At 38.1% G+C, this 1,017,553-nt stretch overlaps 4 protein-coding genes, 4 long non-coding RNA genes and 4 pseudogenes across 45 annotated transcripts; 6 read left to right on the forward strand and 6 right to left on the reverse strand.

Moving 5' to 3' along the window:
* The first annotated feature begins 1,506 nt into the window (after nucleotides 1-1,506).
* Nucleotides 1,507-132,998, forward strand: Rhobtb1 (Rho related BTB domain containing 1). Of its 7 annotated transcripts, XM_004858267.4 has the most exons (13): nucleotides 1,507-1,635; nucleotides 15,896-15,996; nucleotides 27,266-27,404; nucleotides 57,173-57,223; nucleotides 83,933-84,134; nucleotides 84,598-84,701; nucleotides 102,973-103,158; nucleotides 105,619-106,592; nucleotides 108,548-108,666; nucleotides 115,598-115,748; nucleotides 127,495-127,583; nucleotides 130,230-130,335; nucleotides 130,823-132,998. In XM_004858267.4, the coding sequence occupies exons 5-13, from the start codon at nucleotides 83,943-83,945 to the stop codon at nucleotides 130,990-130,992; spliced, it is 2,091 nt and encodes a 696-aa protein (XP_004858324.1). In that variant the 5' UTR covers nucleotides 1,507-1,635; nucleotides 15,896-15,996; nucleotides 27,266-27,404; nucleotides 57,173-57,223; nucleotides 83,933-83,942; the 3' UTR covers nucleotides 130,993-132,998. The 7 variants fall into 7 exon arrangements, with proteins under 7 accessions (XP_004858324.1, XP_087041637.1, XP_087041638.1 ...); XM_087185511.1 differs by lacking the exon at nucleotides 27,266-27,404; XM_087185512.1 differs by lacking the exons at nucleotides 1,507-1,635; nucleotides 27,266-27,404 and adding an exon at nucleotides 2,025-2,087.
* Nucleotides 5,823-51,155, reverse strand: LOC147825609 (uncharacterized). Its single transcript, XR_015440537.1, has 2 exons — nucleotides 50,149-51,155; nucleotides 5,823-6,624 (listed from the first exon to the last, which is right to left on the reverse strand). It is a non-coding gene; the product is annotated as an uncharacterized LOC147825609 (long non-coding RNA).
* Nucleotides 57,230-67,418, forward strand: LOC147825610 (52 kDa repressor of the inhibitor of the protein kinase pseudogene; annotated as a pseudogene). The gene has a single exon (XR_015440535.1). The product of XR_015440535.1 is annotated as a 52 kDa repressor of the inhibitor of the protein kinase pseudogene (transcript).
* Nucleotides 132,999-204,088: 71,090 nt separating the features above from the next.
* Nucleotides 204,089-264,585, reverse strand: Cdk1 (cyclin dependent kinase 1). 7 transcript variants are annotated; one of them, XM_087185537.1, is made up of 9 exons: nucleotides 221,925-221,975; nucleotides 220,768-220,804; nucleotides 219,813-219,874; nucleotides 211,639-211,795; nucleotides 210,548-210,671; nucleotides 208,552-208,722; nucleotides 207,198-207,361; nucleotides 206,940-207,081; nucleotides 204,089-204,426 (listed from the first exon to the last, which is right to left on the reverse strand). In XM_087185537.1, exons 3-9 carry the CDS (start codon nucleotides 219,847-219,849, stop codon nucleotides 204,328-204,330), a joined length of 894 nt encoding a protein of 297 aa, XP_087041663.1. In that variant the 5' UTR covers nucleotides 219,850-219,874; nucleotides 220,768-220,804; nucleotides 221,925-221,975; the 3' UTR covers nucleotides 204,089-204,327. The 7 variants fall into 7 exon arrangements, with proteins under 7 accessions (XP_087041663.1, XP_087041666.1, XP_087041664.1 ...); XM_087185540.1 differs by lacking the exons at nucleotides 220,768-220,804; nucleotides 221,925-221,975 and adding an exon at nucleotides 264,567-264,585; XM_087185538.1 differs by lacking the exons at nucleotides 220,768-220,804; nucleotides 221,925-221,975 and adding an exon at nucleotides 221,999-222,110.
* Nucleotides 263,702-426,798, forward strand: LOC147825611 (uncharacterized). Its single transcript, XM_087185542.1, has 2 exons — nucleotides 263,702-264,544; nucleotides 421,845-426,798. The coding sequence occupies exons 1-2, from the start codon at nucleotides 264,078-264,080 to the stop codon at nucleotides 421,858-421,860; spliced, it is 483 nt and encodes a 160-aa protein (XP_087041668.1). The 5' UTR covers nucleotides 263,702-264,077; the 3' UTR covers nucleotides 421,861-426,798.
* Nucleotides 426,611-942,373, forward strand: Ank3 (ankyrin 3). 24 transcript variants are annotated; one of them, XM_087185526.1, is made up of 51 exons: nucleotides 426,714-427,223; nucleotides 483,035-483,190; nucleotides 715,811-715,912; nucleotides 716,312-716,410; nucleotides 716,593-716,691; nucleotides 724,063-724,161; nucleotides 730,313-730,498; nucleotides 732,375-732,473; nucleotides 757,577-757,675; nucleotides 776,559-776,657; nucleotides 781,896-782,093; nucleotides 784,164-784,262; nucleotides 786,689-786,787; nucleotides 788,495-788,593; nucleotides 791,309-791,506; nucleotides 793,159-793,257; nucleotides 793,541-793,639; nucleotides 799,454-799,651; nucleotides 805,651-805,749; nucleotides 812,054-812,152; nucleotides 812,241-812,339; nucleotides 812,806-812,901; nucleotides 817,554-817,626; nucleotides 817,893-817,955; nucleotides 829,402-829,455; nucleotides 836,340-836,463; nucleotides 841,357-841,459; nucleotides 858,944-859,050; nucleotides 861,301-861,333; nucleotides 863,220-863,444; nucleotides 866,155-866,309; nucleotides 882,706-882,917; nucleotides 884,148-884,355; nucleotides 885,536-885,632; nucleotides 886,188-886,416; nucleotides 887,069-887,194; nucleotides 887,924-888,046; nucleotides 888,480-888,506; nucleotides 889,568-889,649; nucleotides 893,823-900,278; nucleotides 902,204-902,278; nucleotides 912,046-912,177; nucleotides 913,075-913,218; nucleotides 916,009-916,687; nucleotides 919,263-919,641; nucleotides 921,380-921,430; nucleotides 923,221-923,307; nucleotides 929,431-929,514; nucleotides 929,646-929,702; nucleotides 931,142-931,227; nucleotides 940,962-942,373. In XM_087185526.1, exons 2-50 carry the CDS (start codon nucleotides 483,188-483,190, stop codon nucleotides 931,208-931,210), a joined length of 12,621 nt encoding a protein of 4,206 aa, XP_087041652.1. In that variant the 5' UTR covers nucleotides 426,714-427,223; nucleotides 483,035-483,187; the 3' UTR covers nucleotides 931,211-931,227; nucleotides 940,962-942,373. The 24 variants fall into 24 exon arrangements, 23 of the variants coding, with proteins under 23 accessions (XP_087041647.1, XP_087041652.1, XP_087041646.1 ...); XM_087185521.1 differs by lacking the exon at nucleotides 483,035-483,190 and having other exon boundaries at nucleotides 426,611-427,223; XM_087185520.1 differs by lacking the exons at nucleotides 426,714-427,223; nucleotides 483,035-483,190 and adding an exon at nucleotides 539,326-540,587.
* On the forward strand, nucleotides 442,457-442,546 carry LOC147825612 (U6 spliceosomal RNA; annotated as a pseudogene).
* On the reverse strand, nucleotides 784,259-827,824 carry LOC147825613 (uncharacterized). Of its 2 annotated transcripts, none has more exons than XR_015440543.1 (4): nucleotides 827,286-827,824; nucleotides 827,051-827,139; nucleotides 789,587-789,698; nucleotides 784,259-784,447 (listed from the first exon to the last, which is right to left on the reverse strand). It is a non-coding gene; the product is annotated as an uncharacterized LOC147825613 (long non-coding RNA). The 2 variants fall into 2 exon arrangements; XR_015440544.1 differs by having other exon boundaries at nucleotides 789,587-789,687; nucleotides 827,286-827,823.
* LOC101719304 (proteasome subunit alpha type-6 pseudogene) lies at nucleotides 855,093-856,202 on the reverse strand (annotated as a pseudogene).
* LOC147825614 (uncharacterized) lies at nucleotides 878,160-882,538 on the reverse strand. Its single transcript, XR_015440545.1, has 2 exons — nucleotides 880,647-882,538; nucleotides 878,160-879,034 (listed from the first exon to the last, which is right to left on the reverse strand). It is a non-coding gene; the product is annotated as an uncharacterized LOC147825614 (long non-coding RNA).
* A 31,641-nt stretch (nucleotides 942,374-974,014) lies between the features above and the next one.
* LOC147825615 (uncharacterized) lies at nucleotides 974,015-976,688 on the reverse strand. Its single transcript, XR_015440542.1, has 2 exons — nucleotides 976,402-976,688; nucleotides 974,015-974,353 (listed from the first exon to the last, which is right to left on the reverse strand). It is a non-coding gene; the product is annotated as an uncharacterized LOC147825615 (long non-coding RNA).
* A 2,130-nt stretch (nucleotides 976,689-978,818) lies between these two features.
* LOC101720837 (dual specificity mitogen-activated protein kinase kinase 4 pseudogene) lies at nucleotides 978,819-980,020 on the forward strand (annotated as a pseudogene).
* Nucleotides 980,021-1,017,553: the final 37,533 nt, after the last annotated feature.

Consider the following 1,017,553-nt stretch of genomic DNA (forward strand, 5'->3'; position numbering starts at 1 on the left):
GGAGCATGCAAACATTCAGTCTATAACATACAGTCACACCCTGATTCTTAGCTGCTTTGAAACTCATCAAACTTGGTGCTTGATGCATTTTGATGTGAAAGTGTGATGCCCCATACTTGGTGTTTATTTGGTACATAATGAGCAAACTACAATTTCTCAGTGTCCATGGTCTCATGACTCACTTCCCTTTCTAGCCAAAACAATTTGATACTTTTTTTTGTACTGGTCATGCCCTCCAGAAATAATTAATGACCAGTACCAATGTAACACAGTAGTTTATATGCTTTCAACATATACTGGAGTGCCTTCTGTGGAACTAGTATCACAATCAAATTGTCATTGTCATTCTCAAGGGGAACAACAGGTAACAAGTGTGTGTGTTTGCATGTGCAAATGACAGGTCATCTTGAAATTATATTTGACTAGAAACAGAAGAAAATAGAGATACTATATTTAATAGGAATTGAATTTGTTCATTGCAGCTGGGGCTACCAAGACTCTTTATCCTCTTGTGTCCTCTTATGTATTAAATAAACTCTAAGATAAATCAATTGTACTGCTCCAAAGAGTTGTTGGGTTTTCTATACGATCAGCTCTTCAGTCAACACACTCTTCTGTCAACAGTGTTTTGTCCTTATTTGACATTCATAACCATACTACACATTTAGTGTACTTCATAATTCTTAGTGTTATTTCTACTAAAATTATACTAGATACCACTAGCCCCACATTATTTAAGCTCAAGCACAAACAGTAAAACTGAAGAGCGAGGTCTACAATTTTCAAATCTTATTTTCAATGATTGCAGAACTGCCTCTCCTATAAACTTTTACACCAGCTGTTAAAATCTCTTCAAATTGATTTTGTTGCATCTTATTTTCACTTCTCCTTCACATGACAGGAGAAATGAAAAAGTGTAAAAAGAATGGAAGTTCTGAAAGGGAGGAAGTGGGTCGCAGTTGCGGCCTAGATAATATTGGTCCCTGGAGGCTGTGAATTATTCAGAGATGACCATACCCATACGTACAGCTTGCTGCAGGGAGTTCATACATGTGTGTGTGTGGTTCTAACATTAATTTTTTCTTTAGAAATTAAATTTCCTAAACCCTTTCTCCGAAATGTCAGGCTGGGGCTCTGGAAGGCGATCAGGCCAAAGCTGCAGGGTGATGAAGTTCTTGTGAACGACACGGGACACCAGGAGATGCGCGGTTTGTGATGTCAGCAGAACCTTGCAGATGGAAGCGTTAGTTTCCATCTCTTGACCCGGGGACGCCCCTGCCAGAAAACGCTGACCCTTGGCATCGTCGCCAGAAACTTTCCTAGACCTGGTCTCCTGAGTAGAAGAAGCGGCCCCTCCCTCCCTCCTGGCCCACAAGCCCCAGGTGGGTGTGGGGAGGCCGCCCTGGGCCTGTCCGGGAGCCGGGCGATGGGGATGAAGGCTGGGGAGGCGGCCAGGGCTGGGAGACGGACAGAGGTGGCAGCGGCCGGGGCAGGGCGAGGTGGCAAAGCGGAGCCGGGGCGGCCCAGGAGGCAAAGGGCGGGGTCGCAGCTCCGCCGCGGTTTTACTAGGAGGCGCTCCTGCCTCGGCCACCCGGCAGGACCGGAGCGGCGGCGCCGAGCCTCCAGCGTCCCCAGGTAGCGCGGGCCGGCGGGCGGGGACTGGGACACCAGGGATTGGAGCATCGCTCTGCGCCCGGGCAGGGCGACCTGGCTTCCTGGTGCGGCCGGGTCGGCCGGGGGCAGGGCCCCAGAGCGTGGCCTCGGGGACTCGGGCGACTGCGCCTCCTACCTCGCTGTCCCGCTCCGCAGACGCACAGCCGCGCACTCACTCACCGCAGGCTGGCCGGCCGGGGGATTAGTGGGATCGAGTCTCAGTCCGTCCGGAGATAAGGGTCGGGGCAGGACGTGACGGAGCCGGGCTCTTCGCAGAGCAGCGTCTGCGGCGGCTCACGTCCGGCCCTCACGGCCGGGATGCCCCCCCCCCCCCGCACCCCCTTGGTTTGTCAGCTCTGAAAGCCCGGGGTTGTAAAAAGGTTTGGATCAAGAGTAAGACTCCTTTCCAACACCTTCCGGCATCAGGAGGCGGGGTAGGTTACAGGACTTGTAGAAAGTTTGAAATAGTATTCGAGGGAGCTTAATCTTTTTTTAAATTTATGAATTCGCAAGAAAAAAAAAATGAACTCTTGGTTTGAATTAGGTTTTATTTTTCAATATACTTGCGTGTGTTTTGAGAGAATTAATGCTAACTGGTGGCATCAAGTGAGTCCAGAAGATGTGATGGTGAAATTTAAAACTAAGTTCACTGTGTAGCTTTGTGAAAACTTGCTTCTTTTTATGCCTTCTTGTGCTTGCTACTGGGGTAACCCGTTCTGTGGCATCGCCGTGCAGCTGGTCAGGGGTACCCCTTTGTGCCAGCTGACCTGGGCAGAACCTTGTATTTTCCTGTTTATCCGTGGTGTTTCAGGTGTGAGCCAGCCGTCTTCTTGGGGCTCTCGACTTAGTCTCTGGTGAGAACAGAAAAGTAGGCGCACATCTGGGAGCAAGGAGCCTCCATGTCGATTTTCCCCCACCATTAAAGTTTTCATGAATTGGTAATTTAAAACCCAAAGCATTGTTTACCACCTGTCAGACTCTCTGCAAAGTGTAGGGATTAACTAATAAAAGATTTGTAAAATGCTTCCTGAATCTAAAATTCCATAAATATGCTAAATAGTAATAATCCACCCATTGTTAAATTTATGTAGCTGCTTCTGCCATGCATACAAGATGACTTAGATGCAGGTTTCCTGTCAATTAAACAATGAGTTTGGAACAAAATAATGAGTTCGATTCGCATGCTATGAAACTTTGAAATAAAATTTCTCCCATAAGTCAGCATTGGCAGAGAATCATAAAGTAAGCAGCACTTTGAAAAGCTATATGTGGAATGGCATTTACCTTGTGGTTAGGAGAAAGGAACCCAGCGAACTTCTGAAACTAAGAAGTATTTGACTCTGATTCATGTGTGCCCCAAAACCATAAACATTCCCTAACCTTGGGGGAAGGCTCCAGGGAGGGCCTGCAGGTTTATGGGACAGTCTAATAGCTCTCCGCTTTAATCTACGAAATATGCTGCTTGGTATTTTAAGGCTGAAGTTCAGTCTGTGGTTTTGTTCATAGTCAATGAAGAAAATCTTCCTAGTTACTTGAATAAATTATTCATTCTTCCAATAGCATGAGTTTGGTTTTTAAGCACCCTTAATACTAGCTATTATTTTAATATCCTGAAGTTAATTAGCTTGTTCCCAGTCAGTTGAGCGACATGTTAACATAACATTTTTCTCTTATCATGTTTGTAATAATAAAGCGTGTGATTCTTCTGTTTACTGGTATCCTAGAGTACAGCCTATTTCTTATATGCTAATTTTAAGTATAAATATTGATGTGAGTCATCTTTCCTGTTTTATGGAGAGTACTCTAGATTCTCCACTAGCAGATTAAGCTAGGAGCAAAACTAAGAAGTTGAGGATATTTTTCCTTGATGTTGTCCCACTTTAGTGGCCCTTTCCTCTCATTTCCTCCACTCAGATCTCTCAGATAAGGAGCTGCTGCCTAAGTCCCAGCCCAGTATTCTAGAACTTCCTCTGTGCTGCCACTCCTCCTTTGTTCAAGCAACATGACCTCTGCCGTACTTTGTCTGTCATCTGGACTTTCCAACAGCTTGGCGTAGGTGGAAGTGCACTAGGTGAAAAGCAGGAGCTGACATTTATTGGGCACCATGCCACATTATTTCATTAAATCCCATACAGGAAAAGATCGTCTCTTTTCCAGAAAACTGAGGCTCATAGAAACAGGTGAGCAGTTCCTGAAGCAAGACAGGCCAGCACTTCAGCTGATCTCACACGTGGACTTAGGTGTTGAAGAGTTTCACCATTAATCATGCTGACTTCAGATTTGTGCCTTGCACTTCTGAGCCTTACTTCTCCTTTCCCTACTTTTGGATTCAGTTATTTCGCAGAGATGGAAGGAACCTTTCCAGGATTTTGGTTGCCAAGTACACAAGATATCCCTCCCATAGGACTCTAGAATAAGCTGTCCCCTGAACTGCCCCTTTCTCCAACCTTCTCCCCATCCCCATTCACATTTTCTTACTTCAGATCTAAGCAAATCGTTCCTCCTCTAAGAAGCTTCTCCTGAGCACCCTTCTGTGATTCTCTATCTTGAGCCTTAGTGATCCTTCACACCACTGCTTACAAATAGAGGTTATTTTATTTATATCTCAGTGTACACATGCTTAGTTATTTTCTCTCCAATCAGAGTATAGGCTGTATGAGGCCAGACCTCTTTTTATTTGACTTCATTATTGTATTCCTAGGACCCAGAACAGTGACAGATAACACATAGTTGTTGATCAGTAAGTGAATCTGTGTGGTTATCTCTTATAAAGGATGTGTATGAAGGGCCAATATATTGTCCCTTCCTTTGTAACCTAAATGAAGGATCTTTGATCTTCCACTGTTAGAGAGAGTGAGCCTAAATTACGACTGGAGATCCAAGCAAAGTGATGGAGACAGCAGGCTGTAGTCAAGAACACAGACAAATGGATGTGCTGCACATGGGCTGACTTGCACATTTTACAGCACTGGAAACTGAACCTCAGAATGAGGTATATGCCATTGTTTTATTGATGAGAAAATTAAAGTCCCCCAAAATATAGGCCCCCAAAACAATGAACCTAAGCCCTCTGACTCCCACACCAATGTTTCTTCTACCAGGAGGCCAAAAGTTTTGGGGTTCACAGGGAACTTTGAACTTTGGTGCTCTAGTCCACAAACCCCAAGAACATTAGGTTGTCTGGACCCATTCTGGGTAATGGGGATTAGAGCAGTCTACTAGTCTTTTTTTTTTTTTTTCTGTCCTGTATAAACTTCAGTGATTCATCTACTATTTTAATGATTCTTCAATCAGCCTTTTAGTACCTATCATTAGTTAATCAGCTCTCTTTAAATGCTTGGAGACTCCAAAAGAAAAATGTACAATGCTGAGCATTTAACACTAGTGTGAGAGATTCAAGATACAATTAAAAGATCATTGATATTTTGAACTCCAAAAGATAGGTGTCATATCACTGAGGACTAAAATAATAATTTGACTCCTTTAAATTATAGAAGTCTTTTCTAGAGCATTACATCTGTAAACAAAAGTCATGTGAAAGGCTTTTGTAAAACCCAGATAGCTTGAAGCCATTATGCACAGCTCTGAATGAATAGGTCTAGGACTGTGCCCAGACAACTGTATTTTTAACAAATACTTTTGGTGATGTCTCAATAAAATGGCCTCTGATTTTGAAGTCCAATAATAATTTTGGTGTGTTTTTAATTTTCTAAGATTCTCACTGAGAGGATTTTAAAGAAAAGAAGCCAGGTGCAGTGGTGCACGATTATAATCCCACCTACTTGGGAGGCTGAGACAAGAAGATCCCAAGTTTGAGTTCAGCCTCAGCAATTTAGAGAAACTTGTTTCAAAAAATTTAAAAATGGGCTGAGTATGTAGCTCAAATGTAGAGCATCTTTGGGTTCAATCCCGAACACTGCAAAAAAGAACAAAAAGAGAGTTCAGTGTGCTTGAATTTAGCAAATAGAAGATCAAATTGTTTTACTAGATAAAATGAGCATCAGTTTATACCAAAAACCATATATATAATATATAGGTGTGTGGATGCATGTTTAAACACATATGTGCATATATACATCATGATATAGCTACTTGGTTTGATACTGATATTAATCCTAAAAGGAGAATGTTCTACAATATTCCCATTGAACCACATAAACAAGTCAATAATTAGCAATAAGGGTTTACTGTTAAGTTTTGATGAAATAATGAATTCCCTTGCCCTCCAAAGTTTCAGATCAACTAAAAGATGCCCAGTTAAATTTGAATTTTAAATGTACAAAAAGGCGTGCTTTAGTAAGTACCTCTCACATAATATTTCTTTTGCAACTCTGCTCAAAAAAAATTACTATTTAATGTCATTAGTTTCCAGAATTGGGAGATTGCTGAGTGGATGTTAACTTTGAGAAACTGAGGCGAGTTCTGGACTGCTCCTGAGAAAAGTGCCTGGCGTCACACTCCAACCCACTCTCATACCCTCCCGTAGCTCTCCGGGATCAGCTCAGCTGCAGGGGCAGGCAGCAGAGGCATCTGTTCTGCTTGGTTACTCTGACCTGGAGAATTCTGGAAGATGACTTAGAAAACTGGAATTTGAACTGGGCCTTTAAGAACAGTAGAATTTAGCTACATAGAGGGTGAAGGGACACCTGAAGGTTTGAGAGGAGGCAAGTTCCCTAGCCCTTGAGGGTAGTAGTTAGTGCAGAGTGCTGAAAAATTAGCATGGGCAGGTTAGGAAAAGAAAAACCTCTTGATGATTGACAGCCTTGAAGTCTGAAGGATTTCAGCTGTGGTGTTGGGAAATCACGTGTTATTAATGTGCCCATTAGGGAGCAGAGCATGGCCAAAGGAAAGGAAGTGGTGTGGAGAATTGTAGGGAGCTTCAGAGTCTCTGTTTCTGGCATCCGCTCCTCCTTTTGTGGGCTGGAAGGACTTTGATATGCCGGCAACTTCTATGGCTCACTGTCTCCTGAGCTGTGAACCAGAAATAAGAGAAGTTACTAAAAGAGTTGTTGTGGGGATGAAATGAAATTGTACAGTATGCGGCACAGCATGTGGTCCTGTGTGAACATTCAGTTAATGGTACTGTGTTATGCTGCTGCTGCCCTTCTGACCATTCAAGGGGAACTGCCTCCAGACAGTCTGCATAAACAGTTTTGCAGAAATAAAAAAGAGAAATGATTGTTGATTTCTAAATTTGGGTATAGCTTTAAAATCTCCTTTTCCAACCTGAAATTTCATCATCAAAAAACAAGGAGAAGAAAAAAACAGTGAGGGCAGAAACAAGTTAGCAAAATAATGTTTGTACTTTTAACTGACAAGTTTAAAATGACTAGATTCAACACATCATGCTTTCTCCTAAGAGGGGTAGTATGAATAATCCAAATAATTTACTCAGATCCAAAGTCAAAAGAACTTTTGAAAAAAAATATCTGTGTCACTCTTATATCTGCCATCTCATTTGTTTTATTTTAACTAATATTTTAACTAACTGGCAAAAGATTATAGCAAGGGGAGATGGGGTTACTAGAGATAACACATAAAGCAATCAGGCTTCTGCAGTTGTAGCAATAGGGCTAACGGTGTTGGAGATGGTATCTTGAAGGAGTCACACTGCTTAAATTCTAATTCCTGGTGGTTCCTCCAACAAGCTTTCTGACTCAGGCCAGTCATTCTACTTCTCTAAACCTGTTTCTCCTTGTCAATAAAATAGAACAAATAATAGTCTCTACCTCAAAGGCTAGGTACATGGAGCTTTCAGCTAGGCACCTGGTAAGCACTCCACAGAATTCTGTGACTTTAGTTAGCATCATAGTCATCTCATTGGTGTGTTCTTTTCTTAATATACTCATACAAATTTTAGTTTTTTGAAAGCATCTAATAATTTGGGAGCTGTTTATACTCTTTAATCACACCTTAATTTTCTGATTTACATACCGAGGGCTGTTTAGAGCATTTTCCAAGCCATATGGTGCACTATTCCTATTTCAAAGAATTTTTTTAGGTCCAATTTTCATTATGTATTCCTTTGTCCTACTCATCCATCGTTGATTTTTAACAGGTTGGATAATGCCTTTCTCAAACTGCACATTAAAATATCTGGACCCTAATATTTACTTGGTTTATAAACCTATGGTGCAGAACGATACAGGATTGGTTTAAGGTGTGTTATGGGTTTCCTATATGTAAGTTATGGTTCTATTTGGTCTGTGCTAAGCAACTTAAGAGCATCTCTGAAAGTGACTTAAAATTATAGACTCAGATATTCATTGAATAATTTAATGTCTAACAAAATGTGTTGCATTTTTGTTTTCTGGGCATATCGTGCTCTCATATTAGGAAGTCTAACTTTTTAAAAAAAGAACAGAAAAACATGTAGATACTTTAAGATTGAAGTATTGAAAATGTGAATTTGGAAATCCACCCACTATTCATGTCTTCTGGAAGAGCTGTAGACTCCCTTAAACCTGTATCTCCCTCGGGGTCTTTGAATTCATTATTCCATTTCTCTGGAATGTTCTTTCCTCAGATCTCTCATAGCCTAGGTAAGAGGTTACCTCCTCAGAGAGATTTTCCCTGACTACCTAAACAACTTTCTGCTACATAACTTTGTTTTATTATACAATATTTTCATCTAGTTGTTTCACGTTTATTTTTTGTAGTCTGCCCCCATCCCCACTGGACTAGAAGCACTAGGAGGGCAAAAGTCAAGCCTATGTTTCCAGTTGTTTTCCCAGCCTCTACTATAGTGACAGGAACTTAGTAGGTCTTCAACAGATTTTTTTCAATTACTTAAGTAAATAAAAACCAAGATTTGGTGGCCTTTGAGAGTTGATCTACTACAAAGCAGTAATTTTTAATCTTTTGGGGTTATATTCACCTTTCAGAATTAGATTAAAATCCCAGAACATTTTCTTAATAAAAATTTCTATGCAGAATATTTTTCTTTTAATTTTTACTTGTATTAGTACGTTTGTAGTACATAATGATTACATTCATAATAGAGAGTTGATACCTGTACATAACACATCTTAATTCATTTTACTATCCCTTCCTTCTCCCTCTATTCCTTAGTCCCTTTCCCATTTGCAAAAGATCTCCCTGTTTCTTATTATGTACCTTTAATTTTGCTGTTTCATTTATTTATACTTTGGATTTTTCATATAAGAGAAATCATGTGATATTTAAGCTTGTGTGTCTGATTTATTTCATTTAGCTCAATGCACAAGTTTTGGCATATAACTTGAAAGAGTCTATGGAGCTCAGGCTAAGAATCTAAGCTCTAAAACCCTATGTGTAAATACTATGAAAGTCTAATTGGTCTACTGAATGATATATCACAAAAAGTTAATTACTATAAATACCAGTATATTAATATTTATATACTTAAGGTAATCAATTATGTGCTGGCTTTGAAAAAATTTGCAACCCTCCACAGGAAAAAAGGAGTATCTATAAATGTTTATATTTTATTTAAGCTATGGGAAGGATTTAAGACTTATACAGAAAGGCTAATAAAAATACATACTATACAGCAATATAAAATATATCCCAAATAGGTAAGAAAAAATGAGTCCAAGGAAAAAATAAAGCTAAGAGAGAAAATAAGGCCAGGAGAGAGACTCGTACTCAAAATTTATGCCATGAAATTCAACACTCTTGCTAGGAGATAGTAACAAATTTTATTCTCAGTTTTTTAGCAGCCAATGCAAAGAAGGAAAAAAATCAGTTATGCCTTGCAGAGGGTCATATTTTATATATACTTATACATGAATATATGTATATGTAGTTTAATAGAAAACTGCTTCTTAAAAGAAGGAAGACTGAGTATAATAATAAGGAATAGAGAGATTATATTTTCAACGTTTTGTTTTTGGCATGTGCCTTTGTGCATAAGCCAGAAATAACCCAGTAAAAACTGCTCAAATACAACTAGGACTTTGGCTGTTTATAATTAAGACTCTATAGCTTACTATCATCGTTGTCAGCAGTACATCTTTGGAGTGAGGCTTAATTAAGCCAGTGGAGCCAGGAATGAGGGTGCTCCAAAGACAATGAGGCACCTGCATCCTCTTTTAGATCCTCTTTTTACCTCACCAAGAAGAGACAATTCCATTCCATCAGCCCATCCTTTCTGTTGTTACTCAATATTTAATAAAACCCCTAGAGCTTTCATTCTTCCTTGACAAGAGCATGCCTAGGACATTGACTCTTGCAGGTTATTCCTGCTAACCTTAGTTTTCCTTAGATAGGCATTCATCCAGGACTGCTACGCCTTCTCTCTTTGAGAGAGAAAATACAATAACTAGCTTCTCGGAACATTATGTGGATTTGTGGCATTCTCTAAGGGGCTATAAATGGATCACATTGACAGCTTTATTTGTCATTCTTAAACGGACTGTGTTTCTCTTTGTGTTAAATCGAAATCAGATGGCATTTCTTATTTCAATTTGGAATGTTTTTACTCTCATAATTGCAAAAGTGCATTCATAACTGATACTATTCTAATTTACAAAATCCGTGTTGGAGAGTTGTGGGGGTCTGTATCTGGATTGTAACTGAGGGAAAACAATTTGTGCAGCATTTTAGTTTCGCCTGTTTATTGAGATTCTGATACAGTTGCTAGAATTCTGTCACCATATGGAATAGAGACAATTATATTGCATTTGATGACATGGATTTTAGAAGCTAGGATTTAAAAAGGAGTCCCTAGCAGAATATTCACAATCCAGAGATTTAAACATGTTTGAAATCTCTCTTCTGTCTCCCTAATACATTTTTGGTCCCAGTCCTCCCTCCTTCCACTTTGCAATGGCTCTTGATCGGTATATGCAGTAGCAAGAATGGTGGGAATAAAGTTGGGAAATTTTACCTTCTTGTCTTAGCATATATCTTACATAATAAAACCAATTAGTTCTTCCCAGGAGAAAAACTTTTTATTTAAAAAAATCCCTATCATCCCTACCCACCTACTATGAATATGAATGAGAAAAGAAGCTCTTCTATTTTAATTTCTTAAATCCAAAGTTCTTGATGGTCTCCTGGCTTATGTCAACATTGTCTTTATCTTTAGGATTTTTAAACTAGATTCAGTAAAATGTTATATCTGTGTTTGTTTTCATATTAATTCCAGACATCATATTTTCAATAACATCATCTTTGTTGATTACCTACTGTGTGCCAGAGACTGCTAGGATGCAATTAATTGCACTAGTTATTCCCTGCCTTCACTTGACCAGTGGTCTAGTGGGGAAGATGGATCAGACAATAGAAGAATGGCACAAATAGATATAAAATTGAAACCATTCTAAGTGCTGCACAGGAGACACATTCTAGAAAAGGCAATCTAAATGATGTATAGGAGTCCACTAGATCTGTACAGGCAGAAGGCATGTTGCATGGAAAAGCCTTACAGCAAGAGAGACCATGGGCAACATGGCAGGTGAAGGAAGGGCATGGTGTCTGGAGGGGAGAGGCGGGTGCATTGCTTGGGTCTGGAGATGTAATCTGAGGACGTCACCATGAAAGTCTTTTTAGCTATATCAAGGAATATGCCATTATCCTAGGATCAGTGAGAAGTTGGGTTTTTATGTTTTGGGTTTTGTTTTATGAAGAGACTAGTTAGTCATACTAGTTTTATATTTCAAAACAATAGTTCTGGCTACAAGGTGCAGTATGGGTTAGCAAGGGACAAAGGCTATATAGACCAGTTGAACATTTTCAGTAGAGAGGTAATGATAACCAGGGCCAGAGGAGGAAGGATGAGGAATATGTGATTTCTAAAAAGTGAGTGCATCCAAGAGACCTGTAAGAGGTAGAATAGACAGGCCATCTTCTGTGATATTTATATAGAGACCATGGGAAATGACAAGAAACACTAGAAGTGAAACCATTTGCAAAGACAGATGCTAAGTTTGGAACTGGACATGTTGAGCTTGAGCTGTCTTCGGACTTCACATGAAAGAAAAAGTACACATTGGATTATGGGTGTGGAGCTTTTCAAAGATGACTGGGTTTGGATATAAACTTGTGACTTCACAGTCATAGGTCTGGAGATGGATATGATCACTTAGAGAAAAATGATAAAAGTGAATGGTAAAAAAAAAAGAACTCTTGAACCAAAATCTTCAGAAAAACACACTCATAATGGTTCAGCAGTAAAGGATGAGCCTATAAAGGATAAGAGAATAAACAAACAGAAGGAAATCCACATTACTTGATCATGGTGAGGCAAGGGAAGGTAGGAGTCATCATCTCAGTTAAATGAAGATGACAGAAATTTGGAGGGTTTTTTGAGCAATAATGGAGAATATTAATCAGGAGATAATTGTTTTTGAAATAAAATAGAGAAATTGCTAAGTGATTTGTACCAGAAACACAGTTTTAATTGGTTCTATTTTAGAATATTTTACATATTGATATGTTGTATATCCTTAAAAAATACTTGGGAAGCAGGCAAATTAGAAAGAAACATCATATTGACATGTTAGTGGTCACTAGACAGGGAGTGGCATTAGGGAAGGGTTTAAGCATGGGATGAGATAAGGTTCTGGGTCTGCTTTGGAGATAAATTTTGAACCTGTAAACCAAGAATGCTGTGAGTACAGCCCCACCTGTGTCCCCAATTACCAGCACTACAGGGGCCACGGTAAATAATCCAAATGTTCACAAAGCACTATTGACTTAGCTCTTTCACTGGCTGGCACTGCTATGTGAGCAAGGAAAACCAAGAGCTGTTCTGTCACAGAACACATGCTCAGTAACTTCTGTGAGGTGAGCTATAGCCTCAGTTGCTCCTTATGTAACAACAAAGTTTGAAATCCACCCAATGAAGAGACAGAGTGGAAGTTGCTGTCTCAGCACAAAGAACAAGGTGATTACACCAATTTTAGATGGAAGCAGTATGGGCTGCAAATGGGAGGCAAGAGAAGAAAGATAAGCATTGGTAATTATTTGCCTTAGTTTGTCCATGAATGAGAAGTGAGCAATAGCAGGGGGAGCAACTGGAATGATACTCAACAGATGTTCTGCTATCTTACATGTGCCAGGAATTAGGATGGGTGCCAGGGAGAGATTTTCTAGCTCTCATGGAAGATCTCCATAAGATATACTTATGCCGTAAGAAGTATTTATATGGCAATCTCAAATGCATTTTGTGACCTTACTCATTAAAACAAATGCAACAGGGCTGGGGATTTAGCTCAGTGGTTCCGCTGCCTGCCTCGAAAGCGGAAGGACCCGAGTTTGATCCCTGGTACCAAAAACAAACAAACAAATTCAACATTTTCCCTCAGGTGTAAACATTTACTTAATTTTTATAAAATCATCAAATTTTTGTTCAAAAGAGAAAAAGAAAGTCTACTTGTACTTGTTTGTTTTAATTTTTCTCATCCTTTTTCCTTTCATTCTATATGTCTTCCAAATTTGGATGCCCCTACTGTTGTTACTTATGATTCAGAAACTATTTTCTAAAACAGTCTCATTAGCCCTATGTTGAGAGACTCTCATGGTACTATTGACTTTTAAAAATCATCTAGTCACCTATTATTTACGGATCACACACAATAGTTAAACATTGACTATTACCCTATGGAAGTTAGAAATGAGAATCTTCATGGTTTCTCTAAACATACTACAAACTTTCTGAGGACAGGGCACTACTGGTTGTACAGCAATCCAGAATAAAGCAAGGTACCATCAATGTGATTTTGGTAGAAAGGGCATACTAAAAGAACCATTTATAGAGGAGGATGTAATGAATCCTTACTCAGGGCTTCAGGATGTTCCCATGAAGTACTATTTAAACAAGAAGTTAAAAGACAAGCATTTCAGACAGCAGAAATCTACACAGAGATATCTAAGAGGCAGCAAACAACATTTTGGGGAAAGGAGGGGCAGTCCAGGGAGATGGCTTAGTTCTGTGGAAAGGTTATGGGTAAAGGTAAATGTACTGATCTCAGATCCTGGAAAGCTTTGGACTTAATCCATTGGAGAGCTGCTTGAATTTTCAAACAAAAGGAGAAGTGTGAGGTTTAGGATGAAAACTGGCATTGCCCAGAAAGCTGAGAAATGATGGCTATTGGAAGGAGGAATTACATTATCTAGAGACCTTTGCCTGTTGGGAGATAGTGGGTGGTGGGTGGTGGTGGGTTTCTGATATTGACCTTAGACATGTACGTGAAAAATACACCTTCCTGTTGAAGTTGAAGTTGTACCACAATCAGCTGGGTGGAGTGTGGTGGGGAAGTGCCATGATAGGAAGGAAGAGTGAAAATGACCACCAGGCCTTTCAGCCAGGAAGAATGACAATGCCATTGATTTAAGGTATGGAAAGAAAAGCAAATTCATGAAAGGATGAGAATGAGGATCTAGTCAAGAAACAGCTCACATTTAAGAAAGGCAGAAGATAGAAACCGAAAGAGGAATATTCCAGGGGGCAGGGAGTCTTAGGAGACATGAAGTGCGGTTTCATGGAAACTGAGAAAAATATGTGAATTTCAAAGAAGAAGCCTTATGCTGTGATTGCTTCACTGATATAATCACTTGTATCTTTTCCCTTTCTTTTCCTTTCCCCTTTGAAATGGCCCCAAGACATAGGCTGTGCAACTGACAGTTCTGTGTTACACCTAGGTCCATGCTGCCTCTACCTCTCAATTAATGAGCAGCACTGAATTAGAGTCACCAGAAATCAATGACTTCCTTCAAAAACCCTTCTCAATATTGAGAAAATTACTTAAGAAGTTCCTGGTGTGTCTGTTAGGCAGAGTCAGAAAGGGAGGAGGTCTGGATGATTTGCTAATTGAGTGTTATTGGGCTTATATTTAGGATTTTCCTGATCTAAGCTTCAGGTTTGTCTCTAGGAATAATACAGTTTTTTTTATAGAAGTAATAGCTACCTCCCCACAGAAGTACTATTTTGATTTTCAATTCTTTATACTAGTCAGTCTTATTCATAAAATAGTCCATTTCATCTCACTATCCCTATATTATGTCTTACATGAAAAATTTCTCTATAAATTTCATATCTGGGGAATAAAATTTTTGTTTCTTTGAGGAAGTAATGAGAAGTGATGTGTTTTCTCCTAAGACTAGAAGTTATAAAAGAAATTACACCTTCCCTTCACCTAAAATACCAAAAAATTCAAATACAAATTACAATTTCAATCAACTATGTTACTCGATATAGGTACTGTGTGTGTGTGTGTGTGTGTGTGTGTGTGTGTGTGTGTGTGTGTCCTCTCCTGTTCTCAATGCTTTTTTCTTATTTTTTGTTAATATTTTATTAATTTTGTTTTGGAAGTTCCTCAAATTCTTAAGGTAAAGAATCAGGGTATAAACAAATTAAATACTGTTAAAAGAAAAACTAAGACCAATTAAATTTGATGAAGTTTACTTAAGCAAGAAAAAAGTTTGTAGAACCCGGCAACATTCCAGTCAAAAAGTGGTTCAAAATGTTCCACTTTACCACATGGGCAAGTTATATTTATAGCTAGAGAATAGAAAGTGACGAACAAAAACAACCTGATTGGCTATAGTTGGCATTTGTCTTTCATGCTCACATTTTGTAGGCTTTAGCCTCGCCCCCCTGGAGATTCAGCTTCCAGGATTGGTTAACACTCATTTGGTTAACACTCATTTGGTTACAGCGTATACTCTGAGCTTAAGATACAGTCCATTTACACATCACTATGTACAGGGGCTACTTTGGACCAAACTTAATGTCAAAGTACAGAGGCTACTTTAGGCCAAATTTATTTTAGTTCAATAATACTTTTACTATTAGTTGAATATCTTTCCACACATCATCTCATTTGATCATCAAAATAGTTCCATTAGGGGCCGAGGATTTAGCTCAGTGGTTCCACCGCCTGCCTCGCAAGCTAAGGACCCGAGTTCAATCCCCGGTACTAAAAAAAAACAAAATAGTTCCATTGAATAGCTAATATTATTATTATTTCCACCTGAAAGGCAAGGAAACTGAGCCTCAGTGATGTCAAACACTTAGAGAAATATTAAGTTCACTTAGACAAATACCGTAAGATTCAATTCTAGGTAGATATTCTGTCTCCAAAGGTGGTGGTCATTTCAGCTTTATTCTTAGGGCCAGCTGGGAGATTTGTAGATGGCATGTGGCTGGCTGGGATAGATCTTGTTCTGAGGAGAAATAACCCTGACATAAAGTAATATTGTTTGAGTAGTTTTCTTCTTGATGATGAACTCTTCCATGCTTGTATTTCTTTTCTAGGTTTTCCAACAGTGAAGCAGCACGTGGAAAAGAGCTCTCCATCAAGCATTCTTGATTGAGTTATGAAAATGGAATTGAAGTTTATTTTCCTCTTTGGTGTTGTAAGTAACTACTAGTTTGAGTAACAGAATTGGCTTTTTTTTTTTAATATAGTTTTCTTATGGCATTTAACAAAGAAATAGGAATCTTTCTTGTGCAAAGTTGTCATGACTTAAAAATGATATCTAGATTTGTCTTCAGAATCTGTTACTTTAAAAAAGAATATTCCACTTTTAATTCAATTGTAGATTTTATAAATTCTAGTTGAATATATTTTATCTGGTTTAGAATTTGAGTCATTTTGACCAACATACAAGTTTTGGTCATTAAAATAACATAACTCTTGGGCTGGGGATTTAGCTCAGTGGTTTCACCACCTGCTGCGCAAGCACAAGGACCCGAGTTCAATGCCCGGTACCAAAAAATAAAAAATAAAAAAAATTTTTTTTAAAATAACATAACTCTTCTACACATTTTGTACACACTTCAAATTCTGTAGTCAGTAGCATTTTGTGCAAAAAATTGACATGTGGACTCGGAAGAGTCATGGTCACATACAGGGAAGATTTAGAAATGGCCAGATTGCGACAGTGTGGCCCTCCTCTTCTTCCCAGATGCCTTGCTTGGAGCATCCACTCCTTTTGGCCTTGGCACTGACTGTCTTTAATTGGAAAAACTTATTATTACTCTGAAGATTATTAGAACTAAAAACATCCCAAGTTAGTGAAACCAGCCTTTGAACAAAAGCCCCCATTATTGAGGGGTTTTTCCCCAGAATATTGCACTTAAATGACTTAAAATTATTTGATATGGAGTTTCTTTTGTCTATCTATAAACTCATTTGTTATTTTTACTCCTTATTATGTTTGGTTTTCTTTATAGGTTTATATGTTCTAATGCATATTTAAAGAAAAATGTTTTGTGGATAACTGTTAATATTGTAAAATTTCATTTATTCCAATGAATTAGGGAAGTGAACATATCTGAATTTGTGGGAAGGCTAAATTATAGATAACTTTTAAACAAATGTGGCTTTTATTACCTTTAACTACATAGAATAACTTCAACAAAACATTACAAAGTAGAAGTCCTTAAGGAGACCTTTTATAATAAATCATATGAACATTTTGTTATTAGCATATAGATTGGTTGTATGTAAGAGCTTGTAAAGTGCCTGAGGTTCCTTGGAAATTGTTTATTCTGTGTCTAAAAAGTGTACATAAGCCTGGAAATAAATTTTTAAAACATCATATATTATCTACCTACAAATAAACTATTTGCAAAGCAAAAGTAAACAGCACCCTAGCATATAAACTATCAAGAGATTTTAAATTTATTGAAGCCCCAAATTGATGCATTATTACCATATATGCATAAATAACTTGAAGAATAAAATTTGCTGATCCTTTTCTCATATGGGTATTTGTGCTAATGAATCAGGATCCTATTTACACTATTAGTCCCCAAGGTAATTGCTTATTTGAAGAAGTTCTGTCTTATGGGTTTTCAGTTAATTAAATCCATTTACATTTTATGCACACATTTCCAATTCTCAAGTCTTATTTTTCATAAGCCAGATTCAAATATGTTCATGTAATAATACCTCTCATTAAGGCATTAGTCTTTCATTTTTAAAGAAACTTTCAGAATAGCTATATGTATTAAATACTTTTTAATGAAATCCTGTCAGTGTTTTAGAAAAGTCAAGCAATTAAATGTTATTTTTTAGTTTACGTTTTCTATTTGTAATGGTGATTACTGTGCCGAACATACCTCCAATTCTAATGTTTCAGTTAACAACATATTCAATGATTTTTTTTTCTGCTTTGAATCTGCATGTCAGTTTGTAACTTCTAATAAGCCTTTAGAATTACAAGCAACCTTTTCAAGGTACGTACATTTTTCTGATTGATCTTGCCTACCCAATTGGGAGATTACAAAATTATGAAGCAAAATTTTTCTAATACCAATACTAAGGAACAGCATACAGTAATTCACAAGTAAGAGTTGTCCTGAAGAGTATAGTTTGCAGAGGATTTTCAAATATTTGATAACTTGGGAATTAAAGTGTATGTGACAAAAATTGTAAATAGCTTCACTGGATCCAAACTATTGGAATCTTTCAGTCTACCCTAGCTTGGAAGCTTAAAAAAAGATACTGAAGGTAGGAGGTTAAAAGAAGTAGAGACACAGGAGGAAGACACGGTAGCTCCACAGGATCTGTGCTGTGGGGTAGGGTTGAACACTGGGGAAGGCACCTAGGGGCACAATTTCAGAAAGCAGATTTGAAATGATGCCTAACTAAACTATATCTAGGTGCTTTTTAGATTTTTATCTGATTTAAAGTCAACGTAAGTATACTGTATCTAAGTGTATCGCTCTTTGTAAGAAAGACATAAAAAAGCAGACTCTAAATACATTTAGGTTCAAATTCCAGCCTAAGGCTATATCTGACTTTAAAAAGTATAGAGTATTCAAGTGGAAAAAAAGAAGAAAGAAGAAAAAAATGATATCCTAGAATCATAAAAAGTATGGTGATCACTTTGTTCTTTTTAGCAGTATTGGACAATAACCTATTTTATCATCTTAACATAGTATTATACTATAGGCATAGAAATAAAAACAATTTGATGCCCTGAAAAACTTCTACATCTTAAAAGAAAATGAACAAATTTCATTCAATTAAATTTTATTGATTCATTTAAGCAATGATGTATGTAAAGAGTAATACCAATAGTCTCCTAAGAAGATATAATTTTCTTGTTGCTGGAATCGCCCTAAGGAAGCATTTCTTCTCATTTAGAGAAAGTAGGGATAAAGCACTTGTATTACCATTTGTATAAATTTTTAATACTGAATAAAATATCAGTGTTTAGCTTAATATTGATTCTCAGTGTAATATTCCTCCATAATGGCATGCTAATTGGTTAGAATTAAATCAGACAGATTCAAGAACCCTGAGAATAGACCATCTAACACTTGTAATTTTTTTTCATTAGTTTCCAGAATTCCAATTAAAATGAAATTAATCTGTTGAATAAAAGACCATAGTACAATAAAAGTTCTGTGTATATATGTCACGTGCATGCCCTCCCTCCCACTGTTCCATCTTCATGGGAGGATAGAAGAGTGAAAGGGATGAGGAGTGGGTGGGGGAAAGCACATGAAATTCACATATGAATTTCATCCACAGTCTAGGAGTCTTCTGGAGTAAAGTCTACATGCATTGAGGCTGCACCTCGTCATCTGGGAGACCTTAGGCCTCTTACTTAAACTGAAAGCCACAGTTTCTTCAACAGTATTATTAGTCTAATAATACCATCCTCCTAAGTTATAGAGGAAGTAAAACAGAAGGTCTCAAAGGGAGGGTGATAGGTGAGTTTGCACCCTAGAGCGATGCTTGGTAATGACTAGAGCTGGCTTTGGTCCCTTCACAATTAAGGAAGGTTGACGCACACTGATACCTAGTGAGTAGAGGCCAGGGATGCTGCTTAACCTCCTCACACATACAGGACAAGGCTCTTTGACGGTCATCAGTCCCTAAGGTGAAAGTAGCAAGGTTGAAAAACCTTGAATAATGTGTGTAACAAACACAGGACCCGATAGATAGTAAACTCTCGTAAACATATTAGTGTAAGATTATTATTGTTGTTGTTGTTGTTTTTATATACTTGAGAAGGAACACCAAATCACCTTCATGACATTAGTACTGAACCTTCTAAGCAATTCAGCAAGCCCTCCCAAGATAGTCAGACCCATCAGCCAAGTCATCTGCTTGGGGTGCCAATCTTCTAGGTGACTTTAGGAAGAGACTGACCCATTTAATACTTAACTAGAGTAGCAGACCCGAAGATAGTATGGTACCAAGGTTCATAAGCCATCACTTAATTTGTGTCTTCTTGGAAAATAGGAGAAAACAAATGAAAAGTAGCTCACCTTACCAGGTGACTGCAACTTTTTAACTTCTGCTGTTTATAATACAACAGGAATCTCCTGATGAGCATGTTTCTGTTTTATAAAATAAACTGATTTCTGGACAAAAGGCTAGGAAATATGATCCTCTGGTTAATACAAGATCCTAATTAACTAGTTGTATGATACGTGAATACTATCAATTTCAAAACAAGTTAAAACAAAATAGTTTTGACTTAATGTTAAACTATCTTAAAGACAAACAAATTTTTGCTTAATGGAAGAATTTGGGCTGAAAAGATCTGAGTTTGCATTTCAGCTTGCTAACCTTCAGGCTCTGTGACCTTGAATAATTTACCTAACTTTTCTGAGCTACATTGTTTCATCTGTTTAATGGACATAAAATTACCTCACGGCTGTTGGGAGAATTAAGTGTGACTTAAAGCATGGCATGTGTTAGCAATGAATACATGGTAGCAGTTATTCTCATCGTCATTACTGCTCTGACTCAAAAGTAATTCTTCTGAGGACCTTGCATTGCCTCGGGGCTGTTATCATGGCCTGTATTCTCACTGAAAAACAGAACTGTGACCCTTAGGTCCTTCTTATTAACAAATGAAGCTCAAATTACACCCGTTACCTCAATAAACAAAACTCTTAGACGCTCTTCAATAAAACTGACTTAAGGAGAAGAAAGAAAACTTACATATTGAATGTAGAATTTCCCAGTGAGGATTTTCCTACAGAAAAGGTGGATTTCCAAAATTAAAGAATAAATGATGTACGCATCTTTCTGACATTTTAATATAGTTGATAATCCCCATTTTAATTAGCTGCCTATTTATAATTCAATAGAGATTTCCCTAGGTGAGCGAAGTAACCTACTTCTGAGAGGGAAGTGGCGGGAGTGGGCACTCCTCCTGTGAATTTGGACTCTTCCTCAGCTCTGATTTATGCCAAACTTAAATAGCTCAGGAGAGCTGAGAGAAAACAAGTTTTCTCCATGTCCATGTCCCAAGGAGCAAACGACTGAAAGGCACCTGAAAGGACCACCTCACCATCATAGTAAGCACTTGTTTAATTCTACAACCCATACTATGTTGAGAAGAGAAATTTTTCACCTACTCCTTAGTAATAGATGCTTCCAGTTCCTAAATCTTAATAGTTTTCTTTAAATCATATGTCCATGATCTTAGTTTAAAATGTACTTAAATTTACGATTTGGTGTCAGGGAAATAATTGATTTTTTTACTGAATTCAATCTTCCAATCATTTTTTCTTTTGCATAGTGACAACTGCAATGTGTTTACATTTGATTTTGAACTCTTCTGTGTCATGAATTGCCAAATTATATTCATTAAACTTCTGCAGAGGAGAGCTGACTTTTTAATTTATTTGCTTCCACCTTTGTTTCTAGGTCAATTTTCAATAAAATATAATTTTTTTATATTTTTTGCTCTTTGACTCAGATTGTTTTGCTCTTTCACTCAAAACTCTCAGTGGCTCCCTGTTTTATGCAGTCAACCAACCATAACATCTCGGACCTCGTTTCCTTCTGACACCTTCCTGCCCCATTCCATTCCACCCTAGTCACTCCAAATTCTTTAGGGTGCTGCCTACCTCTGGGCCTTTGCACATGCCTTTTCCTGTCTAGGACACTGTTCCCCAGAAATCCACATGTAACTTGCTCTCTCACTGTCTTCTAATCTTTGTTCAAATGTCAATTTCTAGCTGGACATTGTGACACATCCCTGCAATTCTAGCATTCCTTAGGCTGAGGCAGGAGTATCAAAAGTTCAAGACAGCTTGGGCTACATAAAGAGATCTTGTCTTTTAAAAAAATCACTTTCTATGCTCAATGGTTAATCCTTCACTGATCATTTTTCTAAAAATACTGCCCATTCCCACACTTCCTTTCTTTCCTGATTTATTTCTTTTCATGATACTTGTTGCCTTCTGAGATAAATGACACAATTTACTCATATTTGGTTTGTCTCACTCTCTCAGCATATAAGCTACATGAGGACAGCAGTTTTTCTTGGTTTCAACTGGTATATCTCAAGCACCTGCTCCAGTGCATATTACTCACTTGATAGACATTGGTTAAATTGAATCAAGGAAGAATTGCACTCTACTGACTTTATTTCTTTTCCCTGGAAGCCTTAATTTGCCTTCTGTCAGATGTGCATTCTGCTGTTTTACCTTTATTACAGTTCTGTTAGGGAAAACTTTGACCTATTCCTCTCCCAGTAGGAGTTAGTAGAAGGAGGAGGAGTCCTTACAGTGCTTCCTTTTCACTGCTGATAAGTTTCAACTGTAATAAGTTTGCATTTTAGCCACGTTCCCTTCCCTACTCCGTTTCCCATTACACAAGGGTATTATTGTCACCAAAATGGTGAATTGACTGGGACAAATTAGATTCCGGATGAGAACATTCCTGGGTGAATCATGCAAAAGAGGTGGACAAAGGTAGAAATGTCAAGCTCCATAGTTAAATGAAAGAGAATGTGAGGAATAGTTTTCTTTGAACCTAAGTATATTTTTCCTAGCACACATGTTTCTAGTGTAAATATTAGACCTTTAAGCCTGATTCAAGAAATATCTATGACAAGAAAGTCATAAACATAGTTCATGACCAAAGATTAGTCACTGTTTATTATCACTGGTGACACATGATACATAGGGGACATTTGGCAATATTTCAGACATCTCCAGCCAGCCATTTGTCATTTCTTAGTGGAAGAAGAGGAGGCATTTCTATATTAATGGCCTCTGTAAAAGGAAGTGAGTGGAGAAATGTCTGATGTGTTTTATCATTGATAGTCAAAGGGACACTGACAGTGTCAAAATGTGCTGAGTGGATTACAGGTCTTATACAAATAGGTCTTCTAAATAATGAGTCTCCATTTAAAAATAAGAAGAAGTAGAAGATAAAGGAAGGAACTATGTTATGTATTGCTTAGTTCTCCCTTATGCCCTTGAGTGGTGTTCCTGGATGGATGCAGGAAAAAAAAAGAAAGAAAAAGAAGAAGTTTGATTTATCTCTAAAACCAGTAACATTTTGAGCAGCACAGTGGCCTTGAGACCCCACTGATTCATAGCCTCACTGCTGTCCCAGCACACAAGGTTTGTACAGCAGATCAGTTTGACGCACTGTGCAGAAACCCAACCACCCATCCCTAACCTAACACTACTGCCCCATTCAATCTGTAGCTCGGACGGAAGCAAAGTCCAGAGCAGGGTAGCAATGTCTCCCTAATGTAAAAAATTCAAGCCCATGTTCCCTTTGAAACTACTGTGTCTCTGTAAGTGAAAGATAGAAAGCCCCTTGGAAGAAGGCTTTTAAAATAGAATTAGGGATATGAACAGCCAAGAACTTTATCTTAGAAATGGTGGCAGAGAGCCAACGAGAAGTTTTTAACATAACCAATGACTTTGTGATGCTTTGAAGAATTCTGAAGGCAACATTAAAAATTAAATAAAAAGCCTTAGCTTGGCTTTGTGTATGCTTCAATAGGCAAAAAGATATATTTAATGCAGAGGGTGTTGAATCTGCATTAGTACAAATATTATTAATTTAATGTTCATACTGCATTTTATGGTTTATAAACTGCTTAGCGATAATTTTATACATTTTCCCTCACAGCACCACTGTAAAATATATCAGCGTTTTATTTTTTCCATTTTATAGATGAGGCAACCTTTAATAAGTGATCTATTTCTTCCCTGTGCATATTGGTTAACTGGTAAATGATTAATTTATGTCTACATGAACTTCATCATCCAGAGTATTTATTTTAGTGTGAGTCGGTATTTATTTTACTCGCAAAGCATTACAGTATCAAATTATGTATGCATGTTTTAAAGGCAGTAAAGAAGCCACCAGTAGTTAATGCAACATTAAGTCAGAGATTTTAAATCCATAGTAAATTCTGACTTAAGGTATTTAAATCACACACCCCCTCTCCCTCCTCTGATTCATGTGGGAGAGAAATGGTTCTTCTCTAAAATAGCCACATGGCACATGTGGCACAGAAAGGATGCACTGAGATTTTTCAGGGTTTAAAATATTAACAATAAATGAAGAACCAAATGGTTTATAGTTACATTTGGTGAAAGTGGAAGGGTAGACAAATCTGATCATTTATGCCTGCCTGTGGAATGACGTGCAATTGTGGGGGTCTCTCTTGCCTGCTTCCTTCTTTTACTGCCTTCATTTCTTCCTTCAGTTATCTTTATCAATTTTTGCATCAGCACAATGGATGTTTAACTGCTCATATGAAGAAGTGCAAGTCACCATATATAAGTGATAGGCTGGGGTTTAGTAAGAGGGTCACCATCCCCTGCAACTAGCATTTGCAGTTCTTTATACAGCCTTATTCTGAGCTATAAGTAGATTTGCCTCTCCCAGTGTGTGGCACTTACAGTACCAGGTTCTCCCCAAAGGCTCCCTAAATATTCACCTAACACCCTCCCCATCTCATTCTACAACTTTAAACCCACAATTTAGAGGAGAAAAGCACCAAAAAGTTCAGACATTTTATTCTGTCAGTTTTGTTTAAGTTAATTAGAAATGTGATTTCTTTTCATGGTATTTTATAATATACGATACTCCTTTATTTACAGAACTCAAGCCTCTTAAATTTAGCCAGTAAAACTAAGATTATTAAAAATTCACTAAATACTGTCCCTGACTTAATTTCACAGGCAAAATTTTTTCCTGAAGTCTAAATACCTATTGGCATGTCAGTTGTCAAAGCAGATGATTTAAAACTCATCGTGTGCTGGATACTTAAACTCTTCCAGAATCTATAAATTCTCTTTCATGTTTAAAATTCATTTTTACAATAAGGAAGTACTTACACATTCAGGCAATATTCTGAAATAAATTCAATAAAACTTATTATTATTACTTTTTTTGTATATACTGAAAAATAAAATGCATTACATTAATTTATCAAGAAGATTTATTATGAGGCAATGAAGTCTTTTTAAATTTATCAGATCTATTGGACAGTGCCTACTTAATCAGAGAATAGAAATTTTTATAAATGAATTTTTGAAATAGAATATATTACTACAGATGAACATCACTGAAATAGTCCTCTCAGACTTCTTGCTTAGTGATCTATTACAATAGGAACAAGAAGAATCAATACTTTAATGTCCAATTTTCTAACCCAGAGTTAAATATACTTGACCCTTGAATGGGCTTTCTGGATTATCTCCATATAATAAAAACTAGTATTACAAATGCATATATAATGTTTTACTCATTTTACCTTGTTATAAAAATAGAAATATAAACACATAAAAGAAATATCTCAAATATAAATTAAATATATGAAGTGTAGAAATTTTATCTTTTTAAAAAATATTTTCTACTAGCAAAAAAGCCAAATGAAATGCTGCTATAGCTTTCCTTGTATACCACAGTCCCAATATCTAGTACATTTAGGCTTTTCCTAATCCAAAATTTTTCAACAGCATTTACTGTTCCCATTTACATTTATTTAACCCATATTGCAGCTTCTAAATTGGATATCACTTCCCCCTGAGGACTCTGTGTGCTTACCTAGCCTTAGAGGAAATCTATGAATTTATATAACTTTCCGGGGCAACACGGAACTAAATGGCAGAAAACCAGATAATATTCCCTTCCACTTCCTTATTTTCTGCCTTCCTCTCATAGAACGTGAGATCCAAGTGAGCATCTCATTACTGTAAATGTTGGACTGGGCTTGATTCCCAGGTTCTCCATTTCATAATTCCAGAACCCATTATTGTGTTTCTGCTTTCATTGGTTGCCATCTTTGTATGTAATTCTGTTAGCGTTTGCCAAAAAGTAACAGTTCAAAGAGACATACTTACATGGAAAAATTGAAAAGTAATGATTCTGCTAAGTGCACACACTATATTCCCTTTGAAAGAAAGACCTCATACACAACCAGGCCTTCATGACTTTTTCAGAATGGCATATGAAGAATGTTACTGAATCTCAGTTCTCCCTCCAGATAGCCCAGCATGTCGCATTTGCAGAATTGTCTAGCATTTCCATGCAAGCTAATAAATAATATTTCAGCCTAAAATTTCAGCTTTTAATTATATGTAACTTAAAAACTCTGAAGAGTGAATATTCTTGTCCGTTAGAAGTTGGGTAATTATAATAGTGGAGGTGCAAAAAAAGGAGAGTCAGAAAGTCATACGTGGGCAGTGTCTTTCAAGCACAGGATAGGGTAAGATCCTGGCCTAGACCTAGACAGGAGTCCCTGGACTCTGCCGCAGATATATCCCTGACGAGAGAATGCAGCAGGCTGCCACAGCTTTAAAACAACATTTTCAACTTCTTCCCATGGTTCTGAACCTAGTCTTGCTTGGAAACCAGTTCAGTGACTATCATATGCTTATATTTATATCTATACCTATAGGAAAAAATACAGAAATCAGTTGATATAGCTCAGTGGATTTGCTCAATGTATATACTTTCTTATGCATTAATATATCAGCATTTCTGCTGTAAAGAAGAATTTTAATTAATGTAGATGTTATCAATGAAATCATTTTAAAATCATACAGCTCTCGGTAGCACATACAAAGGTAGAAGTTCCACCTCTGAAGCATGAAACCAGAAAGTCATTTCTCATTTATTTTTGCTTTAAAAATGTGGTATGTACACACCATGGAGTACTACTCTGCCATAAAGAAAGATAAACTTGAGTCATTTGTAGGAAAATGAATGCACCTTGAGACCATAATGTTAAATGAAATAAATCAGACACAGAAGCTTAAATATCGCATTGTTTCTCTTACATGAGAAAGCCGGTGTAAAAATAAAGAGCAATATAAAAGATAGATAGTAGGAAGTAGGATGATAGATCATTCTCAAAGGGGAAAAGGAATCAAGAGGTGAAGTGGGGAGGGAAAGAGGAAAGGATAAGGAATGTAAAAAAGGAATTGGGCTGTGTTATGTACATGTACCAACTCCACACAAAGAATGTAAACATTATGTACTCCAAACATGCACCCCAAAAAAGGAAGGGGATCAAGGAATGAGTGGAGCAAAGAAGGTGGAAAGTGATAAAAGATGAAAACAGAAATTAAGGTGTGTTTTGTACATGTATTAACTCCCCACAAAGAAGGTAAACATTATGTATTACACACGTGTACTAATAAATTAAGATACTATAAGAATCACTAAATGCAAAAACTGTATATAGTCATCCCCATATATAGTATAATGCTTTTCCCACTCAACAAGAAAGAGAACTAATATTTGTAAGAAATTATAGTTGATCTAACACTGTCCTCGTAGAAATAAAGTTATGGGTGAAGATTTACCCAGCCAGTAAATAATTAGCGATGAGGTTAAAACCCAGCTCCAACATATGTCCTTTCAACTAAACTTGTGTCTTTATTTAGAATCTGCTACTAGCATCACAAGCCCTGACTAGAAGACGCAGTAATCATTGTCTTGGCTTCTCGATAATCAACACTGATCCTAATGGCTACTTCTAAACAAGTCTGAACCCAGATCTCACGCCCTGGAAATGGCTGCTCTGTAGGTGATACTCTTTTTTTTCTGTGGACATATAGGAAAACCTTGTCTGAAACTTAGCTATTCTGTATACATTTTTGGAGTCTGATTTTTAAAATGAATGGCAACATGAAGACATTATTATTGTAAACTTTAAAAACCACTGTATATTCTTTATTGTGGAATTGGGAAAGCAAAGAAAAAAACTAGTTATTTTTATCAAGCAGTTTTATATCTAGTAATATCTCCTTATTTGGCCTGTGGTGTATAACTGGCTATGAGCCCAGTTCCCATTATCACATTTTGTTAATTGAAATGCAGTTTTAATTGTTTCATAGTTTATGCTATATTGTTTACCTGTAACTAATGTGATAAAGATTTTAAACCTATTTAATTGGAGTTGGTGGGAGAGGGATGAGGACCCTTCGTTACAAGCTCAGTGATGCACAGGTGAAATATTTGGACTTTGACCATACACACTAGGTAGTAAGGCTATTATATTTCATGGCCTGCAGATAGAAAGCTCTGGAGATTTTTCATCTTAAAGAATAATAGGGTTCAAGGGCCGGAGCTTTAATCCAGTGGCACCACGCCTACCTCAAAAGCACAAGGTCCTGAGTTCAATCCCTGGTATAAAAAAAAAAAAAAGGAGGAGGAGGAGGAGGAGGAGAAGGAGGGGGGGGAGGGGAGGGGAGGGGAGGGAGGGGGGGAGGAGGAAAGAAGAAGAAGAAGGAGAAGGAGAAGAAGAAGAAAGAAGAGGGTTCAAATGCTTCAAATGGTGCTTGTTAGGTCATTTTGAGTTAATTTAATAAAGTCATCCCTATATCTTTCAGGTAAACTACTTTGCCTAAACTAGTCTGAATGGTAGAATCTGTTATTTAAAGTCATCATCAAAGACTGAAATCATGTAACTTCCTTTCAGGAATTCATTTTAGTGTTCCACATCCCTTCTCACTTTGAAGAAATTTTCCCTAATATATAACTGAAGTCCACCTGAAAATATTCTCTTTTCTTCTGCATGCCATGTAATGCTCCATCTTTTGCTTTCTCATTCTTTCAGTCCTTCGTTTGCATCTTCGTTCAGTCTCATTTACCCAGAGGGTGAGGGTAGACCACTTGCCTAGCGTGAAACTCTGGGTTTAGTTCCCACCAAAAAACAAAGAAAAACACCCAGTAGTGCTGTCCGCTGCATTGAAACTCTGATGTTTTTATGATGCAATCCCCAGGCAACTTTTTCTAAATTCTTTCAAAAATAAAATACACATTAAAATCTAAAGCAAAAAGAAGGCTGTCTCCGAGAAGGCTCAAATACAGTTGGTGCAAAAAGACAGGGAGTAGGGCCAGGGATTTAACTCAGTGGTTTCGCCGCGTGCTGCTCAAGTTCAAGGACCCGAGTTCGATCCCCGGTACCGGAAAAAAAAAAGGCGGGGAACAGGTTTCTTCCTCGGATGGGGTGGAAGCAGGGAATGAATTAGATGACCTCTTGCTGATCCCACAGCTCTGCGATTTTGTGACAATCTTGGCCTCTGGCGTCTCATTTTCACCACACACTAAAATCTAATCTGCCCTAAAATACAAATGTTTAACAGATAAAAACCTTTTAATGCAGAAATATTCTGCTTGTTTGCTGGAAGTAATTTGCTTAACTATTGCTTACATTTATATACAAGGCAGTCCATTTCAAATCATTAAATCTGAAGACCATCATAAAAGAGAAATTAGCCCACATATTATATAATGATTGTAATCGTTCTTTGACTTTTGCCTCTGTTGCTCCACATTAGAAATATTTCTATAGGGATGGTTAAAAGATTCATGAATTCTTCTATTTTTAAAACCTAGACTCATTCTGGCTTCCTACATTGTGATTGTTTCTATTTAAACAGGAGAGTTTTGTTAACATCAGTGGGTATTTTACTTGCAAATGAGGCTACCTTGCAGAGGAGCGTTGCCATAGAGCAAATTGCATCCGACAGTACTGTCTGAGGAAGATTAGCTGTTGTTAGATTAAGCAGTCCTCCAGCTTGCCGTGTAATCCACCAGTATTGGTTTTGTGCACTAAGCCGATGATGATGTTAGAAGCAAAACAATTAGGTTATTAGTTTATATTACTTTTAACCAGCTATGTTTTGACTCGTGATGAAATTTAGAAATAATTTCTACAAATATAAAATGAATAATAGAAGTCTCATGCCAGATTGATGATTTTCTTGACTCTAGATTCAGGTGGTAAAATTATTATTGTTGTTATTTATAGCATTACTACTAATGAGAATGTGATAAGAGTGTTCCATTAAAAACTAGCCACCCTGAGCTAGTCCCTGGCAAAGCTTTCCATGTTTTATTTTTATTGTATTATCACTACAGTTCTCTGAAGTTTTACTAAAATAAAAATGGTGAGTTATGCATATATTCTGGGTCTTTCCTCTGATATTGACTTTGACTCTCCATGAATGTTTTTACAATGAGTTGTTCAGGATTCAGTTGATTATTTTTTGTTGTTGTTTGGTCCAACTGCAGTTTAGATGATATAGAATGAGCATAGAAAAGCGTAGCATTAATCTTGGACTGTAAAAGCCCTATTTGTATTGTGACACAAATATAAATGTAAAGCAAGCAGAAAAAGATGCTATGTAAGCTCTTTTCTGAGGCTGGTATTTTTAGAAAATATTTAACTCTTACGTTGTTTGGTAACTTGCCTATTGTGTATACTGTAAGTGCAAAAAGAATTCCACTAGAGTCAAAAACTGATTCTGAAGTTTCACAGTATACTTTTTATTTTTATCAAAAGTGTGTTAGTTTTCTAGGTAAATGTGCAGCACTGAATTTAACACAATTAATAAAAGCCATGAAATATGGAATTTAATATTCAATACATTGATCAGCAAATATTTGATATAAAGTGTAAGAAGGTAAAAATGCACAATAATATTAATAGTCCTTCCTGAAGTAAATATATGACTTATGAGGGAAATAGTGAATTTATATACCTAAAAATAGGTAGGATTTAGTCATGCTAAATATAAGCAGTGACTACCACAAACATTATATAAGCCTCCATATATTCAAAACTAGGAACCATTTTTGTGTAATAAACATAATTGGAACAGAATTGTCAATACCAATAACATGTGTGAGTGTTTATTATAGCACTAAAAGAAAAACTGATTTTAACTATTACAGCCAAACCATCATTGATGATTCTTCAGCCAGGTATGATTTGAGACCACACTGGAAACCCAGTTTCCAGGTGATGATTTTCCTCACTTAGCCTTGAATATATCAATCAAGAAATTGCCTCAATTTGCCAAGATTTTCTTTGCTAACATTAAAACTGACATGAGTTGAGATACTTGAACTCCTATAATCTTTCCCAGGTGTTTTATCTTGGGGTGGGGAGAAGGATTGTAAGGTCTCTCTTACTCCATTTCCCCAGCTTCTAAAAGCACATAATAAAAGTGACCCCAAAAGCTAACCCAGTACCAGAGTGCAATAAATGGTTATTCTACCACTCTAGAAAAGCTTCTTAAGGTTGGAAGGGACCTCAGAGGTCATGAATGATGATCCACACACTCGACTAACATTTACAGCAATGCTAGAACATCACATATGGTAGGAATCTGTTGGCCTCCAAAAATCAGGCTATTCTAGTTGAAAGAAAGTCCTTAAATTGAGGCATGTGTGTCTTTCTGTAAATCCCACTTACTAGTCCTACACGTAAGCTTGAGATTAATGAAATGTTGACTTCCTCTATAATGCCATGATAATCTCATTTCTTTCTTAGAGTTTTTATTCCCTCTGGGGTTTTTTCCTTCAATACCCTAGTAATTTTCTTCTGAACATACTCTGATTTTTTAATGTCTGTTTGACCAGCAGAGGATAAAACACAATTAGCAATAGCTTTGTTCTAACACTATCTTTCTTTAACACTGAATTTGCTTTCATGGCAACTCTATCAGAGAGGTGCCTGAAATCTCCAAATGCTTCTCCAAATATCTAATCCAAGTCACATATACCCCATCCTGTCTCTACATGGTTAGGTCTTTTGTGTGTGTGTGTGTGGTTGTAGAGTTCCACACATTTATTTCACATTTATTCCCATGAAATATATCTCATAAAATTTGCTCACTGCTATGTAGGTTTTAAGAAACTGCTTTCCTCCCTCTTCTGAAAATCAGATCCACTGTCACAACCCTTAGCCTGTGTGCCCCTCACCTGCTTTCAATGGCTCCTCAAAGACAATCAGCAGGGTCCTCAGCTTATTCATTGTCCCTAGTGCTGTGTCTGGAACATAAGAGGCATCCTGCTATTTTTAAGAATCAAAACACTCAAAACTTGGATTTGGGTGGCTATATTCCTATTTTAAAACTTTGAAATAGGAATTATATATTCCTTATTTCCTTTATTACTTACATTAGAATTGTGAGCTGAACAAAGGAATGCTCTTACATGTGACCACGTACCACATCCACTTAGCACCCCACCAAATTACCTTCCTGTGGTTTTAGGTGACATTCTGTGGGTTCCCAGAAAGACTATTTCCATCTCTCTGGAGAAACTCTGAGCACCAGTTTTCCTGTGGAAGCTCAGATGGAGCTATATTTGAATTGGTTGTTGGAAAGGAAGGAGAGAGAAAAGCAAGGGTGTTGAACAAAATAAGAGGAAGGTAGAGCAGGAATGAGTTCAGAGTCGTAGAGTGGGAGAGAGGATTCCATTCAGTCCCTGAAGCCTCAGCCCTCTCTTTCCCAAAGGCTGGAGTCCCTCTGCTTCCCTTTCCTTCTGCAGAGCCAAATTTTTCTAGGACCTGACCCTTTTTCACTAGCATAACATGACCTGTGCTTCTCCTTCATCCGCCTCCTTAAAGAGATTTATGACAGAAGACAACAGAATTTCAGGCAGAGACAACTTTTGAAGACACATAGAAAGGCTGGTAACCAAATGTCACATTTAATAAAATTCTGGTAATTAATTGAGATTAATCAAAATAACTGTAGAAATATAGACCTTGTCTCCTGGTCCCTAGGTTGCAATCATTTCTAAGGAAGAAATGAAAAATGGATACCAAGGGACAAGATTCCCACCGGTCCTTAGAAGCACTCATAATGTGAGGCACCTCTAACCCTGTCCTTAATCATGTTCTCCTCCCCTCTCAACCATTGTGGTCTATCCTTCCCATCCCAAAGGTGGGATGTGATAAAGAAATTAAAATCTTACAGTTCTATTCTCTTTCTCAGCCATCAGGATTCCCATGATTTCTGCTTCAGGGACCCTGTGTTCCTCGGAGTTAAGCAAAAAAGATACACATTCACTCACATCCTGAGATTTATGTTTCCTAATTGACCTCCAATTATATAGGTATGTTTTAAATGCATATTCCTTTGCCTAGACCATTGCTATTCATCTGGATTTTCACAAGGCCAATTCATATCCTTCAAGCCTCGAGTCAAGATTCAGTGTACCCACTAGAGGATCTCCCTGACCATTTGTCTGAGTCATTCCCTTGTCCACTGCCCTGTTTATTTTTCTTAAAAGCACCATATTACCTGGAACTAGAAGCATACCTTGTTTCTTTGCTATGTTTCTCCCTATCAGAATATAAATCTTCCAAGAACAAGGACTCTGTCTTGTCCATACTTGTGCTTCCAGTGCTGGAACAGTGCAGCCATATAAAAGTTTCTTAATAAACATGTGCTCAGTGAATGAAGTAAAAATGGGCTATTTCCCAGGATCTGGGAAGAAGGTCACATGACCAAAACAGTGATTTCTTAATTATAGTTTCCAACTTTCTTTCACTGCAGAATTATGTGCCACTACGTGTTTATTTTAAAGTAGACTTGCTTTTACTGAGTTGTTTTGATCTTCTGAAAACCACTTTACAGACAGCTTTAATCTATAAAGTTTAAAAGAAATTCATAATCCTACCAACAGAGAAAACTAATATTGAGTTTTTTGGTATGTTTAGAACTTTTGCAAACTCTTCTATCTTTTCAAGATATTTCTCTTTCAAATTCCTATGCTGCAGAATCCTTTTAATCTGTTCTCTGAACTTTTAAAAATCTGTTCTCATAAATTTGCCATATTTGCCTGATTGTTTCAGACCTATCCCCATCATAGTTTCTAAATTGTATGTTTATTGTGTTGGAAGATTCCTTTTACTTCCTCATAGCCAACCAGTTCTCCTTAGGAGTCAGAATTTTATTTTTCCCCTTTTCATTTCCTCAAATTTTGACAATAAAATTGCCATCAAGACCAGTCAGTGACCTGTCTATTGTCTTGAGTTTAGCTGAAAATGAATTCCAAGGCAGATGGAGGCACTATCATAAAACACTTGTCTCATTTAGTCTTAAGACTTCATCCCACCACTGTGGATGCACCATGAGAATTAATGTAATGAAAAAGTCCTCAAGACTTTCCAGTAGTTCACTCAGAGATTATTGTAGACCCGTTTTGTGCCTGACATTGAAGTACTTGAGATACCAAAATGAAAGCCAAAAGCACACTAGCCAGGAAAGACACACCCATTGATTCTTTTGCAAATATTTATTGAACATCTACTACATGCCACGTACCATGGGAGGCACATAAACAGGGAGGAAACATAATATCAACAATACAGATATGCTTGGGTTTAAATACACTACATGTTAGTTTATAGACTGCCGAATCATTTTCTTTATCTACAAACTGAGGATAATAACACCCATCTAAAGGACTATACTAGTAGGTTGAGAAAAGTAAAACATTCAAGCTACTGGTGATACAAAATGAGCAAAGTAAATTCCCTTCTCTCAAAGTACCTGAAGTGTAGTAGATAATATACATAAAAGCTAATTTCAATAATTACTGGATACAGTCAAATATAATACATGGCAAAATGTGGTACTCTAATACAGATCCTCATTGAATAATGCTAGGGTTGCATTTGATGTACACCTAACCTACCAAGCATCATAGCCTCACAACACCACACACTGTGTAGAGTATGGTGGTTAACCTTGGTGATCACATGGCTGGTTGGAGAGGCTCGCTGCTGCTGCCCAATGTCACGAGGGAGAATCGGATGCATATTGCTAGCCCAGAAAAGGTCATATTTCAATTGGATGCATATCATTTGTTACCATTATAATGATGAAAAATCAGAGCCTCCTAAATTGAACCATTGGAAATCAGGAACATCTATAGTATGAGTCTCTGTAAGGAGTGATTACATTTTACTACAGCCTATGACCCCTAATAGAGTATGAGCATCTGCTGAATAATGGCATACTCAACAAATGTTGAGCCCATGTATAAAAGACGTCTTATAAGTAACTCTCTTTTACACAGTATCATCATGAAATCTTCTCCCAGAGGCAAAATACTGACTTCTAGAAACTTCATTTTAGTATTAGTCACTTAAATTTTCCTTTAAGATTTTAGAAATGTAAAAACAGGTTAATTTCTGTGTATAAAACAGGATTGCTATAGATCTTATCCCTAATTTTTCAAGTTGTTTTGTAAACAAGATTGAAATTGGATCCACCATGTAAAATTTACAAGTTTATCTTTTCTCTATACTTGAAATTAGTGAAGCTTCTTTGCCCAGAAATAAATAAAAATTTGGCAACTCTGGAAATGTTTGCAGATTTTCCTCTGTACATACTGACTTCTTAAAGACGGAAGGCTCTGAGGTTTTTTGTTTCTTGGGCATTGGAGGCTAAAAGCTGAAAATATAAACAGTGACTAACACATTAGTCATAGGAAGCAGCTGTTTCCCAACCGAACAAGAAATAACATGCTTAAAATGCTACAGGAAAATTAGGATGGAAGAAATAAAGAACATGTTTTCTAAAAGAGGGATTCGAAATTAGAGGACCCTAGAAAAATCATGAAACTCAAAGAATTTGTGGTATTATACAGCTATCCAGGAAGTTACTTTAATTACTTTTTAATTGTCTTCCTTAATAATAGTTTAATGAATGAGATAATTTTCCAAGGTCTCTGCTATTTTCGATGTGTCCCCTAGAGGGCAGCAGTGTCCCAAAACACAGGAGAGGATTCATAATGTCTCCTATGCTTTCTGGCACCAACCCTTCCTTCAGACCCTGTGCGCACAAATCTTTCATTAGCAAGTTGACAGTGACATGTTTATTCCTAAGTACCTAATTTTTAAAAACACAAAATATTATAAAATAACATAGAACTAAGTTTATTTTTAGGAAGAATGAAAAAGATTGTATGAAGTTTATACTTTTATATTTATGTATACAATTTACATACTCAGACTACTTGGTACTTTTGTATGTATTTTAACGCGTTTGGGGATAGAAAATGGTGCGGGAAAAGGTGAAACATGTATAAAGGCAAAGAAATCGATGTTTTTTTCCTTAGTTGGAAACTCAATTCACTGTATTACCAAGTGCCATTTATTTACTCACGAGCTTCCTAATGTGTAAAACCCATTAGACTTGATACTACATTTGGTAATGTATGGAATAAAAGAATTTACTTCAGGGAACTTATACTTTAGAAGGTGATATTAAATTACTGGATATAGGGAAAGATGACAGGAATTCCAAACTTGAGAATTTTGGTAAAAATGTAACCTAAAAGTGCTCCTTTTGTTTTGGAGGAACACAGGTCTGAAAACTTTTTCCTGTTCCAACGGAACACATGATTTCATATTTAGAGTGATAAGGAACACAGGAAACTTCCTGACAGGCAAAGGAAGAACCTGAGTATGCACTTTTAGAATGCTGAGGTTTTTTCTTTTAGTTAATGTTACTGTTTAAATATTTCATTCTGCTCAGAGACATTTTTATGCAAAGCATGCAACTTTCAGAAAAGGCTTTTTTGCAAGGTTGCCCTAAAAAATATCCTATAATAACTGTGAATTTATCTTCCAGGATCTCTTTTATTGTATTTGCATTATTTTCTGATTAAACTTCTTTATTCACTTTAATCTTGTGAAATTGAGAACAGGATGCAAACCTCAAGTATGCAAAGAGAAAGATTAATTATGCCAGAATTATAATTCAGTCAATATTTGCTGAGCCACTTGGGTTTCTGAATAGAGTAGAGGACAAGGAAAACTGTCTATCCATACAGCAATGAGTGGCTTTAAGAACATTCCTGTCATAACTTTTGGTCAAACTGAATGGTGTGGTTTGTGTATGTGATCTTTTGTTTATTCAGCTTGTTTTGACTGGAAATTATGTATATTTGCAATACTTCTTGGGAAATTTTGCCATCACATCTGTAGCTGCGGTCTATATTAAAATCAAAACTTTTCTGGATGTTAGAAAGTGGACATCGAAACCTAACAACATGGCTGGCAATTATTTATAGTGGTCTAATTCTAAATTAGGCCTGACATATTTGTTTGAAACATTAAAACTGATGAATATTTTAAGTGGCATTGAAGAGTTAAGGGAGTAGAATCATAGTATTGTCAATGTATAGATTATGCTTATGAAACCAGGACTGATTCAGGAAGGGGACAAAGTTGTAACAACTCTACCAGGAACCATTTCTAAAATTTCTAAAAACTGCTTCTACTTGTCTTAAATTGACCTAGTCAGCTGTTATTTCCAGGGTTGTGGTGAATCATTTTAAGATTTTTACCAAAAAAAACAGATACTTTTAAATACTTCTCAAATAAAAAACTTCTTTTGAGGAAAATTGAAAATTATGACTAAAAAAGACCGAGACATTTACAATTATTTATTTGCAAAAATGCTATATAATTTTCTGCTGCTTCTTGAGGGGTGGAAATTTTTCTTAAGAGTCAGAGTCAAAAACATTGTGTGTTCCAATTAGCATACTTCAGGTATACAAGCCAATCTGGACTTTATAAATACCCCCAGTGTTAATTTGCATTTGCCAGTTTGAAAATGAGCTTTTAAGTGGCTAATGTTAAATCACTGTTCCCCTTTCCTCCACCATTTCTATGCACTTCTATTTAAAAGGATAATATAATCATTGTACATATTTTGATGGAGTATCTTACGATAGTGTCTCTTTTTCTTTTGAGAAGGATTATTTTGGAGGTCACAGATAACCAGATGAGTTTAATTTTGGTTCCAACAAAGATCTACAGATCGCTAGCTGCATATAAGCTTTATAATCAGCAGAAATTTTCCAACTTGTAGTTCATTTTGATAATTTCTAGTCACAACAGTCCTACCATCGAATCTCAGGTGCAATAATATGGCTAGTTCATTAAAAAAAAATTATAAATGCTCACTATAGTAATAAAATTGCCAAAACATATTAATAGAACAATAAGTTATCTTGCATAGAATTCATACCTTGTAAAAGCACTTTTGTATATACAGCAGTGCATTTGAACTTCACAGTGATCCTGGGTGGGTGTGATTAAATCCATCTCCCAGAATTGGAGAGCTCAGGGGAGTTTCCCAAGGTCACATAACCCAAAAATTGCTAAGCTGGTTCCCAGACAAGCTTTCTCACTCTGAATCCAGATCTAAATGACATTCTAGTGAGGCTGTATTTATTACATTGTTATATTCATTTGATTATACACAGCAACCTACTTACAAGGTGATGTAAAATACCCATAGTGGTGCTATTATTGTGTGCCAGACCATGCCCTCATACACAGGTATGGTTCGTCCCCCTCTTTGAGAGGAGAAAGGAGCTTCAGCAAGGCTGCATAATGCATCCACACGCAGACAGTAGTAAGTGGAGGAGCCAGGGCCAGGTGTGTCTAGCTCCTAAGCCACATTGCTTTCCCAGAGAGATACTTTCTCTCCAATACCACTGCTAGTCTACACTGGGCTTTCCTCCTCTAAATGCACTATTTTAAGACCCTACTGAGTATTTCTGTGCTGTTGTCTCACTCTGGAAATATTCATGAGAGAGACTTAATTATTTTCATGGGGGATTTATATTGTATTCATATATATATGTATGTATATGTACACACATATATATGTGTGTACATATATATATGAGATAAGAGAGGAAGATTTTGAACAACACCACAATACTTCTGGTCAGGATGTGATGAAACATCTTCCCAAAGTGATACTCGCTTGAGCAGTGGCGTGGGAGCCAAAACATAACACTCACTGGCCTCCAAAGGGGGTGGCCAAGCTGCCAGTGTGGCCCAAAAGGCCACAGAAATTGCAATCCAATTATGATCATTACAAGTTCTTTATGACTTGGACTATGATTGTCCATACATAAGAAAACATCAGATACTATAGGTAGGAATATGAGCCAAAAGCAATATAATTTAAATCCCTCTCATGAATATTTTCAGTAAGTATTCAGTCTAATCAAATACTTGAAATTCTCAAATGGATACCATAAATACAGTTTTGGGGGGAAAAAAGCAGTCATTTATTTGACAATATGTTATGATATGCATGCAGATGATTCAATTTCTAGTTCTCTAAGGGGGTATTTTGTTCGTGTGAGTAGCTTATTTACAACTGGCAAAAGCCACATGTCTGACTACAGACGTCAGACTCTGTTGTATTACTTACATAAACATAATATTTGATTAAATTTCCCAGCATAATCAACAAGGGGTCTGGTTGGTACATTTGCAGCATTCTATGGAAAGTCAAGGGAAGCATTATTTAATTAGATTTTTCACTTAGTACTTATCAGAGTATGAGAAATGCCATCATAGCTTTTTGCACATGGTAATGAAATCATTGGTATATTACCAAGATTAAATCACGCAAGAATGTCTACCCTTCTGTTTTCCTTCCTGCTAAAATTATCAAGCTTCTTACAGTACCACCTGTGATGATAGGCAAGAGATGCAGAATTTCAGAGCTTTCCACCCCAACTATCTCCATGTCAGAACAAATTGGTATTTCCAGTCTACCGTTTATCATTTTGGCATTTTAGAGCCTAATAGCTAATTCTTTAAAACATTAATACATCTATCTACTTATAATGAATGTTCAATGTGTGCAGTGCATATGTTAAATGTTTCACTTCTAAATCTAATTTAACCTTCAAAGAAATACTTTAAAGTTTCTTTCCATTAGACAAATGTGGAAACTGAGGCACAGGCCAAATAGACAGTAATGGACAGTTAGGACTGAATCTTCACACTGACACATTCCCAGACTCATCTAGTTTATTACACTTATTTTGTAATTACTGAAATTGGCCCAGAGGGGTAAACTGTCTTTCCAAAGCACACACAACTGGGAAGTGACAGGGACAACACTAGCGCTCAAGTTTCCTGACATCTACCTGTTATCTTAATTGCTATGAGCCATCAATATAGACTGGAGCTATTCAGCTTTTTTTCTTTTCTTTTCTTTGTTTCAGCACATAACAGCCAGTCTGAGAGACACGTAAGCAATATCCATTAGCACTACTGCCTGTGATGTATAGAGCAATCACATTTTTAATGCACTCTGTGTCTGAGTCCTTGCTTGTCTGCATAGTTTTTAAAGTGATCTGGAGTACATCTATTGCTCACTTGACAATCAGCATTTGGCATTGTTCCTCAAATGGGAGAGTTAGACATCTGTTGATTTTTGCTTTCTCTCATATCTCTGGAAACTTTTCCCAGAGGATACCGTACTATAAGTTCCTATATGAGTGCAAGCACCATGACTGTTTTAAAAGAGCCTTTCACTCAAAACAGCATAAATCTGACTTGCCTTTCCTGCACTTTAAATGCTCAAGTAAGCATTTTTTTTTATCATGATGGGTTTTGAATTTCATCAATTGCCCATCAATGTCTATTAGGACAATCATATGGTTTTCTTTTCTGCTAACTGGTGGTTTTCTTTCTTGACTTTTGAATGTTAAATCAACCTTGGCTTCCTGGCTCTTCAGTCTTGAGGTAGTGTCCCTTGTATAAATTGTCCATTGGCTATACTAATATTTTGTTTGGGATTTGTGGGCCTATATCTATGACCCTCTCTTCAAATTTTGTCTTCAGTGATCTGGGCCTCATGATCTGAAATGTGAACACACACACATTTACATATGTAAAAAGTCATTGGTTTTAAGATATGTACATTTTGCTATATGTAAATTACATCCTATTTAAGTGCAATTTTAAAAAAAAATCATTCAGAGGGCTTCACTTTGCCCTCAAGCCCAGCTCATTAGCATGGCATTAATGCCTTCAATCTGCTTAGGGAGCTAGGTAAGTTCCAGTTCCGTTACTCTACCTTGGACTATGGACACATAAGACTTCTTTTAGCTTTTCCAAACCACCATATTCTTTCTTACTGTCAAAGCTTCGCTAGTGCTGTTCCTTCAGGATAGAGTGACTCTCTTCTGTATCTATCATCCTCCACCTGGGAGAAATCCTTTCATCCCTTGAAACTTAGAATAAACAATGCTCCAAGGGTTGGAGATGTAATGTACTGGCCTAGCATACATGAGGCCCTGGGTTCTGACCCAGGACTAGGGGGTGGAGGTGTTCCTTAAAAGACATTTCCTGGAAGATTCTGTGGCCTTCCCAGCCTCTGGCAAAATGAATTGATCCCATCTTGGCACTGTCATTGAACCTCACACACAATGCTACACAGAACAGATGTGAGTGGGTTTTTCTCCTCTTTCTCTTAGGCTAAGAGTGCTTCTGAATCTCTTCATCTTTGGGTGTAGCACGGATATTTGCTGAACATTTACTGAAGAATAAATGCTTCTTCCAATACAAAGTTAGGGGAAGAGAAAGATTATAGCATGATAAAATTTTCCCTATTTTATAAAATGTATGACTATCTCCCCCAAATAAGCAATATGGGGAGATATTTAATTGTGATTATGAATTATTGAATAAAAATTAACACTAAGGTTGGTGTTTTTAAAATAAAAAGCATTTCATTTATTTGCTCACAATTCTAGAACTTAGATCAGTGCTCTGTGGGGACAGTTCAGTAGAACCATGTAGGACGGGCTTGAGATAATCAGCTGGGGCTGGTGGGTTCACTTTCAAGGTAGCTTTACTCACCTAGCCACAAGCTGGTGCTGGCTGTCAGCTGGCATCTCAGCTGAAACTGTTTCCTCAAGCCTGACTTGTTATCCACCGGACCACTTCTTGTAGCTAAGTAAGACTTCTCAAGAATGGCAGTCCCACTGTCGTTCAACTTCTGATGAGGTGAATGGTTTCCTCCACAGGGCAGAAGCAGAAGCTGCCAGGTCTTCCTGAGGGATGGGCCGAGAGATGGCCCAGTTTCTCCTCAACTGGGTCTAAAGGAGGTCATTGGGCCACCCTGTCTAAGGAGGGGCCACACAAGGAAACAAATACAGGGTTCAGTGGATTCCACTAGAATAACTGTCTGCCACAGTGAGAATGCTACCATATTAATTATATAAATGAAATCATTTTTATTTAAAACTTCTGATCTGTCTTCCCTGCTGAAGGCTATTATTGATATTTTGTGAGCTTTTCTTGAAACAAAAAATGTTCTGAAAATCCATATCCATTTAATGTTTTAATTCCAAGTTTTTTCTGTTTTTTCTTCTTTTTTTTTTTAGTACCAGGGATCAAACTCAAGACCTTGCACTTGCCAGGCAGGCACAACACTACTGAGCTACATCCTTGGCTCTTAATTCCAAGTTTTAATGCCCAGCTAGCTCAATCAGTAGAGCATCAGATTCTTAATTCCAAGATGTGCCTTGTAGATTCTTTGCCCGGCTATAAAATTTTAAAATTTAGTTCCTCTAACTTGTGCAGTATCAACATCCCAAACCTTTTTAAAACTAAAATTTGTTGAGTTTCTTTTGCAAGAGGGGTGGCTCAGAAGCTTTGGGTTTCTAGAAGAAATGTGAATTTGACATTTTTATACTGGACAAATTTTTAGAAAACTTATGATACCATTAGCATTCCTTATAACAATACTGTGCTCAAAACAGAAAATTTTTCAGGTTTCAACCTTGTGCATATAAAAATGGAATCAATTCCTTGTGATATTCGTCCTTTAGAGGCTTGACTTTTCTACCTCCTCCACTTTGACATTGGATCTTTTTGTTTCCTGGACTGTTTTTAACCACAAGTCCTGAGGACCCAATTACTGACTTTTTAATCTGATTAACAGTGGGGTCTGTATCTGTTCTGGCAAAGCACAGAATATATGTTCATAAGTGGTCTCTGCTCACGGTAGTCTTTCCACTTTCAACAGTGTGGTATAGTGACAATAAGTTTGAGTTCAATTTAGACTTAAAATTTTAATCCTTAAACACCCCTTTCTAGGAATGCGATTTTGCCCATGTGACTCAACCTCCCCATATCTCAGCTTTTCTATCTGTGCAGTAGGAATGATGAAAATATCACACAGGATTGCCATGGGGATTAGATGAGACAAAGCATGCAAACTCTGAACAAAGTGTCATTCAATACATGTACTAAATTGTTACCATTACTACTATTGAAAAAATATATGCATATTCTTTGATTTATTCAGAAGTGGATTTTACTGGCAGATTCTCCAAAGACCTTTTTTCCTCCTCTACTTAGTCACTTAGATCTGTTTGATAACATTTTCAATATCATTTTAGTATTTGATTTGGGTTGGTTTTGAGGGTGGAAGAAAGAAGGAACTGAGGTTGATTCCTAAGGCTTCCTGTAGTAGTGATTAGTGGTTGGAAACAGTTGAAGTCACTCAGAGGAGTATTATAAGCCTAGTAACAAATGAGGCTCACTGCAAAACATTTGCAGAATACCAGAATAATAATAGTTCAGTGTGCGAGTTGAGAAAATTAATGACTAAAAACTATTACAAATGTAACAAAATATATAAATAAAAATACTTTGCCAACCCTAATAGTATAGCCCTAATTTTCATGATGGCGGCACATTCTTTTTCAAGCTATAAGATTGCTGCTGTACATATGGGTTCCTGTTTCCTTTTCATTCGAACTCTGGGCCCTTCTGTGTATCTGTCACTGACACATTAGAGACCGTATATTTAGGCCAAAGGACTGCTTTCTAATCCTGGGTCAGGTCTTCTGCTCCCTTGATTACAAAACTTTAGAATCAGCATTGCTTGTACAAACTGGGCTGGCAATTCAAATGGAAATATTTGTGCTATGTAATGATAGCTTGAAGTTATCGGGAGCTTGGGGTAACCAGAACAGATACTCATTGAATAATTGACCACAGCGCCCCATATATCTGCCCAGTCAGAAGGAAACATCCTTGTTACATGTTTGGCATGACTGACTCACGCTGTACACTGTCTTTGTACCATTCACAAAGTGTGTTCAGTATAATGCTGTAAATTAATGATAAGTATTTTAAACTCATAAAATAGGTGACCTTATTAAATAAGTATGAGCAGCTCAACAGAATAGTATCTCTCTTTTATAAATTATAATTTACTCTCACATTTAAGTGCCCTACGAGGTCTTGCAAGAAGGCATACAACTTTCTTTCAGAAGCTGATAAAATAAAAAGTATGTCCTGCACTTAACTATGTATTTAAAAAATAAAAGACTGGTCCCCATACCATCAGACTTTTTCTCAAGGTTGGTCCAACAGAAAATATCTTGGAAATTGCTACTTGTCTAATTTATCTTATTTCACTCTCTTTAGTATTAAATTCATCATTTGGATAATTTTGAAATGATTTTGCCTACTTTCCTTCCATCTAGTTTTCCTTCCCTTTTTAGTCACCCTTTTCCTTCCAAATAGGTTGCCAGATCTAGCATATAAAAGTATAGGCCCCATTGACATTTGAATTTTAAGCAAACAGTGAATTATAAATATGTACCATGTATGCATGGAATATATAAATTCAATTGAGTTCCTGTGTTATCTGAAACACTAAACCAAAATCAAATGAGATATCACTAAGTAATTAATGAAACTATCAGCTTAATTTCATAAGTACATGGGAAGAATCATTCCAGGCTTGTAGAAAAAGTTTTTAATATTTTTATAATAAAAATGTGAAGCACTTTTTGAGACAGCTTGATCTTCTATCTTTTTATAATGATTCAAAACACATAGTACAAGATAAGCATGTGGTATATGTCTGTAATCTCATCACTCTGGGAGTCTCGGGCAATGAGGGTCACAAGCTTGAACCCAGCCTAGACAACTTAGCAATGTAATGAGACCCTGTCTCAAAATTCAAAAAGAAAGGCAGGGTATGAAACTCAGCTTTGAAGCACTGGGCTCAATCCCCAGTATCTTAAAAAAAGTATATTCATTCTGGAGCTCAAGTCTGCCCCAAATTCTTCATTCCAATCAGAGTACTTTCATTTAACAGATGAGGAAATTGGACCCTGAGAAAAGTAATACTACTCGCCCGAGAAAATTTTGCCACAAGGTGCTCAGGCTTGAGTCTCACTGTCTGTCAGTCCAGTGGCTGGACTCATGCCCATGCAGTCTCTATTGTTCACTGTGGGAAAAGAGTCAACACAGTATTTAGTTCAAAAAAATACCTAGTCAATGGTGCAACCACTATGGAAGTCAGTGTGGAGATACCTCAAAGAACCAGGAATAGAGGTGCCATTTGACCCAGCTATCCCCCTGCTGGGTATCTTCCCCAAAGAATTAAAAGAATCATATCACAGTGATATATGTGCACCCATGTTTATAGCGGCACAGTTTGTAATAGCTAAAACTTGGAAACAGCCCAAGTGCCCATCAACTGGAAACTGGATAACGAAAATGTGTTTTTTTTATAAAATGGAGTACTACTCAGCCATAAAGAATGAGAAACTAGAGACATTTATAGCTAAATGGATGCACATTGAGGCCATACTCTTAAGTGGAATAAATAGGACTCACACGTGTAAATACCGAATAGTTTCTCTAGTGTGAGAAACTGATAGTGTAAACAAGAGTAAAAATGATTAAATGAATAATTGATAATTTAAAATAGGAAAAAAGGTCCAAAGACGAAGGAGTGAAGGGAGGGGAAGGGGAAAGGAAAAGAGGGAAAGGAAAAACTATGAGAAAAGAAAAAAAATGGAAATGAAATCTATGTAAATAGGGAAGGGTGGAGGGGGTGAAGGGCACACAGGTAATGGGGGAAAAAATAAGAACCAAGATATATCATGTACAGGTATAAACACCCAATGATAAATGTAAACGAATTGTATACCTAAAATGTACCAATAAAATTAATTTTAAAATAAAAAAAACCTAGTCAAAGAAAAAAAGATAATGAATGAACCATATTTACCATTTTAATTGATAAAATCACAATAAAATGAAATACATTAAAATACATTTAAGGCTTAAGTTACACTGGTGATGATTTAACGTTTGTTTTAACAAGGTGCTGCACTGTCTCCCAGTATGACAGTCCCTCTTTGTGTAGAATATAAGAATACACATTTAAAGAAAATTCCAGGCTGTTTTTCATATACCTATGTCTATTTGTCTTTAAAGTATTATTCTGAAAAATAGCTACCTCAAATATTTTCTGAGAATAAATATGAAGCCACAATATAATCATACAGTACAAACAATAATCCTTCTAAGAGCAACAGTTGTGGTAGACCCAGTTCTTTACAATTAAACAGATATATTGTTGCAATATTAAAAACAGATATATTGTTTACAAGCTAAGAAAAAAGCCAATTATATATTGATTTTCACTTTCTTTAAATGTCTCAATTAACAGCCATCTCACATAAATACCATTGTGCCCCCAGGTTCCATGTAACTTAGAGAAAAAGTGAGAGAATTGGAGTCTTCAACAACAATATTGTCCTGGCCAAGAATTAAGAATAAAGAAGTATCACTTTCAAACTAATGGGGTTGTATGTATATAGTTTATCTCCCTAATTAGATAGATATAAATATTTAAACATCAAGAAATATTCTTTACTTGAATAATTAAGAACAAGTGATATACTTACTAGAAGCCTAAGTCCTAACCTTACCCATGTTGCCCATATATTTAAATCAATTTTGATGACTCCATCTGCTACATTGGGTTGTACTTTTTTGTATGTCTTTCCCTTCCTATCTCATCAACCAGACATTGCTGGCACAAAGTAAAATCATTATAGTAGTCTGCTTGTTTCATTAGGAAGTGGAACAATAATTTAATGTTTTAAGGAAATAGCAAGGAATGAACTAAATAGGGTGTTGACTATTTTCCCACAAATCATAGTTTCTTTGAATTGGTATGGTGAGTGTGTGTCAGTCACAGATGCCTAATCCATGAGTGTTGGCTGCTTGTTAAAAATCATGAAAGTCCTGAAGTTCTTGCTCCATAAATATTAGTTCCCTTCAACTCTGCTCAATCTTCAGCCTACATGAGGCTTTTGAAAATATAAAATGTTAAGAACTATTTGACCTCTAGCAAGTGATTTGACCTTTCTGATCCCTGGCTTCCTCATCCATAAAATAGGGATGGTAGTGACACCTCCTCCATAAAGTCACTGTGAGGAGTTAGTGAGTGAAAAAGCATTCAGCATCACAGCCAGTACATAATAGGTGCTTACTAAATGTTAGGTCATACTAGTACAGATTTTTAAAAGCCAGGTGGTGATCTCCATTTTTGTTCTTATTCATGCATACTAGCACTTTATATGTTTATAACAGTTTCATCTTTGTGAAATCATTTCTTGATCTCAAACTGCCTTTTCATGTGTGATCAATGTTGGCAGTGATTACATAGAACAAGTGAAGGATAGTCTTCCTTTAGAATTGCACCTGTTTCTAAGTCATGCAGAAGGTTATATATGAGTGATTCAATGAAGTTATAACTAAGGAGTCCTGTAAAAGTTTTATCACTTATCATTCCAGATTAAGTATCATTTATCAAAAATCCTTGAGGTCAGAAGTGTTTCAGATTCTGGAGTTGGGGGATTTTGGAATATTTGTATGCTTATAAAATTAGTTATCTTGGGGATGGGATTCAAGTCTAAACAAGAGATCCATTTATGTTTAATAGATCTCATATACGTTATATGGCCAGAAGGTAATTTCATATAATATTTTTAATAATTTTGTACATAAAACAAAGGTTCATGGTGTGCAGTTTTCCTCTTGTGACATCATGTCAGCACTTAAAATTTTTCAGGATTTGAAATATTTGGGATTTTTTTATTTGGGATCCTCAACCTACCTTAAAAACAATTTACTATGAGTTTTCCTGTCCATATTCAAAATACTGTGGGTGGAGATGCACCATAGCTTCCATGACCCTCACCAAAACTTCAGGTTCTTCTATGATTGATGCTGCGATGGGCAGTGAGATTTTGCCCCAATCCTAGAAATTATTGGCTCCTGTTTACAAGCTACGGTATTGTTTGCTTTCAAAGTCAATCCTGAAGCATGTAACTTCTTATGTCATTCACATGTGATGCAGCTAGCTACTTGTCCACAAAATAGAGTTTACCAGGTGGTAAACTGAGGTCATGTGAGATACGAACATAAATATTTACAGAGTTAAGGAGAGACTTTGAGTTGTGTGCATAGAGACAGATGTTGTTGAGTCCTGAACAAGAAATCAGGTCCTCTGCATGTTTAGGTTAGGAACTATTATGACAGGAATAGTGATGCTGATTAAATAAAAGCCTCGTGATTTAGCTTGTCCCTAGGAAGGACTTTTAGGCTTCCTTCCGGGAAATGGGATTTCTAAACATTTGTATTTCTTTTAGAGCTGTATCTACAAACAAGTTAGTACACTGCACAGTAAACTACTTGAGAATATTTACTTCCACATAGTCAGAACATCAGGTAAAATTCTGGATTAGTCAGTATCCTGGATCCCCCTCTTCTAATGGACAGCAAGTCATTTGAGATGGGGAAACATCATTTCCCCATCTCTTATATTGGGGGTTGTATTTCTCAAGACGATCATAAAAATTGACATGTACTTTAAAGATTTTCAGTAAACAGGAAAATGTGATGTGAATATAGGTGAAATCATTTTCCTGAAATGAGGTATGTATTTGTAGCTCACTTATTTTTCCAGTTTCTGCATGCAGTATAGCTTACTTCTACAGATGAGGGTAAAACCAGCACTTACAAGTCAATGACAGAGCAAAGAACTCAATACTCAAATATTTAACTTTCTACCTCACAGAATTTTTCAGAGGCTAATATTTGGAATGCGTTCAGGCAGAGTTTAGTGGGCAGAGTGAGTTGTGGGGGTGATACAGACTTGATGTAGCTAATAGCTGGCACCCCCAAGTCAGAAGAGACCCAATGCTGTGGAGCATTTTAAGTAGCCTCAGAATGAGCCCATTTTCTCACCAGTATGTACAGAACTTTACATTTACAAGACATTTTCCACTCACATTATTTCACGTCATTCTCATAACTCTGTAGAAAGTTGTTATTCCCTGTCTTCATATGATATATGGAATCATGAGGTGCGTGCCATGAGTTAAGGAACTGGAACAGAAAAACAGGGCTAACAAGTGGACAGCCAAAATACGGTTCTGTTTTCTTTCTCATCGTACTAACTTCACCTCCTTTGAATGTGTGGTTAGATTGGGGGGGGATGGTTACTGTTTTCTTTAATAAAGAGAAACAAGTATTATATAGATTTGTCAGTCAAGCAAGATATAGCCTTAAACATGCTATGACATATAGATGTAATTTATTTTTAATTAGGTAAAGCTGAAGTCCTACATGAACACCATTTGTACTCTGAAAAATGGATAATCATATTAGTTTGTTCCTGAGATAAATGTTCCTTTCAAATGCAGATATCTTTTTCCCCAGTACAGAATTATATTTTTACCTTTAAAAAGCCAAAACTACCCACTGGACATTATACTCTTGTGTTTTTCTTCTTTCTGGCATTGTGAGGTACATGTTTTCCGATCTGTAATGCCATAACTCAACAAAGCCAGACAGAAGACCATAAAGGCTATTTGCTGCCTTCTCTTATGCATGCTGAGCTAGACCAGTGGAACATCACCTTGGCAGGAAAGTTTTGACAGGAAAAAGGATGTAGTTAGAATGGCAGAGCTTGCAAAATTTTTACCAAACTCATCCGGCTCCAACAGAAAACCTAATGAATTAATCCATACAGAAACAACTTTATGCCAACATACACAAAAACTCTAATATGCTATATGAAACAATATCTTTTTGTCCATTTTCACCACATAGTCTTCATTCATTGGTACCCAATAAAATAGAAGCTTTAATGTAAGAAATATTTTGCCTTCACAGAACTAACAATAAAAAGCATAGTATCTAATGTTTCTATTTTTTTAAAGGATAATCATGGAAATTTCAAGATTAGATTCACTAAGTTACCCTGAATATTCATTTGTTTAAAAAAATCCAAATTATGCTTTAAAAAAGGAAGTATATCCTAGAAACTACATCAGAATCAATGGTGATACATACTGGACCACAAAACCAAGACTGAGAATCAATTTCCACTTGTAGCTTTTAGCAAAAGGAATAGCTTTCAGTTGATTCCCACAGCCCAAGCCAGTTCTGATTTCCTTAGCCCAGTGGGCAGAAAATAGGAGCTTCGAAGATCTCCAGAGCTGTTATAATATCTGTGCTAAGTTCATGGGAGTCAAAACTCCACACAACTCAGCCACTCAGACTGAAAGGTTTTTCACTTCTACTCAAGGAGAGGTCTGTAAAGTCACAGCTTTATGCAAAGCCTAGCTGTGGTAGTTGGGCAAGAAGGGATTACTGATGGTAGGGTATTCCATGTTGTTGACTTTATCAACATGAGAGCTGGGAAAATGCCCCCCAAATAGGATACTGGGTATCAATTTGATCCAGCTGGTCTGACTAGAAGCACCTTGGAGAAGCGTTTCCTCTGGTAGGGGAGCTAGAAGATATTCCCAGAGATACAGGCATCCCAGAAGATCATTTCGTTATATCAATACTTACTGTTAATGAAGACCCGGCAGAACGGGGTCATTCTTTCCTGTTTGTCATCACTAGGAGAGCCCAGCCCACTGCTGTTCAGACATTGCTCAGAGGGAGAATTGTGCCCCAGGTCTTCAGGAAAGCTGGCATCCAAGGTGATTTGGGCAAAGAAGTTGTCACTGAACTACTCCTTAGATCCGGTACCTAGCTTTCACATTCTGGAATCCTGAAGCATTTCTTTAGAAGCCAGAATACCCATAAATGTGGGCAGCTTGTCAAATATGTCACCAGCTACTTCATCTTGAGGTAACGCAAAATGGTTGGCCATGTGAAAGCTGCCCTGTTAACTAGAAATCTAACAGCTGTTTTTAAACAGACCACTTGCCAAACACATCTAGGGTCCGTGGGTAAGTTTATTTTTGTCTTCAAACCGCTGTATTTATCCATGATATTTCTTTGTAACACCTGGACTTCGTCATCCCGGATAATAGTCTCCAAATAGTCAACAATAGCATTAAACTCAGGATCCCAGACAGGGAGACAGTTGACCAGCCGGAAACGCCCCTTTGGTTAGGCCAGGTTGGTCCCAGCCTGTGCCCCATGGCCTGCGCCTGCGCACAAGGCCGGTCCCGAGCTGCCCGCGTGGGATCTTTGACGTCGGTTTGCAGCCAGTGCTCAAGGAAAGACTCTCTCTACAGAAATCATATGCAAGTACCTCTTCCATACCCGAGAATGTTTTCCATAGAACTTCTGTCAGTAGAAGTGTTGAACAGTAGTCACTGAGTTGAAAACAAAGTTAAGGTACTACAGGTATTTAATTTCCAATTTGAAAATTGCAACCTCAGCATGTGTAAAACAAAAACTAAAAACTGAAAAGTAAACAAACCAACTATAAAACAGGAAAAAGACCTGCACAGATCGTTCAGCAAAGAGGAGATAACGATAACAAATAATTCCACAAAATGACGACCAACAAAAAGGGGCGGGGGATGTGGCTCAGTGGTAGAGCGCTTCCCTGGGACCCATAGGGCCCTGGGTTCAGTCCCCAGCACTGCAAAGACAAAGTTCAGCACAATTAGCTATTAGGACAATACAAGTTAAACCACAATGAGTTGTCTACACAACTACTAGAACTACAATTTTGTACAATAGAGTAATAATACCAAATCCTAGATCTCTCATAGGTTGATGGGAATGTAAAAGGTACAGTCACAGTGAAAAATAGATCAACAGTTTATTTAGTACACAACTCAGCAGTTGAATTCGTGCCAAAGAAAAAACTCATGTTCAAATAAAAATCTATACACAAATGTTTTTTGTGGTAGCAAAATACTAGAAACTGCTCAAATATCCTTATGTGGATAACAAACTCTGGCCCATCCATGCAATAGAAATTTACTCAGCAGGGCCGGGGATTTAGCTCAGTGGTTCCACCCCTGCCTCGCAAGCGGAAGGACCCTAGTTCGATCCCCGGTACCAAAAAAAAAACAACAAAAACTGAAATTTACTCAGCAATAAAGAGGAATGAACTATTGATAGATATAATACCCTGAATGAACTTCAAGGGCATTATGCTGGGTTTTTTTTAAAATCAATCTCAAAATATTACATACTTCCTGTTCCCAGTGATATAAGTTTCAAAATGATAAAGCTCTAGAAATAGAGAACAGGTTAATGTTTGAGAGGATGCAAATACAAAGGGGTATTATATTAGGGGTTTTGGGAATTATAAAACAGTTCTGTATGTAGATTATAGAATTTCTCTTAATCCAATGATTTTGGTAAAATATTTACCATAAAAGTTAATTAGAAGTTTTAAAACCATGTGTATGTACTACAAACAGGAATGCGATTTTTGTTTGCTTTTCGGTACTGGTGATTGAACTAGGGCCTTCACCCTGAGCCACATCCCCAGCCCTGCTTTTATTTCGAGGCAGGATCTCACCAAGTTGCCCAGGTTGGGCTGAAACTTGATCCTCCTTTCTCAGTGTTCTAAGATACAGGCAGGTGCCACCACACCAGGCTGCCAAAGTGTTAAAAACAAAATATTGGTTTGATTCCACATAGGTACCAGCTTTTATGTTTATTTAAAATAAATGGTATTGATTTTATTAGCAAGAAACAATTTTAGCATACAAAGGAGGATTATTTTATGATAATAAAAACAGGACAGATATGATCATGGCTGTGACTCCAAGAGTTACTTGTTATTGTTCCTTCTCTCTCCTTTCCTGTTGGCAAAATACAACTTGATGCATTTTCTCCAACTTTTCCAGCATGAGTGGTTTTATAAAGTGTGGGGTTGCATAGTATCATGTGGTAATGTTTTCTCAGATCACTGCCCTTGCTTGGAGGGAATTCACAGAACAATGATTTTTCCTGACATTTTGATTGCTGTTGATACAAATTTATTTTACTTGAAAGTTCCTCTCTTATTTTTCTCTCAGATTTGAGCATTCAAGGAGGTACAGTGATTCCAAGATAGCTAATTAATTCATCTTTATACCCCTTTTAGAAGTCTTTCAGACACCCGTGCCTTTAGCATCCCCTAGCAGGGAAGGGCAGTAGCTGCAGGTTTATGGCCTGCCAAACAGGGTCCTTGACTAGGTGTCTTCTGCTCCCAGGATCTGCCTGTGACTTTTTAAATGTATAACTGTATAACTGAGGCAGTGGGAGAAACTGAGGAAGGATGGCATGTCATATATATAATAAGACTTTGGCACAGAACAACCGAGGTACAAATGCAACTGTCAAAACTTAAGAAAATTAGCTTTTCGGGACATCAGTTACCTCATCTATAAAATGGTTGATAATAATAAATACATCTTCCTCATTGAATGTTGTGAAGATTCAATGAGAAAACAGTGCTTTAACCCACGTAGCTCTATGCCTGCCACATTTGAAGTCCCCATTACATGTTTATTCCCATTTCATTTGAGTTAACTGTCCAGTTTCTTAGCCCCCAAAGGCAATTTGAAGAGAAATGGCTTGCAATGAAGAGGACTGATTGCTAGGAGTCAACAGGGTAGGGTTAATTAACTTTTCTCCAGAAGTGTGTGCCTGAAAAGAATGTATATTGATTAAGCCTTTCAAAATGGAGTCATTGTTAAATGCACTAAGGGAAGTTAGTTTGGGGCCAAGTGAACGATCATGCCTTATGAATCTGTCTTGAATTCTTAGACATTCATATTTGATGTGCTACTTTCTCTTCTGTCAAAGATTAGGGCCTTGATAATGCTATTTCCTATGGCAGTATGATGACACTGGCTCAAAAAGAACAAGTTGTCTGTGATACCTTTTCTTAGAAAAAAAAAGGGGGGGATATCCTACAGTTTCTAGGGGATTCAGAGAGCACCAGACAAGCAAGACTTTGCCATATATATAAATATATATATATATATATATATATATCTCACACATACATATATGTATCATATATATATATATATATATATATCAGTCACTCTAAAGGAAGGAGGGTTAGAAATATCCAATGGACTGAAATTTATCTGGGAATCCTACAGAAGGAGAGTAATCCATCTGGGAAGCTGAAAATGGTTTTCTGAATGGTTTATTTGGTTTACATTTTTTTCACAAGTTGTTAGAGGGGCACACAAAGAAATCAGCCTTACAATAAAATATGGCTCCCTTTCCCCCAGGTTTTCAATATCTCAGGAACACATTACCTGAGAGCTGCTTCGGGCCAGGCACACATTGTTGCCTTATTTGTGTCCTCAGCCCTTGGTACTCAGTCTCCGTAATAAAGGTTTAATAGATGAATAAATCCCTTGTAATAGGCGAACACACTAGTGCCTTTATCCCCGAGTTCTCTTTTTACAGGCTAGCAGACTGACTGAATGCTCCCTGAGGACAGGGAGCTGGACCAGGGCGGCTGCTCTTGCTGTCATCGCCTTAGGGCTTGGCAGTATCCCTGCATCCTGTAGGCATCCATGAGCATTTGTTACATGAATGCCCGAAAACTACCCCTGGTTCTGCGCTCAGAACCCCACAATCCACCTGGAAGAGGGTCTTTAGGAGGGAAGGGCTGACAGGGGATTCCAATAGTCCTCCCAACGCAGGAGGCCAGTAGTGGATGTCATCTCTTCACTCAGCCCTTTGCGAGAGTTTCTAAATCTATTTACCAGGGCAGGGGCCAGCGGTGCGTCCCTGCGGGCCCCTGAAGGGACCTCTGGAGCCAGGGCTCCGGGAAGGTGGCCGCGAGGGGGGAGCCGGCCAGCACGTGCGGCCGCCCTGGGAGGAGGAGGCTGGGCTAACGCAGCCCTTAGTCAGCAGCTGGGCTCGCTTTTGAAACAAAAGCCAATGCCCTCCCTTGGAGTCCGCGGCCGGTCAGCTCCTGGGGGGAAGAGAGCCATGCTGCCCAGCCGGTTAGTGGCCCAACTTACTTCTCCGAAGCCTAGGACAAAGGGCCCGCAGACAACGCACGGGGACGGGCGGGACGCGGGGCTGGGGGCGCGGGCGCAGACCGCCCAGACCCTCCCCTCGCGGCCGGTGGGCAGAAAGGCTGGGGTCGCCTGCGCTCTGCGCATGTTTGTCCCGGGCCGCCCGGGTGTGCTTACAGCTGAGGCACCTTTGGCACCCGCGCCCCAGAGCCCAGACACATCAGGCCTGGGTTTCATGAATGAAATCCAATCGTGGCTATTTATAGCCACGAAGGCTGCTAACGTCACGGTGCGAGCCGAGCCGAGGCTGCCACCGCGTCGAAGCGAGGTGCCTGGAGGGAGCGCGGTTCCGCCTGGCCGCCCCGCCCCAGCGCGGGGTGGGGGCCGGGGCCGGGCCGGGGCAGGGCCCGGGAGGGAGTGAGGGAGGGCGGAGGGCTGGTGGTGCGAAACGGAGAGCCCCTGTCGCGGCGGGACGGGGAAGCGCGGCGCGGCGCGGGGCGAGGCAAGGCGAGGCGAGGAGTGCCATGCTGCCTTTGTGCAAAGTTGGGCGGCGGGCGGCGCGCCGCGCGCAGGGGCCCCGCACACCCGCGACCGCGCGCAGCCGTGGCTGCTGCTGAGTGGCGGGTCCCCCTCCGCCCCCCCGGCCCTTGAAGGCGGAGAGAGCTCGCGTCTCGCTCGGCTGCAGGGTAGGTTCTGTGTCGTGCGTGCGCTGTGGTAGGAAACTTTGTGCAGACGCCCCGGCCCCCCACGGGCTGCATGCGGGGCTCCGGGGCCGTGCCAAGCGGCCAGCAGCGCCCCAGGAGAGTCTTGGGGCCGATCTGCTGTAGGGTCGCACTGAGAGCGGGCACTGTCACATCGGAGGCCAGCAGAAGAGATTTCTAGGAGAGCCTGCCCAGCCGCACCCCTGACTTGGAGCTCAGAACGTGTACAACAGGAGCCCTCAGCAGGCGGGCTGCGCCAGGGAGGGAGTGGTGTCGCGCCCAGAGGAAGGCTCTTTTTCTTCGAAGGACAGTGGTGGGGAGTCCGAGGACCTGAAAAGGGGACACGCCAGCGGCTTGGGCCCTGGCGCCCTCAGGAGACTTGACTGGTCGGCCCGCAGTTGCCGCTCCCCTCCCTTCCCCCGGCCCCGTGGCTATGGAGTCTGTTGTGAGTTGCTGTGACAACAGGAGCTGCCAAGAGGGGCTTGCACACACCTTGCCTTGTCTCCGTGTGCTCAGCTGGGGGGGGGGGAGACAAGAAAAGCCAACCTCCCCCGCCCTCCTTCCCCAAAAGAAGTGGGAGGAAGGCACAACTATGTAAGAATACATCGTTAGAGTCTACTGTTAGCTGCGCAGTTTCCATCCCCAGCAGTATCAAACATCTCAACTGAGGAGCAATGTCAATATTTAGACTTGGACAAACCAGAAAGTTAGAAGGGAGCGTCATGTGCACGGTTTTGACTTGGCTTTGCACGTCAGCATACAAGCTGTGCCTTTGAAGCTGACTGTACACATTTGCTGGGGGTGGAGGGGGGATCATGAAGGTTAGTATAGACACAGAAGCACCCAGATCTGGGAAACTCTAGGAAGTTAGGGCAAGAGAAGCCTCCCTGACTGAACTCTCCTGTTGGGCGCCCCTGTTGAACTTGAGCCAGATGCTCAACTTGAGGTTCCTGGGATTGGGCCTCCCGGACTCCACACAAGTGGAGCTCCACAACTTGGGCTGTGCAACTGGGGCTGTGCTCCACATTCCACAGAAAGCACATACTAAACTGCAGTGTCAGTTCTGAGCTAGCGGCGGCTTTCACCTCGGTGTAAGACCTCTCAGGAGTAGTGAATAGCGAGAAGTCAGCCGGCTGATAAATGTATTTACAAGATGCCTAAGAGAGGGACTGGTTGCTAGAAAATAAACAGAAGTTCTTTTCAGTATAAATAACATCTGCATACTGCTCTGCAGGTGGAGGCAGTAAATTATTATATTCAGGTTTCCTCTGACTCCTGGATGATATTTGGACATACTAATGGGAAAGACATTCAGCCAGTCGATCCCAGTATAGAAGGCTTTGAAAAAATAATTAGGGAGGAATCAGTGAAATCATGGTCAGTATTCTTCTGAATGTGCCCAGTGTTATTTTTCCAGATTTTGAAAGTAGTGTACGTTGTAAGTATACTGGATTGTGTGTGTTCATGGAGATGGAAATAAACACATGGAAGAGTTTGATGTTGTTGGCTTAACAATACAACTTATTAATTATACAAATATAATAGGAAAAATTAGGACTGTTTGGTCTTTTAGTTATGATTATATTGTCTAACAATGCTATTTTGGATGAAAAGCATGCCTACTTCTATGACTTCTGTATTATAAAAGGCCTGTGACATTTTCATTGTTCCCATCCATCAATTCGAGGCCAAATGCTTTTTTTATATATTATTCCAAAATGCTCCAAAATATATTTTCACAAATGCTACAAAATGTTAACCTAGCTATTTCAAAATATATTTGAACCAAAGAAATGTCATTTTTACACTAGCACTTAGCAAAAGTAAAGCAGATTTTGCCCATTCTTGGGGGGGGATGTATATTGACAATTATTGTGAATTATAGTGACTCTCCATGTGCTCCTGACAAACAGTATTTATAAAGTATTTCTCTCTTTTGTGTAGGTAAGCCCAGCTGTGAGCAGGGTGTTCTCTTCTTCACTTCCAGCAAGCCAGGTCAGTGTCTTTGCACAAAGCCATGACAACAGATTGATGATATCCTGTGTCTCATTCTGAGGATGCATTTCAGAACAAGTTTCAAAGTCAGCCGTTAGAATTTGTTTTTGTTATTTTTATGCTCAATTAGGATCATCACAAGTTCGAGAATTATTATTATTATTACTTTATTTACTCTGTGAGTAAAATGGTATCAAGTCGGTTTATCCTTTGTGAGACTCCATTAATTCTGGGAATCAACATGGTGCAAGACAGTTGAGGATACCAAGGATCTGGGTGCTCAGTAATTGAGGTTTGACTTCTGTCCTAATCTCAGCATTCTGGAGTTGGAAGAAATTTGATATAATAATAGTTGACATATATTGAGCATGAACTAAGGTTCAGGTAATGTACTTTCAGTATTCTATAAATTTGTATTTTCATTCTGCCTCAAAAAAAAAAAAAATCCATGAGATGAAACCACTCTCTTGACCACCAAACTGCAGGTGAGGAGCTGGAAGTTCTGAGAATTGTGTTTAATTCTGATATCTAGTCAATGGCACAAATAGCATTTTTTAAAAGTCCTGTCTTATTCTAAGGCATAAATTCCTACTTGAAAAAGTCTTCTCCCAGAAGAAAACTGGGTTCAAGAAAGATTAAATGATTTGTATAAAATGACTTGGGATTTGTGGCTCATACAGTAACATTCAATGGCCCAGCTGTTGCAAAAGAATAAATTTCATTCTCTCCAGTAAAAACAGTGAACTAGTAAGTATTCACATATACTCTTTTGCATGGCACAAAGATGAGAAAGTTGTTTTGTCATGAGACCTCTGGCTTTAAGAATTTTACAAACAGATTTAAAAGGCAAGATACTAAACACTCATGTATAGAAAATTAGAGGATAAATCAAGACTGTACGTGTTAGAAGGCTGAGTTGAGAGTCAGTGGTACATTCAGGAAAAGTTCAGTGTTTCTCAGTCTGTTGGATTACTTTGCAATTCCACATATGCATAGAAAAGAAATTTCAAGCACACTTTTTGTCTGGATAGATGATAGATGAGTGAGAGTTTGGAGAAAGACAGAATGTGAAAATTTTAACCCAATGAGAAGAGATAATTCAGTCACTCCGAACCACCAGATTATAGTATCTCAAACTCAAAGACAAAAGAAGTATAATAATATTGTAGGCTGTTTGATCTCCATAGCATCTTTGAGAAAGATATTTGTCATGAGGCATAAAAGTGTGGGGTTCCTTTGGAACCTCAGTTTGTCTGAAAAGGGCTGAATATTTGGGTACATAATAGTGGCATCCTAACCAAAGTCCTAGAAATGCTCAATATCTAAAGGTTAAATAGAATATTTTCAGTTTGTGTCTGAATGATGGCCTTCTCCTACCTTCTCTCTCCTTTTCCTGGGATTTTTTTTAATAACATGTAGCAGTTACTAATCCTTCTTAGGGATTTTTATTTAGGGGTAATACAAATGAAATAAGGAACAAACCTACTATAAAAACCTTTAAATATCATCTTTTTAATGGACTGATTACCCCAACTTAAGCCAATAGCTCTAAAAGCTTAATTAGCTAAGAGCTACTTTTAAGCATTTAAGGGGTTGTTAGAGGCTGTCCTGTAAAACTCTAGCCTATAAAAAGTTGTAATACAGTGGATCATTACAGAACAGATCGTATTCCATAAGAGCACTGTTCTTATTGGGAAGATCCAATTACAGCCCAAGACCTTACCATCAAGTTATATATTGTTAGTTGTGATAACGGTATGCCATAAGAATATCAATATAGCAACTATAAGCCTACAATTTATTTAAAGCAGTAAAATTATACTGTAGATTACATGTTAGAGCCAAAAGAAATCTTAGAATTAGCATAGTATCTGTAATAATCATTTAATTGGCAATCAATCACTTGTTTGCTTTTTGAGCTTCAGAAGGCTTTAATGTGTATGACTTATCTCTTTTAAAATGGCTAGAGATATTTGAAATTTTGCTGGCTTTGCTTGGTAAGTTTACTTGTAGAAGACTGTAATTTTTTAAACCTTCCTATTGGCTTTTCCTTTAGAAAACAAGTAGTTCAGTCTCTTTATAGGAAGGCCTCCCTTTGACGTCACATAATTTGAGTTTACCCAATATAGGTCATTCAAATTTTGTCCTGTGTTCACTTTCTCTTTTTCAGTCACACTTCCCACCATCCTCACATCACCAAAACAAAACAAGGAAAGAAAAGAAAAAATAAATCACAAGATGTATGTAGAGGAAAGGGCAGGTGGTGGGAGAGTGTGTGACTATGAGGGGCAGGTAAGGCATGAGACAACCAGTTAAATGGATGGGTGCTTATAGACTGGTAATTTATTCGCATTTTTTGTTCATAAAGCCACCCCCTCCTCTTCCTGGAACCTTGCTTCTTATGCACACAGGGCAGAAGTTGTGAAATAAACCAATTGAAAATGAAGGGTAGACCTGACAGCCATTCTTTCCAAATGTCCAGGAATTCCTGTCTTCAAATACTCCCTCCAGTTTCGCCATCAAAAACATCTGCTTACCTCTGGTCAGGTTTTATTCACTAAAGGGTGAATTAGCAAGTTTTACAAAGAAAGAGGTATCAGTACATTTCTCTATTCTGCACCTGAGGTTACTTATTGCACAGACACAGGTTAACAGCCAGTTCCCAGTATTAATGAGGTTATGATCTCAGGCTTCATTCCAAGACAGCTTGAGAAGGGTCAGTGTATGGGGTGCTGTGTTCTGGAGAAAAGGGCTATTCCGTCTCAACACCTTGGAAAGTAAGGGAAGTTTCTCCTGGTTCCTACCATGTCTTTATCCTGCTGGAGTTCTCTTCATCATCCATTTCTAGAAGTGCTTTTGAATTGTGATCCAGCTGGAGCCCAAACCCCTAATGACCTCTGCAGTAATAACAGCCAGATCTTCTTATTCTCCTCTGGGTTCTAGACACTTTACTGCATTACAGCTAATATTCATTATCAACTACAATTTTACAGAAGCAAACATGGAACTCAGAAAGGTTAAGCTAAAGAGCTAGCAGGAAGCAGAGCTTGGATTTGCACCCAGGTCTAAGAACTTAAATATTTGTTTCATGTCTGTATGTGCATCCGTGTGTGTGTGTGTGTGTGTGTGTGTGTGTGTGTTATAAATAAACTCAGAAAAGCACATACTTTAAAGAGTTTCATTTCAGGTTACTCTTGCAGAAGTTAAATAATTATTCTGTGGATTTATTTTTTGGAGATACATACAGAGCAGTCTTGCCTTGGATAAATGTGTTAAGTCTTGTCATCATTTCTAGTATATTATGAAAATTTCAGTCTTAAACAATTGAAACAGTGGAGTTGAATGATGAAGTTAGTTAATGGTATTTGATTCAACCTCATGTAGATAATAAAATACTGGTCCCCACACTTGGGCCCTGCGGAGCCGCCCGGCCCCTCCCTGGCCCCAACAGGCGGGCAGGCAGGCGGCCCTGAGGAGGCAGGGAGGGGGGCCAGAGGGCGGGTGAAGATGCGGAGCTTATGCGAGGCCGCCAACTGCACACTGAAGAGTGTGAACTCCAACCTGGCCTTCTTCAGGTTTCTGTGGGATCCAGCCAGATGCCAGAAGTGGGTGGAGAATTGTAGGAGAGCAGACTTAGAAGATAAAACACCTGATCAGCTAAATAAACAATATTGGCTGTGTGCCAAACACTTCAAGACCTCTATGATCTGTAGAACTAGTCCTGATAAGACCCTTCTTCGAGACAATGCAATACCAACAATGTTTGATCTTATCAGTCATTTGAATAATCCACATAGACACAGAAAACGAATAAAAGAATTGAATTAAGATGAAATCAGGACACTGAAACAGAAAAAAATTGATGAAACTTTTGAACAGGAACAGAAGCATAAAGAAACAAACAATAGCAATGCTCAGAATCCCAGTGCCAAAGTTCAGGGGGATGAACAGGATGAAGACATTTTACCTTTAACCCTTGAAGGGAAGGAAAACAAAGAATACTTAAAGTCTCTATTTGAAATTTTGATTCTTATGGGAAAACAAAACGTAGCTCTGGATGGGCCTGAGACCAACGAAATCCCGGAAGGTCTCTTTATGCCTGATAACTTTCAAGCTTTGGTGGGAGTGCCAGATAAATTCTGGCGAAGAGGTTCTGAGAAAGTGCTTGAGACCACAGCCGTTAACACACTGTTCTGTTCAAAAACACAGCAGAAACAGATGCTAGAGATCTGTGAGAGCTGTATTAGGGAAGAAACCCTCAGGGAAGTGAGAGACTCACACGTCTTTTCCATCATCACTGATGATGTGGTGCACATAGCGGGGGAAGAGCACTTACCTGTCCTGGTGAGGTCTGTTGATGAATCTCATAACCTGAGAGAGGAGTTTGTGGGCTTCCTGCCTTATGAAGCTGATGCGGAAATTTTGGCTGTGAAATTTCACACAGTAATAACTCTGAAGTGGGAACTAAATATGGAGTATTGCTGTGGCCAGGCTTATATTGTGTCCAGTGGGTCTAAAATGAAAGTTGTTGCTTCTAGACTTCTAGAAAAATATCCCCAAGCTATCTACACACTTTGCTCTTCCTGTGCCTTAAACATGTGGTTGGCAAAATCAGTGCCTGTCATGGGGGCATCAGTTGCATTAGGAACAATTGAGAAAGTTTGTTCTTTTTCCATTGATCACCACAACTACTTTTAGAACTTGACAATGTAATTTCAGTTCTTCTCCAGAACAGTGAAAAAAGGGGTAAAGAATTGAAAGTAATATGTCATTCTCAGTGGACAGGCAGGCATGATGCTTTTGAAGTTTTAGTGGACCTCCTGCAAACACTTGTTTTATGTTTAGATGGTATAAATAGTGACACAAATATTAGGTGGAATAATTGTATACTGGCCGAGCATTTGTACTCTGTAGTGCAGTAACAGACTTTGATTTTATTGTTACCATTATTGTTCTTTAAAATGTCTTATCTTTAACAAGGGCCTTTGGGAAAAATCTCCAGGGACAGACTTCTGATATCTTCTCTGCAGCCAGTGGTTTGACTGCTGTATTACACTCACTCAATGAAGTGATGCAAAATATCGAAGTTTGTCATAAGTTTTGGTTTGAGGAAGCCACGAATTTGGCAACCAAACTTGATACTCAAGTGAAATTCCCTGGGAAATTTTGTAGGCCTCAACAAGGTAACCTGGAATCTCAGTTAACCTCTGAGAGTTACTATAAAGAAACCCTGAGTGTTCTAACAGTGGAGCACATTATTCAAGAACTTTTAAGATATATTCTCAGAACAGCACCTCAAAGATTTTAAATGCTTATCTCTGGGTACCCTCAGTCATGGGACAGCTCAAATTCAATACATTAGAGAAACATCATGCTGACATTTACAGAAGTGAGTTACCCAACCCTGATACACTCTCAGTTGAACTTCATTGTTGGAGTATCAAATGGAAACACAGAGGGAAAAACATAGAGCTTCCATCTACCACTTATGAAGCCCTCCACCTGCCTGACATTAAGTTTTTTCCTAATGTATATCCCTTGCTGAAGGTCCCGTGTATTCTTCCTGTGATAAAAGTTGAGAATGAGTGCTATGAAAATGGACGAAAGCATCTCAAAGCATACTTGAGGAACACTTTGGCAGACCAAAGATCAAGTAACTTGGCTTTGCTTAACATAAAGTTTGATATAAAGCATGATCTGAATTTAATGGTAGACACATATATCAAACTATATACAACTAAATCAGAGCTTCCTACAGATAATTCAGAAACTATTGAAAATATTTGAGACTTTTACAGTGGGCTTTTTCTTATATTTGCTATTTGAAAGAAAAGCTATAAGGGGTATGTAGGCCACCTAATCAGTGAATATGTTAGCCTACAAGCCTGTCATTGAATATATTAGCCATTGATAATCTCCATATTTAAATGGTCCCTCTGAACCCTCGTGCACCTGAGACCTGTCTGTTCTTCTCAGTGGTTCCACTGCCTGCCTCAAAAGCACAAGGTCCTGAGTTCAAGTCTCAGTACAAAAAAAAAAAAAAAAGAATGGCAGAAGATAGCATTGTAAGTGTAAGTGCCACGCTTCACTTTGGCATGACCTCTGCTGGTGGCATTATGGAATTGTTTTAATTAAGACATTTTAGACACACTGTCATTGTGGATCTGCTTTCAAGTAGAGTTGTCAGTTTTTGAAGAAATGAATTTTGAGGTGGTGTGGGAGAAAAGAAGGCATCTTATAAAATGTTATGGTGAAGGCCATCATGGGCCTGTGATTAGTAGGAGTTTTAAGTGTGTTATTAAAAATCTAATGGACAGTTAAGGGAATTACTAAAGAGAAGTTTATGAGCTTATCAGATTTCAATGTAGATTTTGTTTTATTAAATGAACTTAAAAGAATAGGTTACAGTTTAAGCTTGAACGGAAGAGCTTGCCATTGTTCCACATCTGGTTATTGCTGTTTACATTCTTTTGTGGAACCTACATCTTCATAAGCTTCTTAGCAGGTAAATGTTGAATGCTTCTGCTTCATCCTCAAGGCAGAATCAGAGGCCATCCATACAGGCAACTGACTCATCTGTTTTCTTCTGTCTTTTTCCATGACTCTTACCTATTGCCTGATCTTGATTTATAAGCAAAACTGAAAACCTACAAAATGAATGTTTTGTGGTTTATTTAGAAATAATACAGAAAATATTGCTGTTATTTTTTGTGAAGAAAATTTTGTATAGTTTATTTCAATCTAAATAAAATGTAAATTTTGTTTAAAAAATAAATAAATAAAATACTGGCACCCAGGGAGCCATGTAACTTGACCACTTTCACAGTTAATAACTGACAATGCCTGAACTGAACCCAGGTTTCCAGATCCTAGCTATGGCTTAATTTTGTTACATAACATGCTCTGAAGAGGGCCAAGTCTTCTGAACCCTCCAAATTAGCCAGAGTTACAACCAGCAAGTCCAAAATGTATCTGTTACCAAAAGCATCTCCAGAAAGGTGTGATAAGAGGGTTTCCAGCAATGTGAAGCCATGCCATTAGGAGAAACCTCACTTACCTTCACCGATGACAAGACAGGACAGTCCTTTTCTGCAGAACATGCACTTTGATCCCTTCGCAGCTGAATCAGTTGAGTGATCTGCCGGGAGGTTTTTAATATTGTTTGAGCTCTGCTTTCTATTAGCTGTGTGCTTTGGGTAAATTGCTGCTTTGGACCTTACTTTCCACATCTGTAAGTGGGAAGAATATCACCTCCCTCAGGGGATTTTGAGCTTATGAAATCACCTCTGAAACACATAGAAGGTTAGGTGCTCAGTGAAGGTTAGTTCTTTTTTAGCCTTCTCAGAGTATCATAAAGGAAAATATTTCAACATGTCGGGGTAATCATAACATGTAATGGTGGAGTCATTGGATTCTGCTATGGGAGGAATGGTTATCGGAATGTTTTCCTCGTGTTCTGGATACCAGCAGCCCAGTCCAATTCCATTTGTTTTCCTCACCCTCTAGAGTTGCCGTGGTTTACTTGAATTAGTCTGTTGTTTTAGTTTTTCCCACAAACTAATACAAAGCTCCTCTTGGAGATTAGTGCCTCTCATTTTCTTCCAGACACTGTTGAAGCATCCCAACATGTTTTTCACATAAACCTTTACATTCTGAAACAACAATTGTACTTTGTGTCCAACAGCTGAGAAATATTTCTAGAGAATATCATTGCTAGTAGAAAACTTTTACTTTCAGTTTCAAAGTGTGTGAGACTTGCTATCTTTATTTTGATGAACTGCAGAATTGAGTATTGGGGATATGCTGTCTTGTCCTTGTGTCATGTGTTGCTGACTGATGTTGATAGAAAAAGCATAAACACGACAATTTCCCCCTTCACCCTCAGCACTTGATCACTACCCTGGCCTAAATTACACCTCTGGGAAGTGTTTCATCACACTCCTCTCCCCAGCTGCTGCACTTTGTCATGTGGCACTTGCTGCCCTGCTTTGGATGTTTGGAACAAGTCTTTGGCAGCCTTTCCTGATCATCACATACAGAGGAAAGCTGCTGTTGTGGGTTTTTTTTTTTTCTTACTTGCACCTGTTTTTTTCTTTCTGTTAATAACAAGTGGCTTTGAATAGACTTTATTCTCTTGGTGGCACAATTTCCCTTTAAGTATTTGGTAAGTGATATTACAAGACAAATGTTCTTTTCTTTGAGGTTATGGGTACCCATTGCATGTTTTTCCCAGTGCTGTGAAGTAGCTAGATAGGGCTAGATGCTTAGAATCATCAATTGCAACATGATCCCTAACCTTCTTACTAAGCTCAAATTAATTCTATGTAAGTTTCAATTCTTACCAAGGAGTTACTTATTTTTAAAGCAGTGTTCAAATGTTATTAATGTGCCGACAAGAATGGGCATCCCATTAGAAGGAAACAAATTCTGATTTAGGAGTTTGAAATGCAGCCTGAGATGGGTAGGGGAAAGGAAAGAAGGAAAAAGAAAAAATATGAGAAAAGGAAAAAATGGAAACAAAAATCTTTGTAAATAGGGAAAGGTGGAAGGGGTTAAGGGAGGGCAGGGGAATGGGAAAGAAATAAGAACATCATGTAAAGGTACAAGATCCCAATGATGAATGTAACTGTATTGAGATTATGCGTTTCTAGCAAGCTCCCATTGGTCCAAGGGCTGCTGGATGGAAGACCGCACTGTGAGTAGGGAAGTTCTCAAGTAGAGTCACCATTGGATCTAATGCTGAAACTCAGGCTGTGTAGGTCATAACTAGACTCTCACTTTATATTGTTTGCTTGTTTCTTAACTCATAACAGAGTAATGGACTTTTAAACATGGAAGGAGTTGTAGCTAGTGATGCTGGGAAATCAACCTACTCTCTGGGGGAAGAAAAAAGAATGCATATATGTGCATAAATATATTAATTATAAATGCTACTAGGGATTGGGGGGTCTGATCAGTGCCACAATGCATGCTTGGCCTGCACAAGGCCCTCAGTTCAATTCCTACCCTCTAAACAGATAAATAAATGCTACTGATGTAATTGATTAGAACAAAATTTACAAATAATAAAATATAAAATATTCCTTATTATAAATCCCACATTGCCAGTTGAGCCTCACAGAATGCTTTTGTTGGTTTTTGCCAAACTCTTCTTTCTCTCCACAGCCAACATATGGTACAATCAACGAAGATTGTAGTTCCCATGTAAGTGTTGGCTGATGCTTTCTTTTGTGTTGATGAGTAAGACAAAAGTGAAACAACAAAGACATATGTCAGAATTGTACCTATTCATCAATGACATGAATGAATTCTTTACTGAAATGCTTGGTAGTTTTAACATTCTGAGAGGATATTTCCTCAAATGTACTGTTCACATTGTAACGGCTTCACATGCCACACTTTCTTCTGCATTATTAAAATTTTTAAATTATTTTTTTCTTAGCTCTAGACGATCAACAGAACCATAAAGCAAGCCCTGCTTTGTAGTAGTGGCTGGTTTCTGTGGTGTAAATGATCAGCCAATTTCTTGACTGCCTCCTCTCTTTTCCTTCTTGTGTAACAGGACAAAGGCTACTGATTCTTTCATGTGAGCGCACGTGTAGTTTCATAAGTCATGAAGCTCAGTGCTTCCAGGCATTAGTTTGTTCTGACTCTTTTCAATACAGGTTCCCCACTTTCCCCTTTATCAAAACATCTCCATTTAGGCAGCCTAAAGAGGAATAAGATTTGGCTTCACATCAATAAGTGGGGGAGGGTGATATTTTGGACATAGAACCTGAGGCTAAATTTACAGCTGCTTATTAAGTCCCCTGGAAAGAGGTTTCAAGTAAAGAAAATGGTTTTCCTTCGTGTGTATCAAACAGAGATCAATACTGAACTTTTGGAATATTTCAGACTCTAGTATTTCTAAACTCTTTATTTAAATACTAAGGACTCTCTTCTAACAATACCACTGAAGTCTTTCAAAGTTTTGATAGAAAGATGTGGACAGATGACAAACAAGTTTCCACTTGATACATTTTTGCAAACTTTACATACCTGTATAACTAGCTGCTAGATTAGTAACCGGAATACCACCAGCACTCTGCTCTGGTTACCATTACACTGCATCCTCAGTGTGTTTGAAACATTCTGAATTCTGTGCCCAAGGGTAAGTCCTTCATGTACGGAATTTGATTTTTCACTGAAGCATTACTTTATTTGAGTCAACAACTGTCAGCTTTGATTGGAGTATCACCCATGTAGCTGAACATGTGTGGAAGTCTGTCCTTCCAAGTAAAGATTATGATATTAAATTTATGTATGAATGTGTATCAGTTGTATGTATGTGATTTTCAGGTACACAAATACATGTATGGCATGCACACCAAATTATTTTGAACTACTTTGTTTTTAATGAATGTAAAGCCGAATTACACTATATTATTGACCCGAGCCTAAAATATCTTAACTACAATTGATTTCCACAGAATATTTCATGTGCTCTGTTTCCATTTCTTAAAACTGTTCATTTCAGTTACCATAAGTATTTCCTTTGAATACTTAGAATGTCAAAGCCAAGAATTTTTCTTTCTGCTTAAAATAGAACTGTATGCATTTGTCCTGGATATCTTCAATGTCTTTTTATTTAGTTCAAATTCTGTGTCTGATATTCAGCAAAACACCAGTTACAGTCCTGTGTGTGTGCGTGTGTGTGTGTGTGTGTGTGTGTGTGTGTGTGTGTGTGTTTGGAAAGCTTGAGGCAGAAAAAAACAAGTTTAGCAGGCTTAATATGCTTTAAAAAATGTTTGGTTTTGAAAAACAATTTACACATCATCAAAAATCATTTCTTATTATTGGATTGTATGGGCATACTCTTAGTAGAATTAACAATGGTTATACATTACTTTTTTTTTAAAAAGCTAAAATATTTTCTCATTATAGAAGTAATACATCTAAGAATATTATTTAACCATAAAGAGTAATGAAGTACTGATATATGCTCCCACATGAGTGAACTTGAAAATCTTATGCTCAGTGGAAGAAGAGGAATACAGAAGGCACAGGTTGTCTGACTCCATATTTGTGAAACCTTCATCATACACAAACCCATAGAAAGCAGATTAGTGTTTGCCAGAGTTGGGAGAACTGGGGATAGGGAATAACTGCTGACGGGTCAACAGTTTCTTTTTGAGAATGTGGAAATATTCTGGACTTACATCATGAGAACAATGGTCCAACTATGTGAATATAAGAAAAAAAGCAGACATTGAATTGTACAGTTTAAATGAGTTTTATAACCTATGAATTCTGTCTCAGTTTTTTTTTAAGGCAACACAAGTGCATTGTAGAAAATTTGGAAACTAAAGAAAAGTAGAAAAATGACAGGAACATGTCATTGCCCCATCATTCAGCAACAACTACTACCTATTTACCATATTTCCCTCCAGTTTATCTTAAGTAGGCACATATTAATACCCAGCCCCCCCGCTTTTTACAAAAGAGTGCATCTCAGGGAAGATCCATTTAGTTGGAGCCAGGGAGTAATGGATGAAAATGCAAGTAAAGCAGAGCCCGGTGGCTAGGTTAGCCCTGCAAAAATGGATGAAGAAACTCAGGAGGAAACGCTGGGGCCCAAGAGGTAGAAGGACAGACTTGAGTGGCTGCCATTAAAGGTGGAATCCTAGGAGACACACTATAGAGACTTTTCAAGAGTTTTGCCACAAGATGTGAGATAAATTATGTAAACCCTAGAGTCATGTTTGTGTTTCTTTCAGCTATGTCTTTGTGCCAAAATGGTGGTTCATGTAAGGGAATGAGGAAGCCCAGTTTTATTTAGGTTACATGGATTTATTTTTTGTAGTCGCTGTCAACCTAAATTTCAGGTTACCATTCTGCACTTTCTCCTCAGTATTTCTCTATATTATCACAGTTATAGAAAATATAGTTTTAATGACAGCCTTAATAGATCAGTCTTACTGAGTTTTCTCTCTGCATTCTCAGTGGCTATTTTACAAGCATGATGTAATTTAACCTTCACAACAGCCCACTGAAGGAGGTAATTATCCCCAGTGAACAGATGAAATAGAGGCTTAGATTAAGTGATGTGCCCAAAGTTATACAGCCAGTACTTTATTGCCCCACTTATCATAGATTTAGATTATTTTGTGATAAATATATTTACTTCTAAACCATTTTCCATCCATAATGCTGTTTCCTTAAATGACTACATATATAAAAAATTATTTTTAAAATTTTTAAGGGTTGAGATTTTTAGTTGCTGTCATAAACTTTTTCCTTTTAATTTTTTTCATTAATGTCTTTGTGGCCAGAGAATTTGGTTGGTACAATTTATGATTTGGAGGATATTTTCCCTTATGTCCAGTATGTAGTAAGCTTTTGTAAATGTGCAAGGAACACTTGAAAGAAGATACACTGTTTTAATAGATTTAAAAACACATGGTATATCTATTAATTCAACCCTATTGTGATATATCTATTAATTCAACCCTTCATATGGTGTTCATTTTCACTTTCTTAATCTGGCATTGATAGATTCTGATTTTTCAACCCATATGTTTCAGTTGTTTTGTTTTGTTTTGTTTTGTTTTTGAGACAGCATCTCGCCATGTAGTTCATTCTGGCCTTGAACTCATTACATAGCCCAGGCTGGTCTTGAACTCATGGTGATCCTCCTGCCTCAGCCTCCTGAGTGCTGGGATTACAGGCATGTGCCACCACACCTGCCTTTGTTTCAGCTGTTTTTATGAACTTTTCCTTATACTTCTAAAGTATTCTTCATGCTTATTATATGCCTTTTGGTCAATGGAGAGTCATTATTACTGTTTTTATTGTGAGTTGTCCTTTCTTTTTACCTTCCAGATTATCTTTTATAGATAATTTTTCTATGCAATTTTGTCACCAAATTCAAAATAACTATGTCAACTGAGCTTATATTTTCAGTTTGCTCTGGTTTTCACTGTGCTTTAAAGCCACAGTGCCTTATTTAAAATATTTGATTATCACTGGATGTTTTAGGTAGTATCTTTACACAATTTAATTTCTTAAGGAAATCTGTATTTATGCTCCTGGATTCTCTGATATCTAGGAATAGCTTCATGTTACCATCACATGAATATCAGTTTAACCAAATATCAAAATTTGTTCTTATGTCCCTTTTTCGAGGCTCTTTATGTGTTTTTAAAATCATCTGAAACAGTGTATTTGTGAAGTTTTTGATGGTTCATATTGTTATTTCTTTATAAGGTATTGATTGATATTTTGATAAGATACTGATAAGATTCTTAGTTTTTCCCATTGATATTTAATTATTTTACTAAAGAAAATGAATAAATTGGAATCTTCCTTTCTTTTTCTCCTCCTCCTCTTCCTCCTCATTCTCCTGTCCCATCTCTTTTTTGTAGTAGAAAGATTTTGTTCTTTGGTTACTGTTTTTTCTTCAAGAATATTCCCTACGTAGAAGATGGCGTATTAACAACCAGCCCATTTATTGTCTTTCATCACATCCTTCTCAGCAGTCCTTTACATCTATGTTTCAAGAAAATTTCTCATGTTTGGCCTATACCTCACTAATTAATTTTACTACATCTTCTAGTCTGCTGTTTACTGTTTTCAGGATGGTTTTTATTTTGGCAACCTTGCATTTCATTTATATTTGGCCCTTCCTTTTTTTTTTTTTTTGTCCTATTGCTTATATAACCTCATCTACTATTTATATATATAATGCATCACCTTCTTTTGCATAGGTCAAGTTTTTTAAAATGTTTTTCTCCTGCTACTTCTTACAGCAAATTACTCCAGTGAAAGACTTTTTCTCTATGCCTTTGGGTACTCCCTTGTCCTTTTCTATGCTTCAGAGTTTCTAATAGACCATATCCTGAATGGTCTTGCTTACTTCACCTGTTTAAAAGAGCAACCATACTGGCCAAGGATTGAGGTATCATCCTAATGCTTGGCTAACCACAGGCTCCATCCAAACTGAGGCAGGCTCTAATAGTCATAGGACACCACCAGGTTCCAGAGCATCCAAGTAAAGCTAATCAATATGTTGTGGTGGAAAGAACCTCTATGGGTGAGATAAGGACAGCAGTGAGAAATGTCATGAGCACAGAAGATGTAGCCCTGTTTGTTCACTCAAGATTTTCACTTCTCTCACATCCTGCCCCACACAGTAACACCACAGAATCAGTCGCTTCTATCCAAGTGTCAAAACTGAAAGGGAGCCAGGTGTGGTGCCACAGGCCTATAATCCCAGCTACTCAGGAAACTGAGGCAAGAGAATCAAGGTTAGTTTAGGCACCCTAGATTTAAAGAGGGCTGGAGATGTAGCTCAGTGGTAGAGCACCTACCCAGAATTCATGAGGCTCTAGGTTTGATCCCTAGTACAGTACCAAAACAAAACAAAAAACCTGAAAGGACCTGGTTGTGCAGGCTGAGGGAATCAAAAACAGAGTACAAAGAATCTTTCCCATACTCCATTCTCTACTCCTGGGAGTCAGTGGGATTATCCCTTGTTGATGAAAGCATACCCCTTTTCAAAGACTGTCTACTGGCTCCACCAGACCTTTGCCACCCTTGTCCCAAGTGAGTCTAGCTCAGAGGCAGTGTGGTGAAGAACACACTGCTTATTTCCTGAACTAGTTCTTTCCCCATTGAAAGTGGGCATTCTGCTGGTCTTTTGGCTCCAAGGAAGTGAATTGGGCAGAAATCTTTACAATTACTCTATGGTTACTTCTTATCCTTGGTTGTGGTACTGTTGTGGAGTTTTCTAGCTGTCTAGAATCAGGCTAATGAGTCATCTGTGCTTTCATTACTATCTTACCTTGAAGTCCTTCTGATTGAATTTTACAACACGGCTCTGTTAGGCATATAATGAACTCCTTTCAAGATTCACTTTCCTATCAGTTATAAACTATTCTCCACTGGTAGTTTGTTCATGCACCTCCCCTGTCTCTTTTCTAGCTAAGTGGTAACTCACTGAAATGGGTTGGGAATCCCTTGAATCAGAATGTTAAAAGTCTAAAAGTAGATGGGAACTTTATGGTACTCTTATATGTAAATATTATTAAGATTCATAAATTGGTTCTAGGTACCAGAGCACAGTAAATGATCATATCCTCTTAATTCTCTAAGTCAAATCAGGGCCTTAGCCTCTCTGCCTGCATTTCTCCCTTGCCCCCACCTTACCATTGATAGATGGGCCTGGTCCCTGGTCCCTGGTGGTTCCCATGGTTACTGATGTTGTTCCTGCTGGGGAGCACTGGTTGGTGAGTGCCATCTGTTGAGAGCTCCTCTCAAGATGGACCACACAGATGGCCCTCCTCAAGGTGTTCTTCTCACTAACCACCAGCTTAGCCACATACTGCTGCTCTTGAGGCCACTGGGCTTAATGATCAGTCACCAGAGAGAACTGCATGCAATTACTCTGCCAGCCCCTGGTGCAGGTTTCCCCAAGGAAGGTGAAGTAGCTGCACTTTTTTATTTGATGTAAACATTTTACCTAAAGCTGCATATGGGCAAGGCACTGTGAAAATATTTAAGGATTTAAAGATGAGTACATTTCTATTGTCAAAAATGTATAAGCCTGATGAGGTAGAAGCAAAATGTATAGAAACATAATTATCTGTCTTAAAAGTTAGCATTTGATAAATACCCTAGAAGATGGCATAAAGGATGTTTTAAGCACATCTTCTTCCAAAATGGAACTTGAATCATGCCTGCTTCTCTCTACTCTGCCAGTTCCACCTAGGTCAAAGCCAATACCATCTTTCCTTTCCTGGGGAACTTGGAAACTTCCCACTGTCCTTGTATCCTTGCTCAGTCTCTCCCACAACATGTTCTCCACACAGCAGTCTTGGTGCTATCAGTGATCCTTTTAAAAAGCAAATCAGCACCTGCCACTCCTCTGCTTAAACTTCAGTGACTTTTCACTACATTTGGAATAAAATCCCGACTCCTGACCATGTACACAAGGCCATGCGTGATCTGACTTCTACCTGCCTTTCTAACCTTTCCGTTCACCACCTACTGGCCTTCTGGTCACACCGCTTTGTCTTGGAGAAGAACTCTTCTCATTCTTTGGGGAGCAGGAAAATGGGGTCTCCTCACAGATTGTCTGTTCGGCAGGCTTCCTACCTCAATGATTTTTCTCTCATTGCATTGTATCCTTTTTTTTTTTAAGGGACTTACCAAATTTGTGATTGTGTATTTGTCTGCTTAGCTGTTTCTCTCCCCTGACTTTGAAGTCCATGAGGGTGAGCCTCAACACCTGGCCTCTTTGCTACTGGACAGGTGACAGGCCTGGCATTGAGTAGGTACTCACCATGCATTTCTTTAATTAACTCTGACTGGGTCCCAAAGAGGAAAACAGTTTCAGGATGTGGAGAAGTGAATGAAAAAGGGCATTTGAGCAAAAGATATGACATAAGCAAGGTTGTCAGAGGGGAGGTTACATGGTGTACTTGTAAAACAAAGTAGACCAGTGTGTCTAGATTGTAGCACATAGTTTACTTGTGATGGTTTTGAAATCTATCCTGGAATGTTTGTGCAAGTTTTTGATTTGTCCTTTATTTTTTTCAATTAGGACAGTGTTTATTAAAAGCAGTGGAGGTAGAAATGTATTTTCTATTCCTGGCTCACCTCCCCCACTGACCTTGAGTTGTAAAAAGCAAAGAGCATGACCTTCCATGGATCCCATTATCCCAGGGCTCTCTCTGGAGAGGATCAAAAGTGAGTGTATAAAGAAAGTGCTTTATCATTATCAAAAAGTGGCTTTGTATTATTTGCACCCCTGTACTATACAGTGCCCTTTCTTTTCTGTTTTTTAAATCAAAACATTCACTTCAAAAATATTGTTGATTGGTATGATGTATTCTTGACTTCAATGATAGAAATTTTACCCTATTTCTGTGAATTTTTGAGTTTGGGAAGTCTCTTCCCCACCTCTGGACCCCTCTGCATTCCAGCTGAGATGTTTATTTTATATATAAAACAGCTCCTACCTGCCTATGAGTAGTGATTAAGAGCTCAGGATAATGGAATCTGCACAGTTGAAACTTGGCTGTGGACTATAGTTATTATGCAACTCAACATTTCCCTTTTGTTTCTGTCAATAATGTTAAATTTTCAGTTTTTCTTTCAGTGCCAACTCTTTAAATACTCTAAAGTTCATTTCACTGGTATTTTTTAATGACCAAACTACATTATTTCTAAAATTTGGATTATAGGCTTTTTGAAGGAACAAGAAAATGTAGTAGCTGGGGAGTAGTATCATCCAGACTGTCTATGGAGAGCTAAATAGAGCTGAGCATACAAAGGCATCTTTATGGGCCTTAGATTTCTTTCATTAAGGAGAGTTTTCACTCGTCCCCTGATAGAAATAGCAAATAACAAGAGACACACAAGTGATGGTAAGGGGTGGCATATTTCACTGATAGGTGATTCACAGGACTTAGTGGGGGGCCTTAGACAAATCAAAAGCTTATCACTGCCCACCCTCCCCGATTTTTTGAATTTCTAATGTTAGGGGAGTCTTGTACCCTCACCTGAATTTACCAAGTGGCCTTACACCGAAGTGTACCGGTCAGAAGCAAACAAACACATTTTGGGTTTTGTCAGCTGCAGTGCCCCTGAATATTGAATTATGGGCCTTGGCCTCTAAAAGTCACATAGCCGCAGTGTGAGTGAAGGAGTGGGTGAGCCCCACACTTCCTGGGAGCCTGTTCCAAAAGAGAGAGAGTGAATACCATGAAGGCCATGAACTCAAGGACCAAATATGGGGGTGGGTTACCTCCACTAGAAGGGAAATGATTTGAAGGGAAGACTAGAGTAGATAAGGTCACGTTTGACTGTGTCATTGTTTTGCCCGTGATTAGCACTAGAAGAGAGTCACATTAAATTACAGGACCTTTGGATGAGAAGGAGTAGTCAGAGAAGATTTAATAGAAGAGGGATATTTATATACATATATTTTAAGCACAATAGCATATAGCTGTACCCCCAGAAACATTTCATATCATTAAGTGCACTAGATGGGCACTTGGAAGATATAAACACTTAAAAAAATAAACCACAAGCCTCTTACCTTACAACTCATTGGTACAGAGGAAAAAGTAAATTAGTCTGTGAGGAGGCAAGGTAGATAGAAAAGCTTTTTAGAGGTGATCCCTGAATAAGGTTCTGAAGAATGAATGGAATTTTTTGGCAAGCAAAAGATAGGAGGGTTCATTAGAAGAAATGATGTGCATATCAGCTGTGAGGTAACAACAGCATTTTAAATTAAAGGAAGGCATTTTATGTGACTAAAGGATGCTATGTTAATTTCCTATTGCTGTTGTAACAAATTATCAAATGCATTTAAAAAACAAATTTATTAACATAGTTCTGGAGATCACAGGTCTGAACTAGTCTCAGTGGGCTTAAATTAAAGCATTGGCAGACTGTATTCCTTCTGGAAACTCTAAGGAGAACCTCTTTCCTTACCTTTTCTAGCTGCTAGAGGTAACCTGCATTCCTTTTCTCCCTCTTCAAAGCCAGCAGTAAAGCATCTTCATATTTCTAACTCTGACTTTCTGCCTGCCTCATCTACATGTAAAGGACCCCTGTGATTACCTTGGGCACAAAAGATAATCCAAGGTAGTCGCTTATAATAAAGTTAACTGATTAGCAACAGTAATTCCCTCTGCAAAGCTTTCTAACGCCACTGTGCCATGGAACAGAACATGTTTCCAGGTTCCAGGGATTATGACATGGACATCAGTGAGTTGTTATTCTGCCTAGTACTCATGCAATGCAAGCAGTTGAGGGTGATTAGTAAAGAGAAAAATTGTCCGTGACCCATCACATGGAAAAGATTATCTGCTAAGAAGGCCTTAGTATCTGATAATTTTATTAATGGGGAAATTAAGGTTCTGAAGATTTTCCTAAGGTACAGTGGTTGTGTTTGTGTGTTTGTGTGTTTGTGTTCATTATTGCTGCATAACCAACCACCCCAAACCTTGATGGCTTCAAACAAAAATGATATATTCTTAACATTCTGTGATTCATTAAATCTGGTTGATTTCCCTACTGGCTTCACCTGGGCTCTTTCACACAGCTACATTCAACTGGAGGGTTAGCCAGGCTAAAAGATCCAGGTTGGCCTTCACTCATCTGGCATTTGGGGACAGGCATCAGTGGGAGTGTCCCAGTTGTTCCCCAATATGAATTCTCATCCTGCGCTAGACAAGGACCCTCCATCACATGGTGGCCTGGGGACGGCTCTTTTTTTCTTTTTTTTCTCCCCATTAAGTTTATTGGTACATTTTAGGTATACAATACAGTTACATTCATCATTGGGATCTTGTACCTTTACATGATGTATCTTGGTTCTTATTTTTTCCCCTTCCCTTGCCCTCCCTTCACCCCCTCCACCCTTCCCTATTTGCAAAGACTTTGATTCCATTTTTTTCCTTTTCTCATATTTTTTCATTTCCCTTTTTTCCTTTCCCCTACCCGTCCCACTTCCCCTGCTCCTTTAGACCTTTTCTTCCTGTTACACAATATCAATTATACATTTTTTGAATTACAATATCAAGATCTAGGAGACATTACAACAGATTTTACAGAATTTAAAAGGATGTAGAAAGCATATTTCAAAAACCAGTTTTGAAATAAATTTGAAACTTCTAAGAAGTACCTTGGAAGACAAATTAATGAAACTAACTCTGGAGGAAATATAAAATTTGAATAGCACCTATTAAAGAAAGTATATTCCTAGCTTGAAAACCTACCTATATGACAACAGCAGGCTCACATACATTTTAACTGATAAATTATATCCAACATTTAAAGCAGAAAAAAGAAGGAACACTTCTCCCCTCATTTTAGGAACTCAACATTGTGCTAATCCTAAAACTGGATAAAGATAATAGAAGAAAAAAGTATGAACATAGATAGAAATTTGTTGAACAAAACAAACTATTAGAAGTCAGATCTGGCAGTATGTAGAAAGTGGTTTTATTATAGGGATGGCAGTGTTGGTTCACCATTGGAAGATCCACCCCCAAAAGTCATCATTTTAACAGAGGAAAGGAAAAAGCCATATGAACCTGTCACTAGTTGGAGAAAAAGTATTGGACTAAATTCTACAGCTGTTCATGGTAAAAGCTATCAGGAGACTAGAAGCAGAACAGAATCTTCTCAACAGATTACAGACATGTACTCCATACTTCCAGTGAGAGTGCCTTATATGAATGGAAAAGATACAATGCTTTCTCCTTAAGGTGGGGAACAAGGGCATATATGCTTACTCTTTATCTGTCCATTAAACTTTGAAACCTAGTCCCCACCAAAATAGTGTGGCAATAAAATGACACAACTAGGATAGGATTGGCAAGGTAGAAGCAAAATCTTTATATGTAGATGAAATGATCATCTACAGAGAAAATACTAATAAATCTCTAGGAGCCCCTAGAACTTGTATTTGAATTTAGCAGGATTAGAAAACACAAGGTATATATAAAAATTCAGGTCTGTGTATACTTGCTATAAATGAAGAATTGGATATTGAAATTTAAAAGTTATGTAGGAGTACAAAGGACCTAGAAAAGTTAAAAAAAAAAAAAGCAGTGTTGGAAGACGTTTAGTACCTAATTTTAAGACTTCTTCTAAAGCTACAGTAATCAAGGCACTGTTGGTGTAAGGAAAGACATATAGATCATTGGAGTAAAACAGAGAATCTAGAAATAGAACCACACCTATATGGTCCACTGAGTTTTGAAAGATTATTTAACATTAGCATTTTATAGAATATAAACTCGATTCAAGAGCCGAGGAAGAGACAGTGTTTTCAGCAAATGGCACTAGAACACCTGGTATCTGTATATAAAAAATTAACCTCAACCCTTTATTTCCATACATGAAAATAACTTGAAGGGATCTATGAACCTAAATATGAAAGCCTCAAAGTATAAAACTTTAAGAAAAAATTATAAGAGAAAATGTTTATGAATTCAGGGTAGGCAAGAACTACCTAGGATACAAAAGACATGATGTATAAAAGAAAAAAATTGATAAATGAGATTCTATCAAAATTTAGAACTTTAAGTGACATCATTAAAATGAAAAGTAGTCCTTAAACAGACCATATTTACAATGCATATAACCTGTGACCAGAATATATAAAGAATTCTTAGAGCTCATTCATAGACAACCCAATTAATAAGTAGACATAAGATGATAAATAGCCAGTACAGCACAAGGAAATGTGTGCAACTCTAGAATCAGAAAAATACTAATAAGTACAATAACAAGATTGAATTATACACTCATTAGGGAGATGAAGTTAAAAGTTTTAAAAGCCTTGTCATGACTTTTTCTTTTTGTTGGATTCTCCTTCTTTGCATTTAATTTGTCACGCCCAACGGATTCATTCTGCTGGGTTTCCTGGGGTTGTGATCCTCATTGTCTTTTCCTAGGGTATTGTCTAAAAGTTTTTGGAGTGCCAGTTTGATATTCATGAAGTTCCTGAGGTGCTCTTTATCATGAAAGTATCTTATTTCTCCATCAATTTTGAAAGATAGTTTTGCAGGGTACATCAATCTGGGTTGGAGGCTGTTTTCCTTTAGGGCTTGAAATACATCACTCCAAGATCTTCTTGCCTTGAGGGTTTGCATTGAGATGTCTGTTGTGATTCTGATGGGTTTTCCTTTGTATGTGATTTGTTTCTTTCCTCTCACTGCTTGTAGAATTTTGTTCTTCTGTTGGATTTCTGGAATCCTAACTATTATATGCCTATGTGTAGATTTTTTTTAATCAAGGCTAGCTGGAGTCCTATATGCCTCACTTATCTGTATGTCAAGTTCTTTTCCCCTCCTTGGGAAGTTTTCTGCCATCACTTCTGTGAACAGTTTTTTTATGTCATCTGCACTCTCTCCTGTTTCTTCATTGACTCCAGTCAGTCTTATGTTATTCTTCTTTGCATCATCTAGCAGCTGCTGGATTGATTTCTCATGTTCCTTTACAATTTTAAAGCAATTTTTCTTTTCCTGGTCACTAATTGCAATCTTTTCTTCTATATCTGAAATTCTATCCTCACATTGGTTCATTCTGCTGTGCAGACTTTCAATGGAGTTTTTAATCTCCTGGAAATCTGTTTGCATCTGTTTTATGGATTTCATTTGTTTCCTGTGTTGGAATTCCATCATGTTCCTCAGATCCTCTATTTTTTTATCTGTGTCCTCTCTAGATTTATTAATCATGTCTTGCACCACGAGCAAAATCTTTGCCGTTATCTGAGTAATTATTTCTGATTTCATTTTTCCCAGATCCTCTTTTGTTGCCAGTTCAGAGAGTCCAGGTGGTTGAGTATCAGATTGTTCCATCTCATTTCCCTTTGGGATTGCTGTAGGTGATCCAGAAGTCTGTTTTTGAGACTTCTTTATGTGTCTTCTCATTTCCACTGGGGGGAGGGGGTGCTTCTGGTGCCCACGCGGCTCATCTTCTCTGCTCTAGGAGCTTGGGATGGCAGTTGGGGAGCTTCCTTCTGGGTGCTGGGACCAGCTCAACTTCTCTCGGGGACAGCTTTTTAACAGCATGAACGTGGACTTGCAGGGCCTCTGAAGCCCTGCTCTCCAGAATTCACCAGTATGCCACCATGTGCTTCTGGGCCAGTAGTCAACTGGGCTTGCATGAGTTCAAGAGGAAGGGAATCCACTGCCTGAGGTTGGGGCAAGTGACTGCACTCGTCTGATTTCATGTAGAACTAGCTGTAAACAAGGAGTTTACTCTGAGGGTGGGAGTTTGAAATTTGATGTTTGAGAAGTAAGATGTTGCTGGATGACAACATCCAAACAAGGCCAGAAAGATGAGTGGTTCAAGCAGAGTGTGGCAAAGATCACTGGCACTGAAGAAGTGAAGATATTGTGAGGCTAGGCTGTGAAATTCGTCATCCTGTGGACACAGTAAGAACACTAAGCTGGTGGTGAATGGCAAGGAGAGGCCTGAAATCCTATAGATGATGGTAATAATGCTGGGGAAGGTAGAAGATAATCAAATGAGCAGCATGATTCTCTGCACCATGAAGATCATAATCACACAGGGCTAAGTCAGCTTGTGGGCAGTGGACACCAGCACTCAGTGGCAGCCACCCCAAACCACTTCACCAAGACTTTTCTTGTTCATTGGTCCGTTTTCAAATAAACTTACCACTTCCAAATAGTATGCAGGTAGGGCCTTCAGGTGCATTTTAACTCAGAATTTATGTCCTGAGCATTTGTTCAAGTATGAAAAGAAGTTCAAGTCAGCTTGGAGTAAGATAACAAAGCTGCCTTAGATCACTGGTATTTGTGCTTCAAATATTTTCTACCTTTCTTGTCTCCTCGGGTATATGTCTAAAAGCAAAAGGGTATCCACATAAATCAGTAGGATTTATGATGGTGAGGTTTATTAACTGTTGAATAACATTTATTGCTCTCATTCTATAAAAATCAGAAAGCAGATAGTCATTATCCAGATGGTCCTAAGAGCTCACTCAACCATAAGAGTGCTAGATATGAATAAATTAGAGCCCATAATAAGCGGAGAAGGATCAAATTGCATATTTTTATAATTACTACCATAATTTAATGTTTATTTGTTTATATGTAACAGATGAACAATGATTTACAACAATACCAGTGTAGCATGAGTTTGTATCTTTGCTGTCACTTCACATTCTTAAAATGCTTTTCAGATTACAACAAAAATAAATTTATACTCCAAATAAAAGATGTTCAGAATTTGGAAGCCCAGCAATGTTTTCTGAAAATTTCATATCTGCAGCTCGTGATCTGGACTATGAATATTTTATTGCACCGTGCCTTTTTTTCTTCCCTACATGTGACCCCCCTGTGCACAAAGTTCAGTGCCTTTGGCCTTCACTTTGGTCTTGAACAGATTGCTAGGGATTAGAAGACCCATGGATATTATTCTCACCTTTGACAACAGAAATTTGTTTTTAGCACCACATGAAATGTGGTGCTAAAAATAAGTGAAGTAATGATAGTCTTTGTAATCATACCTTAATATGAAACTTGAAGGGCTTCTTTCTCAAAGCAGTATTCTCTAAAAGCTACAGAAGTATTCCAACAACACTTTAGTGATTCAAATTATTTGGGCGATTCTTCTTTGGGAGCTGCTATCAAAGCTAGTTTGCAAAGCAACAAGAAAACCAATTCTATAGTTGCAAGCCAACAAAAGATTCAAAATTTTTAGTGTCCTATCTCAATTTTGACTAAATCCAAACATTCTGTATGATGTTTACTTCTCAAAAAAATCAAATTTAGCGTCAAAAGACCTTATATCACTTTGGACAATCAAAATAATAAATGTCAGTTTTCCAAGTTATGAGACTCCAAATGGAACTTATTTTACTGATTCTGACTACCCTATGGTAACATCACCAGAAACTTATCAAAGAGCCATAAGAAGTATTGCTATTTTAATTCTGTAATACGAAAATATTCTATAAAAATGTTTTAACCAACCTTTCCATCTCTATTACCTTTTGGATTACTATGCTCTCCTCCCTGGCTCTCTCACCCTTCCCAAAACTCTTTCTGCCTTTGCTTAGGTGTTTTTGTTCTTTGACTTTCAGTAAGTTATCCTGGAGTTAGCACTTCTGAAGTTTGTCTTTCTTATAGTTCTTTGTTATAGTTAGGTTTGCATCTAATTCTGGCTTCTCCTTTGACTCAGTTTTACTGTCATCAGAAGACATTCATCTTCAGTATCATGATTATAATTTTTTAAGTCATCAGTGTGTCAGGTGTACTGTACCAGGAACTTAAAACATCAGTTTACTTAAGTTTCACAATAACCTTATCTTACAAGCTAATTATAATTTCTACTTAACAGATGAAAAGGCTGAGGCCCAAAAAATAACAAACAACTGGCCCAAAGTCAGATGATTAGAAAGTAGGGTAGCTAGAATTCAAGCTAGCATCTATCTAAGACAGGGATTCTCAGTCATGGCACGCTGATATTTGGGCTTCAGTAGTTCTTGCTTTTTGGGTGCATCCTGTACATTGAAGTATGTTTAGCAGCAGCATCTTTGGCCTCTATCCTTAAGAAGCCAGTAGCTTTTTAATCTAACTCTTCTGAATGTGACAACCAAAAATGTCTCCAGACATTGTACAGGTTCCCCGGAGATCTTTATAGAACATTAGTCTAATGCCAAATTCATACTTTTGCCACAATATAATATTAGATAGGGAACTAATAAAACCATGGAATTTTAAGGCAAAATGTTAAGGAGACCAGTTTTTTACTGGCTGTTTATCAGAATTAGAGATTTTTAAAGACTCTTCCCATCCAAGATGTTCAGAGTAAGCATTGCCAGGTGGGATACAGGTATTTATCTATTTTAAGCCTCCTTACTGTGTAGAAACCACAGATCAAATCCTAACCTAACCACACATCTGTTCCCTGAATCACTGCACTGAATTCCTGCCAAATTGCTCTCCAGCCTTGGGTTTAACACCTCCTGTGATGGCATTACAGTCGACAATTCTATACCCTTCATTTCCTGAAATGCTTCCATTTTCAGATATTCCTAACTGTGAAAGAGTGTTCTTCTCAATGTCTTCCTTAAATCTCTCCATCTATAACCTTATTATCCAAATTATCATTCTTCTCAAATCAGTTGAATTAAATACTTAACTGAATCCCAATTATAATCAGGCCCTCCTCTGAACAGTTTCTTTACCATGGTCAGTAAATCATTACCAACTCCTTAAAAATGGCCATCTAACCAATTATCTCAGTTTAATAATAGGTTTCCTTAAAAGGACAATTACAACTCATTAAAATCTTAAAATCTTCCAAAGTTGGTCTCCCATCCAGCCGCTACCCCCAAGGAGGCTGCTCCTGCCTGTGTGAAGAGCTCTGTCCCCAGGGAGCCAGCTGCTGAAGCTGTGTCTCTTCCTCTGCTCTGTGACCTCTCACGCTATAACCTTCTTGGTGGCTTTGGGAAGATTCCAAAGAGGCTCCTCTTCCTGGTAAAATAATTCTGATTTTCCTGTGGAAAATGTAGAGCGAAAGGTATCTTTTTTAAATCTTGCTTTATAGTGCACCCTCTTAAGAGTATCTCTTTTATTAATTTGATTAGTAGAATAAATGAAGTTAATTTGATTAATTTATCAGAATGGAGACTTGGAATTTACTCTTGTTTAAGTCAGAAAGTCTTTCAGCCTAAGCTTTTGATTCTCTATTAAGTCACCATAATACATTTGAACTTACAGAAAACTGCTCCTCACCAATAGACCCTGGATAACAGGAAGACTGCGGTGGGTGGATAGCAGTAGTGCCAAAGCATCATATGCCCTGGTGACAAAAGTTACCCTACAAGTTACCAGTCTCACTAGCTGGCCAACATGAGTGCCTAGGGAGCTATAAATGTGTGGCAGCTGTCGTGACAGGGCCTGGATGGATCTGCAGTAGGCATGTTTAGAGAAAACCAAGGAGAAAATAACATGTTAACCGGAATAAACCCTTTGAGGTCAAAATAACAGTCTGATGTTTTTGTTCTTGTATAAGATATAAAAAGAAAGCTTGAGTTGCAGTTAGGCTTAGTACGAACTTCTGAACTTCTTGCCTATGCTTTGGTGCCTCTAAGGAAGGACAAAGGCAGAACTGTTCTGGACCCCTCACATCTTGCATTGCTCTGAAAAGCTTCAGTGTCCACTTCTTTTGCAGAATTTTATAAATGGACACTGACATGGACTACGAAAGACCCAACGTCGAAACCATCAAGTGTGTGGTTGTGGGTGACAACGCCGTGGGGAAGACGCGCCTGATCTGTGCCCGAGCCTGCAATACCACACTGACCCAGTACCAGCTGCTGGCGACCCACGTGCCGACTGTGTGGGCAATTGACCAGTACCGTGTCTGCCAGGAGGTAAGATGCACAGAACTTTATGGATATGGGAAGGAGACCAGGGAAAACCGGGAGCCAACAGGGAGGGGAGGAGAAGGGAAGGCAAAAAGAATCAAAATTCAATATGTATGTATACCAATTCCCCAAGAAGAATGTATTTGTTATGTATCACAAACACATTCTAATAAAATAGAAAGGAAGGAGGGGGTGGGTAAATTGCATATTCAAAACAAAACAAGCCTTTTTAGTGCCACAAGAGGAAGAAGCAGAGTGCAAACTTGGAAGTATGGTTGTGATATCCTGAATAAGGATATCATGTGTCATATGATTCCAGGAAATGAACTAGGACTTGGCTCGTCCCACTGGGTGGAATAAAGAAACTCAGTCCAAGTGGGTTGAGGGGCTCTGAGGGATGTTGACTCCGACCTCCTCTCTTGGGGAACCTCTGATTGACAGTGAGCATGGCGTGCTCTCTCTCCTGCAGGTCTTGGAGCGTTCCCGGGATGTTGTTGACGAAGTGAGCGTTTCTCTCAGGCTTTGGGATACTTTTGGCGACCATCACAAAGACAGGCGTTTTGCATATGGCAGGTACACCAAGACTAATGCAGAACAATTGCACTTGAGTACAATTTCCTTTACAGAACTAGCAGCTGGCTCACAAATCAACAAAAACCACAATGTGCTCTTGAAATGTGTTATGTTCTGCACTGTTTCTAAGAAAAGAAAAGAAAAGAAAAAAAAAAGAAGCAGAAGAAGGGTATTGTTTCCTGATGTCAAGAAAAGCAATTTTCCTTGCCTCTGAGGAAGTTCCTGTTTCAAACAACCAGTGCTAGTTAGGCTTGGAAGTTTAGTAGCTGAGGATTCTGTCTTGCCCTACAGCCTTGGGTCGCTTCAGTTGCTGTTTTCCTGAGGGATACTTCATTTACCTTCCTTTAGAATGTTTCACTTTATTTCAGCACATGGCCACTGTACTTCAGGTCTCTTTGGTCTTTTCCTGACCATATTAGTAGAGTCTGCTGTTATTTGCTTCAGGCTTTGTGTTATTCAAAAAGTCTCTTATTTTTATTTGAAGGTCACTTTTAAAAAGAAAAATATCAGGGCCAGGGATTTAGCTCAGTGGTTCCACTGCCTGCCTCACAAGCTCAAGGTCCCGAGTTCGATCCCTGGTACCAAATAAATAAATAAATAAATAAAAAGAAAAATACCTTGGAAGTCCTTCACAAAGCATGTTTCCAGGATGAACTGAAATGCTAATGTCTATTTTTCATTTGAAAAGAAAAGGAAAATTCCAGTAAAGAGAAAATTAATCTAACATAGATAGGAACCTAGTCAGAGTACCTTAAAAAATGTAGCAACTTCTTCTTGTCACCATAACTTAAAAATATTTCTCAGTCAATGGGTTATAGATATTAAAATCCAAATAGGATTGAGATTTTTTATTCCCTAATTATAAATTAACACATTGCATTTAAGTTTATAATTGAGGCATCATGTCTTGGTTGTCCCTTTTTAACATCAAACAAGGTTGGATTAGACACTCCAAGTACATGAGTTACTCCTTGCCATTGAAATAAGCATTTTGGAAGGTTCCTCTGTTTCTTTAAGCAGTAGCTCTCAGAACAAACTTTGAATTGTATTTATCACAGCTGTCTAAAATGATGATAAAACTGCTGAAAGCATTTGCCCTACTCCTGGGAAATAGTTCACAAACTGAAGAAAAAAAAAAAAAAAACTGAATCAGGCCAGTTTGTTCAAGGGCATGCAGAAAGAGGCAAGTGAAGCTAAAGCAAGACTTACTGTACTCTTTATAGTAAGGACTTTTAAACTTAAAACCCAACATTGGGGATACTTTTCTTTTCCTAGAATTCCTGGGAATTATTTTCCTTTCTTTCTTTTTGTGACATTCTTAATTATATGTTAGTTGCCAGTTCATTTTTGTTTTATGTTTAGTTGCTCTACATATACTGGTACATGCCTGTAATCCCAGCACTCTTCGAAGCTAAGGCAGGAAGATCTCAAGTTCCAGCCCAGCCTGGGCAATTTAGCAATTTAGCAAGACTCTGTCTCAAAATTGAAAAATTTAAAAAGAGGACTGGGAATGTAGCTCAGGGTAAAAGCCAAGGATTCAATCCCCAGTACCACAAATAATAATAAGGTAATAATAATAATAACAAATGAACCTGCTTATAAGTACTATGCAGTCAGACTTGTAGTATCTGTGGTTTTAAGGAAGCTTGATTTTAAAATATCTTTAAGCAAAATAAAGATAGATGCAATAAATGTCAAAAGACCTTTTGTAACCCCACTTTTGAAAAGGTGCCACGCGAGATAACCCTGAAGACAAGCTTACTGAGATATTTCAGTTTAGACTATTTCAACAGCTCAGTGGTTTGATGCCACTTAAACTTTATGCGCTTGAAAAACAAATTCTGATGTGACCACAACGTGAAAAACTTGCATTGTGGTGACAGAAGTGCTGCCTCATTTCATGTGAGATTCAAGCCTAGGATTTGTTGAGTGCTACATGGCCCTTTCGGACTACACTGAGCCTTGCCCAGTTCCCTGATATAGCTGCAGTCATTTTACAGCACGTCATGCCTGTGTTTGTTCACTCCCAACAAAAATAAGCTGCTCTTTCCTGTGACTCCATCAGTTCAAAGTGCATTGTTCTGCTTCCTTTTCTGTAGTGTTTGGTTTCGTCAATGATAACCTGTTCCCCCTTTGGTGGGAACAGGAAGTTCTCTCCAAGCTAAGTCTGATTCTCCTCACAACAGTGAAGGGCTTCCGGAAACACTTCCATCTTAGAGCCAAGTTCTCCTCAGTGCCTCACTTGGTGTACATGTTTGTGCCTTGTATTTCCTCCATCCTTCCTGATTCTCTGCAGCTTCTAGGCAATCCTGCCACAGGGCTCGCTACTAACAACAAAAACCAAAGCTACTCTGTCTTGGACTTTACTATCTTCCTATAAATGCTATGTAGGTAATACCACATTGAAGAAGCACCAAAAAATTACACTTTATGGAAAAATCTGGTAGCAGGAGTTTCTTTTATTGAGCACAGAGCTTTGACCAGCTCTTTTCATTGCTGTGAGAGAGCTGCTTAGTTTCTTAATGACTTCTACTTTTAGCTTTATATCATCTGTGAAGAAGAAAAATCATAATTATAAATTCTGACAGTTTGCTTTGCAAACCTGTTTTTGACCAATGTTTTTACTGTACTGGTGTGAATTACAATCCAGTAGGATGTGCAACAGGAATACATTTTGAGGCCTGTTGAATATATTCCAAGGTATTTAGAATCTTTTTTAAATGATTAGATTCTTATGGTGACAATGAGAGAAATTAGACTCAAACCAAGATACCTCAGACCTTGTCATCAGTTTCCTGGGCTGCTTAGCACAAGTTGCCCCTAAGACCCTCTTTAGCATGGACAAGCTCAGATTTTCAGCACGGATTTATGGGCCAAGGCAGTGTCAGTGGTAGGCAGTCTGAAAACTTAAATTTGCAGTTTTCCTAGTGTGTCATTAACCAGAATATCATTGCTCTCTTCTTGAAAACAACTATCCATCCCATTTTTTAGCTAACTAGAATAATAGCTTCACTTTATCAAAGGCCTACTATGTGCAAGCCAACATAGCAGAAGCTTTGCCAATGTTAATTTAATCCATTCAGGACCCCAAAGAGGCCAAGACGATCTCCATGCTGCAAGAAACTAAGGAGCAGAGTCCTCTCTGTGCTGTAACTCACCAAACAGTGAGTCCCAGTGGCAGGTTCATGCTCAGCTCTCCTTACTCCTGCTTCCATTCTTTCCAATGTCCCAAGCCACTGCCTCCTCATTTTTAACAGGGTACAACTGAAAACTACCCCCTACCAATGAGCTGGCTTCTGTTTGCTCTTCAGCAATTGTGTAGAGGCTTAGAATTAGATGTCAGAAGCTGATCTGCTTGACCCTTTCCTTCAGGAAGGGAAGCCATCCATCCAGCTAAAAGGAAGTGCTGAGTCCTTCTATTGGAAGGAGATGAAAGGGAGCAGTGTAGCAGCCGCATCCTAACATTTACACACCTGACACCCGTCAGGCTCTCTCCTCTCAGCAGAGAATGACCCCAACTCTCTGTAGCCTTTCCTCTCACAAACTACTTTCCATACACTTTTGGATGAACTTTTTTGGAGCTCTTTTCTGGGTCTTTTGAAATGTCAAGAAGAAAACTGTACATAGTAACCATGACACTGATCAGCTGCTCTTTGTTGGCGAAGAAAGAGCCTCTTCTTAAAGAGATATCATTCTGCTGCAGTTTTCCCTGTAATGTTTGTAAGAATGAAAAGTTCCTTCTTTGGTACTGGGAACCTCAAAAAAGGAAGGTGAATAGGATGGGGTCTACCTCCAGCAGACTATCTGGGCCCCTCAGAACCTCTTCTAGGCAGCCAGCCATGTGTCAGTAATTACATTTTATTGTCTCTTGTCTCTGTGAACCTCCTTTCCTTATCTGTTTGGGTCAGATACCCTTCAAACACTTAATAAATCCAGTAGTGCTGATGATGGTGATAACAACAGTGTTTAAACAAAGTGCCCCTGAGCCAGGCCTGTGCTAGGCCCTCTATGTATCCTGTCCAGTGTCATTCCCATGATGACCCTGCAAAGTAGGCTCATTTCACAATCGAGGAAACAGACACAGAAAAGACCAAGATCAGACAGCCACAACAGAATAGAGCAAAACTTCCTCTTAGGTCTGTCTGTCTCCAAAGCCTGTATGCACTCACACAACCACACTGAGTAGCTGGCAATGATTGCTGTCAAACCTACATGAAATTTCCTCCTAGTACAGTCTGAGTCTTGCACTGTCCTACCTGGACACTGAAAACCAACATTTGCCATCTTTCTTTCCAGACCTGATACTCCAACAAAACTTCTCTAAATTTCTTGAATCCACAAAACATAACGTACTTCATTGCACACATTCATAAATAGCTAAACATGAGTCCTTTCACTTTCAGGGACAATGATACATCCAACCAAACGTTTTTAAAGTGAATTGGAATCTTAGGTAGTTTATTTGGCATGTTTCCCCAAAATGTTTAACCAAAAGGTTCAGAACCATTATACTTGACCTTATCCTCAACAATTTCTGGGCATTTTTTCAGCTCTGTTGGAATCCATTTATTGCATAGTTTATTTGTACACATTGATTCTTTCTCAAATGTTGATAGTTCCTATGAGAAGTACAGTATGTGTTTTAAATGATAACATTAATCAGAACTGTGGTTTCTATGTTTCTGTTTAGATAAGATGGGTTGAGTTTCATGTTGAAGGCCCGTGCAATCAGATACAGCATGAATACACCCCATTTTGAATGGTCAGTTAAGGCCCTTTTAAAAATTTCAAAGACTGTGACTGTGTCTTTGCCTGGCCTGTAGTTAGTGACAAGGGGAAAAGTAGATACAATGAATGTATCTAGATAGACCTTCAGTTAGCTCTTAAAATGCTGGGCAAGAAGTACAGTTGTAATGATTTCAGGATAACCAACAGCCTGTGCCATGAAATAATCAAGTGGAGGTGAACCCAAGTCAGAACTAGTCAAGGCCAGTGGGTCTCACATTGCCTTGTAATGTGAGTAATAGCAGTGGCAGGGGGAGTACTCAGGATTCTTAATAGTTGAAAATGGAGGCCAGGAGCCACATCTGCAGTCCTTTCTTATTTTTTTATTTAGAGACAGGGTCTTGCTAAGTCACTAAGTTGCCCAGGCTGGGCTCAAACATGCCATCCTCCTGTCTCAGCCTCCCAGAGTACTAGGATTGCAGGCATGTACCACCATGCCCAGCTAATAATTTTCAAAAGACAGGATCATTACGACTGTCATTTCCCTTTTGCCTCAGGCTCAGTATGACACTGTTACTGATCCTGAGTTTATTTAAAATGTTAATATTTTGTTCATCCTAGTGTTTTGTCTTCATTTTGATGTTTTAAAAATATTATTGGTGTGGATTACTAAGTTTTTTAGTGTCTCCTTGCATTTTGCACCTGAGGCAAGTATGTCACTCCTTCACACTAGCCCCAGTCCAGGTGGTGGGCTTTATACATGGAGACCAGAGTAGCAAAGGAAAGAAAGTGAGCAATGCGTGTACCTTATGGAAAAGTCATCCAAACCACACTTGTTAGTACCAAGGGTCTAGGGAAATTATTACAGCTTGTATCCTAAAGGCATTCCATCCTACGTGCTGCTGTAACAAAAAGAACTCAAAGTTTCTCAGGTTATAGAAAAAAGTATGAACACTTAGGAAGAGACAGGAAATTGTTAGTTCTCATACTTGAGTACACCTAAGCATTGCAGTTCTTCTGAGACAAGAGTTCTGGTGAGAAGTAAATCAGCCAGTTCTAACCAGTGACTGGCTAAGTATGAAGCAGCGGGTCCTCAGGCCACACTTGGGTGAATACTGCCATAGAGTCATCAAGATGCTCTTTACCAAACTGCAGCCAAAAGGGAGACATCCCTAAAGATTGGCATGAGAGATTTTGATTGAGAGACAGTAAACAAAACGAGTACAGACTGTGTGGTTCCATTTCTATAAAATCCTGGAAAAGGTGGTCTACCCTATTGTGACAGAAGGTAGGTCACTGGCTTCCCAGAGAAGATTTGGGATTACCAAGGCACATAAGGAAACCTCTGGGGATGATGGAAATGTTTATCTTGATTGTGATGATGGTTTTGGGAGAACACATAGGCCAAAACTAATTGAATTAAAAATATTAAATATGCAAAGTTTCATGTACTTCAATGATATCATGATAAAAATTTTTAAGGTGAGAAATATCTATGAATAATGTAATCTGTAATATATGAGAACAAGTTTGTGTGGTATATCATATATGTTTTAAATGTAGAACTTTAATTCTCATTGAAACAGAAATTAGTGATGTGAATTTAGGGGGAAAATGGAACCAGATTCTTAATAGTTGAAAATGGAGGTCTGGGGGCTGTAGCTCAGTGACCGAGCACTTGCCTAGCATGTGTAAGGTCCTAAGTTTAATCCTTGGCACCAGGTAGGAGAAAAAGGCCAAAAATGAAAATGGGCAATGGGATATTTGTAGAATCTTAAAGTTATGATGTGACATTATCAAATCGTCACACGAAATCATGCCACTTCCCTTCTTCCAGAGATAGAGCCTCAGCTCAGTTAGTCGTAGTCTGACCACATGGGCTATTTCTTTGGCTGTGATTGTGTTTGTATCTTTCTCTAAGAAGAGTGAGTGGTTTCCCCAGGTACCCCATGATGCCCAAAGAGAGAATACCAAGTTCTTTGAAAGTTTTCCATTACTATATCAAGCAGTAAGAGTTTTGTCTTTCATAGATGGTTGGTTCTGGAACTACAGAATGTCACAGTAACCTCTGGAATGTGCTAATGGCCTTCACTTTGTGTCCAGCCACCCTGGCTGGAAACTGGGTGCAAAGTTGAATGATACTTGAAATAGTAGCTACACTGTGGATGTGAGACTCCACTCCTGCTTGTTGCTCTGGATTGGGTCCCAGCCTTCCTTCCCAGTCTTACCTCTTACTCCAGACACAACAAAACAACAAAAGTGTATCCTCTGAAGCCTCGAAGCCCACAAACATGAATTATGTCCATCTCAAAATTATGTCTCTGCCCACCTATTTTGCTGTTGTTGTTGTTGTTTTGGTACTGGGGATCGAACTCGGGACCTTGCGCTTGCGAAGTAGGTGCCGGAACCACTGAGCTAAATCCCTGGAACCAATTTTTAAGCCAGCTAACTACTACTAATAATGAAAACAAGTGTCCTGTACTCCCGGAAGTCGTTGAGCTACTCTTCTTATCCTCCCTGTTGCCTTCAGAACACAGAAGTCTGTTCTTTTTTTTTTTTCCATTTAGTTTATTGGTACATTTTAGGTATACAGTACAGTTACATTCATCACTGGGGTCTTGTACCATTACATGAGAATCTTGGTTCTTATTTTTTTTCTCCTTCCCCTGCCCTCCCTTCACCCCCTCCACCCCTCCTTATTTGCAAAGACTTTGTTTCCATTTTTTTCCTTTTCTCATATTTTTTCTTTTCCCTTTTTTCCTTTCCCCTACCCCTCCCACTTCCCCTGCTCCTATAGACTTTTTCTTCCTATTACACCATATCAATTATACATTTTTTAGATTACAATATCAAGATCTAGGAGACACTAGCTTTTACCATGAACAGCTGTAGAATTTAGTCCAATACTTTTTCTCCAACTAGTGACAGGTTCATATGGCTTTTTCCTTTCCTCTGTTAAAATGATGACTTTGGGGGGTGGATCTTCCAATGCTGAACCAACACTGCCATCCCTATAATAAAACCACTTTCTACATACTGCCAGATCTGACTTCTAATAGTTTGTTTTGTTCCACAAATTTCTATCTATGTTCATACTTTTTTCTTCTATTATCTTTTTCCAGTTTTAGGATTAGCACAATGTTGATTTCCTAAAATGAGGGGAGAAGTATTCCTTCTTTTTTCTGCTTTAAATGTTGGATATAATTTATCAGTTAAAATGTATATGAGCCTGCTGTTGTCATATAGGTAGGTTTTCAAGCTAGAAGTATACTTTCTTTAATAGGTGCTATTCAAATTTTATATTTCCTCCAGAGTTAGTTTCATTAATTTGTCTTCCAAGGTACTTCTTAGAAGTTGTCAAATTTATTTCAAAACAGATTTTTGTATATGCTTTTTATATCCTTTTAAATTCTGTAAAATCTGTGGTAATGTCTCCCAGAAGTCTGTTCTTTAAGCTTCCATAGAATACCTTGAAAAATCTTTCATTGTGTTAAAATTACCTTTTTCATTTCCTTCCCCTTCCTTTATTCTGTTATTCCTAGTATCTTTAGGACAGAGATTTTGTCTTCCTCCTCTATATCCCCAGACCCGGTGCCAGGTATATGGTAAGAGCTTAAAAATGTTAATTGAATGAATCTGTTAATCAGCCAAGATCATATACACCAAGATCTTCTAAGATATCCACAAGGAAATATTCTTATACTCTAAATTACTTTACTAGATTAAATTTCATATGTACACTTGTATAGTAGACTAACAAATACTATACCAATAGATAGGTGAAGATGGTAAACCCTGATGTGTGGCTACTCTTTAATGAACTAACAAATGGAAAGATGAGCTTTAAGGCTAGCAGATAAAAGAGGCAGATATACTCAGACATTCCTCAAAACCACCTTTTCAGGGGCTGGGGATTTAGTTCAGTGGTTCTGCCATCTCCCTTGCAAGCACAAGGTCCCGAGTTTGATCCCTGGTACCAAAAAAAACCCCACCTTTTTCACCTGAGTTTTTCGATTTGTAATTTTTTTTTGTAATGCTTTGTTTGAATGAGTATTCTTTTTTTTTCCCCTGGTACCAGGAATTGAACTCAGGACCTTGTGCTTGCCGAGCAGGTGCAGCACCACTGAGCTAAACCCCTGGCCCCATGAATGAGTATTCTTAAGCAGAGAATTGCTTGTATTAATAACAATGCTTTTCTACCTATAGGTTTTTCTTCTCTAGATAGCATTCCTAAAACCTTTCTAAGAATCATTTTTTAGGCAGAAGTGCATATATGCCTAATATGTATGTGTATCTATGATATATGAATCCTTAAATTCAACCCCAGAACCTCAAAAAAAAATTTTTAAAGAATAATTAAACATATATATATATATATATATATATATATATCACTCTACTTGCCCCAGAGAACAACTGAAGGTGGATTATACATTATATGCTTACCCCAAACCAACAAAAATAAATTAGACTAAATGTATCTAGATAATCCAATAAATTAATTCTGTGGTGGAAATGTATGGGTTCTGTGCTAAGTACCAAGGGAAAGATTGCAGTGGAGCCCAGCCACCCATAGACGACGCGGACTTGTCTGTACCATGCTCTACACCTCCCTCAGCCTGCCTTCCCACTCTGTTCTTCCTGCTCAGAAGTAGCACATCGTGTACTGTGGCCAGAAGTAGCATCAGCAGAGCTGAGATCCCTGTGCCTGGCCTAGCCCTGACCCCGGGATGAAACTGTTCTTGGAAAACAGGAGTGCCAACTGAGAGATAGCAGTGCTGCTCCATGGATGACTGGGCTCAGGCTGCTGTCGGGACACTGGTCACGTGCTGTGAAAGAGTCCCTTGGGGCTCAGCCTGGCTCATTGATGGACCCCAGAGAGGCCACAAGAGTGAATAATGAGGCCACTGAGAGAGAAGGGTGGTGAAAATAAGGAACTTGTTCATTGTTCAATGCATGAATGTCTTTTGTTTGCCTTTCTGCGAATTTGACAAATTAGGTCAAATTTTACTAAGTATGTTGAATTTTCATTATGAGAAAAAATTTAAAAAGCAGGCACAGTGGCAAATGCCTATAATACCAGCTACTTGGAAGGCTGAGGCAGGAGGATCATTAGTTCTAGGCCAGCCTGAGGGACTTAGCAAAATGCTGTTTCAAAGTGGCCAAGAAAGAAGTAAAGAAAAAGAGGATGGAGGTGTAACTCTGTGATAGAACACTTGCCTAGCATGCTCAAGGGCCTGGATTTTTCCCCTGGCACTGAAGGAGAGGACAGGAGGGGAATGGAGGAGAGAGGAGGGGAAGAAGAGAGGAGGGGAAGAAGAGAGGAGGGGAGAGGGGAGAAGAAGAAGCGGGGAGGAAGAGTAGGGAAAGGAGAGAAGAGAAGAAAGGAAAGAGGAGGGGAGGGGAGGAAAGAAAGGAGAGGAGAGGGGAGGAGAGAGAGAAAGAACATCAGTTTCTGATGTTTCTATACTGGAACTTCTGATGAAGAAGTATATTCCAGTTCACCTATTTTTCCCTTTAAAATTAGGTGGTAAAAGGCAAAGAGACTGCTGAGTACTTCTACAGTCTCTGGAAGATAATTCTGTCACCTGTATTTCTGCAGTCCCATGTCAGTAAAGGGCACAGCCGATAAGCCAAATGGAAAAGGCTAGCCAGGCCTGGCGGACATGGCTGTAATCCCATCACTCAGGAGGCTGAGGCAGGGGAATACAGTGAGTTCAAGGCCAACCTGGGCTACAGAGTGAGTTCATGACCAGTCTGGAATACACAGTGAGATAAAAATAAATACATAAACAAACAAACAAAGGTAAACCCCTCTTGATGAGAATATTCTGCCACTCGTATTAATGGCAGTACACAGATACATTCTCAGTGGATTTTGAACTCACCATCATATTTGTCTGACAATACTCAGTACTTTATAGAACACTTTGAGAGATACTCTTCTTAGTCAATCTCACTAACAATTTTGCCAGCGACTTTTAATGTTGGGCATTCATTAGGTTTCTAAAATGACACCACCACTCATTCCTCCCCAGGAACACTTCTGTCTGATTACAGTCAGAATGACAAAGTTCTGAGTTGCAGAAAGATAAAGCAAATTACTGAAATCTTTGTTAAGTTTATCATCTTGGCTATCTTTTAGTGGCTTCTGTTTGTTTGACGTGTGTGGTTTTTAACAAGCAAGACAGCCTATGAAATAGAGGGCTTTCTTATGCCTTAACACTAATGAATTAATCCTGAAAGTAACCTGCTTATTTCTTTACATCTCCTCTACTTCTGGAGATAATCTAATTCCTGGCAGAAATCATGAACCCATTGTTATTCTGGTGTTATAAGTGTATCCAGTTAGATGGGGATAAATGGATTTTTTTAGATAAATTCCAATAATTTGTAAAAAAAAAAAAAGTTTTACATGGTTAACCTTTGCTATCTACAAGAGCCATTATGTGGAAATCTTTCAGCAATAGTAGTCAGAAGAAGTATCCTGGCTCATATTCTATTTTCATTCTTCATTAAAACTCCAACTGATCCTGACTTCCTTGAAGCCTCAATGTATTCTTTTAGACCTTGAATCCACACACATATTTGTACCTGCAGCTTTTACCTTTCAGTACCCATGAAGCGTTTCTACTTAATGAGCATGAATTGAGGGCCTCTTTTGGTACAAACTGTGTTTCTTGCACATTGAGAGAGAAACCAGTAGAAACAGGTCACAATTTCTGAAAATGAACTTCTAATATAATGGAGAAGACAGCAACATAAATCATTACAATTTAGTAGTATTTCAACTGCTGAACTAAAAGGTGTCAGTTCTAGGAACAAGGAAGAAATAGGTTCCCCACCCGGAAGTCTCAGGTCCTGCTTGATTCCCCTTGCTCATATCCTGTGTCCCATTCTTCAGCAAGCCCTGCTGGCTGTAACTTCAGCCTGTATACAGAAGGCTGCCACTTACCGATACAGCCTGTGCTGTGCTCCTCTCAGGCCAAGCAAGGCTTCCACCAACTCTCTTGGGGTACTGCCTCTTAGTTGATCTCCTGCTTCTTTCTGCCTTTTCCTTCCTGACCCCTCACCATCCCCCTTACTAGTTTAATAAGTTCTCATCAAAATGGTGATGTAATCTTGTTAAAACATAAGCGATAGCATGTCACTCTACTCAAAAACTTCCAATAGTCTACCAGCTTAGTCAAAGTAAAATCTCCACATCCATGAGACCCTCCCTACTTCAGCCCAACATTGCCTCTCTGTAAGTTCTGTTTCTGCTGTTTTCCTTCTCATTACTCAGTTCCACTAGTGTTTCCTGAGGGAAGCATCCTGGGCATGCTCCTGCCTCAGGGCCTTTGCGCTAGTTGTTTCTTCCTCTACAGTGTAACTTCCTCAGAAAAGGCCATGTTAGCTCCCTCCCTTCTTCCTTCTCAGTGATGCCCTCCCTTGCCATCTCATTTTCAACATCAGCTTCTGCTCTCCAATTTTTCTGTCCCCTTTCTCTGCCTTACTTTTCTGGTTGGCACTTACTGCTACCTAGCATACTATCTATTTTATATATTTCTCTTGTTTGTCATGCCTGCCCTCTGCTAGAATGTAGGCATGACATGGATAACCATGACAAGGACAGTGGTTGGTGTCTTTTACTGATGCTTTGTCCCACATGTCTAGAAGAGTACCTGGTATCCAGTAGGTTATCAGTTACTATTTCTAGAAGAAATGATTAGGGACTTGGACAAGTCCTGGTAACTCTACCAATTCAAAGAGGATTACTAAGAGGCCTGGACAGAAATCTCTTGTGTGGTAGGATGATCTTGCTGGTTGACAGTTTCATCTTAAAAGATTCAATAAGGTTAATCCCAGAGGCCTCCCATCTGGCCTGTTAGCTGACAGGGAGGTTTCTCCTGTCTGGAGTCTTGCCCTCCCGAGAAAACACTGAACAGAGAGGAAGGAAATTCCCCAGTCATGTAGCTTCAGAGAAAGCCAAAGAGGAATGAGAACAGAAGGTAGAGTTGGGAAAGAATTTATGACTGCAATTTCACTCCCTGCTGTTAATCAAACCTTCTTTCTGTCAATCTGTCCTGTGTTCATTGGCTAGGAGTTAAATGAGATTATTCAAACTATTTCTTTAATAAATCGGTTTGTGCTTTACCTAATTTCACAAGAACATTAAGGGAACATAGTTTGCCGAGTGAGGAAAATAGGATTGCAAATGAGAAACTGCCTGCTGCCATTGGAGAATAACCCACAACTCTCTTTGATAGGACCATAACCTCTGTGGGATTTGTACCATGATGGTAGGACCAACCAGTTTTAAGACTCTCAAGTACTGTGTGTCTTTGGATGTGGTGGCACTGGTGTGATGTTGCCTCAGCTTATCTGCACTTAAGTATGTGCATTGCTTTGATCCATTTTCAGCGGGTGGGGGAAGACTGGTTTAAAATGTTGCTTCCTACTAAAAATGAGGTTACAAGCTGGGAAGAAACAGTTGCGCATGCTAATCATTCCCAAATCTGGATATATTTCAGGGTGTTTTGACAGTTTTCCCTCATAACATCTGTACTTAAGAAGCCTCACTACTGTTGGTAAAGTATTGACTTGATTTCTCTGCTCACATCCGGGCCACTGCATGGTTCAGCCCTGCTCTTCTCAAGAGCTCCCGCCAAGCGCTGCCCTGCAGGCCTTTCCATCCTCCATGAGTGTGAGCTTACACAGCCATTCGTCTCCAAGTGGTTCTGTGCACCGTCACTGACAACTCCCCTCGCATCTCATACACACTGGGCTGCTCCCCTACTAAAATTCCCCCAGCCACGTGTTATACATTTCTTTCCTCTACCATGCTCCCAGCTATTTTGTGCTGTTTTGATGTGTCTGTTTGCATAGCACTGTCAGATTCTGTGCATGAAAGGTGTGCTGTTGACGTGAATGGTTTTAAAAATGTTTCTTTAAAGAACCTACCTCAGTGATCAGCAGGAAAATAGAAACTTGAAACTGGAGTGGTGAAAGTCAGGAACTTCTCCCTGAATCTTTGTCAGAGGGGGATTTAACATACATTGACAAGGAAAAGAAACCCATTAAAATGTGAGCATGATCTCTACCAATATAAAGGATATGAGAGTCTGTCCTAAAAAAATCCAATGAAAGTAGGCAATGATGACATATAAGAGATGGGATCTTAGCATAAAATGAAAGGCTTAAAAGTACAAATATACATTAAAAAGAAGGTACATTCATGCAGAACTCAAGTAAATGTAGTTGTTAGCTTTTCCTTTGTCACCAAGTGTTAGTGCAACAAGAGACCCACCCAGAATTGAGAACAGTGGAAAATGGTACTGGGCTGCCCACTCTCTGCTTTCTGGAAGACTGAGTGGACTCTACCAGCCATTGCATTGCCATCAGATTTGCCTGATCACTCTCCTAGACAAAGGATTATTTAGGATTTTTTTTCCCTTAACCAGATAAGAAAACCCCAAGGCCTGCAGCTCCTCCCCTGGACAATAGTAGCAAAGTAGAAAAGGAAGACAAACTAAAAAGTAATGTGAGACCAGAAAAGAAAAGACAGAGAGCATTCTATGATAGGAAAGAATTTAGAAAATTCATTCTTAGCAAAAGTGCCATACAGACTGTCTACCTCTTTTCGACCATTTCTTCAAAGGATGAATTTGGCGCTTTAGACTGGAGAAACAGTTTAACTTCTGGTTGCTTTTCCAGTCTTTTCCCCAAGTTTCCTATGTAACTGTAGATATTATAAAGACAGGGTTTGAGAACATGTGTAGTATTTGCTTCTCAGAGTCTGACTGGGGCCAAGATATGTTGGTAAGATGCACTTCTCTGCAATTTTTTTTTCTTTAATCCTCTAACAAAGACTGGCCCTAACTTTGCATGCATTCCTTATGTTATCTCAGTGTCTTTGCCAATCTTTCACATGCTGTCTTTGGCTAGTGTTGCCCTTAAAAGATAACTGAAAAAATGTGCTCTTTAGTTTGTTTAGTAGCTGAAGAAAAACTGATACAACTGAGGTTGGCTTTATCAGCACAAGTATTTTTTGGATGGCTTGGTCTCTCTGTGCTCCCTTCCTAGTCCCCTGTGAAACTGGAGATTTCCAATTCTTCCAACATGTCAATTTATTTTGGACAGTTTTTTAGTTAACGAGTCCAAATATTATTTCACAGGCATTATTTCATGTGCTAGTACTCAAATGAAACTTTTATATTGCTATTTTCCTCTTAAAGACAAGAAATCATATTTTTCTTTTAAAAAATAAACATTTCATGGGCAACTTGGACTATAGACCCTTAAGATTTTTGTAGTTCTGGATTTCTCTAACAAAGCCATTTAGCCTAGTCATACATGTTTAAAAATAAAAATCAATTATATAAGCATTCCAAACCTCTTTCTGTCACCTCTCAATATTCATGTCCTGGATTTGAAGTCTTGTCCACTCTTTTCTTTGCTTCCTCATTCTCAGATTCTTGTGCCCTCTGCTCCAAATTGCTGTAGGATTCCATTTAAATCCTACCAGGTTCTTTTTACAGCAGAAATATGACTTCTGAGGTCATTGCTAGACTACCCCTGCTGCCTAATATGTGAAAATGTCCTCATCACACCCCCAATTATTTTTAAAGTTACTCTTCAGAATTTAAAAGAAAGGAACAGAACCCTGAAAATAGAAATGCTAGAACTTGCTCTTTTCCTTTTATCTTTCATAGGAATGGCATTTTTAAACACAAGCTTATGTCAGACATTGAACAGTCTCCACACGGGAATGAATGTTTTGATTAAAAGTTATTTAATATCTCTGGTTCCTTGGAATTCTGCCCAAACTGGAGATATTATTAGCTACAGGTCTTGTGCCTTCTTTGACTAGATAGAAAATGGCTCAAAATATAGAGGGAATAGATAACATTCTCAAAATAGTTGCTTGACTGTGCAGGTGTATATATCACAGAGGATACAAATTGGGAAAGAATTTGAAGAGGAAATGGGTCAAAGCAGCACCTTTCTATATGCCATCTATATGCCACCATTGTGTTCACAGATGCTCAGCCTGTATGTTGGAATCGGGTTTAGGATATTTCATTTGTATGGCAGACCATAAGAAAAGAATTTTGTGTAGTTTGTGTATCATTTTCTTAATTTGCATTTGTATTTAGATCAACACAAGTTAAACAAAAGACATTTAGGCAAGTTGGTAGTTAAAATATGATCTTTAACTGCTTTCAGTGTAAAATAATGGGGACAGATTCTCATAGCAACTAAATGAGAATACAAAGGAAAAAAGAAAAATGTGTTCCAAGATCCATATAGAATTTTGGCTCAATGAGTTATTTTAGCCTTAGAGGTAGTATTTTTCTCAGAATGAACCTCTTTTCTTTAATTTTAATTTTTTGGAGCAAAATATCTACAGACCATTAAATTATTTTTCCAGGTTTCCCACAGCATTTCATGCATTTAGATATTGATGTGACATAGTTAGAAGTTGGGCCCTCCAGACCTGTACTGTGTCATGGCCTTGTGCTGCTATCATCACAAGATTTCATTTTTTCCAACCCCCAAGGTCCTGTCTGTACTAGTTTACAGGTCATCTGGATGGTAACTCCTATGTGTTCAATGGCGTGAGTGGAATTGCGGTCACCATGGCAACCAAACTAGCTCCAATTTTGAAACCTCATATGCTGTATCATAAAATTAGATAACAGAATTGACATCTAGGTACATGTCTGTCATATAAATTAAGCTCTGAGAATGATTTTCTTTACAGTCATGTGCCTTAATATGGAAATAGAAGGCACCAGTTACAACAGTTTCATGCATATACATAGTATTCCACATTTAGGTACAGAATTTCCCAAATTCTTTATAGTATCGAATCTCACATATTGTCATATTATTTGCACTGTGCCAAATTCATAGTAGCTTTATTTTATGATCAGGATGAAGTATATAGCAAAGCTTCATCAGATATCTGATATAAATAGGATTATGAATAATAGAAGACTCAGCCTATAAAAAATATAAAATTCAAACCATTCTTGGCTTTACTGGGTGCTATTATTTATGCTGATTGGAAGTAAGACTGAGCACAGAATATTCCGAAGCTAACTAAATCAGAATCCCAAAGATAAGACATGCTTCCCTTTCATTTATATGTTTATGCATATTTTTACACATATTATTCCAGAATCCAAGAATCTTTGATAACATCTTTATTTCAAAAAGATTCTAACCATGAAGACTAATACATTCATCAACTTTGAGCCCTAGGTTTTCTTTTATAATTCAGAAATATTTTAAACTCAAGATTTTCCCCTCTATTTGATGAGGTCTGATGCAATTTTTCTTGGATATAAATTTAAAGACTCAAGTTGTGAATTACATTTAATGTAAGCACCCTGCAGTTTTCTGCATTGCAAATGATTATTTTTAGAAATTTTATGGTTGCCTGCATATATTTGTTTGTCTTCATTGATATGTAGGGGGGGAAAGCTCATTAATGATTTAAAAAGAAAGTGTTTTGATTCATTGACTTGATTCTTCTCATTGTATAAACAATAAAAGCAATAAATTAACATCTAATTAAATAATAATTTTATTTCTAAACTTAGCTACAAGAAATCTTGAATCCTTGTGCATAACTCTACCTTTTTTATATTCTTTGGCTTCACTGTTTTGAAAGTCATCATTCAGCATATTTTAACCTAAATGATGGTTGATAATTTCTACTTAGCAACTCTCCATCAAACACCATATTTGAGCAACTGTTTTGTAAAACAGTTCTTTGACTTCTAGACTGGTAAGTTACTATGTAAAAATAAAAGAATCTGATGTAAAAATTGACTGTGAAGCAATTTTTTTCTCCATATATCTGCTACATATCATACATAACACTTGATAAATTTGCTTCCAATGCTTTCTCATCATAATAGCCCTCCATCTAATTCTTACCTAGTTGTACATTAAATACTACCTTTTTGCCTTACATCTAGTAAAAAAATTCCTGCAAATTCAGGATTTTTCTTTTCAGAAGTACAAAAGTGATTGTGCTCCATACATGTGTGCCTGAGAAGGGCAGAAATCCTTCTGTGTATTTGTTGACCCTGTGCAGCAAATACTTGTTCATTTTCAGCAGTGTTTAAATTGTTCGCTTTATCTCATTGCGTTAAATCATTGTCACCTTTACGTTTAAACTGATAAAAGGTAGTTTTTATTGTTTTCTTTTATCCAGAAACTATTTCTTGTGCATAGAAATAGTTCAGCATGTTGCACTTCCAGGACTGAATAAGGTTTGGATAACCATCTCTCCTGGAAAATAACTCCCCTGGAAACTTTTGGTGCATAAGCATTCTCCAGGGTGACATGGAAATGGATGGTTAGGCTGTTGTCAGTGCTGGAATGCGGGGGCTTAGCAGGCTGTTCGCATGCCTCAAAGATGTATTTCAGTAAATTTTTTTAAACTGTCACGTGATAAGACATTAGGTGAATGGGGGCGAGAAGGGATCATGATTGTAAAAGAAAAAAATGTTCAAAGCCAATACGAGCTTCTGTTGTGGTTTCTTTTTAGGTCAGATGTTGTGGTTCTCTGTTTTTCGATCGCTAATCCCAATTCCCTAAATCATGTGAAAACCATGTGGTACCAAGAAATCAAGCACTTTTGCCCTCGCACACCTGTTGTCCTCGTTGGCTGCCAGCTCGATCTCCGCTATGCCGATCTGGAGGCTGTTAATCGAGCCAGACGCCCGTTAGCAAGGTAAGCCAAGGACTCAGTGTTTTGCTGCTTGGCCAAATGAAGAATTAGAGGTAACAGATGACTCTGCACCCTACCATTCTGCTCTTCAGTGATTCTGGGGCCCCATCAATCAGACATATGCTTTAGGTCACCCCATTAATCACGATGTGGCATGCCCCGACCTCTTCCCCCTCACCATCATCTCTTATGACTGAAGCCATTTTTGTAAAAGTGTTGCCCAGTAGTTGATGTGAATTCTCTGAGTATGAAATGGTGCATGTAGAAGTGCTTTCAAATTTGTAAAATATTATGCAAAATACTAGCTGTCCATAATAATGTCCTTCTTGAAATTATGATTATTATTACTAAAATTAATTGATGCCTAGAGTAACAAGCCACAATTCTTGGCACCAGGGAATATCAAATTCCTACAAACATGTACTTCCAAGTGTTTTCAACCCTCCTTATACTCCTCGGCACAAACTCTTAAGAGTGTTTCGTTCCAAAGATAACAGTGTCTCATTTTTAAAAATCTTTTGAAGCTCAAGTTGCAAAAAAGCAACATTACTTTTAAATGTCTTTTATATTTCTAAAGTGTCACAAAATTTTAAAAACCATGTGAAGCAGAATTTGCTTTACTATATATAAAATGTGCATACCAGCTTGAGGAAGAAATATAAGTTTTTAAAAATCCATGTTCCTTCAAATTCCCTTTGCACTAAACAATGTTGTGTCTTTTTCACATTAATACCTTTTTTGCTGCAGAGCACAGGTTTTCAAAAATTTTTGATATTAATGCCTTGTTTTGATGTTTGCTTAATGATAGACTTGTAACCAAAATATGTATGGACACAACTTTGCTCTTACAGTGAAAACAAACTATGGTTTCTTTGGATATTTTCTGATGCTCTAAGTATATTTTTTTATAAAACTTCTGAAAACATCCTGTGTCCAGTATTCATAGTCTTTTTATTCTTAAATGCATGGCTCAGACTTTGAATATTAAGAGCCACCTGGGTTTATGGACGACTGGAGGAGGAGGGCAGACCTGTAGGGACAGCAGAGGAAACAGTCCCTGCTGTAGCACAGCTCTGAGATTTTATGCAGAGAAGGATGTTTGAGTTAAGCTGTGGTGAGTTTTGTCAGCTAGCAAAGCTCAAGGCAGTCCTGGGAACAAGGAACATATGAAGCCAGCAGAAGCAAACCTTGACATTAAACTTTCTTCCCTGCACTTTTCCCTTACACCTCTGCCAATACCCAAAACCCAACATCTCTTTTCCATCCGGGTCTTCACATGCCAGTGCCATCCATTGTCATCTTTTTTTCTCCCAAGCCCAGTATCTGTCACACATAGTACCTTTGGTGTCCAAGGCCAAAGGTTTATTTAGAAGATCAGTTCCTAAGAATATGTCTCAGAATCAAGTACGTGTTTTGGAAGAGTTGTCCTAAGAAGTCACAGCTCATCTGTTTCTGGAATCTCTCTGTTCTTTTGCCATGATGACGCCATAACCACAACACCAGACTCTTAGGTTAGTCTCCCTGGTTAGATTAAAGTGCAGATGGGCTTTGTGTGCGGACTAAAGGGTGTGGACTATTCTATGGACTCTATGGACTTAAAGGAAATTAACACAGAGTAGCTACCAAGTCATACTTGTGTTATTGAAGGCTTCTCTTGTAGCAGTAAGGACTGTGGGATAAAATTGAAGATTATATAAAGAAAGACCAGTTAGGAGGCTAATGGAGCAGTCCACGCAAAAGATGATGAGGGCCTGATGATAGGAGTAAGGGCAAAGAAAAGGGGATAGATGTGAAAGAGGATTCATGAATCCAGTAGAGGAGACTTAATGAACTGTTAGTTGTAGATCATTTAACTAATAGAAAAGTCTGAGCTCAAATTGTTTAATTAGAAGTCTCTCAATTATTTGCAAATGTGACTCTAAGCTAACTCTATAAGCTTTCTGACTCACTTTCCTCAGAATGTAGAAAAAAAATACTTAAAAGAGTTATTATGAGGGTCAAATAAAAAATGTACATGGTGTATTTTAAAGTTATAAGGCAAAATGTAAAGCATAAGATGATGGTGGTGGTGGAGGATGACATTTCTGGAGCACTTACTGTGGACCAGGCAGGTACCATGCTAAGCATATTCTCTCATTTGAACCTTTCAATAAGTCTTTAAGACACAGGTACGAGAAGGGAAAACGAAGGCTTAAAGAGGTTAAGTCACTTGCCCAAAATCAAATAGCTACTAAAATGCCAATTCTTTTATTACTGTGGTTACTACTGAAAGCATTTTTTTCTGCAGTCATAAATCTTCTATACTTTAAAGACTTATAGTTGGTTGTAGATTTTTCAAGAGCCTTATTAAAAGCCTATCAGGATTTTGAATGCATAATTCAATTAGAAGCTTAGGAAGGCACTGGTTATTATTTTTACCTGAAAATAAGGCTGATTGTGATTTTTTAAACTACTCTATTTCAGGCCCATAAAGAGAAGTGATATTTTGCCCCCAGAAAAAGGCCGAGAGGTTGCAAAGGAACTTGGCATCCCATACTATGAAACAAGTGTATTTGACCAGTTTGGAATCAAGGACGTATTTGACAATGCAATCCGAGCAGCGCTGATTTCCCGCCGGCACCTGCAGTTCTGGAAGTCACACTTAAAAAAAGTCCAGAAACCTTTGCTTCAGGCACCCTTCCTACCTCCAAAAGCCCCTCCACCCGTCATCAGAATTCCAGAGTGTCCTTCCATGGGGACAAACGAAGCTGCCTGTTTACTGGACAATCCTTTGTGTGCCGATGTCCTGTTCATCCTCCAGAACCAGGAACACATCTTTGCACATCGAATTTACCTTGCTACCTCTTCTTCCAAATTTTATGATCTTTTCTTAATGGAATGTGAAGAATCCCCAAATTGGGCCGAAGCAGTTTGTGAAAAGGAGATGCAGAGCAGGGAGTTCGAGGGGTGGACAGTGAGTCTTGACCCAGCTGAGGAAGGGGAGGAAGGCCCTCCTGGGACACCTCAGGCTGATCAGGGGACATCCTTATGTCAGAACCCTTTGGAGACTACGAGGCTGGAAGCCGAGGGCTCGGGTCCTGAGATGCAGACTCTGTCAGGCTGGAGTAAGGGGTTCACTGGCATGCACAAGGAAATGCAGGTCAATCCCATTTCGAAACTAGTGGGACCCGTGACGGTGGTCAGAATGGACTCATCGGTACAGCCAGGCCCTTTCCGGACCTTGCTCCAGTTCCTTTACACCGGGCAACTGCATGAAAAGGAAAAAGATTTGATGGGCCTGGCTCAGATTGCAGAAGTCCTAGAAATGTTCGATTTGAGGATGATGGTGGAGAACATCATGAACAAGGAAGCCTTTATGAACCAGGAGATCACAAAAGCCTTTCATGTCAGGAAAGCCAATCGGATAAAAGAGTGTCTCAGCAAGGGGACATTCTCAGGTGAGCAGGGCCTGTGGTGAAGCCACCAACACCTTTGGTGGCGTTTTAGCAAGTGTTGGCTGAACATGAGTGAAGAATAGCCGTGGCTAACATTTATAAGTGCTGCTTTTTCCATATACCTTTATAAGCTATGAGTAGTAACCTGTTTAATTCTATCAGACTTAGGGTTATTCTCTTAATTTTGAAGATGGAGAGACAGAAACAGACACCTTCAGTATCTTGCACATGGTAACACAGGCAGTAAATAATAGAGTAAGAACCTGGACTCAAACTTCTGTGGCTACTGGAATCTGTTCCCTAAACCGCTGTGGCACCACACTGTTACTCAGAGTAGATCAGGTGCCCTCAAATCTATCTCCAGCCAACTTGATGTTTGCAGTTCCCTCTCAGGATCCATTCCTTGACCAATTTCATTCTTCCTTCATTCCATTGACCCTTCAGCAGTGACTTCTGGTCCTAAGGCCTCTGAAGTCCTGGAGGCATGTTTGGTGGCCCTTGCAGTCCCATGAGGGACGCCTCATCTGCTTCAACCTCCTTCTCTTTCCTACCCTCATGCTCCTTGGTACCATTTTGTTTTCCTGCCCTTCCTTTGCCTTTGATCCCTATGCCATGTGCTGCCCACAGCACCCTTCCCTCCTCACTGAGCCACACTGGTAACCGCATCCAGTCTGGGCTACTGACCCTTGCTGGTGCTGTCTCACAGACTTGGACTATTTTTGTTCTAAAATCATCCTCTGAGTGTGGGTGGCTGGGTACTGCATTGTAAAAAGCTGACTTCCTAACTTCTGTTTACATGGATACCTCTGTTTGTCTTTATCTGTCATAATCCTTGCCTTAGTACAATACATTAGTAAGTGGTTAAGTCATTACACATTTAGTAAGTGGTTAGTAAGTAAGTCTACTCATGAGTTTTAAAGCTTATGAGTCATAAAATTTACACGAAACACTGGCCATCATAGTATAGAAAAAAACCTTAAAAATTAATGAAAAGAATATGGTACAAATTGAACAGTAGACCTTTGTGAATGTCAATTAAATTATTCCCTGCTTAATGCAGAGAAAAAACAAAGTACATGGTGAGAACCTCAATGGATTCCATTTTAAAAAAAACTATTAAATACAATCTAGAAATAATTAGAGAAATTTTGATATGAACTACATAGTAGATGACATTAGTATTATTAGGAATTATTTTTAATTTTCCAGGGAATAATAATAGTATAGTTGTTTAGGAGAATGTTCTTAGTTTTAGAAGATTCATGATAAGTGTTATATTACCCCTTTAAAATGTCTACACCCATATATAAAAATACACAGGCAGCTAAAATAAACATGGAAAACCAAGTGATGATTGTACAAGTTGAGCATCTCTCATCCAAAAGTCCAAAATCTAAAATGCTCTAAAATCTAAAACTTCCTAAGTGCCAACAAGTGGAAAATTCCACACCTGCCTCACACTACAGTTTGCAGTAAAAATGCAGGCACACTAAAAACATTGTATAAAGTTGCATTCAGGCTATGTGTACAAGGTATATATGAAACATAACTGAATTTCATGTTTAAATTTGGGTCCCATTGCCAAGATATTCATTATGTATATGCAGATAGTCCAAAACCTGAACAAATCTAAAATCTAAAGTTTTTCTGATCCCAGACATTTCAGATAGGGGAAACTCACCTGTATTATTCTCTCCACTGTTCTATATATTTGGAGGAAAAATATTCCTCTCCTTTCTGTTACTTTCTAGTTTAGAGAATTTGTGTGGTAACTTTATGTGTAATTTAAATGTTTGCTCCTTTATGTGGGAATCAGGTTTGCCAAAGGTAGTGGTTGACCTAAAAATAAAAGTAGCTGTTAAAGAGAAAGACACAGGTGACAGATGGGTGGAGGAGAAGCCTTGTGGAAGCTCTCTGCAGAGCTGGCTCACGGTGGTGTTCCCTCGATCCTTTGGCAGATGTGACATTTACTTTGGATGATGGAGCCATCAGTGCACACAAGCCGCTGCTGCTCTGTAGCTGTGAGTGGATGGCTGCCATGTTCGGGGGCAAGTTTGTGGAGAGCGCCAACAGCGAGGTAAGTGCCTTCCTGAGAGTTCAGCGGCATCTGTATGAATGCACATTTTCGTGTGTATTTTTGCTAAGCATTTCATTAGCCAGATGACTTCAGTTCCTTAACTCCTTCTGTGAAGTAATTCCTTAGGCTGTGCATGAGTTTTAGGTAACTGCAGTGATGAGGAGCTATTAATGATTGATCACTGGTATGTGAGCACCTGGCTGTCTTCCACACAACATAGCCTTTTGTCTTCCACACAACATAGCCTTTTGTCTTCACACTTTTCCTTGACCAGCCAGACTTTTTAACAGATGCTTCCAGGCAAAGTACAATCAAAATCAAGTTCAAGATGGGAGGCTGAGGCAGGAGGATCTTAAGTTTGAGCCCATCCCAGGCAACTTAGTTAGCGAAACTCTGTCTCAATATAAAAAAATTTTTTTTAAGGATTGGAGGAAGTAGAGAAGAAAAAAGTAAAAACCTTTGGCTAGACTTACCAAGGTAAGTAGACTTATCAAAGTGGTACCAAAGTACCACTCCCAGTGCCTCTGTTCCTCCTGTCCCTGGCTTGCCAAGAGAAAATGTCCTCAGACATTCAAGAGGAGGTTCTTGAAGCTGAAATCAGGAACCTAATCCACCCTAAACATAGAATGGGTTCTCTGGCTTGCTGACTCCTGTTACAAAAAAAGAATTTTCAGGGCCCGTCAGTAAGAGGCTTGGGTTTATCAGGCAGAAAGTATAGTGTGCACTCAAAGAAATAGACCACAGTTCCTCAAGAGAGAGGCACTTTATTTCCTGAAACTGAGAAATTGATGCTTCTCCTGAGGGGGAGAAAACCCCGGGAAAAGGCAGCCCACCCCCCACAAGGGTAGTGACCCCAATTATAGGTATGAGCCCAGTTGTTTTTTTTAAGATTAGTAATTTAAACGTTCTTTGGAATCTCTCAAGCTGTTCCTTTATCTTAGGATCAGTTCCTGCTCTTTCCTTTCTCAAGTAAACCAGTTTATTGACTTTCAGTACTCTTGAGGAATTTGGAGTATAACTGATCTGAAAGGAAAGCAGCCTAAATTTAACCAAGAGAATGCTGAGACCCAAAAGTTGCAGTCTTCTTAAAAGTACAATTTAATTATAATCACTTTGTCTCTTTTCTACCTATCTTTTTATTTCTTCTATCCTACCTCAGACTCAATTCCTAATACTGCAAAATTTTAAAAACTTTTTTAAAAAAAGAAAAGAAAATCAAGTACAACAGGGACAAAGCCTTTCTTCCAGAAGTTCCTGACAGTGAGAATAGTTCCTCAGTCCCTGAAGTCCCGGGTCCAGCTTTCCCTTTAGCCAGAGAGAGGACTTTAGAAAACCACTTCCTTTACCAAGATTCTCCACCTGCAAGATAAGGAATGGACTACAGTGTCCCTAAGGTCACTTCGAGCCATGCCACTCAGCACTCAGAGGCTCCAACCCAACTTCTCTGCCCTTGGTAAGGGGATGTGAGGGCCCATCAGCCATGGGGAATGAACGGGATTGGAGAGAATAGCCTGACCCCTGAACACACTTCTCAATGTGAGTGGGTCATACCGCACCAAAAGAAGGATTTCCTTAGGACAGAAGAAACAGTGTCTCAGACATGCTGGGATCTTTATCTTTTTCCAAAATCTGTTGGGAAGAAAAATTGTGTTCAAGCACTTCTAACTTTAGGAGTGAGCACGTATTTTTGTTGAGTTTTGCAACTGTTTTTTAACAGCTTAAAAAAAATAGCATGGGGACACCCCAGCAAGTTTATTGTCCTAAGAAGCTTGTTTTGCTTATCTCAGCATCTCTCCAGACTTTCAAAAGAAATACAGAAAACAATGGCTAACTCTTCAAAAGGGGTGCTCACAGGAGAAATCTGAGCACTCCCCCGTTGTGACCCAGGAGCTCACATTTGCATCCCCAAGCAGGGAAACAGAATCCTAGAATCACAAGCCCAGGATGGCTGGGGCTCAGGAGGTCACTAGGCCACCCTCCTGCTTCCAGCTCACACTGCAGCTGCTTCCACCCCATCCCCCAAAGGCCCGTCTGCTGTTTGGGAAAAAGCAGAATTATCCCAGAGATCTTCCCTGGTGTCTTACAGCCTTTATAAATCAAGAGGTTCTCACTTATGACTAATTAGTCTTTCCTGCATGGCCAGAAGTGTTTGGGACGTTATCTCTGAGATTTCTGCAGTATGGTAGGAGCCGAATAGTTAAGGGGCTATGAGCCACCTTCACTGACAAGCTACATGGCTTGGAACAAATGACTTGGGACAAATGCCTTTTTGTCCTCCATCTGGAAGAAAAAATAATAACTTGTGGTGTGGTTTTGAGGCACAAGAGCCAATCTTCACAAAGTTCCTCATAAGAATTAAGTGAGAGGCGGCTATCACTAGCCCTATTTTGATGCTGATTCTGATGGTTTTCTTTCCCTCTTACTTCCAAGAAAAAAATCAGAGTAGGCACGGATTAGTGGAACCTCAGCCCATTGTCATCTTGCAGACTTCAGTCATCTCCAGAGATAGAGAGCTCAGAGGCTTGCTGCCTTGTTTTTCTGGCTCGCTGAGATGTGTCCTGATTGTACAGCACAGAGCCTGCTGTTAACCGAGCAGAGCAAAGTTGATCGAGGTCAGGAACCAGGCACAAAAGGACACTGTCAGTGCTGACCTCATGAATGCTAATCTCTTCCATCCCTTCACAGAAGGGACTGTAATCTTTTCCAGTTTAAAATCTGCAGTAGCCATGATCAGAACAAAAAACTTCACAGTAACTGTGAATGCACACATGTATGGTTGTTTGACAGCCAGTGAGGAGGTTTGGCACGCCCTCCAGGAAGGACTGGTTTTAGAACAGCAGCGGAGGCCAGTATGTATGTCATTTCAAACCAGCTCAAAGGACAAAGACTGTGGACCCAAGTAACCAAAAGTCTCTACTGAAATTCCACTAATCATTATGCTAAGAATGCCATTAGCTGTTGACATATCGACCATTTCCCTTTCCTTTCACTTCATTTGCAGCATAAACTGACATAGAGTTACACCTTTTTTTTTCTCAGTACTGGGGATCGAACTCAGGCCCTTGTGTTTGCAAGGCAGGCACGGTGCTACTGAGCCAAATCCCTGGCCCAACTGTCATAGAGTTATGAACTCTAGTCTCAGTTTGACCTTGGGCAAATGACCAACCCTCTGTTCACCTGTTTCCTCATCTGGGAAATGGGGAGAACAGGAGAATCTTCTTCAAAGGGCAAAATAATCAAGGAGAGTATGTAACAGATCACATTTCATACCAAGAATCAAGTATACGTGCTCAACAAGTGTCAGACATTATCCTGGAATATTGTTAAATTCTTTCCATGAAGATTAAAGGTCTTTGCCCCCTAAAAGCTCTAAGTTACAAAGCCCCTAGCTCTTTTCTGAACTAAGAAAGTCAGGTAGTCCCAGTCACAGGTATGGAGAGCAGGCATCAGTCAAACCCCTCAGTAAAACCCCTCCATGTTCACCTGAGCCAGGGCCTTGCTGGGGCATCTTCCAGACTCTTTCTTGTTTTGGGAAAACCTGACTCCCCCCTGAAAGTTGGCCTATTTTTGGTGTAATGGGGATATTAATAGAGTTTCATATAAATGTGTGTATCCAGAAAAGAAGAATGCCCATTGATGTCATTTAATATTTTTTGCCATTTAATATTCAGGAAGACACTGTTTTTACTTGTATTTTTTCTTGTTACTTTTATGTGGCAGTCAGCATAATTATCTCCCCCAGTCATTCAGCAAGTGGTTCATTAAAAATGCATGCCCAGGTTGTAGGAAGCAGTGCTTGGGACTTCAAATACTTTCTCATTCTCTGTAAAATCATCACTAATAAGCCTGATAGTCTGAGCTAATCTTCACAATTCAAACGTTAAACTAGAATATGGGACGTTATGTTTTCTTTCATTACTCTTTAAACTACATTCAGCAGGTGAGATGCAAAATTTTTTATTCTATGTCTTCTGTACCTTTATGTATATTATTTTTTAAATGCTATTAAAAGGTCTCTCTCTTCTGTGTGTCTCTGTCTCTCTCTGTGTGTCTCTCTCTGTGCTTCTCTCTGCCTCTCTCTCTCACTCTCTCTTCTCCATATATAGTGAGTTATAAATGTAGAAATCACAGAAGCAGGCTTGTTTTAAAAAATCAGTCATGAGGGGGTAAAAGGCATATTCTGATAGGATTGTCAGTTGATTCTCATTTGATGGTTTCTTCTAAGAATCCCTAACATTACTAGCCAAAGAGAATGACCATTTTGAAAAATGTTAACTCATATTACACACAAAGGAAACAGCAGGCTATGAGTAATTACAAACATCAGAACACCGAGGACGTTGGCAGTACCAGGGCACAGCCACCCACTGGAATCTGTCATCTCCTGTTGCCAATAATAACTTTTTTTTTTACTTAGGATGTCAATTTTCACATTGGTGTTTCTAATGAGCACTTTTTCTTTAAGAAATGATTTAGAATGCACACTTACCAACCAAACAATGAATGCTAAGGTAATCTGTATGTCTTCAAAAGCCAGAGTCTCAGTGAAGAAACTTTACCATCTCTTCCAAATTTCTACTATGTAATAGATGACAGAACTGAAGGTCAGAGAGGATGAGTGGTTTATCAAAGGTCACATAACATTTTCATGGCTTCTCTCTGGGCCTATCCTGGACTCTTACCCTTGCCCTTGAGTCATTCTTTCCTGAAGCAATAGATATCCCTACATTTGAAAGTAGAAATGTTGAGGCTTACATTAACAATGACTAATATCTTATAGTACTTAGTGCTTTGTAAAATGTGGATACTTTTACTACAAAATGGCTCAAATCTTAAAATTCCACAGTTTTTTTCTTCAATTATGTAAAAAATTGTACTGATCCAAACATCATTCTAGATAAATGACATTTTGCCATGTGTTCAGCCACACAGAATCAAGTTTGTATATCTATAATTCATTATCTATGTAAAATAAACCCATGTGTAATTATAATATGCAGTGCATGTATGTAAGGATGCATCCAGTATAGAAATTAATTATTCATATGTAGATACAGCTGGTTGAAGAGAATAACGTTCCTACATCTGTGTATTGTAGATGATCCAGCATGCCATTATTTTTTTAAAAAGGTTTTAGTAATAGTTTCTATTTGTCCAATTCTTTCTGCTATACAAGTTGTGCTAAAAACTTGAAATTATCACCTTTGCCAAATCATCTAGGAAGATCTATGCATCTTATTTCTGGAATCATATTTTCATTGACTAGGTCTAAAATGAGGGGTGGTAAATTTCCTACTGTATCTCTGAATTTGCCTGGGCTTTCCCTGTGGTACACTGAAGAATGGCTTTGCCCATCTTTAAGTATACTCCCTTTCTGAAGTAGCCAATGCCTGTACAGGAGAACATCATAGAAGGTTACTATAGCTGAATTCTGGAACTACAGGCTGTGAGCCCATGTAGAAGAGTCGGGGCGGGGGGGGGGACTCTTCCTCATTCTTGTACATTCACACACAAACTTATGGTTTCATATATACGAGCATATATGGTTTTTCATGTGAATACACATGGAAAGATATATAACCATATAATATATAATCATATATAGATAGCTGCAAATGTATATATAGAGAGATTTGTATCTTTATGTGCTATATACAGGTTTGTTAAGTACCAGAATTAAGACATTTATGACTGTTCATCCTTTTGAATTAGAAATCTAATTCTTAAAAGCTATTAGTGAAATACAATGCTTTATTGTTCTATAACCCAAACCTTTTTTTTTTTTCTATTAAGGGCTTCTAGTACTGAACCACAACTCATAACACAGACTTTGGAATTATGCTCGCTGGATTTAAATCCCTGTCACTACTTCCTAGCTCTGTGACCTTGGACATAAGACTTAACCTCTCCAAACCTCAATTTCCTTAACCATAAAATAGGAAAAATAATAGCCTCCTCATCTCAGGGCAGATGGAATGACCAAATTAGATGATGCATATGGAAAATTTAGCACTAGCCTGATGCATAGGTTAATTTTTGTAATCATCAGCATTTCCATAGGAAAAACAAGTGATGCCATTCTATTTTCTTCCAGGGTCTGTCTTATGGAGTTAGAGGCTTAAAATTAAAAGGAGCTACAAAAGCATCTCCATCCCCATTGAGCCATCACTTCCAGCAGTGAAGCTCCCAGGCAATCCCTGGCTCTTTAGCAAACTCGAGCATGTATTTATATCAGAAGCAGTCCAGGTACACAAGAGGGAACCTGGGAGAATCATACAGAGACAGGTTACCATGCCCAACCAGCTACTCCCCCAGATTTCCCAGGCAAGGATCCTATTGGGTTCTCTGAGACATAATCATGTTCCAGTAGTTCTGGATCCATGTGGTTGTAGGAAAAAAATAAGAAAGTGTCTGTATGGTGCTAGTATGTACCAACTGAACATCAAAATCAAGCCAGTCACTGTGGCAACTAGGCGGTTGTTCATCCTCTGTTTTGACTTCCCAGTGAGCTGGTCTATATCATGTGTCAGCAACAGTATGGTTACAGCCCCCCCCACACACACACACACACCCCCGTCATGTTGCTAGGAGATTTCTTTCTCCACAATAGAGTATTATCAGGTACTTGGCAAGGAGGGCCCGTAATGTCATCATACATTTACAGCCCATTTGTCTGATTTATACATCCAAATAGCCATTTAAAAATTCCAAATCAGGCTTTGTCAGGCACCTCTACTCCGTTGTCATCTACAAATCATGCCATTATGTTTAAAGCCATAAATACCGAACCACTTCCATGTACAGCCTCTGAGCAGGTGTCTGGGTCTCAGCAGTATCAAGTTACACCAGTGGGATATAAGCAGCACTGCCTGTAAATGTGCCTATGGCCTGCTTTTACCAGCAGAATTCAGCTTTTCCTATAACCTTTCAGGTGTATCTCCCAAACATAAACAAGATGTCAATGCAAGCAGTGTTGGATTATCTCTATACCAAGCAGTTGTCACCTAACTTGGACCTGGACCCACTGGAATTAATCGCTTTGGCAAACAGATTTTGCCTGCCACACCTGGTTGCACTTGCAGGTAAGGCTGATGACTTGGAGCTGTGCTGTGCCTGTCGTATTTATCAAAGTCACATTTAAACAAAAATAGCATTTCCAGGGGGTGAAACTTTCCTATCCCCTGCCCAAAGAGGCCTGTGTCATAAAGGTTGATAGGAGCTGATCAAATGAATTAGACAGTCCCATTCAATTCAACAAGTATTACATACCTATTTTGTGGCAGGTCCTATTAGGCGATATAGATATAAAGATGAGTAATGCAAGACCCTGCCCAAGAGGCACACACTCTGCATGCTGAGTTATTTGTGAACCACAGAATTTAAAATAAAACTATTATCCCCAGGATGTGTGCACAGACACAGTGTTTAAGGGAGAGACAGTGATACAGTGGTTAAGAACATAAACTGCACAGCCAGATTCCCATCCTGGCTCCACAGCTTACTGGCTGCATGCCTTTCTCCTTTACATGACATAAGCTCTATATCACAGCAATCTCTTCTTAAAATGGGGATAATAATATTATCTACCACAGAGTGGTTACAAAGATTAAATGAGTTAAAATATATAAAGTCCTTAGAACACTGTCTGGCACATAGTAAGCATTATGTAAGTGGTTTTCTTAAAGCTATTTTAGAAAATGTTCTGACACTGTCAAGTTCATTTGGGGGGAAAAAAAGAAAAAAGGGAGATTTGGCTTAACTTCAAAAACCTTATCTGTAATTTCTAGGTTTGTTCAGTTGGTAAGCTGAAGCAAGCCTATATGTAAGATATATGCATTTAAGTACCCATTTTTAAACATTTAAACTTTCTGCTCCATTCACCAGAGATGTCAGTTAGCAAACTGGGTGTTTACCACTGATTGATTCCCAGTAAGCAGGAAAGCAGTGACCGTCTTGGTCATGGGTCTTTCCCCTGCACATAGAAAGGTGTATGAGCAGGTTCTCGATAAATGTTTATTAAATAATTGAATAAAAGTGAGCATGTGAACAAACCAACCTATCTTAAATATACTTTACTTTCTAGCAATGGCTTTAGAGAAAAAATCAATTTCTCTTTCCTCCAGGTTCTTTGTTTTGCTTTGGGAATTTTTGTTTTGTCCTGGGAATTGAACCTAGGGACTTTACACTGAGTTACATCCCCAGCCCTTTTTATTTTTTTATTCTGAGACAGGATCTCAGTAAGTTGCCCAGGCTGGGCCCAAACTTACTATCCTCCTGCGTCAGCCTCCCAGAGTGTTTGGGGGTACAGGCACATACCCCCAGTATATGTCCAGTTTATCCTCAGGTTTCTTCTGTTCCACAAAAACTAACAGGAGATCAAAGTCCTTTCTTCACCCTACTTCTCCCCCAAGTGAAAAGAGAGCTGAAGCATCACTATTAGATTTTTTTTAACTATTTTTAACCAACATACCTGAAATCATAGATTGCAATGAGTGTGCCCCGTTTAACTACGTTTTAAATAGTAACTCTATGAAGCTGTGGAAAATTAATTTTTCAGAAATATGAGTTCAAATATAACTCTCCACAAGTTTTACAAGTATTTGTCCTTTGAAAATAAATTTGAGGTTTTTGAAATGGTAAAAAGTAATTTGGAGCCAAATCTATGAAACAAGGTTTATGACCAGCCTTGGAACAAGTACCATTTTTACTTAAATATTAAGTCTGGCAATGAGTGACATGGAATTGATTTTTCTCGTGAAAGATTTAACTGACCTAAAGAAAGCTTCTTGTGTGAGCTACGAACTTCTGTATGCATGGAGCATTGTTATCAAATGTAATTCTTGCTGCTGAGATTATTTAAAATACAGCTTTCTAAGATGGTCTCTAATCATTCATAGTATTTGGTGCAAATGGTTTAATGTAGACTGTTTGGAGCATCTTTGTAGAATGCTTAAAAATCCATTTCTGGGTGAAAGTACATCGCAAGTCATTGTTAAATAAATATTAAGAAATGTTGCAGTTACTTAAAGAGCCTAAATAACTTCTCTGGGAAATCTAGTTCCAAAAGTTATGTTTGTCAGTCCAGCTGAGGAGGATTACACCAAAGAAATCATCCAATTCCACAAGCCATACAGATCAGAGATAGGCACCCAGACTGATAACGAAGGCGGAGCCGTGGCAGAAAGTAAGCACAGTTTGGACAACACAGGCCACAGGCACTCCTTGGAGAATTGTAGGTTCATTGCAGCCACTGCAGTTAAGCACATATCATAATAAAGTGAGTCACTTGATTTCTTGGTATACCAATAATTAGTAAAGTTAGTCTATACTATACTATAGTCTGTCAAGTATGAAATAGCATTACACCCACAAAAATGTAGGTGCATCCCTTAATTTAAAAACAGTCCTCTAAGGCTTTGGTTGTAATCTTTTTGCTGGTAAAAGGTCTTGTCCTGTTGTTGAAGGCTGGTGGAGGTGGAGATGGTGGTGCTAAGGTTAAAGGCGCCGTGGCAATTTCTTTAAAGGGGATGACAATGAAGTCTGCTGCATCTACAGATCCTTCCTTTCTCAAAAAGATTACATGGTCACCTGTGATCCTATTGGATAGGTTTTATCCACATAGAGTTTTTTTTCAAAATTGAAGCCAGTCCTCCCAAGCCCTGCTACCTCTTTATCACTAAGTTTGTGGAATAATGTAAATCTGTTGCTGTCATTTTATTAATGTGCATAGCATTTTACCAGGAATAGTTTATATTTCAAGAAACCACTCTCTTTGGTCATCTGTAGAAAGCAACTCATTAAAGTCTTGTTGTGGGATAGCAGTGATTCTTCAGTCACATCTTCAGGTGTTAGTTCTCTTAGAAGTTTCCATACTTCTAATTGTAGTTCTCTTGCTGTGTCCACCACATCTGCAGTTAGTTCTTTCACTAAAGTCTTGAATCCCTCAAAGTAATGCATGAGAGTTGGAATCAACTGTGCATATTGTAATTTGGGGGGGCTTTTTTGTTTTAGACAGAGTCTTTTTTTGTAGTTCAGGCTGGCCTTAAACTCACTATGTAGCCCAGATTGGACTCAAACTCATGGTGATCCTTCCGCCTCTGCCTCCTGAGTGCTGGGATTATAGCCATGTACCACTGTGTGCAGCCTTCTGAAATTCTGTTAGATATTGTGACTTTCTCCCATGGATCACAAATATTTTGTTGTTATTTTGCAGTTCCAGGGAGCTCTATCACTGCACTATATCCCCAGACTTCTTTATTTTTTGAGAAAGGGTTTTACTATATTTCTCAGGCTGACTTTGAACTTGGCAGTCTTCCTGCCTCAGCTTCCTAAATAGCTGGGAATCCAGCTACAGATGTCCTAAATGCTATATAAAATGGTAAATCCCTTCAAAAAGTTTTTCAACTTATTTTTTCCAGCTCCATGAGAGGATGACTATGCCAGCTATAGACTTTAAAATATATTTCTTTTTTTTGTATTAAATTCTTTTATTGGTACATTGTAGGTATACAACACAATTACATTTCTCATTGGGAATTGTACCTTTACATAATGCATCTTGGTTCTTATTTTTTCCCCATTCCTAGCCCTCCCTTCACACACTCCACCCTTCCCTATTTACACAGACTTTATTTCCATTTTTTCCACTTTTCATCATTTTTCCTTTCCCTTCTTTCCTTTCCTTTCCTTTCCCCTGCCCCTCCCACTACCCCTACACCTTTGGACCTTTTCTTCCTATTTTGCATTATCGATTATTCATTTTAATCATTGGTGCATTTTAGGTATACAATATAATGACATTCATCATTGGAAATTTGCACCTTTACATAGTCTCTCTTGGTTCTTATTTTTCACCCTTGCCCAGCCCTTCCTACAACCCCTCCAGTCCTCCCTATTTACAAAGATTTTCGTCCTATTTTTCCATTTTCTCATATTAATCCCATTCCCTTCTATCCTTTCCCCTAGCCCTCCCACTTCCTTCCACTTTGCCCCTTCCTATTCCACATTACCTAGTATACATTTAGTCCTTATTTACACTTTCAATTTCTCACACCAGAGAAACTATTCAGTATTTACACATGTGTGTCCTATTTATTTCACTTAAGAGTATTGCCTCAATGTGCATCCACTTAGCTATAAATGTCTCTAATTTCTCGGTTTTTATGGCTGAGTATTACTCCATTTTATTAAAAAAGCCACATTTTCTTTATCCAGTCTCCAGTTGATGGGCATTTGGCCTGCTTCCAAGTTTTAGCTATCACAAATGGTGCTGCTATGAACATGGGTGCACATATATCACTGTGGTATGATTCTTTTAATTCTTTGGGGAAGATCCCCAGCAGTGGAATAGCAGGGTCAAATGGGACTTCCAGTCCTAGTTCTTTGAGGTATCTCCATACTGATTTTCACAGTGCTTGCACCAGTCTACACTCCCACCAGCAGTGGAGCAAGGTTCCTCTTTCCCCACAGCCCTGCCAGCATTTGTTATTGGTTAATTTCATGATAGCAGACATTCTTTCTGGAGTAAAGTGGAATCTCAGTGTTGTTTTCATTTGCATCTCTCAAATGACCACTGATGTTGAACATTTTTTCATGTATTTATTTGCTATTTCTACTTCTTTATCTGAGAAACGTCTGTTCATTTCAGCTGCCCATTTTTCGATTGGGTCTTTAAATTTGGGAGGTCTGATCTTTTGAAGTTCTTTATGGATTTGAGATAGTAGACCTTTGTCTGAGGAAGAGCAGGTGAAGATTTTTCCCCACATTGTGGGTTGTCTCTTCACACTGCTGGTGGTTTCTCTTGCTGTGCAGAAGCCTTTTAATAAGAAGAGATCCCATTTGTCGATTGTTTGTGCTAGTTCACGGGCAACTGAGGTTTTGTTCATAAAACCTTTTCCTACACCGATGTCTTCAAGGGTTCTACCTAACCTCTGTTCCAACTGGTTCAGAGTTTCTATTTTAATATTTAGATCTTTAATCCATTTTGATTTTAGTTTAGTGCATGGTGAGAGATACAGGTCTAGTTTTAATCTTTGGCAAGTTGAAGCCCAATTTTTCCAGCACCATTTATTAAAGAGGCTATCTTTCCTCCAGTGAGGGTGTTTGGCTCCTTTATCGAAGATGAGATGGCTGAGTGTGTCTGGCGTTGTTTCTGCATCTTCTAATCTGTTCCACTGGTCCTCAAGTCTGTTTCTTTGCCAGTACCATGCTGTTTTTGTCACAGTAGCTTTGTAGTATAGTTGCAGGTTGGAGATTGTGATACCCTCTGCCATGTCTCTGTTACCTAGAATTGGTTTTGCTATTCTGGGTCTCTTCTTGCTCCAAATGAATTTTTGGATTGTTTTCTCGAGGTCTATGAAGTATGCTGCTGGGATCTCAATTGGAATTGCATGAAATCTATAGAGCAGTTTTGGAAGTATGGCCATTTTCACTATATTAATCCTTCCTACCCAGGAGCAGGGGATGTCTGTCCATTTTCTGATATCATCTTCAATCTCTCTTTTCAGAGTGCCATAGTTTTCAGAGAAGAGGTCTTTGATTTCTTTCGTTAGGATGATTCCTAGGCATTTCAGTTTTTTGGATGCTATTGTGAAAGGAATTATTTGCCCTATTTCTCTCTCAGTGAGTCTGTCATTGGTGTAGAGGAAAGCTATTGATTTTTGTGTGTTGACCTTGTAACCAGCTACTTGACTGAATTTGGTTATTAAGTCTAGAAGACTTTTGGTGGAGTTCTTGGGGTCTTCTATATAGAGTATCATGTCATCTGCAAATAATGACAATTTGACTTCTTCATTACCTATCTTTATTCCATTTATTTCTTTCTCTTGCCTAATTGGCGTGGCTAATGTTTCCCGAACTATATTGAACAAGAGTGGTGATAGTGGACATCCTTGTCTTGTTCCTGATTTGAGTGTGAAGGATTTCAGTTTTTGACCATTTAGTATGCTATTGGCTGTTGGTTTTTCATAGATGGCTTCTATCAGTTTGAGGTAGAGACCATCTATTCCAATTTTTTGTAGAGTTTTATCATAAATGCATGTTGGATTTTGTCAAATGCTTTTTCTGCATCTATGGAGAGAATCACATGGATTTTGTCCTTGGCTCTATTGATATAGTGTATTACATTGATTGATTTTCATATATTGAACCATCCCTGCATTCCTGGGATGAATCCCACTTGATCAGGGTGTATGATCTTCTTGATGATCTTCTGCATTCTGTTTGCCAGTATCTTATTAAGGATTTTTGCATCTATGTTCATTAGTGAGATTGGCCTATAGTTCTCTTTTTCAGTTGAGTCTTTCTCTGCTTTGGGGATCAAGGTGATGCTTGCTTCCAGGAATGAATTTGGGAGTATTGCTTCCCTTTCAATTTCATTGAAGAGTTTAAACAGTAGTGGCAGTAGTTCCTCTCTAAATGTCTTGTAGAATTCAGCAGTGAAGCCATCAGGGCCCGGGCTTTTCTTAGGTGATAAGTTTTTAATTACATTTTCAGTTTTATTGGTTGATATTGGGTTGTTCAGAATTTTTAGGTCTTCTTCATTCAACTTTGGTAATTCATATGTATCTAGGAATCTGTCCATTTCTTCTGTGTTGTCCATCTTATTGGCGTATAGGTTCTGGAAGTAGGTACTGATGATCCTCTGGATTTCTGCTGGGTCTGTTGTAATTTCACCCTTTTCATTCCTAATTGCATGGATTTGGGCCTTTTCTTTCCTTTTTCTGACAAGGTTGGCTAAAGGTTTGTCAATTTTGTTGCTTCTTTCGAAGAACCAACTCTTGGCTTCATTGATTTTTTCTATCATTCTCTTAGTCTCCATTGCATTGATTTCCCCTCTGATCTTTATAATTTCCTCCCTTGTATGAGCTGTGGGGTTGTCCTGTTCTTCTTTTTCTAGAAGCTTGAGGTTCAGCATCAAGTTGTTTAATTGGGCTCGTTCTGTTTACCTAATATGTGTATTCACTGCTATGAATTTCCCTCATAAGACTGCTTTCATTGTGTCCCATAGATTCCTATATGTTGTATTGTCATTGTCATTTAATTGAAGGAACTGTCTGATTTCTTCTTTAATTTCCTCTGTGACCCATTGGTTATTCAGAAGTGTGTTGTTCAATTTCCACATGCTTATGAAATTTTTTGAGTTTCTTTTGCTACGGATCTCCAATTTCATTGCACTATGGTCTGATAATGTACAGGGGATAACTTCAATTCCTTTGCACTTACTTAAACATGTTCTATGTGTGAGTATGTGGTCTATTTTGGAGAACGACCCATGTGCAGCTGAGAAGAATGTGTATTCTGATTTTGTAGGGTGGAAGACTCTGTAAACATCTGTTAAGTTCATTTGTTCAAGAGTTCGATTGAGTTCTAGTATTTCATTACTTATTTTTAGTCTAGTTGATCTATCTATTTGTGACAGTGAGGTGTTGAGGTCCACTAGTGCAATTGTATTAGTGCATATATGACTTTTCATGTCTGTTAGTATTTGTTTTATATAGTTGGGTGCACTAGTGTTTGGTGCATAGATATTTATGATTGTCATCTCTTCCTCTTGGATTCTTCCCTTTACAAGGATATAGTGTCCTTCTTCATCTCTCTTCATCAGTGTTGGTTTGAAATCTACTTGATCTGCCAAGAGGATAGCTGCTCCTGCTTTTTTTCGGGTTCCTGTCACATGAAGTATTGTTTTCCACCCTTTAACTTTCAGTCTATGAATTTCCTTTTGAATTAAATGTGTTTCTTGTGTGCAGCATATTGTTGGATTTTGCTTCTTGACCCATTCTGCCAGTCTATTTCTTTTGATTGGTGAATTGAGACCATTAACGTTGATGGTTATAACTGAAACATATTGACTTGTCATTGCCATGACTTTTTCTTTTTGTTGCATTCTCCCCCTGTACATTTAATTTCTTGTCATGCCAGATGGGTTTATTCTGCTTTGCTTCCTGGGGTTGTGATCCTCAGTGTCTGTTCCTAGGATATTGTGTAAAATTCTTTGGAGTGCTGGTTTGGTATTCACAAAGTTCCTAAGGTGCTCTTTGTCATGAAAGTATCTTATTTCTCCATCCATTTTGAAAGATAGTTTTGCAGGGTACATCAATCTGGGTTGGAGGCTGTTTTCTTTTAGGGCTTGGAATATGTCACTCCAAGCTGTTCTTGCCTTGATGGTTTGTGTTGAGAAGTCTGCTGTGATTCTGATGGGCTTTCCTTTGTATGTGATTTGTTTCTTTTCTCTAACTTCTTGTAGAACTTTGTTCTTCCGTTGAGTTACTGGAATCTTAACAATTCTATGCTGATGTGTAGATTTTTTTTTGATCAAGGCTATTTGGAGTCCTGTATGCCTCACTTATCTGTATGTCAAGCTCTTTTCCCCTGCTTGGGAAGTTTTCTGCCATTATTTCTGTGAAGAGATTTTTTATGTCATCTCCACTCTCTCCTGTTTCTTCATTGAGCCCAATCAGTCTTATGTCATTCTTCTTTGCACCATCTAGCAGCTGCTGGATTGATTTCTCATGTTCCCTTATAATTTTGAAGGAATTTTTCTTTTCCTGGTCACTAATTGCAATCATATCTTCTATATCTGAAATTCTGTCCTCACATTGGCTCATTCTGCTGTGTAGACTTTCAATGGAGTTTTTCATGTCCTGGAAATCTATTTGCATCTGTTTTATGGATTCCATTTGTTTCCTATGTTGGGATTCCATCATGTTCCTGAGCTCCTCTCTAGATTTATTAATCATGTCTTGCACTAGGGGCACAATTTCTCCTGTTATCTGAGAAATTATTTCTGATTTCATTTTTCCCAGATCCCCTTTTGTTGCCAGTTCAGTGGGTCCAGGTGGTTGAGTATCAGAGTGTTCCATCTCATTTCCCTTTGGGGTTGCTGTAGGTGATCTGGAAGTCTGTTTTTGAGACTTATTTATGTGTTTTCTCATTTTGACTGGGCCAGAGGGCTGTTAGCACCTGCACGGATTACCTCCTCTGAGCTGGGTGAGGTGGGACAGGGGCCAGGAGCAGCGGTAGGGATGGTGACCCCAAAGCCCTTTCCTGTGGGCTGGGAGCAGTGGGAGGGATGGTGGCTGGGAAGCCCCTTCCTCTGGACCAGGAGCAGTGGGATGGTGGCTCAGAAGCCCCTCCCTCTGGTCCGGGAGTGGTGGGAGGGATGGTGGCCTGGAAGCCCCTTCCTCTGGGCCAGGAGCAACGGGACAGAAGGTGGCCCAAAAGCCCTTTCCTCTGGGCTGAGAGCAGCGGGAGGGATGGTGACTGGGAAGCCCCATCCTGTGGACCAGGAGCAGTGGGACGGCGTCTCAGAAGCCCCTACCTCTGGGCCGGGAACAGCGAGACTCAGTACCTTGGTCTGGTGTTCTGGTGTCCTCTGCGTCTTTGTAGTGTGGAACCATGTGGCTGCCTGTCTGCAGCGGAGTGATTCGGCATCTTCCACACCACTCAGGACCTCGGTAGGGCGTGCACAGACCTGTCTGTCTGCAGCGGGCTGATTCGGCGTGTTCTGTGCAACTCAGGACCTCGGTAGGGCATGGGCCTAAAATATATTTCTTAATAAGACTTGAAAGTTGAAATTATAACTCAATCCATGGGCTGTTATACATCTCCATTAGGGTGTGTGGGTGGCCAGGTGCATTGCCAATGAGAAGTAATATTTTCAAGGGAATCTTGTTTTTTCTTCTGAGCATTCATCTCAATTGTGAGGTTAAAATACTCAGTACACTGTCTTGTAAACAGAGGTACCATCTTCCAGGCTTTTTTGTTCCATTTGTAGAGGACAGGCAGAACAGATTTAGAATAGTTTCTCAGGGCCCTGAGATTTTTAGAATGGTAACTATATAAGGATTGGCTTCGACTTAAAGTCACCAGCTGCCTTAGCCCCTAATGACAGAGCCACCCTGCCCTTTGAAGCTCTAAAGCCAGGCAATGGCTTCTCCTCTCTAGCTATGGAAGTCCTTTCTGGAGTCCTCTTCCTATACGAGGCAGTTCTGTTTACACCGAAAATCTGTTGTTGAGTGCAGCCGTTCATCTGCGGTCTTAGCCAGGTCTGGAGAACTTGCTGCAGCTTCTCTGTCAGCATTGCTGCTTTCCCTTGCACTTTATGTCATGGAGCCAGCTTTCCTCCTTAAGCCTCATAATCCATCCTCTGCTAGCCTCCAATTTTTCTTCTGCAGCATCCTCACCTCCATCAGCCTTCATAGAACTAAAGAGAGTTAGGGTCTTGCTCTAGATTAGGCTTTGGCTTAAGGGAATGTTGTATCTGGTTTCATCTTCTGTGTGGGCAACTAAAACTCTCCAGATTAGCAATAAGGCAGTTTTGCTTTTTCATCCTTCCTGTGCTCACTGGAGTAGCACTTTTAATTTCCTTCAAGAACTTTCCATTTGCATTAACAGCTTGACTGTTTGGTATGCAAAGCCTAGCTTTGGGCGGTCCTGAGTTTTGGCATGCCTTCTTCACTAAGCTGAATGGTTTCTAGCTTTTTGATTTAAAGCAATTCCTCTTTTCACTTGAACACTTAGAAGCCATTGTAGGTTTATTAATTGGCCTAATTTCAATATTATAGTGTCTTAAGGAATAGGAAGGCCCAAAGAGAAGGAGAGAAACTGAGGAACAGCTGGTCATTGGAGCAGTCAGAACACACAGAATATTTACCATCTTACATGGTTGAAGTTCCTGATACCCAAAAGCAATGACAGTAAATAGTAACACCAAAATCACTGATCACAGATCCCCATAATGTAGACATTAGTGATGAAAAAGTTAGAAATACTGAGAGAAACACCGAAACATGACAGAGATACTAAGTGAGCACATGCTTTTGGAAAAATGGCGCCAATAGACTTGCTCAACACAGGGTTGCCTAGACCTTCAATGTGTTAAACACATGCACGCACATACACAATATCTACAAAGTGTAAAAGTGAAGCACAATAAAATGAGGTTACTGATTGCTGGACTAGAAGAACAAGCACAGTGCTAGTGGTGACATTTAATGGAGCTAGAAATCCTGGGCCAATATTCGCATGTCAGTCCCGGAGGTGGGAGGCAAAAAGCAGTCAGATCAGCCTCAAAACCACAATTTGAATTCAGCTTACAAAATGTGCACACAAGCTCACAGGTGGAAATGGCTCTCTCAACCAGATTTTTGTTGAGCTTCTGACTGAAGTTCTCCTCATCTTCATAATCCGAGAGATGGAACGATCCATTATCCATCTGTAGCTGCAGAGACAGATGGATCCATTCACACTTTTTTCTCCAAACAGTCTTATTCCTCTGTCACTCAATCTCTTCACTGTCAGAGGTTGTTGAGAATTAGAGCCGTGGGGGGTGGGGGGAGCTAACAGGAATGTGTCCAGAGGATTCTAGGAAAGTGGTACTGTCAAGAGCTAACCCATCCAGTAGGACAGTCTTACAGTGATGGAAATGTTCTATGTCTGCATTGTCCAATGCAGTGGCCAGGTGTGGTTACGGAGCATTTGATGTGATTAATGTGACTGAGGAACTAAACTTTTAATTGCATTTAATTTGAATTCATTTAAGTTTCCATAGTCTCATATGACTTGAGGTTACCGTCCTGGACAAGAAAGTCCAGGTCTGGAGGATCCTGGCTATTTCAGAAGTACAAATATAAAAGTCCCCAAAGATGTTGTTGCCATGGTTCTGAAAGGCCACACACTGGAAGGGATCCTGGATTCAGTTCAGATGGCTGCCCAGTGCTCCGTCCCATATTTCTTCTCTTCTAATGGTCCCACACCAGCCCCTCCAGGCCTGTGTCTGGTCCACAGAGTGCAGTGTAACATTCTGCTGCCCTTTCTCTTCCCCAGAGCAGCATGCCGTTCAGGAGCTGACCAAGGCTGCCATGAGTGGTGTGGGCATCGATGGGGAAGTGCTCTCCTATTTGGAATTGGCCCAGGTTTGTAGCAGTTCACTTTTCACCTCTTCAATGTGTTCAGTCAGTTCATTTAATCCTGATAAAGCATTCTACTGTTGCATCTGTCTAAATAAAGATGTCACCAGAGTCACCAAGGCCCCCTGTGTACACTGAGAAGATCTGAGAGTTTAACATTTCAGGCACCATTCATCCTGCTGTGCTTCTTTTGGAAAACACAAGGACCCAACTCCCACACCAGTCCCTTGTCCCCTAAGGCAGTGGCTTCACGTGTGGGAGAACCACTGGAGCAAGACAGGGAGAAGATTGTGTGTGTCTTCCTTCTTGGAATCCTTGGGCATGAACAAAAACAAAACAGTTTCTAGAATGCCAATGCCAAGAACAGTTTCTAGAATGCCGTGTAACCCTGTAATACCCCACTGCTCACTGAAGCTCTCCTGGAGTTTTCTAAAATCAGTATTTGTTAATATCATATCCATAATCTCAATACACATTTGCACTCTTCTTCTAGAGAAGATCAAAGGTCCCGCTTCAGCTTTATCACCACATAACATCCTCAGGGCACAAAGCTAACCTCTGCCTCTGTTCCTCATCTGTCATCAGACAGTAACTCCCAACCTCCCAACCTTACTGATTATTTTGAAAGTCAGCTAGGAGGAAGGTTCAACAAAGAGCCCTGAAGAATGGAAGAGGGCTCCTAATGTGAGGCACATGGGCACAATGATCTAGTCCCTGGCACACACTGATTAACGGTGAATTTACAGTCTGGAGAAATGAAGGATTCTGTAATCTTTCTTTCTGCCCATTAAATTTGGTTTTCTCTGTCAGGACAGTGGCTTAGTGAGTCTTAGGTCAAGTAGTTTAACTGATATTTCTCAATCAAGGGAAAGGAGGTGGTTTCAGGCAGAGGAAGGTAGCAGTATAGAGGGTGTTAAGCCATCCAACTTGGGCCAGAGCATATGGCTTGGGTTCAAGAGGAAAGAAGGTTGAATAGGACTTACAGCAGCCTATGCACTCTGACTTAACGTTGAACAAATATTTGTTATTTTCTCCCCACATACCAGGTGCCATTCTAGGTCACGAACATGTATATATAAACAGTAGATTTTTTTACCCTCTGGGCAATCGTAGGTCAGTAAACGAAACAGACACAATCACAGATTTTTGAAATACAGTGTGAAAAACAAACTAATAAGTACTTGCAGTGAAAACTGAGGACAGACATCCATGTGGTAGAATCCCCAAGGCCCCATCAAATTAGTTGTCCACAGTTTGAAATTTAGGATCGTTGGAAATACTCCCAGTTTGAGGGACAGTTTATGACTTTGGCTCTGTCCAGTAAGTATCCCTCCCAGAAAAAAACAAAATGACTCAGAATTTCATACAGGACCAATTCACTTGAGCTAATGATTTACAATTGTGTTTGTCTGTTTGCTTTCTATTCCCACCCTGCTCCCTCCCTGCTCCCCACCCATGCACATACCCTGCAAGGAAATATTTCTGCTAAGCCTTGACAAACCTTGGCAGAAACAGCTTAGGATGGAGTGACCCAGGTCTTAACTCACTGGTTAGACCTTAACCCAAAGTTGTGCTGGAGAGTGTCTAACATTTAGCCTGGGGTATACAGGACCATGATCTGTTGCATTTCCAATTTCCGTGATATAAATGGTCCCACCATGGCCAGTTTTAACAACATGAAGTCACTGAATTCAGAGTAGGGAAGAAATGCACACAGTTGGCTCTTTCAAGCTGTTAAAAAGCCAACGCAGCACACCACTGTCCCAGCCTTATTTTTGGAGAGAAATCAAAAGCCAGGAGGAGCTGGAGGCACCAGCCTCACACTGTCTCAAGATGTTTAGGGTAAAAATTTTCTGAGTTTCATGAGTAGGTTTCTGAGCCCCTGGGCTTTTCCATTGGCCTTCATAGTGGAGATAAGCACCACAGGGGAACCATATACAGTTCCAGGATCTCACCTGGCCAAAGGAACATCAGTCTGAGAAGGTCAGGGGATCAGGGTGTCCTGCCAGATCTCACAAGGTAAAGGAGAGTTAGTTGGCTGTCAATTTTTGAGCATCCAGGCTTTTTTGGTCACAGCTGCCTCAGTTGCCTCTGCTCAAAAGAAGAGTGGAGTATTTGGATCCCTCCCCACCCTGCCCATGCTGCCTGCTCTTCTTATGTAACCAAAGGACAGGTATAGGACAGTCATGCATTTTGCAGTTTCCTCCTTCAGATCTCTGGCCCCAGCAAGCTGAGCTCTGACATGTGACACATGCGGTATTCCATTGCAGAGGCTTCCTTAAACAGAGATGACATCGCTGCTCTCTGCTCTTGGCTGGTACCTTCAGAGGGTACAGTCACTTATCACTTGAGGGCCAGGTGGCACAGGAGGGTGGGAGGGCAAAGCATACTTGAAATTCTTCATATGATACAGTGATTATTTTGGGCACGTCTATCATAGTGGAGGGGGGTTAGGGAAGGGTGTATCAAACACTACACTTGTCTGGCATTGGATCCACGGCCAAAGTTAAAACACCAAGGTCAAAACAGGAGCTTTCCTGAATTAGTTCTATTGCCTTTTTATTTCTTATCACCCCTACAGTGGCTTCCTGTTTCTTTGTGGCCTCACTTTAGAAACTAGCGCCTGACTCACTTTTGGTCGCTTTTCTGCAGTTTCACAATGCCAACCAGCTGGCTGCCTGGTGTTTGCATCACATCTGCACCAACTACAACAGTGTTTGTTCCAAGTTCCGCAAGGAAATCAAATCAAAATCTGCAGGTGAGACTGTGCCAGGTCCCCATCTGTCCAGTTCTCCCTTGGGAGGGAGCATGCTCAGGTGGCTTGGGGAGAATTCCTTGTGACTGCCTGGCAGTTCCATGTTCATGTGACATGACCCAAGGAATTGGAGGGAGGGGATTCTCTTTGCAGAACAACTTGGTGGGAGAATTTGGGTGGGCCGGAGTTTGGGGTGCCCTGGGCATAGCTCACTGTAGTTGGTGGCACCCCCAAGTCTAGGGAGGCATGCTTCAGAGAAGCTTAGACTCTGATAGCAAAAGGTTCAGGTTCTCTGTGCCCAGCTGCAAGACTGCAGGCAGGAGAGTCTCTCTCCCAAAACTTTACTGTCACCCTCTGCGAGTGCTCCTAGTCATGGTCCCTGCCACATCGGGAAAGTGAGAGTGCATATGAAGCAGTAATCATAAGGCCTAGCACATGGAACAATTAGTGAACAGCAGCAGGAGTATCATCAACCTCTTTCCTCCACCAGACAACCGGGAGTACTTTGAGAGGCACCGCTGGCCCCCAGTGTGGTACTTGAAGGAGGAAGACCACTACCAGCGTGTGAAAAGGGAACGAGAGAAGGAAGATATTGCACTAAATAAACATCACTCTAGACGAAAGTGGTGCTTCTGGCATTCATCTCCAGCAGTCGCCTGAAGAGGAAGAGAAAAACACCCAGTAATCTGACACACTACTTTTCAAAGCACTACTGTAAAACTAGTCTTCTTCTTAGAGATGCAATGTAGTTCGGGTTTCAGGCACTGACCTTCTTCCACTTTTGTGCATTTATCTTTGTTAGGATCAAAGCACAAGCTCACCATCAAATGAGCCTGGACAAAAAGGGAAGCTGACTCTCACTGCATTCCTTAAACTAATACTTATATTTTTTGTTAGAAGGCTTAATAAACTTTAGTCCATTATTTTGTTTCTTTTTATACAAAGAAAAAAATCCAGTTTTCATGTTTCAGATTCCAAATTGGAAAATATTTTTATATGGTCTCTTGTATTTTGTTGAAATAAAAATACTATGTATTACTTTATTTTACAGGCCACAAATTGACCATGACATTGCCTTGTGAGTCTCTGGGCCCGCATGACCACCGAGCATTATTACGTAATTAGAGGGTTATCCTTTTGTTGTGAAGTAAAGGGTTGGGCTGAAATCCCCCAGAGTGCAAGTTGAAAGTGCTTAATCTTTGTTCTGTGGAATAGCATTGGTGTAATTACCAACTCAACTCTAAGAATGTGTATTTACAATATTTGCTGTGTAAGTGCTAGTAATTATATGGTTATATGTGCCATGTAAAATATAGTGATAGCAAATATTCCTTGTTTAAAATGTCTAGATTTAAGAGGATAATCTTTATAATCATTAGAAGGGCTTATTAAATCCCAGCATTATCCAGGGCAGACTCACTGTGGACCTGAATACATTGGATACCGTTAGAGTTGGTGTTTGGATTGCTGAATTGGGGTTTAGTCTGTCCGTATTCCTTGATCTTGCCAGGCTCTGCATGCAGACTCTCCAGTGACTTGAATTGAGATGGCCAAGGGAAAAGGTCCCCGGACCTAGCCCACCATCTACAGGTGTGTCACACCTCACCACCAAAAACAGGCTTCCTCAGGTCTCCCACCTGTGGCCATTTTGTAAAAAGTATTTTTAATCCTTCCCAGGGAAAATTCATGTTGCTGCAGAAATCGGCTAAGGCAGGCCACCCACTCCTGCTGCAATTCAGCAGGGCCTGTGGGAGCACACAGCTGGAGGCAGGGTCCCTGCTTTCTCCAACACAGAAAGGAATCTAATCCCAGGAGTCTAGGATATGGTGCTATCGTGAGTTAGTTTCAACCCTTGGTCCTTCTGAGTTCTCAGTGTTAAAATATAAAATGTTGAGCCAGGAAGCTTTCAAGAGACAGTCAGTCCCTGCTTCTCTGTAAATTAAAATGCACAGCACACACAGAGCCTTGTGAGGCCACCACTCCGTACCTGCTGTGGGACATTGTGTGGCAGGGAGGGGCTCATCCTGCTGTGAGATCCACTTTCTAATACTAAGGGCTGCTGGTTTTGTTTCTATTTTCTTCTAGCTTTTCCAAAGATGGAAAAGAGGGAGTTGAGTCCAAACCTCAGTGCTACAGTCATATGCATTTGAAAATTTGTCTAGATTACAGATAGGCATAGTTATTCCTACCAATGGAAACACACCAAATATAAGAGCTTGGAGAGGCCGAGAAACAGATCACCTCTCGTGACAAAAGAGGGGGCAGTGGAATAAGGATGATGATAAATACATCCACCTTAGATTTTAAAGTAAGGTTGTAAATTATTAATGGAAGGAGACAGGTGTCAGAAAGAGAAGATAAATGTCAAGACTTGGGGAGAATTGACATGCATCCCATCATAAGATGATAGAGGTTTGAGTTTTCAATGAGCAGTCATAGTTGAATTTATACAACCAAAGCTCCCATTTGATTGTAACCTTGCCAAAATATAGTGGACATAGAAATGAATGCAGGGTACAAGCAATAATATCCATTAATGTTGTTATCAGCTACTGTAACCAAGTGGCTGGTTCATTTGGTTGATGCTGATTATGGCCTTTAACCACGGTGGTTTGTTTCATGTTTTTTATTTCACAAAAAGCCAATAAAACTGTTTAGCTATAAAATGGCTCCAGTTTTGTTTTAAGAATTACCATCATGCCATGTGTGTGATTTAACAGCTTTTAAAAACCATCAACACTTTAAAGGTTCTGGGTCACTGAGACTTGTGTGTGCTTCAGTAGCAAAGCAGTTTGAATGATCGGCGTCATTGTTTTTAGTATTGTTGGCACAGATCCCAAAACCGTAATATAAATGAAGTGTCTGATTCTTTGCTCTTGACAAATAGAGCTATATCACTAGTCATGGTGCAGCCTTGGGGGAGGAATGGCCCCTCTTTGTATTGGTGGAATGATTATACTCTGCATTTGGACAATTCAGCCAGCAATTAAGTGAAAGGTCTGGGTTGGTGGATGCACAAAGAAGTCTTTCCTTCAGAAGCAGAGCTGAGAAAGACTTTGAGAGCATCTTTTAGAGGCTGTAGTGCTTCCCCCAGGAGGACTTTTCTGAGCTGCAAATTCTCTATAACTCTATTGGAAGGAGTTGACCACGGCAAAAAAAAAAAAAAAATAACTGGAAAAATGACAGATCTCTAACACATTCTCAAACCTTTTAAAGGTGGGTGCACTCTTTCAGGATGCCTTTTAAATAGTCATACCAGTGGAGTCTCACCTGTAGAAAGTAATGGTCTAAGTTTCTCCCAGGGGGCTGGAAAATCATCACACATTTCAACACCCTTATATTAGCACTTGGGGAACCACATATTCTACTGGTCTAGAGGGAACTGAAATATTTTCATTATGCAAACTCAAATGCGAAAGGTCAGTGTTTCTGAGATTTTTTTCCACACTTGCTTCTATTATATGGTATATCAGTTTTCAAAATTCAGTATTTTTCTTGAGTATTTTTAATTTGTGTGTGTGTGTCCTAATTGGATGCCCGTGGACAAGCAGCAATAATTTTTTTTTTCTAAAAGAATGTGGCTATTGTGTAAAAGTTGTAAAGATGAAAGTTGACCAGGGAGCATGTACATGTTTGTGTTTTTTGTGTCTGAGTGTGTAAAAGCAAGTAATTAAGACGCAGCATCACAAAACAGAGAGGGACAGAGAGAAAAGCCATTGGCCAAAGCCGTGGAAGCTGAGTTAAGCACTCTGGACCACAGATGTACTGTCTTTCTTCCCAAGTGCTAATATATGAGATTGTCATATAGCTCATAACTTACCTTGTTTTCCAATGAAGATTTTGCTGTCTTGAATTTCTAATTAAAATGTAGGTAGTGTGTACAACATGAAAAGCATAAACTTAGAAGCAAAGTCATATGTGTGGCAACACTGGTGACCTGCAGATGCTGTGCGCCTAGAGATACTGCTTTTTTTGTTTGGCTGCACTTGAGAATCCCACCCTGCACTGACTGCCTCTAAACTGGATGATTTTGCCTAAGCCACTGAGCTGCATGGTCTTTTACTGGGTAAATGTGCAGGTGCTCATCAACTAGATATTTATAGACTAAAATACATGGAAATAATTTATAAAGAGATAATGGGATGGAGACCAATAAATCATGCCGTTGCCCATCCATAGCCATGAAAGTGCTATAAGCAGTAGCTTATACGATGTGACTTGACAGAAACTCACTCTTACTGCCTAATTTTTCCATAAAACAGAACAACTTAGTGACATGGGTTTCCATAGCCTGGAGATGAAATGAAAGCTACCTACATGTGATGCTAAGGAAAGAGTATTTATTAAGCTCTTTGTATCTGAACATTTTGCAATACCAAAGACAAGAATGGTTAGCTATAATAGGACATCATTGAAGAAAGAATTTGATTCATTTCTTTCTCCTTGGATACCAAAGTTGGGTTATCTCTACATATGTATTTTATGTCCTTTATTATCCTTTTATATATATATCTGCATGATTCATGGTAGTCCCAACCGGAGTGATAAACTCATGGAATGTTATATTTAACTGCTATGTGAAAAGATACACAACATCTCCACACTTGAGTCTTCTAGAAAATAGGAACAGGTTTCACTGAGTTTCCAGTGCATACTAAACAAGATAATTTAGGTAAAGCATGTGACACAATACTTTGCCCATATTAAGTACTCTGTAAATGGAAGCTAAACAGAAATGGTGAACCTGTGTACTTAGTATGTCAAAAGACAAGGCAAGAAATCCCAAGAGAAGAGAACCGTGCATGTTACAGAATAGGATTATTCTGTTACAGCCTTGTTTACAGCCTGTTTCTTCCATCAAGTGCCAATCTTGCTTCTTAGTCCTTCATAAAAGTGATTAAAGAGTGAGAGACTAACTGTGGGAGCTTTAGAGGGTGTGGTGCTGAAAGGAAAGACTGGTGGCAGGAGGGTGGAGGGTGACACTGAGAGCACATTTCCCCTCACTGTGCCTCCATTGTCTCTGTTGCATAAATTGGGCCATCACAGGCCAAGCTTGCTTGAGCCTCTGATTTCATTTGGAGCATTTCCTTTTTTATTTCTCCCAATCATTTTTTTTTTCTTACGCTTCTTGACACTTGGATGTGAAAAGTGTAGTTAGCCATTGTCTTGGTGTGTTTTGTTGCTATAACTAGACACCACAGAATGGGCCACTTATACAAAGAATGTAATTTATTTAGTTCATGGTGCTGGAGCCTGGTGATTCTAAGCACCTGGTGCTGGAATGTATTGAGGCTGCATCATAACATGACAAAGGGCATCACATAGCAAGACAGAGCAAACACATCAGATCAGGTCTCTTTCTCTTACAAAGCCACCAGTCCCATGATGGAGAGCTTACCTTCTAAAGACTTCAAATATGATAAGAATTTAAGGATTAAGTTTCTAAAACATGAAATGTTAGCAGACACATTCAAACCAATAGAGCCATGTTCCTCAGTACTCACACGTTGCCCTCAGTCAGTGAGGGCCTTTGTTACTTTCTCCTTCTTCCATAAGATCCACTCCTGTATCATGCTCAATATTTATCTTTAAACATGAGAGCATCCTAGTACCCAATTTTGTTTCAAGTGCATATTGGATTTTCTGACTCCACACTGGCATGGAAATTAGCCATGTTACAATACTGGTATGCACACCCCATCCTTTACTTCCTGTGGCCACCTCATGGGCCATAAACTGCATCTACCACATTTTACACTCCCATTCTACTGGTAGTAGACCCACTCATCAATTCCTACACCCCGGCACTCCAGTGAACTTCCCTGTACATCCTCTGGGGTCAGATCTGGAACTGGATTCCAGGTCCCATACTGGACATACTGAATCAAAGCCTCCTGAGGTGATGAACATATGTGGGAACACTGGACTCAATGAAGAAAATCTAACCCCTTACCCCAGCCCTGGACAATGTGATTCAAGCAGAGTCATCCGAATCTGAAAGGCTCTGACTCAGCCCAGCAAGTGGAGAGAGTAGGTTTAGCTTCCTACCACTTGAGAGGCTTAAAGGGGCTTTCCAGGTGTCAAAGTTTTGTGGTTTTCATATCATCTGACCTTCATGAAAGGCAAAAGATCAAAATGTCTTCTTAAGAGCTTTTTGAATACTGAGATTCCTGGTCTTCCTTCAAATGATTCCTTAGCTTAATTTAATTATTTCACAATGCATACAGATACCAAAACATCATCTTGTACACTATAAGTGTGCACAGTTTTTGTCAGTTATATCTTGAAGCTCAGGGGGGAAAAATTCCCTAGTGAACTTGTGCACATACACTGAAAGTTGCCTGCTAATTTTATTCCACATGTGAAATCTAAAGAAAAAGTAACTTCCCATTACAAATTATGAGTATCTTTAGTCACACTGTTGTGACTGCCTCAATGTCCTGAATTGATTCAATACTTTTCATGGTCATTTTGACTGAGGAAGAGCCAGAAGTCACACAATACCAGATCCAATGAATAAGGTGGATGAGGACACACCATAATATTTTTACAAGCCTGGCTTTCCAAGGGATAGAATCGACAACAGCAGCTGTAGTTTAGATCACCCCTAGTAAAGACATTCATGAAAGAGTACTTCGAGAACTGCTTCAGAAAGTGGGAAGAATGATGTGATAAATGTGTTCAAAGCAAAGGGGAGTATTTTGAGGGGTATTAATAGCAATGTGTCTTTTACTATACTAATTTTTTAAATTTAAACATTCACCATACTAAGGCTGAGACATAAAATCCTTTTCTCCTAGTATCCTGCCATAGGTAGTAAACCAGAGTACCACCACCTAGTTAGATGGAGGGTCTTCACTGTGATTTCTCTCTCAGCCCCACTCCCATTGGCAGGCTTAGATTACAAAGATATTCCTTCATTTTATAGATTTGAATTACTTCTTCAAAAATAAGTAGTCATTGAAAATGACCAAGTATCTGAAATTTTAAATTCTTAGAGAAATAGGCTTATCTATCTTTTAAAAATTAATTTGGACTATCTTCCCAGCAAATGTTGTACAGTTAGTTATCCTTGCTCTTGATTTGCTTACATTTGCATAGATACTCAGGGTGGTTAGACCTCAGGTCATTCTTTCAATTCCACTCAAATGTTTCTTCATCATACACAACTGAAGGAAACAATGCTCCAAGTCTTGGCACCACTCTACCAGAATTCAAAAAACTAATTTGAAAACCATGATGATTTCTGAGTATATATTGTGATCAAGCACCGTGAAAAGTGCTTTGTGAGCATTTGTCTCTTTTAGTTCTCACAGCATTCCCTTATGTGACACATAACAGGTTCCCCAGAAGCAGACAAGATGAAAATTCACAAGCAAGCAATATTTCTAGGATGTGTGCTTAGATGAGACCCATAAAGGAAGGGCACACAGGGAAGGATTAGAAGCCACGCCAATGAGTGGCTTCAGGAAGTCCTGCTTTACCTGGACTCAGGGGATGCCCAGATATACAAACTAGGCCACAGAGCTGACTTTGAGGCTCCTGCACTGATTGTCAAAGGTCAAATGCTCAGGCAGTGGGGAAGAAGGGGGTAAATGCAAGCTGCTGAGCCTTTCAGACCCTCTGGGGCTGGCAAGTTGGAGCAGTGGCTCCAGTAACATACAGGAATTCCTGCAATGGGAGTCACAGATGAGGGCTCTTGAAGGTGAAAGCAAAGGGAAATAGAAAAATCAAAAGAGCCCAGGACACCTAGAGGAACACAGACTGATCTGCCCATTGACCTCTATTTTGAAACTCTAACAACCATCCTGAACTATTTGATCATCTGAATATAATTTTTCCCCTACAAAACTCATTTTGAAATTTGATTGTGGCAGTGCTGAGAGGTCAGGTGTTAAAGAGGCAATTAGGTCATTAAGAGGGAGAGAGTTCTTAATCTCTCAGAACTGCTGCATTATACAAAGGGAGGAAGTGAGGCTGCCCCTCCTGCTCTGTCTCTCTTCACACATGCCCAGTGGCTCCTCTGCTTTTCCACCATGTTATGATGCACTATGAAACCCTTCCCAGATATGGCCCCCCCTAATCTGGACTCCCCAACTCCCAGAACTAACAGCCAAATAAACTTCTACTCTTTGTATGTTACCCAGTCTTAGGTATTTTGTTATAGTAACATTAAACAGGCCAAGACAGATGAGGCACATGGAAAGTATTGTGAGTTGATGGCTAAATATGGTTGAAAAAAATTTCATCTTCTTTTGTGACTATGTAAAAAAAACTTCCTAAATCAACTTGAACAGCATCAGAAATTAAGTTCTTATTAATGAATTTTTCAAATTATTAATTTTATAGAACTTCAATCATTTTTCCTCCTAGAAATGTATATAAGTTCTTATTTGAAAGGGCATCATTGGAAGTCCCAGTTGACCCAGCTATTGCTCTGCTAGGTATCTTCCCAAAAGAATTAAAAGAATCATACCACAGTGATATATGTGCACCCATGTTTATAGTGGCACAGTTTGTAATAGCTAAAACTTGGAAACAGCCCAAATGCCCATCAATCGGAGATTGGATAAAGAAGATATGGTTTTTCTATAAAATGCAGTACTACTCAGCCATAAAGAATGAGAAACTAGAGACATTTATAGCTAAGTGGATGCACATTGAGGCCATGCTCTTAAGTGAAATAAAAAGGACACACATGTATAAATACCGAATAGTTTCTCTGGTATGAAAAACTAAAAGTGTAAATAAGGATCAAAATGTATAACTGATATTATGAAATAGGAAGAAAAGGTCTAAAGGAGTAGGGGAAGTAGGAGGGGTAGGAGAAAGAAAAGAAGGGAAAGAAAAAATACCAGAAAAGGAAAAAAATGGAACAAAGCCTTTGTAAATAGGGAAGGGTGGAGGGGATGAAGGGAGGGCAGGGGAATGGGGAAAAATTAAGAACCAAGATACATCATGTACAGGTGATGAATATAACTGTATCGTATACCTAAAATGTACCAATAAACTCAATGGGACAAAAAAAAAAGCATCACTGAATTTTACCTAAATTGTGCAAGTTTTATAATGATTTCCTTGAAACTAAACAAATTTCTGCCACACAGCATTTTGTAGGCTTGACAACAGTTTCTTCCCAAAAAAGACCCAGGATGAAAATTTTCATTCTCCGTTACCACACCCAGATTCGCCCCTACAGAGTGAGTCCAGGAGGAAGTAATCAGAAACTAAAGACGTAAGGTAGACTTCTCAATTTTTTATTTCAATATCAATTGCCTGGTTTCCATGGAATTCACTGCCTAATTTATTTTATTTTATTACCTAAAAGAAAAAATTTAATGAATTATCAGGGCATTCCTCCAGCTGCTCAAATCCTAAGCAGCCCAGCCAGCTGCAGCATCTTTCCAGGGGTCATTTTTCTGGTTTTATTCAAACAGTGATGTGGGGAATGGAATGGTTCTATGCAACCTTAAATCTTGCAAATTTCTGGGAGAGGAGAGGGAGAATAACTGTTTGAACTCATCCTAGAAGGGTACCTTTTTTTCCCACAATTTGACTTGTTTCTGAGTGATGGCACATTGATAATAGGGCTGAATGATGTCTTTGAGTTATGGTAATCTGTGTTGAAACCTCTTTCAAAAAATGGCATTCCTGTCTCAGTTCAATGAAGGTATTCTAAAGCAGAAATCATTGCATTAATCACCAGTTGGTATATAGCTCTTCTGTCTTAGGAATATTTGGTACAAACAAGGCCCTCAGATGACAGACATACTTCCATTAAGAGTATCGTGACACAAAATCCACCCAGAAAGACAGAGCCTTCCAGATCTGAAGAAAATTCTAGATCTCATTTCTCCTAAAACAGACCAGCTGATAATGGGGTCCCTTTGATCCTGCAGAATACGAGATATCTAGCACTGATCCCATCCCTCCCTCCTTCACCCTAGCCCAATCTTCCTCTAGGCCTGGCTCTGTAGAAATTCCATTCGACCAAGCCATATCACAGGCAAGCAGATGATACAAATGACTGGTAGAAAACATCCAGTTTTAAATCCCACAGAGGTTCATGCTGAATTCTCTATAACCCAAAATCTCTGGCACAGAACTGACTCCCACATCCAGGGGTGGCTTTATTTTCTGGCCTAGAAATTTCTTCTACCAGCGAGGCACAGATTATCTACCTCTTTTCTTGGGAAGCCTGGTGACCATATGTTGATTCAGCCTTTCTTCTTCCTTGCCAATAACTTGATCTGAAAGTTATCACACATTATTTCAATTCATCCAGGACTTTTTAAACATCTGTGTGCCAAAAAGTAAGAAGCCAGGCTTTGGCCTCAGAGAGCACCTAGTATCTATTTTGACATACTCAAATGATAACAATAAGACAATGAGTGAACATACCAAAATTAATGCTACAGACCAGATGTGCAAAATAGGTTTCATGTCATCTGCTAGTTCAAATCAGCAATGCATGATTATGTTGTGAGAGATTCTGAAGCACAACCCAGATTCAAATGCAAGGAATGCTAAGATTGCTTAACAGTATCTGACAGGGCTCTCAGAAAGGGGCCTGGTAGCATAACTGACAAGCGTGTTTTCATTCCACAAATATTTATTGCACTGTTTCCTACCTAATATGCTGGGCCCTTCTCTAAGAATGCAATGTTCTTATGGCATTTACATTCTATGATGGCAGGTATGCAGTGAAAACTAACAAATGTATAGTTTTTATCAGACAACTGCTATGGAACAATAAAAAGAAAAGGAAGAAAATGATTAAGAATATCATCTTAGAGAAAGGTGGAGGGATGATTTCTCTAGGATGGTATTGTCTGAGTAGAGACCTGAATTAAGTGAGTCAAAATTTGGAGACGGCACAGCAGAGATAGTTGATCTCAGCTAAGACCTAAAGGGCAGAGATGACTCAATAGCTAGGGGCTATAGCTAGGGGCTATAGCTAGGGGAATCATCTGGAAATGTCTATGCTCACAGATTTGGTGGCTGGATCTTGGCTGGCACCTCAGCAGGGCTGTGGAAGGTAAGTCTCTCTACATGAGTTAGATGAGGGAGGAAGTTAGGGAAATACCTGGGGGAAAACATCCAAAGGCCAAAGGAAGAGCATGGGCAAAGACAGACAGGCAAAAGCACACCTACTACAATAGAGGATGGTCAAGCAGACCTATGGGCTGCAGAAAAACAGCCAAGGGAAATGGTGGCAAAGCATGCAGGCAGGCAGGGCTGATCACATAGGACTGTAGTTACATTAAAATCACCACGTATGATTTTTACAAAGTTCCGACATCCTCACACCTGCTGCTCCAGATTTCTCATTGGCTTTTAGTATCTCTAGTTCCTCCACTGGTAGCATAACTGACAAGTGTGTTTTGTATTGACAATATTGACAATATTGTTTCTTCCACTGGTCTTGTTGTTTATGGAGAAATATTTGATTTTTTGAATCTTTACTGAACCAAATGCCATTAGTTTAAGAAGTCCCGTGCTGGGTACGGTGGCACCTACCTATGGTCCCAGCACTTTGGAAGGCTGAGGCTGGAGAATTACAAATTGGCGCCCAGCCAGGGCAACCCAGTACTGCAAAAGAAGAGCAGGAGGGAGATGGGTGAGGGGGGTGGGGAGGGAAGGAGGAGGGTGGGTAGTTATTGCTGGTGTTGAAGTTAAGTACCCCTATGGAGAATCTGTGTGATGAATGAGAGGGAACTATGGCCTTTAAAGAATTTGTTTCCTGCCTGAGAAAGCCACTAGGAAAACAGCTGAGCCCCACTGGTGCCAACAATCTTCAAACTGTTTAGGCTGCTAAAATATGGTGACTGTCCCCCTTGGAGTGGTAACCATCTTAAAGGCCAAAGACATAGGTGAAACGTTGGAGTCTGCTGGTTCGGTGAGTGTAGGGTAATGCAGGACTCAGGGGGAAAGTTCAAACAGCATGTCTGGTAGTAAAATTTATGTGAAAGAAGATAAAGTAAGGTGGTAGAACTTGTCTTCCTTGCCCTGAGCTCAGACTCCACCTCAGGGACCTCTCTTCTCCCTTTGGGCATGGAGCATCCTTCATGGCCTCTTTATCTCCTTTCTCTCCCTTCCCCAATCCAAAGCCAGCTCTGAAAAACCATCAAACACATTCCAAAGTATTGTGCCAGATGGGAGCAATATTATCCCATTCTACATGCTATTCTTACCAGGTGACCTCAGTTCTCCTCCCGCTGGGCTGTGCAGACTGGATGGACCTTTGAACCTGGATGGACTTTTTAAATTGCCTCAAGCAATAGAGTAGTGACACCACAGGAATCCTAAGGATTGCATTAAAACAATGCCACCTTCTCTGAGCCCACTCATTCAGAACCTAGCTGGCATCCTCTAAGAAAGCCCCAGGGAGTCGAGGTAGAGGGGCCACAGGGAGAGATCTGAGGAGGGTGTTTCATCGAACAACTTCAGTGAGGTCTCAGCCCAGAGACAGCATCATACAGCAAATATGTACTGTAGACTCTTGCAGATGATTGCAGTCATTGAGTCATCCTTAGATTTCAAGTCTTCCCACCCAAAGCCCCAAATATTGTGGAGCAGAGAGAAGCTGGCCCTGTATCATCTCAAAATTTCTGACTCAGAACCTCTGAGCATAGTAAAATGATTGTTTTACACCATTAACTTTTAGGGTGGTGTGTTACCCGGCAAGAGTAACCACAACAGATACTGACTAATGAGCTTTGAAGTGTTTTCCTTCTCTCACCAAATAATGATGGGAGGCAGTGTGGCTGGTGTAAAGTTTTTGGTAATCAGGATCAGGTTCAAATCCTTACTAGCAGCGTGATGGGGGCAGATGATAACTTCTTGGCCAGCAGTTTCTTCATCTATTAAGTGTTACTGGAAACTGAAGGGAGGCATGAGTAAGTAAATGAATATGTGAAATAAACACTCCATCTCCTTTCCCCTGGCCTCTCTCCCATACTCCTCAAGGCCAGGAGAGGCTTTGTGATTTAGTCCAAGTTCCTGCACCCAGACCATAAAGCTTCAAGTAGTGGCCCTCTTGCTCCTTGGGTGTCCCACCACACAGGTCTCCAGGTTTCTGACAATTTCATAGCCATCTTCTCCAAGGAAGCCCAGAGCACTCATCCAATTACTAGAAGCAGCCATCCCAGCTTAGAGGTGGAAAAGAGTTGAGTTTGAAGTTCTATAATTACACATTATTGCTTGCTTGTCTATTTTACCATCAGAACAAGAAGCACCCACTCGGCCTCCCACATGTCTCCTCTGAAAATAGTCTCTCAATGGTTTCTAGGTAATCTTATTGTTCTACCTTTGAACCACCCTCTGGGTGATCCCAGAAAGCCCCATTACTGTCCCTTCTCCCTAACCTAATGTGGCTGTGTGAGTATGCACAGGATACGGGTAGGAAGAGGTAGGAAGGAATAGACACCAATTAGTAAGCCTCAAAGGAGGGATGAGAACCAGAGGAAGGGAATGTTGAGGAAGAAGAAAGTCTCCCTTTTCCCAGGATAACCTTTCCAAAAAGAGACATCCTGTTTCTTTTTATTGAAATCACTAACTCAAACGTATTCTTGGGCCTCTGGCACTCTAAAGTTTCAGATGCTCTGCCCATAGTTTTTACGAGAGAGGAAGAAAGCTCTCCTGTCTTTTCATATGAGGGAATTAATCCTATCATTAAAATTCCACCTCATGACCTGAGAACCTCCCAAAAGCCGCATCTTCAAATGCCATCCACACTGGTGATGACTGGGAGGTACTGGGACCCCAATGTACAGCACCTCTCTCCATGATGGTAGAATACTGGGGTGACCATTCCAGAGCCCCTCTCCACCCCCACTCCTCCCATAGAGTGCATTAGTTGATGTGGTTGGTGACAACACAATTCTCTCTGGACCAGGCTTCTCAGTCTCTCTCCCCCCCGCCTTGAAGAAGTAGGGGAAGAACCACGGCTTTCTGGGTCAGGACTGCAAGAGGTCACCTTCAGGCTTCTTGTGCACCTTAGTTTCTCTGCCAGAAAAGGAGGTCTGAGCCAGCTCCCACCCCACCTGAAGCCAGCTGTATGTTTGGAGCCCACTGTGACTTCCACAGGCAGGGGCTAAGCCCTGTTCTTGGGAAGCAGCATAAGGCCTATATTTGGCCCAAGGCCCAAGCCAAGGTCTCCAACCCATCTTCACCGGTGTATCCTGGAAATCAAGATTATTGAGTGCTTCACAACACATATAGCTGAACCTGACCACATTTTGGCTGCTCATACCTTCTCTCCACCCGTTAGCAATTGGGAGCTTGAAAAGATGACTAACTGGCTTCCCAAGCACAAAACATCTTTCATGCCTCACATACTGAGGGCCCTACCCTGTCCTCACAACAATCCTAGCAGAAAAGCCTTCCAGCTAACCCTACTTAGAGGTAAGGAGATGCAGGCTCAGGCAGGATAAGTCATTTACCAAAGTCACCACGTTTATAAGTGGTAGGGTAGAAACTCCATCTGCCTGGGCCCTAAATCTTCTCCTAAATGCTCTACTCTATAGCTTCTCGTGGGTTTCAGCTAAGCCATGTGGCTTTATCTCAGCTATGTACCTTCTTATCTGCTCAACAGCTTCCCATTTGGGGAAAGAGATCCAGAGAGGCAAAATAACTTACTGGCTTTACATAACTAATCCCACAGCAAAAAGATTGGAACTCATTCACCATTTCACTTGAACCCTACTTTTACTCATGAGGATCCTGAGGGCCAGCCAATATCAGCAATGTGGGCCGGGGATTTAGCTCAGTGGTTTCGCTGCCTGCTACGCAAGCACAAGAACCCAAGTTTCATCCCCAGTACCAAAAAAAAAAAAATCAGCAATGTACCCTAGGCCACATGATGTTAGTTTGGGGTGATTGTGTCCAACACTGGTTGCTCTGGCTTGCGCCACTCACTCTCAGGATTTCTGTGCACTGGCCACCATATTCTCTGACTACCACCAAACTCTCCTATTCTCTCCTTAAATACACATCTGCAAACCGTCCCCCACACATGTAGACCCTTCTTATACTATATACACTGAGCCTTGGTGTTGGTCCTTTGAACGCAATGTGCATCACGTTTCCATTTTACTGGGTGGCTAACGTTTAACCTGTGGGAATCTGGAGTTGTCCAAAGTTCCCTGATGTTGTAATCTGAAATTCCAGGTAGCAGAAGGCCCTGAGCTGGGCCCACATGGGCTCTGCGGGTATATGTTTGCTCTCTGAAGAAGTGGGTAGTCAGCTGGATATGAGTATTTCTTCACTAACCCCTATTTAGCAGATATTTCTTTCCCAGAGATAACATTTACTAACGAGATAGCAAGGAACAAACCTGTTCTCTGCTCTCAAGTGGCTTGGCAGTAAATGCTGAACTTAGAAAGATGGAAGGAAACTTAATAGTCCTAGAAACCCACCACATGTCTTTCTGGGGCACTACAGTAAACCCAATAGAAGATCCTAGACAACCAATGTGAGCATGTGGAGCACAGAACACATTGGGGATTCAGAAAAGCTCTGGGCCATCAAGACAGACGGCTGAGAAAGAGTGTTACTCAGGCTCCATCCACTGTTCCCCACCCCAGCACTAGGGCTTCTTCCTGTATACAACACTGCTGCTCTGAATCTCATTGTTCATAGCAGCCTTAGAACCTAGGTTGTCACTTGGGGCACTGTGACTGCTAAACTGGGGAGAATCACATTCAGCACCACGATGCTTGCATGATGAGTTAAAACTGAAGGTGAAGCTCCAATGCTTCAGTCAAGTTCTTCAGGCCATGAGACAAGAATGTACCAGAGCTTGCAGGATCCTGAGGTGCATGCTGTTGGAAGGAAATTGATATAGATATCCCAAGTCTCACTTCTCTCGGTTCTGAATACAGTGTAATTCAAAGTCCCCAGGAGAGGGCACAGCAGCACCTGGAGCTGACCCCTGAGCTGGGAGACCCATTGTCATTGTCCACTCTACATTTGTCTTTCCAGATTAAACACAGTGATTGGGATCCATGTGATACCATCTGGTACTAAGCTCCTTTCTTGCACAGAGCCAGCCTCCTTCACCCCAAAGATATTTAGTTTTTGGATCCTATGATTGTGCCCAGTTCCAGCCACAGTCAGCAACAAACTATTGATTTCATTTCCATTACAAAGCGTTCTACAGTGAACCTTTGACTTACGAACTCAATCTGTTCTGGAAGGCTGGTTGTAACTCAAGTTGGCCAATTGCCTTCAAAGTCTCTCTCCTATATAATTTTAGGCCACACTTTCTGCCAGGCAAATCACAGTGTCCTTAGAAAGATATTTGCCCAGGATTTCTCCATTAACCCCACACAGGAAAGGATGTTGCAATGTTCCTTCCAGAACTCTTTAAGGGTTAAATTTGTACCTGAGACCATCTGAAAGCACAAGCAGCTGGCATTCAGGTCATAACTCAAGACTGGTCATAAATTAAAACTAAAATTCCCGTTGTAACCCAAGTTGTTCATATGTCAGGTTGGTTGTAACTTGAAGGTCCACTATACAAGTTATAGGTACCAAGACAGGAAAACAAAGCAAAACAAGACAAGGGGGTCCACTTTTATCAAATGTTGACTGTATATATCAGCAAGCCTTCACTCACCCCTCTTTCTTCTACTACAGCCACCGTAGTTCTTTCACCTGCCCCTGAGGTCATTGACCCTTGGGCCAGGCTCAGAAGAAAATTCCTCTGCCCTTTTGGGAAACCCAGTATCCAAGTTCTGCCTCTGAGTGGTGAGTTTTCCAACAGAGATCCAAGATGCAGAGGAATACTGGGGAAGAAAGGCCAAGGAGGGGGGCAGAGTTACTAGAGCCTAGGGAATAAGCCAGAACAGTCCTTTGGCAGTGACTGATGATCATCCAGGTCACATGGCTCAGAGTTATTGAATTTAGGAAGCTGTTATTCTTTGGCTTAGTAACTCTCTTAGGAATATGCTATGCTTACCACTGGCTTTCTAAGCTTGCCCTGCTATGGGCAGAAAGAAGGTACAGTCACAGAGCCCTAGGATTCACTGCTACTCTTCTTTTGACTCTTTGGGAAACAGATAAGCCAGGATTTGATAGCTTTGACTCTTTTGGAAAAAAAGTATTGTTATGCTCTCTAATTAACCTACCTTTTAAAGCAATAAGGTGTAATGACTCCTCCTAAATGTTTCAATATTAGAATCATCCAAGGAACTTTGGAGAATTACAGATTTTTCAAATCAGAATCACTAAAGAAAGAAGCAGCCCAGGATTCTATATTTTGTAAGCCGACCATGAAATTCTGATGATCAGTCACTTTGGGAACTCAGCAACACTTAAACTGAGATTGGAGGAAGAATCAGGAGACTCTTCCCAGTATCTCTGCACAAGTGATAGCCCTGCAGGAAGGGCCCTCCTGGGATGGTAAATTTGGGTTCAGATGTCTTGAATCAGGAAAACCCTGCTGTAGAGGTAGAGAAGAATCAAGGGAAGCCTGTAACTCACCAGCCCAGTGCAAAAACTTTGATCTGGTCCACTTTGGAAAAGGATACTACAAGCAGAAACCAATTGACTGCTTCATAATGGACTCTAGTCACAAGCAGTAGGCCCCCTGAATGAGAGACAGGAGGTGAAAACTTACTTCCAGTCAAGAATAAATTGTTAAATTTTCAGGGATTTTGCTTACCAATTAACATCAAATTGTAATACTGAAATCTAACACGGCAGGAGTATTTACACTATAGGAATTGGTCTTTCTCTTTTTCTGGAGAACTCCTTATTAAACATTTACCAGGACCCTACTGCCTTCTCCCCATGATATGGAAACACAGTGCATTTGTAAAATAAAGCATTTGACAGTCAGCCACATGATTGTGAGGCCAGGAGCAGCAGTGATGGGCACAAAGTATCCTCCTCTAGCAACTTGGAGACAGGTGAGAGCAACCATCAAATTCAATTCAAAAGCAACAATCAATTCAAAAGAACACAAGTAGACTAACTTGAGTATATGTGAAGCAGCTGGGCCTCTCCAAAGTTGGTCGGCAGATTTCTACAAATGGATCAAACCAGTCCTGTGTGGAAGTAAAAGCTAATGGGATCTTAGAATCCCTGAGCTGGGGACTTGGAGGTTGTCATAAAAACTCCTTAATCCTGGAGACAGAGAGCTCACTCCGCTCTTCGTTGGGCTGACCATGGCAAGGTGGCTCTGCTTGCTAGAAAGCTCTTTCATATGTCAAACAGAAGTTTCTAATTTTTCCCACAAGCCAATTTTCTCTGGGATTTTTCTTCTGTGTGGTTCAGCACTGCTCTCTGCTGGTACAAAAGCGCCTACATCACAGTGACCTGTGGGCCTTCTGCTCTGTTCCATTGCGGTGTCTCCCAGGTTTGTTTGTATTCTGGAATGTTCCACTCCCAAGGGCTGTGATAACAAAACAGCACTTTCACCAAAGTATGTTTTTCTCTCCTCTGCCATTTAGTGTGATTTCCATTATTCATGACTTGTTTTAATGTTCTTCATGCCGAAAGCTTTGCTGCCAGAGGTGAAGAATTGATTTTGTGGAATGGTTTGCACACTTTGGAATGCTCTCATTTACTTATCTGAAAGGATTTTACCCTGGGCTGCGCATCAAACTCAGCCACAAAGTACAGAACACTGGGTTTCTAGGCCACATCACCTTGGAACCCAGGAAGCTCTGAGATACAGCCCAGGAGCACCCCATGGCAAATTGAGACCTCCTCTCCCCTCACTGGGTATGTGGGACCCATGACGGTTAGTGCTGCCATGTGCTCTGACCAGCTTCCAGCTGTACAACTGGACTCCATTGAGGACATCAGGTGTTCAAAATGGGCATGTGCCCCTGGACTCGCTTTAGTCTGAACACAGTGCAAGGTGTGGTGGAAAGAGGATAGACTTTGCAGCCATACACGCTGGAATTCAAACATCATCCCTACTCTTGCAGCAGTAACCCCATCTCTCCCAGCCTCTCCTTCCTCACTTGTAAAATGAGCTAGTGTGCAAATTAAATGGCAAAAACTATGGGAGCCCCTTCAGCAAGGCTTGGCACAAATAAATGTTCAATAGTAGTGTTTTCTAATTACAAAGAGCTCCTTACCATCCTCCTCTCAACATTAAGGAAAGGGTTTCTCCATTCACTTGGCAAAGGAAACTGCTGCTAGATCTCTTGACCCATGTAGTGGACAGCGTGGTGCCCTTCTCCAGAAAGTATCTGCATCCTAAGCCCCAGAACCTGTGTAAGTCACCTTACGTGGAAAAAGAGATTGTGTAGATGTGATTCAGTTAAGGATGGCAAGATGCAGAAGTGATCCTGGATTAGCTTTGCCGGTCCACTGCAATCGAGGGTCCTTATAGGTGAAAGAGGGGGCCAAGGTGTGAGTCAGAGGAAGATAAGACTGAAGCAGAAATCGGATTTCTGCTTGCACTATAGATTTGCAGATGTTAGGCTCCTGGCTTTGAAGCTTGAGGAAGGGAACAAAAATCAAGAAATATAGGTGTTCTACAGAGGAGGGAAAATGCAAAGAATCCCCTAGAGCAGTTATGGCAAACCTTTTAGAGCTTTCAATGACACAAACAGGCTGCTGCAGCACGGGTGCTACAAGTTCACCACCACTGCCCTAGAGACTCCCTCCAGATGGAACTCAGCTCTCTGACACCTTGATCTTAGCCTGGTAAACTCACTTTAGACTTCTGTCCTCCAGAATTAGAACATCATAAATTTGTGCTGTCTTAAACCACTAAATTTGTTACTGTAGCAAAAAGGAAACTAATACAGTCTTTAATTTCTCTTCATTCTAGAAGACCTGCTAATCTCCTACTTAATTTCTGAGTCACCCCTAAAATCCCCCAGCTTGGTTCTGGCCCTCCTGAGTAGCAGAGCTGTCCAGCCCTTTCTGAATGAAGGGGAAGTTAAGTGTGATTCGGGATAGAACTACAACAAGAGGTAACACTGAGTGATTTGTAGATACATTGCATGTATTAATCTCCTCCAGAGACCAACCCTGTTCACTTGACCTGAGTTTTTTTCCCCCTTTCTGTACTAGAAATTGAGCTTAAGGCCTATCCGTACCACACAAGCACTCTACCACAGTGCTGTATCCCCATCCCATGAACAGGAATTTAAATCTGCTATTTTTTCCTTCCCTCTCAAATCCAAAGAGTGATTAGAAAGAGAGAGAGGAACTAAACTTCTAACCCATTTCTGGAGTGCAATCACTGTTAGAACACAGCAAGCTTTCCAAAATGGTTAAAAAGGACTACTCCAGGAAGAGTACTACCAGAAGGTAGTACATGCAACTCTCCCCCATAACGCTTCACTTTCTTCTGAGCCTGAGAAAAAGGCTCCAGTCACCTCCGAGCTGGCCCGGTGGTTGTGGTATTCCCTGTGATAGGGCACACTCCTGGACACTGCGTGACGGCCCTGACCCTGAGATTAGACAACAGAAGAGTGCAATGATGTGTCTGATGGCTTAATCACAGACTTAATATTTGAAAGAAAAGATATTTCAAAACATTGCCTGTAAGCATTTTTAAAATTTATTAATTGAGGGGTTTTTCCTGGCCCAGAGAATGCCATGGAAGAATTGCCTAAGGCATTGTTTCTCAAATGTTGTCATCATCTTGGATTCCTGTTAAAGTGCAGATTTGACTTAGAAAGTCTGAGATGGACTCAAAGATTGTATTTCTAATAAGATAATACTGACACTCCTGGTCCCTGGAGTAGATATTGAGAATTGAGGGTGTGAGGCACTGATAACATAGACCAGAAGGCCAGTCTCACCATGGGCAAGGGCCAAGAATGTACCTCGAGGGTCCAGAGTACACCCTCACTCCAACTAGAGGTCTGGCCCTGCAAACCTTTTTCCCTTTCTAGGCAGGTGGCTCTGGGTAGGAGGCATCCATCAGCCTGGACAGGAAAATGGCAATGGGCCATTTCCACTGAAGCACTGGCCATATCTCAAGCATGAATGAGGCACCTGGCTAGCAGGCTAAGGAAAGAGGTGGCCAAGGGAATCATAAGCCCTCCAAAACCTCCTATTCTCTATAAGATAAACACCAAGCTCCTTGGGACTCAAACCAAGTAGATGTGACTCACCATTCTGATCTTTTTTCCACTGCACAGCTTCCCAAATGCTAGTAGCCTTAAATAGATGGCTCATCATTTGATCAAATGAGTTCTCCTGTCACCAGGAAGCCCCTTCCGAGCCAGCCATGTGTGCTCAAAGTAAACTACATTCATCTCAGTCCTCAGGGCTCCTTTCATTTCCCCTCCATTTCCTAAGCCCTCACATCTCAGTGTGGTGTGTGGGCCAGCAGGCTTGGCATCGTCTAGCTTACTAGGAATGCAGACTCTTAGGCCCCACATAGATATGCTGAATCAGAATACACTCAACAAGATCCTCAGTGGTTTACGTGCATATTAAATTCAGAGAAGCACTGGCCTAAGCCATTTTTATTTATGCATTTGTCTCATGATTTCATGGTCAGCCCCATCTCAACTTCCATTTCTCAAACAGGGCAGCATGACCTAGAAGATCGGTATAAATTTAGCCTCCTGTCCCACTCTGCTTGGTTAGCTCTGCTTTCATAGGCTCCCAGTCCATTCCATGACTTCCTCCATAAGAGGCAATTCTGCAATCCTATCCTCTCCATAAAGGGGCCCCAGTCTGTCAACATCTCTTATAGAAAAATTCTAAAAATAATTTTTTTCTTTTTAAATGAAAAAATCATTTACTTGAAAGGTTTTAAAGTATACCCAGAGAGGCTATTCCACACAAGCACATGATTGTGTTGTTTTCTGTCCTGCCTCTGAGATCAATCACCCATACACCAGGAATCTACCATGGTGGGACCAAAAGGGGAAACCACCACTTGGGGATAACACTGCAGACTTGGTCTTTGCAATGCCTTAGATCATAGAGGGAAAATCCAGAAAAATTGCAAGCAGCTGCTGTTCCTCATGGGGCCAGAGCCAGACTGGCCCAGGTCAACCTCAGGTAGGTGGGATTATTTTCCCAGGAGTTGCTTTTAGAGATGAAGCCATAGATGGTTCCTTTAAGGTCCTGAGGTCCTTGGGGTAATGAGTTATCAGCTCCCATTTTTTACCCTTAAAGAGAACAGTATTTGAAGCACTTCCCTGGGGTTTTTTTCGTCTTGAATTTTAGTTTTTAATTTCATCAATTGATTTCCTTCAGAATATAAAATTGCAGGCAGAAAATTTGTAAAATGAATACAGACACTTCTGTCAAAGAAAATAAAAACTAGTTCCCTGAGCAGACACAATTATCAGTAATATTTGGGTCTCTTTCCTTCCTAGTTCTGCAATCTACTGTATGCACATAATCATGTTCTATATGGCAATGTATGTATGTACTAAAGCACATAATATCCTTACTAAAATGAGTTACATAATAGTCTTATACACTGCTTTTTAACCTAACAATTTCTATATTGTGTCATTCAACATTCTTTGAAAACATTATTATTCACATCATAAAAATGCACAGATGGTTCTAGTCATAATTTATTTATCCAACCCTCTCACCAATGCTGACAAGTTCTTTTGTTTCAATTTTTACTATTTTTACTATCTTTATTATGTGATTAACAGAAATGAATTACTTAAAACTTCATTTACTTAGCAAACATCTATTGAGCACCTACTAAAAGCCAGGCATTCTACCAGGTGGTAAGACTATAAAGATGAATCCTTGAGATCCTCATAGTCTTCTAAAGGGCCAGGCAGGTAAATAAACAAAGAGTTTAATAAATGGATGGACCAAGTAGGAAGTCCCAACTCACAAACAGCGGGATTCCCAGAGTCCTTCACATGGACGATAATTTCAGAATATACTGAGTAATACATGTCCTTTAACATAAAATAATTATCACTTATGTATACATCTCACCTTATGCCACCTCTGGGTTTATGACCGCAATGTATTTTCATGACACTTTTAGTATCTATCACATTTTCAATATTAATACACAGCTCTTCAAATCTCCTGAGGCATCAACAATTCTCTGCAGTTTCCCATCTCCCTTCCAACATATTTTCCCAGTAGGATTGGGAGACCAGTTCTGGAACAGCAAGGATAAGCCCCTGTTATGGCTTGTGTCTAGACGTCCCCTCAAAGCCTCATGCGCTCATAGGTGGGGCTTTCTCAGAGGTATCTGGGTCTAGAGCGTGTACACTGGAATTGATTCATGGTGCAATGCTAGGACTAAGGGCACTAGGATTAAAGGTGTGAGTGCTGCCCACCCTAAGTAGCCTGGATAAGATATAAGGGATAGAAAGAGCTGTGGTTGACCCTTGTTTCTTTGCTACTTTCTGCCCACCGTGAACTGTTTCTCCTCTGCAATGCCTGTCTGCCTTGCCACCTACCTTGGAGCCAGACAATTATGGACTGAAAACTCAACAAAGTGTAAGCTAAATAAGCCTCTCCTCCCTTCACTTGTAGGTATTGAGTATTTTATCTCAGGAATGAGAAAAGTAACTAAGACAGACTCACTTCCCTGGAGAGCAAGGTTAGAGAAGCCTAGGTGCGTGGTGTGAGCTCCGGGTAGAAATCCACATTTAGTGTGGGATGGATTTGCATGTAAGTCAAAAGCCAGCATCCCAAGGCTATTAACTGGGCAGATGGGGTGCCAGAGGAGAAGGTGACAGCTCACACAGAGGCTTTCAGTCACCCAGGGCCTCACTGCACATTTGCACACCAACTTAGGACGCTACCACAGCAGCTGTGTGGAAGTAACCCTCTACCGCTGCACCACTGTGCTGCTTATAGTCACGTACCCTAATCACTTCTGATATGGGATTCTTTCTGCTGCTTTGGGATAAGTTCACACATTTTTGGATAGACAGTAAGTGCAACAGGAGAGAAGGGCCTAACTACCCAAAAGGGACATTTTATTTTTCTTCTGTGCCTGCCAGAAATACCTTGAAGAGAACCCAGCTACATCAGGCATCCCAGGACTACTGTAGAAGACATTTGCTTTGGTTGGAGCAAGCTTTGGATGTGAACTTATCCCAGATGGCCCTTCTCCATCAGGTCTGCCAAGAGTCTCTCCCCTACCCATGACCAAACAGAAAGTCTGACCCTGTGCTTGTACAAGCCTACCTTTTTCCCCTATATAAGCAGGCTCCCCATACCCTTAGTGGGTCAGTCCATGAACTCTTATGCTGCAGCATAAGTCCTAATAAAGCCTCTATCAAATAGCATATTTTTGCCTATTCATGATTTCTGTGTCTAGTAGAGCATGACAAGTTAGTACACTAAGAGATGATGAAGGGTACTTTTGGTGACTGCTGCCACCAAAAGTAGCCAGCAGCTGGGGCTGGTAACCCTAAAGTCAGCAGCTAGCAGCAGGGAGTGATGGAGATCAGCAGAGAATTCCCAGGAGCTGCCATCTCCAGTGGGTGGAACAGTTCCCGAGGCCTCCATGTGGCTACTTGCTCTGAGCAGTGAGGAAGGCTGCTAACACCTAATGCCACTGGTATTCAAAACTCAGGGTTATTAGCACTAAAACAGCCATACTTTGGCATGTGTGATTTCTGTACAAATTGAGCAGAAAAACCTTCAATTGGTTTATGCCTTAGTTACTTTCTCTTGTTGCTCAGACGAAATACCTGACACCCAAAATTAGAGGAGAAAAGGTTTATTTTGGCTCACAGTTTGTACAGGTTTTAGTCCACAGTCAGCTTGCTCCAAAGGCAGGCAGGGCAGCATGGCAGAGGGGCATCACAGAGGAGACACAGTCCATGGAAAGGCAGGCAGGGCAGCACGGCAGAGGAGCATTGCAGAGGAGAAACAGGGACCTTCCCATTTAGAAGACCCTGAAGAAGACAGACAACAGTGACAGTTGGCAGCAATGGAGAAGCAGCTAAAACATCAACCCACGTCTGATTCCCATCTTATACATGACTAGGAACCCTCATTAACTGGTGGCATAAAAAGTTGGCTTAACTTGTCTAGGGGAGGGGGGCTGGTATGTGAACTATCATATATATCGTCACTCTCCCAGAAAGAGGTAGTTCCTCAACAGAAAACTGGAATTTAGGCATTAAACTTTAAGTGGGAAGGAAATAATAATCACAGTAGCAACAGAAAAATTCAGAGATTACTGTAAACCAAGTGCTATCATAATGCTGTACAGGTAAGTATTTTTTAATGGTCACAAATTAAAGAAGTAGCTGTCATTACTTTTAGGACCCAGAAAGGTTAAGCCTAATGTCAGCCCATTGCTCAGGAGCAAGTTTAGAGTATAAACCGTTATGCCACACCACCACCTAGGGGTTCTCATCTGTATGATTTGGACTCTAAATCTAGACTTCTAAGAATTCAGACATTCATGAGGCAACCCTTAGATGGAGTGGGATAAATGGGTTCTGTCACTAGGAGATGCTACATGGGAAGAAGAAGTAAGCAAACTGCAGCTCCTAAATTCCTGGTTCCAGAACCAATATTTCTGTGTTCAGTTCTAGGCACTCAGAATCAGAATCTCCATGAGTGGAGCCTAGGGGTGTTTTATTCCCCAACCCCAGTGATTCTGTTGCGCTTAGCCCCTGAGGCAGCCTTAAGGAACCATATTATCAGATGACACGCTGTTTTGTGAATCTGCTGCCCTTCAGTTTCTGAGCATGTCATAAAGTCTTCTCAGAAATTTTGGGAATAATCTGGAGGCCAAAATAGAGGAAGCAGAAATAATTAATGTGAACTCCCCTCCCCGGGTATGGGAAAACTGCAAAAAAGACTCACCACCCTGAAGAGCTACTTGCCTGGACCTAGAGAGAACTGGAATAGTCCTGCAGGCTGCATAGATTAGAAATGTGCCCCTCACAAGGATCAAACTCCACTCTCCAGGAATAATAGTATGTAGGAACAAAGAGCTCAGGCATTACTCAGCCATTTGTCTCACTGTAGAAAAGCAACGTCAAACAGACATCCACAGTATCACACAGTCCCCACTGAAACCACCTCAATAACTGTTCCTCATCTCAGCAGATTATAAAGAGAGAGAAAGAGGGTCTCAGAGAGAAAGAGAGAGAAGTGCATTGGATAAATGTGTTAGTTTAATATACTGTAGATTTTATTCCATTGAAATAACACTGTTGTAAATAAATTTAATGATATATATCCAGAGCCAAGGAAATACCCCAGTCCTTTTAACCTATTAATCACATTTCTTAGAAGTAATTCAAATCTTCATCAACAGATGAAGAAGACGCACTTTCCACATAAAAATATTCATTACATTTTAATTTTTAATAGCAAAAAAATGGAAATAATCTAAATAGAAATAACCACCATTAAGTAAATGTTGGCACATGTCTTAGAAAGGAATACTATGCAGCTATCAAAATCTTAAATAAAAATGTGAGGATATAGAACAACCTAGGAAAATATTGTCTTATAATGAGGAAAAAAGAACAGGATACCAAATTGCATAGCAATACGAAAACCATATGCCCACAAAGGATTATAAAAAGAAGAGTTCTTATAGTAGGCTGGTAAGATTCCAGATAACTTTCTTCTATTCCTCTAAACCTTGGTAATGTTCCTATGTTACTTTTAGCTTTTAAAAATATTTTTAAGAACATAAAAACCATTTTCTGCCGATATGCCAGTATACTGCTGAAGAAGTATCTATATACATTTTTAAATTGAAATAAATTCTTCACAGGGTTCAGAGCACATTTCTCAAATATTACTCACATTCATCTGTAGATGCATTAAAATTCTACCAAATTTTCAGTGATACAAATTATCTCTCAACTTGAAAGGTATGCCAAGGCTCTTGGATAAATAAAACCATTTCTGGTGCCCAACATTATTATTTTAAGTAATTTTACAAAATCCATTCTGCTTTTGCTGCACCTGGTAATTAAGTTCAAACATCCTGAAGAAGGCGGCCTCATCTCCCTGCAGCCCATAAAGAATTTCAATTGCCATTTTAAGCTTCCAATTAGTTCACAACATAAAATTACAATTTACTTTTGATATTTTTTCCTTTGGGCCTAATTTTTTTTTTTTTTTACCCTCTTCTAACCCATATTGTAATTAGGTCTGCTCAGTCTTATGCCAAACAGTCCCTCTTTTCATGCTAATCTCACTAATTTATGACCTGGCTAGTTAGCCATCCTCCTTTTAACAATGGTTCCTGGAGGCAACTACTGGTCCACATTTTTGGAGAAAGCTCTAGGCCATAGGCCCCACAGGGGACAGCCATCTCATTCCTAGATAGGACTTAGGGTTATCTCTAGCATCCAGTTGCAGGTCTCTAACCTGCCTTCCAGAATGGCCGCCAGGGTGACTTGGGGCCTGAGGGCAACAGTTCAAATTTATGCTCCCACTTGTAAAGCAAGTAGCCATACCGCTGGTGACAGAATAATTTATTGAGATATTCATTTCTGGTTTTTCCAGAATTCTTTTCACTTCCTTTTTTAAGCAGCTAGTCAAACCCTTACAATTTCCTCAGTCAAGGATTCCTACTCTCTTTCTGCCTGGAGTAGAAATCTGAAGTTAGTAGAAATCAAAGACTTTTAAAATATTTTAGTCATGAAAAAATTAGACAGACAGTGTTGGAAATAGCTTTGGAAGCTAGCAGAAAATAGCTTTGGAAGCATAAGAATGAGGGGATAGATTACCTTCTCACACTGCATCATGGCTCCTTCCCCCAGCCTTGAAAAGGAGACATCCAGCCGCTGGAATTCTGGGCAGCAACAAAATGGTGATCCTGTAGTGAATTCTTTCTCTGCTGCACCCAATGTGTAGAAGGGTGTACACACACGTACACACACACACACACACACACACACACACGCACACACCATATACAGATATACATATGACGTAGATAAATAGATGTTATATATGCACATGTAATATATTGTTGTTCATTAGAAAGTATTCTGAATATCTTATAAATGACAACTCTTCATCTCCAAAGAAATATTTTTCTCCATCTCTCTTCTATGTCCTCAAATTCAGTGCTTTTGAACGGTTATCTTAATGACAATGTCAGAGATGGACACTGCCTGAAAGTGTGGGAAGGATTTGAGAGAGGAAGAATCTAGGTACAAAGAAAGATAAATTAATTCATGTGTCAAGTCTTTTCTATTAGTATGTATGCAATAGAATCTTGCAAATGAAATATTAATTCCCAGGGTACCCAGAACTTTCTTTTTTGGCATTTCATGTTCCAATTTGTAGCTAGAGAGCAAGCCAGCAATTAGAGAAGTATTTGTGATATTTGTACATTGTAGCTGAGAAAGGTTTTATAATTTTATAATACTGCACTAAAGAATTCCTATTACTCTTAAACTTTCACACCTAGGGTTAGATTGTTACATGCATGAAATATGATTCTGATTTAGTACATTAACAACTAGAAGAAGCTTGAACACTGGAATTGTAAACCACTTTTTAAAATTTTATAGGATTGAATTTAAATTCCAAAATTAATTAAAATTTAATCTAGATTTATATCCCTTTGATTTAAATTTTGATATTAATCAAAATATATGTATTTCACATTTTATTTTAATAAACTTTCAAGCCTTATAAGGCAAAATAATACAAAATGTTAATTTTAAAAATTTACATTCATCTTAGATTTATGTCTTTGATGAAAACATATTCAACTGTATTTTGTGATCCATTGGATCATTATGGTCAATAGAACCTAGGTTATGTGAAACTTGATAAAAATAGTGATTTTAGCTAAAGGAAAAGAATACACTTTCTGGAATAATGTATTACTTTATACAGGTATGTCTATGTGTTTATTTTATTACTCATCATCAGCTTATCAACAGAATGCCCACTCATGCTTATAAAAATGTAATTCATTTGCCTTTGACTATCATATTTGATAATTTTCTTTTTCTCTCTTTTTTTTTTTTCCGTTACCAGAGATCGAACTCGGGACCTTGCACTTGGAAGGCAGGCACGGTGCCACTGAGCTAAATCCCCAGTCCTGTATTTGATAATTTCCAATCTCATAAAAACCATAGCTTTAAATACAGCTTTGCTTTCGTCATTAGGAAGATACGCTTGTCTCATCAGAAGGACATATTGTATTTCATTCATCAGTTTGGTGCCCTGATTCATAGCTCCAGCTCCCGTTCGTGCCTGCCCGGCCTTGCACCTGTTAGGGCAGCACTCACAGGACAACTGATTCTCTCCAGCTGGGACCAGGTCTGTGCCCACCGCTCCCCCTCGCAATCAGCTGAGCGTCCTGCCCCTTCCAGAGCCAGGGCTGGAGCCTGCCCGAGTGACCCTCAGTGAGTGAGATGAGAGAGGTCATTCCTTGAGGCAGGTGAAGCTGTGTGAGTTCTAGGGCTTTCTCTGTTTGGGGAGCCCTTTTTGTGCTTGGGGGCCCCTCTAAGAAAAGACTAGAAAATTAGATATAGAAAGAAAATATTTAAAATGAGAAAAGAAATCAATCACAAATCAAAAAAAGCTAAAATAAAATAAATAGCACAATCATCACAAAGCCTGGTTGGCATTTTGGAATTTTACACCCCCCCCCCTTTTTCTGGCTGAATACCCTTCAGTCATTTCTTTATAACAATCACTTCAAAATTGAATTTTTAAAGGGGCATAGAGAAATACTTCAGGCCTTCCTCCACCACAGTTGATCAGTTTTGTTTGTTTCTCCCTGTCCTTGAGTTACTGATAACTTTTAAGTGTGCTTTTCCAGCTGTCTTGTAAATGCAACACTCTGGAAGGCTGAGGAAGGAGAGTTGCAAGTCTGAGCTCAGCTTGGACAACTTAATGAGATCCTGACTCAAAATAAAAAATCAAAAATGGATGGGGACATAGCTCAGTGTGAAAGACCTGGATTCCATCCCCAGTGCTGCAAAATAAATAAAATGAAGTGTTTTTTCAGCTTCACAATTTGTAGCTTATCATTTCCTATATATTTTTATGATTGTTGACAAACTTAGGGTCTCTTAAATTTCTTCTACTTAGAAGCTAAAAGATTACAAAACATTGCTCATTCACGGACTGATCTTAAATACTCTTTGAACTGGTGACACCACCGGCCAGTGTGCTGCCCTGCCCTCTTGTCACAGCACCAGAGCAGCCATCACAAAGCAGGGAGTATTCTGGGACATCAAGAATGACACAGGACATGACCCAAGCTCGAGCCACCACAGAAGAGACTATGAACCACACAAATATATCCCTTGAACCTCAAAATCAGTGTATTCCCGACTCAACTCCTCCCTTCACTGAATTAAAAAAAATGTGCTGCAGCCCTTACACATACCTCAAACACAATGGAAAATGTGAATGTGAAAGACACAGCGGTCTAACCAATTGAGGGCAAAGTGCCTCCCTGGTCCACTCTGACCATTTTGGCTTTTTCCTATCCATCATTAAGTCAGCCTCCCACTCCCTACCAAAACAAACAGATCTTCTACAGCTTTTGCTTTGTACCCCATTTTTATTTCATCAAATCACTCTCAGCTAATAAGGCCTGGTCTAATTGCAGCCTTCTTTATCTCTGACATCTCTGTCCTAGGGTTTTCAAAGTCTGTTTCTTAGAGTACTGGGCCTTTTAGATGCCCTACTTCAATAAAAATATGTAGTCAAAAAGGTTTTGGAGAAACTCTCTCTCTCTCTCTCTCTCTCTCTCTCTCTCTCTCTCTCTGTCTCCAATTCAAAATTCGTATTTGGACTTTAGTTTCTAAGAACCCTTGAATTATACTCATTGTCAGACCTGTGATTCCAGCACTCCAGAGGCTAAGGTAAGAGGATCTCAGATTCAGGGCTAGCCTGGGGTACATAGTGAGACTCCATCTCAAAAATAAAGGAAGGAAGAAATGAAGAAAGGAAAAAGGGAAGGAAGGAATATGCATCACTGAGAGCTCACTCCGTGCATACTAGGCTGTTCACCTCCTTTAAGCCTCTCTGCTAACCACAGAATAGATTCCTGCTTTGGACAGGGAAATTCTAGGGTTCAATTCAATTTAACTAAAATCTCACAATAGGTAAGTCACAGGTACAAAATTTGAATCCAGACACACTTAGCCATTGCACTTTACTGCCCTTTTAATTTGTTCAAATCAGGGCTGCCTAACTTATTCAATCATGGACCCATTTCTGCACAACCTTATTAAGTCACTCATAAAAACCAGTCTCCAAATACCCCACCACCGCTACACCCTGTGGACAGCAACTGCACCCATCCGAGGCCCTGTCCCACCTTTCACAATCGCCTTTGTGCACATTCCTCTTCTCCTTCAGTAGGCTGCAAACCCCTTTCAGGGAGCCTTTATCTTTGTTATCTTATCCCCCAGCCTCCCTTCCATATTATCTGACACACAGCAGGTATTCAATACGGATTGTGGATCAAATGCATGTTGATAGCACTTCGAATTTTTCCAGTATATATATATATATACACACACACATACATAGATATAGATACAGATTTTTTTTTTTTTTTTTTTGGTTCCTGGGATCGAACTAAGGACCTTGTGCTTGCAAGGCAGGTGCCGTGCCTCTGAGCTAAATCCCTGGTGTTCAGCTTATATTTTATTTGAAAAGGGAAGAAGCAAACCCAACAAATTAAATGCTAGAAAATGGAAAACAATAAAGCTTTATAAAAATTTGCCAAATCCTTTCAAACTGCTCCACTTCTGCTGTTTAGCAAGTAAGCAAGAAAATTTAAAAGCAACTACAAGCTGTTTTACTAATAAGACTTGCATTTCATTTGGAGTCAGCACAGAGAAATATTATTTTTGAAGGTTCATAACTGAAAAGGACTAGAAAACACAGTTAATAAAACACAGAAGAGAATTATAGCCCAATGTTAGTAGCTTTGAGAGAGGAAATGCACATTAGCATTCACACTAATGTCTAATGATTCACATAGCATAGAGACACAAAAACTACTCATCCGGATGACAGCACCTCAGTTCAGGTTCTTGTCGTTCAACCTGCCATAGAGAAGGAGCACACTAAATGCTCCGTTGTAAGAGTTACAGCACAAAAGGAATTTTAATTTCAGAAGACTCAAGTTGACGTCATGAGTCATCTTCTCCATTTCAGTAAAATTCCAGCATATTTTTTATTGGTTAAGATGAATATTTCGGAAGGAAGGAAGGAGAGAAAGGAGAAAGAAAAGGAAGGAAGAGAAAAGGAATGAAGGAGAAGGAAACAGAGAAAGTGAGAAGAGGAGGAAGAAACTAAGCAAACTGACACACTTACTTGCAAAATCTTAATCTGACCATATTTTGTACCAACATAAATACAGCTCTCTCACTTTCATAGTGTCTTTTAAGAAAACAAAATGGCTTATCTTAAAATGCCCTTAACTGCGGTATAAATATAACACATCACAAACCCATCATACCCTTTTGGTTGTAAGAAACTTGGCCAAAAGTTTAATATGCACAGCTCAAGAGCAGCACTCTCTGCAAGTAGCAAGATGTTGGCTACCCTGCTGGCTAGGGTCCCAGCTGTGAAACCCAGTCCGTCCTCCCATGGCCTCCAGAGTCCTCGTGCCTTTGCCTCACTGTAAGTCATTCGTGACAAACCTACAGAAGGAAGTATGCGCCAGTGAGTTCCTCCATGGCCTCAACTTGACTCTCCTTTAGCCTTATCTCTTACCACTTTCTCCATACAGAAACACGTATGCCTTTTCATTTTACACCCCCACGGTTTTGTTCAAAATGCAGAAATCTCTTTTCAGTTTTCACCTATTCTTTCTCTTCTCTGTCTCTTCTGCCTAAAACAATACTTAGCCCATCAATTCAACTCCTAGGTACATACCCAAAGGAGATGAAAATATGTTCACACAAAAATTTGTACATAAATGTTGACTATTATTCATAATAGTCCCAAAGTGGAAACAACCCAACAGTCCATCAACTGACAGACAAATACAACATGGTACATCTATACAATCCATTGTATTATTTGGAAATAAAAAAAGAATGTGCTGATATGTGCCACAACATGCATAACTCTTGAAAACCTTACTTTAAGTGAAAGAAGGCAATCACAGGTACCTCATATTGTATGATTCTATTTACACTAAGTGGCCAGAATAGGCATCTCTACAGTGACAGTGCATTTGTGGTTGACCAGGACTAGAGGGCTGGTGGGAAACAGGAAATGACCCTGCCAGGGGGCAGTTATTTTTTATGTTGATGAAAATGTTCTAAAATTGACACTGGTGATGGTGATACAAGCCTATAAATACATAAAGATTCATTAAAGTGTATACTTTAACGAGTGAATTGTACAATATATGAATTCTCTCTCAATAGAGCTTTTACAGAAAACATCTCTGGGGCACTTTCTCTGGCTTCCCCCTGCACGGTCTCTAACTCCATCCTCTGATTACTTCCATCTTTGGCACATGGATTTTAGTTTGTCTTTTGAAATAGGGTCTCTGTGTAGGCAAGGCCAGCCTTGAACTCCCTGTGTAGCCCAGGCTGGCCTCAGACTTGTGACCTTCCTGGCTCAGCCTCCTGAATGCTGGGATTATAAGCATATGCCACCACAATCTGGCTTGGCACTTGAATTTCATCACCAATTTATAACAATAACAGCAGGCATTTTGCCCAGTACCTTATACCCAATATCCTACTTCAATACTGTCAATAAACCTGCGAGCTAAGTATTCATTAATTTGCAATTAGTTGCATTTTTCACTTAACAAGACTGTTTCTTTCCTTTAAAGAAGTTACACACATGTGGGGCATAGTTCTAATATGACCCAATGGAAATGTTTTTATTTACTCAAAAGTTACAGCATCTTTAAAAACTGTAATGAGTTAACAGTATTTTTAAGTCAGGTGAGTTTATATAGAAGTTCATTTTGTTGAGCTGTCTTGACAATTAGAAAAAAGTCTGATAATATTTGACCAAAGCCTTTAAATCAGGGAAGTCCTCTCCAGTTTACCCTTACTACTGCCTATTGCCTCATATTCGGCTCCTTTGCTAATTTGTGCTCCCTGCATAAGAGAGCACAGTATAGTGCCTAACCAACAACTGCCCCTGGCAAGGACACATCCTAGTCATTTTTACCTCTCTAGCTGGAGAGCCCCTGATGTGTAGGATGGGCACAGAAAATAACCCTGAACTCTTACCTCCCACAGTCCTATAGGCAAGCTGTGTTTCGGTGCATGTTCTCAATCTCCCTCACCTCCTTCACTTTACCAGCTAATAAATCCAGAGTACAGCTTTGTGCTGGGTCTATGTTAGGCAGCTTTCCGTCACTATAGCAAAATAGCAGAGACAATCAATTTACAAAAAGAAAAGATTTATTTGGGCTCAGAGTTTTGGAGGTTCCAGTCCATGATCAGTTGGCCCTATTGCTTTGGGTCCACAGCGAGGGCTGTCCAGAAAAACCACAAGGTTACAGAGCCCTATTAGCAAATAGTACCAAATATAATCAACAACATAAACTAGGGACACAGGTTACAGAGTACAGATTACTATCACTGCCCAAAGGTAGTAAGCTTTAAACAAAATAGATGTATATGAACAAAACCAGTAATTTGTTATTTTCCACTATGGACCAGTCTGATTCATCTGAAAATGACCTGAGCATTTTTTATGAGTATATTTTTCCAAGCAAAGTAATAGCATAAATGGACTTTGAAGGGATTTATTTAACTTAGCAGGAAAAAAAAGTAAACCTTTATTGAATAGTACTGCTTACATAAAAATTTACCAATTAAAATGAATCTTCAATTATTTAAAATACTTTCAATAAGACCTCTTGAATCATTTTATTGACCCTTGGCTCTAACTTCAGTGACTACATACTGAAATCTAACCAACTTTTCACTAATCACCAATAATTCAGAAAATTAGCCCACTTTTCACATATTGGGCTATATTAATCATGTACATATTATACATACAAGTAAGCTAAATCCTATATTATTGATAATGAGTACATATGTCTTTAATTTTTAAAACTTTATACTTGTGATAGAAAATTAGAAGAAAAAAATATTAATTTTTTTACAATACCAACCAAAGACTACCACTTAATATTTTAATATCTTTCCTTATAGTGTTCTTCCTATGCATATATTTTGCATAATTTTAATCATAAAATAAATAACTTCTGAACATTGATTGCATTCCATTTGAAGTTATCACTTACATTTTTAATGGCTGTACAATGCTACATTGTGTGTATATGCCCTAATTTAAATAATGATTTTCCTGATATTGGATATTTAAGTTATATCTTTTTTTGCAGATTTATTAATGCCGTAATTATTTTAGTAAAACCTTTCTCCATTCCAAGTTATGTCCTCAGGGTAAATCTCAATGAACAGAATTACATTGTTGGAATCTATCTGTATTACTAAACTGCCATCGAAGTTGGATTGATTTTAACTCCTGTCAGCACTGTGTGCGTATGGTGGGGGGTTGTCAATTTATTGTTAATCAGGACGTTTTCTTCTGGAACCTTTTCAGTCACGATGTAGAGAGCTGGCTCAGAGAATCTGCAGCAGCCAGAGAAGTGCGTCTTTGGTACCAAAGTCCCTTGCTTTTCTTACCTGTTCATACGGCCACCTTCACCCTGTTCTCTTTGCGTCCCCTTCCCCTCTGAGCATACAGTGCCATTGCTTCCTTGACCTGAAAGCCCACTGCACTGTATGCCTGTGCTTAGGAAAAAACAGCTAAAAGGAGAGGTGAGTTCGTCCTAGAAAGGATTTGCATCTCAGCAGTCTCAGGAGCTCCAATGCTGGAAGAAAGCCTCGGGATAGCTAGGTACTTCCTGGGACCCGTCTTGGAAAATTGTTTCACTTCTAAAGGCTTCATGTATTTAACCTGATTATAAAAGTAATATACGTTCTTTATTTAAAAGCCTAGAGCTTTTAATAGGTGGTGCAGGCCTGTAATCATGGTACTCTGGGAGACTGAGGCAGGATGATCTCAAATTGGAGTCCAGCCTGGGCAACTTAATGACTTAGGTGCTGTTTCAAATTTTTTAAAAAAGGCTGGAGATGTAGATCAGTGCAAAGCCTCTGGATTCAATCCACAAGTACTCAAATAATTAACTAATTAAAAATCTGGAAGACATCCCCACCCCCTCGAAAAAAAAAGGAAGAACCAAAATCACAGAAGTTTGCATCACCTAGCTCCGTGCATTTCCCAGGAAGACCCTAAACACCCTGCCCTACGGAGCCCTGTAGAGGCCGAGTCCTGCCCACTTCATAATCACTTCCCAGAATTCTGTGCTCAGCTGTCACCAGAATCAGAACCAAAGGCCATGTTTGGTCCATGTAAGTTCAGAGGGCTCTGGGCTGCCCAGATGAGCAGTTTTTTTCTCATCATCAGCAGGAACATACTCCCTGCCTGGGTTTGGGATCCAGCAGCATTTCCTGGAATTCAGTTACCTTCCTCTTGCTGCAGAGGAGAAGGAGAGTTTAGAAACCCAGGCTTCCCAGAATGGGAACTCTGTTATTGGCAAAAGTGTCTTGATACCGGTTCCCTGGAGTATAATTACCACGTACCTTCTGTTGTGCTCCTGGTTTGTTGGCCTTCTGGCCAGACATTTAACTCAGGTCAAGTTCTGACCTTTTTAATGTGACTTAGTTTCCTTGAGCTCACACAGCTTTCCCACTAACTTGTCCCAGGGAGACAGCAAGGTGTGGCATGTAAGGGTGCAAGCGCTATTGCAGCACATTATGTGGCCATGGCCATGGTGGAGTAGCACTTTGGTCCAGAGCTGGTGGGGCAGCACAGGGTGTGGCTCCCTTGGGAGGCAATTTGGCATGGTCTAGCAGAATCACAAATGCATGTGGCCTTTGATCCTATAACTCCACTTCTTGGAGTTTATCCCATAGATAGAGCTGCACACAGAAAAATGAACAGGAGCTGGTTATTTATTACATTATTACAGCAAGATACAGGGCTGGGGATGTAGCTCAGTGGTTGAGCTCTTGCTTAGCACACAGGAGGATGTACATTCATCCCCAGTACTGTGGGAGTGGGGCAAGGGAGATGCAGAAATAACCAAAATGTCCATCAATAGGAGACTAAATAAATTGCATGTTGGCATAATGGAATCCTATGCAGATGTTAAAACTCTAAGAATGATCTCTATGTACCAATATGTCAGATATTTAACACTATGCACAAAGGAGATGTAATTCATTTTGTATAAAAGATAACAGATATTTTTATATGTGACTTATTATACTCACGACATATCTTCTTTATATAAAATATATGAGAAAGACAGTTTAGAACAGGGATTAAACATGAGAAGGGTTAAGTGGCCAACATTTCTCAGAAGTACAGATGGCCGATAAATACATGAAGAAATGTTCTACATTGAGAACACTACTAGAGAAATGCAAATTAAAACAAAATTGAGATTCCATCTTACCCCAGAAAGAATGGCTATCATCAAAATACCAAAGAATAAGCAATGGTGAGGCTAATGGGAAAAAAAGAACCCTTCTATATTGTTGATAAGAATGTAAAGTAGCACTACCACTATGGAAATCAGTATGGAGATTCTTCAAAAACCTAAAACTAGAAATTTTATTTGACCCAGCTATTCATCTTCTAGTTATCTTCCCAAAAGAATTAAAGATATCATATTACAGTGATCCATGCATACCCATGTTTATAGCAGCACAATTCATAATAGCTAAATAATAGAAGCAGCCCACATGTCCATTAACAGATGGATGGATAAAGAAAACATGGTATTTACACACCATGGAGTACTACTCTGCCATTAAAAAGGACAAACTTAAGTCATTTGTGGGAAAGTGGGTACACCTTGAGACCATAATATTCAGTGAAATAAATCAGACACACAAGCTCAAATATCACATGATTTCTCTTATATGAGAAACCCAAAATACAAAAAAAAGCAAAAAGAAAAGATAGATGATAGGAAGTAGGAAGTAGGAAGATAGATCTTTCTCAAATGGGAAGGAGATGAAGAGACTAGGGAAGGAGGACAAGGAGTCAGATGTAAAATAGAATTAAGATGTGTTATGTACCTGTACCAACTCCCCGCGATGAACATAATCATTATGTACTGCAAACATGCACTAATAAAAATAAAGATTTAAAGAAAGAGATTAAGAACACAGACTCTGGAGCCAGACTATTCAAATCTGAAGCTGGTCTCTGCCTCTTATTAGCCATGTGATCTTGGGCAAGTCACTTCGCCTCTCCGTGTCTCCACAGTCATCTGTAAAATGGAAACAATGGCACGTTGCACCTGACAGGGTTAAGGAGAGCCCTCAGTGAGTTAACACATAGCAGGAGTTTAGAGCTAAGTGTGGCACACAGCAGCAAAACACCGCATAAGCATCACTCATTTAAGCTGCTAATTGAAAGGAGCACGTATGAAGGTATACAACCATATGGGCCTTCTGCATGCCCAAGATTCCTCTCTTCATAAACACCACACCTCTGACTAGTTGAGATACAACAGTAACACAGTTACTGTAGTGCTGGCTTTTGGCCACAGGACAGGGCCCACAGGAAGTGGTTCACTGGTGCCACCTGCTCTTCATTTTTCACTTTTTCCTAGGTGCCCCAAAGATACGGATTCTCTCCACAAGATGCCCACATGCCAGAACCCGAGACCAGTTCCCTGTGGATGGCAGAGCAAGGGCAGACTAAGGAGTGAATTTTCAGATTCAAATTGCAGCTAAGTCTGCTGTTATCAATAGCATGGATTGGGCCAAGTGGCATCGCCTCCCTGAGCCTCAACTTCCTCATCTGTAAAGTGGAGATGATGACAGTATCATAACTACTGTCTTGTAGGGAGGTTTGAAGGCTAGAAACAATGTTTGTGAAGCGCTTGGCACAGAGGAAGTACTGAGTCCCTGGTGGTTGGCATGAGGAGGCGGGGACAGGCTTTGATTTCCAGATCTTCCTCTTTCCGTGCCACAGATGGATGAACCACTGAAGAGCAGTCAGCGAACCTCCCCCTCAGCTCACCTCACAAGGAACAGAAAGCATCTGGGATGAGGTGACACACTGACATTCTCAATAATGCCAAAGGAACAAATTGTTGTAGGTCACGCACCAAGGAATGCAAGTCCAATGATTCTGAGCATCACCCCATGCCAGACACACCCTTGGCATTAAGGATACAGCCACCACTGAGGCAGGTGAAACTGCTCTCCAGCACCTGCATTCTGGGGTGGTGGGCACCCATGATGCCAAGGTGGGCATCCACTGGCCAGTGAGCTCAGAGAATAAGCCCCATGCTTGCACAGTGCAAAGTGAGACTCTCAGGAAGGGAAATGGAAGAGCCCAGGTAGTTGGTTTGTGCTTTGGTTTGATATTTTCACAGTGAAGATATTCTACTCTCTCTATTTTTGGAAAGATTGAGGACTTGAGACGCTTTTTTCTTATTTATTTTTGTTTGGTGCTGGAGATCGAGCCTAGGGCCTCACTCATGCTAAGCCAGCACTGAGCTACACCCTAGCACAAGAGATGTATTTTTATCCAAGGAGGAGGAAGACAGAAGTCAAATTATAGTTCTAACTATCCGCTTAAAACCTACCTCCACCACAGGTCTGCGGACACCCTACTGAGGTCGCGAGTCACACAGAATACATCAAATCAACCCACGCACTGGCAGCAATCCACTGGACACCCTCCCCCCTGCCCCCGCTCCTCTGTACAGCCACCTGGCTCCACACTACAAAGACGCAGAGGACACCGGACCACCAGACCACCGAACTGGGTCCCGCCACTCCCAGCCCAGAAGTAGGGGCTTCTGAGCCGCCCTCCCACAGCTCCTGGTCCAGAGGAAGGGGCTTCCTGGCCACCATCCCTCCTGCTGCTCCCAGCCCAGAGGAAAGGGCTTTTGGACAACCATCCCAACTGCTGCACCCGGCCCCTGTCCCACCTCTCCCAGCTCAGAGGAGGTAATCCATGCAGGCGGCAATAGCACCCCCACCCCCCACCCCAGTCAAAATAAGAAAACACGTAAATAAGTCTCAGAACCAGACTTCCAGATCACCTACAGCAACCCCAAAGGGAAATGAGATGGAACACTCTGATACTCAACCACCTGGACCCACTGAACTGGCAAAAAAATGGGATCTGGAAAAAATGAAATCAGAAATAATTTCTCAGATAACAGGATAAATTGTGCTCCTAGTGCAAGACATGATTAATAAATCTAGAGAGGAGCTCAGGAACATGATGGAATCCCAACATAAGAAACAAATGGAATCCATAAAACAGATGGAAATAGATTTTCAGGACATGAAAAACTCCATTGAAAGTCTACACAGCAGAATGAGCCAATGTGAGGACAGTATTTCAGATATAGAAGATAAGATTGCAATTAGTGACCAGGAAAAGAAAAATTGCTTCAAACTTATAAGGGAACATGAGAAATCAATCCAGCAGCTGCTAGATGATGCAAGGAAGAATAACATAAGACTGATTGGAGTCAATGAAGAAACAGGAGAGAGTGCAGATGACATAAAGAAACTCTTCACAGAAGTAATGGCAGAAAACTTCCCAAGCAGGGCAAAAGAAATTGACATACAGATAAGTGAGGCATATAGGACTCCAAATAGCCTGGATCAAAAAAGAAAATCTACACATCAGCATAGAATTGTTAAGATTCCAGTAACTCAACGGAAGAACAAAGTTCTACAAGAAGTTAGAGAAAAGAAACAAATCACATACAAAGGAAAGCCCATCAGAATCACAGCAGAATTCTCAACACAAACCATCAAGGCAAGAACAGCTTGGAGTGACATATTCCAAGCCCTAAAAGAAAACAGCCTCCAACCCAGATTGATGTACCCTGCAAAATTGTCTTTCAAAATTGATGGAGAAATAAGATACTTTCATGATAAAGAGCACCTTAGGAACTTCATGAATACCAAACCAGCACTCCAAAGAATTTTACACAATATCCTAGGAACAGACATTGAGGATCACAACCCCAGGAAGCAAAGCAGAACGAATCCATCTGGCATGACAAGAAATTACATGTAAAGGGGGAGAACCCAACAAAAAGAAAAAGTCATGGCAATGACAAGTCAATATGTTTCAATTATAACCATCAACGTTAATGGTCTCAATTCACCAATCAAAAGAAATAGACTGGCAGAATGGGTCAAGAAGCAAACTCCAACAATATGCTGCATACAAGAAACACACTTAATTCAAAAGGAAACTCATAGACTGAAAGTTAAAAGGTGAAAAACAGTACTCCATGTAACAGGAACCCAAAAAAAAGAAGGAATAGCTATCCTCTTTGCAGATCAAGTAGATTTCAAACCAAAACTGATTAAGAGAGACAAAGAACGACACTACATCCTTTTTTCTTTTTTCTTTTTTTTTTTTTTTTTTTGGGTACCGGGGATCGAACTCGGGTCCATTGTGCTTGCACAGCAGGCGGCGAAACCACTGAGCTAAATCCCTAGCCCCAACACTACATCCTTGTAAAGGGAAGAATCCAAGAGGAAGAGATGACAATCATAAATATCTATGCACCAAACACTAGTGTGCCCAAATACATAAAACAAATACTAACGGACATGAAAAGTCATATATGCACTAATACAATTGTAGTGGGGGACCTCAACACCCCACTGTTACAAATAGATACATCAACTAGACTAAAAATAAGTAATGAAATACTAGAACTCAATTGAACTCTTGAACAAATGAACTTAACAGATGTTTACAGAGTCTTCCACCCTACAAAATCAGAATACACATTCTGCTCAGCTGCACATGGGTCATTCTCAAAAACAGACCACATACTCACACATAGAACATGTTTAAGTAAGTGCAAAGGAATTGAAGTTATCCCCTGTACATTATCAGACCATAGTGCGATGAAATTGGAGATCCATAGCAAAAGAAACTCGAAAAATTTCATAAGCATGTGGAAATTGAACAACACACTTTTGAATAACCAATGGGTCACAGAGGAAATTAAAGAAGAAATCAGACAGTTCCTTCAATTAAATGACAATGACAATACAACATATTGGAATCTATGGGACACAATGGAAGCAGTCTTACGAGGGAAATTCATAGCAGTGAATACGCATATTAGGAAAACAGAACGAGCCCAATTAAACAACCTGATGCTGAACCTCAAGCTTCTAGAAAAAGAAGAGCAGGACAACCCCAAAGCTCATACAAGGGAGGAAATTATAAAGATCAGAGGAGAAATCAATGCAATGGAGACTAAGAGAACGATAAAAAACATCAATGAAGCCAAGAGTTGGTTCTTGGAAAGAAGCAACAAAATTGACAAACCCTTAGCCAACCTTCTCAAAAAAAGGAAAGAAAAGGACCAAATCCATGCAATTAGGAATGAAAAGGATGAAATTACAACAGACCCAGCAGAAATCCAGAGGATCATCAATACCTACTTCCAGAACCTATACGCCAATAAGATGGACAACACAGAAGAAATGGACAGATTCCTAGATACATATGAATTACCAAAGTTGAATGACGAAGACCTAAAAATTCTGAACAACCCAATATCAACCAATGAAATTGAAAATGTAATTAAAAACTTATCAACTAAGAAAAGCCTGGGCCCTGATGGCTTCACTGCTGAATTCTACAAGACATTTAGAGAGGAACTGCTGCCACTACTATTTAAACTCTTCAATGAAATTGAAAGGGAAGCAATACTCCCAAATTCATTCCTGGAAGCAAATATCACCTTGATCCTCAAAGCAGAGAAAGACACAGCTGAAAAGGAGAACTATAGGCCAATCTCACTAATGAAAATAGATGCACAAATCCTTAATAAAATAATGGCAAACAGAATGCAGAAGATCATCAAGAAGATCATACACCCTGATCAAGTGGGATCCATCCCAGGAATGCATGGATGGTTCAACATACACAAATCAATCAATGTAATACACTATATCAATAGAGCCAAGGACAAAAACCATGTGACTATCTCCATAGATGCAGAAAAAGCATTTGACAAAATCCAACATGCATTTATGATACAAACCCTACCAAAAAACTTGAATAGATGGTCTCTACCTCAAACTGATAGAAGCCATCTATGAAAAACCAACAGCCAATATCATACTAAATGGTCAAAAACGGAAATCCTTCACACTAAACTCAGGAACAAGACAAGGATGTCCACTATCACCACTCTTGTTCAATATAGTTCTGGAAACATTAGCCACGACAATTAGACAAGAGAAAAAAAATAAAAGGAATAAAGATGGGAAATGAAGAAGTCAAATTGTCATTGTTTGCAGATGACATGATACTCTATATAGGAGACCCACAGAACTCCACCAAAAGTCTTCTAGACTTAATAACCAAATTCAGTAAAGTAGCTGGTTACAAGGTCAATACACAAAAATCAATAGCTTTCCTCTACATGAATGACAGACTCAATCCCCAACCTGCAATTATACTACGAAGCTACTGTGATAAAAACAGCATGGTACTGGCAAAGAAACACACCTGAGGACCAGTGGAACAGATTAGAAGATGCAGAAACAATGCCAGACACACTCAGCCATCTCATCTTCAATAAAGGAGCCAAACACCCTCACTGGAGGAAAGATAGCCTCTTTAATAAATGGTGCTGGAAAAATTGGGTTTCAACTTGCCAAAGATTAAAACTAGATCTATATCTCTCACCATGCACTAAACTAAAATCAAAATGGATTAAAGATCTAAATATTAAAATAGAAACTCTGAACCAGTTGGAACAGAGGTTAGGTAGAACTCTTGAAGACATCAGTGTAGGAAAAGATTTTATGAACAAAACCTCAGTGGCCTGTGAACTAGCACAAACAATCAACAGGTGGGATCTCTTCTTATTAACAAGCTTCTGCACAGCAAGAGAAACCACCAGCAGTGTGAAGAGACAATCCACAATGTGGGAAAATATCTTCACGTGCTTTTCCTCAGACAAAGGTCTACTATCTCGAATCTATAAAGAACTTAAAAAGATCAGACCTCCCAAATTTAAAGACCCAATCCAAAAATGGGCATCTGAAATGAACAGACATTTCTCAGACAAAGAAGTAGAAATAGCAAATAAATACATGAAAAAAATGTTCAACATCACTGGTCATTCAAGAGATGCAAATGAAAACAACACTGAGATTCCACCTCACTCCAGAAAAAATGGCTGCTCTCATGAAATCAACCAATAACAAATGCTGGTGGGGCTGTGGGGAAAGAGGAACCCTGCTCTACAGCTGGTGAGAGTGTAGACTGATGCAACCACTGTGGAAATCAGTTTGGAGATACCTCAAAGAACTAGGACTGGAAGTCCCATTTGACCCTGCTATTCCACTGCTGGAGATCTTCCCCAAAGAATTAAAAGAATCATACCACAGTGATATATGTGAGCCCATGTTCATTGTAGCACAGTTTGTGATAGCTAAAACTTGGAAGCAGCCTAGATGCCCATCAACTGGAGACTGGATAAAGAAAATGTGTTTTTTTTTTTATAAAATGGAGTACTACTCAGCCATAAAAAATGAGAAATTAGAGACATTTATAGCTAAGTGGATGCACATTGAGGCAATACTCTTAAGTGAAATAAATAGGACATGCATGTATAAATACCAAATAGTTTCTCTGGTGTGAGAAACTGAAAGTGTAAATAAGGACTAAAATGTATAATAGGTAATGTGAAATAGGAAGAAAAGGGGCAAAGGGGAAGGAAGTGGGAGGGCTAGGGGAAAGGATAGAAGGGAATGGGATTAATATGAGAAAATGGAAAAATAGGAACAAAATCTTTGTAAATAGGGAGGAATGGAGGGGTTGAAGGAAGAGCTGGGCAAGGGTGAAAAATAAGAAACAAGAGAGACTATGTAAAGGTGCAAATTTCCAATGACGAATGTCATTATATTGTATACCTAAAATGTTCCAATGATTAGAATGAATAATCAATAATGTAAAATCAGAAGAAAAGGTCCAAAGGGGTAGGGGTAGTGGGAGGGGCAGGGGAAAGGAAAGAAGGGAAAGAAAAAATGATAAGAAATGGAAAAAATGGAAATAAAGTCTTTGTAAATAGGGAAGGGTGGAGGGGGTGAAGGGAGGGCTAGGAATGGGGAAAAAATAAGAACCAAGATGCATTATGTAAAGGTACAATTCCCAATGAGAAATGTAATTGTGTTGTATACCTACAATGTACCAATAAAAGAATTTAACAACAACAACAAAAAAAAAATAAACCTACCTCCACCATCCATGAGTTCTGTTCTCTCAATTAACAGGGCAGTGATTCATCTAGAACAATGATGGAAACCTTTTATAGTTTCAGTGGTAATGAATAGCCCACTGTGGCATGCGTGCCATAGGTTCACCACCACTGGTCTAGAAGATCAAGGTTCTCACCACCCTGCTCAGTTTGGCATTAATCATAATATGAATGTGATGTCAATGCAGAATTAACCATGATATCACTTTTATGTCTTTACAGGCTTTTTTCCTTCTCTTCCCCTCTGATTGGGAGCCATGTGTAGCTCTATGCATGATGGAGTCGAGCAGTTCCTTTCCACTATCCTAGAAAGGAAAGGTCACACTTTTGGCAAAATGTGGGTAAGCAAAACCCCACATACATCTATAAAACTAAATAGCATGAGCATGAGATGTTTCCCAGATTTTAAAATATCTAGTTTTAAATTCACGACTCTTTTGAGAAATGCAGAGAAGTACAATAAATTTTCCCTTTTATATACAAGTGTCCTAGGGAAAACAGAACTGTGTGTAAATAGCTGCAGGTGGTGTGTAACAGTATTACAAAGAGCCCTGATAAATTCCAAGTTTTCCAAGAGGGCTATGAGCAAAAGTGGAGCCTTAGCAAAGTCTGTTCCATCCCATCCACCCGCTTCTTTCCTCCCTACCCACAGCTATTCACTGAGGAATTTCTCATTTTCTTTTGGTCACTCTGACTCGTCCCTTTCTCTGGAAAGCCTCCTGACATCTCCCTCAGGCTGGGTCAGTTGTCTGCCTCTGTGTCCCTTAGCAACCCGAGTCTTTATGAAATGATTTAAATAATCTTTACTGCACCATGTAAATAAAGTTCTTTTTTGCTATCGGCCACAAGTGAACTAAATCAACTGAAATATAATCCGTGGTTTTTCATGCATTATTTAATTTATAAACAGTATATAACAGTATATATATAAACAGTATGCATAACCTTATTTATAAACAGTATTTTATTTTATCTGCGTATTTATCTAAACCTTACTGCCCAACAGAAATATAACTCAAGCCGCAGATGTAGCTTTAAATTTTCTTGTAGGTCCATTTTAAAATGTGAAAAGTAACTAAAATTACTTTAACTATTATATTTTACTTAACCCAATATATCCAAAGTATTATCACTTCAACATGTAATCAATATCTATATTAATGATGAGAGACTTACATTCTTTTTCCATCGGGTAGTTTGAAGTTTAGTTTTTGTTTTACATTTAGAACATATCAGGTGTAGACACAGTTCAAGTGATTAATACTTATATGTAGTCATTGGATTAAATTATATTAGCTCAGATTTATAGAATAATCAGCTCCCAGGAACTCAGTCATCCAAAGCAAGAACTACTAGAGCTGAGGATTAAGCTCAGCACTGCCATGCCTGCCTCACAAGTGCAAGGTCCAGAGTTCGATCCCCAGTACCGCCAAAAAAAAAAAAGAAAGAACTACTATATTACCAGCGACTTATATCTAACCATGGACTCTTTCTGCGATCTGCATCTTTGATTAGATGGGCTGCCTCTTCAACTAGAATTTGAATTCCTGGAAGACAGAGCATATTTATTATATAGATCTTTCACAGTCTTCTCAAGGTGTGATTCCAAGCCCCCATGGGTGCCTGAGTCACTTCTAGGTCAGAAATATTTTTATAATAATATTAATACATGACTTTCCTTTTCTAGCGTAGTATTGATATTGGCACAAATTACAAAAGTGATGATGTGTAAAATGGCTGGCATCTTATAAACCATGTTAGTAGACACTGTAGTCTTCAATGCACTTTGAGTTTTAAACTAAGTGCTACTTTCAAATATCCTTGATGAAACAAAAACTTTATTAATTTGATTATATTGTGACCTTTGAATACTCAACTTTCTTAGTCTGGTGGTAAGAATGAGGAACATACAGGGCTGGGGATTTAGCTCAGTGGTTCTGCCGCCTGCCTCACAAGCGTAAGGTCCCAAGTTCGATCCCCGGTACCAAAAAAAAAAAAAAAAAAGAATGAGGAACATGCATAAAGGGCTTATGCTGTACACCAAAGGACAAAGGCTTTCTGGGGAAAGCACTTGTGCAGTAAGCTGCTTGAGTTAGAAGCTGAAACGGTCACTGTTTGTCTTGTAACATCATTTTTACTTGAAAAAACAACTGACAAACTGTGGCTCTTCAGATTTGGGAATTTAGTGGACATATTCTCAACATAAACAAAGTAAACATGTCCCTTCAAAGAAAACAATGGACAATATTTGTAGACAATAATAAAAATTTGACATTCATGTGAAAACTCAAATTCTGAGAAATTTGTGTCCATCACAGTAAGTTTCACAGCTTCTCAATATGTAAGCACTTTCTAAAAAGATCAGAGGTGATGTTAACAAATGTGATTTTTTTGATTATATAAAGAAGTGGCAACATTTGGAAGATATGTATAACTCAGAGAGCCAAGATTTTCCCAAATGACCACTGTATGATGTTATAAAAATCCATCCAAAATGGATAATATGCCAGTGGGTACGAATGTAACAGAGAATAAAATTGTTCATTGACATGGTTTCAGATTTTACATCACAACCAACCTTTAACAAACTACCACTTACTATATTTTGGTATACTGTCAAAAAAGGTTATTCACAATCATCCGCAAAAGCTACTAAAATACCCCTTCCTTTTCCAATTACAAATGTATATTTTTTTCTTCATATACTTTTTAATCAAAAAACATAGTGCAACAGATTGACTCCAGAAAGAGAGATGGCAATCATCCAGCTGCTTTTTTTCTTCTTCTGATAGGGTTTTGCTAGGTAGCCCAGGCTGACCTTGAACTTGTGACCTTCCTGCCTCAGCCTCCCAAGTGTTGTAACTACAGGCACGTACTACCACCACACCTGGCCAGTTGGTGTTAAGCCAGACATTAAAGAGACTTGCAAAAAGGTAAAAGACAATGGCATTCCATTCAATATTTTTTGTTTTGAAATATATAATCACTTTTCATAAGGCACAGAATACTAATTTGTTACAATTCAATGAGTTTGTTATTTTTTAACAAATTAATAAATTAATATTTTTTAGTTTCTCAGTTTTAATTTCTAATGCAGTAAATATTGATATAGCTAACATAAAAACTCACAAATGCCTCAGTAATTTAGCGGGCGAGGATACAGTACTGGAGCTCTAGTCTTAGGACCTCAAGCAAATAAAGAGTATAAAGTAATCTCAAGACCAAAAGTTTCAGAACCACTAGCCCAGCACATTTCCTAAGATACATTAAGCTTTTATAACATGTTTACATCACCTTAACAAATAATGAAAGCCACCGTCACCAGCAATAAGGAAAATCAATATCATCTGCCTCCTGATGCCAAGGACTGAGAAAGACACAACATTTCCGTGGTATTCCTAACAAAAATGTATGTACATCTGGAGTCTGACATGGTGAAACGACAGACAAACCCAAACGCAGGGACATGCTACTGAGTAGTTTGTTTGTACTTTCCAAAAATGGTAACGTGGAGAAAGACAAAGAAAAACCAAGAAGTGATTTCAACTTAAGGAAGACTAAACATACAGGACAACTGAATAGCACATAGCAGCTGAGCTTCTTTCGGTATTAAAAAAAAAAAAAAATGTAATGGTCACTGGAAAAATCTGAATAGTCTGTAGAAGAGAAAATAACATTGTCTCGATGTTGATTTCTTGATTTCCGTCACTGTGCAGTGGTTTTGTGAGAGAATGGTCTCGTTTTAGGGAAGTATGTGCTGAATGGAGAAGATGCCACTTCTGACAATTCACTGTCTAATGGTTCCGAAAACCATGTGAAGGAGGGAGGGCCCAGGGAGACAGACAGAAGAGCCAACGTGCTCAAACGTTACTGTCTGGACTTCATAAAGAACTAGGAGACTGCAAGGAAATGATGAAAATGCTAATTACTCTGATTGATCACTACACATCACATAAATGTACTGAAACAGGGAACGGCATGTTATTAATACATACAATTGTCATCCGTAAATCTAAAAAAGAAAGAAAACCTCCCATAACCAAACAATAATCCAAAGTTAATATTTGGAATCTAGGAGAAGGGGATTCAGAAATTCTATTAGTCTTTTCTGTTTTCAACTTTATCAAGTTTCCTGTTGAAATTATATCAAAATAAGTTAATTTTTTTTAAAAAAAACTTTACTAAATGAACACTTGTGTGAATCTTTTTTCTAGCCACTCCTTTCTTCAGCTTCTAGATTTAGGCATTAGAAAGTGTTACCAGGATTAAATAGAAGAAAAAGAAAAAGTCTAATGAATATTATATCTTTATCTGCACTAACAAAACGTGCTAAAAGTGCCTCCAAAATGTACTTCCGCTCTTGACTTTCCTTAACAGGACTTACAGACCCTCGAAATTGAGGTTTTCATTACATCAGCTCCCAATTATTTTGTTTCTACTTGGATGTGGGGGAAAGAGGATTTCTTGCCAGCACCTCACAATAAACCTGAAAAGAAGAGAGTAACTGAAATACTTGGGAAAGTCAGGGGAAGCATGTGATCCGGTCTTAGTGCTTCAGTCGCGGGACTTAGACCAGGTCGCAGGAAGCACGACCTAAGCGGCTTCTGCATCCCAGAGGGCGGGACCTGGGAGGGGGCGGGACCTGGGAGGGGGCGGGTCCCCCATCCGTGACTCGAGGTTCTGCTTCTGTGGTCTGGAAGCGCCTAGCCGTGGCTCCTGGCCCCACTGCTCTGAAACAGGATTGGCTGGGTGGGTGGGCGGGGGGTGTGGTTAGGAGTCCCGCCGGCCGGTTAACCAGAAGCAGAGCGGAACCTCACCGGCGCCCCCTCATGGTCTGGAGCGTTAGCGCCGAGGTGCAATTGCTCGCGTGCTTCTGGTGCGAAGGGGAATGAATGAGCCTGGTTGCTTGTGCTTAGAGTTAAGAACCCTATGAGTTCTCCTTACTCTAACCTAAAATAAAGACATGAGCTTATGGGCTAAACCAGGACAAGAGCGTCAGTCCACCCGGTACAGAGCTCCCCCCAGGACAGCTTGAGGACAACCCGCTGGCTTCCACACACATAGAAAGAATGTGCAGAGGAACAATGCTAATCCAACCCCAGAATCTTACTGCACAGCCGGGGTGCGTGTGTTTGTGTGTGTGTGTGTGTGTGTGTGTGTGTATCATTTTGCTGGGTTCTCTTTTGAACAGTTGGTTCCACAAGAGCAAGAGTCATCTCGCCCTGTCCCCTCCTTGTAAAGATTCACCACCATCCCGCATTTCAAGCAATCACCCCAGAAGCCCTTTGCCCCACATTTCCTGGACATGAACGGGAAGAAGATGGAGCTGAAAGGGTCACTGACACCAGCCAAGAAGTGGATTTTGGCCCTCACACCTCTGCCACAGGTGCACTCCAAACATTCGTGGTGACAAACCTGAGAACAAATGTGTTGAGCACTTACTATTGTATATGCAAGGGAGCTTTTCCTCGGTGCTCCACGTGATTCTTGCAAAATTCCCATAAAGCAGGTTTTCTCTACTCTACAAATAAGTAACTGAGGTCCACACAGTTAAGCAATTCTCAGTGGTCAGACAGGTAGCAAGTCACAGTGGCAGGAGATCTGAACTAGGTAATCTGACCCCAGGACTCTTCTGCCCTCTATCCTAGTCTAATAGGCAGCTGTTGTCTTGTGCTACATGCTTATAGATGACCTAAGTCCCATTCTAGACCCTGCAGGGGTACAAGGAAATCAAGGCTTGGTTCCTGTCCTCCAAGAAATCTCCATGTGGTTGGAAGAAAAGCCAGAAGTCACACAATGGCTATCTTTTGGGAAGTAGTGTGGGTGGAATGACTGAAAGAGCAGGGAAAGACTGCTGAGAGGTGGTAGGGTTTCCTGATCAGGAGCTGTTCTAGTAATGTGTGGATCAGTTTGTAAACTTCATCACTGTGCACTTAGTGATCTATGCACTGTGTGTGTATTATATTTTGGAAAAGACATAAAATGAAGACATAAAGTCAGGACTCTGGGAAACGTAGAAGCTACAAAAGGGGCCAAAAGTTAGTCTTTCCCATAGCTTTGGAAATCTGGGGTCATTCCCCAGCCTTCTGACTAATCTCACTCACTGAGGGCCATGAGGTTGGAAGGTAAGAGGGTGAAGTTTTTCTCAGGATCTTCAATATCAAAATTCCCAAGGTGGGCTCAGTTCTAACTCAATTTAGTTGTAAAGTTAAAGAAACACTTTAACATTCTAAATTGTGGCAAATGAAGATATATCCAAACAAAATAAATCTATTATCACATAAATTTGGAAAATTCTGGGCAAAAAAAATTTAGCTGTTTTTTGTTACTGAAGGACTTTTCAGAGCCATTAGTGTAGTCCCATGAACTGGAAGTCACCAAGAAGGAGCTATATTTTAAATTTTCCCTAAAACTTATTTTATTATAGAATACTTTTTTTCTTAATGCTTTCCGGATTATTGATCTAAGGAACAAATTTTGAAAACTGCTATTTTGGAATCTTGACTTGCAGATCCAGTTCAGCCAAAGATCATGGATACTAAAAGTCATCTTTCAAAGCACTCCTTGAGAATTTTCTAGAATATTCCTATTGCTTCTCAACAGGCTAGGAGAGCCAGGCATGGTGGTCCATACCTGTAATCCTAGGACACTAGGAACCTGAGGTAGAAAGGTTGTAAGTTTGAGCTTAGCTTGGGAAACTTAGCAACTTAGCCAGACCCTGTCTCAAAATTTAAAAAAATAAAAATTTAAGAGGGTGGTGAGGGAGGATCCACCTTAGTTCAAAAGCCCTGGGTTCAATACCCAGTACCACACACACACACACACACACACACACACACACACACACACATACAAGCCAAAAGAGTTGATTCAAAAGCCCAAATAAAATATCCCATAACTTAAGTGTCTGTCTGGATTAATGCTAGGGACACAGGATTAGAGAGCAGAGGAGGTTTGGGAGGCAGAGAAGGGAAAAAAATCACAGTGTCTTGGGCTCCAAATGATCCTGAAAAGTCTCTGCATAAGTTCAGACTCTCTGTTGCAATTAATTGCAACCATCAGAGCAGTTTGGTTGAATGAAGTGATTACTTACAATGAAGGTATGTGGTTTTCTCTTGGAATCCATGAGTAGATGACTGAGCATCAAGGACTAGTGGGGACCCAACATCTGGGTGCCATGAGGGCTCCATTCCAATGAGCCTCAGTTCTGCTTCATTCTTTTCTCTTCCTGTAGATGTGTTTTTTTCTGCATCTTGGTCCACAAGATGGAAAATATGGTTACCTACAGTTGCATAATTTGTATGTCCAGTCATCATGAGAGAGACTCAGTGAGTCAACTTCAAGTTCCAGAGGAAAGGATTTTGGTCAGGTTTCTAGCCACTTGTGAGCTCCCTGTGTAGGTCATATTGTATGCCAGTCACTCCAGCACCACATGGATGCAGGGATGTATTATGAACATCACAGACAGGTGGATAGCTGGGCAGGGCATCCAGTAGAAGGCTGTTCAAATATGAGGATTCACTTTACAAGTAGCTCCTTTTTAAAATATTTTCTTGCCTTTTATGTAAATACATAAACACAATTTTCTTAATTATTCAAGAATGTCAGTAGCTCCACATCATGATCCAGAACACCAGCCCTCTTCTACTGACCTGTAGCTGTGCCCCACAGATGCAGTAGTGCTGGCTGTACTGGTCCTGTCTGAAAATCATTTTACTCAAGAAACAAAAGGAGCGTGCATTCCTAAAAATGGCTTATTTGCCCTGAAATTTGAGTCTGTGAAGGGAAATTTGGTTAACAGCACTTGTTTGGGAAATGTATTTGAATCTCCACTGTGCTGGATTTCAGCTGTTTTCAGCAATTACGTCCTCCATATTTAATGCCATCCTTTGGAAAATGGATTGGCTCCAAAAATATTTTTCTCTTGCTTTGGAGATTTTGCACATTGGCCCAAATGGGTTTTTATTTTCCATTTTAATTTATACAGTATAAATACAATGTTGGACTTCTTTGGTGTTAACAGTTTCGCTGTACAGATGTTTCTTGAAAGCCTTTTCAATTCATAGTGTTGGTTTAAAAAAAAATTTTATTAGCGTGGCTGCCTGCCAGAAAAAAAAAAAAAAATACTATTCCATTTTGCATAGAACTGTAAAATTTTCTGTCCGGGTTCTTTCCCCACCCCCAACCAGCGACAAGACTGTTAGGATTAAAAATGCCATAGTGACATCTTGTGGCCAACCACCAAAGACACAGCAGAAACCACCCGGGGATAAGGAGTGACCCAGTTCATTCTCCCACAAGGATTACTTGATTTACTTGCTTTGCTTTTTATTTACCATTTGGCTCAAATCACTCGAGATGTCCAGGTTGTTTTGCTTTACGGAAAATATTCAACTTTGCCCCCAAAGAGAAAAGGATAAACACACTGTTCCGGGAAGGAAAGGAAGGCCATAACTCTTGTGTCTGGCTTTTGTTGAACGCCTCGTAAAACAGTGTTGTTCAAATTACTCAATAATAACTCTGAAAAATATTCCAATCTTTTCCCTAAAAAAAGTATTGGAAAACAAGGATGCTAAATGAGCTTTCCTTCATCAGTCTATCCTTTCAGAGACTGATAGTTTGTTTACCTCACTTATTTAATATTTAAGTGGAAATATATAAATAATAGCCTTCCAATTTTTTATCTCCTCTCCATAACCGGTGTCAGTAGAGATAAAATCTGTTTGCATCATTCTTCACTTAAAAAAAGAAAAGCGTACAAAATATTTATTCAGCAATAAAAAGTATGCTTACCAGAAATTTTGCATAACATAGAAGACAGATGTCCTGTAATGTTAAAAGAGCAAGACATCAAATTATATATAAGAAATAACCATATATATTATACATATATATATCAATGGGAATATCTCTAGGAGTGTAAATATCTACATAGATGTAAATGTAAGATGTCAAGCTCAAGGTTCACAAGGAGGAGTTAGAGACCAGAAAATAAATGCAAGATTTCTTGTAAAAAATTTCTTTTCATGGCATTCTAACTAAAATTTATTTTCTTATGTTTTCTTTTACTTTCTGTTTTTCTTAACTGAGTATACATTAAAATCATGGGCAGGAAAAATTCTCAGCATTTTTTAAAGGATCACAATTCTGATTTTGTATAAAATATCTCCCATTTGGTATGGTACAGAAGCATAGGGAAAAGCCCCTGTAGGTGAGATGCATAGGAATGAATGCAGGCGGGAGAACTTGAGCGAATCAGAACAGAGTTAGGAATCCCTTGAGATACTATGAAGTCACTCAATTTTGATTTTGAACAACAAGGAGTTGAGAACTTCACCTTGTCCGATGAAGTAGGTTCTTGACTCATTGTCACAGAAAAATAATTTCAGGATATGTCAGTGGGAGAAATAAAAGAAGATTTATTAGGCAGAGTCAGAAAGTAACAGAAAATGGGGACCGAACTTCAGCCCAAGAAGCTAATGGAGGCAAAGCTCTGATGAAGAGGGTCAGACTGGCCCATTAACAAAAGAAGAGAATCAGGCATAGTGGTGCCTATAGTCCTAGCTTTCTGGGAGGCTGAGACAGGAGGACCTCAAGATCTAGCCCATCCTGAACAACTTAGTGACTTAGTGAGACCTCAAAATTTAAAAAATAAAAAAAGGATTGGGGATAAAGTTCAGTGCAAAGGCCTTAGGTTCGACCCACAGTACCAAGAAGAAAAAGGAGGGAGAGGGGGAGAAGGAGAAGAAAGAGACCAGCCTTTATGGATTAGTTGAGGCAGGCTAGAATCCGGTTGATCATCATCTCATTTTTGGTTTTGCAAGATGGATGTAGAAGAAATCCTTACTGCTCGAGGGGACAATTTAGTCTCCATGAGATCATTGTTTCTACTTGGCCCTGTCTCAGCTCTGTGGGGGCTCAGCTGGATTCCAAAATAAGTATGTTTCAGGCAGTGCCTGGAGACATCTGGAGGCTCCTTGGTAGTTGAATGTCCAAGTATGTAAATCTTTTATCTTGGTGGCCTCGGTCTTGAAGGCGATGAGATAGGTCACAGAAATTCAGGACTAATCATTCCTGTTCTGCCAACTTTTACACAGACACTCCCTGATGATTCTGTGCCTGTGTGCAGAGCTGAGCAAGTCTCTGACCCAAAGCTGTGAGGTAATAAAGGAGATATAAAATGAGGGTCAAGCTTTGTTTTGCTTCTAGTTAGTTATGGGGCATCTGTATGTCCATTCAAGTGAAGAGTCATTGTATTTGCTTTGGGTGTTTGTTTTTGTTTGTTTAGTAAATACAGCTTTTTAAGTCCTGACTCAGAAGAAGACACAAATCAACCTTTTAATGAGGAACAGGTTAAGGGCCCAGGAGTTCTTCTGTCTCTGTTCCTATGGTGGTCTATGACTGTGTCAAGACCTTTAAGATTCCTTTAAGAGCCAGTAAATACATCCTAGGAGGACTCCTTATAAGGTATGCTTCACATCCTATCCCTGCAGTGAGCAGCCTTCATCCACCTCGTCTTGTGTTTCTGCTGAAGGCAAAGGTGCTCTCATCTGCTCCCTTGGAATGAGTAGCATTTGACTAAACTCTCCTGGCTGCCCCTCTGTATGATCAGTGACACTGGGTCACATCAACCATGGGTTAGGACCACTGAGCAATAAAGGTTACTCACAGAGGGCTGTCAACCTCTCTTTAGTGATCAATAAGGATAATACGATACCCATAAAAAATCAATTAAAACTAAATAAGTTGATCCTAAGGTTTCAGTGGAACAATAAGGGTAGCCAAGGAAATTCTGAAAAAAAGAATAATTTCTATATTTTTCTAAATCATAAATGAAAGCTTATTTTAAAACTGTAGTAATTTTAAGTGGTAGTGCTGATACTTGAATAGATAGAGGTTAATGGAAAAGAATAAAAAGTCCAAAAATAGAATGAATTAAGGGCATATAGAAATTTACTATATGATAGAAATTTAATGTATGTTAAAGAAAGCATCCACATCAATGGAGAAAATATAATTACTCAACTAAAGGCCTGAGGATGACTGGATGATCATCTAAAAATACCTCACACCTTATGCCACAACAAATTGCAAAGTGTGCAGAAATTTTAATGTAAAAATAAAGAATGGTATATTACAAGTGATACAGAAAACTATGAAATAGCTATCCCAGAGTGGATAAGATCTATTATGACACATAAAACACTGAACTCATTTGCAGAAAAATCAAAGACAAAGGACAGAAACAAAAAGAAAAATATATTTGCCATAGACATAGTACCAATTCTACAAGATATACAAATAATTCTTTAAAACCAACAAGGAATAAACCAGTGACTCAAATGGAAAACAGACAAAGGATATGAACCCATTCTTCGCCGCATAGAAAACCCATACGAAGCCTGCAGCACATGAAAAGGAGCTCAAGGCCGTTCACACCTGAGGAGATGGTCATTAAACTATCTACAAATTCCATTCGGCACCAAGCACATTGGCGGAACTGAAACCTGGGTAGCAGACTCTGTCGACGAGAATGTAGGGAGATTTCTCACACTGCAAGTGGAAATGAGAATCAGGGCTAAAGCCCCTCACAGTGGAAACCTCTATGGAGGGCATGAGGGTGCCCTTCAACCCAGCCATTCCAGCCCCAGAATCCATGGTACAAAAGATGCTTATGTGTGCAAAATGCCATATGTACAACTTTCAAAATAGCAAAAGGCTGAAAACATTCCAAATATCCATCAACAAAATATTGGTTAAATAAATTATAGTGTATCCTCATAAAAGAATACTGTGAAGCTATTTAAAAAATGAAGATGCTTTTTATGGGCCAGTAGGAATAATCTCCGAAATATGTTGTCAAGGCAAAAAGCAGGGCTTTAAAACAATGTTACAAGTGGAAAAAAAGAAATACACTTAATGTATGTATTTGCTGATGTGCATAGTGATCATGAGAGAAAAACACTAACAGTGGTTAAAGACCTAGAAAGAATAGTGTATGAACATCCCAGCCACACAGTTCCTGTGTTTTAACTCACTTGAATGCTGAGAGCTTCCCTCGTGCTCAAAGCTGTGCTCCCCACTTAACTGCTAGAGAAGAATGAACTCCCCCAGAAATGCCTCAGCACTGTCTCTGGTGTCTTCCAAAAGTGAGCCTTTTGAAAACATGTGGTTTCATTTTTATTTTAATTAATTGATCGATAGAAGTTTTCATTCTAGTTAACAACATGTTTGTGTTAATTTTAAGGTAAAAATGAAGCAATGGAGAATCCCTTACAGGCACTTGCCTATAAATTGTCCACCTGCTTGTGCCTAATCTCCTCCTAGCTCCAAATAATAATAAAATTTACTGAAATCTGTTGCACAGCAATCCCTGAGTATGAAGATTTTTATTCTCATTTATAAAATGAGGAAGAGAAGGCTCAAAAGGTTAAATGACTTTTCAAGAATCACCCAAAGATAGCCAGGCATAGTGGTGCACGTCTATAATCCCAGCATTCTGAAGGCTGAGGCAGGAGGCTTACCACAAGTCAGGCCAGCATGGGCTACACAGTGAGTTCAAAGCCAGCCTGGACTACATAGTAAGACCCTGTCTCAAAACAAAACAAAACAAAACAAAAATAGTCACCCAAAGCTAAAACATAGTAATGCTGAAAATCCCACCAAAAACTGATCTGCTCCATTATTTTCCTTTCTCTGTATCAAGCAACTTCCCAATGTTCTTTCTACCATTCCTCAACACCTACTTGGCACTGTTTTTATTTGGCTCTCTTCCTAGCCCTCCTGTCTGGAATATTAACTCTTACATATTCCTCTGGCTTCCAGGTCTAGAAATTCGAGCGGGCCGCAGTCTGGCTGTGCACTGAACTCTCTTGGCAAGATTTAAAAGCATACCCTTGCCTAAAACTCACCCCCACCCCAGACACCGTTCTAATTGGTCTGGAATGGGGTCTGAAAATAAAGATTTTCAACCCTCTACCTCTACCCCACAGTGTCTTACTCAACTTTGTATCCTCAGTGCCCAGTAGGCACTCAGTGAATATTTGTTAAATGGATAGATGGATGAATAATTGAATGAAGAAATGAAGTTTAGGATAAGGTAGAAGCCAAGGCTTAATGTGGGCAATAAATCAGAAGCAGTTTCGAAAGACCCGAGCTAGGAAGCTTGCTAAAAATGCAGTCATTTCAATCTTCTCCTGGGGCTCTGGAGAAGAAAGAAGCTGCATCCCTGTAATGCAGCCCAAGGCCCCCACACAATGGAGAGCTATAAATAGCATCCCTGAGTCACATGAGGGTTATGTAATATAAGGTTCACAGAACACAGCTGCCTTTATCACTTGGCCTTAAGTTCCACTGAAATGGAATCTCAGATGATGCCCTATGTATTGGTTTCTCCAAAAGAGGAAAGTCTCCCTGTATTTTCCCAGGCCATCTATTGTCCCCTATTTGAGGCAGAGTCACTGGGGCCCTTCCTGCTAAAGGAATTCCTGCTGTCTTTCCAGATAACAAATAGGCAATTTCAGCAGAAGTGTTATTTTCATTTGTAAAGATAAGGCCAGAATTTCCCGTTCCTAGGAGAAGGCAGTGCATGCTAGCATTGCAGATACTTGGGAGCACTGGGCCACAGGCTCAGGCAAGGGGACAGGCTACCCTTGTGTGTCCAGTTCTGCAGAGGCCCTCTCTGCTTGTTCCTCCTGTGGAGATTTGCTAGTCACCTGGAAACCTTTGGGAAGACACCCGAATCTATTCTGTGCTACTTAACTCTAGTAGAAGAGATTTATTGTCCTCTATTAAGTGATAGGGCACCCACCCTACCTGAGAAAGAGATAACCCTGATTAATACACAATTGATTCTTATTGGTTGGGAAAGGAGGGCTTGGAAACATATTTTTCCATGAACAAAAGGTAAGTATGCCCTGATGGAGATCAGCACCCAAATTCTCTTTTTCTTAGTCAATGTGTAACTAGTGCTCATTTCCCCATCTCGCTTGTAATTTGGCATGGTGAGGTGACTGTGTTCTAGCAAAAGGATGTGTGCAGAAGTGAGAATGCCATGTCCTATGTAGCCCTGAAAGTAAGATATTTTAGCTGCTGTTTGCAAGGCTGGAATGGAGCTGTCTCCTGCAGCAATTCTGGAAGCCAAGTGTCGAAGAGGCTAAAGCATCACCAAGCAGGGTTCCTAAATGATTGCCTGCAGGAGAGCCATATATTGGTTTCTCCAAAAGATGAAAGTCTCCCTGCTGTCCTTTGTATACCCCAGTGCTGTCATTAGAGCAAGAAGCAAAATTCCATTGTGTCTGAAACATTAGCCATCATAGGGTCTATTTCTTACAGCAGTTAGCTTTCCTTAGCTCTTTATACATGCTACTAATGCTTTGGCATCAAGGACAGGAATCCCTCATTTGCTTTGGAAGAAAAGATTTCTCAGTGTGACCAACTCAAAAACTACTTTATCAGGTCATTTTTATCACCAGTTCGTCCTGGTTGTTGATGAGCTCAGCATTCTTACCACTCTAAGGCCAGGAGTAGACATTTGCAAGAATCAACCAGTTTACCCCTGATGTAAATGAGGCAGTTTCCCCAAATTCCATCTCAAAATGTGGATAGTCTAAACAAGGGCTTTAGTGACCTTGAGGAAAGGAGTACCTCAAATAAAATTCACATTATAGAAGAGATGACTTTCTAGAACAACTGGACAAAACAGAGATTTTTATGAACCCCTTAAGGCATATTTCTATAAAAATGCTAGAGCTTCACCAGTCTGAGTCCCTGAATGATCATACACCAAGAAGATGAAAAAAATCTGTCCTTAAAAATCTTTCTGCAGTTTAAATATTCACAACCTACTTTCTCCACCTAAGTACTTTTTTGGATTATTCTAGGTTCGTACTTTTTTAGTGAAGCACTACCTACATATTGCAGAAGTTGTTAATGATGGTGCCACAGAGCTGCAGGCAAGGGTAGAATGGAGAAAAAGAAAATAGAACACTACAGATGCAAGTGAAAAAGAACCTTCAGTCCAGAGGTCAACTGTGGTACAGAAGAAGGCATTTCTGGGTAAGAAAGTAGCAAAGAGCATTCAGTGCATAGACAGAGGTTAGTGAGAACTTTGACTTGTCAGTAAAGCTGGGAGAAAGCTTTTAGAAACTGACACATGAGGACTCTGCTGGGCATCTCTAGCCAAATGTAAATTTCTGGCAGGAGAAGCAATGGGAACTCAGGACTCGGACTGATATCCCCCCCAACTTCAGGTAGAAGAGGAACGAGGACAAAGAGGGCAATGATGAAATATGACTCTCGCTTGTTGAAAACAGCTGACAGGTAACTAGAGAGAAACATTCCAACAATAAAATGAATACAAAATGGATTCTCCAGGTGTGCAAAAAAAGGGAAGCTCTTAAAACTCTAAGAGGAAGGAAGGGGCCTGTTGAGGAAAGTAGAAATCTGTCCTTCCTCTGTTCATGTTAGATTTGGCAGTCTACAGAACTCCTTCAAAAGTTATCTTTCTAGAAACTTTCTGTAATTCTCTTCCCAACAATCAAGCCAATCTGATCCCAGTGGCTTTGGAAAGCTTCGCCAATTGGCCTGTCAGAAGAGTTTCATGAAATGTTCAGAAAAGAGAGGCAGTGTAGGTATGGTTTTATAGCAGTAAACCTCAAATTCTCAATGTCCACCCCATCAATAAAATATTATTGGGCACAGAGCATCACAGGTATATTTATCTATTCATAAAATATACATACGTACACTATTGTATTAACGTATCTCACATGGTATAAAACATATTCACAAGTAAGAGAGACATTAAAAGATTACTGTGTTAGCCATTTTTTCATCACTGGGACAAAATCCCCAATGCCCACAACTGTTAGGAATAGAGGTTTCTTTTGGCTTACATTTTCAGTCCATGGTTGGCTGGCTCCAAGGTTGAAATGGCACTGTGGAAAGACCTGGGCGGAGGATAGCTGTTCATTCCATGACCACCAGGAAGCAGAGAGTGAAGGGAAGAGCTAGGAAGGGTGATATGTCCTTTGGGGTCACATCCCCAGTGACCACCATCTTCGGATCAGTCCCCACCTCCTAACAGCACATTCAGCTATGGATTCACTGATGAATCCACTGATAACTATGGCACTCCCGTAATCCGATCACCTTCCAGACATAAGGCTTTGGGAGAATACCCCATATCTAAAACATTACAACTATGCTAAACAGCAAAAGAGAACACATTTTTTTCTTTGTATGCCTCGTATGGATTGACTTCTACTTCCTATGTTAGAAACACTACTGCCCTGAGTTCTGGTCCTAGGTTAGAGACCTTGTTTCAGAAAAGTGAATGTGGTTTCTGAACAAGATAAAGGACTCTTGGCCTGCGTTGTAGGTGACACTCTCATAGAACTGCACCTAAGTTGTGGATTGTGTGTTACCTAATGATGCTGGACTTGAAGCATACTGCCAGCCTAACCAGAAGAAAGACCTGGAATGGAGCACTTTAGCAGGGTAAAGCATGTTTTATTTATCTTGTCTCCCTTTAGGACTATTGGGTGCCCTAGGGGACGAGCTGGATCCTCAGTGTTACCTATTTAATTTAAATATGAATGAATGATTGAATCCGTAAACCATAAGAAAAACACAATTACAAATATTTTTAAACCATAAGAAAAATGCAATGAAGATGTAATTCTTGCCAGGCGTGGTGGCACTTGCCTGTAATCCCAGCACTCTGACAGGCTGAGGGAGGATTGCGAGTTTGAGAACAACCTGGGCAATGTAACAAGACGCTGTCTCAAAATAAAATTTCTTTAAAAAGAAGAAAGAAAGGACCAAAGATGTAGCTTAGTGCTCTCTAGGTTCAATCTTCAGGGGAGGGAGAGAGGAAAAGAGGGGGATATGGGGAGGGGTAGCGGAGGGGGGTTGGGAAGGAATGGTGAAAGAATCTGGCCACTGCCATCCTAGGCTGACTCTATCATTATTCAGTCCTGCCATTGATAGCAACCATTACTCTGCACTTTCCCAAGTCTCATTCTTGGGACCCCTGTACTTTCTCCTGCCTTGTCCTTGACAGGTAGCCACAACTCCCTTTCACTGTACCCTCCTCGTCATGACTGTGAAAGACCTCATAGCCTGTATGAGAGTCACTGCTCTGATCACAGTGCCAGGATGGTCCCTCTCAGGATTGTTCTGAAGTAAACCTATCCTGTTGAGCTGGTACCTTTGTTTCTTTTCCTCCTTTTTTCCTAACGAAGTCCGAGAAAAGTCTCCATCACAGTTAGAATGCATATCTCATGCTTGCCTGTGATCTAGAACTCCCAGGACCAGAACTCAGTCAAAACTCTGAGCTTTTTCACTTCTCATGAGCTTCTCATTTCACTTCTCATGAGCTCTCTTCAAAAGTCTTTGAGGTCAAGGCAGGTACCACAGACGACTGAAGGCAGAAAGAAGTGGGAGATCCTAAGTGGAGCAGGCACAGTCTGATGAGGGTGGCCATTCATACCTCTGTCGGGCTGTTTTCTTATCTGGATATCTAATGGTTTTGGAACTTATTTCATCAACTACTTTGTAAACTTAAGGGGCCTAGGAATGTAGGGCATTTCTTCTTTCTTCTGTCCCCATCATGGTCTAGTGGAATAAAAACTAGACTTGGGGTTCAGACTCCCAACTCTACCAAACTAGGTGGCCTTCGACATCCAGCCTTCTCATCCAGCCCAGCAAGATAGTACTGAATCCCTCAAAGGGGTGTTCAGAAGAGCAACCAAGACTCCCACAAACTGTGGGGCTATGTACAAATGTAAGGAATTAGTGAACATGCATGTTGAAATATGTTGAATGTTATAGAGAGGAATATAATTCCTTAAACTAGGCACACAGTCATTATGGGTTTCTATGTAAGATTCCTTTTGAAAGTAAAATAGTAGTTCAGAGGTAGAGTCCTTACCTATCATGTACAAGGCCCTATATATATATATATATATTTATATTATACATATATAAATATATGTGTGTATATATAGAGAGAGAGAGAGAGGGAGAAGAGAGCATATACATAGAAAAATAATATAGAAAAAAGCTAACATACATCAACAAAGCACATTGCTGTCACTAATGAACTTGGAAAGTTTTAAACCTCTGTGATTTTTCAGTAAATCAATGCCTTTTATAGTTTAAATTATGTTAATTATGTTTGTGTTTTATGGGGATATTCAACATACTATAAAATACTGTGGTCCTGAGCACTTTAATGGTTATAGGTGAATAAATCTGGTAATAGAATTACTCTTAAATTTTATTATCTTGTGTGGTTTTCTTTATTCTCCACATTTGTTTTTTAAACACACAATACCTTTTTCCTGATTTTGAAATACTAAAAAAGAATAAACTGGGCGTGGTGGTACATACCTGTAATCCAGCACTCTGTGAGGCTAAGGCAGGAGGATAGTAAGTTTGAGCCCAGCCTGGGATACTTAGTGCCTTAATGAGAACCTGTCTCAAAATAAAAAATTTTAAAAGGTCTGGGGATGGAGGGTGGAGCTCAGTGTGAAGGCTCTGAGTTCAATCCTCAGTACCACAAAAAGAAAAAAAAAATAGGAAAAAGGAGAAAGGAAAAAAAGAAGGAAGAAAGAAAAATTTCCTGTTTATTTCAAGTTTTTCTTCTGTTTTGGACTGGAGACTGACCAGACTTGTGTGAGAAAACTTTAAAAATTACTGTAGGAATAATGTAAAGTAAAAATTATCCAAATTGATACTGTCAATTCATAAGAAATATATAAATTAAAACCAGTATTAAAATTCTTGATCGAGTATCTCTTAAATCTGTAGTTAAAAAAACCAAACACTTCTTTGATTGAAAAGCAGGGAGGTGTAACAACACATACTGTAGTCAGATGTGCTGAGATGTTATGAAGACAATGTCCAGAGGGTAGAAGAGGTAGTGAGAGGTGAGAACACAGCAGATGAGGGTAAGAAAGGAACAAAATTTCATGTACTTGTCGTTATGTTGTTTATGTTTTCAAAGTGGCAGATGGAGTAGGAACTGCTCTGCATGACAAGTGCCATCCAACCTCCTGCCCTCGCCCTGGGGAGCATCCTCACACTGCTTCCTGCTGGAGGCTGCCAAGAGATGAATGTGAGGCCACACGAGTGCCAGGCTGGCCTGAGCTCATTTGCCTCTGCCTGCTGAGCAGTCATGCTTGGATTTCTCTGCTTCCTGTGGCAACGCTAGGCTGGGCCACACCATGCCTGTGCATTCTCTGCTCCAACACAGCACAGCTCTGGGCTGCCAGTTGGCCACACTGAACAAAGCTGGTTACTTTTCAGGTAATTGCCTTGTGCAATAAACTCCCAGCCAGCTCGGTCTAAACCCAAGAAACATGTTCCCTTTTTAAGCCTGAGTTTAGCTGTGTTTCCAGTAGTTGGTCTAGAAAAGCCCGGTCACGTGAAGCTACGTACCCTCCCCCTCATTCTCCCAGCTAGGTTCTACAGCAATTAGAGCTTGACCCTTTTATTTAGTCAGCCACCTAGGCCATCAGGAAAAGCTGACATGTTGTTCCTTGGCTGACCAACCACTTAGCACATCCCCTGTCCAAGGGATTTAGGTTGCAGAAGACATTCTGGTTCTCAAAACCTAGCTCATGATTTATATAGATCCTGTCTTGTCAGGTACATGCTGTGCAACTTGGGAAAACATTAAAATCATTTGAGAACTATGCTAAAATTTGAAACTTCTATGAAATAGACACTATTGAAAAATGACAAGACAAAGAATGGGAGAAGATAACTGCCACACTTACAACCAACACAATTGATATGTAGATATAAGCAAATCAACAAGAACCACATAACAGAAAAATGGACCAACAAGCAAGTGACCAAAGGGAAAACCTGAAGGGTCAATCATATACAAAAGGACCTTCAGCCTCAAGAAAAGGAAACTAAAACTTCAGTGAAGTAACTGGGTGGGTAGCATACAGCTATAATCCCAGCACTCTGGGAGGCTGAGGCAAGAGGATCACAAATTGGAGCTCAGTCTGGGCAACTTACTGAGACCGTTTCAGATTTAAAACACACATCCATACACACACAAAAGCAAATCCAATCACCTGTAGGGAAAAGGGAAAGGGGATGCCCTGAGTCCTGGTCTCCTGTGAGCCAGGACAGCACAAGGCAAATTAATAAAGACCAGAAACAAGACTGAGAGAAGCTGAGCTTTGAGCCTGATCAATGCTGTTCTGGACAGCAAAGATGAAGGCACCCTCACCTTGCCACAATTTTATTTGGTACATTGGGAGTAACAGATAACTCAGAGGGTGGTGATAATCCTAGCACACTGAGGAATTTACACAGATGAAGATCCTAGGTTGATGAGGAACTTATGTTGATTAGGAATTTGTTCCTCCCCAGGTGAAACCTTTCTCTTACTACTTCAAGGAACCAAGATGTTTTCAGCTGATGTAATCCTGCCCTGGAGTGTCAAGGGAGCTGTGTCTTGACGTGTCATAGCTGGGCCGTAGGCAGGAAAACTAGGCCTAATCATTTGTGAAATAACTTTTCCCAAAAATTATGTAAATTGCGCCTGACAATCACCCAAACAAACCTATAAAAACTTCAGTGAACTATTGTTTCAGACCAATCAGACTGGCAAAACCTAAAGTCTGACACCACCTAATATTGGTGAATATTATAACATTAAGAATTCTTAAATGCTGCTAGAAGCCTAAATTGATACATTGGAGAGCAATTTGCAGTTGAAAATATGTATAATCTACATGCTAGTATACAACTAAGGAAACAAAAATCACTCTTATGTATTGAAACAGAAAGACTTTAATCCAAGGAATTATCTGAAGATGGAAAGAGCTGAGAAGTCAAAGAGTAGACAGGAGGGCAACCAGGGATTAGCATCTTCAGGCAGCCATGCCCACTTCCGGTCTAGACACAAACGTGTGGGGATGCAAAGATCAGGTATTAAATGGAGTTTCTGGAAGCTGGAATCAGGGCACGGCTGCCCAACGGATGTTAGAACTGCAGAAGTGATACCATCTGAGTCAGGAGAGAGAGACAGGCTCTCTGGCTTCTCTCTTCTGTCTCCCTCCCACTCTCTCTCTCACTCTCTAAACCCATTGGCAAGCCAGGTGACATAGGAATCCTGGGAAGAGTAACCTATGTGGGTCAGATCCATGAGAACAAAGCAGAACAAGAAAAGGGCACACGGATCTGCCAGATACATAAAAACCTATGCAGATAAACAAGTGGAGTCATATATAATAAGATTCAAGAAAAGGAAACTAAAACTTCATCAAATTAGCTCAGTGTGGTGGCAAATACCTGTAATCCCACCTCACTGGGAGGCTGAGACAGAATCACAAGCTTGTTCCTAAGGGGAAAACCTGAGAAACAAGGGTCTATCAAAAGGAGAAAAGGTCCATGAGTTATGATAGAGTCATACAATGAAATATCATACAACAGTGATAGTCAAAGAAATACAACTATATGTATCAACATGGAAGAATCTCACAAAGCAGAGCAAAACCAAGGAAATAAATTTCAAAATATATATTTACATAAAGCACAAAGCAGGCAACATGATAGATGGATAGACTGTAAAAGTATAAAGAAAAGTTTAACATAATCTTATTTGGGGAAGGAGATGTGATTGGGGACAGGTATATTGTAGGTTTCGAGTAAAATAATGGAGCTGGATGAGGGGTACATGGCAGCAATGTATCATTATTTATCGTTTTAATTTTACAAAGGAACTTGGAAGATGGGTGGCATGGGCCTGTCTTCTTTACTGGCAGGAGCAGCCCTGTTGCCCGTTTTAGAGGTAGTATGTGATGCATTCTCAAGTGTGCCCTGGCCCGATGCCTCCCTCTAGCTATGTGGGTCAGATCCCTTGTGATCCATGAGCTAGAAACACAGCCCTTGCCCCCAGCACGACACAAGGGAACCTCAACACCAGCATTCTCCTGACTACCCTGCAGATCCTGTGGGTAGGAATTACACTCCAGACTTTAGTTCAAGTAGACACTGGTCTGTCACAGTGGCAAGAAACATGCTTCCAAGTTCCTCCAAGGGTTACCTTGTCCCCTCCCCATTACATGTGTTAGACGGCAGCATCTTTAGAGCACAGCAGCAGCCCTCCCAAGACCACCAGCCCCCTGGATCTGCCTGCTTCACTCTTCATTCATTGGATGAAGGATCTAAGTAGGGCCAGCTTGATGGGCTTGTGACCCAGTCACACAGGGCGCCGCACGAGTATTCTGTGCTTAACGGTTGGGTGTGGCTGACTTGAATTTCTTATACTTTTGAACAAGAGGCTCTGCATTTTCATTTTGCAGAGGGCTCCATAAATTGTGTAACTTATCCTAGACCTAGGAGTTGTGAGACTGGCTCTTAGCCCATTTCCTTATAAACATGAATATCAGATATGCAATATTGCCTTAGTGAAAACTGAGACATGAGGAGTCCTTCTAAAAAACTCTATTACATTTATACACTTGCAAGAATCTGTCTGCCCCATGAGAGTATATAAAATCCACCAAAGGAAGAACTTTATTTACTTCAAAACAGTGTCCTTAAGTCTTACCAGTTTGGCTCACAGCAGGTGCTCAATGGACACTCCCTGGATTAACAGGTATGACACCATTAAATGTGTTCTGAAATTGTTTTCCTTTATGATTTTTATTTTTAAAATTACTTTTCTAGAAGTGTTTTCTAATAACAGTTTACCTGACAATCTAAGCCAGATTTTAGAGGATATATTCTTGAAGAATTTAAATAACATAAATTTTTCCACAGGAAAGTATATAAAGTAGAGAGATGTTCCTTCAAAATCTGTAGCTATCATATCACATTTATGCTTTAATGCTTTTTATTTTCTCAAGATTATAACTAATATTGTATGAAGTCCTTGTTCTAAAATGTTCCATGGGAGTTGTATGGCCTTTGTTGTGACATTAAAAGCACATCTGAAGTTCATTCAAAAATTTCTAATTTTCAGGCACACTTTTCATCACTAGCCTCGTTGTCCCCAGTGAGATTGCTTCAGAATATAAAGACATTTCACTTTATGGGAACAGTAATGTTTCAACAAGTAGAGTCCTCACTACAAGGACCTGCAGCTGTGGTTCAGGGAAACCACAGCCTGTGTGCACACAGCCTGGACAAAGGACTGCACAGATTGGCCAAAATGACATGTGTCAACAAGACAAACCAGTCACAATTCAATCAGCTGCAAACTTGAAATGAATTCTCAAGAATTGGTGTTTACATCATTTCAAAATGCTAAGCATTAAATTAGACATTCCTCAAACTTTGACACTTTCATAGTTAAACGCAACCAAATTATACTGGCACTAGGTTATCTAGATTTTTTTTAATATCAAAGAAATTTAAAATCCTGCAATAAAATAAGCACCTTTAGATTTTTAATGTAACCTTAAACACACTGCTCTAGGCTGAACACAATACTGGATGGTGAATAAGCCAAGAAGCAAGTTTTGTGCAGCTTCAAAAAATACAAAGGGTTATATATTGGCAGCACAACTAACACAAGGAATCCTTTAAATTCATTTGCTCAACATAGCAAATGATGGAGGAAGTGAAATATCTGACTATGTAATATTTAAACCCTAGACAAAACATCTCAGTGTAATTCAGGAAGTGCATTATTTACTTTGATCCCACTCAAAGGTAGCTGGATAATTAGTTTTCTTTAAACATTCAGTTTTGCTGACATCTCATTTCCCAAAAACAGCTGTTAGCCAAATATAGTGTTGTTTATTCACTCCCTGACAGGCTGTTTTTAAAAAGTACTTCTTCTGGTAAAAATGTTGCATCATATAATTGGCGATAACAGGAAAAACAGGAGTTGCTGCTTGTATTTAAATAAACGTCTGTTTAAGTCCAGTTTTCTGTTTGTGAACAGTCCTTTTATTTCATGCCATTAAGCCCTCTGAAGTAGTTTATTCCTTTGCCTTTCAGACATGCTAGGAAGCATTCTAAACATGGAAACACGAGATATTTCTCTTGAAAAAGGTTGAGCTCATTGCTTTTTACTATATGTTAGATATTTCTGGGCCACATAGATCTTACAATGGTAAGATCTATAGATCTTCTGATGATATACTATTAACTATCCCAATGTTTCTTGTCTGATAAATTCCTATAATTAAACTGCAGTTGGATAGTTTGTCACTGCTTGGGATATGGCTATTTAAAACAAAATGAAAACTGCTGTCCCTGTAGAGAATTCACTCAATACCTATGTAACAGTGAGCTTGGTCTCTACCTACTCGGATTGTTGGTCTTTTCACTTCTAATTTTTAAGAACTGAAAACCCATCTTATGCAATTTTCTCAGATGATTCCTAATTTCTCATTGGATGTCTGAATTCTTTCTTATTTTATTCTTGAAATGCACAATTTCTTTCTTGACTCTACTATTGACTCCAACTTCATTATTAGAGCAGATCCAAAACAGAAATCTTTCCTAAGCCAGTAAATCCAGGTTCTATTATTGCTCACTCTTGTTGAAATCTTCAGTCCCCTCATCAGTGAAATAGATAGAATTAAATGATGCCCAACATACACGCAACTCTAAAATTTTATCATTTCACTAACTAGGAATGATTTGGCAAATGCATGTGGATTACATGGAGAATACCAAAATTTGGAGACATGAGGCATTTTAATCTATGTTACTATGACCCAGTTAGTATGGGAAATTAAGACCTAAAGACTGCATTTGTCATCCAGTTCATGGGGCTTCAAATTGAGGTTGACTAGTCAAAAATGTAGCATTTTGGGTTCATCTGGAAAACTGATCTTTTTTATGTTCTGAGCTACTTCCATTAGTGCTTGTGCATGAGGAGTATTTTAAATCAGAAGCCAAAGAGTATTTCTAAAACTGCTCAGATTCTAGCAAGCTTTAAGGATGAAGCAAATGCTCTGCTTCCCTTTTGGATCCTGGAATCAGGGAACACATTTCATGAACACATTTATATTTTCTTGCACATAAATACATTTGTCATGACACCTGAACCATTAAGACAAATGGCTATGTTCAGTTGGGAAATTTATCTTTCCTCTTGTAAAGAATGCACTGATATAATCATTCTTGTGATTTTATAGTTCACAGCATTTTTATAGTATAGGAAACTTCTATTGATATAGCGTATGCTATTTAATTACTATAAAGCTCCTTTCACATATAACTACCAATAATCATTAGCAAATAAATTCTCCAAGTACATTCTGCTTTTGTTATTGCATTATTTCCTTAACAGAAAAGTATAGCATGGTTTGAAATCATTTCTCAAGGGAAAGAATAACTACCTATAGAAAAATGTATTACAGATTTCTATTCCTGACTGGTAAAAATTAGGTACCATACACAGTATAAACATTCCTTCAAAGTTTAAGTCCTTTGAAAAGTCAATAGACACATAATACATTTATATTAGTACCATTATACACACTAATATTAGAAGCTGCAGTAAAAACAATTACTACAGGCAATTTTAAATAGATTTTAAAGAAGGAAATTAATATACATTATGAATGATTTTTAAGTAAAATTGAGGGGTTTAAAAAAATTATCTAATCATTGTCCTGGTTCTTAACAGCTATATTAATTGGGACTCTGAGGTTTAAATGACAGAAACCCAACTTAAACTAGGTTAAAGGGGGATTTAAAAAAGAAAATCACACACACACACACAACTCATGCGCCAAAGGAGATGTCAGGTGGCTCACAAATTTTAAAAGCAGTCGTACAGGAGCCAGGACCCCAGGGACATCATGCCCCAGAAATCTCATCTCGGTTGGCTCGAGTGGAGATGTTGCTCAAGCTGTCATCATCCCAGCTTAATGTCGGCAGGGCCCTCATTGGTCTTGTGAATTCATTTGCCTACCCTTTGGATCAGATCTTACTGCTGGGTTACTGTACACTGGACTGAACAAGCAGAGACCCAGAACTAAGGACCCCTCAGGATCACATGCAGTAGTGGAGAGTTCCCAAATACATGGGAATACTACCTAAGTGGATAAGAAAACCAGATGAACTGAAAACTGCATCGTACCTTGGAGAGCTTGCTCAACATTGAGGCAGGCATTTTTATTAATCTGTTCACAATACAAAAAAATTCTATGTTCTATGAAAGCTCAGATTCCAGTTTGAATATAGCAACTATTTAAACATAATTTGAAATGGGCCTATTATGAACTATATCTTGCTAAAGAACTACAAAGTTTGCTCCATCCAATAGCTTCCAAGTCTCTTCAAGCACTTTAAAATATTTAATTAAAATTTATTTTAGCTTTTAATCTAAGTCCCCAGGAGAACTTTTATTATTTTATTAACTCTTCTAAAATGATTATTTTAGAACTTTTTATATGTAATGCTTATATACATAGGAATATTTTATTATATATTTTGTACTAACTGCTCTGCATCTTTATTAATGTATTTAAATTTTAAAAAAGAAAAAACTCAAAAAAGGATGGTTAACATTTAAGATTTTCAGTATAGTGCTGTGCTCAAGAACATAAAGGTCTCACACTGATGACTATATATAATACATAGCCCACTCTTCCTCCCTCTGAAGAATAGACTGAAATAGAATTAAAATATTGCATGATGCTATGGAGTTTTAAGACAAATTAGATACATGTCCAAAGTCATCAAATTCACCATCAACTGATAACAAGCTTCATTATGATCAACTGGGAAGCTTTTAAAAAAATATTGCTGGGGGCCAGGGATTTAGCTCAGTGGCTCCCTGCCTGCCTCACAAGTGCAAGGCCCTGAGTTTGATCCTCGGTACTGGAAAATAAATAAACAAAATAAAAATATTCCTGGGATGCACTACCCAATTTCCAAATCAGAATTGTTTAGGGTAGTGCCAGAGGTAGTTCTCAGGTGTTTCTGGCACATTACACTTTTAAAAACCAATGGCCTAGTCATTTTAAAACTAATCAGAGCCCCCACAACACAAAAATATGCATGAGGTAAGTACCTGATTCAGTAACTTTATACCAAGTCACTGAAATTGACATATTTTACAGAACTACATAAATATTTGGAGCAAGATCAAAAGTAGGTGAAACATTATAGCAATGTTAGTGTTCTACCATCTATCTCTTTGCCTTGGCCTACCAAAGTAGTTCTAAATGGATGGCTTACTGATGTTTTAGACAAGTAGACTCCACTGAGTGAAGTTCCCTCTACCATATTTTAAGGCCCCAAACATTTGTTTATCTCATATTTGTGTTACTAAAACAAGAGTATATATAAGACACACTGATGTAGTCTACTCTAGTGGTTAATGCTGTTTAAGATAGGTTAATGGTTAACATAGATTCTGAACCACTGAAGAGTTGCAGTTTGAAAAAGTTCTAGTTCAACGTCTCACTTCCTACGTAAAGAAACACAAGCGTGTAGATATGCATGCTACTACACCAAATGAAATCTTTTGTGGGACATTTTCATTTCCCAAATTCCTACCATGGAATCTTTAACAACTCTCCCTAATATGACCCTAAATGGTTTCCATCTGCAGGCTCTGCATTCTTCTACATCAAGTTGACTTACCCTAATTCCTAGAACAAGGCAACCAACTGCCAACTGTTGCATCGGCAAAGAAAGTGACCCACTCTTTCAACTACAAGTGCAAAAATTTTAAGACAAGGATAAGATAGATCACTTACTGCAGATTCAAACAGGTGTAAGAACCAATAACACAGGAATGCAGATTCAAGCCATAGGTAACAAGGAAAAAAAAAAAATAAAAAATTAGGCCAGTAAAACAATAGCTACATCCTAAAACAGTAATAAAACTATTTTTATACACAATTCTCTTGGCTATAGCAAAAATTTAAACTAGGGTGCTCATAGGTAAGAATTACAATAAAGCAATTCTCAGAGCTAGTGATTTTAGCTAAATATTTGTGTATTAGAACTTTTGTAGAAGGTTGCTAATAAACCACATTGTCAAAATTTGTAAGTAAAGTCAGACCTGAAAGCCAAGATAAGCATCCCCTGCATAGCTGTTACTTCTGGCCAAAGCATAAGAATTCACTTAGACAAATAGCTTTCACAATGTACCTAAAAATAGGAGGGTTCATAAATTTTCAAAACTTTTCTTCCCCGCTGTGGACAGCCCTTGATCTTAGACTGTAAAACTTAGCAAACTTTGGCATGCACTAATGTTAGTTTTATAAGTTACTGAAAACCCCTTATAAATTTAGCATTATTTCTCAGATCCGTATAGCACTCTCATCCTGAATGCTTAAGCATTTAGGTCACAAACTGAAATACCAGTTAAAAAATATTCATCTTTAAGCAGTCTGTATAGTTACCACATGGCAAGAAACAGACCAGAAAATGTAAACATTCAGAGCATAAAAATACTTCAAAGTATTACAAAACTTGAACTTAGCACACTTACCTAAATTTCAGTACTTCCAACTATAGGAAAACATAACTGCTGTAAAGACTGAGATGATCTAAACTAGCTCAAAATTTCCCCAGTGCCTGACACCAATACTAGATTTATAGCTTTATTATAGTAACAAATAATTGTCACAGTGAGATCTACACACATATACAGAATTATAAATTTATATGGAACAATATTTACATTTTTAAGTTATATTCTTGAAATGAGAAAGTGAAGTACAGTTTCAGTTTTACAACAAAGAAAAATATAGAAGACAAAAATAGAATCAACAGTAAAAATACAACTATTCATCCTGGATTATAATGTATGCAAACTTTTTGTCAGAAAGCTACATCTTCTTAATCTGATTGTCCAAATCATCAAAATATGGATGATTCAGTGCCATTTTGCCAGAAATTCGTTTAGCAGGATCATAGACTAACATTTTCTAGGGAAAAAAGGAAAAAAGAAAGATATTTACTTAGAAAACAACCTAAAATTTCTTCAAAGCCTTAATTTTCTTAAAGCAATAAACAATTTGCTAATAATTTTAGTAAAATCTACTAAATGAACATTTCTATTACTTTAACACAAACTACATAAATGTCTCATTCCTCCACATATCTCTCTAGCTCTAAAATAATCTGCTCCTTAACTCATAAATACCTTCATAATCTTATTGTTATAAATCATAGTAAGACAAAGCATTCAGAGATAGCTTTAAAACCAAGGCATACATTTAGGAAAGCTATCTAGCTTAATTATGCTGAAGAACTAAATGGCCCACCCAAGTTATTTACAACATTCTTGAAATGGTGGCAGTTAACTATTGTGGTTTTTGATATAGCTAAGAAGCTTCAAATTAGAAACAAAAGAAAATAAAAACTCCACAGCACAATGTGTTACTCAAATGAATCATTAAGTGAATTAAAGCAACTAGTATTAATTCACACATTAACAAAAAAAGCTAAATAAAGTTTGGTATTTATCTAAAAAAATGTTAACCTTAAATTAGACCAAACGGATGCACAGATTAGGTACTTTTACTAACTAGTTAGCATTGGAGCTCTATGTATCCAGCACTGAATGCTTTACAAATGAGGACACCAAACCTCAAAGAGGTTAAGCAACCTGCCCAAGTTCAAAAAACTAATGAGTTATGCTACAATGCACAAGACAGTCCAAAGAATGATCTAGACCAAGATGTCTACTGTGGCTAGACTGAGTAACCTGATTTATGGTACTGTTTTTCTTTCATTAACTGAAGTAAATTTTTTTGTGTTTGAAAAGTTCAAAAGTTAAAGGTAAATTGGCCCTAGAACGTGAAAAGGTCTTTAAAGACAGTCGAGTACATTGATAACACAAAGTAATTTATGGTTTAGATCTGAGATGTTTCCCCAAAATCCCATATATTCAGAGGTGGGGCTTTTAAAAGGTCACTGGATTATGGGGTTGCTATACTATGTGTTAATTCACCAAAGAGTGGACAAATCTCTACTGCCTTGCTACCACAATGTGAGCAACTTTCCTCCACCATGGAATGTCTGCCTTGGAGTTAGCAAACCATGGACTGAACCCAAGGAATCTGTATGCCAAAATAAACCTTTCCTCTTTTAAATTACAGGTGTTCAGAATTTTATCTCAGTGACAGGAAAGCTGACATAGGCATAGGTAAAGGACTTTGGACTTCACTATAAGCAAATGGAAAATCTGAGCTTAATTTGGTGAAATGATTCTGAAAGGAGTTCAAAGATCAATTAGAAAATATATTTGATGGGTATCTTCCCAAAAGAATTAAAAGAATCATACCACAGTGATATATGCTCACCCACGTTTATAGCGGCACAGTTTGTAAAATAGCTAAAGCTTGGAAACAGCCCAAATGCCCATCTACTGGAGACTGGATAAAGATGTGGTTTTTCTATAAAATGGAGTACTACTACTCAGCCATAAAGAACAAGAAACTAGACATTTATAGCTAAGTGAATACACATTGAGGCCATACTCTTAAGTGAAATAAATAGGACACATGTGTAAATAGTGAATAGTTTCTCTGGTGTGAGAAACTAAAAGTGTAAATAAGGATCAAAATGTATAATTGATATTGTGAAATAGGAAGAAAAGGTCTAAAGGAGTAGGGGAAGTGGGAGGGGTAAGGGAAATGAAAGAAAGGAAAAGAAAAATATGAGAAAAGGAAAAAAACGGAAACAAAGTCTATAAATAGGGAAGGGTGGAGGGGTGAAGGGAGGGCAGGGGAATGGGGAAAAAATAAGAACCAAGATACATCATGTACAAGAGCCCAATGATGAATGTAACTGTACAGTAACCTAAAATGTACCAATAAACTTTTTTTTTTTTTTTTTTTGGTACCAGGGATCGAACTCGGGTCCTTGCGCTTGCGAGGCAGGCGACGGAACCACTGGCCTAAATCCCCGGCCCCATGAAAACAGCTTTAATAACTAAAAATACCAAGCAAAAACAGAAAGCACTTCTTTCTAGGATAAACTAAAAAAGGGGTTCAGTAGTAAATATTGAGACAAAAAGCTGGAATGGAAGGCAATTATACTAAATTTGAAAAGAATAGATATATAGCTCAAGGGTGGAGGGCATACCTACACCCTGGGTTAAAACGCCAGCACCACAAAGAAAAACAAATAGAACAAAAAGTATATAATCCCAGGCATCTTCTTTAGAGTATATAGAGCAACTTATTAGATAAAAATCAAAACACAGCTGGGGATGGGATGTAACTCAGTGGTAAAGTACTTAGCTCACGTGCATGAGGCCCTTGGTTCAATCCCCAGTACTGCAAAAGCACAGGGGGAAAAATTTAGCTCAAAACATATTAATTTTCTTTCTCTTTCCTAGGTAAAAGAAAAGGACTGAATACACCCAGAGCCATCACTAATATTAGTCAGTAAAGTATAGAAGTATATTTTGCTTAAAATGTAAAATTCTCACAGAGAGCAAATCCAAGCCATTTTCATCCAAGTTTTTGACATGGGATGCTAGGCTTCCTGGTTTCCACTTGGGAAATGTATTCTTATAGTCCTGTAAAGATTCCACTTCTGGCCATACTTCATTGTTGGGAGTGCCTAAAGCTCTAAAAACAATAGCAGAACCAGATACTATTAGTTAAAGCAAAAATATCTTGTTACATATATGTCAACTTTATTACTTAACACAAAAGATTTTAACAGTTTAGGCTTAAAACAGTACCTGAAAATCCTGAAGAGTTGATCAATTTCTGAATCCCCATGGAAAAGTGGTTTCTTAGTTGCCAATTCTGCAAAAATGGTGCCTATACTCCAAATGTCAACTGGAGTAGAGTAACGAGCTGACCCCAGCAACACCTCTGGAGATCTATACCAGAGTGTTACTACCTATTACAAAGCAAATTTTACAGTGGTAAATACGCATTAAATTACCTAAAGCTAAACATTTATATTTCATAAGGATTGTCCTTTAGAAAGCTATACAATGGTCAGCAATAATACTGTTTAAGCAAATCAACTATATATAAAGTACTAAATATTTCATTTCTGAGTTCTGTTCATGATGGGGAGGCACCGCTGCTTTTCAAATACCAAAAGCAGAAAGATCAAAACAATTATGGAATGTAAGCTTTTCCTAAACAAAAAACTATTAATAATGAGTTTAGGGCTCGGAGATACTGTACAAATGGCAGATACTGCTCATATGCTAAAATGACAGTTAAGATTACCATGTTAATACAAAAAGTACAACTTACCAGGTAAGTCTATCAGTGATCTAGACCTAATCAACCACCTTTCACCTCTAACTTACAGCATAGCTAATGAGGAAGAAAAAACCTAGATGGTAAAGATACCAAAAAAGGAGTAACAGGAAACCAAAACATCTAACCAGGTGAATAGTATTACCAGTTTTGATCTGTAGTCAGTCTTTGGGCTTAACAGTATACAGTTCTACAGAATACATGAATTTTTAACAGTCCTTTACAATTCAACATTTCCTTTCCATCCAGAAATGCGATGAAATGCCAAGCTTTCAATATAATACTGACAAAACCTGACAACAGTGCTAGAGATGTAGCTCAGTGGGTGAATACTTACCCAGCGTGCACAAGGGCCTAGTTCAATACCAGGAACCGCAAGAAAAAAAACTCTTATGTAGTGACTTCTAAATGTATCATGTATCAGAAATACTACCCCTTAAGCAAAAAAATCTATCTTGTAATCAGAATGATTGTGCCAGGTCCAACAAGAAGACAGAAACTACTCAGTGATTTGAATGGGAAAAGCTTAATTTAAAGAATTAAACTGTAATAGGGGATTTGAATAAATAAGATTAAAAAATGACAATTCTAAATGCCTCTCCAGTACCCTCTAGTGACAAATCTTAATAAACAGTTGGCAAAGGGGAAATATTTCATAGTTCTAGTTCTATTTTCATGTAGCATGTAATAAAGGGTGAACTTGGAGCTGAGAAGCAATAAATCAATACTGTCAGAGTAGAAACCTTTCCTTATTGAGTATTTTTTTCTCAATATAAACACAAGAAACAATCCTACTCAAAACATTATTCTACTTACTTCATGTGTATATACTCTAATAGGTATCCCAAAAGCTCTAGCAAGGCCAAAGTCAGCCAGTTTAATTGTTCCTTTGTCATCAATCAACAGATTTTGAGGTTTTAAGTCTCTGTGAAGAACTCTTCTTGAGTGACAAAAGACAATACCCTGAAGGATCTGGTACAGATAACTCTGGAAAAAGAAAATATAAGAAACTTAATCATACCACAAATGATTTTCTAACTAGTCTTTACTCCATTTGTTCCAAAGACATAAGACATAATGCTAGGAAATATTTACCAGAAAAGCTTTTAGGACGTTTTAAACTAACAAGCATTTGTGTATAGGAAGCCCATGTATATACAATATGCTTGTATAACCAACAGAAAGATTCACTTATGGACATATCTGTATCCATATGAACTCACTTTATCCACTTTTACTCATTTTTGGCACTTTGTCCTTAAATCTCAGGTTAAGTCTTCTATGTAGAATTCTCTTAATTTTTTTTCTAAATGCTTATACCAGCTGTGTTTTTATACTAAATGAAGTTTTTCTTTTTCATTTCTACCTCTCTTTCTACATACATCTCCTCTTTGAGAACATTAGTCAAAGATTCCAAAAGAAATGACAAAGAGCATACTGATCATATATTTAAGAAACATGGCATTACAGAAATATCATACACAATAAAATACTGACTGCAAAGTGTGAAATTAGAAAATACATAAAACGAGTTAGAACAACTGGCTATTTGGAAATAAAGTTGGATTTATACCCACTTCTTCACCCAAGGTAAATCATCTGTCCAGAATGAAGACAGAAAAGATACGATGGAGTGTGGTAAAAAGGCCTACTAAAAGCACTAGAAAAATATTGTCATTTACTCTTCTTAAGCTTAAAGCTTAAACAAGATATAAAACTGAAAGTCTGAAAGTCAGACAAGGCCTTTTACATATATTAGAAAATTTATTAACAGTATACACAACTAATAAGGTGAACATAAAAAGGAAAAGGTAACAAAAGAAATTATTAAAACCAGTAAGTAGGTGCTGGCTATTTATAAGTGACTAAACAAACAAAATGTTATGTGTCAAATTAAAAATATTAGTATGCTTTTTTCACATGATAGAAATTTATCCTATAAAGTTACATACAAAGATAAATATATACAAAAATATTCACTGCAGCATTGTTAATAAGAGCAACAACCACCAAGTTAGAAAACACCTAACTGTCCTTAAACATGGAAATGGCTTAAATAATTCTATCAAAAATGCAAAGAGACACAGAAATATGTACATATCTGAACAATTTACATCAAAAAGTTTATATATAATTTTCTTTATATAAGAGATTTATAAGATTACAAATAAAATAGCTACCTCTGAAGAATGGTCAGTTAAAGTTAGAATGTAAATAAAATACTGTTGCATTTTAACACTCTTAAAACTATGTTTTTAATTTGAATGAAATATAATAAATGTCTAGAATATATTAACCAAAGCATATCTTTTTTTTTTTTTGGTTGTTAGAAACAGGATGTCTAAGCAATATAGGGTAGTCTTGAACTTGATATGTAATTAATAGCCCAGGCCAGTCTCAAAATTTCAACCCTCCTGCCTCATCTTCCTGAGTGCTGGGATTACAAACATGTACAACATACACAACTTGAAAACATCTTAAATGAGAATAAAATAAAGCCATCTAGCACCACTACCTGCTTTAGGTCTTTGCTATTTTAAACCTATCCGACAACCAAAGAAAGACAAGAATTCCCAAATATAATACATTGTATTATTTTCAGGTTCATGTTATCACGGGCATTACTTTTCACTTGCTAGCAGTACTATCTTATAGGTAAATGTTAATTTAATCTGAGTGGGAGGAAGGTGAAATACTCTCATTCTATTTTTGAACAATTTTTCCAAGCATATTCCCTCAAAATTCAAGGGCTTCTACATAGAGACTTCATTCACAGTGCATAAGTATTAATAAAAATAGTTAAATTTCTTGCCTTAACAAGTGATGAATCCATGAACTGCCCAGCAGGGATAGAATCCAAGTATTTCTTGAGATCCATGGAAAGGAATTCGAAAATGAGATATAATCTGGAATCCTGCATAAGCACATCCTGAAGACTGAAGAATAAAAATAATTAAATGAGGGTCGGGGATTTAGCTCAGTGGTTCCAATGCCTGCCTCGCAAGCACAAGGTCCCAAGTTCGATCCCCAGTACCCCCCCAAAAAAATAAATAAATGAAAGAAAAATTCCAATAAACATTCTCAGCCTTTCACAAAATAAAATAACTTCTACAAGTAATAATAATTATTATAAAAAGGGAAAGAGATGGTAGTTCTCAAACTAGAAAAAATCTTAATACAAACCTGGAATTTGAAAAAGGAGTGTCAGGAGAACAATTTAAAATTAAGTTTTATTATATAGAGGTGCTAACTTACTAATAACCTGTATTCTAAAATAATGAGTCTAGATTAGCTACCCATTGCTCAGAGCTTGTCCTCCCATTTAAGAAAATGATAGAAATAAACTTTAAAGTAGAATCTAACCTTAATGACTGCCCTCTCCAGACTAATTTGAACCATTAGGAAGACAATTTCTCCAAAAATCAAACATTTAAAATAAAAACGATCTTTTCTTTTTCATCTGAAGTAGCTACCTGCCTCACGAAGAGGGTGATCTTTAGGACTAGAGCCCCCAGAATTGGAGATAGCTGACAAAGCCTTTCCAGGCTTCTTTTAAAAGCCAGTTGGCTGGGGATTTAGCTCAGTGGTTCCGCCACCTGCTTCACAAGCACAAGGTCCTGAGTTCGATCCCCAGTACAAAAAATAAAATAAAATAAAAGCCACAGTTAACTTGCTTTCCAGCTCCCAAAACAAATTTCTACAACTAAGCCCTTCTAATTCTGTTCTTGCTTTAATAGGCTATTCTTTTACTTATGCCCAGCATTCACAATCAATAAAGAGTAGGACTCTGTTCCACTCAGCAAGGTTAGCCCAGAAATTAAGAAAATGTAGTATTTTCCAGATTGAAATTCATGTTTGAAATAGGATGCAAAAAATGGCTTAAATTCAGATATCATACCATACCTGACTATATTTGGATGACGAAGTTCTTTTAATAGAGAAATTTCCCGAATTGCAGTGCTAGGAACCCCTTCCTCTTCACTTTCTAGTCTGATTTTCTTCATGGCTACCACTTGACCTGTAGTTTTGTGTCTACCCTTATATACAACTCCATAAGTACCTGAAATACAAAAGTAAGTATCTGCTATGCAACATCCCACAACCTAAAGGATTTTTTAAATGATTAAATTCCTTAAAGTATCACACAATGGAAATGTCTGCTGTGGCTAGATACAAAGTATCTTACTCATAAGCATACAGCACTGCTTCCAAAAAGAAAATGAAGGCAACTACGAAGTATCATGTATATGGTTTAAAAATAAAATTCACGTAGCACCACAAGTTACATACATTAATGGAACCAACCTTAATGTTCCAGTACAAATAACAAAAGAAAATTCATTGAAATGTACCTCCTGCCAAATATCCTACAGGACAAGTGCAGGCATAAACACAGAGTCAAAGTTTTAGTAACTGACACAGAAAACTGTATAGAATAATTTAAGCTTTCAAGCAGTTGTGTACATTTTAAAATATGTTCAACAATCCTTATCCAGAAAAGAATGAAGACAAGAAGGACCAGGTGTTCTTACAAACTATCTATTATAAGCTCCACATTACCTACTACATAGGAAAACCTCATCCATTCCCAAGGTGACAAAAAACTATCCTGATATGTTCTTCAGATAATAAGTAACAGTGTCAACAAGGGATTCTGAAAGTGGGAGAGGGTGGACACAGAAAATAGAAATGGAAATAAGGAAGATGGGCTAGTTACCTAAACAAGTTCACATACATGCTGTACTTAATTCCCTGGAAAATTGCTTTTTAAACTTAGGTTGAAATTTAAAAAGCTGTAGAATCCCTCAATTATAGATGAATTTTGTGGAAAAGCTTTTGCTTTCCATGACATCTGTACCAACTACAAAAGTGATCAGAGTACATTTTCCTAATAAAGTCTATTGTTTTTATCAGTTTCTCTCAAGGTAGGAATATTTCAAAAAGCTAAAAACCACTAACATCAGCTGCTTCATCTGAATACCATGCAATTTGATCAACTGCAAATTGATGTTACATAAGCTTTGTTGCAAATTTTTTTAAACTGCATGTTTTTCCTAAATACTAGTGCCATTTTAAATAAACCCATTCTATAATATTTTGATTATATTTTGGATTAACTGTAACTTAAATTGATCAAAATTGTTCCAGATTAAAGGAGAGCTAATTTCATTCAATCTTCACTGTCATCCTTAAAAGTTTGCGGCTGGGGATTTAGCTCAGTGGCAGAGCACTAGCCTAGCATGCACGGGTTCCATCAACAACCCTGCCAAAAATGGGGTAGGTAATCTTTTGTACATCTAACAGCTGATCATTTGGGGGGAATGTATATTATACCTGCACTTGAACACAAAAGGAGGCATGCCAGTAGCACACTTGGCACTGTTAACATATAGCCTCAAGAAGATTAGTCACTTGCATAATACAGCCAAGCAGTTGATGGAAAATTCAGAACTAATTCTTTTTTTGTATCCTTTCTTCTCCTTCAAGTGCATAATCTCATCTACTCCTAAGTAATTTACAGAGTTAACTGATAAAAACTGTTGGTCAACACTCAATATTCATTAAATTGAATCTTAAGAGATTAGCATTCTATGTGTCTCTTCTGACTCTTTGAACTGTTACCGCTTCTCATTGAACTACTAGAATAGGCATTAAGCAAAGCAGAATCATTTCACTGGTCAATCACCAAAAATTACTAGGAAATACATAGTTTATGCTCTAAAAATGAACTAAGTATTCTAGATATACAACTGTTTTAAATAGCTTAATAAATAACCAAGGAAGCAAAAGAAAAATACTACCTTAAAAGTAAGTAAAAGGTCATCGTAACACAGAAAACCTTGGAAGGAGACCAGTTAACAAGACTTCTCCCAGGAAATATAAAGTAGGAATGACCAGGTTATGGAAGCCTTGAGTGGTAATCAGTAAGCCTTCATTTGACAGTGTCCTACTAAATGCCAGTAAGTTTCCTCCATCATGGATACAGCTACAATCTATGAGCCAGAGACACTGTCATTAGACAAGAAAAGTTCAAAAACTATACATTCAGATTTTTTTAAATTCAGAAACTAGAAAATAATTTTGTAATATCCAAAATAAAAGAAGTCTAGATATATTTAAGAAATAAATTATGCCAAATATGGTGGTGAACACCTGAAATCCAAGCTACCCTGGAGGCTAACGCAGGAGGATCTGAAGTTCAAGACCAGCCTAGTTAATTTACCAGGATGCTGTCTCAAAACAAAAAATGATGGGGATGTGGTGGTAGCTCAGTGATCCAGGGTTTGTGTAACATTCATGAGGCTCTGGTTTTGATTACTAGATCACAAAATAAAACAAAAAGAAAAAGAAAATCAAGTCCAGCCTGGAAATTTAAGAGACTCAAAATTTAAAACAAACAAACAAAAAAATCTCTTTAAAGGCTTGTGGATGTACCCCAGTGCAGAGAGCCCTTGGGTTCAGTCCCAAGTAGACACACACAGACACACACACACTGGATAAAAGATAGGATTTTAAGTTAAAAAAAATTGAGACAAAACTGCCAAATGAAATGTGTAATCTAAGGTGGATATTCAGAAGATACATGCAGAAGTGTTTAGGGGTAAAGCCCATCTATGCAATTTACTACAAATGTATCTAAAAGAAAAACTGCTAATGCACACACAGAAAGTATGACAAGCCACTAATATCTTGGTGAAGATATCATAGGTCCATCATATAAATCTTTCAAATTACCTGAAGTTTGGAAATGTTCAAAATAAAAAGTTGAGGAAAAAAGTTTAAAATCACCATAGTATTTAAATAACTATAGTTTGACCATGTATCTGGGAGAAAACAAAATAAAATTGTATGTAAGACACCATCTATGTCTTATTTCCCCAAGATAATTTTTCAAAAACATTATTCAGTCAGGTGACACTTAGGAGGCTGAGGTAGGAAAATAGCAAGGTCAGTTCGAGGCCAGCCTGGGCAACACAGTGAGACACTGTCTCAAAAAGAGAAAAACCAAACCAAAACAAACAATATCCAATGCAGAATTCCAAAACAGCCAGGCACTGGAGTAGACAAAACTATACATGGTAGAAATAGAAGAAATGACAGTTCAGAAAAATACACAAGGAAAAGGGAACAATGTTATTATCAAATATTTGAGTATATCTTGTGGGCTACACACATTGCCAGGCACTTGTGATCAAGACAAAACTGCCAGTCCTCGTGTAACTTGCAATACAGCAATTAAATAAAGAAGGGATTGGGCCAGGTGTGGTGTTGCCTATTTATAATCCCAGTGCTCTGGGAATCTGAGGCAGGAAGATAGAAAGCTCAGTAAGAGTCTAGGAAAGTTAGGATCATGTGTCTGAGTAGCTCAGGCAGCCTCGAAAGATTCTGTCTTTTAATGAAAAATTAAAAAGGGTTAAAGATGCCCTGGGTTCAATCCCCAGTACCACCAGAACAAAACAAAACAAAAGATACTAAGCATGATGCCAATGGAACTATCAAGCTCTCTTGGCCAAGAGCAAAGAGATGAAGAGTCAGTACAGGGTGGCTTCCAGGAAGAAAGAATAGCCACTGCTAAAGATTTATAGGTTAAAAGGTAGATCATACTGAGGACATTAAAGAAACTCTAATTATGGAGCATCAATGAGACTGGCCAGTAAAGAGATGGATGGGAAGGTAGTGGTCATAGCAATAATACTATCTGCTTAATATTTGATAGTTTTAATTCAGCAGCAAAATTAGCTAATGGATTTCATAATGTATTTAAGAGAATTTACTTTTTAAAAAGACCTAAGAATATATCTCCAACTCAACACTAAACCTTAGCCATTCTACCTTACTGAATTCCACACAGTATTCCTCACCTTTTTAAAAAATATTCTGTGTATAACTGGGGCCTTTGAGCACAAAAAATAAAGATGGAAATGTTTCTCAAGCAGAATACACATAAACTGTAATACACATAAATTACTTTGCACAAGTTTTCTCATTTGTTGCTAGAAAATGGTAAATGAGCACTTCAAAATTCCTATATAGAAACTTGGATGTTCTGTAGGAGAAAAATTTTTAAAACCTAGCTGGATGGGTGTGGCGGTACATGCCTGTAATCCTAGCACAGAAAAGCTGAGGCAGGACTGTCATGAGTTCTGAGCTCATGGCCAGCCTGGACTATATAGTGAGTTGAAGGACAATCTGAACTACATAGCAAGACTCTGTCTCAGAAAAATAAAAAACAAACAATGAAAAACACCTAGGCAGAGATAAATTTATCCTTTATCTATGCTATATAGGTTTTTTTTTTTTGGTGCTAAGAATTGAACTAGGGCCTAAGGCATGCTAGGCAAGTGCTCTACTATTAAGCTACATACCAGCCCTCTTAAATTTTATTTTGAGATAGGGCCTTACTAAGTTGCCCAGACTAGACTCGAACTCATGATCCTCTTATATCAGCCTCCCCAATAACTGGGATTACATGTGTGTGCCATCATGTCCAGCTATATCTAAACATTCCGTTAAAAAAAAAAATTCTGTAAAGTACTACAAAAAGGGAATGATTTTGCACAAAAGTTATTGGTTTCAGAATATCTTATACACAAACACATCAGATTATTTACACCTAGAAATTTTACGTTAGTTTAACAAGCAATTATTATAGGCTAGGTGGGGTGCTGTCTGCCTATAATCCCAGCATTTGGGAGGCTGAGGCAAAAAATCTTTAATTCGGGGCCTGCCTGTACTACAGTAAGTTCAAGATTGGCCTTAACTACACAGGGAGAACTTATCTCAAAAACATCAGTTATTATAAACAGTTTATAAAGTTTAGGTAAAATTTAGTCTTATATACTAAAAAGAACTGTAAAAGACTAAAAAAAAACATTTTATAAAATTAGTATCATACTACTTTCCTAACCTTTGTCCACCTAGTACATATACAAATTACAGTGCTTTCAAAACACAAATACTATAAATGTTTAGTATCAAAAGTTCTGATTATTGGGTGGGGGAGTCACCAAGGAGTCATAGTAGAGTAATTTTAACTCCTGAAATGTAAAGATTTTTTTAATTTACATAAAGTACATCAATCCATATTGCTACTACAAGACACCTTCTTTTTTCCTGCAGTACTGGGAATCGGACCCAAGGCCTTTGCTTTAAACTACATCTCCACCTCTTTATTAACCCACCAAGCATGACACTGGGTCCAGTGGATCCATCCCTTACATTTGTTTGGTTGGGTTTTTTTGGTACCGGGAATTGAACTCAGGACCTTGCGCTCCCAAGGCAGGTGGCAGAACCAGAACTAAATCCCCATCCCCGTCCCTTACACTTGTACTGTAAATTTGTACTTTAGTGTAATAATAGCTGGCTGTGCATCTCAGTACCTTTCCCTGAGGGATACAGGAAGCAATCTATGGGTTTACACACTTCTTGGTATGAATAGCAAGGTATGTGCATGTGTGCAAAAGTGGCAAAAGTGGATTTTTACTCGTTATGCTCCATCTAACTGGTTTCTCATATATTTAAGCATCAAAGGGTCCAATAGACCCACATCAATCCAGGATTTGTTAAAAAAAAAAAAGTTATCTTTTGATTTTTCTGGTAGAAGTAGCCCAATTCAGTACAGTGGCACATGAAAAACCAGATTTGCAAGTTTTGGAGGTCAAAAGTGAATCATCAGAGCTGGGAATGTAGCTTAGTGGTGCTGCACCTGCCTCTCAACCACAATGTCCTGAGTTCAACGCCTGGTACTGAGAAAAAAAAAGTGAATCATCAGATTACTATTACATGAATGATGAAGATGACCCATTATTGTAAAACACATGTTTTCATAACAGAAGAGTGATGATGACTTTCACATTGGCCATGTGAGCTAAATTTCCTGTGACACTGACACAGAGAATGCAGACCTCCTTGATTCAGAGAAAACAGCAATGTGAGTACATATTTGACTAGTCAAAATATTGCAAAATGGCCTCACAACCAAATGGAATGACCCAATGTTAGAGCTAGGTCTAAAAATATGGTGAAAGTCTTGGCAGGGGTGAAACGTATTGGGCAGAATGCCACCCCTGCCATTCTATGTTGGAAATCGTAACAGATGAAATGCTACAAGGTGTTATGAAATATACAAAGGCTGAAATGCAAGTAAAACATTCTATATGCACCAAGAGCCATATTAAAAAATATATTTATTATGCCACCTCACTTGCTGAACTGAAAGCATTCATGGGTCTGCTGTACTTAGCAGGCATTTCTCATGCTAATTGCAGGAATGTAAAAGAATTATGGAACAGCGATGCGTCGAGATATGGCATAAAAATTGATGCCGCTAGATGTGAAGACTTATTATGCTTTCAATTCAGACATTTATCCTGGAACCCAGCCATCAGTATAGTAATAAACCAAATGATGTTATAAACAGACTTATTGCTCCCATCTCCCAAAATAATTGGAATGTGACATTTGACAATTGGTTTACCAATTTCGAATTGATGTTACATTTGCTAACAGAGAACAAGTTGACCAGTGCAGGAACTAAGCAGAAATTCCAAATGAAATGAAATTTTAAAAGAGAATTGCATAGTACAATCTTGGACTTCAGAAAGATTTACATTGGCCTCATACGTGGCAAAGAAAAACAAACTGACACTGCTGATATCAACATTGTACCATGGTGGAAATACTGACAGGGAAACCTCAACAAAAGAGAAGCCTGAGACGGAAATTTTCTACAAGAAAATCAAAGGTGGAGTAGATGTTGATGAGTTATGCTGCAACTATGATGTCACTCAAAACACAAAGCATTGGCCAATAGTTGTGTTTTACTCGATCCTAAACATGTGTGGCATAAATAGTTTGATACTTTACAAAGAAAATAACAAGTACAAAATATCACGGAGAAATTTCCTTAGAGGAATGGGACTGGAACTCATAAGAGATCATTTACAACAGAACAAAAACAAAATGTTTCTGTGCAGGGAACTACACTAAAAAACTGTGGGAGCAGCACTAGTGCACTGACAGGTGAAAAGGCAGCGCAGCATCACAAACCCCAAGTATGACAACAGGAAAACCAAACAGATGTCAACTGTGCTCTCTATAAGAAAGGACAAGAAAATAAAACATATGCGCCATCAGTGTAAACTTATATATGGAACATGCAGTTGTCATGTGTGAGGACTGCCTGGGATGTGACAGTTGAATCAAAGATTATTTCTGTGGTAGACTTTTGTTTGTATTTACATTGTAGTTCACATAGGTTATTTCTGATGTTATCTTTAAGGTTTTGTAAGCGGGTACACAGCTGATGTGAAAATGTTGATGTCTATTCTAAACGCAATACATAGTAAGAATTTAATACTTTATTTTATTGATATTTTATGTTCCTTTGAACTATATACCATATAATATAATAAGAAACTCCTGACAAAACAGCAAGACCAGTGAGATGTCAAGTATGTCCTACAAAAAGGCCAGGAAAGCAAAACACATGTGCTGTCAGTGTAAGGGATATGTTTATGTAACAAGCTGTTGTCATGTGTGCAGACTGCCTTAGGTGTGATAATTGAAGATTACTTTTTTTTTTGTAACCTATTGGTATTTTCATTGTAGTTCACCCAAGAATTTGTGTTGTTCTTTTTTTGACTTTGTACGCCAAAAAAGTCGATGTTGAAAATTTTGAGGCTTTTTATAAACTCAATAAATATTAAAGTCAATACTTTATTTTTGTGATTTTTTTCCTGTTAAGTACTCATTGTTTAATATAAAACTCAAAATTAAAATTAATAATATCTCAATAGACATATTCTAAAAATGCACCTTTATGACAAAATTAGTGTTATGCTCCATAGGTTAATATTTTATTTTGACACAGGATCTTAGTAAGTCCATAAACTGACCAGACTGGGCTGGAAGAATCCTCTTGCCTTGGCCTCCCGGAACACTGGAATTATAGGCTTGCACCACCAGGCCCAGCTTACAAGGTTTCTTAATTAATATTTACACATCTTCAATGTTACAAAAGAAGCACTATTAAATAAGTTTTTCAAATATGTATATTAGGTTTAAAAACCACTCACCTTCTCCAATTTTCTCTATTTTGGTGTAGTCTTCCATGGTTGTTCACCAGGTATGATAGATCCTAAAACAAGAGGAAAAACTGATTTGATTAGATGCCATTAACTCAGGGTAGTTTTACATATAAACCATTTTCCACATTCCATAAATATTAGTAATAACTAATATTAGTAATATATTCAAACATTTACAAGGATAAGGACTCTTGCAATAACTTTCTTATCCTTATTAGCTCCTAAAACATTACATTTGTATATTCAATAATGTACTACTTAGCTTCTTGGAAATTAACCCTTAAATTCAGACATTATTTTCCCCCCCAAAGAGTTATCTTTTTTTAGTAACAATGTGTGACAAAGTTATAGCCAAATATTTTAAGTGTTAATTGAATTTGTACTGCCTTATACTTTTCAAAAGAAATTTAGTCATTAGAAGGAATGTGGTCAGACTGTTCAATAATTAGAAATAGGACTTTTGTTTAAAGCAGCAAAAATATTTAAGTACTGTATTTACAGTGGTTTCAGTTTTAATCTTTGTTTTTAGCAGTCACAGACAAAACACACTCAAGACTTTCAAAAGTGAAAAATGCCACTAAACTCCCTATAAGGAAATGTTCAATTCCACAGATATAAAATTCTAATTATAACCTACACAGTATGAGGAACCAAGCTTAAATAAAATACACTTGAATCACAAACAACAGTTAAAGAAAAAAAATCTGACAACCAGACATTAAAGCCTTCTTAGGCTGGGTAAGTTTTCCAAGGCCACTTGAGAAGCCCAGAGATAATTATCTTGTTTATCCAGGGACAGGGATTTAGCTCAGTAGCGCCCGAGCCTGCAGGGCAAGCACAAGGTCCTGAGTTCCATTCCCACTACCACACACACACACACACAAAATCTAAGCCTTGATTTTTCCAATCACTCATCACTGATAATAAAATCATTATAACTCACTAAGTGAATCTCAGGAAATTCTTTTTCTTAAATTCTTCTTCAAAGGAAAATAATCCAGAAAAGAGATTAATCTGGGTGGGTTGTTTTTGAGACAGGGTCTCGCTATGTAGTTCAGGCTGGCCTCGACCTCATGGTTATCCTCCTGACTCAGCCTCCCTCCCGAGTGCAAGGATCACCCTGCTGGGCCAGAGATTCTTTTAAAATGAGCTCGCCTAGGGTCTTTGGATCTTGGGGATTTAGGGATTGGTCATGAGTATTAATCTCAAGACTTTATTATTTTATGAAATGGCATATGGACAATTAAAACAATTATCTTTTTACTCAATAACCACATTTAATATAGAGTACAGTAAAATTGTGGAGCTCACTTGGAACAAATAGCTAAAAATTAACTCAATTTCAAAGCTTGACTCAATCCCCTCCCACCATTTTCCAGTTGTAACAATTTTAAACAGAGTTGCTGCTGTGAATGCATGCTGGAGCCTCCCAGGGCCCTCTCTACCCAAATAGCCGAAATACCTATGTTTGCATCTGTTCCAAAGACCTCTAGGTCGTCAGGGGGCGCAAGACGGGCACACTGGTAACTTCAGTATTAAGTATGAGAGATGACTCGAGGATTCAGAGACAAAAATGTTTCTCTCGGCCTTTCTTAGCTTTTCTGTTTCAGGCTACTACCATACCCAACAGGCAGGTATCAAGGAAGGGAGCCTCAGGTTCCCCTGGCTCTGCGCCCTAGCTAAGCGTTTCCAGTTCCAAACTCCGGGTGGGCACAGGGTCTCGCCTGAGGAGGCGCCAGCCCTGGACCCGGGGTGGCCTCGTCCGACCCAGGCGGGTCTGGATTTCCACCCCGCGCGGGAAGGAGGGCCTGGGGCCGAGCTGCACCCCGCAGGCGCCTGGAGTGCTGGAACCGAGGCCTTCCGAGCGCCCCTCGGGGCTGGTCGCAGACTAGGCCCCAGACTAGCTCAGGCCAGGCAGCCCCCGGCTTCCCGGTCCCTCTGGAGAGAAGCCCGGCCCGGCGAAGGCCAAGGCAGCCCAGCCTGGCCTCCGGAAGGCCACCCGCTTTTCAACGCTCGGCCAAGGCGACGCCCTACAAGCACGACCCTGAGCCCGACTACTCTACCCGCGTATCGTCCCGCCGCGGTCGCGGCAGCAGCTACCTCGCCTGCGTCTCTCCTCACAGGACCTCCCAGGGCCAGCTTCTGAAGTCAAGTGCAAGCAGTTTCAAACTCACCGCGCTAAAGGGGCTCGGACCCACCAATCCAATAACCCGTAGACTTTCAAAGGAGCCAATCAGAGCCCAGCTACTCTTGGGTGGGGCTTCCTGTGTGGCTAGAGCGCGAAAGAAAGAGGAAACGGCGGCTGGAGAAAAAGCAGGAAGGCGGGCGCCGACAGAATCTGAGGTCTCTTATTTCAGGAGAGCGTCGTCCTACTGTTTCTAGTCATCCAGAAGCTACTGATCGCTCTGATTTTCTTTTTAATTTTTTTCTGCCAGTATCGGCACAATTAAAAGTTATTGGCCTCAAATAGCTCATCACAAAAGTGATATTTCACTTAAAATGAGATTCTATTATTTTATTTTTATTATTTAAAAGCTAGTGTATAATTGTCTTCTATTAAAAAAATGGGTGATTAGTGAGCCAGGCCAAAGGAATATATTTCAGGAACCTTAATAAGGTAATGGAAAAGGAGTTGATGAAAAAATGAAAGACATCCTTAAAAATGTAAAGAAACATTTCCAATTATATATATGCAATTATATGTATATATAGCTGTGCTTTGTTTTTTATTTTAAATTTTTATTTATTGAAAAATTAACAACTTAAAATATTTAAAATTTTAAAACACTTTCACATCAGAATTTTTCAAATTTCCCAGACGTTATTCCTGAAAACACAAAAATTCATCTGGGCACAATGGTACACACCTGTAATCCCAGCTACTCAGGAGGCTGAGGCAGGAGGATCACAAGTTCAAGATCAGCCTGAGCAATTTACTGACACCCTGCTTAAAAATTTTAAAAAATTTAAAAGGGAAAAGAGAGCTCAGATCAGTGGTAAAGGGTCCCTGGATTCAATCTCCAGTGCCAGAGAGAGAGAGAGAGACAGAGACAGAGACAGACAGACAGACAGAAACAGGCAGACAGAGAAAAAGAGAATGAGAGACAGAGATCTAAATTATACTTTAAATAATCCAGTGTCAAAAGTTCTTTCTTCACTATCCTCCATCATACTCTAAGCCATTTCTGCACTTCAACATCATTGTGAAATCTTTTTGGGGGGGAGGGTACCGAAGATCAAACTCAGGACCTTGTTCGTGCAAAGCAGGCGCAGTGCCACTGAGCTAAATACCTGGCCCAAATTTTTTAAGAAAATAAAGCAGTAAAACAGAGTAATAAGGATCCACTAGGTATGAATTTCTCTTTGAACTGAACTTAATGGCACATAAAACAAAGACTGATAACCACACCCTCTAATTATGAGTCTTAGAAGACCCTGATTAGGATAAAGAATGGAACTGATTAATTGTACACATTTAAATGTTTAAAGCCTTTCTATACCATGAGCCACATTTGTCCTCTGGCTCTATATAAATACTTAGTCTTGACAAATTTTTGTTCCTTGGTGACAAAGAGGCAGAGCATTTGAGATTCATGATAGTGGAGGTAGGAGTTTGAGAATTCCTGCCTGACCCTTCCATTTTTCACACACACACTGGGGAATCAAACCTAAGGCCTCTGGCAAAGGCAAGTGCTATACCACTGAGCTATAATCCTGGCCCCCTATTAACTTCTAAAATCCAGAATTCACGTTTTAAATGAAAACCGACCGCCCCAGAGAAGTGCTGTAGGGAATGCAGGGTCTTCTCTGCTAAGGGGACCAATTTTAATGAATGAATGTACATCTTTTTCTGAGAAGTTTAAGGAAAAAATTAAACTTATGTAAAAACGAGTAATTCATTACACCCATTTCACAATCAATATAAAGAAGATCACATTTTTCACAGCTGCAATGCTAGGTTTTTCAATTTAACTCAGTTATTCTTTTAAAGTTTCAGGGGTTACTATAAATTTACTCTATCATCTTAATGACTACAGTTTATTCCACTTTGGGCCAACTTCTATTTAGTGTCTCTAAAATACACCACTGTGCTTTACAGATAGGAAAATGATAAAATACAATTCCTGCTCTAGGTGTTGAGTGTGGAGGAGCACAATAATATTTGGAATTCTCTTCTGGCACTTAGGTTGTAACTTGTGCTATAAGGTGAGAACATAAGGGAGAATATAAGAAAGGAAATTCCTAAGTCTGTTGGGGGTGGGGGGAAGGTCTGTACATGTTTAATAAAATTGCAATTTTTCTTTCCCAATATTTTGATCTGTAGTTGGTTGAATCTGAAGATTTGGAGACCGAGAATATGCGGAACCAACTGAACTTTGGAAAGAAGTATGTGAAACTAATTATAACATGCTCTGTGGATTTACAGAGTGACTGGGCACAGACCTGAGAATGAGACTTTTGTGTTTTGAATTTTGAGCCATGTAATGTGTTATGTAGTCCAAAAGTAAGTGAATGAATCTTGCCTATCTTACAACATTTTTAATGTATGATGTGTTTATCAGGACGTAACCTTATCGTAAGTTGAAGTGCGCCTGTATATCGTCTGGAGGCTTTTATGGTTTAAATGTGTGTGTTTCTCCAGAAGTCCTATGTTGGAATTTAATCCCCAAGGTAATGGTTCTAAGGGTGGAGTTTTAGAAGGTTTTAGGACCCCTACTGGTGAATGGGGTTAATGTCCTTATAAGTCTGGTCTCTCCTTTTCCTCTGCCACGTGAGAACATAGTGCTCCTCCATTTTGCCCTTTCTACATCTGAGGATGCAACAAGAATGCACGATCTTGGAAGCAGAGATCACTCCTCACCATATACTCAATCTGCTGGCAACTTGATCTTGGACTTCCCATCCTCCAGAACTATACAAAATGAATTGTTTTTCGTTATAAATTTCAGTCTAAGGCATTTTTGTTATAGCACCAAGAACAGACTAAAATGAGACCTCTTTTAAGAAAATAATACAAAACTAAGTGTGATGAGGAATGTGTATTCAAAATAAGAAATTAGGCTGGAGATTTAGCTCATCAATTCTGGGTACAGAAAAAAAATCATAAAATTACAAAAGTTTAGTTTTAAAAGTTTAAAAATTACATAAAATCACAAAATCACAAACAATATTTTTATAAATTGCCTAACACATGTTTATAATATCTTTGTTCTCTTTTTTTTTTTTTGCTTTGTTTTTGGAGTCATATATTAAATTATTAATCCCCTCACCTGACAAGCTCTATAATCTTTGTTGTTGTTGTTTTTGTTGTTTTCATATAACACAGACTTGCAATATTTCTACATGGAGAAAAGGGACACTTTTAGCCTCTCCTCTTTTACATGGTGAATCTAAGTTGGCTTTTTTAAATGATTGATTATTTCAAAAAAAGTTACTTTGTCTTCCAATGTCATTATTGTTTGTCCTTTAAATTTTAGAATGCCTTTCAAATGTGAGAAAACTCTGACTAAATTTGTTTCACATATGAGCTGTTTGTGCTCTAAGACTATGTTATACATATACCAGAATTATGATAAATTCTGAATCTTCCAGATTCCTGGAATTGTTTTATACTTTTGTAATAGTTTGTGGTGCCTTTGTGAATGTGTTTTTGACACTAGGGAAGTTCAGTTTAGATAAAGTGTTACGGTTTGGATCTGGAGTGCGTGCCCCCAAGGCCCATGTGTGGAAGCTGTTCCCTAGAGTGGCACTACTGGGAGGTGGTGGAATCTTTAAGAGATGGAGCTGTGTGCGTGCTTGCCTGCCTGTGTGTGTGCGTGTGTGCGTGCATGCATGTGTGGTATCTTCTGGTCAATAAAGGCAGGTCCTGGAAGGGAGCTGTGGGACCCTAGTCTTTTCTCTTTCTGTTTCATGTTGGGGCCATGAGATTAGCAACTTCTCTCTGCCATGCACCCCCCTCTGTGAGGTGCTGCCCTACCACAGGCCTAAAAGTAACAGTGCAACCAATCAAGGACCAAAACCTCCAAAACTGTGAGCCAAAATAAACTTTTCTTCCTTTTACAGTTGATTATCTCAGATAGTTTGTCACAGTGATGGAAGACTGATTAACATGGGGTAACAATGAATGACAAAGTCCCTTTTCCTTTTAATTTTATAAATCTGATAGTTGAAAGAGCTTTCCACAGGCCAGCTTCTCCTCTACTGCTCACTTGCATCTGGTTCAGATAATATGTTTGACCATATACCTCCAATTCTAGACATCAGGAAAGTAAGCAGAACAGGAGAAAGGAATATTCCTTCTGGGAAGTCACGCCTACATACAATTATTGGTAGTAATTTCAAAGTGCTTTGGAAAAACAACTAGATACCAGTAATCCAAAAGTAAATACATGTCCTAGTCCTTTCAGGCTGCTGTAACAAAATACTCTGGTGGCTTGTAAACAATAGAAATTTATTTCTCATGAATACTTCATCTCCTAATACTCATCTTGGGGTGAGGGTTTTAACATATGAATTTGGAGGGAATATAAACTTTTAGACCATAGGAATGCATGCTTAACTCAGCTTGCCCTGGGCTGAATCCCAAAATTCTCATGGTCTTACCAGCCACTGGACAGCAGGCAAGAGTGACTGATAATTAAAATGGAAAGATTAACATCCTTAATTGATTATGTTTAAAATATTTGTATGCATTTTATGAAAACATATGAGTATGTGAACATATCATTAAGGGTCTATCTTAGTCTGTTGTCTTCTGCTATAACAAATTACCTGAAACCGGAAAATTTATAAAGAATAGAAGTTTAATTCGTGGTGGTTCTAGAGGCTGGAGCCATAGAAGAGGCCCACACTAAGACAGAACCCTATGCTTAAGCTTCGTTAGGTTCATTGTGTATTCAACTGTTAAACTCCTGGCAACTTTATAGATAGCTGGAGCAAGTACAAATAGTAAGACCTGTTAAAATTATCAGGGCAGTTGTTATAATTAAGTCTTTGACATTTTAAAAAATTATTTTTACAGCTTGGTGTCCTTTAAATTTTATTACAATAATGCTTAAGCCTAAGGTATGCTTTTCTGCCAGAATTAAAACCATGTAGTGAGAAGTCATTTTTAAGTCTTTATGTTTATAATATCAGCCCAATGAACAAGGCAATTGGTTACTAATAGCTCTTTCATCAGCAAGTTAGCAAATTAATTTAAAAGCTCTTTTTCTAATAGTGTCAAAAAATGAAGTTCTAATTTAATTCAATAAACTGTCATCTGGCATAACATCAGCCAGAGATTTCACATTATGAAATAGTCTGTTTCATTTTTAATCTTTACTATATTTCACAGATTTCAAGGAGTGAAACTATAATAACATCCTCTTCTTGCCACAATGATATGGAACATAATTTGCTCATTCTTCAAGAAAGACTCAGGCACTTCAGAGTCTTGGAGAGCCCCAGGGCCTCCCCGTGAGTGTCAGTGATCTGGTTGTGTGTAGAGCACATCATTTTATACCTGTGATGTGCTACTGAAGTATTGCACACAGCACAATGCAAATCTTAAAAGACAGACAATTAATCTGTCAGTTGCACTGACCAAATATTGAGCATCTTCTGTTTGTCTGATATTATTTGAGGACTACTAAAGATACCAGATGAATGACTGGCTGTCCTCATTGGGACTGGGAAAAACTATGGAGATAAGATACAAAAATATAACAAATGATTATGCTTCTGTTATACTAATTATTTGCCTTCAGCTGGTTTTTCTGAACCAAGTGCTATGAGGATACAAAGTAAGAAGATGGTATCTCCAGGTGGGGCACACAGAGAAGGATATCATCTGCTGTTTCCACATTTGATGACTACTGAGCCTTTCCTATGTCACAAGCATTAATAGTAGGTACACAAACAAGAATAAGACCCAAAGCTGCCTTCAGGTGAGGCACTGATTTAAGCAAATGTCACATGGGCTACATCATTTTATGATTAAAAACAAATGCATGCAGAGGCCAGGCATGGTTGCACACACCTGTAATCCTGACATCCTGGGAGGCTGTGGCAGGAGGGTAAAAAAGTAAGAGCCCAGGGCTGGCAATTTAGCTCAGTGGTTCCACTCCCTGCCTGCCTCAAAACCACAAGGTCCTGAGTTTGATCCCCGGTACCAAAATAAAATAAAGTAAAAAAATAAGAACCCAGCTTGGGCATCTTAGAGACTTAATAAGACACTGTCTCATTAAAACAAATTAATGAGAATCGAAGGAGGTGGATTAAAGGAAAGGAACACTATATGCAATGGCACAATATCATAAAGGCATCTGGCTTCTTTGGAACTTGCAAGGAGCTTGTTAAAGCTGAACAAAGGGTACATTTGAAATAATTCTCAAAATATGAGCACAATTTTATCAAGTAGAAATGGAAGAAGAAAGCTGTGAAGTGCAGGTGATCAGGGAGGTTTCATTCTAAGTAAAAAGAGGGAAACCTAGGGTAGGCTCAGAGAAAGTGAGCAGTGGCACTGGCTGAAGGGCAAGGTTGTTATAGTAGTAAAGAAATGAGTGGATTGGGAGAGTTAGGTTCATTTTATAAAGAGCTATGCAAGTCCCCTTGGGGCAGTTGATCAGCAGCACCTCAAGTAGCCTATGAGAACAACTAAAGGGTCACTGACTAGGCAGTGATAGGATTAGGCTTTCCCTTCTACGCTTGTACAAGGAGCAAGAAAGCCAGTTAAAAGGCAGTTCCCTCTAGGAGTTCACAGGTCATGATATCTAAGGCTGGGATCAATTCCATAAAAGCTGAAATTGATAATTTCTCTCTCCTTCCCTCCCTCCATCCCATCCTCCCTCCCATCTTCCCTCCCATCTTCCCTTTCCTCCTCCTCCTCCTCCCCCGCCCCCCCTCTCTTGGTCTCTCCCTGTCTCTTCTCTCTCTCTCCTCTCTCTCTCGGTGTGTTTAACCGGGAGGATATTGTGACTATTACACCACTAGAGGGTAGTAGAGACAAATTGGTAAAATAGATGGTGCAGCAGTCTACCCTACCAGATGTAAGCGAAGTATTTTTCTTCTGGTCTATCTCTTTTAAAGATTATAAGCTTAATTCAGCTATTCCATGGCTAAGAAAAATGTGACAAGTATATTTAGTGGGTTTAGCTCTAGATAATTTAGTAAATTATAGCTAATTTTGGAAGACAATATAGCTGGATTGCAAATACCAGAAAACTAGATGATATTGAGCTTTTTTGCAATAACTAATATCTCATTGTGACCTTGAATCAAACTTTTTCCAGCAGATCCAACCCAAGGGCACTGAGCTACATCCCCCAGCTCATTTTTATTGTTTATTTTGAGACAAGATCTTACTAGTTGTCCCAGACTGGAATCAAATTTACAATCCTCTTGGTCATCCTCCTGAGTAGCTGGAATTACAGACATGTGACATCAAACACTCTTTTTTAAATTGAATGAGAAGTATTACTTCTAAATCTAGTGTTGATTATAATGAAAACATAAAGAAGAAATACATATTGGTGAAAGTTAAATATGATATATAGTGTTAATTCAGTAATTTATGTTAAAAATATTCCTTTGGGGAAGGAAGTAGGAGGGCTAGGAGAAAGGATAGAAGAGAATGGGATTAATATGAGAAAATGGAAAAATAGGAACAAAATCTTTGTAAATGGGGAGGACTGGAGAGGTTGAAGGGAGGGCTGGGCAAGGGTGAAAAATAAGAACCAAGAGAGACTATGTAAAGGAGCAAATTTCCAATGATGAATGTCATTATATTGTATACCTAAAATGTACCAATGATTAGAATGAATAATCGATAATGTAAAATAGGAATAAAAGGCCCAAAGGGGTAGGGGTAGTGGGAGGCACAGGGAAAAGGAAAGAAGGGAAAGGAAAAATGATGAGAAATGGAAAAAATGGAAATAAAGTCTTTGTAAATAGGGAAGGGTGGAGGGCATGAAGGGAGGGCTAGGAATGGGGAAAAAATAAGAACCAAGATGCATTATGTAAAGGTACAATTCCCAATGAGAAATGTAATTGTGTTGTATACCTACAATGTACCAATAAAAGAATTTAATACAAAAAAAAAAAGAATTAAGATTGTTATTAGGATAAGAAAGATGGAAATGGTGGGTGAAAATATAGCACTCAGTGGTATGAAAAACAGAAAGAATGAAAACAGTGTAATTGTGCAAATAGTGTCTGGTTTAAAATATTGACTTGTTTCATTTTTATTTTACTTAATGCTTTTATTTTATTTAAATGTAGATCTTTCTGTTTAGCTTCTATTTTTGGATAATTAAATGTGTAAATGGGAAGATTTGTTAACATTTGCATGATTAAACAGTGGAATCAAAAAAAATATTTCTTTGGAATCCTCATTTACAGATAAAATCTGAAATATATATAAAACTATATTTCAGAATATATATATATATGCACACACAGACACTTTTGGAAAGCAATATAGCAATAAAGAACTATGATATCTATACTGTTTTATTTTTATTACTGTAGTATTTTCTGTACTATTAATTTATCATAAAGAAATAATTACATGGATAAAAGTCATATATGTAAAAAGGTTAATTAATACAACATTTTTTGTAATAATAAAATTTAATAACTGAGAAATCTAATCAAGAAATAGCTAAATAGGTAAATTATTCCTTTCCAAATATTACAAACCCAGACACACACACTGTGACTGAAAGTTCATAAAAGCATGGGGATATACTGAAGGTAAACAGACACAGAACCACTCTTTGTGTAAGGAGATGTGTAATCACTTGAAAACATTTCTTTCTGACTAATTTCATATTGTTTTTACAATGACCACACACAAAAAGAGAAATATATCACCAGTCATAATGCATTTATAATTTCAAGACACTGTCTTTTAACTAGAACTTTTAAATCTTTCACAGTCCAAACATAACTATACATTAAACCTTTCATGAGAGTGAGCTTATATCATTAAAAGGAAGGAAGGAAGAAAGAAAGAGAAGGAAGAAAAGAATGGAGGGAGAAAAGAACGAAGGAGAAAAGAAGGAAGGAAGTAGGAAGAAAGGAAGGGAAGGAGGGAGGGAGGAAGGAAAAAGAAAGAAAAGAAAGAAGGAAGGAAGGAGGAAGGATGGAAGAAGGGAGGAAGAAAGGAAGGAAAGAAGAAGAAGGAAGGAAGGAGGGAAGGAAGAAGGGAGCAGGCTAAATTGAGACTTTAGAATTCATGTGATATTGTACCTTTGTTATATAGCTTGCATCTGAGATGTCCCACAAAGACCTCTGTGTTAAAGGCTTGCTCCCCTAAGTTTTGCTCTTGGGAAAGCTTCACGAGCTGGGGCAGAGTGGGAGGTCTTTTAGTGACTGAGGATGTGTTCTTGAGGGGATTGTGGGAGCCAAGACTCCCTCTTCCTCTTCCTTTCTCTGTTCCTGTCCTTGTCCCTGCCTCTCTTTTGTCCTGGTGATGAGGTGAGCAGCTGTGCTCCACCACATGCTCCCCCCCTTGATGCGCTGCCTCATTGCAGGCCCAAAAGCAACAAATTAAACCAGCCATGGACTGAACCCTGTAAAACTGTGAGCCAAAACAAACTTTCCTCTTTAGAAGTTGATTTTCTTAGGCACATGTTATAATAATGAAAAAATAATGGATATAACCTACACTAAAGTATCTCTATAGTTAAGCTGTGGTATTTAAAAAGATTTATAAGTATCTTCCTCAATAGTTTAGGAAAAAGAGTGAAAGGATCAGAGCAAGCTGAAATGTAAATAGAATTTTAGATGGTATTCCAGTAGTACTGGATCTAAATATCAACAGGCATGTCCGAGGGTAGAAAGGTGAAGCTATATAAAAGTCTTTTGATGATGAAAATGTCTAAGTTGAATATTCTCTTCCACCTTTAAGATCATAACAAAGTCTCAAGCTCTAAAATAAACTCATCTTCATTTTAGTGGCTTTTAAGTGCTTGCAAAAGCCATAATCATAGAATTATTGAATGAAAAAATGGAATGGTGGGGCCGGGAATTTATCTCAGTGGTTCTGGCGCCTGCCTCACAAGCCCAAGATCCAGAGTTCAATCCCCAGTACCAAAAAAAAAAAATGGAATGGTGACTTAAAGATTATCTTATGAAAAGTGAAGAGAAATAGTGTAACTTTTCAGTAATAGTATCCTATATATAGGATATATATATCCTATTACTATGTTCATATATATATATACACATATATGGTACATAAAGATATAGTAGATAAATAAGATTAAATGTTTCAATATGGTTGTAGTAGCTACTTTTATTTGATTGATTGATTGATTGATTATCCTGGAAAGTGAACCCAGTACTCCCTACTAAACTACATCTCCAGCCCTTTTTATTTATTTAATTTGAGACAGGTTCATGCCAAGTGGCTAAATTGCCCAGGCTAGGCTCCAATTTTCCATCCTCCTGTCTCAGCCTCCCAGAGGGCTGGGATTACAAGTGTGTAACACCATGTCCAGCTGTAGCTATCTTTAATAACACTTAGAATTGTGCCATGTACTGCTTATTTTGAATAGATTATCTTTAAAGATGCAGCATCTGGTTGATGTACAGCCCATTTGAGCTGGAGGAACTGACATTGAGAAAGGATGAATGACTTGCTCAGTGTTGGACAGCTAGTAAGAGGCAGAACAGACATCTGAACCCAGGATTTTCTAACTCCACAGCCTTCTTCTCTACCAGCATCCAATAATCCACTTTCATGCTATAAAATAATATGTGGCATTCTGTTGAGATGACAAATTACTTGAAATATCATTAACACTAATTTTTGTTATATAGGAATTATATATTGAATTCTCTTACACTGTTTATCTTAGTGATTATTTTGTTCTCACCAGTGTCTCCCTAAGTTACAATAGAAGTGTATCATTTTCTTTAAATAGGAATGTGATTAAAGAAGGTTGAATCATTGGTTAATAGTAGAGTATGGCTCTTATTTATCTCACTATCCATTAAATTTTAGTATCTTTTCTTTCCTAATATGAGAATTAATATTTAAAATATTCTTCAATTTTTTTTAGTATCAAGGTTTGAACCCAAAGCCTTTGAACTGAGCTATATCCCCAGCCCATTGTTAATTTTTTGATTTTGAGATAGCATCTCTAAATTGCTGAGGCTGGGCTCCAACTTATGATCCTCTTAGCTCAGCCTCCCAGAGTGCTAGGATTAGTGCCACTTGACCAAGCTCTGCTAAAATATATCTTATATTACCACTTATTGCTATATTCCATGAGCTTTGACATATAAGGTGTTAACTTTTTGACTATTGGAATATAGTAAAAATAACAGTTTTTCATCCATTGTCTGTGTCAGTTCTACTTCATTTTCAGTTGATTTTTCTCTTAATTATTGGTTATATTTTCCCGATTCTTCACATGCCTGGTAATATTTAACTGAGACATTATTACTGTTACCTTGTTGGGTGCTGCATCCTTTTGGATTCCTATAAATATTTTTGAACTTTGTTCTGAAATGCAGATAGTTAGTTCCTTGGAAATAGTTTGATCCTTCTCTGTACTGCTTTTATGGTTTGTTAGGACTAGAGCTGTGTTTAGTCTAGAGCTAATTACAGTGCTCCCTACTACTGAGGTAAACCTTTCTTAGTGCTCTTCCTGTTGTCCCAGAAATCAAGAGCTTTTCTAGTCTTGCAGGTGGAAGCACGCAGTATTGGTCTCCCTTGGTGAATACCAGGTACTGTTTTCTTTAACCATTTTGAGTTATTGTGTTTTTAGTGTTCTCTAGAGAAACAGAACAATTAGGGTGCAATTAGGGTGTGTGTGTGTGTGTCTTATAAGGAATAGGCTTATATAATTAGGGAGGCATAGAAATCCTAAAATCTGCAGTCTGCAAGCTGGAGACCTAGGAGAGTCAATGACATAAGTTCCCATCTGAAAATCAGCAGGCAGGCTCTGAGTCTAAGAAGAGCAGATGTTTCAGTGTAACTTCAAAGCAGAAGTAGGCATATTAATGCCTACTCAAGCATTCAGGGAGGAGGAATTCCTTTTTACTCAACTTTTTATTCTCGTCAGGCCTTTAACTTATTGGTTGAGTCCCACCTTATTTGGGAGGGCAATCTGCTTTACTCAGTCCACTGATTCAAACGTTAATCTCATCCAAAAACATTCTCACAGATAAACCCAGGATCTAACCAAATGTCAAGGATCCCACGATCTTGACACATCAAATTAACTGTCACGGTGTGTCTCTTCTTTCTCTGCATGGTTTACTTGCCTGAATCCTCAAGGGAGACAATCTTCATGTTTACAGATCCCGGTATATCTCTCTCCTCTCTGGGACTCTGTGAATGGAAGTCTTGTCAATTTTGTCTCTGGATTCTCAGCTTTGCCTCCACTCAATCAAGCTGGTAAATTAGAACAATCACAAGGTTTAGCCCATTTGATTCCGATCTCTCATGAATCATTGTCCTATGTTGCCCAATGTCCAATAGTTGAAAAGTATTTTTTCATATATTTTGCTCATTTTAGATTTTTTTTTTAAAGAATTGTTTAAGGAGGATCAGTTCAGTTCCTGTTACTTTAGGCTTCCAAGCAGAAGTCTGTAGAGTATTTTGGGTTATAATTTTAAGTTTTTAGTATTTTTGTTTGTTTGTGGTACTGGAGAGTAAACCCAGGGCCTTCTCACTGAACATCCCCAGTCTTACTTAGTTTCTTTTCAATTTTAAGACAGGATCTCGCTAAGTCCCTAGGTTGCCCAATCTGGGCTCAAATTTGTTATCTCCCACCTCAGTCCCTTGGAGTGCTGGGATTGTGGGTGTGTGCCAACATGCTTGGCTGATTTTCTTTTTCTGTAACCAAGAGTTATTTAGAAGCATGTTATTAAAATTTATAAATGTAAAAGGATTCTATTTTATCATTTTAAAATTAATTGTTTAGCATAAAACGTAATATTCTATACATTATTGACCTGCTACATAAATGGTCAATTTTGTAAATGTTCCCTGTGAATCTATGTTATAATTTTAGGTGTAAATTGTTTTTATAAATACATTAAACTCAATCTCATTAGTTGTGTCAGTAAACTTTGGTTAACTTCATTTGTTAATAGTTTAGACAAATATATTGAACTCTCTCATCAAAATAGTTGGATTTATCAATTTCTACCAATAGTTCTATTAAATTTTGCCTCATTTTGGGGGGGATATTTTGTTGGGTAGATATTTGGTATTTTTATATCTTCTTGTTGAACTTTTATCATTATATAGTGACAATCTTTTTTCTTAATAATGCTTTTGTTTTTGTTTTTAAAGTCTCTCTCAGAATTATCTGATGGGAAATGTGTGAGTAATATTTGCACTTTCAAATTTTCTAGTAGCCAAATTAAGAAGGTAAAAAGCAACTTGTTACTTCAATTTTAAAAATACACTTTAACCCAATATATCCAAAATATTTTATTGCCACCATATGTAATCACTATAATAATTATTAATGAGATGTTGGACATTCCTATGGTTTGTGGTAAATCTTTTAAAAGAAGTACAGTTTGTACATTTACTGCACATCTCAGTTCACACTAAACAGATTCCAAGTCCTTAGCAGCTGTTTGTGGCTAAGGCCTACCGTGTTGGAAAATGCTGGTATGTATAGCTATACTAAGTTACTTTGGGTTAGTATTTGCTACTTCTTTTGCCCCCCCTCTTTGTTCCTTTTTTTTTAGTTTTCTGTTGTTTTTCTTTACTTTTTTTTTTTTTTTAGTTTTTTTTTGGTACCGGGTATCGAACTCGAGTCCTTGAGCTTGCGCACTAGGCAGTGAAATCATTGAGCTAAGTCCCTGGCCCCCTTTTGCCCCTTTTTGACTTGATACTTTTTGTAGTCTTCAATTCTGTGTCCTAATAGAAGGTATATGTGTTGATTATGGAGTTTGATATATATAAAATTTGGCGATGGGCTGGGGATTTAGCTCAGTGGTTCCACCGCCTGCCTCACAAGCTAAGGACCTGAGTTCGATCCCCAGTACCAAAAAAACAAAAACAAAAAACCCCTAAAATTTGGCGGTAGAACAACTTTGAAATCAGGGTGCACTTTTCAGCTAATGGAATGTTGTAATCTCCACCCAGGTGGCATTTGAACCAAAGTCCTCACTGCCTGCATGTGCATTGAAGGAACCAGTACCAACACTTGAGAAACAGAGTTGGTGGGGTGGCTTGGAGTCAAATCCCAGGAGGGCATAGTAAGGTACTTTGAATATTTAAGATCCAAATAGTTGTGGGGAAAAAGTGGGGAAAGCATGAATCAGATATATTTAGCAATATTTATACATTAAGAATAAATAAAATAAATTCGCTCTACATAACTGTTGTTAAGCCCAGAAGCAATGGCTTTTAGTTCTTTTACGGTCTATTTAGAAAGTGCTGAATCAGCAATGCTTTTGTTAGCACAGATAGTATATTATGCAGATATTGAGGAATATAAAAGTGATTCATAAGAGCTAGGTGGATGTGTTAAAAGTTTAGAAACACTTTAATCAACTTATTTTGCTTCTATTTTACTGGCTATACATGCACATTAGTTGCACATGATAAAATATACATCTAAATACATCAAAAATACCTCTATAACCTAGCATAAAATAACTCTAAGTGATAGGAGAGCTTTAGTGTAATTTAATTGATAGCATTTCTTCTGTTTTTCTTAGATTTATATAAAATCTGCATCTTATATTCAGTATGCTAAATTTGATTAAATGAGTTTTCTAGATTTTAGTTTTGCTTTTATACAATATGACAATCTTTTTAAAGTGGCAAGTTCTGTAGATTTGTGTGTAATATACATGGATTCTTTGTTTTTTCAGTACTGGTGCTTGGGATTGAACCCAGGGCTCTGTGTATGGTAGGCAAGTGCTCTGCCACTGAGCCATGCCCCATCTAGTTCTGTAATCATAGTTTATTATTTCAGCTCATGTGCATGGTGATAAGGACTGAACTCAGGGACTTTTCAGTGCCAGGCAAGTCCTCTGTGACTGAGCCACACCCCAGCTGAATTATTTCAACAGATATTACTTTTAGTGCCGCTTTTTTTTTTTTTTTTTTTTTTTTGGTACCAGGGATTGAACTCAGAACCTTGTGCTTTCGAGGCACTCATGGTGCCACTGAGCTAAATCTCCCGCCCCTTTTAGTGCCTCTTTTAACCCTTATGCCTTAATCATTGCCTCATCTCTGGAACAAAACACCTGACACCCAGAGCTTAAAGAAGGGGTTGATTTTGGCTCACAGTTTCAGTGCTGAATCTGCTGGCTCCGAAGTAGAAACAGGATGCAGAGGAGAATAGTGGTGGAAAAAGTGCTCAACTCATGGCAGCCAGGAAGCAGAGGAGAAAAAGACAATCTTGGAACAAGAATCCACCCTTCCAGGTCACACCCCCAATAACCCACTCCAACCAGGCTCTGCCTCCTAACACAAATCAGCTATAGCATTCCTATGGTCCAATCACTTTCCACACACATAAAAACTTGGGGGACATTTTAGATCTAAACCATAACACCTCTCTTATTATGTGTCTTCCCATTCTGTCATGCACTTTAATATCTAGAATATTGAACTTGAGTATGTATGAATACCTCTCTTTCTTGCTCTGCAATATACATGTTATGGTAGGCTGAACAAAAACCTTTCAAAGATGTCTACGTCCTAATTCCTGGAACTCATGAATATGTTATTTTATATAGCATAAGAAACTCTAAATGTGATTGAAGTTAAGGACTTTCTTCTGAGAAAGGGTCTCGCTATGTAGCCCGGGCTGGAGTTGAACCTGCAATGCTCCCACCTCAGCCTACAGAATGCCAAGATTACAGGTGTGCACTGCCATGGCTGGCTAAAGTTAAGGACCTTGAGATGAAGAGATTAGCCTGCATTATCCAGGTGGGCCCAAATTAATCACAATCCTTAAAAGTGGAGGGGTTCTTCTGGAAGGATGGTTAGACAGAAACAGCATGGTACTTTAGAGAACAAAGGAAGATAGGCATAAAACACAACTTCTACAAACTGGAAAAGGCAATGAAAGGGACTCTGCCCCTACGGTCTCTTGAGAGGAATGCTACTCTTCGGACACCTGAGTTTCAATTCAGTGAGACACGTGTTTAACTTTTGACCTATGAAACTGTAAGGTAATAAGTCTGTGTCGTTTTAAGCCACTAAACTTGTGTTTGTCACAGCACCAATAGAAAACTAACACAGATAATTTAAGAAAAACAAATTTTATCTGATATTTGAAGATCTTTATTTCATCTATTCCTTGCATACTTTAGACCTGTTTGCCTTTTAATTGAGTACGATCTGAAACTGTGCCCAGTATGGGGCTTTGTGTGGTAAATTTTATGAGGCTTTATTCATCAGAAAATATTTTTACCATGTCCATATAGTTTAGCTATATAAAAAAAGTCTAGGTCCCGTTCTGTTTTCCTTTTTAAAAAGTGCCTGTCTTTTTTTTTTTTTAACAAGCTTTTAGAATTTCCTTTTGATTTGATATTTTAAATTTTTACTTAATAGATCCAGGTAAATTTTTTTCTTATTTGCTAAAAAATAACAAATATTTATTACTTTGGGGGCTTTGTGGACCTTCACATTTTAAGTCTTTAATATTTCTTTAACTTGAGAATTTTGTCTTCATTATTTCTTTAACTATTTACTGATCCTATATCTTTGTATTTTGATGGCTTTTACCCACATGTTAATTATCATACTCCTGGTCCTGAGTCATGCGGAAGACGCCGAATCAGCCCACTGCAGACAGGCAGGTCTGTGCATGTCCTACTGAGGTCCTGATTCACGCGGAAGACACTGAATCACCCCATTGCAGACAGGCAGCCACCTGATTCCACATTACCAAGGCACAGAGGACGCCAGACCACCAGACCAAGGTACTGAGTCCCACTGCTCCTGGTCCAGAGGAAGGGGATTCCCAGTTACCATCCCTCCCGCTGCTCCCAGCCCAGAGGAAAGGGCTTTTGGGCCACCTTGTGTCCCACTGCTCCTGGCCCAGAGGAAGGGGCTTCCAGGCCACCATCCCTCCGGCTGCTCCCAGCCCACAGGAAAGGGCTTTTGGGTCACCATCCCTACCGCTGCTCACGGCCCCTGTCCCACCTCACCCAACTCAGAGGAGGTAATCCGTGCAGGCGCTAACAGCACCCTGCCCCAGTCGAAATGAGAAAACACATAAATAAGTCTCAAAACCAGACTTCCAGATCACCTACAGCAACCCCAAAGGGAAATGAGATGGAACACTCTGATACTCAACCACCTGGACCCACTGAACTGGCAACAAAAGGGGATCTGGAAAAAATGAAGTCAGAAATAATTTCTCAGATAACAGGAGAAATTGTGCCCTTAGTGCAAGACATGATTAATAAATCTAGAGAGGAGCTGAGGAACATAAGAAACAAATGGAATCCATAAAACAGATGCAAATAGATTTCCAGGACATGAAACACTCCATTGAAAGTCTACACAGCAGAAGGAGTCAGTGTGAGGACAGAATTTCAGATATAGAAGATAAGATTGCAATTAGTGACCAGGAAAAGAAAAATTGCTTCAAAATTATAAGGGAACATGAGAAATCAATCCAGCAGCTGCTAGATGATGCAAAAAAGAATAACATAAGACTGATTGGGCTCAATGAAGAAAGAGGAGAGAGTGCAGATGACACAAAGAAACTCTTCACAGAAATAATGGCAGAAAACTTCCCAAGCAGGGGAAAAGAGCTTGACATACAGATAAGTGAGGCATGTAAAACTCCAAATAGCCTTGATCAAAAAAATCTACACATAGGCATATAATTGTTAAGATTCCAGAAACACAACAGAAGAGCAAAGTTCTCCAAGCAGTCAGAGAAAAGAAATGAATCACATACAAAGGAAAGCCCATCAGAATCACAGCAGACTTCTCAACACAAACCATCAAGGCAAGAACAGCTTGGAGTGACATATTCCAAGCCCTAAAAGAAAACAGCCTCCAACCCAGATTGATGTACCCTGCAAAACTATCTTTCAAAATTGATGGAGAAATAAGATACTTTCATGACAAAGAGCACTTTAGGAACTTCATGAATACCAAACCAGCACTCCAAAGAATTTTACACAATATCCTAGGAACAGACATTGAGGATCACAACCCCAGGAAGCAAAGCAGAATGAACCCATGACACCAATGACAGACTCACTGAGAGAGAAATAGGGCAAATAATTCCTTTCACAATAGCATCCAAAAAACTAAAATACCTAGGAATCATCCTAATGAAAGAAATCAAAGACCGCTTCTCTGAAAACTATGGCACTCTGAAAAGAGAGATTGAAGATGATATCAGAAAATGGACAGACATCCCGTGCTCCTGGGTAGGAAGGATTAATATAGTGAAAATGGCCATACTTCCAAAACTGCTATATAGATTTAATGCAATTCCAATTGAGATCCCAGCAGCATACTTCATAGGCCTCGAGAGAAAAATCCAAAAATTCACTTGGAGCAAGAAGAGCCCCAGAATAGTAAAACCAATTCTAGGTAACAGAGACATGGCAGGGGGTATCACAATCCCCAACCTGCAACTCTACTACAAAGCTACTGTGATAAAAACAGCATGGTACTGGCAAAGAAACAGGCTTGAGGACCAGTGGAACAGATTAGAAGATGCAGAAACAATGCCAGACACACTCAGCCATCTCATCTTTGACAAAGGAGCCAAACACCCTCACTGGAGGAAAGATAGCCTCTTTAATAAATGGTGCTGGAAAAATTGGGCTTCAACTTGCCAAAGATTCAAACTAGACCTGTATCTCTCACCATGCACTAAACTAAAATCAAAATGGATTAAAGATCTAAATATTAAAATAGAAACTCTGAACCAGTTGGAGCAGAGGTTAGGTAGAACCCTTGAAGACATCGGTGTAGGAACAGATTTTATGAACAAAACCTCAGTTGCCCGTGAACTAGTACAAACAATCAACAAGTGGGATCTCTTCTTATTAACAAGCTTCTGCACAGCAAGAGAAACCACCAGCAGTGTGAAGAGACAATCCACAACGTGGGAAAAAATCTTCACCTGCTCTTCCTCAGACAAGGGTCTACTATCTCAAATCTATAAAGAACTTAAAAAGATCAGACCTCCCAAATTTAAAGACCCAATCCAAAAATGGGCATCTGAAATGAACAGACATTTCTCAGACAAAGAAGTAGAAATAGCAAATAAATACATGAAAAAATGTTCAACGTCACTGGTCATTCGAGAGATGCAAATGAAAACAACACTGAGATTCCACTTCACTCCAGAAAGAATGGCTGCTATCATGAAATCAACCAATAACAAATGCTGGTGGGGCTGTGGGGAAAGAGGAATCCTGCTCCACTGCTGGTGGGAGTGTAGGCTGGTGCAAGCACTGTAGAAATCAGTATGGAGATACCTCAAAGAACTAGGACTGGAAATCCCATTTGACCCCGCTATTCCATTACTGGGGATCTTCCCCAAAGAATTAAAAGAATCATACCACAGTGATATATGTGCACCCATGTTCATAGCAGCGCAGTTTGTAATAGCTAAAACTTGGAAACAGCCCAAATGCCCATCAACTGGAGACTGGATAAAGAAAATATGGTTTTTTTCATAAAATGGAGTACTACTCAGCCATAAAAAATGAGAAATTAGAGACATTTATAGCTAAGTGGATGCACATTGAGGCAATACTCTTAAGTGAAATAAATAGAACACACATGTATAAATACTGAATAGTTTCTCTAGTGTGATTAACTGAAAGTGTAAATAAGGACTAAATGTATAATAGGTCATGTGAAATAGGAAGAAAAGGGGCAAAGGGGAAGGAAGTGGGAGGGCTAGGGGAAAGGATAGAAGGGAATGGGATTAATATGAGAAAATGGAAAAATAGGAACAAAATTTTTGTAAATAGGGAGGGCTGGAGGGGTTGAAGGGAGGGCTGGTCAAGGGTGAAAAATAAGAACCAAGAGAGACTATGTAAAGGTGAAAATTTCCAATGATGAATGTCATTATATTGTATACCTAAAATGTACCAATGATTAGAATGAATAATTGATAATGTAAAATAGGAAGAAAAGGTCCAAAGGGGTAGGGGTAGTGGGAGGGGCAGGGGAAAGGAAAGAAGGGAAAGGAAAAAATGATGAGAAATGGAAAAAATGGAAATAAAGTCTTTGTAAATAGGGAAGGGTGGAGGGGGTGAAGGGAGGGCTAGGAATGGGGAAAAAATAAGAACCAAGATGCATTATATAAAGGTACAATTCCCAATGAGAAATGTAATTGTGTTGTATACCTACAATGTACCAATAAAAGAATTTAATACAAAAAAAAATTATCATACTCCCTTCATATTACCTTGCTTTACTTTTACATTTTCTTTTGCTTTCTTCCTCTATGATCCTTTGTTGACAGCTTCTCAATAAGGCCTTCTGACATGCTAATTTCCTCAGGTGGATCCACACAATATTTATTCCATCTATTGTATATTATTTAACCCATCTGTTGTATTTACTGTAACAATTTTTCCACTTGTTTTACTTTTTAAAATAGTTTCTTTTTTATTCTGTCAGTATTTTTTTCTGTATTGTGTTTAGTGTATGTTTTAGGATTTTTTAAATCCTCTGTCCATTCTGAAGAAATCTGTCATCACTTCCTTTTCTTTGTAAATAGATAGCTGGTTGTTTCCGCCTGTGAGATCCTGTTCTCCTGGGAGACTTGCTTTGTGTGTTGGGAAAAACCAAAGACCATCCCTGATTGGATGTTGAAGAAGCACGTGTATATAGTGCCAGGCACCAGAAAATCACCACTAATTACTCCTTCCTCCATGACAGCCAGGTGAAGCTGCTTCCAGTGGAGGAAGGGGAGCAGTCATTATTTGTGTAATTGAGCCCAGGTATATCCAGGGCTGGGAAGCACCTGCTGAGTCTAGTCTGTCCCATGGGTATTCCCTGTTCTTCACCCGCACAGGCCTTCTGTGTTGCTCTGTGATCCAGCATTGCTCCCCAGCAACTCGTAAGGTCCCATCGTTTAATTTAGGATGACAGGAATCCAACCTCTGTGGGGAGGGAGACAGAGACTGTTTATCTCTGTATCCACAGGGACCAGGATAGGGTCTGGCACATGGTAATGGCCTAATAAAAAATTTTATAATGAAATAACCTGAAATTATGAAGAATTGGATGAAGGTGGCTCAAGAATAGTATTTACATATCACTTACAAATACATGTGGGCTGTTTTAAAAGGCTGAAGATAGAAGTAAGGCTACACAGAGAATTTGAAGAAAAATTTAAGTTACCAGGTTCTTCCATACGAAAATAAATGGTTTGGTTCATTATTCATACACACAGAAAAATCAGACCAGTAGTACTTTTTTTCTACACATATACATATATTTAATTTGCGTGACTTCTGTATTCAATATTGTTGGAAAAAACTTTTTCTCTTGAAACCCTTTTAAAAGATGCACCCTTCTGTACACCAGCCTCTTTCATGGTTTTGCCTTTACCATTGATTTCTGCTTCCTGTCTCCTTCATAGACTGATTTCTTTCCTCTCTACCATTGCTCCTGGGTTCCATGTGAGTGTTCTTGGCTCCTGATTCTCTTTTCCTGAATGGTGTCTTTGCACCCCAGGTTTATAGTTGCTGCATACATAATGGTGATAGCTAAATGTGTATTTCCAATCTTCACTTCTCTTCTGAGTTCGGGGTTTACTATCTGCTGGACCTTTCTGCCTGAAGTCTTCACTGGCATTTTAACTTCCAATATTTCCCTCACCAAATATAGTTTCTCCATCTTAGTAACTGTAACTATTTTACCCACCCCAGAAATCTCAGTAGTATTATTACAAGGAGGGGAACTAGCACTATTAAAGTCAGACACCTCTAATTCCAGCACTCTGGAAGCCTGAGACAGGAGGATGGCAAGTTCAAGCCCTGCCCGGGCAACTTAGCAACTTAGCCTGTCTCAAAGCAAAAATAAATAAAAAAGGAATGAAGATGTAGCTCAGTGTGAAGGCTCTGAGTTCAATCTCAGTACTGAAAAAAAAAGATTTCGTGGATCAGCCTCCAATTCTTGTTGACCTGGCAATGGGATCATCATCTCATGGTAATTATACTATAAAGAGAAAACCTACATGTAAATGAAATAAGCAGTAATTAGAAATCTCAGACCAGTAAGCATTTCCTTGGAAGAAAGTCAAGGGATGATATTGGGAGGGGTCTGTGCTGCAAACAAAGAATGAAGTCATGGAGTGAGAGAAAATGGTTTGTATAAATACACAGGATTAACTTGAGCTTGCACTGGGCAGAGGTTTCTGGTCCTCTACACCTGTGTTTTCCCCACTGTTTTTGGTCAGGAGCACTGTAAACTAACGAAGCATGTGACTGTAATTGTCTCTTAGGTTCTGCTTGTGTGTTGCTGTTTGGAAAGACACTCTGGAAACCAAGAGCTTGGATTTAGGAAAGACATTTCCTGCCTACTAGGGGTTTGGAAAACTCCGGGGAATTTGCTGTTCACTTCTTGTCCTGTCATTAATAGGTGAAGGAGGTACAGTGGGGTAGAGAGGGCAGGATCAACTCTATCCAAACAGATTCTGGGGATTCACACAGGAAGCTAACATCTGTAAGGAATTTCAAAATAAATTATATCTCCTCAAAATTTAATCGTATGTTTCTGTTAAAAAAATGTTGTAGGGCTAGGGAATTAGCTCAGTGGTTTCACCGCCTGCTGCGCAAGGGCAAGGACCCGAGTTCGATCTCCAGTACCAAAAACCTCCACAAAAACAAAAACAAACCAACAAGTTGCATACCTGTAATCTAAGCACTTAAAGAGTCTGAGGCAAGAGGATTGCAAGTTTAAGTTCAATTTGGGTAACTTAGGGAGACTGTCTCCAAAGTAAAGTAGGGGTATGGCTGGGGATATAGCTTCCTGGTAAGGAATTCAATTCCCCATTACCAAAAAAACAAGTTTGAGGGAGAGAAGAAAAAGCCCTTTATGTACCAAAATAGTTATTAGCACCAAGATACTGTTACATGGGAAAAAACCACAATGAAGAACAATGAATATTCTATGCCTATTTTCATGTAAGAAAAGAGAGAATAAGAATATATATGGAGTAGTTGATAATATTTGAATAGTTAATAATATTAACTAAAAAGATACATAAAACCCTATTAAAGTGGTTTCCTATGATGGAAGGAGATGGGAAATAAGATGAATGAAGACAGTATATAAGATTATCTTAATTATGATTTTTATATTCTTGAATTTTAAATTTGAAAATGTTTTATCTATTGAAAAAATGACAGCAAATTTAACCCTGGATGTGATTTGTTACTTTCTAGAAACATCAGAAGAAAACTAACCATTGATTCACTCCTAATAGTCTAGGAAGAGAGGGAGAGAAAATATTGTTTCTAATAGAATGAAGGAAAATAATCTTGATAGGCAATGACAACACAATGTGCAATTATACAATAAATACATGAGTTGTGAAAAGTTATGATGTAAAACATATTTAACAATAGTACTAGTAGGAAAATGTGATACCAACTAGTATGCAAAGTATAATCATTATATATGAAATAAAAAATTGTACAACAATGCCCCAAAATGTTAATGTAAGAAAACAAGTGATTTTTCTTTAAACTTTGTTTTCTATTATGGCTAACTAACAAGTTAATATTAACTCACATTAAGTGAAACTCATAATAAGGAAAAAAAAGGCTAAAAATATACTACCTTTCACTATCTCTCATTAAGTGGGATATCTTTCTGAATTTGCTATTACTAACACATAGCAGCGGCAGAAGCATTGATACTTACTGAGTAGTTAGCATATCCTGAGTATTGTTGTGAGTATTTTACAGGGATTATATGATTTAATTTTCAGAACAATGCAAGATGAAAGTATCTCTATTTCTGTTCTAGAAGGAAAGACCTGAGGCATGGCCAGGCTAAGTACCTAACCTACGCCACACTGATACAAGCAGTGGACCTAGTCCGACTATGGACCTAGTCTGACTTCGGAGCTTGTGACTTTCATGACTGTGCTACCACACTTCATACGCACCTGTGTTGGGGGCATAACTCACTTTGTTGTTAGCATTCCTGGGCTCTTCAGTCTCTCAGTTCCTGCAAACTAGCTCAGAACCTGGCTTTAAATACACAGCTTAATTGTTGGATGAATTAATGAATTTGTTTTAAGCTAGACAAGCTGTTCAACTTTAGTAGGCCTCTGTGTATTACGTAGTATGACAGTTCCTAAGCATGTTGGTTTGTTCCCTTCTGTAATCCTGGCAGGACTAACTGTTCAGGCACATTCTTTTGAATGTTCTTAACAGTCATGCATTCCTGTTTAGTGTGATTGATAAATAAATTTTTTTCGACCTTTAAACCTGACAAGAAAAATTTATAAAACAGGCATTAAGTGCCCAGCATATAGCAGGCAGGGTGCTAGGTATCAGCTGCATACAGATAAAAACTCAGTTGTAAGGGTGAATAAGAATGAGGCTAATGGAAAGAGGTGGGAATGAGGAGGGTGAACCAGGAAATACCTTCAATATCAGGAGATGAAAAAAAGAAAATTTATTTCATTGGTTAATATTTTGAGAAAAAACTTCTCTGATGAGAATCCTAGTCAGTTCCATGTGGAGGATCAATTAAAGTAGCCTGGAGAATGAGGATAAAGAGAAGTACATGTGGGTGAACACAGGCAAGCCCATGCGAGGGTGCAGGATGAGAAAAAAAGGAACAGTTCTATGTAGTGGGAACTCAGTCTTGTTAGGGGTCATGTCTTTCTTCTTTGACATTCTTAACAGGAATTGCAGTAATTGTGGCTAAGCTTGTTCCTTCTGCCTTGGCTGAGGCACATGAATTCCTTTCAATGAATACCCAGTAGCCTTTGCAGACTTCATCATTATGATTTATTATCCAGTGACTAGGGAAAAAGTTAACAAGGTACAAAATAATCTCATTTTGAATCCAGAGACAACTTTAGCCACTGTAACTAGTTCAGACCAAATAAACATGAACAAGTACATTAATAGTATTTTTCTTTTGAATTCTAAAAACAAGGGAAGTGTCTGAACTTCTCCTTCATGGTTTTCAGAGGCCCAGGACTACAGCAAATATTCTTGGAGGTGAACAGGTGAAGGAAAAATGTCCTGGAAGAGGACCAGGTTCATTGAAACAATCACTTTTATTTTATTTTTTATTTTTTTGTGGTACTAGAGATTGAACCCAGGACCTTTGCACTTGGCTACACTCCAAAAAATCACTCATTAAAAAAAAAAAACCCTACAACTTCTTTAATTTTAGTTTACATATTGAAAACCATACCCCAAATTTCTATATCTTGACTACTTTGTGGGAGAAGAATTAATTAGAAGTTAATTAAAGACAATTTTTAATTAAGGGGTTATGAAGCAATTAAGACACATTTAGAAACATTATCAACTTTAATTAGGAGAGTGGTAAAAATCAACAAAGTAATCCAATAAACTTCTATTTTTTCTGCAAAGGAAGTTTTATATCATTGCTACTGAATTAAATGCATCCCCAAAAGGGTGTATGTGTGTGTGTTTAAATTATGTTTTTAGTATCAACAATCTGGGGGAAAGATCAGATGGGTAAAATCTGACTTTTATACCTTTAGTGAATTATTTTCAAATTTCTGTTAATTGAACAACTGGTGGCCTTGGGCAATCCTGCACAGGAAGCAGGAAGGGTTTTATGTTTACTTTAATACACAGCACATTCTTGGCACACATTAAGTACAAAATACTAGCCTTTTGGACCTCTCATCATACAAGGTCATGAAGAAGTTCATTATAGGGCTTCTTTTGTAATGAGTAGGTTTTACTTTCACTACTTCAATGATGAAATGGTAGTGGTGATTCAGTGTGGGTGTAATTTGTGTTTAATGTTCAAAGTGGTTGGTTAGATAGTACATTTCCCATTCCAAAGCTATATGTATCCACTGGTACCACCCCCTGCAAGACTGGAATTGCTAATGTGAAGACAACCCTTGTCCACACACCAGGAAAGAGCTGGGTAAGGTGACTGATCTTTAAGCTACCAGTCTCTTTCCGGTGGAAATTAATTTGTCAGGGATCTTATAAGAGGGAGACAAAGTGATTTGACAACAGACGGAGACCTGACAACAGAAACAGGGAGAGAAGAGGTGATGTGATATTAACCCATTAGCCAAAACTTGTGCCTTTTATAAATTAGAAAAAAATCTTCAAATTTTATAGGGCATTATCAATAATGAGTATAAAGACAATATAAACTTTTCTAAACAAAACTAGATCGACCTAGAGGAAAAATTTTATGGAAAAAATGAAAAAATAATTCCATCTAACTAAATTTCAGGCTTATCTTTTTTTTCTCAGATTAGTCTAGATGAAATCATAGAATATTAGCACTGCAAGATACCCTGACAATCACACTTTTGAATCCTTCTTCTTTTAAGTAGATAAGGAAACTGAGATTGGAAAAAGTCAGTTATTTGTCCAGGATCTTAAAGAATCTTAGAAAAACTTTTAAAAATCTTGTTCCTGGCCTTTTACTACAACCAAGCTCTTGGGTATTGTAAAGTGCTTATACATTTTAACCGTCTTTCACATAATTTTGAATCCTCTCGCCTGCCTTGAAGTCAATCACTTCAAGCCGACATGCCTTTAGTTTTCATTGAAACATTCCAAGACTGGGCTGGGGATTTAGCTCAGTGCTGCCACCACCTGCCTCGCAAGCTCAAGGTGCTGAGTTTGATCCTTAGTACAAAAAACCCCCAAAACATTGCAATGCTTATCAAATGTCCTGTATATTCAACGTCATGGAGAATACAAAGAAATATGGTCTCTACCTTTGAAGAATTTATAATCCAGTTAAAAGGAGAATAACATTTGACTTTATTCATATCAAGACATAAAGAACAACTTTTGTTACTCTATTCTGAACTCAGAGTGAAATAAGTCATTTTGCTTCCAAATCAAAGTTTTTCATTTCTAAATGAGATGTTTGAAGAATCGGACCCTATGAGCTAAATTATTTCAGCAAGGCTGCTTACCAAACAAATATAATTTTAGCCAAATTAGGGTGGGGCTGCCACTTTACCAGATATTGTTCTTTATTTATTTTAATTAATTACTTTATTTACTATGGCACTAAGGATTGAATTCAGGGCCATGTTCATGTGATGCAAGCACTCTAACAACATCCTCAGCCTTTTGATAGTATTATTTTGAGACAGTGTCTTACTAAGTTGCCTGGGCTGGCCTTAAAGTTGAGGTCCTCCTTCCTCAGCTTTCTCAATAGCTGGGATTACATGCGCAGCACACACCACATGCCAGCTAGATTATCGCCTTTTAAATAGAGCATATTCTCAGTTTAGATCATTTGACGAAATGGCCACACATATTGGCTGTGTTTGTTTTTCTGTTATGTCCTTGGAGCTCTAAGCAGAGATGTGGATGGAATCATACAAACAAAATGCTTCCTTAACCAAATGCTTCAATATTGTCTCATGGGAAACAGCCTCAGTCATTCTAGGAGGGCATAAACTATGATGAAGAGCATGAAAGTTTTGTCAATAAACACTCATTCAGCATATACTTATAAATACTTCCTGAGTTTTTATGTCATGCCAATCACTGTCAAATACTGAATCAATATAGTGGTGGCTAAGAAAGAGATTCTTGGTTTTACAGAGTTTAAATTCTAGTGGGGTAGACAGGTCATGAACTACAGACTGAAGAAGCATCCTGCAGATAAAAACATGATTATAAAGCATAGGTTAGAGGATCCGAAAGGCTTCTTGGGGAAGTGAGTGACCAGATGAGGCAGATGAGAAAGAGCTAGAGGAAGACCAGAGAAGAGGCTCTAGGCAGTAGAAGCTCCATGTGTAGAGGACATGGGGGCCAGATGGGACTGAAGATGTCTCAGAAACAGAACTTGGAAGGTGTGGTTGGGACCTGCAGGAGAAGAATAATAACACTAAAGATGAGGTCAGAGAGGTAGGCAGGGTCAGACCAAGTCTGGCCTTGCAAGTAGAGTTCAGTTTTAATTCCAAAGGCAATAGAAGCCATGGAAGCATGTAAAGAGGAAAGTTGTGTTGATCTACTTTACATTTTCAAAAGATTTTTGATGCTGTGGGGAGAGTGATGTGTAGGGAAGAAGGAGAGAAGCAAGGCAGCAAGTTAGGAAGAAACAGCTGTATCACAGGTGAGAGATGCCAGCTGCCGAAGAAGGGTGGGACTGTCGCATACACGAGGATACTTGACTAACTAGCTAGGTGCAATTTATCACAGCAGCTTCCTAAGCCTTTATTTCTTCACTCACAAAAAAGGTAAAAGCCAAAGGATAGTATGCATTTAGAGCCATTCAACTTACCACCCTTTTTTTTTCCTGGACCAGGGATCAAACTCAGAACCTTGCACTTGCGAGGCAGGCGCAGCACCACTGAGCTAAATCCCCGGCCCACTTGCCACCTTTTTTGTTAGTAAGTTTTCATTGCAACATAGCTAGACCCACTTGTTAGGTGTGGCTGCTTTCACACTTCAGTTCCAAAGTCAGGTAGTTGTAAAAGTATTTACTGACTCTGTAGAAAAAGTTTGCTGACCCCTGATCTAGACGGCAATGACAGACAAGAGGAATGTAAGAGAGATGAACTGTGTCTGCCCACCAGAGAGAGTACATTCAGAGAAATATGAATGATGCATTGTACACTGCATTTTCCAAGTGCTTTGAAAAGAGAAGACCCAGCTGTAGAGACATGGTTAATAAAAGGAAGCATTTGAAATAAACTTTGAATGTCATCGTTACACAAATCAACCAATAGTACGATGTAAAATGTCTATACTAGCCCCATATTTGCATTATAGTCATCAAAATTTTATTAAAATAATCTACTTTAGATGCATAAATTTAATGTAAATGAGGATAAGTAACAGAAAAGAAATATATCAATAAATTGAAAGAACCATAAAAATGTAGTCTACCCATGCAGTCACTAAGTACTAGTTGAGCATTAAATACACGCTAAACCTAGTCCCAGGTGCTAGAACATACAACAGGATATGGGATGATAGACATGACAGCCATAGTACCTACTCTCATGGGACTTTGAATTTTAATATTTCCTTTTGGGGAAACCTGGAGGGCTAACTTCCCCCAGCTTGCTGTATCTGGGTAAGAATGAAGAAAAGCCTTTTTCCTCAAGAAACTATCTCCATCTATAGGAAACATTGCAGAAGGTATTGGCTTTGCTTAGGGTCTTAATTGCCATCTGCTTCAATTTTTAAAATAAATATTCAACTTTACTGCAATTCAGGTGTGCATGGCACTAGAGCTTGGCACCTTTTTATTTTATTTATTTATTTATTTTCTCTTTTCTTTTTTTTCATTTTTCTTTTTTTTCTTAAATTCTTTTATTGGTACATTGTAGGTATACAACACATTTACATTTCTCATTGGGAACTTGTACCTTTACATGATGCATCTTGGTTCCTATTTTTTCCCCATTCCTAGCCCTCCCTTCACGCCCTCCACCCTTCCCTATTTACAAAGACTTTATTTCCATTTTTTCCATTCCTCAGGATTTTTCCTTTCCCTTCTTTCCTTTCCCCTGCCCTTCCCACTACCCCTACCCCTTTGGACCTTTTCTTCCTATTTTGCATTATTGATTATTCATTCTAATCATTGATACATTTTAGGTATACAATATAATGACATTCATCATTGGAAATTTTCACCTTTACATAGTCTCTCTTGGTTCTTATTTTTCACCCTTGCCCAGCCCTCCCTTCAACCCTTCCATTCCTCTCTATTTACAAAGATTTTGTTCCTATTTTTCCATTTTCTCATATTAATTCCATTCCCTTCTTTCCTTTCCCCTACCCTTCCCACTTCCTTGCCCTTTGCCCTTTTCTTCCTATTTCACACTACTTATTATACATTTTAGTCCTTATTTACACTTTCAGTTTCTCACACCAGAGAAACTATTCAGTATTTAAACATGTGTGTTCTATTTATTTCACTTAATAGTATGGCCTCAGTGTGCATCCATTTAGCTATAAATGTCTCTAATTTCTCATTTTTGATGGCTGAGTACTACTCCATTTTATTAAAAAAGCCACATTTTCTTTATCCAGTCTCCAGTTGATGGGCATTTGGCCTGCTTCCAAGTTTTAGCTATCACAAATGGTGCTGCTATGAACATGGGTGCATATATATCACTGTGGTATGATTCTTTTAATTCGTTGGGGAAGATCCCCAGCAGTGGAATAGCGGGGTCAAATGGTACTTCCAGTCCTAGTTCTTTGAGGTATCTCCATACTGATTTCCACAGTGCTTGCACCAGTCTATACTCTCACTAGCAGTGGAGCAGGGTTCCTCTTTCCCCACAGCCCTGCCAGCATTTGTTATTGGTTGATTTCATGATAGCAGACATTCTTTCTGGAGTGAGGTGGAATCTCAGTGTTGTTTTTATTTGCATCTCTCAAATAAACACTGATGTTGAACATTTTTTCATGTATTTATTTGCTATTTCTACTTCTTTGTCTGAGAAATGTTTGTTCATTTCAGATGCCCATTTTCGGATTGGGTCTTTAAATTTGGGAGGTCTGATCTTTTTAAGTTCTTTATAGATTCAAGATAGTAGACATTTGTCTGAGGGACAGCAGGTGAAGATTTTTTCCCACATTGTGGGTTGTCTCTTCAGACTTCTGGTGGTTTCTCTTGCTGTGCAGAAGCCTTTTAATAAGAAGAGGTCCCACTTATTGATTGTTTGTGCTAGTTCACGGGCAACTGAGGTTTTGTTCATAAAATCTTTTCCTACCCCAATGTCTTCAAGAGTTCTACCTAACCTCTGTTCCAACTGGTTCAGTGTTTCTATGTTAATATTTAGATCTTTAATCCATTTCAATTTTAGTTTAGTGCATGACGAGAGATATAGATCTAGTTTAAATCTTTGGCAAGTTGAAACCCAATTTTTCCAGCACCATTTATTAAAGAGGCTATCTTTCCTCCAGTGAGGGTGTTTGGCTCCTTTATCAAAGATGAGATGGCTGAGTGTGTCTGGCATTGTTTCTGCATCTTCTAATCTGTTCCACTGGTCCTCAGGTCTGTTTCTTTGCCAGTACCATGCTGTTTTTATCACAGTAGCTTTGTAGTACAGTTGCAAGTTGGGGATTGTGATACTCCCTGCCATGTCTCTGTTACCTAGAATTGGTTTTGCTATTCTGGGTCTCTTCTTGTTCCAAATGAAGTTTTGGATTGTTTTCTCAAGGTCCATGAAGTATGCTACTGGGATCTCATTTGGAATTGCATTGAATCTGTATAGCAGTTTTGGAAGTATGGCCATTTTCACTATATTAATCCTTCCTACCCAGGAGCACGGGATGTCTGTCCATTTTCTGATATCATCTTCAATATCTCTTTTCAGAGTGCCATAGTTTTCAGAGAAGAGGTCTTTGATTTCTTTCGTTAGGATGATTCCTAGGCATTTCAGTTTTTTGGATGCTATTGTGAAAGGAATTATTTGCCCTATTTCTCTCTCAGTGAGTCTGTCATTGGTGTAGAGGAAAGCAATTGATTTTTGTGTGTTGACCTTGTAACCAGCTACTTGACTGAATTTGGTTATTAAATCTAGAAGACTTTTGGTGGAGTTCTGTGGGTCTTCTATAGAGAGTATCATGTCTTCTGCAAATAATGACAATTTGACTTCTTCATTACCTATCTTTATTCCTTTTATTTCTTTCTCTTGTCTAATTGCCGTGGCTAATGTTTCCAGAACTATATTGAACAAAAGTGGTGATAGTGGACATCCTTGTCTTGTTCCTGATTTTAGTGTGAAGGATTTCAGTTTTTGACCATTTAGTATGCTATTGGCTGTTGGTTTTTCATAGATGGCTTCTATCAGTTTGAGGTAGAGACCATCTATTCCAATTTTTTGTAGGGTTTTTATCATAAATGCATGTTGGATTTTGTCAAATGCTTTTTCTGCATCTATGGAGAGAATCATATGGTTTTTGTCCTTGACTCTATTGATATAGTGTATTACATGGATTGATTTGGGTATGTTGAACCATCCCTGCATCCCTGGGATGAATCCCACTTGATCAGGGTGTATGATCTTCTTGATGATCTTCTGCATTCTATTTGCCAGTATCTTATTAAGGAATTTTGCATCTATGTTCATTAGTGAGATTGACCTATAGTTCTCCTTTTCGGTTAGGTCTTTCTCTGCTTTGGGGATCAAGGTGATGCTTGCTTCCAGGAATGAATTTGGGAGTATTGCTTCCCTTTCAATTTCATTGAAGAGTTTAAACAGTAGTGGCAGCAGTTCCTCTCTAAATGTCTTGTAGAATTCAGCAGTGAAGCCATCAGGGCCCAGGCTTTTCTTAGTTGATAAGTTTTTTATTATGTTTTCAATTTCATTGGTTGATATTGGGTTGTTTAGAATTTTTAGGTCTTCTTGGTTCAAATTTGGTAATTCATATGTGTCCAGGAATCTGTCCATTTCTTCTGTGTTTTCCATCTTATTGGAGTATAGGTTCTGGAAGTAGGTATTGATGATCCTCTGGATTTCTGCTGACTCTGGTGTAATTTCACCCTTTTCATTTCTAATTACATGGATTTGAGCCTTTTCTTTCCTTTTTCTGTTAAGGTTGGCTAAGGGTTTGTCAATTTTGTTGATTCTTTCCAAGAACCAACTCTTGATTGACTGCTTTTTTGTACTGTTCTCTCAGTCTCCATTGCATTGATTCCTTCTCTGATCTTTATAATTTCCTCCCTTGCATGAGCTTTGGGTTTGTCCTGCTGTTATTTTTCTAGAAGCTTGAGGTTCAGCATCAGGTTGTTTAATTGGGCTCATTCTGTTTTCCTAATATGTGTATTCACTGCTATGAATTTTCCTCATAAGACTGCTTTCATTGTGTCCCATAGATTCCTATATGTTGTATTATCATTGTCATTTAATTGAAGGAACTATCTGATTTCTTCTTTAATTTCCTCTGTGACCTTTTATTTATTCAGAAGTGTGTTGTTCAATTTCCCCGTGTTTATGAAATTTTTCCAGTTTCTTTTGCTATGGATCTCCAATTTCATCGCACTATGGTCTGATAATGTACAGGGGATAACTTCAATTCCTTTGCACTTACTTAAACATGTTCTATGTGTGAGTATGTGGTCTGTTTTTGAGAATGACCCATGTGCAGCTGAGCAGAATGTGTATTCTGATTTTGTGGGGTGGAAGACTCTGTAAACATCTGTTAAGTTCATTTGTTCAAGAGTTCAATTGAGTTCTAGTATTTCATTACTTATTTTTTGTCTGGTTGATTTATCTATTTGTGACACTGGTGTGTTGAGGTCCCCCACTACAATTGTATTAGTGCATATATGACTTTTCATGTCCATTAGTATTTGTTTTATATAGTTGGGTGCACTAGTGTTTGGTGCATAGATATTTATGATTGTTATCTCTTCCTGTTGGATTGCTCCCTCTTCAAGGATGTAGTGTCCTTCTTTGTCTCTCTTCATCAGTGTTGGTTTGAAATCTACTTGATCTGCAAAGAGCATAGCTACTCCTGGTTTTTTTCGGGTTCCTGTTGCATGGAGTATTGTTTTCCATCCTTTAACTTTCAGTCTATGAGTTTCTTTTTGAATTGTGTTTCTTGTATGCAGCATATTGTTGGATTTTGCTTCTTGACCCATTCTGCCAGTCTATTTCTTTTGATTGGTGAATTGAGACCATTAACGTTGATGGTTATAACTGAAACGTATTGACTTGTCATTGCCATGACTTTTTCTTTTTGTTGCATTCTCCCCCTTTACATTTAATTTCTTGTCATGCCAGATGGGTTCATTCTGCTTTGCTTCCTGGGGTTGTGATCCTCAATGTCTCTTCCTAGAATATTGTGTAAAATTCTTTAGAGTGCTGGTTTGGTATTCACGAAGTTCCTAAGGTGCTCTTTGTCATGAAAGTATCTTATTTCTCCATCCATTTTGAAAGATAGTTTTGCAGGGTAGATCAATCTGGGCTAAAGGCTGTTTTCTTTTAGAGCTTGAAATATGTCACTCCAAGCTGTTCTTGCCTTGATGGTTTGTGTTGAGAATTCTGCTGTGATTCTGATGGGCTTTCCTTTGTATGTGATTTGTTTCTTTTCTCTAACTGCTTGTAGAACTTTGTTCTTCTTTTGAGTTTCTGGAATCTTAAAAATTATATGCCTATGTGTAGATTTTTTTTGATCAAGACTAATTTGAATCCTATATGCCTCACTTATCTGTATGTCAAGTTCTTTTCTCCTGCTTGCGAGGTTTTCTGCCATTACTTCTGTGAAGAGTTTTTTTGTGTGTCATCTGCATTCTCTCCTGTTTCTTCTTTGACTCCAATCAGTCGTATGTTATTCTTCTTTGCATCGTCTAGCAGCTGCTGGATTGATTTCTCATGTTCCCTCATTATTTTGAAGTAATTTTTCTTTTCCTGGTCATTAATTGCAATCTTATCTTCTATATCTGAAATTCTGTCCTCACATTGGCTCATTCTGCTCTGTAGACTTTCAGTGGAGTTTTTCATGTCCTGGAAATCTATTTGCATCTGTTTTATGGATTCCATTTGTTTTCTATGTTGGGATTCCATCATGTTGCTGAGCTCCTCTCTAGATTTATTAATCATGTCTTGCACTAGGAGCACAATCTCTGCTGTTATTTCTGATTTCATTTTTCCCAGATCCCCTTTTGTTGCCAGTTCAGTGGGTCCAGGTGGTTGAGTATCAGAGTTTTCCATCTCATTTCCCTTTGGGGTTGCTGTAGGTGATCTGGAAATGTGGTTTTGAGACTCATTTACATGTCTTCTCATTTCGACCCGGAGGAGGGGGGTGCTGTTGGTGCCCACGGGGCTCACCTCCTCTGAGCTGGGAGATGTGGGACAGGGACCAGGAGTGGCTGGATGTATGGCAGCCTGGAAGCCCCTCCTCTGGGCTGGGAGTGGTGGTCAGGATGGTGGTCGGGAAGCCCTTTCCTCTGGACCAGGAGCAGTGGGATTGTGGTTCAGAAGCCCCTTCCTCTGGGCTGGGAGTGGCGGGGTTGGCAGGTTTTTTGGGGGGGGGGTTTGGTACCAGGCATTGAACTTGGGTCCTTGCACTTGCATAGCAGGTGGTGAAACCACTGAGCTAAATCCCTGGCCCCTGACACATTTTTAATACAGAAACTTAGTCTTCTGTACACAGAAGCACCAGATGATGTGTGCAGAACAGAAAGTAAAGAAGGGACTGCACTGGGATGATGATTCTTTTTCTAAATTGGTGATCACAAGAATTTCATATGGTTCTCCACAATATCAATGTGAAATTTATGAAAGCTATATACTGTAAATAAAAGAGGGAGAAATTGTGTGCAGGTAAAGTGATCATTTTACAGGCTGTTCAAGTAGTGAAGAAACTTGTGGACTCCTTGAGGGTGGGGCTGTTTCCACATAGTCCTGGAGAGTCATTCTGTTTTCACTTTCATCAAATCTTATTTTCTTAATTTCTGACTTAAAAAGCCCACGTTTCAGGTTCAAAAGTATTTATCACAAAAATAACATATGCCTGGAGTTTCTAACAAGAAGTCTTATGAAATGTCATTAGAAACAGTTTTACAAAATAAGAAAGATTAAAACAGGCAATTCCATTGAAGCTGGGAGCAAAGCATACATTCAGTAGGCCAAATGGATTCACATGGCTTTTTGGGGGGGGCATTATTTAGAATGAAAATGAAATCCTGAATGAACTAAGAGACCCCAGCTCTGGTTTAGAGAAATTAGAATGGAGGAGAGTAGAGGTGAATGAGAGAGAACCAAGAAGAAAATGTGAGAAAGAAGACAATATTTTAACTGAAAATCTGGTCTTCTTCATTCTCTTAATTCTTGTTCTCAATGTTTCACTTTCTTTTATTCCCTTTCCCCATTTCCTAGATGCCATGCCAGTAAAAATTCCCCAGATTTCCTTTCTTTTTCTTTCCTAACCACCCTCAACTAAAATCAACACAGTTCATTTCACTGTGAATGCAGGAAAAGGCAGTAAGCAAAATTTACTCTTCCTTATTAATGTGCAATGGAAAGTTACCAATTTATTTACCATTGCTAATTAGTTAGGTTTACTTTACATCAATTTTAATGTGTATATCTGAGGGCTGATATTACCATTATTCATATTACCACTCATATGTTTTGAAATTCAGACAAAGGTGCAAAATGAAAGTGATGATTCCATCACTATTAAAATGTGGAGAAAAGGTAGAATTAACACCACTGATTTTTTTTCTCTACTATAACTCTACTATGAATTTTATCATCCCACTTCATAAAATACCTTGTGATTGGGTTTATTAAATCAAGAAGTCGTTATAACAAAAAAAGAATTAGTTATCTCAAATATGTTGAGTGGGACAATGTTTGTCATTCCATGGAAGATAGCAGAATAAGGCCTAGGATGTAGCTCAGCGATGCCACGCCTGCCTGGTAAGCACAAGATCTTGAGTTTGATCCCCAGTACTAGAAACAAAAACAAAAACAAAACAAAACAAAAAGAAGATATCAGAATAACTTCTATTTCCTTTCAAATGTTTAAAAAACTTAAGGAATTAAGAAATGGAAATAGGCACTAAAATAAATTACTTAACCATATTCTACGTGGAATTGCAAAACTAACCCAATAAATAAAACATTATACTCTCATTCTACTTGAGCTTGATAAAAATATTGCTAAGCCATGATCTTTATTGTGTATTTAGAAGTATGAGCTTCTACCCAGTTGAGGCTTACTTGGGAGGAAGGGCCAAAAGCCACAAGAGAGAAAACATTGGTTCAACTTTGTTCTGGGTGAGCTGTTTTTCCTCATAAAACTTACAAATTAAGGAACATATTTACATGCTATTAGAGTCCCCAGGGTTAGTGTTAGCCAAATATGTCTCTCTTCTATTTGAGAAATGCTTTATATCCTTGCTTATTTTATGAAACAAATACACATTCACTAACATCATTCCTGAACTTAAAGAAGGAAACAAATTCTCATAGGCTAAAGCTCTTTATTATAACTCATGTTTCTTTGCTTATTGGAATTCATAAATATCATATGAGAAATCAGATCTTCTGTCTTGTTGATGGCCAGGTGGAAATTTCCTTTGTTTAGTTAGAGTCTAATTAGAATGGAAACTACTCTGAAAAGAGGGGAGTGTATAACTGTCGATGTGGAGAAATACGGTAAATGCAGAAGCTGAGTGATGGAAAGAGGGCAATTCCTATAGTTCCTTTCCTCCTGGAGGATCCTGAGGTAACATTAGATGGCTTAAGAACAGGGGATTAAACAGTGTTGGAGAGTTAAGATGTGCTATGTACATGTATCAACTCTGCACAATGAATGTAATCATCATGCACTGCAAATGTATACTAATAAATATAAAAATTAATAAAAGTGAATTAAATTAAATAATATTGAATCCTATGCTAGTATCTTTTTTATTTCTCTTCATTTCTGTTAACATTGTGGAAAAGTTTGCATCTGGGTCAAGTTTCATGACCCTTTGCTTGCCCAGTTTTCCTTTATACCAAGGAGCTTCAGGGCCTTGGCAGAATGCCAAAACGCAAAAAGAGAAATTCAGAACAATATTTTGTTTTTACCCTGTTGTGGAAGCAAAAGTAATTTTCCAAGATAAAATTAAAGGTAATATTCTTTAAAAAAATTTTTGTTTGCATACAAAAAAACTAAGTTAATTATCATGTGAAAAAAGTGATGCACAAATATGACAAATGTGGTGAAATGGGTTGAGTTTGGAACACACAGAGCTCTGTAAAGAGATTAAATCACCTCTCAGACATTTCTCTTTTTCATCCTCTCTTCTTCGACCTCTTTCTCTCCTCGTCCTTTCTACTGTCCATCATTTAACAGAATGTATTCTTAGTGTATAATATGCCTGACATTGTGTTAGGCACTTTGAATCCAGAAATACAAAGATTAAAACATTATCATCTTCCCTGAACCTACTCATTCTCACCAGAGAGACAGATATGCAAACTATTATTATGCAGTGAGAAATCTGATGTGCATGCAAGGTGTAGTGTATCCCAGAGGTTGGGCAGTGGGGAAAGAAGCAAGGAGAGGAATCAGATTTCAACCTTGGGAATCAGTCTTATGAAATACAGGTCAAGTTCATAAATATACCCTTAATTTATTCATCAAACCTCTGTTGGGCCAGACACTGTGAGGGTTTTGGACCTGAAAAAGATATAATGGAATCATTAAGATGCTATTATTCAGAGGGGACACAGACAAGAAAACAGTGGTTGTCCAAGTCTGTACCACTTATCTGAAATCCTTGAAGGAAGATGTAGTTACAAGTCTGAATTTTTAGAGCAGTAATATGGTAACTAACTGTATATCACATGACACATAAAGGGTCTGGGGCAGTCTGCATAGTGATATGATAGGAATAGTCACACTAAATGGAACAGACTATAATCAGCCTCAAATCAATTTGACTTAGGTTTTACAGTTGTTTTAGATTTCTGAATTGCAGAAAAGTGTTTCAGAACACACTCTTTAAAGTAATTAGAGGTATACGGTAGGAAGTTTTTGGAAGAACAAAGGGCGATGAACCACAAGCTTCCTTGAGGATTTTTTTTTTCTGAATGGAGTCTTGGTGGATGAGTAGGAGTTAACCAGACAGAAAAGACAAGGAGGCAGTAGGCTGGAGGGTGAGGAGAGGGGTTTCTAGGCAGAGGAATAGTCTGTGAAAACACAATGGCCTTGGGGTGGGGGTGCGGACCAGACTGCATGTAATTTAGAGTTCTGAGACAGATGGAGATAGAAATGCTGATGCTTCCACTGAGATCCAGTGGAAGAAGTAGATAGAGACCCATTTTTGATCTTTATTCTGAAGGGTAGAGTGAGCTATTTACAAAATCTTAATAGCAAATAGTCATATAAGCAGATTTAAGATTTTAGGAAAACTAGAGTACTGGAAAACAGCTGATGTACTACACAAAATTAGGAGGTTCTTGTAGCTGTCTAGTTGACAGATGATGAGAAAATACAAATTAGCATGGTGCAGAGTGCTCAATAAATCACAGAAAATCAGAGGGTTACAGATAGAGGAATTAGGGCCAGGGACTTAGTTCAGTGGTGCCATGCCTGCCTCACAAGCGCAAGGTCCTGAGTTTGATCCCTGGTACAAAAAAAAAAAAAAAAAAAAGAGAGAGAGAAATTATAATAGAGACAGATATGAGTGGATTTTTTTTTTTTTTGGTACCGGTGATCAAACTTGGGTCCTTGCACTTGCGCAGCAGGCGGCAAAACCACTGAGCTAAATCCCCAGCCCCTATAAATGTGGTTTTTTTTTTTTTTTTTTTTTGGTACCAGGGATCAAACTCAGTAACCTTGTGCTTGCGAGGCAGGGGGCATATGAGTGGATTCTTAAAATCAGTGCTGAAGATCAAACTCAGGGCCTTTCAAATGCAAAAAAATGTGTTCTACTAGCGAGCTGTATCTCTAGCCCAAGAGGGGATATTTTAAAGAACTATGTAGGACACAGGGACTGCTTGGACTGGGAGGTAGAGGGGAAGTTTCTCCCCCTGGCTTTGAGGTCTGCAGTGCCACTAACAGGATAAGGGACAATGGTTAAAGTACATTTCTCCTTGTGGGCAGAAAAGGAGAAATGATGTGTTGTTTAGGGAAGATAAAATATGAGCATGGGGTTCAGTGAACTTAGTTGGAGTTGAGAGTCATTATGTGATAGGCAAAGTGTTAATTTAGTGAATGAGATCACAGAGAGGCAGTGTGCAATGGGAGGAGTAAGGAAGACAGGTCAGATTCCTAGGAGACATTAAAGGAGAAGGCAATGGTCAACCGTATCAAGTGCCCTGGATGATCACCTGAGGTAAGGTCTGGAAAAGTCCTTAATGGATGTGGGAAATAGGAGATCAGCCATGATTGAGAAGAGCACTTTCAGCAGCGCAGGAAGGGCAGGGCCCTGATGTCTATGAATAAAGGAGTGTTTGAGAAAGGAAGGACATCAGTGGCAATTACCACCCTTTTAAGATACTTGGCTGTGAAGAGAGGGAGAGGGGCAGGGAGAAGAAGGGAGAAAAAGGTCCAAGTCAGAGGCTATTCTAGGCTGCATGGAGAGGTTGGGACTTAGTTTTAGGTTTTAGAGGGAGGAGAGTTGCTGCCAGGCTCCTAGTTACTTCTTGGTGTCAGCTTTTCCAGCTGTGTTGCAGCCTGTCTCTGGGGTGGTTGTTACACATGTGTGTGAGTGTGTGTTGCTCCCAAATACAAGCGTTGCTCAGAAATGGGCAGCCAGAGAAACAGACTGGACTGGATCATCTCTGCAGGAAAGCACAGCTTTCTGGGTTGTCCCCCAGGTGCTGATTCCTGTAGGGCTTGTGCATCTTCTCCCTCTGTCATCTACCTGGTTGGCAGCTTGCCTCTTAAGATAGCTCTTGGGGCTGTATGACTGCCAGGGAGCTAACTTGTAAAATGTGTGTGTGTGTGTGTGTGTGTGTGTGTGTGTGCGCACAAGATTTACTACAACAATGCTCATTCCCAGCCACCCCCACCTGTTTCTTCTTGTAGCCCGTAATGTCTACTTCCACACATCCTAGGTCAACCAAGGTCTACAGGGATCTACAGGTTAGGGACAGAACCCATGGCCTCATGGACCTTAAAGGCAGGAGGAGGATGACGGGGAGGGGAGTATAAAAATAATCAAGGTTTGTTATATGCATGTATGAATATACAAAAACAAACTCATTTTTCTGTTTAACTAATATGCACAATAAAAGGAAAATCTAGGGCATGGGACAGCTTCATAATCAGTGATAACTGTGGTTCTTAAACGCATAGACATATAGATCCTTTTGAACAATTAATGAGAGCTATCTACCTTTTTGGCCTAAAACAGTACCCAGAATTTAACAAAATTGCAAGGGATTTGTAGACTTGCTAAATTCTGAAGTGGTTTAGAGAACTCAAGATGACCCAAAATACAGTAGACTCATTGCTGCTTTTGGAGTTTATGACTTCAGCAAAATTAATGTTTTTGAAACTAAATTTCCAGATTGTCTTGCAAGGATTTTGTGGAGACTACATGAGATAATCTAAATAGAGTGCTTAGCACAGGGTCCGACACAGAGCTGATGCCCTGTAAATATTCAGTTCTATGTGTGTTTAGGGAAAAGATGAGGTAGGTGTTAAACCCCAGGCACATTAACTCACTGCAGTGTTCTCTGGTTGCAGTTGTTCCTGGCTTTTCATCGTTGCTGGTTGGAAAAATGTATTTCCCATTCTTCAGTCGTTCCCTACCTACCTTTAGAATGTTTACTTTATCCCAGTCCCACTTGAACTGTTACTCTTATCCATTTTTTTCTATTTATATAAACTTAGTTAAAAGAGAAACTTTGGATCCCTACCATAAACAGCCGCTTTCACTTACCATAAATAGAAAGTAACAATAAACAATGACGCTAAACAATGAAACTGAAACAATGTTACAAATTCTAGTTGGAGAGCAACTGCTTGCCTTGGGCCTGCTCTCTGTGTGATTAAAAAGGAAGTTAAACTACTGTTTTAAGAAAACTTTCTCCTTGTGATCAGAAGAACAGAGAGAATAGAAACCGAAATACATTTCTCCCCATGTGATTCACAGCCACTCAATGCCTTCGCCTGGCTCCGTGCACGGCCTGACTCTACGCGGCTCCCGAGGCTGCAGCGAGAGGTCCTCCCCATGGGAGACACTATAGGAGGATAGGCGCTCTCCTCCCGCTAAGAATAGCAACTTCTCTGGGGGCAGGGTCTTGATATGCAAGTGTCCCTCCAACCTTGCTGAGGACAGGAGGGCGGCCACTCCTGTCACCTCAGCTCCTAGAAAGAAGGGCGCTCACAGGTACTGTTCCCCATTTCCTTGCTGGAGCAAGCTCAGCGCCTAGCTCACGCCCCGGACAGCTCCAGAGTTTTATTAGTATTATTTTTAATTGGGAGCCATCTGAGTGCTGCGCGGCCCTGGGTGGGTTGGAGGGGCGGCTGCGGACATCGTTTTGAACCTGCTTGGCAAACATCGCTTCTACTGTACATGATCACACGCTATACATTACTAAATAAAAGCAAAAGCAAAATTGCCGAACGATTTTATTCCCTTAAACTCACTCTAAGAAGGATCAATTAGAGAATACCATTTTATTATCCCAGTGGGGATGCTGGCTAATGGAATTGAATTCAGCAGCCCGGAGGAAACAAGACTCGCCCTGGAGCCTTGCTGGGGCGACCCGGGCTCCGGTAGTCGGGGTACCGCACCCCCCATGGCTCCGTCCGGTGCTCGCGCACACACACACACACACACACACACACAGGCGCGGGCCACCTGGGCGTGCTCCGCCCCGGCCCTACCTGGCGGACCCGCCCCCTGCGCCCGGGCCGCGCGCACACCTGGCGGGCACCGACTCGGCCGGCGGAGGAGACGCCGCGCGGGGCGGGAGCTGCGGAGCCGCGCTCGGCGTTCCTGAGCCGCAGCCCAAGTTTTCCCAAGAAGTCTCAGATCTGGGGGGCAGGAGGAGCGGAGCGGGGGCGGAGAGCAGAGTTCCTGGAAGGAGACGCCGCCGCCGCAGCCCCACAACATGGCCTCCTCCGCCTCCTCCTCGGCTGCGGGCGCGGAGAGCACCCCTCCTGCGCAGGTGAGCCCTCGCCGCCCCCTACCTGTGGCTGCCGTCCCTGCTGGGGCGCGGGGCCCGGGGTCCGGGCCTGGGGCGCAGGGGCGCTGCCTGGCGCCTGCCCTCCCGAGGGTGCCGGGCGACTCCACGAAGGCTGTGGGGAGGGGGGACCCGATTCCTGCTGATCTCGGGGTCCCGCTGCGCCCCAAAGCCCTGAATTGAAGTTTCGGTCCCGGGGCACAGGCGGCAGCTCCTAATCTGTCCCAAACGCGAGCATCCCTTTGGAGGGAGGGAAGGCCCGCGGTCTTGGGGCGTCTGCTTCGAAATATTCGAGTAGAAAAGCCCGGGGCGCAGGGAGGCCTCAGCTCTGTCTCCGGTCTTTGGGCTCCAACTCTGTGCCAGGCTGAACCCTGCCTAAAGGACACGGCCGAAGTAGCCTGCTTGTTTGGCAGGGAGGAGGTCAGCTGGTTCTGAAAGTTACCTTCAGAGTTAGGCTTTTTTTGGGGGGGGGGTTCTTTTGAAGGTGAGTTGCGATACTTTAACCCAGTGGGAGGCGGAAATCTGTCTGAAAAGATCGAGGCATGAAGATGCAGAGCAGGGCAGGTGTAGTGACAGTGGCAAGGAGTGGTGTGGTGGATTTGCATTCTCCCCTGTCTCCAGGAACCCTCTAGGGCACGTGAGTGAAATACGCACCAAGTAAAAACCGGTGCTTGATGAGCAAAACCGCAGCTTCAGGATGGGTCTGCTCCCTCCCACCGCAGCCCCTAGCAGATTGCCGCCTTTCAGCCTGGAGGCGTTTAATAGCAATTTTGGCGCAGCCATTGTGTGCATAATATAGGTTAATTGGTTCAACACAGTGGCTCATGTTTACATGTGTGTAGAATGCCTACCAAGAAAAAAGATAGTTGTCCTCCGAGAGAAGAGAGGGCTTTGGAGGCCAAGCTTTCACATATCTTTTGGGATCTTTCTTATCTGTGTGTATACATCATCTATTTTAGGGAAAAGATAAATATTACTTTTTAAAAGTGCACGTTGGAGTAGCCTTGAAAACAGTAGAATACCTAGTTTCACATCTTCAAATCCTGCCTTTCCTTTAGTGGTTATCTCTATCCCCAAGGAGTCAAGAAGTGTTCAAAAGAAAACTCAAGTATTGACAAAGTCAATTAGGGGTTTTTATTGCTACATTGATTTTGAGTTTTGATTTGACTTGTTCGAGAGTAAGTGTGGGTGGTGTAGTTTCAGGAGAGGCCACTTCCTTTTAGAAACAGAAAAGTCATCCTCAGGTTACAGCAGATCCTACTCCTGAAGACTAGGCCAGCCCAGGTTGGGTTCCTGGTAGGAAGACTCTAGGCAACAGTCTGAGGGTGCACGGATTGCTGCCTTAGCAATTCAGTCCTCCTTTGCATCTGCTGACCTGGACTCAAACGAGTATATTCGTAAGAAAGCAAAATTTCTACATTGAAAGTGAATGTAAGGTGAAAATCACGGTTTGGAACAAAAATGGACTAAAAAAAAGCAATCTATGGAGTCTCTCTAACCCAGCTACTAGCATTTAGAGGGCCACTTTTTCTTCCTTCTGAAATCAATGGAGGATGAATGAATTGTGAGTCTGGCCTGTAGTTAGACTTATTTATGGTGTTTCTCATTGTTTTTATTAAGTTATAAATAAACAACCTGTTTCATAATCTGCACAGTGATGTATTAGGCTCTATGGCAGAGAATGTGGTTTGACGTTCTGTAGACAATGTAAAGCTCAGGGGTGTGTTTTGAATTCCAAGGAAACACTGTGGATTCTGAATCTGTTTGCATTTTTCTGGTGGTGGTGGTTATATTAGTAGTGTGGTTTTTATTTTTTTTCAGTGTTTATTTTCTTCCCTTTTACAGCAATAATGAATTTGTAAAGCAAGTGAGCACACCTTATTCTGTAATATTTTGATGAATGAAAAGAATATGGTTGTTTCGGGATTTTCAGTGGTTTTCCCCATATTGATCATTTCCAGTTAGTTACTTCTTACTTAAAGATTATTCATTTTTAAAAATGCATAGAATACTTGTATGTGTTTGTGGAATGTATTGATTGTAATTACAGGAAATCCATATAATCCAAATTATGTGAAATTCTAGCCTACAGAAATGATATTTTTACCTTTTTCAATAAACTACCCAAAAATGATGAAACCAACTATTAGAGACTTGTATGTGAGAGTGACTGAATTAGAACACTAAATCAATTTTACTTGGATGTTGAACCTTGTTACAACTTCTCTCAGATCACATTATTAAAGTTTCCTTTTTTTTGGTACTGGGATTGAACTCAGGACCTTGCACTTCCGAAGGAGGCAGGCACAGTGCAAATCTGTGTCCCAGTGAGATACTGGGTTAATGCTGAGGAACCTGGGACAACAGGGGCATTTAATTGCAGGTTTTAGTTTTTATCCAATGTCAACATCTTTACATATTTTAATTGTCTTCAAGTTAATATAGTTTTTAAAGTTATTGTGAGATTATCTACAACAGACACTCTGTTGTAGTTGTTGTCATTGTTGTGTGTGCATGTGTGTATGTGTGTGTGTGTTTGTAGTACTGGGGATTGAACCCAGGGCAATGCATATAATAATCATACTCTGCACTGCTGAGCTAAACCTCCAACCCTTGATATATATATATATATATATATATATATATATATATATTATTTTTAAGTATTAGAAGCCTAGTTGTTAGACACTGAAAATTCTATTAGATTTAAGTGCAGTATCTGTTTGTTGACAATGTATCTTTTTTTCCCAATTGGATGTTAAAAGATGTGGCAACACCTCCAGAATCTACTGTCCTGTTGAAGTACCACCTAGACACATGTCTCAGCATGCTAGAAAGTAAGCAAGCTATGACTTCCAATAGATTTGTACAAAAAGACAGATTTTTTTCCAGGAATTAATCAGATTCCTTGTTTGATCATAGGAATATCCATGGCACCAAAATATAACCAATTCTTTGGTGTTTTAAGGGTATAAATTTTTCTCTTGAGAAGGTCCTATGAGGATTACCAAGTACCTTGCCATGAGAAGAGAAAAACCATGTATCATGAGAGGCATAAAAAATCATTGAAAGTTACATGTTTTGAATTCCGGAGGGACTGTCTTTAGTATTTGATCATATATACCAGTAACCAGAGATTAAATAATGTAGTGTTTGAAGCTAGAGCTTTACAATAAATTGTTTGGTTATTTTTTTAATCAGATCCCCTACTGCCATTTCCAGATAATATTAAAGGAAGGGAAATACTGAAAAATTGGCCCTAAAGTCTATTTTGGACCTGGGCTGGTAGGGAAAGAAGCAGAACCAAAGTTAAGTTGAGTGTCATTGCAAAATAAAGAACTGTACATTGCTGTTTCCACAAATGTTTAAGGATAACTACTGCAGTGATTCATCAGTAGGTGTTTTGCCCCTCTAGCATCTAGCTGCATTTCTGCACAGAGCGTCTTTTCTGAGGAACGTCAAGATTTGAGGCTAAGGTTCTTGTTTGGCTGCAGGAGTGACAGCTGTGGTTTTTGAAGTATGGGGACTCTTTCTTTCTCTCGATATTTTACATGCAATCTGGCAGCTCTGTGACTACAGCTTTACTCTTTAACACCAAGTGCAGGGCTCAGTTAGGACCTCAATTGATACAGTATTTGTTGAATGAAACATTGAATAAATAATGAGAAGGAGCAGGTATTCAGATGTGGGAGCTACTTTAACAATTTAAACACACACTTTTAAGCTTCTATCATGTAAAAGACACTCTTAGAGATTCTTGGCTTTAGTCTCAAAAATTTCATAATCCAAGTGGAAAGAGAAGACATATGTGTCTTGAAAACATAACTGCCTTACCTGGTAGTAATAACAATGATTTCTTATGCCATTCATGTTGGATGCTATATAATTTATGATCAACTTTATAATATACTTTATAATAAAACCACCTCATTTTATAAAGGAAGAAACTGAGCTTCAGGAAGGCTGTGTAAGCTGTGAGTTGGTAAGGACAGAAATTGGATTGGAATCCCAGCTATTTGAGTAGTGGTGAAAGCAAGAATAGTGAGATTAGGAGTCAAGGAATATCCTCAGACTCTCAGAATCTTACCACCTCTTGGCCTTCTGCTTCACTGGACAAAGAAAGAAAGTTAGAGTAAATTATGTTTAATGATCATCCCAGCTATAATAGCTTATAATTAAAAGATATTAATGCTGAGAGGTACAGATAATCAGTAACAAGGTGCTATGTTTCCTTGTTTTCCAAGAACCATTTTCTTCTTATATGGCCTTCCTGATATTAGGATAATTTCCAAATGTTGGGCACTTTTAAACTTATTTTACTGTTGTTTTTTTAAAAATTTTTTTTGAAAATTTGATATTAAAAGAATTGTGTTTTTTTTACATTTGATTACCTTTTAGAAGACAAGAAATTTGTTAGTTCCAAGGGTAAATGGCAACAGGATATCTCACTGAGTTTGGGCTGATCACTAAACATTTATAAATTTGAAAGAATACGTTTTTCTTAGTAGTTGGAAGGCAGTTGGATAACTGCTTGGTCTGTATGGGTGCATGCGGCTGCCTGCAGACCCTCCTTCCTTTCTTTCAAAATTTGAGATACTGTCAGAGGTAAACTAAAGGCGTGAGTTGTAGCTTTGCAGATTTCCATGGTGTAAATCTTGCCTCTGTGGTTGATTTCAAAGTGATGAGAAGAAGCAAACATAGAATTGGAAAGAGAAGCACAGAAATAGTAAATGCACCACATCCACACAGTGGAGTACATTGATTTTTCTTTATTAGAATCAATAATTTGTTCTTTCAAAGTATAATTGACACTTGCTAGGTATCAGGCACTCCTGGGGAAGCACAGATACATAATTAGTTTTTACTTTTAAAAGTATCATTGTTTAGCAGGCTGTTTCCATGAAGTTTTTAAGTAGTGAAAAGTCTAAAAATAATTGATTAAGTCTCTTTTTTCCACCCAGAATAAACAGACCAAGTAGATTCTTAGATTCCTGTATTAGCTATGAAAGAACTGACATCTGAAAATTGATTATTCAGTGTTAGGATGGTGGAACATGATTTTTAAGACTCTTTTAAGGATATCAAATTAAACACAGTAGATTCTCTTTGTCTTTGTGTCTGTGTTGGTATATGTACATGTTTATTAATCACTTTAATTCAGATATAATTTGAATACAATAAAACTCACCAGTATTTTTTTTTTCTGCTAGGCATTGAAACCCTGGGCCTTCACATTGAGCTACAATTCCAATACTTTGTACTTGTTATTTTGAAACAGAGTCCCATTAAGTTGCTCAGGGTGGCCTTAAACTTGCTATACAGGTGTGTGCCACTATGCACAGCTTAAATTATCAGATCAGAATGTAGAGTAGAAGAAAGTACATTAGAAGAATTGTTCTTTGGTATTTGCTTGATCTGAGAATTTAAAAAAATATTTCTGTAACAACTGATAAAAGATTAATATTGAAAAGACATTAGTAAGAGGTTATAAGCTTGTATAAGAAAACATGATTGTAGAAGGAAAACTACAATTTTTAAAAACAGCTTTATTGAGATATGTATACCATGAAGTTCACCTATTTTCAGTGTACAAGTCATTGAACTTTGTATTTTTACAGAATTATACAACCATCACTATAATTTTAGGACATCTAGCACCCTCAAAGAAGTGCTCATTTACAGTTAAAAAGATACATGGTTTTGGAGTTAGGAAGAACCACATATGTTTCAGTCTCAGTTTTACTTGTACACCAACTATGTAAAGAAACTTGTACAGCAACTTTGGTAAAGTAATTTCAGCTTCTGCATCTTTAAGTTGGAGATGAGGCATCTTCTTTATGTTTGGTTTTTTTTTTTTTTTTGAGACAGGGTCTTTCCATGTAGTTCAGACTGGTCTCAAACTTTCTATGTAGCCCAGGCTGGCCTTGAACTTGTGGTGATTCTCTTGCCTCAGTCTCTTGATTGCTGGGATTACAGGCTTGTGCCACCACACCTGGCCTTTCAATATCTTTCATAGAAATTTATAAATAATGCACATAGAACACTCGGTACAACTTAAGTCCTGAATAAATGGCAGTGTTTACTGTAGAACTGTTTTTCATTTTTGTAATTTTTGTTTTATTTTGTTCATCTCCTTAGAACTACCATAGTCCTCTGTAAAGTAACTTTGAACATATCTTCTAAGAGGAAATGAGATAGAGCAGAAAGAGGAAACCTGAACTTTAGAAAAATACACTAGAAATTTCTAGCACTAGCACTTATTGCTTTATTAGGAAAGTGCTTAACTGTGTTCCTTTTATGAGGACCTACAGCACTCACATCTCCTTATGTGATCTAAGTGGATGAAGGAGTATATATGATGGATGATATGTTGATATAATAGAGGTTCAATGAATAGGAGCTGTTACTGTGTGATATCTGAAGCTACCACCTTTGAAGAAATATCATTTAGATATAAAATTCTATGCAAAATTCAAGGCATAGGTGAAAAATTTAGTCATGCACTATGTGTATATTTGGTGTACAAATGTTTATATTTCAGTACTAGTATAGTGCCAGGTATATAATCAATCCTTAGTGAAATATTTGATTAAATGAAAACATAGATAAGTGCATAAATATTCCCCCTTCATGTTTTAATCTCCTGTAATATTTATGTCTTCAGGAGAAGTTTTATTTTTCAAATCTCAAGCTCAATCACTTCCCCCTCCCCTTTTCTTTTGAAGAAAATAGAAGGTAGGATAGTTAGAAATAATCATTGTAAGAACAAAAATAACACTAATTGCTTACAATGGTAAGTGACATTTATATTTTCTAAAATATTTTCATGTTATTACTTTAAGTTTGTGTTTTACAACATTCATATCAGGTAATTGGAGTAAATCATCTAATTTTATTGAAAAGTAAAGCGTGGCTCGGGTCGACTTGTGCATGGTCTTTGTGGAAGTCATCACTGGCAAAGCCAGAAGAGGGAAGGAGGGGACAAACAGGAAGCCTCCTGTGATGCTGGCTGAAGCACAGCCTGGGAGGTACAGTTCTGGAAAACAACAGCATTACTCGGACGTGTTTGCTAGTCGAGTTCACTAAGCTGGCAGTGTTCATTCCTACTGGTGAACATAGAAGCGTGTCCCATGGGTCACCAGGAGGATGCCTGTCAGGTTGTCCACCGCTGTGCTGTTAGTGGTGGGAAGAATGCATGGTGAGTGACTGAGCATTGCTGGGACAGGGACAGAGAACATAGTGGGTGATTTTCATGAGGTTGTCAGCAGTAGTAGAAGCAGTGGATTAAATAAAAGAATGGGAATATGATGCTCAGTGAAAAAAGTAAGAATGAGGTATATAAATAGTAATCATTTGTGTGAGTTAAAAATTAATAGGCCTCCCTGAGCTCTGTGGCATGTAACTATAGTCCCAGCTACTTGGGAGGCTGAGGCTAGAGGATCTCTCGAGCTCAGGAGTTTGAGGCCGGCCTGGGTGACACAGGCAGACTGTGTTTCAAAAATAGATGAATAAATAAAAGGAATTATAACCTTGGTACAGTGCATGTTTCATGTGACCACTTACATGCAGAAGGCATTCATCCAGCCATTAGAATGGCTGTTCATGGGGCTCAGTGTGTGCGATTGGGCTATAAAGATAAAAAGGAATATAGAAAGAGGAAAAAGTAATGATAATGTGCCAGAACCAGAGAAATATGGCTACCTCCAAATGGTGCCAAGTTAGAAATCAAACCAATCAGCACACAATCACTTAGTCTCATTTGAACACCTGATATGGTGATCAGTTTCTCACTAGGTTTAATCAGAGACCCTGAGGCTTCCAAGTGAAACAAAATTTGGATGTTTTCTAAAGTCTCAAGTGACATTACATACAGAAGTCAATACAATACGTGATTTGGTGTGATTTAAAACTAAAGTTACATCCCGGTGTGGTAATGGTGTTGCTGTTGTCCCAGCTGTTCAGAAAGCTGAAGCAGAGCATCCCTTGAGCCCAGGAATTGGAGGTCAGCCTGAGCAGCATAGCAAGTTAGAAAAAGGTTCAAAAAGACTAAGTTCTTTGCTAATTTTGCATTTTAGATAATAGATAATAATACCGTCCGTACTGTCAGCTTTTATAGAATTAGGATGTAATATACTAAATAAATATTTAGTTGTAAAATGATACTCAAAGTATCCTCATCATTCTTCATGAATTTAGAAGGTACTTAATATCTAAAAATAGTTGTTGTGTGTATGTTCTTCTTAAAGGGTTTAGATGTTTATATTTCTTGGGGGGATAGATATATCACCTCCTATTTTAATAGTTTTCCAAGTTCACTTTGAAGTATAATACATTACTTTTGAAGTACAATACTTTACTTTTTGTTTTTGGAGATGGGAGGGGCCTTAAAACAATACAGAATTTTTATGTTGCAGCTCTGGAGGTCCAGCATCCAAAATGGGTTGGCAGGGCTGTGTTCCTTCTGGAAGTTCTAGAAGAGAATCCATTTCTTATTTTCCGGCTGCTGTGGGTTCTTGGGTTTGTGGACTTTTGCTCCTGTCACTGTGACCTCTCCTCTAGTCATCATATCGAATAGACTGATTTTCAGTTTACCTTCCCTTTCTACTCACTATAGTCCTTCTGAAATGATAGTTGTAGAAAATAGTTATAATTATGTTTTATTTATATGTACATTTTTATAAATTCAGCTACCCTGATTTTTTTTTTTTTTTTGTACTGGGGATAGAACTCAAGACCTTGTGCTTGCAAGGCAGGCATGGTGCCACTGAGCTACATCTCCACCTAACCTGATTATTTTAAAACTGATCATACTGGTTAAAAATTCAACTCAAAATGATCAGTCTTTGAAAGTGCTCCTCCCTTGCTACTGTGGGGATGTTGCTGGTACTAGGTTGGTGAACTTGCTTGCATTTTGTCTCTTCTACAAAAAGGTCACCCAATTATTTTAATGATAGGTGTAGGAGCAGGAGTGAAACTGATGACACCCTTAAGTGATTCTAGTGTACACCTGACGATGAGTGGTATGCAGACTAATTTCAGGTTTACCTGTAAAATGCATAGGAAGGCCCAGCTCTTGTGTAAGAATCTCACCTGTAGGACCTGTCAGTCAAATGTTGACAACAGAGAATCAATTTAGTATGTAAAGGAAAGCATTGCAATCTAGTAGGAGAAATGCAAACTTAGAAGATGTGCAAATGGTGAAGATGGGATTCATAAATATGGCTTTGAACTGTTGTCCCATTAATTTCATCTGTAGTGGGAATGATGATAATGCCTACTGCATCTCAGAGTTCTAAGATCAAATTATAGGATTAGATAATTCACTTAATTCGGATTGTTTAGTGCCATATGAATATATTGGTATGTTTGTTTTTAATGTACTTTTAAAGTGTACTGTTCTTTTCAATGTGGCAACATTACCATTAAATTAATTTAGCATCTTGCCAAATATGAGAAGTAATAACAAATAACATCTCAGTAGCCTTCAAAATCTGACTTACGAGATTTGAGGATTTTAGTGTCTCATTGAAGTTTTGCCAATTTTAATCTCATTAAACATTGGATATTCCTGGAAACTGTGCTTTTTTAAGTCTATGGCATCCAACAGAGCAGATGCATCAGCAAAAGTTTAAACCTCCTTGTAGATCTTTCATTTTGCAGAGACTGATTGGATTACAGGGCTCCTACCAGGTATGGAATGATACAGCTTAGGTTGGTCTCTATTGACCATTGAATCTCTCTTCATACATGTAGCTTATCAGCCTGAAATTCTTCTGGTGTTTGAAGAGTCCATGTAATGAATTGTTCTCTGAGTTGGTATATTTGGATTCAGTCTGATATTCAAAATATATGCGCGCTAGGCCAAATCACTTCTACAGTTTCCTCCTAAGTGGTAAGCTTTCTTCTCACTTAAGGAGTCTGTGCTTGAAGATCTGAACTGTGGGGAAGGTTGTCAGTTAAAACTTCATAGTTTATGGTGTTTTGTAGAACCTCCTAGTGAAGGAATTTTAAGCTGCAGGCTTGTCTAGAGGTTGCTAAAGTCTTGGGAGGGATGAGTAGACACCTAATGCTCCTTTATGTGGATTCCTAAAGAAAGAAGCCTTTTGTCTGCTAGTGAACACTGTTTGCCTAAGTTAGAAATCTGAGTCATTAATGAGACCTTTCTCCCTTTCTCATGTAATGAGGTACAAATCTTTTTAATTTTGTCCCACAAATGTCTTTTAAATCCAGCCCTTTCTTCTCCAACTCTATGCCATTGCTTTGGTTCTGGACTTTATAATCTTTTACCTGCACAATTGGAACAGTTGCCTAAATTATCACCTTGCTTCCACATTGTCTTCAAATAGACAGCTGGTCTTCCCAGCTATTTTTATAAAAGAAAGATACGTTATGTTTCTGTTTAAAAACCTTTCAGGTTCATCCGTTATAAATAGGATAAAGTCCAACATTTTAGGGCTGGGCAGAACCTATCTAGGCATCTTGACCTGGTATTATTTACCATCTTGCCCTTTTGTTTCTATGAAATATCTGACCTTGAGACAATGCTGTACTTATCTCTACAACCTTTCCTCCACACATTGCCTTTGTGTTCTTTCACATCTTTGTACAAGGCTTATCTCTGCAACTTTGTGCCATTCTTATTTTTCTCTTCCTTTGTTATTTCTATCAATCCTTCAAGACTTAGCTCATGTGTGCCCTCCTCTAATTAACCTTTCTGGACTTTTGCAGCTGGTGGCAATCACTGTATCTTCTTGAGTGCCATGACACTTCACAAATACCCAGCTGTTATGGCATTTATCACATTTTATTGGAATGATTTATTTGCTCTGTCTTCTGGGGAAGATAAACTGGACAGTGGATTCCTACTGGTTGTAGTTACATTTTTTTCTGTTTTCAAATGTGCTTTTCCACATCTAGAATCTAGCACATCCGATTTTCAGTTGATGCCTATTGAACAAAAAGATACCTGGCAGTTGGACAGCACTTATCAGTATGGTCTCCTGTGGGACGGTGTTGAAGTTTCTCAAAAAACATTAAAAAAATTTATTTGTAAGTCAGATGTAGATATATGATAGGTTGATAAGATTTTGGAAATGTGTTAGAAATTTGACAAGAATATGTATGAGTAGTGTAGGTTCCCCTTAGCTACATGGTTTGGGTAATTGAAATTGCCTTTTTAAAGACTCATTTCCTCATCTTTAAGTGAGGCTGGAAATCTCATTTTGGTATGGAGAGAAATAAATGAACTCCATGGACAGCTCTTAGCATAGTGTCTGGTACATAACTCCCATCTTTTTAACATCTACTATTGAGTTTTTCTCTATGTCTGCAATCTTTTACTGTGTTAATATGTTAATAGTATGTATTTTCACTGTTTATTATCTAGGTAAGGAAGGCACTGTTCTCAAAAATTACCTTTTGCAAAAGAACATTAGATTCTTTTGCCTAAACTTTGTTTTCTCTCATCTTCTTACCATAAAATAATAGGAGTTTATCCATCTTTTTTCCTTTTTTCCCCTCCTTCACAAAAGTATGTTGTTGTTTTTTAGCAAAACATTTTTTTTTTTTTTTTTTTGGTACCAGGGATTGAACTCGGGTCCTTGTGCTTATGCAGCAGGTGGCGAAACCACTGAGCTAAATCCCTGGCCCAGCAAAAACATTTTATATATACATAATGATATCATTCATCATAGGGAATTTGTGCCAGTATATGATATATCTTGCTTCTTCTTTTTTTCCTATTCCCCCACTTATGTACAAAAGCTTTGTTTCCATTTTCTCCTTTCATTTTCTTCTTTCCTTGTCTCTTCTTTGCTTTCCCCTTCCTCCCTACCTTGTTCCTTTTCTCATTTGAACATTTTCTTCCCATTTCCCAATGTTTATCATACATTTTAGTCCTTATTTTCACTTTCAGTTTCTCACATTAGAGAAAAAATGCATAAATATGTGTGTTCAATTTATTTCACTTAAGAGTATAGTCTTAAGGTGTATCCATTTAGCTATAAATGTCTCAAGCTCATCCTTTATGGCAGAGTAGTACTCCATTGTATAAAAAAACCCACATCTTCTTTATACATTCATCAGTTGACAGGCATTTGGACTGTTTGTAAGATTTACCTATTTCAAACTGTGCCACTATAAATATGGGTATGCATATGTCACTGTAGTGTGATGCTTTTTATTCTTTCAGGAAGATACCAAGAAGAGAATAGCTGGGTCAAATAGAACCTCCAGTTTTAGTTCTCCACACTGATTTCCACAGTGGTTGCACCAGTCTACATTCCCATCAACAGTGGAGGGTTCCTTTTTTCCCACAGCCCCTCCAGCATTTGTTATTGGTTGATTTTTTAAATATAGCCATTCTTTCTGGAGTGAGATGGAATCTCAGTGTTGTTTTAATTTGCACCTTTTGAATGACCAATGATGTTGAACATTTTAATATTTATTTGCTGTTTCTAATTCTTTATCTGAGAAGTGTCTATTCATTTCAGATGACCATTTCTGGATTTGGTCTCTAAATTTGGGAGATCGAATTTTTTTGAACTTCTTTATATATTCTAGATATTGGTCCATTCTCTGAGAAACAGCTGATGAAAATTTTTTCCCACACTGTAGCTTATCTTTTCACTCTGTTGGTGGTTTCTCTTGTTGTGCAGAAGCTTTTTAGTAAAATGAGATCCCAGTTGTTGATTCTTTATGATAGTTCCTGTGTGACTGAAGTTTTGTTCATAAAGTCTTTGCCTGCACCATTGTCTTCGAGAGTTCTACCTATTCTATCTTCCAGCAGATTGTTTGTTTTAATATTTAGATCTTTGATCTATTTTTATTTTAGTTTTCTGTATGGTGAAACATATAGGTCTAGTTTTAATCTTCAGCAAGTGAAAAGCCAGTTTTTCCAGCACCATTTTTTAAAGAGGCTTTCTTCCAATGAAGGTGTTTGGCTTCTTTGTCAAAGCTAAGGTGGTAGAGTATGTCTTGAGTTGTTTCTGCATTGTACAATCTGTTCCATTGATCCTCAGGTCTATTTCTTTTCTTTTCTTTTCTCTCTTTCTTTCTTTTTTTTCTTTTTTTCCAATACCTTGCTGTTTTTATCACAGTATTTTGTAGTAAAATTTCAGGTCAGAAATTTTGATGCCCCCTGCCTTACCTTTGTTGCCCAGACTTGCCTTTACTATTCTAAGTCTCTTCTGGTTCCAAATGAATTCTAGTTCAGATGGTTAAAGGTAGAAAATTAATAGTTACCACAGTTTGTCTAGGCTGTATTTGATGCTATTGTTATTGCTGATTGTACTACCTTAGCCAAGTTGACATAATTGTGCTAATCAGTTGTTCTTCCTGATATTCTTGACTGAGATTGCCTAAGAGTCTTAAAAAGTACTATGGCCAGAGCCAAAGAACCAGGTGCTGGGCCAAGTAGGCAGAAAATTCTTATCACCAATGAATTTAGGAGATAGGATCTTGCAGCAGACTCAAACCCAAAAGCCAGTTACACCTGGAAGATACATACCTCTGAGAAGTAGTAATTTCCTAAGGGTTCTTAATACTGGCAATAAAGCTATTTGCCATAAGCAGTCTACAAGTATCAACCAAGGAATTAAACTAAAAAAATAATAAATAAAAGAAAATGAGAAGACATTTAAACAAGATGGAACCCCCAGACTTTCAGCTCACCAAAGGCAAACCCAGGGGGAAATGAGGTAGAACAGTCTGAAAGCCACCCACCTGGACTCTCTGAAATGGTAACAGTGGAATTAACAAAACAGGCGAACAAGGTGCTAGAAAGATTCAAAGCAGAAATAATTTCTCAGATAACTGCAGAGATGGTGACCAGAATGAAAGACATGCTTAGTGGCTCTAAAGCAGATACAGAAAAAAAAAAATAGAGGCACTCAGGAAAATGATGGAAACTATGAATGCCGAACATAGGAAAGAGATGGAATTCATAAAAGAGATTCAAATAGGTATCCAGGAGATCAAAAATTCTGTTGAAAGTATGCACAGCAGAATGAGTCAGTGTGAGCACAGAATATCAGATATAGAAGACAAGATTGTGGTTAGTGATCATGAAAAGAAAGATTCCTTAAAAATAGCAAGGGACAATGAGAAATCAATCCAGCAGCTACTAGATGATGCAATGAAGAATAATATAAGATTGATCAGAGTCAATGAAAAAGCAGGAGATATCACAAATGTCTTTAAAAAAAACCTATTGGCAGAAGTAATAGCAGAAAACTTCCCAGACAGGGAAAAAGAATTTGACATATAGATAAGTGAGGCATATAGAACTCCAGCCATGATAAAAAAAAAAAAATCTTTCTGAAGGCATATAATAGTCAAGATGCCAGAGATTCAACTCAAGAACAGAATATTAAAAGCTATTAGAGTTAAGAAACAAATCACAGGGGCCAGGGATTTAGCTCAGTGGTTTGCCGCCTGCTGCGCAAGCACAAGGACCCAAGTTCGATCCCCAGTATCCAAAAAAACATAAACAAACCACCTATAAAGGAAAGCCCATCAGAATCACAGCAAACTTCTTAAGAGAAACCCTGAAGTCAAGGAGAGCATGGAGTGGAGTATTTCAAGTCCTAAAGGAAAACAACCTCCAACCTAGATTGATGTACCCAACAAAATCATCTTTCAAAATCGATGGAGAAATAAGATACTTCCATGACAAAGAATGCCTGAAGAAATTCATGACCACCAAACCAGCACTCCAAAGTGCTCTGAAGGATATTCTAGAAAGAGATAACAAGGATTACAACTCCATCATTTTTCCTTAAAGTGACTTACTAATAGAGACTACTGATAGTCAGCTGGTGGTGAGAGAAAGTTAATCTCTTTTTCTTGCTATGATAGGTAGCAGTTAAAATCTACGAAGATTATAGAAATTTCACACATAAAACAACAAGATCAAGGTGGGGTTTTTTTGCCTCTTACAGCTGTAAATTCAGGGCTCTATATTTTTGATTGGCTTGTAAAATTTATAAACAACCAATATAGGAAATGGCATCATGATTAAAGTTAGCAAAAAAGTTTGGAGAAAAAAATTTTGGTGATGTGACAAGATGTTACCTTACTAGTATGTATACAAAGAACTTGTACACATTGTGAAGAGGACAAAGTACCAAAAGGTAGAATGGTCATGGAATAGGAGCAGTTACTTCATAAACTTGTGAAAAGACATTAAATTTCTAAGCCATAGAGAGTAAAATGCCCAAGGGGCCAGGGATTTAGCTCAGTGGTTCCGCAGCCTGCCTCACAAGCGCAAGGCCCCGAGTTCGATCCCTGGTACCAAAAAAAAAAAAAAAGAAAAAAGAGATTAAAATGCCTAATTTCTACTTGATAGCATTTTATGTATGAGTTAGGCAAAAGAAAAAAATAATCCTTTTAGGGTATTAAGGATCTACACACTGACAAAAGTTGCTGATTTGCATGTCAATTAGTGCAGTGGTTTTGGTCAGGAACTTAAGCACACTACCTATTGACAAATGTTCCTCCTTTACACAGAACCCGGTAAACTTCTGCTATACAAACAAAAATATCAACATGTATGGAAATATTTACAAGGATGTTTATTTCAGCAATGTTTTTAAAGCAAAAACACTAAAAAGCAAACTAAATTTACCTTAACAGGGCTGGTTGAATGTATTATTCTCTATTACATAGAATATGATAAAGACAATCTAAAATTGATTAGAGCTAACTATCATAAGCTGGATCTACATTATTTTTAAGTGAAAAAACAAGCTACAGCGGATATAGAATGATCCAATTTGGAAAACAAAAAGGAAGAAAGAGAAAAGTTGTATTTGAATGTAGGTTGGTTTTGGATTTGGTCATCTGGTTTGGATGGAATTTTGAGAGGGGAATGGTTAAGTCTTTCATTTTGTTATATAGTTTGATTCATTAAATTGAGCAAGTATTTTGTCATAAATCCAATAAAGCCCAAAAAAAATCAAAGAAGGGAAAATTTAAGATAAGTGAAGAGACAGAAATTTTTTTAGACATCTTTTACCTGGATAAATTTTTGAATTGTCATTTATTGTACAGTTGATCTTATGATTCTTATTCACACGGTCATAGAATTCTGCATTCAGTGAGGGCTTAGCCTTTGAAACTAAGCTAGATCTTAGAGAATTTTGGTTTGGATATTGATAGCAATGCTATATTTCTATAGGGTAGTAGTGAGAGTGCTTTTTTGTTTTTGTCTGTTTCATATCCAAAATTGAAGTAGCCACATTCTCACTGTTTCTAGTTCCAGGTAAGTGAATTTTTTCCTTCATTGATTCTTCCCATTTTTAATTATTATTTTGCCTTTAACTGAAAATTCAAGTTTAAATTTTTAAAATAACTTTTTTGAAATTATGAAAGCAATGATTATTACTGAGAATTCAGAAACATAATGAAATAAGTACTACACAAAACGAACTCCCCTTCCTCCAAACAAAATTTTAAAAAACTATGTAAATCTTACCCATTTGATGTAAATCCCTCAATCTTATAGTAACTTTCCTCCAAACATTCATTGCAAATATTTTCTAGGTAGTAAGAAAGGCAAAGGGGTTTAAGAGGCAGACAAATCCAAGTTTTCATGACTAGAGCTTGTTGACTTGTATCTCTGTTTTTTTATTTGGGAATTGGGCATAATAAATAGTATTAACCTCCCGATAGGGTCTTTGCAACCAAACCTCAGTGCTTGGGCCATACCAAGTACTTTTTAGCTATCCTTAAAGGTTATGTGTGTGTGTGTGTATGTATGTGTGTGTGTGTATATATATATAAATATATATATATAATTTTTTTTGAGACAGGGTCTCATTATGTAGCCCAGGCTGGCCTTGAACTCATGGCGATCCTCCTGCCTCAGCCTTCCAAGTGCTGGGATTACAGGTGTGTGCCACTATTTTTCTTTTATTACCTAAGTAGTCCATGTTCGAAACAGAGTGCCAGGCTGCTCTCACCTGAAGGTGAGAGTGCAGTTGAAGTTAATGTGATAGAGCCCTGATTACACTAAACTCTTTACTATAGTTCTAAAAACTGAGCTGATAAAAAATCCCTTATTTCCAGAGCCCTTGTGGATATAAATATGTCTGCAGAAGTGGAGCATACACAATTGATGTGAACACTTTTATGCCGTCTATAGTTTTTGAGTATAGCCCCACCTGATAGGTTGTGCTGATTTATATCTCACCAATGGTGTACAAGAAGGCCCGCCTCCTAAACTTCCCACACACAGTTACCAGTTTTCTTTACCTTTGCCACTGTGTCTGGTAAAAAAAATGGTCTCCCCTTGCTTACTTTATGATTATAAATTTTTGAAAAGTAAAATATAGAACACTGGCTTTAGAAAAAGATCCCCAAGGAATAAAGTAAGGAGGAAATAGTAATCTGACAGTTTATAAATCATTAACTAATAAGAAGCTGTTGGTGGGTCTCTCTCTCTCTCTCTCTCTCTCTCTCTCTCAGATCAGCTACCACATTACCATGCTCTGTGCTTCTGGAGACAGATATGTAATGTCTTACTAAATGGAGAGTCAATGTGGAAATCTTTGATCTGAAAATTTTACCTTTTAATATTGATGAGTGGGGTTGTGAGAGAAGATAAAGGGCAATCCATGATGCAAGTGGAAGACTGAGACATACTTTCCTGACTGCAGTTCATTTGCAGCTTTCTTCCTTACCAATATTTAATTGCATATTTTACTTTGACAATGCAAGGTTTCTTTCTCCAGATACTTGGTTTATTATGAGAATCCATAGCAATCATTTGTTTTCACAGGGTTTTCCCTTAGTTTTTCTTGAGATACAAGGATGTTAATTTAAAAAATAGTAAATTTCACACTAAGACTGACATTTTCTAACTTTTAAGATTTTGCTGTTAAAATGTAATTTTTATGGCATATTCTATTGATTTTTGATAGGCTATATAATTTCCATGTCTTAGTCATGCCTAGTAATAGCTGTGCAAGAAAAACTTGAATACATAAATATGTATTATATGTAGCAATAGTGTGTGATTTTTAGATGAGAGCATGACATTTTCAATTCACCATCTGAAAGGCATGCATTTGAAATACATTTTCTAATGTTGGACTTAGATTTATCTAAATCTGTACATACACTCTTCTGGCATTTGTTGTAGTATGGAATGTGTTTTATTAAGGAACAGAGATTAGCTAATTTAGTCAACATAGCCCTCAAGTTTCAAATCTATGATCTTCAGGTAAAAAAATGCTGATTTATTATGATCCAAAGCCATTGCAGAGTTGAATTAAAAGAAAAGAAATATCATGAAAACAAAAATTAACATTCATGTTAGAACAGAGTAACAAATATACAAAGCCTACTACTTAATAAATTTTGTAAACTGTCAATATAATTGTAGCATCTAAAATAAATTTTATCATCATTTTAGAAGGGTACATAAACAAATCTCCAGAAGCTACTCCACTTGCCGTTACCTAACTGTACCTACTCTTCATTGCTGTGCTTTGGTTGAGAGTGTTCTCTCTGTGTGTTCTTCTCATCCTTATCTACCTGGGAAACGTCTCATAGGCTTCAGTCCCATTCTTTGAAAATTACCTCTTTTTCAAAATCCTTCTGGGATTTGTGCTTCTTCCACCACCAGATATGGTATGTATATATGTGTTCTTACTTTCAGAGCTTTTGTGTCTTTATGAGTTATATCTTTAATTTATGTGACAGTAACATATTTCTTTGTGCTAAGCATTCTGTCCAGTACTGGATTTACAATGGCAAGGAAAGCAGGATCATTGCTTTCAAGTATATTACAATGTGATTTTATACACACAAGTGGCATTTGTAACAAAAATTTTTTTCTTAATCCATGGACACTTTTTTCCAGAGCAGTTTTAGGCTTAAAGAAAAATTGAGTAGAAAGTGTAGAGAGCTATCATCAGCCTCCTTCTCTCCCAGCCTCCCCCACAACGTCTTCTGTCATTGACATCTTAAGTAGTGGGGAACAGTTGTTATAATGAATGAATATTGATACACTATCATTAACTGAAATGTATGGTTTAAATTTGGGTTTATATTTTGTGTTGCACAGTTTTATGTATTTTGACAAATATAGAGACTGGAACATACTGAACAGTTTCATTGCCCTGAAACTGCTCTACCTAGTTATTTTTCTTTCTTCCTAACAAACCCTGGCAATCACTGATCTTTAGCTTTACTGCCTCTATACTTTTGCCCTTTCCAGAATATCATATAGTTGAAATCATACAATAATAACCTTTTCAGAATGGCTTCTTTCTCTTAACAATATGTGTTTAAAATTCCTCTGTGTCTTTTCCTGGCTTGATAGTTCATTTCTTTTGAGTCACTGAATAATATTCCATTGTAAGGCTGCATTACAGTTTGTTTACTCAGTCATCTGTTGAAGGATATCATTGTTGCTTCCACCTTTTGGCAATTGTGAATAAAACTGCTATAAAAATTCATGTACAGAATTTTGTGTGGATATAGTTTTTAACTCTTTGGGTGAATACCAAGAAACAATAACTGGATCATAGGGTAAGAGTATATTTAGCTTTGTAAAGAACTGTTAAGAGTCCTCCAAAGTGGTTTCTCCATTTTGCATTCCCTCCAGCAACTGCCAGTGTTTTAGATTTTAGCCATTCCAATAAGTGTGTAGTCTTATTATTTTGTTGCATGATTTGCAATTCCCTGTCAATGTATGATGTTGAGTATCTTTCAGATTATTTATTTGCTGTCTGTATATCTTCTTTGGTGAGGTGCCTGTTCAGACCATTTGTTTATTTTTAAATTGGCTTACCTGTTTTCTTCAAATTGTGTTTTCAAAATTCTTTGTATTATTGGAATACAAGTTGTTTTTTTTCAGCCTTAATAATTTTTTACTCATTTAGAAAACGTATTTAAACAGAAATCAACCTTAAAATAAACATAAATGACAAACAACACTATTTTTTGTGAAGATTATATTCACAAATTCATTGAGTTGTATAGATATATAAATTGTAAATTCTCATATTAAAAATTTTTTTAAGCTAAGACCACGGGTTAAGTTGTAAGGAAATATATTTTTTCTTAATCAGATATATGCTTTGCAAATATTTTCTCTAACTGGCATGTCTTTTTATTTTTTGAAGTTTTTTTCCACAGAGCAGACATTTTTTATTTTATTTATTTTTTCGGTACCAGAGATCGAACTCAGGACCTTGCACTTGCGAGGAAGACGGTGGAACCACTGAGCTAAATCCCCGGCCCAATATTTTTTATTTTAATAGAACCCTATTTAAATATTTCTTTCATAAATTTGTGCTTTTGATGTATTGAAAGACTTAGCACCAATTCCAAGATTTTCTTCTATGTGTTTTTTTCTAGAAGTTTTGTGGTTTTTAGTTTTATAGTTTGGTCTGTGATCTACTTTGAGTAAAGTTTTGTGAAAGATGTAAAGTCTGTCTATAGATTCATAGTTTTGTTTGTGTATGTCCAGTTTTTCAGTTTTTCATTTGTTGAGATTATCTTTTCTCAAAGTTGTCTTTACTCCTTTATGAAAAATAAATTTAATATACTTGTGTGGGTCTGTTTCTGGCCTCTGTATTCTGTGTGTGTGTGTGTGTGTGTGTGTGTGTGTGTGTGTGTCACAGAAAGAGAGAGAGATTCTGACTATCTGACTTAGGTATAAGCCTAACAAAATATGTATAAGATCTATACAAGGAAAACAACAAAACTCAATGAAACAAATCAAAGAATGATCAAAAAATGGTTGTCTTTTCTTTTACCAGCAGCACACTGTCAGGACTACCGCAGTTGAATAGTAAATCTTAAGTTGGTAGTGTCATTTGTCTGACTGATATTGTCTTGGCTGTTCTGGGTCTTTCGTTTTCCATGTAAAATTTAGACTCAGTTTGATGATATGTATGAATTAACTTGCAGGAATTTAGATTGAGATGGTGCTGAATCTGTAGATCATTTTGGGAAGAATTGACACTTTAGTCCTGTAAGTCTTCTTTTTATGAATATGGACACTCTCCATTTATTTAGATCTGTGATTTGTTTCACTAGAATTTTATTGTTTCTTTTGTATAAAGTCAGGAAAGTAATGACATTAACTTTATATCCTATGACCTTGCTAAAATTGTTCACTATTTACAGGTATTTTTTTTTCATTTTGTTTTTGGTCAATTCTTTGTTATTTTCTATATAACAATCATGATATGTGGACAAAGACAATAGGTATGAGTTTCAGTAATAAGAATGTTGAGAGGAGGAATCTTTGCTTTGTTCCTGATCTTAAGGGAGTGCTTGCTTCAACAGCACATACACTAAAACTGATCTTAAGGGAAAGTAGTTTTTCATCATGAAAAATGATGTTAGCTGTAGTTTTTGTTGTTTTGCTGGGTCCCTTCTATACTTAATCTGCCAAGAGTTTTTCTTACAACTGAGTGTTTGCATTTTGTCAAATGCTTTTTCTGCATCTATTGATAAGATCATATAATTTTTCTTCTTCAGCTTGAAGATATGATAAATATTGAGCTAGTTTTGTATACTTGAAATAAATCACTTGGTCAAGATATATGATTATTTCATACGTTGTTGGATTTGATTTGCTAATATTTTGTTGAAGAATTTTTGCATCTGTATTCATGAAAGATGTTGGTTTGTAGTTTTCCTTTCTTGTAATGCCTTTGCCTAGTTTTGGTCTTAGGGTGATGCTGGTATCATATAATAAATTAAGAAGTATTACCTCTGTTTCTATTTTCTGGAAGTCATTATAGAAAATTAGTATCATTTTCTTCTGAAATGTCTGATAGTCACCAGTGAGCCCCTCTGGTACTGGTGCTTCTCATTAATGAAAGTTAGTGATTATTAATTCAGATTCTGTAATAGATATGGGACTATTTAGATTACTTATCAAGTGGTTAAGGCGATGGACTAGAAATCCACTGGGGTCTCCCTGTGCAGGTTCGAATCCTGCCAACTTATTTTTCTTTTAGTGTTTTAGTTGATTCAAGATGTATTTTTAGCAACTGACCCATTTTGTGTATGCTATAAAATTTATTGGCACTAAGTTTCTAATAATTTTACTCCTTTTAATGTGTATAATATGGTCCATCTTTCATTTATAAGAAATTTGTGTCTTTTTTGATTAGCTTGGTTGAAACTTTATCAATTCTAGTGATAATTTCAAAGATGAAGCTTTTGGTTTTCTGACGTTTTTCTTCTTTGTGGTACTGGGGATCTGACTAAGGCCTTATGCATGCTAGGCAAGTACTCTACCAATAAGCCACACCCCTAACATGACTTTGCAAAATTACTTTCCTATTTTCAATTTCATCTCCAGCATTTATTATTTTATCTCCTTTGCTAGCTTTTGACCTACATTACTCTTATTTCTCTAGATTCCTAAGGCAGAGACCCTTCTTACTGATTTTATTTATTTGTTTATTTATTTATTCCCCCCATTAAGTTTTTTGGTACATTTTAGGTATACAATACAGCTACATTCATCATTGGGATCTTGTACCATTACATGAGTATCTTGGTTCTTATTTTTTCCCCTTCCCCTGCCATCCCTTCACCCCCTCCACCTTTCCCTATTTGCAAAGACTTTGTTTCTATTTTTTTCCTTTTCTCATATTTTTTCTTTTCTTCTTTCCTTTCCCCTACCCCTCCCACTTCCCCTGCTCCTTTAGACCTTTACATCCTATTACACAATATCAATTATACATTTTTAAAATTACAATATCAAGATCTAGGAGACATTACAACAGATTTTACAGAATTTAAAAGGATATAGAAAGAATATTACAAAAATCTGTTTTGAAATAAATTTGACAACTTCTAACAAGTACCTTGGAAGACAAATTAATGAAACTAAGTCTGGAGGAAATATAAAATTTGAATAGCACCTATTAAAGAAAGTATATTCCTAGCTTGAAAACCTACCTATATGACAACAGCAGGCTCATAAACATTTTAACTGATCAATTATATCAAACAATTAAAGCAGAAAAAAGAAGGAACACTTCTCCCCTCATTTTAGGAACTCAACATTGTGCTAATCCTAAAATTGGATAAAGATAATAGAAGAAAAAAGTATGAACATAGATAGAAATTTGTTTAACAAAACAAACTATTGGAAGTCAGATCTGGCAGGATGTAGACAGTGGTTTTGTTATACGGATGGCAGTGTTGGTTCAGCATTGGAAGATCCACCCCTAAAAGTCATCATTTTAACAGAGGAAAGGAAAAAGCCATATGATCTTGTCACTAGTTGGAGAAAAAGTATTGGACTAAATTCTACAGCTGTTCATGGTAAAAGCTATCAGACTAGAAGTAGGACAGAATCTTTTCAACAGATTAAAGACATGTACTCCATACTTCCAGCAAGAACGCCTTATATGAATGGAGAAGATACAGTGCTTTCTCCTTAAGGTGGGAAACAAGGGCAGATGTGCTTACTCTTCATCTGTCCATTAAACTTTGAAACCTAGGCCCAAACCAAAATAGTCTGGCAATAAAATGACACAATTAGGATAGGATTGGTAAGATAGAAGCAAAATCTTTATATGTAGATGAAATACAGAGAAAATACTAAGAAATCTCTAGGAGCCCCTAGAACTTGTATTTGAATTTAGCAGGATTAGAAAACACAAGGTATATATAAAAATTCAGGTCTGTGTATACTTGCTATAAATGAAGAATTGGATATTGAAATTTAAAAGTTATGTAGGAGTACAAAGGACCTAGAAAAGTAAAAAAAGAAAAAAAAAGAAAAAGTGTTGGAAGACGTTTACTACCTAATTTTAAGACTTCCTCTAATGCTACAGTAATCAAGGCAGTATTGGTGTAAGGAAAGATATATAGATCATTGGAATAAAACAGAGAATCTAGAAATAGAACCACACCTATATGGTCCACTGAGTTTTGAAAGATTATTTAACATTAACATTTTATAGTATATAAACTCAATTCAAGAGCCGAGGCTTTTAAAAGAATGTTTTCAGCAAATAGCACAGAACACCTGGTGTCCGTATATAAAAAATTAACCTCAACCCTTTATTTCCATACATAAAAATAATTTGAAAGGATCTATGAACCTAAATATGAAAGCCTAAAAGTATAAAACTTTAAGAAGAAATTATAATGGAAAATGTTTATGAATTTAGGCTAGGGAAGAACTTCCTAGGATACAAAAGACATGATGTATAAAAGAAAAAAATTGATAAATGAGATTCCATCAATATTTAGAACTTTAAGTGACATCATTAAAATGAAAAGTAGTCCTTAAACAGACCATATTTACAATGTGTATAACCTTTGACCAGAATATATAAAGAACTCTTACAGCTCGTTAATAGACAACCCAATTAAAAAGTAGACACACGATGATAAATAGCCAGTACAGCACAGGGAAAGGTGTGCAACACTAGAATCAGAAAAATACTAATCATGAACAATAACAAGATTGAATTATATACTCATTAGGGAGATGAAGGTAAAAGTTTTAAAAGCTTTGTCCTGACTTTTTCTTTTTATTGGATTCTCCCCCTTTGCATTTAATTTGTCATGCCCACCAGATTCATTCTGTTGGGTTTCCTGGGGTTGTGATCCTCATTGTCTTTTCCCAGGATATTGTCTAAAATTTTTTGGAGTGCTGGTTTGATATTCATGAAGTTCCTGAGGTGCTCTTTATCATGAAAGTATCTTATTTCTCCATCCATTTTGAAAGATAGTTTTGCAGGGTACATCAATCTGGGTTGGAGGCTGTTTTCCTTTAGGGCTTGAAATACATCACTCCAAGCTCTTCTTGCCTTGAGGGTTTGCATTGAGAAGTGTGCTGTGATTCTGATGGGCTTTCCTTTGTATGTGATTTGTTTCTTTTCTCTCACTGCTTGTAGAATTTTGTTCTTCTGTTGGATTTCTGGAATCCTAACTATTATATGCCTATGTGTAGATTTTTTTTTGATCAAGGCTAGTTGGAGTCCGATATGCCTCACTTATCTGTGTGTCAAGTTCTTTTCCCCTCCTTGGGAAGTTTTCTGCCATCACTTCTGTGAACCACTTTTTTATGTCATCTGCACTCTCTCCTGTTTCTTCATTGACTCCAATCAGTCTTATGTTATTCTTCTTCACATCATCTAGCAGCTGCTGGATTGATTTCTTGTGGTCCCTTACAATTTTAAAGCAAGTTTTCTTTTCCTGGTCACTAATTGCAATCTTATCTTCTATACCTGAAATTCTATCCTCACATTGGTTCATCCTGCTGTGCAGACTTTCGATGGAGTTTTTAATCTCCTGAAAATCTATTTGCATCTGTTTTATGGATTCCACTTGTTTCCTATGTTGGAATTCCATCATGTTCCTCAGATCCTCTATTTTTTTTTTTCTGTGTCCTCTCTAGATTTATTAATCACGTGTTGCACTATGGGCACAATCTTTGCTGTTATCTGAGAAATTATTTCTGATTTCATTTTTCCCAGATCCTCTTTTGTTGCCAGTTCAGGGAGTCCAGGTGGTTGAGTATCAGATTGTTCCATCTCGTTTCCCTTTGGGTTTGCTGTAGGTGATATGGAAGTCTGTTTTTGAGGCTTGTTTACATGACTTCTCATTTCCATGGGGGGGATGCTTCTGGTGCCCATGTGGCTCACCTTCTCTGCCCTAGAAGCTTGGAATGGCAGTGGGGGAGCCTCTTCCTGGCTGCTGGGATTGGCTCACCTTCTCTGCCCTAGGAGCATTGTTACTGAGTTTTAAACTTTGTTCTTCTTCGAATTGCCTTCAGTGCTATCAGTTTTGCTCTAATCACTGCTTTTGGTATTTTGGGCAGTGGATGAGGCCAAGTGGTAGAGCATTTTTGCCTAGCAAACATAAGGCCCTGGCTTCCATCTCCAGTACTGGGAAAAATAAATGCATAAATAAAAATTTAAAAATTGATGTTTCATTTTTTTACTTAATTCAAAATGTTTTTAATTTTCCCTAGGATTTATTCTTTGTTTTATGTTATTTAGAAGTGTAGTATTAATACCTAATTATTTAGAGATTTTCCCATTATCTTCCTGTTAGCAGTTTCTCATTTAATTCTCATATGATCCGAGAGTGTACTGCTACAGTATGCACAGCAAGTGTCCCTTATAGGTCCTTGGGTTGAAGGCTTGACCTCCAGAAGGGCACTGTTGGGAGGCGGTGGGGCCAAGTGGGTGATCTTTAGGTCATTTGGGGGATGATTCCCATGAAGTAGGTTGTGGGTCCCTGTCTCTTCCATGCTTTTTTGCTTCCTGGCAGTGAAGTTAGCAGTTTGTCTCCACCATTCCCTGTTGCCTTGATGTTCTCTCTTACCAGAGACTCAAAGCAATGGGCCAACCATGGACTGGAATCTCCAAAACTGTAAGCCATAGTCACCTTTTCTTTTTATAATTTGATCATCTCATTTATTTTGTTGTAGTGTTGGCTAACACACACACTTGCATCATTTTCCTTCCCTCTGAAGAGCTTTTCTTGTATGGCAGGTTTTCCTGTCTGAGAAAGTCTTTATTTCTCATGACTTTTGAAGAATAATTTTGTTGGAAACAAAATTGTAGGTTGTTGGAGTTTTCTTTCAATCCTTTAAATTTTTAATGCCATTGTCTTAGTTGTGTGGTTTCTAAAGAGAAATCTGATGCCATTCTAATCCTGGTTCCTTTTTAGGTAAGGTGTGTATTTCTCCTGGCTTCTTTGAAGATTTTCCTCTTTATCTTTCATTTTCTGTAGTTTGAATATGATATGCCTAGGTGTAGATATTATGAGTAGACTATTCATTTCCTGTTTGCCTATAAGAGCTGGGATGTCAGTCTTTCCCTGTCTTCGGTGCTCCAAGTGTTCAGTCTGCATCTAGACTGGAATGTGCACCATCAACTCACTGGCCTTTGAACCGTTCCGCTATCTTTCCTAGGTCTCCAGTTTGCTGATGGCAGAACAGGGAGTCTCTTAGCCTCCATAATGGCATGAGCTAATTCCTTTTAATAAACCATGTAACTATAGACAATTGATATAGATATATGGATACATAGACATGTCCTCTTCTCTTTCTAGAGAGAACTATAATACCTTAGTATGTTCATCATAGCTGTTTAAAATTCCAAGTCCAGCATTTCTATCATATTGGAGTGTGGTTCTGATGCTGTGTTTCTTTAAAATTAGTTTTAGCCTTAGGCATTACTTGCAAAATAGTGTGCATATTAATTGGATTTTAGTATTTATTTTTGAAGAATGATTAGTGATGGAATCCTATGTTTTCATAATAGTAGCAGTACATGAAAATGTTAATTGAACATAAATGTCTTCTATTAAGTGTGAGATGTAAATGGAAAGGCAGCCTGGTCTGGTTTTATTTTATTTTAAATTTAGCCATTGAAGTATCACTTTTGTGATTCTTCTGTTACATCTTAAAATCAGATTTTATAGGTAATTTTTTTTTTTGGTACTGGGGATTGAATTTGGGTCCTTGTGCTTATGAGGCAGGCAGCCGGACCACTGAGCTAAATCCCTGGCCTGAGGTAATTGATATTTTTTGTAGACAGGAAACTTCAAATTGCTTTTGTAAACTGAAAAACAGTATGGCTTTGCAGAAATGGAAGGTAAATATAAAAATCATGATGAAAATAAGACAATGTTACAAAAATCCAAGTAGATACCATTGCTTGTCCAAGGCTTTGAGCTTTCTCTCTTTTGAAAGGCAACATTAACATTTATTGGGTAAATGTTAAAGTCTCCAAACTAAGTTTCTTCCTGATAAAATAGAAAGGATTCAAAGAAAGGGAAATAATGTTCTCCCTAAGTGATTCAACACTTGTAAGCCTTCCCTTCCATTCACTGACTTTGGGGAAAATACTCACTTGTTAAATTCATTGATAAAATGAAGCAATCATTTAACACACATAAGCCCCTGGCACAGTGGTTGGCATATATGCAAAGGAAGATGATTTAGTAAATAGTAGTTTTCATTATTGTTAAAATTCAGACATTTTATTATATAGGGGCTCAGTTTCATTATTGTATTTTTTGTTGTGTTAGGGGTTAAATCTAAGTCCTGGCACATGTTAAAGCAAGCACTCTACCACTGAGTTACATCTCTGCCTGGGATTGAGTTTTAAAAATAAATTTGTTAGGGTTTATTTTTGGAGTAACATAGGGCTCCTTCTTTCTTTCAAATGCCATTTTTCTTCCATGTACACACATTCCTGCCTATCCAGACAAGAACAAAACAATGGCTTCAAATTAAAAATAAAATTTCATGCCCTTAAATTACTTGGCACTGGCCTTCACTGCTGATATAGCTCCTCTTGGAATTAACAGGACAAATAAAAGGGGGATGTGTGTAGATGTATAGGGTTAGGGCCTAAGGAAGCGTATGAACCTAAGGATGATAACCATTTATGGGCAGATAAGACTGTAATGCTAAAATTTCCTGGAATACTCCCTTGTTACTCTGTTTCCTCCCCTTAGTCACACACACTTTCAAAATACATTTACTGGTTTTTGATGATTAAAGTAATATATATTCATCATGGAACATGTGGAAAGGTACAGAAAAATACAGGCAAAATAATCCTAATCCTGTTACTCAGAAGTATCATTTTGCCTACTTCATGGTGTACCGATCACTAAAAGAAGTCTTGCAGAAGCGAAATAGTTGAGGAGACAGGAGGTCTAAGTTTCAAATCTGCCTCCTAGGGGATAGGGTACCTTTGTACTTATGGGATGAAGAAAGAGAGTGGTCTAGGGTGTAGGGAAAGGTGACTGCACATGAGGGAAAGCAGAGATTAATGATCTGCACATGCACAAAGCATAGTCAAGCTCCATGGCTCTTCCCAGGCCACCTGTCCAGAAAATGGCAGCACTAGTGTTTTACAGGGTCGAGATTTTGTCTCTCTGATGTGAAAAGCTCGCCTTTCAGACACTTGAGCTGGCCCAGATGAAAAACTGGTGATTTCATTCATTCCATACTCCTGAAAAGTACCTTAGGTGGCAGTCACCATCATGACCCATAGTTGGCAGTGTCATGTACATATGTACAGCAGAGCTAATGGGAATCCATTGCTTAGCTATGTGGCCTCTAAAATTGGTGATAAAGGCCAGTGTTAGAGTTCAGATCTGAATTGTTCCCCAAAGGCTTTGTGCTAAAGGCCAGGTTGCTGGCTGATGAGCTTTTGGAAGTGATTGGATCATGAGGACTGACTTCCTCCGTGTGTCAGTCTATTGACGGAGTCACACTTTGGTGGCATTACCGGGAGGTGAGGGGAACCTAGCAGATGGACCTAGCTGAGGGGAGTGAGTCATGGGCCATGCCCTTGGGGATTGCTCTTGTCCTCTCCCTCCCCACTTCTCTCTGGCTTTCTCTGCTTTCTGGCTGCCATGAGGTGAGCAGTTTTTCTCTGCCACATCTTTTTTTTTTTTTTGTACCAGGGATTGAACTCAGGACCTTGTGCTTGCAAGGCAGGTGGCAGAACCACTGAGCTAAATTCCCGGCCCCTCTCTGCCACCTCTTTGCACTACAATGATTTTGGCTTTCCCTAGGGCTGAAAGCAGTAGACCCAGCCAATCATAAACTGAAAGCTCTGAAAACTTGAGACAAAATAAAACCTTTCCTCCTATAAGTTGGTTTTTCTTGGGTACATTGTCATAACAATAGAAAGCTGACTAACACAGCAAGTAACTACAAGTGAGTGAAGCTAGACATTTTCCTTCAGCTTGAAAGTGATTCTGGCTAATTTGGAAGAGTGGTCATTTACTTTTCCTACCTTTTTCTTCATTCAGCTGCTTCCCTCTACAGACTGTCTCACCTATATTTTCCTTAGTATCTATGCAGTTGTAAGGAAATCGTCAACCTCTCTATACTGTATCCTGCTCATCTATGATATTGGGAAAACAGCTTACCCTGTGTTTCACTGTGACGACTGAATGAGTGGGCCTAACTAGAAAGCATGGAGAATGGGGTCTGAGCCTTCTAAACTCTAAGTCAATGCTGACTGTCATAATTATAGTCTGGTCAAGAAAGATGGACTGTTTTCCCAGGGTTTTAGCTTAGGTCTTCATTTCTAAGTGGAAATTTCAATTGCTGCCTGCCCATTTCTCTTCCCTTTAAAGGTCCTCTTGCTCTTTAGAGCCTATCTCAAGAGTATTCTCCCCTGCGAGGTTCAGTTTTCTCACCAGAGATTTTGTTTGTCCCACCTTTGGCATTGCACCTCTGGCAGTCCAGAAGTGGATTTATATTCCATTACATGGAGTTACATTCCTCCTTTTTGTTTTGACTTGAAGAGAGTGTTCCTATGTAGGTAGGCTGGATTGTTCAGCATTATAACAACAGGGAACTTTGTCCAGGAAGAAAATTAAACTAAGGTAGGTAGCTGGAATTATGGCATGGCCAAGGTTTGGATGTCTTGGTAAGATTAGAGTTAAATATGATAAGCAGGCCGGGGATTTAGCTCAGTGGTTCTGCCACTTGGCTCATAAGCGCAAGGTCCCAAGTACAAAAAAAATAAATAAATGAGTAAAATAAATAAGTAAGATAGAGTTTCTTTTTGAAATTTATTTATTCTTGCTTTTTTGAAATAGCATCTCACTATGTATCTCAGGCTGGCTTTGAACTCATTGTGAAGCTCATACTGGTCTCAAACTTGCCATCCTCCTGCCTCAGCCTCCTGCATGCTAGGATTCTAGGCATTTATTATCATATTCAGCTAGGATGGCGTTTATGACTGGGAAGGAACACCTGCCATCCTCCTGGTCCATAATAGTAGTGGGTATGGCTTTTACTGTAGTAGAGATGCTACTTGCTCCAAGGATGGATTAGAACGCTTTGTACTTCCACATTTTGTGGGGAAAATGCCTAACTACTTTTGCCATTCTCTATGTTTTAAGTAAGGAGCACCAATTGGGAAAAGTAGAGTTAATTAAGGGCACAGATTTAGGAAACAGTTTCTGAGTTACTATTGTTATATCTCAGATCCTCTATTTTTCTATATGCCGAGGTTTCTGTATTTTAAACTAGGGATAATAACAGTATTATACTTACTTTATAGAGTCTCTATGGGAATTAAATATGAATAATATTTTGAAAATCATATCATGCCGGGTACACTGATGCTAGGCAAGTGTTTGATATTCTTATCATCATCATTATTTTTTAAGTTAATGGTTTTAAAAAGGTAAAGTATCCTGTGTTCTCTCCTATGGATACAAAAAATGTTATGAAGAAATTGAGGTATTTTTAGAGAAGGAATTATCTAGATTAAAATCCAAATAAGGCAAAAAGACTTATTTTCTTATAAAAATTGAACTTAAAAATCTGACAAGTAAAAACTTTAATATTCAAGAATGAGAATGGGATCAAGAGATAGAGGGAGGAGAGAGGGAAGGGAAAGAGAAGTAAAAAGAATTAAGATAGGTAAAGTACCAAATCTCCTGATGAATATAATCATGTACTGCAAACATGTATTAATGAAAATTAAAGTTAAAAACAAACCCCAAAACAAAAAAAGAATACTGAAGAAACAAAGATTACTGCTTATAGTACTATGCATCTGTTATTTGGAAAGTTTACTAATACGTTCATTTCTAGCTTTTTGAGGGCAGCCAGTTTTTGTTCCTGAATGGGTTGGCATTTGCTTTTCCTAATGAAGGTTAAAAGCCTGAGCCTGAAAATAGTTTTATTTTACCAACTCTGAAGATTCCATTGATTGACTTGAAGAACTATAGCTACCACCTGTGGTATAGTTCTAACTTTCGAAAATGATTGCCTTTCAGCTGTTTATGCTTAAATTGGACCTCTAGGAGGTCTATTAATAAAATATGTTGCCATTGTCTGCTATGATAGTCTTGTATTGTGAGAAGGAAATTATTGGCTGATCCCCCGCCGAATTGAAATGAATTTGAAATCTGAGTGGAACAGTAACCGGCCCACAGCCCACATCTGGACTCTCGCTCTTTCATTCACACTCATTTCCTCGAGTGACCTTTGTACGTCCTCTGTGTAGAGTCCTGTTGAAAAAGGTCAGGGGCACAACGTTATTAAAATTCTTTAGATTTCTCTAACTTTACTACTATTGGCTAGCGCTTTTTTCTGGGGTTATCTTTACTTTTGGATTTCAGGATGAAAGCTTTTTACTCTAAAAGCTCTGTTTTCTGGCTATTTGTTTTTGTGCAATTACACTAAACTTTCAGAATTTAGATCTGTGTTGTTACTGCTGTAGCCTAAAGTATTCAATCACCATTGATTAAAATGCATTCCAGAGCTGATTATTTACAAATGGTATTAAACTGAGATAGCGTAAAATGAGAAGGAAAACATATTGATAGGTAATGATAAAAATAATACTGTAGTTGACATTTACCCACTAGAGTGACTTGAAAACTTCTTGGAAGCTCAACAGCATATTGTTTGATTTTGATATCACCTCCATGTTATCAGCTTTGTTCTTATTTGACAATTAAATTAACTTTCGGAGAGGCAGTGAGGTGTAGGGCTTGAGATTGCCTCTCTGTGTGGCAGCTGGACTCAAAAAACCAATGAGGTAAGAAGAGCAAATGTTCTCAGACTCCAGGTGGAAGTTGCCAGGCTTCTGATGACCTGGCTTAGGGGGTCACACAGAATCAGTTCCACCACATTCTCATGATCAGAAGCCAGAGTCAGGTCTGTCCTGACACACAGGCAGGGGTCTGCACAGGGCAGGGAGACCTGGAGGTGGTGTCCACTGGAGCACTATCCTTGAAAAGTAGCAGTCACATCTGGGACTGTTCCTCATTAAACTCAAAACAGTGGAGATGGGAGGAAGAAATGGAGGAAATATAATTGAAATATAATTGAAGGAACATTATGTTTCCTTTCTCTGCTCCCCTCCCCACCCCTCTCTTCTTCTTCTCTCCTCTCTTCTCTCTTTCATCATTACTGGGGAAAGTCTTTACACTGAGCTACATTCCCAGCCCTATTTATTTATTTGGTACCAGGGATTGAACTCAGGTGCTTGCACTTGCAAGGCAGGTGGTGGAACCACTGAGCTAAATCCCCGGCCCCTATCCCTTTTTATTTCGAGACATAGTCTCACTAAGTCACTGTGTTTCCCAGGCCAGGCTAGAATTTATGATCCTCCTGCCTCAGCCTCCCAGAGTACTGGGATTAAGATGTGTGCCACCATGCTTAGCTCCAACCCTTTTAAAAAACTTTTTATTTTGAAACTGAGTCTTGCTAAGTTGCCTAGACTGCTCCACCTTGGAATTCTGCCTCAGCTTCCAAGAGATTTGTGTGTGCTTCTAAGTCTGGAGTCTTAATAAAAGAATTTTAAAAATGTTTTGCCTGTTTGCACATTCTTTAGTTAACATCTAAGATTTTGTCATAAATTTAAATTGTTTCAAATAATGTGATTTCCTGTTTATGGTAAACATTGTCATTTAAAATAACACCATTTCATCATTCTTTTAAACACATCTAATCAAATTAAAATAACAACTTAAGAACTCTAGCTATCCATTTAAAACATAACAAGATTTTGTTAGCCAAATTTTACAGTATTTCCTTTTCTCCTTAAATGTTTGTTTCCTTTTCCTTCCTGTACAGTGTTACATTGTAATGAAATATATTTTTATACTTCATTTTTTTATTGATCACCATGTCATACTTCTTGGTAATAAAAATGTATATAAATTTAAAATAGCTGTTTAAAAATTTTCTGTGCCCTTCAGGCTTTAAGCACTAAGAAATTTTCTACTGAATTAAGGTACTATTGTAATTATTAGCCCCATAAAATCTTTTCCAGCAACCAAAATGTATTAAAATGATTTGATAGTTACTATGTTTTTGAAAAACAAAATTTTATTAGAAATGCATTTCTTAGAAAAATAGAAGAAAGCTTTTCTTAATATTTTTTTTCTGAGTATTATTACCAGAATATAACAGGGTTGAATGACAATTGTATTCCTATGTTTGTTTTTATAGCTATAACCCTGTAAAACCTGGTTCACATGAATAGTAAATGGTAATTGCAGTAGTTCTTTTTCTTTTTAACAGTGTCATTCAGTTCTTTCACCTGTTTCCACATTACATGCTAAAAATCACATAAGAATGTCTTATCCAAAAATCAGTTTTAAAGATCAGCTGTTAGGGCCAGGGCTATATCTCAGTGGTAGAGTGCTTGCCGAACAAGCAGCAGGCCCTGGGTTCCATCCAGAGCAGTGTCAAATCAAACACCCAACAACAACAACAACACAATAAAAGTAAAACAAAAAATGAAAACAAAACCACAAAAAAGTGGGAAAAAAATGTCCTCCCACACCCTGGGCTATCCATTCCTCTGTTTCTTCTAAGCAGAGAATTGGAAATCACCTGAATTGCCAAGAACTGTTAACAGACTTTAGGGTATGATTTCATTCTGATTTTACTTCCTCAAATTGACCCTGGTACAATAAAGTTGTCCCTTTATTTGGAGTCTCAGTGATTGCTGCACCTCAGGCCATGCACCCTAGAAAGATTCAAGGTGGAGGTTGGGGATTTAGCTCAGTGGTTCCGTCACCTGCCTTGCAAGCACAAGGTCTCGAGTTCAATCCCCGGTACCAAAAAAAAAAAAAAAAAGATTCAAGGTGGAGAAGTTTTGCCTTTTTGGGGGGTGGGGGTTGAGAATTGGAGCAGAGGAATAAGAAAAGGAGAGGAATGTGTCATAAATCCTGAGGCAGCTCAATTTCAAGGAGTAGAAATGGAAATCAAGAACTTGGAAATTGGTATTTAACTGTCCATAGTCAGACTTGTCATCCCAAAGCACAGAGCCCCAGTTTGACAACCATTATTCAGAGCAGCCCCTGAGAGAAGGGACAGTGCCATGGGGTACAGTGTCATATCTAACAGAGAGAGGCACAGCTGCTGGAGGTCAGCAGAGGTGGAGGAAGCTCAGTGACACTTAGGCTGGAATTGCTGACGTAGGGACCCTGCACCAAGAGTTGACATTGTCTTTACAAGAATGTTCTATGCAACATGATAGGTGGTCAGTAAAAACTAAACAAAACAAAAATCTTTAACACACATCCGGTTTTAATTCTGTTGACCAGTGTCTATTTGGATCTCAGCAAATACCACATAGCTCTGGTCTATTTGGCAGCAACTTGAATTTAGCTAATTATGAGGAATAGAGGGTTAATTGCATATTCCTCAGTTAAGGCCTCCTATTTTTAATAACACTTCTTACTAAATTGAAAAGATAGGAATAAATTCTTATTGGTGGAAATGGGTTTGCAGTGTTGCTGCTGGGGTATGTGTGTGTGCATGTGTACATGTTTTTGGCAGAAAACATTTTAGAACCACTGCCTTGAATTATTCACTCCTAAATATTAAAAAATAAACTTCAGCCAGGATTTTGAGAGAAAGAGAAGAGCAGATAAAGACCTAGGGTCAGGGTTGAAATGCAGATACTCTGGTGTTGATGTGTTAAAAAGAAGTCTGTTTGTCATACAAGGGACATAATAGGCATTTCATATCAAAAAGTCAAAGAACCAGGCCCATGTGTAGGTTTGGAAAAAAGGTCATCACCTCATTTTGCCTTTTGTGAGCAGCAGGAGCAGCCCCTTGAAGGAGGAGGGGGGAAGGGAAGGAGGGGAAGGGGAAAAGAATGAAGATGTGTTATGCATATGTGCCCACTCCTCATGATGAATGTAACCTTTATGTACTGCAGACATGTACTAATAAAACTACAAATAAAATAAAAAATAAAAAGGAGGAAACTTTGAGATTACTTTTTTGATCGGCTGGTAATTTAAATAAATGAAAGTGACAAGCATTTAGTAGATGTTACCTGAGGGCCAGGTCCAATTCTAAATGGTCCACATTGGTCCTTTCATTTGATTCATATAATAACCAGATGGAGTTCATATTGACTTTATTTTCTCCATTTTGTAGATAGGGAAATTGCGATGTGGCATCATTGAGCATTGTGCCCAAGGCCATAAACTGGCAAGAGAGTTATTGGCTGGCTCTTCAAGTCCTGAGTCTCTGCTCTTACCACCATCTTACACTGCTTGAGGCATTTAGATGAAATGAAACCCCACGGGTCGGAGCTCCCAAGGCTGTGTGCCATAGCCAGGTGAATGTTTTTTCTTTGTATGGTACTGGGGATTGAACCCAGAGCCTTTGCATTGAGCTACATCCTCAGCCCTTCTTTTAATTTTTTACTTTTGAGACAGTCCCACTAAGTTACCCAGGCTGGGCACGAACTTATGATCTTTCTTCTCGACCTCCCAGAATGTAGGGATTGCAGGAGTGCACCACATGGCTGGCTGAGAATGGGTTTTGGAGATACTGATCTCCTCTGTCTGAGCTGGCAGGAGCTCCCAGGCCAATTTGTCTGTAGGATGAAGCAGCTCTGTCAGCTTATCCAAAATGCTGCTATTAATAGTATTTTCTACAAGTGTCAAGATGGGGGAAAGTTTGAGAGTATCTACCTTACAGGGTAGGAGAGTTGAATTTAATTTGAAAGCTCATGTGTTCTAATTTCCCCACATCCTCACCAACACCTGCATTTTTTCCCATAGTAACCATCCTAACAGGCATGAAAGGATATCTTGTGGTCTTGATTTTCCTGATGATTGGTGATGTGACGTTAAGCATTTTTTCATAGTAACTATGGACCATTTGTGTGTGTGTGTGTGTGTGTGTGTGTGTGTGTGTGTTTGAAAAATCTTTGTTCAAGTCCTGAGCTCATTTTCAAGTCAGCTTGTTAGTTTGTTTTGTCATTTGCTGCTGAGTCCTTAGGTAGTTTGGAGATTAACCCCTTGTTAGATGTGTGGTGTGCCAATATTTTCTCCCCTTCTGTAGGTTGGAATGTGGATCTTAATAAATTATTAACCCTCTTGCCTCAGCCTCCCAAGTAGCTGGAATTACTTATATGTGCCATCATATCCAGCTTTAGGTATTTTCTTGTATAAAATGTTTAATTATGTTCTTGACTTTTTTTCTTATAAAGTTCGTTGTGATTTTTTTTTTTATTATTTATTGGTCATCTCTGTCCCACTCTATTTCAGGATCTAAATCCTTTTTCAATTTGCATTGCAAATAAGCATTTTCAGTCTGTGACATTTACTTGGAAAATTATTAACAGTATTTTTAGAGGAAAAAAGTTATAACATTTAATATGCTGGATATGAAAGCTTGTTCCCTTTATTTTTTGTGTTCTTTATCCTCTGGCTTAGGAAATCCTTTTTACTTGAAAGTCATAAATATGTTGTCTTCCATATCCCTCTAAATTACTGAAGTTTTTTTGATGCCTTAGTCTTTAGTCTATTAGAAATTAATTTTTATTGGGATCCAGTTATATGTTTTTATCTATTGAGTATTCTCTATTATTATTTTTGTGACATTGACGATTGAACCCAGGGCCTTTGCACTGAGCTATATCCCTAGTCCTTTTTTTTTTTTTTTTTTTAAGTTTTTATTTTAAGACAAGGTTTCACCAAGTCACCATGTTGTCCAGTCCCCTAGAGTGCTGGGATTATGGTGTATGCCACCACGCCTGGCTTCTATTGAGTAGCCTCATTTATTCTTTCCTTTATATTTTAACTTTAGTCACATGCCAAGCTTCTATATATGTTTATTTGGGTGTGTTTCTGGGTTTTGAAAAATCTGGTTGTATTGGCTTGTTTATCCTGTTTCAAATACTACGTTGTTTTATTTTTTTATTTTTTTTATACTACATTGTTTTAAATCCCATGGTTTATTGAAAGTTTTGACATTGAAGATACCTCATACATAATTTATTTAAAATTACCTTAGTTATGCTTGCTTTTCTAAAGAATTTTTGATATTATTTTGTCAGTTTGTAAGAAAAATTCTATTTTTATTTTCAATAGAATTGTTTTCAATAATTATAGATTAATTGTGGGAGAATTGATCCATGAGAAAATTTTTACTTAGCAGATTTTTGTCTCTTTATAACTAGAATTGTTCTGCAACATTCTTTGTTCTTTATTTGTTGTTATTCTTCTTATGTGTTCATATATTAACTCTGATTTTCAGGTCAGCATTCTAGGTATGTATTTTCCATTCCCATTTTCAGTTACAAGTGATACTGTCTATTCTAAAAGGATGATTTGTGCTTTTCACATTCACTGAAGTTCTACCAAATGTCTCTTCATCAATAGGGGTCATTCTTATTGAGTGAACACTGGAATGGTGATAGCAAACTTTTAGTGTTTTCAGTGATACAAACATTCTGCTGTGGCTTGCATGTAGTAGGTTTACCACTAGTGCATTAGACTATACCTTAAAGCTTTTGGAGCTAAAGTTTTGGTGCAGTGACAAGGTTTGTTTTTGTTTGTTTGTTTGTTTCTAGGGAATTGAGAGGTTTTTGTCACTTAATGTTGTTCATTTGTCTTTATGTTTGTCTGTTGTGTGTTATAAACATTAGACTTTCAATCTGGAAAGCACTCATCTCCACATTTCTGCATTAAAGAAAAGCATAGAAATATACTTACGACTGATTTGCTGTGCACTCCTCAAGATGACAGAACTTTTGTGTACTTTTAAAGGCAGCTTTGGCCTAAGTGGATGGAGCAGCTACATTTTTCCATAAGGGCTTTGGCTGCTGTTGCAAAACAAACAAACAAACAAACCAAACCTAAAAACCTACATGTTTTAAAGCATAGTCTCACTCCAAAACATTAGCAAGCATTTTATAATAGTTGGGAAAAGAGCATTAAAGACCACACCTAGCTCCTTTGACTCAAAGATTTTCTTTCATTTTTTTAATCGTTGTTATTCTAGGAATACAGGATAAAAATGAGTATGGTTTTAGCCAACAGTAAAGGTTATCGTATATGTCAAATTGCTTCATCCTCTTTTTCAAGAAGATGATTATTAGTTTTCCCTTTAGTTAATGTTTAAACTTTTCTTGCTTCATTCATGATTATACAGTTATTTTAATTCTGTGTGATCATTTGACAGATAGCTGTTGGTTAGCATTGACTAAACAAATGCATAAAATATTAAGGGGACATAGTTTCAAAGTATTTTTCCAAAAGTTATAATCCCCCTTCCTTTCCATAGAGGTGGAAATGCCTCTATGTGATTGCAGTGTACAGAAAGGGCCGCTGATGTGGAACTGGAGACCTGGTGTGTAGTTCCAGCTCACCCAATTATATTCTCTATGCCTCAGTTTGGAAAACGAGACTGATGTATATGGGAACTAAATGAAAAAATGAGAGAAAAGGGGTGTAGGAAAATGCAAAAGAGCAGTCAGGTGGATTTTGCTCTTTATACATTTACAACAGCTTCTTACAGATTTCTGACTTTTACTTTTAAATTTTATTTATTTATTTTGCAGAATTGAGGATTAAACCCAGTACCTCACTCATGCTAGGCAACTACTCTACCACTGAGCTACATATGACAGCCCTTTTGTTTTCTGATACTGGGGATCAAACTCAGGACCTTGCACTTGCGAGGCAGGCAGCGGTACCACTGAGCTAAATCCCCGGCCCAATCACAGCCCCTTTTAAAACATTTATTTTGAGGCAGGGTCTTGCTCACTTGCTGAGGCTGGCTTTAGAGTTGGAATCCTCCTGCCTCAGCCTCCTAAGATATTAGGATTACAGGAATTGCCACTGAACCTGGTTTAGATTTCTGACTTGTATTTTATCCCGTTCCCTTCCCTTCCCCTCCCCCTCCCCCTTGCCCCTCCCTCTCCCCTCCCCTCCCTTTCCCTTCCCTTTCTTTCAAGACAAGGTTTCACTATGTAGTAGTTCAGGCTGAACTTGAACTTACTAGTCCAGGCTGGCCTCGAACTCATGGTGATGCTCCTGCCTTAGTTTCCCATCCCACTGGGCTAGATTTCTGATTTTTAAGATGAGGTTAGAAGAAGACAAATTCTTTTTCTAAAAGAAAACCCTACCTGTGAAATGTCTTCAGAATAAAATTCAGGATCATGTTTGTAGTACACCTTCCCTTTTGGGATAAGGACGGAGTGCTACACTATGTCGAATGGTGAAGGTGATGTGGCTGCAACCAGTGTCCCTATTACTGGTTAAGCTTGAAGCCACTGAGGTGGTTTCTCTTTCTTCTCAATACCTGCAGAAGAGCTCTGCCGGTCAAAATTCACAGCTAGTGTTTCAGTACTTATTGAGCAATTTCTAGGCTAGAAATTCCTATTTGTCACTTGTTTTATGTTAACAGCATTACTGAACTGATACTGTGATCACCATTTAACTGATGTAAAAACTTAGTCTCAGGTAATTTGTTCCTTGTTTTAGACCAATAGGAATTGGGTGGCAGAATCAGAATTAGAACCCAGAGCATCTGCATTAGAATTGTATGTGCTTTAGCGTGGGTTAATGTTTATTCTAGAATCTGGTCATGTGACTTTTATTTTGATCAAGTCATATAAGCTTTCTAAGCCTCTGTTCCCTCACTTTGAATATAGGAATGAGGATAGTTACCTTTTAGGGTCATTTTCTAAATCCTCGTCTTCCATTCTTCCCTTTCCCCTTTCCACAGTCATCATTACCAGTGTCTTAATAAGTGTACTGGAGACAAGACTATCCTTGTCCATGGCTTCATGGAATTTATATTTGATGGGGACACCCTCATGTAGTAGGCTGATGCAAGCACTGTGGATAGGCACATTGAATCACATCAGCAGGCAGAGCAAGGGCACCTGAGGCAGCTGGAAGGGAAAGGAAGCTTCCTGTAACCTGTGACTCCAGGCTTCGGTCCCTCCGACTTAACCTTGGTGTGTACTTCCCAAGGTTGGATTAGGCTGATGGTTTGCTTGCTTTTCTTGCAGCACTGGGGATTGAACATTACCACTGAGCTGCATCCTCAGCCCTTTTTATTTATACAGTATTTTGAGACAGAGTCTCGCTAAGTTTCCCAGGCTGGCCTTGAGTTTGCAATACTCCTGCCTTAGCTTCCTGAGTAACTGGGCTTGCAGGTGTGCACCTGGCTGGCTTGTTCTTATATTTTCTTCTTCTGGGCCTTAGGACATTATTGGAAAAAAATAAAAGAACTACATTAATTCAGCCTCAAAAAATTATGTATCTGAGACCTTGAAATCCTAGTCGTGTTTTAAATTTTGTCTTTGCATTCAATAATCAATAAATGTGAAATAAAATAGAACAAAATAATAAACATTTGCTAGTAGTCTGTTAGCATAATAGCTTAATGGCTTTTATAGATTTTGAGGATGATATTAGGTATATACTGTAGTAAAGAAATACTTTCAGACATTTTATAAGTTAATTCTTTTTTATGCCAAGAGTAAAATCATAGCCAATGTTTAAACAAGATATAAAGTATTATATTTTGCTTATGCACATATATTCTTATCTATACTTTGGCATTGTGGGCTTTAAAAGCTGCCTCTCATTTTTATCATTCTCACCCAGTGGTTTTCTTAAGAGACATAAAGAGATTTATTATGCAGAATTTTAAAAGTACACAATCAAAGAAATAGAATGCAGTCTCTCAAGAGAGAGGCATGTGTTTTCTGAAAGTATGAACATTTATGTTTCTCTGGAGGGAGTGGAAACCTATGGAATTTGTGAGTCTTCAAGAAATTGCTTCTTAGTTTTTTGTTTTGTTTTGTTTTCTTAGTTTTGACTTATGGGAGAAAAAAAAGGATGGCCCGCCTCTGGAAAGATAACAACGCATCCTACAGGTGGAAGTTTTGAGCCCAGATTTTTTTCTTTTTTATGATGGATGCTTTTAGCCTTTTTTGAATTCTCTCAATCTGTTCCTTTAAGATCAAGTTTCTGCCCTTTACCTTATCAATTAAGGTAATTTATGGACTTGCAGTCTCTTTAAGGAATTGTAGGTGTGATGGGTCTAGAAGTAAATAAGCATAAAGGGAGTTCAGAAGTTGCAGTCTTCTGAAAAGCACAGTGTTTTAAAAATTGTGCTTGTCCTTGTCTCCTTTATCTTTGTCTTCCTTCTAACATACCCACTCCCTATTTTGATTCTTACAGGATGCAGAAGAGCTGAAGTTCTATCTTCTTATAACTGCTTCAGGCTGAGGGCAAATGTTAATTGTACCTACCCAGGGATCGAAAGTCTCATCCTGACTCACCTACAGGAGACATAGAAATATAGAATTTGTTATCAGCATGTCATTGAGGCTTAAGCCAGCATCTGACATTGTTTTAGTTTCTGAATGTAGGTCTTATAATACAAAAAATGCATTTGTAGACTAGTCAAGAACATGTTTTACCATTGTTCTAATAAAAGGACAGGTGAGCATCAGCTTGGCTAGGAGCAGGAGAGATCTGGAAGATAAAAATATTATAAACATAATTAAACAAGCAGGGCCAAAAACTAAAAAAGAGAATGTTGAATTATCTTTAATGTTAACCTCTATGTCTTGACATGTTTACCCAAATACTGAAGGTAGAGTGTAAGTGTATATAGAATCCTCTGTTTTGTTAATGAGAAATTAATCTATTTTTAATCAGAAGACTAATTTATTTTAATTACAATGGACAAGGTATAAAGTAAAGATCATGTACATTTTTATGTGTATATTTGGTCACTAAAACTGTAATTACAGAGTTTAGAACTTGAGATTTGGCCCCTACTTTGTATATCCAGAGATCTTTGAGGTGACTGGCTGTAGATAAAATAACCATATAAAGCCTAAAGTAAATAATAGAAAGTTAGTTTATATTACAAAAGTAATAATGTGTAGTACCTGGGATATTTATATTGGTATTTCTGTTCTGTAGGCAGAGCTATATAAGAAGCCAATTTTTAAAATGTACGTCAAAATAACATAATGGGAATACTAAGAGAGGCTGAAGGACATTTTTCAGAGGGGAGGCCAAGAATCATGACTTCTGTAGCTGTAGGCTAAATAGTTATAGGTGTGACTGGAGACTGCCAGAGGGGCTGGTGCACTATTTGGAGTCCCTTTTTATACCTAGCTGCTTTCTGTTTAATATTTTTATCACTCTAATTTTTTGGTGGGGGTTTAAGACCAAGTTAAAGTAAGACTTGTGTTAATCAAAAATCAGCTTATCTCTTTCTATATATATACTGTATATTTGTCAGGGTAAGTTAAGGCTCCTCAGAGGTTACTTTTGGGGCCATGTACAGAGAGAGTGTCTTAGCTCACCTAGTTTCCCCCTCTTCCAGTCATGTCATTTGCAGGGTGGATCATGGTCTTGCTTGACCATATGACTTTCTTTGGAAGTACAGGGCATTTTGCTCTTTAATGACCCTCCTTTTTGCAGAATGTACATTGCTTGACTTATGTCCTCTGGGGTCCAACAATCTCCAACAATCCCAGGAGGTTGGGTGACTCAGCAGAGTCACAGGATCCTTACAGAGGGGTCCCTTCATGCCCTGTGACCCAGGTTTTGAAATCTTGCTGACTACATTTTTTCTTTTTTGCAGGGAAAGGGTGGTGCTAAGGATTGAACTCAGGAACTTACGCATGCTAAGCACGTGCTGCACCACTGAGCTATACCCTAGCCCCACTAAATCATTTCTTAAGTAACCGTATGTTTTCCATTTTTTCCTATGTTGAAGCCAATGCAACTGTCAGCATGAGATATCCCATTTTACTGAGCTGACAATTTAATTTTCGCAAAAGCCTTATCAGTTTACTTTCTTGTCAGATTCTGCCACCTTAATAAACTTTAAAATACAATTTCTGATACGGGTTTGAAATATTAAAATTAGCTCCAAGAGCTCTTGTCAGTACCTTCACATCCATAGAGAGTAAGAGTATTTTACAAGTTACGTTGCCATTTTTTAACCTATGGTTTATATCATTATTTCTCCATCCTTGATAGTAAAACCACCAGCTCACAGATAATGGCTCTTTTCCATTTCTTCCCTAATTTAGTGAGGCAGAGTACTATCTGTAAGTAGGGCCGCTTGAGCCGATTTGAACAGCTGGGATGGAACTTGGGCTTCTGTGACAAAGGGCCTGTAGAAGGGCATCAAGGGCTGGTGTTTGAAAGAAGTATCAGGAAGGGAAAATCTAATAGTGTTTTCCTCAGTCAATCTCTCTCTCTCTGATTAATTTGACATTTGGTTTCTAGATGAGGTTATAAGAAATAGCTTGGAATTTGAGAGTCTAATGAACAAGCTTCTTCATTGAAAAAGCTGGCACTTTCATTATTCATAAATAATCTTTTGTAACTTCCCAAATTTTAGGCATTCAGATATTCCCAATATACTTTTTTTTGAAAACCAAAATGGTAAAATTGCAACATTATAAGATGTTTATTTGAGTAAGAAGACTAAATGAAACATGTAAAATCAGATATTTTAAGTTGTATCCAACAGTCTCTAAGCCAGGAATTTTCTTTTGGTATATTTTAAACATTTAAATGATATCCTATATTGCAAGACTGATATCTGTGGTTAGTCATATGTACTGAAAGGAATGACATGTTTTTACTATCATATAACTACAAATACCTACAGTTATTTTTCTTGTCTTAGCTCTTTCTCCACTGAGAGTATCTCAAGACCACTCAGTTCTTTGAAGAAACAAGAAGGTCAGAATGTTGCTACTTCTTGGAGCCCATTTGTTTAGAAATATTTCTGACCTGTGTTCTCTGGGCTGTAACTTTACCATTGCAGTTACAATGGTAACTGTCTAATCTCAGCTGGTCTCTGCACTGGGAACCTGTCCCTACTCCTGAGCAAATATCACAGTGACATTTCTTAACCTGCAGATATCTTTGAAGGGTTAAGGAATCATTGTGCTTAGGTTCTTTTATCATAATGAGATATTTCCACTTCCCAGTATTTTGTGACCTGCTAGTTATTTTTTCAATATTATAAGGAAAATATCATGATCTTTAATGATCTGTAATTATTCCTGTGTATACATTTTACCCTGAGATTTGGAACTTATTTTGTTAGTGCTTTGTAATTAATGTGTATTAGTTTTACTATAAAAACAAAGAAATGGGGGCCGGGGATTTAGCTTAGTGGTTCTGGGACCTGGCTTGCAAGCACAAGTCCCAAGTTCGATCCCCGGTACCAAATAAATAAATAACTAAAAAATAAAAAAGTGAAAGAAATGGATTTTTCAGTAAATATGATAACTTACTGGTATGTGTTCTGAAATAGGTTACTAAAATGTATAGAACAAAATTGAAGTTATAATTCTATTAGCATAGACCTACAATGCTTTTAAGGAAATATAGAATAATAAGTTTTCATGTAAAAGTGATGGTCTAACCCATATTTAAAATATTTTGAATATATGAATGCAAACAGTCCTTTAAGCTCATTTCTATTTGCATCTTATTTTATTGAGAAAAAGTAAAACATTTTCAAATTACTTGCAAGAATTATCTGTTTAGTAGAGCAAATTATTAGAATTTTTCTTTTTCAGATTACAACACCAACTATTTCATTTTGTTACAGTATTTTATTTATTTTATTATCTCTTTTATGATGTTCTGTCTCAAAGTTAAATAAGTATGGCCTTATAAAGTAGTCATTATTTTTATAATTTCCAGAGATAAATTTTCCATGAGATAAAAAAATAGAATATTCTTGGTACAGAGGCAAGCTTGTGTTTATACAAATGGTGCAATTTAACCTTTAGGTCCCTGTTTTAAATATGGATTCTGTCTTTTTTTCCTCCTCTTCAGATTCTCTCTGTATTTCAATTTCTTTGTTGGCTGTGTTCCTGGAGGACTATGGCATGAGATTTGTAGGAAAATGTGATCTGTATTATTTCTAACCATCTTTTAGGATTAGGGCTCCATTTGAGATATGAAGAAAGCAACAGACCCAAGGTCAAAAAGTGCATATATTTATAAACAAAATTTAATATACAATTCCAGACATTTTATGAACTCTGGCTTTAGACACGTACTCCTGCATAATTTCAGAAATTGAACATCCAAATTTAGTATATGCTATGTATTTTTTTTCCACTGGGAATTCTCATTCCACAGGACTACTTTCATCTTATTGAAAAATATTTACTACTCTTCAATTTTGTTCAATTTACAGAATTTAAAGATTGAAAAATTGTGTGGGCTGGAATAGTCATGGGCATTTTTGGATTGAGTGAGGCTTAAGAAGAAGGGTTCTAGGGGTTAAGTTCAGTGGTAGAGCACTTGCCTCATGTGTGAAATCCTGGGTTGGAGTTCTACCCCAAAAGACTGGGAAGATATGTGGGAGAAATGAGCATTGTTAGTCTGGTTACAAAGATTCGTGCTGACTTCAGAGCCCTCAATCTTTGTATCTTCAAGGAGATAGCCTGTTTCTATAACAGTAGATATGTAGACACTGACAATGCTTTTCAAACTTGGGTAATATAATGACTCAATTTGAAAAAAATATTATTGTGGTTTGTCCTTGTTGACTTAAATTATTTTTATTTACTGTTATTTAAACATGTAAAAGTATAAAACTTGGCCAGAATGCTTTGTACTTGTAACTCTTGCACATTTGTAAAACCCAAAGCTGATTTAAAAATTCTATAGTATAAGGAAAACAATGATAATGATATGTTGCTGAAAATAAATTGTCACTTGCAGTGTAAATGTGGTACTGGCCAATCTGGCATGGTTCTTTTGAGTTTAGCATGGCTGTGCTACCAGGGCTCAAATTTATGGTTCATGCTTTTGTCTATTTTTTAAATCAGCCCACAAATATTTGAAATATTATACTAACTCATATTGACTTGACTATGAATATAAATAGACAATCTTCAGTTGTGAGATCCAGATGACTCCAAATATGTTTGTGTTCATTTCTTAAAGGTTGTAATTCATGTAGTGATAGAAATCATAACAGTAGCTACTTCTGTGGTGGAGATTGCCTGGAAATGGGCCTAAGATAAGTTCCTGGGATGACTGAAAATTTTATACTCTACCTTGACTCAAATTTTTGTATCTTATTTTGGGCTTTTCAAGGGTACATATATTTATCAAAACTAATCTAATTAAACACTATTTCACTGCAATAAATTTTACCTTAAAGCAAAATTGTGCTAGGGATAAAGGCACATTTTTCTTTTGAGACAGTCTCACTAAGTCAATAACTTACCCAGGTTTGGGCTTGAACTAGTGATCTTCCTGTCTCAGCCTCCCAGAGTGCTGGAATTACAGGCATCCACCACCACTCCCAAAGACACAAATTTTTAAAAATACTTGTAGAATAAGAACTTTCATACTTGGAGAATAGGCTAATGGACTTTAGTTTGAGACTCACAGTCAGGGAAGATGACTGAACACTTAGGGCTCCGCGGACTTTGGCCCAGAGACCCATGTGCTGTTTCCTGGCCTGGTGAATGAACTGAACTTGACCATACCTGAGCAGCGAAGACTCTTACCCCCTGCCTGGAGACAGGCAGATCAGTGTGTCTTCTGCCACTCTGCCCTTTTTCCACGCTGATTCCAACTCATGCGGTATTTTTCTAGGAGGAATTTTCCTCTGAGTATTCTTCTTCCACTCTGGGAGCCGCATGGGATGAGATTCCAGAAGATAACCTGATCAGTACAGAAGGAAAGAAATTCAACAAAAAAGAAAGTAAAACAATAGTGCAAAATGAAAGAGATTAGATGAAAACAGAAATCAGAAGCAGATTAATGCTTTTGTCCTCAAAAATCTTGATTTTTACAGTGAACACTTGTGTGACTTTGTCCAAAAGCTTTTCTGAGAAAAGGTCAAAATTAAAATTAGACCTTGATTCTATGAGTTATTTCCTATTCCATAGTTTCTCCAGCTTGAGAGAAGGGATTGGAGGTTAGTGTGTCTCATGAGTGTTTTTCTTTCCTGTGCCTGTTGGATAACAACACCCCCTTTAAAGCAACCTAGGCTTGCAACAGAAATTTTTAGATATTCAAAAATTATTTTGTTATCCCCATCACATGAACTCTTTTAAGTTTTTCAGGTTTTAGGTAGTGATCATCTACATGCAAACATAGTTTTTACCAAATGTAAACGACAGGAATATATATTAGTTGTAAGGGCAAAACAAACACCTTTTCTTTTGTTACATAGTCAACACTTACCACACTTCCCCAGGACATGTGGGGATTTCTCTTCATGAATAACCCGTTTTCCAGCCTACACCAGTCAAGTGTCTTGTACTCCACTCCTGTTCTGGCCCTGTCTGCCTGCTGTCACCGTCAGATCCCACAGATAAAGGGTTCCCTTCCAAAAGACTGTGTCTACTTCAGATGCGATCACAGCAGAGGTCAGTCACCTCTACTTCCTCCTAACTGGCTCTGAACTGGAGTTCTCCAAGGGAGAAGAGAAGAGAGCCCAAGTCCTAGCCCCAAGGGACAGTAGTGTTTAGAGTTAGATTTATTTGCTAGGGAAGCTCACAGAATTCAAGGAAACACATTTCCTGGTTTATTTCATTAATAATGGAAATGAAAAGGATGCAGGGGAATGGTTAGATGCAAACATATATGGGGTGAGACATGGAGCTTCTGTCTCCGTGATTTGGGTTGCTCCACCTTCCCAGCACATGTGTGTGTTGTCAGTCTGGACGTTCTCTTTAGACCCTGTTGGTGAGAGGGTTTTAGGGACTCTTCCATGTGTACCCATTACTGATGATTAACCCAATCTCTGGCTCTTCTCCACTTCCCAGACGATGGGGGCAGGGCACGAATTCCAGGCTTCTAATCAGGCTTTGGCTCTTCTAGCAATCAGCTCCCCTCTAGGGAACTGCTGGATTAGAGTAGCAAATGATCGTATTACCTGGGAAATTCCAAGAAAATAGGAACTATGGGTCAGGAACTAGGGTAAAAGACCAACTATCAAAACAAAAGATGCAATAAGAAGCAGACAAAAGGTAAAAGGGAGAGGAGGGAAATGGGAAAAAAAGATAAGAATCAAGATATATTATGTACAGGTATAAATTCCATATGATGAATGTGATCATTATGTATATCTAAACTGTACCAATAAACTTAATGATAAAAACATCTTTCTGTTCTTTGAATTCTTTTAGTTCTCCATTGTTGTTTTCAAAGGGTAATAATTATAGCATTCTAGAGCAGTGAGTTAAGGTACATTAGAATTTTGTACATGGTGATATTATACTTGATCTTAGCCAAAAGGCCGAGAAGCGATTATACATAATGATGTTATATATATAAATATTTTTTGGTACCAGGGATCAAACTTGGGACCTTCCACTTGCCAAGCAGACGGCGGAACCACTGAGCTAAATCCCTGGCCCATGATGTTATATTTTTAATTGTATTTGGAAATAAAATTGAAATGACTTTCCTCTAAAAAACAATGCAAACAAAAGATGTTCTCAGCACCCCTATGACTCAGGAAATTATAAGGAGTTATGAGTTTTGTGTTAGAAATTTGAGGTGGAGTCCAATATATGTTTTTTGTTTATCACATTGTTATAATATTTAATCTTATTATCTTATTTTTCTTACTTATGACATTATTATAAATGAGTAAAGTAATGCACCAAAATTTAGCAGCTTTGAACAACAAACATTTATTATCTCATGATTTCTGTGGGTTAGGAATCCAGGAGCACCTTAGCTGGATGTTTCTGGCTCATGATCTTGCATGAGGTTGCAGCCAAGTTGTCAGCTGAGATAGCATTTGTCTACAAACTTGACTAGGTGAAGCCCATTTATGCTCCTGGGAAGGTAGTAGTGGTCTTTGGCAGGAGGCTGTATAGTTCTTCACATGAGCTTCTTTTTTTGTATCTGGGATCAAACTCAGGACCCATTTGCCAGGCAGGTGCTGTGCCACTGAGCTAAATCCCCAGCTACGTGAGCTTTTTTATGGGGTGCTTGATTGTCCTTGCAACGTGGTAGCTGGGTCTTCTGAAACTGCACTGAGTAATGCAGGAAAATGGAAACTGCAGAGTCAGTGTTATTTACAACAGTCTCACAAGTACATTCCTACATTTCTGCAATATCCTGGGCTTAGATGAATATTAGGGTATAATTGTTGGCAAGAGACACACAAATTCCCATACACTCATCCTTGCTATACAGCTTATAGCCCAGCAAGGGAACATGGTACCCTTGATAAGCTCAATGACAAAAAGGAGTAGGTATGAAGGGCAAAAATGTTATAACCAACAGTCCTGAATTAGCATGTATTGGGAGGGACTAGTGTAGATGGGGGCGCCAAGAAAAACCACTTAGAGAAACAACATTGAAGCAGAGGCAAAATGGCTAAGAGTCAGTCAGAGAGGGCCGAGAGGGGAGAGGGAAGAACTTAAGCAAAGGACCTGAAGGAAGGCAGTTGGCCTATGGGAAGAATCACCAAGAGGCCAGTTGGGTTGAAATGTAGTAGAAAAGGAAGATGTTGAGTGCAGTAGGAGAGATATACAGTCAGATCATGCACAGCTTGGGTGATCCTAAGAGCTGGGTAATTGCAAGAGCTGGTATTTTGTAATTGCAATGGTGTATTGTATTTATCTTTAGGTTTAGCTGCCTGCAACCAAAAACTCCAAATAAGAGTGACTTATACAAGATAAAGAGTTCATGTTTCTCCTCTAATGAAAAGAGATTTGTAGGAAATGAAGGTTAATTACACCCAGGTTTCTATTGATTCATTTCTTTATTTGACTTTTTTTTTTTTATTTTATTTTAGCTTTATTGCTCTATTCTATGACTCCTACCCTGAAAGTTACACTGTGGCCTAATATTGGTGCTACAACTTCAGTTACTCCATCCCTGTAGACCAGAAGAAGAAGGAAACTGACCAAAGTGAGCACTGTCTTCTACTGGTCTACTTCCTTCAGTAGTCTTCACAGAAGTCCCACACAGCACCACCATTTAGAGGCACTTGGTAGAACATCACATGGTTATCTTTGCTTGCAAAGGAGAACTGAAGTTTTATTTTGGACAAAGTATAAACTAAATATCATGTCCCTGTTACTTAATGGAAAGAAGATTGGGTGCTGGGGCTGGTGTCCATCACTGTACCTTACAAATGGAAGTCCACAGACAGGTATGAAGCTGGGGAGTAACATGGTGCTTCGTGATAGGGACATTCTGGTTTTTGCCCAAAAATGGCTCCTGAGGGGGAAAGAGCATGAACAGAGAGTTGTCAGCAGGACCCTGAGGCAGGAATTGAACCTCAAATAAGTTAAAGGCAGAGTAAATCTGAATCATATATGAGGGTTCAGATCTACAGGTTTGGTAATAAGTGTGATGTGAGGAAGGTGGAGGAATCAGAAATAAAATCCTCATGTCCTCCTTGAGCAACTCCAAGGGTGAAGGTGTCATGGATGGAGATGAGGAAGAGTAGTTGGGGAGGTGGAGGAACTGGCTTGGAGGGAAAATTAGGAGGTTTGTTTGGGGCATGTTTGGGTTGAGAGGTCAGGAAGGTGTGGAGTAAGCAGTAGGATATACAGTACTGTAATTTAGAGAGTTGAGAAGGGAGATCAGAACCTATGTATTGGGCTTGTAGTGAGTGATGGAGATATTTAAAATTACCTGTGGGGAGATTACAGAGGGAAGAGAAGGTGGCCTAAGGCCTAGCCTCAAGACACACTGACATTTAGAGTTTGGATAGGGATGGAGATGTCAAAAGAATGGAGTGGTCAAGGCAAACCAAGTGTGTGTTGCCATGGAAACCTGGATAGAAAGCGCTTCATATGGAGTGCGTTAATTTTCCAAGGTGGCTGAGAGGCTAAGATATGATCAGAAATACATCTATCCTACCGGAAACCTGGGGGTCATTAGTGACCTTGACCAGAGCATATCAGTGGAGTAGGATGGATGGACGCCAGCCTACAATGGGGCAAGGTCACTTCAGTGTAGACAGCGCCTGTCTGCTATTTATAGGGTAAAACCTCTGAAGAGTGAGAGTTTATCATGACAGGAAAACTACAAGCTCCACTGGATAATTGGAAGAGGCAGAATGGACCCATAAAAGACACTTAAGTGGCTGCCTGCTAGAATGCATTTCAGACTAGCTTGTGGAGCAGGGGAACAGTTTGTCACATTGTTGAACACTGAGCTTCTGTGACAACAGTTGTTAGGTGTGGATGTGGTTGTGAGGAAGTGGTTCCGGGAGAGGGCCCCACTCTGCAGCTCATAAACACAGGACCTGAAAGAGAAAAACCTGCTTGACACGTGTGTGACAACATGGGTCTGACCATTTTGCTCTTAAAATCAGAAGATCACATCAAAAAAATTGCTGATGCCCAAAGCGACTTATAATGTCATTTTTTGTGTTGGAAGAGTTTTTAAAGAATCTTGAATAAAAGGTTTCCTGATGATACCGGCTGAGCCTGGCTGATATGCACCTGCTTGAAACTTTCATTTTTCTTCCCAGTGAAAGTGAAAGTTCTCTCCACTCTCTCCACATTTCTTCTATCTCACAGGAATGAGTAATATCCCTGTGATTAAGAAATTCCTGGCACCTGGCAGCAAGAAGCATCCACCCCCCTGATGCCAAGGATATGAACACGGCCCACCACATCTTTATATTGTAAAGCTAGTACTTATTTATATCTGAGTTGGTTGGCCTTGTGGATCACTGTGTCCTTTAAGTACTATAATCAATGTGGGATTGGGCCTATGAATAGTTACTTCCTGAGTAGTTTTCATTTCAGGGGCACCTTCTCTCCTCAGAATCTTAATTTTCTCTTGAGTAACTGGAGAGAGAGCAGCCAGACTTTAATCAGACCTTTAATCTGATAAGTTATTTCCAGCTTCTATGGATAGGCCACCCTGCTGTGAAGCAGGGTGAGAATCTATGCTCTCCTCTGAGTTTCCTCCTTCTTTCTCTAGGAAGTGAAATGGGCTTCTTTGGAATATGTCAAGGAGCAGGATACATGTGTTCCTCAATGCACTGGTCTTTACATTGTCAACTCCAGGCCAGCATCATCAATATCACCTGGGAATGTGGCAAAAGGACAGTTTTTCTTTTTTACTTGAATGTAGATTATTGTATCCAAAACAAGGGTTGATTCTCAGAAATCTGTGATTTTATAAGCCCTTTAGGTGATTCTGTTGCAAGGTAAAGATTGGGAAGAATTTTGCTAGTCAGAAGGAGATTAAGAGTTGTTCCAGAATAGGAGAAGCTGGTCCAAATTACTGAGAATAGGCTGACTGTGCTGAGTCCTGAGCTTACACGCTTAGTGCCTGGAGACTCCCCTGTCTGCCCATGTCCACACTAGAAAGAAAAAGAGGGGAAAGAGAGGAGATGGTGGGAACATGAGTGGGTGTGGAGGAAATGGGACAGTTAAAGACAGATTATAAAGGGAACAGAAAAATGGCCAGGTTGTAAATATAACAATATATGTTAGAGATATTTCCAAGAGATGATTCAGTTTCCTATGACTATGATGTCTCTTTAAGGGTGAAAGTTTTAATTTTTATGATTTTTGAAATCATTTTAATGTTTTAGTTTCTTGATACGCAAAGCATGACAAAATCATTCTGTACAGCAGACATTGTTTTGAACATGTAAATTTTAAATTTCATTAGATAACATTTGTAAAACATTTTTTATTTCCTTTGTAGGTAAGAACATTCTTGTTCAGCTATTCTGATTATTAGCAATGAGCTTCTCTACCCCCTCTTATTAGGAAATTGAGAATACTTTTATATCTCTGGCTCATCCATGAAAGGGGGGGGGTTCCCTTTCCCTTATATACAATGGACCTGACCACATGCATGTTATAGTTCCATGGACTGACCAGGTTGGAACCCTACTCCAGTTAGCAGAGATGTAACAAGTGGTGCTACTGCGTTTGGGGTTGGGGCTGTGTGTGGGGCTGAATTTCCCAAGAATAATTTCAAAGTGCATCAGTAATAAAATTGGATCTTTAAAGATCTCAAAAATGTGCAAAAAATAAATTAAAAAATTTTTTTTTACCTAACTCTAGTTTTTATACCCAGAAATATAATTCCCAGGTAATAATCTAAATGTGTATGCATGGCTGAAAAATATACACAAACTTATTGTTAACACAGAGCTGATATATTTCTCCCCCCCCCCATTAAGTTTATTGGTACATTTTTGGTATAATATACAGTTACATTCATCATTGGGATCTTGTACCATTACATGAGTCTCTTGGTTCTTATTTTATTTTTCCCCTTCCCTTGCCCTCCCTTCACCCCCTCCACCCTTTTCTATTTGCAAAGACCTTGTTTCCATTTTTTTCCTCTTCTCATATTTTTTCCTTTCCCTTTTTTCCCTTCCCCTACCCCTCCCAATTCCCCTGCTCTTTTAGACCTTTTCTTCCTGTTACACAATATCAGTTATACATTTTTTAAAATTACAATATTATGATCTAGGAGACATTACAACAGATTTTACAGAATTTAAAAGGATATAGAAAGAATATTACAAAAATCTTTTTTGAAATAAATTTGACAACTTCTAAGAAGTACCTTGGAAGACAAATTAATGAAACTAAGTCTGGAGGAAATACAAAATTTGAATAGCATCTATTGAAGAAAGTATATTCCTAGCTTGAAAACCTACGTATACAACAACAGCAGGCTCATAAACATTTTAACTGATCAATTATATCAAACAATTAAAGCAGAAAAAAGAAGGAACACTTCTCCCCTCATTTTAGGAACTCAACATTATGCTAATCCTAAAATTGGATAAAGATAATAGAAGAAAAAAGTATGAACATAGATAGACATTTGTTTAACAAAACGAACTATTGGAAGTCAGATCTGGCAGGATATAGAAAGTGGTTTTGTTATAGGGATGGCAGTGTTGGTTCAGCATTGGAAGATCCACCCCCAAAAGTCATCATTTAAACAGAGGAAAGGAAAAAGCCATATGATCCTGTCACTAGTTGGAGAAAAAGTATTGGACTAAATTCTACAGCTGTTCATGGTAAAAGCTATCAGACTAGAAGTAGAACAGAACCTTCTCAACAGATTAAAGACATGTACTCCATACTTCCAGCGAGAACACCTTATATGAATGGAGAAGATACAATGCTTTCTCCTTAAGGTGGGGAACAAGGGCAGATGTGCTTACTCTTCATCTGTCCATTAAACTTTGAAACCTAGGCCCCACCAAAATAGTCTGGCAATAAAATGACACAACTAGGATAGGATTGGCACAGCAGAAGCAAAATCTTTATATGTAGATGAAATGATCATCTAGAGAAAAAATACTAAGAAATCTCTAGGACCCCTTAGAACTTGTACTTGAATTTAGCAGCATTAGAAAACACAAGGTATATACAAAAATTCAGGTCTGTGTATACTTGCTATAAATGAAGAATTGGATATTGAAATTTAAAAGTTATGTAGGAGTACAAAGGACCTAGAAAAGTTAAAAAAAAAAAAAGCAGTGTTGGAAGACGTTTAGTACCTAATTTTAAGACTTCTTCTAAAGCTACAGTAATCAAGGCAGTGTTGGTGTAAGGAAAGACATATAGATCATTGGAATAAAACAGAGAATCTAGAAATAGAACCACACCTATATGGTCCACTGAGTTTTGAAAGATTATTTAACATTAGCATTTTATAGAATATAAACTCGATTCAAGAGCCGAGGAAGAGACAGTGTTTTCAGCAAATGGCACTAGAACACCTGGTATCTGTATATAAAAAATTAACCTCAACCCTTTATTTCCATACATGAAAATAACTTGAAGGGATCTATGAACCTAAATATGAAAGCCTAAAAGTATAAAACTTTAAGAAAAAATTGTAAGAGAAAATATTTATGAATTCAGGGTAGGCAAGAACTTTCTAGGATACAAAAAACATGAAGTATAAAAGAAAAACCTTGATAAATAAGATTCCATCAAAATTTAAAACTTTAAATGACATAATTAAAATGAAAAGTAGTCCTTAAACAGACCATATTTACAATGCATATAACCTATGACCAGAATATATAAACAATTCTTAGAGCTCATTAGTAGACAACCCAATTAAAATGTAGACATAAGCACATGATAAATAGCCAGTATAGCACAAGGAATGGTGTGCAACTCTAGAATCAGAAAAATACTAATCAGTACAATAATAAGATTGAATTATACACTCATTAGGGAGATGAAGTCAAAAGCTTTTAAAGCCTTGTCATGACTTTTTCTTTTTGTTGGATTCTCCCCCTTTGCATTTAATTTGTCACGCCCAATAGATTCATTCTGCTGGGTTTCCTGGGGTTGTGATCCTCATTGTCTTTTCCTAGGGTATTGTCTAACATTTTTTGGAGTGCCGGTTTGGTATTCATGAAGTTCCTGAGGTGCTCTTTATCATGAAATTATCATTTCTCCATCAATTTTGGAAGATAGTTTTGCAGGATACATCCATCTGGGTTGGAGGCTGTTTGCCTTTAGGGCTTGAAATACATCACTGCAAGCTCTTCTTGCCTTGAGGGTTTGCATTGAGAAGTGTGCTGTGATTCTGATGGGCTTTCCTTTGTATGTGATTTGTTTCTTTTCTCTCACTGCTTGTAGAATTTTGTTCTTCTGTTGGATTTCTGGAATCCTAACTATTATATGCCTATGTGTAGATTTTTTTTGATCGAGGCTATTTGGAGTCCTATATGCCTCACTTATCTGTATGTCAAGTTCTTTTCCCCTCCTTGGGAAGTTTTCTGCCATCACTTCTGTGAACAGTTTTTTTATGTCATCTGCACTCTCTCCTCTTTCTTCATTGACTCCAATCAGTCTTATGTTATTCTTCTTCTTTGCATCATCTAGCAGCTGCTGGCTTGATTTCTCATGTTCCTTTACAATTTTAAAGCAAGTTTTCTCTTCCTGGTCACTAATTGCAATCTTTTCTTCTATATCTGAAATTCTATCCTCACATTGGTTCATTCTGCTGCGCAGACTTTCAATGGAGTTTTTAATCTCTTGGATATCTGTTTGTATCTGTTTTATGGATTCCGGTTTTTTCCTATGTTGGGATTCCATCATGTTCCTCAGATCCTCTAATTTTTTTTTATCTGTGTCCTCTCTAGATTTATTAATCATGTCTTGCACCATGAACAAAATCTTTGCTGTTATCTGAGTAATTATTTCTGATTTCATTTTTCCCAGATCCTCTTTTGTTGCCAGTTCAGAGAGTCCATGTGGTTGAATATCAAATCGTTCCATCTTGTTTCCCTTTTGGGTTGCTGTAGGTGATCTGCAACCCTGTTTTTGAGGCTTGCTTATGTGTTTTCTCATTTCCACAGGAAGGGGGTGCTTCTGGCACCCACGCAGCTCAGCTTCTCTGCCCTAGGAGCTTGGGATGGCAGTGGAGGAGCTTCCTTCTGGGTGCTGGGACCCGCTCACTTTCTCTGCCCTAGGAGCCTGGGATGGCAGTAGGGGAGCTTCCTTCCATGCACTGGGACCAGCTGAACTTCTTTGCCCTAGGTGCCTGGGATGGAGGTGGGGACCTTCCTTCCGGGTGCTGGGACCGGCTCACCTTCTCTGCCCTAGGAGCCTGAGATGGCTGTGGGGGAGCTTCCTTCTGGTTGATGGGACTGGCTGAGCTTCTCTGCCCTAGGAGCCTGGGATGGATGCGGGGAGCTTCCTTCCAGGTGCTGGGACTGACTCACCTTCTCTGCCCCAGAGCTGATATATTTCTATAGCTTAGTATGAGTAGTTATAGCATCACCTTGTTGTAGTTATAGTATGAGTATGTTATAGCATCATCTTGTTGCCTTTGATCTTTTGAGTATAATTTCTATGTTAATATTACATTTGTCATTTTCATGTGGAACCTATGTGATGTAATTTCTTTCTGATTATTTTCTGTTAAATTTTTAACCCAGAAAAAAATAAAAAATAAGTTAGAGTAGGTGTGGCAAACTTAGCAAATAAAAGTACAAGATGCCTTGTTAAATTTGACTCTCAGATGAACAATAAGTTTATTTTTTCCAAGTATACGTATATCCTATGGAGTATTTTGGATATGCTTACACTAAAATGTGTTCATTGTTTCTCTGAGATTTAAGTTTAAAAGGCATTGTATATTTTATTTGGCAGTCCTAGGTGATACCAACTGTAAAATGACAACATCTAAGCATTGTAATCTTTTAAAAAATTGATTAAGTTTATTTGTACATTTTAAGAATACAATATGATGACATTCATCATTGGGAATTTGTACCTTTACATGATGTATCTTGGCTCTTATTTTTTCCCCATTCCCCTTACCTCCCTTTACCCCCTCCACCCCTTCCTATTCACAAAGACTTTGTTTCAATTTTTTCCTTTTCTCATATTTTTTCTTTCCCTTCTCTCCTTTTCCTTACCCCTTCTTCCCTTTCCCCTTCCCCTTTGGACCTTTTCTTCCTATTTCACATTATCTATTATACATTTTGGTCCTCATTTACACTTTCAGTTACTCATACCAGAGAAACTATTCAGTATTTACACATGTCCTATTTATTTCACTTTGGGCTGGGGATTTAGCTCAGTGGTGCCACTGCCTGCTTTGGAAGCACAAGGTCCTGCGTTTAATCCCTGGTACAAAAAAAAAAAAAGAGTGTAGCCTCAATGTATATCCATTTAACTATAAGTGTCTGTAGTTTTTCATTCTTTATGGCTGAGTAGTACTCCATTTTGTTAAAAAAAAAAACCCACATCTTCTTTATCAAGTCACCAGTTGATGGGCACTTGGGCTGTCTCCAAGATTTAGCTATTACAAACTGTGCCACTATAAACATGCGTGTACATATATTGCTATGGTATGTTAAGCATTATAATCTTTCAAATTTGCTCCAGCTGTTAACTAAATGTTTCTTGAAGTAGTTATGGACTTGGACAACATTGATTGTCAGGTGTGTGGAATTTTAAAAATCCTGAAAAAAATGCCACCTTTCACTCCTACTCAAGAAATCGCATTAGAAGGAGTGAATGTGAGTACTAGACTTAAGGGCTAATCTTGAAGATACGCTATACATTTTTTTTTACAATATATCTTTTGAGCAGGTACTACACGTATACATCTTTTTTTCTTAGATTTTCTAAGTTACAGCAACCTGTTTGTATATTTTTGAAATTTGGGGTAAAATATACAAGATAAAATTTACCATCTTACTTACTTTAAAGTGTGTAATTTGGTGGCATTAACTACATTCACATTGTTGTGTAACTGTCCACCTCCAGAACACTTCATTCTGCAAAGTGGTAACTCTATACCCATTGCACAAAACTTCCTATTCTCCATTTTTGCCCCCTGCCCCTGGCAACCCTATCTAATTTCTGTCTTTCAGTGTACTATGATGCTAAGTCAGGATGTTCCGTAGGCTCAGGGTATTAGTTGCATTTTCAACTTATGATATTTACCATTTAACAGTAGGTTTAGCAAGATGTAACCACATAATAAATATAAGAGCATTTGTGCTGTGATAATGTGATGGCCTTGAAAACAGGAATGATGTTTCAAAGGATTTGACAACCTATATTTTATTAGCATCAGCTACATTACAGGTACCAAGTGTGATGATGAGGATAGAGAAGGATCAATCAGGACATTGTAATTTTGTTCAGAACATTTTCAGTGTGATGATGACCATGTTTTATAGTTCTTAGAAAATACTTTTTGAACAGAACTTCATTTGGGTATTACTTTTTCATTTTGTTCTGTTTGCAGTACAGAAAAATGAGACAAGGCAATATTCTATTTCTTTAAATAATAATCTGCTTAAGAGGTAAAATTTTAGTATTTTGTGGTCTCTAGCAATCCTCTAGGAGGGGAATATTCTCATTTTATTGATGAAGAATTAGAGCCTCTGTGCTGGTAAGTTCTTTGCACAGAGATGTAAACTGATACTGTTTGGATCTGAGGGAGCGAGTAACTCATTATAGGCAATATTCTTGGGCTTTCCACTGGATAGGAAAGAAGCACTTTCTTTGTTTATTTTGTAAAATGATCTCATAAAAATTAACCATTGATTTTATGGTTGTCTCAGGGCTTATTTAAGTGAATTTTCTATTGAATATGAAAGTTATTAGAAGTTTTCATATTTTACTCATTTTACATTCTTAATCAAAATTTGACATCTATAGGGCCGAGGATTTAGCTCAGTGCTTCCACCGCCTGCCTCACAAGCGCAATGTCCTGAGTTTGATCCCCAGTACCAAAACAACAACGACAACAACAATTGTTACTTTATTATTATTAAATTGAATATTATCAAATATGTCCCGAAAACAAATATGCAACACTTTCTGAAAATAATTTATAGGTACCTTCTTGGGGAGGTCATTGTTTAAAGTTTGAGTTTTATGCTTTTAAGTAGATCTTGGAATTAATTCTTTTTTCGATTTTAGTTCTGTCTTAATTCAGAAGTGTTCTGCTAGCATTTTGGCCTGAAGCAGTTTCTTTCGAGCTAATTTATTCAGGTTTCTCTCTGTGCTTTGCGACTTTAAATGGCTAACTTTGCATGAATTAAGCTTATACTAGGACCATCTTGGTATACCAAGGTGACCACTTTTCAACTCTTGATTAAATGTTTCTTTCTGGAACGTCTGCTATCTTTGTACATACAACAATATCTTCATCTGATATAATATTTTATATCTTTGATATAAGACAAGGTCATTCATTGCTCTTCAGATTTTGGCTTTTTGTTTCACAGAATGTGCTAATTGTTATTTCATTCACAATTATAAAGTCATGCCATATTAAAATCATGTTTATACTTTGCCCTAACTTGACAGTATTAGTCCAAGAAATTTGACGTTAAGCTGTTCTCCTTTGTTAATCTGAAACATCTAGGTTAGACACTCTTGGAAGTGCTGGATGGAGTATTAGGCTGATTTATGTTGGGGTTTGTGCTGTCTCACAGGTCCTATTTCTGCCTTCTTCCCTGACATGCTGGCAGCAAACTGAGTGGGTGGGTAAGCTGGAGACTGCACTTACCTTCCCAGCAGGCCTATTTTGGCCTTGTGAGATAGGCAGAATGCAGGAGGAGGAAGAGAGCCCAACTAGAAGGCAGATGACCTGAGATGCATTTGATTTTGAGTAAGCCCCTTCATTGTTGTCATTTCATTTCCTTTTTAAAAATAGTAGGGTCTACTCAGTCCCAGCAACCTCCTTGCTTACTGTGCAAAGACAAGTAAGATGTGCTTTACAAAGGCTCGTGGTAAATTCAGAGGCTCTATACCAAAATAATCTGTGGATTAATTTGGAGATGTGGGTTAACGTGCTACCCACTGAAGATGAAAGAATTGAAATATTTTACCTTGCATGGTATTTTTACAGTTTCCAGGTGTTTTTACATATAGGTCTCATTTGAGCATTTTAACACCATTGTGAGGCAGGAAGAAATGCTATCATCAGACCTATTCTGTGCGTTAGGCAGCTGAGGATGTAAGTGCCCTGGCTGAAGTCACAGGGTCAGCTTGTGAGCTTCTCTCTGGGTCTGGAGCACTGTCCCTATTTATGCTTTGCCTTCATGCTACTGAAGAGGTGGAGGGAAGTTCCAGCCTTAGGCATAACTAACCTGCCTCGATTACCTGTTATCATCCCCTTTCAGCTGAGGCTTGCAAAGGTGGAACTAGTTGGATTGAAGAGACAGGGGCTTAGGGACCGTTTCTTTTAGCCAAAGTTTCACCTTGGAGCTATCTCAGTGGAATCTGCCTCTCCTCTCTCCTTGTGATAGTGTGTGTGTGTGTGTGTGTGTGTGTGTGTGTGTGTGAGTGTTGGAGTCTCTCCATGTAGCCCAGAATGTTCTTGAAGCCACGAGCTCAAGTAATTCTCCTACGTCAGTCTCCTGAGTAGCTGGCTCCTGCTAGCAAACCTAGCGGATACGAGCTTCTTGAATCAGAATTGTAAACATTCAGATGGCTTACTATATATATATATATATATATGTATATGAAAGACAGTGAATCTGATGTTGAGAATGTGTGTTATTTGCATAACAGCTACACTATTTTTATATGATTGCGATTGCTCACCTTGAGGGGAGATCACTGGAGGTGGGAGAGAGGGAGAGGAAAGTTAAGTATCTCCAGGAACTCTCACAGCATTTCACTTGACTTGCTTTCCCAAGCAGATTGTTCTTTAGGACTTTTGAAGGATCTTATGTAAGGCTTATTTGTACAGCTCACAAAGTCCTACACTGGTGTTCTGTAAATATCCAAAGGGCCAAATGAATAAAACACAGAGGAAAAAACCCAGGTTAGTTTAATAGTTTATTTTAAGGGCAAGCTGATAGTGGATTGTATTCTTGAGAACCAATTGTGTGCTAGATCCAGGTCTAGAGACTCAGGCTAATGTAGCAAACAAAATAGGTTTTTCTTTGCTTAGAGCCACCATTTATGTTTCACTTTATAAAACATAGATATAAACATCTGGTAGGAATTAGTTGGTAAAAGTGTATGTTTTAAATAAAACTGTTAGAACATTTTATATATGTATCTTAATGAATCCTTCAGAGTACATGTTATGAAGTGGCTAACAGTAAGCATTCATTAATACTTTAGATTGCTGTATATCAGTGTTACCTGGTTCTGGGATGCTGGGGACTCCTTCCAGAGATTTTTTCTAGGTTCTTCTTGTCCTGAACAAAGAATTGGACAAAACAAGCACAAAAGGTAGTGAAATTTCACATTTATTAAAGCTAGGGAGGAAAACATGCTCTGCAGAGCAAATGTGGGCCAATTAAAAGTAGGAAAAGAACTGGAGGAAAGACAGCCTCTTTAATAAATAAATGGTGCTGGAAAAATTGGGTTTCAACTTGCCAAAGATTAAAACTAGACCTGTATCTCTCACCATGCACTAAACTAAAATTGAAATGGATCAAAGATCTAAATATTAAAACAGAAACACTAAACTGGCTGGAAGGAAGATTAGGTAGAACACTTGAAGACATCGGTGTAGGAAAAGATTTCATGAAAAAAACCTTAGTTGCAGAGGAACTAGCACAAAGAATCAACAACTGGGATCTCATCTTATTAAAGATTTTGGGCCAGGGATTTAGCTCAGTGGCTCTGTGGCTGCCTTGCAAGCACAAGGTCCCAAATTTGATCCCCAGTACCAAAAAATAAAAATTAAAAATTAAAAAGCTTCTGCACAGCAAGAGAAACCAGCAACAGCGTAAAGAGACAACCCATGATATGGGAAAAAATTTACCAGCTGTTCCTCAGACAAAGGTCTACTATCTAGAATATATAAAGAACTTAAAAAAATCAGACCTCCCAAATGTAAAGACCCAACCCAAAAATGGGCATCTGAAATGAACAGACATTTCTCAGACAAAGAAGTAGAAACAGCAAATAAACATATAAAAAATGTTCAACATCACTAGTCATTTGAGAGATGCAAATGAAAACAATGCTGAGATTCTAGCTCACTCCAGAAAGAATGGCTGCTATCAAGAAATCAACCAATAACAACTGCTGGCAAGGTTATGGAGAAAAAGGAACCCTTCTCCACTGTTATGAGTGTAGACTGGTGCAACCACTGTGGAAATCAGTATAGCAATACCTCGAAAAACTAGGATTAGAGGTCCCATTTGATCTAGCTATTCCCCTGCTGGGTATCTTCCCCAAAGAATTAAAAGAATCATTCCACAGCAATATATGCACACCCATATTTATAGTGGCACAGTTTGTAATAGCTAAAACTTGGAAACAGCCCAATTGCCCATCAACTGGTGACTGGATAAAGAAGACATGTTGTTTTTTTTAAAAAATAACATGGAATACTACTCAGCCATAAAGAATGAGAACTAGAGACATTTATAGCTAAATGGATGCACATTGAGGCTATACTCTTAATGAAATAAATAGGACACACATGTGAAAATACCAAATAGTTTCTGTGGTGTAAGAAACTGAAAGTGTAAATGAGGATTAAAATGTATAATAGCTAATGTGAAATAGGAAGGAAAGGTCCAAAGGGGAAGGGGAAGTGGTAGGGGTAGGGGAAAGGAAAGGAGAGAAGGGAAAAATATGAGAAAAGGAAAAAAATGGAAACAGTCTTTGTGAATAGGAAGGAGTGGAGGGGTTGAAGGGAGGCCAAGGGAATGGGGAAAAAAATAAGAATGAAGATGGATTATGTAAAGGTACAAATTCCCACTGATGAATGTCATCATATTGTATACTTAAAATGTACCAATAAGCTTAATGAATAAAAAAGTGTAGGGAAAGAAGTGCACTCTGCAGGGTGAGAGTGGATCCCTGTGAATGGTAGCTGTCTTTTGTATCTTCCACTCCTCAGGGTGATGTCAGGTCTCAAAAACCTGGTTACATTCTTGCAAGAAGGATTGAAAATTGGTTCCAGAGTGGGATTTGGGCCTATGTCTCTTGAATCTCTGTGACTGACAGGCCACACCCACTTGCCTAGACAGTTTGCTGTGCTCTAATCTCCTGCCTCATCAGCGAGACAATTGAAAACATTTTTTTTTGCAATTTCTTCTCATTGCAGATTTCCATAATTAAAATTGGCTAGACATAATATTATCAACTTTTTAGTTCTTTATTTTTCCAAAAATAAAAGATCAATTATCGTCATGGATAAAAAGTTCATACAAAATTTTTATAATTTGTATTCTTTTAGGATATATTTAACTGATTTCTTAAGATAGTTTCTTTGGTTTTGGTTCCTACTTTTAAAAGGCTGGTATTATGGCAGTTTAAAACTAAGACTGGGACCAAATGATCTGGCTCATTTCTCAGTCTGACTTTGATTGGGGATGAAAGTGCACACTGGTGTGAGAGGCAGCTCAAAAACTAAGCTTAGAAACAATAATGCTTTTGTATTCTAACTGAACCAGATGGAAGATGAGGGTGGGATTCCCAGTGGATGGCAGAACTAAGTTTTGGGATGGCTTTTCTTGCAGCTACACCTGGAAACAGAGTACCTGCCTGCCACTCACCTGGGAAATGGTTGCTGAGTCTTTTAACTCTGCAAGGTTGCAGATAAGTGAGCAGGTTATTTCTGTACAAGGAGTTCAAAATCCAAGTCAAAGACAATAGAGAAATAAAATAGGGCAAAAATTAGTGGAATCTCCTTAACTTTGACCAATAGCCATAAACAAAGAAGTAGAAGAAGCAGGTGAAACAATGCAGTTTTTTGTTTTTTTCTTTTCTGTATCAGGGATTGAACTCAGGACCTTGTGCTTGTGAGGCAGCCCCAGTGCCACTGAGCTACATCCCCGGGCAACAATGAAGTTTTCATAGGCTAAGAAAAAAGAAGCCAGGAGGGAAAATGATTGGGTTCTTATAATCTGCAACTTTGTGTATTGTATATTTTGTAGATTAGAAATACTCCTTGATGACTATTATTTTGGTAGAAGGAAAAAGGAATGGCTAGAAATTACAGTAGGTATATTTCTGCTTTTTTTTTTTTTTTTTTTACTTTCTAACAAACTCCAGCTTTAGTTTTATGATAAGGAATTAAAAGTGTACGTGCACTATTTTCAGTATATTTGCTTATATGTTTATTTATTTGCTTATGTGTTATTCTAACAGGAGGAAATAACACTGTGGCCTAGACCCTGGCCATGGTTTGTCATGGACAATCATCCAGAAAGAAACACTTTTCCTCTCTCTGCTCCACCCCCACATCAGTTACTTCTCCCTCTATATTCTATTTTCCACATTGCCACCAGCATTCTCTTTCTGATAACTACTTTCCTGATCAGAAAACTTCCTTGGTGGTTCCCTATTTTTTATAGAACTAACCCTGAACTTCTTGATACGCTTCCCAAGTTGATTGGTTGTGTGTTATGTGTTGTACAGTGATGTGTGTGTGTGTCTAAAACTCTTGAACTGTTTGCTTCTATGGTCTTGAGTTTTTGATATGAGCCACTCTTAATTCCTGAGATAACTCTTATACACTCACACTCTTTTGTTCATGCCATTTTATTAGCCTCTAAAGCTCCCCTGTCCCATTCCTACTTCTCTGTTTAGGAGAATCTTACTTCGGTTTTAGGTCTTGCCTTAAATGCCTCTCTTAAGAAACGGCCCAGCTTCTACTCCACGGTGAGAACTATTTTTTCCTACTCCATGGCATTTCCTCCATAATCGTTATAGGAATCCAACAGAATCCAGAGTATCTACAATGTATTATCTCACTAGACATACAAAAAAATAGAACATTTGACACATTGTCTTAGTTGCTTTCTTTTCACTGAGACACAAAACCTGACACCCACTAGTTAAAAGAGGAAAGATTTACTATGGCTCACAGTTTGTAGCAGATTCAGGTCGTAGTCAGCTGGCTCCAAGGCAGGGTGGCATGGCATGGAGGTGGGAAACAGAATGATCTTTCTTCCCAGAGTGACTGACCTCTTCTCACAAGCTTCACCTCCCAATGTTAGGGTGAGTATCACACCCCTGTGATCCAGTCACCTCCCCAAAGCCCCACCTATGATCTCATGAGGCTTTGAGGGACATCAAAATTTAAACCCTAACACACATAGTAAAGAAAAAAATTTAACCAGAAGAAAATGACACCAGAGGCAACTTGAATCCATAGGAAAGAATGAAGAAGCAGCAGAATAAATATGTGGATAAATATGATTACTGTTACAGCAGTAGTCATAACTTGACAAGTGTTTTATTTAGTTGTAAGCATGCACATAACTTTCAGCTGACTGAGGGGGAGGGGTACCACTGTCTGATCCCTCTGCTTCTGTGTATGTGTGACACACATACACAGACACACACACACACACTCAGATTTGACCTAGTCATACAGAGATATGTGTATTCAGAAAATATTTTAGAGCCTGTATTGTATGAGTATCAATGGACAAGAAGGAGAATGAATAGGAGTCTTGTGCTGAAGCAGTTAAAAGTTGAATACGCAAGCAACAGTTGTCTAATCTGAAAAATAGATGTCACAGGAAAGGCATAATCCAAGAGTCCAGGAAGTTCAGGAGAAATATACTTATGTATACTTATATACCTACCTTCTCACTTACTGCTTTTCTACCTACATTTTTGAAAAAAGCTATCTATCTCTAATATTGTTAAGTTTTAGGAACAGGCTGATAATTGATTATGTTAATAAGTTAGATACAAATCTTAAAAGTTTTAGCAGAGATTTGGGGATATGCTCTATTAGTTGCAAAACCAAAAGCAGCTTTATAAGATTCTACCCTTTATCCTTTAACGCTTTTTTATCCTTTAAAACTTTTTAAAATTTTCCTTTGTGTAGAATGCATCCAATTGTGTTTTCTTATTCTCCGCCCCCCCGCCCCCACTGATTTTAAATGTACAATAGCATACCCTAATGCAAGGGCCAGCCTTTCCCTCACTCACTTTAATAATTATCATATCTTTTAAAATATTTATGATAAACTAGGTATATACTTTTTGAGATTAAAGATGTTTAACTGCTTCACATGAGCAGGCATTATGATATTTATTTATTTATTTATTTATTTTCCCATTAAGTTTATTGGTACATTTTTGGTATAAAATACAGTTACATTCATCATTGGGATCTTGTACCATTACATGAGTATCTTGGCTCTTATTTTTTTCCCCTTGCCTTGCCCTCCCTTCACCCCCTCCACCCTTCCCTATTTGCAAAGACTTTGTTTCCATTTTTTTTCTTTTCTCATATTTTTTCTTTTCCCTTTTTTCCTTTCCCCTACCCCTCCCACTTCTCCTGCTCCTTTAGACCTTTACTTCCTGTTACACAATATCAATTATACATTTTTTAAATTATAATATAAAGATCTAGGAGACATTACAACAGATTTTACAGAATTTAAAAGGATATAGAAAGAATATTATAAAAATGTGTTTTGAAATAAATTTGACAACTTCTAAGAAGTACCTTAGAAGACAAATTAATGAAACTAAGTCTGGAGGAAATATAAAATTTGAATAGCACTTATTAAAGAAAGTATATTCCTAGCTTGAAAACCTACGTATACGACAACAGCAGGCTCATAAACATTTTAACTGATCAATTATATCAAACAATTAAAGCAGAAAAAAGAAGGAACACTTCTCCCCTCATTTTAGGAACTCAACATTATGCTAATCCTAAACCTGGATAAAGATAATAGAAGAAAAAAGTATGAACATAGATAGAAATTTGTTTAACAAAAAAAACTAATAGAAGTCAGGTCTGGCAGAATGTAGAAAGTGGTTTTGTTATAGGGATGGCAGTGTTGGTTCAGCATTGGAAGATCCACCCCCAAAAGTTATCATTTAAACAGAGGAAAGGAAAAAGCCATATGATCCTGTCACCATTTGGAGAAAAAGTTTTGGACTAAATTCTACAGCTGTTCATGGTAAAAGCTATCAAGGGACTAGAAGTAGAACAGAACCTTCTCAACAGATTAAAGACATGTACTCCATACTTCCAGCGAGAACACCTTATATGAATGGAGAAGATACAATGCTTTCTCCTTAAGGTGGGGAACAAGGGCAGATATTTTTACTCTTTATCTGTCCATTAAACTTTGAAACCTAGGCCCCACCAAAATAGTCTGGCAATAAAATGACACAGTTAGGATAGGACTGGCAAGGTAGAAGCAAAATCTTTATATGAAAGTGAAATGATCGTCTACAGAGAAAATACTAAGAAATCTCTAGGAGCCCCTAGAACTTGTACTTGAATTTAGCAGCATTAGAAAACATAAGGTATATATAAAAATTCAGGTCTATGTATACTTGCTATAAATGAATTGAATATTGAAATTTAAAAGTTATGTAGGAGTACAAAGGACCTAGAAAAGTTAAAAAAAAAAAAACAACACTGTTGGAAGACGTTTAGTACCTAATTTTAAGACTTCTTCTAAAGCTACAGTAATCAAGGCAGTGTTGGTGTAAGGAAAGACATATAGATCATTGGAATAAAACAGAGAATCTAGAAATAGAACCACACCTATATGGTCCACTGAGTTTTGAAAGATTATTTAACATTAGCATTTTATAGAATATAAACTCAATTCAAGAGCCAAGGAAGAGATAGTGTTTTCAGCAAATGGCACTAGAACACCTGGTATCTGTATATAAAAAATTAACCTCAACCCTTTATTTCCATACATGAAAATAACTTGAAGGGATCTATGAACCTAAATATGAAAGCCTAAAAGTTAAAACTTTAAGAAGAAATTATAAGAGAAAATATTTATGAATTCAGTGTAGGCAAGGACTACCTAGTATACAAAAGACATGATGTATAAAAGGAAAACCTTGATAAATGAGATTTCATCAAAATTTAAAACTTTAAATGACATAATTAAAATGAAAAGTAGTCCTTAAACAGACCATATTTACAATGCATATAACCTATGACCAGAATATATAAACACTTCTTAGAGCTCATTAATAGACAACGCAATCAAAAAGTAGACATAAGATGACAAATAGCCAGTACAGCACAAGAAAGGTGTGCAACTCTAGAATCAGAAAAATACTAATCAGTACAATAACAAGATTGAATTATACATTCATTAGGGAGATGAAGTCAAAAGTTTTTAAAGCCTTGTCATGACTTTTTCTTTTTGTTGGATTCTCCCCCTTTGCATTTAATTTGTTACACCCAATGGATTCATTCTGCTGGGTTTCCTGGGGTTGTGATCCTCATTGTCTTTTCCTAGGGTATTGTCTAACATTTTTTGGAGTGCCAGTTTTATATTCATGAAGTTCCTGAGGTGCTCTTTATCATGAAAGTATCTTATTTCTCCATAAATTTTGGAAGATAGTTTTGCAGGGTACATCCATCTGGGTTGGAGGCTGTTTGCCTTTAGGGCTTGAAATACATCACTGCAAGCTCTTCTTGCCTTGAGGGTTTGCATTGAGAAGTGTGCTGTGATTCTGATGGGCTTTCCTTTGTATGTGATTTGTTTCTTTTCTCTCACTGCTTGTAGAATTTTGTTCTTCTGTTGGATTTCTGGAATCCTAACTATTATATGCCTATGTGTAGATTTTTTTGATCGAGGCTATTTGGAGTCCTATATGCCTCACTTATCTGTATGTCAAGTTCTTTTCCCCTCCTTGGGAAGTTTTCTGCCATCACTTCTGTGAACAGTTTTTTTATGTCATCTGCACTCTCTCCTCTTTCTTCATTGACTCCGATCAATCTTATGTTATTCTTTTTTGCATCATCTAGCAGCTGCTGGATTGATTTCTTGTGTTCCTTTACAATTTTAAAGTAAGTTTTCTCTTCCTGGTCACTAATTGCAATCTTTTCTTCTATATCTGAAATTCTATCCTCACATTGGTTCATTCTGCTGCGCAGACTTTCAATGGAGTTTTTAATCTCCTGGAAATCTGTTTGCATCTGTTTTATGGATTCCATTTGTTTCCTATGTTAGGATTCCATCATGTTCCTCAGATCCAAGATATGATTTATTAATCATGTCTTGCACCATGAGCACAATCTTTGCTGTTATCTGAGTAATTATTTCTGATTTCATTTTTCCCAGATCCTATTTTGTTGCCAGTTCAGAGAGTCCAGGTGGTTGAGTATCAGATTGTTCCATCTCATTTCCCTTTGGGGTTGCTGTAGGTGATCCAGAAATCTGTTTTTGAGGCTTGTTTATGTGTCTTCTCATTTTTCACAGGGTGGAGGAAGGTGCTTCTGGCACCCATGCGACTCACCTTCTCTGCCCTAGGAGCTTGGGATGGCAGTGGAGGAGCTTCCTTCTGGGTGCTGGGACCGGCTCAGCTTCTCTGCCCTAGGAGCTTGGGATGGTGGTGCTGGAGCTTCCTTCTAGTTTCTCCATTATGATATTTATATAAGCCAAATAACCATTATGTCCTTTAGGATTTTAAACTTGTACAGTTGCCAACTACTTCTAGCATAGGCAGTGAAGTGATATGGTCACACCAACACTCTTGCAGATAACATTGATAAAACAATAAAATAATAATAAAAAAAAAGAACTACAACTATGTAAAGATACTAGAAGTTGTCACAGAACAGATGGAAACCAGAGGAGAATTTAATAATAATAAAAAATCATGCCTGGGCTCAAAATTATGAGTTTGTGGCATTCTGGCCCAACAACGTCTTTTCTCTGACATAATTATGGTAGCAAACCGGAGCTTTGGCTAAAGGCCAAAGATCAAAGATCAGGGCTGGTAAGGCATCTGGGAATGTAAAAGAGAAATCTTGGTCACATCAGGTTGCCTGATTAACCCCCTCAAAAGTTGCACCCTCCCATTCCAGCTAGAAACTAGAGAAAAAAATTAGTTATCTTTAAAAAAAATACAATTGTGGCCCTGGGATTTAGCTCAGTGCTGCCACCACCTGCCTCGCAAGCACAAGGTCCTGAGTTTAATCCTGGTACCAAAAAAACCCAAACAAACAAACAAAAAAACAATTGTGAATTTCATATGGAAACAGGAAAATCCCAGAATAGCCAAGCCCTGAGCAAGAAGAGTAATGCTGGAAGCATCATTATTCCAGACTTCAAGCTATACTATAAAGCAATAATAACAAAAATGACACATGTTACTAGCAGAAAAACAATTACATAGATCAGTGGAATAGAACAGAAGATACACAAATGAATGCATGCACCTACAACCATCTGATTCTTAAAAAGGGGTCAAAGAGACAGCCTCTTTCACAAATGCTGTTGGGAAAACTGGATATCCACCTGCAGAAGATTGAAACTAGATCCCTAACTCTTACCTTGTACTAAAATCAAGCCAAATTGGGGTCAAAACCTAGGTATAAAAGTACAAACTTTGAAACTTCTGGAAGACAACATAGAGGAAACACTTGCAGCCATAATAGGCATAGGCAAACACTTCCTGAATGGCACTCCAAAAGTACAAGAAATGCTTTTAAGTATCAACAAATGGGACTACATCAAGTTTAAAAGCTTCACAGCAAAAGAAACAATTACCAGAGCTAAAGCGATGACCCAATGAATGAAATGAGAGAAAATATTTGCTATCTACACTTCTGATAGAGGATTAATATCTGAAATACACAGTATTACAAGGTCACCCAAAAGGAGAAAGGGACTGTGAGCCTCTGGAAGACTTGACATTTTTCTTCAAAAAGTGCCACTCCAGGGACCATGGAAATCTGACCTACCCCTCATATTTGGGCTAATAGTGAAACTCAATGGTCATTAACTCTTTTCTCATTGTTTTCTGACAGGTTTTCCTTTCTTCAACCCAGCCAGTGAGCCAAAGCACTCCAAGGCAGTTGGAGAGCACACCATCCCCAGTATGTAGGGTCTACAGCCCCCTCCAGCTTGAAGAAGCTACAGAAGACAGAGACCTCCACTCCCTCAGCACCCATAGAGAATTACAGGGATTTGTGTCTCTCAGGGTGAAATGGCATAGAAGATTAGGGTGTGGCAGAGCTGGCTGGGGAAGTAGGTGTGACCTATTAAATATAAGATCCTGAAACACATGCCCAAAACAGTTCCCAAAGCTCTGCAGGTAGACTTCTCAAATGGCCTTGAGCATGTTTTCAATAGGATGGCCTAGACCTACGTCAGCCTGGGATGTGGGTCCCAGCACCACCTCTCAGGACCTGTAAAAATTCTTGTGAGTTTCCTCAAAATTTGGACAGCATAAAAGGATGCAGACAGCAAAAAGAGCTTGCTATTGTGGCTTTCCTTATGATAGCCCGCCCTGCTTCCTCCAAGGTGTACTTTTATCTTGTTTTTTCCTCTTTTACTTGGCCCAAGCTTGCTCTGCAGAGCCAGTTTCTTTCTCAATCTCACTTTTACTTTTTAAAATAAACGTTGTCACTGCTAAAAAAAAAATACAGTATAAGAAACTAAAAAGAAATTTACCCCCCCAATAAAAAAATCCGATAAAAGTGAGCAAATGAATACACTCTTCTCAAATGAAGTACAAATGGCCAATGCACTTATAAAAATAAGTGCAACATCTTTAGCCATCAGAAAAGTGAAAATCAAGACTATGTTGGGATTCCATCTCACTCCAGTCAGAATGGCTATCGTCAAGCATATAGAAAACAATACTGGCAAGAATGTGAGGAAAAAGGAACCCTATCTTGTCGGTGGGAATGTAAACTAGTACAGAAATACGTTTTGATCCAGCTATATCATTCCTGGGTATATTGCAAAAGAATTAAAGACCACATACTATAGTGATACATGCATACCTATGTTTACAGCAGTGTAATTTATAACAGTTAAACTATGGAAATTGCCTAGATGCCTAATAGCAGATGAATGGACAAAGAAAATGTGGTACACATGCCCAATGGAATATGACTCAACCATAAAGAAGAATGAAAACATGTCCTTTATAGGAAAATGGATGGAACTAGGTGTTAAATATAATTAGACTCAGAAAGTTAAATATAACATGCTTTCTCTTACTTGAGAAAAGCCCCCAGATACATACATTAATAAATAAAATGAAGGAGAGATGACAGGAATACAGAAAGTAGACCACTGGAGACAGGGAAGGGGACCAGTGGGCAGGATTTGGAAAGGGAAGATTAAGAGTGGGATTGAAAATGATCAAGATATGTTACATACATGTACCCACTTCCCCCCAAAACCCCAAGATTTAATATTAACACACACTCATGAAAGATTACTTGTCTTTTATAAGATAGAGCTGCTATTTGCCATATTTGTGAACTTACTGCTTGTTTTAACTGAATGCATTCTCCAATAGTGTTGAAGCTTATGGGTTTGAAATGATTGAGAAAAGGGATAAAAGCCTGTAAAGCAGCTGGAATATTAGTGCAGTTTTTCTACAAGCAAGGACATTGCAGAGAAATTTAGCTCCATCTTTGTCAAAATCTTTGGATTACTGATGCATGATGCAATGTAGATATGATTCCAGTGGCCAGCAGTGGAAAGCTGCAGGGGCAGAGCAGGCTATCAGCAGCCACATACCATGTGGGAGACAGGTTTCCAATTGGAATTCCATCAAGTTAACTGCCAACTTGAATGAAAGAGTAATAATCCTCAGGGGAACACAACAGAACCAGAGTTTGTACAAAGTATTATCCCACTGTACATTCAAAGAAACAAGAATGTTTGACCTATATTCAGGAAAATATTTTCAAGTAGAAGGGAAATGATAAAAGATACAACTTAGATCTGCAGGGAAGAATAAAGAACATTACCAAGAAGTGGTAAATCTGTGAATAAATGACAAAGATTATGACTGTTTAAAATGAAATTATTCCTCTATATTATAACTCTGGTTTATAATGCACATTTGACAGTAACAGCATTAAGGATGGGAGTGGAATTAGGTAAGCAAAAATATACCATTGCATAGTTTATTTATTTTACCTGGGTATATTTAATATCAACTAAAATTAGAGAAGGGTATTTGAAAGATGCATATTTTAATTCTTGGAGTAACCTCAAAATAATTGAGATACAGCTATAAAGTCAATAGCAAAAATAAAACTGAATATTAAAAATTTGATTAATAGAAAAAAGGCAGAAAAGGAAGAACAAAGGAACGAAAAAGAAACAGTAAAAGACATATATGTATAAACAGAGTCATATTAATTATTAATTAAATGTTAATTGAACACTTCAATCAAAAGGTAGAGATTGTCAGTTACTTAAAAATGACCAGCTAATGCTCTCTATAAAACATACATTTTTAATGACAAGATAAATTATATTGGCAGTAAAAGACTAGAAAAATATATGCTATACAAAGAGTAAGCAAAAGAAAGAGTAGCTGTGGATTTTAAGAAATAGTATTAGAAGTAATAAGGAAAATATTATAATAATAAAATGGTCAAGAATAGGGAAATACAACAATTACAAATGTTTATGTACCTAACAGAATTTCAGAAAATGAACTAAAGAAAGTGAACCTAACCATAGTTGGATGTACTTCTAATATAACAAAAACAAAAAGAAAAAAAGCAGTAAGGTTATAAAAGACCAGAAGATTTGTAAGCACTTTAATTTATTGGTATTTATATAACATAATACATAAGTGTAGAATACTTACTATTTTAAAGTGCATGCAAATGTTCCTCAAGACAGATCATGTGCTATGAAACAACTGAAATCTTATAGCATACATTTTGTTACTACAATAAAATTAAAATTAATACCAATAAAACATGTAGAAAAGCTCCAAATATCTGAAAATAGCCTACTTCTATAAAACTGTGGGTTAAAGAGGAATTTAGATATTTTCAGTTCAATGATAATGAAAACACAGCATATAAAAATTTTGCAAGAAACAAATTGTGAAGGATGTGTCTGAATGCTGAGGGGGAAATGTCTGCCTTTAAATGCTTACATTAGAAAAGAAAAGAAATATAGAATCATTGTTCTAAACCCACACATATACAATTTAGGAACACAGGAATGGAAGAACAAATTAAGTTGAAATTAACCAGAGGGAAGGAAATAATAATAAAATTGGAAATTATTAAAATAGATGAAAGAGGAAATTAGTGAAATAAAGAATAATTATTTTAAAAGATGGTTAACCTTGATAAACCTCTCCCTAGACTAATAAAAAAATAGAATATAAATGACCAATTTCAGGAAATAAGGTGAGGACATGGAAGTGATAGTGAACCTTTTAGAGATTTCAGTGATGCAAGCAGCTTAATGAGGCGCACGTGGCCCAGGTTTACCATCATTGGATATAGAGACAGATCCTATAGATGTTAAGAGGATAATATAGGAATATTTAAATATTAAACTAAACTTGAAACTTTTTAAAAAGTTAAACTTGCAATAAAATCCTTTCTGTGAATAAAACTCCTGCCCAAGGTAGTTTTCTAATAAATTCTGTCGAACATTTTTTGAAAGCAGTGGTACTAAGTCTCCACTTCAGAGTGTAGAGGAAGGGATACTGCTCTACCATTTTCTGAATTCACTATTACTTTGATATTTAAATTTTAAAACGACTTTACAAGTCACAAACCCTACAATCAATATATTTCATAAGCCCAGATTTAAAAAATGAAATCAAACCCATAAGAATTTTTTTAAAAGGTAGCATATCAGGACCAAACAGGATTTATTTCAGGAATGCAAATTTAGTTCAACATTCAGAGATTAATGTAATTTACAATGGCAACAAAATACAGGAGAAAATATCCATGGTCACTTGAATGGTTCAAGAAAATGCATGATAATATTTAATACCATTGACATTAACACTCAGCAAACTAGGAATAGAGTTTCCTCAATATTAGTAAAGATATCTGCGTAGCTACTATCATATTTCATAATGAAGGAATAAATTATCTACTTAAGATTGGGCACAAGGCAAAAATATCCTCTTTTAATTCTTCTTTTTAGACATTGTAGTAAAGGTCCTAGTTTGTGCAGAAAAGAAAGAAAAATAAGTAAAAAAAAATATATGGAGAGAGATAGATTAGGTAGAAAGAAGTCAAGCTGCCTTCATTTGTAGGCAATGTAATTGTGCAGAAAATCTCCAGGTGTCTGTGTGAAAACTACTAGAACAGAACAGTAAATTTGGCAAGGTTGCAGCATATAAGAATAATATATAAAATCAGTAGTATTTCTATGTACTATCAAAAAACAATTAGAAAATGAAATAAAGTACCGGTCTATTTACAATTGCATTCAAAACCATGACATATTAAAACAAGTGCAAGACCTGTCACTGAAAAGTAACAAACTTTGCTTAAAGAAACTTAAGAACAGCTAAACAATTATAGAGTTATATCATGTCCATAGATTGGAAAACTTAACTTTAAAAAAAAAAAATCCATAGTTTCAGTGCAGTCCCATGAAAATCCCAGCCTAGAATACCCAGAGTAATTTCTAAGAAGAACAAAGTTGAGGAATACATTACCTGATTACTATCAAGCTGTGTTAATCGAGATAGAAGGGTGTCAGAGAAACGATTAACATACAACTCAGTGGAACAAAACAAAGTCCAGAAAAAGACTTACATTTTTCAATTTTTAATAAAAATAACAGGGCAATTTAATGAGGGAAAGAAAAATATATCCAAGACCTACTAATAGAGGGCTGGGAGTACAGCTCATTAGAACACTTTCTTAGCATGTGTGAGATCTGGGGTTTAAGCTCCAGCACTAGGAGAAAAAAAAAAAAAGGCTACTGGAGTAACAGGAAGTCTTTATGGAAAAAATTAACATCTGTCTTTACTCCTTATACTAAAAATTAATGTGAAATGAATTATAGCCCTAAATATAAAAACTAAAACTCCAAGTTTCCAGGAGAAAGTAGACCTTGGATAGGCAAATATTTCTTAGGACACAAAACACATGATTATAAAATATTATAATTTACAAATTGGCTGCCATCAATATCAAATGTTTTCTTCTTTGAAGTACATCATTAAGAAAACAAAAACATTTACAGGAGAAAATATTTGTGATATATATCTAAGAACTGAAAAGTTAATTATTATAACAAGACAATCCAGTTATATTTTATAAGGGTAAAATATATTAAAAATTAATTTTATTGGTATATTTTAGGTATACAGTTTAATAACTTTCACCATTGGAAATATCCACCTTTACATAATCTCTCTTGGGTCTTATTTTTTCCCCCTTCCCCTGCCCTCTCTTCAACCTCTCCATCCCTCCCTATTTACAAAGACTTTGTTTCCATTTTTTCATTTTCTCATATTAATTCTATTCTCTTCTTTCCTTTCCCCTACCCCTTCCACTTCCCCTCCCCTTTGCCCCTTTTGTTCCTATTTCATATTACCTATTATACCTTTTAGTCCTTGTTTACACTTTCAGTTTCTCACACTAGAGAAACTATTCGGTATTTACACATGTGTGTCCTATTTATTTCACTTAAGACTATTGCCACAATGTGCATCCATTTAGATTTAAATGTCTCTAATTTCTCATTTTTTATGGGTGAGTAGTACTCCATTTTATTAAAAAACCACATTTTCTTTACCCAGTCTCCAGTTGATGGGCAATTGGGCTGCTTCCAAGTTTTAGCTATTACAATTTGTGCTGCTATGAACATGGGTGCACATATATCACTGTGGTATGATTCTTTTAACTCTTTGGGGAAGATACCCAGCAGGGGAATAGCTGGGTCAAATGGGACTTCCAGTCCTAGTTCTTTGAGGTATCTCCATTCTGATTTCCATAGTGGTTCCATCAGTCTGCACTCCCACCAGGAGTGGAGCAGTGTTCCTGTTTCCCCACAGCCCTGCCAGCATTTGTTGTTGCTTGATTTAATGATAGCAGCCATTCTTTCTGGGGTGAGGCAGAATCTCAGCACTGTTTTCATTTTCATCTCTTGAAGGACCAGTGATGTTGAACACTTTTGCATTTATTTATTTACTATTTCTACTTTTTTGTCTGAGAAATGTCTGTTCATTTCAGATGACCATTTTTGGACTGGGTCTTTAAATTTGGGAGATATGATTTTTTAAAGTTCTTTATAGATTCTAAACAGTAGACTTTGTCTGAGGGACCGCTGGTGAAAATTTTTTCCCACATTGTGGGTTGTCTCTTCACACTGTTGGTGATTTCTCTTGTTGTGCAGAAGCTTTTTAATAAGAAGAGATCCCATTTGTTGATTGTTTGTGCTAGTTCACAGGCAACTGAGGTTTTGTTCATAAAATCTTTTCCTACACCAATGTCTTTAAGAGTTCTACCTAACCTCTGTTCCAGCCGGTTAAGCATTTCTGTTTTAATATTTAGATCTTTAATCCATTTCAATTTTAGTTTAGTGCATGGTGAGAGATGTAGGTCTAGTTTTAATCTTTGGCAAGTTGAAACCCAGTTTTTCCAGCGGCATTTATTAAAGGGGCTATCTTTCCTCCAATGAGGGTGTTTGGAGCCTTTGTCGAAGATGAGGTGGCTGAGTGTCTCTGGGGTTGTTTCTGCATCTTCTAATCTGTTCTGCTGGTCCTCAGGTCTGTTTCTTTGCCAGTACTATTGTGCTTTTATCACAGTAGCTTTGTACTATAGTTTCAAGTTAGGAGTTGTGATACCCCCTGTCATGTGTCTGTTGGCTAGAATTGCTTTTGCTATTCTAGGTCTTTTCTTGTTCCAAATGAATTTTTGGATTAGTTTCTCAAAGTCTGTGAAATATGCTGCTGGGATTTCAATTGGGATTGCATTGAATCTATATAGCAGTTTTGGAAGCGGGGCCATTTTCACTATGTTGATCCTTCCTACCCAGGAACAAGGGATGTCTTTCCATTTTCTGATATCCTCTTCAATCTCTCTTTTCAGGGTGCTATAGTTTTCAGAGAAGAGGACTTTGATTTCTTTTGATAGGTTGATTCCTAGGTAATTCAGTTTTTTGGGGATGTTATTGTGAAAGGAATTATTTGCCCTATTTCTCTCTCAGTGAGTCTATTGTTCGTGTAGAGGAAAGCTATTGATTTTTGTGTGTTGACCTTGTATCCAGCTAGTTTACTGAATTTGGTTATTAAATCTAGAAGACTTTTGGTGGAGTTCTTGGGGTCTTCTGTATAGGGTTTCATGTCATCTGCAAATAATGACAATTTGACTTCATTTCCTACCTTTATTCCTTTTCTTTCTCTTGTCTAATTGCTGTGGCTAATGTTTCCAAAACTATGTTAAACAAGAGTGGTGATGGTGGACATCCTTGTCTTGTTCCTGATTTTAGTGTGAAGGATGTCAGTTTTTGACCATTTAGCATGATATTGGCTGTTGATTTTTCATAGATGGCTTTTATCAGATTGAGGTAGAGACCTCTATTCCAATTTTTTGTAGGGTTTTTATCATATATGCATGTTGGATTTTGTCAAAAGCTTTCTTTGCATCTATTGTGATGATCATATGGATTTTGTCCTTGGCTCTATTGATATACTATATTACATTTTTAAAATTTGCATATGTTGAAACATCCCTGCATCCTTGGGATGAATCCCACTTGGTCATGGTGTATGATCATCTTGATGATCTTCTGAATTCTATTTGCCAGTATCTTATTAAGGATTTTTGCATCTATGTTCATTAGTGAGATTGGCCTATAGTTCTCCTTTTCGGTTGGGTCTTTCTCTGCTTTGGGGATCAAGGTGATGCTTGCTTCCAGGAATGAATTTGGGAGTATTGCTTCCCTTTCAATTTCACTGAAGAGTTTCAACAGTAGTGGCAGCAGTTCCTCTCTAAATGTCTTGTAGAATTCAGCAGTGAAGCCATCAGGGCCCAGGCTTTTCTTAGTTGATAAGTTTTTTATTATGTTTTCAATTTCATTGGTTGATATTGGGTTGTTTAGAATTTTTAGGTCTTCTTGGTTCAAATTTGGTAATTCATATGTATCTAGGAATCTGTCCATTTCTTCTGTGTTGTCCATCTTATTGGCATATAGGTTCTGGAAATAGGTATTGATGATTGCACTATGGTCTGATAATATACAGGGGATAACTTCAATTCCTTTGCACTTACTTAAACATGTTCTATGTGTGAGTATGTGGTCTATTTTAGAGAATGACCCATGTGCAGCTGAGAAGAATGTGTATTCTGATTTTGTGGGGTGGAAGACTCTGTAAACATCTGTTAAGTTCATTTGTTCAAGAGTTCGATTGAGTTCTAGTATTTCATTACTTATTTTTTGTCTAGTTGATCTATCTATTTGTGACAGTGGGGTGTTGAGGTCCCCCACTACAATTGTATTAATGCATATATGACTTTTCATGTCCATTAGTATTTGTTTTATGTAGTTTGGTGCACTAGTGTTTAGTGCATAGATATTTATGATCGTCATCTCTTCCTCTTGGGATTCTTCCCTTTACAAGGATATAGTGTCCTTCTTCATCTCTCTTAATCAGTGTTGGTTTGAAATCTACTTGATCTGCCAAGAGGATAGCTACTCTTGCTTTTTTTTGGGTTCCTGTTGCATGGAGTATTGTTTTCCACCCTTGAACTTTCAGTCTATGAGTTTCCTTTCGAATTAAGTATGTTTCTTGTATGCAGCATGTTGTTGGATTTTGCTTCTTGACCCATTCTGCCAGTCTGTTTCTTTTGATTGGTGAATTGAGACCATTAACGTTGATGGTTATGATTGAAATGTATTGACTTGTCATTGTCATGACTTTTTCTTTTTGTTGGGTTCTCCCCCTTTACATTTAATTTCTTGTCATGTCAGATGGGTTTATTCTGCTTTGGTTCCTGGGGTTGTGATCCTCAATGTCTGTTCCTAGGCTATTGTGTAAAATTCTTTGGAGTGCTGGTTTGGTATTCACGAAGTTCCTAAGGTGCTCTTTGTCACGAAAGTATCTTATTTCTTCATCAATTTTGAAAGATAGTTTTGCAGGGTAGATCAATCTGGGTTGGAGGCTGTTTTCTTTTAGGGCTTGGAATATGTCACTCCAAGCTGTTCTTGCCTTGATGGTTTGTGTTGAGAAGTCTGTTGTGATTCTGATGGGCTTTCCTTTGTATGTGATTTGTTTCTTTTCTCTGTTTGTAGAACTTTGTTCTTCTGTTGAGTTTCTGGAATCTTAACAATTCTGCTGATGTGTAGATTTTTTTTTTTTTGATCCAGGCTATTTGGAGTCCTATATGCCTCACTTATCTGTATGTCAAGTTCTTTTCCCCTGCTTGTGAAGTTTTCTGCCATTACTTCTGTGAAGAGTTTCTTTGTGTCATCTGCACTCTCTCCTGTTTCTTCTTTGACTTCAATCAGTCTTATGTTATTCTTCTTTGCATCATCTAGCAGCTGCTGGATTGATTTCTCATGTTCTCTTGTAATTTTAAAGCAGTTTTTCTTTTCCTGGTCACTAATTGCAATCTTATCTTCTATATCTGAAATTCTGTCCTCACATTGGCTCATTCTGCTCTGTAGACCTTCAGTGGAGTTTTTCATCTCCTGGAAATCTATTTGCATCTGTTTTATGGATTCCATTTGTTTCCTATGTTGGAATTCCATCATGTTCCTGAGCTCCTCTCTAGATTTATTAATCATGTCTTGCACTATGGGCACAATCTCTGCTGTTATCTGAGAAATTATTTCTGATTTCATTTTTTCCAGATCCCCTTTTGTTGCCAGTTCAGTGGGTCCAGGTGGTTGAGTTTCAGATTGTTCCATCTCATTTCCCTTTGGGATTGCTGTAGGTGATCTGGAAGTGTGGTTTTGAGACTTATTTACGTGTCTTCTCATTTTGACGGGGGGGGTTGGGGAGGGGGCAGTGCTCTTGGTGCCTGCGTGGCTGACCTCCTTTGAACTGGGAGAGGTGGGATGGGGCAGGGAGCAGCAGGAGGGATGTTGTCCCAGAAGCCCCTTCCTCTGGGCCAGGAGCAGTGAGACAGTGGCTCAGAAGCCCCTTTCTTTCGGCCAGGAGCAGTGGGACAGGTAGTGGCCCAAAAGTCCCTTCTTCTGAGCCAGGGGTGGCAGGCTGGATGCTGGCCCAGAAGCCCCTTCCTCTGGGCTAGGTGCAATGGGAAGGCAGCTCAGAAGCTCTTTCCTCTGGGCCAGGAGCAGGGGGACAGGTGGTGGCTCAGAATCTCCTTCCTCTGGGCTGGGTGCAGTGGGACAGTGGCTCAGAAGCCCCTACCTCTGGGCCAGGAGCAGCAGGATGGATAGTGGCCCATAAACCCCTTCATCTGGGCCAGGAGTGGTGGGGCAGTAGCTCAAAAGCCCCTTCCTCTGGGCCAGGAGCGGTGGGACAGATGGTGGCCCAAAAGCCCTTTCCTCTGGGCTGAGAGTGGCCAGACGGATAGTGGCTGGGAAGCCCCTTCCTCTGGGCCAGCTGAAGCAAACTATTTTTGAATAGACGTCTGATCTGTGTCACAGATTTTTAAATACTTTGATGAGAGATTTCATCACAATTTAGACCACATGAAAATGCATCCAGGAGCTATAGAGATGTTAATGATCTTGCATTGTTCTTTTTGTTCTACCACAGATGGTTTTTAAAACAAAATAAATAATAAAATGATTTAACCTTTAACTTACAGTAATATGTAAAGCAGAATGCAGTTAGCATGACATAATGGCATTCAGATTCATCCCTCCACCGTGGCTCTCCAGCAGGAGCACACACCCACGACCTCAGTTCCATCAATCATAGCATCTACTTTAGATCTGGAATTATGAGCCACTGATGCAAAGAGAATGTAAGCAATTTACTAAGGCAGTTGATCACTGTAGAAGATGAAGCAAAAAAGGGAATCAAGCCTGACCTACTTCAGCAATGAGTGGCTTTATCAAGTAAATAGTTGCTGTTTTTTTGGTGGCTCGATGTTGCTGGCAATTTGTGGTCACAAATAGTTTCTTTATGTTGTCTGCACTCTCTCCTGTTTCTTCATTGACTCCAATCAGTCTGATGTTATTCTCCTTTGCATCATCTTAACAGCTGCTGGATTGATTTCTCATGGTCCCTTACTATTTTAAAGAGATTTTTCTTTTCCTGGTCACTAATTGAAATCTTATCTTCTATATCTGAAATTCTGTCCTCACATTTGCTCATTCTTCTGGGTAAACTTTCATTGGAGTTTTTAATCTCCTAGAAATCTGTTTGCATCTGTTTTATGGATTCCATTTGTTTCCTATGTTGGGATTCCATCATATTCCTCAGCTTGTCTATTTTTTTATCTGTGTCCTCTCTAGATTGATTAATCATGTCTTATACTATGGGCACAATCTCTGCTGTTATCTGAGAAATTATTTCTGTTTTCATTTTTTCCAGATGCTCTTTAGTTGCCAGTTCAGGGAGTCCAGGTGGTTGAGTATCAAATTGTTCCATCTTGTTTCCCTTTGGGGTTGCTTTAAGTGATTTTGAAGTCTGGTTTTGAGACTTGTTTACGTGTCTTTTCATTGCAAGGAGGGGGGGGTTGTGCTGGGGGGGGCTGTGGCTCACCTCAGTGCTGGGTGGGGCTCTGCTCCTCTGCACTGGGGGTGGTGGTATGGCAGCCTGAAAGTCTCAGCTGCTTGGTGCTGGGGGCTTCTGCTCCTCTGCCAAGGGTAAAATATTTAAAGTCACCCCACAAAAGATAATAGGCTTGGCCAACAAGCACATACAAAGAGCTCCACATCATTAGTATCTAGAGAAATGCATAAGTAGTAGTCTCCAATTTATAGAACATATCCAGACATCCTCATTGCTCATCTCTAGAGGTTTCTGCTTGGTCTTTTTGTAGTATAGTTGTATTTATTTGTTTTTCCAGTATTGGGAATTGAATCTAGGGCCTCTCACTAAGCTATGTTCTCAGCCTTTTTAAAATAATGGTTTTTTTAAATTTTGAGAGAGGATCTCACTAAGTTTTCAAGGCTGGCCTTGAAATTGGGTTGCTCCTTCCGGTGCCCCCTACCCCATGGGTGAGATTATAGGCATGTGCCACCATGCTAGTTCTTCTATTGGTTTGGTTCTTTACCTTGTCTTTACTTTGACTTCCAGATGCTTTCCTGGTTCAGAGTGCTCAGGCTTCAACTTGCCTTGTCCTTTGTCCATTTTAGGTTTTTGTACACTGGGCCTTGAAGATAATCAACCCCTCAGACAACAGCATGTGAACCAAATCTGGTGCCTTTCCTCTTCAATGAGAACCTTTCAGAACCCTTCAATGCTGGCTGATACTCTTTTTTTTTTTTTGGTACCAGGGATCAAACTCGGGTCCTTGTGCTTGCGCAGTGGCTGATACTCTTAATTGTTGAATTTTACATGATTATGCTTGTAGTTGTGCCTCTGTCGGTATTCCCATTTCTCCTTGGCTTTTTAAAATGAAGCTTTAATTAGGGTCTTTTGGTAAGTCTTTTTTTTCAAGTTCTTGAAGTCTTTCTCCCTCTTTTCACTTTATTAGTGTGTTAGTCTTCAAACTCATGCGATACCACTTCCTCCCCTATTTTTCCAGGCACAAATTAAACAAACTTTAGTAAACTTAATGTTTTTTTAAATGACTACTACATTTTGCAAGATTTTACTACTGAATTTCTAGATTAACAGTCTTTTCACTGAGTACCAATGGAACTTTGTTTTCTTGTGTGAGAGGTCAGAATGGTTATGTCAGGGAGGAAATTGGATGCATTTCATTCACAAATATACAGTGCTTTCTGTATCTAGGGAGCTTTTTTATCACCAATATAACTCTTCTTGACAGAAACCCAGTAACCTAGGTGCTGTCGTATCTCCATTTTACCAATGAGGAGCCTGAGGCACAGAAAAAGCAGGGGATTTTCCAAGGTCAGACAGGTAATGAATAACAGCTCATATCTGAAATGAGGATTTAGCCCCAAGATCTATCCACATTTTTGTCTGTTATATTAGATAGCAGTGATGTGCATGCTTGCAGTGCTGTTGCTGAAATGGATTAGAACAAGAAGTTCCTTTGCATTTTACTCAAAAATACAGATTTTTTTGTGTGGATGTCCTCTATCTGCCAGATTACATGTCTTTGTGCATTTCTTTAAAGTTTGGGGCCTTGTGTGACTTCCAAACTTTGTGCTGGCTGTGGCCGCTATAGCACAGTGTGACTAGTTTCTGGCCGAAGGCAGAGTGCGCAGGGTTCCTACGTCAAAAGCCAGTCACTGCTGACCTCGAAGGGTTACTGTCTGCCACACACAAAGCCTCTCTTAGACGGCTAAGAATGGTTCCTAACACTGCATTATTTTCACCATCAATAGCTAATTTTATTTTAGAACTAATTTTATACAGATAAATAACATTCTCAACCTTTTTTGAGAATTACTTTGAAATCTTTGAAGCTGAGTAGTGAATAATAAAGTTATGATGAGATACAGTTGTTGAGCAGCCTACTGGGGCCACTTGGCAGATCAGGGCCCTTCCCCTGAAGCATTCTTTCCATGCTGTAATTCAAAGTCCTGTGTCCATTAAATTCTGTATTCTTCAGTGTTTTAAACCAATATATATATTCATATATATTAATGCAAACATATTTATATTTATAAATATATAATAAAATGTTATATTAATATAAATATAATAATTAATGATTAATTAATATAATAATTAATGTATTAATATTAATATATTAATATATATCAGTGTGAAGCCCCTGAGTTCAGTCCCTGCTACTACAAAAAAAGAGTACAGATGCCAATGTCTATTGAACTTCACATAGGAAACAAATTGTGTCCAGTGTTTATTCTTGTCAGCTTAGCACCTGCTTCCCAATACAATGCATCTTATTCATTGTTTTTTCTTTAGTAGCACATAGCTAGTATAGGGCTTTAAAGCATGGGTTGCCAAACTTTTCTTTTAAAGTCCAGATAATAAATATTTTAGGTTTCAAATGCCTTACAGTCTCTTTTACAACTATGCAATTCTGCTCAAGAGTAGCCACAGTCTGTTGGTGAATGGGTGTGGCTGTTTTCCAACAGAATTTTGTTTTCAGAAACAAGCAGCAGGCTGGATTTCGATCTTGGGCCATTGTTTGCTGGTCTTTGCTTTAAAGTATAAGTTTAGCAAATTATTTAGCAGTTGAAACAGTCAAAAGGATAGGCTATACTCTGGTAACATTACGCCAAGAGCTTGGTGGTTTTGCACACCTAAATTTATTTTTTTTGTTCATAAATTTTCACAGGTAGGAACTGACAAATTTCTGCTCATTCTAGATAGTTAGGTTGTGGGGGGCTCCATCCTGACATGTCCTTCCTTGCAGCAAAGAAAAGGAAAGGTACTCAGTCATGAACTGTCCTTTAAAACTCTCCTGTAGACATGCCACATTTCCTTAACTGAAACAGATCCTATGGCCATGCCAAATTTCAAAGGAAACAGGGAGATCCAATCCTATCAAGAACCTAGAAAGAAAAGAAACAGAATACAGTCATGTGTTGCTTAATGATAGAGATATGTTCCAATAAATGTGTGCTTAGGTGTTTTATCATTGTGTAAACAACTCAGAGTGTACTTACCTGAACCTATGTAGTGTAGGTCACTCCACTCTTGCTTCTTGCTGCAATCCAGAGACATGGTAAACATGAGACATGAGGCTGTTGTTTTGAAATCTCTTCTCCTCTCCTGGCCTCTTTTCTCCTTTTCTCTCCTCCTCCTCCTCTTCCTTCTCCTCTTCCCCTCCTCTTCCCCTTCCCCTCCCCCCTCCCTCTCCCTCTCCCTCTCCCTCTCCCTCTCCCTCTCCCTGTCCCTCTCCCTCTCCCTCTCCCTCTCCCTCTCCCTTCTCCTTTGAAACTAAGTTGCCCAGGCCCTTGCCCCTCCCCGGCATGCTGGGAGTAGCCTGCATTTTAATAATAAGTAGAAGAGCATACTCTGGAACAGTGATGGTGAACCTTTTATAGCTCTCAGTAATGCAAACAGCCCACTGTGGCATGCGTGGCATAGGTTTGCCACCACTGCTCTAAAATAATAAAAGTATAGTATGGTAAATACATAAACCAGTAAGATAATTGTTTTCATCATTATCGAGTACATAGACTATACATAATTATATTTGCTGTACTTTATATGATTGGCAGTGCAGTAAGTTTGTTTATAGCAGCATCATCACAAACATGTAAGTAATGCTTTCCACTACAAATCAATGGCTACTCAACTAGGGAAACTAGCTCTAATATGTGTCTAATGTGTGATGAAAAATGTACTGAGCCTGATGAGGTGTTGCATGCCTACAATAATCCCACCTGAGGATGGCAAGTTTGATTTTAGCCTGGGCAACTTAGTGAGATACTGTCTAATAAAATAAAATAAAAAGTTCAGTGTCAGAATTCTTGCCTAGCATACGGAAGCCCCTGGGTTCAATCCCCAGCACTGGAAAAAAAAATTAAGCTGAATTCATACACAGTAGCTGTTATCGCTTTTAAACAAGTCACTGACTTTGGTAAACTTTTATATTCTGATATTTCATCTTGAGATACTTGTCTAGGGTCTTGTGGAAAATACTAGTTAAATGATTGCTGTGGTAAAATAATTGAACAGTTACACTGTTAAAAGAACTGTAGGGCCAGTGCACTTGTAAAGTTACTTTTTGTTTGCATTTTGACAGTGCCCTTTTTCTTGTGTTAGGGGTTGTGGGTGATGTGGGTGCTGTCTTGACAGTGGGTCAGTCAATGCCTAAATCTTGGCCCATGGTATGTTCTTTCTTTGGGTGCCACTGGACTCCCTGGCCACTGCCAGCATGATAGTGAGCTGAGACGCCACCTTTTCATAACTCGGAGGGAGGCTGTGTTGGAATACTGGGAGTCTAGGGGTTGGGAGCAGCGGGGTTTGGTGATTTTACATAGGAAATTAGCCAGGAAAGGTCCATTCCCAAGAAGGGTGGTGAGTCCCATTATACTGGATGATCCATAGAACCAAGAAGCAGGCTTTGACCTCGTTGAGGAACACTAACTTTGCCTGGCTATGATTGCCCTGAGCTTTGGCCAATATCATTAACAAATTCTCCTTAGTTTTGGAGTATGGGGGCCAGAGGAGCTTGGGTATAGGTAGAAGCAGGGTGTCTGCAGTGAGGGATAGAAGCCAGGCATGGTGGCACATGCCTGTAATCCTAGCACTCAGGAGGCTGAAGCAGGAAGATTGCTGAGCGTTAGAGGCCAGCCTGACCAACAGTAAGATCCTGTCTCAAAAATAAAAACAAAAAAGGGGGCATAGAAGCCATAACTTTATAATACTTTAAAGAAACTTTTTTTCCAAAAGACAATCTTGGTTTCTTTAAAATTTCTAAGATGCATTTTGCTTCTAAAAAGATAGTTTCAATGGAAAGGGACAGATTTTCCTTTATTCTGTAATATATGTAGTATACTTGACATGTTTTAATCAGCTTCCTTGTACAACTGGTAATTTCATGCAGTATTAAGGATATAATTTGTCCTTTTCAAAACTGTACAGTATATATTATAATATTTTTTCATAAGGCATTTTTTACTCATTTTAGAAATTATGAATTTGAAAAATTATGTACATCGAACTTCTTTGGGAACATCTAAACTTTGTGTTATGTTTAGAGTGTGTTACATGGTAATAGCTCTCATAGTCAGTTGACCAAGAAAAAAAGAAATCAAAAAAATTTCAGTCGTAGCCAGTAGATGGCAGCATGGGGTTGTAATTGAAATAAAACTGCAAAGGCCATTGTATTGCAGCTGCGGTCTGCATTATTAGGCAAAATGACTTCATGTTTCATTTCAAAAGCTACATTTTAATTAACAACCAAATAGCTTTTCAGTGAGTTCTGAGCAAGCAATTTCTTCCTTGATTATAACCTGTATTACATCATCTCAGGTGTCTTAGCTTTCCCTAAATATCCTGAGGTAGGGATAATATGAACGTTCTGTCTCTCCTCTCCATACTGTTCGGCACATAATTGCTCAATGATGTGATGCCAAATGTTTCAGCTTATAAATGATTCAAATGTTTTCCTGTTATTATGTTTTCTATCCAAAAATATAGTCATGAAAAGTGCTGTGTAGTCTATAAAGATATACACACATGCGACACATACAAATACCCTCCATGCTGCATAATATAATTTTATATTAGAAAGTTTCATATGTGAGCCTAGCTCTGCTTCTACCCCATTTCTCTCTGCTTTTAGCCTGCCTTGTTGAAAGTACTGACTGTCTGCCCTGTCTATGCTTTTTGTCAAGAGTTGACTCTGCCTGTCACTTCTGTTTGCCAAAGTTTCCAGGGATCTCCATGTTGCTAAATCCAAGGGATGCATTTCAAGCCTCATTTCCTTGTTCTTAGCAACTTTTACACTGGGGTCCCTGGGCTTACAGTGATCTACATTTCCCTTCCTTTTCTACCAGCAGTTGCTTAGTGTTCATTAATTCCTGTTCTTCCTCTGCTTGGACTACATGTTGAAGTAAAAAAGTCATAGTCATCACTGACATTTTCTTTCATGACCCACAAACTATTGACTTCTGTCCACCACAAGGGCTTCTATCCAGGACAATGCCATGGGCCTAGATCTCTGTACTGGTCTTTGAATTGGCTTTCTTTTCTTTTTTCTTTTTTTGTTTTACAGTGCTGGATACTGAACCCAGGTCCTTGCACATGCTAGACAAGTGCTATACCTCTGAGCTACATTCCTAGCCTTGAACTGTTTTTCTTATGTCCAGCCCTGCCTTCCTCCAATCCTGCTTCTACATTTTTTTTTTTCCAGGAAGAGCTTTTTGAAAAGCAAGATTAACTTCTTTGCTTAGAATACTTCCGAGGTTCTTAATTATCTAAGAAAAAATTCCCAGGTCCTTAACACTGCACCAGATGTTCAGCTCCAATCTTGAGCCTGTCTTCCCCAGTCAGTGTACTCCAGCCGCAGTAGCCTTTTTATCCCATTTCCACAACAGCCCTTGGCTATCTGCCTGTGGAGACTGGAACATGCTGTTCTCTCTGTCTGGTGCTCTCTTGCAGCCCCCAAGCTCAGTGTCAGTTTAACACTATCTCACGAACTCCTTCCCTGTTTAAACAGATAATACTGGGTCTTCCTCCTGTGACAGATTTTCCTTTCATTTTACTTTTAATTTAGAACATTTATTCCCAACTCTAATTATATGTAATTTTGTGAGATAATGTGTTCCTTCCTAGACTATAAGCCCCACAGTGGAGCCTATTACTGACTAGTTCCTGGTTGTGTACTGGTCCTTAGCAAAATTACTGCAACAGACCAGGCTGGGGTGTATGTAGGACTAGCTGTACTGACTACATGCCCCAGGGTCTTGAGGAACAATCATCATTTTCCCAAGTTTAGCTTTTCTTTGTCGTAGATATGGATTCAATTACTGTTCTGAGAAATTTGTTTGGAATAATTCACATGAAAATGAACTTTCTAGAATACTAGATGTATTTTTTTTTTTTTTTTTGGTACTGGGGATTGAACTCGGGTCTTTGCACTTGTGGGACAGACAGCGGAACCACTGAGCTAAATCCCCAGCCCCTACTAGATGTATCTTTAAAAAGGGGTTTAGTGTTGGAGGGAGCTAAAGATCAATAATTTTTCATACAATGCGTGTGAATTTATATTTTGTTTTGTTTTGGAAATGGACTTTTTGCTGTGGATAATATAGATTAGATAACAAAAGAAAATTTCAAATTCTGGGCACCAAAACAAATCTCATTAGGAAAGATTTTAAGTTAGAATATATGAGATTTATATACATCCCAGCACACATTTTTAGAAATACAATATTCTAAAATTAAATGAAAAGCTATTAAGATATTTGGATAAAAGTTTTATCATTTTTACAGTAAATAAAATTTCAGTTCTAATCAACCCTGTAGAACACAATTACTCCTAAAAATATACCTGAGTTTTATGCCTAAATTTGAACGCCAAGAAATAACAGCAATGACTCATTCTTTTTTTAAAACTAAAAATATTTGTCCTTTAGGCCTCAATCTGAGGGTATTTTTATTTTAAATCAACTTCTTTGAGCTTTTTGTATTGATTTAAAAGTTGTCTATTGACTACATGACTCACAGTTACACTTTTTTGTGAGATACGTGATCTCTTCCATTATCTATTCTAGGGTTTGGGGGAGAAAGATCCATGTATGGCTGGAGGAGAGCTGTTTGCCAAGAATAGTGTAGCCAGGCTCATATACCAGCCTTCAGTTTGAAGAGTCCTGTTGGAATAGTGATTAGCCTCGTAAATTTCTTTGCTGTATTTTTTCTCCAATAGAAAAGGTGGTAATTTTAAAGGTCATTATGCCTTCATTTGATTCAAAGAATAATTTAAAACCTTCTGGTTGTATGTAGCGACGTATTGTTTTTTCACTTAGAAATCTATATGACCTGGTGGAAGAAATTTTCATGGCCTTACTATAAAAATTCTTATTTCATGCTACATGAGAGCATTTTAAGAAAGGACAAGAATTATATTTTAAAGGCTGAAATAATTTTTTAAAATGTACCCTCTTTGGTAGATACCATGCTCTCCTTATTTTCTCTAGGAACTTCTGTCAAGAGCTTAGGTCTGATTAGTGTCAGTGTGGTGGACACAGATGAAACCAATAGGAAGGAGTTCATCTTAAGTCCGTTGCTTTTTTTCTTCAGAGAAAAATGGATAAACAAATAGAAATTAGTTGAGTCCTTCTTTTAATCAGGGTTCTTTTAGTTATCCCTGGCAGAAAACACCTTCAGATTAGCTTAAAAAAAAAGATAAAAAATAATTGCCTCATGCAGCTCAAAGGCCGGGAGGAGATGTTTTGAGGCATAGCTGGATACACGGGCTCAAACAGTATTATGATGTCTCTGTTTCTTTCTCTTTGATACTCAGAGCACCATCCCTCTGGGAAGGCCCTTCTTCAGGAAGCCACTTTCCATAAATGGCAAAAATGGTCTTGGCTGGTCCAGGAATATGAGGCCTCAGATAGAGACAAATGTCTTCTAGCCTCTCTATGCATTCCTGAATCAGGAGCCTGGTTAGCTCTGCTTGGGTGATTTTCCATATGCAGATTCGTCGCAGGACCTAGGGAGGGAGGTGTACATGTCTGGGGCTTGTGACCAGTCCATGACTGTGGCAGAGATTGTGGGCCTTCAATGAAGAACTCTGCCACATGAGAAGGGTTGGTTCCCAGGAGAAAAAGTGGGATGCAGTCCCCAGATTAAGGAAAAGTCGAGAGACTAAAACAAGACAGAGCCAGGGCACCATTGCTATTGATTGATACTTAATATGTACTTGTTGAAGGGCCAGGGATTTAGCTCAGTGGTTCCACTGCCTGCCTCATAAGCAGAAGGTCCTGAGTTTGATCCCTGGTAGCGAAACAAACAAACAAACCAACCCAGGACTTGTTGAAAACAGTTCAAATTTTGATGGTATTGGTGATAAAATCCAGGGTCTCATACACACTAGGCAAGTGCTTTACCACTGAGCTATAGCCATCCCCAAGAAAAATTCAGAAAACACAGAAAAGTATGAGGGAGCAAAGACCACCCTCCCCAAGTGACTTCCAGTTTTATCATCTAGAAAAAAATAGCAACATTTTTATATATAACACTTGACTGTTTTATGACCCCTTTGAGTTCCGTCAGGTTTTATATGACATACTTGAAGCTATGTTATTGAGTATGTAAATAATGTGGATTATTATATTTCTTAGATAGATTCACTCCTTACCATTATAAAATGTCTGTCTTTATCAATGATAATGTTTACTGTTCTTAAGTCTACTTTTCTCCTATGAATATAGTCCCTCTGGCTTTTTTTCTTTGTTAAGGCTTGTGTGCTATATTGTCTTTTACCATCTCACTTTTAACCTATCTGTATCTATCAATTTCAAGTGAATTTATTATAGAAAGCATGTAGTTGACAGAGTGTGTGTGTGTGTGTGTGTGTGTGTGTGTATTTTGTGCTAAGGATCAAATCCAAGACTTTGCATATGCCAAATGCTCATTCTATTGCTAAGCTACATTCTCAGCCCTGAGCCTCTAACAATCTCTATTTTTTAATTGGAACATTAAATGATTTATGTTGAATATAATCATGATTTGGTTTATATTTATTCTTTTGCTACCTGTTTGCTATTTGACTCATATATTCATTTTTTTTTCTCTTTTTCTATTGGAATAAATGAATATTTTTAAAGACTCTATTTTATCTTACTAGAAAAATGTCTTTATTTTATCTTATATTAATGGTTATAGATTATAATGCATGTGTTTAATATAACATCATATATCTTCCATTAATAAATATCACTATTGTTAGAAAGTTATAATAGTATATTTCTACTGTTGTTATATATTTTATTTTACATGTATTATAAACCCTATAATAATTTATTATTATATTGAAAAGTCATGCACACAATATTTTTAAATAGATTGAAGTATTTTAAAAACTATCTTTTGTCTGATATTTTTCCACATATTTACCACTTGGGGCACTTTCCATTCCTGTAAGATATAAATTTCCATCATTGAATAGAGGTCTGTTGGTGATAGAGTCTTTGAGTCTTCTTTTCTTTTCTTTTTTTTTTTTTTGTTCAAATGTCTTTATTCCATTTTATTTTTAAAAGATATTGATAGATATAGAAATCTATGTTGACAATTGCCTATTTTTAGAACTTTGAAACATTCTATTTTCTTTCAGTTGGTTAGTTTTTAACAAAAAAACTGTTACTTTTTAGAGGTGCTGTACTTAATGTTGTTTTTATCCCTGGCTGCTTTTAGAATTTTCTCTTTAGTACTTTGTCACTGTTTATTAGCAATTTGGCTGTGATGTGTCTTTGTATGGCTTGTTTATTCTTTTTGAGGTTTATTGAGGTTCTAAAATCTGTTGCCTTGTACTTCATCTTTGGAAATTTTCAGTCATGACTTCCTCAAATATTTGTATGCTTCTTTTTTTCTTGAGACTCCAATTACAAATGTGCTGGGTTGGTTTTTGATTTCTTTCTTTTTTTTAATTGCAGCACTGAGGATTGAATCCAGGACCTTGTACATGCTAGGCAAGCACTCTACCACTAGCTACATCCACTCAGTCCTGTTTTTGAAACAGGATTTTGCTAATTTAGCCAGGATGGTCTCAAACTTGGGGCTCCTTCTGCCTAAGGCTCCTGAATGGGTGAGACTGCACTCATGTGCCACTGTGCCAGACACTAAGCCATTTGATATTGTCTGACAGGTCACTGATACTCGGTTTAGTTTAAAATCTTTTTTTTTGTCTCTGTGTTTCATTTTGGATAATGTTTCTTTTTTCAAGTTCATTCATCTTTCCTTCTATAATGTCTAATTTGATGTTAATCTCATCAAGCATATTTTTGACTCTAGAAGTCATGCAGTGCATTTTCAACTCTAGAAACCCCATTTGGATATTAAAATTTCTTTGCATTAATTTCATCATCTCTGCCACTTCTGTATGTATCTATTTCTACTGACTGAACTCCACCCTGCACCTTCCAACATTGGGTCATATTTTGCTGCTGCTTTGTATGCCAGGTAATTTTTGATTAGATAACAGACATCAAGATTTTTATATAGTTGAATTTTGGATTTTGTTGTATTCCTTTAAGAAAAGATGAGATTTTTGTTCTGTTACGTGGTTGTAACTTGCAGTTTAATTCAATCTTTTGGACCTATTTGTAAGGTTTGTCACAGCAGGTCAAGACTCACCTTTATTCTCAGTCTAATCTAGACTACTAAGGGACAATCCTCCTGAGAAATTTATCCAATGTCCCATGTATTGCAAACCTTTTTCACTCTGTCTAATGGGAATCTGAAATCTCTCTGGCTTTATATGAGCTCTAGGAAGTTTTGACCCTCTGGTTGTTCTCCTTCCACGAGCATGTACAGATCTGTGGTTGCTTAGTAATTCAGTGACCTCTTTGCAGATCTCTGGAGCCTTCTGTGCAGCTCCCTCCTCTCTTACTGCACTCTGTTGGGTTCTTTCTTCCTGCACTGTGGCCTGAAACTGCCCCCGGAGAGTAAGTGGGGCAACAATATGGCTGAACTCACTTTTTACCCTTCAGTGAGGGAACACAGCCTTGCTTAGTTTCCGTTATCTGAATAAACATTAATATATCATATATATTAGAATATATAATATATATTCTAATCTATATATAATATAGATTCTAATTTATAGCAGAAGTGAAATTCATACAGTAGTTATCCTGTAAGGCTGGAACAGAAGTAAGAAATATAAAAATGCACCCAGACTTATATTGATATTATCTCCTGACAAATCCATTGTAAACTGAAAATACCTTGAGTTTAAAATGCATTTAGTGTATCTAATTTACTGAAGTCATAGATTAGCCTAGTGTACCTTAGATATACTCAGAATAATTATATTAGCCTGGATTTGGACAGAATCATTTGACACAAAGCCTATTTTACAATAAAGTGTTGAATATTTAACTAATTTGTTAGATACTATACTGAAAGTGAAAAATTGAATTCTTGTTTAGGCATGCTTGTGTACCATTGTAAAGTTGAAAAATTAAGTCAAATTGTTGAAAGTTAATGATCATCTAAACTGTTGGGGTCATTTTATAAAGGCATATTTTATAATTTCATATTATTTCATCTGAATAGGTTCCATATTCATTTAATTCACCCTTATTTTCAGTTTTCTATTATTTCAAAGAAGACTGCTAAATTTATTGGATATGAACTTGTTTCACATTTCTGGGTACATCTTTGTGGTATATGTATTGGAGTAGAATTACTGAGTCAATGGATTTCAGCATGTTAAGACTCACAGATGTATTGCTTCTGGAAAGAATTGCACCAATTTCCCATTGATGTTGTATGAGGATGCTCACTTTGCCAAACCTTCAACAGTACTTTGTATTTTACACTTTGAGTGAATATGTAAGAATGCAAGTGTTCTATGAGGTACATTACCAGGAAGAAATAAGCACAGCTTCTGCCCATAAAGGGCTCATAGGGAAGTGACAGAGATGGACAGTAACCCATTACCAGAGTGTGATAGGTTTCTGGGAACTTTGTAATGTGAGGGAAAGGTTGATTAAATTCCACCCAGGAAGACCTCGCAAAGGTAAAGTTCTCATTAAAGAATTGAAGATGCGCAGTTTATGATAAAGTTAAAGGGAGAAAAAATGTTAGAAGGGTGAATGGATTACTTAAGGTGATTGGGATATGAAACAGCATGGCACATTTACTGGCTGAGTTAGCAGTTACTAAGGGTGTGTGTGGAATGACGGTATGGCAAGAAATACAGCAAGATTTGACGAAAGAGAACAGTGAAGAGCTCTATGTGGTCCTGAGCAAGTGAAATGCATAATCATTCTCTAGGATACAGAATTCTTATAGGTAGTAAAGATCTATTTATTGATGGCTTTTCTTTTCTTAGTCCTTACAAAGGTTTCCAAAATCCTTTCCTATCATGGGTCCTATCTCATCTGAGAGTTAGTGCCCAGCAGCTGAACACTGCAACAACCCCTTTTTGTTTTTTAAGAGGGTGGGGTGTATCCTTGTCTGTTCCTATAAATTCCGTATGTTTGAATTTTTTGTCTTCCTAGCAGTAAGCATTGAGCTTGTATGCAGGCTCCCTTCTAGAAACAGTCTTCTTTGGGCTGAGCACAAGTTCCCTCATTTTCCTGGATGGATATTTTCTCTGAGCTCTTACTAACTCCATCTCTCTCAGGGTGTGCATCTCATCTTGTTTAGATCTTTAGATCAAAAGCAAATGAGGCATTTTATGCTATTAAAATAAACGTACTTTAAGGAAAGTTTAGGTGTCACACAAACAAGAGGAAGAGGAACAATATCAGGAAGAGAGCTGAACTGGGCCCCTGGAGATGAGCCTATTCTCCAAGCCTGGCTGGTGATGAAGAGGTCGAGTGGTCTTGGTGGAGTCAGTTTGCTTTATGGACCTCTGCTTCTTGATTATTGAAGGGACCTTTGCATTATCTACTAGATCTAAGCTTTGAGTTTATAAGCAAGGATTAAAAATGGGGTAAAACAAATTCCTTCATTATGGATATAGAAATTAAATTTTTGTTTGTTATTACAGGCAGCATCTGGCTATATTAGATAATGACCTAAGTTTTCAGCTTACCTTTTTTGCGGGGGGGATGTTGTACTGGGGATCAAACTCAAGACCTTGCGCTTGCAAGGCAGGTGCGGTGCCACTGAGCTAAATCCCCGGCCCTCAGCTTACCTTTAATAAGTACACTTCTAATTTGTAAACTAATTCTCTTTTTACTATGATGTGCCAACTTAATTTTTCAGCAAGCTATATTGAGTTATTTTTCATTTATCTCTGCTAACATGGCAGATATTTAAACTTGTGATGTTTCCTTATGCATAGAATTAAATGGGTGTCAGATATGGTATTTCCTTGATCTTCCAAATTATAGGAGTGAAAAGAAGAGTAGATTTCTGGTGTAGATATCCATGGCCTCTGTTTTTACTCATCCTGAAATGTGAAATGAGAGAAAAGGCTATGTGTTGTAATTTTTGTTTAAAGCATTATTAACTTGATACTTCAGGTTTTTTTGTTTCAAATGAGCTTTTAGTGGGATATTTTGCATTTAAACCATGATAATTTTTAATGACTAATAACATCTTGAGTCCTGAGTTGTTACTCATGAGTTTTAGGCAAATGTCATACTATAATTTGGAGTCACCTTGTGTAGAGAGTACATTTGAAATATCTTATGAACATTTGGAGCCATTGGTATGAAACCATGTATAAACTGAAACTGTATTTAGTAGTTATTGATTGTAAGTCCTTAAAAGGAATGGTTCTAAGTTGCTCTACTTCTAGCTAATCTATTTTTTTTTTTTTTTGAGACAAGGTCTTACTATGTACTTCAGACTGGCCTTGAACTCACTTTGTAGCCCAGACTGGTCTTGAACTCCTAGCAGTCCTCCTGCTTCAGCCTTCCCAGTGCTGGGATTATAGTTGTATACCACCATACCCAGCTCTATCTAATTTTATAGATTTTTTTCCATTACATGGCCATATTTGCAGTTCTTATACTTTTATTAACTGATTATAATTTGATTTGTTGAGGGACTGCAGTTACTTGCAGTTATTTGAATTGCAGGTAAATCTGTAGAGATAGAATTTGAAGCCTCAGGAGGACCACTCTCTACAGATAGGTGAACAGAGCTTGAGTGATGAGAGGGCTTCCCACCAAGACTGCCTGCCAGTGTTGGGTGGGGTGAAGAAAGGGGAACCTGGGATGTGCCTGACATATGACAGCAAGACTGTTCAGATTTGGGAATGCCTGAGATCCCAGCAGTGCAATCAAGCTTTGCTTAATATTCAGTGATCATATTCCTTATTAACTGACTTTTCTACTCAGGGAGTAATCAAGAGTAAGAGCAGGAATTGGGTAGTGGTGGAATACTTAATAATCTTGTACTATTTCCCTCTTCATGTTGAGTTCTCATGTACCTTGAGAGATACCAGCCCAACCAGATGAAACACAAACACATATAGAAGGAAAAAATAATCTTCCAAAGTAATTTCAAGGCTTCTAGATTATTCTTATACAGAATGAGCAAATTCATGGCAACTAACCACTCCCCACTCAAATAGTTATATAACTGAACTCAATGCAAACTGTAATATAGCTAATAAATGTCTATTTTGATCAAAGCACTAGAAGTTTGCAAAATTTGCATGCAACTCATATCTGATTTCTTTGCTCTTCTTATGTTAAAACATACGCTCTCTTGTAGTTGATCTTAGGATAGGCAGCATTGGCAAGAATTTTTAGTTAAAAACAACAGCCAGCATTCAGTGGCGAGCATGGGTGTCTCAACTAAAGAAAATAAACACCTGGAAGTAGAAGAAGGTAGAGAGGGTCAGATCTGGATGCTTTAGATGGTGTGGACTTACAGGAAATTGCTCTGCCAATGATTCCTTTTACCATGGTGCATACTTGGAAATTTCATGTACAGTTATCTAAAAAAAAAAACTCAATGAGCCAAAACATCATTGCATACACTTCTGCTGCACCTACTTGCTGCTCCATTCCTTTATTTTTGATCAATTTCATTGGATTGGCTAGTTAAAATTTTCAAGTGGCTAATTATGACCATGTCTTGTATTTTAATTTACATATTTATTTAGATTTGCTTAAATATTTTCATCTATATTATAAAAGTGTGCATAGTTTGAAATTCTCTAGTCACTAATTTCCTTTATGTTAATAAATGTTTATTTTAATTTATGATATGATTCATTGCGCTTGTTCAAAAAAAATAAAACTACAGCAATCTATCATTAGAGAATAGGTTATTCTTAACCATAGAATAACACATGAAAATAAATGCAAAGGAGTCTTTGTGACTTATTTTTTTTCAGTCTAGGAAAATATTTTTTAGCATTATTTAGGTTTTTTTTTTCCAGGGCTGGGGATCAAATTCAGGACCTTGTGCTTGTGAGGCAGGCAGGTGCCACTGAGCTAAATCCCTGGCCCCTAGTATTATTTAATGTATAATTATTACATAAACATAATATGTTAAGATTTGCTGCCTTTTGTTCTTTTAGTATTCATGCTAGTGATTTTTTAAATCAATATTGGAATAATGACATTGTTTGATATACTTGCTAAAACTGTACTTAATCTAGGTAAGGATCCCATTTGGGTCTTTAAAAAATTTTTCTTTGGTTGATCTCCATGTGAATATTAACTTTTAAATGTAATTTTTATTTGAATTTACTACATTAGATCTTAGCATATAATTTGTATACACTGTCTTATCTGGAAATACTTAGAGATGATAACCTCAAAATAAAACATTAAAACTTACTGTATCTTTAGTTCATGAAATAAAAATGGACTACAGTATCAAAGCAACATTATATAGTTTTAAACAAAAATATACCATTGTAAACTTTATGCTTTTCTAAGCCTTTTATTTTCTTTATCTGTTTGTAACAGCTTTTTAAAAGGGAGGCGTTCTGAACTCTATTCTGTTGTAATATTAGAATTTTAAATCCTATATGTAAGTGTTGCCTTATAAATAAATTAGAAGAGATTGAAAAAGATAAAGGGTCAATGTCCTGTTGGTCATAGGAACAATTTGACTTTCATCTAAGTGAATATGTAGTATATGAATTATAAAGCAATATAACACTTACGTTTAAATGACTTCTTCCTATTCTTTTTGTTTTTTGGTACTGGGGATCAAACTCGAGTCCTTGCTCTTGTGCAGCAGGCGGTGAAACCACTGAGCTAAATCCCCAGCCCTTAAATGACTTTTTAAACAGCCTACCTTATTTGAGCTGAATGACTGAGCTGGCAGGTACAGTGTCTGAGAACGGGCCTTAGAGTGGGCAGACCAGCACCAAAGGATGGCTATACCCTCCCTGGGATGTTTTCCGTTCTTACATCTTTAATCAGATTCCTTGACTGAGACTGTACTCTGAGGCACTTGATAATATTCAGGCATGAATTGTAACTCCCTATCTTATTTAAACAATTTTGAAGCATAAATTTTAATTTTAGTTAGCTTTACCAAAACTAAACCCTCCAGGATAAAAAAAAAATTTAGACATAGAGTAATGCCTCACTTCATGAACACTTCTGTTCCAAACAATTTGGTTTGTGAACAGAAGGATTTGGCAAAATTTTGCTTCCATTTGTGAACTCATCAGGTGACAAACATGACCACTGTCGTCTTCCCCAGAATCATGGAACAAGTTAAGTTCATGAACTGAGGAAACACTGTATAGCCATCAAAATATTAATTGGGTTTATCTCTGGATAATAGGATTAGACATAATTGTTATTTTCTCTAAACTTTCCCATTTTTTCTAAAATTTCTACAATGAATATGTGTTAGTTTTACCACAGGTAGAATTACTTCACAATATATTATTCACTTGAATATAGTCTTCCCCATGCTGTTTCACTATCACACATGTATTATTAGTTTAATCTGTTTACAATTTCAGCATCTATGATGGTTTTATAGTTTTTATGTATAATTTGGATGCACATTTTGAAAGAGAAATTTATGGTTGGATCTTTGTAGTTTTTGTATTAATGGATACCAATTAATGAAATAAGATTAACTGTTTACAAGGAGATCTATGACTGTGGACCAGGAAAATATTTAATAGACAAATAATACAACACAGAGCCCTAACCCGTTCATTTTCTCCCTGCTGACCTGAACCTGTTCTCTCTTTCCTATTTCTTGTTTGGGTCGAAAAATTGGGAGACTTTACTCATTTCCCTCATGCTTATCCCCTGTACCTAAAAATCAATAAGTATATCCTGTTTTTTCTAGTTCTAAAATAGATCTCATTTATGTGGACTTATGCCCTGGCATAAGTCACCTTTCACCGGGACAAACTCCCAGCACTCTGTCTACTCTCCTGTCCAACCTGTTGACCACACAGCCACAGCAACAGGTCTGCCTCTCTCCAGCCCCCACTTCAGCCTGGTCTACCTCTCGATTTCCACACCGTGCTCTTTTCTGTCTCCATTCTCTTCCCGTCATCCCTACTGATCTCTATACTGCTGTCAGCACAGTGACCTCTTCACCATTGCAGGGTCTTGGAATGGTTGTCACTTCCACTTAACTGCCCCGCTTAACTGCCTGTTTCTTCCCAGGGCTGTCTCCTCCTCATCCTGGAAGCCTCACTTCATAGTCCCTTCATTCCTCCCACAGGGCTGCCCTACCACCTGACCTAAGTATCCTAGGGCTTTCCATAAATCCTTTTTTCATCCCTTCTCTTTGATCGTTCCCTCTGTAGTGCATCCTATTCCTTAGCCATGCTTGTTTACTGACTTATTTCTAATATTTTCTGCTCTAGTATAAGATCTATGAATGCAAGGAACTGCTTATCAATTTTGTTAATTTTGATTTCACACCAATAACTGAAAACATTATAGGTGGTCAATAAATAATTGTACACAAAATAGTTTGTAATACACATTATTTAGTGGAACTCTATAATTAACTTCAATATTTTAAAATAAAAATATAAAGAGAAACATTTTGATTCTTTTTCTGTAGCTAAGATAATGTATTTAATTTTTTTTAAAGTGCTCATGATACTAGCTCATTTTGTAGCAAATTGGTAATGAGGAGGAGGCAGATATCATGTCCTCTGACAGACAAGAACCTGACACTCAGATTAAATGGCTTGTGCAAATTCATATGCAGGTAAAGGATAAAATACAAGTCATAGATGCTTTCTTATCTTTTAAATGTGACATTTTTGTTTTGCAAGAGAGAGCTCAAGTTTACACAGCTGGACTCTTGGAAACAATAGAAAGTAGGAGAGGAAAATAAGGTAAAATAAGATGATAAATAAATATAATGAAAATCTTAACACAATATTCTTGAGTTGCATGTAGGGTTCACATTAAATTGTAGCATGTAATTCTGCAACTGGGAATATATATCCATTTTATTAAAATGGTTATAAAAATATGAATTACATATTGTCACAGTTATTAGTACATTGATGTAGATTTTTAAAAAGTATAGTAGCATTAGGTTTTTTTAGAAAAGCTTTCACATATGCCTTGTGAGTTTCTAACACGCCTTTGAATACTGATTTTGTTTATTAAATATATGAAAGCATCTATAACATATGTAATAAATGTTACATGAGCTCGTGGTCTCTAGACATCACCTCTTTGACTCTCTGTTGCTATGGGTTTTCATTAGTATTCCATGGAGCCTGGGTTGCCATAGAAAATGTGTGGTTGTAGAGGAGTTACCATGGCAACAGTCCGCCATTATGTATTTTTCAATATCAGCTCGCTGGAGATGATAATCAATCTGAATAATATTTAGAAACCCAATAATGAAAAATAAAATAAACAGAATATTTTAATATCCCAGTTATCTTCAACAGATATTTTAAATATGATGTTGTTGCCTTTTATTCAAATAAATTAAATAGAAATGAAAGCTGCCCTGTATAAAAAGCTGGGTTTTAGCAGTGATTTAAATTGATCTCTGGAGATACTAAAATTTAAATTGCCTTAAATGTTTGACATACACATAAACTCCCATGTATTCAAGGTCCTTGTCAAATCAGCATAAGTTTTTATTTTAACAGTCTCCTTCATGACCTTGAACAAAGCAGCTCAGGTACAAATAAGAAGACAAAGAGAAGGGAGAGTATTGTTTGTCTTTGAAATGGAACTCAGAAATGAAGGAAATCACCTGGTGACTCACTGTTCATTGTAGCTTTAAAAAAAAAAAGCGGAAAGACTATTTTCAGTAAAATGGCAAATTCCTAGGTTGAAGAGAAGTCTTAAACATATTATTTGAAAACATTTTGATATATACAACACTTTGGCAACCTTTTTGAAATTCCTAGTCAATTAGAAATATTAGGCATATTAAGTCAGTTGCCTAAAAATAACTTTATTTTTATTTTCATAGAGTGACATACCATTATTTTGTCACAGGAGTAAGTAGAAAACATGCTATGATAATAATCTAGCTCATTAGACCCATATATTGTAGATTAAAAAAAGACTGAGGCTACTGTGTTTTCTTTTGCATGGTGGCTCACCCTCATGCTGTAGAGTATATTTTCCTACTTTTACTTTGCCCAACTTTTTCTACAGAGCCTGTTCCTTTTCTTACCTTTAATAAAACTTTGCTTCCATTAAAAAATTTTAAAAATGAGTGAACTTTAAGATTTACAATTAGTGGTCTGATTTAATTCTTTCTTTTAATTGCCTATCCTTCCTCTGAAGTTCTGTGGGAATGGGATTTGGGGACTCTTGCTTTTGTTTTATTAAAGCTGTGTGGGCTGGGGATTCTTCAGGATTCTTCCCCTGAAGCTGGGTTTTCTCAATGGGCCATGTGAGGATATCCCCATCTGCAGCAGGGCAGAGGCTAAGGACCAAATCATGGGGTCATGACTGAGGACTTTAGAAAATCAGATAGTTGATGAATTGTTCTGGATAACCATGAGAGATCTGAGAGCAAAACATAAAGCAGTGAGCAGGTGCAGCTTGCGTGGAGGAGGCAAGTTGGAGTTGATAGGAATCATTTAAAAATCTGATTTTCTAATCCATGGTGTAACGGTATCAAGTGACCTTTTGCAAGCAGTAGTTTTAAGTAAAATTGAAAGTAAATTACTCCAAATTGCCAAGCTAGTCGTTTGTCAAATGACATTCACCTATAAGTGGCATTTGACATGTGATCCTTATAGTTTGACAGATAAAGAGATTAGTAAGTTAATGGATAATATCAATCTAGGATGAGAGTATTGAGTTTAGAAATGAATCTTTGGCCTTTGGTGAACCGAGGGTTTATTGTTGAGAATGTACTATTCAAGCTGTTCTTGTGTGCATTTTCTGTGCTACAGGATATCTTGGGGGAATGGGTAATAAGCAAAAGCATGGACTATGCAGTTAAACTATCTAGATTTGAATCCTGGCTCAGTTCTTTACTAGCTATATGATCTTAGATAAATCAATTAACCTCAGTTTCCTCATTTGTATAATAGGTAAAGTAACAGCGACTGTTATAGGTTGTTATAAAGATAAAATGAGTTTACATTTACCTTACTCTATTTGGAATTGGGCCTGTTACCCAGGAAGTGCCATTTAGGTAGATGTTAAAGTGGAAAAAAGGAGTAAAGTTGGATGTCAGAGTCAGCCAGCTGATGACAGTTGATTGAAAGACAAACTCCTGACCAAATCAGAGATTAATTTATATCAAAATAGTCAGATAAATAATACCATAAAAAGTTGCTTGTTTCAGTTTTTCAGACTCAAAGTTACATGTAAGACATTAACATAATGTTAGCAGCCCTTTACAGTGCAAAACAAGGTTCTATTTGCTAGCCTACCCAACAAAGATTCATTAGCCTTGATCTCTAGGATCTTTATTTCCTGCATAAAAGTTTCTGGCAGTAGAAGGTAAATTGTTTTTAATGATAAAAGATAATAAGTTCAAATGGAATCTGTTGTCATGATTTTTTACTCCCTTTACCTGCCTTTATTCCCCTTTGATGACTTTTGAGTCAGTACGTAACTGAATAGATGATATGGTTATTTCTAGAGTTTGATTTAATACATGATTTCTTGCTATAGTTAAATTTTTATTTATTTATTTATTTATTTTTGGTACCAGGGATCAAACTCCGGACCTTGCGAATGTGAGGCAGGCACTGGAACCACTGAGCTAAACCTCTGGCCCTATAGTTAAATTTCTTTAATGGCAATGAATTGTGTTGTGTGAGCTTAAATTGGATATCGTCGCTAATCTATGACTCTGATTTAAGATCTCTTATTTTTTGTGTGGTGTGGCCTGAACTAAATAAATCTTTTCCTATTTTATGTTTACTGTTTTCAAACTTCTCTCTGTCTTCAATCCCTTGCTCCTCTCCCTAAGTTTGGCAAATTGCAAGATCCTGTTTTCCTTCATCGTCCTATCTTTTACAGGTCTTTCATTTTCCTCATACAGTGTCCTGTATCTGCTTTGCCTGTATGGAGTTATCTTGTTCCCATCCCAGTCTCTCCCCAGTTGGTCCCTGTCAGCCTGCATGCTGCATTTGGACTTGCGCCCTGCTGTAGCTTCAAATAAACATGCAGCCCCAGAACCTTCCTACCTATTAAATCTCATCAATGCTACTGCTCTGTCCATTTCCACAGCATTTTAAAGCTAGTGACTACTCCTTTTTTACCTTTTTAGTTCCACCAGGGCACTGGCATCTCTTGGGCACTAAGGTGCAATCTTTTGGAAGATCTGTAATTTCAATGTAGTTAACAGTAAACTCATGTAATATTTTAATGCAGGAGGTTTTAACCAAATGGCTGTGAATAAAAATTTCCTTGGGGTCCGGGATGTAGCTTAGTGGTGCTGTGCCTGCCTGGCAAGATCAAGGTCCTGAGTTCAATTCCCAGTACTGGAAAAAAAAATTTCCTTGGATGGGAAAAAAGAAAACATAAATTTGTTTCAGTAATCTCTAAATGAAAATTAGCTTTTCATTTAATTGTAAATATAGGCAAAAAACTAGATAAGGATGTATTATTGTGACTTTGCCACTATTAATAATTATGAATATTTGTATATTTCATTATGGTTGTTGAAAATAATGTGAAATGTCATTTATACTCATAACTACTTAAAAATTACTTGTTTTAGACCTACACATTGGTCTAATGCGATGCAGATGAATGCATTAATAAATAAATGTCTGTTTTATCACAAATGTTTTTTAAACATATTTTGATAACTGATTTCTTTATTTAGTTTCCTTTAAACCCTGTTTTATTCTCACCCTTTAAAAACACTATTTTCTGAAGGACACGAGAAGCTTCATCAGTCTTCCAAAGTGTCCATCTTCCAAACAATGGTAAAGACCCGCTATTTCCCTGTAAAATGTGCTTACATAAAAGTTGACAGAGAGTATAATCTTTGGACAGTAATGCTTATGTATGTTTTATTCATTTAGCATTTACAAAATAATTATTGGACTCAGGGTATAGCTCCATGGTGGAACAGTTCCCTAGCATGCCCTGGCAAGTACCTAATGCTTAATGTCCTATGTCATCTCAGATTTTAAGATCAAAATGTCATAATTTTATGAGAGCTGTGGATTCTTTTGAAAAACTTAAAGTCTTTCAAAAGACTTTCAACATAGCAAAATAAGCTTAAGAAAAAGATGTATGTATATCTGGGGAGGGTGGGTATTGACTTCTAGGATGATGGCAAGTAACAAAAAACTAAGTGAGCTTGCTAGCAATTTACCAAACATGATTATGGTATTAATAATAAGAAAAAATAGAGATAGAAAATGAATGGATAGAATGAACCAGGTATAATGAGAGACATTTTCCTTACTGGCTTCTTACATATACATTAGATACTTTGATAAGTAAACTGATTCTGATGATCTAGAATTGCATAAATGTACGCTCTCAAATTCTTTGGGTCATTGGTTATTCTTCTTACTATTGACCTCCATTATCTTGGATGATGACTTTGTAAATAAAGAAATTAGCTAGGGAAAATGACTTAGCTGAATTATATTTACTGTCTTGCAACTTGGATATTTTACTCTTTACAACCTACCGCAATGCGTAAGTGCATTATTATTTCTCATGGCTCTGTGGAGTTCTTGCCTGGAGTCTCCTGTGTATTTGCAGCCATCAAATGGATCCACTTTTCTACATGTTCAAAGTAACTGCTTCACTCAGATCTGGCTCCTGTGCTCCCCTTTGATTCCTCTCTCAGCAGAGTACCCTGGACTGGTTTCATGATGTTGTTGTCTGGTTTTAGTTTTTTGAGACAGGGTCTCACTATATACTTGTAGCTCAGGCTGGCCTTGAACTCACTGTTTCCTGAACCTGGACTCTTTCTTTTTATTTTTTTGAGATGTGTCTTGCAATTTAGTTCAGGCTGGTCTTGAACTCACTATGTAGCCCTTGCTGGCCTCAAACTTATTGTGATCCTTCTGTCTCAGCCTCCCGAGTGCTGGGATTATAGGTGTGCACTACCATGCCTGGCCCACTGGACTGTTTTATATGGTGGCTCAGGGTGAGAAGAGGCAGAGCACTGGGCCGGCCAGTCATGTGATGGTAAATCTTTTAGAGACGAGTACCCAAACTGCAATCCCAAACCCACTTATTTATCACCAAGTGCCAACACTGCCATTGCATAAACCTAAATACTGAGGTTTTGGTTTAGAAAAAACAACTTGTACATTAACATCTTTGTCTTAAAAGAAAAACAAACAACACATGTGCCATAGTTTTGCCACCCCTGGGAGGACCACAGTAGGTAAAGCATCACTGTGGCCAGCCAGAATTCCACAGGCTAGGAGAATAAGCTCCAACTCTTAGTGGTGGCTTTGACCCATGCACAAGGGAAGGAAGGAATTGAAGTCACTCAGATTTCTCATCCCCTCCACTTTACCTTCTTTTCCTTCTTAAAGTGGATCTTCCTTTTGACTACTCAGTTTTCCTTTATTAATAGTATAATTATTATTTCTTCTCCAACTGACCCCTTTCAGTTTCTTCTTTCTCGCCAGGTCTCTAGTTGGTTTTGTTTGTTGTCTGCAGAGCTCTAGCATTCATTCTTCTTCAAGTCACCAGGGCTTTTAGGCCATTGCAGCTCAACATATTGACAGGTACATTTGTGGGTGTAAGTGAAAACAGTTTCATTCCATTGCCTTCCATTGCTGCTCTGAAGAAATATTTGCTGAAATTGCTGTTCTCTAAGTTAGCCAGTGTTATTTCAGAGAAGTCGATTGAAGGCAGGTCAGTATAATGGGAACAGTAAGACTCTGAAGACAGACTTGGGTTTGAATGCTGCTTTCCCCATGTGTATAGTGTGTAGCTTTGGGCAACCTCATTAATCTCTTCTTCAAGTATCAGATTCTTAATCTGTAAAATGGGAACAATAATAATTCCTAATTTATATTGTTTAAGGGATTAAATATGGTTTGTACTCTGCATAGATTAAATGCTCATAGTTCCAAAAGGCTAATTGTTGATTTATTGTTATTGGAGAAAGTATTAGACTCTGGTTAGTCTGCAGGTAGATTGGTGATTCTGGGGAATCAAACCTGAAGGATCTGACTAGATCTTACTGTCCCAGTGTAAAAAATCTGATAAAATTCACTTAACTTTGGTTCTACCTTTTATCTCTCTTTCTCTCATATTAAGCCCCTTTCCCCTACCAGGAGTCCAGTGTTCATTTATATACTAAGATAAGTTTTAATATATTCACCCAAATAATGATTCAGCATGTATTTTAATGAGCATATCTTTATTGGATACTATGGCAGGTAAAAGAGATACAGTGATGAATAAGAAATAACTCCTGTCCACAGTTTCTCCCTTAACAGTGATTTTTAAAGTCTCATGTATATTTCTTGTTAGTTTAGGTAAACTCAATTTACTGATTTCCCTAAGACAGCTGTGAAACAGGGGAGCTAAACTGATAATATATGCAGCAGTTAATTTTTTTTGAGCATTTACTTGGCACTGGTGCCAAGCATTCTGCATCCATTTCATTCTCACAGGTTTGCATAGCAACATCACCATCCTTATATCATAGGTGAGGAAATTGAGGTGATGTTCCAGGTTTGCTACTCAAGAACCTGCACCCTTTGTTTGGTAGATTACTACTAGATTGAGTAAACTTTGGCCTCATTCTGCTGCAGTTGACAGTGATCTTGCATTGTTATTCCAGCCCAGTGATCAGATATAACTCTTGTCTGACCATGTTAAAATTCACGTTTTGAGTTGCTGGTCCATAACAGCAAATAAAGAATCTTTGTTCTTTACATATCCTCATTATATTGCTAGAATATCATCTTGGGAAAAAAGAATAGATAATAGTAGAAAAACGTTTTTAACTAGGTAAAAGTTGCTAACGATAATTGTGTCACTTAGAATTTTATAGTGTAGTTCGTTATTACTATATGAGTGAGTCTGAGTTTAACAAGCAAATTTTGACTTTTTTCAATAAATGAGTTGATACTGTGCTTCTCAAATCTGCAATGGATCACGATTCCAGAAGGATCTAGAATATTGATTTGTTAAGGATGAATTATTTCCCTGCTCTCTGATGTAAGAATAGTCTAGATGTTAAACATCTTGGTTTATTTATTCAAGTATCTTTGAAGATATATTCAGAGATCTATGCTACTGAGCTTTAGATAGGCTTATTTCTTGCAGGAAATATAAGTAAAATGTCAAATTCATGACAAGACAATATAGAGTTTTAATTGCATATTGAGTAAAAGAGAGAATACCGCTCTTTGTAATGTCTTACCACTCTGGCACCTCTCTGCCTCAAAGGTCTCTTTTAGAGAGCTTCCTTCTAGTAGACACTTTGCTCAACATATTGACAGGTACATCCTGTGGGTGTAAGTGAACACATTTCGTTCCATTGCCTCTCATGTCTGCTCTGAAGACATATTTGCTGAAATTGCTCTTCTCTAAGTTAGCTAGTGTTGTTTCAGAGAAGTCGATAGAAGGCAGGTAGTGTGTAGCTTTGGGCAACCTCATTAATCTCTTCAAGTGTCAGATTCTTAATCTGTAAAATGGGAACAATAATAATTCCTAATTTATATTGTTTAAGGGATTAAATATGGTTTGTACTTGGCATAGATTAAATGCTCATAGGGCTAATTTTGTTTTATTTATTGTTATTGGAGAAAGTATTAGTTTTCTTTTTATTCACTAAAGAAAATCACCACTTTAAAACAATAAGTGGTCTTATTAATATTATTGCTAAATACAAAACAAACATTGCAAGGAAAACACTATACAACACAACTAATAATCTCCTAATAGGGTTGTTTTCCAGATGTCATACTTGGTTCTAGTGGTTAACATATAAAAGCTTTGAATTCATACTTAATTCTTGGTACCAAATGAAAGTGTTTGGAAACTATAAGTTACTGAAGTTCTTTGGACTTAGTGGCTACCTGGGTTTAACCTGGGTTTAAATCCAGGCTTGTAATTTATTGACTGGGTAACATTGGATAAATTATTCTCTTTGTACCTCAGTTTCCTTGGATGTGAAATGGAGATAATAAAAGTACCTACCTCAAAGAGCTGTTATATTGAAATTAAATAAGATAATATTTGTGAGACTTTTAGAACAGTACCTGGCATATGCAAGTATTAGCTCTTGCTATTTTATATTGATGGTATTAACACAACTAAGCTTGATTTTCACACAAATACAGTAAACGTCTTTGGTGGAGAAGCATTCTGAATAATGGGTGGAATAATTTTTCATTATTATAGTTATTGATTAAGCAGATGTACACATAAGAAAATGTATCACATATGAAAGTCATGAATTCAAGATGTTAGAAACAAATCATTATATAAAAGAAACCATTTGTAAGATTACATATAGTTTCTGTAAATGATGTCAATCTTTTTTATTTAGCATTTATACTAATATAAATTGCATTCTTACCTTTATAAACTCAGACATGATTTAACCTATATTTCCCTGCTTGTTACCATAAGAGATTATTCAGTCAAGGAAGAAACAAGAATTGTGTAGGACAGTCTTAAAGTAATTACTATGGGCTTCTGAATAGTTCATTGGAGAACAATCGCTGAGAAATGAATCATGATTGCTTCTGTGGATCAAACAGAAATTGTGCTATATAGTAACCAGTGCTTCTAGATGAGTGTCAGTTTCAGGAAATAAGAACTTTGGATTTGACAACAGATGTCCTGGGTGTAAGTTCTGTTGCTGCCACTTACTGAGCATATAACTCCAGGCAATTTACTGTTTTATTAAATGAAAATCATAATGTCTACCCAGCTATTCTACATGATTTTTTTGTAGTGTAGGTCAAATAAGAAAATGTGAGAGCCCTAGGCCTGTGATTGTACTTTCCATTTTTATTAATGTCAAAATAAGGGTGAAAATAAAGCATTTTTTTTCTCTGTGGAACCATGGATACATGACCTGACCTATAAGGACAGAAAAGCAGAATGTATATTTTCTATTTAAATTCTATTGTGCTAAGTTTAATTATAATTACTTTGATTCTATTTAATTTATTCTAATTTTATTTAGATATATCACTTCATTTCACAGCGTAAGATTTTTCCCTATTTGCCAGAATGAGTACCAGAGAGGAGAAACATGGGTTGGAGTGCTAGGGGATGGGGGAGGGTCTTGGTATGAAGCTGATTACTTGAAGAGGGTGAGTTGTGTCAAATCTTGGCTGTTCAGTAGTCTCAGCATGACCCTCAGGCCCTGTCCTTTGTGAGTGATGGGAGGGAAGGAGGAACGTAGGATCACTGTGCTTCTGGATTTCAGAGATTTGGGAGCAGCACTATTTGGGGCTCCTATTAGGGAGAATGGAGAAAGCCTGGGAGGTGTGGTTGCTCTTCTGAAGAGGGCATAACAGACCTAGCTAGAGAAGGAGGGTGGTTTAGTTACCTTCCCAGAAACACTAGGGTCACCTTCAGTTGTGAGGCTTCTTAAAACTAGAACCTTTTCTTATTTGCAGCTTGTATTTCCTATAGATTTTTCAATAGTGAATAAAATTAAGTTATCCCAAAGCAGAACAGAAAGACATGTACTTACTTAGGATCAGGAGAATAGAAGCAAACCTGTCTTTCTGGACTAATAGGGAGGGGAAAAATTTGGATCAGAGGTTGTCTGGTGGGCATGAAAGGAAAGCAGATGGACCAAATCATATTCCTACATGGCTTTTGCTCCATCAGCAACCTCAGCCTAATGAGTCTTTGGGGAAGGAGGAGGTGAGAAGGAGGAACCCCTTAACACTCTACTCTGGCTGTCTCTTTCTACCCTGGCATTTTCATCTTGCCTTCTGACTCTCAGCCCTCTTCCTCCACAAGCTGTTCTTTTGCATCAAAATCCTACCCTTTTCTGCCTTGGTGTTTGAACCCTCAGTGTCCAAGGCTTTGGAAGTTCTTTGTTCTCCCTGCCCAAAACTCCTACTGAATTCACTTTCCCACTGGAACATCGATGAGTAGTGAAATGTTTCTACAGACAAGAATGGATGATTTACATTTGCTCAGATGGCCAAAGAAATTAGCCATGCTTAGTTATGGTGTTTATTTTTATAAGAAGATGTTTCATAAGATCTGATTGACAAATTTACATGGCTATGTTTGAGGCAAAATACATGCTGGGTTGGAGCATGTGTTAACATGCATGTGTTAGAGTGGCAGCATGGTTGCAATGGGAAATAGAAAGCTGTTGGAATAAAGCAAGTCAAGTGTGCATGTAGGCCCCGTGATGTACTGGGCGCATGACTTTTGGCAACTTAGGTATTAAAAATCAGTTTCTTTTGTGAATGGATTAAAAACTACCCACCTCAAAAACTAAGACTAGAGGGATGTTCCTGTAATATTATAAAAAATTACCTATTTTAAGCCATGGACCCACATCAAGCTCAATAATGAAACCTTAGAAATTTTGGCATTCTAATTAATTAAAAGACAAGGATATCTGTGTTTACCATTATTTTTAAACATTGGTTGGAAAGTTGTGGCTTAAAAAAATCATGCCAAAAAGCATGTTTAAAGCATACAAAAAAAGAACAAAATAATTAGAGTGACAATTGTGGATAAAGTTCATCCTAAGGATAACCAGTATGGAAAGTGTGTTGGACCCATGTAAACACCAAGCAGGTAATATTAGCCAAGAAAATTTTGAATAATTGGAAGGTATGTATTCTACCAAATATTGAACATTCTATAGTTTGTAGTGTGAGCACCAGAACTGACAGGTGGATCAGAGGAAGAGAAATAGCCCTGAAACTTATGTCCCAGTTGTTGACTTATTGAGTATGTATCCTGGGCCAGAAGTAAGTGCTTTTTGTATGTTATCTTTTTAATGCTTACAACAAGACCAAGATAGGCATTGTTGAGATAAACTTGCCCAGGGGTAAGATGTACCTCAAAGTGAGTTTTGTAGAAATGGATTACCCAGAAATGAGTGGTTTCACCAGAGATGGCTGGGGAAAGGCTGGGAGAACAAGTGGTCAAAAATTGCAGTAAATGCACTAAATTCCATATGAGGTTAAAAAAAAAAAATAAGCCAAAGGTAAAAGATGGTGGTGGAGGCTGGAGGACAAGTCAAAGAAAATACAAGTAACTATTTGATATTGGAGTAAGGAAGGACTTTCTAAACATGGAAACTCTGGATGACACCACAAAATAAATTATTATGTTAGACTACTGAAAATTTAAACTTCTGTGCATCAAAAGCCATTATAAACCAAACCTGAGTGCAAATAACAAGCTGTGAAGGCAAATGAAAATATTTATATAATTGTGATATAAACTGATTAATGTCCTTATTGTATAATGTCCTCTTATGAACCAATTAAAAACCCCCAGAAATCTCCCAAGTAAGAATGGTGAAAAGCTCTACACAGAATTACCACAAATTTAAAAACTGCTCAGCTCTAGTAACAAGAAAAAAATTATAAGAACAAAAAGTAGTTACCTGATCAGTATTAAGTGAAAATGTATTTTATGAATATGCTGAGATACATTTGTGGATGTCTAGGGAAATTGACATTGTTCTATACCACTAATTGTTGTTTTGATGAGCAATCTATAGATTTTTGCTCTTTTCATGGGCAAATGAAAAGCAAGTACCATGAAAAAAAATTTATATCTCTTCTTTAGAAATTCCATTATGGTAAATTTCACTTAAGGAAATCTGCAAATATGAATTCAAAGTTTTTGTATAAGGGTATTATTGAAATGTAGTTGGACTAGATAAAAAAACTTTAATCATAAATTAGGAGTGTTTGAACAAATTTTGCCCTAAACATGTGACATTAGGGTGTAACCAGTAATTAAGGGTACGATTTCACAGGCTGTTTTTTCTTCCTTTTCCTCCTCCTCTTCTTTCTCCTTTCTCTTTCTCCTCTTTCTTTTTTTCCTTAATTTCTTATTTTTGTGAGACAGAATCTCACTATATATTTTAGGCTAATTGTGAACTCACTAGGTTACCCTGGCTGGCCTCAAATTTGTGATCTTCCTGCCTCGGCCTCCCAAGTGCTAGAATTCTTCCAAGGGTCTTATATGGAAAAATTATTTGATATTATGTGAAAAGGCAAGATATATACAGCATAGCATCAGTCTTGTTTAAAATGATGAATGTCATTGTGTATATTTAAAGGAAACAACACAGCATATGACTTTTCCTCTAAGAAGTTAGATAATGATCAATTTTCATCTTCTATGTCTTGGATATTTCTACAATAGATACACAGTTTTTATGACTATAAAAAGATACTAAATTTGCTATTTTAGAGGTTGTGAAGATTCAATGAGAAAATGAGGCTGCAGCACCATGAAAAAAGTTAAGATTTTTAGAAATGTTAATTTCTTTCTATTCTTTATGAGGATCTTGAGTAGGAATTTGAAATTGCAGATTCAATTCATTATGACTTGACTGTACATTTCAAAAAGCTGACAAGATCAAATAATTTTTTGGTGTCAATTTGAATACTTTTGAGAGTTGGGTTGACTATATATACACATATTGAAAGCTGACTACCATGCAGAATAGTTCTTTTATTTACAGCCTACATATGTGAACTTTTGACATTAGTTGGGATAATTTGCATCTTGCACACATTACCATACCCTGATAGGAAATGAACTAAATGCATTTTGTAAAAACCTGAAATCACTTTGTTCTTTATCTTGGAATATCTGTACCTGGAGTGGGTCTGTAGTTTTCTATTTTGAGGTTGTAATGATATTACAGAAACCATCTCGTGTCATCTCTTACATAATCAGCTTTTGTATGCTTCGTGTTCTGACCCTTGATAAACAGTATTTATGATAATGAAATGTGAAAGAAATTGGATTTCTCATAATAGCTGTGAAAGAATATGGGAAAATCTTTTCCTATTCCAGCATTTTCACACAGACGAATTATTTTTTCATTATCTTTATTATATCATTTACAGTTGCATCTCATGGGCATATTCATTTCAAGTTTAGGGTCATACATTTTTGTGTTTTGAGCGCAACTTCATTTTTAAAAATCCTGTTCAGACTATTGACGGCCTTGATTTGGTGTACATGCTGTCTTTATGCTGTAGTTATCTAAGTGTTCTTTATACATCAGCTTTTCACAAAATCTAGCATATTTCCTTTATTTTACTATGTGCCTTCTCTTAAGGTGCTTCTTATGTTTTTTCAAGTCAGTTAATAATGTCTGTGTATAAACTGCTGTCATGGTGAATATATGAAATACTTTTCTGTTTGCTAAATATTTGTTTCCCTTTTTTTTAAGGATGATACTGGATCCTATTATTCACCAAGTTCTAGAAAGGTAAAAAACATTAACAATAAACTCAACAAATATATGTTTCCTTTCTTATACATGGACTTGAATTATTTATGAGATGATACTTTTAACATTTTTATTATTACTACTGAATTAGAGAACAATTTGAAGACTTTTACAATTTTGCCTGGCAGGGCCACCTGGTCAACTGGACATGTGCTCATAGTAGGATGGTACCATGGGCTTGTTTCGCGTGTTCCACACCCAGTCCTCAGTTGTGCAGTTAGAAGCTTGAAGGTAGGCACGTGCAGTACTTAGTAACTATGTGCCCTGGAGACAGAAACATCTGTTTCTCCACTGATAATGCAGTGAAATTTCTGCATGTTTGGCTTGGCTCTTTAGGACATTCTGTACTGTTTGAAAAGTCTACATGGGAGTCCATTTATGGTCAGTTATTTACATTTAAATCTGTCACTACAGCAAGAAGATCCAATGGGATGGTCTTAATAGTGAAATCCTTTTAGCTGTGATAACCTGATATGGTTGTCACCCTTTGAGGGGTGTTGTGCTCACTGGGTCCTATGGGAAACCTTTGCTATTACCATGATGATTAAATGTTGCAGTCTTCTCCTCCCATGGCCTATCTCATTGGTCCTCAGCGTTTACCTCTCCACAGCTTGCCTCACCCACTGGTCTTTCGGTTCTTAGTCTGGAAGCTATCTGTTCTTTCCATGACAAAGTAATGCTTAGGACAGTGCATTCAAATGTCAGTTCTATTTGCTTCATTTTTCTTATAGGAATATAGGTACATAACATTATCTACTCAAAGGTTTATTTAGGGAATTTCTTTAGATAAAACATTTAACTGAGTGCCACAATAATAACTCAATAAATCTAAAAAGGTACGATTCATATTACAGTCGTTAGTGTTTTTCTAAGATGATTTCTGCATTCATATGTATATATTTTTACAAGGCTAAACTATGTGAAGTGACCATTTTGGTACTTTAAAAATAGTCCAACACTTACTTTATGTGGCCAGATCTTATACTAATTAAGTTATAATTCTGTTCTGTATCAGTGGAACTTTAGTTATGCTTCTATTATGCATTCGCTACCGAATCCTTTGAAATATAGGTACATTGGAAATATCTTCCTGGAATAATGGATTTCCTTTTGTTGTTCAATGAAATAGCACAGGAATACTGATTTTTTTCATGACCCACTCTTAAGAATGCTAATGAAGCCTGTTAAAATTGTGCATAGCTTCTGTAGGCTCATCATCCTCCCAGCAGGGTTCCAGCTTAGCAGGATCTTGTAATATTGCTGGTCAGTACTATTTCTGTCATTAGTGATAAACCTAAGTCAGAGTCCTGTGAAACACATAAATAATTTCATCTTCTCCACATTCTTCTTTTTGAAGCACTTTTGCTTTTTTTTTTTTTTTTTTTGGTGTATTTTTCCTTCTCAGTAATTTTGGGAGGCAAAAGTAGAAATATCTTCATCTTTTAAAGAGAAAAAATGGAACCATACACTAAATAATTGTAATAAGGGCATAGATCTAGTTAATACCTATCCAGAGAGTTGAAAAAAGGCCTTCATAATTTCAAAACTAAGCTAGGCTTTTATAGGTCTCATTGTAACTCTCATTCCCTAGAATTGAATAAATAAAGATCTTAAGAGGTTGTTTGAAATGATAATGGAGAAGCAAAACAGAAATGGGTGTCATTCAGCTTCTCTCTTCCTACCATATTTCCAGGACTCTGTGGTTACTCAAAAGAATTTTCTGTGTTTTAGCAGTTTTACATTAATAATTCATACAACTTTTTTTTTTCTTTTTTTTTTTTGGTACCGGGGATCGAACTCAGGTCTTTGCACTTGCATAGCAGGTGGCGAAACCACTGAGCTAAATCCCTGGACCTGATACAACTTTTTAAATGAGTGGTACATAAATTTTACCTATACTCTGAACAAGCACAAAAATATAGATTGTCCTATCTCAAGATTGCAATGTTTTAGTTCATGGTAAACCAGTATGAATGACACTGCTGCTCCTGTAGGAATGTAGGAGCTTCATGTTCTGTTCTACTCACGTCTTTATATACAGTCCAAACTAATTTACCTGGTCAGCAGCCACTTCACGGCTCCTGGGATGAATGTATGCTTACATTATTGCTGATAGCTAAATTAGTTAGAAGTTATTATAAGGCAGTTAGCCAAAGCTGGGCCCTGAGCATAGAGAAAGAATTGAGGCACATTCACTGGTTAGCATTATAAAAAATAAAGAGGTACTACTTCCCCTAGAGATGAATAGCAGTGTTTGATATTCTAAATAGATATCAATCTCCCTAGCCCATTTTCTTTCCAGAAATTCTTTTTACTTGACTTGCTTTCCCATTTGACCCCCATTTAATCAATATTACCTTGGAGACTGTACTTGTAAACTTATTGGTTGATCATGGTTTTGCCCACCTCATGCCTACCTTGTAATTTCCCATCGGATCTTATCCTTTTATTCCACTTTGAACCTGCCTTGCCTTGCAGCTTTGCTCAATAAAACACCTTTGAAAAGAGGGATAGGCAGGTAACCCACTTTCCAGTCCCCCCTTCTGTCTCTCTTAGGGAGAAGCTATCTTTCTCTCAAGAAATTTTTCCTACTCTTAATTTCCATTGTTCTTAGAATTCATTCTTTGATTTTAGAGAACATGAACTCAAATTTCAGATATCTAGGAGGTTTGGGAGTTACATCTATTTCCCTTATATCAACATTACCTCCATAGCAGTCTTTTATATGTGGTTTCAATGCTGTCTTCAATGAAGTACTGATTTTGTACCTAGGACACCTGAAGAAATGACACAAGTTCTGCAAATACTGAGCTGAGGTGATTCCTCTCTCTCTCTCTCTCTCTCTCTCTCTCTCTCTCTGAACTCAAACTTGCAATCCTCCTGCCCTGGACTTCTAGGGGGTTTGGAGTATGTACCTCCACACCCAGCTTTTAAATATATTTTAAAATTTTAATTGACACAAAGTAACCATACATACTTATAGGATAGGGTATGATATTTCAATACATGTATACAGTGTGCTAGATCCGATCAGCATTGTTGGCACACATATCACCTTAGACATCTATCATTTCTTTCTACTAGTAACTTTGAAATATTCAATTAATTACTGTTAACCATAGTTATTCTGTCTGTCCAGTTGCACTTCTGTATCCATTAACCATCCTCAGGTGATTTCTTTAGAGATAGGAATTTGGAATTCTAGAGATTTTCAAATCAAATTCAGTTAAGTGAGTGGTACATTTCTGTAATCAATCCTAGCTACTCAGGATGTTAAGGCCAGCGTGGGGAAGTTAGTGAGATCTTGTCTCAAAGTAAAATTTATAAAAAGGACTAAGGGTACAGCTCTGCATCCCCTGGCTTCAATCCTCAGTACCTGAAAAACCAGGCAAAAAGGCTGGGAGCTGCTATCTTTTTTTTTTTTTTTTTTTTTTTTTTTGGTACCAGGGATCAAACTTGTGCTTGCGAGGCATGCAGAGGAACTACTGAGTTAAATCCCCGGCCCTGCTGTCTTTTATTCCTAACATGATGGATTCTTCTACTTTACATTTTTGGCATCTCAGGAACCGAGTGGAAGGTGGGTGTGGAAGTACATACTCCAAATCCCAGTACTCTAGGAGGCTGGGGCAAGAGGCTTGCATTTTTGGCGTCTCTGGTTCAGGCGTCTCTAGCCTCAGGAGGTTACACATTATCCTTTGTCAGAATTTCTGTTATGGAATCTCCTCAATCAGTATAGGAAATATTCCAATTCCAGTGTGAGGAGGAGGGAGGAGTTTATAGTGTACAAACTCAAGGGGTAGCCTTGCTAAATTCTGAGTTAATGAGATAAGAAAACTGTCAATAAAAACAAAGGAAAACCATTGTTATAAGTGGTATCTGATTATTTCCCCCATCCCCTCTCCACTCCTTTGATTATATGTTTCCATATAGGGTGAATCACATGGCTCATTTAAGACGCCAGGATCACTTTAAAAATCTTGCACACAGACCCTTGCCTATGCAAGCCTGTGATTTAGATGTCTGTAAGTGTGAGTTGACATCTATAGATAGATGTGCTGTCAGAACATTCAATTTCCCTAACAAAGAATGAAGGAGAGTGTGATGGAGCCTCCATGGAGCCTCCATGTGGGCCTCTGGGTAGAATCCTTTTGTCTCTGAACTGTGGAATATGAGTAATCGAGAACAGTGCGTATCTGTCAAGCAGAGTCTGCACCCCACTGACACAGTTCTCAGAACCCTCAGAATTAACTCACGTCTGATTTCAGGGTGTGAGTTACAATGAGGCGAACGAAAAATTCCAGGGTGATTTTACTTGCTTGCAAAAGTTTGTCTTCATCTGCAGATGGCCCAGATCAGAGCTCCCACTGTGCTGGCCCAAGGCTTCCCCGAAGGTCTTGATGTGGAGAATGACTCATGTTCCGTTCAGACTGTGAGGGTGCTCTGCTGCACCCTCTGTCTTTCTGCTTCTCCGCAGCTCGGCTGTGACACTCCTCAGCAGGGTCCCTCTTAAAGGCATGTGGTCAGTAGGAGGAAAACCTCCCTTGTACATTTAGGAAAATCAGCCCCTAATCATCTTTCTGTGATGTTCAAGGAAGACATGTTTGCATTGATTTCTATTCTAAAAAAAGAAGAAATGCTATTTTAGGCCTTTTGACACATGGGTCAGGAATGAAAGTGTATGTGGGAAAGATTGAAAAAGCAATGTGTCTTAATCAGAGTGGTTTAATATGTATACAATTTAGTCACCTAGAAATCGGTTTATGCTTCAGTTAACATCTAGTTATCACAAGGAAGTAACTAACACCAGATTAGCACCCACCAGCTTGTAATGTTAGTTCAAGCAAAAGATCCAGAAGCCAAAACTGTTAATGTCATCCTCCCAGAAAATGATACTACCTGGGATCCTTCTGCCCCTGAGAAAATCTAATTTTTCAAATGCCCTTCCATGTTCAAGAACCACTTCAAGGTTGTTAAAGATTTCAGAAATGAAGTCTGACATCACAGTATATTTTCTCCAGACATCTGATGCTGTTTTCTATCTCTCTGAAGGTGAAGGAATAATCAGATTTTTTTCCTGCGGTTTTTTTTTTTTAACGTTATGCTCAAGTCTGTGGCAAAGACTATTTGCCCTGGAAAAAAAAATGTGATGGCAACACTGTAATAATTTGGCTTCATTATTAAACTAAAGATTTTAGCAGTTGCTGAAGTTTCATTTCTAAAAGTAGAACATTTATAGACCAGTTGTACCTAGTAGAAAAAGCTTTCTATAAGGGTCCCATCCTTGCTTTTCTTTGATCATTAATGAATACATCTTTTCAAGCTTAGTCAGCATTTAATTTCTTTTTATTAACACATATTAATGAGGTTCAATGTGATATTTGCATACATTCATACAGCATTCACTAGTCAAATCCAACCTCCCTTTTTCCACTCCACCCCTTTCCAACTTCTAGTAATCACTATTCTACTTTTAGGTTGACATTTTTAAACATCCATATATGAGTAAGATCATTCAATACTTGTCTTTAGGTGTTTAACTATTTCACTTATTGCGCTGTTCTCCATTTTGCTGTAAATGACAGTATTTCATTCTTCTTTATGGATGAACTTTATATATATTCACATTTTCTTTACCTAATCATCTGTTGGACACCTAGGCTGATACTATACCTTAGCTACTGTGAATAGTGTTGCAATAAACATGGGTGTGCAGGTATCTTTTGGGTATGGTGATATCATTTCCTTGATCTATCTTTAGTTTGTTGTAGAATCCCCAATTCTGTTCTACATAAAGGCTGTTAGTTTACATTTCTACCAACTGTATAAAAAGTTCCTTTTTTTCTACTTCCTCACTTGCATTTATTTCTTATTTGTTTTTATATTAGCCATTCTAATGGAGGAGAGATGGTATCTCACTGTAGTTTTGATTTTTATTTTTCTGATGACTAAAGACATTGAGCATTTTTTATATAATTGTCCATATTTAATTTTTCTTTTGTGAAGTATGTATTCCGATCATTTGCCATTTTAAAATTAGGTTACTTGCTTTTTGTTGTTGTTGTTGTTACCGGAGATCGAACTCAGGACCTTGTGCTTGCAAGGCAGGCTCGGTACCACTGAGCTAAATCCCAGGCCCCAGGTTACTTGCTTTGAGGTTTTTTTTGGTACCAGATATTGAACTCAGGTCCTTGCGCTTGCAAGACAGGCAGTGGAACCACTGAGCTAAATCCCCAGCCCACTTTTTTCCCATTTGTTTTTTTTTTTAGGTGCCAGGGATCAAACTCAGGTCCTTGTGCTTGCGCAGCAGGCAGCAAAACCACTGAGCTAAATCCCTGGCCCCACTTGCTTTTTATTAAGTTTTTTGAGTCCTTTATATAGTCTAGAGATTAAACCTTTGCCAAATGAATTCTTGGCAGATATTTTCTTCCATTTTGTAGGTTGTTAACTTCTTTTGTGAATTGCTTGTATATCTTATTTTATTTGAATATTAGTGTTTTTCTTGTCAATTTGTATGAGCTTTTAATACATTAATACTATTAATCCTCTAGCTTTCCTTTTGGTGGCAACTATTTTTCTACATTGTCTTTGCCTTTTAATTCTCTTTATGTAATGATTAACCATAATAGTTCATTTGAAAAATTTTGTAAAGAAATTAAGACATATGTGTAATCTTCCTTAGGTTTATGAAAGAGAAAAAGACTTCCCATTGGTTGATTGTAGTTTGTCTTCTGAGCCTATGACAGTCTGCCTGTACTTAATTACTTCAAAGGAAGTAGTAAAAGAAAAAGAAAAGACCAGTGTTTACTGGTGTTTATTGAGAGGCCCTTAGGTGCTACAGGATGTTACCTCATTTGATTCTGGATTGACTCTGTGAAATTGGTTTGATCATCCCCAGTTTATGGGTGGAGAACAGAGGCTCAAAGTGGCTGGTATATAGCAGAGCTCTGATTTGAATTCAGATCTTACTGAGTCCTCAAATTATGTTCTTTTCAGAGCCACCATGCCTGCTGATACATTTAAATAAGGGAGACCGGGAAAATTGTGCTAGGCTTTCTGGGTGTGACATTTGAAGCATTAGCCCTGGCTGGCCCCGCCCCCGCCCCCCCCAGAAGTCAGTTGGTGGCTACTACTGCCCCTTGGTCATAAACTCCTTCTCTCTGTGACTGTTCTCTGGTTTGGGTTACAGCCTCTCTCTTTGCTACTCACCTTGGTTCTCTGACTTCTACCCTGGCTCCAAGCATTTTATATTTGCCAGATTTGTGTTGTAACTAGTAAAGCCATATTTATGACAGTTATTTACTTTACTTGTTTATTTTGATTTTGATCCAGTGTTTTGGATATCCAGCATTAATTTGTGGCATGTACAACCACCTGAGAAAATAGTCAGCAATTAAGATGTCAGCCTTGTCAGGATCCTGAGCACTATGCTGATAGGTACTTGGAAAGGATATAGATAGAACATATGCTAAAACCTTCTGGCATGTAAATATATTGGTCTTTTACAGAAAGTTTCAAGTTTCAATAGGCATCCTTTTGTAATGATTTAGATATTCTGGTCTCAGAATACACAGAGGCTGGCTTCAGCCTCTTAGTAAAATGGGTTTTTAAAAATACATGTATTAGAAAGGGGGAAAGTGCATGGGGTAAAGAAAAGTGTGTGAGACTGAAAGTTGAAATGATGCAGACTCAAATTTAAGTCCCATCCCAGCATGAGTGTCCTTGGGTAAGTCAACTTTACCTTTGAGCTCTAGATATTCATCTGTGAAGTAGATGTGATACCTACCTAGTGGGGTTTTTTTTATAACACCCTGTACAGTTCACGACATAAGCACCTCTGAGTAAATATTTGTTCTCTGCACCTGGACCTGCCAGATAATTGGTTCTTAATTTCTCCTCTCCAATGAGTGCGTGTAATTTGGGGAAAGTCTGATTGAATAATCAATTCCTTAAATAAGTCTGGATTTTTCTTTACAGTTCTAAATCCATTCTAATTCAAATAAAAGGTTAAGCCCTCTTCTTTCCTTGATACCTCTGCCTGAGATAGACTTGAACTCAACATTCAACAGCTTGTTGGGTGTAGTCCATGCATCTGTTATGTGCAAGTGTTCTTCCTGCCGGATCTAGGGTACAGTGAGAGTCACATTTTGCCAACAGACTTAGCTATTGACTCCAGCATGATGTTTATCATGACGTAGAAGATGCTTTTGAAATTGTGCCGAAGCTGCAGTGACTAATGTGGCAGGTCAAGGCTGACAGCTATAGAAAAGAACACTTCTCAGTGGGGTGTGGACTGTGTTCCATCTTGGATTCCTTTTCTGTGAATTCTGTACCTCCTAAGACTAGGCTTTCTCACCTGCCTTCCCTCTGCAGGGAACTCACCAGTCTCTGTAATGATGTTCAGCATGTCTGGCTAAGGCTGTCTGTTCATGAGTATCACTGTCACAAGGTTTTACGTCAGCCTACTATTAGACATACTGTCCAGTGTCAAATGGATAACTACACTTTCGCTTTTAGTTCAACAGACATACATAGGCTTTTCATGTACAAGGCCCACTTTTCAGTGGAAAAGTAAATATTTTAATCACCAACTGAGGTAAGATTGCTCTCTACAGAAATGTATGCTTTAGAAAGGATTCTGTTTACTTTTTCTAAATCAGCTCATGAGACCAATTAATATGATTAATGAAAAGCTTTTCTTTTCTTTCTTTCTTTTTTTTTTGTACCAGGGATCGAATTTGGGACCTTGTGCTTGACAGGCAGGCAGCGGAACCACTGAGCTAAATCCCCAGCCCTTTTCAATTATTTTTAGTGTTTGTATTGTTATCAATGTTCCAAAAGTAAATGTTCCTCAATCCAATTCATAATAGTTGTGTTTTGGGGCTGGGGATTTAGCTTAGTGGTTTCACCACCTGCTGCGCAAGCGCAAGGACCTGAGTTCAATCCCCAGTACAAAAAAAAAAAAAAAGTTGTGTTTTTGTTCTAATTCAACTATCAAAAAACTAAGAAATGTATAATTTTTTAAGAATCAAGAAATATGAGGAAGTCCCATTTGACCCAGCTATTCCCCTGCTGGGGATCTTCCCCAAAGAATTAAAAGAAACATACCACAGTGATATATGTGTACCCATGTTCATAGAAGCACAATTTGTAATAGCTAAAACTTGGAAGCAGCTCAAATGCCCATCAACTGGAGACTGGATAAAGAAAATGTGGTCTTTAAATAAAACGGAGTACTACTCAGCCATAAAAAATGAGAAATTAGAGACATTTATAGCTAAATGGATGCACATTGAGGCCATACTCTTAAGTGAAATAAACAGGACACACATGTGTAAATACTGAATAGTTTCTCTAGTGTGAGCAACTGAAAGTGTAAATAAGGACTAAAAGGTATAATAGATAATGTGAAATAGGAAGAAAAGGGGCAAAGTGGAAGGGGAAGTGTGAGGGGTAAGGGAAAGGAAAGAAGGGAATGGAATTAATATGAGAAAATTGAAAAATGGAAACAAAGTCTTTGTAAATAGGGAGGAATGGAGGGGTTGAAGGGAGGGCAGGGCAAGGGTGAAAAATAAGAACCAAGAGAGATTAAGTAAAGGTGGAAATTTCCAATGATGAATGTCATTATATTGTATACCTAAAATGTACCAATAAAACAATATTTAAAAAAATATGAGGAATGATTACCTCTCAATTTTATGTTCTTTTTCTAATTAACAATATTGCTGCCCATCAACCACTAGTACTTAATTTTCTGCTAGTTTGGAGTTTAATGTATAAGCTATATTTTTATTTTCCCAAACATTTCTTTATAGACAGAAATAATCTGAAATTTGTCACTTTCTTTTTTTTTTTTTGGTACTGGGGATCGAACTAGGGACCTTGCGCTTGTAAGGCAGGTGCCGGAACCACTGAGCTAAATCCCTGGCCCTTGTCAGTTTCAATGAATAATTTGAAGCCCAGGAGATAAATTGTACCAGCATGATGCTCCTACATCATGACTTGGAGCAGGAAATGTTCCGTAGTCAGAAAGGGTATTTGGCAGTGTGTCTGTGCTTTCTTTTATTTGACATTATTTGAGTTTTAGACCATTCGTATGAAATGGGAAGAGAAGCCTTTACTAATACAACTTTAGAGATGAAAAAGCTGGCATTCAGTTTCTGTTTTGCACAAGGTCACATCATTGGCCTCTTTGTGAGCAGAGCCAGGCCTTAGCCCAATGCTTTCTCCACTGTCCTATTAACTGAGCTGGTTGTTTAAGAGACCCTAAGCCCCATTGACAGGGTTTTCTTGTGAGGGGCAGGCTTTCTCTCTTCCTAAGTGGCCTGGACATTAAGAAGTAATGGATAGAATCAGTAACTAAGTGTAGAAACACTAGCACCAGTCTGTGTGTGCCTGTGAATCCTCTTACTCATGCCTCTGCTTTTCCCTTTTTTAAGAGCATTTGGGTCTGTGGGCTCATCACACCTGGTCATGTGTTGTGTCTCTATCCTCTGTGCTAGGAGATGAAAGCTGGCCTGTGCCTGTCTGCCATGCTAATGCCAGTTATGTTTACTGATCATATTTATCAGGTTCAAGCTTTTAAGACGAGCCTCAGTAGAAATGCATTGCTTATTTTGGGGACTTCTCCAGTGCTGCGGTTAGCCATATACAAGGCTGCTGGAAGACTAAAAGCTGAAGCTGTATTAATGTTTTTACTGGAAAATTAAGACTGCAAAACAAAGTAACCTTACAACTCATAGAGTAGACTATGAATGATAGAGCTTATGGGGAAAGGTCCACTTTTTTCCTCCTAACTCTTGAACTCAGCAATTTAGCCTTGTGGAGCCTAGTTATTTGATGTCAGTGATGAGGCACACTTTTTATAGGTATTGGAGCCTTTCTTTCCCATGTGCAAGTTTCTCATGTGTCTTCTGCTTAGTACATAGGTGGTAGCTTCTTATTGAACATGTTAGAAGAGCCTCCTAAAGCATTAGAGAACTCCCTTTCAGATATTTGATTCTAGAAATCTTGAGGGGCATCATTCAATCCACTTTTTTTTTCTTCTGCAAATTTAGGTAACCTTGAAAATATACTGTGTAGTTAGCTTCTATTTCTACTGCTCTGGCATGGAAATTTCTTGCAGGCTAGAACTGCTGCTTAGACTGGTTGCTATGCAACCAAGAGAGGAGTTCACAAGCTTTGTCACAAGCCAGCAATCAAACAAGAAGCAGTATTTTCTTTTGATTATGTAGTGTTTGTTTTGTTCTGTTTTTGGTTGCTTCTTGTTTTTGGTATTGTGTATTTACATCCTTTGGGGACTTTTTACTTATAGAAATACCTTTTCTAGAGACATTTTGTTGAAGGTGTTTTGGTTTGACCTCACTACATAAAAAGGAGAGCTCTGCCCTCAAAGCAGCAGTTGTTGAAATTAGACTTTGAAGCAGATAAAATAGTCCTTATAAAAACATAATGGAGTCTTTTATTAAGAAAACATGCATATAGCTGTGCATTCTTTCTACTATTCACTTTTATTTATTGTGCACTCTCTGACATAAATCAGTGACTCTGAACATACAGTAACTTCCTCTTTCCTGACCTTGAATGTCATCTCTGAATTTAAACCTTTGTAGTCAGGATTTGTTCTGATTCAATTCTTTTTAGCATCTTTTTTTTAAAAAATAAATCTGTACTAACTTTAAAATTTTTGTCTTACAAATACTAATAAACCAGCTCTTAAACAAATCTTTAATAAGTCCGCATAGCCAAGACTTACATTTCAAGGATCTATTTCTAGATACACCTTGAAATTTATCGAGGGAGTCTCAGGATATACCTCAGAACTGTTCACAGTACTCCTTAAAGGTGGAGAAGAGGAGATGGGGATGTGAAAGTGATACTGGTCTTGTTTTAGAGTCCCAGAGGAGACAAAGATGGAGAGTAGAAACTACGTATCAATGAACTTGATACTGATATCTGGCAACATTGCACTGTGTGTTCTTGTGATGACTGAGGTGAAGTGGTGATATAAGGAGCCAACATGCTTTTTCTAGGAAAAATATGAAACTCATTTTTTTCTGAGGTTTTTCACTAAGCTGGTAGTTCCTGTAATGTCTCCATTGGCATTAGTGAAATCTCTTAGAATACATTGGATTGGTGAAATCTCTTAGAATAATCAATGTTTCATTATTTCAATCTCTGACTGTTCTCCTTTAGAATTAGCAGTTGGCATTTTTTGCCTGTAAATGACTATGTAAACTATTTAAAGAAGTGAAACAGAACATTAAAGCTGATATCAATGTTTTTTAAATTCAAGGATATATTTGTATATAATCTTTACAATTTTCATTTCCTTTCCCAATTTGGCCTCTGGTAGAGAAAATATTTTTGCTTTATTTGCCTTTTAAAGTATAAATACTTCACATGTGATTGCATGAGGCCACAATCACATGTTATTTGAATTGTTGAAAGCCTTCAGACTGCATTATCTTTACCATTTGTGCACTTGCAAAGCAAATGGGGTCCCAGTCCAGGCTCTGTCACTGCCAGGGGTTTGTATATGATGTGTCAGTTCATCAAGGACTGTTGGAAAAAGGCCTTTACCTTGCCTTAGCGTTCACACTCCCTTCAAGTTCTTTGTTGAAAAGTGGAAAGTGGACTATTTTAAATCAAACCATAAAACAGTGCTGATTTCTTTCATTTCTTCAACCTACAAGCATTGGCTGAGTAGGGCCTTTCCTTGGTTTCCAGACAAGTGAAGCAGATACGCTCTGCAGCACATGCGCATGTATCCTTCTCATACGGACATGTTTTTAAAAACGTCTTTGGCAGATGGCTGAGGCCCATGACCCGCTTCTTGGGAGAAATTCAAATATGTCAAATGAAATATAAGAAAAGTTAATTCTATTAAAATGTTATATAATGATTTTAAAACTGCAATTAAGCAAGAAATGTACTTACTAATGCTCTACAAATTAAAGAGATCTAGCAAAGGATCTAATATCAGCTATGATTTTTGAAACCCTGATGAATTTAAGCCACATATGAGATATTTGCTTAAATGTGATATGATAAGAAATATGTTATCACAGGTTCTGCTTATTCTACTGTAGCTTGTATCATACACCTATATTTATAAGGGAAGAAAATGCTACATTTCATTGTTATTCTTGTGAAAATGTACATGTGCTCTTCTAAACTTTATTCACAGGCCCACAGAGGGATCCATATATCTCAATTTAAGAGCCCCTGTCTACATGCTTCCCATTGACACAAAAATGAAAGATAATACAAAGTTATGATCCATTGCTTTCAGACAATAAACTCTGAGATTTGAATCTTTGGAGTGTATCGGGTTGATATGTATGTCTTAGATTATATTAAGCATACATGTTAACAGTATTGTTAACAAATTGGTTTCAAACATGTATATTTTCCATGTGGCATAATTATCAGAAGAATAGAATAGTAAATCTTTACAGCAGATGCCTAATGGCTGGGCATAATACGTAATAATACATAGCACTAAGCGTTCTGCCTGATACATGCATAGTAAGCCCTATATTAGTGTTGCTATTACTATCAACCTAAGCTATTACTACAAAGCCTTACAAAAGTAATCTGTCCATCTTTAAAGGGAGGTATTAAAGCCAAGCATGGTGGTGTGTATCTATAATCTCAGCACTGGAGAGGCTGAGGTGGGAGGATCATTGAGTTGAAGGCCAGCCAGGGCTACATAGTGAGAGCCTGTCTCAAAAAACAAAAATAAATTAAAAAGGGGAATTGTATATGTATGTAAGCATGTACACACACATAGTCTATTTGATACACAAATAATCATAGTATACACTGTTCTTCACCCTGAATATATCAGCTCTACTTGAGATCTTTCCATACAAAGTTGTGTTTAAAAAAAAAATCTTTTATTTTAGGATAATTTTACCATTGCTGAAAAGTTGCAAGGACCATAGAATTCTTAGGCTCCATACCCAGTTTCCCCTATTGTAAGCATCTTACCTTACCATTATGCATTTGTCAAAACTAAGCAACCAACAGTGCTATATTGGTATTAAACTCTGGTCTATTCAGATTATACCAGATTTTCTCTAATGCCCCTTTTTTACATTACAGGATCTATATTCTATTTATTCTCCATATCTCCTATAGTCTTCCACTTTCTGTGATAGTTTTACAGATTTTCCTTGTTTTTGTTGACTTGACAGTTTTGAGGAATGTTGGTTAGGTATTTTGTAGCATACCTCTCAATTTGAACTTGTGTAATGTTTCCTGTTACACTGGGGTGGTAGGATTTGGGGAGTTTGATTGCAGAGGTGAATTACTATTTTCATGACATTGTATTAAGAGTAGCTGCTGTCAACATGACTTGCTACTGAGGACACAAACCTTGATGATCGGAACAAAGAAGTGTTTGCCAGGTATTGCACTATTAAGATATTTCTTTCTCCCTTTCCATACTCTGTTTTTTTGGAAATGAATCATGAAATTTAGCCCATATTAAATGAGTGAAGGGTTAAACCCTACTTCCTTTCAGGGAGGATGGTGTGTGTGTGTGTGTGTGTGTGTGTGTGTGTGTGTGTTTAAATACTTCATAATAGTCCACTAAACTTTACATGACAGGTGAAAGTCTATTTTTTGACATCTATTAATTCTTCCTAGAATAAAAGTCAAACCTAGAACTCTAGAAGATACTGTGTTAGTCAGCTTTGCTGTATCTAGGACACAATACCTGACACTCAACTTTAAAAGGGGAGAGGTTTAGTTTCATGCACAGTTCAGGGCTTTCAGTCCATCGCCAACTGTTTCTAAGCAGAAGCATCATGGTGGAAATGCATGGCAGCAACTTGCTGCTTAGTTTGTGGTGACCGGGAAGCAGACCAAGTGGACAGCATTACTGCGTAAAAAGCCAGGGACCAGATATTAACCTGAAGGCCACACCTCCAGGGACCCACCCAAACATACCCAGAAGTACCCCCCAATCCAGCCCCTTGGGGGTGATCTCACAGCCAATCAAGTTGATATAACACCCTAACAGATCCCTCCCCAAATCTAACCTCTCCTTCCAAATATGGGGTTTTTTATATTGAGATGTCTTTACTGCCCAGAGATCTCTTTTATTTTTTGCTTTTTAATAATTTCCTTGTTTTCCATTTTGCTTTGTGCGGATAGCTGAATTAGAAACCAACCAGTGTGTTACTTTCTTGATATTTATAGAAGGTACTTACTAAATCACTTATCTGACAGTAAGTTATTCTAGGTGACCAAACAAGCAGTATTTCTTAAAGCCGTGTGTTTGAAATTATTAATATCTAAGAATGCTGCTGTTCTATAAAACTGTACATAGAACTTCAATATGTACTCAATATGTGTTTGGAGGCTCTATTCAATTAACAGATTATAAGGGCTGGGTATTTAGCTCAGTGGTTTTGCCACCTGCTGTGCAAGCACAAGGACCTGAGTTCAATCCCCAGTACAAAAAACAAAAAGTTACAATCAATTAACAGATTATTTACTGAGTTGCTGCTATGTTCCAGCCATGATTTGGTAGTAAGGAAGACAAATCAATTGTCTGTTGCAAGGAGGTTCATTTGCCTAGTGGAAACAAACATAGTAAAAATTAATTGAGAAGGTCATTAAGTGTTTTGAAGAAAATAACCACTGTGACATGCTAGTGAATAATTTGATCATGATGGTCATTCTGGGACTGCCGTAGGTCTTGTGGGTAGAAAAATCTTTAGGAGACAGCAATGGCACAGAAGCTTTAGCATGCAGGATCAGGTAGGAAAACTCAGAAGAGCTTTCTAGCAGAATCGAGTTGGAGTGGATTAGCAAATTCCAGAAATACAAGGAGGACAAGAGTGTTTGGGCAGACAGAGTAGTAGAGAAGGGGTCCAAGGATAGCCAGGGTCTGATGCATTGAGGGCTTCCCAGGCAGAGCTGCATTTTATGGAAAGCACCTGGGTGGCTTGAAAAAGCAGGAGAGTGACAAGATTTTGATGAATTTAAAGAACCTTCTAGCTAATTTTCTGGAGGAGAGAGAAGCAGGGATATCAGTTAAGAGATCATTGTGAGAGGCCAGGTGAGAGACAGACAATGACTTTGATGAGGAAAGTAGCAATGATGGACAAAAGTGGATGGTTTGGAATATTTTGAGGTTAAAGCTGTCAGAATTTGTATTATATTATTGCAGGAGCATGAGCCAACATGGAAGATATGACAATTTGATGAGGTCTAAACTGCATCAAATATGGATCATGTTTTATGTGAGTCTGATGCTAGAAATATTTGACTTACAAAAAGTATCATCAGCATTATATTTTCCATTAATTCTTTAAAAGAAGAGTTGTATCACATGTCCACATTAGCACACTAGGAATAAGACAGAGTGTCATGCCCACTGTAATTTGATTCACATATCTAGTAACAGAAGTCTTCCTTACCAAGTTAATGAGCTCTTAATTTTTATTATCTAATAAGTCTGCCATAACTATCAAGCAATTTAAATATTTGTCTTTAGGGGTTGATAACAAACTGGCAAGTTAGTCATCCCATTTATGTGATCATTGGTCCTTAGGAAATTCTCATTTTAGAAATAATGTTTTTGGCATAATGATCACTATCATTTATTTTGATGTTGTAATGATTGTATTAATAAAACAGAACAAATTTTAACTATTATTAATATTTAATTTTGTAATAACAGAAAAATTCCATTGCTGTAGCATTATTTTTGTAGAAAATACCTTTAATAAAGGGTTTTATAGTGCTTTTTTGGGAATAACTAAATATAGCCATAATTTTGACATTTTGAGTTATGTCAAATATAGCAATTCATTTTACAAAGATATGTAATTTAACATTATAACAATTGGTTTATTTTAAATTTTGAAAGTAATATTTTCTTTTCTGTATAAAGAAACATCTGTTGTTAAGATAAAAAAAAGGCTTCATTAGTAAGACTTAATATTTTTAGTTAGGAATTGTTTATTTTTACATCATAGAAATGAGTTTTCTAAGGAGTTGAGGTAAAGAGAAGGGAAATATTTGCTTTTTAAATAAACTTTTAAAAAGTACTGTGCAAGTAGATAAATATTGCCTTACCTGTTGATCAGGGCAGGTGTACCTTTATTAGAATTTGATAACAACTAGTCAACTATGATCTTGTTATAATGTACCAGATGTTCCTGCATTCCTGATTTTCTTTGAAGAATGAAAAGCTGCAAGTTAAAATGGGTTTTCCTATCAGAGTCTAAGTTTAACCAAATAATTCTGCCCAAATATATTGTTAAACATGTAACTAACTCTATCTGGTGAATCATCTTTAGTCCCATCTCACTGCAAGTATCAGGAATATATTAATGAGTGAACTCCAGAAATAGGAACCAAGCTCTGGAAACTACTTAAAAAATACACTTTCAGGATGATAAAAATGAAGAAGTAAGAGAAATTGCCTCAATCTTTATTAGGATAGAATATTTTTATATTTTATCTTGCTATTCTTTTTTCCCCTGATTTAATTTTAGTTTAAAATATTTATTTTCCCCCAATCTTTTAATTTTTTTATTAATATATGTTTGCCACACATAGTAAGTGCATTCATCATGGAGAATTTGTATATACCCATAGTGAATCTTGATCCTCTTTACTTCCCATTCCCTCCTTCCCATTTCTCCCATTCCCAGGTCCCCTTCCCATTATCTTATTATTTTTAAGGATATGTTTCCTAAAACTCAAGAAAATTCTATTCTCAAAGCATCAGAGAGAGAGAGAGAGAGAGTAAACAAAAATAGAAAAAGAATACCCTTATGAATCATGGTGATCCTTTGTATTTCCTTGCACAAGGAATGACGCACAGTAGAGGGTGGCACAGAGGCACAGAGGTAGCCATGACATAATCCTTTTCTGAAGAATTTTAATCTTGTTTTGGAATGAGAATCCTACTCACTGTCTCTTTGAACTCTTACTGTGCCTGCCTCCACATGAGAGGGTGTGAACAGTAGGAAAAACTAGGTCTAGCCATGAGAAGAAACTCCATGGAATTTGGCATTTGAGCCAATTTTTTAAGGATCATGCAGATCACCAGGTAGAAATAACATAGAGGGCAAGATTGGAGGGTAGCAATGGAACTGAGAAATGACAGCATATATTCTGTCTGTTCTATTATAGCCAAAGACTGTGTTTATATCTTTATGGGTCTCAGTGTAGCATGAAGAATGCCCTGAACAGAGAGGCTGTTAAATATATACAGCCACATAGATGTAGAGTATATTTGTATGTTGATAGTATGCAAATTACTACTGTATGTTTCAATCAGACAAGGCATCATAATCCCATACATACAGTATATTCATGGTATGATATCTTGGCAGTCTGTTGTTTTTACTACTACATGTTTGTAGTACGTAATGTTTACATTCCTTGTGGGGAGTTGGTACATGTACATAACACACCCTAATTCCTTTTTTCATGGCATTTCTTTCCCCTCCTCCCCTCTTGTTTTCCATCTCTTGATTTACTTCCCCTTTGAGAATGATCTATCTCCCTACATCCTATTATCTGTCTTATTTTACTCATTGTTTATACTTTTGAGTTTCTCATATAAAAGAAATGATATTTAAGCTTGTGTGTCTGATTTATTGCACTTAACATACTGGTCTCAAGGTGCATCCATCTTCCTACAAATGACTCGAGTTCGTCTTTCTTTGGCAGAGCAGCACTCCATTGTGTGTAAACACCACATCTTCTTCATTCATTCATCTGTCCATGGACATATAGGCCACCCCTAAGATCCAGTCATCACGAAGTGTGTTGTCATAAACATGAGCATGGATGTATCACTATAATATGATGTCTTTAACTCTTTTGGAAAGATAGCTAGAAGGGGAATAGAATAGCTGGGTCAAATACAATATCTAGTTTCAACTTTTTGAAAAATCTCTATATTGTTTTCCATTGTAGTTGTACTAATTTACATTCTAACCAACAGTGTAGAAAGGTTTCTGCTCCAGTCCCCAGCTTCTTCAGCATTTGTTATTATTTGCTTTCATTAAAAATTTTTTATTTTAGTTTATTAGTACATATGTGTTGAACATAATGTTTACATTCCTTGTGGAAAATTGGTACATGTACATAACACATTGTAATTCCTTGCTTATCCCCTTTCTCTTCTCTCCTCCTCCCCCATTCCTTGATCTCTTCCCTTTCCTTTTTTAATTTTTGTACATGTTTGCAGTAAAGTTTACACTCCTTGTGTTGAGTTGGTGCATGTGCGTAACTCAGGCCGTCCTTTTTTCATCCTCTAACCCCACTTCCTTTCTGCTCCATCTCTTGACCCCCTACCACTTTGTGAAAGATCTATCACCCTACTTCCTATTATCTTTTATTTTGTTCTTTATTTTTACTCTAGGTTTCTCATATAAGGTACATCCATCTTCCCGTGAATAACTCAAGTTTATCTTTCTTTATGAAGAATAGTACTTCATTGTATATAAATGTCACATTCTCTTCATCCATTCATTTGTTGATGGACATATAGGCTGCTTCCAAGATTTAGCTATTATGAATTGTGCTACTATAAACATGAATATGCATGTATCACCGTAATATGATGTCTTTAACTCTTTTGGGAAGATAGGTAGAAAGGGAATAGCTGGGTCAAATGGGATTTCTAATTTCACTTTTTTGAGGAATCTCCATACTGATTTTCATAGTGGTTGTACTAATTTACATCCCTACCAACAGTGTAGAAGGATCCTTTTTTTCCCCTGCAGCCTCTTCAGCATTTGTTATTTATTTTTTTGATGATGACCATTCTTTCTGGGGTAAGATGAAATCTCAGTGTTATTTAGTTTGCAATTCTCTAATGGACAGTGATGTTGAGCATTTCTTCGTGTATTTATTGGCCACTTGTACTTCTTCTGTGAAGTGTCTGTATATTTATTTCACTTGCCCATTTTTGATTGGGTGTTTTACTTTGCGGGGAGTCTAATTTTTTTGAGTCCTTTATATATTGTAGATATGAGTCCTCTGTCTGAGGAATAGCTGGAAAAAAATTTTAACTATTCTGTAGGTTGTCTTTTTTACTCTGTTGGTTGTTTCCTTTACAGTGCAGAAGCTTTTTAATTTGATATTATTCCATTTGTTAATTCTCAGTACTATTTCCTATGCAATCGGGATTCAGTTCAGAAAGTCCTTGCCTATGACTATGACTGTAAGAGTTTTATCTATTTTGTCTCCCAGCAGGTTAAGTGCTTCTGTTTTAACATTTAGATCTTTGATACATTTTGATTTTAGTTTAGTATATCGTGAGAAAGAGAGCTCTAGATTCAATCTTCTGCATGTGGATATAGCCAGTTTTCCCAACACCATTTATTAAAGAAACTGTCTGGTATAATAGATAATGTAAAATAGGAAGAAAAGGGGCAAAGGGGAGGGGGAAGTGAGAGGGGTAGGGGAAAGCAAAGAAGGGAATGGAATTAATATGAGAAAATAAAAAAAGGAAACAAAGTCTTTGTAAATGGGGAGGGATGGAGGGGTTGAAGGGAGCACAGGGGAGGGGGAAAAAAATAAGAACCAGGAGAGTATGTAAAGGTGCATATCTCCAATGATGAATGTCATTATATTGTACATCTAAAATGTACCGATAAAAGGATATAAAGAAACTGTCTTTCTTCCAGTGTATGTTTTTGGCCCCTTTGTCAAAGACCAAGTAGTTGAATGTACTTGGGGTTGTTTTTGCATCCTCTATTCTGTTCCATTTATTATCACGTCTATTTCTGTGTTGGTACCATACTGTTTTTATCACAGTGGCTTTGAAATACAACTTCAGGTTCAGGATTGTGATGCCTTCCATATTGCTTTTTTTTTTTTGTACCAGGGATTGAACTCGGGACCTTGCACTTGCAAGGCAGGTGCAGGAACCACTGAGCTAAATCCCCAGCCCAAAGTGTTTGTTTGTTGGGGTTTTTTTGGTACCAGGGATGGAACTCAGGACCTTGCTCTTGCGAGGTTGGCGTCAGAACCACTGAGTTAAATCCCCAGGCCGCATATTGCTCTTTTTATCCAGGATTACTTTTGCTATTCTGAGTCTCTTCTGGCTTCATATAAATTTTAAGATTGTTTTCTTCAGTTCTGCAAATAATGCTTTTGGAATTTTGATTAGAATTGTGTTGAATCTGTATATCAGTTTGGCAGTCTGTTTTATTTGTTTTGCATCTCATTTGCAATTTCTGATCTGAATGCTACCAGTAAGAAGGGAATGAACATGTTTGGTTGGAGAAAGAATTTAAAAGGATTTTTTTTGTTGGATAAATGTTGCTAGACATCTTTGAGATGAATTTTTGGTTCTAGTAGCCTGGTCTGCTAAGAGTGTGTAAAGGAACAGTTGGTTTTATGCTTCTATTTTTCCATAGTTTGAGGGCTTTCTATAGTGGAGAGAATGCTAAAAATTTTAAAATAATACATTTAAATAGCTGCACTTTTTTAAATCAGAAAAAATCCATATTCATTGTGAATCTTTTTATGTGATATATAGTCAATGTTTTATATAAATAGACTTTTATAATTTACTGGCTTTAAAACTTATTTTTTATATATCTAATTTGAGTTTTCAGTTTCTAGTTTCTTGGTCTACTAGGGATCTGAAAAGAAACAATTGATGTAATGTTTCTGATTTCTTGGAGCTCACTTTTGTGATGGGAATCTTAATAAGACTTAACAAATCTATTTAAATAGATGTACTTTTTAAGGTCAGGAGAATTCTTTATTTAGAGTTGAATACTTTTATATACTGTAGGTTAATTTTATTATTTAAATAGTTTTTCTATGCTTTACTGGCTTAAAAAATGTTATACTTTTGTATATTAGATTTCCTTAAAGAACATGTCTAACATCCTGTTGACTATACATTAAGAACATTTTATAAGGGCTGGGGATTTAGCTCAGTGGTTCTACTGCCTGCCTCGCAAGCACAAGGTCCCAAGTTTGATCCTTGGTACCAGCACAAAAAAAAGAACATTATAGAGTATTTGGTGGAAAAACTTTGGGTACCTCTCCTCATTTATTCTAAAGCTCTATCCAATTTATAAGTAATAAGTAATCTAGAAAATTATTTTTTGTGCACTATTAATGATAAGAGTTTATAATAATAGAGCCCACAATAAGTCAATGACTATGACAGGCTATAAGACTAAGTTTCTGTGTTTGATTAGGGTAAACATTTTGATATGTAAAGTACTGCTCTTATTAATGATCGTGAAAGTAGATTGTTAGGAGTATATTTCAATTTCAGTGTTGGTGTTTCACTATTACTGAGTATTCAGCCATTTCATAGCTTGTTAAAGATTTATTTCAAGCATTTGTCTTTCCTTATGAATGATTGCCCTGTATGTAATTATTATTATTATTATTATTATTATTTGTATTAAATTCTTTTATTGGTACATTGTAGGTATACAACACAATTACATTTCTCATTGGGAATGGTACCTTTACATAATGCATCTTGGTTCTTATTTTTTCCCCATTCCTAGCCCTCCCTTCACGCCCTCCACCCTTCCCTATTTACAAAGACTTTATTTCCATTTTTTCCATTTCTCATCATTTTTCCTTTCCCTTCTTTCCTTTCCCCTGCCCCTCCCACTACCCCTACCCCTTTGGACCTTTTCTTCCTATTTTACATTATCGATTATTCATTCTAATCATTGGTACATTTTAGGTATACAATATAATGACATTCATCATTGGAAATTTGTACCTTTACATAGTCTCTCTTGGTTCTTATTTTTCACCCTTGCCCAGCCCTCCCTTCAACCCCTCCAGTCCTCCCTATTTACAAAAATTTTGTTCCTATTTTTCCATTTTCTCATATTAATCCCATTCCCTTCTATCCTTTCCCCTAGCCCTCCCACTTCCTTCCCCTTTGCCCCTTTTCTTCCTATTTCATGTGACCTATTATACATTTAGTCCTTATTTACACTTTCAGTTTCTCACACCAGAGAAACTATTCAGTATTTACACATGTGTGTCCTATTTATTTCACTTAAGAGTATTGCCTCAATGTGCATCCACTTAGCTATAAATGTTCTCTAATTTCTCATTTTTTATGGCTGAGTAGTACTCCATTTTATGAAAAAAACACATTTTTTTTATCCAGTCTCCAGTTGATGGGCATTTGGGCTGTTTCCAAGTTTTAGCTATCACAAACTGTGCTGCTATGAATATGGGCACACATATATCACTGTGGTATGATTCTTTTAATTCTTTGGGGAAGATCCCCAGCAGTGGAATAGTGGGGTCAAATGGGACTTCCAGTCCTAGTTCTTTGAGGTATCTCCATACTGATTTCCACAGTGCTTGCACCAGTCTACAATCCCGCCAGCAGTGGAGCAGGGTTCCCCTTTCCCCACAGCCCTGCCAGCATTTGTTATTGGTGGATTTCACGGTAGCAGCCATTCTTTCCGGAGTGAAGTGGAATCTCAGCATTGTTTTCATTTGCATCTCTCGAATGACCAGTGATATTGAACATTTTTTCATGTATTTATTTGCTATTTCTACTTCTTTGTCTGAGAAATGTCTGTTCATTTCAGATGCCCATTTTTGGATTGGGTCTTTAAATTTGGGAGGTCTGATCTTTTGAAGTTCTTTATAGATTCGAGATAGTAGACCTCTGTCTGAGGAAGAGCACGTGAAGATTTTTTCCCACATTGTGGGTTGTCTCTTCACACTGCTGGTGGTTTCTCTTGCTGTGCAGAAGCCTTTTAATAAGAAGAGATCCCACTTGTTGATTATTTGTGCTAGTTCACGGGCAACTGAGGTTTTGTTCATAAAATCTGTTCCTACACCGATGTCTTCAAGGGTTCTACCTAACCTCTGCTCCAACTGGTTCAGAGTTTCTATTTTAATATTTAGATCTTTAATCCATTTTGATTTTAGTTTAGTGCATGGTGAGAGATACAGGTCTAGTTTGAATCTTTGGCAAGTTGAAGCCCAATTTTTCCAGCACCATTTATTAAAGAGGCTATCTTTCCTCCAGTGAGGGTGTTTGGCTCCTTTGTCAAAGATGAGATGGCTGAGTGTGTCTGGCATTGTTTCTGCATCTTCTAATCTGTTCCACTGGTCCTCAAGTCTGTTTCTTTGCCAGTACCATGCTGTTTTTATCACAGTAGCTTTGTAGTAGAGTTGCAGGTTGGGGATTGTGATACCCCCTGCCATGTCTCTGTTACCTAGAATTGGTTTTGCTATTCTGGGTCTCTTCTTGTTCCAAATGAATTTTTGGATTGTTTTCTCGAGGTCTATGAAGTATGCTGCTGGGATCTCAATTGGAATTGCATGAAATCTATATAGCAGTTTTGGAAGTATGGCCATTTTCACTATATTAATCCTTCCTACCCAGGAGCAGGGGATGTCTGTCCATTTTCTGATATCATCTTCAATCTCTCTTTTCAGAGTGCCATAGTTTTCAGAGAAGAGGTCTTTGATTTCTTTTGTTAGGTTGATTCCTAGGTATTTCAGTTTTTTGGATGCTATTGTGAAAGGAACTATTTGCCCTATTTCTCTCTCAGTGAGTCTGTCATTGGTGTAGAGGAAAGCTATTGATTTTTGTGTGTTGACCTTGTAACCAGCTACTAGACTGAATTTGGTTATTAAGTCTAGAAGACTTTTGGTGGAGTTCTTGGGGTCTTCTATATAGAGTATCATGTCATCTGCAAATAATGACAATTTGACTTCTTCATTACCTATCTTTATTCCTTTTATTTCTTTCTCTTGTGTAAACATTGCCATGGCTAATGTTTCCAGAACTATATTAAACAAGAGTGGTGATAGTGGACATCCTTGTCTTGTTCCTGATTTTAGTGTGAAGGATTTCAGTTTTTGACCATTTAGTATGATATTGGCTGTTGGTTTTTCATAGATGGCTTCTATCAGTTTGAGGTAGAGACCATCTATTCCAATTTTTTGGTAGGGTTTTTATCATAAATGCATGTTGGATTTTGTCAAGTGCTTTTTCTGCACCTATGGAGATAATCATATGGTTTTTGTCCTTGGCTCTATTGATATAGTGTATTACCTTGATTGATTTTCATATATTGAACCATCCCTGCATCCCTGGGATGAATCCCACTTGATCAGGGTGTATGATCTTCTTGATGATCTTCTGCATTCTGTTTGCCAGTATCTTATTAAGGATTTTTGCAACTATGTTCATTAGTGAGATTGGCCTATAGTTCTCTTTTTCAGTTGGGTCTTTCTCTGCTTTGGGGATCAAGGTGATGCTTGCTTCCAGGAATGAATTTGGGAGTATTGCTTCCCTTTCAATTTCATTGAAGAGTTTAAACAGTAGTGGCAGCAGTTCCTCTCTAAATGTCTTGTAGAATTCAGCAGTGAAGCCATCAGGGCCCGGGCTTTTCTTAATTGATAAGTTTTTAATTACATTTTCAATTTCATTGGTTGATATTGGGTTGTTCAGAATTTTTAGGTCTTCTTCGTTCAACTTTGGTAATTCATATGTATCTAGGAATCTGTCCATTCTGTGTTGTCCATCTTATTGGCATATAGGTTCTGGAAGTAGGTATTGATGATCATCTGACTTTCTGCTGGGTCTGTTATAATTTCACCCTTTTCATTCCTAATTGCATGGATTTGGGCCTTTTCTTTCCTTTTTCTGACAAGGTTGGCTAAAGGTTTGTCAATTTTGTTGATTCTTTCAAAGAACCAACTCTTGGCTTCATTGATTTTTTGTATCATTCTCTTAGTCTCCATTGCATTGATTTCTCCTCTGATCTTTATAATTTCCTCCCTTGTGTGAGCTTTGGGGTTGTCCTGCTCTTCTTTTTCTAGAAGCTTGAGGTTCAGCATCAGGTTGTTTAATTGGGCTTGTTCTGTTTTCCTAATATGCATATTCACTGCTATGAATTTCCCTCGTAAGACTGCTTTCATTGTGTCCCATAGATTCCAATATGTTGTCTTGTCATTGTCATTTAATTGAAGGAACTGTCTGATTTCTTCTTTAATTTCCTCTGTGACCCATTGGTTATTCAGAAGTGTGTTGTTCAATTTCCATGTGTTTATGAAATTTTTTGAGTTTCTTTTGCAATGGATCTCCAATTTCATCGCACTATGGTCTGATAATATACAGGGGATAACTTCAATTCCTTTGCACTTACTTAAACATGTTGTATGTGTGAGTATGTGGTCTATTTTGGAGAATGACCCATGTGCAGCTGAGAAGAATGTGTATTCTGATTTTGTGGGGTGGAAGACTCTGTAAACATCTGTTAAGTTCATTTGTTCAAGAGTTTGATTGAGTTCTAGTATTTCATTACTTATTTTTTGTCTAGTTGATCTATCTATTTGTGACAATGGGGTGTTGAGGTCCCCCACTACAATTGTATTAGTGCATATATGACTTTTCATGTCCGTTAGTATTTGTTTTATATAGTTGGGTGCACTAGTGTTTGGTGCATAGATATTTATGATTGTCATCTCTTCCTCTTGGATTCTTCCCTTTACAAGGATGTAGTGTCCTTCTTCATCTCTCTTAATCAGTGTTGGTTTGAAATCTACTTGATCTGCCAAGAGGATAGCTACTCCTGCTTTTTTTTGGGTTCCTGTCACGTAGAGCATTGTTTTCCACCCTTTAACTTTCAATCTATGAGTTTCCTTTTGAATTAAGTGTGTTTCTTGTATGCAGCATATTGTTGGATTTTGCTTCTTGACCCATTCTGCCAGTCTATTTCTTTTGATTGGTGAATTGAGACCATTAACATTGATGGTTATAACTGAAACATATTGACTTGTCATTGCCATGACTTTTTCTTTTTGTTGGGTTCTCCCCCTTTACATTTAATTTCTCATCATGCCAGATGGGTTCATTCTGCTTTGGTTCCTGGGGTTGTGATCCTCAATGTGTGTTCCTAGGATATTGTGTAAAATTTTTTGGAGTGCTGGTTTGGTATCCATGAAGTTCCTAAGGTGCTCTTTGTCATGAAAGTATCTTATTTCTCCATCAATTTTGAAAGATAGTTTTGCAGGGTAGATCAATCTGGGTTGGAGGCTGTTTTCTTTTAGGGCTTGGAATATGTCACTCCAAGCTGTTCTTGCCTTGATGGTTTGTGTTGAGAAGTCTGCTGTGATTCTGATGGGCTTTCCTTTGTATGTGATTTGTTTCTTTTCTCTGACTGCTTGGAGAACTTTGTTCTTCTGTTGTGTTTCTGGAATCTTAACAATTATATGCCTATGTGTAGATTTTTTTTGATCAAGGCTATTTGGAGTCCTATATGCCTCACTTATCTGTATGTCAAGCTCTTTTCCCCTGCTTGGGAAGTTTTCTGCCATTATTTCTGTGAAGAGATTTTTTATGTCATCTCCACTCTCTCCTGTTTCTTCATTGAGCCCAGTCTGTCTTATGTTATTCTTCTTTACATCATCTAGCAGCTGCTGGATTGATTTCTCATATTCCCTTATAATTTTGAAGCAATTTTTCTTTTCCTGGTCACTAATTGCAATCTTATCTTCTATATGTGAAATTCTGTCCTCACATTGGCTCATTCTGCTGTGTAGACTTTCAATGGAGTTTTTCATGTCCTGGAAATCTATTTGCATCTGTTTTATAGATTCCATTTGTTTCTTATGTTGAGATTCCATTTGTTTCTTATTTCAGGATTCCATCATGTTCCTGAGGTCCTCTCTAGATTTATTAATCATGTCTTGCACTAGGGGCACAATTTCTCCTGTTATCTGAGAAATTATTTCTGATTTCATTTTTTCCAGATCCCCTTTTGTTGCCAGTTCAGTGGGTCCAGCTGGTTGAGTATCAGAGTGTTCCATCTCATTTCCCTTTGGGGTTGCTGTAGGTGATCTGGAAGTCTGGTTTTGAGACTTATTTACGTGTTTTCTCATTTCGACTGGGGCGGGGGGCTGTTAGCGCCTGCATGGATTACCTCCTCTGAGCTGGGCGAGGTGGGACAGGGGCTGGGAGCATCGGTAGTGATGGTGACCCAAAAGCCCTTTCCTGTGGGCTGGGAGCAGCAGCTGAGATGGTGGCCTGGAAGCCCCTTCCTCTGGACCAGGAGCAGTGGGATGGTGGCTCAGAAGCCCCTACCTCTGGGCCTGGAGTGGTGGGAGGGATGGTGGCCCAAAAGCCCCTTCCTCTGGGCCAGGAGCAGCGGGACAGAAGGTGACCCAAAAGCCCTTTCCTCTGGGCTGGGAGCAGCGGGAGGGATGGTGACTGGGAAGCCCCTTCCTCTGGACCAGGAGCAGTGGGACGGCGGCTCAGAAGCCCCTGCCTCTGGGCTGGGAGCAGCAGGACTCAGTACCTTGGTCTGGTGTTCTGGTGTCCTCTGCGTCTTTGTAGTGTGGAACCAGGTGGCTGCCTGTCTGCAGCGGGGTGATTCGGCATGTTCTGTGTGACTCAGGACCTCGGTAGGGCATGCTTGTATGTAATTATTAGGAGAATACACAATATGTAGACCAAATTCCACATCCATGTATTTCTCTCAAAATTTTCTTTGTCATCACTGAGTGTGTCAGCAGGGATGCTATACATAATATTGCAGGCATGCTGTTAGGAATATTAAAAAGGTTAAGATCTTGAAGCTGAAGAATTATGTGGGGAAAAAGGGATTTGGTATGTACTGTCAGTTTGCCCTCTCTTGTCTTTTAAATCCTTTGATATTCTTGTTGGCAGTGTCCTAGGGGAAACGTGGAACATTCACCTGCTATTGCTCATCAATTTTTTTAAAAAACTTGTTCTTCCAAGGATTTGCTTAACAGATCCTATGATTAATATTAAAGTTTGGACATTTTTTCTTCTTTTTCTAGCATGCACCTTCAGACACCAGGGATTTCAGTGGGTCTTTATTTTGTTGAAAATAGCAACAATCTAAAGGATGCCATTAAGCCAGAATCAGCCTGCAATTCTAATAGTTGTCTAAAATCGGCAATTATCGTTACCTTCAAGGTGATTGTGAAGAAATCAGAAACCATCCATTTCTTAGGTAAAATCAGCAGGCTAACTCTTGTCACATTTATGTCATTATAGTGACAGTATTGCTGTATCATTCTAGTTCAAACAAAGGAATACCTGGAGTAAAAATAGGCATCCTATTAATATAAATTTTCTGCACATAAATTACAGACCACAAAATGATCTGTATCATAGTGAAACTATTGCTCTATCACCCTAGTCCAAGGAAAGGGGTATCTGAAATAAAAATAGGATTGTTATGAATGTAAATTTCCTCACATAAATTTCAGAGCACAAAATGACAAAAACTCGTAAAACTTTTTGTCTTCATTTTACTTTTTAAAGACATATAAATCTATATAAAAAGAGGAACATGTATCCTTATCCTTATAGATAAAATGCAAAAACATAAAATAGTAATTAATAATATTATTTTATAAAATGTATGATAATGAATAACAACATATTTTTAACAGAATAAGACTACAAAGAATCAGGTACATGTTAGAAATTAATTCATAAATTCTTTAACTAAAAAAATGTGTTTGTTTTTAAAGAAAGCACCAGAAGTACCAAGCAGCATACAAGGGGTTATTGAATGTTGCCTAGTTTGATGGAGTAAAACCTGTAGTGTAGAGATTAGGCTTCCCCAGCCTGGAGGACCTGGGAAGTACCTTGCCTGTCCCCAGCCAATGTCTTAGCTTACTAAGGACCTGTACCTGAGCCTGGAGGACTCAGGAACTGAGCACCCCACCTCCAGACTCAAGGCACAAGGTAACAGAGTTGATATCCAACAGTCCAACCTTATTGAAGAAGAGACCCACATCAAGGAGAAGAGTTTTGCTTCAGAACTGAAGTGCTATCCACCCATAGACACCAGGTAGGAGACAGCCTTGGTAGATAGGTTTGGAGAAGGTGAGAGCTAAATAGGGATCTTCTAGGATCCCCTGGGAGGCCCAGGCTCAGATCAGGAAGAAGATGGGGCCTGTATTCTGTTGTGGGAGGCCAGGATCAGAGGGAATAAGTTTCAGAGGCACCAGTCCTGAAAAAGAAGGCATTTGTTCTAGTAGTGTGTTTGAGCTCTGCCACTGCTACCAACATCCACCAGAAATCAGTGCTCTGAATTACTATAGGTAAATATAAGGTGGGCCTAACTGTCTTCAGTAAAATCAGAGTCTTCTTTGGTGAAGAGCTGTTCAAGGGTTTGTCAAAAGCCAGTTGACATTTGATCCGATTGTTGTCACTGAGTTTACTACCATAGAAAGGTAATATAGTATTGGTCAGCAATTTGTTTTCTCTCTATGACAATACCTGGACTGCCTGGGATCAGGGTCATAAACAATACTGTGGCTTACTCCCAAAGAATGAGGCACTGGCCCAAAGAATTTGCAAACCCCAGTTCAAAAAACAAACAAAAACAAACATGAAAAGGCAAGGCAACAGAATGCCTCAAAGAAACTCCCAACTCCAAAATTGGTATGGGGGCAATGAAAGGGAGGAAATCATAAGCTACACAACAGATAGGCCTGAAAGGATACCAGTGGAAAAAAGTTTTATAAGGTGCTTGGTAAATTTAAAGAAGATATAATTAATAACATAATGACTGTAATAAAAACAAATGATCAGTGAGCCTAGAGAAGACCCTAATAAACAACTAGTATAGCTAAAGAAAGATGTAAAACATGAATGCCCAACATAGAAAAGAAAAGGAGTCCATAGGAAAGTTACAAACAAATCCAGGAGATTAAAAACATGATTAAAAGTAGGAGTAGCAGGGCCGGGGATTTAGCTCAGTGGTTCTTCCTCCTGCCTCGCAAGCCCAAGGTCCTGAGTTAGATCCCTGATACCAAAAAAAAGAAAAAAGTAGGGGTAGTGGAAGCAGCCACTGTGAAGAAAGTGTTAGACCCAGAGGACAAGGATGTGATGAATTAATGAGAATTAATGATGAATTAATGAGAGATACTTTATAAACAAGAAGGGAAAATGAAAAATGGATCTAGCAGCTCCTAGATGACCCAAAGAAGTGGGGGGTGATGATTTAGCTCATGCAAGGTCCTGAGTTTGATTCCCGGTCCCCCTCCCCCCCAAATAGTAATTGGAATTAGTGAAAAATTAGAAGACAGCACAAAGAGCATAAAAAACTTGTTTACACAAGTAGTAGCAGAAACCTTTCCAGACATGGAGAATCAAGAGGAAATTAAGGAAGAAATAAGATAGTTCCTACAGTTAAATAACAATGTCAATACAATATACCCAAACTTATGAGACACAATGAAAGCAGCCCTTTAAGGGAAGAGTAGCAGTGAATATACACATCAGAAAAATAGAATAAACCCAAATAAATAATCTAATGATGCATCTCAAAGTCTTAGAAAAACAAAAACAATCCAAACCCAGAGCTTGTACACAGAAGGAAATTATAAAGACCAAAGCAGAAATTAATGAAATGGAGACTAAAAAACAATACAAAGTATCAATGAATTAAAGAGCTGGTTATTCAAAGGGATAATTAAAATAAATAAACTCTTACCCAATCTTACCAACAAAAGGAAAGAAATGATCTAATTTTCTGGATTTCAGCAGGGCCTGTTGTGATTTCACCTTTTTCATTTCCAATTGCATCAATTTCATCATTTCTTTCCTTTTGTTGTTAAGATTTGGTAAGATTTTTTTCTGAGAATACTTTCAGCAAAATTACTTTTAGTATATACTTGATTTTTTTGTAGTAAATCCAGATTTGATCAGCCAATCTTAGAGGTTCTAAAAACGACTAGTACACAAGAAAAAAAATGTACTACAAATCCCAGAAAATAATGGGAACCTAAAGGATCATGATTTTTTTCAACCATTTTATTTTCCTGATTTTAAAGAGGGTTTTTTTTGCTACATGAAAATAATTTGGAGGCATTTGCCCTACAGCTGCATTTTGTACTTCTACAATATCTACCCTCAAGTACTTAATTTTCCTTATAGTGAAAGATGTTCTGGAAAAGAAATCCATGAATAACTTTTCCATAAGACATTAATTCATACAATTTTATTTAAAACACCTTCACTTCCTGGCTAGAGGACAGGCACTGAATATTTTCAAAAGTTAGGCAAAAAGTTGTCATGAATTCTTTGGATTTGGGGATATCTATGATGGTGAGAGTTAATTACAAGGTACGTAAAGATTCTTGAGATTAATTGTTGTGTTTATCTAAATATCAGTTCTCTTTCTAGGTATTTCTGTAGCCCTTGGCAACTCTAAAGATTTCTGTGTGATGTTGATCTCAGCAAATGGTCATTCATTCTTTTTGACTAACAAAATTTTCAAGTACGTTGCAGTGAGAGGGAAGCAAAGGGAAAAGACTTTCCCATTTTCTTTTATTCCCTTCTCTTCATCAGGATCTGGGCCTTTGGAAAGAAGGTTAGGTAGTATTTTCCCTAGGTGAATTGTGGGGTGTTACTTTTACCTATAGGTTCTTGCTCCGTGTAGCCAGTCAGCTGCCCGAAGAGCTTATCGTAACTGTTGGGAGGAGTATGTGAAGGCTACGGTCTCAAACTCTTGCCAGTCTTGAAGTCGTTCAGTCTAAATTTAGTGAATTCAACAAATCATTGATTCATCTGTTTGGTCTCCAATCACTCCATGTCTTATTTCCTGAATACCCTGAACATGTTGTGTACTCAGTCCCAATCATCTTTGTGCTTAACTTTTAGATCATAGCCTTGTCAATTGTATAATCTGATCATTTAGTACAAGAAATTTCTCTTGGTTGCAATCAAGACACTGATTTTGGATAACTTAAGCAGAAAAATAGTTCATTTTGAAGGATATCCAGCAGCTTGCAGAATGGAAAGAAGCCTAGAGAATAAGGCTTGGAATTACGGTCTAAGTGGGTGAGTGTGGGCAAGTTGTGTGCCATAGCCAAGGTCATACAACAAAAGATGTCTGGTTAGCATTTTACAAATAGAACTTGTCCTAATTGCTGCTGGACATTGAACCCTATCATCACTTCTGCAAATAACGTGCAGCTGCTCCTCTGCTTTGTGTCTCTTGCTTTCTGGCCCACATGGGACCCTTAAGGTATCTGCAACAACCAGATGCTAAGTCTTAACACCTCTCTCCATGATGTCATCAATGACATGCTCTCCTCTTACGTGACAAGATGGCCAGAGTTCTTACAGACTAAATGGTGGAAAAGAGCCAGAGAGTAGATATAATACTACGGAAAGAGACTCAATGTATTACAGCTGGTTGTACCAGGTAAAGCAGACTGATTTGGGTGTTTCTGCTCAGTAGGATCCAGCGTTTTCCTAGTCATTGCTTGCATGGTGTGTTCCAGGGGCTGAATCAACTTGTTCTAGCTAAACAGGCTATGTCTGAAATAGCAGGTGAAAGTACAGTCACCAACCACCATATTAAACACACGATAACCAGCTATTAGTCTTCAAAGTCTATCTACTCCCTGCACACAGTAGGGATTACCATCTCAGTGGTATAGGGGGAAGAGATGTAACTCTCAAACCTACTAGATATCCAAAACACGAGTTCATGTTCTCTAAAATTAAAGAATGAATTCTAGGAACAATGGAAGTTAAGAGTAGGAAAATTTATTGAAACATAGCTTCTGTCTAAGAGAAACAGAAGGGGGACTGGAAAGTGGGTTGCCTGCTCACCCAACTTCTCAAAGGTGTTTTATGGGACAAAGCCATGAGGTGAAGTGGGTTCAATGTGGGACAAAACTAGTCAACTAGTAAGATTACAAGTACAGTCACTTAGGTAATATTGATCCAATGAGAAATCATAAGGTGGACAAAACTATGAACAACCAATAAGATTATGACAAGTATAGTTGCTTAGGTAATATTGATTAAATGGAGATCCAATGAGGAACCAAGTCACAAAGCAAGCATACAAGAAATGAGCAAGGATTTTTGGTGGAAAGGGGTGAGTCAGGGATCTTTCTTGGAAGATCTTTGTCCCCCACCCAGGTGATTGATATAAATCACTGTTATTCATCCTTCATGGGTGTGGTAGTTTCTCTCCTTTACAGTTCTGGCCTTCAGTGAATGTGTCTTCATTGTCCTCCATGTTGGCTCCTTGATTGTCCTCCATGTTGGCTCCTCATGGGCTGGCTCTGTCTAACTGCCTACAAGGTATCTAAATAACTTACCTATCTGCAATATCAGGACTTTCATGCTGTCATCTGTCATTAATCTTCGTCATTTTTTCAGGGATGTGGCCTTACTTTGATTAGTATGTTGGTAACAAGAGGATGATGATGTAAGGGCTTCTACATGGTTCTTCCTACCAAAATAACCCTATCCCATAGTTCAGAAGGATTTCTTCTTAGGAATGTCTCTAGTCACTCTGCAGATGAGCTCTGAGGAAAATAGTGATTGGGCTTCCTGTGAGGTAGACTGAGTCACAACTTTATAACCAGAGCTCCAGAAACCTCCACCTTGCTAGACTACAGTGTTATGTGCTCAGCATTAGTGTTGACTCAGAGCCAGTGCCCCAAAATTCATCAGAGTCCTGTCCTTTCTCCAATGGCCATGTCTACTAAATGTCCACAAGTTCCTTTCAAGGAGGTAGGACAGAAAATTCATGAACTATACTTATGACATTACTGAAGATACGTAAAACATTTCTTAATGCTCTACGTCACTTGAAGGTTGACTTTAAAAATATTGTAAGGTAGAACCATTAAGTTTGAACTACTGAGTTCCTAATTATTTGTGTGGGTTGACTGGCATTTCCATTTATCTTGGCCAATCTTCTTTTTAAGTAGTTCTTAACATGGGATTTAATTTTAGCCTAGAAAAGATAGGAAGTATATACTTAATTCTTCCCCTCTTGCAAATAGGCTGGTGGCCTTTACCTTTTGGAGAAGAGGTGCTTTCCATTCCTAGAAAATGAGTAAGAAATTGGAAGTGAGGAGATAGACACTGCCATGCTGTTCTGTGATTGGACTCTTTTTTTTTTTTTTTTTTTTTGGTACCAGGTATTAAACTCGGGACCTTGCACTTGCAAAGCAGGCACTGGAACCACTGAGCTAAATGCCCAGTCCAACTGTGATGGACTCTTGAGTTGCAGCTGTGCAGTATTGATTTATTCTTTTATTTTACTTCTCTGCATAGTCTAAAGCCTGATAGTGGAGAGGCAATATTGCTATAAATGGCTAAGCACTTGACCAGACTGGCTGGCTTTGAACACCAGTTCTGCTGTGTATTATCTGTGTGACATCAGACAAGTCTTTTGATGTTTCAACCCCTGTTTCTTCATCAACCCTGTTTCTTCATCTGTAAAGTGAAGGAAATAATATGTGTACTAAGGCTTATATGACTGTAACAGATACAATTGTTATACATAGCAAGCATTTATTATCAGCCAAGTTTTAAAAAAAGTTTATTAAAAAATCTAAACATGGAAACTAAGAGTAAGTAATGGCAAAGGTAATGTTTTTAACTTACAAATTGGATTACTGTTGCTATTGGTTTCTATAAGCTTGTCTATTTGGCATATATTTCTTAAGTGAGCAAGGAACCATGTTATCCATGGCTACAGGTTACTACTTGTTAATTGGTAGAGGACAGAGAATAGTGGAAAGCTTTATTGGTAAAGCACTAAGCATACACAAGTTGTTCCTTTTTATCTCCTCCATTGGAATTTCTCTGTACCCTGAATTCCTCAATGCACTGAATTTTAACTTGTGTAAAATCTGCAAACACTAAGTTAGTTTTTTTCAATAGAAATGCAACATAAGCTACAAATGTCACATCTATAATTTTAAAATTTCAGTAATCTTATAAAGTAAAATGAATGAGATTAAATTAGTTTAATAAAGTATTTTATTTAATCAAACATATTCAAAATATCATTTTAACATATATTTATATATTATCACTGATGACCTAACTTACATTTTTTTTTCCAGTACTGGGGATCAAACTCAGGACCTTGTGCTTGTGAGGCAGGCAAGGCACCACTGAGATACATCCTGGCCCTTACATTCTTTTTTTTACCTAAGTCTTTGGAGTCCAGTGTGTGTTAGTTACTAATTCCAACAGTTGGCCATGAATTCTGCATTAAACAGCTTCAGACTGTTCTTAGATCCTTACCTGGAAGGGGAAGCACAGAAAAAGATAGAATAAATTGAAACTACTTAAAAGTGCATTTTCACTATGTGCTTTTTATAAAACCCATCCAAAATAAACATTAGAAAGAGTGTGTGGATTGGTTGTTCTCAGAAGTTTAAGTAGCAGTTAACAATTTTTAGGAAAAAATTGAATTGAAGAAACTTAAAGGAAGGTTTTATCTTATTATTATTGGTTGGGAGAAAAATCATAGCTATTTAGTGATGTTGAAGTAAGTTTGTTGAAATAGTTAACTTCAAAGTATAGTTGTGTTAAATTATCTGCAATAGTGAAATCTTTCCACCTGAAACATTTTTGTCAGAACTGGGTATTTGTACTTGCTGGATAAGAGAAATTATAAATTTTCTTTTGTAGTTGGGCATATGTACCAATATCTCTTTTTTTCTTTAAACTACCTATGTGGACATCTAGGATACAAAGGCAGTTGTGTGAAGATGAAAGTGTTGCCTTCTCTCATCACTTGTTGCCTCCTGCTTCATGCCATCATCATCTGTGAGGTTGTTATCCATATGGTTGATGACCCAAGTCAGCAGGTCATCTGAAACTTTTACAGATTATCAGTAATTTAGTTTATTATAAGTCACATAGACTATGTTTATGTCATGCCTTTACATATGAAAAAATTATAAGTAATTTATTAGGCAATTGAATTTTCAGATCACCTTCATTAAGGATTCACATGAGATTAATATATTTTTAAATTTTGCCTGAATTTATTATGGATATTTTCACATATATATATATATTTGTCTATACAAAAATAGAGAATACTATGTTGATAACTTTAGCTCTTTAACCACAATGAATACCAGATATTAAATTTCTTTTTCATTTATAATTCTATTCCCTATTATCTAGGAGCCCAATTTCAAAATTATTGACGACCCATAAGGAATTTTAATATCTTTAATTAAACAGCATATTATACCTAAAACTTAATAATTTTAATATCATATAACATCTCATGTTCATATTTTCACATTTGTCCTTTTTGTCTTTAAAAGAATCAGGATACAGTCAAGATATATATATATTGCATGTGGTTGCTAAATTTAAAAAATCTCTTTTAATCCATAGACTCTCTCTCCTTCCTTCCCTCCTTTGCCCCATCTTGTATTATAATTGTTGAGGAAGCTAGGACGATTATTCCATAGAGTTCCTTATAGTCTGGAGTTTGCTAATGTTTGTTGTCTTGTAAACCCTGTCTTTCTTGTAGGTCAGGTGGGAGTTACCACAAAATTCAAGGTGTGTCAAGAATACTGTATAAGACCTGCTGTATATTTTCATTTAAACTGTATATGTGTGGCTCTTTGTTTTTGAGATGTTAACACTGCTTTGATCCATCATTTCATGAAGGATTATAAAATAGTGATATTCTAATTGTCAATCAATTTATTAGCTAAAATATCTCTATATAAAAACATCTCTATCAACAATTTGGTTTTTTTAAGTTGTATTTGTACAGGAAACATATCTGGTTATTTTACTCTTTTAGTTTTCAGAATGAATTGGTTCCCTTAGGTATCTTTCAAAGGTAAATAACTTTTTTAGTATCATTATAATTCCTGGATTTAACGACGTTTGATGTATTTCAGTCCATTCTATTTATTTCTCTTTTTGAAGCTCCACTTCTAACCAGCAGAAGCCTCTTTAAGTTGGCTCTGAGCCTTTTTAATATGACTGCAGTAGACTTTGATAATTTCCTTGCTTTGTGGAATGTCACATTGTTCCAGGCTTATGTTATATTTCTCTGGTTTGGGACTTGAATCAACTATTCCACAAGGAGTGCTGGTTTATTGAACTGAGCCTTTTAGAGACTATACATGGATACCTCAAGCTTTGACCTTAAGGAATTTTGAGTCTGGAGTTTGTGTTAGGGCAATTAATGAAAATAATTCCAGTCTCAGGAGCTTCCTATAATCCATGTTTAGCTCTGTCTTACATACAGGGAAGGTCTTCCATGCAGTGATTTAGGAACCCAGAATCATTTTTTCTTACTTCTATAAAAACCTGCAGTGTCTCACTATCCTCTTCTTTCAGCTGAAAGGTGTAAAAAGGAAAGGTGGAGAGACATTGATTTTTTAAACTATTTTGTACTAGAAGTGTATTTTATTAATGAGAATTAATCACGTGGCCCATCTCAAAGCAACATGATAGGGAGCATGTCCCTGGCCAGGGGACTATGCCCTATAGGACCAAAGCACACATGATTGTTGGATGCTGCACTGTCACTGCCAGAGACCAGTTCTTTTGCCACCCAAACACATGTGCTTTCCCCATTCTCCTCCAAACAGACAATCCAAAGTCTCATTACTGCATTCAGCTAGTGTCTTCTATCTCCCAGAATAGACAGTGATAGAGTATAGACAAGATAACCACATACGTGTCCACATTTGAAGTAGTTATTCAAGACTATGCCATCCTTTAATAAATTATAAATCATTTGCATTCTGTTTCCTACTTTTGTGAGTTGAAGGTAACTTTGGAAATTCAGAGGTATTTTTGTTTATTTATGCTTGAACTCTTTTTGTTTTGTTTTTTGGAAAAACGCTTGATTTCTTTAGCAGTACAATTTTCTACTTTGGTATTATTCTGATCTGTATTCTTACAGTTAGTTCCTTATAGCAGTAATCTCACCCAAAAGGCTGTCCATGTATAACTACGAAAACTTATTATTTTCTTTGCTCCCTTGTTCATTGGCACTCTCTCATTTATGGGTGCCTATGATGAGCCTACCTGAAGTAGTAGAGGGAAGTCCAAATTTTTAATCTGATTTTTGGCCAAGTATACTGGTGCCTTTGTCCCTCACAGCCTTTCTCAGGCTTCTGTCTTATAGTCTTGGGTACTCAGCTTTACCACTCCTACAAGTCCCTACATTTTTGTACTTCTTCATCCCATTCTTTTTCTCTTATAATTTTGATGAAGTCCATCTCTTTCTTTTAAAACTTTGCTAAATACTATTAGTAACAACCCAAATGCACAAAACGTGCAGGCCCAGCAAGTGCATGTTTGCCTTTGGAGTTACTGCAGCAGGTCAGCCATTCCAGCCACCTCCTCCCCACTGGTGCCAGCCATTTCTAGATCTGTCCCTCACAGTCGTCTCCTTGCTTCCTGCTGCCTGGCTGCTAGGCCGGTTTTAGACGTTTGTTATGGCAGCTCCTTGTCTGAAAGTACTAGTTTCTGTATTCCTTAGGATAATGCTAGAGGCTATAATACTCACCAAATGAGGAAATTTTTGGAACTAAAAAAAGAAGTTCACAGCTCAGTACTACATCTACATCTTTTCATGTTAGGAATCAGGAACCAAGACTAGAAGAGGCTGTGGTTTCTACAGAGACACACAGCTACCTATAGAAGACCTCAGTTTCAATGGGCCTTGGTGATCTTGGGTTCTTCAGGCCTTTGATTGGCTCTAGCATGTGGCCTAATAAACATTTTTCAAGCTGTGCAGAAATGTGTAAGTTTAACTCTATAGGATATCATTACAATGTAGACAGAAGGAGAAGAAAATAAAATTTGTGACATAAGAATGAAAAGTGATTAGTACACTTGATGAGATTCAACTCTTCTGCCAACCAAAGAAATGTAGGTTAAGACATAGCATAACATTTTTCTCTTGTCATTTTGGCAAATATTACAAGATCGATGCTAACTTCTTTTGGTGAAGGTGCAAGTAAACACACATTCTTCTGCACTATAGAGGGATATTTAGATTGATAATGAATGACGGAGTCTTAAGTAATGTTACTTTCACTGCTTATCTGAATCCTCTTACTGTGTCTTAAACTTATAAACCATTGAAAGTTGAAGGCATTTTTGTGAGTCAGAAGAATCAATATTAAACATAATTCAAGGATGATTATAAAGGACTAATGTTGCCGAGGAATCCCTCACTTCAAGAGGAATATGTGTTCTCACTTATTTGGCCAGAGAAATTTGGATAAAGGACCATGACAAATCCAGAGAATTTATATGAGTGATCGATACAAGCTTATTTTAACATTACCCACATTACCTTACCCTATAATTATTACTTTCAATTAATTGGAGTATTAACCATGTCATTATGAAAATGCTATTGGCTGGAGCCTGGGCCTGGCTTTAATTCCAACATCATCTTTTGAGTATCAAGTTCCCTAAAATAACATCCTCATGTCACAGGGGTGGGGACAGGGAAGGCAGGAGCCACTTACAGTAGCTCTCGTGATCTCATTCTACAGACTCTCCAATTCTTCTTTCATTATACTGCTTCCTAAAATTTTTAATTTTTGCCCCTAAGAAAAATCTGTTTAGATCATTCCTTTTTCTGTCCCTTGAACTAATGATTTCAGGTGTCTGCATCAACATTAAACAAAATGAAATAATAGGTAGAGATAAGCAGACATACTCAGTATGTCATGACAGTCTTAAGGTAACATTAACTTCAGTATAAAGATTTAAAATACCACAAAATAAGGTATGAGTTTTAAAAATCTAGTTCCTTTTCTAAAACCTTATATTTTAGTAGCTGAAAGAATAAGGGTCTTGATATTATTGTATGAGTTAGAATATGAAGAGTTGAGAAGCTACTATGTTAGGATAAGATTTGATGAAAAAGGACTTCAGTAGAGTGTATCTGGGCATCTTTCTTTTCCTGTTCTTTTCTTTTTTGGTGGTACTAGGGATTGAACCCAGGGCCTCACACATGCTAGGCAAATGTACTACTACTGAGCTACACCCCAGCCCTTTTTATTTTGAGACAGGGTCTCACTGTGTTATCCAGACTGGCCTCAAACTTGCCATCCTCCTGCCTCAGCCACCGAAGTAGCTGAGATTAATAGGCATGCTGCACCCTGCTCAGCTCAGATCATCTTTTGTAGAATTTTCCATAGCAATAAAAGAAAACCCAGCAGAACTTCTGACCCCATGTGGGTGTGGATCCAAATATAAGTGGCCATAGTTCTTAATCATTTTAATATTAGCATTGCTGGAAACTTTTACAAAGTAGGAGACTGTCTTTAGAATGTGTTGCTATGGTCCTTTTAAAATCATCTAGGAGCCTTATTGTTCTTAAGTAAAACACATGAATTTAGGGAGGATCAAAGAAATGACTCATTAGTCCCTCACCTCACAAAAGACATGTAAATATCAGTAAGTCTCTTAAGAGAATTGTTAGTCTAGCAAAAGAAAATTACCCTGCTCAAAAATCATACTGGTAAAAATGCAAAGGTTCAGGGAAGGAAATAAACAAAAAGCAAACCACCCATTTACTAGCCATGTCTCTTTGAACATTCTGTCTCTCCCTGTTTTACTAATCCACTTTGATTATATCATTATATTTTAACAGGCACATGGCTGAATAATCAGGAAAGAAAGAACACCCAGAACAAAACAGGAAAGTCTTGCCATGGGCCTGCCTGGAGGGTTCCAACACACTGTCAAAAACTGGAACTAGCACATCGAAATCATAATTTCATTGATAGTGTTGGTTACAGCTCATCTAGGTTAAAAACTCAATTATAAAAAAGTATTGATAAACATTACAGATGGCTGTTGGATATATCAAAAATCATGTACATATTTGAGAATGAATAAAAACTTATTTTCTGTCTCATTCTCTCTCTCTCTTTTTTGAGACAAGTCTCACTGTATAGCCAAGCTCCCTCAAACTTATGATCCTCCTACCTCAGTCTTCTGAGTTCTGGTATTACAGGCATGATCCACTGGGCCCAGCCTCCTTGTCCCAATTTAATTCACTTCAGGTCCCTTATCTGACTGAATTTTCAGTAGCTATAACAAATGCCACTGTGTCATTTTTCAATATGAAGATTGAAGATTCAAGGCTAGAAGAATATATACATAAAACATGTTTCTTTGAATGTTTTCATTATATGAGAAAAAGCAAGACATTATATGAAATATAGTGTCTTTGAGAAGTATAATTACACTTTGATACTTTACATAGTTATAAGTTTTTACTGTGGCCCAATAGTTCAGGGCTCCAGGCATACCCCTGAAGGTGGTAGGCATGCAGGAGGATGCAGCAGCCATGGTCACAGTTGTGGAAATAACATAAGCCCACCATTAGCCTAAGACAACCCCAACTCTGTGGGAAAAAGAGTGGCTAGTATAATTTATGAAAGTGACCACCTATTTCCCATCATATTCTTTCTCCTGTTCCCTTCTGTGCTGACATTCACACAAAGTAGGGCAAAAGAAACACCAACGTCTCACAGAAATGGTTCCAGCAAATGTTCTCTAGCTGCGGCTGCTGCTTTTTTTTTTTTTTTTTTTAATTTAAAGTAAATGCATGACAAAGTCAAGTTTGCCTAGCATTGACTACCATCTCAGATCTCACTGTGAGTCTGTTTTTCACTCTCTGGGAGATACAGGTGTGGGGGAAAGAAAGCCCTTCGAAGGAGCAATCCCAGCTCTGCTATGGACTGGGTGGGAGACTTTGGGGAAGACTTGTCAGGGTCACAGGTCAGGGTAGAGAGAATAGTATGTCAGTGTTTCACTCAGCTGTAAAGATTCCATGGTTCACAGAAAAGCAGTATATTTGTCAGTAGGTTCATCTTTAACTTCACAAGTACTTTAAACATCGAGGACTAATGAGTAGTATCAAAGGAATGCTGCTAGTATGATTTAGTAACTACTTGAATGCGCCAGTGAGCAGGGTAAATTCCATTAAGTACATGATGTCCTACTCTTAAAAATAAAATCAGCATATTCATATGGGCATTTCTACTGACCTTCAGTGGAATTTTTGTTACCTTTAAACCTATGTAGTTTAATATTAGTCGAGAAAATGTATTTCATGTTAATGTTTTCAGGTGAATTGTATACAGGAGGTAGCTTAAAAATGTGCTTACTGATAACCCCTTCCCGTTATTTCTCCTATGGTAAGCCACTTTCATTTTAAAAATAGATCTGTTCTACAAGACTTAAGTTGGCTCTCGTTAGTGTCCTCTTATGCGAGTTATTTAATTTAAAAATAGAACTGTCTCAGATATGTATCAACTAGTCGATCGTTTCTATCTGGAGTAAACTCGAAGCCTGGAGTCAGTTCTATGGAGTGTCGTATGTGAATATTATTAACTCAGCTCTGCTTTCCCCTCGGTGAACTCAGTGAAGAGAGTTTTATTTTCAGATTTATAATTAGTTTATAAGAATTTTCTTAGGCTAAATTTAACTTCTTCAAGGGCTGGAGAATTTTCTAATTTGGGTAAAAAAGAGATTACCATTAGAAAGTAGTTAACATTTAATATTTTTGGAATAGGTAATCACCCCTCAACTGTGTTTGAATCAATCAAATTACTCTTTACACAGAGCAATTATAATTTAAAATGTACTGTTACACCTTTGGGTATATTAAAATAATTATCATGAATACATATTTGTAAAGTGCAGGTGTACAAAAATGAAATTAAATAATAAGTAATACATTTTTTATTTATTAAGTCCAAATTATTTTAATTTTTCAAGTTGAAAGGAAATTTGATTGTGTAAAATATGTTTTAGATTGTTAGAAATTAAATTACTATGATTTTGTGTTGTTTTATGGCCTTAATACTAACATAGAAGCTTTGTTTTGCCTTATGGAATTTTAGAGATGTAATTATTTTTTCTTTATAAAATGTCTATGACTTAACTAATTCAGAAAATATACATAAAATATGTTACATGTCACACACATTTATTATTAAAATATAAATTGAAATGATACATTGTATTACTTAAATAATTTAACATACTTTAAAATTAATTTTCAAAGTTGGGTTTTCTATCAGATTTGATTATACAATGTGACATCTTAAAGTTATTCAGTCAGATTTATAAGTTCTTCATGAGTAAGGATAATTATTCCTTCAAATGATCTTTGGCAGAAGTTTCCCCTATAATCCTGTCTTTAAAGGTCCTGTTTTTTTGCATCCAGCCAGCAGAGAGCACTTTAGCTTATAATATAAGCATTGTATATACAAATAAATATAGTCAGATTTATTCTTTAGCAAAGAAATGGGCTAACACTTAACCTGAGTCATGATTTCATTTATTGTCAATTCAAGTTTATACCATTAGTTTCCTAAATGTTGCTTCAATTTAAATACATTTTTAGTTTAAAAAGCTATCACCCTGACCTTTTGCCAAACACATATTCTTGAGCTATACCCTTAGCCAGACATTTTCATGTTAGCTATGTTTTGTATATTTCATGATCCTAGTTAATTTGTAAATTTGTATATGAACAGGCAAGATTTTATCTCAATTTTTGTATGCCCTCCATTTTTTTCACTAAAGTGCCTTCTATCCTATGTATACTCAGTAAATCGTGGTTGACAAAGGCTTTTCTGGGGAGATGAATCAAGATGTTAGGATTCTGATATAGATAAGTTACACATAGACATACTATCGCTGTTGCTTGCCTAGTAGAGAATGGGGGGATTTAGGTGTAAAAGTCTGACTTGAATCCACCTGTGTAGAAGCTCAGTTTCTGAAAAATGTGCATAAAATACATTCTTCATCTTCGTTCTTACAAAGGCACATAGCCAAAAGCCCAAGCTCACCTAATTACAATAAAAGATTGATGGAAGCAATGAAATTACCTGAAATTCCCAGATTTCCCTAAGGTGAGCAAGGGTTGGATCACTGAGAGCTTATTCTACTCCATTGGGATTTTCTGTCTTTAACTGCACAGCAAGAGGAAGATTCTCAAACAGCAGCCGAGAGTGGGAACTGTGGAAAAGCAGCATTTCAAAGTCTGAACACACACTTGGCATGTGGGGGTTGCACGCTCCACAACAGTGAGCATTCTGGCCACGCCACACTTCCTGAGATGTGTGTTATTGCGAGAAATGTGGAACTTCACACTAGAAAGGAACCTATCTAGCTAACCACAGTTCCTAGGGTCCCTATGGCTTCCTGAGGTGGTCATTTGTATTTCTGTCCCTGGGCTGTTCAGCTAAGGGAAAACCATTTCAAGCTTCCCTCATACTCATACCTTCTGGGAGTCTGGGGTTCAAGGAGTAGGGACAGAGTATTGGTGAATATAGACACAAACCCTGTTTGCATAATAAATAAAAAGTGGGGAATATACCTCAGCATAAACAGCGTCACCTTTTCCGTTCCCTATTTTAGTGTCATTTCCTTGAGCACTAATAAGTCTTCCCATACACACCACTGAAAATGAGCCCTTTGTGACTGGTTTGTCTCTGTACAGCTGTCGTTTATACTAATTAGAATCCATTTCTCCTGGATAAAACTGTTGTAGTAAGGAAATAATGTGTTTGTTTTTGACTTCTGTCTCCTAGTCATGGAATGGAATCTGTGCTTCACTTTTTTCTCCCCTTTCCCCTTGTTTCCTGCTTCCTCCCCATATCTGTGTCAGCTATCTGCACAAAGTGACCCATCTCCATCTTGGTGGTGCCTAGGTAGCTCCTTGAACCTTATTCTTTCCTGAACCAAAATGTATATGGAACTCTTCCAAAGATGCTTAAGTGACAGCTTCTGGCAGTAATTCAGCTGTGTTTCAGTGGAAGGAATGCATAGCCAGGGCATCTCTGCCCAGATGTGAGTCCTGCAGATGCCCAGAAAATAGCTCCAAGCCTTGAGCTAAGGATGGCTTACAGCATGGAGTGTGAGCATGGTGTGTGGTCAGGGCAGCTGGAGTGTGTAATGTGATCTGAGACCTGCACTGCCCTTAACACAGTCCAGAAGCACAGAATGTTTCTGCCACAGACGTAGCAGCTTTGCCCGTAATATTTCCTGAATATTCTGTTCTGTTGGTTGCTTGATATATTCATGGAAGAAAAACAATGATTGAATACAAATAGTGGTAAATGGGGTAGAGGGCTTCCTGTTATTGACCTTTCAATACAAATCCTTACCTGAAGATAGGCAAAGTTGCCCATCGTTTTGCTTTATCTTATATTAAAACTAATGATGAAGAAAATGTAGCCTGTGACTGCTCCAGTGGTACTAGTAGGTCTCGGTTATTGTTTGAATCATTGAGTGTTTTCTTAGGAAGCAGTAACCTGATCTTTTATCACCCTGCCTACCAACCTCTGCCTGCCTCCTCGGGTTTGCCCTGATACATTCAACACATGTGTCCACAGGGGAGGCTAGCAGCTGAGAGAGCAATTTACATTCGGCTTCCCAGCCGGCACGAAGCAGCAAATCAGCCCCTGGGAAGGCTTTGCAGACTTGTCAGCAGTCTGTAGCTTATTTCTGTGTGTGTGAGGGTGTGTGTGTGTGTGTGTGTGTGTGTGTGTGTGTGTGTGTGTGTCTTTCTCTTTCTCTCTCACCATTTACAAGCTGGAATCACTGTGGAGGAACAAGCAACAAAGTCTTGTCAAGATCTTATCTCAGGGTAATGACTAGTTCAAAATGAAAGGCTAAAATATTGATTTTTCTTTAGAGGAATAATTGAGTGTTTGATGTGGAGAACACCCAGTTTCTTCCCAAGGAAAGCTGAGCAGGGATACATTAGCAGTCCGCCTCTCTCTGACAGCAGCAGGGGCTGGGTTTAAACAGCGGCTGCTTTGCCTGGGGAGCACCCCTAAATGGACTTTGGTCTCGATGCTTTGACTCTTTGTCTTGGTTTTGGATGTTGGAATACGGGCGGTGATCTCCTGTCCTTTATAAACTCACCTGATTTAAAGGAAAGATGAGTGAAGAACCAAAGGAGAAAAATACCAAACCTGCCCACAGGAAAAGGAAAGGAAAAAAGGTAAGAAATGAATAAGCAACATGTTATCTTTATTGTTCTCTAGCTCCGGGAAGGAAGTAATCTTAAAATACACTGGATTTTTGAGAGAGATTGGCTTTAGCTATAAGAAGCTGCTAGAATAGGAATGCTTTTGTTTTTTTCTGGTCTGTTAATGGGTGTGTTCTGTGTTGGAGAAAAACATCACAACTCAGATACATTGCTAAAATATTTAAACAGTTAAATATAGTCATTTAGATTTCACCAAACTGGCGTGTTTTTTCATAGTGATATTCAGGATATTAAGTAAACACATGTCCTAATTATATGGGTGGGTGTGTTTTTCCCTTTAAATTTTCCAGAATGCTTGTTAATCAACAGGGTACAATTACTAATGAATATTATTATGGTATAGATGTTTAGTGTTAACACAAATTTTAGGCAAACTTAGGGAAACCTGTAGTTATACTTTAAAATTACAGCATGGAGGTGAACTCCATTTTAATTATTGATCACTTTATGGCTGACAAATTTCAGATTTGTATTCAGCCCTACTGTTATACAGCCATATCCCTAATTTCTCCATTATAATTCATACAATTAATTTTGATTTCCATGTCAACTGAAGAATCACGAATGTAACATAGATGGTTATAGTAAACCTGTAGATTCGTTTTGGTTTTCTTGACTCTGTGTACCTTAAAATGTGTCTCTAACTTTTTAATAGATTTTCAAATGGGGAAAAAGGTAATACCCTAGCATTTGGTTTTGATCCATTGTGGTTTATAAACTGTTGGTTTTTGGGCGTGCCACCAATGGAAAAGATAGTAGTATATCTGTAACAAAGAAAAATAAATTCCTAAAATAGGATTATTGTTCATAGCTATTTAAGGAGAAGATGTATTATTTTTTAATCTCTAGCCAAAATCCCCAGATGTTATATTTTAATTTCAGGGACTGTTAAATATAATTATGTCTCTTTAAAATGCCTCCTTGTCCCAATCTCATGTATGCTTAACCAGTGGACACACAGAGAATGGTTGGTTATAGTAGAGAGGATAAAAGATGTCAACTACTGGTTGGATATATCAGTCATTTAAAAAAAATTCCTAATCTATTTATTATTTATGAAACAATTCATTTGAATATGCTGTGCTGAGGTCACGTCAAGGGACATGCCAGCATTCTAGGACAGTGGTTCAGCATCTTACAGACCATGAAGCTGTGCAGACCGGCTCTAAGTCAGCCCTGAGTTCTGGTACATTGTCTCAGCAGGGGTTGATGATGTTACAGAGGTGCTGGTCTGGTTTCCCCAGGGAGTAGGTCTCAGCTTCACAGAATGGATGATTTGTGTAATGCCTAGCGGAATGGCACTGGTCTCAAGGAAAACTGTCAACTTTGCTCATGTTTATGAGATATGGCCTTAAGTGCCTGACAGCTTCCACCATGATTCTGAACACAGAGTGTCATAGAGAGCTCCAACAGACACATGAGCCATGACAGTGCAATCCAAATTAAAGTGAGCAGTGGCTGGGCTGGTTGTAAATCATGGAGCTTTTATGTGGAGTCCTTTGACATGGCTTTTTTTCTTTCCTTCTCTACCTTGAAATTTCCCTGGCTGTGTTTCATTTCTCTTCATATAAGATTATCCTGATCAGAGCATAGCACTAAATCAATTGCTTTGATTCCTTCTTCTTTCATGCCACACTTTTCCTAGCTGTTGCCAAGCAATTTTTTATAACAGCCTCAATCATCACACTCTGCCTATTACCTTCTAAATGCCTTACTGTTGACCCAGTGAAATACAAATTCCTGACCATGGGCCTGGAGACCCTTCACAGTATAACCTGTCCTCACACCCAAGTTTTCTCCCTCCTCACCAGTCACTCCATTCATATCTGACTATCCAGGTTTGAGTTATAACCACTCCTTGAATCAAAATGTTTCTTCTGATGCTTGTCCTTTGTGCACTGAGAAAGCATTTCTGTGCCAGCCCAATTGGTATAATCCCACCCATTCTTAAAGGTCAAACCCAGCTCTTTCCCTGTTCTTTAGATCTCTTGATTTGTCCTGGTAAGAAGACAGTCAGTCTTCCTGATTGGCACAGCACCTTATATGGTCAGGGCACTCAGTACTTTCTGCTTTTTCAGGTTATCAGATACCAGCCCTCTTCCTTGGCCATAATGAACCTTCTGGTATTCACTTCAGCAAGCGGTTACCATGCTGCCTTATATGCCATTGACACTAATGTCCCACTGAATTATCTCTACCAGTTTACTGACCAGAATTCACCAAGAATTTTCAGTATTAGAAGAGACACATATCTAGAGTTATCTTTTAAATGAGTGGGCCTTTTCTCCTCATCGTGTCTGGATAAAGGATATGTTCTTTTATTGCTGCTTTTAGCTTGTAATATTTAGTTATTTAAATAAATATAGTTAAATATATGTTAGTTTAAAATTATTTAAATCTATATTTATTTATTTAAAAATCAATGATAAAATATACCTGTGTATTCCATTTCATTCTGAGCCAAATAATTCAGAAGGTTCCTGGGTGTTCCAGATGACCTTACTGCAGCACTGGTGGGTGTGGTCAAATGCAACATTCCAGGTGGGAAACACATGCAACCTGCTTTAGCAGGTTGGGACAATAAGCTTCCTAAACATTTAAAATATTTTCTATTTGTATGTGGAATTCTTTAAATATAAAACTTAGTGTAAAATCCTTTTTTTTATAGGAATATATGTCAAGTGGCCTTTAAAGTTAGTCATTGGTATTGAGTGTTTTCAGGAGAACAGATGACATGCTTGGGGCATTTGGGTATGAAGCCTCTCATGGGACATACTTAGTATTGAGTATGCAATGGAACCATTATATTATTCCTTTGTTAGCACAGAGCACAAAATATTTTATATTTTTCTAAGGAATATAAACATTCAAATCGCTGTTAGGAAATTTTTTTCTAATAATTTCTATATTTTGTTCTAAAATGTCAAGAGAGCATGTGTGTGTCTCCATATCCCACAGCTGTTTATCCTTATACTAGTTAAAAGGAGAGTATTTATTAAAAGTCAGAAGACCTAAGTTCTTATCTAGTACTGCTTCTAACTTGACGTTGTGCCTTTGATGGAATAATCAAATGGAGGCCATATACCTGGTTCAGTGACCAGGAATATTAAGACAATAAAATGAAAATAATCAATTAAACCAAATTTTCTCAAAAGAGGTTTTAGAATGACAGCACCTAAACACAAAACTGGTCGTCATGGTGGAATTTCAGACTTGCCGTAGAGGGGCTGATCCTGGAGAAGAAATGACAAATGAGCACATACTGCCCTGCTGTGTACTGCAGAAGTGCTTAGGTAACCAGCCACCAAAGACAAAATGTACAGAGTGACATTTAGTGAATCTGTTCCCTTAGCATCTGTATTAGTCAGTTCATGGTGCTATAACAAAATACCATATACTGGGCTTCAATAATAGAAATTTATTTTTTAACAGTTCTGGAAATGAGAGGTCTGAAGTCACAGTACCAACATGGTCATATTCTGGTGGAGGCCCTCCTCCTCATTTGCAGGTTATCAACTTCTCTTTGTCCATTTACATGGCCCTTCTTCACTGCATGTCTGTTGTGATGAGGGAGATATCTTCAGGTGAGGCCACTTGTCCTGCTGGACTAGGATTCTGTCCCCCCACCATGACCCTGACTTTGTTAACTTTAATTACATCTGAATAGCCCTATCTCCAAATCTAATACAGTCACATTGGAAGTTAGGATTTTGACATATAGATTTGGGTGAGTAGGGGTGTTGAAATTCAGTCCATCCAAAGAAAGATTATACTATCCTAGTTCCCCACTTTGATATTGTAATATGGTGATTGAAGTTCTTTCTATCACCTCAATTTAGACAGCAGATGGTATGCAGGGAGTCTTCAATTATTAGGCCAGAGCCAGCTGCAATAAACTAGTCTATGTAGAAAGGTTAAGGGTACCAAATAAAGTCGAATTCAGGTCCCCTTGGTGGCAGAATGGAAAAAGTGATAAATTTCATTTTGAGATCAAGAAAGGATGGATAGGGGAAGTCATGCTTGAGTCGCTATTGGTAATATATGTGTTTCCCGAGTAACAGAGTAAGCGCCTTCTAGTTAAGGGAGTGTGGAGCGAAAGAAGGAGGGAGGTTGGACCATCCTGGCGTGCTCAGTAATCTAAACATTTGTTTGTACATTTGGAATAGAGACTGCAGGGGTATATAGTAGCAAGTACAAGAATAGAGAAAAAGACAATGACTGTCCCTAAAAATCTGAATTAAAGACTTCTTTTTTTTTTGTCCTGGGGTTTACCAAAAGGTTTTATCAGATAAATAGTGAGGTCAGATTCCTACTCTTTTAGTAAAAATGCCAACATGGTAAAGATTCTACCACATAATAAATCCCATTTCAATGAGCTTTCTTATTTTTTAGGGAACGTCAGAAAAGGGATTTTCATCATTTCAGTTCATTTGCCCTTTTCATTTTAAGATTACAGGGCTAGGGATTTAGCTCAGTGGTTTCACTGCCTGCTGCACAAGCACAAGAACCTGAGTTCGACCCCTGGTCCAAAAAAAAAAAAGATTACAAAATAATTTGCTTTATTTAAAGTACTTTTCATGGTTATTGTTGCCCTCTCTCCCTCCCTTTCTCTTTTCCTTCTCTCCCAGACAATCATGGGCTTGCCTTAGGCCCAAGAGACGTGCTTCTTTTTTCTTTGATGAAGGTTAAATTATCCAAATGCGTATACATTTTTTTGAGAGAGTCAAGAGAGTATCCATCTCTGATTGTCAGTCAGTATTCTTGATCTGGATGGAATTTCACTGTGCTGTTTGTTCTTGTGTTCTGGGCCTTGATTAAAATGCCTGGAAAATGCCGTGCCCTCTCCCTAAACAGAGGGTGTGCCAGCATGCCTTGAACACATGGCAGTTGCACTGACTTGTAATTTTCACCCTTGTGTTTGGACATTGCTTAATTTGCTCACTATTACAGTATATGCAAATCACCTCTGAAAATCTTTTGTTGGTGGCAAGGATGATTTAAGCAGTGGTTCACTGAGCATGATCACACATTCAATGCATTGTTACATTTGAAGGGCTAATGATACACTACATAGCAAGTGGCTTTTATGTCTTTTTCCACTTTACTGTATGTCCCCCTATCAAGTTTTTTTTTTTCTCTTCATCTTATTTCGGTAGAAATTTTAAATATCTTCTGTTTTTACTCTATATTCTTCCTATTGTTTGTTAATCTTACTTTCACAAATGCTATCAACTTTATTGTTAATAGGCACTTCAAATGATTTCATGTCTTATGCATCTACATCCTGGAGACACAAAATTTGACTTCTCCTCTCCTCCAATAATTAATTTGTAATGGTATTTTCTTGAATTTAGCATTGTACTTTGTTCATTTTAGTACACAGATTTCCATGTTGTCTTTGCCCAATGTTAATGTGCATTTTGCAGGAATTAAATCATATACCTTTAATATAATTCTACCTTTTAACAATCATACTTGGTGAGTAGGCTTATCTGGAAATTTAAAAAAAAATTTTTTTATCAGAAAGAAGACAGAAGAAACGTGATATAAATTTATTTTATATATAGCCACCTTGAGGCACAGATTGTGAGCAGGCCTTGTAAAAGTAAAGTAAGGTTCTGATCAGCTCACAGTCTTTTCTCCATAACTGCAAAATCCAAAATGAAAATCTGAAAAATTTTCTCTCCTTCTTTGGCGGCAAAACCTGACCCAATCTGAAATCATTTGGCAGCCAAACCTGACCTGACCTTATGTGAAGCTATTTATAGTCTGTATTTATCACACTTAGTGTGAATTTCATATGTTTTGCTGCAAAAGTAAAAATTCTTTGCTTACGGGATGGTGTCCCAAGACTCTAGTGGAGGTGTCCATAATATTCACAGGTACCTTTCTAAAATCTGAAAAGTTCTGCATTCTAAAGCTTTTTGGCCACAAGGATTTCTGATAATGGATTCTGAATCTGTACAGAGTTCTGAGAAGGGGCTGGTGACAAGCCAGTATGGCTAAAAGTTAGCTTGAAGTGAGGGGGAATGGGTTTATTTGTGTCCTTAATAAATTCCAGATAAAGTGGTGCTCTATAGTACCAAGTGCTGTATCAAAAATCTTATAAACTGTTTCCAAGAGTGTTCTAACAGCAACTGCCTGCTTAGTCTGAACATTTGGACAGGTTGGTATTGAAAATGCTATTTATAAAATTTAGTTTTTTTAAGTAATGAAATGTAGTTTATCAATAATGAAAACAATGATCCTAATTACTGTTTTGGAAATTCTTAGGGTTTTGTTGTTGTTCATCACCGTTTGATGAAGTCATAAAAAATAACTGGTTCATTTTTTTGGAAAGAAATAATATAGGCTTTTGAGGAAATTATTGTTTTATTGAATCATTTTACCTACTTCCCAAGAAAATAATGTTAATCATATGAAGGATAATTAATTTTCTACATTTAGCACATAAAGCGGCTTCCATAAATACTCCTGTTTATTTCTGGGTTTTTTTTTTTACATACTTGATTTATAAAAAATTTTCATTCTAGTTTTCCTCTGTGCTATACATCATTGTAAAGATGATGATTTTTTTTTTTTTTTTTTTTTTGGTACCAGGGATCAAACTCAGGTCCTTGTGCTTGCGCAGCAGGTGGCGAAACCACTGAGCTAAATCCCTGGCCCAAAATGATGTATTTTATTCCATGGGTATGTTAATGGATTAAAATCTAGACATTTCTTTCAACTCCTTGTTTCTCTGTTTATTTTACCATTCTAGCCATTGAAATGCATTGGTCCTATCATCATCAGGAAAATAACATGACCAAAGCATATTTAAAACATAGTGCAAGCCAGGCTTGGTAGCACAGGGCTGTAATCCCAGCACTCTGGAGGCTAAGGCAGGAGGATTACAGAGTTCAAGGCCAGCCTGGGCTACAAAGTGAGTTCAAGGCCAGCCTGAACCACATAGACCCTGTCTCAAAAAAAAATAAAAACAAACAAACAAAAAACATGATGCTATAGACATAATTTTTTTTCCTATTCCAGAAATTAAAGCCATGGATTTCACACTGAGCTACAGCTCTAGCCACTTATCTGTCTGTCTATCTCATTTCATTTTGAGACAGGATCTCACTAAGTTGCTAAGTTGTCCAGCCTGGGCTCAAACTTGCAATCCTTCTTCTTTAGCTTTCTAGAGTGCTGAGATTATAGGTATGTGGCACCACATCCAGTTTATCAATAGTAATTTTATTGATAGTACCAGGTGGTATATCAAAGGTCCATAATGCAACTTTCAGTTTCTTAAGACTCTTATTGTTTTCAGTAAGAAAAACAAAACTCTAAATCATTAATGCCAAGGAAGAGTCTAGGTTGTGAAACTCAGAACCTAATTAAGCAGTTTGCTGAATGCTCACAGTCCGTGTAGACAGCCTCCAAACTGTCATCCTTCACTTTCAACTCTCTAGCCTTACATGCTTTATGAGATGTGCCTGTCTGGCACCTCTACTGTGTGTGTGTTTCCTACAAAAGTATAATCATGCAAAACTATCCTGTAGATCTGTTTTATCACTTTGTTTCTGCCTCAGTCCCCTACTGTTTATTCTTTCAACAAAAGGTTTTTGAATATTTACTATTCTCCAAGCAAGGGATACATGAGGTGTAAGTCAGAGAGTGAATGTATAAAGTGAACAACTGATGCTAAATTAATATAAAAATTATATAGCAGGCTGCCCCCACGGAGAGAGACTAGGGCTCTGAGAAGGTCATATAGCTAGGGTGGCTATAGAGGACTTGCTGATAAAGTGACCCTTGAGTGGTAGTTGTGTCCCATCATCACAAGAACTTGGTCACCTTTGGAGAGGTGACTTTTCAAGAGGAAGGAACTGCCTGGGGAAAGGCCCTGTAGGTTTGGGTCCTGAGGAAGGACTAGTACTTGGCCTCCTAATGCACTCTCCCAGGTGGTATGAACTTTAAAGATTTCTTTCCACAGTGCTCAAATATTTTTGTTTTCCTCTTGGAATTCAACTAGTATTTTATGAGTTTTAAAGGTAAGGAATAATATTTTAGGAAGCCTGCTGAGGATGCATGATACCCAAACAGCATAGTACCCAGTGAATTTTTGCAGAGTGAATGAATGATGAGCATTTATTCTACTTTCCACTTTCCCTTTGGTGCCACTCATTGCTGTCCACTAGCCACTATGATTTAAGTATAGCAAGAACTGTAATTTCTTGAAGAAAACCATGTCTCTTAAGCGTCCATTTAATAATTACTCTTCCCCTTAATACATGGTCTATTTAATAACATAGAAATACAAATAAACACATATATCAGAAACTTAATAAACTTGGTATGCTGTTTATACATGATAATTTTTGCAAATAGCATTTAAGTAGCCTATAAAATATGCATTGCCTTAGGTTATGGGCTCCACCACTTCAAGTATTTGTGTCATATTTAATGTCAGCATTTTGTATGTACTTAATGAAAAATTAAACAATAATTATAGCAAACCAAGCTAATTACTTAAAACAAAGCTTAAGCTGTAAATAATTTATCTGGCAACATTGTGCAATTTTCCTGGGTTGTTTTCATTGCTACTTTTTAAAGTCTTATATACAGTGATTCCACCACTGGATAATTTACCTTGGCATTTTATAAAATCAAAAAGCCCCCGGAATATTATATTATCTTTAATGGTGTTCTCCTTGTTTTTTAAAGCCAGTTCATTTTAACTTAGAAAAAAACAGCAAAAAACAGAGAAGTCAAACTATGATGGTCTGACTACTAGTGAAAAAGATTTTGTGAGTAATTACTAATAATTAAGAGAATGATATATTCTAATAAATATTTATGAATAACTTCAGTCTTTCTTTTTAAAAACAAAGTGCCTAGATTATGGATTCCCTCTGGCCCTACAGAGAGAGATGTTTATCAGAAATTAATGGATTAGTTCCTACTCCACATTTGACCTAATCTGTTTTGTTTTGGACAAATAGGGAAGCCCAGGAAATAGCATGGTTTAAGATATTTTATATTCTCTGTTCCAACCCATTAACTGGGCCTCACCCTCCACAACTGTTCTGTGTCTTAAAATTAAGAAAAAATGTGCAGGGTATTTATGAAGCTAGAGAAACAGTGATAAGTTCCAGAATCCCAGGTATTTAAAAAATTTATTAGATGTGGCCTTTGATGAATTCAGGTATGTAACTATGCATGGGATATGCACTAGTAACTTTCAACAACACACTAGTCTTTAATTCAGAAGTTTCCACTATCATTCACAGAATTTTACTATTTTAGGGTATTTCAAAAACAAAGTGCTAAAAATAAAGGAATGTCCTCCACATTACAGTACCAAAGTGCAAAATCTATAAAATGTCAATTTTAATTGCTTAATTTAATGACAGATTGTTGCATAGCATCCAAAGGGATGACAGTACTTTTAACACTATTCCCTTGTATTTGTATAAAAGTTTTTTGAGGTAAACTTCATTATTGAATGTAAGTTACAAATATGGCAATCAATTATGTGTTTCAATTTGGATAATCGTTGTGCTAAGGTAGTTGTATTGAACTAATGTGTCAACAGGTGCCCTTTATCTGCTCCTTTTAAAGCTTACCCGTAACTTTTAAAGTGGAGATTTTTCTAAAATATTTTAATTATAGGCTTATGGTCAAGGGAAAACACTAGTTGATAAATGCGGAAGAGCAGAAAATGTAATCATGTACATTAAAGTCTGAATCTTTGCACCACCAATTAAAAGCCACTGTAGTCAAATTATATACATTTTCTAAGTCTTTGTCTTTGCAAAATGAGGTATTTTTCTTACTTGAGGTTTAATGTAAGCATTCAAAAAGTATATGTTAAACAGTTAGCATAGTTCTTGGTCAAAAAGAAGGCAAACAACATAGAGTAGTTATTGTTATTAGCAATAAGTGCATTACTCACATAAGATTAGTTTTGTACTACTTCTCTACCTATGAAGGAAAGCAAGTTCAGAGGACATAATTACAGTTCTTTTTCTCCTCAAATCAGAATTGTCATTTTAATAACTTGCTGTCTTTTTTCTTTGTAAATCAGAATAACTTGTTACATTAAAAATAATTTGTTATATTAACTTATTCCCTCCTTAGTAAGAAAATTAGAAATTTGTCTTTCAATCCATTGAAAAATTACCTTTTGACCACCTGCTGTGCAAGCTCAAGGACCCGAGTTCAATCCCCGGTACCCCCCCTCCCAAATTACCTTTTGAATTGTTTTAGAAAATTATACATTTACTCTATCTCTAGAAGAATTCTGATTTTAGAACAAATTTATGGGACCTACAGGGTTATATCATCATAAAAATTGTCAGAGATAATTCATTATATATTTGTATAACGTTAGTTCTCGTGGAATTAATGTTAAATTTGGTTTATTAACGTTAGTTTATTAGCATAGTAGTATACATTTTACTCTTGTATTTGTGCTCTAAAACTTCTTGGCACTCTATATTTAACCATTTAGAATGAAGGAACAGGGTGTATATATGAAAAACTATGCAGTGTTGGTCCAAAGTCTTAGATATTTTTAGGCTCTGGAGTGACAGGCGCAAGAGGCAATTTGGTGGAAGAATTGTGAGATTCAAAGTCAAGGAAAATGGAATTCCTCATTTGCCAGATATGGAATTCCCCTTTTGGCATTTATTTGCAAATTGTGTGATCCTGCACAAACCACTGTGCAGGATCACAGTCCTCTGCCAGGAGCACCTAGCAACTATACCCTACCATCTTTTAAATCGGTACAAATTTGCACACTTACTCTGACACATTGATGGGAATTTTAAGACAATAAATATGAAAATGTTTGTTGAGTTTACTTGTGTGACATTGAACTGAAACCCCATTTTCTAATATCTGAAATGTAGTTGAACCAGATGGTTTCATGGCCTTTAAGGATTTTTAAGAGACAACTTTCTAAAAAAAATTTGAAGGCCTATTTTCAAAGTAATAGGGTAATATGTGGGATTTGATATATTATTGTATGTCTGCTGAAGGAGGAGCACAACCTCTTCTTTGTAGTTCTCTTCTACCCAACATTTCTAACATTATTTTATCTCCAAGACTATAGCCATCTAATTTATTAATTTGCATTCTAGATTTTGTATTTTTATAATTAAAATACAGGAAAACAAGGAATGCTTCTTAGTCTTCACACCTTTCAAGTAGAACTTCACATCTAAATCATGAACAATTTGCCATTCTGAGTTTTGAAAAATTATATAAAATATTTGTAACATTTATTATCATAACCATTTTAAAGGATACAATTGAATGGCATTTACTAGATTCATAATGTCTAATAATCACTACTTATTCCAGATCTTTTATGCCCCAAACAGAAGCCTGTAACTGAACCCTAGATTTTTTTCTTGCCTTCAGGATCTGGCAACTATGAATCTGCTTTCTTTATATTCTGTATATTTCATATAAATAGAACCATATAATATCATACTTTTGTGTTCGGTTTCTCCCATGACATGTTTTTAATGTTCATCTATGTTGCCACATGTACTTTCTTTCTTTCTTTTTTTTTAGCTGAATAACATTCAGTTGTATGAATAACTCACATTTTGTCCAGTCATCTGTTGATGTATATTTGAATTATTTTTACCCTTTGGCTGCTGTGAATAGAGCTACAGTGCACATTCATTTATGAGAATTTGTTTGAACACCTATTTCCACTTCTTTTGGGTATATACCTAGGAATAGAATTGCTGGTCATATAATAATTCTGCATTTAAATTACTGAAGAACTGCCAAACCATTTTCATGTGATTTGTTTTTATAGTTTGATTCCTGTTGTATGAATATTTTAGTATTCATCTAGTCACATGATATATTACACTTTTAGAAGTTTTTTAGGTTAAATGTGGTAAACATTTGTGTACATTTATGATGCAGAGAAGGGGTATAGTGGGAAAGGGTATGTGGAGAGATCCAAGTACACTAATCTAATGCAGATAGAAGAGCCCTGCATGGATATTTAGTGAACTGTAGCAGGTACATCTCAAAGCACCAGAGAGAAAAGTAAAAGCATTGTGGTAACAATCCTGATGAAGATTTTTTTACTTAAATATGTTCTTCAAGCAGTGGTATAACTTTGCAATTCCTGTTACATCCCTTAACGCAAGACATTGAATTTTTCCAGAGCAGAGTGCACAACATGGAAGAACGGTAGTCTAGACAAGAGAAATTTACTTGAGGCCAGAGATTAGTGTGCTTAGCCGCATCTGGCTTAGTATTTCTTTCAGAAAGAAATGATTTGGAGGCTCAAAGTGCCATATGCCTCCTATGTGGCATAAATTGGTAACCTTAATTGTGGAGCTGTTGTATACAATTCTCATTTCACAGCATTGATTCGGTCATTCCTGGTTGTTTGTCTTTTGATATGTGCACTGAGAGGATGCCCCAGGCAGTGTTACAGAGTGTTTCCTGAGCCAGCTGGGCTGTGACTGACAGCCATTATTTTGGTCCATTTTTTTTTTTCTTTTGGCAAAAACAGGTGAATTACACCACTGGAAATTTTCATCATGAGGTACTAAATATGTGATTGTAATAATGAGAAACTTTATATCAAAATAAATAGGTACTAACTGCTTGCTTTGCAGTAGATACTAAAGGAAAAAGAAAAAAGTATTGGAAAGGTATCTTATTGGATCAAATAGGTATTGCTCCATAGCATACTTTCTGACTTTCTGATTATAATATGTGTTACAAGATTGAGGGTTTAATATTCACTATTGATACAATATACCTTTTATCTGTGCATCTCTAAATGCAAATGATTTTTTTAAAAACAGGGTCTTAATTGCCCAGGCTGTTCTGAAACTTGCAGTCCTCCTGCCTCAGCTTCCCAAGTAGCTGGAATTACAAACATGTCCTACCACACCTGGATCCTTAATGCTTTTGAAATTTCTATTGTCTTCCATTTATTTATAATTAGCAAGTTTTGTAATTTTAATAGGAAATGTTTTACTACAAAGTATACTCTTCATCTAAACGTTTTCTTAAAATAGTTTGCTTTAAGGTTACTTATAATGGGAATTTTTAATGATTTGTTTTCATGATTGTTTCTGTGTATTACCTACTCATTTCTGTTAGAATTTTATACTCAGGTCCTACTTTAAAAATGAAAGAAATATAAAACTGAAAATTTGGGAATACTCTTGCTAAAAGAATGAATTTAGAAGGTGTTTTTGTTTGTTTGTTTATTTGTTTTTTGGTACCGGGGATCAAACTAGGGACCTTGTGCTGGTGAGGCAGGTGCCAGAACCACTGAGCTAAGTCCCTGGCTAGAAAGTGTTTTATATTTTCATTTCCAAATAAATTTTTCCCTAAATCTCTTTTTAGGGTCTTATATGATACACATATATTGATTCATGATACTGGTATAAAATCATAACATATACTTTCCATAAAGTGTGTAGCAATTATGAAAATTGTACGCAATTATCAAGATAATACAACAGAGATGCATGGTAAATATGATTGTTTTTATTAGCAAAATAAGTTTGCTCATTGACAAATGCAGTGAAAATTCTCATTGAAATGCACCTTGCCACATATAGTTGGAGAAATCTTTGTCTATTGGATGGATTTGTGATTTTTAAATGAAGTTCACAATGGTTTGGGGCTTGTCATCTACTGTAAAATGTAATCACTTATTCTTTTTAACCTCAGATTGTCAAATCTCAAACCATTGCAATGTCTGGCTTCACGGTCTCAAAGTTGCTCCATCAGTAAGCAGATATTTGTAAAAAGATGATATAGCAAATAAAGGCTTAGAGTTTAGTCCCAACAGCTGTTTCCTTAAGCATCACTGATCTGGACTCTGGCAGAATTACCTGTGGTTTCTTATACCCAAGTAAGATGCCCTGTCCTGGGCACCATGAGCACCCCCCTGTCCCTCTCTCTGGGATATTGTAATCTCACAGAGCAACTACATTTGGATTTTACTTAGAGAAAGGTCTCTAAGTGATGTAGTTCAAAAAGGGTAATACATGTAAAAAATAAAAAGAATAACCTAAGGCCAATACAGACACAGACTTAAAGGTGTATTTATACTAATGCATTCATTTGAAAAAGCTTTTTTTAAAAAACAGGTTCAAATCTTTATTGTTTTAAAATTATACAGGTCTTTTTCAATACAATATTTTGTTATTTAAATCACCTGTAAATGGTTATTGTACAGGAAGCTTGTTTTGAACTTGGGGTGGCAATCTGAAATAAAGGGCCAAAAAAGTCACATAGTTAACTAAACGGGGATAATGTTATCATATTTAATGATTATTCACGAACAGAAATCAAGGCTTCAATGTAAAATATTTTGGTATTGGAAGATTGAAAATAATAATATTTTGTGTCTCAAAACAAGCCAACAGACAACCAATGAGCTGTTATAAAAGCCCAGCTACTTCTATTTAATACTACATCCATCTTTCTTTATTTTCTTGATTTTTCAAAAAGTTTTTTTTAACTCTTGATTGTTCAAATAGTGGTTCCAGATTGCACTTGCCTCTTTTCCCCCACTCAGGAAATGCCCACTAGAAAAATGATTTAATGAACACTATATATGTGATGTTTCTGAAGGCATTAAACTGATAATTTCAAGTAATGGAAAAATAGAGGAGTATAGCTTGGAAAAAAATCTCTGTAATACTTGAGGAACTCAGGAGCTTTAAATGGAGGTTGAAAGTTTAGATTTCAAAAATACAACATATCAGGAAGTTATTTATTTTATTAAATATGTATTATTAACCAACTGTTTCAGGAAATTGGAAGATAAAATTAACATTTTCTGAATCCCTGCTATGTACTAGGTTTAATCCATGAGATATACACAAGTTGTCTCATTTTCTTAAGTCCTACCACAAACCAATGAAGTATTGTCTTGATTATTTCACTAGTGACCAAGCTCAATGCAGGAAAAGGGTCTGATCTCACGCAGTGGGAATGTGGCAGGTCCAGAGTTCCAGAGATTGGAGTCCAAAGACTGATTTCTTTTCTCCTGCCCTTTAGTATTTGCCTATATTAAGGAAGCGTGCCATTTAGGTCATTTAATTAAATTTCAACCATCATAGTATATAAATTGGTATTATCCTGAAGCAAAGGAAGTAGAAATACCCACTTTAGTAAATTTAGTAAAATAATTCAGTTCTGTGCTTGCTTTAGCAGCACATATCCTAAAATTGGAACTATATGGAGAAGATTAGGATGACACACAAATTCGTGAAGTTTTCCATATTTTACAAATTCCCTATGATGAATGTGGTCATTGTCTATATCTAAAATGTACTAATGAAATTAGGTAATTAAAAAATTCACTTCTTAGACTTTATGACTACATTACAAAAAATTTTCAGGATTCTGCAGCAAACTAGATTCTTAAAAATAGCTGAGATCTCACATATTCAGAGTTCATGACTGATCCTTGAAGGATAGTGAGTAAATATATTTTCTCTAAAGTGCCATACCAATTCAGAAGGTGTCCAGAATCCTTAACAAAAACATATGCTTGTATTTTGTAATTATAAGTAAGACTGTAAAGCTGGTGATGTTTATATTTATTGTTGTAATACAACCATTTTATTGAAACCTAACATATGCATATTTTAGTTGGCTGTAAAATCTCAGACGTGGATATTAGCAAAGTGTTATGCATTCAGTCTTATGAAATACTTTGTGGAGAGCACAAATTTTTATAATTATAGAACAGGAGATGTATGAAGACAAATTTTAATTATAGATTAGTAAGAAATGAATATGAATATCATATTTTCTCACTTGTAAACAGCAAGGTATGTTAAACATTTTAATGTCTCCAAGATTGGGGTGCACTTTGCAGTTGATGAATTCTGGTCCTTGCTGTGGTCCAGGCAGCCACCTTGAGGTGATGTCATTGCTTACAGGCATGCAAACTCATTTATTCCAGGTAGTATGACAGTAATGCCTCAGGGATTTCCCTCAACATGCTATTTACAGATCCTGTGCAGGAAGAACTTGAAGACAGTAGGTTGGAGGAAAATTTGAGAGATAGTTGTGTATCACATTAAGAAATGTTTCATCACCTATCAGGTTGCTGCCCTGGGACTTGATCTGTGTGAGACTGAACATTCATGACTGGCGGTCAAGGCATTGAAGATTAGGAAGTGTAAGACCCTGAATGTGAAGCTCTAAGGATAATTAACACATTTATTTCACTTATATATTTCTGTTTTATATGTGTATACTGATCATATATGATTAAAGCCTATGTATAAACAACTAATGATTTTTTTCAAAAAGAATAGATTTAAAGTTCATGTCATGATCATGTTATTTGACAATATTTTTCTTACTTTAAGCTCAGTTAAAAATGATACATTTCAGGGCTGGAGATTTAGCTCAGTGGTGCCACCGCCTGCCTCTCAAGCGCAAGGTCCCGAGTTCGATCCCCCATACCAAAACAAAAAAAATACATTTCATAATAGTGGCATCTGAGATATGATTAATACAGTAGTGAATGATTAACTCTTCAAATCAAAATGCAAAGCCCATAGTTTTTATTTTCATGACTAAAATTAGAAACTTAATAATACTTAAGTACCAGCTGTGTGCTATTTATTACTGTACCGTTAGATCGTTATAATTTTAAAAATTCTATTTAGTTTTGGAAGATAATATTTTTCCTCAAAGTTAAACCAAAGTCAAAATAAATATGTGAAGTGTGTGTATCTTCTATTCACTTTCTTTTTTAGTTTACCTGGTAATTGGCAGCCCAAAGTTCAGCAGTGTACACAAACCGAGACCAAAACAAAAGTAGAAACATAATTGAATGGCCCTGAAAATGAATTGGTTCTCACTTTCATTCCTTCTTGTAAATGTGTTCTCATCATTAATTGCTCCTTTCCTTTCAGTTGGATTCTTTTTTATATATGCAGTTATAATTTAATCTGTTTGAATGTATGACCACACATTTTCATTTTTACTCTGCACTTTAAAAATGTGGCAGTGTTAGAGTTACAGTTAGGTAAGTTCTGGCATCTTGCTGTGCAAGAAGTTGGGTATAGTTAACAATTGTCTTACATATTTGAAAGTAATTAGAAAGGGGGAATATGCAGGTTCTGAATTCATATATTAAATATGATTAAGTTGAAATGACAAGTGAATAAAGAATTCAAAGCACTCTTCTTATTGGGGGATATATTGAAAAGCGGACCAGTATTATAGTATTGATAAAATATATAATTAAAGAAATAGGAAAGTTACACTCCTGTACACAGAATTCCCGAGAAGGATACTACTAAACCTTTTCTACAGTATAACTATTTTGGTGTTTGTAAACTTCACTACTGAAAAGACAATGAATGATATTTAGAATAATGTGGTTGATGTATTAAGCATAAACACAAAGCATAAACCCCAGAGAATGAATAAAAATAAAAGCAAAACCAGAAAAATCTTGCCAACTTAGGAAAATGCTATAGAGTTGTGAAGTAAAATCACCATAGCAATGACTTTGTTTTGTTTCGGTTTTTTTTGGTACCCAGGATCAAACTGGGGTCCTTGCGCTTGCGCAGCAGGTGGCAAAACCACTGAGCTAAATCCCTGGCCCAGCAATGACTTCTTGAAAGATGTGTTAGCTGCCATAACATGCTGTGATCATTCATTTCTACTGGATTAGAAGACAGATACATAATTGTGGAATTAAAAAATCATTTATTTAAACATTTTTATATACTTCTATCTTTGTCTACCATTTTGTTTTGCATATTTGTTAAAGAATAAACAAAAAAGAATACAGGTATATAGTCTGACATAAAAATATCCCAAAACACAAAAAAGAGAACAGTATATAAATATTTATAAATTGTATTTAATGTTTTAAACTTTTTTAGTTTTTTCATACCGGGAATTGAATTTAGGACCTTGCACTTGCCAGGCAGAGGCAGTGCCACTGAGCTACATCCCTGGTTCCTAATGTTTTAAACATTTAAGAAACTCAAATCTTGGACTGAGGATTTAGCTCAGTGGTGCTGCAGCCTGCCTCGCAAGTTCAAGGTCCTGGAGTTTGATCCCCAGTACCAAAAAAAAGAAAGAAACAAACAAACAAATCTTTTATATACTCCAAAACCCTCTGAGTATATGTATTTTCCTGCTATGTTCTCAGCAGGACACGTTGGTGCATGACTATAATGCCAGCACTTGGGAGGCTGAGGCTGGAGAATTGAGTATTTAAGGCCAGCCTGGGATACACAGTGAGTTTAAGACCAGCCTGGGTCAACATAGGAAGACTTTGTCTCAAAACAAAAACAAAAGCAGAGAAAAACAAAACAACCATCCCCCCTCGAAGGTATGTTCTCCTGAAAAATTTCAGAATATTTGTGTCAGTTTGTAATGAAATCTCACATACTAAATGTCACTTACTCTGTCACTTACAGGAAAGGAATCTGTTCATGATACTATTAAAAACTATTTACATGTCTTATTTTAATCAAGCCTATTTCTAAGATGCATTAAATTTTAATAATATAAAACATATTTGTAGAAAGTACATAATTTATATTTTTATAATCCTGTAATAGCTACAAAACAAAAACTGTGGTATGATTCACACACAACTTGTTGATTTGTAGGTCAATAATTTTCTGTATTGTAGAATGGTAGAACACTGAACCGTTCCATTCTAGTATGAGTAAATATAGTGCACTTCAGCAGAAGCAGAGCTTCTTTCCAAAAGCACTGGATGAGTTTTTCTCGTTTCCTTGGAGGTGGCCCCTGCCTTGTCCTTGGTAACAAGCTCCTTAGGATACCTGTGCAAACCTAGCCCAGAGTAACATGCTGCCTGGTTGCCCCCATGAAGAGCTCATGACTTGCAGTCAACAATTGCACGCTCATGAAAACCATTTCATAGGATAGGATAGGTCTTTATCAAAATGCTTCTCAGCGACGCTTATATATATTATTTTGAATCTTCACTTTCATTATTTCTAAATGTCCATTAGGTAATAATATTTAATTTAATATGGAAAAATTTCAATATATAATTTCCACTTCTCCTGAATGAATAATATGATAATCCTTAATAAAATTGCAAATGAAATGGCCAAATTGCTTAGAGTTTTGGGCAGATCAATATTTCCTTCTGTCCGTAATATAGTTAAGTAGTTCAATAAGCTTCAAATGTTTTGCAAGCATTAGCTGAGCTGATCGTGTACAACCCCGATGTAGAAATAAAGGACTTGGCCTTTAAACAACACATACATTAGTTGTAAGAAAAATGCTGTATTACTATACTATACTCTTGAAGAACAAGAATAAAATCTTAAACTATAATAAATTAATACTAAGAAGACTATAATAGTATTTATCCCTGGTGTAAAGTTACTGAATCATAAGTAATAACCTAAATATTAATTATTAATATTTTAAACTATAGCTTTTGAAATCTATTTCAATGTTATTAAGTACTTTAGATGCATATATTTATGTCTCCTGAGAAACTCTGTTTTGTACATGCTAATCAACATGATGGTGAGTGTGTGTGTGTGTGTGTGTGTATGAAACTAGCTGTTTTCTCTTGATCATACATGTGGCAATGTTTAATTAGCTTGGTTTCCTGGAGAATTATTCAGAAGGACTGGTAATAAAGGCTTGGTTTCTTTAATTTCCTTTGGAGTTCAAAAATGCCCATGATATTGCAATTGAGGAATTAAACAATTATACTTTTCTGTTATATGTATGATTTGGCTGAAGGTATAATCTTGTGTATTAAATGAGTAGCAGGTCTAAGTTGTGATTATAGAATATCCTGATTTCTTTTAGCTTTTGTTTTTCCACTCATAAAAGGGGGGGACAAGTGGGTATGTCTTGTCCATCTCATGAGATGGTTGTTAAAATTAAATGAGATTGTAAATGTGTCCCTGTTCTGTGATTTATAACAGTAGGACAATAGAATAACAAGTTACCACGATAATCCTATCGTATTTTTTTTTATTGGTACTGGGGATCAAACTCAGAACCATGCGCTGCAAGCCAGGTACGGCCCCAATCCTATCATATTTTAAGAATGAGCTGTATTTGAGAAATGGAGGGGTAAATTACTACAACCAATCAAAACTAGTACAATATACTCAGTTACTTAAGTCTATAAGTAAAAAATGCTAATAAATCAAGAGCTAGCCCTTATTTTAAACTATCAGACTTAAAATTATTTGAAAGATATGTAAAAAAAAAAAAGTGGGTTGAGACTCATTGATTGTACAAACCCAGGTAGTTGCTATTTTCTGAGACTATGTATTATTGTTGGTTATTCTAAGTGTCCTTTGTGATTGTTTTCACATACTTAGTTTGGAAAATTTTCCTTTTTGGGAGAAAATAGAACCTGTCCTAAGAGCAAATAGTAAATAGTGCTCATTATGTCATTTTAAACTTATCATGTGTTCCTTTGCAGGGCCTTGCAATTTTAACTAATAATTTCCACTAAAAGAAAATTAGTGTGATGTTATTTTCTTAGAAATTAAATAAAGGTTAGGGCTATGATGTGTACATGACCCAGTCCTTCCACGTTGTCTATGGTTCCTAAAACAGGGTTTTGTGGTATTTGTATGCATTTGAAAAGATGAACACTTTCATCTGTCCTATATGTAAACACTTTTTAAAATGGACTTACTAAGGCCAATTCTCTCTTTTTTTTCTATGTATTTTTTTCTGATTTAAATGCAAAAGTTGCTCAAAGTTTCTTTAAGGGAACCAATAAAGAAGATGATTTTTTTTTTCAGTCCTGGGGATCGAACTCAGGACCTTGTGCCTGCCAGGTAAGCATGGTACCACTGAGCTATATCTCCAGCCCAAGGAAGATGATTTTTAAAAAAGCAGCAGATGTAAAGTAGGCCAGACACTGACATTTACTAGCTGTATGACCTTGAACAAATTACTTCACCTCTGTGTGGCTCAGTGTTATTGTCTGTAAAATGGGGTTGTGTTGGCATGAGGATTATGTGAGTTGCCTCATGTAAAATCTCCCAGCTTTGGGAAGCACTATGCCAGGATTATTAAATAGAGTGGCCTGATATTGTACACTTCCTTGGTCTTTTTTATGTGACTATTCTGCATAATTTCACCTATGTAGTTACTATTTTTCTCTGTGAATCCTACCTCTTACATTGCAGAAATTAAGCTCAGTTGCTTGCTATATGCCGGAAGGAAATGAAGACAGAGCTGGGATACATAGGGCAGTTGGATGGTGTGGGATGCTACGTTATAGCCAGTGCAGAATATGCTGGGATATGAGTTTCTTCTGCAGTTGCACAAAGCTTCTTGCAGTTGTCTTAAATTTTTAGATGAGCATTTTTCTGTGGATTCTCTTAATTTCAGGGATAATAGGCAATGCAATTGCTTTCAGAAGGATAGAAACAGAATAAGGAATTCCAAAAAATATTGCATAGCATCTAGAATAATAAAGGTGAAATACTTGGTAAAGTTGAGAAAGACTGGCTGGATGTGGATTTACAGATCTGTTTCATCTTCTGCCTTCTGCAGAGGAGCCTTGCTTTGACAGACATCACAGGACCTGTACAATGGCTCACAGAACCTACTGTCTCATAGTACCTCTGGCCTGAGGCCTCCTTATGAACTCATTGAATCATCTTATCTTATAAGTGGGTAATGGCACAGGTTTAGGATTGTGCCTTACATAAAGATGTAAACTGAGGTGATATTGTGGAATATTTTTAATTTGAGGAAATCTAAATATCATTTGACCAGCTCACAATTGATAGTATCCTCTTTTGACATTGTGAGTCATGTCTGAATACACAATATTGTTTACTTTATCTTGTATGCTGTTTTTAGGCTAAATGTGATAGTATTTCTCCCAGTCCCTTGAAAATCTCACACACTCACGAGTCATGGGGTCTTGGCATCATACGTACTTATGCAGGCTTGAGGTCTTCATGAGTGTCTTTTTCCTCCAGGTTCTGTAATCAAAACTTTCTAGTGCAGAACTGACCAGAAACTCTAGTAGCCTGGAAGGATACTTTTTCATTTGACATAGAGCCAGCCAACTTCAATCCTGAAAGCACTTCAGAAAATCATTCAGTTCCATGAAGGACCCTGGTCCTTTCCCCAGTGATCCAGAGCAGAAGCATAGGATGAGATTGCCCACCTGGGCAGGTCATTTCTGAGGCTGCTCATTATCCAGTTTTACTTTTCTGTTCTCCCTGACCTCTGTGGCACCTTCTTTGTATTACTAAGTTTCTGTTTTCTCTCTATTCTCTCTGATATCACTGATCAAGTCTTTCCAAAACCATCCCTCACTCTCCTTTACAAGTTTTTTTGATCTTCCTTACCTAATACGATCACTCTTCATCAATGATTTTGATTTTACTATTTTACGTATCTTCTGTGCTTAATGATTATGCTTATTTGATCTCTTTGAATAAATGTAGAGAACCACTGAGAGAGGAATCCAGAGGGGACAGTCAGCCAAGACACCATTGAGCTTTCTGTCATTTTCAAAAACATTATCCATTCCCTTGTTACATGGAATTCATTAGAAAATCAGTTGATTATACAGTTACCACTAAGTTTTTTGAAAATTTTAAACGGAACTGTGTTAAAGCATTATTTGTTGGGACTAAGCAGTATGGATATATTTGTATACATCTGTAATGAATATTTTGACTTCTTTAAATGGCCTCAGTTAAGCATTACTTTAGAGTAACAAGATGATCAAGTCAGCCTTATAAATGAGAAAAAGTGGCTAGAACTTATTTCTTTCTACATTATTTTAGTATTTGCATGTGTTGTTCTAGAGTAAAAATTTAGTCTGTCATTTTAGAGTGAGTTGTCCAATAATATTTTCATATTTATAACTGCCAGTTAGAGATAACTTAAAGTTCAGTGTGAAATCATTATTTTTTAAAGGAAGAATTTGTTAACTTGTCAGAGCTGAAGGTTATTAACAATGATTAAATCTGGGAGAAAAATGGATAAAGATAAAATGGAACTCATGTCTCAGAAATTCACAACTGTAAAATTTAGATAAAATTTTGAGATTTAAGCCGGGTATGGTGATCCACGCCTATAATCCTATCACTCAGGACACCAAGGCATGAGGATTGCCCCACGTTTGAGGCCCCCCCCTGTGAGTTCAAGGCTAGGCTGGACTACATATGGAGACCTCGTCTCAAAAACAAAAAACAAACAAAAATTTGAGATTTAAAAAACATTTAAGAATAACTAATTCTTTACATGATAAGAAAATCAAAATGGATGAGTAGTGGGTACATAACCAACGACAAAGAAATCCTCCCCTGAGCAATCTTTATTGCCAGTTCCCTTCCAGAGATAGTATTCATGTATGTGTACCTGTGTGTGTGTGTATGTGTGTGCATGTGTGTGTCTTATCTGTGTTTACAGTCAGCCCTATCTTCAGGGGATTCTTTCTGGGACCCCCTTAAATACCCATTCTGTGATATGCTCAAGTCACTCATTTATTGGCATAGTATTTGCATAAAATTTCCACACATTCTCTCATGTACTTTATATTATCTCTAAGTTTTTTATAATACCTAATAAAATGTAAATGCTAGATAGTATTTACACTGTGTTGTTTAGGAATTAATGGCAAGAGGAGAAGTCTGTGCATATTTAGTACAAACTCTTTTCCTCAAATTTCTGACCCCCGTGTTGGTTTAATACACCGAAGTGGAACCCACAGATACAGAAGGCTGCCTGTATTTTTCCTGGGCCTTTTAACACAGGGATACCTTGATCTTCACTACAGCTTAAGATAGGATACAGAAGTGCTTACATTATTTAAGTATTTTAACTACTCACTTATTAATGAAGACATAATTTATTTCCAATCTCTAGCTTTTATAAATACTCTTCAGCAGTCCTTGTGTATTGATCTGTGTGATACCTTGCTAAAAGTGGGAGTCTGGCAAAATATGTACGTACTGTACATTTATAGCTATCATCATGTTTCCTTCCATTGCACATTACAAATTTTACCCCACATTTCCTAGCAATAATGTATGGGAGATCCTGTTTCCCCATTGCCCTGCCATTACCAAGTGTTGTCAGACTTTTTGTTATTATCAGTGTGAAAGGTGAAAAACTTATCTCACTGTAATTAAAATTTGCATTTCTTAAGTTTCATGATACTTTTAATTAACATAAATAGCAAGTCCATTATACACTAAAGTAGGACATTTTCTAGAAGGATTTCCCAATGTATACTTTTTGGTGAAAGCTACAAAGCCACTGTAAAGGCATGCTGAATCATATTGGTCATATGGAGTATAAATTGCCTCCATACTGTCACCATACAGTTTTGTGGCATCCATGGCTTTAAACATTATTAAAATAAGTAAAAGGAAATATAGCATTTCAAACCTCAGTATGGTGATGAGCTAGTTTTGAGCCCAGTGGATGAATGGGAATCTTAACCTTTAGAAAGGTGAAATTTCAAACGCTGAAAAGATAAAAATTAGGTTCTGGTTGTGTTATCTGGTCATCTAATTACATTAATCCTCTCCAATCAAAGACTAATCATAAAAGACCTTCTTATTTCGCATTATCAATTATTTATTTTAACCATTGGGTACATTTTAAGTATACATTATAATGACATTCATCATTGGAAATTTGCACCTTTACATAATCTCTCTTGGTTCTTATTTTTCCCCCTTCCCCTGACATCCCTTCAACCCCTCCATCCCTCCCTATTTACAAAGACTTTGTTTCCATTTTCTCATATTAATTCCATTCCCTTCTTTCCTTTCCCCTACCCCTCCCACTTCCCCTTCCCCTTTGCCCCTTTTCGTCCTATTTCACATTATCTGTTATACCTTTTAGTCCTTATTTACACTTTGAAGAATAAAGGAATATGCATTATATTACCCTTGATGTCCTGAGATGATAAATAATGTACTTTATAGATAAAAATAGCTCTGGGTTTGTTTGTATGATTTCATCCTCCTTTATGTCCAAACCCCACATGAAGCATTTTGCAACTTAAGACTACAAGGTTTACCTTTCTAGGAAAACCAGAAAAAACAAAACAAAACCCTGCTTATAAGGAAGAATGCTGTAGATGTTGTGGGCTAATATATTAATGAAATGCTGTCCCCACACTAAGGAGTATTAAGGTGGGATTTGGTACACTTCTTGTATTGTAACTATGAATCATTGTATGTCCTTTCACATGCTAGAAGATCCCGGCATTTGCTGAGGGTGAGGACTCGTATTTTTTGGCAAACACCATCAAATGAATCCAAAATTCACAGAAAAAGGAGAAAATAATTTTTTTTAAAAAGCTACAGCCAAACAATTGGTTCTTTGTGTGTAGTGTTCACAAGTATGAGGGGAAGTGAGAGGATGTTTCTTGTTTCAACTGCCATATTCCCAAATGGACCAAAGATGTGTATACAAACTTAAGAGTTCACTAATCTATGGCAGGCCGGTCCCAAAGAAGTGCTTCTGGCTCTTGAGCTCACACATGGAAGGTTTCCATGAGGAAATTTCCCTCCTACAAAGCATCTTCATCCATACAGCAAAAATCTAGTTATGTCTTTCTGCAGTGAAATCTCTGCGTTACTTTTAATCTAACTAAAGCCATGTCCCAGCTTAGCTTCCTGGGGAAAACCTGCCAGGATGCCTTGACAACCTGACTTTTTCTTCCCCCAAGGAGCCCTCTTCTTTGCCAAAGCCGTATCCTAACCTTCTTTGCGGTGAGACTTCCTCTCTAGCCACACTTCCAAGAGTACTCTAGAGAGTCTGGGTGTTATTTTGAAGATATTTATAGCAAAGGGAGTTAAATGGAAGCCGGGTGCCGTGGTGCTGTGGGGGTTATTCTTAGAACTTTCCACACTGTGAGCCTTTCTAAAACTGCCAGCTTCTATAAGCAAGATGTACAATCACTAGGTTTCTTTCTTTACAAGGCAGGAGTGCAGTTTCAAAGAGAGAGGAAGAAAGAAAATTTAACATTCTCTCACGTTTCTAAATCTGGATTTGTTACTGGGTTTGTACCATTGAATATATCTTTTATTTTCTGCATAGGCCTGGATCAAGCTAGTCATTACTGGTTCACTGATTAGAAAAGTGATACACGCATGTGAGAAATGTTAACACTGCAGAGACCAGCAGAAAATGAAATTCCCTTTTTAAACTTCAACTGATGAAATCTCTTCAGTGCACAGTTTGAAGGAGTCATATAGATTTTTCTTTCCATTTCCTGATTGCATGTGTCAATCTGTGTACGCTGTAAGTCTATACAATCTCTAGTCAATCTAAAATAATATTGTATGCTCTTTCCTGAAATTGGGCTTTTTTCCATTTGTCAGTATATTTTATCACTGCATGTGAATACATAATTTCCTGATCTATCCCTCCCTTCTTTCCTTCCTCCCTCCCTCCCGCCCTTCCTTCCTTCCTTTCCTCCCCACTTCCATTCCTTCTTTCCTTCCTTTCCGTCATATTGTTGGTAAGCACCATCAAATGAATGATCCCTGGGCTTTGCAATTGCTAGGTAACACTCTACCACTGAGCTGTATTCCCAAGCACCCGTATTACTTTGTAACTATTAGACATTTTATTATACTGTGCCATAGTTTATTAAACCAATTGCTTTTGGATATATATTTCTGTTATTTCCATTTTTTTGCTCAAAGCCAAAAACCTAGTAGATAATGGAGCTTATTGTAGAACCTGAGTCTTCAGATTGCTACAGTACAGTTAATCTCAATAATTTCTAGCTCATAGGATTAGTTGTAGTCAGGAAGGAATTCTTAGTTCAGACCCAAAGATACTGTTTTTAAATAAGATACAGAAAGGGACCAAGACAAAAGATGGCAATGGTAGTATAGTGTACACCTGTTTCTTTTAATTTCTTATGGAATCATGTTATATACATAAAATTTCTAACAGCAAGTTGTAATTTCATAAATTCGTATTTTAATACAGTGTTGATATAGTTGTGACATTTCAAGTACAAATTCTTAGTTTCATTTTTGTATTGATAGCCTATTTTATGCTGACCTTGATAAGGGATATCTGAAGATATAGTACCAGAGAACAAATGCTGTGGTATTGTGTATTCGCCTTCATTTAGTTTTTACCACAACTCATTCACTTACTATTCATAGAGATTATTGTGTGTTGTGGGCAAAGAAATTTATGGAAGGGCTGGGGATTTAGCTCAGTGGTTCTGCCACCTACCTCACAAGCACAAGGACCCAAGTTTGATTCCTGGTACCAAAAAAAACCAAAGAAATTTATGGAAACAACTTGGGTCAGTGAAATATATAAAACCAACAAATAAAAATCAAATTGTGGCAGGGATATAGCTTAGTAGTAGTGTGTTTGCTTAGCAGGAAGAGGCCCAGTGTTCATCCTCAACACCATACTCAAAAAAATCAAATAAAAAGTATATAGTACTTAGCATGATGAGGTACACCTGTAATCCCACACTTGGGAGGCAAGAGGATTGCCAAGAGTTCGAGGCCAGGCTGGAGTCCATATGAGTTTAAGGCCAGCCTGAACTACATGGCAAGATCCTGTCTCAAAAAAAAGGTATATGGGGGCCGGGGATGTAGCTCAGTGGCTTGCCTGGCAAGTGCAAGGGCCTGAGTTCAATATATTTGTTAGAAATTATTGTTTCACTGCATGTAGCACAGAAATTGTAATTTTGAAGTTACTACTTATTTTAAGAAAATGTAAAAGTAGTTACAGTGAATGTTCTTGGCTTGTGTCTCATGTAGCAGTTAAATGTGTATTCATTATTTTCTGTATGGAAGAAGACAGGCTCTGCCATTGGACATTTTAAATGCAGAAGGAAGAGTTACATTAAAAATAACTACAGAACTACAGCATATGTTAAATATCTATGAACACTTGTGGCCCAATGTTAAGTGGATTTCCTAGTATGTAGAATAAAGTACTGCATGTTGATGTTCGTTGAATAACTAAGTAAATGAATGACTGGATAATTAAGTTCAAAGCAGCACTATTGAAAGTGAAAGACTGGATGAAGAGGAATGTTGGGGCCAAAAAGTGAGTATTCCCAGCAGAGGGAACTAACATGGGTAATGATTTCCTCTTCCAAGGAATCAAAAGCTAATGCATCACAGCATAAATTTTGCTGACACATGTTGAACTGCCAGGTGCTAGCTGGTAAGAATTTTGTATACCTGACTATATAGGGAAGTGCAGTGTTTAGACTTGAGTGTTAGACAATAGGTTGTTTCAATTTGGAAATTTATAGAAAATACATTTCTCCTTATTTGATATCCTTGTCTCACATAATTGTAATCATCATCCTGAAATATCTATGTTACTTCTAAAAACAACCATCACAGGACATGTGACTAAAACAAATAAGAGACCATGGGTAATGAATGGCCCCATGGTGAAAGCATCACACAAATTTAGGCACACCCACCCACAATTGCTCTATCCACAGTGAAACAGCATTTATCTGACATTATTTTTGATGTGCTCAGATACTTTACTGATATAATTTCTTTAAAATTTAGAATTTGTTCATTGCAGTAATTCATTTTAAATTTATTTCCTTAAAAGAATGACTCATCATGAATCACACATTATAGAAGCAATTTCGTCATTCTACACAAATGAAATGATGACACAAAAGAAAATGAAATGTCACCTTGTTTCATCCTTGGTATTATTTGTGACTTAAAACTCAAGTTCCTTCTTGAAGTTATAGGGCATTGCTGAGGCTATTACAATTCTATTATATTTTTAAAATAAAATAATATATATATTATAGAAGTTATATTTTGTTTCTATAACACATAATTTCCACTTTAATTTCCAAATTTCAAAGCAAGATTCTCATTTAGGGCATGATTTGGGGTATTGTGATTTTTTTTTTTTTCTTTTGGTACCGGGGATTGAACCCGGGACCTTGTGCTTGAGAGGCAGGTGGTGGAACCACTGAGCTAAATCCCCAGCCCATGGGGTATTGTGAATATAATACTGCAATATATTTTGAATAATTTGATAAAGTTGGTAGGAATTTGCCTTAATCCTGTCATTTCCTCTGTTTTCCGTGCATAAGATTCTTATCTGATGGTTTGAGATTTTCTACTGGTGATGATCTCTGCTATTGCTATAAAAATACTTTTATAATCATAAAATACTCTGTTTAAGAAATGGATAGAGAGTCTAAAACTAGATTAGCATCACATTAAGTTGTTGAATTGTTTGACATACTATTTTTAATTTTTTTTTCAAAAATCTTATATCAGCTTCTAGGAGAATTGAATAGCTATAATAATGCCATTTTCAGAAAATAAGATAACTGTTTTCATCCTACAAAATGACAGTCCCCGGAAACTCTTGTTTAGTTGAATGTGGAATTTAAAATCCCCTTCCCAGATTCTCATTTCTTACAGTAGGCTCTTCCACTGAAATATGAAATTTTTGTCATTTTTCCTGTATAATTTTTTCTTGAAGCTGAATGTCAACATTAGCATTTTCTGGCTCTTGCTGAGGCAGACATTTAGGTTAATGCTTCTCTTGGCTTTGTTTCAGCCAACTGAAGAACTTTGATTGTAATTATTGGGATTATTTTAATTTAGAAAAGTACTGGTGTCTTTTTGTAAGCATGATTTATTCCTGCATAAAGCAGATTAAAAGTTCTTATAGACAGCAGATCTGTCTTCTTGGCTTGTGAACTCTTGGGTGTACAGTTACTTACAGAAGAAACTGGAGGGAGGGGACTGGGACGTGACTTAGCATTAGAGATGTGTCAGCCTAGCTGTGGGAAGGTTTGTCACCAGTGAAGCTGCTGTTAATTAAATGAAAGCTTGCTAACTCACTCTCCCTTTCAGTGGTAGAAGTGGCCATTTGTTTGTTGTTTGTATAATTTACCTTTTTTTTGGTACCAGGGATCGAACTCAGGACTTTCTGCTTGCGAGGCAGGCGCGGTGCCCCTGAACTGAATCCTGGCCCTAATTTACCTTTTTTGAATTGCATGAAAAGATCCCAGAAGAAGTCTTGCACAGGAACTTGTACTGGGTATGTTTCAGGATATTTTGGGAAAATTTGTTTTTCTTCTTGAAATGTTTTTGAAACATACCCTTTGTTAGTTTTTTTAAATGAAAGAATACTTTTTATGTTCTGCCTGTAAAATTTGCTTTGAAAGGATTTTGAGGAAAGAAAGCAGATGAGTTGCAGATGGCATCTGTCTCAGTTTTTGCTATTATATCATTGTAACAGTTCACAGCTTCTTCAATTTTTCAGGTGTGCTTTTAAAAATGTGTGCACAGTTTTGCAAAACAAACTTTTTGAAGCTTAACAAAAGAGATGCCGATGATTGCATCTTTAAAATAAGATTGTTGGGGCTGGGGATTTAGCTCAGTGGTTTTGCCGCCTGCTGCGCAAGCGCAAGGACCCAAGTTCGATCCTTGGTACCAAAAAATAAAATAAAATAAAATAAAATAAAATAAAATAAAATAAAATAAGATTGTTAAATTTTCACCAAAAGTTATCAGTGATTAGGATTTGTAAAAGAGGTAATTATATATACTTGTGATGGGTTTAATAAGATGAAGTTTGTGAATTTCTGAGAAATGGCAAAATCAACTTTTTAAGAGTAAATTTTAGTCATTCCTAACAAGACCACAGCATTTTATAAAAATATTTGTGACCATATAGAAATGTTTTGTGCTTTGTTATTTTGTTGTGATTCACAATGACTAGCCTCAAAAAGAACATTTGATTGTTATTGAACGCTTGAATTTAAAAACTAATGTTATTTCCAAAATAATAATTGTGAGTGTTTTGGCTGGAAGTTTCAAACAGTTGCTATGCCAATATCTTGAACAGTGCTTCTAAGCTATTATTTCATCATCATCAACATCAAAGGAATATATATATTATATTTTCTACTCAGCTGCCCCAACTTTAATGAAATTTTTTTTTTTTCCGGTACCAGGGATCAAACTCGGGTCCTTGAGTTTGCAAGGCAGGCAGCAGAACCACTGAGCTAAATCCCCAGCCCCTGCTTTAATGAAATTTTAATGTCACATATATTGTATATCTATTTTATATACTGTATGAATGACTGTGCTTGAAACAAAAATAATGTGCTATATGTAAGATTGTTCCTTTAGCCCAAGAGCTAGTATTTCACCTCTGAGGAACAACATCACCCCCGAAGATGCATGATAGTAAGCTTTACCCTGCCCTGAGGTAAGAGCAATATCAAGCCATGAAATTACAGCCCCTTCTCCTTATTGCTAAGTAATGTGGAGGACACATCATCTTCTCACTTGTTAACAATAAACCTTCCTTGCTATGTTATTTTCACTACATGTAGCTAATCAGTATTTGCAGTTTATTCAAGGGGAAAAAAACAATGAAGTTCTCTTTGCGTGAAGGGGTTTTCAGAGCTTCTGCAGGAAAGGTAGCCTATACCCAGAAAAGACAAAGTGTGCTAGACATCACTAAATCAGGAATTTCAGATAAACTTGTTTTCTTTTACTGCTAATAAAAAAAATCAACGTGGAAAGTGAAGAATTTTCCAGTCGAGGTTTGACGCATATGGTTCATTCTTTTAATCTGTGGGCTAAATCTAAAAGCTCACTGATACTGATTGTTGGGAAACCAAAAATATTCGAGCCCAAGAAAGGGTTTAACATTTTCAAATTTCCAAATGCGATAATTTAAGCTTACAGGTCTACAGTGACCTGCTCAGTAGTTTGATAAAATAAAAATATATTCCCAGGTAGCAGCCCTGGGAGGTTTGACTGCTGTGAGTCCCACTTGCTTCCATCAGGGGGCCTGAATATTTACCCAGCTATGATGAGATTGGGTTTGGTTCTGAGGATCTCTGAAGACTGAACAGTGGAGGCCAATTTAAGGGAGTTGATCCTGCTGTGGTTCTTTGTCTTGAAGCTGTTTCTCACTAAAAGGCTAGGAAAGTTTTCCATCCTGTAGCATTGAGAGATCTTTGTAACAAGCCAGCAGTTCACCAATTGCAGTAATAAAAACCATGCATTTTCTTCATACTCGAAGACAGAAAGTTGTCATTTTAACAGTTACCCCTGGCTGATGGCTGTGATTTCAGACTAATTGCCATTTTCTTGCATATACTAATGGCTCTACTTTATAATTTTTTAATAATCACACTCTTAGGTAGAACTGACAAGCTTCTGAGAAATGGAAACTTTGCATATACCCTGGAGGAAATTTAGGTTGTTGCAGACTTCATGCCCTGACCTACTGTAATAAGAGTATTTTTTTCCTTGAGTGCTAATATATTTTATGCACAGATTCTTTTAAGTAAAATAAATATATCTTGAAGACTTCTTTGACTTATTGCAATTTATAACACCCATTTATCTTTTACTGTATCGTTGGCCCTTGACCTTTGCACATTTAACAGAATAGTCCTGGCATTCCCCAAGTGATCTGGAGCAATTTGCAATTTTGCTGAAACTTGAAAGCATTTGGAGTTCTGGAAGGCTGGTTTGCAGCTGCAGTTCATTTGGTTAGCAAGCCTGGCCATCCACTCACTGCACCTTAATTGTCCTGTATTGTTATTTGTTTGCACACGTGGAAGGAATTATGTACTGGAGGGACTCCTTGAACTTGGGGAGCCATAGAGCTGTCTAGTTCTCCTGGTTATAAATATCAGTACTGTAATTGTTACTATTTTGTAATATTGGACTGGTGATTAACAGTAACTGGAAATTCTAATATGGGCCTCCTGAGAGTCATTCCTATAGTGATAGGGTGTCATAAACAGGTGTGTTGGGTAGGAAAAAGAAGTAGAGGGAAAAAATCAACCAGAATGAGCCTTAAAACATAATAGAAACAAACAAATAAAAACACTTATTTTTTAACCAAGTATTTTAATATAGCCAATACACTGGAAGTGTTATGTAGAAGAAACCTTACTGCTATTCTAATCAATGACAGAATAATTTCTTAAAGGTTTATTGCAATGAGATAAATAAAGGTAAATGGTATGAAGGCACCAGAGGACAGTAGTCTGTATTCTTGACTACAAGCTCATCTTTTTGTGTGATAAATTTGCCTTTGGAACAAAAATGAACTGTTTCCCAGACATAATTCAGCCCAGCTCATGACAAAATTAACATGCCCTAGAAATAATGCAGTCAGAAATGAATTCAGTTTTATTTTGTTCTTTGCTTCCTTTTCACCTTCCACCTTAGCGTGCTTTTTACCCTGGAGGTGATACTACCCCCAGGACCCATAGGGTCACCTCCCTTCGACCCGTGCAGTTCTGGGGATGGAACCCAGAGCCTGGCATGTGCTAGGCAAGCACTCCACCACTGAGCTGGGAGCTGTATCCCCAGCTCTAGAATTACCTGCTTAACTCCACCTTTTGTGATGGTACCTGCAATAACACAGCTTCTTCTTTTGTTTGTAAAAAGCACTTACCAGTGCATAATGGCTGGATGGACTCTGGAAGATGGTAGAGCATGGAGCCCCCCACCCTGCTGATGAAAGAGGCTCTCAGCTTGGCCAGTGCTCTAGATCACATCTTCCTCCACTGAAAACTCAGGGATTTTCTAGGTCACATAGCTCCAGTCCAGCTCTACAGTGCTGAGTCTTAGTCAGTTCCATTGTTCTTTGTCACTCCCTCATTTACACATCCAGGGAGCTACTGTGGAACAAGGGCCTGGTACCAGCTCCAGTTGGTCTCATATAGCCCTGTCTGGAGTGGGCAGCAGGGTCATGGGACTGATGTCAGGAGTCAGTTGCAGAAAGTGAATATGAGTTGAATGTGTTTCTCTACCTTTAGAATTCAAGGATCAAGTTTACATATAAGAAATGCTGGAGGAACATATGAAGGGGTTAAAGTCCCTTTCTTCATGGTATATTCTTTATTTGATGCCCTTTTTCCTTGTTGAGATGGACTCTATGCAGCCCATTCCTCCTAGAGTGCCTGTTCAACTATTAGCAACACTCCTTACTCATTAAGAATAATGTCAAGGGCTGCATACCACAGCCTCCCCACTCAAAGTTCTGTCTCACACCTGCACATGTAAAATTGTACATCTTCAGTTGGGGCAAAAATTATACACAGTGACTGTGTTTGGTAGCATGCTTGAAAAGGGCATGTGGCATTCTGTGTGATAACTAATGGTCTGGAGAAATGATTCTCAAAGTGCTGGAACCACCAATCACCATCAGTGTCATGTGGAACTTGTTAGAAATGCAAATTGTCTCCAGGTTCCACCCTCTCCTGAAGGTGAAACTGTAATTGGAGAGGGGAGTATGTTTTAATAAGCCTTCCAGGTCATTCTCACACATGCTAAACTCCGACCCACTGTACAAAGATTACTACACATAAATACTCAGCGGAGGGCTCTGCTCTGATTGTGAGAAGAAGGCGTGGGACTGGGTCTCTTTAGATTGCAACATGCAAATTAACCTCATGGAAAAGCATTTGATCACAGGCAGTTTTGGCTTTGAAAAGTACTTCCTAAGCCCTCGACTCAGAATCAGCCTTTTAAACAGTACACACACCTGGTTTGCATCTAGGATATTGCAGTTCACAGTAGCACAGGCCAGGTGCCTGTTTCACATGAACTGCCACGGGGTGTCCGCACCCGGCTTCACCACATTTGTGAAATAGATGGTGATCTCAGTGGTCCTCTGCAAACCTGAGCAAGCTTAGTCATCACCTGGAGGTCTTCTTAAAACAGATCTGTGGGCCCAACCCCAAAGTTTCCTTTCTAATTGGTCTGAGATAGGAGGAGGGAATGACTTTTCTAAGAGGCTTCCAGAGGATGCTGGTTCTGGACCTCAGAAGGAGCTGATCTAGAAAGATGCAGTGACTTTTTCTGAGCTCCCAGAAAGATCCCACCTTGCCATGAGCTCACATGACTTGTAATGATCTCCTTAGAGGAGCTGTGTTCTCACTTCCTCCTCTCTTCTCCTCTTTATCTTCATCCTTCACCTTCTCCTGCTCCTCCTTGATTTACTTATTTATTGTTTATTTTATTTTATTTTATTTTATTTGGTACTGGGGATCAAACTCGGGACCTTGTGCTTGCAAGGTAGGTGTGGGGCCACTGAACTACATCCCCCACCTTGTTATTTATTTATATATTTTTTTCTTCTTGTTCTAGGAAGTAATTAATGTAGTCACAAAATGAAAAATGAATAGGAGGCTATAGAATGAGTCATCCCTCCTCTGGCTCACTATCACTGATTTCACCTTACCAAAGGCAACTAATATTCCTAGTTATTTGTGTATTCTTCCAGAGGTGTTTATATTTACATGGACACACATGTACAATTGTGCACATAGTAAACCTTTTAAATCAGGATGTTGGCATTCATGGCTCTGCATTTGCTTTGATCACCTAATATATTGTGTGAATCTTTTCAGAATATGAAGGAGAAGGGCTTCTTGATTCTTTTTGAGTGTATGTGTGGTACTCATTATATGATTGTCCCGTAATCTATTTAAACAGCCATCTATTAATGGGCATAACTGAGTTTACAGTCATGGAGTCCACTGAAAAAAAGCAAAGAACAGACACCTAAAGTCTTCAAACACCATATTTTACCAAATTTCCCAATTCTCTCCATTAGCTCCTGAAGCACTCACTTTCTGAGCTTCGTCCAGTAATTACCTTACTATTGATTGTAAGTATCACTGGCTCCCTGGGTTCTTTGATTTGTGAAAGATGGAAATCAGACACAGCTGATGGGAATTAGTAAAAAGAAGGGTCTTTTAGAATCATGGAGGATAACAGCAGTGGGCTACCCCATAGAACAGCCCAAGAGAGAATAGCAGAGCAGGCTATTCACTGAGCAGCACTGTGGTTGGAATATAGTATGATTTTATATGTTTTCTACAAAAGTGTTAGCATATACATAAGGAGTATATCACATAATGTGTATGGCTGAGTCTGAAGCAGTTGTCAAGTGTGATTTTCCAACTGTGCCTAGCACTAATAGGGTATCTCTTTCAGCATGTAAATGAAGGTTGTTGTTCATACTCAGACCTTAGGTCAGGTCTGGGATAAAATCAACTCATACCTGTTTCAGTACTAAGCAAGGATAGGGTGAGGTATAATGCCACTGGTTTGAGACTTTTCTGTTTTTACTTTTGAGCAGATGAAATGGGTGAAGTTGGTATAATGGTTGTTTGCCTCCAGAGGAATTATGTTTTCTCCCTTAGCCATGGCCTTCAGACCTTAGTCACCAGCCATCACAATTAACTCTATTTCTCCTACCTCATTAGCAAACAAGAACGAAGCTTAGTTTTGGACCATGTAAAATGTAACTTGAAAATGCCATTGCTGTATTAAATGAAGAGTTCTAGTGGGAACAAAGAGTGGAGAGTAAGATTTATTAGTACGTATCGGAAGGCTCGGCTTTGGATTAGCATTTCTCTGGCTGGGAGGTAAACCTCTGGTAGATACTGTCATGTTTTTTCACAGTAGTGTCTGGCTCAGAGCAGTTAAAGTTTAGATCTAGTAAGTAGTGGAGCTAAAGTATTAACTTACTTCTTCCAAAACCTTGCACATTCCCTCATGAATACCTTCAATGTAGGTGTTCGGAAGACAGGGGGAGCCCAACTCCAGGCTATCAGGTGAGCAAGGCACCCAAGCTGTTCCTCCTCACAGATCCGCCCTCATGGCCCAGGCTCCTCATTTGCCTTATTCTCCTCAGAGCTTGGACATTAGTTTCTTTATCTGTAAAATGGGGATAAAACTTGTACAGTGGTACTTCAGTTCACAAACTTAATTCATTCCACGATTCTGGGGAAGATGGCCACAGTTGTGTTCATTACCTGATGTGTAGTACACAAATGGGAGCAAAATTTTGCCAAACGCTTCTGTTCATGACCCAAATTGTTCTCAAACAGAAGCGTTTGTGAACTATACCTACCTCCTAGGGTTTTGTTCTGTCTGGTTTGGTGAGGATTGATAAAAATTTAAACAACAAAGTATTTAAGCCACTGCCTAGCCTGCGATAAATTCTGGTTAAAGTTATAAAGCTCAGTTTCTTGATTATTCATTTATGTGTATCAGTCATTATCCAAGTTAAATAAATGAGACTTGTGAAGCTAGAACATTTTAAAAAGAAGAGAGCAAAATTTTCCTTTTTTGAACTTCCTTTCCTGGACCAACTTAGACAGGAAGCTCTTGGCACCTCTTTTTAAGTCATCGTGATGTAAAAATCTACCCCACAGAGACACTGCCTCTGGGCACTGAGACTGGTGTCTGCCCCATGGTGGTGGCTGGGGGACAGCTGGCTTCCAGGGCTGAGGCCAGGGGAGGCTTTCTTAAGATTCCACTCCTGTACCATATTTTCCCCCTTCAAAAGCAGGAGGTGGGATGAGGGAATCCCAATTCCTTTTCAATGTCAGCTTTTATTCAACTCCTTTTGAGAATTCCCTCCTTCCTACACTTCCTCCCACTCTATATCCCAAAATATTAATGCCTGAGAAAGAGAGCCAATTCTGAGGCTGTTAAGTAAGAACTTCAAAAATGTCTGTCACATATCTATATATATTTGTTTAGAAAGTAATGCGGTTGATACTTGTAGATGGTGAGAATGTCTAAATGGCATACTGTCATGTCTTATATATGCCAGTGCTTATTGGGAACCAAGACTCGAAGATTCATGACTAAAAGCTTTTCAACTGATGTTTGTAAGACATGCTTTTGTCTGTGAATGAAATGAAGAATGAGGATGCCTTCAGATTTCATGAATAAATGAACATGTATTTGAACTCCACAATTTCTGCTTTTAATAGGAGGAAGATGAGCTGAGTTAGCACTGCATGTATATATTTATATCCCCTGGAGTGTATCCCCATGAGCCAACATGTCTATATATCATCACTATTAATCTTCAGAAGTGAATTTTATTGATGAAACTTCTGTCAGTGTGTGGGGGTGATGCATGGATCAGTTTGTGACTAACAGCCTCTTCCACTGTGTGCATCTGGGAATACAGTCCTTTGGCTCTTGGCTGCCACTCTCATTTTGCTTATGACTAGGCATCTGAGAACATTTTGTGATCCAGCATTTCAGAGCCTTCTGAAAGTCTTTGCTTGAGAAAAGCATAGCCAGGACTAATGGCTGTCTACTAGCATGGACTACCTATGACTGCTGTTTGTGGAGCTGTAGGATATGTTTTCTCTCACCCTTATTGTCTTCCTGCACTAGCTTGGGAGAGCAGATGCTTCTGCTTTCCCTTGTTAATGGTTCTAGCAGAGGCCTTTTGTAAATGGGGCTATGCTATCCCTTGAGAAACAGTATGCATGGTGATAGCCTGTTCTGTCTTTAACAGATGGCTATGATGTGAAACTCATGCAAATATCCATATTGGGTTAGCATTTGGGCATTATTATAAAGGTTAACAGCAACTGTCCTGTTCTTTAGGCAGTGGCCACTTCGCTATTTTTTTTTTTTTTTTTTTTGGTACCAGGGATCGAACTCGGGTCCTTGTGCTTGCAAGGCAGGCAGCTGAACCACTGAGCTAAATCCCCGGCCCCACTTTGCTATTTTAATAGTTGACTTCATTAGTAAAAACTCATCACACACACACACACACAATATAGATCAGTGGCTCTCACTAGGACATTATGTTATGGCTCGGGACAATCAGTGAAGACATTTGGGGTGTTATAATAATCGTTGAGTGAGGAGAGGTATTACAGACATCTGTGGGTAGGGGCCAGGGAGGCTGCTAAGTATCCTACACACACTGAATATCTTCCTGAAAAAGAATTATGTGACCTTCAACACCAACAATGCTGGGGTTAAGAAACCCACATGTACAGATTGAGCTATATGAAATACACATAATTTTAATGGTAAATATTGGGTTGAACCATATAGAACTGCTAATCTTTCAGTTTATAAAAATGGAAGTTTCATTCAGTTCAGCCTCATGTATACTACACATTGTACAAATGAACCATTGTACAAATAAATGATTTACATTATACAGTTCAAAACATAGACTCTTAAAGAGGCTTTAAAAATAAATATGTAGTGAATTTAAATGTTTTTCTTCCAGGGTGCATCATCTTGCACGGACTCTGCTTTGGAGAGCATTGTTCTCAACTTTGGTTTAATTTGGAGATTGATGGAACTTCTATCAGTTGGCTAGCTCAGAACCTCTCATTCTGTGTTCTTCAGAGGAGATTCAGGTTCCTTGGCGATGCCTGGCATGATGCTTCCCTCCTGTAGGAAGCTGAGTTTATATACTGTTTTTGCTTTATTGCCCTATCTGAGGTGTTTACTAAGCTCTCCTGTGAATGTGGGTGTTTCTGCACCTCTCTATTTTATATGCTTAACTTTCTGCAATGCATATGGTTACTAAAAACAAAGAACTTCTCCAGCATTGCAAAACAAGACACAACAGAACAAAAAAAGAAAATCCTCAAAAGACTTTTGCATATGGATGCATGGTATGCATTGATTGCATCAAGCATGTAGAAGAGGTTCCAGACTTATTCTAGCATGTAAACAACTGATGAACATTAGACTTACATGCACAGCATTTAAAAACCCAAATGCCCGACCTGGAGTAGGTCTCTAACATGAGTACTTTTTGCTTGATCCTTGGAAGATTCTAGCTTTCAGTCAGAGCTAAGAGCCATTGATTCAGAAGGGAATTAGCATTTGTTTTCTGCAACTTATTTATTTTTTCTTGCAGTACTTGGGATTAAACCCAGGACCTTTGTTATGAGTTGCATTCCCATCCTTTTATTATTTATAGTTTGAGATAGGGTCTCCCTAAATCACTAAATTGCCCACACTGGGCTAGAACTTGAAATTCTCCTGCCTCAGCCTCCCAGAGGGAATCTTTTTAGTATGACTGCCTATCTAGCCCTTTATGTAAAAGATTTCCAGTATTTGTGTATGTAAGTGAAAGAATAAGATACAGCTCTATATGTGTGTATGTGTGTATGGTGTGTGTGTGTATAAAAGCATGGGCATACATATATGCAGAAAACAATTTTAGAGATATACATTCAAATCTTGGTACTCATCATCACTTGGGTGAGACTTGGGTGAGGCCTGGAGAGGAAAGGAGACTCGTGAGTTCTCTACTTTGCATTTTTTCTCCTACAAGGATACTAAAAAGAAAGAACAAAACAAACAGCACTGAGCCTGTACTCTCTTCCCCATCTACATTTATTTCTTCTTATTAGTTGTTTTCAAATACCCTTATGAGTCTCTCATTCTTTTTCTACTACATCAACATAAATTCCTTGGAAATCTGTTGTAGAAAATATTAGCTTGGCATCAGAGAAAATCTGGTTGTTTCTTAACCTCTTTAGAAAGAGTCTGATATATTCCTATAACAATGCCTTCTTTGTTTCCAGTTCCTTATGGGTAAGCATATTATACCAAAGAGCTGTTTTGTCACAGTCATCTGGAATAATCGCTCCTGACATTTTCATGAGTCACTGCAAAATTCAAAGAATGTCTGTCTGGTGGAACACACCATGAAACGACTCCAATGTATGGAATCAGAGTGTCAGGGCTAATGTTATATTTTATAATTGCTTCAGCTGAGATGGATACAGTTTTCAAAGTTGTCGCTGATTCTGCTGTCCCAGTAATGTTGATGGAATCATTCTTAGGGAACCCGCATTACAGTTCTCTGAGAACAATCGATTAAACTTACCTGCTGTATAGTGAGGAAAACACTTTTGAAAGCCATTCTAATTTTTCTGTCACCTTATGTAGAATAGCACATGTACTTGATTTCATTGAGAGGACTCTGTGAACTAAGGACATTTTACTAGTGCCAAATTGCCATTAGAATGGGGAAATCTTTCACAGTTGCCTTATTTCTTATTATCCTGGAGGAGTCATAGTTTCTGACGAATCTGACATAATGTGAGCCAACTAACATTATATTTTCTTTTTGAGACTCAAATGTCCAGTCTCTGCAGACTTAGATAGCTTAATCAGTTTGGCCTGTTTTACTTGACCCAGCATCAGGCAGTCTAGCTCAGATCCTCTTTGTACGAAGTCAGAGATCTCACATCTGTGTACAATAATTGAACTTTCAGTGATTATTTTCAAAATGGGATTATTTTCAAAATGCATTCATGCACTTTATTCCTTTTTGCTCCTTGAATTACACCTCAGTGTAGTTAAATAAGCATTCAAATCAACAGTTTGAATAGATAGTACCAAACTACATGGTAAAGGTAGAAAAAAAAAATCCCTTTATCCTGATAGTTGACTAAATCTGATATATCTTCACCCAAAAAGAATTACAACAACAAAGGACAGAACCTACATCTCTGATTTGTTTTTGGTAACTGGTGTGCTTTGGGACACCTTGTAGGCACTCAGTGTATATGGAATATCTTATTTTTTCCCAAGATGTCTACAGATGAGCTCTTTTAATACCATGCCCTCTTTTTTTCCAAAGAAACTAATAATTTTATTCAGCCTCTCTAGATATAATCTATTGTTGAATTATTATGTGTAGTAATTTTCCTTACTGTACCTTACAGTCAGGTCAATAAAGAATATTTGCATGGATTTTCTGAGATGCTGAAGAATAGTTATGGTTATTAATGTTGGGGATCTCATTTGAAATTTTTACATGGATTCTACAAGTGAAAATATCAAACTTCTGTCTCATTTCAGGGGTGGATATTTACATTTATAATAGAATCTTCTGGGATTTTTGCTCAAAATAAATAGCCTTCTGTTTGCATATGTAAACTGTGCTATAATTTTAGATTCAATCAACTCCTACAGTATCCCATGAAAGAATTGCTCTTTGAGGTGGGGCTTCTGAAAAGAAATTAATGTTAGATGAAATTACTAGAGGGAAAATTTAGATATGAATATCACAGTGACTTGAATGAATAAAAACTGACAAGACATTTGCTTTGATTCAACTTATAATGTCCAGTTACTGTATACTGCAAAACATTTTACTTTATCAGTTCAGTTCTTCATGTGAACTGACTATGCTCTTGGGTGATTCATGCCATCGATCTTGTATTTGTGCCTTCAAAGGAGTTTAAGACAAACAATTTCTCTTTATCTTCTCAATTTTTTGTTTGTTTTTTTTTTCTCCAGCCACAGACATCTGACTTTATTCAGTCAGGAGGTCTGTGGTTCTCAATGGACCAATTTCATCATGAGCAGATGTCAGGATGCTGCCTAATCTAGCATTTCTCTAACTTGCCTAAAAATTAGAATGACCTGGGATGGTTGATTAATATTTCCAAGGGCCTTTCCTTGGAGACAGAGCCCTACACTGTTGAGATTCTTAACAGGAGTTTGTAACCCTTTGGTTATACCACTGAGTTTAGGACAGGCTCTTAGTGGACCTAGAGGTGGGAGAAAGAAAAAGGACAGGCTGGGAGGAAGAGGAGTTTTCACTTCCTGTGAGTGTAAACAATACATAGCACCCATCTAATTTAATGAAAACCTATCCAAACTCTTGCTTACCTTTCGAATGGAGCAGTGTATTTGTGTAGATGCACATGCTTGTTGTCTTTAAATAACTGCCATTTACTAAGTACGTTGTATCTTTGTTAAATACCTATCTCATTTATTCCTACAGCAACCTTGTAAAAACGATGATACATTTGATTCTGATGGAGATTCAATCTTTACAGCACTGTTTTCCTTATAGAAGAGGCTTTATTCTATGAACTCCTTTTAGCCTTCCAGATTGCCTATGTATTTGCTCTTTTCACTGGTTGTAGCTTCTTTCTGGTTACCTCATTAATTTAATGGCTTCCATAAAATCTTTTAAACATGTTCATTATGTTCATTTTATATCCATATAAGAAGCTTTTCTTTTTTTTTTTTGGTTCTGGCGATTGAACTTGGGACCTTGTGCTTGAGAGGCAGATGGCGGCACCACTGAGCTAAATCCTAAGAAACATTTTGAACTTGAAAAAAAATGTTACCTTTAACTCATGTCAGCCTAATAAAGCCTTCCGAGGATTATAAAGTGGATATTATTATCTCCATGTAACAGAAAATTCAGCCAGTGAATTGGGTTAGGAACCAGTTAGACTTGTTTGGGTGCTTCAGAGGTTTTGGTTATGCTGGACTAGAGGATCTGGAACCTAGCAGTTTAAAGAACGCAGCCACACTAAAGCCAGAAGATAGACACAAATCCAAAATCTGGGTCAAAGGTGTAAGGTAAAGTCAAGCACCAAAGATTTAAACAAGCAACTGTTGTAGGGCAGAAACTGGAATTTTTGAATCTGGCAAAAGGGTTAGGCAGTAAGAGGCCTGTGACCCAAGCAGAAATCCTGCCCCAAAGCAAGCCATGCTCACAAAAAGGTATTGATATGGAGCTCTTTGTGTCAGAGCCATTACGTGGTCCTGTGTCAGCAGGAAACAGTCCCAGCAAGGGCATTTAAACGAAGCATAAAATTGGAAGCACCTGGCTAAATGGTGGAGCTGGTGGGTTGAGGCAGGCAGGGATTCCTGCTAACTAGATAAGGACAATGGCCTTCAGCTGGGCTCAGCTGCAAAAAACTGCATTGATTTTTAGCCATGTGGTTTATTTCAGAAAACTGTACACATTCCCCAAATCCCCATGGAGCTGACATTTTCTTACTACCTTGATTAATCAGACTGTGTTCAAAGGGAAGGAAAACCTCTGTGGCCAAGCAATTCTTAGTCTTTTGAAGGCAGCAAAGCTACCTGGCCTTCCCTGTCTCCCCACACTTAAATTATTCCTAAGGTTATGTTTACTGTCAGTCTGATTTGGAAGCAAGGTGGTGATTTCAGTAGCTTTCATTATTTGCTACAGCGAGCCAGGAAACAGTGATGTTTTGGGGGTGACTTGGGAAATATAAGGATTTTGTAATTACTTTCTGACATAGAACCGTTTTTAGGTTAAGAGAAGCCTTTTCACAGCCTTGACCAATTACATTTTGAAGGAAAAAGTGATTCCAGATTAGGCCCTGCTTGGCTTGTAAGAAACCACAAACAATGTTTCAAATGTAAAATGGTAAAATGTCTTGGGCACTTTGTTCCACACTAGCATCCAATTTAGCAGCTACATCTGCATGGACCGGAATTTTAACTATGGGATCTTACTGTACATCATGATTACAAATGAACTCTAATCAGTCCTATCAAGAATTTGCTGACTTGGGCCGGGGATTTAGCTCAGTGGTTCTGCCGCCTGCCTCACAAGCGCAAGGACCCGAGTTCGATCCCCGGTACCAAAAAAAAAAAGAATTTGCTGACTGTTTTTGTACTCAGATACTAATCTTTGCTTGGCTGTCCTGACTAAAAAGGTATAATTACTTTCATTTTTTAGATAATGTATTTCATAGAAAATAATGGCTTGTTTGCTGCTGAAACATCGTGGTCATGGTATAGTGTTGAACTAGTCTGAGTCACAGTTTGGAAAAACAAAACAGTTAAGACAAAATTGCAAAATGGAAAATGATTACAATTTTTGGGTAAATTATGAATTGAGAAACTTGAAACATGTCACTCTGTATAATTGGTCTTTTAATATCTAAAAGTTGCTTGATTTTTACCTTTGCCAAAGGGTTATTGTCGTAGCTTTTAGGACAAGTAATTTCTCCTTGCCGTTCAATATAATCTGAGTGACAACAGTGAGTAAAAAGCACCGTAATAAGTGCTCTGGGAAGAAATACAAAAGACAGAAAAGCTATGACTTTACTGGAGAGCTTAAGGGCCTAGATAGCAGGGAAATATACATGCAAACACAGAGTAACAAAAATCAAAGGAACGTCAAGTGTGGTAGAAATCATGTGCAAATTGAGCAAGCTCTTAGAAGATATCTTGGTGGAAAACTTTTTCAACTTAATTTTATTCTTTTGAAAAGCCTCAACCTCCTGATTTCCCATTGCTGTGTGCATTTGGAATGGACACACGCCTCTGATGTCATGGGTATTTCATGCTGTTATCATTAAGATTTTATGCCTTGCTTCTTACTGTGATATGGGGTATGATAGAATTAACATCAGAACACAAAATCTTTGAGGACAGGGATTCAGTCTTTTGATCATGTATCCCCTGTCCCTAGAACAGCTCCTAGAACACAGGTGTTGAATATACATTTGTTGATTTTTTTTAGAATTAGAAAACCTGGGATCCATGCCCGAGCTTGTTCTTAGTTCATTGTTAAGTCTTTTAAACTTTTTCTAAGGATCTGTGTTTTAGGCCTCAGAATTTAGAGTGAAAGATTTCCTATTGGTAAAATGAAGGGTTGGATAAAATAAATTTCCCAGAGTGATTTGCAGTTCACTTAGTGGAAAATGATCTCCCCCTCCTCCAAACCCCTGTAACCTGTTGTTGTTTATGTTTTTTATTAATGCATCAGTCAGCCAGCCGTCACTGTACTGTAGGTTCCTGCAGTGCAGATATTTTTGCCTGAGCATGGATTGTATTCCTTATAGCACCTGTCTGGTATGTTAAATAACAAGACACTCTGTGAACTTTTCCTGAGTGTCTCCATAGACAGCAGAGCTTGCCTGTGTTGTAAGGCAACATAAGGCACATAAGCAACTCTGTCAGCACTTTGCTATGGCTTATTATTCTTTAATGTCTCGCCCAGGGCCTTGGTCTAGGCCAGGGGTACCCCTTAGCTCCTCAGGTACTGTGACTTTGCTTTTTTTATTCTCCTTACTCTTTACCTTTCAGCAAGGAGAAAAGCAAAGGTAAGATTTTTTCTCTGTGTTCTTCAACATCTACAGGGAAGGTTTTTATGAGAGAGGAAGGAACAAAACCTAATTTTCCATCCCCGTGGCAGAAGGGAACTAGGTAGAAAAGAGGCTGGGATTAGATGGGTGCATCACCCAGGGCTTCCGAGCAACAGGGGCTGAGCTTCCCTTATCCTTTAGGAAGAGCTATGGATTACCATCACAATGTTCACAGGCACTGTAAACCGGCTTTTCACATTGGGCTGGATAATGAAAAGCTGTCTGCATCAACAAATTTGTTTTCAAGTCATTGGCAGTCTTCAGGTCCAGATAGTCTTCTTGTTATTAATGGAAGCTGCAAAGTTACAGAGAACTCTTTCCCAAGTTATGAGGTGGAGATAAGGAGGGAAGGGAAAGTGGAAAGAAAATAGCCATCAGGTGCTGTGTAGTGTCCTTCAGTCAGGCCTGACCAGAAGGCTCATCTAGGGTACAGATTCTGTCCCCTAGGGATTCTTTCTAGGCCTTCTAGGGCGAGGCCTGCAATTAGGATTTTTAATAAGCTCCCCGGGTGAGGCTTGTGATGGCCTAAGTGTGGGAGTGGGGCTGCATGCCTTTCTTGGGGATATCAAGAGTGCAGTTGCCAGTCGGAGTTGTGAGCTTGTGGCTGGAGGTCAGAACGGCCAGATACAGCCCTGGTACGTGTCACATGGAGTGTCTCATCTGCAAGGAAACAAGCACTTGCTATTTTTTCCCTCTTGACATTTGCTGCTATGTACTGTGTCATTTGAAGATAGGAAAAGTAGGTGCATTTTACATAAATTATTTGATGACTACACTAGAAACTTCTGGTAACACAAAGCAGGCTCTTCCAAGACATCCTTCTTGCCATAGATCTTGGTGCAGATTTGACTGTGCTGACCTTGGGAGGGGGTTGTGCTAAGGTGTTTTGGCTACTATGGCCCATTAAAGTTACTGTGTTCCAGGACTTTCTAAGATATGGCTTATGCTGCTTGAGTTTCATAGCTTTCCCAAGACATGATGTTATTCCTGTAATGAGATGGGCAATGGAAGCACAGAGAGGTGAAGTAACTGCCCTGAATTTTCACAAATAGCCACCTGGAGAGCCTCTGTTTCCTAAGTCTTGCTCTTACCCACTTACCCTCTAATCTATTGGGGAAGAAGTCTCCAAGGGTTCACTTATGCATACTTGCGGGAGTCATCTTGTCTCACCCACTGTGTACCTCTCATTTTTTGTTAATAGTTGATATCTCCTGCTGATCTCAGTAGTTTAGTTTACAAAGTACTTTCAAACGTAAAATATTTACGTGATCCTCACAATCCTGACCAGCAAGTTTTATCATTTGTAGATGAGAAAACTGAGTCTTAAAAAGCCAGTGATTGAGCCACAGTCACAGTTCATTTTATTTTGTCTTTATTACATAAGTTTTGGGGGTAGGTAATTTTTTTTTTTTTTGGTACCAGGGATTGAACTTGGACCTTCTGCTTGTGAGGCAGGCAGCGGAACCACTGAGCTAAATTCCAGGCCCTTGGGTAGGTAATTTTAAGATATGGTCTCAGATGGTACAGAGGACTCGTATAAAGGTCTGTTCTAGATAGTCTTGTTTGACTTTAACCATCCTGCCCCTTTCCAGTAAAAAATTGCTCAAGATCACACCCAGGTGTTAAATTGAGACCCAGGATTCAGAACCTAGAGAAGCTCGATTCCAAAGCTCTCCCAGGATACAGTGACTCTCAGTTTTTTCAAGATCTACAACTTCAAGGTTTCTGCTTTTCACAGAGATGTAAGACAACATTACCCATCTACCTCCTCCTATGGGGGAAGGACAATTGTTTTTGGTGGTCTCTTCAAGGTCGGCTAATCCTATGTATATTAGGTGTTGGTACCGGTGGGGTTGGGGAGAGGTGAGAAGACTTGCCCCAACAGGAGCTGCATTATTTTTTCTACAGGAATGAGTTTTCAGAGTCTCTCAAAATACTAGACAGTTGACTAATCAAAATTGGACTTTCCCGTGAAAACCAGGCTCACAGCCAACTCTGCAAATGCCAGTCTTGGGGTTTTCCAGCTACTCTGGAACTCTGGAGCTCTGTAGCTCCAGTGCAGCTCTCAGTAGGTGTAAATCTGTGGTTTTCATTATAGGACTGTGAAGCTGAAATGGGATTGCCCAGAACAGGTCTTGGCTCCCAGTACCTGCCCCTCACTCGTGGCAAATTTTGTTAGAAGTTGCTTTTCCTTCTATTGTGGCCAAAGGTGGTTGTTATCTTTCCCTTTTCAGAGCTCCCTTTAAAAATATTTGATTTGAGAGAAAGTACCGCTCTTCATCTGTGTCATCTTTATTATTGTGAAATTGAGTCCTGGGATGACTGTTACATTGAATGTTGCCACCGTCTCCATGGCCACACTAAGTGGGTCCGTACCAGGTTCTGCACTGTTATATTTTTGGTGCTGGGGATTGAGACTGCAGATTCAAGCATGCTCAGCAAGAGCTCTATACTGAACTATATTCCCAATTCCATTATTTTCAATCATGGTTTCTTGTGTATTACATTGCCCCTGCCCCTGTGAATTTTGTTCAAAACACTGACCACAATTGGTACTGACATTTATTTGCTTGTTTGCTTCAGGTCATTTCTCTCTCCCATTAGATTGTCAGCTCTAGATTGTAAGTGCACAGATTTACCTGGTGTTTATCCAGAATTTAGCATAGTGCTGGCATAGTGTTGGTCCAGAGGTACCAGTGGAATGAAGATTTTTGCCTGTGTAATGACACGCTGTGACTAGCTCTCAGAGTTTGTTGATTTGCTTCTGGCTTTCTGTTTTGCTGCTTTTATTTGGCTTAGACCCTACACAAGACAGAAAAGGAAAGAGAACAAGTTCTCATGGCTCAATGCCTTAGCCATTTCCTTTGAGAATGGAGCTTGACGGGCTGGGGATTTAGCTCAGTGGTTCCGGCGCCTGCCTCGTAAGCGCAAGGTCCCAAGTTCAATCCCTGGTACCCAAAAAAAAAAAAGAGAATGGAGCTTGGTGTTGACAGGACAGGACAGAGTGATGCTTCTCCAACACTCTTCTGGTAGTGAACTGCTAGGAAACAACAGCCTCGAGCAAATCCTCAGCACTGGCATTCTAATAATCTTATTACATTCAAATCACCCAACTAAAATGAACTAATTAACCATTATCCTGGCTTTATCTGACACTGCTTCATTTTGAAAAATTATTTCCCTGTTTCTGGTGGGCCATAATTACCCTCTTTCTGGATGTATAATTTCTTGTCAAGTTTTATTTTTGCCTGGAAATTCCTCATTCCAACTCTGGCCAGACCAGACCCTGCTTAATTAATGTGCAGTGGCTGGAACCACTGTTGAATACTTCTGACCAATACTTTATACAGAAGCACTTTATCCACTAATAGGACTGGACAGTATTTGCTAAGTTGATTGAATAATTTCTGCCCTTGTTTGGCCTATGATGTCAGCTGCTTTCTGGAAGTATTTTTATTTGCAGCACCCCAAAGTGATTAGTATAATGCATTACCTATTATAAGCTCCTTGTCAGAACTTCTGGAATGAGTATAAATATAGTTCTCTTGTTCTTATTTATCAAAGGCCTTTTAAGATTTAAGCTCAACATATTTAATATGTTTGCCTTGTTGTAGGAAACAGGGAAAGGGGACGTTACTAGAACCTCTCCCGAAAGTCCTAGTCTCCTGCGAGCCACAGCAGCACAAGGTGAATTAACTTATTATACAGGAAAGGTAGAAAAAATGAGACTTTGAGAAGAAACTGAGCTTTGGGCCTGATCAATGCTGCTCTGGGCAGCAAAGACAAAAGCCCCGGAGTTTGCTGCACCTTTTATTCAGTACATGGTGAGAAACAAATTTAACAGACGACTGGAGAGTGGCAGAATTCCTAGATCAATGAGGAACTATGCAGATGAAGATTTGGTTCCTCCCAGGATGTCTCCCATAGGTGTGGTCTTGCCCTGGAGCATCACAGCATCACAGGATCCTTGAGGCCTCAATTGTGACCAGAGACCAAACTGCAATCATGTCTGGAAATGGCATAGGTGGCCTGTAGGCAGGAGAACTAGGCCTAATCAAATGATTTTTCCCTAAAATTATGTAGCATTGCTCCCAACACCTTGTGGCAATAATATTTTTTTAAGAACTGACAATCATTATTTTAGACCCTGTTTAGAGATCTAGCTAGCCATAACCCAATGAGCTGTTGTACAACTCCTTACAATAAATTTTGATACTTTACATGAACTGAGAGAAGCAGTTCAGCAAATGCACCTCTACATGCTATACTTCACTAAATTTGATTCAGCTAGGTTGACAAAGTTAGAAGCCAGTTGGAAACACATCACTGCACTTGAACTTTATCCTCTAGTGGCCCTTGTTTTCTTTATTTGGAGATCATTTTTAGGCCAATCTCAAAGAAGAAGAGGCAGTCATGACATTATGGTGAAGAACAGTGAGGGAAAGGACACAGGAGCTCAATTAGCTTTCAGTTTCCTCTGTTCAGTTTTGGACTTCAAAGTGTAGAGACCCACATAGAAAGTGAAAATAGAACCTTGTCTTAAGGGCCTATAGGAATGGATATTGGAGAGTAAAATGGAAAGAAAATTAACAGGCAGCTATAGTTTCTCCTCCATCTGAATGGCATGATCTCTACCTCATTTTTCCTCCCTTCATCAATTTCATTTTTTCTTAAAAGAGGTGTTTCTACCCACTCATTCATTTCCATGTGATCCCTCAGAGCCACCCATGATAGTTACTTCAGCCTTCAGTGCCCAACTGGCTTGATTTCAGCATTTTTAGTTCAAATTTCCAAAAGAATCTGATTAGACCAGCTTTGATCAGGTGACTTTGTTCACTCAACTCAGTATCAAATGCTAATATTGCTGCCTAGGACCAACCCTCAGGAGGGCCCAGGTGAAAGCAGATTCCCTCTGAAATGTGAGAGCTGAGAGACAAAGATCATCATACTAATTTTCCCTTTCAAAGTAGGTTGCCCTTGACCTGGTCTTTGAAAATCACCTGGACTGTTTGCATAGATTTTAGTTCTCAGAACATGACTCGTGTGTATCCTAATCCTGGTTTGGTAGATGAAGAAGTAGGTTCAGATGTGGAAGATGAATTTCTCGGGCCAATATAGCTGTGGATAGCAGAGATGAGATTCAAGTTCCTCAATTATGTATTATACAGCTTGGAAATACTGCTAATCTAGACTTATCATCAAAGTTGTGCAAAGAGGCAGGTCCCTAAATATTGTTTTATAAATTGACCTTGTAGTTAATAAGAAGTGATTTTGAGAAAGGAGATGTTAGGACTGTAGCTGGTAATGATCCTGGCAAATTCCAGGCCCCATTCTCATGAGCCAGGAGACTATTTTGTTTGCCTAATGCTTGAATCTTACCATGTGTTAAATCTTAAATATCAATCTTGATCACCCTTTGGTTTTTTATTTTATCAACCTGTGGATTGGTTTATATATACTTGAGATTATTTTAATTTTGTAATAAATACTTATTTCTTACTAGTACCTGAGATGGTACTATGCATAAGAATATGTTAAAAAATGCTTGTTTCCCCTTCCATGAATTCTATGTACTGCTTTAAAAACTATTGTAATATATAGTTTCTAGTTTTTACGTGTGTAAAAGGCAAAGAGAAAGGTACAAATATTTAAGGACATGTTTTGTATGTTATCAATTTGAAGTAATTTAACTATAAATGTGAATCTATATTTCATCAACCATTTCATCTTCTATTCAACCCTAATGTCCTGTCCTAGCCACTGTTCCTACCTTAAGACTCTTCACCTTTCAGGTTTCCCTTCCACTGAGTTTCACTTTCTCAGAAAGGCTTCCTGGTTCCCTCTGCCAGTCTACAGGGGTTCTTCCTGATCTGAACTCAAAGATTACATGTACTATTAGGAAAATAGTTATCTACATGCAAAATTATCTTGACTTGAAATATCCCCAACTATTTTGTCAGGTCTTTGGGAATATAGCTACATCTTGTAATTTTTGTGCTCATCATAGCAACCAACATCTCATGTCTTCATTTCCTGGAAAATATTGACTACAATCTATAGATCACTTAATATTTTAGATACTAGAGATACAAAAAGAATAAGTTGCTATACCTATTCGTAGTTTCATTAAGGAGGCAGACGCATAGTTGAGAGAGAAAAACACTGGTATTTGTACTTCTTCAGACAAGTTGATTTCTGTCAACTTTAGATTCCTTCTCTAATGGAGACACAACTATCACTTTTTTATTTTTTTGGTACTGGGGATCAAACTCCGGTCCTTGCATTTGCGAAGCAGGTGGCAGAACCACTGAGCTAAATTCCCAGCCCTCAGAGCTATCATTTTTAACACTAAAGTTCATGACTAGGAAACTCCTGACTTCATGTTTTCAATGCAAATTAATAAGTGTGAATCATATAAATGATGAAAAATAATCTTCCTCCTTATTGTTTCTATTTTAAATTTGCCTTAGATGAATTCTCGGTTTCTTCTAATACAGCCCACCATTACCATTTCCTAACCTTTTCTGCAATTCTTAATCCTTCCTGGTCATTAGCATATACAAAATCCAAATTATAACACAAAAATAGTTTAATTCTAACATTTCTTCTGCACCAAAACCATCATCAATAATATTAAGTCAAATTTTATTCTTTCAAGGACAATTGTTTCAGTTTATCAGAAACTTTTGAAGGAATCACTGTTCCATTAAACTAAGAGACTATGAATGCCTGAAGCTAGGAAATTGACAGCATTCTAGGCCAGCAGCAAAACCATTTTACTTAAATTCAGTGTCCCAAGACATGAGTGAGTGTTGGTTTTCAGTGACTGCACTACAATAATTGATGCAAAATGTCACCGTGAGATTCTGCTTAGAGTTTTGTTTTTGAACAATTTACTACCCTGCCTCTGGGAGATGAGGATGACCTTTTTTCTACACAGGATGACACACAGACTGAGGTCTTCAGATTGTACCTTCATTGATGGAAAAGGTAAAAGTTCTTAGACATCTGTGACATATCTGTTATCCTAGAAGGATAATTTCCCTGATTGTCTCATGGTGAAGTAGGAAAGTTCTAAGTATTTCTAGAACATAGAAAATTCCAGGATGACTATTTCAATCTTTACTCAGTAGGCCCATGCCTAGATCTGTTTTGTTTGGAGTTTGAGACCATTAAATGTTCCAGAAATTCTGTCAGTACATATCAAGGATATTTGATTCTCTTTTAGAAAGGAAAATATTCTTTGTAATACTAAATTTCAAGGTATTCTGGCAGTGTTAAAACAATTTTCTTTAAACTACTCTTTCTGCTGATGGTTTTGTGAAGGGTGAGGGAAGGGGTAGTTACAAAATAGGAGCAATGTCTGTTACTAGAGGCCTTGGGTTCATCTCCGTATTCTGCAAAGAGTGCGTGATTTGTCTTAAATGTGTGTCCTAAATATCTGTAGGCTACCTGCAGTCACCTGGAAATACTTTGGGAGTAATATTCAGAGACACATAGAGAGCTATGTGTCATTTCTATTTGAATGAATTTTGTCATTTCTATTTGAATTAAACTCAGCTCATGAATATATATGTTTAATTTCTCACCGGTATTCAGTTTCAGTACTAGGAGTAGTCAAGAACATGTGGGGCAGATGTAAAAAACAATAAAATCCTAAGTAACAGGCTTGACTATGGCTGATGAATGCTTTTTTCCTCTTAAAGAAAATTCTCAATAGAAGCACATTGTAAAATACTGTGTAAAGCAGAGATGGTCCTTCCTGTAGTGAGAGAGAAGCAGGTGATCCAAAGAATATCTTATGGTGTGGAGACCTGGTCTGTAAATGCTGTGAATGGCTGGCTGTGTGGACTTGGGTGCAGTCCTCAATCATTCCTTATCTGTAAAACAGTATCACACTATGTTTTAAAGAACACGTTTCTCAAAATCAGCTGACAGGTTTTTTTTTGGGGGGGGTACCCTGGATTGAACTCGGGACCTTGTACTTGTAAGGCAGATGCCAGAACCATTGAGCTAAATCCCCCGCCCCCCAGCTTACAGTTTTGAAAATGCTTAGCACTGTGCTTGGCATATGGTAGATAATCAATAACAATTAATTGGTTCAGATCTATATGACTTCAATCTTATATGATTGACCCCAAGGATAAGATTAGTGGGGGAAAGATATAGATGTGCCAGAAAATTCAAAGGACTATTGTGATCTTCAAAAATTTCATTTTAGAAAGTACTGTGTGTATTTGAGAGACATTACTGTTGATATGTAGATATATGTGAAACTCCTATCCAATTATCTATTTATGTGATATGCAAGTATTTTGTAAGGGAAGATTTGATTGTTGAAGATGAATTATTTGATAAAAGGACTATTCCCACCAAGTAATCTGGTTTTTAGTGAAAATTTTACTATGAATTAATGTTACCATCATCTTGTGAAATATCTGAAGATAGCTCCAAAAGATTTCCAAAAGTAGTTAGACAGGTGGCTACTGCAGTAGAGTGGATACACTGGGAATTGTAGAATGCCATTGACCATAAAATATTCTATTATATATCATTTAATATGCCAGGTTTTAATCTTATGAGAAATTCTTGCAGAAAATTTTGTCAGGCTAGTTATAAAATTAAGGTTATAAAATTATTGTAAGGAAAAATGATGATCTGATACTTGTAAACTTTACCCATTGAAGCATTTTATTTCTATCAAACATTTACTGTTGATAGTTTATTCCAAGGGGATAATGTTCTATCTTGCAGAAAGCAGCTGTAAAACCATACTGTTGTCATTTTGATGCTTTTTGAAGGGAACAAGTATAGATTCTTCTCAATCTTTCAGAAATATGTCAAAATGAATGTCATGAGGGAAAGAAATTGATGTCTTGACTCTTGAACATGTGAAATTTGAATTGATAATAATTATATATATATCCCTATTCTAGCTTTGTTATTCCTGACCATATGGTTTTAAGAAGTTTCTTAATTTCTTCCCCATTTACAGAAAATGAAAGTTAAAATTCATGCCTCAAAGCATTATTTAAAATATTAAATGAATTTACACATGTAAGACGCTTTGGGACTCGGTGCATGCCAAGAGCTCAATCATATTAGCTGTTACAGTTTTACCTACATAAGTATATGTAAATATAGAGGTAGTTGATCTATATTTACTTTTTTGCCAGTTTTGTGTCCTCAGTGCATCCGTATTTTGGATATTTCCTATGCCTCAAGATGAGAGGGATGTTTGTGCTAAAGCATGTGTCTGTGAATGTGCACATTGACGTGTAGAAGGGCAAAATACTTCAGGGTAGCAAACAGTGATGGTGTTTGCTGCTCTATTTATGGCTTCTCTATCTGTCAGTTGCCTAGGAGATCATTGGCAAAATTCCAGCAATAACTATAGCACCATTTTATCCTACCAAGAAAGAGCTGCAACTGATCTAGTGACAAGCATTAGACACTTCTCGATGAAACATCCTCAAGATCTTAAGAGATTTCTATTTCCATCACCTGTTTTGTTGTTACATCTGCTTTTCAACAAACTGAAGAGCCATTGTTTATCATCAGCCCATCATAAGGAAAATATTCCACTTGTGCACCTAATTAACTTGTACCTGTTACAGAAGTCATAGTTTTATGGATGGTTGGAAACTTTTGTTTCCAAGCAGTGCAAAGGGGAAGGGGAAGTGGGAGGGGTTGGAGAAAGGAAAGAAGGGAATGGAATTAATAAAAATGGAAGCAAAGTCTTTGTAAATAGGGAGGGGTGGAGGGGTGAAGGGAGGACAGGAAATGGGGAAAAAATAAAAAACAAGATACATCATGTACAGGTACAAGTACCCAATGATAAATGTAAATGTACTATATACCTAAAATGTACCAATAAAAGAATCTAAGAAAAAAAAAAGACTACATAGTTCTGTTTGTCTTTTTTTGTATCACATAATCACTTTAAGTTAAAGCTAATTAGTAGAAATGTGAGGATATAATTACACATTCATGATTAGAGAGACTTAAACCTTTGCTTTTTCTTTTGCAGGTAAGTGAACCTGGCACTGGGCAGTACTCATTATGCTTCCTGTATGGCTTTTAGGCATGTTGCCATTATATGAACTAATGTTCAGTCAGGCAGTTTGAGAAACATTGCCATGGTGCTATTGTGGTTGCTATCGGAGTGCGTATTCTCAGAGAGATGGTAAGTGTTTGTTTTCCATTTTAACCATACTAAAGATATCAAGCTGAGTCCACCTACAGTCCTTGTCCCCTTCTCCCCAGAAAAAGGCTCTGTTGGTTTAGTAAGCATCTCTAATTGGCACAGCTAAAGTAATGAGAAATGAGATTCATTTTGCAGTCCTGTTGAGCATGTTTTTGGAGGATAATTTTTATCAAAAGTCTCACATCATTTGGCACTGTTGATGTCTTAGATATATCTGGATTGTGGGGGATTGCTTTTCACATCTGGCCAGTTTGGAATGAAACTTAGAATCTCACCATACTTTGGTGATGTAATCTATTTAAAGTGGTCTTTGTAGCTTAAAAAAAACTTAGCAGGAAAAGAATGATCCAAAATCCCATCCAAAGTACAGCATTCTAGATTAAAAGTTGCCTAAGAACTAGAGTATTCATAGACCTCATTTTTAAACTGATGACTTAAATCAAAGAAGTGTAATTGGAGTTTTCTTTTTAAATATTTGAAGATGGTATTTACTATGTAGATGTTCAAATATTAGGTCTATTTTAGAAGGAAATATAAAACCATATAGGAATGTGAATCCTTGTTCTATTGACTTTTGAAAAAAATAAACTCTCACTGTTGAAAACTTTTTAAACTATTAAGTAGTTTAAAATATTATAAAACTGTTATAGCTAAATTCTTCATTTCCAATGTTGCTAATTCTCTTGGAATTAAAAGCCATGACATTTTCTTTTTTTGTGTGTAATTTGGAGTCTAATTTACTAGTTGACTATTTCTTTATGTTGAGTATCATTATTACTTTGAATGACTAAAAATTGAGAAGTTAAAGTCTGAGTAGAATTCTTCTCCTTTTCATTTTCTATTGAAAAACATTGCTGTTTGTTTGGAATATGCGTAAGTATATTCTCAGGTTGGCATACTTTGAAAATAGTTCTATTTATTGGTTTCTAATTCATTAAAGCTTCATATGGAATAAACATATAGAAATATTGGCATTACCTTTAGAAATTTCACTCTGGAGAGGTTCAAAATTGAATATTTCAAAGTTTGAATATTTCAAAGTTCAATATTTCAATGTTCATTTTGATATTTCCCCAAGAATGTGTTCAGGTGACATGATTCTTTTATGTTGTGATGCATTCATCTTTGTACTTTAAGAAAATAAATATTCTCCAAAACACCAAGTTTCATACATCTGACCCTTTCATACCTGCAATTCTAAATGCCAGATGGTTGTATTAATAAATACCATCTTATAATAGTGGTTAATTTCCAAAGATTTTTGACATTTTTGCAAATAGGATAGAGATATGAATTACAAATAAAATACCTTTCCTACTAATTATTACCAGTGTGACTATTTTACTGCTAATGAGAAAACATTTTTTAAAATTTGGACATAGAACTTCCAAAATGAGGTATTATGGGATTTCAGCATATACCTCAGAGCTGTGAAATCTTTTGGTTCACCTTTTTCTAGAATTCTTAAATTAGTATTTTTAAATTGTTACTGGTTTATTCATGAAAATGTAAATGTCAACATTATGCTTGAACTGAATGAATAAGCATCATATTATCAGTTCCCATTATAACAGAATTCACCAGGACTCTCCTAGTCTACAAGTTTTTAACTCTGATTAGAACCAGAGTTGTCTCTAACACTAAGTTGCTGAAGCCACAGCTTTTAATATTGGGGAGACCAAAGGCTCTTTAAAACCTGAGAAGCTTAAAGATAACAAAATACTGAGGTGAATTGCATCTCTGGAGTATGTGGTTCACAATATATCTTCTTAAGCCCTAGAAATTTTGAAAGATTCATAAGCCATAGCATTCTCTAATAGATCTCCAGAGATAACCAAAGTTAATAATCTCACTCTAGCTTTCTGGATCCACTTTGGAATTTCCTTGAGTGATTTTGTTTGCAATGTGTGTCATCTGCAGAGTCCTTTAAAAGCTATGCTTGGTCCCTGAGCCACCTTGCTTGTAGGAGCTGAATCATTTTAGTAGCAGGACAGTACTTTCTTTTATTATTAAAAGAATGTGACTGGATGGGGAGGAAACAATTGTATTTCCTCAATTTCCTATGTAGCATTCTCATCCGTTCCATTATTTGCATTTAAAAAATAATTACCCAATTCCTCTTTCTGCTGTGTTGTGCTTTTTTGAGGGTATTGTTGATGTTTACTGTGCATAGATATAGTCCAATTGAGTAAAGAAACTTAATCCTAGTGGCTGAAAAAGGCTGTGTTTTGAGAGCTGGCTCCAGAAGTTTGTACCTTCCCCATGCAATGACATTCACCTTATCATGTGCAAACTGTAATGGATTACTTCATTTGCATGAATTTGAGGTCAAGAGAAAAGATATTTGTAAAATTCCTCATCCGTGTTAGAGTTGTTTATATAGATATGGGAAATTTGGGAGTCAAAAGGAAACTGGAATATTATGAGTTGAACTGGGGCAAAATTAGGACTGGGGGTATTCATTGCACTTCTAGCTCTTGCCTCTGCCTAAAGGATTTTGCTTCATGAGAAACTGTATACATTCTACATAGTTTTAGAAATGTCATTTAATATAAGATTAAATTTAATTGTGACAGGGAAGAACTTCTTGTTCTATTTCCCCAATAAAAATATAGTGTCCAATAATTTCCCAAGAAGTACTAATGCTTAACTTGGACAAAAATGAACCTTCAAAAATTGATATTAATAATAAAATATATTTCGTATGGATAAAGTAAATGACTAATGTTTAACATAAGATTTTAGACAAATGATATAAATGAACTTTTTAGTCTGCAAGTAAAGTGTCAACTCTTTCTTTAAAAAGAATTTTATGTATAGAAATTTTTTTTGCTATAATTTTCTAAGATCATGCATTTTGTAATTTATTTTGCTTAAAACGACTATGTATAATAGCTTTGGAATTTTGAAATTCTAGGGCCTCTTTAACTTTATGATAGTTTCATCACACCATAAAAGTAGAGAAAATGGTCTAGTAAATTCATCTCAGATTTAACAATTTTCAACATTTTGCCAAAATTGATATCTTTTTAGGAGGGGAAACACTGGAGTATTAAAATAAATTTTGGATATAATATAATTTTCAAAGTACTTCAATATGCATGTTTAAAAAGAGAACATTTCTCATATAACTATAGTATCATACACAGAAAATTCATTGAAATCCCTTTATACTAAGAGCTAGTCTATGTTTATATTTTTCTTATTATCTCAGAAATATCTTCTGTAGTTTGTTCAACTAGAGTCCATATCAGCTTTTACTTTGTGTTTGGGTCAATCTTTTAAGAGTTTTAGAATACAGAACAATTTTCATTCTTTTTGTGCTCTTTCTTGCCATTCATTTGTTGGCAAATTTGATCAAGTATCTTATATTCTAAATTCTGCCAAGTTCTCATTTATTTTGGTGGTATCCTTTAATTTGTTCCTCCATCCCCCAAACTTCCTGCAAACTAGAAGTCTAATAATCTAAGAAATTGATTCTATGCAGTTTTTAAATCTGTAAGAATGTTGGGTAGATTTTCTCAGTATCTGAAACACATTTGCTCAGTACTGAACTTCATTTAATTTTACTCTTCAAGTGGACTTTTTGCTGCAATATTCAAAAGTAATTACTTCCCAGAAAAAAAATGCCCTTTCCTGCCCATTAAGGGTTCATTGTAATCAAATCCTTGGAGTAGTCAACTTCAATTACTTGATGTATGAAATACAAGAAGCAAAGTGGACCCTTTAATCTCTACTTGGCCGTGCATAAAGAAAGCTCCACCCACCATGTCTGTCGTAAACTGTAAGGGGCTTGTCAGGCCGAGCCTGCTGTGCACATGCTGTTCATAGCTGCCCTGTTGTGAGCAGATGTCTTCATGCCATCTTAAACTCTGCCTGGGACAGACCTGCCGTTTGGATCTTTGATGTCTGTCCAAGGTTTTACAATCACTTTATAATAAAAGCTCATGTTCTTAGATGTTGGACAAACCATTTAATACATCTTTTGAGTAAACTGTATCACAAGAAAACCTGATATTACGTTTGGATTGCTTACACACCCTCATTATATCCATTTTGTTCTCCTTGTATGTTTTACTTCAACACCTTGATCTACTTTGTCATAGGGTTTGAAATTCTCCACGATAGAATTATTCCAGATGGGCTTGTGGAAGTGTGTATTAAAATGGCACTAAGTGAAACAAATCAGACACACAGGCTTAAATGTTATAGGGTGTCTCTCATTTGAGCAAGGCAAAGTACAAAGAAAGAATAATAAAGGATGGATAGAAGGAGACAAGGGGATGGATCTCCTACAAATGGAAAAGGGGTCCAAGAGACTGAGGCGAGGGGTGAAGGGGAAGGGGTGGGAAATAAGTAGAATAATGATATGCCAGGTACAGGAGCCTGATAACCTCAGTGAATATAGATGTTATACGCCAGAAATGCAAGCTGAGATTAATAACATCAACAAGAATGAAAATGGGGAAAGGGGAATTAGAGGAGGAGGGAGGGAGGAGGGAGGGAAGAGAAAGGAATTTTTAAAAAGAAGCAAGCTGTATGATGTACATGTACCCATTCTCAAGATGGTTGTAAATTGCATGTACTGCAAGCATGTACTAATAAAAATTAAAAGTAAAAGGGTACTAAGGTATCCCATTACTTGGGAAGGGCATCCCATATATGAGACTCAGTAACCAAGATGATGGTCTCTGTGGGCACCATCAAGGAGTGTCCTGAGCTCGGATGGACATCTCATCTGGGGAGTTTGTGTGGAGCTTTGGCCACTTTGGGAGCAGCCTGTGTAGATTTAATCTCACTGGAGAAATGAGGAGCTTCAAAAGGAAAATATGATCTCTAATGCAATTTTTGTCTCTGATTTCCAATAAACTGCATTAATGCTATCCCAGGCTTCATGCTATATAACAGGAACAGCATATTAGGAAGTGAAGAGATGGTAAATTCCACTGCTGGATTTTAGGTGGTATAGTTTGATGGTCAGATGCACAGGCTTGATTCTGATTGGGTGGACTGAAATTGTTGTTTGTGTACATGTGATCATAGAAAATATACTTTCCAAGAAGCCTAGTTTTCCTTATCGTTAACACGGTAGTAGAGCTCGGCCTTATCATTGTTACAAGGCTTAAGATGATCCACACAAAGTGTTGCATAATTCTGGTATTTGGGAAATGGTCAATACACGTCATCCCTGTTGTTTTAGTATTGATAGTAACTAATACTTGTTCCTTTCCTTATGAGCTTCATTGCAAATCTTGGCAGAGAAATTATTAGTCACATTCCCTTGATGTTTAGATTGCTTTGGATAGTGATAATTATTTAAGTTATAAAATTGTGTTTTGCATGCTGCAGACCTTTAATAATAAAAAATTGAAACCCTTACACTGGTGGTGTAGCTCAGTTGCAGAATGGGTGGTTATCTTGTGTGAGGTCCTTTGTTTGATTTCCAGCACCACCACCAAAAAATCAAAACAAAAATGTCATGTCAACATAGAAGCATAATCAGCCTATCTTTGCTGATTGTTTATGTACATCACTAAAACTGAATCTTAATTTTCATAATACATATAAAGTCCCATAGTAATGCTATATAGTTAAGATGCATGAATTATTTTTTCTTTTTGTAATGAATATATAAAATGACCATTAAAGTTCTAGTTGTAAATAGAGCTCTCTAACCAGAGAGCTTTCTGTAAAGCCAGAGTCTGCCCAACGTTTTACATAGATAATTTATTTAATCTTGACAATAATCTTGTAGATTATACTGTTGTTATCTCATCTCACAGATATAGAAACTGAGACCAAAGTCACACTGCTAGAATACAACATGAAAAATCTAGAATATGACTGGCTCAGTGTATCCCTGGAGCTGTGGATTATCTTATATCTTTAGAACCTGTCTTCAGTCAAGGATGACTTATGACTTGTGTTTGCTAGTGTGGTATGTCACCACAAGGAAAGAGTTGGTGTTTGCACTTGTGGCCTGAGAGCTTCCATGATGGCTGTGGCCAACTGAGCTGTTGCTGGAGCTCAAACACCTTGGCTACCATCAACTCAACCTGAGGCTTCAGATGACTTTATCACTTCAGCTAAGAATTTTCTAGCTGGTCATAAGTCCTAACTAAAGTGCTTTCCATTATTTTGGTCAAATTTGGGGTGTTCATAGGAATTTGCGAAAACATGTGAAAGTGTCCTTGCTCAAAAGACTTAACTTTCATTTCCTACATGCTGTCTGTTTCGTGAGAAAACAGAATCATGGCCCTGTGAGTTCCCCACAGGTGAAGCTTGGGTTAGGGTTGCCACACTCGGGTGTTAACCCTGCCATGCCCTCTGCCTCCCACCCAACCTGGCCCCCTGTCCTTGCCACCCCATTTCTCCTCAGGTTGTCTCAGTCAACAACTCTAACAAGTATATTGCCTTGGGCTTGCCGAGAGCTCACCTGCTGGTAAAGAATACTTCTGAATTTAGTAGCCTCAGTTTTTAATTTTATTTTTGGTGGTGTCCTTCTTTTCTGCTTTTTAATGTCTCAATTTGATTACATGATTCAGTTGAGAAAGTAATGCCTCAGGAGGCAGACTATTCATATCACTATTTGCATCTCTCCAGGTAGATAGCACTTTGTGAATAGTAATCTTTATTCAATAAAAGGGAAACATTACCACAATTAATTATTTAAGAAGTAATGATATATGTATATGACAGAGATTTCAAGGTGATTACTTTTGTCCTTTAAGGAGAGGGTGTAAGACTCTCTAGTGCATTGGTTCTGAAACTTTGGGATTACAGGTATCACCTAAAATTCTTGTTATAAAGTGCAGATTCCTAAGTCTTGCCTCTAGAAATTCAGAATGAGTAGGTGTGGAGAAAGTCTCAGGAATCTGTTTTTTAAACATCACATTTGCTTCTCTGTTGGTGGTCCTTTTCTAGAACTTTCAGAATCTCTACTCTAGTGTTTGTCTCACAGCCTCTCTCTATTTCCATGCTATTTCAGAGCCTGTGTACCTACTGTTATGAAAGGTAGGCCCTGAAACATGTTGAACAGTCAGTAGCCTTTGGAACCTTCTCAGATACACACACACACACACACACCCCTTGTATGCTCTCGTTACCTGTTTATTTATTTTGGGACTTATTCCCATTTCTTTCCACAAATTAAAAGTCTTGAGTCTTCATCATGCTTAGCTAGCTGTTTCCTTTAAAAGTCAAGAGCCTAATGTGAAGTTAGATATGCATGACTGATAGCTGCTCCATGTGTTACCCTTTCCTCAGTTCAATTTACAGATCAAATAAATAAATGGGTATTGAAACCTAGGAAGACTTTGGGTATGAGAAAGGGGAAGAAATGATTTGGGGCCAGGATCATTCTTAGAACTGCTGTAGTCATATCCTACCTTCAGAGTAACATCAGTATCATCTGTAGTGCTAAACCATCAGCAAGTACCTAAGCCAAGATGATTTTCTTATGTTTGAGAGTAGATGCAACAGCAACTCTAGAAATTTCATCAAGGTCTGTAGCTTTTGATGAGTGGTTTTTGGCTTTTTGATAAATGAATTGTCAGTTTTTATAATAGATAGCATTTAGTTCACCTAAATGTTTCTGAAAAGTACAAAACATAGATATTTAAACAATTCTTTAAAATAATTCAACATTTTACTCTAGACAGAAAAGGTCAAACCAAACCGATATGATTTGAGTAGTCATACAATTTCTTGATTATGACATTTTATAACGTTCATGAGTTATGTGCAATTTTTTTCAAAGATTAGTTTTCTTTTTTGATGACATGATAATATATTATAAATCATATTTTATAGAAGACTGATAATTGGTGCTTACAAGTACCCAAATACAGCTGAATCTGAGCTATCCTATTTTTGCATACAGTATCATTAAGATTGCTGTGACTTTTCAGAAATGATTTTTTATGGCAGTATTCATGACCTTTTAAAGGAGCATATACTGTTACAAGTAACCAGGATTCTAATTAATTAATTATTGTGAAAATATCTAGGCTGTTAGATCCTCTGAAGGTGGGTTATGTGTCTCAATCTGTCTTTTCTGTCTGTCTGCCTGCCTATCTACCTACCTACCTACCTACCTACCTATCTATTGATTAAGATAGAGTCTTGCTACATAGCCCAGGCTGGCCTTGAACTCACTTTATAGCTCAGGGTGGCCTCAAACTCCAGACAGTCCACCTGCCTCAACCTCCCAAGTGCTGGTATTACAAGTGTGTGCCGCCATGCCCAGCATGCCTTTTCTCTTTTGTTATCTTCTGGATAATGGTATAACAAGAACTTTGACTATGACAACAAATAAATCAACTGTGATTAAAAGCAGTGTAACTTTACATAATATGATTAAGAAAATAATGTAACTGTACTTTCAATTAATCTCTTGATATGATAAGAATATATTGAAAGCGTCAGACTAGGTTGAAGTACTTACAAAATCCATTTCTTTAACATAGATGTATTGATCACTTTACATGCATAACTTTAATGACTACATTGATATTTAGAGTTTTAGTGGCATACTGTGATAGTTTGAATGGCAATCTACCAGTGAAAATCAGTCAAGTCAATTAAAGACGATGGAGTAGAACAGAATGTTGATGTAAAAAGTTGATGTGTGCCCTGAGAATTTATTATCTCTAAAAGAAAATGTAAAAGCAAGCCAACTTTAAGTATGCAGCTTTGTTCCAAAGTATTCTCTCCTAAACACCACTATATTAAGATATGAAGTGTTCAAAGAACTGTGCAGCACAAGGAAATGGTGTTTTGTAAATTGGAGTTGTTTTGTCTTCTTATGAAATCTCTCTTGAGCTTTAAAAGCTAAAAAGGATGTGAAGAGCAGTTGTTCTAACCCCTCTGCCCTGAGATTAAAAAGACAAAGAAAGGAGAGAAAGGTCTGGGGGCTAGAGAGGTGAGAAAGAAAAAAACAGAGGCTTAGGACAAAAAGCTGGAGGAGAAGAGGATGAGGAACAATTTGGAGACAGGAATTGTGGGTGGGTTGTCTGGAGTCTGATGGTGATAATGGATGCTCCCACAAGGGGAAGACACAACTATAGATAAAAACCTCTAAAAATATTTTCTTTTACTAAAAGATGCTGAAAGTTTTGTTCTCTGGGGCACTGGGGTGAACTTTTATGGGCGACTTACAGCAGCCATATTTTGTCAAAGTATACTGTGCTTTTTAAGGCACCTTTAAATCTCGGGGCTATCATTTAGGACAATGCTTTTCAAATTCTTCGTGTCACAGTCACGTCAGTAGCTTGTTGAAGCTGTGAAGAGGAAAGGAGGGTCTGATTTAAAATGGACAGTTACAGTGAAAATCAACTAAGCATCTCTAGTAGGTGGATATTATTACATAAAGCACCAAGAAAAAGACCCCTCCTATTCTTTTTTTCTTTTTTTTGGTACCGGGGATTGAACTCAGGACCCTGTGCTTGCAAGGCAGGCATGATGCCACTGAGCTAAATCCCCAGCCTTCTTCCTATTTTCAATAGAAACCTTGAAAGCCATGTACCAGAATACTAAAATAAGAACAAAACATAATAAATCAGTCCAACATAGGTTGTATCCCTCCCTCTTGTACATTTTTATGCTTGCTTAGATTACAAACTCAGAAGAGTGAAATGTGAAAACATAGCTTCCTTGGACTTCAGTTTATGTGTTATCTTTGTCAGCTTTTAGAACTAAGCATTTTTAAAACAACTTCATCAAACTAAAAATTTATATACCACACATTTTACAAACTTTAAAATGTAAGATTCAATAGATTTAGCACATTGATAAGAGTTGTACAACTATAACTATAATCTCAAATCAAAATCTCTTCTTATGAGCTGTCACTTCCCAATCCCTCCCTCCTAAACCTAGGTAACCACTGACTTACTTTCTATCTTCATGGATTTTCCTATTCTGGGAATTTTTTTTCATAATAGACTATGCTCATAACAACAATAAAGATGTTTCACTATGAGACTTAATCATTTTTAAATGTAATTAGGTACTAGAACAACCATAATCATACTTGTTGACTCTGCCATTAAGAGGATTATTATGAGGCAAATATTTATTACATATCACTTGGGCCATGTTTCTTGTTGTGTCCTAAAATCTGAGTTATATTCAAAAAGAAAAATAATTTCTGGAACATGTCATTCTCAGAGTTGAAGAACAATGTTAATCTCTCTAAATACTGACACATTATAAAGAGACAGCAATAGTATAATGCATGGGACATAAGAGACCCTTTCTGCATCTGCCTGTGAACTTCCTCCTAGTCAGTGTTTCGTCCTTACTGTGCATGCCTTGTGACTGTCTCTTTTGTAAATTAGGATGATCTAATACTTTTTTGTCTCAAAAGATTGCATAAAGAATACCAAATGGGAGTCAAGTGTGTCTGTTATCTTGGACAAAAAAATGCTTTTGCCTTTAAAGCAATTAAAGTTGAATAAATTGAGCCATAATAATAAAAAGGAATGCTAATGCGAATATTGAAGATTACCTTCTTGAAGTCATTTTGCAGAAAAGTGAGCAGATTAGATTTCCCCAGTGATGGAATTCTCTGCAGGTTTCTAATTATGAAGAAATAAAAGTGGTAAAGAAATGGGAAGAATACTTTTAATTTACCCTGCTTGTCTTAACAATGCATTCTTTTCACATGCCCCATACTCCTAGCTTGCCCTATTATTAACACCTTGAGGTAGTATGGTACGTTTGTTAAATGTTCACAAGTACGTGAGTCAAATACTGATACGTTACTATTTCTTTCCCCAGTACTGGGGACAGTACCAGGGATCAAACTCAGGACCTTGTGCTTGCCAGGCAGGCACTATGCCACTGAGCTACATCCCCAGCCCCTAAACAATAATGCATTCTTTTGAGCTCATCTTCAGTTGTTTGAAAGAAACTAAGTTGTTCAAAACATAGGAAAGGGGCTCATTCACATTCTACCATTCACGAATGCATTCACAAATGCTCTGAAATCTGTTTTAAGTACTATTTGGTTCTTTTGTACCCACGGAACTCCTTACCTAAGGAACCCCTTGGGTTCAATGGAGACTAAGGAGTATAGCAACTAAGGTTCCATGTTGAATCTTAGTGTCGCTACTGGTCCCTCTCTAAATAATACTCACGTGAAACAAAAATATATTCTTGCTTATAGTCATTCATTTCACACTGAGCTCCCTTGGATTGTAGTCATTATATTAACCTTGAACATATAAATTGGAAGCAGATAGTTTTGTTTTGTTTTGTTTTGGTATTGGGGCTCGAACTCGGGACCTTGTGCTTTCGAGGCAGGCAGCAAAACCACTGAGCGAAGTCCCCGGTCCAGTTTTGTCTTCTTGAAATTGGAAATAAGAAAAGAAAAAGAAAAATGAAATCTGCACATACCAGGGATCTGTCCTTAATTTAGATTACATCAGCTATGAAAACTGCCTTTTGGAAGAGGGATTTGCTAAGACAAGTTAATTATTAAAGACAAGCCGTTGGGAATCTGCTAAAGAATTTGTAAGGAACAGTTGCATCTATGCTTGAGACTTGACATCTTTTAACTCTCTTTGCCCCACTTCATGTTATAATTACATAATTGCAAATGCATTTTCTCTTTTCTTCTCTGTACCCCTTATGTTGGAATTTTCAGCAAGATTGTAGAAATTGCGTAAGTATTAAAAGTTATATCCCAGAGCTTTTCATAGTATTTCATAAAGCTAGTTGTCATATCATTATTGGTCTCGAGTCAGACTATTGGCCACTTCACTGCAGCCCTATGTGTGCAGTGAGCAACTTAGCACTGCGATGGAGATCTGAGTCATGGGCTATGTGTTTCAGTGAGAATTGAAGTAAGAGGTGGAAGATGATGTGCTAAAAGTATGCTTCTGAAACTGTAATGTGTCCCCAAGCACTAATGGATCTTGTCAGTCTGCAGATCCTGATTCACTAGATCAGCTGAGCCTAAGACTGCCTTTGAGTGTGCTCCCAGATGAAGCCAATGTCGTGGCTCATGGGCCACCCTTCTGAGTGGTAAGAGCCTAGAACCTTAGGCAAGAACCCTAGTGCTAAGGATCCCAGTGCAGTTTTAGATGACAGGGAGGAGCTTCCTGAAATTGTCTCATCTATAGTATAAAACTATTTGCCATTTGCTGTTGGCCTGAATTTGTTGCTACTTTGTGGGCATTTCCTGAAAGGAAGGGTGCTTTCTCTTTTACAAAGAATGAAAAACAAGCATTGATGTGTTTCTTCTTGCCTTCTACCATTAGTCAATCAGATTCATTGGAGAAAGAACTATCAGACTTTTTGATTTTTGCTTTAAAGCTACAGTTGTCTAGGCCTATAAAATCTTTACTGATCCTGCTAGAATTTGTCTTATTCTGCAGTAGTGTCTTAGGATGATAAAACAAAATCATTATTTGCATTAGGCTATAACTATAGGTATATTGCTAACATCAAATCTGCTATATCATTCATAGTATTAGCTTTATGTAGTATTTTAAAATATCAAATCATGTCCTCGTAAGTATTGAGGTTCCTGCAATTTAAAGTGTATATTTATTGAATGTAAATGAAAGCATATCCCCTAGTAACTAATTAAAAAATAAAACTGATCGCTGAAATTTAAAAAAATAAACCTAAAATATTTTTATGTGATTGGAACCAGTTTTCAGTCATTCTCAAAATACTTATTTACTTCAAACTCAGCATCAAAGTAGATTGTGGATAAAGAACAGCAAATATTTAGCATTTTTATGACTCTTAATCATGAATTTTAAAGAAAATGACAGAGTGTGTGTACCTAAGCTGAGGTTCATAGAATATATGGATATTAGCATAGTGTTTTCATGTATGCACATACACATACATGTGACAGATAATACGTCTCTTATGCTTTATTTTTCCACAGTGAAGTTTTTCTTCTTGGTTTGAATAGTATTTCTTTTCCATTTCTAATCTAATAATTTCCTTCCATCTCTATTGTGGGTACCTTTCAACATTAAGGATGTTTTTTACTTCCAATAATAGAAACTATGATTCAAACTGGGATAAACATTAAAGACAGTTATTATCTCATATAATTGAAAGTCCAGAAATAAAAGTCTTCAGGTCTGGTTCATAAATTAGTTCAGCAATTTCATTAAGACTTGTGTTAGGGAAAGGAAAATTTATGAGAAAAGAAAAAAATGGAAGCAAAGTCTATGTAAATAGGGAAGGGTAGAGGGGGTGAAGGGTGCACAGGCAATGGGGAAAAAACAAGAACCAAGATACATCATGTACAGGTACAAGCACCCAATGATAAATGTAAACGTATTATATACCTAAAATGTACCAATAAAAGAATTTAAGCAAACAAACAAACAAAAAAAGACTTGTGTTCTTTCCATTTCATCTAAACAAAGAAAAACCCCCCAGAACTCTCCTCTCTTACTTTAGGTTGTGATTGGGTCCGAATCTGTCCTAGTTGAGAGCAGAGGGAATGAAATGACCATGCTTGACATGCTGGTCTTTCCACACATGCCTGACATGTGGAAGGAGTGGATGCTGGGTCATCAACCACAGGGTTTGCTATCCTCTGTCTGCCAACTATAAAATGTTACTTTTCCCAAAGATTGTGTTTGAGACTCTCTTCCACTCTCACTGCATAGTCTGATTTTATCCATTTCCCTGGTTTAACCTTTATGTGTGGTGATGGTTCTAAATATATAGTCCACTCATTTTTTTCTTTAGAATTTAACATCCCAAAATCAGTTTCTCAACATGAAATTGCCAACCAAATCTCAAGTTCAGTGTAGTCCAAAACCAAGTTTAGTATCTTTACCTCAACCCAACTCTCCTCCTAGCTTCCTGGTCATTTGAATGAGCACCCCTAAGCCTGGGTTACCCTTTACCTCTGAATCAGTAACCAAATTCTTTGGCTTCTCCTTACCCTGCCTGATACTTGTCTTCATTTTCCTCCTTTGTATGTTGCTGGCTCTTGCCTTGAGCACTTATGTTTCCTAGTGAGGAGTGATGTCTTATCCCCCCACCTTCACTCAACATGCTCCCGTTTGTCATTCTTCCTCCGATCTACCAAGTAAACTTTCTAAAGTTGTATCTTACTATTTTCCTGGTTACAGTCAGCAGTTCCCCTTTTCAAGTGATATTCCTTACCATGTTATAAAAGGACCTTTTTTACTTTTACTTTTATTTTATATATTTCTTCAGCTGCATCATGTACTCCATCTTTCCTAGTATCCTTGCCCTTGAACTTGCATTTTGGTTAGCTTTTCTTTTTGTTTATCTCCCCGAACATACAGTGCTATTTCTAACTGTGCCTGTGCTCATGCTGCTTGACATACTTTTCTTTTATGTCTCAATAAAAACATTAGCCCATTTTAAAGATCTCAAGGTTCTTCCATTCCCTTCATAGCAACATAAGAACTGAGCTTAATGGCCTGATGATGATGATGATGATGATGATGATGATGATGATGAAGTGCCAAGCACTATTTGAAAATGTTTTACACATATTAAACCAAACAGAACACTGTGGGGTGGACACAAGTACCTCTATTTTGTAGATGAGGAAACTGAGGCATAAAGAAGTGAATCAACCGGCCCAAATACCACTTCGAGGCAATGAGCAATAAAAGTGGGAGTTGACTTTAAGTAGTTTGTTTCTTAGATCTGTACTCTTAAGCATTATACCTCACTGTGTCTCAGTCATTTGATCAGTCTTATCTTGGTCAGCATTGTGGCTTGGGCATATTTTATTTTTGCATTTAAAACATTTCACTGCGTTTTCACATTCAAGCTCCATCTAGTTCTAAACCTAGTAGGCAAAAAGTGTTGATTGGGTGAGAATAGAAAAGAATGGAAAGAATGTTTGATTATTTATGGAAAAGAAATGAGTCACATATTTCTTCTCTCAAATGCTTTGAAACTGTTCTTATGCTTTGCATTCACAGAGGCAAGGTTTTTGATTGAACAGTCTGGTGTTTTGAAGAAAAAGTTTCTTCCTGCATTTTACTGAGTCTGAAATTCAGAACCAGATGATTTGTTCAAGTCGATACCCCACGCAGGTCACATTCCCTTGTGTATATTTCTTTACTGAACACAAGTCAGTCTACAGAAAGACTTACACACAAATGTTCATTTCAGCCTTAGTCAGAATATTAAAAAACTGGAACCAACCCACATACTTATCAACAAATGAATGAATAAACATAGTCTAGTATATTCATAGAATAGAATATTATCCAACAATAAAAAAGAAATTAACTGATGTGGAAGAACAGATGAATATCAAATGCATTGTTGAACAAAAATGGAAAATACAAAAGAATATGGACTATATATTTAAATTTTTGTGAAATTGGTACACAGATTGATTTTTTTTGATTCTACAATCAGTTAAGTGGTAGCCTGAGTGTGTGAGGTAGAATTGGTTGGAAAGAGGAAGGAAAAAAATTTCCTGAGGGGTGGAGATACTGTCTGTCTTGTTTTGAGTGATGTTTACATGGTTTTAGATCAAGCTTTATTAACCTGAACACTTGGAATCTGTGCATTTTGTTTCAGTGCTAACCACAGGGCAAAAGCTAGTGAGGCAAGTGGAGGTCAAAAGGAAACTTTTTTTAAGGCAGAAAAAATAGTTTATATGCTAATTTAAAAGATGTAGTGAAAACCAAATAGCAAGTAGTAGAGAAGGGAGAACTAGTGAAGCAATGTACTCAAGTTAAGGGAGAGCACCATCGAGGATGTGAGTAGAAGGGTCAGTTTCAGGAGGGTTATGGATAAAGTAGGATTCTCAGCTGCAAGCAGTGATGTCTTTGGCTTTGTTGTTCTAAGTCTACACAAGGCTTTTGGGGATTTTTTCAGAGAAGCAGAAAGCCAGGATAAAGATGCAAAGTGAAGGTAGAGATGGTGGTTTTAGAAGATTTGAGAAAGTGTAGAGTATTGGTTGTCAAACTTTCCTGCATCAGAAGAATGATCCAAATTTTCTGGGCCTCGTCCCAGATTTTCTGGTTCAGTAGGACTGGGGAAGACCTTGAGGATGTGCCAACAAGTTTATAGATAATACTGAGCTAGGCAAAGCTCTGCGAGCCACTGGTATAGAACTTTCATATTTATAGCCGAGACATTCATGCTTTGAATAATAAAGTGATTCATCTCAGCTCATAGAACTGTAACTACTACATAGCCCCAGCAGCTGCCTGCAGCCTAGGTTCCTCATGCCTGCACTCCTATCTCAGGAAGTGAGGGGAGCAGAAAATGCTAGAGGCTAAGTGTGGTGGGCACTAGCAGGGAAAGTCTGGAGAAAAGAGAAAGTGAGAACTAATGCAAATTTTGTTAAGGTCACCTTGATTTGTTGTGCCCTGTTCCCTGATGAATAAATGTGGAAAAGAAAATGTTCTTGTCCTGTTCAGTATGCATGCTCATGGCCACAAACTGTCAGGGACTTTGTTTTATTAATGAGAAGAAAGGTTTGTATGGAGATGTATTCTAATGGATACATGACTACATATTTGAAAAGGGTAGGATTTCATTTATAGCCATGTGCCTTCCTTTAGACTTGATGTCTATATTAAATATCATATTTTATAAATCCTATCAGTATAATTGCACAAATATGGTCTATGAAAGTAATATTTAAAGGTATATATATGAATTCTATTGAAAAGCAGTGGTGAATATAACTAATTATATATAGTATGGAAATTAATATACCTTTTATGCACAGAAAAAGCTAGGAGGAAATATGTTAAATATTTACCAATTGCTTTTCTCAGAGTTGTGACCAGAGATTTTTATTTAACTTTTCTATACTGTTGTTTTCATTCTAAAATGTTATTTTCATGTTATTTTTAAAAGCTATTCATAGATAATAACAACATATATAACTGATAACAGAAAAACTAATATTTTTTAGTGAGCTGACCTTAATTCTGGATATCTGGGATTTATCAAGTAAAATCAAGTTATCAAAAAAAAATCTCCAATCTTTCAGAGTTTATATTTTGGGATATCAGTGATTAAGATTACTGTTCTTTAGAGAAGCTATTGATTCTAGTGTATACTTCAGCATAAGTAAGAACATATTATTTTGGCTTGAAGTATTATTATTTGAGCTTACACTGTTTGTGCACTTTGGGTTATAAATTTTAGATTATAGAGTATGGCTATTGTAGAAATTGTCATTTGTTTCAAAAGTAATCACAATGAAAGTGCTCTGATTTTGCCTATAATTAATTATTAAATGTATTTTGTCAGTATATAAATAGTATATAATATCTATTTCTGGTTGGAATCTATTCACAGAAATAAGCAAAAATTGCTAAGATCATATTTTGTGATGTTCAGTCATATCAAATAAGATCAATTCTTTTATTCAAATAATTAACTTTCCCCAGCATATGTTTTATTTGTTTGATATGTGGATAAATGAAGGCTTTTTATAAGGATTTTTTTTTCTAAACATGCAGTTGAAAAATATTTTTTTCTTCAATCAAAAGAAATGAAGTACTGATACATGCAACAACATGAATAAATTTTGAAGACATTGTACTAAGTACTAATACTTTGTTAGTATACCACAACTACAGAATTGAGCACCTTAAATGGGTGAATTTGTATGATGCATGAATTTTGTCTCAAGTCTACTAACAAAATTTAAGTATTTTTCAACATCTTTGTAGGACTTCATCTAAAGTTTGAGGCCCTACTTTCACTGCCTGCCCATTTCTGATCCTTTGGCAGAGCCCATGGTGTCAGCTTGTCCAAGTGTTTAGGCTTTGAAGTGAGAGAATCTGGCTGCAGGGATTTTCTTAAACTGAATTACTTTTGGCAAACATTTTAATTAACTGATATTCAGGGGAAATCCAGATGGTATCTATCTTATATAATTAAACACTTTAAAACCTGTGTCTAATTCTCTACCCTTTCTATGCCTCTCTCTCTTTTTTTAAACCTGTACCTTTCTTTTGACATTGAAGAAAAAGCACTCAACCTGAATTCTATTTTTGGCTTTAATTTTTCTCATTTATTAAAAAGAAATTTTGAATAGATGCCAAGGGATTTCCAAGGTATAATCTACAAACCAACAGTGTCTGAACTATCTGAGGAATTTATTAAAAATACAGGTCTTAACTCCCATTTCCAGAATTTTGGAGTCCCCAAGGGCACTTTCCAAGTGAGAATTTCTCAGCCAGTACCTGGAGGTAGGCATTTCACCAAGCACCCCTTGCTGTGTCTTTGCCTCCACGACACTTATGTCCACTAACACGATTGCCAGTCGGTTTATTACAACCTCTGCGACCCCTCAAGTCTTCTCTGTCTTGTTTGATTATCTTCAAGTATTAGGAAACTTTTGCTTTAGTTGTTGTTTAATGAAGAAAAGTTGGCTAAAGTGTTATCTCTGAGGTAAAGTATTTGATTTTCTTTTGAGGACTGCTGCTAAATGGTTTTTTTTCCTTGATTAATTTATTTCCTTAATATCTTTCCCTATTTCTCTCTTTTCATTATTGCATATGAGGTCATTCCAGGTGATAAAGTACTACATACCCTGAGTATTCCGGGATTAAGAAAATTCAGTTGACACCTTTTAAAAAAAACTATAAATTCCCCATTATTTTGGGGGGTTTTTTTCCCTCTTTCACAAATTAGTTCTTTTGTAAATTTCCTCCTCAACTGCTCACAGCTTTTGACTTTTAGAAGAAATAATATATTTGTTACTAAATTTGTGAATCAATACATGTGGCTCCTTATCTTAAAGCCCCAGCACCGAGCATAAATAGCACAGAATTGTGGTAAAATTTTTATTTTATAAATAATATAGTCATGTGCTGCATAATGATGATTTGGTCAACTGTGGACTACACAGACAATGGTATATACCAGAGGTGGCGAACCCATGCCATGGGTGCCACAGCAGGCTCTTTGTTATCATTGAAAGATCTAAAAGGTTTGCCATCCCTGGTATATACCATATAGCCTACCTGTATAGAGACTATACCATCTGGATTTGCTTATGTATGTTCTGTGACATTGTGCAATGATGAAATTACCCAAGGATACATTTATGAGAAGGAATCCCCCTTGTTAAGTGACACTCAGCAATTATGCAAACTAAACTTTACAATAGAACTTTAGGCATTAATGTCTATATTGACAAGTATCTCCTGAAAGTTGTTTTATTGTCTGTGCTACAGAGAGCTTGAAGGATACATTTCCTTTTTTATTTGCAAGAATATATCAATAAAAGCATTTATTAGTTTCTTTTCTATATTTTTTATTTTATGAAAAAATACATTTTCATAAATCAAATAATAGAATAACACTAGTTATTATATTGTATATCATTATCTTCAAAGTAGTTACTCAGTACAACCAAAAAGATTCTTAACAAAAAAAAAATACATAATCAACAAAGATAAACTATTAGTATAAGTGAAACAAATTAGTATATACTGTATATTGAAATATTGTTGAAAATCATTTCTTAACCTACAATTCTATGGCTTGGAGTATTTTAAGAATAAAAAACACTGGGCCAGGGATTTAGCTCAGTGGTTCCACTGTCTGCCTCGCAAGTGCAAGGTTCCAAGTTCGATCCCAAGTACCGAAAGAAAAAAAAAAAAAAAAAAAAAAAGAATAAAAAACATTGACTGCAGATGGGCTTAAGAAGATGACCGGAAATTTTGGAACTCAGGCTTTTAAAATGAGACTATATTTTTGTTACTGATAACCACATGATTTAATTGAGGATTAATGTTTTATTTAAAATTAGCAAACAGCTTTTGTTCATTACTCTCTTATTAACTAGAATATCCATGAGACTTAGTAGAAGAATTGCCCACTCCTGTTCAGAAGTATTGCTTCTAGTATGTGGATAACTGTCGTGCAGGTTGGTGCCACTGAAGCATCAGCCTATGAGTGGGATGATCCATTCTTTTCCAGTTAGGTTTTACTTTTCAGTCTCTGCAGAGGTCTGTATTCTTCAGGAGCTGCTTCCTATTTCACCGCTTTCCTCTTTGTTCATTTTTCTTTGTTTGCTATCTCTTTTTTTCTATCCTCTTATAATTATATCTTGCCCGATTCTATTTTTAGGATCTAAAAAACCAGTTTTTAAATGTACAGACTTTAAATTTAGAACAGCTTTAGATCCAATGTTCCCAATGAGCTGACAACACTGCCATTTTCCATACCATCCTGTACAATCCTTACTGTCCCAGCAAACACAAGCCAAGTGTGCCAGACAGTCCTGAAAGCCGGGGCAATATGTAAGAAAGCCCTGGGTTCTGCCCAACAGCTCAGGCTGTTAATACTTCAGAACAGAGATTTGCTCACAAGGGCAATGAGAAGTCGGGAGGGCACCTCAACCACCCGGGGAGGACTGCTCTGGGTGATTGATCAGCAGCTTCTTCCCCACCCACTTCCCTCTCTTTCCTCAAGGAGACTTGAGTCCCTTGTTGCTGTCCCCTAGTACGATCCATCATGAGCTCTGTTGCAGACTGACCACACTGTTAAATTCTACCCCGAGGATAAGCTCTTCCACATGACTGGACATAGCTCCCAGATTGCCTGCTGGGTTTCATGGCTTCACTCACATCCAAGGAGAAAGGCCAGAAATAGATTTCTCTTTGTGGTTCCATTTGTCAGACTTGCTAAGACCTGGAGCCTTCCTGAAATTGGAGGTGTCAATCTGTGGTGAGCACTGGGTTCCTGAACAGGTGTAGGCCTGGGGGGAAGCAGACTCCAGCCTCTGTGTTAGAATCAAAGGAACCTCGGAGAGTGTGTGGTAGAATCCAGTCACAGGAAGATGATGAAACTGGGGCTCCGGGGTGAGTGACTTGGCTGGGTTTGCAGTTTTGAGTCTTCCAGCACCATTACCTTGGCTTCCTGATGCTTCATTTGTTCTGGTGCTCTTTCTCCTATGCTACTTTTTGGAAATTAAGAGCCTTTTATTATGTCTCTTTGATTCCCAAGGTGTTCTGTAACAAGACTTAATTACATCAGTGGTACAGTTAATTAGATGTCATTTTTAGAAATACAAAAATATACACACATAAACAAAGGTATGTAGGTGTCTATAGCTTAAAAAATCAGTGTTTTACATGGTATAAGGATAGAGGGCAAAGTGACACTATTCGTATCAAATTAGTTTCTAAGTATAAATGTATTGTAATTATTGAAGAGCTCAATGTAGTCAGAAATTGGAAGTTCTTGACTCTGTAACCCACTTTGTAGTACTGGAAAATGGTTTAAATTCTTTTTGTGTGTTTTTACCTGTATAATACTAACATTGAATGTATTATTGGAAAAATGTTAATTCTTCCATCTAATTCCTGTTTCTACTTTATGTGTATTATGTAACCCTCCAGTTAATTTTCTGGCAATGAACAACCTAGATATTTTTATTTAAAGACAGAATAATGGCCCACCGCTTACCTACCATTCAACTGATGTATCAACTCATTGCCACCCTTGATTCATTTGTCTCTCTCATCACACATTTAATCTTTCTGTTTATTGCAAACCCCAAACATCACATTATTCCCCTCATAGATGTTAATGAGAATAGAACTCCAAAATCCCATTATCACATCTAAAAAATTCTTTTGATAGCATTTAAATATTGTCCATTCAAATTTTCCAAGTAAGAAGAAACAGATTTTTTTGCTTGTTTGCTTTGTTTTTGTGGTATTAAGGTTCATACTCAGTCCTTTTTACTCTATTTGAGGAAGGGTCTCACTAAGTTGCTCAAGATAACCTCAAACTTGTAGTCCTCCTGCCTTAGCCACCTGGGATAACAGGCATATGCCTCCATGACTGGTGAGAGCCAGGATTGGAATACTGAATATCTTAGAATGGCACTCCTCATTTATTGATTAACGTAATGAACCTTTTTTCTTCTGATGGTAGGATTGAACCTAGGCTCCCATGAGTGCTAGGCAAGCACTCCAGCACTGAGCTGCATCCCCAGTCATGACCTGATAATCTTAACTGTCACTGTGGCCTTTGGTTTTTAAGCCTGACCATCACAAATATCAATGAGGTCATTTCTCATTATTTCTACTCTGTCACTTTTTAGTTTTTCATACCCCTCTTTCCTGAATCTGCCCATTTTAGATCTCTGAATAGCTGACACATTCTCAAATATCTCCCCTTTCAGCATCATTGTTGGTGAATGTCAGCAGTACCTTATTACTGCCTGTCTTCATTTACAATGTTACTTTAATCAAAGGGGAAATATCTTCAGAAACATGCATGTGGTATTAGGACATCATCTTAGCTTTTTTTTTATCTCTAGCAGTAGGAATTCTGATAAGCCACTTAGTCACATTGAGTCTCTGTAAAATGTGGACAATATGTGGATGTTGTTTTGTATCCTTTATGTATCCTTTGTAAATCTATTCAAGCCCTTTGTGGCCTAAGCTTTACATAAATAACCATACTTTGTCTTTCTGCCGTCTTCTGAGTTCTTGGTCAGAGGTAAAGGCAGGGAAGTGAAGCATCCAGTTTACTGGGATTCAAAGTTGGAAGGTATCTATAATGAATTCCTGTGAGCTGGAGAGGAAATCAACAGAAAATATCTAGACATCTGAACTGTTATGTTAAAAGCACAGGCCTACAAAATATGCTGTTATTTTTAAATTGCTATTACATATTGATATAAAATCAAAGAGAAAAATAAAACACCAGGTAACTTTTGTATGCAAACTAAAAGAGCTGAGCAGAGTCTATTGAATCAAAGTTTTGTTTTTCTCTGGGTCTCACTATGCTGTAAATTATCTTTGAAGAAACAAGAGCATAAAGAAAAGAGAAAATAGGCAAGTGGCTATAAAAGGACTTGCTGCTGTTTACCAATTTAAATTTCGGATTCTATGGCTAATAGTTGAAGATCATACAAGACTTTATATCTAAATATATTTTGGGAGTGTTAGGTACTTTAAATTATTTTGGAATTAACTTTTTGAATAGAGATGTTAAGGCAGGGCCTCTTTGCTTACTGTGAATCATGATGCCTCATACTTTTACTCTCAGAAAATAGGACCTTTTACAGAGCTTGAAAGCCTGGACCCTAGCCTCAAACAAATTTGATTCAAACCCCAGTTTTGCCACTTATTAACTGTTTCTTGGGACTGACAAGACATATAAGACACATAGCTTTGCCAACTTGCAGTTTATTTATCTATCAAATAGAGATAAAAATACTTATTTTTAGTGGTTTAAAGGATTGAACAAGTCAGTGTACCTAGCAGATCTTCACACCAGTACATTGACATCCATTAGTGGTACTACGAAGATGCTGCTATTCTGCGTCCTTCCTTGATTTTGCAACACCTTCCTGTGATTAGTTTTTTTTATTTGTGATCGTGGTTCTGTAACATACTTGGGTATTTTTTCCCCTTAATATCAGAGTCTCCTAGAGAAAATCTTAAGGACTTTTGTGTTTTTTTTGAGTTTAGTAAATGAAACATAGGTGTTAGTAGAGGGTAGCTGTGGCTGTTTTGGTTAGGTCTCTGAGAACATTGTAAATATGGTGGAGGAAGTTTTAGTTGAAGGTAGTAGAGGATTAACTGCAGGAAAAAGGAAAACCTTTGCTTGGGGGTTAGGAAATTTCGGTTCTGGCAGTTTTTTAATATCAGGGAGTTTGGCAAATCTCTCAATGCCACTGTCTCCATTGTGAAGGAAAGGCTTGGAATAGGTGATGACGTAGGTACTCTGGGTCCAGTGTTGTATGATTACTGGTGGGCAGGTAGAACGTCACCATTTGAGTCAGACAGCAACAGGGGGCGAGGCTTATGGGTTGGAGTTAGGAATTAGGGAACAACAGGAGATGACAGAAGGCGTCACTTTTCATAACCAAGGGAGCAGTATGGGGAGTGGGAGGAAATACGAGAATTGAAGAACAGAAAAGCAAAGCAGTGCCAAGACTCTGATTTGACTTTTATGTTGGAACAATGCCAGGATTTCACAGTGGAGTCCACCATTGCCTCTGGTGCATGCCTGTCATGGAGAATAGCTTTCATGGAATGTACTTAAACCCAAGTCCTTGAGAAACCTTAGACTTTTGTTGCTCATTGGAGATAAGAATGATATGTTTTGATGTCTGTGCAAGGATACAAAGGAGGGTATGGTAGGATGGCTTTGCTCTCTGATTTAGTGGGAAGTTCAGATATGTGGTTTGTGTTTGAACCCAATAGGATCCATGGAATTTCATTCCAAAGCCAGGCAGCAGATGTAAGGCATGGCTTTGGCTAGAGGCCTGAATATTATCATGCTGACAGATATGATGAAGTCATTTTGAAGACATGTGCTCATATTGTCATGTGCCAGTCATTTGGTAGGATTTCCAAAAATCTCTGTCATGACAGTTTGAGATTGCACATAAGCATGTAGGAAGATAAGCATTTAGCAGGAAAGTGCTTCTTGCTCCTCCTTGGCAAGTAGTCTCTGTTGTTCAGTCTTATTAAGAGCACTCTGGGCCGGGGATCTAGCTCAGTGGTTTTGCCGCCTGCTGCGCAAGTACAAGGACCTGAGTTTGATCCCCAGTACCAAAAAAAAAAAAAAAAAAAAAAGACCACTGTGATTAACCTGTAAAGGAAGGTTTTAAAGAGATGGATAACTGGAGAGAATAGATGATTGCTCAAGTAGTGCTTCATAAAATACAGTATCTCAATGGGGCCATTGGCTTCTAAATTTGGCTTTGAATGTCCTGCACCATCATTTGTGAGTGCATTTACTTACAAACTAGTCCAAGGGCCCTGATACTAAACCAAATTTGCAAGATGCTGATGCATAAAAAATATGCTAATTTACAGTGGTAAATGAATGAATCCAAATGTTTTGTTAGCTATTTTCTTCCCAAAGGATAACCTGGAAAACTTTTATTATTGGAGTTTACAGAGTTAGTTGATTGATCATGACAAGTCTCATTCAGTTGTAATTTTCATCTATAGTTCAAGGACAGACCAGCAAAACTACTGAATATCTCAGTTGGCTGACTAGGGATCCATTCCACTGTAATACCCTTTCCCTCGCCTTATTTCCATGTTTGCCATCTTCTAAAATTATCTCTATCTTTCTATTCATTGCATTTCCAGTTTCTGTGTAGCAATGGACTTGACATTTTTGCTGAGTGATTGAATGGATGAATGGTAGATGCTTGAATACATTTGAATTTTGTTGGAATTGAGTAACCATAAGTTTTGTTAAGCATTCATATTTCGGTTTCTTACACCTCTTCTAATGGGAGTCGCACATTCCCAAATCTCCGGACCACAAATTGGCTTACTTTGTAATCTTGTACACTTCATGTGCTTCCTAATTTTGCTCTCCTTTTCCCTTCCTAAACATTATTTTTACATGAATTTTTCTGTTTCCTTTTTTTCTCTCTCTTTTTTTTTTTTTTTTGGTACCAGGGATTGGACTCAGGACCCTGTGCTTGCAAGGCAGGCGACGGAACCACTGAGCCAAACCCCTGGGCCCCATTTTTTCTTTTTTGAGACAGGGTCTTGCTGCGTAGTCCAGGCTGGCCTTGGACTCACTGTGCTGCCCAGGATGGCTTCAAACTCATGGCAGTCCTCCTGCCTCAGCCTCCCAAGTGCTGGGCTCACAGGTGTGGGCCACCACACCCTGCTGTGTTCCCATGGTTTTTAATATTTTAAAAATGCTGTTGATTCCTCCTCATGAATCTTATAAGCCTTGAGGTCTGTCAGGTGCTTCAGCTAACATGATGAGACTGAGCTCATCACATCTCCTCAAATCTGGTCTGCCCTAGGGTTCTCCGTCTTGGTAAAAACTCAAGTGGGAGTCCTAGAGGTAAAACTTGTGACCCAACCCTCCCTTTCTCTCCACTCCTGATCAACATAGGTGTGCTGGGGCTCAAAAGTGACTGTGTTTCTTCAACAGCCATTTTGTTTCGTCTAGGCTGTGCTTGCCAGCTTTACGTATTTATCAGTCACCTCCAAGTGTATTGAGCAGTTGCTGTGTGTGATGAAGAGAGAGAAATCAAATAAGCATGCCAAACTCCTCTCAAGTAACTTGTAAGGGAGAAAGCTTTGTCCTAAAAAATGTTTGAAAACAAGTCAATGTGTGGTGAGTAATTAGAAGCATTGTGAAATCCTGGAGGTAAATTTTGACCACTGTGTATTAGAAAAGTCCATGGAGATCACTGTGTTTGAGCTGTCCCTTGAAGGATATGATTCTGATTAATATAATTGACTATCTCCATATATGCTACCAGCTTATACAAGGAGGTATCTTAGATAGGAATATGTCTACCTTTTGGGGGTGATTTATTTCTAGTATAGCCTTATAGTAAGGAAATGTATTTAACTTGGATAACTATAAAAAAGTAAGTGGATGTATATAATTCTATAATTTGATCTTATGATTTCTCAATCTCTGCAAAACCAGAAATAAGACTCAGCCCATCCTCTTAATATACTCTTTCCCAATGAAGAAAAATTCAGTCATGATTTATTTTAATTTCAATCAATTCCTATAATGTTAGTTCAACTTCTTAAAAATCGGTAAATAGAATGAGATAAATCTTGAAAATGGCTCTGTTGTATACATCTCAAGATACTTGGTTACGACAGGTGAGAATATTTTTGGAACAGCCATTTTATTAAAAAACATTTTTTTTTTTTTTTTTGTACCAGGGATTGAACTTGGGACCTTGCGCTTGCAAGGCAAGTGCCGGAACCATTGAGCTAAATCCCTAGCCCCTAAAGAACATTATTAATGATAATAAAACAATAGCTAGTTCATATATCAAGAACAATATTCTGTACTTTTATTTGGTACTGTACTCAGACTCAATAATAAACGTATAAACTAGTTTTTAGAGTCCTTATTTCAGAGAGTTTATAACCCAGATTTTAATGCCAAGGCTTATACTGTTACTTACTAGCACGTTCAATTTGGTTTTCTATGATTGGTGTTCATGAAATACATTTATCTAGGTTTTTTCAAGTTTTGTTTCTGTTAATAAAAATAATTTAATCAATTAAAATAGTTAAAACAGATGATTTTCTCTTTCCACTTTCCATATCAGACTAACAGAATTGTTTCATCAAGGTGGATTAATGTGTCAGAAATGTACATCCTTGTAGAGTTTTTCCTTGTTCTCAGATGTAATTTGCTGATGTCACTAAAAATAATCTATATACACTTGAAAGAATTACCATTTATTCCACTTGAGTTATCTTCAAATATTTGCTGTCAGATTTGAAGTGGTTTTAATGGTAAACTCAAAGTTTCATTAGTCATTCTTCATTCTACTCAGTTTTTGTTCCTACCATTAGATATAATCCTTTACCAAAACACCTACTTAAATAACTACAGATTTTTCTTTGGTATTGCTTAAAAATATGACTGACTAAAATCAGAATGTATGAGAAATAGCAGTTTTCTGAAGTTTTGAATTTGAACTTTAGAACCAGAAAAAAGACCCTACTGGGTCTAAGAGCTACTTAGGTTTGTTTGCTAAAAATGTTGTGTCTTAGCTGCTTCAGGACAAATTCTTTGGAAATTCTCCTATCCTAAATGTTATGTCACAGTAAAGAGACTCACATCTTTGAGGATTAATAATGAGTTCATTCTCCTCCCAATGTCTTTCCCCAAATGAAGACCTGTATTTCATTTCTCGTTAGAAGAAAATCTCATTAGTGGGTAATGATAGTTCATTTCTTAAATAATTGCCAATTATGTAGCCTAAGTTTACAAAGCAACTTGCCTTTCATATTATCCCAGGGATGCCCTTCTTGTGGGATAATTATAAACTGTGAAAATGCTTCATACTGTCCATTTTCAACCTCTTTCTTTATCTTGTTTCTGTACTGTGAAAAGAACAGGGATGTACAATTTTGATAAATGGTTTTCAGAATGATTGTACTAATCTGTTTTTGTGAATTCTTAGTCATTTTGATAATTTTTAATGTGAGAAGTTCTTAGGCTTTCTAAGAGCTTTGTGTACATATGCTTTTTTAAAGATGAAAGTGACCAATTGGAGCAAATATTCAGTATCTTATTGGTGTCATTGGTTGTACTGCGCCATCTTGCTATTTTCTGCTGTTCTTTGTGCTTGAGGAACAAGTGTACACTTAAATTGTTGCTTTGTATTCACCTGTATTTTGAGTATCAAAATCTTGCTTTTGAGTGATAGCATAAATCAAGACCTAATCATACAGAAAAAAATGACTTCTGGGATTTTTCATTTACATTCCTTATTCTCTTTTGTGGCTTATTCCATATAATTTGGCAATTTGGATTTAAATATCATTCCAGTGCCAGGCGAGCATTTTGATCTTTCCTTTTTCCAGATATGAACTGCCCATTTCCCTTATGCTTCTCATTTTTTGCCATGCTAATTCCTGCAAATTAAATCCCATAATTATGAAGTCTTTAGGAGGAAAAGTTTATTTTTATTTTGAAGGATGTTAGCATCAAAGGTGCTTTGTTAACCCACACCCCCATTTTTGAAGTTAAAATAAATGTATTTTAAGTAGTAATTTTCTGCGGCATACAGAATTGCAAAATTGCATATGTTCTATAAAAGAGACTCCCCTGACATATAGAAGTGATCTTTTGTGGTGGGTGTTCTGGAAGATTTGCCTGCAGGCTTTGTTTTCTTTAGGGTGCCACCTTAGCATTGTTGAAGCTGGAAGATGCTTATGAACAAATTTTCATTTTATTTTAGGAGAAAAAAATTCTTTCCATTTATGTAAGATTGTTTTCCACTAGAGTTTGAAAATATATGATTTTTATTTTTCACTCTACACCCCTAATCTAAAGAAGTGAGGAACTCATTTTAAGGCTAAAAGGATTATATCTCCAGGAGGTTCACTGACTGGCTCAGGTAATACAGCCTATAAAAAACAGTTTTGTTGTAAATGCAGTTTATATTTAGAGTTTTAGATACAAATCCAGTATTTTCACCAGTACAATAGAGCTATATTTTGGAAATTGACCCCTTAAACCTCATCAAAAATATGCAGTGAGTGCCTATGTGCACTTTTGTCACTGCATAATATAGTTAAAAATAGCGGAATAACTACCCTTAAGTACATAGTTTTCAATGAAACTTTTTGAAAAGGCAGTTTCTGCTTTTTAATTATTTTTGATCATTCTCTGAGATAACCAAGGTAGATAAGCTAAAACCATTTTAGGAGAGATGTCAGCAATGCCTGAGCAAATTATATTACTGTTTGGCCCCTAAATATATAATTTATATCATCGAGTCATGTGTGGACTGTAACTTATTTCAAGCACTAATGAATCTTAGTTACTCCTTATGTTTCTTCATGACTGTTACCTCCCTCAGTTTTCATTAGGAAAATTATTTAACAGTAAGTTGAGAGAACCATTATTCTTTTTTTCCTCCATTAAAGTCCCTTTAGACATGTGTTAATATTTTGTTCTAATAGTCAAGTTACCAAATGCATAAAAATATCTAGGAATCTCATAATTTCCTTTAGCTTCTGCCTCACAACTAAAGACAAAATACTAAAACAACAACAAACCACAAGGAGGTGATTTCTGTTAAGTCTTATTGTATAATTTTTTTCTTTTAGGAATTTCCTTCTCTGCTTGAAGATCAGAGAGATATATGAAACTTTGCACCTTAACTTCAAAAATGTGGTTTTTAAATTGAGCTGGAATCCTTTTTAGAGTAGGGTGTGTGTGTGTCTGTCTGTCCTTCTGTCTGTCTTTGGTTCTTCTTGATTGCTATGAAACCAGAGTTTTGCAAAAGCAATTCCATGCCTGGAGACCAAAGTGTAAGTGGGAGTAAGATAGGCCCAGACATGCTGTTGGGTTATGGCCAGAGACTTTGAGATGAAGTCTCTGATGAGTGAAAATGTATTGGCATGTACTCTAGTGTGATTATTGTTTACTAATATTTTGTTGTCTTTGAGAAGAAAAACCTTACTAAAACTGCTAAACTGGGTTTTATTTGAAGATTAAATGTACTGTTTCAAAATTAAACTATTTGGTCTCCCTTTTTAAAATAACTTTTTTGTTCAGATGTACTTCTTTAGGATAGTAAAAATGGGTGTAATACAGAAATAAAAATGTGCATAACAGAGAAATAAAGATACTTTCTTAAAATCTGAGTGCTAGTGATAATTCTGAAACAAGGCTAAAGCACATCTAAAGAGCTGATGTGACAAACTGAAGCCAAAATTTATGAACACAGTTAACATTAGTAAATAGGAAATCCAGTTCTTATCTGTAACTGGTAATTGTAGTTAGTGTGTGATTATTTTCAACTTGGGTATATAAAAATTTGGGTGGTAGAAAATCTCAATCAATGCATTTTCCCCATAATGGATAAAATTGGTATATGGCTCAGTGTGGTCCATTTGTATTTATAATAAAACAGTTAAGATTCATATCGTCAAGGGTTCATTTTCATTTAATATTACTTAATAGTGGCATATGTGCTTTACTTATACTGCATATAAGTTTAGTACTTTCAATCCTGCCAACAATTTTTAATAAATTTATATTGGAATTTCTGATTAGATCTGGATGCTGGCTCCTGAATGACGCATATTTTTAATAAATAAGACTAAAATTTGGGGGTTAGTTTAATACCATATATATGACGCATAACTTTTCTTTTAGATATTTTGTATTAGCCTTGCAAAAACAAATTAAATGCAGGAAAACATGAAAATAAATGCCCATATTCTGTCTTTTGAGAAATAACTCCCAATCACATGGTAGTATATATTTTTTATGAATACACACTCACCAAGGTGTTTCTTCCAAACTGAGCACAGAACATTTTAAAATATACAGTTGCATACATAACTAAATTTTAAATTTATACTAGAAAACCCTCTAATAATCCCTCTAATAATCTCTTATTCAGTAATATTTATCTTAACCAAAAGAAAAACTGGTTTAAATCCTTTGAAAGCTCATCATGGCTGAAGGCCAAAGTATGAATTCAGAGCTCCTGAAACCATCCGCTGTTACTGTTCTTTGCTCATCCCTAAAGTTTTTCATATAAAATTGAGAAACATGTTTTTTATTCGGTTAAACCTACTGTTCCCACCATTGACCCTTTGGCTTTTTAGAGGGAAGCAGTCATCTTTTGCCCGTTCTCTTCTTGGTTGCTTTCTCTTCAAAGTGGCTTAAGCAATCTAAAGCAATCCTGGCCCTGACAGCTGACATTCAAATGCCCTGTAGATCTCTGGCTGTGCCTGGCAGGGAATTTTGTGGGGGGTATTGCACAGCTTTCTTACCTTCCTATTGAGGCATCTTCCCTTTCCTGTACTCTCCAGACTTCTGGAAAAACTGCTAAAGGACAGTGGATTTTTTTTTATCTGTCTCAAGCAGTAGCAAGTTTGAAATTCCTTTGGAAAGTTTTACTTTAAAAGTTCATTTAAATTTGGTACTTTGTATGATATTGTTTGTTTTCATAGGAAGGTAATATGTCAAGCCATTACCATCTGCCCCTACTGAGGTTAAAGTGAAATGCCAAGATGATGTCCACATTTAACCATGGACTTTTATATTTAAACTCCTTGCCCACAGCATGTGTGCTTGAGGTTGAGAAGCCACAGTCATTTATTCACTGAAGTTCAGCACCTGGTGCTCCTATATGAACATGATGGGAGGGTCATGCCCTTTCATAAGGGCAGCTTCCTGCTCGTATCTGTGCTATGTTGGTGATGGGATCGTATCAGGGAAGAGCTTTATAGCCCCAATTGTGTGTTTTGGGTCATGTCACTCAATGCAAAAGCCTTTAGTTATGTTTTTATTTGAATATAGAATGATCATGTAGATGAGGAATACTTGGGCATCTGAAGAATTCTGAAGTATTAAGAAATACATTTATATCCTTATTTTTATAAGAATCAAAATGTTAAAGATCCCATTATGCAAACAAAAATCACTATTTTTATCTAGACTACTTTCCGTTCAAATACTGCATGTGAATGTTTGTAAATGTGCAGGAACATGTCTGTGGCTATTACAAATTAGGATCATGTTTTATATTCAGTTTTGTGATCTTACATGATTTTGTGTGCCTCCTTTAACGTCAAAAGTAGTTGTCAGCTGTGGTAAAATATTCTCAATTATGTGTCTGTTGGTTATTCTACATTAAATTATACTTGCCTTTCAGCTTTGGAGTGGGTGGACTGTAGATTGTTGTTACCAGGATTTTCAAGTTGTTTTCTTGACACTTTTAAGTTCACTGTAGAAGAGAATGTCCTCACTAGCAATAAATGCTATGGATTTACAGATGTGGGATAAATCTAAAATCTTTTTTTCTTACTTTATAACAATGAGTTATCCTTTTTTCAGTAAATATTTAGTGTGTTTCTCCTGTGTGTCAAGGATTGTGGTGTGGAAGGGTAAGAACAAATAGGACATAGTCTCATCTTTACCACATGCCCAGCTGCATGATGCACTGTCTATTGAAAGTAATAGTGCTGTTCCTTAAGACATGAAGGAATATTTTAGAAAAAGCCTTTATACCGATAAGTTTAAAAAATGCTGCAACTATAGCTCATTCTCAAAGATTGGGTTCTGAGAAGTCCTGCAGAAAAGAAAACTAAAGCTTACTGTTCCTTTAAATCAAACATTTCCTGCACATTTCTCCTTACAGAAACATTTATTCCATCACACTGTAATTCTCCTAATTGTTATCATAAATTATTTAGCATCACAGTGTTTTGTGATTGTTTAGGTCTGGTTTGGAGGTTGGGTTGTTACTGGCAAATTTGTGGGATGGTATAAATTACCAATGGGCATTTTTCTTCATCTTGAGTCAGTCTGTAAGATAACATAAGGCTATCAGTGCAAAGCATTGTCCTTAGATTTCAGCACGGTAAGATCATTGCAAGGAGGACTAAAGTGATTCTTAACCGCATGTAGGTGTCTGCTTAAAGGTAGTTCAATTCATCCCTGTCTTGAACCACTGACATTCATTTAAAAGTCACACTTCCATCTTAGCTGACTTATTCCTCTGATATTAATAGATATTTTTTGGCACAGTGTTTCAGAAGTATATCTTGTTTTTAGGTCATGAGTAAAAACATACACAAGCTATGAAGAAATTGCTGGCTTCTAATACAATTGATGGTAGTTTCTTATATTTAAAATGTTGTAACATTCTGGGAAGGTAATTTGGCATTATTTTTCAACAATGGCAATGTTTTTGTCTTTGACAGTTTAACTACTAGAAATATGTGGTAGTGGGAATTGAACCCAGGGCTTTTGTACTGAGCTGTATCCCCATCCCCTTTAAAAAAAAAATTTGAGACACAGCCTTTCAAAGTTTCCCAGGCTGTGCTTGAACTTCTCTTCCTGCCTCAGCCTCCAGGATTACAAGTGTGTGTGTGTGTGTGTGTGTGTGTGTGTGTGTGCATGTGGTTTAGCTTTTTGTTTGTATTCTGAAACTATATGCAAGAACTTGGTCATGCTTCTTTTGGGCAGAGGAATCAAGTGACTTGTATTTCTTTTTTTATACTTTTCTTTATTGTTTGAAATTCCAAACTTTTGTGTTTACAGTTTGAGTTGTGCTTAGCCAAAATGCTTGGGACAAGAAGTGTTTCAGGTTTTGGGTACCCAAAAAAGTTTTGGATATCAGCATTTCAGATTAATGTGGTCAAACTACATTACCTTTTATGTCAGTGTGTGTTTTCTGTATGGTGTTACTTGAAAATTTTTTTGTAAAAATTAAATGAGATATATCTAAGAAGCCTACAGCAGTGCTAATATTGATATTATTTCAATGTAGTTTTTAAAAATCAATGTTGTTAAAAAATAAGGGAGTTTGAGGATAATGGCTAAGTGCTAAAGTGCTTGCCTAGCATGCATGTGGCCCTGGGTTCAATCCTGCAATACTGCAAAAGAAAAAAATAACAAGGGCCAGAAGAGATGAAAGATAATATATTATATAAAGTAAAAGGAGTAGAATAAGGAAAAAATATACGAAGGAAGGTTTGTTTGAGGGGTACTGGAAAGGTGGCTGCTTTTAACTTTGCCAACTGTAATGTATTTAATTCATGTCTAAGCTTTGTTCTCTCCGTAAACTTTATTATTTGGTAGATTTGTAGTTGAAGCCTTATTCTTCGGCTTCTTAATTAGATTACATCTCCACTCTCTTACATTGTCACCCAGTCTCAAGTCAGTCTATGTGTTTCTGTGTTCTCATTTTGTGTTAGGAATTTTCTGGAGAAGAGGCTATTTGAATGTTGTCACCAATGTTATCATGAACATTTCTCATGTACAGTGCTTGCAGCTGGCCAGCAATATGGCTGATAACCTCCAACAGCCTAACTGTTGACTTTTTAAAATGTATATTTCTTCTTAATAAGTTAACTAATTCTGGCATTTTGTAACCTTAAGAGGCAGTTAATTGCTAGATTATTTTCCCCCAAAATGGTTATGAAGCTGCTTAACCATGACACTTCATTGATATTAATGGAAAATGTGAAGTAGTCCATAGTGGCAAAAAGTATTAGTTTACAAGAAATCACTGTGGTTTATTTATTGCTGTGATTATGAACTTAGTTTATGAAACATAGCTCCCCTACTACGTAATTGTGTAGTTGGACAGCTAAGACCTACATTTACCCAAACTAATTCCTATGCAGTTAAATAAAAACATAGAGCTATAAAATGCACATTGCCCTTGTGACAGTATGCCTCAGTGCTTAATATTCCACTATTTTTTGTGTATATGTGTGTGTGTTTTCCATTTGATTATTTAGTATACCAAAGAAAAAGCCAAAGAACTTTGTTAACCAACATGAAAGATTATTATAAATATTTCCTATATAAGAAAAATAATATTCAACTCTGATTCTGGTGTTCAGTAGCTTTTCTATATCACTAACTCTAAAGTTAAGCACTTGGAGGAAGAAATTACACACAAATAAGCAGTTTGTCCTAGAATACGTCCTTGACCGTTTAGTCTAGTGTATTAAAGCTTGTGCCACAGCTATGCCCTAGCTGGTTAGGCAAGAGAATAGATTACATTGGCACAGATTCATTTTGCAATCTCGTGAATAAAGGCTATGAGTCATTGATAATATGTTGATAGCCAGTTTTTATTTTTATTTTTATTTATTTATTTATTTTTGGTATTGGGGTTCTAAGTCAGGCCTTTGCACTTGTGAGGCAAGTGGTGGCACCACTGAGCTAAATCCCAGGCCCAGCCAGTTTTTAAATACTACCAAAAGTACACAAATTGAAAAGAAATTCTAGATTTAGCTTATGTTTCATGTGATTTAAAGTGGTATCTAGGATGATGACTGCAAAGAAATACTTTAAAAATTTATTAACGAAGTCAAGGCTGTCCTAGTATTTTATTTTAGTCTTTTATTTGCCGATGATTGGTATATAATATCAAATAATAATGACCAGTATATAGGGAGTTATACAGTACATTATACAGTATTGTGCTGAAGTGCTTTAGTTGTATTATCCCATTTATTCTCACTGTAAACTCAGCTTTATCATTAGCAGCATTTTAAAGGTAAATGAGTCTCCCCAACTTCACGAAGCTACTAAGGGTAGAGCAAGGGTTTGAAGCCAGGCTAGCCTATCCTTATGGCTCAGTCAACAACTGCAGTAAACAAGACATTGGTTAAAGGAACATTGGGGATGGAATAGGAAGAGAAACAGTCTGATCTGTACAATGCAGTTCTGTTATTTTGGTTCAAAATGTAGATTTGTAGAATATGAAGTATCCATACTTAGAAACAATTACAGACAAATTATTGCTGCTCCTTTGCCCTTCAGGAATATCTGAAATTTATCTTAATTCACTAGTTGAGTTTTACCACACATTTCCATTTTTGTTAACTATAGCGTTGACCTATATATCTTTACAAAAATTTTATGTAATGTTTTCCACTTCATCCCTAAATTTAGTTGTTTTAAGATTAATGTCATCTTAGTTACTAATTTCGGTATTTATATATGAATTCAAGTAGCCTGCCCATTGCTTAGTTGTATTTATGTATTAGACTTCTCTAACTTACGTATTCATAAACAGTCTTTAAAATTTCCAAGAGATAAATTGGGCATATTTGTTTAAACAGATTCCTTTTTCACTTAATTACCTGTTATCCTCTGCCTGGAGGCAACAGTATGAATAGATACTTTACATGATTTAATAGGAAGTATTTTTGAAATCTTTTGTAGAGAACAGAGCCTTACTTTTCAGCAAATTTGATGTTGCTTCCCACATACTGCCAAAGATGTGTTCAGATCAGGATGATAGGTGTTGGTGGAATAATTCTATTATCAAAATGAATTGAAATTTCTACAGTGCAATACAGGGAGTGGAACAGCTAAATTACATTTATCAGTTGCCCGATTGGAGGCTAGGCAATAGCTGACTGGTAACATTTTGAATTTGTTCTTTTCCCCTGAAGTTTCTTCATTTTATGTTCAGTAAGGGTAGTAAACTGATAATGTATTAAATGGCCAAGTAGTTGTGTTTTGAATTAGTCAATAAATTTTTGATCCTGGATAAATTATATACATGGTTGATCTTCATTTTTCATACCTTATTTTTTATTTTACTAGTTTTTAATAGTTTAATAATTTTTATTTTCATACCACATAGTTCATTCATTCAAAGGGGGTTTTAGTATCTAATTCCAGAGCATTTTTATCACTTTCAAAAGGAAACACTATCTCTATTCCTTTTAGCAAGCATTTTTTATACCATCCAAGCCCCTTCTGCCTCATCCCTCATCCCTAGGTGACCATTGATTTTCTTTCTGACGCTACAGGTCTGCTTATTTTGGACCTTTCACACAAACAGAAGTATGCGTTATGTGGTCATTTCTGCCTGGCTTATTTCACTTAGCATTACGTTTTCAAGCTTCATATTGTAACTTGTAGCAGTATTTCATTCTTTAAATAGATGAGTGATATTCCATTTTTATGTGTATACTGCATTTTGCTTTTCCGTTCATCGATTTATTGTTGTTAGGTTGTTTCTACATTTTGGCTATGATGAAGAATACTGCTATGAACTTTCATGCACCAGTTTTATGTGGACTTATGTTTTTTGTTTGTTTATTGTTTGTTTGTTTTGATACTGGGGATCGAACTCAGGACCTTGCACTTGCGAGGCAGGTGGCAGAACCACTGAGCTAAATCCCTGGCCCCTTATGTTTTTAGTTCTATTGGGTAGATAGCTTGGAGTGGCATGTTTAGGTCATATATTAACACTATGTTTAACCTCTTGAGAGACTACCAGTCTCTTCCAAAAGAGTTATACCACATTACATTCCCGTTAGCAGGTACATAGATTCCCATATCTTTAGGAATAATAACTTATCATTGTTGTGAAGACCAAACCAAACAATATATGTAAAATAAGTAAAATGAGATTGGTATAGAAAGGGATCAGTAAACATTTCCTGCTTTGTTATAAATTAAAACTTTCTTTTTTGTGGTACTGGTGATTGAACCCAAATCCTTCACACTGAGCTACAACCCAACCCTTTTTAAATTTTTATTTTATTTTGAGAGAGGGTCTTGCTAAGTTGCTAAATAGACCAGCCTGGTCTTGATCTTGGGATCCTTTTCCTAAGCTTCCCCAGAGTGCTGGGATTACTGCTGTGTGCTATCATATCCAGCTGAAAAACCTCTTCTGAGCCACAATCTTGAGCCATGAAAAGCCAGCTAAGATAAAGAGAACCTATTTCTTCTTCCAAAACTGGCCCTTTAGATACTAAAAACAGTCACAACATCCTCTACTAGTTCAGTGTTAGCCAACTCATCTTTAACTCTTTAGCATAAGCAGGCCCACAATATTTAATTATGGAAATGTTTAAGAGGACCAAAGAGTGGATGATCTGACCTATGGTGTGATACAGGGATGAGAGCTTTTAGTCAAAATCCATTCTCATCTCTGCACTTAACTGTGAATTATTGAATTGTTTTAAACACCTCTATAAAATCAGTACTTAAATGTGATGTTCACTAGGGTAGCTCCAGTTGTACTTAATCCTAACGGATTCCAATATAACCAGCAAAATAGCTTAACTTGACAAATATCCTGACTTTCCTCACTGAAATATCCTACACTTTCATTCTAAATCCTTTTTATTTTTTAAGCTGAAAAGCTGTAGTCCCATTAGGAATTCTTTTTTTTTTGGTACCAGGGATTGAACTCAGGACCTTGCACTTGTGAAGCAGGCGCAGTGCCACTGAGCTAAATCCTCATGCCCCCCTCCTTAGGAATTCTTCATTAAAGTGGAGCATTTTATCAAATCAGTACTGAATTCACTTGATGAGTGAAGTCACTTGAAGAGCTATCCCTGCCTTCTAGTAAAGGGATGTTTGGCCTCTGTGGCAGAAGGGACCTGGCCTCCCAGTAACCCTCTGTTCACATTCCTGTGTTCTAATGGGTACGTTCAGTTTAATTGCCTCCAAAAGTCATCAGAGGATGTTTTTTCTTCAGAACTCCACAGTTTCTTGCCTGACGGTCACAATAAATGATGACTAATCAGGAATACATTCATTTTTGCTGGCCATTGAATGGGTAGATGTAGATTTATTTTATTTGAAGCAACCTGGAAATCATATCACTTTGTAATTTTGTGTGAAGTGCTTTGGAGTTTTCATGGTCCATAGGGTTTAGAAATGAAGTTTTTTCCCTGACATACCCGATAATAGTCCTGTAGATGCTTCTGGGAATTTTATAAATCACTAGTAAAACTCCTACACTGGTCTCAGTAGTAAAACTGATGAGAATCTAATTTACCACAGAAACACGGTAAGAAAATAAAGTGCTGGTGTATTTGCTTTGGAAAGCTGAGTAGATGTAGGGTGGTTCATTGATTTCTGGGTAGAGAAGGCAGTGGAGATGTTTTTATAAATATTATTTTTTTAAAAATTTATGGTGGAGATTTTGCATTTTTAATACGGGTAAAAATTCTATATATTACAACCAAATTTAAAATGACATTAGTGTTACAATTGTTGCTAGTATTAGTGTTAACATTGAGGCCATTTAACGAGGTAACATTGAGGGGATACCAAGAATAGATAATAATAGTGTTCTGAGCTTTTGAAGACAAGAAATAGAGCAAAAATATATTGTGTTCATATGTTAAAGAAGAGAACAAAGACACTTGGGCAATTGGTAGTTTTTTAGTATATTACACCAGGATGTTCCGTGTGTGTGTATCACTATTAGATAAAAAATATTTAAGATGCTGTAGCTAGAGAATGCTCTTGTAAGATTGCATAGTTTCCTGTTTATGAATCTTTTACAAATCATGTCAGGAAAAATCACTTAAAAATTTTAAAGCAAGAAATGAGCAGAATTGTTCATAGTTTAAAATGTAAAAAAATTAAAGATCTCAAGTGTAGAGATTTTCCTTCCTGAATAATTAACATTTACTTCTCCTCTTGATTAGATTCATGATGTAAGTTGTTCCAATGAATGGTGACAGAACACCAATTAGTACACTAAATCTCTAGCATTATCATCTCCCAGCAGACTTCTAGCTATTTCTTCCATAATGTGTGTATCTTTAGTCCTTACAAGAGAGGTAAAAGTTTAAACCAGTGTAGAGATAAATTCTCCACATTAAACAATGCTAATCTTCTCTGTGTTTCTGGATCATTTCAAAGTTTTAGTGGAATGTATTTCTTGGCAAAGAAGGAAGCAGCTTTAGCTTCTCAGAAGAGCATTAAAACGTCTTCTTGATGGAATGAAGCCATCCTTGAAGTCCCTGTGGAGCACTATGTACACATACCACTCCTTTCCTCCAAACAAATACAAGATCTTTCTAGACAAGGAAAAGTTGCTCCTATTTTATTAGGTTTGTCTATTAGATTTAGGCTCAGGATAAAGAGGAAATGGAAAGTATTTGTAAAGAAAATATACTACCTATCTCAGATCTGGAAAATTCTTAAGTGTTTGGGTTTTTCAAAAACAAGTTTATAATACTGTTACAACTGAAAAAGAAGTAGAACAATTATATCAGACTGTCGTTGGCTGCTGCTTTGACAGAGTGGCTAGACTGGTAGATGAGTGAATTTCAGTGTATGCTCAAATTGGATATTCTTAGGGAAAAGATGGAGTAGGAAGAGCAAGAATGGTGAATAATTGAGTGGCCTACCCAAATGTAACAGGGAGCTTTATAAAAACATACTAACATGTTCTGCCCTTACCTTGACCTAGCCACTATTTGTGGCAGTGACCAAGATAAAAACATTCTCTCAAATCTGAGTAGACGGGAAACACATTGAGTGAAAAAAAAATCTTAAGATTTAGAAAAGTGGGCCAAAAAGATTCATCTCAATAGGGAGAAATGTAAAGTTTGAGAAAACTTATAGAACAAGTCCAGAAGAAGAGAGAAATTTTGAAGCTATAGAACCTAGGGAATGAATATAGGGCTGAAATTCTCAGCTTGAGTTACATACTGTGTTAGAATAACCTGGTAGTTATCTGGGGGAGCTTTGAAAAAATGTCAATATCTGGGCACTGCTCCAGCCGGTTAAGTCAGAATCTCTGGGGGTGAAGCCTAGGTATTGGTAAGTTTAAAATCTCCCCAGGTGATTTTACTGTGCATCTAAGGTAGAAAACCATTGATTTTTGTTTGTTTTGTAGATCAGTTATAAACAGTATGAAGAAGTCACAGTAGAATATGACCTGGGGGTGTTGCTCAGTGGTAGAGACTTACCTACTCTGTATGAGGCCCGAGGTTCAATCTCCAGCCTCTCTACCCCAAACACATGCACACAGAAAAGAATAGGACATGACTGTCCATCTCTTTTAACCCAAAACTAAATTTTTCTTAATTGATCAGATCACATTTATAGTGTTTTATGAAAAATGAGGCATATATGTAGGAAGAACAAAATTAAGATGGTGAAGTCATTTAAGGTCTTGGCTTAGACCTCTGACAAATTATAAATGCTTAGATTCTTAAACACATATGTCTCAGTGAACATTTTGAAGTGAAAAAATTTAGCAGGCATACTGTCCTCTTCAGAGTTAGCAAAGAAAACCCTTCTGAGATTGCTACCAAATATTGGACTAGTTTGTCTCCAGAGAATCAGAATATTAGACTTTCCTGAGAGAAGTAGACACCTCCTTAAAATCAATGTTCTTGACTGGTGTAGTGGTACATGCCTGCAATTTCAGCACTCTGGAGATTGAGGCAGGAAGATTGCTGCAAATTTGAGCCAGCCTGGGCTCCCTAGTGAGTTCAAGGCTAGACTATAGTGTATGGCAAGACCATGTCTCAAAAAAGCAAAATAAAAAATGTTCTTTTATTGATAGTAGGAGGTTTGCACATGTATCAATCTTTGTTTTCTTTTGCATTTTTTGACTTTGTCAGTAGGGTAGTCTAGAAAAAAAGAATTTTGACTTCTAATTATGAAAAAGCACTAATTTCTGCCATCCCTTAGCTAAGTCTTCTCATTTTGCCCCTTCTTGCTAAATGGTATAATAAATCTCTCCTATGTTGCATTCTCAGCACACAGTTCAGTTGTACATACTGTACCTATAGTCTGTACTTTCACAGCTCTTTTTTGTTCCTTTGAAAACCCAGACCACTGGCTGGTACTTCTGCCATCTGAGCAGCATTCTAAAGAGAGTCCCCATTCCCCTCTGTAGCTTGGCTGGCTCAATGATTGCAGAAGAGGGAATAATGTGAGATGAGGCCATTTTCACCTCTATCTCTTTACTCTGACAGAAGTGAAATGTGTGAATTTATATTTGATTGCATGATTTTCGACCTTGTCTGATCTGAGCCTGTAAGGGAGTCATTTCAAACACTTACACTGATACTGAGCCATTTGAGTAATAGTTATACTTGTCCTCAAGTCACTGCTCAGCTTTTCCTTAGTTTTGCTGTGATTTTTTGATGGGAAGTTGAAGTCAGGGAATGCACCTAGACTAGGAATTCAGACAGAGTATGTCTTGTGAATGTAGATTTCACTTTAAACAAACATAATGTTGTGCCCATCTTGACTGACAGTCTTTGTTCACCTTGCTTTGTTGGTGTGTCTACTTTGACACATTCTTATCTCCCAAGCTCATTGTTTACATTAGGGATTTCTTTTAGGGTCCTGCACTCCATTGGCTTTAAATATGATTGATGACATGTCCCCACCATGATAATAACACACACAATAATTTCATTGCCCAGAAAGTCCTTTCTGCTTCCCTTACTTATTCCTCCATCCCATAAACCCCTAGCAACCTCTGGTTTTTTACTGTTTCCACGCTTTTGACCCATCTGAAATGTCATATAGTTGCTTACAGAACACTCTATAGTGGATATTTGGATGCTTCTATCCATTAATCATCAACTTATGTACCAGAAATAATATTTTGATCCAGTTTTTTGTTTGTTTGTTTTTTGGTACCGGGGATCGAACTCAGGTCCTTGGGCTTGTGAGGCAGGCACCAGAACCACTGAGCTAAATCCCCAGCCCTTGATCCAGTTTTTATAGTGAGTCTCACTAGATAACTGTAAAGCAAGATTAAAATGTGTTAGCTACATTAATTTTAATTATTACTTGACCATATAATAAAGTAACTACAGAAGTATAGCATTCATTCACTAGTGTTTTAGATTTGGTGAAAGTGTTTCCCTTCAGACCTCCTATCAGGGATGTTTTTCCAACAAGGGAGAGGTCAGAAACCAAGACCACCTTCTTAATGAAATGCAGCAGCCTCTGAGAGGGTGAGACTCTGGGGAGAGGCCGTCCATCAGAAGCTCTGGGACCATTCAGAGTAGATTGCTGTGTAGGTGAAAATGGACAAGCATTGTGAGCTCTGCAACCTGCCCTCAGTCGCATCCTGCTTCTGGCTGGTCATTGGCCAGTAGAGGTCATAGCTTTTCTGAGCTTTAGTGTCTTTCTCCATAAAGCGTGAAAGTATTTTAACATGAATAATTGTCTCTCAGAGTCCTCTATGGTATTGTGAATAATGACCTAACAGCCTGCTTATGTAAGCCTTATGCTATGGATTTGTATTTTAATAAAGATTAGTGATTTGATATCCATCTATACTTGTAAACTTCCACTCTGCCTGCATTGTGGTGTTGGTATCTTTGCATAGAAAACAGAAGACTAAAGTGAATTCTTAAGACTATAGGTAATAAGGGCTCTGAGGTAGTTTTGGGGGCATATTACCTTTCAAATCAGGAGAATTAATATTTCCCCCTCAAATTCTTAGACACTTCAAAATATTAGAATATAAATTTAACATTAATTCAAATATAATGTAACACAAAATAGATAACATGGTGAGGTGAATTCTAAATAGCACCCTTCAGAAACCCTTGGAAACATCAGCCAATCTAATTTAAATGCCAGAGGAGACAACATGTCAGTTCTCTAAGACATACTCAAAAGACATAGGAAAAATGATGTTATCTGTTGAAAATGCATGATTTCCAATTTATGTTTTGAACAATAGATCTGTGGTTTTTTCTTTTCTCTTTTTTTATTTTTTCGGTACCGGGGATTGAACTCAGGTCCTTGAGCTTGCAAGGCAGGCAGCAGAACCACTGAGCTAAATCCCCAGCTCAAGATCTGTGCTTTTTATGGGTACCATTTTTAATTTTATGAAAATATGCATTGATCATATCTACCTGGGACAACTGGCAAAATAAAATGATATTTTTTGGCAGGAGCTATCATTGTAAAGTAAATCTTGAATATGGTACCCCTCTAGAGTGGATGCATTTGTTCTGTAGAGTACTTTTTGGCAATTATGTTTTTGTGCCTTAAATTGCTTCCGTAAGTACCATGCAAAGCTTTATTTTCTTCTGGAGTTTCTAATGATTCTTGCTTTCTCAAATATTGCCTTTCTGGCTTCTTTAGCCTGCTGAATCATTGCCTATGCCTCTGGGAGACGTGTAGTTATTTCCCAAAGGATTTGCTCCTAAGGCCAAGTGATTACCTACACCTTAGCAGCTTAGGTGTTTTTGCTGTTGGGCTCCTTTTTAAATAAATCAGTTGTTGCAGAGAAAGTGTGCAACTAATCTTAGGAACAGGGATTTCATGGAGGATGTACCCAAAGGAGTTGGTGGTGTGTTGTGTGCTGGGTGTTATCTTTAGATTCAGATGTCAGAGGGCAAGGGTGATGAAACTGTTCTGCCATCTGGTCTCCTGAGCTGCTGGTTCCAGTTCTCTCAGGCTTGTGTCTCACACTTCTGACTGTTCGCAAAGCTCAGGGCCCCAGAGCTGAGGTCTATTTCAGAAGCATAGGTACAGGGACTTTCACAAAGACCAATTAGAGACATGTCTACAAGAATGTGGGTACACTGCTAACAGCAGTATAATCTGCAGATGTACTCACATAGACTTTTGGAGCCTACTGAAGAAATGTGGGGCTCTGATCTGAGATCACTTTGGTTAATTAAGGTCATATTCTGTTAAGTGGCTGCATTATACTTGCTGGGTGAGAAAGACTGGGAATGCTTCATGGGAATGATTTTAAATGCCATCATGCATCATTAATTAGTACGGATGAGAGAAGCAGTCAGAGAGGAGACTAGGGATGATGCCTCAGCACTGTAAGCATATGATTACTATAAGGCAGAGGAGGGTCTTAGCAGGTGTAAAAATGTCTGGGTGCAGGGTCTGAAAGAGTCCACAGTGGCTCACTTATCCAGATGTGTGCTTGTCAAGTGGAAGTCACTAGTTAGTACAGGACTGGGGAGCAGTTACCCCAACATCCCAAGTCTTACAGGATTTTCAAGTGAAGAATATTATGAAAAAACACGTAGGTGTGCTGTTTATTGTAGGTGTGGATACTTTTTAGATAAAAGCAGCACAGAAAATCCTGGCAAAGCTTTGTACTCTCACACTAAGAGACTTAAAAGTCTTAAATTCACAGAAACAGAATGGTATTTTGTATGCCAATGCATCTATCCTTTGAAAAGGGGATGTATTTGCTTTCACTGATTCTCTCCAGGCACAGTTGAGTCCTCTTCAGTTTGGATTCTCACTAATATATGCACTGTTACTCGTTTTGATTGACTATGTCTTCTGGTACTTTGGGGGGGTTGCTTTTTATTTTGTATTTAAAAATTCCCACCTATATTTTAAGTGGAATAAACATGTTTCACTAGAGGTATTAAGGCCAATCCAATTCTCTTTAATAAAGGTAATTCATATCCATTAACTCATCTTTTAAAGGTACGACTAATAAACTTCCTACTTTCACTACATTATTTACAGACCCTAAAGCACAAATCTTATTTCCTCATTTTCATGCTGGCAAAACTCCAATGAAATAATCAGGAGCCTCATATAACTGGTTGAAATTTATAACTTTCTTCTGCTATTGTTTCCTTAAACCATCATTGCTATGTTGGTAGATAATTTTACTTAAGTATTTACTGTTATTTTGTTTCCCCTTTTCTCATCCAAAGTAATATTGCAAGTTCAAAAGGAATAGTAAGCTTCTGCTTTGTTTTGTAACACCCCCCCCCCCGGTACTGGGAATCGAACTCAGGTCCTTGAGCTTGCACGGTGAAACCACTAAGCTAAATCCCGGGCCCTGAGCTTCTGTTTTTATCTTCTCGGTTGTCTCCCTAAGAACAGAGCTAATTTCCCTCTCCTTTTTACTTTAGTTGGATTTTCTCATTGCAGCTGTTACAACACACAGCATCTGTATGTGATGTCATAAATCAGTAGCTATTTGTCTGTCTCTTTGTCTGGACTGTGAATTTCTTTGTTTTAGGGTGGAGCATGCCTTATTATTCTTTTTTTTTTTGGTACCGAGGATCGAACTCGGGTCCTTGAGCTTGCACAGCAGGCAGCGAAACCACTGAGCTAAATCCCTGGCCCACCTTATTATTCTTTGTAGTAGGCCAAGCTGGACCTTACACATAGTAGCTCCCTCCCTAAGAAATGTTGAATTGAATCTTTTGTTTTTTTGGTACCGGGGATCGAACTCGGGACTTCCCACTTGCAAGGCAGGTGGTGGAACCACTGAGCTAAATCCCCCGGCCTGAATTGAATCTTTTTTATAAGGGAAATGATAGACCATAATTATGCAGTTATGGACCACCTGGGCTGCTGGCAAATTTCATTTACTCAATTACTTTGATGGCAATATGAGATCATTGGAAGAAGCTAGTTTCCAATGGACAAACATGACAGAAGAGAATATACCTTCATTGCCCAGCAATTTTCATCCTAACTGGCAGGATGCCATTTCAGAAATTTTTCTTTCTTGGAAAACATCACTTGCCTGGAAAATGTTTATATGTGGGAATAATAACAGCCAACCTTTTTTACTCGTGCTGTGTGCTAGACACTGTCAAAGTTACATTCCATCCTTACTGCTTTTAATCCTTACAATAACCTTGTGAAAAGATGGTGTGTTTTTCCATATGTGAACGTATAGAGAGGCTAAGTAGCTTAAAAGTGTTTAAGAAGTGCTACTGCAGAGTCATGACTGAGCCGGCTCTGGCCCGCATCATGCCTTCTCTCCAGGACTCCCACTACATTCCACTGATGCCCCTCACACTCGGCTGGTTGCTGGTAGGAAACATCAGACAAGGAAAACTGAGGACCCAACGATTACGCAGACATGAAGGAAAGGTTATTTCTGTTAATAATGAAACAAAACCCAGGGGGATTCTTTCAAAGGAAATTACCAAGACCTCTTTTTGTCTGTTTCACTTTCTCCGTTTGACTCCTACCCTAGGAGGCATGGAAAGTCTTTTTTTCTCTGATGTAAAAGGTGATGTGGGGAAGTGTCACTTTGTTGGGTCCATGACCATAGCAGACAGAGATCCATTAGAACTTGCTAAATGCAACTAAACAGACATACAGTTTCACTATATACCAGTGATCCACTCTACAAATTCCAGCCTCAAATTCTACCTGACTTCACCTTCTGCCCCTTTCCCTCAATACCTGTACTTTGGCATGGTGAGTCCTACCAGTTATTTCCATTATGAGGACAACACTTATTTAATTGATGGAGATGAGGTTTGTTGCACTTGTGAATTTGTAGTCCTCCATAATTACTGTAGCCTTCATTCCCACCAATTTCTGTTATCTCTAGTTTACCCCTGGCTTTGTGCATGTTTAGCTTCTTTCAGTGCAAAGGGTACTATGTTCTATTCCTGAACTCAAAAACCCTTGGAGAATTTAGACCCAAAATGATTAAGGCCAAAGGAAATCGGCCTTCTTTTTCCTCTCAGTTTGAGATAGGTTCTCACCATGTAGCCCAGGCTAGCCTCAAACTAGTGGCGATCCTCCTGTCTCCGCCTCCGAGTGCTGGGATTATAGGAATGTGCAACCACACCTAGCTCCTCAAATTCAGTTTCTTAAGAGAGCTTTCTAAAGTAATTGACTCTAGGAATGGAGACCCATCAATGGCTGGTCTTTTGGCTAGAAAAATAGAAAGTCCCAAGAAACAGTTGATAGTCAAAGACGCAAGGCAGGGAAATGACCATATGGCCTAGGCTCAAAGTAGAGGGTATATAAATGAAGCAAAGATCTAATTTTGGAGTTTAGAATTCTAGGGCAAGATGCTAGTCCTTGAGTAGACTCTTACGTGGAAGGACTAGAATTGGACAAACTTGAGTAGAGGAGCAAATGAAGATGAGTAGCTAAGACTGAGTTGGTGTAGGCTCCGGAGGGTCACGGGTGTTGGAGTGTGCTACCCTGTTGATAGTCACAGTACCCCAAAGGTGAAGACGTGTAATCAAGATGACAATTAGTATAATGGATTTAAAGGGACCAAACTATTTGTAAGCTGCAGTGAAATATAAAATGTGAGCACATTGAAGACTCTTAGTGCACTAACTCTTGCTGCCTGATTGAATTGTTTCATGCTTACTCTAAATAAAGCTTGTTTTACCAGTTATCTGTGTTTAATTGAAGAATATCTTGAGTCAGTGGGGTGAAAAATTAAGAACAATTATTCTTTGAAACTAGTTGTCTGTATTAATTGGAGGTTTTTCAGTACTGTGCAACCAAATAAGAAATTATATAATTTGAATGCTGAGACAGATATTATCTATGATGTTCAGTTTGAAATTTTGGGGTAAATCAAAGAAGTTATTCTCATAAATTAGCTTTACAGTAAACAAATTTGGTAGTATAATGAGATTGTATAAAATGTTTTTAATAAGATTTTTCATGTTTAAAAATGGTTTTACTAATTTTAAAAGATTTTAACAGGGGAAGGGGATTTAGCTCAGTGGTTCTGCCTCCTGCCCTGCAAGCACAAGGACCTGAGTTCAATCCCTAGTACCAAATAAAAAAGATTTTAACAGCAACAACAAAGACTCCAAACATTTGGACACACCATACCAAAGAGTGCTACTTATTATTGTATTACATTGCAGAAATGTAGTTTTCACCAGAACAATTTCCACATCTATAAGAATATGGTCATATTTCCCCACATGTTCAGTTTATTTGAAGTGATTAAAATTATTTCAGAATTTAGTTGCAGAGCCATATCAGGTGTTGCTATCTTGACATCGATTTCTTTTGTGGCTGAATTTTTTTTTGTAATTATTCATTGAATGCTTTAAATGCAGGACGCATACTTGTGAATTCCAACAATTTCAAGAAAGATTATTTTATCTTTGATTTGTTTCAGGTAGTGTCAAGCTGAATAGAGGAACCCTTTTGTGTATTGAATAGAAACATCATCCTAGGATGTCCTACTTCTAGCAGAGGCAAAAGGTGGCCTATTTTCATCCTGGTCTCTTGAATGAGGCTTCTCTTTGACAGGGAACATCCTGTAAACTGGCCTCTCTGGCTTTCTTCCCTATTGTAAAGGAAGTGCTCTTCCTGTCCTTGTCCTTATCAGTGTTGGAGTTATAATTTCTCTGGCTCTAAAGCCCAATGGGACACAGGAGAGCACCCAGGAGGCTGGGCTGGTGTTGGCAGATGCTGAAGCAAAGAGACCAATGGCCGTCGGTGCATAGGAAAAAAGGAGAAACATGTCATCCCAGATTGAACTTTATTTCCACTGACTTTCCATAGATTGTGCTTTTTCTCTCTCTCATTTTCTGTGTATGTAAAATAGTACATTTTAATGTCAGAGAAGACCAAGAATGATAGTATCAAAAAATCCAGTCCTTGAGAGGTTTCTACTCAGCATGACAGTTCACTAGTGACAACCCACTGCTATTATGGGTTTATAGATGGATCAAAATTACAAAGGAAGAATTCACCTCTGAATCCATGCTTTTAAAAAAGAAGGGAAGACAATGGTGGATAGGAATGGTTTTAATGAGGCTTATTTGCATATAAGAAAGAAAAGCCAGCTGTTTGATTCATTATTGGGCTGAAAATGATGAGAAGCCTATAAACCAGTCATATTCTTTCTATTTTTATATTTCTTTTTTTTTTCAGTCTGGCTTCTCAGATTCACATAAATCAGTTCTAATCGGAATATCCAGGATGATTGCTAATATTTGGGCATAGAATTTGAAAAATGATGATGTTACAACTACTTCAGAAGACAATCACAGTTGGGGAATTTTTGTTTAACTATAGTTTGCTTAGCTGTTTCCTGTTGATTTGATCCAAAACAAAAGTCCATCTTCAGTTAGAGTACAGGAGATGAGAAGGAAAAATGTAAAGGGGGGGTTTAACTTCTGAAACATTTACTTAACCATTTGTTCATAAATATCTTTTAGATCCTATGCAAATCCTAAGATCATTAGTGTTTAGCCCTGAAGTGTCTATGACATGGAGAATTTATTTGCAACACATATGCAGACATATTTTAATTTCCTTAGAGAACAGAATAGCATGAACACATTTTAAAGGACTAGAAAATGTATTTAAGTTAAACACAGAATTCTTAATTTGAAGGTGTAGAATGGATAGTAGATGTAGGTCATAGAGTTTTCTTCCCTAGAGAGCATCTGTGCAGAGGAGAGAGAGAGAGAGACAGAGAGAGAGAGAGAGAGATAAGAGAGAGAGAGAGGAATCTACTCTGAGCGCTCAGTTCTCACAGCACCTGGTGTATATATTACAGGATTATGGCTACTTTATGCAGGAGGAAGGGTCAGAGTTTAAGCAACTTGTCCAAGTTTTCATAGTTAGCAAATGCTGAAACCAAGATTGAAATTCAGGTCTTGCCTTTCTAAAGGTTCTGTTCTATCCACTTAACTGTGCCACTTCCCACCAGAAATCATTTTTCTAAGCTCAATTTTCTTTGAAGCAAATGGTAAACTTGACTGGCAGAGGTCTCTTTGAGCCCCCTGCTGCTGTGTGAAACAGAGTCTGGGGACCACAGGATTATTTGTGTCAGGATAGATGGAGTGGCACCCTTCTCCAAAAGCTGTGAGCACCTCAACTCCTTGGACTCAGCCCATGTGAAATTTTCCTTTCATCACAAAATAAATAAACCTTTCTGACAAAACAGTAAATGGAGAAACTAAATGAGAAGAAACACCTAAATCTACAGGTAGCCTACATACAATGTAAATCAAAGGAGTAGCCTTTGGAAATGCCATTTTAAAAATATAAGACTTCACATAATTGGAGTAGGCTTGAATTTTCTGGGTTCTATTATAAAGTTCAGAAGACATTATGATGAGAAGATTCTCTTTGTGAACTGCATTTGGCATTCACCACTCTTTGGTAATGTTAACCAGTTCATCACTGGGCTCCCCATTCCTTGAAGACAATGAAGGCGAAAAAGAACATGTCTCTAAGGTCCCCTTCAGTTCACAGTGGATAGGATATCAAGAATAACGAAAGAGTACAATAGATGCTTTTTCAGTGATGTTTTCTTTTGAAAGATAAAGCATAGAATCCTGGCCGAAGCTTTGGAAATTGCTGTGTTCTTTCTGATTGGCTTTGCCATTTGTGTAGCTCTTCTCTGGCAGCTTTAGGTTGTATGTGTTGGTACCTTTATCATAACATAGGAGTTGATGGGAGTGTCTTGTCCATGAAAAGAGGAAACCCTGGCCTGCTTGGAATTATTTCTGATGCTCTAGAAAAGTCTCTTGAAGAACACAAGCTCCATTGCTCTTGAAAGTGATCAGCCGTGTATCCTGCCAGAACTTCAACCCCGAAGAGCAGCACTGGTTCTCCAGGAAAACCACAGCAGGAGAACCACTAGTGCCAAGAGTGCATGCAGGCATGGTGGTTACACTAAGATCAATAAGGGCACAGCCCCAGCAGTATGAATGGCAGATAAATAAAATATCTTGAAGTTAATATGTGGGAAAGGGTGGCTAAAAATGTTCCAGAGCTAATCAGTCCATGCTGGTTTGCACTGTGCTCACCCCTATGGGAGGGATGTCACCTCTCTTACCCCCAGAATTATCAGAATCTCTGTAGATATAAAGAGAACATTTCAGTGGATTTGCAGGTATGTGTTTTGTTATTCCATTTTCTTCCCCCCAGAAGGCAAAGTACTTCAGCAGAGTGTATGGAGCAAGACATAGAGGGTATGCCTGAAACCCACATGCTGGTAAGACCCCACTCTGCTCTTAGAGGTAACCTTGCCAAGGCTCCTCATTGTCCTGGAAGATGGTAGAAACTCTTGGGGACATATTGTCAAGTGCTTCAGTGATAGCAAAAATCACTCAGTATCTCAAGTGACTTTCCTTTCTCAGGCAAGGCTGAAGGGTGACATCGCACACACCAGTAGAGGGTGAGTTGTCATAGCAAACAATCCAGAGATGGTGAGATTTGGAGGTGTCCAAAGGCCCAGCATGGCCATGATGCTAGGAAATCTTGCCTGGATACCCAGCAGATTTCCCTGGCTAGGTTTTTACACCCACAGGTATAAGCAAGTAGAATGGGAAGAAATGACAAGGAAAACCATGATTTTGTGCTCCTGGTAGTAGGTAAGGCTTACATTTTGCTTTGTCCCACAAGGTAGCCTTGAAGTATTTCTGTTCTTGGAAAGTAACACTCTAGGAAATGCTAGATAGAAAGCTGACTTGAGTTCCAGTCCCAGCCTCCCCAAGTTCTAGACCAATGGTCTTAAACAGGTAACTTCACCTTGGAAAGCTCTTTGATATTTGTCTTTCTAGGAGTTGTATGAGTTTGCTAGAACTGCTACAACAAATTCCTACACATTGGGTGGCTCAAACAATAGAAATATATTCTCTCATGGTTCTGAGAACCAGAAATTCAAACTAATGATACTGACAAGGCTGGTTCTTCATGGAGATGGGAGAAAAACTGTTCCCTGTTGCCTAGCTTCTAGGGGATACTGGAAATCCTTAATATTCCTTGGCTTGTCAAGACCTCACTCTCAACTGTATCTCTCTGTATCTTCCCTCTCTCTATCTTTCTTTTTAATATGTAGTCATTGTTATTTCAATTCACAAAATGTAGCAGCTTGATCTCAGAATTGCTAGTTGTATTGTGTGTGCAATTTATTCATTCAAAAACAGGACTAGTTTTGTTTGGAAACCATTATCTCCTTGAAAATGGTGGAAAAAGCCAAATATGATAGTGTCATTATGAGAAAGTTCAATTTGGTAGGAGTTTCTTTTGGCTTTGGCCCCAGGGAGCAAACCAAACTCTTCACACTGAGCTACACCTCCAGCTCTTTTATGAGACAGTCTTGCTAAGTTGCTATGTTGCCTGGTTACAATTTGGACTTTTCTGGTGAATCTTTTTGGGGTGCTGGAAATCAAAGCCAAGGCTGTCAAGTTATACACCTACTTTTTATTTAAATTGACCTGCCAATATTCAGTGCCTTCTTAAATTCCTTATGGAGGTCCATGGACACCTAGCTAATGAGTAGCCCTTTATGTGACTGCTTAAGATATCTGGGATGACAAAAGAATTCACACATTTGACCACTTCTTGGATGATTCCAAGGTCTTTGATATTGGGCTCATAGAGCATTCAGTTTATATGGCTGTTTTAAAAAAGTAGCCAAATGCCATGTGTGGCGTGGTGGTGTGTGCCTATAGTCCCCTGTACTGGGAGGTTGAACAGAAGGATCACTCATTTGAGCCCAGCCTGGGTAGCTTAGTGAAACCCTGAAGCAGTTTTGGTAGTCTTCTTTTATGTGTTTAGTTGTGCTGTGGTGGCTGCCTTGATAATCTGAAACTATTGAAAATGTTTACTTTTCATGTTCATTTTGACTTTGGGAAAGATCAAGATTTTGCAGTAGGCTGAGTGTGGTAGCGCAAGCCTGTAATCTCAGCTCTCAGCCTGAGACAGGAGGACTGCCATGAGTTTGAGGCCAGCACCTGGACTACACAGCAACACTTTGTCTCAAAAAACAAACAAAAAAATGAGTTTGCAGTGTCAGATCTGGTGAATAGGTAGACACTATGTTTTTATTTGACACAAATTGCTCTATCAAAAGTGATGCATGACATGGACTGCTGTCGTGATGGAGGATGAGGATGAAGCCCTTTGCCCATTTCTCAGGCTGTTTTCTTCACACATCATTTCTTAAAAGCTCTAAAAAGCTCTTGTAATATACAGGGTTCACATTAGGGTTCTTGGTTACTAACTCAACTCCCACACTTCCACCAAGGTGGAAACACACAATCACACCTTGATGTTGGATCTTGAGTGCTGTGCTTTTGTCACACAAAGCCCCCTGTGTGATTCCCATTGAGAACTCCGGACCTTAGTCTCAGCATCATAATCACAGACCCAAGCTTTGGTCCCCTGATGACATTTGCTAAATACTGGAATCTGAAGTGGCACAAGTGCACAGTTCTGGAGAGAATTACAAATGGATGTAGCTTTTGTTCAGCAGTCAGACGTATAGAACAAATTTCATACTCGGCTCATTCAAGTCTGTTAAATTGCTTTTGAATGGAACTGACCTTCAGAGCCTCTGAAATATCCCAGATAGTGTACTCCCTTGTAAGGACATTTATCATTGGATTCAGGGCCCACCTTAATCAAGGGTAATCTCATTTCAATGTCTCTACTGTGATTGCATCTACAAAGACCCTTAGTCCAGCTCTGGTCATTTTGTGAAGTTCTGACACCAGCGATGTCTTGGGGAGCTAGTATTTGTCCCGCTACAACAGTGGTGAGAACTACACTGTCCACTATATGGGTCTGTGTCAGAAAAAAGTGAGATACTGCACATGTGCTTTCTGAAATAGAAAGGGCTCCATCTCTATTTTTGTTGCTTTTCAACTCCCAAGTCTTTGTAAATTTGTAGCAAAAGCCCCTCTTCCATTCCTACATCCCATTTTTATTATAGTCTGATCTCAATTTATCTTTCCATAACCATTTCCTCTTGTATCCCCTAAGGTATGTTTTACTCCAGCCCAAAAAGGTCACTTATTTTCTGACTCATCATGCACTTTCATCCCTCTTAATTTTTTCTACTCAGTCTTTCCCTTTGCTTTAAGCACTGTTTCCTCTCTTACTTATCTTTCAAGGCTGGGATGATATCCCACTTTGGCTAATCATTCTTCTTCTTGTAAGTTGAAATTTTTCCAGGGGTGTGCTGGAACTAGCTCACATTGGCTAGGGAGAACCTATTGCTAATTGTCAAATATGCAGTAATACTCTTGGCAGCTTGAAATTGGCCACAGTGGAAGTATTCGCATCCTGGAAACTGGCAAAGGCTTCAAGTTAGAGCCCTTCCTGTTTCTCTGTGTCTCTTTTTAGCACACAGCTGAATTTTTCCTTCCTCTATACTTTGTATTTACCTCTATTTTCAACTTTGAACATCGTCTATTATATTTAGTTTTGTAAGGAGCCATCAATTGTAGATTTTAAGTTCCTTGAGGCCAAAGAATTCTATATGCAATAAAGGATACAGAGTCGTCTTGTGTCTTAAAACACCTAATCCATAGAAGATCTTCAATAATGCTTGTAAATATGAGTAGAATAAAGGAACAAAGAGGAGACTAATGACAGTTCATATATCCTGAGCCCATTCCAAGTGCCAGCAACTGTGAAGTAGGTACAATTACTACATTCATTTTACAGGAGGGAAGTGAGGCTTCAAAAAATGAATAGCTTGTCCAAAATCACACAGCTAAAAGGCAAGCCCCAGAAATCTGACCACAGCCTAGCTATTAAGCACTGTTGACTTTTTTTTCTCAAATGAAATGAAATTTTCTAGTCCAGACCTCTTCCATTAGGCAAAGCAGCCACTAGCAACATATGACTGTTGAGCACTTGGAATATGACTTGGCTAAGAAGTGCAAACAAAACACATTCCAGATTTTGAGAACTTCGTATGTAAAAAAAAAGTAAGTGTTGAATGTTGAAGTAATAGTTTAGATATATTGGACTAAAATCTATTAATAAAATTCAGTTTTACTCATAATGTAGCCTCGTGAAAGTGGCTCATATTTCTATAAAAACACAGACAGTTTTCTAGGGCCTGGTAATTCTTGCTGCCATAAGTCTATACTGGCATTTGTATAATTCGGAGACTATTCCACACATCCCTTACTTCTGCTGAGATTTGCCTTTTGGCACTGAACCTCGACGACTGGGTATTTGTTATGGATAAAGGTCAATGGTGCAGCCACGTTGATGTCCTGTGAAAAGGTTGGGTATACAGAGAGTCATGGAACAAGGTTGGAGCTATTGACCAAAATTTTATCTCCAAATAAACTATGAGTATCACTCACAAGAAATCTTGTGTCTGCTCAGTTGGAGGGGAGCTACTGGTCAAAAGAAGATATTTTAAAGGAATTCATAATTCTTCTCTTCCTGTAGGACAGAAAGCTACTTCCTCTAAAAACCAAACAGGCCATGCTAGAATCACACAGCTCTCCCTAGCTGTCTGGGTTGAGGTCATGGGAAGGAAGAGCCATTTCCAAAATGAGTAGAGAAAAGGTACAAGGGCAGGTAGCTAAGACTTAACAATTTTATCCCCCTTGGGTTATCACAGAAGGGAAGTGGTAAAGGAAAGAAGATGTACAATTTTGTAAGTAGGTCAGATGTTTTGCAGAAAGGAGAAATGGAACACCAACAGATGTCAGTAAATGAAACTTCGAGCTTCCCCCCCCCCCCACTCCCCGTGCCTGGGGTGTTCTCCATGCTCTAGTCTGAGTCAGAAGGAGAGGCAAGATGCAAGAGTCCTAATCCTCCTGACTTTCTAATGAAATAAATTCTGAAAATGTTATGATGAGATTTTATGTTTTTCCAGAGTTTCCTGTAGTTTCATGTAATTACTTTGTATTTTCTTCTATGCTCTTTGTCTCCCCTAGAAACTAGGAATCTCCCTAATTTTGCAGCCCCTGAATGTAACGCCTAAGCTGTAATCTTCATGGCCAGTTCTGACTGCTTTGGCAGAATATGGCAGGAAGTTCTTCCTTCTACTACTCTGGAATCCCACGTGTATGGAACTGAGTCCTATCTAAACTACCCCACTGTGAACAAGTGGGCTTTGCAAAGGATGTCAGGAGGATTTCCCCTGGCAGGTGAATCCCATCAGCTGCTGCTTGGTTTACTGCTTGAGCATGTTAATTTCAAGGATCTGTGTGTGTGTATACACACACAAACATACAGACACACACATAAAGATCATTCCTCTAAAGAGAACAAAGTAAGAATTTTAGAGCTGGAAAAGATTCTTAAAAGTCATCTAATATAACCCTGCAAATTTTTTAGTGAGCAACCCAGCAAGATTGTCTTACTTACCTATCAATTGCCAGTCCATCACCTTTTCCTGACACTTCTCTAAACCACTTCTGAATCTCTGATTTCATTCATAGGAATAAAGCAGATGGCCAGAACCTGGTTTTCTGCTAAGGTCATTATGCATGGTGCATATTGCCCACGGAACATCTAGTTTAACAACAGCCTTGGAATTCCCTGCTTCACCCTTTTTGGAAGCAGGCATTGTTTGTTTCAGTTAATATAAATGGCAAGAACTGGGATGCTCTTATTAGAGTAGTGCAGGCACCCTCTCTTTTGTTAACTAGGAGAAAAAAAAAAGAACTTTTTTACTTTTTTACTGAGAATCAAACCCAGGGCCTTTACACTGAGCCACACCCCAAGCCCCTTTTGAATTTGAAATAGAGCAAAGAGATTACAGAGCCTAGAGCACTGAGATTACAGGCCTGTGCACCACACCAGGCAGAAAAGAGAACTTTTAATATCCTTCAAAAACTGCTTTCTTGAGAAGAATGATCCTATCCAGCAGCCCTAGAAGGTTCTATTTTTGCCTTTCCTGAGCCAACATCACTGTCCTCAACACCTCCCCGCTGAGACTCCACTCTCACTTTGTCCTGATCGCCCCTGTGTCACTGACTAGGACACTTTTAGAATACTTTAAAGAGAAATGCTTCATTTTATTGTGGGTTTATTTTTTTTTTTCTATTTGGGGGAAGCCCTCTGATCTTTGAACACCCAAATTTCTCTTTTCCCTCCAAGTAGAAGTCCGTGTGCCCGGATGCCTGTGATGTGGTTCTGCGGCATTTGGCAGGGCGGGAAGCCCTGGGAGAGCGCCCAGCTTCTCACCCCACAGGTATTTCCTGCCGCTTGGGAATTTGTTTCCTATTACTTTTACTAACCCGTGAAGGTTCATATTTTAAGCAGGCACTTCCTGCTTCCGCAAGGCTTCTCTCAGACAAGACACAGTAATCTGAGGATCAAAGGGAATGATTAAATGCTAAATTCATCTCACTGGCACTTTACTTGCAGGCACTTCCTGGGTGCCATTTATGATTTTTTTCAAAAACATTTTCATCAGTTATGGTAGTTTTCAGCAAGATTTAATTTAGCTTAATACACAAACAACATGCCAAATTCTGGCAGCTTTCCTGTAGATAAAACCACCAAAAAAAATTTAAAATTGGAGCTGCTTTAAAAAAAAAAAGCCTTGGCATTGTTATTTGAAAAAGAGTCATGCTCCTTAGTCTCTGCTTGCTATATGGAAAAGCTCAAAAGAACAAACGGAGATAAAGGGAGTAAACTGTTTTGTTTTGATAAAGCTCTGTCACTGAATGTCCTTTTGAACCCAAAGAAGTCACCAAAAAGTCTCTGAACTTTTCTAATTTATGTACAAACTAGGGAAATCACATTAATTGGTAAAATTGGTAGGAATTACAAGATGAAGAGGATGGGGGATCTCACTAAGAATATCAGCTGCTACCAAGAATTTAGAGTAATTGATCTGCAGTCAGGCTGCTCTGGCCTGGGAAATGAATGTGTTCTCAGGTGTAATGGAGCAGGCCTGGAGCTGCAAGGTTTTTCAGACTCATTTGGCCTTGATGAGTGCATTCCACTCTGATGGATGAGGTGTTTGCTACCTGGGAGTGTTTCCTTCACTTCATGCAAGAAAAATTGTTCTTTAAAATGCACTGCTCTCTGGTTGAGATACGGAAAGAACACCGTCTATGGTTTAAAGGTCCAAATGCCTAGTCGTTGTCTAAAGTACCCAGGAATCAAAGCACAAAGTGTCCTGAATTTACTATGGTTTCAAGGTGGATATTTATAGCAAATTACAAATTGCCTTCTGCTTTTCCTTCCTCTTGGTCCTTTGGACAAACAGGTTGTAATTTTAAGAGCAGAGCTAATGGAGAAAATGTTAATGATGAATGCCAGTGATTGCACTGGGCAAATATGAAGCCCATTAGCTTTCTGATTTATATGCTCCTCTTCATATTCCATGATGATAGCTAAGAGCCTTTATTCATTTTCAGTCTGTGTTTTTGTTGTTGATTGAGATGCTAGTGATAAGCCTAGGAAACAGGATTAACCTTGCTTCTTCCAGAATTTCCCTGATAACCTGGCTGAGCTAAAAAGCTTGAACACCATGATAAACTGTTTCAGTTGCTACTTGGTCTGGGAGTTATCTAGAAATACCTATCTGAAGCCCTTATAGGTAGTTAGGTTATTTTGTTGACTGGTAATGTGTAAACCTGCCTGAGATATAAGACATGTGAATGGTTTTTCCATCTAAATTTCAGTTGTTTTTCAGCAAGGTAGAAGATATAGGAGATATAGACTAAAGGTAGACTAAACTTGGACACTTGGTTTTCTTTTAATCATTATTGTCGGCCTAAAAAGTATTTACTATGACCTGAGTATATACCAAGCACTATGTTTTACTTTCTTAAATGTGGTTTCAAATGAACTTTGTTTTGTAACCTGGAGCACTACATTAATTTGTATCTGCAAAATTGATTCAAAATCAGTTTATTGAAGAATAAGACCACTGAACACTGACTTTTCTCAGATTGATCTTATTTTCACAGCTATATGATAATGAAACTGGCTGAATGAGTTCATTTTTAAAATCATGAAAATGACCAAAAAAAGGTTATATGTCAATAGAGATTTAGTTTATCAATATCAAAATTGTTCTGAATTTCATTAGAAGAGCTACAAAATTGCAAATGAAACAACATATAAAATTAGGTTTTTTGAGTAAATGTATAGACATCTATAACCTCTAAAACATATTCACATTTCAAAATTGTGTTAAATTTGTGCATTAAAGGTAAAAAAGAATATTTTTCCCAGCAGTTTAAAAATTTGATTAAAAGAGAAAAAGAACAACCACTCCCTCTAGTGACAAATTACAATATAAATTAAAAAAGGAAATTTGAGTAACATTGCAAACACCGTGAAGAAGGAAAGCCTGCATTTCATATTATACACAATTTATATCTCAAATCAATAGATATTTGGAAAAAGCGGGGAGAATAAAATTTGGAAAAGCAGGGGAATAGAGAAAACTTACATTTTACTATTAGTTTACTTTTTATTTTTAAGTATTAATAGTTAGATAGCCAGCTCTTCAGTCCAGTCTGTTTTCTCCATCTTTTTTTAAAGAGCACCATGTCATGTGAATGAATGAAAATGTACAAGGTTGGAAACTGATTTGGAGTTACTTTAATTTTTTAACTTTAATAATATTTAGTTTCATATGAAAAAATGTTCAACATCACCGGTCATTCAAGAGATGCAAATGAAAACAACACTGAGATTCCACTTCACTCCAGAAAGAATGGCTGCTATCATGAAATCAACCAATAACAAATGCTGGCGGGGCTGTGGGGAAAGAGGAACCCTGCTCCACTGCTGGTGGGAGTGTAGACTGGTGCAAGCACTGTGGAAATCAGTATGGAGATATCTCAGAGAACTAGGACTGGAAGTCCCATTTGACCCAGCTATTCCCCTGCTGGGGATCTTCCCCAAAGAATTAAAAGAATCATACCACAGTGATATATGTGCACCCACGTTTATTGCGCCACAATTTGTAATAGCTAAAGCTTGGAAGCAGACCAAATGCCCATCAACTGGAGACTGGATAGAGAAAATGTGGGGTTTTTTTTATAAAATGGAGTACTATTCAGCCATAAAAAATGAGAAATTAGAGACATTTATTGCTAAATGGATGCACATTGAGGCGATACTCTTAAGTGAAATAAACAGGACACACATGTGTAAATACCGAATAGTTTTTCTAGTGTGAGAAACTGAAAGTGTAAATAAGGACTAAATGGTATAATAGATAATGTGAAATAGGAAGAAAAAGGGCAAAAGGGAAGGAAGTCGGAGGGGTAGGGGAAAGGAAAGAAGGGAATGTAATTAATATGAGAAAATGAAAAAAATGGAAACAAAGTTTTTGTAAACAGGGAAGGGTGGAGGGGTTGAAGGGAGGGCAAGGGAAGGATGAAAAGAACCAAGAGAGATTACGTAAAGGTGCAAATTTCTAATGATGAATGTCATTGTATTGTATACCTAAAATGTACCAATAAAATTAATTTTTAAAAAAATTTAAAATATTTAGTTTGGTATTTATGATTACATATTTTGGTTCTAATACTGCAATTACTTGCCAGAATTTCACTGTTCTTGGTGCACAATAAATGGTAAAAGGTAGAGCCATGAAAAGTGCAGATGCTACCCACTACTCAGAAATAACAGTAGATATATATGTATGTATGAGAGAGATATGTATGTTTTCTTTTTTGTTTTTTTTTGGTACTGTCAGAACCACTGAGCCAAATCCCTGGCCCCAGTTTTCATATTTTTTAATGAAGCTCTTGTTTACATTTTAAAAAGCCAATCTGGGAGGACACTGGAATGTTCCCCTGGTTAAGTAAAGTTGAGTACAAGGGCCAAGATGCCTCACTAAAATGTAATTTTGTGCATATTCTTATCTGTGTGGCTGTGGGCTCCAATATAAGCAGTAGCTGCCACTTCCACCTGCTACTTCCAGAGTTTCAGCATCTATTTCCTGAAAGAATGAGTGAGGCGACCTCAGTATTAAAGCAAAGTTTTGAAGAGTAGGAGGAAGTTTGAGTTGAGCAGAGTTTTTGTGATGCATTCTGCCAAAAAGGACGTTCATTTTTGGATTGCTTCTAAGCATCTGTGGGTATCACACAGGTACTTTCTCCTTGGAACGTCCAGTCCCATTTGTAACCCACTGTTCTAGTGCAGTAATCTCCCCAAAAGGATAATGTTCTAACTTGAAGCAAGTTGGGCAAATGGTAATGGATAGTGGTGGTGATTCTGAAATCAAGGGCTATAGGCTGGGAGTAAGCATTGAAAGATGCATTCAGGCCATTTTGGAAATTTGTGTTTTGTTGTATTTCTGCAAGAGTTGTGCAAAATCTCCTTTTTACTTACATTACTGTCGAACGGACCTTTGGAGGAGTAAGATGGAGGACAGAAAACAAAGTTAAGCATTTCATTTAGGTCATGATCTGCCTGCAGCCCTGACTGTTCCTAGCCTCACTCCAACACCTACATTTTATTCTTGCATGCTTCCTTTATGTACCCCACCTCTGAGCCTTCCCTTCAGAGGTGACTTTTGCTTTGTCTAACTTTCCACTATTCTCATGATATTTAGTAAACTCCTTAAGGATAGGAGTCAATTGTAAGTACTGCTTTATCCATAGTGTACAAAGCAGACACAAAATACATACTTTTCTAGTAAAAAATGTGAACATTGGTTAGACCAGAATCCTTTTAGACCCAGTTTGAATGCCTCCTCCTCCTCCACTGAACCTTGAAGTAATGATGGAATGTTTATCCCCTCATTGAGATCTTAGTAGAAGACAGGTACGTGTGGATCTGAGAGTATACTTTACATATATTTTCACACTGAACCTTGGGCAGAAGATTGTATTCTGAGTTTAAGATGAAGACTCTGATGTTGAGGAGAGTTAAAAATAATGTGTCCCATGGCAAAGAGTGAGTTTATTTTCTGTCATGGTAACAAATACCTAAGACAAGATTTATTTTTGCTCACGGTTTTGGAGGTTCCATTTCATGATCAGTTAGACCTGTTGTTTTGTGCCTGTGGTGAGGTAGCACATCATGGCCGAAGGGCATGGTGGAGCAGACCACTCACTTCATCATAAGCCAAGAAGCAAGAAAGAGCAAGATTAGGGTCCCACAACCCCACTGAAAGTCACATCCCCAGGGACCTGAAGACCTCTCAGTCTGCACCGCCTCCTAAGTACTTCACCGTCTTTTAAGAGTGCCATCATATGGAGCAAGGCTGTAATATATAGTCCTTTGGTAGACACTTAAGATCCAAAGTACAGCAGCTAGTAAATTCTTGAATAAGAATTCCAGTTCAGGTGAATTAATTTCACACATTCCCATCACACCATCCTGTAGACAGACTTATCTTTCCTCTTATCTATACCCCTCAGAACATAGAGATTATCTTAAATGTTCTTATTCTACAGACTACCTATATGCAGTGTCTTCGTGAGAGTGGTGGTAATACCATGGCTGTAGAAAGCAGGTGATCTGCCTGCCTGGGTTTGAGACATGCCTTCCTAAGTATGTGACCTTGGGCAACTTATTTATACTCCCTGTCCCTTAATCCCTCATCTGTAAAAGGAGGATAATAAAGGTACTTGCTACATAGGGGGTTTTATGGGGATTAAATGCTATTATCTATCTAAGAGATTTAATATAATATGTCTAAAAAATAAGATGATAATAAATGAAGGAATAGAGAATACTTTCTTCCCAGTGAATCATGTAAATGGTTTTAGTTTTTTTATTAAAGTTATACTTAATATAATGTTGACTTAAAATTTATTATTTGTTTGCTCTTCAGGGTAAAATTTTGAGTAAAATGTATCTTAACATCTGTTGATTGGGAACTCATGGCCACAAATTGCAGGGAAAGAGAAGATATTCCAAATTTTGTTGGTTACACTTTATGATAGATAAGGTTGAAATAAGTTATGGTAAGTATCTGGAATTTTCAGTTTGCCAAATAACAACATTCAGGTTTCTAGTTCATCACTGAAATCAGTGTTTGTGATCACCTGGGTAAGTGCTATGAATAGAAATAAAACACAGATGAGTAGGCATTAATAGGGATCTTTTTGTGTTATTATCCTATTTTATTTGTTTACTTATATTTGTTATAACAATTTTCTAAACCTGAGTAAGTTGTTTAAGCACTGCACAGATTTTTATAGGAATTCTGGCCATAAAATTGCTATTGTGTATATAAAACCTACACACAGTATCTCTAAGAGGAAAACACAAGATTTAAGAAGTAGAGATCAAGCCTCAGAAACTTTTTAGTGAAAAATCCAGAGGAATAAAAATAGCTCTTGAGGATATAAATCAAAAATTGTACTCTATATTATGGTAATTCATTTTATGAGTACAGAAGCAAAAGTAAAAAGAAGTACAGTAATATTGCAGCCCTAAAGGTTCAATTTTCAAGAAGCTGTTTGTTCACAGGCCGTTTTCATTGTTTTTTCTCATTTCTATAATATCAGTAGTGGAATGATCTGATTATAAAAATAGTAATGCTTATTGAAAAGCTAATCCCAACACTGCAAGAGGAATGATATAAAGGAAGTCGAAATCCCCCTCAATCCCTCTCTGTGCCCATATGTGACCGCTCTAATGTTGTGACAAAGATCTCCCCAGACTTTGCTACCCTGTTTCTTCTCCCTTCTCTTGCCCACTTTCCTAAGTTAGTATTGCTCACTCAGATCCTTCTCGAGTAACAGTGGAATGCAAGCTTCTCAAATTCAAGACTGTTTTAAACTGGTGTCTGAGAAACACCCCTTTTGAATTTTCCACTGATACTGTGTCTTAGATTAGCTCCTATTGTTGAATTTATCTGCAGATGCACTCACTTCTTCCTACAGTAATTCAGGCTGTTGGATGAGATGTGTGTACTCTTTGTTATCTGGTTTCTCAACACTGGGAGCTGTCACCCAGCAAAGGAATCACTCGGGGAGCCCAGCAAAAGTGCTAATTTCTGTTGGTACATCTCAGATACCTGCCTTATGTCCTAGTCCACTTTCTTCCCTGAAGAATTTGGTACAGTGCCTCTGAGATCCACGCTTTGAGAAACGCCACACACCCTCAAGGGCAGAGAGCTGAAATTGTTCTTCTCTTTTCCTATCATCTTTGTATTCTCATCCTGAATGATTGATTTGTTTATTTCTCATTTTTATTTTTATTTTGTCACCTAGATCGTTGGAACAGCCAGGCTTGTGGGTACTGCTGACAGCCTCAGTGTTCTGTGTGACACAGGAGGCTCCCGGGGACACTCAGCAGCAAAGACATACTGAAATGTGTTTTGTGCGGGTCGGGAGACTGGGTATGTGGAATGCGTTAATTAACCAGTTTCTTTCCCTGAAGTGAAATTTGCTGCACTTTGTTTAGATTCTCTGACAGGTTGTTCAGCTGCTAGAAAGAGGAATATCCAGCTGAGGTGGGAATTTAGACAAAAATTAAAGTACAATTATGAATTGTCAGGGCTGAGGGGACATGCAAGGTCATTGGAGTTCTCATTTCCTGTAGAAGGGAACTAAGGTTCAGAAACTTACCCAAAACCAACCTTGCCCAAAACCACACAGCAAGCTATAATCAGCATCACTCTCTGGTGCGTATTCTAATCGTCAGATTGGATGGTGTTCCTGAGATTCACAAGGATTTAATATGTAACAACTTCCACTGCATCTGGCTCCAGTGTTTCACAAGCCCACATATACACTCTCAAACGGATCCATTAGGTGTTGTTCAAATCACAGTGTCGTTCTGCCACTCTCTTTGGTTAAACTGGTTGGTTTGTGTTTGCGGATCTGTTGGAAGAATAAAATACTCTTCTAAACATTACAGTCACAGAATTTTCCATATGTGGAGATCCTGAAACTTTTTGAGGGACTAGTATAGTCCACTCATTTTGCTTTGGGGGTCTTGATGGACATATATGTGCTTAAAAAAAATGTAGAATGGCAAAACAGATTTTCTATGACTTGAAACTTGTGTGTCTTATTCATGCTTACTCACTCCCAGCAGCAAAGGATCAGCTCATTTACTCTTGAGGAAGTCAAAAGCAAAATGTTATCGAGGAAAAGACTCTTGGCTTTGATGCATTTTCTCAGATGGGAAATTATATAGTACAATCATGCCATACTAGTTCCTTCCTTGAACAATTATTGCTGGCTGCTCAAGACTCTATAGAGGTTCTGAACCTGGTCACTTAGTTTTCTTCTCTTAAGAGACACAACCCCCATCTAATGCCCAACCTGCAAGTCAATGTAAGATCCTTAATGGCTCATAATGACTTGTGCATTCACTTTTGGTATTTTCTTGTCCACTCTTTGTGTTTTCAACTAGGCTTTTTATTGCTTTAGCTCAAGAATTAGGGCACCAGATATTGGCATAAGGGAACTAGGATAGATATTTAAAGGCTGCTGTAGAGGAGGTGGAAGTTTGGGGAGTAAATTTCAATAGAACTTCATACTTGTTCTTTGAACACAAACCAAATAGAGTCAGGGATGGGAACTTGCTGGTTCAGAAGGTGGAATTCTGGAATGTTATGCCTGTCCTGGGCATATGGCCTTGAGGGAGAACAACTTGGTGGAATGAAGGTTATTTTAAAGCTAGGTGTTTTCATTAAATCACCAGTTGATTTAGGAGTTGGAGTAGAAAATTTGGTACACACATATATATAAGGGCCTGTGTGAATTTCTAGCCAGGGGAGGTTTCAATCTTCTCTCAGCTTAAGTGGGCAATTTGGCTTCTCCATTAAAAAAAAAATAGTAAATAACTCCTTGCTCTTATATAATAATTATCAGAAATTTAAGGAAAACTTGGAATCCTGGAGTTTATAAGAACCTCAGAGCTAAGTCAAAACAGTGTGTGGAAAGATAGCATTCTGGAGACAAAGTTCAAATCAGACTCCACTTTGGTGCAGTCATATAAGGTACTGATCCTTTTATGTCTGTTTCTTCATTTGATGTGACAATTAGAATGAAAAGGTCCATAGACTGTTACTGTGAGTACTTGCTCAGAGTCTAGGTCAGGAGAATAATCCATATACATCCCTACTTCCTACACCTCCATAGGTGTGATGTGCAAATCCTATTTATCGCACCCTTCTGTCTGGGTATTTCCATAGACAAGGGACTCATTAATCCTTAGGATAGCCATTTTTATTGTTTGAAAACTTGAATCTGCTCATTCTTTGGTTCAAAAGTAGTTACTGAGCTTCTCCTCAACATCAGGCTTGGTGCTAGTAATCTTTTCTTCCTATTAAAATAAATTTTGAGACCCTGTCTTTGCACACTCTACCCTTGGGTCCTTCCTATAACCTACCGCAATGTAGGCCTCTTCCTACATTGCTAAGTAAGGGCAATTCTCACATATTCCATGCATCTTTTCTTTGAAGAATTGTCTTCAACTGTGTTCTCTTGACATGTAACTTTCCTGTCTACTTTTGTTTAGCTGAATTTCAATTTTTAAATTTTTCTTCAAACATGGTACCCAGAAAGCCCATCCCATTGGTCATTTAGCTTGAGCTGGGTAACCTAGGACTTTGATCTCCTCTCATTAAAACTTTCTGCTTGTGGGTCAGGGATTTAGTTCAATGGTTCTGCCGCCTGCTTTGCAAGCGCAAGGTCCCGAGTTCGATCCCTGGTACCAAAAAAAAAAACCTTCTTGTAATAATACATCTGAAGACTATTGTTTTTCAGCCACCTTTAGATAGTAATTGTGAATTTAAGATGCCCAAACAAGTAGTGTAAACACTGTAGAGTCAACAATTACTCTATGAAACAGAAGTTACACTGAGGAACAGTGTCCTGGGGAAGGAAAAGAACAACACATGCAAAGCCCCCATGAGGAGAGGAGCATGTTGGGCTGCTGAGCACTGTGCACTCTGACCCCAGTCCACATTCGACTCAGGGGAGATTAGATGCCCTGTGATAGCGGACTCTGCAGTATCATGGTTGTGTCTGTGTTTACATGTTCCATAATAGCTGAGGTTTAAGGTAGTTTGTATTGATGTTTCATCAAAAACACAATCAAAGAAATAGTTTAGACTTGCCAAAATTAAAAAATATCTGTGCTTCAAGGGCTACTATCAAAGTAAATGACCATCCCTGAATTAGAACTGTATGCGAAGCATGTGTTTGACAAGGGATTTCTATCTAGAATATATTAAGATTTATTACAACTCAATAATCAAATTTTAAGAATAGGTGAAATAGAGCTGCAGGTATAAGTCAATGGTGAGAACTCACCTGGCATTTGCAAGGCCTGGGGTTTGATCCCTACTGCTGGAGGGTAGGGGGCTGCAATAAGCAAAGCATTTGATTCTTGCCAAGAGAATATATAATGGGCAACAGGGGTGTGAAAGATGCTCAATATCCTTGGCCATCAGGGAAATATAAATCAAAGTCATGATGTCTTTTCACTTCATATTCACTAGCATGGCTATAATAAAGACAGACAATAACAAGTGTTGACAGGAAATGGAACCTTCATACATTCCCTATTGCAGTGATGGTGAACCTTGCAGAGACAGAGTGCTCAAACTGCAACCCAACCCCACTTATTTATCACAAAATGCCTAAACTTCAGTTAAACCTGGGTATCTGATGTTCAGCTGCTGCGGTGATGCTGGGTGACATGGCAGCAGAGAGGGCTCTCTGGGTGCCCACTGCCGAACAAGTGCCGTAGGTTCACCACCACTGGCCAACAGAAGTGTAAAATGGTACAGCTGCTTTGGAAAGTAGTTGGGCAGCTCCTCAAAACCTTAAGCATAAGTTAGCATATGACCCTGAAGTTCCACTCCTTGGAATCTGTGGTATAATCGAAAACTATGGTGAATATTAAAACAATTTTTTAAAAATTTATTAAGTAAAAGACATTGTCTTTAATCCCCATCAGAATCCTCTCCCTCACTTTGTACATGCTTATCCCATCAATCTTGCCACTTTCTGAAGTAATTCTGGCAGTTTTCTTTTGTGAGTCTTTAGTTACATTGTTTTGGCTTCCTTTACATCCTGAATCTACTCAAAATATTTACCTGTCATGGTCATTTTGGGGAAAGAGCCAAAAGTCACATGGTACCAGATCCAGTGGCATGAGGTCATACCATAATGTTTTTGACAGAAATCACTGTAAATGTTTGTTCATTGAGAGGTGACCAAAAATACAGTGAATGTTTATATTTAAAAATTTAAAATAATAGACACATTTCTGTGAATCATCCTCAAAATACTTCCTCTTGCTTTGAACATGCTTATCCCATCATTCTTAGCAATGTTTTTTACTATACATTTCTTAAAAAATTGAAACACTCACCACATATTTGATCACTCCTTAAATTCCAAAAGGAATAAGAAATATGCCTTTACCCAAAAACTTGTATGCAAATATAATAGCCCTCCAAATGAAAAAACTCCAAACATCCATAAATCGAATGGATAAACAAAATGTAGTATATTCATCCAGTAGAATATTATTTGGGCATCAAAAGGAATAGATTACCAATACATGCTACATGGATGAACCTTAAAAAACATGCCGAGTGGAAAAAAAGACACAGAATACAAATACTACATGATTGAATTTACATGAAATGTCCAGAAAGAAGCAAATCCAGAAGTGGAAAGTAGATTAATGGTTGACTGAAAAAAGTGGAAATGGGGAGTAACAGCTAGAAGAGCATAGTGCATTTATCTGGAGTCTTGTCAATGTTCTAAAATTACTGGTAAGTGTGCAGCTTTACAAGTATACTAAAAACCACTGGATTGTACAGTTTATTTATTTTTTATTTTTTTATTTTTTTTGTACCAGAGATCGAACTCGGGACCTTGCGCTTGCAAGGCAGGCGCCGGAAGGGATTATACAGTTTAAATGGGTGACTGTTGTGATTTGTGAATTACATCTTTTTTTAAAAAATGATACTTCTTTTAAGATTAAGTAGAATTTTTACTCAAAGAAGATGTTTCATGAAGTCCTCGGTCGTGATTGGGGTTCATCTGGAGGGGGAAGATGGCGGCAGCAGTGGCGGTGGTGGAGTTTGAACCTAGGGTCTTTGCATGCTAAGCCAGAGGAAAGATGTTCTAAGGAAAGGCAATGCTAGAAGTAAGAAAGTATTACATAGAAAGAGAATTGTACTGATATTGCAGAACAGCAATTTATGCACTTTTTTTGATAGGTGAATCATTACTTCTGCAGTACAACCTTATTTATATCAAACTAGATGGAAACAACTTTTTACATCAGGAAGCTTAATAAACTTTGAAGAAATAAATATTCCAATGCACAACTAAAGAAAAATATCAACCCACAGTCCTATGTTTTGTTATATAAGGAAATAGTATACATTAAAAACAAGATTAAAATCTTCAGCTTCTATTTCTGTTATCACTGTTAAAATAACGCATTTCTTAGGAGTGTGGTTGGTCCGTAGGAACAGATGGAGTATGCATATGATCACAGCTGTTTTCAGGACGGTGTAATTGTACCTCACTGCCTAATGTACTCCCAAAGTTACTTCTGTTGGGTATTTTCACAGTGTTTTACTCAGTGTTATTTGGAGGAAAAAGTGAACATGTTTAAAAATAGCCCAAGTTCACAGAAATTTGTATATTAATTAAAATCAGAACATGACTGATTTTCAATCATTTGGAAAATGCTCATTGAGAAATGACAAAGTGAAAAGGTGTTGAGCTATATAAATTCTGACAGCTTTTGATTTGAGCCTCTGCGCTGTGTGTAAGTAGTGTCAGGTCTGCTCAGGGCTCCTGAGGAGGTGGCTCGGGAGGGGTTTCCCAGTCCGGCTGCTTTCTCTGAGTCTTCCACAGGGTGGCAGTGCAGGCAAGCCATGTACTGTTAGAAAGTTGATTCAGGGTACATAAACAGAGCCTGACAAAGAATTTAGTGCTCCCTGCCTACAAAAAACTTTTCTGAAGTGGGAATCAGTGATAAACTGCATTCATTTTTTTAAAGTAAAACACAAGATGATGGCTAACATTACCTTTTCATTTCTTTATTTTTACAAACCTGCAAATATTGAACAGTGAGTTCATGGTTTTGAACATAGGCTTTGCTTTGATTAGCATGCCATATTCTAATAACCTATAGCACAGTAAATAGATGGTATTGCTTTCTTAATATTGAGAATATGGGATATGTTATATAATCATATGTATGAAAAGAATTTTTGAAAGTCAAAGTTATAAAGATTATAAATGTGTATATATTGTGTTGAAATCAAGATAAATATTCACAGGTAGGGTCAAACTATTTTATTTAATCAAGAAATATGAGAGAGCACAAACACATTTTATATTCCACACAGGCTTTGAATGTTTAATCAGCACATACCTGTAATCCCAGCACTATTGGAGGCTGAGACAGGAAGATCACAGATTTGAGCCAGACCCAGCAACTTAGTGAGACACTGCTTCAAGAGAAAACAGAAGGCTGGACTGTAGCTTAGTGCTCAAGGGCTTACCGTGCTTAAATGAAGACTGAGGTTCAATCTCCAGCAATTCAAAAGAAGAAAAAAGTGTGTAATTTAAACTTTTCTTATTGTACACAGGTATTTTGCATTACCTGCTAGTACATTGTATTTGTCCTACTTTTATGACACAGTTGACTTTTTGAGCTTAATAATACAGCTAATACTTGCTGTGAAGTCTTTCAAAATCTGTTCAATGCATGCCAAGTGTAGAAACTTTTAGCAGCTGGAAACAATGCATGGTAAGAGATTTCAGAAGTTTTCTGCAGGTGTGCATGGCATGCTGGCTGGGTTCTACAAGGAAAGTAATACCACTCACCCTCAGCCTTTGATGTGTGTACTCAGGATTTCGAAGCAGAGGGAGAACCTGGATTTACTCTGTATCAGTGGCACAGTAAGAATGTTTTCCTAAAGTATTTGAAAAGCATAATCAAACAATTTCAAGCCCTCTTCCTGGTCCCTCTGTGCCCTCCACAACCTCTACCCACGCCTAGGTTACTTAAGAATTGGTCTTCACTGTTCTAGTTAATGTCCTTGTTCTTCATCTATTTGTTGTTTTGTTTTGTATTTCAAATCCTTAATTTCTGTCCATTTAGGCTGTGATTAGTAACTGAAGTGAGCCCTGTGAAAGAACACGCAGGGCAGTCCACCTCCAAGGCTCACTGGTGGCCGAGGCTGGATAAAGGAGGGAGAAGGTGAATGGCAGAGGTGCCCTGAGCACACTTTCAACTGGTTTCCCAGTTGCAGTGGTTCATTCTGTGAATTACTTTTCCAGAATTGCACACAGCCACTCCAGGACAATTTCATGTGGTGAGAACTTGTCTCACTGTCATAAGACCTTGGGAAAATGCTGATGAACATTTTATTCCCCAAACTCACACTGGGCTTTCTCCCAGACCTAGGCTTGAATGCACAAGAGTTGTAATATTTGGCCTGTTCAGCTTTTCTAATGCAATTCACTGTTTTAAAAGTTGTCCTTTTAAATTATTTTGTCATTGTTATTTGAGAACTCTTCCATGTTTACTCAATTCCTGAGTTAATGTGGAATAAAATATATGTCTTTGGATAAAAACTGCAATAAAAATGGCTAATAGTCTATTTGTTAGCAGAAATTCAATCATTGCCAGCCTGAATCAAAGGCAGACTAGGGGCCCAGAGTCAGGGCCACTCAATGTTTCCCATCTGATGCCCTCCCAGGCAACCTATGAGTCAATTGAAAGTTTGTCCTCAGGAAAATACCACACATCTATGGAGCAGCCCTCTTCTGAGCATTCGGGCACTGAACTCTCAAGGCCTTCCTATGAGGCAAGGGGAAAGGGGTGGTTTGAGGGAAAAATTGTGATTCATATGCTGTTAATAGCAACTGTTTCAGTGCTTCATTTATGAAAGACCAAGGCCTGCAAGGAGCAGTATATGTTATGACTCGTAGGAAGGTCAGGCCCACTCCATGTGATATTTCCATATCTGCTTTGCACTGCTGAGCATTTTTAAACAGAGACGGCAAATAGCTATCAGAACAATGCTTACTGGTCACCTCTTTAGATACAGTTTACAATTCTGTGATTAGCCGAATCCTGATTTCATTCTTTGAGGTAAGGAGGACAGGCTCGGCACAAGGCCAGTTGTGATCCAGGTGGTCTGAAAAACAGGCTAACACAAAGATGGGCAGAAATTAGTGGAAAGGACAGAGGTGCCATGAAGAATTGTTGGCATTACATGGTTGGACATGGGACAGACATGTTTCTGCCAGGTATAATTCTAGTTATTTGTTTTGGTGATAGTATTAATAATAAAACCTAACATTTGTTATGTATTAGGCTCTAAAGTAAATGCTTCACATAAGTTAACTGAATCTTCAAAACAAGCCTATAAGGTATACATTTTATAAGGTATACAGGTGAGGAAGTAGACTCAGAGGTTATGTTCCATTAGCCAGGGGTCATATAGCTAAGAGACCATAGGGTTAGAATTCAAAACTGAGTTCTTTTGATTTCAAATTTATTTATGTTATGAAAGATGTCCCACGTCATTTCAAGCCTCCTTAGAGGAATGGCAACTTTTGGTCTCTGGACTGAGTCTAGATGTTGTAGACCACAGACCAATGAACTCAGGCCTGACATTCCTTTGTACTCTTATATATAAACCCCCCGAGTCTCTCTCCCTGATTTCCTTGGCAGTTGGCTTTCAGGCCATGTAAGGGCATCTTTCCAGACTTCCAACCATATTAACTGTTGGCCACTCCGGGTATGTTATTCAGCTTTCTGTTACTGCAAGAAAATACCTGAGATAATCAACTTATAAAAAGTTTGGTTTGGGCACACAGTTTTGGTGGTTTCAGTCCATGGTTCTTTGGCCTCATTGCCTTCAAGGTTGTTGCAAGACAGTATGTCATGGCAGGACTGTGTGGACAGCAAGCTGTTCGCCAATGGTAGCCAGAAAACAAGTTTCAAAAGAGGAAGAAACCCAGGTCCCATGGTTTGCTTCAAGGATGTGGCCCTCCCTGAGCTAAAACCTTTCTCTGTGCCCCACCCCTTAAAGTTTCTACCACCTCTCCATACTGCCAGAGGCTAGGGACCTTAATACACGGGTCTTTGGGGGTACATTTCAAATCCAAATCATAGAATGATCCTGTCGAGGATGCCAGTCAAATGTATTTGTCAGAAAAACCTTAATGATTCATCTAAGGAATATCATATTTTTATAGGCTAAATAAATATCTCCAGGAAAACTTCCAAAACCACAACGTCATGTAATAGTTTATGACTCTGGGATAAGTAGAGTTGTATCAAAGTAGGATCAACTGATACTTTCGCCAATTATCACAGTCAAGTAGGACTAACAGTTTCCCAACTTTCACTTTTTTTTTTGTATTAAATTCTTTTATTGGTACATTGTAGGTATACAACACAATTACATTTCTCATTGGGAATTGTACCTTTACATAATGCATCTTGGTTCTTATTTTTCCCCATTCCTAGCCCTCCCTTCACGCCCTCCATGCTTCCCTATTTACAAAGACTTTATTACCATTTTTTTCATTTCTCATCATTTTTCCTTTCCCTTCTTTCCTTTCCCCTGCCCCTCCCACTACCCCTACCCCTTTGGACCTTTTCTTCCTATTTTACGTTATCGATTATTCATTCTAATCATTAGTACAGATTTTATGAACAAAACCTCAGTTGCCTGTGAACTAGCACAAATAATCAACAAGTGGGATCTCTTCTTATTAAAAGGCTTCTGCACAGCAAGAGAAACCACCAGCAGCGTGAAGAGACAACCCACAGTGTGGGAAAAAATCTTCACCTGCTCTTCCTCAGACAAAGGTCCTCTATCTCGAATCTATAAAGAACTTCAAAAGATCAGACCTCCCAAGTTTAAAGACCCAATCAAAAAATGGGCATCTGAAATGAACAGACATTTCTCACACAAAGAAGTAGAAATAGCAAATAAATACATGAAAAAATGTTCAACATCACTGGTCATTGGAGAGATGCAAATGAAAACAATGCTGAGATTCCACTTCACTCCAGAAAGAATGGCTGCTATCATGAAATCAACCAATAACAAATGCTGGCGGGGCTGTGGGGAAAGAGGAACCCTGCTCCACTGCTGGTGGGAGTGTAGACTGGTGCAAGCACTGTGGAAATCAGTATGGAGATACCTCAAAGAACTAGGACTGGAAGTCCCATTTGACCCCGCTATTCCACTGCTGGGGATCTTCCCCAAAGAATTAAAAGAATCATACCACAGTGATATATGTGCACCCATGTTCATAGCAGCATAGTTTGTAATAGCCAAAACTTGGAAATAGCCCAAATGCCCATCAACTGGAGACTGGATAAAGAAAATGTGGTTTTTTAAAATAAAATGGAGTACTACTCAGCCATAAAAAGTGAGAAATTAGAGACATTTATAGCTAAGTGGATGCACATTGAGGCAATACTCTTAAGTGAAATAAATAGGACACAGATGTGTAAATACCGAATAGTTTCTCTGGTGTGAGAAACTGAAAGTGTAAATAAGGACTAAATGTATAATAGGTAATGTGAAATAGGAAGAAAAGGGGCAAAGGGGAAGGAAGTGAGAGGGCTAGGGGAAAGGATAGAAGGGAATGGGATTAATATGAGAAAATGGAAAAATAGGAACCAAATCTTTGTAAATAGGGAGGACTGGAGGGGTTGAAGGGAGGGCTGGGCAAGGGTGAAAAATAAGAACGAAGAGAGACTATGTAAAGGTGCAAATTTCCAATGATGAATGTCATTATATTGTATACCAACTTTCATTTTCTTCTGAGAAAGAGCATGAGGGTCAAAGTAATGTTTTTTGCAGCTACATTTCATCCTATTTTTTAATGTAAAGATGATACAATACTAAATAATATATACTATTAATAACATATCTGCATACGGAGCTCCCGTTTTTGAAAGAAATTTTGCGTCTATTACCTTATTTGATCCGCCAGCACTCCTTTGATGAAAGTAGGGCATGAAATTGTCTCCAGTTCTGTGGGAAAGCACCTGAGCTGTGGTGAGGCGGAGTGACTGCCAGTTGAAAGTTAAGCCAAGGCCAAAAGGAGAATCTGTGTGGGAAGAGTTGTGCTCTTCCAGCAAACCAAAGCCTCGGCCGTTTACTTTATCTCATCAGTGCTGCAGTGACCTAACTGCAGATGCTTAAAAAAGCCGTGCTTACTGCATTATACTTTTCATTTTTCTTGTAAAATAAACTACTAATCTTCTCTTATAGAGTCTTTTAAAGAGAACATTACATTAATTATATTTGGAATGAGGGCATCCTTTTATACTTAGGGTGGGTTTCTCCATCTCCCCCTTTTCACGTGTTTTTCCTTCCTATTCAGCATCTCTTATAACAGATCAGTCTCTTTTATCTCCTCTCTTTCGTATTTTCTCCTACTCTTATAGAGGCTCCTTAGGAGAGGATGAAGAAAACACCTTCAGGATGTTATTTATAATTGATTCAATGATTGTCAATTAGGTCTGATGGATTACAGAGGTTCAGGATCATAACTTTAAAACCATGTGATTTCTACATCCAAAGGCTTTGGAAGTCAGTTGGATTTTTGCCTATAAGAAAGAACAAGAGATTGGGGACCTAGATCCTGTAATGGCATTAATTTCTGCTGTTGAAATAAAGCCAGATTTTAACACTGAATTTAAGGGATGGCAAGTACGTAAGTTAGGGTTATTATCCAATAAAATATAGAAGTCTCACAAAGAACAACCCTTAATCCTGGGGATTGGGTGGGACTTGATATTTATTTCTATTTCCTGTTTAAATATCTGTTTGAATTGCTATTCTCACAATACCAAAGGCAAGCTGAGACACGCACTACTCTATCAAACAGAGAAAGCCTCCCTATTAGAGTTTCTCCTCCTCTTGTGGATATTTAATTCAGTTATATATAGTTAAGAGGTCATAGCCCATGCTGTGTCCATGGAAACTGCCCAACTCTTGCAAACTTGTAAGGGAGAAGATAGTGTTAGTTTGTTCATGGAAACTCAACAGATTCTATATCCAGCCTTTCTTAAGTCACAGAATGTGATTTCAGAACCAGTGGAGTTTTTGGAAACCTGTCATCACATGGCATTGCCGGTAAGTCAGTGTTCTGGGTATGAAGGTGTCATTTTTACGATTCTGGCTCTTCTGATAATGATGTCACAGAATGGTGACGAAGCAATCAAGGCGTTTAAAAGTTAACTGTGAGGATCAGGAAACTGGGAAGCAGCTTATTTTGGAATGTTTTGGATAAATGACCTTTTTGTGCTTCTTTTTTGGTACTGAGACACTGAAGTGAAGCACAGTATCCAGAAAAATGAGTTGTGTTTACAGAGGTTAACCAGGTTCCAAAGAGCACTGAGCACCAAACCTAGGAATAGCTCCACACACCAGGGTTTCCATAGAATTGTTCTCCTCATCCTTGGCTGTGTTGCAGCCGGCCTCATTGTGGGAACTTCATTTTTCAGGGTCCTGGTTTAATTCAATGATGGACCAAACAGATTTTTGAGGGAATCTCTAAACAGTTTGCTTCCTAGATCCTCTGCATGAAAATGTCATCAACCTTTTAGAACTGGGTATTAGAGGAATGAAGCACCAGGAAAGAGAGACATAGCAGGTGATGACTAATATGTGTTCCTGCTCTGAAGAGGATAAAGCAGTGCCAAGGGCCTTCTGAACTGAGTGTGGGCCCCCTCCTCAAGGAGGGAAACTAAGGAAGGTGCGTGGAAGAAGTAAGGTGTAAGATGCTCACTCATAACTGAATGTGGTTAACTACTCACCCAAATATGTTCTTCCCATGGGTCCTTGGGTGCTACTTACCTGGTCTGTGTGCACTTCTAGAAGATCTGAGTTCTAGTCTAGCTCTGCACCTAAGCCACCCTTCACCTGGTGACCTTGGGAAAGTTTCTTTGTCTCTGTGGGCATGAAGACTAGAAGGTATCAGTATTTTCCCATGTTCTTCTTCCTCTCTTAACCCATCAACCCTTTTATTTATTTGTTTCTTTTTTCTTTTTTTTTTGGTACCAGGTATCTAACTTGAGACCTTGAGCTTGCAAGGCAGGTGGCGGCACCACTGAGCTGAATCCTTGGCCCTCATCAACCCTTTTAAAAGCACTAACATTCCATGCCTTTCTGTACTTTTTTAAGTCTCCGATGTCCACAGCAATAGTATTGATATTGAATATATTATTTTTGGAACCCTTGAGGTTTCTTAGGGCCAGAAAACTTCACATCCTGTGTTATGAGACATATTCATGCAAAAATGCCTTTAAAAGAACCACCTTCTGGTTTTCTCTGTTTCTGTGGTTCATTAACAAGAATGTCAGGAAAGTTCACTTTACTGCTATTTTATGCTGGGTATGAATTGATCTAGACTTTTCCCTCAGATGCCCACTGTCAGGATGTCTCTGTCTGTCTTTCTCCCTCTCCCTACCCCCATACATCTTGATACCTTTCAGTAGTTAGTTTGTCCCAGAAAGAAATGTTGACTCCCTTGGCCATGATACTGTCTGATAGTTTATTTGATTTATATGGAGTATTTGGTTGACTTGGTAACCTGAATTAGAACATTGAGTATAAATATGCTCTGGAGCTATGAATTGTTCTCTTCATGGCCTTCATTAAATGCTCAGTTAGTTTCCCATGTTGTAACACATTCGTCATCACTTGTAATTTTGCCAGCCTGGTGGCACAGAATGTTACAAAAGAAAGGGGAAACCAGAGCATCAGAGTCAACTCTCTGAGGCTCCAAGCTCACTACAATTGAGACTTGCTGAGAATCAGGCTTAATGACTTTGCTTAAACCATAGACTCTTTCTTAAGGTGTGACACCTACAGTTTTTCCTAGGAGCTGTTGCTGTCACTGTTCTTTACATATTCATCTCCATACTTCATAAATGTGGAACTTGGGTGACCTAACTGAAGATGCTGATTTTTGCTTTGCAAAAGCTTCTACAGCTATAAATAAGTAATTGTGGGAAAATGCTTGATAGCCTTTCAGTTGAAATAATAATCTCTTGGTTTGATAGAGTTGCTTTGTAGCAGGAGCTAAAAGCCCTCCCTACATATTGGTGCATTTATCTTCAACATTTCTGTAGAACTGCAGGGACAGATTTGATCTCAGAATGATTCAGCAAAATTTTGAACAAGGATTTGCTAAATGACCCACTGTGGGTCCTGCCCATCAACTAAATCTAAATTACTGGGATTAAAGGATTTACAAAACAGGCTCCTTGCTTTTGATTAGTTGTCATAAGATGTGCAATTATGAGGCACGAAACAACAACAGGCGGTCACTAAAGGATGGAAAGTAGGAAACATTAATGTCACAATTTGAGGTAGAGTTAAGTATAGGTCATGACAGCTGTGATAGTTGGTGCAAGGGAATGTAGATGTCTGTAAAAGTGCGATAAGAGGAAAGAGAATTTGGTTTATGATAAAAAGACTAAATTTATACTGGAAGTTTTATTGACCAAATTGGAAGCAGAAAGCAAGGGGAAACCATGGAGGGCATGGCAGACTATGAAGGATAAATACAACTAAAGATCAACTGAACAAGATTAGTTAAATACCAAATATCTCTAAGGTTTATTCTCAGTCTAACACTCTTGCTCCTCCTCTCTCTTCTTCTTCTATCTGGAAGAAAGGGAGAGTATCATTATGCCTATTTTTAACAGAGAAGAAAATGGTCCCAGAGAAGATCAGCAGTTTTCTCAAGTCATGTAAAAATTGTTGAAGTAAACAAACCTAAACTAAACAAACCTAATACCACCTGACCATCGGGTAACTCACATGCATCATTATGCTTCCTACTATTCTACTTTTGTTACCTTGAAGTGTTTGCACTGAAGCCAGTATTTTAACTTGACCCAGTCTTTCATGGAGTTTTTGCTGATTTGGCCATTCCATTACATGCTAGTGGGGCCCACCTTATTGTAGTCTCTTTCATGATCTACTTGCTGTGTGTATTTTAACCAAGGCAATTGCCCACCTTAGGAACAACTTAAACTTATAAAGTATGAGTATATTGTCAAGGTTAGTTGTTTATTTAAGGGAGGTCTTTGGCCAATGTTAAAGAATGCATTGTTGATTGAATTTGGCATTCAGAGGTGAAGTGAAAGGCAAAAACCTTTCCTACTTCTGGCTGTAACTACTGTAAAGATTCTATTGTATAAACACATAGGACTTGAAAATAGGAGTGGAAAAGGAAGCAGAATCAGTAAATATTCCAATGTGTTTCTCATCCTTATTTTATAGTGTTATCAATATAGCCTCCAAACTATTTTTCCTGCCTCTGTTATTCTCTGGATTCAAATACATCTTTCTTTTTTATTTAATTTTCCCTTTGTTATGAGTGCCTATTAATTTTTATGAAATACTGGGTTTCAATAAGTATATTTTGGTTATACCTATCACATTACCGTTTCTTACACCTGCTTCTTCTTCTCCCTCCTTCCCTTTCTCTTGTCTAGTCATAGTCTTCCTTCTACTTTCATGTCACCTGTTTTAGATTCAAATACATCTTTCCAGTGCTGCCAGAGTTGCTGGTACAAACCCCAAGTCTATCTATATTCTTGACTTACTAAGTCACTCAGCTTTCACCCAGTTCTCTAGCTTCCTTTTTTGTCACTCCCTACTCTGAAATGTACATTATTACCACTTTGCTTATATGTCCACAAGCACCTTAAGAATATCACCTCTTCCTGGCTTTGCTCCTGCTCTCTCTGCTTGTGTTTGTATTAACTTACCTAAACTGCTACTCAACTGTCAAGATTCAGCTCTTTCCCCCAACTTCTTCTATGTCTGCCCTGACCTGTACCTCCTTTCCATTTATAATTGGACTGAGGGCCCACCTTTGAGGGTCAGGTATCCTTGTGTGCACTATCACGAAAATATGTTGAATACAAAAATACCTCATAGTGCACATAAGGCAATAAGGGAAAGCCTGCTGAAAACAGTCAATGAATCTGTGAGAGAGGTATTATCATGTAAATGTTTCCTATGATAAAACTAATTTCCAGAGCTATTTGTTAATTTTTCCAAAGTTCAAAACTAGGAAATGACAGTGCTAACTACTGCATCCACTGTATACCAAAGTTCTTTAATGGCTGTCTTTTCCACCAAATTGGGTAAATAGGTAGAATTGAAACAATGTCCAGAGCAGGAATGGTAATTTTTTTTTTTCTTTTTTGGTACTGGGGATCGAACTCAGGTCCTTGAGCTTGCGCAGCAGGCGGTGAAACCACTGAGCTAAATCCCCGGCCCAAAATGGTAATTTTTGTCTTATCTCTAAAGACAAATATATTAGTTCTGTAGATGCTCAATGATGTTCAGTGAAGTTGACCTGCATTTCCTTCTAATATCTCTTGAGTTTTTTCAGTACTAGACAAGGCCTTCATGCTGAGCACTGAGCTACATCCTCAGCCCTTTTTATTATTTTCTTTTGAGATAGGGTCTCACTAAGTCACTAAATTGGCAAGGGTAGGCTCGAACTTGATATCCTACTGCCTCAGCCTCTCAGAGTGCTTAAGTTATAGGCATGTGCCACCACACCTGGCTCGTTTTGATTATTTTTAATATAGAACCTACCTCTACCTTCATTGTTGTTGGTGGTTTGTGTTTGTGTGTTGTCTGCTTTGTTTTTTGCAGTGCTAAGGATGAAAACCAGAGTCTCATGTCATCTGTACTTTTGAATATATATTAAAGAGTCATTTATATGATCATATAGTTGGCAGATATTTTTAAAGAGATATAATTGATTTTTTCCTAAAACTAGTTTTCTAGACCCCCTTATTGTTGACCTTGTCGTGTATCCCTCAGTGTATCTCAAAATAACAGAGGTAATCATATACAATTAACCACACTGAAAGAGTGAGAGAGTGCTATTGACAATATGTGAAGAAGAGATGGACTGGAATTGGTCAAGCCAGCAATTGTGGTCACCCTAAGTATAATGAATCACAGATAGGAGGCTCAACACTTTGAGTCAAACATTTACATCAGACTTATGTCATCTTCTGAGCTTCCTCTATCATAGAAAAGCACTGTCAGTGTAGCACACTTTGTCAAAATATAAAATTCCTACATGAAATCTAAAATGTGCAAGGACATGATATGTACTTGCCAATATCAATATATCTATGTGAACCTTGAAGTTAGTTTTCTCTAAAACCATAAGTAGAGTAATCTGTATGGAAGAATGGTAGCAGAGTTGCTCCATAGCAGTGTGTTCCTCTGGGATACTATAAACCTTTGGCATGAGTACTTTCAAATTGGGATCACTTTAAACTGGAAAGTATAAATTCTGCATCCTGATGCTGTTATAAGAATGTTGGTGGCATCCTGACTGCAACATATCACGAAATGCAGTGGATGGTGAGGACTGACTTGCTTTTGGTTAAGAGATAAAATGTTTGGCAACATGAAGATAATGGTGAACATGGCATGTTCTTGCTGAGATATACAAAAATTTTGTCTTATTGCTACATAAGAGATGCAATCAAGGAAATTGTCCTGAGACTCTACCCCAAAGGCTATCCACATGAAGGATGGCAACCATTCACATTATTGTGGATGCTCTGGGTCTGTATACGTATCATTATAGCCTTCTGGTAATAAATTATAGTAGTAGAATGTGCTGTAAAAACAAAAAGATTGAGCATCTTTATTGAAGAACATAAATTCTATATTACCCTAACTTGCCTTATTAAAATTATTTAACTCGAGCAATTATATTCATTTTTTTACAAAATTAATAACTAAGGAAGGTTGTGTGCAGATACTTGAGGTAAAAACAGATCACACACAAGTTTTTTGGAAAAATTATGTTTATGTTCTTTGACTCTCCTCTTACCCTACAAATACATGTAGTGTATACATCTGGAAGAATTTCATTAGAGTACTTTTGATCTGGACTAATTTTACCTCCTTAAGGACCTTTTAGCAATATGTAGAGATATTTTGGTTTTCACAGTGAGTGAAAGCATCATTGGGATTAATGAGTAGAGGTTGGGTTATGAGCCTTCACCTGTCAGCACACAAAATTGTTCTGCAGAATAAAGAATTGTTCTTTCACAGATGTAAACAATGCCTTGTGAAATGCTTTGCAGAACATATATTCAGATTTGGATAGCATATATTGTTTTGTTCATATGTATGAAAGATGATACAAAATTTTCAGATTTAAAGCCACTGAAAAGCACTTCTACATGAGCTTTTTATTCTATTCAGTATGATTTTTGAACTGAGAATTTTTAAAATCTTTGATAGAGCTCTCTTGATTAGCTTGTGCAATCTTGCTTGCATTTTTAAAATTTGCCTTATTATAATAGCTATATGAAAGCCATTAATGATTAGGAGAGGTAAAAAGAAGTAGGCAATATTTACAAACCAAATTAATGAAAGGCAAGAGGAAATGTTCAAGCTTTTTAACCTAGAAATGAATAAAATGTGTTGCTGAATCCAAATAAAACCAAATGCAAAACATAAGGATTTTATAAAAAGGTGTTTTAACTCTTTTCCCTAGAGGCTTAGGTTTTAGTACTTGGGGCAAATGTTGATGATTATGCCAAACTTGCATAGCAGTAGGGGGTCTGTATCTCCTTCAAGTCACTCAGAGTTTACAGTAGTCTCTCTTAATTATAATTTACATTGCTGATCATGTGAAAGTGGAATAATTTTGTCTGTAGAAGATATTCAGCAGATATTTGTTGGCAGTTGTATGAATGAATAAGTATATGGGAGTGTGAACAAGTGAATGTTTGTTCCTTGTGCTTTTTTTTTTGTACTGGGGATCAAACTCAGGACCTTGCATTTGTGAGGCAGGTGTGGTGCTACTGAGCTAAATCCTCAGCCCTTGTGCTTTTGCTTGTTTGTTTTGTTCTGTTTTGGAGACAGGGTCTTGCTCTGCAGTTAAGTCTGGCCTTGAACTCACTATGTAGCCCAGACTAGTCTAGAACTCATAGAGGTCCTCCTGCCTCAGCCTCTTGAGAGTCGCTATGAAAGGTGTGTCTCCCCACCCCCAGCCCTTGTGCTTTTTTAGTAGTCAGAATTCTGTGGCACTAAGCACAGCCAAGCATAATTAATAGTAGACATTTTGAGGGGAAGTCTTTGGAAGTCATTCAGATATAAAAGACAGGACAAAGTCAACATTTAAGAACTACTCTAAGCATAGGTCTGAGTCTGAAAATAGAGATTACCATCACCAAAACCTAACCATTTTTAAGACTCTGCTGTGTAATGGCTGATTTGAACCTCTGAGTTCTTTTATCCTTTGTCTAAGCCATGTTTCAACAAATTTTTTGTCAACAGAGTGTCCCTAAATTAGTAGAAGCTTTTGGGTTTAAATATAGACCTAACTGATAGAATTGATTATAATAACCACAATATAATAACTTTGAGTTAAGGTATAAACACTATGTGTCATATGTATAAACCCTGCTCATTTAGGACAGCAGATGTCACATCTAGATAATCGTTCATTTTAACTCAAACTAATTTAAGGCACAATTTTGTCCTGAAAAAATTTTCTTCATATTTGCCTACTGTATGGTACATTTATTTTCTGTGTTTTGGATGAGATTTTATTATGTTCATATAATAAACTGATCAGTAATCATATCGGTAGCTGTGCTATCTATACTCTTTGAACAGGAATATCTATGGAAATAAGGCTGGGGTCACTTTCTGTCTTATGCTTATTCACAACCCCCTCCTCAATTTGGGTAGTCTGTAAATTCCTACAGGTGGATGCTTTTTGCATCACATGGGGCGGTGCCTTAAACATAGAGTTTTCATAGTAAAAACAAGTAACTATTTGTAGAGCATGTGTTGTGTTTCTTAATAGTCTCACATTGGCATTTAGTGGCGCATGAACTACTCTGGTGCTGAAGCTCCAGCCCTACCATCCAAAGTGGCCAGTACAACATTTTCCTTAATGGTTAAGACAGACATGTTAATAGTAAACATCCATGTGGGATGTTTGGGTTTTGTTGCTTAGTGAGAAGTCATTGACCAGTTTACTACAGTTAAGATTAAAATCTTAATGTGGAAGCAAAAGTGATGACTGCTAGAAGGTATACTTTAGGAAGTATAGAAAAAAGATTGGAAAAGTTGGATGTAACAAAACAACTTTCACAGATGAACACTGGAGTCACTGTGTTGTGATAGTGTCATTTCACTGAGGTACACTTCCACGTGACAGTGTGACCTTAACAGAAGGTCAGAGTTTATTCTATGTATCTCTTTCCTTAAAAAACGTGGGTTTCTGGACCAAAAATCAAAAATCAGAAGGTAGATTTAGGGAGATAAAAGGGACTCTTTTTTCCTTCATGAGATTCTCTCCTTATCAGATCCTCTTGTTTTTAGTTACTTTGGCAAAAGTGAGATAATCTTTAGGGAAATTGTGAAGCTCAGGCTCAGGGAGTAGGGCACATGGAGACTTTTTCCTGCAGCCTTGGGAGCCAGGTGCACTTTATATATGCAGTGTTCCTAGCAGATGTGGGACATCTGCCTCAGAGCCCAGGCTTATTCCTTTATACAGAGACGCAGGCCTTTAGCTCCACAGAGGTATGGACTGCCAGATTTAGAGAAGTGGCCTCTGAGATCACTTAAAAGTTGCTCTCCGTATCATAAGTGTGAAGAATGAGCTACATGCTATGGCCTAGTTTTCACTAAAGGTTGAAATGAAGTTTCCAAACTTGTGCCTATTAAATTATTTTCTTTCTAGTGGATTCTTTGGGGATCTTGGAGGACATTTGTAAATGTTTCCAAGACTTTAAACTATTTAAGAACTCAGATGTTTATATCCAGCAGAAGATAGAATTCATACATCAGCTCTAAGAATTAAATTGAGAATTTTCATTTCAACTATAATTATATTTTACTTTTCTAATAAAGACACATAGAAAAGAATTATTTTCTTTTATAGATTGTTAGAATTATAAATATAACTCTAACATTTTGCTTTGAAAATCTGGGGAAAAAGTATCCATGGAACTTTCTGAAACCCAGGGTCCTTCATACCATTTAAAAGGTCACTCTAAACAGAGGCATTCATAATTTTTTAAATTGTCTGAAAATTTCTATTTAGAGTTGCCCAGTAAAATATAGAACACTTTGTTAAACTTGAATTTCAGATAAATAAGATTTTTTTCTAGCATAAGCATGTTACATCCAATATATTTTTCAAGTATGTGTCACAAATAATATTGGTTTCTTTTTGAATATTTATACCTTTAAAATTTCTCATTGTTGGATATTCAGATTTAACTAGAATGTCTGTATTTTCAATGCTAATTTGGCATCCCATTTTCCACTGGATTTATAATTTTGTCAATAGTTTTCATATTTTTTCTTATATTTAGATTATTGATTACATGTGCTAGGCATTACAACTTAAATAAAATCCACCTTTCCTCAGGGAATATAGAAAAGACCTGAGCAGATAATGTTAATAATGTGATTAATGTGTAACTATGAGGGCAAAGAGAAAAGGGGTAATCAGGCAACCCAGTGGTTCAGGGGAGGCCTCCACAGGTAACGCTACCTAGGCACAGGTGTAACAGATGAGGCAATATTAGCCACCTAATGAGAAATAGGAAGGCTATTGTAGGTAGAAGCACAAATCAGCATGGTAAGTGCTTGGTGAGGGTGGGCTGAGAGTGGTGAAAGCTTTTAAAAGCATCGTCAGGGCCGGGGAATTTAACTCAGTGGTACCGCCGCCTGCCTCGAAGGTGCAAGGTCCTGAGTTCAATCCCTGGTACCAAAAAAAAAAGCATAGTCAGAACTGTGTTTCAGATGGACCACTCTGGCATAGTCCAAAGAGACCTTTTTGGTCATGACCAGACTAGTGCATTCTGGGAGGGTAAGATTGGCAGTAAGGAGGTCAACTGGGAGACTGCTGCAATCTTCTACCTCAGAAATGAGTCAGAACTAGGGCTGTGAAAACTGAAGGAGAAGGAACAGACGGCACAAAATATTACAGGTAAAATCACCTTTTCTTACTTGTTAGTTAGATGCAGGCCTTATAAATAGCACAATGTGTTCTCACTTCAAGATGTAGAAATGTGTGTGTGAGAAAAGCACTTAAAGATTTTTAAAGACCCTTTCTGTTGCACTTAGCACAGGGGTTGGTTTTCTTGGAGGTGATTATCCTCATAGTAAATCTCCATGGATATCTTTTTCCTAGGCAGCTGACCCATGGGTCTGAGAATATTCAAGTTGAAACACTAGTGTTCATCTTTTTAATGTTCCTTCCCCAACATCCTCTCTAAGGGAGTAGGATCTGGTTTTTCTCTTGTTGGTCCTTATTGTTCTGTTCTGTCATTCACTTGCCATTCTGTCCTCTACCAACAAGCTTTGGGTGAAGACTCTGGATGTTCCCATAGGTTTCATCCATATTTTCTGCAGGATGCTCTCCATTTCAGAGGACTTGTTAACCTGTTACATAGATGTTTTTCTGGAGCCCCCATTGTATCAAAATCACCTCCAAGCCATACATACTCAGACATCTGGTTTTGAGATCAGAACACTTATCTGAAACACCAACCCTACATAGAAGTCCCCTGTTCCAGGAACCAGGCCTGTGTTAATAAACTAGCTTGACAGGTCAACTTCTATATATGTTTTCATTCCAGGTGTCAGACCTAGCCATGTTTGTGACATTTCTCTAAGCCAGGGAGCACTCTGCTTCCTCTGCTGCCTCGCTGAAGTTGCTATTTCTCAAATCACTTGAATCTTGGCTTAATGACTAATTTTTCCTTAAGACAACTCCAAGTAGCTTTCTGTCTTCTCTCTCCTCTGTGCCTTACTTTTCTGTGATCTCTGTGGGTAGGTTTCCTAGAGATCTCTTCTAGGTCTCAAACTTCTTCTTGCCAATTCAGCTCTGTTCAATGAGTGCAATTCTTTTTTACCTGCCATGTGCAGCAAAACGTCTTACGTATCAAATATTCTTGACTAATCAATCTAGAAATCCTCCCTATCTCCTGCTCCTCAGACTTCCTTTTTTTAACCACTTCCCATCAGAGTCATTCTCTTGGTTCATTGTGGGTTCCATTTTCTCTCTAGAGCAACTTTTATAATCAACTTTATTATGGGATAATATATATCTTAAAATACCAATTTTAAGCCTATAGTTTAGAGAGTCATGACAAATAAGACCCATAAAACTGGTGAAATTGAGATGTACAATACAACAATAATTAACATTATTATACAGTACAAGTTTTGGTGGTGGCAAAAATGTCATATTCTGTACTGTCCAATACAGTGGCTAGTGGCCACATATTGCTTTTGGACATTGGAAATGTGGCTCATATGAATGAAGAAATTCATTTTTAATTTTAATTTGTAAAATTTTTAATGCATTAGATAGGCAATTCCACTCATGAAAGCTTCACTCTTATAACCTAAGCCCCTCCTAAATACCCCCATCTCCTAACACCATCACTTTGAGGAGTAGGATTTCAACATATAAACTTCAAGATAGACACAAACACTCAGGACCTAGAAACCAAAATGTAAGCTGTGATTAGTGTAATGCAGGCTATGTGTAAGCGTGTCAGTATTTGATTGAACAAGATTTGTGAGCCAGAAATAACTTTATTTAGAGACCGTGGCATGCTCTTGGCTGCTTAGATGAAATATTAGGTCAATTTTGGTTACTTCTACTGAAAAAAAAAAGACCTTTGATCACTGTCATGAAAAACTCTTTCATTATATAAAAAACAAATTCAACTTCGTTGAGTGGGCCTTTTACCTCTTGTGATGGCAGTCAGATTAGAAGCCTGTAGAAAGGGAATGGAGGTGTAGTTTTGTCCCCATTTTCTTATTGTGCATTTATCCTCCTCCTGCAGCTGACTAGAATGGCTACTGGCTACACTGGGGTTGAAGCAGGTGGAGGGAGAAGAGGATGGGACTGCTATTGATATAATCTTGTGGGGCTTGCCTCTGGCTGAGCAGAATTGAGCGGATCCATTTTGGTCTTTTTTCACCCTTTCTGTTTCTCACAGAAAAGAAAGAATGAGGTATTTAAACATGTATGTCTGGTTAATTTCTCTTAAAATGATCTTCTCAAGGTGCATCAGTTTACCTAAAAATGTCTCAAGTTTATCCTCCTTCATGGCAGAGTAGTACTCTGTTGTATATAAAAACTACTTTTTCTTTTTGCATTCATCTGTTGATGGGCATCTGGGCCGTTTCCAAGATTTAGCTATTACAAATTGTGCTGATGGATGTGTGTATATTTCTGTGATATGATGCTTTTAACTCTTTCAGGAAGTTACCAAGAAGGGGAATAGCTGAGTCAAATGGAACCCAGTAGTTTGTTGTTTTTTTTTAAGAAGAAGCTCCATGCTGATTTCCATAGTATGAATTTACACTCCCACCAACAATGCAGAAGGTTTCTTTTTCCCCACAACATTGCCAGCATTTGTTACTGGTTGATTTCTTCATGATAGCAGCCATTCTTTTTGCAGTGAAATAGAATCTCAGTGTTGTTTTAATTTGTATTTCACAAATGACCAGTGATGCTGAACATTTTTTCGTACATTTATTTGCTGTTTGTACTACTTCATCTGAGAAGTGTCTATTCATTTTAGATGCCCATTTTTGTATTGGTTCTTTAAATTTGGGGTGTTTGATTTTTTGAGTTCTTTATATATTCTATATATTAGTCCTTTGTCTGAGGAATAGCTAGTAAAATTTTTTTCCTATTCTGTGGGTTGTCTCTTCGCTCTGTTGGTTTCTTTTGCTGTGCAAGAGCTTTTTAATATATGATCTCAGTTGTTGATTCTCTGTAATATTTCCTATGTGATCTCAGTTTTGTTTATAAAGTCTTTGCCCAGACTTATGTCTTCAAGAGTTTTACCTATCCTAGCTTCCGGCAGATTAAGTATTTCTGTTTTAATATTTAGATCTTTGATCCATTTTAATTTTAGTTTAGTGCATGGTGAGAGACCTGAGTCTAGTTTTGATCTTCTACATGTGGAAAGCCAGCTTTTCTAGCACCATTTATTAAAGAGGCCATCTTTCTTCCAGTGAAAGTGTCTGGCCCCTTTGTCAAAAATAAGATAGTTGAGTATATTTCGAATTGTTTCTGCATCTTCTATTCTAGTCCATTGATTGTTGGGTCTGGATTTGTTTTTTGTTGTTGGTGGTGGTGGTGGTGGTGGTGGTGGTGATGGTGGTTTTCCTTTTCTTTTCTTTTCTTTTCTTTTCTTTTTTTGCCAGTACCATGTTGTTTTTTTATCACAGTAGATTTGTAGTATAGTTTCAAGTCCGGGGTTGTGATACCCCGTGCCTTGCATTTGTTGCCCAGAATTGCTTTTGCTATTCTCAGTCTCTTCTTGTTCTACATGAATTTCAGAATTGTTTTCTCTAGTTCTGTGAGGTATGCTATTTATATTTTGGTCAGGATTGCATTAAATCTCTATAACAGTTTTGGAAGTATGGCCATTTTCACTATATTGGTTCTGAGTATCCAAGAACAAGGGATATTTTTCCATATTCTCTCTTTTTTTTTTTTTTTTTTTTTTTGGTACTAAAGATCGAACTCGGGACCTTGTGCTTGTGAGGCAGGTGGTGGAACCACTGAGCTAAATCCCCGGCCCCTGTTTTTCCATATTCTGATATCCTCTTTCATGTCCTTTTTCAGAGTTCTGTAGTTTTCAATGTAAAGGCCTTTTACTTTCTTTGTTAGCTTGATTCCTAAGTATTTCATTTTTCTTGCTGCTTTCGTGGAAGGTATTATTTCCCTTATTTCTCTCCCAGTGAGTTTGTTATTTGTATATAAGAATGCTATTGATTTTTGAGTGTTGAATTTGTATCCTGCTATGCTACTGAATTTGGTTATTAATTCTAAGAGTCTTTTGGAGTCTTCTATATAGAATATCATGTCACCTGCAAATAATGATAATTTAACTTCTTCCTTTCCTATCCTTATTCCTTTATTTCTTTCTCTTGTCTAACCACTCTAGCTAATGTTTCCAGAACTATATTGAATCAGAGTGGTGATAGTGGACATCCTTGCCTTGTTTCTGATTTTAGAGCCAAAGCTTTCAGTTTTTGACCATTTAATATGATGTTGGCTGCTGGTTTGTCATAGATGGTGTTTATCAAATTGAGATAAAAACATTCCATTCCAATTTTCTCTATAGTTTTTATCATGAATGGGTGTTGGATTTTTGTCAAATGCTTTTTCTGTGTATATTGAGATGATATATGGTTTTTATCCTTGGTTCTGTTAATGTGATGTATTACATTTATTGGTTTTCTTTTTTCTTTCTTTTTTTTGGTACTGGGGATCGAACTCGAGTCCTTGCACTTGTGCAGACATTTATTGGTTTTCATATGTTGAACTATCCCCAAATCCCTGGGATGAATCCTACTTGGTCATGATATATAATCTTCTTGATAATTTGCTGCATTCTTTTTGCCAGTATCCTACTGAGGATTTTTTGCATGTATGTCCTTTAAGGAGATTGGCCTATAGTTCTCTTTTAGGTTGGATCATTCTCTGGTTTTGGTATTAGGGCAATGCTTGCTTCCAGGAATGAGTTTGGGAGAATTGCTTCCATTTCAATTTCATTAGAGTTTGAGGAGCAGTGGTATTAAATCTTCTCTAAATTTCTTTATAATTCAGCAGTGAATCCTTCAGGACCTGGACTTTTCTTTGTTAGTAGGTCACTGCATGTTAAGGGAACAATCCAAGATAAGCAGATAACAATCATAAATATATATGCACCAAATACCAGCACATCCAACTATACAAAACAAACATTAATGGATATGAAAAATCAGATAAGCACTAATACAATTGTAGTGGGGGACCTCAGTATCCACTGTCACAAATAGACAGATCAACTAGACAAAAAAAACAACAACAAAGAAATATCAGAGCTGAACTAAACCTTTGAACAAATGGATTTAGTAGATATCTACAGAGTGTTTCACCCCACAACAGAATATACATTCTTAGTAGCACATGAGACTTTCTACAGAATAGACCAAATACTCAATCATGCTTAAGTAAATGCAATTATTTGATTTGAAATTATCCCATGCATAGTATCAGATCATAGTGCAGTGAAATTGAAAATCAATATCAAAAGAAGCTACAAAACCTGCATAAACATGTGGAAATTAAATAACGTCCTCCTGAACAACCAAAGGGTCACAGATGAAATTAAAGAAGAGGGCCAGGGATTTAACTCAATAGTTTCTCCACCTGCTACACAAGCACAAGGACCCGAGTTTGATCCCCGGTACCAAAAAAAGAAGAAATGAGACAGTTTCTACAATTAAATGATAATGCCAGTACAATATACCAGAACTTGAGGGACATAATAAAAGCAGTCCTATGAAGGAAATTTATAGTGGTGAATTCCCACATTAGAAAAACAGAATGAGCTCAAGTAAATAACCTCATGTTAAACCTCAAACTTCTAGAAAAAGAAGAGCAAGTTAAATTCAAGCATGTACAAGGGAGGATATTATAAAGATCAGGGTGGAAATTAATGCAATTGAGTTGCAGATAACAATACAAAGAATCAGTGAATTGAAGAGTTGGTTCTTTGAAAGATTAAATAAAATAGTCAAAATCTTAGCCAACTTTATCAAAAAAAAGGGAAAGAAAATATTCAGTTAGGAATGAAAAGGGCTAAATCAAAATGGATCCTCCAGCAATCCAAAAGATCATCAATACTTACATCAAGAATCTGTACTCTAATAAAATGGAAAATACAGAAATGGAAAGATTCCTGGATATATATGAATTACCAAAGCTTTATCAAGAAGATATAAAAATTCAAAACAACCCAGTATCAGTCAATGAAATTGAAATATTCCTACTTTTTAAAGAGTAAATATTTCATTTTGCATAATCTTAAGTTCTCAAAGGTTAAATATGATATTTCATAATGAATGAGGTTATTTTGGAATTCAAGTAATGGGTTTTAGAAATTTTTATGTTGTCTCCAAAGAGACAAATTATCTAGATTGAGACTACAGCAGACTGTCTGTGTAATAAAAGTTTTTATCATCCTTTGAAGCACATATTTTACAGAGTTTTAGCTGAGGCACTTGGCATGGAAGTCTTATAGATACAGTATGTACTAACATAAAGCAATGTGGTAGCCACATTTTCATATTCATTTTATGAATTCTTTACTTATGTACTTCATGCTCTAAGATCAGAAGAAGGAACAGACTTCTTTTATGAACTCAGTATCACCTTCAGTAAATTGGCCAAAATGAAGTTGACATTCAAGTTTATAAACTTTAATGAGGGGAAAAAGGTGGCTAGAATTGCCACAATCCCCTTTTTTTATAAAAGCACTCAAGATTAGTGTCATAGAAAGGTGATAATTATTTTGAACTTCATAGTTCAGTTTTGTAAAGTCAGATTTTACTATTTCCCGAATTGGGGAGGAGGATTATTAATAAATAGACTGATTTCATTCACTCTTTCAATTTATGAGTATATTATGTACAAGATATGCTAGGTAGGAATAAAAAGATAAATGAGGTGTGAAATCTACCCTCAAACGACTTTAGAAAGAGATAAAATATGCACATTGGAATGATCATAATCTCAAATAGAAAGTTTTGTCATTAGAGAAAATCCATCAGTTAAATGTTGTACATTTTCTCTGGCCTGGATGCAATCAAAAATGGGGAGGCCATATTGAAAATGACAGACAGCACCAGCTCTCAGGGAGCTGCTGTGACTCAACCTTTCCTATAGCTGGGAAGTGACTGACAGATTTTTTTTAACATTTGCATTAGTCAGAGTTCTTTAGAGAATCAGAACAGAGTATATGCATATATTAGAAATTACCTCATCTTGTTATGAATACTGAACAGTCCTGTGAGCTGTACCAACAAACTGGAGACCCAGGAAAGCCAGTGGTGTCGTTTAGCCTGAAGGCCAGAGAACCAGAGAGTGAATATTCTAGATTTCCAGGATAGGAAGGCCTGAGAACCAAGCTGGATATCAATGTGCTGTACTAGCTCAAGTAATCTGACAGGGAGAAGTGAATTCCTTTTGTTCTGTTGTTGTCTCAAGGGCTTGGCTGAAGCCCACCCACTTTGGGGAAGGCTGTATCCACCAATTCAAATGCTGACACATCCAGAATAAAGTTTAGTCTAGGCAGCCTGTAATCAATCATGTCACCTTGTACATTAAATAACTGTCACACATTGTTTGCCTACCCTGTAGCTAGGAACAACTCTTCAAAATGCTTCCTAATACCATCAAATAAGAATTCTACTCCTTATTGACCTTCTCATGGGTCATTTTTAGGTCTTTTGAACTTTATTTATTTTGTAGTGCTCATAACACTATTCAAGATTAAAAGTAATTTCTCTTCAGTAAAAAAATTATAGGGCCCATGAACTAGACCGTGCACAGCTGAGATTCATTGCCCTGGCTCTCTTAATTCTTATTTTTTATTAGACATTTATATAGCATTTATGAGTTTAAATACTTTATAAATATTTACTTGTTCCATTTCCATAAGAATACAATGAATATTTCTTCTTTATCTTCATTTCTACACTCTAGGTATGGAAACTGAGGCACCAACAAGTTGCCATCTGAGGTCATTCCAAGGCACACTGCAGTGGTGGGTTGTTTTGGGTCTAAGCGTTTGGTTCTGGGTACTGGGCTTTTCTCTAGTATCCCCTTGTGCTGCTTAATTCATTTGTGTCCATACTTCTCCGGAGTTGGTAAAGTGCACACCCAGGTACCTGCCTCCTCTTCTGTTCTTAGTTACAAACTCCACTCAGCAACAAGGAGGCTAAGAAAGGTGATCAAGACCTTTGCCCAGGAGGAGAATGGAAACTGTATGGAGACTATGTACCTAGTCTCCTACTAACTGAAGTTTGAGAGGCACAGACTTTCTTTCTTTCTTTCTTTCTTTCTTTCTTTCTTTCTTTCTTTCTTTCATTCTTTCTTTTTTTCATTGTATTTAATGAGAGCCACTCATAAAGCATCAAACACTCTAAGCTTTATGGAATATGTCTGTGAACAAAACCATATATCACCTATTCCATCTTTGAACTAAAACCCTGTAAGAAAGTTAAGCATTAGATAATCAAGACATGAAAAATGAAGCATTGTAACTAGTGCTTTGAAGGGAGGTGTGTAACACTATGGAACTTCCATTATTCGGAGTTTACTGAGTTGAGACATCAGAAATAGAATACTTGAGCTGATTCCTGGAGGCCGAGGAGGCATCACCAGGAGAAGAGAGAGAGCCGGAAGGGAGGGAGAGCAGAGCGGATGGTGTACACGGTGAACTGCATGTGCGCAGATGAGGCAGCACGACCAGGGATCAGACCTAGGGCCCAAGACCAAAGGGAGGTGGCAGAAGAGCACGTCATTCCCTGATCGGAGGACAATGGTAGATGTGTGGGAGGCACCTCACGTGTATTTTTGGATGTTGAATTTGACACATTTAAAAGAAGACTTCAAATAGGCAGTTGAACTTTTGGGTCAGGAGCTCAGAGGAGGGGTCCGGGCTGTGAGTCATCGAATGTGGGTGATAATTGAAGCCATGGGTGTGGATGAGGTGGCCTAAGCAGAGTGTAAGAGGAAGAAGAGAGAGCCTAGGATGGAGATTTGGGCCTCTAGAGTGCCTGGGGAAAACAGGCTGCTTCTGCGAGGAGACAGAGGAGCCAAATCCCATTACAAAAAGTCCTTTTCAGAAGCTACCTTCTAAGCCTCGTTTTCTTTAAAAAAATAAATGAAGAGTGGAAAGTGGATTGGCAGCTCCTTTATATTTTCATCGTTTACTTATCAGAAAAGTACTCATTTTTTTATATTAAATTCTTTTATTGGCACATTGTAGGTATACGACACAATTACATTTCTCATTGGGAATTGTACCTTTACATAATGCATCTTGGTTCTTATTTTTTCCCCATTCCTAGCCCTCCCTTCACCCCCTCCACCCTTCCCTATTTACAAAGACTTTATTTCCATTTTTTCCATTTCTCATCATTTTTTCCTTTCCCTTCTTTCCTTTCCCCTCCCCCTCCCACTACCCCTACCCCTTTGGACTTTTTCTTTCTATTTTACATTATCGATTATTCATTCTAATCATTGGTACATTTTAGGTATACAATATAATGACATTCATCATTGGAAATTTGTACCTTTACATAGTCTCTCTTGGTTCTTATTTTTCACCCTTGCCCAGGCTTCCCTTCAACCCCTCCAGCCCTCCCTATTTACAAAAATTTTGTTCCTATTTTTCCATTTTCTCATATTAATCCCATTCCCTTCTATCCTTTCCCCTAGCCCTCCCACTTCCTTCCCCTTTGCCCCTTTTCTTCCTATTTCACATTACCTATTATACATTTAGTCCTTATTTTCACTTTCAGTTTCTCACACCAGAGAAACTATTCGGAATTTATTCATGTATGTCCTATTTATTTCACTTAAGAGTATTGCCTCAATGTGCATCCACTTAGCTATAAATGTCTCTAATTTCTCATTTTTGATGGACAAATAGTACTCCATTTTATTAAAAATCCACATTTTCTTTATCCAGTCTTCAGTTGATGGGCATTTGGGCTGTTTCCAAGTTTTAGCTATCACAAACTATGCTGCTATGAACATGGGCGCACATATATCACTGTGGTATGATTCTTTTAATTCTTTGGGGAAGATGCCCAGTAGTGAAATAGCGGGGTCAAATGGGACTTCCAGTCCTAGTTCTTTGAGGTATCTCCATACTGATTTCCACAGTGCTTGCACCAGTCTATACTCCCACCAGCAGTGGAGCAGGGTTCCTCTTTCCCCACAGCCCCGCCAGCATTTGTTATTGGTTGATTTCATGATAGCAGCCATTCTTTCTGGAGTGAAGTGGAATCTCAGCATCGTTTTCATTTGCCTCTCTCGAATGACCAGTGATGTTGAACATTTTTTCATGTATTTATTTGATATTTCTACTTCTTTGTCTGAGAAACGTCTGTTCATTTCAGATGCCCACTTTTCGATTGGGTCTTTAAATTTGGGAGGTCTGATCTTTTGAAGTTCTTTATAGATTCGAGATAGTAGACCTTCGTCTGAGGAAGAGCAGGTGAAGATTTTTTCCCACATTGTGGGTTGTCTCTTCACACTGCTGGTGGTTTCTCTTGCTGTGCAGAAGCCTTTTAACAAGAAGAGATCCCACTTGTTGATTGTTTGTGCTAGTTCACGGGCAACTGAGGTTTTGTTCATAAAATCTTTTCCTACACTGATGTCTTCAAGAGTTCTACCTAACCTCTGTTCCAGCAGATTCATCATTTCTATTTTAATATTTAGATCTTTAATCCATTTTGATTTTAGTTTAGTGCATGGTGAGAGATACAGGTCTAGTTTGAATCTTTGGCAAGTTGAAGCCCAATTTTTCCAGCACCATTTATTAAAGAGGCTATCTTTCCTCCAGTGAGGGTGTTTGGCTCCTTTGTCAAAGATGAGATGGCTGAGTGTGTCTGGCGTTGTTTCTGCATCTTCTAATCTGTTCCACTGGTCCTCAAGTCTGTTTCTTTGCCAATACCATGGTGTTTTTATCACAGTAGATTTGTAGTATAGTTGTAGGATGGGGATTGTGATACCCCCTGCCATGTCTCTGTTACCTAGAATTGCTTTTGCTATTCTGGGTCTCTTCTTGTTCCAAATGAATTTTTGGATTGTTTTCTCAAGGTCTATGAAGTATGCTGCTGGGATCTCAATTGGAATTGCATTAAATCTATATAGCAGTTTTGGAAATATGGCCATTTTCACTATATTTATCCTTCGTACCCAGGAGCAGGGGATGTCTGTCCATTTTCTGATATCATCTTCAATCTCTCTTTTCAGAGTGCCATAGTTTTCAGAGAAGAGGTCTTTGATTTCTTTCGTTAGGATGATTCCTAGGTATTTCAGTTTTTTGGATACTATTATGAAAGGAATTGTTTGCCCTATTTCTCTCTCAGTGAGTCTGTCATTGCTGTAGAGGAAAGCTGTTGATTTTTGTGTGTTAACCTTGTAATCAGCTACTTGACTGAATTTGGTTATTAAGTCTAGAAGACTTTTGGTGGAGCTCTTGGGGTCTTCTATATAGAGTATCATGTCTTCTACAAATAATGACAATTTGACTTCTTCATTACTTATCTTTATTCCTTTTATTTCTGTCTCTTGTGTAATTGCCATGGCTAATGTTTCCAGCACTGTATTGAAGAAGAGTGGTGATAGTGGACATCCTTGTCTTGTTCCTGATTTTAGTGTGAAGGATTTCAGTTTTTGACCATTTAGTATGATATTGGCTGTTGGTTTTTCATAGATGGCTTCTATCAGTTTGAGGTAGAGACCATCTATTCCAATTTTTTGGTAGGGTTTTTATCATAAATGCATGTTGGATTTTGTCAAGTGCTTTTTCTGCACCTATAGAGATAATCATATGGTTTTTGTCCTTGGCTCTATTGATATAGTGTATTACCTTGCTTGATTTTCATATATTGAACCATCCCTGCATCCCTGGGATGAATCCCACTTGATCAGGGTGTATGATCTTCTAGATGATCTTCTGCATTCTGTTTGCCATTATCTTATTAAGGATTTTTGCATCTATGTTCATTAGTGAGATTGGCCTATAGTTCTTTTTTTCAGTTGGGTCTTTCTCTGCTTTGGGGATCAAGGTGATGCTTGCTTCCAGGAATGAATTTGGGAGTATTGCTTCCCTTTCAATTTCATTGAAGAGTTTAGACAGTAGTGGCAGCAGTTCCTCTCTAAATGTCTTGTAGAATTCAGGAGTGAAGCCATCAGGGCCTGGGCTTTTCTTAGTTGATAAGTTTTTAATTACATTTTCAATTTCATTGGTTGATATTGGGTTGTTCAGAATTTTTAGGTCTTCTTCGTTCAACTTTGGTAATTCATATGTATCTAGGAATCTGTCCATTCTGTGTTGTCCATCTTATTGGCATATAGGTTCTGGAAGTAGGTATTGATGATCATCTGGATTTCTGCTGAGTCTGTTGTAATTTCACCCTTTTCATTCCTAATTGCATGGATTTGGGCCTTTTCTTTCCTTTTTCTGACAAAGTTGGCTAAGGTTTGTTGATTTTGTTGATTCTTTCGAAGAACCAACTCTTGGCTTCATGGTTTTTTTTTGTATCATTCTCTTAGTCTCCATTGCATTGATTTCTCCTCTGATCTTTATAATTTCCTCCCTTGTATGAGCTTTGGGGTTGTCCTGTTCTTCTTTTTCTAGAAGCTTGAGGTTCAGCATCAGATTGTTTAATTGGACTTGTTCTGTTTTCCTAATATGTGTATTCACTGCTATGAATTTCCTTCCTAAGACTGCTTTCATTGTGTCCCATAGTTCCGATATGTTGTGTTGTCATTGTCATTTAATTGAAGGAACTGTCTGATTTCTTCTTTAATTTCCTCTGTGACCCATTGGTTATTCAGAAGTGTGTTGTTCAATTTCCATGTGTTTATGAAATTTTTCCAGTTCCTTTTGCTATGGATCTCCAATTTCATCGCACTATGGTCTGATAATATACAGGGGATAAATTCACTTCCTTTGCACTTACTTAAACATGTTCTATGTGTGAGTATGTGGTCTATTTTTGAGAATGACCCATGTGCAGCTGAGACAAATGTGTATTCTGATTTTGTGGGGTGGAAGACTCTGTAAACATCTGTTAAGTTCATTTGTTCAAGAGTTCGATTGAGTTTAGTATTTCATTACTTATTTTTTGTCTAGTTGATCTATCTATTTGTGACAGTGGGATGTTGAGGTCCCCCACTACAATTGTATTAGTGCAGATGTGACTTTTCATGTCCGTTAGTATTTGTTTTATATAGTTGGTGCACTAGTGTTTGGTGCATAGATATTTATGATTGTCATCTCTTCCTCTTGGATTCTTCCCTTTACAAGGATGTAGTGTCCTCCTTTGTCTCTCTTAATCAGTGTTGGTTTGAAATCTACTTGATCTGCCAAGAGGATAGCTACTCCTGCTTTTTTGGGTGTTCCTGTCGCATGGAGTATTGTTTTCCACCCTTTAACTTTTAGTCTATGAGTTTCCTTTTGAATTAAATGTGTTTCTTGTATGCAGCATATTGTTGGATTTTGCTTCTTGACCCATTCTGCCAGTCTATTTCTATTGATTGGTGAATTGAGACCATTAACATTGATGGTTATAACTGAAATGTATTGACTTGTCATTGTCATGACTTTTTCTTTTTGTTGGGTTCTCCCCCTTTACATTTAATTTCTTGTCATGCCAGATGGGTTCATTCTGCTTTGGTTCCTGGGGTTGTGATCCTCAATGTCGGTTCCTAGGATATTGTGTAAAATTCTTTGGAGTGCTGGTTTGGTATTCACGAAGTTCCTAAGGTGCTCTTTGTCAAGAAAGTATCTTATTTCTCCATCACTTTTGAAAGATAGTTTTGCAGGGTAGATCAATCTGGGTTGGAGGCTGTTTTCTTTTAGGGCTTGGAATATGTTACTCCAAGCTGTTCTTGCCTTGATGGTTTGTGTTGAGAAGTCTGCTGTGATTCTGATGGGCTTTCCTTTGTATGTGATTTGTTTCTTTTCTATGACTGCTTGGAGAACTTTGTTCTTCTGTTGTGTTTCTGGAATCTGAACAATTATATGCCTATGTGTAGATTTTTTTTTTGATCCAGACTATTTGGAGTCCTATATGCCTCACCTATCTGTATGTCAAGCTCTTTTCCCCTGCTTGGGAAGTTCTCTGCTATTATTTCTGTGAAGAGATTTTCTATGTCATCTCCACTCTCTCCTGTTTCTTCATTGAGCCCAATCAGTCTTATGTTATTCTTCTTTGCATCATCTAGCAGCTGCTGGATTGATTTCTCATGTTCCCTTATAATTTTGAAACAGTTTTTCTTTTCCTGGTCACTAATTGCAATCGTATCTTCTATATCTGAAATTCTGTCCTCACATTGGCTCATTCTGCTGTGTAGACTTTCAATGGAGTTTTTCATGTCCTGGAAATCTATTTGTATCTGTTTTATGGATTCCATTTGTTTCCTATGTTGGGATTCCATCATATTCCTGAGCTCCTCTCTAGATTTATTAATCATGTCTTGCACTAGGGTCACAGTTTCTCCTGTTATCTGAGAAATTATTTCTGATTTCATTTTTTCCAGATCCCCTTTTGTTGCCAGTTCAGTGGTTCCAGGCGGTTGAGTATCAGAGTGTTCCATCTCATTTCCCTCTGGGGTTGCTGTAGGTGATCTGGAAGTCTGGTTTTGAGACTTATTTACGTGTTTTCTCATTTCGACTGGGGCAAGGGGCTGTTAGAGCCTGCACAGATTACCTCCTCTGAGCTGGGAGAGGTGGGACAGGGGCCGGGAGCAGCGGTAGGGATGGTGACCTAAAAGCCCTTTCCTGTGGCCTGGGAGCAGCAGGAGGGATGGTGGCCGGGAAGCCCCTTCCTCTGCACCAGGAGCAGCGGGACAGAAGGTGGCCCAAAAGCCCTTTCCTCTGGGCTGGGAGCGGCGGGAGGGATGGTTACTGGGAAGCCCCTTCATCTGGACCAGGAACAGTGGGACGGTGGCTCAGAAGCCCCTTCCTCTGGGCCAGGAGCAGCGGGACTCATTACCTTGGTCTGGTGGTCTGGTGTCCTCTGCGTCTTTGTAGTGTGGAACCAGGTGGCTGCCTGTCTGCAGCGGGGTGATTCGGTGTCTTCCGCGGGACTCGGGACCTCGGTAGGGCGTGCACAGACCTGCCTGTCTGCAGCGGGCTGATTTGGAGTGTTCTGTGGGACTCAGGACCTCGGTAGGGTGTGGGCAGACCTGCATGTCTGCAGCGGGGTGATTCGGCGTCTTCTGCGTGACTCAGGACCTCGGTAGGGCATGCCAGAATTCATTTTTAATACAAGAACAAAAAGCATATAGCATGCAAGAACATTGATACTCTTCTCCACTGTGTGATATATGCAGAAATGTTTGCAGTAACTTAATTTCAGAATGGAACCACGGATACCAATTAATGAGAAAGGTTTAAATAATGCTGTTGTTTTCTCTCGGTCACTTTAGAACTGGCAAAGCTGCTCTTTGTGTTGGGTGGGAAGTTTTGTCAACTAAACTGTAATCAATGCAAAATAATGCTACATGGCTGTAGCCGTGAAGGGAGACCGTTGGTTTTTAATCAAACCAAAACAGAGAGAAATCCCCTGTAACTCTCACTGCAGTGGTAGCTATGCAATAAATTTTTTAAAAAAAGAAATTCGAACTCAGTAGGCAACTTGTGATGAAGATTTTTTTAACTTTTCCTTCCCAGATATATTGACATTAGTGCCTGCTTAAGGACAACAGTGTCAGGCAGAAGCCACATAATAATAGCATTGCTGCATGCCTATTTGTTTTCTGAACTACTCACTCTCCTTAATTAGTTAATGCTCGCATTGTTATTAGCTGATCTCAGAAGCATGTCGTTACTGGAAGGATCTGAGTTAGTGTAAGAGCCTAACTGCTGAGTGGGGCTGGGGCTGTAGAAAGAATGCTTCTACCTCAGGCCCTGGTGTTTTCTATGTATGTACTGGGAGGAAATGGCTCTTCAGATTGCACATTATTTCCCAAAGGAACTGATAAGTTGGTGCTTTCTCTCATCTTTAGATTCTTTGGTTAGTCATTCATTCTCATTACAATGACAAAAGTCATGAGCAGCAGAGCAGATAAAGCATAATGGTAAAGTTCAAAATGGAAAGAATACTCTGTAGAAGAGAGTCCCTGATTCTACTGCCTTCCATAGACTTGTTCCAGAGAAGTCTGGAATAAAATAAGGAAACATCATGTTGGGGTGGAGGAGCACTGAGAAGTAATTTACCTGAACAGATAGTGGTATAGGGTAGAGGTAAGAATCAGCAAAAGTGATTGATCTTTTCCATGTGGAATGTGGGAGACATGTTAGGGACAGTCATAGAGAATAAGCCTTCTGGTCTTCTCCTTTGTGGAGATAATCAACAGAAACAGGATAAACTTACTAGAAAATCCGTTACAGAAATGCAGTAAATAAGTGACATAAACAAACATATGGAGTGTCAATTTGATTGATTTGGGAACCACCATGCGGATTGGTGCTGCACACTTCTAGGTGTGTCTAAGTGGCTCATGGAGTTCTGGCCTTGGCATCGTGTCTGGTCCCTGTTGCTTTCTCTCTGGTGTTCTTCCTTTGCTCTGTTTCCTGGCTACCAGAAACTAAGCAATTTTTCTCCCCCATTCCTTTGTACCATGGTGTTGCTGCTTTGGAGCCAGCTGACAAAGGACTGAATCCCCTGAAATTGTGAGCCAAATTACACTTCTCCTTCTTTCAATTGCAGGTGTCAAGTATTGTGTCTTAGCAATGGGAAGGCTGATTAATACAGTGAATTCACAATACTTATTCAATGTCTTTAGAACCATTAGCTGGATCTGAGAGTCTCACTTCTTAGCCATATGTCTTTTTGAAAGTTATTTGATCATTTCTGAGCTTCACCTGATACATGTAAAACAAGGACTATAATACCTATCTTAAAGGATTTGGTATAGACACACCAGATAATTTAGATAAATCCTGCCACATAGCAGTCTTCCATATGTGTTGATGAATTAGTGAATAAATTAATGAGTTACTTAACATAGTGCTTGGCACATATTAAATGCTAGCTATTAAATGGAACTTTTGTTATAGTAGTATTTTTGTAAGCCATTAAAGAAGGTTGAAATATGCCTTTTTCACTTGTAACCTAAAGCTGGGATAGATTTTTGCAACTTTGCTCATAGTAAATTAAGACATGTGAGTTTGCAACCTCACAATTCTGTACAGGGGAATAAATTAGAATAAATAAAAGTTATCGCTAACATTTTGAATGTTTTGCTTCAAGGTATTTTGAGAGAGGCTGAAAATGCAAGTTTAGAGGCACCACATGCTTAAGGAAAAGATCAGTTTGCAGTGGGATTTTAAAAACACACTTTTGGCAATGAGAAATAAATGAAATGTGGGTTGGGGAAATGGCTTGGGAAAAACTCAAAAGCAGAAGTCAGACAATTTGTTTGCTCTAGTGTGGGGTGAGAATGAGTAACTGGAGTGTCCTTGTGAAAGAACAGACAACCTGGAGGCTTCTCACATAAATGTCTACCTGAAAGGTAGCTTGGAAAATACAATACAAGGATTTGCTGAACAAAAGGTCTTATATCATTGATCAGTGTCAAACAATATCAAGAACTTTTCTTGTCATAATTCACTCAGGCCATGAGTTGGTCTAGTGAAAGTAGTGAATGAGAAAAAGGCAAGATTAATGGAACAAGCATTAAAAAAATACAGCTCTTGAATATACAGTATAAAACAGACATTGTACTTGTTACTTTGTATTAGTTACTGAGTTGTCATTACAACCTCCTGTGGTAGATAAAACCCAATAAAATTCCTTTTATTGATAACTTATATATTTTTTCTCTTTAATTCTTTTATTGGTACATTTTAGGTATACAATACATTTAAATTTCTCATTGGGAACTTGTACCTTTACATGATGCATCTTGGTTCTTATTTTTTCCTCATTCCTAGCCCTCCCTTCACCCCCTCCACCCTTCCCTATTTGCAAAGACTTTATTTCCATTTTTTCCATTTCTCATCATTTTTCCTTTCCTTTCTTTCCTTTCCCCTGCCTCTTCCACTTCCCCTTCCCCTTTGGACCTTTTCTTGTTATTTCGCATTATCAATTATTCATTCTAATCATTGGTACATTTTACTTATGCAATATAATGACATTCATCATTGGAAATTTACACCTTTACAGAATCTCTCTTGGTTCTTATTTTTCCCCTTCCCCTGCCCACCCTTCAACCCTTCCATCCCTCCCAATTTACAAAGACTTTGTTTCCATTTTTCCATTTTCTCATATTAATTCCATTCACTTCTTTCCTTTCCCCTATCCCTCACACTTCCCCTTCCTCTTTGCCCCTTTTCTTCCTATTTCACATTATCTATTACACCTTTTAGTCCTTATTTACACTTTCAGTTTCTCACATTAGAGAAACTATTTGGTATTTATACATGTGTGTCCTATTTATTTCACTTAAGTGTATCGCCTCAATGTGCATCCACTTAGATATAAATGTCTCTAATTTCTCATTTTTGATGGCCAAATAGTACTCCATTTTATTAAAAAACTACAATTTCTTTATCCAGTCTCCAGTTGATGGGCATTTGGGCTGCTTCCAAGCTTTAGCTATTACAAATTGTGCTGCTATGAACATGAATGCACATATATCACTATGGTATGATTCTTTTAATTCTTTGGGGAAGATCCCCAGCAGTGAAATAGCGGGGTCAAATGGGACTTCCAGTCCTAGTTCTTTGAGGTATCTCCATACTGATTTCCACAGTGCTTGCACCAGTCTACACTCCCACCAGCAGTGGAGCAGGGTTCCTCTTTCCCCATAGCCCCGCCAGCATTTGTTATTGGTTGATTTCATGATAGCAGCCATTCTTTCTGGAGTGAAGTGGAATCTCAGCATTGTTTTCATTTGCATCTCTCCAATGACCAGTGATGTTGAACATTTTTTCATGTATTTATTTGCTATTTCTACTTCTTTGTGTGAGAAATGTCTGTTCACTTCAGATGCCCATTTTTGGATTGGGTCTTTAAATTTGGGAGGTCTGATCTTTTGAAGTTCTTTATAGATTCGAGATAGTAGACCTTTGTCTGAGGAACAGCAGGTGAAGATTTTTTCCCACATTGTAGGTTATCTCTTTACACTGCTGGTGGTTCCTCTTGTTGTACAGAAGCTTTATGTCATCTGCACTCTCTCCTGTTTCTTCTTTGACTGCAGACAGTCTTATGTTATTCTTCTTTGCATCATCTAGCAGCTGCTGGATTGATTTCTCATGTTCTCTTATAATTTTGAAACAGTTTTTCTTTTCCTGGTCATTAATTGCAATCTTATCTTCTATATCTGAAATTCTGTCCTCATATTGGCTCATTCTGCTGTGTAGACTTTCAATGGAGTTTTTCATGTCCTGGAAATCTATTTGCATCTGTTTTATGGATTCCATTTGTTTTTTATGTTGGGATTCCATCATGTGCCTCAGCTCCTCTCTAGATTTATTAATCATGTCTTGTACTAGGGTCACAATTTCTCCTGTTACCTGAGAAATTATTTCTGATTTCATTTTTTCCAGATCCCCTTTTGTTGCCAGTTCAGTGGTTCCAGGCGGTTGAGTATCAGAGTGTTCCATCTCATTTCCCTTTGGGGTTGCTGTAGGTGATCTGGAAGTCTGGTTTTGAGACTTATTTATATGTTTTCTCATTTTGACTGGGGGGGGGTTGCTGTTGGTGCCCGCATGGATTACCTCCTCTGAGCTGGGAGAGGTGGGACAGGGGCCTGGAGCAGCTCTAGGGATGGTGGCCCGGAAGCCCTTTCCTGTGGGCTGGAAGCAGCGGGAGGGATGGTGGCTGGGAAGCCCTTTCCTCTGGACCAGGAGCAGTGGGACAGCGGCTTAGAAGCCCCTACCTCTGGGCTGGGAGCGGCGGGAGCCAGTACTGTGTTCTGGTAGTCCGGTGTCCTCTGTGTCTTTGTAGTGTGGAACCAGGTGGCTGTATAGAGGAGCCAGGGGTGGAGGTGTCCGGTGGATTGCTGCCGGGGGCGCAGGCTGATCTGGCGTGTTCCGCACGACTCGCAACCTCAGTAGGGTGTCATTGTGCAGAAGCTTTTTAATAAGAAGAGATCCCACTTGTTGATTGTTCACGGGCAACCGAGGTTTTGTTCATAAAATCTTTTCCTACACCGATGTCTTCAAGGGTTCTACCTAACCTCTGTTCCAGCCAGTTCAGTATTTCTATTTTAATATTTAGATCTTTAATCCATTTCAATTTTAATTTAGTGCATGGTGAGAGATATAGGTCTAGTTTTAATCTTTCGCAAGTTGAAACCCAATTTTTCTAGTGCCATTTATTAAAGAGGCTATCTTACCTCCAGTGAGAGTGTTTGGCTCGTTTATCAAAGATGAGATGGCTGAGTATGTCTGGCGTTGTTTCTGCATCTTCTAATCTGTTCCACTGGTCTTCAGGTCTGTTTCTTTGCCAGTACCATGCTGTTTTTATTACAGTAGCTTTGTAGTATAGTTTCAAGTTGGGGATTGTGATACCCCCTGCCATGTCACTGTTACCTAGAGTTGCTTTTGCTATTCTAGGTCTCTTCCTGTTCCAAATGAACTTTTGGATTGTTTTCTCAAGGTCCGTGAAGTATGCTGCTAGGATCCCAATTGGAATTGCATTGAATCTATATAGCAGTTCTGGAAGTATGGCCATTTTCACTATATTAATCCTTCCTACCCAGGAGCAGGGGATGTCTGTCTATTTTCTGATGTCATCTTCAATCTCTCTTTTCAGAGTGCCATAGTTTTCAGAGAAGAGGTCTTTGATTTCTTTCATTAGGATGATTCCTACGTATTTCAGTTTTTTGGATGCTATTGTGAAAGGAATTATTTGCCCTATTTCTGTCTCAGTTAGTCTGTTGTTCGTGTAGATGAAGACTATTGACTTTTGTGTATTGACCTTGTATCCAGCTACTTGACAGAATTTGGTTATTAAATCTAGAAGACTTTTGGTGGAGTTCTTGGGGTCTTCAATATAGAATATCATGTCATCTGCAAATAATGACAATTTGACTTCTTCATTACCTATCTTTATTCCTTTTATTTCTCTTGTCTAATTGCCATGGCTAATATTTCAAAAACAATATTGAACAAGATTGATGATATTGGACATCCTTGTCTTGTTCCTGATTTTAGTGTGAAGGATGTCAGTTTTTGACCATTTAGCATGATATTGGCTGTTGATTTTTCATAGATCGCTTTTATCAGATTGAGGTAGAGACCTCTATTCCAAATTATTGGTAGGGTTTTTATCATAAATGCATGTTGGATTTTGTCAAATGCTTTTTCTGCATCTATGGAGATAATCATATAGTTTTTGTCCTTGGCTCTATAGATATAGTGTATTACATTGATTGATTTGCATATGTTGAACCATCCCTGCATCCCTGGGATGAATCCCACTTGATCACGGTGTATGATCTTCTTCTTGATCTTCTCCAGTCTATTTGCTATATCTTATTAAGGATTTTTGTATCTGTGTTCATTAGTGAGATTGGCCTATAGTTCTCCTTTTCAGTTGGGTCTTTCTCTGCTTTGGGGATCAAGGTGATGCTTGCTTCCAGGAATGAATTTGGGAGTATTGCTTCCCTTTCAATTTCATTGAAGAGTTTAAACAGTAGTGGCAGCAGTTCCTCTCTAAATGTCTTGTAGAATTCAGCAGTGAAGCCATCAGGGCCCAGGCTTTTCTTAGTTGATAAGGCTTTAATTACATTTTCAATTTCATTGGTTGATATTGGGTTGTTCAGAATTTTTAGGTCTTCTTCGTTCAACTTTGGTAATTCATATGTATCTAGGAATCTGTCCATTTCTACTGTGTTGTTCATCTTATTGGCATATAGGTTCTGGAAGTAGGTACTGATGATCCTCTGGATTTCTGCTGGGTCTGTTGTAATTTCACCCTTTTCATTCCTAATTGCATGGATTTGGGCCTTTTCTTTCCTTTTTCTGAGAAGGTTGGCTAAAGGTTTGTCAATTTTGTTGATTCTTTCAAAGAACCAACTCTTGGCTTCATTGATTTTTTTGTATCATTCCCTTAGTCTCCATTGCATTCATTTCTCCCCTGATCTTTATAATTTCCTCCCTTGTATGAGCTTTGGGGTTGTCCTGCTCTTTTTCTAGAAGCTTGAGGTTCAGCATCAGTTGTTTAATTGGGCTCGTTCTGTTTTCCTAATATGAGTATTCACTGCTATGAATTTCCTTCATAAGACTGCTTTCATTATGTCCCATAGTTCTGATATGTTGTATTGTCATTGTCATTTAATTGAAGGAACTGTCTGATTTCTTCTTTAATTTCCTCTATGACCCATTGGTTATTCAGAAGCGTGTTGTTCAATTTCCACATGTTTATGAAATTGTTCCAGTTCCTTTTGCTATGCATCTCCAATTTCATCGTACTATGGTCAGATAATATATAGGGTATAACTTCAGTTCCTTTGCACTTACTTAAACATGTTCTATGTGTGATTATGTGGTCTATTTTTGAGAATGACCCATGTGCAGCTGAGACGAATGTGTATTCTGATTTTGTGGGGTGGAAGACTCTGTAAACATCTGTTAAGTTCATTTGTTCAAGAGTTCGATTGAGTTCTAGTATTTCATTACTTATTTTTTGTCTAGTTGATCTATCTATTTGTGACAGTGGGGTGTTGAGGTCCCCCACTACAATTGTATTAGTGCAGATGTGACTTTTCATGTCCGTTAGTATTTGTTTTATATAGTTGGTGCACTAGTGTTTGGTGCATAGATATTTATGATTGTCATCTCTTCCTCTTGGATTCTTCCCTTTAGAAGGATGTAGTGTCCTTCTTCATCTCTCTTAATCAGTGTTGGTTTGAAATCTACTTGATCTGCCAAGAGGATAGCTACTCCTGCTTTTTTGGGTGTTCCTGTCACATGGAGTATTGTTTTCCACCCTTTAACTTTCAGTCTATGAGTTTCCTTTTGAATTAAGTGTGTTTCTTGTATGCAGCATATTGTTGGATTTTGCTTCTTGACCCATTCTGCCAGTCTATTTCTATTGATTGGTGAATTGAAACCATTAACATTGATGGTTATAACTGAAATGTATTGACTTGTCATTGCCATGACTTTTTCTTTTTGTTGGGTTCTCCCCCTTTACATTTAATTTCTTGTCATGCCAGATGGGTTCATTCTGCTTTGGTTCCTGGGGTTGTGATCCTCAATGTCTGTTCCTAGGATATTGTGTAAAATTCTTTGGAGTGCTGGTTTGGTATTCACGAAGTTCCTAAGGTGCTCTTTGTCATGAAAGTATCTTATTTCTCCATCACTTTTGAAAGATAGTTTTGCAGGGTAAATCAATCTGGGTTGGAGGCTGTTTTCTTTTAGGGCTTGGAATATGTTACTCCAAGCTGTTCTTGCCTTGGTGGTTTGTGTTGAGAAGTCTGCTGTGATTCTGATGGGCTTTCCTTTGTATGTGAGTTGTTTCTTTTCTCTGACTGCTTGGAGAACTTTGTTCTTCTGTTGTGTTTCTGGAATCTGAACAATTATATGCCTATGTGTAGATTTTTTTTGATCAAGGCTATTTGGAGTCCTATATGCTTCACTTATCTGTATTTCAAGCTCTTTTCCCCTGCTTGGGAAGTTCTCTGCCATTTTTTCTGTGAAGAGATTTTTTTATGTCATCTCCCCTCTCTCCTGTTTCTTCATTGAGCCCAATCAGTCTTATGTTATTCTTCTTTGCATCATCTAGCAGCTGCTGGATTGATTTCTCATGTTCCCTTATAATTTTGAAGCAATTTTTCTTTTCCTGGTCACTAATTGCAATCGTATCTTCTATATCTGAAATTCTGTCCTCACATTGGCTCATTCTGCTGTGTAGACTTTCAATGGAGTTTTTCATGTCCTGGAAATCTATTTGTATCTGTTTTATGGATTCCATTTGTTTCCTATGTTGGGATTCCATCATGTTCTTGAGCTCATCTCTAGATTTATTAATCATGTCTTGCACTAGAGGCACAATTTCTCCTGTTATCTGAGAAATTATTTCTGATTTCATTTTTTCCAGATCCCCTTTTGTTGCCAGTTCAGTGGTTCCAGGCGGTTGAGTATCAGAGTGTTCCATCTCATTTCCCTTTGGGGTTGCTGTAGGTGATCTGGAAGTCTGGTTTTGATACTTGTTTACTTGTCTTCTCATTTTGACCTGGGTGAGGTGTGCTTTTGGCACCCGCGGCTCACCTCCTCTGAGCTGGGAGAGGTGGGACAGGGGCCGGAAGCAGCCGAAGGGATGGTCGCCCAAAAGCCCCTTCCTCTGGACCAGGAGCAGTGGGATGGTGCCTCAGAAGCCCCTCCCTCTGGGCCGGGAGCGGAGGGAGGGATGGTGGCCCGGAAGCCCCTACCTCTGGGCCGGGAACAGTGGGACTCAGTACCATGGTATGGTGGTCCGGTGTCCTCTGCGTCTTTGTAGTGTGGAACCAGGTGGCTGCCTGTCTGCAGTGGGGTGATTCAGCGTCTTCCACGGGACTCGTGACCTCGGTAGGGCGTACACAGACCTGCCTCCTTATTTTTTATTTTAAAATAAAATATGATTGAGATAGCATTGGTTCTATAGATTGGTTCTATACATCCAAGGAAAATCTGCACTTTATTTGGTCCTGGGGATTGAATCCATAGCCTTATTCATGCTAAGCATATGCTGTAACCCCAGCCCTGGCGTTTTAATAATACTGCCTTTTCCAATGCATAAATATGGTGTGTGTCTACCTTGATTTATGGCTCCTTCAATTTCTCTCACTAATGATTATAGTTTCCAATGTGGAGGATTTATGTATCTTTAATTAAATTTATTCCTAAGTATATTATGGTTGTTGGTGGTTTTAAAAATGAGATTGCATATCCTGGCAACAACTCATAAGGGGGACTCCTGAGAACTCCTGATCTGGTGTCTGGGCTGAAAAAACAAAAGCCTGGACTCCAGACACCAGAATGTTATGTCCCTATTTATCCAATAAGGCAATCACATTTCTCTTTTAATATCTTTAGGAGGAGTAAAACAAAAAAGGTTCTTCCTAGAAGTAGAATTGTTATGTATCTTGTTGCTATAGTGATTACAAGAATCCATAGGTGTGATAAAATTGCATTAGAATGTGCATACAAATACATACAAATGAGTGAATACATGTGAAAGTTGGCGGAATCTGAATAAGGTCTGAAGACTGTACCCAAGTCAATTTCTTGATTTTGATAGTGTCTGAAACTTTTGTAAGATGTTACCAGTGAAGGAAGCTGGATGAAGGATTCACATTGTGTTATTTTTATAACTTAGTTCAAAATAAAATGTTTTTAAAATCTATAGGAAAACAGGATTTTTTTAAACTTTATTTTTAAATTTTTGGCAGATAGCATAAAAATACAGGTGATTTATATATATATATTTTTTCATATATGTATATTATGTATATTTGTCTAGATGTATATTTTGTGCTGAAACCAAGTAAATTCATTTGCCAGGTCTAGAAATTGTTTTATAAATTGTTCAGGATCTTCTATGTTTAAGAAATATCATTTGTGAAAAGAATCAGTTTATTCTTCCTTTCTAATCTTTATGATTTTCTTTTCTTTGCCATATTACTCTGGCTAAGATCTCTGGTGTATTGGTGAATAAAAGTATTAAGAGTGACATACTACCTTGTTCTCAGTCTTTTTAAGATGGAAAGCATTCAATGTCACCGCTTTCTTAGACTCTTCATTAACATTCCTTATCAAATAGAGGAAATTTCAAATTTCCTTTTATTCCTAATTTGATGAGGTTTTCTCTCATTCCATTTTAATATCATAAATTAATGTTGAATTATCAGTATCCATTTATATGATTTTATGTTATTTTCCTGTTTTGTTAATGTGATGCATTATCTTGATTGGTTTATAAATTTTAAACCATATTTGCATTCTTGAGATAATCCTCACTAAATTGTTAGATTTAATTTTGCTATTACAATATCTCACAAAGCATTTTTCCATCTCTTTTGGTGTGAGAGATCATTCTGGTGTGTGTATATGTGTGTCCATCCACGCAAACGCAGGCGCACCTATTAGTAATTTTGTTAGGTGTGTTATATGGGCCTAGTAAGATAAGTTCACAATTTTTTCTATTTTGTGAAAGTTTATTATAATTTTGGTTGTTTTTCCCCAAAGTGTTTGGTAGAACTCACCAGTAAAACCATATGGATATGATGTTTTCCTTGTGGGATTCATTTTAGTAAAAAATTTAATTTCTTATAAAACAAAACCAAATATCTCAATTTTTCTTTTTATCCTGTGTTAGTTTTGATAAGTTGCAACTTTTGAATATATTCATTTTATCTAAATTTTTAATTGAGTGACAAAAAGTCAGTCATAACATTCACTTATCTTTTTAACAACTATAGGCTTTCTAGTGACAATTCGTCTTGTATGCCTCGTATTTCTGGTTCACCATCTCTGCCTTTTTTGGTGTTAGTTAGCTGTGCTATATGACAGACCACCCCAAACTTAGTGGCTTAAGATAATAATTGTTTATCTGTGGGTAGGACCTGGGCTGGGATTGGCATGGCAGTTCTTATGGTTCAGGCAGGCTCACACTGGGGTCTTTGGTCAGCTCCTGGTTGCTGGGGGACTCTGTGGCTGGAGCCTGGCTGGCTGTTGTCTGGGGCACTGGGGTTCATGGGCCACACATCTGTCACATCACCGGGCCTGCTCATGTAGTGGCTTGGCAGTGCTCCTAGAGATAATAGAGAAATAAACTACCAACAATTGCAAATGAGTTAGGATGTAGGACCATGTTTTTAGTCCTCTGTATTCTAAGGTATATTATTATAAAGAGATTGTTATGAATTTGACAACTTTGAGTAATTCATCTAATCTTATTACAAATGTTGTGATACAGCAATCCTAATGCATCTTTCCTAGGGTTTACTGAGTATGAAGTTTCTTTAGGGTCCCATAAAAAATTTTCCCCATTAATACTTAAACTTTATTGTTGATGTTTTTGTGTTATAAAACATTAAATATTTTGGTTATCCACTCAGCTCCAAATCAGTGAGGATCTAAGCTATGTTAGAGTTCATATTACAACTACATGGTCCATAATACCTGAAGAACTCAGAGTGAGGCACCAGTAAATGTTAACATGAAGAATTTCAGGCTTGAAAAATAGTTTGTAACTTAAGAAATTCACAGGTTGGGACTTAAATAATTTACAGCTTTTTGATGAATTGTAGGTAAAATGAAAGATAAGCAATTTAGCATAGATAATATCTTTATCTAGGTTTCTGGTTCTGCCTGTCCATGGAACAATTCTAGGACAGAAAATATAAATCTGATTGGAATTTGGAAGTGTAGTGTAGTGATAGACCACTGACCTAAAATGAGCAAGGTCCAGGGTTCAAGCCCCAGAAATACAAAAAGTATAAATGGAGTTAGGAATGGGATGATAGAAGTGCGCTTTAATTCTACATGCCTTAAATATACATTTCAGCTTAGCCATTAAGTTGTTTTCACTTTTTCATTGATCTATCTTCAGAAATTTACCCTACATTACTTATGGGTGTGTGAACTCATCTGGTGATAAGTGGTCATTTACAGCATTATTTTTCTCCTAGAAAAATTGAAGGCAACGTAAATGTCTAATAGAAAGGGACTGTTTTTTTGTTGTTGTTGTTTTGGTTTTTTTGGTACCAGGGATCGAACTTGGGACCTTGTACTTGCGAGTCAGGTGACGGAACCACTGAGCTAAATCCCCAGCCTGGGACTGTTTTTTTAAAATATGGCATATTCATTGTGTGGAATATTATATAGCCACTTAAAATTTAATAAGAGAGTGTTTAACGACTTGTATGGATGTTCATTGTATTTATATATGTGCAATATATTTTTAAAGCAGATTGTAGAAGTACTTATTCATTATGTTTTGGGTAAATGGTTACATTAAATACATGTAAGCATAAAGAAGCGCTTGAAAGAATATACAAAATGGCAATGGTGATCATTTCTGAATAGTGGCAGTATGGTTTTTTTAAAAAAATTTCCTTCCTGTTGAAATTTTCCACTTGTGTTTCGTGAATGGCAGTTTTTGTTTGTTCACTTGTTTGTTTTGCTGTGGCAAGAGAATTTAATATGAGATCTGCCCTCTTAACAAATTAAGTACATAGTACAGTATCATTGACTATAGGTGTGGTGTTGTGCAGCAGCTCTCTGGAGCATACTCATCTTGTTTGCCTGGAACTTTATATGCGTGTTAGTAAGTCCCCATTTCTTCCTCCCTTGCTTCTGGGCAACTGCCATTCTACTCTTTGTTCTTTGAAGTTGATTATTTTAGGTACTTCAGACAATGGGATCATGCAGTATTATTTCACTTATCATAATATCCTCAGCATAATGTTTATTTTCCTGTTTTTTTAATTGATCATTTGAAATGTTTACTATGACTATTAGTGAAGACTTAAATGCTTTTGAAAGCTCCTTTTTAAAAAATGCCCTACACAGGTCTTTTTGTTGTTGTTGTTGGTATACTCTACATATGAGCTCTCAAGCTGTCATACCTATGGAGCTGACTAAAACTTAAAGTGATCACCTCACACAGAAGACTGGTTTTGTTGCCACTGTAATGGGACATTGCATCACAAAATGCAGTGGGTACTTTAGGATTACAGTTTTTGCTGTTTGCATTCACAGGTACTCACAAAGTTGGGAGTAATTATTTTCTGACAAGCATGATGTTTTTATTTTTAAAAAACAATTATTGTAAAAAAGCAGAATCAGTGTTTTTATTTCTTTCCTATAACTGATGTTCATAGGACCTGAAGTCTTTTTAAACTGGAATTGACTGGGAAATTATTGTTAAAAATAGATGCAGTGTTACATCTGGGTTCAACTGTGCTTATCTTGCTGGTGTAATAGTGAGCTCATTGACAGAGGAACATGGGCCACACATCTGTAGTAGAGTGGTATTTTTATTTAGTAAGTCTTAGAATTCTCACTGGTAGAGTAGAGACTTTACATCTTACTAAATTTTAGTATTATGGCTACCAAAAAAAGAGCTACTGTATTAGAGATTTGGATGTATATTTTATTTCCATTGACTACGTTGTGTGAGCCACCAGCCAGAAGTGGTTACTATGTCATGCCCTTGAAACTTTCTGGAATCAAAATAGGATCTGATTTAAATTAGATACACTCTGGGGAGAAGTTTTAGGGTGGAGCCAAGTGTTGTGAAATCACCACCTGGGTAGAATAGACCACGAATTTTAAACCTTTATTGATTGATTTTATTTGGTTTACTATGGTTTCTGATAGCTGGGAGGGTGAGCTTCCTCGGGTGGAAGGAAGTCCTGGACAGCTTAAGTACACCTAGGTCCCTGCAGTAGCTCTGTGCCCGCAGCACCGTGGTTTAGGCATCTTTTTCCATGTCAACACCTGCTCATTAGGAACTGGACCAAAACTCCCAAAGAGCTCTCAGATGGCCCTGATTTTGTATCCCTGCCAATCTGCATTAGAATTTAATAATAACCTTGAGGTGAAACTTGGTCCTTTCCTCATTCCTAATCCCTAAAACCATCTGGCCTTTCCCTTTCTCTGAATACAGATTCAGTGCATGTGTGGAGGTCAGGAGGAGGACAGGGAAGAACAAGGGGGACAAACCAGTGTTACATTTCCTAAAGGGCCTCCCTCTTGCTTTCAGGGCAAGTCAGAGTTTCTTTTAGCTCCTAGAGCTAAGCTTGTTCATTCTATAGCTTCCACATCAGTCATGAGTAAATGACCCAATAAGTGTTTGAAATTTGCATCATGCATTAATTATTGACAAACCTCCAACAGACTTGGTTCTTTTAAAGAAATAATGCCAAAAAGAAGCATGTAAGCCTGTAATTACAATTCTGATTTTTTAAAAAAATGTTATACTTTGGGCCGGGGATTTCGCACCATGCCTGCCTCATAGGTGCAAGGTCCTGAGTTCGATCCCTGATACAAAAAAAAGTTATACATTTTCTCTTTAATTTTCTATTAGGTTTAGCATGCTATTACATACACAGGAGGTGCTTCATAATATTTATTTATTACTGTGCCTTGTTCTACAAGGTAATTGAAGTAACTTAATAGAAAACATAAAATAGAATAGGGAACTACAAATAAAATATAAAGTCTCAGAACTTCCTCTACCCTGTTCCCATTCCAGGTATTTATTAAATGAGTGAATTAAAGAAATTTTATCTATATGTATATGGTTTTAAAAATACATATAGCAACAATTTTCATGTTCACATTCATATGATAGATTTCTTGGGTAATATATAAATACACACATCAATGTGTATGTACTTCCATATATGCACACGTTTGTGTGTGTGTGCATACAGGTATATACATATACATGTATGTTCATGTAGATATTCCAGGCATTGGTTTTGATCCTGATTCACTCCTTTTCAGAGGCCTTCCAAATGTTGCATAGTAACTATGAGATGTCGTAGAAGAGGGGCCAGCAAACTGACCTATGGGAGGACTCCAGCCTTTTATTTGTACAGCATGCAAGCTAAGATTGGTATTTGCATTTGTAAATGGTTAGGAGAAAATTTGAAAAATATAGGTGACACATGAAATTATATGAAATTCAAATTTAATGAAATAATCCCGTTTTATTGGATGACAGCTACTCTCTGACTATGCATTGTCTGGCTACTTTTGCACTAAAACAGCAAAGTCCAGCAGGTGCCAATGGAGACCACCTGGACTGCAGAGTCTCAAATATTTATTTACTAACTGGCCCTTTGCAGAAGTGTTTGCTGCCCCTTACATGAGACAATACAAAAAATACGAGTGTGAAATCTGCCTGAATCAAGCAATACTTCTCTGTTCTTGAAAAGCTATTGCCCTCTCCCCTGGTCCTTTTTATAGAGAAATTTGAGGGAAAACGAGAAAATTGTTCTCAGCTTTTATCTCTTTTTTTTTAAAAAAAGGACTCATAATTATTTTCTTCTTAAATATATAACCATATGTCCCAAACAGGGTGTCTTGAATATTCAAACTTTAATAACTTGAAATTACATCCTCACATGATATAATAGAAGAGCAAGTATGAAGTTGTAAAGTTATGCAGCATATGATATGAAGCTTAGTCTGATTTGCAGTATGTCTTCTGAAGCACCATGGAAAGGAAACCCTATCAAGACCCCCATATTGTAGGACAGGAGGAAGAAGGAGAATCCAAATGCACTTGGGGAACCATGCAAAAGTCTGTGGTGCACTTTGCCCTGTGTTTATGTGTACTGTCTTCTCTCTTTAATGCTCATATTGTTTTAAAGGCATTACTTACTGGAACATACTGGTGCGATAGCGAAGAAGCAAATGTTTCCACTTTACAGAGGAATGAGGCTATAAAATCTGCATGTAGCTCTTTCTATGGCAGTAAGTCAGTGTTAAATTCAAGAAAAGAGAATTTTTTCTTTTTGTCGTAAATCTTTTCAGAGTTGATACATTTCACAATATACAAAAATATTACTTGAGTTTTAATATGTCTGACTGATTGCTTTCGCGGTATTTAGACAGTGTTTAGTTTGCACTATCAGTATGGCCATAAATTGATTAATTAAATGTTGCTTTCTGTGTCATTCCATCTCTCCTACCCAGGGTCAGCAAATGATTCCCTGAATTATAGGCAAACATGTTTGTGAATCTTCAAATCCCGTCTCCTTCCACCCTTTGCCGTGTAGCATCCTCTTAAGATAAACCTTTTGAAAGTGAATTTTCTTTCCTTATTCCTTGATCAGAATATAACAACAAGAAAAGGACACATATATTAATCATTATATCTTTACTATAATTGTATTGTAGCATCACAAAATATGTATGTTGGGAGAGAGACTTCAGCATTCCTTCCATTCAACAGACAGGGATCCAGGAAGTAAGAAAGATGAAGGACTTCTCCCAGGTTTAAGTATTACTTAGTAATAACAAAATTGGGATTAGAGCTGTTTTGGTTACTTGTATTATCTTCCCTTTAAGCCATCCAACTACGATTATTGTATAAACATTAGAGAACAAGAGTTTAGTAAAAAAATGAAATGAGGGCTGGGGATTTAGCTCAGTGGTTTCGTCACCTGCTGCGCAAGCACAAAAACCCAAGTTCGATCCCCGGAACCAAAAAAAAAAAAAAAAATGAAATGAGACACAATTTCACAAAGTACTCAAGAAAATGCATTCCATTACTCAGTGGTCACATTCCACCAATTTTTTGGAATTGTTATTTAACCGTAAGTTAATAAAAGGTAATGGAAACCATAAATGCCCAGATGGTTTAGAAGATAAGCAATACAAAAGTGTACCTCTTGTTGTCTTCAGGAATAAATATATCAGAATTGAACACTCTACTGGACAAACCATTCACAGTTTACTATCAAGTCACTTTCTTGATTTAGAAGGTGATTTTTTGAGAATTATTACCCAAATAGAATAGGATACCCAAGAAAAGAGAATTGCATTGTCTCTGCCCTATCTTGATTTATTTTTCCCAGGGAATATAAACATGCAAAGAAGCAAACAGTCTATAAACATTTGTTCCTCGAACAGTCACCTACAATTCAACCATAATATGTTTTTCATAACCCTTGTTACTATCTGAAATTGTCTTGTTCATTTATTTGCTTCTGCCCCATACAAAAGCATTATTCCCAGTGCTGATGGGTTTCTTCTCTTCCATATGCCCCTGGCTCTGCTTCCATGGCACTTCTATGTGTGTCATAATTGTTGGTTTACTTGCCTTTCTGGCTCATTGATATTTACAGGTAGGGCCCAAGACTCTTTCACGTAACATGACCCAGCAGCCAGAGCCAATGACCAGTGACTAGAAGAGTATTCAGGCTTCTTTCAGCAAAGTGACTGAGAACAAACTGTAGTTTTAAGCTGCACTTCTTCATATAGAAAGCATAATGACTGACTGCTAAGTGTCTGCTGATAAATATTTTGAGAAAATCTGCCTTTAGGAAGACAATTTCTGGCAAATTCAGCTCTCTTTTTGTTAATGTATAGTCATTATATAGACTAGTACTGTCAAGTAGAAATAGACTATCAGCCATCCATACCATTTTACATTTCTAACAGCCACATTTTAATACTTCAAAATAAAATTAATATATTTCATTTAACTGGACACATCCAGAATATTACCAGTTCGACATACATCAATATTATCATATCAACATAATTCAACATAAAATCTGATGATTGATTTACATTTTTATTTGAATGCTAAAATTTTATTTGAAATATTTGATCTGAATTGTATTTCACAAATCTTAGAAAAAAGGTTTACATATTTGAATTGTTGCAAACATGCTTAAACGTATTCTAGTATCTAAATTATCAGCTTTAAATTTAAAAGTTTTAAAATAAAAACTCAGTTATCTAGCTGTACTGCTCACATTTCAGGTCCAGTACCCTCTATGGTTGTGAGCTATTGTATTGACCAATGCAGACTAGAATCTTCTCTCAAACCTTTCCTAGATGTCTTCCTTTCTTTCCAAACACCAATACCTTCTATTATTTCTGAGCGATCTGGAATAGTGAGGATGTCTTCTCAGTCACCTGTTCCTGCTTCTTCCACCTGTAAAACAGAACTCAGAAAGGACACAGCACAACCAGTTTGTTTTGTGTGCACACCACTTCCAGGGGTTGCTGTGTGTTCCTTGTTCTGCCAGGCACTTCCAGTTTACTTTAGGTCAGGCAGAAACCAAGAATATGGCTGCAGGGCCTTCCGCCAACAGGAAAGGATCTCCTCCTCTCTACTGCCTGTGTGGGAGTGATGCAGAAACTGCAGAGAAGCCATCTCCATGGGTTTGCCCCCATCTGCCCAAGTGAGGTCACGGAAGCAGCTGGTGAGCCAGAGACCAGCTGGCTTTCTCTCCAGTGCTGAGGTCAGGCCAGTTAGCTGGATGGACAGCCCACTCGGAAGAAGGAGGCCAGGCCAAGTGCTAAGCCAGATGGCTCCAAGGCCTGTGATCTGGAGCTTCCACTCCCTCCTAGACATGGGGACTATGATTCTTCAGGGGTATCCAGCCGCCCACACCCCTTTTTAAGAAATTACGTCTCATCTGAAAACAAAGAATAATATGCGACCATGAGTTCAGAATTCCCAGAGTGTTTTCTCATCATTTAAAACCACTGAGCAGTTTAGTGCTTGTTTTCTTTCTTGTTCCCCCACGTGGTTCAGAACTTGCTAAGGTCTCTTAGTATCATCTCTCCCCAGGATGCCAAAATGAATGGAATGACAGCAGATACATTTTCCTGCTTGAAGGAGAAATATTTTGACTCTCTTATGGTGAGGCTGTGCTGCTTCTGAGAACACTGAAGTGGGTGCAGCATGAAACAGCGTTCATTCCATCAAAACATATTCTTACCTCGTTGTTGAGAACCTGTAGATGGGCTGGAAAGGCAAGCCTCCCTGGCAGTGCTAGAACGGTTCCTCTTTTTAGAATTTTTTTTCTTGCTTTCCACCCTCCATTATTCTATATTCTCTTTGTCTCCCACTTTTCCACATCACTACGTAATACTCTTTCAAATTGTACAGCCATTGTAACTTTAGAATCTCCAAGTGGCCGTGTCATCTCCACAGAAATTGTGTACATTGTTGTTTGTTTGTATGTTAGCTCTGTTCAACAATGTGGAGACAAAATATAAGAAAACAACTCAGAGTCAGCAAGTTAGCAGTTTGTTGAAATAATATTCAAAGTTTATCTTGAAATTTTGGAAAGGTGTATGTAAAAATTGAAAAGAAAATTCCTTGGCTGTGTTCACTAAAGTCTGTAAAATTTCCCAATGAATTGATCTGGCTTTATTTTCAGTGGCGTATTTAGTCACAATTATTTGATTCCTGGATTAGGCATTTGTAGTATAAACATAATTCATTTGCCAAACTAAGAAGTGATTTTTACTTTTATGGTGGTAAAAATAAATTTTATTACATGGTCTAATGCATGAACAGGAAGTACTGTAGATGAAACTGCTTAGCTCAAATAAGAAATCAAGAAATACTGTGGACAAAATAAGGAAGAAAAGAAAAAAAAATTTTTTTTGAGTACTGGGGATCAAACTTGGGACCTTGCGCCTGCAAGGCAGTCACCAGAACCCACTGAGCTAAATCACTGGCACCAAGAAAATTTTAATAGAAGGAATCACTTTAACATAACTTCTAGAGACAGCAGTCTAAGCAAGGAAAAGACTGGGCCGCTTTGTTGCACCACGTTGCTTTTCAAAACTGCCTTCCACACAAAGGCTGGGAAAGCTGAAAAGATGGGGCTTGAGGATATTAGTCCTTCAATTTAGCCAAGCAGCTCCACTGTTGCACTTATTATGTCTGCCTTTTCTGAAGAATTTATTCAAAGAAAGTCTTCTTGGGCTAGTAAAAGTTTGAAAGGTCATTCTTGTCCTATATTTTGAAAAAATGTTTAGGAGTTTCTGTGCTTGAGATTTTTAATGAAACAAAAGGAGTTTTTTTCCCATGAGGAAAGACACATAAATATTGTTGTGGTTTAACCTTAAATGGCTTTGACATTCTGCACATTGGCCATGCTGTGCATTAGGAGGAGGATGGCAAAGTTCAGTTGGACATGAGTGCTCATCAGACTGAACCTTGTGTTTCTCATGATCTGTCTGTGCCCCATTGCTTTTGGTGTCAGGGACCCACCAAACTTCTCAGACTCTTGGACCAGCTTGTACTGGCTGGACAGCTTTATGTTGAAGATTCACACTAGTTCTGTAATTACCCAGATGGGAATAAACTCTTGGGACTTAAGTGGAAAAGTTTGAAATTTTAGTCAGGGAAAATAGTTTTTTAAGTTATCTTCATTTCAGTTATTATAAAGGGTTCCTTTCTAGAGGTACTAATAGAATTGTCAGTTTGGTTTGGGTTAGGGGGAACTAGCATTTGTAGCTCTCTTGTCTTAGTGCCTTGTGTTGACAATAAGAACCCAAGGAGCCTGGGAGTTATTTGTCAGGATGCGAGCTGGGTAAGGAGGAAAGGACTGAGCCTTTGGTAATATAGCAAAACCCAGGACCCACAGGGCTGTCTTCCTTGGTAGAGTGATTTTTAGAGTCCTTCTAGTTTAGAAATGGAGGACCAAAACACACATTTCCTATAAGAAAAGGTATCTAAGCAAACTATGCATTAGAAATTTGATGGGCCGACCACTTACTGAAAAGGAAAAGAACCAAGCTAACAAAAAATTCACATTATGATCGTAAAAATCATAATGCATTCTCTACTTCTGAACATTTTGGAGAAAAAAAACTAGAAAAGAATAGGTTGAAAAATACCTGTGTCTTGTTTTCCTGATTGCCACTCTACTTTTGCTGATGAAGAGCAATAGACAGCCTAATGCTTTGCCGGCTCATGATGAAGTTATCTTGATTAAGGGTACTTATAAATACAGTACATTTTACAGTATCATTAGTATCTAGAAAGGAAGGGAAAAAGTAGGTCTAGGAGCCACGGGAAACCAGCCAGTGTTTTAGCACTCTGTCCTCTTCAACTTGTGGAAAATAAAGAAATTTTATGAATGTTCCTCAAAAGTATAAAGTGATTTATACTGGGAAGAAGCATAGAAAAGTTTTACTTTTTTTTCTTTTCTCCGCTCCACCTATAATATTATTATATTAGTTTTATAATAAAAAGTTGTACAGAACACTCATTTTTATTATGAATCTTAATGTAGTTTTTCTGCCTTTGGATCTCAGCTGCATTTAATTCTTCACCACCACCCCCACACTTGGTCAGCTAGGTGCTGTCCTAGACGATGGAGAAACTTTCTCGTGCTCTTTCTTCATGAAGATGGCATCTGTGGAAAGCACGCACCTGAGCATATGACCAGAATGGTTTGCATTTAGTTCTCAGAGAAGTGAGCTCAAAGTAAGAATAGAATGCGCTGGTCCCTGAATCTTTTCCTTCCTATTTTCTGTCACTGCCTGTCAGAGACTAGGAAAAGCAGCTTACAAGGGAAAAAGAGGAAAGATCTTTGATTTTCAAATCAGAGACATGGTGAGTAGAAGTTGCTGGTAGGAAATTGCACTGTTTTTGATAAAGCAGTGAGCAGACCCAGGGAACCCCAAGCAGATCCCACCAGGAGGACCCGCACTGTGCTCTCTCCTGTCAACATCTTCTGCTCGGCCTGACAGAGCCACCTGCAAGGATCCAATATGAAGCGCTTCAGTCAGTGAAGTCCACAAACTAAATCTTGTCAGTAAAAGAACATCTTTTTTATTCTCCCTATTTTCTCAGTGAAATTAGGGTTTCTTGTTTTAGGCTATGTGTTTTAGGCCCATTCTAACATTTCAGCAGTTTCTTGCTAAAACTGTCACTGTGAATACTGTGTGTGTGTGTGTGTGTGTGTGTGTAAATGAGTTTTACTTATTAGATTTCTTCCGGTGCGTGCATCCTCACAGAAGATGCCCTGGCAGGCCCTGATCATTGCTGCTGCTTCACTTCACATAATGAATATTCAGAGGCTGCAGTCATTGAGGACTCAGGTGGCAGAAATAGTAAGGTGATTGAAGCAAATCCTCACATGAAAGCCTGATCTGCATTTCAGCACCTCAGAAACACTGCTGACAGCCCTGCTTTCCCCTCCCCTGACCCTTGGACCACATGAGAGGATCATCCCGGGGAACCTCCCATGAATCAGGCATCTGTTCCGTACACCAACATGCTCACGGCTTTCTGTGTGATGTGTTGTAATCAGCGTGTTGTTTTTAAATGACAACAAGCTCTTCTGTAGTCCCCTCCACAAAACGCACTGGGGCTGATAACTCCACATAAAGAACACACTGTTGAGACCGGCAATGCATGCATTGTTTTCCTCATAATGCAGCCAGGCAAATTTAGCATATTTTTTGAAGTCTTATTTTATATGTTTTGTCACCATCAGCAGTTGAACTAAAGTAGGAACTGCTCCATTCTACGATGGGTTAAATTATGCTCTGTGGAGATCTAGTGGTGATGTATAAATTGCAGCCCTTTCTCTTTTTTTGAAGGATTCTAAAATAGTTTTTCAGAATTAGTGCTGGATTTTTGCTTCTGCATGTGTGGTGACTCTTGATTTCTTCCCTTTGGAGGAGCATCCTATGCAGCATTCCCCCTTCCGAGGAATCACTTAGACACTTCCAGCTGGTGGCAGGGGATACAGCCATAATACAGCTTCCTCTGTCCCAGCTGTCTTCACTACAGTAAATGCATTACGATGGCTACACTCCTGTGTAGAGGTTCAGGTAAAGGAAGGTACAGGATGAAGTCTGGACCCTGCTGTCTTGGTTTTTAAAAGCTTCAGCTTCTCCAGCCTCTTTGCCTTTTGAATATCTTCCTGCTTCTAGTCCGAGGCATCTCTCCAGTGAGTGGAATGCTGCTGTACGCCTGATTAAAGGTGCCTGAGGAGATCACCTTTTACAAGGAAGCCCCGCGTGCCTGACAGGATCTTTTTCAATGCATTATGGCTCATGCAGCCTCACAGTTAAAGAAAAACAGGGATTTAGAAATCAATGCGGAAGAAGAGACCGAGAAAAAAAGGAAACACCGCAAACGGTCCCGGGATCGGAAGAAAAAGGTAGCTATATATGTCAGAGCATAGATCTTGCCTGGATTCTTTTTGTTTTAATCTCCTCCTGGCATCTGTGAGAAGCATGAAGGGCTCGTTTTACATTCTGCCTAGAGTATAAATCGGGTGTGTAAATGGGGACCAGAGATAAAGCCCAGAGCTAGACCATGGCCACAGGCTGGGCTCTGCCAGGGAAGGTTCCTCATGGGGTTGAATGCAGGGCTCTGCGGAAGGCATGCCTCACTTTCTAGCAGCTCAGACATGTTTCTATGACACAGATAGGTGTTGCTATGGAGTTAAAAGTAGTTTGTTGCCAGCCCAGTCAAGGTTAAATGTACTGCGGTGACTTAGGTTTGAGGGAGAGGGCAGAGAGTCAGGCTTTGTACTTCTTAGAGGTCTGGCTCGTGGAAAAGGAGCTTTTGTGCTGGAACTGTATCACATGTGTGCATTTCTCAGACTGATCTGTGACCTTAAAGATGTGGCAGAAAAGTCATTTCCTGCTTTGTCTTCTTTTTCTTCTTTTGTGCCTCTTTTTAGGTAGGCTGGACAATGAAAATCAGCTCCCAGAAATAACTTTAAATAAAGCTAAAATCACAAGAGGTTTGTTTTTTCTAGCTAGGTGAGAGTGATTATCTTAAATGCAGAAATTCCCATGACATGGTCATGACCTGCCATCTTCAAGCATTGGTTGCTTAAGATCAAAGAGAGGACTTTTGACGATTTCCTACTGATAGATAACTCAATGCAAGGGGAGCAAAAGGGACTTATTCTAGGTAGTTAATGGTTTATTCTAGGTTGGTGGTGGTTTATACTAGTGTATGGTGGCTTTGCCTTTAAATATGATTCCTGAGGACTAGATGTTAAATGAGGCCCAAGTACTTTTCCTCCATGACAGTGAATAAAAATTGACTAAAACTCTGTGATCTGAATATGGAAGTCAGGTCATAAAGCATTTTTATGTGTCTTTGTGAGAACCCCCAAGGGGAAGATCATCTTAATTTGCTCTGAGCACTGATGCATGTGCCTTCTAAATGACATGCAGATTTCCTGCACTGCACACTCCTTTTCAAGAGTGACCGCGGATATCTTGGATACCTTTGCCATTTTCTTCCAAGTGAGGATCTACAGGAGAAGGCTTTCTGCCTTTTGTAGCAGGACAGATTTTATGAAACCAAATTTGGAGGACTCCAGTTGTGTTTGGTGCATGATGTTAAATATAGATCATTTCCACTTTGATATTCTTAGAAATAAACTTCTTGAATATATTTTCATAAAAGTGCAAACTTTGGGTAAGGACTTCTGTGCAGGCATATCTCAAAGCCGTGCACAATGCAGTTGTCATGAAGTAGCCCTATTTTGCTAGATTCTGGTCTGATCTTACTGGATCAGTCGGTGGGAAGGTCACTATTGATTGCCCCCTCTCTACACTTCTGTTTCTCTACCCCAACCCCCACACACCATGATAAATGGGCAGCAAGGGACATGCTCTTGTGTAAAAATGTGGTGTCGTCACTCAGGTTGACACTGCAGGTAAAGGTCGTCAGCCTTACCAGGCTCTGTGCAGCAGCCTCCTATGCGGTAATAACTGACCTGCTGCCTTTCTGCTGGGGCCCCTGTTTGACTTGGAAGCAAAATAGGGAAAAGGTGAGGCAAGGGCTGTTTCAGGGCTCACCGAGCTAAAGCAAATGCTTTGTTATGAGTACAACAGAATCTGTCCAATGTAAATCTCTTAGCAACCAGAAGGGAACATGGAGAAATATCAATATTGCTATTGTAAATGTGCAGGCAGTTTTAGATGTGGTGTCCTCAGGACACTCTCAGAGCACATCTAAGAAGTGTCTCTCGGATACTATGTCCATTGCTGTTGTCCTTGTTATTTCCTAGCAGAGTGTAAAAGGTATCCATCAAAGGTACAGTATATTTTAAAGGATAACACTATTCATATTCACATTATTGCATGAACTGTGCTCATTGTACAGAGTTCAGATTCAGTCATTTTAAAGATGCTCTTGATTTCCTTCAGTGCTATAGCACGTGTAACCTTTATTCTCTACAAAGTGAATTGTTTTGACTTTGAGTTTCTTAGTTTTTGTTTTGTTTTATTTTATTTTGGTTTGGTTTTTTGGTAGTGGGGATCGAACTCAGGACCTTGTGCTTGCGAGGCAGGCGGGAGAACCACTGAGCTAAATCCCCAGGCTGACTTTGACTTTCTTTTTTCCAAGATCATAATTAATGCCTGTGGGCTTCTCTATTCTATATTGTAGACACCGTGTCCATAGGAAATACATTTAAATATTATTTTGTGGGTAATTATGGGATTGTTACTCCTGTTCATATGTGGAAACACCCCCTAAGATCTTTTAACTACATAAAAGTAATAGTGATGGGCTGGGGATTTAGCTCAGTGGTTCCAGCGCCTGCCTTGCAAACACAAGGTCCGGAGTTTGATCCCCGGTAGCCCCCCCCCAAAAAAGTAATACTGACTGTTCTTATAAAATCACAAAATAGAAAAGCTTAGGAAATATCTAAGCCACTATTATCTGTTATTAAATAAAAGAATGTCTGTTTATAAAATAATTGGGTCCCTGGCAATCCTGCAATTCAAGCTTGAACAAACCCAAGATGAACCTGTCTTGATTGTATTTGTATCATACGGCATCACACAGCATGGACTATACTAGAAATTATAATCAAATTATAGTACATATGTAGACTTAACCCTGGATTCATATTTCATTGGGATCTTGTTTTTTCTTTTGATGGTACTGAGCTATTTCCCTAGGCTTTTGCATCTTTTTTAAGATAGGGTCTCACTAAGTTGCCCAAGCAAGACTTGAACTTGTGATCCTTCTGTCTCAGCTCCCCAAGTGCTGGGTTTCTAGGCCTGCACCACTGCACCCAGCTTCATCTGTGTGTGTTTTTTTTAAATCACAATGAGTTACACATTTGGTTTATTTTGAATATGTTAACATGAATATGTAATTACCAGTCAAAAACATAACTTCTAGGAATTTATAATCAGCTGAATTTTAATAAAGATCTCTTATTCTTGACACAACTTAAGTAATGTTAAGAAAAAATTTCCCACTTGTTAAAAGGAAATGGGTCTAGGTGGGTTAATCTTAATCTTTGTGTGTATGTGCACACATGCACGTGTGTATACATGTGTACATACATGTGCTGAGGCCTAGAGGACCCAGGGCCACATGCATGCTAAGCACATTCTCTGCCACTGAGCTATATCCCCAGACTTTAAGCCTTAGTTTTGTCTCTCCCATTTTTTTGGTTTCCAGGGAAAAATTTTAAAGTTTTAGTGAGTATCTAGTTTCAAGACTGCATGACAATGCATGTACAAATGTTTATTATACTTTCCCTCTGCTCTTCCCCATTTTCTTTTCCTCCTTCCAATCCTCTCCTGATGGGCAGCATGGCCAGAGTGCCTTTGGTTGGTTGACACTGGGTCCCTGTCCTACACAACTTACAGGGAAGAACTTTGTATCCTCTGCCCCAGCAGGATCCCTGGCCCACAGGCCTCTGTAAGTAGGTGGCCGACCCTACCCCGAACAATGAGGGTTTGAAGTCACTAACATCCTTCTTGGGTACAGGTTGCTGTTCCTGTATGTCTCTAGTTGCCAGTAGTTTCTGGTACCATGTTACCCGTATGTTTTTCCCTCTCTTTTATAAGCTGTAAAACACATTTCAGTAGTAAAGAATATTAGAAGAATTGACCCAACAAAAGAGATTTTAGCATATGAATATATGTTCATAAATATTTGCTATATCATCAAAAATAACTTTAAGGTAACTAAGGAAATTTATATTCCTTTATATTCTAAAGGAAGCATTATGGGTTTCTTTCTCTCATATATATATATACACACACACACACACACACACACACATATACACAAACATATATACACAGTTCTAGGGACTGGGAAAAAGTGATTAATTAGTTTAATGATTAATAATATTTGTGATTATTGATGTCAGAGTCATAACCAGTGACAAAGCAGGAATATTCGTTTCTTCATTCTTGCATTCATTAGCAACCATTTACTGAGTGACTTCCATGAATCAGGCATTGCATCAAATATCAGTGACAAAACTAGACAAAGAATTGTGACAACAGTATTGTGGCCCCCAACAGAGGTAGGGAGAAACTCTAGAGCACCACTAACCGTCCTACACAAGGTGTGAAGAGGCAGCTGCAGGAGCTCTCAAAGAGACCCCCAGTTGACTGGAATGGGCTCCTGGAAGAGTCCAGGGAGGTTGAGCCTTGAAGAGGAGTTGGAGATAGACAGGAAGAAGGACAGGAATGCCATGCCCAAAGTGATGGAAGTAGGAGAGCCCATTAGGATATGTGGGAAACGGTATTTTGGGATGCCTACAGCAAAATGGACCTGAGTGTATAACAGGAAAAGTCAACAGGGGCCAGAGCTTGAAGACCCTTGTGTACCATCTTTTAGGGTTTGGTAATTACCCTACTCAGAGGGAGAGGAGAGACTTTGCTGGTGGTGGTTGTCACAGTGGACTGTGACTCGCTCTGTGATTTGGAGCCATCCTTCACTTACAGTGCTGTAGACAGCAGCAGAGAGAGCAGTCAGGGAGCTCTGATGGTGATTCAGGCATGAGATGCTGAGAGCCTGAACTGGGGGAGACTCTGCCACTGGAGGGGGGGTGTAGCATACAAAAGATATTTAAGGGAAGACTCAGTAAAACTTGGAGAGGGATTGTAAGTAGGAAGTGAGAAGGAGAGATCAGATTCTAGGGAAGCTGCCAAGTTCCTGGCTTGAAGGGGAAGATGAAGAATTGCATTTCCTGAATTCCTGTCTTTTTTCCTAGGACATTTGTCGACCATTTCTTATATACTAGATAGGACTCTACATTGTTTAATAGATGGAAGCTTATTTAATTTTCACAATAACCTTACTGATAAGCTATTTTTATTCCCATTTTGTAGATGAAGAAACTGAGTCACAATCCATTAAGTTGGCTGTCCCACAGTAGTCATTGGTAGAGATGGGATTCTAATTTGGGTAGTGTCTCTAGCTTGTATTCTTGACCATGCATAGGCAGTATATAGTATTATAGTTAATTTCACAGCTATACAGTACGTGAAAGTAGGCTTGTTTCTTAAAATCTTGTCAATGAGAGTCTGTTATTCAGAATCTGAATCTTTAATAGGTAGCATGTCTCTAAGTAAACCAGTATTGTGGTATTTTTCTTACCTTCCCTAGTAGATTTTAATGTTTTGCCTTCTTTATTTAAAAAATATATTTTTGAAGATATAAATAAAAATTACCAACACCAGGACTTCAAATCCTTAAAGATACATTGGTGTAATGAGAACACAGCAGTGTGCTAGGTACTTGTTAGTATGTCAGGCAATGTGTAAAGAGAGTCCCAGGGATTATTAATCTCTTTTTCTCTCTGTCTTTTCTCTATAATACAGGTATTATTTTTGCTAGATAAAACTAAGACTTGAAATAATTTGCCTGAATTCCTACTGTTAATAAGTGATGGACCTAGACTTAACCTTGGGTCCTGTGTCTTTAGAATCTGCATTTCCCCACTGAATTTATTGTCATGAAACAACCCCAGCCTCAAGAAACAGACTTAAGAAGACAGGAAGGATAATGGCACTTCTTGCTGTAGATGCTTGGTGCTCCCTGACATGTCATAGGCCTTCCTCATACTTCCCCATCATCCATGGCTATGGGGTAAGGTGCCAGGCAGGGAGGTTTTGTACTGCAGCACTTGGACTTCTGAAGCTCACAACTGTTTCAGCCCTGAAAGGAACTTGCGTTATTTCCTGCTCAATTTAGTATATGGGCTTTAAGTTTTTCAAAGCCTGGTCTCCTTATGAGCACACTTAATATTCTGTATTACAATGAGATTCACATGTGTGGCTCACCCAGGAGCTGCTGTAAGCCATAGATAGTATCATAATTATTTGCTCCAACAAAAATAGGGCTTGTTGGGGGTTGGATGGATGGATGGATGGATGGATGGATAAGAGGTAGTCTTGTGTAAAGATTAAGAGTTAGCAAATGTTAACCAAAGCTTAGATTTAGAGTAAGATCTTCTGAGAGCAGATACTGGTTCTATCACTTTGGCTGTGTGGCCTTGGAGAAGTGATTTAACCTCTCAGTGCCTTAGTCTCTTCACTAGCAAAAAATGATAATATGCACATGGTCATAAGGTTTTAAGCAGATTTCAGTGGTTTGGTTTTAGAACAGGACTTGACACAAGATAAGAGCTGTATAGTGTTAATAATTGTTGTCCTCTTTGTTCAGAATGAAAAGATAATGAATAGAAGAGTAAATGGGTTATTTTTATCCCAAGTCTTCAAGGATCATGCCAACTTAATTCCCAGAAGCTTGGCAGGTGAGCTCCTTAGGTGGACGTCTGGCTGCATCTTATCTCCACACCTTCCACATTCAGAAGAGGATGGGTAGAAGGCTGGGCTCACTCTTGGTGGGAGGTGGCAAAACTTTGTTCTTTGACATCTCATCTTTGATTATTTAGAAGCAAGGATGATATTAAGTAAAATTTGTCAGCTGATTGATTTTTTTTATGTTCGTTATTACTATCATGGTACATAATTTTCTTGATAAATCTTATCATCTGTTCTTTAACAATACTTATTAACACTTTCCTGCTCTTGATCAACTACCATTATGAGCACTGCAAGATTATGTTAGTATAAATTATATGTTTATTAATATCTGAATATATTTTGAAATTTCTAAGTAGCTTTGTCACTTCTATACTCCAGTTATTGATAACTATTTCTTCATTACTCTGCAGCCCCATAATCTTGTCAATCTCTTAATTTTCCTTTGGCAAGAAGATATATTTCTCTCTGTATTTTGTTTTATTGAATCTCAATATAAAAAAGTGGTAGCTTTACATAGGTCCATTTGGAGAAAAAGAGCATTTGACAGAGGTTTATTTTCTTTCTAGTTAGATTATTCTAAAGGTATATATTAATCATATCATATTTTCCTGCATCTATTCATTTAATAAAAATTTGGTGTACACTTAGATCGTGCCTGTCACTGTGTAGGTGCTGGTAATACACAGGAGGAACCTGCCTGGCCATCCTGCTTTCCTTAGATTCTTCTCATATTGCTCTGAAAAGATGGGGTAAAAGACAAAGAAAAACTAAATATTGTTTTGTTGGATCTCTTATGTATGAAGGGCCTTTGAGTCTGTTTTCTTTGTATCTATGTCAACACTATAATGACATAGTGTTAATCCCCTGTACAGAAGCGTGAACCAAAGTTTAGCTTTGTTATGCAACCTGCCTCAGGTCACAGAAATAGTTGGACTTCAAACCAAGGTTGTCCTGGTGTTTCTCAGTCCCTTGTTTGGGCCATCTAAACCTTTATAGGAGAGGTTTTCTTTGTTTTTTGGTTTTTTTTTTTTTTTTTTGGTACCGGGGATTGAACTCTGGTCCTTCCGCTTGCAGGGCAGGTGGCAGAACCACTGAGCTAAATCCCTGGCCCCAGGATAGGTTTTCTTAAGGAAGTTTCTTATTACTGGATGTCCAAGGTGAATTCGCATGTCAAAAGAAGAATAATCACTTTTGAGATGTTGAAAGTTCAATTATTTCATACTTGGATTTTTATTAATCATTGAAATTTAACTGCAATTTCTATAAATTGTATAAGCCATTTTACTTGTGAATCCACTTACAAATTTTAAATAGTTGTAAGTGGAATGCAGTTACTAAAAAAACTGTTGACGTAACATGTATTGATTGACATATAGGTTAAATATTAAAGGACATTGTCTAAATACAATCTTATACCCTTGGTTACAGTATTCAAATTTTATCCCAAAGAAATCTTTTTATAGAAAAATAACATTTGAAAACAAGCAGTCTCCTATAGTTTTGCCCCAATTGGTGTTTTCGTCTTTATAAATTATAATTAGAGTTGCGAGGACAGCAATGGAAATTGAGTTTGAATCATTGACACGTAAGTCAGATTTCATTTGCTGGTGCTGATCCTATTCACTCAACATTGTGCTGTTGGGGACCCAGAGTGACCAACATTGTCTCGTACAGGATCTGCTTATAACATGTATAGTCTCCATTTAGATTTCACTGGTCCTAGTGTATTATTTCCCAGTCATTGACAACCCTCTGACTAATTAGAGTCATATTCTTGGTTCTCTTAAAACTTAAATGAAGCCCGCTAGAATAGGTTGAACGAAGACTACCATTCATATGTGCAGGTCTAAAGCCTGCTATTTGGCAGAACAAAATTCCCCTACTGCTATCATTGGAGGGGGAAGATATAGGAGCCATATGGTAGAAATTGTGAAAGGGAACAAGGCCATTGGAGGAGTGGAAGGAAGTTCAAGATTTTCTAGGTACCGAAAGTCAGAGAAACTGAAATATCTGTAATCTACATGTAGATGCCTCCTAAAATCTTGTGCCTTTAATAATACAAACAGTATTATTTATCCTAATGAAATAATATTTTATAAGAAATCTACAGAGTTAGGGCCCAGGATTTAGCTCAGTGGCACCTGCCTTGCAAGCACAAGGTCCTGAGTTCAATCCCCAGTACCAAAAAAAAGAAAAAGAAATTTGCACAGTTCAAGAAGGTATGTAAACACAGTAAATTTTACTAGAGAGGTGAAAGCATTAATATAGTAGGTACACAATAAAGAAATGTGGAGACAGGGGTAAGTATTATAATTTGTGATAGTGGGCTAGTTAGGAATTCATATTAAAGCAGCTATTGATTAGCTGTGTGCTTTGTACTTAATTTCTTTGGGCCTCAGTTTCCATATACTGATCAAACAGTGATATTAATTTTTTTAGTAGAGATACTATAAATAAATGCATTTTGCCAGGTTCCTGGCATAAAGGGAGTGGTTAGAAAGGGTTTCTAGCTTCCTCTTCTATGGCATTGTGCTCTCAAAAGTAATTGAGTGACTATAGCTAAGGAAGAAGCACAGAAACTAAGAAAATGAGGGAATGTAGCATGCAGAAAATCATTTGCTGAAATGATTCATTATGTAAAATTTTACTAATAGTTGACTATCACCATATAACCATTGAGTTGTGTGGTTTAGCTCTTTGCAATCTCTTTCTTAGCCCTCTGAGTATTAAATCCATCATTTTGAGACATATTCTCGAAGACTCATATGTTAACTACATTTTCCATTTATTAACACTGTTATTAACACTGTTATTATCTCTCACTATTCAAATGATTGCCTGGGCAGACATGAAAAGAAGCTTTAGAAACATATGCACAGATAGAGGAAATATCAAAAGATTCTTTTAAAAAATGAATATTGTTTTACAGATCAAACATAAAGTTGAAATATTTATTGGGGTAAAAGTACTTCTTTGGGCTGAATGTATAGTTTATATATTATGATCTTTGCCTGGCGTGGTGGTGCACACTTGTAATTCCAGCATTTGGGAGGCTGAGAGGTAGCAGGATCGCCATGAGTTCAAGCCCAGCCTGGGCTACATAGTGAGACCCTGTCTCAAAAAACAAATTGTGATCTTTTAGAAAAAGCAAAGTGTTACTAGTGTATCGAGAGGATATGTGGTATATATATACACACATATATAATTCATCAGCAATGAATTTATCATACCCTCTAGGTAAAATAGCCACAGCACAGATGTTGTGATAGTTTCAGGATAGTTGGAGGTTGAGGCAGGAATGACTAATATGAGCACTGGAACCTTATGCTTTTTATGTCTGTTTTCTGAACCCTTAGTAGTCCATTGGTGGTCTTCCTCTACCACCTCTTCCCTTCCCCTGCCTCCTCAGGTTGCTCTTTAAGGGGCCTCTAGCTGTTTCAGTCATACCCAGCAAATGACCTCGCTCTTGGCTAATTGGTTACCTTCCATAACTGCCACTTGGAACTATCAGTGTGCTTCTATAACTCTCATTCACCTAAAACCAATGCAAACACTGAGCCAGAAACCTGGACACCTTTCCTTAGACATTTTCATCATAGACTCTGTGATTTTTATTCTCAAAAGAAAGACAAAACAGCAAACATATGTGGAGAAGAATTTACCTGTTCTTTTACTTACTGACCTCCCTGATGGGCCAGGAAAGCTTCTGCGTGCTGGAAGTTGACCACTGTATTGAATTCTCATGACATGGATATTATTGTCCTGGTTTCTTGGATTAGGAAAGCTAAACCCTGAAAGTTTCAACAGCTTCTCCAGAGTCACACAGTTAGTAAATATAGAGTTGGAATTCAAAGCCAGGTCAGCCTGGCTTCCAGCCTGGTGTTTTTCCCACCTCTGCACATCTGAAATTGCCCCCAAATTATCTCTGGGAGCACTGTTTTCACAGAGTATGCTACTGGGCCCTGTGAGATGAATCATTCCTTCCTGGACCATGAAATGCCATGGTAGGGTTTTTCCCAGTAGAAAATCCCTAGAAGAATCACACTTATGATTTATCTTTTTCTCCAACAGAATAGTACAGAATGGGGCCCAGTGAGTGAAAGGGTGACATTACTGAGTGAAATAAACAAATTAAAGTTTGACGCAAAATCACTTTCATATTATGTAATTAGCGAAAATCCATCTTACCTTAGCAGGACCATAATCTTACGAACGGTAAAGAAGTATAAACAATATGTTCCTCAGATTTTTTTTAAATTTAAGATAAGATAATTTAATTTAAGATAAGATGTTTAAGATAAACTTCATTTCCTTTCAGGTGACCTTGTTGGTATTTTAAATGAGTCCATCCCCCCACGTTTGCCAAAGCCTTTCTGTCATACTTGTCATTTTTATGAGAAAACTGTGGAAGAAACTGACTTTTAAAATCTTAAGCCCTCAAAAGCAACAAATTTTGAAGATGAATGCAATTTGTGGAAAGGTTAGAAATTAACACCGACATCAGGAAGTTACTTCCCCTGAAAACATAGACAACATGTTATGATTCAGTTGCCATGGGTTTTACCAGATTCTTTTCTTACCATTGGCCTAAAAAGATGACATAGGCCTTCTGAAGTAATCTTTGTTTTTACCTGGATAAGGACAACGAATAAAAAGTTTCAGAGAGGGGACTTAGCAAAAATGGGAATTCTCAAACATTTCATTATTCAGAATGAAATGCTTTTAGGCTTTGCTAGCAAGCCTCAGTCTGACATCGTGGGAAGCCTGCTGGGGCAGTTAGGGTCCCTTTGTAGTAAACCAGTTTGTAGGCACCAAAGGCTGTTGTTTCAGTGAATGTCTGCATGCGTCTTCTGGATACGCTGGCATTATTCCCGTTCTGCTGATGCACAAATTGAGGCTTAGAAATTGAATTTTAATTAAAAAAAAAAAAGCAGAGGTAGAACTTGAACCCATGGCCACTGGACTTCAAGCCCCTTCACCTTGAATTTCATTATTCTGCTTGTAGTTTATTCATTAGTCGCATAAGATACTTGCTCTTAAAGAAAGCTCTTACTTTTAGTTTTTATTGTTTAACTTTCTAATTCGTTTTTGTGTCATGTGTATGCCTCTTATCTTTATCAGTGTTGTGGGTCATTTGTTTTATATAGGAGATACTTGCTTAAAAGTGTTTTTTAAAATCACAGTGCATGGCTTGAGTTTTATGTTTTTATCTACAAAGGAATGTTAAGTATCATTGCAAAGCACGGAGCAATTTTCAATCAGGTACAAGAAGATCATATTATTAGGTGAATGTACAGTGTAGGGAAGCAGCATTTGTCAAAACCATAACTTTGAATAATGTATTTTGCTTTTAGTAAATCCCAAAACGTCCAGTCTCTTAGTTCCCAGCCATGTATCTGCCACCTGACTGGTTAGGAATAAAGGGGACAGGATGTGCTGGAAGGAACATAGCTCTCGAGGTCACTGGATCCCTCAATGTCCACTATTTCCTCCTCTCTTCTGTAAGGATCTGCTGTTTTCTGCTGTGGCTCAGCCTGTGCAACCTGGTTCAATAACATGATGAGTGTATTTACTCAGCTCTGTCAACATTCAAAATACATTTGCCTGCCCTTAAGTAACAGGAAGATAACCATATTGATGTTTAAAATGCTGAATGTAATTAATTTCTTTCCTTTGAAGCATGGCCATTGTTAACGAGCCCTGCTTTACTATGCCTCTTCAGCTGGAGTCATTCTGTGCTATCTAAAAATAAATGGTTTCATTATGCACATTTATTCCATCCACATTTATTCCAAATAGAATTAATATATTAATACTGGGGATCCAGCCATATGAAATTCACACATTCACTTGTCTTCATTACAATAGAATTCATGATCCTAATAATCCGCCTCAATTCCAGTCTGTGATTCCTTTCAAAGGGGTTTTGAAGGTGCCCCATCTTATCTGAAATTGATCTTTGAGAGTGACTGGGAACACACTAACATATGCATTTCCCCTGCCGACTGTTATGACCTGGCCAATGTAAGGCCTGGTCTTGGTTTCCCTGTTATGCTGCATGGCTAAGCAAGCATGGCTTCCTCTCACTCTGATGTGTGTGAGTCCAGATCTTGGGCTTACTCCAAGCTCCCCATGGAAAAGCCATGTCTGCAGTGGCCAGTTATAATTTGATTTTATGTAACGTGTTTCAGTGGATTTTTCCATGGGATAAGATTAAAAGAATTATCTCGCCATCCATTTGATATCTGATAGGCATCATGTTTTTATTTGCTTTGTAGCAGATCAGTCAGGATTTTGTTGGTGGCAGAGGAAGGGAGAGTACTCTTACATTCATTTGGCATTCCTGACTTTGACCTGCTTTCCTAGAGCTTCATTTCAGCTTTAGCGGAACCTAAATTATTAATATGATCTGTGCCGTGTCTGCTTCTACAGCTTAATCTGGCCTGCTTTTTCTTTTTTTCCTTTAAGTGCTTCAGGGATGTCTGAAATAAAAGGAAAGCTGTTATTTTGGAGGCCCCAGGGAATGAGGGAAGGGGACTGAGTAGTAGCTCTGGTTGGGCTTGAATTTTGTTACTGTTACTTCTCTGTGGAGTCTGAAGTAAGTTACTAAGCCTCTCTGGGTCCTGTCCATAATAACACCTACCACACAGCTGTGATGCAGACCAAATTAAGTTGAACCTGAAGCTGTCCGCACAGTGCGGTGATTCAACAAATATTCATTTTCCCACTTCCCTACTCCTTTCATTTTTCCCTGGTGCACTTGGAAGAAATCAGAACTTGTTTAATGCTAAGCATATTTAGGAAGAGTTGTCAAAGTGGAGAACGTAATTTGCTGAATGAATTGCAAGCAGGAAGTCGGTAAATAAGTAAATGATAAGTATGTGTATGTTTATGTTGAAGGAGGGGGATATATACAGTATTCCAAAAAGGACATTTAAAATGGGAGCCCTGGTTCTGTTAGGAAGAAACGTGGTGTATGGGAACACTGCCTCGGGTTCTAGAAAGGTCTCGGTGCCCCAGGGTGGCCCCCGTTTCTCCTGCAGCAGTACCTGACCTCCAATGCAGGCATCTCCATGGATTCGGTGGATCTTCTGAACCAAGCGATAAGGCCTTTCCCTAGCCTGTCTTCCTAGATTTCCCTCTGAGTTCTCACTGAAAGTCTCCCCCAGCACCTGCTGCTGGGCTCCCAGAGCAAAAAACACTTACAGGAAACTCAGAAGCAAAAGTTGAGTTCTAGTGACTTTCAGAAGAGCACTTCAGAGCCAGTCTCAGGTAGGCAGACTCCCAGGGAGCATTAGAGGGAGCCAGGCAAGCCCTAGACAGATGGGGTTCTTGCTAAATACTGTCAATTCAAAGAAGACTTCTTTAAGATTTTATTGTCACAAGTTAATAGCTGTTGTGTCACTTTTACTCCCTACTTGACTACTTGTAACTTGCTAGAGCATTCTTTGTGTTCTTCTAACTGCTTTATTCTCACCATGTACATAACAGATGCCCACTGTAGAAATATAATGCTAAGGATAGAGGAGAGGCAAAGCACCCAGACAAGCATGTTATTGCTTGAAATGTTTTTCTAAGCATGTATTTACTTAGTATTTTCCTTCCTGCTTCGTCCCTCTTTTCCCTTCAAAATGAATTGGGATGAGAGGACACTGCTATGTCATTTTTCCTTACGAAAATATAAATGTAAAAAATAAAAATGTGTAAACATACATCTATTTCAATAAATATATTTCTGTAAGTTTTAATGGATCTATAACATTTTACTTCATGAATGTACCAAAGTATATTCAATTAATCTATTTTTCTATATTTATTTGATTTCACTCTTTGTTATAGAAAATACTACAAAGGACAATTTCATGTCATCTTTTTTTCATGGTGTTCTCATTTTCTCTCTTCCTGACTTTCTGGTGACTTTTTAGCACAATGTTCCAGGTCTTCTATTCTCAAGCCAGAGCTGCCATTCACAAGTTCATTTCTCTAAGCCCACAAGTTGGCCTTAGTTCTGGTCCAAATGACTCGAGATGTCACCACTCCAGGGGCATGGGCTCCTTCCCCTCTGCTGGCTCTGTGTGGTCTGTCTGCAGTCCTTCATTCTCTCATCTCCGTGTCCAGATCCTTCCAAGTATTAGGGCTCATCTCCAATCCCAGCTTCATGAAACAGTGGCTTACCCATCTAGAAGGAATTTCTTTCATCGTAGCTATTATTTTGCAACTGTATGTATCTCTCAGGAAATTTGTATTTTATGTTCAATTACAGTTTTCTGTAAAGATATCTAGATGAAAAAAGTCACATGTCTCAAGTTCCTACTGCACCACACATGCCTTATGCAAAAACCACACAGATTCATAGTGGGCCTTCTGCTAAGCCTCCTGGCTCTCTTGTTGTTTAAACAATGATACAGAGAATGGAGCTCTCTGCCCAAAGCCCTGTGCTTTTCCTGTGGCCTTCATTAGCTCACTTGAGAGTCTTTCATGCCTGTGCCTTCCAACTGGTCTAGTATGTCCACCTGAACTGGGTTCTCTAAAACTGAGATATTTCCTATGATAAGGGTTTACTGTGACAAACTTGGGATGGCCATACTCTTCTCCCCAAGGGCATAAAGTAGCCCCCCTTTTATCCAAGAGGATATGTCTCAAGAACCCAGTGGCTATCTGAAAGTACACATTGTACTCTTATTTTTTTTGGTACACATACTTACTTTTGGTAAAGTTGAATGTATATATTAGGCACAGTAAGAGATTGGCAACAACTAATAATAAATACAATGATGATAGTATACTGTAACAAATTTTTCAGAACCATTACTTTTGTGTCTGGGGGATATCATGAAGTAAAATAAAAGTTACTTATACATAAGCACTGCTCGATGTAAGCTGATCTGACAACCATAACAGTTGATCTAATAACCAAGATGGTTACTGCGACTAACGTTTGGTGTACACAGTGGGGATGTGCTGGGCAGAGATGACTCACATCTTGAGTGGGGCAAAGAAGAGTGGTACAAGATTTCATCACCCCACTCAAAAATGTGCACCCTTTAAGATATGAATTGTTTATTTGTGGAACTTTCCATTTAATATTTCTAGACCCTCATTAACAGCAGGTAATTGGAACCATGAAGAATAAAATTGTGGAAAAGGAGGGACTGGCATATTAGAATTGGTGGTGTCAAGGGAGAGAGTTGTGTCCACCACCTGCCTCTCCATCCCTTTCACCTCTGCTCCCTGGGAGAGCTTTCCCTTCCATGTGTGATCACGCTGTCACATCTTTCTTCCTAGAAGTCCATTTCCCAATTTTAAAATTTCCAGCATCATCAGAGAGCATTGCTTCTTACTAAAATTTCTATCATCTTTTGATTGTTTATGCACAGTGGATCCTTTCACATACCATGCCTTGGCTAATACAAGAAGGTACATGCAATTTGCGTTGGGCAACAACTCCTGTTTTCATTATTTGGGACCATTTTTTGACTTTCCTCTTACATCTTTGACTCTTCACTTCCCTTGATCTTGTCTTACTCTTATTTTGAATATTTCCAACTTTGACTTTTTAAAGCTGTCTCTTCCTGCTAACCACCCCACCGTAGGCAAGGGAGGGACACTAAAATCTTCTGTCTCATTCCTGCAGACACACGCCCCCCCCCCCCAGCCTGGTTGCTACAGCACTATCCAATTTAACTCTAGTTTCATTTTTTATGGCCTAGCCAGAGGGAGCCTACCATTGTCCTATTAGTAGTGTTTTGATAGGGGTCACTATTAAGTTACATAATTTAAATGTTACAGGTTCTAGAGAATCACATTTTACTCTCTTTTATATGATTGAGACAATAAACATGATTTCATATTGTTTTACATTTGAATACTAGGTTTTTAAAAATCTATATGTCATGCCTCTGCTTTTATACCAATCACTCAAACCATATTTAATATATTAGTAATGACTTTCATGGACTGCAAATTATATACTTCAGTCACTTCATTCTAATGATTTCATTTCTTTTAGAAGAAGACCTACAGTAAAGATCACAATTGGAACCTACAGTATTTATGTAAAGGACGAATACTTCTGTTTTGAAGGACAGGGTTGCGTGGAAAATTCCCAGTCTCCATTCTCTAGAGTCGAGGAATCTGAGAGGTAGAAGGAGATTCGAGGTCACTGAGCCAGGGCTGTGTGGAGCCTGCCTCGCCTTGATGGCAGCTCTATGAACTGTCAGTCACTGTTTATGAATTGCCTGTAAGTGGAAAGGTCTTACCTCTAAACACCGTCCCTGTTTCTCAGTGGTTCTCATTGTTAGACAGGCTTTCTTATTTTAAGACTTAAATCTAGCACCATGTTATGTCCAACCATATGCCAGCTATTTTTATAGTTGAAGAGATACTGATAGGTAGGTGCTGTGGCTTCCCTGGGCTTAATGCTCCCTATTTCTTTAGCCAGACTTCATAAAGCATAGTCAAGAGACCCCATAGTTCCCCTCCTAACCATCATGTGGTAACTAGAACTGAAAAGAGTGTTTCATGTGTGGATAGTACAGCTTATTAAAGTACGTCCTGAGCTGTTGCCACCATTGATGAAAGAGGCCAAGTTTCCAGTTATTTAGGGGAGCAGGAAATTGAGAGCCAATTCGATGCATTTTCATGGGAATTTTCTTTGTATTTTGTGTGCAAATTTAACTTTTAGATTCATCTTGTGTTTGACATTGAAATGTAGACCTTTAACTAATTTGTGCCACACAGAAACATTTCCAAATAGCAACTAAGCACAAATTTATCACAATGTGAAAATCTTGCTCCCTTTAATACTTTGGCTTTTGTGTTTTCTACTGCATTGTAGTATCTCCTATTACTTAATTCTCAGACATAGAAGTTATTTTCTAAGTAATTATTAAGGCCCAACGATGGGCCCTACATTGTTCCTTTTTTCTTTTCCTACTTTGCTTTTGCTTTTCTATGCTTTATTTCTGTTTTTTTTCCTCTTACCTTTTTTATCATAAAGTATTCATTCAAACAGATGGATATATTTTAGTATCAGTTGAAAACCAGAGAGGAACAAATTATGTCTTGTTAAAATGTAGGAAAGGTTGATTTTCATATATTTTAAACTAACCAATTAATAGGTTGGCTTCTTAGGAACTAACTTTTATGGACTGAATTCATAGAAACTAGCAAGTATGTGAAATTATTTTGACAATTAGCCAACAAGGCCTAAAAAGGACAAAATTTTGAAATAGTTATTGTATTGGAGGGAACATGAAACATATATGTTGTTTTGATTCTACAACATTTCAGTTCTGTAGATATTTATATGTCCTAGGAATACAAAAAAAATTATGCTTCCAGTCCTTTGGGAATTGGTGGTCTAGTAAGGGAGACATATAAGTTTAATAGAATTAAAGTAGTTTGTAGTTGATACAGGAAATGTGGAAAGAACACTGAAGGACTTCTGAAGGAACATGTTTACAAGGACAGAGATGAGGCAGAGCCCTGTGGAGATTGGAGCTGGTCCAGAAGACCCAGAAGTTTGGACAGACATCATAGAAAACACTGGAAAACCATCAAAAGTTGTACTTTTTGGCCTGCCAGCTCACCGGATGTAGGGTGGAAGAAAAAGGAAGGAGCCCACATGCCATATATAGGGGTGAGCATCCGAGGCTGGCTATGCCTGTGTTGACAAAAAAATGCAGAGGGATTGGCTTACTGTCTTCTACTTTTTCCTAGTCCTGTCAACTCTTCACACTATCTTGCAAAGGGAAAAGCATTACCTTATGTAGACTTTTAGGTCAACATGAGTTTTAGGTACTAGATTTCACATGCCAGTATTCTGAAGTGAGAATATCCAAGAAAATGTGAATGAGAAACCTGGAAAATAATTACTGAATTCTTCCGAGAAGCATTGAAACCATTGATTTTTGTCTTGTCATTCACTGAGCCTGATGAATGCTAGACATGCCTGTTAAAAGGCCCCTCAGATTTAGATTATTACAGTCTTCAAGACAAGAGCTATCCTGCCATATTCAGGTTCTCTTGGTTTTATTTATGATAAATCCTTTAAAACAGTGTTATTTTTTATGTACTCTTCCATTTGGTTAGTAGTATGTTTATAGTGATTTTTAAAGAATGGAGAAATAGAAAAAACTCATGTGCAACAAACTCCACCTGATCAGTTTAATAGGATCTATTTCTATTTGTTTTAATGTTGCTAAAATTTTAATTTTCAGAAGTTTAGAAAATCAAAAAGGAAATGTCTTATAAAAAATGTAATGAGAGAATAGATTTCTCTTGCAAATCTGTTTGTTTAAAAAAAACTGGGCATGAATACACATGAGATGTATGAATGCTCTGAAAATTTGCCAAACTAATTCTAAGCCACATGGACTAATTTTTTTCTGAAATGCATTATTTTTGTTGCAAACCTTTTTTCAAGTTTGAAGCTGCATTTTAAAGAATCTAGCAAAAATATGAAATGTACTCATTTGACATTTTTATAAAACACTTATAGGGAAGCATGCATAAACCTTTGACAAAAAGTGTTGCCTTAATATTAAATTTTAGGCCTAATTACCCAAGAAATGCTGTTATCTCCAAATTTATGACATTCACTTATTTTCCATGTCTTCTTGTACTTTATGTTCATTTATGCTTGCCTGTAATTTTAATTTCATTAACCCGATAGTTATTTATCAGTACTTGTAGTTATTAGTTCTAGCAGAAATAGATGAACAAATATCTAAACTGACCAGAAATAGTTGTTATGTTAACAGAAAGTTCCCTGGATAGTTTCAAAATACATGATGGCACTTAGCATTTTAAAGCAATCATTACGAATTACAACTGTGTCTTCATGTATCTGTGTTTGAGGTATAATGTTCAATTATCACAAAACAAGGCACGCATGTATTTTGCCTTCCAGATTCAGTCTTCCCCAATGTAGACCACAGCTGGGACACACTTTAGTCAGGAGGGAAGTCCCAGGGTCCCTTGTGTCAGCAGGGTGGATGTGGCAGGAATGCCTGGGCTGGAATGTTTTGCTTGAACTTGCAATTTAATGTAGAGCTTTTAATTGCATTTTCAGCAATATTTACTTACATAACATGGTAATGTCCTAGTAAAATATGGTACTTGAAATCTCAGTTTACATATAAATGTTCAGCCAAAGGCATCCCTTTTATTTGCTTATTTTCCTTTATATGTACAGAAAATTCTGAATTGTACCCTGTGCTTAGAATTGTACTCTTTTTTTTTAGTGTTTTGAGGGAGTTGTTTTTTGGTGGTTGTTTTTTTTTTTCAATTAAGGTATAATTTACTTGTAGTAAAATGCCTGGGTCCTATTGTTCAGCAATTTTGACAAATGCATCATTTAACCCACCTGCTTCACCAGACACAACTTTCCTCACCCTGAGAAGTCCCTTTGCTGTCCAGTGCTGCCGGGGTCCCTCCTCTCCTGGAAGCAGCCAGGGTGAAGATTTTCAGCACCACTATTGGATCTTAATGTTAATTCTTAGAAGTAACATGTCAGAGTGACATGTCAAAGAAGGATTTTGAAAACTGTGTTTTCCTTTGAGGACGGTTTTTTTCTTCCTTAGTGAATCATTCAGAAGTACATGTGTAGATTAGGAATGAGGATTTAAAACTGGACCATGCGGGACTTCAGTGTGTTGCCTCTCAGGCACAGGAGAACAGCTACAGTTTCTAATTGTTACTGAAGGAGGAGCAAGTCACTTTGCAGCCTGTGAGAACAATTTCTTGTAACTTACTTTTTTGCTGTATTTTAATTGGGCTGTATTTCAGTTACTACTTCTGGTAAAAATTGCACCAACCCTTTGTGATTGCATCTTAACTTTCTGTTAACTTTTGCGTTGGGTGAAACAAAGGATCAATACTTGTAACTTTGTAAAAATGATCACTAAATGTCATGCATGAAGCCAAATAGCAGACCACCAACCTCCCCTAGACTTTGGGGAAGCAATAGAACCCTCCCACACTTGTGCCTTCTCTGCGACCAAGCCCTGCTGCAGGAAATAGGAGACTCTATCATTTGGATCTCATGGCAACCAGACAAAGAGCCCTTCCGTTCTCTCTTGGGGGACGGGATTAGCTAATGTGCTCTTCTTGATAAATAAATTTTAGGGTTGGAATAAACTGAATAATGTAGAGAGATAAGATGCTGGGGTAGGGGCATACTTTTATTTCATCATTGCCACACAAGGAATAGAGTATGAAATTGCACTGCTGTCATAATTTATTCTCTTTATTAAAATAGACAAGCATTAGACAAGCCATAAAATTTCCATCTGCATTCACAGCAGGCTCCCACCATCTGAAATACAGATTTCCTTCCCCCACCCTTTTTTGAAAACACCAGGGACTGAAACATTTTAATATTGGGGATCAACAGACTTATAATACTTAACTTGTGAACTTGATGGATATCCTTGCATCCTCTTTGAATTGCTGCATCAGTGTTAAAGGGAAAGCTCACCTTCCATACGTAAATGTCACCGAGGACATGGGAGTTGGGTCAAGCCAGGAAGGTCTACACTGCAGCAGGGCACAAAGGGCCTCCCAGCTGGGTGATTCAGCTGCTGCCCTCCTCTGTCCCCTCCCTGGCCGGACTTCTCACCTTGGGAAGGAAAACAAAGAGCAATTTGCAATGTGCAAGTGATGGTCACTCCAAAGCCAGGCACCCACTGTCATGTTAGCCCACGCTGCTCCATTGCCTGAAAGACAAAACCTTTTAAGACTGAGAAATTGCCATCCAAGGACTGTAAATGTCAAAGCCTCCTTTTTGGGCTAGAAAGAGAATTCATCCTTTCTCCCTAATTTTAAAGGCAAACATTTGCTTGGCATTTGAAGCATAGAAAGCATAAAGTCCTGTGAAAATGGTTTAAAAGGTAATTGTAAATTCTCCTCTTTTTCAGCAAACTGTTCCCTCATTTGGAGACTATTCTGTTTCCATCTTTATAAAGGCAGTCTGATGAAAAATTTAAGCAAACTCTCTTAGGAGCAGCTCTTCTGTCAGATGTCAGGCCCAGCTCCCATTTGGTAGGGACGGTTATGTAAGGCACTGTGCGCTGTCTATCGAAATCCTAGACCTCTGCTGTGAATCCAGGGTCCTGACAGCTCCAATGCCTGTCTTCCCGGAAGACTTCCCTTTTGTGGTGTTTCTGCCTCAGTTAACTTAAGTGTGGTGGAAAATTTTAATGCTGTTAATCTGTTGGAACAATGCTGGGAATGGGGGTGATGCCCTCATGCTGGAAGGGAAAATAAAATGTTCACACAGTAGTATAATTAGGTACACATAGGAAGAATAAAAATGACCCTGGGACAGATTGGGCCACTGGATGGAGGATTGGATACTGCAGTGCTTGGAGAGGGACATCTAGAAGGAAAGGGAAATTGCAAAATCATAAAAGTTCCAAAATCTTAGAAGGTATATATGGATTTATTGTTTACAAAAGACTTCAATATATATTATCACATTTGATCCCTGTAACTCTGAGAAAATATTCTCATCTTCCCTGAAGTGATACTACTTGCTCAAGGTCAGTTAGCTATGGCTGTCCCTGGATTCTGAGTGACTTCCTCTCCACTTCTTCCCGTCAACGTGTCAGACAAGAGACCCCCTGGCAGAAACAGCAGGGTAAGGGCTCAGATTTCCCCAGGAGCAAAGAGATGTGTTAGCTGTGTTTCCTTTCCTGATGGGGTCATTAGCACAAAGCTAGGAAGGGGAAGAAAGCAGCTGCTTTCTGACAAAGAATTCTCAAGTACAGTGATTTTAAAATTTGGCCCTAAAACACAAGTGTTTTGTCATTGCCAGGAGGACGATAAGGTTTGGCACAACTTGAAAAGAATAATATATGAGGAAGGTGTTTTAGCAAGTGTGTTTGGCAATATATGATTAGTGAATGATCAATTATTAGTACTGTCTTGTTGGTTAGTGTCAGCTCTTGGGTTCCCTGTGTGTCTTATCTCCTTTGATTACTAACTGTTGGGCTGGGGATTTAGCTCATGGTTCAGCCACCTGCCTTGCAAGCACAAGGTCCTGAGTTCGACCCCCGGTACACCGCCCCCCCCCAAAGATAGGATCATTTCAATTAGTAACTTTTCAACATGTGAGTTTGTTGATTGACTACTAGACCTGTCTTCTTATGAAATGTAGGCAGCAGTAATCCCTCAAGGTGACTGTGGGGAAATTTTCCTGCTAAAAATATCTGATGCTTTCCTATTGTCTCATTAAAGAACATTCCTCAAGTAAAGCATTGCTTGCAAGTTTCATAGATATGTTCTCAGTTGTACAAAAAAGAAGATATCTTTTAAACATAAAGCGACCAGGAAAGAAATGTTCCTAACAAGTGCTAAATGTATATAACTTCATTAATATTATATAGTTCAGCCTTCGCTTGTGGGAACCAACTGCCTCTTATTGTTTTAGAGATTTAGTGTACAACAATTTGAAAATTGCTCAGTGAAAATGGTGACAGATATTGTCAAATTTTGATGAATAGAATTTAGAATGGAATTTGCTCTTCAAAAAATTTGGAACCATAACTTCACAAGAATGTGTCTTTAGTTTCTGATTTCTTGACTAGCATTTAGCAACCTATGTGTATTTTTTTTTTTTTGTACCAGGGATGGAACTCAGGACCTTGTACCTGCAAGTGGATTTAGTCACTGAGCTAAATCCCCAGCCCATTTATGTGTATTCTATATGGAATAATACCTCATGGCTAAAAAAATTAAGCTAAGTCCTTTATACAGAACACCTTACTTATCTACACATTCCATTTTCCTTTTCTCTCATTTTCTTTCTATACTTCTTTTCAACAAATATTTTAGTTTGTTTTTCAGATACCATGCATGATGCTGGAAAATGATGATAAATCAATGCTTTCTTGAAGTTTAAAGTTTGTTCTTAATACCTTGGAATATCTTCTCTTTCGCATGCGAATATGTGGTGTTGTTGTATATTTGATTTGCTCTCAGAGGAGTTGATCCCCAAAATTGGATGAGATGTCTTTTACCTTTTGGAAATATAGACTCTGTCCCTGTATTACCTTTCTTATGTTGTTCCTTCTCCAACACACACATTATTCCCCATTTATTTAGGGTTTTGTGAGTTGTGCACATTAAAAGTGGTGACCTTATTTGACATAACCTTAGGAAAATGTTTATTTCTCAGATACATGGTTTGTTATCAGCGTGACATAGACAGAGACCACCATAGGGCAAAGGACAAACCCCTGCCCCTTAGTCTGTTCAAAACATGATCTGCATTTTCTTCTGAGGCAGTCCAAGACTTAAAAGTGGATTCGTCACTTGGTCCTACAGATAGGTTCCAATAGATACAGATAAGTAAAAGTAGAACAAAGCCTAACTTTCATTATGTATCCTCTGTTACCCTGAAATGTTGGATATAGGTATGCTAATCATGTTTTTAAAAGTCAGCAAAACAAACTTTAGTACCCCCAACTTTACCTGACCTATCTCTTTCAAGATGGAGGATAACAAGATAATTGGATTACCAGCCTTTACAGCATTCAGTTCCATACCCAACCCCTTTGGAGCTATGCTTAGAGTCTCCAGCCATCGTCCTGAACCAGGGATCACCTCGGCCTAAGGAGAAGCAGAGACTCACGTAACTGAAATGATTGAGAGCAGACACAGAAATCACCTGGGGATAGAACTGCCCCTCTAGCCACGGGGGTTCCTCCAGAGCTGAGAGGCCAGGGCCACCTCGGGTGATCCTTAAAGGAGAGCCACTTGCTTTTCTGAACAGGCCAGTCTGATCTACCACATCAGACCTGTGTCCCCTTTAGTTTCTCAGACTGAGGCCTTTTTCCTACAGTCTTTTGTAGTCCTTTGTTAAGAAACCAGCTTGATCTTTGTCAGAGCTGTGCCCGCTTCATTTTCTCTTATTTTCTCTTTTGCTTGAAATTCATGCTGTTTTAATTTCCATTATCATTGGAGCAAGGACCCCCATGAGCCGATGACAATCATTGTCTTATTTTTTCAACAAATTATAAGCTTTTTAATCATTCACTCTTTTCATGACACTCTTTGAAACATTTGCATCATGTGAGCAACCTGGAATGATCAGTTTTAGGTGTTCATTTGGCCAAGCTACATTGGTCTAGAATCTGGATGCTTCTGTTTTCTCTTTTTACCAATTCTCCCTTCAGCTCCAGTGGGCTGGTAATACTTCGTTAGCTTAAGAAAATTGCCCTGATCTATTCCAAACACTATTAATACATGTATGGGAAAAAGGATGTAGACAGGACATTCTAAGCAGATTCCCTTTGCCTGGTGTACTGCCTTTTTCACTCTGAGTTTTGATGCATTATATTTACTTTTTGCTTCTTTGATTCATGTTAGAGTTTTTGTTCCTTTGAGTTTTGGTGCTTTTTGAAGTTGCTGTGTCTTAAGGAAATCATATTGTTTCACATTCATTACTAGGCATTGTCAACACAATTGTATCCACTAAAAATTATTGCCAATCCCTTCTAGTGGTTCATACTCAAGAGTAGTGTCTCCGGGTACACTTAGCTGTGCCTCTCTACCTTGAAAGAGCCAGATGATGTGCATGTGAGCTGGCTGTTTAAAACGGCATTTAACCCTGCAGCAATCCTCCCTGCTTTGCCTTGTCTCGGCCTCTCTTCTCCTCATCTTGATTGGAGGAGTGCCAGCAGCAGTTAGAACACCTTCATTCTCATTTGTAGCATTACCTCTGCTTAATAGTGTGGTAAACACAGAAGTTTGCTTTCCCCAGGAAATAAGCAGTTTGAAAGTAGGAAGCTGCTGACATGAGGTCAGAAGTTTAGTGCCGTCGACCTGCATACGTGGGTTGCCTACATTCATGCCTCAACCTGCATTCAAGACAGAATGAAGTGAAAAACAGGCTTCACTAATTTAGTGCCAGTATAAGAAAAAAAATGCCTACCCAGAAGCCCCTAGCCAACCTGTGTTTATATTTCACTGGCCAGAATTGCATCTGATACCCTCTCCAGCTGCAAGAGAGTCTAGACACATGAGTAGTAAGCCATTCTAGTGCAGAGGTGGCCAGAGACGAGGGGGTCAAGACTATCCAGTGGATGACCAGAGCACAGGTGCACCTTTGTCCCCAACCACCTACTCCATTCCACCCTCCAGAACCAGGCCACATACCCATATAGGAAGCCTTTTCTGAGTAGCTCAGGGAGAGTTTGCCACTCTGGGCTGACCTGGTCTGCCATCACCTTCGTTTACACAGTATGCTCTTTGGGCAGGGACCACCTGTGCAAATAGAGCCCTGGAAGTACCTGAGAGATGGGCTCAGTGAGGGTTTGTGGAAAGACTGCATGGATGGGAGGGCAGAGCGTCCTGCCATTGCCCAAAGTCACCTGCTGGAGTTAAACAGAGTGCTGAATGGGGAAATCTCCTTGCCACCTGACATCCCATTCCTATCCAGAGGCATTCCTTGATGAAATGTGAAACCACAACCCTGACCACTCTATTTATTAAAGTCCAGTGGGGAGCATTTTGCCAAAGCCCTGCTGGCTCATGTGTGATGACATATTCCAGTTTGGGACAGTACTCATTCTGCTGTCCTAAAACTATGGATGGTTTTAAATGGTCATGGTCATTTGGTCATTGCTATAGATCTGAGCTCACCATAACAATCAGTACAGTTCTCTAATATGACAAGTGTTCAAAGGATTCATAGGAATTATTCTTGACTGTGTCTGAATAGGTATATAATGTAGAGCTGTACTTCCTGGAATGTATCCTTACGAGGTAATTAATCAAATCTTCAAAGATATATGTGCAGGGCCGGGAATTTACCTCAGTGGTTCTGGCGCCTGCCTTGCAAGCACAAGGTCCTGAATTCAATCCCCGGTACCAAAAAAAAAAAAAAAAAAAGATATATGGGCAAAGTTTTTTTGTAGTAATGTTTTATAATAAAATTCGGAAACATTCTAACTTTTTTTTTTTGGTACCAGGGATCGAACTTGGGTCCTTCTGCTTGTGAGGCAGGAGGCAGAACTACTGAGCAAAATCCCTGACCCTCTAATTCTTTATGAGGAGTTGGGTTAATATATTAGAACACTGTGGAACCATTAAAATCGTGGCAACATAGAAATGTTGCTCGGTTATCAGGCGGGCTCTCTATATATCCCATCTTCCTTAAGCACACACTTGTATAGTACACTGTACCAAGAATACAGCAGTGAACAAGGGGCCCTGAGACCCTCCAAGGTTAGGGCTTATATTTAGTGAGAGAGTCAATCAGCAAACAACCAAACAAACAGACTCATAACATAATGTCAGGTCCAAATAAGTGCTTTGAAAAAGGCACATTTGGCTAAAGCAGTAGCTAATGCTGTACTCAGAGTGCTTATGGGAGGCCTCTCAGAAGACATGACATTTGGTGATCTAAATTACTAAAATGAGAAAATCTTTTCCAAAAGTAATGTATCAAGCAGAGGGAAGAGCAAGGGCAAAGCCCTTGGGGATGGAGTAGGCAGCAGTGTCCTAGGCTCAGGAGGGGGCTAAGGATGTAGGAGTAAAGTGAACAAAAGGAGAGTGGCATGAGGTGGAGTTAAATTTCACTTTGATATACCTATCTGTAGCTACATCAGCAAGCAGAGATGTAAGAAGGCATATGAAATCAGGCCCAGACTGGAGCCATGAGACAGCCATCTGTTGAGTGTATTGAGCAATTTTAAACCAAAGGAACTCAATGAGAGAACAAGTAGAGGAGAGAAGATGGATGAGCACAGAGCATCTCAACATTTAGAGATCAGGAAAATGAGAAGAGATTGAGAAGCAGCACATGGTGAGGTAGGAGGAAGACCAGATAGACCTGCATAAGGTATGGGTGGAAAGTGATTTAGGAAGGTAGAGGTGGTCAGCCACACAGAATGTTCAGTGGTGTCAAAAAGAAAATGTAAAAGAGCTACGTGTCCTGTGAAATGTAGGTTACCAATAATCTTGCTAAATGGATTTAAGAGAAAAGAATGATAAACAAAACAATAGTATGGAACTTTTATGGTGAAGGGGAATAGATAAATGGGATAGTATCTAGAGAAGTGGAACCAAAGGAGAGGTTTTGTTTGGGAGGCTTTGGGTTAGTTTGTTTTAAAGAATGAGGAGAGCCAGGGATTTAGCTCAGTGGTTCTGTTGCCTGCCTCGAAAGTGCAAGGTCCCAAGTTCGATCCCCAGTACCAAAAAAATAAAGAAAGAAAGAATGGATAAATCTTCTCTTTGATAAGGGAATTGTAAAGATAGAGGAAACAATAATGCAAAAAAGTGAGGGGATTATAGAATGAGCTAAGTTCTTGAGACCAGAGTAGTCCTGAATGAGATGAAGCTGGTGCTCTCATGGAAGAATTGGCCTTAGGTAAAAGCAGGGACATATCTATTTCAGGGAGAGGAAGGGAGAAAGAAAGAGAACATGGTACACGTTCAGGAGGTTCCTGAGAGTGGTGGTCAGAGATGAAGTAGAATTTACCCCATCATACCTGTTTTCTGCACAAAGCATGAGAGGCAGCTGAAAATGAGGGATAAAGGGATATGGAAAATGAAGAAAGAGGATTTATTGTGAAATCTGTCTTGTTATATGGAAAAGCAAGCCCACTAGGAAAATTTCATGAGACATTGGACACTGTTGAGTGCTAGTTCAAGGTTTATGGTAACGAATTTGAAGTGTGTCCAGCCAGTAAAATCAGATGTTTGCCTCTGAGACTGTTTAACTGGCTAGGCCCAGATGTACCTGGATGTGCTTGAACACATTTGGGGGATTTTGCAGGAGGGTATGGTTGAAATGCCAAGGGCAAAATACATGAAGGGAGTGATTGCAAGGCTAGATCATAGCGTAAAAGCTGAAAAAGAGGAAATAGAAGATAAGACAGGGAGACAGTGAAGATGTGGAGGAGGAGTCTCTGGATTTGAAGGTATGTATCAAGTACTAGAACCAGTGAAACAGGAAATATACAGCTGGTTGAAATAGTCATAACATCTACCTTAGAGGTGATGCAGTTGCTGTTAATGAGACATAGCATACAACCGTGTAAGTGTATAGCTGGCTGAAGTGGATTGAGGAAACTGCATTGGAGTAGAGGAAGTTGAGGACTTAAGAGTTGAGAGCCTTGGGAACTTCAGTTCCATAATGTTGAAGCTTCTAAGAAAGCTGTAGGATCATTGATGGAGAAAAGGATGTTGGGCATGGGATGCAGGCATTACCAATGGCAATAATGAGGATGTTTTTGGAAGAACATGAAAGAATAAAGGGTGATGTTCTGATGCTTTAGTGAAGCTAGCTCTTTGAAGGGGAATGAAGCAGAAATGGGTTGAAAGCTACAAAAGGGAGCAAGAAGGACACATTCTCACTGCCTAAATTATGTGAGGTATGGATGAAAACCATTCTGTACCTGAAGAGATCACAGAAGAATATTAAGGAGACAGCCCATTTCTAGTAATAATAAGGCAATCAAAATACAATGAGTATCTGGGAAACAAGGAATACTAATCATGACCAAAGTGATTTTGGATACTATATGGGGCGAGTCTGCTCCTGGAAATCTCTGACAGTGGTTGGTAATATGATCGAGGCCAGAGCATTTACCTGGATTCTGTGCTCAGGTATCCATTTCCCAATTTCTGGGTGTAAAGTCCAGCCAGAAACTTCTTCAGAGGACTACTTGTTGGCTTCCTGAGTCGGGGGTGCTCAGGAATAGAACTAGGCTGGCCATTCCCCTCAAGTCAGAAGACACTATCCCAGCTGGGGACAGAGTGCAAGAGGAAACCTCTGGATTCTGATCCTTTCAGTGGCAGAAAGAATATCACTGAATATCACACACACATACACACGTGTGTGTGTATGTGTGTGTGTACGTATGTATGTATTTCTGAATCCAGGATATAAATACATGCTCAGATGCAGTTTGCAGTTCTCAACTCCCAAAGTATTTCGAAGACTTGTAAATTATACATTTCAATTAAAAATGCATTTTCAAAAAAAAGTAGGAATGCATTTTCCTGTGAAAATTGTTTCTGTAACAGTGGAGGGCATCATTTTCACAGGAAAGTGCCTGAGAACATTTCACATGCAAGACAAATAAGCCAGAGGTCTGAGGAGACTGTAGTCCTCCCCATCCTTTTGGCCATTTCTATTGGAAAGGTGCATTCTGCTTTCTGCTGCTTTCCTGGGATTCCACATGAGCAGCCCACCACATATTTCACTCTTTCTTACAAACCAGATGTTCATACTGCTCTTCCTAGATTTTGCGGTCTTTGAAGGCAAGGCCGCGCCTCAGCCCTTTCATAATGCCCACGTTAAATTCCCCTGAAGAGCACTTTGAACTGTTTAATTTCTGTTCCTCTCATCTTCTTTCTGAAGGGCAGGAAAGGGCTGTGAGAAGACAGGAAAGGAAAAATAAAGAGGAAGAGTTTCTTTCTTGGCCTCATTTCCCTACATCTGATGAAATGTAGAACTTTCTTTAAAGTTATGAGAGGGCAAGATGGAAGTGACTAAATTTAGGCACAGTAAGAAAAGAAGCCTGGAAGAAGGTGTCAGGGATGGTTTTAGAGTGTGGCTGTCATGGGGGAACAATGGAATATCGTCCTGTCAGTATGGAGGGAAAGAGTGTTGTGGGGTTTTGTGAACATGTTAGAAGAAGGAGCCTTCAGCCAGCTTGTCCTTTTCTTCGGTTTCAGCACTGTTTTCTAAACTATCCTTGGCTTCAGACACTTCACAGTGACTAGCAGTAATAAAGCGCTGGGAAGGAACCTTGCCCAATTCGCACTCCACTGAACTGGGTATTCCCTAAAATGTGGGCAATGCCAATCCACACAAGGACAAACTGTACCACTCCAGGTCCTGAGGGAGCAGGCTATTCGAGACCACACTGCAAAAGCCAAAGATGGGTAAATATATGTAAATCATAGACTTCTTCCCTTTCACTGCACTTGAGGAAAAAGGAAAGATATTGACCTCTTGACAAGGTTCTTGTTTGTTTTCATCGAATTTTGGGGGAGACAAGTTATTTTTTCATTTGTTAGTTTATAAATTCCTTAAAATTGTAATTCTTGAAGAATTATAAAAAAATACAAACTCTAAGAGGAAAAAAATTACCAATCATACTCTCAACACCTAACATGAATTATAATAATAATTTCATAGTATAACAAATATTTATTTTTTTCCCACATGCTGTTTTTTTTCCTTAAATACTTTTATTGGTACATTGTAGGTATACAACACAATTACATTTCTCATTGGGAATTGTACCTTTACATGATGTATCTTGGTTCTTATTTTTTCCCCATTCCTAGCCCTCCCTTCATGCCCTCCACCCTTCCCTATTTACAAAGACTTTGTTTCCATTTTTTCCACTTCTCATCATTTTTCCTTTCCCTTCTTTCCTTTCCCCTGCCCCTCCCACTACCCCTTCCCCTTTTCCCCTTTTCTTCCTATTTTGCATTATCGATTATTCATTCTAATCATTGGTACATTTTAGGTATACAATATAATGACATTCATCATTGGAAATTTGCACCTCTACATACTCTCTTGGTTCTTATTTTTCCCCCTCCCCTGCCCTCCCTTCAACCCCTCCATCCCTCCCTATTTACAAAGACTTTGTTTCCTTTTTTCCATTTTCTCATATTAATTCCATTCCCTTCTTTCCTTTCCCCTGCCCCTCTCACTTCCCCTTCCCCTTTGCCCCTTTTCTTCCTATTTCACATTACCTATTATACATTTAGTCCTTATTTACATTTTCAGTTTCTCACACTAGAAAAACTATTCGGTATTTACACGTGTGCATCCTATTTATTTCACTTAAGAGTATCACCTCAATGTGCATCCACTTAGCTATAAATGACTCTAATTTCTCATTTTTTATGGCTGAGTAGTACTCCATTTTATTTAAAAACCACATTTTCTTTATCCAGTCTCCAGTTGATGGACATTTGGGCTGCTTCCAAGTTTTAGCTATTACAAACTTTGCTGCTATGAACATGGGTGCACATGTATCACTGTGGTATGATTCTTTTAATTCTTTGGGGAAGATCCCCAGCAGGGGAATGGCTGGGTCAAACGAGACTTCCAGTCCTAGTTCTTTGAGGTATCTCCATACTGATTTCCACAGTGGTTGCAAAAGTCTACACTCCCACCAGCCATGGAGCAGTGCTCGTCTTTCCCCACAGCCCCGCCAGCATTTGTTATTGGTTAATTTCATGATAGCAGCCATTCTTTCTGGGGTGAGGTAGAATCAAAGCATTGTTTTCATTTGCATCTCTCAAATGACCAATGATGTTGAGCATTTTTTCATATGTTTACTTGCCATTTCTACTTCTTTGTGTGAGAAATGTCTGTTCATTTCAGATGCCCATTTTTGGATTGGTTCTTTAAATTTGGGAGAACTGATCTTTTTAAGTTCTTTATGGATTTGAGATAGTAGACCTTTCTCTGAGGAACAGCAGGTGAAGATTTTTTCCCACATTGTGGGTTGTCTTTTCACATTGCTGGTGGTTTCTCTTGCTGTGCAGATGCTTTTTTAATAAGAAGAGATCCCACTTGTTTGTTGTTTCTGCTAGTTCACAGCCAACTGAGGTTTTGTTCATAAAATCTTTTCCTACCCCAATGTCTTCAAGAGTTCTACCTAACCTCTGTTCCAGCAGATTCATCATTTCTATTTTAATATTTAGATCTTTAATCTATTTCAATTTTACCTTAGTGTATGGTGAAAGATATAGGTCTAGTTTTAATCTTTGACAAGTTGAAACCCAATTTTTCCAGCACCATTTATTAAAGACGCTATCTTTCCTCCAGTGAGGGTGTTTAGCTCCTTTGTTGAAGATGAAATGGCTGAGTGTGTCTGGAGTTGTTTTCGGCATCTTCTAATCTGTTCCACTGGTCCTCAGGTCTGTTTCTTTACCAGTACCATGCTGTTTTTATCACAGTAGCTTTGTAGTATAGTTTCAAATTGGGGGTTGTAATACCTCCTCCCATGTCTCTGTTACCTAGAGTTGCTTTTGCTATTCTGGATCTCTTGTTCCAAATGAATTTTTGGATTGTTTTCTCAAAGTCTGTGAAGTGTGCTGCTCGGATTTCAATTGGGATTGCATTGAATCTATATAGCAGTTTTGGAAGTGTGGCCATTTTCACTCTGTTGATCCTTCCTACCCAGGAACAAAGGATGTCTTTCCATTTTCTGATATCATTTTCAATCTCTCTTTTCACAGTTCTATGGTTTTCAGATAAAAGGTCTTTGATTTCTTTCATTAGGTTGATTTCTAGGTATTTCAGTTTTTTGGATGCTATTGTGAAAGGAATTGTTTGCCCTATTTCTCTCTCAGTGAGTCTGTCATTCATGTAGAGGAAAGCTATTGATTTTTGTGTGTTGATCTTGTATCCAGCTACTCTACTGAATTTGGTTATTAAGTCTAGAAGACATTTGGTGGCACTCTTGGGGTTTTCTATATAGAGTATCATGTCATCTGCAATTAATGACAATTTGACTTCTTCATTTCCTATCTTTTTTGGTTTGGGGATCGAACTCAGGACCTTGTGCCTGCAAGGCAAGCAGCAGAACCACTGAGCTAAATCCCCTGCCCCTCATTTTCTCCCTTTTATTTCTTTCTCCTGTCTAATTGCCATGGGTAATGTTTCCAAAACTATATTGAACAAGAGTGGTGACAGTGGACATCCTTGTCTTGTTCCTGATTTTAGTGTGAAGGATTTCAGTTTTTGACCATTTAGTATGATATTGGCTGTTGGTTTTTCATAGATAGCTTTTATCAGTTTGAGGTAGAGACCATCTATTTCAATTTTTTGTAGGGTTTTTATCATAAATGTATGTTGGATTTTATCATATGCTTTTTCTGCATCTACAGAGATAATCATATGTTTTTTGTCCATGGCTCTATTGATATAATGTATTACATTGATTGATTTTCATATGTTGAACCATCCCTGCATCCCTGGGATGAATCCCACTTGATCAGGGTGTATGATCTTCTTGACGATCTTCTGCATTCTATTGGCCAGTATCTTATTAAGGATTTTTGCATCTATGTTCGTTTGTGAGATTGGCCTATAGTTCTCTTTTTCGGTTGGATCTTTCTCTGCTTTGGGGATCAAGGTGATGCTTGCTTCCAGGAATGAATTCAGGAGTATTGCTTCCCTTTCAATTTCATTGAAGAGTTTAGACAGTAGTGGCAGCAGTTCCTCTCTAAATGTCTTGTAGAATTCAGGAGTGAAACCATCAGGGCCCAGGCTTTTCTTAGTTGATAAGTTTTTAATTACATTTTCAATTTCATTGGTTGATATTGGGTTGTTCAGAAGTTTTAGGTCTTCTTCGTTCAACTTTGGTAATTCATATGTATCCAGGAATCTGTCCATTTCTTCTGTGTTGTCCATCTTATTGGTGTATGGGCTCTGGAAGTAGGTATTGATGATCCTCTGGATTTCTGCTGGGTCTGTTGTAATTTCACCCTTTTCTTTCCTAATTACATGGATTTGGGCCTTTTCTTTCCTTTTTCTGACAAGGTTGGCTAAAGGTTTGTCAATTTTGTTGATTCTTTTGAAGAACCAACTCTTGGCTTCATTGATTTTTTTGTATCATTCTCTTAGTCTCCATTGCATTGATTTCTCCTCTGATCTATATAATTTCCTCCCTTGTATGAGCTTTGGGGTTGTCCTGTTCTTCTTTTTCTAGAAGCTTGAGGTTCAGCATCAGGTTGTTTAATTGGGCTCGTTCTGTTTTCCTAATATGTGTATTCACTGCTATGAATTTCCCTCGTAAGACTGCTTTCATTGTGTCCCATAGATCCTGATATGTTGTGTTGTCATTGTCATTTAATTGAAGGAACTGTCTGATTTCTTCTTTAATTTCCTCTGTGACCCATTGGTTATTCAGAAGTGTGTTGTTCAATTTCCACGTGTTTATGAAATTGTTCCAGTTCCTTTTGCTATGGATCTCCAATTTCATGGCACTATGGTCTGATAATATACAGGGGATAACTTCAATTCCTTTGCACTTACTTAAACATGTTCTATGTGTGATTATGTGTTCTATTTTTGAGAATGACTCATGTGCAGCCGAGAAGAATGTGTATTCTGATTTTGTGGGGTGGAAGACTCTGTAAACATCTGTTAAGTTCATTTGTTCAAGAGTTCAATTGAGTTCTAGTATTTGATTACTTATATTTTGTCTAGTTGATCTATCTATTTGTGACAGTGGGGTGTTGAGGTCCCCCACTACAATTGCATTATTGCATATATGACTTTTCATGTCCGTTAGTATTTGTTTTATATAGTTGGGTGCACTAGTGTTTGGTGCATAGATATTTATGATTTTCATCTCTTCCTCTTGGATTCTTCCCTTTAGAAGGATGTAGTGTCCTTCTTCATCTCTCTTCATCAGTGTTGGCTTGAAATCTACTTGATCTGCAAAGAGGATAGCTACTCCTGCTTTTTTTTGGTTTCCTGTCACATGGAGTATTGTTTTCCACCCTTTAACTTTCAGTCTATGAGTTTCCTTTTGAATGAAGTGTGTTTCTTGTATGCAGCATATTGTTGGATTTTGCTTCTTGACCCATTCTGCCAGTCTATTTCTTTTGATTGGTGAATTGAGACCATTAATTTTGATGGTTATAAATGATACGTATTGACTTACCCTTTTCATGACTTTTTCTTTTTGTTGGATTCTCCCCCTTTACATTTAATTTCTTGTTGCACCCAATGGGTCCATTCTGCTGTGCTTCCTGGAGTTGTGATCCTCATTGTCTGTTCCTGGCATATTGTCTAATATTTTTTGGAGTGCTGGTTTGGTATTCATGAAGTTCCTAAGTGCTCTTTGTCATGAAAGTATCTTATTTCTGAATCAATTTTGAAAGATAGTTTTGCAGGGTACATCAATCTGGGTTGGAGGCTGTTTTCCTTTAGGGCTTGAAATACATCACTCCAAGCTCTTTTTGCCTTGAGGGTCGGCGTTGAGAAGTCTGCTGTGATTCTGATGGGCTTTCCTTTGTATGTGATTTGTTTCTTTTCTCTAACTGCTTGGAGAACTTTGTTCTTCTGTTGTGTTTCTGGAATCTTAACAATTATATGCCTATGTGTAGATTTTTTTTGATCAAGGCTAGTTGGAGTCCTATATGGCTCACTGATCTGTATGTCAAGTTCTTTTCCCCTGCTTGGGAAGTTTTCTGCCATTACTTCTGTGAATTTTTTTTTTATGTCATGTGTACTCTCTCCTGTTTCTTCTTTGACTCTAATCAGTCTTATGTTATTCTTCTTTGCATCATCTAGCAGCTGCTGGATTGATTTCTCATGGTCCCTTACAATGTTAAAGTAAGTTTTCTTTTCCTGGTCACTAATTGCAATCTTATCTTCTATATCTGAAATTCTGTCCTCACGTTGGGTCATTCTGTTGTGTAGACTTAAAGTGGAGTTTTTGATCTCCTGGAAATCTGTTTGCATCTGTTTTATGGATTCCATTTTTTCCCTATGTTGGGATTCCATCATGTTCCTCAGCTCCTCTCTAGATTTATTAATCATATCTTGCCCTAGGAGCACAATCTCTGCTGTTCTCTGAAAAATTATTTCTGGTTTCATTTTTTCCAGATCCTCTTTTTTTACCAGTTCAGGGAGTCCAGGTGATTGAGTATCAGAGTCTTCCATCTTATTTCCCTTTGGGGTTGCTGTAGGTGATCTGGAAGTCTGGTTTTGAGACTTGTTTAAGTGTCTTCTCATTTCAACCCATGGGGGTGTGGGGTGGGGGTGCTGTTTACACCCACCCAGCTTACCTGCTCTGAGCTGGGAGTGGTGGGATGGCAGCTCAGAAGCCCCTTCCTCTGGCCTGGGAGTGGTGGAATGGATGGCAGCCGGGAAGCCCCTTCCTCTGGGCTGGGCCCCACATGCTGTTTTTAAGTGACTAAAGTATATTCTATGAGCAATCTTGATAAGACAAATTTCTAAGATGTTCTTAGATTAAGGCAGAAAACACAGATTGTATAGTTCTAAAATTATGAGGTTTTTCAGATTCGGGGCTGTTTCTTTAGCAGAAATATCAGCTGTAGAATTCTCGATGGAGAATACAAAATCGTAATGTCTAGGAAGTGATACAAAAGGAAAAGTATTTTTAACTTTAAAATCCATAAGCATGAGATTAACTTGTATTGCAGTAAATTTCCACTTTTTATATCACCATATTTTGATGGAGGTAGCAGCACTTTTAAACTAGGATAAAAGCAAAGAATTAACATTAAACACCCAACTTGCATTACAGCCCTTTCTCTTAATCAGTATCTAAGCAAGAGCCAAGAAGAACTGGGGCAAGAGCTATTTTTATGTTATATGTTCTTTATTTCTGGGATTTGCAAGAGAAATGGTGCAAAGTGTTTCCTTGCCCATGTTCTTAACTTTGGTTTATTTGGAAAGTGTTATTAAAAAATAACATTGGGTCTGGTTATTTTTCATTAAGGTTTTATCAAACAATGTCAAATCCACTATTCAGTTGAATTTGAAGATAGTAGCTGCCTTTTTTGTGGTAATGAAAGCAGTGCTTTACAGAGAACAGTGTTTCTATCTGGGAAGATGTGATCTGCCTTATGTTTTCCAAGACAGCTGTGATTTCTGGGGAACCACTAAGTTGTCTGAGAAGCATGAAGTACTCAGACCTGAAGACTCCTCAGACCTTCTCTCCTATTTTATCTTGCAAATATGTCACCCAGCTTGAGGGAGGGGAAAATGTTAACAGTTTATTTTCACAATCCCAGAACAATTCACAATTGACAAAGTATTCAGTTGTCAAGCCTCACTGTATTATTGTAGAAGGTGGGATGGAACTGAAAACTGAGCTGTTTATTAGCTCTGCATAGATGGTGGACAATGCTCTGCAGGAGACAATGGCGCCTCAATGACATCATGGACCACCCATGGGTTCAGAGATGTACCAGCCAAGCACAGCCCTTTGGTGCCTGATCACAGCCACCTAGATGATAACAATGAGTGTGGCTCTCCCAGGCAGAGGCCTGATGACATCTACTGGGGAAAGTCAACAAGCTGGGATCTCCTGGGGGAATACCAAGAGACAATGAGTGTGAAGGTTCCTGGGGTGAAACTGTAGGTTTCTGAGGCAGTATTTATTTCAGAATTTGTTCTTATGTGTGCTTTCAATGATGCTCTCCCTTTCCCCAGAACAAGCAACAGCACATGCAGAGAAGAGAAGGAAAGGTACAGCTTGTCCTTGCCTGCACTGCTCAGCTGGGGCAGGGGCCACAGGTCCTGGTCATCACACTTCACTCCTCCTACATAGACAGCTCTGAGTAGTCTCCATCTGTATTAGTCAACAGAATTACTGATAAAGGGAGATCATGTACAAAGCTTTTGTAAATAAGAAGAGGTGGAGGGGTTAAAGGGAGGGTAGGAGAATGGGAAAAAATAAGAACCAAGATATATCATGTACAAGTACAAATTCCCTATGATGAATGTGATGATAAGATTCACAGTTCCTGTTTCTCATTCATTTGTTCATATTCTGTCTCTCTTCATTTTTCCCTCTTTCCCTTCCTTCTTCTACCAAGAGGGTCCAATTGATTTGCAGAAACTAGGTAAGGTGTGAGCAAAACATATGGTGAATGATTAAATAAAAAAAGGATGACAGTAAGAAATAATGGCCAAAACTCCTCCTTACTTTGGACACACTTCTTGTCACCTGCTAAAGCAGCTCTGAAAGTCCTGTTTCATGAGCGACTTTAGTTGCACTGTCACAGCTGCCTCAATGTCCTGAATTAATTCAAAATGTTTACCTTTCCTGGTCATTTTGACTTTGGGGATGAGCCAGAAGTCACATGATGTTGGATCCAGTGAACAAGGTGGATGAGGATACATTATAATGTTTTTACGAGCCTACATTTTCATTGGATGGCATTCAGTAGCAGCAGTTGTCATTTTGTTGATCACACCTTGTAAAGACATGAGAGAAGCTCCAGAACTGTTTCATAATGTGGCAAGGATGGTATAAGTGTGTTTGAAGAGGAAGTATTTTGAGGATGACTAATGGCAATGTATCTTTTACTGTAATAATTTTTTAAAAATTTAAATCTTCACCATATATTTTGATCATCCCTTATACAAGTATAATTTGACTGCACTGCACAGGTATTCCTCACACAACCTAGGACTTACCATCCTAAATCTTAGCACTTTTACTTGAAATACAAAAGTAAATGGTTCATGCTACATCTCATAGTTGCTAGTAAATCCTACCCACTATTCTTTTGGAAATAAAAGGAGGAGGGGAAAAGCACATGTTGGAAAGAGTTAAAGGAGCAATCTAAAGGTGAGACGAGGGAGGTCCTGCTATAAGGGCATTATGGAAAGAGAGTTCTCACTGTGCTCTGGGGGCTGTCAGAGCATCAGTATTTGTCAGAACCATTGTGCCTGAGACCATACATACACAGTTGCTTAGTCCTATAGTTACCAAAAATTAGACTATTTATCTGTGTATGAACTCTTTAGCCAGTCCTGGAGTCTGCTCTCAGGACTGTGTGTGTGTGTGTGGCCCAAAAGCAAAGCTTCATGGAGGACTTTGTTGTCAAAAGTGAGATTTTTTACTCAGACTTTGTTTTTCAGTTTGTTGCTTTAATTCATAATTCAAGCGAACATGAGAAACAAATGTCATTGTGCATCTATATACTTCAAATTTAAAGTGTTTTATTTTAAATGCATTTCTGAATGCCTGTAATGCAATGTAGCCGAGCATTTTGTTTTGTCATGCATGTTGGCATCTTAAAAAGTCACAGGGGCGTACCTTTGCCTCCTAGGTGGGGTGGTTGCTGAAGTGAGCTTTGGGTCCCTGGTAGCCTGAGCAGCCATCCTCTGATCTGTAGCTACCCAGTCCCCTCTAGCTCCCCTGTAACTTATCTTGATTGTTCAAGAATCCTAATCTTAGCAGTTGTTTCTTTGCCTTATCTTGCCAAAGTTTCTTTCTAAAGCCTGAAGGAAATAACGTTTAAAAGAAGATTTAACTCTTTCATGTGAGTGCTTTTTTGGTAAGAGAATCTGGACTAAATAACATGGGAAGAGTGGTCTCTTCAAAATGTGCTCTCTTCAAAAGGGGATTTTCCTCTGTGCTCCTGCCTGTGGCGGTGCAGGCTGTGACAGCACCAAAGTGCATAATTCTATATTTGGCAGGTCTGTGTCAAAGCAAGCAAACACAGCAGATGTACATTCTGGGTGCAAGCCACTAGCGTGCATCTGGGGAGTTATTTACTGGTTATCAGCAGATTTGGGGGTGGGGATGACGAGGGAAGGACGTTCCCCCTCGTTGTTTTCTTTTCTGATTGTCTGGAAAGAAAAACCTGCTTAGCCTGAATCCTTAAATGGACCTTTTATACCTGAGTGTTTTGTGGTCCTGGTGACAGGTAGAAGCATTGCCTTGGAGGTTTTCCACTGAACCAAGGAAAATACGCCCTGCCTCGGTCATTGTTTAAATTCCAATTGTTGCTAACAGAAAAGCATTTGAGGAAATGTGTTTGTGCCCTCTGTGCGACATTGTCTGGTTTTGTAAAAGTCGACTTAGAGGATTTTCTCTGTGAAACCCATAAAGCAGCTTAAGTAATTGGAGCTAAGTTATTCTCTCTGGAATCCAGCCAGGTCAGTGGCCCTGTAGGGCACTCCAAGGTGGGGCAGCAGCAACATTACCCTCTATACTTGGCCAGCTGGTGAGCAGGGGCTGCTGCCCCCATGAAGACCCAGCAGAAGCCCTGTGGCTTGTCCCACACATCACCTGAGGAAACCTCGGTTGTAGTTGGTCTAAGTTTTGCCCACACCTTGATGTTTCTCTTGTCCCTGGACCTCTAGCCTTCCATCTAATTTATCTTCTTAATAGTTAATTTGTACATCTGTAGCTTTCCACAGCTTTTCTCTTCCCTTTAGAGTTCAGACCTGGGGTTTAAGAGACTCTCTTCGGTAGATTTCTGAAGTCTTTTTGCTGAAGAAATAGGGTGGAGAGGATTGGCTTGAGCAACCTAAGGGATTGCTTCATTTACTCTGAGACTGACTTGGAATTGCATCTACAAATTATTTAGTATCTTCCCATCTCCCCTCATTTGTAGTGTGCCAAGTGTTAGAAGACCCCATATTGCTTGTTCAGGGAGTAGTGAAGAGCTGTTCATGGTCTGAAGGTTTTTGAGCACACTGATTTAAAGCCGTAGCTGTTTGTTTGGTTCTGTTCTTTCAAGCTGCTGCCTTCTCAATTCAGTCCCTCTTTGCCCCATATCGTTCAGTTTCGTAAAGCCAGAACCTTCCCCTATTATATAAGCCTCACAATTAGTTAGCTACATGAATTATATGTTTACTATGTAGCCTACTATGAATATTATACATATTGTATATACTGGCTCATCTACTGTATCATAAATTCTTTAAAATCAATGACAAAGCGTTTTCCATCTTTGACTCTCCTTTGTATGGCACCTTCTATATAGTAAGTGCTAAATAAATGAGGTCAGCAATGTGGTGCCAATAGATTTGAAATATAAAAATAATGGATGTGTTAGCTATTAGGTGTATAGTCTCTGCACCATTGTGTGTTTTCTCATATATTTATAGGAAAATGCTTATTACTTAGCATGGGCCCTTGCTTTTTTTCTTTCTTGCCTTTCTATTTTCTTGTCTTATTGCTTTTTCCCTCTAAGTCTCCACTTACCTCTGGGAGATATGATTTGACCAAAGATCCATCCTGCTCACTAGTTTCTTACTCAACTTTCAGTGTTTGTGCCTATTGGGAGAACAGAAATGGTGGGAATTTCTGCTTCTATGCTTGTTCCAACTCCTGTTCCAATGATGACTGCTATTGTAATAGCTATTAATAATTTAATAGCTATTTCCTCTTATTTCTTTGTATTTAGAAAGAATTAGAATTTGTGTGGGCTTTTAGCAAATAGTTATTTTATCCAAAGAACCTGAGTTATTTTGAATCCATCTTTATGAGAAGCATTGATTGTGAGTAAAGAGGAAGAATTAATATTTTATTTACTAGAGTTTTTGTGTTTTAAAAAAGTAATTTTAAAGACCTTGACTATTTCATGGCTTTGTTTACTGAGAGATTATCTTCTTTAGCATCAAACAATTTTCTTCTCTAATCCTTGCTTACACTTTTCATGAGAATTGAAATTTCTAAATATTTCCTTCAGTTTTGAGTTGCCTGCTGGAGCTGTAACACACGAGGTCTTTGTACTCATTCTCCAGTCACTGATGAAATCCAGCATTGAGGGTGTCTGCATAGACGTCTTGCAGAATGAGATCTTTTTTCCAATTTCTCTAGTTGATTCATGAGATCACAAGTTAAATGAAAGGCTGAAGTTCAAGTAGCAAATGAAAAGCCAAGTGTAATAGCAAATGTTTTGCACCCAAAATGTTCTGCGTTTCTTCCCTTAATGCAACTGTTGCCCAGATAGGTTGTGCTTGAGTGTTGGTGTTCTCCAGGCTCCTGTGTTTCTCTCCTGAGCCCATCCTGAACCACTTGTTCAGTCCTGGAGAAAGACTTCTCCGAGTACCAGTTCATGCTGGAGAGGCTGAGATGGCAGTAGAGAGCTGTGACTATGTGCAATATGTGGGAGAAGTGTACATGTAACTTGAGGATCTTTTCTGTCTTAAAGTTGTAGCTTAGTCTGGGGATATAGCTTAATGATAGAGCATGTGCCTAGTATGTGCAAGGCCCTGGGTTAAATCCCAAAGACCAACAAAAATAAAGCAGTCATTTACCATCTTTTAGCAGGTAATGCAGTTCATGGCTGAACTTTTAGCAGTTCCTTTCACTCATCATTCGATTACGGAAAACCCATCCTATGCGTGTCACTACCAGGCAGGGTGGACCTTATGTAGTCTGGATGAGACTACTGTAAATAGAGTTCTTGTGTAGCTTTGGAAATCAACACATTTTCTTTCGAATCCATGCCTTCTGTGAAATAAAAATACAGCATCTCAAGAGAGTGTAAAAATGACTGCTACTACTACTAACACCTACCAGACACAGGGTCTTTACTCTGTATCAGACACTATAATAAACCCTTCAAGTATAATGTCCCATTTAAACCTTTCAGCCCTCTGAAGTAATATATTCTTATTTAATGCCAGATATAACACTTTTATATGGCATACCAAAAATTAAGATTAAAAGAAGAACAAACAGGAAGAAATTTATACAACAGTTAACAGACGTTTAAAGCTCATAGAAATTAAATTACTCACTTTGAGTCACACAGTCAATGTGCTTTAGAGCTGAAGTTCAAACCCCAGTCAGTCTTATCCCCAGTCTGTGTGCTTAGTCACTGCCTGTTATTACTCCTAGAGGCTGTCAAATGCCAATACTGCCCAAGACACCCAATTAATGACTTCTTGATAAGTTCTGAGGTTCCCTTCCATAGGAGGGACAGAACAGGCACATGAATAATTAAAACCCAAGGCCCCACGTTTCGCCACGTCTGTTATACATCAAGTCACCTAGCTATAGAATAGGCTAGCAGGGGTGCCAGAACATTAGGACTTACAGATGAGTTTATTTGGGAAATAGCAGCTAGGAAGGTGGAAGATTCTCTTTAACCCCCAAAGAATTTTTAATCCATCTGCACCCTATTGCTAATCAGGCTAGAGAGAATGTAGAATCCTAAATCAGGGTAGTAGATAAAAGCCCATTTCCTAGCTAGCACTTCCAGAGTAGGGCAAATAAGCAAAGCAAAACATGGTGGTGAAAGGGTGGAGCTGGGTCTAAGAAGTTTAAGGTCACACCTGAAGCCCCATCTGACACTGACAACAGGCTTAAAAGAAGCTGCTTGAAGCAGTGTCTCTTGAACTCAGTCCCTGGGCCAGCAAGTTTCAGCATCATCTGGGAGCTTGATGCAAATATATATTCTCAGGGTTGTATTTAACAAGGATTTAGTGTGACAACCACTGGTTTAGGACAGACTTTTTAAAATTACTACCAATAGATCTAGTGAAGCAGTAGGAAAGCAACTGATACGTAATTGCATCAACTCACTTACCTGGAACTTAACTATTTTACTATTTACTGAGCATCAAGCACTTTGACAGATATTGATTTATTTCATCCACGTGTAATAATCTTGTGGGATAATGTTATCTTCATTTTACATATGAAAGAACAGAGTTGTTAGTGACTTTTGCAACATTACATAGCTAATGGGCTTAGGATTTGGCCCAAGTTTCTTTCTTTCTTTTTTTTTTAATTAAGTTTATTGATACATTTTAGGTATACATAATGATTCATCATAGGGAGTTTGTACCTGTACATGATGTATATTGGTTCTTATTTTTTCCCATTCCTCTTCCCTCCCTTCAACCCCTCCACCCCTCCTTATTTACAAAAGCTTTGTTTCCAGTTTTCTTTCTTTTCTCATTTTTTTCCCTTTCCCTTCCTTCCTTTCCCTGCCCCCCTCCCTAGTTCTCCTACCCATTTGAACATTTTCTTCCTATTTCACATATCATACATTATGTGTGCATAATCAGTAAATTAAAGTTAGCTCTCTGGATTAGGACCAAAGACATGAAGCAGAGGTGAGGTGTGTGTGTGTGTGTGTGTGTGTGTGTGTGTGTGCGCGCGCGCACGCGCTTGCTTGATGCATGTATATTTGTGTATTTCCAAATTGTAAGAATGATTGTATACATATGAAATTGCAACAGTAATGGCCGAACTACTCCCCAGATAGATGTATCTACTTATATGTTCTTTAACAATGTGTGATATTTCTTCTTGTATTCCTCAACAAGAGATGATTATTGTCAATATTTTATCCTCATTAGTGAGGAAAATTACATTTTGTATTTATTTAAATATTTATAAGTTTGATGTTTTCATATGTTTATTTCATGTTTATGTCCCTTATTTTTTTATTGAAGAAATTCCTTATTTGTAACAATTTATTGTATTATATAGAATCCATCTTTGAATGTGTGTTGCATACAATTCTTCCACTTTTTTTTTTTTTTGTAGCTGTGTACCATATATAAGCATTTTTGGTGGGGGGGATACCAGGGACCAAACTAACAACCTTTCACTTGTGATGCAGGCAGCGGGACCACTGAGCTAAATCCCCAGCCCCTAAGCATTATATTTTTATGTACACAGATGGATAAACTCTATATTCTTTGTAACTTTGGATTTTGCTCTTACTTAAAATTCCCTGTTTCAAAACTAATATCCATCCATGTTTTCTTTTAGTTTTCTGGTTTTATTTTGTGCTTATACATTTTTAAGAAATCTAATGTTTATTTGATGTAAAGAGGAGGAAAGGGCCTAGCTTCATTTTTTTCTTCTGAAAGATAACCACACATTCTAGATCCAATCATAGAGAATAATCCATCTTTTCCCTACTGATTTCAAATGCCACCTCTATTTTCTATTAAACTCCCAAATTTACTTGAGTGACTTAATTATTTTTGAACTAGTTTTTGGACTTTCTGGCATCTCCTCCAGATCAATTTATGCTCCTAGAATGAACTGCTAGTTGAGAAGAGATCACACTTGTCAAAATATCGTCCCATAAGCACTCGCTTCAGTGTACTTTACAGAAAAGCAGTGAGATGCAAACCCTTTTAAAGGATGTTTTTGTTAAGAATCAGCTATATTATTTTCAATGACATATTCTCCAAGAATTTAAGATCCATGGCTCCTAAAGAATAGATTCTTGATAAGTGTGATAAATGAATAAATTGGTGCTTTAATATTGTCATATTAACTTTTTTATTCTATAAAAGGTTTTTCTTACTTAGATAAGGAAGTAATTCACCTAAATGGATCTAATTCAGTCTTTTTCAATTGAGTACTATGTATTAAAAGTCATAAAGCCTTCTAAGAATTTATCCAAAAGGAATGAATCAAGAGGGAAAATTACACACAAAAAAATTCTCATAGTACACTGTTAGCAAAGTGTTGGTAGCAAGTAATTTAAATGGCTCACAAAATGAATTACTGAAAAAATAATTTAAGAGGAAAACTCAAAAATTAGCAGTATGGTATGTCAACTATTTTTAAAAAAGTACAGGACCACACAAATTACTGGGAAAAGCCTAGAGCAAATAATATCAAAGTAGGTTGTGCAGGGAGTGACATTTTGAATTTTATTCCCTTATTTTCAAAATGTTGGTAATTCTGGGTTTTTTTGCTTCTATAGTAATAAAATAAATAGCACCATGAATCTAATTTAATGCTTGATTGAGACATAGGCACATGTACAGCACCCTTAATTAGGTATTGTTTCACAGTTTTGGCTGCTGATTCAGTATTTTCAGCTTTATGCAACAAGGAAGTATTAAAACAAAATGATATCTACCAGCAGGCTAGTTTGTTGCAGGGCTACCTACCTGACCTTCTGAAAATGAGAGGGTCCAGCAGAGATGTCTATGTTCTGTTCTTTGTGTCCACATATAATCTCTTTCTTTAAATCCCTTCCACCTTTTCAAATTAATGGAACAATTTATTTGAATTTACAGTCAAGTAGATTGTACCTATTTACAGATTCTTTTGCGGCCATAAAATAAAAAAGGATGAAGCTACCTCTCACCAATAACCATTTCTTAACCTTTTTTTCAATATTATACATGCTTAGTGAAATTTATTGAACATGTTGTAACTAAATATTTTTTGAACAGAATTTTTTTTTTTTTGTACTGGGGATCAAACTCAGGACCTTGTACTTGTGAGGCAGGCGCGATGCCACAGAGCTAAATCCCTGGCCCAAACAGAATTTTTAAAAAAGAACTTTGAAGTTCTATACTTAGTGCCAGTAGTAAATGTGTAAAATATTTTTAGAGTTCTAATAGTGGCAACACTTTTAATGGAAGCATTCTTTGTAGTAGACTATGTCTATGAATCCTGTAGGGATGCAGAATGCTGCCATCCTTTGCTGTGTCTTTGCAGTGCTTTGAGCTATTTTTAAAATTAATTTTAGTGGTACACTTTTCAGATACCTAGTGATCACATTCATCATAGGGAATTTGTATCTGTACATAATATATCTTCATTCTTTTTTTTTCTTTGAGCTATTAATGTGTGCTGTTCCATCTCCCATGAAATACAGCCCTTCTTGTAATATCTGTGTAGCTGAACAATCTGGTTTAATCACTGTTTTTCAGATTTGTAGTTAAATTTTCCACATCAATGATTGTATCTTTCTAGATGACATTTGTCTTGGCTTGCATGTGAAACAGACGGAAAGCTGTAGACATGATATTAGGCCCCTGAAATCAGCTCATATATGACTTTCAATGTTTGGCTCCAATTTATTCCCTGCTGGATTTGGATGTTGGAAGCAGCTGTTTTAGGTAGAAATGAGGATTATAGTTAAACCAGATCTGCTTTTATAGAGCTGGATATCAGATTTGCCTTTACCTCCCCCACTTCGCAGGGTCAGCCATTCCAAAACTTCTAAACCTAGGTCCAGGGATTTTCGGAACTGACACTTGCCCTAACACAAGCGCTCTCAAACTGTGGTCTTTGGGCCAGCCAGATCAACATCAGCCTGGAACAGCATCTGTATTTAGAAATACAGAGTCTCAGTCCCCTTGTTGAAGCAACCAAACCAGAACTTTGGAGTGGACCCAGCAATCTGTGTAAGTGAGTCCTCTGGGTGACTGCAGTGGGTGCCCAAGCTTGATGATCATGACCCTTAGGGACAAAGAACCCAAATACACATTCTTGCTGCTGCTCCTTTATTGCTGACTTGTAATACATAAAACACAATTTTGAACTTTAGAAGAAAGTATCCCTAGATCTACCTTTACTCCTACACCTCAGATAAATCATTTTGATCATTTCTGTTTTTAGAAACTCTAAAATGTATTCTTTATGAATCATCTGCAAGGAATATTAATTGCTATCTTTTCTGAAAGTTGAGGGTTTAGTTTATTTATGCTTTTCTTCCCATTCCCCTGCCTTCTCCCAATCCTTTACCACTTATGCTTTTTATTTTATAGTTCTTCCAGACATTTCCTTTATAACTTTAGTTTCCTGAGTCTTCACCCACTGAAATAGTCCTATATAAAGTGGAGAAATTGACATCTACTTTTCTTCCTCTTTCTCCATCCTCATTTCCTTCCTTCTCTTCTCTTTCAGATAAACCACTAACTTTAGATTACCAACATTTTTCTTATAGTGTGATGGGTTATTTGATAATTTCTTTATGTGCTGTTTTTGGAAATGGGAAGTAGCACTTGCAATAGGGTGATTATATTAATATTCACTACTGAAGGGCTGGAGATGTAGCTCAGTGGCACTACGCCTGCCTCACAAGCGAAAGGTCCTGAGTTCGATCCCTGGTAACAAACAAACAAACAAAAACAATTCACTACTGAGTGAAAGGACAAGATTGCTCTTTGACTAATGCCTCACCCACCTGTATGCATCCTCCTGTCTTTGATCGCTTACCTGAGCTTGATCTGCAGCCTTACGCTGGGCTATGATAGAGCATCCTAAAGTTTTTTTTTCCATAGATGCTAAGAAAAAAATATGCCAAAATGGGTTTGGTAAATACTGGAGTATGCTAAAACACATGACTCAGGGCTCTTCACAGCATTTAGTTTCTGATGAGAATTGGCCTTCAACAGAAAGATTGATATATAGCATTTCTCAAACATACTGGGCTATGAACCTCTTTTTCATGTGGCATCTCACAGAACACATATGGCATGGGATGTATCTTGAAAAAATGTTGCCCTATGGCATCTGTAGGTTCTTGGATCCAGTTGAACTTAGTTCTGCATAGATTCAGTATCTAGCCTACTATCTAACTTGTCTGGTTGAAAAATCAGCTTTAGTAAAGTACTGTTGGAGATCCTTAACCTGACTTGTTAGACCCCAGGAAGTACTTTTCTCCTCAGCCACTGTATTAGCTTCTAGGAGCTCTAGATACATAATCGATAATGTAGTCAAGGGCTGCAGCACCATCTGCCACTGTCACAATGTGTGTGTTTCCTGATCGTCTTTTATCAGATCAAATGACTGAGATTTACATGTTTCAGAAAAGTTTGGTTTTTCTTGTTTTCTCCAAATTGCTGTATAAGTACTAAAACTTAACCAACCTAAACCTCTGAATTTTTTTTACGAGAAGTAAGGCCATCTAATAATAGAAATTAACTCATTTAATAATGAGAAAAATCCCTGAAAATACATTTCCAATGTTTGTGGGTGAGGGATGGGGGGTATTGGGAATCGAACCCAGGATATCTGCACTGAGCTATCTCCCCAGCCCTTTTTAATCTTAAGAAAGTCACTAAGTTGCCCAGGCTAGGCTCAACTTGCTACCCTCCTGCCTCAGCCTCTCAGAGTGCTTGGATTATATTCCCACCAGCTTTTAAGATTAATGATTTAATATATGGATTCTTTTTTTGTTTTTTTGGTACTGGGGATCGAACTCAGGACCTTGCACTTGTGTGGCAGGTGTGGTGCCACTGAGGTACATCCCCAGCTATATGAATTCTTATCCATTCAAATAAAAAAGGGGGTTTTTGTTTTTGTTTTTTTTCCAAACAGAACTGTTTTGGGGATACTGTAATATAACATTTAATTTCAGTCCGATTTCTCTTCTTAAGAATAAAATATGCTTTTTGTGTTTGTGGGGTGCTTGGGATCAAACTGAGGTCCTTGTACATGCTAGACAAACACTTTACCCCTGAGCCACGTCCCTAGCCCTAATATACTATTCTTGAGGACAGAGGCTTAGCATACTACCACATATTAAAAACTGTAGGCATACATAATAAATGGTCCCAGAGTAAATGGTCCACACAAATATTTATTAGTAATTTTAAAAAATATTTATTGATCAATTTTGATGGAATGTAATCTTCTTTCATTTATCTTACAAAGTTCCTTCTTCCTCCTACCCTATCCACCACCCCTTCTCATGTATGTGTAACTTGTCAGTTAGAAGGAAGCGAGTTTACATTGACTTTTCTGGAAGATATCCTCAACTGAACCACCTCTGAGATAATCTCTGTCAAAGTCACCTTCTTCATTTCTGGTACAAATATCTGACACATGCACCTTAAAGGGAGAGAGGTTTATTTTGGTTCACAGTTACAGTCCAAGGTCAGATAGCTCCAAGGCAGAAATGGCATGGTGGAAGGGAGCAGGAGAGCAGCTCACACAATGGCAGAAACAAGATAGTGAGAGTAGCAGAGGAAAAGCTGCTCATATCATGGTGGCCAGGAAATGGAGAGCAAGAAAAGAGCCAAAGAGCCAGGGAGAGCAATACACCCTGCAGGTCACACTGCAGTCACCTAACCGTTCCAACTGGCTCCCGCCTCCTAACAGCAAGTCAGCTCTATGGCCTCCATGATTCAGTCACCTTCCAAAACCTCTGTCTGTGCCTGTGTGAGGCCTTCAGGGGATGTCCTTGAACCGGACCATAGCACTCCACCCTAGGACCTGATATTGTAACGTGAAAGCCATTCCTTGTGAATTAGCCCAGTCATGGGGCACTTAAACACCAACCGAGATGTTTTTAACCTAAAATTAGCATTTTTGGTTTCCTTTGACTACACTGAATCTTGTGTAATCATTCATTTCCAACCCTCATGAACCAATCACTGCATGCCTATTCTGGCTAAAGCACTGTGCTGCACCAAGAACAGAATGCAAATGGAAGCCGGGCATGATCCCTCCCCTAAATGCCCACTTATTAGTTGGGGAAATTGAAGATGTACATAAGTGCATAGGGTGTAAAGCACAGCCATGCCCTGTAATAGAACCGTGAATGCAGTTCTTTCAGAGTTCTCTGAATAAAAATAATATTTAGATTATTTTGCTGGAAACTCTATTATTATCACCCAGTCATATCAACTAATTATGAATCCTAACTGGTAAATTCTGGGAGGTTATAAAGAAGCATAAAACCTGATTTTTGCCCCAGAAAACTTGATCAGGAGACAAGTCATGAATGCAAAAATTTTGATAATAATAGAAGAGTAACCAATGCAAGTCAAAAGTTATACAAGCTGTCGGGCCAGAGATTTAGCTCAGTGGTGCTGCCGCCTGCCTCACAAGTGCAAGGTCCCGAGTTCAATCCCCGATACCAAAAAAAAAAAAAGATGTACAAGCTGTCTTAAGGCAGAATATGGATAGATACATTTCCAAAACCCCTCCCACTGGCTTCCATAGAGCTTTTCTCAAGAAATGAGAATGTCCCCCATGCTTGGTAATGAAAGTATGGAACTGAACGACCGCATCAAGACTAGAGAAGAAAGGAAGGTTGGGATTTCAGGAGCAGTCTCTTCCTGAGTAAGGAAGAGATCTGGGGACAGAGGTTTTGAGCACATGGTAGAAGGGGAAAGGAAAACGCTACATAATAATTGTTCAGTTTCTGCTCTGTAGCTAAACAGCTTTGGACTTGAGTCCCAGGCCTACTATTTGCTTATTTTGAAAACTTGGATGAGTTTTTTAATCTCCCCACACCTCAGTTTTCTTGCTGAGAATAATAATAGAAATACTACTTACTGGGAATAATAACAATAGAATTTGTATCATCACAGAGATAAAATGGAATTCTGTATGTGAAGTGCTTAGGACAGAGTTTATGCAGATGAAGTGCTTGGTCCGTGCTGGGTGCTCAGCATCGCCTCCCTTTTTATTGAAATCTCTACGGCCTCTTCCCTAGTCCATAAAGGGGAGATTAATACATCCACAGAGACTTTTGGGAGAGAATTAAAAATGAGATTTTTAAAAAGCATGAATAATACTTAGCATGGGCTGCAGCTTGCATTTGCATGGCTCATACATTCCATGTTTCCAGCTGGGCATCACTGCCCTATATGGTCATTAGGGATCAATGTAAATACGAGTACATTTTCTTGAGCAAAGAGTAATTCTATCTACCTTGCATGAAATCATATGATAACAGTGGGCTGGCAAACAGTAAGGGCATCATAAATAGCTAGCACTGTTACTGCTGCTACTATTGCCACTGCTCCTCATATTTCCTGTTCCTAAAAAGCCTTCTTCTTGTCTTGAGAGGAAAACGTTCTCTGGCCACTCAGAAAGGTTACTCTGGATTGATTATTTTATTTTATGTTTTTAAAAACTGAAGATGCATATGTTTGGCATCTTATGGAAGAAAATGGTCTGCTCCTTACTGAAAGGCCTATGGCCCTTGAATGATAAAGTTGAAAAGGAAATCAAGGTCTGTCTAATTTTGTTGACATGGATAGCCTGCTCCGAGGAAATGTCCATTCTGTTTTCAATGACAGGGAGAATTGACTCAAAGACCATGGGAGAGGAGTATGGGCAAATAAATATGTGCAAGTGACATTGTTATCACCTAAGTATGCTGCTAAGTAATTCCTCGTAGTATGACAGGTAGTGATCACAAGGTAGTCTTTCCTAAGAGAAGAGGCGTGGGATTCTCAGAAGCTCACTGATGTTTTATCTCTCTGTTAATGTTTTCTTTTTATTCCACAATCCAGAAATATTCTTGGCCTCTGAGTAAATTACATTTTCATAGCAATGCGGAGGATTAAACTCCCACAGATGTTAATGGAAGCCATATAGCTATGCGGCACTTTCACAATGTACCACTTAATGTCTGAACCTTTTAATCATGCTAGAATTTTTTTCTAGCAAATGAACACAAATCTATTTTAGTACTAACAAAAGAAACAAGCATACATTCTGTTACATTCTGCTTTTAGAATACATACTGACTCTGTCTTTAGAAATTCACCAAGTATCTGTAAAGCTTTCCCTAGACTTGATGGGCTTTCAGACTCAAATACTGCTCCCACTTATTCAGAGACAAACATCCAAACAAACTAAACCTTTAAATAATGCAGAAATGTTTCTGCATTAAACTTACAGGGTCAAAAATATTCCGAGGAGAGTTCAGAGAGCATGCCTATACAGTGATACTTCAGTTCACAAATGCTTTTGTTTGCAAACAATTTGGTTGGCAAACAGAAGCATTTGGCAAAATTTTGGTGCTTCTTTTCTTTTGCAAACTGCATCAGGTAATAAATACAATTGTGGCCATCTTTCACACACAAACACAAATCTTTCCAAATCTTTAAGTTCATGAACTGAGACACTACTTTAATGTGGACTTATTTAGAAAAAAAAGCATTAAGATTTTATCAAAAGATGAGTAACTTCCAGCCTTGAGTCCTTTACCTTGTAATATCACCATGTAGACAGAATCAGAGTAGCAAACGATTCCACGAGGGCTGAGAATACACAAAATACACACCCTTTTCGACCTATGTTTGGTCCATGTTGATATGTAAGAGGTGTGTCCTGATGCCATGAACATTACAAAACATTAGTCCCAAAAGAGCCTATATTTTAACCAATTTGAGAAAATATTTCATTTATTGCATACTTTTCTTTGGATATCAATTCTTCAATTGTGGTTTCTAGAGCAGCAGCAGCAGAAGCAAGACCTGAAAACTTATTAGAAATGCACATTCTGCTAAAGGTATAGCTTAGTAGTAGATCCCTTGCCTAGCATGTGCAAAGCCCCGGGTTCAATCCCCAGAACCCCCCAAAATGCATATCCTTATGCCCCAGTCAAGACCTATTGTAACAGTAACTCTGTGGGTCGGCCCAGCAATCTTGTGTTTTAAACATACCCTCCTAGTAATGCACATATATGCTTGAGAACCCCTTGTCTAAGCATGGGCTAAAGAATTCATCTGAGTACAGTTGTCTATTCCTCCTGGATGGGCAGAGGGTTATTCTGGCCTATTACCCATCTTTTGTACTGGCTACATGTTGGATTGTACTGGAAGTCAGCCAGTGCTTAGTTATCATGCTGTCCCGAACCTGAGCATTCAGAGAAGACTGGAAGAAATGTGAAATAGAAAAACAGGAGTATGGTGCTCAGTACAGATGAGACTTCAGGCTGATAGTTCACAGAAACAGTACTCCAAACATTTTTGAACTACAGGGCTGGAAAAAATGGCATATGGAAAGTCAAAGGTAAAATCAAGGGATGGGATAAATTCAGTGATATTTTATTGGTCAATTGTGTACAGCCTGATTTCAGCTAATGCATCATTCCAAGAACATGTATTTCTGCAGTAGCACTCAGGATGATAAGTAAGAATAACTGTTAACCCATGTCTACACCAATGGGAAGGCAGGCACACCATACCATATTCATTTGCAGTGTGACCTTGTGCATGTTATCAGGTCAGGGGCTTGATGGGCAGCTGTGGAGCTAAGTCAGACACTAAGTGGGGCTGGGGGCGCTGGTCACATGCCAATCGTGAGATCACAGAGATGTCACTGAGGGTGAATTAGAAGCAGGCAAAGTAGACAAAGTAGGGACAAGCCAAAGAGATTGTAGGGTTAGACGGGAAGCCCAGCATTTCATTTGGAAAATACCCAGTGAGAACTGATAAGAAAATGCTGCACTGGGAAGTGGGAATCTGGGACTGAAAAAGATAGGAAACAGTGGGAAAATGTGATGTTTGGAGGAAAATAAAAGGGTTGTGTACCAAGAGGAGAATTTAGATTTGAGGAGATGACAAGAATAGAGAGTTTAGAAAACAGAATGGAACAAGATATTAGAGACAAAAGAGTAAATGGAAGAGATAGAATACCACGGACAATGGAAGAAAATATATAAAATATGGGCAGGAGGCGGTGGTGATGAACATTTGATGTTTTATTTTGTCAGCTAGACTTCAAGGCTTTAACGTTCATTGTGGTCTTAGTCTTTCATCATGAAAGGGAAGGAAGTCCATTTCACATAATTAAACCATCTGTCAGTGTTCCCACAACTGCCCAACATCTTCTCAGAGAGCCCTGCTGTGGATTTTGGTCAAATTGTCTGTACCTGGGTTTTGAGGCTTTCTTCTGATGATGGGCACTGAACAGCAATTCCTTTCTGCAGTCTAAAAAGGAAGAGTCAGGGCCCAGGGGGCCCAGGGCTCAGCTCTCCATTCAGCTGTCATTGTTCTTCTACCTGACCATAAAGAAACTCTAGCATGCATAGCAAAATGGTCTAAGGAAGTGGGGTCCTTCTGCTCAACACTGGCTACTTTGCTCACCAAATCCTGGCACTGAGCCTGAGCTATGGGGTCAAAGGCACTGAGGTGGTATCAGCAGATATGCAACTATGCATTTACAATTGCTTTAAGCGACATACATTTTTAACCTCTTTGTTAATAAGCCATTGATTCTTTTCCCTCAAAATGCACAGTCACCATAGAAGATACAGATAAGCACAAAACAACATGAAAATCTCTCCAAACTCCAACAGAGCAGAAATAACTTCTTATTAGCATTTTGGTATTGTGTAGTCATGTGTCACTTAATGACAGGGAAATGTTCTAAGGAATGCATCCTCAGGCAATTTCATCATTGTGGAAACATCACAGAGTACTCACACAAACTAAGCCAGCTAGGCTGTCACTAGTCAACAGAATCTCATGGGACCACTGACATATATGGGTTTTGTCATTAACCAAGACATCATTATGCAGCATATGTCTGACCAAAAGGAATCACATTCCTTCTGGAAAAATGCTTTGGCTAACACACCGGTCCTACAGGCTATGTGTTCCACTGTGAGTAATCAGTTACTATGATTTCCCACATGGACTGCTCATGAGGAGAAAGTGAGATCTGAGTTTCTTCTGCTTCCTCTCATCCTTGCATTTAAGCATCTCTCCCCGTCAGTATCTTTCACATCTCCCTGCAAACATGCCCACCTCTCACCCAGGCCAGATATAGCCGTGGTTACCCCAAGATCTCCAGCCAATGCCTCTCCTCCATGTTAACCTCACTTTTTGCAAGAGTAGACTTAGTCACAGTCTGTATTTCTTAACCTGCCCCAATGTGACTTTTACCTGCTCCCTGCCAGTAGGCTTCTCTCCCCCCAAACTATGTTATAAAATACTCTCAATAATATTCCAGTGATCAACAAACTTTAAAACCAAACAGTTATCTTCTGGGTTTTTTTTTCTAGCTGTAGCTGCCATTTATAGTTATTGCTTCTTAAAATACTAGTCTTGTAGCTTCTGGCCTAGTTTGGGCTTGTAGTCCATCTCTGCCACCGAGAGGTAGCTGTGCAATTGTGAGCAAGGGGCTAGACTTATCTGTTCTTTGTTTGCCTCCCTTGTAAACTGGGCATAATAGTATAACCTAGCCAGTAGGGTGTTAAAAGGATTAAATGAATTAAAATGTACCCATTTCTCGGGCTATTACCTCAAAACACGATGATGATAACCATGTAGACGATGTCTCGTTACACGTGCTCATTTCCTACAGTTTAGTTTTTGAATCAGGACTGATAGGCTCATTAAAATTCTGATCACTCCATCTTCAGTTGCTCCATAGTCTCAGCTTCAAAAGTCTGTCTTCCTAGCTGGTATTTGAAAAGCGTCATACTTTGCTCTTATTGACTATTCTATAGCTGTTTTCCGTAAGGCCTGGAATCCAAGTGTGGGCCAACTTGCTTCATAGCTCTACCCAACAGCAGAAATGGTCCGGGCCAGTCTGGACTCATTCGCAAGGAACATAATTTTGTCCAGAACCGAACAGTTTCATGTTAAGTGCTATAAGGAAGGGTGGGGGTTGGGACAGAGAGGGAGAGAGAGAGAGAAAAGGAAGAAAATTCCCTCCACGGTGCAGAAATTGTTTCCTTACAGTTTTTCATGGCCTGAAGTGGAACTGTTCCTTTCAGAACACAACTTTTTTCCTTTAGCTGCTGAAAAGGTGAGTGTGAAGAGGACAAGTCTGCCTCGAAGACTTCTTTATAGCTGTCGGTCCCCTAATACCCACAGCTCATTCTCACTCCTGGCCACCCAGGGACCCCAACTGCAAACTCAAGGATGTCCTGGGCCCTGCATGCTGCTCTTTTTCCTTAACATTCTCAGACACAGGCAAACTGTTCCTAAAGCCCCTTTTTTCTCAAAGGGCATACGTTTTCATAGCTGACCAATTCCCAGGAACTTATCTTTTGTAAAAGATACAAGTGTCTCCTTGAAACTGACTCTAGTAATGAGAATTTAACACCATGTAAGACCAGCATTTCAGACCCCTGAAATCTGATGAGAGCTGTAGATGTGTCCTCCACCCTAGATGTGCCATAACACCTCAAAGACATGGACATTTTTGGAAGTTCATGAATCTCCTGAGTGGCCTGCCGAGTCCAAGCTAATAAATTAGAAACTCAAGATCAGATGATTATTTCTGTACTTATATAATGTAGAAGACTGTCCTTGGATCCTGCTCTCAATTTTAGGATAAACCATTTCCCATTTTTCTTGGTTAGGTTCAATAAAGATTTTACTGTATCATCAAAGAATTCTAACATCCATCTCCTTACATTAAAAATTGTAGCAAAGTTATAGAAGTCTATTGCTTTCCTTTACATCATTCAGTAACTTCAGAAAAATTATAAATTTGCCAAGGAAATACCTCTGGGGCTTTCCAGTTCCACTGCCCTATACTTGGATTGGCTACATTTTTGAACATCTTGAACATCTCCAACTTGCACACATCTAAGAAGCAAGATAGATGAGAAAGAATGAAAGTGAGGAATGAAAGTTTTAAATATGATATTCAGTGTTTTATGGAGTACAAAGAAGGTGAGGATTATCGTACATTTTGTGCACTATAAATGTAGACCTTTATTTTAATCAGGAAAAATATTTTTCACAGAAGTAAACTTTCAAATTAAATTATAAAGATTGTTATTTAATCCAACCAAACTATATATGGAAGCCATGTTAATTGTGTTGTGCTGGTAAAAATCTTCATTAGGTGACAAAGAACAGAATAATCAGTGCAACATATCCAAGACTGCAAACATTGTGTAAGAGCTCTGAATACTACCAAAAAGTTACCTTAATTGCTGTTATCTTGGGTTTTCTTTGTAACCTTTTATAATTTAGTGTTAATTTCTCCCCATTGAAAATACTGTGAGCCCTTAGCTAAGAAATAAAGCATAACTAAGTGATACATATATACATCATTAATGGACAGTTAATGAAAATAAAGGAAGGAATAATGTAGTTAGAAATTAAATATTGTCCAACATTATCCAGACTGTATGTATTTTGGTTGGCGCTTCTGTAGAATAGAAAAGAAAATTACTTAAGTCAGTATGGGGATTTGAGGATTTCACATGTCCCATTTTAATGTTCTTGAGCATAATTAAAAAGTTAAGGAGGCTTTTAAAAGATATCTAAAAAGTTGTATATTCTATACTTAATTCCTGAAAAGGATACATGTGTATCCATAGATTTTAATGGACCCTGCTAACTTAGCCTAAAATTCACTTAATGTTATAATGCTGGAATAGTGTGTTTTATTTTTATTTCTATTTATCCTCCCCATAGACCTGTCCTTTCTGTGCTGTAATCATTTTTCACAGCTCAGTGATCTGATGCTATCTTAAAGCCTTGATTCTGAGAAGGGTCACAAGGAAACCATATCACACACACCCTAGAGGTGCACCCCACAGCCTGGCCTCAGATTTGTCCCAGGAGCGATTATTCAAAATATACTGATGGCTTTGTTTAGTATGATTTGGAATTTAGAATTGGAGGCTCTCATTTATATATTTACTTTTGGCCCTTCCCACATGTCTGCCTGGATTCCTTTTCTTTCCCCTTGGCAGCTACTGCCAAGCAAATGCAGCAGAACTGACAGTTGCCACTTTAACACAGCCTTACCACTTTCCTGCTGTTCCCCTCCATGTGTCCCTCTAGCTGGACCAACTATGAGGTGACTACAAAGGATGACACCCAGCAGATATTAGTAAATATTATAGAAGTTAGGCGGGTACGTGGTCAGTACTAACAGGAAACTAGTGGAGCCGGCACTTCTGTCCCCAGCCTTTGCAAAACTTCCACTTGCATTTGGTGAATGTGAACTTCATTTAATGTGAAATTCTGAAGGGAAACTTGTCTCATTTTTTCTCTGCACTGTATTCAGATATTTTGTGTATAATTATGCTCCATATGTTTTTCAACAGGAAACGTTCTCGATAAAGCCTGGAATTACTCCTTTATGGTTTCTCAATTTAGAAACCAAACATTAAGGGAATATGCCCCTTCCCTTGTGTTTGTGATGCCAGAGAAAGGAGGGTGAATTAATTAGTTTTAATCACAGGAATATGGTAACTTGCTGGTGTCCATTTACGCTGAACTTAGCATAATAGAAAATGGGCTTAAAGTGTAGCAAAAAGAAATTAAGTTAACCACGTGGATATATTTCCTGCTGTTGTAAGTTGCTAAAATACATTTCTAAGAAACTAGATCTGTAGTGTAAAAACCGAAAAAGAAAAGGAAGTGACCCTATCTGAGACAAAGGGAAAGATGCACCAATTTCTTTCTGTTTTCTACCTTTAAGATGGTTTTTCTGCAGTGGTAGGTTGCATTTAATATTCATTTCTGAATCAGGTCTTCAGTTCTAATCCATCTAATCTACTTGTAATAAATTAGTATGGCTTAGTTTAAAATTTGAGCTCTTCTTTTTTTAAAAACATCATGAAAAAATAATTTAGTTTATTTAGTATTAAGCGTGAGGACAAGGTTATGTGCTTATTGATAGGACTGATCTGTTTGGGTTCCCACTACAAAAAAGATGAACAGAACATTGGCTCTGAGCCACACACACACACACACACACACACACACACACACACACAAAACGACTGATGAAGTGGTGCTGCCACCTGCCTCGTAAGCGTAAGGTCCCAAGTTCCATCCCTGGTAACAGAAAATAAAGACTGATGAATGACCCATACATTAGCTTTGATGAAAACCTATATCTCCTCCTCCTCTTTCTGCTTCTCCTCCTCTTCCTCTTTTTCTTCCTTTTTCTCTCTTCTTTCTCATATTTCTCTTCTCCATCCTCCTCTTCCTCCTTCTCTTCTTTCTTCTCTTCCTCTTCTTCTTCTCTTCCTCTTCTTTTTCCTCTTCCTTTTTCTTCTCCTCCTTTGTCTTTCCCTTCCTCTTCTTCCTCCTCCTCTTTCTCCCCCTCTTCCTCTTCTTCTTTCTCCTGTTTCTTCCTTCAGTGAGCCTAGATTAAATTCATGGTAGAATTTCTCTCTACATCATTGACATCTTAACTTTTTTTTAAAAAGTTACACAAGTAATCATTCACTTTTTGGAAATTTTAAGATTAAGTAATCTAGCCCACCAACCAGAAAGAATTATTGTTTCATTTAGTATATTTTCTTCCAATCTTTTATTTCTGTGTGTAATATATGTATATACAGATTTATAAAGATATTTAGATCTTCTTTTTTAGCATACTACTACCATTTTATGAGAAAATTTAATATTTTCATAAATTTTTATTTAATGCCCATAGTGTATATCACCAGATAGGGATATATTCCTTTTATTTAGTCACTACTGTGGTATAAGACATTGTTTCTAATTGTTCCTTATTATACATAAAGATGCAGTGAACATTTACTGGCAAATCTTTGTCCACATTAAATATTTCATGAGCAATAACACTTAACTCCATCTTTCCCTGATCTAAAATTGATAGCACATTATAACTGTTTCATGAGCCTACATGATTCTATAGTATCAATAGATGATGTTGAGTGGCACTGAGCTTTTTATTTCTTGTATTCATTGACATCATTTCAATTTTTTCTTTTTCACATACTATCATGGAGATTTCCATTTTCTATCTTAGAAATATCTACTTTAAGTGAATAAAGGCTACATTTGAATATAAAAATTTGAAGACAATCGGAGAACTTTTAGAATGGACTCTTTTTACAGAAAAGGTTCATTAGAGAGTTTAATTTGGGGGACAGGCACTGCACCTGCCTCACAAGTGCAAGGTTCTGAGTTTGCTCCCCAGTACCAGGAAATAAAAACAAAAAAATAGTTTAATTTTTTTAAAAGTTTAATTGGTAATTAACTCAGGTATGTTTAAGATATAGCTGAATTCACCAAACTTCAGTTTACACATACCTTTCTCAAAATAAATTAGACTCTAAAACAGAGAGTTACGGACCTTACTGAGACTCTAGTTTACCTCCAGAATGCCTTAAAATTCAACTGAACAGGCCACTAAGTCAGAACACTCAAGGGGTGGTCCTGGAGAATGTAAGCTATTACAACTCTGACCATGGCTTCTCATGATCAGCCAGGCTGGGGTGCTGTAGAGCCAAGGGCATCTTTATCCTTTATTCTGTATTGCCAGGAAGACATCAGATGGGAGGAAGATGACATGTGGGAACCAGGAGAGTCTGTTATTAAAGTGACACCGCCTCACAGCACTTTTCCATATCGTCAGCCATATTAAAGGGAACAATGAGGGACTTTGGATTTAGAACATTATGTAGTTCATGGACTATTTTGCTTCAGTAGAAAAAGAAGAAAAGACTAGTAGAATGTGGGAGTCAGTTAAAGTTTTTGCATAAGGCAGTATTTACCAACCATCACCCTGTTCTAAATTTATACACTGAGATGTGCTGTATCTTCTTCAAAAGAAAAAGCAATAACCAGAACATGCTATCCTAACCAAAGAGAAAAGCGTTTGCCAATCTCCCTAAGTATTTATTTACTGAATGCATTGTGTGCCCTGAGTACCTGTTCCCAGAACCCGCTAAAGAAGAGACAGAAGTGAGAGTGGTCATGCCTGACATCTCATCCTCCATTGATGGCACAACTGTATGGCTCCGCCTCCTCCTTGTCTCCCGTCCCATCTCATGAATATTTGCAGGAAAGCTACATGTGTGGATAAAAATAAATACCTGACTGGAAAGTCCCTCCCTTGATGAAGTTCACTTTTTAAAAAGGGCAAGACATGGGGATTTAGCTCAGTGGTTCCGGTGCCTGCCTCGCAATCGCAAGGTCCTGAGTTCAATCCCCAGTACCAAATAAATAAATAAATAAATAAATAAATAAATAAATAAATAGGGCGAGACAGTCCACACCTACCCATTTACATTAAAAGCTTACAGCATCAGAAGGAGGGTCCATGAGAAAAGAGTTGTTACTATAATTTTTGGCTCATTGTCAGAGAACATCTTCAACAGATCCCTTCCATAACTGAGAAGAGGGGAGGAGTGTAATATTTGCAACCCAAGGGGGAAATGCTTTCTCAAATCTGAATATTTAAACATGAAAGGAAAACCAAAAACTAAAAATGCAATGATAAAGCCTCACATGAAGAAAGAAAAATGGGAATAAATGTAAGAGAGTTCAAGCTACCTCCGAAAACACTTCAAGGCTGTTATCAGAAATGTACCTTGATCTTGAGTGAAATGATGGGGAGAAGCCTTTGTGACACAAGATAACACTGACTGGCCTTTCTTAAGTAAAAAGTAGTTTATTGAAAGATAACCAGACCTTGCATCTAAGAGAGAACAGGAGAACCAGAGTTGGAAAACAGAATCTACAAAAGTCTGTTGCTTGTGCTACATGTCAGAGGTTGGGGGGGAGTGAAAATCCCTTCATAGTTTGCTTCAAGCTCTCTTGCTAATGTTATAGTAATTGCAGCAGGAAAAGAAATTCATGGAGAGTCTCCCACTGACATGTAAGTGCTCCAGCAAGGAGATGATATATAGAAGTTCCACCTATGACCCACTGGCCAAAATTGGTCATTTGTCCAATATATAATCCTCTCACAAGGTCAGAAAGAAACAAAAGCTATTTGTAAAGCCTTTACAGTGGCAAGAAACAAGGCAGGTCTGGAGACCTAGGGAGCAGAAACCTTGTCTTGAGTGGTTGCTCTGGGTATTTTTGCGGGAATGGATGAAGACCATGCATCCTCATTCTTTACTGTCTTTGAGATTCAAACATTAAGGAACATATGTTCAGTTAGCTAAGGTTGGTTCAAGTGCTTCCTATGTAGCCAGCAATACATATCAGGGCCTGTTAAAGGCAGTAATATGAAGTAAGAGTTTAACCAAAAAGAAGTCAAGGTGCTTGGGGGGAAGAAGCCAAGGATATTAATATGACTTATTTCTTTAACAAGAAAACTATCCACCTCAATTGAGAGGCTTTTGGGAAGCTCCTCATTTCAGCACACACAAAATATTATGGGAGCACCTACTATGTGCACTTTTCTAGGCACTAGGGAGATAGCAATGGAGACAATAAAATGTTACCTCTCGATGAACTTACATTGGTAGTGGTCAGATAGTCATGGTTGATGAGTTGTTTGGTGATGTGGAAATTGTCCTAGAATTCTAGGGGTAGAAGAAAGATGGCATGGTCTAGGCAGCCCCCCAAAAAACTTTTTTTAATTAAAAGGCTTTTGAAGGTGTTTGTGCTCCTTATTCCAAGAAAATTTCAGAGTGGAGGTGAGTGGCCATTTACTCCAAATGTTGTAAAGATGGTGTGAGACAGAGGGTCTGAGAACAGCCTTAGTGAGGCCTCTTCTGGCTCGAAAGTTCAGTGAATTAATGAGGGCCCAGTAAAGTAAAGCTGTCACTGGGAAACAAATGCGAAGTGAGATAATTGGAGCAATACTAACTCTATTCATCATGGCAACAGAGAATCCTCAAGGTTACCCTGAGCAGAACTGAAACCCGAGAGCCAGATGGCCACTCTCAGCTTAGCACCACACTGATGCGTTCTGGCTGCCGCACCTACTCGCCTTGTACTTCTAAGGCCATATTCCCAGCAAGTGCACTAGACTGATCTGCTCTTGCCACCTCTGGGGCCTTGAGGGTTCCAGCATTTCTACCTTCACTTTCCATTATCAACATTTTTCTATCCATAGTGAACAGTCTTCAATAATGTTCTTTCATGTAAAATTTTTCCTTCTTATAAAAACCATTCTGTCTTTCTCCAGCTACTGCCTCACATGTCTTTCTAGCTTGTCCAATATATAATCCTCTCACAAGGTCAGAAAGAAACAAAAGCTATTTGTTAGTTAAATTTTTCAAAGAGCTCTTCCTCTTCACTGTCCCTCTTCTACTTCCCCTGAGTCTTCTGTGAATGGGCCTTCCCCCTTAGCATCCTACCAGCTCTGCTTTTGCAGGAGCCTCTCTGACCTCTGTGTTGCTAAATGCCACAGTCCACCCTCCACCCTTGCCTTACTTGGTCTGCAGGAGTGTTTGACAGTTAATCACTTCCTTCTCTTTAACCTTTCTTCACTTCACTTCTAGGATTCCTCTTTGCAGCTTTTCTTCCTACCTTGCTAATTACTCTTTCTGTCTCTTGGTTGATCGCCAGCTGCTGTACCCCAGTCTCAGTCATTCAGTTGCATCCCTTGTCCATTTTCCCTCTGCTTTGCTCACCTCTTCCAGTCTCATAGCTTTAAAAACCTGTCAGTATATTGATGACTTCCAAATTTACATTCCCAGTCTGGACATCTCCCCTAAATTCCAGACATGTGTACTTGCCCAACAGCCTACTTGAAATCTCCTTTTGTATGCAGGGATACACAATGTTGTCGCCCTATTTTTATTGCTTCAGAACTCATGCATTTTGGTGTGGCTTCTAATTACAAATGATTATAATTTACCAGAGGCTGCTCTTCGGCTGCTGGAGACCACTCAGCCTCCTTGGCCCTTATGTGCAGTTGAGTTAACTTCCAGTGAGCCCCTGTCAATCAAGGTCTGAGGGGAGTTCACGAATAAGTATTGCAGCTGGTTTACCCCTTAGTGGCCTGTACACTCTTACAAGAAAGTGTGCTTTGAGGTAGGTTCTGTTGCCCACAGGTTCCCAAAGAGATTGAGCTCCAGTAGGCCATGATACCAACTGGCTTTTATCGGGCTACTTCCCCTACGTGTGTCTCACTGCTTCAGCTGTCTATAGTGTTCTCTGTGATCATTTCCCAGATAAACTACTTGCACTCAAATACCATTCCAAGATCTGGTTGTGGGGAAACCCACCTTAAAATAGGTGTTAAGTTGTCCTCTCAACTACAGCATGGGCTACACCATGCTTATGACCTTTGTGCTCTTGCCATGGTCTTGCTTGTCTCAAAGACTGAGTGACTTCTTCCCCTTACTGGACAAATACCTTGATGCTTGTCTTGCCCTCACACTTGTACCTGGTTAGCAGATCTACCTCCAAAATCTACCTCAAATTCAACGATAAATTCAAGTTTATTTTTCTCCATAGGATTTTACACTCTGGCATAGTATAATATTCAGCATTTTCAAAGTGTTTGTCTCCAAACACTCCAATACAATACCATGAGAAAAGAAATATTCATTTGTTTCTTTTGCTGTTGTACCCTCAATGCTCAGAAGACAGTCTGGCATATGTAGTAAATGATCAAAAATGCTTGCTAAGAGGGATGTATGAATGCTAAAAAAATAAAAAAATAAAAAATAAATCTACCTAATGAGAAAAAGCTCTGGGGATGAAAGGATATTATATGGAAAGCTTGAAGATGATGAATGTGCTCTTGAGCAATATTTTTTGTTACCAAAATACTGTAAAAACTAGAAAAAATTCCTCAGGTGATTTAAGATTCTCATGGTTTATCACTGTAGGCCACCAGAGTAGAGATGCCCTATTAGGAAGGTAAGGAGCTCAAATGACTAATGAATAATTTTAAATAATGAATTCTGTCTCCCTCACCCCCCTCAAAACCACCAAAACAGTTTTATGCATCCAGCTTTATAGGAACACTCCTATTCATGTGAGTACTTTGAGAACAATGTGTAATTAAAATAAGTGTCACTCGAAATAAGTAGATTATTCCCAGGGTCAATAAATGTACTGTCCTTCTGACCCTGCTGATCAACAATGGGCAGTCAGGGAGTTGGGGTGCAGAGGTTAGGGCCACAGGCTCTGAAGTCAGCCTGCTGTGGTCAGTCTTGGCTTGATCTCTCACTTGTGGTGTGCCCGGTGGCAAGGTTACCCAACCTCTCTAACCTCATGTTTTGTACTTGCAAAATGGGATGAGAACTATGCTTATCTTATGAGGTCATTCTGATGATTCAGTGAGCTCATATAGTACATACAGGAAGTAGAATGGAGTATCTAGCACCAAGTAAGCCCTGAAGAAGAGCAAGATTGGGTCTGCAGTTGGTTTATGCTCTCATACATTTACCTGTCCTTTCTCCCAGGCTTCACTGTAAGTTCCAGGACATGTAAGCTACGCTTTCTCATAACATCATTGTCATGATTGTGTAATACTGCCTCATTTTACATTTTCATCCTGATTTTACTAAGGAAGCATAGAGAGCTTGCCTATAATAGTGATTTTCATCCAGGCTGGGGAACATCCTGAAGGAGCTTGCCAGAATGATTTTGTCACCCTTCACATGCTGTCTACAGATTCTAAATCACTGCTACAGGAAGCTACTCTTAGCAATGGAGTAGCAAAAGGAAGACTGTCTCCCAAAGATTGTGAACACCCTGACCTTTTTCTCACCTCACACTGCCCCATCCAAAATGACACAGAATGCCTCCTCTGCAGGTTTTGTCATGCTGTCTATTGCCCTCGGATCTTTGTAAGGACTGAATCTCTTTGAATCCTCTGCACACAGTGAGCTTTCAGATGTGTTAGTGCTTTGAACACCAGATCAGAGACAGCAGGAACAGGGAGCTCCTCTTCTTTACTCAGTCTTGTATTCTTTTCCTTACAATTATCCAGAGCGGGAAATCCACAGGGCAGAGTTGGGCCAAAGTCACAAAGGTGGCTCCTTGGCCAGTCCAAGAAGAAACTTATAAACGGTAGTAGGTCCACTGCCTCTGCCATGGGGCCCAGCTCCTTCACTGTCGTAGGAGAGGAAGGGACTGGAACTGGAAAGTGATTTCAGGACATTTAAGGAAGGAAAGATGTGGTTTGTCTGGAGATGGGTCTTAGAAGGCTGAGGGAAGCTGATGTGCTTTTGCTCCATGAACTCCTCTGGAGCACCAGTTGAGAAACGCTGGTTTGGAGTGTTGGGGAGGAAGGTCTGCGAGTCAGCAGGGGTAAAGCATTTAGGTTACAAGTAATCCTAATCAGTAATGAATGAACAGGGTGTGTGGATGGAATAGGAGTAGGACTTTGAGGTGAGTCAGTATATTGTAACTTTTAGAAAATGTTAGGGTTATTAGATTGTACAGCCAAGTGAAGTAAGATTTCTTCATAGCCTAGTTGTGTCTCTGAAAATCTTGTCAATTAGCCATGGAAAGAATATATCCTCCAGAATGGATGCTCCTTAGAAGAAGGTTTCATCCATTGTGCGTCCCCGCAGTGACTGCAGCACCTTACACATAGTAAGCGATGATTAGACACTTGTGGAGCCATGAAAGGAAGTGCTATACCGTGTACTAAAGACTTAGGAAAAATACATATTAATAATCAAATGCTGGATACCAAATAGAAGACATGTTTTATTATAACAAATTCTACATTGTTATGCAATTGTTTCCCCCTTAATCTTGCATTTGTTGTGTTGGGAGACTACATTAATACACAGAGTTTAGAAATTAGAAGACTTAGTTCTGGTCCATGTGCTAGTGCATCTGCTGATTTGAGGAAAGGTCTTTAATCCCTCTGAGCGTTGATTTCCTCATCTATTAAAGAATGACAATGGCAGTGGCACAGATATCACACATTTCAAGTACTAGTGATAAAATTCGTGATGAACAAATGAAACGGTACAACAAAGCCTCAGAAACTGTAACTGCTATGTGCAAATTCCTGCCTGTCATAACAGTCCATGTAGTATTTTTCAAAAGCAGGAGTCCAGCCCAGTCATATCTTGCAGTAATTAGTAATGCTTTGCATGAAGAAGGCCAGCTCACCCATCTTCCTTAGTGAACAAGCAGGAGAAAGCACAAGCCATGATATCAAGTACAGGAGGCTCCATGAAGCAAGGTCACATTAGTGAAGTGTTCTCTAGGATTCAGTGGCATTAGCTGGCTTCATACTTAGATTCACTTTGATTTTAAATCCCACAGACACTCAAGGTAATCATCGGTTTTTAGATTGACAGACGTTTTCTTCCGTAAATTATCTTAGTATTTGATAATTTCTAAACCATGTATTTAAATAGCAGATCACAATGAGCATATTTTGAAAGATGGCAGAGTGGGAAAGAGGGGAATCTTTCTTTTTGGTGTTCTGTAGTGCTAATTCTTAATTTTTGGAGTGATGCGCTCACCCCTCTTCCCTCCCCAAAATATCTCCCCGAAGTCTTACGTGCTCAGAGAAGTAGGGCTTTTGAGAGGTGGCTGAGAGGACACTGACTTCATCAATGGATGCATGTGTTAGTGAGCTCATGGCTGAATGTGCGATTAGGAGGCGGGGCCGAGTTGGCAGAGGCGGGTCACTGAAGGTGTGCTTTAGAGGACGTATTACCCATGCCGGCTCTCTTCTGCTTTTCCTGCTCTCCCTGCTTCTGGCCACCATGACCTTAATGGCTTTTTTCTGCCATGTCACTTCGCCATGCCGCTTCTCCCTTAGAATCAGCCAATCATGGACTAAAACCTCTGAAATTGTGAGCCAGAACAAATCCTTCTCCTTTAATTGTGTATGTCAGGTATTTTGTCCCAGTGACAAAAAGCTGACTGATGCACCTTGACAACGCTCTCACTCATAAACACAAAAACAATTGGCATTCTGTTTTCAGAGTTTGGAGTTTGAACCAAAGCCTGTGACATTAATATTTCTTGGTCTGGAACGTTACAATAGTTTTTCTTTGAGTCAATTTGTATGTTGTCATGAAGGAGATGCACTAACTCAAAGCTGTGTTGGCCTCAGCTTGTGAGACAGAGTTGATCCTATTATCTACAGTCATTGATTTGGCAATCTGATTTGGAAATTCAAATTCTAAGCTGTTAGATTTTTAGATGGCTTTTTTGCAGATTACATATAGTCTAACTGAAAATGCAGTGTAAACTGTAAAGAAAGGTACTTTATGAAATGTTTATAAAAATCGAGCATTCAGCAGATAATATGAAAATTAGTATTTAAAATAAGAAATAGGTACAGATAATCCAATGTGAAGTATTCATATGAACTGCACATTTGTGCATTTTTTATGACTTTATGAATATGTCGTGATTCCTTCATGAGTTGATGTGCAGAGAAATAACTATACTCATTATATGCCTAACATTATTTCAGGTAACTTTTCTGACTTTTGCTTACTTATTTGTCAGATGGGGTTAATAATACCTACTTTGTGTTAGTCAGCTCCCCATTGTGTGACAAAATATCTGAGATAATTTAAAAGGAGGAAAGATGTATTGGCTCAGTTTCAGAGATTTCAATCCCTGGTCACTTGGCCCATAGATGTATATTATACATCTATGATATAGACAGATATACATGACACAGGGTTATATTAGCTTTGAGCCTGCCAGAGCACAGCATCATGGCATACCAGATAAGATTTGTTCACCTCATGGTGGCTGGGAAGCAATGGATGAGAGAGAGGAGGGGACAAGAATCCTGGTAACCCTTCAAAGGAGCACCCCAAATGACCTAACCTCCTTCCATTAGGCCCCACCTCTTAAAGGTTCTGCCATCTCAATAGCACCATAGGCTGGTGACCACACCTTCAAAACATGGCCTTGGGGGGGGGCGGCATTTAAGATCCAAACCATAGCAGTTGTAATGTAAATGCACATTAATTAAATCATGCTTCATTTATTCAGTGAATGGAGTTTTGAATAGTCACATAAAGAAGTAAGTTATATAGCATGGTGAAAGGTATTTAGACCTATGGAAAAAGATGTACAGACTAAGAGGGATGGGAGATAGCAAGAAAGTTATGAAAGTTTGGGTAGGACTCTAAGTATGCAAAGTAAACAGCACAAGGGCTGGGGATTTAGCTCAGTGCTTCTGCCGCCTGCCTCGCAAGCACTAGGTCCTGAGTTCGATCCCCAGTACCAAAAAAAAAAAAAAACACAGTAAATGGCACATATCCAGTGCTCATTAAGTTTAACAAATATATAAGATCAAAAACTACAGTGAATGTTTACATTTTAAGAAATTATTACTGTAAGAGGCAAATCGCCATTAATTTCCTTCATAATACTCCCCCTCACTTCAAACTGATCCCATCATCCTGGCCTTTTTCTGAGGCAGTTCTGGAAGTCTTTTGGTGAGTGTCTTCAGTTGTACTGTCTCAGCTACTTTCACACATTTACCTTTCATAGCAATTTTGACTTCAGGAAAAAGGCAAAGTTTTACAATACTCAGATCCAGTGAATAAGGTGAGGGTAAACTGTGATGTTTTTAGGAGCCTGCTTTTCTGTTGGATGTCACTGAGCAGCGACATTCACTGTATTTTTTATCACAACCTCATAAAGGCACACATGAGAGGAGAATTCTAGAACTACTTTAGAAAGTGGCAAGAACAATGGGACAAGTGTGTTTAAAGAGAAAAGGAGTGTTCTGAAGGGGATTAATGGCAATGTGTCTTTTATTATAATAAATTTTTAAATAGTCACCTTACTGTTTAATTACCCCGACTATGGATGGGATTTGCCCTTGTCATATGCCTTGTTATAAGCCCATATAATACATAGGCTATAGATAAACTACATCTATCATATATATGACACATATAATGACACAGGATTGTATTGGCTTTAGTGGAATCATTGTAAAAGCATTTTTCTCTTTCTTATAATGTTATTTACTGCTGATATCTGTTGAGTGTCAACTTTACATAGATTAACATCATTGTATATGTTACATGTACACTTAAATCAATTTATTTCTTGTAAAATTTCTATAAATAAGTCTATAATTATTCTCAAAATTGAGAAAGAAGCTACAGAGTAATTTTGCCAAGGTTAAGATCTAAGAAGGGGTAGAGCAAAATTTTAACCCAGTTCAAACCCAAACTTGACTTGGAACACTTTGAACCAAGTTACATCTATGTTTTTACCAGGACATCTAGCTTGGTAAGTATTCATAAAATAACCTAGGTTTTCTTCTGCTGCTTCTCTTTACTTATAGTAAAGAGTTTCATGAGTTAAGCCTTGTGCTTTCCCAGAGCCCACTTTGTTGGGCTCACAACATACCCAGTGACTCATCATGCTTTGTGGCCAGAAAGAACTTCGATTTCAGAAGGTTTTTTGGTGGTCAAGAAGTCCCAGGTCTCTGTAAATTTTATCTACTGTGATGACTCAAGTAAATTAGAAAATAATTAATTTCTTGAGTATTTCTTATGGATTCAGCCTCCCTTAGTATGTACGTAGAGTAACAACTGGGGAGATTTCAAACACTCCTGAAATACAGACATTGAAATATGCTGAATTATCACTTTATTGTTCATAATATCCACTAGTGAAATCACTAATGGAAAAATTAAATCCTTATTGTGCTAGTTCAGAAGAAATGGAAAAGGAGCCAACTCATTCCTAGCATAGGAGAACTGCCATGGATTGCTGAGATTTGAGAAGGAGGTGGGGGAGAGCAACAATATGATATTTTTATTTTTGAACTTTTCCAAATCCTGTGGAACAAATTAAACAAGTGCAACTAAATCTCCAAATTAAATTTTACCAAACATTTTTTTCCACAGTGACAGGTGATAAATTAGACAACTTCCTAGGTCGTTTCCATTTGAATTATTAGTATATTTAAAAATGACTCATTTTTGACAGAGATTTTGGCAGAATCACAGTAATTCTGGAACCTGATTTTACTTTTTAATTGATAAGAGCTTAAATCGTTGCAATCTTAGAGCTCTAACTGGTATTTGGTACCAGATGTCTTCTTTGGTTCTTGGAAAGGATTTTTGAATTCACTAAGATAAACTAGTAAGCTGCTTGTATATTTCATTTTGCATGGTCCAGTGAAAGTTATATAGATTTGAAAGCAAGAAAATATAAAAATACTTTAAAGAAGGATTTAAACAAAAACATTCAAGGAAATAGTATTTTAAAAGACAAATTGAGAATCTATTCTATGTCTCAAAGAACTCATGGGGACTGCTTAGCTTTTCTGTGTAACTGTCTTCTCTCCGCTCTTCCTCTGATTACCTTAAACTGTTCTACATCCTCTCCTGTCACCCACCATCTTTTACATTGGAAGGTCATACTAGGAAACAAGAATAGGATGGATAAGGGCCTTTGTAAAATGATAAATGAATGAAAATATAAAGTACCATTGGAGTGAACCCTATCGTCATTCTCCTATGTTTCTGTAGTTACGCGGTTAGGAAATCAAAGCCAAGAGAAGAGCTTTACACTGAGAGCCAAGTAAATTTTGACATGACCTGAAGATCTAGTGTACCAAGGGTTTTCTTTCACATCTGCTCTGCATAATGTATTCCCAATTTTCTAATTAGTTTCCAACATATAAAAAATGAAGAGTGGCATTTCAAAATATCCAGACTCACAGCCTTACTTGAACTATGAATGTTATTGTAAAATGTTATCCTTCCCTGGGAAACCTAGAAAGGCTTTCAGTCCTGAGTATACTAGTGTAGTTTTGTATTCATGTAATGGTTCCACAGAAATATGCTTATTCCCTTTCCGGTGAGTCATGTATTACTCATTTAATACATATTCCCAGGATGTGTCCTCATTTGCATTTCCTGCCTGGCCCAGACTTGGCTTTATTTACATAACACAATTGAAAAATTGCTATTTAAGGGTTAAATTGGTTAACCCCTTTTGGGATTAATGTGTGGCAGATTCTCTGTAGCATTAACACAATATTGTAGTAAAGAGACCTGGGCAACTCACTTGCAAAATGAATAACATGACATTCTTGTAGGATTATGGAAATTAATTAGCAAAATGAGTGCAAAGTGACCAGAATATATTGTCTGTGTTCAGTTAATACCTGCATTATATATTTCTGTTTCTATTGAACACCATTTGATGGATATCATTTGATGAAAACTATGTCATTTGAAAATTTGGGCTTTTTAGCTTGCTTCTCTCAAAGTATCCTCCTACTCAGAATTTCCACCAAGTAAATGTTATTTATTCAATCACTCAAAAAATAATTACTGGATATCAAGCACTGCTGTGGATGTGAGGTATGCTTCAGTATAGGAGACTTCTTGTCTGAGAGGAGTTGATACCATATTGGGAGGTTGGCAATACACTGGAGTGAGGAGTACAGCTGCCTGGAAGTGCTTTTTCTAGCTAAGAAGTTCAGGATTGCACTCTAATAAGATAACACTCAGATGCTTTAATCAATTAGAAATCATTTATAAACTTTGTTCAGTGTCATCTGTTGGACTATTCTTTGGTTTCATTTGAGACTTTTTCTTTTTACAAAAATAATTCTGTACATATCAAACACGTTAGGATAGTCAGATTTAATAAGATTAGTTTAAAACTGGAAGAAGGGATATTTCATGGAAATACTGACTGCTGGGGGAGAAAGAACCAAGGTCAGAAAAAGACTCAGGGTTAAGAAAGGAGAGAGATAGATGGCTAAAGTTCACAGGGAAATTAACGGTGCTGGAGGATAGGCAAAGAGATAATCCCTGGACAGCAGGAGCCTGATAGATTCCGGCGCACCCTTTCTTGAAGCAGAGACAACTAATGACAAAGTGAAGTCAGCACTTCTTCCTTACTCTGCACAAAATGTTGTCCACCTGAGAAAAGCAAAGCCTATTTTTTCAGTCCCAATTATATTTTACAATATTGTATTCTCATGGTTGTTACACAGCTTATTCCTTTTCCTATGACTCATATATTATTCAGAAGCTACTGGCTTTCTGTAACTTTGACTGAAACCCCACAACCTCCAAAGTAATACCAACCTACCAAAATTGCAGGTGATATTTTCAGAACCTGGGGAGAAGGGTCATCACCAAGTGGAGTAGGCTCCACTCTGTTCTGGCCACTTTAATGGACGTCTCTCAGGAACCATGCTTAGTGAAAATGTCTAGTAGGATTCCTGTCTCTGGAGGTGGACCATAACTGCCACTCCTGGCCTTCAGAACAAGGGCCCCATCTCCTATCTGCCTTGTACCCAGAGGGAGGACACAGGTGTGTTCAGTTGGGCCTCTTCGTGGCTCTGAATCCTGAAGCCAAAAAGTCCACTGACCCCGAGATCAGCTTGGGGTCACACACTGCATGCTGCAGAGGACCTGCCCAGCTCAGGGTCACAGTTCTGGCTCAGATGCAGCCAGTTGATGTTGCAGGGAAAGAAGAGGCTGTTTTTGTTTGAAGAGTCTGATTTTTTTTTTAGGAGGAGGCAGAAATCTGGATTCTTATATGAAACTTCTTTACTTGTGGATATTAACAATAAATTAGGGGTTTTTTTAGTTTAGTTTCATTTTGTTTTGTGGGATTTTTTTCCCCCATTGAGGGTTTTCTTGAAGGACAATGTGCAATCACCCTACAAGCTGTATGAATTTGGTTGAGTTATTTTTCCTGTGTGGGTTCAACATTAGGAAAATTGGGTCCACCGACTGTGAGACCTTTTCTAGCCCTGAGAGTCAGTGTTTGACCTGTGAAGCCAAGACTGAAATGCTATGATGTGACAAGGTCAGTAGATAGTGCGACTATGTCCATCCTGGGAGCAGAGCAGAGTATCTGTCTGCCACACCTAGCTCTCTGAACCACCAAAATATAATTTTATATATATTATATATGTATACATGTATGTATCATATGTGTATATATAATATATATGCATATATATATATGAAGCAGACATTGCTAGCACTTGCAGGCATTTATTGAGGGCTTGCTCCAAGCCAAGCTGTATACTAGGCATTATTCTTTAGAAATCTTTATGCAAAGAAAAAGTTTGTTTTTTTTGTAGACCCAAAATTTAGTGCACCCAGTTCTGGGTGGCTCAGAATAAGGACTCCATAATTGTTAGTTCTCTTCTCCTCCTTCCCTGAGGCTGTCCAGCATGGAGGTTACTTCCAGAACTAATTTAGCCTGCCTGCCTTCAGGCCATGTTCACCTTCCTTTAACACTTTCAAGTTCCACTGAAAGACTGCTCAAGTATGCTGTCTTTTATTCCTGCCCACGTGGGCTGAAAGCTAATTCTTCACATTCACTTTTAAATATTAAAGCATCTGCTATATTCCTGGTCCCATTCTACCGGTGATCAGGATAGGCAAAAGCCTTGTTTTTAGAAACTGAAATTCTGTGGGGGATAGAAGGAAGGAAGAAACAAACTATGAACTAATGAATGAGAAATTGATCAAATAGTGTTATGCAGAAAACAGGTGACATGGTAGTTATTTCCATCCTACTTTAGCTTCGGTGGTCGGGAAAGGCCCATTGTAGGAATCAGTATATCATCTGTGACCTACTGAAAGATCTAGATGAAGAGAGCATTCCAAGTAGAAAGAATAGCAAGTTCAGAGGCTGTCGGGGAGGAAGAAGTTTGCCTCTTAAGAGAACATAAAAAGGGCCAGTGTACCTGAAGCATGAGCTCAGGGCGCACAGAACCTGTAATAGATGAGATCAGAGAATTTGTTTCCATACAAATGTTTTTCCAACTTACTTATATAAGTAAATTTTCTTTTCCCCAATTAGAGTAAATTATTTTTTAAAGGGACTAGAACCACTCTTTTGTTGTGTGTTCACCAGATTACTTAAATTTCATTTAGTTGACTATGAAGAGTTCACTTGTTTTATAGCACAGTGGGCCTCCATTGCAGTGTGGTTTGATGTAGGAACAGTCATGTTGGGCCCAAGGAGGCCAGGAGGGGCTCGTCCTTGTCCACCTGCTGTATGTCTCAGGACAAAGTGTTATTCTGTTCTTCACTCATGTGCTGCTTTGATTCCATGTTGTTTGAGCCAACAGATAGCAGACCTACATCTGGTTCAGGGACAAAGAAGCAGCAGAGGGACATTTTCACAAGTCTGTCATTCAACAGCCACCACCACAGGTGCCCCTTCTCCCCCTAGAGGGGCACAGTGATGGGAAATGTGCTTCATTCCCATTTCTAACAAGGAGTGTTCTCCTGTCCTCCATCCATTGCCCCAGAGAGGGTAAAGATAGGTAAGAAGCATCTCGTGTCATTCAGAGTTTTCTACCCTTAAAGCAAAACACATCACAGGTGCCAGTCTTTTCTGCAGGGCAGCGGACCATCACAGGCCTTGCTCCACTTGACCTTTAGAGCTCCAGATTTGAAGAAAAGGATGTCGCTGGGAGGAGTGATGTGTGAAGATGCCTAGTTCTAGCCACTTTTTGAATTTCTTGGGGAAAAAATATTTTCCGTAAAAAAAGAGGTTGCTTCGATAATTTTATCTTTTCTACACATTTTAGACATTGAGAAATACATGTGTTAGAACTGTTTGCAGTTCTGCGTGGAATGGGCATTAGGACTCCTGAGTCGAGAGTTGCTTTTTAATAAAAGTTACTGTCAAATTGAGTTACTAGTTTGTTCTCTTCCTGTTTCCTGAACTTCAGTGAACACATACATTTTAGATTCTCATATTAAATCATTATTTACTCATCCTGATGTATCCTCTCACGTATTATTTCTTCTTCCAAAGAATAATTTTCTGGGTTAATAATTAGCACTTCCCATTCATAAAAGATAACCAGTTTTCTTTAAAAAATTACACTTGACGTGTCTCAAATAATATATGAGAGTATGTATACATATGTTTTACTCTCTAACATTAGATTTAAAAAGAAACTGAATTCACTGATTTCTGAACTCCAATAAAATGCCACTTTAGGGAACTGCTTAAAGGTTTGATTCTGTCTGATTGGTTTTATACACCTAACTCTCTTCCTTTCATTCTTATCCTTGGTTTCTTCCTTTCCAGTGCTTTAAATGGGCACAAAATTTCAAGAGGGGTGGGTATAGTTCTACAATTGTTTTTTCTTTACTAGCAAATATTAAGCAGAGTATGTTAGTTTTCAAAATGTAGCCAAAACTACCTATTGCAAGATAGCCCAGTCTTCTTAGTCATCTCCAGAGAAGTGCATGGGTGTTGTATTTTCAGGACAACCTCCTGGAGTAATGTGTCAATGTCAAAATGGACAGCTGTAAGCTCACCTTTAAAGGTCTTGTTCTCAGCCTAATCAAACCCTGCAGAGTTCATTACATTTACAAAATCCTCAAGCCCTGATTATGCACAATAGAAACAGTCAATTTCTTTTAGCTAAGAATATTCTTCATTGGAGCCCCTCAGAGAAAGAAAAAAGCAATAATTTCCTAATCAATTCTGAGTTATTCATGCTTCACTTTCATATATTCAGGAGCATATGAAAAAAATGAAAAAATTCTCACCTTCCTATTTCTTCAGGCCACATTGCATACAGCTCTGCCAGCTCAGAAATAACCTGGCTTTCCTAATGCTATTTGGGTTGATTAGAAAAACTATGCTTTTATCATTAAGGGTAGCCCCTTGTATATTTGGTTAGCTATAAAGTGTGCAACTGTCAAAAATTCACAAATGTGAAGTGCTGAAGACATTGTTATGCATCATTTGTTCTTTTGTATCTTTTTTATCTTATCAGCTCATTTGCGTATAAGGTAGAGCCTTTGCAAAAGTAAGGAAGAAGTCAGGGTGGTTTGTTGAGTCCTTCTATTTTTTGCAGAGTTTATTTGAGCAAAGAATAATTCATCTATTCTAATTCGCCTGGAATGCAAGATTTTGAGGGAATGCGGTAGCCCAGCTGGGAGTGTAGAGCTATTGTAGATAAGGGAGGAAGCTATGAGGACCAGCACTTTAAAAGGCCAGAGGAGTCAGAGCTGCTTTTTGCAATGCTAGGGATTGAACCCAGGGCCTTCCACATGTTAGACAACCATCTACCACTGAGTTACATCCCCAGCCCATGGCTGCTTTCTGTGGGTGTAAACCAGGCCTCCTGAGGGTTCAGGGAAGTGATCATTCCCTCCTCACAATCAATCTTTTTAGAAAAATTAACCCCCAATGTAGCTGCCATGTGCCCTGACGTAGACAGGGTATCTCCAGTTTTAAATGGCAGAGGCTGAGGTTCTGAGGAACAGGAGAGAAAAGGCAGTTGGAAACAACTTCCAGACCACTTAGCCTCCGGTCTACCATCACTTTGAATCCCTGACCATGGTCCCCGCAGAGGACATCCAAAACCAAGTTGTCTCTGAAGTCAAGGGTCTCCTGTCAGTATCTGGTCTCTGAACTATTTTTATATTCTTTATCATGTCTGTAATCTCAGCCGATAAGGGAGGGTAGAATATGCCCTGAGGAGGCTTGTGGAGCATGTTGAATAAAGCCAATCCAGATTACTTTGCTGTCTGAAAGCTCCCTTGTAGATTAAATCATTTGCCCTCTCAAAAGCTCAATGAGTTGCTTTTTCCTTGTGTTTCTGTGAGCAATGCCTATGTCATGGCCTCCATTTGAAACAAGGAAAAAAAGAGAGCACATTTTGTTACTACAAGTTCTCAGGAGTCACATTCATGATGCAAATGCTGTTGTCATTTTATTTTTCTCGTTTTAGAAAGTGTTTCATGTTTTTGCTGAATATTGAACAAAGACAATTATGTAAAATCCATGTCCTGGTGCTCACTATTTTTTGTGTGACACATTTAGAGGACAGAGAGAATATTAACACTTTACTACACAGAAGGACAACAACCTTGGTGGCTGGACACTACTGGATTATATGGGATTTCTGTTGCTTTTTCAGTCTCAGAGTGAGACAGCAGGAATTCATGGCCTTTGATTTAAAAGTACATGTTAAGGATAGAGCTGCCAAACCCCTGGCTCACCCCAGATGGTGAGCAAATCAGAGTATACTTTGTTGGCCATACTGTGTCTCAGAGCTATTACCTCTGTTGTTGAAGGAAAGTAGTCATGGATCGTCTGAAACACACAAATGTGGTTGTTTTCCAGTACAACTTTACTCATAAACACTGAATCTTGAATGGCATATAATTCTCACATGTCAGGATATTCCTTTAAAAGTGTGAAAGCTAGTTTCAATTTGTAGATGATATAAAAGGTGGTAACTGATCAGATAGGGCCCATCAGTGGTAGTCTGTAGACCCCTAATGTAGAGATTAACAGAGACCTCAAGAAGGAGCCTCAGAAATTGAGATGACTTGTAGGAGACTCACCTTCAGGATAGAGGCAGGATAGAGAGCAAGGTAGCACCTTTGTCTGCTGGGCCCCGGAAGGATTTGTGAAGAAGTGAGATTTAAGGAACTATCTCAACACAGGTATGAAGAACCCTCTTCCCCTTGCCTGAGATGGTTTCTGCCATTGGGAATTACTCCTGAATACCACCGAATAAGCAGATCATATATGCTTCTCTGATTCTTCCCATATTCCTAAAACACTTATTGAGCATACACTGTGGGAAGCCCTGGTTAAATAGATGATGATAGAAATTTGCAGCCAGCACCGGGGTGCTCACAGGGAATGAACATGTGCAGAGGACTACACACAGGGCCAGCGAGAGTTGGAAGGGGAGACACAGATTGCAGTGTCCCTGGCACCAGCCCTGGAGACCGCCTAGACCTCACCTTCTCCTTACACAGATAGCTTCTCTGACCTCTCCCAGCTGGGGTGACTCATAATTCAGGATGGCTTGAAATGAGCTCATGATGGATGTTCATTTCCCACCTAGGATTGCCAGGAAAATCATGACTTCAAAGCATTTTCACATTTTGAAGATTCATTTGGAAATATATTATCAGGATTGGCTCTGGGCTGGCTGGTGCCTCTTAAAGAATGTTTTGGTTTAAATTAGAAACATTCTTCCAATGACTCATATATTGAGGGCACTAACCTCACCATTGGGCTGATCTATTAATGGATTAATAGCTTGAATGGCTTGTTAAGAGGTGGGGCCTCCTTAGGGAAAGTATGTCCCTAGAGGCACGCTTTTGAAGGGTGTATCTTTTCTCTGGCTCTCTTTCTTTCCCTACCAGACATGAGATGAGCAGCTTTCCTCTGCCATGCCTTTCCACCACAATGTTTCTTCCTTGTAACTAGCCAACCTTAGACTGAAACCTGTGAGACTGAACCAAAATAAACCTTTCCTCCATTAAGTTATGTTGGGTATTTTGTTTCAGCAATGAAAAACTAACACACAAAGCCTGATGCAAGTTTTTGTCCCTTATTTAAGTCTCCAAATGGTAAAAATCTGAAGTAATGCTTATGCCATCATTCTTCAAGAGTACTGTCTTCCTTATTAAAGAGTATGGGTGAGCTTTGATAATCATCAGTGTGTTTCATTTTGAAAACTAAAGCCCCATGCAAATACCCTGAGTTCCACTTCAGAAGGCTGAACTCGTCATTGACTCCACCAGACTCTCACATTTGCCAGAATCTTCAGTGTGGGGCCATCAGCTTCTGCCCCTGCTTGCACAGCTGCAGGATCTGTGAGAAAAGCCACAAGAGTCTGGGAAACAAAATGTCCTGGCCAGGGGGTGGATTGAAAGACACAATTATGGGAATTATTACTCTTCTTATTTAGTGTAATTATAGAGTGGTTTTTTTCTCTGAAAAGCTCCAGAAAAAGGTTGTGTTGGTTGGGATTATTTATCCTGGGGAGAAGGCTGGAAGGGAGGGGGTAACTCAGAAATAGTGATGAGTGGTTAAAAGATAAAAACCTGCTGTTCTCTCTTCTCACTGAAGACAGAAGATTAAAAAATTGGTAGGAGAGGTCTAAATTGGATATGAGGAATAATAATGCCTCACTGGTAAGCATGATTAAACTCCCAAGTCCATGAGTAACCTCAGAAGTGAATTCACACGGGAGGTCTCTGTGGCTAGGACTTGGGTGTCCTGCTCGCAGCCAGCTATCTTAGGAAGGACTGTCCTCAATCTGTAGGGCAGATCACCAGCCTGGATTCCTAAGACCCCGGTGATTTGGTAAAGCAAGCTGATACCGATATATGATTTAGAGGGAGACCGGCCCTCAAAGGCCTCATGTGCTCATAGGTGGGGCTTTTGAAAGTAGCTGGATTGTAGGGGTGCTTCCACTGGCTTGCTGTTAGGAGGTGGAACCTGGTTAGACATGGTCCCTGGTTAGAGGTGGTCTCTGGGGGCATGACCTGGAAGGGTGTGTCACCTTCCTTGACTCTTCCCTTCTCTCTCTGCTTCCTCACCATCAGTGACCGGGGCAGCTTTTCTTCCCCTCTGCCCCTCTGCAGTGCTGCTCTGCCTTGGAGCCAGCTAACTGTGGACTAAACTGTGAGCCCAAGTAAACCACTCCTCCTTCAAGTTGTTTGTGTCAGGTATTGTCTTAGCACCGAGACAGTAACTAAGACAACGGACTTATGAAAGTCATCCTTGAAGAAGACAAAGTGCAGCAAATGTTATTAGAACAAAGTGTCCAACTTCACACAGGAGAACTGGGCCTGGTGTGTCCTGAGTTTGGAGGAAAAGTTTGCCTACAGTTGGATCCCTGCCTGGGACAGCAAGGATTTCTATGCCAGCCATCAACTGATGACACTTCTCCCCTTTCCAGTCTTTTCCCGCCCACTTCCTGCACTGGCAGGTCAGGTTTCCTGTATTTTAGACTTGTCTATGCCTCCACTTCGCAGGTGTCAGTGGCAAAACAGGCATAGAGCACAGGGTGATGGCTTTCCAGGGTTTCCCTGGCACATCATAGTTTCTAGCATACATGAAGCGCTCACCTGGGCCAGAGCAATCACACAAAGGAATGAAAGGAGGATGAGGAGGATGGGAGGGAGAGAGGAGACATTCAGTCAGTGAGCTGTCTGAAGTGGAGCTCCAGATTTCTGCTTGAAATATCCCAACTTTCCAATGTTGGCAACTAATTCAAATATGTGTCCGTCTGTACTGCAATATAATGGACAAAAAGATACGTATTTATGATGTACGATTTCATGTTTTCATGAACATGTACAATGTGAAATAACCATGACCAAGATAATAAATGTGTCCATTATCTTTCATATTTAACATTTTCTTTGTATGTGCTGAGAACACTTAAGATCTACCCTCTTACCAAATTTCAAGTATACAAGTTTAGCAAATTTCAAGTCTAGTAATGTTAACTGTATTCATATGCTATATATTAGGCCTCAGAACTCATTCAGTTTTGCCTTACTGAAACATTGTACCCTTGACCAATGTCTCCCTATAACTCCCCTCCCTACCCTACACACACACACCCTTAGGTCCCTGGAAACCACTTTACTCTATTTCTATGAGTTCAACTTCTTTAGATTTCAAGTATGTATGATATCATGCAGTATTTGTCTTTGAGTCTGGCTTATTTCACATAGCATAATGGCTCCCAGGTTTATCCATCTTGTCACCAATGGCAAAATTTCATTATTTTTATGGCTGAGTAAATCCATTGTGTACATATACCACATTTTATTTATTAAGATTTGTTGACATGCACTTCATTTGTTTCCTTATCTTGGCTAGTGTAAGTAATGCTGCACTGAACCTGGGAGTACAAACATCTCTTCAAGATACTGATTTAATTTTTTTTTGGCTGTATACTTAGTAGGGGATTACTAGGCCATAATGTAGTTCTATTTTTAATTTTTTAAGGAACTTCCATGCTGTTTTTCATAATGGCTCTGCCAGTTTACATTCCCACCAGTAGTTTGCAAGACTTTCCTTTGCTCTGCATCCTCACTGATACTTGTTACTTCTTATCTTTCTGATAAAAGCCATTCCAACAGGTCTGAAGGGATATCTCATGTTTTGATTTCCATTTTCCTGCTGATTAGTGAGCTCTAGCACCTTTTAATATACTTAGTGACCATTTGTATGTCTTTTTTTTTTTTTGGAAGGAGGATTGAACTCAGCACCTTTCGCTTGTGAGGCAGTCACAGTGCCATTGATCTAAATCCCCAGCCCCTATATGTCTTTATTTGAGAAGTATCTATTAGGTCTTTTGCCCATTTTATGGTTGGGTTATTTGTTTTTTACTATTGCATTGTATGAGTTCCTTATATGTTTTAGAGATTAACTCCTTATCAGATATATGACTTGCAAATGTTTCTTTCCTCTCTATAGGCTATTCTTTTATTGTTTGATTGCTTCCTTTGCTATGCAGCATCTGTTTAGTTTGGTGTAGTTTCATTTATTAATTTTGCTTTTGTGGCTTCAATTTTAGATATTGTATCCAAAAAGTTACTGCCCAGACCAATGTCAAGGAGCTTTTTGTCTATTTTCTTCTAGTGGTTTTATAGTTTCAGGTTGTATATTTATCTTTAATCCATTTCAAGTTGATTTTCATGTGTAGTATGAGGTTCAGATTTCATTTTTCTACACATTCCTACAATTTTCTCAACACTGTTTATTGAAGAGGCCATCCTGTTCTCATTCTGTGTTCTTGACAAAGATGTTAATTGTACATATATAGATTTGTTTTATGGCTCTGTTTTTTTTCTATTGACTTCAATGTCTGTTTTTATGCCAGTACCATACTGTTTTAATTATAATCGCCATGTAATGTATTTTGAAGTCAAGTAGTAGGATGCCTCCAGCTTTGTTCTTGTTATTCAACATTGCTCTGCTAATTCAGAAATTTTAAAGCCGTATGGGGCCCTAGAAGTCATACATTTTCTACTTGTTGCCAGTGTGTAATCTTTTAAAATCATATAAAATTAGATTTAAATCCTCATTACTTATAAGCTGCTAACCTTTGCAAGTTACTTAGTCTCTCTGAACTCAATTAATAGTTAATAGTTTAATTCTTTGATTAAATTATTATATTGAATCATATGAAATTGCTTGTATACAGTACAATGTTACCTTGGTGCATGAATTTAATTCGTTCCACGATTCTGGAAAAGATGGCTGTGTGAAAGATGGCCATTGTCATGTTCCTCACCCCATGCAAAGTTCACAGACAGGAATAAAATTTTGCCAAACGCTTCTGTTTGTGAACCAAACTGTTCACAAACAAAAGTGTTCCTGAACCAAGGTAGCACAATACCTGGTTTGAGCCTATGAAAATTTACATTCTTGTACACCCCTGTAATCCCAGCTACTTGGGAAGCTGAAGCAGGAAGACTATGAGTTTGAGGCCAACCTAGGCAACTTAGCGAGGCCTTGTCTCAAAATATGAGAAAAAAATGGCAGTTGTATATGGTCCAACACAATAATACAAAATCCTATTTTCTATATTATTACTTATTAATAATTGCTACTAGTAATAATTAATGAACAATATTGATAACCATTGATTACTATTAACCATTAAACATTATTACTAATGTTACATCTTGTCCAACTACCCCCTTACCACATACTTATGACCCCCCTTCTCTGCTCTAGTTTTACCACACCTCCTATCCCTCTAAGTGTGCTCAATAGCTATCTTACCAGGTTTACAGCTTACTGTTTGTCTGCCCACACTTGCTGGAATTCTAGCTTTTATCAAGCCAGGGACTTCCTTGTTTTGTTCATTGTTTTTCTGTTTCCCTCTCACTCAAGTGCCTAGAATAGTGTCTAGCACTTAGTAGGCTCTGGGTAAATGTGTTGAAGAATAGAGTTACATATTGCATTCCCAAAGTTTAACTGAGTCCACCACAGACACCTTCCTTCAAGCCTTTAATGTTTGGGGGGCTACTCATTAGAATTAAATAAAATACAAATGTAATTTACAATGTTAGAGTTTTCTAGGACTTTTCCTATGGAACTGATGTGCAAGAATATTAAAATTTTTATTAAGTATTCTGTGCCCAAGATCTAAAAAACTGAGTTTATTTTTTAATAAGAAACATTGAGTTTTGTTTTCTTATACTTTTTATTGTTATAGATGTGAGTTTTGAATAGTGCTACATCCTTATTTCATTTATTTACTTATTTATTATTTACCTATTTATTTATTGAGTGTTTCTGGGCATTGAATGCAGTGTTTCACACAGGCTAGGCAAGAGCCATATCCCCACTCCACACTGAACTTTTGAAAAGATAATCAACTGTGTTGCCCTTGGATAGAAGGAAACTAGATTTGTAAGGTATTTCTCCTGGGCAGCAAAAGCTGCTTTCACAGTTTCCTTGTATGTATGTATGTGTGCACACATGTATGTAAACACACACTCATGTAGACCTACACATATATGCATGTATTTATTTATATATTAATATTCATCAGTAGTGAAGGAAAGCTAAATGTAGTAAAGAAAATTAAACATTTTAAAACCCAATAATAAAATAAAGCAGACCTGACTGGATTCCAGGGAGACAGAGGAGAAAATGGTGGCATTGTCTTTAGAAGGAATGTCACAGCAGCCTGTGTGAAGGGGAAAGTGCTGATAAGCAGAATGACAAAAGCTGATTTCATGAGTGATTCTAAGCAGCCCGGGTACACTCCCCAACTGATGGCCAGCTATTTTTGGTATTCCACATATCATGACTGACTACACAGAACTTGACTTGAGGCCACAAATATGGTAAGTCTGTGGGAATTCTGGGAGGTCCTTAGGTTGTTTGTATGGTTCCCTGCCCTTGACTGTCCCCACCCCACCCCTCACATTTAAATTGTCACTTCTGAGCAGCTCCTGCTTCCTTACTAGGAGGTGGGGAAAACCTTTACATTTACCAAGGCAGATATTTTTAGATTTGATGCTATCTGTAAAGCGTTAACTAATTGAGTTATCGGGTTTCACACTTGGCCACAGAGAATGGCAGTGGAAGAGGGAGAGGTCTTCCCAGAACAAGTAAGCATTTACCGCTTTCAAATGAATTGCTTTTTCCTTATAGAAGTTTTGCTTTGCCTTAAATAATTTTGTTTTTAAAAGAAAGTATGTTGCTCAGTAGGAGGAAACTAACCTATTCATAAGAAACTATGAATCGCTTGAGTCAAATACATGTAGGGCAGTAACTGTCCTTTTTCTTTTGTTGAAATCTGGACTCTAGGCATGTTTTGCCTCTGGTATGATTTAGAGTATGTCTGGCTAAGGCCTGCCTAAAGAGAATGCATAACAGAATGTGAAAGAAGATGGGTTATTGGGAGCCCAAGGAGGGTCTGAACCCATGAATGTGAGATTTAAGTGACTGGACTGTACTTTAGAAAAATCTGAAGGCTTTAAAATACAGGTTTTTCTGATATATCAATTACAAGGGAAAGTAGGAAATTTTGCAGTTGGGAGCAATAGTAGAATAAAACTTTGTTTTTAAAACTCAAAGAAATGATAGGTGGAGGGTGTAACTGGAGGTTGGAAAATGTAATTTGATTTCTGTCTCAGTGGAATTGGACATAGATATAAATAAGTCATCTTGTTTGATAATTGTAAAGAATTAGAATAGTAAACCATCTCCCCCTTAAGAAATTCTATATTGAAAATATAAATATTTACAAAATTTTGAAATATTTGATTTTGGGGGATTCATAAAATACTGTTCAGATTCTGATTTGTTTGAAGATTTCATGTGGTCTCTGGTTTCTACCTATGTACTTTGAGTTCATAACAGTTTATCCGGCCATGTATACACACAGGTTCTAGGAATAGAGGGAATATTCTTTGCTATTACTATAATATATTAAGCCCTTAGCACACAATGACTTTTTTGTTAAAATTTTAGTGAAATAGTCATAATGGCTAGAAAAACACATAAAAATGAGGGCATTGCTACTTGTTCAGGTAAGCAGGCATTCTAATGGTTTTGAGAAAATAACTGACATTTCAGTTTGGGTAAAAAGCATTTTGGGGAACTCTTTCACAATTTTTATCTTTATTTTATGTGTTTGGTTTTTTTTTCTTTTTTGGTACTGGGGATTGAACTCGGGTCCTTGAGCTTGCAAGGCAGGTGGTGAAACCACTGAGCTAAATCCCCAGCCCCTTTTATCTTTATTTTAAATGGATTTGCTTTTAATCTTTGTACTCAAATACTGAGTACTTTCTGCTGAAGTATTAGCCTTGCATGACCTTTGTGGATTGTAGCTATATTACAGGTAATTTATGAAATTTCAACCTGAGAGACACTTTGCAAACATTTTATGTGACTTAGAGAAAGACCTCTTCAGATTAAACATTGAGATTCATAATAAAGCTGTGAATATTGTTCATGAATTCCAGGAATCATTGCTAACTGTAATTTACTACATAGTAATATAAGCATATTGGCAAGTAGGTCCTAAAAATCATATCATTCTCAAAATAATCAATTCACCCATCAAAAATTATGAATTATTAAATTTGGATGTTCCATTTGTTGTGGAACTGAAAACTTTATCGTAAATTAGTTAGACCTCGGTTTGAGAAGTATTAATTGCCAATTGCTGTGAAATATTTAAGCCAAGTGCAAATGTAACATATGTTAAAGGCTGTACCTGAAAAGCTCTGGCCCTTTATGAATTTGCAAGCCTAAAATAAAAAAACCTGAGATCCAAAAGGAAAGCCCAAATAAAAGTAGACCATCTTCTTTCTGCCTCATGTCAGAATGTATCAACTAAATAGTGAAAGCATTTTATTCCAGCCCATATGTGCAGCATTTTCTGTTATGGTGGGCATGCTGTTTTAAAAAATGTGTAATAAAATGACAGACTGAATTTGAAATTATCATGCCCTAAGCAGTAACTCTGGAAGGGTACTGACCCGATACAGATCATAGAGAAGTCCCATCACAATAGAGCAGCATGTACTATTGCAGTTCTGGGTTTAGTTGGACAGTGATTAAGAATTCTTCCTCTCCTGGCTTCTATCTCTGACCTGAATACAAGTCTGAAGAATTTGTCTGCTTGAGCTGAACTATGGATAAAATCCTTGCTAAGAGGGTATAGTAGATAATTACTTTTTCCCAAAAGGTTATTCATACTTCCTGCTGCTGCTATGTATCTTATGGTTTCTACAATGCTTAAAGATTTTCTGTAAGACTATATAGTCTGTATTGGGGAGGAAATGGTGGTTTTACAACTTGTTAATGGCGAACATTTTCTGCACAAACCATTAGGAAGGTAAATGTCTATGTACCTTTGCTGATTTTAGAAACAGCCTCTAATGGGTTCGTTCACATCGAGTCTGTATGGAAGAACTAGTTTTGACATAAAGGACTGATGAAAGTTAATTCTTAATCTCTTAAAAAATGACCATGAAAAGAAAGCTAGACTCTAATACTGAACAAAGCCCAATGTAATCCAATTTTGTGTACATTGTAAAGGCAGTTAATAAGATTCTTCAATAGCAGGGATGTAAGTTATTTTTAAATCCTATAAGTGAACCTTATAGTATCACATAGAAATTCTTGGTATTATTCATTTTATGCTTTCCAACTCTGATTTCTTCTATTTTGTGTATGGTTTTCAATAATTGTTTCAGTATAAATACATATTTAGCAGCTGGAGGAATCTCTCATTGTTAATGATTTTTACTTAGAAAATTGGAAACAGGTAGGATAATATATACAAGTCAAATTCAAAAAATGAATCCAATTTATCTTTTTGTTGCTGAGACTATACAGCTTCTCATTTTGAAATGGTAACTTTTAGTTCTGTAGTAATATTTACTTATCAGGTAACTTTTTTGTGTGTGTGACAATATAAAGGTGCTACCTCGGGTCATTTATAGTTTTGGGTGATAATGAAGTTAAAGCAATATTTGAAAAACAAAAGCAAATTTAAGATATAATGTGTTGTCTTTTTGAAAATTATATTTGTAATGTTAAGGCATTTTTAGACACAAAGTAAAAATTCATTTTCCAATTCTTTAACCTAATTCAAGTACATACATACTTTTTATATTTTCTTTTTGCCATGGTTCTCAAAATAATATTGCAAAAGCTAGAAATAAAAATTGAACTATTTGTTTTTTAATTGGGCTGTGGATAAAGGTATCATTAGATTATATAACATTAATTTTAGTAGATATCAAGCAAATTTCTATAGTAATCAGTAAGAATAAGAATTTAAAGAATACATTCTTTTAGGAGTCTCTTTTTACTTTTGTCTGAAATAAAGGTCTTTGCAGAAAGTCATGATAGCAGACATTTCCAGAGAATAATGTTGGTTTATTAATGCTATTTCTCTTTAGTCAATTGATAAGGCAGCGATGGCAACCAATTTGAAAAGTAGAAATGAATGTCAAAATTATTTTGCAGGATTTGCTTCACTTTTATTCAGTTTTGAGTTCTTGGTTACCTTGTATTTTAATTCATCATTCTTATATATTGATTTATATGTTTCTGTTAGTGGTTAGTCTGACATATTTTGCAAACACTTGCAGCCATAAGGTGAGTTACACTTGGAATTATTTTAAATGAAAACTTTAAGCCATGTAGTAATCCTGGTATTTACATATCAACTAAGTTTGTTTTATTCCATGTGACAATACAATGATGCTATCTTGGATCATTTATAGAGTTTTAAATATAATCTATCTTATCTTTTGATCTCCAGATCCAGGCACATATTAAACACTCAATAAATATTTGTTAAAATTTTAAATAAATCCTCATATATTTTTAAAGGTACTGCCGCTCATATTTTTGGATTTCTGTTCCACTATTATTCACACAAGAAACAGAAGTTTAAATATGTAACTAGTTTTAAATAAAGAGGAAAATGCACACATTTTCATTCAACTTTCCATTTCAGTGACCAAAATCAGACTGTTAGTTCCAGTCTAGAAGTTCCCCAGAGTGGAGGATTTGTGTCTGAAGTTGTGTTTACACAACATTGCAAAGTGGCCTGTGAAGAATTTTCATGCTATCTTTCTGATATAGCAGCAGGGCTTGTAATGAGATTTGTTGCTTTTTTTCTCATGTGTCATTTCCAAGAACTCTAGGAGGGCATTCTGTGGGCCATGCTATCCAAGTATTTCGAGTGCATGGACATGGACACATGGAAATTTCTTAATTTGGAGGAAGACTAAACCCAAAGAGCAAAAAAAGCAATAAATATGTAATGATTAGAGTGACCTTTGCAAAAGTAGCCGTGATGCCTCTGTTCAGATTACGTCCTCTTGCTCAGTCATGGCTTTCACTTTAGTTATTCTCTTAGGAGGTCTGAGGCTTTGGGAACATGAGCTCAGCCTGAGAAAATTTTGCTGTAGATCAGCCTCTGTCACAGTGTGGCCCAAGAAGCCACAAGTGTCCTGAGAACCTTCTGGAATACCTATGAGGTCCTAGCTCTCCTAACTACACTACCTTCCTGAGGACTGGTTTCCTCCCATACTTCAGCCAAAACAACACATGCCAAAAGAGTCAGTGTAGAAGCAGATGTGAGAATCTACCTGTTTTCTCTTGTCCAACACTGAAGGATTTGCAAACCCATAAAATACCAGTATTTTCTTCTTTTGTGTTTCAGAAAATAATGTTTTTTATGAAATGTGTATTTTATGTTACCATGTAATAAATTTGCCAGTGTTGTTTAAAAATAAATATAATTTTTAAATTCTCAGTTTTGTTTTCTACTGTGATAAATATCAATTCTTAAAATCTTCATAATAAAAAGCTCTTTGGGCATCCTGAATAATATATAAGAATATAGAGGGATCCTGAGATAAGGAAATGTGAGAACTACCATTGTAGATACATTACATGTGAATGCTCTTGGACAGGTTTTGTTGTGCTTAGCTTAGTTGCTAAAAGTTCTAAGCAGATAAAGTCACATTCATGGGTTCTGTCCCTGTCTGGTCAGTTAATGTTCTCTTGACTGTTTTGGTCACAATCATAGCCATACACACCAGACCACTAACTTTAAAAAAGTAATTTTAAATTACTAATAAATGATAATATCAATTGAAGGCCACCTGCCAAGCCCGTTCAAACTGTTTTGTGTATATTATATCCTTCAATATCAACAGCCCTATGAGTTAGGTTTTACTGCTATTTTGATGCTACAGATGAGGAAACTTAACTGTAGCGTTTGCATACCTGGTCCAAGTTCACACAGTTTGTGAACTGCCTGGCCAGATTGTGAACTAAGGACCGCTCATCCCAGAGTCTGAGGTCTGAAATCACTAAGATATATTGACTTGCTGCTAGAAAGTGATAGGCACCTTTACATCTGTCTCTAAACATTTAAAGAGCACATGTTGAGGGTAACTATGAGTTAGCACCTTCATCTTCATATATGAAGAGCAGCTCCTTCATTATGAATATTTGCTCCCAGTACTTTTTTGCCATATTTTAACAGTTAAGACTCTAATAAAGCTGAGAGTCACCTACTGTATTATAACTATTTATAACTATGGATTCCAATGACTACCTTGACTTTGGGATAAAGTCTACTCTTACATGTTTCATACTGCATAATAAATAATATCTTTCCTTAGTATCTTTACTGTGTTCTCCTTGCACTTTTTAAAAAAGATCTCTTGCACATCTATATACTTGTTCATCCTTTCTGTTCTTTTTATTTATTTTTAATTAATTTTATTAGTACATTTTTGCCATCCATATTGATCACATTAATCATAGATAATTTGTACCTGTACATAACGTGTCTTAACTCTTTTTTTCCCCATTCCCCTCTCCTCCCTTCACCTCTTCTTCTCTTCCCCATTTATAAAACTTTGCTTCCATTGTTTTCCTTCCATTTTTTAAAAAATCCCTTTTCCCTTCCTTCTCTTCTCCCACCCCTGGCCTTATTCTCCTTCCCATTTGAATATTTCCTCCCTATTTCCCAATATCGATCCTTCATTTTGCTCCTTATTTACCTTTTGGGTTTCTCACATGAGAAACAATGTGATATATAAGCATATAAGCATTTATTTCACTTAAAATTATGTTCTTAAGGTTCATCTATTTACTTAAAAATATCTCAAGTTTATCCTTTTTTTTTTCCCGGTACTCGGAATTGAACTCAGGACCTTGCACTTGCAGGGCAAGTGCGGTGCCACTGAGCTAAATCCCCGGCCCTCAAGTTTGTCCTTCTTGATGGCAGAGTAGTACTCCATTGTATATAAAAACTACATTTTCTTTATCCAGTCATCCCTTGTTGGGCATGTGAGCTGTTTCCAATATTTAGCTATTATAAACATGGGTGTGTATATCTCGCTGTGGTATGATGCTTTTAAATCTTCCTGGAAGATACCAAGAAGGGGAATACTTGGGTCAAATGGAACCTCTAGCTTTAGTTTTTTGAAGAATCTCTGATTTCCACAGTGGCTGCACCAGTCTACACTCCCACCAACAGCGGAGAAGGGTTTCTTTTTCCCCACAGCCCCGCCAGCATTTGTTATTGGTTGATTTCTTGATAGCAGCCATTCTTTGGAGTGAGGTGGAATCTCAGCGTTGTTTTCATTTGCAACTCACGAATGACCAGTGATGCTGTCTGTTCCTTTAATTGCTTGCAATGTAAAGCTGGTTAGTCTGCCATCCCCAGTCTCATCCAGAAAAACTCTTAAGTTTAGGATTCCCAGATCAACCAGTCTGACTGACTTCACTGGTGTCCTAATGTTATTTGTTAAATATGTTTATACACAGTTCTCATTCAGTAATTCTTATTCAGTAAGAACTTACTTTGGAGCCGGGCATGGTGGCATATACCCATAATCCCAGCAGTCTGGGAAGCTGAGACAGGAGGATTGCAAGTTTGAACCCAGCTTTGGCAGTCTAATGACTTAGTGAGACCCTGTCTCAAAAAGGACTGGAGAGGGCCAGGGATTTAGCTCAGTGGTTCCGCCACCTGCCTCACAAGCACAAGGTCGGGAGTTCAGTCACTAGTACCAAAAAAAAAAAGTAGGACTGGAGATAGAGCTCACAAAGGCCCCCTGGTTCAATGCTCAGTACAGAAAAAAAGAAAGCAAGAAACTTATTTAGTGCTGAGAGTGTAGCTTAATGGTAGAACATTTACTTAGTATACAAAATTCTCTGGGTTTGATTTGAGCACGGCAAAAATAAAACTATTTTAGCTGTATTTCCAGTGAAGGTTTCCAGTGATTGATCATAGACTGAAATAGAAACAAAAAATTTTAAATATCCTCTGATTTGATCATTACACATTATATACATGTATTATCACCCTGTACCCCACAGATATGTATAATTATTACATTAAAAAAATTTTCAGTGGAAAGAACAATAGCATTCTGTTATATTTGTTTAAAAACATTAATATGAAACCATCTTCCTCGCAAGTCCCCCAAAAGGCAGAGGGTTTCATTTACCAGCCATTCAGCCAAGGCTCCAGCTGCACCAGCTGGTGCACACATTTTAGGGTGATAAAATCCAAGAACCCTTCCTCTCACCAGCGAACGCCTCCTCTCCCTCTGCTGCTGTGGGCCCCAACCTTCAATTCCTTTGGGCTTTTAAGCTCTAGGCCTTTAATTATCTGGCCAGGAAACTCAAGTCCAATGTATTATAATTTCCTGGCTGATTCTCCCTGCATAAAGTATACTTCTGCATGTAAGAAAACATTTATGTTCACAACGTGATGTCTATGAACACTAAAAATCAAACTACTTTTTAACATTTCGAAACAAAAACTCCTGATAGAATGTTCATCTATGCAAGCAAATACTTCTCTCCTTCTTCCTAGAACAATTTTAGCTTATCACTGTTTTCAGTTGCTATATTTAAAATGTGAATAGTTCCCTGGATTAAATATTTTAGGACTCTTGAAAATGCCTCCTACATAATAAGGATCCTTAAACATGAAGACCTGACATCTTTGTTCTTATTCATAACCTACCAAATAAATGGAAAAATCCCAAACAATTGATACATTTTATACAATTTGCTGCCGCACAATGCAAGAAGTTACTGTTATATATTTCCTAAGTGACAAATAGCAATATCTTAGTAGTTTAAGATGTATTTCTAAGGGACTCTCGTCTGTTTATTGTTGTCATTTAGCCAAGCTGTGCCACAATTTGGAATTCATTTTGCAAGCATAGGTCCTTTAAAAACTGCCGCATTTTGACAGTATAATATTCTGTTTTATTTTATGTAGAGACAAAGCTGTCATTTTTAGCCGTCTTCATGTGGTGGGAGGAGATCGGTGTTTAGATACATTGTTGTACCCTACAGGATACATGAAATGACAGGGATGATAGCTTAGGTAAAGGAAGATTGGATCAGTTGAGATTTCATTTGACCTAGAGATCTGGCAGGAAAATATTCAGCTAAGTTATTTTAGTAGTTTAAACTATTAACACTGTGAATTAATTTATTCTTGTTCTTATAAGGTATTAGGGAGAATATTAAATCCATAAAACTCAGATTCTCTTTTTAGCAATTTATCTAGTTAATCCAATTTCACCTCCCTTTGCTGCTGTCTCCTTTCTATACCAAAAAAATGATACAGTGACCAACCTCAAAAACAAGATACGTTTTTAAAAAAAAGAATCGTACATTTTTTGTTCACTATAGAGCAAGGTGTTGATTAAGACTAAGATTTAATCATTGCTGAATTGAATTTTTGCCGATCAGTTTACTAGTTGCAGGCTATGAATCCTTAAATTCTTTAGTATATATTGAAAAGAGTCCAAGGCGGGCACATGACGCTGATTCACAGCGGCAAACCTTTCAGAGCTTTCAATGATACAAATACCCTGCACATGGCACATGTGTCATTCGCCGCCACTGCTATACAGGACGCTGTAAACAGATTGTAAATGATGTTGTGAGGAGATAATTTCCACTGTGCCTGCTGGGGTGGGTCCGCCTGATTGTTTAAGGCAGCCACTTTCTCAGATGAATAAGGAGCCATGGGATACACATCCAGCAGTTCTCAGGCCTCCTGCCTCACAGGAGGGCAAAAGAGAATTTCTTAAAAGACCTATTCATGTGGGAAACAATTGAGACAGCTGAACTAAGTGAAGCACAGCAAGAAGAGAGAAAGGGAAGACTGGTAATGAGAAAGTTTAAGATGCCATTGACCCTACGGTTTTCTTTGTTCACCATTTTCCTTCTGCCTAACAAAAAGAAAACATTTTCAGTCCTATGTTTTGGGAAGCCCACCATATTTATAGACTCTAATTAACATCATCTGCTGTTTTAGTCAACCTTCTATTCTATTGCATTCTTATTGTAACTCAATAGGGAAAATAATTCCCTGGAATAAACATGATTAAAATTTCCAAAAGGACTAAATCGTCCTTATAGTTCATATTTTTATAGTAGTAAAAAAAGAAAATTCTCCAGGGCTCTTACATGTCCTGAATTGCTGAGCATCGAGAATACTGCAGATAGGCTTGTTTCCTTCCAAAACAGTGTGTTACTATTGTTCTTGTGTTTCTTTGCCCCAAGAGATACCCCAAAATATGTCCAAACACAGCAGAGGTTTTGTGCAGTCTGATAATGAACATACCTGCTGAATACACTTTTCAGAAATACTTTCCCCGTCTGTGATTATTTTCCAGTTTTGCTTATTTGTATAAATCTTTACATTTTAATTCTTTAAAACAATTTAAAGTTAACATGTCCCTGCTATTTGGTAGAGCTTCATGGGTATGCAAGTGTAGACAAACTTACCATGTCCTAAAATTCTCTTGAATAAAATAAAGCAAATAGATCATTTTACTTTAATTTTAAAGATCATAAATGTCTTTGATAAATAGCTACATTTCTTTTCACATTTTGTGTTAGGACTGGGAGTATTTGTACCTCAGTAGTAATATACATATTGATGCACAAGCCCCTTGGTTCTATCTGCAGCATCACAATATAGATAGATAGATAGATAAATAGATAGATAATCATTCTGGTGATTCCAAACATCATTTATAGCTTAACACATGATAGTGACCCTGTGTCTTTACTACACTATAATGCCTTTCAACTTGCATAGTATGTGGAAAATAAAAGTATTAAAATAAAATGGTTGCAATTCTACCACATGCTGATACAAATCAAGAAAAAATATTACTATACTGACATTGTATTAATGAAACATACAAATGTTCCTTCCCGGATACCTGTGGGTTTATAACCCTCAAGAGGCAGGCAAAACTAACTCTTTAAAAATCTTACTTTATATCCTCAAAAAATTTCAGAGTAACCCTAAATAAACCCTGTTCTGCGCCTGAGGTATATATACTTTATATATCTATCACCCTTTGCCGGTATCCACTTTTCTCTCCCTATGGAAAAAAAAAACCCAAACTTCTCTGTATTTATTTTTATTTCTAATCAACCTCCAGAAGAGTGTTTAGGGGTCTGAATTCCGGGTGAGAAAACACATCCCCCCAGGGCTTGGCTTCTGGGGCCTTCTGATATAAACCAGGTCTTCTAAACAGACTGCATGAGAATGGGTTTTATCAGCACACACGCAGTACATCTCTTTAAAACACTGCCTTTACAAAAACAGAAGCCTGCCAGCATGTGTGGTTCTTAACTGGTTCCCATTCCCCTCTCCTTAGCGATGAGGATGGGAATGTTATTTTGTCGTTCAGCTTGAGAGGGGCACTATACACAGATGCCCCAGCAGGTTTGGAATGTGCAGCAGCAGGGCTTTCCTGGCAACGGTCCCAGAGCAAGGATGCTAACCATGCCTAACCTGTGTTGGGGCCGGTGACCTCATTTTCAGGGATGAACTGAGGTTACTTGCAAGTAGAATCCTTGTAGACAAAGACAGCCTTGTAGTAATCAGAGGGAATCTGGGGAAAAAGCCCTTACTTTGGTTGTTTTGGGTAGTGATGATTACAAATATATATAGCCTTTAGAAGTAATTTTTTTGCTGATTAAACTCCCACCCCATGTTCTCCTCTTCTGACTGACTTACGGGTAGAAAAGGCTAGAACATTTCTAATTACTGGATAGAAAATTTTTAAATGTAAAATAAAATCTAAATGACCCATAGTCTTCTCTAACTAAAAAATAATTTTTTTCAAGCACTTGACACACAAAAGACACACACCAAATTCCCCATCCCTAAAAACATACCTAAAAAATCTTTGCTAGCATAGACTTTATTACTCATTTGTGAGAAAGAGAGAGAGAGAGAGAGAGAGAAATCCTAATCTGATAAAGGTCCAGGGTTTTTATTGACAGGCAACAGATTGTAGAATGAATGTCACATTTGTTTTAGGTTGTGCAATTGGTTACATTCTTTTGCAATTGGTGGAAAATTAGATCACTGTGCAAGATATCCATAAAATATCAGCACACAATTTCTTACTTTAAAATATCTGGAAACTTTGAGTGGGCACTGTGTGGATGTCATGTCCCAGTGTATAAGCAGTGAGTCAGCTCCAGACTTGCGAGGGAAAATTGGTTCTTTGTCACTAGTTTCCCTCTGGTGTGCCTCCACGACTGGCTCCAAGTCTTAAAAACAGACGGCTATGACTCTCAAGTCCCTCAAATTATATTTGTTGACAATGAACCTACTCTGAGTAAATACCAGTTTTGGATTTTGAAAAGTTCTACAAAGTAACTCTTTTTAAACTTCAAAACTATAATTGGTGGGCCGGGGATTTAGCTCAATGGTTCCGGCGCCTGCCTTGCAAGCACAAGGTCCCAAGTTCGATCCCCCATACCAAAACAAACAAACAAACTATAATTGGCATCTAAAATCACTAATTTGAGCATTTGGGGATTTTGATTAACAGGCCCCCCTATTCCTGATTGAGAATAATTTACAAAATCATATTAGTTTATTCACCAAATATTACTGCTCAGTGCTATCAAGAAATGCTTTACAGCTTTAGTTTCCAGCTATAAAAAATTTTGCTTCAGAGAGGGGAGAGAAATATATGGAAAAGCAAGAAGAGGGTAGGGCAAAAGTTGGGAACTGTTTGAGAGCCCAGTTTTAAAATCTAGCTTTGAAAAAATAAAATAATAAAATAAAATCTGGCTTTGAGATCTTACTATTCTTTTGTGGAAAATTAAATATCTATCAGTGCCCTTTCAAGATCCCTCATACCTCACTCTTTACCTTCCATTCCACTGTTATTCCCAAATCTCCACATCACCTTACCCCAGACAGAACTGTTTTAAGTTTTATTTTTGGCTGACACATAATTTTACATGTACGGGGTACAGTGTGGCATTTCAATACAGGTATACATTGTGTAATGATGAAATAAGGGTCCCTCGCATGTCCATCACCTCACACATTTATCATTTACAGGTGGTGAATACAGTAAAAATGCTCTATTCTAGCTTTTTTGAAATGTACACTACCTTATTGCTAGCTGTAGTCACCCTCCACTGCACGTGCACACAGGAACATATTCCTTGTAACTCTATCCATTAGCCAATCCCACCTCCCATGCCATATTCCACCCCCCAGCCTCTGATAACCACTATTGCACTCTCCACTTCAGCTTTTTCAGATTCTACATATGAGTGAAGTCACATGGTGTTTATCTGTCTGTGCCTGGCTTATTTCATTTAGTATAATTTTCAGGTTCATGTACTAGTATGGCGTTGCAAATAGTATTGTTTCATCTATGTATGGTGGAAGAGTATTCCATTGTGTTGCTGTACCACATCTTCTTTACCCATTGAAATGATGGACACTTGCACTGATTCCAGTTCTTGGCTACTGTGAATAGTGACAGAGAGCCACAGTTAGGTAATAATCTAGTTCAGGGTCTCTCACCCTAGTTTGCACATTAGCGTCACCTGAGCTGCATTTATCAAAATGTCCTTTTCTTACACCAACTGAGTCTGTCGTGGGGCTGGGCGTCTGGTGTGTATGTGTTTGTTTTAATGCTTTTCAGGAGCCCCACAAGGTATGGAGGGTTAGCAACACAGACCTGCAGACCTTTTCCCCTTTTTCTCCAACACACTAATGCACTGTCAATTATAGGGATAATACATAGCTTTACTGATCTCTTTGCCCTCCTCAGAACCCCTCATTGCCCCTGATATCTTTATGGTGATGTCACATCAGATGCACCTGGCATTTCAGACTTTCCCTAAATGCCTTCCTTGTTCTTCCTTCCCAGAGGAGGCATCTTTTCCATAGAGACTGTCTATTCACCATTCCTCAAACCTCTGTATGTCTCTAGACACTTTGCCTTTCTTTTCTCTCTACTAACCATGTGCCCTGTTGATATCCTACTTCCTCTTCTTTCCTTAGAGATTTCTTTAGAAATGAAGTTTGTTATCAAACACCAATTTATAAAACTGATAAAAGTAGTTTTCTTTGGGGTGACATTGAAGCTAGGTACATAGAACCCTGCTTCCTGAGCCGCCTTGACCCTGCAGCTCAGCATCCTCTAACTTTGGGGCTCTGTGGAACCCAGTATGAAAACCACTGATGTTGAGAAAGAGTCTGGACTTGTTATCCTGGGTTTCAGTCCTTGCTGCATATTAGCTATGTGACCTCAGACGAGTTATTTAACTTTCACAACATTTAGTTTTCTGCCTTTGTAATGATGATATCTCCTTTCATTGAATATTTAAGAAATAAATAACAATGCATGCATATTAATACAAAAATACATTATACTATACATAAAACAATGAGGTCTCTGACACACAGTAGGCATTCATTTAAATTGGAGCTGTTGTTGCTTGCATGACTTTCTGAGAATCCTCAGTGGCTTTTCATGATCTTCTGAACATTGACTCTTCCAGCAGATTCAAGCAGTGCCACCCTACAACCTCCTGGAGTTTTTTAAATGACCTGGGCATCATATAGCAAAGCCTGAACTAGTCAAGTAGAGGTTGTGGGGGAGTGGGGAGCAAGCCTACTTTCAACTGTAGGAAAAGCTAAAATAGTAGGAAAAAATTGACAAAAACAAGTCTTTAAAAGTATATCTATCTCAATTAGCACTTTAAAAGTGAGAGATCAGCAGATACCAAAAATAATATGAAAGCAAGAACCAATTTTACTTGGTTGCACTGGTACAGATCACAGGAGACGAAGCCTAGGACAGTCTAATAAAAGGCCCCATTTTAAGCTGAGCCCCACAGAGTGAGGGCCTATGCACTGAGCTATTTCCCCAGACCTTTTTTCACTTTTTATTTTGAGAAAGTTCCATATCAGCATTGACAGGAAATAAACTCATCATGTTAAAGATAAAACCAAACTTTGCCTTATTCCATTTGACAAAAGATAAAGCGGGGGAAAAAACTCCCCTGAGAATTTGTAATCATGAGGAATTCCTCATATCTTTTCTAGTTTGAGATTTAAATTTATCTGTGGAGTCTTTTAAACAAAAAGAAGTTACCTCCCAAGCCATGAATTTAAAGTAACCTTGGGTTGAGAAAATGTCTAGGGAACTGGCAGAAGCAATCTCAAATTTCTCTTTGATCTATAGTAATATTAACCCAGGTGCTCAAGAATTGCCAGATTAGTTTCTAAAGAGTATGAGCTCACAATCAGTAATCACAAGCCATAGGAATATAAAATTCAAACAGTCACTTTGAAAAACTGTTTGTAATTAACTAATAAAATTTAATAAATGCAGTACATACTCAGTGACCCAGCATTTATGATCCTAGGTATATTTCCTACACACTTGTTTATATGTACCATTGTGCTGTGGTTCCAGCATACTGATGGCAGCATCTTTCATGGTAGACCTAAACTGAAAGCAACACAAAATCCAAAAAGTGTACATTGTATAAATAGTGTTATAATCCCATAATAGAATCGTCCATGACAGCAGTGATACATTGACTATAGTTACATGTCAACATGTATGACTCCAGGAAACATAGCATTAGATAAAAGAAGTATGTCCTCAAAGGGTTTGTAATGAATGACCCAACTTATATAGAGAGTAAGAGAGTCAACCACACACAGTAATTTGCTTAGGGGGGTGTGCAAGGATGTTAAGGTATAGAAATGGCTCAAAAATGATTAACTAGAGCAAAGAATCAACTATTCAAGGGAAGGCTGATGAGGACTCCTTAGACCCACTTGGAATTTTCAATTATTGTGCTGACTACTAGGTATGTGGATATATATGAGTTTTCTTTAAACTATTCATATATGTTTTATGTACTTTTTTGTGTCTGTATGATATGCACCTTGATAAATATTTCTTAAAAAGAATGGAGAACTCAAAAAGTCCCTGGGACAGAATATTGAATAGGATGCATAAATGCCAGTTTCTAGAAAGGGGTTTGAGAGGGTGTGTTAAGAAAAAATAATCAGCTACACACCAAAGTGATATGACTAGGTAGCTAAGGTAATCTTGGGAACTTTAAACAGGAATAAAATCTATCATTCACATCTCTGTCATGATTGTAGCGGCAGATGCATGGTATATCTCAGTAAACTTTTAGTGTTGCTGCTGTTGAGGCAGAGGGGGAGTTGGAGATTTGGGGGATAAGGCTGAGCATAATGTAGATACAGAGTTTTGGAATTAGAAAGAGTGGAGGAGATCATGGAAAAAGAGAGGTCACTTAGAGCATAGGAAGGAAATAAATTAAAATTCTCAACTTGAAAAGTTTCATTTCTAATTAATGGATTAGCATTATGAAAAGCAAAAGGGAGTGAAGAATGATAAGAAAGGCTAAAAGTGAGAATTCCAACAAAAAGGAGTTGATCTGCACTGCCAAATAGTTCAATGTTATAAGAGGAGAAGTTTAAATGTTCTAATATTTGATGATTGGAAGATCTTTGATGAGTTCATATAGAAAAGCTTTGTTGATTAGGGAGACACATTGTATTGCCAGGAATGCAAATATATTCGTATCAGTACAGAATCAGTGGCTAATTTTCAGAAACTTTGATATTCAAAAGAAACCTTAAAAATAAAATATCTATTGAGGGCTCCTATACATTCATATGATTAATCTCTTTATATGGATTACCTAACTTCATTCTAATTGTAGATTATTTTATCCATGTGTCAGTCAGCTTTCCATTGCTGACTTAGTCACTGAGACCCAATACCCGACACCCACAACTTAAAGGAGGAGAGGTTTCAGTCCATATTCAGATGGTTCCAAGGCAGGGCAGCATGGTAGAGGGACGTGGAGGAAATGAGAAGAGATTCAGGAGATGGCCATGGGAAGTAGAAAAGAGGAAATAGAGAAACAGGCAAAGATAAACCCTTCTAGGCCACACCTCCAGGGACCCTATTCTGATCAGATCCCATCGCCTAACAGCAAGTTGGCTATAAACTCATCAGAGGACTAACCCATTGATGATTATCATGCTCCCATGATCCAATCACTTCCCCAAAGCCCCACCTATGAATACACGAGGCTTTGAGGGAACATCTAGATATAAACTGTAACAAATGCAGTGACAAAATTCCTGAGAATAACAACTTAAAGGAGGAAAGGTTTATTTTTGATTCGTGGTTTCAGTCCATGAACAGTTGGCTGCATTGCTTTTAGGACTGTGGCCAGAAAGAAATATGGCAGAAGGGCCAGGCAGAGAAAAGCTGCTCACCTCATGGTGACCAGGAAGTCAAAACAGAGGCCATGCTAAGGGCTTCTTCTTTCTCTCACTTTTATTCCATGTGGGCCTGCAGCCTACTTGATGGTGCCACCCATATTCAGGGCAAGTTCTACATGCTCAGTTTGCTGTCCCGCATGCCAGTCTTTTCTGAAAACACCTTCACAAACACACCCGAAGTGTTTCTTATGGATTTCCTAGGTGTTTCTCAATCTGGTTAAATTGACAACCAAGACTTGTCATCACAATCTCCATTTGACAACTAAGGAAGCTAAGGTGCATGGACAGTAAGAAACTTGACAAAATAATGAGCAGCTCAACTACAAATTTGGGCTGTGTGATTCCTATGCCTTGCTTCTTCATGAGTCCACTAACTCTGAGAAATAGAAATCATGGCTCATAACGAGGTCCCAGGTAGAAAAATGTAAGGAAAGTTTTTTTGGTTTTAGCTTTATGAGACACCTGAGTATATTGATGGGCAAAGGGTGGTTCACCAAAAGAGAAGAGAAACCTGAGGCTTACAGGAAGGATCATCTGGCCTTCACATAATTTTTAGATAGTTGGCCATGCAACAGACCAAAATTAACTAACAGATCAAATATAAATAGGCCCCAGAGATTGTCCTCCTGATGATTAGCAACATAAGAACAGAACACTGTTACATACTCACTGAGTTCCCCAATCTGCATTTCTTTCATTCACCTGGTCTTCAGTTTCATAATAAACCAAATGATGGAATTCTGGTCCATAAAAGATGCACAGAAGGTACCTAGCATGGTTTAGTAGTTGAATGGCATGATGGATGGCAAATGAATGAGTGAACTAAGAGTTAATGACCATATAGAATACACAGAACATTTACTAAGCCCTTCCTTAAAGTGGTGATGAACAGCCTAGACTTCAGAAACAGACTGTTTGTTGTTCTGTACCCTTTCCACTCACAAGCTCTGTGTCCCTGGAAAGTCACTCATCATTTGTATAGCTCATGTCTTCATCTGTAACATGGAACTGGTAATAGTACCAACTTGTATCAGTTTTCAAGTGCTGCCAGAATAAATCACCACAAACTGAGTGATCTAAAAATAACAGAAATGCAATATTTTGTGGGCTCAGGGGGCATGAAGCCCAAAGTTCAAGTGTTGGCAAAATCATGCTTCTGCTGAAGGGTGTCAGGAGATGTTTCTTCCTCATTTCCAGCTTCTGCTGGCTCCTGGCAGTCTTCATTAGTGACTTCATTCTAATCTTTCCCTCTGTTCTCACATGGCCTTCTTCACTCTAATGGATCCATGTATCTTCTCTTCTTATAAGGATACCAAAAATTGGATTTAGGGCCATTCTAATTATGATCTTATAATAACTAAATATATCTGATAAATTTATTTCCAAACTCATATTATGAGTTCCAAAATGGACATGAATTTTGGAGGGACATCCTTCCCTCTCCACCCCCCATACTGGGGATCAAACTCACGACCTTGTGCTTGCAAGGCAGGTGCAGCACCACTGAGCTAAATCCCCAGCCCAGGAGGGACATCTTTCAAACCACTATTCTACTTCATAGAAGTATTATAAAGTTTAAGTAAATTATAAGAACTTATGCCACCAATGCATATAAAGTCATCATAACATAGTCAGAGGTATGAAGTATTACCCTTACTGAACTGACACTCAGAAAATGCTTACGTGTTCCAACCACTGCATTCTGTTAAATGATATCAATATTCTAGTGCAAGTGAAGATGCTGAGTTATTGGGTTACTTCCTAATCATGCTTGACTTTATCCCTGAAGCCATTTCTTTGAAAAACACATGATTCATGTTTCTCTCCTGTCTTTTAAAGTGGCCAAGTAAGTAAGATATTAAACATTGACCTAGGAAATTTTCATTTTCCAAGTTCTTCCATCCAATATTGGTCACCAGGGGGAAAATAGTGCTGACCAACTCATCTATATGTTTTGTGCCTATTAATTCTGTTATGATTTAGATCTAAAATGTCCTCTAAATGTCTCCTGTATTCAGAAGATGATTAGATTATAGGCCCTGTACTCATCAATGGATGCATCCATCCATTGATGAGTTCAGTAGTTTATGTGTTGCTAGGAGCTGGGGCCTGGTTGAAGGAGTCACTGGGGGTGTGACCTGGAAGAGTGTATTCTTTTCCAGGCTCCTCTCCTCCCCTCCACCCTCTCCCTTCCCCTCTTTCTCCTTCCTGGATATCCTAAACTGAGCAGCTTTCCTTGGCCATGCCCTTTCATCATGCCATTTCTGCCTTGGAGCCAATGGACTATGCACTAATCCAAACCAAGTAAGTTTTTCTTCCTTTAAATTGCAGATGTGGAGTATTTTCCTTCAACCACAGAAAAGTGACTTAATATAGTTTTCCTTAAGCAGTGGCCTCCTCCATGTGGGAGAACTCAACTTCTCTTTTTACCCAGTTTTCTTTTGTACTAATTTGCCAGCAGCCATCTGTGTGGATCTTAACATATAGCATCCATAGGGGCCATTGTTTTCATAGAATTTTCACGTTTAAAATACAAGCTGTAGGCAGTAGTAACATATTCATGACAGGGCACCTTGTCTTGCTGTCAGGCACCTTGAACCACCAGTGGTACAAGCCACTCAAAGGGGCAGTCATGCATGTACCACCAATGGTCCAAGCCAGGGAGAACGTGTTAAGAGTAACTCCTACTGATTTGATGAAGGGACATCAAGAGATGCAACCCCCTGGTACTGAGCCTAGTACAAAAACATGTTTTTTTAACATTAAGAAAATAAATAGCAATATGTAGGTACTCTCTACTATATATGGGCAGAATTTGGAAAAACAAAACAATAACTGAATAATCCAATACAAAATCCCAGACTTAATGATAGATTTGACTTTATGATGATGCAAAAGGCTACTAATATTTAACAGAAGCCATAGTTTCATGTATGAATTCTGTTCTTTTCTGGGCTAGGAATATTCAGAACAATACTCTCTTGCAATACCTGGCAGTGGCAATGGCAGCAAGCCTTAACTCCCGATTAGCCACTTGGGTGCAAGGGTGAACCACAATACACAGTGCACTGACTGTGGCTAAGCTGGGATGCTTAGCAGGTTAGGTATATTAGGTGCATTTTCCACCCAGGGTATTTGCAGTTATGAGAGATTCATCAGGTGTAACCCTGTTGTAAGCCAAGGATCATCTATATATACCCTGCCACTTGTACAAGATGCTTTGGAAGAGACTAAGAGGCAGTGAGGTGAAGGCAAGCAAGTCATCATTTGAATCATATATGTTTTGTTCTCAATCATGTAGCCAGATATGAACCCAATGGCTAGCACATAGTCTGCCTTTGACAAATATGAGGAGGCAAGATATGACTGCATCACTCTCAGGTTGTTCAGAGGAAAGGAAAGGCCCTTCTTGGCTCTTTTTCTGTGAGCTCTAATAATGTCTCCCCTAAATTGTGAATTTTCTCCAGCATAGTCTTCATTCCCCCCTTTCTGCTTTTTCTCTCTCTATCTCCTTTTCTCCCTTGGTTTTTAAAGTGTAAAGTGGATGTTTGGTACTGTTTTGAGGATGTATATGTATGTTGATATATAATAGAGGGCTAGGCAAAGTGAAAAAATTCTCACTTCATGTACTTCCTAAAGTTCCAAGGCAATGAATTCACTACCTCAGAGAAGTACTTAATGCCAAGATCACTGGACAAAAAGATAGGGTGAAGGTATTCACCAAAGAATTTTTTAATGATTACAGTAAGAGCTCTTAAGTAAAAATCTATAAAAAGTAAATGGTGTGGAAATTACTTACATGTGCATATGTAGATTGTGTGTGTGCATATATAGCCCCCCTTGATATCTCCAAGAGATTATTCCAGAACCACCACCACTACTACAGATACTAAATTGGGGAGATGCTTAAGTCTCTTCCATAAATGCTGTCATATTTGCATATAACTTATGCATACTCTCCTGCATATTTTAATCTCTAGGTTACATAGCACTTACATTGTATTAGGTCTAGTGGTTATGCTATATTGTTTAGGAAATAATGGCAAGCAAAAAAATTTATTTCTGTTCAACATACCTGGTTTTTAGAAAAACATTTTGATTCCCTGTTGATTGAATCTGCAATTGCAAAACCCTGGGATAAGGAAGACTGACTATATGTGCAATTGTTGAAGGAAGGAAATTCATTCATAACTTCTACTAGTCTCAAAAGAATCTAAACCTTAGCTACATTTGAAGAGTTGTCTTATGCTAGTTGTATTTGTTTTGCATTAGAAGTCTGGGTAGAAAAAAATCTGAGGAAAATGACTGTTGGAATTCCAAACCTTTTTAAATCTGGAATCAATTCAAAGACTTTTTTTCCCTTTGAATTATAACACCTCTTTTTTAGCTTCTTTAGCTGCTGTTTTTACACACTCAGAATTGGAGCTTGGGATGCTTAACTCACAGTTGTTATCTCTGGCAGTTGAAATATCCAGGCAGACTGATGTCATTTGTTCCCAGAACAGCATTAGAGCCCTTCTGGGCAAATTCACTGATAAGTCATTGAGCAGGCACAAAGAAGATGGTATTTTATGGTACAGTGAGCCATCCTTGCATAGCTAATTTAATTCTAGCTGAACATAAAAACAAAAGCTAACCCTTTCAAAGTAATGAACCTCTTTGAAGGCTGCATTTTTTTCTTTAAATTCCTGGAAACTTGAGATGATATGTCCTTTGTCGGATTTGAAACTTTGTCTTGTATTGTGTCTCCCTGAATCTTAACTTTCTGCTCTGATTATATGATTTCACTGCTTAACACAATCCCAATTTTTATCTTGTATTGTAATATCTATGTGTACTCCAAGACATCTCCATTTTTATGTCATAACAGATTCTTAAATAGCTGTCACTGCTGTTACTGATATTAATAAAGCCAATTACATTGCTCCAAAGAGTAATTTAATTGCTAGTTATTTCTACACAATGTGCTTGTTTGTTGGTTCATTTATTCCTGGGGCACTGCTCTGTGCTAGGTCAAGGCACGTGACAACCCAAGCAGGCCCAAGGTTTGAGCCTCCTTGAGCTTGAAGTCTTGGAATAAATAAATTTATTTAACTAAAGTAGTCCTCAGCCTGAGAGATTGTGCCCCTCAGAGGACTTTTAGCAATTCTGAAGACATTTTTGGTTGTTTACAAACGGGAGATATGACTGACATCTAGTTAGTAGATGCTAAGGAGCTTTGAATAGGATAGTTCTCCACACACACAAAAAAAAGAATTATTCATATCAGAATGCCAATAGTACTGAGATTGAGAAGCCTTGATTTAGAGGAAGCAGTATCCATTCATTCAAACAGAAGCTTACTGCTATAAGGGGGCAGGATAGAGAAGACCCTAGAGCAATGGTGACAACCTTTGGCACACAGGTGCTGCAGTGGGCTGTTTGTTATCATTGAAAGCTGTAAAAGGTTCCCCATCACTGCCCAAAGGCTCCTGAGCAAGTTAGCTCTTCCTGATTGATTCACACCAGAACCAAAGACCTGTTAGAGTAATGGAATTTCCTTCATCTCAGGTACATTTCCAGGAATGAATCCATGTTCTGCAAAGATTGGTGATCTAGGGCTGAGGATTTAGCTCAGTGGTTTTGCCACCTGCCTCACAAGTGCAAGGACCTGAGTTCGATCCCTGGTACACACACACACACACACACACACACACACAAAAGATTGGTGATTTGGTGACTATCCAGTTATCTCCTCCTCCTTAATCTGCCCCTCCTTGTTCTTAAAGGGCTTACAATTTAGGGAGGAAGAAGAATGAGTGTACCGAAAACCATGCTTCTGTGTGATAAACACCAAGGGAGCTCAAAGAATTAGTGCTTTGGGAGCACTGAGCAGTTAAACTCCACCTGGGAGGCCTGGTCAGGCTTCACAACTGAGGTGGCATTTGAACAGGGGCTTTGAAGGAGGCATTCACCATGTGGCAAAAAGAAGACACTCTTCTTTGAAGCCATAGTCTCCATTTATAACTGGTGAGAGATGGTTTTGGCTACTCTTTCGGGAAAACCTGCTTCTGTATTGTACTGTGTTGAGCAAGACCCCTTTATAGATTTTGTGGGCCTAATTCTGCAGTGTCTTTTCCCTCTCCTTTCTATTACAGATTTTTATAATAGTCGGTTTCAATTGTGCAATTATAGATGTTCGAGATTAGCAGCAGTTAAGAGTTGCAAGTTTTCAACAAATGAATTACTTGTCTTGTATGGTTGACTTTAAATCTTACATACTGCTCCATAATAGTTTTCTTCAGGTTTTGGCCTTAGGTAGCTTGAAAATATATAAAAAGTACACATCACACTCTGGACTGGCTTTTCTACATGCTTTTTAAATCTAATCCATTGTTCCAACACAAGACTGTATCCTGAAAGAACATCCAACAGAAAATTATCACCTACAAATTCCCATTAAATAGTGTAACAACAGGAAATGTACTAATAATTTTGTAAAATGATTAAAAATTGGCTGAAATAAAGAAAAATGGAATTGATGTTAAATTTCTAGTACAAAAGAAGTAGAATCTTTATAATATTATTATCAAGAAATTTTAGGATTTCTTTTTTCTCCCTGGAAATTCTTGATTTAAGGTGACTACATATTATGGAAAATTTTTCTCTCTCAATCAGACTGAGATATATCTTTTAAAAAGGCAACTTTGGGCACTTGAAACTAGCTTATAGAATTTGCCCTTCTCCCAGTGACTTTATGGAGAATTTTTATTAGTGTTTTCATGTTAGAAATAAAATAGTTCAGTTATTCTTATTTTAGTTTAGACTATAAGTTGGGTAGTTATAAACATAATTTTTATATATATATATATATATATATTAGTTTCACTTTTCATCAGAATATTTTTCTATTTTCTTTTAGTCTGATGCCAACGCAAGTTATTTAAGAGCAGCTCGAGCTGGGCACCTAGAAAAAGCCCTTGACTACATAAAAAATGGAGTTGACATTAACATTTGCAACCAGGTTAGTTGTGGTTATTGTTATTATTTAAATTTTTGGTTAGTATTCTGAAAATCATGACTTTAAACTCCTTAAGACTTTCATTGAATGTTAGCAAGATTATGTCCTTTTCTCAGTTCTGTCTGTTAACATTTTACCAGCTTGACATTGTCAAATTATTCTCCACTTTGTTAGAGGAGTACGCAAAAATGTAGGTATGTGTTCTTTAATAAGTCGTAACATTTGGTAAATGGTGATGGACCAACTCACCAAGTTTTCCAGTATTTATCCCTAAATCAATTTCCTACAGTGTGGAGATGCAAATGATTTTTAGTGGGATATTATCTTAGGAGTTCTTGATAGACTCTTTAGTGCTCTATTTTCAACCTCCTAAGTAAAATGTTTCTTTTCACTTCTAATCAGAATGGGTTGAATGCGCTCCATCTTGCTTCCAAAGAAGGTCATGTAGAAGTTGTTTCTGAATTGCTACAAAGAGAAGCCAATGTGGATGCAGCCACAAAGGTCAGTACAGCATATTCAGTGCTTTGTATGTCACTTGCCAAGTTTAATGAGATCTGGCTCTCAATAAGAATCAGGATGCACTTTTCATGAGATTCTTATCAACTTTATTCCTTTTAGGGAACTTTAAACATAGAGAAATTGGAAAGTGACTGAGTTGATTTGTCTTCATTTGCATTTTACAGAAAGGAAACACAGCATTACACATAGCATCTTTGGCTGGACAAGCAGAGGTGGTCAAGGTCTTGGTTACAAATGGAGCCAATGTCAATGCACAATCTCAGGTAAATCTACACTTCTACTGCAAAGAAATTTTGCTATAATTTACAAATAATGTTCTTTGGATCAGTGCTTTCTTGGTTCAATATCCTCTGCTAACAATACTTAGGAACTCTAGTTGGATAATTATATTGTTGCAGGTTATTTAAATTCATATATATTCTCATTTGCAATCCATATGCGTGAGAGGTAAAGATTTTTAGCAGTGATCCATCTGTGAAATTCTAGGGCTGGTAGTCATACACAAATGTTTAAGCTTGGATTTCTGACAGGCGGAGTCTTGTTCTCTCTTTCCATGCTAGCCCATGTGCAGTCTCTGTATATATTGACTTATGAATAAAATGGAGATGCCACTAAATAAGGAAATGCTCATGAAAATTAAGAATGCATCGCTGCTTTATCTAGGTGGAAAAGGAAAGAAACTACTTAATTCCACTTTACTAAGACATTATTGTTGTTCTCTAAAACAGATTAAAAACAGGCAGAAGAAACTTTGGAAGTCCCAAAATTTTAAAATATTCAGCTTACTCATACTGAACATAGTTATAGGACCTGTAAATCTCCTAAACTCAGACTTGGATGAGATTCTAAAATGAACACCAATAAAATGTCATTTCAGACTTAGAGTCCGAAAGAATTATTAACTTCACTTCATTAAAAGACAAAGATTCCCTATATCAAAGTATTCAGTATTTGAGTTCATACAGGCTCCCTCAGGTTGTATAATAATGTAAACATCACATAACACTGAGTATTATGAGTGTCTACTGAGGACTTGACCACTTTTAAAACTGCTTTCCAATCCAATCCCTTCCAATTGAATGCTAACATCTATCTCTATTTATCAGAGTTTTGTCTTAGTTTCTGTCTTATTGCTGGAACAAAATACCCACCTCCCACAAGTTAAAGGAGGAGAGGTTTATTTTAGCTCACAGTTTGCAGAGGCTTCCATCCATAGCTGATTCCAAGAAAGGATGACATGCCAGAGGGTATGGCAGAGGAGAAACAGTCCATGGCATAGCAAGAGTAAGCAGCCAGCAGAGAGCCTTTCTTTTCCTTTTATTCCATTCAGACTGCAAGCCTATTCGTTGTTTGTCACCCACACCCAAAGTAGGTCTTCTGTATTCAGTAATTCCATTCAGCCACACTCAAAACTATGCTTAAATCAGTTGGTGGACTAATCTAGATTAACACACTCTTAATCCAGTATCACAACCCATGATCCAACCACTCCCCAAAGCTCCACTTGGAGGCTTTGGGGAACATTTTAGATATAAACTTTAACAGGTCTCCACCAAGGCATTAAACAAACTGATTACAGAACGACACTGAAAGTTTGCCAGAGACAGAATTTTATAAAATCAGAGAAAATGATGTTGGAGAGCTATTGCGTGAATGGCTAAGCTTTGGGCACCTGATTTTCTGACAAGACTAAGCCTGGCAGCATGTGAAGAATTATGTTGTTTCCCTGATAGGTGATTGACTTGAAAATTAAAAATTGAATGAAGAAAAAAAAAGCAAGATCTTTGGTTCTCAATTAGCTCTTGGAAAAGATAGTTTCTTGTGCTATAAAATGGAAAACAAATGAAGAATTTGAAGATATATAATTTTGTTAGAAAAATTATCCTTTTTCTCCACAGAAAGTGCTTCCTCGAATCTTTGCTCATTGAACTCATACATAATAGCAGTTGTAACTACATTTTGTTAAATAATATATGCTGACTTTTACTACTGTGCTTTTATCTTTCATGACTAATGCTCAAGTAAACATTTTTTAATTATTTACTGCGACCTTTTGATCTTTTTTTTTTTTTTTTAAGATTTTGGAGATTAAACCCAGAGCCTTCACACTGAACTATATCCCTAGCCCTTTTATTTCTTTTTTGAAATGGGGGCTGGGCTCCGACTTGTAATCCTCCCACTTCAGCCTCCCAGAGTGCTGGAATTACAGGCATCCACCACCATACCCAACTTTCTTTTATCTTCCCCTCTTCCTTCTTCACATCCTATGTTATTATTCCTCCTCTTCTTCCTCCTCCTCTTCTGTCTCCTCCTTTTTGAGATATGGGCTCTCACCAGGTTGCTAAGGCTGGCCTCCAACTCTCAGTCCTTCTGCCTCACTCTCATGGTTTCATGAGCATTTTCTAGGACTGGCTGCCTTTGGATGAAGAAACTCCTGTATTTTATGGGCCTATTGACTTACAGCGACTCCCTCGTCCATAAGCAGTGACCGCTCTGGTGCCATTAAATATCAGTGTCATGGGAACGGAAGGGTAGAATGCTTTCAACTGCAAAGTTCTTGTATATTTGCTGTAATTTCTTTCTAATTTCTGGTGATTGGATCTTTGTTACTGAGCTATGCTAAATATTCTGGTTCTCTGACAGTTCAGTCTGAGTAATAATACTTTTGCTAAAAAGAATATTAAAAAAGTAGATATTGACTAGTGTTGTATTTGCAGAGAGGTACAGACCAGCTGACTACAACAAAAGTATCATACTTTTAAACTGATTTTTTTTAAATGTCATTATAATTTTTTTCCTACAAAACAACCACTCAGGCTCCAAAATAGTAGGGAAAACTCTAATGCATTTTCATTTTCCTTTTAGTTTTCCAAGAAAGGAAAAGTGAACCACTTCCTTTTAAAGATTGTACTCTTTCACTATTCTTCCAGCAGCCATAGTTTTAAGCCTGCTCTGCAGTGTCTGGGAGAACTACAGTTACTGTAAAGTCTTAATCAGTTTTAATTTCATTTTATACACTTTCCATGCTGATGATGAGGGAGAAAAGGTATAGCCTGTGAAATTTCCTGCTCCTTGCAGCTGCGCCGGGGATACCCTGGCGTGCACTGTACTCCACAGCAATCGCCTTCCTCAGGACACTTGCCCTCAGGTGCCTTCTGAGCCCATTGCTCTGTGGACAGAGTAAGAAGTGACATGGCTGGCCGGGGATTTAGCTCAGTGGTTCTGCCGCCTACCTCGAAAGCGCAAGGTCCCGAGTTTGATCCCCAGTACCAAAAAACAAAGCAAGACATGGCTGCACGGCAAAATGGATTTTCGGTGATAATTCCTGGTAGCAACTCTTCAACAAGATCTTTTATAAAGAACAGAAAACAATGATGCGGTGGAAAAGAGATTAAGCATCATTTAGGCAACAGCATTATTTATGCAACATCATGGGAATATTAACATTCAAGAAAGACAGTGTGTTTCTCTAAGTGAAATTTTAACCTGTAGGTAATATTTTATAGCCCATAAAAGTTGTTGCCGAGAACCCCCTACCCTACCCTCATTAAACATAAAAATTCTTCTTATCTTTAAAATAAAAATGACATTGAGTACCATCCAAGTTCAGATCTTATAAACTCAGACTCTTAACTAGGAATTTAGACTTTATTTTAATTTTTGTCATTGCTTTCATCCTAGGTCTTAATAAATTAGTTGACTCTTTCTTCTATTACTTAACACTCCAGCAATCACTTAACTGTAAATTGAGAAGGAAATTGAGTATAAGGAATTATTATTAAGTTCTAAATAATTTGTACTGAATTCAACATTGATTGCCCATTTTTGCTACTAAAAAATCTCAAACTGCTAAGTCAGAAACAAAGTCAGATATGGTCAGATAGAGTCTCTCTGATTTAACAGTTTACATGACATCTCTAATGTGACTTTCACAAAAATTGTCATGTATGAATCAATGAAATCTTTCATGATGCTCTTACATCTTAATTTTAAAAAACAGTTTATGATATACAAAGTCTAGTCATAGGAAATTAGGATGGATGAGAAATTCTCATGGATAAAATTTAATCTTTTAAATGAAATTACAGGAAGATTTATTTTGTTTTGGTGCATATTATAGGGCATGCTTGAGTGCTAGCTACAAAATTATAAGGCTTTAGATTTCCATACTTATAATAGCACCACTATAAACATGCAGAGCAGGCTCTATTGAAGGTATTAGATAAAATCAGACTTTAAATGGCATACTTGCTGGATTGGAAGCCTCTCTGACTTTTGAGAATGAAATCTATTGGTATAGAAAAGAAAATATAATTTGGGCATCAATATGTTCCTTTTCCACCAGCTTTGTTTTGGAAATTTCCTAAGTTAGGAAATTAATATGAAAACATTGTACTTTTTTTCTCTTAAGAGAAAAATAATCTTTCTGAAATCTGACCATTATCCCGATCCAGGTGCCATTTCACACACACACACACACACACACACACACACACACACACACATACAAATCTTTACAGCTATAGTTCGTTCAGTGACAACACATTACATTATTATAGATGCCTTAAACCTCTTTGTCCTAGATAGGGCTGGTAACATTTTTATTCAGCCTTTTCAAAGGATCTTTACCATTTTATAGAATTGTAACAGGTATGTGTGTATTCTTCTGCACTATTGATCCTTTGTTGATAGCTGGCATTTGTATGGCTTTGTGTTATTTGGATCAAAGGAATGGAAATTAATTGAAAAAAATTTAAATGGAAATTTATTGGAATTAGATTGAGAATAAAAGGCTAAAGAAGCTTTCAGAAGTCTTTGGTCATCAGATACTTAGAGTGGAGGATGAGAGAATCTAGCCAGAACTTGAGAGCAAGATTGCCTTTTGGTAATGGTTACTGCAGGTCTTTTGGGACTGAAAAAGAGGGTTCAGTCAAAGAACAGAGCTGAGGATAGAGAGTTTACCTAAAAAAGCAAACAGAAGATAACTTGCACATTTGTTGAGCCCATAGTTAGAGAAGGGCAGACTCAACTGCCTCAAAGCCCAGCCACAATGAGTCCCGTGTACATAATGTGGAACAGCAGTCCTACAAAAGAAAATAAGGGTGATACTGATAAATGAAAGGGAAATGGATATGATTGCTGTTGACCATAACTAAAGAAAATAAGTACACACATCCCAAATGCCTCCTGTAACACTGAAATTTCTATCATAAAGTCTTTATCAAAAAGTTAATCAGCATGGACAGGAAAAGTAGCACAAGATATTTCAAGATTAATTCAAGATTATATTATATACTTCTATTTGTATAAAATTTCCAGCATAACAAAGCCATTGAGGTTAAAAATAACAGATCAGTAGCTGCCAGGAGGTATAGAGAGAGGAGCGAATGGTAAAAGACTGGCATTAACAGATATGGGATGATGAAATAGTCTGGATTAATCATGCTGTGTCTTGCTTTTGTCTGGTGAGGTTGGTTGCCCAATATTTTGAATATTCTAAGAACTAGTCAATAATATACTATGTAAGAGTGACTTTTATGGTATGTGAATTATATACCAATAAACAAGTATTTTAAAAATCAAAAAGGGAACCAAGAATTTGATTTTTCAGTAAATGACCAGCTTTCAGGTAATAATCTTAGGAAGGCAAACCCTCAAAAAAGAAGGGGGAAGGCTACAGTGGGAAGCAATTAATTACAGGGCCACATCTTCCCATGGCTTTGTCTGCATACTATTTCTAAGTAGTCCCAATTCTACACATGTCCTCTGCCATTGTAAATATAAATATAAACATATATATGTATAATGGCATGTAAAATGATTTAAAAGATGTTTCTCAAGAAGAACTCTCTAGAAGATCTAGGTCTCTAAGAAGAGTATCCACTTCAACCTCAGAGAGTAATCTCAGAACCAATAGACCTGTATGGGGCCCGAGGCCACATCTATGTGGGCAGCCAGTGTTTCCCAAGTCATTCTTGACCCTGCCAGGCCCCTGCAGTTTGGAGCCAACTAGCTGTCATAACTTAACCAGTTGATATTTATGTGTTAACTTTCTAATTTTTCTTTAAGAATCATACTCCTAAAATCTGAATCTGTCCTCTGTAAATTTTGGCTTTCAGAGAGAACTGTTGGTGAAGAAAGATAGATGTTCAGTTGCTCACTTAGCTATAAGAAAGTTCACACTGATTTTAACCTTTCTTTTTTGGGGGGGGGGGTGCTCCAGAGATAATTACCAGGTAGTTTAACAGGAAGAAGCTTGAATGTCATGTCATAATCCACCACCTCTAATTTTATATTTCTGATATTGAACTTGTCAGCCAGATAAATTATTTTGTTGTAATTGTGGACAAAATAGAATAAGTAAAGGAACTCTGAGATAAATACATATGCTATGGGAGATCTGTTAAATGGCATCACCATCAGTTTTATGTACTCAAAGGTCTTTTTAACTTACTTTCTAATTCTCAGCTATAAGCCAAAAAAGTGAGACCACCAGAGGCCAAATTATGGATAAGTAAGGTAGTTATATGATAATTGATATTTACAGTGATGACCCTAAACTAAACCTTTTAAATCATAAGAGTTTGTAAACTTATTTGGCAACATCTTATTTTTAAATATATTTACTTTTATTCTTTTAAACAGTATGTAATTCCAAAATTTCATAAATGTTTGGTTAAATAGAACTACATTCTGAAAAATGTATTCAAAGAGAATGTGTTATTGTTAGAAAAATACCTTTCATGATGTTTATGTCTTACAATTAAAATTTTAGAATTATAATATTTCATAGGTGAGGAATACATTTTTCTAGACAATAAGCACATGCAACCTATTTTTACTAAGAAATTTAGGATGCACTATGCACATTCTTTTGCTTAGATCCAAATTATTTGGCTGTTTAGGCACATATTAGAGAAGCACACATACGTACAAGCTAAATGTATATGTGTATGAATATATGTCCGTGTACATATGAATATATGTATTCTGAGACTAAAAATGCAATGTCTTTCTAGAAAATGCAAGGAAAGGAGACCTATCAGATAAACTATTAATTAAATACAACTTTGAATTTTAATCATGCAAATTTTCAAATTGATACTCCTTTCTTTGTTCTCAGTAATAACTTCCATGATGTGTTTGAAGCTGTTCAAGATCAAAAGAAATTTCTTCCCAAGTTGGGACTGTTTCAAATGCTTACTTTTTCATGAAAATATTACATCTTTATTTAAAATATGTAGTTGATGTTTGGGAGCTATTACAGTCAAATGTATTTTTCCTTATGTCTTCATAGAACCTAGTAAAATGCTTTACTCATTGTAGGCACTCAATAAGTGATTAATGACTAAATGAATGTAATTAAGTACATAAGTCGCTATGAATTATACTTATTCTCTTAACTATTAACTGTAGACTATTATGTTCACTCATTATGAAGTATAATTAATGTATTACATTTAAATTATGAATTTTTAAATACTGGTGTTATTGTCTAAGAAATATGAATATCTACACTGAGGTATTAGAAAAATTATTATATGTGAGAAGATCTTAAATATATCCTGAGTACTATGAAAAAACAGACTGGTTCTAGAAAGCTGCAGATGAACATTCTGCTTCTTATTTTTCAGAATGGTTTCACACCATTGTATATGGCGGCCCAGGAAAACCACCTGGAAGTTGTCAAGTTTCTTCTTGACAATGGTGCCAGCCAGAGCCTAGCCACAGAGGTAAGTCCCTTTGTTTTTTCCCTATAGCTAAGTTCACACTTTTAAAAGGCATTTGATAAACCTGGAGTTGAGAATTTGTCCCACTAGGATTTCAATTGTAATTGTTTATTAATGTATTATAATTTTCTGTTTTTATTAAAGATTTTAGGAATCTATTTTTAATCTTTAAAAATCTTCCATTGCAAAGATACTTTTTCTGCACTTAAGTGTCTGGTTCTAGCCTGTAATTGTGCTGTTATTTTAATATTTAATATGTTTCTCAAGAGTATTTTTTTGTTTCTTATCTCAAAAGAAACCATTGTTTTTTTAAATATTTTTTTAATTAAATATTAGTTGTATACTAATGTAAACTTAGCTTAGTTATACTGATCAAGTTTGTATATTTCTAAAGCTAGCTAATTAGATTTAATTCATAGTGCTAAATAAAACTTATACATTTTTGAGTGTCAAATAAAAGTGGTATTTAAAAAAAAAGCTCCACAATCTTGAATAAAGAAATTGCTTTAAAATAAAAAGTTACTGAAGTCTGGATATTGTTACTGTAATTCGTTGTGGGTTTTTTTGGTACCGGGGATCAAACTCGGGACCTTGCACTTGCGAGGCAGGCACCAGAACCACTGAGCTAAATCCCTGGCCCTGTTTTTAAACCAATCTGTGTGGAACATCACAATCACTTGTTAAGTGTGTTGCTAGAAACCTATTGCCATAAAAAGCACCAACATTTGAATATTCTTTATGTTTAACAAAACAGTGAATTCCAGCACATGCACAATTATCTTATGAAAATACCATTCATCTTTCTCACATGCTGATGTGCTTCCTGAATGTCAAGGAAAAACACGATAAAAGAATCACATATAACTTCACTCAATTTTTAAGATTGTGATTTCCAGGGAATCCAATAAATAAATGAAGAAGATAGTTCTCACCAAAATAAATACAAATAGCCATGAACATATGAAAATATCCTTACCCTCATTCATAAGGAAATATGAACTCAATCAAATTAAAAAAGAGATCCAATCTTTTGCCCATGAAATTAAAAAAAAAATGATGAGGAGAGAAAATCAGAACTTTTTCTTTGTAATACCAATGAAAATGAAACTCAGTTGCAATACTTTTGTAGAACACTTGACAATAACTATCAAAAATTAATATTTACGTGCTTTATTACTTACCAGTTCCAATGCTGAGAACCTACATTACAGGTATATTAGAGGAGAAGGAAAAATTAGTACACAATTTTTAAAACTGAAGCAGAACCTAAATATACACCAATAGGGAATCTGTTTAATAAATATTGGTATACAATATTTACTGTACACAATAAAATTCTGTGTAACATTATTTAAAATGACACAAGACTATGTACTGATGCAGGAAAATGCTCATAGTATATTGTTACTAGTGGTTTGCTCTAAGGGAGGAGCCTTTTTACTTGATATCCTTCAGTATTGTTAGGAATTCTTATTATGAGAATTTATTATCTTTAGAATAATATTCTTAAATCCAGATAAGAAATAACTACTAGCTGATATCAAAAGGGCAAACATTTGTTAGAAATTTTATTGCTTAGCAAATTGAATGTAGATCACCCCCAAAAAAATGTACTATTTATTTCCAGAAAGCAAGAAGAAAGGGCTCTGAAAGTTTTCACCTAAAGAAATGGTAAATGTTGGAAGAGATTGATGCATTTACCCTGACTTGAACATTCCATAATGTATCTCTGTATCAAAACATCACATGGTGCCCTATAAATACACACAATTTTATGTATCAGTTAAAAACAAAGAAATAAATAGAATATCTGCTAGTTGTAGAGTGGGGCCTCTGCCACACATGGGAGTTAGGTGCTCTGAGCACAGTGCCTTGGGTAGGATGCACATGTTTGTGAGAGAAGAATGGGAACAGAGGATGAGCTTTTGGTTAAGAGAAAAATATTTCTCATTTTGAATGCAAAGTGATATAAATATCCTAATGAAAGTGATTCTGTAGTGGATGATTGATTTGTCTGTGAAGGTTGGGTAGTGTTCTTTTACACTGTGACACACAAGTCACTGTCTCTCCTTGAAAAGCAAGTATAAGCCACACTTATTGTTATTAGATATGAATTAGCTTATAAAGGAACCACCAATAATTCACTAAGTTCTCCTGTACTTCTTAAAGTTTTCTAGGTCCAAAAAGAGGAACACTACTGCATTTAACTTAAAAGTAGTATTGTCAAATCACCAATTGAGTCTTTTGGTGGAAGATATATTTTTAAAAGTTTGTGGACTGAAGATATAGCTCAGCAGTAGCACACTTCTGTACCAAGTGCAAGGCCTTGTGTTTAGACCACAGCACCAAAAGACAAAATATAAAAACATGCTTTACCTCCTTTTTAGTATTTTAATTTCACATTATCATTTTTTACTTTTACAGAAGAAAAAACAAATGAATATTCTCTAAAAGTCATGTCCATACCTTGAGGGCTACTATTACACCTCTCCATAAATAACACCCGACTCCCTAGAGACAATTGGGCCCTTAAGTGAATTCCTCCTCTTCTTTGGGATTGTTTATATTAGAGAACAAAAAGAACAACAGGAAATAAGACATTTTATTCATGATTTCCTACCAATAGTATTACTTTTTATTACCCATCATATTAATGTCATTTACACAGAACTCTGTATTGCAGAACAAACAATAGGTGTCAATTAAAGAATCCTTTAGTGAGTTTTTAATAAGATTTTTAATTTATTAGGTATTATCTGCCAAATTTCTTTAAACATTGTTTTCGCTAAATATGCCACACTTCATACCTTTTATATGTGTATCAAGTCTTTGGTTTGGTTGTGGTCTTTATAACTTTTTTACGTTTCTGTATACTATATATTGTATCTTTTCCGTACACATCTTCCTTTTTTTCTTATTAAGGCTCTGAAGTTTGAGGTAAAAATGTTTATTCCATAAGCAGTTTTTAAGTAGCTGTCAAATGCTCCACAGAGTGGCAAAAGTGTGCCTTTGAGCAGCTGGGGCATGGCCCCCCATCCCAAGTAGATCCTATCATCTGCCCTTTCTGCTCATAATTTCCTTTTATGCATACCAGCGCAAAGCAAACCAAACTGTTTAAACCTGGATTTGAAGCTAAATTTAAAGCTGCTAATTTTAGTAATTAACATCTTAGAGCTGGTATCTTTATGTCCTTAATTGGCTTACATGGAAGCATGCTAATTGGCTCAGTTGCAATGTATTTTTTGGTGCAAAGTGGTGTCCTTTATGTCTAGGCTCTGTGTTTACTACTGCGTGTTAGTAGAAATGGAGCTTTGTTTGGGTTATAAAAGAGATCCAAAGTTAACTCTTTTGTTTGCTTTTTGTGGTACTGGGGATTGAGCCCAAGGCCTTGTACATGCTAAGCAAGTGCTCTAGTGCCAGGTAACATTTCTACCCCTCTTTACTTTATTTTGAAATAGTCTTGCCCTTCCCAGCCTGCCCTCAAACTTGCAATCTTCTTGCCTTAGCCTCCGAAGTAGCTGGGATTACAGGCCTGAAATGCTACACTTTAAGGTCTGGGAATACAGCTCAGTTTTAGACAACTCACCTTGCATGCATCAGACCCTAGGTTCAATCCCCAGTACCACACATACACAAACAAAACAATATTTTCCCTTTTTTTTCCAAAGTAATGTATCACATGAAAAAGTACAGTGAAAAGCAAAAGGAAACAGTTACTCTTAAATTTTCCCTAGAAATAGCATTTTGTTTATTAGTCTAGATTTTTTTGTACAGGAACATAATATGCAGATACTTATCTTTATGAAAATGAAGCCATATATTGATGCTATTATACATACTACTTTCTCATAAAATTAAATTATATTTTAAATTTTATGTCCTTCCTGGTTATCCTGTGATTTCATCTTGGAAACATCTTTGAGGTACCATTTTCAAATCTAGAGACACATGGCCACTGAACTACAACCCTAGCCCTTTTATAATTTTATTTTTTGGTACTGGGGATTGAACTCGGGTCTTTGTCCTTGCAAGGCAGGCTGCAGAACCACTGAGCTAAATCTCCAGCCCCCCCTTTTATTATTTTTAATTTTGAGATAGCATCTCAATGAGTTTCCCAAGCTGCCCAAAAACTTGTGAACCTTTTGCCTCAGCCTCCTGAGTAGCTGGAATTACAGGCTTAAAACACTACACCTGGCTTCTTGGTGCTATCTAGTCTTTCTATGTTTGTTATCTTGCTTAAAGCTACAGGGAATGCCTTCTAGTGAGATAAGCAATTAGCCAAGAAGGCAGGAAAGAAAAAGGTGGTGAAGTTGAGAGGAGGTCATGGCCCTTAAGCCAGATCTTGAAACAACTAGCGGAAGATTTGTATACATAGAAAAGGGAGGCCTTCTTTCAAGGAGGGCGAGGTAGCACAGATAGAGATGCCAGGGGAGGAGTTCGACTGCAGGTCCACGGTTAGTGTGGAAACTAGTGGAAAAGATTTACATGGGAAGAGACTGGATAATACTGTCCCATAGGTAATGGGGGCCAATATTTTGCACGTCCTTGAGCACAAGTATTCTGGTTTACATTTAGTCAGATAAATTGTAGACCCACTTAGCTGTTTTCCATCAAGGGAAAGAATGATGAAAGTGATGTTTTCTGAACAACAAACATTAGTATGCAAGTAACCAGGTTTTCTTTTTCCCCTTACAAATGCTCTTCTGTTGGACCAGTTTTCTCTTTGAACCACAGAGACTACAGAAATAAAGTAATCCTGACCCAAATAAAATAATAAGTAACTTGCTTGCCAATTCTCAAGTAAACATAATTTTTAAATCTTCTTTTGAGTGCATAATAGTAAAAGTGGTGCAGGGTTAAAGTTTGTGAATCAGTCTTAGGATGGTCTACCCTGTTCTATTTGTTCTACAGTCAGTAATACTAGATCATACACAAATCAATGGACCACTGTGAAATCTGAAGCCGTCTTTTTATCAAGTCCCTAGGAAGAGTTCTAGGTCACTGCAAGGGGAAGATGCAAAATGCACGAATTGTATGTGTGCTCTAAGGTCCAAATTTATTCTGAATTCATGTTTTACTTGAATTCATGGAAGTCAGAATAGTAGTTACCAGAGGCTCAGGAGTGGGGAGAGTGGAGAAATGTTTTGACAAAATATAAAAAGTCTCAAACTAGAAGAGTAAGCTTTTTGGGAGGGGTCTCTTGTAGCACATGGAGATTATAATAGTAATAGTGTATCCTACTATTCATGATTGTTGAGAGAATAAATTTCAAATGCTCTCACAACATACAAAAAATGCGTTTTAGGTGGCAGAAATATTAATTTGATTATGTCATTCCATGTATTGATAAATCTTATCACTTTGTATTCTTTAAATATGTAAAATTATATTTGTCAATGTACAATAAAATAAGTAAAGTTAACTTTTGTATGATCACTGTATCATCTTCTATTATTGGTCAAAGAAGTAAGAATGTTTTATATAGGTCTTTCTTAAAACAACAATGACTGGGCCAGGGATTTAGTGGTGCCACTGCCTGCCTCAGCAAGCACAAGGTCCCAAGTTTGATTCCTGGTACAAAAAAAAAAAACAGCAATGACTGTGGTTCATTAATTTCTGTATATTGATGGGGTCCCAGACATCTACAAGGCAACAGAGTGATGCACCAGGTAGGTGCATATCTCATCTTTAAAATGTCAATGTCAATTTTCACATCAGATTTAAACACTTTTGAAAATTCTGCCTGAATTTGACCTGAAGTGTTAGTGTTTCACTGAAATTTTATATGTACTGAAATTATGGCATCTTGGAATCTTTTTCTTTTTTATGTAGTACTTTTATGTATTTTCAAAATGTTTTTGGTTGATATATAATCATTACTTACTAACAGAAAATAATTAATTTTTTTTCAATGTGGAGGATCAAACCTAGTGTCTTGAAACCCAAATACTTAGCACAAATACCTTAGTGTTTTTTGCTTTGTGAAAACACACACAAAATCTTGTCACATGTGTGTCTGTTGGAATATGTTGTTAGTTTTAATAACCCTAAATAAAAAGCAATGCTTTGTTCTTGGTTGCCTTCTTATTTGTTAATGGAATCCAAAAGGACACTGTCTTCTGGGGCCAGTCTTGATCCATCCATTTATTTGCAGGATGGCTTCACACCATTGGCAGTAGCTTTGCAACAAGGTCATGACCAAGTAGTTTCACTCCTGCTAGAAAACGACACAAAAGGAAAAGTGCGTCTTCCGGCTCTTCACATTGCTGCCCGAAAAGATGACACAAAAGCCGCTGCCCTGCTGCTGCAGAATGACAACAATGCAGATGTGGAGTCAAAGGTGAGGCAAAAGGGATGCGAGCTTTTGGTGCATCTATCCTAAGTTAGGTGTACATCTTCTAAGGTTGCCTGGTCTTCCTCTTGGCAAGCACATCCCAAATCTCAGCTCCACTGAGAGGAATGAAAATGTATAACCTAGCCAGCTGAAGGCACCCCCACCATTACCATGAAAATCAGCTAGAGGTTGCTGCAGGTGCACCCCTGTGCATGCTGAAAGGGAAGCCTCCTCGAAAGAAACTGATTCATATGTACCTGACAATTTCCTTCCTTTTAATGTTATGGTTGGAATGTATTTAACACCGCAGCTCAAACATCAGGGTGAAAAGTTACACAATGCTAAAGACAGTATGCACAGTGAAACCTCTAAGATGGTAGGCAATGCGCCAAGAGCAGATCAGCTGTGGAAAGCAGGCCAGAAGCGAAGGAGCTACTGCCCCCAAATGCCCGTTGTCTTGACATGCCTTACCTGAAAGTCTCTGTGAAGGAAATGTGGCAATTGGACTAGGTCTTTGTATAGCCTTCATTCAGTCTAGCTTTCTTTCTGTGCCTATGTGCTTCCATCATAGCTTTCCTCTCCATTCACTTAGCTGTCATGAGCTTTCTGCAATCCATGTCACCAATAGTGAACTAACCGTTCATTTTTTCCTCCTCTTTGCTTCCAAATGTGTTAACCTAGATGGTGGTGAATAGAACAACAGAGGTATATATATATATAAATATGTATATGTATAATCTATATCTGCATCATCATTGCCCATTACTTAGTGCTGCTGCCTCATTTCCTTCCCTCCTTCTCTGCATCGCCTTCTGTAGGCTAGACCTGCTTTCTACCCTGCCCCGCGAAGGAGCATGTGCCAGAGCAGGCAGTAGTTTGATTACCAGGGCTTTCTGCAGCTGAATCTGGTGTTTGAAAGGAAGTTTGAGGAATCCTTGAATCTTAAGGGTGTTGCAATAGACTTGCGAGAAATGAAGAACTTTGACACATTAGATGCTTATCAGCTATGTTGAAAGCTGCAGACAACCCTGTCATTCTACTCCTCCAGGACTGATTCTTTAGGGTTCTGCATGACACTTACCCTCTGTGGTGTCAGCAAAAAAAAAAAAAGTTACCTCAGAAGGTGCCAATAGGACCCACCCCCTCCACAAGAGTCAGTGAGATAGCTAGCATGGCTAAGAGGCTTGCTAACAACTTAGAAATGCATCTAGTTCCTATAAGGTTTCAGTCTTTGGGGACTAAGTGAATTGTTGCATGTTTAGCACTTTTAAGGAAGTAAAATGACCATGATATAAAAATATCCAGAAATATGTGTAATTGAATAGGCATTTGCTAATAAAGAAATCAACTTGAGGATTCTTCATGGGATACAATTGCCCATTATATAAAGTCAATTTTGTGGTAATACCTGTAGCCTGCAAAATTGCCTTAGTCCTTAAAATTGACATTTATTGTTGGTTAATTTCAATCTATATTAAATATGTAAAACTGACTGCATTTGGAGAGTTTCAATGGCCAATTTTATCATCAACAATAAAACAGTGGTACTAAAACAAGCTTTTTGTGGGCTATAAAGATTTTTCTTGTCATCCCTACTTAAACTTTTTAAATGTTGGCTTGTCCATAGTTACCATACTGGATTACTAAAATGGATCAGTCTCTACGCTTGGATTGGTGCTGGCTGATCCTCTGCCTATGGGCGTGGGGTTTATTAGAAACCCTGTGAGCATTTGGCACTGATAGAAACCTAGTGCAGAATGGAATGTGGATCTCAGCATATTTTGCTTCCTCATGTGTATTTGGGCAGGGCTATGATATTAACCTGTCAGACAAGGAGCCAGCAGGAATCCATTGAACCTCTGCTGTATTCTTCTCTTCACAGAGTGGCTTCACTCCGCTCCACATAGCTGCTCACTATGGAAATATTAATGTAGCCACGTTGCTGTTAAACCGAGCGGCTGCTGTGGACTTCACTGCACGGGTAAGAACCCAGCAATGCACATTGCCTTTGAGCAGTGATGTTTGATGTTGCTTTCCCAATCTGAGAAAAGGGTGAGACAGACACCTGCCGAGGGTCTTTCTAATCAGTGAATGCTATGATTTTCTACCTGTCCTGAGCATTTTCCTAGTTTTACATTGATGTGATTATTTCCTAGCAGGAAAGGTAAACCAAGATCAGGGGTAACTGGGATAAATAACAAGTACATATGTAGAAAATGCCATTCATGTCATCATGGGAGTGAACTACAAATGGTTCCCCAACTTGAAATTTCTAAAACTGTTAGAAATTGTTCAAATTGGACTTGGAGCTCCCTAGAGATATCAGGTGTGAGTGATTCTACAGGTAGGGACATTCTTACAGGGAGGAATGTTCTGGAATAGCCAGATAAGACCCAAATTTCTGAACCTTCAGTATCTTTTTATGTCCTACAAATTTTCATAATGAATAACAAGATTATGCAACCTGAGTAAGCTCATATTCACTGAGAAAAAGCTAGAAGGTCATGTGTACCACTGGACAACAATTTGGACATCTAAACACAGTGCTACTTCTCTAAAGGTAAAACTCGGCTCACTGTTGGGCTTGATCATCAGAAACACCATTGAAAAACAAAAACTGGAAAAAATAAAGTTCATATTTTCATATTTTAAAGAAAAGAAGTCATGTTGGAGGGAAGATGAGGCATCAGCTAGAAGTTCAGAGTCAGACTCCAGAGTTCATATTTTGGTTCTAACTTTTCTCTGTGTGTCTCTGAATTTCCTCATAGGCTGAATTAATAGGAATGATGAACTTAACTAATAATCATAATAGTAATTTCACCTCTCCATGCTCATCAAATCACTCTGAAAATTAAGAAATAGTGGATGCAAAACACTTAACACAACCTCAGACATAACATCATTACAATGCCAGCATGATGCTATGATTCCAAACAGAACATCTGGAGTATTATTTTTACTAAAATCTCTTATAGTAGGAATGGGATGAATGAAATGGGCAATAATGCCAGTTTCAGCAGTAATGGTAGCAGCAGTCATTTTTGAAGGAATTGCTGGGTAGAAAACACCAGGCTAAACATTTTATCACATTTAATCTAATAGGAAGAGAAATGTTAATTATTCCTGTTTTTCAGAAGAGGAAACTGAGGCTTAGAGATAAGTAGTTGCTGCAGGATCCCAGAACTTGCAGATTAGAAGAAGCAAGACTTCAGGCCTGAAATTGTTAACCACTCCAGTACTGCATTCCATCTCCCTTCAACAACTTAAAGGAGTTCATTATTCTTTTCCTCTTATAATTCATAGTTCATAATTTATAGTTCTATAAAAATTAATAGGAGCTCAGATTGTACTAATATAAAGGCTATTTCCTGCCCTATTATCACCTGCTTGCACAAAGCCTGATTCGATTCCAGTGACTCTCAGGTGCCAGTCAGTTGTTTCCACTGTAGAGCTCTGTCCTTTCTGCACTAGCTGCACCCTTGATGTGGCAGATCAAGGTCTATTGTGACTCTTTGAAGGACAAACTTAAGCACTTGTTTCAGCTGAGTGCAAATGGGGCATGTCAGTGTGAACACTGAAGTTCATCTCAAGATGTATCCTTCTGGTTTTATTTCTGTAATTCACAATATAATAAAAACCTCATTTACTCACATCTTCTAATTAGGACATTTGGAAAATTCATGTCAGAGTGGTGTTTGAAGTTTGTCTTTGTGCCATTGTTCAGAAATTTCCTGATGCTGCTGAAAATAAGATTGGGGGAATGCTTAAGCAATTCATGAGCACAAATTGCAGTATTTCCAGGCTCCATCTAGCAATTTCAAGGCACCCATTTAACATTAAAACAATGACTGTGGTAATTATAAAACATGCTTGTTTAATGATTAAAGATCAGTGGAGACCTCAGACCCACATTGATCACCTTGCCCGGACTCTCCATATGCAATTGAAAATAGTCACACTTGCTTTTGTTTAAAATATGTTAAAGTTCAGACTTTTCCTTGATTTTGATTTTGATTTTGAAGAGTGTCTTCCTGAATCATTCCTAAATAATGAGGCTCCATAGCATTCTGAGCTGCAGTCAGTGGTGGAATTTGATTATACTTAGAGGAGGCCTTGGTCTTGTTTACCCTCCGCAACCTCTGAATCTGCTTTGGTGATTGATGACTTGTTTTAGCGTGTCTAAGAATTCTGCACGAATAGCTTATCCATGTTCAGTTCTAACCCTCAAGTGACTTTATTCCTAATCACCCAGGATCTGTACTTTCATACCGTAGAGACCTCTCCCTTCCCAAACTCACTGGGGTCTTTCTCAGTCACAGTTCTCTTGGGAATGTAGCAGTGGAAGTAAGGTGCCCTGGAATGCAAGTTCTATCTGCTCAGAATAATGCAGAGATGATGGATCATTTGCTAAGAACTGGCAGCAAATGGTAACCATAAATCACAGACCTCAGCACTAGGCTTAGATAGAGATACCGAAAATGGTTAAAAGGTCAGTGTAAGAAGGGGCAGCAGCAATCTTTGTCTCTGGGGCAACGGTTTCTGTTTCCTGATGGTGACAGGGTACAGGAGGGAGTGGAAGATTGAGAAGAAAGGCAGAAACAGTCCCACAGTTCTCTGCTGCATGTGGGCTGAGGGAGGGACCCAGAGAGAGGCGACCTGCAAGCAATGCCAGCCAGCGAACAGAAAAGAGGACACTTCTGGAGTCATTTCCCACTTGCAGATATTCATTTCCAAAGCAGATGAGAGGCAGAAACAACAGCAGTGTAGCTAAAGGGAGTACACAAAGGACCAGATTGCTCTCTATGCTTCTACATAGTGCTCACTAATTTATGTGGTAATAAAGCAGATCCCAGCCAATGGTGAATGTTATACCCTTCAGGAGCAATTCTGCCAACCTATTTGTAGCATACTTACCTGTTTTATTAACATCCTTTCCTTGGATTTTTATTCCAATCTCAAGTTTGATTTTTGCATTTTGATTTTGCTATATATGCATAAGATATCCCATCTGACATCTTCACCATTTCCTTCCGGATTATCCATGGATATGACTCGTTCAGCCTCATGGGTCTGCTGCAGGGAGCTAATGCAGTCACTGCTGAATGCTGCAATGCAGTGTCAGCATTCTTCATTCTTTGAACTGAGTCTGCTCTGAGATGGCGCTGACACTGTCTGAATCTGTGCATGACCCTTGCTCTCTTAGCAAGTCCTTCTAGCTCTCTTGGGGAAGAAAATGTAACCGAGACATCCCAAAGCTACAACGGATCATCATGCCACTGAGGCACATTTATGCACTGGAACAACTAAAGGCTAAATGACATATTATGTGGATACCTGCCAAATTCCTTTTATTGATTGAAAAAGGTAGATTAGTATTTTACTGGCTGAGAGTTTTTTCATCAAAATATAGTGGGCCACCTAACCTAATCTTACCTCTTATGACTGACCTTTCTCTTGCAAATTATTATTCATTCTCCCCTCCTGACAAGAAAATTGAATCAAGCATCTGTCTGTTAGTCTTGTACTTTTTGGCTTGACCTCTGAAAGGATTAGAGATTTGGGTTTCCAAAAGTATTTCAGGTGATTTATGGATTAAAATATGCAAAGTAAGACTTGGAAGGAAGAAACAGAAAAGGTGTTTCCAAGCAGCTGGGATGAGCCAGGGAATACAACCGCATGAGAAATGTGTGCCTTAAAACCTTTGATGCAACCCATAGAAGAGAAAGCATGGATTATATAGTTTTCATCTTTTGACAAAGGAAATCTTAATTATCTATAAAAGACCATTTCTTGTGTGAAACAACTCAAACATGATTTTTAGCACGAGTCCTCTTAGGAACGTGAGTTAACAATATCTTGTATTACAAAATAATTGCATTGCAAAACATGGAGCATACTGGCCAGTGTTGCCTAGGGGTACTAAATCTCCATGTGCTAAGGAATGGGAAGTTGAAAGATTGTGGCCAGTCCGGCTTTGTGATGTTCTGATTGTGTAGGTACGAACTTGACATGTGTGCTGTGGAGCAGTGACTAGTTAACATGCCCACTGATGACCTTTCTCAAATGTCAGATGTTTAGACAAGATTTTGACAGGTGCTGAACCACATTTGAAATTCCATTAAATAATACAAAGGTGACTGTTTAAGGTAGTTTAGTTTTGGGATAAAATGAGAGCAATATTCTTTGATACTGGAACTACTTAATCTATTGATAGAAAAAATAGAAGTGTCAGATTTAGGTTCTGCCCAAATAGAAGGCCAATATGGTTCAGCATACATGTGAGCAAAACCGTGTCTGTGGATAAACATTACCAGAGATTTCACTTCTTCCTTCCCTCCCTTTCTCCTTTCTCCCTTCCCTTCCCTCCCCTCCACTCTCCTCCCCTCCCCTCCCCTGCCCCCCCTCCTTCGTTTTCTTGTTTTTTTGTGGGGGGGGTGGTACTGAGGATTGAACCCAGGGCCTCTGAACTCAACTACATCACCAGACCTTTTCTACTTTTTTAATTTTAAGACAGAGACTCACTAAGCTGCTTAGACTGGGCTTAATATCCTCTTGCCTCCCAGAGTGTACCACCATGGGTAACCCAGAGATTTCTTTGATAAATTTAATTCATTGTAGCTGTATTTATAGAGTGTCAACTGTGAACTAGACCTAAAGATTCATATTTGAGTAACCCTCATACTTTATTAGTACTCATTACTCTACCCAGTACTCTAGTAGTCCTTATTCTCCTAATTTGTTCAGACACCAAGGTACTAAACCATGTAACACTACATTCATAATAACACAACCATGTAACACAATCCCCTGATGCACAGCTAAAGGTAGGCTATAATGCCAAACGTGACTTCTGTAAAAGGCAAGGCTGAAGAATGAGTCATGTCCAGCCCGGAAGTCCACAGGCTGTGACCCCACCCTCAGTACCTCTGCTGACGCCTTTCGAAAGCTCACAGAAGCCCCTGTGTTGCAGTCTTGCTTCCCACTAGTGGAGCCCTTTATACCACACCTCTCCTGGCCAGAATCCAGGCCTTTTAACTGCCACTGCGTCCCAGCAAGGAGGGAGACTTTTACTTCTACAGCTGTGCCACCTTTATTCCAGAGCCAATCACTAGGGGGGTACTGATTTAAATTTAAAATTTATGTCTCTTTCCCAAGACCATTTCAGATGCTCAGTGCCCATATTGTGTGTGGCTACTATATTTTTTCTTTACTGAGGTTTGAACCCAGGGAGAGCTGAGCTACCTCCCCAGCCCTCTTATTTTTAAATTTTTTTTTGTACCGGGGATCAAACTTGGGACCTTGAGCTTGTGAGGCAGGAGGCAGAACCACTGAGCTAAATCCCTGGCCCCTTATTTTTTAAGTTTTGAGAAGGGCTCTTGCTAAGTTGACTAAACTAACCATGAATTTGAGATCTTTCTACCGCATCCTCCCAAGTAGCTGGGATTCCAAGCATGTGTCACCATACCCAACTTGCATACAATCTTGTAGTACCTTCAAGATCCATTTTGAAAATTACTATCACCAATGCCAAAAAAAATTTTTTTTTTTTTGCTCACGTTACTTTTTTGCTTGTTGGGTTGTTGGGATTCTGTTTCTCTAGTCTTTTCCTACAATTTTTCCTGCCTCCTAGTTGTGATCCCAGAAGCAAACAAGGTCACCTTTTTGGGTCTTGTTTTAGTGGAAAGAAAACTATTTGGATTAGAAGGTAGGGTCAAATGCCAAAGTACCTACCAGCCATAGAACTGAGATCAACCCTGTCTATTTCATGGATTGTTTTGAAGATGTAATAAAGTGAAGGATTGTGAAAATAATTTGTGGACTAAGGAACACTTAGAATTGTGAAGAGTGGAGGTTCTTCTCTGGTCTTGCAGGACCCACCCATGGGAAAGGCAGTGTGCTGTAGTGGACTGAATGACAGGGTTGACATTCTAGCCAAGCATCTTACTACCTTTTGCTTTAAGCAAGATACTTGAGTCTCTGCTCTTTTTCTGACACATAGCAAACTCTTAGGGTTCTTGTGAGACTTCATTAAACAATGAGTATGAACTATCCAGTTCATAGTTGAGGCTTAATATCAGAATGCCTTTTTTTGATAAGCAGTGTTGGCTTTCCCTCTCCATTGGGAGTCCCTGCCTCTGTTTTAAGAATAATTTCTTTCCTCAGGATTCTGGAGGTTGATCCTTTCTGGTAAAGTAAAAGTAAGGAAGGAATGCTTGCTCCCTCTTGGGTTACCTTGCCCCAATTGGTATCCCTAACAGTGGACACAGTTGCCCTAACAGACCATAGGAATTGACCTTAACAAGAAGGCACTGGAGCTGCTGCTCCATGGTCTATCCAGAGTCTATGCATTGGGTTAGGCTATGACAAGAAAACTGGCTGCCAGGTCCCAATGGTATACTCGTACCTGAGCATACAGGGCCTGCCAAGACCTCCTGAGGGCCTGGCTTGGTCCCTCACTACAGCTGTGAAAGCATGATGTCTTGGTCAGTTTATTCAGACACAAACCACAGGTGAGACAGGCCTGAGCTACCTTCAGAGGGCACAAGGCCTTGATGCTGACACCCTAATCCACAGCCCTGTTGTCTTCACTCCAGTTGGCCACTTCCTGAATCCCAGCCACTGAGTTACTGGCTCCTCCCTGTTGACATCTGCCTAACAATCCACTTTCTTAGAAATATGACCACTGATCACACACTGTCATAAAACCTACTTTCCTCCATTACTTCCAGCCATCTGATTTCTTTTAAATCTAGTATCTTCTGTGGACCACGGGATCCAGAAATCCATCCTCTGATTTCCCACAGATCTCCCCAAGCAGTGTGTTCTGATAAGAAACAAAACAAGAAAACATTGTACAGTGTAGCTTTCCATTTCTTAGCTCTATGTGTTTTTGAACAAGTGACCTAATCTTTCTGAGAGTTTCCCAGACTGTAAAATTGGGTTATAAGACTGACTTTAAGGGTTGTATTGCTCATAAAATGAGATAAGATGGGCAAAGTGCATGACCCAGAGGCTGGTGGAAGGAGTTTAGCAAGAATTGATCTCATCCCATCCTATTGCAGAGGGTGTCTAGGTGGAATCCACCCCTGTGCCTTTTACTTTAAGTCCTTTTTGGAACAGCATCTGCATTAAATGGGGAAAAAAAGAAGCAAGATGTATCATGGACAAGTACAAATTCCCTATGGTGAATGTTATCATTATATATATTTGAAAGTACTAATAAATGTTTTGCTTCAAAAAAATAAATTTTAAAAAATTTAAAGGCCAGAGGATAGAGCTCAGTGAGAAGGCCTTGAGTTCAATTCCTAGTACAAGAGAGAGAGAGAGAGAGAGAGAGAGAGAGAGAGAGAGAGAGAGAGAGAGGGAAAGGAAGTCTGCATTTTATTGTTTTGGTGATTTATTTATTTAATATGGAGTGGCTACTACAGTAAGTGGCACAGATGTATAAATCTCCATCATCCAAGAAGGCTCTTTTGAGCAAACCCATGACACCTTCCACTCTCACCCTGAACCTGGATATCAGGTGATTTTTGTCGTGTCACCCATTCTGCACATTCTATTTGCTCATCCCTTTGGAGACCTCAGTGCCCCAGTCACCTTCTTTTCACCTGGTTCCCAAGTGCTGACCCGGTGCCTGGCTCTGTGCTCATGAATCTAGCAAAAGCTTAATCCTCTCAGCCTGTCAGTGTCAGACTTGGTACCCCAGAACAGGTTTCTTTTTTAGTGGAGAGGTAAACATTTATTTCAGAAGACCATCCTTTGCTGTTCTATGTAGCACAAGGCAGGACCTTTGATTTTGCTGCCAGACAGCCCTTTATCTGCCTATCACAAGAAGGTATCCTTGGCATAACAATGGAGTCACCAGAATGTTCAGCTGCAGTTCATTCAGCCAGCTCACTGAGAAAGTGAAACCATCAAGAACTCTCCCTGTGAGAGAATAAGTGCTCAGCTATGATGGCTTTCCTCTCTTCCGCAGGTGCAATGAATGCATCATGATTCTGTAAGTTATAATTATTTACTAAATTCCAGCCTCTCTGTTAGACCTTTAACACTTGGTATCTCAAGAATCATCTGAGAGCTGAAGTCAATGTCGTGAAATATATTTATAGCTCCTCTTCCTCAAATCCTGCTCTTGATCTCCCTTATAAGATTTTGAGTTCCTCGAGGTCACACCTGCATCGTCTTACACATGCTGAAATCCCTGGAGTTTGGCTGGCACTAAAAGGGACTCATTTATAATTACAAAATCCAAGAATTTGTGAACGCATCACCTCTAGGCCTCCTGATCCATTACTCATGGGCACCAACACCAGTGCAAACCTGCCTTCCTCAGGCCCCAGTCTCCTCTCCAGCCCATCAAATTCTGTTACTTCACCCCAAACCTTCCCTGTGGTTAAAAACTGCCTCCCAAACCAGTGTCAGCTGCCTTGAGGGAGACAGAAATTCCTAGGATTATAGTGGAATTTGAAGCCAATGCACCAAACCCAAACGCTGACTGTCAGGTGCTGAGGGCAAGTTTATCTGAGTAGGAGGAGCCTTTTTAGTCACCTGCGTGGATAACCTTGAAAGATAAGCCTAGAACTCAGCCCCTGCCAAGACTTGTTCAATTAAGGGTATTGAAGCAGGGCCTCTGGCTCTGAACTCTAAAGGTCCAATCAAGGTGACCATCAGGTGCTTGGAAGGACATCAGTGATGCTCCAGTTGAGAGTGTGCCTGTCTTTCAAGAGCATAGGGCTCCTGGAGACTCTGCTTTGGTTTGTGTAGTGGTACTTTTGCCAATACACTTTCCACTCATTACCCAATTCTTTTTCAAAATAAAAGAAAAACATAATATTTCTGTTCTATTTTCTCATTTACATGTTTATCTTTCTATAAACCAAATATGCATGCAAAGATATTTCTTTGAATTGATACATTTTTAAGATAGGTTTAGCTCTAGAATAGGCTCCACAGCATTAAAGATAAGGACTTTAAAAAATGGAATATATAAACCTCCTCTTAAATGAAAATGGGCATTTGGAAGCATTAGCAAAGGAATGTGAGTTATGGAAAGTAGCCATGTGGCTACTGAATTAAGCATATTCTTGTTGCCATGGTGATGTTTATACCTCAGGAAGAACAAACCCAGTTTGCAAGATAAATAGAGGAGAGGGCAATATATATGCCTTTGCATAGATTTGCTCTTATAAGTGTGCCAAGCCATCTCAATCCTGCCTTTTCCGCTTAATTCTCTAAGTGGCATGTCAAAGGAGACCCTCTTGTAGACATTGTTTTAAAGACATGTGTTTATCTTAAATACATGTATACAGTTGAACTTCATTAGCATCTTCCCATGAGCTATTAGATCTGTGTTGTTCCTCACCTGAAGAGGTAAACATTTCTAAGTGGCAGTAGCATGAAGCAAGGAGAGGAATACATGCTAGATCCCTGGGCACTTGTCCTGCCAGTGTTATTGGTCACTGATGTGGTCCATGGCAAAGCTTTTTATGTCCTGGCCTGCAGTTTTCTTAACAGAGAGAAAGAAGTCAGTCAATAAGAGACCCCTCCCCTCTGTCCCACCACCTTGTCTGGCAGTGACAGATTGCCTTCAGTATCTCTTCCTCCTCACTCAATCGGCAGTAGGTATGGTACAGTGCCAAAGTCACTCGTGTAGAACCCAGACTAGTGGAGTGCTCTGCTGGCTGCAGCTTTTTCCATGTACTCTTGGCAATGCTTCAACTTTATCATCTATAAAATGGGCCTAGTACTAGTAATACCTAACTCCCAACATCATGCCAACTAAATGAAATAATCCATATAAATCGCTCAGCACAATGCTCGACGAAAAACGCACACAAGCAGGAGCTCCAGACATATTTATAGTTCCTGCTATTGCTGCTTTCATCAGAAGAGGACCCACACATTGTAAGACACCTTCTCCTGCAGTCTGATAGATGTGCAGGCAACACTGTGGTGAGTGACATCAGGACAGCTCTCCAAAGGGCTTCTGAAGGTAGTCAGAAATGTCCTTTCCCAGAATATTTGGGTTACATTGTTTACAGTAGTGTTTTTAGCCCAAAGCCAGCCTTTAAGACATGATTCAGATAACATTGTTTGAAAATAGTAAAAACCCCAATAAGAAAAAAATTAGAGAAATTGGAAGGGACACATTTCTTTCGCTTTTCCTCCCTGAATATGTGCCCTGCTTCTTGCAGTGCTGCTACAGAATTCTTGCTCTGAGAACATTTTTAAGTGACCTGAATAAATCCTATTTTGAAATTCTGTGAAATAAAATTCTATTAAGGTAGCAGTTAGCAGAGCTCTCTTTATTCATTTGCACTTTAAAAGAGAATTATTCATTAGCTGTAGAATTTTCATTCTCTCCAGTGAGTGCAGATGGCAGCATGGAGGTGCTGTGCCCTGGACTGACCTTCTGCTGAGCATTCCAGCACATTACCACACTCACTGTCACTAAATGGGGCATTTGTGACAGCTCACATGCACCCTGGACCCCTCCTTGAACACTATAGGTTCTCCCATGGCAGTAGAAAATATATCCCTAGGGCTGGGGATGTAACTCAGTGTCACTGTGCCTGCCTGGCAAACACGGTCCTGAGTTCGATCCCCATTACCAAAAAAAATTAAGTATCCCTGCTCTTCCTCTAGTGGTTTAAAGAATATGCAGTAATGGTAAAGGGGCACCTAGAGAGATGAGATTAGGATTTTGCAGAACCAAAGGATTGCAAAGGTAGCTACCCTTGAATACATGCATGATTTACTGGCTCTTGCCTGAACTAAAGTAGGAGATTCCAAGAAAACAAGTTCAGGTAGGAGATCAATATGGACTAGCATAGTAGAAAAAAAAATTTTTGAGAAGTTGGCCTGTGGTGGAAACAGACTAGAATCAGCTCCAAGAAATGAGGCTGGTATTGGGAGTGGAGTTCAGTGGTAGAGCACATGCTTAGCATGTACAGTTCCATGTCCAGCACCAGAAACAAACTAGGAATGAATGGCAGAATCAGCCCAGGGACAAGGCCAAGTTGAGCTGAAGGATTGGCCTTGACCCTGCAGATGAAAGGGAATCACTTCAGGTCTTGTGATGGAGAAGTGGAGTGATACAGTAGTGCTTAATAAGCATTATGAGACATTAAGGGAAAATGGCACACAGTTGTGAGTGATGGCAGACTCCAGTCACATGGGGAAGAGGCCTGTGGGTGAGGAGGGACAAGTCCCACCCATGGTGTGATGCTTCCGTCTTCAGCACTGGCTTCTCTAGAAGCCCAGCAGGGCCACTGTCTCTCAATGACAGAAGAGGAGCCTCACTCTCCTCAGAACATCTGAAAGTCTGTACAACATTTTTGGTTGTCACAGTGCTCACCCACCCTCATTGCACAGGATAGTCGCATCCAAATGACAATGTCCTGACCCAAATGCCAATGACACCACCTCCAAGACATGCTGGAGTAGATACCTCCTTATAGCCAAGAGGTGGAGCTGATGAGATGTCCCAGGATGTGCAGAAAGGACCCAGAAGTTCATGTTCAACCAGAGCTTTCTCCTCAGCACCACTGAGCACCCGGCCCCTGAAGGATTGTTCAGTGCTAGCTCCTGAGACTTTGAAATGAGGCATAAAAACTTACACAAATTCAAACAGGCTTAGGAAATAGCTCTCCTTAATTACTGAAAGCACAAAGTTTCCCATACTTTATATCATTTATTCTTCACATTAATTCTATGAGGTGTGTGATTTCGATTTTACAACAGAAAACAGAAAGTTAAATGATTTGTGCAAGGCTGTATAGCTCTACAGCAATGGGACTTGGGCTAAGAAACAGTAAAATAAGACATAAAAAAGTAAAAGAACTATATTTAGACTGTGTAGTTCATAAAATCCTGACACCAGAGGCAATGTGTTCTTGAACTCTGAACTTAATATAGGGCATCCCAAGAAAACCAAGTGATAGCAACCTCTCTTGGACTATTTGGTGATTAATTCTGTGCCAGGATCAGGTTGCAAAATGAACTTAATACATTTTGAATCTTTGTTAATCATGCTTTGACATCACCTTGTGATACTGAAAAATTGAATGATCTTATGACAGATACATGATATACATTTCCGGTAAGAAATGCAAGGCAGGCTTTTCTCTATGAGGAGGAGGCCTTCTGATCTTGAAAATTAAAAACAAATAAATTTCCCAATACTTTATAGATCAAAGCAGTGTATCTTAGATTCTAACTCATTAAACCTGCCTTGCATGGAGTGGGTACTTAAATCCATATTTTTAACAAATTCTTCAAGTGACTCTTCCAATAAGATTAGGAAATATTCACCAAGGCCAAGCTGTTAAAAAAAAAAATCTATATGAATTCCGCAAAGTTGAATGAGAAGAAGTCTTTTAAAAAGTCATTTGCTTATAACAATTGTTATGTTTATAGCCCCTCAATAGAAACTTGAATCAACTCTACATCTTACAGCTTATATAATACTTTAAGGTACAGTGTATGATTTAAAACTCACAGTAGCCATCTTTACAGAATAGCCAACTGAGGTCCCCCAAGGAGTGATTTGTCTCTGATCCTACTGGTTATAAAGTGGCAGAATGGAGACTCAAATCTAGGCCTCTTCATTTTGTGTGCCTCATGCATGACCATCTGCATCCACAGTAGTGAATCCCACGGGGCTGGTGGAAGTCTGCTCAGTGGTCAGTGAGTGGCAGTACTACCCGGAGGCTGAAGCTTTATTCCACTGGCCCTGGTTGGGTCATCGTGATCCCTGGAAGAGCACCTCCCCTCCTAAGATAAGAACTCTGCACGCATATGAGCCAGTTTGCACCACTGTTTTTGTTATTTCTAAACCGTCTTTCTTTAGGAACTTCAAAGACATTGCTTTCATTCCTTGACATGTTTGAAACTTAAGCAAGGATCTAGTTTCTCCAAAGAGCAAATAAGGGTAAGAGACCTGAGAGATGAAAGGTTTTAAGTTAGCAGAGATCTAGAAAGTTTGCAAATGGTTTAGTTTCTGAAGGAGAAGGAAAAATATCCACACAGAAATAGATGGAATTCCTGGTTTATCAGAGATGATACAAAAGTGCAGAAAATTTGTAATTGTAGAGCTCCTTGTTATTTCTGTGTTTGGGTTTTTGGTGGTGGAGAGTTAGAGAAAGGGGTGGAAATTTTTTTAACTGAAGTTGTAGTATTCATTAGAAACATTATAGGAAATCTAGTATCATTAGATCAACTCACTTTAAATAATTTAAATTTTGTAATTTTCCTCAATGTATAGAAAACAACTATGATCAATCTTTAAATGACTTTCAGTTCCATGCCTATATCTCACTGTTGGTGGGAATTTCTTGCTGGGAAAGGCTGTCTTTACTGTAATGCAGGCTACTTTTGAATAAGCATTAATAGTGAAACCTTTAATAAAATATGCAAAAAGGAAAACAAGAGTTCTTCTTTTCAAAAGGACAGCATTGAATTTGTCACTCTTGGACACTTGATATTTCTATTAGCATTGAATGTGCTATTCCCTTTAGACAGAAATTGTATGTCAGTAGTGTTTTCTGAATAGAAACTATACTACATGGATTCAGAGCATGAATGGACTCAATGAACCAATATTAGACCAAGTAAGGAACATACTACCTGGATATCCTTTCTCCTATATGACCCACTGGAAAAAGTCAGCACAGGTTATGGAATCAGACAATTCAAGTTCAAATCTTAGCTCTGCCATTTCCTACCCATGTGACCTGTAACCCCTTCCGGCCTTACCTTGCTCACCTATGGATTTCAGTTAATAGCATCTGTTTTATGGATAGTTGTGGAAATAAAATGCAATCATGTATATTTCAGAGAACCTGCACAAAGCAGGGCCCTCATAATTGGTAGTTTTTTCCCTTATAGTTACAACTTTTTTCTCATGTAAAACAAGTAGTTACTTTATCTGAATCAATAGGTGTCAAAATGTTTTAACAGAACTCCTCTAACGAATGTTTACAGGATAAACTGGGCATGTTGGCATATGCCTATAACCCCAGCCTAGCTTGAGCAATTTAACAAGACCCTGTTTCAAAACAATGAAGGTCTGGGGCTGGGTTCAATCCCCAGTACAAAGAAAGGAAAAGAGAGGGGAGCTTACCAGATGAAAAGACATTTACTATTTCGATCTTCAATGCCTCAGATTCCTCATTTTTACATGGAATAATGGAAATCCTGACATGTAGTCTGAAAAAAAACATACTTCAAAAAGCACATAGTAAAAACCCTTTAGGATGGCTCGTCTCAAAATAAGTAGCCGTGTTGGGGAGGGTGTTGGGAGGGTGTGGAGTATGAGAAGTCTTTAAACTGTTGGTCCTGCTACAGTGAAAAGGTCTATCATATCATTATGAAATGACCCATTAATCTCACTTCTAGGTATGAAATATATGCTTCATATATATGTGTTTTATGTATATATTATTAAAAACAGAGCCTTGAGATACTTGTGCACCTAGATTCATAGCAGCATTATTCACAAATGCAAGAGATGGATGCTACCCAAGTGTCCAATAGGGAGTGCATGGATAAACAGAATGTGATATACACATACTCTAGACAATACTCAGTCTTTAAAAAGGAAGGAAATATTGACTGGTACAAGATAGATGAACATTGTCTTAGTCACTTTGTCATCACTGGGACATAATACTTGACACCCAAAAGTTAGAGAAGGAGAGGTGTTTATTTTGGCTCACATTTAGTCCTTTGTTGGCTGGTTTCAAGGCAGAAACAGCATGGTGGAAGAGCCCTGCAGAGGAAAGCTGCTTATATCATGCCGGCTAGGAAGCAGAGCAAGACAGGAGGAGCCAGGGAGGGAAATAAATAAACCCTTCCAGATCAGCCACCAAGTGACCAGCCACTTCCAAGCAGGCCCCACCTCCTAACAGTACATCCATCTCTGAACTATCCATGTATTAACACAGATGGGTACAGCACCCCATGATCCAGTCACCTTCTCAAAACCCCAACTTGGAGCACATGAGGCTTTGGGAGAACGTTCTGAATCTAAGCCATAACAACCCTTCAGGAAATTTTGCTAAGTGAAATAAACCACTTACAACAAGACAAACATTAAAGAATTCCACCTATGTGAGATACCCAGAGCAGTCAGAATCAGGGAGACAGAAGTGGAATACTGACTGCCGTGGGTTGGGGGAGGAGGAAAATGGGGAATTGTTTCCTGGGTATAAAATTTCTGTTTTCAGAATTCAGAGAGTTCTGGAGATTGGTTGCACAACAGTGGAATGTACTTAATTCTACTGAGCTATATACTTAGGGTTAAGGTAGAAGTTTTATGTTATGTGTATTTTTTAATTTTTAAAGTATGTTTTGTAAACCACTAAACTAACATTTGCAAAGGCCCAGTCAGTTGTAATACCCAGTAAAGTAAAAGTGGAAGATGGCATGGTTATTGAGAAAAGAGGGCAAAGTCAGCTATGGTCTCAGTCTTCATGCCCTTCTGGCAATAGCTGGTATCATGCAAATCAGCCAAGGATGTGAATAGGAAGCAAGTGTTGAGTACTCCCGCTAAGGATGGACTGTCTTTCCTCACTGCTAAGTCACTTGGAATACTCAGAGGACAGCCAGGCAGTGCCTTATCTAAATTATGAGGAGCCATCCTCTATCCCAGTAGAAGCCTCTGACAGTAATAAACGATAAACAGTCTCATATTACCCTTAAAGAAAATAAATAAATCTCCGGAGTTTAGAGCAGAACAGATCCAGCGCTCAGAGCCTGATTTCACAACGAACATCCAATATCTAAGCATTTGGTGCTGCAGCCTGGGAGCCCAGCAATATCAGGTGTCTGATCAAAGGAGATTTAGCTGGTGTCCCTGGGAGGAGAGTGAGGCTGGGAAAGTGTCACTGGCATCAATAGCTCAGTGTTAGTGGCAGTGTGGCTGGTGTGGACTTAATCTCCTTATCCAGAAGGCACAAAGAGAAAGGTTGGTATAGAATAGGCAAGCAGTCAACAAAGCTGGAGAAGAGGAAAAGACATTCTCTAAAAAGACCTATTTCATTGCATTGAAGCCTCGTGAATAAAGAGAAAATGGACAGGGCTGGGGATTTAGCTCAGTGGTTCCAGCACCTGCCTTGAAAGCACAAGGTCCTGAGTTCGATCTCCGGTACAAAAAAAAAAAGAGAAAATGGACAAAGGCAGCCATTTTAAGGGCCAGCATAGTTTGAAAGATGTGTCTGAGTTTATTTTATACTCATTAATTGTACACTAAGTTGAATTTCTTTTAAAGAAAAGGTCTACTTACATTTCAGATTATGAAGGCTGGAGTGTATTCTTACAAGCATATTCAATTGTTATAAATTTCCTGGTTATATCTTTCAAATATCAAATCTTCATCATTGGAAGCAAGATGGTTTTGCCTGTATGTTACAGCTTTCTTAACTCATTTAAAAATGAGGCATTCTCATAAAAACGAATGAACTACTAATGTGTACCACAACATGAATGAACCCTGAAAACATTATGCTAAGTGAAAGAGGCCAGTCACACAAAAAAAATCACATATTGGATGTTTCCCTTTTTTTCGAATGAATCAAGTCTAGCCAAACCCACAGAGTAAATTAGTAGCTAAACAGGAAGGGAATTAAGGAATTGAAAAGTGGGAAATGATAATTATTAATGTTACAAGATTTCTGTTATGGATGACAAATGTACAATTACATACTTGTGATTTGTACAGGGTACAGCTTATACTGAAAGTCATTGAACAGTACACTTTAAAATATTAAATTTTATATATTAATTATATTTTTTGAATCTTTTATAGAAATCATGACTAGATTGTCAGTAGAAAATAAGAAAAGTTTATAGAAAGAATATTTTTAAACTCAAGAAAATTAAAACAGAAATTCAATTCTGTATTTTTTCTGCCAAATCTATGTGACTGTTAAATATTATTTATCAAATATTTATTGATCACCTATGCTGTTCCTGGAAGTTAGTGAACACAAACATCTTCCCTAAAAGACTAAAAGATTTTCAAAAGATATGTACAAGGTATAGTGGTATGGTAGAAAAATAAGGCAAGTTTTAAATTTTAAAAAATGTTTTACATTTTACAGTGAAAGACACATTGCATTTATTTATTTGTTTGTTTATGTATTTATTTGATACAGGGTCTCACTATGCAGTTCAGGCTGGCCTTGAACTCACTGTGTAGCCCAGGCTGGCCTCAAACTCATAGCAATCCTCCTGCCTCAGCCTCCCGAATGCTGGGATTATAGGCTTGTGCCACCACTCCCAGCTCACGTTGTTTATAGTCCCCCCTCAAAATCCTCCCCTCACTTCTAATACGCCTGTCCCAACATCCTTTCTACTTGCTGAAGCAGAGGTATTTGAAGTGAGGGGGAGTTTTTTGAGGGAGAGTAATGGCAATGTATCTTTTACTGTAATAATTTTTTTTAATTTTAACATTCACCATATATTTTGATGTCCCCTGGTATACCTGTGCATTAAATGAGGATGATAGTAATCTTTGCTTAAGTAGCCTTCCTGTGCTTTCTTTGTGAACCTTTTTATTAATCGTTTTTCTGTTTCTATTTATGCTATGAATGATGCTAAAATAGAAGAAAATGATAGTTTTTTGTTTTGTTTTTTGAGACAGGGTCTTACTAGGTTGCCCAAACTAGGTTCAAACTTGTAATCCTCCTGCCTCAGCTTCCCAGTGTGCTAGGATTATAGGAGTGCACCACTTCTCCCAGCTGGACATAAAAATTTTGAAATGTGTATGTGTTAAATGTGTATCCTCAACACCTTGACATCTTCATCTTCATTCATTTTATTTTGTAACCTTTGACTTTTTTAAGCCATAATAGTAGCAAATAGGAGAATTGGAAGAGGATACTGGATCCCCTCACCACATTTAATTATTAGAACTTGTGCTTATATAGAACATGTCAAGCAACCAAATTGAAATAGTTCTATTATTTAATTTTCATCATCTAGAAGATTTTGACTGGTATTGCCCTTTTAGTCTATTATTTAATGTCCTTGTGAGATGCAGCTGTTTCATACATTTTTACATATCTATGTGCTAAATAATAAAAAGAATAGTTTGGTACCTAACACTTTTGTAATGTTTATCAAATGCTAAGCACCATTCTGAAGATTCTGTGCTTTAATCCTCCTTTAATCCTCATGACAATGTTGTAAGTATTATTATTAGCCTGATTTTTAAAGATGATAAATTAAACTTACTTGAGGTTAGGGAACTAGTATAGAGCAGGCCTGGAATTTGAACCGAAGCGGTGGAGTTCATAACCATTGTACAAGCATTATCTTTCTCCCTTGGCCTGCCATTACGTGACCTGGAAATACTCTTACTGTAAGAATTGGCTGCATAGGGCTGGGGATTTAGCTCAGTGGTTCTGCCGCCTGCCTCACAAGCACAAAGACCCAAGTTCAATCCCTGGTACCAAAAAAAAAGAGAGAGAAAATTGGCTGCATGAGTGAACTACAAAGAAGCGCAGGACTAGCCTCCTGAAGGAAACATGAGCATGGGCTCAAACAAACCATGACAGCAGCCTTATGACTTTTGGCAAGTGAGTTTTATTTTGGGGGCTTTAGTTTCTCCAACTGTAAAATAAAGACAAAAAATTAATATCTCTTTCTAGGATTGTTATATGGATTAAATGAGAAAAGAAATTTCAAATACCTATGAATTTCCTTCCTCCTTTTGACATGAATTATCTCATAGTTCCTGTGGACAGCCCTGTGATGGAAGTGGTAGAGGTACTGTGTCTACTGCACAGATGAGAAAATAAGTTAATACCAGCTAACACACATTCCTAGTATCATCCAACAAGAAAGTGGGTGTAGAAGAGAGAGAATTGGGGCCTGTTCTTTCCATTGTCAAGGAAATGTGCTTTCTACTAGATCTGTACTAAGAAATGGGCTTGAAATGAAGTTATAACCAGGATAGAATTTCTCCTCTATTTCTACCTGCAAATTCATTGTTAAATATCTTCTGCACATTTCTAAATAGTTTTGTAATTTAGGAAATATAGTAAAAATCTGTATTTTAGAAATTAATCATCTCAATCTAAGAAGTGATCATTTTAAGGTATAATAAGATCTGATGTCACATAACCCGATACAGTATGTATTACTAGAGAGGACTGAGATGAATTGTAGAGGAATATACTGAATTTGTACAAATCCAGATCTTAGTTTGTTTGGAATGATTTCTTTCTTTCCTTGCTCTAAGTAGAAGGCAAATTTTACTCTTCCAAATTGAGATGTTTAACCTTTACTTCAGTGGTTGGTTGCCTTCAAGGAGCGTAAGTTACAGATATGAGAAACCTTTCCTGAAATTCAATGTAGAAAAAATTTAGCATAAAAGAAAATGATTCAACTGTAAAAGAAAAAGGGTTAGCAATCTTGCTCTGAGAGCACAAATCCACACAAAGAGAAACAGCAATAATCTGTGCTGTTTTTTTGAGTACTTGATTAGCTACTTGTCCCAGAAATTTGAGATAATTAAACTTGGTGTGTACTGTAGTCTTGTTTGGTTAAAGTCTGAATATTAATCCAAATCCTGTTAATGTCTTATATGAATATTTTTAAAGCCAGTGCCCTTCCTTGCTGTTTTTAAAATGTTTATAGGTATTTATGGAATTGCTTTTTTTGTCTTTAGCTACCATATTTAAAAAATAGTTGAGAAATAAATATTAGAGAAAGGAAGGCATTGGTTAATCATATTTATACCTTAAGATTTTTGCAGTGAATAATTATTACATTGAATAGTTTCATGAAAAGTTAATTAGATGCTTTTGTGATAGTGATAAAAATAATGGTGTTTTAGGGACAAACAGAAGAAATGATACCTGATAATTGAGAAATCGGTCATTTTAGCAACCCCTAAGTTCTGTGACTCCAGTTAAGTCACATGACCTCTCTGTTCTCTTTTGTACAGTCATTAAACAGATTTAATTTCATTTTTACCATTTCCAGAGCCTTTCTCTTTTTTTGAGTACATTAAAGTTTCTGTCTTACATCAGGTCCTTATTGTGTGAGGAATTTCCTTCTATATTTATATGTTGCAGATCTGCTGATAATGATTTATCCCAGCTTTTGTCTATCTTTAAAAGTCTTTATTTCTCCTTGACTTTTTAAAAGATGTTTTTACTAAGCATAGCATTCTCACTTGATTCTTGCTTAATCTCATTGTTTAAAGATATACTTCTGTGTTTTCCGGGTGCATTATTTTTGCTGAGTCATCAGTTATACTTACTATCTTTGTTCTCTATATGAAATGTATCTTTTTCTTTTTCCTTCTTGCTACCTTTAAAAAAATTTTTTAGTGTCTTCTATTTTAGCAATTTGACTGATATGTCTTCTTGTAGACTGATATATATCTCCTTTTGACTGATATATCTCCTTTGTTTCTTTCTTGGTGTCCCCTGAGCTTCTTGATTTTGTAGTTTAATGTCTTTTATTATTTTGAGAAAATTCTTGAGTATTACTTCTTCAAATATTTATTCTGTTTGAATCAGTCTCTTATGCAGATCCATTCAGCTGCTTTATATTATCCCACAGCTCTTAGACAGTTATTTTCCCCCCAGTTTTCCTCTCTGAATTTCAATTTAGAAATTTATTATTGATATATCTTTAATTTCCCTGATTTAAAGAAATGAAGCTCCATAATGTCTACTCTTGACCCCATCAAAGGAATTCTTCACTTCCGATATTGTGGTTTTTCTGCATTTCTGATATTGTGCTTTTTCTTCTTGAGTGTTTCCATGTGGCACTCTCTCTTTCTCTTTTACTTTTTTTATTAGTACATGTTTGTAGTATATAATGCTTACATTCCTTGTGGGGAATTGCCACATGTATATAACACAAATAAATTCCTTTCTATCATCCTCTTTCCCTTTCCTCCTTCCGCCCTCCTTGGCTGAAATCCTCTGTCTTTCCATGTATGTCGTTCATCTATTCCCCACTAGACAGAACCCTGGATTTTATATGTGGAACAGGAGAGACAGAGGTAGATAGTACCTTTGTTTAGAGAGAGGTGTACTTTCTTCCATCAGACTCAAATATCAAAGGTGGAACCAGGTTAATCAGGGGTTGAGCTAAGTAGACATTTAGTTTCAGGCCTCAGATTCTTCCAGAGGAGGCTGCTCTATGCCTATGCTCAGGGTGTGGACTGAGGTGCCAGAATTTCGCTTGGGGTCAGTGATCTTCCCTCAGCTTTCTGAGGACCCCTGCAGGACAGACAAGGTACAAAGAGGCAATACTGGGCACTGTAGGAGTTTTCATGCTGCCTCAGTCTCAGCCTTGGGGAGTGTTCCTAGCCTCAGGGCTGGATCTTTCTTCACATTCTTGCCCTTTCTACCACCACAGCCAAATTTTTCCATATTTCTATGGTTGCAGATTTGAGGGCTCTTCACATATATAGCCAAATTGCATCCCGTTAAGCTTCCACAAATTTTTATTTCATCAGCAGCAAATGAGAGCTCTTTTTAACAAAATTTCTCTCTAACATAATTGGGCTCTTTTGTATGTTGGGATTCCAAAATTTTGCGGTTTGTATAGAGAGTGGAAACATAGACCAGGCCTTGTGCATAGTAGGGCATAAAATATTTTTATTGGTTAATTGAAAAATACTCCTACATTCAATTAGCTGTTTCTCAGTCTGCAAATTATGGCCCAATTCTATGTCTCATTTTCTTTATCAAATGGAGAGTTAATGATTTTTATTCATTGGATTGCTGTGTAGGTAGAATGAAATTGTAGATGTGTATGTAAGGCCTGTATAACACTTTCATGAAATTTAGCAATAGAAATTATTCCTCTAGGATAGAGCAAAGAGCTATAGAAAATATAGAAATTAAGAATTCAAGACACCCTTTTGATATCTATCCTTCCACCGTGTGAAGAAATACATAAATGTGAGAGAGGGCAGAATTAGAAGTCTGAGTTCTTCCTCTCACTAAAACTAGCCTGTTGGGATAAAGGTTAATTAAATCTTTCTCAACCAGGCAAGAGCCCATTTTTTAAAGGCTGACAGCGCAAAAATCCCTTATTCACCCTTGGAAGTGAGGAGTCTTTGCGTCCAATTGTGCAAGAGGGCTCAGTGAGCTCTCTTATTGACCTGTGCTTCCTGTATCCCTCACTGGACACTCCACCTGCCAGTGTAGGGCTAGGAGTCACTGCATTGTGCTGCTTGCACCCTTAGACCAGCACTCAGTTGGTAGCAAAACACAGAAACAAGACAAACCTAAAGGATATCACAAAGTTTATCTCCTCCTGCTGGCTTTCACCTCTACCAAAGAAAACTAAAGCATACACCACGCAGAGCATATAATTTCATCTACTCTTTTGAAACCTGTTTCACACAGCTGAAACATTCAGCCATAAGCCAATGGGCCTAAAGCAGGGATCAACAAGTGAGCACACACCAGGCAAATCCAACTACTGCCTATTTTTGTATATAAAGTTTTATTACAACACAGGCACTCCCATTTCTTCATGTACTGTGTGGCTGCTCTGTGCTGTAGCAGCAAAAATGAGTAAATGCATCAGAGACAATGTGGCCAGCAAAGCAGAAAAGTTTGCCATCCTGCCCTTTGCAGTTTGGCTCCCCATGTTCTAGAACAATGATAGTCCTTTCCATTCCCCACCAGTGTTAAGACAATTTTTTTATCTTAGCTCTATTCTTTTATTTAATGAATTACTCACTGATTTATATTTTGGCATCTTCAAATAATGAGAATAATCCTTAAATATTATGAGAATAATTCTTCATTTATATTTTAGTGTCATGCAATAATGAGATAAGACAATGTATAATCTCTCCATTTGTGATAGAATGTACAATTGTTGAAAATGTTTAACTAGAAAAGGCCATTGAAGATATGAAGGAGAAGGATGTGTTAATATCCCATTAGGATACAATCAGTCAAATCCATATTATGGGAAATTCTATACAAAAATCAGCAAGTTTCTTCAGTAAATAAATGGATATGAGGGGGTGTAGGTAGAAGCACTCTCAAGATTAAAAGAGATAAAAAAGACCTTTCAATCTAATGCAGTTTGTGGACCTTCTAATTCAAGAAGACCAATTGTGCCAGTTGAAATGATGGGAGGATTTGAGCATGGATGGGATAGCACTGTAATTTTGTTTAATCATCCTTATCTAGGTAGACACAGTGGTGCACATCAGCACCCTCAGCTACTCAGGAAGCTGAGGCAGGGGGATCATTTGAGCCCAGGAGTTCAGTACAGGCTTTGGCAACATAGGGAGATTCTATCTGGAGTGGGGAGAGGAAATGTCCTTATCTAATAGAAATTAAATTGCAGTATTTATGTGTGAAATAAAATGCCTGAAACTGACTTCTTTTCTTCAGTTCCTTCAGAAAAAAAAAAAAAAAAGTAGAGGGTATAGAAAAAACAATTAGCGGGCCGGGGATTTAGCTCAGTGGTTCTGCCAGCTGCCTCACAAGCGCAAGGTCCCAAGTTCGATCCCCGGTACCCAAAACCAAAAGCAAACAAACAAAAACAGGGCTGGGGATTTAGCTCAGTGGCGCCACTGCCTGCCTTGCAAGTGCAAGGTCCTGAGTTCAATCCCCAGTACCAAATATATATATATATGGGCCAGGGATTTAGCTCAGTGGTTCTGGCGCCTGCTTTGCAAGCGCAAGGTCCCAAGTTCAATCCCCGGTATGAAAAAAAAGAAAAGAAAAGAAAAAACAATTAGCAAAAGACTTATGTTTTTAAATTGCTGTTTTGTTTTGTTTTGTGGTTCTGAGGACCAAACTGAGAGCCACGTGCATGTTAGGCAAGCGCTCTACCACTGAGCTACATTCCAAGCACAATGATTGACACTTATTGAACCTGAGTGAGGAGCACCTGAATTTTATGATGCTTTTCTCTCAAAATTTGCTTGGAAATTTTTTATTATAAAGTGTTTTGTTTTTTAATCATGTGTTTGAGTTTGAGCTTTTAAAAGTTGAATCCTGGTTCTGTTAGCTATTTCTGCATCTGTAATAGGAGCATGACAATTCAGGTTTATGTGCATTGTAAGGCTGGTGAGAATTAAAGGAAATAGGGCCTAGAGGTAAAGCTCGGAGTAGAGTACTTTTCTAACATATGTGAGACTCTGGATTGATCCCAGCACTATGAAAATAAAGTTTGGTACAACTCTTGATATATGGGAAGTGAACAGTATGTGGTAGATATTATATCTGTTATCAGACTATGTAATCACATGAGCCAAGTTCACTGATAATTGAGAACAACAGACATTAAACCCATATTTCTACTAGTCAAGAACAAGGAACCAAAATAGGTAAGGTTCAGTACATATGCATATTTGTATCCTTGGCAAGCTGGAAACAGTCATAGTACCTGTTTTGAGATGTATTGAGAGAATAACTATGGTAGACAACTATTGACATCAAGGAAAGCACAGTTATAATTTCAGATTGTCCTAAAATCCAACTATTCTTTAAGGGTAGTCTAAAAAGAAAAAATCATAGTTTTCTGTGAGATTGCTAGTAAATGCCTGCAAAAGCATTCAGGCCCCCTGGACATCAGATGTCAAGGGAAGGACAGATGTTCCACCCTCAGGGACTGTTGGGTCCATCACAACCTGGAGTGCCCACAGAACCTGGGGCCAGCTCTGAGTTCCATGACACTCCATTAACTCAGTCAGGACCAACTTAATCAGCCATTTGTAAGTCAACAACTCATTAGCCAATGTGCTCAGCATCAGCATCAACAAATTTGTGAGAAAATACATTGAGTTGAAGATGTCAGGTTCTTGAGGAAGGAATTCATTATCTTACAATTAGTCACCATCAGTGACTGAGATAAATAAACTTGGGCTCTGCTCTGGATGGTGTCTGTCAAAATTCTCCCTATTTTGAGTCTCCCGAAGAAAATTTCTGTCAGAGAGAAATGTTAGAAAGAATATTGTTTATAATGGGTGCTTTAAAAAGATAAAAAAGGAGGATAATGTTGGAGGAATCTTAGCAATAATATTTTCATTAAACTGCGGATATCAAAACTGTGTTTTTTATTATTGTTATTCTTCTACAGAATGACATCACTCCTTTACATGTTGCATCAAAAAGAGGAAATGCAAACATGGTGAAACTATTGCTTGATCGAGGAGCTAAAATTGATGCCAAAACCAGGGTAAGAGTGTTACTTATCTACAGACTTAAACCTTTCAAAAAGTAGGGATACTTCCAAATTGTTTTGCATTGATTAAACACTGGCTTTATTTTTGTTTCATTTGTTGTAGTTTCTTGAAAAATGACTAGTCCATTTATTCTTAAAAGGGAGTGACCATCCATATTTATAAATTGTTAATACATACTTAGTATCTGGTTTTAATTACAGAAATAAGGTCTAAGGTTTTCACTGAGTTTTCAAGAATCAGTTGACGCCTTAAGCTGAACTCTTATTCTTTTGATGTAAATCTGACTACTTTTCTATTAAAAACAAACCTGTTTATTCTTGTGCTGCTAGTGGGTATAAAATGATGTGGCTGCAATAGAAAACACTGTAAAAATTCCTCAAAAAACTAAAAAGAGAACCATCACATTGTCCAGCACTTCTGGACATATGTCCAAAAGAGTTGAAGGCAGGGTCTCCAAGAACTATTTTCACATTTCTGTTCGTTACAGCACTATTCTTAATACCCAAGGGCTGGAGGTAACCCAAATGTCTATTCATAAGTGAGTGAATTCTTAAAATGTAGTATATACTACAATAGAATATTATTTAGCTTTATAAGGGGAGGAAATCTTGTCACATGCTACATTGTAGATCACCCTTGAGAACATTATGCTAATTGAAATAAATCAGTTGTAAAAGGACAGATACTATATGATTTCACTTTTATGAGATCTCTCAAGAGTCAAAATCATAGCTGAGTGTGGTGGTCCATATAATCTCAGCACTCAGGAGGCTGAGGGAGGATTGCTGGGAGTTTGAGGACAGCCTGGGCTACACAGTGAGTTCAGGGCCAGCCTGAACTACAAAGCGAGACCCTGCCTCAAAGAAAATAAAAAAAGAGTCAAAATCATGAAAATGGCTGGGAAAAAGCATATGCTTATCATGAACGAGGACCTAAATCCAATCCCTAGCACCAAGACAAAGCGAGGGAAGAAATGGAAATAGAAAGTAGAGGGTGGTTGCCAGGGATTGGGGGAAGGTGGAAATGTGGAATTGTTTGGTAATGGCATTTCACATAAAAAACCAAAACTGAAAAGGTTCTAGTGACCTGACAGGCAACAGTGTAAAGATAGTTAATACCCGTGAAATACATACTTACAAATGGTTATTAGGGTAAATTTTATGTGTACTTTTCACAATTAAACATTTTTTAAACATTAAGACCCACAAATCTATCTAGCTAGAAGTCTATAGTATGTTGAATGGTAGGGATGAGAGCTCAGGGAGAGTTGTTTTGTTTTAGCAGTGTTGGAGATCAAACCCAGGCCCTGTGGTATGTTGTTCATGTGGTACAAGGTACAGTGGATATAGGAAGAAACCGAGACTTAGAATTTGATCTGAATCCAGATTCTGCACTTAGCAAGTTGACTTGGGTAGTCCACTGAGTCTGTGTGCTCATCATTTCTGTATTTAAAAATAAAGAAAATTAACAGCCATCTCAAAGGATTGCTGCAGTTGAAGTTTGTCAACTGTGCCAGCACAAAGTGGGCCAGAAATTATTCCCAGTCATCACTAGTGTATCTTATAGCCCCAATGTGTATTAAACTTTTAGCCAAGAGGTTTTCTCTTTCCATGGATCATAGGTTTATTTTTTTTGTATTAAATTCTTTTATTGGTACATTTTAGGTATACAACACAATTACATATCTCATTGGGAATTGTACCTTTATATAATGCATCTTGGTTCTTATTTTTTCCCCATTCCTAGACCTCCCTTCACGCCCTCCACCCTTTCTTATTTACAAAGACTTTATTTCCATTTTTTCCATTTCTCATCATTTTTTCCTTTCCCTTCTTCCCTTTCCCCTGCCCCTCTCACTACCCCTACCCCTACCCCTTTGGAGCTTTTCTTCCTATTTTACATTATCGATTATTCATTCTAATCATTGGTACATTTTAGTTACACAACATAATGACATTCATCATTGGAAATTTGCACCTTTACATAGTCTCTCTTGGTTCTTATTTTTCACCCTTGCCCAGCCCTCCCTTCAACCCCTCCAGTCCTCCCTATTTACAAAGATTTTGTTCCTATTTTTCCATTTTCTCATATTAATCCCATTCCTTTCTATCCTTTCCCCTAGCCCTCCCACTTCCTTCCCCTTTGCCCCTTTTCTTCCTATTTCACATTACCTATTATTCATTTAGTCCTTATTAACACTTTCAGTTTTTCACACCAGAGAAACTATTTGGTATTTACACATGTGTGTCCTATTTATTTCACTTAAAAGTATCGCCTCAATGTGCATCCACTTAGCTATAAATATCTCTAGTTTTTCATTTTTTTATGGCTGAGTAGTACTCCATTTTATTTAAAAAACCACATTTTCTTTATCCAGTCCCCAGTTGATGGGCATTTGGGCTGTTTCCAAGTTTGAGCTATTACAAACTGCGCTGCTATGAACATTGGTGCACATATATCACTGTAGGATGATTCTTTTAATTCTTTGGGGAAGATGCCCAGTAGTGAAATAGCGGGGTCAAATGGGACTTCCAGTCCTAGTTCTTTGAGGTATCTCCATACTGATTTCCACAGTGCTTGCACCAGTCTACACTCCCACCAGCAGTGGAGCAGGGTTCCTCTTTCCCCACAGCCCCACCAGCATTTGTTATTGGTTGATTTCATGATAGCAGCCATTCTTTCTGGAGTGAAGTGGAATCTCAGCATTGTTTTCGTTTGCATCTCTCGAATGACCAGTGATGTTGAACATTTTTTCATGTGTTTATTTGCTATTTCTACTTCTTTGTCTGAGAAATGCCTGTTCATTTCAGATGCCCATTTTTGGATTGGGTCTTTAAATTTGGGAGGTCTGATCTTTTTAAATTCTTTATAGATTCGAGATAGCAGACCTTTGTCTGAGGAAGAGCAGGTGAAGATTTTTTTCCCACATTATGGTTGTCTCTTCACACTGCTGGCGGTTTCTCTTGCTGTGCAGAAGCCTTTTAATAAGAAGAGATCCCACTTGTTGATTGTTTGTGCTAGTTCACAGGCAACTGAGGTTTTGTTCATTAAGTCTTTTCCTACACCAATGTCTTCAAGGGTTCTACGTAACCTCTGTTCCAACTGGTTCAGAGTTTCTATTTTAATATTTAGATATTTAATCCATTTTGATTTTAGTTTAGTGCATGGTGAGAGATAAAGGTCTAGTTTTAATCTTTGGCAAGTTGAAACCCAATTTTTCCAGCACCATTTATTAAAGAGGCTATCTTTCCTCCAGTGAGGGTGTTTGGCTCCTTTGTCAAAGATGAGATGGCTGAGTGTGTCTGGTGTTGTTTCTGCATCTTCTAATCTGTTCCACTGGTCCTCAAGTCTGTTTCTTTGCCAGTACCATGCTGTTTTTATCACAGTAGCTTTGTAGTAGAGTTGCAGGTTGGGGATCGTGATACCCCCTGCCATGTCTCTGTTACCTAGAATTGCTTTTGCTATTCTGGGTCTCTTCTTGCTCCAAATGAATTTTGGGATTGTTTTCTCGAGGTCTATGAAGTATGCTGCTGGGATCTCAATTGGAATTGCATGAAATCTATAGAGCAGTTTTGGAAGTATGGCCATTTTCACTATATTAATCCTTCGTACCCAGGAGCAGGGGATGTCTGTCCATTTTCTGATATCATCTTCAATCTCTCTTTTCAGAGTGCCATAGTTTTCAGAGAAGAGGTCTTTAATTTCTTTCATTAGGATGATTCCTAGGTATTTCAGTTTTTTGGATACTATTTTGAAAGGAATTATTTGCCCTATTTCTCTCTCAGTGAGTCTGTCATTGGTGTAGAGGAAAGCTATTGATTTTTGTGTGTTGACCTTGTAACCAGCAACTTGACTGAATTTGGTTATTAAGTCTAGAAGACTTTTGGTGGAGTTCTTGGGGTCTTCTATATAGAGTATCATGTCATCTGCAAATAATGACAATTTGACTTCTTCATTACCTATCTTTATTCCTTTTATTTCTTTCTCTTGTCTAATTGCCGTGGCTAATGTTTCCAGAACTATATTGAACAAGAGTGGTGATAGTGGACATCCTTGTCTTGTTCCTGATTTTAGTGTGAAGGATTTCAGTTTTTGACCCTTTAGTATGATATTGGCTGTTGGTTTTTCATAGATGGCTTCTATCAGTTTGAGGTAGAGACCATCTATTCCAATTTTTTGTAGGGTTTTTATCATAAATGCATGTTGGATTTTGTCAAATGCTTTTTCTGCATCTATGGGGATAATCATATAGTTTTTGTCCTTGGCTCTATCGATATAGTGTATTACATTAATTGATTTTTGTATATTGAACCATCCCTGCATCCCTGAGATGAATCCCACTTGATCAGGGTGTATGATCTTCTTGATGATCTTCTGCATTCTGTTTGCCAGTATCTTATTAAGGATTTTTGCAACTATGTTCATTAGTGAGATTGGCCTATAGTTCTCCTTTTCAGTTGGATCTTTCTCTGCTTTGGGGATCAAGGTGATGCTTGCTTCCAAGAATTTGCGAGTATTGCTTCCCTTTCAATTTCATTGAAGAGTTTAAACAGTAGTGGCAGCAGTTCCTCTCTAAATGTCTTGTAGAATTCAGCAGTGAAGCCATCAGGGCCCAGGCTTTTCTTAGTTGATAAGTTTTTAATTACATTTTCAATTTCATTGGTTGATATTGGGTTGTTCAGAATTTTTAGGTCTTCTTCTTTCAACTTTGGTAATTCGTATGTATCTAGGAATCTGTCCATTTCTTCTGTGTTGTCCATCTTATTGGCATATAGGTTCTGGAAGTAGGTATTGATGATCATCTGGATTTCTGCTGGGTCTGTTGTAATTTCACACTTTTCATTCCTAATTGCATGAATTTGGGCCTTTTCTTTCCTTTTTCTGACAAGGTTGGCTAAAGGTTTGTCAATTTTGTTGATTCTTTCGAAGAACCAACTCTTGGCTTCATTGATTTTTTTGTATCGTTCTCTTAGTCTCCATTGCATTGATTTCTCCTCTGATCTATATAATTTCCTCCCTCATATGAGCTTTGGGGTTGTCCTGCTCTTCTTTTTCTAGAAGCTTGAGGTTCAGCATCAGGTTGTTTAATTGGGCTCATTCTGTTTTCCTAATATGCATATTCACTGCTATGAATTTCCCTCATAAGACTGCTTTCATTGTGTCCCATAGATTCCGATATGTTGTGTTGTCATTGTCATTTAATTGAAGGAACTGTCTGATTTCTTCTTTAATTTCCCCTGTGACCCATTGGTTATTCAGAAGTGTGTTGTTCAATTTCCATGTGTTTATGAAATTTTTCCAGTTCCTTTTGCTATGCATCTCCAATTTCATCACACTATGGTCTGATAATATACAGGGGATAACTTCAATTCCTTTGCACTTACTTAAACATGTTATATGTGTGAGTATGTGGTCTATTTTTGAGAATGACCCATGTGCAGCTGAGAAGAATGTGTATTCTGATTTTGTGGGGTGGAAGACTCTGTAAACATCTGTTGAGTTCATTTGTTCAAGAGTTCGATTGAGTTCTAGTATTTCATTACTTATTTTTAGTCTAGTTGATCTATCTATTTGTGACAGTGGGGTGTTGAGGTCCCCCACTACAATTGCATTATTGCATATATGACTTTTCATGTCCGTTAGTATTTGTTTTATATAGTTGAGTGCACTAGTGTTTGGTGCATAGATATTTATGATTTTCATCTCTTCCTCTTGGATTCTTCCCTTTAGAAGGATGTAGTGTCCTTCTTCATCTCTCTTCATCAGTGTTGGTTTGAAATCTACTTGATCTGCCAAGAGGATAGCTACTCCTGCTTTTTTTCAGGTTCCTGTCACAGGCAGTATTGTTTTCCACCATTTAACTTTCAGTCTATGAGTTTCCTTTTGAATGAAGTGTGTTTCTTGTATGCAGCATATTGTTGGATTTTGCTTCTTGACCCATTCTGCCAGTCTATTTCTTTTGACTGGTGAATTGAGACCATTAATGTTGATGGTTATAACTGAAACGTATTGACTTGTCATTGCCATGACTTTTTCTTCTTGTTGGGTTCTTCCCCTTTACATTTAATTTCTTGTCATGCCAGATGGGTTCATTCTGCTTTGCTTCCTGGGGTTGTGATCCTCAATGTCTGTTCCTAGGATATTGTGTAAAATTCTTTGGAGTGCTGGTTTGGTATTCACGAAGTTCCTAAGGTGCTCTTTGTCAAGAAAGTATCTTATTTCTCCATCACTTTTGAAAGATAGTTTTGCAGGTTAGATCAATCTGGGTTGGAGGCTGTTTTCTTTTAGGGCTTGGAATATGTCACTCCAAGCTGTTCTTGCCTTGATGGTTTGTGTTGAGAAGTCTGCTGTGATTCTGATGGGCTTTCCTTTGTATGTGAGTTGTTTCTTTTCTCTGACTGCTTGGAGCACTTTGTTCTTCTGTTGTGTTTCTGGAATCTTAACAATTATATGCTTATGTGTAGATTTTTTTTGATCAAGGCTATTTGGAGTCCTATATGCCTCGCTTATCTGTATGTCAAGCTCTTTTCCCCTGCTTGGGAAGTTTTCTACCATTATTTCTGTGAAGAGGTTTTTTATGTCATCTGCACTCTCTCCTGTTTCTTCATTGAGCCCAATCAGTCTTATGTTATTCTTCTTTGCATCATCTAGCAGCTGCTGGGTTGATTTCTCATGTTCCCTTATAATTTTGAAGCAATTTTTCTTTTCCTGGTCACTAATTGCAATCTTATCTTCTATATCTGAAATTCTGTCCTCACATTGGCTCATTCTGCTGTGTAGACTTTCAATGGAGTTTTTCATCTCCTGGAAATCTATTTGCATCTGTTTTATGGATTCCATTTGTTTCTTATGTTGGGATTCCATCATGTTCTTCAGCTCCTCTCTAGATTTATTAATCATGTCTTGCACTAGGGGCACAATTTCTCCTGTTATCTGAGAAATTATTTCTGATTTCATTTTTTCCAGATCCCCTTTTGTTGCCAGTTCAGTAGGTCCAGGTGGTTGAGTATCAGAGTGTTCCATCTCATTTCCCTTTGGGGTTGCTGTAGGTGATCTGAAAGTCTGGTTTTAAGACTTATTTACGTGTTTTCTCATTTTGACTGGGGCAGGGGGCTGTTAGCACCTGCACGGATTACCTCCTCTGAGCTGGGAGAGGTGGGACAGGGGCCGGGAGCAGCAGTAGGGATGGTGACCCAAAAGCCCTTTCCTGTGGACTGGGAGCAGCTGGAGGGATGGTGGCCAGGAAACCCCTTCCTCTGGAGCAGGAGCAGTGGGATGATGGCTCAGAAGCCCCTCCCTCTGGGCCGGGAGCAGTGGGAGGGATGGTGGCCCGGAAGCCCCTTCCTCTGGGCCAGGAGCAGCAGGACAGAAGGTGGCCCCAAAACCCTTTCTTCTGGGCTGGGAGCAGTAGGAGGGATGGTGACTGGGAAGCCCCTTCCTCTGGACCAGGAGCAGTGGGACGTTGGCTCAGAACCCCCCACCTCTGGGCTGGGAACAGTGGGACTCAGTACCTTGGTCTGGTGGTCTGGTGTCCTCTGCGTCTTTGTAGTGTGGAATCAGGTGGCTGCCTGTCTGCAGCAGGGTGATTCGGTGTCTTCCACATGACTCAGGACCTCAGTAGGGCATGCACAGACCTGCCTGTCTGCAGCGGGCTGATTCGGCATGTGTCAGATCATAGGTTTACTATGAGACCTGAGCAAAGCCTGTCTAATAAAGTATGGCCTCACCTTAAACGTGTACTTATTTAAGGATTTTAGAGAGCTTCTCTGCCTTGTCATCTGTTAGACCTCCTGCCATCTTGTACTTCTCCCTTTCCAGAATCCTGATCTCCAGGTTTCTAAAACAAAGTTGGTCACCTCCACTTGATTCCTGTACAGCTTTAATTTACTTTCTCAATTTACTCATGGCATTTGTTCACTAACCAGTAAATGACTCTTGAGTATCTACCATGGGCTAGACTGGTGACAGGAAGTCAATGCTTCCCCTGTCTTCATGAGGCTGATAGGCTAGATTGTCACCTCTAATCCAGTCCAGCCATGGGGATTCAGCAAGGCACCCAGACTTCTTTCTCCTGGTGATTGTTAAGTCTGAAAAACATGTGTGTACTATACAAGAAACATGCTTTCTAGAGAGGAAAAATGAAGGGGATGAAGGTTGATCCTCAAAAAAACTCTCAGTAGGGAGGCAAATTGATCAGAGATTTTACTGAGCTGGCTTTTGCATCTTTCAGTAAGAAGGAATTATCAATATGTGAAGAACACTGGAACCATTTCTGTCATGGGTCTTCTGGTAGGCATAAGTTATTTAAAGAGGCTGGACGGAATAAAAAGTAGAGATGCGTTATTTTTGCCACTTGATTATCAGGTGGAGGTACAAAATCGTTGATAAATAGAGGAACTCTTCGTGAAAGGAAATGAAAGATGTAGGAGCCAAGCAGAAAAGAGAAGCTTGAGGAGATAGCTTCCTGAATATCCACTTGGATTTTAGTTGGAAATTACCTTATTGCTCCCTCTCTTGATACAGTCATTAGTCATCAGAATAATAAAATTACTTGTCACTTTGCATCATTTACCAAACATTTAACGTACCATATTTAGTGCAATAGAAAGAGAAAGGAGTGCAGAGGAAGATCATATAGCTTCATAGGAGATGGCCTGGAAATAAAAACAAATATTCTTCCAGATAAAAGTACCAGCTATATGAAATCACTTATGTAGGCAAAATTTGCTGTATACTTTTGTCTCCCCATTCTCCAAGGCTGTCTTATTTTCAACAAAGGTGTTAGACTCCTTTTACCTCCTGCTCAGTTTTGACTTACATTTACTTTCATTCAGTGTTTGGTGAATGAATGTGGATGCAAAGGAGAGACTCGGAGGGCAAGAGAGCAGAAAAGCCTGTCATTCTCTTCTCACTGTCCCACACAGACCCAGTGGGGAAAAGAGTCACTTGTGCCCAGACTGAATTCCTAGCAGACTGAATGGAAGAAAGTGTAGTATATATCCAAAATGTGTGAACTGTTTTCTGTTCTACTCATCAAAACTTCCCTTCTCTCTGCCCAAATGACAAAACAATAACTGGGAGTGTGAGTGATAGGGAGGGAAGGACCTAAAATGTCAAAAAGCCATGAGAACAAACCTAAAAACAGAATATAGAGCTTTCCAAAAATGGAAGTTTTAACTACTCAACCTAGTAGTAGCTTTTGACAAAATACTTATTCACGTACCTCCTGCTAAGAACTTCCTACTGTCAACCTTTTTGCATTGAACACATCAGAGGTGACAAAGAGCACTTTTGGTGTTTAGAGACAAACATCTCTTTGTCCTTGACCTCAGAGGCCACCCCTGAAAGGCTCTCCTCTCCGTACCTCTATTTTCTTGTACTGGCTACTGACTGAATCAGGATTCTCTTACAAGACAGAATTTAACAGCCCTTTCATTCTGGAAAGTAAATCCTCTAAGAAAATAAATATTTCAAAATCATGACATAGTCACTCTCAAAGAACAAAAATTTAAAACAATACTTCTGGAGCCGGGGATTTAGCTCAGTGGTTCTGCCGCCTGCCTCGCAAGCGCAAGGATCCGACTTCGATCCCTGGTACCCCCCCCAAAAAAAATACATAAAAAAATAAAAAACAATACTTCTTCATTAGAGTTCTAAGGTAGACATGAGCTAGGGCAAAAGACTAGATTTCTATATTAATCAAGACTTACTTGAAAGCATTTCTTTATATTATACAGAACTATACTGATATTTTTCATTTTTCTGTCACAGATGTGACAAGTTAATTGAAGGCGTTCAGAGTGAAAGAAGGACAGGAAGTCGCGAAGTGCCCTTAGCTTTCCCTCCGTAGTGTCGTCTCTTTGAAGGGCAGAATGTATTTGACAGTCGTGAAGACTTGTCAGAACACAGAGGGAGTGACTTTCTTCTTTTCCCCCATGCTAATGACTTTACACTGTGTTAGAAAGCTTGTTGCTCTTGCCAGATTAGAAATCTAAAAGTAATGGGTCAGTGTCACATGCTTGGTTCTCTTGAAGAAGCTATGAAGCAGGCTCAAGTGCTAGTGCTCAGCAGGTAATCTTCTTCTCTTCCTATTTTCCCTTGATATATGTTGGTAATGCCCATATCCAAGTACTTTTAAATAACTTGATATTAGGCACGCAGATACTCTACAGTTGTCAACTCTAAATATCTTTGATTATCTTCCTTCTTCAAAGAATTGAAGTATAGATGCAATAAATAAATGTTTTTTTAATTATTAACTTTAATTTGACTTTTTAAATCATACAACATAAGTGCTATTAAAAGCACCTTTGCATATTTAAAATCAAATTTTATGACATTTAAAATTGTATTACACAATATTTTCCTTAAATTCTTTAAAAGTCCATTGCTTAAACTAAATGTATCAACCCAGTGTGAGGTTTAATATATGTAGAAATATTTGATATTTATAGTGCCAAAAATGAAACAAATAATGTCCATGGAACTATATTACAGAACTCTTATATATGAAGTGGTATAATATTTAATATATATAATAAAATATTACAATACAGCATTCAGATTGTAGTAAGAGGATATATTGTAATACCTACAACAGTAATCACCACAAAAAGGTCTTTCTTAGGTAAAAAGTCAAAAAGAAAAATAGGCAAGGATAGATAATAATTCAATGATTAGAATATTAAATAATCCTAAACTAGCCCAAAAGAAGACAAGAAAGGAGAGACAAAAAACACAACAATATGGAAAAATACAAAACAAATAGCATAAAGGGCATGATCTAGTCTCAGAAAACAAGCCAAAATTTTCCAAGCATGGAGAAGACATTTACCTTCTCTTAATTTAATTTTAAATATATAGAATATATAGTAGTAAAATAGAGAAAAGAATTAGAGACAATTTTCCCTCCTGTATATAAATAGCAGAAATGAATTATTGGTCTTAAAAGAATATTGAATCGGGGCCAGGGATTTAGCTCAGTGGTTCCGGTGCCTGCCTTGCAAGCATAAGGTCCTGAGTTTGATCCCCGGTACCAAAAAAAAAAAAAAAAAGAATATTGAATGCCTGTGTTTTAAAAGAGATTGGTTGGTTTTGTGTGTGTGGAAGGAATCAAATCCTTCAGAGGCCAGCCTGAATATAAATCCTGATCCCAACCATTTACTTGCCCTGTGACCTTGGGTAGGTACATAAATTCTCTGGAGCAGCTTTCTCATCTATAAATGGAACTACTGATGGGTTTCTTATGAAATTGTGGTTCAGACTAAACAAGATCCCAAATATAAAGTACCTGTAACAGAGGACATTCAAATAATGATATTTTGTTGCAGAACTCAAGAGACAGGAGAAATGACAGGTGAAACAGGAGGATTTATTCCAGGATTTTTTTTAGGTACAAACCGGCCTAGTGGACTTGCATCCAAAGGCTGAGCCTGGAACAAAGGAGAAGCTCCAGTTTTTATACATTTGGTCAAAGAGGTTGGCGTAAAGTGAGACAAAGACAATTATTTACTCAATGACAGTTTTATAACAGCCTTGAAAGAAAATATAATACTGAGAGAGCAGGATGTCATAGGACTCTGTTTACAGGAACATAGCTGTTAATCTTATCTCTAACACAGCAGAGATCAGTGATTATGGGGAGGGGAGGTCTGAGGGGGAACTGCTCAAGACTGGGAAAGAAAAAACTTGTTTTTTGTGGGTGTCCTGCTTTAATTTCACTTCCTTTTTGGTTCCCTCTATAACTGTCTAACACAAAGAAAATGAAATATCGTGGTGAAAATACCCATATAAGAATATCTTTGCTTAACAAAACAAACTATTGGAAGTCAGATCTGGCAGGATGTAGAAAGTGGTTTTGCTATAGGGATGGCAGTATTGGTTCAGCATTGGAAGATCCACCCCCAAAAGTCATCATTTAAACAGAGGAAAGGAAAAACCCATATGATCCTGTCACTAGTTGAAGAAAAAGTATTGGACTAAATCCTACAGCTGTTCACGGTAAAAGCTATCAGGAGCCTAGAAGTAGAACAGAACCTTCTCAACAGATTAAAGACATGTATTCCATACTTCCAGCGAGAATGCCTTATATAAATGGAGAAGATACAATGCTTTCTCCTTAAGGTGGGGAACAAGGGCAGATAGGCTTACTCTTTATCTGTCCATTAAACTTTGAAATCTAGGCCCCACCAAAATAATCTGGCAATAAAATGACAGAACTAGGATAGGATTGGCACAGCAGAAGCAAAATCTTTATATGTAGATGAAATGATCATCTACAGAGAAAATACTAAGAAATCTCTAGGAGCCCGTAGAACTTGTACTTGAATTTAGCAGGATTAGAAAACACAAGGTATATATAAAAATTCAGGTATACTATCTATGTTCATACTTTTTTCTTCTATTATCTTTATCCAGTTTTAGGATTAGCACAATGTTGTGTTCCTAAAATGAGGGGAAAAGTGTTCCTTCTTTTTTCTGCTTTAATTGTTTGATTATAATTTATCAGTTAAAATGTTTATGTGCCTGCTGTTGTCATATAGGTAGGTTTTCAACTAGGAATATACTTTCTTTAATAGGTGCTATTCAAATTTTTTGTTTCCTCCAGAGTTAGATTCATTAACTTGTCTTCCAAGGTACTTCTTAGAAGTTGTCAAATTTATTTCAAAAAAGATTTTTGTAATATGCTTTCTATATCCTTTTAAATTCTGTAAAATCTGTGGTAATGTCTCCTAGATCTTAATATTGTAATTTTAAAAATGTATAACTGATATTGTGTAACAGGAAGACAAGGTCTAAAAGAGCAGGGGAATTGGGAGGGGTAGGGGAAGGGAAAAAAGGGAAAGGAAGAAATATGAAAAGAGGAAAAAAACTGGAAACAAGGTCTTTGCAAATAGGGAAGGGTGGAGGGGGTGAAGGGAGGGCAAGGGAAGGGGAAAAAAATAAGAACCAAGATACTCATGTAAAGGTACAAGATCCCAATGATGAATGTAACTGTATTTTATACCGAAAATGTACCAGTAAATAATGGGAAAAAAAAGAATATCTTTGCTGTTAAGCTGTAATTAATGACCATTAGTTTATCTTTGGCTGTCATTATAACTCTCATCTCCTGAGCACTATCTACATGTTCTCTCACTGTTTTTAGTCTTCAACTCAATATTATATTGTATTTTATGTCTGCAATATGTCCACAGAATCTCCTTCATTGACTTCCTTTTCCATCTCTAGGAAAATCAGACAATGAATTTTTTGCTTGGAAAGAAGGAAAGAGATGGACCTAGAGAATAGAAATCAAAATAAATACATCTATCTTTGAAAATGCTTCCCAAGTCATAAATTTTGCATCACTCCAGCATTGTCTTTAACCAAATTCCTTTGGTAAAGGGCATATTCTAGGTTCATATCCTTAGGTGTAATTCCTTAATGTCTTATTCCATGCTTTTCAGAAAAACCAGACCTGAAAGAAAGTCTTTTTTGGCAAGGTTTTGTGTGCAAGGTTTTGCTCTTGCACAAGAGAGCATTCTGTTCAGCCAGTAAAGTGCAGTTTGCCCTCCCACTAATAAGATTCCTGTCACTAAAATGAAATATGAGATCTAGACTAGCCAGTTAGTGTTGCTTCATAATTCTGCCCAAGGGAAACTTGTTCATTATGTTAGTGCTTTAAAAATCAAGGGAACTAGGGGAAAAAAATTACTAACCCCATGCAATTTCATTTCCCTCCTGCAATGTTACTATGGCAACCCAGCATCCCTCTCTCTCCTCTCTCCAACTACACACACTGTGTTCCTGAAGCAGCCTCCCTTGGTTCCCCAAGAATTACCTGTTAAGCATTTTTCAGCTGGAAGTTGATGCTGTTGCATGCAGTTGAAGAATGGCTTCTTGGTCCAGGACCCAATCCAAATGACACTGTACATTAATTGTAAATTTCTAGGAGTTGGGAGCAAGTTAAAATCCTTATATTGTGCTGAAATAAAAGTATTGCTCTAATTTTAGGGGGAGGAATATACCAGTTCATTGCTATGTTGCAAAGCACAATAGTTCTTTCATTGTTTTTATAATATTCTGGTTTAGAAAAAGGGAAAAACTTATTTAGAGTGAATTCTGAAAGCTAAAGTGACTGAGTCACATTCTTAAATCTAATCCTAATGTAAAAGCTATTTATATTATAGAAAAAATATGTATTTTCAAAGGTAAGATACTTTAATAGCAATTCATTCACTCATTCACTTTGTAGTTTTTATTGAGTAGCTCTCATGCTCATGTTACCTCTTTCTGAGATTCATTTATCCCTCAAAATGTTAACCTGGTCCTCAGGGATAGACTAGTGTTAAGGAAAATAATTATTCACAGCACTTGTTAACAGAATGGTAGGTAAGATAGCCTTTATTCAAGGGTGTCTTCTACAGTGGGGCTTTGTAGTAAAGGAAAGACATCTGGCTCAACTCTGTATACAATAAGGAAAGGTATTTTATTGCTAAGGAATAAGATGAGGGTGTATGAGTGGAAATTTACTAGGAGGAAACATCAGGAATAAGAGGAGTCTGGCTAAACTGATTTGAGTGGATTACTACCAAAGGCAGGTCAGGATGATGAGATATTGAGGGTAGGAATAAGGAATTGGATCAGATACCAGGAGGCAGGAGGGTACTTTCTAAATTGGCCCAACAGAATTCTTGCTAAAACTAGACTAAGTAGACTAATATACTGAAGCCAAAAGTCAGGACCTAGTGAACTGGAATATAGCTCAGTTGTAGAGCACTTGCTTAGTATACACAACACCCTGCGTTCAATCCCCAGCAAAGCAAAAAATAAAAAAAATTTAAAAATTTAAAAAAAAAAAAAGTCAAAAGTCAGGGCCTAATAAAGGAGAGAATTTGGAAGTGTACACTAGAGTTAGTTCCAGGGGACCACAAATAACTAAAACACCTGGGGGGGAAATTGTAGGTTCCTCAAAAGAAGTGCAGAAATTTAGACAAGAATCCTAAAGGTCAAACAGCTACATTTAGCTTGGAGAAAGGCTTCAGAGAAAGCCATAGTGTAAGACATTAAGGATTTGGATCTTGGGGCAGGTGAGAAGGGGACTCTCAGGCATGTGAAGTGGTTGAGCAAAGCAGAGAAACAAGGAAATGAGAGGCTCGTGGCAGGAGCTGCAAAAAATTTACCAATTGATTGGAGAGAGGAAGGGACTAGGAAAAGACTTGCAGTGCTAACCTGAAGGATTTCACCTGGACTGAGGTGTGTCATAGTCAGACCTGTGCTGCAGGAAAGCAAACAATGAGCCACACCAGCTTCAAAGCCAAGAAATTAGTTCAAATTTTATGTACTTATTTACTTTAACTAAAAAATAGATATGAAGTAATATCACTGCCTGCTCTCCCCTTCTAAAAAGCTGAATTAAGTGTGAATCATGAAATAGCAGATACTTTTCAGTCTCATTGTGCACTGTCTGGCTTGGGCTCCATCTTCGTGGCCATAAGAACTGTGATGCTCATGAAGGTCTTCCATGAACTTGAGCCACTAGCGTTCCACTGATCCATGAAGGTCCAAGCAGTTGGGCCTGCACTACCTGTGCAGCCAGGCAGTCCTGACATCTACTGCTTCCTCATAAGGCTTTTCCCCTGCTGGGTTTTTGGCTATTTGAAGTATTTTACGCTTTTGAAATGTGTCAGATTAAATTTGTACAAGATTCAAAGGTGACAGTGTTAAAAATATTGCAAGGAAAATATGGTTGAAAAAGCTTTGCTAGAGCAAGTTCTTTGCCATTCAGCTAGAACTGATGAGCTTGACCTTGAGAAGCTAGCTGGCTGGCATTGAACCACAATGATTAAAAGAACAGAGCTAGGACAGTTCTACCTCACAGCTCTTCTGCTGTTGCAAATGCCACCTTTCCATACTGAGTCTTTGTATCATACATGTTTTTAATAAACATCAGCAGTAGCAGCTTCAGAACTTCACTAAGAATGCCTGGAATTTGAACAGAGAGATTTTTTTCTTCATCAGCCCTTCCAAGATAGCCCTTGACTGTTTTGCATGGTCAACACTAATAAGTATCTCATTCGTTTCCTTCTTGGCTGATTTTGTTGCTTGGGTGGTGGTAGCCAGTGTTTTGTTGCTGAGAAGGAACTCAGGGCTTTACATACTGAGCAGTGACTGTGCAGCTAAGCGGCACGCCCCTGTCTCTAGCCTAGCTCTGAATGTAGCCTGTAAAGAGTAATTTCATCTCTTTGAAACTCCAAGTTTTCATTTTTTAAATGAAGATTCTACTTTCTTATAATTGTGAGGGTAAAATGATATGATGCCTGAAATTCACTTCAAAATAATATAAGAAAGGGGGCAAGGTCAGGGTACAGATGAATCACAATTGATCCTAAGGCAACAATTGCTTCACATTAGTCTGAAATGTGTTTGAAATTTTCCATAAACTTTTAAAAAAAGATGAAACCAGCCAAAAATGTATGTTTGTAAGAAGGCACACTATACTTCAAAGGATTAAGGAACTGATGTTTGAGCTAGATTTTGCTCTTAGATGGCCAAACATTTTCATTTAACATGTAGCATTTGGCTTTGAGGAAGATAATTTGCCAGGATAAAGAGGTAACAAAAATGATTTTTTTCTATATGACCAAAGTTTCAAAATGTCTGCAGATATTCTGTAATCTTTTCCTTCTTAGCATTTACTTAAGAAAAAGTAGAAAAAAAATATAGACTTCGTTCATGAGTCAATTATTAGCCTGCAGTCTGTATGACATGTTTCTGCATGGTGGAAAGTAGAGGTGATAATTGTATTATGTAGAGGTGATTATTGTATTATCTCTCCTTCAAATGTTTTCAGGTATTACTAGAAAGGCATTCGGATTTTATAGTGGTTTTGATATGCTTGCACGTTTGTTTTATTTTATTATTAAAGCACTGTTTCTACTTGAAAGGCTGCTTTAGTTCATATAAAGGCAATGTTTTAAATCAACATAAAAAACAATATTTAAACATGCCCCAAGAATGTTCAAATCAGGTCATGCACTATTTTTCATTTGAATTTCATTTATAAAGAATGTTAATAATTTTGATATTTGTTTCAAAGTTTAGAAATAAAGTTTAACCTCCTTGCTGATACATTACCATCAATAGGCTTACTTTTCAGATTTGCTCACCCAGTCTAAGAGTAATTTGAATATTCTGAATCTAATTTTGATGTATTTTTAAATGGGATTATCCTTAGGGTGGCTATTAAGTGTCCATCACAGAAATCATCAGCTTGGGGAGTGGCATGAGCCAGGGTGTACATGAAAACTTCTCCAGATGGCTTGGGGGCACTTAGATAGGTTGTGAGTGACCAAATCTCCACAGCTTCCTGTTGAGTCTCCTTCCCTACTGATTCCTCAACACACTGAACTCTCTTAGCACTGAAGGAAGCCCTAACTCTCTCATCCACATAGCCCAAGGGAGAAAAAGTGAGAATTAACAATATTGGTGAGGGGCCAGGAATTTAGCTCAGTGGTTTGGCTGCCTGCCTCACAAGCGCAAGGACCCGAGTTCGATCCCCGCTACCAAAAAAATAAAAAATATTGGTGACACTTTGGTCACCTGACACTACATAGTAGGTAACAAAGTATTTTTCATATCAAATGGTTGGGAATCCAATGCTGCCAACAAAAATGAAGGACCCAAAGGAGTTGTCCTGGTATGGGTCATTGAAAGGAATTTTTGATCCAAGTTAAAGTGAGTTTTGACATAGAATTCATATAGAATTCAGAATTAGTGACACTGCTATCATAAATGTGTCTACTCTGTTGAACAAGGTTTCTCAGTACTAATGTACTAACATCTATTAAATACAAAAGTTAGGGATGATATTGAGATGGAACTCTGCCATTCTAACAATTGTGGAAAAATCTAACTCATTAAAAGAGGATTTTTAACAAATTGTTTAATCACAAATTTTTAATATATTTTTGATGTTTTGATCACTTATATTTGAATAATTATAATGATGTTCTAATCAGGAGATTTATTTTTAACGCTTAGAGGGTTTGGTTCACTGGAAATCTTTAAATCTTATGGTAGAGAAGTGATGTGGTAATACATTCTCAAGCATAACATTATATTAAGATAAAATTATATGGGGGGAAATGGAACAGAAATAGAAATGCAAGGGCAAAAAGGACTAATGAAATTCTTAACTACAAATTCCTATTTAAAAGTTTATTCACAAAGGGAAAAGAAAAAATATGAGAAAAGGAAAAAAATGGAAGCAAAGTCTTTGCAAATAGGGAAGGGTGGAGGGGGTCAAGGGAGGGCAAGGGAAGGGGAAAAAAATAAGAACCAAGATACTCATGTAACAGTACAAGATCCCAATGATGAATGTAACTGTATTTTATACCTAAAATGTACCAATAATCTTAATGGGGAAAAGAAAAAGTTTATTCACGAGCCACATGTGGTGGCACATGCCCATAATTCCAGCACTTGGGAGACTGAGCCAGGATCACTGTGAGTCTGAGGCCAGCCTGGATTACGTAGGGAGATGATATCTCAAAACAACAAAAATAAATATATAAAAATAAGGCATTATTTCCTGTGTATCAAATTACTTACAGTATTTAGATTCTATTGGACTCTTGAAAGAGTAGTGGAACAGTTGTATGTTAAAGTGTCAGTATTCTAACATGTGGAAAATCATATACTTTGCAGTTCTTTAAACTTGAGCAAAATGAGATCTCAGTTTAAGAAAGGAAATTATTTTAGGAGGCACATGAGCAAATGTTCAAAGCCCTGTGGGCCACAGCATATTGGATGCCAGCTGGGGTCTTATGGAACACACTGCATTTCCAGAAGTTGCTATCAAATCTAATTGAAGATGTTGCCTTTGTTCAACAGGATGGTCTGACGCCACTGCACTGTGGGGCAAGGAGTGGACATGAGCAGGTGGTAGAAATGCTGCTGGATCGAGCTGCTCCCATTCTTTCAAAAACCAAGGTAATGTCTGTTCAGGTTTATTGACATCAGACTGCACTTAGCTTCAAATCCCTTTACTGGCTGTGTAAATAACATAGAGAAAAACAGTAGATTCCATTTAACAATTAAAGTGGCTGTGTTCATGGAATCTCTGAAGAATCTCAGAATAAGTTTGGGTGTATGAATCCAGTATGTGGGATGCACTAAATATGAAGTCATTTGCATGTGTGATGTTTGTGTTCTGTTCCAGGAACATTTACTACTTGACTTTACTCTATAAAGTTTTCATAGCTCAGAAATGATTGCTTGTTGGGTTAAAATAAACTAAAAGATCTATACTCTGCCAAGTCTAAGTTTGGGTCTCTCTCACCCCTCAGTTTATGTCTTGAGTGTTCATAGGCTATTAGAGGTCAGAGATATCATTTAGCTGATAAAGATGAAAACATTTAGAAAGTTGCATGCACTTGAGTGGCCTTTTGGAAAAATTGACATATCTGAAATGAACATGAGATTGCCATCAAAAATTAATTTTTCACTAAACATCTTTTAGTTTTTTCTAGTAGTAAAACCATTTGATTCTATGATGCTATTTGCTGATCAATTTTGAGGAAAACTGCCCTACAGTCCATACTATTTTAATTGAACTTTGAAAGTTCTGTTAAGCTTTGGAAGGAGTCTTAATTTACAGCATTATAAAAGCAACAAATCTACATGCAATTCTCCTTTGTACTCTGGTCCATGTTCTTCAACAATTCCAGAAGATTGGACAGGTTCCATACAATTTGAATAATAATAGCAATCATTAAAATGTGGGGTATAGATTAGTGAATTGTTGGCGGTATATTACCCAAAAGAATTAAGCAAACATAAATTTTCCATTCTATATAATTATATCTTACACTTTTGAATGCTTCTTGTCCTAACCATTCTACTTTTTCTTTTTCTTTCACATAGTCTATCATCTTCTCTTCTCTTCTCTCTCTCTACTTCTACCTTCTGAGCCACGTTACCTCTCACTGAATCATTGTAACAACTTTTACTGATCCCACATTTTCTCTTTTGCTCCTTTATAACCCAGACTCTGCTTCGCAATCAAAATGTCAACCAAATCATGTCAGCCACTTACTTAAAAACCCTCCAGTTAATTTCCATTGTTCCCTTTAAGATTAGTTTTCATTTGTCAAAGCAGTACAGGCATAGTTAAAAATCAATAGTTGTCTCATTGTTTTCTCCTAACTTATTATTGATTTGATTCTTTTTCTGGAATATATTGGGTTTTTTCTTCCTTGGTTTTAATTTTTAAGAACAATTTCTCATTCTCTGATAGCTTCTTTTTTAACCTTTTCTCCTTGTTTTATGAAGGTAGTATTTCCAATTACTTTTTCAACAACATTCAAGACAGCTATTTTAATTTTTTTTTTTTTTTGCTGCTTATATTTCCAGATTTCTTCAGATTTCTTGTTCTCTTTTTGTTCAGTTTGGCTGTATCTTTTCTTTTGAAGGATTCCTCTAAGAATACAAGCATGCAATAGGAAACTGTAAGAATATAAGCAAGGTTGATGATCAGGTGGTGCTGGATTAGGAGGATTATCTACTGTCAGGATTAAATGTCCTTTTTCATTGTGGCAGTTTGGATTTTGAAAGATAATCTTTTAATTATTTGCAGTGTTCATCTGTGTGAATACTTTCTGAGTGAGATAAGAGAAAAGGGGGCTATCAGTTTTCTTGCTCTGTGTTATGATCCTGATAACTAACACTTATGATGATTACTAGATACCAGGCTTTATGTTCTTTACATATATCAGTTCATTTAACCTTCAACTATCTCTATGAGATACCCAAATTGCTGTGTATCCTTTTCATAAAAGAGAAAAATGAGGGTCGGGATTTAGCTCAGTGGTTCCTCTGCCAGCCTTGCAAGCACAAGGACCTGAGTTCGATCCCCAGTACCAAAAAAAAAACAGAGAAAAATGAAACACCAAGAAATGAAGTAGCTTTTTTCAAGATGTCTCAGCTAGTGACACAGCAAAGATTTGAACCCAGTCTAATTGAGGCTGTATACTGAACAGCTACATTGTCTTCCTTTGCTGCGATCACTTGTTCTAAGTTTACATCCTCACCATTCCCCTTTGCCCTGCTTTAGCACTGAATATGAACCCCCCCAATTCATCTTCTCCAGTAACTAAACTCCTGGTTTCCTGCAGAGTACAAGGGGACTGTCATATGGCTTTGCTGGGTTGGGAAGAGCCTGGAAGCTTGACACCTCCATGTATAAGCTCTAAGTTAATCCTGCTTCCAACCTCAAGTCTAATCTTCTTAAGTACTATTTTTCTGTGTCCTTACCTTGTTGAGATTTGCGAGGTAAACCAGTTGTCTTCATTATACCCAGAAGTGTGCTACAAACTGTGTCTGCTCACAAGAGCTGACTGTGCATTATCTCTTCCCAATTCCACATTTAGTGATCACATTGGTAGATTGACCTTGGTCGTAGCGGGGGTCCGTGGAAACTGGCCAATAGTAGGCATCGAGGCTTCTTTTTTTTTAAAGCTGGTTGTTAGGCATTAGTCAGCATTGCCACTGACCACACCTGTCCACAGACATTTAGGATTCAGCCTATTCCCTCCTGCTAGGGGCATTTCTCTGCTTAAAGCCTCTTTCCTTACCCCCAAAATTATAGCCTTCACTCCTCTGTTACTATTTCCTTTCACATTGTGTATGAAAACAGGAAAGGAACAATTTTCTATGCCTTTTTGAATTTTACTCTTTAAATTCCTTTCCTGCTTTTTGATGGAATTTTCTAGAAGAAAAAATATATCTACCATGTTTAATCAGAAGTCTCTCCCAGCACTAAGAATGAGGTCCTTATAGATTCTGATGCTTCCTGCCTCATCTCCCCTTCTGCTCCTAGCTCAGGATCATCTCACCACCCAGCCTCTTTGCTCCTAGAATACAGCAAGTTTCTTCTCATGAACTACTTAGTTTGAGTTCCTTCAACTTGTCCCAGATCTTTTTGGTTTCTGTACCATCTTCAACTCAAATGTCATCTTCTCAGATAGGTCTTTTTTTGACTATCCACCCATCCTGCTCCCAACATTTCCCTAAGTCATTATAATTCAATCAAGTTTTATTTCCTGTGGAGCTCTTAGTACTATCATGAAATTCTCTCCTAATTTGTGTCCGTGCTTGTAGCCTGGCTTTCTTCAGTAGAATGAAAGAACTTTTCCTCTTTCCATGCAGTGCCCCCAGACATATAGATTAATGCTCAGCATATAGTAGGCCTTCAATAAATGTTTGTTGAAGTAGTAATGAGTGAATCAACACATTCTTAGCTTTAAGGCAGTTTATCTGGTCCTTCAAGACTTACCTTATTGAGCTAAGAAAGCCTATCATACAGGATCCATATTTTCAGGCGCCACATGTAATATGACTCCTTTCCATAAGATGATTATTTTTTTTCTTTCTTTCTGTCCTTCCTCAGTGACCTGTAAGTCTCCCACTCATGCATCGTTATTGTGTGTACCATTAAGATTTTGCTTCTGTTACTAACACTGCCTCTCATTTCTGTTCTCTGCTAAGTCATTTGTTCTTCGGATTTTGTTTCCTTGTTTACTTCATGTTTTCCTCTGAGACTATGTCAAAATATAAGCAAAGGACTGTTTTGGCAAGAATAAGGTAGGGCATATGCTGGTGGGTGGCAGTATCTCAAAAGGAAAATGTTCCCACCCTTTCCTGCACCTTACTTTCTAATTTGGATCAAAATGTTTAAGGGGAATATTTTAGGCAAAAATATCCTGATTGACTGGCAGTATGTGAAGGCTTTAAGTTTACATAAATATTTATTGAGCTTTATTTATATGTACAGAGCTCTCTTCTGGACAATATAGGAAAATTATAACCATGAGCCTCTTGCCTTTAAAGAACGTAAGTAGTTGAAATATATGTGGCAGTGAGGGACTAATACCCCAGGATTGGCTAAAGGGGGCACATTATTTTTTCTTATCTTGAACTTCTCTTTTCTGTCATTTATTGATAAATTAGGAGAAAATAACTTGGCCCAGCAAATTCAGAAACACCTGGCTCCTTGATGTATATTTGACATAGCGTTACTTTCAAACTTATTGGTGATATCTTTTTTAGAAACTGAATTTGCTCTCATTTTTTCACAAAGTATATTAAATTCAGTTACAATAATTAATAAACTTCTCTTGGTAACTGGATTCTCTAAGAAATTCCCCAGGCCCCTAGATAAAACATTCTAAATATATGCTCTGCTCTTGAGCTATATTCTAACCATTTAAAGGTTTTATTTACCTTTGAATATACTCATTTCTTCCCTAAGTTCTTTAAACCAGTTTTCACCTCATTCCTACTGCACATGATTAGTTGTTTTTCAATCCAGTTAATTTAAATTAGGCAAGCGTCAGTTGAGTTGACCAAAGCTTGCCTTTCCTCATCACAGACACATGGGGGCACCAAACTTACAGAAATGGAGGTTTCCCTTTCTGCTTGTTGTGAGAGGACATGACATGAAATGCATTGTAGTCGGTTCTTTTTTTTTTTTTTTTTAATTGAACCAGTATAGTATTCAGTGTCAATGTCAAGCATTACTAATCTATAAGGACAAAATTAAAGCCAGTCCAATGAGAGCCAGTTCAGGCTGGGAATTTAGCTCAGTGGTGCCACCGCCTGCCTCGCAAGCGCAAGGTCCTGAGTTCGATCCCCGGTACCAAAAATAAAAATAAAAACTAAAACCAATGAGAACCAGTTCTTGTCTCTATTTGTTCCTTTCAGTTTTAAATTAAAATTACTACTCATTAAGAAGTAGATTTTGACTGCTTACTTTCCAAATGAGGAAAAGAATTATCCTTCACAATTTGTAATTGATTGACATGAGAAGTGGGAAGGCTATTCTTAGAAGTAGTTTTGGATTCATGGCTGAAATCCTAGCTTCCCAGGAGGCTGAAGGAGGAGGATGGCAAGTTTAAAGTCAGCCTGGGCAACTTAGTGAAACTGTATCATATTAAAAACAAAAGGTCTGGGCCTGAAGCTCAGTGACTCAGGTACTTGTCAGTCCCCAGCACTACCAAAATAGAAAAGAAAAAAGAGGCATGGTTCAAAAATAGTTTTTAACACCTTTTAAAACATAAGGCATTTTCTTGTGAGAAACTAGAATTTTATCTGTTCATATTTTCACTTTTTGTCTTTAGCACATTTGCATTAAAAGGTAAAAGAGTAAACTTGTTTCCATATGTGTTCCAGAATGGATTGTCTCCATTGCACATGGCCACACAAGGAGATCATTTAAACTGTGTCCAACTTCTGCTCCAGCACAATGTGCCTGTGGATGACGTCACCAATGACTACCTGACTGCCCTGCACGTGGCTGCTCACTGTGGCCATTACAAAGTCGCCAAGGTCCTCTTGGATAAGAAGGCTAATCCCAATGCCAAAGCCCTGGTGAGTGGCTCCGCCAACAGGTCCAGCCTAAATTGTCTCACTGCCTACACGCCACCTTGTTTATGAAGGGATTGCTTTGACAGAGGTAAAAATGGAAGATATTAGTTAAATAAAGCGTACTTCTCATCAGTGCTTTCAAATATCCTTCTTGGAAATCAACAAAATCTTCTATTTTTGATATGAATAAAACTGATGGAACTAATTGTTAGCTCTTTAGGGTAACATGTTTTTTATATTTTATTACTACATGTTTGCAATACATAATAAATACACTCATTGTGGGTAGTTGATACATGTACATGTGGAAAATCTTAATCCTTTTACTTCCCCTACCCCACTTCCTCCCTTCTCCCTCTGGCCCTAGATCACCTCCTGTCTGTGAAAGGACTACCTCCCAGTTTCTTGTTATGTCTTTTATTTTGCTCTTTAGATTATTTATAGTTTGGGTTTCTCATATAAGAAAAACCGTAAGGTCACACTTGTGATTCATTTGTTTAAATAAAGCCCAAAGAATGTACAATTGTAAAACGACTGAATATATCAACCTGATGTTATTATAGGTAAAGTTATGATTGTGTGGGTTAAGTTTTTTCTTAGATCTAAAAACACCAAGCAAAATAATCAAAGCCCCGTTTATCTAGGAATTGTTGATCTACAGTGTTCTGTTACCCTTGTAAGTTAATGGAATATTGCCTGTCATCTTCCTTTTTTTTAACGAATCAAACTTTTGGTCCAGCTTGCAGTCTAAACTGCTATATAAAATGATTTCTTCTTTGAGCCCTCAGAATGTGCTATATTTTGGTTTCCTCAGGAAAATAGTGTTTGTTGTTTTTGGAAAAATATATTGTCGCAACTTAGTAAGGTGTTTAAATTTAGTTCAGAATAAGCACCCATACTTAGGGAAAAAAAACATAAGGCACCCAATTTTAGAGAAAAATTGTGAGTTTACTGGCAATTATCAGGTAAAGGCTTTCATCTAATCAGCCTTTTCAGGCAAGTTTCTGCACCCTGCCAGCCATGTGGTCGCCTTACCTGAATGGATCCACAGCACCTCTCATGTTTGTGAGCCCTGAAATTCACAGGGGCGGGAAAGAATGTGCAGAGGGGGACTCCCCAGGCCCCAGACAGCTCCTTTACCATTCTAATTCTTAAAGATTCTTCAAGCAACGCTCAAGAGCTGTCGACCCTGCCCAGTATGTCAAATGTGTCTGAATTCTGAGAAGGGAGGAAAACAAATTAGCGATCATGACTCATTTTTCCATGTAAGAAAAAAAGTCTTGAAGCAGGGCGTGGGCTGTCATTTTCCTGCCACTCTGGAGATTTCACAACATATACCGAGGTTGTAGCCAGTCATCCTGGGGTGGACTATGGCCAGAGAAATGGTCTTGGGAACCTGCTTGGAAGTATCTCCAATGACTTGGACCTAAGCTTTTAGGGTGGACCTTGGTAGTTTATAGTTCTCCATCAGCTGCCGAAGTATATGGCATCATCTCCGCTTTCAGGCAGGGCAGGTAATTTGTTAAAACGCAGGTTGTTTATTAGATTAAATATTGAAACAAATGATCCAAATAATGTTGAATCATTCAAATCTCTGCTTCCTTAGATTAAGTACCTATTTGAATCTGAAAGCCGGGGCAAGAAGTGACAGCGTTTTAAAACCAGTCTTACTGTTCTAAATTACAGCTGAGAAGTCAGAATAGATATTGGTGTCATTTGGATATGAGAGCGTATGTTTGGGCCCAGCTATTGTACTGTTTTTGAAGAAGGACACTATTTGGAAGAATGAATTCCAAAATAAAATAAGGAAGAGCTTATTTTATTTGCCTTAGATACCAGGATGTGGCAAAACATTCACTTCCTGTTCACAATTGTGGTTTCAGGGGATCCTGGGAGCAGCTAGATTACCTCTGCTCCCAGAAATGAATCACCACTCTGTTTAACTCCTCATGGTTTCTTTTTATTTTGAAGTCTTTATAGCACATCATTTTAGCAGAAATATTTCACTGTACACAGTGAAATTGGATTTCAGTGGAATGTACTCAAGTAAATACGTGTATTTGTCCCTTGCAGAATGGCTTTACCCCTCTTCATATTGCCTGCAAAAAGAACCGAATTAAAGTGATGGAACTCCTTCTGAAACACGGTGCATCCATCCAAGCTGTAACTGAGGTGAGCAGAGTAGGATTTCTGGGGTTCCTGGGTGCTGAGATCAGAGCTGGAGTCCCAGTGCCTTCTCCGGGGACCAGCTAGTTTTGTTCATGTGCTGTTGCCACAGACCACATTTGGAACTCTTCACCAAAAGGGTTGCCAGGTCTTAGGGAGTGTGGGAGGGTGGATGCAGATGCATCCCATGTCTAGAAATATAACCAAAAACACAGTCAAGCAACTGGCAACATCATAGAAAACGTAACTTACATGAAATGTTACAACACCGTGCTTCTCTAGTGGGGACAAGTTTGTCCTCAAGGGGGTATTTGGTGATTGCTGTATTTCTAGTTGTTAAACTATCATCTCTTGGGTAGAGGCCAGGGGATGCTACTAAACATCTCACAAGGTAGAGGATGACCTCCTATCACAAACAGTTTTTTGCCTCAAAATGTCAAATGTCCCCAGGTTGAGAAACCCTGCATAGTACAACTTGTGTGCTTCCATAAAGTAGGGATTGCTCTATCCAAAAGCTCAAATTAATGAAATGCAGAGTTGCTGACATTAGTAAAGGACTAGCTCTAGATTTCATTTCTATGAACCAGCTCGGAGACCTGATCCGTCAGAAGCAGGGCTGAGCCTTCGGCACACTGAAGCAAGCCTGACATCTACCCCTCCAGACTTGTCCTACCCCACCCCAAGCTCCAACCTCCCAGCACCCCAGTCCCTGCAGATCCTAGCCACTGCCATTCCCTGACTGAACCCTCTTTCTGCCATGCCCTTACACTGCAAGCACTTTGCCAGGCCAATCTTGCACTCCTTAGCACCAGGTCTGGCCTACCTTCTCCAGGCACTCTGTGGCCGTCTAGGGACAGTCGCTTCATCTTGTGCATATTTTATCAAAGCACTTACCCAGCTGTCTTACTCATGACCCACTTGTTACCCCAGGACCCCAGGAGTCACAGGTTCCTGTGGGCAGGTGGCCTTCAGATACCCATAATGCCTGGCCCATGCATGAGATTTTGTGGAAGGCTTGATGCTTACATAAAAATCAAAGTATAGCCTTACAATTATTGCTTGAACTCAGGTTCTTACCCGTCAATGGAATATTTGCCATGATTTGTAACACTTATAATTTTGAAAGATTAAATGGCTCAAAACACTGATACTGATTTGCTCTTTGCTTACACATATGGCTTCATGTTAAGCACCCTGTTATTTTAAGTAGAAAATAGTAAGTTTATTCTCTGTGCATGGGAATCCCTTTGAAAGATCAGAATAAACTGGGAAGAAAGATTTGATTGATATTTGAATTGGTGTCCAGGGATGTCCTCAGTCCCACTGCCAGCCCTGTGCTCCCTGTGAGCTTCAAAAGGCAGCTCAGACCAAACTCTCAGGACTCCCCCTGCTGGTGGGAAAAGGAGACAAACTGTAACAAAACTTCCTCACTGTTTGAAGTTGGGGTGGCCAGATTTATTCCACTTCTGTCTTGTTCTTTACTCTGTAGGATTCACTTCGCCTACTTTTGACATTTCTCACATTCCTTTAGAAATTAATTATCCCTTCTCTCCCTTTTAAAAACAAGACAGGTAAGCTTTTTTCTAACCCTATTAAATTTTTTATCAGATTATGATGTGCATATTTTAAGTTTAATTAAATTCAGAAAAACTAGAAAAGAATTACTTTGTATAAAAAACACAAGTAAGTTGCATTCTTTAATAAGATGACTGATTTGAGATTTTGATCCTCTTTTTTACTTATCCACTCTACTTTTTGGTGAATAGTCTTTCTAAAGTGTGTGTAAACACATGTATATAGGATTTGAAGTAAATATAAAAATTAAAATCTAGTGCTGTGACAATTGTAATATTTGCATTGTCTTAATTTATAATTTTCATAGTGTTAACAAATTATTGAAACTATCAGTGCAGTTCGCCCTTTTATTATTAGCAGGATGGCTTTGTAAAAGGTACCCTCCTCTTTCTTGTATAATATGTTGTTTATTATCAGTACATGGGATTTTTTTTTGAAAGCCCAACATTATAATTTGAGATTAAAGACAATATTTTTTACTAATATGTCTTTAATCATTCTGCATTACATACATACACACGTACTCATATGAATACTGAAAATTTAGTACCAAAGAAAAAACTCTTTATTTCTTTCTCATTTTTTCCTTAGGTCTATATAAGAAGTATGACATAACACTTTCATGGTCACACAACTTGCTTTAGGGAAGTGATTATTGTGTTGATACAATTTGTCTAATAGAATCTACGACCTGAATGTCCTGATACTTCTAATCTGATTACTAAACTGGGAGGAAGGGAGGGATGGATGGATAGATGGATGGATGGATAGATGGAGGTCAGGCAGGTAGGCACATAAACAAACAAACACTGTTAATGATGAGCCAACAAACCATTACTTCCTTCCTTTCTCCTTAGTCGGGCCTTACCCCAATCCATGTTGCTGCCTTCATGGGGCATGTAAATATCGTATCACAACTAATGCATCATGGAGCTTCACCAAACACCACCAATGTGGTAAGTATTCAACTGTGAGTATTTAACAAACCGGCAAAGGTGACTTTTATTTAGTTATTTTTTATTATAATTAAACTAATACTTAATTTGACTACTTGAAAAGATAGGATTTGAGAACATCTTTTGTTTCCTTTACTTGGAAGGCAAACTCCATTCATTGCCTAGTTGGCCACAAATTTTTTGGACTTTATAGAATGTGTTCATTAATGTTATAAGTACATTACTATTATACATTATATTTTTTAAATGAAATATTTATGGGTATGGGGATTTTTCTGTAACAGAAGCAATAAAATGTGCTCCAGGTTAAGGAGGTGGTTCAAGTACTACATCATTTTTATGAATTAATTTCAAGTAACCAAAGTAATCTCTCCTAAGTATACTTCACCATGTTATACCAAAATCATGGAACTAACTCTGAGTATATAGACTATGCCATGCAGTTGTTTTCCCATGCTAAGCCTTGCCATGGGAACCATGACACTCCCTTCAGAATAGATATCAGGCAGTAACTTATCACCCTAGATCCATATGTAGCATTTAACAATCTTTTACAGGATTTCAAATTTGACATTATCATCATATTAGCACCCTGGGACACAATCATAAGACTCACTGAATTCCTGCACACTAAAAAAATAAAAATGAGCAATATCTGACAATGAAAGGGTAACCCATGAGGTCTTTCACACTCACCTCAAGGGAGGCCTCCCTAGGAGGTCTGTGTATCTTCTAGTAGCACTAGTCAACACATCCGTAAGATAGGAACAGATTGGTTTCTAGTTTGAAATACAATCTTTCTTACCACTAATTCCAGAGAATTTTTCCTTCGTAAAGGAATCACTGGGTAATATGCTAAGCCACATCCTCAATACCTGTCCAGTAAACTCAATAATAAGTTTCCTAGGACTTGTTTTCCTGTGTCCTTCTGTTCAGAAAGATGGCCTACAAAACAAGTTAAAAGTGGGAATCACTTGTGTGAGAAATTTTTATTACTTTTTGTATTTCAATGTATCCAAGTTTTCTACCTTGTAAATATTCTGAATTAAATAGAGGCAAAGAAAATGAACTTAGTGATAAAACTGAGGAGTAGAGTATTGATCTGTTTAGATAAAGCAGAGGACACAAACCCTAAATAAGGCCCATCTGCTCTGGAGTGTGTTTTTGTGGTGCCCATGCAGAGTGTTGTTTTTAATTCTGATATCAGAGTCAACACTTAAGAACTGGGAAATGTACACAGACATCCAGAGTGCCATTTCTTTTGGAAACAGAAAGGTGTGGCATGGCAGGGCTGGCATCAGTCAAAATAGCAACCTGCAGATGTGAGGTGGAAGTGATCCCCTCTGGGGCAGGTGTGGAGCCCTCAGTTAAACTCTCCCTGACTGCCCTGTCTCATTCATTTACTCTCTGCTTGTACCCTGTGAGCAGGCACCTGTCTATCCCTACTGAGGCCATACTGGAGATTCCTGAGCGATACTTTGGATGCTGCTAGTGACACGGCTCCCTCGGGTGACCCCAAAGTTCTTGCCATCATGGCTCAGGCTCCTGTAAAACTATTATGTGCTCAATTACCTATCTGTTCATTAAAGAGGTGCTTAGGGCAATTGTTTATTTTTTAAGAAAAGTTCACCATAAGCTTTATGCCAAATAAAGCATGCCCATCTTCTTCAGAGCTACACTTAATTTACTTTGTCTCCTGTTCCCCAGAGAGGAGAAACAGCCCTGCACATGGCAGCTCGCTCCGGCCAAGCTGAGGTCGTGCGGTATCTGGTACAAGATGGAGCTCAGGTAGAAGCTAAAGCTAAGGTAGGTGCAGTACATGAAAGCATTTTCTATTGAGGGAAAAGCTTGGGATTTTAATAAAACCTTTAAACATATGTGTGCTCTCAAGAACTTTTCTTTTTTAAGAGAGTGAATAACTTCCAAAAACAAGTCTCTACTCAAGTAATAGTATAAAAATCCCTGGTCTCCACATGTACCCAATCAATATTTAACAAAATTAAGTCGACTAAGAACATGCCCCAAACTGTCCCTAATAGATTGGAACTGGATTTAGATGTGCCTAGAGTCGTCCACAGTTGATGGAGAGAAGCTTATACAGGCAGCTTCTGGAACAAGCACAGCTTGGAAGCATAACAGCTCTTTTGGTTGAATTACACGTCGGCTGGTGTAGCCACAAAAGGAGAAAGGATTTTTTTTTCTCTGTAAATTGTGAAACCGTAATTCCTAAGGCTCAGAGGAAATCTGCTTTCGGGGATTTGCCTTTACATGTAAGAAGAATGTCTGTGTTGAGTTTGGATGCTTCATATCTGCCTGATGTTCAGCATTTAGTAGATACCCCTTAACCTTCCACTGTGGGGATGGATACCTGGGCTCATTATCAGAATGGCAGTTCAGGACAAGCATCCTGAGTACATAAAAACTTCAACCATTAATTTTAACCTTCAATAAATGTACATTTATTCCCATTTACTTGCACAGTTTCTAGTTTTAGGTTAACTGGAGAGAAAAGAAAGATTTGTGAAGAAATTTGACTATAGAGTATTTCTAGACTTTAATAATTTTTCCCAGTGTATTCAGCTATTTCTTTCGTATCTAATTTACCCAAAATTGTTTTTAATCAACTGCTATCAAGGCTCTCTAAAGCTTTCAACTTATTATTCCTAGGGAGGAATATAACTTTGCTTTTCCTTTTATACTCATATTTTACCTATTAACACATTGCTTAATTTATAGTTACACTGACTAATACAAACATAAACTAGTAATTAGTACACAGGTACTAGTATGGGAACAAACCGTTAGGTCTTCTTGAGCATGAGATCCACAGGTGGGTACAAAGGTTGTGACAGGCCTCAGGTGTGCAGTGTAGACTATCTGGAAACAGTTCAGCAGACCTTCTGTAAAGGGACTGATAGTAAATATTTTAGGCTTCGCAGGATCTACTATCTTTGTCATAGCTACTTACTCTGCCATTGTAGTGCAAAAGCAATCATGGTGAAAGCACTGTGCTCTGATAAAACTTTATTTACAAAAAATATGTAATGGCTAGGTTTGGCCCCTACAATATAATCTGCTGATCCCCGATCTAGATTCGGTTAACCCTCTAAATTGGTTCAGTGGAATGACTAAGAGAGGAGGTAATGTACTACACATTAAAAGAAACCTCATAAGGGCCGGGAATTTAGCTCCGTGGGAGTTCAATCCCCAGTACCAAAAAAAAACAAACCAAAAAAAGAGAAAGAAACCTCATATTCATGAATATTATTAGTTATATATCAAACATCATATCTAGGCAATGTTTGCACCCACAAATGGAAACTGAAGATGGAATGTATACTTCCTCTTTTATTAAGGAGGCAGTGCAGTATGTATAATGGCTCAGAGCCAGTCTCCTCCAGCACACTGCCTGGGGTTGAATTTTGGTCCACAGTTTAGTAGTTGTATAATATTGGGCAAGTTAATTAATGTCCCTGTGCCATGCCTCCTTATCTAGAGTCCTCACATAGAAAATGGGAATCACGATTGTCCCAATTCAGAAGACTGTTTTGAATATTAATGAATTAACATAGGTGGAGTATTTCAAAGCCTAGGAATCGATAGGAGGTGTTTAGTAAATATTTGGTAGTTATGGTGGCAGCATCAAAAGTAGATGATATTTTTTTCACTATTCACCTTCTCCCTCGTGGCATCTTTTCTCACTCTCTTCATGCTTCTAACTGGTTATGTAGCCCCTCTGGCTTTGACTTTGACCTTCATCTAAAACAGTGTCCTGTGTTCTCCTCTATCTTTCCTACTTAGAGTATTTACTTAAACCTTATCACATTTCACTGGGGAGTTTCTACTTGGAGGATCATCATAGGGCATCTTTGGGAAAATTAGGAAGTGGTGCCTTTTCCATTTGAGGATACGTCTCCAAGAGCATAGGACTGTTAACTTTAGTGCCCACCATGAGAGGCAGACCTGTGCCCCAATACACAATCTGATAGAGTATCAGCCCCACCAGCCCTCTTGGCTGGAGCAGCCTCACTGGTACACCTGCAGAATCCCTCGCTGCCCACCCTCCCTCTGCTGTTAACTATAGGAAGGTGCACCAGTAGAATACTTCATTCTGTATGAGTATGTATGTAGGGGTGCATAACAGCTGGTAGGGGTATGATATTCTTCCCACGCATGTGAATTTTACTAGGATCCCTTCTATTATTTCCTATAACAGGAGTCAGGAGAGGTTAAAAATTGATACTCTGTGGCAGGTGATAGTGGGGATAACTTATAAATTTAACTGCTTCTCACAGTTTCATACTAATTAGTAGGTCACTCCAAGGGTATTTAAGGGCCTTAGCTCCACTTTCTCTGCATTTCTGAACGTTTAAGAAGAAGATAAATGAGATTGCTTTTAGCATTGAATCAAAGAGTTGAACGTGCCTCTGACATGAAGCAGCTAATGTTCCCTGAATTTTTCATAGTGGCACTATCATTTTTCTGAGCTCATCAGCCTTGCATTTCTACCTTGCCATTTAGGATGACCAAACCCCACTCCACATTTCAGCCCGATTGGGGAAGGCAGATATAGTACAACAGCTGTTGCAGCAGGGAGCATCTCCAAATGCAGCCACAACATCTGGATACACCCCCCTTCACCTCTCAGCCCGAGAGGGCCATGAGGATGTAGCTGCATTCCTTTTGGATCATGGAGCATCTTTGTCTATAACAACAAAGGTATGCAAATGAGTCAGAATCATGTCATGTCCTGAAAAATACATCTTCCTTGTAATTCCCTGCAGGGTGACAGGTACAGAAGCTGCTTGGATCCTGGGGGTGGCCAGCAGAGTCCTTGGTAGCAGGAGAATAGTTCTCTGTATTTGGAGGAAGTTATTTTGGTCTTAAGTTTGTTAGTACATTATCTTCTCATGAAACCTTAATGATATTTAGAATCAGAGATACCTTGCAAGTTATTTGATAGACTTAAAGGACAGTTTGAAAACCTATTTACAAGTTTCTTTTCCTGAGGCCAAATACATAAACCACGTTATCAAAGTGGCTGATGCATTGTTGTTGTTGTTGTTTTTGACACAGTGTCTTGCTATGTAGTTCTGAGTGGCCTTCAACTCATGCCCTCAGGTGTGCACCACCATGCCAGGCATGTTTGTTGTTGTAGTTGTTGATGCTTCTATAAAACTGTCAAACTAGGAGGTGTTTTTTTCCTTTATTTTTTGCTATTCTCTTTGTTGTCATTATTGCTGTCTTGTCTGATTGATGGTTTGATTTTTTTTTAAGATCATCTGATATCTTAAAGTATTTGCCTAGCACATGCTTGCTGTACATGTGCAAAATTCAAAACTTGGAGCTCATTTTTCTTGTGATGCTACATAAATCTAGCAAGTGTAACAGTGAGATGAATTGGCCTCTGGCAGGCCTTAAATAGATAGTCATTAGTGCTGCAGTCTCTTATTTGGATGTGGATAAAAAGGATTAATGTGTAATCAATACGGAAGACAATGGCAAATAATTAAAAAACTATATGAATAAATGATGACTACCTCAAGCTTCATCTCCTCTGATTCTCTGGGCTCTTTAGTAGAGTTGAGATGCTAGTTCTTAAATCTCATTTAATAGGAAAAACAAAACAATGGGTGAAGGGATTGGGGTTCCCCTGGCCTTCTACCATCTCAGCTGCCCACTGGCTCTAATTTGCTATAATCTCAGGTGTCACATACATTTATGACCCCTCAGACCCTGATGAATGCTTGGGACCTATTGGTACACACTTACTAGTTGATACCCAATCCTTGTAGAAGTTGGAAGCATGAGAGAAGAGCCACAAACTCTGAGCATCCAGTTCTTGCATGTGTCAGTGTTTAGTCCATGCAAGAGAATTTCTGACTCCTACTCCTGAACACTTCAGCAAGCATGTGGATGTTATGTGTCTATATGGGGAAATGGGACAGAAGAACAAGTATCCAGTTGGATGGTGGAAGATTATGAGAGGTCCAAACTGCACTGTATTTTCCCATGCCCTTCCATCTGGATCTGGGACATTATAGCCTGTTCATTCTGCAATGTAAAGTCCTCAAATGGTCCTAGAATAATACCCAGATCCAGCCCCCTGAATACATCCTGGTAAGATATCTGATTAGTTTTAGAATTAGTGGAATGTTGTGGCTCAGTCAGTGGAGGGAGAAAGATTCTCTCCCTCTAGATATATTCTGCATATCTCTACTAACAAAGGGAGTCCTTAAACTATTATCTACTACTCTTGGTCCTTAAATATACATTTAACTAATCCTATCAGTAGAACAATTTGTTATTTCTAGAAAAGCAGAACCCTTATGTCATTTCTATTTTTCATTGCTTTTTGTTTTTTATTGCAGAAAGGATTCACTCCTCTTCACGTGGCAGCAAAATATGGGAAGCTTGAAGTAGCCAATCTCCTTCTACAGAAAAGTGCATCTCCAGATGCTGCTGGGAAGGTATGAGGTCATTGGCCACCCAACAGCTGGCCATTTGGTCATAACAAAACAAGCACTTGCTAACATTCCCCAGCTACACCCCAAATGATAACTAAACATTATTTAAGTCCCACTAGGAAGAAGAACACTTGGAAAATAGCAGGTGAATGCTTTGTCCAAGTGTTGTGGCACTGGGATATAAACTGTGTCCTATGTTGTATCTAATCTAATCCCATTTCCTAAATCTAGGCCCTTCATATTAAGACACTTTGACCCTAGTTGTTGTTTTTGCACATGTTTTCAGAGCGGGCTAACTCCACTGCATGTAGCTGCACATTATGATAATCAGAAAGTGGCCCTTCTGCTTTTGGACCAAGGAGCCTCACCTCACGCGGCCGCAAAGGTACCTCTAGTTCACAGCATGAGGAGATAGATGGGCAATGTCCGTCAGTCTCTGTTTGTACATCTACTTTTGCTTCACCTGCAGTGCCCTCCTCATGCAGTGCCCTCCTCATGCAGACACCATTAAAAGTCACTGAAATAGAACCACTAGGAAATCAGTGTCTTCGGCTATTTAATCAGCTAATATGGTAGATGCTCAATAAATATTTACTGGTCAATTGGTTCCTCTTCAAAATCCAGGATATCCTGGAGCCTGGAGCAGAAAGGGAGTTTGAATACTCTTTAGCCAGATTAAAAACATAAGCACAGCCAAAAGGAGTAAGAAAGTTCCAGTTTGTCAAAATTATAAAAGATATGTTACATTTTCCAGGCCATGAAACACTGTCCCTGAGTTGTTTGTGTTTTGTAAAATTGGTTGGAAAGTTTTGCATATGTTTTTATTATTGCTAATGGGAAATCTTTATTCTTAGGGCATTTTTGACCAGTGGACAACTTAGAATTTTTAGAAAAAGGACAAAGAGTATAGAGTGTACAGCTGTTTTGTTACTCTGGCATTCTGACTTGAGTGCAGAGGACAAAGCAGAGTTTAGATAGAGACAGATTCATATAGTCAATACAGTTTAATACATTCTCCTTTGGTAAGAAAGTGGCTATTATCAGAAAGACTAATGATGCAGACTGCAATGTATAATGATGTTTAATTCTTTTTTTATATCCTATTGGTTGAAAGGCCCTTTAGCATCCCTAATGCTTTTTACCTCTTTGTTTCACTTTACCATTAGGAGGCAGCTTCAATATTCTCCTCTAAAACTAATATTTAGATCAAGTCAGTTGTATACACAGGTTAATAAACCTGGCCAGCTGTGCCTTACTTTTGACACTTTACATGAGAAAGTTCTAGGCATTTTCTCCACTTAAAGAGAATGTTGTCTTTGACAGCTATTTCTCCTTAGATCCTCTTTCCTACACTTTTAAATCCTTTCCTGCCCCAGCCTCTCCAAAACTGTACCAAATGAAACTAGTTCAAAAATCACACTAGTAAATCTGCTTTTCTTCTATATGTGACTTCCCTCCATAATTTCTAACCTTGAAAAATATTTGTTCTATCATGAAGAATGTTTATCAAGCCATGCCTTGGTTTAATAAGACTTTCTTTTTAAGAGAAAATTTAAAAAGCCAAAGGGTGAATACAGTTCAAATGTCCATCAACATATGAGTGAATAAAGAAAATGTGTGGAGTCTGTGCACACACACACACACACACACTCACAATGGAGTATTATTGAGCTGTAAAAAGGAAGGAAATTCTGACACATGCTACTAATGAATGAACATTAAAGATATTATGTCAACGGAAATAAGACAATCACAAAAGAACAAACATTGCGTCATTCTACTCATTAGGCACATTAGAAGGGTCACGTTCAGGAACAGAGGCAGAATAGTGGGAAAGGAAGGAGTAGGCAAGAATTGGGAGTTAGTATTTATGGATGCAGGGTTTCATTTTAGAAAAATGGACAAAAGCAGAGATGGTTAGAGAAGAATACAAATGCACTTAATTCCACTGCCCTGTACACTTAAAAATGCTTTCGGTGGGAAATTTTGTTATGTATATTTTATCATAATTTTATTGTCCTTTTTTTTTTTTCAGTACTGGGATCAAACCCAGGGACATGAGTATGCTAGGCAAGTGCTCCACCACTGAGCCACATCCTGAGCCCTACCATAATTTTTAAAGAGGAAAAACTATCATGAAATTTAATGATTGTCTATTTTAGTTTGTTTTAATATTCCTGTGCATTTAGGTTCCTTTTCTCATAAGTAACCTCAAGGTCTTAGTAGGCAACTAGTAAATTCTCAGTAAATATTACTCATATGGGAGTAATAATTTGGGCGCAACTGATACCAAGTAGTTTAGAATTGACACAAGCTATAAAATAATGCATGCAACAAAGTGAGTTTCACCCATCTTTCTGTACACAAATAACTCTTAAGTCAGTAGCCAACTGGTATCTTCGTAATTTCTAGCTTTATATTTATCAAAAAAGATTTAGTATTCATGGTTTCATATCTGCAAAACATCTTTGACAAAGAGTTTAAAAGTAGTGCTTTAAATAACTCTTTATAACACCCCATTAGCCTTAGGCATATCTTTTACAGTCAGTCAAACATAGGCTTTTCTAATGGGTCATTGATTCCTTTTCCCGTAGCACAATTGCCTACTTAATGCCATCTCTGGCACATGTCCAGTCATCCCCATCTTTTGGGGCAGTGGTAATAGTCAGGGACTTTTTCTACATTTTGATCCTGAGCAAAGCCAGTTCTATCAATTAAGGATGGCTTTACTGGGTAGGAAAAAAAAAAAAAAAAAACTTGTTTAAATTGTTTAAACTAATAAAGCACCATTTTCCTTATGTCATAAATAGTCAGGGAATAGCCAAAGCAACTGTTGGTGTTGGTTCAGTGTTTCCTGCATGTTGAAGCAAGCTCACTGTTTGTTTTTTGGTTTTGCTTTGCTTTGCTTTTGTGCAGGTCTGGTCTTTCTCTCCAGAGAAAGCTGAAGCTCTGGCTGGGCTGCCAGGTCCCCTTTCAAGTAGCAGGCAGAAGAAAAGTCAGCACAATGGGGGTTTCCCAGAATCTCCACCCGCCACCTGTCCTTGCTCCTCATTGGTCACTTCTATCTGCAAGGGTAGTTGGGAAATGTAGTTTTTCAGCTACGCACATTGCTAGTAGTTCTTCCACAGCCAAAGCGAGGAGGGAGGGTGCTTTCAGTGTGAGGAGCCTACCTCCTTTGCTCTCCAAAGGCTCAGGCATTCTAGAATTCTGACTGTGCTGAGACATGAGGGACAGAGTCTCAACAGAGCATGATTACTATATGGATGTGAAGCAGCAACTTCAATAGATTAACATTAACTCTTCTTTAGATCTTATCTCTTATGCCTTTTTTCTTGAAGTATGTGATGCCTTCTTACCATTTTTTTAATTGCCAATATATTTTCCTACACTGTCCTAGAAGCATTATATGATTTTAGATAAGTAGGGCACCCAAAAAGTGGGGGGGGGGGCACTGCTGTAATCCGTTTTAGCCAGATGTATTTCCTGAGGCAAGGCATTTCTGGAAAGAGGGTTGGCCCAAATCCAGGCATAACCTGAACACTAATTATGGAAAAGATAGTGAACCTTTACTTGCTATTTGCCAGATTTCTCTTTCATGAAATGTACAACATGTTGATATAGATCAGTGTGTTTTTGAAATTTGTTGGGAAAAATACAAAGTGTGATATAAATACTGTGCATCATTTTTGATAATTAAAAACTATTTTCGCTCTTTCATGGTGAGATGCAGAAGCATCCTTGGCAAGCATTTTTTTTCTACATCAAAGAGGTAAAATAGAGATTAAGATTATTCTACAGTTGACTCTTTCCCTATTTCATTTTTCTAGTTAATCATCTGTTTAGTGGGGCAAGTGAGAATCATTTTAGAAAAAAGCTTATTAGGAAAAACTTTGTAGGTTTCAAGATAAACTATTTATTACTTGAAAGTATTTAAATCTTTCCAAGATTAACTTTCCATTCTAATATAATACCATGAGTCATTTTTCCTTTACTTTATACTTTGTATCTCAGGTAAGGAACTCAGGACAAATCTCTAAACAATAATAAGTAATTTGTCTGGAATTTACATGCATTACAAAGATGCTACAGCGTCTCTTGATTAGTGTTCTTAAGATCTAAGATTTTGGGGTGGAAGTAGAAGAAATCAAGAAGATGTTGTGTCTGAGAGGATACTGAACTGCCCTTGCCTTGGTTAGGAATTGACTTGCTTGAAAGTTGTGTCAGTAAAAGCAAAAAGAGATGAAATGCATGATAAGAGGCTAAATTCTGACCTTACCTTGCCTTTGCTGTCCTAATTAGTTAGTTTTAGACATGTTGACTAATCCTGTTTCCTATTTTAGTGCTGCTTTGTGAATATGCTCTTTTACGGGATGGGCTGGTGTGGTGGACCAGTACCCCTTGTCATTCACTGTAACACTGGGCTCAAGCCAAGGTTCTGCTTTGGGATCCAAAGGCATTGGTCTCTAAAGGTTGTGTCTGAGCATTTGGTCAAAGGGCCAAATGCTTTCCAAGGCAGCTGGGATTTCCAGATGGCAATAGGTCAAAACTAAAAATAGGGTTACAAAATCATCTTCTACTCTGGTTCACCCAGTTTGGCAGAAGCTGGTTTCAGGAAAATATAGGGGTGACATTTCCACTTTCTGTTTTCCATTTCTGTTTTATATAGTAAGGTTCATGTCCATATACAAATGTTATCTTGAATTTCCCTTAAGTGACTGACCCAGGCAAAGTTCCTCAGAGCTTTCTTAGGTCAGAGGATTCTGGTGGCTCCTAGGGCACAGCTAATTAATAATTTATCAAAGGAATTTTAGTTGTTTCTAAGTATCAGGGGTCAGCTAAGAAAGGGAATGTTCTGAAACCTTTAGTATACTTGATTCAAATTCTGAAAATTTCTTTTCTTCATTTAATTGAAATGTGTTGATTATTCTGAGGCACTAGAGAGAGAGATACAAAGACAAATATGAACCAATATGTACCCTCAACAAATTTATATTTTAGTAGGAGAAGAAGGATGTATATACAAAAGAGCGTCAATAAATGTCCCTAGGACCTCTGATTAGAGTTCATAGGTTGGGAGCTGAGTGTTGGGGCCTGGGAGGTTGGGAAAGGTAGAAGACTTCAAAGAGCGTGTGGTCATGGAGCTGAATTTTGAATGGTTTTATGCTGTCCTCATGGGTGTGTTAGAGAGAAGCATTCTTGGTAGAGTCAGGCAAGGCAGGAAGAGACGCTCTAGTCTGTCTGGGGACATGCAGATGACTAATCTGGCTGAAACACAGCACGGAAACTGAATTTCAGTGGAAGAGGAAATCAATCACATGAGTAAATAGGTGGATTATAGCATCTTGATTACCATGAAAATGAAAACTTGCAACTTGTTAGCAGAATATCGTGTCTTAGTCCTTTTTCTGCTGTTTAAAAGGGTTCCTGAGGCTAGGCAGTGTATTCAGAACAGAGATTTATCTCCTACAGTTCTGGAGGATGGGGAGGCCAAGGTTGAAGTACCAACATCTAACAAAGACCTTCTTGTACTGTCATGTCATGCAGAAGATGGAAGGTCAAGAGGGACATGAGAGGAAAAAGAGGAGACAAACTCATCCCTTTATCAAAAACTCACTTCCAGGATAACTAACCCTGTCCTAAGATAACAGCATTAATTCATTCATAAAGGCAGAGTCCCAGTGACCTAATCACCTCTTAAAGATCCCACCTCTCAGCACAGTTGCGTAGGGAATGAAGTTCCTAACACAGGAACTCTAGGGACATGTTCAAGCCATAGCAGATGGCTATTGAAGGGACTTCTAAAATGGAATTTTGAATGGTTCCAAACATGCCTCAGTGGTACCATATTGTTTGTTTCCTGGGAGGGGTTTCTCCTAGCCTAAATTTTAATGAAACGTGCCATTATTGAGCACCTAACTAACGTGACTATTTGCAGAAGGAAAATCTGTATTCTTTTTGGAAAACTGGTAGTACTCTGACTCTATTATATTAAACTGTATCTTAAATTATTTCCAAGCCTAGAAATACAGGAGGGCACTATGTTAATGAAATCACTTGATTTAATAGTGTTTTTTGTTTAGTCATGATTTTTCAAGTAGTCAAAGAAAACCACTAGAAAGAGAAGTGTATTATCTGAAAATGCACTGCACACATTTTTATCTCATGATTGAGCCTGTGACCAAGTGATTTGTGTTGACAGAATGGTTATACACCGCTGCACATTGCTGCCAAAAAGAACCAGATGGACATAGCAACAACTCTGCTGGAATATGGTGCTGATGCCAACGCAGTTACCCGGCAAGGAATTGCTTCCGTCCATCTTGCAGCTCAGGAAGGGCACGTTGACATGGTGTCACTGCTCCTCAGCAGAAATGCGAATGTGAACCTGAGCAATAAGGTAACTTTTTTTCCTACTCTACAAAACTCCACCACCACCAAACTTCACCCTCAGAAAAGTCACTAAAACATAATAAAAAATTCTGGCTCACATAGACTGTATAAAGTATAATATTACACAGAGATGTTTATTAAAGTCTTATTTATTATAGCAAAAACTTGGAAACAATCAAAATAATAACAGAATGGTAATAGTTCAAAGAAGTATACACAAGTTATGATTGAAATATATGGTGAATTATTAAGTTTAAAAATATAGTAGATAGGCCGGGGATTTAGCTCAGTGGTTCCGACGCCTGCCTCACAAGCGCAAGGACCTGAGTTCGAACCTGATACCAAAAATAAAAATTTAAAAAAAAAATATATATATATAGTAGACTTATGGCAAATGATTAAATTTAAAAATATATTATAATAAAAGACACATTGGCATTAATCTTCTTCAAAATGCTCCCCTTCATTTTGAATGCATCTATCCCATTGTTCTTGCCACTTTCTGAAGCAGTTCTGGCAGCTCTTTTTCATGAGCGTCTTTACTTACACTGTCATGGCTCTCTGAATCAATCCAGACATTTACTTTTCATGGTAATTTTGAATATGTGAAGACACAGAAGTCATACAGTGCCAGATCCAGGGAATAAGATGGGTGAGGCTACTCTGTAACGTCTTTATGAACTTGTCCTTCTGTCGGGTGGCCCTCAGCAGTGGCATTCACTGTGTTTTTTCAAAATCACTTCTCATAATAGCCACAAAAGACAGTTTCCAGAACTGCTTCAGAAAGTGACCAGAATGATGGATGACAGGGTGGTTTTGAAGCGTGTGTAGGGTATTTCAAGTGGGATTAATGACAATGAGTCTTTTACTGCAGTAAATTTCTAAAATTTAAACATTCATTGTGTATTTCAATCACACATGTCTGCATTTATAGAGCCAAAAAACTGAAGTCCCCAAAGTTTTTGTTTTACATGAAGTTATTAATTTCACAAGTAACATTGCTACTTCATCAGAACATAGCAACAAGAACTTGCAGATTGCAGCCTGTTGCTTTATTCCACAAATCTTTTTTGGGTTCCTATTCTTTGTCCAAGTTTCAAATCTTAAGTTACCAAGAGAAATTTGAAACATACTGATCCTAGAGAGTTCATTTTAATAATAGAAATTTAGAGTAGCTGCTTTAGTGAATAGATAGGAAATGCCATTGATTTACAGTTATAATCTTTGTATGCAAGTATGGAGACCTTCAGTAAGTTTTCCAGATTCCCCTGATCTCATATTTCATATCTCCATTCTTAGCAAAGAAGCACCAACATTTTGTCAAAGTGCAACTTTATCTCACAAGAGACCGGGAACATGGTAATAAAATTAATTGCATATATTAAAGAATTTAGGTTTGCCGAAATGCTTAAGACATGCCCTAAACATAGGACAGGTGTTTCTAAGTCTTCAGTACCAGGAAACACTGCACAAAGATCCCTAAGTCTCTGACAGTCCACATCCTCTAGCATTTAGCTTTTCTCCTACCTGTTTATTGATGACATTGCCATTTTAAGTAAAAGCAGTTGTCTAAATTTTTGATTTTTTACAATTTTGGAAAGAGGTTATTCTGTGCTAATTTGAATTTTTTCCAAAGTTATAATTGAACATACTCTATAGATGCTCTCCCATTAGATAAGTGACCAGAGAAATCCATTTTTCAGTTTTTAGTATCTTGAAAAGGAACATAATGTTAAGTGAAATAAGTCAGACACACAAACTTAAATATCACATGGTTTCTTTTGTATGAGAAACACATACACATGCAAACACACCCAAAATAGAAAGAAATACAAATACAAAAACAGAAGAGAGATAAATAGAAAGTAGGGAGACGTTCAAATATTTTCCCAATTTACCTACTCCATTGTTTCAAAAATATTTTAGTATATTTGCTAATATGTTTCATTTATACTACTAGTTCATCTTAGTTCATTGAAAAGAAAATTTTGTGCTATCTGTTTTTTCTCTGTAAGAATCTTTTGGGTCTAAGGCTTGTACTCTGAATACTTTGAAGACAAAGATACACCATGTATTAATTACTGTTATTCTCTTGTTATAAAATTTTATTTTTTCATAAAATAAAAAATCCCTTTTGATCAGCAGTTGTTAAATGAACACACTTATATACAGTATTTTTTCTAATGTAATGATTTAATTCTATCATATCTTTCTTTTTGAAACATTCCTTTTAGGAATACATGTCTCAGCTTAATGGGAATCTCAAACCAATGTTAAATAATGAGGATTGGTTTGAGCTTTTGAATTTCTAAGATTCATTCACCACCTTTTCAACTAGCCTTATCATAGTTAGGTACAAAATTCTATTTGTCTCAATGACAAAGTGTACATTGCCTTTCTCAAATTGAAGTACATTCTGGTATCTACTGTAGTATATTTTCTTTTTTTTTTGGTATCAGGGATTGAACTTGGGACCCTGCACTTGCCAGGCAGATAGCAGAACTACTGAGCTAAATCCCCAGCCCCTAGTATATTTTCTTTTGTGAGCCCAGAATATTGTATTTTATTAACTCTGCCAGAGATAATATATAGTACCTTGACAACTGGTTTAAAAGTGACTATTATTATTAGGTTTGATACCAAACTACAGTGTAACTTTTTTTCTTTCAAATCTTATAGTCACTTGGCTCAACATATACCCAGCCTTGAATTCACCTTAGAATCCTACTTGTTTTTATGCTGAAAATACTTTTTAAAAAAAATTTTCTCAGCATATGTTTTAATGGACTAGAAATTAGCAAGAGAATTTTAAAGACCAAAAGATCTAGCTAGTAAAGCATAGTAAACCAGGGAAACCCAGAAATTTCTGACCATCCTCTTGAATAAATGATACATAAGCAGAAATGTTTCTAAGGAAATGTTGAAAGATTATCTGGCTTCTCATTAGCACGTTGTACAAATATCAAGATATCTAGCCCCTGTCTAATAAAAAGTCATTTGTAAATCTTTGTATTCTTTTCCAGTTGCAATTCTTAGTATAAAGCATGAATTGAATATTCCTTATCTAAAATACTTGTGACCAGTTGTGTTTCATATTTGGAGTTTTTAGTTTTTGTTTTCAGATTTTAGGCTATTTGCACATATATAAATGAGATACCTTGGGGTAGAACCCAAGTCAAAATTCATTGATGTTTCATGTACATTTTATACACATGGCCTGAAGCAAATTTCTTACAATGTGGTGGTGATGGTGGTGGTAGTGGTGGTACTGGTGTATGTGTGTGTGTGTGTGTGTGTGTGTGTGTGTGAATGTGTGTGTGTGGTTTGTGTTTTGGGTTTGTTTTGTTTTTGTGGTACTGAAGACTACACCCAGTATCCTCACACTAATCTATTTTCTCAGACCTTTTTTATCTTTTTATATTTTTTCTCTGGAGACAACATCTCACTAAGTTGCTCAGTTATCCAATGCTGAATAATCTGTGTGCTGTGCTCCTACATTTTGACTGTGAATTGTAATATCAGGTCGGTGTGGAGTCTTCTACTTGTGCAGCCCTGACAGTGCTCAGTTTTGAATTTTGGAGCATTTAGGACGAGGGACATTCAGCTTCTGCTACATGGGCCCTGATGTGATGAGAAAACCAGCCAAACTTTCTTACTCAGTCAGGAAGCTTCTGGCTATTTCTCTGCGCTTTCCTGAGTGGCCATGTTTAAGCATCAAGCAGTCACTGTGCCTGCCATTCCTCTTACATCCACGCTTCCCGTCTTCCCATTCAACACTAGATTTATTTCTTTGCTAAAACTATTAAGGATTTGACTTTCTTGAAAATCTATATTGAACAAAAATCCTGTATTATTTTCACTTTCTTTCTTTCCTCACGAGTATCAGCAGTCTCCCTGCAGTTGCAAAGAAAAGAGATCATGAACCCTGATGCTGCTGTAGTGCTGGTGGTGTTTGATTAGATTAGATTTTGCTGTTGCTGTTTCTGTTTTCCCACATAGATTTTACAGATTGCAAATATCTCTATTTTTTCATTCACCTGAAGGAATATTAAACAGAGAGCGTTATTACTCTAAGTTGACATTCTCTCTTAAATAAATGCCATTTTTAAAATGAACAATTTTCAAAACTTTTCAAAAGATTAATAGGTAACTTCAGATCATGAACAGGGCTGTTGGGACCATCATAATATTTTTTTTTTTTGTACCAGGGATCAAACTTGGGTCCTTGTGCTTGTACAGCAGGCAGTGAAACCACTGAGCTAAATCCCCAGCCCCCATCATAATATTTTTAAAAATATTTTTAACCAAAGCCATTAATATGAAAATATAACTTTATTTAATTTCTTCTGTTTCACCACAAAAGTACAATTTTTTTCCTGATTTAATCAGCTAGTGCTAGATTAAATACTAGGTGCCAGGGACTGATTATATAAAGATTAAAGATAAAATTCTTGCTCCAACAAGAAAACAAAGTTTAAATGTGCAGTTGTGGTGACTCTTAATAGGGGTGAACATAGAGACAGTGTGCATGTAAGTGTGCCCTTTACTGAGATATGGGGCGAGGGCTGGGATGCTGGCAGCAACTCCATGCCATAAGCAGCGAGCGGGCAAATCACGTGAGCAGTGTGAACACAGATGGGTAACATGAGAAACTAGGGCATGGGCCCAGAATACATTCTCAGTCTGTGCTGAGAGGCACTCAGGATATTCAGAGTTCAAGAAGTCTAAAACTTAGAATAGGTGACCACGACACTTTTACAAAATGCTATGGCTGAAAATGTTATTACTGCTAAAGTAGAACAGGGGAAATTGCTCTGTGATTATGTCAGATTTGAGTGGTGCTTCTTTTGGCCCTCGTTTATTTTTCTTAGCTTTCAAGTGAATGCGTTGGTCTTCCTTTTCGTATTTCCCCTTAGTTGAGTCAGAATAGTCTGAAGTCATCAGAAGTCATGACCAAATGACTCTAAGTTCTGTAATTTTTCTGATGGAATCGTGATTCCTAAATAAATAATGTTCTGGGTGTAGAGGGCTCTGTGCTCTTCCCAAAGCTGGTTTGATTTGCTCCTTTCCTCTGACAGTCAGGACAGGCTGATGTTTTTCGCAAGAGGACAAGAAAGAAGGCTCCGCTATAACTCCAGATACTGGCTTCTGTGCTCATAGTGTATTAAACAATTTGAAAGCACTTATGCCGACTCACTTTCTCTTAAATATTATTTATAAAAAATGCTTTACAATTATAAAGGGGTTTTTTAAAACCAGAATATAGTCTTCGTGACTGTTTCTTGGTCATTAAACCAACCAAAGAATCTCCAGGTTCTCTGGTAGGGTCAATTTTAAATCATCAGTCTCATCAAACTCATACAGTATGGATATGACTTGGAAATTCTCATCATTGATGACTCATTCTCATCACATTCCACAATATCTTTCCCATACAGAAGAAATACACAGAAAATTTTCATCAGGCCTTGGGTATTAATATAGGGAAGATATCATCATGTGTCAGTGTTAACTTTGTAAACAGATACTATTTTAGTAATTTTTTGCTAGAGCCAGTAATGTATTAAAACCCTACAGAATTTTGCTTTTTAAAAAGTCTCTTTTATTTGTAGATGAATGTTGAAATTTGAACAGAGCAAACAGTGTAATATCTTGGATTTGCTTTAAAATAAATGATGCCACAAAGGAACAAATCTGGGAAGTAAAAGGCGGAGGAGTGAAGCAAGAAACAAAAATCTTGATAATTGCTGAATCTGTAATAAATATATGAAGTTTACTCCATTCCCTCTACTTTTGAGTATGCTTGAAATTTTTCATGAAGCCTGCAGATAGTAATGTTGTCATAGGGCTCATAGAGTGTGGTATATGAACTTTTATCCTTCAGATTTTATTTTTAACATAGACATTCTAGGCTTACTACCTTGACCTTCACAGGTGTCTCTCAGACATGGCTGTATATACTGAGTCCTTCTTGTGGATGACTATGCACTTGGATTCTTTTTGCAGAGTGGCCTCACCCCACTCCATCTGGCAGCTCAAGAAGACAGAGTGAATGTGGCTGAAGTCCTAGTGAACCAAGGGGCAAATGTGGACGCCCAGACGAAGGTGCGTTCTCCCTCCCTCCCTCTCCCAGATGGATGTGCCATTTGTGACTCCAGTAGGGAAATCTACAGTTGTGTGGGAGGAAAGCCCCTTCAATCATATCATTATGGACAGTATTTCAAATGCACACTTGTGTGAGGGACACAGAGTCTCTAGCTGTGGTATCTCAGATACTTTTATCATTATGGCCTGAGTACTTGATGTGAGTTGCATGTCAGTATCTGTGCGAGTCACCCCCTCCACTAGCAAGCCTCATTACTGTGGACCTATCCATCCAGGCAGTGGGAAAGCTTGTATATTTTTTAGGTCTGATGACCAAAATACATATATAGACAAAGAGAAAAGGCATGTCAGTGATTTCACTTTGTTCAGCATAATTGATGAAAAAAATAACTCAATGTGTGTCATGTTTGACACAAAAAAGAATATTAAATATCATTTAAATAAAAACATTTTTCTATACAATATAAATAGATTCTGAGGCAGATGAACCTCTGAAGATATTAATGCCAAGAATTACAAAGATAAAAATGCATTCCAAACATCAAAATCAAACTGAATTTAGCTTGTTTTCTATATTTTGCTTGAATGTTTTCATCAAGAAAGGATTCCCCACTTAGGAAATTTACAACTTTCTGGTAAATACATTCACTCAGCATTGTTTTATTTACACACACAAAAAAAAACTTAGATATTTTACTAGGTTACTTCTCCTTTTAGAAATAGACTTTAGAATTTAGATATAAAATTATAGAAGGTAAGGACTTAGCCAAGTTTTTCAGCATTTTTCTGCCTTCACACATCCAAAGCACACGCCAAATCTAGTCAGGAAGCCCATGGTGGCTCTCCAAGCCAGCTGGGCATGGCAGGAAGAGTCTCAGCTTACACACATCATCAGGCCTCTGCCAGGGTTCCTTTGTATCTAAGCCCAGCTCAGGTGCACAGGCAGGGATTATTTGTGTTCTTATTATAGTATAATGTTTTCAAGCATGTACTTTTTCTTCCCCTTTACAAATCACCTCTCTTGAGAAAGCATCTCTCCATCTATCTGACAAATTCTTTTCCTTTCCTTTTTTTTTTTCTCACCAAAGACCACATCTAGCAAGAGGAAGTGAGGTGGTGATTGTCCCATATAAAAGTAGAGCAGAAGTACAAAGAGTTGGGTTGCTGGTACTTGCTGCTTAACTCTGTACATAAGGCATTTACAATATCCTAAGAGCTTTCAAATCTCACTGGTGAAGTAGACATTCCCCAGGCCTTCAGGTGTGATATAGACCATTCGACTCATGGGCCTAAGGCTTAAGACTTAAAAATAATAGTAGTTGGGCTGGGGACTTAGCTCAGTGGTGCCATCACCTGCCTCGCAAGCGCAAGGTCCCTAGTTCGATCCCCAGTACTAAATAAATAAATAAATAATAATAATAATAATAGTGAAAATACCAAGGGCTCTTTTTCCATATGAGGAAAGACCAGAAAGTCTTTGCAGCTTTCTCACTTACATACTGACTTTTTATACACCTTCCTCCCTTTGCCTTTGGTGGGGTTGTTTTGTTTTTTTGGTTTTTCTTTTGGTACTGGGGATCGAACTCAGGTCCTTGCGCTTGCCAGGCAGGCAGTGGAACCACTGACCTACATCCCCAGCCCCTGCCTTTGGTGTTTAATAAATCAGTTTCAACTAAAGTGTGCTGGTGGCCACTGGGTTTTATAGTCAGTGTTGTTGGCTGAGATGAAGCCACCGTTTTTGGCTTTTAAAAGGATAATGTCCCGAAGTATATCTTTTAAATCACCCCTGAAAGTCATTGATTCTCAGAAGGTACTAATTTGAGAATTGATAAGTACATTAGATTTCTTTGTGCATAAGTCAAAAAAATTTAAGACCTTATTCATCTTAGATTCATTTGTAGAACTCCTCCTAATTCCCAAGTCTTTACCTGGGTTACACACCCCTTACCCTCACAGAATTTGTAATCCAGAGAAGAAGACATAATAATAACAATAGCAAAAATATGAATTACTTTGTCTGGTCCTTATAATTTCTCCATGTGATTGGTAACATTAGTAACCCTATTTTATAGGTGAGGAAACTATTTTCATAGAAAAGTGGATTACTTGTATAAGTGGATTGGTACAAAGCCTGATTTGAAAGAAATACATAAATTTTAGAGAAACAAATAATAACTGAGTTTTTATCAAGGTAGGGAGAATAGAGAAGAACTATGTAGCTGGCTCAGTGTCACAGGAAAATTAGAAAAATAATTGGCTATTCCCTAAGACGTTGCCAGAACATTAAGAAGCTCTCAGTGGAGGCTATTACATGAGGTTAAGCAGCTCAGCTTTTTATTTTGTTTGTACTGGGAAGCCATGAAAGGTTTTAAACAGAAGAGTGATAAGATCAGCAATGTGATTTACAAAGATCCAGGGAAAGGGTACAAAACATTAACGAAAGAGTTTGGACCAGGGCAGTTAGGCTGTGGCTAAGGTCTAGGTGAAGAATAAAGAAGGCCTCAACTCACCGGTAGAGAGGAAGCTTATCAACAGGAGAATATTGTAATAAATCCTTAAAGACAAACAAATGGTAAGACTTGAAAATCACATGTGCAACGGGACTGCAAAAAAGTGAGAAATTCAGAGTGAACCTCAGGATCTGACCTGGGTAACTGGCTGATCACAGTACCATTCAATGAGAGAGAATGAGAAACAGCCAGCTGGGAGGAAAGATAGAGAGAGTTCACTATTGGTCCCATTGAACTGTATATTACATGAGGGCCATCCGGGTAGAAAAACCTCTGGAGTCAAGGGTGTTTTACAGTGAACGGAGAGGGTGGAAGAGAGCCTGTTTTAGGATAAAAGAAAAGTCCCACAGACAAAAGGCTGTCAGAAAGAGGTTTGACATTAAAGAAGTGCAATTCCTGTGTCCTGGATCAGCTCTTGGGCATTAGAAGGCGGTTTCACTGGAGTAAAACAGTGAGCCATGGGGAAGATGGCAGGGAACAGTGAATGAAGTTTTTTTTCAGGAATTTTAATTATAGGAGGACGGAGGCCTAAAATAGAGAAGTATTTCAAAGGATGATTTTTGTTTCCAAAATAGGGAGCTGGTAAGTATATCTGTAAGCTAAGAGGAAGATGACAGAAGAAGGAAAAAGGTTACCAGCATTATGTGGGATGCTGAAGGCGAGGTAGGCTGTGTTAGAGATGATAGTTTACTTTCTTTTCTCTGGTCATTATGAAAATACTGTCTCACAAGCTTTGATTGTTCTACTACCCCAGAGTGCCCCACCCCCTATTTAAATTATACTGATTTTGGAGATAAATAATAAAGGGGAGAATGATGGGAGAAAAATTGCTAGGGGAACTAAGAATTTCAAGTATATTTGCTTCAGGCAATGAAATACTGAGAGTTTAATTTTAGAGAGTTGTTTCCTAGAGGAAAAATTCCTGTTTACAGTATTACTAAATGTACTTTCACAGTATCAGTTATACTGAACAAAAATTATGGAAAGGCTATTTATAAAAACATTTTACAGTCTTCCGTTGATCTTCTACTGACACTTGATCCCACATTATCTAGCAATTTTTCTTCCCCAGTGGTGCTGAGGATGGAACCCCGACCTTTCCACATGCTACGCAAGCGCCATCCCACTGAGCTCCCCCCAACACATGCCAGCATGAAGTGTAGCATGTGAAATTAGAAGAAAAATTCCTATTTTAGTATATGTGCTGCTGAAACAAACATGGAAAAATATTGTTTTAACAACATCAACACCTAAAAATTGTAAAAAACATTTTTTTAATTAAGTAGTAATTGGAGATATCAGTGGGTATGTTCACTGAAGATGTCTACGCTAAGTGTAAAGAAAAGCAAAGACTAATTCCTAGAAAGCCACAGAGTTTAAGAGCTGGGGAAAAAGAATAGGTCCCCACTCCTACTCTCTCAAGCCATGTTGTGAAGGGGGCTCCTAACTACTGCCAAGTAAGACACTGTGATGAGATCCCATAGGTCAGAAATATCAGCCAGAGGATTCCTGAGCCTGTCTGCTCTTCCTCCACAAGGATGACAGAGTCATTCCTCTGGATCTGTCTTTCAGTCATTTTTTTACACAAGAGGATTTAAAGTGCTCACTGAGCGCCTGTGATACGCCAGGCACTGTTTTAGGCATGAGACACGAATAGGTAACACTATGTGGCAGATGTTGTGTAAGTGCCTGTTAAAATACTTATGATGACAGTATGAAGTTGCTACTGTTACCATTCCTTATTCCATTTTACAGTGCATGAGCCAACACAGATGGAGGTTCAATAACTTGCCCAAAGTCACACAGAGATTAAGTGGCAGAGTTGGGTTTGAAGCCCAGACCCTGGCTACAGGTCCATGCTCTCAGCCACTGAGCCTCCCTCCCTCCTTATCTCATCCATCAGAACTGCAGTCTGATGAATGGATGGATGTGAGTAACAGGGATTGATTGGTAACAATGTTACTGTTGGGTAACATTGAAGGAGAAAATGAAGAAAAGTCATTAAAGACTCTGGGATGTATTTTTCAGGGTTTTGCAGAGCTCTTCCCAGGGTTGCTCAAGAGAAAAGCTTTAAAAGAAGAATAGTGTGTAATGATATCCTAAGTGAGGCAGCAGTGGACAAAGGGTGAAAATCACTGTTAGCTAGGTAGGGAATTTTTTTATTCATTTATTTAATCTATCCAAGGAAGAATATTTGGTCTTTCCAAAGTTTATTCCTGCTGGTTGGAAAGAATTTCTCAAATCACAACTCTCAGTACAGATTTGCAAAGTACCATTTTATGTGAAAATACTGTTAACCCTCAATTTCATTTCTGATATTTGAGTCCCCATCTGGTTTCTCTGAATGCATTTTGGGTCCTCTTGTCCACACATGCACATTTTTAATAAATACTTAGTGTTTTCTAGAGCATTATGAACAGGGGAGAGAATAGAAAATGAGCTCAGATTAACAGAAGGAGCTGCTGGTATAGAATCAGACTAAATCCAAGTAGTCTGTTATTGAATGATTTAGGGTTTTACTAAGAGATGGGAAGTTGTGAGGATAAGTAGAAATTATGCTTTACAGTATTTAAAGGAATTCAGTTTCTAAATCTAATACATTTAGCTCAACAGCCATTAGAAATGTTGCATTATTATTTAGGCAAGTTGACTAAAAACTTAAAGAGCTCTTTAATATGTATGTCACAAATATTGTCTACATTGTTTTGACATCTTTACCTCTGAATTCAAGAAAAATGTTGCTTCAGTCAGTTAAACTAATTGCACTAACATGTGATTGGACAAACTATTCTCAAGGCTCCTTCATTAAACAGCATTCTGATCACAGGTAGGTACAGCATTTGATTCCTCAGTACCCAGAAGAAGCACCCTGCAAAGCAGGGGAGTAGATTCTGGTCAACAGAAAGGAATATCCATCCTCATGTATGAAGTACCTTTAGGGATTTTAAGTCCACCTCCTCTGTCTCTACGTATCTGGTGAGCTTGCTGGGAGAGTCTGGTCCGCATGACATTTTGGTTTGTGGAACCACCAAACTGACTAAGGTCAGGTATACAGGAAAGCAAGGAATATTGTTATTTCAAAAAGCACTTGTCTAGATTTTATGTATTGTATATACATGCACACACATTCAGAAACAGAGTGAGGGAAAGTGTGAATGAAAAAGTGAACTTGCAGCCCCCAGTATGCAGTGCACACTAATCCAAGAAACAGTTGAGCACTGTGTCTACATCAGTTTTTTTCAAACTGCAGCAGTCCAAGGAAAAAGGTGGGAGCCTGTAATAGCAGCAGATCTACCTAGGTACACTTCCTGCTTCTCCGGCCACTGGAACTCCCACTAGCCTCTTACCGTCTGTGTTATGCAGTCTGACCTCATCTGTCTTGCAGTATCATTTAGCTCTCTCGTTTTCTCCTTAGATTTTCAACATTTAAAGAATACAATAGTAAATAAATGCTAGTCCACTCTTTTCACAAAGCACTCTTCTGACCCTCAACAAGCAGCCACTGAGTCAGCCTGTCTGTGTCTCAGTTGTTCCACTTTCCTTCCTGTCCTAAACAGTACTTATGAGAAAAAAATGAGCTGATGCAAGAGAGTGCTTGAAAAGGTAAAGTAACTATTTTTATGTGTGATGATATTTTTATATCTATGACTAGCTCTGAGAATCACCAAGGACATTTTTTATAAAGAGAAAACCTTTCCTAACTCAAAAAGGTTAAATAATAATTTTACTTCTACCTTGGATACCTGTTACTAAAAGTGTACTTGTGCTATTTTTGTTTTTGTTTTTAAGTACAGATGGGATACACGCCACTACATGTGGGCTGTCACTATGGAAACATCAAGATTGTTAATTTCCTGCTCCAGCATTCTGCAAAAGTTAATGCCAAAACAAAGGTAAGCTCCTTTCTCCTTTCTTCCCACCAAAATCAATGATTTTGCATCCAAAGAAGTTAGAGTGGTTTCCTCCATCTTCCTTCTGCAGAACGGATATACATCACTACATCAAGCAGCTCAGCAGGGACACACGCACATAATAAATGTCTTGCTTCAGAACAATGCATCCCCCAACGAACTCACTGTGGTAAGCTGTGGGCCAGCTCAAAGGAAGAGCTTGGACATACATGTGTCTGGACTCTGGTGTCTTTTCACTTTTGCACTGTGCACCAATGTTGCTTTCTTGAGAGCATGCAGTAGAATTGGGAGGGGGGACAATGGAGACAGTAACCACATTGTTGTGAAGAGCGCAATTATTATTGCACACTTTAGAACTACAAATTACATTGCCACCTAGAAGGAAATACATGTATAACAACAACAAAAAATGTATGTCAGTTTCATTGATTGCTTACTTAGAACATTAAAAAGCCTTTTAGATTCCAAGCATAACTGCCCAGACTGCTGTACAAGTAGAAACAGGTTAGATGGGTTTTGTGCACGGTATGTCTCTAATGAAACAGTTTTTGTAATGAGATCATTTTAGATTTTATGTAGGCGAAACATGTAGAATGAGGCTTGCTAACTTTTTGTCCCTGCTTTTCCATGGCCAGAATGGGAATACTGCCCTTGCCATTGCCCGGCGCCTTGGCTACATCTCCGTAGTTGACACTCTAAAGGTAGTGACCGAAGAGACGGTGACCACGACTGTAAGTAATGGGTACAGAGCCCTGTTACCCCAAGAGCCAGTCCTCAGACCACAGTTTCCTGAATGTGTGTGGCTGGGATCAAACCCAGGGCCTCACACATGCTTGGCAAGCACTCTACCATTGAGCCACACCCCTCCCTCCCTGGGCTTTTTCCCCCATTCACACACTAAGTGCCATGTTTTAAAATGCTGTCACTTCATTACTGACTGTTAGGACAGCAAGACTCTCATTTCTGATGTGAATAAAACTTTGAAATAATAAAAGTACCTTTTAAAGTTTGCGTAAGTAGTTTCAGAGTTTTTAGTTCCATATAAAACTAAATTTATGTAGTTACTTGTTTTGATATAAAACTTTTTTTTAACGATGATGAACATAGGATTTTAAGCAGGGTTCCTTGGCAATATAAGAAAGTTGAGTTGGGTCCTTAACATGTTTCTCAGTGGACAAATGATATGTGGATACATTATCATTACTATAAAAGATGGTATTAAAAATTACAGATAAGATCAACATTATTTTTGATCACTGTTCTCCTCTTCATTCACCTTATGGAGTTTGTTTTCTCTCTCTCTCTCTTCCTGCCTTCCTTCCTTTCTTTCTTTCTTTTCTTTTCTTGTGCTGAGGATCGAACGCAAGACTTTGCGCTTGCCAGGCAGGTGCATCACCACTGAGCTACACACCTGGCCCTGGAGTTTTCATAGGAAGAACAATAAGATGTTTTGTTAAATTTTAAAGAAAATCTTTACCAGGAGTCCCTAGTGTATCAGAAACATTTTTATAAGCTGTGGACTCTAGATAAATCATTTCTGTTAACTCCACCTGATGCCTTTGACTATATCAGGATTCGCTAACTTTGGAAGCAAGGCCAGATATTACCCCATCTCAGAGGCTTATGTGAGTTTTTCCTGACTGTGTAACTCAATACATAGGCCCAAGATTAAGTAGTTAAAATGTAAATTTGGGACTCTGGAATATTTGAGATTATCAGCTCTGTCTCCTTTTCCCTTCCACTACCCCTCAACTTGAAGAGAAGTATAGTTAGTGTCTGCAAATCACCTTGTATGCAGTTTTATATATAAATAACATGGGCTGAGGGTGTCTGTAGCTATCTGTACGTTGAGGTATTCGGCACTATATAGGCTTTATAAACTGAGACTTTTGCTCACAAGAGAAATATAGTACAATTTGCAAGATAGAAATTAGTGACCTTAAGGGACTAGACTCTAGAGCAATGATTATCAACCAAAACACATTTCCAGCTTCAAGATGTAGTTAAATTCCCACACCTTGGTTCACAAGTTTGAGGCCAGCTTCAGCAACTTAGTGAGACCTTATCTCACAAAATGAAAACAACTAGGGATGTTCTCACTGGGTTCAATCCCTAGTACCACAAAACACTCTTTAAGATAAAGTTGAGTTACCAACAAACAATAAAACTACAGCTTCAGGAAATCTAATGAAAACAAAACTTCTCAAGGCTCCGGTTCCCATCAAAAGACATAGGAGTAGGGCCGGGGATTTAGCTCAGTGGTTCCACTGCCTGCCTCACAAGCTCAAGCAAGGTTGAGAGTTTAATAAGTGGTACCAAAAAAAAAAGATATAGGAGTAGAGCCATTTCACTGTCAATGTCATCGGCGACTAGGTTGGTGGCTTTTGGCAAAAGAAAGAAGACACTGTGTGTGCTAATGGGAAAGGTCCAGTTTACCTGAGGAAGACAAGAAAGCTTCACCTAATGAAGTGTTCCTATCAATTAGAAAAGAATCAAAGTCCCTATGACTTAGTCCAGCTTCATGATATCTGAGACTTCATCTCAGACTAAGACACACCTTGTCAGCCCCGCCTCAGCAGATACACGTAAATTAGCTTAGCCAGGACTGATGCAATTGAGGGTGTTATTTATAGTCTTAAGCTAATAATCATCTCTCATCCTTCACCACAGGCATGATCTTTTTGCAGCCAAATACTGGGGCTACAGCAGCCATGATCTCGATGTGTGAACTTCAGTTTTTCAAAGCTTTGAAAAGAATGGTTCCTCAATAGAAATACTATGAAGTAGCAATTCTAAGAATGATGTTGTACTTAATGAGGTTAGAATCATGGCAGCCTAAGAAACTGAATGCAGGGCAGCTGGTCTTAAAAAGATATCTTACCTGTTTTTTATTGTATTGCTTAAAATACTGTTTCTCTAGAAGTAACAAGCAGAGAACCTCTAACATCTAAAGTTAGTTGCTAGTACCATCCTCTAAAAGAAGGAACCAGGACATCTTGAGGAAATGGTTGGAAGTAGGACTAGGGCAAGAAATGGACAGGGTGAGCCTGTAATATGTCACAGCACCAAAAGGCAAAGAACCGCTCTCCCACCTTCACCAACAACACACACAGTTGTGGAGGTATATCAAGGGAACACAGGAATCAACTTGAAGAGTGTTTGTTTGTTTGTTTTGCAGTACTAGAGATCAAACTCAGAGCGTCAAGCATGCTAAACAAGCACTTCATCTTGGAGCCACAATCCAGCCCTTTTTATTTTATTTTGGGACAGGACCTCACTAAGTTGACCAGACCAGACCAATCTTCCTACCTCAGGCTCCCAAGAGGCGGTGATTAAAAGCATGTCCTATTATTCTCAGCTGAAAGAGTTCCTAATGGCCAAAGCTGGGACAATTTGAGCAAAAATAAAGAGTATAAAAAAATAAATAGTAGTGGAGTGTAATGCAAGGTATAAAATAAATATCCCTGAATCCATGCTGATGATGCAAATGAATGACTGAATAAATGGGAAAGAATACACAGGCAAAAGAATTCCAAATAATCATGAAAATACTTCAATCTCAGGGAAGTGTAGAATTCCCCACTGCTTAAGTGTGGCCTCAATGTAGTGATTTCCTTAAAAGCTCATCAATATGGAAGCAAAAGAAAACATACAGCTTCACAGTACAGAAACCTTACAAACATTGCCTCAGCCAGATGTTCAAGGCCAACCCCAGCAGTGATAAGTCATGCTGATGGTATGTACTCCGACATGATGTCATGAAAAACAGCACTTCACCTCTGCCTCTGTCGTCTTCCCTAAAACATAACCACAGTCTAAATATGAAGGAAGATGAGACAAACCCCAGCAAGCAATAGTCTACAAAACACATGACCAATATTTCTCAAAACCATTAAAGCCATTCTAAAGAAAGAAAGTCTGAGAAACTCTTAGAACCTAGAGAAGCCCCACAATACATGACAACTAAATACAATGTGTGCTGCTCTCTGTATGATCCTACAATAGAAAAGGGATGTTAGGCAAAAATTAAGGAAATCATAAGTTTTAATAACATATCAACATTGGTTTACTAATTGTGATAAGTGAACCATAATAATGTAAGATTTTACTAACAGGGGCAATTTAGTATGGGGTTCATATATAGGAACTCTACACTGCCTTCACAATGTATCTGTAAATCTAAAAGTGTTCTAAAATTAAAAGCTTATCATTAAAATTGCTCAATTGTAGTATTCTGTTCTGGAAGAGGCACCAAATAATGCTTTATTTCAACACAATAATTGGGGTTGGGCATATAATTTACATTTACTAAGATTTAGCCCGAAGAAACATTGAGTTTATGCCCTTTCTTAGTTTTAACAATCTACATTATTTTTCAATTTTTTAACATTTAATGTTCACCTTCCCTTGTACCATTAGTTTTCCAATGTTCAAATGTTCAGAATTTTTAATGTCCAAATGTTCAGAATTTTTAAAATGAAGGTGTAATAGAGGTCATAAAGGTTTTTTAACAAGTAAAGCTGATAAGGGCCAGGGATGTAGCTCAGTGGTGCTGCACCTGCCTGGCAAGCTCAAAGTCCTGAGTTCAATTCCCAGACTGGAAAAAAAAAAGTAATGCTGATGGTGTTTTTTGCATGGATATGATCCATATTAATATAAAATTATCAAAGAGTAAGTACAAGAATCAGTAAGGCATTTGCTTTGTAATATAATGTTCTTTAAAATCTTTGGAGGCTAAAATGATCTTGCAATTGTATTACCTCTAAAATATCTTTTCATGATGTATCCTGGGAATTAAAGGTACACCTAGGAGGAGAAGACAAAACAAGTGGAAGGCTTGGTGTGTTTCTTTTTTCCTCTTCTCCTCTTCAGTCCCCAGTGCTAGGGACTGAAACCCAGGGCCTCATATTTGCCAGGCAAGTGCTCTACCATGGAGCTAAATCTCCAACCCCAAGGCATATTTCTCACCATTTATTTGGTTTGTCTTAGGATAACTTTCTTCTCTTTTGAAAAGATCTGTATCTTTCATGCTGTTGAGCTTTCCTGCTAGAATTCTTTCCCCTTGGACAACTCCTCTGTGTATAGGAGAGGACCTCCATGCTACTGAGGGAGAGCAAGTGTTGACATTATTTTATGTGTGGAAGCTTCAAGATATCCAACAAATAAGTCCCATAAGAAACCAATTGATTAATTAGAAAGACTGAAATCATTACTGTAAAATGTGTGGTCTAGGGGCCAGGGATTCAGCTCACTGGCGCCGCACCCACCTCGAAAGCGCAAGGTCCTGAGTTTGATCTCTGGTACTACACACAAAAAATAATAATAAATAAATAAATAAAATGTGCGGTTCACTCCACTAATGTGATGACTTTTTTGTTTCTAGACCGTCACAGAGAAGCACAAAATGAATGTTCCAGAAACCATGAATGAAGTTCTTGATATGTCTGATGATGAAGGTATGAAAATGTCTTTGGACCACATCATAATTATCAGTGCCTGCATATTTGGTAGTTCCTGAAGAAAGTTAATTGTAAGGGCTGGGGATTTAGCTCAGTGGCACCACACCTGCCTTGCAAGCACAAGGTCCTGAGTTCAATCCCTGGTACTGGAAAAAAAATAAAGTTAATTGTAAAAAATGTTTTTGGAAATATTGCAGTGTTTTGCTGTGGTATCAGGAGTATGTATTTTTCACACACTTACATTGTTCGCTTCAATCATGCAGTTCGTAAAGCCAACGCCCCTGAGATGCTTAGTGACGGCGAGTATATCTCAGATGTTGAAGAAGGTATTTGTAAATTTTTACTGTGATGAAACTTAACTACCAACTTTATCTTTCATTTCTTATCTTTGAAATATAACACTTCCTTGAGTCACTAACTTTTCTTGTCTTGAGATTATTTATGTATTGTTTAAAAAGTATATATTTAGCATTCCTGGTTGTCTTCTCTCACTTTGAGCCCATTTTTCATCTTTAAAAAACAAATTATCACTAACTATTTGGATTACTTTGTTTTCTTTCCTGGCAAGCTGAAAACTGATATTTTTATTATTTATATCTCAAACCTAAAAAGGGAATACTTTCTTTCTTTTTTTTTTTTGGTACTGGGGCTCGAACTCGGGTCCTTGTGCTTGCAAGGCAGGCGACAGAACCACTGAGCTGAATCCCTGACCCTAAAAAAGGAATACTGATTAATGTTCATAATGAAAATATTTTTTTAAATAAGAAAGTATCCAACCAGGGATTTAGCTCAGTGGTTCCGCCACCTGCCTCGCAAGCGCAAGGTCCTGAGTTTCATACCTGGTACCAAAAGAAAAGAAGAAAGTATCCTTGTAGGTAGAGAACCAAAGGCCCAGTCTAAGATTTATTCTAAGCTCTGCAGTATCAGCAGCTTTTGATCTTAAACTGATAATGAAAACTCAATCAGAACACTACTGTTTTCAAAATATAAACTTTTCAACAATGAATTGATAAGAGATCAAAATATGATTATAGCTGTACTTCATATATTTAAAGAAATTTAATTGCTTTGTACTTTACTTAAAAAACAATACTTTTGACTAAATCATAATCGATAGGCATATTCATTGATACAGGAACTGGCATATATGAAAACTCCATTGGAAAAATAGCATTTAAGTAAATAAATACTATAAGGCTGGAAAATTTTGGAGTTTCAGTGAAATAAAGAAGTTTTTTCTGTGGTAGAGTCTATATTATATTTAAATCTCTTGAATCATTTGACTCTGAAACTACATTCTATCTTACTGTACCATCCATTTGAACCAGAACAGCTAATGCCCTGGGGTCGTTTAGGACCAAGGAAGGACCTACCTCATTGTTTATAAATGTTATTCTGATAAATTTTAAAGACTTTTACTCACTTTTCTTTCTTTTTCTCTAAACATGAGCCCTATATTTACCTCTCTTCTATCTCCAAATGCATAATGGTTGTGTCCTCTTTAGGACTTACAGAGTACTATGTGTTGCTGTCATATTATATTTCAGTGCATTCTCATGCAACATTTCAGGGTAAGTTTGTGTTAGTCAGCCTTCAGTTTCTGGGATGAAATACCTGGGCAAATCAACATAAAAAACCAAAAGATTGGACTTTGGGTCTCCAAGGTTTCCATCCATAGTTGGCCCTCACCTTTGGGCCTGTTGTGAGGCCAAACATGATGACAGCAGGAACAGGAAGTTCCTCACCTCATGGTGGCAATAAGCAAAAAGGGAGTGCTCACCTTTATAACAACTGCCCCTCCAAAAAGAGCCATTAATCTATGAACCTACAAATGGATCATTCCACTGACGTGTCAGAGCCCTCAGGATCCAGCTGCCTCCCCAAGGCCCCACCTCTGAAAATTGCTGATTGGAAACCAAGCCTTTAAGACTCGAACTTTTGGGGGACACCTCAGGTCCAAACTGTAACAGATTTCCCAAATGCAGAAGGTAGAAAAGAGTATTCGCACATGGATATATACACATACAAAACATAGTGTCCAAAGTATGCTTTCCAAATAAAATTATATGAAATATAATATGACAATCACAGACCTAAAAATTTATTAGTCTTTTAACAAATATGCAAAGTTAGTCACACTGATGAGAGGCCAAGTTTGAATGGACTACATAACAACCTGTAATAAATGGACAACTAACAAAATAATTTCAAAACAAGAGAAAGTTTGAATCTCTAAATTTGAATATACTCGATCTACCTATTTAACTAGAAATGAAAGTCACTAACTTTATATTTACCTCAACTTGCAAATTTGAAGTTAATAGACAAGTTTTAATCTCATTTCATCCATCTTTCTTTGAAATCTTTGTCTCTTGCTTTTTGACTTTTGATTTCATCATGCTATAGAGCTTGATCTTGAAAAGTTGACCTTATAGGTCACTCTATCTGAATGAACACTTCATGCTAGAATCTCATTTGCTTAGGAGCTCTTTTGCCTAAATACCCAAATGATAGCAATTCTCTAATTCTCAAACTGCCTGATCCAGTTTAAACAACTATATTTAAATATTCTATTGAGTTTCATTTTATTGAACTTCCTGTAGCTCTGTTATATTATAATCGACCAAGCTGATGAGGGCACTGGGTTCTAATCGGTATTTAGAATGAAATCTGCCTTTCTCATATTATAATTCTTCAGAAATTCGAAAATGTTTTCCTATTTCTTCTTAGTCTTTTTTATTCCTCATTGCATATGATTTCCACCTCCTCCTACTGTTCCTCACCAGCCTAGCTGGTCTCCTATGCATGTCTCAACTTATATAAATCCATCTTAAATTCAGGTAGCAATAACTGAACATAATGTTCTAGATGTAGTCTGATCAAAGCAAAATATAGTGGGGCTATTGATTTCTCCATAAAAGATTACAAATCTGACACTGAAGATTGAGATGTGTTTGAGGTTATAATAGACAATTTGATTCATTTTAATATTACTTTCAACCAAGGTCCCTAAATGTGCCAAGCCACATTTGCCCAATCATGAATTGATGATTTTCTCTGCTACATAAATTAGCATTTCTCTATTACTGCAAATCCCTAAAACCAATCATTATGGAATTTTAATTCTAAAAGGGCTCCTGCAACTCTAATGAGAGTTGTGACTTCTGACTCACTTGCCTGATGGTCTCACCGGGGCTTTGGTTGTCACCCCAGTTGAGTTTAGTGCTGCCTCACAGAGCAGTGGCAGATGTTCATTTCCACAAAACCACGGACGTGAGGAGAGTAAGCCCATCTGCAAGAACTCATGAGAGAGCATCACAATAGTATCCTAAGATACTGAGGTTATAAGCAGCTTTTGAAAGCAATATATGCTGCCAGCTTATCTCAAGGGAGGAAAGAATTGTTTTGTAATATGGGAAAATAAAATTATAATCCTAAATTATAAAAATAGGGTGATATTAAATGAGTAATGCTAAAAGTAGTCTTTCCCTTCTTTTTCTTCTTTGTTTCCTCCTCCTCTCTCCTCTTTTTCTTTAATCTGCTATGAGAAATTATGTAGTACAGGTGGATGACTGGATTATTTTCAAGAAAACTTAAGGAAAACAAGTCTGGACAATGTTATCATTTAATGACTGAGGGGAAGAATGGACCAGAGATACAGAACAGAACAAAGGCTGAAGCATGGGCAGATGGAGGGGAGAATTCAGTCCTAGCAGCCTTAGCTCGGGGGTTGTGCGCTCACAGACGCACAGGTGGGGTGAGCAGGGCTCTTCCATGGACGGAGGAGAGTGCAGGTGCCTCAGCATCTTCCTGTCTCTGTCCCATGTCACCTGGATTTATGTACAAAATTACCATCTTGGTTCTAGTGCTAGATTCTTATATTCTACAATTCAGCTTTTAGTTAAAAAGAATGTGAGAGAGGGGGAAAGCGCAGGTGTGCACAGAAGGGGAGGGGGGATAGAAACCAAGCAAAGGAGGACTTATGTGCACACCCAGGGAGCAAGAATGGGGAGGGAGCAGAACAGAATATGGAGATCAAGGTCCAAATTGGCTTCTAGTGTGGCTTCCCTCTGAGGGCATTTCATAGTGGTTTTGATTCACCTTTGATCATCATTTGTAAATTTCTATAAAAAGTATTTTATGGATTGAAAAAAAGTATTAAATGTTATTTTAGCTTGCAGTATTCTAGAGGTTAGTGCGTAATTACAAACTTAAAGAACTGTAGAAGGGCTGACAGTACAGCTCAGTGGGACAGCTCTTATCTAGCATGAGTGAGACCTGGGTTCAACCCCCCCAGCACCACAAAAAGGAAAGGAAAGGAAAGGACAGGACGGGACGCGGACTATAGAAGTGACATAATGAGAAATGGAATTAAGTTATGCAAAAGAGAACCGAACAGGCAGGTCTATGAAATATAACTCTGTTGCATAGGTTTATGAGAACAGTTGAGTGAGACAAACCCTTGTAGGAAGAATGATCCAAATTACTTAAATATGATAGGTTGCAAAATCTCTTTCAGAATCAAATGCACCACAGAAAGACCACAAGAGAAAAGTAATAGGCCCAGTGCATCTGTGATGTAATGATTATCCAGCAGGTGTAAGTTTGAGATAAGATAAGGCAATACGGTTCAGCAGAGAGTACAGTGACACGAAGGGCGGGAAAGTCCTGCTCCCCTTTGTGACACATCTGGTGCCCAGTGGAAGCCAGGGCAGACCAGTCCACGGATGCCAAAGACTGAGGGATGGGTGTGATCCTGAAAGCCCATTCCTGCCAGGGTACTGGTGAGAAGGGAAAGCCCACATACACAGGGAGTGGTGTGGGGTTAGGGTTAGTGGCAGAGCTGGACCAGAAGACGGGGATGGCACTGTGGTTTTTAGATGTCTAACTTGAGCTCCATTTTCATAGCAGAACCCAAGAGTATAATTTATTTCTTTAGAAAAATGTTGGGCCAGGATTTAGCTCAGTGGTTCTGCCACTTGCCTCACAAGCGCAAGGTCCGGAGTTTGATCCCTCGTACCAAAAAAAAAAAAAAAAGTGTATTTAAACAACAAACCATGTTCTTAGATAATTTTTTTTTTTTTTTTTTTTTTTTTTTTGTGGTACCTGGGATTGAACTCAGGACCTTGGGCTTGTGGCAGGCACAGTGCAACCAAGCAACAATAGAAGCATGTTACCTTCCTCTGTTTGGGCAAAAGAAATATGCAGACAGAACAAGATGGAAATTCAAGTAAAATGAATACTATTTTGGATAGATTTTAAGAACTCATTTCAAGTAATTTTAGTAAACATATCAGAATATTCTCCATTAGAAAAGAATAAATAGAATTTGACTTGTGACAATCCAAACTTCAAAAAGTAGGAAGAAGCTGGCAACACACATCTGTAGTTCCAATTACTCAGGAAGCTGAGACAGGAGAATCACTTAATCCTAGGAGTTAGGGGAAAGCCTGGGCAACATAATAAGACTCTGTCTCAAAAACAGCCCACCTAAGGGGCCGGGGATTTAGCTCAGTGGTTCTGCCGCCTGCCTCGCAAGTGCAATGTCCTGAGTTCGATCCCTAGTACAAAAAAAAAAAAAAGTCCCACTTACCAAAAGCAACAACAAAAATGTAAGAAGAATTATTCTTGGAAATGTGATACTGGATATCAAGAAAACCACCAGGAAAATGGGACCTCTTGCCAAATGCTTAACGCTATCTTGCTGCTCCAATCTCCTAATCATCCTGGTAAAGAAATAGGACAATTATATTATTAGCTTAGTATATCTGGAAAGAAGCATGAAGATTGGCTGTCTCAGGTGAATGCAGGGGGAGGTGGTGATTATGTCATTGTTCTTAGCAATAGCTGAATTGTTCTTCCCTGGAAACTTTTGATTTTAGGAATACCTCTTAAATCATGCATTTAGCCTTCTTCACTGCTTCAAACTGGCCTTTCAAATACACACTGCATGGGTACGTGCGTCTCTCAGCGCTAGCGTCAACATGGTCACTTTGAAATGCCAGAAGCAAAGACCAAATCTTACTCTGAGGTGTAAGAAGTTAGTACGGTGCTTGGCACGAAGCAGAGCTTCGATCAAGTCTGACCAGTAGTGTGGCAGTGCAGGGAGACTCAAGGAAAGGGGAAGGTGTGGGGCTTCTAAGAACAAGCAAGATGGAGTTCAGCACCTGTGTTCCCTCTGCCTCCTGCCGCCCCTCTTTTGGCTGAGAAAGTCCATGGCACGTGGCGAACTGCAAAATAGCTTTGTAAAGATCCTCCCAAGGTATATTTACACCTTAAAAATAGTTAATGAATTCAAAATAATTTCCAGATTAAAAAAAAGTTCTGTGGACTGAGACAGTGGCCTTAATTCTAAAACACAGAAGTTCTTTCATTAATATCCTTTTGAAATTGTGATTTTTTTATACTTATCCAGTTATGTACACTTTCACTTGGATTCTCACAGGGGTTCTCTGAACTACAGTCACCCTTCCTCCCTCCCTCTCCCTCTCTCTTTCTCTCTTTCTTTCTCTCTTTCTCTTTCTTTCTGTCTTTCTTTCTCCTTCCTTCCTTCCTTCCTTCCTTCCTTCCTTCCTTCCTTCCTTCCTTCCTTCCTTTCTTTTATTCCCAGTACTGAGGATAATTCAGGGCCTTCACACTGAGCTGCATCCCCAGACCTTTTTAATATTTTTTATGTGGAAATAGGCTGTCACTAAGTGGCCCAGGCTAGCCTTGAACTTCGATTCCCCCTGCCTCAGCTTTTGTTATTTTCATTTCACAGATGTGGAAAATAAGTTCCAACAAGATTGGGAATTTTGATCAAGATCATACAACTAGTCAGTGCTGGGGCTGATATGCAGAGCCTTTGTGCTTTATCTCTGTTGTAACAAAAGTGTTGTTTAGTAATGTCCACAGGAGCCCCATAACTGTTGGATTGCTTAAATTTGAAATGAGATTGTGTATAAAAATTCAGCTTAGAATTTAGCATACAATGTGATCTCAGTAAATGTTAGTTACTTGGTACTTTATCTTGGTTAATTCTCTCAAAGTACTTGAGAGCATTATTAGTATGATTATTACACCTAATTTCCATTTAGTCCTAATTTAAAGCCCTTATTTGAGAATTTTAGGCCTAATTTACATTAAGGAATCAGGCTCAAAGAGTTTAAGATATTTGTTGAGATTTACACTGTTGTGGAAACAGGAAGCTGGATTTCAGTTCATGCTTAGACTTTCTCCTCCATGAGATGCCAGAAGAGAACAGATTACACAGTAGGGAGATTCCACGGAAGGGGAGATTACTTAGGGCTTCACCAAGGAGCTAGGAAAGCTTGTTAAGGAGTAAGTAGAATAGAGACAAGCAGAAATTGCAGGGGAGGTAGAGAATGGGGTTGGAAAGAGACTTTCCAAGTTCAGAAAGCACATAGGTCAGTATCAGAGACAGGAAACCGAAGGCCTCCACTAGAGAGCTGAGCATTCGGGCTGATGACTAGGGGTGGAGATGACACCAGGACTGACCCAGGTAAGGCAGAGCACAGGGAGGAAGGGAAGCAGTTTAGAAAACTCATTATGCTGACCCTGAAGAGGCAATGAAAGCTGAAGGACTTGGAGAGGAAGTGGTGAGGGCCGTTGGGAAGAACTGGAAAAGCTGGTTCCAATGAAGCCACAGGAGAAACTTCCTGGAGCTCTAAACTGCACAAGTAACAGAAGAACCCCCGGGGACCTCCCCTGGTGAGCCACATCCATCGCAGAACCCCTGATGACCACCCCTGGTGAGCCACATCCATTCACAACATCCTGAGGAGGGGCAGATAGCAAGTGTATTTTCTCACCACAAAACGGAGACAGAATGAGGAGCTGAACAACTTGTACAGGTGGCTGGGAGTTTGGCAGGCTAGCTCTTTACTGCAAATAATAGGCTGGTATTTTTCATTTGTCCAAACCAAGTTGTAATTCTGAATATGCTTACTTACTTCTTCCTCTAAAGTGTTTCTCTTCCTCCTGTCTTTCCACTTGAAAAGTCTGACCTGCCTCAGGTAGAAGTAGGTCCTAAGCTGACCATTTTTCATCCCTGTCCCCCTGACAGTCCAATCTTTACCACACAGAGAAAAGGTGAGCCCAAGAACTGTCACCCCTGAGAGTGAAGGTCCAGGGAAGGCAGCTGGGAGTGAGCAGTTAGGGAGGCCAGGGGAAGATGTCACAACATGCAGGAGGAGTCCTTATCACCAGAGTCAGAGTGAAGATGATAACAGAGAAGAGGCCCCCCAGGTCTTTGCCTTGTCTACATCTTCGGGTTATAGGTTGGCAACACAAACCAATAAATGGGTGTTTATTGCCTGCCTTAATGATAGGCAACTTGGGGATAAGAGAAGGAACAGGCCAAATCCTTGTTTACACAGTGTATACTCAGTGGGAAAAGTGCCTGGTACTTCTTTGCACATTCCTGGGGAGAGTGAATGTGTTCCTGTGTTGTGCGCATGGGTACTGTAATGAAGAGCTGAGGCTAAGAAGGTCTTGGTTTGAGGTTGAGGATAGATTGATGGATTGATAAGGAAAGATGAATACAAGAACCAGTGAGTGGCACAATGCTGTCACCTCAAATGTAGCTGCCTGATTTCTATGAAGGTAGGAACCAGTATTTTATTGCCTGATTTCACAGGGCTAGTTTGTGGCTAGTAATTAATTCATTGTCTAGTCCAAGTCCCATATATTTTAGATCATGGGACCAGGGAAAGTAATCTTGTACTGTCTTCTGTGTTGCTTTAAGATTTAGGTGCTTAGGGCTGTGGGTTTAGCTCAGTGGCACCGCGCCTGCCTGGCAAGTGCAAGGTCCCAAGTTTGATCCCTGGTACTGGAAAAAAAAAAAAAAAAGATTTAGGTGCTTATTTGACCAAGTCAGTGTATTGTCTACTCCTACTTAGATGACTATGGAGAATTTCTACTTTAGGGCTGAGAACATGAAAAAATTATAGCATCTGTCTCAACCTTGTTGTCTTCTACCTCTTTGCAGAAAAGACACTGAATCTTTTTTCCTTTCTGGGATGGGTTTGTTTATTAACCCAACCAAGATCACAGGGCACTTTTTTTATTGCTACATCTGGAAAAGTTCCAACACTGAGTCATGCATGCTTACTTTAGAAACAAGCCCTGGTTAAGGAGCAGTAAACTGCTATGCAACTTTTAAAAAGAAGCATATCTAGCCACAATGAACAGAAAATGTTTAGAAATGAAGAATCAAATTGACTTTGACTCTGAAAAAAATAACCTGAACAGAGACAGTCATTTGTTCCTTGGGAAACAGCAATTTACTGTTAAGAAGTGTGCATACTTTGTCATTCAAATGCCACCCACAAAGCCAGGGTCTCATGAGCACAGAGAGCCAGGGAGAGGAAAGAAGAATGTAGCAGATGGCTGTCCCTCGCAGGGTACATGAACCTCTTACCTTGCATGGGAATACAACTTTTCAGCCTTCTTAATGTCTGGTACTTCATCCATGGTGCATCAGTTTCCTCCACTTACCCAAGTCATCACCTATGTTGAGAAGGAAAGCAAGAAAATATTCTATTCCGGTGCTTATTGTTTGTTTTGAAAGATGGAAAATGAAAGGTTTAGGGAAGTTCCCATCAATTGCTCATTCTGAACTGAGGCAACAGGCAGAATGAGATTCTATTCTTTACCTTGAAGGTGGGCTGTCAGCTTTTCTCTGAGCCTCCAACCATGCCAGAAAGTCCAGAGGGTTCCTGAGTCCTGGGCTGGACCACAGAGCCACTCTGGCCCTCCAGCCTAACCCAGGAGTACCAGGAACACACAGGAGCTCTTGAAGTAAATGACACAACTCTATCTTCCACACACTGCTTCCTGCCTTGTATCGCCCCTTAGAATATTCACAGTACCCTGGCTTAACAGAGGCTCTTGCTCTACACTGCAAAATGAAAGAAGAAATACAGCTCTGGAATCTAAGTAACTTTTCCATTAACTATTGCATGGCTCCAGGATAGAATTGGACCTTTGGAATTAAAGTGTGAGTGGATAAGGGTCCTAATCTTACCACATTGTTTCTTCTTCCTACTCCTATTTCCTTGCTTTTTTGAGAACCAAAATAGGAGGAGGAGGTCAAGGAAAAAGTCATGTGAGTAAATACAGTTATTTGGATTCTCTAGGTTGAAAGTGTATTGTCTACATGTTGCATTGCATATAAATCTTTCTGTTAAGGTTTTAAACTTGATGGAAAGCATTTTCTTCTCCAAGTTTTCTGTATTTTCTGAACCTTCAGCAATTAAAACATGCTGGACCTCATTTCTCATTATTAACCCCTTCACATAAAATTGCTGAGATGAAGAGAAGGAATGTGTATGAAGGAATTACAACACTCACTGGCATTTAATGGGTGCCATTGAATGGCAGTTCCCTTTTATTGTCAGATAGCTATGACCATCCTGCTTCCTGCTTTAAGGTAGGGCAGGAGAGCATGAGAGAATAAGCAAGGGTTTTGGCAGTGTGAGTCTTCAGCTTAAAAAAAAATGAGTCAAAATGACTGTGTTTCCACCCACTGATAGGCCTATGCTTGCCACTTGGATGGCACCTGCTACTCTGTGGCCCATTTCAAGGGCGCTAAAACTGAGTCTCCACCAGCTCAAACCTTGCCCTACTGGGAACTCTCCCATTTTTTTCCCTCTTATGCTGTGCCCTCTATTTGGGAATGGTCCTTTATTCCTTTCTGCTTTACTCATACACCCTCTGTTTAACATCTACTGAATCTGCTCAGTCTAACGTGATGCCTTCATTTGAACTCTCCTGTCATGGTGTGAAGGTGAAGGGTCTGGATTCTGCAGTCTGACTGTCTGGGTTCCATTCCAGACTCTGCTCCTAGCCTCACATCCAAGTTTTAAAAAATAAGTGAACCTCTCTGAATGTTTCTTTGTGAATAAAGGGGGAGAGTAGTACCACAGAGTTGGGGATTAAAGGAGATGCACATAAAATGTGCTCAGTCTGTCACATAGAAAGCACCAAATAAGTAGTAGCAGCACAAAATTTGCTTGTGTCCTGGTCTTCTTTACCAAAAGGCAATGGCTGGCTCCGGCTCCACCCTCTGGATATTTGAAGTATGGTTTGCAGATAGGCAGCATTGCAGTCGCCTCAGAGCCTGGTACCTGCGCTGAAACTCAAGGCCTGTCCTGGACCTGTGGGCCCGGCAGCCGCAGGTTAACCAGTTCCCCATGTGACACAAACACTGTGTACACATCCACATTTGAGAAACACTGTACTCCTTTAATTGAACTTAGTTATGGAAGCTAGTATTTTAATCCTAGCAATTCTTGCCTGGAAAATAGAAACTGAATTCTATAAGATCATTAGATAACTGTTATTTACTTCTAAAATTCCTTTATACTTTGGTTCTCCAGTGTGGTTCTTGAAGCAGCAGCACCAAGGTCACTTGGAAATGTGTTAGGAATGCACATTTTCAGGTGATCTGATGCAAGCTATGGGCTGTGAAATACTGCTTCAGGGCACGAGGAAGCTACCAGAAATACCACTTCGTAACACACATCTTCTTCCTTCCTTTGTACCTTGTGAATTTCATTTTCTCTGACCTGCCTCTCATAGAAGTGAAGGAGAATGTCATAAAGTTGTGTTTCCTCTCCATGTTTGCTGGATAGCCACTCGTGCACATGTTAATGTCTACCTGGCAGGCTTATGTATGTCATAACAGTATTTCTGGTGGATGGAACACTTAGTCTGTATGACCTCTCTGCAGTCCCTATATTTTTTTAATTTTATTCATTTTTTGAATAGGTGATAGATGCACATGGTACAAAATTCCCAAGGTACAAGAGTTTACGGTGACAAGTAAGTCTCCCTCAGCATTATCTCAGTAATGCAGTTTCCTCTGCAAAGGCAATCATTGAATTTTCAATCATTCACACATTTATTGAGCACCTACTATGGACCAGGTACTATTCTAGGCAGCAGATAATAGAAAAATACAAAACCTCCTGCTCCCATGAAGATTACCTTTTGATTAACAATTTTTGGTAGTATGTATTCAATAATATTCTAAGTTTTCTGTAGTCAACACACTACAGTAGTTTAAAAGTAGGTCTCCACAGTCAAACCAATTGATTTTGAGTCCCATCTTTTCCATATTTTATATGATCTTGGATTATTTATTCCATCATTGCAGTCTGGATTTTATTGAGCTTAAAACAGATATTAGTTCTTTTTAATAACAATGTGAGAATTAAATGTGATGATACTGTATATACAAAGCACTAAGTACAGTGTCCAGAACATAGTAAATGCTCAATAAATATTAGTGTTGATTATAATGATGTGATCTCATTTCCCTATGGTGTAGACTAGAAGTTTTAAAGGATCACTTATCCTGGTAGTTTTCATTTCCTCTCTTTGCTATATGATCAAAAGTCACTTTTTGTTTGTTTGTTTTTGGTATCGGGGATCGAACTCAAGACGTTGTGCTTGCGAGGGAGGGGGCAGAACTACTGAGCTAAATCCCCAGCCCCCACAAAAGTCACTTTTTAAAGAATAAGTAGCAATAAATTTAGCTCATCTAAGTTTGATCATTAGCTGCTTATGTGGAGAAGTATTCACTGAGTTCTATTAAAAAGCCAACTAATGAATCAGAGAATAGCAATTATGTTCCTCTTTATTCATTTATCAAACTTTTAAAAATATGTAATTTGAAGATTTTGTACTGCAGTATTTATTCATTTGGAGGTGTTTTCAGCTTTTTAATGTTATAATCTACATATCTTGGGGATATTCTGTATTGCAGAAGAGCTAAGCACTTCTGAGCAAAAAATTTAGCAATATAATTGGTATAGTTATTTTAAAGGACTCTCTTTATGATTCAAGTCTCCTCTCAGAAGAGAAAGCAACTTTCAGTTCTTTGGAAAGCAACAAAAGTATGTTGAAGTAGTGGTTTTAAAATGGGAAAAGACTAGAAGAAAATTACCGGAAGAGGAAGAGAGAGGGAAAACAGGAAGAGAAAGAGGAAGAGGAGGAGGAGGAGAGAGAAAGAGCACTCCTAGTGCAGGAAAACACCTTTAAATATTAAACCAAGAGCTGATTCCTTTACTCACCATAAAAATGATCATAAGAAAACATAATGAAGATTGCAAGAAAGTAGGAGTACATGTATCAAATTATATACTGGACCATTGGCTTGAAATCTAAAAAGAAATAAGGGGACACCTATTTGGTTCACCACAATCCTGGTAATTATTTAATATATTCTTTACCTTTCTCTGTATTTGGTATTATTTTCCTGATAAGCAAATGTATGGAGCTGTGAATGGGCCATTATGGTACTCAAATCTTTTAGCCTAATCAACCATGTAAGGGAGACCAGAAGAGAAGAGCTGGGAAAGGGAAGTGTAATGCCTGCCTTGGCATTTTTATTATTTGGTTAATGGTGGGATCAAGGTAGATTTGGGAGTTTTGTGTTCTCTTTAAAACATTTTCTAGGTTCTGACATATTATTGACAGAAATGGATTAACAAAAAGAACATCGGCACTCAAAACTAGACAGAGAGGGCATTATCTAACAGCACTGACCACTGTGCTTCTGGTCTTGGTCTGTACGAATCATGGAGTGTACTACAGAGCTAACTCCTGATTTATTAGGGATGAATTAGGCAGCCAGTGTAGGACTTCTTCAGTTTACCTTTGACCTCATCATTTCCATTTCTGTCTGTCTTTGGTGATCTATTACAAAGCAACAACCTAGCCAGGCATGGGGGCATAAGCCTGTAATCTCAGCTATTCAGGAGGCAGGAGCATAGCAAGTTTGAAGCCAGCCTGGACAGTTTAGCGAGACCTTGTCTCAAAATACGATTTAAAACAGAGCTGGGAATATAGCCCAGTGATAGAAATAATAACCCACCTCTAAACTTGGTGGTTCAGTTTATTATTATCTCCCATGGCTCTGTGAGTTAACTGGGCTCAGCTGGTTTGGGCTCTTTCATGATGTTGCCGTCAGCAGCTGAGGCAGGAGTAACATGACCAGATGTCCAAGATGGTGCCTTCATTCAAAGGTCTGACCTCTCGGCATCAAAGAATTCACTTGAGCTTCTTTATAACACCGTAGGCTCATGGTACTCAGATTTCTGACAGTGGACTGGCTTCCTCTACCTAACCAGTGTACCAAAAGACCCTGAGAAGATAAATTTCTTTGAACTCAGACTTAGAAGTCTTGCAAAGTCACTTTCTTTGAATTTTGCTGTATAAAACTTTTGCCTCCCAGGTAAGGGCTCTACACAAAAGTATGAAAAGAGGGAAACATGGTTTGGTGGAGGTGGGGGTGGGGAAGGCATCTTTCAAGACCTTGGCTAGCTTTTACCTGTTGGTTAGAAGCTAGCACTAAACAAAATATTTTTAGATTATATGATGGGTTAAAAACCAGTTAACACAACAACAACAAACACACACACAAACGCAGTTAACAGTTCACTCACTACAATTTATCTCCCTCCTTTCTTTGATACGGTAGTATATTGTACTGCACAATAATTATAGAACGTTTTAAAAAAGAGCGGATCTTTTTGTTGTTATTGTTCAATCATTTACAGCATTTATTCAAACAAATATTTGTTGAACACCTGTACAAGCCAGGACCTGTGTAAGTAACTGAGAGGAGGGACATTCCCTGCTGCTGTTGGCTTTTGTCTTTACTGGTAGGAATGGTAACAGTTTAAGTGCTAATTATATAAGTTCATGCAAGCAGGTATTTGGGCATTGGAGAAAGCTGTGTAAGAATAGTCACAGCGTTGATAAAGCCCCTGCTTTGTGCATTATTTCATTTAATCTCAACAGAAACTCTTGGAGTAGGGGCAGCCTTATCCCAGTTTTGTAGCCCTTGAAACTACTATGACTGAGATTTTTTTTTTTTTTTTGCAGTAGTGGTGATCAAACTCAGGACCTTGTGCTTCCGAGGCAGAAGTGGTGCCACTGAGCTAAATCCCTGCCCCTATGACTCTGGATTTAAATGGCATTTCAAAGGTCATCTAATCAATAAATAATAGGGCTTGAATTTGAACCCAGAGCCCCTCCTGAGCAAAACTGCATTAAAATAAAACACTTGTTTTTATTTCTTAAATCACATCTTTTAAGAAATATTTTCACTGTTCTAGAATGGTAAGTACATACTTGCTGCCATCACGCTATCTTAATTATTTTTTGTCTTAATGTATTGACAGCTCCTACCCTCACCCAAAGCAGGGCTTGATTCCATAGTGACCATTCTGAACTCTAAGAAGGATGCGTAAAGAGTATCAGAGACTGACTTTCATTTACTGAGATGTTACTGTAAGCCAGTCATCAAATTTAATTTAAAAATTTTAAAAATGCTAACTTGCTGTGGCATGGAAATTAAAAAGAAATAGAACAAATTAACCTCTTGATCAGCAGTCATAAATTACACAACAACTTACTGGGTACTTCCAATATGCCTGGTGCAGGGAAAAGATGACTGACTCCTAGACTAGAGATTTCACTAGGCAATGGGAGAAACTAAGCAGGTATTTTTACTGGCAATACGTTCTGACAAGGGCCACCCACAGGTGAGGACACTTCACTTAAGATGATGAATAGAAGGCGAGGAGAGGGGTTGTAAGAAGAGTGGAAAAATTAGCTAAGTGGAGAAGAGGGGAAAATGTTCTGTCAAGAGAGTATACCCAACATAAGGTTCAAAGTCTCAGTGTTTAAGGAATTCTAGGGACTGAAATGATTCTATGACGGCTTACAGGGTGGGTGTGGTGGGATGGTGGCCAGGTTGAAGCTGGCCATGAACTCCCTGGGAAGTACATTATATCCCAATTCCAGGCCTTGTTCGAAATTTTGAATGCATGATAGCCACCGAAAAAGGCTTCACTAAGTCGTATGGATTCTGTTTTTGAGACATTACTCTTTTGAAATCGTGGCTTTCCTTCTTTACAGGGCTGGGAGTGATTCTTCCACTTGGGGATAGTTTTCCATAGGGACCAGGCATTACAAATGGCTTCCCTTCTATTTCTATATATTTATAACGTTGATTACAGCCACGACAGAGGGTATCATAGCACTTTAATATTATGAGTCATTCATTTTTCATTCATTTATGCATTTATCCAGGGAAAAGAAAATTGTCGCCCACCTCATCAGTGCTACAGATCAAAACTGCTGTTTTGTAGGTAAAAAGCTCAGAGGACAGACAGATGCACCTTAAGGAACAGAGGCTATAGCTAGCTTACTTCAGGAAGACAACTTCAGAACTCCTTCCTACTTTTCTAGCCTAATACTCCAGCTATGGGGGGGGGGGTGAAACATGGTCTCTGCAGTGTACCCAGATGGAGGATGCACAAACCCAGCTGTTTTTCCTCTCTGCCAATATAAACAGGGTGGAGTCGCCTACAAGGGAGGCATTGAGTTCCAGGGAAAAAGAGACAATGTAACAGCAAAGAGGCCAACACCTCCAGGACCAGCTCCTACCCAGGCATCAGAGCCCCTCCCCAAAACCCCAGCCCTCCCTGGGCTTGGCTCCCTCTCCCAGAGGGGAAAACAAGTTAGTCCCGGGAGTGTATTACAGAGTTGGGAGGACTTGTTCCAAAAATAAAGCAAAACACCCAGTTGCTGCCCGCCCCCCCAAGCTGCTTTTAAGAATGCTCCCTTCTCCAAAACTCCTGATAGGAAGCACTGGCCTTAGCATATTCCCAAACTCGTCTTTTCGAGTGCTTGTAGTGCGGCTGTTGCCCTGGCTCCAGGGTTTCACAACCTTAACCCAAGGGCAGGCCCTCCCTCTCTCCTTTCCCCTCCTTCCACCTGACAGGGACCATAAATAACAGAGGCTCCTGGTGTTCCCAGCTGAGAACAAAGTTGAAAGTTTGCCTGCGGCTTCTAGTCACTCCCCGCCAGGGCCACTTCTTTGTTTTCTTCTACTGTTTTTCTCTCTAGCTGGGGTTGGCTGTTTCTTCATTCATTTTTGAGGAGAGTCGCCTCCTAATTAAATGCGGACCGCGCTTTCTCCCTGCTTTTCAGGCTCGGTTACCCGGTTAGGCACCGGGCACCGGTATCAAATTACCGAAAGGCTACACCGGAGCAGTCCTCATATTTACATACAAATAACTCATGGGCTTGCATTTATGTCACCATTGGGGCCTGCTAGAGGCTTGCCAGCGGACTTCTTAATCCAATCAGAAGGCGCTTTAAAAGGATGTCTGCGGAGCGATCAAAAGGATCTTAATCTCAATTAAGTGTTGCCAGGTTTTTTGGGGGGGATTTTTTGGTCTGAAATTTTGAAAATCTTCGAACTCTCATGAGTGGGAAGGATGTGTAATTCCTCACTTGCCTACGAGGAGCCCAAGATGCTGAGGCAGAAGCCACAGCCGTGGTGAAGAGGCTGGTTTGGAAGTTGATTCCAAATCCCTGCGTAAGGAATTCCTGGGAACGTCAGGAAAGTGTTTATCAGCCCGCCTGGTGGAAATGGCTTTACCACAGAGTAAGCTCTTTCTTTAAGCTGTACTTGGAATGTGCTGGTTTTGTTTCCGAGGCAGTGGACGCGCTACGAGCCCAGCTGTAAATCATGACTTCCAACAATCTCTCGGTACTAGGTAATCGTAGAAAGTTGATCTCTTCAGTGTGTACATTTGCAAAAACAGTAGTTGACAGTGTGTTTTTAGACTTGGTTGGTAGTTTAAAGCTGGGCTCTGGTGGTTTCCTAAGTTTAAATGAATGGAAATTGTAAACGGAACTGAATGAAGGAATGGGGAAAAAATAGCCAGGGCGCACGAATCACTTACTTTGAGAAACATATGTTTTTGAAATCTCTTTCGGTCAGCCAAGCTTGTGTCCAGAAAGAAAATGAGAGTTATGAAAAAGCAGAATTTGCCTGTGTGTGAAAGGATCTTTTCCACAGCCTGGGCTACATTTTAAGGAGGATGAGAAACATCCCAGAAGGCAAATACAATTGAAAAACCTGCCCTGTCACTCTTGGAATGTGGCTTTCTGTGTGAGGTCATGTTAGGCATACGTAGCTAGTAAAAGCGGTTTATGTGACTTAACTCCTTACATTGATAGTTAAAGAACAATTCATTCCATCTCCTTTTAAGCTGCAGAAGTCCCCATTTATTGCTTTAGAAGGTAGGGTTGTTTTCCAAGCAGACAAAGTATTTGGACTGTTGGGTGAGTGGATAATTCGAGAGGTTTAGAAACAGTGCAACATTAATATTTCCATTAATATTTCCCCAATAAGTTGTTTGAGCTCACATGTATAACTTGCTAGTATCTTGCATAAATCTCAAACTGAAATCCTGTGTATGCAAAAAAGTTTTTTTTTAAGTCTGTTCCCTTCCCACATATAATTTTAAGAGCTGTCATGAAGAAGTATGGCTTATTTTGCAATCCATGTCCATTCAGACAAGCTGCCCTCATCATGGATGAGATGAAGAAAAGGCACACCAAAGGAAACACCTAGGGCCTTAAGGGAGGGAGAGGTGCTGTTTAAAAATCGGCGCTTAAGACTTGGAGCTGGATATGCACATAAAACTCATTCTTGAAATTGTGTACTAACCTCTACTTGTACTTTCTCTTTCTAAGCTACAAAAATTATCCAGGGGTTAGGGAACGATGGTATGAGATAGTGGGTGATTTGCTGCTGACCAGAGGAACAGGTTTTCTCCACAAATGACAGCCTTGCTGAAGGGAGGCTTCTGATCTTGGCTTGGTCTGTACCTCTGCAGGTGAAGATGCAATGACAGGGGACACAGACAAATACTTGGGGCCACAGGACCTGAAGGAACTGGGTGATGATTCTCTGCCTGCCGAGGGCTACATGGGCTTCAGTCTTGGAGCTCGTTCTGCGAGGTACTTTTGTTGATGTTATTCATAGTTAATTTAAAACAACCATGGTTTGTCATAAACGAACATCATTTTAATTTTCCACGTTATCCCAGAATGTGCTCTTTGGATGAGGGTGTGAATTTGGTGAAATGTTTTCAACTAAGATATAACATGCTCTGCTGTTTTCTTTCATGGTTTTCAGTCCTTAATTTCACGTGATCAAACGCATTTATCGTTTGTTCGTTCCTTCCCATACTTTAGAGCCCTGCCTCAAAAGTGGTAACAGCTGAGCTCACTGACAAAACTGGGGGAACTAATCTGGGTCACATGTCTCCAAATTAAATTTTGCTTCATAGCAAGAGAAAATCTTATTTGCAAATAAGAAATATGAATATGGATCGTTTACTGTTCTTTATTGCTGAAGGAATGAATTCATGATCAAGACTTTAAAAGAGGGCATCCTTAAAAAATTATATTTATTAAAATTGGCTGCCAAATGTAGAAATCTCTTCTGCAACTGTTCCATCATTCTGTTTGCAAAGGGACCTGTTAGTGTTAACAGTAACCCTGCATAAGTCAGGAATGGTGGTAAATTCAGTCCTTACAACTGAAGCGTAAAACTTTTACACCGAAAACCTTGACTGAAACTTTTCTTACACTATTTGAAAGAAACAAGACTTTGTCCAGAATTGGGAAGACTTCTTTTTTCCTGGTGTGGATTAACAGCCTGTTTGCTGACAGTCAAGTTATTTTAAAGCTAATAATTAAACCTTCTAAGCCAGAGCCCTGAGGACATTTTCCTATAGTTTAAGAATCTGTTGTAAAAAAGTTTCATTGTCTAATAGTAAATGGCACTTCCCACAAAGTAAACCTTGGAGTTTATTCTCAGTATGGTTGCTATGGCCAGTTTAGATATAAATTGATTTTTTCTTTGAGTTAGTCTTTTTTAAATAGAATTTTGAACCTCATAGACTTAGAACTTTTTCTTTACAAATACACTTATAAAAGGCCTTAAAAACCTTACTGTAGCAGGTGTCATTAACAAGAGGGAAAAAACTGAAAATATGCAATATTTCAGGTAATCCATAGAGCAACAAGTTACAATGGAAAATCTGCAGATTTGTAATGGAATAAAGATTCTTTATATCTTGTTTATATCTTTCTTGTTGAACATTCTGTAGCTCTTATAATCCAATAATTAGCTACTTCTCCTCCTCAAATTTGTGAATCATTCATTAGCATGTATGAAATTATAGCAGCTGACCTCCAGTGAGATATGAAACCAGAGTATTGCCTGTTAGTTTTTTCTTGAGATTATTCCAAGGCTGCCACACATCTAGTTTTGATTGTACCATTATCTGTGGCTATTATATGTGAGTCCTTTTTTTTACATTAGCAACTTATGTTATGCTCAGAGGCAAATATTTTTTAAAACTATAAAGCCAATATTTTTACAGCACTTTGTTAGAGTATTATCATGTAAATTATTCTGAGTGTAACATTTTGAAAGGAATGTGTTAAATGTGTAACTCATTCAACCATAACATTTTTTTTCTTTTTTCCCTGTCTGATTTTTTTGCATTCTGTTTCTCCTGTTTTTTTTCTAAAAATACTTTAAAAATAGTCCCAAGATAAGGTAAGAAGACATGGCGCTTTTATGATGTTTCTCTGCCCTTCTTCAGCTCATGTTCTCATTTTTATTTCCTTCAGCATTGTGCTGTGATGTGCTGTGCTGTGATGTGCTGCAATGTGCTTTTTTTTTTTTTTCCTGCTTAGCTTTAGAAAATCAGTTTTGTGATTCTAAGAAAATTAGCAAGAAACTAAAAAAGAAATGGTACTTAATGTCAAAGTGACTGACTACTTAAGGAACTTCTTTTTCTTTTTCGGTACCAGGGATCGAACTCAGGGCCCTGCACTTTCAAGGCAGGCGGCGGAACCACTGAGCTAAATCCCTGGCCCTAAGGAACTTCTCTCTTAAATTTTGTACAGTTCATGAAGTAACTGAAAAAATTTCAGTAGTCTTAAAGAAAAAGTCTTGATTTCTAGGGCTGTTTGTTTGCTGGATGCTGTTTTGAGTAGTGCTAGGTATACTAGTATAATTTTGGATTTTGAGGCATGTTTTCTAACACTTCCTGCATTTAACACTTAGGGTATCCTGATGGCTACAAATAATATCATTGGCACTAGTTAAAAGCTATTTGATGCTTTCGAGAGTGCCAAGCAAATAATCAATAGGTTTAATACCTGAAAGTACTTAGATGTGTTAAAGATTCAGACTGAAATTTCATGGATTTAATGGCTTCCATCTGTCTAATGTAAGTTGGTCTAGAATGACCAGAAATAGAAACTTTAGATATCGGGTAAAATGAAGACAACCTTAGGCCTTTCTGGTAATAGCTAGACTATCAACAATTCTGAACTCTGTTTTGCAGTTGCCCCACACATATATATATATTAAAACAAGAAGATATTGAAAAATATCAACATATCTTAGTTATATTTAAAAATTGAAAATAAATATGTAACTCTCTTAGAAGTTTTAAGTATTTCTCCACATATACAATAAAACTGCCTCACATAGCACAAGTGTTAACATATCATGCAGTGAGAATCACAGTTTGAAGAAAAGAATGTTGTATACAGAGTTCCTCCCAAATCACACCAGTGGAGCACATGCACTGTGAGTACTCAGAACCTGCACTGTTGAACAGCGTAGCCACTAGCCATGTATGCCTGTTTAAATCAAATTAGTTAAAATTCAATACAATTTAAAATCAGTTCTTCAGCCACACTAGCCACACTTCAAGTGCTAGGTAGCCAAATGTGGCCAGGGGGCAATGACGGGACAGCACAGATTTAGCACATCTCCAGGGGAGCTCTGGGTTCTGCTGGACAGTGGTGAGTTTGAAGGGATTCTTGCTCTTAGGAAGCTTCTGCTGTATTGCGGAGAAGAGATGAGAGTAGAAGCAGAAATAGTAAGAGAAGGAAATGCTTACAACTGGAAAGAGGGACAGAAAAGGAAGAGCTGTGGGTCACATGATGGGGCATAGAGGGCTTGATTGAGCAAGTGGTTCAGTCATGTGGGCTTCTAGGTAAGCTCCTCTGTGCAGGGGTAATGATCATAGTACAGAGGACCCTTGACTTACGAACTGGATCGGTTCCTGAGGTCTGCTTGTTATCTAAGTCAATACAGCTGAGGTCTGGATGTTTTACCTGGGTACATGCTATAGATAACAAGAGGCAGATGCATCTTCCTTTAACCTGATTAACTCAAGTTGTTTGTCAGGCCAGTGGTAACTTGAGGGTCCACTGTAGTCCACTCATGTTTACTGAATATACTAAACAATGACTATAGAATGATAGTTATTTTTGAGTCAGAGAAAGATCAGCTTGAGATTCTGGTGAAAGTTAAGGCTCTAGTCCTAGAAGTATAAACCTACTCATCTGTGTAGACCCAGAATAATGCCTGTAATATCAGGGGCCTCTGTATCTTGATGTAAGAATACCCACTTTCAGATAATCTTTAGAATGTCAGTAGGCAGTGGGATAAAGACATTGTTTTGTGCAAAGCAAGGAATCATTCCTTATTTACAGTACTCTTCTTTGCTGTTGTTCATATCAGGTATACATAAGGCCAATGCCAAGATCAGACTGATTCAACTGGTAAAGATAGGATAAACAACATTTAGATCCAGTCAGTTTATTAGTTACAGAAGCAGTGAATAAAGAAAACGTCCATGTCCCTACACCGAAAAGGCCACTAAAACAAAAAGGACTAGATGTCTACAGTGCTAGCTGTGGGACACCACATTGCTGAGGGGCCAATTCTAAACTTCAGCTGAGTGGTTTTATATTCTGCAGCTGTCTTCCAAGGACAAGACAGGAAACCTCAGACCTCATTAGAGCATGGAGTTGAGGAAAAGCTGTTTCCTGACAGCTTGCCAGATAAGGTAGGGAGGCAGGTGGGAAACAACCTTAGAGTGGTTCCTCCAAATCTCCATGCTTCCTGCTCCTGGGAGATCATGGGTATTAATCTGAGCCTCGGATAGATTGCATTTCCAATCCTTACCTGATTTGGCTGGATATATGCAAGGTCATCAGGGTGACTTGGCATAGCTGTTTTCCTTCAGTCCCTTCCTCTGCTGACTTTTAGTTTAGAGGTCAGTGTGATGAAAGGCACTTCAGAGCATCTGGGAGCTGCACTCTGGAAAGTTCAGTAGCTACATGGACAATTTCAGAGAGGTTGGGAGGGGGAAGAGAAGAAGCGAGGAAGATAAGAGTCGAGTCGAGGGAAGACAGGTGGATGATTTGCATGGAAGGGAATAACCATCCCGAAATTTGAATGTTTCTTCGAGGCTGGGAAGGTGGCAAAGAAGATCATACAAGTGTATTTGAAATACTTTTTTTTCATGATATTTTCCGTGAGTAGCAACTACAAACCAGAGCTCTCCATAAGTTAAACCCATATCTAGTTCTCAAAAACTTAGAAACAGACCAACTCTCAGCAGACATAATTCCATTGAACAGTGCAAGGCAAGCAGACAGGGGCCAGAGAGAAGGTATAATCTAAGATCTGACCCACCACCAAAAAACCTCTCTGAGTATCAGTTATCTGGAGGTTCTACTCAATATCTTGTGGTTCAGATTCATAGTCAAACATCCAAAGTTTTCATTCATCTTCACACATATTTAATAACAATTGCCCTAATTCTGAATAAAACCTGATCATCAGATCGTGTGTACTTAAGGCATTTCCTCCAATATAAAGAATTTTATTTTTGATGATGTTCTTCTAAGAAAAAAAATTGTTGATATTTTTAGCCATCTTGCCTGTTTGGAAAGTTGCATGCATTAATTTTCTTTTATTCATCTCATCATCATCTACCACTGTTGAATGGTTAACTGTAAATACAACAGCCTCCGCTCCTTCAGTTCGGATAGGTCTTACACCTTGAACAGAAGCTCCTATGCCCGGGACAGCATGATGATTGAAGAACTTCTTGTGCCATCCAAAGAGCAGGTAAGCATCCTTCTTAACATTCTCAACACACTCTTTGGTCATTTTTCTTTTTGTTGGTATCAGGGGTTGAACTCGGGACCTTGCTCTTCCAAAGCAGTGGCAAAACCCCTGAGCTAAATCCCCGGCCCACTCTTTGGTTGTTGAACTTTAATGTGTATGATCGAATCAAGCTCTATGTCCTATAACAAAATCATTTCTGCATTTGATTTTGCATTTGTAAATCTTCTGGTACTAGCCCGTTAAAAGAAAGAGTCGTTTATACCGTGATCAGAAATATCACTTTCTTCTGTGGTAAATAAAGTTCCTCAGATTCTACAAAGAGGAACTTAGTATTTTAAAAAAAGTGTAGATACATTTCTTATCTCTATATCAAATCTATTTCAAACATTTTTAGGGAGAATTGATAAAAATTGTTAGCTGATTTGCCAACATTATTCATGTAGTAGTTTTATTTTGCTGAGTAGAATATGTATGCATGTTGGAATTTGCTAGGGTTTTTTTGTGTGTGGTACTGGGGATGAACTCATGACCTCGCATTTGCCAGGCAGTCGGTAGAACCACTGAGCTAAATCTCTGACCCTGCTAGGGTTGTTTTTAACAAGTAGTTAAAGATTATGTTGGGAATAATTTTGATCCTTTAGCTTCAAAGCTGCCTGTGATGAGCCTTCTCAAGATGTGATAGTATTTTGTTTTCTCCCAGGATCTCTGGTAGATTTATTGAGTCTTTGGGCAATCTCTTCTTTGCAATAATATGGTTGGATAGAACTGGTTTAACCTAAGTTTAGCAACATAGTCCTGTTTTATGCGTGCTCAGGATGGATGGTTCTACAGTAATTTCTGGATATACACAGTACCTGGTTTTAAATGTGCAGATTAGTGATCTGATAATGGATGGAACTGTTTGGAGCATAAAACAAATTTGAAAGTGGCTTGTAACATTTAAACAGTTTTAGTAATTGGTGAAATCATGCTACATTTACTTATTTACTATATAGTGAAGGGGAATTGAAGCTAATGAATAAGTGATAGTCACCTAAGCCCAATTTAGGGGTTAAGCAATATGTAATCAGAGTTTTCTCCCTTGTGTCTGGAGATGCTGACATACAGATATGCATTGTACTTCACAAAGGCCTACAGTGAATGTTACTTCACACTCTCTAGAACATTCTTACTGAACACACCTTACAAAGGTGAATACAGGGACTCCTCAGTGTTTGGTCAGGCCAAAAAAAAAAAACCTACTTTGCAAAACAAGGTGGTGGGTGGTATTAGAGAAAAAAACCTCTCAAATAATGAAGCTAAGCTTGTGGTTATAAAGTGTTGCCAGGTATTGCTTGAGATTTTCAGAAGAATCCTCATCTTAGTCTGGTAGTTCTGCTGTCTTCATGTTCTCCACTGAAATGAGACCCGAGTGCGTATATTGGTAAAAGTTAAGTATAAAAAATGCCTGTTACTCTCCATGCCTTAGGAAAATCCCACAAAACTACAGGTGAAAGGAGATTCCTTGGTATCAGTGCCACTTTGCTCTTACATAGAATGTGTGCTGAGGGACTCCTGGTCAAATGTCATTATGGTTTGTATTTCTGAATATATACTTGTTTTAGAGCAAGGGCCTGAAGTTGGGACTTCCATCTCCTTTGTCACCATGATCTCCACCCTTAACATCACCACCAGAGTTATTTACCTCCCAACCTTTGCACAGCAGCATTAAAGCAAAATATAAATGTTTGTACTGTTGCAAGGATACAAACTGGCCTCTGAGAGTTCTCACACCACTGTGTGTAGTTATTACCGAGATGTACTTACATAGAATGGTGAGGAAGCACTTCAGAACGAAGGATTTGTGAAAAGAAGTAAAAGACAAGGATAATTTTTGAGGTCAGTGTTTTTGGAATCAAGTTGTTACCAGTCAATTTCAGAATGATCTGTGTGAACAATTTCAGAAATACCTTCTGTAGACCAGTCAGTAGGGAGAGAATCTTTTAAAAAATTCTTAAGTTGGGCCCAGGATTTAACTCAGTGATTCCGCTGCCTGCCTCGCAAGCACAAGGTCCTGAGTTCGATCTCCAGTACTAAAAAAAATTCTTAAGCTATTAACTGTAGAAATAGGAAGGTATTGTCTTTAATGAATGCAGAGTTCCCATGAGTGATGAGCCTTCCTTGTGGGACTGGCATGTTTAGTGAACACATATATTACTCAGAACCGCACAAATCCATGATAAATTGACAAATTTGAACAAAAATGTGAAAATCATAAACATATTTTACAATCACTTGGGAAATTTTGAAAATGTATTGGACATATATATATCCACACACTATTAGGAAATTATAGTAATTTTCTTAGCACTGTTAATAATGACACTATGCATGAGAATGTTCCTATTCTAGCAATGTGCATGCTGAAGTTTTCAAGAATTAACTGATCATGAAGTCAACTATTTATTTTCAAATTGTTCAGAGAGGGAAAGAGAAGACACAAAGCAGGTGTCGCAAAATGTCATTTGTTGAATCTAAGTGTTGATGTATATGGATAAGATTTATACAGTTTTTTTCCAACTTTGTGTGAACACCTTCAAAATAGGAACTTGAGGAAGAAGAAAAACAAATTCTGAAAGAGGTGTGTTAACAGTAGTGCCCAGTTGTCCTGGGGAGGAAGGCAAAAAGCCAGTTCTAGGGAAGAGAGGTTGTCAGAAAAATCTTGTTACACTGTGAAGACTAATAAGAGACATTCACTTCAGAAGTGCATTGAAACACTTTAGAATAAAATGACCAAAAAAACTTTTTTTTTGTTTGTCATGCTTCTGTATTTAAGTGTCAAAAGATAGTTTTTCCCAGAGTAATAATTTTGTTGGAAAGCATGAAAGAAATATTAAATATTTAGAATTCTTAAAGCAGTGATACATGACTTACTGTCAGATTTAAAACTACCCTGCCATGGCCCAGTTAAAGTTGCTTTCACTAGTCAAGGTGGGAAATGAATACAAATCAGCTCTGTACACGCCTCTTCACCCCTACAAAGTGCGGTCCTGCTCCTGTCCTCTGACTGATCAGCTCACACATTAGCCACAGGTAAGGTTGAGACCCAGATGCCTACTCCAGGCCTCCACCCTCAGTTTCTGTGCACTTGTGTGGGGTGAGGGTCGGCGTGGGGGCCAGAGCTTGGGAGGGAGGCTGGGAGAGAGAGATTTTCCCATTCCTTCTTGGGCCTTAGTCATGGTTAGTCTGTAAACCATTCACCCCCAGGTTAGCAAAAGTGGACTTTTTCCCCTCTCATTCCACTGCATTATCTATGAACTCTCTATGCTCTTTTCCTGCCCCCCAGAACTGGTAATTGAACCCAGGGCCTTTGCCCTGAGCTACCTCCCCCAACCCATTTTCAGTCTTCATTTTGAGACTGGATCTCAAAATGAAGAGTAGCCCAGGCTGGCCTTAACTTGCAGTCATCCTGCCTAAGCCCCATGGAGCTCTGGTATAGGCGTGTACCACCATGCCCAGTTTGAACTCTGTTCTTTTGCCTCCTCTTTATCTACTAATCCTGAGTCACCTAAAGATAGGCTTCTGACAATACGTATGTACATGAAATCCTGTCATGGATTTATGAGAGGATCTCCTACAAGGTGGTGACTCAACCCTGCCTGCTTATGCGAATTATTTGCCAGACTTAGAAAAAGACAGCTGCTTATTTCACAACTCACTTGGCCTGGGTGGACTTGAGTATGGGATTTCCAGTGCATGCAGAGTAGAATGACACTAATTCATAGACAATGAATTTGGGGTTTTTTGTTTTTTGTTTTTTTGAGGTAGATTCTCACTTTGTATTCCAGGTTGACCTTAAATTTACTGTGTAGGCCAGGCTGACCTTGCACTTGCAGTGACCCTCCTGTCTCAGCTTTCTGAGCAGTGAGATTATAGGCATGCACCACCACACCTGGCCATACAGTGTTCTTAACTGCAGGTGCATATGGGAATCACCTGTGACTCTTTTAAAAAGAAGATACCTACAGAACCAGAATCTGTGACTGGATTCGTGGGTCATGTGTGATTTTTAAAGCTGCACAGGTTGCTGTGGATGTGCCTGTAGTTAGGAGCCACTGATTATGGGAACTCTAGCAGCTTTGTGAATAGTCTGCCCTTTGTACCCTGTACCCAAGGATTCAGCCTACTGGAAATAAGAGATATTTAGACAAAAGACATCTGTACTGAACATGTACAAGATTTTTAAATTCCTAAAGACTATAGTATAGCAACTATTTAAGTAGCATTTACAGTGTATTGGGTATTATAAGTAACCTAGAGATGATTCAAAGTACACAGGGAGGATGTGTGTAAGTTATGCAAATCGGACCCAAAAAGGACCTGGGCATCTGGGGGTTAGGGTATGTGCTGGAGAGAGGAATCCTAGAACGAATCTCTCATGGATACCAAGGAATGACACTGTAGTGGCCAGTCAACATCTAATGTATTTGTTGTATGACCTCAGATATTTATGTGTCAAGCTGTCTTAGAGCAACATCTGTGCTTGGGAACATTCCTTTCCAAATAGGAGTTAATAAAGAAAAGGGATGAGTCTAAACTGAAGCCTGGTTGTCTGGGATGAATGTAGTAAACTGGTGCTTTCATTTCTTCTGACATAATTATTGAAAGCAACTGTCTGGTGTGCATGTAATTACCGGCTATGATCCAGATCAGCCAGTCCTCATTACGTAAATGGAATGCTATCCGTTAGATGCCTAAGTGTCAGGAATAATAGGAAGGATGCTCATGACAATATTAAAAACAGCTAATGTGAGCTCCAGTTGTGCACCGTGAACTATTTATTCTGCATTATACTGTGCATTGCTTAATGTGAGGAAAAGACAGGAAGGAGCCCAAGCATATGACTGTCTGTCCTCCAGAATCTGATACTTGATTTTTAGGGGCAGGGGGGACTGGGGATTGAACCTAGGGCCTTCACACTGAGCTACATTCCTAGCCCTTTTTATTTTTTATTTTGAAATGGAGTTTCCCTACGTCACCTAGGCTGGGCTTGAACTTGCAGTCCTCCTGCTTTAGCCTCTCTGAATGTTAGAATCACAAGTGTATGCCACCATACTTGGCCAGTATTTTTTTTTTTTTTTTTTTGGTACCGGGGATCAAACTCGGGTCCTTGTGCTTGCGCTGCAGGCGGCGTTGGCTAGTATTTTTAATATGGATTCAGTACAACTGTATTGGTCCTTTTTTTTAAACACAAAAGATTATATTTAGACACAAATATTTGTTATGCTTATTTCTAATTCTAATAGAGTATTATTTAATGTGCTTTACAAAGAACTGACACATAAAGCATATCCAGCAACAGTTTATGAAAAGTATGGGGAGTTAAAAATGATGCTATATAAGACATCGTTAAAGGAATGGAAATATTTGACCTTTAGATAGAGATGAGGTAGGACTGGGGCATGGTTCAGTGCAGAGTGCTTGCCTATGTAGATATGAGGTAGAAGGAATGATAGCAACTTACAAATATTTAACTGGCCAACCAGTTAGTTTCACTTCATCTGAATCACCCTAGCAGTGCTATAAGACCAAAAGGTGTATACTGTTGTCAGAAACATTTAATTAGGATTTTTTATAGTTACTGAAAGGCAGGAGAAGGACAAAAGTCACTTATGGTATGGGTTACTTTTGCTGGATACACCCAATTGGCTTTCTACATCCACTCATTTCAGTGGCAATGCCAGGAAAACTCCATTAGGCTAGCTAAGCAATAAAGATGCCATAAGCCCCAAGCTGCTAGGAGGGGAAAATGACAATTCCTACCAGCGTTAGAGCTATGTCTGGATCCAGCCAGGCCTGAAGTTAGCACCAGCCCGATGGGTTTTTTTCTGTCATCTAAACCAGTAATTTAAATTTGTGTTTGTGTAATCACTAATATACCAGCTATTGGTTGTAGTGAAATCTGGCATAACCAACCACATTGTAGCGATAACATGGAAAGATGGAAAATCTAACATCAAAAGTGCTATTCAGCTTTGGGATTCTATTATTTTATGCTTTTTCTTCAGAAGTAAACCTAATTTTAACAAAATTAAAGGGAAATGAGCTATAATTTAAGAAAATAGATATAAACTTGATATGTCCAAACTAGAAATTTTAGAAAGGAGTCTTGCCAGCGAATCCCTAGGAAGTAAGCACTTTCCATTTCCTTAGCCTTCTGTTGGCTTAGGGGCTATGGCTCTATGAAGAGAGAAATACAGCAGCAGCTCAGCCTTCATCCCTCCCTGATTACATTGCTTTCCTTTTTTTTAAGGTCTGATTTTATTTATTTGCTACTCTTAAAAAAAATCTTATTTGTGATTCAGACTGAGAAGTGGAAGCTTTCAAGAGAAGACAGGCTACGTTTCTTGGCAGCCTGTGCTGGCATCTTTCTATGGCTTCTTTCATTCTCTTGGCCAAAAGTTTAGCATATTCTGTGGCCTCTTCCTTATTTTAGTTTAAGTATGCTGTTTCTTTGCAGCAGTATACCATTGTTTGTGTTGTAGGACCCATGGAGGAACAACACACTGAATCTTGGGGCACTTTGGTCCTGGGCTTCTTACCTCCTTTATTTTAACTGGCTTTCTGAGCTGGGCGTGGTGGCACATGTCTGTGATCCCAGCACTTGGGAGGCTGAAGCAGGATTGCTGTGAGTTCGAGGCCAGCCTATATAGTGAGTTCAAGGATAGCCTGAACTAATAGCAAGACTCTGTTTCAAAAAACAAAAAACAAACCAAAAAAGGGCTTTCTGACAACATATTAGTGGACATCATCTTCCTTAAAAAGACTGAAAAGTTTGTGATTCTGCCAGCTCTTTTGGGCCCTGGATGGCGAGGCACAATAATACCACCAGTCAATCCAGGAATATTTGTCCTCTCCATTTTTCATAATAACCGAGATGAAAATGCTCAGATTGGCATCCAGAGGCAGCCCCAGCAGATTTGTGCTTTCTCTCTCCAGTTCTCCTTGCTATTAGGAATGTCCCTTAGTAGCAGGCACACATGGCTTTAGTTCCAGACACTGCTTCATGGGGAAACCTTGTTTGTTTTTTGCACCACTGGTTTGTAACACAACCCTTCCATTCTTCACCCAAAATGCCAGCAGCAACTTTTTTGGCCATAGGCTTCTCCTAGAAAATAAAAAGTTTGTGTTGGCCATCCAGGTCAACAAGACTCTGACCGCAGATATTAGCTTCGTTTTGATACAACTGATCATCTAGAGGCACGATGAAAAGAGCTAGATTGCTTTCCTTTTGTGGTCTCTTTTAAGACCAGATTTTTACCCATATGGTTTTTGCCTAAGAGACAAGTGGCAGGCCTTCCAATATTGATCAGTTTGGATAGTTCATCTAAAATATAAAATAAACCACCGTTCCAGTGTTTGTTTGAACGTTGCCTGTGGAGATAATTCTGGAGAAGATATTGGAGACCTCCTGATAGCCATTATCTAGATGCTAACAGCTCTTACATCTTCCACCTCATATCTCTTTTCATTTAACGGATGGCCTGGAATTCTGGTGTCTTTGAATTAGATTTGGTCTTTTTTGAGGCCAAGGATGATTTCATACATGTTCAGTCATATAATGTGCTGTGTACAACTTGACATATTAGCAAGTAGTGTGCAAAGTGGAGAGTTCTTCAGTAAAAACTCTATGCTTGCTTTTTCAAGATCTGGGTGCTTTGTGTTAGCTCGGTAATAGAAAAAGAGAATCCCTAATCCGAAGGCTGCCTAAAGAAATAGTAAGTGTTCCCTTCTTTGTTTCCCACCCCATTCCACCCCACCCCATGACACACACCAGCACATTAACTTTCCTATTTTTTTTTTTTTGCTCATGCTGATTCTAAGGGGGCTTCAGAAGTGTGCGTGGTGGCAGAAGACAGCCAGCCTTGGGTTACAGATTTGCTAGAGATAGTCCCTGGGAAGATAAGCACCTTTGAGTAGGGACATTTAATATGCTGCTTTCTCTCTTCAAAACGCTTTGCCAGCATTACTCAGGTGATCCATTCAACACCTCACAAAGATTGGTCAGCAAGATTGTATATGTTTTTAAGGCACAGAAGTTGGTATTGTGAGTTACTTAAGGTGGCACAGATGTTGGGAGCTAAATGTTGACATGCTCAGCTTCTATGCTGACCTTAAGTTACTTTGTTTTAAATTGAAGTTCATAGGTAAATTATTTTGAAACCAATCAGATTTGGAAATCTCAATGAACTGAGCTTTATAATAGCGTATATTCTAGTTTCAAATTAAGTCTTAAAGGCAGTGATAGTTGAAAAATACTTCAGAGGGAAACAAAGACCTGGCTTCCCTGTTAGATTAAGGCTTTAACTTTTATTTTGCTGTTTCAATTGAGCTTTATTTTATGGAATCCATTTCTTAAGAGAGCGTTTCAAGTTGTGGCTCAGTGGTAGAGTGCCTGCTTAGCATGCATGTGGCCTAGGTTTAATACCCAGTGCAGAAAGGGGCGGGGGGTGGCCAAGGAAGGGAGGGAGGAAAGAAAGGAAGAAGGAAGGGAGGGAGGGAGGCAGGCAGGCAGGCACATAGGAAACAGTGTTTCAAAGAAGTCATACTGGATGTCTAAACAAGCCTATTTTGGGTGGCAGTTTTCCATTTTACTCAGTATGCACTGTATGTCCTAGAAATTACAACACTTGGTGCATGACCTGCCGCAGCATTTTACTAAATAGGCCACCTGGCTTCAGGCTTCCACTACCATATGAAACAGGTATTATCATTGCCACTTTACAAACAAGGAGACTGGGGCCAAGAGGGGTGTTTAAGTGCTCAGTGTTACATAGATATTAGGTGGGAGAACAGAGAATGGCTCGAACCTATTCTGCTGATCATTATCCCATAGATGTCACTCTAATAGACAACCAGTGGCAGATCTTAGCAAAGTACACAAGCTGTGGAAAGACTCTACATTTAGACAAGTAGTTCACCCAGCAACAACACTACTACTACCGTTTTATAATCCAGTGAGCTGCTCTGACTTTTCCCTGTGGTCTGAAAAGCACATGCTATACTAAAAGTGCCCATACAGGAACACAATATAATACTAAGAGGTAAATTATTTTCCATTATTAAATCCTAGAGTATGAGACTCTTATTATCTGTACATCTGCTTACACAGAAGTGTAGCATTTTCAAGTCTTCACGTTGAGTCATTCCATTATCACAGTGAAATAGGCAGTTAATATTACCTGTTCATCAACCTCATGCAGATATGGAGGTGCGGTGAGGTTTTTGACGTGCCATTCACTGGACTATGTTCCCTTATTCTTTATGTAGGGAAACTGACACACACAGGGTGAAGATATCCTTGACAAGCCTTTGCTTTCCTAGCCTTTCAGGCTGATTATGTCATCCACCAGTCACTCAACTCCTGTTTACCAGTTTTCCAGATGAGATGTACTGAGTTTTGCATGTGACCTGTTATTTTGAGGTCTGTTAGGTACTGTTAATATTAGCCTGGCATGGCCTCCATTTAGTTTACGGGACCACCTTCTGCAGGCTCCCAGTGATGCCAGAAATGACAGACAGGGAGCCTGCGGCTTCCGTCCTGGACCTGAACTGGTGTCATGCAAAACTGAGTGGACAGCAGCCTGGAGTGTTACTTAATATTGAAATGAACTAGATTATTCTGTCCTTTTTTCTTTTCTTTCTTCCTCTTGCAAACACTTTCTCAACTTTGCTTTTTCCTTCTGTGCCTAAACATTTATTTCCAGACCTGGGCATTTGGGTGTGTCCTCATTTGTGAGGCCAGTGTGTACTTGCTCTCATCTTTCCTCTGAGGACCAGGCTAGTGAGAAACTAATTTTGGAAAGTATTAAGCCCTTGGAGACAGTGATATCATCATTAGTCAGGCTCTGGACTCTGTTGAATAATGTGTATTTTGATTTTAATGGCATCTTTGCTTCACTTCCAAGATAAAAACCATGTGCATATTCCTGTTACCCTTGATATGGAAGTAAAACTTCATCCTAAATCAGTGTGAGTTTTTCTTCACCATAGTGTTCTACTAAAGCCACCCTGTGCTAGTATTGATTTTGTGTTACCAAACTTTTGAAGTTTCTCTGAGCTTCAGTTTGGTCATCCAAACTGGTAAAATGAGTATAATATTACTCCCAAATATGGTAGGTTCTGAGTACCTAAAGCAGAAATGAGTGTAAAGAGTAGTTCTTGCCAGTGAGTCACATAATAAGTTGTGGAACTCCTGTTACAGAGGAATTTAAACATTTTTTTCAGTCAATAAATGAGATGCAGATTTTTATAAGCCATGTCCTTATAACTGAATGTGCTCTGTTGTTTCGAGAGAAACAGCCTGTGAATGTAACTATAAAGGCCCAGTGCAGAGCCTGGTACATTGCTTTTGTTGTCCCCCCAACCCCCATAAATTGCATATTTTAACAAATAAGCTAATAATGTAATGAAAGTCTTTTTAAAAGTATAAAAGGCTTTAGACATATAGGGAGTCCTTATTATAATTCCATACCAACACTGCATTAGTGCCAGATTTTTCATGTATGTACATTTTTATTAAATCTTCACCTTGCCGGGTTTGGTGATATGTACCCAATGCCAGCATCCAGGAGGCAGAGGCAAGAGGGTACTGCAGGTTTAAGGCCAGCCTGAATTGCATAGGGAGACCTTATCCAAGGGAAAAAAAAAAAAACCAACTCTACCTCAACAAATATCCAAGTTAAAAAATGAGGAACCTGGGCATGGGAAAAGTAGAGAAATGTGGTAAGATCCACAAAATCAGTAAATCCCATTAATGCATCTCCAAAGGGGCTTTCAGTAAGTAAATGTCAGGAATAGAGCATCTGCTTGTTCCTAAGGGAGGCCAGGTTGAAGGTTGGCTTAGTTTCTGAGCCAAGTGAGCCTGCTAACGGAACATCTCTAAAGCCAGACTCCTCTGCTCAGTGAACAGCATAGCTGGCCGGGAACGGCACCCCTTCCAGAGTCAGGTGCTGGGAGGAGAAGGGGCTGCCTATTTACTGGGACCTTGCTCAGACCTAATATTGTCCAGTAGCCCCTTTTAGAAATGTCTTCCCTGTTAAACATTACCAGGTTTTTGGGGTGCTCACCTCTTGTTTCCAGGTCCTTCTTGTCTGGAACAAAGACTTGAAGAAGATAAGCTAAAAACCACACCAAAGTTTATGTGAAAAATGAGGAGTGAGGGAGAAACTGGCTCTGCAGAGCGAAATTGGGCCAAACAAAAGAGAGGAAAAATCAAAAGCAAAAATAAAAGTACACCTTAGGTCTGGAGGACACAGTGTGGGATACCGTGAAGGGCTAGGATAGCGAGCGTCTTGGCATCTGGTCCCTGTTTCTTCCACGCATCGTGGGGACCTGCAAGAAGTGGATTTATGGGACCTTGGGAATTGTTTGGCAAATGTCCTGGGATCTGTCATGCTTACTTCCCCAAGCTTTGCTGTGCCCTGCCTTCCTGCCTCACTACGAGAGTGGAAGCCTTCCCAGCTACCCTCCCCAGATCTGCTGTGCCACATTTAAGTCATATTTTCAGACCTCAAATGAATATGAAGTGACAAGGAGAGTACCACAGTTGTACAATCAAATCGCCTGTGATTGTACAATGGAAGACTCAGCAGTCGGCAACAAGTGTTCTCCAATGACAAGTGGCAAAAGCCATTTCCAGATCCAAGTCTGTCCTTCAGCTAAAAGCCAGGCTTTTCCATTAAACCCTGGGAATTCCCCTTTGCTATTTCTAGCTCATCTTAAAAGCTAGATCTTGTTCACCTTTAACCATTTTCATGGGTGGTGTTCTCCTGATCATTTTAAAGTCGGTTTGAACAGTAATGAAATGGAGGTGATGCTTTTCTTTGGTGTCCTGCACCGTAATACAGTATGTCAGAACATTTTGAAATTCATATTGTTTATTAAAATAGGTAAATAATTGAAATTTCACGTTTCATTTTTGAACTCTAGTCTATAGAAATAATTAGTTACAGAGAGCTAGTTGGAAAGGAAGCTACTAATTCAGCATCTATCCATAAAACCATAGGTTCAATCAAGTTGCCTATTTTGTATTCAGAGGAATGTATCAGACAAGGATCATTTCGTTCACCTGTATTTAAGGTATTCAAATGTAGTAAGATATACACATAAACAGTCTACTCTGAACAATCCCCTGTGAAGAAAAACAAAACCAATAAATTCAGAAGACATATTTCTGAGGCAGCAAAAAGTACATTTAAGTGTTGCTCTATGGGTCACTTATTGGGAAACACAGCTCTTTGTTTTGGGCAAGAATGGCATTTGTTCACTTGTGTAGGACAGTGCTTCCATAAGTGTCAAAAGGTTGCGAGAATGAAGGGGTTAAGGAAGGGCTCCTGGGAACATGGAACGCCAGTGTGTTGGCACACTGAGGCCGTGATAAATATTGCATGACGGCAGTGATACCTTTTTGTGTGGTATAATTCATTACTTCAATTATTAATGTCGCCAGTACATGTTTCTGTGAGTACCAAAGGTAAATAATATACTGTAATTACCAAAGAAGAGTGATACTACGTATTCATCAGACTTTTAAAGAAAGATGGCCCTTCATGGAAAATAACCTCAGGGCCTGAAATGTAAGAATTATAGTTTGTTCCAACCATCACCACCACCAAAAAAATTAAAGCAGCAGTCCCACTTTCTATTTAAGATTTTGCCCTAGCCTAAAGGTTGATTGGCTGGGGTCTCCAGAAGTCAGTATAAGGAACTGGCAGATAAATCCAGGTTAAATCTCACACTTAACCTTTGCTCAGCTGGCAGAATTTGGGTACTTTCTGGAGTGGTTTATTGCTCTTTTGGGGTAAGAATCTTTGTTCCATGAACTATTATTATACTTAATTACACATATGCCCGCTGGATGTGTCCTTTCTTGTTGAATCCAGAGAAAGCTGTTCCTCATTTATTTTTGCATTTTCCTAGGACCTAGATAGTGACTTACATATAATTGTTCTACAAATTATTTTTCAGTTTGATTTCAGGGCTGTTTTTTAAAATCTATAATTCACAGTAGGTTTTTAAGTTTAAGTTTTAGCATTGTGAAAATTATGGACAATAAAAGTCATAGGCATACTTGATGGGGAAAAAAACACAATCCCAAGGATACTTTCAGTCTCCAGTTTTTCCTTTCCAGGGACAACTGCTTAGAACACTTTTGGTGACGACTCATTATGTGCCTCTGTGTCCCTAAATAACACATGGATGCTACTTCTTCTTGACTTTGCTCCCTTTCAGAAGTTATTTACTGACTGTCCTAACTGGGAGATGAAGCTTTGATTATTTTCATGCCCTTTCCTCTACCATGCACATTTCCCATCTTTCCATTTCTCAAAACATTTGTATTTTGTGCTATATAAATGCTTAGTGCTCGCATTGTTGTGACTGTGTAAATGCTACTTACACATGTGACATGTATTATGATTTACCTTTCAGCACTTTATTTTCCCTATGATGCTTTCATTTGCTTGGTATTCTGTGTACATATCACTAGTCCAATTTACAGGGTCGCCCCAAGTGCACACTGCTGCTCCTGCTCCTCCTCCTCCTCCTCCTGCTCCTCCTCCAATACTACCTCTTCTTCCTCCTCTTTCTCTTCTTCTTTTTATTTTCCAAAAGCACTGTCTTTATTTATACAGAATCCTAACCACTTGGGTGGCAGGAGTGGGAGAGGTTCTTCTTTCAATCCAAGGGCCTCCGTAATGTTGGTCTGTTGTTATCAAACGCACGGACAGATGGCTTCATGGATTTGGTAAACTAATGACAGTGTTTAGTCTCTCTCTGCTAGATCAACAAGGTGAGCATCAGTCTCTGCTTCCATAAGAATCCTGAATTTAGGATTTTCAACTGTAACTACTCCAACTTCTATTTCTGAAGGCTTGAAATCAATTGAGAGAACAGTGGACAGGCATGTACTTGCAGTTTCCACTGTCTGTTCAAATGTCCAATCGAATTTCTTCTTCACTTTTTTTTCAAGGAAGCTGGTTGACTCACACCTTCTGCAGTGGCTTTAAACCCACAGTCATAACCTGCAGGGTCACACTTGTACACCTGAGGGCCTTGCTCTTCATCGATACCAATTAAAATCATACAACAACCAAGTGGCCTCATTTCAGCATTCTGTGTGTAAACTTGAGAAATATCAGCAATTCTTTTACACAGCATGTCCACAGGAATCTCATAGCCATACTTGTATTTCCAATTAGCTGCCTCATAGTATCCCTTCTGTACCTGGAATCTGCTGTTGGCTGTCATTCCAGTCATCACACAGCCAATGTTTGCCATTATCTTGAAAAAGTGAGTCACTGTACTGGAATCCAGTAATTTACCAGGAACTTTCTTCTGTGTGACAACTACTGCACAGTCTTTCCCCCTGACAACTACTGATGTAAGGCCACCCTGGTTAATGGCCTTAAAAGCATATTCTACTTGGTAGAGCTGACCCTTGGGCGAAAAAATGGTAATGTGGCGGTCAAACCCAGTGCTGGAACCACGGGACATGTTGGTTCCCCCCCTATTTCAAGCAGGCTCCGGGTCCCTCGGCTCCCGCACCAGGCTTACAGGCACCACTGGAAGTTGCAGCCACTTCTTTTTAAAAGGAAAGGTTTAATCCTTCAGTTAGGTGAAGTTCATATTTCAATATTTTTATTTTTTTGGTGCCAGGGATCGAACTCGGGTCCTTGCTCTTTCGAGGCAGGTGGCAGAACCACTGAGCTAAATCCCTGGCCAATATTTCAGTATTTTTTGAGGTTTATATATACCTGAAAATATCTTATTTGCATTCTTGGCTTGGCTAGTTAAAGAATTCGGAGTTGAAAATTGTTTCCTCTTACTGCATTTAAAGAATTGATCCATTGTCTTTGCTGTCATTTTTGCTGTTAAGTGTGATAGAACTGTACCATCTGTGACTGTTTCTGCTTCCAGGTTCTGAAATTTATGCTGATGTTCCATAGCGGAGTCTGTATTCACTCATAGTGTTTGTCACTTGGTGGATCCTTTCAGTCTGGAAATCAGGTCTTCAGCACCGAGAATGTTTCCTGGATAGCTCCCTTAATTTCTTCTGTTCTATTTTACTGTTCTGTTTTGGAGGAGGAGGGAAGATGTGAACCTCTTAGATCTGTCTTTTGATTTTTTGTATTTTCTTCCCATTTTAAAAAAAGTTTCTCTTTTATAGATATTTTTATTTCAACTTATATGATAACATACTTTCTAAGATTTTTTTCTCAATTTTAAAAAATAACATTCTGTTGTTTCAGGGCATAAAAAGATCTCATCTCTCTGGATATTAATAAAAATTTTTAAGCTTATGTTTCCTCTAGCTTATATTTGTTCTGTTTGCTTGTTTTTTGTGTTAGATGCTTTTCACAACCGACTGGTGACCCTTGGCTGTCTACTCAATAACAAGTTCATTAGAAGCTTTTTGAATGGTGTAGGGCTCCTGAGCTGTGATTTCCAAACTAGTAGCAGTAAGCCTGGAACATTTGAGTGGGAAATTCCAATGGGCAGCCCAGAATCCGAGGAGACTTCTCACTTTCTGCCTAGAACTCTCTGTCCCTGTCTACATCTGGAGGTCAGGAAAGGAAGAGGCCGGGAACCTGAGCATTCCATTTTTACTTTCAGTATGGTGCCTTTCTCTAGTCTTCTGCCAGGGCTGTTGGTGATGGTGGGTGGGGCAACTGATAGCTCAGTCATAGGTTTATGGAGGGCAGATCACTTCTTAAATACTCTTTCAACCAATCCTTCTGTTTTCCTGCTGATGTAGTTTCTCATAGTCTCCTTTTCCTATGTGTGTGTTTTTAGACACTTGGCTGTCATTTTACTGTGGTGTTGTTGGAAGGAGCTCTTTATCAGGACAAAACTTGAAACTGTTCTGGTCTGTGAGATGGTACTTTTCATCAGATTTGAAGCATTCTTAGCCATTATCTTTTAAAATGCACCTTCTGCCTTACTTTTTTCTCATCTATTTCTGAGAATCCAGTTACACTTAGAGTAAATACTTTAACTGTGCTCCAAATGTCTCATACTGTTGTCTGTATTTTTAATTTTTTTTAACCTATCGTCCATTTTGTGTATTTTTCCATATATGGTTTCAATTTAGTAAACCTGTTTTCTGTTGCCTAAGTCAAGAACTGGTGGTGTGGTGTAGTTTGAATTGAACAGATTTGATTCTTATGTATATTCCAGTGTTCTGTTGAATTCTCTCCCTTTTTTTTTTTTGTTTTCCCCTGTATTTTCTTAAACATATGAATCATAGTTATTACAAAGTTATTAACTTACCTCAAAATCTAGATGCCCCATGAGTCTGCTTGTAAAGGCTATCTGATTTGGTTTAGTTTTGTCTTTGTTTTTGTTCATGTGCTCTGGTCCTGGTTGACAAGGTTTTATTTTATGCTGGACATGGTGTATGAAAAGCTGTAGATGTGCCTGATGGATATATTCCTCTAGAGACAGTTCACTCCCTCCATCTGTTAGGCCAACAGAGAAGCTGATTATTTTAATCCAGTCAAGATTTTACTGAAAGGAGGGCTGTTTTCCAGTCCTGTTGAAGCTCAGACTACTGGTTTGTCCTGGCTCTAATTTTTTAGGATGTCCTGGCATCCTAATTTGAAATTCTGGCATGAACTTCAAGTCCACTTTTCATTGCATGTTCTAAATGCTGAAGTCATTTTCTCATGAAACTTGCCAGAAGCTCCATTATACTTCGCCAGGGATCTTTCTGGTTAGGTTTTCAGCTTCCAGTTCTTCATGGCCCCAGTGTTCTTAGCAGGAAAGTACAGTTCGCTTAAGGCCACCCAGTCTTCACCAGAATTCTCCTGCTCTTTCCCTTTCTCACTACTGGTCCCTGTTAGATACAAAGCCCAAATTCTTCTTGCACTAGTAAGTAACAAATGCCCCCAAGTTAAAAATGGTAACAAAGAATCACCTCAATTCTTCAAGGTTTTCCATGTCCCAAGTAGAGTTCTTTGAGTTCTCAAGGCCTCCACTCCCCTCTACTGATGCCAGATATAATTCTTGTATTTTCTCTGGTTTATTTGGCAGAAGCACTAGACTGCTGCTAGCAATTCTGTCTCACTTGGAATCAGAAGCTGTAATTTTTATTTTTGAGAAGAAGGAAAAGATTTTACAGTTATTGTAGGATTAATTTGGACCTGTGCTGAAACATTTACACTCTTTGGAAATACTGCCATGATAGTATTCCTTTCACCATGCAAATTACCTAACAGTGTTTTTTTTAAGATACTGAAATAACAGAGTGTGTAATAGTCTATTTTTTAATGTTCTTGCACTTGGACTTTAATGTAGATCTATAAAGGAGAATTTTTAAAGTATTTATTTTGAATGTTAAGCTGGATTTTTAGAGAAATACAGATATGTTTTGTGTGTGTGAAGAAAACCAGTATCTTGTTGCATGCAATATAGTGATATGATAGCTACACTTTTATTTTTCAGCATCTAACATTCACAAGGGAATTCGATTCAGATTCTCTTAGACATTATAGCTGGGCTGCGGACACCTTAGACAATGTGAATCTTGTCTCAAGCCCTGTTCATTCTGGGTAAGTAACCTAAATGGCACTTTTCCCCTTTACCTTGCTAAATTAACATTGCATTTATTATTTGTAGCTCTGAATCCATAGTTCTGACAGTTTTCATACATGAATAGATATTCATTAATATGTGCTATATGCATATATGTTATCATTTAATAAATATTTTTAGGCAAATCTGTGTATTTATTTACTGCTAAAAAACACAATGTTGGAAAAAAATTATTGGTGCAGCAAAATTTTCTTGCCATTTTGATCTAAGTTTTTAATTTTCCTTTTCGATTAAAACACTGCTTAAACAGTCATTTTTCTTCAGTTTATTTTGCTGGTCCAATGTAATTTTTTTCTAGGTATCTGATTTTTCTTCTGCCTAAAATTAAATAGGTATTTCTGTTAATTTACCTCACCAACTGCCTAGCTGATTTTGTGCTTCACATCTAATGGTAGAAAAAATTTCAGTCAAATATTTACTTTTTAAATGAGCATTAAGCTCTGGTATTCTCACACCATCTTGGGGGGGTGGTATTGAGGATTGAACCTAGAAGTGCCCTACCGCCGAGCTGCATGGCCAGCCCTTTTCATTTGGAGACACAGTTTCAGTAAATTGCCTAGGCTGACCTTGAACAGGTGACCCTCCCGCCTGGGTGTCGCATGTGCTGGGATTACAGGCTGGCGCACCATGCCTTGCTTCCTCTTTTTCTTATGCAGTATAGGCCTTTTACTTGACAAACAAGCACAAGTTTTGTATGCTTTTTCTTTAAAAAAAACAAACTATAAACTTGAAAACTTCCAGTTGACAGTTGGTACCTTCTGTGTTCCTGAAATAAAATTGCAATTAAGTTGTATTAAATTATAATTAGAAAAAAATGAACTGAATTTTAAAAGAAAAATGCGAAATTCACTTTCAAAAAGCAAATTTACGAATGTATGTAAACCAAAAGTGCTGAGTAAAAACCACATCAAAAAGGCTGCTCACTGCCTCCTCTTTGGCCAGTGGAAGTTAAGGCAGGAGGCTAAAAGGTAATTTGCTTTGATAACTGAATTGATAAATCAGGATATTTTTAGATACTGGATTTTTCACCAGTTAGGTAATTTAAACTTGAAATAATTCATATCTACATATACAGGTACAAAAATAATTTGTTAAAAATAATGACTATCTCAAGTCATTGGAATTGCCATTTAGTTTATAAATTAGTTGTGACCAAGTAAAAGTGATGATTCAAAATTAAATAAGTTAACAATAATTAATGTTTGCAAAGTGTCATATATTATACGAAGTATTTTCTACTGCTTCTAGTTGAAATCAGTTGTAATACTAACATTTACCTAGTTCTCTTCATGTGCCTGGCATTGTGCTGCATCTTTTACATGTACTTGTCTTGTTTAATACTTATTTGAACCTTCAAATGACACTGTGGGATAGGTGTTTCTCATTGTCTCCCTTTTATAGATGGTAAGTCTGACACAAAGGAATGCCTTAGGTTAAAGTATCATTATAGAATTTTGCCTTCTGATACCACAAGTTTAAGAAATCAATGCAATGTACCATTTAAATGGCAGTCATTTCTATAAAAGTACTTTGTAAACTATAAATTGCATAGTGGCCTTTGAATCCTTATATTGCAATTCTGTAACTCACACAAACCTTGAAGTATTAGACAGTCATTTAAAATGGCCTAAAATATTTACATAATTTATATCAGATGTGGGCCTAAAATTGTAAAAGCAAAAAGGTCAAATTTTAAAAGAAAATATGTTTAATGACAAGGATATCATTAATGGCACACATGTTGAAGAGTGAACTCCAGCTTGGTGAACTGCCACTGTAGAACATCACTTCATACTCTCTACATAGCAAAGAAATGTTCTTGATTTAATTGAGGACACAAAATATAATACAATCAGAAACAGACTTACTGACATATCGAAGATGATGAAGTCAGAATATACAATTTATCTCCCCTTTCCCTTGAATTTTATTGAAGACAGTGACTTGTACGACAAAGTGAAAAGAATGACTTACTTAAAAAAAAAATAGACTTCTTTTATACTTGAAAATATTTCACTAATACCAACTCTGTGGAATAGTTTGTACAGACATTTAAGGAAAATATATTTCCAGGTTGCTCCACAAGTGCCAAATGCCATGGTTTCATTTTCTGATGGTTTTTTTCTTTGCTTGTCATTGACATTTTCTGTTGCTTGCTGCTAATTATCTATTAATTTTTCCCATTTGCTTTCTAAATTATTTTGCAGCTATTCTTCTCCACTTCCTCAGTATGATTCAAGGTGATAACCGTGTCCTTTATGTGAACCATCCTTTTGTATTTTTAATTTATGTGTTTTTTTTTCTCACAGTTAGATTGTGTCAGTGTCTGTAGTATGTCAGCATTTGTCATTCTGCTGTTCACAAAACTAGAAATATCCATGTATTAGTTTTAGGATCATTTGTAGAACTCATGGTTTAAATATTAATAATCACCTTAGTTTGTTGCTATTTGTTTCTATGAACTGTGTTGCATGATTTTTTTGCATAGAAAATATAGAGAATGGGTTTGGAAAACAAATCGCTGTATCTTATAATGTTATAGAATAATAGGACATGTATTCTTCTTGACATATAATTCCAGCTTTCCTGTTGTGCCTGTGAAGTTGGAAGCACTAAAATAATAAATGGATTTTAACGAGCACTAACCATGTGCTATATGCTATGCAAGACCCAGAGAAAGAGATTTTTCCAGTTTGTCATTAAAATCATCTTAGCCAAAATGTTTTGTCCATTTGGTTCTGATATTTTAGTAGCTGGTACAGATTTTTACACTTGATCTTAGCCAAAAGGCCAAGAAGTGATAGCTGGTACCATTTTATATTGATCCTGATCAACCTTCCCAACTTCCTCCAGACTGTTCACCTGCAGTCATTATGTATCTCTGTCTGTCCATCCATGCATTAGTATTAGTAATCTAATCTCACCTAGGCCATTTCTAAGCACAGATAGCAAAACCGTTTAGCCCTTGGATTTTGATGGATCGGATTTTTTTTTCTGCAAATATTCTTCAGAAATTCAAACAACTTTCTAATCATTGATATTTGGCACTGTTCTAATAGTATTTTCCAATGTGAAAATTAGATGTGAGGATATGTGTGGGAGTCCCCCTCTCTGACACGTACTGGTTCAGCTGTAGGATGGCTCGTTGGTCTGTGTTCACCAGAGTGCTTGTCACTCTAGCAATGATGGTCAAACTCATGCAAGATAGAAAGCAGGGATTCCACTATGCTCTACTCAGATATGGCACAATTAATTTTGTTACATTGCTATATCTACATAAATTGTTTTTCCTTTTTTAGCCTTAATAAAAAGGCCAGTGATCCAATTATGTAATTTAGAGACATTTTCTAAAAAGACAGTGCCTGTAGTCCTGGCATATAGATGACTGAGGTAGAACGATCATGAATTCTAGGCCAGCAAGACTGTGTCTCAAAAAGAAAAAAAAAAGACTAAGTTTTATTTTTTGTATTGCTATGTAAAATAGTCAAATGTAGGTTACTATAAAACACCTTTCAAGTCCATATTTATACTGAAAAAATTTAATCCCTATCCATCAAAATTTTTTTAGCAGACCTAGTCATTTGCTGTTTCATCTTAGTAAAAATTAGAGTGTTGGTATAATTAAATACCCCTTCATTTTATGAGTTGTATGTGTTAAGACATACTGTGGAGTTTGATCTTACATGTACGGTAGGGAGATTCCATAGTCAGCATATGGTAGAAACCAGTTATAGTTAAAATAACTCTTGAATACACACCATAAACCACCAACAAAGACTATAGACAGTATTGGGGTTTTAAATTCATTAGTGTCCCTTTAATTAGATGGTTTTTATTCCAGTTTTGAGATATGTACGCTTCCTTCAGTGTGAGCCTCTTATAAAATAGTTGGCTTCTGGGAGGGGGTAATGTTCCACCAAAAAAACAAATTATGTTTCAGTTCTTACCCAGGGCACAAATTAAATGCATGTTTGATGTGACTCCACCGTATTTCCTACCAATTGGTCTTTAAAGAAATGATAGCTATATTGTCAATTGCTTTAAACTTTCAACATTTAATTTCTAAACCTGCTGTGAAGATGGATTATTTCTCTTCTTGATTTGGCCTCTGATCTTCTCCCCACAGGTTTCTAGTTAGCTTTATGGTGGATGCAAGAGGTGGCTCCATGAGGGGAAGCCGGCACCATGGAATGAGAATCATTATTCCTCCACGCAAGTGTACGGCCCCCACCCGAATCACCTGCCGTTTGGTAAAGAGACATAAACTGGCCAACCCACCCCCCATGGTGGAAGGAGAGGGATTAGCCAGTAGGCTGGTAGAAATGGGTCCGGCAGGGGCACAATTTTTAGGGTAAGTTTTGTCACTTTTAATCTTGGCCCTATTACCACATCTTTGATTTTCTTTCCCCCTGTGAACTTTCAGAGTTAACTATGGAAATGCCTTAGTTGGATCTGATTGAGGACACTTTTTGTGAAGTGCCAGTGTCACAAAGCTGTGTGATTCTGTGAAAGGCTGATACTTCCATAACTCAGTTTGCTGGTCGAGGCGCTTACTAACCAGAAGCATGTTCTCTGCCCAGCGAGTGCACAGAAACCCCTCGGGCCCCTGGAAGTCAAGGCACCATTTCTAGGGAGAACAAACAAATGCTAGAATCATATGACCTCATTGAATAAATGCCTACTTTGGGGACATGTCCTTTGAAAGAGAATTCTTAGGGACACAGTCCATTGTGATGTAGTATTTTTACAAAAAGGGAAACTAAATCTAATTATTTCACTGAGGTGGCACTTGGGTGCAAATCAGGCAGGCTCTGTCGTGACTGGCAGTTTGTTCACGATTTCCCCTTCTTGTTTCTCTTCCTGCTGCATGGATGTTATTCAGTAAACTGCATCTTCCTACTAATCCTCCCCCTGTAAATGAGGGTGAGAGCTTGGTTAGCCGAATCCTGCAGCTTGGGCCTCAAGGAACAAAATTTATTGGGTAGGACCTTTATAGACAAGATACAGAATGTCTACAATTTTTTTCCATTTTCAATTTTTTTCTGTCACACTCATGGTCTTATTCTTGTCTTAAGTTTATTTTTATTTTTTTAAGTTTTTTTAATTGCTTTCAGTTGATGTGTGTCGCTGAAAGAAAACCCCGTAGTGGCTTGACTACATGTAGCAGTGCTCCCTATCTTGTGCTTTTCAAGCATGTGGAACTCACCGCAAGCATTCTGCTTTCATAATTTTGTGCTTCTGTATACCTTTCTTTAAGTTGAAATGTTTCTTCTGAATATATTTTTTTAAGCTAGACTAATAGTCTTTAACCCAGTGTAAGAGAAGGTATTTGCAGGCTTTGAATCAACATTTGCTATAAATGATATTTGTATGTATGTATGTATGTATGTATGTGTGTCTGTGTGTGTACAATTAGATTTTTTTTTAAAAGAAAGTACTTCTGTGTACTATGGAAACTAGTGTTTTGAGAAGAAAATGTTATCAATAAGTAAAATGATTTCAGAAAGTGTTGGGAATGCAAGATATCTAAGGAAAATTAGGTAGAAGACAGAATATTCTTTTGAGTTGTTAAATTGTTTTGTTTTTGTGTTGTTTAAGCTGAACTGTGTTGATATTTGTTGTTTGTTCGCTTGTTTGTTTGGTTGTTATATTTGCCTTGGCAATCTGCATGAAGAAACCTGTTATGAAAAGTTATGCTTGGCTTTCTCTTTGGTCAAAGACCTTGTTCATACCTTCTCTCCAGTATTGTTGAATGTTATACACACAGCCACATTCCTTAAATATTTACAGAGACAGTATCTGAAACATTAACCTGCAAAGATTGTATCTTGGTCTAAAAAAAATTAAAATAAAATTTAATGTCTAATTATAAGGCATGGTTAAAAATTTAATAAATATCTTAATAACTTGAAATTATTAGCCCTGAGGAATAGTTGCTTTTGTTTCTGCCTATTAAAAAAATGAATGTATTATAAAAATATTTTTTAAAATCCTAATTTGAATCATTATTTTGCCAAAAGTAAGATGATCATATTTATCATCCCCATTTTAAATGAATATATGTAAGAAATCAAATATTCATATTTTTATTACAACTATCCCTTTTTATGCTCTGTTTAACTGTTCCTTCTATTACTATGTATACATAAACACATAGGTTAGGAGGTGAGGTTACATACAACCTCTGTAGGAAAATAATGATACTGTCTACTCAAATGTCATAAAATAAAGCTGCACAATCCAACTACATAAACTGTGTGTGATTGTGGTCTGCTTACTTCCATTCATCTTTTTAAGCATCGTATCGGTCCTATTTTAAAATTTAACAAAATTATTTCTCATGGCTTGATTGGCTATCTTCAATTTGCAGCCATTCTTTTACATTTCTTTGCAAAAGGACACTGTCACAAATTAATATATCCTTATGTCACAATCTCAAGCCAACAATTGCTTTTTCAGAAAGTTTAAATATTCCTATACAGGTCATATTAGAGCCAGGAAATGAATCTGCTATTCACAAATTAAAAATTAGAGAAACTATCTTATCTACAGAGGGCACAAAAGTCGTGGAAACTGACTGTTGGACGGAATAGATTATTAAATTGATCATTTTATTGTTAAGGTAAAAAAATAACCTTCAAATTAGGAAATTTATAGAATTTTTTTAGAGCAATGACTGTGTCCTTTTAAATCATTAGCATTTTGTATAATATACCTGTTGTGTTTTTAAAGAAATGGACCAACTTTCTTATGGCCTATTTTAATAACTTTTGATTCAAATTTCTTACTCATATGTGCTGAATATTTTCCCTTATTAAATCCAATGCATAATATATGGTAGGCCTTCAAGAATTGTTTGTGAATAAATGAATGATGGCATGTTCTCAGGCTTTTAATATATTATTATTTGATGAGCAAATGATTCTGCAGCTTTGAAATCATTCCCAACCTGAGTGGCACCTCTGATTTTCAAATGAACGCTGTTAATGAGACATTTTTTAGTATGATACTCTAAATATATTCAACTTAATACCAAAATAATGTGGATTTTTTTTTTCTAGCCCTGTCATAGTGGAAATTCCTCACTTTGGGTCCATGAGAGGAAAAGAGAGAGAACTCATTGTTCTTCGAAGTGAAAATGGTGAAACTTGGAAGGAACATCAATTCGACAGTAAAAATGAAGATTTAACCGAGTTACTTAATGGCATGGATGAAGGTAATAATGATGGCTCCTTGACCCTGTGACTGTATGCAGGCAGAAGTCAAAGAAATGATTAGATTAAATGAAATACCACAAGTTCCTCAGCACTTATTGCTTGTTTAATTTAACAATGCCCCCTACACACACACACACACACACACACACACACACACACACACACACACAGAGTACAGGTGTGTAAATAAATGTTCTGGGGATCCTTTCAGTTTATTTTTTTTTTAATTTTTATTTTTATTACTACATGTTTGCAGCACATAAAGATGACATTCATCTTGGGGAGCTGGTACATGTACGTAACACATCTTAATTCTTCTTAAATCCCTCGTCCCGCCCTCTGCCCACTCCCCGCCTCTCCACCTCTTGGTCTCCTTCACCTTTGCAAAAGATCGAGCTGACATTTTGCTCTTTATATTCATATAATTGAAGCCCACGTGATATTTAAGCTTGTATTTATTTCACTTAACATTTTAATTGAATATATCAATCTTTCCAAAACCTAAGAAAGTTTTCTCAATCAAAAATGGATAAGGTGAGGGTGAAATGGTAGTGGAAGGATTGCAAAGCCTAGAGACACTCTTCAGAAAATAAGTTCATGGTTTATTCTTGGAATTATTTATAGAGTCTTTCAGCTCATTTAATTTTCTCCCAGCTGATTTAATATCCTTCATGATTTTTAGTATCTCCTGGGCCACAATTTGTTTCTAAAAAATAAGTTGTAGGATAATTATTGCCGTCTATGGTATTTTGATGTCTTTTTCTTTAACCTAGTAAGACCAGGTTAAAGAATAGCTGAGCAGGTCACTTTCTCACACATGTTTTAAGGTTATCTGACTGTTAGAACTGTCGGAGTTTTTCCTAGTAGACATTGGTGATAGACTGGTTTTGAGAGTAAATGTTTGATGCAGAGTTTTCCTTTTAAAATGTGAAAAAGGGGACGGAGGGTTAGCTCAGTGGCACCTTGCCTGCCTGGTAAGTGCAAGGTCCTGCGTTCAACTCCCAGTACCAGAAAAAAAAACCTAAAATGTGGAAAAACTTGTGGGAGACCAACTTCATGAAATCTGGTGCTGTAGAGAAGAACATGGGATGATCTGTACTTTGTTGTTACATCCTAATCACTATAAAGCCAGGAGTTGTTTTCAGTAGCAGCTTACGGAGATATCATTCATATTCCATAAAGTCCAGTCTTATTTAACTCACTGAGTTTTGCAATGCAACCAGCAGGATTTCTCGTGGGTTCAGAGTGTGGACTAAGGAGGTAGACAGAAATAGGGTGTCTGAGGGGTGACACTGAGCATGCCCCTTGATCCCTGTGAGCCTGCTGCTTCTGTGAAACAGAGATTACTTCCCTTGCTTCATAGGGTTACTTCTGAGAAGAATAAGTAAAATGATGTGAAACGCTTGTCCTTGTCACATCGTGAACCCTTGATAAATATTGATTATTGTCACATTCATTCTATTGAAGAAAACTGTCACACCAAAAGTTAGATATCAGATATAGTCTGTCCCCAACCATGAAATTTAAAGATGTCCTTATAGTGTGGTACAAAGAAATTAGCAACGTTTTGTGTCCAAAGCTCATGAGGACTGCTAAGTGCCTTTATGCTGTATGAAAATTTAAAAAGAAAATGCAGCACTACAAATTCAGTGCCTTTCTTCTCACTTTAAAGATAAGAGAACTGAAATTCAGAGAAATCAAATAACTTACCTAAGGTTACCTTACAAAGTGTCAGGGCTGCAACTGAAATCTAGTTTTACCTATTTTCCAAGAGTTTTAAGTATATCCCGCTTATTTTAAAAATATATATCTTGTGGAGAAAACACTAAACCTACAGTGGAAAATTCCTGCACACCTTTAGATTTGGTTCAGATTAGATTTGGTCTAGATTGGGTGCAGAAGAAGAGTCATTTTATGCAGTTTATATATTTAGTGAATATATGTCATTTAAGGAATATACATATACAGTACTGATATTTGCTTTGCTTTCTTTCTGTAACCTCAAATCACTTCTGATGGATAGAAACATTCAGTGATAATTAAATTTCTTAATTTTTATTACCTGAACTTATTATAAAAAATAATATATCAGTCTATAAGAAAATGTACCCAAAAATCCAGTTTTTAAAGAAGATAAACTAAGAAAATCAATTAGCACTTGTGAAAATGCTTAAAAAATAAAGATCACTGGGCCCGGGGGTTTAGCTCAGTGGCACTGTTCCTGCCTCGCAAGCGCAAGGTCCTGAGTTTGATCCCTAGTACCACAAAAATAAATAAATAAAGATCATTTAGAAGTAACAAATGGCGAGAAGAGAAATCCATTTCCTGTAGATGATAATTGTCTCATTGTTTTAAGGAAAATAAAGTATAAAAATACTTTCATGTAACCATGATTTAGCAACTCCTAAAGTGGTTGCTAATTTTTAAAATGTAGCATCTACCACACTCTTTTTAAAATGGAACCTCCCTTGATTGTTGCCTTGAGGACAAGGTATGTGTTCCTTGTCTTCCTATCACCAGCGTCTGGCCCAGGACTGACCAGCACTCACCAAATCCTGGGTGAGGGAGCAGAAAGATGGAGCTCCATACAATAAGTCACTTACTGGAGGAAAGGTCTCATTAGGCTATTTCCTCTATCTCAACCTTCATTAATATTGACCTCCAGGAGAATAAATTTAAAAGAAACATTTCCATTGAGAAAAGTTCAGAGAAAGTAACAGTATTCTGGAAGAACACTGACTTTGAAGACTTGGCTACCTAACACAACTTTATGAGGATGAAAATGTTCTTTCTGTACTGTCTTGGTAGAGTGATCAGTACTCACATACTGCTTTTGAGCACTTAAAATGGGAGTAGTGCAAGAGGAAGGTAACTTTTAATTTTGTTTAATTTCAGTTAATTTCATACACCTAATGTAGCCAGTGCTATAGCACTGGACAGGGCATTTCTGGCAAACCCAGAGTCTTCTAATTGTATATTCTCCTTCTTTTTCAAGTGTACATTATATACCCTATCAGGTGAACATAGGCTTTTTTCTTAAAAGTGTATTTAGTATTTCTTAAGGTGTACTTAGTGGGTATACCTCCATGATTTTGTGCTGAGGCATCTTCATTTTATTTTTGACAAACCAGTTTTCACACAGGCATTAGTCCTATCTTTGCTTAGACAAATGATGCCCCAGACACTGCCACACTCAGAGTATTTGTCAGACTTTTTAAAGAAACAGTGATATAATCCTCTGTCCTGGATTCTGTGTGTTATCTTGGAAATAGGCAATACAGTTTCTTTACTACATTTTTAAAGACCATTGATAAACTTTGCTTCCATTTTAGACAGTTAAAGGGAAATATAAATACTTAAGGTGTAAAGAATCAAGCACTATTGTGCAAAACTGAAAACTACATTTTCAAGGCATAATGGTTTTGTTTGTGTATTAAATTAAGAACTAATAATTATGAAGGAACCACAACACACGGTTTGTAACTGAAGCTCAAGCCAATTTCATATCAAACTTGGCATTTCCCACTAGCCCTCCCCAACCCCAAAGACACTTCATTTTTATCAGAGCACTGCCGCCCTCCAAACCAGGCAAAAACAGAAATCATTCTGTCCCTTGAAAGAAGCCAGCCTATGTTTTTTTTGAAGGTCCAACTAGTGAAAGTTCTAGTAGAAAGAGAAACCTAAGTGCCTTGTAGGAGGCTGTGTGTTTTTTATGACGTTCTGTCCTCTCCACTGTGTCCACCCTCTTTTTTGCTCTAAGATAACTGTTATTAAAAGTAGTCCAAGCACCAGGTCGCTCAAAATCTCCTTAAGGAGAAATAAATTACTCTACCATTATTTTATTTAACTTATTAATTTCCCTAGTTCATAAAAATTAAGCTTTATCTGTCATCTATGGCAATTGATTCTGATAATGTCGATCACATTATAAATGTCTCCGTTTCAGAATCCCCTTTCCATAAGTGAATTTGGTGGGCTATTTTATAACCAGTCTGTAAGCTAATAATAAGGCCTATTATGTGCTTCTCTGAAATTTCAACACCGAATTATTTTTTAAAATCATCTCAGCCAATATTTTGATCACCGATTTTTACTAAACAGCATAATAATGATCAGATCTGTTGTGTAGTGCTTCAAAAGCCATAAAGCCTTTCCATAGATACAGTTAGATTTGTCAGAATGACTTCAGGGAAAAACAGATTCAAGGAGTGGAGGATTTGACCAGTGTCCTGTGGTGGTCACAAAAATCAGAATTCCTATCCTGGCTCTGCTTCTTGCTAATTGTGTGATTCTAACCAAGTACGCAGTCTATCTAAGCCTTAATTTAAGTGTGCAGAGTGAGGAGGCCTCCTAGGGAACTAATGGGCCATAGATGAGCTAACACCTGTTAAGTTCCTACTATGATGCTTAATGCATGAGAACCAGTCACTTGATGTTCAGTCAGTCGAAGCTGCTGTATAAGTTGTGCAAGTGGGGTCTGAAATCCTGCCTCTTCCGCTTGCCACTCCCATTGCCCTGATCCTGGCTTAAGCACACAGCGGGGGCTTTTTCCTAATTCCCTCAGAGCTACTGTCTGCTGGCCAAGCCTATGTACCTGTATAGTTGTGTCTACTCCAAGTGGACCCCCTTTTCCAAATTGCACAACCATATGAGCTAGACACATCTCCACCGCCACCACCAGTCGGAAAATAGTCAACAGATCCAGACTTCCAAATCGGGCCTCCTGTCTACACCAACTTTTCTTTATACTGTAGTTCTTTGCCTCTTTGTCTTCTCAAATGAAGCATGCCTGTGAAAGTCTTTGTGTAAAACAAAAATGTCACTAAAAAATGTCAACTCGTATTTACATTTCCCTTCAATAATTTCAGTTTTTTATGATTCAGAAAGATACATATTTTTAAAAACTGGAGGTGTGAAAAAGGAGGGGATTAAAGTCTATTTCTGTCCCTCTAAAGCAAGCCTAGGGAGAAAAGCATCAGTTTTTTATGTGGAGAAAGCAAGTGTGTTAACTAGCAAAGCTTTTTTGAAGTAAGGCTGAATGACAAAGAGGGCATTTGCTTTGAGTGTGAAGAACCTGCCTTTGCCACAAGGTATCATATGGCAGGAGCACCTTTTCTCCTTGATAGCAAGTCTGCCTGTGCCCTTATCAGTTAGTGTTTTCCCAGGAGAGAAAAAAGATACTGCAGAATGCAAATGTTCTTCCCCACCCACATCACTGAACAGTGCACCACATTGAATCTACTTTGCAAGTTTAATGAAAACCTTACAAAGTTGAATTAAACATGTTTAAAATTGTGCCTCCAAAGTCAGATTGCAAGGGATGCTTTTTAGTTTGTGGTTATGTTGGACCTGGAAGTATTTATTAACAGAAAGACTCTTCCTCTTAGAGGACCTTACCTTACAAATCAGAGAGGTTGAGAAATGCTCTAGTCTGCTCTTTGCTACAGTCAGTAGCAGCATGTGGCTGGACTGCAGTTAAGATGGTACTAATACAAATCCAAGCATGCTACACATTTAAAACACACCAGGTATGGGCCAGGGATTTAGCTCAGTGGTTCTGGCATCTGCCTTGCAAGTACAAGGTCCCGAGTTCAGTCCCCGGTACCAAAATAAATAAATAAATAAAACACACCAGGTACACAAAGGTTTCTGCTGTCTTCAGAGTGTGTATCTCATTAATAATTTTGACACTGGTTGCACATTGAAATTGTAACATTTTGGATGTATTGGGCTAAATGAAAATCATTAAAATTAATTTTACCAGTTCCTTTTCATTTTTTAATGTAGTGTAAGAGCAAATTATACGTGAAGCTGACATTACATTTATATTGGGGGATACTGCTTTGGATAGTGCACAGACTTAGTTTTATATATCTTTAAGGTTTAAAAATTATAATCGTTGCCAAGTATCACATAGAAGACTTTGAAGATACATGAAACATGCTCTCATTTTAAAATCCTAGTCACTGGATTGGAACAGTATGTTGCTAGATTTCCTCAATTTTATAAGGCTAGAAAGACATCTTCTCACATGTCATTGCTTGACTTTCATATGAGAGCAAAGGATGTTTTTAAGACAGTTGGATATATTATTTTATTAGTGGAAAAGGAAAATCAATTCTTATGTAACATAAATTTTCCAGTTTTATCTAACTGTACCGACAATATGTCAAACACATACTTCTCAGTTAAAAGTTGCCAATTTGGTTCATTTCAGTTTGACTGTCTTTAACTGACCAACCCTAAGACAAACAGTAATCTTAAAAGTGAAGTCACTAGAAGCAGTTGGGCACTGAAGAGTAAAATATGCAGCTTTATTTTGTACACAGCACCATCTGTTGAAGAAATCTAGTAGTAACAATTTTGGAAAAACTCCAAAGGGTAAAAAAAAAGTTAGGTGACCAAATTAGGATTGTGGTTGGGGCATAAAAATATAAAAATAAACAAAAATTTAAAGACTGAAGTAAATGAGTTAAATCCTAACAAAATAGTGGCCTGTTTTCAGTCTAGCATTTTAACTCAGCTCCATGAATTGAAGACTATAATACTGCAAAAAGGCACTATATCAGGACAGTGCCCCCAAACAACTACTCGAAACAACTACTTGAAAATTGAATAAAAGCAAGGGAGCATTAATTAATAATGCCATGTTTTATATGTCTGTAGGTGTTGATTTGCCACCAATTAGATGTCTTTATGAAACATCATAAAGACAAAATAGTGACACCTGACACCCTACCCCACGTGTACATATGGCATGGGGGAACTTTTAGCCGTAGGAGGGCGCTGAAGCAGAACGGAGGCCGGGCACCAGGCTTCGCTACGCTGTGTGGGTGACGGTACAGACCAGTGTGCCAAAGATGGCCAGTCCAAGTCCTCAGAGCTCAGTGCTCTCCATGGGTACTGGGTTACTGATGCATGAACTTTAAGACTTTATCTTGGCCTTTTAAGATAGGATTATATTAACTAATTGTTTTCTCTTTTGGATACAATAGTAATAGTTTAAACAAAGGGCTGAAGAGTGACATAATGGAGTTAGTTGCCTGAAAACTGTATTTTTATTTTACACAGAAAAATAAGCAAGTATGGAATTTTGGGAAAAATACGGAGAAGCAGATGGAAAGACTATGAGTCCCTTCATCTGCAGTCAGGGAGGAAGACGTTCAAATGATTATGCCAGTGTAGCCAGATTCCCTCTCCCCACTTCACATCTTCCGGGAAACCTTCCCTAACCCCCAGACTGTTAGGTCGACCTGGTAAATACGTCGACAGTACCTGACCTTTTGCTGTAACATGGAGCCTTGAACTTTGTTGCCTTCCATGGTGGACTGTGAGGCCCTTAAAGGCGCAGCTTTTATGTTCAATCCAACTCGGTGCGAAATTGTCACTTCATTATAATTTTTTGAATGAATGCAGAAATGGATGACTTGTACCCAGACATATCCTCCACTCTTGGTAACACCTTACCTCAGTCACCCACTGACCCATACCCAAGAGAGAAAGCAACTTTCTTGAAAAAGAAAGAGAAGAAGAGGTCTGGGACACTATGGGAGATTTTGGGTGACATTTATTCTGTACATGGGATATAAAGTAATCATAAACTTCTCTGAAAATAGAGTTCAAAAGTCAATTACATCTCCTTGATTTTTATAACCCCTCATAAACATATAATGATTAGAATTAATTTTAAAATAGTTTTAAAATATAAAATTGTCGCAAATTACATAGACTGCTAAAACTGGAGGGGAAACAAGCAGATCTATCATTGTTTCCAGACATTCTGCATCATTAACATTTAACTCATTGTATAAATATGAATAACAAAAAAGACCTGTACTCTAAATAGTTAAAAGACATAAAATAGGCTTATCCACATAGACATAAGAATATGGATTGAATTACTATAATTATATGAGGTTCATGGAGCCTCTCTGCTACCCTTAAAATTTCCATGAAACTATTATTTTTATATAAGTTTCTTAAAAATTGAAAAGATACCTATTACGTTTATGCCAAAGAAGAAGGATCAGGCTTTATCATTTAAGGATTTTTTCCCTGTAATAATTTGCATGAGCTTGTAATAGAAGTTGCATATTCAGATGAAGCTGAACTTTAACTCCAAAGAGATGAATGCCTTCATTTTCTAAAGTATTTCAATGACTATATTACCAGTGCTATATTATTCCACATAGTCTACAGCTAGAGTTGAATATTGTAAATTTATCTTTTCTTCATTTCCCCAATTTATCTGATTTTATTTTTCTGTAATTGGTAAAATTTTCTTTTAAAAATTGAATGAATTGTAATTCAGGTCTACACTTTTGTAGAGATACACAAAGCAGAGAGTGTGATTTTTAAAAAATCCAACTTGTGTATTCCTTTAGATCCACTACAGATTGATTCTCTGGTTCTCCTGTCTCCCAAGCTGTGTGATGTTGGAGAGAATACATATCCTTTCTAAGTTACTGCATCAACAGAATTGTGCCAGAATTTTTTGTCATTTACTTATTGTGTCCACCCCAAAGGAAACATCCTGATCTCATAGGTGAGGAAAACAGGGCTCCGATGTTTAGGAACTTGCCCAGGGACCAAGTACACTGGTTGCACATCTGCATTTGAACTCTGGGCACTCATTTACAATGATTTTCCACATACCATACTATCTAGATTGACCTTTTGAGTGCCAACGTTCCAATACTCCATTTTTTTTTTACCTGTCAATATCAAACACTCCATTCTTAGAGGAGTAAGCTGAGCATAACATCTACCTGACTAGAATTCAAACCTTAAGTGTAGAAACCATCTAATGTACAACCTTGAGGTCATTTGTATTCCTTCTATGGACTACTCACATTCAGACCTAACCAGGACACAAATAGCCTTCAAACCTAATTTGGTACAAGAAAGACAGTTGTTTCTCCATTCTACCAAGTTATTAAGATATTTTATCATATACATGTAAATATGAGGCAAAATTAATCAGTGATCATTTGAAAGCCTTAAGAGTCATCTTTTTTAGAACATGATTTCTGTCCTGTTACTTTTGCTTCACTGTAGAAAGGATCTCCAAAACCATTTGTATTTATAAGGGATTTCATGATCCTCAGTTACTAGGAATGCTGTCTTGTTACAAGTAAAGGAACTGAGTTACTAGGTGCTTAAGAAGTTTACCACTATCAGTGAGAGCTTTCTGTTTATAAATTATGCCAATTAGAAATCATGTCACCCTTTTCACCCAAGATATTTGCAGATCTATTCATACTCATCCATTGATCAACCACCACCCATGTGCCAGGGCAGTCTGCAGAGATACTAAGTAATGGTTGAAGTCCATGCCTGTGACGTCATTTCCCCCCTTTCCAAGACCTTTGTTCTACTCTCAATTGTTCAACTATCCAATTACGTCAGTTTGGGCAAGCCGCTTGTCCTCTTTGAATTTCATATACCTGTGTGGCTAAAATGCTGTGTAAGCAAAGTAATAATTGACCTGCCATAGAGTAAATATTCAGTAAATGTAAATTTTAACCTTTTTTTTCTGGCCAAAACTACCTATTTCAGAATATTCCTCTCTTCCTTTTAGTCCTTTGTGGGTGCGTATGTAAAAATTTTACTAGTCACATATTAAAACAAGAGGAATAGGGAAAAAGATTTTCAGGGTTTTTTCAGTCTATGCCATTCTGAATGACCTTTTAGGTAAGAAGCTCTTAGATTTAATTTTGTGTTTGTTTCATTGTTTACATGATAGCAATTTATGTCATTCCTCCTTCCTCTATAGCTATGGAGTGTTTTACTGTATCCTTTTAAAAGACAAAACCATTTAAAAGAACAGGAATGGGTATTTTTTGTTGTTCCATCCGCTTCTCTTCTCATATTGAATGATCCTTTAGTTGTTTTTCATGAGATCCAGTTGTTATATTCTCAATAACAATTTGAGTTCTGAATTTTTAAGACCAGGTATGGGATGAGAGTTCACTAAGACCTTTTACCCGAAGTGCCAAGTCATCGAGTCTGCTGAAATAAGTGTGAAAAATAGATTTCCAGGCTCCACAGCAGGCCCGCCAAGTCAGAGTCTGTACTAGACAAGTCTAGGAGTCTGTGCTGTTGACACATGGTGTTTCTTATTGTCTGGCTATGTTGGGGCGCCCTGCACTAGGAGCTGGGGACTCTGAGGGTGTGAATACAGTACAGGGATCATATTTGTGATGTAAATTATTTTGTTGAGCTTTTTTCTATATCTAAAGAATGGAAGCAAAACAAAGATTCTTGGTAATATATTCCCCTTCTCTGAGCTAATGGACCATTTAAGAATCTCAGTACATATAAATTAATCCTGGAAAGCATACTAGCATTGTTCATTTTTGGATAATCAGACTTTATTGCCACTGTCTAAACAGTTTATTGCCATTTGTAAATCAGACTTCAGTGGGACACTTCTTATGTTTGCACCACAGAGCTTTCAGAGGAATTTTATATTCTCATGAGTTTTTAATACATTTTGAATAGTCACTAAACAGTGATTTGAGCTGTAAACACGTGAAAATAATAAACTTCATTGTGTATTTAAAAGTAGGAAGATTAGAGCCACTTTTTCATATTTTTTTAATAAAAAATAAAACTATTAACCAGTTTCTACAACTACATACATTTTAGAGAAGACTTAAAGAATTATACTATTCCTTGGAATGAAAAGTTATCTGAGTCTCCCAAATGATTTATCTGTTCAGAGGATACTAGTTGAGCCGTACCATATGTTGGATTCTCAGTACCAAACATTATTGAATTTAATGTAACTGAATGATAGTTACTTAACATTTTATGAAAGAAAACCTAATTTTAATATATACTAATAGTTTCCTTAGAATTGGAAGCCTTGAGGAAAGATATCATCCACAACAGCAGCCACAAGTCAAGTCATTGTAGTAGTTGAGTATTGAGAGCCCTGGCTTCCTTCCCACTTGCAGCCTTCTCTAGACACTGGGATCTTTAGTTACCAATTTTCAAATATTCAGCTAAGGTCATTTTACTTTCGTATTTCAGTTTTCTTTTTTAAAGCAAGGAACAAGAAACAAAGGTACATGAGTGGTAACTGCAGTAAAATATTGTATAGTGTGTTTTTTGTGTGTATTCTTTCATATTAGTGTTACATACCTAATAATTTATGAATATAATTCCTTATAATTCATATTCCTTATAATTCCTTATAATTCATATTCCTTATAATTCCTCTTCCCTCTTCATCTCCCCTTTTTCTATAAATTGTATGAATATACACAGACATATTAAAGATATGATTTATATAAACTTGTACAGATGCAAGGCATGCCAAGAGATGGTTAGTCAGTTGTTTTAAGATCATATTTTTGGTGACTTTTTATGTTTTGAGATTTATACATTAAAATCTTAATTAGAACTTCTCACCTCATTATTTTTAATAGTGCATACTATTCCATAGTATGTCATGACTAACATCTGTCCCATTGCTGATCAGTAAGATGATGAGACAGATTTTGAAGTCATAAGCATTCTAGAGTGACTTTACTAACTGGTTTTCACCTCCTCATCTTGCCTCTTCATATTTATCTACTGTCTACATCATTTATTTCTTATTTATGCAGTATCCTAGAATTTAGGCCTTTATCTGTGGCTATTGAAGGGATTATGCCTCTTTTTATAAACCAATATTTAAGGAATACTTTTTGATATTTTGTACATTTCTTTTGACCTTTATTCTTTAAAAAATTTACAAATATTTAAGTACGCAACTATACTGGAATTAGCCTGGTTATATAGGGAACATGGAAAGATACTGTTTCTTGGTTTCATCATAGTGAGGCCTAAGAATCTGAATGTTTATGAAAGCAGTGTGTGTTGTTCTCTAAAGAATGGTGGGTGGGGGGCCGGGGATTTAGCTCAGTGGTTTCACCACCTGCTGCACAAGCACAAGGACCTGAGTTCGATCCCCAGTACCAAAAGAAAGAAAGAAAGAAAAGAACGATGGGTGGGCCCCTAGTTATTCCCACTTGGCTTTTCCACTGCCACATTAGTTGCTTCTTTAGTTGAGACTTGCCTTCACAATACCTGGTAATATGTACAGTAAAAGTCATTACCTTGCAAGTTTCAGTGGTGACTCAAAATTGCTAAATGTTTTCAAAATAGAATGGGTACAATGTAGGGGTTACCCCAAACCCTTAGAAAATCTCAGAAGTCGAGCACAGAGGGCACTGATAACTTCTCCTGGGAGCTTTTCTGTTTATGTGAATAGAAATTAGTTTCTACGTTTACCATTCACCTGCATGTGAAATGTAGGTGCCCACTTCAGATTTGGGTGGATTTGCCCGCTAGGTACCTACCTGTAAGAACTAACATGTGCTATACTAGTGCAAGCGTGGCTAGGGCTGCCTCTGTCACACAAAGCAGCGGTTTTGTTCCCCCTCCTGTCCATTGCTGTTACAGTTTCCAGGGGTGATGCAGCTGTTTCTACATTAACACCTCACTAATGTACGCACACAAACGACCAAGAAGTACACAATATTGCTAGTTCTCCAACAGGTGCCTCTCTTCCTCAGTGGGTCCAGATCAATCTGCGACAAATTTCACACTGATAGATTGTGGCAGGCAGAGTGAAGAAATCCGTGGTGCTTGAAGGAAGTAATATCACAGCAATCTTCCTAAGTTGCTTGTCCTGGAGTTCTGAGCCGTTGTGAAGGAGAACTTCATGACAACTCTGTGGTTCAAGGTAGAAATACCTGTTTAGCTGATGATCATGTGCTGTACAGAGTATTGAAACTTTCTCAGGTGCAGTGCGAGCATCTGGGAATTCACTCTCTTACATTAGTCCAAATTCTAGGGAGGGACATTTATTTGTTCTATATGGAAAACTTGTTTTTCCTATCAGTTAGTGAATAGGTAAACTCCCCCAAAATACAGTATATTTCTGAGCAATCAGATTCTTTCTTGTTTGTCTATACTGAGCTTTTTGTAATTCTTTACTTTTGTTTTATTTTCCTTCACTAGTGTTTAGGTTTGCAGAGAGGAAAAAGATTCTGTAGGAAACAAAGAATAGCAGAATTCCAGTTCCACTTCTAAACAGGGCCAAATCCTATTTCTCCAATAGTTGACAATTAATTTGAAACTCCTATGTCAGAGCTCAATGGCTGATCGCTAAACCGAGAAGATACCTTTGATCCAATTATCTAACCATCCATTTGCCATTATATACATTTGTATGTGGAACGAGCCATGATCATTCCAGAATGAGCCCCAGGTATCTGATCAGGGAGACAGAAATGTAATAGGGAAGGGACAGGAGGAGGTGTGCGCAGTCCATCAGAGGTATGCACAGAGGCTTATATGACTAGCAAACACCAAAACCCCTACCCCCTGAAGTTTGAGAATTTTCTCTTTATTTTGTTAACAAGTAAAATAACCACAGCTGTATAAGTCCACGGGTAATACTTTCACTAATTAAAGAGGTAGGTGTGGAGCAAAATTAGTTTTAGTTGACATTGCATGTAAATTATTGGATTTGAAGATTTTAATAAATGCTCACAGACCATTTTTCAGCTTCTGTGTATTGTCTGTTTATAACATTTTGCTGTTGTCTCTCATCTTCTAAATAATTTATAGCTACCTTTGGTGTTGAGCAAACTAAAACCTTGTCAGAATGTGTCTATTAACTTTTCCTAGAGTCCACTTTTTGTCTTTCAGGTTTACTATTTTTGTGACGAAAAGCTTTACATTATTTTTTATTTAGTGTATGTTTTCAATACTAACTACATGCATCTTGGGTGAAAAGTTTACATTTCTATATAGTCAAAACTGCCTTTTAAGCTTCTAAGTTTCTAGTTTTATATGGGAACGTTTTCTCCAAGGCTAAATAAAGCATTTTTTTCTGAATTTGGGGGGAGGCAATATTTTAATTTTTAAAAACAGTGAAAAATATATATGATGTAATGATTTAGCTTTCTTTTTACAAATAGATTTTCAATTATGTCAACATCATCTTTTATTGTTTTTTTATTGTGAAGGGGTTTCTTTTATTTTTAAAGATTGTTCATAAAACACTATATCCATAGGTTTACTTTGTCATGTAGCTGAATATGTTCTTGTGTTTGGAATTCCACTTTTACAGCTGAAAGTCAACTGAATTGCCTGGAAGTTTAGATGAATTTGTTTCGTTCTTAATCTTTTCCACGTTTTTACGTGTCAGTCATCTGAAAACATCAGGTTTCTGTATAACCATGTCAGACATGTCTGTCTTAAGAATTAGTGTTACACAAATGGTTCTTAGAAGCAAAAAAGAGGACGAGTCGGAGGACGGAACAAGAGCACTGTACCTTGCTGAGATGCTCTGACAAAGACAAAGAGAAGCCAGAGATGATCGCTTAACTGGAGATGTTGTGCTATCCAGGCACACGACTTTGGAGAAACCTTGCCGCCCTGGGTCCTCCAGTCCTGCCGAGAGGTGCTCTCTTCCCTAGGCTCCAGCTCCTCGCTGACCTAAACACCTCGGAGTGGAACAGACAGTGATTCAAAAACCCATCTTTTAAATAAACCATTTACCCCCCTCTGATTTGAATGTATGACTTTGCTGTAAATATAACTTGCATTATGTGTAAATATATATGGACTTACATATGTGTGTATACATATTACATACACAAACCTGAAACTGTTTCTTTTCTATTATTGTCCCCCTGATCTGTTTATCTATTCTTGTATGTTTTATTATGGTATTTCTAGATAAATTTTAATATCTTGGAAGATAAATCCTCTCTTACAAACCTACTTTTCTAAAACACTCTTGGCTAGCTTCAAGGATTTATTATTCCAGAAAATTGTAAATTCATTTATTCCAGCTAAATTTAGCAGAATTATGCATAACTTTAAAGAAAACCCCTCTGGATGCAGTAGTGGGGAGATGAACTAAAGCTCAGGCAGGTGAATAAAAAAGAGATAGTTGGTTAGGAAGTGGCCTCCATAACTCAAGAAAGCTGAAACCGAAGCTGAACAATGGGTGGCCGGAGAGTGAGCCATTTCCAAGACAGAAGCAACTGGACTTTACCATCAGACATGAACTACGAAGGAAAGTGAGTCAAAAGTTTGAAAGGAGTAGGCAAGCTATAAATTCTTTCCTGGAGTTAGGACCTCAGAGAAAGAAGGTTGAATTTGATGCCTATCAAAGGGCAGACAGAAATTGGTGATGATAATAATTTACCTATTTTAGAAACATTTGAGGGCTAGGGATTTAGCTCAGTGGTTCTGCCACCTGCCCTGCAAGCACAAGGACCCGAGTTCGATCCCTGGTACCAAAAGAAAAAAATTTGAAAGTTTTTCAAATAAAGCTCTAGAGCTTTTTACACATATTACTGTTTTGTGAAGCTCTACTTTTTTTCTGACTCTTTCCTACTTCTGTCAGCTTTGAGGATAGATTACTGTCATCAGAATCTCTTCTTGGAGAGTGGAAATTTGTATGTGGTATGGTGCCAATTTTTGAATATGTTCTTTGGTAGAAACATTTTGTGCAACTATGGTAATAGTGCTGTAATATTTTTGAAAACTCATATTCTTTTATGGTCATTACAGTTTTCTCTTTATCACAAAAAGTCTGTTTTAGCTACTGAAGAAAAATAAATTTGTCAGTACCTCAGTGGTGTAGCCCTTGCTAGCATGTGCAAGGCCCTGGGTTTGATCCCCAGTACGACAAAAAAGAACAATGGAAGGAAGAAAAGGTAGGAAGGAAGGAAGGAAGGAAGGAAGGAAAAAGGAAAGAAAAATGAAAAAAAAAGTCCATCAGAATTGTGAAATAAGTCAGGCACAGAAAGACAATACCACATGATCTCCTATATTGCAATCTAAAAATGTTGATCTCATACAAGCTGAGAATAGAATGGTCATTACCAGGGGTCCGGGAAAGTAGGGGCAGAGATGGGAAAGATTGTTCAATGGGTATAAGTCGCAGTGAATAGGAGCAAGAAGTTCTGGTACGTTACTACACAGTATGATCACTATAGGTAATATTAATATATGTACATTTCAGAAACCTAGCAGCAGTTGGGCACCTGTGATCCTAGCACTTGGGTGCCTGCAGCAAGGGGATCAAGAATTTGAGGCCAGCTTGCAATATATAGCAAGACCCTGTCTAAAGAAAAAAACAAAAAACAAAAAAAAATAGAAGAAAGCACTTTTAAAGTTTTCACCATAAAGTAACGATAAACATTTGAGATCTATGTATGTGTAATCTGACTTAGACATTACAAAGTATACATGCATTGAAATGGCACACCGCCTTAACACAATTTTTATATTTTTATGTATCAGTTAGTTGCAGTTTATCCCAAGGTGTTTTGTAGGTATACATATTCTCATGGCCTTTTCACTTCTTTGTCTTTTCAGAACTTGACAGCCCAGAAGAGTTGGGGAAAAAGCGGATCTGCAGGATTATTACTAAGGATTTCCCCCAGTATTTTGCAGTGGTTTCGCGGATTAAGCAGGAAAGCAACCAGATTGGTCCTGAAGGTGGAATTCTGAGCAGCACCACTGTGCCCCTGGTCCAGGCATCTTTCCCAGAGGGTGCTCTAACCAAAAGAATTCGAGTGGGCCTCCAGGTACTGTTCGGAAGGCACCCTTTTCACAAGTCCTGTTTCCCTCAGCATACACAGAAGGCATGTGAGGGTGTTCCGCTCTGAATTACCATCATAACTTGTCCTTAATGACATTGCTAATTAGGCCATTTTGGAAATCATTAACCTATTTCAAATGAAGAGCATGCCGTGTAAAGTTAGTGTCCAGTTAAATAAGACTGAATATTTTAGAATTTTTCTGTTTAAAAACCTCAGTAGATTTCTGATGAAGGATAATGTTTTCACCCATAGTTTCTTGATCTCAGTGTGTGGAGCAGCATACTGAAACGTGGTTTTTAATATGCCACATCATAAAAGTCAGTGCAGTTCATAAGCACTATTATTTGGGTTTAAGTAAATCATAAATGCTGGGTTTCATCCAAACCAGTTGAAACTTGTTTTGGTTTGGAAACTGAAAATCTTGGCAAGAATGATCTTTATATTTATTCATTTTAATTAGTTTGACCTTAACTAGTTCTTTTTTTCCTTATTGAATAAGAAAAATGAAATGCAAATAACCCATCTTATGCTGTTAATTAATATAGTAATTAATAAGGTAGCTGAAAATGCATGCTGTTTTTGTGAGGCTGAAATCTCACACTCCAGGGCATGATTAGATTCTTTTCAACCCAGCGTGCTGAATCCTAGAAAGCCTTTAGTAAACAGCTGGAGCCAGAGACCACCTTACCTTTCAGTGCATCAAGTGCCCTTCACCTGTCTCTCATGTTGAATTATTTTACCAGATAGGAAAGAAACTAAAAGGAATAAATTAGGCTCCTAGAGTTCAAATCCTTTGAAAATGTGAATGGGTTTTTGTTCCACCTCTGAAAGCCTCAACTTTTACACAGATACAAGTTGACTTTGTGAGGTTTTATGGAATGTCCTGCATAAGTTTAAAGTATACTGAACTAAATCTTTGTTGTCCTTGACTTTGGATTACTCTGAGAAGCTTCTCTGCTCTGAGATTTGGCTGCCTGTTTTCCATGCAAACCAGTACGGTCTGTGTTCTACTAAGGAACTAGGCTGACTTGTTCCTGCCATGGGTAACTTCTTTGGTTTTGTTTTTTCATGCCTTCTTAAAATAGAAAGGATAAAGAAGAAAAAAGCATTTTGTTGTCATGGTTTGTCAGATTGTTGTCTTTCTCATGTAAAAAGTCAACTTTCTGATGCAAAAAACATGTCTAGTTTCATTTAAGGTCCTTTTGCTTTCTTTAGGCCCAACCTGTTCCAGATGAAATTGTAAAAAAGACCCTTGGAAGCAAAGCGACATTTAGCCCGATTGTCACTGTGGAGCCAAGAAGAAGGAAATTCCATAAACCAATCACCATGACCATTCCTGTGCCCCCACCCTCAGGAGAAGGTGCACCCAATGGATACCAGGGGGACACGACACCCAACCTGCGCCTTCTCTGCAGCATTACAGGTATGCTTAAGCTGCTGCTGCACTTCCTGTTGATTTGTAGTGATTCTGTGCAGTGACGTAAAACCTTTGAAATATCCACGCCAACATACAAGAGTAGGATATAAAGTATAAAATATTTATTCTTTTCTGTCACCTCCCCCCTGATATGCTCAGAATAATTGTTTCAAGATGCTGGACTCATGACTCATTTAACATTTAGTTCTGTCCTCTTCCTGCTGTTAAGTTTAGTATTAGTAATAGAGTCCTCTTGGGACTGTTGAGGTATTGAATCTACTGGAGCAGTTAGGTAATTTCTCAGTGACCTAAACACAAGCAATACCCTTTAGACTACCAGGAACTTGGATGGACTTTAGGGAAAATAGATGGAGCCCCCACAGAGCACTAACAGGAGGGAGTTTTGAGCTTGTGATTGTTCTCACATTTTCTATTCACCTGGGCTATCCAATAAACTAAATATCCAGGGTTTGGGAGACCAGAAGTACCTGGAATACAGACCCCAATTCATCCTTTGATTATCCTGATCTGATTTTTAACTAATGTCCAGGATCACTGAAGGTAGGCTTTGTTTTATTTTTTTGAGGAGTAATTTCAATGGCAGATTCCTCCTTTTTCCCTGGAAAAGTAAATGGCTCAGCCAGGTATAAAATAAGTTCCTTCTTGATAATTTTTTTTAAGAGAGACTTACATTATCTATATGGAACAACAAATCATTACACTGATAAATTGAAGAAAATATACATTGTGGTTGCCTCATGTTTAAACCATCATTACCCAGATAAATAGCAGAGAGAATTTTTAAAAAGTTAATATTATGGGAGTTGGGTGTGGTGCTATACACCTGTAGTCTCAGGTACTTAGGAAGCCGAAGCAGGAGAATCACTTGAGCCCAGAAGTTTGAGACCAGCCTGACTGATATAGTAAGGCCTCATCTCAAAAAAATAACAGCAAAATTTAATAATTTACTAATAATTTACAAGGAGAGCACGATAAGCTGATAAAAGTATAAAAAGAGAGTAGAGAGGAAATCTACGTCACATACCACTAAACTGAAAAAGTGTTCAAAGTTTTGTCAGTTACTGGGTATGCAGAGAGAAGAGCAGGATGATAATAAAAAGTTTACAGTGAGCATCTCCCTAATAACATGTAATAAAATCAACCTTATCTGCTGCTGTTCTCCCAGGGGGCACCTCACCTGCTCAGTGGGAAGACATCACGGGAACGACACCTTTGACATTTATAAAGGATTGTGTCTCTTTTACAACCAATGTTTCAGCCAGGTATGAAAACAGATTCTTTTTTTTTTTTTTTTTTTTTTTTGGTACCGGGGATCGAACTCTGGACCTTGTGCTCTTGTGCTTGCGAGGAAGGCAGTGGAACCACTGAGCTAAATCCCTGTCCCTGAAAACAGATTCTAAAAAGCACTAAGAAATTGGTTTATCTGTTTTATTACCTTTCAGGAAGTAAAAATTGTTGTACTCTATAGCAATGTTATTTTTATAGTATTTTTTTTCCATTTTGTGGGAAAGGCAAGAGAATCCTTAGTATTTGCTTGCAAAAATATTATCAAATAATAAATACAAGTTTTCTGTGTGGATAAAGAGGGTAAATGTCTTTGCTATTTAAATTAAAAAGTTAATAGTACTTTGGTTTAGTTCCCTTACACGCCTGATTTTGTTGTTGTTTATTTTGGTACTGGGGATCACACTCGGGGCCTTGGATATACTACTCTGCTACTGAGCCACCCCTAGCCTCTGAGTTTTATATTATAAGTTCTTTTTTTTTTAATGTAACTTTTGTGTCATATTCTCATACTTCTGTTTTGTTTGTCTCAGATTTTGGCTTGCAGACTGCCATCAAGTTTTAGAAACTGTCAGCTTAGCCACACAACTGTACAGAGAATTAATATGTGTTCCGTATATGGCCAAGTTTGTTGTGTTTGCCAAAATGAATGATCCCGTAGAATCTTCCCTGCGCTGTTTCTGTATGACAGATGACAAAGTGGACAAAACTTTAGAGCAACAAGAGAATTTTGAGGAAGTTGCGAGAAGCAAAGATATAGAGGTACCTTGTCCACAAAAACAAGTCTATCTCATAACCTCCTGCAGATACAGGTTTCTCTCCTGAGGCCATAATAGCAGCCACTACTTATTAAGTACATTACTGATTTTACTTTTGATTTAAAAACTGATATAAATTTATTCCCAAATTATTTTAAACATCTTTGAGATTATTTTTTTGTTATGGCTACTTGAATTTTCTTACTTTCATTGTCAAAGCCAAGATTCATTACTATTGTTTGGTATCCAAAGCTTAAAAACTTTTCTCAAAGACTATAAGAATAAGTGACATCAGATACCTTCTCAAACATGTTTTCTTTTTTCTTTTTTGGTACTGGGGATTGATCTCGGGACCTTGTGCTTGTGAAGCAGGCAGCAGAACCACTAAGCTAAATCCCCAGCCCACTCAAACATGTTTAAAAGTGCCAGAACAAAAATATAAATTCTATTTTACAATGTCCACAGTAATGATTTCCAGTCACAACTGTTGGGCTGTAACTCTACAGAATGGTTTTTATGGCAAACAATATCATAGAAGTAATTTCCTAATAAGGAGGTAAATATGACAACGTGTCTTTTAATATTAGATGATTTAAAATCTCAAAATTCTCCTAAATCAAATTAGTACTAAATTATGCATTTCTTTTACTCTAAAGGTTCTGGAAGGAAAACCTATTTATGTTGATTGTTATGGAAATCTGGCCCCACTTACCAAAGGAGGACAGCAACTTGTTTTTAACTTTTATGCTTTCAGAGAAAATAGACTGCCATTTTCCATCAAGGTAAATCATCTACAACAGAGACTGAATTTAAAAAAATAACCAAGTAAAAACAAAGCTCTTAAGAGAATTAAAAGAAAAGGTTTTAATGATTTATTTAGCTTGAAACTTCCCACCAGACCTGAACTTCTCTAAGAACAAGGTCAGATTCAGTAAAGCTTTCTAATTAATAAAAATGGTTTTTACCTTTTAAAAAATGTATGAATCATTTATGTTTAAGGAATTGTTTGTAAAACCAATCAAGAATAAATGTACCATATCTGGTTAATATTCAGTAATCAAAAAATGGATGCAATCCAGATTCAGTAGTCAAGTTTCATTTCCATTTTTTTGAGAGAGACCACAGACTTTCTTGAGACAGCCTCTTCCTCCTCAGAGAACAGAAGTCGGGTTAGTTGTTTCATTATTGTTTTTATCTGATGCTATTTTGTGTTACAATAATTGAAGCCTGGAGAAAAAGAAATTATTAGACAGGAAGAAAATCCATATATCCCAGACTCTACTATGAATTATCAAGATAAAATGAGCAGATATAACCATCCTGTTGAACTCAGAACTGTGCCCCTAAATCTTGCCCAGTTCAACTGTGACCACCCTGGTTGACATGTAATTGTTATCTTTTCCCTTCCTGTCTCTAAGCAGGCTTCATAGAACAAACATGTTTCACTCTTACACAGACAGGAATCCTCAGAAAAGTTTTTCTGTAACTGTCAACTACCTAAATTCTTCTAGATTAGAGACACCAGCCAAGAGCCCTGTGGTCGTCTGTCTTTTCTGAAAGAACCAAAGACAACAAAAGGACTGCCTCAAACAGCTGTTTGCAACTTAAATATTACTCTCCCAGCACATAAAAAGGTATCTTTTAACACTGGTTCGTTTTGACTTCTTTCCCTGCTCTTGAAGAAGTGGGCCCTTGGTATGCACCTAAGGAATGCTTTGTAACAGAATTAAAGCTCTTGAAACTCAAATTTTATTAGTCTCCTTGTGTAGATTGACTAAATGTTGTTACTGTGGTGTCGAATTCTTATAGTTTGTATGAGAGTCCTCTGTTGATCGCTTTTGCTGCTAGTCCATAGATTTCTTTATGCTTTCAAATAGCATCACACATTAATTTGCTGTGGATGTACAGTTCTTGATATTTTTTTGTTGGCTTCTTTTGATTTGCTTTGCTTTCTAAACCAGCTTGCATTTTGTGCTCCCTACTCAGTCCTTTTCATATCCTGATATTCTTTTCCCTGCTGTCCATTATAATATTCCTTGTCTCTGCAATGCATCTTGGGACCAAAAGGAGACAGAGTCAGATCAAGATGATGAGGTAATATAAATACTTCTGCTTTTATTCTATCAGAGGTAGAACAGATATTGAAAATGTATAGAAGAGGGCTGAAATGTGGGAAATATACAAATCATATTTTGTAGGTCTTAGCTTATGTGAAGTAAAGACTATATATTTTTCTTTAAAAGTATTTCACTTTCTCCAATCAACCTAAGAGTCTGTCAGTGTAGTCCACAAAATAATCCAGCTAATGATTTTAAAAGAAAAACTAAAATTATTTAAACATTTTTAAATGTGTTGGACTGGCATGTATAATTTTTTTTGGTTTCACATGCATATTTTATTATCCACTACTATCCTGTTATACAGTGTTATAACTTTTAAATCAAGAGCATGGTTAATGCATGAAATTTTACTGTAGAAATCAGCTTATGTTTTATATGTTTCTTTGCCAGTTGTTGATAGATATTTGCTATTCTAGCTAAAGAAATTTATCTTGACCATTTTTTAAGAGTCAAATTGTTCAGTTCAGTTTTAAAAGAATTTTGCCTGAGTTATCTCCTAAAATTTCTCCAAGTTATATGATAGTTGGATTAAAAACCCCACACATCAAAATGGAGACAGTAGCCTGAGGACTCAGAGACATTGCTGCTAATAAAACCATTCCCAGGTTTTAAAATCTCTTCCTCTGTACTTTATGCCTTTTAACATACAGAAACCACAATGGTGATTGGAATGATAAACTGCGTGTGCCTTTTTTTTTAATGTACTCACATAGTGAGTGTACTTTGTGATATATGTGCCTTCAATTTGAACGACTTTGGGAAAACTTACTGCTCAGCACACTCAAAAGTCTCTGTGATGCTCGTCTTTTATTTGTAGTTCCCTGTAGTCTGCTGTGTTTTGCTAAATTGTAGTTATTTGGTTGAGATATTGGGGTGGGGTTGTAGGATTCCTGTAGGAATGTAACTTTTTCAAAAGGAGAATGCTAAAGAAGAAAAATAAGGATAAACAAGATACCAACATGCCACCTTACAAAATGTTGTCAAAATTGTGAAAATGTCACCAAGTTGGAAATAGTCTATTTTTTTCTTTTCCAGACTGAGAAAGCAGATAAACGACAGAGCTTTGCATCTTTAGCTTTACGTAAGCGCTACAGCTACTTGACTGAGCCTGGAATGAGTGAGTTTGCTAACACGTTTACTAATCTGTGTGGGATTTTATAAGAAGAGACATTTTTTCTATACAAACTAAATTTTGGTGTCATTTGGAAACTCAATAATTAAAGAAAAAATTACATACAGGAAAACCCTATCATGAAATCTAGGTAATACTTTGTGTATAGTTGAAGATACAAGGTACAAATACCTATAAATCATAGCTTCAAAAGTTTTGTTTTTTCAAGCCATTAATTTTACTTTGATGATTGTTAACTATGCTCAGGGATAAATAGCAATGTTGCTTTAAATCTATACTCAGAAGAAAAAATATATTTCTCATGTATATTTGGGATAGTAGAAAGGATGGTAAAGCTGCTTTGAATGTCATCTCCTTTATCTTAATATAGTTTGTTGTACTAGTCCCAGTTCTTTTCCTTCTCACTTTGCAAGAATTTTATGTTCTTTCCTTCTTATGGTAGCACTTTATTGATTTCTTATCTCTTCCCTCTGTCCTCAAAATATCAGTTCTGAGGCTTGTCTTTACTAGACTGCTTAAATCCTTTTATCTCAGTGGTTGTTTTGCTTCATTGTTAATGGGCTTCCAAGTAAGATACAGATTCATTCAGTCATATTCATTTTCTCTTTCTGCCTTCTCTCTTCTTCCCACCTCTCTGTAGTTGTCACTTCTGCTGCTCACCACAGCCCTCTAAGTAATCCCCTCCACCAAGGAACTGACCACAAAGGGCAGAACCATCTTTGATTGATGCAGTGTGGTAACACTTTGAGCATCAGAGGGCTTCATTTTGAAGAAGATTTATACAAAAATCACTTTTACTTAGTCATTCTAGTTGTTTCCCATTGACTCATATTTAACTTGAGTTCAGGAAGGTTCAGAAATGTGCTAGTAAGGGCCCACAATTTTCATTTTTCCCATCTTTCCTTAATTCTTGTTTCTGTGAACCAATCTAGCATACAAAATATGTAGGAAGAGACTACTTCACTGCTTAGGTCAGATATTCTTAGCATAACCTTCTAGAGTATAGTTCCTTCACTATTAAGAAAGCTTTTATATTCAGATAACAAATGGGGAAACACAAGAGAAATGAAACCACACCACACTCACGAATGCTTCCTCCAATCTGAATTTTCTCCTTTAGCAGAGATGTCTGAATACTTCCAGAAACGTAAGGACTAAAATTAACTCCTGTTATCCCACAGAGTGGGAAAAGGGTATGTGTACTGTGAGATGGTGTTCAGTACAACTAAATATATTGAGTATAAATTTTCTTTGGAATATTATTTTTCCCTCAAGAGCCTCACTGCATTCTGGTCCTCCTCAGCCCACCCCTGCCCCCAGGGTATATCCCAAAGCTTTGGACAGGCTTGATGAGCTAGCCACTTTCGGTCAGAGGCACTTGAGGCAGAGAGGTTCCCATCTCATTCTGGTACCTAAGTTGTGTATTTGGGGGATAACCTGATTTAGAAGATCACACATGGGCTGAATGAATTGTTCCTGCTTATGAAATTATTGCTCCTTTTTAGGAAGCTTCAGTTAGGTACATACAGCTTGTCTTTTGACCAAAAGAAGGGGATGGTTGTTTTACGAAAGGGCACGTAAAGGTGACAAACAGGAATGAAAAGGAATAAAAAGGACGAAAAGAAAAGTGAAGCGATGTCATGACCTCTGATTGGTGTTAGAATTCCAGGTGAAAGGCATTTTTCCCTCATCCCCATCCCCACACCCCTGAAAAAAGATACTGATGTGGTTTACTTCTTAACATCCAGAATTTTCCTTGCTATAGGGCATCACGAATGTGTGTAATTAAAACATAGAATGTGCAGCTGATTGGTAAATTGGTTGTTCCTTGCAAAGTATAAAACCATAGACATAGTTCAGAAGACTTCTTTGCGGAATGGAGCCAGTCTTCAATGGTGGAGGAGATATGCTTCCCCACTGTCTGGTAGTTATAAGATTCTACCAGGTGCAGTGCCACATTCTTGTAATCCCAGCTACTCAGAAGGCTGAGGCAGGAGGATTGCAAGTTCGAGGCCAGCCTGGATGATTTGGCGAATCTTGTCTCCTAACAATAAAAAAGGGCTGGTGGTCCAGCTCAGTGATAGAGTGCTTGCCTATCATGCTGCAGTCCCTAGGTTCAATTCCCAGTACAAAAAAAATAATCATCTTAAGATGTGTACTAAAGCCAAAGGATTGAAACCAAGGACTCCCCAACTCAATCTATATGTAATGTAGCATTTCCCAAAAGAGTTAAGCAATATGATGTTGAGAATTATGACTAGGAGGGATAATGGATAGGTGAGTTTTTCCTTAGTTCTTCCATTTTCTTTAGAATAATATGTAAGCCTAGTAAAGGATATGTTCTGAATATTTGACTTTGAATGTACACTAGGAATGAAAATCTTCACTCTTGTGGGAATAGCTGCTAATCCAAGGACTTGATTGTAGCAGTGGCACGGGCACAGCATGAAGAAGATGAAGCACTTCTCATTTTCTCTTCAAGTTTCACTCTTCTGAACCATTGCTTTCTTGGAGGAAGACCGTACTCAACTTAGACTTAGAACATTAGTCCTTGGCAGGCATTCCAAATCTCTGTGACGGGCTTGGTTTGTTAGAGATATAGAAGTAGAGAGGACTAAGTATGTGTTTGCTATCCCCAGCCAGTGTGCTTACTTCATTTGTGTGTTTCTTGCCCCGTTGCAAAAGGAATGCTGGTACTACATCCGTCTTTCCTAGTGGTAGGTCTACCTCATGGCTGTTCTAGTGTTGGGGTATTCATGAGTACCATAAATATTCTGGGAAGGCACCAGAATTGGTACCTTGGTAATTTATAAACATTTATGTATCTCCATATATATCATATGGTACTTAAATATGGGTACTTAAATATGGGGTGTTAAAAATACAACTCTGCATTTTAGTTTTTCCCCATGATACCTTTTGAGAATTAAAAGTAGAATAGATTATGAATAATATGCAGTTAACTATGTGCTTTTATTCATAATGACAGCTATAGACACAGAAATATTTAGTTGCAGATATATTTTATAATGTGCAGTATTAAATAGTTTCCTAAAATCTCAAAAGGTACCAAGACTTCACATCTTGTGGAAAAAGTGTACTCTTCTTTCTAAATGCTCTTGTGAAAGTATTTTTAAAGGTTATATATTGTGCATAATTCAGCATACAAACTGTATTACTTCATTGGCTTGTTTGCAATGATATATTGTGCATGATAAAATGTTTTCAGTTGCTTTGCTTGCTTATGGTAACCATGGACCATGTTTTCTGTTTTTTTCTCCCCTTTGTGTGTACACATGCATTTTATATTCATTTCATGTTACATTTTCTTTTCCCCTTCATCAAAAGGAATATACTGCATGGAAAAGATAAATGCAAACATTCCTTTTCTTTGTTTTTTGTTTAAAATTCTGACTCAGAAAATTTCTTGCTCTTATTGGCTTTTTATGGGTGTGGAGCATAACCGAATTGTGCATGGAAGATAAAGATTTAAAATCCAGTGGCTTCACAGTTTGCACACCAGTTGCCTGTCTCCTAATAGTTTCTGGATTCTGCATGATATAGGTTTGAGTGGTTTTCTAAAAAGGGGTTTTAGCTATTTAATGTATAGATTCACTTATTGAAATGGTTCTAAGTAGGTGCAATCTGTATCGTGGAAAGGCTCTAGGAGAGTAAGCATTAGAAATTATTAAAATGAGAGTCCTATGGTTGCACAAAACAAACATAGCTATACAGGCAAAGCAGAATGGCTACTGAAATTTGAAAACTGGCACATAAGAAAGTCAATAGGAAGTAAAGGAAAAGTTTTCCATTGTGGTTTTTTTTTTCTCATCATTAATTCTTTCCTCATGTTTTCTATTTTTCATTGTTGGCCTATTTGGTTGCAATGTACCTTTCCTGTCTTTCATTTCACGTTGCTCTTTTTTTTATTTAGTCATTTTTCTTTTTTTCTTTAACTTTGGACTAGTTATGTCTGTAGAAATTTATTTTTCCTCTTTTACTTAATTGTTCCTTTTGCCTCTTCCATTCCAAATCATGCAAACAATTGTACTTGCTTTTGTAATATTTAAAAGTTGACTGACCAATTTTTTCTCTGGTCTCTCTGTTTCTCAACCATTTTTGTTGATTTTTGTGTTTGATTTCATTTTTAAATTTAAGAAACAGTTGAACGGAGTGCAGGAGCAACAAGATCCCTCCCTACCACTTACTCATACAAGCCATTCTTTTCTACAAGACCATACCAGTCCTGGACCACAGCTCCGATTACAGTGCCTGGGCCGGCCAAGTCAGGCTTCACTTCCTTATCAAGTTCTTCCTCTAATACGCCATCAGCTTCTCCGTTAAAATCAATATGGTCTGTTTCGACTCCTTCTCCAATCAAATCCACGTTAGGCGCATCAACTACATCTTCAGTTAAATCCATTAGTGATGTGGCATCTCCAATTAGATCTTTTCGGACAGTTGCTTCGCCAATAAAAACAGTGGTGTCACAGTCTCCATACAGTATCCAGGTTGCCCCTGGTACGCTGGTTAGAGCTCCTACAGTCACAGAGGCTACACCCTTGAAAGGGCTGGCATCCAATTCTACATTTTCCTCTCGAACCTCTCCTGTGACTACAGCAGGGTCTCTTTTGGAGAGGTCATCAATTACTATGACACCCCCTGCATCTCCCAAATCAAATATTAATATGTATTCCTCAAGTTTGCCATTTAAGTCAATTATTACATCAGCAGCACCTCTAATATCTTCACCCTTAAAGTCAGTGGTGTCTCCAGCTAAATCAGCAGCTGATGTTACCTCGCCAGCTAAAGTTACAACGGTATCTTCCCTCTCGTCACCCTTGAAACAGATCCCTGGACATGCAGAGGTACCATTAGTCAATGGATCCATTTCTCCTCTGAAATATCCATCAACTTCAACTTTAATTAATGGGTGCAAAGCCACTGCCACATTACAGGACAAAATTTCTACAGCTACAAACTCTGTGAGCTCTGTGGTGAATGCAGCCACTGACACGGTTGAGAAAGTATTTTCTACAACAGCAATGCCATTTTCCCCACTCAGGTCATATGTTTCTGCAGCACCATCAGCTTTTCAGTCCCTAAGAGCTCCTTCCGCAAGTGCACTCTACACATCCCTTGGGTCGTCAATTTCTGCAACTACCTCATCTGTAACTTCATCGATAATAACAGTGCCAGTATACTCTGTAGTCAATGTTTTGCCTGAACCAGCATTAAAGAAACTTCCAGACTCTGATTCACTTACAAAATCAGCAGCAGCCTTGCTGTCACCCATTAAAACATTGACTACGGAGACACGTCCTCAGCCCCATTTCAATCGAACTTCATCTCCAGTGAAGTCATCTTTGTTCCTCACACCTTCTGCCCTTAAGTTGTCCACACCGTCTTCTTTATCTTCCAGTCAGGAGATACTCAAAGATGTGGCTGAAATGAAGGAGGACCTTATGCGGATGACTGCAATACTACAGACAGACGTGCCTGAGGAGAAGCCATTTCAACCTGATCCCCCTAAAGAAGGGAGAATTGATGATGAAGAACCTTTCAAAATTGTTGAGAAAGTAAAGGAAGATTTAGTGAAAGTGAGTGAAATCCTTAAAAAGGATGTGTGTGTAGATAACAAAGGACCACCCAAATCACCAAAGAGTGACAAAGGACACTCTCCTGAAGATGACTGGATAGAATTCAGTTCTGAAGAAATAAGGGAAGCAAGACAACATGCTGCTGTGAGCCCTTTTCCGTCCCTTCCAGAGAGAGTGCAAGTAAAGGCAAAAGCTGCCTCTGAAAAGGATTACAACTTGACCAAAGTCATTGATTACCTAACCAGTGATATTGCGAGCAGTTCATTAACAAACTTGAAGTACAAGTTTGAGGATGCAAAGAAGGATGGTGAGGAGAGACAGAAAAGAATTCTGAAACCAGCAATTGCTCTACAGGAACACAAACTCAAAATGCCGCCAGCCTCCATGAGGCCTTCCACCTCTGAGAAGGAATTATGTAAAATGGCTGACTCCTTTTTTGGAACAGATACTATTTTAGAATCTCCAGATGACTTTTCTCAACATGACCAAGATAAAAGTCCCTTGTCTGACAGTGGCTTTGAAACAAGAAGTGAAAAAACACCTTCAGCCCCACAAAGTGCAGAAAGCACTGGTCCTAAACCACTTTTTCATGAAGTCCCCATCCCTCCCGTCATTACAGAAACAAGGACTGAAGTGGTTCACGTTATCAGAAGCTATGAGCCCTCTTCTGGGGATGTTCCCCAGTCCCAACCAGAGGAGCCTGTGTCACCCAAACCTTCACCAACATTTATGGAACTAGAACCAAAGCCCACCACCTCTAGTATTAAAGAAAAAGTTAAAGCATTTCAAATGAAAGCCAATAGCGAAGAAGATGACCATAGTCGGGTTTTGAGCAAAGGCATGCGTGTTAAAGAAGAGACTCATATCACCACAACCACCAGAATGGTTTACCATTCTCCACCAGGCAGTGATGGAGCCTCTGAAAGAATTGAGGAAACCATGTCCGTCCATGACATCATGAAGGCCTTCCAGTCTGGGCGGGACCCCTCCAAAGAACTGGCAGGTCTGTTTGAACATAAGTCGGCAGTGTCTCCAGAAGTTCACAAGTCTGCTGCTGAAACAACTGGCCAGCATGCAGAGAAGGACAACCAAATGAAACCCAAACTGGAGCGCATAATAGAAGTCCACATCGAAAAAGGTAACCAGGCTGAGCCCACTGAAGTCATTATTAGAGAAACCAAAAAGCATCCAGAAAAAGAAATGTATGTATATCAGAAAGACTTATCCCGGGGAGATATTAACCTAAAAGATTTTCTGCCAGAAAAACACGATGCTTTTCCTTGTCCAGAGGAGCAGGGTCAACAAGAAGAAGAAGAACTAACTGCAGAAGAGTCACTGCCTTCCTACCTGGAGTCTTCCAGGGTGAACACTCCTGTGTCCCAAGAAGAAGACAGCCGCCCTAGTTCTGCGCAACTTGCATCTGATGACTCTTACAAAACACTGAAGCTTTTGAGTCAGCACTCCATAGAATACCATGACGATGAGTTGTCAGAGCTAAGAGGGGAGTCTTACAGGTTTGCTGAGAAAATGCTTCTGTCAGAAAAGCTAGATGTGTCTCACTCTGATACTGAGGAATCGGTTACAGACCACACAGGATCCCCTAGCTCAGAGTTACAGGGGTCTGATAAGCGGCCTAGAGAAAAAGTAGCCACTGCCCCCAAAAAAGAAATTCTCTCCAAAATCTATAAAGATGTGTCTGAAAATGGTGTAGGTAAAGTGTCTAAAGATGAGCATTTTGATAAAGTGACAGTATTGCACTACTCTGGCGATGTTAGTAGTTCAAAACATGCCATGTGGATGCGCTTTACTGAGGACAGATTAGACAGAGGTAGAGAGAAGTTGATATATGAAGATAGGGTGGACAGGACTGTGAAGGAGGCTGAAGAAAAACTGACTGAGGTGTCACAGTTTTTTCGTGACAAAACGGAGAAGCTAAATGATGAACTGCAGTCCCCAGAGAAAAAGCCACACCCCAAAAATGGCAAAGAATATTCTTCTCAAAGCTCTACCAGTAGCAGCCCTGAGAAAGTACTAACAGAACTGTTGGCTTCCAATGATGAGTGGGTTAAGGCAAGGCAGCAAGGCCCTGATGGACAAGGCTTCCCCCAAGCTGAGGACAGGAAAGCATCCAGCATGCCCAGCAGCCCAGAAAAAAGGGTCCTTTCCCAACAGAGTGAGGATGGCAAGTCCACCCTGGAAGCCACAGGAAGCACTTCACAGAGCAAAGCACCAGAAGGGCCCCAGTCTGGATTTCAGCTCAAACAATCGAAACTCAGTTCCATTAGATTAAAATTTGAACAAGGAACACATGCAAAAAGTAAGGACACAATTCAAGAAGACAAAAAGCCAGATGGCCAATCTAGAATCCCAGTTAAAAAACCACAGGAGAGCAAGCTACCTGTCTACCAAGTTTTGGCTAGAGAAAAACAGCAGAAGGCTATAGACCTCTCAGAGGAAAGCATATCTGTGCAAAAAGATGTTACATTATTAAATGCCCAGAGCAACGAAGTTGTTGTAAATGATGCTGGCTCTGAGGATGTGAACAAAGAGAGAACTGAAATGTCAAGTAAAGCAGTGCCTGACTATCTTTCTGAGCAACAGGCTAAAGACTTGGCGTGCAGTGTAACCTCAGATTTAGCAACCAAGGGACCGTGGGACACAAAGGTCTTTAGAACATGGGAAAGTTCTGGAGCCACTAACAATAAGTCACAGAAAGACAAACTTTCACATGTACTTGTTCATGATGTAAGAGAGAATCACATTGGTCACCCTGAAAGCAAAAGTGTTGACCAAAAGAGTGAATTTATGTCTGTGACTGAGAGAGAACACAAATTGTTAACAAATGGCTCTCTCTCAGAAATGAAGGAAATGACTGTAAAATCTCCCTCCAAGAAGGTCTTGTACAGGGAGTATGTTGTTAAAGATGGGGAACGTCCGGGTGGAGCTCTTGATCCACCTCCCAGGAGATGCGAGAGCTCAGCGGTGTCCCATATTCCAGTCAGAGTTGCTGATGAGAGGAGGGCGCTGTCTTCCAATATTCCTGATGGTTTTTGTGAACAGTCGACACTTCCAAAACATGAACTGTCACAAAAATTGTCCCAATCAAGTATGAATAAAGAGATAGTAGAGACACAGCACTTTAATTCTATAGAAGATGAAAAGGTTACGTATTCAGAGATCAGCAAAATTTCCAAACAGAGTTATATAGGCTTATGCCCACCTCTTGATGAAACCGAAACTTCCCCTACCAAATCTCCTGACTCTTTAGAGTTTAGCCCAGGAAAGGATTCTCCCTCTAGTGATGTATTCGACCACAGTCCCATGGATGGATTGGAAAAACTTGCACCACTAGCCCAGACAGAGGGAGGGAAAGAGATCAAAACTTTACCTGTTTATGTCAGTTTTGTACAAGTGGGGAAGCAATATGAAAAGGAGATTCAACAAGGAGGGGTAAAAAAAATCGTAAGTCAGGAATGTAAGACAGTACAAGAAACGAGGGGGACTTTTTGTACAACTAGACAGCAAAAGCAGCCTCCTTCTCCCCAAGGTAGTCCAGAAGATGATACTCTAGAGCAAGTATCCTTTCTAGACAGCTCTGGGAAGAGCCCTTTAACCCCAGAAACACCCAGTTCAGAGGAAGTGAGCTACGAATTTACATCTAAGACCCCAGACTCGCTCATAGCTTACATACCGGGCAAACCCAGCCCAATTCCTGAGGTTTCAGAGGAATCCGAGGAGGAGGAACAGGCCAAGTCTACCTCCCTGAAGCCAACCACAGTGGAGAAAACCACAATTGAGCGGGAAATGCCTTCTGATGTGAACAAAGACTCTGTCCAAAGGCCCAAGAGTAACAGAGTTGCTTATATTGAGTTTCCCCCTCCTCCACCACTGGATGCAGACCACATCGAATCAGAAAAGCAGCACCATCATCTCCCAGAAAGGGAAGTAGACATGATTGAAGTCAGTCTGCAAGATGAGCATGACAAGTACCAGCTGGCTGAGCCAGTTATCAGAGTGCAGCCACCTTCACCAGTTCCTCCTGGGGCAGATGCCAGTGATTCTAGTGATGATGAATCTATTTATCAACCAGTCCCAGTGAAAAAATACACCTTCAAGTTAAAGGAAGTTGACGATGAACAAAAGGAAATGTCAAAATCCAAAGCTTCTGCCGTAAAGGCTTCCAACCAGAAAGAACTGGAAAGTAATGGATCTGGAAAAGATAATGAATTTGGCCTTGACTCAACCCAGAATGAAACTGCTCAGAATGGGAACAATGACCAGTCCATCACAGAGTGTTCCATTGCTACCACCGCAGAGTTTTCCCATGACACAGATGCCACGGAGATCGACTCTCTGGATGGCTATGATCTGCAAGATGAAGATGATGGTCTGACAGAGAGCGATTCTAAACTCCCAAGTCAAACCATGGAAATGAAGAAAGATGTCTGGAACACAGAGGGCATCCTGAAACCAGCCGATCGCTCTTTCAGTCAAAGTAAACTGGAAGTCATTGAGGAGGAGGGAAAGGTGGGACCAGAAGAAGATAAGCCATTCTCTAAAAGTTCTTCCTCTGAAAGGACTCCTGATAAGACTGATCAGAAGTCAGGGGCCCAGTTTTTCACACTAGAAGGCAGACATCCTGATAGATCGGTGTTTCCTGATACTTATTTCAGTTACAAAGTAGATGAAGAATTTGCCACTCCTTTTAAAACAGTAGCTACCAAAGGTCTAGATTTTGACCCTTGGTCCAATAACCGAGGGGATGATGAAGTCTTTGATGGTAAATCTCGGGAAGATGAAACTAAGCCATTTGGTCTGGCAGTGGAAGACCGTTCTCCAGCAACAACCCCTGACACCACACCAGCCAGAACACCAACTGATGAAAGTACCCCAACTAGTGAGCCTAACCCCTTCCCATTTCATGAAGGAAAAATGTTTGAGATGACTCGCAGTGGTGCAATTGACATGAGCAAGAGGGATTTTGTTGAAGAGAGGCTCCAATTTTTCCAGATTGGTGAGCATACTTCTGAAGGGAAGTCAGGGGACCAGGGGGAAGGGGATAAAAGCATGATCACTGCCACCCCACAGCCACAGTCAGGGGACACCACTGTAGAAACCAATCTAGAGAGGAATGTAGAGGCACCTACAGTTGAACCTACCCCCAGCAGCCCGACCAGCGGAGAGTGTCAGGAAGGCACATCCAGTAGTGGCTTCCTGGAGAAATCAGCAGCAGCCACTAACACCTCTAAAGTTGACCCCAAGTTGCGCACGCCTATAAAAATGGGAATTTCTGCATCCACTATGACCATGAAGAAAGAAGGCCCTGGAGAATTAACAGATAAGATAGAAGCTGGGATGCCCAGTTGTCAGGGATTAGAAAATGAAGCTTTAACAGTGATTTCCAATACAGCCAATAGCCAGATGGGCGCTAGTCCCCAGGAAAAACACGATTTTCAAAAAGATAACTTTAATAACAACAACAATTTGGATTCTTCCACTATACAGACAGATAACAGTAATGTAGTTCTGACAGAACATTCTGCACCCACTTGTACCACAGAGAAAGCTAATCCAGTCAAAAGCTCATCAGGAAAAAAGACAGGGGTACTACAAGGACACTGTACCAGAGATAAGCAGACCACTCTCGGAGAGCAGCAAAAGACAAAAGAATCGATAGGGATTAGGCGAAAATCCAAACTTCCCATAAAAGCCACCTCACCAAAAGATATCTTCCCACCAAGCCGTATGCCAAACATTAAAGCAAGTAAAACGAAGCAGGTTAGTTGTTATGAGAAAGCCAGACCCTTTACTGCCTCTTCATGTGTAGACATGAAGTCCAGAATTCCAGTAAAAAACACACACAGGGAAAACCTAGTTTCAGTTAGAAAAGCATGTGCCATACAAAGGCAAGGCCAGTCAGAGCAAAGCAAGGCCAGACAGCTTCCATCCAAGTTGCCAGTAAAGGTAAGATCCACCTGTGTTACCGCCACAACCACTACCACCACCACCACCACCACAGCTAAAGTCAGAAAAAGTCAGCTTAAGGAAGTATGTAAACATTCCATTGAATATTTTAAGGGAATTAGTGGTGAGACCTTAAAGCTTGTGGACCGCCTCTCTGAAGAAGACAAAAAGATGCAGTCGGAGTTGTCTGATGAGGAAGAGAGTACCTCGAGAAACACGTCGTTGTCCGAGACTTCCCGGGGTGGCCAGCCTTCAGTTACCACGAAGTCTGCTAGAGATAAGAAAACAGAGGCAGCACCTTTAAAATCAAAGAGTGAAAAGTCCGGCAGTGAGAAAAGGAGCAGTAGGAGGACTGGTGAGAATGAAGGCAGTCAGGTTTCTCGAGCGCTCTTTGCTCACCTCCTGGAGACCAGCCTAGTTTGTAAACACTTTCCAACTCGTAGACCCTAGTGCATGAACTGTCGTGATTGCCTGTGGAGTGACTTAATCGTAGTTTCTCATTCTGCCATTGTCATCTGTATGTGCTGTCTTATATACTCTTCTTTCTTCCTTTTAATCCAGCTACACTGTAGACAGCTAGGGAAGCATGCTGAAGATACTGGTGTCTTTCAAAAGGGACAATTTTTATTTTATGTGCTAATGGATATAATTCTGTCAAAGTAAAAGCACAAATGTCAAAATCTCATCACGGTGTTTTCACCAACATGACGATTCTGTAACTGTTGTAAAGTAGCTAGCTTGTCAGCATGTTCAACCCCATTACATTGAGCATCCATGTAGTCTGACATTTGGCCTGATGCAGGTGGAAAACAAGTGAGCCATGTGAAAAGAAGTGTTCATGTAGGTGGCTAGGACACATCTAAGTGTACAGTGTTAGCGTTAGTCTCTCTGTAAAATCTGAGTACTGCTAAAAGCAATTTTCCAGTGTCGTATCTTTCTTGATGATTATTTTAATTAAGAAATTGTAAATTGTAGGTCCACAGAGTCCATGTGAACGGACAGATATCAGGATGGCAATAGTAGCTGATCACCTGGGACTTAGTTGGACAGGTAAGTGTGTATACTACTGAATGTAACAAGTGCACTCACTGAATCTCCTTATTCTCATGCAGTTCATTTTATATATATATATATATATATATATTTAAAAATAAAAACCAGGGCCAGGGATTTAGCTCAGTGGTTCCAGCACCTGCCTCAAAAGTGCAAGGTCCCGAGTTCAATCCCCGGTACCAAAAAATAAGTAACTAAGTAAGTAAATAAATAAATAGAACAAAACCAGCAACTAAAAAAACCTTAACCATAATCATTAATCAGGTGGTGACTGATACCACCTTGTACTCTGTATTTTTCTACACATATTCTAGGAATAAAAATTTAAATCTTATTTTACCTAGAACTTAGGGTTTTTCTTCACAGTGCCATTTGTCCTAAGTTACCTTTTACCCAATAGCAGATTTACTTGGGGACATAAAGGAAAACATAACTAAAAACCTATGAAATGACTCAAATTCTTTAACATGATTAACTTCCTTGGAACAGCTCTCCCCTCCCAATATTGGGATTGGATCCAGGGCCTTGCATATGCTATACAAGGGCTCCACCACCGAGCTTACAGTCCCAGCACTAGTAGAACAGCATTCTTTGGCAGTAGTTCAGTTAACTTCTGCTGGATTTCATATAAAGTCCATACCTGATGCTTTTCTTTTCTTTTTTTAAAATATATTTTTGTGCTGGGGATTAAACCCAGGGCTTCATACACGCTAAGCAGCATTCTACCACTGAGCTATGCCCAGATGCTTTTCTTTGAGTGGACTCACTTTTATGCTCAAGATTTATTTAAAAGTAAACCTTGTAATATTTTCCTAGTAAGAAATGGAGTATTTGCCATATCTATATAAGAAAACAAAGGAATGACAGAAAGCTTAAATTTTGATTTGAAACTTTAAAAAAATAGGAGCTAAGTAAATGAAAAGCTTCAATTCACAAATGTAGTTAAGTGGGCCGGGGATTTACCTCTGGTTCCGCCGCCTGCCTTGTAAGCGAAAGGACCTGAGTTCGATCCCTGGTACCCAAAAAAAAAAAAAAAAAAAAGTAGTTAAGTAACAATTTATGGTCAGTACATTTTTTTTGTATTAAATTCTTTTATTGGTACATTGTAGGTATACAACACAATTACATTTCTCATTGGGAATTGTACCTTTACATGATGCATCTTGGTTCTTATTTTTTCCCCATTCCTAGCCCTCCCTTCCCGCCCTCCACCCTTCCCTATTTACAAAGACTTTATTTCCATTTTTTCCATTTCTCATCATTTTTTCCTTTCCCTTCTTTCCTTTCCCCTGCCCCTCCCACTACCCCTACCCCTTTGGACCTTTTCTTCCTATTTTACATTTTCGATTATTCATTCTAATCATTGGTACATTTTAGGTATACAACATAATGACATTCATCATTGGAAATTTGCACCTTTACATAGTCTCTCTTGGTTCTTATTTTTCACCCTTGCCCAGCCCTCCCTTCAACCCCTCCAGTCCTGCCTATTTACAAAGATTTGGTTCCTATTTTTCCATTTTCTCATATTAATCCCATTCCCTTCTATCCTTTCCCCTAGCCCTCCCACTTCCTTCCCCTTTGCCCCTTTTCTTCCTATTTCACATTACCTATTATACATTTAGTCCTTATTTACACTTTCAATTTCTCACACCAGAGAAACTATTCGGTATTTACACATGTGTGTCCTATTTATTTCACTTAAGAGTATTGCCTCAATGTGCATCCACTTAGCTATAAATGTCTCTAATTTCTCATTTTTTATGGCTGAGTAGTACTCCATTTTATTTAAAAAACCACATTTTCTTTATCCAGTCTCCAGTTGATGGGCATTTGGGCTGTTTCCAAGTTTGAGCTATCACAAACTGCGCTGCTATGAACATGGGTGCACATATATCACTGTGGTATGATTCATTTAATTCTTTGGGGAAGATCCCCAGCAGTGGAATAGCAGGGTCAAATGGGACTTCCAGTGCTAGTTCTTTGAGGTATCCATACTGATTTCCACAGTGCTTGCACCAGTCTACACTCCCACCAGCAGTGGAGCAGGGTTCCTCTTTCCCCACAGCCCCACCAGCATTTGTTATTGGTTGATTTCATGATAGCAGCCATTCTTTCTGGAGTGAAGTGGAATCTCAGCATTGTTTTCATTTGCATCTCTCCAATGACCAGTGATGTTGAACATTTTTTCATGTATTTATTTGCTATTTCTACTTCTTTGTCTGAGAAATGTCTGTTCATTTCAGATGCCCATTTTTTTTATTGGGTCTTTAAATTTGGGAGGTCAGATCTTTTTAAGTTCTTTATAGATTCGAGATAGTAGACCTTTGTCTGAGGAAGAGCAGGTGAAGATTTTTTCCCACATTGTGGGTTGTCTCTTCACACTGCTGGTGGTTTCTCTTGCTGTGCAGAAGCTTTTTAATAAGAAGAGATCCCACTTGTTGATTGTTTGTGCTAGTTCACGGGCAACTGAGGTTTTGTTCATAAAATCTCTTCCAACACCGATGTCTTCAAGGGTTCTACCTAACCTCTGTTCCAACTGGTTCAGAGTTTCTATTTTAATATTTAGATCTTTAATCCATTTTGATTGTAGTTTAGTGCATGGTGAGAGATATAGGTCTAGTTTGAATCTTTGGCAAGTTTGAAGCCCAGTTTTTCCACCACCATTTATTAAAGAGGCTGTCTTTCCTCCAGTGAGGGTGTTTGGCTCCTTTGTCGAAGATGAGATGGCTGAGTGTGTCTGGTTTTGTTTCTGCATCTTCTAATCAGTTCCACTGGTCCTCAAGTCTGTTTCTTTGCCAGTACCATGCTGTTTTTATCACAGTAGCTTTGTAGTATAGTTGCAGGTTGGGGATTGTGATACCCCCTGCCATGTCTCTGTTACCTAGAATTGCTTTTGCTATTCTGGGTCTCTTCTTGTTCCAAATGAACTTTTGGATTGTTTTCTCGAGGTCTATGAAGTATGCTGCTGGGATCTCAATTGGAATTGCATGAAATCTATAGAGCAGTTTTGGAAGTATGGCCATTTTCACTATATTAATCCTTCGTACCCAGGAGCAGGGGATGTCTGTCCATTTTCTGATATCATCTTCAATCTCTCTTTTCAGAGTGCCATAGTTTTCAGAGAAGAGGTCTTTGATTTCTTTCATTAGGATGATTCCTAAGTATTTCAGTTTTTTGGATTCTATTTTGAAAGGAATTATTTGCCCTATTTCTCTCTCAGTGAGTCTGTCATTGGTGTAGAGGAAAGCTATTGATTTTTGTGTGTTGACCTTGTAACCAGCAACTTGACTGAATTTGGTTATTAAGTCTAGAAGACTTTTGGTGGAGTTCTTGGGGTCTTCTATATAGAGTATCATGTCATCTGCAAATAATGACAATTTGACTTCTTCATTACCTATCTTTATTCCTTTTATTTCTTTCTCTTGTCTAATTGCCGTGGCTAATGTTTCCAGAACTATATTGAACAAGAGTGGTGATAGTGGACATCCTTGTCTTGTTCCTGATTTTAGTGTGAAGGATTTCAGTTTTTGACCCTTTAGTATGATATTGGCTGTTGGTTTTTCATAGATGGCGTCTATCAGTTTGAGGTAGAGACCATCTATTCCAATTTTTTGTAGGGTTTTTATCATAAATGCATGTTGGATTTTGTCAAATGCTTTTTCTGCGTCTATGGAGATAATCATATGGTTTTTGTCCTTGGCTCTATTGATATAGTGTATTACATTAATTGATTTGCATATATTGAACCATCCCTGCATCCCTGGGATGAATCCCACTTGATCAGGGTGTATGATCTTCTTGATGATCTTCTGCATTCTGTTTGCCAGTATCTTATTAAGGATTTTTGCATCTATGTTCATTAGTGAGATTGGCCTATAGTTCTTTTTTTCAGTTGGGTCTTTCTCTGCTTTGGGGATCAAGGTGATGCTTGCTTCCAGGAATGAATTTGGGAGTATTGCTTCCTTTCAATTTCATTGAAGAGTTTAAACAGTAGTGACAGCAGTTCCTCTCTAAATGTCTTGTAGAATTCAGGAGTGAAGCCATCAGGGCCGAGGCTTTTCTTAGTTGATAAGTTTTTAATTACATTTTCAATTTCATTGGTTGATATTGGGTTGTTCAGAATTTTTAGGTCTTCTTTGTTCAACTTTGGTAATTCATACGTATCTAGGAATCTGTCCATTTCTTCTGTGTTGTCCATCTTATTGGCGTATAGGTTTTGGAAGTAGGTATTGATGATCCTCTGGATTTCTGCTGGGTCTGTTGTAATTTCACCCTTTTCATTCCTAATTGCATGGATTTGGGCTTTTTCTTTCCTTTTTCTGAGAAGGTTGGCTAAAGGTTTGTCAATTTTGTTGATTCTTTCAAAGAACCAACTCTTGGCTTCATTGATTTTTTGTATTGTTCTCTTAGTCTCCATTGCATTGATTTCTCCTCTGATCTTTATAATTTCCTCCTTTGTATGAGCTTTGGGGTTGTCCCGCTCTTCTTTTTCTAGAAGCTTGAGGTTCAGCATCAGGTTGTTTAATTGGGCTCATTCTGTTTTCCTAATATGCATATTCACTGCTACGAATTTCCCTCATAAGACAGCTTTCATTGTGTCCCATAGATTCCGATATGTTGTATTGTCATTGTCATTTAATTGAAGGAACTGTCTGATTTCTTCTTTAATTTCCTCTGTGACCCATTGGTTATTCAGAAGTGTGTTGTTCAATTTCCACATGTTTATGAAATTTTTTGAGTTTCTTTTGCTATGGATCTCCAATTTCATCACACTATGGTCTGATAATGTACAGGGGACAACTTCAATTCCTTTGCACTTACTTCAACATGTTCTATGTGTAAGTATGTGGTCTATTTTTGAGAATGACCCATGTGCAGCTGTGAAGAATGTGTATTCTGATTTTGTGGGGTGGAAGACTCTGTAAACATCTGTTAAGTTCATTTGTTCAAGAGTTCGATTGAGTTCTAGTATTTCATTACTTATTGTTTGTCTAGTTGATCTATCTATTTGTGACAGTGAGGTGTTAAGGTCCCCCACTACAATTGTATTAGTGCATATATGACCTTTCATGTCCGTTAGTATTTGTTTTATATAGTTGGGTGCACTAGTGTTTGGTGCATGGATATTTATGATTGTCATCTCTTCCTCTTGGATTCTTCCCTTTACAAGAATGTAGTGTCCTTCTTCATCTCTCTTCATCAGTGTTGGTTTGAAATCCCCTTGATCTGCCAAGCGGATAGCTACTCCTGCTTTTTTTCAGGTTCCTGTCGCAGGCAGTATTGTTTTCCACCCTTTACCTTTCAGTCTATGAGTTTCCTTTTGAATGAAGTGTGTTTCTTGTATGCAGCATATTGTTGGATTTTGCTTCTTGACCCATTCTGCCAGTCTATTTCTTTTGACTGGTGAATTGAGACCATTAATGTTGATGGTTATAACTGAAACGTATTGACTTGTCATTGCCATGACTTTTTCTTTTTGTTGGGTTCTCCCCCTTTACATTTAATTTCTTGTCATGCCAGATGGGTTCATTCTGCTTTGCTTCCTGAGGTTGTGATCCTCAATGTCTGTTCCTAGGATATTGTGTAAAATTCTTTGGAGTGCTGGTTTGGTATTCACAAAGTTCCTAAGGTGCTCTTTGTCATGAAAGTATCTTATTTCTTCATCCATTTTGAAAGATAGTTTTGCAGGGCACATCAATCTGGATTGGAGGCTGTTTTCTTTTAGGGCTTGGAATATGTCACTCCAAGCTCTTCTTGCCTTTATGGTTTGTGTTGAGAAGTCTGCTGTGATTCTGATGGGCTTTCCTTTGTATGTGATTTGTTTCTTTTCTCTGACTGCTTGGAGAACTTTGTTCTTCTGTTTTGTTTCTGGAATCTTAACAATTATATGCCTATTTGTAGATTTTTTTTGATCAAGGCTATTTGGAGTCCTATATGCCTCACTTATCTGTATGTCAAGCTCTTTTCCCCTGCTTGGGAAGTTTTCTGCCATTATTTCTGTGAAGAGATTTTTTATGTCATCTCCACTCTCTCCTTTCTCTTCATTGAGCCCAATCAGTCTTATGTTATTCTTCTTTGCATCATCTAGCAGCTGCTGGATTGATTTCTCATGTTCCCTTATAATTTTGAAGCAATTTTTCTTTTCCTGATCACTAATTGCAATCTTATCTTCTATATCTGAAATTCTATCCTCACATTGGCTCATTCTGCTGTGCAGACTTTCAATGGAGTTTTTCATGTCCTGGAAATCTATTTGCATCTGTTTTATGGATTCCATTTGTTTCTTATGTTGGGATTCCATCATGTTCCTGAGCTCCTCTCTAGATTTATTAATCATGTCTTGCACTAGGGTCACAGTTTCTCCTGTTATCTGAGAAATTATTTCTGATTTCATTTTTTCCAGATCCCCTTTTGTTGCCAGTTCAGTGGGTCCAGGTGGTTGAGTATCTATCAGAGTGTTCCATCTCATTGCCCTTTGGGGTTGCTGTAGGTGATCTGGAAGTCTGGTTTTGAGACTTATTTACGTGTTTTCTCATTTCGACTGGGGCGGGGGGCTGTTAGCACCTACACGGATTACCTCCTCTGAGCTGGATGAGGTGGGACAGGGGCCGGGAGCAGCAGTAGGGATGGTGACCCAAAAGCCCTTTCCTGTGGGCTGGGAGCAGCCGGAGGGATGGTGGCTGGGAAACCCCTTCCTCTGGACCAGGAGCAGTGGGATGTGGCTCAAAAGCCCCTTCCTCTGGGACAGGAGCAGCGGGACAGGAGCAGCGGGACAGAAGGTGGCCCAAAAGCCCTTTCCTCTGGGCTGGGAGCAGGGGGAGGGATGGTGACCGGGAAGCCCCTTCCTCTGGACCAGGAGCGGTGCGACGATGGCTCAGAAGCCCCTACCTCTGGGCGGGGAACAGTAGGACTCAGTACCTTGGTCTGGTGGTCTGGTGTCCTCTGCGTCTTTGTAGTGTGGAATCAGGTGGCTGCCTGTCTGCAGCGGGGTGATTTGGTGTCTTCCGAGTGACTCAGGACCTCGGTAGGGCGTGCACAGACCTGCCTGTCTGCAGCGGGCTGATTCGGCGTGTGTTCTGTGCAACTGGGGACCTCGGTAGGGTGTGGGCAGACCCGCCTGTCTGCAGTGAGGTTATTCGGGGTCTTCCGCGAGACTCAGGACCTCGGTAGGGCGTGCACAGACCTGCCTGTCTGTAGCGGGCTGATTCGGCGTGTCCCACGGGACTCGATCAGTACATTTGAAGGGAATATTTGGCTTCATTTTGCTTCCATAAAAACAAAGATCAGGGTCTGTGTCAGTTGGGCAGGGCTGCTTTGTAGTTCTTTAGTTTTATTTTGTCCAGACCCAGGTATACTACACCACAGAGCTGTATCCCAGCCCTTTTTATTTTTTGACATAGGCTTTTGCTAAATTGCCCAGGCTGGCCTCAAACTTGTAATCCTCCTGCCTCAACCTCCTGATTACCTAGGATGACATGGTGTACTACTGTGCCTGGCCCACTCTGTAGTTTTGACCCTAAAATCTTGCCTCACTTAAGTCTGAATTACAAGTCTCATAGGCTAAATGTATTTTTTAATGCATACCCCAAAAAACATGGTTAAAATAATGTCATTGCCATATCTAAAGTCATCTTGCATACCACATACAGTCCATACAGTTATCCATTATGAAAGGACAGAATGTGAAACCAAATAATGGAGCACAATTTCTTCTAAATTTTTCCTGTGAATGTCCTCTGTCCCCCTGTCCCATTCTCCAGCCTGACTCCACCACCACATATCTGTCCTTGCTCTCAGGCATGTTGCTAATGACCAGGAGCCTGGAGGAGCTCTTGGGAGTCTGAATGATCATTTGCAGATGGATGAGAGTTAAAAGTAACTTGCTCTAGGGCCAGGGATATAGCTCAGTGGCACTGCGCCAGCCTGGCAAGCAGAAAGTTCTAAGTTCATTTACCAAAACAAAAAAAAAAGAAACTGACTCTCTATAAATATTTGCTGACAAATGTCATCAAGCTTATATTTCAACATCAGATGCAAATCTGAAAATATATTGGAGCTTGGAGCAAATGTTGATTTTTGCGATATTATATGCCCATAACTACTAGATTTTCCTTAAGCCAACTTTTAAAAGCCCTGTGTTTGTCAGAGTAAATTTTTGGAGAATATAGGACCTAAGAATAGCTAGGTAGGTCAGGGATTACAGCCCCAGTGGTGGAGTGCTTGCTTAGAATGCTCAAGGCCCTCTATTCAACCTTTAGCACTGCAGGGGGGGTTAAAAAAAAAGAAGCCAGATATAAAGCCAAATTATAAAATTCTTCATGTCAGTAGCTCCTTGCTTTTCATTGTGTATCCAGAAAACAGATAAAAGTTTGGGCTTGTTGAGCAGTAGGAGTATTGTCACTTAAACACAAAGAGATGAAGAACTTTAAAAAATATATAATTAACTTCTCTAATTAAAAACATGTTCAATGAAGATTATTAGAAAATTTAACCACCATTAATTTCTTCATGTGCATTGTTTTTAAAATAATTTCCAGGTTTTTTTATTCATAACTGATAGTTACAAATTTTATAATTTTTTACAAAATTAGATCTTGACTTTAATGAATAACTAGCACACTTGATGTCGTCACAATGCACTAATGAGTCATGACTATTATTTTGTATTTAGTGGGATATAAAAAAGTATTTATATATTGCATGTATTAAAAACTAAATTTTGTTCCATGGAGATCTGGTGTCATTTATATAAACACCATTATGTATTTCTAATTATAGACTTTGAGCATAATAGTTTGCAAGCTCTGCTTTGCAGTGATTAACTTTTTTTAACAAGTGGACTGTTTTCAATTCTTCAGTAGTTCAAATCTGCAGTGAACAGTAACCTATGCTAGAGATTTTATGTAACTTTTGTGTCACTAGGATATCAAACTTGGTCACAAGATAAAGACTTTTGTACAAGCTCATTTTGCTAACTTGCTGGAAATACTTCTTAATAGACAGAATCTAAACCATTTTCTTTTCCATGGGTTAATTTATTGCATTTCTTTTTATAATCATTTAAGGTAATACACACTTGATAATTTTTAAGGTACACAGAAATATACTGTGAAAAGTCTTTCAAATTCCCCTCTCCCAGGGCAGCCTAGGTCATCTATATTTTTCCAGAGATACTCTCAGCATTTATGAGATTGAGTGTATGAAGCGATGCATGGGCAGAAAGCTAGATCCCTTTTATTTTTTACAGAAGTTACTGTGTATCATATATAACAATATAACCTGGCATCATCCACCATTAAACCTCTTGAGTGGAGTTCATGCAACCAGAAGGCATTATGTGAAAGATGTGCTTCAAGAAGATGGCTTAGGGCAACTCTGCTCCTATCTCATGTGTCATACGTATGAATTGTGTATCCGTCTTGTACACCATTTCCTCAAATTACAGAGAATTTGGCTGAACTAAATGCAAGCAAGCAACATCCTCTCTGTAAAAAAAGAAAAAAAATGAATATTTATAGAATGCTCTCTCAAGGGAATTTGATTATAAGTAATTACCTAAGGAGAGGTGAATCACACAGCCTGAGTATAATCATTAGTTTCTTATGAAATCAAGTACATGAAGATGAATGCCCATGGCCATCCATAGGCTTTTTTTATAAAATTCCTTTCCTTTTTCTTGGTATCAGCTGAACATTACTTTTATAAAATGTGTGTAGTAAAAGTAGAATATGCAATCTTAGTAACTCTCTTTCTTTTTACAGAACTGGCAAGGGAACTGAATTTTTCAGTGGATGAAATCAATCAAATACGTGTGGAAAATCCAAACTCCTTAATTTCTCAAAGCTTCATGTTATTAAAAAAATGGGTTACCAGAGACGGGAAAAATGCTACAAGTATGCTAAAATTATATTATTTTAACTTTCAAAATTGCATGTACCAAATACTTTAGATAAGCCTACCATTAGGTTCACAAAAATGTTCGTTTAAATTTCCTGTACTTTTAAATACAATATAGGAAATTAAACACAGAGTGATCATAAAATGACAGCAAGACTTTTGACATTATGCTTGTTGAATTGAGCGCTAACATTCTAAAGGTCTGCTTTCAAGAAGCTTTTTGAAAAGCAACCAGAAAGGAATATTTTTCATTTTGTCTGCCATTCACTCTGTGACCATCAAAAATGGAAAATTAATTCTAGTTGTTACATCATGGGAAGGTCATCAGAAACACTGCTGTGGCCAGAAGTAGAACTGCAGAGAAGAGGACAGGACCAAGTTAGGGATCAAGTAGTCAAATTCAGCTGGGTCTGGGTTCTATCACTGCGGAGAATTCTCTGATATTGTTGGGTTGGGATTGGGGGAGGGGGGTGCTACACTTTGGCGAGTGCTAAACCATGGCAATGTGGAATGAGTTATTGTGGGTTTGCCTGGGTCATCCTGACCTTAGTAACTCATTAAAATGCATTATACAGCAGTGAGCTATTTTGACATTCTGAAAAAGAGAAGGAACTTTTTGAAGTTATGTTAGATCCCCTTAGAAAAGGAGTCTAGCTATTTTAAGGCCCATCTGCTCTGTTATGTCTGCTGTCGCCCTGTTACACACAGCTTTGCAAAGTGTTCCTTAAGATCCTAACTTCCCTGTAGCAGTAGTTCTGATAATGGCCTCGCAGAGTTGGATTAGGAGTTGTGAAATCCAAGCGGGCAGCAAAAACCATGCCTTTGTATGGATATTGTGCTGACAAAAAGAAAATAATTTAATTTGGTTTCAACCTTTTTTCTCTTCTTTTCAGCTGATGCCTTAACTTCGGTCTTGACAAAAATTAATCGGATAGATATAGTGACTCTGCTAGAAGGACCAATATTTGATTATGGAAATATTTCAGGCACCAGAAGTTTTGCAGATGAAAACAGTGTTTTCCATGACCCTGTTGATGGTAATTGAATTTAGTGTTCATATTTATTTAATCATTTGATAAAATTTGAAAGTGCAGTTATATAAGGCAGTCACTTAAAATCAACTAAAATGTGATTTGCTTGACTTAATTTCTCATTTTCACAGCATTTTGTCTGCCAGAGTCTGCAAATAAGCACTCTGATAGCAGAGCAAGCCTGGTAAATGCCTCTGTAATATACAATGCAAATAATGAGATATAAAAACGTTCATTATTGGAAAGAGTTAGTATTTCTGATATTTTATGTGGCCAAATGGAAGAAAGTAGAATACCTAGAAAAGCATTGTTTTTGTCATTTTCAATTTTTATATTTACCTAAAAAACTAGTGATCTTTTATTTATATGTGTGTGAAACCAAATTGCGAGCCTGTTTCTACCAGAGAAGCAAAGTAGTAAGTCAGTAAAAAGTGTACAAATTCTTAAGGTAAAATGGTAAATTACTGTGCTGGGACTAAGTATTTAAGGATGCACTAGAAAAGTCTAATTTGTCAAGAGTGTTTAATTATTAAACATTACTGTAATTTCATATGATGTCATTTTTTATTTGGGAAACCCTCTCTCAACTATTGTATATAAAGGGCAGCATACTTTCTAGTACAATGAGCATAAATATCACTAATAGCATAATTCTTTCACATTAGCTGAATTTATATAATATTGTCATCTTCCCTTAGGTAAATCGGGGCTTTTTCATCAAAGTATTAAGAAAAGCATAATAAATACCTTATTCTCTTTTTCAAAATAGCCCTGTCTTGCCTTCACACATGGAAATTTATTCCTACAATGAACTTTGAGTAGAATACATTGGTGGTGTGAAAGCAGAGAGAGGACTGAGGGATACTTTTCTACTACTCCAAGTTTTAAAAAACATTTGTTTTTTCCTTTAAGACAGAGTCTTGCCATTTAGTCCAGGCCAGGCTAGCCTTGAACTCTCTATGTAGTTCAGACTGGCCTCATACTTGTGATCTTCCTGCCTCAGCCTCATGAAGGCTGGGATTACAGGTAGCCACCACCTGCCTGTCTTGATTTTTCCTTTTTTAAAACTGGCAAAGTTAGAATAACAGGAATCATTAACTTCTAATTCTCCAAATGTTATGTGAGAAAAGATCTCAAAGTGTTAGAAAATTTCTGCTTACTAAAATCAACAGAAAATTTCAAGTGTACCTGTTATGCATATAACAGGTACACTTGAATAAAAGTGGATTTTTTTTCTAAAGCATAGAAATACAATAAAACCTTGGGGGAAAAGCTCTCTTCAAGACCATGCCTTATATGTGAGGCCATGTTTTGGTAATCAAATTCTTTTTGTACTGTGTAAGTAGAGATAATATATAGCAAACTATATTATTGACAAGTTACAGCTTATATATTCTTCTAAGAATATTCTTTATTGAGAAGAAAACTAAGAAAAGTAGCTCTAATTAAAAAGGTCACAAAAGCAGCTTTCTTGGAAGCTTCATTTAACATTTTAAAATCAGAGAATCATTAAGTTCATGTGGGCTTTTTGTTGCTGTATCTTAGTATTTATATTCCTTGTATTAAAATTACTTAAACTTTGGAGTTTCAAAAAGATGAAACTACTTAGGTAAATTTAGGAGTTTCACTTACATACATTATAAACCTCAGGTAATCTTGCCTAATTTTCCAACAAGATTCTGGTTTACAAATGACTATAACTGAAAACTGTCCCTTTACCTATAGTCATTTGAATGAGAATAATAGCTAAGATGGTATTTACCTTGGCTTGGTGGGAAAAGTAGTCTTCAGTGTGTCTAGACCAATAATTCGAGAACTGTGCATTGTTGCTTTTTGAAAGTGTTTTCCTGTCTCTCCTCTTCATTGAATTTCTACAAAACTTCCTTTCCTCACCATGACCAGACCACTGTTGACTTTTCTCTCTGCTAAGGTAGAAAAATACTTCTGTAGTCCACACAGCACTGTTTAAAAGCACAGATGAGCTCCCTCTTTCCCATTCCTATAGGCTGGTTAATGAACTCCATGTTTCATAGCATTGTCAAGAATATTCAGAGTGCGCTTTGCAAATGGTTTCCTCCTCTCTCTATTGTGTATCATTTCGTCCCTTTATTTGATTCATGTTTCTAAGGACCCCACCAACAACTTCACCAAGACCTTCATTTATACCACAACCCTTTCATCTCTGTTGCATTATGACACCTGGAAGCTTTACATGGACTCTTTTCTACTTTTTAAGTCCTTTTCCTAACATCTCTTCAGAGTTTTACCCAGTGCTAATGCTCTAAAAAATCTAACATTTCTTTCTGAAGATTTAAGTTCGTATATCCTGTAAATTTCTTATAAAACAAGAATTAAAGCTGTATTGTATTGCTCATATGTACCATTTTTAAAATAAGTTATAGGTAATTACAAAACTGTTTTCTTGTGGCTTGCTGTATTCAGTCTACCACAGAATGAATTTTGCATGCTAAAGTTAGAATGATAATTGGCCATGAAATAAATGTCTTAAATAATGACAACTTTATATTGAATTAGTCTGTATATTTAAGTTAATGTATTAAATGTACCAAAATTGATAAGCAATTGATATCATTAGCATTTCTATTTTATTGGAGTTTGCACTAGGCTTTTTATTTCATTGTATTTCACTTAACTGAACTAAACCAATAAATTATCAACATTGTTCTGTAATTCATCATGCATTTTCATACCTGATATACTTTTAGTCATTCCATGTGTTTTTGTTTCATGTGTTCTAATTCATCCCAGTCAGTCCAAATGTACTGTCTTCCATAGGTTATCCTCCCCTTCAAGTGGAACTGGAGACCCCCACAGGGTTGCACTACACACCACCCACCCCTTTGCAGCAAGATGATTATTTTAGTGATCTCTCTAGCATAGAGTCTCCCCTTAGGACCCCTAGTAGACTGAGTGATGGGCTAGTGCCTTCCCAGGGATATGTAGTGCAATCAGCAGATGGACCTCCCGTTGTAACTGCAGAAGACACTTCCTTAGAAGACAGCAAAATGGAAGACTCAGTGCCTTTAACAGAAATGCCTGAAGCAGTGGAAGTAGATGAGAACCAGTTGGAGGATGTATGTCTGAGTGAGTATCCTCAATACCTCGGAAGTTTGGCTGGGGTCCCAAAAGATGTTAAAGCAGCAGACCCATTAAAACAGACTAGAAAAGTAGGCATAAGCTCTGAGCAGCAGGAGAAAGGAAAATCTGGTCCTGATGAGGAGATGACGGAAGAAAAACTCAAATCTCTGTTTGAGGACATTCAACTTGAAGAAGGAGTAGAGTCTGAGGAGATGACAGAAGAAAAAGTACAGGCTATTCTTAAACGTGTTCAGCAAGCGGAACTGGAAATGTCTTCAATTACAGGTTGGCAGAACGAGACATCAAGTGGAAACGTAGATTCACCTGGTCAAGCTCGAAGAATAACTGGTGGGTTACTAGACCGACTGGAAGACAGGTATGACTCTGTTTCATGAAGAGGAGGAAAGTGAAGTGCTGTGTATCTTTTTTAAATGCTTTGTTTTAAGTAGATGCTTTTTAGCATGACTTTTTCTAAATTACCATCCCAGCTTTTGGATAATACCTGCTTTGAAAGGTGGTCCATTATGCTAATCTGAAAGAGAAAAGTGAATTTAAATTCAAATGTAATTTTGAAAACCTGAGGTGGAAAGACAAAAAAATTAACATACATGTCAGAGACTTGTATTTCATTTACTTAGAAGACTATTCTAATTTATTGCTTGTAGTATTCTTGTCCCATAAAAATTTCTTGTTTCCAGCTACAAATACGCACATTATACAAAATTTTAAAAACAAAGATTTAAAAAATGTAATGCCATCATGTAGGAATAACTGCCCTTAAAATGTTGGTGGAAGTGCTATAGGGAAAGCACTTTATAGGTAAAGCCACATGCCAGGCCCTGAGTTCAGTCACCAGCACCAAAAAGAAAAACAAAATGTTTTTGGTGGACTTCTATCTTTGTGTATATTTTTAAAAAATAGCTTAATGAGGGGCCAGGGATTTAGCTCAGTGATGCCGCTGCCTGCCTTGCAAGTGCAAGGTCCCAAGTTCTATCCCCTGTACCAAAAAAACCCCAAAAAAACCTTAAAGTGGAAAATACAAACAAGCTAAAAGAATAAGCATCTGTCCTCCTGCCATACTGAGAAAAACACTGTTAACATTTTACCTACCTTCCTACTTTTCTGTATATAATTCTTTTAAAATGCCATGAAAGACATTTGCTTATGGCCAAAGTCATTCTCAGAATATGAACCTGGTTCATTTTTATATTGGCCCTGCTCTACAAAGATAAGTCTATAGTCCCAGAAACATTAAGTCAAATCCTCCCACCATTAGATAGATACTTTGCAACTTTGGATAAAATTCTAAGCTCTAACAATGTCACTTTAATCTTATTTCCATGACCATTTCCCTCAGACAAGAATATAGATCAGAAAAGAAAACAGGTAAACTACCTACCAGATGACTTGTGCAAATGGTAATCTCTTGGTAAAAGTAGGCATTAGTTTTACTTACTCACACATTGGACTGAAATGTATTTTATTTGGTGGCTACTAGTGATAAATTTAAGTTGGATATAAGAGAGCTGCTACTATTTCATAAGCATATATAATATTTTCATGTTTCTGGTAAACCTCTTGCTCAACAAAAATTCCCAAAGAGAGATTTTATTAAATTTTCAAAGAGAAGTTTTAAAACTCTTTTTGAAAACTAAAGGCAGTAATAAATTCTATATACAGCCTAGCAAAGAGACTACAGAAAAGATAAATGGTACTAACTTTGATGTTTATGTTCAGGTATAGTTAACATAATATAGTTGCCTATCAAGAAGTAAATTTAGATATAGGGAAGATGTTCATTATTGTTAAACTAGCTGGAATCCCTCATTTAATATAGGCTCTGCCGATAAATTATATAGAAGAAATACTCAGACATCTTATTCAATAAAAGCAGGAAAATGACTGTAACTTTGCTTCTGGTATGAGCCTAGGTAGGGGAACTCAGGCAAACAGTGTGGTTGGGGGAATTGAATATTAGAAGTCATAAAGATGGATCTTACAGGATTTTCACAGTATAATGAGTTTGTGTTCACACATACAGAGTAGGGTGTACTATTAATATCCTTTTTTAAATAAATGTATTCAGATAATCAAAACTTGATTTAAAAGAATAGGCATGATGATATATATTATAAATTATTATAAATATTACTGTACTACATGCTCCCTTCAAGTTATGAGCAAAGACACTAAAAATTATATACAAGCTACAAAATAAAGAATATATTAAAACTAATAAAAACATTAGAAATCAATTTAAAAGAAAGATTTTTAATGGTTAAGGAAACCATTCCTCAAAATAAGCAGAGACAATGGGGTGTACCAATATCTGCTCACTAGGGAAATCAGCAGAAGTCAGGAGTGGAAAGTGATGAGGTTCAGGTAGAGGTGTCATAATTGGAAAAGTGTGAAAACTGGATTCAGAGCTGAAAACATATACAGAACCCAAATTTGAGGTTCTTGGGAATGCCAGAGTTTCATCTCAGCAATTCACTTTGTTGTTTGGAGATGTTTTATTTGATATTTACTAGTAATACAACAGTCTTCTGAAATATCTTCCCCTTTTAGATTGGTGGGGTTGGAACTATAAATACGCCCATGAACACTTTTCAAGATATAGAATTTAAGTAGCTGTAGAGGTACAATTCTTTTTTTTTTTTTGGTACCAGGAATCAAACTCGGGTCCTTGCGCTTGCGATGCAGGCAGCAGAACCACTAAGCTAAGTACCCAGCCCCGAGGTACAAGTCTTTTAAAAAGACAGCACAGCTGGCTAGATTGGGAGTTGGATTGTAGGGAAGGCCTGGAGCCTATGTGTACCTCCTCATACCCCCATCGTAATGGCCCCTCACATTTTAAATCCTTCCTGCCTTCCTACATTATGCAGCAGTAAACTTTAGAGGTCCTGGAGCCATGCAATGCCATTGTAATTTGCGCATTTTATTTTTTCCAGCCCTGATCAGTGTAGAGATTCTATTACCTCATATCTCAAAGGAGAACCTGGAAAATTTGAAGCAAATGGAAGCCATGCAGAAGTCACTCCAGAAGCAAAGACAAAATCTCACTTTCCAGAATCCCAAAATGATATAGCAAAACAGAGTGCTAAGGAAACTCTGAAACCAAAAATGCACGGATCTGGTCGTGCGGAGGAACCACCTTCACCCCTAGCAGTGTATCAGAAATCTCTGGAAGAAACCAGCAAGCTCATAATAGAAGAGCCTAAACCCTGTGTGCCTGTCAGTATGAAAAAGATGAGTAGGACTTCTGCTGCTGATGGCAAGCCACGGTTTAACCTTCATGAAGAAGAGGGGTCCAGTGGGTCTGAGCCAAAGGTATGTCATCAGGTTGTCATTGGGCTCTTCCTGAAATGTGCAGTACTGATGCTTCCCTTCTTTTGATTGTACCTGTAATACTGTACTCATGATTCTTCACTATGTCTATATTATAAATGGGTAATGTTGTAGCACTAATGGTGGAGGTGAAGAATATGCTAAGTATAACATAGGCCATTTGATCATACCTTCATTCCCCAGAATGAAAGGAAAAATGGAAAAAGGAAGAAGCATCTCTTTAGCCATTTTCAGGAGGGTAAAGAACTACAGATACACTTAAGTAACTAGCTTAAGGTTCAATATTAATTTTGTCTGGGATTTAGGTTTCCTAAATCGCAACCTAGTCTTCTCTCTGATTGGAGGATAGTTTTGTCCCTTTCTAGGGGTTATTTTGGCATAATTTAACATGTTCACAATGAGGCTGTAATTCATATATCTTACTGCTGGGTGACTTCAACCACCAGTGGAACACACATGACCACGCCATCAGATGGCTCGTACCACTGTTGGTACAAGTGGTACACTTGTCCATGAGACAGTCATGCATGTACCACTGGTAGTTCAAGCCAGCAGGAATGGGTTAAAAAAGAATATAGCATATGACCCATCTAAGATTTTTATCCTATAAGATCTATTTATCTGAAAGTATTTTAAAAATGAAGAGACAAAGTCACCAAATTGAAGATGAGGTGAGTTGACAGCTGTCAGAAATTTAAAGTTTAGAAGTATCATTTTTATATCTGGTGATAATTACAATTTGTTTCTAGTAATTTAAAAACTTTACTGTGATGGAATTGTTTGTTCGTTGTATTTATGTGTTTTTGTTGTATCCCCTACTAAATTTTTATTTTCAGATATTGAAATATTGTAAACTGAAATTATGACTCACAGATGGGTATAAGAAAACAAAAATGAGCTGTGTTTTGTATACTTTTTACTACATTTCCCACTGTCAATTTCTGTGTCCTTCTGTCAACTGTGCCATAGACACAGACTGAGAATTATGTGTCTTTGGAATAGTTGCATATGCATCTTCCTTGAGACATCTCTAGTTCACCTGAGACCCATTATGATGCTTAATTTGAAATTTAGGAAAACTTACCAGAAACTGCCACTCAGTTTATCAACTAATTATATGCTTTCCTTTTCCTTTTGGTTATCTTCCTGCTTGTTAGAAGGGAAAGTGAGAGGAAGTAAAATCTTGATCTGTTTTTTCCATTGATGTTTGTTTTCAGATTTAGTGAAGATGATTATAAAGGAGCTAGAAATTATTTTATGAGGTCCGTAAAGCAAATGATCACCCCAACCAATCACTGAACATTGTGTTCTTTTTCTTCTTTTGAGTGTTTTTGTTGGAGTCTTTCTCAGGCCTTTGACTTCTTCTCAAGTGTGGTTTTGAATATTAATTTTTCTTTTGATTCTTAGTAGATTTAAGCAGAACGAATTTGGATGTATTGTTCCCTTTTAAGGAAAGCTCACAAAATCTAGTAGCATAGTGATATTTTATCAGTGAAGAGTTATTCTGCAAAAGTCTATTAAAATCAATATAGAAGTTCTGCAAACAACTCTTTGTGATCATAATAATCTGTGTAGAGTTTTAAGCTTCTGGGAGATATGAGTCTGAACTCACAAGAAATCCAGAGATGTTCAGGTTGTGTCCATAGTACAGTAGCAACCATGTAGGTCACCTGATGTGTGATCTCAGAAAACAGCCCCTTTTTATCCCCTAAAAAATCAGGTCAAAAGTCCGGGTGCTGCTCTTTCAAGGATGACTGCCTGCTGTTACAAGGTAAAATTCTGGTGTTTTCCACCTCTTTTCATGCAACAACTCATTTGCAGGAATACTGAGAAAAGTTTCTCCATTTACTACCACCTCCTAGAGAATTCTCTTAAAGGAGTCCTGACCCTCAGATTCTACTACTGTGTTCTCTCTACTCTTCACCTTAAGGCTAGCAGAGACTCCAGGGAGACCCTGGGTTCTAAAATAGCCAAAAGGCCACTAAATCCCTATGTTAGAGGTCAGTCTCAGGATTCTTGATAGGACTGTGATGTAAATTGACATCCAGGTGTGTTGTTAGTATTTGCATTAACATATATTCTTCTGCTTTTTCAATGTACCCAGTGAAGCCCTTTCCCCCATATAGATTCTATGCATGGATAATTCAGAGTCCTCTTTCCCTTTGCCTCATCTAACCCATTAACACATAGTTTTGTTTTTTCTTTCTTGAGTGTGAATTCCACTTCTGCCTTTCTGAGCCACTAAGGCCCTCCTCTCACAATATAGTTCTTACACCCTCCCAAATCTACTGTCCTTTTCTGAAAAGATTTAACATATTATTGGGAACTTAGTTTTCAAGTTCTTCATCCTTGCAAAGATATTGGCTGTTACTTCCTTTTGAAACCATATTATTCAATGGAATGTTTTGGTCAAATGGAATTTCCTATAAAGTCAAGTTTGATATTACTCAAACGTCTTAAAATACTTAAGTTTACCTTTGGTGAAAAGAACGGCCTGGTTTATTACTAACTCAACTAAAATTTCATAAATCATATTTAACACCTACACCTTGTGCTTTTTTCACTAATTTAACAAATATTATCGTTCATTTTTCCAACAGATACTAACTGTAACACATGATCATCTTCAGGATTACTGTATTTGAGATAATTACCAAAATTCCACCACTACAATTTATAAATAAAATCATTCAGTAAATACTCTTCACTGTGGCATTAAAAAGAAGCTATTTTTCCCTTTGAATTACATAGTATTTGCCACTTGATTGGTTTTTCTGTTTCCTACTCTTATTGCCTAAAAAGTAATATTTTGTGCAGTTATTACATTCTTAGCTGTACCATATTTTCCATGAAGTTGAAGTCTATTTTTCATTCTAATTTCATATCAGATCTTTAAAAGACTTCAAGCTTTCATGTCTTACATTATTCTTTCTAAACTCTGCTACTAGTTTTGTTCATAAGAATCTCTTTATACAAAATGTGCATCAAATTATGCTGGTGTAAATATCAAAACAGCTTTAGATAAAGTTACCACATTTGACCAAATTTTTATAAAAATCAGAAATATACCTCTTTCTGTAGATAAAGTGAAATGCGGCCCAAATTACAAGGTTATACCTTTAAGTCAAATGAATATAAATATAAAACTATTTTTAAAAGGAATATGAATGCTTCTACAAACTAGTGGCATTTTATTTCAAAAGCTAAAAATGTTCTATAATTATTTTTAATAAATTAGAATCAATTACCTTGATATTTATCTGCACATACAGAGTAGTTTGAATGCTGCTTAGAAATTTTCTTCCTCTAGGGCTGGGAATGTAGCTCAGTGATAGACTGCTTGCCAAGCATGCATGAGACTCTGAGTTCAATCCCTAGCTCCTCCAGAAGAAAAGGTTTCTTCCACTTAAACTTTAGGATTCTCAATAATATATATCATGATATTCCTTAGTGAAGAAAAAAAAACAGCAAGTAAATATAATTCTTTCTTGATTTTTCTTCTCAGAATGTCTTTTATTTTAAAATGTGATGGTAAAATTATACTAAAAATGCATTTATCAGGACTTGAAAGACAGTGAAAATGATTCAAGCTCAGAGGAGGAACGGAGAGTCACTACCCGAGTTATTCGCCGGCGTTTGATTATAAAGGTATCCTGTAGCCAGATCACTGTAGGACATCGCATAATATTAGAAACTCCTTTCATGTGATTTTAAAAATTCAGCATGCTTGATAACTAAATGGCTCTCTGTTTCTTTGCATATTTGAAAATTTATAAAAGCAACAACCAAGAGGAAAATTATGTTGCATGGTAATGAGTATTCCATATAAGCGTTTTTGACATGTGGCAGTTATAATTTTATCTGATAGTTCTTGGCATTTGTGTCTTGCTTTTCTTGGAGAAGTATTATAAATTTAAGGGTAGTTCACATAAAATTAAATGTTCAACCAAAACCTCAAAGACTAATGAAGCATGAAGATAAAGAACAAAAAGAATGAAAGAAAAGGCTTCCATCTGTCTCAAATGTACAAATCTATTGTCTTAATATTTACATGAAAAATCAGTTCTTCATTATTAATTGTTGAGAATTTTAGGTTATAATGTGGCATGTGTGATGTAATAGGTCTAGCAAAAACTTCTGAGATAGACTTTTAACTATAATATGCACAAAAATATTAATCTGCATTTCTAAGTATAGGAAGCAATTTTTGCTAGAAATGAAAAATATAATCCCACGCCATTATAGCAAAATTGAAAACACTATGAATCAATATTTTTTTCCCTACAAAGGTCTTTTGAAGCACTGACCTTGTGCATGGCAAAGTCCACCACAATGCTCCTTGCAGTCTGCCACTTGTCTTCATTCTCTGTTTGTAAAGAAAGCTTTCTTGATGTTAGAATAATTGAGTGCAGATAACTAGGAAGCCATTTTTAATGTACTTGAGGCTTCTTGGTTATCAGCTCTGGAGAGAGAGAAAGAGAAATATCTGTTGAAGACTATCAAATTTTCCCAACTCCAAAGTGTCAAGAGACCTAAGAGAGGATAGCTCAGATACCTACAATTTCTTAAAAATTGTGTTGTACCCTTGTGCTGATGAAGACAGATGAAAGAAGAGAAGAAATTGTCAAGTCTTCTTTAATGAAGTTTTATAAGATTGGAAACATTAAGGAAATAAGTCCTCACCTAAATTTTGAGCTATCCCCCAGTCAACTGTGAGCTCAGTGGGGACCTCTCGGGGAGAAAAAAAAAGCATAAATCACTTCTTCAGAAATCCTACACAGACAAACAAATAACTAATAATTTCTGTCTAGTATATTTGCAAGTATTAAACCCGCTGTCTATAAAATCCTCATAATCAATCACCTATCACATATTCTCTGGAATGGGCTGGGTAGTACTTTATTCAGTTTTTTCTATAGGGGTGAAAGCCACACCTTTTGCTCATGTTGCTAGTCTCATAATCAGTATCTTCAAGAAATGATATTTTAAAGTAAAAAGTCAAGAAAAAGCACAGCAGAGATGCTGTTTTCTGACTTGCTTTTTATGCTTTACATATGACATACTTATGTAGCCTCCACAATCACCCCATTTCCTTTATAACAGCTGCCCCTTACAGAATAGACTCTCCTCTAAGAGAGAAGAAAAACAGTCATGAAAGAAAAAAAAAACAAACATTGAAAGCAAGGAATAAAGAAGTTTTTCTCTAAAGACAAAAAAGCAGCAGAAACATCAAACCCCACCACCACCAAGTCCATGAGGATTCTTATGGTTTTCTAGTACTCTAGAAATGCATCTGCCTACTAGCTTATCAGTAATTTTATATTAGAATGAGAGCCTGATGAATAATATATAACACAGTGAATTAAGGGCATAAATTTAAAATACCAACATATACTGTGGTGCTGTGGGCTTCATAAAAGAGATGTAATTTTAGGGAGATTTAATGAATGGAATCATCAAAGAAAGTTTTGTAACTAGGGAGAGCATGGCATAAACAATCATCTGTGAACAGCTTTGAGAAATGTCTTTCACATGAGTTGGAGAAAGCAAAAGCTAAAGAATGGCTATAATTATCTTTGGAAGTTAAGGTGTAACACAGAAAGTTTAAACTACACATATAGGATCCTTTCTGGTTAATATTTTCCAGTTGAGGTTTTTGGAGCAGTTAAGAGAATCACACTTTTGTTGCTTTTCTCTTTATATGGAATTCTCATATGGAATGTTGCTATCTTTCCAAAGTAAAAAGAGCTGAAGGACTATGATAATAATATAATAAATATGACATGGGAATCATCTCTGTCAGAATCATAAAATGGCAATATTAGGTCCTAGAGGGACCATCGAGACAAATTATTTGTCTTCCTAGTTGACAAAACTAGATGAATTAACTTACTCAGAATCGCACAGTTGGACAAGAACAGTTCTGGAATCAGAAACACTCTAGTGAAATCCTTTTCCCACCATACTGTATTTCTCTTCCAGAACAAATAGAAAGGAGCATTTTGGATTGTACTAAGTCAAGTATTTGGCCATTCAGACCTTTCCACCGGCATAGAGGAGGGAGGGTGGCATTAGGCTGTCAATGCTAGAAACTCTTTGATGGAGCTGGAATGAGAGGAATCTGACCTACTTCACTAGCCCTGAGCTGAGCCAGCACAGTTGCACTGTCTGTCATGGTAATCCCTCTGCCATGAGTATCACAGTGCTAAAAACTTTTTGGAGGTTTTCCATCCCTTCCAGAGCTAGCCAGAAGTGTCTCCCAAAGAAAGCAGTAGGTATGGTCAGAATTCTATTGCCACAAGTCTTAGCAATTTGTACAATAAATGGGGTAAAACTATAATTTCATGATTTTTCTCTTTATTTTCATATATGAACCCATTCATTTTTAATGCAGTTGTAATTCTTTTTACATTTAAGAGTTTCAAATTCCTATGGAATGAGTCAGGTTAAATTCTTCCATTCATTATGAGACTTGTAAAGTTTATCAGCATATCCATTTATTTCTATATAATCTGATAATATCACAGTAGTTTCAAATGTTTAGAAGCAGTTTAAAATATTAAGCAATCTTATAAGCTTGTTTACCTTGCTTAGCAAATTTATTGAATGCCAAAATAAAAATTTTAAACCAACTAACAGACTAACTATTGTGAAGTTTGGTAAGTTCTCAATAGTTGGGTTTTTTTTGGTACCAGAAATCAAACTCAGGACCTTGCACTTTCGAGGCAGGCATGATGCCATTGAGCTGAATCCCCGGCCCTGAGGAGTTGATTTTTACTATATAGTACAACTGCATTTTTATTTCAATTTTCACCATATTTTAATTGGCGGGTACATGTATGTTTACATTTATATACCATTGTATGTGTACACACTTACAGACACATCCTCCCTCATGTAGGGTTTGTTAAACAATAACAGTGGGTTATTCTATACATAATACGGGGTAATTTGCTTTTTGCAAAATACATCTATCCTATTTTTTGAATATTCAGGTTTTATTGTGTACATCAAAGCAAATTGGGGGCCAGGGATTTAGCTCACTGGTTCCACCACCTGCCTTGCAAGTGCAAGGACCCGAGTTCGATTCCTGGTACCAAAAAAAAAGCAAATTGGTACATTTCATACTATTATTTTAAAAACTAGGAAAGAGAGGTAAAAATTATAATGTGCAGTACTTCTATCAGGGGTATAAAACTACAAGTAGCATTTGTTAAAATAGCCACAAGAGATGAAAATGTGAAAATATATACACTGTAATTTCCCTTTGAAATAAGTGGCAGCATTTGCCAAAAGTATTGTTGTCAACCAAACCAAGGGGGAAATGTTGTTTACTTAAAAGTTCACACTGTTTTCAACAACGTTAGACATTCTTATGAGGAAGAGTACTCAGAGATCTTTCCTTGGTAACACTTGTTTGCTAACATATTTGACAGAATTAAAGATGCCTGTTTTTTAAAAACTTATTTCATGACTTCTCACTGTCTTTCCTATCTAATCCACTTCCTCAGTGTAGAGAGTTTCTGCATAATCAATTTTTTGCCATATTAAAGCAATAATTGTATTTTGTAGCCTTTAAGGTAAAGAACTGTACCTTTACCTGTAAATTATACATAAATAGTATAAAGTTTCACTATAAAACACAGAAAATGTTTACATACCAGAATAGTTCTCAACTAACATGACTTGTTATTTATGAATAGGACTTTGCTTTTTCTAAGACTATTAATCAACGTACTGGTATATATTCACTATGCTTATAAATATATCTACTTTACATTCCTTTCAGAGACTATCCAAACCATTAAAAGTTAATTAGCATGTTTCCTATAAAAAGATTCATTCATAACACATTCAACAGGTGCTATTTTGCTGGATTCTCCTGAGATCTTTCAGTTGTGTACTGTTCAAAGAGCTGGCTGTTTGTAAGAATTAGCTCAAAAATACTTTATTCATTCATATTTAAACTAGTGAAATTTATGACATTTTATTGCTACTTTTGCTGTCTTTAGGTCTTTATTTTTTAAAAACATGCCTTTTAAAAATTGTGTTTCTAGTAGGCCAGGCATGGTGGCGCACACCTGTGATCCCAGAACTTGGAAGGCTGAGGCAGGAGGATCACTGCGAGTTTGAGACCAGCCTGGGTGACATAGTGAAACCCTGTTTCAAAAAAAAAAAATGTGTTTCTGCAAATATATGAAAGCAACCATAGGAACTATAAATAACACTCTCATAAAGCACTTGACTTCAATGCGTGTAGACAATTGTGCTCATTGAAACTAAGATTAAGGATGACTTAACATGAGCAGTAAGAAGCATTTTCTTTCCACCTTTACCACAGTGAAGTCAAATGAGTCAAGTGAGGTCCTGCCTGTGGTCACGACCTATGTGCCCAGACTCTGTCAGAATATAAAGTTATTTTGTTAAAAAGAGAAAGTAAATAAGACTGGGAACAAAATTTTGTTAGAAAAGCAAGTTAAATTTTAGACTTTACTTTGTTGTTCTAAACCAAGACCCGCTTTCTACTGGTTGTGACTTCAGTCAGGCACGTAATTTTCTCAACATTGGCCAGTGCTAACACAATTACCAGAGCCACTGTCCTCATGCCAACTACACTGAAAAGTGGAAATGTAGCTATGGTTGCAATCTGCTGTTTTTCCCAGAAAAATCACATCCCTACACTGTAACATTATCCATTTCACCTTTTAAACAATGAGTTTGACCAACAGGTCACTGGGTCCCTCAAATACAAGTCCACATTTAAGATATTTTTCCTTGTTCCTCAAAACTGCAAACAGCACAAACCTACAGTTGAACCTTAGTGAAGACGGTAATGTCTTATAGTATAGTTCTACTTTTGCTCTCTGAAGCGTTTATCTTATTATCCAATTGTAAAGCAAATGAAGAGATGCGAAGGGGTCATCTCAACCCACCAAGCTCCTTATGAGCAGGAAAACATAAACCCACCCTGATAATTGACAGTTTATTCCTTTTTCTAACTTACTAACTTTTAACAGTTTCCACTTCTAAATCAAAGAACAGTTACTAACTAAAAGATATAATCTTAAATTCCTTTGGTATTGCTTTCGTCTTCTTTTCCCTCCTTTGCCCTATGGCCATTGAGATAGTTATTACCTAAGACCCTCTCACTTGATGAGAGTACTCTTAAACTAAGTTCTTCATGAAACAGTTATTCTCACTTATGTCCTATGAAAAGCTGTGAAAAAGTAAGATTGCCTTGTACCCTGAAGTTCTTCATAGTCTTTCCAAAAATGTATACCATTAGTAAGTGAATTTTTAAACAAAGATGATAAATATCATCCTCCAACTGAGGTACTATCTTGACTCAAATTACAAAAATTCAATCCACAAGATCCCCAAAAGTGTAACTAAGAAAAAACACTATTCTTAGGGTTAGATGATTGAATCAGAGCTCTAATCAATGGCTAAAATTTTTTTTCCTACAAATGAAGCCTTTTGGTTTACCTGTGTGTATCTGCATTCTGTAATGATGTTTTCAAATTCTTTCATCTTGGAATTTGTTGCTGAGTATCATTCTTACAGCTTAATGCTCAGTACTTGCAGTTTAATGCGTGAAGATTGTTAACTGCTAAATAATCGTCAGTGAGCCAGACTTTTCTCTCACACTGGCGTAGCAAGTAGAACTCACTACTGCTTTTTCTAAAATTGCTAAGCATGTGTGTGGTGTTTGCAATGGTGTGGCAGTATCTCCGTCCAATATGTTGCTAACCTCTCTGCCACATCCTTTAGGGAGAGGAAGCAAAAAACATTCCTGGTGAATCTGTCACAGAAGAACAATTTACTGATGAAGAAGGAAACCTCATCACCAGAAAAGTAATCATCATTGAGATCTCATGCTTCTCTTGGAATTTAAATTTCTTGCATTAAAAACATTACTGTTTTTGTGCTGTAGTGTCACCTCTTGAAACAGAAAAATCTCTACTTTTCACTATTGCTTCCTACAGATCACTCGGAAAGTAATAAGACGAATTATCCCACAGGAGAGGAAACAGGATGGAGTGGTAATGGAGAGGGATTGCCAAGGAGAATGTAGAGGATAAAAGCTTTGTGTACTCCCTAAAAGCACTGCTAACAGGCTGGCATCTGCGGTGTGGCAGCTTGATACATTTGGTGCTTTTAGCCTTTGCATTTGATCAGAGTTAAAGAAAAAGACTTTTCTTCCTAACATTCCTTAAAGTTATACAGTTTTTGTTGTCTTCAAAGTTTTCACAGTCTGTCCCTTATGGGGACAATTTGAGAGAGAAAGAAGGTAAAACTTTTTACTGTTGGTAAGTCCCTCGGGAGCGCCCAAGTCCTCCCCCGGGCTTGGCCATCAGTCAACAGTGTCTTTGTAGGACACAGATAGAGGGAGCTCCAAAGGACAGGATTTGAACAGTAGGATGACAGAAATCTCAGCTCACAGTCTTTGCCTCAGATCTGTACATTTTTCTATCATATATTCTATGGGGAAATCTGCATTCCATCTTCACCAGACAAGGCTCTCCTCTTTGGGTTTCCCTGTCTCCAGTGGGCCAGTTACAGAACCAGAGTCCTCACCAAGCAGTGTAATTCATCCCAACAAATCCCCACCTGTCAAAAAAGCATCTAATTTGGCCCGGGATTTAGCTCAGTGGTGTGGTCGCCTGTCTTGCAAGCGCAAGGTCCCGAGTTCGGTCCCTGGCACCAAAAAAAAAAAAAGCGTCTAGTTATCTTTCAGTTGTTTCCCAGATCTTTACCCTCTCCTATTTAAAAATAGAAACTTCAATAGACTTTTTCAGAGGAAAAGAATGAACTGACAATTTCTCAGGACTAGATCAGGAAACTAGAAAGGCTACTTGTGTTTTCTGTTGTTAATAATAAAGTAAAAACCAAGTGTTGCCTCACAGAGAAGTGTGCTCCTGGTGCTCAGTGAAGAGATATCTTTTCAGAATATTAATGCCTCTATGGTTTAGGAATAAGAGCATAGTGTTGGTAATTCCGTAAAATTCAGAAGAATTTAAAAAAAACAGTCCCTCCGATAACAGCATTTCCATGGTATTTTGTTCTTAATTAGTGCTTTACTAAGGAACATGTTTCATTACAACAGATCACTTAACGATCTTAAAATAGTTTAGGATTTACTGATTTTTTTAAATTGAGATTTGGGTGCCTTGTGAAGTTTGGTGATGATTTCTTCTAGCTAATACAAGAAATGGACGTGCTGCTTTTTTTTTTAATCACTAACCTGCCGAATTATTGTAAAGTGACGTTGTGTTGTATTCATTTTGATAGTGCTCTCTCATTTGCCTTGGTGATGCTAAGCTCTGTAGTTTAGCCAGATAGACTGTGTGTATTTTTGGATGTGAAATGACAAAGTACATTAAATGGTTCCACTTATCCTAATCCAGCTCCAGGGACCAGAATGAGAACTACTTTAAAACTCTTCCGCCATGAAATCGTAATGTGCATATTCCTTTTAAAGCAGGGAGAAGGTTATAAGATGAAGACGAAGAAAGAAATCCGGCATGTGGAAAAGAAGAGCCACTCATAAGGGAACAGTCAGTCAAGGTGTGAAATGTGCTCATATCAACAACAGTGAGACTTAAGTTCCTGTGAAACTTCTAAATAAGTGAATCAGATATCCCTTTTCCTCCTGTTCACTAAATTCCATCTTTGAAAATACAAAGTGGTTTATGTTCTTTTTTTGTTTATGGATGCATATAAATGCATGTGTATATGTGTGTGTGTATCTAATATCTGTATTGTGTCATCAAAAAATATGGTGATTATGTATTTTCTTAATTACAGTAAGAGACACATTTTGTCATTAATCTTCCTCAGAAGACTCTGCCCTCACTTTGAACACATTTATCCACTGTTCTTGACACTTTCTGAACCAGTTCTCAAAGCCTTTCGTGAGTGCCTTTAGTTGTTCGGTCATAGCTGCCTCTTGATATCCAGAATCCATCCAAAACGTTTACCCTTCAGGAGTCATTTTGACTTTGGGAAAGAGTCCAAAAGTGCACAGTGCCAGGTCCAGTGAATAAGATGGAGGAGGACACCCCCTGATGTTTTTTACAAGCCTGCTTTTCTGTGGGATGGTACTGGGCAGCAGCATTTACCATAGTTTTGATCACACCTTGTAAAGACATGAAAAAAGGCTTACAGAACTGGCTCACAAAGTAGAAGAACAATGGGATAAGCGTGTTAGAAGTGAGGGAGAGTCTTCTGGAGGGGGATTAATGGTAATGTGTCTTTACTGTATTAAATTTTTGAAATTTAAGCACCAACTATATTTTGATCACCATATATATTATATATGTGTAATTTCAGTACACACACACTAAAACTTGACTCTACTTCACAGCCCATAAACTTTCTCCTTGCACAGCAAGCAGGAATTTAAATGTAAATATTTACAAAGCAAATATAAATAGTGATTTTTTCCAAATCTCCTCTAAGAGAGCTCACTATGAAATGCAGCAGCCAGATACAATCCAACAGGGAGACTATTTTGCAACAAGTTAATTCTTGCAAATGTACTGAGAATCGTGTTGACCCAGCCTTTCACCATTTTAGCAAACTAGCATCTAAGGATATACTTTTCTTTGAAATGTAATGGTTGCCAAGTCTAAATTAAATGAGCAAAAGCCTGTATACTACTATGTTTGTAGAAATCAAAGTAAAATAATAAGAGGTTAATGGTCTACTGTTTAAGTTAAATGTTTAGTTAGTGAGATTTGTTTAAATTTGTCTGAACTTTTCTTTACAGATCACATTTTCTTGTAACTGTTTTCTAAATTTTACATTGTCCTATTGCTATATAGCAATAACTAGAGAGGCGATTTGGGGGATATACATAACATACATCATTTCTTTAGGACGATTCACCTACATCCTCTGAGACCCATGGTTAAAGTAACAAAGAGCAAACAGATCTAGTTTTTACTCTCATGTGTCTGCTGTTCTCTACCTACTAAGGATCCTGGTACTATGTTTGGACAGCTAAGATAAGGAACTGAGAAATAATCTAGTTTCACTGCCTCTAATTTGTATGTGAAGTAACTAAAGCCCAGATCAGTTCTTAATTCCCTCTCTCATATCTTATAATTTGTTTATTCACTCTAATTTATTTTACTTCCTCTCTGTGAGGCTTTTTACATAGGCACTGAGAAAGTGCTAGCAAACAACACTATCATGGTACTTGCTCTCACCGAATTTACACTTTGGAGACAGTCACTTTCCTGTCACTGGGACAAATTACCTGTCACCCACAGCTTAAAGGAGAAGGTTTATTTGGCTCATGGTTTTAAGTCCATGGCTAGGCAGCTCCAAGGCAGGAATGGCATGTTGGAGAGAAGTTCTTCCCCTCATGGTGGCCAGGAAGAGGAGAGAGAAGGGAGGAGCCAGGGTCAAGAATACAGTCTTCCAAGTTATGCCCGCAGGGGGAACGTTTAAGAGCTGAATTGTAACAGTGACTTAATGATAACCAAATATAACTAATCAATCACACACCCACTTAATGACATTGAGAACTACAGAAGCTCTGGAAATAGTGTTTTGTGTATGCCCTTTCATTCTCATGGCCCCTCTCCTGGATACAGACCATGATTATCCCCATTTAACAGATGAGACGGGCTGGTGGCACACCTGCCTCACAAGTGCACGGTCCTGAGTTTGATCCCCGGTACCAGAAAAACAGAACAGAACAGATAAGGGACAGGCCTGGGGTGGTTAAGTAGATTGCCCAAATTCACATAAGTAGAAAGTGGCAGCATGAGGATCTAGACCCTAACAAACTGCCTGCAGAGGCCCCTTCTCAATAATGAATTTACTGGAGACCACCTGGGTCTGAGGAGATAGAAAAGGGAATACATGAGAATGTGAAGTGTGGCCTGAGTGTTAATGGGGGTCCGTCACTTCTCTAAGGATGCTGGTCTTTTCCCCAAAGTGGATTTAAAAACAACAAAAAAAATCCCAGCACTGGAGAGACTGAAGTGGGAAGATCCCTGTGAATTCAAGGCCAGCCTGAACTACACAGCGAGACCCTGTCTCAACAAAAACAAAAAATTACTGAAGGTTTTTAAGGCAAGGGTGGGATGTGATCCAGTTGGTGTCCTTCACTTACCCCAGATGTAGGGTAGAGGACAAATTGGAGGGACCAACAGTGGATGAGCAGAAGAGCCGGTGAAGCGACCATTGCAGATGCTGCCTTTGGCCTTGAGGATGGCTGAATTGAGTGCTGTGAAGATGACTGGCTTTCTATTGGACGAGATGGGTGAAAGACAAGAAAATTAAGGATGGCAGCAATGTAGAAACACCTAGAATGAACTCACCTATTACATATATATATATATATATATATATATATATATATATATATGTATTTCTCAAATTACTAAGCATGCTGTCCTAAATTAGTATACTTTATCAACTCTTGGGTGATAAATGAGGTCAAAGTAGAAGAGGGTTCTGTCAGCTTAATTGTGCCCCTAAAAGTGTAGTAACTTGTTCAATCATATACTACTCAGATTCCAAGTGGGAAAGGATCAGAAAGGTCACCTAGCGCAGATGAGTCATTTTTCCAGTGACATATATTTTGTATTTGTGAATAAATGACACCAAAAAATATGACAGTGCTACACTTCCAGGGTCCTGTAGAATATTATCCATATTCACTAAATGTTCAAGAAGCTTTAAAATTATAAATAATCACCCTGTGAAGAAGTCCAGGTCACTTGCTACACAAAAGGTGAGATAAATTTAAGCAAATTAATTCACATACCTGAAAGTAACTTCAGCATAAAGCAAACTCAGTGTGTCGGATGAACAGTGACTCTATGTTGCAAGGTAGTGCTTACCTTCCATAAGGAACCTGAGGAAAGGAGTTCTAGAATACTACATGAAATTCAAGGAGATTGAATATATGATCTGGAAAAATCATTGAGTGAATACATTGAGATTTTTTATAGTTTTGCTCATTGCCTTTTTTAACATAACAAAACAACTAAGAAGGTAGAATGCTGTCAAATTTCACTGGGTCTCAGACACTGACATCAAAATTTTTATTTCCCATTTTAGACCCAGTTGACTTTTGAGTTGTCTGAACCCTGTACCTGCTTTTAATATGCAGTCGGAGCCAACTTGTTTTTAAGGGGAAACACTATGATTTTAAAGATTTGTCCACAATTCATATTGATTTAGTTTATGTGGCACTTTTACATTGCTGTCTTATTTAATCCATCAGAAAAAGTGTTGAGGCAAGTTAGGCCAACTTTACTTGCAGCTTTTAAAGATGAAGGTATTAAGGCTCAGAGGGGACATGATTTGTCTCTTGTCGCCCAGCATATGACTGGTAGAACTAGAATCTGAACACAAGATTACTGATACTCACCCTAGACTTATTCCTCTCACATTAAGCAATCAAAGATTTTTCAGGCACTATTATCATCTATAAAATGATTAATGTATGTCAGGCACCATGTAAAATCATTACATACATTATTTCATATAATTACCAGAAAATTTTGTAAGGGCTTTTTTTTTTTTTTAAAGTGAGGAAACTGAGTTTTAGAAAAGCTAAATGATTTACCCAAGATCCTACCACTGGGGAGCAAAAAGAGTGAAATCTGAACTCATCTTGAACAAAGTTTGTAACTAGTACTCATCTTATTAAATAGTATTTGGTAATCATTAGAGATTCAAAATCAGATTTTGAACCAAATACATATATATAGACAACCTGTAGTAAATTTCTTCCTACTGTAAACGTGTGTGTGTGCGTGTGTGTGTTTTAAAATAAAGGAAGACTTCATTTCTAAGTTAGCCATAATCTTCAGATTTTTACTTTAGATGCTACGAAAGGGCTGATTATTAAGGTCATGGCAAAGGAACAGCCTCAGATCAAAATCATGACAAAGACTTACATCAACCAGTAACTGTATTCCAAACCTCCTTGAGAAATTGCTCCACCTCTCACTGACAGCTGTATAGAAACAGAGTAGCAAGAGAGCCTTGGCTTGCCAGGACAGCACTTTATCTGATGCCAAAAAATTGGCTTATTTCATTCATTCTTGCAAAGAATATTTGACCATCTGCCTGGCTCAGAGTGGAGAGGCCAGATACACAGTGGTGAAGAAAACCTCCACGCCTTTCTGAATTCCCCAGAATAAAAGTGGAAGAAAGATGGGGGCAAATGTTGTTTAAGCACCAAAAAAATTATGTCCAGTATCCAACGAAAGAAATATGGACACATTTGGATTTGACCTAAGGAAGATTTCTCTGAAGTAAAGACCTCATAGGTGGCACTAACTGAGAAGTGTACTGCCAAGGGTACAGCATGTGCAAGGGCCTTGGGCTATAGAAGACCTACCATACTTGAGGAAATGAAAGATCTTGTCACAAGATGAAGTGAGGCCTGTGCTGTCATCTGGAACTCCGCAAGCCAGAAGAAAGGATTAGATTTCATTCCAGGCAAGAGAATGAAAGGAGAGGGCAGATGTGATGAACATTTTAGAAGTCTGCCAGTTGGATTAATTCATTATGGGGGTAAGGGAAGAGAGAGAGTGATGATCAGGGTTGCTAGCTTATAGATGATCATTAACACAAATACAGAATCCAAGACCACAACAGACTTAGGAGTGGGGTGCTGAGCTCCACTTTGTAGATGCTTTGTGCAGTGCCCTCCATATTTGTCAGTGATTTCAAACAGAAGTCTTTGCTAGAGATCTTCCTGTGGCCATCTTTGGTACAGGAGTGATAAGTGAAGGGGCCTGAGTAGATCAAATTGCCAAGCTGTTTACTAGCTACATGAGCTTGGCCAAGTTATTAAACTTCTGTGTCTTAATTTCCTCCCCTCTATTATTATCCAAAGAGAGCAGAGACGGGACTTGGAATTAAGTGTAATGAACAACAATAATGCTTTATCCCAGTATGGGGATAACAGTAACAGATCTCAAAGTTATTTGTGGAACTAAGTGAATATACGTAAATTGCTTAATAATAGTGGCTGCCAAGCCCATAGTAAGCATTCGGTTAAGTGCAAGCTGCTATGACTAGCATTGAGCAAGAAGTGAACCAAGGATAGAATCTTGCAGAGCCTGGATGACAGAGGCTGGTGGAGAACAACACAACAACCAGCGAGCAGTGCTGGCCTGCAGCAGTGGGAGAAGTCCGGACGGCAGTGACACTGAAATCCCATGCTTTGGTGTCTTTCACTTACTCCTCACAGTTTTCCCATGATAGCCCCAGGAAACTACTGAAACAGGTGTTCTCATCCCTTCTACTAGGGAATGCATGAGCCTGAGAGATGGCAGAATTTCTGAGGCTGCAGGAAATGATGAATCTGAGTTCAAACTCCCATTTCCTGATTCTACCTTGAGGAAGTTAGAGCCATGGCCTGAATTGCTTTGTTCCAAATCCAGGACCCTACCTTCCGGGATATTTTCCCAGATTTCATTTGGAGTAGATCTTTTTACACTGTGTTTTTCTTGTTCATTTTTCTCACCCTTTATCCAAATGCCTCACTAACCAAAAGCCTTGGCTTCAAGTTAAGAGCAAGAGTTGAGAGTCAGGTGGCTTGAGTTCCAATCCTGATTCCACCATATGCTGTGTATATGGGGCTTGTTGTTTACTTCTGTAGTTCTGTTTCTATCTATACAATGGAGGAAGTAATCATACCTCACTATTATTAGGAGTAAATGAGTTAATCCACTTTAAAATAGTGCCTAGCATATAATAAGCATTTAATAAAAATAAACCATGTTTTTCTTTCACTGTTAAAATATTAATCTGGTTTTTTCCAGTATTTTTTCTTTTTTTTACTACTGACTCTTGATTTTTTTAAATCACAGGTCACTAGAAAAGAACAAGCTCAAAAATTATTGGCTTTAGCTGATGAGTAAATCTGCCTGAATAGGTATTACTTTTAAAAGGAAATTGTAGTTTATTATAATTATGTATAGTAACTATTACTTAGTAAAAAGGTTTAGTTCTGTGACTCCTAAAATTAAAGAAAAGCAAAGAGAAAGAAAGAGGGGGTTGAGAGAGAGGAGAGGAAGAAAAACTAAAGCAAAGAATTCTCACTGTCCTCAGTAGACTGGGGGGAGGATATCAGAAAGGCTTTTCTCCTTCCGTGATGTAACCACATTTCTCAGTTGTGTGAGAGGTGGCCTGCAGGGGTGGTTTAATTAGGAAAAGTAAGATCTGCACTTTCAAGAAGATAGCACTGCTGTCAAACACGAAGCAAAGGGTTAGATCCATGATGATTAGGGAAACAGAAGTGGATACAAACTCATGAGCAAAGAGAAGGAAGTGGGAGACCAGTGTACGATCATTAAGGGGCATGTAGACTAGATCCTCGAAGTAAGGCCTGTCAATCAGCAGTATCAGCATTGCTGGACAGTCTTAGAAACAGTGTCCAGGCTTGTCCCAACCTGCTGAATCAAAATGCACATTTGAAGACTGCCACAGGTGATATCTATGCATGTTAAACTGAGAAGCATTCCTCTAGGACACATTATTGGCTCTCAAATTTAGTAGAATATTCTAAAGAGTTTTAAAAAGTTATTTATGTAGTACCTCATCTCCGAAAATTCTGGATAAGCTGCTTTGGGAAATGGGCTGGACACTGGGACTTCTTAAATTTTCCCAGATAATTCTGTTGTGCAACTAATAATATTGTGCCCTAGAAATTGTGAAACAAAGCTTGTCCATGGAGGATAGTAGAAACTAATCAAAAGACGTGTTGAGCTGAACTACAAAGAGCTTCAGATGCCAAACTAAAGATATAGGACCATTTTTAGCGTAGGCATTAGGAGCTAAAAACTATAGGTATATCCATGGGTCTATAAGGAATGTTAGGTTCTACACCTGGGCATACACCTAACTTGAAGCTGTGATCCATAAGGTACAATATTTGTCTGAGAAATAGCAACTGATAACCTGTTTCATTGCTGTTCTTCTGTATTTAAAATGTTTCTTTAAAAGATTTAATTACCATGAAGTAATATAGGAATGATTGGTTCTGAGTTGATCTCTCCTACCTTTGGATTTCAAATTCATACCAACTCAAAGATTCCTAAGTGCAAATATATCTACCACATATCCATTATTTCAACCCAGAAAGGGGAGATGATTCCAAATTCCCTTCTGAGGTGTCATCTTGATGGCTCCTGCCCTCACATCTTCCCATCAGATGACAGTTTATAGTGTGTATAACACTATAAAAGCCTGAGAGCCAAGTTCTCATGCTTTTTACACAATACTATACTTCTATATAAAGGATTTTGTCCAATGAATGGTCTTCCTGTATTCCATGTGCTTGGGACCCACTGATTATATGATTAAAAATGAAAAAGATTTATAAGGGTAACTCATACTTTTAAAAAGCAAATTATCATCTAAAACATACCAAATGTAGATGGGCACAATTAACAGCATTATATAATTTGAGAAACCTATTCACTATATCTAGAAAGATATTATTCACTTGTACTGAGGTGAGAAGAAAAAGACCTTGTTTTGTGTTACAAAATTAACCTGGGAAGTTGGATTGGTTTTTTGTTTTGTTTTTGTTTTTTGTTTTTTGTTTTTTGTTTTTTTTTTGGTACTGGGGATTGAACTCGGGTCCTTGGCGAAACCACTGAGCTAAATCCCCCAGCCCCTGGATTGGTTTTTAGAAGAGTTGAACAACAACAAAAAAAAGTTCAGCCAGATTGCTATGATCTCACATCTATATAAATATACTAAAAACTATCAAACTATATTTATAATAGATGAAGTATGGTTTATAAACTTTGTCAATTAAAATGTAAAACGTAGAAAATCTATCCAGTAAAAATTGCTGAAAATTCTCTCAAGAAAACAGAGCAAAAAGCACAGTGGTAACATTATCCTAGGACTGAGAAGGCTGGTGCCTGGGAGATTAGGATTAAATGGTAGAAACAGAGGTGTGAAAATCCTGATCCTCCTGCTGAGGATCTGTCCAAATGAGTCACTTTCCCTCTCTAGAACTTCTGCAAAGTTATGGGAGGAGGGGAGCCCTTGAAATCACCCAAGAAGGAATGGATACTTTGGTGTTCGTGGCTCCAAGGTTTAGTGACCTGGGGTATTGAGGTCAGTGCCACTTTGAAAACAAAAGGGGAAGCCCAAACTGTAGGTGAGGAGACAGAGGAAATGCTGTTCTAACCTTTTCACATAAGACAAGGGGTCATAAGTGACTCATCTAAAGAGAAGGAAACTTGTCAAAGTAAACAACTTCAGGCCACCGAGAACACTCTTGAGCCCCAACAGAAGCAGAATTCTTCATAAAGATTCTCCTGGACCTGCCAAGTTTGTTGCTTAGACATGGGTGGACAGGGTTGTTCTTAAAATTGTACTTGCCTTACTTAGAAATCCTGTAGGGACTATCTTGTTCTCAGGAAGACATTCGGGTTTACAGCTTTTCATGCTGAACAAGGAGGAAGGACTATGTATGTACTCTTTTATGGAGAAAGATTCATACCAAAAGTATAGCACTTAGAATGAAAACCTCTGCTGGGGAAGGTTGATTTATTTTGACATGTTAAAGACTGGCGGTAAAGCAGTGATAATTTATGCAGGAATTGTCTAGCAAGATCAGACATCCTCAGCAGAGCCTCTATATAAAAGCTCAAATTATTTTATCCCATTATGACTGATGCAGACAAGAGAAGGGAAAGTTCTTTGAAATAGTACAAGTTAGTCTTTAATTTTAATTTATATGTGGAAAAGCAATTTCATAGTAATGAGGCAATGAAATTGTTCTCCATTTTTGAAAGATTAGTTGGGTTTTAAGGGGTAAGGAACTTATAAATCTACAGAAATGATGAGATGCTCTGTCCTAACTCCATACGCCTGGCCCTTAATGTCCATGAAAGTCTCGGTCCTTTTACATTTCGATACTAATAGCAATCTCCCTGCCATGTCATTTTATAGGTGGTAAGACTGAACCCCAAAGTGCTTTTAAATAGCTGAGCAACCTGAGCTTCAGAGACAGAACCAAGAGGTCCTTCCAACTCAACTTCTAAAACCACAGACACAGGAAGTAACTCTTTGTGAAGATCACAGGTCACTGAGATAAGGTCACTGTTTTTCTAGCACACTCTAGGGCATTGTCCTCGAAGGCATTTAGCAGGTAGCCCAACCACCCGTTAGTGAAGAGCCCTCATTCTCTGAGGCTTTTGTGCTGGAGAGCAGGAAAGGCTTAGGCAAATTCTCAGAAAGGAAAAAAAAAAAAAAGGAAAGAAAGCTAAACTCACTACCTATTGTCTCTCTTTCCACAGGATCACATGTTTTTACTGCCAGTATTGAGAAATTCATGGAAGAAATATCAACAGGAAGGAAAAAATTTACAGAGGAGGGTGTGTACGTTTGCTGCTTCCACACATTAATGGCATGATTTTTTTATGCAAAAAGAAAAAAAGAAGAAAACCACTCACATTTTAATTTAGCATGAGCCAATTTACAGAGCATGGAAATTCACTTTCATTTCCAGGATTGGCGCGTGTGCAATTAGCAATGCAGTGTATATACAAGAAGCCATGCTGTTAACAGTTTATCTCAAGTAATTTGGTGTCATTTTCAAAAGAAATTCCTGCCACCAGAAGGGACAGAAGGAGATGAAATGATCAAATCTCGAAGAAACACTAAAATTACTAAATCCACAACAGCTCGCCTTATTTTTCTTGGACCCAAACTGTCAGGGTATAAACACTATTTGTTTCTTTTTTAAAACATGATAGTTTTGCTGTAAATAGTAACACTGTATAAATTCTAACAGAAAAATAGAATAAATGTTGATAAGGCACTGCCTCTTAGAACACAAACAGAATATTGCAGATGCATTTAACATAACAGGGGTCTCAAGTGACTTCACCCTAGAAGAGGGAGGGGTTCTGGGTGGGGGACTCTCCACTGACTCTTGTATATTAGCAATTATAATGTTTGTATATGCAAAACAGCTAGCTTGATTTAAAAAAAAAAAAAACAAATCTTTAAAATCTGCTGCAAATTTAAATAATTCCCAAAATGAGGAATTCTGTAGTTGTGTGAAAATTTTTTCTTCAGAATACTAATATTTTGATGCATGTGTATCACCTTATTTTGATTAAATCTTTTCCAATTTTGCAAACACTACAGTATACTGCAACACAGAAGATTTTATCTGTAAACACAAAGCCCTTCATCTACTATTTGTTGCTATTGCCAATTTTTCAATGAAATGACCTAAAAATGAAAAAAAAAAAAAAAAAGACCTATACAGTAGTTGCTTTGGGGGGTGGGGGGTGCTGTTAGTGCTCAAAAGGGGGTAATGCTTGCCGCTGTAGAGGTGGATGGTGCTCCTAAGAGGCCCCAGTTGGGGTAAAGTGGACTGAACAGAAATCCTTAGCTAGTAGAATGGCAGCACGCTGTAAACTTATTACTGTATCGTGTACTGGCTCTCACATGTAGACACCTTTCCATAAGCCAATTATTTGTAACCATTCTAGCAGTGTCATATTAGGCTAATAAGGCTGCTGTGTTTTAAAGGACATTTTTATTTGGGTTTTGGTGAAATTCTTTAATTTGTTGATTATATTCACATAAAAATCAGCATTCATTGACACATAGCTCTAATGACATATGTATGAAAAACCAGACACTGGATAACCTAGTCAATTATTTAAGCATAAAATAAATTGTGTTAAACTCTTCACCTATGTTCTACAGTGTCCTTGTGTTCTCTGGCAAAAGGTCATTGTCTGATCCCTTATCACATGAGTCATAGCCACACCAGTTTTCTATTGCTAGTCCTACTTACCCTCTAGACACTAAAGGGATAGTCCCAAACATTCAATTTTGCCCTGAAAACTCCCAGCTGACATATATTCTGTGCATTGTGTGAAGAAGCCAAGAATTGAAGATTAATTTATGCCCACATCTGTTTGGGCTGCCCAAAAAAAGTGAGAAATTGGGGCCACTACAGCCAATATGTCAAGAAATTGTAGCCTCATATTTCCAAAACCATTTAACATGCAGTTGCTCTCAACCCATATATTTTTTTAATTGACATTCATTGTCAGTGCATATAAGTGACAAGATGTCACCTCATGACTCAATTTCTAACTTCTCTGGAAAAGCAACGTTTGCTAACGATGGACCCCATCCCCACAAGACAGCAACATGATAGGACCAGGTTGTCCCTGCCCTTTCCGGCCAGGTGTGGTCCAACACACCACAGTTTCAGCCCACATTTTTTACACTTTGGACTAACCTGGTAACACTGGAGTTTGCAGCACATTCACTACATAATTCTAAATTCTATAGGACAGTGGCCATGGCTGTAACTTTTATTCCAGCCCAGAGTATGGCTTTATAAACAGTAGTGGCAGCGGTGACTCATTACAGAAATCAGAAAGCTCGCTCTAACCCCTTCTCTGTTCTAATCCCATTTATTAACTCAGGCCTCATAACCACTTTATGAGATAGATACGATCCTTGAAATAGCCCTCATATAAAATTAAATGAGAGGTTAAAGCCATACAGCAATGCCGTATATTGCCTGTTCATTAAAGATTATTGACAGTGGATTTAATAACAATGCAGAAGACATATAGACAACCTGTTTTGCACAGTGAAGCTAGATTGCATTTGCACAGTGTTCCAGAAAAGTGAAACATGCACCTGTCCTTACACTGAAATGGTCTTATGATGAGCAAACTGATGCCACACACTGAAAGGTTAAGAAAAAACTTGCCCCAAAACAAATAACTACTTAATCTGTAAAATCAGGACCAGAATACAGGTTCCCATACAGGAGTTAGGAATTTGACTGTGTTTAACAGAAGATGATTATCCTGAAGTAGATCAATGATATATACTTGTCTAGATATCAAGTGGTTATCTTTGTATGCCTGAAAACCTAACTTTCAGGATATGTGATGAGCTATGTTTCAGATCCAGCAAAAGTTCTTAAGTTTACTCAGAAGTATCCAAAATATGATACAATTTTATTTGCATATGTGTATGTATAATTTATATGTGTATACATAGGTTAAATATGGCACATTTTATATATTCCTATTACAGAATTTGCCTGCCTACCTAGAAATGTATTTAAATTTGTCTTTGATATTGCTGTAAAAATGAACTGTGACTGATAAATGCCTGATATTTACTGTTTTTTCACTTTGTATTCCTACCAAATTCCTGATTTAATTCATAATTTGGCAATGTGCTATGCAGGATTATTTCACTGCTTCTAAAAGGGATCTACTTCACTGAACACCTAAGCAGTCTGCCTTCTTTTCTCTGTAAATAAGGACTCCTTCAGAACTTCTTGTTCTACCACATTCATTTGAACATCATCTTGAGGTTCCACAAAGATTCAACTTTTTCTCCATGGCAAATATAAAGTTGTTTGCTTGCCTCTTACTATGAGCATCAGCTCACATTTGGCTGTGCCACAGGGGTATGTGAGAAGCCCAGAAATAAATCAAAAGGAGTAACCCATCCCCTGAGTATCTCTGATGTAGCCAGCAATCCAAAAACTGATTCCTTATTGGAGGAGTCTTGGTATTCTTGGTTTGGTGAAGAGGTGCTGGCATATCAAAAGTTGTGTAATTTTCATATGACACTGATCTTCCATGAGTTGATGATCAAATAGTCTAGAAATAAACATTTCTAATATCGAGATTTGAGCCAAACTTTTCAAGAGTTCAAGATGAAGGGCAGTGGTGTTATTTATTTATATCACTACCTGACTAACAGTGTACCCAAAACAAAAAAAAAAACATAATAAAGTAGATTCTGTCAAGCATCCTGTTTTAAAAAATAGGCCCAATAGCTTTCACTTCAATTAAATGCTAAAGTTCAAAGTAGAACATGAAATTTAGCATTATATCTGCTGTGCTCATTCACTGTTAGCTATGCGTATTAGATACAGCTAGAAGAAAAGGCAGTGAAGAAATTTTATCATTTGGCCCTTTTTGCATCAGGATTCCATTTCCAACAGGACATCCTGGGACTCCACACCAGTTTCAGAGAAAATCTAGAGCAAGTTGAGATGAATATGCCCAAAGAATGCTAAAGCCAGTAGAAGAATTGCTATGCCACAGGAAATATACTAGAAGTGAGAATTACTGGCACCTTTCTGCAGCCACCATGGAACTTCCTGTTGATATCCCACGGGCGAAAACTATCTCGCTGCTTATTTTCCCCCAAAATCCTCAATTACCATTTCTCTCCTTCAGTCTTACTCAAATCTGAGGGCAGGTGTAATGATGACTGTCCAGCTTTTCAAAACACTTCCATGTGAGGCACACCATCATGTCTTCATGCTAGATTATATGTCCCCCAAGGGCAGAGACTTTTGTTTTCTCTGCTACAACCATAGTACAATAGTTCCCTATTCCCATCCCTCCATCCAGTTTCACTTTCTACAGTCTCAGTTTACTTAGTGGTCTGAAAACATTAAATGGAAAATTCCAAAAATAAACTGTAAGCTTTAAACAATTTGTTACAGTATATTGTAACTGTTCTATTATTATTTACTGTTGATAATCTTGTACTATGCCTGATTTATAAATTACTCTTACTGTGCTTAATTATAATTAAAAATTTTAAACTTAATTGATAAAGTTAATACCTAGGTTAAGATGTAAGTACAGGGAAAAACATGGTAAATATAGGTAGGTATATAAGCACAGGAAAAAACATAGTATATGTAGGGTTCAGTATGATCCAGTTTCAGGAACCCATCAGGGGTCTTGGAATAGCATTATCTCCTATGGATAAGAAGGCACTACTGTATCTAGAGTAGTGACTAATATCTAACAGGCTCAAGAAATATTTTTTGCATGCATGAATAATTGAAGCAGCAAAGATCAGAGGACATGCAACAGTATTGAGAAATATTACTCTGTGCACCATTTTCATTACAGGCTTGCCCAAGTTGGAAATCAAAGAAAAACATAACTTTTCATTCTAATGACTCACCAGGAAGTATATCACTGCCCTCCACTGGCTCATTCCAGGTGTATAACCCCTTTGTAAGCCAAAAAGTCCTAAATATTTGGGCATCAGTGCACCAATACCTCATGACCCAGCAGCACACCTGTCACACGCTGCTGAAGTGGACATCCTTTCTAGGAGTATGGCTATGGACCTCATCATCACTGGCTGACCAGGAAACAAGGCCACAAAGTAGAGCCTCCATCCTACATCATCCTTTCTGTAAAAGTCAGTTTAGTTGCCTCCATTTTGATGTTGCTAAGTGCTTACTGAGTTCCTAAGGACCAGAAGGCCCAGAACTTACATTCTGGAGTCCTTTGGGCCACCTCCAGCCTGCAGAAATGTTTTGTTTGGACTACATAAAGTTTAAAGAAAATGATGGAAACACTGTTTTAAAAATCAAGACATTTTGAGGCTAGGGATTTAGCTCAGTGGTGCCACCTCCTTCCTGGCAAGCACAAGGTCCCAAGTTCGATCCCTGGTACAAAAATAAATAAATAAATAAAGGAGATTTTAGATGAAAATTTGTATTTTGGAAACTCTTTACACTTGATGTTAGCCAAAAGGCTGAGAAGCAATTTTTTGAGCTCTCTTTAAAACTGAAGATATGAAAAATTTCTGAAAAATTTTGACAATCACCTGGAGCAAACCAGCACATTCCACCTTTGGATGGGCGTGTCTTTTACCATCCACTGTGGTCCCATTTCCTCCTTTCCCTATTACTTCTAAAACCCAACCTATTTTATTAATTTATATTTCCAGTCTCTGTTGTGGTTGAAGGAAAGGGAAGATGGCAAGCTGATGCCATCCTGCTTAAAATTCTTTTGGCAAGTTAAACATAGACCTCATCTTTATCCTGTATTTCTCCATGCCTGTAGGACAAAATAAAGAATAAGTAACTGAGAAGAGAAAGAGGGATCGTGTGGTTCTCCAAACCCGTTCATGCCTTCAACCATTTCATTCTACAGCATGTATCCAGTGCCTGCCAGCTTTCAGGTGCTCTCAGCACAAGACACTTCAGTTCTCTGCCTCCATCTTCAAAGTAGAAAGAAAATAAATACTTTGTATGTGGAATCTAAATCTAGGGCTCCTCAGGAAGGGAAAGTAGTAAAGGAAGTAGCAACACATCCAAAATGGCATGTGCTGGAGAACATTTGCTGGCAATGTGGGGTGGGAAGAGCCACCCGTGAGCATAGCTGCTGCACTTTCACATCAGGATTGCTCGAATTAAGTGAGATTTGAGGTCTGGCAAACACTTCAGAGGAAAACATTTCAAATACATTTAACACTCTAAAGCCCATCTTCTTCCAGAGATCAGATTCAGGTGAAACCAGTTGAAACTTTGAACTCTTACACAATGTCCTTCTCCTTCCATCCTTCAAGTCTCACATAATTCTAACCTCTCCACAAAGCCTCCCCTGCTGATGCTAACCCACAATGACAACTCAGGTAAACCGAATGAATTCCCCACAATGCAGCATTCAAGTCTTGATCCTTGATAGTTTCTTTGGTAATCTTGTTCTTCAAAAACAAATGGTGTTTTCACTGCCCCAAGAGCAGAACTGGGCACACAGAAGTCATTTAATACACACACAGCTTCACAAGCCTACTCATTTACTTGTGGAAAAGCCTCACCAGACCCCAAATATGCGGTAATCCATATCTGGCAGCTCAGTCTAGACACATACCTCTCCACTGGCAGTCAGCACTAGGGTGCAGTGAAGAACAGAGCCAGCGCAACCACAGCCTGGCTTGCTAACACTATCGTGGTTACTGCGGCTACTGAACACAGGTAGATCCTGAAGGAAGAAGTAAGCGTATCTAAGGAAAGTTTGTGAAAACTTAACCCATTCAAGGACATGTAGCTCTCTCAAAAGAAAATCATAAACTAAATACATGCAGTGGTGACAGCTGCAGCACAGTAAGTTTTAATTCTGCTTCTGGCTGTGGTAAAATCAAGAGTGGTCACTCTCAAATGTCTGTGGACACTAGGCAGGTCACCTAAATGAGGCAAAAGGTTGTGGCAGGCCGTACATGTATAAATATTGGCCACCACTCCCTGAGTGTAGATTACACTTCCCAGTTCTGTTGCCTCCACACTGCCCATGGGACTTGTTCTGACAATGAAATGAAAGCAGATTCTCTAAGAGCTAGTGGTTTTTGTACTCTTTTCTTCTACTTCAACAGCAGCCATGTTCCAGAGACTGCTCACTGGTCCAGGTTTGGGATGAAGATGATGTGGCCCAAAACCAGTTAACCCACCATGCACATGCAGTGAGCTGGCAATACACCTTTCTAATAAGTAATGGAGAATTTTCATTCATTTGCTACTGTTGTGGAAGCCCTCTACCCAATCAATACAGAAGTCAGATGTAAGCCATTAAGGGTGATGGGTACTGGTGAGAATATGCTCTCTTCTAGTGGGGCCATCTTGTGGGAATCTAGTTCTACTAAATTTTTAAGTTTTGTAAATGTCAGCAACTATTTCAATTTTTCCCCAATAATACATTTATATGAGCCAGACAAAACATGCCTATGGTTCACTCTTTTTCATTCCTGCCATTGGCTCCCAGCATTTGCAGAAGGCACATATTTCTGGATCATGCTACACAAATTTATTGATATGTCTTTTTAATCATACACTGGTGTACATCAGCAAATAGTTCCTGAATAAGTCCAATGGACTACTCATCGTCCCCCTCCAGTGTAGCTTGGTTGTTCTCTAGGCATGACTTCAAATTCTAGAACTCTCATTAAGGATCTGAAGGAGCCATTTAAGCTTTTTTCCTCAACATTCTATTGCATCTTATTGAAGACTTGATCTCCATTTGCATATTTGGTGTAACTCCTCTATACATGTATATCCACTCTGTATGCCTCCTTACCCCTCTCACTGTAGTACTTTAGACCAGTAATAAAGTAGACAGTCTATAGACTAATCTGGCTCTCAGAGTCCTTTGTTGCCTTTCTGCAATGAGAAAAGAAACCTGAACCAGGATGTAACTGACTATGTCACTAACCATATTCTTTAGGTCAGCTTTTTTCTTTAGTGGTAATTCTTTATTGAAAACAAGAGGATGCACAGGTTTATAATCTGGTACAATTCTTTATCTTGTTACAGATTAGTATTCTCCCTAACATAGCTCTAGTCATACTAGCTTCCTTTGTGTTACTCAAAAATATCAGGGTCCTTGACAACTCATCCATCCCTTTGGCACTCACGGCTCCCTATACTAGGAAAGCTTTCACCTAACCTTTAAATGCCAGCTTCCTTCCGTACCTTCTCCAAAGAAGCTCCTATCACCATCAGAATTTCCCTCTACACATCATCACTTTTATTCATTTCATACCATTTATAGCTATAATCATCTTGTTTACTTATACACCTATTATCCTCCTTATTCGTTGCTATATCTGCAGTGTGGTACAAGGGCTGGCATGAATAGATATGCAAACATTTGTTGAATAAATGAGGCATGGAGTAAAACAAAAGAAAAAAATATAGCTTAGGACAAGTATCTCATGAATGCTGTCAAAGTCAAAGAAAACCAGTGTACCTTCGGTGACTCATTGTAAAGCATCAAAAAGATTTCAGTTTGCTTCTGAGGGTTGCTATGCATCCACCCCCAGTGGAGACTTTATCTGCACTCCCCCTCCACAATATTTTAGGATAGCTTTGTTACTGTCAGGTCTCATCATGGTGTTTTTCTATCTTGTGCCAAGGACATGTGATGGGAAGGTTGTTAAAGTCATTTGGTATGTGTCACAGCATCAGATTTTCAAATGACTCTCTCTGAATCACCCAAACAACACAGCTCTTGCTAAGGTGTGCTAGAAAACTTATCCATCTTTCTAGCTGAATAAGATCCTTCCTGGTGGAACAATAACAGAAGAGAGTTATTCAGGCAGCCTATGTGGCTACATTACATAAAGTCCCCAACACTTTCTACCCTAGTGGGTCCAACCTGTAGCCACAATTTAAACTCTCTCTCTCTCTCTCTCTTTCACAAAGGTCAAAAATCAAGTCTATAGGACCTGGTATAAGACATTGTAGGGTGATAGAGACTAGAAACCTTGAAAACATGTGCTGCAACCAAAAACACAGGGTTTAGTTAGCTCTAACAAAATATTGCAGTATAGAAAGTCAGGCAAGAATTGTCAGCTCTCATGATGTTCGAAAGAAGTTCAAAATCGTTATGAGGGGAAGGAAGTGAAATGTTGACATATACAATTATGAATATACATCAAATTCAACACAAATGCTATTTAGTTTACATTGTGTACAAGACACCATCCTAGATTATCTATCTATCCATCTACCCATCCATCCATCCATCCATCCTAGTTATAGCTACCTGTCAAAAATCAGGAGTGATGGCTGGGACTTGGGGACTCAAAAGCCTTTAGCCAAAAACCTAAGATATATACTAAAATAGAAGGGGTGCCATGTATTAAATATGTAAATGTACATAAGGCAAAAAATTGCCCTATACATAGTAAGAAGCACATGTGTTGGCTATTACTCTGATTGTTGCAGCTATTAGCAATATTACGTTGTCATTATAATGATCTCAACATCACTTTTAAAAAGGCAAGTGAAAAAGGCCTATCAGATAGCTTTGCACATATAAGGCATTCAGTAAATACTTGTTCAATAAATGCTTAGTGGAAGAACAACTTTTGAGTTGGGACTTGAGAAATCAGGGGGACTTTAATATGTGAATAAAGGAGACCTAGGCAAAAAGAACAAAGAGGATAGAAGGATAAAGGCATCTTAAGAAGCATGAACAAAGCTTATTTGGATCAGAGCTGGAGAAGAAAGAATGGAGGGCAAAAGGGAAAAGAGAGACTATTAAGAGCCTTGAATGCCAATCAAGAAGTTTGGTGACTGCTTTCAGCAGACAGCCTTGTTGAGCATATCTTCTGTACGTTCACCCACTTCAGACATGCTTGCCAACAGCAGTTGCTTAATGAACACAAAGCTATTTAACACATCAGAATCACAATGCAAGATTCTAGGGACCATATTAAAAAGCACAAAGCACTCCTGAAGTACCTGGGCATATACCTGGGCAAGATACTTGTCTTTTGAATATGTACCATTGGAATCATTCTTCACATAATAACAAAGCCATTTCTCAACCCTTTCCCACGTAAATGAACCATGAGTTCAATGAAAAGCATTTCTAAAGCCAGCTCCATATGAGTACGGCAATTGAGCATGTCATTTTGTGATTTAAAAGCTAATTAATGTCAACTGTAGACCAACAAACAACTGCGTACGGGGGCATAGTCCTGACCAACTGCCAGGAGGCCACATGAGCACGGATAGACCCAGAGCAGCTCAGTGACCTTTGTGAGGTCCCAGTCGGCTTGTGGCAGAATCACGGCTAGAACTTGCATCTTGCACCACAGCCTATTGCATTGCAGGCAGTTTATGGAGGAACCCGAAGAATTAGTCCAAAGAGGCATCTCCAGCTGGATTCCTTGGGGGTCTTTGTGTCTGCAAAATGGAATATTCTCACAAGGACTTGTTGATCTTTATCCTTTAATTAGTTTCTGAAACAATAAACCTCTTCATTCCTTCTCTTCCTACCTGTCCTATTACTACTGCTGGGGTAGACCAAATCTCCTTGAGTGATCTCATCAATTCCCAAAACATTACTAGGTGTCCATGGGCTGATTATTTCCAGATGTTTATCTCCTCCCAGTTCTGTCCTGAGCTCCAGAATTCACATAACAGCAGCTTATAAAGCCTCTGCCCACAGATATCTGACAGGCACCTTAAACTCCTCATGTCCACGGGTGAACACATGCCCATCCCCTTAAAAGAAGTCAGATCAGGATGTTCCTTTTGTATTTTCTGGACAAGGAATGCGAATGGCATCATCATTCATTCTTTGCCCAGCAGATACAGGAGGTGCAACCTTAACTACTCTCCTTTTCTCCACATCTATTTCAGAAATATATCCTCCCTCATATCCCCAATCCAGGGATGGCTAACCTTTTAGAGCTTTCAGTGATAACAAATAGCTGGCTGCAGCATGCGTGCCATAGGTTTGCCACTGCTGTCCTAATTTGTTCAGCTATTTACATTCACTGTTACTACCTTCTGTCCACATTTCTCATCTGAATAACTGCAACAACCTTTAGGTCATTTTTCTCTCCAATCCTTGAGGATAACAGTACAGCACCTTCAAAACCTCTGATCACAGTATTTCCCTACTTAGAATCCTCCTCCTTGCCTTTTAAATGTAATACAAAGATTAGCTGTGAGACCTTGAACAAGTTCCTTAGCCTCTTTGAGTGTATTTCTTCATCTGTATAACAGAATTAGTAATATATACCTCCTAGGTGGTACTTAGAATTAAATCAGGTGCAGGTGAAATGACTGGCAAAGTTCCTGTAGGCATTCAGCAGACAGCAGTTGTAGTTTTTGTACTAATTGTAGCCCCTCAATTATCTCTCATTCTTCATGTGAGCAACTTATATTGGTCCTTTAAAATATACTTTAAAAACCTCTCTCAGAAATGTAATGCCTGAGTGTTCTTGGGAACTGAAATGGAACTACGCTCTAACATCACTGTCTTCATAGAAGTACTTTTGGCAATACTGGATTCTTGCCTCCATGATTTCTCATTGCTCTGTGGCTGATATTTCATTGTTTCGCTTCTTCCTTCTCTCTGTCCTCTCTCCCATTAATTGTTGAGCTCTTCAAGAGAAAAGACCACATCTTGTTTCCTATACTAGACAGGCAAAAGGAGAATTACCCATAATATCCAGTAATAGTTCCTTCTATATGAGCTGTTTGATGACCTTTCTGCTGTGGGCTTAATCAGTTCTTCAAACAGAATGTCATTATAAAATTTACTTTTATCGATTCAACTTAATCACCTGAGTTCCTTTTAAGATATTGTCAAAGAGAATTCTAGAAACAGTAATAATGATATATTTCATTTCATCTCACTGCTTTTGTGGTTGTTATTTTACCTGATTCCTCCATCGTAGGAGGTAGGCAGGGCAAGAGTCAAACAAGTGTCAGGAGTCATACAGCAAAGTGGCTCAGCTGGAAAGATCTTGTGCTATTAGTACAGAGCTATTCCATACATAACTAGATACATAATCCTAATCAGATATTCTCTTTAAAATGTCTACTTTCCCTATATGTACAAAGATTCAGGAAAGCGAGGGCTGGTTTTCCATTCCTAGTAACTCTACAAACCATCCTATGTTAAGTGGGAAAAAATTTCTCCCCTCACTTTGAACAAAGCTTGTGATGTGAAATGGATTTACTGGGATGAAACCATTAAAGTTTCTAGGGTCCAGAAATTTTTCAGAAGCCATTTAAGACCACTTTGAGAAAAGTCAAGGAAGAGTATAAGTATGGACGTAAATTCAGGTTAAAATTCTAGCATTATGAAGGAATTCTGTGCCATATAAACAACTGCCCTAACTTCTTTAATCACAAAATAAATGATTTGGTAGAGGAAAACACTGAGACCATCCTGTTAATTTTAAATGAAAGTAATTTAAAAAGCTATAGGACTGTTGCGAGGCTTAAATGGAACAATTCTTGCAAAACACCTAACATACTTAGAACAAAATAGTACCAAGCAAAAAGTAGCCATTATCACATTAGTATTTCCCAATGTCCCCTGACAATAAGAACCAACTGGTGGTACCTGTTAAAAATATAATGTCATGGGCCTGTATTAACCCTACTGAGAGAGAATCTCTAGGTAAGAAGCCTAAGTGTTTATAGTTGTATTTTAATGGATGAGAAAGTATGGAAACTAGTCATGCTAGGTTGTTTGGGCTGTTTTGTCATTTTCTATCAATATGAAGATTTTTTGGGTGAGGGACAGGGTCTGGCATTCAGGCAATCCTGACCTCTCTCTTCCTCCTTTACATTTGAGTCTCCTGACTCTAGTTTATAAATATAGGGAGCATTTTCATATCGTTTCAATACAAGCAGAGAAAATTAATCTGTCTTGGTTACCATCTTCATACTGAATAGAAGGACTTTAAATGGGAAAATATATTTTTAAATCCCCAGTTCATCTCTATTGTATTTGTAGGACATCAATATTTAATAGAATCAACCTAGTTTTCTATTTGCTTACACATTTGGAAAAATCCTCAGGCAGAAGACACTCAAAGAAAAGAAACTGACAAAACAATATATTAAAGCTGCTTATCATGAATCAAACAAACATGTATAGAATGAAGTACCTGTGTACTTTAATGGTAAGCTAATACAACAATATTGATATTTTGAAAAAAGAAATCATCTATAATTTTACCACACTGATTCATTTTTGTGATTTCCCTTTTAGTCATTTGTGTGATAGCAGTCACGTGTATGTGTGCATTGCAGGGATTATCCAGTGCTTTCTTTTTGGTCTATGTCCTTCTAAGCTGGCAATAAAGAGCACTTTTGTAATGTGACTCCAAACAAAGACAGGGGCAGAGATACTTTTATAATATTTCAAAACTGATCGCTTTTGACAATGCAAAAAATCTGTAGAACATATCAAAAAGTTTTCTGAGCTGAAGATGTTGTTCAGTTGTAGAACGTTTGCCTAGCATGTACATGGCCCTGGGTTCAACACCTAGTGCCACAAAAAGAAAGGATGCGAGGGAGGGAGGGGGGGAGGGGAGGGGAGGAGGGAAAATGGGAAGAAGGGAGGGAGGGAGGTTGGTTTCATGTATGCTGACCTCAAAGAAAAGGAGAAAGAAGGAACCAGAGATAGAAAAGTCTGAAAGGAAAAAACAAAGGAGTTCATCGCAGAAGGCAGAGGCTTCCCAGGAAGAGAGAGGGGGACGATGGTACAGGCAGCCCAGAAAGCGGAAAGGAAAATCTACCATATAATTACCATATAATTAATTGTGTTTTTCTGGAAAGAAGGTGAGGACTCCATGTACATCACAATAAGCATTTGAGCCCAACTAATGCCTGCTCTGCACAGTCTTCTAGATTTAACATGTGACTTCTGAGTCAAAAGTTAGACTTTTTCAAAACAAGCCCAAGTCTTAGATATTAAAGATGTAGAGGACAGAGTTTCATACGTGTACATGCTTTTCCATCATTTACATCATGTTGTACTAGTCATATGACCTAGGGCAGTTTACTTAACCTTTATGTTTCTTCATCTGGCAAATAGAGGTGACAGGTTTACTAACCACAAGTGGTGGAAATGAGATCATCCATGTAAAGCACTTCAAAAAGTGTCTGGCACAGAGTAAGCACTCTAACAGGGTTACCTGCTTTTTATTATTTTTTATGGTGGTGGATTATGCTGAGGGGTAAAACAGAAAAATTTCCTGCGGGAGTCTCCTGGCTTGTTAGTAGTACTATGGGTGGGAGGTTTGCAACATGAACTTCCATGCTCTAGAAAGCAACTTGCTGATGCAGAGGCCAGAGGACACCCATTCTAGGACTGTTTGTCAGCCCCACTCCTATTCCCTTCCAGCAACCTGGGCTTTGCAGCCCCCTTGCTCCCACTATTGCTGCTAAGCAAATGGGCCAGAGCCAAGCCCAGAGACAGAAGAGAGCACCCCAACTACCAGCCAGACCTCTTCCCAACCACGTGGCCTTCTTCCTGTTTAAAGCTAATCACCGACTCTAGAGCCACAATATTCTCCAACCTTATTCTTGCTTCTCTAAATCCACTTCCTGTGCTCCAAGAAAAGACAAAAGGGTTTTTTTGTAGTTGTTCAGAGACATAAAATGTCTGTCTATCTGGGAAGTGGAGGTGAGCCATGGGAAATTTCTATCCAGGTGCTATTTTTATGAGAGAAATCTACAATTACACTAACATTAAAAATAAAAAGCTTTTTATTCATGATGATTTATCCATCTCTTAATCATGCAAAATTAAAGTCCAAAGCCTACCAAGTCATAAATGAAAGTGCATTCTCTGCAAAAATTAAATAGATATTAAAATAGAGACCTTCTTCTTCGGGGTACAGGCTGGACAGGAGCCAAAACTAGGCATACTAAGTTATAGGAATGTGTGAGAGAAGATACCACTCTAAAGGTCTGTGATTGCAGGTACCAATGGCAGGCTAACAATGATGTTCTCATGAGGACAATGGAAAGATTTGGAAAGTAATAACCTAGAAGCAAAGTCAAGTTTGACAACAAGGCAGTTGGAATGGCAGAGAAATCAGAGAAATTAGAGTCAGTATTGTTCTCAAATAGCTTCTCTGTAGCTTGAGTCTGTTTCTATTACACCTCCTTCAAGTGTGGCAGTGTCCATTCTGAGAGAATCTTAAAGGCAAACTCATCTGAGACACAGGTCCTTTGTAGAGTACCTCAACCATACCAGTTATTTTATGGGATTGCTGTCAACAGTTCAGGGTGGCTCTGACTGGTCAGAAATTATTCAAAGTCTGTTTGCTTGTCACAAAGGCCTACTTCATTATTGTGACTAGGCATTCTTAATTTCAGTGCTCTGTGGTTTCTATTTGTTATTTTGTAACCAATAAGAAACCACTGTAGGGGCCGGGGATTTAGCTCAGTGGTTTCACCGCCTGCTGCGCAAGCACAAGGACCAGAGTTCGATTCCCGGTACCAAAAAAAAACTCAAAAAAAGAAACCACTGCACTCTAAAAACTTATCTTCTGCAGATCTCTCTAACATCCTAGCTGCTGTCCATTTCCTTTATGGTTTTTATATCTATTTAAAAACAAGAGTGATGCAATGCAAGTATTGGTTAAAGGGAACTTGTCCTGTTGTCGCAAAATTCTCCTTAAGATATCAAGCAAGCAGAACCAGTATGGACAAGCAGAACAGACACAGGCTTCTTAGTGTGACAGACCTGAGTTCAAATCCTGACTCTCTAATCTGAATTACCTTTTCGTCTGTAGATGAGATAATGATCTTGCAATGGCTACTTAAGGATTCAAGGTAATGTATGAAAAAGTCCTTATCCAATAGCTAGCACATTAATGGTGCACAGTAAGTGGTAGTTATTCATGTCTTACTTGATGACAGAATTTTGACCTGGAGTTAGATTCCCATGGACCTGACAGTCAAGTAGAACATATTGTGTAGATGTAGTCAATGAGTCATTTGTACAGGCTGCCTGTATTATAGCAGAATGCCTCATGGAGGGGAGGAACCAAAGGGTTATAAGAGGAGCAGGGAGCAAATGGATTGCAAGTCAAAACATTGTCTTTAAACGTGCCTCAGTATAATTGCTCTGAAAACTGTACTAAAGATGTTGCATATCATTTATGGAGAAATTAAATGGTTTTGAAATGAAGTAAAAATGGAACTGAAAATATCTACCTTTACCTCTTCCCTCAAAGGGAGGGAAAGAGTAAAACTTGTTTTTTGTTTTAGAAAAAATATAATGCTTAAGATAGTTCATTATTAAGTAGATGTCACTGACTTCTACAAATGAGCTCTGTGGGTTATTAATTCAGAAGTACGCTTATTACCTGAATTGTAGAGAGAATGGTTGCAAATATATTTGTATCCCATATTTGTCTCAAATCCCAAATGTCCTGTTGTCATGGAAATAAATTCCCTCTGCATCATATATTAGGTGTATTTGCATTCTGTGCAGAGATTTCCATGAAGTCACAATTGCTCCTCCCATGTAGAAGGAAGCTGATTATTCAGGATTTAGACATAATATCAGCACCCAACATAATATAAGCCATATAAGACATAATGTAAGCACCCACTAGCTTGAACTGGAATGTAGTTGAAAAGAGGTACTGATGGTTCCAGAATGTAGGAGAGAAAAAGGATAAGCATAAAATCAAAGAATAAGAGGGATTTGGGCATGAAATGCCACATGGTAAGTCTGTGTGTTTTTTCTCCATACTTTCCTAATGCTGAGAAAAGGATTTCTAGTCAGGGATCTTGGTTGCAATCCAAAGAAACCCATGTGGCTAATGTGAGCAGAAGGAGTTTACAGAGAGGACATCAAGCAGCTCACCAAGGCATGGGAAAGGCTGCAGTTTTGGAAAACAGGCACAAATCAAAAGGAGCTGGAGGGTAGAGCCGAAGGCTGGATCATGTTGCTAGAGAAGGCTGCTTAGGGAAACCCTCCCTGAAATACCAACAAATAAATGCCACTACTGGGAGCAGTGGTGTGAACCTAAAACTGCCCTTGCTTGTCTGTGACACGGTAGACACAAAGTCCTAGGTCTAAATGGGCTGAAAGGCTAAACTCAGATTTGTATCCTCATATCTAGGATCTGGCCTCTTCAGCTTCCCAAGTTGAAGGTAGAACCACCATGTCCTACCAGACTTAGCAAACAAAAAAAGGCTTAAATATTTAGCAGCATCCCCTAAATGCAAAGGCATCCCCACAGGAGGTATCTTTTTGTGGTTATGGTTTTATATATTCTATTTTTAGAAAATAATAACAGTGGTTGCCTGTAATCCTTACACTGGGGAGGCAGGAGCAGGAGGATCACAAGTTCAAGCCCAGCCTGGACAACTTAGCAAGACTATGGTGGGGAGCTGGAGATGTAGCTCCCCTAGGAGATATAGAGCACTCCTAGGTTCAATCCCCAGGAAACAATTAGAGGTGAGCGATAAAGACACAGATTCAATGGATGTGCTAAACTAATAAATGAAATCTAGAGGCCAGGCAAAAAGGCCAGAAATAACTTAGGACAACAGAACAGAAGAGACCTAGCAGAAAGGAAACAAGTTTTTCCTATTATTTCTGGGACTTGTTCCCCACACACACATTCTTCATCCTATCTTTTAAAATCTTTCTCCCTCTCCTCCTTCCCCCTCCTCCTATTCATTTTCTTTTATTCTCGTTATGAAAATATTTTTTAAAGTCATTCTTAGCACATAGGGATTCTAGAACTTGTTCTTTATTGTTCCTGGATCAATTTTCTTGAAGTTTAGACATCAAAGATCACTTCTGCACAATGCTGAAAATTCTTCCACGATACTGGCCAAGATACTAAAAACAAAATCCTCAATCTGTCCCAGAAGTGGTAAGTGATAATGGTCAAGTCCCTTGGTGGAAAAACCCTCAGCCTTGGTCATCCAAAAACTCATATTCCACTTCAAAGCTTTACCTGTTAGAGGTGAGTGTACTCTAGGAAACTACCTAATGTCCATCTTGGTCTGAAAATGGTTATGATGACAAAACCCCACCATGGAAGTTATGCTTCTGGACAATCTTAGAGATTCACTCACACACTCATTCATCTATTTAGTCACTGAGTACCTACTGTATTGCATGATGAATTTAGTGAATAAGAAACAAAGGTTGCTTCTCTCAAGAAGCTTGCAAACTAATAATTTATTTAAGGTTTGGACAGCAACTCAGGCTTCTTCGGTGGCTAAGAAGGTAACAAACTGTGTGAGGCATCTATTTGTGTGTTTTGCATGTTGGGCCCTGCGATTCAGTTTAAGTCCTGCCCAAAAGTAGGCAGGCTGGTAAAAAGTCATACAGGTAAATAAGAAATTAAAATACAGCACATTGTGTGCAATAAAGTATGGACAATTAGTACAGAAATTAGAAAGTGATGTGTTCTGTCAAAACTGGGATGTAATCATGTTAGGAAAATTTCCAAGAGGACATGATGTCTGAAAGGGGGGTTCAAAAGACTAAAGGAGATTCCCAGGCAGACAGAAAAATTGGAGAAAAGCATCTCAGGGAAAGTATGAGTACCACAGGCAATGGCAGTAAGGGTGGAAGCATTTGGTGTATGATGGAATCTACAAGGATGTTTAACATGACGGAAATCCAGAGGGAAGCAAGGAAGACATGAGGCTAGAAAAAGAGGGAAAGGTCAATTAACAGCAGACCTATTATAGGCAGGTGGGGAACCAACAAAAGGAATTCAAACTGGGAACTGGGAGACTCTGAAAGCCGCCAGAAGGTTAAATTTGAGAAGCACAAAAGGAGCAAAGTAGAGGATAGATATTAGGAAGTAGGAAGGACTTTTTTAAAATGAGAAGGGGAACAAGAAATGAGTGATGGGGGAGGGAAGAGAGCAAAAAGGGCTTTTAAGAAAAAAGAATTAAAAGAAATATGCAAATAGAGCTTTTGCAAATGGGGAGGGGAAGACAGGTTGGAGGGAGGAGAGGGAACAAAAAAGAAATAACCGCTTAACAGTTTATGGTTTTATCACTAGCGTCACTTGGACAGCACATCTGTTTGGGTCCTGACTCTCTTGAGCATCACTCAGGGCAGGTGCCATTTCAATTAACTGATTGTTTGCATAAGATACACTCATAAGTCTATTTTATATCAACTATTTTTTGTATACTTTATTTAGAACCTTCTGTCTTTGATATTAGGTTTCACTAGAAACAAACAAGTTATGGTTATTTTCTTCTACTAATTCATGTTTATTTGTGGGAAAATAACCTGTAATTTTGTGCCACAATCTATAAGAAAGTCTTATTGTAAGCACATTAGATGTAATTTTTATACTTCTCCAGAACTCAATGATATTCTTTTGCAAGGCAAAACAGAGACATTTGGGACACTGAGACTGAAAAGGAAAGAAGTGCCAAAATATCTGAAAAAGAAAAAACTGAAAAAGGGAGAAATGTTAGCCCGTCAGAGAGGAAAATTCTGTGTTATTAAATAGAAAGACAAAAAAAGACATCTCCTTATTGTCAACTATTCATAATACAGAAGAAAGGAAGAAGAAATGAACCTTTAAAAATTCCAGTAGTGGTCAATGATTATAATTCTTCTATGGGTGTTGAGTTGACCAACATCTACAAGTGAGGATCAAAAAGCAAGGAAAAAAATATTACTATAAAATATTTATGTACCTTCTTGACCAAACAATATAGAACTCATTTGTTACTGACTCAAAACAATATGGAACTCATTTGTTACTGACTCAAAACAATATGGAACTCATTTGTTATTGAGTTCAAAGAGTCGTTTACAATTTAGATAGGTCTAAAAGACCAAATAATTAAAAATACAGGATAGTGAAATGTCAAACAATGTCCATCATCAATGTCTTCACCCTTATGTTTAGTGGGCAGATATTTTATTGAAATTATACCACTCACAGTAAAAAAGGAAAGTCCAACACAACAATGTAAAGTGTGCTGTTCAAAGAAAGACAATAATGTAAAAAGAATTCGGAAAGAGACCAGACACTCTGTCTAGACTGTAATGTGTTGTATAAAATATTTTAAGATAAACCATACACAAAAATATTTCCGAATATGATAAAATTGGCACTTTCATATTTCCTGTTATATTATCTTATAAAAATTAATGAAAATCTGCATTTTTGTCATCTTGTATTTAAATAATTGGACTGGTAAGTAATTAAGATGTGTTATGTACATGTACAAATTCCCCATAATGAATGTAACCATTTTGTACCGTAAACCTGTACTAATAAAGAATAAATAATATCAAAAATTGGGTTTTTGTTTCTAAAAACCTGGATGCAAGAGAGCTATAAGGAAAGATAGAAGCATCACAGATGAAAGATCATGAAGCCCTAAGGGTCAGTGGAGATGGAAAGATGCTGTACCTAAGAACTATCAAGAAAGCCAAGTTGAAAAGAAACCAGTGATTAAAAAAAACAATCTCTGGGTTAACTTAGTATCCTGTCCCTATAGCAAGTGTTTCAGTGATAATCCCACAACCTAGGAGACACAGGCCTTTGGGTTTGGTTTTGTTTTGTTTTATAAAGCTGTGATGTGAGATCCCAAGCTCCTAGGGCAGAGAAGCTGAGCCAGTCCCAGCACCCGGAAGGAAGCTCCCCCACCGCCATCCCAAGCTCCTAGGGCAGAGAAGGTGAGCTGCGTGGGTGCCAGAAGCACCCCACCCCCCACCCCCGTTGAAATGAGAAGACACGTAAACAAGTCTCAAAAACAGACTTCTAGATCACCTACAGCAACTCCAAAGGGAAACGAGATGGAACAATCTGATACTCAACCACCTGGACTCTCTGAACTGGCAACAAAAGAGGATCTGGGAAAAATGAAATCAGAAATAATTACTCAGATAACAGCAAAGATTGTGCTCATGGTGCAAGACATGATTAATAAATCTAGAGAGGACACAGATTAAAAAAATAGAGGATCTGAGGAACATGATGGAATCCCAACATAGGAAACAAATGGAATCCATAAAAAAGATGCAAACAGATTTCCAGGAGATTAAAAACTTTACTGAAAGTCTGCACAGCAGAATGAACCAATGTGAGGATAGAATTTCAGATATAGAAGAAAAGATTGCAATTAGTGACCAGGAAAAGAAAAATTGCTTTAAAATTGTAAAGGAACACAAGAAATCAATCCAGCAGCTGCTAGATGATGCAAAGAAGAATAACATAAGACTGACTGGAGTCAATGAAGAAAGAGGAGAGAGTGCAGATGACATTAAAAAAAACTCTTCATAGAAGTGATGGCAGAAAATTTCCTCAGGAGGGGAAAAGAACCTGACATACAGATAAGTGAGGCATATAGGACTCCAGCTAGCCTTAATCAAAAAAATCTACACATAGGCATATAATAGGATTCCAGAAATCCAACAGAAGAACAAAATTCTACAAGCAGTGAGAGAAAAGAAACAAATCACATACAAAGGAAAGCCCATCAGAATCACAGCACACTTCTCAATGCAAACCCTCAAGGCAAGAAGAGCTTGGAGTGATGTATTTCAAGCCCTAAAGGAAAACAGCCTCCAACCCAGATTGATGTACCCTGCAAAACTATCTTTCAAAATGGATGGAGAAATAAGATACTTTCATGATAAAGAACACCTCAGAAACTTCATGAATATCAAACCAGCACTCCAAAAAATTTTAGACAATACCCTAGGAAAAGACAATGAGGATCACAACCCCAGGAAACCCAGCAGAATGAATCCATTGGGTGTGAGAAATTAAACGCAAAGGGGGAAAATCCAACAAAAAGAAAAAGTCATGACAAGGCTTTTAAAACTTTTAACTTCATCTTCCTAATGAGTGTATAATTCAATCTTGTTATTGTACTGATTAGTATTTTTCTGATTCTAGAGTTGCCCACCTTTCCTTGTGCTATACTGGCTATTTATCATCTTCTTATGTCTACTTTTTAATTGAGTTGTCTATTAATGAGCTTTAAGAATTGTTTATATATTCTGGTCATAGGTTATATGCATTGTAAATATGGTCTGTTTAAGGACTACTTTTCATTTTAATGATGTTATCTAAAGTTCTAGATTTTGATGGAATCTCATTTATCAATTTTTTTCTTTTATACATATCTTTTGTATACTAGGCAGTTCTCACCTAACCTGAATTCATAAATATTTTCCCTTATAATTTCTTCTTAAAGTTTTATACTTTTAGGCTTTCATATTTAGGTTCACAGATCCCTTCAAGTTATTTTCATGTATGGAAATAAAGGGTTGAGCTTAATTTTTTATATATGGATACCAGGTGTTCTAGTGCCATTTGCTGAAAGCACTATCTCTTCCTCAGCTCTTGAATCGAGTTTATATTCTATAAAATGCTAATGTTAAATAATCTTTCAAAACTCAGTGCACCATATATGTGTGGTTCTATTTCTAGATTCTCTGTTTTATTCAAATGATCTGTATGTCTTTCCTCACACCAACACTGCCTTGATTACTGTAGCTTTAGAAGAAGTCTTAAAATCAGGTACTAAATGTCTTCCAAAAAAAAAAAAAGTTGTGATGTGAGTTTGTTTCTGTCTTAAAGCTTTGGTGTTCCTTTCCTTTGAGATTACCAAGGAAAGTTCTCTTTCCTCTGAGAATACTAGTATTATACAATATAAACCTAGAGAGGCTGGACATCAGACCCAAAAGTTCTGCCCAGGAATGAACTGAGAGGTGGAGAAGAGAGTAGAGAAGAGAGAAAAATTAGTTCTAATGATATGATCTGAGCATTTCAAATACGGTACTTTTCAGTAATGAGCCAATAAATCCTTTTTATTTTTATTTAAACTATGTAATGTTGAGTTTTCTCTCTCTCCTAACCAAAAGAACTGTACTAGAAACAGCTAGTGGAAAAGCATGGAAAGTAAACCTATTCCAGGGCATCCTTGCCAGGGGCCAGCTCTGACCATGAACCTCCAAGTTTGTCTCACCCCCACCCCACTCAGCCGGCTGGTAATCTGGGGCCTTATCACCCTAGTGCCCCAGGAGACTGACTCACTGAGGTTATGTTGTTCCTCCTTCAAGGTTATATTGGGAGGGATGTTGCAGCATTGGCCCCAAGCCACATCCACACTGTTCCTGATGACTCAAGATTTCTGTGAACGAGCTCTGAAGAACAGAAATATAATTTCTAGAGTTCTTAGAGCTAAGACCTTTCTGCAGAACCACTTCTGTTCTGCAGCAACTCAAGAATAGGAAACACCATTTTCTTCCAGAAAAAGCCAAATTCTGAAGTACAATTACCATAACAAATGGAATCCCAACCCCTGCCTCTCTGCATTTATAGCAGACATGAGGAGCTGTGCTCCATTCCAAGGGCACCAAACACACTATAGTTGTGCGAATAGCAACCCCTGCAGTTAGGCCTGCTCAACCCCACAGCCATATACAATGACCCTGGCAGAGAGTAATCAGTGAGAGAATTAGCATCCATGGACCCTAATGTACAGAAAGACTTTGCATCTGTATGAACTCCAGAAGAGGGTAAGGAGAGAGAAAAGAAACTGCAGTAGCTCAGACAGCAAGAACTTGTAGTATTGTTTTTCAGAAAGGTGCCAGCTGAGTCATCTGTGCAAACACTCCTCTGTCCCAGAGCTCTCTGTGAACATAGAGAGGGGTTCATGGGTAAGGTTAACTCAGTCTCCATTCAGATCTAAGCCCCTGTACATTCTCTTTCCCAAGGGGATAAATTGGGGCAGATATTTCAAGAAACAGCTATTCTTCCAGAAATCACCAGGGTTTTGGGCCATGATGTTACTGAGCCTGTTTCCATATAACAAAACTAAGGGGGACTGAATTTAAATGTGGGGAAACACAGTCAGAATTTGGGATCTTAAACTCTCAGGATTCCATTGTGCCCCTTTCTCTTACAGATATGGGACACAGTAAAGAGCTCACACAGCCTCTTCATATGTAAGTTCATGTGGAGATCAGATGGGAAGAATGAGGCCTAATCAGCCTCTTTGGTGAGCCCTGAGGAGAAAGAGGGCATGCAAGCATGCTAACACACTGCAGGGAAAAGTAAAAACACCCGAGGTTAAGTTGTTTACCTGGAGAAGTACCATGGAAGGTGGGAGACAGATGAATCCTGTGGAACTCTAAGCTCGTGCCCGTGTCTGAGTGAGTAAAGCCAACGTGTGCCAGTCATTTGGGGCTCTGTGTTGAAGGAAGATATGAGGACCCTCCCCCCCCGCCCCCGATTTTAACTTGTTTCTGTGACTCTTTATTTTTCATCTTCATCACCCCTTGGTCAGGTTTGAGCTCAGTTTGCAGGCTGGTTTCTTCAAGTTCAGATAAGAATTGCCCCGAAACTTTTCAAGGCCTTATATAGAGTGTATTTCTTATGTGAGCAGCTTGGGAGGTGGGAGGCGGGAGGCACTAGACAGAGTCCTTTGCTGCTTATCATGAGGAGCATGAGGGAAGTACAGAGACATTGTCTCTAATTACCCAGAGCAAAGGAGGGTGGTGAAGACCAAGCAATCAACCTTTAAACTAATTAGATGCATTCTGGTAAGAGTGCTATGCTTTTTTGCCCACTCAGAAAAACTAAAAATCCATTTTTGTGTGTTTTCCAAAGTTGAAAAACATTAAGAAACCATTTTATCCCTAATGCTAACAACCATAGGCAGTCTATTTGCACTCAGAGATATAGTTTGGAGAATTTTTATACCTACTGAGAACCTCTACTTATAAGTGATCTCACCTTACTTGCATTTTTTCTGAGTAACAGAAATCTGCAGATTGCATAATTTAATCCCTAGAAATCGGTACTGTATTTCCAAAGAGGCACTGTTTCAACATGAGAACTGCCAGAAGACCATGTCTTCTTAGTCCCACTTGCTACTGTCAGCCCAACATTGTGTTACTTTATTTTTCTGTGAGTGAAATAAACACCTTTTGCTTCATTTTAGGATTCCAGAGGTGAGAAGGTTAGGTCATCATAAATAAAAAGAATAACTGCCACTTACTGTGTATCTAACAGTATGGAGTAGTTTATAGATACTACTTTTAACTCTGAGAATAACCCAACGAAAGATACAAATCCTAGAATTTGTAGGTGTTAAGGCTGATTTTTTTTTTTTTTTGGTGCTGGGGATCAAACCCAGAGCATCATGCATGCTAGGCCAGAGCTTTATCACTGAGCCACACCCCTAGCCGTGAAGCTAAGGTTTAAACTTCCATCTAAGCTGAAATCCTGGGATCTTCAAGGGTTTGCTCACTAGCTCAGCTCATAAACTCAAGGAAAACTATGAATCCTATCAGTTTGACATCATTCTAATTCTGAGTTTTAAAATATTCAGAATTTAGAAAGATGAGTACTCTAGAATTAAAATTAAATCTTACTTTTAAAAATATCTCAAACTGTTTACATGCCTATAACCCCAGCACGCCAGGAGGCTGAGGGTAGAAGATGGAAAGTCTGACCCCAACTTGAGCAATATAAGGCCTTGCCAAGACCCTATCTCAAAATAAACATTTAAAAGGGGCTGGAGATATACCTCACTGTGAAGATCCTGGGTTAATTCTCAGTCTTGGAAAACAAAACAAACTTCAATTGATTTTTATTTTCACATAAAAGACAAGGTCAAAATCACCCAATTAATTTTCTGTTTTTGAAAGAAAGAAAATAAACTAGTATAATGTAACATTTGTTCTCAAAACATGGGAAAATAGATATCTAATGAGAGAGATTCATGGATCTGTAAAGAGTTTAGCAATTGAGTGGTCTACAAGTTCATAAATACTGAATTTTTTTGTGTTTGTACATAGGTGCAGTAGGTGGGAGAGAGAAGGGAAGTTCATAATTTTACAGCATCTTGAGGTATATGACCCACACAGAGTTAAGAATGATGTAGAAGAGGATAAGAAAAATTTTAAATCCTATCAGTTATTGGAACCTATGACTATTTCTGATTGGAGTCCAAAACAAGAACTAGCTAAAATATAGGTACACAGTCTGAATCTCAACATTCACACGAAGGACTGTGACCCTCAGGAGCATCCAGACAGTCAATTCTTCCATCAGAAATTGTTCCCCCCATCCCTCCATAAAGGGGAAAGGCCTTAACATATAAGGATTTGCTTTATTTTATCAATTGCAGGGCCCTAGCAGTTCATGGCAGCTGGCGCCAATCCCAGCAGCCTGCTGGGGAAGGGAGGTGTTGCATATTTCATTTTTATAGACCAAATGGCTTCTCAATAATTTATCATCTGTGTGATGGGGAAAAGTAACAATAAAACGTAACTGTAAATCTCCATTTTGCTAGATCAAGGCAAGAACTACAGAAAGCTAAAAAGAAAATGACACCACAGTTTTGTGACCTAAAAATGTGTTTTCCCAAATTAAATGCAGTGCCAGTCTCTTGGACTAAATGTTCCTGAAGGTGTTGAGTCTGAAATTCAGGGAAGGAGGGGAGGGGGAGGATCACAGATGGACGGAGCACATCTGGACTGCCTATTGAATAACATCTTCCTGGCACAGGTCTTTGATAAGTCCCCTGGGAAAGCATTTTATCTGCTGCTATTTCCTGCTAACATACAGAACCCTATCACTTTAACATGTTCCAAACTCTCATCCCAGGAGGAGTTCTACAGTGATGAAAAATAAAACATGCACGTGACCAGGAGGAGGGGGATCATATTACTGAAGGCTGTAAGAAATAAACTATTAAAAGAGTCTTTTTTAAGAAATAAAGCTTACCATTGAATGCGTTTCACCAGAATCTATTTCTGGAATTGTTTCCATTTACACATACGTGGCAGTTGTTTTGCCTCAACAAAATGTTTCCATTTTAGGATTTTTTTTTTCCTTTTTCAGTAAAACTCGGCGGCTTTAGATTCTCTCAGACACACCCCTAGCAGTTGCCCTCAAAGGTCAGGGTAGCTCTGCCTCCAAGCAGCCTTCGTATGGTTCCCACTAATGAAGAAATCCATAAGAATTCCAGCCCGTGCTAAATAACTAAGTTAAAGATTAACTCCCTGTCCTATCTTGTCAATATCCCAAGTCAAGCCTGTGCACATTGGTGATTATTACCATATTCATAGAATCACAACAAACAACACTGATGTAGAGCATATTGTGTGCCACATACTGCTCTAAGCACTTTATACCACAAAACCCCCATATGGTAGTTGCTCTTAATTACCCCATTTTGCAGATTATAAAATTGAGGCACAGAAAGCTTAAGTGACTTTACCAACAACACACTTCTAAGTGAATAATGTAACTGTGATTTGTTTCTCTAACATCTCATTGGGGTATGGATTATCTTCCTTTACTTTAGACAAGGACTATAATAAGTCCAGTGTCTAACCCAAGTTCATCCAAAGTAGGTCCATGCAGGTAGATTCAGTGCTCTCTCCCCTTGCCTCTCTCCAGACCAATGAGACAGCTGCAGTAATCATTTACAAAACATACTTTGATTCTTTTTTACTAAAAGGGAACAAAGACTATTCATCTAAACAGAAAATCCAGGATTTAGAAGTAAAAACCTCCTAGAAAATAAAATGTTCTTTAGGCTTTTTGTTCTCCGCATATGTGAAAGATCAATATGGAAGACTAATGTGCTTGATTGCTTCAAGCTTCACTGGCAAGAACAAACAAGTTTGTAGGGTCTTACACACTCATTACCAATAACATTGAAAAGCAGTTGAAAATACCTATCAATGTGCTAGAAAGAACAAAGAAATTCCAGCTTACTTCACTTAAATTCAGTTAGGAGTGAGATATACTGCCACTCTATTCCTAATAAATGAACCATTCACCTTGGCAAACCCAGGAGTAGAACTTGCTTTCTGAAACACAATGTCACTTATTTTTTTTAAATGCACTCATTTTTATAAGGACATCTGCAGTGATTCCAAGTGCTTATAATCTTAGAGAACAAAATGTTTTTGGCAGCATGAGTTTTAAAGCTTTGACCTAGAATTAAACTGGGACTTAAAGAATTTGCTTGTGGCAGTTCTTTGTGATATAGCCACATTTTAATATCAACCCCCCTCCGCCTTCTTACCTCTCCTGCCTCAGGCGTATGGTTGGGATTAGGTATTCCCCTGAGACGGTCACCATCAGACCCACTCCATAGCTATTAACAGCGTTTCCATATGAAATTCAGTGTCCTTCCTTGTAAGTCTGCTTTTCTCCCTAGAGAGAATAGTAGGGTCTTTCAAAGGGAAGAGCTATGAACTGGAAGAGTGGAAGAGTCTGCCAAGTATCCCCCCAACACCCATTCACACTTTCTATGTTTTTGTACTGTAACTTCCCTCCCCATCTAGGGATTCCACAGTTCAACAATCTTCCTCCTTGCCAGGGCCACATAACCAAGTACTTGCCATGGGATATGAACAGGAATGATGATTCCAGCTCCTTCAAACTTTACTTCTTTGGGCCAAGGATTTAGCTCAGTGGCACCACGCCTGCCTGACAAGCACAAGGTCCTGAGTTCAATTCCCAGTACCAAAAACCCCCCAAAAACAACAAACAACAACAACAACAAAAACTTTACTTCTTCAAAGCTAGCTACTTTAGCTACTCCCCTCCACTCTTATTTTTCCTTTCCCACTGTTGCTGTAAATCAGCATCAAATATGTAGAGGAGGGTAAAATTCCAGGTAACAACAAATCAGAAGAAACCTGGGCCCCTGAATGTTCTCATGAAACAAAATTGTCTATGAACCACCAGCTTATCAGAGAGAGAGAGACAGAGAGAAAACTTTACTCTTAACCAAGGTTCTGTCATTTTCCTTCTTTAAAGCGGTCAAACCAATATCCTGGGGGCAAGAAGGGAAAGGAGAACAGCAAGAAGATCTCCCCAGGAGGGAGACAGAGACACCGTCACACAACGCTCTTCTGAACATCAATTTCTGCACCTATAAAGGAAATAATCTTTTTTCATTGTTAAACATGTGTAATACATTAAGCAGGCATTAGTTTTCAAGCCATGACAATTTTTTAAAAATTAGAATTTTCTCACTTGAATCATCACATGCTTTTTCCCTCCCACATATCCAAGTAGTCAGCAAGTCCCAAAAAATCTTTATTATCTATCCTCTTTATTCTCACATCTACTACAGTTTAATTGCCCCTTATCTGAAGTTCTTAGGAACAAAAGTGTTGATTTTTGTCAGATATTGGAACATTTGAATACATATAGTACAGTCTCTTGAAGGTGGATCACAAGTCTAAATACAAAATTTATGAATGATTCATATATACTTTATTTTCTGTGGTACTGAGGATTGAACCCAGGGTCTTATGCATGATAGGCAAGCACTCTACCACTGAGTGCCTCTTCGGCCCTCACACACACCTGTGCCCATAGACTGAAGGCAACTGTATATAATATTTTTAGTGAACTTGTGTTTTCACTGTGAACCACGAGGTTAGATATGAAATTTTTCACTTGCGGCATCATTTTGATGCTCAAAGAGTTTCAGATTTTGGAATATTTCAGATTTCTAGAGTAGGGGTACTCAACCTGTACTCTAAATCTGATCAGAGGTCACAAACACACTACCTACAGGCTGAATCCAGACAGAAGACAATTGTTTTATTTAACTAGTTACCAATATAAAAGCTAGAAATCTGCAAATACTGTTTTCCAATTAGGCAAGCCAGGGATCTTCAGAGAAGTGAACAATTACATGTCTGGACAGTAAATAAAAAGGATGACCTATTTTGTCATACAAGAGTGTACATTAACAAAGATTACTTAAGATGTGTCAAATGACTCTGGAATAAGATGGAAAAGCCTACCGAAGATCAAATGGAGATGACTTAGTTATCAACAAGAATAAATATAATGGATTGAAAAAAATATCTGTATTAGTCAATTTCCTATCACTGCAACAAAATACCTGACACAGAAACTTAGAGAAGACGTTTGTTTTGGTGCAAAGTTTCAGTCCGTATGGTCAGCACTCCAAGGCAAAAATGGCATGATGGAAGGGAATGGAGGAGGAAAGCTGCTCAATCCATGCTGGTCAGGAAGCAGAGAGAGAAGAGCCAGGGACAAGAATATACCCTTCCAGGTCAGGCCTCCACTGACCCACCTCCAACCAGGCCCCTCCTCCTAACAGCACATTCCACTATTGAACTCACCAGTGCATGAATCCACTGAATATAGCATGACTAAATGAGTAGAGTTGATCTAGTAAATATTGAATGTGAACTATTTTTAGCCAATACTGTTGGCCACATCATTTATTGTATTTATTGGGCACTGAAGCTGATACAGAAGGTCCTGTCAGTGTCTTAACCCTGAGGAATACTGTACCAACTAATACTAAACTAACAGCCTGCTGAGAACTTTTAGTAAGGACAGCCACCAAATGTTTGTTCTTTCATACAGAACTTGAGGTGAATAACGCTTTCTGTCATGATAGTTCACTCTGCATTGTTGAATCATTTCAGAATTTCTACCATTCTTACAACTCTTTCCTGGCTCTTGGGTACTCTTGCTATTCCCACCTGTTCCTCTTTTTCATGCATAGCTTTCTTTTCTCTCAGTACTCCTCCTGAGGATCAAAATCCTAAAGCACATTCCTCTTGCTAGAATATTGAGAACAAAATCTTCATTACAGAAGACAAATGACCTATCTAAATGTCTAGATACAAGTGACTATTGCAACACAGGCAGTTCCAACCTTATAAACACTCAACTTACTTATGACCCAGACACATACTCTTACCCTACCCCTGCAGGCTTCTGTTGCCATGGGAACCAGTCAGACAAAAAGTGGGAAAAAAACAAGGTTTTTAGGGAAACAAGGGCTTCAGAATAAAAGGGAAGAAAACAAGTATAGCTTTTCTTCCTTAGCATATTCCAAGTTTGTTCAGTGAACACTGTTTTACTGCCTGAAATTCCATAGGTATAGAATGCCATGGTTACTGGGCTATTCTAAAAAAAAACCAAAACCAAACAAACAAACAAAAACTACTTCTAGGGAGGGTTTTTGCAATAATTTTTTTTTTTTGTACCAAGGATCGGACTCGACCTTGCACTTGCAAGGCAGGCACCAGAACCACTGAGCTAAATCCCCAGCCCCTACAATAATACTCTTATGTGGGGGCTAATTTTTCACTGAAGATATGAGAGATTCTTATTATCAGTATTTGTATCAGAGACAGTGTGTGTCTGACTTCATCAACCATGGTGAGTAGTTAGCATGCTTAGCAAAGGGCATTCACGTACAAGTACAATTCACAGCCACCAAGTATACAAAAGTTTTCAGAAGTACCATTCTCATGTGTAATATAACAGAGGAGCACACTAAAGCTGTAGGACACTGCATAGCTAAGTACAGCCACTTGGATGCTGGTTGTATTGGAAGCTTTTGTCATGAAAACTAAGTGTGGGGCAGGGGAAGGGGTATGACAGGATGATATTATAATTTTATAAAATAGAATAACTTTGAGGAACATATCTGAACCCACAATACAGAGTTACTTAAGGAGAAACTAAAAGAACTGAAAGCTTCAGAGAGAAAAATCTGCCCAAGATTCTTCAGTAACATATTGCTGTGGCCCATTTTACCTGAGTTGGTATAAATTATAAAACAGACATTGATATTTTAAATTTCAAGTCAGAATATAACTATACATAAGATGATCTTTCAAAGGAATAAATGTTTCCAAAGAATATGTGCTACTACAAAGAAAGAGCAGCTACTTAATACATTTGAAATTCTTTTGAATATACTCTAACCCCCTCTATTATAAAAAAAAATTGTGCATGATCATTTAAAAAACAAAATAAATGGGCCAGAGATTTAGCTCAGTGGTTTCGCCGCCTCCTACGCAAGCACAAGGACCCGAGTTCGATCCCCAGAACCAAAAAAAAAGAAATACAGAGACATACCAGAGCCAAAACCCATTCCCTGGAGAGTTATGTATGTACTTTGACATTATAGAAATATATTTATATATATTCATATACATATACACACATATATAATTTAACACCCAGAAAGGAGATCATATTATACTTACTATTTTGCTATTTTTCTATCCTCCACTTAATTTTAATGGAACTTTTTCTACACTAACATATAATGTTTACAGCAATCTTTTTCAAGATTACCTCATAATTTATTACACAGATGGATCATATTTAACCAGTCTTTTACTGGCAAACACTTAAGAGTGCCTTTAACTTTTTAATCTTATAACAATGTGGCAGTTAACATACTTGTGAATATCTCTGTACATCTGTACAGAAAATTGTGGTCAGTAAATTTTCAGAAGTAGGGTTAACCATTGCCACCAAAACTATCTTCATTAGAATGTCGATCACATATAACAGCCTATTGAAGCCCTAAGAAGCATCCTGGAAGCACAGCCCACTCTGAGCAGCTCAGCCCCTAGAGGACTCACAAAGTCACTGTGAAGCCCCTGAAACACCAACAGTGGGCACCCTGCTCCATGTGCCCACCTACCAGGGCAGCCCCCCCTCCATGTGGCCCTTGAAAATTGACAAGATAGCACCCTCTGCTGCCACCCCAGCCATGCCTTGCCTGCAGGTGTCTGTCCCCACACAACACGCAGAAATTGGTGGATGACCCACACTTGCAGCCCAGCACATAATGACTAGGGTTATCACCACAGCTGCTGTTCCTAAGAGAGCTGCTACCCAGCTGGCAGTGTAATCCCACAACCCTGCAGCCTCCACCATGGAGACATATGCAGACAGCACCAACATTGATGACAGATGAAGCTACATGGCCACCACACAAAAGCTTACACATGAAGCCAAAGCCAATGTGGACTCTCCAACCAACACCCTGGGACACATTGCCAGGAAAAAAGAGGCTCTTAGTATGAAACCACCTTAGGAACATACAGACACAAGAAGCTTAGAAAACCAAGGCAATGTAACCCAGACACTGGCCAAGCATGATATTTCATATCCCTCATAAAAAAATGCCACACCCAAAGGAAAACATCTCTCAGATCTAGCCAGTGTTCTCTGATGCTGTACATATGGACACTGAGAAAGAGAAGTCCTTATTCTTTGGAATCTTTAAGGTGGGTGACACAAACCTGGGATACTCCATTGCAAAGTCTGTCCCTTGGAGGAAGACCAATTAAAACAGAAGACAGTATAACAAACACACAAAAAGCAGCAGATCCAAAAGACAAGGAAGTGCAGAACACCAGCCTGCTAGGAATGAGTAACTGAAGTGGGCAAACAATTAAAGACAAGACACAGATAATTTTGAAAGAGGGACCAGGGGACTCTTGCCTCTAGTGGACAAAGAGCCCTGAGTATCTGGCTCACCTCACTTTTATTTAACTTAGGCAAGGGAGCAAGCAATTAGGTTAATGGAAAATTCATCTGTTTCTCATTATTTGCAAAATGTACGCAGGTAAGTATTTCTCCAAACTAGATCTCAGCTGTTGTTGGCTTCTTCTCTGGAATTTGCAATGTGCCAGCATGGCAGCATCTTGCCAGAGGAGGATCAGCTTGCTGTTCCCTCCATGACCACAGGGAAGGTTGACCAGGCCTTGATCCTTATGCTGTTTCCCACAATGACGGGATGCAGAAATTTCTAAAATAGTTCAAATTGTTAGAAGTTATGTACTTACTAGTTACATAAGGCAGTACTGTCCCTTTAGGCCTGTTGTATTCCAAATTGTGTTTATTTTTTCCCAATAAGGTCACAACTACAACAGCTTCCGAGGTACTGGCGTATTTCCTGGTTTGCCTTCTTTCTAAGCACTCATCATTAGTCTGCCTGGTTTCCCAGAGTTCAGACCCCTCTGTCTTAGATCATAGTCTCCCCAGGGCAGCCCCAGCAGTAATGCTGGCCAGCATTCCCCAGATCAGCTTCTGGAGGTGGCCAACCAGGAGTACATATTACACTTTTAGATGCTATCACGCCAATAAGGATTCTAGTGTTACATTACTAAAGCAAGGATGTAAATTTGTCATTTTGTATGGTTTTAAAAGGAGGATATACTTTATAGAAGATAAAACTAAGCAGAAGATAACACAGAAAGACTTCAAGATTCCCTTTGAGAGGTTTTACAGAGAAGAGGAATTAACGTTTGTGAAGCAGTAATATTCCACAATATCTCACCAGTTTCTCTGACTTTTGACATATCTACTTTTTTTTGGTCCCAAGATTTAAACTTTTAAGATAAATATCCAAGCTCTAAAGTGTCAGGTTACTACCTATAGGAAGCAGTAACATGCTGAAGGGGGCAATGTAGACTTGGATGTGAGCTTTAGAACACGCTTTATTCTCACTTTAGGATTCTGGCAAGGGTAAAGAACTGGGCTACGGTTAAGACAGGATGACTGAAATGACAGATACATTTAAGTAGCTGTGGTCAGACTGTGGAGACTCATCTTCCTAAAATAGATTGGATGCAGTCTTGATAGACTGTTTTCAACTACTTGCTGATTTATCAGAGAAACATATGGAACCTTCATAAAAGCCATGAAATGGTGGCTCATACCTAGTGTGATACGATGATATTTCAAATGCCATACCCCAAACTCTTGGATTTAAACTATTCATACATAAGTTTTTGTCTTTAAAAACATGTATCATGGCAGGTCAAAAACCAAAACTGTTTCTAGTCCCAATTATTCTAGAACTTAGATTGAGAGGTAATGTATGTCAAATGTTTGGTGTATTCACTCCTTCATTCATTCAACAAGTTGAGCTATTAGGTGCTAGATTTTCAGTTTTAAATAAAGATGAGTAAAGTCCATGTCCACTGAGAATGTACATTTCAGGAGTATAATGACTAATAGAATAAGTTTAATAAACTCATAAATATAATAGCAAATGGTGTCAAAGCCCCTTGTGGAAACATACAAAGACCTACGATGGGGAATGACAGAGCGGAGGAAATTGGGAGGTCCCAAACAAGACATGGCTCTTTGTCCTTTATTTGTCCCACTTCCATCTTTAACAGTGCTCTCTTTCTCCTCCCCTGGCCTCCACCAGTCTAGAGCTGCAGTGACTACCCTGTCCACACACACACATGGGCACATTCACATATTCCCTTCCCTTTTCTGATGACTCCAAGACTTCACTTAAGATGAAATTAGAAAGCTCTAATTCACAGAAACTGTTTGCCATAGGAATTCCTAGCAGCCAACAATGAGACTTGGCTATTGGAACTGCAGCTTTATATCCCCCTTATATCTCCTTTTTAATTCCCGATTTTAAAATCAAACAAACATCAAATATCACTTGAAAGAAAGAATAGCTGACTTTAAACACACAGGAAAAAACTTTGGAGTAAGAAAGGAGCTAAGTTACCATATGTTTTAAAACAGAGGCATTTTTCTATATCACTGCCATTTACACTTATTTTTCTCCTTAAAAGTCACTATCACTATCAATCACTGCCATCCACTAAGACAGGGTAGAATTAAATGAGCTAAATTCCCACACCTTTTTATTTTTTATTCTGAGACAGAGTCTCCCTAAGTCACTAAGTTGTTGAGGCTGGACTCCAGCCTTGCATTCCTCCTGACTAAGGCTCCCAGAGTGCAGGGAATTGACTGAGCTTACAAACAGTCTGACTCTAGTTCCCAAAACAACTCTCATCAATACAAAAGAAATTAGATGACTCTTACCCTAGAACACATATCCAAAGGCTGCTTCCTGAAATCTCTTGGGGAAAGCTTCAGGAACCCCAGCACTGGGGATTACACCAGCAACGTGCATCTCGCCTGGGATGGGAGTGAGCAGGAGGGGCACGTTCTGGGTTTTGGCCGCCTCCAACCCTCCCAGCTGTCTGCTTAATTAATGAGGAGGGGCAGACATACTTTGATTTCCTGAACTGCTTCCCCGTCTTAAATGAAATCCAAGAACCATGCTGTAGTTCTGCAACTCTGCCCCAAGGCACATGTCTTAGTTTTTCATTTTGGCAAAACCTCAAATACAATTAAGTTAGGGAAAATTGCTCTAAAATAGTATAGAATCATATTGGATCCCTCTGGTCAAAACTTATAGAGATGCTTATGGAGGTTGTCTTAAATTGGTTCCCTTGAGATAATTTAACCTGAAAGGTGAAGCAAATGAGTAATAAATTTTTTGTTTTTAAATACTATGAAGTCAGCAAGAGAGAATTGTGGTTGAAGTCAATCATATTAATTACCTACAGTTTTTGCTAAAAGCAAAGATTCATCCAAATCTTAGATTCTTATTTGACTATACAGGGGTATGAGACCTACACATTGACTTAGTGTTTTTTGTTTCTTTAGCACTTACTTTTTTTTTTTTTTTTGGTACAGGGGATAGAACTCAGGACCTTGCACTTGCAGAGCAGGCAGCAGAACCACTGAGCTAAATCCCCAGCCCCTTAGCATTTACTTTTGAAAAAGGCTTCTCAGGTACTACTGTGTACAGAACAATATGTCTACATCAGATGGGGTCTGAGGACGTCTCTCAAGAGAGGGTACACAGGTAGCCAGATTAACTCAGCCCAGGCAGGTTCTTGTTATATCACAGAGAAGCATTTCAGTATTCATCAGAGCGAGGCATAAGCAGATTTATTAGGCAGAGTTAGAAAGTAAGAGGAAATGGGAAAGGAATGTCAGCTTGAGAACCTGAAGCCGGCACAAGTCTGATGAAAATCAGATTGGTCTGTCGACAAAGGAATGAGACCAGCTTTTATGGATTTGTTGGGGTGGGCTAGAGCCTTTCTTGATCATTACCTCAGCTCAGAAGATCTCATCATCTGAGGGGCAACCTGGGCTTCATGAGGTGCTGTTTTGGAGACAGCCTCAGTTTTGTGAAGGCTCTGTTGGAATCCAAAGTGTTCTTAGGTTTAAGTTAGGGCAATAAGTGGAGACTTCTGGGTGCCCACTGATAGTTAAATGTTCCTGTAAATCTTATTTTGATGGCCTCATTTTGAAGGGGGGTGAGATAGTTTATGTAGGTTTAGGGGTAATCAACTCCATTTTGCCAGTTTTCAGACATACACTGCCATAGCTGAGAAAGGATCTGACCCAAAATTTTATGGTAATAAAGGAGACAGACTTAAAATGAAGGTCAAGCTTTGTTCTGCTTTTAGTTATCTGTTGGGCAAGTATAGGCCCAAGTGAAGGAGTCTTAGCAAAAGCAACTTTTTTTTTTTTCAAAAGCAGCTTTTTCAGTCCCTGATTCCCTCAGCTGAAAACACAAATCATGCTTTTAATAAGTAACAGCTGATGAGTTTGTCCTCCGTGACTATGGTGATTTGATTGTTTTTATCTGGATTTGTAACCTTATATAAAAAAATCTGGAATACTATAGAGCAAAATACCAATAGTAGGTTACTTTTTCATAAGGTTTCAAATGTACTTTATTTCTTCAATTTACAGTGTTTTAGTGGGTACACAATGCTTTTCCTTGGTATCAATTATGAATTGGTTTTAAAACAATTCAACATTATACCAGCTAGCACGATTCCTATTCTCTCCGTTCCTTTGGGATGACTCTGTCAATAGGGAACAGGTTCCCTGGACTCCAGTCTGCATTGCTGTGCATGCCCAGGAAGCAGTAGGCAAAGTGGCTCTACTAGCTAACATAACATCACCAAGTATATCATGGAAGTCAGGTGTGTATTTTTGATGGCTCTGCCTCACCATTGTTGGCTGAATGTTTAGAACCTGGAAACTATTTAGTGCATTTTTGGCCACAGGAAACATTTTGAGGCTGAAGATAAAATGCAGCAACTGCAACAGCTGGAATTTAGGTCCAAGTGCTCTTGCAAATGACCCAGGTAGTAAGTAGTTATTTCTACCAGTGTGGCAGGATTACATGTGATTTTAATCTTTCTGCTTTCCTCTGATCCTAAATTTATCAGGACAGTACAACCCTTATATTTTTAAAACTTAATTAGCGTTTAGGCCTTTCACAAGATATTATCTATTATCTGTTAATCTTCTAAAGAAGACACAACAGGAAAAGTTTTGCAGACATAGCATGACTCCCTCTTGTTGCTTTTGCTACCTTCCTCCACCATGAGCTGTTGCCCCTCTGCCACCCTGCCTTGAACCCAGCCAATTATGGACTGAAACCTCTATGAACTGTAAACGCAAAGCACTGAAGTTGAATTTTGCAAACCCATCTGTCAAATCTACAGCAAAGTTTACTCTGAAGCCCAATACTACAGGAGTCCAAAACCCACACATAGAAAGACTGAGAACACACAGCATTGAGTCATCAGGAAAACTGAAGATCTCCCCTGAACAACACTGGGATTTCACTGCAGAAGACTTGAAAAACTTTGGAGAAACTGGTCGAGGAGCTTATGGTTCTGTCAACAAAATGGTCCACAAACCAAGTGGGCAAATAATGGCAGTTAAAAGAATATGGTCAACAGTGGATGAAAAAGAACAAAAACAACTTCTTTTTTTTTTGGTACCAGGGATCGAACTCGGGTCCTTGTGCTTGTGAGGCAGGCACCAGAACCACTGAGCTAAATCCCCAGCCCCGGAACAAAAACAACTTCTTATGGATTTGGATGTAGTAATGCAGAATAGTGATTGCCCATACATTGTTCAGTTTTATGGTGCACTCTTCAGAGAGGGTAACTGTTGGATCTATATGGAACTCATGTTTACCTTGTTTGATAAGTTTTACAAATATGTATATAGTGTATTAGATGATGTTATTTCAGAAGAAATTTTAGGCAAAATCACTTTAGCAACTGTGAAAGCACTAAACCACTTAAAAGAAAACTTGAAAATTAGTCACAGAGATATCAAACCTTCCAATATTCTTCTGAATAGAAGTGGAAATATTAAACTCTGTGATTTTGGCATCAGTGGACAGCTTGTGGACTCCATTGCCAAGATAAGAGATGCTGGGTGTAGGCCATACATGGCACCTGAAAGAATACACCCTAGTGCATCTCGACAAGGCTATGATGTCTGCTCTGATGTCTGGAGTTTGGGGATTACATTGTACAAGTTGGCCACAGGCTGATTTCCTTATCCAAAGTGGAATAGTGTATTTGATCAACTAACACAAGTTGTGAAAGGAAACCCTCCACAGCTGAATAATTCTGAGGAAAGGGAATTCTCCCCAAGTTTTATCAACTTTGTTAACTTGTGCCTTATGAAGGATGAATCCAAAAGGCCAAAGTATAAAGAACTTCTGAAACATCCCTTTGTTTTGATGTATGAAGAACATACTGTTGAGATCACATGCTATGTTTATAAAATCCTGCATCAAATGCCAGCTATTCCCAGCTATCCCAGCTAGTCCCATGTATGTCGATTGATACCACTGCTACATCAGACTCTAGAAAAAAAAGGGCTGAGAGGAAGCAAGACATAAAGAATTTTCATCCTGTATCACAGTGTTTCTAATTGCTTGCCCAGACACCATGTGCAATAAGATTGGTATTCATTTCCATTATGTCTGTACACTCCTGTCACCTAGAACATGCATCCCTGTAATACCTGATTGATCACAGTGTTAGTGCTGGTCAGAGATCACATTCTGCTCTTTCATGATGAACATATTCATGACATGTGGAAGTCAGTATGATCAAGTTGTTGACTGTGATTAGATCATATCTTAAATTCATTTCTAAACTTGAAACCTAGAGACGTAGCTACTAGAATGGCGTTTTGTCAGACTTTCAAATCCTGGAAGGACGCAGTGATGGATGTACTATGTCTGAACATAGAGACTTGGGCTTGAGTGAGAAAAGCTTGCACAGCCAGTGAGACATATTGTCTTCTGGAGCTGGGAGACAAAGGAGGAATTTACTTTCTTTACCAAGTGCAATAGATTTACTGATTTGATATTCTGTTGCTTTACAGTCACACTTGATGTTTGGGGATCAATGTGCTCAGCCAAATTTCCTGTTTGAAATACCACGTTAAATTAGAATGAATTTATCTTTACCAAAAACCATGTTGCAGTCAAAGAAGTGAACATTAAAATATTGAGACAGGACAGAGTGTGTTCTTTTCTCCTTTACCAATCCTTCTACTCTTCATTGGAAGACTCAGGAGTCTGCCACTTGTCAAGAAGGTGCTGATCCTAAGAATTTTTCATTCTCAGGATTTGGTGTGCTGCCAACTTGATGTTCCACCTGCCACAAACCACCAGGACTGAAAGAAGAAAAAAGTAAAGAAGGTCAAGTTTACAGATGTTTTTAATTCTAGTATCTTATCCAGAACAACTTGTAGCAACTATATATTTCCCCTTGGCCCCAAGCCTGATACTTTAGCCATCCTAACTCACTAACAGGGAGAAGTAGCTAGTAGCAATGTGCCTTGATTGATTAGATAAAGATTTCTTGTAGGCAGCAGAAGATCAAATCTCAGTTGTTTGCTTCTTGCCATCACTGGTCTAGGTCTTCAGTTTCTGAATCTCTTTTTCCCTTTCTCTGTGACCTGTTACCACTATATGACCTTTACTTACTTCAGTATTTTGCCTTTTTTCTATAGCAATAACCTCTACAATTACCAGGGATGTTCCTTACCAAGGATTTTTAGCCCCAAATCTTTCATAAGCTCAATATTTAAAAGGCTGAGGAAAGTGTGCCCAGCTGATGTGGTGTGTGATGAAGAGGCATCGTTTCTGGAGACACTATCGATCAGAGGAGGATCAGGAGCGGCAGTCTTTTAGCTACACTCATGCCCTACTAGAATCTAGCAGTTCACCACCATTGCTTGGAATTGGAGTTCTACCAAAAAGCAAACAAACAAAAAAGCAAAACAAAAACCCAGAACAGTTACAGGAGGCCATTTAAATCCATTATTTTTTGCTGTTTGCCTTTGTTGACCCATTAGCCAAGCTCTCAGTAGGTTTTCTCTAGCCTCTGTGGCACTGAACATTAGGGTTTGTAGACCAGGTAAGCAGCACCATGAATGGTTCAAGCACATTGGAATAAACAGCCATAGTCTGAGATGAAGGTGACGCCATTATGGAACAAAATCATAGCAGGTATTGCTGTGTCTCCTCCCAGAGTGACAGTCATAAATACTACACAACAATAAAGGGAAAATGGTGCTGTTCAAAGTTACATCCCTGTAAACTACAGAATTAAAAAATGATTTATTTCTTTGGTCCACTTGCCTAATTTCCCCATTTTCTCTTCCATGGAATCCTATACCTTAGACTCCCCAGTGTTGTGAAAGAAGGCATTGCTGTATGTCTTTTTTCGACCGCATCAAGCCATCATCCTCCATTCCTCCTGGGCACTCAAGAGGAATTTGTTTCTCTGCTATCAACTTCCTGTCTGGCTCAGCACAGGGTCACTTGCCGTTATGCAAATGGAGATATAAGCAATCCTGACTGTCCAGGAGCTAATCTGACCGTTCTATTTGTGGATGACCACATGAAAAGGCAATTTTAGTGCATTAATCATAGATTATTATAAACTATAAACTTAAGGGCAAGGAGTTTATTACAATGTATCTTTATTAAAACAAAAGGATGTATAGTGTTCACAAACTGTGAAAATAGTATAAGAACTACATTGTAAGTTCTGGTTATATTTCTCTTGTACCATATAAAAATGTATAAAAATTATCAAAAAGCTAATGTGCAGGGATATTGCCTTGTCTATAAAAATGGAGCTCAGTAACATAACTGCTTCATGGAGCTTTGGAATATTTTATCCTGTATTCTTGTTTGAATTCCTCCTCTATTTAAGATGCATACATGTAATTGAAGTGTTTATGTAATAGTTCTATCCTTTTGCCTGCAGGTCAGTTGTAATAAATCTAGGATGTGATGATGAAAAAAAAATAGCATGATTCCACTTAAGGGTTATAAGAAGTGGGTTTCTAAAATCAACCTAGACCCAGGTTTGGTGGCTCATAACTTTATTTCCAGCACTCAGGAGGCTGAGACAGGAGGATCACTGTGAGTTTGAAGCCAGCCTGGGCTACACAGTGAGTTTAAGACCAGCCTGAACTACGTAGTGAGATTCTATCTCAAAGAAATCTAAAAATAAAATAAAATCAACCAGAAGCATTTGTTTTCAAAATCCTCTGAGTAAAAAATGAGTGAAAGCATCGCTTCTCGGCCTTTTGGCTAAGAGCAAGTGTAAAAATGAGTGAAAGTATTATTGTACCCATTACCACGCTGCATCCTGACTACATAACATCTCCACTTGGATGTGTCTAAAATATCTCAAAATTAACCCAAACTAAAATCTTTGTCTCCTCTGTGCCAACACAACTTCCTTCGTCCCTTCTAAATAAAGTGCTACCATTTACCCATTTGTTCAGCCTGTAATTTGAGAAGCACCCTCCATTATTTCTTTTCCCACTCTACATTCAAATTGTCAATGGATCCATAATTTTTTCAATCTTTAATTAAATCCTAAGAGTTCCACCCAGTCCCTGAATACAGGTTCTCTCCATACCTTTACCTTAGTCTGGTTTGTGCTGCTATAACAAAACCTGAGACTGGATAACTTATTAAGAACAGAAACTTTTTTTCCCATAATTCTGGAGGCTGGGAAGTCTACTATTAAAGCCCTGGCACCTGACAAGGGGCTTTCTTGCTGAATCATCGGGGCACCTGCTGCCAGTCAGGGAGTTGCCTCTTAAAGGCCCGACTCCTACTAATGCTATCACATTGAAAAAAAAAACTGAATTCAAACCAAACCAACATTCTTTAAAAATCAAACAGAAGATCTGTAAGATGTGCTAATAAACTCTCATGTGACCCATGCTTTCAACAATAACAACTTCAAATTATTTGTAAGGAAACATATAAAACAAAATTATCATAGAGCTCCCTTTCCCCCTGCCAACCTACAAGCACAGAATGTTAGAGGAAGAAAATTTTTAGTTACTATGTGGAAAAGAGGCAAAGGAAAAGAAGTGAGATTATACCAAAGACAGACAAAAGTCACTCTCAGAAGAAGGCACTCTGCCAGAGCACTGAAATATTAAAAATACGTCCGGGACTTGGTAGCATACAGCGCTGGCTATAGGAAACAGGCTTGAAAGTAAGAGACTAGAGATGAGTCTTGGAGAATCATTGCTTCTAGGGGAAAAAGAGATAAATATAGAGTAGTAGTGACCCTCAGATGTGTGCCATGAAGAAAAAGAGAGAGAGAATTGAGGATTCTATGAAACCAGAGAAAGCCATAAGGCATGCGAGTCCTCCATCTCTCTCCCCATATCACTACCAAGATCATTCATTAAACAACTGCATTTTATTATGCTGTCTCATATAGCACTCATAAACCAGGAACAACAAATACTTATAAATATAACCAGATTCCCTCTATACAAAGTTACCCTGTAAGAACTCATATAGCATATAGCACTCACAAAGTAGGAACCACAAATGCTTATAAATATAACCAGATTCCTTCTATACAAAGTTACCCTGTAAGAACTCATATAGCATATAGCACTCACAAAGTAGGAACCACAAATGCTTATAAATATAACCAGATTCCTTCTATACAAAGTTACCCTGAAAAGAAACTGAGAAATTAAACATTCAGTACCCAACAATGAGGCAAAATCAAACTGTAACACAGTATTGCAAAATTAATGAAATATTCTTAAAGAAATATTTTGAGATACTGGAAGCCAACTAAAAATTCGAAAAGAAAAACTAGTCAAAAAGAGGAAAAAATTCAATGAGACTTGAATGAATACAGGAAAGTTTTTTAAAAGACATAATACATGAAATAAAGAGTATATAAGGTACCGAAGAATATATTCAAATGAAAATTTACTAAAGGACACAGAAAGGCAAAACCAAAAACCCACCCTCAGGAGAATAAAAATACGATTTTTTTCAAATGATTAAAAAAATGGTTGAAATGAAAAGTCAAGCAAAGAAGATCCAACATAAAGATTATCTCAGACTCTGAAGACAAAAACAATGAAACAGAATTGCATTTCCAAACATAAGAAAAACCCTAAATCTATAAAATGAAATGTCCCACCACGTACTAGGCATGGTCAGAAAAATTTTGGTAAAAGACACATTGCCATTAATTCCCCTCAAAATACTCTCACTTTGAATACATTTATCTCATTCTTGCCACTTTCTGAAGCTGTTCTCGAAGTCCTCTTTCCTCTCATGACTGTACTATTGTGTTAGACTTGATGTCCTGAATCAATCCAGAATGGTTACCTTTTCTGGTCGTTTTGACCTTGAGAAAGAGCCAGAAGTCACATGGTGTCAGATTTGATGAATAAGGTGGATGAGGACACACTGTAATATTTTTATTTGATAGAAATTATTGTGGTAGAAGAGATGTGTGACATAGAGCTATGTCACAATGGAGGATGAAACTATTTGAAACTATTTGCCCATTTCTCAGGCTGTTTCCTACACCCATCTTTTTTTCTTTTTTCTTTCTTTTTTTTTTTTTTTTTGGTACCGGGGATCAGACTCAGGGCCTTGTGCTTTCAAGGCAAGTGCGGAGCCACTGAGCTAAATCCCTGGCCCTCACTCATCATCTCTTAAGTGCTCTAGCAACCTCTTACCATATTCAGTGTTCACTGTAGTGTTACTGCGTGAAAACGCAGCTCACACAGGTTTATCAAGATAAAAAAAAAAAACACATCCCTTGATGTGAATCTTGATTGATGTGCTTTTTTCACACCAGGAGAACTGGAACATTTGCATTGAGAACTCTGAACCTTGGTGTCAGGATCATAACCATAGACCCAATTTTCAGCTCCTGGGATGACATTTCTTAAACAGCTGGAATCTGAAGAGGGACAGAGAAGTGCCAGTGAAATTGAAAAATGCTGTTGCTTTTGTTGTGGAACAAATTTTTGTGCCTTATGGTCAAATCTGTCAAATGCTTTGAACAGGAATCATAGATGTGATTTGTACAATTAACACATGCTGATCAAAAATAAAACACAAAATATAGACTTGGATATCAATTATACATAGATATGAATATGATTTATAAAAATGTATGTGTATGTGTTAAACAAACAAACACACACATGAAAAGCAATAAATTGATAGAGATGGTTAGAGTGAGAGACAGCCCATGAGAGTATACAAAAATGTGGTCAAGCTTTAAACATTAGTGAAGCTGAATAAAATGCATATTAGCATTCTTTTTGCTATTCTTGCAACTGTTCTGTAAGATTGAAATTATTTCAGAATCAAATGGTAAAATAAATAAGGCCTGAGTCTTGAGTCAAACAGCTTCTCAACACACTTACCATCCATCATCCCTAGCCTTGTCCCCAGTTTCCCTAGCTTAGACCCCTGCAAGAGCCCCCTAACTGGCCTTCATTCCTGCTATCTTTTTCCACACCACAGCTAAAGTTGTACTTCAGATAACAAATCCAACCATGTTACTCTCATGCTCAAAACACTTTGGTAGCTTCCAGTCACACTTAAAATTTAACTCCTTATCAGAAGCCTCTGTGCCATCAAGCCCCTCTCTACATTTCTAACCTCATCTGCTGCCACTCTCCAGCATATTTACTTGGAACTAACCACGTTATCTTTCCAGTCATTCAAAAACATGAAGTTTGTTCCAGCTATGGGCTCTTTGCACCCCTCACTCCCTCTTCCTGGAATGCTTTCTCCAGCACTGGTTCCTTCATTCCAGCCTCTGATAAGTGCTCTTCCCTGACCTCATCAATTAAGACAGCAGCCCTCTCATCCTTGAAACCCTCTCCCTGCTTTAATGTCCTTCACAGCACTTCTGGCTATGTTTCATTATATTATTATAATTGAACAAGAAATTATCAAATCACATTATTAAATAATCTATAAGCAAAGTTGCAATGCTATAATATTTCAGAACAGTTCATGTTAACCTTGTGATTGCATCCTCTGTCTTTGGTCTGAACAATTTTTATGTAGACAGATAACTTCAGTTTCATAGAATGTCAGGTATCAACATGAACACAACTGAAAAATAAATCACTGCTCTTCTGAACCTTAACATTCAAATGACAGGGACCTGGGGATATAGCTCAAAGGTACCGCACTTGCCTGGCAAGGCAAAGTTCTGAGTCCGATTCCAGGTAGCAAAAATAAAAAACAAAACAAAAAACCATTCAGACAGCAAGCAAAATAAACAAGTAAAATACACAGTATTAATGTTGGATAGTAATAAGGGAATAGGACAGGATCTAATAGGGATCTAATAGGGAGGTGGGAGTCAATTGAAAACAGTATGATCCAAGGTGGACCCACTAGGAGGGCAGTGTTTAATCTGAGGACAGATAAGAGAAAGCTATGGAACTCTCTGAGCACTGCAGGCAGGCAGTGGAGCAAATGTATTCTTTGAGACAGGAATGCGCCCGGTGTGTGCAAGGGAGATCAAGCAGGCCAATGTAGCCTGAGAAGAATGAGCAAATGGGAGAAGGTCAGACAGGGGGTCAGAGTGGAAGAGGGAGGAGGCAGATGAAGCAAGCTCAGGTAGGCCATTTGGGGGCAGGGTTTGCAGGCCATTGTGAGAAGTCTGACCGGTAAGTGAGACAGAGAACCCCCGGAGAACTGTAAGAAACTATTATTACCGGACATGTTTTAAGAGCTTCATGTCCACTGCTATTCTGAGAATGAACTGCAGAGGAACAGGAGAAAATGGGACAAAAAAGAAGGGTTTTAAGGAATCCAGGAAAAGGAAAGGTATGGACCAGGGGGTGGTAGCAAAGGAAGTGGTAAGAAGTACTGGATCTTGTAAAACCATCAGGACTTGCTGATGGATCTAATGGATGCTGAGGGTATGAGATAGCCTCAAGATTTCAGAGGTGAACAACTAGAAAAATGGAGTAACAGAGATGGTGATACTTGAGGGAGAGGCAAGTTTGAGGGAAAGATGAGGGTTATAGTATTTTTGCAAAAGCTGACTTTTCTCTGATTATAGAAAGTAGAACTTTCCAGTTAATGAGCCAAATGAATTAAAGATGCTCTGAAATACTGGTTCCTTTGGCCCTTAGGGTGGAACTTCCAGGGTTGTTCCTTCTGCTGAGCAGTCTCCTCCCTCTATCCTACTAAGCCAAGCAAATATTTTCATCTGGCATGAGATGTGGAAAATAGTTAGCACTGAAATAATGGAAAAGAAGGGCTTGCCTGGCTGACAGGCTCATTAACTTATGGAGGCAAATAATCTTTGCAGACAACTTGATTTGCAAATGTGTGAGGTGCATGCGTGTGTGTGTGTGTGTGTGTGTGTGTGTGTGTGTATGCAGACTAGTTCCATATAGTCCACTTAGCTGAACTTTTATATTAAAAAATAAATTAGTGTAAAAATGTGAAGTTTTTCCCTCTCCACTTTCCAGCAAAAGTGGTCTGTAACTGGGGCCAGGGATTTAGCTCAGTGGTTCTGCCACCTGTCTCGCAAGTGTAAGGTCCTGAGTTCGATCCCCAGTGCCAAAAAAAAAAAAAATGGCCTGTAACTAACCTCTTGCATTTAGTAAAAATCAGCATTGCCCTCCTCAATTTTATTGCTTCTGTAGCATCGTGTATTTATTTACCTGTCTCTGCCACTCGAGTGTAAACTGCACTACCTGAAGGCAGAGCTCCTGTCTGAATCACTCATTGCTTGTCCTTGGCACCTAGATTTGTCAAATCCGTGGGTAGCAGGAGGCCTAAGATATCATATCAGCCCTTGAGGAATTCATTCTGGTGATGCCTATTGATTACCTTTATCAAATAGGTTTCTTAATAGTTTTTTGCAATTGTGCTACTAAGATTATTCTGCTTTCTCCAAAAGCCTGAGTTCCAAACACAAAGTTCTTTCCAGAATTTCCTCATCCCAGTTAAAGGCAGTACCTCTGTTCTCTGAATTTCCTTGCATTTTACTGCCAAGAAATTCTTTGTTCATTTAAAAATCTTATTATTTACTTGTTTTTGTTGACCTCTTCTGGAATATTTTTGGGTCTTACAGTTTCTTATACCATATTGTTTTCCAAAGAGTCCAGTGCTAAGTCCAAAATAGGTGCCCTGTAAATTGTCTATTAATCTGAATTGAATTTAAACCTGAAAACTGAGCTTCACAGTGAAGAAGCAATTTATATTGGACTCCAAAAGAGGTCAGCAGTGAAACCTATTGTTGAGGATGATGCAGGCTTTTTTCCCTTTCACCCTGCTTGGTTGCCAATCCTGCCTCTTCTTCCTGAAGAAGAAGACCAGTGGGGATTAGTTCTGCTGATTCATCAATGTGTGGGCCAGGCACATGGGCTTCAGGTACAAGAGATACTACTAGCACCTAGCCAGAGTTCTTAAGAGAGATTCAGGAGAGAAAAATTTGTTAGATAAAGTCCCAGAACTTAACTATACTCTGGAATCATTTAATGAACATGAACTATTTAGAGAAATGCCCAACAGTGTACTTCATCAATTGAATTTCCAGATTTGGCCATGGCTGTAACCTAAGGCCTCTCTCCGGCCGGAAAATTATTACTCACGTGAAGAAGATCCAAAACGCAGACATCCATCTCCGATCAACTGGGTGCTGTCTCTCTCCTGTGAGGCTGACAGCCCTGTTTCTATTTCATAGGCAGACACTGCTTCATCGGTGCTTTCCTTTTCCTTCCTTTATGCTGCTAGTCCCTCCCTCCTATATTCTTTTATCTGTACACCTTTTCTTTCTCTAAAGCTTATCCCCCCATCTAAAAAATAAAAAGAACTGGTGCTCAGACAGTAGTTATGAGAAGACACCATTAGGATCATACAAGAAAGAGGATTTCTATATCTACCACTTTAGAATCAGTATATACTAGTATTATGTAGTGTATATCAGAGTGTGTATGGAAACACATATACACACACACACACGTGTGTGTGTGTGTGTGTATATATATATATATATATTTTAATTTCAAAGGGTTCAAGCACACCCAAAACATTTAGGACCCTGTCACTAACAGCCAGTTGTGATAATTCACTCCTTAATTCTGAATTATAATTGTTCCATACCTACTTCAGTTCTCCAGGTGTGATGCTGCCAGGCTTCTTTCTGATAGTGGCTCTACCCAAGTAAGGAATACTCTTCTACCCATTGAACCTTGGTCTTTCTTGCTGATCATTCTTAGGTCCTCCTTAAAATACCTTCATTGATGGCTCTTCTGGGTTGTTTTGTTTTTTTTGGTACCGGGGATCGAACTCGGGACCTTGTGCTTGTGAGGCAGGTGGCAGAACCACTGAGCTAAATCCCCGGTCTGACCTTGATGGCTCTTGACTGAGAATCTCTGAGTGTATTTGAGAGCAGTGGGGCAGAGACAGCCTTGAGAACTATGAAGGAGACAGCATCACAGCCCAGCTGATGGCTGTCCCAATGACATGACTCACATGAGCCCTGCAGAGGTCTTTTCAAACATATTCCTGCATCTATCTCTGTACTAGGTCATCTTTCAAAGATCAAGAGCCTGCAGCTAGGAAGTCAAGCCAAGGTGCCCTCTCGACTTTACCAGGTCTAACTAAACCCAAGCATACAGGCATTGGCTCTTTGCTTCTAACCTCACTCTGTCTTTGTGAGGTAATGCTGGTCCACTCTGACTAAAAAAGCATGTGGCGGAGCACCCTAAATGACACAGCCTCAATCACTTTTTGGCCTATTCCCAACCTATAGCAATGCAGCAGACATCTCTTCCAAATACCACCCCTCCTCTACCAGTCAACAGTAAAGTTTCTCTTGGTTTTCTGCACACCTTTTTGGATATCTGTCTCCCCTTTGGTATGAATCTTCTTTCCCTCAGATTTGCAGAAACCCAAGATTCCTTTCCCTTGATAAAAACAAACTCTTACATGATCTGGTAAACCTATCCCAAATAAGGGTGTAAACACTGCCTAATTTAAAGAAGTAAGTGGCACAAACAGTATTTGAGCATTAGTCTATATTTAGGACAGGCCTCAGTGACACCCCCACACTCAGACAGAGCTTTTATTCAATCTATGGAAGGTCAGCACAGCTGATTGAGAGCATTAATTACGTAGCTGTCACTGATATGAACATACATTAGTCATTGTTAGGCTATGTATACTATGGATAATCTGAGAAAGAAATGATAGATCCCTTTGGACTTAATAGAAAGACCCAAAATTAATTTTGTATCTGTGCAATAAAAAATGCAATGAAGAAAAAAATTTAAAATGTGTCATTTTCAAGCAAAGCAGCCATTCCAGTGGTGCACGGCCCACAGTTGCCAGAGGATCCAATACTTGGCTGTGTCTGGGGCCATGTGGGTGGGTGTTAAAGAGCCCATATGGTATGATGTTCATTTCCTGCATTCCAGGCAAACAGCAGGTGGACTATCTTCCGATTGTGTTTTTTTTAATGTACAAAGGAGCTAGCAAATCCAGAAGCTGGCAGGCAATGCAAGTCGGTTGGAAAAGAGGAAGGGCACTGGAAGAGAAATCAGCCGGTCTTGTATGATAATGATGATAATACTATAATGGGGCAATATTTCAGAATATTAATAACTGTATTTGTATTAATAACTGCAGTTGACTTGACTAACTGATGTACACCTCTCATATCAAGAGCTATGCAGTTTCTTTGGCATGCAGGTATTTTACCATCCTGTCATTAAAGTTGAGCAATGAGGCTTAGTGGCATAAAGGACATAAAGAAAAGTTCCTATAAAAAAGAAGGTGAAAGAGAAAGCATGTCCAGCATAGCTCCTGGAGCTCATGGATAACCAAGGAAAAGAAAGCAACCTATTTGATCTTGACTGACTTTGGCCTAGAAGACAGAACACGGCCACCTAAATCAAATAAATTGCCAAGACAGAGGGAGTGCTGATCCACTCCCGAGTTGAAATTATGCAATGAAACCTCCATTCAAGGATTCTGCCAGAGTGTTAGGGTGGATGAGTCGACCAAATGCAGGAAAGGCAGTGTTCTTTGCTTGCTATGTTCTATGCATAGTGTGCAAAGAATTCAGAAAGTTCTGTGTGCCCTAGTGAGGGACTAGAGAAAGGCTGGGAGAACCACTGGACTAGCAGAAGCCTTGAATTGGGAAAAGGAGGTGTTCATGTCAGGACCTTCAATGACCAGTGGCAACATCAAGTCACCAACTGGCAGCAGTGAATACCATCATTCATGAAGACACACAAACTTAAATATTGCATAGTTTCTCTTATATGAGAAATGCAAAGTATAAATAAAAAGCAAAACAAAAGATAGACAATAGTAAATACAGGAAAGAAGTGGGTCAATGGAAAAGGAGATGGAAAAAAAGGAATTAAAATGTGTTGTGTACATGTACCAACACCCCACATGAAAAATAAATGTATGTACTAATAAAAAAAGACCAAATGGAACTAGTCTTCCTGAAATTGATGCCAGTGCAGAGACTAAACCACTTAAACCCATGCCAAGACAAGGTAAGAGGTAAGCTATCTTCATCACAGGGACACATCATAAGCTTTCTTTCCCCACTGAGAAACTGTCTCGGAAATGGCAGAGTATATGGGGTGAGAGAAATAGCCCCATCATGAAGGTAGATTCTGAACTAAATATTTTCTTGAAAGTCTTTTTTAAGATCCTTATTTATTAATTGCAGTGTTAGGGATCAGACCTAGGGCCTCAGTACATGCCACTGAGCTCTACTTCCAGCCCTTGAAATTCTTTTAAAACCAGAAGGTAGCATAGTTTCTTCCACCACCCTGAGCCATCCCCTGCTGTGAAGCAGGGGGCTTACAAGAAAGAACTATGTCTTGTCTCTGTTCTTTTATTTCTGAGACAAAATACCCTATACCCCAAGTTAAAGGGGGAAGGGTTTCTTTAGCTCAGAGTTTATAGAGGTCAGCCCATAATCGACTGGCTCCCAAGCAGGGTGGTACATGGTACAGGGGCAACAGTTCATGGCAGTGGAAGACAGCAAAAGCAACCAGAGAACCTTAACAGCTTCTTTCTGCCCTTTTCATCTTAGCCAGACTACCGGGATTAGGGCAGTGCCAAACCAATCAATATACTAGCTTAGTAATCACAAACCCTTAAACCCAGCATCACACACTCTAGATTCAGCCACTTCTGAAAAAGTCACCTATGACTGCATGAGGCTTTAGGGGAACATCCAGATCCAAACCATAATATTAGTTAGAAAGTGTATTATCTCTGCACGTCTCAGTGGAATGGGTAAATATACTATCCTGATATCAGAGCTAACATTGGTTTGGCATTAAAGACATGCCAGGTGATGTGCAAAATATGAAATAAACTGTATTTAATCCTCACTGTGAAGTGGAACCGGTATCAATCCTCCTTTCCCAGCTGAAGAAATTGAAGCACAGTAAGACTAAATACCTTTCTCAAGGTCAATGGTAGAGTGAGAATTTCGACTTAAGTACTCAGACATAGAACTGATACTCATAAATGTTCTCAAAATTTCCTTTTTTGCAGATTTCACAGAAATACCTAGGTCTCTTTCTTGACCAACAATTTTTGAAATGAGACTGTTTAATGAAAACGGTAGACTCCCAGGCAATATGGGAAGATGAACCTATTTATATAAATAGTGAGTGTATTTTTATGCATAGTTATCTGAAGTGATAGTCACCAAGAGGTTGATAATTATTGACCCTGGCTAATAAGATTTGGAGTGACTAGGGGCCGGGGATTTAGCTCAGTGGTTTAGCTACCTGCTGCACAAGGGCAAGGATCCGAGTTGGATCCCCGGTACCAAACAAAAAAAAAAAAGAAAAGAAAAAAGATTTGGAGTGGCTAAATTTTTTCTTTATTCTTTTCTGTTTAATTCCAATTTTTATGTGATTATAGATTTACTTCACAAGCAGAATTATTCAATGAGATTTATATTAGGAGAGAACCGACTTCACTGAAATAAATCTGAGAATCTCAGGTGGTTAACAAGTACAGTTTTCTTTTGTTTCTGTTACAAGTCAGGCAATTTCCTTTTCAATGGAGCTTTGCAATCCAGTCTACTTCTAGTTACAGATCCACCATTTCAACACTTGGTTTTTAAGATCACAGAAGCAGAGGAAAGAAAATGAAGAATTTATATCAACTCTTCTCCTGACCTAGAACCAGCTATATGGCCCCAGTTAAACTATGAGGGATAAGAAGTAAGATACAAAGAACAAACTGGATAGGAGAGTAAAAAGAAAAATTCTTTAGACCAATTCAATATAGCAGAGTTTATTTGAGCAAAATAAAAATGATTTATAAATTGGGGAGCTTCCCATGATCAGAGCAGGTTCTAGGAACTCCCACCAATGTCGTCAGCAGACAGCATTTATAGAAAAACAGAAGTGAGGCATAGAAAACAACCTACTTAGCTATGGCCTAGTCAATGAACCAGTCAATTGGTAACAGATCAACTAGTTGTTTATGATCTGAGTTAACTGGCCACAGGACTTTCTGCAACCAAAGCTCAGTTTTTGTGACTCAGCTCTCTATTAGTTTGGTCTTTTGGGTCCAGTGCAGGTGCTCACTCAAGATACATGGCCTCCTACAAAATTCTCCTTAACATAGGTAGACACAAGGAATCTCTGGTACAATGTGCGTTCCATTTTGAATGAGTTTTTTTAAAAGAGCATGACTTCAAAACTCAAGCTGCCGGGGTTCATATCCCAGTGTAGACATTAAGTGATTTCATGAGTTTGATCAAGTTATTCAACTTCACTGTGCTCTTTCCTCAACTATTAAATAAGGATAACACAGTTAAACGAACTTACATGTTGGCCAGTATAAGAGATTGTTAATAGCCATGATAGCTCCTCCTATCTGGCATCCCGGCCCATTTGCAATGTGACTTTTCCATTTCTCCCATTAAAAATGAAGTTCATTTCCCCGTCTTTAGATCTGTGATTTCCTTGACCAAGCTTCTCTCTCACCTCTTGGAACTGCAGCTTGAAACATCTGTGCAAAAGAGCCTGGTTGAATCTATTAGAAGATGGAAGATCAAGTGAAAAAATAAACAAACCTCTAGTTGGAGTCCCTTAGGCCTCCTAGGCCTTCTCGCTTCCACCATGCCACCAGATAATAGGCACCACCAATAGCCAGACAAATGAGAGCTGAACAGGCCACTAGAGCTGATAGTAATTTGTAGCTTCATGCATGATTCCTGGCAAGAAAAGCAGAAATAACATCCAGCTAAGTCCAGCCCAAATAACTGACTCACAGAGTTATGAGCAGTTACAGTAAAATGGTTTTGCCCACAGTGTCTGGCTTACAATAATTTCATCATGCTACTTAGCACAGTGCGTAGCACACAGTAAATACTTAATAAATGTCAAGTGGCACTACTCTATCTTTATCTAATTTAAAGCTCATAAAATTTCTATAAGGCAAATAGCAGAGATTTCTAATCTCATTTCATAGGTAAAGAAATGAAGGGCCAACTGATGAGTGGATAAAGAAGATGGAGGTTTTTATACAATGGAGTACTACTCTGCCATAAAGGAGGATGAGCTTCAGACACTTTTAGCTAAATGGATGGACCTTGAAATTCTTAAGTGAAATAAATTGGACACACATGTTTAAATACTGCATTGTTTCTCTGGTGTGAGAAACTGGAAATAAGGACTGCGATGTGTAATGGATGTTGGGAAATCGGAAGAAAGTGTTTGAAAGGGAAGGGAAACAAGAGAGGAGGGAGGGAGAAAGGAAGGAAGGGACAAGAAAAACAGTGAAAATAGAAGGAAAAAATGGAAACAAAGCTTTTGTACATGGGGAGGGGAGGGAGCTTGAGGGGGAATGGAATAAAATAAAATAAAATAAATTAATTAATAGAAAAATAAAATAAAATGAACTGAAAAAAAAAAAGAAATGAAGGGCCATAGATGGTAAATGATTGACCTAAAGTCACAGATTCCTTGAGGGAGTCAAGTTAGCATTTACACTTTAACACCGTGAATCCTTACTCTGTACAGCCCCCTTCCACAAAATAATTCCCTTTATTGACAGGAACCAGGAGCCGCAAAGCAATACAGTGGGCCCTCAAGTTACGACCGGCCTGATATACGAACAACTTGGGTTAATTAGGTTAACTCAGCTGCCTCCTGTTATGTACAGCGTGTACCCAAATAAACATCTAGGTCTCGGCTGTATCAACTTAGTTGCAAGCAGCCCTCAGGAACTCATCGAGTTCATAAGTCAAGGGTCCACTGTATTCGCTATGGAGTTTCCAAATTACTCATTTCCCATTAAAATACTTCAGCAGCATTCTAGTGTCCAAGTCTTTCCTGTAATGGCTGTTAGTACCTGCAATATTGTTTCAGTTGTCAACTTACAAAAAGTAAGTTAAGTTAAGTAATTGTTTTTAATGGCAAAGAAAAGAGTTTCCTTGGCAGAAATTTGAAAAAAATCTCTTCACATCAGAATTCAGATTTGCAGAGTATCCACGTATCTGACTCAGCAGTAACCAAAATTCTCTGGGGATGAGTCCCATCACTTTGGTGAAGGACCCTACTGACCTGTCAGTTGCAAGTATTTATAAATTCCCAAATACACCATTTCCTCACCAATTCCTCCAAGCATTTTTTTAATCATATACATATCTCAGTGAGTTTTAAAGGTTTTTGTTCTCTTAGAGTTGCAAGATGGATTCTATCCCATTGATTCTACAGAGATCCATTTCTATTGCATATAAATATTTCTAATTTTTCTTTGTACCCCAAAGTAAGCCAGCAAACCTAACTAATCTTGTTCTTTCATTTTCTCGTATTTGATTCATCACCAAATCTTATTTGACTTTACCTTCAAACTCTACCCTGAATACAAGCACCTCTCATCATCTCTACTATCATAGCCCCTAGTGTAAGTTATCAGTGTTTCTTGCTTAGTTCAATACAGAGAAACAAAACCAATGGGAGACAGATATACATACATATACATACACGTGTATATATGTATATATATATATATATGGATAGACATAGACACAGAATGAGAGAGAGAGAGAGAGAGAGAGAGAGAGAGAGAGAGAGAGAGAGAGAGAGAGACTTTATTTGAATACATGTAGGGTACTGCATGATTTTTCCCCTATAACTTGGCATCTACTGAGCACAGACAATGTGACCTTAAAAGAGAATGAATCGGGCTTTGGCTGATAGGCTTAGAGTTACTCTGGGGAGGTATAAGAGCTGCAGAATCATTTAGGCTTTCTTTCTCTTTTTCCATAAGATTCTGACAAGTAACAAAAGCAATAACTCCCTGGTGAGAATGAAATGATGAAGGGTCTTTGAAAATAATTCTCTTGTGGGAATGAAATAAGGAAGAGTCTTTGAAATTCTCACATCTCTCTGAACACAGCAAATGTGAATGAAAGATCTCAGGAAGTTTTCACAGAGGTTGTTGCTGAATCACCAGCCTCCTGTAGTAGTTGTGGATTAAGTGCAACCTGCGGTAAGGTCATCAGAAATGGCTGTAGCTTCCAAGGCAAGTACATGCTGGTAATGACAAGCTGCTTAGACTCAAAGCTGCATTCTAGCCCCAACCCCAGTCCTGACTCAACACGAGGCTCTTTGATTTTCTAATGGATCTTTCACGAGGACACACCATACTTAGTAAACCTTTCTTGACCTAACTAACCCAGACTGAAGATGACAAAAACAGCGAGGGATTTAGTATTTCAGTCACATTCTTCTGTGTGTCAGTACCTTTAAGGAACACAGACAGGTGGCCATGAAGTGGCTAAAGAGCAAAATCCCTGGCTTTTGCAGTTAGTGTGCAAAGTGTTAGGAAGACTGTAACAGAGGCTGAAGATTTTTGTGCAGATAGGAAGACACTTTGCGTCAGAGATTGACTCATCTATTCATTAGTTTCCTTCAATAAACATTTAGGAAGTACCTACTATTTGCCACAACAGTGCTATGGGGAAATAGGGATGAGTACAATGTGGCCTCTGGCTTTAGACCTAGGACGATTCCCCAGTACATTTCTTTTTGGTACCAGAGATCGAACTCAGGACCTTGCTCTTGCAATGCAGGCGGCGGAACCACTGAGCTAAATCCCCGCCCCCAGTACACTTCTGATACCAACAATTCCTTCTACAAGATTGGCCAACCCCAGTACAGTTTACCTCTGTGCAGTTCAGGTTCAGAGTTTACGGCGGCCTCAGTCATATGCAGATTTTTCCTTAGAAGCTAACTAATAATTGTTTGTGGAAACCCCTGCAATTTTGCAGAAACTACAAATATCCTCCGCAATTGTTTGGGGGGTTTTTTGGCGAGGGGTTTGCAAGTAGCCAATCCAAGAACGTTATTCAGTTTTCCTTGCTGCTGATTGGCTGCTGCCCTGTAACCCATCTCCAGCACGTGCACCAGCATTCCTGCATCATAACAGGTGGCTGTACCTTGTGTAGCTATCTCCAGGGTTCTCGGTTTTGTTCTTAAAACCCAAAGGTCCCTAAGATGCTGCCAAAATGCCCTGCACCTTTTAAGGCTTTACTAATACAGTATTATATTAAATTAAATTACATAACTATGGGAGACGTAGCTTATTTAGGGTTTAAACTATAAAAATAGGCATTTTTCTGATCATATCTGAAATTTGCAGTTTTTCACAATTCTCAAGTGGTTTAGGAACATAAACTCTACGAGTTTCAGGAGTCCACTGTGTCATCTCTATGGCCTCATTCAGAGCCTTTCCTCCAGAAATTGTAACCCAGGACTAATGGGAAAGATAGCCATTTGTCCCTAAGGACACCATTTGGAAACCTAGTACCATTATGACCAAATTATTTATCATGTGAAGGAACAATGTCTATTATTAGAAAAGGAACAATGACTACATTAGCAAAGGAAGCCACTACACTGACTCAAGCTAAAGGAGAAGGAAGGGAGGGAAGAGGAAAGTGGAGAGAGAAAATCTTTTCCCTCGGAAATGAGAAAACAATGAAGAGATATCAGTCTAATTGTTTTTGAAATTAAAAGAGGAAACCCTAAGCACAACAGCAACATCATCCCTATTATGTAGCTTGAAATGGAAAGTGAGACCTTGATAAGCGAACCAAGCAACTGAGGAGAGAAATGTTTCTTAAGTATCCTTCAGTACGCTTGTCTGTGTTTCTGTTGTTGCCCTGGAGGACCGTGAATATATCTCCCCCCACACTATCCTCCTATTACATTGCATTATTTCATTTAAGATAGAAAGAGATGGTTTCTAATGCATACAAACGAAAAAGATAAAAAGAAAAACATAAGCAACAAATTTCAATAGGCATTTTTCCAAAGAAGATACACACACACAAAGATGGTCAATTACGAAATTACAAAATTAAGTAGGGAATGTACAAAAGATTAGGGAAGTATGAAATCAAACTCAAAATGAGATACCATTTCAAAATTACTGGGATGACTATTAAAAATAAAACAAAATGAAAAACAGAAAATAACAAGTGCAGACAAAAATGTGGTGAAATTGAAATGTCAATCATTTGCTAATAGAAATGTAAAACTGATATAGTCACTTTCAACACAACGTTGAACACGGAGTAGGAGTCAGCAATTCTATTCCTAGGAGAGAAATCAATGTCCATACAAAGATTTGCACTTGAATGTTTATATCAGCATTATTTATAATAGCAAAAAAATAAAAATAACCTGAATGCCCCAAATGTCAATTGGTGAATGGATAACAAAGCACAGTAGTGTATATATCTACACAATGAATATATTAAGCAATAGAAAAGAGCAAAGCACTGATAATAAAGCAGGAAGGCAGGGTGTGGCAAAGCTGGTTTGGGGAGTCAGCATGACCAGATGCCAGGACATGTACCAAATAATTCCCAAAGTCCCATATATGGAGTTCCCATGATGTGTGGAAGAAATAAAGAGGCAGAACACCACTGAAAGTGCAGTACTCTGGCTTTCCCCATGGTAGCCCACCTTGTGTCCCCCAGAGTGTACTTTTATTTTGGTTTTCATTTTCAATATTTCTTCTCCTTTATTTGGTCTAAGTTCTCTCTGCAGAGCCAGTTTTGCCCTTATCCCTCACTTTTAATTTTTCAAATAAACTTTGTCACCATTTTTGCTCATTTCACTCAATTCTTTGTTGAAGACAGAAAGAACTTGGATACCAAGGTGCCAAAACCTCAAAACCTGATATTTATTTGGCTTAGCCAGCTGGGAGACTCAGGTACCAGGAGATTCAGATAAGGACCTACAGGCACATGTTTTTTTCTTGTCTCTAAAATGTTGTGAAGGCTTTTTTTTCTTCTTCTTTCCCTTCCTTCTTCCCCTAAGATGGGAATCTGTGAGGTTTTTTTCTCATGGTGCCAGGAAGTGCTTCCTAGTCCAGCATGGGGCTAGGAGAAGTGAACATATGGCCTTTGTTTTTCATCCAGCTGCAATAGGCTTATTTTTTCTTTTTTTAATTTTTAATTTTATTGGTACAATTTAGGTATACAATACAATGACATTCATCGTTGGAAATTTGCATCTTTACATAACCTCTCCTGGTTCTTATTTTTCCCGCTTCCCCTGCCCTCCCTTCAACCCCTCCATCCCTCCCTATTTACAAAGACTTTGTTCCCATTTTTTCATTTTCTCATGTTGATTCCATTTCCTTCTTTCCTTTCCCCTACCACTCCCACTTCCCCCTCCTCTTTGCCCCTTTTCTTCCTATTTCACATTATCTATTATACCTTTTAGTCCTTTAGTCCTTATTTACCCTTTCAGTTTCTCACACTAGAGAAACTATTCAGTATTTACACATGTGTGTCCTGTTTATTTCACTTAAGAGTATCGCCTCAATGTGCATCCATTTAGCTATAAATGTCTCTAATTTCTCATTTTTTAGGGCTGAGTAGTGCTCCGTTTTATTTAAAACACATTTTCTTTATCTGGTCTCCAGTTGATGGGCATTTGGGCTGCTTTCAAGTTTTAGCTATTACAAATTTGTGCTGCTATGAACATGGGTGCACATATATCACTGTGGTATGATTCTTTTAATTCTTTGGGGAAGATACCCAGCAGGGGAACAACTGGGTCAAATGGGACTTCCAATCCTAGTTCTTTGAGGTATCTCCATACTGATTTCCACAGTGCTTGCACCAGTCTACACTCCCACCAGCAGTGGAGCAGGGTTCCTCTTTCCCCACAGCCCCACCAGCATTTGTTATTGGTTGATTTCATGATAGCAGCCATACTTTCTCGACTGAGGCAGAATCTCAGCACTGTTTTCATTTGCATCTCTCAAATGACCAGTGATGTTGAACATTTTTTCATATGTTTATTTGCTATTTCTACTTCTTTGTCTGAGAAATGTCTGTTCATTTCCGATGCCCATTTTCAGATTGGGTCTTTAAATTTGGGAGGTCTGATTTTTTTAGGTTCTTTATAGATTCTAAACCATAGACTTATGTCTGAGGAACAGTAGGTGAAGATTTTTTCCCACATTGTGGGTTATCTCTTCACACTGCTGGTGGTTTCTGTTGCTGTGCAGAAGCTTTTTAATAAGAAGATATCCCACTTGTTGATTGTTTGTGCTAGTCCATGGGCAACTGAGGTTTTATTCTTAAAATCTTTTCCTACACCAATGTCTTCAAGAGTTCTACCTAACCTCTGTTCCAACTGGTTCAGAGTTTCTATTTTAATATTTAGATCTTTAATCCCTTTCGATTTTAGTTTAGTGCATGGTGAGAGATATAGGTCTACTTTTAATCTTTGACAAGTTGAAACCCAATTTTTTCCAGCACCATCGATTAAAGAGGTTATCTTTCCTCCAGTGAGGGTTTTTGGCTCCTTTATCTAAGATGAGATGGCTGAGTGTGCCTCAAGTTGTTTCTGCATCTTCCAATCTGTTGCACTGGTCTTCAGGTCTGTTTCTTTGCCAGTACCATGCTGTTTTATCACAGTAGCTTTGTAGTATAGTTTCAAGTTGGGGGTTGTGATACCCCCTGCCATGTTTCTGTTGCCTAGAATTCCTTTTGCTATTCTGGGTCTCTTCTTGTTCCAAATGAATTTTTGGATTGTTTTCTCAAGGTCCATGAAGTATGCTGCTGGGATTTCAATTGGGATTGCATTGAATCTACATAGCAGTTTTGGAAGTATGGCCATTTTCACTATGTTGATCCTTCCTACCCAGGAGCAGAGGATGTCTTTCCATTTTCTGATATCATCTTCAATCTCTCTTTTCAGAGTGCTATAGTTTTCAGAGAAGAGGCCTTTGATTTCTTTTGTTAGGTTGATTCCTAGGTATTTCAGTTTCTTGGATGGTGTTGTGAAAGGAATTTTTTGCCCTATTTCTCTCTCAGTGAGTCTATTGTTCGTGTAGAGGAAAGCTATTGATTTTTGTGTGTTGACCTTGTAACCAGCTACTTGACTGAATTTGGTTATTAAGTCTAGAAGACTTTTGGTGGAGTTCTTGGGGTCTTCTATATACAGTATCATGTCATCTGCAAATAATGACAATTTGACTTCTTCATTTCCTATCTTTATTCCTTTTATTTCTTACTCTTGTCTAATTGCCGTGGCTAATGTTTCCAAAACTATATTGAACAGGAGTGGTGATAGTGGATATCCTTTTCTTGTTCCTGATTTTAGTGTGAAGGATTTCAGTTTTTGACCATTTAGTATGATATTGGCTGTTGCTTTTTCATAAATGGCTTTTATCAGATTGAGGTAGAGACCATCTATTCCAATTTTTTGTAGGGTTTTAATCATAAATGCATGTTGGATTTTGTCAAATGCTTTTTCTGCATCTATTGAGATCATCATGTGATTTTTGTCCTTGGCTCTATTGATATAGTGTATTACATTGATTGATTTGCATATGTTGAACCATCCCTGCATCCCTGGGATGAATCCCACTTGATCAGGGTGTATGATCTTCTTGATGATCTTCTGCATTCTATTTGCCAGTGTCTTACTAAGGATTTTTGCATCTATGTTTATTAGTGAGATTGGCCTATAGTTCTCTTTTTCAGTTGGGTCTTTCTCGCTTTGGAGATCAAGGTGATGCTTGCTTCCAGGAATGAATTTGGGAGTATTGCTTCCCTTTCAATTTCATTGAAGAGTTTAAACAGTAGCGGCAGTAGCTCCTCTCTAAATGTCTTGTAGAATTCAGCAGTGAAGCCATCAGGATCTGGGCTTTTCTTAGTTGGTAAGTTTTTAATTATGTTTTCAATTACATTGATTGATATTGGGTTTAGAATTTTTAGGTCTTCTTCATTCAACTTTGGTAATACACATATATCTAGGAATTTGTCCATTTCTTCTGTGTTTTCCATCTTATTGTCATATAGGTTCTCGAAGTATGTATTGATGATCCTCTGGATTTCTGCTGGGTCTGTTGTAATTTCACCCTTTTCATTCCTAATTGCATAGATTTGGGCTTTTTCTTTCCTTTTTCTGATAAAGTTGGCCAAGGGTTTGTTAATTTTATTTATTCTTTTGAAGAACCAATTCTTGGCTTTATTAATTTTTTGTATCATTCTCTTAGTCTCCATTGCACTGATTTCTCCACTGATCTTTACAATTTCCTCCCTTGTATGAGTTTTGGGTTTGTCCTGCTCTTCTTTTTCTAGAAGCTTGAGGTTCAGTATCAGATTGTTTAATTGGGCTCACTCTGTTTTCCTAATATGAGTATTCACTGCTATGAATTTCCCTTTAAGACTGCCTTTATTGTGTCCCACAGATTCCAATATGTTGTATTGTCATTGTCATTTAATTGAAGGAACTGTCTGATTTCTTCTTTAGTTTACTTTGTGATCCATTGGTTATGCAAAAGTGTGCTGTTCAATTTCCATGTGTTTATGAAATTCTTGCAGTTTATTTCACCACACTATGGTCTGATAATATACAGGGCATAACTTCAATTCCTTTGCACTTACTTGACGTGTTCTATGAGTGAATATGTGGTCTATTTTGGAGAATGACCTGTGTACAGCTGAAAAGAACGTGTATTCTGATTTTGTGGGGTGGAACACTCTGCAAACATCTGTTAAGTTCTTTTGTTCAAAATTTCGATTGAGTTCTAGTATTTCATTGCTTATTTTTTGTCTAGTTGATCTATCTATTTGTGACAGTGAGGTATTGAGGTCCCCCACTACAATTGTATTAGTGCATATATAACTTTTCATGTCCGTTAGTATTTGTTTTATATAGTTGGGCGCACTAGTGTTTGGTGCATAGATATTTATGATTGTCATCTCTTCCTCTTGGATTGTTCCCTTTACAAGGATGTAGTGTGCTTCTTCATCTCTCTTAATCAGTTTTGGTTTGAAATCTACTTGATCTGCAAAGAAGATAGCTACTCCTGCTCTTTTTCAGGTTCCCATCACATGGAGTATTGTTTTCCACCCTTTAACTTTCAGTCTATGAGTTTCCTTTTCAATTAAGTGTATTTCTTGTATGCAGCATATTGTTGAATTTTGCTTCTTGACCCATTCTACCAGTCTATTTCTTTTAATTGGTGAATTGAGACCATTAACATTGATGGTTATAGCTGAAATGTATTGACTTGTCATTGCCATGACTTTTTCTTTTTCTTGGGTTCTCCCCCTTTACATTTCATTTCTTGTTGTGCCAGATGGGTTCATTCTGCTTTGCTTCCTGGGGTTGTGATCCTCAATGTCTATTCCTAGGATATTGTGTAAAATTTTTTGGAGTGCTGGTTTGGTATTCCCAAAGTTCCTAAGGTGCTCTTTGTCATGAAAGTATCCTATTTCTCCATCACTTTTGAAAGATAGTTTTGCAGGGTACATCAATCTGGGTTGGAGGCTGTTTTCTTTTAGGGCTTGGAATATGTCACTCTAAGCTCTTCTTCCCTTGAGGGTTTATGTTGAGAAGTCTGCTGTGACTCTGATGGGCTTTCCTTTGTATGTGATTTGTTTCTTTTCTCTAACTGCTTGTAGAACTTTGTTCTTCTGTTGTGTTTCTAGAATCTTAACAATTATATGCCTATGTATAGATTTTTTTTGATCAAGGCTAGTTGGGGTCCTATATCCTACTTATCTGTATGTCAAGTTCTTTTCCCCTGCTTGGGAAGTTTTCTGCCATCACTTCTGTGAAGAGTTTTTTTTAATGTCATCTGCACTCTGTCCTGTTTCTTCGTTGATTCTGATCAGTCTTATGTTATTCTTCTTTGCATCGTCTAGCAGGTGCTGGATTGATTTCTCATGGTCCCTTACTATTTTAAAGAGATTTTTCTTTTCCTGTTTACTAATTGCAATCTTATCTTGTACATCTGAAATTCTGTCCTCACATTGGCTCATTCTGCTGCATAAATTTCAGTGGAGTTTTTAATCTCCTGGAAATCTGTTTGCATCTGTTTTATGGATTCCATTTGTTTCCTATGTTGGGATTCTATCATGTTCCTCAGCTCCTCTCTAGATTTATTAATCATATCTTGCACTATGAGCACAATCTCTGCTGTTATCTGAGATATTGATTCTGATATTGCTTTTTCCAGATCCTCTTTTGTTCAAGGAGTACAGGTGGTTGAGTATTAGAGTGTTCCATCTCATTTCCCTTTGGCGTTGCTGTAGGTGATCTGGAAGTCTGGTTTTGAGACCTATTTACCTGTCTTCTCATTCTGATGGGGGATGGGAGTGCTGTTGGCATCCTCACGGCTCATGTCCTCTGCTCTGGGTGCCGTGAAATGGGAGCCCAGAAGCCCCTTCCTCTGGGCTGGGAGTGGTGGTACTGCTGACTTTATTTTCCCTTGTTTGTGCTTACTCTGCAGGTACAAGTTAAGTAGCCAGAGAGCTTGTTGTGTTATGTGTGCAATTTATATCTTGGTATGGCTTGTTGTCCACACATTTGTTTGCTATATTTTGTTACCCTTTTGGGAAATTAGCCTGATCTCCACCTACCCCAGTTTGTAACTGGCTTTTTCTTTTGGGTTACTGATTTGGTCTGGAATGCTGCCATGTTGCCCTGTCACATGGCTGGCTGCCATATTGTCTTGTTATGCAGCTAGACACTATCTTGCATCGACTGCTGCCATTTCTCTCCTTTTTCCTTTTTTTCCCAGTTGGCTTTATGAGCTGAGCTTCTTCTTTTAGAGAACATGTGGGCTTTTGGAAACAAGAGGGAAGAACCTATTTTCTTTTGAATTATTATTTTTTTTTTTGGTACTGGGGATCGAACTCAGGTCCTTGCGTTTATGCAGCAGGCGGCGAAATCACTGAGCTAAATCCCCAGCCCTCTTTTGAATTATTTTAACACTGTCTTCCCACACTGGACAGAAAAATTTGTCCTCTAAAAAAAAAAAAGCAAAACAAAAACTCCTGTGGCTTTTGCCAGTGGGGCAGCAACAAAAGGCACAAGAGGTGTGAACATTTTATGGTGTGAACTGCCATTCCCTGTGCACATGGCCTCCTCTCACCCCCTCTCCGTCACCTTGGTCTGGGTGCACAGAGAGGCTGGGTTGGGAACGCAGCCACTCTGACTGATGTACACATCCATGGAAGCCTGAGGAGAGGACAGGTGGGCCAAAGCTACCGACATGCATGCCTTTGTGTTGGTGTTGAGTCCCTGCACCCTGCAGTGGGAGGCAGCCAGGCCAGCCCTAGATAACTGGGCTCCCTCTGGGTCCAAGAGCCCTCCTGGAGCTATCCTTTGTTGGCCTGGTTCCTTCCTTGTTTGAACACAGGTAATTCAAGAAGATATGCCTGACAGCCTGAGCAGAACAAATGAACAGTGTTTAAAACTTAACTAAAGTGATTGTGAATATACAAAAGCAGAATCATCCCTGCTCTTAGGGGAAAAAAAGTATTTCAATCTCTAGTGCCTCAAACAAAGTATCAAAGCCTTTTTACTATCAGACTAAAATACAAGAGATATTTTTCCCATATGGCTTCACTCTCCTTAAGTAGAGAGCCATTGAGTGGCTCAACTGTGTGGCTAAGGGAACTCCATTTGGGAGGAGTCAAAGGACTAGGTAAGGCCATTAAGTGGCTCATTCCTCTTCTCCCTAAGAAATTAATGAGCCCCAATATGGAGACAAAAAAGGCCTCAGTGGGCTTTCTTCTGTGCCTCTGTGAATGATGGCCAGCATCACTCTATGGTTCAGTCAGAGATGTATATCTAGTCAGTGTTAGGGTCTCACAAGGAATGCTTTGTGGGGCTTTTGGGTCTCCTCTTTCCTCATGAGATGCCATCTTAGGGAGCCAAGACCTATTTGTCTCTCTCTTTTGGCCCCAACACAAGCCAATGGGAAATTTCTTGGACTTGCCATGAAGATTTCACCAACTTTGCCACTAGGCCATATCTTTGATGAATGGGAAAGGTTTGATCCTGACAATTTAAAACACGAACAGTTTATCTACCACTACAATAGAGTTTGAGTTCAGTATGAATTGGGAAATGCTGAGAGATGGGTACAGGATGGCACTTTAAACTATGAAACTATTCTTTAGTTACAGCATTTCTGCTTAAAACATAAAAGATGGAATGAAATCCCTTATGTCTAGGTTTTTGTGACTCTTTTATCACATGAAATGCCCCCCAAAGGAGAGGATAACCCTGTCCTGGAACCCCCACTTGTCTCTCAGGGGATGTGGGTCTCTCTGGTCTGTTTGGTAAAAACAACCACACTGGGAGGTCTCCTCAACCTCCACCTTATAGGTCCCAGGCCAATAAATCAGGTCCATTCCCTCCAGGTGACTCAGGGACTCATTAGAGCCTCGAACCCAGCATTTCTCAGCCCCCTAATCATTCTCTACAGACAGCTTTAACTCCTGCAGGATGAACCCCAAGTGGTGCTTCTTATTACTCTAATTCACAAGAGAGGTCCCAAGGGTGGAAGGGAATACTTGAATGCAGGTTCTTTTGCAGATATCCAGCAGTGCAAAGAATAACTAGGCCAACTGTCAGAGGACCCTAGTAAGTTTGTAGATGGGTTTCAAACTTTGACCCTTCTTTTGATTTATCATAAGATGTCCAGTTCACCTTGGTCATTTGCTATACCCCAGATGAAAGACAAAGAATCTTACAAGAGGCTAGGAACTATGCAAATGAACAATATGCTTTATAAGGGGAGGGAAACCACCCCAGAGAGGCTATTCTTCCTTCAACAGAACCAAACTGAGATTATAATACTAGTGTGGGACTAAAAATGATGTCTGATACGCTAGCTGCTCTTACCTGGGGGATAAAAGGATGCATTAGAAAGTCTGTTAGGTATGATAAAGTGAGTGGGGTCATACAGGGCACAGAGGAGAATCCAGCTGTCATCTGTAGTCAATTACTAAAAATCTTTCTTGACTATACTAATATAGATCTATCTTCCAGGGAGGGAGAAGTATTAGTGGGATGCCATTTCGCTTGTCAATCAGGCCAAGCTATTCGGCATAAGCTACAAAATTTTCAGATAGGGCCACAAACACTTGTGGCTCAATTGCAGAACATGGCCTTTTCTGTGTTCAACAATCAGGACCCAGAGGAGGGACAGAAGAAAAAGGCTGAGATTATAGCTATTGCAATTGGCAATGCTTTAAACCCACCCAGATCATCTAAGAGAAACTCCAGGGACAAACAGGAAAAGAGTTCCTGTTTCAAGTGAAAGGGAATTGGATGCTGGTCACGAGATGGCATCAAGCCACCATCTGGGCCCTGCTCCAAATGTGAGGCAGCTGATGCGCCTGACTGGTGGCATTGGAGGTTTGACTGTCCTTGTTCCCAGAGAGGAGCTAGGCCAGCCAGAACCCTCATTTCCTGCTCTGACAACTGAAGAGGCCCAGAGGAACCTGCAAAGCTCCTGTCCATGCACATCACATCTCCTCTGAGGAACCCTGGATAAACTTGGATGTCATGGGTGAGCCACCCCAACTAGTAATTCACACAGGAGTGGCTCATTCTGTTTTGATTTCCTTCTCTGGAAAACCTCCTCGAGGTCTATAGCTACAGTTGGGGTTGAGGGGTCTTCTAATTAGAGATTCTTTATTCCTCCTCTGACATGCCACTTTGAAAGCCAAATAATTAACCATGTGTTTCCAATTGTCCCACAGTGTCCTACTCCCTTGCTAGGAAGAGCTTTACTGGCAAAATTGGGGGAAATTCTCAAATTCTGGCTTAGGCCAAAACAGATTTTACTTGTTAAGACTACACCAGGTCTCCCTGACCAAATTCAGTTATGCCTGTAGTTGTAAGACTAAAAGACCCAGCTGATTTTCTAACCGAAAGCAGTATTCAATCAAGGAAAATGCCTCCAGCTACTCATAGACCGGTTTCTCAGCTACAGCTTCTGAAACCTTGTCAGTCCCCTTGCAATACTCCCATTCTCCCTGCAGTAAAGCCCTCAGGAGAATATCAGATGGTACAAGACCTCTGCCTCATTCATGAGGCTGTCATTCCAACCCCTCCTCTAGTGGCAGATCCACATACAATTAATTCTCTCTCAAGTTCCAGGGGACAGTAATTGGTTCTCAGTCTTAGATTTAAAAGACACAACTTTTTTCCCGTCTCCCTACATTCAGGCTCCCAATTTCTGTTTGCCTTTGAATGGGAAAATCCCATTACCAGAGAAAAGCAGCAATATACCTGGACAGCTCTCCCACAGGAATTTAGAGACATTCCTCACCTTTTTGCTCAGGCGCTAGATAAATACTTGAGGAACCTAAGGCTTAAACAGGCAACCGTCTTACAGTACGTAGATGACATTCAAGTTTGTACTCCAACTCAAGAATTACCCAACTCACTCTCATTTTCACAGGATGAGGACTAGCAGCAATCATTCGACACATCTGCAAAGCTTGCCCACTCTGTGCTTCCAATTATCCAGATGTATCAGTCAGTGCTTACAAGAGAAACAGATATAATATAAGATATATAAATATATAAAAATGTACAAGTTTGGCTTATAGTGGCCACCCACAGAGTCAGGTGTGGAAGAGTGCAAAAGGTCTATTTATGGGCTGGAGATCCGAAGGATCCTGTCAAAGGCCTGGAGGGCTGGGGATTTAGCTCAGTGGTTCCAGAACCTGCCTTAGTGAAAGGCAATATGGTGTAGTGGGTAAGAAGCTGGCCTCTAAACCAAATCCAGCACCTGTCTTGCAAGCGCAAGATCCTGAGTTCGATCCCTGGTACCAAAAAAAAGGCCTGGAGCTCCATGTAGTGACTGATTTGAGTCCATATCAGGAGGCCAAAGGGTCTCCACCGGAAGGCTGAAGGGTAGGAGCTGGAAGCTGAAGGGTTTGCACTGGAAGCCAAGAAACGACGTCCAAGATGAAGGTGAAGACTGGAGCTCCTCCGAAGAAACAGAAGCAATCCTTCCTTACTCATTTCCTCTTATAACATTTGGGTGACAATTCTCCTATGATGGGTTTTCCACACCCAAAACTATGCTGAACCAATTTAGTTGGGTGTTACTTACTCAAGTTGACACAATCAATCAACTGTCACACCAGGCAAGGCCAAACCACCTCCTTTGTTAGAACCTGTACAGAGAGGCACATACCCTGGGGAGGACTGGCAATTAGACTTTACCCATATGTCACTATGTGGAGGATTTACATAGATGCTAGTCCTGATTGACACCTTTACAGACTAGATTGAAGCGTTTCCTACCCATTCAAAAAAGGCTTTAGAGGTAGTCAGGGTGCTTCTTAAGGGAATCATTCCCAGATTTTGACTACCCCCTTCCCTCCAGAGTGACAATGAGCCTTCTTTTACATCCCAAATAATGCAGGGAGTGGCAAAGGCTTTAGGAATAAAGTACCAGTACGACCTCCATTCCACTTGGCAGCCTCAATCTTCTGGAAAGGTAGAAAGAGCCAGCCATACCCTAAAGTGAGCGCTGGCAAAACTTTTCAAAGAGGTGTCTGAGCCCTGTCTGGTGCTCATGAGGGTTCGTAACGTGCCCCAAACTGGATTAAATTTGCTCCCATCTGAGATGTTACATGGGAGGCCATTTCCATCCTCTGAGATAATAGGAGACCCAGAGACCATGAGACTTTTACTCATCAAACTGGGCCAAGTACAACAGGCTATCCAACTGTATGGGAATAGAGTCCTGCCAGCTCCTGACCCAGGGGGGACCATCTAGTGTCCCATCCTGGAGACCAAGTGCTCATAAAAACTTGGAGAAAAGGGACTCTTGCAGACCAGTTAAAGCCACTTTTCAGTGATCCTTGCCACAGCCACTGTAGTAAAGGTGGCAGAGATAGAAAATTGGATTTATCTTTCTAGAACAAAGCCAATCCCACTTGAACTGTCAGAAGAAAGAGTTCACCCAAAAGGAAAAATCTACTCCTGTGAGCCCTGGGAGACTTGAGATTTCTCTTCAAAAAGTAAGACTCTAGTGCTATTATAAGCAGGATCTTGCTAAGGCCATGGCTCTCAGACTCTTGAGAATTTATCTGGCATACCTCTCTGACTTGGATTCTCTTCTATAGGAAGTGTGGAAATCTGACCAGCTCCTCATATTTGCGCTAAAAGTAAAGGTTTTTTTCTCCTATCAAACAGGCAGCTCACTGATCACTAACTCTTTTCTCATTATCTTCTGACGGGTTTTTTTTTTCTTCAACTCAGGCAGTGAGCCACAGCACCTTCAAGGTAGTTGGAGTACACATAATTCTCAGTAGGTAAGGTCTACAGCTTTTTCCTGTTTGAAGAAGCTATAGGAGACAGAGACCTCCACTCCTTCAGCACCCCGTAAAGAATTATGGGGATTTGTGTTTCTCAGGGGAAAATGAGGCAGGAAGGCAGGGCGTGACAAAGCTGGTTGGAGAAGTAAGTGTAATCAGATCCCAGGACATTTGCCAAATAATCCCTAAGGCCCCATATATGGAATTCTCATGGGATCCCACAAAATGTGGAAGAAATGAAAAGGACACTACTGAAAGCATGCTACCATGTGTTTTCTTATGGCAGCTCATGTGTCCCCCCAGGGTGTACTTTTATTTTGGTTTTTATTTTTAATTTTTCCTCTCTTTTATTCACCCCAAGTTCACTCTGAAAAGCCAGTTTCTCCTTTATCCTTCACTTTCAATTTTTCAAATAAACTTTTTCACCATCTGCTTGTTTCACTCAATTCTTTGTTCAAGACAGAAAGAACTTGGAAACCAAGGTGCCAGCACCCCGAAACCAATAACAGTATAACCTACTACATTGATAAACCTTAAAATATTACTCATAAGTCACATATTATATGATTCCATTCATAAGAAATTTTTGAAAAGGCAAACCTATGAAACTAGAATACAAGTTAGCGGTTGCCTAGGAGTAGGAGTCGGGAATGGGAGTAATTGCAAATGGTCATGAGATTTGTGTTTGGGGTGATAGAAATGTTGTAAACTTATGTTGAGGTGCCTGGGGAGGTAGAGCACTTGTCTAGGACATGCAAGGCCTTAGGTTTGATCTCCAGCACCACACAAATAATAATATTAAGTTGTGATAATGGTTGCATTACTTCAACACTATAATAGAAAGTATTGAGTTCTACATTTTAACTGGATGAAGGTGTCAGTTACTCTTAATTGTCAACTTGACTGAATAAAGACTCCTGGAGAGGATACTGGATCATGAAGTACTGTACTCATCAGTGGGTTAATCCACTGATTTTCTTAGCTGAATGTGCTATTAGAAGATGGGGCCCAGTTGGAGGAGGTGGGTCATTGGGGTGTACCTTTAGAGGGCCTGTCTCTCACTGGCACTCTTCTACTGAACCAACCATAGACTGACCTCTGAAATGGTGAGCTAGAATAAAGTTCTCCTTTAGGTTGTGTCAGGTATTTTTTCCCCTGGCAGCAACAAGAGACCATGAATATGCTTAATTTTATAGCATTTCAATTATATCTCAATAAAGCTGTTGAAAGTTAAATGCAAGGTCAAATTCCTTGAAAAATATAATTTACCAAAACTTATAAAAGGAAAGAGAAAATTTGAATGAAACTAAAATCAGTGAAATTGAATCATTCATTAAAAAAATCCCACAAAAATCCCCTTCACATCAAAATAACTTTAGTGATGAATTCTTTAAGAAAAAAGCTACTAATCTTACAAAAAAAAAAAAAAAACCTTCTTTCAGAGACTAGAAAAGAGTAAAGGATAGTATCTAAGAAATTTTGTAAGACCAGAATAACCTCAAAGTTTCCTTCCATTCCTACTTTACAGTGTTAAATTTTATCAAATTTTTTGGTATATATTAAGATGATTATATGGATTTTCTTATTCATATATAAAGGATAATATATTATGACCAAATGAGATTTATGCCAGGAATGAAATCTTGGAAAAAACATAAAAATAATAAATTAGTTTCTTAGTTAGACTTCACTAGGATGAAGAATTTCTATTCATTAAAAATACCACTAAGAGAAGGAAAAGACAAACCACTGCCTGGGAAAAGATATTTACAATACATGTATCTAATGAGCTTAATTCTAAAAACATATGTATATTATATACAATAAATATAAGTAAATGCACATATAATTATATATGATATATGAATATAATATTTACATATTATATTAATCTGACATATCATGCAAGTTAATCTTAATTGTCAGTTTGACTGGATTATGAGACTACAGAGATATGATCAGACTATGGAGGTGCTATGCTCAACCACTGAATAGGCAGTCAGGAAGTGACTCAGTGGAGGTGGTCTCAGTGGAGGTGGTCTCAGTGGAGGTGGGACACTGGAGGTGTGCCTTTGGAGAACATATCTTTCATTGGTGCTCTCCCTCTCAGCTGCCATGGGGTGAGCAACCTTGCTCTACCATGCCTTCCCAACATGGTGTTTGTGCCATGGAGCCAGCCAATTATGGACTAAAACCTCTGAAACCATGAGCCCAAATAGATCATTAGCCTGTTTTATATTGTATATCTTAGGCACTTTTTTTTCCAGCAACAAGAAAGCTGACCAATACACACACATATGCATATACATTCCAGGAGTATACTGAGGCCAGGGTCATGGGAAAGTCTTCCCAGATGCAGAAAGCAAAGGGTTCATTGTAGGGAATATAAAAGCAATAATAAAATTGACTAAGAGTTAATCTATACTTTTTTACTGTCATATACTGTACTGTAAATTTTAAAAAATGTTGTAAACAATACTCTTCTAGAAAAAAAATCTTTTATTGGTCTAAGTACTAACATATTATCTACAGACCTACAGTAACTCATGATCTTTTCAGGTAGTCCATGGGGTAAAATTTTTTTCATATTAATGCTAAAACATTATTTGTCTTTTTCACTGTGTTGACTGTGTGCACTGCTGTTCTAAAACAATGATGAGTAAAACTATTTATTCCATAGCACAAACCAAAGCAGTGGCACAGATTATACTAGTACATATTGAAAAAACAAGTTACTTCAATTCTGTCATTCAATGTGACTGGAGATTTTTTTCTTTTTAAGTTTTTTAAATAATGTAACAATGTTAACTATGTTGCATAATTTTAGGAGTAAGGGTAAATTTTATCTCATACATAAAATATTTTGCTAAATTTTAATACTATTTGTAAAACTAAAATGCATCCTTCTAGTAGTCATTATTTTTAAACTAAAGACCAACTCAAAATATTTTTGTTGATTACTACATTATTTTTATTGAAAAATAATTTTATCATATATAGGAAGGAGAAACTAACAAATGACCTTCTTTTTTTTCCATTAAGTTTACTGGTACATTTTAGGTGTACAATACAGTTACATTCATTATTGGGATCTTGTACCTTTACATGATGTATCTTGTTTCTCATTTTTTCCCCATTCCCCTGACCTCCCTTCACCCCCTTCACCCCTCCCTATTTACAAAGACTTTGTTTCCATTTTTTCCTTTTCTCATATTTTTCCTTTTCCCTTCTTTCCTTTCCCCACCCTTCCAACTTCCCATACTCCTTTAGACCTCTTGAGATGTCATATACTCTAGGTACATCACTGTTAACATCATAATGGTCACATACCTGATGCTTTTTTCCTGAGTTAGGTATCCAAAAGTTTACAAAGATATCTATAGCACCTGTATTTATATGTCCTCTTTTGAGTCTGATGCTTTCCACTTAAAATTATCTACTGATGAATGTATAGTTAGTTCATTTTCTTCAATTTTCTTAGTCTGATCCTATTATTCACAACTGTGCTCATGTCAACCCTTAAGTGAAGCCCTCTCAACTCTAGATAATTAGACTCCTACTGTGGTCTCAAAGCATTTTGTAGATATGTAACTCAATGAGAGCACTTACAGCATTGAATTTAGCCTATCTTCTCTTTTGAGCTAGTCAGCTGAGGAATCCAACTCCTAGTCTAAGGCCTAATACAAAATAAGATCTCATTTATTGTATTAGAGATCTTCAGACAAACAATGAATAAAATGGAGATGAATGTGGGTGGGGTGGGGGGAGAGAGAGAGAGAGAGAGAGAGAAAGACAGAAGGAGAGAGACAGACAAACAGAGAGACAGAGACAGAGACAGAAACCAGAAACAGAAACAGAAAGAGAGACAGGAAGACAGAGAGACAGAGAAAGACCAGGAAAGCCAATAGTGTAGTTTTGATTATTCCAAATGCTAGTAGGCTCAAAATTGAGGAAAAGTGATGTTTTGATTCAAAACAGGAAGCTAGACTCCAGTTTAAGCAGTTGGGTAGAAAGGCTTCCTTCCCACTCATCCTTTTGTTCTATTCAGACCTCAGACTGATAGGACGAGGCCCATTCACATAGAGAACACAGTCTGTTTTCCTCTCTCTACTAATGTAAATGCTATATTCCTCCAAAGCACCCTAATAGAAATATCCAGATAATGTTTAACGAGGACCTGGGAACTCTGTGGCCCAGTCAAGGTGACACATTAAAATTAATCATCAGGGCCAGAGATCTAGCTCATGGTAGTGTTTGCCTGGCATGTGTGAGGCCCTGGGTTCAGTTCCCAGTAACACACACACACACACACACACACACGCACGCGCACACCATCATTTATTAATTACTGAATGAATTAATTTTTACAATCAATATCTCAGGAGGAGAATATGCATATAAAGATCATATTTATAAAACAAAGTAAAATAAGGGTCAACAAGGGTTTCAGTAGCACCCCTTACCCATGAAATCACCTGCTGTCAGTGATTTTGCTTTCTTTGGGTTCAGTTACCCATGGTCAACCACATCTGAAAATATTAAATGGAAAACTTCAGAAATAAATAACTTATAAGTGTTAAATTTTACTACAGTATATTCTAATAATTATTCTACTTTTCTATTGCTTATTGTTATTAATTTCTTGATCTCTTGCTTTTCATAATTTATAAAGAAAACTTTATAATGCGTGTGTTATGCATAAGAAAAAATATATATAGGGTCTAACACTGTCCAAGGTTTCAGACATCAACTAGGAATGTATCCCCTGCAACTAAGGGGACTTACTATGCATAGAATCCAAGTTTTACTTCATCTAAGAATTAACTTCTTATCTCAGGAGCAAAGGATAAATACGATTCTGATAGAAGACTTGAGTGATGTAGGTGGTGGGCAGGATCTTACAGAGGAAGCAGATTCAATATAGAAAGCTCTTCTCCACTTTAGATGCGGCACACATTTGGAAAGCAACATCTTCTAGTAAAGCAGATTCCTGAGACTGGAACACAGATAACAAAATATACAAGATGCTCCCCCAGAGAAAATCCAAAACACTTTCTAGTACTAGAATATCCACTGTCATTATCCTCAGAGATCAATCTTAGTTCCAAATTAGTTACCATTGAGACTATCTAAATCTCATGATTTTCCCTTAGTGATGTTCAAGAAAATGCAGACAGATATCACTATGGTTTCTACCTAGATATGCCTATAAGGCCTATTGTGATCATAGGTGGGACCTTTGAGTTGGATTTTAGGGGCACTATAGCTGACTTGCTGTTAGGAAGCAGACCCCAGGTGGGAAAGGTGGGTGGTAGTTAATTGTGATGTCAACTCAAATGGATTAATAAACATCAAGCAGATTAGTGGAGCATAGTTAATTCTGAGTGTGTCTGTGGATGACTGATGGGTAGGCTACAAACAGAGGAGGGAAGACCTACCCTGGATTCGGATGGCACCAACCAATAAGCTTGTTACCTGGATGGAATAAAAGGGGAAAGAAGGAACTCTCCCCTTTTGCTTCTTCAGAGGAGCACTAATCTTCACCTTTACCTTTGGATGTTTATCTCCAGTTCCTTTAGGCTTCTGGTGCAGACTCTTCAGCCTTCCAATGCAGACCCTTTGGCTTCCTGGGATGGACTTGCAATCGGGCTCAGCAGTGAGCTCTAGGTCAACTTTTGATTGGATCCTCTGACTCTCCAGTGATGGTCATTTTGTATTCTTCCATCCCTGATTCCACATCTACCAAAAATGTAGGCACACTTCAGCAGTTCACCATACTAATAAATGTCTGGAGGCTGATGGCCTCCACTTTGAATACCTCTTGTAACTGCAGAGGCCAAAGGTAACTTGTGTTAATCCCATGATGTTTCAACACATTTGGTATTAAAATATTTATACAAATTTTTTTACTGATGTATACATTTTTGTCAGTCTCTCTCATATATATATATATATATATATATATATTCTTCTTTCCCCTTTTTAATTTCATATATATGTATATTCCATACATTTGCCATGAGATGAGCAGGTTTCCTCTGTAGCAGGCTCTTGCACTATGCCACTTCTTCCCTGGAGCCAGCCAACTATGCACTGAAAACTCTACAAACAGTGAACAAAAATCAACTCTCCTTTAAGTTGTAGGTGCTGGGTATATATGTATACCGTTTCCGTTGTGAATCCTAACTGCTACAGATCTTGTATCAGGGAAATGGAATCATTGCTGTGATACTACCTGACCATGTATGTGGTTCAGAAGCCTTTGAAACTGGTTTGCAGGAGTTTGGAAAGGTTTAGAGATGCTGGATGGATAAGCCCAGAATGCTATGAGACAAATTCAGTGGGAAGTTCAGATCGGAGCTCAGAAGATCAGCATGCTG

This window comes from Heterocephalus glaber, unplaced genomic scaffold, assembly GCF_053883595.1.
Source record: "Heterocephalus glaber isolate CG9 unplaced genomic scaffold, H.glaber_assembly_v1.0 deba00001497, whole genome shotgun sequence".
Lineage (NCBI taxonomy): Eukaryota > Metazoa > Chordata > Mammalia > Rodentia > Bathyergidae > Heterocephalus > Heterocephalus glaber.

What these genes read in the sequence shown, in the direction of transcription:
- Rhobtb1 (XM_004858267.4), top strand. Translation starts at nt 83,943, where the DNA reads ATGGACACTGACATGGACTACGAAAGACCCAACGTCGAAACCATCAAG. An exon ending in GCCAGACGCCCGTTAGCAAG is followed by an intron (nt 103,159 to 105,618) that starts GTAAGCCAAGGA and finishes ACTCTATTTCAG; the next exon opens with GCCCATAAAGAGAAGTGATA. An exon ending in AATCAAATCAAAATCTGCAG is followed by an intron (nt 130,336 to 130,822) that starts GTGAGACTGTGC and finishes TTCCTCCACCAG; the next exon opens with ACAACCGGGAGTACTTTGAG.
- Cdk1 (XM_087185540.1), bottom strand. Translation starts at nt 219,849, where the DNA reads ATGGAAGACTACACCAAAATAGAGAAAATTGGAGAAG. An exon ending in AATAGAGAAAATTGGAGAAG is followed by an intron (nt 211,796 to 219,812) that starts GTGAGTGGTTTT and finishes TTTGTATTTCAG; the next exon opens with GTACTTATGGAGTTGTATAT. An exon ending in CGTCATCCAAATATAGTCAG is followed by an intron (nt 210,672 to 211,638) that starts GTATGGTATGAT and finishes TTTATTCTTCAG; the next exon opens with TCTTCAGGATGTGCTTATGC.
- LOC147825611 (XM_087185542.1), top strand. Translation starts at nt 264,078, where the DNA reads ATGGAATTGAATTCAGCAGCCCGGAGGAAACAAGACTCGCCCTGGAGC.
- Ank3 (XM_087185515.1), top strand. Translation starts at nt 607,441, where the DNA reads ATGGCTCATGCAGCCTCACAGTTAAAGAAAAACAGGGATTTAGAAATC. An exon ending in CTTGGAGCTCGTTCTGCGAG is followed by an intron (nt 836,464 to 841,356) that starts GTACTTTTGTTG and finishes TAAATACAACAG; the next exon opens with CCTCCGCTCCTTCAGTTCGG. An exon ending in TTGTGCCATCCAAAGAGCAG is followed by an intron (nt 841,460 to 858,943) that starts GTAAGCATCCTT and finishes TTTATTTTTCAG; the next exon opens with CATCTAACATTCACAAGGGA.